General features: G+C 36.7%; 3 protein-coding genes, 3 long non-coding RNA genes, 3 other non-coding genes and 1 pseudogene across 21 annotated transcripts; 6 read left to right on the top strand and 4 right to left on the bottom strand.

Annotated features, from left to right (window-relative positions):
• Positions 1 to 39,634: 39,634 nt before the first annotated feature.
• Positions 39,635 to 45,078, bottom strand: LOC141581476 (uncharacterized). Its single transcript, XR_012514139.1, has 4 exons — positions 44,434 to 45,078; positions 43,639 to 43,774; positions 40,848 to 40,909; positions 39,635 to 40,085 (listed from the first exon to the last, which is right to left on the bottom strand). It is a non-coding gene; the product is annotated as an uncharacterized LOC141581476 (long non-coding RNA).
• Positions 45,079 to 118,064: 72,986 nt separating this feature from the next.
• Positions 118,065 to 126,359, top strand: LOC141581475 (syncytin-1-like). The gene is made up of 2 exons (XM_074387040.1): positions 118,065 to 118,259; positions 123,941 to 126,359. The coding sequence occupies exon 2, from the start codon at positions 123,946 to 123,948 to the stop codon at positions 125,671 to 125,673; it is 1,728 nt and encodes a 575-aa protein (XP_074243141.1). The 5' UTR covers positions 118,065 to 118,259; positions 123,941 to 123,945; the 3' UTR covers positions 125,674 to 126,359.
• A 154,673-nt stretch (positions 126,360 to 281,032) lies between these two features.
• ABRA (actin binding Rho activating protein) lies at positions 281,033 to 290,556 on the top strand. Its single transcript, XM_003938598.4, has 2 exons — positions 281,033 to 281,757; positions 289,822 to 290,556. Exons 1-2 carry the CDS (start codon positions 281,099 to 281,101, stop codon positions 290,297 to 290,299), a joined length of 1,137 nt encoding a protein of 378 aa, XP_003938647.1. The 5' UTR covers positions 281,033 to 281,098; the 3' UTR covers positions 290,300 to 290,556.
• A 2,553-nt stretch (positions 290,557 to 293,109) lies between these two features.
• LOC101042112 (large ribosomal subunit protein uL18 pseudogene) lies at positions 293,110 to 294,221 on the top strand (annotated as a pseudogene).
• A 7,048-nt stretch (positions 294,222 to 301,269) lies between these two features.
• OXR1 (oxidation resistance 1) lies at positions 301,270 to 779,887 on the bottom strand. 6 transcript variants are annotated; one of them, XM_074387039.1, is made up of 18 exons: positions 779,805 to 779,887; positions 692,025 to 692,183; positions 624,472 to 624,553; positions 537,613 to 537,809; positions 373,000 to 373,082; positions 368,659 to 368,766; positions 367,566 to 367,679; positions 357,653 to 357,802; positions 348,844 to 349,028; positions 344,615 to 345,381; positions 339,477 to 339,645; positions 336,290 to 336,452; positions 316,060 to 316,140; positions 314,085 to 314,210; positions 313,140 to 313,292; positions 311,311 to 311,406; positions 307,420 to 307,493; positions 301,270 to 303,139 (listed from the first exon to the last, which is right to left on the bottom strand). In XM_074387039.1, the coding sequence occupies exons 5-18, from the start codon at positions 373,036 to 373,038 to the stop codon at positions 303,004 to 303,006; spliced, it is 2,361 nt and encodes a 786-aa protein (XP_074243140.1). In that variant the 5' UTR covers positions 373,039 to 373,082; positions 537,613 to 537,809; positions 624,472 to 624,553; positions 692,025 to 692,183; positions 779,805 to 779,887; the 3' UTR covers positions 301,270 to 303,003. The 6 variants fall into 6 exon arrangements, with proteins under 6 accessions (XP_074243140.1, XP_039320411.1, XP_039320412.1 ...); XM_039464477.2 differs by lacking the exon at positions 624,472 to 624,553; XM_039464478.2 differs by lacking the exons at positions 316,060 to 316,140; positions 624,472 to 624,553.
• LOC120362418 (U7 small nuclear RNA) lies at positions 324,266 to 324,327 on the top strand. The gene has a single exon (XR_005578327.1). It is a non-coding gene; the product is annotated as a U7 small nuclear RNA (small nuclear RNA).
• On the top strand, positions 395,183 to 427,125 carry LOC104652967 (uncharacterized). 8 transcript variants are annotated; one of them, XR_005578159.2, is made up of 5 exons: positions 395,202 to 397,068; positions 403,637 to 403,712; positions 407,348 to 407,407; positions 408,623 to 408,719; positions 409,530 to 415,080. It is a non-coding gene; the product is annotated as an uncharacterized LOC104652967 (long non-coding RNA). The 8 variants fall into 8 exon arrangements; XR_012514133.1 differs by lacking the exon at positions 407,348 to 407,407 and having other exon boundaries at positions 395,207 to 395,620; positions 396,957 to 397,068; XR_012514135.1 differs by lacking the exon at positions 407,348 to 407,407 and adding an exon at positions 416,066 to 427,125 and having other exon boundaries at positions 395,418 to 397,068; positions 409,530 to 409,718.
• LOC120362465 (U1 spliceosomal RNA) lies at positions 776,803 to 776,966 on the bottom strand. The gene has a single exon (XR_005578366.1). It is a non-coding gene; the product is annotated as a U1 spliceosomal RNA (small nuclear RNA).
• Positions 779,888 to 819,726: 39,839 nt separating the features above from the next.
• LOC141581410 (uncharacterized) lies at positions 819,727 to 890,605 on the bottom strand. The gene is made up of 3 exons (XR_012513994.1): positions 890,504 to 890,605; positions 888,677 to 888,793; positions 819,727 to 819,812 (listed from the first exon to the last, which is right to left on the bottom strand). It is a non-coding gene; the product is annotated as an uncharacterized LOC141581410 (long non-coding RNA).
• A 175,636-nt stretch (positions 890,606 to 1,066,241) lies between these two features.
• LOC120362490 (U4 spliceosomal RNA) lies at positions 1,066,242 to 1,066,382 on the top strand. Its single transcript, XR_005578381.1, has one exon. It is a non-coding gene; the product is annotated as a U4 spliceosomal RNA (small nuclear RNA).
• Positions 1,066,383 to 1,153,433: the final 87,051 nt, after the last annotated feature.

The following is a 1,153,433-nucleotide window of genomic DNA, read 5'->3' as shown; positions in this document are numbered from 1 at the left end:
ATTCAGTCTTGGTAAGTTGTATATGTCTAGGAATTTATCCCTTTCATCTAAGTTATTTAATTTGTTGCTCTATGATTGTTCACAGTACTCTCTTAAGATCCTTTGCCTTCATCTGGTATCAGTTCAAGTGTCTTCTTTCATTTTTGATTTCGAGTCTTCTTTTTTTCCTAGTTTAGCTAGAGGTGTATCCATTTTGTTTCTTTTCAAAAAATCAATTTAGTTTTGATATTTTATATTGTTTTTCTAGTCTTTGTTTCTGCTGTGGTTCTTATTTCCTTCTTTCTACTTTCTTCAAATTCAGCTAGTTTTCTTTTTCTAGCACCTTACAGTGTAATGTTAAGTTTATTCATTTGGAATCTTTGTTCATGTGTGATAAAGTCATCTATTGCTATGTACTTACCTCTTAGAACTTCTTTTTCTGCATCTCCTGTTTTGCTATGTTGCCTATCCATTTTTGTTTCTCTGCAGATATTTTTTAATTTATCCTTTAATTTCTTCTTTAACCCATTGATTTAGGAGCACGTTGCTTTGTTGGGATTCACTTACATGAAACTTGCCACATTGTTTCATAGTTAAATATTTGTGAATTATCCAAAATTCTTCATTGAATTCTACTTTCATAACATAGTGGTTAAAAAAGATACTTGATGTGATTTTAATCTTTTAAAATTTGTTAACACTTGCATTATGGCCTAACATATGATCTATCCTAGAGAAGGATTTTTGTGCACTTAAGAATGCATGTTCCGTTGCTGTTGATATAATGTTCTGTGTATGTCTGCTCATTTATTAGAACTCCTTTGTATGTGATCTGCTCTTTTTCTCTTGCTGCTTTCAGATCCCTCTCTTGTCTTTGATTTTTGACAATTTAATTATAATATATCTTACAGTTGTCTTGTTCTGATTGGAGACCTTAGACCTTCCTGTACCTAAATTTTATCTTAAAGTTCAAAAGTTTCTTGCATTATTTCTTTAAATAATCTTTTTTCCTTCTTTGCCTCTCTTTTCCTTCTTTAACTCATGTTACTTAAATACTTTATCTCTTAATGCCATTCCAGAAATCCCATAAGCTTTCTTCATTCCTTTTTGTTCTTTTCTCTCTTCTGTATATTTACAAATAACCTGTTTTCTAGTTCACAGATTCTTTCTTCTGTTTGATCAATTCTGTGTTGACATTTTCTATTGCATTTTCCATTCAATTTATTGTAGTTTTCAGCTCCAGAATTTGTTGGCTTCATGTGGAGATACACATAATTATACATATCCATATATATAAAATGTAGATATATATATATGTATATACACATTTAATTATTATTTTGATAATTTATTATTTTCCTGATTTTATTGAATTGTGTTTCCATGTTTTTTTTTAATTTGCTATGCTGCTTTAATTATTTTTGAATTATTTTTCAGGTAATTTGTTTATCTTTATTTCTTTCAGTTCAGTTACTGGAAGACGATTTTCTTCTTTTGATGGCATTGTGTTTCCTTTGGTTTTTAATGTCTTATTTTGATATCTGCAAATTTGATGGAAAATTCACTTCTTCCAGGCTTTCTAGGCTAGTTTCACTATGGAATGACATTCTCTTACAGGGTGTGTGTGACAGCACTACTAGGGTAGGTGCAGTGGTTTTGACACTCGTGAAAATTCCTTTTGTGTGGTCTCTGTGCAACTGTCTCAGCTGAGGTCAGTATTGATGAAGATTTTGGGGATCCTCAGTAGCCAGAACTGCGATTTCCAAAGTGGCAGTGAGGCTCATTGAGGTTCTTTAGTGATGATAGCTGCTAGTGTCTTTTCTATATATTTTTCTGCCACAGAAGTAGCTGAAGAGATAACTTCTTGGCACTGAGTCTGGTTTGTGGACTTGTTTGCAGTGGACATGGCATTGGTGTGTGATCAGTGGTATCCAATGAGCCAGCCAGAAAGCTGGGGCCTAAACTTAGGTGTGTTAATCAGGAATATGTGAGACTAAGTAATTTATTTTATTTTTTAGAAAGAGGTTTATTTTGGCTTATGGTTCTACATGCTTTACAGGAAGCATGGTGCTGGTATCTGTATCTGGTGAGGGCTCAGGAAGCTTACAATTATGGTAGAAGGTTAAGTGGGGAGCAGATATGGCACATGTTAAGAGAAAGCAAAAATAAGTTGTTGTTCTGGACTCTTTTAAACAACCAGATCTCACATAACTAATAAAGAACTCATTCATTACCATGAGGACAACACCAAACTATTCATAAGGGATTTTCCCTGATGATGCAAACACCTTCTGCTAGGCCCAGATCCAACACTGGAGATCACATATTAACATGAGATTTGGAAGGAACAAAATATCTAAGCGATATTATTCTTCCCCTGGCCCCACTCAAATCTCATGTCCTTCTCTCATTGTAGAAAACAATCATTCCTTCTCAATATTCCCCCAAAATCTTAACTTATTTCTGCATTAACTGAAAAGTCCCAAGTCTCATTTGAGACTCAAGGTAAGTTGTTTCCACCTATGAGCATGTAAGATCAAAAACGAATTATTTACTTCCAATACACATTGGTGGAATGTGCATTAGGTAAACATTCCTATTCCAAAAGGGAGAAATAAGTCAAAGGAAAAGGGCAGCAGGTCCAATGCAAGTCCAAAAACCAGCAGGACATACATTAAACCTTAAGACTCCAAATTAATTATTGATCCCATGTCCTGCATCCTGGGCACACTTATGCAAGGGGTAGGCTCCCAAAGCCTTTGGTTGTTCTGCCCCTGTGGCTTTTTTAGGCCGAGATAGTCAGCTTCTTTGGTCTGAAGGGTGGTCCCTCCATTCCCACAGCTCTTCCTGGCACTGTTCCAGTGCAGACTCTGTGTGGGAACTCCAACATCACATTTCTCCTGGCATTTTATAAGTAGAGTCTCTCTGCAGGAGCCCTGTCCTGTGGCAGTCTTCTGCCTGGGCACGAGGATTTTCCATACATCCTCTGAGATCTAAATGAAAGTTGTCAAGCTTCCTTCACTCTTAAATTATGTGTGCCTCCTGACTTGACACCATGTGGATGCCACCAAGGTTTATGGTGGCTTGTGTTCTCTAAAGTAGCAGCCCAAGCCATACCTGATGCCCCTTGAGCCATAGCTGTAGCTACAGCAATGTAGATGTGGGAAGCTGTGTCCCAAAGTGGTACTGAACAACACCCTGAGCCTAGGTCCCAAAATCATTTAGTTCTCCTAGGTGTCTGGGCCTGTCATGGGAGGGGCTGCCTTGAAGATTTCTGAAGTGCCTTTAAGGCCTTTTCCCTATTTTGTTGACTATTAGTACTTGGCTGTCTTTTAGTTGTGCACATATCTCTAGCAATCAGTTGTTCAGCAGCTAACTTGTATTCCTCTCCTGAAAATGATTTTTCCTTCTCTATCACTTGGCCAGGTAGCAAATTTCCTGGATTTTATGCTCTATTTTCCTTTTAAATATAAGTTCCTTTTAGTCGTTTTTTTTTTTTTTGCTCTTTTATCTGATCATAGGCTACTAGAAGCAGCTATGTCACATCTTGAATGTTTTGCTGCTTAGACATTTCTTCTGCCATATACCCTGAGTGATTGCTCTTACATTCAAACTTCCACAACCCTATGGCATAGACATAGTACAACCAAGTTAACTCCTAGGGCATAACAATAGTGACCTTTGTTCCAATTCCCAATAAATTCCTCATTCACTGAGACCTCATCAGCTTTCTATTCACATTTTGGTCACAACCACTTAAGTTTTTAAGAAGTTCCAAACTTTCCCTCATCTTCCTGTCTTCAGAAACCTCCCAAACTCTTCCAACCTCTGTCTGTTATCAAGTTTCAAAGCTGCTCCACATCTTCAGGTACTTTACAGCAGTGCCCCACTCTCAGTACCAGTTTTCTGTGTTAGTCTCTTTGTGTTGCAATAAAGGAATATCTGAGATTGGCTAATGTATAAGGAAAAGAGGTTTATTTTGGCTCATTACTATTCTGCAGGCTATATAGGAAACAGGGCACCAGCATCTGCTTCTGAGAGGCCTCAGGAAGTTGATAATCATGGCAGAAAGCAAATGGAACAGATGTGTCACATGGCAAGAGAGGAAGCAAGAGAGAGAGGAGAAAGTCCAAGACTTTTTTAAACAGTCAGATCTCACATGAACTCAGAGTAAAAAATTATTTATTTCCATGAGGACAGCACCAAGATATTCATGAGGGATTTGCCCCTATGACGCAAACACCTCCCACTGGGCTCTCCGCATCCAACATTGGAGGTCACATTTCAACAAGAGATTTGGAGGGGACAGAACATCCAAACCATATCACATGGGCACCTGTTAAGGGACTACAGCACTGAGATCCAGGACCCTAATGACACTGGTGCACCAGTTGCAGTTACCCCCACTGCCATGTTGGTAATAGAATGCATGGTATACATGATTTTGAAGCAGCCATGGAGCCAATAATGGGAGCACTGGCATTAGAGAAGCTCCATGTTTGGAGCAGGGTCCAGTTTTCTATGGCACCTGAGCTGGTGTCTGGAGCATGGGCACATGCAGCAAGTACCTGGTTCCAAGCTTGGGGTGTGAACTAGCTAATTATGGAAATGACTTTGTTGTCTGAGATGTGGGTTGGTGTTTGACCCAGTGTAGTCACAGAACTTAGCTCTGGACTATGAGAACTCACGGAGTTGCTGAAGCTGAGGAGTCCAGGCATACAAGGGTTTGGGAGAAGTGGCAACTGCTTTGCCTAAGCTGCTCAAAAGAGTGACCACTTACTAGGTGGGCAAGAAGTGTGGAGCTCTGTGGAACTTCACATTCTCAGCAACACTGTCTGCCACTTGACAAGAACCAAAAAAATCACTGATGGAACTGACTTAAACTTGAGTTTTCTCTCAATTTGTTATCTAATTACCAGGTCTCATCAGATGGTGTTAGCAATGATAGGGTTTGAAAACTCTTGGCAGCAAGATGCAAGCAATTTTCTGGAAAAGACTACAAAAATATTTTAAAGGGCATATACGTTTTCATTTACTTCTTGCATCTGTGAATCAGTATCATCATTTTCTTAGAATAATATGACAAAGTAAAAAGCAGATATATTAATAAGACTCTAAATATCTTTCAACAATGCTTCCTTTATGGCCTGACTCAGAGAAATTTACTCCTAAGCATTGAATAAGTAAAAAGATTCCTGCTTTCTGTAAATGTATGAATGCCCCACTCATACTTAAAGTACAGTCAATTACCAATTTATCTTTTCTAAGGAGCAAAAATAACTATATTACTAATATATTACACGATATTATTTCTATCAGTGAAAAACAACAACAAAAAAATTTGTTTCCCTTTCCAAAGTGCTGCCCAGAGAAAGTAGTAAATTTATTGTTAGAAATCACTGGAAAGCAAATAAAAATTAAAATACTGATTAAAACCTAAATGTTGGAAAATCCTTGACCAAATTCCGGGACAAAAATCAGTAAATTTGAGGGATACAGATGCCAAAGAAACTTAACGTAAAAACTAGTGTTGACAGGGAACCAGCAGGGCAAGATCATAGGAAGCAAAAGCATGTAATTAGATATTTGATCTGTGACATGTTATAGTTAAGTCAAAATGATCTGATCCAAGTTATGGCACAGTTTGAAAGGCTTACAGTGAAGCCAAAAGCAAAGAACAAAAGGATCAGATGGACAAAGTATCCAGAGCAGTAAATAAATCAAGACACGCTCTTGAAGCAGACTAACATCTCTACTGGGTGAGGGCCTGGGTGTAACCATGTCAAGAACTATCACATCTGAGAATAACTTTACAAATTTATAGCTATACAAATATTCTGTGTATACATATATACGTATGTTGCAAAAGATGTTTCTTTTCTTTTTTACCTATGACTTTAACACATTCACAAGTCAGATAAATTATAAATTTACCAAACACTAAGCTACCCCATGGTTAGAACCTGAAGATTTCTGTTGTCCTTACCCAGGTATCATAAACATCAAACTCTAGGATGGCAGAGAAATATCAAAAATCAACCTGAATGGATACTAATCAAAGAATAGAGAAAAAATGTGGTGCTCTATCTCTGCAAGAGTTAAAGATTTGCTCAGTTCAATTATAAGCCCAAGTCTGAAGCTTCCAACTGATTCTTTGCTACAAAACATAAAATTCCAGGATGAATCTAAAAAAATATGAATTCATTTTTACCAAATAATTAAGTGCAATGTAGTTACTGACCTGATTATTAACCATATTTTTAGGGTTTTTTAAATCCTATTCCCAGCTGATTTACTCAATATCTACTTCAAAAAATGTAATTGTTCCCAGAGTTTAGGCATAGATCTAACATTAATCAAAGAATTGGCTAGTAAAGTATTACTCCATGGTCAAGATTTAATTTATGTGTAAAATAAGTTCAAAGGATGGGTGAAAAGGGAGGAAATATTTATCTTTAAGTGCAACTGATGTATTTTTTATTTAACATTTTAACACATCATCGAGATTATGAAATTATGAAAAAAAGTGAGGGGAATGAATCAGACTGGAATATATGGAATTTTTGCTGTAAGTTTAATTAGCTGTGTGACTTTAAGCAACTTTCATACCTTCTCTGAGCTTCACCTTCCTAACCTCTAAATAGGATTAAGATATTAAATGTCACATAACAGATATGAGATAACATATATAAAGGGCTTGATTCAAAGTTTGTCATATATCAAATGCCCAGTAAATTGTGCCCTGAGTGAGATTTATCATGCAGTTGATAAAACTTGTACTTCTGGTATCTCATTGGTAAGATGGAACCAAATTAGTTCTCATTTGATTGGAATTCCTAGTTTCTGGGAAAAGCCCTAGAAATCTGTTATTTTTGGGGTATACATCAACCTTAATTTTTAAACTTGTGTTTTATTATATCATTGTAAATAACTTGAATACATTTGTCTTTGTAATATTGTGTGTGTGTTTTTTTTTTGTTTTTTTTTTTTTTTTTGAGATTTAGTCTTTCTCTATTGCCCAGTTGCCCAGAACTCTGCCTCCTGAGTTCAAGCGATTCTTGTCCCTCAGCCTCCTGAGTAGCTGATTATAGGCGCCCACCACCACACCTGGCTAATTTTTATATTTTTAGTAGAGATCGGGTTTCACCATGTTGGTCACGCTGGTCTCAAACTCCTGACCTCAGGTGATCTGCCCACCTCAGCCTCCCAAAGCACTGGGATAACAGGCATGAGCTGCCACGCCCCGCTTGAATTCTTTTACTTAAATTGAGCTTAGAGTATCACAAAACCTCTATCTACCCATAGTTGTGCCATTATTATTATAGTCACTTCAGTGATAATTAGTGGCACTAAAATTAAGAATAATTTGGCTGAATTTTCTAGTTCAAAATAATGCAAAAGTTTACTTTTCAAGAACATGCGTATGTGAAACGGAGCTCGCAAGTGCATGTAACAGTTTATTTTTTAAATAGTTACTGTCAACAGTGGGTTTGTAGTTTGAAGGCAGTGACTCAATGTCTATGGGAAGTTTGAAGCCAAGTATTCTTTCAGGTCTGTTGTCTCCAAAAAGACAGTTGTTTTATTGAGTTAAGTCAGGTGTAGCTATGAAAAAGTTACACTGTCAAAACTTCAGTATATTTGGAGAATAAAGCAGCTCCTGTTGTTTTAACCTCTAGAGATGGAGAACAGATGCTTGGTGTTAGGAGGAAGGGGGCTGGATTTAAATTATATTGGATCAAACCCCAAACTGTCAAGCCAGGTAGGATGTTTACAGAGGTCATGTCCACCCAGAGCTGGAACTTCAACATCAGAACTTTAGGAATAAACGGAAGAGTCCAATTCTCAATATGTAACTTACTCAAATATAAAAGAGTGAAAGGAGAGAGTGAGGAAGAAGACAATGTGGGAAAAACCATCCTCCCTTCCCAGGGTGAGCCAATGCCTCTGAGCGGCAGGTGGGATGAGTGAATCTGTTGTCCTCCCTTGTTTGATCCCATGAGTCTCTTACTGACAGCATGTTATTGTCTAGTGTCTCAAGATACAAAGCACATAACATATTCTGGTGTTACCTAAAGAAACAGCTGTCCTTCCCCATGGAGGAAAAACTGCTTGCGTTGGACTTACTGAATGAGAGAATGCCTGGATGTGCTTAGACTAAGGGATTTCATGGGTCATTTTCATTATAAACTATTTTGCTTTACACCTGGTTTGAGAAACTAAGTGATTCTATTATACCTCAAGACAGGATTACTTCCAATCAAGCTTCTACAAAAGAAATGGGAAGAATGCAAGTATAGATTATCCGGTCATGACATTCAGATATGCAAAAGATAATATGCCTCCATAGTTTTCTTCAAAACAACGCAAACCCTCATCCTACCTGATTTTAGTTTATTCTGATTAGCTTAAATTTGAAATGACTAATTTTAACCAAGAGATTCCCTTCCGTACTTTTCTTTTCCAGGTCCCTGGGTTCTTACACAACTTTGTGGGAATTAGTGTATGTTAGGGGAGGGACTACTGGTTGTCATTATTCAGCACCTAGTCACTTGCTTAGACTTTCACCCTCTCTGATCCTGGCATCTCATCCTCCCAGGCTGACATTCATGGAGATCCACGATCTGATTGGTCATAGTTATTGTTCCACAGAGCCTGTGTTTGAAATACACTCAAACTGAGAGGTATTTTCTGATCCTTCATTCAGCAACGTTTTTCTTCCACTCTTGGGGCTATGAGACAGTTTGGCAGTTTTTCCTGTGCCCTTTTGTGGTCATAGGAAAATGTCTTGTGGGACTGTCTCAAGTCATGTAATACCACCATCTCTACTCTACTGTACCAAGGTAATGTAGTACAGGAAAAATCTCAAACTTTGCTGGCTTTATTGAGTTGCACCTTAAAAATAAGTATAGATCCCTCTTCCCCCTGAACAACAAATTTAAATGGGAGAATGTAAGATGTTCCTTCATCTGCCTCCAGTTGGAACTAATGCGGGAGAACATAGCATACCCATTCAAATCTCATAGACTTAAATCCAGGATTCACTCTGTTGTATTCTTTTTTCTATTACCACCTTAAGCCCACTTAAGGAATCTTTATCAAGACTGAGAAAAATGTATCATTTTAAAAAAATGGTTTTAACTTTATGCTCTGAATCTGTCAGTTTCCACTTCTGAAAAATATAAAAACCTGGATCCTACAATTCAAAATTCCTAAATACTATTATATTTGCCTTGAATTTCAAAAAGCTATTTCAAAATGGTAAAGCTAAATGTTCATTTATTTCTGTCAGCCACCACATATTTCTGCAGTAACATCTCTACCATTAGAGTAATAAGCCCAGAATGACTTAGCTACTAGATTAAGGGAAAATAGTCAATGACATTCTGAGGGAGGAAACATACCAGCTGATGTGATACATATCACCTCAAAAAACCTTCATCTAGGAGAAAAACTATTTAAATGATAACATCTGAGATCCATGCTGAGAAGACCCATCAATTCACTTAGTGGAAGAAATTTCTTACATATTTTTAAATTAGACTTCTCCACAAAACATGGAGGAGACAGGGACTTAGAGCTATGGTTGACAACAGAGATCTCTGTGGCAAAGAAAACTGAGTGAATCCTACTGAACATTTTTTCTAAAGCCTCTTCGAATGCCAAGGCAACTGGAAGTCATGGATTTCTTTATGGGATAATGTAACTTTTTGCTGTAATTCCACAATTTAAAATATCCTGTTCTAAACATGTCTGTACAAATCAGTATAACTGTGAGTAAAATCTCTCTTCCCCCCTCCTTTTCTCCCTCCCTTATATCCAGCTCACTCTTTTTCCATAAATGTGTAAAAAACAAGTAGGTATGGGCACAGGATGCATCATTTGCAAGTAAAACAAACAAAATAGGTATGATCAGTTTTATTCCACGCTATATTTTAATTCACTTTCATTTGTAATCTCTTCATTTATTGTGTCTCTCATTTGCAGTACTGACTGTAATAGTAGTAAATACCAAATTAAAAAATAATAAAAACAAAGGGAAGTAACTTAAAACCGGGAAAATTGTGGATTTCTTTTTCTTGAATTTAGTAAAGGCTCTGCTGGATTTTTATGTAGGAATTTATTCATCTCAAACACCAATGTTTTACACAGTTTGAGAACTATCCTGAAGCCATCTGATACTATGATAATAACCTATTCTTGTTCTATCTCTTCGTGATTTGGATGCAGCTGGTTCCTACAGCCTATCTCTTCTCTACACAGATTGCAAAGAGCCTAAAATAAAGAGCGATTGTGACACCCAGTGTAGTTCACATTTTATTGAAAGTAAAACTTTAATCTATGGCCTCTCGTGAATACAGAGCCTCAGGGCCATAGGTTCTGTTTTTGTTTGTATTGGTTTTTAGCGAAGGACAGCCAGAGCTATGAAGGAAACGGATTTTAAAAGAATTTCTATCTTGAGAAGATATCTCTCAGCAGCTCTTAGTCCAAAAAATATTATACTTCCTGCCAAAATGTATTCAAAATGTATTTCAGGCCTGGTGTGGTGGTTCATGCTTGTAACCTCAGCACTTTGGGAGGCCAAGGTAGGCAGATCACCTGAAGTCAGGAGTTTGAGACCAGAGTGGCCAACATGGTGAAACCTCATCTCTACTTAAAATACAAAATTAGTTGGGTGTGGTGGCGTTTGCCTATAATCTCAGCTACTCAGGAGGCTGAGGCAGGAGAATCCTTTGAATCTGGTAGGTGGAGGTTTCAGTGAGCCAAGATCGTGCCACTGCACTCCAGCGTGGGCAAAAAAGCAAGGCTCCATATCAAAAAAAAAAAAAAAAAAAAAAAAAAAAAAAAAAAGTAATTGTTACTTGAGAGCATTTGGAAGGAGGAACACACAAGAAACTCTCCATTGTGCAGCTTCCCTTTTGCAGTGATTTGAGCAAGAGTAGATAGAGAAGAGGCAGTAGAATTACAATTGACAGAACCCATGACATTCACACAGAAAGCATCTTTCCTTTACAGGCTGAAATTTGAACAACTGCAGACAAGCATCTACTGCTCTCAACAATGAGCCCTGGAGACAGAATACAGAAACAAACCATATGAGTCAGACACAGAAACAGAACTAAGATAAAGACTTAGAACAGACCAAGATTCAACTATGTTATTCTCACCGTACCCAGCTAGGGACTTCCCCAGGAGCAAGAAAATGGGTGATAAACAGCTTTCAACTCCAGAACCTGTTCAGATAATTGAGTAGCAGTTGCTGCAGTGCTGTTAGGAAATCTCGCCTCATTTCATTCTGCATAAGCTCTATGTTTAAGCCCAATGGCTGTCCATAGGTGATACTTAAAAAGTAACACTTGTGTTATAGGTTTACAACCCCAAGCTTAGAAAAATACTGCACACAACCTGCAAGCAATTATGTATTTAGGCCTCTATTAGCTATAAATAGAATATTTTAAAGAAAGGATTTTATATTTCAAACAATTCTTTGGTTAATGTTATAAAGTATCAAGTTGAAAACCTTGTTCAGACTTCGTTTAGGAAGGGCATGTACATGAGAAGGCCCCACATGAAACTGCAATTACCACCCTGGGTCACTGACAGATTTAAAGAAATGGTTCTATCACAGGGAAACATGCCTATTGAAACAAGTTAGTAAGTGGTCTCCTTTTGAAATGTGTCTGAAAAGAGCCCAAATGTTTAAAAGCCAGCATGTGGCAAGAAAATACACATAACTGCAGCTTTAAATAGAAGACATACATTTAATAATTCTGAAGTAAGTAATACCATAACATTAATGTAGTTGATAGGTTTTTGCTGAACCGCTGAATTGGTAATTAAACTGACCTATTATTACAAACTACGGCACCTTTAACCTCATAATATGACAGTAGTTTCATCATGCTATCAAAATGTTAAGTCCAACATTTACCCTGGTATCTTTAAACAGGAGGCTGATTAACCTAACCTTAGGTGATCTGTATAAGCCTGTGATTCAGAAAGTGATCGATGTGCTATTATGGAGAAAATCCACAAACTAGAGGTCAAATGACCTGGACCTCATTTCTGGCTCTATGCTTTATGAACTTACTATAATCTAGTCTTCTGTTAATAGTAAGCTTTGACTAGGTTATGTCTGTGAGCTCTGCCAACTCTAATCTTGGTTTTTATTAGTAAGCTTCAAAATATCCATAATACAAGAAGGATTGATATTTATAACAAATCATTTATACTTAAAAACATAAAGGTATAAATTATCAAGATTAAACTCTCCTCAGTATAATCTTAATACTAGATATATTTTTTATTTTCAACTTTAAATTGGCCATCTACTTATAGAGAATGAGCTTTTTCTTAAATAGAATTTACTATTAACTAATTGACTATTCAATCTGGTTAAATACGCTAAAATTTATTTTTTAAATTTTATAAATTTGATACAAGCATGGGCTACCACATAAAAACAGGTGAGATTTACATGATTATTTCTAAGTAAAAATAAGGTAGGCATATAGCATCATCATAGATTAATCACTAAGTTATATTTAAGTAGTTTTTCCTTCAAATTAAGAATCTAAGAAGAAGCAAGTATCAACATTTTAATGTATTCATTATACATAAGAAAACACAAAGGACTATCTCTGGAGTATTGAGCAAATTTAATCCCCCACATCTGAAATTCACAGATATATCCCAATATGCATATCATAGACTACAGCAATAGCTTGGTTTTTAATTCCTAAGTAACATTAAACGTATAACCATCACTTAACAGAAAAACATCATTAAAGTAGAATTGAATTCATACTTTGTTATTTGGAGAGGCCTGAGTAACTTTTTGTAAAAGCTCCAAAAAGACTCACAAAAATAGAAATATTGGCATGGGATATACTACTTCTTTGCCTGCTTTATAAAGAGGTATCAGTGACAACGTTTATTAACATGGAAAAGAACATTAATGATACCAAATTCTCAATTAGCTTGAAACATGCATTTCTCTGAATTAAATATCAGTTACACGTTGGCTCTCACCAGCGACCATTTCAAACAGTGTTTTAGCAACACTGGTACATCACAGCCATAATATGTTTTCATTCCAAGCACTAACAGTTGTACTTGGAAAATATTAGTAACTTGCCCAAAAAAGTCATTTTAAAAAGCTATTATAAAATTATGAGACAGTTCGACAAGGGAATTCTTAAATATGAATAATATATTTACAAAAAATTTTATGAGTTAAACATCACAATCTCATGTCAGTGAAAATTCATAGTACAAAGCCGTATGTATAAAATAATGTCCACCATATAACATCTATAAATAAGAAATTAAAATGAAAATTTTTTTTAATTATTTAAAGTAGCTCTGGACATGACCTCGATTATATTCCTTCTTTTCATCTTTTTAATAGCTTAATTCGCAGGTGCAAATTCTACGTATTCATGGTGTACAGCATGATTTTTAAATTTATGTATACATTGTAGAATGGCTAAATCAAGTGCCTTAAGGCATGCATTACATCATATACTTATTTATTTTAGAATAAGAAAACTTAGAATATGGTATCTGAGCAATTTGCCAATGTACAATATATTGTACAAACTGTAGTCACCATAATGACAGATCTGTTGAATTTATTTCTCCTGTCTAACAGAAATGTTGTATATTTAGCCAAAAATCTATCCAATCTTCCCATTCTCCAACCTTTGGTAAACACCATTTTACTGTTTTTATGAGTTCAACATTTTTATAATTCATGTATAAGTGATAGCATATGGTATTTGTGCGACTGGCTTATTTCACTTAACATAATGTTTTCCAGGTTCACTCATGTTGTCATAATAACAGGATTTCATTCTTTTTTATGGCTGAATAGTATTTCATTGCATATATACGCCACATTTTTAAAAACCATGCATCTGTTGATGAACATTTAGGTTAATTCCATGTCTTTGCTATGATGAATAATGCTGCAATGAACACAGGAGTACCTGTGCTTTTGGAGTTATATCTAATAAAAATAAAAAATCATTGCCCAGAAAAATGTCAAGGTTTTTCCCCTATGGTTTCTTCTACTAGTTTTAGAGTTTCGTATCTTACATTTAGATCTTTAATCCATTTTGAGTTAATTTTTTAATGTTGTATAAGATATGCATCTGATTTTATGATCCTGTATGTGGATATCCAGTTTTCCCAGCACCATTTGTGGAAGACCCTGTCCTCTCCCCACTGTGTGTTCTTGGAATTTTCATTGAAAGTCAATTGACCATAAATGTATGGATTTGTTTCTGGGTTCTTTATTCTGTTTCTTTGGTCTCTGTGTCTGTTTTTATGCCAATATTATGCTTTTCTTCTACTTCTATTTTAAGTCCAAGATGGCCTTGTGCAGGTTTGCTACATGGGTAAGTTTTGTATTGCTGCATCGTGGTGTACAAATGCTCCCATCACCAAGGTAGTAAGCATAATACCCAATAGGTAGCCTTTCAATCCTCACCGCTCTCCTACCCTCCCCACTCAAGAAGTCCCAGTGTCTATTGTTTCCATTTTTGTGACATGTGTATTCAATACATAGTCTCACTTTTATGTAAGGACATGCAGTATTTGGTTTTCTGTTCACTTAGGTTTTGTTCATTTTTTAAAATTAGTTTTGTCTGTGATGTTGTAAAGGAGAACTCTTCAGGTTCTGAGAGTCTTTCCTTAGCTTGGTCTATTCTGATGTTAATGCTTCCAACTTGTATTTTGAAATTCCTGTAGTGAATTTTTTGTTTCCAAAGTGTAGTGTAGTTCTTAAAATGGTTACGTGGGCTTTCAACTCTTTGGATTGTTTTACTGTTTTCCTTGGATTGGGTTTCAACTTGCAGTAGTATCTCAGCTTCTTTGCCATCCAGATGCTGAATTCTACCATTTCAGTCTGGTTGAGAACCACTGCTAGGGAGCCAGTATGATCATTTGGAAGTAAGAAGTCAGTCTGGCTTTTAGAGCTGCCAGAATGCTTGTCCTGGTTGTTTCTCATCTGTGAGGGCTAATGTTTTGTTACCCTTTGAAGTTACTGCCAAAGGGATTTTTTGGATGGGGCTTTTTGTTTTTAAACACTCTTTATTGCCCTTGAAGGTTTGACCAGGGTAAAAGTTGGTATAGTTGAATGCTTTATTTCCGGGTTCTTTGAGATCCAAGGTTCAGCTTTGCACTCCTGGGCTGCATGCTCCAGGACCAGGGACTAGGTCTGTGGCTTGTCCTCTTGTTCCTTGAGGTCAAGCCCTGGCTGGGCTGGAGGGGCCAAGGAACTACCAGACCCACTGGCAACAGCACTCTCTAGCGGAGGTAGGGGCAAGTTGGTATAAGTGTTTCAGTGGGGGCTCCACGGAAAGGAAGCACACCCCAGCAGGGGTTATGGGAGCACTGTGGGTGAACATTCTCTGGAGAGGTGGCAGTGGGGTCACTGACAAACACATTCTGATGGGAGGCTGTCAGTAAAATCACTCCAGTGTGGCACTGGTGTCCTCTGGCAAAAGTACTGTGGTGGATGATCCCTGCCCAAAGCACTTCGAATTAAGGAGTAGCTGAGGCTGCAATGCATACAGGCATGGCCAGGCAGAGACTCCAGTAGGGGGCCAGCAGAGAGCAGGGGCACAGATCAGACTTGCCATAGTCCCATGGGATAGATATCCCTGTTCTCTCTCCAAGTACAGCAGATTACACAGATCAGAGCCTCTCCTTTAGGAGACGTTCAGGGCCTGGAATGCATCTCAGTGCTTGGCAACCCCATGCAGGATTTCCAGCATACTCCCAATTCAGCCCTGGTATCTAGGTCGTCTCTCTAATCTCTCTCAGTGCCTTCTCTCAGATGATCTGTTCCAAGTATGCCAGTTACTCAATATGCTTTTCTATCTGGATGGAAGAAGTTCTTCCTGGCTGTGTCTAGTGGACCACCTTGCCTAGGTCTCTATATGATGCTGTTCTCATTGCTAGCAATTTGTAGTGGATTTTGAAATGAGGTAGTGTGATGCTTTCAGCTGTGTTCTTTTTGCTCAAGATTGCTTTGGCTATTCAGTATCTTTTATGGTTCCATACAAATGATAGAATTGTTTTTAAGGTTTCTTTGAAAAGCATCATTAGAATTTTGATAGGATTTCATCTAACCTGTAGATCATTTTAGATACTATGGACATTTTAACAATACTAATCTTTCTAATCTGTGAATGTGAGATATCATTCCATTAATTTGTGTCAACTTATTTCATCAACATTTTGTAGTTTTCAATTTATTGGTCTTTCAACTCCTTGGTTAAACGTGTCCCAAAGTATTTTATTTTTGTAGTTATTATGAATAGAATTGATTTATTGATGCCTTTTTTGGATAGCGTATAAAAACACTACTTATTTTTGTGTGTTGATTATGATATTCTAGAACTTTACTGAATTTAAGTTTCTTTAGTGACATCAGGGTTTTCTATATGTGGAATCATGTTGTCTGCAAACAGACATTTTAAATCTATTCTTTTTCATTTGTATACCTTTCTTCCATAATTGCTCTGACAAGGACTTCCAGTACTATGCTGAATAAAAATGGTGGTAATAGGCACTCTTGTCTTGTTTTGTGTCTTAAAGGAAAAGTGTTAAGCTTTTCCCCATTGAGTATAACATTAGCTGTGGGCTTGTTGCATATGGCCTTTATTGGGTTGAGGCCCATTCTTTCTATTCTTACTTTGAGAGTTTTTAATCATGAAAGGATGTCAAATTTCATCTAATGTCTTTTCTGCTTCTGTTGAGATAATCATATGACTTTGGGCTTCCTTTTACTAAGGTGGTGTATCACACCTATAGACTCACATATGTGGAACCCTCCTTGCAATCTAGAAATAAATCTCACTTGATTGTAGTGATTGTAGTGTGTAATGTGCTACTAAATTAGGTTTGCTAGTATCTTGTTGAGGATTTTTGCATCTGTTTGTAAGAGATAGTGACCTATAATTTTCTTTTCTTGTAATGTCCTTGTCTGGCTTTGGTATCAGAGAAATGCTGACCTTATAAAATGACTTTGGAATTATCCCCTCTGTTTAATTTTTTTGGAAGTATTTGTGAAGAATTTTTTTTAATATGCGTAGAACCTTCATGGAAGCCATCAAGTCCTGGACTTTCCTTTGACAGGAGACTTTATTACAAATTCAATATCCCACCCATTATTGTGTCTTCAGATTTTCTATTTCTTTATGATTCAGTCTTAGTAGGTGATATGGTTTGGATATTTTTCCCCTCGAAATCTTATGTTGAAATGTGATCCCCAATGTTGGAGGTGGGTCCTAGTGGGAGGTATTTGGGTCAGAGGGGTGGATGCCTCACGAAAGGCTTGGTGCCCTTCCCACAGTAGTGAGTGAGTTATCATTCTATTAGTTGACACAAAATCTGATTGTTAAAAACAGTCTAGCATTTCCTTATTTTTCCTCATTCCCTCTCTGTTCCCTCTCTCACCATGTGACATGCCTGCTTCCTCTTCACCTTCTTCCATGATTAAAACTGCCTGAGACCCTCAGCAGAAGTAGATACCGGCACCATGTTTTTTGTGCAGTTGGCAGAACTGTGAGCCAAAATAAACTTATTTATAAATTACCCAGTATCAGGTATTCCCTTTATAGCAATATAAAATGGATGAATACAGTAAGTTTTATATTCCTACAAATTTATCCAGTTCTTCTAGGTTATCCAATTTGTTGATGTGTAATTGTTCATAGTTGTCTCTTACAATCTTTGGTATTTCTGTAATATCTCAGTTGTAATATCTCTTTCATTTCTGATTCTTAAAATTTTGGTTCCTCTTTTTTCTTAGTCTAAGGTTTATTGATTTTGTTATCTTTGAAACACTTCTTAGTTTTGTTCATCTTTTCTAATGTTTTTCTCATATCTGTTTCATTTATTTCTGCTCTGATCTTTATTACTTCCTTCTCCCTACTACTGTAGCTCAATTTGTTTTCTTCTTTTAGTTCCTTGAAGTATGATGCTAGGTCATCTATTTGGGATCTTTATTCTTTTTTAATGTAGGCATTTATTGCTATAAGCACCCCTCTTAGGACTGCTTTTGTTGCATTCGTCTAGTTTTCATATATCATGTGTCCATTTTCATTTTTCTGAAGAAATGTTTTTTCTTCTTTGACCCATGGGTTTTAGGAGCATGTTTAATTTCCATATACTTGTGAATTTTCTGATATTCCTCCTATTACAGATTTCTAATGTCATACCATTTTGGTCAGAAAAGATACTTGATATGATTTCACTCTTCCTTGTTCAATTTTGTTATGACTTACACTGAGGCCCGTCACATGATCCATTCTGGAGTGTGTTCCATGTGCACTTAAAAATAATGTGTATTCTGTTGCTATTGGATGGATGTTCTAAATATGTCTGTTAGTCCAGTTGGTCTAAAGTGCAGTTAAAATCCAATGTTTCCTTATTGATTTTTATCTGAACGGGCTGTCCAGTGTTAAAAGTGTGTTATTAAATTTTCTATTACTCTGGTATTGCAGTCTGTCCCTCGCTCAAATTTATTAATACTTGCTTTATGTATTTTTAATATTCTGATGTCAGATATGTATATATTTACCATTTTTATATTCCCAGGATGAATTGACTCTTTATCATTATATATTGACTTTGTCTTTTTAAAAGTTTCTCACTTAAACTCTATTTTGCCTTATATAAGCATTGCTACTTCAGCTGTCTTTTGGTTTCCATTTGCAGGAAATATCATTGTCCCTTTCTTCCGTTTCAGTCTGTGTGTGTCCTCATAGGGTGAAGTAGGTCTCTTGTTTGCAACATGAGTTTGCATCTTGTTTTTTATTCATTCAGTTACTCTATGCCTTTTGATTAGAGAATTTAATCTGTATATACTCAAGGCAGTTATGATAGGTAATTATTTACTACTGATATTTTGTTAATTGTTTTCTGGTTGTTTTGTAGATTCTTTCTTCATTTCTTCCTCTCTTGCTAACTTCCTTTGTGATTAGATTATTTTCTTCAGTTGTAGGCTTTCATTCCATACTTTTTATCTTTTGTATATTCACTTTGTCTTTGATGGTTACCATGAGTCTTACATAAAACATATATTTATAATATGCTATTTTAAATTGATAACTTAACTTTTATTGCATAATACCGTACTTTTAATCTGCCCTTCCCACATTTTTATTGTCACAATTTATATCTTTTTATATTGTATATCCCTCAACAAATTATTGCAGCTATTATTTTTGATAGTTTTGTCTTTAAGCCTTCATACTAAAGATGTAAATAATATAAGTGATTTACATACCACCATTAAATCTTTACTAGAGTATTCCATAAAATCATTACAGTATTAGGCTATCTTGAAGTTGGATGAATACTTTTACCAGTGAGTTTTATACTCTCATATGTTTTTGTGTTACTATTTAGCATTTTTTTCATTCAGTTTGAAGAGCTCCCTTTAGCATTTCTTTTAAGACAAATTGGTGGTAATAAAATTCCTCAGCTGTTGTTTGAGAAAGTTTTAATCTTTCCATTTCTGATGTACTGCTTTGCCAAGTATACTATTTTTGTTTGCCAGATTTTTTTTTCTTTTATCACATTGAATGTATCATTTCATTCTCTGCTGGCCTACAAGATTCTCTTGAGAAATACCTGAGAGTTATTGAAACTTCTTTTTATGTAATCTGCTTTTTAAAATTTTGCTGCTTTTTGAATTCTTTTAGTTTTGGCAGTTTGATCATAACATTTCTTAAGGTAGTCTTGTTTGGATTAAATCTCACTAAAGACTTTTGACCTTCCTGTACCTACTTTCCTTAGATTTGTAATGTTTCCTGCCATTATTTCTTTAAATAAACTTTCTAATATGTTCTCTTTCTTAAGATCCCATAACTAGAACAATTGTTCTTTTGCAGCTGTTCCATAAATTTCATAAGATTTGTTTATTCTTTTTTATTCTTTTGGTTTTCTCATGGCTATATTTTTAAATAGCCTGTCTTTGAGTTCATAGATCCTTTCTTCTCTTTGATCAGTTCTGCTATGGTTGCTCTCTATTGTACTTTTTAATTTCATTCATTATCTATTTCTGCTCCAGAATTTCTGGGGTTTATTTTAAAAGGTAACTTCAATATCTGCTAAATTTCTCTTTTTGGTCATTTATTGTTCTCTTTTTTTAAAAAAAAAATTGTTTCTCTGTATTCTTGAAGTTTTCTTAGCTTCCTTAAAAACAATTATTTTGAATTCTTTGTCAAGCAATTCGTATATCTTCATTTCTCTAGGGTCAGTTACTACTGCTTTAAGTTTCCTTTATGACATGTTTCCCTGATTATTTTTGACCGTTGTGGCCATGTGTTGGTAGTTATGCATTTAAAGTAGACTTATTTCAGTCTTTCAAAACTGGCTTCTAGGAAAGCCCTTCACCAGTTAACCTGTCCAGAGACTCTGTAAAGGATGTTTAGTGTGGTCCATAGGCAGACATGCTGCTGGAGTCCTCAGGCAGGCTAAATTGTGCCTGGGTCAGCAATTTGACTGTAGTGGCCTCTGAATCTATGGGTTTGTCTGGAGATGATAGGGTAGAACTAGAGCCTGAATTTACATGGGGCTAGCCTGAGACCTAGGTCTACAGGTACTACCTGGCCTTAAGACTGAATCTGCGGACACCATCCAAGCACTGGATGGGCCTGGTGCCTGGGTCCACAGGGAGAAGCCTGGAACCTGGGTTCATGAGGGCCAGCTTGATGCTAGGCAGGCCTGGATCCCGAGTTCCTGAGAATGGGCTTATATCTGGGGTCCTTGGCAGTTGGCCTGGAACCTTAATGCTTGATGGTTGACCAGGCACCAGTTCCTACTGGAGTGGGCCTGGATCCTGAACTCACTAGAGTTTGAGCCACAGGAAATTATCTGGAGCTTGGGGCAGGCCTAGTCCTAGGGTAGGTTGAGAGACTAGGACCATTGAGGGTAAGCACATGGTATCTATTCTGGAGGTTAGGTCCAAGAAGGCTGGTCTGAATACTGGATCCAGTTTGGAACCTGGATGCACTTGGATCCACAGCAGTGGTTCTAGAGCCTGGGTCCATTGGGGGCTAGTCCAGTGCTGGATTCTACTGGGATAGACCTGGGTCGACTTGAGTTTGGGGTTGCAGTGGCCAGCATGGGAACTCCCTAGGGCTCCAGGAACTTTCCTGGCCTTGGGAAGGTCTGGAGCCTGTGTCCACAGGTGCTGACCTCATTCCTGAGGCCAGGAGTATTGCTGGAGACCTGATTCTGGGCTGTCCTAGAAACTGGAGTGTGCTTACATTCTGTGGCTGCAGGGGCAGGCCTGGCACTGAAAAGGCCTGGAGCCTGGGTCTTGAGGTATGCCTGGTCCTGGAGTGGGCCAGAAACTCAGGACTCCTGGAGCTGGCTGGGTGTTGTAGTCTGTCCAGAGCCTGGAGCTACTGGTATTGGCTTGGCTGTGGGACAAGCCTGGAATCTGAGATTGTGTAATCTGGCCTGGTACCAAAGAGATCTAAAGTTTATGGCCCTGAAGGTCTGTACTGTGCTGGTTTTTAGTTGGGCAGGCCAGTGTTGGGATCTGAGGCAATGTTCAGCACTTACTTTACTATCCCTCCCCATGCAGAGAGTATCTCTCACTATCCTGTTCTGTCTGTGGTTGGGAGAGGGATGACATATGTAAAACTGTCCTTCCTACCTTCTTAAATGCCTATTTTCTTATTTTTCTGTTATACCCAGGTGCCATAGTCTCTCACCTGGTTTTGTTAGCTCTCATGAAATATTTTGTGCATGAATAGATCAAATCGATATTTCTATGGGGGACTAAAGCTGCAAATCCCTATTCTGCCATCTTATTAACATTCTTTCCTGATTATATTCTTTATACCTTCCTATATATTTCAAATTATCTTTATTTATGAAAAGGAAGGATGGCTAAGGATATAATACAGAATTAAATGTTTTTTTGTTATTGTAAAAGTTGATAGCCAGAATGATACAAAACAAAAGTGAAATCTTTATTTTTGAAACAGGGTCTGGCTCTGTTGCCCAGGCTGGCATTTAGTGGCCAGATCTCAGCTCACTGCAACCTCCACCTCACAAGCTTGCACAATCCTCCCATTGCAGCCTCCCAAGTAGCTGCGACTACAGGTGTGTGCCACCATAGGTAGCTAATTTTTTTTTTTAATAAAGACAAGGTTTTGTCATGTTGCTTCCCCAGGCTGGTTTCAAACTCCTAAGCTCAAGCAATCTCCTTGCCTCAGCCTCCTAAAGTGCTGGGATTACAGGTATGAGCCACTGCGCCTGGCCTGAAACCATTTAAAAGGGGCAAAAGAGTGTTTCTATACTCAGTTCAAATAAAAAAGTCACAATAAATTCCAGATTAGAAAAAAAAGTCTTTAAAATTCAATAACTAATCAGAGAACAATAACTTCAGTAAAAAATATTTTTTTCCCTAATAAGAAAAAGGAGTTATTGTCTATATTCAGAACTGGGACTTCAGTTTTTTTTTTTTTCTAGATATCTTGTGTTTCTTCTGTTTAATGTCTACAATTCAGTGTTTGTGTTACTGAAGTCTGTGTCATCTACTCCATTGTTAAATCATATTCGAGACCATGTTATAACAGGTTTATTATGAGACACCAAGCACAGACAAGTCTTGAGTCAGGCACGTATGTTCATATCTTGCCTTCAGCACCTTTTTTGAATGCTGGCTAGTTTCTTAACTTCCATTTCAGTTTCATCTTCAAGATGTAGATTATAACGTCAAATGATTTTAAGATGATTAAATGGATAATACTTGTAAACTGCCGATAATCTCTTCTATGCTACTCTGCAACCACACCCTTCCCACCTCACTTCCATTGCTCAGGTCCAAATCCAGGCCCATCCTAATCCCTCTTTTTTATCACACCCCACATCCAACTTGTCAGCAAATTCTGCTGTCCCTGCCTTCAAAATAAAGGCAGGTTCTGATCACTTCTCACCATCTCCACTGCCACCAACTGGGTAAAAATTGCTATCCTCTCTTTCCTGGATTATTGCAGCAGCCCCCTAACTATCTCCCTTGCTTCCTGTGATACATTTGATATATTCTCTGCAAATATTGATGTAAGCCATGTCATGTTATGCCTCCACCAGACCCTTCAATGGATGCCCATTCTTGCTCAGAAGAAAAAGTAAATTCTCAACCAAGGTCTAAGAAGGTCTACAAAATCGGATACCTCACCCTCTCTGAGCTTAATTCCCACTACTTCTCCCTGTAACACTTTTCTTCAGCCACACGTCTCCTTACAGTTCATCTAAGACAACAGACACATCTTGCTTCAGGACCTTTTCCTTGCTTTTCCCACTCATGCCTTCCTTCTAATCTAGATGATCCCATGGTTTGCTAGCTCTCTCCTTCACATCTTCACTCGAAGATAATCATCTAAACAAAGCCTTCCCTATTTAAAATTGCTAATCCTCCTTTTGAACTCACCATACATTTCCTGGTTCTATTTTTCTCTTTGACATGTATTCTCTATCTTATTAAGGTTATTTATGCTATTTAGAATACCACTCTATGAAGGAAAGAATTTGAAGTAACCCTTGGACCTAGAACAATGTCCAGCATCTAATATTTAAAAAGCATTTTTTAACAAATGAATGAGTACATGCCCTCAGAACAGTATCTGGAAGATAGCAGGGACCATATGAATTATTAACTACTTTCATGTTTTGTGATGATACCATGAAATCACTTAATTGAAAAGAACAAATGCTTTAGCTAATCTAAATTTTTGGAAGATGATAATCTGACCTTTATGTAAGCTCTTTCTCAACAGGGCATTTTCTACTAAACAGAGGAGCCAGTATCATTTTTACACCATTCTGTTTGTTAGCCAATGACAGGCTGAAATGTGTCTTCTGATATGTTCTATTCATTGATACTATGATTACACTCTGCAACTGCACTAAGTTGCAGAAGTTAGATGGACTCATCCAATTTCTACATAAGGGCATTCTGAATATTTAAATATAGTTAGAATGTCAAATTTAAGTCTTCTCTTTAGGGGGAAAAAAAAACTTCAAATTAATTCAGCATAGTTTGAGCAAAGAATGGTTCATGAATCAAGCAACATCCAGGACCTGTAGAAGCTCAGGCAGTTCTGCACAGCAGTGTGTGCAGTGAGCTTCATGGAAGCAGAGTAGGGAAATCACCTTATTGGCTTCAGCTAGGCATGTGACTTATTCGGGTATGGTGTGATGATTGTCTGTGATAAGCTGAAACCTGGCTGTTTGTCATACTCCTGAGTTAGGTTTCTCTTTGTTATGTATGGAAGAACTCAGAGTATGGAGACAGTTTCAGATTTATGGACTCTTATTCAATGTAACAATTCCCCTTTTCTGGTCAGCCTCTCAATCTTGAAAGATTGATCCAAATCTTAGGCATTGTTGCCACTCTCTCATTATAGACTTGTTTGGTCTCAGTATGAAATCCACAAGTATATCGAAGCGGTTGAACGATTATGTTCTCTGACTCTGGAATGTGACCGTTTGATACAGAGTGGATGAGTACACAAAAGTATGTAAGACCCCTGAGGATACAGTGCACCAGGGAGCTACTATAATAGCTATCAGAAAGTGAATACTAAGACTACAGTATATTCCTTAACAGAAGGTTCCATGAACCAAACTAATTAAAATTACAGAAAATTATAAAATGAGCCAGAAGAGGAATCTACTTGTTTTAACCAGGTAAAATGCATGTTGATTTCTTGGAACTGAGTTTCTACTATACCACACACATTTGTCCACATGCAGCAAGAGATGTCAACTATCACACGATACCCTCTGTTTAACCAATTGGTAGTGCAAAGCAAACATGTGATTTAAAATGACGTCAGTAAGAAAAGTTAAAGTTTTCTAGGCAACTATAGTTGTTGCAGTAGAGTTAGCTATAGTGATTAATGTTTGAGACAGATTTCGAATTATGTCCTCACTTCAATTTATGCCAAGCCAGGTAAGCAGCATTTTACTAAAAATGCTTATTGAGATTTCTGCCTGCTGTAGCATAAATTAAGAAGTATAGACCAATATTCAGTTTCTAATTTGTTATAGAGTGGCACTGTGGCACTGTTAGCATCTCTAATTCACATTAGCCCCTTATTTCCTACTTATTTACACATTGAGTTGGCCATGCATATGAATGGCTGTTCAATCCTGCACAGGAAAAAAAAAAATACGTCTTACAGGAACACAACAGGCACACTCCCTGTGGGATTCCTTGTACGTAGGGGTCACTGGTATAAAAGGAATAGTAATACTTATCTAATGCTCCATTATCTGAATCACTGAATTGTTAGATGGTATGGTAATTAAGGAATTAGGGTTTGTGTTGATCTGTTTTGTGTTGGTATAAAGGAATTTCTGAGTCTGGGTAATTGATAAAGGTTTATTTGGCTCATGGTTCTGCAGGGTGTGCAAGAAGAATGGTGCCAACATCTGCTTCTGGTGAGGGCTTCAGGAAGTTCCCAATCATCATAGGAGGCAAAGGGGGAGCAGGCATGTCACATGGTGAGAGAGGGAGCACTAAAGAGATAGCATGCTCTTTTAAACCACCACCTCTCACATGAACTAACAGAGTGAGAACTCAGTCATTACCATGGGAAGGGCACCAAGTCATTCATGATGGATCCGCCCCCATGACCCAAACACCATCTACTAGACCCCACCTACAACACTGGAGATTATGTTTCAACATCAGATTTGGATAAGGACAAATAGCCCAACTATATGAGGGATATAAATTTATCTAAAAGCTGTCAAATTATCTCTCCTGTAAATTTTGGTTTTATTCAATTTCTGGCACAAGTTAACTCAAAATTTCACTACAGGTTTTCCCTACTGTTAGATTTAGGCAAGGAATCTGAACATCTAAATTGAAAAGCCTAACTTTCTATAAAGAATTACATGTGTAATTTGAACAAATAATCACACTGGGGATATCACATACAATTTGCTACACGGTGAGCTAGAGAATCTAGATCATGTAGGGATTTAGTTTTGACATAACATATCCAACATTCAGTTAAGTTCCCTATGGAAATTATCAATTGTGAAATCTTAATTATCACATTATTTTTCCATGTATAAACAGAAAAGAAACACAGGGAAAAAAGGAAAAAGGATAAGTGTTTCCTGAAGAAAACAAAATAAAAAAACAGAAAAGAAGACTTGGTCCATGATTTTAGAAAAGCTTTCCATATCTTGGATGTCATCTGCTTCTGAGTAGAAACCTGCCTGGTCAGTTTTATCTTGAGATTGCCAATGGGTGTAAAGTTACAAAAGTCTGAAGGTACCCACTTGGGTTGGGAGATGCAAAATCCAAGACCCGAGGTCCTGATGTTTTGCTGCAATATGGGTGGTGAAAATAATCTGGCATGGCCTTCCAACAGAGCTCAAGGGTAGTCTTTCTCTGGTGTTGTTTCCAAAAGGCCCAATGTCTGAGTACTACATGATGAAAGTTATGATTGTTCTCAGTTGGCAGCTCCCTTTATTTGGTAAAAATACATTCTAACATAATGCGTTAAAGCCTTGAAGTATTTAGTCATAAGCAGAGCTGGTAAGCACAAGAGATACATGAGGTTCTATTACTAGGTACAAAAGTCTCCCACTGACTATTTTATTGGGGTTAAATTGAATATTACATTAGGAGTGGATCTGATTGCCATCCAGGCCATTGGTAGCCAAAGTAATCTAGTTGATTTAATTAACTTTGTCAATTTCAGGGGGTTTTTTTGTTTTTGTTTTTTTTAGCATTTTCTTCTTTCAATACATTTTTGGGGAACAGGTGGTATTTGGTTACACTTATAAGTTCTTCAGTGGTGATATCTGAGATTTTGGTATATGCATCACCCAAGCAGGGTATGCTATACCCAGTGTGTAGTCTTTTATCTCTCACCCCCATCCCAGACTTTCCCCTGAATCCCCAAGATCCACTGTATCATCCTTACACCTTTGAGTCCACATAGCTTAGCTCCTACTTAGGAGTAAGAACAAACAATGTTTGGCTTTCCATTCCTGAGTTACTTCATTTAGAATAATGGTCTCCAATTCCAACCACATTGCTTCAAATGACGTTATTTCATTTTACGGCTGAGTAGTGTTCCATGGTGTGTTTGTGTATATGTGTGTGTGTGTGTGTGTATAATCACATTTTCTTTACTAGTTGAGCATTTGGGCTGGTTCCATGTTTTTGTAATTGTGAATTGTGCCCCTAAAAATATGTGAGTTGAAGTGTCTTTTTCATGTAATGACTTCTTTTCTGCTGGGTAGATATCCAGGAGATGAATTGCTAGATCAAATGGTAGATCTGCTTTTAGTTATTTAAGAAATCTCCACCCTGTTTTCCACAGTGGTTGTACTGGTTTACATTCCCACCAGCAGTATAAAAGTGTTCCCTTTTTACCACATTCACCCAATGTCTATTGTTTTTGATTTTTTTTTTATTATGGCCATTCTTGCCAGAGGAAGCTGTTTTCACATTGTGGTTTTAATTTGCATTTTCCTGATAATTATCTTGAGCATTTTTTCATGTGTTTGCTTGGCCACTTTTATAGCTTCTTTTGAGAATTGTCTTTTTCCTTAGCCTACTTTTTGATGTGATTATTTTTTCTTGAAGATTTGAGTTCCTTGTAGATTCTGGATTTAGCACTTTATTGGACACATAGATTGTGATTTCCTCCCACTCTGTGGGTTGTCTGTTAACTCTGCTGAATATTTCTTTTGCTGCACAGATGCTCTTTAATTTAATTAAATCCCATCTATTTATCTTTGTTGTATTCTTGGTCATAAAGTCTTTGCCTAAGCCAATGTCTCAAAGAGTTTTTCTTATGTTATCTTCTAGAATTTTTAGAATTGGAAGTCTTAGATTTAGGTATTTCATCTTGAGTTAGTTTTTGTATAAGAGGAGGATCTAGTTTCATTCCTCTCCATGTGGCTTGCCAATGTGCTTTCCCTGCTTTGTTTTTATTTGCTTTATCTAAGATAAGCTGACTCTAAGTATTTGGCTTTGTTTCCAGGTCCTCTACTTTGTTCCTTTGGTCGATATGCCTGTTTTTATACCAGTAACATGTTGTTTTGGTGACTATGGCCTTATTGTTTGAAGCTGGGTAATGTAATGCCTCCTGATTTGTTCCTTTTGCTTAGTCTCGCTTTGGCTCTGTGGGCTCTTTTTTTGTTTCATATACATTTTAGGATTGTTTTTTCTGGTTCTGTGTGGAAAAGTTCTAGTTGGTGGTATTTTCATGGGAATCGCATTGAATTCATAGATTGGTTTTGGCAGTATCTTCATTTCACAATATTGATTCTACCCATTCATGAGCATGGGATGTGTTTTCATGTGTTGGTGTCACCTGTGATTTCAGCAATGTTTTGTACTTTTCCTTGCAGAGCTCGTTGACCTTGGTTAACTATGCTTAAGTATTTTATTGTTTTGCAGCTATTGTAAAAGCAGTTGAGTTCTTGATTTGATTCTTGGCTTGGTCACTGTTGGGGTATTGCAGGGCTACTGACTTGTGTATATTAATTTTGTATCCTGAAACTTTGCTGAATTCATTAACCAGTTATGGGAATCTTTAGAACTCCTAGGGTTCAAAAAAAATAGTTAAAGAACTCATCTTTTTGGATGAGTCTTTAAGGTTTTCTAGATATACCATCATGTCATCAGCAAACAATAACCGTTTGACTTCCCCTTTACCAATTTGGATGTCCCTTCTATTTCTTGTCTGATTGCTCTGGCTAGGACTTCTAGTACTATGTTGAATAGAAGTAGTGAAAGTGGGCATGTTCTGGTTTTCAGGGGGAATGCTTTCAACTTTACCCATTGAGTATAATATTGGTTGAGTTTGTCATAAATTGCTTTTATTACCTTAACATATGTCCCTTCTAAGCCAATTTTGCTGAGGGTTTTATTAGCACCGCACTCTAACCAACTGAGTTAATGGGCCGATATCTTGCTGAGGGATTTAATCATAAAGTGTTGCTGGAATTTGTCTAATACTTTTCTGGGTCTATCGAGATGATCATGTGATTTTTAATTTTGTTTTTGTGTTTTATCACATTTATTGACTTGTATATGTTAAACCATCCCTGGTATGAAACCCACTTGATCGTTATGAATTATTGTTTTGATATACTTTTAGATTCACTTAGCTAGTATTTTCTTGAGGATTTTTGCATCTATGTTAATCAAGGATACTTGTCTGCAGTTTTCTTTTCTTTTTTTTTTTTTTTTTTTTTGTTACATCCTTTCCTGGTTTTGGTATTAGGGTAATACTGGCTTCTTAGAATGATTTAAGGAGAATTCCCTTTCTGTATCTTCTGAAATACTGTCAATAGGATTGGTACCAATTTTTCTTTGAATGTCTGATAGAATTCAGCTGGGAATTTGGTCCTGGACTACTTTCTACTTTGTTGGCAACTTTTTAATTACTGTTTAAATCTCACTGCTGGTTATTGGTCTGTTCAGAGTTTTCATTTATTCCTAGTTTAATCTAGGAGGGTGTATATTCCCAGGAATTTATTCATAACCTCTAGATTTTCTAGTTTATGGGTGTGAAACTATTCACAGTAGCTTTGAATGATCTTTTGTGTTTCTATGGTATTGGTTGTAATATCTCTCATTTCATTTCTAATTGAGCTTATTTGTATCATCTCTCTTCTTGGTTAATCATGCTAATGGTTTATCAATTTTATTTATCTTTTCAAGGAGCCAGCTTTTTGTTTCATTTATCTTTTGTATTTTTTGTTTTAATTTTATTTTGTTCTTCTCTTAGTTGTTTCTTTTCTTCTCCTGGGTTTGGGTTTGGTTTGTTCTTGATTCTCTAGCTCCTTGAGGTGTGACCTTACATTGCCTGTATGTGCTCTTTTGATGTAGGCCTTCAGTGCTATGAACTTTCCTTTTAGCACCACCTTTGCTGTATCCTAATGGTTTTGATAGGTTGTGTCACTATTATTGTTTAGTTCAAGTAATTTTTAAATTTCCATCTTGATTTCACTGTGTACATAACAATTGTTTAGGAGCAGGTTATTTAATTTCCATGTGTTTACATGGTTTTGAGGTTCCTTTTGGAGGTTCCATTGTTATTCCACTGTGGTCTAAGAGAGTATCTAATATAATTTTGATATTCTTAAATTTACTGATACTTATATGGTCTATCTTGGAGAATGTCCGAAGAGCTAATGAAAAAATGTATATTCTACAGTTGTAGGTTAGAATCTTCTAAAGTCCATTTATTCTAGGGTATAGTTTAAGTCCATTGATTCTTTGTTGACTTTTCCATCTTGATGACCTGTCTAGTGCTGTCAGTGAAGAACTGAAGTCCCGCACTATTATAGTGTTGCCATCTATCTCATTTCTTAGGTCTAGTAGTAATTGTTTTATAAATTTAGGAGCTCTAGTGTTAGATACATATATAGTTCCTCTTTGTCTTTTTTTACTGCAGTTGCTTTAAAGCTTGTTGTTTCTGATATATGAATAACAGTTCTTGCTTGCTTTTGATATCCATTTGCATGGAATATCATTTCTACTCCTTTATCTTAAGTTTGTGTCAGGAGAGTCTCTTGAAGACAGCAGATACTTGGTCGGTGAATTCTTACTCATTCTGCCATTTAATATCTTTTAATTTCAGCATTTAGGCCACTTACATTCAATGTTAGCATTGAGATGTGAAGTACTTTTTTATTTATTGTGCTATTCATTGCCTGAATACTTTGTGTGTATGAGTGTTTTGTTTTTCTAACTAAGTTCTGGGATACAAGTGCAAAACGTGTATGTTTGTAACATAGGTTTACATTTGCCGTGGTGGTTTGCTACACCTATCAACCTGTCATTTAGGTTTTAAGCCCTGTATACATTAGCTAGTTTTCCTAATGCTCTCCCTCCCCTTGCTGCCACCTACTGACTGGCCCCAATATGCATTGGTCCCTTCATTGTGTCCATGTGTCTCATTGTCCAACTCCCATTTATGAGTGAGAACATGCAGTGTTTGGTTTTCTGTTCCTGTGTTAGTTTGCAAAGGATGATGGCTGTCAGTTTCATCCATGTCCCTACAAAGTACATGATCTCACTCCTTTTTAGAGCTGAATAGTATTCCTTCATGTATATTTGCCACATTTTATTTATCCAGTCAATCATTGATGGGTATTTGAGTTGGTTCCATGTCTTTGCTATTATAAATAGTGCTGCAGTAAACATACATGTCTGTGTAGCTTTATATAATTATTTATACTTTCTTGGGTATACAGCCAGTAATGAGGTTGCTGGTCAAATGGTATTTCTGGGTCTAGTTCCTTGAGGAATCCCCACACTGTCTTCCACAATGGCTGAAGTAATTTACATTTCCACCAACAGTGTAAAAGCATTCCTAATTTTCCACAGCCTTGCTAGCATCTATTGTTTCCAGACTTCTCAATAATCACCATTCTGAATGGTATGAGATGGTTTCTCATTGTGGTTTCAATTTGCATTTCTGTAATGAGTGGCAATGTTGAGCTTTTTCTTTTTTCTTATTTGTTGGCTACATAAATTTCTTCTTTTGAGAAGTATCTGTTCATATCTTTTGCCCATTTTTTTTCTTATAAATTTAAGTTGTTTGTAGATTTTGGATATTAGCCCTTTGTCAGATGGATAGATTGCAACAATTTTCTCACATTCTATAGGTTGCCTGTTCACTCTGCTAATAGTTTATTTTGCTATGCAGAAGCTCTTTAGTTTAATTAGATCCCAATTGTCAATTTTGGCTTTTGTTGCAGTTCCTTTTGGTGTTTTTGTCATGAAGTCTTTGCCCATGCCTGTGTCCTGAATGGTATTGCCTAGGTTTTCTTCTAGGTTTTTTATGGTTTGGGGTCTTACATTTAAGTCTTTAATTTTTGTATAAAGTGTAAGGAAGGGATCCAGTTTTGTTTTTCTGCATATAGCTAGTCAGTTTTCCCAGTACCATTTATGAAACAGGAAAGCCTTTCCTCATTGCTTGTTTTTTGTCTGGTTTGCCAAAGATCAGTTGGTTATAGATGTGTGGTATTATTTCTAAGGTCTCTGTTCTGTTCCATTGGCATATATGTCTCTTTTGGTACCAGTACCATACTGTTTTGATCACTGTAGCCTTGTAGATTGAAGTCAGGTAGCAAGATTGTTCCAGCTTTGTACCTTTTGCTTAGGATTGTCCTGGTTAAATGGGCTTTTTTTTGTTTCATATAAAATTTAAGGTTTTTCTAATTCTGTGAAGAATGTCAGTGGTAGTTTGCTGGGAATAGAATTGAATCTATAAATTACTTTGGACAATATGGCCATTTTCACAATATTAATTCTTCCTATCTATGAGGATGGAATGTTTTTCTATTTATTTGTGTCCTCTCTTATTTCCTTGAGCTGTGGTTTGTAGCTCTCCTTGGAGAGGTGCTTCACATCTCTTGTTAGCTGTTCTTCTAGGTATTTTATTCTCTTTGTACCAATTGTGAATGGAAGTTAATTCATAATTTCTCTTGCTGCTTGTCTATTGCTGGTGTACAGAAATGCTTGTGATTTCTGCATACTGATTTCTTTATCGTGAGACTTTGTTGAAGTTGATTATTGGCTTAAGGAGTTTTGGGGCTGGGACAATGAGGTTTTCTAAATATACAATCACATCATCTGCAAAGAGAGGCAACTTGACTTCTTCTCTTCCTATTTGAATATCCGTTATTTCTTTCTCTTGCCTGATTATCGTGGGCAGGACATCCAATGCTGTTTTGAATAGGAATGGTGAGCAAAGACATTCTTGTCTTATGCCAGGTTTGAAAGGGAATGCTTCCAGCTTTTGCCCATTCAATATAATGTTGGCTATGAGTTTGCCATAAATAGCTCTTATTATTTTCCAATATGTTTCATCAAAACCTAGTTTATTGAGTTTTTAACATGAAGGGATGTTTAATTTTTATCAGAAAGGCCTTTTCTGCATTTATTGCAATGATCATGTCATTGGTTTTTGTCAATGTTTATGTGATACATTATTGATTTGTGTATGCTGAACCAGCCATGCATCCCGGGCATGTACCCAATTTCATCATGGTGGATAAGCTTTTTGATGTGCTGCTGGATTCAGTTTGCTGGTATTTTATTGAGGATTTTCACATTGATGTTCATCAGTGATATTGGGCTGAAGATTTTTTTGTTGTGTCTCTGCCAGGTTTTGGTATCAAGATGTTGTTGGCCTCATAAAATGAGTTACAGAAGAGTCCCCTCCTTTTCAATTGTTTGGAATAGTTTCAGAAGGAATGGTACCAGCTTGTCTTTATACCTCTGGTAGAATCTGGCTGTGAATCTGTCTGGTTCTGGGCTTTTTAAAGTTGGTATGCTATTATTTCCTCAATTTCAGAATTTGTTATTGGTCTTTTCAGGGATTTAACTTCTTCCTGGTTTGGTTTATTATGATTTCTGTTCTTTTGCATTTGCTGAGTATTTTACTTCCAATTATGTGGTCGATGTTAGAATGGGTGTTATGTGGTGCTGAGAAGAATGCATATTCTGTTGATTTGGAGTGTAGATGTCTATTAGGTCCACTTAGTCCAGAGCTGAGTTCAAGTCTTGAACATCCTTATTAATTTTCTGTCTCATCTACTATTGACAGTGGGGTGTTAAAGCCTCCCACTATTATTGTGTAGGAGTCAGAGTCTAAGTCTCTTTGTAGCTCTCTAAGAACTTGTTTTATGAATCTGAGTGCTCCTGTATTGGGTGCATATATATGTAGGATAGTTAGCTCTTCTTGTTGAATTGATCCCTTTACGATTATGTAATGCCCTTCTTTGTCTTTTTTATTTTTTTTAATCTGTGTTGGCTTAAAGTTTGTTTTATCAGAGACTAGGATTGCAACTCCTGCTTTTGTGTGTGTGGGTGTGTGTGTGTGTGTGTGTGTGCTTTCCATTTGCTTGATAACTTTTTTCTCATCCTTTTATTTTGAGCCTATGTGTCTGCACATGAGATGAGTCTCCTGAATACAGCACACCAGTGGGTCTTGACTCTTTATCCAGTTTGCCAGTCTGTATCTTTTAATTGGGGATTTTAGTCCATTTACATTTAAGGCTAATATTGTTATGTGTGAATTTGATCCTGTCATTATGATGCTAGCTGGTTATTTTGCACATTAGTTGATGCAGTTTCTTCATAATGTCATTGACCTTTATAGGTGTATATTAGGTCCACATGATCCACAGCTGAGTTTAACTCTTAAATATCTTTGTAAATGCTTCTTATCAGAAAATTAATCTATTCTCTTTGAAGCCAGCCATCTGGAGGCTTCATGTGCATGACAAAACTTTGATTTCTACAACATCTTATCACAACCCAGACATTTCCTTTCTATTGACCTCAGGTCTTTAGATTAACTCAACCAATTGTCAGCCAGAAAATTTTAAATCTACCAATAACCTGAAAGCCCCTATTTCAAGTTGAAGTCTCATATTCCCTAAATGTATAAAATAAAACTGCACCCTGACCATCTTGGGCACATGTTCTCAGGATCTCCTGAGGGGCTCTTTCATGATGAATAAATCTATTCAAATATTTTACAGAGTTTGAGTCTTCAACAGTACAGACATACATAAACACATAGAAACTGATCTTATAGCTTTTATAATTTTAGTGATGTGTCTGGTACAGTAATACAAAGCTCACTAATTTATTAAAGATGATCTGAAACCAAATTTTATTTCTAGATAATCAAATAAGACTTCCTGATGGCTAAAACTGTTTACCAATATTTGTGGAAAATCTTTATCCAATTTCTAAATATCTATTTTTAGTTCTTCTAATGAGTCATCTCCCCTAAACTTAAATTTTAAAGGGATAGCTATCAGGTTCTAGAGTAGACAAGGTAGAACATTTATATCTCAAAGGCATAGAGCTTAGACTTTAGACTTAAGTACTGCCATTTGCCTAAACCATGAAACAAGAGTGTAGGTAAAGGTCCAGTTAAAAGAAGGTGGGCTGGATGCAGTGGCTCATGCCTGTAATTCCAGCATTTTGGGAGGCTGAGGCAGGCAGATCACTTGTGGTCAGGAATTCGAGACCAGCCTAGCCAACATGGTGAATTTCTGTCTCTAAAAAAAATACAAAAATTAGCTGGGCATGGTGGCACATGCCAGCTACTCAGGAAGCTGAGGCAGGAAAAGCACTTGAACCTGGGATACAGCAGCTGCAGTGAGCTGAAATTGCACCATGGCACTCCAGCCTGGGCAAAGAGTGAGACTCCACCTCAAAACAAAAACAAAACAGAAAAAAAACGGTGGGCAGAAAACGATCTTTACACCAAGGCTAAGGCTTGTTATGTAACTTTAAGCTAATGCCTTCTCATTGTAAGTTTCTAGTCACTCAAGTCTCTCTTTCTACAGTAGAAAGAAGACTATCTTATAAATGGAAATTTCCTTTATAGATGTAAATTTCTCCTACACAAGGGTTTCAAAATAAGCTAAAAATAGTTCTAATGCCAGAAAGGCAAATTTTGGAGACTAAACAGCTGGATCAATGGTTTCCCTGCCCAACTTGTGCTTTTAACTAGATAACTAAGTTCAGGGTTGGTCGTCTAATGAATAGAATAAGCAGTTTCTCTATGCCTGCACCCAGCATGGATACTTCTAATCTTGCCTTATTGTCAGAGATGGGGTACGTTTGGTTTGTTTTGCAAGAAAGGGTTTTGGGGCATAGCAAAGGCGATGATAACTAGAAAGCCAATGTTGGCAGGACATATCATTTGTCAGAAAGGTTCCCATGGGAGAACAGGATTAGAGAAAACAGGACTAATTTTTATAAATGCTTTTCTGAAAATGAACTTTATTTGAAACCCCAATTGCAGAAATGTTCTTCGTTTATTTTTTGTTTGTTTTGTTTCTTGGAGGGATTGGTTAATTATTGTTCTGGGAATCAAGCCCTTGGGAGCTTCCTCTACTGGGGAAATAGTCCAGGCCAAAGGAAGAATATCTATCAGATGGCCACTGTAAACATGGACAATTTATTTTCCAGTGACCTGGCAATTTACCATAAAGGAAAACATCTCAGAGAATAAGGCATAGTTTGGGGCATTTTGGTTTGGTTTAGAACAGTGGTCCCCAACCTTTTTGGCACTAGAGACAGGTGTCATGAAAAATAATTTTTCATGACAGGGTTGGGGAATAGTTTTAGGATGAAACTGTTCCACCTAAGATCATCAGGCATTAGTATTATAAGGAGAGCACAACCTAGATCTTTCATATGCACAGTTCACAATAGGGTTTGCAGTCCTATGAGAATTTAATGCCACACTGATTTGACAGAAGATGGAGTTCAGGTGGTAATGCTCACTAGCCCACCATTCACCTCCTGCTATATGCAGCTCAGTTCCTAACAGGCCACAAACTGATATCAGTCCATGGCCTGGGGGCTGGGGAACCCTGGCTTAGAATGCATACATGGAGGTCCTCTTGGTCCCTGTAGCTGTTGTAGCTATAAAAATACATGTCTGTTTGCCTTTTGCAAGGAGTTTCTCTACTGTAATTCCAAGTTATCTTTGATAAGGTCCACTCATCTCATTAGAAAAGCACGTTTTGGGTCCATAATTCTTGTACAAGAAATTGGCCAGAATTCCAGATTGAGGAGTTATAAATTCCTTGGATCCAAATGAATTCATGATTCCCTGTCTTCTAGTAACCTTCTCTGCTGAAGATCTAGTGGTCTCGGTCCATTTTCCTTATTGGATCTAATCCAATCCTGAACCCAGCCCAGTCAAAGAATTGTCCAAATAAAGTCAGAACATAAAACAGAAATTTGCAGAGCTTGAATCTAAGAAGAAACTTACCCATCACCTCCAGTTACTGTGAAAGGATGATGGGTCTAGTGGAAGCCTTCACTGGGTCACTGGAAATCTCCTTCATATCCCACTTCTGATGACAAACTATGAAGAAGCAACTTTAGATAAATTAATTTGAGCAATATTTATTTGAACAAAGAATGATGCATGAATCGGGCAGGACTCGCAATCAGAAGAGGTTCAAAGATCTCTGCCCAGCAGAGTCAGCAGCAAGCTTTTATAGGCCAGACACAGAAACAAAGTAGAGAAATCACCTGATTCTTTACAATTAGACATCACCTTATTTGGGCATGGTACAGTAAGTTGTCAGCATGTAATTGGCTGAAACTTGGCTCTTTGAGTTCCTAAGTAGCAAACCACAACCTAACTTAGGAATATAACAAACTATGTAGATAGCCTCTGACTAATGATCTACTACTTATTTAACATCTTCTAAAAGATACAGTGAATCCTTTCACATCCTCTGCTTGACTCCAAAATGAACACAGAAATGGTCATACCAATATACTTCCATTATTGCCTACCAATATTAATTTTATCCAGTGTGCTCACACCATTAGCTCATGTTGAATTTGTAGTAACATAAAATGTTGAAATCATGTAATTTTTTTCATGTTAGCTTCTTTTAAGGTAGTTCTTTTCCATTATGTTTTATGCTTTTCTCCCAAACACAACCTAATCTTAATTGATGCCCTATCCTCTGAAGTTTAGAAATAAAAGTCATCCCAGTGAGATACTAAGTCTCTGAAAGAACACAGTAATTTTAGCTATCCACTAGAAACATTTGCTGTAAAGAATTTCCATTAAAATTTTTCCTCACCATGTTATTTTCTGCTAAAATTAGCAGAATTTGCAGCTGAGAAGAAGCCCATCTTCAAGGCATCCTCTCAAGCATCTTTCTCCATCTACCACAAAATTCCAAAATTTTAAGAAAACTTCAAACTGAAAAATGACTCCATCTCCCAAAACTTGTGTCATTAAATAAGTCTCCTAATGTGGAATAAAAAATATTAAATAGAAACTTTAATTTGGTAAACAGCATCCTAACTCTATGGTTTTTTGTAACTTAATTGCTCAACCCGATTATTATTAAAAGTATGACCATAGCACAATATCAACAGAAGAATCAGATAGCCTTAACTGATGCTTCTGTAATGTATTTGAACTCCTTACAAGACACATTGTAAGTATTTGAGTTAAAGCATAAATTTAAACAATTAAAAATTGTTTAACAGCAGAGCAAACAGTTTATTTCCTGTACCAAAACATATTAGCATCCTCCCCAAACCAAGCCGCAACATGGGTAATGGAAAACAGGCTTTATTCTCCCCTCAGAATTTATACACATGTTGAGGTACAAAACAAATTAGTAGCCAGGAAGATGGCAAATACTACGTACCCAGAAGCAGCACCATGCCCATTGCTATCAAAACAGATAAGTTGAACAGTTACCTACTTTAGACATGAAAGACATATACATATACATACATGAAACCCTGCAGATAAGGAAATGTTCATCAAAATGTCTTTCATTGGCATGTACAGGGCTTTGGCTGAGATAAAGTTGCCAGATTTAGCAAATAAAATACAGAATGCATAAACTTGAATTTCAGATAAACATGAATAATTTTTAGTAAATGCATTTTTTGAATAGTGCATGGGACATGTGTATATTAATAGTTCATTGTTTATCTTAAATTTAAATGGATGTCCTGTATTTTATTTGGAAATCTTAGTCTAAGATCAAAGTAACATGACTGTCATTGGAGTTCACATCAGTGTAACAGTGCATTCACTGAAAGTTTTGGCCCAGACAACTAAAGGGAAGGAAAAATATTTTTCCTTCTAACCATCTCAGGTTCATGCCTGAGGCCCCTCTAACAAAAGACAGATTAACAAGAAAAATGCATACACATTTATTTAATATAAGTTTTATGTGACACAGGAGCTTTCATAAGGAAATGAAGACCCAAAGAAACTATTAAACCTGAGTGTTTTTTATAGAAGGTGTGATGAAGAATGGAGAGTTTGGGAACAATATGATAGAGCAAAAAGAGTAGGATCTAATAGTAATAACCTGGGGGATCTTAGCAAGCCCTGTTCAGATTATCCTTGGCATCTCTGTATTTGGAGGTTAAGATGCTTCTTCCTATGGGTAGAGGGAGGGCACCGCTCACATGAGTGTCTTGTCTGCTTCAGGAGGTCAGAAAATCCCTGGTAGATTTCATGACCTGCCCCAAGGGGCAAAGGGTAGAGCAGACAGACCTTGATGATTTTTCTGTTTTCTCAAATGCCTTTAGCTTAAAATACTCAAAATGCAAAAGTGCCATTGTTTTGGGGTATCAGGTCTTGAACTTCATTACAAAGATGCTACATGCCAAAGCTAAGGCCCAAACAAAATTCGGGATTCACAAATAAAATGTGCAAAAATTGGTTCCACACTTGAGCTTCTCAGACAGATTAAGGATGTACTAAAAAGCAACAGGCTGGCATTGTGGCTCATGCCTGAAATCCCAGCACTTTGGGAGGCTGAGGTGAGCAAATCAAGAGATCAAGAGATGGAGATCATCCTGATCTACATGGTGAAATCCCATCTCTACAAAAACTATAAAAAATTAGCTGAGTGTGGTGGCATGTGGCTGACGTCCCAGCTACTAGGAAGATTGAGGCAAGAGAATCACTTGAAACCAGGCAACCAGGCGGTGGAGGTTGCAGTGAGCCGAGAGATCGCACCACTGCACTCCAGCCTGAGCAAGACTCTGTCTTAAAAAAAAAAAAAAAAAAAAAAAAAAAAAAAAAAAAAAGTGATCATATGCACAGAATGAAATAGAATGTTGTGGGAAAGGTTTCTATAGGAAAAGCTGGGCTTGAGCCTCACCTCTACTCCCCAAAAGAGTGTGTTGCCCACACATCTCAGTGCAAGTAAGGGCTCCACTTGAGGGGCCTGATATTCTCTGCAGGGGCAGCAACATGGACTGAGAAAGTTAAATGGCTTGTGCAGGGACAATATTGTGATATAACTAGATTTCTACTAGTAAAAATCAAAGATGTGTGCTTTCCCATGGACCAGATGTGGGCATGTTGGGGAGAGAGCTTGGCTGGAGCACAAAAGGACTTGGATTGGCCCTGAGATTGAGAGGGTCCCAGTACCAGGGCTGAGGGGGGAAGAGAGACATTACCTGTGCTGTGGGAGCTGCTGCTGGACAGGGTCAGTCATAGGTCTTCAAAATAGTCACAAGAAAAAGCATTAGTTGCGAACACCTACAGAATAAGAAGTCAGATTATAACAGTACCTATCATCAGTTAGGAAAGAACTTCCCTCTTTTTCTCCCTTCTTCCCTGGCAGAATCTAGAATTACAGCTAGAGAATACAGGCCAAGTAAAGGGGTGCTAATAAGCTTTTCTTCCTCCTCTGCAAATCCCCAGATGGCCATCTATAGAACTTGAAACTTTTACTCTTAATTAAAGTGCTAATATCATCCTCTGGATTATTTTTTAAATTATACATTAAGACTATATCTTATCTCTTACAGTAACTACATACCTAAGTGTGAGCATAAACATTTTGGAATCTGCTAAATTTTCACCTAATAGAGGAAAGGTCTCCCCAGCTAAATAAAGTTAAAAGGAGTGATAGGAGATAAAACTGTTCAGATTATGTCCAATCATTCACATATATTAATGCATTGCTTATATTGAGACAGAGATTAAAAATGAATTTTTTTCTTTGTTTTTTGTGAAAACCTGGTTGACTGGAACAACTTTCATGATAAATTCATCTGTTTATAATTGATTAGCCAAAGCAAAATAAAAGTTACTGTACTGGCCACTTTTGCCAGGCTATGCTTCTTTTAATGGCCAAATATAGAGCTAGCTTCAACTTCACAAGTCTGTATAAGATGCTTTTCATGCACTTAAAAGCCTACCATTGAACACTGTTTTTTTTTTACTTGTGATTCTCAGCAACAATGGAAAGGGATTATGTATAAAAATACGTCTATATTTGTCTGCAATTTTTCATACCTAAACAAGGTTTCCCTTTCAGTCAATTTGTAGTTTTCTCTCCAAAAACTTCATTCCGCTCTCTAAAAAAAAAAAAAAAAAAAAAAAGTGGCAGTTTTATTCGATTCTCAAGGATTTCTAGATGCCCTTCTACAAGAAAAGGAACGATGCTAGACAGATTAACCTCCTGAAACTGAGAACAAGAAAGACATATAAACATATCTGGAATCAATAACAAAATCTATTGCAATAATGTATAACAAGAAACTCCTGATACAGCCAGAACATGATATTAGCCAAACATTGCACAATGCTGAAGGCAGCAGTCAAATTTGAAAGTAAAAATAGTTGATAGTGTCAGCATAGACAATGTACAAATTCCCATAATATAATTATCTCACTGGGAATGCAGAAAAAGAAGAGCAAATGCAGTAACCTGATCTGTTACATGTGTCTATCTTCAAAAATTTTCAAAGGTCCAAAATGCATAATCAGAACTATCCTGTTATACTTTGTATTATCTTTCATAATAAAGAATAACTAATTTCACATTTGGAAAGGGAAGAGATACTTTTAAACCAAGGTAAAATTACATATAGCATCTTGAAGTCCATGAAATTTACATGTATATATCCAAGTGTTAGTTTTCCTAAACTTTATACACACACACACACACACACACACACACATACATCCATATACTAAAAGCCTAGTTTTAGGGCAAAAACCAAAAACTGCTATTTATGGGGTTTTAAACATTTCAGAAGAGCTATGCATTAATAACAATCAGTCCTTCAGAAGAACTTAAAAAAAAATACGTTAGTGGGTCACAAATTAGAAGCCCTGGCTGTCTTCTCCTGAGAGAACCTACATACACACACACACACACACACACACACACACACACACACACACACACTGCTTTTGGACCATAAACAGTTTTGCAAAGGAGTAGTCATGCCAATGAGTAATTCCACCTTGAGGCCATGGCCTAGAAGAGTCTCTAATATAAAACACACTTTCTGTAATTTTTCCTCACTTCCCACCCCCACCCGTTTCCAATACAATATTAATTTTTTTCAGTGGAATAAGCAAGATGGATGCAACCTGACCAAAGATTCAGGTTAAATTTCTGCTTGCCCATGCAGGTTGATCACAAAAAAGTTTTTCAGCCAACTGAGTCAAAATAAACCAAGCTGTGCTATATATCTAGAATATTTATTTATTTTAGGTTCTATTATGGGCTTTACTTTGAAATCGATTCCTGTAACAGCTACAATAGGAGAACATTAAATTACATTCTGGAATTTTGGGGACTTGACTTTGGCTTTCACGATGTTGGGATGAAGGGGCTTAGGTTTATTAGTTTCCCTTTCTGAAAATTAAATTTACACTATTGTCATTGCAAATAACTTCCTTAAGTTTTTCATTTGAAACATTAACAGACATTTGAAAATTTATACAAGTAGAAACAAAGCAGAGAAAACAATTTTCCTACCAGCTACCTTCAAGTGTTTGTTTTTTTTTTTTTTTGTTTTTTTTTTTTTGTTTTTTTTTTTGCGAAGAACTGTGGTCTTTGTCTATTCCTTTAAGAAAAAAAAAAGTACACTTTAAAAATATATATATTTGTGTCTTCATAATATATATCTTACATATGGCATACATGATTTCATATTCTGTTCTTTTCACTTACTCTTACATTAGTGGTTGCCATGTTATTACATTTTCTTTGTCAATACTTTTAGTGGCATTTACTATTTTATTGAGTGGATATACCATGATTCATTTATTTATGATTGGATATTCTGTTTCCAGTTTTTCACAATTATTAATGGTGACCCTCTGAACTTCTTTGGGTATAGAACTCTTTTCAATATTTGGGATTACCTTATTTTGGTAGATTCTCCAGGGTGAAATTACTGTTCAGAGAACATCAGGTTTCTTAAGACTTCATACATACTGAAATTGCTGTCCAGAAAGGTCATACTGATTAACTCTGCCAGCAGCAATAACTGGCGCATTCCATCACACACTTACTAGTGTTTTCATCCCAGGCTTACTAACGTCTTTGCTAATTCGAAAGGCAAAGTATTGGATTCTATTCTAACTTTTAGTGCATACTCTTTTATCCGAGACATATATGAAGATGATTGAAGGTTTAAAAATTTTACAAGGACTTTCATGAAAAATGATAATCCCTTAAATTCCTGCCCAACTATTTCCCTACGGCACAGAGGCAGTATGTTCCAGCCACTGATGCTGCTTTATCTTTTAACAGTCAGACCACATGGGTTCAGGCCTGGAGCAGCATGACATCCTTCCCTCCCTATTCTAATTGCTGATCTGACCATCCACCTTGGCATGATAATGAGCCAAAGGAGTGTCTTTATGTTGGTGCGCACTAAAATGTCACACACATAAGGTCAGGATGTTAAACAACTTTTATCTTGGTTCTTGCTCCTTAACATGTTTCACTCAATAGTCTGTGGCCAGGTTATTCTGCCAGCCTTATGCTAATAGCCAAGCAACCCATAAGATTAATGACAGGGTCAATTGTTTTTACTTGCCTTTGCTGGTTCTGCTCATGGAGTTGATTTTCTCCATCTTCAGTGGTCCAAGTACATTCACTTCGTTACAAGATTACTTACTGCTGCCTTCCTCTAAAGCAGTGGTGGCCAACATTTTTGGCACCAGGGACCAATTTTGTGGAAGACAATTTTTTTCCACAGATTGTGCAAAAGTGCTAGATTGTATGTGCAGGAATCTAGTACTTACATCCATCAATCTTAGTATTTAGAATGTGTGCTCTTACGAGAAGCTGATGCCACCGCTGATCTGACAGGAGGCAGAGCTCAGGTGTTTGGAGACCCCTGTTCTGAAGAGTATCTTGGGGGTATTGAGCTGCTCCATTGCTTGCCTTTACCAGGATAATTTCTCAAATAGCGGAGCTGAAATCAAAGCAGAGAAAAATAGAAGAGGGTGGGGTAGAAGTTCTATTATTCTCTGGTGTGACCTTAACGCCACTTACTGGTGGGGCCTGGGGCAAGTTCCTCAATCTTTGATTCCATTTTTAATATGTAAAATAGAAATAATAATACTTACCTCATAGAGTTACTGTAATGATGAAACGAGCTAGTGTGTGTGTAGCCCTTAGAAAATGAGTGTCTCACACATAGATATACCATATGTGCTAGCTGTAACTACAGTTTTATTCCAGTTAATTCTTGCCATCTGAAACAAACATCTTGCATTCTGGTTTGCTCGCTGTGCACCTTTCACACAACCTAACTATGTCATGCTTCAAAGCATGGTACAGAACCTGGCCACTTCTATTCATTTGTTCCAGCCTTACACTCCTGCCAGGCAGCCTCAGGGATTCAGTGCAGATATTTTCTGTGCTCTGTCACATACTTACTGTTAAACTGTTCTTACTGATGTTTTAAGTTCTAGGAGATAACCAACTGGATTTTAGGACTACTAAATTCTTAATATTCTTAGTTTACAACATGACATGTGCATGCAATCTCTGGCATCAGACAGAATTCTATCAGAGAAGCAGTACCACCACATGTAAAGTGAGGGATGTGGTATCAGGATTGGATCTTACACAATCATGGGAGCTGGCTCAGCAGTGTTTGGAAGTCTGTTGTCTTCCATCTGATGCTGGAGCTTGAAATCTGCAGGGCAGAAAGTTGGGGACAGAAGATAGATATAATGCAGGGAAGATCAAGGACAAGCTAGAATGCATAAGGGGGAGCTGGAACTCATGAGGAAAGAATAAAACTCACGCCAATTCTCACTGCCTGTGATCTTGATGATGTAGTGTTCCGTGCAGAAATTTGGCACCCTTCATGTAGCTAGACACACACCTGCCACGAGGAGGAGGATCTAGGGGAAAGAATTAAAGCTGCAAACCCACTTGCTGTCCAAACCAAGATCTAAAACAGCCCCACTGTGTATGAACCACAATGGTTTCTGTTTAATTTCCACTCCCCAAACATCCTATGAACATTCTCTAGTGGCCCACTCTAACAGGAAATATACAAGAAAGGGAATTATGGGAAATATTGTTGAGCCTAGCCAAGTTGACAGATTACAAACCCACCCCATCTCCCAGAAGTTTTAATGGATTATACATGTTTCACACTCATAATTGTTTATTAGCATATTGCCACCATTGATGTGATCTTTATGTACCACACTTACCATATGGTTGTAAACAGCCTTGCATCCCCGGGATGAATCCTACTTGATCATGGTGGATAAGCTTTTTGATATGCTGTTGCAGTCAGCTTGCCAGTATTTTATTGAAGATTTTTGCATCTATGTTCATCATAGATATTGGCCTGAAGTTTTCTTTTCTTGTTGAGTCTCTGCCAGGTTTTGGTATCAGGATGATGTTGATCTCATAAAATGATTTGAGAAGTATTCCCTCTTTTTGGATTATTTGGAATAGTTTCAGAAGGAATGGTACCAGCTCCTCTTTGTATGTCTGGTAGACTTGGGCTCTGACCCCATCTGGACCCGGGATTTTTTTGGGTGGTAGGCTCTTAATTGCTGCCTCAGCTTCAGACCTTGTTATTGGTCTATTCAGGATTTTGACCCCTTCCTGACACCTTACACTAAAATTAACTCCAGGTGGATTAAAGACTAAAACATAAGACCTAACACTATAAAAACCCTAAAAGAAAATCTAGGCAAAACCATTCAGACATAGGCGTAGGCAAGGACTTCATGACCAAAACACCAAAAGTATTGGCAACAAAAGCCAAAATAGACAAATGGGACCTAATCAAACTCCACAGCTTCTGCACAGCAAAAGAAACAGTCATTAGAGTGAATTGGCAACCAACAGAATGGGAAAAAAAATTTGCAGTTTACCCATCTGACAAAGGGCTGATATCCAGAATTTACAAAGAGCTAAACCAGATTTACAAGAAAAAAACAAGCCCATTCAAAAGGGGGTGAAGGATATGAACATACACTTTACAAAAGAAGACATACATAAGGCCAAAAAACATATGAAAAAATGCTCATCATCACTAGTCATCAGAGAAATGCAAATCAAAACTACATTGAGATACCATCTCACACCAGTTAGAATGGCAATCATTAAAAAATCTGGAGACAACAGATGCTGGAGAGGATGTGGAGAAATAGGAACACTTTTACACTGTTGGTGGGAGTGTAAATTAGTTCAACCATTGTGGGACAGTGTGGCGATTCCTCAAGGACCTAGAAGTAGAAATTCCATTTGACCCAGCAATCCCATTCCTGGGTATATATCCAAAGAATTATAAATCATTCTACTATAAGAACACATGCACACGAATGTTCATTGCAGCACAGTTTACAATAGGAAAGACTTGGAACCAACCCAAATATCCATTGATGATAGACTGGACAGGGAAAATGTGGCATATATACACCATGGAATACTATGCAGCCATAAAAAACGATGAGTTCATGTCGTTTGTAAGGACATGGATGAACCTGGAAACCATCATTCTCAGCAAACTGACACAAGAGCAGAAAATCAAACACTCCATGTTCTCACTCATAGGCGGGTGTTGAATAGTGAGAACACATGGACACAGGGAGGGGAGCACTACACACTGAGGTCCGTTGCGAGGAAATAGGGGAGGGATGGGGGTGGCGGGGAGGTGGGGAGAGATAGCATGGGGAGAAATGCCAGATATAGGTGAAGGGGAGGAAGGCAGCAAATCACATTGCCATGTGTGTACCTATGCAACAATCTTGCATGTTTTTCACATGTAGCCCAAAACCTAAAATGCAATTTAAAAAAAAAAAACCCTAATTCCTTTTTTTTCTCTTTATTATTTCCCAATAACTCAAACCTCCTTGTCCAACACTGTTCTCTGTGCACTAAAGTAGCTAAATAGGGCTAGAATCAAAGCTGAAACGATGCTGAACAGTCCAACTTTATGAATAAAAATCCTTTCTAAGCCCTCAGGACGGCCTGCCACACTTACTGTACATTTCCCTGGTCAATTCACTTTACTGTTCTCCTATGTCACTTTTACATAATTTCTCCTAAAATCTCCAACATTTATTCTTTAGTCTACTTAGGCTGGCATAACAAAATATCACAGACTGGGTGGCTTAAACAACAAATTTATTTTCTCACATTTCTGCAGGCTTGAATTCAAAGATCAAATTGCTGACTAATGTGCTTTCTTGGTGAGGACCCTCGTACTGGCTTGTAGACAGCCTCATCCTCCCTGTGTCCTTACATGGCAGAGAGAGGGCAAGTTCTCTGGTGTTTCTTCTCACAAGAGTACTTCATCCAATTATGAAGGCCCATGCCTCATGACCTCCCTAAACCTAATTATGTCCCAAACACCCCATTCCAAATACTATCACAATGGAGGTTAGGATTTCAACATATTAAATCTTTGGGAGGGGTGGGGGTCCCCAACTTAGTTCAGAGCATCTTTTTCTTTCTGAATAAACTCTTCTTTTTATTTGATGTAGAAAATATAAATAAGAGAATGTATACATCACACCTACAAATCTACCAACTCACCCACATCTGAATTCATATACTCTGTTCCTCTCCTGTTACAATAGCTAAAATTAAAATATACACACTTCTTTATGTGACCAAATGTTCCACTTAGGCACTAGCCTGCATGTTTTCTTGTTCACTGAAGAACCTCACTCCAGGAAATTATCTTCCTTCTCCTCCAATATTGATTTTTCAATATATTCTCTGATGAATAAGTCTCGTGAGTAAACAAAGATGTCATAATATCTCTAATACTGAGGAAACCTTTCTCATCACCTTACATCCTCCAATAAACAATTATCTTTAGAACAAAATTCATGAGTTGACTATACCCACTTTCTCCGTTCCTTCTCCTATTTTCTCTTGGACCCGTTCCAGACATGTTTTCCTTGATACTAGTGCACAAAAACTATTCCAGTCAAATGGACCAGTGACTTCCTCAGCAATAAACCTAATCACTAGTCTCCATCCTATGTGGTCCACTGGCAGCATTTAATAATATTAACTCCTTCTACCAAAACTCTTCTTCACTCTTGGGACACAAGGCACTACAAGTCTTTTACTTTCTTGGCCACTTTTCCCCCAAGATCCCTTGCTGTACCCTCTTCATTGCTCCACCTTCTGAAGGTCAGAATGCCTTGGTAACCCTCAGAGCTCTGCTCTTCTCATCCAGGCCTCAGTTTAAAAATCTTTCATGATCTGGTGATTCCTAAATATGCAGTTCTAGTCCCAATCTCCAGACTCACATATGCAACTATCTACTCAACTTCTGCATTTAGATGTCTAAAAAGCACCTAACACTTGCCACGTTCAAAACTTTGATTCTCCTTACCTTCAACATGGTTTTCTCCTCAATATTCTTCTTAGCAAATGGCAGTTTTATTCATCCAGTTAGGCCCAAATTTATAGAATTATCCTACCTCTTTTTCTCACATGCCATAATCTATCAGTGAAACTCATTGGGTCTTTCTTCAAAATACACCCAAAATGTACTCATTTCTACCCACGTGGTAGCCTGTTCCAAATACTCTTCATTCTGGAAAATTGTGCAACCCACCTAAATAACCTCTCTGCTTTCAATGTTGTAAGTCTAGAGTCTGGTTTTTAAAAATTCTTAGAATGGGCCTTTGTTAGATTATGCTAGATATTCTGAAATCTAATAGTTTTGAATGCAACATAGTGCTGTTTTGCGTATCATACATCTAAGCCACTTAAATTAATTCACCCAAGTTTTAATCATTCTTGTGCTCTGATGCTTCTAGGTATCCAAGCATACCAATTTCAAATATTTCCTTATTTTCCTATACTTACTATCAAAATGTATGCTTTATATCCTTTCTGATTGGAAGTTTTATAATAATGACCCTTACTGTTCTTCCATCTCAATTTTAAGAAGGATACATAACAGTGGCTACTGTAAAAAAAAGAAAATATCAATTTTGAAATTTACTAGAATTCCTTTTTAGTGTAACAGAGTGGTCAAATAAGTTCTTTCTTATTTAACCTGATAAAGTGGTAAGAGTTTGTGTGTGGCAGCCAACTGCTGCAATCTGAGCACACGGACCTTGGGTTCATACAGAGATAAGTTCAACTCCCAGCTCTGACATCCCAATCCAATAACTTTGAACAAGTCATTAAATCTCTCTGATTCTATTATGTTCTAACTTCCTCAAATAATTGCTGTAATAACTGAATAAAACAAAGAAGATGATATACTTGGATTAACAAATAACCTAACATATCCTATATACTATGTGCTAAAAATATGAAGTATCTCTCTTCCCTTCATTTTAAAGAATCATTTCCAAACACTTATGTTTATTTATGTGTCAAATGTGTATACAAAGTTTACTAAGTATTAGCATTAATCCAGCCACAGCGATAGAAGTTTCTCATAGTCTGGTAAGAGATAGATCATTAAACAAATAACTATAATGCAATATAAACTGAGCAGGTGTTCAATTAATGTTTACTAAGTAAATGAACAAGTAAGTAAAAAGCTTAACATGTAGTTCATATCTTTTTCTAGAGATTCCATCTTAAAGTTATATATCCTTTATTAGTGAAGGCTAAAACTTACAGTTTATGAATACATTAGCACAGTATCTCCATATATGTCTGTAGATAAATGGGGAAAATGATCTAGGTGATATAGAGTATGTGGTAACAGTAGAATGACACTATGATTTTGGTGCCACAAAAAATGTTTCAAAATAGATGAATCTTCAGTATTTATTTTCATGAATATCCAGCTCCATCATTACCAGTATATTCAAACAACAATCACATTAAAAAGTGCCATTTGCACAAAATGAAGAAATTCATATGACTTCTAAATACCCTTGAAGTGTTTTCTTTTCTGAGTTTTCAATAGCACTTAATTGTGAGATAAGGCAAAAGTCCAAAATACCACCCTGGTATTTTTCTAATTCCAGAAAAAAAATAGACATCATTAAAGTTAAACCTAAAATATTATATTCACCTATCATCATCCATCTTTACTCAGAAAACAATAGTTGACTATCCAAACAGAGTTTGATTGATCCTAGGTTTTCAAAACACAGATGAATGATTTTGGACAGACGCTTCATCAGTGACAAATTGGCCTTGAGGGAAATATGACCACCTTGGAAAAATGCCACATATCCAACTACTTTTTGTTTCAGCAGTACTCATTTGAAACTATTTTCTAATCTTAAATTTCTAAGTAAACGTTTGTTAAAATAAATATTAAGGGACTCCATTTAAATTAGATTTAAATAAATCCACTAAAGGCTAAGATTACAGCTTGAAGTAACCCACTAATCAACTCTCCAGTTTTTATGGCAATAAAGTTATTGGCAAGATTTTGCAAAGCGGTTGATGGCATAAACCCACAAAGCTCTGTTTATAAGTACATATTATCACATTAGGGGCACACTGTTTTGATTTTTAGAGAATTCCATTGAAGTTCTGACCCTGAACTGATCTGATTAATACTTTTTCTTGTAGTGGTTGTACTTCGTTTTTGACAACAGTCAGTGGGAACAGAGAAAAATTTCAACTTAAATTCTCTAAGTATCTGTGATTAGTGCTGTTAGCACCAGAAACTGTGAAATTATCTCCTAGATATTGTTCAGAATCTAGGGTGAAAGAAATATCTGTAGTAGATTTACGCAGTGCTGTCAAGAGGAATCCAAGAATTTCATATCTAGGAAGATCACTGATGACTGAGCTATTTCTGCTGAATTTATATTAAATGTTCTCTAATCACACAAATAGATGCCCGCCAAAAAAAAAGACCACCACTAAATACAATGAGTGGTGTTTATGTTATTTGATGGTTCTCAGTCTACCCACCCTATCTTTGTTGTTGTTATCATTTTATGATATATTTGTAGTCTTCATTATCTTGAAACCTCTTTTCATGCCATGTTCAGGAAATCAAATGATCAAAGCTTAAATGCAAAGAGCAAACACAAAAACAAAGAATGTCTAAGATTCTCTTGACCTCCTACAAGTGGGTCTATGGATATGTATTCACATACACGTAAACACACACATGTATGTACACACGATGATTTTGGGTCAAATATTTGATCATTTAAATGCTATGGAAGATGTAACAATTTCTAGAGAGCTTACCACTCCTCTTGACTTAAAAACTTTTATGTTTCATAGCACTTATAGAATATTCTCACAAGTGACAGAGGATGAGTTGTGATAATTGGGTTCTTGTCCTCCCTACACAGTGATTTAGAGATGCTAGAGCCTAGTAAAAATGACCCTCCTCACTACACCCTGAACCAGGGCATGATAGATTCTCTCTCCCTCTGCTAAAGGAGATTAATACTCCTAAGATCTTACATTCAAGAAGAGCACTATAAAAAGCCATTGACTCAAAGCTAGCAAGACCCTTGACATAATCAAGTCCAGCATTTTTCACTGTTGTCTCAATCAATGACCTGAACTCTCCACCTCTCCACCAGGCCTATCCCTGCCCATCCTGTGAGTCTCTCTCTGGTTTCTGCTTCTCCAGAAATTAGATTGGCAAGCACCTTTCCTGTGATTTCACTTGGAATTCTTTGCATACCTCTATACCTCTCTTAAGGTGTGTACCAAACAATATTGTATAATCCAACTGTCAACTGTGCCCACCACCCAGTAGTCAAATTACACTTCTACAAATAAAAAAAATTAAAACGTTAAATGAATCCCTATGTAAATAGGCTTACATCACACACACTACTACTTGTAACTTTAAAATTCCACTTTTGCATGTGTCTTTTTCAAAGCTTTCTTCTTTACCATTCTCCTTCTGGAAGAAGCATCCTGGCCTCCAGGATTCCCTGGTTCCCATCAACACAGAACAATTCCACTTTAAAGCATACCAGATGCATTTTAATGATTGACAAAACTACGTCATGCAAATAACAGTATCAACCCTCCCTAGAGAGCAGTCAAACATCAATCTAGTCTAGTGTTTCTTCAACGTACTCTTTGAAATATTCCCTCCGACTGGAAAAAAACAGAAGTATTTCACGATCAGGACTTTGTAGTTCTGTAGTCTAGTGCTCTACCAATGTGATTCAACTTCCCTTTAGGTTTCTGCTTTCTCTCCCATTCTCCATTTCTTCAACAATTGGCCTCGCTGCTCTACGCTGCCTGCTTGCCATTTTTCCACCTCAAGATTGCTGCTAACTCATAGTATCTGCCTCCCTCAAAACTCTAGCCTGTACATCAGATCATCATGGCCTCTTAGCTTCTGCTTCCAATGTGGCCTACTTCAAATATCCAAATTAAGAAATTTGATTGTCCCAGCTCATCTTTGAAATCTGGTCTTATCATAAGTCATTGCTCAACATTTGTACTGACTGATCTTTGAGGCCTACCCTGGTCCTCAAGCCATATGTGGTTTTGATAATCCCATGGTAGAAAAATGAGCATCTAGACCAGGCGTCCCCAAACTACAGCCTGCGGGCCGCATGCGGCCCCCTGAGGCCATTTATCCAGCCCCCCTGCCGCACTTCAGGAAGGGGCACCTCTTTCATTGGTGGTCAGTGAGAGGAGCACAGTATGTGGTGGCCCTCCAACGGTCTGAGGGACAGTGAACTGGCCTCCTGTGTAAAAAGTTTAGGGACGCCTGATCTAGACCTACCCACTCTGCAGCCATTGCTGACACTTTAGTTCATGTTAGATTGGGCCAGAAGGAAGCAACTCATGGCTGTTTTCTACTATACGATTTAAAGGTCTTTTTTGTCTATTGCAATAGCATGTGATTCATAAACCCTGTCCCCATTGTGAGGCAGTGCACCCACTCCCAGCTCCTGTGAGTATGACTCCCTCCCTTCTCTGGGAACCGTCCTCAGCTGATGGGAGCTGCCTCAACCCACAGGGTACTATCCTTTCCCCTCTAATTCACCTTCCCTCTCCTGCTTCACTTCCTGTCTTATAGAATTGTTTACCAGAAGAATACTCCCTCAATAAATCTGCATCTAAATCCTTGTCTCAGCCTCTGCTTCTAGGGAACATAACCTAAGAAGTCTGTTAAGTAAACCAGGCTTCTCTTGTAACTCTATTGGAAATAAGCATTTCTGCCGGCTGCTTTTGAGAGTAATAACTTTGCATTTATTTTTAAATGTCTAGAATACAGATTGTTTTGATTACAGATATAGTATCATTCAAATGGAGATATAACTGTATAATTCATCTATTGAAACAATTTCAGGAGTTTGTGAAGGTAAATAAAATGAAGTATAACAAGCTTAGCATTTGTATTTATATACATCATATATTTTTTAAAATCAAATTTCCAGGACTCAATTAAATTTCCAGGACTCAAATAAAATAGACTTATGAGAAATAAAATTAAATCATTTGTAAAAGAAATTAAAATGAAAACCTTTTTAAAAATGGATTCAGAATAGTTCACCTTAGGAAGGAAACTTTTTTTTGAGAAGTAGTCTCGCTCTGTCACCAAGCTGGTGTGCAGTGGCACAATCTTGGCTCCCGCTTTCAAGTGATTCTCCTACCTCAGCCTCCCAAGTAGCTGGGACTACATGCACATGCCATCATGCCCTACTAATTATTTTATATTTTTAGTAGAGATAGAGGCCATCTTGGCTAACATGATGAAACCTATCTCCTGACCTTGTGATCCACTCACCTCAGCCTCCCAAAGTGCTGGAATTACAGGCACGGGCGATTGTGCCTGGCCAGGAAGGAAACTTTCTTCCTTGATAAACAGTAGACAAGGAAGAAAAAGGAACCAAAAAATATTTTCACCTTATACAGATAAGAGAAGTTGTTATTATATTTAGACTTCAGTTCTCAAAAGCTAACTTTTTCTTCAAATATAAATGTTTTGTCTCTTGCACTCTGCTTTACATTTATTTTATTATATACATATTTTATCACATTTTAGGTTCTGGGGAACATGTGAAGAACATGCAGGATTGTTGTATAGACACATACATGGTAATGTGGTTTGCTGCCTCTATCCCCATCACCTATATCTGGCATTTCTCCTCATGTTATCCCTCCCTAAATCATTAACCCCACCCACACTGTCCCTCCCCTAGTCCCCCCAACACACCTCAGTGTGTGATGCGCCCCTCCCTGTGTCCATGTGTTCTCATTGTTCAACACCTCCCTGTGAGTGACAACATGCTGTGTTTGATTTTCTGTTCTTGTGTCAGTTTACTGAGAATGATGGTTTCCAGGTTCATCCATGTCCCTACAAAGGACACAAACTCATCGTTTTTTATGGCTGCATAGTATCCCATGGTGTATATGTGCCACATTTTCCCTGTCCAGTCTATCATCAGTGGGCATTTGGGTTGGTTCCAAGTCTTTGCTATTGTAAACAGTGCTGCAATGAGCATTCGTGTGCATGCATCCTTATAATAGAATGATTTATAATCCTTTGGATATATACCCAGTAATGGGATTGCTGGGTCAAATGGAATTTCTATTTCTAGTTCCTCAAGGAATTGCCACACTGTCTTCCACAATAGTTGAACTAATTTACACTCCCAACAACAGTATAAAGGTGTTCCTATTTCTCCACATCCTCTCCAGCATCTGTTGTCTCCAGATTTTTTAATGATTGCCATTCTAACTGGCGTGAGATGGTATCTCAATGTAGTTTTGATTTACATTTCTCTGATGACCAGTGATGATGAGCATTTTTTCATATGTTTGTTGGCCTCATATATGTCTTCTTTTGAAAAGTGTCTGTTCATATCCTTTGACCAATTTTGAATGGGTTTGTTTTCTTGTTGTAAATCTGTTTTAGTTCTTCATAGATTTTGGATATAAGTCCTTTCTCAGATGGGCAGATTGCAAAAAATTTTTCCCATTCTGTTGGTTGCTGGTTCACTCTAATGACTGTTTCTTTTGCTGTGCAGAAGCTCTGGAGTTTAATTAGATCCCATTTGTCTATTTTGGCTTTTGTTGCCAATACTTTTGATGTTTTACTTATGAAGTCCTTGCCTATGACTAGGTCCTGAATGGTTTTGCCTAGGTTTTTTTCTAGGGTTTTCATGGCGTTAGGTCTTATATTTAAGTCTTCAATACATCTGGAGTTAATTTTAGTGTAAGGTGTCAGGAAGGGGTCCCGTTTCTGCATATAGCTAGCCAGTTTTCCCAACACCATTTATTAAACAGGGCATCCTTTCCTGATTGCTTGTTTTTGTCAGGTTTGTCAAAGATCAGATGGTTGTAGATGTGTGGCATTGCCTCTGAGGCCTGTGTTCTGTTCCATTGGTCTATATCTCTGTTTTGATTCCAGTATCATGCTGTTTTGATTACTGTAGCCTTGTAGTATAGTTTGAAGTCCGGTAGTGTGATGCCTCTGGCTTTGTTCTTTTTGCTTAGAATTGACATAGCTATGCAGGTTCTCTTTTGGTTCCATATGAAGTTTAAGGTGGTTTTTTACAGTTCTGTGAAGAAGGTCTTTGGTAGCTTGATGGGGATAGCATTGAATCTATAAATTACTTTGGGCAGTGTGGCCATTTTCATGATACGTTTATTTTTAATAAAATCATTTGAGATGGCTAAAGTTCAAATAAAAATAATTCCAAGGAAAAAAACCTCCTTCATGAGGCATATGTCCTTGTTATTCCAATAACTTGTTTCTGGCAGAAATTGATTATGGGGCACTTAGCTTTAGGCTTAAAGACCTATAAAGCCTTACATATTAATTTTCATGTTGTTGTCAATTTTAATTAGGTCATTAATGTTACCATTTCTGAAATCTCTAGACGTTTTTAACTTTTACATAAATAACTTCAGCCTTTTGTTGTTGCTAACTTGGTATTTCCAATATTAATTTGCCTTCTGTACACTTGATTAGTTTGCTTTGAGTTACTTTTATATTCCCTGAACTACCTATGGTTTCTTGGTTTAATCCGAAATATAACACAACTCTGGCAGTTTTCAACAAGATATCCTTCCAGTCTTTTCAGTTTCTCCATACTTTAAGATTTCTACACTTTGAGTCACTCTACATGGATTCAAAGTGATTAAGACAAATTCCCTCCAATTAAGAGCTCATTTATGAATTTAAGAAAACTTTTTGTCAACTACTATAACAAAATAGGTAAATATTAACACTCATCCAGTAGGGTAAAACACGAATTATCCAGTTGGTATGTTTTAGTGTTGTTGTTTTATTTATACATTATTATAAATATTTACCTAAAATTCTCCTCATTTCAATAGAAAATACGTCTAATGGTTACTGAATATCTCTCTGGTAAATAAGGAGAATTGGCTTACTGGTCTTCTGTTCCCTCTGCTTTCTAAAGTATGTTTCCAAGTTGTAAACACTGAAAAACTAAAATATTATATTTCAAACTCCCTTGCAGCTAGGATGATAGATGCCAAGCAGGTTCCACACATGAGATCCACTCATGCAAGGTGCAGAAAATAGAAGGGTGGAGGGCAATGATCTACTTCATAGCTGTCTTCTGTGGGCCTTAGCCAGAGACATTGGATCTTTCTGAAATGGTGCTCCAGTGCCCAGTCAGTGCCACAGGGATGCCCAGCAGCAGTTGCAGAGTCCACTGCATATAACTTTCTGATTCCTATCCTTTACTATGGTGGAGGGAGCAACTCTGCTGACTGACCGTTTCCTCAGTATTGTTCTGAGTGAGGATCATTCCTGGAGGATCTGCCTAGAAGCTTCTCTTTCCTTGTTTTGAATCCTATTTTGCTTCAAATAAGAGAATTTTTGTTTCTTGCAACTGTAATCTTACTGATACTGCCTGTGAAAGAACAGCATAGAAAATAGCAGCTGAGGTATATTTAAAGTAAATCATTTCCAAGAAATTCAGCCATTGAAGCACTTCATGCCTTTGGTCTTTGGTGGGCAGGGGCAGGTAATAATTGACTGATCATGTTGATAGGAAATATAGCTGGGTGCAAAAAGCAGAGTCTTTGAAGTCAGACAAGAGTGGTAAGTCTGGTAGTTTCTCAGTTAGAGCTCTGGTTCCCAGACAGGCTGGCAAAAGAAAAGGTAGCAAAATCAAAGAAATTCATCTTGAGGCAAAAGTATCATGGTCGTCACTGGAAGATGAGTGTCCCATGCCTAGGAAGGTAACCTACCCTAAGCTAGACCCAGTAGACAGACCACAGTGGAGTAAAGAAGAGTGAAGACTTTGATAGGCAGGAGTCCTGAGGTCTTCCATGAGCTTTGCTACATACTGGCAGCATGATCTTAGGTATTTTGCTTAATTTCTGAACTTCTGTTTCTGCAGCTTTAAATGGAGATTTAATACCATGCACGTATAGTTATTTTATTAGGAATAAAGTATGTGAAGCCTCTATACTGCTGGGCACATAACAGGTGTTCAGAATGATAATTAACTGTCTTTCCCTCAGCTTTTCATTTAATAGCAAATCCAGCCTTGTTTTTACGGAAGCAGAATGAATAAACTATGAGAATTAAAACAGAAGAAAGTATTAAGATAAATAGCAAGAAATAGAGCCAGAAGGACTCTTAGAGTCTCATGGGTTCTGAGACATAGGGAAAAAGGAAACATTCTCTGATGGTAAGAAGAAAGGAAATAAAGTAGTCTGGAGACACAAAGAATCCAGGCTAGGGCCCTCCTGCTGCATTAACACTGAGTGACTATAAAAACATGAGGTCTGCTCTCAGTAGCAGAGATACGCATAATGCTTTCTATTATAACTTTGCTTTCACTCAAAATTTGCTAAAAATTTGCTTTTGAGGTGAAACTTTTCAAATATTTTCTAATTATTTGAAAGTAGCATAGAAAGATAGTGGAGTAAGAGACACAAAATTGTATGATACTCCTTGTAAAATGCTAATTGCTAGATTGTCCATCTGGATCATTAAAAAGCACTTTTTTTTTTTTCATTGAAATTCAGCATGAGAAAGGGCTTTACAGTGAAGGGTTCTGCACTTTTAGAAGTTCTAAATATGGGCAATATTGACTGAAACAAAAATAATGTGAACTCCATGATTCTAGCAACATTTTTTGCTTATTTGGACTAGCATGGCTTAACATTCACTGTGTCCACAGCCTACATAAAACAATTTCGACAGCCAACATAGCACAAAAATGACTAGTTCATTCAGTAAAATAAGTCAAACTATTGGATAGTTCAGTGAAACAAAACATGGCACTTGTTTTACCATGCAAATCAAACTTGTTTGTATATACTGACAGATCTCTAATCTTCTAGTTAATTTAAATTCCTCCATTTAAAAAACCATGTCAAAATAGCGTAGTATATACATATTATTATAAAGTCTTTATAGATTCCACTATACTTTTTGAAATGACTAACCATATTCAATTAAGTTCAATCTTCATCTGGTGCCATTTTTCTTTAAGAAAGTTTACTTTGGTCAGGCAGAGGTAGGTGTGAAAAGTACCATTGTCTTGAGCTTGACTCAGAAGAATGATGCTCCCTGGGAAAGCCAAGTGCTCTGGGCATGTCAGGAGGGATCAGCAAGTGATGCAGGTAAAATAGACACAACTTACAGGTGTGGCTTAATTTAGAATATAGTGCCATGCAGATATTTGAACAAAATAGGAATTAAAGAATAAGACACAGATACTAAACCTTGATGGGATTGAGTACCTGGTCACTGACACTCTTCAGATTAGCAATCCCTTTGAGACAAGAGGAAGGTGCTATAAAATCTCCCCACTCCTGGATACCAGTCCCATGTACTACCCTGTGCTTACTGACATCAAGTCCAAGCCTTCAGAAGAACTTCCAGCTAAGGATTTGAACTTGCCTCCGATGGAAGCAATAGCCTTCTCCCTTTCACAAGCCAAGGTTTCTCTCCAGCCTGGCAGTTTCCGTCCATTGTTTCCCTTGAGCCACTCCACAGACTGTTGCAGCATCTAGCCCTTTAACAAGAATCCTGCAGCATCTGTGTTGCTATTTTAAGCAAGAATGTCTGCCATTCTCTCTCGAGGGCTTCTGTCCTGGCTGTCTGACACCATTCTAGCAGCCAATAGGTTATTACTATTATTATTATACTTTAAGTTCTGGGGTACATGCGCAGAACATGCAGATTTGTTGCATAGGTATACATGTGCCATGGTGGTTTACTGCATCTATCGCCCCATTATCTACGTTAGGTATTTCTCCTAATGCTGTCTGTTCCCTAGCCCCCCACCCCCCTGACAGACCCCATTGCATGATATTCCCCTCCCTGTGTCTGTGTGTTCTCATTAGTCAACACCCACTTATGAGTGAGAAAATGCAGTGTTTGGTTTTCTGTTCTCGTGTCAGTTTGCTGAGAATGATGATTTTCAGCTTTATCCATGTCCCTGCAGAGGACATGAACTCATCCTTTTATATGGCTGTATAGTATTCTATGGTGTTTTTACACTGTTGGTGGGAGTGTAAATTAGTTCAACCATTGTGGAAAACAGTGTGACGATTCCTCAAGGATCTAGAAATAGAAATACCATTTAACCCAGCCAATAGGTTTCATATGCAATTCATGCCATCTCCTCAGTCAGTCTGTAAGGTAGATGGCTGGCTTACAGGCCACCCTGGCAGTGGTGAGATCATTGTTTTCTGTGGTATAGGCTCTATGGCAGCTATTCCTTTTTCATTCATTGGGAAAAGTGGCAAAAATACTAACACAACAATGTACTTTTTCTCATCCTCCCCTCCCTTCCTCCTTTTCAGGTCTCCTTGTCAGGTTTCTCTCTTAACTTTCTAATCCATTCTACAATCCACTTTGGATCTTAATACTGAATTAAAATTTCAAAAACTTGGTTTCATCCTGATTCTGCTCTGTCAATTTTTACTTAAAACTTAGGTCCATACATGAAATTAAATTCAGACTGGTGTAGACTGCAGAGAAGACATAGGTCCGAAACATTAAATAGTTCGTAAAATGCATCTATTATGTCACTGAAGTTGTAATATGACTTGAAAATAGAATAATAGTAGTAGTGATAAACTGTATTTGGTATATACCGAATTTCAGATACCATGTTAAGTACTTGCCACACACAAAGATGGCATAGAATAATGGTTTAAATCTTCAATCTAGTATCAGACAACGTAAATTTAAATCTCAGTTTCACCATATACTAACTTTGTAATCTAGGCAAATTAATATTCCAAAGGCCTTCAATTTTTTCTCTATAAAATGTAAATTCTACTAGTATCTGCTCCAGGGCTATTTTTGTTACAGGTAGTCAGAAAGGCATGAGCCACGCAGGAGAAGGCTCTCCTTGTATTAGGAATGTCAAGTGATGGTTTGACAATTATCACACTGCTCCTTTAAAAATGATAATTTAACAGCCCACCCAGGGATCCAGGGAGAGGCCATTTCCTGATAATCTACAGCTATTAACATTAAATCGTTGATTGAATGCAGATACCAAGGAGAAGAAACTTCCCGGACATGTGCACTAGGAGACAAAATGGTGAAATATGACCTTCCTGGTACACTTCTCAGGAACAAAGAAAAAAGCCTCAGATAGGCATGCATGTAACTTCCTAAACACACTGTGCATGCTCAGTTCCAAAGGGTAAGGAAGGCACTGCATATGCAGGAAGCCCATCCTAAGGGAAGAATCATAGGAAAGAGAAAGCCTGTAAAGACCCAGGATCAAGGTTAAATGCCTCTTTTATTCCCTTTAATGTTCAGGTGCCTGCCTGAGTCTCTTCCAAGTGTACCTTCCTGCCTTTCCTGTTCTAAAGCCTTTTTAATTAAACTTTTGCTCCCGCTCTGAAACCTGCCTCAGTCTCTTATTTGGCTTTACGTTCCTCCAATTCTTTCTTCTGAGGAAGCAAGGACTGAAATTGCCGCAGACCCACACGGATATGTCACCTGTAACTCGGGGTAACTTGCAGCAGTTCTACCAGGAATATATCAAGGATTAACTGAGATACTGGATGCAAAACTCTTAGTGAATGTCTGGCACTTACAAAATCGCAAATGTAGTGTGTGAGCTGTTACTGACACCAGCATTTTTTTTTTAATCGAATGAGGACGTCATGTAACCCCACTACGTAGTTGAGGAAACTAAAGCTCAGAAAAGCTAAGTAACTTGCCCAAGATTATGTTGCTGCTAACTGGTTGCAAAGGAGTTTATTTCTAGTCTGCCCATAGAACCTGGGCTGTGACACACATAGTTATAGTTCTTGCCTCATGTTCTTTAAAGCTGCCCATGTGTATCCATGGGGATTCACATTCATGAGTTTGCTGCAGCTACTCACAGGTGACCTTTTATTATTAACCAGTAATACTGATGACAGCTACACAAAGTACGCTGGCTCTCACCTACAGAAGAGCAGCAAAGCCTTCCTCATGGTATGCTTTGATTAGGATAAAATGAGAACAAGTATATGAAAACTACTTAAAATCTCGGAAGACCAGCTTCATGTCAAGAGTGATTATTTTCTCAATTATGGAAATGGACACATATAATTCTTAAGGATAAATGCCTCAAAAATTCTCTTTTGTTAGGCAAAAAACACTGTACCTAGCAGAAGGAAAGCTCATGGGAGACCTCTCAGCAGGCGAAGTGGCTCCGTGTAAATTTTACTCTGACTCTGAAAATTCAGAAACTTTTCAGGAGATGTTAAAAAAAACAGTTGTTCCCTGGGACAGAACAAGAATCCGATCCCCTGGGGTGACTCTGCTGTGCCCCCAGCTGATCTTTCGAAGAGAAACCAGCTGCTGCGTTGACTCTGCCCTCCCCTACATCCGTCGCTGTGCCTCCTTTACTCCAGTCCATCCTTGTCCTCTCCTTCCCCACTGCTTCTATTTTAAACCAAGCTCTCACCAACTTCCCTCCTAGAATATTTTCAGTTTCCAACTATGTTCCTGAACCCATCATTTCTACACACATACCATAAGTCTGTTTAAAATCCTTTTTCCCGACTAAAGACAGGTTTCCTTAGTTTGCTAGTCCAGGATATGAGCTGGTTCTAGCACTAACTTTCCATTTCTTTTTTCCCTAATCAAGCCCCATGCTTTCTCTCATTCTCTGCCACATTTCTACATTTTCAAGCCCTGTCCTAATCTCTGAGTGGAATTCGAAAGGCAGTTTCTCCACAGCTTTTCTGTTTCCCCCAAGCAAACGTGCTGTCTCTCACCTGTGAACTCATGCCAAGTGTTACTATCCTATTTCTACTAATTTTATGGCACTGTAGAAAAGGGGGAAAAAATCTGCCTCTACTCATCTTAGGTTCTCCAGCCTGGAGGACTGTAAATTGAACTGGCCAAAGACAGGTTAACAAGAGAAAAAAAAACTGCATTAATATTTGTATCACACAAGTACACATGGGAGCACCCAGTAATGAGTGACCCAAAGAAATGATTAGAACTGTGATTGGGCCACTGCACTCCAGCCTGGACAACAGAATGAGATCTTATCTCAAAACAACCCCAAAAAGAGTATAATAAAATAGAGTCATTACAACAACATTCTGTAATAAGTTATATGAATGTGGTCACGCTTTCAAAATACCTTACTGTACTGTACTCTCCCTTCCTGTGAGGATGTGGAATGACAGAATACCTGTGTGATAAACTGAGAGGAAGTGAATGATGTGGGCATTGTGCCATAGCGTTAGGTTTCTACTGAAGTTCTGATAATACATAAGAAGGACATCGTCTGCCTCAGATGATCCTAGGTCACTGAGACAAATAATGCTGATGGTTGGGCATCAGGAGAAGATGCTGATGACCAATGGGCAGGTCATCAACAGTGTGGATATGCTGGATAAACAGACAATTCATGTCAGTGGTGGGACAAAGCAGGACAGCACAAGATTTCCTCATGCTACTCAGAATGATGTTGCAATTTAAAATTTAGGAACTGTTTATTTCTGAAGCTCCACCTCTTGTATTTTCAGATCACAGTTGACCATGGGTAACCGAAACCACAGATAAAGTGGAGACCACCATACCTGCAAACATCTCATCTTGTCTAATATTACTATATGTGGATCATCCTGACACAGATTAAACTTGCAATCTTCCTCCCTGTCTGTCTCAGCAAGAAAGATACTTTTAAAAAGGATAAAATTAATAAGGAAAAAAGGAGTCCTACCTTTTTTGGAAGGGGCTGGGTAGGTGACTGGGGTGGGAATCCTGCACTCTGGAAATATCAACTCATCACTTATATTTTCCAGAGAGAAAAGTACTCGGAATCACTAAAAAATCATACTTAACAAAGACTGGTGTGACCGGGTGGCCCCACTGTCACACCAGTCTTGGGAAGAAAGCAGAACTAAGCCTTTTCTGTTTTTTAGTTTAAAATCAGAGGACTGAGACTGTTGGCTCTGAGCCTGGGATCTGTCAGAGTAGATGTGCATCTCAATCCTGACCCACATTCGGAAACTGCCCTGTAGCCAGGGAAGTGCTAGAACTGCTTTAAAGAGGCATCACCCCCATGTACCTGATGGTGTCCTCAACAGAAGACCCAGTTTAGCCCCTAAGCTCATGAGTACCTGATGACCCTGCCCAAAAGCTCTGAAGAGGATGGACCTTAGCACTCCCAGGGAATGCATGCTCTGGACATCAGAATTTCCTCTCTGAGGCACCTTTTCATTCCCAAGGGCAGCACTCGGAGTCTGGCTCTGAGTATTTAGCCCTAGGAGACCTCTCGTAAAAGGATGATTTTGGATTTGCTGCTATTCTTACTAGATGAGGAGAGGAGTGTCAATCATCTTATCCTATGGATGAATTGGAGCCCATAGTAACACTCCTGAAATACTGAGAGAAGGCCCACCCCAGTTACAATAATAAAACCACTTTAGTAGATGACCTCTGTCATATGCACAAAAGTTCAATAACCCCTTGCACACCAGGTGTTAAGATTACTCAATAAAAGTTATATAGATACATTTTGGTAATTGATGTTTTCTTTTCTTAGGTGTGCTATTCGTCTCACTTGGATTTGTTGCTAATAAGTATAAATGGCAGGTTTTATGTCATAAGATATTGCAAAAATCCTTCAGTTTAGATAATTCTAAGACATTGTTTATACATTCCTTCATTTAATAAAAAATATTCGAGCTCCTAATACATGTAAAGAAGCATGCTTGATACTAGAATAATCAAGATGCAAAACCACAGCCCATGAGCCTAAGAAACTGACAATGTATTTAGATAGGCATTCACCAAACATTTATACATGCAACTTCTATTTATTTGGTGCAAACAAAACAAAGAAGAAGCATCTTCCTGGATAGGCCCTAGTGACGCATTCCTTCCCTCCGTATAGCCATTGAATAAGTAAAGAAAAATTTAATATATAATTATAAATTGTGATGAGCACTATGAAGGAAACAAGTAAGGTAAAATAATTGAAAACTACCCGCATAGATAAAGGACAGAAGATCTCCATGAAGAGATGACGTTTCAGCTGAAACCTGAAGGTCAGGAAGTAATCATTTACGGGAACATCAGCCCAGACAGAGAATAGTATACTGAAGGCTTTAAAGAAATACCTTTTAGACTGATCCAGCAAGACATTATGAGGGCTTAAGCTGGTATAATATTAAGAATATCAATATTCTTTCAACAAGTGTTTAATGAGTGACTGTAATGATCTGGAAATACAGTGGTGAATACAGACACAAGAAGATTCTGCTGTTCTGGAACTTACAATGAGGTGAGAAAGATGGACACTAAGCACGTATTGAGGCTCAGAAAATGATACTCCAACACAAAGGCCTTGGAAGTGGCAGCCCAGAAGCAAAGTTTCTGTTTTCTCTGCCCTCCTGTCCCTTACCCTGCACTCTCCACAGAGGCTAGCCATAGAAACTATAATTCCTCTTCCCCATGGTGAGCCATAAAAACCAGAACCCCCTTTCCCCAAAGCCCATAAAACCTAAAAATATGACTCCAACTTTCCCCCACCTTTCTGTGTAAGAATTGGTCATAAAGAAATTCTCTGGCCTACCTTGTTTGATTGTAGGTCATAAGACCCCCATTCCAAAGAGGGCCCTGCCCCATACTCAGAAAAAAAGGAATGCTGCACAGAGAAGAATCCAAACAAACAGATCGTGCTGGGTTTTCCACCACTCATTCTATTACTATTAGATCACACCCTTTTTGTTTAATTGTATTTCTATATGGCTGGCCATGCTTCATCTGCCTAAGCATAAAAACAGATAGTTCACTCTGGGTCTTTGGGGGTCTTCCGTCTGAAGCCTTCTATGTCATGTAAAACTATGATCAAATAAATTTGTGATGGCTTTTCTCCTGTGAATCTGTCTATTGCCAGTTTATTTCAACAAACAAAAATCTCAGATCTTCAGAGGAAAAGTTTGAACTTCCTGACACGTGTAATGACAGGTGTGATCAGGGTCATGTGACAGAATGATACGGATGTAGGTTGCAAGTGGATTTTAACAAGCCTAGAAGGACTTGGGGAGTTCTTTCAGAGGAAATACCTAAACCCCAAATTTTGAAAGACAAGTAGGCATTGACGGGATAAGAATGGCTGGAGTCTCAGGAAATTGTCCAAGAAGAAACAACAGTCCTTAATCTGCTGGTTAAAGAATCTCCAAACATGGGGACAAGTATATCTGTTATTTCAGGTAGAGGACTGATAGGCGTTTAGAGGCAGTTTAGCTCTGGATGATAGAGAAGGAGGTAGTGAACCTCCTTTGTTGAAAACAGAAGGGATAAAGTGTTGTTCGTGCCTGGATAGAGAAAGGAGTTGAAGCACATTTGAGCCTGCTGGCCCATTAGTTCACTGAAAACTGTGTGAAGGAATTAGCCTAATATTTTCTGTTATCCAGTTACTATTGTACAGTTTCTTCTACCTCTGAAACCATGCTATTAATAATAGATTTATTTTTTTTCAAAATTGCTGCCAATAGGGCATTTAGGCTCTTCTTCTTAAGGTATAGGTTGTGTGTGTGTGTGTGTGTGTTTTCCCCTCCTACTCGGAATAGATTTCCCTAAGGGAAAAAGTAGAGCAGATTTCATGAGAACTAAAGTATGTCACAAAACAGTTATGTGTTTTCCCCCAAAGACTTCTAAAGTAATTGTGAACTCAGTACATTTCTGATTTTTTTCCTGTCCACAGCATCAGACATGAATGAGAGCAAGAAAAAGGTTGCAAAAGGTGAATGCCTTCCTTTACTGGAAAGCACAGTTTGTGGGAAATACTAAAATATTTATTGTTTTTTTTAGGAGCTTTACCAAAGGATGGCAAGGCTTTGATATTACTAATCAAGAATCAAGATTTTTACCATTGTGACACCAGATTGTCAATATACTTTAGTTTTTTTATTTCAGAAATTGGTATTCTAAATGTAGTTTTGTGGCATGACAAATTGTCCACTGATCTATGGAACTTACCATACTATGGAAGCTGTATTATAAGAGCACAGCTAAATGCAACTTGTAGAAATAACAGATGGAGAACCTGAGCCCTGTATCTCCTCCTCCATGAAACCTTCCCATCTTCCTTGAAATCCTGATACTTTCTGTACTCATCCTTTCATTCCAGCAGTTATGATTGATTGTAGTTATTGTTCACATGACTGTCTCCCTTGCTAAAGTGAATCATCAAAGACAGGGACTATTATGTGTCTTTGTAACTACATGAATTGCATATAGTAGAGGCTCAAAATGTATTTTGTGGCTAAAAATGTAAGTGACATTTCAAGATATATTATTGAGGACCTCAAAAATCAGGTTTTTCTCTTAACATGGATAAAACTTAAAAGGAGATGTTCATTTAAAAAGACTTCCTCCCCCTCACAAGTGAACCAATATTCAACTATCCCCTCAGCCATTTTGACACCTAGTTCTTTTAAATGTTTCCCTTCCTTGCATGTATTCACTTTTATGATCCAGTGAGCCTAGGAAACACAGCCGTGCTGAAACATCTGGGATTCATCATGCTGGTTCTGTTAATCAAAGTTTTCTAGATCAGTTCCAGATGTTGACTAACTAAGCTTACACAAGCATTGTTCACATTTTTAACTGCAATCAGATCTAACTTTCCATATCTTGAAAGTGGCTTAATTTGTATAGTTACACTCTGTCCTATTTTTAAAAATTAATTCTTAATACAGAGATAAAGCTGATAGGTTGTCCTAGAAGTGAAAAAATATCAATGAAAAATTCAAGATATATTTTTTAAAATTATACATCTAGACATATAAGCTCATAGATTTCATGAGAAAGAAAAATTAATTCTGTGCAAGTATCTACTAAGTGCTGGACACTGTGATGGGTAATTCCACATGTATGATCTTGTTTAATTGATTTAAATATCATAATGACTGTACAAAATAGAAATTATCTGTATTATATGGATGAGAAAAGACAAGCTCATTGGAGTTAATTGCATTGCTGAAAATCATATGCTTAGTGTCTAAACTGAGATTACAGACTAGTTTTTCTGACCCCAAATTCAGTATTTTTTCCTCATGTTCCCTTTCCCTGTAATCTTAGACAACACAAATTTGGAAAAGAGAAAATATATAGATACAACTAGGTTGTAAAACATTTTCTCAAGGAAGACCATAAATGTAAAACCTATGTCTACTTTTCACATAATTTAGTATTTTTGTGCATATTTTATTAAAATAATTACTTTAATTATCTGATAACATAATTGGATTTTCATGAAGCCTGAAAAATATCTGGCAGATGAGGAAAATAAAGTGAATCAATCTAACTCCAGTGCTGGAGACTCCATGATAAACACCTTACACCAATCCGGAGATGCTGCAGGGTTCTAGAAGAAGCCCGTGTGCTGTCAGTAATAATAATGGGCTGACTTCTGCTGTTAGATGTTCCTAATGGCCCATGGATGGCAATGCAATTTGATCCTGCATAAATACAACAAACTTATTTTTTAAATAAGTGTTGAGCTAAAAAGAAAAAAAAAACTGTAGAAATCACAAAAGCTGAAGACAAGGAAAAGATATGGGAAGGAGAAAGTAGAGAAAGAAGAAAAACAGGCAGCTATACCTTGAATTATGCCAGTAAACAAACACAAAAGCCAAGGTTCCATGATTCTAAGAAGAGTCCCTGGCTCAGGAGATGCCTTGGCCATTCTTTAAGGTCAGGGCGCGTACCACGAAGGCAGGATCCTCCACAGAAGTTGGAGTGACTGTGGATCTACATTCCTTTGGCTCTAGTCAAAGTAAATGTACACCTTATGTGGCAGAAAGCTACTCTACACATTAGGCCTTCAGAATTCTCAAAGGTTATGTGTAGTTAAAATAAGCTCACAATTTTTAATCTACCCAACAATAAATAAAATAGGCCACCATGAGTGAGAGTCAGCAGAAACCACAAAAAAGCTACCAAATATTGGAGACACTGGAATGAGCTGCTGGTTAATAGAAAATAATCATATTCTAAAATAAGAAAATTTTAAAATAGTTAAAGTCAGTAAGGAACAAGAAATTATTAAAAATAATCAAACTGATTATAGAAAGATGAAGTAGAGATTTTAGAAAAAATAAATTTATTGAAATTAAAAGCTCAGTGATAAGTAACACTTTAGAGCTAAAGAAATGATGAACTAGAAGTTAGAGTGCTAGAACTTGCAGCATTGAGAGACAAGGACATGAAAATATAAAACAGGTTAAGAGCTATCAAAGACAATAAAAATGAGAAAGTCGAACATACATGTAATTGTACTCTTTAGAAAATAATAGAGAGAATGGAAAAGACAAAACTGGAAAGACAGAATTATGCTGAGAATTGCCTGACGCTTTGGAAAGGCACACATCTACAATGGAAAATGCACAATGTATACCCAGCAGAGCAAGCAAAGAAAAATCCACAAGTAAAACATAGTAAAATTTCAGAGCACCAAAGTTAAAGTATCTGAAAGAGAGCCAGATAAAAAACTAGAGTACCTGAAAGTAGGATGATTTAGTCTAACAGGAGATTTCTCAATAGCTTCAATAGAAACCAGAGTTCCTAGAGTAATATATTCAAAATATTGAGAGAAATAACTATCAACCTAGAATTGTGTTTTATTAAAAATTATATTTCAGGGACATTGTCAAATACATGTCCAAAATTAAAACCTGAATTTACCATCAGAAAATCTTTACTAAGGTACATTCTAAAAGATGTGCTAAAGGAAAGATTGTAACAAGTTCTAAAATGCAAGAAGAAATGTTGATCAAAGAAACTGTTAAATATATAAACTAAAAAGAAATTGTAAAATAATACATAATAAAGTGACTAACTTCTGAGTTCATAAAGACAACAAAAATACTATACTGACACTGTTCAATACAGAATCTACTAGCCACAAATTGCTATTTAAATTTAAGTACAATTAAGTTAAAAATTTAGTTCCTGAGTCACACTGGCCATATTTCTTGTGATCAATAGCCATATGTGGGTAGAGGCTACTATTTTGGATGAAACAGATATAGGACACTTCTATTATCATGTGAAGTTATATTATACAATGCTGCATTAAACAATATATATTTGTAATTTGGAATGTATTAATCAGAGGTAAATGGTTCTAGGTCCCTGTGTTCTTTAGAATAGTTAAGATACTGGCTCTCTTTAAGACTTTTAAATCACTAAATACACTTGATAAAAGGTTTATAATAATCACAAAGGAATAAAAATAGAATAGTAAGGTATGGAGGAATCAAATAAGGAAAAAATAAACCCAAAGTAGAAAAAAGAAAGTGAAACAAATAGAAAACACAAAGGAAGGTGGTGAAAACAATTTCAAACATATCTGCACACGAGCAAATGCAAATAGACTGAAATTGCTAGTGATGAATAAAATTATCTCTTAAGATTTTAATAATCTGTTTTTTGGTAAAAAATAAGAGGTTTATTAATTGAAGTGTGTATTACTATGAACAATTTTATAACACAAATTTGAAAATTGGGACAAAATGGAAAAGTTTCTGTAGCAATGTAACCAAATAAATGTGACTAAAACCCAAATATCTACAAATAAAATTTGCCAAACTATATGCTATCTAGTGCTGAGTAGCAAACCACTCCAAAAGTTAGTGAATTAACATTTATGTTGCTCGTGGTCCTTTAGTGTGAGCAGAGCTTAATGGAGCTGATGCCTCTCTGCTCAACTGACATCACTTGGAGCAGCTCAAAGGCTGGAGGCTGGAATCCAATCAAAGTTCAATCAGTCACATATCTGGGGTTGGTACAAGCCATTGTCTTGACATACCTTAACTGGGTATGTCAGCCAGAACACCTGCATTCGACCACCCCATGTGGCTTGGAATCTCAACATGATGGCTTTGTTCCAAAGGTGAGCATCCCAAGAGCTTTCCTAGGGCAAGGCACTTTACATTTCATCACTTAGCCTTGGAAGTCATGACACATCACTTCTGCCTCACCCTCCTTGTTGACACAGTCACAAAGTTCCATCAGGTTTAAGGAAAAGGAAAATAGACTTCACCTCCTAAAGGGAGGAGAAAGGTTCTGGTGTAAGTCGCGGGACTGAAAAATTGCTGTGGCCATTTTTTGAAAGTACAATCTGCCACATTTCAAAAATTTACAAAATTCGTCAGAAATTAGGAAAAAAGAAAATATGTTCTTACTTGTTTTTTGAGTTTAGTTTTACCTTGAATACAAAAATCATGCAAATCTAGTAAAAGAAAAGTAGAGAGCAATCACGTTCACATGCATGAGAAAATATTAGTAATTCAGCAGCCATTCCACTACTGAGTATGTATATCCAAAAAGTAAAAATAAAATCAATATGTCAAAGAGATATCTGCACTGCCATGTTTATTGTGGCATAACTTATAATAGCCAGGATATGGAATCAACCTCAGTGTCTTTCAGTGGATGAATAAATAAAGAAAATGTAGTTTATATACACAATGGCATATGCAATGATATGTTCAGCCTTAAAAATAAAATCCTACCATTTGTGACAACACAGATAAACCTGGAGGACATTATGTTCAGTGAATTAAGCCAGGCACAGAAAGACAAATACCCCCATGATCTCACTTATTTGTGAACTCTAAAAATGTTGAACTCAAAGAAGTAGAGTGTAGAATGGTAGCTACCACGGACTGGAGGGGGAAGGAGGTTAGGAAAATATTGATCAAAATACAAAATATCAGTTAGCGTGGATGACTAAGGCCCAGAGATCTGTTGTACAATATGGTGCCCATAATTAATAACAATGTATTATAATCTTGAAAATTGCTAAGAAAATAGGTTTTAAGTGTTCTCACCATGAAAAATAAGTATGTGATGTAATGCATTTGTAAATTAGCTCAATTTTGTTATTCCATATGGTCTAAATTTTGAAGCCATTATGTATATGATAAACGTATAAAATTTTCTCAACTTAATTACTTTTTAAAAGATAGGAAATTATTAGGTACCCAAATATAGCCAAGTGTTATAAAAGAGAAGAGGTTAGGTTTACCTCAATAATCAAAGATGGTCTAACATTAAAATTGTGAAAGTATAAACCACTATATTTCCAGGTTAAATGAGAAAAAGTATAATCATCTCAATAGATATGGTAAAAGGATTTTCTATAATCCAACACCCTTTTCCAACAAAACTAAACTAAGTCCTTAGTAAAGCAAGAATAGAAGACAGTTTTCCTTTTCTGATAAGAAGCATTTACAGGCCGGGCGCGGTGGCTCAAGCCTGTAATCCCAGCACTTTGGGAGGCCGAGGCGGGTGGATCACAAGGTCGAGAGATCGAGACCATGGTGGTCAACATGGTGAAACCCCGTCTCTACTAAAAATACTAAAAAATTAGCTGGGCATTGTGGCACGTGCCTGTAATCCCAGCTACTCAGGAGGCTGAGGAAGGAGAATTGCCTGAACCCGGGAGGCGGAGGTTGCGGTGAGCCGAGATCGCGCCATTGCACTCCAGCCTGGGTAACAAGAGCGAAATTCCGTCTCAAAAAAAAAAAAAAAAAAAGCATTTACAAGGAGAAAACCCATAGCAAACATTAATAATGTAATGGAGGCATTCATTTTAATATCATGAAAAAGAACAGGATGGATACCCCAATCATGACTTCTATTCAACATTATACTAAAGATCCTATCCAGCTTGTAAGAGAAGAAAATACTATAAATATGGAAAGAAGCCAGACTGTCCCTATTAAAAAGTGATTTGATTATCTACATAGAAACCCAATCTACCAACAAAATACGAGAATTAATGTGTATTTAGCAAGGTGTCTGACTATAACAATATCCAAATTTTATTGTGTTAATATACAACTATAAAACTAGAAAACATTTTAGAATATTATTTGTAATAGCAAAAATATATAAATACAATGAAATAGATATTTTTAAGAGGATATGTAAGAAACTAAGGAAGAAAGACTTAAAAATTTTTGAAAGCTATTTTTAAAAAACAAATATAAGAAGAGAAATGTGCCATTGTTCATGGGATGGGATAACTCAATATCATAAATATGTCACCTTAACTTAAACTATAGATTTAATTTGTTTCCAGTATCATAAAAAGTCCCTTAAATTTCCCCTCAAATTGAGCTACCAATTTAATTTTTTTCCAATCTAACAAGATTTTTCAGAAACTTGACAAGCTAATTCTAAAATGTATTTGCAAACGTGAAGGCTCAATAATAAGTAAAGTATTACTGAAGAACTATAGAAATCCCATTTGACCCAGCAATCCCATTACTGGGTATATATCCAAAGGATTATAAATCATTCTACTATAAGGACACGTGCACACGAATGTTCATTGCAGCACTGTTTACAATAGCAAAGACCTGGAACCAACCCAAATGCCCATCAGTGATAGACTGGATAGGGAAAATGTGGTGCATATACACCATGGAATATTATGCAGCCATCAGAAACAATGAGTTCGTGTCCTTTGTAGGGACATGGATGAACCTGGAAACCATCATTCTCAGCAAACTGACACAAGAGCAGAAAATCAAAGACCACATATTCTCACTCATAGGTGGGTGTTGATCAATGAGAACACATGGACACAGGGAGGGGAGCACTACACACTGGAACCTGTTGGGGAGAAATGGGGGAGGGATGGGGGTGTGGGGAGGTGGGAAGAGATAGCATGGGGAGAAATGACAGATTCAGGTGAGGGGAAGGAAGGCAGCAAACCACACTGCCATATGTGTACCTATGCAACAATCTTGCATGTCCTTCACATGTACCCCAAAACCTAAAATGCAATAAAAAAAAAGAAAAAAAAAGAACTATAAGAAAACAAAATTGCATTACCAGATACCAAGTTTTATTATAAAACTATGTCAATGAATACAGTGTGATATTAAGGAAAGATCAGTTGGACACTAGGACAGAATTCCTAATATTATAGAGAACCCAGAAACAGATACACGCATGACAGAACCTGTTGTATGGTAAAGATGATATTATCATTGGAGAACGGAACTAAACTCATATTAAAAACTAAATACAGATATTTGTTTATATAATAAACAATGTTATATATAGGCATCAATTCCAGGTAGATCAAAAATTTAATGCAAAAGAGAAAATGTTTAAATTTTGAGAGAAAAATATAGAAGATGATCTTTGTGAACACTGAATAGAGAAAATATTGACTATACATTTTTAATGTTAAGCTCAACTACATTAACAGGAAGAAGTTCTGTTTCTCTAAAGCCACCATAAAAAAGTAAAAACACAAATGACAAACTATTTGTAACCTTTAGAGTCAAAAAAGAATTAGTAATCATTAGGTATAATGAACTCTTATGCATCGAGAAGAAAACGCCAACTTCCTCTCTCCCCTCAAAAAACTAGTAAATGACCAAACCGGCATTTCAGATCAAGAAAGTGCTAATGACCCAGCCTCTTCAGTATTATCGTAAGTATTATCAAAGTATTATCATAAGGAGATTTTAATTTGCATACTAAAATTAAAAATTGAGATAATATGTATTCTTGGTAAGAAAGTAGATTGGTGAAAAAGATATACAGCTCTAGTATAGTATACAGCATAACTGGAAGTATCTTATTTGAAAAACACTTATCTTACACACTAAACACTAACGTATTGATAGCCCAGAAGTTTTACTCCTAGAAACAAAACCTAGAGAAATTTGAATGTGATACCCAAAAGATATGTTCCAGAATGTTATAATTGTCAACAATAACTGTTATCAATAATAGCAATAGAAAACATAGAAAAAAATAGGTAACAAAAATCCACTTACAGAAAAAGCAAATTATTACATAGGCACATAATATTATAGAACTGTGAAAATGAATATATTATAGCTACTGGCAACACAATAGATAAATAATGTTGAGTGAAAAAAGTTGACGAAAATTGTATAATATATGAACTGACATAATATATATAGCATATACATAATTATTACATGTTATCAATTTTGAACATGTTACCTGTTTTAGTAACTGCCCTTATTTAGGAATTTCTACATATTTGCTAAATTTATTGTACAAAGAAAGAGAATATAATAAATACATCAGTTACTTCTGGAAAGGTGGTAAAGGTAAAGGAATAGAATTTTGGAAGAATATACACATAACTGAATGATGTTGATAATGTTCCAGTTTTTAGCCTCAACGGTGGGCTCACCAGGGTTGATGTTATTATGCTTTATAAAGTCTCATAAATTATGTATATGTATTGGATATTACATAATAATGCTTAATCAGAGCTTTCCTGTATTGTTTGATATACTTCATAAATTGTTTTGCTAAAAATAGTAAAGAAGGGTTCATTCAATAAATTATATTACAGATGAGTAAACATAATAGAAGAATGAATTTGGAGCCAGATAGATCTGGACTGGAATTTTTGTTTCGATGCTTCCTAGCTTGAGCTACATACTTATGAACCAAATACTTAAGACCTCTGGATATTAGTTTCCTTCAACAGTATTTATTGTAAGTCTACTCTGTGTGAAGCACCATTCAGAACGCTGGAGATACAGTGGTGAACAAAATAAGACACCATCTCCAGGCGTGGCAGAAGTATATGCAGAAGAGGTTGTATAGGTGCTTGCAAAGGGCTAATCACCGAAGAGCACAGTACTTGGTGTGAGATGTATGTCAGTATCCTCTTACATAAATTTCTGAGGAAATTATGACATAAGCCTTTTCTAACTTGTCATATGCTATTCTTACAACTTGTGGGACATTTTTCACAATACTGGGGAAATTTTGTGCAACTGTGAGCAAAGGAACACAATGGAATTTGACTATCTATTCAGAATATATATCCTAGAAATATATGAAGTATAGGTGGGGACATTATGCAACCAACTAACATGAACACAAAATACTATCGAGTAGTTTGCATAAGAGCTAACAATCTGCTCTTTTGCCAATCAAATTATGGTGTGAGTATGGTACAGTATACAAGAAATTGTCTCTGTAGAAAAGTCTTTATTATAACTTCTTCAGATGCTAATAATCCCTGAGGGCTTTAGTTGTGTGTTTTTCCTATTTACACTATCACTGCCTTGAATCTTCCCCAGTGTCACCAGAAAGAGAAGAATTCACTTCCTCCCAAATTACTTTTGCAGACATCAGTATTATAGTTGTCCCCACTCCTATCTCACTTCTGTCTGCTCTCACTGAGCTCCTAGATATTCAACCTGTTCTAGGGCTACTGTAAGTGATACTATGTGGGTATCAATAACTGTCTCTACTCAAGGAACATTTGCTCCAAAAAGGCACATGGCCAATTTGAAAGCAGAACACATTTCTATCTTCATCTGCAAGGAACCTAAAAATATATATATAGTGATAATCTGATACCAGCATCATTACTATGAAAATGAAATTTAAGTGTTTCTGTTTTACTATACTCGGGACAGCAAAGGGAAGCACAGATTAGCTACTGTTTTCAGAACAGTGGAAACATGCTGCCTTCTCCAAGTTTGGCGTTGGAGTCAAAGATCAAGTGCCAAACAGTAGTTGTCAATAATCTTCTCATTTACAATCAGGTTCTAGACCTTGCAAAGGGTGTGGGCAAAAACCAGTTTTGCCAGAATAGATTATTATGTACCTCTTACCTTTATAGGACAGTACTAAAAATTCTCTTTTAAGACAGAGTCTTGCTCTGTCGCCAAGGCTGGAGTGCAGTGGTGTGATCTCGGCTCACTACAACCTCTGCCTCCCAGGTTCAAGTGATTTTCCTGCCTCAGCCTCCCGAGTAGCTGGGATTACAGGGGCCCACCACCACGCCCAGCTAATTTTTGAATTTTTAGTGGAGACAGGGTTTCCCCATGTTGGCCATGCTAGTCTCCAAAGCCTGACCTTATGATCTGCCCACCTTGGTCTCCCAAAGTACTGGGATTACAGATCTGAACCACCAAGCTAGGCTTTTTTTTTTTTTTTTTTTTTAATTACACTGAATCGATCCTAGCATCTCCAGATTGGGATGAGACTAATGCTCTTCCAAACAAGTGGTTCTTAACTGGGAGCAATTTTGCCCAGAAAGCATTTGGCACGTCCAAACTTTCGATGGCTACAATTGGAGTGGAAGGAGGTACTAGTGGCATCTAATAAACAGAAGCCAGAAATGCCCAAAGCATCCTACAACTCTCAGGGCAGCCCCTTACAAGAAAGAATTCTGGCCCAAAACAAAAAAGTAAAGGTTGAGAAGTGCTGTTCTAAAACAAGGTCCCTGGATCAGCCAATCTGTGAGAAAGGATGGTCCTTTTAATGGACCGATTTCTGACCTAGGAGGCCTGCATGAAAAACAGCTATTTAGAGATACATTCTTCTTTTAGCTATCTATTGTGTGCAATTTGTGCAATTTATTTTCCTATTTCTGGGCTGGGAGGTCCTCTTTGTAAGTAAATATTTGAAGCCTTTAGTACGCACAGCTTCTCTCTTCTAGAGGTTCTGGCTGTCAGATCCTGTCCTGCTTTGGCCTAAATAGGAAGGCAAAGAAGGGAGGCTGGAACTATTTTATTTAATAACTGCTGTTCTGTGGCTTTTCTTAGCCCATGTAGAATATTTTAAATTCAGCTAAAAGACAGAATTTGCTTCCACCTTTAGGTCAAACAGTATGTTTAACCAACTCTAAACAAAAATAAATTTCAAGAAGAGCTTAAGCTGGGCACAGTTGCTCATGCCTGTAATCCCAGCACTTTGAGAGGTCAAGGCCAGTGGATCACCTGAGCCAGGAGTTTGAGACCAGCCTGGGCAACATGGAAAAACCCCATCTCTGCAAAAATACAGAAAAATTGGCCAGGTGTGGTGGGGAGCACCTGTAGTCTCAACTACTTGGGAGCCTAAAGTGGGAGAATCACCTGAGTCCGGGAGGTCAAGGCTGCACTGAGCCATAATTGTACCACTGTACTCCTGCCTGGGCAAGAGATTGTGCCACTGTCTAAAATAATAATAGCTTAGACAGTTGACTTCTATTTCACATTATACTTTTCTATGCATAAGTTCCCAAATATATTTAATTGAGAATACAATTAAAGTACCACATAACAAAACATAAAATGTTAAAAAAAAATTGTCCTTAGTTGAAAAGATTTAAATACATGACAAAAAAATATCAGTCCAAAGTGGCCAGCTTTCTTTTCTTGAAGCAAAAAAAAATATGTTGGCATGATATGCCTCATTATTTTAATGTTAAAATGTTACTTATTAAACAACAGTGGAAATAGAATTGTCTGTTTTTTTTTTATTGTGACACTCTTTCTTAGCAAAGTAGTAAGTTGAAAACTGTTCTTTAATTATTAGTTGTCACTCAGTGACAGGGAATTTTTTCCAGGACCCTTATGTGTCCCCCAATCCACATGTAGTCATGTTTCTACAGAACCTGTGGATTTGAAATATCAGCCCTTGGTATATGAGGATTTCATAACCCACCAATACTGTATTTCTGATTTGCATTGGGATATAAAAAATCCCCATTGAGATACAAAAAAATCCCATGCAGTTTGAGGGTCAACTGCATTCATTTGAAGTTTTGCTGGTCCATGAAACCCCAAATGCTAGAATCACTGTCCTAGTCTAGACAATAGCTAATAGTCAAGGTTTTTGCTTAGGAAACTCCAGTGGTGAGGAATACACTGCTTTCTGAGAAAGACCACATGGTATTTGGCCAGTTCTATTGGAAATGTATTCCTTATGTTAAGGTAAAGCATAACGTTTGCAAGGATTTGCAATTTCCATCACTTGGCTCTTGTTCTATACTTCAGGCCACAGCAAACAGGCCCAATCTTACCCACGCAGGACAGCAATAAGCAATGGCGGTTCCCACGTGGTCCCTGAACCTTGTCTTCTCTAAGGCAAGCATTCCCCACTGCTACACATGACACTACTCTGAGTTCTTCTCATCATTCTGGCCATTGTCCTCTAAACAGCTTCCAGTTTCTACAAAATTGAGGAACGTAAGTTCTGATTGCTACAGAGTTGAATGGCAATTTTTTATTTTAGACACTTCACATATACTGTTCAACTTTAAAACAAATTAGATTTGTTGGCAGGCCTTAGTAGTGTTGACACATGAAACTGTAGTCAAATCAAATCTAGGTATTTAAACAAATTCTCCTTTTAACCCACACGCCCCCTACTGTGTATGCATCCAACTGGTGAAGTTTCTATTTGGTTCAAAACTGGGATCTTTTTTAAAAGTCCCTCCCTCCTAAATTTTAACTTGTTATTGTCAGCACATTGTTCTTCTACCCTGCTGAGACTTTTAACAATATTTCACCTACAAAATATTTCAAACATATGGAAAATTAGACTAATATATGAAAATCCATATGCCCAAACCAGATTTGATAAATATTAACATTATACCATATTTTCTTTAATGTTTTTATTAGAAAACCAAATATTAACTATAATTGCAGTCCTACTGATGACTCTGAAATCTTATGCCTTTTCCTCTCTCTTCAGTAAAACCACATCTTAAAGGTGTTATGTGTTCTTCTCATCCAAAATTTATGTGTCTAACCCTATATAAGCAGATAACTATAGACTATATATAGTATAAAAACTTTAAATACATGGTATCATAGTATATGAATCATTCTGTAACTTTTAAAAGAAGTTATTCTCATTTTTAACATTTATCCTTGTTGAAACATGAAGTCACAGTTTTTTCCTTTTCATCTTGTCCATTTATCTAGTTTCCTATTTTCTGCATTTCACACAATGAAGTGAACATTCTTACACACACCACATCTTTGTGTAACAATGGCTCTAGAACAGGTATCTAGAAGTAAAGTTCCTGAGTTATAATTATGTATCATCACCTTGAATAGGTACTGTCAAATTGATTTTCAAAGCTATAGCAGTAATTTATGTTCTCATCAATAGTGTATGAGAGTTTGCATCACTCTACATTCTTAGATTGCTAAGGTATACATGGTGTTATGGGTTGAACTGTGTCCTCTTCCAAAATTTTTATGTTGAAGTCCTAACACCCCATCACTCAGAATGTGACCTTATTTGGAAATGAAATAAAATGAAGTTGAAATTGAGAGGGCAGTATATTGGACAGGGTGAGCCCCTAATCCAATATGATCAATGTCCTTATATAATAGAAAAGGAGAACAGCACACAGACAAGCATACAGGGAGAACACCACATACGGATTCAGGCAGAGATCAGAGTGCTGCAGCAAAACTCAAGTAATATCAAAAACTGCCAGCAACCCGCCAGATACAAGGAGAGAGGCAAGAGACAGTGTTCCCTTACAGCCCTCACCAACAACCAATTCTGCCAAAACCTTGATCTCAGATTTCTAGGTTCCAGAACTGCAAAACAGTAATTTTCTATGATTCAAATCACCCAGTTTGTGGTACTTTGTTATGGAGATCCTGGAAAGTCAATACACTTGATACTGTCTGATTTTTCAAATGTTTGCTAATCTGAGAGATATAAAGAAAATTTAATTTTAAATCTTTTTAATTTTCTTGACCTCATAATAGTGAGTTTACATTATTGGGTTTCTTCTTCAGAGAACTACCTTTTTATATTTTCACTTACTTTTTTACTAATTTACCATTTATTTTCATATTTTCTTTTACATATATAATTTTTAAAATTATTCTATATTTCTGGCTGGGCACGGTGGCTCATGCCTGTAATTCCAGCACTTTGGGAGGCTCATGCAGGCAGATCACTTGAGGTCAGGAGATAGAGACCATCCTGGCTAACACAGTAAAACTCAATCTCTACTAAAAATACAAAAACATTAGCTAGGTGTGGTGGCAGGCACTTGTAATTCCAGCTATGCGGGAGGCTGAGGTAGGAGAATCACTAGAACCCAGGAAGCTGAGATTGCAGTGAGCTGAAATGGTGTCACAGCACTCCAGCCTAGGTGACAGACAGAGTGAGACTCTTTGTCAAAAAAAAAATCTATATTTCCTTTACTCTTGGTATCATGATTAAAGATATTTTTGCCCTGTGATATTCAACATCTTCTATAAATTCTTGGAAAACTTTAAAGTTTTCACAATCTATTGTTTAGTCTACCTGGACTTGGACTCTGTATATGGAATGAGACAGAAATTTAATTTATTGCTTTATCTATTTGTATAATCAATTGTTCAAGAACCATATATAATTATCAGCTCTTTGTCCATTAATTTATATTTCCATGTTTCATAATCTGTATTCCCATACATATGTGGAATCAGGTTTCTGGGCTCTGTATTCTATTCCCTTTGTCTGCTTATCCAATGCTCTTCCAATTCTATAATATGTTATATATCATAGATGTATAAGTAAGGATTTCCACATTTTTAATGATACCAAAATCATTTTCTCAATATCTAATATCATTTTCTAAATATCATTGAAGTGATTGCTAAATAGCTGATGACAGCCTAATCACCACCTCAAGGACAAATACGTAAAATTTAGAAAGGTGAGAAGAGAACATTTTTATGGTGAAACGTTCTCAAGTATTGTCACATTTTCCCCACCCCACATAGGGGAAAGAAAGAGATGCTCCCCTTATGACTTATAAGGAGCTTTAAGAAACCATTGGGGAGTTTGATGCCACTCTTCTGGAGCTCAAATAGCAAAGTTACTATTCGAAAGAAAGGGAGAGTTACCATTAAAGGCAGCAGAAGCTGGTGTGGAGGGAGCAAGGAACAAGCAGCCAGACAAGGAGGTACTGCCTACATCAGGGAGCTAGAGCCAAGTGGAGATTCTGTAAGGAACCCTTGGAACTACCTTCAAAAGAAACATTCAGATGACTTAAAAAGAGTTAACATTAATCCATCTCAAACTCTTCCAAAAGATAAATGCCAAAGAACTACTTTCCAACTCATTTTATGAGGTCAATATAATTCTGATACCAAAACAGACATAAAATTATACAGATTAATATCCTTTATGAATAGAAATTTTAAAATATTCAACAATTACCAGCAAACCAAGTCCAACAGCATATAAAATTTACTATACACCATGGCCATGTGGATTTATTCTAGGAATGTAAGGTTGGTTCAATATGTGAAAATCTAGCCACATAATATACCATAGTAGTAGGAAAAAAGACAAAAATGCATTATCATCTCAATAAATGCAGAAAGGCATGTGACAAATCCAGCATTCTTTTTTTTTTTTTTTTAAGACGGAGTTTCGGTCTTGTTACCCAGGCTGGAGTGCAATGGCGCGATCTCGGCTCACCACAACCTCCGCCTCCTGGGTTCAGGCAATTCTCCTGCCTCAGCCTCCTGAGTAGCTGGGATTACAGGCACGCGCCACCATGCCCAGCTAATTTTTTGTATTTTTAGTAGAGACGGGGTTTCACCGTGTTGACCAGGGTGGTCTCGATCTCTTGACCTCGTGATCCACCCGCCTCGGCCTCCCAAAGTGCTTCCAGCATTCTTTATTGTCAACAAACTAGGAATAGAAGGGAACTTCAACCAGGGAATCTATGAAAACTTCACACTTAACATCATACTGGTGAACAACTGAGAACTTTGCTCCTAAGACTAGGAGCAAGAAACGCATGTTTGCTCTCAAGACGTCTATTCAAATTTGTATCAGAGGCTGCAGTCAGAGCAATTAGGAAGAAAATATAAAAGAAAGGCATCTAGATTATCAAGAACTCTTACAAGTGAACAATAAAAAGATAACCCAATTAAAATATGGGCAAAGAAATTATAGACATTTATTCAAATAAGATATATAAATGGCTAATAACCACATGAAGAAGTTCTCAACAATATTTGTCATTAGCAAAATACAAATTAAAATCACACTGAAATACCACTTTTTATCTACTAGGATGGCTATTAAAAAATAGAATTTGCCAAAGATGTAGAAAATCCTAATGTAAATGAAAAAGGTGCAGCTGCTTTAAAAAACTTTGGCAATTTGTTAAAAAATTCAACCTATCAGAAACTAGGATTGCAACCCCTGCTTTTTTTTTTTTCCTTTTTTCTTTTTTATTGCTCTCTTGTTTGATAAGTCTTCCTCCATCCCTTTATATTAAGCCTATGCATGTCTTTGCACATCAGTTGGGTCTCCTGAATACAGCACACTGATGGGTCTTGACTGTATCCAATTTGCCAGTCTATGTCTTTCAATTGGGGGCATTTAGCTCGTTTACATTTAAGGTTAATATTGTTATTTGTGAATTTGATTCTGCCATTTTGATGCTAGCTGGTTGTTTTGCCAGTTAGTTCATGCAGTTTCTTGACAGTGTCAATGGTCTTTAGAATTTGGTACATTTTTTTCAGTGGCTGGTACTGGTGGTTCCTTTCCATGTTTAGTGCTTCCTTCAGGAGCTATTTTAAGGCCAGCCTAGTGGTCACGCCATCTCTCAGCAGTTGCTTGTCTGAAGGATTTTACTTCTCTTTCACTTATGAAGCTTAGTTTGGCTGGATATGAAATTCTGGATTGAAATTTCTTCCTTTAAGGATTTTGAATATTGGACCCCACTCTCTTCTGTCTTATAGGGTTTCTACCAAGAGATCTGATGTGAGACTGATGGGCTTCCCTTTGTGGGTAACCAACCTTTCTCTCCGGCTGCCTTTAGCATTTTTTCCTTCATTTCAACCCCGGTGAGTCTGATGATTATGTGCCTTGGGGTTGCTATTCTTGAGGAATATCTTTGTGGTGTTCTCTGTATTTCCTGGATTTGAAAGTTGGCCTGCTTTGCCAGGTTCGGAAGTTCTCCTGGAGAATATCCTGAAGAGTGTTTTCCAACTTGGTTTCAGTCTCCCCATCACATTCAGGTACACTGATCAAATGTAGATTTGGTCTTTTCACATAATCTCATATCCCTTGGAAGCTTTGTTCATTTCATTTCACTCTTTTTTCTCTCTAATCTTGCCTCCTCGCTTTATTTCATTGAGTTGATCTTCAGTCTCTGACACCCTTTCTTTCACTTGATAATTCAGCCATTGAAACTTGTATATGCTTCTTGAAGTTCTCGTGCTCTGTTTTTCAGCTCCATCAAGTCATTTATGTTCTTCTCTATTCTGGTTATTTTGGTTAGCATTTCATCTGATCTTTTTTCAAAGTTCTTAGTTTCCTTGCATTGGATTAGAACATGCTCCTTTAGCTCAGAGAATTTTGTTATTACCTACCTTCTGAAGCCTGCTTCTGTCAATTTGTCACTCATTCTCTATCCAGTTTTGTTCTTTACTGGTGAAAAGTTGTGATCCCTTGGAGGAGAAAAGGTGTTCTGATTTTTGGTGATTTCAGCCTCTTTGCACTGGTTTCGTCCCATCTTCATGGATTTATCTAACTTTGGTCTTTGAAGTTGGTGATCTCTGGATGGGTTCTCTGAATGAACACCCTTTTTGTTGATGTTGAAGCTAATTCTTTGTTGTTTTTTTTTTGTTTTTTTTTTTTTTTTTTTAGTTTTCCTTCTAACAGTCAGGGCCCTCTGCTGCAGGTCTATCCCTGTCTCTGCTTGCTTGGGAATCACCCACGGGGGCTGCAGAACAGCAAAGATTGCTGCCTGTTCCTTCCTCTGGTAGCTTCATCCCAAAAGGGTACCCGCCAGATGTCAGACAGACTTCTGCTGTATGTGGTGTCTATCAGTCAGGATAAATAGGTCAGGAAACCACTTGAGTAGGCAATCAGTTCCTTATTTGAGTTCAAGTGCTATGCAATGAACTCCACTGGTCCCTTCAGAGCTGCTGGGCAGGGATGTTTTAGTCTGCTGAAGCAGGACTCAGACTGCCCCTTTTCTCAGGTGCTCTGTCCCAGGAAGGTGGGGGTTTTATTTATAAGTCCCTGACAGGCTGCTGCCTTTTTTCAGAGATGCTCTGCCCAACAAGAAGGGAATCTAGTCACAGTCTGCTGATAGAGACTTTAAACCAACAAAGATCAAAAGAGACAAAGAAGGGCATTACATAATGGTAGAGGGATCAATGCAACAAGAAGAGCTAACTACACTAAATATATATGTACCCAATACAGGAGCACACAGATACATAAAGGAAGTTCTTCATGACCTGCACACAAATACATAAAGTTCTTCATGGCCTACAAAGAAACTTAGACTCCCACACAATAACAGTGGGAGACTTTAACACCCCACTGTCAATATTAGACAGATCAATGAGACAGAAAATCAACAAGGAAATCAAGGACTTGAACTCAGATCTGGACCAAGATGTCCAAATAGACATCTACAGAACTCTCCACCTCAAATCCACAGAATATACATTCTTCCCAGCACCACATCACAATTACGCAAAAATAGACCACATAATTGAAAGTAAATCACTCAGCAAATGCAAAGGAATGGAAATAATAACAAATAGTCTCTCAGACCACAGTGCAATCAAATTAGAACTCAGGATTAAAAGACTCACTCAAAACCACACAACTAAATGGAAACTTAACAACCTGCTCCTGAATGACTATTAGATAAATAATGAAACGAAGGCAGAAATAAAGATGTTCTTTGAAACCAATAAGAACGAAGATACGATGTACTAGAATCTCTAAGATACATTTAAAGCAGTGTCTAGAGGGAAATTTATACACTAAATGCCCACATGAGAAGTAAGGAAAGATCTAAAATCGACACCCTAAAGTCACAATTAAAAGAACTAGAGGAGCAAGATGAAATAAACTCAAAAACTAGCAGAAGACAGGAAATAACTAAGATCAGAGCAGAACTGAAGGAGATAGAGACACAAAAAATCCTTCAAAAGAATCGATAAATCCAGGAGCTGGCTTTTTGAAAAGATCAACAAAATAGATACACCACTAGCCAGATTAATAAAAAAGAAGAGACAGAAGAATCGAATAGGCTCAATAAAAAATTATAAAGGGGATATCACCAAAAATTACACTGAAATACAAACTACCAACAGAGAGTGCTACAAACATCTCTATGTACATAAACTAGTAAATAAAGAAGAAATGGATAAATTTCTGGACACTTACACCCTCCCAAGCCTAAACCAGGAAGAAGTTGAATCCCTCAATAGACCAATTATAAGGTCTGAAGTCAAGGCAGCAATTAATAGCCTACAAAAAAAAAAAAAAACAACAACAACAAAAACAAAAACAAAAAGTCCAGGACCAGATGGCTTCACAGCCAAATTCTACCAGAGATTCAAAGAGGAGCTGGTGCCATTCCTTCTGAAACTATTCCAAACAACACAAAAAGAGGGAATCCTCCCTAATTCATTTTATGAGACCAACATCATCCTGATACCAAAACCTGGCAGAGATAAAACTAAAAAAGAAAATTTCAGGCCAATATCCATCATGAACATTTATATAAAAATCTTCAATAAAATACTGGCAAATCGAATCCAACAGCACATCAAAAAGTTTATCCATCATTATCAAGTAAGCTTCATCTCTGGGATGCAAGGCTGGTTTAACATACACAAATCTATAAATGTAATCCATCACATAAACAGAACCAAAGACAAAAACCACATGATCATCTCAATAGATGCAGGGAAGACCTTTGTCAAAATTCAACAGCCTTTATTCTAAAAACTCTCAATAAACTAGGTATTGATGGAATATATCTCAAAATAATAAAATCTATTTATGACAGACCCACACCAATATCATATTGAATGGGCAAATGCTGGAAGTATTCCCTTTGAAAACTGGCACAAGACAAGGATGCCCTCTCTCACCATTCCTATGCAACATAGTATTGGAAGTTCTGGCAACAGCAATCAGGCAAGATAAAGAAATAAAGGGTATTCAATTAGGGAAAGAGGAAATCAAATTGTCTCTATTTGCAGATGATATTATTGTATATTTAGAAAACCCCATCATCTCAGCCCAAAATCTTCTTAAGCTGATAAGCAACTTCAGCAAAGTCTCAGAATACAAAATCAATGTGCAAAAATTACAAGCATTCCTATATACACCAATAACAGACAGAGTCAAATGATGAGCAAAGTCTCATTCACAATTTCTATAAAGATAATAAAATACCTAGGAATACATCTAACAAGGGATGTGAAGGACCGCTTCAAATAGAACTACAAAAAAACTCCTCAAGGAAATGTGAGAGGACACAAACAGATGGAAAAACATTCCATGCTCATGGTTAAGAAGAATCATATCATGAAAATGGCCACACTGCCCAAAGTAATTTATAGAGTCAATGTTATCCCCATTGAGCTGCCATTGACTTTCTTCACAGAATTGAATAATCCACCTTAAACTTTATATGGAACCAAAAGAGAGCCCACATAGCCAAGACAATCCTAAGCAAAAAAAAACAAAGCTGGACGCATCATACTACCTGACTCCAATCTACACTACAAAGTGACAGTGATCAAAACAGCATGGTACTGTTACCATATCAGAGATATAGACAAATGGAACAGAACAGAGGCCTCAGAAGTAATACCATACATCGACAACCATCCCATCTTTGACAAACCTGACAAAAATAAGCAATGGGGAAAGGATTCCCTATTTAATAAATGGTGTTGGGAATACTGGCTAGCCATATGCAGAAAGCTGAAACTGGATCTCTTTCTTACACCTTATACAAAAATTAACTCCAGATTGATTAAAGATTTAAACATAAGACCTAACACCATAAAAACCCTAGAAGAAAACCTAGGAAACACCATTCAGGACATAGGCATAGGCAAGGACTTCATGACTAAAACACCAAAAGCAATGGCAACAAAAGCCAAAATAGACAAATAGGAACTAGTAAAACTTAAGAGCATCTGCACAGCAAAGAAACTATCGTTAGAGTGAATCAGCAACCAACAAAATGGAAAAAATTTTTTGCAATCTACCCATCTGACAAAGGGCTAATAACCAGAATCTACAAAGAACTTAAATAAATTTACAAGAAACAAACAATCCCATCAAAAAGTAGGCAAAGAATATGAACAGATACTTCTCATTTATGCAGCCAACAAACATGAACAAAGCTCATCATCACTAGTCATTAGAGGAATGCAAATCAAAACCACATTAAGACACTATCTCATGCCAGTTAGAATAGCAATCATTAAAAAAAATCAGGAGACAACAGATGCTGGAGAGGATGTGGAGAAATAGGAACACTTTTACACTGTTGGTAGAAGTTAAATTAGTTCAACAATTGTGGGAGACAGTGTGGTGATTCCTCAAGGATCTAGAACTAGAAATACCATTTGACCTAGCAATCCCATTACTAGGTATATACCCAAAGGATTATGAAACATTCAACTATTAAGACACATGGACATATATGTTTATTGTGGCACTATTCACAATAGCAAAAACTTGGAACCAACCCAAATGACTATCAAAGATAGACTGGATAAAGAAAATGTGTCACATATACACCATGGAATACTATACAGCCATGAAAAAGATGAGTTCATGTCCTTTGCAGGGACATGGATGGAGCTGGAAACTATCATTCTCAGCAAAGTGATACAAGAACAGAAAACCAAATACCGTATGTTCTCACTCATAAGTGGGAATTGAACAATGAGAAGACATGGACACAGGGAGTGGACTATCATACACCTGGGCCTGTCTGGGGGTGGGGCACTAGGGGAGGCATAATATTAGGAGAAATACCTAATGTAGATGACGGGAGGAACAGATACAGCAAACCACCATGGCATGTGTATACCAATATGACAAACCTGCATGTTCTGCACATGTACCCCAGAACTTGAAGTATAATAAAAATTAATTAATTAATTAAAAGAACACTTTAACCTAGAGTTACTTTATGACTCTGAAATTCTGCTCTTAAGTATGTACCTAAAAGAAATGAAAGCACATATACATGCAAAAACTTGTGTCCAAATGCTCATAGTAGCATTATTCATAATAACCAAAGAGTAGAAACAACTCAAATCTTCATCAATAGATGAATGAAGAAATGTAGTATATCCCTGCAATGGAATACTATTCAGCTATAAAAAGAATTGGAGTATTAATACATGCTGCATCACAGATGAACCTTGAAAACATGATGCTAAGTTAAATAAGCCAGACATGAAAAGCCACATGTTGTCTGATTCCATTTATACTAAATTCCCAGAATAGGCAAATCCATAGAGACGGAAAGCAGCTTGGTGGTTGCCAGGGGCTGGTCAGAAGGGACAAAGAGGAATAACTGGTTAATGGGTAGAGGGTTTCCTTTGGATGTGTTTAAAACATTTTTCAACAAAGTAGAGGTGATGATGTCACAGATTTGTGAATATTCCAAAAACCGCTTAATTATACACTTTAAAAGTAGATAATTTTAACGTATATGAATTATATCTCATTTTAAAAATGTAATAGACCATATAAAGCAGGAAAAAGTAATGTAATTGCTTCAACGGAGACAAAAACATTTGAAAAAATTCCAGGTTCATTTATAAGAAAAAACTGGATGGGTACAGTGGCTCATGCTTGTAATCTTAGCACTTTGGGAGACTGATGTGGGAGGATCACTTGAGACCAAGAGTTCAAGAACGGCCTGGACAAAATAATGAGACTCTGTCTTTACAAAAAGTAAAATAAATAAATTTTAACTAAACAAAAAAACTGATCACAAACTTGAAATGGAGAGAAACTTCTTTAGCTTGTTAAACTTCACATTCACACACAAAAAGAAAGAAAGAAAACCAAAAATGCAACTATCTATGATTAATTATATACTTAAGTGGAATAACTAAGTTTTTCCATTAATAATACCCACCACCAACAATGTTATTTAACATAGTACCAGAGTTCCTGCCCAATATGATGAATATTAATAATGATAATGATGATGATGTAAACCTTGCAAGGGAAGATCTTTTAATGTTGCTCACAGATATCACAATCAACCTAGATTAAGATAACTAAATTAGCAAACATTAAGAATTAGTAGGACAGTTTCACAAGACTACCAGAGATATAATCAATATATTTATCTGGATAAATGGAGATATATTCTGTGGATGAGTCCACTTAATATTATAAAGATACAAGTTCTCCCCACTTTAATATATAAACTCAATTGAATCTAATAAAAATTCCACTTAGAATGTTTTAAGAAAAACCTCCAAACATATTTGGAAATGCACATAGACGAAGAGAAGCATACAAATAACTGTCAGCCTGGAATAATGGTTTAAATGGATAATCATCTCACGTAGACAGTGAAAAGTCAATTGATTTTTATCTTGCTTATCTCAACAGTTAAGAGAAATATTTGTTTCAAAGGGGAATCAGTAAGAATATCTACTCTGACCATCATTATTTCCTGTTTTTCTAAGCATTCTGGCCAATTTCACCAAGAAATCAGAAAACATACATGTGACAACATGGAAAATAAAAGAAAAAGTAATTATTTTGTAATTTAAAAAATTCTTTACTGATAAAACTCTAGAAAATTGACTAAAAACTTACTAGCATTAAAAGTTCACTTCAGTAAAGTATCTGAATAAAAATTAAATATTCCCAAATGAATAATCATTCTGCTAATTTAATGGAAGTAAAATAACAAAATTAAAAGATAACCATAAATGACCTCAATAATATGCTGTGTTCTTAAATGACAAAGTTTCCTTAAAGAATAAAAATTATATGAAATAGTGACAGTGCCAAATATTGTAAAGATACCATTTTACTAGAATAAAATTTAGTTAAACCCAAAGGTAACGAAGAATATATTTAAATTTTTCTTGATACATTTGAATTTAAAACATCTAGATAATAAGCATTTTATCAAAAAAATAACAAGTAATTAAAAAGGGGTATATCCTATAAGTTATTCAAATTGAGTTACAATAACTAAAATAATGTTAAGCTTAAAGTCAAAAATCAAAGAATATGCTCCTGACATAAAGTTTTGATATATAAAATAATTATTGTACAATGAAGAAGAAATGGGTTATTCTATTTCAAGGGAGTTGGGAAAAAAACTGACTTGTAGAAAATCAGCTGGGTCACACTGTACCCAAAAATAAATTTCATATATTTATTTGAATATGTTACAGGGAATGCCCAGGAACTAAGTGTGGGTTAGAAAGGGACAATTTTCCCACCCACCACTCATCTTTCTATAAATGTGGACTTCCTACACCCTGATCCAGAGCATGACACCGAATTATGTCAGTTTCTCTGTGAATCTCTCACATCCTCTTCCAATAATTCATTTAATAAACATACACAGCAGAAAACACAGGCCCTGACTCTAATGAAGAAAGACTCTGGCTTTTTGTGATTGAACTGAGGATTTCAAAAAGGTAGCTCATGGAGGAGATACCCCTACTTTTTACAAGAAGTTTACCGTTTATAAAATATTCATGAACAATCCAGTATTTGAGCAACGGGACCTTAACTAAAAGGTCAACTTTGAATATATGGATGCAATAACAGGGTAGTCCATTATAAAGGAATAGCAATGGAAAAAGGCAACGAATTGGGAAGGTTTGGGAACACAGATGGGGATAACAAGAATTGGAATGAGTGAAAAGATTAGGAGGTATGTTCATCTGCCAGGGCTACAGATACAAAACACCAGAAACTGACTTAACAATAGAAACTGATAGTCTCAATTCTGGAAGCTAGAAGTTCAAGATCAAGATATGGTCAGGACCATGCTTCCTCCAAAGGCATTGAGGAAGAATCTCCAGATCTCTCTTCCAGCTAGATAGTTGTGGCAGGGCTTGGCTGTGGCAATGTATTCCAATATTTTCAATATTCATATGGTGTTTTTCCTGTGTCTTTTTTTTTTCTTCTAAATTTCCACTTTATACAAGGACACCAGTCATATTGGATTAGGGACCAATCAAATAACCTCATTTTAACTTTACCTCTGTAAGATTATTTCCAAATAAGGTCACACGTTGAGATACAGGCAGTTAAGACTCCAACATACTTTTTTTGTGGGGAGTGGGAGGCACATTTCAACCCCTATAGTAAGCAACAGATCAGGGGCTTTATGTTATAGGCTAGTGGGGTAAAGTACTGATAAACAATATCTGGTAACAATGTAAGCTAAGTGATTTTAGTTTGATGAACAAATAAAAATGGGAGGAAGAAAAGAATCTAGTCATCCAGAGCAAGAAATTTAGTGTAGGTAAAAAGGTCAGAATAAGCTGTAACAGTTTATATAGGCTTTGTCATTTCTTTTGGAAATTAGGAACTTGTAGTTCAGGTCAGGAAAGAAGTACCTAAAACACAGATTTCAGCAATAACAAATACTGGAGCTACCAAGAAAAGTTGGACCAACAGTCTAAAAGAGAAAAAAAAAATGGAACGTAACAAAGAAATCTGCTGGAGGATATACAATCCCAGGAATTTTGCACGCCCTAACAATGAACAGCAGATGGTACTAAGTCCAAAGCACATCGGTAAATAAAATAGCCAATGGTTTCAATCAGTTGAAAAACAGGAATGTTAACTCCAAATCCTATGTAAACCAGTTTGCACAGAGAAACTTGTTTTTTCTTGTTAAGTGAAAACATATTTACATTTTGATGGCACATTTCTTCCATGGCTTTCAAAGCATTTCCATGGGTAAGTCTGCAGCTTTATGGGTCGTCCAGGGCAAATCATTTTTAAATTGGTATTGTGGGGTTGTTTTCATTATAAAGGGTGTATTTCAGGTATGTTGTAGTTTCTAGGGTTTGGGGATGGCTTTCCTGGGAAGGGAACCGTCATTTATAATGATGTTTCTATGTGAAAATGAGTACAATTGTATGAACAAAGTGCAAACTACGTAAGTATAACCAAACCAGGAAATAAGGGACTCACAATTGCCATGAATTGTCTAAATAACAGCTTAGACTTAGTACTAGTCTAAGCTGTTTGTATAATGCAGAGATGTTGGCACAAATCCATGAATAGTAACTGATTATGCAAAAATTAATCTAACTCATAGAAAACAATTCACATCAGCACCACAATAAAATCTCTAACAGGGGCTATGTTCCAAAATTAAGTATATGAAAAAAAAAATTCATATTGTCATAATTACCCTCAGTAATTACCTCATAATTACCCTCAGTAATTACCTCATAATTACCCTCAGCAACCCCCTAAACCACCCATAAAGTACATTGTGTTTTTGTACAGTCTCCTCACATGGAATAAAATTGCTATTTTGTTTCTGGTGTTTGGGTTTTGGGTGGGTACCAAGCAAAGATAAAGTAGCTAATATAGAAGGTCCATATTTAACAGATTTTTAAAGGTATGTATCAGTTATTTATGTTGAGTGCTATCATTCAGTTTGGATAAGTGATGTTACAGTTCTACTTTCCCCTTAAAAATGTTTTTCATGATTAGGGTTCACTCCATTTTTACTCAAGTCAGCAAAGTACCCTTAGGCCCTGACCTAGCCCTTCTTTCCCTCTTATTTTTATTATCTGTTTCTGCTTCCCTTGGATCCCACAGATCCAACCAATTCTTGAAGGCATAATGGGAACAGCAGCAGTACTGGAGGCTGTGTCAGCCTTAACCAGACTCTACCACTTCCTAATTTTGAGGTCTTGGGTCACTAAACCTTTCTAATCATTAGCATCAAGTCACTATTAGCATCTAATTTATTTTTTTTATTTTTTTTTTCCTTATTTTTTATTACATTTTAGGTTTTGGGGTACATGTGAAGAACATGCAAGATTGTTGCATAGGTACATACATGGCAGTGTGATTTGCTTCCTTCCTCCCCTTCACCTATATCTGGCATTTCTCCCCATGCTATCTCTCCCCACCTCCCCACCACCCCATCCCTCCCCTGTTTCCCCGCAACAAACCTCAATGTGTAGTGCTCCCCTCCCTGTGTCCATGTGTTCTCACTATTCACACCCGCCTATGAGTGAGAACATGCAGTGTTTGATTTTTTGCTCTTGTGTTAGTTTGCTGAGAATGATGGTTTCCAGGATCACCCATGTCCCTACAAAGGACACGAACTCATCATTTTCGATGGCTGCATAATATTCCATGGTGTATATATACCACATTTTCCCTGTCCAGTCCATCATCGATGGGCACATGAGGCTAACAAACATATGAAAAAATGCTCATCGTCACTGGTAATTAGAGAAATGCAAATCAAAACTACATTGAGATACCATCTCACGCCAGTTAGAATGGCAATCATTAAAAAATCTGGAGACAACAGATGCTGGAGAGGATGTGGAGAAATAGGAACACTCTTACACTGTTGGTGGGAATGTAAATTAGTTCAACCATTGTGGGAGACAGTGTGGCGATTCCTTAAGGACCTAGAAATAGAAATTTCATTTGACCCAGCAATCCCGTTACTGGGTATATATCCAAAGAATTATAAATCGTTCTACTATAAGGACACATGCAGAGGAATGTTCATTGCAGCACTGTTTACAATAGCAAAGACCTGGAAGTATCTAATTTATATGGTTTGGAGAGTATAAGATATAATTTATAGACAAACAGGTAGCTATAATATACGTGTAAAATGGCACCCATTTTACAGATGAGGAAACGAGCTCAGAGACATTTAGCCCAAGATTATCCTGATAGGAAATTATGATTGACTTTTTTAATTCAAGCTTTTATAAATCAAGAGCAGAGTTTAACACTCTATCTTTCTAATACAAAAGCCATATATCTAATAAACATTCCTCAAAAACTGAAATACTATAGTCAGACTTAAACATTTTCACATAGCAACTGAGAAACCCAAGCTCTTTTCTCTTCTGCATTCTGCCATCTATTTAAATTCAAGATTCTGTGCCAAAATTGCCACATTCTGCAAATTCCCCCAGCTCCTTCAGTGAGATGTGGCTCACAGAAAATACTTGAGAAAGAGCTAAAACATACCACATGGTGAATCAAGATTTCCACTCAAACATATCAACAAAAACAAATCAGCCATTTGTTCCATATTTATATCATAGAAATATTAAGACCATTTTTTTATAAATCCCCTTAGTATGCCTTCTAAAGGAGCTTCATATGAATTCTATCTTAAACATTCTCTTACTTTAGTAAAATGAAAAGTATAGTGTAAGACAGTGATAAAAGTTAGAATAAAACTTAAGCCGTGTTCTCAGTAATATCAAGCACAGATAAAAATAAAATATATGCATGCCAGAAGTAAACTTAGAAAAAAAAAAGCTCTAATGTAAAAAAGGTATAAAAATTGAAATGTGCTATTTCCTTTTCATTCCAACTAGCTTACTTTTGCTTATAATAATCTTTTTGAATATATACAGAATTTTCCTGGGGTGAGGAAGAATTCTGAATCTATCATTTTCACTTTTTGATCTTCATAAGTACTTATCAAAGAAACATGAAAAGATGAGAAATATTGAGATGCTGGATGACCCTGAATTAGTAACACTCTGTACCCCATTCGTTAACATCATTCAGTATTGATCCTTAGTCCAGATATTCACAATTCCAAACATTAAAAAGAATCACTAAAATACATTTATGAACTTTTTCTGATCACAAGATGAATATGCATGCCCTTCTTGAAAAATTCTACATTAAAAAAATATAGCAGGAACAGTAAAGTCTTCCATAATCCCCCTTGAGATAACCTCTATTTCATTTTAAAATGTAAGGTATTATGGTTAAATAAATAGGCAAATACTTGATTAAATTTGGTTCTAAATTGCAATTCCCAAATTTTAGAGAAATCTACATAGAAAATATTTGTTTAGGCCAGGCACGGTGGCTCACCCCTGTAATCCCAGCACTTTGAGAAGCCAAGGCAGCGAATCATGAGGTAAAAAGATTGAGACTATCCTGGACAACATGGCGAAACCCCATCTCTACTAAAAAAATACAAAAATGTGGTGGTGCACACCTGTAGTACCAGCTACTTGGGAGACTGAGGCAGGAGAATCACTTGTACCAGGGAGACAGAGGTTGCAGTGAGTGAGCCAAGATTGTAACACTGCACTCCAGCCTGGTGGCAGAATGAGACTCCATCTCAAGAAATATATATATATATATTTGTTTAGGCCATCAGTTAAGATAGAGGTACATATTATCTGTTCTACAAATCTTTGATTCTTTATTCAACAAATTCCATTGGAAATATATCAAACACTTCCTAAATTTCAAGTCATTTCATATGTGATAGGAATGAACAAAACACATGTTAACTTTCTGCCTTCACAGAAAAATTACATTTTATTAAAGGGGAAGAAATCAAATAATAAATATGTTTAAAAGATAATATTTTACAAGAAGCTAAATACATTGAAGAAAAATAAAGCAGAGAAGGGAGAAAGAGCCTGCCAAAGATTAAACAATGGTGTAACTTTAAGTTAATGAGGAAAATCTCTCTCCACCAAATCTGAAAACAGGTAAATAGATGCCAACAGTTTTATTGCCAAAGATGCCAGCAAGCCATAAGTCAGGTTATGTATATCTGCAAATACTCACTTTGAATGACCTTAGCAGGTCTTGGTAGCAGAGGAAGCTCCTACTGGTACATTCAGCATATTGAAGATCTTCTAAGGAATAAATTCCCTTTGCCAATTATGCAGTCTGACAAAGGAAGGGCTAGCATGTTCTATTCAAAAGGTGAAACTTATCAAGTAATTATGACTTGGGCTTCTGAGCAATGACAAACACAAATCTCAAATCAAGAAAACAAAGAATGTATTTTTGTAGCTTCTCTGACCTTCTGGTAAAAGTTACCTGGGGTTTTTAATCTGGTAAAAGTAGGAATTTCAAGAGTTCAACACTAACGGTGATTTTTCCTTGGAAAGACAAGGACAAGACCCCAACACTAGTCTTTTAATGTGAAAGGGCTCCCTTACTCAAGGACCAGGATCAGTTTTACAAGATGGTGCCAAAGGCAGCAAGAGTTTCCTCCAAGAGCTCCATTTCAGTACCACCAATGTTAATGAGATTGGTTTGACAAAGTCTTTAGTCTTATCTCTTGGATGTACTTTCTAAGATTCAGGGATTTGAGGGTCATCTATGGCTAACAGCAAGGCTAAGAACAAACAATTCTAGTCTTTAAAGGGATCTCCCTTTGTCTCAATCTTCCAATGGTTCTCCTTCTAATAACAAATTGCTCTAGCTCATAAATTGTCTTCTTCATTATATCCTATTAGCCTGTTCTTTGTACTTTCTTTAGCTTCCTTTGGGTTTCCATATGTGAACGAACTTCCTTGCATCTCTTCAAGTTTAGAAGCCATCATTTCCTCTTTGTCCATCTCCCTTCACAGGAGCCTCAGTCACATTGTTTGGTGTGAGATAATCTCATAAGGCAGTTTGTGGTCTACCACTCAATCCCATTCTTTGTGTTTATTTCTTACTGTTTTGATCAAAAACATGAACTCTTTTTTGATGGTCCTTTGTCTCCATTAACTTCCTAATGCAAGTCATCTACCAGCCTAGAAGAATCATCTCATCCCCATTTAGATACCCATTCCAGGTGGCTTCATCATGCTGTACTGGTGTTTTCCCCTCAGGGCAGATTTGCTGCTCCAGGGATGCAGTAGTCCACAGACCCCTAATTACTCCCTCACTGGCATCTCAACTCACCCAAATGTTCCTCCATCATGTCCAAAGGGAGGCATTTCTCCCATTTAGGAGTAATATAACATCTTGGACACTTTGTAAAGGTTGTATCATCAGGACTAGCGGGGCTTGTCCTGCATCAGATGCCACTGGATATGCAAATAGAAAGGGCAGATATTATAAACAACCTATGTGCAGGCTCACAAAAATGTGTACCTTCTGGGATAGCAGGAAAGATGTGATTTGATATCCCAGGGAGAGGCACACTTGGTCAGCCATAACTAGCAACTCAGTGGATTTCCTCCAGGAGATAGACTCACATCCTTGTCTCCTTCCACTTACGTGGGGGAACCTGGAAGTAGACAGGATCATGTAAACAATCTGGCCTTGGTGGCATCAGAAGTTTCCTGTTTTCTCACTGCAATGACATGGAGGGAAAGTTACATATGAGAGGTCTGGCACGGTTCCTTGCTGAGCCACAAGGCATCCAATGGACATATTTTTGTCTCTCTTGAGTCCACATCCTGGCCTCAGAGGCTCTTGAAACATAGCTTTCATGTCAGAAGACATATTAGTTGCTAGTATTGTGACTTGTTTGTATCCTGAGCTATTGCCTGGCATGAATCTGAGAGGCTATTTGGAGGAGCTTCCCCATAACTATAAAAGGAGGGGAGAAAGAAAGGATCTTTTGCCGTGTAACCACCACATGCTGCTACTTGCTTTCTGGAGCTGGAAAGATTCACCCAAAGTCTGTAGCCCATGATAGAACAAGGGGGTGAGTACCAGGTTTTTTGGTCCTTGCCTGTCACTCACTTGACTGGTTATGTCTAGCCCAAATATGTCTCTTATATGGGATGCCAAAATTCTGGAGATGAGGTGTATTTTGATAGTCTGGCATTTAGAGGTTATGCAGATTGTGTCTCTTATGGTATCTTTCCTATCCCTTGCTTAACAACTGTAGAAAAGATAAAAACTACTTTGCATGGTTAGCCAGGGAAGGTCTCAGGCAGAGTTTCCATAGCCCTGGTGAGGTCCAGGAGCAGAGGTGATTGCTAAGATTAAATGAGACAGTAAGGTAGCTAACTAAACACAAAGTCTGAAGAGGACTTGTTAGAAGCAAGAGATACCTTAGTTATGATCTGTGTGGACTAGCCTGGACCAATCTGTAGAAAAAGATGACTCGGCCAGGCATGGTGGTTCATGTCTATAATCCTAGCACTTAGTGAGGCCAAGGTGGATGGATCACCTGAGGTCAGGAGTTCAAGACCAACCTGACCAATATGGTGAAACCCTGTGTCTACTGAAAATACAAACATTAGCCAAGCGTTGTGATGTGCACCTGTAGTCCCAGCTACTCGGGAAGCTAAGACATGAGAATAGCTTGAACCTGGAAAGCGGAGGTTGCAGTGAGCTGAGATCACACGACTGCACCCCAGCCTGGATGAAAGAAAAAGACTCCACTTTGAAAAAAAAAAAAAAAAGGAAAGAAAAGAAAAGAAAAAGATAATGCAACAGATGCCATGTCAAATAGAGAGAAACCTAGTCTAGCCTCCTTCAATGTCCATGGGGGATTTTTAGAGATTGTAACCCAGAAGCAACCATGGGAAAGTAGGAAAATGGAACTGACTGAACTTTTGCCAACATGTGAAATGGGAGCTGAATGAAAAACCAATTTGGTGTAAAGAAAACTAAAACTAGTGGGTTTGTTTTCTTCTGCTGTATAACAACCATGAATTTAATGACTTAAAACAAGATCCACTTATTAAGCCACAGTTCCACAGGTCGTAAGTCTAGCATGGCATGCCTGGGTTTTCTGCTCAGGGTATCAGAGGGCAGAAATCAAACTGTCACACAGGCTGAATTTTTGTCTGAAGGCTCTTAAATTTATGCTCATTGTTGGAAGAATTTTATTCCTTTTGGTTGTAGAATTGAGGTCCCTTTTCCTTGCTGACCTTCATACAGCAGCCTCTCTCACCTCCTCAAGAACACTCAAGTTCCTTACCACTTGGCTGCTTCTAACTTCAAGCCATCTTCCTGTCCCTCAAATTTATGATTTCCTGTCTCTGATCCCCAGGGACAGCTGTAAGAGGCTCATGTGATTAGATGAGGTCTACCTGTATTAACTCCCTTTCTTAAAGTCAATGGTTCCATGTAGCATAACTTAATCATGGCATTTCTATTCCATTATATTCACAGTACTCAGGGATTTTGCTAGGCATGCATGCCAGAGGGTGTGAATTAGGCAGACTTCTAAGGCGTCCTCTAATCACAAGTACATATTTTCTGCATCCTTGATTAAATGAACTGAGAGACATTTGTGCTACATGCATATCTAGATTGGAAGGCCCTTGGAACCAGCGACTGTCTCTATAAACAGCAAAGTGCATGTTAATGACACACAGTACAGGGATAATTTGGTCGCTTGAATACAATGCAAGTACTCTAGATAGGTAGCAAGAAAACACAGCAGCATGTTCCACTACAGACCATGAATACCTTTATAAAGTTTTATTCAACTTTTAGTTCCTTTTTCTCACCTTTGTCTCACTTTCCTACTTCATTCATTTTTTACCTCTTCATTCTTCCTTTTTTTTTCCCTTCTCTTGCTCCTGCCTAAGATCTATCGTCTGTGGTTTGGGATCAGAGGACCATTCTAGCTCTGTCAAAATATGGATGGCCTTGGGCAAGCCTCTTAACCTCTCCATGGTTTGATGCCTTCATCTGATGGTTGTAGTGAGAATATAGAGGGGGTGAGTGATTTTAGCAAGGCTGTAGAATAAAATTGAAACACAGGGGTTAGAATCAGCCTTCCTTATGTGAGTTGTACAAAGCATACAACCAGTAGGTTGTAGAGGCAAGACCACTAGGTTGTATGAAATGTCAGGAGTATTTTCATTATTATGCATGTAAGGTGCTGAACACAATGCCTGTCACATACTAAGTTACCAATAAATGATTGCCATTATTTTAATTAACATGTAAATATACATTATTATTTTACCTTTCTGATTTTATTCATAGCTAAAGTTATTAATGATATTCTTCCTAGGTCCTTTGCAAAAGAAACTTAGTAACTTGGGGAAAAAAACACATCATATGGGAGTTTCATTTTTTATTTACCAGTTTGTCTCACCACCATGCATTCAATGTCATCTGCTTTTGGCAATTAAGAATTTCTGCTGACATTAGCTTTTTATTTTCCTCCTTGTATCTGACTAGCTCGTCTTTCTCTTGCCCATGCCTGATTAGGCTATCTGTTCTTTGGCAATCTCACCAACTTGTAAGAGTATATGTTCTCAATATCTATTTGCTGTCCAATCTTTCCCTTGAGTCAATCTAATACATATTTAATAAACTCCTGAAGCCTCAATAAAGTGAGGGGAAGGAGTAGACTAAATAAAACACTGGAATGTCATTTCTATCTATCTTTAGCTGCAGGTGACCAGCTAAAGGTAAGTGGCCATGAAAAGAGGAAAGAGAAAGAAGAAACATTAAAACATGGAGTCAAATACAACAAAGAATAGAAGTCAGGTCAAAAAAGTAGACAAGTGAAAGCTGTGGTAGGCAGAATAATGCTCCCTCCCCAAGGATGTCTATGTCCTAGTTTCCTGAATCTGCAAATCTGTAACTTTACATGGCTAAAGGGACTTTTCAAAAGTGATTAAGGATCTTGAATTGGGCAGATTATCCTGTGTGATGCAGGTGAACCCAGTATAAGCTCGGGGTTCCTTGTGAGAGAAAGAGAGAGGCAAGACAGTGACTGTCGGAACGACACAGTCCTTCACAGCCTGAGAAGGCCTCTTCCAGCCACTTCTGGCTCTGAAGATTCAAAGGAGCCATGAACTAAGAAATACAGGCAGCCTCTAGAAGTTGGAAATGGCAAGGAAACAGATTCTTTCTCAGAGCCTCTCAAAGGAATGCAGCAATGTGATACCTTCATTTTACCTAGTGAGCCTCATTTCAGAATTCTGACCTACAAAACTGTAAGGTGATAAATTTGTGTTGATATAAGCCACCAACTGGGTGGTAATTTGTTATGACAGCAATAGAAATGAATACTAAAAATGACACTTAGATGATAGCCAGTTCAACAAGAAAAATCAGCGTAGGCATTAAAGGAGATGTTTCAGTACATGTAGTGTTTACTAACCCCTATCCACTGTGTTGGGTTCCCAAAGGCAACTGTGGTTGTAACATTTTACTGCCACCCCTGTTTATTACAGCAAGAAACAAACACCTGACCAGATATGACCAATCAGAATCCATTTACCAGGAACAAGAGGTGTCTGGCTTTGCAGTGGACATTGTAATATATGAACTGGAATGCCATCAGTAATCATTTTCTTCTTACCACCAGTACTGATAACAAAGAAAGCCAGCCTGTCAAGAAAGAAGACTAGAGCCCTGCAGAAAGGTGTGTGTGTGTGTGTGTGTGTGTGTGTGTATGTGTGTGTGTGTGTGTGTGAGAGAGAGAGAGAGAGAGAGAGAATTAGAGAATATTCCCTAGGCTTCCTACCACCTTCTAGTTTCTGGCTCTAATCCATTCTAAGGTCAAGCTGCATTCCTGCCTTTCAATTCCATGCAAGTTCTCATTCATGAACAGTTGCATATGCTGATTTCAGGTGGTTTCTTTTAGTCAGAATGCAAAAAGTCTTAAATATTGCAGAAAATAAAGAATACAACAGGAGAAAGGATGGATTAAGACTTGTATCCAAAAACTGCAAGCTAATGAACTATAGCTGACTTAGTATGTAAGAAAGGATTGGTGACCTGGATAGAAAAGTATGTAACATGGCATCATATTTAAACTGTTGTTGTACATTCACACATATAATTTTGTATGTCAGTTTTAAATTTTTGAACAGTAAATATTTGAATAAGTCACAAAGATTAAAAAAATTTTACAAAGTAAAATGCAAATGGAAATGCAGCACTTACAAAAATAATAGTCAAAATTTAGTCCAAGATCCTTTGGACACCATGGGCAGAGGAGGATATAAAAGAGGTCAGAGTGGAAAGACAATATGATTTTAAAGAGGCACTCCTCTGAAGAGGACTTTAAAATAGTGCCCAGAAGGCTGGAAGACCTACTCCCTCAAAGGGAATATTGTGGAACCTAGCCCCTTACCTCACAAGCTAGTGAAGAAGGATTCCAATCAGACCACACAGAGAGCTTAATCTGAAGCCCTTAAAGCTTAGGGCATTGTGAATTAGGGTGCTGATATAGGTAAAAGACAGCAGAAGATGGGGCACAGGGCTAGACACGGTTTTATGCAGAGCAAAAACTAGAAGGTGTAAGCCCAAGTGCCTTAGTGCTTTGGTTGCAGAGCCAGGACAGTTGCCTCATTACTGGGGCTGGACCCATCACCAGATGATGTTGAAGAAAATAATGTGAGTGTTTCCCATGTGTCAGGATTGACAAAGAACTAGTTGGGGCACTTCTGGTGTTTTAGAAAGAGCAAAGAGATCTTTCAGTAAGAGGCTAGAGATGAACATGAGTTCCTGGAAGCCACAGAAGGAAGCCCAAATGACTAGTTAGAATGAACAATCTCCTGGGTCAAGGGAGCAGCCAAGTGAGAGGTCCCCTATGAGATTTTCAAATGAGCCTATGGAAGGCACTCCGAGAGAGAGTAGGCATTAACCATGCCCAGCCCAGAGAGCATAAAGCCATTCAGCCCAGAGACACATGTATCCCTTCTGGCCTCTGTTCTCTCCCCAAACCTCACCCCAGGAGGGGTATAGAACATCCACCGGGGGATAGAATAAGAAAGCATACAGGTAGTGAGTACACCCCAGGCCTCAGCTGCGAGGAGGTCAGATGTCACATCTTTCAGTAAACACAGAAGTATTCATTAACAGCTCAGACTAGATGCTCATAACTCTTGAATTATGACTGTGTTTTGACACATAAATTGACTCTAGGACAGTCTATTATTTCAGTAACTCTATCAAGGAGCTTAGGAAAGTCTTCCTCCACTGAATGAAGTTGGAAAGGAGATTGGGAGACACAGCTTTTATCCATCTTATGAATCATACATTCAGTGCATCAGTTGCACATACCTACTATACATAGGTAATCTTCATTACAAATGTTGTGGTTTTCAAATTTTAAGACATCTGTAAATAATTGGGCATGCTTAACTTAAATGCTATAGATTTGATCTTACCCGTACATTTAGTATATAATGAGCTCTCATTGAGGAATGGATGGTTCTAAGTCTGTATAGAAACAGTGTAGCCTATACAGCTGTTGTCCCAACCTCTAAGCACTGAACCCACCTGAATTCACCTCCAGGTAGGGGGAGAATTTCCCACAAGCTGACAGTTTCCCTCCTCACAGTGGTGCTGTAAAATTTAGTGGTATAAAGATAATTAGCAGGAAAATGTAAAGAGACTTTGTATAAAAAGGCAAAAATAGTTCCTTCTGGGGAGTAGGACGGGATAGAGAAGGGAAAAACAGGTGATGGCTTTCCTTATGAACCCCTATCTCCCTTTAAAAAAATTATTTAAAGCATTTATCTGTGTGATATGGTTTGACTGTGTCCCCACCCAAATCTCATCTTGAATTCCCATGTGTTGCGGGAGGGATCTAGCAGGAGGTAACTAAATCTTGGGGGTAGATCTTCCTTTGCTATTCTCACAGTAGTGAATAAGTCTCGGGAGATCTGATGGTTTTATATGAGGGAGTTTCCCTGCACACGCTCCCTTTCTTTGCCTGCCACCAACCACGTAAGATGTGACTTGCTCCTCTTTGCCTTCCACCACGATTGTGAGGCCTCCCCACCCATGTGTAACTGTAAGTGCATTAAACCTCTTTCTTTTGTATTGTCCAGTCTCTGGTATGTCTTTATCAGCAGCGTGACAGCAGGCTAATACACTGTGCACAATTTCCGAAAGGAACCGTATACAACAAGATACATTATTAAGTTATAACTACAAGGTGCAAAATAAATATATATGTCCAATTTCAGTAGAACTAAATGCATGCACATGCACAAGCACACACATACACACACAAACACGAACACACTCAGAGGACATAAACTTTTTGCGACTTCTCTTAAAATGAGCCAATTTCTTTTGTTTCAACTTGACCACTATTAGATCCAGAGAAAGTCAAGACAGGACAGATGGTATCCTAGAAGTGAGAAGGTAATTTCTTCCAATGCCAGAAGATTGTGGAAAGAAAAAGATTTATTAGTAGGGAGTGGTCAAGACCTCCTCTTTAGTTTAAGCCAAAATCTTAAGTTGGGGTAGGAAGCCTATTGAATAGGTTGAAGAAAGCAGAAGGTGGGAGGGCTTTTTGCCAATTTTCCATTTCATCCTGTGGGAAGAGTCTTGCATGGAGTGGACACCACACATTAAACACACAAACATGGTGCATTGAAGGAGAAGTTGGGTCTGAGTTTATCATTCTTAGAACTTCTGCCAACAGCCTGCACACTATGCAGAATGTATCCACAGTTCTTAGGTGCCCTGTGGAGGGAGGACAGGCCTTAACTAGTTCTGCCTGAGAAGCAGGACTGGAAGGAGAAGATGGGGGAAGGTGTGGCAGAAAGGTTGGGTAGGAAGGAGAGAGGAGAAGCAGCTGACCTTAGTCTCCTTACAAATACTTTTGTACAAGTGTGCTTTTAATATGCTCTCCAGCCTCAGGTTTCAGCAGGCAGGGTCAGCAGTGACCTCATGGACAAGAGTCACCAGGCTGCAGAGTCCAACAGGGAGCCAGAAAACAACTCTGGGACTCTCCTGTAGATCTGAAGCCCTCTCTTCTCACACATCCTCCACCAACCACTGGCACGTGGCAAACTGCCCTGTCTACGTCATCAATTTTGGAAGGAGAAGAGGTAAGACAATCTGAAAAACCAAGCATTTCCTCATGAAGGGCTCTGGTACACAATAAAAAGAGACTTCCACTAACATCGAAATTTCACAAAATTCACCCCCCCCTTTTTTTTTTTTAGAAGAAACTGTCAAAAAATGAGTCCAAACATGAAACATGATGATTCATGAAAATACAATGTGAAATGTGAACTTTTTTTTTCTACCAGACCAGTGTAAAATGTACTCAGGTTTTGTTAGAATAAAAAGGAGAATGGAGAGGATGGGGTGTCCTCTTAGGGAAAGACCTCCCATCCACTGCCTCCTGGGAGCCATTGGCCCTTCCCCACCCCCCACAACCTATTTTGTCCCAGATTATACATGCACATCGGAATTGGCTAGTGTGAAACTAATTAATCACAAGCACATAAGGTTTACATCAGGCTAATTAACTTCAAAACAAACATAAATCTTGAGAGCATGTTCCACATAATAGCAGGAGTGAGTAGAATAAGACATTGTCATGGGGCCCCAGCTGCAGCTCTGTAACACCTCACACAGCCTTGCCATCACTAACAGAAGATGACCAGGTTTTACTCTAAAACTGTTATTTTATACTTAATGACAAAACAATGACCTGAAAACTAAGATACACAGTAAGTCAATGAGCCACTTCCACAATGCTAAGCTTTATTTTTATCACCATGTTTTGCAATGTTTTTCTCACAAAGCTGCATGAAGTGAAGATGGTTTCAGCATCACAGACACCCCTGAGCTTGATGAGTTGAGTTAGAATGAGAAAGCCCATCCCTGCTCTCATTAGAGGTGCCACTGCAAAAGGGTATACAGGTTTAAATGAGCCAAGAGTGATTTTCCCACAGGTTATAAACTGGACCCAGAGGCAGCTTTGCTTGGAAAAGAAGCCATCTCTGTAGCACAACATATTAGAAAAAACACAGACTTTACAGACGAACAGGTCTTAATTAAACTCTGATTTTATTCCCTCCTTGATGAAATCAAATTTGATATTATTAAATGACTTAGATGCAAGCAGCGGACACAGACTATGGTTTATTTTAGAATTAAAAAAAAAAAAAAAGACTTGATTTGAAAGATAATGAGTGGCTTACAGGATTGCAGGGAAGACCAGAGAACCGGGCTTAGGTTAAAGAACTCCACCAGAACCCCTACGGGCAGGTGCCTCAGCTTGCCTCTCAGATGCCGTAGCTGTATCTGGAAAATGGATGTCTCTTTCAATCCCCACTGCTTCCGTCAGTCACCAGCTTAGTTTTGTTTTGCCATGGTCTCTGCTTTATCAAAACACCCGCTTCTCATTCAGAGTCTGAGGCCAATGTGCCCACACCTTAGCTAGGAGGGACACTGAGAAAATGGAGATGAAAACAGCCCCTGCTCATCAGTCAACCACAAATATTTCTTTTGAAAAGTTGCAGTAAGGTTGAAATCACAAAGACAGGTATAAATTCCATCAAGAAGAGATCTTGACCCCTAATTTAAGGGTGGCACATAATGAATGCTCAAGAAGAGTTGTTAGAGTAATTTTTGAAAGGAAGGAATGGATGAACAATATGGGTAAAAATTCTTATTCTGTGTGGAACATAATAGACAAGTAAGTAATTTTCTTTTTTTTTTCTTTTTTTTTTTTCTTTTTTTTTTTTTTGAGACGGAGTTTCGCTCTTGTTACCCAGGCTGGAGTGCAATGGCACGATCCCGGCTCACCGCAACCTCCACCTCCTGGGCTCAGGCAATTCTCCTGCCTCAGCCTCCTGAGTAGCTGGGATTACAGGCACGCGCCAACACGCCCAGCTAGTTTTTTTGTATTTTTAGTAGAGACGGGGTTTCACCATGTTGACCAGGATGGTCTCGATCTCTTGACCTCGTGATCCACCCACCTCGGCCTCCCAAAGTGCTGGGATTACAGGCTTGAGCCACCGCGCCCGGCCACAGTAATTTTCTTTTTATTTTTCAGTCTTATGTCACTAACTTCTCTGGAAACCATATTTTATACATTCTGTATATTTGGCAATGAGAAAATAAGTTTTCTGATATATGGCTTAGTATGTTTAAATAAGAACTAACATTATACAAATTATCAATTTAAAAATAACTAGAATGAAATAAATGCACTTATTGCCAAAAAGATTTTTTTTCATCTTCAGAAAGTTCTATGGCAGGTGGGCATGGTGGCTCACACCTGAAATCTCAGCACTTTGGGAGGCCAAGGCAGGTGGATCACCTGAGGTCATGAGTTCAAGACCAGCCTGGCCAACATGTGAAACCCTGTCTCTACTAAAAATACAAAAATTAGCTGGGTGTGGTGGCGGATGCCTCTAATCCCAGCTACTCAGGAGGCTGAGGTAGGAGAATCGCTTGAACCTAGGGAGGTGGAGGTTGCAGCAGCCAAGATCGTGCCACTGCCCTCCAGCCTGGGAGACAGAGCAAGACTCCATCTTGGAAAAAAAAAAAAGAAAAGAGAAAAGGAAGTTCTATGGCATTACCCACTTGACGTTGTTTGTTATATCTGTAATTAATATTCTGATAATAAAAATCAATGTCACATAATAAACTTCTGAATTTTAGATTGCCTCCTAAATCAACTTTTAAATACTTTCCTTAGTGACTATAATTTAAAAATATTAAAACTCTAAAAAACATAGCATAAATGCCTAGTGACCTTTCTTTTTTCAAACAATATAATTTCATTTTCAAGAGAAAGAAATGTTGTTTTCAAACACGCAAAGTCGTTTAATGGCCTCACTTACTGTCCTTCATTGATGCTATGAAGTGTTTGTGTCCACTAAACAGTATTTGCTTTACTACTGAAGAAATCTTTATGGTAAGCCAAATTCTCACCCTACTTAGTTGTCAAAATTCAAAAATATTATAAAGAACTTATCAGTTTCTAGGCAAGGCACTGAAAAAGTGGAGGGGGAAGTAATTTACCATAGTAACCCTGAATACCTTTATCTCTCTACCTCTGAAATTTGCAGGCTTATAAAATTACAAAACAAATACAAAAGTAATTCAAGATGTTCTGAACCATAGTAAATCAGTGTTAAACAGACCATGCAGCAAAGCTGTTTACTCAGCATAGCATTTTTGGCCATCTGGATCATCTTTAAACCAGACCAGGCAAAATGATGAAACACACAGCAGAAGGATCAAAGCCACATGCAGCAAAGCTTCCACCTCTCACCTGTACATTATGTGTGGCCCCATTGCTAGAAATGTCCTAAAAACCAAAGGTTCGAAAATGAACTGACTTTCCACAAAAAGGCTTTTTTAAAAAATCAAATATATGTTAAATGAAAATGCAAATAAACAAAATCAGAATGAAATTCATTATAATCCTACCAGCAGAAATAATCACTGTTAACATTTTTGTGTTTTCCCTTCAAATTTTGTGTGTGTGTGTGTGTGTTTCAATGTATATGTACATATTCACTAAAAACGAAGTCATACTGCACCTACTTTACGTAACTTGATTTCCATACCTATCGATATTTCCAGTCTCACGATATTTCATTGCATGGTCAATAATTTCAACATTATTGACCCCATCTTCTCCTTGGATATTTATTCTAATTCTTTGTCAGTATAAATAGAATTATGATGAATATACTATAATAAAAAAATCTGACTTCCTTTCTGATATTATACCACTGACCCCTTTCAAACCCCATCCCTTATTTTCCCCTACTTGCCCCACATCTGGGCAAGCCCGCCTGGTACTGCTAAACCTGGCACAGAGGAGAACTTCAAACCCCACAAATCCTGCAGGAACACTCACCCCAGCCCCAAGCCCCAACTGCAATAAAAATCAAAGCCATTTATTTTTTATTTTTTTCCAAACTATTCTAAATAATCCTGTTGCCTGAGTATTAAAACTTTTCCTATCTCATGTGTGGCATCATCAGTCTCAGTATCTGAACCGATTTTGAGAGAAGGGTGAATCCCACCATCCACTAGTAACCACAGCACAATTGGCGCTACTAGCAGGAAATTCTAGGTGATGACTCCCACTCCATGAGTCTTTCTTCTTTTGCCTTTAGCTTGCCAACTGGATCATTTGCTGCTGCAAGCGTGCCCTTTGACGTGCCATCTGCTGACTTGTGCAAGCTTTGAGCTACATGGCTGGCTGCTGTCAAGCTTGCATTTTCAACATTCCCATGTTCTGATCCATTTGTAGAGTACTCCAAGCATAAGTCACATGTTTCAGTAATTAGCACTTAGGGACAGGAGTATGAAATTTGGGCCCACTTTATAGTGAATTTGGGTTGTATGTCTTGGTCAGGACCTATCCATCTGTCTCAGGTTGAATCATGTCCCAGTCCCCGCATCCACAGTGAATCAAAGGTGGCCCATTCATATCATCACTGACAAGTTGCCCCAGTATTAATTGGGTCCTCTACCAAAAAAGAGGGGGCAAGTGGGGGCAGTAGTGTACAGAACCCATCCTGATTGCTATGCAACAGGTACTCCCATAAGTGTTGCCAGAGATCCCTTCCTGTGAGGCTTTAGCAACCTCCTCTCAGGCCTCCTGGAGTCACTAGAGCACCCACGATGGCCATAGTTGCAAATGTGCTTCTGATGCAAGAAACTGCCCTCCCCAGCCCAATGCAACATTCCAGTAGAACAGCAATTTTTGGCTTCATACGAGTTCCTTCTGGAGATGAAGTCTCCCACAAGCCCTGGGCCTATGACTCTCCAACTTCAGCTGATTGTTATGTCTCCAGTTGTAGGGACAGAACTCTGAAGCCATGGCATGGCCAATGATCTCCTAATTAAAATGAAAGTTGTGCTTCCAGATAGAGCCAAACCTGAACCTTCTGGCATATTCTACCTGTAAGAGGAAACATCTTCCCCTCTCCTCATTCCCTTGTCACATACAATGACACTAGAGGAGGGTGTCATCCCTCTTTGGGCCCCGTGACCTCTTAGGAAGCTGTCAGGAGTCAACTGAGTGATCAGAAAGGATGTTCATACACTTTAAAGATGGCACGTGAGTTGAAGCTCCCTGGAGAGCTTTTGTTATCTATCCCTGATCAAAGACGAGATCCAGGGGTTACAACAACTGACCAAACTTCAGGCAGTCACCTTAGCGATAGTCAACATGATGACTTGGACAATAAGAAGCTTCTTCTGCACATTTGTATAGACCCCTGGGTTATGGGCAATGGTCTGGCTAACTGATCCAATTAATGTGGACAGCAACAGTCCCTTCTCTGAGGTTACCCCATTAGAGTAAAGAACTCTGGGCATTTTTTGTCCCACAGATATCCAAAATATACATCAAAGTCACACCTGTCTCTCTGTACCCCGATGCATGATACCAGGCCTCACCAAGACACTCCTTATACCCTTCAGTTCTAGACATTATTGATGGTGACCAAGGCATTCGTTTTATCTCTCAAAATAGAAAATACTGGGCCCTTCACCAAACCGTTAATGGAACCTTTACCTTCCTTACCAGCCTCAGGATGCAGGCCTCACAGGAAGCCAGAATAGCTTACTTAAGTTCAAATTTTATTAAATGAGACATGCCACATTTCTATCATCAATCAGGTATCAGGAATGAATTATAATAAAGAGTCTGACTCCAGTTTTGCTGTTCGTTCACTGACAACTTTTAAGTCCTGCCCCTCCTCTTGCCCCTTTTGTCCTATATCTGGGCAAGCCCGTAAGAAAGCCTTTTGGTGCCAGCAGGAAATTCAAACCACACAAACGGCTGGTCCTGCACAAAAACACTCACCTCAGCTCCATTCCCTAACCACAATCAAACCCATGACCTCTCACCTCTCTCTTCACTCAAGCCTTTGCAGATCGGCTTGGGTTTCTGCTGTGCTCTCCCAGAAAGTCCTATTATGTGAATTATAAGCCTTTCCATACCATCTTGGGGTGCATGTGGCTTTATCAGTCTGCACATTCAAAGCGATTTTGGATGAGGGGTTGATCCCACCCTCCAGTGGCAAACACAAAACATATACCTATAACTTTGCCACTTGTCTAATTATTTCCATAAGAAAAATTCCTAGAAGTAAAATACTCATGGCTTATGATTTTTGAAAGTTTACTCTTTACCTAGCAATGTAAATTGAGTATCTGTTTCTTGTAAATATCAAAGAACTTACTCTTTATCCTTGCCAGTCTCATAGATGAAAAATGTATCTCATTGTTTAACTTAAATGTATTTGATTCTTAGTGGTGTAAAACATTTTTTGACCTGTAATCCTAGCACTTTGGGAGGCCGAGGCAGATGGATCACGAGATCAAGAGACTGAGATCATCCTGGTCAACATGGTGAAACCCTGTCTCTACTAAAAATACAAAAAATTAGCTGGGCATGGTGGTGCGTGCCTGTAATCCCAGCTACTCAGGAGGCTGAGGCAGGAGAATTGCCTGAACTCAGGAGGCAGAGGTTGCAGTGAACCGAGATCACGCCATTGCACTCCAGCCTGGGTAACAAGAGTGAAACTCCATCTCAAAATAAAAAAAAAAACAAACATTTTTTGAATCATTTCCTATACCATTTACCTATATTTTTTATTTCGTGTACTTTCTATTCATATAATTTGTCCTTTCTTCCTATTGAAGCTTCTTTTTCTTCTAACTCTGAGGAAATCTGTATGTTGATATTAATCCCTTGTATATATCTTATAAACACATACAAATATATACAAATTGCATAGACAAAGTATAAACACAAAACATGAAAATATAAAGAATATTCTATGTTACAAGTATATACAAAATAATGTTTGTCAGTTGTCTCACTTTATCTATGGCTTTTTGCATTAGAAAGGTTTTAAAGTTTTTATATGAAATGCATAGTCTTCTAGTGTCATGTACTGATAATTGGTAACCTACAGAGATACTTCTTTTTTATAATGAGTTAAGAAAAATTTAAGTTTCTGTTTTGCAGTCAGAGAACAGATGGCATATTTGGATTTACTGTGATTGCAATGAATTTCCTTTAACTATTGAGCAAATGAGATATCATACAAGAAGAAGAGATCCTTAAATATGGCAAAAAAATTTCTCATTGGCAATATCCACATTTTAAAAAATTAAGATCCATTGAATTATAGAAATATTGCACGATCTCTCTTGCTCTCTCCAATGTATACTCAAAAGAGCAGCCAGCATGATCCTCTCACATTTTAAATCGGATCTGCACCCTTCCCTTCAAAACCTTCCGGTGGTCTCTCATATCATTCTGAGCAGTGTTTCCCGACTGGGGGTGGTTTTGTCGTACAGGAGATGTTTAGCAATGTCTTGAGAATTTTTCTTTTTATTTTCACAATGGGGAAGTGCTAACATAATGTAATGCGTAGAGGCCAGAGATGCTACTAAACATCATGCAATACCCAGGACAACCCTGTAATAAAATGTCAGTAGTTTTCAGATGGGGAAGCCCTGAGTTAGAGTAACAGCCAAAGTCCTTGCCATGACTTGCAAAGTTCTACAGTAACTACTTCCTGTCTCCAACTGTTACTCTCTAACTCATCTTGATCTTCCTCTCCCTTGCTCTACTCTACCTATGCTGGCCTCCTTGCCTTCCATTTCACTGGAAGCCAATGATAGAAAGGCACAAAAACTGCAATGCATTGCAGTTCCTTTGCCTGGGAATCCCTTCTCACATTCCTCAACATGGTTTACTCCTTCCCTCCCAGCATGTGGCTCCTCAAATGCCACCTTCTTAACAAAGCCTACTCTGAACACAGGCTCTAAACTTTGTCTTCCACCAATGCTTTCTGTTCTCATTAGTGCTTACCACTAACTAACAAGCTATGTGTGTGTGTGTTTTTTTTTTTTTTTTTAATGTCATATATTGTCTCCCTAATTAGAATATGCTATGGTTTGGCTGTGTCTCCACCCAAATCTCATCTTGAATTGTAGATCCCATAATCCCCACATGTCATGGGAGGGACCCAATGCAAGGTGATTGGATCATGGGGGAGGGTTTTCCCATGCTGTTCTAGTGATAGTACCTAAGTCTCGTGTGCTTTAATGGTTTTATAATGGGGTGTTCCCCTGCACTTGCTCTCTCTCTTGCCTGTTGCCATGTAAGATGTGCCTTTGCTCCTCATTTGCCTTCTGTCATGATTGTGAGGCCTTCCCAGCCATGTAGAACTGTGAGTCCATTAAACCTCTATTTATTTATAAATTACTCAGTGCTGGGTATGTCTTTATTAGCAGTGTGAGAACAGACTAAAACAGAATATAAGCTCCAAGAGAACAGAAATTTTTTTTTGTCCATGTTTCTTTTAGTTTTTTTCCCCACTGCTGAGTCTCCAGTACCTAGAACACTGCCTGGTGTATAGCATGTAGTCAGGAGGTAACTGTTAATTAGTTAGTTTAGGTGATAAAATAATTTAAGGAAATAATTTTAGTTATTTAACTATAGATTCCAATTTTCCTTCAATTATTTGGCTATATCTGAAAAAAATTTGTTTTATCTCAATACTTCAGAAATTATAAATTTAAACAAAGGATTGGGGCCAGAAAAGATGTAGAAAAACTGACACTCCCACCAATGACTTTCCTAAATCTACACCAAAAATTCTTTGAAGTTTTCTAACCATTTTCTAAGACGACAATTTCTTTTATAGTTTTGGAGATCTGAGCATAGGACAATTGCTTCACTTTGGATAAATTATTTTAAGTATATTACTTTATTTCCCAAGACTCATTTTCTACTGTTCCATTTAATTCTAAGATAATCCTTAGGATTCTGCAATATATACCTTCTAAAAGTATTCAATCCCTACAGATATCAAAAAAAAAGGAGATAAGATTTGCTATATAAATATAACCTATTTGTATACTAGCTTCAAATCTGCACTTATATTTGTGGGTCTAATGTACAATACTACCTACATGAAGCAAATGAAGTAAGAGCCACAGTCAAATACTCATGTCTTGATTCTAAATAAATTGGGTTCTCCCTGGACTATGTCAACAGGTAAATATTACAGACTACGTACAACTTAGAAGGCCTATGTCTATCAAAGGCTTCCATCTCTGTTAACCTGTCATAGTATAGATTGAAGAGACAACTACTACTTATGTGGCTAATTCAAGAGTGAAAATAATTCCATGGACTTTAAAAAAGTAGATTCAAAGAAAAATGTCAATCTGAATCTCATAAAATTGTCTGCCTTTGTCAGCCAGCCAACAGATCAAATAAAGCATATACCACCCCTCCCTTCTCTCTGATTTTAGGTCAACAGTTTATTAATGCAGGTAGAAATTTTGCATGGCTCAGTGATTTGTATAGATTTGATTTAAAAACAAGAAGACGGCCATAGTTTCATTTTGGCAGGAGGACTGAATATCAAGTGAAATACTCATCTCAGTCCCAAAGTCCAAACTCATAAATGTGAAGGAAAGCTTTATAGAATCAAACTGTGCTCTCAAAGATACTTGTCCAAGTATCGTAAGTTCACAAAGCTAAGTATTCCTTCTTAAAATATAAATTTTAGTACACATTCTGCTAAAGTTTTAAGATGGCATCTTGCTCTGTTACTCAGGCTAGAGTGCAGTGGTGTGATCTCAGCTCACTACAACGTCTGCCTCCAGGCTTCAAGCAATTCTCCATGCCTCAGCCTCCCTAGTAGCTGGGATTACAGGTACATGCCACCATGCTCAGCCAATTTTTGTATTTTTAGTAGAGACGGGATTTCGCCATGTTGGCCAGGGTGGTCTCAAACTCCTGATCTCAGGTGACCCCCACCTCACCCTCCAAAACTATGGGGATTATAGGCGTGAGCCACTGTGCCCGGCCAATTTTTATTTTGTTTATTTGAGAGGGGTTGGGAAGCAATGTACAAAACAGAAAGTAGTTGGGAAAGTAACCTCCTAATACTATAAAAAAGATTTTAGGTCAAGCACGGGATCCAGAGATGGAACTTAAAGTCTTCTCCCGAGTCAAGCAGGGTTGATCAGCAGTGAATGTCAAGAGAGCTGCACTGGGAAGGGGTCTGAGGTGGCTGAGGGGAAGTGCATCTAAGTCATCTAGTGACATAAGCTCTCAGTTGTGAGAAGCCTTTACAGTCAGAGAGATGTGGGTTTGAGTCTTGTTCCTGCCCATTACTACTAGTTTTAACCTGGCCTCATCATCTGTAAATGGAGATAATGTTTCCTACATCAAAGGATCTTTGGGAATATTATATAATTTTCATAAAATGAATGACATATTATACGCACTCAATACAATAAGTGATAGCTGTTATTTTAGAATGATCAAGTCCTTATTCAATTGTTTATTATAACCCGTCTTATTCCAAAAAGGACAAGAGAACATTTCAAAATCCCATGCTTGACCTAAAATCTTTTTTTTTTTTTTTTTTTTTGTAGTATTAGGAGGTTACTTTCCCAGCTACTTTCTGTTTTGTACATTGCTAAGTAGTGGTATAAATTTACCTAGAAAAGAAAAGGTGGAGTAAGGGCAAATCATGAAAAGAACATAAGGAAAGTAAGAGGAGGTCAGGTAAGAGAGATTAGCTCCCAAAGTATGTATGAAAGGTTTTTAATTCTGCTAAAGTTTAGGGGATAAATGACTAAATCTTGTTACAAGTAGCATGAGAAGGAAACCTGAATATATTGAAGATTCACAGGGCTCAAATGTGAAAACCTGTTAGTTGTTCAGATGAAGCAAAGCCATTCCTAATTTAGCATTAGAAATATTCATATGGTTAATAGAACAATCAGTTTTACACAGGTCTGCTTCTGAAAACAAGTTTCAAAATCATTCAATGCAATTAATGCTAATTCGAGATATATACATACACATGCACGCGCGCGCACACACACACACACACACACACACACAATTCCAACAAAATTTTTTCCTCACATTCTGAAGGAAAGGAACAATATATAAGACAAATATAAATAGGAAAGTATAATAGTTTTGAAAATATGTCCACACACTCTGCAATTCTTCTCTCCTTATTTGATTCCCCTCTCTTTGGGCAGAGGCTGGACTCATAGATTCACTTCTAATAAGTATAATAAAGTTAAACTGATGGTAAAAATATTTCAGAGATTAACTCACAATAAGGGAAGTATCTACTAGCTCTTTCTCTCTTGATCACTTGCTCTAGAAGCAGCAGCCAATTAGCATGACGTCAGCTGCCCTGTGAGAAGTTCACATGGCAAGGAACTGAGGTCTCCAACAACCAGTGATAAACAAAGGCTTCCCATTGACAGCCACATGAAGGACTTTGAAGTAAATCTCCTAGCCCCAGGTGACTTTCTGATAACTGCAGCCCTAGCCAACAACCTGACTACAACATCATGAGAGACCCTGAGTTACAACCTCCAAGCTAAGCTGCTCTCAAATTCCTGACCCACAGAAATGGTGAGATCATAAATGTTTATTATTTTAAGCTGCTAAGTTTTAGGGTACTTGGTTATAGAGCAATAGGTAACCATTGTGACTACCTTGATAGACAAAGACTAGAACATTTAAGCTATGTGTAAAGTAGTAGAGAATCACAAATATCGGTTTCCTATAGATTTTTTTTTTAATTTTGACTCTCTTTCAGCAGAATGAGAACCAATGGACTACAAGATTTGCAAGCTTCCACTTGTGAAAAAATACAGACATATGCAATTAAGTGAATCTAATTCAAAACATTTCAAGTAGCTTTTCCAGATCAAAGTGTATTTTTGTTTTTTCAAGTTCCAATTTGATTTTCAGAGCCCCTTACAGTAACCAAAAATATTAGAAGATGATTGGATTAAAAGGCTTGATTAAATGTCATTTTAAAAATAATACACACATAACAGTTACGCAAAGAGAATGACTTCTGTGCAGCCATAAATCTGTTGCACTAAATTATCAACAGATATCCCTCATTGGCTTATCCTTTTAATAAAAATCATTTACTGACTCTATGTCTTATGTGTTGAGCTAGACAACCTTGGTATAGACATTAAAGTCCCAAACTTGGATCAGCTGACTTTTAACAAAATACTGTAAACTAGATGAACTGCTCCCTTGCCTATAACATTATTCTCAATATCAAAGAGGCCTTCCCCACTTTTAGATCCTAGATTTTTTTTTTTTTTTTTTTTTTTTTTGCTTGACAGTATAACATGTGATACCTATGGCCTTCAGTATGTTATTATGGCTTTTGTCTTATTGTTTCAACTGGACCATACATTTCTTGAGCCTAAGGCGAATATCTTACTAAATATTTAAGACAGAATAGGAACTCAGTATTCATATAATTTAATAACTGGTGCTGCTTTAACACTATATACATATAAATGAGAGAGTAGCAAAGGAAGATAGTGAAAGAGATAATAGTGAGATGGAGATATATAGTGTATTATATTTCTTCATTTTCCTTCTAGGTAGGCTGAAGTTACAATGGAAAGAAATTTGGAAAATTACTTCAGGAAGGACTGTTATGATTTAGCACACATCAATTTGATTTAGCACACATCAATAAATAATACCTAAAATCAAGAGATAAGGAATAGTTAACATATCATCTGTACATCTCTGTCACGTAGACACATTCACTTCTCTGAAACAGTCTCCTGAATGCTAAATGGAGACAGTAAAAGATATCTACCAGTAGGGCTACTGGAAAGAATGAAGAGACGACACATGTAAAATAATTAGTTTAATTCCTGGCACAGCGTAAGTGGTAAATACATGCCAGCTGGTGTTGGTACTCCCCTGTGATGATACTTTGCAAATTGCATTTAGAAAAATTCAAAGATGGAAATGATCCTGGTGGTGAGAGCTCTCTCCTCTTTACTTTGGACTCTGTTTTTTCCCAAGATTCCCTGGATTGATACCTACTGATCTCCTTGACTGATAATTCCTTGAAACAGGAGGTACTTAATCCCTATCTTGAGGGGATTATAGCATCAGGTTATTCCCAGCATGAAAAAGTGAGATCTCATTATTCTCAGCAAACTAACACAGGAACAGAAATCCAAACATTATATGTTCTCACTCATAAGTGGGAGTTGGACAAGGAGAGCACATGGACACAGGGAGGGGCACATCACACACTGGGGCTGAGGTGGGGGGGGTTGGAGGGCAAGGGGAAGGAGAGCATTAAGTGTTGGGAACCCAGGCTAAGCTGATGCATTTGGAACAAAAGGTTGCATCAGCCCTCCCCGCCAAAAGCATGCCCCGGGCGTGGTGGCGGGCCACCAATGGAGGACCTGATCACGGGCAAGACATGCCTCAGGGCCACCAATGGAGGACCTGATCACGGGCAAGACATGCCTCAGGGCCACCAATGGAGGACCTGATCACGGGCAAGACATGCCTCAGGGCCACCAATAAAGGACCTGATCACGCACAGAACATGCATGGCTGCACCAATGGGGTAGCTGATCATGAGCTAAACACTCGTCTCCCAGCCTATCAGAACTACTTCCCCTTTCCCCTCTCTACCCTCTCCCCTCCCTATATAAGGAACCCATTTTGAAATAAACTTTGCAGCTTGATCAGAACTTTTGTCTTGCTGCCATTCTTCGCGCCTCTTGTCCCATCCCTTTCTCATCCACGACAGGCTTGCTCGGGTTCCTGTTTGTTGCTCTGCGGGACAGAGCAAGTGGCGCCCAGACGTGGGGCTCGATGCCGGCCTCCGTGGACCGCCGTCCCCTGTAACCGGTTCCCTGCACGGCCGTCCCGATTAACCGATTCCCCGCACGGAGCACCGCGGACCACCCGACCGCGAGCCGACTCCTGGAGTTCGTTCCTCATTTCGACGGCGGCATTACTCAGGTAAGACCCAATCATGGGACAAGCATCTTCACACAGTGAAAATGATCTCTTTATAAGTCAGTTAAAGGAATCTCTCAAGGTGCGTAGAATTCGGGTTCGCAAGAAAGACCTTGTCTCCTTTTTTAGTTTCATTTTTAAAACATGTCCATGGTTCCCCCAGGAAGGGTCTATTGACTCCTGTGTTTGGGGACGTGTTGGTGATTGTCTGAACGACTATTACCGTGTTTTTGGTCCTGAGACTATTCCGATCACCACTTTTAATTATTATAATTTAATAAGGGACGTCCTTACTAATCAGGGCGACTCCCCTGACATTCAACGCCTCTGCAAGGAGGGTCACAAAATTCTTATTAGCCACTCCCGACCTCCATCTAGACAAGCCCCTGTAACAATTACCACCTCTGAAAAGGCCTCCTCTCGCCCTCCCTCTAGGGCCCCTTCTACCTGCCCCTCGGTTGCAATTGACATTGGTTCAGATGATACAGGGCAGTCTTCACTGTACCCCAACCTTGCAACCCTTACGGACCCCCCCATTCAAAGTCCTCATTCTCGGGCGCATACTCCGCCCCAACATTTGCCCTTGCTTGCTAATTCTAAAACCTTGCATAACTCGGGTAGTCAGGATGATCAACTAAATCCCGCCGATCAAGCAGATCTGGAAGAGGCAGCTGCCCAATATAACAACCCTGATTGGCCCCAATTAACTAACACCCCGGCATTGCCACCTTTCCGGCCACCGCCCTATGTTCCTACAGCAGTGCCCCCAGTGGCAGTTGCGGCTCCTGTTTTGCATGCCCCTACTTCAGGCGTTCCTGGTTCCCCCACGGCCCCAAACTTGCCCGGTGTAGCCCTAGCCAAACCCTCCGGTCCCATTGATGAGACTGTTTCTCTTCTTGATGGGGTTAAAACCTTAGTCACAAAACTGTCCGATTTGGCCCTTCTACCTCCCGCGGGAGTTATGGCTTTTCCCGTTACCAGAAGTCAGGGACAGGTCAGCTCCAATACCATGGGCCGAGGGTCTCCTCACCCTGACACGCACACCATCCCTGAGGAGGAGGAAGCAGATTCCGGAGAATCTGACTCAGAGGATGAGGAGGAGGAAAGCTCAGAGCCCACCGAGCCTACCTACACCCATTCCTATAAGCGGCTAAATCTAAAGACCATAGAAAAAATTAAAACTGCTGTTGCTAACTATGGTCCTACTGCCCCCTTTACCGTGGCCCTTGTAGAGAGTCTTAGTGAAAGATGGCTTACCCCTAGTGATTAGTTTTTCTTGTCTCGTGCTGCGCTGAGCGGAGGGGACAATATCCTTTGGAAGTCTGAGTATGAGGATATTTCCAAACAGTTTGCAGAGCGCAACGCGCGTAAGGCCTCCTCCAAAGGATGGACCCTTAAAAAATTCCTGGGCGCCAGCCCTTATCAGAACAATGACAAACAGGCCCAATTCCCCCCAGGGCTTTTAACCCAGATTCAGTCCGCAGGCCTAAAAGCCTGGAAGCGACTCCCTCAAAAGGGAGCGGCTACTACTTCCCTTGCAAAGATTAGACAAGGCCCCGATAAGTCATACAGTGATTTTGTAAGCCGCCTCCAGGAGACGGCAGATCGCCTTTTTGGCTCCGGGGAAAGTGAGAGCTCCTTTGTAAAACACCTAGCCTATGAAAACGCTAACCCCGCTTGCCAAAGTGCAATTCGGCCTTTTAGGCAGAAGGAGCTTTGCGACTATGTTCGCCTCTGCTCTGGTATTGGCTCTGCCCATGCTGTTGGCCTAGCCATAGGAGCTGCCCTCCAAAATCTTGCCCCCGCGCAACTGCCTGGAGCCCAGGCCCGCCTTTGCTATAATTGTCACCAACCCGGCCATCTTTCAAGAAACTGCCCCCAAAAAATACAACCACCTACTCAACTCCCAACTCAACCTAATGCCCCACAGGCTAGCCTTATAAAAAATTTAGGTCCCACAACAAAATGTCCTCGCTGCAAAAAAGGATTTCACTGGGCTTCAGAATGCCGTTCTCGATTAGACATTAATGGACAACCCATTATTAGGCAGGGAAACTTGAACAGGGGCCAGCCCCAGGGCCCCACTACCGGGATGAACTCCGGGGCTTCACAGTTCACCCCCCAATACCGCCAGCCAACCCCTGCCCTCCCAGTAATCAACCATGCCGCTACGTCACAGACCTCTGGCGAGCAACAGCGGGCAGTGCAGGACTGGACCTCTGTACCACCACCGACACAATACTAACCACCCAAAATAGCCCTCTGATACTTCCAGTTGGAATATATGGACCCTTACCACCCCAGACATTCGGCCTCATATTAGGCAGAGCCAGCTCTACCCTCCAAGGGATCCAAGTTCTGCCCGGCATATTAGACAATGATTTTGAGGGAGAAATCCATATCATTCTCTCTACAACTAAAGATTTAGTCACCATCCCAAAGGGCACCAGACTAGCTCAAATAGTCATTCTCCCCCTCCAACAAATTAACTCCAATTTCCATAAGCCCTACCGCGGGGCTAGTGCCCCTGGGTCTTCTGATGTCTACTGGGTTCAACAAATTTCTCAACAGCGGCCTACCCTGAAACTTAAATTAAATGGTAAGCTCTTTTCTGGCATTCTTGATACAGGGGCCGATGCCACCGTTATATCTTACACTCACTGGCCGAGGAACTGGCCGTTAACAACCGTTGCTACTCACCTGCGCGGTATTGGCCAGGCCACCAACCCCCAACAAAGTGCTCAAATGCTTAAGTGGGAGGACTCTGAAGGCAATAATGGTCACATTACCCCTTATGTCCTCCCCAATCTGCCAGTCAATCTCTGGGGAAGGGACATCCTCTCTCAAATGAAACTTGTCATGTGCAGTCCCAACGATACTGTCATGACCCAAATGCTAAGCCAGGGGTATCTCCCCGGCCAAGGGTTGGGAAAAAATAATCAAGGAATCACCCAGCCCATTACTATTACCCCCAAAAAAGACAAAACAGGCCTAGGATTCCACCAAAATTTACCGTAGCGGCCATTAACATTCCTGTACCCCACGCTGACAAAATCTCCTGGAAAATTACAGACCCTGTGTGGGTTGATCAGTGGCCACTTACATATGAAAAAACCCTCGCTGCCATTGCGTTAGTACAGGAACAGCTCGCAGCAGGACATGTTGAACCTACAAATTCTCCATGGAACACTCCTATATTTATCATTAAGAAAAAATCAGGTAGCTGGCGTCTTTTACAGGATCTAAGAGCCGTTAATAAGGTAATGGTCCCCATGGGAGCCCTTCAGCCTGGTCTTCCTTCTCCTGTAGCCATTCCCCTAAACTATCACAAAATTGTTATTGACCTTAAGGATTGTTTCTTTACCATCCCCTTACACCCTGAAGACAGACCTTACTTTGCCTTTAGCGTCCCTCAAATCAACTTCCAAAGTCCTATGCCTCGTTATCAGTGGAAGGTTCTGCCACAGGGCATGGCCAACAGTCCCACACTGTGCCAAAAATTTGTTGCTGCCGCCATTGCCCCAGTAAGATCCCAGTGGCCAGAGGCCTATATCCTCCATTATATGGATGACATCCTTCTTGCTTGTGATAGCGCCGAGGCAGCCAAGGCCTGCTATGCTCACATTATATCCTGTCTTACCTCATATGGACTAAAAATTGCTCCAGACAAGGTACAAGTGTCTGAGCCATTTTCTTATTTAGGATTTGAGTTACACCATCAGCAAGTATTTACTCCCCGAGTCTGCTTAAAAACTGATCACTTAAAAACCCTTAACGATTTCCAAAAATTACTCGGGGACATTCAGTGGCTTCGACCCTATTTAAAATTGCCCACCAGTGCCCTTGTTCCCCTTAACAATATTCTAAAAGGCGATCCAAATCCTTTATCGGTTCGAGCACTGACCCCAGAAGCAAAGCAATCTCTAGCCCTCATCAACAAGGCTATCCAAAATCAAAGTGTTCACCAAATTTCGTATAACCTTCCCCTAGTACTCCTCTTGCTCCCAACTCCCCATACACCCACCGCGGTGTTTTGGCAACCAAACGGTACAGACCCTACTAAATACGGAAGCCCCCTCCTTTGGCTCCATCTACCTGCCTCCCCATCAAAAGTCTTACTCACCTACCCCTCGCTCCTCGCCATGTTAATTATTAAGGGTCGGTACACTGGCCGCCAACTGTTTGGCAGGGACCCCCACTCTATAATCATTCCATACACCCAGGACCAATTAACCTGGCTCCTGCAAACCTCTGACGAATGGGCCATTGCATTATCCTCCTTCACAGGAGACATAGACAATCATTACCCCAGTGACCCTGTTATCCAATTTGCCAAGCTTCACCAGTTCATATTCCCCAAGATCACAAAATCTGCCCCAATTCCTCAAGCCACGCTAGTTTTCACTGATGGATCCTCAAACAGAATTGCTGCATACGTTATTGATAATCAACCCGTCTCAATAAAATCCCCCTACCTGTCAGCTCAACTTGTTGAGCTCTATGCTATTCTCCAGGTGTTCACAGTTCTAGCTCACCAACCGTTTAACTTGTACACTGACAGTGCGTATATTGCTCAATCAGTCCCTCTTTTGGAGACAGTCCCCTTTATCAAATCCTCAACCAATGCTACCCCCTTATTTTCTAAACTGCAACAGCTAATTTTAAACAGACAACACCCTTTCTTTATCGGACATCTTCGGGCCCACCTAAATCTTCCAGGACCCCTGGCTGAAGGCAATGCCTTAGCTGATGCTGCCACACAAATTTTCCCCATTATAAGTGACCCAATACATGAGGCTACTCAAGCTCACACCCTACATCACCTCAATGCACACACCCTACGATTACTCTATAAAATTACTAAAGAACAAGCCAGAGATATTGTAAAAGCTTGCAAACAATGTGTCGTAGCCACCCCTGTACCCCATCTTGGCGTGAACCCCCGTGGTTTAGTCCCCAATGCCATTTGGCAAATGGATGTCACTCATTTTACTCCTTTTGGAAAACAGAGGTTTGTTCATGTTACTGTTGACACATTTAGTAGTTTTATCTTAGCCACTCCCCAAACAGGTGAAGCATCAAAAAATGTTATCTCTCATGTTATCCACTGTCTTGCTACCATAGGAAAACCGCACACCATTAAAACAGACAATGGCCCAGGATATACTGGAAAAAACTTCCAAGACTTTTGCCAAAAACTCCAAATCAAACATGTTACTGGTATACCGTACAACCCCCAGGGTCAAGGAGTAGTTGAACGAGCTCATCAAACATTAAAAAATGCCCTAAGTCGCTTAGCCCGCTCCCCCCTTGGGTTTTCTATGCAACAACCCAGAAACCTTCTTAGTCATGCCCTATTTCAACTAAATTTTCTACAGCTTGACAGTCAAGGTCGCTCGGCAGCTGACCGTCTATGGCATCCCCAAACTTCTCAGCAGCATGCTACGGTTATGTGGCGTGACCCTCTCACCAGTGTTTGGAAGGGCCCTGACCCTGTTCTCATATGGGGGCGAGGCTCAGCCTGCATATACGATCAAAAGGAGGATGGCCCCCGCTGGCTCCCTGAGCGACTAATTAGACACATCAATAATCAGACAGCCCCCTTGTGTGACAGGCCAAGTAACCCAAATACAGCCCCAGGGCCAAAAGGCTCGCCCTGAGGAGCTCTTTTTCTCTTCTTCCAGAAAGAATGCTCTGCATCCTCATCCTCCTACTGCACCCACGCCTCTGCCCAGTCACAAAGGGAGGACTTGGAAAGCCATCCGAAGACATTTACACTGCCCTCTTTGGAGCGCCATGTGACTGTAAAGGGGGGACTCAGACCAATAATTACGCCACCCCAACTTACACTCAGGTAACAGATTGTGGGGACAAAAATGCCTATCTTACCTATGACACCAATTGGAATGGAGTATCTTCACCTAAGTGGCTTTGTGTGCGCAAGCCTCCTAGTATACCGGTCATTAATGGCCGCCCAGGCCCGTGCCCAAGCGAGTGCACAAACAACATTAAATCCCAGATGCACTCCTCCTGCTATTCTAGTTTCTCACAGTGTACTCAAGGCAATAATACTTATTTTACTGCCATTCTACAAAGAACAAAGAGCACCTCAGAAACCAGTCCTGTCACCAGCGGCCTACAACCTCATGGGGTCCTCCAGGCCGGATGCGATGGCACGGTTGGAAAATCGGTTTGTTGGAATCAGCAAGCCCCTATTCACGTCTCCGACGGTGGCGGACCCCAAGATGCTGTGAGAGAGCTTTATGTACAAAAACAAATAGAGCTTGTTATTCAAAGCCAATTCCCTAAGTTATCCTACCACCCCCTAGCTCGCTCAAAACCAAGAGGACCTGACATTGATGCGCAAATGCTTGACATTCTGTCAGCCACCCACCAGGCCCTCAATATCTCCAACCCCAGCCTAGCCCAAAATTGCTGGTTATGCTTAAATCAAGGTACCTCCATGCCCCTAGCCTTCCCTGTCAATATATCTAGTTTTAATGCCTCACAAAATAATTGCACCCCCAGCTTACCCTTTAGAGTCCAGCCCATGCCTTCCCAAGTATACCCTTGCTTCTTTAAAGGTGCACAAAACAACAGCTTTGATATTCCGGTTGGCGTTGCCAACTTTGTAAACTGCTCCAGTAGTTCCAACCACAGTGAGGCCCTTTGCCCTGGCCCAGGCCAAGCTTTTGTTTGCGGCAACAACCTCGCCTTTACTGCTCTGCCTGCAAACTGGACAGGGTCATGTGTGTTAGCCGCCCTCTTGCCAAATATAGACATTATTTCTGGTGATGACCCTGTCCCTATCCCTACCTTTGACTATATTGCAGGGCGGCAAAAACGAGCCGTTACACTGATTCCCCTACTAGTAGGATTGGGTGTCTCTACAGCAGTCGCTACCGGTACAGCAGGACTCGGGGTGGCTGTTCAATCTTACACAAAACTTTCCCATCAACTTATTAACGACATCCAAGCCTTGTCTAGCACCATCAATGACTTACAGGACCAACTAGATTCCCTAGCCGAAGTAGTCCTACAAAACAGAAGAGGCTTAGACCTACTCACTGCAGAACAGGGAGGTATCTGTTTGGCTCTACAGGAACGTTGCTGCTTTTATGCCAACAAGTCAGGAATTGTCCAAGATAAAATAAAAAATCTACAAGAAGACCTCGAACAAAGACGCAAGGCACTTGCAGACAATCCCTTCCTCACCGGCCTCAATGGACTTCTCCCTTACCTCCTCCCCTTCCTTGGACCCTTATTCGCTATCATCCTATTCTTTTCCTTTGCCCCCTGGATCCTAAGACGAGTGACAGCATTAATTAAGGATCAGCTTAATTCCATACTGGGAAAGCCTATACAAATCCACTATCACCAACTAGCAACGCGTGATCTAGAATATGGCAGACTGTAGCCGGTTCCCCTCCTACGGGAGCAGCATACCGCTCGACACTATGCTTTACGAAGGTAATGGACACCGCTAGGTGCAAGGCAAGGCACTGCAAGGAGAGGCCTTACTAAGGCTACTGTCGAGTCTCCTGAGAGGTAAGCTGGCTTGCATAGAGGTTGGTACTCGAAAAATCCTCTCCTCCCAAAAAGGTACCTGTAAGCCTGAAAATTAAGGCTCAAGAGGAGCACAGCCTCTACCTCCCCTAGCTGGTTAAGGTCCGCCTCCTCTTTTTTAAAGAAAAAGGGAGGAGATGTTGGGAACCCAGGCTAAGCTGATGCATTTGGAACAAAAGGTTGCATCAGCCCTCCCCGCCAAAAGCATGCCCCGGGCGTGGTGGCGGGCCACCAATGGAGGACCTGATCACGGGCAAGACATGCCTCAGGGCCACCAATGGAGGACCTGATCACGGGCAAGACATGCCTCAGGGCCACCAATGGAGGACCTGATCACGGGCAAGACATGCCTCAGGGCCACCAATAAAGGACCTGATCACGCACAGAACATGCATGGCTGCACCAATGGGGTAGCTGATCATGAGCTAAACACTCGTCTCCCAGCCTATCAGAACTACTTCCCCTTTCCCCTCTCTACCCTCTCCCCTCCCTATATAAGGAACCCATTTTGAAATAAACTTTGCAGCTTGATCAGAACTTTTGTCTTGCTGCCATTCTTCGCGCCTCTTGTCCCATCCCTTTCTCATCCACGACAGGCTTGCTCGGGTTCCTGTTTGTTGCTCTGCGGGACAGAGCAATTAAGGACAAATAGCTAATACATCTGGGACTTAAAACCTAGACGATGGGTTGAGAGGTGCAGCAAACTACCATGGCACATGTATTCCTACCTAACAAATCTGTGCGTTCTGCACATGTATTCTAGAACTTAACATTTTTAAAAATTTTAAAAAAGAAAAAGTGATATCTGCAGGCTTTCGTCCAATTTACAAACTGTTCATTACTTTTTTATGCCTACTCATTTAATTCTAGGGCACATTTGCCTGTCTTCCTGAGACAGCATCATACAAATTTACCCAGATTCACATCTTTGGATTTCTGATTCCATGTTCCACTTGTAGAAATATCTCCCAGGATTCCCATTCCTTGACCATATTCACAAGTCTCTGAGATCATCTTCACTCTCTCACAGTGTTCCCTGGCTGCGAGGGTTTAGTCCTACTATACTTGGAAGTCCTACAAATGACCGTGCTCTACTCACCTGTGCTTAATATTGGTCCTGCCACCTCTATGAACCTGGGACTGCCCACAAATGAATACAGTTTTGAATGATCCCTGTTCTTTAAAGAATGCATACAGTTAGAACGAAATGTTCTGAAGCTCGAACTAGCTAGGTTTGCTGATACTGTGTTATGGTATATGTAGATATGTGTGTGTGTGTGTGTGTGTGTGTGTGTGTGTGTGTGTGTGTGTGAGAGATAAAGGGTTTTTTTTTAACCTAAAGTAAATTTAAATACATAAAATCAAGCCAAAACACCAAATTCAAGTCTGAGGATTTTCGTTTAGTACCTCTTGCAGACCTAACACACAGAAAAATAAGGAGTTAAGATAAAATTATTTCAGCAACAAGTAGCGATGAATCATAACAGTTTGCTTTTCAACTTTGCCTATGCAAGATTCATCATGCATTATATGATTATATTACTGCTAGTTTAACACCTCATCAGCTAAATGCCTACACAGATGATCTGCCCTGCCTCAGTCTAACTAGCATTTTGTTTCAAAGCAAACAAAATCTTCCTAGCAGCACTCTCTCTACTCCCTGAAGTGTAGTGTCCTGAGGCAGGGCAGAGAAAATGGTTATAGCAATGAGGCAGGGATTGTATAGTTACATGTAAGGGCTGAGTCGGTACTAGAAGTTTAGCTACATGGAGAGAGGCCTAATGTTATCGGAGTAGGATGTTGAGAGACCAAGCTGAGTGAGGTCAGAGAATGTCCCAACACCAGAAAGATAATTTTCTGTGCACTCCTTACACGACCATCTCTGGAACTTTCTAAAATGCAGACACCTTGGCCCTAATCTTACATATTTAGAATCTGTAACTCTGTAAAGGAGGCTGGAAATGATTACCAGGTTCTGATTTTAAAAGAAAGTGTGTTTATTGCCCACACAGTCATCAATTTCATTGCACTACAGATTGAATATTTATTATAGGGCAGAAACTATCCTAAGTGTTTATGGGAAAAAAAAAAGTCAAAGCTTGCCTAAAATTATACAACAACCAAAAGTCAAAGCTGAGATTTTAATAATGAAACTCCAAACTCCAAAGTCATTCTCAGGTCCTACTCTACACTACTTTGCAGTGTCTCTGACTCTTGTTGCTCTCACTATTTACACAATTTAATCTTTGGGACCTGGTCAGGCATGGTGTTTCACACCTATAATCCCAGCACTTTGGGAGGCTGAGGTGGGTGGATCACTTGAGGTCAAGACTTTGAGACCAGCCTGGCCAACATGGTGAAATCCCATCTCTACTAAAAATACTAAAAGTAGCTGGCGTGGTGACATGTGCTAGTCTCAGCTACTTGGGAGGCTGAAGCAGCAGAATCGGTTGAATTCAGGAGGTGGAGGTTGCAGTGAGCCGAGATCCCACCACTGCACTCCAGCCTGGGTGACAGAGCAAGATTCCATTTAAAAAAAAAAAGGGATCTTGGAGTCAGAAATACTTCAACAGAAGGCTTAGCTCAACTATTTCTCCAAAAGCACTTGGCCTAAATGTAACCAAAACAAGAGAAAAAGTACATTAGGTCAAAAACCTGTTCAATTCTTTCTCCATGTCAGCTTGCAGTAGGGAAATAGACTTTGACACAAAAATAAGCCCAGGGCTGCTCTCCCAGTAGGATGCTGACATTTCCCTACATTTCCCATAACATTCTAATAGCAGCCACAAAAAAACACTAGAACGAAATGTTCTGAAGCTCGAACTAGCTAGGTTTGCTGATAATGTGTTATGGTATATGTAGGGGTGTGTGTGTGTGTGTGTGTGTGTGTGTGTGTGTGTGTGTTACAAAGGTTTTTTTTTTTTTAACCTAAAGTAAATTTAAATCCATAAAATCAAGGCAAAACACCACAAAGAGCTAAATTTGAAGTAGAATTTGTCATAATTATCTTCTTCAGAATTCTCCAGTTTGGAATGGTTGTTTATCGGTTTGTTTAAATTCGAAACAAATCATATCTAAGCAGATACTAAAGAAAGAGGCTCAACTACTCATAGTGTGGCTATTCAGATTTCAAGGACCCTAAATACATGCACAACCTAAGAGGAGAAGAATTCTTCACCACTACTGCTCCAACCCATGAATATGTATCATGTAAATTGGAAGGTAATCAGGACTTTTTCTCCAGCCATTAATGGGATAAACACACGTGGTGAATTGCCTGAAGAGACGAATGAACGTACAACATGAGAAATGTTGGAACACTTTTGTCCCAAATTTATGCTGCCCTGTGTATCCATCCACTCCTGAAGTGAGATGTCAAGACAAACATGTCAATCTTTCTTGGAAGCTGCAGCAGCAGCCAGCAGCACCATGAGAATCCAACAGTCTAATCTGTTCAGCTTGACCATGAAACAAAGCCTCTGGGACTTCTCCCAGGCCCATGTCCTAAGCCTATCTCCTCTCCATTCTTAATCACATTTCTCCCCTCTGTGAAATAAAAACAAAAACAAAAACAAAAACCTGTCTTTTTGTTCTGCAATGATGAGATGATGATTAATTATTTACTATCTATCTGTCAAAGGAGCATCAACTACTCTAGGGAAAATATTCCAAACTGTTATGAATTTCTATAATATACAGAAATGTGCCCTTCTGCTCTTTTCTTTCTTGGCCAATCGGCAGCTACTGAAAGATTAAGGGCTTCAGAAAATATTGCCCCAAAGCCCCAGCATTCCAAAGATAGGCCGTCAAAACACAAAATATTTCATTTGGTCTTTGGTGTGAATACAAATTCTATCTTATTCTCTTTCTCTCCAGAACACCCAGTGCATGGTGGATCCTATGTCTCTAGAAATAGAACATCCCCAAATGTATCAAGCAGTTGTTTAGAAATTATAAAGAAACCTTTTAATAGATTGAGAGTGTTTATTAAACTTCCCACCATCAGTAAGCTTAGATTCTCATGGGCATAGAATGCTTCCGGAGAATAAGTTGGAGACAGGAGTATCCCCCTTGACTACTGAATGATGTTTCCTCTTTTATAGTCTGACACCCTGCTCTATCAGTGTGATACACAGTGTGGAAGGCTCATAGGGCTTAGAGGCTGTTTGAACATACTTTATGTGTGAGCACAGACTCCAAAAGACACACTGCCTATGCAATTCATGCTTAAATGTTTGTTTGTTTTTAAGAATAGTTTAGATACACGGGAAAATTGAGCAGAAAGTATAGAGCCCCCATATACCCCTGTTGTCACCTGCCTCCCTGCTGTCTCCCACACACACAGTATTCCTCGCTATCAACATCCCAACCAGGGTAGTATATTTGTTACCGTCAATGAACTTACACTGATGTCATTATATCCAAAGTCTATTATTAACATTAGGTTTCACTCTCAATCTCATACATTCTATAGGTTTAGATAAATGTATAATGACATGTACTCCCCAGTATAGTACCAGAATACTTTCACTGCTCTAAAAATCCCCTAGAAAGAAACCTCTCTATTAATCCTCACCAACTCCTGCCAACCACTGATTGTTTTCATGTCTCAATTGTTTTGAATTTTATAGAACATCTCATAGTTGAAGTCATAGAGTATGTAGCTTTTTCAGATTGGCTTCTTAAGTGACATGTCAAATAACATGCTTTTAATGTTCTTCTATTTCTTTTCATGGCCTGATAGCTTATTTCTTTTTAGTGCTGAGTAATATTCCATTGTCTATATGTCCCATGGTTTATTTATTCATTCACCTACTGAAAGACATTTTGGCTGCTTCCAAGTTTTGGCAATTATGAATAAAACAGCTATAAATATCCATGTGAAGGTTTTGGGCAGACATAAGTTTTAACTCGTAAGTACCAAGGACTCTGATTGCTGGATTGTATGGTAAGACTATGTTAAGAAACTGCCACAAAATCTTCCAAAATAGCCCTCATTTCTTTTTTATCTAGGGAAAATTTGTCTTGGGGCTCCAAATTTCTCCTGTTTATTACACCATCATCCTCAAAGAATGCCTCTAAATGGAGGTGGGCCCCTGGCTGGAACACTTCTGATATGGTTAGGCTCTGTCTCCAACCAAATCTTATGCCAAATTGTAATTCCCAGTGTTGAGGAAGAAACCTGCTGGAAGGTGATTGGATTATGAGGCTGAGTTTTCCTCTTCTTGTTACCGTGATAGTGAGCTCTCATGAGATCTGGTTGTGGAGAACCACTTCCCCCTTTGTTCTCTCTCCTGCTCTGCCATGTGAAGAAGGTGCTTGCTTTCCCTTCGCCCTTCTGCCATGATTCTAAGTTTCCTGCGGACTCCTCAGCTGTGCTTTCTGTACAGCCTGCAGAACTGTGAGTCAAGTAAACCTTCTTTCTTTGTAAATTACCCAGTCTCAGCTAGGTCTTTACAGTAGTGTGAGAACAGACTAAAACAACTTCCATTTCCTTCCTTCCTTCTCCCATCTCTGAGCAAGGCCTCTGGAAGAAGATGCCAGCAGTGAACAGTGCACCACAATGAGGTGGTCAAAAATCATATCCAGAAGCTTCCATCATCTGTTTCAAGTCAGGAAGAAGCTGCATCCTAATCACAGTTCAGTCCATGTGTTGTATTTACTGGCAGGAGTTTTTCCTATACCCAAACCAACGTTTCAGGTTGATTTGCAAAAACTCTTCATCGGTTTGCCTGTTGGGCTTTCAGGTAGCTCACCTATTGGTAGCTGGTTATCATCCACCAAGCTCTTTGGGATTTTTCTCAGTTTGAGAAACACTTTGCTCTCATCAGCTAGACAGAATGGTCTGGAGCCAGAAAAAAAACTCCAGTTCACTATCCATGGATGCAAGCCTCCATATGTTCACACATTCTTAATCGAATAAATAAATGGATGAATAGAGTCACTCTCCATCACCATTCACAACACACAGGCATGGATATGTTTTCCCTTTAGAGATTTGCATACATATGAATTCTCTTATTTACTCCAAGAAGCTCCACTGAGCCTGAAAGTCTCATGGACAGGGACAAAGAGATAAATCATTCTCACTTAGACCTGCCTAAGGTTCTGTTAAACACAGATCATTGCCAGAAAATGTCAGCATGTTAATTCCATAGTCTAAAGAGATAAAGGACTAAACTTCGGAGTATTCACAGTAATAATACACTGTAGGTTATAAGGTCCACATCATAATTAGATGCCTCCTGATTACCCACAAATAAAGCAAGATGTAACTCTGGAAATCAGGATGAGTAAATTTTAATTCTTTGGTTGGCCTAGATTGTGAAAATGTAAGGTACAACTATATTTGATGAGAACTGTTTTGAGGCCTATCTTGTTGACATAAGTAAAAAGAGACCTGTATTAAAATTGCATTTGTGTGGCCGGGCGCGGTGGCTCAAGCCTGTAATCCCAGCGCTTTGGGAGGCCGAGGCAGGTGGATCACGAGGTCAAGAGATCGAGACCATACTGGTCAACATGGTGGAACCCGGTCTCTACTAAAAATACAAAAAATCAGCTGGGCATGGTGGCACGTGCCTGTAATCCCAGCTACTTGGGAGGCTGAGGCAGGAGAATTGCCTGAACCCAGGAGGCAGAGGTTACGGTGAGCCGAGATCACACCATTGCACTCCAGCCTGGGTAACAAGAGCAAAACTCTGTCTCAAAAAAAAAAAAAAATTGCATTTGTGAATAACATCTAGAAGATTACAGCACATGGCATCATTCAGGGGCCTAAGAGTAACCATTAGGCACAGTCATACTAGACATTGATGAGAGCTCACTAATGAGTTGCTATGTACAGCTCACAGCAGAGTGCAATAGCCAAGGGCTATAGTGAGGCCATTACCACTCAAGCGAAAAGGTACACAGGAAAGGGTAGGTTACTGGAATCCAAAGAGAGCTGTATATAAAGAGGCTGCTGGACAGAAGTCCTCGACTTCCAGGGACAAAAAAACAGCAACCTATGGCAATAGGTTAGGGAGGAAGCTGGGGAAACAAATACTCAAAAACTCACTCTCCAACCTTCAATACCCTGCCGCTGCTTCTCCTGGTAGAGCCTAAAGGATGACAGAGAGCAATGTGGCCTGTGATAGAGAGGTTAGCCATAAGAAGAAATTGTCTTATTAAGTTGAAATCTACATGCTCTGTTTCTTATTAGCATGATCAAAGCCCCTCACTTTAATATCTAACTGCTTAATTAACCTTTTGGTTTAATCACAAAGGAATGTAACGTTTAACCATAATGCTTTTAATAATCACAAACTTTATGAATCATTTGTTATAGACAGCCATACTCACCCATGTCAATATAAAATGTTTGTTATAAAAAGTTAAAGTTACACATTTAATTTGTAAATATGTTCACCAGCATCACCCTTATAATCAATCCAGCCCTCTGCAAATGAACTCATCCTTTTTGTGGATTCTCTTTTAAGCAGGGGGCTTTCTGGATGGCTGCCTTCTCTAGCTGCAGAAAGAAAAAATCCATCTCACCTCTAAATTCATCTAAATATATCACAAAGTTAATTTGCTTTTTCATACCAGATAATTTCTTATGTCCTGGTTAGAGAGCTTGTCTGTCCTTTGATATTTACATAAGTCATAGCCATAATTACCAGACCTAGAAATAGAAAAAATTCTAAATTACCAAGATTTTATATGCTATATTGTTTCTTACTTATAATCACCCAAATAAAAGCGACTCCAGGCCTCCACAGGATATTCAAAGCAATTACCTGGGGCTGGGGAAACAATAGGAAAATCTGTATGTATATCTCTTCAAAACTTATCTGCAGGTAGGAAATGTCAGTGAAGGGATGAAGTACAGATCCCAAGTGTTAGGTGTGTACTGCTGTTCTCTTTACACTCTACCCTTGGGTTTTACATTAACTTATGATACCACGACTCTGTAAAATTGACTTAATAGCACTTCTTAATATATATTAATCTTGGACTAGGCCTTGAGACAACCCAACCAAATATTATTGGAATCAAGCAACTGTTTTTACACTTTTTTTTATTGCTATTTTCAGTTTTCTTTGTACACTTATATACAACAAAATAAAAAGGAATTTATTCTCCTAAGTAATGTGGCTAAGCAGACAGCTGTGGGTCAGTCCTAGAACCTTTTCTACGGGACTCGCCCTGAGCTTTGATGTCATTCTGCAATGTCTCCTGAATCCAGGGCCTATATCCTAAGTTTTAGGAAAGAGCTAATGGGGGATTTATCAATGCATTTGCCCAAAGTCAGCTGTTATTGAAACCTCATTTTTCTTCCTCCTGCCTTATCTGCACCTGATCCTGTACCAGCTGCCCCAGTCCCTTCTAGGTAGCCAATACTAAACACCAGGCTGCAGCCTTCCATGTCTCTCCTTTTGCTCATAGAATTACATATACACGTGCACAGTCAACATACCTAGGGATAGGAGATTGTCTTACAAAAATTATTTTCATATTTCTCTAAATCTATAATTTCACACATAGAAATCTTCTTTCTCAAGAGAACTGACAGATTTAACTCATTCTTTGGTCACATATACATATTTGATGCATTTAGTCTTAAATTCTACCCCATCTAATGATACTGCCATTCTGCCTTTCTGTTTGCCTTTGTCTAGCTTCTCTTGTCTTTTTAAATTTTCTTCATAATTTTCAGTGTTTCATCACTGACTATATCTGGGTTTTGTTTTTTGTTTTTTGTTTTTTTCTTAAAAAAAAAAAAAGCCTCTCAGTTTCAATTTTTCAATAAGAGAATTTGGCCAAGGCATATTTAACATAACTTTTTTAATACTTGGTTTTATTCTTTACATCTTACTGTTTACCACTCCTTTACTTTGTTGTTGCTTCTTCTTCATTATTGCTTACACTAATTTTTTTTCTTGCTTTTGGTGTTTTGCTATTTATTCCTTCTTTTCCTTGGATTTAATATGAAATTCTGTACTCTTCCACTCTATGAGTATTTACTTTCTCTTTTCCAACTTCTTACATCTCATCTCTCTCGTTTGATACGAAACCAAAATAACAACTATTTTCCCAACTGAGATGTGCTATTTCCCCACTGTGGTGTTTTTCTTCTTCCTCCTCCTTCCTTTTTCCTTCTTCCTCCTTCCTTCCTCCTTCCTTCTTCCTTCCTTCTTCCTTCCATCTTCCTTCTTCCTTCCTTCTCCTTCTCCTTCTTCTTCAGAAGGCCACTAAGAGACTTTTCTTTCTCTATTCTCCCTCTGGTGATGCACTCTTTAGAATGCGCATCCGTCCTAAGTTTTGGTGAACATTTAGTAACTGCAGTTTTTCCTTTCTGTATGTCCATCCTGTTTCAACAATTTGTATTTAGCATTTAAAACATGCATTCCTTATTATCTTATCACTACTATTTATTTATAAACATTTTGTATCCCCTTGGTTATGTATTTTTAGGTACATTTTATACATTTTAAAGTTTATTGCTTGCTATTCTTTTTTCTATTTATAGTCACCTATGTGGAAGTTTCTTCTTTTATTTATTTTTGAGACAAGGTCTTGCTCTGTTACTCAGGCTGTATTGTACAGCACAATCAAGGCTCACTGTATCCTGAACTTCCCAGGCTCAAGTGATCATCCCACCGCAGCCTCCCCAGTAACTGGAACCACAGGCATGTGCCACCACACCCAGCCTGGAGTTTTCTTTTGATGAAAGCTCTTTTATCTTTTGTATCTTTGGGGTATATACATGACACATTCTCCGAATTCTCACAAATCCACAAATATCTTTCTTTTCCTTTAGCAGATGAATTATATCCACATTCCCAGCTTGTAGCCCTCTCCTCCTACTGGTCTACAGCCAGTTGGTCTGCCATCTCTTTGCTTCCAGAATTCTAATCTCATGTTTTTCCATTGAAGGTAGCTTATTATTGTTATTATTTTGCCTCTTTGGAAACTTTCAAGATTTTCTCTTTGCATCTTTCACCTTTACAAAAATTTTATAGGCCTATTCTTCACATTTCGTAGCTTTTTCTATTATCTTTTACATTTTCCTGAATTTGTTCTAATTACATGGTAAGGACTATCCCAAACTAAAATTTTTTCTAATTTATTTTTTGCTTATCCTATTCTTTCTGCGTGTTACCACACTCTTTCTATTCTCTTCTCATGCTTCTTAAATGAGAAATATGCAATTAATGTCTTCACTTTCATCCACTGTCCAGTACGTGGTAAGTGCGAACTGTTTCTCATGTGCTCTTCCAGGGGCTAGGGATTCAGTTATACATTTTAAAAAGATGAAAATGCTTGCCCTTATGAAACTTGCTGTTTTCCTTTCATTATCCCCATTCACTCTTCTACCTAATGAAATCTGCTTTCACCCATCTCCCCAAGCAGGGCTAATCTAGCAAAGATGAGAAAGAACTGTAATTGCCAAACTCATGGCTACTGAAGATTTCTGTGTCACTTGACACTTTTCTTAATGTCTTATTTCAACATGTCCCTTTTTAATTGTATATGTTTGAGGTATACAACATGTTTTGGATACATACACAGCAGAAACTTCCATAGTCATTGTGTGTGTGTGTGTGTGTGTGTGTGTGTGTGGTAAGAGCACCTAAAATCTATTGTCATGTCAAATTTTAAATATGCAATACAATATTACTAACTATATTCCTCATGTTGTACATTTGCATCTATCAGGATGCTTTTCATTTCAAACAAAAAAAAAATCAAATAAAATTGGTCTAAACAATAACAACATATAAGGTAGTGTAAATGAAATTCACAGATAAGGCAGAGGTCAGAGCTGATAGGTAGCTTGTCCAAGGACTTGTTTTTGTTCCTTCTATTCCCCGTCTCTGGTGTCAGTTTTATCCTATGTTACATTTCCAAACTTCACATTAACATGTCACACTTTTCAGAGGGGTAAGCAGATTGTCTTTTGGAGATTTTTTTTTCCCAAAAACCTCCATCCAGCAAATTTCCCATCATGTCCAGTTAAATTTAATTAGATATTTTCCCGCTCCCATCCTGAAAATGCCACATTACTTAGGCTTGGGTTATGTGAATTAATCATTATGGCAGTGGTACAATGTTAGTGTGAATGGCTGTATAAACCATAGCTCATCCCTAGAGCTGAGTCAGATTCCTAGGGAATCTCAGAAACATAATGGGAAAATGTATAGATATCCAAACAAAAACCTGGGCACAGTTAGGAAGGGGAAAAAAAGGAGAAATTATTGCTTAGCTGACCATAGACAAATGCCAGTCGTTATTACTCTCTCTTAGCTCCCTTCTTGACCACAAAGTAAATTTTGTGGCTTTCTGGAGCTTCATGTACAGCAATTTTGGGTATTCTCATCCACTACTCCATGGCGGACATTCTCAAATCTTTATCTGCAATTTCAGTTTCTGCGCTAGAATGAAATACAAATTTCTAACTACAAGAAATTTCTAACTATCTTGGCTCATCATTACATCAGATTTAACTTGTTCTACACCTGTAACGACTTCATCAGTAATCCAAGACACAAGCCTCACAATAACCTTTAACTAATAATCATCTTTTCTGCTGGTAATGCTTTCTCCAAAACTAGGGAGCTTCTTACTATCTGCACCAAATATTTGAAACTTCTTTATCAATGTAGACCTTGCCTATCCCTATGTTACATTCACTCCAGCACCTGAGACTTTCATAAAGAGGAAATTTAATGTTGAGCCTTTGCTTCTGACTATATCTTTTGTCCTAAAGCTCCATAAACTTTCACAACATCAAGGCCAACTTTAGTAGTATGGGAAGGTTGACATCATTACCCTTTGTTACTCAGCTTTCCTTGGAGTCTTGACCAGAGCTCATCAACTGGGAATACCCTACTCTTCCATGACTTTAAGTCACTCTCTATTCTCCATGCCTGAAATTTTCTTTCTGTTTGTGCCCCTATGTAAATTCTTCCTTGACTCATCCCCGATCCTAACAGAGTTACTGACTCTATCTCTCCAGGTATCTTACACAGACCTAGTCCTCTATAATGAACATTATCTGCTATTGACCAGATGCATTGCATCAACATTATTCAGTTTTATCTATCTTCACAGTGGATAGTAATATCCTTGTAGGGTAAGTAAAGATAAGTAAAGATGCAAAATATATTTTTAAGAATGGAAGAAGGGAGCGAAGAAGTAATGTGTTGCATAACAAACAGTAACCTATGTTGAGCCCCTTGTAATATTTGCCTTCAATTTTCAGGAGATTGATTTTATATGGGAAGAAAAAAAGAATAATTTCAGTATAAAACAAGGATCTGAATCAAAATTCTTCTGTTAAGCACAATGTGTCCTAGAGTGCCCAGAAGAGCCAAATCCCTTTTCTTTCCAGGTCCAGCTTCAGCGATTTACCAATGTAGACAATTCTAATCAGTCAGAAATTTTAGGTTGGCTCTGAGCACTATGAGATATGCAGTTCACTAAAAATGTTGCAACTCAAACGAAGCATGTTACATTGGTAATATATACCTGGATTCATATGTCACAGCACAAATCTACATAGGCACTAAAAGAGACGTAAAAATCACAGGAGGATAGCAGATACCTTTCTGCCCCATTTAACAAACACAACTTTTTCTTGTTTCTTGGAGATTGAGCTCTTGTTTCCCTTTCTTATTGACTATCAATCAGCTTGAGAAGGCATCTGCAATTGTATTTTGTTCATGAAGACATAAATCCTGGCAGCAGCAGCCTACACACATTGAAAAGCTCCATTCTAAATTACCTTTGTCAGACTGTATAGAATGTAAAAGGCAGAATTCAGTCTTATTTGATTAAACAGGGGACGTACCAGCTAGCCTAAAAATGGAAAATCCTTTTCATTGACATCCTCCATTAACTGCATTTCACTGAAAAAAATAAATCTCAGGGAACTTCTTTACCTCTACTCCTCTAATTGCTATTTGCAAATTCTTTTCTCTAAATCAAGCTATCTCCCACAAATCAAGAAGCAAAAGCTTTTGTAGCTGAGTCCCTAGCTGTAATTTAACATGATATGCTGCAATGCCACTATCATGCCAAAAACCAATAATATACCAGTTGCCATGGGAACCAGGGCATGAAAAGGTGAAAGTCCTCCCTTACACAAGATGGGTGGGACTTCTATGGAGCCATGTGCCCCACCAACATCATGAGCCATACTATTCTGGCAAAATTGCTTAGACTCGACCAGTTCCCAATCCCAGAAAAGTATTCTTCCATCCTGCATTTCCTGATTTTTAACTTGCAATTTGTCCACACATCCAAAGGAGATAAATTACAGGGTAATCACTCATATTACAAACAGATTCTTCATTACACATTCACTTACAAGAAAAACAGCATATGACAAAACATCAAAAGACCAACTTATAAAAGAGATCAACTGAGAGTTATTACTACCATTAAATCAGTATATTTCACTTTACAGAAGCACTCACTGACCTCAAGATTCTGTTCTGTACTTCCCAATTCTTATGGACACATTCAAGACTGATAATTTCAAAGTTTAAAAATGTAGTCACAATGTTAAAAGTTGATCATAAAAAAATTAAATATCTCTATAGCTATAAAGGAGTAGGAAGGAATTATTTCATTCTCCAAAACATTACTTCACATGGTGCTTCTGTGATAAGGCTTGTTTCAGTGAGAAAAACCTATTCTAGCACATAGATTCATACCTATGCCCCCTACATACAAAGAAGAAGCTCCCATATAATTCTGTTCTCCAAATATTTCTTGCTCAGCCCTCTCGATTTCTATCTTATTTGCTTTGCTTTGGCCTCATGCAAACAGAAAATTTCAATTACAAGGAAAAAATTGGATTTCTACTGTAAGGAAAATATTTTTTAGAGGAGAAGGCAAAGAAAATGCAGGGGACAAAACTAAAATGATAATATATAATGACTTTGGAGAAAAGTCAACTCAGCTGTACATATGGTTTTACATGATATGACTCATTTATTTTTCTGCAAAGTTTTGTCCATGATTTCAAGAACTGAGCTAAAGTTCTCTTTTGTTATAGTTCTATAAAATTTAAAGTAAAAATTGGTGCACAAATGTATTGCTGGTTACCAGAGTAGACAAATATTTGCCACACATGTTGATTTCATTGTGATTCAAATTATTGCTAACAGTCTTGAGTTCATTCAATTTAAAACATATTTTATGGAATATTTTATTCCTTCAATTTGAAAACCATGTGTGCTTTAATAAAAAATTTAGTTCAAGAGAGTTCAATGCCATCTGAAATTATTAACATTTAAGTGAATTTCTTGATGTTGACCAAGAAAGTCAGCTAAACCTGCAGAATAATGTTGCATGAGATGTTTTGCAGTTAATGGGAGGCCAGAGTTAGAATTAGTGTCTTATTGAAGGAGTGGAAACATTTGTCTATATACGCCAACAAAGTAACCATGAAATTTTGGAAGACAATGGTGGATTAGAGAGTACAGATTTATTGCAAAGGGTCTTCAAACAATTTGGCACATTTATTTTGCTCTTTTTGTAGACTAAATAAATACATATGTCTCTCACATATATCCTTTCTAGTTATGTGTGTGTATGTGTGTCTATGTGTACATGTATTGTTATATTAATAAAATGTAAATTCATCTAATAGGATAGTTTTTTAACTGTTTTTAAAGTAAATCATTTCTTTACATGACTGTTCAAGTTTCAGGTGCACTGTAAAGATAGCAAAATATATTATGATTAAAATAATACTAATAAGATAATATTTACTGAGCATTTACCATGTGCTAGATATCCTTCTGTGACTGCCTACAAATCAGTCCATTTAATCCTCAAAACAATTCTAAGAGGTAAAGCTCTACCATGCTTCAGATCTCTATCAAGGTCATATATGCACATATATATGTATACACACACACACACACACACACACACACACACGCACGCAGAAACACACACATACACGGTTGATGCAAAAGTAATTGTGGTTTTTGCCATGGAAAGTAATGGCAAGAACTTTTGCACCAACCTAGTGTGTGTGTGTATACTTTTCTATTTATCCTTTAGAAAGCAGTTTAGAAAAGAATGCGAAAAAAAAAAAAAAAAAAAAAAAAAACAGGCCACACTGAGAGATTTTTATTTCTAGTTTTATCCTCTCAAAGAATAGGCATCCTAGAAGATACAAGGGGAGAGAAATGTTATCTATGTGTACCAGAGTCGAGACCAGGCCATCTATAATTGTATATGCTAGAGAGTCAAATCGTCTAGGTATTAAACATTGTACTAGGCCCAATTCAGGCAAAACAAAAAACACAAGAGGTAAGACCCTTTGCTTGCAAGCAATGTGATATATTATTTATTCAAAATATTCACTGTTCCTTAGTGGGAGGATTATACATCCTATTCCTCTGATAACAAGTTTAGTCATATGACTTGCTTTGGACAATGAAATGTGAACAAAAAGTGATACTTCTCAACAGGAGTTGACAATTTAGCACATGAGTCACCATGTTTTTACTTCCCCTTCCTTATGAGTCTTGCAATATCCCTGACAGAATCTCCATCAGCCTGGGTCCAATTTTGAAGTCAACAGATGGCAAAACCTCAACCAGCCCATGGTGAACATATAGATGCAAATGAGAAATAAGCTTTTACAGTTTAAAGCCTCTACATTTGGGGGTCATTTATTATTACATATTAACTTCCTACACCCCAACAAATACAAACAATATAGGATATGTCTTAAAAGAATGAGATAAGCAAATTGCCTGGCCTCTAATCTAAATTCTGTGACTGTAATTTATGCTGTTGTTATTTGGTTCCAAAACCCTGACCATTGAATTAGCCAAAGTGAATGTATAACAAATTTAATTTGATTCCTTAAATAGTCTCATTGGCTAATACGAAAAAACAAGTAGGATAATTTAATATAGGGTTTACATTAAGCAAAGTAGATTACAAAGCTCATACATCTCAAAGTCATCTGTCCAAGTTTTTCCTGTATATATGTAACCATTTAAAAATTTTAAATTCTGACTCTGATGATACAAATTTTTCTAATAACACATACATAATTGCATCTGTTCAATATGTGAATTATCAGTTTTTTCTCCCTTTCCATTATTAGAATAACAACATTAAGATTTTTCCATTTCTGATCTTCAGACTTTGGAGTCCATATTCAAACAGTAATGGTATGTGATTTTTTGTATGTCATTTTGGCATACTCAATATTCATTCCTTTTCACTGTTTACTGCACTTATAAACTTTAATAAGGAAAAATAAGACATCTGTTGAAATAATTATACCCTGCATGCTTTCAAAATGATTTGAAGTTTCCTACAGAAATATAGATAACGCAACAGGCTCAAAAACAAACCCAAGAATGGGTACAAAGGAAAATAAAGCCTGGCCTATTAGATACATTTAGTACATAAAAGTGAATTCCACAGGAAATTACATGGTTACTAACATGCTTTTCAAATTCAGCTTTGATATTCGTAGTGTCCAAAGCAAAGAGAAACAAAATCACTTATCAAACACATAATGTCCAAAGAATTTTAAAAGGCAATCATTCAAGAGAAGAATAACTTTTCATGTCATGGAAGTATGTCAGACATTTCTTCTGTGAGTCAACGTAGAAGAGATAATGTGGCATACCATCCTTAGCACTATCTTTATCAATATCCCACAACCACAACAGCAATGTGTCTATCAATAGCTCTACAAACCCAATAGCAAACATACAGGAAACTCTTTACTCTGCATTCTATTGGAGTTGCAGTTCATTTACGACTTAAGGAAATATTCAGTCCAAGCTGATAAATTCTTCCATGATTTTTCTTTATATTAAGCTTATGCAACCATTTCCACAATGTCAGATTCTTTATGTGTAGCATTCCAAGCTGCATTTCTGAACCAAATACAAAAATTAAGATTGGAACATCAGCTGTTGTTGTAGATACTCTGTATTCTGTGTACTACAGTTTATTCAGGCCTACATGTTAGAAAAACATTCTGATTTATCTGCAAAAGAGCTTTGAAAAACAAGACCATATTTTTATTCAGTCCAACAATCTTTACATTTATTGCCCTCAACATCGTTTTCTGTTGTCACATACAATTCCATAGTTGTTTTTTATCTAGATTTTCTGAAATGAATCTTCATTTTATAACTGCCGTCACTCATTTGTCACTTAAGGTGACAATCACATGAAACTAGCACGGCATACTGTGTTTCTAAGAGTACAACTCCTTAGGGAAACACCCCACTTATATTAGCATAGGGATTTCACAATGATATTGCCATTGGCACTTCTCTACAGAGTCCCTTGCTTCCTATAACGCTTCCTTGGCTTTGTTTGTCTATTAGATTGATGCAAAAGCCATCACAGTTTTCATCATAAAATTAGTTCTTCACTAATTAGTACTTTTTGTTAGATGCCTAAATAAAGCAAACTACCCTCTTAGATTTGCCATGAAAGAAATGGCAAAAACCGTGATTACTTTTGCACCAACCTAATATATATTATGTCAATGATTATTACAGTAAAACGAGGCCTCATTGAAGAGCATTAACAAGGGCCGTCTAGAAAAAGGAAAAAACAAACAGCAAAATAATGAATTGGCTTGAGTAGCTCTTTGAGATTTCCAATTCAAAACTTGAGAAAAAAGGTTTCAGAAACCATATAATGCATTGATAGAAAAAAAAGTCTTCATTTAAATTTTGTAAAGTCATTTTGGCTCTGCTATTCATTTCTAAATAGATAAGGATTTGTAAAACACTTCATTTTGAAAACTAGTATTGGGACATATTGTTCATATTTTAATTGTTTGACACAGAGCAAGTAGATTGATCTCCTGCTTCTGTTTCTTTATCTTTCAAATAGAGATTATAATAGACCTACTTCGTGGACTTGTTTTAGGGATTACATGGATTAAATTCATAAACCACTGAGAGCCCTGCTGGGCACAGTGTGAGTACTGTAAAGTGTCTGTTATAATCATTGTTCCCGACAAAAATCTAATTCCCTATATTTTTTTCTTCAACTCTTCAATAGCATAAAATGATGGAAATGGGCACCATGAAAATTAAACATTTTTAAATGAATTCCAGTTTCTACTTCATTAGGAAGAAATGAAGCTACACGCTTTCCCTTCCTTGCACACAGTTTTAATCAACAGACACCATGACATTTCAATCAGTGATAATTCAAGAAAGATTTGTTATTTCTAGTGTTTCCTCACTAATTAGTACTTTTTGTTAGAGGCCTAAATAAAGCCAACTACAGTTTTAAATTAAAAACAAAAAAAGACTTTTGCCCTTCTATTTAGCTTGTCCCTAAAGGTCCTGTTCACCCATCCCTGCTGGCAGCAGGTTACAATTAAAAAGAGCACTAGTCCGGAAATCAAAAGCTTGTCCTGAATTGGCTGTGTCACTCCTAAGTTCTTCAGATTTAAACAAGACATTTTCCCTCATTTAATTTAATTTCCCACAGGGGCTAAATGAAGAGGATCACTTTGAATTATAAAATTCTATAAATATCAGAAGCCTTTCATATATTATCTACATATATTGGACAATATAACGTAAACTTCTCTAAAATTATACACCTAAATGTATACAGATTATCATTTGTATCATTCATACATTACCCAGTTTATGCTTTCTACTAGGAAGAAAAAATAGTTCATATTTAAAGCTAATACTTTAATCATTAGAATATTCTTAACAGCATAGGGATTATCTTTTCTTTCTTTCCATTAAGCAAACACACAAATTTGACTGTACTTTTCTTTTTTAAGAGACAGGGTCTAGATCTGTCACCTAAGCAGGAAAGTAATGACATGATCATAGCTCACTGCAGCCTTGAACTCCTGGCTTAAGGGATCCTCCCACCTCAGCCTCCCTGGTAGATGGGACTACAGGTGCACACCACCATGCCCCACTAACTATTTTTTTTTTAATAGAGAGGAGATCTCATTATGTTGCCAGGCTGGTCTCAGTCAGACTCCTGGGCTCAAGGGATCTTCTCAACTCAGTCTCTCAAAGTGCTGGTATAGAGTCACGAGCCACTATGCCCTGCCAGTACTTTTTACTTTTCCAATATTGACAAATTTCTGGCTGCTGCTTCTTATTAGATGATCACAAATACAAGAAAGAATTGTCAACCTTTGCTCTCAAAATATAAGACCTTAAATATAGTTCTTTTACTTCCCATTACAAACGTAGCTACCTTCTGGGATTGCCACTTGTACTTCAGAGTGCCAAGACCCCATCACCTTGTTTTTACTTCCAGGGTCTCTAGTATTTAAAAGGCATGAGCAGTCATTTTATTCACAACCAGAAAAAATACTGCAAATCCTTGGAGACAACTACTGGTGTCACAAAAGGTAGAAAACATTTACTGGAGTCACTGCCGCCACCACCAAAAAGAAAACAGACAAGCCAACAAAGGATTGCTAATTCCAGGACTTCCAGGAGACTTCCAGAGGACAGAGTCTAGGTCAGACAGTATACAAAGGAGAAAACCTAAAGCCTTCAGGAAAAATGTCCTGAAACCCAGCCCACAGAAAAGGAGAGTATGGTCTAAAGCAGCAGTGAGTCAGAGCAGTGGGCAGCCAGAAGGGCAGTGAGCTGGATTAAATCAGCTGGTGCCCCAGGAAAGTGGTGCCCTGAGGGAACAATGTTGTAGGGATAGCACCAGGAGGGAAACTGAAGTCTCAAGCCCTCTCCTGAGTCCTAACTGAAAGAATAGCAACTGCAGTATCTGGGATAAGTCAGCCACCAGCCAAGGCAGAAGCAAGCCCTCCTTGAAGGAAACTTCCCTCAGGTAGGGTGAGTCTCCTACAGATTAAAAGCAAGCATAACCTTTCAAACAACAATTCTCAAACACACAGAAAATCAAGCTACTATGTGTGAGAATCGTCAGACAAAAACAAAGATTTAAAGTGAAGGAATTGTAGACCTTGAAACTGACATAATAGAAAACAGCTATGCATGAAATTTGTAAAAGAAAAGTGAAGTTACAAAGAGAAGCATAGAGTAAAAATCATGAGAAATAGGCACACTGAGCTGAAAAGATTGTAATTGCAGAAGTAAAATATATAATTGTTGAAATTAAAGGCTCAATAAAGGACAATAAGTATATTAGGTAAATAGCAATATTTTTTAAAAGAATAATAGATTATGTAATCCCAGTACTTTGGGAGGCCGAGGTGGGTGGATCACCTGAGGTCAGGATTGCAAGAACAGCCTGGCCAACATGGTAAAACGCCATCTCTACTAAAAATACAAAAAAATAGCTAGGCAGTGTGGCAAGCACCTATAATCCCAGCTACTCAGGAGGCTGAGGCAGGAGAATCACTTGAACCCAGGAGGTGGAGGTTGCAGTAAACCAAGATCCAGCCACTGCACTCCAGTGGGGTGACAGAGTAAGACTTCATCTCAAAAAAACAAAACAAAGCAAAACAAAACAAAACAAAAAAATAATAATAGAATAGCCCAGGTGTGGTGGCCCATATCTGTAATCTCAGAACTTTAGGAGGTCAAGGCAGGCAGATCATCTGAGGTCAGGAGTTCAAGACCAACCTGACCAACATGGTGAAACCCCATCTCTACTAAACATACAAAAATTAGAATTGGGTGTGTTAAAAATTAGCTGGATGTGTTGGCAGGCACCTGTAATCCCGGTTACTTGGGAAGCTGAGGCAGGAAAATCACTTAAACCCAGGAAGCGGAGGTTGCTGTGAGCCAAGCCAAGATGGCACCATTGCACTCCTGCCTCGGCAACAAGAGCAAAACTCCATCTCAACAAAAGTAATAATAATAGATTAGAGCAAGACCTAGCTAAACAATTTATCCACAATGTAGCATAATGAGACAAAACAAGTAAACATTAAAATCTATAGAGGAGGCCAGGCAGAGTGGCTCATGCCTGTAATCCCAGCACTTTGGGAGGCTGAGATGGGTGGATCACTTGAGGCTAGGAGTTCGAGACCAGCCTAGCCAACATAGTGAAACCCCATCTTTACTGAAAACATAAACATTAGCCAGGGGTGGTGGCAGATGAATTACAGGCATCATCCCAGCTACTTGGGAGACTGAGGCACAGGAATCTCTTGAGCCAGGAGGCAGAGGTTGTAGTGAGCCAAGAATGTACCACTGCACTCCAGCCTAGGCAACAGAGCAAGACTCTGTCTCAAAATAAAATTAAAAAATAAAATAAAATAAAAGATATAGATGACATAGAGGATAGAATAAGAAGGCTTTGGATTTTGTTGAAGATCCAAACAAATATATAAAAAGAAAGAAAATGAGAACAAAAGAAAGGCAATAATAGCTGCAAAATTCCCAGTAGACATGCAAAATAAGAAACCACAGATCCAGGACAAATAAAAATACAGCCATATTTGATAGGTCCTAATAAAATTTTTTTAAAAATCTTAAACCTGTTATAGTAAGCCCCTACTTACAGACAAAATGCATTCCCCGTGGCTAACTGAGGTGCTCAGAGTTAAAACAGGTGGCCATGGCTGGGTGAGGGAGCAATCATATAGTTTGTGTTCTCAGAAAGACATCATAAACGTTATCACAGGACTTCCCTTTCTAGAATCAAGGAAGACCAGTTCCTGTTGTGTCAAGATAAACTGCTTCCAGAAATCCTCTGACACCTGGCATTTGAAAGAAGCATCTGACAGATTTCTGGCTTGAGGGTTGGACACCAACCAACCAGAGTTCGTTTGTTCTAGTTCAAGGGCTGAGCTACATCAACCAATTAGGGCTCAACTGTATTAACCAGTCACAACTAAGCAAAGTCCAATTCTTCTTTTGCATAAGTGAACTTGGCTGAGAATATAGGTAGGAAGTTTTGCTATAAAACTCAAATCCTCCATGTTTCTGGAATGTACCTTTGTCTTACACTGCTGTTTCTCCAGTTTGCAAATTGTTCACTGGAGTAAAGCCTCTTTCCTCCAAAATGCTTTCCAAAGAACTGTTGTTCATAAAAGCAACTAGAGAAAAAGCACAACTCATATTTTTAAAAAGAACAATTAGAATGACAGCAGAATTCTTTGTTTGTTTTAACTGAGATGGAGTCTCACTCTGTTGCCCAGGCTGGAGTGCAGTGGCATGATTTTAGCTCACTGCAACCTCCACCTCCTGGGTTCAAGCAATCCTCTTGCCTCAGCCTCCCAAGTAGCAAGGACTACACCACCACACCAGGCTAATTTTGTATTTTTAGTAGAGACAGGATTTCACCATGTTGGCCAGGCTAGTCTCAAACTCCTGACCTCAAGTGATATGCCTGCCTCAGCCTCCCAAAGTGCTTGGATTATAGGCATGAGTGCAGCCAGCAGAATTCTTAACTATATTACAGCCTAAAGATTACAGAATAACAACTTCCAAGTGATGAGAGAAAATAGCTGTCAACTTAGATTATTGCAAAAGAATAAGGACAAAATTAAAGTATTTTCAGATAAACACCGACAGGGTTTTATCACAAGATCCCACCCAAAATACTGCCATTACATGAGTAGGGAAGGAAAGATCAAACCTAAAATGTTTTGATGTACATTTATCATATAGGAGAGAGATCAAAATAGTGTTTAGCTTTAAGGCTCTATTGGATTAAATGTATACAATACAATTATAAATTTAAGGACTAAAGAACAGAAGTTGCATGTATAAATTCTAAACAGAAATAAGAAGTGAGAAAAGGAGGATAAGAACAAATGAAAACTCAATCACAAAAAAAGAAAACATAAGAAAAAACATGAAAACAAGTTTTAAACAGTAGAAATAACTCCAAATACACAAATAATCACAATAAATATAAATGTATCAGAATCTTCCATTAAAGGACAACATCAAATTAAAAAGGAAATGTAAGGTATTATATTAAAAACTGAGTATTGGCTCATTGTTTCCAGTCACTGGCACACAGCTCCTAAAACATGCGGAATCTGCAGAAAGAAATGAGTGTCTCTTGTATGCTAATGAGATGACTGGTGGCTGAGGGTCTATAGTTAGCTTTGGGATTACAGCTAGGCAACAGGAAGACTAAGACGTGATGAAAGTATTAGAGCTTTTAACTCCTGGCCTGCAGGGAAGGCAGTGGGGCTAGAGATTGAGTTAATCACCAAAGGGTAATGATTTAATTAATCATGCCTATGTAATAAAACCTCCCTTAACAATGGGGCTCAGAGAGCTTCCAGGTTAATGAACACACTGAGGTGCTGGTCACACTCTGAGAGGGCAGAGAAGTTCCACACACCTCATCCATACCTGGCTCTATGTATCTTTTAATCTGGCTATTCATTGGTATCCTGTATGATATTCTTTATAATGAATTAGTGATAGTAAAGTGCTTTCCTGAGTTCTGTAAGTCATGCTAGCAAATTATGGAACTTGAGAAGAGGGTCATAGAAAACTCCAATTTATAACTGACTGGTCAGAAGCAAAGATGGCAACCTGGGACTGGCAATTGCCATCTGAAGCCTTGTGGGATTGAGCCCTTTAAGCTGTGGGTTCAGTGCTAACACTGGAGAGTTAGTGTCAGAATTGAATTCAACCGTAGGACACCAAGTTGGTGCCCGTAGAGTTGGAGAATATATTGGTATGGGGAATAACTCCACAAATTGGATGTCAAAAGTGTTGACAATAAAAATAGGTCAGGGAAAAAAGCTTTATTTTGCTCAAAATTATATACACATAATGAAAAGACTATTGAGCAGATTTGGAGCCCAATCTACAACCCTGGCACTTACCATTCCAGTCTTTGCCTCAGGGCTATTGCTCAGGTACCATGTAAGACAAGTTGAAAATGCCTGGCAGTTAGTGCCCTATGCTTTAGTCTGCATATTTTCTGTGGAGCTATATTACAGTTCACTAATCCTATTTGTTTGTCCAATTGGCTAATAAATGCATCTGTTGACTAATTAATTTCAATTAGTGAATTTTTCAGTTCTAGAATTTACATTAAAAAATTTTTTTAGAGGCAGGGTCTTGCTCTGTTGCCCAGCCTGGAGTGCAATGATGCAATCACAGCTCACTGCAACCTTCTATTCCTGGTCTCAAGGGATCCTCTACCTCAGCCTCCCACGTAGTAGAATTTACAGTTTTAAAATAAGTTTTGTTTTTCTCAAAGAAAGTATCCATTTTGTCACCTATTTTGTGAACATGTTAATCACTATTATTTTAAAAGCTGTATCTGATAACTCCAGTATCTGTGCCATATTTTAGGTTATTTCTATCTTCTGCTTTGTATGGGAGTTTTGGCATGCCTATTATTATTATCAAATAATGGAACATTATATATGAAAACTTATGCAATCACTGGATGATGCTATCTTCTTTCACAAATGCTTTGCTCTATTCTCTGGCAAATGGCAAGATTAAATAATAATCACCTCAATCCATCAGCAACAAGGCTTTGTAGTAAATGAATCTTGGCCTACTTCTGATCTGCCCCACTACTAGAGTGGTCTGTGAACTCTAAAGAGTTCAGATGATTACCAAAACCCTATTATTTTGGTAGATTGTCTCCTCAGCACTAAGGTCTTTCCAAAATTCTGCTGTCTCCCTTGCTGCCTCTTAGTAGATGTTCTTTTCCTGTCTTCTACAGCTCCAGCCTCATGTGTCATTTTAAAATAGCAATCAATTGGAAAGAATCTAAATGGCCATCATTAATAGAATGGATACGATTAACAGAATTACATACAATGTGTCAGTGAAATGAATGAACCATATCTGCAAGAAAGACACTAAATTTTAGTTAAAGCATTAAGTGGAAAATAAAGTCAAAAATAGAAACAGATGATAAACTTTATAAAAAGTACAAAACAAGTAAAATAATATATCATTTAATTATACACATGTGCAAAAACTTTTTTTTTTTTTGAGCTGGAGTCTCACTCTGTCATCCAGGCTTGAGTGCAGTGGTGCAATCTAAGCTCACTACAACCTCCACCTCTTGGGTTCAAGCAATTTTCCCACCTCAGCCTCCTGAGCAGCTGGGACTACAGACACTTGCCACCACGCTCAGCTAATTATTTTTTTTTTATTTTTGGTAGAGACAGGTTTTCACTGTGTTGCCCAATCTGGCCTTGAAATCCTGAGCTCAAGTGATCCGCCCACTTTGGCCTCCCAAAGTGCTGGGATTACAGGCATGAGCCACCGTGCCTGGCCTGTAAATATTTTTTTGTCAAAGAAAATATAAACATAAAATTCAGTTTAATGTTTACCTCTGAAAGAGTGACCAAAGACAAGCTGGAGAGAAGGCATGGGTAGAATGATTGGCATTGTTATAATTCCTGGTTTAGATGATGAACTCAGAATGAATACTATTGAGTAAATAAACAAATAAATAACAAAGAATGTGAGGGTCCTGTATGTAATAATAATTACAGTGTCATTGCTCTCATTCCTCTGCAACACTTAACCTTTTTTATGAGCTCCCAGAAGGAAAGTTTCCTTTCTATTTTCAAGAGAAATTGATTTCTTATATGAGACTTGGAAACATATCCAAATTAAATAATCTGCATCTTATTTGAAATCCTACCATTTTATCCCATAATACCATCCCCTTTTCCTCAGGACAAAAAGAAGAAGGAAGAAGGGGACAATCTGGAATTTATTTATTTAATTTTTTTGCCTCAATACTATATTTGCATGGCACTGCTTCATGTCTTGAAAATGTACCTTCAGTCACTTTGACAGTAAACAACCATGAGTATAATTGTTTTCATTGCACTGGCTGATTGAATTAACAACAAATTCAGCCTTGGGTTTGGTATACTTAGCATAAATAGAGGCAGAATTCATTTTTCCATAATTTTTTTAAATGTAACTAATTAAAAGTATTTTCATCACAGAAGCCACAATATTCCCAATATTTCTTATTTCTCTGAAATCAAAAGTAGTTATTCTGCAGATAGAAACTTGAAGAGTCACAGAATCTTACAAGAGACCTATGGCAGACAGAATAATTGACCCCAAAATGTTTATATTCTAATTCCCAGAATATGTGAGTGTTACTTTATGGGGCAAAAGACGTTCTGTGGATATGACTGAAGTCATGAATTTTGAGATGGGGAGGTTTTGCTGGATTATTACAGTGGGCCTAATCCAAACACATCAGCTCTTTAAAATAGAGAACCTTTCCTAGTAATGGTCAGAGAGATGTGATGACACATTAAAAAAGCAGGAGCGAGAATCCAGGAGAAGGATGACAACCTGCATTGCTGTATTTGAAGACGAAAGGGCCCACAAGCTAAGAAATACAGGCCCTCTAGAAGCTGAGAATGACCACCAGCTGATAGCCAGCAAACAATGGTACCTTAGTCCAATAACTTCAAGTAAATGAATTTGTATTAGTCTGTTCTCACACTGCTAATAAAGACATACCCAAAATTGGGTAATTTATGAAGAAAGGAGATTTAATTGAATCACAGTTTCACATAGGTGGGGAGACCTCAGGAAACTTAGGATCATGGTGAAAGAGGAAGTAAACATGTCCGTCTTCACATGATGACAGGAGAGAGAATGAGAGCCAAGCAAAGGGGGAAACTCCTTATAAAACCATCAGATTTCATGAGGACTTACTCTCTTGAGAAAAGGATGGGGAAACCCCCACCCCCACTATGATTCATTTATCTCCACCTGATCCTGTCCTTGCACGTTGGTTTTATCACAAGTCAAGATGAGGTTTTGAGTGGGAACACAGAGACAAACCATATCAGGTCTAATTTACTCCCTATAGAGATATGAAATAATGCATGTGTGTTGTTTAAGCCACTAAGTTTGTTGTAATTAATAATGGCAGCAATAGAAAATGAATACAGAATCTTTGTGAACCAAGATGTGATTTGCTCAAACTCTAAAACTATTAGGAAAAAACATTAGAGACAGAATACTGTACTATTAATTTATCTATTATCTTTAAATTTACTCTTGGGAGAATTGGAATATACCCATAGTTTCCTGGTAATAATTGCCAAACTGCTTCCTAACGTACATTAGCAAATTGACAAATGTTTTGAAAAGATGCAGACAATGATTTTTTAAAATTAACATCAATTAGTTTTCAAGGAAAAAAAATTACAAAACCTTTTTTGTTTTGGCTTACAGGGATGAAAAAAATTTCCATGTTTTAAAAAGTTGTCTCATGTACATCATTTAAAAAATGTTAGCTTTCATAGATGTATGCTCTGACCACTCCTATTCCACATAGTAATGGAAGCCCTAGCCAGAGCAATCAGGTAAGAGAAACAAATAAAAGGCATCCAAATACAAAAAGAGGGGTCAAATTATCTCTTTTTGCTGACAGTATCACTTTGTATCTAGTAAACCCTAAACACTCTGCCAAAAGGCTCCTGGATCTAATAAATAACTTCAGTAAAGCTTTAGGCTACAAAATCAACATAAAAAAGTTACTAGCACTTCTATATACCAGTGATGTTCAAGCTGACAGCCAAATCAAGAACACAATTTTTATAATAGCCATACAAAAAAATAAAATAAAACTCAGCTACCAGGGTGGCAGGAGATCTCTACAAGGAGAACTACAAAACACTCCTGAAAGAATCCATAGTTGACACAAATAGAAAAACAATTCATGTTCATGGATTGGAATAATCAGTACTGTCCAAATTAACCATATTGCCCAAAACAATCTACAGATTCAATGCTATTTGTATCAAATCACCAGTCATTTTTCACAGAAAAAAACTATTCTAAAATTCATATGAAACCAAAAAAGAGCCCAAATAGCCAAAGTAATTCTATGCAAAAAGAATAAAGCTAGAGGCATCATAACACCTGATGTCAAACTATACTACAAGGCTACAGTGACCAAAACAGCATGGTACTAGTACAAAAAGAGACACAGACCAATGGAATAGAATAGAGAACACAGAAGTGAAGTCACATACCTACAATCAACTGATCTTCAACAAACTCAACAAAAATAAGCAATTGGAAAATGACTTTCTGTTCAATAAATGGTGCTGTGAAAACTGGCTGTTTGTAAGAGGAGGAAACTGGACCCCTACCTATTACAGTATACAAAAATGACTCAAGTTGGATTAAAGACTTAAATGTAAGACCTCAAACCATAAAAATCCTAGAAGAAAACCTAAAAAATACCCCTCTAGACATTGGCCTAGGTAAAGAATATATGACTGAGTCCTCAAAAGCAATTGCAATGAAAATAAAAACGGACAATTAGGACCTAATTAAACTAAAGAGCTTCTGCACAGCAAAGGAATCTACCAACAGAGTAGACAGCCTAAAGAATAGGAGAAACTATTCACAAATTATGCATCCAAAAAAGAACTAATATCCAGAATCTATAAGGAACTTATATCAACAAGAAAAAAAACACATAACCCCATTAAAAATTGGACAAAGGACATGAGCAGATGCTTCTCAAAAAAAGACATACAAAAGGACAACAAACATGAAAAATAGGCTCAACATCACTAATCATCAGAGAAATGCAAATCAAAACTACAAGGAGATACCGTTTCACACCAGTCAGAATGGTCATTATTAAAAAGTCAAAAAACAACAGATACTAGTGAGGCGACAGAGAAAATAGAATGCTTATATTCTGTTGGTCAAAATTTAAATTAATTCAGCCACTATAGAAAGCAGTTTGGAGATTCTCAAAGAACTAAAAATAGATCTTCCATTCTATGCAGCAATCCCATTAGCTGGGCATATATGCCCTTAGCTGGGCATATATGCCAAGGAAAGAAATCATTCTACCAAAAAGACACATACACTCATATGTTTGTCACAGCACTACTCACAGTAACAAAGACATAGAATAAACCTAGCTGTGCATCAACAGTGTACTGGATAAGAAAATGTGGCACATATGTATCATGAAACACTACACAACCATAAAAAAGAATGAAATTGTGTCTTTTGCAGCAACATAAATGTATCTGGAGGCTATTATCCTAAGCAAATTAATGCAGGAACAGAAAACCAAGTACCACTTATATTGTCACGTATAAGAAAGAGATAAACCTTGGGTACACACAAACATATAGATGGGAACAATAGATAATAGGAATGCTAAAGATGGGGGAAGGGCTGAAAAACTTCTACTAGGTACTATGCTGACTATCTGGGTAATGGGATCTATAGAAGCCCAAACCTCAGCATCATGCAATGTACCCTTGTAACATACCTGCACATGTATCCTTGACTCAAAATTAAAAAGGAAAGGTTTATTTTATCAGCAACAGAACTCATGTAGATTTCCAATAAAAAGGCTGTTTGCTGCAGTTCTTAATACTTCAAAAGCAGCAGGCCAGGTTCCCTGTAGAGTTCAGGATGGACCACTATGTAAAGTATTGCTTTACTAATTCAATAAAACATGTATTTTAAAATATTCTAAGAAATCAACGAATGCTGGGAAGATGGCCACCTAAGAACAGCTCTGGACTTCAGCTCCCAGTGAAAGTGCAGAGGGTGAGTGGACGCCGCATTTCCAGACGAATTTTTATTGCCCACAGACCAGGAGATACCCAGGCAGAGGGGTCGCCAGTGGCTGTTTTGGCTCCCGCGGGGCTAATTCGGCCCAAATGGCTGCTGTGACCACACCCTGTTGTGGCGGTTCTCCATACAAAAGCCACTGGTCTGGGAGCCCTCTTAGCTGGCGATCGGAGCCCTGAGATGGCAGAGTTGCCCATTCATCTGAAATAGTGAGTCAGGCCAGGAGATTCCTAGGCAAAAAATCCGCCAGGAGCCAGCACCGCTGTTTGAGATGACTCAGTGAGTCGCAGCACGGGAGATCCCAGCGCCTTTTCAACAAGCGACTGGAACGCGGGGTCGTTCAACATAAAAGAAAAGACTCTGAGTCAGGGAGCCAGGTGATCAGGCTTGGTTGGTCCCAGCCCCCCACCCCCCAAAACAATGAAAACAAAAACAGTAATTGGAAACCCACTGGGTTGAGCCCTTCAAACCAAGCACAGCTGAACCCGGGATGGTTGGCTCGGTGGGGTAGGGGCGTCTGCCATTACTGAGACTCTCCACCACTAGGGAGGCAGGCCGCCATTGCCAAGGCAAACCGCCGTTGCCAAGGCAACCTGCCACAAAAGAGAGAGTCTGTCATAACAGAGGCGGGGCCACCATTGCCGAGACAGTTCTAACTACGCCCATATAAACAGTACTGCAGGGAAGGGCACAGGGCAGCTGGGTGGAGCCCACAGCAGCTCAGCAAAGCCTCTGCGGGTAGACAGTGGCTAGGCATGCTGCTAGCTGGGTGGGTCAGACCTGAAAGAAAAATCAAAAAAGGCAGTAGTGCAATGGACACTCATAAAGCCCCAACTCCCCGGGACAGAACACCTGGGAACAAAAAGTGCTTTATGAGTTCAGCTGCAACAGACCTAAACGTACCTGCCCAGCAGCTCTGAACGAACAACGGAGCTCACAGCTCAGAACTTAAGCCCCAATAAAAGATAGACTATCTCCTCAAGTAGCTCCCTGACCCCCATAGATCCAAAGACTCACCTCATAAAGGAGAGAACGGACTGACAGTAGGCAAGCATCCTTCTGGGACAAAGATAGCAGAAGAGGAAACTGGCAGTAACCCTTACTGTTCTGCAGCTGCTGCAGGTGATCCCCAGGCAAGCAGGGCCCAGAGAAGACCTCAGCAGTCCTACAGCAGAGGGGCCAGACTGTTAGAAGGAAAGCTTAAAAAAAAAAAAAAAAAAAAAAAAAAAAAAAAAAAAAAAAAAAAGAAGTAACTTCAGCATCCACGAACTAGAAGCTCACTCAGAGACCCAATCTGAAAGACAGTAACTACAAAGACAACAGGTGGATAAACCCAAAAAAATGGGAAGAAACCAGCGCAAAAAGGATGAAAACTCCCGAAACCAGAACACCTGTCCTCCTAAAAGGGATCACAACTCCTCACCAGCAAGGGAACCAGACCAGATGGAGAAGGAGGGTGATGAAATGACAGAATCAGACTTCAGAAGGTGGGTAGCAAGAAACTACAGTGAGCTAAAAGAACATGTTCTAACCCAACGCAAAGAAACCAGGAACCTTGAAAAAAGATTGGACGAAATGCTAATGAGAATGGATAGCATAGAGAGGAATATAAGTGAATTGATGGAGCTGAAAAACACAACACGAGAACTTCGTGAAATAAAAAGAGAAGGCAAGAACAGAGAAAAAAGCACAAAAAGGAATGAACATAACCTTCAAGAAATGTGGGACTATGTGAAAAGACCTAATCTACGTCTGATAGGTGTACCTGAATGTGATGAAGAGAATGAATCCAAGTTGGAAAATACTCTTCAGGATATTATCCAGGAAAACTTCCCCAAGCTAGCAAGGCAGACCAATATTCAAATACAGGAAATACAGAGAACACCACAAAGATATTCCTCAAGAAGAGCAACCCCAAGGCACATAATCGTCAGATTCACCAGGGTTGAAATGAAAGAGAAAATGCTAAGGGCAGCCAGAGAGAGAGGTCGGGTTACCCACAAACGGAAGCCCATTAGACTCACAGCAGATCTCTCAGCAGAAACCCTACAAGCCAGAAGAGATTGGGGGTCAATATTCAACATCCTTAAAGAAAAGAACTTTCAACCCAGAATCTCCTATCCAGCCAAACTAAGCTTCATAAGTGAAGGAAAAATAAAATCCTTTGTGAACAAGCAAGCACTCAGAGATTTCATCACCACCAAACCTACAAGAACTCCTGAAAGAGGCTCTACACATATAAAGGAACAACCAGTACCAGCCACTCCAAAAACACACCAAATGGTAAAAGAGCATCAACACGATCAAGAATCTGCCTCAACTAACCAACAAAACAGCCAGGTAGCATCAAAATGACAGCATCAAATTCACTCATAACAATACTATCCCTAAATTTAAATGGATTAAATGCCCCAATCAAAAGACACAGACTGGCAAATTGGATAAAAAGCCAAAACCCATCAGTGTGCTGTATCCAGGAAACCCATCTTAAATGCAAGGATACACAAAGGCTCAAAATAAAGGGATGGAGGAAGATCTACGAAGCAAATGGAGAGCAAAAAAAAAAGCAGGAGTTGCAATTCTCATCTCTGATAAAATAGACTTTAAAGCAACAAAGATCAAAAGAGACAAAGAAGAACATTACATAATGGTAAAAGGATCACTGCAACAAGAAGAGCTAACGATCCTAAATGTAGACGCATCCAATACAGGAGCACCCAGATACATAAGGCAAGTTCTTAAAGACTTACAAAGAGACTTAGACTCCCACACAATAATAGTCGGAGACTTTAACACCCCATTGTCAATATTAGACAGATCAACCATACAGAAAATCAACAAGGATATCTAGGACCTGAACTCAGATCTGGAACAAGCAAACCTAATAGATATTTACAGAACTCTCCACCCCAAATCCACAGAATATACATTCTTCTCAGCACCACATCACACCTACTCTAAAATCTACATAATTGGCAATAAATCACTCCTCAGCCAATGCAAAAGAACTGAAATCATAACAAACAGTCTCTCAGACCACAGTGCAATCGAGTTAGAACTCAGAATGCAGAAACAAACTCAGAACCGCACAGCTTCATGGAAACTAAACAACTTGCTCTTGAATGTTGACTGGATAAACAATGAAATGAAGGCAGAAATAAAAATGTTCTTCAAAACCAATGAGAACGAAGACACAACATACCAGAATCTCTAGGACACATTTAAAGCAGTCTCTAGAGGAAAATATATAGCAATGAGTGCCCACATGAGAAGAAAGGAGAGATCTAAAATTGACACCCTATCATCAAAATTGAAAGAGCTAGAGGAGCAAGATCAAAAAATCTCAAAACCTCACAGAAGACAGGAAATAACTAAGATCAGAGCAGAACTGAAGGAAATAAAGACACAAAAAACTCTTCAAAAAATCAATAAATCCAGGAGCTGGTTTTTCGAAAAGATCAACAAAATAGACAGACCACTAGCCAGATTAATTAAAAAGAAAAGATAGAATAACCAAATTGATGCAATAAAAAACGATGAAGGGGATATCACCACAGATTCCACAGAAATCCAAACCATCATCAGAGATTATTACAAACAACTCTATTCACATAAACTAGTAAACCTGGAAGAAATGGATAAATTCCTGGACACCTGCATCCTCCCAAGCCTAAACCCGGAAGAAGCCGAAACCGTGAATAGACCAATAACAAGGTCTGAAGTCGAGGCAGCAATTAAGAGCCTACCACCCAAAAAAAGCCCAGGTCCAGATGGGTTCACAGCCGAATTCTTCCAGACATACAAAGAGGAGCTGATACCATTCCTTCTGAAACTATTCCAGACAATCCAAAAAGAGGGAATCCTTCCCAAATCATTTTATGAGACCAGCATCATCCTGATACCAAAACCCAGCAGAGACTCAAGAAAAGAAAATTTCAGGCCAATATCCATGATGAACATAGATGCAAAAATCTTCAATAAAATACTAGCAAACCGATTGCAACAGCATATCAAAAAGCTCATCCACCATAATCAAGTAGGATTCATCCCGGGGATGCAAGGCTGGTTCAACATACGCAAGTCCATAAATGTAATTCACCACATAAACAGAACCAAAGACAAAAACCACATGATTATCTCAATTGATGCAGAGAAGGCCTTTGACAAAATTCAACAACCCTTTATGCTAAAAACCCTCAATAAACTAGGTATTGATGGAACGTATCTCAAAATAATAAAAGCTATTTACGACAAACCAACAGCCAATTTCATACTGAATGGGCAAAAACTGGAAGCATTCCCTTTGAAATCTGGCACTAGACAAGGATGCCCTCTCTCACCACTCCTATTCAATATAGTACTGGAAGTTCTAGCCAGAGCAATCAGGCAAGAAAAAGAAATAAAGGGTATTCAAATTGGAAAGGAGGAAATCAAATTGTCTCTATTTGCAGATGACATGATTGTATATCTAGAAGACCCCATCATCTCAGCCCAAAATCTCCTGAAACTGATAAACAACTTCAGCAAAGTCTCAGGATACAAAATCAACATGCAAAAATGACAAGCATTCCTATACACCAGTAACAGACTTAAAGAGAGCCAAATCAAGAACGAACTGCCATTCACAATTGCTACAAAGAGAATAAAATACCTAGGAATACAACTAACAAGGAATGTAAAGGACCTCTTCAAGGAGAACTACAAGCCATTGCTCAACGAAATAAGAGAGGACACAAACAGATGGAGAAACATTCCATGTTCGTGGTTAGGAAGAATCAACATCGTGAAAATGGCCATACTGCCCAAAGTAATTTACAGATTCAACACTATTCCCATCAAGCTACCAATGACCTTCTTCACAGAACTGGAAAAAAACACCTTAAACTTCATATGGAACCAAAAGAGAGCCCGCATAGCCAAGTCAATTCTAAGCAAAAAGAACAAAGCAGGAGGCATCACACTACCGGACTTCAAACTATACTACAAGGCTACAGTAATCAAAACAGCATGGTACTGGTACCAAAACAGAGATATAGACCAATGAAACAGAACAGAGGCCTCAGAGGAAACACAGCATATCTACAACCATCTGATCTTCAACAAACCTGACAAAAACAAGCAATGGGGAAAGGATTCCCTGTTTAATAAATGGTGTTGGGAAAACTGGCTAGCCATGTGCAGAAAGCAGAAACAGGACCCCTTCCTGACACCTTACACCAAAATTAACTCCAGATGGATTAAAGACTTAAACATCAGACCTAACACCATAAAAACCCTAGAAGAAAATCTAGGCAAAACCATTCAGGACATAGGCGTAGGCAAGGACTTCATGACCAAAACGCCAAAAGCAATGGCAACAAAAGCCAAAATAGACAAATGGGACCTAATCAAACTCCACAGCTTCTGCACGGCAAAAGAAACAGTCATTAGAGTGAATCGGCAACCAACAGAATGGGAAAAAATTTTTTTGCAGTCTACCCATCTGACAAGGGGCTGATATCCAGAATTTACAAAGAACTAAAACAGATCTACAAGAAAAAAACAAACAAGCCCATTCAAAAATGGGCGAAGGATATGAACAGATACTTTACAAAAGAAGACATACAGGAGGCCAACATATGTGAAAAAATGCTCATCATCACTGGTCATTAGAGAAATGCAAATCAAAACCACATTGAGATACCATCTCACACCAGTTAGAATGGCGATCATTAAAAAATCTGGAAACAACAGATGCTGGAGAGGATGTGGAGAAATAGGAACACTTTTACACTGTTGGTGGGAATGTGAATTAATTCAACCATTGTGGAAGACAGTGTGGCGATTCCTCAAGGACCTAAAAATAGAAATCCCATTTGACCCAGCAATCCCATTACTGGGTATATATCCAAAGGATTATAAATCATTCTACTATAAGGACACGTGCACACGAATGTTCATAGCAGCACTGTTTACAATAGCAAAGACCTGGAACCAACCCAAATGCCCAGCAATGATAGACTGGATAGGGAAAATGTGGTACATATACACCATGGAATATTACACAGCCATCAAAAACGATGAGTTCATGTCCTTTGTAGGGACATGGATGAACCTGGAAACCATCATTCTCAGCAAACTGACACAAGAGCAGAAAATCAAAGACCACATATTCTCACTCATAGGTGGGTGTTGAACAATGGGAACACATGGACACAGGGAGGGGAGCACTACACACTGGGGTCCGTTGGGGGGAAATGGGGGAGGGACGGGGGGGTGGGGAGGTGGGAAGAGATAGCATGGGGAGAAATGACAGAAACAGGCGAGGGGACGGAAGGCAGCAAACCACACTGCCATGTGTGTACCTATGCAACAATCTTGCATGTTCTTCACATGTACCCCAAAACCTAAAATGCAAAAAAAAAAAAAATATATATATATATATATATATAAAGAAATCAAGAAAAATATGAAGGGAATTTAAAAAGAAAGAGAGAGATTGTAGAATTTATCAATGGCCCATAGAGAACTTTTTTAAGTTGGAAAGCCATCAAGTTGTAATGGAAATATCTTAAATTTGGTGACAAAACATTTATCATCACATGGCCTTAGGCAAAAACCCCTCTAAGACTCAATATCCTTATCTGTAAACAAGTGGAGGACCAAATCCTTTTCTGCCTGAATGATGCCATATTATTGTAAGAATCAAATGATACAGTGCAGATGAACGTGATATGTAAAGAGAGCAAAAAAATTACTCTGGACTAGGAGCCAGAAGCCTAATCTGCCACCTGGCATTGTATTCCATAGCAAGCCATTTCATCCTTCAACACTTTAGTCCTATCATCTGAAAAACCAGTAATATTACACTGCCTTTGAACATCACAAGATGCCATATTTGATATTATTTTCAAATAGTAAAGCTATAATACACTTGAGACTTTTTAGACATGAGAAGGATAGCTCATTTTCAAGGAGTCAGATCCAAAGAAATCTTAATACTCTGAGTAAATAATGAGATAATGTGTTATGGATGGAGTGGTTATCCCAGATACATAAATTCATGATTCTTAGACTGTTACATAAACCTACAAGTTTGGATTAATTACCAAAGGAGCTTAATCCTTAAAGGAAACCCTCTTTGAAAGAGGATCATTAAGTACATGTGCAAGATTAATGGAAGAGGGACCTATAGTGAAGCCAAAAAAATAAAAGAATTATAAACCATTCTACTATAAGGACACATGCACAAGAATGTTCATTGCAGCACTGTTTACAATAGCAAAGACTTGGAACCAACCCAAATGCCCATCAATGATAGACTGGACACAGAAAATGTGGCACATAAACACCATGGAATACTATGCAGCCATAAAAAACGATGAGTTCGTATCCTTTGTAGGGACATGGATGAACCTGAAAACCATCATTCTCAGCAAACTGACACAAGAACAGAAAATCAAACACCACATGTTCTCACTCATAGGCGGGTGTTGAACAATGAGAACACATGGACACAGGGAGGGGAGCATCATACACTGGGGTCTGTCAGGGGGAAACAGGGGAGGGACAGCAGACAGTGGGGAGTTGGGGAGAGACAGCATGGGGAGAAATGCCAGATACAGGTGATGGGGAGGAAGGCAGCAAATCACACTGCCATGTGTGTACCTATGCAACAATCTTGCATGTTCTTCACATGTACCCAAAACCCTAAAATGCAATTAAAAAAAAAAGGCATTGCACAGAAACTTTCAGGAAGTCAAGAGGTAAACAGTAACAGCATTAATATAATGAAGAAGACTCCCACATATTACTTCATGAAGAGAGGATTCTGTCTCATGTGTTTTCAGAAATACCTGAAAGGGTTATGTAATATCTCAGTAATGAGAAATACCACATAAGCTACCCCACTCATCTGTTTGTATGGAATCTGGAGTCCCTAACATTTAATTAAATTAAGAACATAGACTAGGGATGGTGGCTCACTCCTGTAATCTCAGCACTTTGGAAGGCTGAGGCAGGTGGATTACGAGGTCAGGCATTCAACACCAGCCTGGCCAACATGGCAAAATCCGGTCTCTACTAAAAATACAAAAAAATTAGCCAGGCATGGTGGTGCATGCCTATAGTCCCAGCTACTCAGGAGGCTGAAGCAGGATAATTGCTTGAATCCAGGAGACGGAGGTTGCAGTGAGCCAAGATTGTGCCATTGCACTCCAGCCTGGGCAACAAGAGTGAAACTCCCTCTCAAAAAAATAATAATAATAATCAAGAACATAAAAGTAGATGATCATTTTCTTTTTAGGTATTTGCTATGCAATTGAGACTCTTTTCCTTGCAAAGATGGTCAGAATATGCTAATATTTCTGATTAGAACACTAATCATACATGCTCAGATGGGCCAGGTATCTTATTTCTAATATAAATTAAGAAAGAAAATGTGTATTCTGTTCAGGTGTATCAGAATCCAAAAAAACTAACAATTACTCATTAATTGTACTTTCCACTATTGAGACCAAAGATGATGACCTGCTGTTAAGAATTCTTCCAGAAACCTCCCTGGAGGCTGACATACTGTTTCTGAACAAGTTATGATTTATCCCTCTATTCTTGCAGTTGTTTACAAATATCAAGCTTCTTATTCCGAATTAAAAATTTAATTTCTCCCAACAAGTAGTAGAGCAGTACTTGGCAAATCCACAGTATGGCATCATTTTATCTTCGAAAAGATAGGATTTTTAATATAATGACTACATCATCAAATAGAAATGTAATGGTAGAATATTAACATTTTAAGGATACTAGTTCAGAAATAAACCAATTATAATTTAATCGTAAAGATGAACAAAATTGTAACATATAAGAGTGTTATTGTATGGCTCTTTAAAATCCTCATTTTACCTTTAGAATCACTCAGACCTGATTTAAATCCTCTCACTGACACTAATTCACGTTAGGAACTTAATCATCTTAACCTGTTTACATTACAGTATGCTTGGTAAGACTGTCTAGTTTACAGGACTGCGGTGAAAGTTAAAGAAGGAAATATGTGCAAAGCTCCTACCATAATATATATTAAAGAATCAATGAATAAATGGAAGATATTTCTCTTTAATGAGTCTATAACCATAAAAAGTAGAGAAAATAATTCCAATTTATAAATGAAAGCTCTGCAGAGATAGAATGTAGAAACCACTTTGGTGACACCAGTGTAATAATCAGAGCAACCTTTTATAATTGTATAGAAGTTTGTTATTTAAAACATTTTTAAAGTATCTTATTTGACACATATCCATAGCAATTGCCAATTCATACACTTTTAGAGAAAATTGAGTCATAGAGAAATTAAGTGACTTTTTAATAATCACTGTTATTGTAGTAGATATATTTTGGCTGCATACCATTTTTCTTTGTCCTAAAACATGTCCTGTCCTCTGCTTCATTTATAGGGTTCCTGTGAGATCCTCTAAGCCTCTGATAATTCTATTTTCTTTCTAGAGTTGACTGGCTCATGAGTGGAAAGAAAACTCAAATAGGGCAATAATAGTAGCCTGCATTCACAGAGACCACAATTGATTGGTCCAAGAGTAGATATCTGATTCAATCTGAGCCAATGGGTCCCATCTCAAGATTTTTTAAAAGTTCTCTTTGATGACAGGAGTTTAATATGTTTAAATCTGGAGCTGTTTGTTGGCTTCTGTGACTTCCGTAGAATGTGAAAGATGATTCTGAGCAAGGAAAAAAAATAAAGTAAACAGAAATTGAAGTAAAGATGAAAGAGAGCAAGAGAGTCCCTGTTCCACTTTTTCATGAGATGTAGGCTCATCACATTCCTGTTCTTGGGTTCCATGTGGTACACCAGTATCCTTGTACTAAATTCCATTTTAGATGAGGCCAGTTCATATGGTTTCTGTAACTTGGAGCCAAGTGAAGCTAAGAGGAGGTTTTCTTATACTAAATTTGGTAAACTTTTCACTAGATAAGACACTAGTAACTATCACTGTCTTCCAAATACCTCCTTTTGCCATTTTCATTTATTTAATATTTTGTCCTTAGTAGGAAGTGTGGTAGGATTGAAATTCTATGCATACATTGAATGCATTACAGTATACATAAGAAAATGACCCAAAAGATAGAGGGAAAGACCCATGCTCTAAAACTGATTCAATTCATCCAGTAGACAATCAATTCAGCTAATGAATATTGAATTATTTAAACCTGCCCTTCTCCATATAACCCCAGTTCATTCTATATGTTTGTTGCTTGCTTGCTTTTCCTGCTCTTGGTACTCCCAACCCCCAAAATACAACCTTGACAGCTGTTTACCTAGCAAAGTATTGCTTGAATCTCATCAGAGTGATTTAATTTCAAGAATTGTCTTCCCTTAATTTCCAGCACTGGGTTCTGTGCACCTCCTCATGCTCTCTGAGCATCTGTATTTCATCTACTGTAACTCTTATTCCTCTGCAATAAAATTGCCTTATAAAGTCCACCAATATAATGTAAGTATAAAGTGCAATAACTACCTATTTCAATGCTGCACTTTTGGTAGCTAGAATATTGTATAACATGTAGTGGGCACTCAACAAATATTTGTGAGAGTCACTCTTTGTGAATAAACTTCCTTGGAGGTTTTTAACAACTTCAAAAGTAACCACATGCAAACAAATCACTGATGAGGTTATCTCCTTACTGATCAAAGCATTTGAGATTATTCAGTTGTGTTGAGATACACATTAGATTGAAAGCTACTCAATTTTAATATGCCTGCAGTCCTCTTTGGAAATCTGACAGAACATTAAAGTCAAATTTAAATGGACACTGATAATAGAGAATAAAACATTAATATATGTATTTCCAGCAAAGGACAATGAGAATACCAAATATTTTCCCCATAGAAAAGCAATTTCCAACAGGTTAAATTGAGAATTATATAGTGGTTCTCATCTAACTGGCTATTGGCTCATATTTTGGCTCTATTATTGTAGACTATCAATTCTGAACACGGTGGAATACTATACCACCATAAAAAAAGATGAGTTCATGTTCTTTGCGGGGAGATAGATGAATCTGGAAACCATCATTCTCAGCAAACTGACACACAAATGGAAAACCAAACACTGCATGTTCTTACTCATAAGTGGGTGCTGAATAATGAGAACACATGGACACAGGGAGGGGAACATCACACACTGGGGTCTGTTGGTGGGTGGGAGGCTAGGGGAGGGATAGCAGGGGTTGGGGAGATTGGGGAGGGAAAACATTAGGAGAAATATCTAATCTAAGTGACAGGAGGATCGAGGCAGCAAACCAGCATGGCATGTGTATACCTATGTAACAATTCTGCAAAATCTGTACATGTACCCCAGAACTTAAAGTACAATTTAAAAAAATAGTTTTGCCATATGTGAGTGGACAAAACTGTGTAACCAAATCTCTCTCAAACTCTATTAGAAATGACAGTGATTAAATAAAATAACACAGTTAAAGAAACATGTATGCTACTCAGATTCCACCAGCAATTTAAATGGTATGAAACAAATGATGCCCTCACTGGGTGACATCAATCTGACATAAACAATAGCACCAGGAGAGAAACATACCTAAATATACTCCTGTCACAAAGACTTAGGTTGAAGAGAGGCAGAGAGGAAGTCCAATGTTTTAGTTTCTATCAACTGTTTGACACCGTGTTTTCATCCTACTGCTGATCTTGGCCCACCGCTGTTTTTCTTAGGATTTCTAGAAATAGCACACCTCAAATATACAAGACCATTGTGCGTTCTAGGCAGAATGGCAGTCCCAGGTAATGTGGTATGACTAATATCATGCCTGGCACATACTATGTGTTTACTAAGTACCATTCAATAAATGAAAGAACAAAACTAGCCAGCTTGTTACTTGGATATACACTTTAAACTTATTTTTTTTTGCAAATGCTTTTCAATTTTTAACTGATTTCTAACAACAAAAAAACAACCTTGGGTCGTACATGAAAGCAAAGCAATTTTATTCATCAATAGAATAGACAGCCTCTAACACATCTTGAGTTTAATGCATGCCTCTCCCAAAGCATGTCTATGTCTGTCATTAGAGTCACCTTCAGTTGTTTATAGAAGCACACTAGTCAAATCAAAATGTTTTCAATGGGTCAAGTGTTTGAATATAAACATATCTATAGCTCTTAACAAATGGGAAATGAGCAATTTATACATTTCCCCAGAAAGTATCTTTAAAATCAGAAAAATGACAAATATATTAATATTGTGCCAACATGATGAGTAACCTAAATAAAACAAATTCCTGCAAATATAGGCTTAGTCCCTCAAGAAGAAACAGAAAACATAAAAAGTCCATAAACTATTTGTGATGGTTAATACTAAGTGTCAGCTTGATTGGATTGAAGGATGAAATATTGATCCTGAGTGTGTCTGTGATGGTGTTGTCAAAGGAGATTAACATTTGAGTCTGTGGGCTGGGGAAGGCAGACTCACCATCTAATCAGCTGCCAGTGAATATAAATCAGGCAGGAAAACATGAAAAGGCGAGACTGGCCTAGCCTCCCAGACTACATCTTTCTCCCCTGCTGGATGCCCCATGCCCTCAAACATTGGACTCCAAGTTCTTCAGTTTTGAGACGTGGACTGGCTCTCATTGCTCCTCAAGCTTGCAGACAGACTATTGTGGGACCTTGTGATTGTATAAGTTGATAGTTAATAAACTAAAAATAGTGTGTATATATATATAGATATATATATGTGTGTGTGTGTGTGTGTGTGTGTGTGTGTATGTATACGTTTTTTTTTTTTCTGTCCCTCTAGAGAACCCTAATACACCATTAAAGAAACTATATTAGCAGTTAAAAATCTACCCAGGTCATCCAAAGGATTTCAAACTGTATTACAGATAAATAATACTAAATTTTTAAAAGTTGTTAAAAACCTCACAAACTCTTCCAGAGAAAGGAGGAGAGAAAAAAGATGCTGTGACTTTTTTGAGGACAGTATCACCTTAATACAAACATTAGAGTTTGAAAAGGAAACTTCAAGCTAAACATTTTATGAACAGAATTGAAAGAAATGAGTAATACATGTTAGATTCATTCTATGAATACAAGATTAATTTTACAATAGAAAATAGTATTCACCACTTAAAAAAGAACATTCAGATAATCACAGAAGCAAGACAAACATTCAGAAAAATTCTACGCCAATTGACAAAACTTATATAAAAATCAGTAAGATTCAAATTTCAGTAAATTTATCATCTAGTGTGATATTTAAGTTCTATCTATATCCTTTAATTTTTTTCAGATAAAAAGGATCAAGATAAAACTTATAAAAAATATTACACTAGCCGGGCGCGGTGGCTCAAGTCTGTAATTCCAGCACTTTGGAAGGCAGAGGTGGGTGGATCACGAGGTCAAGAGATCGAGACCATCCTGGTCAACATGGTGAAACCTCATCTCTACTAAAAATACAAAAAATTAGCTGGGCATGGTGGCACATGCCTGTAATCCCCTCTACTCGGGAGGCTGAGGCAGGAGAATTGCCTGAACCCAGGAGGCGGAGGTTGTGGTGAGCCGAGATCGCGCTATTGCACTCCAGCCTGGGTAACAAGAATGAAACTCCGTCTCGAAAAAAAAAAAAAAATATATATATATATATATATATATATATATATATATATATATATTACACTAGATGATGAAATCAGTAAAAGCATCCCCTTTAAATTCAGGAATGGATACTATCTGGAATTATCACTTTTAACTCACATAGACCTGAAGGTTCAAGCCATCAGTAACATGGAAAAAATGTTTGAAGGAATAAAGATTGAAAAGGAAGAAATTAAACAATTATTATTCCCATACACAGATACCACAAAAGTGAACATGGGTAATTTGTGAGACGAAAAGAATCCATCAAGATTGATGAACATAAGGTAGTTATTTTTAAAAGTCTCATTTCCATACACTAGCAACCAACAAAATAAAATTTTTAAAAAAGCTATTTAAATTATAAAAAACAGTAGATAGAAATAAATTTCAGACAGAGCTTCATGGAGAAAAGTATACAATCTTACTCTAAGACATTTTTAAATACTTGGATGAGTCCTTTGCAGGGACATGGATGAAATTGGAAACCATCGTTCTCAGCAAACTAACACAGGAGCAGAAAAACAAACACTGCCTCTTCTCATTCATAAGTGGGAGTTGAATAATGAGAACATAGGAGCACAGAGAGTGAAACACGACACACTGGGGCCTGTCAGGGAGTTGGGGGAAAAAGGAGGGGTAGCATTAGGACAAATACCTAATGTAGATGATGGGTTGATGGGTGCAGCAGACCACCTTGGCACGTGTATACCTATATAACTAACCTGCACATTCTGCATATGTATCCCAAAACTTAAAGTATAACTTAAAAAAAAACCTGGGCCGGGCGCGGTGGCTCAAGCCTGTAATCCCAGCACTTTGGGAGGCCGAGGCGGGTGGATCACGAGGTCAAGAGATAGAGACCATCCTAGTCAACATGGTGAAACCCCGTCTCTACTAAAAATACAAAAAATTAGCTGGGCATGGTGGTGCGTGCCTGTAATACCAGCTACTCAGGAGGCTGAGGCAGGAGAATTGCCTGAGCCCAGGAGGCGGAGGCTGCGGTGAGCCGAGATCGCGCCATTGCACTCCAGCCTGGGTAACAAGAGCGAAACTCCGTCTCAAAAAAAAAAAAAAAAAACCTGGATATGTGGTCATAAATAATAAAATGTGGCATTTCTCAAACTTAACTGTGGCTGTTCACTGAAATCATTTGGAGGATTTTAAAATATGCTGACCTCTGGGCCCTACTCCCAGAAATCATAATTGAATTGGTTCAAAGCGTAGGCTAGGCTTTGGAAGTGTACAGAGCTCCTCAGGTGATTCTAATATGCAATAAAGGTTGAGAATGAATATTCTGGTGGATGCTGTGGTGCCCACCCAGATCCCCACATATCAAAGAAACACCATTCCCCCAGCTGCTGAGAGTACTACTGCCAACTGATAGTTCTCAGGTGACTCCCATTTCAGAACTCGCCCTGGAGTACTTAAGCTGAAGACAGTAGAATTGAAGCCTCTTGCATATCTTTGCACCACCACATCTCTTTATTACCTGCTCCAAAGGTAACCACTAACCTTCATTTAGGTGTTTCTCATTCTCATGCATTTATCCTTTTACTGTGTATGCATGTGTCCCTAAATGAAACACAATACTGAATGATATCAGTACAGTGTGTCATATCTAACTGTATACATTCTTTATTTGTTCAACTGTTTGCAAGAGTCATTCACATTCATAACTGTAATTGTAATTCATTCATTTTTATTGCTGCATAGATTAACATGGTATTCATATACCATCATTTATACATTTTTCTTGTTGATTAACTTTTATTTAGGTTGATTCAATTTTTCTTAAGAAGGTGGCTATAAGATTTGAAGGTGCCTGAAGCAATTTATAATTTTTTATATATATATAAAGCAAGGAATAGGAGGTCTGGATAGGGTGGAAAGCCAATAAATGTGACACAATAGAAGAGAAAAGAAAGAGAAGATACTTGAAAGAGTTGTTTTTTTTTTGTTTTTTTTTTTTTTCCAAAAGCTACCTGAAACCTAGGTCTCTAAGGAGACCGAAGTCCTGTCAGAGGACCATTTTCTTACCTTTTTTTTTTCTTCCTATCAAACTTTCACCTTCATTATTTTTTTCTTTATCACAACTATCCTAAGCCACTTTTCAAAAACTTTCATCTCCTTTCTCACAGCTCTAAAGTTACATGAGGCAAGCTGTGTCCTGCTGTATTTCTTTTCTTCCTCACCCCATGTTATCAATTTTTTTCTTCTTGCACAGAGAATTATAATGATATCACATTAATTAAAGTAATCATGGTATCTGTGAATCATGTCTGGACTGTGTAGAAGTTGAGAGCCCACATTTTATCATCAGAAAACGTGGGATATTTTGCTGTATGAGGGAGTTATGTAGCTTCTCTGGGTTTTTATTTCCTTATTTGAAAAATAGAAATAAAAGTTAAAATAAAATACTTCCATGAAGTCTGTAAAATGCTAGACCCATGCCTGGTCCACAGTAAGTATTAAGATTGTTTTAAGTTGGTCTGTATTCCTTATAAAATCTCACATCCACTGCAACTATGGGTGATTACCAAGCTGTGATGACTGCCAGGAACAAATGCCTCTGGTAGAGAAGGGTTTTTTTGGTTTGTTTTTGTTTTTTTTGTATTTTTGTATTTTTGTTTTTTAAAATCAGTACATTGCTGACTTCCTGATTTAAATTTCTGATTTATTCTCCCCAATTGATCAGCTAATCAGCCCATGATACACATTCACAAATGTGAGCTTAAGGTATGTGACTTAGAGTCACACACATTTTGTATATTACCTGATCCGTAACAGATTGATCATGGCTACTTCAATAGATTCTGTAAGTTATATCCTCCCACATTTATTGCAAATAGTCTTGAAAGAAGCTACACAAGTCTATTGTACTTATGGCAGGGTTATTAATTCTGGGTTCACATATTCATACGAGGTTTCAAGAAAACTGAAACTCCCCTGGAATTACATGCAAAATTTACTGTGTATGTGCATCTTCTGAAAAGCATTTAGCTTTTATCAGATTTCAAAAAAGATCCATGAATTACAAAATTGAACAGATTCTGGCATACATAAACCAAGCTCATATGGGTGATCCGCAATGATGATCCAGTTCTTTCCTCTTGTGCTGGCCCTGGTAGCGAATGATTTCTTATGTACTTGTACATGCACAGCATTGAGCTGTCACCTGGTTTACCTTACGACACAGCACATCCCTTGCCTTTTCCATGAGTCTCACTAGAGATGCCCTGAATGAAAATGATTTCCACACCATTATAACTAGGATGACCTTTCATTCTCATTTGCCTGGGACAATCACACTTTATACCTATCTCCAACTGTAATTATTAATAACACCCTTTTCACTCCCAAAGATGTCCCACTTTGAATGGTAAATTTTCAGATTACCAAAATTGTAATGCAGTTTTGTTTCCCCTAAATGCAATAGTTGAAGACAGGCTTTTGAGGAGGAAACTTAATCTCTTAAAGACACTGAAGTGAATTGTAAACAAACATAGCCATTCTCTCCAGCAGTCAACAGAGATGGCTAGCAACCAGTCTTACCAATATTCAGAAAGTCCTTGCCACAAACACAGACTACAGGTCACTACACCAGATGTTCATTAAGGAGATGGAATGGGACTAGGTAGACGGAAATAGGCTGTTCTCCATGCTGCCATTTGCAGGAGAAAGAAATGGTTCTCTGACAGCATGACTAATGATCACTTGTCCCATTGCCCTTTCACTGGCCAAATTACCTGACCTCTGAACTGACACAACTACTTTTAGAATCCAGATTCTCAGAATTCTTAGCAACTTGTCCAGATCCCAAAACTAACTTCATAATTCCCAGAAAGAAAACATGCTGTGAAAAATGCCTGTAATACTGCCAGTAGTTAGTCCCAAATACATGCCTTAAGTGAAAAAATGTATATTTTCTATGCCTATCTTTCTATGCATAATGTTCAGTAATGTATGAACATTAGAATGGCAGCATTAAAAGTGCTTTCATGATGATAAAAATGTTATAATCAAATGAAAGCTGAACATGGCATTGTTTTACATATTAAATGGGGCCAAAAAAATGAATTAAATTGTACATCAGTGATGTGAAACTTTGAGTGATGTACAATTCTTCAAAAAAAATGAGACCATCCCAAATTTCCAATCTACTTGGAATTTCTGATCTAATTGTCACAAAGTCAATTTATAAATATAATAAAATAATAGGAATATGAAATAAATGAAAATACAAAATTGTGTATCTACATTTAGGATTATATAAAACAAAACTATATGCTAAGTGGAAAGATCCTTTATCATGTGAAAATCTCCCCAGAAAAAATTCCTTTCTTTTAGAAAATTGCCAGAGCTCTAAGTAAATTGAATTAATGTGAACAACTGCTACCAGTGAGGTCTAAATATTACTGGAATCCACCTGGCTTAAGGAATAAAAATTCTCTGGTTAAAAGTATTTTATTAACAGAAGAAAATCATTCAACCATATAACCTCCAAGGAGAAAAATCCTGAGGAACAAGTATCCGTCCTACAAAAAAATCGAATAGGACCTACATTTTGTTATAAATGCTGATGGTCTCATCGAATGTTCTTATGCTGCTGAGATTTCTCCTACAGCTCGAAAAGAATAAAAATTCAACCATAATTGGCACCTCGGGACATGCTCCTTGTTCAAAAATCCAGTCTCGCCAAGTGAAGTAAAACCCAGTGTATGTCAACCTTGAAGGGATGGGTGTTTTTATTTGGCTCAAGAATGTGATATGTAGAACATGAGCTGGGAACACAATTTAACCCAGTTCTCATCTCAAATCCTAAATCCAAATGAATCCCTCCCGGGTTTTATCTGCCTGGTACAATAAAGACACTGTCAAGTTAAAAGAAAGCTGTGACATGATGGACCAAGTGGACTCCTCCCATAGCATTGAAGCTAGTGCCAAGGAACTGGAATGTCAGTAGGATGAAACCATATCCTGGCTGGTTAATCTTCATTTATGCCCAACTGTTCCTTGTTTGGCAATCTGAAACTATTCCAAAAGGGCATAGCATACTATTCTATCAACAACAGTGTAGGCAAGGTTGTTTACAAACGCCACCTACAAACTTACTAGCTTTTGAAACTTCCACGTGCTTCCATGCCATTAGGCAATGCTGCTTCTCATTCTGTTAACAAAGGCCAGTGTCTCTGGCAAGTGTAGGGAGTTTAGACAGAGATGTCTTACACAGGCATCCCTCCCATCACTGAGCTGACCCTAGACCATCACACTGAATCCCTGGAAAAAGCCAAAGCAAGAAGTGCTTCTGAAACAACCTCAGGTTCATGCCAAGTCCATAGTTGTACATGAAGCAGACATACTTTGTAAATATCCCTAACTAAAGTTTTGTAGCTAAGAAAAAAAAAAAGGTTTTTAGTCCTCAGTATACCAGTGAGAATTAGGTTTTGGACCTCAGCATGGTCCTCAGCTTGGACCTCATGGAAACTGGAAATACGTGACTTTCTACTTTCTCTAAATATCTGTTTTAGGCCCTGTAAAACTTAGGGAATGTAAGGAACCCAGTGACTGCATGAGGAATGTACCTTCTGCCCCTTTCAGGTGCTTATTAACTGCCCTCTGAATATTTTAAGCTCTCTAGACAGCATAGTAAATAACATATTTCTAAAACATCCTTCATAAAAAGTAGTAATAGCATTACTACTTATTCATACCAAGTATATAGTGATCAAATATATAAACAAATATATGTTTATATGGTTATATGTCTCATTCTTTTTAATTGAAAGTTACCTACTTAGGTTAGCCATGCTCTGACCTAAATCGAGAAGGATTTTATTTGTTGTAGTTAGCTCCCCTTCTACCACAATATCATAAATAAATTTATCTGTCAACTTAGTGGGACTCAGGTGCTCAGATAGTCAAAAATCATTCTGGGTGTGTCTGTGATGGTGTTTTTGAATGAGATTGACATTTGAACTGGTAGACTGAATAAAGCAGATTGTTCTCCCTGAAGTGGGTGGCCCTTATCGAATCAGTTGAAGGGCTAAATAGAACAAATAGGCTAGCCCCCCCATGAGTAAGAGGAAATTCTTCATGCCTGACTGCCCTGGAGCTAAAACCTCAGTCTTATTTGCCTTTGGACTCAAAATGAAACATAGGCTATTCTAGGGTCCCAAGCCAAACTGGGTTTTGGACTAGAACTTACACTACTGGCTCTCATGGTTCTCAGGCTTTCAGACTCAAACTGAAACTACATCATCAGCTCTCTTGGGTCTCTAGGTTGCTGACTGCAGATCTTGGGGTTTATAAGCCTCCATAATCATATAAGCCAATTCCTTATAATAAATAAATATATCCTGTTCTGTTTCTCTGGAGAACTCTGACTAATACACATGAGAAAAACCACCAAAGAGTTACAAAACTAGACTTTGGAATTCAAGTTCAGTTAAATGAACAAATATATTCTTCAATATCTAGTGAATCAGAGCTTCTCTGGGCAACACTGAAGAAAAACCCAGTAAAGACAGTCTGGTGAAGAAAAGATGAGGGAGAGAAGAGAAAATAGTCTAGGCTAGGGAAAGAGATACTTATTCCTAGCGAAGAAAAGATAGTCTAGTCTAGGGAAAGAGATACTTATTATGTAGGTAAGAAAATATCTACACATGAAAAGCCAAGGAAAATTTCCATGAAAAAATTTAATCAAGTGATAGTGAAGAAAAGAGTTTCTTTAATGTCACAAATAGCTCTGGGTTAACCAAAATTATTATTGACACAAAATTCAGTTCTTTCACATCTGCATTTAGCATTTTCTGTATCTAAATTATTTCATGTCCTCTTGAAATTTGGGAACTTCAGTCATGTACATTATATTAAATGTCAAATTGCAGAGTGGGAAAAAATAGCCTATATATAGAGAAAGGCTATTTATACATAGAGAGAGACTATACATATATACCCTATATGTATAGCCTATATATAGGGTGTGTGTGTGTATGTGTCTGTGTGTGTGTGTGTGTGTATATATATATATATATATATATATATATATATGCGCTACATATTGTCAAGAAAATACAAACTAAAACCACAATAAGATACCACTGCAAACCTACTAGAATTATTAAAATTTTTAAAAGTTGACATTGCCTGATGTTAGTAAGGCATGGAGCTACTAGAACACTCGTACACACTGATCATGGAAATGTAAAATGGTACCAATACTTTGGAAGTGATGTGACAGCTTCTTATAAAGGGAAAGGTAAATTTATGTATTATTTAAAAATGTATCTTTTCCCAAAGATCTACACGAGAAATAAAAATACATGTCTATACAAAATCTTCTCTTAAATGTTTATAGCAGCTTTAGATGTAATTGTGAAAAACCAGAAAATCTGAAACAAACCAAATGTCCATTTACAAATGAAAGGAAATACAAACTAGGTATTTTCATGTAATGGAAAATTACACAGCAGTGAAAAACAATGAATTGCTGAGATACACAACAAGAAGATAAACCAAAAAGTATTCTAAGAAAAATAAAACAGATTCAAAGAAATATGTATTGTATAATTTCATTTTTCTAAAACTCTAGAAAGATCAATCAAATTATAGGTATAGAAAGCAGTAAATTTCTGGGGCTAGTGGTGAACTGTAGAGATTGACTAGGATAGGGCATAAAGAAAGTTTTGGAGGTGTTGAAAATGTTTTATATTTTGTTGGTGATGGGAGTAACATGGAATATGTATTTGTCAAAAACCATCAACCTCTACAGTTACAATGGGTGGGTTTCACTGTATGTAAATTATCCCTCAATAAAATCGATTTTAAAAATCCAAAGAAAACCCAAAGTCAAATCTAATGTTCTCCTAGATAATCTTTTTAGTCTCTCTTCAAAGGTCATCTTCTCAGTGAGGACTTCTCTAACTACTCTATTTAAAATTCCAACCCTGCCTTCCAATTCTTAACCCTCCTTCTACTCTATTCCTTATGGTGCTTAGTGTCAGCTAATATACTATATAGTTTACCCAGACTGTATATTTATCATAATTGTCTGCTTTCTCAAACTAAAATGAAATTGCCATAAAGCCACAAATATTTTATATTTATTTTTATGTTTTATTCACTAATGCAACTGTACTGGATAAATGAATGAAGTTCCAAATAGCAAATTTTTTCAGAGCAATCCAGTTTTAGCAAGCCACTAGATGAAATGTATTGGGATACCTTTGGGTAATCACATTTCTATGTTGTCATATCTGAACAGTCTTTCTCAAATATATTCTCAGTGTTACTGGTTGACTCTAAGTAACAACTGACACATAATCTTGGTATTAAACAGGAGAAAGGCTGAGAAAAATATTTTTTAAAGGACGTGAAGACCATGGTGCCAGAGTCAATGATACAACAAAGGAACTGACATATCCCCTATTAAAATGTCACTTTAATCACATTTACTCTTAGGAATGCTTTAAAAGTTAATTTACTCTTAGATCCATCCAAGCAGGTTTACTTGCCTGTGTTAAAGAAGGTTTATTATATTTACTTTAATCAAGTTATTTAACTTCTCCGGATCCGTTTTCTCATTTGTAAAATGAATAGGGTTTTCAGACTAGGTAGAATCACTGAGTTTTGAAGAAGCTTCTGAGAGATCTAAAGGGTGTTTTTGGCAAGTAGAATTGGGCTTAGGTAATTAATGAAAAATTTTTGGAGCCAAGTCATCAAACATATTAGAATACTAGAGAGAAAATTCGCAAATTCCAGCTGATTCTCTACTTCCCCAAAGGTAAATTGTCCCACTCTTTTTTTGATTCTGTGAATTACCACAGGGTTTCTCCAATAACCTCACCCCCTCTTTTAAAAGTATGTTTACCAGAGTCATTCTCTATCACTTGTCACTGTGAGTCCTGACTGATAAAGAAATCGGTCCTTGGTAAAGTGGGGTATGACACGTGACACATGCTAAAATGTGAAAATAACTGAATGAAGTTTAAATGAGAAACATTAAGGGTTTCTTGCATTAAAAGTTGAGAATATTTCAATTATTGCTAGTTTAAACAGAAAAATTGTTTGATTAAGTGGCTATTTGTTATATTTTGAGGCCCAGATCAAACGACTAGACTGGACTTCCAGGATGCTGATAGGAAAAGTCAGTATGCTGAAGTGTGTCAGTTACTTCTTTCAAATTTTCATAAAAGGTTACAAGAGAGCAATGATCCATTGACACAGCTATATGTATAGACTTTACCACAAAAGTTCATGTGAAATAATTTCTGTGTGGAATTTTTACTGCATTTTCTGTTTGTTGTAATTGTCTAGAATTACGCTAATGAAAAACTAGCATATTTACATTTTAACAAAATTTCAATTGTAAATCACATTACTTTTCTGTGTTCTCCGACATTGATCCTGTTACAGTACAGAATACCATTAATATAGAAGAGCTTAGCTAATTATAATGCAAAAATTCAGATCTTCCCATGTGTTAAATATGCCATGTTTATATGACTTTATGAGAAAACCTCTTATTGTCTCTTACTCTTTGTAATTGTACCTTTAACTTTCTTGTTTGACATTAGAAAAAAACTGTATAATCCTTAATTGTAGATGTATCTTTCTACAAATCACATCACTGTTTTATTGTGACAACCAGACAAAACAATTTTAAAGAATTGTAAGCAAAGTTTCATCATCTTATACTTGCATTGTTTTTCTTTAATTAAGCCAATGCAGTTAAGCTAAAGTTTAAGACGATATTCAGAGTCCTAGTTCCGTTCTTAAGAAATTATTTTTTACTAATACACATACATAATGTGCTGGACACTATTCAAAATGAACACAAATACTAACTCTTTAAATCATGATCATAACAACATTATGAGGTTGGTACTGTTATTATCCACCATATTCTACAGATGAGAAAGCTGAGACACAGAGAGGATAAATAAGTGTACCTGACCACACAATTAATAAGTAGTAAAGCTGAGATTTGAACCCAGGCAGTCTGGCTTTAGAAAACTTTTTGGTAAAGCCCATTTTTATATTTATGTAAATGGAAAATTTTAATACAAGATCTTTATGTACATAATATTTATGTACATAAAAGACTCCTTTTACTAATATAAATATAAACATCAAATTATCTGATGTATCAAATTATCCTAAGCACTTAAAAACTCAAAATAATGTTTGATGGTTGCAAGATTAACCAAGCCCCGATGCAAATATTATAATTCAACAACATTTTTAGTATTGATTATTTGATATCAGAGTATTCTAAAAAGAAGACCAAGGGACTGAAGGTAGTTGTGTTGTCAGAATAATGCCAATTCTGAAAGCAGTCTATTGTTGTTTGATCCTTGTAACAACCTCTTGGAAATGGGTGAATAACTTTTTATCTACCTGCCAAAATATACTCTACAAATATCCACTTACAGGAGGCCATCAAAAATTAGTATTGGCTCCCTCCAGCCCAAGATGACCCAGAGATACATCGACTAATGTTACATAAGAGAGAGCACACACCATGGATAATCAATGGGCATCTCAGCGAGAGGTTTAGAAAATATTCAAAACAGGGTTTTGGCTTCTGTTAGATCAGGCATCCCCAAACTGCGGCCCACTGAGGCCATTTATCCGGCCCCCCGCTGCACTTCAGGAAGGGGCACCTCTTTCACTGGTGGTCAGTGAGAGGAGCACAATATGTGGCGGCCCTCCAACGGTCTGAGGGACAGTGAACTGGCCCCCTGTGTAAAAAGTTTGGGGACACCTGTATGATCTGGGGTGAGGTCCATGGAAGGAGGGCTTGCTTTATTTTCCCCAGGAAATAAGGGTAAATTTCTAGTTATCTTGAGTTTTATCTAGAAGGTGGGAAGAATGAAGTCAGGCCAAAAGTATAATTGGTGAAGGAGCTGCTGCTCACAGTAGCCAGGAAATGGGATGCTAGGTTATTTTTGTGGTTTGGGCAATCATCTTACATTTTTCTGTGGTTAGATGTGATTATAAAGTGGTCTTAAATCACAGCACAACTGAGTTTTAAGAAATTACTTATTGAATTTTAGTGGTATAGCAAAGAAGAATATTGACAATTATCTGAAAAGGCTAATAAAATGCATCTTCCTTTTCCAACTATATATTGTTTTGAGGCTGGACTTTGTACAGATCCTTCAACCAAAACAATATATTACAAAAGAGTGCAGAAGCAGAAGGAACAATTCATTTATCTTCTATTAATGCAGACATTGAAGAGATTTGAAAAGACACAAAACAATGGTACCCTTCTGATAATTTTTTTATTTTGAAATATATAGTTTACTCTTCATAAAAATGTTATTTGTAATAACATAATAGGTTCATGTTGTTACATCAGAAATTCAATTTAAGTTTCATGTATTTAATTTCCAGTGTGGTAGATGTATAGCCTATGTCAACAAAGGCCCTTTGGGATTCTCAGTAATCTTTATGAGTTTAAAGGAATCCTGAGAACAAAGAGCTTGAGAATTCCTGATCTGGGCAAAGGGAGCAATGTGTGCAAAAGTTCATAGGTCATAAGGAATATAGCCTCATTGCAAGAACTAAAAGAAATTCAGTATGGTTTTATCACAGAGTATGAGGAGGTAGGAAAAGTTGGCAAGAATTGAGGAAAAACATCTGTCAGAATGGTACAAACCTCTCAGGGACCTTAGCATCTCATGGTCCGCCAAAAAGGCCCAGCATATTTTCTTATTAATTCTTTGATCTTTTTTGTCAGCACCCATTGGTGATAAGGAAATGTCATTGTGTGATCTACATTTAGGCAAAAATTACAATAATAATAATAGTAATAATAAAAATTGCTTGGAAGAATTCCTTTCCTCCTCCTTGCCTCAATTATTTGAAAGTAAAAAAAATTAAGACTTCTCCCAAATAAGGGGTTTTGGTGAAGGGCAAGAGATTGAATGAGGCAGAAATCTTTATTGCCTGCTTTTTAATAGTCACCAGCTAACCATCATGATAGTATGCAGCATTAATATATATCTGCTGTTAGATTTCATGTCATGCAAAATAATTATTGAAATACTTATAAGTGAAGCAACTGATAGCCTGAAAACTCACCTCCCACCTCCATATTTTTATTTTGCATTAACTTAGGCAGGTACTGGGCTTGTCTCTAAATAAATTGTAAAGAGAGAAACTTAAAGCCTGACACCTCTCTGACAGAAGTGGTGGACAGGCCTCTGCATTTGAAGATCCTTTCGATATGAAAAGCTGAAGATACTTCACTGTGCTCTAGAGTATAATCACCTAGTTTTCCTGTAACACAAACTAGATAAGTTTGAGCAATGAATTTTAGTCATAATATATTTTACCCAGGAATAATACATCATGAATTTGTTATAATTACTGTCTCTATATTAAAGGACATGACATTGAAGCTGATAAGAAACTAAGATCTATGAAGTTAAAATAACTCACATGACAAAGCAGCACAACCTTATACATATAAAAAAAATTAACACAGAAAATATGTTGAAGATACTTTTAGCAGAGTAAATTTACTTGATCAACAAGATCTACAAATTTCCTTAACTTACCACCCTAAAATTATTCTTATTTTGTTAATTCTAATAGTAAAGACACACAATATAATCATGTCTTAAAATCAGTGCAATTGGAATTATCTGACATTTATTTGACAAATAATTGCCACATTATTGTTTAGAAACCAGATTTAAAATACACGCAAGCTGATCTAATCTTCCAAATGCCTTCTCTGTTGCTTCAGTTGTCCTTACTATCATATTTTTGACCAAGGTCAAACCCCTATCTTCTTCTGATAATTCCCATTAATCTTCTTAGGTGAAAGAATATAGCTTCTGTTTTTCACCACAATATTAATATAAGTCATATGCCTCAAATATAATGAATTCACTGGAAAATGTGTTGGGAATGTTTTTCATACATGCAACACATTAAAATCACATAACAGCTTTTTGAAATACTTGTATTTGGATCCTACTCAGAAATTATGATTTAATTGCTTGCTGTAGGTTGCTGGTTACATATCAGTACTTTTAAAGCAATATTTCTTTCTCAGTCCATATTTCATATAAGAATTACTTAGTAGACAGTTAAGCCATGTAATGCCAAGCCCAATCCCAGAACAACTAGTCAGACTTTCGGTGTGCCACCCAACCATAGTAGTTTTTAAAAGTTCACATGTATTTGTAACTGGCAGCCCAGGTAAAAACTTACAGTAGAATTTTTTTTTTTCCTACAAAATGAGAGATGACAAACTTGCCCATAGTAGGAGCTCCTATCAACAGATCAGCTCTCTGGCATTATGTCAGCAGGATATACTGTGTTGTACAGGTCTGTCAACATGAAGCTGCATTGTGATTAGCTATACAGAATATAGTGGGCTTTTCTTATCTGTACAACTGGACAAATTACAAGCCCATAAGATTTTCAAAACTCAGTGCTAACACATTATGTAAATATCATCATTTTACAAAGAATGTAGAAGACCGAACATTTTCCTAAGGAAAGGCAGGCAGTTGCTATATGCGAAAACCAAATATATGAAAACAGTAATTCAAGAGATGAATAAGAAAGAGATCATAAAAGGAATGTAGTTGAGACATAGCCAAAAAGTGCTGAATCAGAGGACTTAAGGCTGCATGACAGTATGGGCAAAATTTCACTTAGCCTTTATTTCCTCATCTGTAAAGGGGGCTCATATCTATTCTATGCAGCTATTGGAGATTCCATGTCAACGAAGTGTGATCCTAGGACAAACAGGATCTTGTGGAGTCTTGTTAAAAATGCAGAATCCCTGGCCTTACCAGAAACATCCTGAATCAGAATTTGTATTTAATGAGAGCCTTCAGATAACATGTATGCAATACAAGTCTTAGAAACTGACCTTTGTACATCATCACTGATGTTTCTACCATTGAAGTCAAATATAATATCTCAAATCTCTAAATTTAAATCATTTTATATGGGAAGCAAGGATTGCAATTTGAGTCATACACACTAACCAGGTAGTATGTCCAAAGAACAAAGAGAAGGTTGGAGGTCCTATACAAAGGAGAAATGTTACGTATTGTTTTGCAAGAAAGTTCACTGTCACCAGTAAAGTTTCAAGTAGCTAACAAGCTCCAACAGATGGCAATGGGTAAAACTCCTGTTTCAGTAGCTGTTAGATAAAACTGGTTTCAGGTTACAACAGGCAGTTTCAGCAGCCAGAGTTACACAGAATTAATTCTTGAAGCAATGTTATATGACCTGCAGGCTTTCCCCCACTGGCCTCTGAACTCTGTTTTAGTTGGGTATGACAAAAATGACTCAATTCGTATGATCAACTTTCACATTACTAAAGAAGTCATTTGGGGATGCTTTGAACATCAAATCCTCTGATACAGATTGAAACACAAAAACGAAATACATGTACATACACAACTTTCCAATCACACAGATTTTTCTGAAGCAGTGCACACCTATGAAGTACTGTTACCTGCAAACATGTGCTACAACCTTGCAACTTAATAGCGGGAATTTAGTTGCCTGGATAGCCAGTCATTGGAATTCCTGTTCTGCATCAGCTTTGAGGCTCCTGCTTATGTGACCATGACATATTAGTGAAGAGGGCAGCTTATGTTCAACTGTTTTACATTCAGTTGCCTGAGAAAAACTCTTGTCCCTTGAATTCTGGACAAACATACAAGATCCAGAAATCCTTTCTAAGGTTAATTGGAGAATGATACCAGAAAATGGGACTGTATTATATCAATTTTAAAAGACAGGAACTTGTTCAGGAAGACAACAGATAGGGGATCTTGAAGCTTTGCAGAGAAAAAGAAGTTAGAATCTTTAACCCTTAACTGTATCTTCATTTCTTTCTTTTCACAGGAACCATATTTCCCAGCAGTGAACTGCATTGGCTAAGCTGTATTTTGGTAGGCAAAATATCTTTTGAGAGTAGAAACAGAAGTTGCCTGGATCTGACGGAAGCTGTTTATCTTGATATTTGATATAAAAGATGAAGTACACTACATTGTTATGTGAGCATCCATCGTTTCTCTGAATAAGAGAAGAAACACGCATTCTCTCTCCCCGTCTCTCTCTCTTTGAATCACATACAAATACAACATGTGTCAAAAGTTAAACAAGTTACTATTTTTGTTTAAAATATCTATATGGAATGGTCATATGACCATTCTCACAAGCCCTAACAAAAAGTGGGAATGACAAGAAAAAAAGAAAATTTTCAAAAAATGTAGTAATTCAGTATATCATTGGAGACTGAATGTCCATGTGAACATTCTCAAGAAATATTTTATCTATAAACATTTGCCACGCCCAGACAAAATGATAAACTCTTGTTAATGCCTGTCTTGTTAATGTCTGTCTGATGATACATCTGGGTGGGAATTTTCAGTCTGCTTTGCTTGTAGGCGCACTTTCTACTACTTGACCAGCCCGTGAGAAATGGAAATACAATTACACACAGAACGAGGAAAACAAAAGCGCTCTCAGCAGTCTTTCCCTTCAAATAAAGACAATTTCAATATCTATAAAAACTGGAAGTGTAGGAACAAAATAAAATAAAATAACACAAAGATAGGAATAAGCTTTTATATAAGGTGTTTTATTTAAATCTCTAAGAACTTTTCAATTTTAACCCCTTCTCACCAGTAGCTAACAATAACATCTTTATGAGCTAGCATTTAAATATTTTGCTTACAGGTAGATATTAGGTATATTCTCTAACTGCTCAATGCAATGTTTTGTTTTGTCATTGGATCTAGTTTCTTAATTACTGTTCAAAATCTACCATGTACTTAACTGATTTTTGGTTTTTTACTGTTTCTTTTACTAGGAACTGAAAGAGGTATGATGTATTCTCCCTTTTGATTATAGATTTTTCCATTTCTCTTTGCACTACAATCAATTTCAGTTTAGAATTGTTCTTTATTCCAAGTAAATCAAAGATTTGTTTTTCATTGTGGGGTGACTCCATAAAGTAATCTTACCTTTTCAAAAACCTGTCTTTAAAATTTATTTTTACCTTAAGGTCTATTTTGCCTATTAATTCAGCATCATTTCGTTTCTTTTGGTTTCATTTCTTTTTCTTTCAAAATTTTACTGTCCTTTTATTTTAGCCAAATCCCCTATAAATATCACAAAATTGAATTTTAAAATTTTTGTATTATTGTATTTTAATTAGAGAGAATATTCCATTTACCTTTATTTTGGTTGCTATAAGTTTTGGCTTTTTTCTGTTCTATTTGTACTTTCTCATTGTCTCAATTTTCCTGTTTTTTTTTTTGTTTGTTTTTTGTTTTTGTTTTTGTTTTTTTTTCCCTCATAGCTTACCTTCTTTTGTTAGGAATATTTTGTTTTCTCATTCTGAATCTATTTATCCTCTCTATTAGTTTCTGAATTAGGCTAATTCTTTACTGCTAATTCTTCGAATTATTTCATGCATAACTCTATCTAGACCAAGGGACATGTTAATAAAGATCCTTATTCTCCACCAAAGCAATATAAGGGTCTCAGAATACTTTACTTCTGACAGCCCCTACTAACTCATATGGTATTGTTTTACAGCATCTTAATTCCTTCTCTTTAAGGGAAATTATTTTTAAATTACGGAAAAAAATAAAAATGGAAAATTTATTAGTTACATTTTGGAGGGGTTTTTTTTTTACATTTTGGGGGTTTTCTCCAATTTACTTTTCTTTTTTTATTATACTTTAAGTTCTGGAGTACATGTGCAGAATGTGCAGGTTTGTTACATAGGTATACACAGGCCATGGTAGTTTGCTGCACCCATCACCCTGTCATCTATATTAGGTATTTCTCCTAATGTTATCCCTCTCCAATCCCTTCACCCCCTGCTATCCCTCCCCTAGCCCCCCACCTCCCCTCAAAAGACCTCAGTGTGTGATGTTCCCCTCCTTGTGCCCATGTGTTCTCATTGTTCAACACCCACTTACGAGTGAGAACATGCAGTGTCTGGTTTTCTGTTCTTGTGTCAATTTGCTGAGAATTATGGTTTCCAGCTTCATACATGTCCCTACAAAGGGAACTCATCCTTTTCTATGGCTGCATAGTATTCCATGGTGTATATGTGTCACACCTTCTTTATCTAATCTATGACTGATGGCCATTTGGGTTGGTTCCAAGTCTTTGCTATTGTAAACAGTGTCTCAATAAACATACATGTGCATGTGTTTATATAATAATTTATAATTCTTTGGGTATATATCCAGTAATGGGATACAGAATCTTAGATCTTGTTACATCCATTCCACCAGTCCAGATTGAATGATATATAATCAGCTATATCTCACTATTCTTTTCTTTTAGCCTCTCAGAGTTCTACATTTTCTACATCCATATGTGATCCAGAAAACTGAGTATAATATTCAATTATACTCAATTTTTTTCACAACAAATGTTTATTTAGACCTATATCACACAATTACTTATAACTGATTTACCAATTCTCACCTCTTAGAGCTTACCTGTAAGATAATTCTTCTTCTGCTGTAAGTATATTTTGTCAAATATACTCTAGTGTGGACTTATTGATAAATGTTCTGAGTTATTGTTGTCTGGAAGTGTCTTTATTTTACCAAGACTCTTAAACAATATTTTCACCAGATGTACAATTTTAGGATAAGAGTTATTTTATTCAGCATTTTGAGGATACTTACTTGTCTTCTGGCTAGGGCTTTTAAGAAGTCAATCATCAATCAAATTGTCACATCTTTGTGGTAATCATTTTTTCTGTCTACTATTAACATCTTGTTCTTGTCTTTAGCATTCTATAGTCCACTCTGACTCATCTAAATTAGAGTTTCTTTTTATTTATCCTGCTGAATGTTGTATTTTATTCTTGTATTTCTTTAGTCAAAGGATTAGCATCTTTCCAGAATTCTAGAAAATCCTTAGTATTTAGCCTATTACAGCTCTTTTCTCAGTCTCTCTGATTTCTTCTAGACTTCTAATTAAATATATTTTAGAAAATTACCTTCTCACTATTCCTTTTGTCTCTTACTCTTTCTTTTACATTTTCTATCTCTCTATGTGGTCAAAAATATTCAATGACATGCTTACAAATTTCTCACAGGATTCAAAGTGGTTATCCTTGATATATTTTTGGAACAAACAGATTACATGAATCCAGGCAGTAAATCTGCAAGAGGATTAAGCTGTGGTACAAATAATCAGGGGAGATATTTTCTTCTCCCGGTCTCTGTCAGTGTTATGCCTTCCTCTGCGTGGCAGGGTCATTACTCATCTTCCATCACACTAAACTGTGGGTCTTTGACATTCCAGCTTCAGCAGCTTTCGCTGTTAACATCTTAGTTTTGTCTTTGGCATTCTATTGTTCACTCTCACCCATCTAAATTATAATTTCTCTTTGTTTATCCTGCATACTTTTGTCTTTTATTCTTGCATTTCTTTAGTCAAATGATTGATATCCTTCCAAAATTCTAGGGAATTCTTAGCAATTAGTCTCTCACATACTGCTATTGTATTCTTCACATTGAGAAGGTCCTAGACTTTATCCCTGTACATCAAGACCTATGGAACTTTGGAAATTGGGATTTAATTATCTTCCCCTTTCCTTCCTTTCTCTTTTTAAACATATAGTGACTTCTTTCCTTCATCAAAAAGCCAGTGAAAAGTCCTGAACTTGGTGGTGTACTAGAGAGGCAGACTCCTAAGTGGGTGGGGGTAGATCAACCCCCAGCAGAGTGTGAACATTGGCCACACACAGGGAGACTGAGCCAATGGGAACCAATTTTCTTATTAGACTAGGGGGAATAACTGTAACAAGGGAAAAGCTAGAATAAATCTTTTGTTGTTAGACTAGAATTGGAGATTCAGTATGAATTCATGGCTTTTTGCAGATATCTAGGCAAAATAATAAATGTGAGTGTTATCTTTTGTGAATGTGTGTGTGTGCACATATACACATGCATATATTTCCTCATCTGTCCACTGAGAGCATGGGAGGAATGACACCCCAGTAGCACCATGCACAGCTCCTACCCAGATATTGCTTTCTGAATACCTTTCTCTACTAAATAGAACTAAGGGTCCTTGGAATAATAGGTTAATCAGGGGCTTGTGCACAAGAAGGCAAATACAGTAAAGACATAGACAAATAATGGAGACATGGCCAAAGAACTCAGAAGGCAACTTGAAGGAATTCCCATTGGCTAAATCGGGGGAAATAAAAGCATCAAAACAAATAGTAGTAATAATATATTATTTCCCACCTAATCAAATAGGAGCTCAGAAGCCCAAACTAATATAAATTAATTAAGTATAGAGAAAAGAAACTTCTGAATTAATAGACACCAACAAATGTTGAAAAAATGATAGTATTATTTTTAAAAATCACCATTTGATAACCATACTAGTGGTAGTTAATTCAAGCAAGAAACATTAATTGATGCTAAAATTAGTAGATGAAGTTATGTAAGACACAGGATTTTGCATAGTCTTGAAGTATCTCACCACAAAATAATTATTAAAAAGGGAGGGGTGCATGGGAGTAACTCTACAATGGAGTAACCTGGCAGGTATCACCTTTTTTTAGTCATCATATATAACATAACCAATAATGGGACAAATAGACATGCACCATCCAATAGGATTCAATGATATTCAGATGAAAAAACAACCTGGCTATCAAAGGATGTATTACCTTTATAATCAAAGAAAAAATAAAGCTAAAAACAAAGTTTTAAAAATACATAACATGAGATGTAAGACAGTACAAGACTAACTCAAATTGAAAAACATTCAACAAAATGATTAGCCTAGAGTCTGCAAAACTGTTAATGTCATGAAAGGTAAGGACTGAGGTGTTGTTACAGATTGAAAGAGACAGAGAGACATACAACTAGTATAAGGCCTAATCCAGGGTAGATCCTTTTCTATTTAACAAAAACAAAACAAAACAAAAAGAAAACATTATTAGGATGCTTAGCAAAGGAGTCTCTGGAAAAATGATATTTAGGGATTCTTTGTGATAGTTTTACATCTTTTCTTTAGTTTCAAACTATGTCAAAATAATAACATATCAAACAACCTGAAGCTCAAAGTCACTTACGGTAGAGCAGATATCCTTGGAGCATTTCCTCACCTCCCAGTATTCCTGCTTTCACTTTACTTATAGCCTTTGTGGATTTATTTTCTTGTCAGATCAGTGATACATCTTAAAGACTTTTTTTATTATATTTTGCCCTGAATTTTCAGTTGTTTTAAGTGGAAGAAATATTCAGAGTATCTAAACTACAATACTTCCAGAAGCTGCAGTCTCATATCAATTTTAATATTTTTCTTCCATTTTTCCCTTCTGTTAAGAATATCTATAATGTGTGTGGTATCTCCTTCGCCTTTCTAGCGCATTCTCCCTATTTCTTTTGTTGTTTCTCTATGTTCTTTTTATTCACTTTGTTCAATTTCTTCAGATGTCTTTAGTATCTCCAATTTTTAGCAGTATCCAATTTTCAGTTTTCTTGTCAATTCTTTTATGTTTTTAATTTGTGACACACTTCTGTTTGTTTCTCTCATCTCTTTCCTGAGTCCTACCAACTTATTATTTTTATTACCTTCTCTTGTCCTATCTCTATTTTATGAATTTAGGTCTTATCTCTATTTTAAGCATCTATTTCAGGGTATTCTCTACTAAAATAACTTTATAGAGACTTTCCATCCTAATTTGACCTGCTTCATGATTTTAAAAAAAACTTAGATGTACCCATTTTCAATCCTTTGTCACATTTTTGTCCAGGTATTTTTATACAGTTTTAAGAGTTCCACCCTAATTACATTTATTACTAGCCTTTAAAAGGGGCTGTTCTTTTGTGCCACCTGTGTTACTGAAAGACGGTCAGTAAAGAACTTCAATTTCAGTGAGTTGTCTCTGTACACTTACTTCCCCACCAGCTCTCTGCAAAATGAGGTTTCCACTCTAGGAGAACAGTAATGTTTTCTGGTTACAAGGACACCCCAAATTCACAAGCCAGTATGTAGTAATTTAGTCTTCTTCTCTTTAGCTGACAAAACTCCACAGCTGCAAAACTGATTACAACCAGCAGTGTACTGATACGGCAAAAGAAACAAAGCAGGAGCAAAGATGTGTCACTGCATTTACCTTTTCTCCTGGCCCCTAAACAGTCTGCAGTGTCACACAGGGATGTGCATGTAGCACATTAAACACAAACCTGTAGATCACAATAGAAGTGTTGACAACGGGTGAGATGAGGTGAGAGGAGTAGGCAGTGGCCAGCTCTCAGAGAGGTCCTGTGGAGTCCAGTTTGAATGGTATACTCCTAATCTAAAAAAGAAATTGAACTTACATCGTAGCAGTGAAAAAGGAGTGAAGTGGATGGATGCATAATTTGGGAGATACAACCGTCAAGACATGCTAATGGATGAGATATGGAAGGAAGCAAAAAAGAGGACTCAAAGATGCTTTGTAATATTTTTTTTCTAAACAAAGGGGGAAATGAGGGATTATGAGTGAAACTAAGAGGAACTTTTTTAGAGGGAAGGTGAATACTAAAGGTTAGAAATAAATATTAAATAAAGACACATTAGTATCTGCCCTCAAGGAGCATATAAGTCAGAAGGGGAACATAGAGAAGAAAGGAGGAAACATCAATAAAATACGGTAAGTGTGATAATTAGGAGTAGGTAGAGCACTGAAGAAATACATAGAAAGGGCACCTAAACCCTTCTTTCCAAGTTGGGGTGGTGGGGGGGTGACCTGGAGGAGGTTACTATCACTTGAATGAAGATCAGGAATGAGAAAGAGCTAATGATCTCAGAAAGGCTCAGGATGGCTGAGACAGAAAGCGAGGCAGGAAATAATTAGAGGAGGGCTGACGGGTAGAGGCTACAGACCATGAGCAAACATTTAAACCATAATCAGAGTTTGGTACTTATCCTGAGGGGAATAGGACATCAGGGCAAGTGACATGCAAGCAGGGAACTTATGTACTTCCTTTCTGCTCTCATTTCATTGGCAGGAATTGGTCACTGGCCTCACATCACTGCATGGGCAGGAGAATGAGGTCTCCTGCAGGTCCAGGGAAGAAAAGAAGGAATAAGTGAACACTAGCAACCTCTACCACAGAGGGAGGCCAATTACTGTGTGGATAGTATATTAAATACTAGGTATCCTAACCATTCTTTTGCAGTAGAAAAACCACAGGGACAGGAGTTTTTAAAGATGAACTATTAAAATAAAGTTTCGGTCTATGTGTATCTTTCTATTGCTATGATATATGAATAAGGATATATACACTGTCACCAAATCTTAACAATTGATTTTCAATATGAGCTCTGCACCAAACACCTGAACTGCTGAAATGGGACCAAGGACAGCCCACTGCGGCTGCCAATTGGAAGAGATTTGCCAAATATGTTAAGATACCATTGACAGAGAAAACAGTGGTTTCAAATCTGAACTCCACACAGAAAGCATCATACACAGAGGCTTCAGACTGCTGTGAAATGATCAGACTGCTTCTCCCTGTGGCTGTCTGTGTGGCCAGGGAAGAAAAAAAGCAGTGGTTGGTTTTTATTAATGGTTTTGATTCCCCTGAATACCTCTAAAAAACAGCTAGTTTTTTATATTACCGGAAAGCCCCGTCTATTAATGATATGAATCTCTGCTTAAGCTGTTTGACGTTGCTTGAACTACATCACCTTTGCCTGCCACTTAAGTAAGGGAACATGGCGTGTGCTTTGCTTTGGCTAGAACCCCCAAAAAACCCCAGGTTCTACCATCTATTAACTGTGTGGGCTTGAATAATAAACTCAAATTTTGTGAGTCTCAGCTTCCTCATCTAGAATATGGTAATAATAATAAGTATTTTACATTGCTATAAGGATTAATATTTTAAGGCCTGTAAGTCACATAATTCCATGCTTGGCATGTGGTGAGAGTTCAATTAATGAAAGTTCCTACAACCTCGCCTTTCAAGTCCCCTGTGTGTAGTTGTCATTTTGGGATAAAACCCATTATTTTAGGTCACAAATTTAAAGTAACATGATTTTTTATTTTAAATGTACAAAATTATACCGAGGAATTTTTATAAAGTTCATTTTAATAAACCAATTTTATTATTTAAAAAGCACAAGTCCCGTTAGGTTCAGATCTTTTTGCCTTTCATAAAATGTGGACAAGCAAAATCAAATGTTTGCTCCATGTTTTATCACCTGCTAGAAACTACAGATGTCCTGGCACATGGTCCAATAACACCCACAGTCATGCCCACAGTCTGAAGGGCTTAAAAAAAAAAAAACTAATGTTTTAATATGATTCCTAACATATGGAATCAGAGCTCATGGTGCTTAGTGGTTCACAAAGCACCGCCAACATCCAGCTCTTGGGCTGGGCTTGGTCCACTAACGGCCCCCTCTGGAACCCCTAAATTTCAGCACTGTAAGTACTAGAGGCATTACACGCAGATAATGCATTTTTGCAAATCTCCCTGTAGATATGATCTATTCCAGAGTTCATATGTTAGAACAGGTACAAAGAAAGAGGAAAATGATTAAGTAGAACCTGGACATTTGTGCTTAAATAGTACTTCTGTAAAACATGAGGACAAATACAAAAGACATGTAAAAAGACAAATTCACCAGGTTCCTAATATGAGGAAAGAAAGAGCAGAAACGAACAATAAAAGGGAACTCATATAAGGCTTCAGAGAGCAATAACACTAAAGCAGGTAAAGTAACACAGTCCTTGAAACAGTGAGGTTTGGCTAATGAGCAGTTCACTAACTAATGTATGCCTAAGGTTCTTTCTTTCATTCTATTCCTATTACTTCTGCATGTGTGCAGGGAGAAGGACAAAAAAAGATCCACTTCCAAATCCAAGCTGAAGGGTAAGAATTCACCTTTGTTCTCATAGTTCTCACATTATGATGTGCAAAGTGTCATATCTAGCCTCTCTTGCCAGGTGAGCATAGAAACACGTAAAAGAGTAGATGGAAAGGAATATAAGTACATAGGAGAAACAGACACACACACTTTATCAAGAGATGACTTTTATCCTAACTTGGTCCCTGAGGGAATGTGTGACTTCACTAAGTTACAGTGTGGAACTCTGGCTTCATTTCCTAATCTGTAGTATGACAAGATTGACAATTGACCTCTTAGTAAATGACCATACATCTCAGAACAATCCAGCCTACACCTGTTGACCTAGGGTTATTATAGCATCTCCTCTCACTCTCAGACGTGTTCTGGTTTGAAATGATATGGCCTGCCCTATTCACTTCAGTTGTCTTTTTGAACTCTAAAATTATATTAATTTTTCTACTCCTTTATTCTGCTACATCTGGAGCATTTATATGCAGCAAGGTTGTCACCATGAAAATAATAGCAGGCACATATTCAGCTGTCTTGTGAAGTAAGTTAGAGTAACTGTTCCTTCCACTTAGGTCCTGTGGCTGCAAAAGCTCTAGCTCTTTCAGCTGGAGTCTTGCTGAAAGTTCAAATATCACCCTCTTGTAGAATCAGATTCTGAAAAACTGAATTTGCTTGAACTTCTCAAAGAGATAAACAAATACTTAGTACTTACTTTGTCAATAAAATGCATCATTGTATACCCTATAGCCTTTCATGGGTGAGTAAATTATAATGATAAAATTGCCTTTTTTTTTTTTTTTTTTTTTTTTGAGAGAGAGAGTCTCATTCTGTCACCAGGCACCAGGCTGGAGTGCAGTGGCACAATCTCGGCTCACTGCAACCTCCGCCTCCCATGTTCAAGCAATTCTCCTACTTGCCTCAGCCTCCCGAGTAGCTTGGACTACAGGCGCACACCACCATGCCCAGCTAATTTTTGTATTTTTAGTAGAAATGGGGTTTCACCATGTTGACCAGGATGGTCTCGATCTCTTGACCTCGTGATCCGCCCGCCTCGGCCTCCCAAAGTGCTGGGATTACAGGCGTGAGCCACCACGCTCGGCCTTTGTGGAAGATTTTTAAAGGAGAAGACAAGCTCAAAAAATACTTTGCCCATACATACATTTAAATAATTTTAACATCTTCTTTTCCAAGTTAAGGACTATACGGATTTGTTACATATGTTTTAATATGCCAACAAAATTGTATAATTAAAATTTTGTGTCTGGGTTTTTAAAATCTAAATCTCAAACTTGCAATTAAAATATATTTTATCTTAGCATAGCCTAAACCAAGCAAAGCTGTGTCTTGGCCCTCTTATCCACACTTGAGGCTCTTCCTTCTCCTTTTCCTTGGCAGCCATGACTGTTCTCAGGACTCTCCTCTCTCTGTCCGGGCCTCCTCTGATTGCCTTGATTTGTTCTTAGCCCTTTTGTGGGAGCTGCTGGTAATTTATAAGTGTGATGGCTGCTTTCAACAAAGCTGAGCTTTAAATGTTAAGACAACATGTGTTTGGGGACATCTACAGGCCACCTTCACAGGGAACTCAGATGAATTCTTGGATTAATTAAGGTCATCTCACTTTCATACCTTGCACTCTCATCTTTCCTCCACCAATTAATCTTCACATTTTTCACCATTCCAGAAGACGACTCAGACACAAATCTTAATTTGTCATCCGCATAAACCTACAAACTCCAACCTGTATTTATCAATTACTTTGACAATAACTTCCTGGAATGTTTATGAACTCTCCCCTCTATATATGTGTTCCAAAAATATTAAGTGACTGATTTTTACACTTCATACTGCAGAATATTAATAGAATTTGACAAGTTATAGTTCACACTTAAAGATTAAAATACTTTCGAAAGTAACAAAAAATAAAACATGCTTTCAGATAAGATTAAAAAATAGATAAGAAATGTTTAGTTAATGCTTATATTAATTGTATATAATGTTTACCAAAACTTTTTTATGTACCAGTCCCAGATTTAAGCACTATTTTTGTTTTTTGAAATGGAGTCTCGCTCTTGTCACCCAAGCTGGAGTGCAGTGGTATGATGTTGGCTAACAACAACCTCCACCTCCCAAGCAATTCTCCTGCCTCAGCCTCCCAAGTAGCTGAGATGGCAGGCATGCCGCCATGCCCAGCTAAATTTTGTATTTTTATTAGAAACAGGGTTTTATCATGTTGGCCAGGCTCATCTCAAGCTCCTGGCCTCAAGTGATCCCCCCGCCTCAGCCTCCAAAGTGCTGGGATTACAGGCGTGAGCCACTGCACCCGCTGGTTCCAGCTGATTTAAGCACTTTCTGTTGTATAAACTTATATAATCACCATAGCAATACTATGAGTAAACTATTTCACAGATGAGAAAACTAAATCAAACAAAATAGGAATGAATTCCCAAGGTTCTCCCAGCAAGTGGTGCAGATAGAATTTCATTCCACAGACAATTTCATAGTCCTGGCTCTTAAATCATTGTGCTCTTCTACATAGATCAATGATTGTCAACCCTATTAGATCAAATATCCACTTAAAAAATATTGTGGGCCGTGTGCGATGGCTCATGCCTGTAATCCCAACACTTTGGGAGGCTGAGGCGAGCAGATCATGAGGTCAGGAGTTCAAGACCAGACTGGCCAACATGGTGAAACCCTGTCTCTACTAAAAAATACAATTAGCTGGGCATGGTGGCTTGTGCCTGTAATCCCAGCTACTTGGGAGGCTGAGGTAGGAGAATTGCCTGAACCAGGACCAGGGAGGTGGAGTTTGCAGTGAGCTGAGATCGCGCCACTGCACTCCAGCCTGGGCTAAAGGGTGAGACTCCATCTCAAAAGAAAAAAAAAAATATGTAACTGCTTTTTCACTACTATAAAATACAATTTATAGAAAATATAATCTGCCTACAAGTATAACTTTAAAAAAAAGCATAGAACACCCTAATTATATAAAAGAAATAAAAAGAAAGCAATTTGTAGTAAAATAATAGAAGCAATAATGATCTAAACAGCCAAAAAATGCAAGCTGATACAAGTACATTGCATTTTTAACTCAAATATCACAAGCAGCATTATCATCAGTGATGACATTTACCATAATAACAGATAATTCTTGGTAGACTTCCAAATCAAACTAAGTAAAATCTTTCTCTATTTCATAATAATTGCATTCTAGCAGGAAACAGCAACTTGAGTTAATAAACTGCATTTTAAGAAATGTGTTTATATGTGAAAACAGAATTTGGTTCTTTCTTCAGATAGTTATAAATAAATTATTTGCATATATAAATGTCTGGAGGGACTTCAAAAGTCAACAGTACAGGCTGGGCACAGTGGCTCATGCCTATAATCCCAGCACTTTGGGAGGCCAAGGTGGGCAGATGACTTGAGGTCAGGAGTTTGAGACCAGCCTAACCAACAAGGTTAAACTAAAAATATAAAAATTAGCCGAGTATGGTGGCAAGTGCCTATAATCCCAGCTATCTGGGAGGCTGAGACAGGAGAATGGCTTGAACCCAGGAGGCAGAGGTTGCAGTGATCTGAGATGATCCCACTGCTCTCTAGCATGGGCGATAGAATGAGAGTCAGTCTCAAAAAGAAAAAAAGTCAGCAGTACATAATATGATTAGTTATTATGTAAGACTCTCCTGAACACGGTTCAACGTCCAGCTTCCCAAGTTTCCTACTGTCTAAATGACAATAGTGCACTTCAAACATTGGGACAAAAACAAAATACCCACACAGATCACACAGATTTCTAAAACACTGCTTAGCAGGGGGACTGGCCCTAATAAACACCACTGCTACACATGAAAGAACAGATGATTCCCTTAGAGCAGAGAAGGCACCACCTCTTTAAGAGGAAAGTAAAGCAAAAGAACAAATAAAAATGAAAAAGTTTTCTTTAGAATCTACAATGTAAGGAAAACTGAACTTGAACTTTAAATGGATCCTGAAAACAGGTCATCCAGGGTCACATTTGGTTTTGACAGTTTTCTCCCACCTCCCCAGCAAAAGGCATCCCACCTGGCACAACTGAGGGCATGCCTCTGGGTCTGGTCCTCTTCCAAAAGATCTTGGAATGAGCCCACTCTACTCCAAAGCTTATTTACTCTCTTTATTCTCTGTCAGTCTAACATCATTACCTTCTCGTCTCTGACCTCTCTCTCCTCATTATTCCTTTCAGATGCTCCCAAGAAACAGGAATAGAAATGAGCTCCAAGAATATATATATATTTTTTTTTCTTTTTTTTTTTTTTCTTTTTTTTTTGAGACGGAGTTTCGCTCTTGTTACCCAGGCTGGAGTGCAATGGCGCGATCTCGGCTCACCGCAACCTCCGCCTCCTGGGTTCAAGCAATTCTCCTGCCTCAGCCTCCTGAGTAGCTGTCCAAGAATATTTTTGTGATAAAGACATTAGCTGATACGAAAGGGGACTATGACTCTTCTAGAAAGTATTTGATTCATTCATTCAACAAATATAATTAGGCACCTTTGCTATGCTAAACACTGGGTTTGGAACATACTCTCCCTCTAAAAGGAAATTACAACCTAGTAGGAAGGCAAATAATAAACAGACAACTTTAAGAGACTATCATAGGCTGGCATTGTGGCTAAAGCCTGTAATCCCAGCTCTTTGGGAGGCCAAGGCATGCAGATTACAAGGTCAGGAGTTCAAGACCAGCAGTGGCCACTTCAGAAAGTTATGAGGGACAGAGGAGTGGATAGGACTAGGCAATTGTCTGAATCTGAGGGGTGAGAGTGGGTCACAGGAGGCTCTCTGGCCCCCCTCACCTCAGCGGACAATGGTGCCACTGACAGATACGGAGCCCACAGAAGGAACACATTGGGTATAATGAGAATGCTGAGGGTGAAGTTTGAGGCACAACATCCACTTGCAGCTCTGTTACTAATGCACCTGATTGGCTCAGAAACCAGCTTCTCTATTTAGGGCTATTGACTGTGATAATAATAGAACCAAAGAAGGCTTTGGATGTAAGCAATCTAATCTCACTTTAAAAATAAACTGGATACAGACTAGGAGAGAAAGCAACTTAATCCCAAAAGTACAGCTAATTAATACAGAGTGATACGATGAGAAAAAGACACAGAACTAAATCCCTGACCTGCTACTTGTCAGCTACGTGATCTTTCCAAGTTTCTTTCCCTGTCTACCCCTGCTTAGCGTTACAAAAAAAATTAAATCCCAGATGCAAAATGTAGCATAGTGCTTGGCTCAGAGCAAGTACTTAAAAATATTTTCCTTCTCATTCCAGTGAACTGATTATTAAATGAAGTCTTCTCTAAGTAAAAGGGCAAAAGTACAATTTTCCTAAAATTTATTTTTCATCAGTCCTCTACTTCAGTATTGGAATTAGGCACAGTATGATTTAAATACAGTTTCTGATATCCATTTACTAGACAAGCTACTTAAACATCTTACACTGCATGTCCTTATCTGTAAATATGAAGATAACATCTACCTGCCAGGTTTTTCCAAAGATTACATGAAATAACACATACATGAAAATATCTAAAAGATTATCTGTCACATAGCAGTTGCTCCAGAAATCCTTCCAAAGATACAGAGATGGAGGAAATTTCAATATAGCTGTTAAGATATCAGGATGAGAGAGGTTGAGTACTCTAAATAGTGATAGCAGATATAAGATTGAGATTGGGAAGAGATGCTAAAAAGGGAGAAATCTATTAAGTCTTAAGGGGAACCTATATTTAGAGATGAGGGAGAAAGAAGGGTTAAAGAAAATAGAACCAAAGATACAGCGTAACAGTGTAGAGAGAGAATACCGATTAAGCAAGTAGTAAAAGAGGCAGAGATGTAGGTAATAAGAGGTGCTAAGAAAAGACATAAAATATGGAAACCAGTTGTGAAGGATAAGAACATTTAAAAGAGCACTTTCAGTTAACATTATTACAATAGGGTGAACCAGTACAAAGAAAAGAAGTAAGTCCTTTGGGAGCTCAAAGCAGGTGGATAATGAGATCGGGAGGTCGAGACCATCCTGGCCAACATGGTGAAACCCCGACTCTACTAAAATATAAAAAAAATCGGCCAGGCATGGTGGTGCACGCCTGTAGTCCCAGCTACTCAGGAGGCTGAGGCAGGGAAAACACTTGAACCCAGGAGGCGGAGATTGACAGAGATTCCGTGTCAAAAAAAAAAAAAAAAAAGAAAAGAAAGAAAGAAAAAAAAAGAAGTCAGTAAATATGGTAAATATGTACCATACTTCAAATATTAATTTCCAGAGGTGTGCGTGATTTTCATCTTGGGTTGTGGGTTTTTTGTTGTGAGGGGCGGACTTGCCTTATAGTTAAAGAATATTGTCTGCACAATTTTTGCTTTGGAAAAGTTGTTGTCCATTTTTAGTTTATTATGCCTCATTCCAAAGCATATTTAATTTTTTAAAAAGAGATGAGTGGTATGATTTTTGAATTTTTGATTTTATGAGACTTTTAAATATTTTTTACATTTCATATATTTACATTTTCACATTTCACATATACCTTGGATAAACAGAGAAAAACTCAGTCACAGATTTTTCACAGGAGTAGATATAAGGGTTGTGCCTTTAGAGTCCAATACTAATTTTTTTTTTTAAAGCAAAGATAGTCTCACTACATAGACTAGGCTGTCCTGAACTCCTGGTCTCGAGCAATATTCCCACCTCAGCCTCCAAAGGGATCGAGATTACAGGCATGAACCACCGCACCTGAACTAATAACACTAATATAAAGAAGTGTGGGCTGGGCACGGTGGCTCATGCCTGAAATCCCAGCAATTTGGGAGGCTGAGGTGAGTAGATCACCTGATGTTAGGAGTTCAAGACCAGCCTGACCAACATGGTGAAACCCCATCTCTACTAAAAATACAAAAAATTAGCCAGGTGTGGTAGTAGACCCTTATAATCCCAGCTACTTGGGAGACTGAGGCAGGAGAATTACTTGAACCTGGGAGGTGGAGGTTACAGTGAGCCCAGGTCCCACCATTGCACTCCAGCCCGAGCAGTAAGAGCAAAACTCCATCTCAAAATATAAAAAATAAAAAAAGAGAGAGAAGTGTGAGACCAGTTTCATTTCAGCTCATTTGTAACTACTCTGGTATGCTTCTGTGTTGTTTCTTCATCAGAGTATAAACAGGAGTTGTTTTAATCAATTTCATTTGTTATTTGATGAGCCTATTTTATCTATAAATGATGTTTGTTAGGTCAGTAAAGCTTTATGTTCCCTTCTATTCTATTCTATTCCATTCTATTTAGTGATGTTGCCCAGGTTGGAATGCAGTGGCATGATCTCAGCTTATTGCAACTTCTGCCTCCCGGGTTCAAGTGATTTGATTCTGAGGTTATTTTTAATATTTATTATGTCCTTCATTGCTTCTATTGAAGCTATAAGTCATACTACCCCATTTACGGTTTTGTCTTACTTTTATCTCCACAAAAGCCACTCCTTTTTTCTTGTCTTATATGTATATGCTAGCCATCTTCTTATAGATTCTTTTCTGTTTTACTGAAAATCCAAAACAATTTATAAACTTTGCTTTAGTATTTTTTTAAGATTTTTTCTCTACAATCTTAAGTCCAATATTTATCTGATTTCTTATTTTAAAATAGGAGTACTCTATTCAGGTCAGCTGTTTAAAAAAACAAGAAAAGAAAAAATGACACATGAGAACATTCTCCTTGAGATTCTGAACTTGGCATTCAAGTTGATGTCCACAGCCTCTAAAGAAATTCTTGATGTCTAATACTCTTTCTTTCAGTGCTAATGTTAACTATGCTCACTGGAGCATGTTAGATCATTCTAAAGCCAATGAAGCCTACAAAATGTTCCTCTCACTCCAACCCCAAGAGATGTTCACCAGCAGCAGCAGGCATCTTGATACACCAGAGGATAATGCTTCTGCCCGTGGATTCTGGGGCCCAACTTCCCCAGCTGAAATCCTGGCTCCACTCCTTAGGAGTACTGTAACCTAGATGCCTGATGTGGGGAAGGCCCTCTGGAACTATGGTGAAAGAAAATTTTCGCAAGCTTTAATAGTCTCATCTCTACAATAGAGATAATGATAGTTTTTCCCTCATAGGGCTGTAAGCAGAAATTTCTCTGTGTAAAGCACTTGAAAAAACGCCTGCCATGTAGTTATGTTATATAGCATGATGGCTGTTTTTAGGAAACTTGAGCTTTGAAAGAGATTGTGAGATTGGCAGCCTCAGCATTTGTAGAGATCTATGCCCTGTCAAATATGAACTGAAACAACTAGAGCAGTATATATCACCTGGTGAGCAGATGATCCACTCCATACTGAGGAAACTGCCTCCACAGAACTGTTTCCTCTCTGGCTGTGTGCTACCAATGACGTCATGTTCTAACAACTCTGTAAATCCCAGGGTGTATATTCACACCCATTAAAATTCTCCCATGGAAATTGGGTCCATAATGATGTAAGTATCCTTACTATCTGGCTGCTAGTGAGCAACAAGGGAACGAAAAGACAGCTGTGTTTTTGGAATCTGGGACCTCTGGAAGGATAAAGGAGGGCACTGAAAAGGCAAATGAGACAGAAGATGGAGAGAGGCAGGGCTATGGGCCAAGCAATGAAACAGACTTGAAGTGAACTGATTGTTCCAGAGAAATAGACCTGTGACATTTCAAAGGACTCAGTAAAGAGAACGCAGGTTGCAAAAGAATAAAAATGCTAAGGAGTCAACCATCCCATGAAGGATGTTAAAGGACAGGGCAGAGGAGCTACCTCACTCAGCATTTATGCAGACAGCATTTACTGTGTGCAGAACAACACAGATGCTCAAAGCATCACCAGACATAACCGATGGCTTGTATGGTGGGGCGCATCTATAATCCCAGCTACTTGCTAAGCTGAGGCAGGAGGATCTCTTGAGTCCAGGAGTTCAAGTCCAGCCTGAGCAACAGAGCAAAAACTGTTTCTTAAATTAAAAACAAAAAAATCAGCAGTGAAAGGGATTCTCTGCCCCTATATGTATAAAAAAGATTCTGAAAGGGAATACAATTAAGAGTGGTGCAGGTTTGTGTTGATACAGAGGACAAGGAAGAGGGGGAAAGAGTTATGCTCAGATTTATGTGTCCACAAATACAGCACATGCCATTCTGCTACTGTGATGTTTATACAAAGTGAAAATGCCAAAGGTGAAGCATCTATGGACTTTATACACATGTGTTTCTCTACCTGATCTTCACTGTTTATTATCAACAGCCCTTTTTTGTTTCAGACCTAAGCATTATAGATTTTAATGATTTATATATTTTTCAAAACACTAAACAAACTACCTAAAACTAGATTTTGACCCATAGATACTGAAGAAGTTAATAAAACATCATAGATTCTCTATGTTCTTCCACTCTAACCAGATCAAGTATAGTTTTCTGGTAATTTTGTTTGAAATTGCTTCATTAATTTACAAACTTAGGTAAAAACTTACTTTGATCTTAAGTATCTAAATAATTGTCTCAATTCATGTCCATTTTTAAAACGACAATATTTCCTCCTTGATTCAATACATGGCTTTGCTATAACCTTGAGCAGTCATGGTTTAGATTGAATCTGATGCAATTCTCACTCTGTCCTCAAGATGGCAGGCGGGGATTTAGACCGAGCTTCAAGGTTCTAGCAGCGCTTTTTACAGCCTTTTTCCTTTGAGTTAGGTCTCCTGTTACTGAATCAATCAACAAATCTTTATGTGCCAAAGACTATACGAGATTTTGTTGCGCAATACTATCTAGTTTTTCAAAGTGTCTTAATGTACCATATGGTTAAAAAAAAAAAAAAAAAAAGCCCTGGGAGTTTTCGGTTTGTGGGAGAAAAGGACTTTTTTGCATAATGTAATTACACTGTGTACAGGATGCTGCCACTAAAAAGCATGGATGTAAAGTAACACATAAGACAATAGTCAGCATATGAGAATTGCTGGGAATATCTAGAACATTTTTTAAAACCTATCTGGATTACCGCAAAAATCTGGAGATCGACTTCAAAATCCCAACCTTCCTTTGTTCCCAAAAATAATTCCTTTGGAATTTGTTTACAACAAAATTATAAAATATTTTTTCAGACATCAATGTTAATCTTGCTTATTAATTACAGTTTGAATGGTCAATACTAAATAATCAATCTTCACTATATTACAAAAGTCGATAACTAGAGCCACATTTTAAAATAAGGGAAATTTGAAGCGTCTAGAGATACTGGGAAAATGTTCCCTTTCCAGAATCTCAAAATTTAAATGAGATAATTTTTCTTTCTACCATACTGACACGAGGCAACCTAGATTTAAACAGAACGGAAGGCAATGAAAAATTATGTGTAATTTAGCTTATTTTTTCACGTTCGTGTTCATTTTCTTAGCATTCCATGCTGTTTAACATCATTAATTAATCACAATTATAAAAGATAAATTTTAAGATGCGTATCCAAGAATAGGGAAGGCTAAATAACATGACCAAATGCAAAATGGTTTTATAAATTCAATTCAGGAAGAGAAAAATGGATATTAGTGGTGAAAATAGGTGAAATCTGAATCAAGTCTGTAGTTATAGTGTGGTATCGGGCCAGGTGCAGTGGCTCAGGCCTGTAATCCTAGCACTTTGGGAGGCCTAAGTGGGTGGATCACGAGGTCAAGAGATCAAGGCTATCCTGGCCAATTAGGTGAAACCCCGTCTTTACTGAAAATACAAAAAATTGAGCTGGGCGTGGTGGCGCATGTTTGTAGTCCCAGTGACTCGGGAGGCTGAGGCAGGAGAATCACTTGAACCTGGGGGGCAGTGAGCCGAGATCAGATCGCACCACTGCACTCCAGCCTGGAGACAGAGTGAGACTCCTTATCAAAAAAAAAAAAAAGAAAAAGAAAAAGAAAATAGTGTGGTATCAATGTTGATTTCTTAGTTCTGACTAACTATGGTATGTGACATGTTACTATTAGGAAAAGGGGAGCTAGCTGAAGGTTATATAGACACTTCCTCTATTTGTAGCTTTTCTGTAAATCTAATATTATCTCAAAACAAAAAGTTAGGCTGGGCACTGTGGCTCATACCTGTAATCCCAGCAGTTTGGGAGGCTGAGGCGCGTGGGTCACGAAGTCAGGAGTTTGAGACCAGCCTGGCCAATATGGTGAAGCCTCGTTTCTACTAAAAATACAAAAATTATCCGGGCGTGGTGGCTATGCCTGTAGTGCCAGCTACTCCGGAGGCTGAGGCAGAAGAATCGCTTGAACCCAGGAGGCAGAGGTTGCAGTGAGCCGAGATTGTGCCACTGCACTCCAACTTGGGTGACAGAGCGAGACTCCATCTCAAAAAAATATATAAAATAAAAAATTAAAATTAAAACAATATTAGTACCCAATCTATTCAATATTGTTGAACACCTCCCATATACCAGACAACGATCTGGATGCTGAAGGTCCACATCCTACCTAAGCTGTTGACAGCCTAGGAGGAAACTTATATTAATAAGTTATATCACACATTATGTCTTTACTAAACATTTTGAAAATTCACCATTTTTTTTAAATTTTAATCTTTTTTGGAGACAAGTGTCACTGTGTTGCTCAGACTGGTCTCAAACTCCTGATCTCAAGCAATCCTCCTGCCTCAGCCTCCTAAAGTGCTGAGATTATGAGTTCTCTCAAAGTACTGGGATTATGAGCACAGCTGGCCAATTTTCTTTGGAAGAAATAAAAATATATCAAATAAATTAATGTGAGAGAGAAATGGTATAAAAGCAAAGAAGGGAGATGTTGAGTAGAGAAACAAAAGGAATCATGGCAGAAACAAAAAAACAGTTGTACTGATGAGGTACACAAACTGGTGTGGTGGTGGAAATCCTCTCCATAATGCTTTACCTGGAAACTTCTCATTTAAAATATGCAATTATTAAATAGCTACAGAACAAATATGACTGATAAGGCACCATTCTCATGGGTAACTTCACGGATATCTTGTTTTACATCCTATCATTCAGCTTGCATGAATTGGGCATGTGTACCCCATTCTCCTAACAATATGTTTTGTAGATCATGAGGAAAAGTAGGTTAGAGAGAGAAGAAAAAAAGCACAGGAATAAAACATATTGCTGAAAATGATAAGAAAATAGAAATGTCAGGGAGGGAAATGGGAAAAGGAAAAGTCATCTTCAATCCAAACAATTTTCTCTAATTCTTTAATATTCAAATAATCTAGCTCTTAAAAATTTAAAAAGATCCTGTTGAAGACTTGTACTTGGGGGGTAAGTTCAGAGATTGAAATATTTTTATTTGCTTATTTAGAGACGAAGACTCTGTCACCCAGGCTAAAGTGCAGTGGCACGATCTTGCCTCACTGCAACCTCTGCCTCCTGGGTTCAAGTACTTCTCCTGTCTTAGCCTCCTGTCTTAGCCTCCCAAGTAGCTGGGACTGCAGGCACACACCACCACGTCCAGCTAATTTTTTTTTTTTTTTTGAGAGGGGGTCTCTCCCTGTTACCCAGGCTGGAGTGCAGTGGCACAATTCTCAGCTCACTGCAATTTCCGCATTTCAGATTCAAGCAATTATCCTGCCTCAACCTCCTGAGTAGCTGGGACTACAGGCATGAGCTACCATGCCTGGCTAATTTTTGTATTTTTAGTAGAGACAGGGTTTCACCATTTGGTCAGGCTGGTCTCAAACTCCTGACCTCATGATCCACCCTCCTCAGCATCCCAAAATGCTGGGATTACAAGCCTGAGCCACTGTGGCTGGACAATTTTTTGTATATTTTTAGTAGAGGCGGGTTTCACCATATTGGTCAGGCTGGTCTCGAACTCCTGACCTTGTGATCCATCTGCCTTGGCATCCCAAATTGCTGGGATTATAGGCATGAGCTACTACAGCCAGACAATTTTTTGGTTTTTTTGTTTTTTGTTTTAGTGGAGATGGGGGTTTCACCATTTTGGTCAGGCTGGTCTTGAACTCCTGACCTCAGAAGATCCACCTGCTTTAGACTCTGAAAGTGCTGGGATTACAGGTATGAGCCACTATGCCTGGCCAATTGAAATATTTATATTGAGAGAGAGAGATGTCTTGTTTAAAGAAAGTATTTTTAGCTTGTCTTTCTATTCTATGGTTTCAATGTGTATAGATGGAGATTCAGATTTAGAATTATCTCTATCAATTTTGATAATGTATTTTCTTTACACTTTGAAAAGTCATCTCACTAAAATAAAATTTGCTCTTTCAATATGAGAAAAAAAAGAAAGGCATCCTGCCTCATCCAAAAACTCAATCCTGAAATATTGAAATAAACAAGTCTGGTACACGCTGGGCCAACCCTACTCATGATCCAGCTATCACCATGAATTACCAACAGATGACCCAGATAATGAACTCTGCTGAAAGGATGCAGGAGCTCTCTGAGAAGGGAGACTGGTAAATTCTGAGAATGTCACATTTCCACCCCTCCTTTACAAATCAGTAATAATTTAGCCTCCTCTTATGTCTTTTCAAAACTTGAACCATTCCATTTTCTTGAACACATCACAGACTGTAATGAAGAATATATCAGTACCAAAGAACATGGGATATGATACAGGTAAAATGTATACATTCAAAAATTGAGCTGACTGGCCACCTTGAATTTTGTAATAAATAACACAACTATTTTACAAGAAATCATTTCTTATGTCAAAAACTCAAAGTTCACAAAGTAGAAAATGTTCAGAGAAGAGTAACCAAAAAGATCAGAGGAGAAAGGATGCTGACAGTTTGGAATGTGCAGATTTATAAAGGTGAGACTGGAAAGGGTACAGAAAATAAATAAAACAATAGCATGGATGAACAGAGTCACTCATCACATTCTGCAATGTGAAAATACTGTTTGAAATCTGAATGAAGTAGAGCTAAAATATAAATATTCATTCTTTAAACTGGTTAAATTTCAGGACTGAGGGGGTGATAAAACTCAGAAATTTGTAGCGATTAAATCAAATTTGGTTTGAGGAAAAGAATTTTGACCATAATATGCTAAGGGTTCATTTTGTGATGGTTTGCCCAAGATCCCTCCACAATCTGTGTGGTTCTTGTAAGAGCTTTCAGGAAACAACGTGACCTGTCCAATGGTCAATGAGTTTCCTTCCTTTTGAAAATCTGGACCTAAGTCAAGAGAACTGGGACAGTCTATGCCCATGTTGTCATATACAAACCCTGGGGATTGTGGCCATGTTCCACCATACAGACCAAGGATCAAAAAACGCTTGTGTATAGAAAAAGGAAAATGTAAACCCAAGCACAGTAAGAAGCAGAAAGACAAGCCAGAAGGAGCCTTGATAAGGGTTCATTTCCTGAATCCCTAAAAGGAATTTCCAGAGGTGCAGAGCATGTCTGTTCTTTGATTCCATGATATATCCAATAACTTTCTAGTGAAATTTCTTGCTGAAATTTAAATTGGATTCTGCTCCTTTTAACCAAAATAATCCCAACTAAAACAAAAGCGCGCTCTCTCTCTCTCTCTCTCTCTCTCTCTCTCTCTCTCTCTCTCTCTCTCTCTCCCCCCCCCCCCGTTTTAGCCCCCTGCTATGGACTGTTCATATGTACATAATTTTTTTTTGTTATAACCGAACCTTCAATTTGATGGTCTTAGGAGGTGGGACCCTTATAACTGGTATTAGTACCTTCATAAACGAGACTCCAGAGACTCTCCATTCCACCACATGAGGACATAGTGACAGGATGGCTATCTATAAACCTAGGAATGGGTTCTCACCAAATACTGATCTGCTGACACTTTGATCTCAGGATTTCCCAGCCTCCAGAACTACGAGCAATACATTTCCATTTATAAGCCAGTCAGTTTATAGTATTTTGTTATAGAGGTCTGAACAAACTAAGACATGTCCTCTCTTCTATCTCCAGTTCCTCTGTATATAAACCGTATGTATAATAGAGAAAAAACTATTAAAAGCAGTAACATCCCTGCTGGTTAGTAAGTAGAGAATTTTAACCACAGCCACAGCTACTTGGGTTTCAGATAGGTGCAGTGGGATAGCATCACCTGATAATGCAAGCAAACAGAAGAAAAACAAAGAACAATTACTTTTAGTGATGAGTCTGAGTCTGAAGGAGTACTCAGCCTAGAAGGTTTTCTCGTCTTGCTGAACACAACAGAGGTCTTTAAAACCTCTTCCACTGGCATCACACTATCCAGAAAGATGGCATCATGCAGAGGTTGCATTAAAACACTTATCAAGATAAATATCATTTATAAGATTTAGCATTTATCATAAATAGAAACAGAAATATACAGTCATAGAAGTAAGTTTGTTGAAAATCCTAAATGAATATGGCAGTTAGTATATCACTTTAGGCTCCAGAAAAGACAGCCAGTAGTGTGATCACAGAGGACACATCCCAGTTCACGGATCAGTGATGACTGACGAGGTAAAAGTGGTCTCACTAGTACCTAATCTACTCAACATCACTGAGCACCTACCAAGCAAGAATCAGGACCAAAATTGTATTTAGATTTCTATCACAAGGATTTCACCAGTTCCCTGGGTTATTAAGAGAATTCCCTTGCACCGACAGGTCTCAGTTCTAGGAGGAAGCAAAAGTTCTAGCAAATGGGGCTGCTTGGACTAGATGATCTGGAATTTTCTTTCTAGCTCAACACGCTTCTATGCTTTTTATGTTTCTAAATGTGAAAGCACTTTTTGGTAGACATCATTAAAAAGCTATTTGCAGTGACAGTAGAAGAAATGGGAACGTGGTGACAAGACAGAGGAAATCAGTGTGATAAAAAGCCATTTATTTCATCAAAAGAGGATTTTTCTTGTTAAAATGTTTGAAGTACTTAGAATGTGTCAAACTCAAAATATCTCTGAGGAGTGGATATCATGATATATAAAGCTAGACAGAACACCAAATTGACTCATTTTATTATCATAGATTCACATGCATTAAGAAATGAATCATATATATATATATATATATATATATATATATATATATATTTTCACGTAATATCTGAGCGTCTGTGTGTGTGTATACTGAGTATATATTTTTTCACTTTTTATACTTTGACACAGCAATACAGACTGGCAGCCTTCTCTTATAGAAAAACCTCAATATTAGATTGGAAATCAAGTTATTTGGGAATGAGATAATTCCAAAATAATTTTATTTGCAATCTAATATTGAGGTTTTTTTTATTACTCAATAACTTTTCTTCAGGAGTCATTGTGTACCAGGCACTTTTATACATGCTTTATGTATATGTAATCCTCATGGTACATCTATGTGTCAAGTACTATAATTATCAGCACCCTTTTATAGATGAATAAACCAAAGCACAGAGAAATCTAACTTTTTCCATGACCCACATTTAAGAACTTCCAGTGTTGGGATTTGAATTCAGACATCCCGTGTTCAGACCTACAGTCATAACCCCCACATAACCCAGCTTCTGAGACAACATTAGGGATAAGATCATATGTGTAGGGGCTTGGTGTGGGCTCTGTAGAGCTGTCATAGCTCAGTGCCCCAATTCAGTGGTGGGGGGGTGGAGGAGCTGATACAAAATTGGAATGGACTGTTTGGAGAAGGTGCAGTGGATATTTATCTACTCTGTAGACAAAGCACATGTAATAAAAGACCAAGTACAAGTTTAAAGTCAATTCCACTATATTCACTTTATGTTGTAGGAAATGACAGAAACCACAAAAGGAAACATCTGGATTGCTCGCTACTTTGCTCATATAAAATTGAAAACTGTTATGAGGTCATCAAGACCACCAGCATACACCCCCTTGGATCATTTAGAGATTGTTACAATCGCTCACTCATTCACCCATGTGAGAGTTAATACAGCAATATAAATGTCCTAATGGGACTTGCCTTCTTTTAAATACTGCTTGCTGAATTTTTCAAAGTATTTAATAATAATTTTTGGTAAAGTTTTTTCACATAGCCTTTTAGAATTAGAAATTATATGACAGTTGACTTATAGAGGGTTAAAAAGAAAACTTTATATGGAAGCATGGTGTATCAAAAATACTAAAAGTAGGTCAGTTTCATTAAAGGAGCTGCAGAGTTCTGGACTCCCACTGTCACCCCCACCATCACATACACACCCTAATCTTTGTGTCTCTCTCCATCCCCTAAAGGAATCCATAAAAGTCTCTATGAAACTCATAGGCCTCCAGATTACAGTTTGAAAAGCACTGGTGTAACTGAGTGAGAAACAAATGGGAAGTTTTCCTGAATTCTAGAGGTAATGTACACTTCCTTCTGAGGACCAGAGACACCATGTTTTGGTGACCCTGGTGAAGTGATTCAGTGTAGTCTTTCCCAGAAGGTCTCCATGGAAATGGTAATGGTGGGGAAGAGAGAACTTAGCTGTTCCCTAGAATTCTGAAATACCCAAGCACATATGGTAGACTAGGCACAAGTCCATTTGATTTAGGATTTAAGAAGTGTTTTCAAGTCATCCTAAAGAGAGGAGTCGAGCTGAGAAGATTTCATGAAGGTTATTAGTGCACATAGGGCAGTGGGAGGGTGAAGGAATAAATGACTGTGGTCAGAGGCAGAATGTCAGTCTGATATGTTAGTGACAAAAATACTTCCCAGTAGTGATAAGGATAAAGAAGAGTCACTGAAGTAAATTTGAAGATGACTGCTTAAAAGTGAGAAAATTGAGGAACGATGCTAGATTGCTGCCAAGATCATCATCAATATTGATGGAAAGAAGAAAATGCCAGGGAGTATACTGAAGAGAATAAAGTACATTTGATGGAGAATCAGCTGCTGCAAGTATTGAGCAACATCTTGAAAAGTTCAAAAGGTTCTTAGTAAGCAAGGGTGGGACAAGCACCATATGGATGGAAAGCACAGTCACAGGTGGTGGTGGTGGTGTTCATCCCAGTTGAGGAGCTTTATGATATTTGTGTTAAATTTCATCTTGTTACAACTTTTACACTGGCTAAGATGCTTTTTCAATTATATGTCTGTCACTCCAAAATTTTACCATTTCTTCCATCTTAAACTCATGAAATCGTCTTAGTAGGTGTCAACCAGTATTTTTAATGAAATAAAATGGAATAAAATATTAAATGCATTTCACACAGTAATGGTTAGTATTGTTTTGTGAGATCTCTTTATTAGTTACATATGTGTGCATACATTTATTATGTGTATAAGAATATGTGTGTGTTCTAAATTACAATATACAACTTGTCTTTTCTTATTGTTGGATTATATTCAAGATAATTTGGAAAGCCATTAGATTAGACAAACTTTTGGTAATGATGATGGGGTGGGGGGAAAAAGGCATTTTCATAAGCTTTAAGAGAGAACATGAAACAGTACAACCATTTGAGAGGGCAATTTGGCAATAGGTGTACTGAAAGTCTCAATGTTGTTCAGATCTTTTGATCTTGTAATTCTGTCACTCAAAATTTAGCCTGAAGAAGTATCTGCTTCTTAGGCACATGTTTTTTCACAATAACATGAATAATAATGAAAACCTGGAAACAACTAAGGTCAAAAGAAGGAGTAAACTGTAAACAAATTCTGTGGCAGGTATATAACATACCACCAAAGTTGCTAGTTGTCATTTGCCAATGTGGAAAGAGATTTATTACAAGGTTACATAATACAAATGACATCATCCAGTTTTTATGGTTTTCTAAATTTGTGTCCATAGAGACATTTCTGAAAGGATCTATATGCAAAAGCTAAAAATCAGTAATTTTGTGGGAGGTGGGGAGGAATTTTGGATAAGTTCATTTTTCCCCATTTTGATTATTTCCAATACCCTTTTTTTATACAATGAATATGGGTATCTATTTTAGAAACATTGATAATTATTTCAATCTTGTTCAATCTGAGATATGATGACTTTCAGACCTTAGCCTGGAGACCTCTGATGCTCAGTCCAAACAATTTCCTAAAAGGTTATTTTGACTTATATAGGTTATACCCTAAAGTTTGAAGACAGAAATCAGAATTGTGTATAAAGGAGACAAGAAGGAATTGATCCAACTAGAATAGGAGATGCTTTTCATAAATACATTATAAGATTAGATAATAAAAAAATAAATTTAATATCAGGCCTTAAGGTTTAGGATCTGCAATGTGGACTTGACCTTTGTAAGATAATGTGGAGGTCATTTAAGAGGAAGGCATTGATCATGTTTTACCACCAGCATATCATAATTTCCACTTAATTAACTTTCATACTCTTTGTGAAAAGTAGTTCTGGAGGTCAGTGTGAGATCCATACTGCAAAGTGAAAGTGATAGAGTATGGAATGAAAAGTGGAAGTGAAGCAGGAGGGTTCTTCACGGAACTTTTTTCTCACAAAATACTCTATTCCAGCTCCTCTTGCAAGCACTTAAATTTTATGACAAGCTTACATTGCATTTATACATCTATAAATGGCATCTTGAGTCCTAGGATTAATATTCTACTTGATATCCCCTCCATTTTGTGGAAAAGTGATCTTTAAAGATTGTTTCTTTGCAATGTTTCCAGAATTAAGTTTGGAAAACACCATGCCCTAGTGAAATAAGACTTTATATTGCTCAAAGAGAAATAACAATAGTCTCTATTTAGTATTTCAAAACAAAAGACCACACAAATATTTTGCACTGGCTAAGCCTTAGTCTACAGGTTGGCAAGCTTTCTGTAATGGGTCAGATAGTAATTATTTTAGAATTTGTGAGCCATATGGTCTCTGTTGCAACAGGAGCCACAGACAATGTGTAAACAAATGGGAGTGCTGAGTGTTCCAATAAAACTTTATTTGCAAACTTTGTTATTTGTAAAAACAGATACCAGAACCTATTTTGCCCACAAACCATAGTTTTCCAACCCCTTACTTAGACAATATGTAGTAAACTTTACCAAAACACAAATTTATCCACATTCAGAAATTTACTAAAAAATAACTAGGTGAACAGGATATTTAATCATTAAAGAATCATATATTCCACTAGACTTCATGTAAAGTAAATCATTATTATATAAATTTAGTGATTTTCTAAAAGTTTTTATATTGTACAAAATCCAGCAATATAGAAATAGAGATCAGTTCTCATCTTTACAAACTTAACATACTTAGAATTTTAAATTTAATAAATATTGAATTTATTATAAATATGTTGGAATCTGCATGCATTTTAAGTACATGCTTGGCTGTGCAAAAATGTAGCCTTCTTCTCTGTACTGGAAGCTGACTAACTTCATAGCCCCCTTTTCTACTGATGGTGGAAAATTAGCCAATTCTTGATCAGTTCTCAGTTCAGCTCAAATACTCGGACAGTTCAGGCCCATGGTACAGTAATATTACAGCTTAAAATTCTCTTCTAGATTTTTGGGATGTCTCTTTTATCCAGTTCCTGAATGGACTCTGTAGTCCAGTACCAGGGAGGTACTAATATCAGCTGCTGAATTTTTGTCCCATTTCTTCCTGGGGCACAAGCGAGGCATGTTTCTCCCAAATAGTAACCTTAGCTTAACTGACTCTGCTTCCTTCCTCTTCCCTGGCTTTTGAAATCTCATGGAATTTGTAACCAGTTTTTGGATGATACCTGAGATAAACTATTTATCACACCCTCTCCTGCTTCTGTTCATGGCCACCTGGTAAAAGGCCTAGGAACACTACCTCTTGCATAGTCTTCACCTTCTGAGAATCTTCCAGTTCTCTAGAGCACTGAGAAAGTCAGATGGGAGATGAGACAGGAAGTCCCTGACCTTCTGATGCTCAAATACATCACATTTACATTTTTAGTGCTCTCTCCCCATACTGAGTTCAGTGGTATAGGGTGAAAAGGTATGGCTACTACTGTTCAAGCTCTCAAACAAGCAGTAGGCAAGCCCATTCTCTCTCCGATCCTCAAATCCTGTGGGAGTGGAGGATAGGGAGTACTGAGGCTGCTGAGTCAAGGCACCACATCCTCACCAACTACACTCTAACTCATTTTATTTCTACAGATAGCTCTTTACATCTGGTATAATGTATCCTTAGTTTTACACACAAAGTTAAGATTTTGAGGCCCTTTAAATTGGTCTTTGTCAACTCTTTCTTAGTGGATGTGGTGGGTGATGGGGTGACAGGCAAACAAAAAAAAATGACCTCAGGAATGGAGCCCAAGATTCTTAGAGCCTTTATTCTAAGGAGATTTCCATCTCTAGTTGTCAACAGCCTAGAAACCCATGGGTAACAGCAAGAAAGAACAAAATTCTTGACTGAAAAAAGGAAGTAGGAGATTAAAATATATTTATTCCACTTAATAAAAAATAATAAATTTTAAAAACAATGAAAATATATTCTATGATTCTTACTTGATAACATGTTTTCAGAAGAAGGCAGGAATATTATATAAAGCCATAAACTAGTAAACTGAGGACAAGATATTTGAGGAGAGGTAGAAATAACAGGAAATCCGTACTGAATAGTAACTTACAGAAGTATAGAATAATGAATTTAATATGCTATTGTATGGCAACTCAGCAGCAAAAACACCCACTTCAGAATGTTTAGTTCCCTTTACTTGTCACAGATGAATTTCCAGCTCCTACCCAAGACCAACCACTCCACTGGTACAATGGATCCATATATTTCCTACTCTTGAAAGATTTTGCTTCTGAATAGACCCCCTTTCTCTCCTACATTGTCCTTTTAGGGTCATCTCTATCAACATATTTAGGTGCTGTAATATTTGCCCTCTCCCAAAAGACCCCACATCTACTATATTAATGTGGTCTCACACTGCTGATAAAGATATATCCAAGACTGGGTAATTTACAAAGGAAAGAGGTTTAATTGACTCACATTTCCTTATGGCTAGGGAGACCTCACAATCATGGCAGAAGGTGAAGGAGAAGCAAAGGCACATCTTACATGGCAGCAGGCAGAGAGCTTGTGCAGGGGGACTGTCATTCATAAAACCATCAGGTCTCCTGAGAATTATTCACTACTATGAGAACTGTATGAAGGAACCCACCCCTGACGATTCAATTATCTCCACCTGGTCCCACCCTTGACACATGGGAATTTTTACAATTCAAGGTGAGATTTAGGTGGGGACACATCCAAACTATATCATCTACCAACCCTTTTCTCTTCCTATTTACAGAAACATTTCTCAAGATTTGGTCTGTACTCACAGTCTCTATTTCATAACTTCCCATTCCTAGGAAGCCACTGGCTATGTTTCAATTCATTCTAAACAAGTATTCATCCTAACAACCCCATGGAAACCTCACTTGAGATCACCAGTGGACAATCTGAGGGTCAATTCTTAGAGCTCATCTACTAAAACCATTTGGCACCATTTGGTATAGCAGATTATTTTCCCCTTGAAATATTGTCTCCAGTTGTTCTCCAGGATATTACACTCTGGGAATATGGCTCCTATTCATGGATCCATCTTTCTCAGTCTCTTTTGCTGGCTTTGCTGGCTCCTCTTCCTCAGCCAACTCTTCTCTAACCTCACTTTCCCTAATGAGCCCTCTCAATATTCTTGCTTTAAGTGCTTTAAGTATCATTTATAAGCTGAAGATTTAGCTCTGTTCTTGACACCTACTCCGAGATCCAGAAAGGCTGCTCTGTATCTCTACCCCAATATGCAATAGGTACCTCAAATTTAATTGCCCCAAATAGAACTCAAAATCCTCCCTCAGTCTAAAGATGAAAACAACTGCAAACAAATACTGAACTCAAATAGACTTTTTTTCATAATATGAATTAGCAATTCTGAAACTAATTTCTGTATATTCCAAAATTAAGCCAATTATTAATATGTTGATAATCATGGGAACCAGATATCCCTGTTAGAAAGTAAGTCACAAATATGGGAATGGTAAAGTCTAGACTGGAATGGAAAGCGTTAGTATGAACTATGGTGTTTGACATAGATAGTAGATAGAATGTAAATATAGATACATAAACACACACACACACACACACACACACACACACACACACAAACAGAGCTCTTTTGGCTGAAAAGATAGTAGCATTGACACCCCAGGAGCAATGACCTCACCTAGCATATACATTCTGATTTCAAAATATCATTCCTCACAATAAGAAACCAGGGAATTGGCCGGGTGCAGTGGCTCACATCTGTAATCCCAGCACTTAGGGAGGCCAAAGCAGGAAGATCACTGGAGGCTGGGAGTTCAAGACCAGCCTGACCAACATGGAGAAACCCCGTCTCAACTAAAAAAATACAAAATTAGCTGAGGTATGCAGATCATGAGGTCAAGAGATAGAGATCATCCTGGACAGCATAGTGAAACCCTGTCTCTACTAAAATACAAAAAAAAAAAAAAAAAAAAAAATTAGCTGACCGTGGTAGCATGTGCCTGCAGTCCCAGCTACTTGGGAGGCTGAGGCAGGAGAATCACTTGAACAGGAGGCGGAGGTTGCCGTGAGACAAGATTGTGTCATTGCACTCCAGCCTGGGCAACAAGAGCAAAACTCTGTCTCAAAAAAAAAAAAAAAAGAAAGAAAGAAAAAGAAAGAAAGAAAGAGAAAGAAAGAAACCAAGGAATCTTGGAAATCATGGAGCACCAAAAGTACATCATAAACCTGGAGTATCTTGTTCCAGAAAATAAAGAATTGCTCAAAGAATAAAGGGAGCATATAAAAGGCTGCAAGAATTAGCATGAAGATGCTCTCAATGGCTATATTTCTTGGGAAATTAAAGCATCAAAATAATTAATGAGACTAACAGATAATAATCCATTGAATACTGCAAAAGTCCATAAATCAATACTAACATAAATACATAAATGTCTAAGTAGTATATGCAGGAGAAAGTACAGCTTTGTCTTAGAGTTGAATGACAACTAATAAATGTAAAAGCAATGACAGAGGGGGAAATTATTATTTTGCAATCACCTTTATAAGAACTGATTTAGGTAAAAATCACCAATGGAGTGTTTGATGAGGAACAGGATATTTACGTAACCTCTAAGTATCTGACAAAGGGAAATACAGTAACTTTACAGTGAAGCAAGCTGGTGGACACTACCTTAATACAGAAATCAAAGTTAGCATCACCAATAGTAGATACTTTATCAGATTCTTTCTGATTTGATGTACTAAGACATATTATTATTACTATAGTTTCCCTTCTGAAAATATATAAGTGAGTTTAATCATGAGAAAGCCATAAACCTAAATTGAAGGAAATTCTAGCAATTAATTGCCTGCCCTTTTAAAATATTTAAAGCTCAAGAAAGACAAAAAAGGCTGAGAAACTGTCCTAGGTTAAAGGAGACTAAAGATACGGGGAAACTACAAACAAACCATCGTAGCAGAATACTAGGCTAGGAAGAAAAAGACATTGTTGGGGCAACTAGAAATTTGAGTATATCATGTGAATTAGATAGAGATATTTAATATTTTGTATCCTGATTTGGATTTTACTGTAGTTACATAAGTCATTATTCTTAAGAACTGTACCCAGAAATATTTAAGGGGCCAAGGGATGCTTTGCAACTTAATTTTAAATAAATCAGGAAAAAAAAAAAGAATGAGAAAGCAAAGAGGGCAGAGTGTAAGTGCTGAATCTGAATATGGAGAAGGAAGTTGTTTGTGGTATTTTTGCAATTTTCTTATGACATTGAAATTGTATTAAAAGTCAATTCTTTTTAGAAGAATTGGGAGCAGGAAAGATGTCAAAAATAATACCAGAAATAATATCAAGTTCAGCAAGAATAAGAGAATTCAAGTGTGTGCTAAAAAGAAGGAACTTCAGAGTTTTACCTCATAAAAGGAAGCTATTTAGAAGAAGATGCAGTTTAAATTATGGCTTTACTTATGGTAATGGTTGATTTTATATGACAATTTGGCTGGGCTAAGGAATGCTCAGATAGCTGGTACATTATTTGTGGGTGTGTCTGTGAGGGTGTTTCTGGAAGAGATTAGCATTTGGGCAGGAGACTGAGTAAAGAAGATTGTTCTCACCAATGTGAGTGGGCATGATCCAATTCACTGAGGGCCCAAATGAAACAAAACGTCAAGAGACACAAATTTGCTCTCTCTGACTGACCTGGGACATCCATCTTCTCCTGCCTTCAGATATTGACGCTCCTGGTTCTTGGGCCTTCAGGCTTAATCTGGGACTGGTGCCATTGGCTCCTCTAGTTTTGAGGCCTTCCAGACTTCAACTGGAACTACACCACCAGCTTTCCTGGGTGTAGCCACAAGATGGCAGATCATGGGACTTCTTAGCCTCCATGACCATGAGTCACTTTCATAATTAATCTCTTTCTATATAGAGTTGGTTCACAGTACCCTTGGGTTTTGCATCAGTGGATTCAACCCACCATAGATCAAAATATTTAAAGACTTTAAAAAATGACACAGTAAAAACACAAATTAAAATACAACATTAAAAATACTTTAACATCAACTAGTTGATACACTGCATTAAAAAACAATGTAGTACATCATCTACGTAAGTAGCATTTACGTTGTGTTAGATATTATAAGTAAACTAGAAATGATTTAAAGTATATGTAAGGATGTGTGTAGGTTGTATACCATTTTATATAAGGCACTTGGGCATCAACAGATTTTGGTATCCACGGGGGTCCTGGAATCAATCCCTCAAAGATACTGAGGGATGACTGTGTGTGTATATCCTACTTCCTACTGGTTTTGTTTCTCTAAATAATCCAGACTAATATACTGACAGTTTTGAAAAAGGAAGCTCAAGATCTTGGCATTGTGAAAGTCAAGGAAGAGAGGCCAATCATCAACAAAGTGAATTCTACAAAGATGATACAGTGATTCAGCTGTAGAGGAAGACTCATCTCAAGTTGTCGAAATCTTTAGGATGGAATTAGTGGATCATAGTGATGAGGAATGAGAGAAGGTAGTCTAGGTAGAAAAATACCGGACATTTAGGGAAAGGCACCAAAACCATATGAGCTGGGGCACAGTGAGGGAGGAGCAGAAAATGAGAGCTTAACGTGTATGATCTTTCCAGGAACCATGAGAAGGTAGAAAGAAATCTTCTCTTTAAGAGGGTGGCCAGGAAGTGATATATCATCCGGGAGAACTAATGTTCTTTAAGCAAAAGGAGTAGAAAGTATTCCAGAGAAATACTGCAACTATGGGGTTGTGTATTAGTCTGTACTTGCACTGCTATGAAGAAATGCCTGAGACCAGGTAATTTAAAAAAAAAAAAAAAAAAAGAGGTTTAATTGACTCACAGTTTTACGGGGCCGGTGGCAAGGCCTCAACAAACTTACAAACACGGAGAAAGGGAAAGCAAATATGTCCTTTTTCACATGGTGGCAGGAGATAGAAGTGTTGTGCGAAGGGGAAGCCCCTTATAAAACCATCAGATCAGGGATTCCACCAAGATGGCTGCATAGGAACAGCTCCAGAGCACAGTTCCCAGTGAGAGAGACACAGAAGGCTAGTGATTTCCGCATTTCCAACCAAGGTACCAGGTTCATTTCAGTGGAACTGGTTCGACAGTGGGTATAGCCCAAGAAGGGCAAACCGAGGCAGGGTGGGGCACTGCCTCACCCAGGAAATGCAACTGGCCAGAGGATAAGGGATTTTTTCACCATCTGGCACTCTGGTTCAGGTACTGCGTTTTTCCCAGGGCCTGTGCAGCCCACAAACCAGGAGATCCCTGCTAGTCTGAAAAGTGCCACGAGTTACCAGCACAGATCTGAGTGGCAGCTCTGGCTGGTACTGCAGGTTGCCAGCATAGATCAGGGTGGACATTTAGACTAGTGCTGAGAGCGCCTGCAGGACGGAGCTGCCCACTCCCCAGAAAGAGGGGGAGCTGGAAGCAGGGAGATAGGTGATATGGCTTGGCAGTTCACACCCCTACAAAGACCAACAAACAAGCCCTCTCACTTGAGAGTATCACAGAAAGCACATCAGTTTGAGCTCGACCCGGGATGATTGAGCTCAGTGGGGGGAATGGCATCTGCCACTGTGGAGGTGGTTCTAATCTCACCTGTGTAAACAAAAGCCAGAGGAAGCTTACACAGCAGCCAGACTGAGTCCCTGGCAGCCCAGCAGCACCTCTGCAGGCAGACAAGGGACAGACTGCCTCCTCAAGCAGCTCCCTGATATCTGTATAACCAAAGTATGCCTCATGCAGTAGAGCTCTGGCTAACACCTGGCAGGTACCCATTTGAAACAAAGTTACCAGAGGAATGATCAGGCCACAAATCTTGCTGTTCTGCAGCTGCCACAAGTGATTCCCAGGCAAGCAAGGTCTGGAGTGGACCTCCAGCAGTCCTGCAGACTGTTAGAAGGAAAACCAAAAATCAAAAAGAAATAGCTTCAATATCAACAGAAAGCACATCCACTCAGAGACCCCCATCTGACATCACCAACTTCAAAGATCAAAGGTAGATAAATCCATGAAGATGGGAAGAAACCAGTGCAAAAATAATAAAATCACTGAAGACCAGAATGCCTCTCCTCCTCCAAGGGATCACAACTACTCACCAGTAAGGGAACAAAACAGGATGGAGAATGAGCTTGACGAATTGACAGAAGCAGGTTTTGGAAGGTGGGTAATGACAAGTTTCTCTCAGCTAAAGGAACATGTTCTAACCCAAAGCAAAAAAACTAAAAAACTTGAAAAAAGGTTAGATGAAATGCTAACTAGAATAACCAGCTTAGGGAAGAACATAATTGACTTGATGGGCTGAAAAACACAGTACAAGAACTTGGCGAAGCATATACAAGTCTCAATAGCTGAATTGATCAAGCAGAAGAAAGTATATCAGAGATTGAAGACCAACTCAATGAAATAAAATGAGAAGACAAGATTAGAGAAAAAAGAGTGAAAAGAAACGAATAAATCCTGCAAGAAATATGGAATTATTTTAAAAGACCTAATCTACATTTGATTAGTGTACCTGAACGTGACAGGGAGAATGAATCCAAACTGGAGAACACTCTTCAGCATATTATCCAGAAGAATTTTGCCAACCTAGCAAGGCAGGCCAACATTCAAATCCAGGAAATACAGAGAACATCACAAAGATATTCCTCAAGAAAAACAATCCCAAGGCACATAATCGTCAAACTCACCAGTGTTGAAATGAAGAGAGAAAAAAAAAAAAAAAAAAAAAAAAAAAACCAGGGGTTGCAATCCTAGTCTCTGATAAAATGGACTTGAAATCAACAAAATTCGAAAGAGACAAAGAAGGACATTATATAATGGTAAAAGGATCAATGCAACAAGAAGACCTAACTATCCTAAATATATATGGACCCAATACAGGAGCAACCAGACACATAAAACAAGTTATTAATAACCTACAAAGAGACTTAGACTCCCACACAATAATAGTGGGAGACTTTAACACTCCACTGTCAATATTAGGCAGATCAACGAGACAGAAATTCAACAAGGATATCCAGGACTTGAACACAGATCTGGACCAGGCAGAACTAAAAGATATCTACGGACCTTTCCACCCTAAATCCACAGAATATACATTCTTCTCAGTACCACCTAGCACTGACTCTAAAATAGACAACATAATTGAAAGTAAATCATTCCTCAGCAAACACAAAAGAACGTAAATCACAACAGTCTCTCAGACCACAGTACAATCAAATTAGAATTCAGGATTAAGAAACTGACTCAAAACTGCACAACTACATGGAAACTGAACAACATGCTCCTGAATGATAACTGGAAAACAATGAAATGAAGGCAGACATAAAGATATTCTTCAAAACCAAAGAAAACAGAGACAACCTACTAGGATCTCTGGAACACATTTAAAGCAGAGTCTAGAGGAAAACCTATAGCAATAAATGCCCACATGAGAAGTGAGGAAAGATCTAAAATCGACACCCTATTGTCAAAATTGAAAGAGCTAGAGGAGCGAGATCAAACAAACTCAAAAACTGGTAGAAGACAAAAAAATAACTAAGATCAGAGCAGAACTGAAGGAGATAGAGACACAAAGAACCCTTCAAAAAATCAGTAATTCCAGGAGCTGGTCTTTTGAAAAGATCAACAAAACTGACAGACCGCTAGCCAGACTAATAAAAAAGAAAAGAGAGAAGAATCGAATATATGCAATAAAAAATGATAAAGGAGATATCACCACCTACTCCACAGAAGAAAACTACCATCAGAGATTACTACAAACAATTCTATGCACATAAACTAGTAAATATGGAAGAAATGGATAAATTCCTGGACACTTACACCCTCCCAAGAATAAACCAGGAAGAATTTGAATCCCTGAATAGACCAATAACCCAATGTCTGAAGTTGAGGCAGCAATTAATAGCCTACCAACCAAAAAAAGTCCAGGTCGAGATGAGGTTACAGTTAAATTCTACCATATGTTTACAGAGGAGCTGGTACCATTACTTCTGAAACTATTCCAAACAAAACAAAAAAAGGGAATCCTCCCTAACTCATTCTACAAGACCAACATTATCCTGATACCAAAACCCGGCAGAGACTCAGCAAGAAATGAAAACTTCAGGCCAATATCCATGATGAACATAGATGCAAAAATCTTCAATAAAAAACCGGCAAACTGGATGCAACAGCACATCAAAAAGCTTATCCAGCACGATAAGTAGGCTTCTCCCTGGGGATGCAAGGCTAGTTCAACATACGCAAGTCTATGAACGTAATTCACCACATAGACAGAACCAAAGACAAAAACCACATAATCATCTCAACTGATACAGAGAAGGCCTTCGACAAAATTCTACAGCCCTTTATGCTAAAAACTCTCAACAAACTAGGTATCAATGGAACATATCTCAAAATAATAAAAGTTATTTATGACAAACCCACAGCCAATATCATACTGAATGGGCAAAAACTGGAAGCAGTCCCTTCGAAAGCTGGCACTAGGCAAGGATGCCCTCTCTCACCATTTCTATTCAATATGGTAATGGAAGTTCTAGCTGGAGCAATTAGGCAAAAAAAAAAAAAAAGAAAAAAGAAAGAAAGAAAGAAAGGGTATTCAATTAGGAAGAGAGGAAGTCAAATTGTCTCTATTTGCAGATGGTACAACTGTATATTTAGAAGACCCTATCATCTCAGCCCAAAATCTCAAGCTGATAAGCAACTTCAGCAAAGTCTCAGGACACAAAATCAATATGCAGAAATCACAAGCATTCCTATACACCAATAAGAGACTTAAAGAGAGCCAAATCAAGAACAAACTCCCATTCACAATTGCTAGGACAATAAAATATCTAGGAATACAACTAACAAAGGATGTGAAGGACCTCTTCAAGGAGAACTACAAACCACTGCTCAAGAAAATAAGACACAAACAGGTGGAAAAACATTCCATGCTCATAAGGAAGAATCAAAATTGTGAAAATGGCCATACTGCCCAAAGTAATTTATAAATTCAATGCTATCCCCATCAAGCTATCATTAAACTTCTTACAGAACTGGAAAAAAAACACTTTAAACTTCATATGGAACCAAACGAGAGCCTGCATAGCCAAGAAAATCCTAAGCAAAAGGAATAAAGCTGGAAACATGATGCTACTTGACTTCAAACTATACTACAAGGCTACAGTAATCAAACAGCATAGTACTGGTACCAAAACAAATATGTAGACCAATGGAACAAAACAGAAGCCTCAGAAACAACAACACACATCTACAACCATCTGATCTTTGAAAAACCTGACAAAAACAAGCAATCAGGAAAGGATTCCCCATTTAATAAATGGTGTTGGGAAAACTGGCTAACCATGTGCAGAAAGCTGAAACTGGATCCCTTCCTGACACCTTACACTAAAATTAACTTCAGATGGATTAAAGATTTAAGTATAATACCTAACACCATAAAAACCCTAGAAAAAAACCTAGGCAATACCATTCAGGACATAGGCATGGGCAAGGACTTCATGACTAAAACACCAAAAGCAACAGCAACAAAAGCCAAAATGAACAAATGGGATCTTATTATACTTAAGAGTTTCTGCACAGCAAAACAAACAAACATTAGAATGAACCAGCAACCAACAGGATGAGAAAAAATTTTTGCAATCTACCCATCTGACAAAGGGCTAATATCCAGAATCTACAAAGAACTAAAGCAGATTTACAAGAAAAAAACAAACCCATTCAAAAGTGGGTGAAGGATATGATCACTTTTCAAAAGAAGACATTTGTGAGGCCAAAAAACATATGAAAAAATGCTCATTATCATTCACAATTAGAGAAATGCAAATCAAAACCCCACTGAGATACCATTTCTCACCAGTTAAAATGGCAATCATTAAAAAGTCGGGAGATAACAGATGCTAGAGAGCATGTGGTGAAATAGGAACACTTTTACACTACTGGTGGGAGTTTAAGTTAGTTCAATTATTGTGGAAGACAGTGTGGTGATTTCTCAAGGGCCAGGTGGGGATAACTGTAATTGTACTTTAAGTTCTGGGGCACATGCCATATGCCCCAGAACTTAAAGTACAATTAAAAAAAAATCAGATCTCCTGAGAACTCACTGTCATGAGAACAGCATGGGGTAAACCACCCCTTTGATTCAAGGGCCCTGCCCTTGATATGTGGAGATTATTACAATCAGGGTGAGATTTTGGTGGGGACACAGAGCCAAACCTTATAAGGTTGTCTCTTCAACAAATGTTGCTCAGTAAACTGAATATAAACAAGAATGAAATTGGTCCCTTACCTTACACTGTTTATAAGATAAACTGAAAAGGAATTAAAGGCATAAATACAAGAACTAAAAGCTATAAAACTCTTAAAACAAAGTAAAATCTTCCTGACACAGGATTTAGCAATGATTTCTTAACTATGACACCAAAAAGCAACAAAAGAAAAATAGTACTTTAAATGTTACTTCAAAAGACAAACCATACTTCAGCACAATTTAAAACTTTCGTTTATCAAAGGACACTATCTAGAGAGTGAAAAGTCAACACACAGACTGGGAGAAAATATCAGCAAATCATAAGTCCGATAAGGGTCTAGTATCAAGAATACCTAATGAACTTTCACAATTCGAGAACAAAAATAAAAACAAAACCCAACTGTGTGTGTGTATGTGTGTGTGTGTATGTGTGTGTGTGTAGATATAGATAAAATATATGCATATATATAAATATACATATAAATTATCCCCAGATTCAATACATTCATAATTATATGTTTATACATAAATTGAGTGTTATCTTCTTCAGACTACTATATATATTCTAAATACATATTTAAATTCACATATATTAATTGAAAACAGGTGTTCAGAAACTTGTATACAGATGTCCATAGCAGCTATTTGAAATACCCAAAAGGTGGAAACATCCAAAATGTCCATAAAGGATAAATGGATAAACAAAATGTGGTATATACATACAGTGGAACATTATTCAGTGATATGAAAGGAACAAAGCACTGATACATGCTACAACATGGATGAATGTTGAAAACACTGTGCTAAGTAAAAGAAGTCACACACATAAGGCCATATCTTGTATTATTCCATTTATATGAAACATTCAAAAAAGGCCAATTCATAGAGACAGAAAGGGCTTCTATGCGGATGAGGAAATGTGGGGGTATACCTCATGGGTATGGGCTTCCATTAGCAGGTGTGAAAAAAGTTCTAGGACTAGATAGTGGTGATGGCTGTATAACATTATGAATATACTTATTGCCCTGTATTTTACACTTTAAAATGATTAAAATAGTACATTTTATGTTGAAAACATTTTATCACAATTTTTAAAATCTAGAGTTCTTTCTGGGGACATAGTAGAGGGCCCTAGGAGGTGCGAAGTTGTATCAGGTGTTGGAAGGACGTGAACAAGCTGATTGGAGGAGGAGCTACATAAAGACACCAGAAAGGAAATTTGGGACCAAACTGGAAGAGGCCTGCACATTGCATAAATTTGCATATTATCCTAAAGACTATAATGAACAATTAAAAAATTTTAAGCAGCAGGGTAAATGGATCTCGCTGTTCTAAAGTTTCTGTAATACTCTTTTGAATGGAGTCCTGGTAGGGTATCTAAGCAACTATCAAAAACTCTTTTGTGAGAGTTTCATTAGTAAATATAATTAAATTATTCCACACCCTCTTCCAGGAAGCCAGGGCTAAAATGTCCTCTTCTAAATCTTTCTTAAACTGTAACCCAAAAGAAGTAGCCAGACTGGTGACCATCTCTAACAAGATTTTAATACCTCTCAAAGAATACTTTTTGTAAAAAAGTATGAAGACTAATACTTCCACAAACAATTAGTGGATTAAAGGCCTAGGCTATGTTAAAAGGAAAAAAAAAATAGCAAAATGTTTCCTCTGCTCCCAGGCAGCCCTGAAACTTCCTCCCAGATGTGGGATAATCCTTTGTACGTAAGCACAAAAGCCAAGTCTGTTAATATTACAGGACAGAAAGTCAACTCTGCCGCCTGCAAGTCTGGCATGTAAAGTAAATAGATCTATCCTTAATGAAAACCACAAGCAGCTGGTACTTTGGGCACTACAAGAATGCAGGAAGGAATTCTCTGTGATCCAACCCTGGCCATAGCGTGCATGAACACCTTATGCTGAAAGACTTGGTAAGATCCAATGTTAAGTCTACTGTTCTCATTAGTCTAAGTGGTACCCTATTTAAGTTAGATGAGTTTGTACTCCCACACAGAGGTCTCATTACCATAGTTTCCCATTTGCAAGCCTTTACTGGGCTTAAGTAATGCTATAGTTTCAGATTCAAATACCCAACTAAATAATAATGCGTTTGTTTTAAAAACCAGCCACGTTAGCCAAGGTTTATTCAAGACTCTCCTTGAGCCACTTAGAGTCATTCTATGCTTCTAGACTCATCTCCCTCTGCTCCCCTAGAGAGCTCTTTTACTCACTTATCTCATTAATTGTTTACCTATTGATGTGCTGGGCCCTGGAATACAGAGATGAGTAAGATATGGTTTCTGCTTTCAAGGTACTATCATAGGCCAACAGAAAAACAGACATTGGGCTATTGCAGGAACAAAGTATCTTTCAAATGCATCTCTCCAATAGTGTCTTAGTGTTTGTGAAAATTTTGTGCAAAACATTTTAGAAGCTTTACAAAATTAGAGTCATCTCCCCATTCTAGGCAGAACTTTACTGTGCATTGTTTAATCACAATGAGATAGAAATGTAGGAAAATTAGAGAGACTAGCCAAACAGGCTTTAATGTGTCTTTATGTCTAATAAAGAGACACTGCACCAAGCAGTACTTCAATAATACTATCTTTGCCCTGCTCTGAGAATAAGGATGTCACCCCTACCTGTTCAATTCAGAACTCCTCGGCTATGCACACATTCCACAGCCAGACCTCGTGGCCTTGACCAGGTTGATGGCATCAAAAGATGGGAAAGAGGTATATTCTCTTTTATTATCTCCTGAGCCTCAAACTGTTCTATCTAATCACATCTTTCACTTATATTTGAGTCATGAAGGGACAGGTCTCTAACATGTTCTAGAAACAGTTAAGAGCATGCAAACTCTGGACAAAGAGTTTTCTCTCAGACATTTTGTAAGATCGATATGTTCACTCTCCTGTGCAATACGCAGAATGTATCTTACAGTGACTTAAAAACGCTAAACTGTGGGTACAGTTAATTGTATTTGTTTCCCATGAAAAGATAAAAATAACTGTTATGCACCAAATATCAGGGGTTTTGACTGATGATCTCGCATAGCAAACATCAAGCATGGGGCTGGGCACATAGTGTATCTATGTGTTTGTTGAGGGCATGGACGCAAACAATAAATGACAAAGGTCATCTGGAAACATCAGAAGCACACTGCCTGGAAATAGTCAGGCCTGGCTTTGGTCCTCCTTTGCTATTAATGATCTCAAATGACTATGAGAAAATCCCACCACTTTTTGTGGTTTTGGCTTCCTCATCTGAAAATTAGAAACTGAGCTTAATTTCCAAGTTTCTTTCAAACTCTAAAAAACTTATCATTTTGTATTCTTAATCTAAATCTCCCACCCCATCCTCAATCTTTCCTCTAAGATGTCCAGTCTTTTTAGTCTGACCACTGGAATATAATGAGCTCCATTAAATCTTAATAATAAAAGTTCTAATTTTTAGTGTATAGTAGGCACTCAGTAAATTTAATTTCATCTTACTATAGAAAGACAGTAATTTTAGACCTAAATGTGGACTTCCATGGAAAACTGGTAGGTACTTTTCTCCCAGTTTAGCAGTTTCTAATTAAATTTCTAAATATGAACTGTTTTTCAGTGCCTATTAAGTCCACCCTATTTGCATATAGGAATTCTACATAATCGTTAATACATTTTTATCACTTGTCCCCTCAGTTTGCAGACTAAAGTCAATCTGACATTTTTCATCTAAAGTCATTAAGGCAGATAGCTTTTTGGCTGTCTGATATTTCCATCCCATGTGTCAAATATTCCGTACCAATGGAATGGAAACACACACAGGTACAACTGAGAACTTCATATGCAGTCTTTGGATGAAAACAAAAACTATTGTGGGATACATATTCACCAGGAATGAGTTTGCATTTTGGCCTGAATATGTTTTAGGATTATTATTCTAAGCCTACTATAGTCTTGATATTGGTGCAAACCCATATGGGAACATTTCTCCTCTCCCTGCACACCCACTTGGCAGTAAAGCAGCTTGAGATCCTCCAACTAGTTAGTAGAATCAGGTCACTGTACATTTTGCAAACCCAACCTTCTCCAGGGCCAGTTCAAGGCTATTTAGATAGAGGTAGTAGGAAGCCTTTAGCATTGTATTCGTTACCATGGAGGGCGTAGAAAGCCCCAGTATGGAATTCATTACCAATCAGAGAGCCACAGGCTTTGGGGTAATAAAACTAATAATTAAATTTTATTTGATTTATCTGGATCTGTTTTGTACCTGTTAGTACCCAGAGCAGAAGAGAGGCGATTCGTTGGTACCCCAGAACGCCAACAGGTTTAGAAAGCCATTTCTACATTGGCTCAATTTTAGTTTTCAGTACATATTTTTATAACTTTGTGGACAAAAGAACATAGAATCAGAGTGAACGCTTGAATTCTTTAGCTCTAACTCTTCCTCTCTCTAAATATATACAAAATCTATAGCTCAGAAGGCAGATCAGAGTCTAGAATACCAAACAAATCTATGCATCTCCAGTTTTCTCTCAAACAGCAAGAGAATCTATTAAAGGGAAAACAATAAGAAATATGAGAGGAAAAAATAGGTAAATAGCGATAGAAACTAGCAAATTCACCTTTAGCAAAAACAAAAATTCTAATATTGAGGACCCATAGCAAAGAAATGAAACTTATCGCTAGAAATGCGATGTGAAAGCTAGGTGGCCATGTCAAAGGGCTCCAGACGAGATGAACGATTCGAGAGGGAAATTAAAAATTCTGAGATACAAAAAAAAAAAAAAAAAATAGTCCGAAGACCCAAGCTGCCATCCAGCCCAAAGCACAACCTAGAATGGCTGTCTTTCCTCACATAACATAAGAGGCCACCAGGTGTCAGTGAAAGCTAAAAAATAAAAACAAAGCTTTGGGCATTTTTGTTGTTTTATTTGGTTTGAAAATAGCTTGCCTAAATTTACATGAGGAGAGAACCTTCTGGACATGTTTGAGATTTTAAAAAATAATAATGAATCTCAAATATAGGAAATCTCAAATACAGAAATTCACAAATATCAAAAAAAAAGTTTGTTAATAGATCGAGTGCAGTGGTTCACGCCTGTAATCCCAGCCCTTTGGGAGGCTGAGATTGGCAGATCACTAGGTCAGGAGATCAAGATCATCCTGGCCAACACGGTGAAATCCTGTCTCTACTAAAAATACAAAAAAAAAAAAAAAATTAGCTGGGCATGGTGGCGTGTGCCTGTAGTCCCAGCTGCTCGGGAGGCTGAGGCAGGAGAATTGCTTGAACTCAGAAGGCAGAGACTGCAGTGAGCCGAGATCATGCCACGGCACTACAGCCTGGGCAACAGTGCAACACTGTCTCAAAAAAAAAGTTTGTTAATAAACATCATGATGTACTCCCAATTGTTTTTTACATATCAGAGAATGTCCATCTTACTTAACCAATGACACATTTGGGAGGAAAAAACAAAGTTTTCAATTGGTTAGAGATGCAGCAGATAGTCAAATTATTTTAATAAACTTGACTGTCAGATACATTCCCACCCAGGATAAGCGCAAGCATCATGTGAAAGAGGCAGCTGTTTGAGGATCCCCGCTGTTGATTAAACTCCAAGGAATTTTAGCTGACTTTCCACACCACACAGCCCTCCGCCAAGCTAATGACCTTGCTGCAGATTCATAATGACAATTTGGAGAAAGTTTTATTTCACAAATTGTTGTGCCACAATCTAAGGCTAATCAACTTCCCTTTTCCCCCCATGGATCTTAAACTTACCATGCTTAGAATAGATAAGAATCTTCTAGAAAGCAATTTTCTTTCTACTTTAGAAGCCAATAGGTCCTCGATAGGTCTCACCTGTGCTTCTGATTAGCTGCATTCTTAACACTCAGCTGCCTCTCTGCCTCAAAACCGAAATTATCCCCAGTAAATAAAAACCAGCATTATTTAAATCTCATTTTATACTTATAGGACAACACATTCACTCATGTTACTTGATATTAGCAGCAATTCTATTTTGTAGGGAAAATAATACCATCCCTGTTTTGTAAATGAGATTGAAACTAAACAATTCATCCAAGTTTGCACATTAGGTTAACTTCCTAGCCTCAATTTCCCATCTGTAAATTTTTCTGACTCAGTTCCAAAAACAAATATAAATAAAGAGCCATATGTTATCAAAAATCTTTTCTGTTTCCAGAGAAAACCACTTTACCAAAGTAGAATAAAGAGACAAATGCGATTCTGGTTATCTGAAAAAAAAAAAAAAATTCAATACTGACAACAAAAGCAACATTTGTCAAATTTTAGGAAGGAGAGTAAATTTTTTATGAGGTTGTAGCACTATAAATAAAATAGAAAATGGTTACATATTTTTTCATGTCTTTGGCTGAAGCAGAGTTGTGAGACACACACAGTGTTTATTTAAAAGGCTATATGTTATATTTTTCAATTTTGTTGTCAGGAAACTAAGAGGCAGAAAAGTAAAAGTTATGAAAACTTAAGAAGAAATGCTGATAATTTAAACCATTTACCCACCTGGATACTGAATGGAGATAAACAGAGAGGTCAGGCAGAAGAGGCTGGAAACATGTTCTTCATCCCTTTTGAGCGGCGGAAGAAGCGGGTGTAGATGGGAGGGAGCAGGGTTGCCTAAATGATGGTCTTTAAACAGATTCACCTGAAGCAGAACCCAAGCCAAGGATTGGACTACAAGTAGTTCATTTGGGAATTAATCCAAGAAGGGGAGTGGGGGAGTGAGACAGGGAAGAGAAGAAAGCCAACAAAGAGAATATTCTAAAGCCAGTTATTGCTGTAGGCAGCCTGAGCTCCAACCATCTGGGGAAGGCTGGGAGAAAGCACAGAACACACCTTAGAGTTATTCTCAGCCTAGGCTCCAGGAAGCTGGCATATTTATTCATTGACTCCTAGGCTTTCATTGTTTGAGGGCTACTTCTAGCCACATGAATTCTTGAGCACTTACAGCTTGTCTTATGCATGGGCCAATAATATTCCTGTGGCCAGGAAAAAAAACAAACACTCCAACACAAAGTGCACGTGGTTGTGATAAACACTCTCTGTGTGTAGAGGTGAATGCTGGGAGGAGAAGGATGGGGATTTAGCAGCATTTCCTGTACCCAGCAAATCACAGAGGGCCCGGCTTGGTGACTCACGCATGCAATCCCAGTACTTTGGGAGGCCAAGGCAGACGGATCACTTGAGACCAGGAGTTCAAGACCAGCCTGGGCAACATGGTGAAACCCAGACTCTACTGAAAATACAAAAATTAGCCAGATGTGGTAGTGCATGCCTGTAATCCCTGCTACTCAGGAGGCTGAGGCACAGAATCCCTTGAACCCAGGAAGCAGAGGTTGCAGCGAGTCAAGATCATACCATTGCACTCCAAGCTAGGTAACAGAGTGAGACTCTGACACTGTCTTAAAAAAAAAAAAAGTCACAGGCAGAACTGGCCAAACGCAGAACCCCACCCCACAACACACACACATACATGCACACGCACACACATACACAGCAGGAACATCACTCTAAGCTTACTGCACAGCCAAGAGCAGACAGACCAGACATTTGGTGTTTCTGAGCGAAGAAAGGCAACTGGGCCACACATACTCAGGTCTTTGCCCAAACTCATTGCTTAAATCACACCTCTCTGCTGAGGGGAATGAATGGGGAGATCAAGGGGCCAGGGGCGTGTTCTGATGGAGCAGGGTGAAAAGGAACTTACCAAGAAGGGTAGTTCTGGCTGAGAATTACAGCAGGTGAGGAGTATCTAGAAAAATCACTCAGATTGTTTTCACTCACCTTTTTACCTCTTGTTTCTGACTAAAAAGAAATGAGAAATTCCTTTTTCTGGTGTCACTTAGGTTTCACTGAGGTGTTAGCACATCTCAACAGAAATGTCAGAAGGTATATTTTAGGCAGTAGAGATCCAAAATATATACATTTAATAGAGAGTCAACTGGCATAAACATTACTTTCAGACATTAATATTTTTCCTCTATGGGAGAATTCAAAACCATAATCCACTTATTGGGTAGTAAATCAGGCTATCTTAAAATATTTTTATAACTCCCAGATATCAAGTAAATTGACCTAAAAAGGTGAGAAGAGAATAGGCAAAAATAAATAAATGCTATGAACAGCAAAATAGCCTTCTTTATAATGTGTCATAATTTTGTTCTACATTTTTATAGGATTATAGCATACTTATCCTAGGACCATTTAGGTAACATGTGGATGTGGCAAGCCAACACAAATCACCTAACTTATTTTGTTGGAAAGGGAAGACTTTCTGATATAAAACATATTTGGCAATATCTATAACTATGTAGGGTGTGTGTTGGGGGGGCGGTATGTGTGTGAATGTATTTATGTGTGTATCCCACTGACTTATTGGGTATAGATTTAAGTAATAACCTGTGGCAATTTTCAATCCCATAGAAAGTTGAGACAATCAAAAGAAACATATAAGTTTCCAAAAACAAAAGCAAGTATGTGCTATGATAGACAATGGACTACCTTTGATGGCCAAAGACAACTTACTCATTCGGCATTGACCAAGGGAGATTGGGGAAAAGACAGAAAGAGATTGTATTAGTTATCTATTGCTGTGTAATGAATTCACCTACAATGTAGCAGCTTGGAACAAAAACAATTGACCATCTTACAAAATTTATAAAGGTCAGAGTCTGAGAATGACTTAGTTGGGTCTAAGGACTCTCATGAGGTTGCAGTCATCTGAAGTCTTAACTGGGCTGGAGGATTCACTTCCAAAGTCCCACTCATGGGACTTTTGGCCCTAATACTCAGTTACTCACTGCACGTGCCTCTGCCTCGCACTACGTGGAAGCCAGCCTCCATAGAAGCATGTGATCTAAGAGAAAGAGAGAGCAACCAAGAAAGAAGCCACAGTATTGTTTACAATCTCAGAAGTGACACACCCCCACTCTTCCCACATTCTGTTGATCACAAAGACCAACCCTGGAACAATGTGGGAGGAAGCATGTATAGATACCAGCGCCTACATTAGCAGGCAGGGTCACTGGGGCTATCTGAGAAGCTGGAAGAAAATAAGTACATATGGGCCTTGGAGCCTTTCCATCACAGCCAAAGAGATGATAACCTCAGTGGAACCTTTCTGAAGGATGAGGTCTTGATGCAAGAGCCAAAAGTTGCTCAGAAAAAGCCTGAATAATCGGAAAAGATAGACTATTGCAAGCTGATAAGATAACACAGAGAAACATTTCTAAGCAAAATGTTGGTTCTCACTTTGGAACTTTTATATCTGATCCTACTTAGAGAAGAAAAGATGTCCTGGGATTTTCTGGGCTTTGTTTTTCTTTAGTATAATCCTTCATGTGTCATGCATTTCAAGATGGCCAGTCCTGGCTCCCAGCTAATGAAGCCCCACAGGTAATCCTCGGGCCTACAGAGGTGAAAAGGAGAAAAATCCATCAGATTCAGACTGGCAAATAGTTCTGAGGAGACAGAATACAATTGTATCTCCTAAGATCATTACCAACAATTTCCACAGCACAAACCGTGTATAGAACGATGATGCATAAAACGTCACTAAGGAGAATGTTCGGCTCCGGACACGGAAACAATACCACACACTTGCCATGGTACTAAAGGCAAATTTGTTTCTTATGGCCACAGATCTAAATTACAGACTTTACTATGACCAAGTATTTGAGTCTTTTTTTTATTCTAAGAGCAAGGCCTTTAAAAAATGAGATGAGGTTGACTCTGTAGTGGTTAAAACGTGCCCACCAACTGCTTGGCATGTCTCCCAACAGAGGCAGGTCTTAATCCTTCTTTCCCTAAGCATGGGCCAGGCTTACTAACTTCCTCCTAATAAATAGAACATGGAGGAAAGCACTTCCAGGGCCAGGTCATACAAAGCAGTATGACTGCTACTTGACTCGCTCTTTTTTTGCGGGGTGTGGGGGGACGGAGTTTCACTCTGTCGCCCAGGCTGAAGTGCAGTGGTGCGATCTTAGCTCACTGCAACCTCTGCTGCCTGGATTCAAGTGATTCTCCTGCCCCAGCCTCCAAAGTAGCTAGGATTACACATGCCAGCCATCATACCCGGCTAATTTTTGTAGTTTTAGTAGAGACAGGTTTCACCATCTTGGCCAGCCTGGTCTTGAACTCTTGACCTCGTGATCTACCTGCCTTGGTCTTCCAAAGTGCTGAGATTACAGTCGTGAGCAACTGTGCCCAGCCACTTGGCCCTCTCTTGAGACATATGTGTTTGGAGCCCTGAGTCACCATGTAAGAAGTCTGAAAGCTGGAGGCACCATGCTGAAGAGACCCCTTGGAGAGGCCACAGAGTCTCAGAGAAAGATGCCCGAGGAGACCCAGTGTGGCAGCCCCTGGTCCACAGCAGACCTTTGAGTGTGAAGGCCTTTGAGAAGACCCAGCCTCAGCCACTGTAGGACTATGGTCCCACAAGAGAACCCGAGCAACAGCCACCTACCTGGACTCAGGCAAACCTCAGCACTATCAGAGATAATAATCATCAGTGATCCTTCTGGCGTTAAGCCATTATCTGTGGGAGTTTTGTTACACAGTCATTGATAACCTGAGACAGACTTTATTAGTCCTTCAACCACAACTAACCAGAAAAGGGGCTGAGAGGGATTATTTGTATTGAAAAGGACTTCATTCAATGTGTTTTAATCAGGTTTGGTGATTTTATTCTTATCGCTTCCTCTCTTCCTCGTCAGTGCAAGCCTCTTACAGCAGTTTCTCTCCTGCAGAGTTCAGCTGTCAAACTTTCCCAGGACAAAACAGTCACTTTCTAATCCCTCTGTTTCGAAATTCTAGTGGCCATCGCCCTCAGAAATGGCTATTTTAAGGGAGAAAATGGCCAAATAACTGTGAAGAAATGATATTTTACTGGAAGATGACAACATCCAATGGGCAATTTTCAATACAACATTAGTATTTGCACTAGACTCTTGTTGTTGTTGGGTTTTGTTTGTTTGTTTTTTGAGATAGAGTCTTGCTTTGTCACCCTGGTTGGAGTGCACTGGCACTATCTCGGCTCACCGCAACCTCTGCCTCCCAGGTTCAAGTGATTCTCCTGCCTCAGCCTCCTGAGTACCTGGGATTACAGGTGTGTGCCACCACACCAGGCTAATTTTCATATTTGTAGTAAAGACAGGGTTTAGCCATGTTGGCCAGGCTGGTCTCGAACTCCTGGCCTCAAGCAATCTGCCCACCTCAGCCTCCCAAAGTGCTGGGATTACAGGCATGAGCCACCATGCCCGGTTTGTTGTTTTTTCTAAGTGACATGTAAAGCATTCATACATTCGCAGGTGGCTCCTTTTAATCACCACAGCAGGAAGTGTGCTGATTGAAAGACATTCAATGCAGGAAATGGACAGGATGCATTTGCTTGCTTCCCAGATCTAATTTAGAGGATGCTAGAAGTGTAGGCAAGAAAGCAGTCTCAGGAATGGCCAGTGCAACACCTGCCAATGAGCAGCACTGCAGGAGTCCCAGGAAGGAAGAAAAGCCAGGGTGGAGGGCAGCCAGTGAGCAAATAAGACGGAATGGGGGGATAGGTGGGTGGGATGAAGTGAATACCAGTTTCTTAGTCAGAGTAACATCAACTGTATCTCTTACATCAGTGGCACCTCTTCTACATGGAATCAGTGTTGTCACATACGGCAAGTACGAGCTAAATGGCCCAGGTCCTTCTTTCTACAGATGCAGAACATCAACATGAGCTTTGCCTGAATGTTTGATTTGCTCTGTAGGACTCGGTGGCCTTTGTGGCAGATTTTTGACATTTGCATACTGGCCTTGAATCTTGGGGCAATTCTACCATTTATTACAAATGCAACATTTAAATGTGGCCATGGAGTTCCTTTCTGGGGTCACAGTTACTCTGCATGTTAACTCCTAGATGCTTGTATCAACCCAGAAAGCTTCCTTGAGTTGACAGTGTCGTTATTTCCTAAAGAAGCACTAGAGATGGGCTTACTTGTGATATATTAAACTAATTGAATAACAGAAGTGTGTTGGAGAAATTGTATGAGTTCTCCACACATGTGGTTCATATGACTGTGGCCTTCATCGGCATGCTTGGTGGTGATAATCTCTACAATAGTGGTCCTCAAGTCTGGCAGCACATTAGAATCACTGGGATAGTTTTTAAAATATACTCATGCCAAGCCCTCCCCAGACCAATTATATTTAAACCACTAGGGGTAGGCATTGGTATTTTAAAAAATCTCTCTCATGATTCTAATGTGCAGCTAGGTGAATTTCTGCTTTATATAATTTTTATCTACAATTAATGTTTTTGGTTTTCAGAGTAAATAATTGTTTTCAATGCCTTCTGGTGCTACAGGGCTGTTCACATCATCATTCATCTTTAAGTATTACTACAATTGATACTAAAAATGGCCCTAAATCCTTGTTGAAAAGAAACATTGAAGACTATTAGGAAAGACAGAGTTCTGAGGAGAAATAGATGCTTGAAAGTGAAGATCTGTGCTCAACATGATTCTGAGTCTAGTCATTCTCCTTAAGGACTTGGCAATGGCTTCCAAGAATCTTATGTAACTCAAGTTAAACTGGGTACCCTCTAGACCAGAATCAGCATAGTATTGTAGCCACAAGACAGCTCAAAGATACTTCCAAAAAGCCTTGGTAGATAGTATAAGTCTTTACTTACATTTCTTGAAAATTTAGAGAGAAAACTATGTAGCAAAGTTGCTTTAAAACACTGTCACCCCCAAATCCTACAGTATAGTATAGAAAACACTTCTAATATTGAGTCCCTGCTCATTCTAAACACCCTGTCTTTCAAAAGCTTAGCGTACTCAGGATTTTTTGTTTCTCTCTCTCTCTCTTTTCAAATCCATTCCTTTCTCCTATAAATAGCTTTATGTCTCTTTAATATTTCATCACTCATCAGTATCTTTTATATTTCATGCCCAGCATCCATTTCTTTTTTTCCCCAGCTGAATTGAGGTATAATTGACAAATTGTGTACTTTTATGGTATACAATGTGATATTTTGATCTCTGTATATATCATAAAATGATTAAATCAAGATAATTAACATATTTATTGTCCCTCATGCTTATTTTTTTGTTGTTGTTGTGAGAACATTTAAAATTTACTCTCAACAATTTTCAAGTGTACAATATTATTAACTATAATCACCATGTTGCACAGTAGGTCTCCAGAACTTATCATCCTAACTCAAACTTTGTACCCTTTGGCCAACATCTCTCATTTCTTATTCTAGTAAGGACAAAAGCACTTTTCTTAAACAACCTTACCTCTCTTAAAAGCGTTTCCAGTGGAGCTGACCCAGACTGCCTCAAGGGCCAGGAATGAGACCTGGCCAGTCATCTGCACCCCACAGTGATCTGCTTAAGGTGAGCAAAATGTCCCAGCAGGGCAAATTAAGGGCAATGGAACAATTCCAAGATTGTTTATATTATTGGATGAGGAGCTTGCTTTCTTCTGAAGATACTAGCCTTAGGAATAGTCTGTAACTGCTGAAAGTGACTATGAGAATTCTAAGAATGAAGTCAATGGCAAGGACATAGAATTTATGGGTAGAAAGAAAGTACACCTGGATATGACATAACTCTAGTAGGTTAATCTCAAACCTACTTAGCTTTTGATTGAATCCAGCTGTGCTTCCAGAAAAACTATCCTGTGTTACACATACAGAAGACATGAAACTGTTTTAAAGTAGACTGACTTTGGTTTTTATTACTTGACACTGAAAAAGTTATATCTAATACAGAAACCAGTACTTGGAAAAAAGGTGTTAGAAATAAGCCCATAAAATGTGGAATTGGCTGAGCTGTGATATGGTAGATGGCAGTAAAAATACCTATATCCTTACTAAGTTAAGGATTTGGAAATGTTTGTTACAAGGTGCTTGACCTATCACTTATTGTACCTTGGGATACAGATAATGTGTCTAACAAGGCTAGAATGTTAAAAACTTGGCAGAAAAACTCTAGAATATAGGAATACATTGGTTACTCCTTGCAGCCTTCACTAAAGTCCAGCAAGAGAGAGACTCTGTTTATGAAGAACTTATATGCATGCTAGCCTATCTGGAGACAGAGAGGGAAAACAGTAACACTTTGCAAAGAAAGACCCTTCCTGTCCACAAGTAATTGAAGATGCTTTAGAATCTCTTCGTCTTTTTACTTGCAGGACTAGAGATACTAAATTCTCTGCCCCAGACTGAAGTTAGAATTGAGGCTAAAAGTGGAACTGGAGATAAGATAGCCACCCAGGAGGAAGATTCAACACCTTCCTCCATTGGGCTTCTAAGCACCTTGCCCTATGAGCTCTGTCTACATAGAAGATAACCCCAAGGGAAAAAAAAGCCTGTCATTGGACTGCAAGTTGGCAACAAGGGAAAGATAAGACAGAATTTTTTAACTGTCTTGAGACAAAGCTGGAATTGGAAAATATGAAGATGATCACTGGTCAGAGGCGCAGAGCTCTCCCTAGGCCCCACTGTCCGGAATCTAAATTCTGAGACACTGACTTGACAAGATAATGAACCTTATCAGGACTAAAATGGACACACCTACCAAACTTTTTTAAGTGATATGTTTTCAGCTAATTCTCAGTCTCTTAAACAAAGGTCAATATGGGTATCACTTTATATGTGTATCACATATGTGCAGCTTTTCTTCGTTCAGTTAGTGATAGGTTATATCTTGGGGAAAAGTCTATGCTAGTGCCTGCTGTCTTAACTCTCACATTAATTTCTGCAAATGGTATTTCATTGTATAATTTATTTGTCAATTTTACTATTTACCTTTATTTTCAAGTCCACTATTGCTAACTGCGATGGCTATCCAATTTAGGTATATCATAAAGAATGATCCAACAGATATACTTTACTGTATTTATGGAAATAGATTTTACCTTAAGTCTCAAACCTGGTACTATTGGAAGGGTTAACATTCCTAGCTGACAACTTCTTTAATCTCAAAGAAGCATTTGTTCAATAAACAAATTGATGACTATCATTAAGTATCCTCCGTAATGCTCCAACCAAATACCTCATTGATGGAAGGGCAAAGTGCCCGATGGACAGTGAGTTGAGATCCAGGCCTTTTGTGGAGCCCTCTAGCACAGTCTCCACACCAGAGTGTCTTTCTATTTTTTTTCCTTCTAGTCGATTTTGATAAAGTCCCATGGTTTCCTAATATGCCAGCAGTATGTTTGTTTTTCATTTGCTTGTAGGTTACTAAAGCCACAGATGTGGGTGGGTGGCAGGAACTCAGCACTTTGCTTCCTTAGCGGTAAGTACTGCCATCAACTGCACACACATGGCTCCTATTAAAGTCAATGGAAGGCACGTGTCTAACTTGGAGGGCAAAACTGGCAAAATTGAAACAGCTGTAGCTATTGACCCTCTGTTTTGAATGGGTGCTACATGAGGTGAATAGTTCAGTTCCTTCTTCTAACCTGTTTATGTGATTTCCTCATCGCATAATAGCCAACTCTTTCTGCCTCTGTTCATATATCCTGGGATTTTCTCCAGGTTTTTCTTGGTTCAGCATTCACTTCTTTCTTTTTCATTATGAAAAAAGAAACCTAGGAAAGCCTTTTTGGATCAAGTCTATGAATACCAGTGACAAACAATAACCCTCTAGTGCCAACAGAACCTGGGTGACCAATTGTTGAAACATTTTAGAGGAGAATTAAATATCTAATTGGAGCAATGGGTTAAAGGTAAGTCTCATTTTGCCCTCAATTTTTCCATGATTCATTGAACATTGGCTAATTTCATGAACATTTTTTGAACATCTCAACATGCTAATTACAGGTAGAATTGGGACACATAACAAAACAAAGACACTTTTATATACAAAAATTTTACATTCTAGGAAAGACCGTCAAAAAAACATTGCCTCCAACATGAAATCATGAACAACTTAAGGGCAGGGAACCTATGCCATCATCATCATGTCGTCAGTACTCAAGAAATACTTCTTATTCTTATTAATAAAATAATTGCAATGTGTGGGAGGTCAACAGAGACAGTAGAGACAAAGTCTGAGAGTTAAAAAAATGATTCAAACTTGGGTGGAGAATTACGAAGCATCACCACAGAGGTTATAGAGAAAATGTCAAAATGAATGGGATTGATCATATGAAGCATTGTCAGCTTTGGAGCAGCTGACCCCTATGAGACAGGACAAGAACAGGAGTCATCAGGACAGATGGAGACGTAGGATGGGAATCTGTAAAAACTAATGTCACAGAAGGCAAGGAAGAGAGAGAAATATCCAAGAGGGTGTGGATAAAGATAAGAAAAGTTAGAGTACATATGTAAAATGCAGACTAAAAGTGTATGTTTAATAAAAAGCATTTAAAAAACATCAAAAAGTGAAAACCAGGCCAAAACTGTAAATAAGAAGTAGATGAGAGAAGGAAAGCATAAGCTTAAAGGAATAAGGTATTCCTATGCCTGTTTTCATGAACAGAAGCTTCTTTTGAACCCCTCCACAGAACCCAACACACAGATTATCAAAGTAGTCTTCTATGACATTCAGATATATTTCAAGGCCAGGAGCAGTGGCTCGCACCTGTAATCCCAGCACTCTGGGAGGCTGAGGCAAGCAGATCACTTGAGGTCAAGAGTTCAAGACTAGCCAGGCTAACCTGGTGAAACCCAGTCTCTGCAAAAAATAAAAAAGTTAGCTGGGTGTAGTGGCACATGTTTGTAATCCCAGCTACTTGGGAGGCTGAGGCAGGAGAATAGCTTGAACCCGGGAGGCAGAGGTTGCAGTGAGCCAGATCACATCACTGCCCTCCAGAGTGCAGTGGGTGACAGAGTGAAACGCTCTCTCTCTCTCTCATATATATATATCGCTGGGCACAGTGGTATATGTTGTCTGTAAATCCAGCTTTTCAGGCGGCTGAGGCAGGAGAATCACTTGAACCCGGGAGGCGGAGATTGCAGTGAGCTGAGATCATGCCACTGCACTCCAGCTTGGGCAATAGAGTGAGAAAGAAAGAAAGAGAAGAAAGCCGAGGAAGGAAGGAAGGAAGAAAGGAAGGAAAGAAGGAAGGAGAGAGGGAGGGAGAAAAGAAAGAGGAAGAAAGAAAGAAAGACGTTCAGATATGTTTCGATATTTCAAGCTGGACAAAAGATATTATATCACAATAAAATGAAATACTGGTAGTTTTTCTCAATTTGCAAAATAAATAAATAAATAAATAAATAATGGTGATACATTGTTAATTTCATTTGTCTCATGTATTTGTATTACATTTTTGGTGTCCACTCCATACTTCTGCTATCAACTGACAAAGGATGAAAAATAAGGGACTAAACGGCAATCAATATTAAAGAGGGAAACCTAGGGAGAATTTAACCATGTTGATTCAGTGACTTTATTTCATGGAGTGTTCTGCTCAAGATTGTGATTTTATGCTACAAACTTAAAGTATGCTCTTAATACATATGATAAAATTAACTAGTGCTTTTTTTTCCCCAAGGCGATCTGAAAAGTACCATAAAATCTGAGCACTGTATCCCCTAAAACAATTGAGGAACCATTGGCCTAACACATTAATTGGCATAAAGTACGCAAGCAAACTTCGAAACTGTCATTTATCTACATTTCTATGATAGCAATCAGAGAAATAATGCTGCAACAGTGTTCTGAAACTGAAGAAGTGATGGCCCAGGTCAGTTTTACTTTTTGCCATGTATATTTCTTGTCAGAAGTCTCATAGTGAGTTCAATGTGGTATGCACACTCTGGTAAGAAACAGCTTTCTCCTCTGGGCCTATAAGAAGATGATTATTGCAAAGAATGTGAAATCTTCTAGACTGGGAAATGAGACTGTTGGGAGAGATTGGAGAAGCTAGATAATTGAAAAGAATTGATATTTTATAAGTATTACTGCATCCTATTGAAATGGGAATCATTCCCTTGTCCCCCTTACATGGCATGTCATGAGGGTGTCGCTCGCTTCTTTAGTGCCTGCAGCTTAAACCTCTAGGGGAACACACAGACGAGCAGGCAGTGGGGCTCCGATCCCACCACAGTATCTAGGGGTGAATGTTTACAGATCCTGAAGCCCCAGTGAGCGTACAGGGTGCTCTTTTAGTTTTGCCATCTATAGGTGGCTTGTGTTAACCAGCTCAATTAGACCATCTACCTTGATGCAAGGGCAGAGGACTTTCTGTATCCCAGGGTTTCTTGCCTTGGTGCACTGGAAGAATCAGATCCCTTGTGGGCTTGGAGAATGACAGCAAAGTTGTATTGAGTAGAAGTAGCCCTCAGCAGATGGGGGAGCTAGAAGGGAGATGGTTTCCCCTGGACTCAGGCCGCTCCACAGCTGGGGCCCTCCTCCAACTGCCCGGGCCAAACTCCACATCCTTCCACCAGTCAGTGGCCTGCCGGCCTGCTGGTGGCTGTCAGTGTGCTCTTCTGCCACGTGCTCCTCTGGACGCCCTTACGACAACCAGTGGCTGTTGTTCTTCCACGGCTGATGTGTTCCTCTTGCAGTCCAGCAGCTTCTGTTTCTGCCTTGCTTGGGTCTTGAGTTTTTATAGGCTTAGGATGGGGGCATGGCAGGTCAGGGTGGTCTTGGAAAACACATTTGGGCACGAAGGCAGAAGTGCCTGTCCTCACCTAGGTCCGTGGGAGTAAAGCCCTAGCCAGGGACCATGCCCTCCTCTACCAGCACTTCCCTTTCCCAGTTCTGTATCATTTAAAGGGACCACACTCTTCCCTTCCCAGCACTCCCATATCACTATCTTCATTCCTATTAATATTCTCAAAGTAGCACAAATATTTGAACTTTTTTCTAGATTCTTTTTGAGTGTCTGTATTGTATTTTTTTTTTATGTAAAACTACCACTTAAATGGGCCTACCTGAGTCTCTTGGTTCAAACATATTATACAGAGAATTTCAGGTCCATTGTGGTCACTCTGCCAGGTCTCCAGGTTTAACAAGCCTGATTTCCTGCGTAGAAGACTTGCTTGCCAATGATACACTGATGTATACATTCTCTTTGCATTAATGTAGATGCTGGGCACCACCTCTGAGTGACTAAATCCTGGGCAAAGGGCTCTGTCCACCTACTTTGCTTTAATTTGTTACTAAGTTTAAAACCAAAAGGCCTTCTGTTCATCAGCAGCATATATGACCTACTTCCTGTTAGTACCCAAAAGAAGCTGGATACCATCATGAATAAAAGGAAATGTACTCTAAGACCTTCAAGTAGGCAGAGCTGAAGGAAAAACATTTGAATACTATTGCTATGGTTGGTCTAAATAAAAGAGTTAGTCCCTTTGGCCATGTTCAGAGCTTGTGATCTTTAATATTATATGCAAAGAGGTGACTGCACATAAGAATCTACATTTAAAAGAAATTGGTGTCCCAGTTTTAATCAAACGTGTGAGGTAGAGAAACCAAAGTCTTGTATCCCATGGTGAAAATTTACTACTGCATCATTGGTAGGCTATCATTTTCCACACAATCACCAAATGAGCGAGAGAACATTCCCATTTTCTCCACCCTTGGGAGAAGTTGCTGGAAGAAATAGACCTCAAATTGCTTTACAATTCTAGACAGCCTTTCCCACCTACGTGAGAAAGTACTTCTCACAGGCTTTTCTCAGCTGTTGCCTTTTCCTGACACAAGTGTCAAACACTCTGGCAGGTCAATTCTGCATCCCTTGGTGTCCTTGAGTGTTGGTATTTGTAACCCAGTATATTTCTGTCATAATCCACATGCCAAAGCTCAGAAGAAAGCTACATGTACATTGGAGGAAAGACAGCTGCCTTGTACCTGGAAGAAAATGCAATTAAGAAACCTTTCACCACACAGCCTCAGCAGAGCTAAGGGAGTTCACATGAGGGGAATGGACTCCCTGGGACCAGATATATGTCACTGACCAAGAAGCCTAAGGAGACAGCAAGATAGAACAAATGGGTAAAAGATCAGGGTCCCATCTTATTCCTCATTTTGCCCAAACCATTGTCTGACACAGCACCCACAAACTGCTTCCTTTGATTCTGTATGACAAGGCACCCAGGGTGAAATTAATTTCCATTGCACTTAATCTTTTGTAAACATAGCATGAACTGAATCAAGCAAAAGGAGCCAAATCTACACAAAAGAGTCATCTACCCCAAGCCTGGTTGCCTGTCAGGTGGAACATCTGATACTTTACTGGAAGACAATGCTTTTCTACTTTGTCTAACAATAAAGAGAGTGTATAAAACCATCACAGGGTGCAGTGACACTTTAAACATGGAAGAGATTATAGAATGTTAGAGACAGAAATTACCTTAGAATTAAAATTTCCAACCGTCTCATTTTGGATGAGGAAACTGAGTCTCAGTGAAGTGAATTCACCAAGTTTAGCCAGCTGCTTAGTGAGAATAGTCAACTTGATATAGTTATTTAACAAAAAATAATTTAGTGATTTTTTTCCAGGCGTGATGCTGAGGGCTGAGGGTACGAAAGATAAATAAATAACACTCTGAGTTTCTTGAAGTCAGGGGCTATGGTTTTCCAATGGGGAGGTCAAGGTTGAAGTATTACACCAAGAATCATCCAGGCTTGATGACAGATCGATCCAGGAGCGGATGAGGTCATTTGGATACGATGTGCAAAGAGGAAACGGGGAACTCACAACCCAGCCTCCTCCTGAGCAGAGCCCAAGGTCTTTTCCACAAGGTCCACCTCAGCCAATACCTTCAAAGAAAAAAAAAACTCCATCCCTGCAGTGTCACTTCGCAAAATCTTGTGACTTGGGAGAGTTTTCTGTGAATCAGGAATGTCATATTTATTGGTAAAATGCTCTGAAATCTCATACTTGTACTGACTACTATAAAGCAGATAGCGGTACCTTACACAAATAGCCCCGACGTCATAACCCCTGAGGTCCCACTTTCCTTTAACACATAAATCACAATAGTTGGAAGCTTTTATCCTTCTAATAGTCAGTCTTTTGCCAGGTTTTCTTCTTCTAACAGTTTCTGAATATCCCAGTCTCTGGTGTGTCCCCTGTATTAGTCAGGGTTCTCCAGAGAACAGAACCAATAAGAAGAATATAGATATGTAAGGGGAAATTTCCTAGGGGAATTGGCTCACAAGATTATGGAGACCAGGACATGTTGCCATATGCTGTCTTCAAGCTGGAGAACCAGGAAAGCCAGTGGTGTAATTCAGTCTGAGGCTGAAGGCCTAAGAACCAGGAGCTCTAGTGTCGTGGGCAGAAGATGGATTTCCCAACCCAGGAAGAGAGAGCAAATCTGCACCTCTTCTGCCTTTTGTTTTGTTTTGTTTTTCTTTACCATTTGGGGTCCTCAAAGGATTGGATAATGCCTGTGCACATTGAAAAAGGTGAAGCTTCTTTACTCAGTCTACAAATTCAAATGCCAATCTTTTCTGGAAATAGCCTCACTGATACACTCAGAAAACATGTCTTACAAGCTATTTGGGCATCCCTTAACCCAACCCAGTTGACATACATCATTAATCGTTGCATTCCCCAGCTCCCCTCACCTGCCATGTGATTCCTGACTCTGTAGATTGCATCTTCCTATTCCAGGGGAGCCATCTTCAAGCACAGCAGAGTCTCTTTTCCTCCATTTCTGACAGCATGGCAGAAACAAGATACTTTTTGAAAAACTAAGACTTTTCCAAGATATTGCGCAATCTCCACCCTCTCCCCAACCTCTTCTAGGTCCCTTACAAAGTAAGTTGACATCATGTCTTCTGTCCCAGGACAATTGCTCAGGCCCCAGGGTTTATCCTACCCTCAGCATCTATATACGCTCTTGGTTCCTTTCTCTCTATGTCCAGGCTAAGGAGCCCGGGCCTTTGGAGGGATTGTTTCCCTCACCCTTTCTAAGACTCACACAGAAATGACTTCTTTCCAGAATGACAATTGAAATATCCACTTCCATTAGAGGCAAACTTACTCCTATCCACAAGGCTGCAGCTGAGCTGCTCCCAGGAAAATTCTGTGACAAGTGATATCAGCACATTTCCCAAAGCCTCTGTTCTTTAGTTTGTCCCAGTTTATAGGATATCAACAGCCCAATGGAAGTTTGCTGGTGCCAAAATTAGTCTTAATTTGGAGTAGGCAACATAATGGCTCCCAAGACTATGTATATCCTAATCCCTGCAACCTGTGTGTGTGTGTGTGTGTGTGTGTGTGTGTGTATACATATATATGTATATGTTATCTTACATGGCAAAGGCACTTTGCAAATATGATTAAGTTAGGGACCATGAGATGGAGAAGTAATCCTGGGTTATCTGGGTGGGCCCAATGTAATCACACAAGAGTCCTTAAAAGCAAAAAGCTCTTCCTGGCTGTGAACAGGATATGACTACAGAAGAAAGGTCAGGTTACTGTACATTTATGGCTTTAATGTGGAGAAAGAGGCCACAAGCCAAGGAATGCCAGCAACCTAGAGAAGCAGAATAGGCAAGGAAATGAATATTCCCCCAGAGCATACAGAATAAATTCTACATTACCAACACCCTGATTTTAACCCAGTAAAATCTGTACCAGGCATCTGACCTACAGAACTGTAAGATCAAAAATTTGTGTTGCTTTATGCTTCTGAATTTGTGGCAATTTGTTATGGCAGCAATAAAAATATAAAACGTATTCCCTTTCAGTCTCTCTACATAAAGAGCACAGAAGGCATGGAGGAGCAAGTCTCACCCAGAAATATCCTCTTACACTTGTAATGTGGGTTCATTTGGGATAGAGTTTAGTGGGTTTTGATCAGCAGTTCTTTCCTAACCCCAGTCACTGTCAGATTCAAGAAAATCATCTAAATCAGTAAACAAGGTTGAAGTCAATAGAGAGAAAATTTAAATAAATTAGAAATAGATTCTCTAACCTAGGATTTCTCAACCTTGGCACCATTGACATTTGGACCAGACAATTCTTGTTAGAGGTGGGGATGCTGTCCTGCTTATTGAAGAATTTTTAGCAGAATTCCTGACCTCTACTCACTCAATGGCAGTAGCAACCCTTCACTGGTGTGAACCAAAAATGTCTCCAAACATTGCCAAATGTCTCCTGGGGACAAAAATCACCTGTGCTTGAGGTAATCACTGTTCTATCCCAAAAATCTCTTGAGGAAAGCAAGGAAGCTGTCTTATAAAAATAACTTGGATATTTCAGGATATGAAATGTTTAGTTGAGAAGTAAACATTGGTAGGATATGTGTCAACCCCATAGGTCTTTATATTTCCAGTACATGAAACAAACAGAATCAGGGACATAAATATCCATTTCCAAGTGATTTAGGGTTCAAGACATTCTTGAATAAATTTTCTGTGCTTTCCTCCACTTTTAGTACAAGGTTTCTTTCCATGAGTCAATCATTTTTCCTGGCAAAATGACTCGGAATGGCATTAAATGAAGCTCAGCACTGTGGTTTGACTTGTAAGGACATGGCATGACTTCTTAGGCTATCACACACCAACGCAACCAAGTACAGGTGGCTTCAAGTTACACAGCAAGGTCAGTAGACAAGTGGGCGGTGTCAACATAGAGCAACCTACTGAGAGAGGTGGAGGCCTCAAACATAGCTACATTAACTTAGACTAAAAGTATTAGGTGGGATCTATATCCAGAAAAAAACAAAAATTCAATTGAATTAGATGTCACAACTATAACCAGCCACAGACTTTCATTCCATGAATGAGAGTTAGTTACAATAGCCCTAAATTCTGGCACCTCAAGCTGCCACATGCCTAGGAAATCAAAGGTTATCTGTTCTTCTCAAACATGGTAATGATCTAAAAATAGGGAAGTGATTTAGGAACTAAACAAAGCAACTGAGTTAGTTGTTTATAAGCTGTAAATAAGTCAGTAAGTCAGTACATGAATTCAACTGACAGTAATTTGAAAAGGAAGAATTCAACCTAGATCAAAATGTAATCTATCATCACAATCATATTAACCAAATTAATACATTAATGGAATAAATGATGCAAGGTTTGAGTCCATAGCAAAACAGCTAAAGATCTGGGTCACATTCTTTTCAAACCAATAACAAATTTGTCTGAATCTCTTTTGTGGGATTGAGACTTCTTAAAATTGGGATTTTCTGTAAAGTACATTTCAAGGTCTATTACATTAAAGGGAAAATAAGTCCTTATGTATTTCTCCATAACTAGGGCCCATGAATGGAAGTTTTAGAACATCAGGTTTCAGAACAAAATAACAAAAAGCATTTTTAGCCTTGTTGTTGAAGAAAAGTTGCTTAACAACAATCTTTTGCTTAGATTGAGCTCTATTGTCAATTAGTTCTTCTAGAAGGGGCTGCATCATCATTTATTAAAAATGGTGGCTGAGTGTGGTGGCTCAGGCCTGTAATCCCAGCACTTTGGGAGGCCGAGGCAGCTGGATTACCAGAGGTCAGGAGTTCGAGACCAGCCTGGCCAACATGGTGAAACTGCGTCACTATTAAAAATATAAAAATTAACCAGGCATGATGGCATGCACCTGTAATCCCAGCTACTTGGGAAGCTGGGGCAGGAGAATCATTTGAACTCGGGAGGCCGAGATTGCAGTGAGCTGAGATCGTGTCACTGTCATCCGTGCCTGGGTGACAGAACAAGACTCCATCTCAAAAAAAAAAAAAAAAAAAACAAACAAACAAACAAACAACAACAACAACAACAAAAAACATGCGTATGAGAGCCCTGATTTAAATGAGAGGTTAGACAGTTAGACTAGCAGCCCTAATGTGACCTCTTCATGCTGTTGGGATTTGCACTAAGGTAACAGCATCCAAGAGGTGGCTGTCATTGAGGGCTTCCAGGTTCTGTGTTCTGAGATACCAGATGACCTTTCCCTGCCCTAACGTCCCAGAGGAACCTGCCACTGCCCCCAGGAAAATCAGGGACAGAGGGCTTGTCCTAGCTTCTACAATGGAGCCACTGTATGACTGAGCACATAACTCAGTCAATTTGTACAGGTTAGCAGGGGATGAGGAAAGGCCCCTCAGCTTCTCTCTTCTCTGCTTATTATTCTTCTCTTATTGACAATATTTTTTTGGAGGGGAGGGTAGTTCAGTTAAGGCTTAAACCCTAATAATTTAGTTCCCTTATTGATGTTTTAAAGTTGGCTCAAAATTTCAGCTCTGACTTGTTCCCTTTCTATATTATAAACTGAGACCATTCATTCAGTATATTCATTAAGAATCTCCTCATGTTGGATACTGTAGCAAGCACTGGAATTACAGTGGTGAGCGATGTAGGGGTGGTCCCTGCCCTTCAAGGTGTTAACAATCAACAGAGAAGATATGCAAATGAGCAGGCAGCAGCAGCAGTGAAGTGTATAAGGGCAACAGAGGGCCTTAGGGGAGTGAGGAGTGGCTTGCTAGAGCCCAGAGCCAGGGCCCTTTAAACTGAGCCCTGGGGAAGGAGTGAACATTAGACAAAGAAAAGAATAACCATTCCAAACAGAGAGAAAAGCATGAAGGAGTCAAGTGAGCTATGTGCTTTTAGGAGGGTGGTAGGAGCTGCCCGTGGCTGAGATGCAGAGGACCTAGGGGGAGCCCTGAGCAATGAGGCTGGAGGGGTGGGTGGATTTCTTCTTCCCTTTGGTAACCATGTGGTTAAGCCTGCTATAACTAGGAAAGCACCACCCTCCAAGTGCTATAAAACAACTGTCTGTGCCCAAGGAACCCCAGGAGGTAATGTGTTCTGGACACACTTTTCCTCCATGCAGCCTAGAGATGACACTGATGGTGGAGTCGGTGATTGGCCCTCTGCCCCAATTCTCCACCGTTCCCACCAAAGTCTAAGCATAAGCTCTCCCCTCTCCCAGAGCCGGTTTACTGGTGGTGTACACTGCACAGCACAGGCTCTATGTCCACCCCATCTCCCCAATTCTGGTACTACCCTGCAGGAACATCTCCTGGAGGCAGGCTGGAGCAGGGGCCTCTGTGGGGTGTGTCTACCTAACAGCATTGTTCTCAAGGCACAGCCTCACCTGGAGAGGGAGTTTGGTGAGGAGAGTGTTAGGGAGACAGCAACGGCATGTCCCTTCCATACTGAAGGGTTTCCTCTTTGCCTTCCTTGCCAGGGTTGACTGGAAAGGTCATTCTGGAATGACAGATACCAATCCTAGCCTCTCTCCTGCACCCTTCTCCCCAGGGTACATAACGTGGGAGGGTGGGGAGACTGAGTGGAGTTGGCTGAAGGCAATGAGGTCTCCCTCATCAAGAATTTGGACCTGCCCACTCCTGTGCATCACTGAGCTTACTAACAAGGAAAAAGAAAGCTTGCTCGATTTTCACACTTAGCTGTTACTGCTGGTTCAGTGTCTCATGGGTGAATGTGGATTTTCTGGGACTGCCTGTCCCTCTGTTCTCAGAGCTGGCAGCTCTCCCGGGCCTTGGCACTCAATATACTCAGGGAATGCCCCAAGTGGATCAACTGGGGTGCCAAAGATTCTTGTTAGGCACAAAGTGGCCAGCTAGCAGGTGACCACACAGATTCACAATTTGTTCTGGAAATAACACCTGAAAAAAAAAAAGCCATGGTTTTCTGAAGTTAAAAACATGATTCATTTGGTGAAATCTGGAACCTGACTGATTGAACATGATGCTAAGAAAATATTATGTTAGATGTGATCATGACATTATAGATATACTTTTAAAAATGAGATAGATCTTATCTTTTAGAAAGATGGGCTGAACTATTAATCAAATATGCTATCAAAGGTTTATTTCAATAGAATCTGACAATAAAGAGAGGATGGGTAAGTGTGCAGATGAGACAAGTTTGGCCATTAGCTTATGAGTCTGGGTGATGGGGACTTGGAGTAAATAGAATGTTGTATGCTATACTCTGTACTTTTGTCTACATTTGTAATTTTAATATGGAGTTTTAAAGGATATAATTGGTAAATACATAGGCTATTTAAATATCTGAAATCTTTTTAAATACTTTAATAAATAACATTTCACCTGATGAATAAAAGAAGAATAAAGCCTTCATAGTACATGTTGTATTCAACAAATCAAAGGTTGATTTTGGAAAACCTCCTATTGTGAATTATAGGTAAGTGAAAATTATAATTAGACCACATACAAAGAAACTAAAATTAGTAGAGAGATTTTAAATATTTTCTTTTTTCTTGGCAACAATACTATTGGGTTTACTCAATGATCAGTATTGAACAACAACAACAAAATTATATATCTTCTGAAAAGTTTTGAGTCTAGTTCTGCTCAAGGACAGCGAGATAGTTCCAAGTAACCTCGGATCTCTCAATTGAGTTTCTGTGTAAATGAGACATAATATGAACTCTCTCAGAGACATTCTTTATGTTCTATTGAGGGCCCATTTTGTCCAAAAAAAAAGTAGACAGAAGTTTCATTATAGAAGCTCAAGGAACTAGAGATGCCCAGTTTTAAAACAATGGTGTAGAGAGGTGTGGCAAAATTCAAGTGGCTCCTAACCCTATAGGTTGGGCTTGCTCTCAAATGTAGAAACAAGAGACTACTCAAGTGAGCTGGTCATTTCATTCTAACTTAGAATTTAGGTGTGTGTCACAATCCAAATTCTTCATGCTTTATTCAGTAAAAACTCTAGCAAAGTTTTATGTCACACTTCAACTGCCACTGGAGAACTGTATCAGGGGACAGACAGACGTTGACCACTTGAGCCAGTGCCCGGACACTTTCAGGTAGGAACGGAGTTTAACAATGAACTACTGAGGACTTGCTGGGTACTAAGCACTTTGCCAGCATTATCACATGAAAACCTTTCAACACCCTTATTACTGTCTTCTCAATTTACAAATAAGGAAACCAAGGCACAGAGAGATTCCGAAAGTCACCAGAGATCATACAACTGAAATCATGGTGTCAACTGATCATAGAGAAGCCTGGATTTAAAAGATATGAATAACTCTAGAATACCTATAATTCACCAGCACACAAGCCTATTAAAGTACAACAGAGATAGATAAAATATATCAGACATCACATTTTCTCTAGCACTGATTGAGTAAATATTAACACATATATTTTTGTTGATTCATAAGACAAGTCATGGGCTGTATCCTTTCTCCCTCGCTGCAACTAACCTCTAGTGCCGTGAAATTCCTTTCCATGCAGAGGGCTCACAGAGCTCCAAACTGGCCTATGGCAAAGAGCCACTCATACAACCAAAAGTAGCCACTTACTTTTTTATACACACACCCCCTCTCCACTGATTTTGGTGAGTTGAAAGAGATGAAGACAAAAGAATCCCTGAAAATGATTGCTGAGTCAAAAATAAATTCTGATTAGAATTCAGAAAAGAGCTCAGTCTAAGGTGGAGTTGACCTCTAAACTTGCCAGAGAGTTTATTTCTTACCCTGGGAGAAAATAAATCTGGACCTGCAAGTATGTGGGCAAGAAGGTTACACATGACTTGAGAAGAAACCAGGAAAGTAGTAATTCATTCAAACACAGTCTTTCTTTTGTTTTTCATTTTATTTTTATTTATTTTATTATTATTATTATTTTATTATTATCATTCCTTAGGTTCTAGTGTACATGTGCAGAATATGCAGGTTTGTTACATAGGCATACGCATGCCATGATGGTTTGCTGCATCCATCACCTCGTCATTTACATTAGGTATTTATCCAAATGTCTTTCTTAGGAGTAACAAGAAAGGGTCATATTTTCTCTACAAATGGATTTTAAGTGGATCTGGTTACAAGGTCCTTGTTAACCCTAAAGGACAAGTTACTTGGCAGAAAGGCTGAACACAATCCTCACTTTTGAGAGATGTAAATGTTTACCTCCCTAATACCACTTGAACAACAATCTTGTAGCTGGTAATATCCTTCATGAAAAGATTTACCACAGTACCCAGCACAGTACAGCTGTTAACTAAATGACAGCTTCTCCATGACATAACATTTGTACAACCTGACCAGAAGCATTTGAAAGTAAAACAAGATGCCTGATTTTTGTCGATCATTTAGGTTGACAATATTCAATCCATAAACTCTTTTTTTTAGAAGTGGTGAGCATCATATTATGTGTATCAAGAAGACCTATTAGATTTAGTGGTCTGTTGTACTTTGTGTTGAGATTTTTCATGAATGATTGTGACCAATTTTTTTTTATGAGGTTTGACCATAAGACATTTGTAGGTGTAGTAAATTTCTTCTTTAATGAAAACGTGAAATGGACAAATTATTGCCCAGACTCATTCTCTCCTTAACAGACATCCCATAGTAATGAGATGAATAGCACAAAATAATATCTAATTGCATTTAAGAAAACAAATATTTACATGATTGTTTTCTTAAAGCAGAATCATGGTTATTCCTAGAATGTCACCCTCATTGGCTTATATTTTATTTAATTCCATATTTTACTTGACTTTAAATGACAAAATTTTGTGCAAGATGGATTAAACAAAAAAAAAGGAACTTATTGACTAACAAACTGGAGTCTCAGGAGAGTTACATCTTTAGATACAGTTTGGTCAAGATGATAAAGCAATGTTATCAATAATCTGACTCCATCTTTTAGCTTTGCTTTCCTTTATGTTGTTTTGATTTTTATGTAGGCTTTCTCCGTGAACTGGCAAAACAGAGTAACCATTATTTAGCAACACCCACAGAAAGAAAATCTCTCCTTGACGGTAATTCCGGCAAAACTCAGAGATTGAGTCTCTGTATATCAATAGAGTCATGTGTTCATTCCTGCCTCCAAGGGGGATAAGAGATGCTAATTTCTTAATCCAGTGGGAGGGGAAGAACTGGGCACGTGGTGGATTTTCAGTGCCATTCAACTACATATGTAAGGAGTAAGATGATTTCCCAAAGAAAAATTGAGGTGCTATTTCCAGAAAAAAGAAAATAAGAAATAAACAGAAAAAACCAACAGTAGTTAACTCCATACAGCAGGCTGGAGTTTTAGCAAAAGCATTTGTGAAATGCACGTACAAGCCAAGCCCATCTTTTTTTTTTTTTTTTTTTTTTTTTTTTCCTGACTCATGATAACAGTAGCAAATAAGTTACAGTGGTACTTGTCCATTATAATTTCATAATTCCTTTGAACTTGTTTTCTCATTTTATTAATAGATAAGCTTTGAACAAGAAAGAAAGGAAGGGAAAATGCAGAAAGAGTAAGTAGTATATCCACATCTATATTGACTCTGATGCATTCATGCAAATTTTGCTTAAACTTACATCCATATTTTTTAAATGATCTCTATCATATGTGTGAAAGTAGATAAAAGTTTGAGAGCTACCTTGACACCTCTGGAGACTAAATCAGAGGTTTAATTAATTATATGTTTCTTTGACATGTTTTTCTAAAGTACATTATTTTCTTTAGTAGCTGGATTAGCATACATATCAGGATCATAAACAAACAAACCAAAAAAAAAAATTAAATTACTATGACTCAAATCAGTGGCAGCCTCAGGGCTTATGTCTTACTCAAGTTTGCAAGAATTGTAAGCCAATATATTCGATTATTTCAAACTCACACGTTACTGGAATTGTGTCTGATGTGGCCTCTGCCATTGCCAGATGGTCAACAGAGGCTTCTTAGTGTTATATCTTTTTTATTGTGGTTTCCAATTTGTTGGAGAAGGAATAATACACAATTGAGTTTGTTAGAATTTTCTCTAAAGTAAGAGTACTAGATTTCACATGATCATATAAGGAGTTCTATAATGAATAAGGTATAACAGTTTCAGTGCATTGGTTGTGTTTTCATAAACTACTGCACTCTAAAATTGAAGACAGCAGGGCCAAGTCTACATTCTTAGAACCTGAGAGAGTGGATGATACATAATCATCACTAAATAACTATGTGTGGAATGACTGAATTTTTAGTTTAGCATTTATTCTGACTGTCTGAAATTTATCAATGCACTTGCATATTCTTGGCTTTGTTCCACATAGTAAAGATTTAGATAGGTGGATTCTGCATAAACTATTATTAACAGTTCATATGAAGTGAGAAAAAGTGTACAAAAACCACCTAGCTTAGTGATGGACATATAATATAATAGGTGCTCAATAATATTTGTTGAACCAGCATTTTCCTCACCTAGGATACTCTTGTTTGTTTTTAAACTTGACCTTCATTGGTTACATAATTTTTAGAGTTTGCATGATATATCAGGAAAACCAGTTAATCAGGTGTCAGAATACCAAGTTCAAGTCCTGCCTTTCTCACATATTGTTTATCTGGCAATAAACATCATTTCTTTGAACCTCAGCTACTTCACATGTAAAAAAGAAGTGATGATTCAATCTAACAACATGTATTGAACTCTAGTCAGTGTTAAGATACACAGGATTCAAAAATGATTTATGTTTTTCTACTTCACATGGGTTCTTGTGAAATTCAAATTCAATAACCTATCATTCATAAATTATGAATCAATATTCAAAAATCAAAAATCATTGGTATTATTTTTCCATGAACTCTAATATATATTTGCTGCTAAAAATCATCAAAATCCACGAGTTTCCCCCACTTCACTGTATTCTTCTAAATCAAAATCAGTAATATTTGGTTTTATTGAAAGCTTGTCTCTATTTGGATTTGATCTGATTTTCCCAAAGTCCAAGTTCTGTTTCTTTTCAATTTGTTCTATGGGATTCAGCTAAATATTTTATAAACGTTTGGGGAAGATTAGAAATGAATATTTGCTTAGAGTTTCTTGGAGAAATGTTTGCGGCATTTTACTGAGAAGATTTGATTGATTTAGGGAATCTACTTTCTGTAGTGATTTAACAAAAAGCCAAGGAATAAAATATGGAAGGGGATGATAAGTAGTTTCTTTGAGATCAGCCTTTTTCTTTCTTGGGTAGAGATTCAGGGTTCTGTGCTAGGTTGCCAAATTTAGCAAATAAAAATAGAAAGCAGTAAATTGGAATTTCAGATAAGCCATGAATAAAATTTTAGGATTAATGTTGCTGAATATTGCATGCTATATTTTATATGTCAATCCTAGGTGAGACAGTGCCTTTAAGATTCTTAGAAGGCTTATTCTCTAGTTGAAAGGGTCTGAGTTATGACTTTCCATCTTTCGGGAGCCTTAACAAATCTGCACCCTTCAGATGATCTTCACCTTTTGAAAAAGTAGGATAACTTTGCCAAACGGATAGAGGGGTCTGTTCTTTGACTAGGGTCATCTGGAAAGTTCTCTTTGGGCTCTCTCATGTCAATGCAATGATATGGCTGCTGAGGCTGGGATTTCTGATTCCTCAACTGAGGATGACATCTAGGAGAGCTCACTCACAGGGCTGACTGTTGGGACTGGGTGGTGAACAGAGGCTCAACTGGCAGCTATGAACTGAAGTGTCTGTATATGGCCAAGCTTCATGGCTTGGGCTTCTCCCAGCATGATAGCTGTGTTCCTAGAGAAAGCATCTTAAGAATGAATGTTCCAAGAGCTGAGTCCTTTTCCTTGGGCTTCATTCTAAGAAAACTCACTGGATTTGGTGATGCCACCAGCACCTACTTCTTATAGATAATTGATATTGTTACGTGGCTTGTTACACAGCTTCTACTCTCTAGGAGAATATTTATTTCAATGACTAGGAATAGAAAGACACAGAGGAGAGATCAAAGCCTAGGATGTGAAGTGAGGATTGAACAAGGAGTAGCAGAGGGACTGGGGAGGCAGGCATCCTCCTAAAATTCATATGTTGAAATCCTAACCCCCAAGGTGATGACACTAGGAGGTGGGAATTTGAGGAGGTAATCAGGTCACGAAGATGGAGCCCTCATGAATGGGACTGGTGCTCTTATAAAAGGACTACAAAGATGTCCTTGCCCCTTCCACCATGTGAGGTTACGGAGAGGAGATAAAGCAGGTCCTCACCAGACACAGTATCTCCAGGTGTCCTGAACCTGGGCTTTCTAGCCTCCACAGCTGCAAGAAATTAAACGTGTGTTGTTTATAAACTACCAGTTTATGCTATTCTTTTACTAACAGCCTGAACAGATAAGACAGCAAGTCCGTAAGGCAGATATGTAGTGTTTGAGAAATAGCCACCTCTGCTGCATCAGGGTATTAGGTAAAGTGGGAGAGTTCTGGATTACATTGGATTGATACCTGGATTTTCTAGGATAATTCTGAGAATAAAGAGAACAGGTTTAAGAAATAAGTTGGTCTCTGGGGAATAAAAACTGAGAACCTAGAATACAATTTAAAAAAAAAAAATCAGTCTGCCTAAATATTTGGTCTAAAACATAAGAGGCTCATGGTTTATCATTTTAAAAATTCTCATTTGCTTTTTTTTTTTTCATTTAAGTCTATACCTGGTTGCTTTAAAAGAAAAGGTTATTTTTACTTAAATGCATTCAAAAATGGCAATTAACCAAAGGAAACTGCCTCTGACACAGATCTTGGCTTATATCTTGAATTGTATTGTAAGATTTGGTGCCCTGCTATTTCCTTTCCATATTTCACGGATGTCCCACATGTAACCTGAGAGTCCCAGAAGCACCCAGGAGCCTGAGTGAGTATAAATCCCACACTACTGAGGTTTCAAATGACAAGTTTTTGACATGCTTAAGACACATTGGATGTACAGAAAATGTCTGATTTAAGCTCACTATGGTTGTAGGTTAGCCCCAGAGGTTACTTTTAGCTAAATAAGTAGTCAGTCTGTGAGAAGGGCACCTTTTTGAACCACAACATAGCTGCTTGAAGTTGGTAGCTAGAAAAGCAATGAACAAGAACATATTCTGCCTGTTGCTATGAAATGTGAAGAAAGGTAGCTGATAGCTCAATTTGCTCCAAGAGACCTTGAAGAATAGAAAGGTCAAGCAGCTCAGCTTTATTTTTAGACTAAAATGAAACTGAGTTGTTTCGCAAAGCTTAGTCTATTGGGGGAATGTAATAAGAGGGAAAAATGAGATCATATTGTCCATCTACGAACTGAAAAGTCAGGCTGTGGTCTTAGGATCTGCCACTGTATCAGAATTGTCAAGGTTTTACCATTATCATTCAGTTGTGGGACCTGGAAAGCCACTTGCATAGGGAGAGAAAGGTCATGAGGAGTGTGTATTTCACTAAAGCAGAGTGCAGGTGCCCCTGGAAAATAGCAAAATAAAACTGGTCATCACAATATATACATCTGTGAATGTGGGCTGGCCATCACCAACTAAAATAAAGTTTTGCTTGGAAAATGGAGATTAGGGATGCAAAAGAATTAAGCTCATAATGAGAAAATAATTGGTTTGACTCCATAGAGAATACAGGTTGAAATAAACCTATCCTAAGATGGCATTTCTGAACAACCTTTGAGATGGATGCTGATGTCTAAATATTTAACCTTCAGTCTGCTTCCCTGTGAACTAGTCTTGACTTTGGAGCCATTTAGATATGTTGGAAAACTAAGGTGAATCTTTACCATATGAAATGTTGCTTTAACCTTGTCATATTATTGCAGCAGAAAGATGAGTGATTCATTTATAGATATTTGAAACTTCAGTTACCAGTCATCCCTCACTTAAAGAACAATAACTCATAAGATTTATCTAACTCAATTCACAGACTGTCTTTGTTTATCTCCCCGAGAAGATCAAACTGTTCCTTATTCCTATGTGTTTGAGGCCAGCTTATTATACCAGCAAGGTTTGCTTCTATGCAGCCAAATCCTGGCATTCTCCAAGAAGTCATTCTGATAATATTTTTGGTCTCATCAGATTACCATCTTAAAGCATTCAGAGGGACTCCATTTCTTTTCTATCTCCCTTTCCTATCTCAGCAAGGGATTATTAGCAGCTCCACTGAGGTATTCATTTTTCCAAATATCACACCCCATGAAGATGTTTTCCAGGTTGGAACTTTACAGAGCAACGGCAAATTAGTTGACATTCTTAGATTTTGAGATTAAAAAATAAGGAAACACGCTACAACAGAAAGAAGAGCAAACATATCATAATCCTTTGTAATACTGCTCTAGGTCTTAAAAAAGTGAATCACTGAAACTTGGTCAGCATCACAACTAGTTTTTAAACAATGCTGTCCATGGGACAGCCTGAGCACTGAGCTGAAGCTGACTCTTCAAGGTGTCACTATGCACCAGGTATGGACCTTTGAATGCTGGATCTGGGGTGTCCAGGTGGGGTGTTGAACATGGGTACATATTTTAACACTTTAAGCAACTCTGCTGGCTGTGACTGTGTTTACCTGAATCATATTATTCCTATTTATATCACATGCTGCCCCCCAAATTGTTTATTACAAGATACAACAAGAAACAAGTATGAGAGTATAATCTAGATTCTGTACCTTTGTTATCATTTCTTATGTGATTGCACTATTTACTTATCTCTTCATGTCTTAAGTTTCCCTTGCATAAGATATTTTTTCCCACTCTAAGCAAGGCATTGTGAAAATACAACGAGAGTGAAAGCTTTCTGAAGGAAAATCTGCCATCTAAAAATATTTCTATTATGCTCTAGTATGGCTTGTCATTACAAAGTTCTTTAGGAATTTTTGTCTTGTAACTTTCCTAACATAGTTCATTAAAAATGCCTACATACAAAAGAAGGTCTACCTGTTATCATCATTATTTATATTATGTGTGTATTAGATATCTTCAGCCTCTAATAATACTATGAAGAAAAGTTTATGTTCACTTTTATCACTATCACCAAATCGTTTGTTTTTTGAGATGGAGTCTCGCTCTGTCTTTGAACTGGAGTGTAGTGGCATGATCTTGGCTCACTGCAACTTCCACCTCCTGGGTTTCAGTGATTCTCCTGCCTCAGCCTCCCAAGTAGCTGGGACTACAGGTGTGTGCCATCACGCCCAGCTAATTTTTGTATTTTTTTAAGTAGAGACGGGGTTTCACCATGTTGGCCAGGATAATCTCAATCTCTTGACCTCGGGATCCACCCGCCTCAGCCTCCCAAAGAGCTGGGATTACAGAGGTGAGCCACCATGTCCAGCCAAATCAAGTATTTTTAAGTAGGTTAAAAACATACTCCATCATGGCTTTTGTCACCAAAAAAAAAAAAAAAAAAAAAAAAAAAAACCCAGAAACAAAACCCATAGTTAGTGATGTTGACTTCTTTTTTTTTTTTTTTTTTTTGAGACGGAATTTCACTCTTGTTACCCAGGGTGGAGTGCAATGGCACAATCTCGGCTCACCACAACCTCTGCCTCCTGGGTTCAAGCAATTCTCCTGCCTCAGCCTCCTAAGTAGCTGTGATTACAGGCACGTGCCACCATGCCCAGCTAATTTTTTGTATCTTTAGTAGAGACAGGGTTTCACCATGTTGACCAGGATGGTCTCTATCTCTTGACCTCGTGATCCACCCGCCTCGGCCTCCCAAAGTGCTGGGATTACAGGCTTGAGCCACAGCGCCCGGCCTATGTTGACTTCTCATATTAGGAATCCAGGGACTTATAATACAAGGATGTGTTAGGTTGGTGCAAAAATAATTGGCTTACGCCTGTAATCCCAGCATTTTGGGAAGCCGAGGTGGGTGGATTACCTGAGGTCAGGAGTTCAGGATCAGCTTGGCCAACATGGTGAAACCTCATGTCTACTAAAAAATTTAAAAAATTAGCCAGGTGTGGTGTGGGGTGCCTGTAATCCCAACTACTTGGGAGGCTGAGACAAAAGAATTGCTTGAACCCAGTAGGCAGAAGTTGCAGTGAGCCAAGATGGTGCCATTGCACTCCAGCCTGGGCAAAAAGAGTGAAACTTCATCTAAAAAAAAAATTGCAATTTTTGTCATTAATTTTAATGGGATAAACCACAATTACTTTTTCAAAAACCTAATGAATACATATTTACATATATGCAGACACCTATAACCTGTATATTGAGACATGACTTGTAAACATCAAAACTGGCACATTAAATTAGTGAATATGCAATACATATATGTACATATGAATAGTCTATTATATTATGCACATCTGAGGACAACATATGATTTCACAATTCAGCCACTTCAGCAAGCAAAGTTGAGAATAACACATTTGCATTAGCAGCAAAACCTAAACCTTTGGTGGATAAAAGAATGAAAAGTAAAACATGTACTTCAAGAGGTAAACCTGCTTCTTTATCATATCCTTTAGTGGCTTAAGAAAGATTTCTGTGGGAAGAAAAGGTTGTGGGAATTTGGTTGCACAGAGCGAAGGATGATTTATGAAAGTTCAATTATAAAGTGACCCCATCTGTGGTATTTGCCAAGAACCAAATGTAGAGTAGAACAAAAAGCACTCCTAAATGAATACTGAGCTTCAAAACAAAGAGTAATATCACAGGAGGCTGCCAAATACAAGTGTCTTGAAAGGGTATGATAATTAAATATATCTAAGCAGAATTCTAAATGCAACATACAAGGTCATTCCAATAAGAAGGCAACCCAGGCATTGACAAAGAATGACAGGGATACTAAGAGTGTAGGTGACTGGTTCGCGTAGAGGCTAAAAAATTGTCAGAAGAAAAGATTGAAGTCATCTCCCATTCTAATTTTATTGTCATGACAGTTGTGCTGCCCCTCAAAGGCTCAGAGACCTGCTCTTGCTTCCACATTGTTGATACCTGCAAGCAGTGATGTATGATCAGAAGTAACACTTTGCAAGTCTCCAAAGTTTCTGTCAAAGAGAGAAAAAGGAATGTTTCTTGATTGGCAGGTTAGGAGGAGCAGACCCAAGAGCTGAAATTTGCCCTGAGAGATGTCCATCCTCCACCTTAATTTGTCTTTTGACACATAGCAAATAGCTTATGATGTTGTGAGAATCCATGCATGAATCAGGATGCAGGACTTCAACTCCATTTATGCAATGAATTTCCTCCATGACGTGCACAAATCCTTTCTTCTGCAGCTCTACCTAACTTCTATAAAATGAAGATAATGGTACATATTTTCCCACTTTGGACTGTAACCAACAGATGCTTCAACAGATTCTTTTAGGTAGAGAAGCCTGATACAAACAGCGACATAGACTTTAGCAGTGCTTACCTAGATCTTCAGTAAAGCTAATTCAATAGTCACATTTGGGTTTCATGTCCTAGAAGCTCATATGCACAAAATGCAACATAATTTTTTAACTTTCATTCATTTTTCCCACACTACTTCAGCTCCTTCAAAAATCAGTGTTTAAAAGGTGAATAATTAAACCATGTAATTATTTGTATCAGATAAATGCTATAATAATACAATTTATTGAGTACATACCATGGGCCAAGCACAGTTTTAGGTATTTTACACATATTACTCATTAACCTGTAAAATAACCCTATGGCGAATACTAATTTATCCTCTTTTTACATTTAGACAAACCTGTCAAAAGCAGATAAACAAATTAGCCTAGAGATACTGCTTTTCTATTGCTGTGGAACAAATTAGCATAAGTTTAACAGCATAGAACAGTATTCATTTATTGTTTCTGTGGATCAGAAGTCCAGGCATATCTTAATTGGCCTTTTGCTCAGAATCTTATAAGACTGTAATCAAGTTGTCAGTTGAGCTACATTCTCATCTGTAGGCTCAACTGGGGAAGAATCTGTTTCTGCGCTCCATTAGGTTGCTGGCAGAAATCCTGTCTTTGCAGCTATATGGTGAAGAGCCCTGCATTTTGCTGGCTATTGGCTAGAGGTCACCCTTGGGTCCTATAGGCTACCAGCAGTTCCATGTAGGTTTCTCTAACACAAAGCCATTTATTTCATCAAGCCTGAAAGGAGAGTCTCTCACCTCAAGGAAGGTCCAGTCCCTCTTTTAAAGGCTGTTCATGGCCGGGCATGGTGGCTCATGCCTGTAATCTCAGCACTTTGGTAGACTGAGGCTGGCAGATCTCAAGGTCAGGAGATCAAGACCATCCTGACCAGCATGGTGAAACCCTGTCTCTACTAAAAATATAAAAAATTAGCTGGGTGTGGTGGCATGTGTCCGTAATCTTAGCTACTCAGGAGGCTGAGGCAGGAGAATCACCTGAACCTGGGAAGTTGGAGGTTGCAGTGAGCTGAGACTGCACCACTGCACTCCAGGCTGGTAACAGAACAAGACTCCTACTCAAAAAAAAAAAAAAAAAAAAAAAAAAAAAAATGCTGTCCACTTGATAAAGTCAGGCCTGCACAGAGTACTCTTGCTTTAACTCAGAACCAACTAACTTGGGAGGTTAATTATATCTGCAAAACCTTTTCACCGTTGCCCTCTTCCATTGGGTAGAAGCAATTCATGAGCCCACCCATGCTAAAGGGGATGAAGTCCACAGAGGCGTGAACAATAGGAGGCAGGAATTACTGGAGGTCACCCAGGGAGTTTCTGTGACACTAGGTTAGTGCTCGTCAAACTTTAATGTACCTACAAATTATCCAAAGATTTTGTTAAATGAAGATTCCAGTAGGTCTGGGATGTGGTCTGAGAGTCTACATTTTCAACAAGCTCCCACGTAATGCTAAGGCTACTGCCTTGTCTGGGAACCACCAACACCACATAAAGTTGGGACTGGAACCAGCAGTTTCAGCTCCAGGCCAGATACTCTTAACTACTTCCCCTATACTTGTCAAATCTCCCAGGACTTCATCTAAGGTTGTTACCAATAATGGATATAGTTTTATTTTTGTTCCGCATTTATCCTAAGGTAGTCAATGTGGTTGACATCTGATTGTCTCTTTTCACATCTATGGGGTTTTACAGAACAAGTTTTGCACAGTCAACATGGCCTTTCAATCAAAGCTCAGGCATTCTCCAGCTGCCCCTAATGCCCTCTATCCCTTTCCTCAGGCAAGTGAGCATCTGCCCTGGGCTAGGTGACACTCCCCAGGGGAAAGACTTGCCTGCTCTGGAGGTCCCATGGTTTTTTTTTTTTTTTTTTTTTTTTGAGACAGAGTCTTGCTCTCTCGCCAGGCACCAGGCTGGAGTGCAGTGGCATGATCTGGGCTCACTGCAACCTCCACCTCCTGAGGTTAAGCAATTCTCCTGCCTCAGCCTCCTGAGTGGCTGGGACTGCAGGCACACACCACCATGCCCAGCTAATTTTTGTATTTTCACCATGTTGGCCAGGATGGTCTCCATCTCTTGACCTCGTGATCCACCCGCCTTGGCCTCCCAAAATGCTGGGATTACAGGTGTAAGCCACCATGCCTGGCCAGTCCCAGGTTTTACCTGTTGAGTGTTGAAAAAACGTGTGCTTTGGATGAAGAGACCTTCCAAACAGGCCTTGTGTGAGCAACATGGTTGTTTATTCACCTGGGTGCAGGTGGGCTAAGGCCAAAAAGGGCATTAGCAAAGGGCAGTGGGGTAGGAGTTGGCTTTATAGGTTTGGGTAGTTTTTTGCGGGGGTCGGGGGTATTGCAGAGTAAGTTCAGTTACAGTGGTGGGGGATGGGGGCAAGGGAGTATACAGACCACAAGTTCAGTTACAATGGCAGGGTTGGGTGAGAGGTATTTACATTATCATAAGAACAGTTAAGGTGGCAGGGTTGGGTGAGGAGCTTTGAGGCTGGGCAATTAGGGACAGTGGCAAATGCAGGTCGGGGTTGGGAGACATCAGCTGAGGGAAGCAGGACTTCAGACTTTCAGGCTCCAGGCCTGCATATAGAGACCTGACACTGAGGAGTACTGGACAAGTGTCTTAAGCCATCATCTCCTTTCCCTAGATGGAGGAAATTTCTTCTTTTCAAATTGATTTTTCATTGTATATAGTTGAGATATATGTACAACATGATATTTTGACATACATATAGTAAAATGATTACTACAGTCAGACAAATTTACATATTCATCAAAATAAGTTTCTTCTTGATTTAGAAACTGGGTCTCTTAGGGACTTTTCATTTGACCTGTTTTTACCAGAAAAATATTTCCTTCCTTTTTTAGAAAATAAAAGATGCGAAGGTTTTAAACACCGCTTGGCTTTTGAAGAGAATAAATATTTACTTTGAAGAAAAGAGTTACAAGGACTTAAAGCATCTTACTTAACTAGCTACCAACAGCTCCTCCCTGGACTGTGTGTAGGGGAGAAAATCATTCTCACCAAAAGAGTATAGAAATGTTGAATTAAAGTTTCCCTTTCAGTAATCTCTCCCAGACAGGAAGCTGTTACCCGACTTGTTTTAAAAGTGCGGCTTATACTCTTGCGATTTAAATTTAGCTCTGAGGCAGCCTCTCCTTTCTCCCTGTGGGGTTCAAGTGGGGCTAAATGGCAGACAGATGTTAAACAAAGATACGGTCCCACAGAGCTTCCTTTGACTCTTTAAGTAAACTCCAATCTCTACTTTTTAAGAAAATTGCAAGATAAGACTGTCAGAGGGCTTGAAATTAACATGATTCAGACCTCCTGCCAGTCCTAAATCCTAAAATAGTGAATTACCAGTTGCCTGCTAGCAAGCTGCAAGGCTTTCAAAGCAAAGCCAGCGTTCCAAGATTGGAGTAAGCCCTCAATGCTCACCTTAGCACTGGGAACCTGAAGGCAGAGGAACCAAGATAAATGCTTCCTTGTATAACTTATATAACTACACATTGAAAAGTGGGAGTCCTCCTAGTCTCTACTGTTAGAGATTGCTAACCACAATGAAATAATATCTTCACGTATTTATTGAGCTGCTCTAAGAACTTTACATTCCATGCCTCATTCAATCCTTAAAACAATCCTGTCAAATGCTTATTTATAGCTTCCATTTGGATGGACAACTCAAGCAGAGAGAAGTTAAGTAACATGCCCAAAGTCACACAGCTAGCTGCTAGGTTGAATTTGATCCAAAGTAAAGAAGATTAAAAGCACAGTAAGATGATAGGAGAAAGAGGACACTTGCTTTCTTCTGAAGTGGTTGAATGATGTTCCCCTAAAAGACATGTCCATATTCTAACTCCTGGATTCTATGAATGTGACCTCATTTGGAAAAAGGATCATTGCAGATATAATTCATTGAAAGATCTCAGGGTGAGACTATCAGAAAGTTTACATATGTGTTTATTTATTTTTGTATTCCTGCATAACCTATTTGGGTAGCTATGTAGTAGTTCATTTCACCTTTTCCATAAGATAGAATTTAGGTAGTTTTCATTATTTCAAGAGATGTTGTAATGCCTGTGTACAAATATCATTTGAATCCCTTGGATAATTTCCTAGAAGAGGAATTTCTTGGTCAAAGATATCTGAATAAATTATTTTGACAAATATTGCCAAATTGTCTTCTATTGGGGTTTTACTAATGTCTGCCTCCCCAAAACTATGAAGAAGAGTTCCTGTTTCTCACAGGTTACCAACAGAATATGATGTCAAACAAAAATGTGTGGGGTTTCTAGCCACTGTGATTAGAAAAACATATGATAATTTCATATAATTTTAAATTTTCATTTGTCTTATTTTGAATAACAGTCAACATTTTTCATGTATTTAAAAGCCATTTTTATTTCTTTTCCAATAAATTTTTACTTATATTTTTTTCCCAATGTAACTTGTAAACAACTGGGAAGTTGGTCTTTCTCTCATCAATATTTATGTACTTTTTACACATGATGGAGATTATTCTGTTTTATGAATTACATATTTTTTTCTTGTGTGTTGTCTTTTTAAAACAATTTTATTTTCTCCTTTCTGTTTTTTTTCTTACATATTTTTAACATATAGTAACATCTACCAATTTTTTTTATGGCTTCTGGATTTTTAGTCATATTTTAAAAGATTATACTCACCCCAAATTTAAAAAGCAATTTTATTTTCTTCTAGTAGGCTTATTATTTCTGATTTTACATATAAGTTTTTGATCTATTTAGAATATATCTGGTACACAGTGTGAAAGATGAATCCAACTTTTCTTCAAGATGGCTGTCTAGATTTTGTTTGTGACCATTTTTTGAATGGTTTATTTTCCCTGATGATTTCAGATGACACTCCTATCATATATTATGTTATTATATGTCGTTGGGTTTATTTATTTATTTTCTAACTTGTTCTGTTTGCTGTTTTGTCTATTCATATGTCAATATAATACTATAAGATAATTTATCTTTCTTCCTTTTAAATGTTTTCTTGACTATTTTTGGTTGTTTCATTTTTTTATGCAAACTATAGTATCAGTTTGTCTCTTTCTAAGGAAAGAAAAAATTGATACTTTTCATTGGAATAAAGTTTAACTTATCACAGACAGAAATGGTGTTTCAACTATGTAGAATTCTACTATCCAAGATTATGGCTTTATCTTTTCTTTGTTTGATTGACTTTAGTATCTTCCAGAAGTGCTTCAAGTATTCTTCATACAGTTTTTGAACATTTACTAGTGAGTTCATTCATAGGTATTTTATTTTTATTGCTGATATTGTAAATGGTTAATTCCTTTCATTATATCTTCTAAATGATTTTGTCAAATATATGGATAATATTTTCTGCATTTTCATTTTCTACCCTACTATTCAACTAAATTCTCAATTTTTTGGTTTATTATTATTATTATTATTTGAGGCAGAGTCTTGCTCTGTGGACCAGGCTGGAGTGCAATGGTGCGATCTCAGCTCACTGTAACCTTCGCCTCCCAGGTTCAAGCAATTCTCCTACCTCAGCCTCCGTAGTAGCCGGGATTATAGGCATGCACCACCACACCTGGCTAATTTTTTTTTTTGTATTTTTAGTAGAGATGAGCTTTTACCATATTAGCCAGGCTGGTCTTGAATTCCTGACCTTGTGATCTGCTGCCGTAGCCTCCCAAAGTGTTGGGATTACAGGCGTAAGCCATCGCACCTGGCCTAGTTTATTCTTTTGGAGTGTCTTGGGTTGATATTATACTCTGAAAAAAGTTTTTTCATCATTGAATGAGTTAACTTTTTCTGGACTAGCCTTTTAAATAAGTTCCCATGGCAAAGGAAGAAGGACCAGAGTAGCTTCCAGGTGTCAAATAACCTTCCACTGCAACCACACAGACAGCTTTTCCACAAATACGGCACATCCATGTCATGCATTGTGTGACTTTACTGCCTCTGCATCTTCAAATCCACTGCTTTTCAAAGGTAAAGCCAGGAGGCCACCAGATTTCTTCACTCACTGTAGCAAACAAGCCATGCGGCCACTAGAGGGTGGACCTCTTCCTTTTAGAAAATGTGTTTTTATAAAATCCACCAAAATCCATCACTTCCAGGACTTCTGAGTTCTGCTTTTGACTTCCTTCTAGATGAACTCTAACCAATCTGTTAGTTTTAGTGGTCATTGTTAGAGTCTGCAGATTACCTGTGTCCTATTTTACTGAAGATGGAATTTGAGAGTTTTTTTTTTGTTTGTTTGTTTTTTGTTTGTTTGTTTTTTAATTCTACTTACTATCTTTGTATGGTTTCCAGAAGAGGAGAAAAATCTGGTATACAAACCCATGTTCAATAGGCTAGCTCAACTACTTCTCAAAATGACATCCCTGAACTGAAAGGGATACTTCTAGCACAGTTTCAGGACTGGGAGTAGATGATAACCAGATATGAAATATACATGCTTATGTGCGGGCTGCATGAGTGTGGCATAATTATGATTGGCCATTTCCTTCTGGTTTTACAAACTTTCAGTTTCTACCATGAATCCTTCTCCCTCAATACACACACATAAACACACACGAGTGTGTGTGTTTATGTGTGTGTAAAAAAGGGCATGTACAAAAATATCCAATACTGTACTAAAAGTTAAAATAAATGAGAACTAAAAATCTTCTTGGATTTGGCAATGAGAAAGTCATCTGTGTGACTTTGACTAAATTGAGTTTGTAGGCAGAAACCAGAATTTTTAATGGAGTGAGTTGAAAGGTGAGCAGGAGGTGATAAATTGAGTGTAGACTACTTTTGCAAAACTCTTGACTATTCAGGAAAGGACAATTTTATGAAATCAAATAGAAAGTCACTGCTGAGAAACTCTATATTTAGATCCTTGTAAGAAGCTTGTTTAGAGACTGATGTCATAAGCTTGTAAAGTCCTGCCCTTCAAAGTGGGGGTAGGGAGCAAAGAGGAAGGAAGGAATTTGTGTTGGAGCACAGTTGTTAACAGCCCTAAACCTAGAGCCAGAGTGTCTGGGTTTGATCCCTTCAGAACTCTTTTTTCATACACACACACAAACACACACACACACACACACACACACACACACACACGCACACGTACATAAAAGGAAATATATATATGTTTGTGTGTGTATATATATATTTTTTTATTTTTCATTTTTTATTTTTTGTTTTTTTGAGAGAGTCTCTCTTTGTCACCCAGACTGGAGGGCAGTGGTGCAATCTCCTGCTTACTACAACCTCTGCCTCTCAAGTTCAAGCAATTCTCCTACCTGAGCCTCCTGAGTAGCTGGTATTACAGGCCCCTACCACCACACCTGGCTAATTGTTTTAGTAGAGATGGGGTTTTGCCATGTTGGCCATGCTGGTCCAGAACTCCTGACCTTAGGTGATCCACCCGCCTCCCAAAGTGCATGAGCCACCATGCCTGGCCCCTCCCTAACTTTCGTTGGCATATGACTTGGCATGACTTAGTCATTCTGATCCTAAACAATGCCCTAATCTATGGAATACCTCAGATATTTTTCCAGTAGAACTTCAATCCCTGTCTACTGGATAATTTCCCATGGATGTCCTACAGGTACCTCTGAGTCAGTATGTCCAAAATATGATCTCATATTTTGTTCAATCCTGAAGCTTGTCCCTACCCTTTGTATTTTCATTCTTTGTGAATAAAACCACCACTTACCTAGAAACCCAGGCCAGGATGAACATTTTCATCCCAAATGCCTCCATCTCTTTCATATCTGACATCTAATTGTGACTATTTCATATCCATTCTCTCTTAGCTTCACCTGTAGGACTTATGTCCTCCATTCCAACTTTACTGCTACCATTTTAGAACTGGTTCTAACTATCTCCTACCCAGATTGGTGCTATCACTTCCTAATTCTTATCTCAGCTTCTACTCTCGCCCACACATCATTCTTTAATCATCTTCTACACCATCAACAAAGTGAATGTTAAAGTTCTATGTTCATCCTGCCATTCTGCAGGTGAAAACCTATATTTCTTATCAGGGTGTTAATGTTTCTCAACAATCCGATCCTAGCTATGTGACTCTCCAGCCTCAAACCACACTGTATCTCCTTACTCAGTCTCCATTGCAGACATACAAAAGAAAAGAAGGCACAATTCTACCCCCAAAACCCTATTCTACAGAAAAGAAAGCATTACTCCTAAGAGGAGAACTTCCCTTGTTTAGAAAAAAGATTTTAACAAGTCTTTTGAATATGCAGGGGCAAGGATGCCAAGTCTGGTGGGGAATAAGAAGGTTAAGGGGCTAGAGCAGAAGTCTCTAAGCAGGTGCCAACTTGGAGATCAGTATGACTGGGGCAAGACAAATAATGGGGTGGAGGAGGTGACAGCAGAGATAGAAAGTCAACAAGGGAGGGAGTTGTAGGATTTTACAGACCATTATTAGCGTTTTGGCTTTTATTCTAAGTTAAATGAAAGCCATAGAAAGGTTTTGAACAAAGTAATGTGATCCGACAATGTTTTACATGATCTGGCGAATGTTGGAAGCAGCCTGTGTGGATGAGTGGAAGCAGGGAGACCAGCTGAGTAGACTGCAATAATCCATGCAAGGCTTGATGTGGCCTGAGCTATGGATAGCCAGGGTGGGTCCAGTAGAGGATGGTTAATGGTGGTAAAGACGGTAAGAAGTAGTCAAATTCTGGATGCATTTCAAGGCAGATCCAGGACATAGTTGCACTGTATGTGGGATACATTAGAAGAAAAGGAGTCAAATATCATTATAAGATTTGTGACCTGAGCAATGGACAGAACAAAGCTGACTCCAGGCTGAAAAGGAGGACGCTATGAAAAGCTCAAGCTGGAAAGAAGATTGAGAGTTCATTTTGGTGCACATTATGGTTGAGCTAGACATTAGACAGATATCCTACAGAAATACCTAGCACGTTGTTTAGTATACAAGCCTGATTATAAAGGACAGGTCAGTGTGTGGGAATTGTCATCATAAAGATGGCATTTAAAGCCTGACCCCACCAAGGAAGTGAGTATAGATTGAGCAATGAAGAAAACTGAGACTCAGCCCTGCCTGCTCCAATGTTAAGAAGTTGAAGAGAGCAAGTAATGACAAAGGCTAAGAAGGAGCATCCAACGATGTAGAAAGAAAGCCAGAGAGAGCTTTGACCCAGAAGCCATGTGAATAAAGCATTTATAGAAAAGGTAAGTGTTCTGATGTGCCCAAATACTGCTGATAGTACAAGTAGATTTAGGACCAATAATTGATCATTACATTTAGCAATGTGGAAGTTATTGCTGATAGGACAAGAGGAGTTTTAGTGAATCGTGAAGGTAAAACCTGTTTGGATCTGGTTCCAAAAAAATTGAAGCAGGCAGTACACACAATTCTTCCTGGGAGTTTGCTGCTGTGGGGTGGGGGGAGAGGAACAGGTTGGACCATGGGGTCAAGGGAGTATATATAGTTTTTAAGACAGAAGAAATTGCAGTATTTTTGTCTGATGGGAAAGATAAAGATAGGTTGAAATTGTGATGAAGGAGAGCAAAGAAGACCTATTAACAGCAGTGTCCTGATGGGAGGAGGGGACGTGCCAATGTAAGGATGCCCTTCATTAGAGCTCTGACCATTCAGCCATAACATCAGGACTAAAGGCAGGCTCCATGGACACATGCAGGAAGGCGGGTAGGCTTCAGAGTGGGAGTTCTGGGGTGCTCTTGGTTCTATGTGAAATGGACAGCAAACTGACTAGGTGGGAGTGATGATGGTAGAAGCAGCACTGAACATTTAGAGAAGGGAAAATGTGAAATAGTCATCCAGGACACTGGAACAATGAACGGACAAGGGAAATACAGTACTGAGCTGAGCAGCGTCTGAGGTTGGAGGTCAACAGTAAAATGAGACAGCAAATTTTCATGTGTTTCTCTAGTCACTTATTCAGTTGTGTGAGTGTGGGCATGAAGGATGTGGTACCACAATGGGTGTGTTGCGCTGTGCAACTCAATGAGAAAAGAAATCAGCAGTCAGAGTAGTGCAGGTTTAAGGCGTTTCTCAGTATTATGAGACACACATTTAAGTTAGCACAGTGTGGAGTTAACTGAGCATAATGAGCCAAGTTAGTGTTACAACATAGCGAAGGCTAAGCAACTGCTACTGAAAGAGAAGTGAGTTTGAGTCATAGTTACAAGACCAGCTTCTGGTATTAAATTAGATATGCCAAACAATTATGTGTTTAAATTAGGTATGCCAAACAATTATGTGTTTGTTTCCTGAATTAAGTTAATGTGAGTATATTCTGATAGACCATGGGATCTTGTGGCATTTGTTCCCTGAAATTTTCTTTAGGCTCTGACAATGTATGTTAAATGGCTGTTGTTCTGTTGTTTATAACATAAAAGTTTACAATGCATTATTCATACTGAAGTTTAGTATGATGTCTATGAATCTACGGCATTTATTTACAAAGTGGCGTCATTACCCTCAATAATAGCCTAAAAAAACAACAATATTAATAGCTTCCATGTGGTGCTCCTGTAAGTGTATTAAGCACCAGGCTTGTCATCACAGACATGGACTCATATAAACCTGATAGCGACATGTTGTGAGGAGGAGGTTGATATGACTACTATTTTCAGGTAAGTCAATCGAGTATCAGAGAAGTTAAATAACTCCTCCACGGGTAGACACCTTCTAGAAGAATATCCAGAATGCAAAACCAATATTCCTGAACTTACATCAGGCTACACTCCTGAAACCTGCATGTCAAGTGTCTGCTAGACCCACAGCACTCCAGCAGCTGGAACCATGGTTCTCAACACTGCTGCTACGTTTAGATCAAGCTGGTGCCAGGATCCCACACAGGACTATCTCCAGAGGCAGCATTTTGAAAATACCACAGTGTAGCTTTGAAAATACCACAGTGATCCTAAGGTGATTTAAGATCTCAAATTCTCAGTGATCCCCAGTGACTGGAAACCACTGAGCTCTATATTCCAGGAGGTTCTAGGAGAGTCTGTGTACCACACTCTCAAGTAATTGAGACCTTATCTGACTTCATCTGCCAGGCAGAGAGAAACCTTTTAGACCTAACCTTAAAAGCCACACCATAAATTACCTTAAAATAAAACACTATAAATAAGTTTTCCCTTGGTGCCTCCAGTCCCTACAGGTGACCCTACATGACCTTCCTACCTGAAGACTCATCCCTGCCCTGGGTCTGGAATAACTCTGTCCTTGGTCAAAGAGAGTTTAAGCAGTCTTAGTTCGCTACTCCCATGACTCAACATCAGAATATTAATAGTAACCACGTATCAAGAGTCAACATCTGCCAGGCGTGGAGCGAAGTGCTTTACATGTATTAACTCATAATCCTCACACAGGCCCTATGAGCTAGGTGCTCTGCTAATGCTCATTTTACAGAGGAAGAAACAGAACCTTAGAGAAGTTAAATAATACACCCCAGGTCACTGTGCTAACCAGCAGAGCCTGGATTTTCTCTGGTTCTGCCTGACCATGTGGTCCAGGTTCCTGGTTAATCTTGCTACTTAACACTTCTGCATGCAAGTCCCAGAGATTCCCCAACTCAATATGACAACTTTGCCCTCTGGCCACAAATCTTCTTCCACTGCCCTCTTCCTCGTGTCACTTAACTCAGAAGCTTCTGGATCACCCCTCACTGACCCCACTCTTGGCGACTTACCAGTTTCTATGTCATTTCGGTATTCTTTGCAATGGCTCTCAGATTTCTTCTTTCAGACGTTCATTTGTTTCTTCGTAAGATTACTTTAGTAATTCCTGTGAATAGTCTTCCTATGCTAGTTGTACCTTTTTCAAATCCAAACCTTACTTTGCTGGCTTAGATTGATCATTTTAATAACACAAATTTGATACCACATCCAGGCTTAAAATCCTTGAGTGATTCAATGAGCCCTACTTGATAAAATGCTGATTTGTTAGCAAGATCCTCACAAAATAGCTCCAACTTACCACTTTAGAGGTATCTCTTACCACTCTCTGTTTCTTGTCCTTACCCCATAAACACTACATTCTCCAAAGGTCATAAATGGGGAGCACACAAGTAGGATCCAGCCCAAAGACATGCCGCTCAATACCAGTGCACACGTGTGTGTGTGCGTGCACACGTGTGTGCACAAGTCTTATCATTTAAGTAAGGAATGGGAGCACTCAGGTAAAAATACACATCTCTTACTTCTTTGAAATATTATTTTATCAGCTGTCCACAATTCTCACCATGCCCTGTTGTAGCTCCAACCCAACTCACTTTGCATCTTTAAGTGACCTGCCTGACATTTGAGTCTGTGATCTCTACTCCGGACCATTAGAAAGCCTCTAAGTATACCAGGTATCTTCATGCCTTCATAACATTTTTTGTAGTATTTCTAATGTAGCTGTCTCCTAAGTATGAAAGGTAGTTATATGGATGTCTTCTCCTGGCTAGATTGGGAAAAATCATGACAGTAGATTCTGTTTTGTTCATCTTTATATCATATCCCACATTGTTTACTATTAGGCTTCGCCCATTGTATATATTCCAGGAATATTGAGCATGGTAAATTCTATTGCAGTAAAAAGCTCTTTTTACTCTCTCTATTAAAGTCTTTTCATGACCAACTGTATGAAACTAAACAAGTTACTTGTTTACCAAACAAATAAGTCCAAACAAGTAAAGGAATTATTTACTTGTTTTAGGACCTCATATTAAAAAAGATTAATAAAATTATTCTTTCTCAAAAAACATTATGAAACAGAATTCAACAACACATCAAAAATTATACATCATGATCAAGTGGGATCAATCTCTGGCATACAAGGCTGATTAAACATGTAAATCAAAGATACATCACATTAATGTAATGAAAGATTACCACATTATTGTCTCAACTGATGCAGAAAAAGCATTTCCCAACGCTGATTTTTTCTTGATAAAAATTCTTAACAGTTTAAGCATAGAAGGAAATTTTCTCAGCATATAAAGGCTACTTAAGAAAAATCCACAGCTTACATTGTAATCAACAAGGAACAACTGAAAACTTTTCCACTAACATCCAGTACAAGGCAGGGATGCCCACTATCATCACTTCTATTCAACATAGTAATGAAAGTACTGGCAAGAACAATCAGACAAGAAAAAAAGAAAAAGGCACTCAAACTAAAAAAGAAGAAGTAAAATAATCTGTTTGTAGATGATATTATCTTATAGGTAGAAACCCCCCAAAGTTTCATAAAAAACTATTAGAACCAATAAATGAATTCAGTAGTTGCAGAATACAAAATCAGCATACAAAAAGTAGTAGCATTATCTATACACAAATAACAACCTAGCTGGAAAAGAAATCAAGAAAAACAATCCCACTTTTGATAGCATAAAGAATGAACAAAATAAATTTAAACAAAGCAGGTGTTAAGATTTTTACAATGAAAACTATAAAACATTGCTAAAAGAAAAGAAAGAATACATAGATAAGTGTAAAGATATCTCATGTTCATATATTAGATGAAGTAGGATTGTTAAAATGTCTATACTGCCCCAAGAATATACAGATTCAATGCAATCACTATTAAAATTCCAATGACATTATTCACATAAATGAACAATACAATCCTAATGTTTTTAAGGAACCACAGAAAAACCCAAACAGCCAAAGCTATACTAAGAAAGAAAAATAAAGTTGGAGGCATCACACTTCCTGAATTAAAATTATACCCCAAAGCTATAGTAATCAAAACAGTATGGTATTGGCATAAAACAGAAACAGACCAATGGAACATAATAGAGAGCTCAGAAATAAATATAAATATATACAGTCAATGAATTTTTGACAAGTTTACCAAGAAGATACAATGGGGAAAGAATAGTCTCTTTAATAAATGGTTCTGGGAAAGTTGAATTTCCACATGCATAAGAATAAAATTGAACCCTTATGCCATACACAAAAACCAACTGAAAGTGGATGAAAAACATACAAGTAAGATCTAAAAGCATAAAAATCCTAGAAGTGAACATAAAAATAAAACACCTGGACATTGACTGCCCTTGGCAATGATTTTTTAAAAACATACTAAAAGCTCAGGCTACAAAATAAAAAATAACTAAATGGGACTATGTGAAACTAAAAAAGCTGAACAGCAAAGGAAACAACACAATGAAAGGGCAACCAATGGAATGGAGAAAATATATGCAAATTATGTATCTGATAGAGTTAAGTATTTTAAAGTTATAAATAAAACACAAGTCAATGGCAGAAAGACAAATAACCTAATTTAAAAATAAACAAAGGACTTAAACAGACATTTATCCAAAGAATATATAAAAATGGCCAATAGGTATATGAAAGTGTGCTCAACATAAATAATCACCTCAGAAATGCAAAGTGAAACCACTATGAGATAATACTTCATATCCATTAGGATGACTATTATCAAAAAGCCGAGAGACAACAAATGTTGGCAATGATGTAGAGAAAAGCACACTGTGGGTGAAAATGTACAGTGGTGCAGTCATTATGGAAAACAGTATGGAGGTTCCTAAATAAATTATAGAACTACCATATGATCTCACAATCCCTCCTCTGGGCATATACTCAAAGGGAATGAAATCATTACCTCATAAAGATATCTGTACTCTCATATTCACAGTGATATTTTTCACAATACCCAAAATATGGATACAACCTACATGTAGATGGACAAATGGATAAAGAAAATGTGGAATATGTATATATGTGTTTATGTATGTATGCATATATATAACATATTTAATATATATTATATACATATGTGTGTATGTATATGTGTGTGTGTGTGTATGTATATGTATATAAAGAAAGAATGGAATATTAGCCCAAAAAAAGAATGGCATCCTGCTATTCAGTACAACATGGACGGACAAGAAGGGCATTTTGTTAAGCAAATAAGCCAGATACAGAAAGAAAAATATTGCATATTTTTTTAAGAAGGTCAAATGTACAGAGTATAAAATAGTGGTTACAGGAGTCAGGTTGGGGTATGAAATGGGAAAGTATAGGTCAAAGGATACAAAGTAGCAGATATATAGGATGAACAAGTCGAGATTTAATGTACAATAGAACACTGTAGTTAATAAAATTACATTAGAGATTTTAAAGTAGATTTTAGCTGCTCTTATCAAAAAGCAGCCATGTGCGATGATAAATATGCTACTTTGCTTTCTTCTAGTAATCATTTTGCTATGTATATTTCATAAAATCATACTGTAAACTTCAAATATACACAATAAAACTTAGCTTTAAAAAAAGCTATTGTGGCCAGGTGCAGTGGCTCATGCCTATAATCCCAACACTTTGGGAGGCCAAGGCGGCTGGTAATCACCTGCGGTCAGGAGTCCAAGACCAGACTGGCCAGCGAAACCCTATCTCTACTAAAAATACAAAAATTAGCCGGGTGTGATGGCACATGCCTGTAACCCCAGCTACTTGGGAGGTTGAGGCAGGAGAATCACTTGAACCCAGGGGAAGAGTTTGCAGTGAGCTGGGATCATGCTACTTCACTCCAGCCTGGGCAAAAGAGTGAAATTCCATCAAAAAAAAAAAAAAAAAAAAAAAGTAGCCATTGTTTCACATAGCTTTAAGCCAATGTAGGTTTCTAAAGTCTCTTTAAAAAGATTATATAGCTGGCTATGAGAGTTGGCTCTACCTAACTACTAAGTGTATCATGCAGAAAAATATATAAATACATCTCCTTCCTCTTTCTAGTATTATTCACATGATCAAAAAATAACAAATATTTTCAAGATACTTTCCTACTATGACAAACTTCCTAGGTGATAACTTCATTAATCAGGTCTGTATCTTGAAAAACAGTTTCGAGATTTCATAGAAAGCTCCAATTGTAAAACACCTATTTTATTTTTGTCCTTGAGATTTTATTTTATTTTATTTTTGAGACGAAGTCTCACGCTGTTGCCCAGGCTGTATTCCAGTGGCACAATCTCGGCTTACTGCAATCTCCGCCTCCTGGCTTTAAGCAATTCTCCTGCCTCAGCCTCCTGAGTAGCTGGGACCACAGGTGTGCACCATCATGCCCATCTAATTTTTTTGTATTTTTAGTAGAGACAGGGTTTCGACATGTTGGTCAGGATGGTCTCAACCTCCTGACCTCGTGATCTGCCCACCTCAGTCTCCCAAAGCGCTGGGATTACAGGCATGACTCACTGCACCCAGACAAAATTTTATTTTCATTTCTAATATAAGTTAAACAGGAAAATCTGGAACTCCCAAGAATTTGAATTTCGATTGAGACAATGAATGTAACATTTCTATAGTAATCAAAGATGTATGAGAGGTTGCATACAGACCTTGCTTTAGGGAAGAAGTGTTGTGAGGAGGAAAATGATGTTACACTCTCTTCTGTAGAGTTTTGAATGAAGGACTGCAGTTGCCACGGAGGCTAAATCTCAGAAGGAATGATCAGGTTCTTTTAGAAGCTGCTTCTGTTTTTCAGCCAAGACCATCTGCTGACATCCCCAAACCCCAGTAGCTGACTGCAATGCCAGTCAAGACGTGAAAGACTGTTAACATTTGCTGTCTCCATTTCTTCTCCCTCTACCAGGACTAAATCTGGGGCAGGTGTGGACAGGGAAGCAGAAAAATCTTGTTGAAAGCTGTGAATTATCTTGATTCTGGGCTGAGCATATGAGTGTCTTAGAGGAGCCCCTTTCTTTCCTGAGGCTTTCCAAGTGGGATGAAGAGATTCTGATATGAACCAAACAGGCTGCAGTGAATCTGCATGGCTGGGAGTAATGCCAGAAATTTCAAGCTCAGATTGAAATCTTTGTTTGTAATAGTTTTCTTTCCTTGTGAGCCAATTTCCTCTTAATTAATCAAGAGGGATTTTTTTTCTCAGCATTTCTGGCTCTCAGTAAATGTTATCAGATGTGGTTGAACTCTGGAAACACCTCTGACAGATTTGTAGATCAAGTATTAAATCACTTCCCAATTTTTTTTAATCCTAAGAGGTAAATAACCCACATGATGAAAAACTATCAAATAGTTTTTCGAAAATAAATGTCTACCTGAAATAATTAACGTTTATACCCTTCTGTGCTCTTAAACAGCAGTTTTCAATCAGTATGGTTAACTGCATGCAAGACTGCAGGAAAGGAAATAGTTTAAAGCCAACAGAACTGTTGAATGAAAAACGTTCTGTCTTACTTTAAGAAATTTTTCATTGCTGAGCCCTGGACATTTTTATCTGGTTTAATACACTGCAGAGATGTTTCTTTTTCTGTCCACATTCTTGTCTTTCCAGTACTTTTAAAAAATATTACCTTTCAGTCTCTGGAGTTTGAGACCAGCCCGGGAAACATAGCGAGACCTCATCTATACCACAAACAAACAGACAAATAAAAAAAAACCCAAACAATTAGCCAGGCATGGTGGCTCAGGCCTGTAGTCACAGCTACTTGGGAGATGGAGGCAGTAGGATTACTTGAGCCCAGGAGGTCAAGGCTGGAGTATGCCATGATCACACCACTACACTCCAGCCAGGGGACAGAGCAAGACTTTATCAGAGAAAAACAAAATGAAGAAACAAAAACAAAACAAACCAAAAACCAAAAAAGGGCAGGGGTAGGCAGGCGTGGGGACAAGAAGTGAGCTACCAATAGCACTAATTTATTCAATCCATAGAATTTTGTCCTTAGATGATCTTTTGAAACAAAATATTTGAAAAGATGTGTTCCAAATGATATCAATGTCCATGCAGGTTTTAAAGACATTTTTAAATGATTGGACCAAAATTATGACTGCCTTCTTATATTTTAGTATGCATTATCTATACAATAGTTCAAAGCTGGGACCAGAAAGTAATTATTCTCTATCTTGACTTTGGTCTTTCTCTTATTTGGGCTTCAATTTTCTCATCTGGAAAATGAAGGTTGGATGAGTACATTTTCTAAGATCTATTTCTAACGGAGTTGAATGAAAAAGAAAAAAAAATGTAGGATCTTTGATAACTGGAATAAAAGGAGGCAAAAGCTTTGACTGACACAGATTTGGGTTTGAATCTCAGATATTATTAGTTGCAGGTTAGATTTTATTTTATTTAGCTACAAAGTGTAACTAATTAGGGGCTATACCTGTTGGAGTTTAAATGGGAAGAATCCTATAATGTTCCCAGCATAATGTGTACGCATATTGTATGCACTTAGAAATGGCAGGACCTCATTAAGGTCAGAAAATCATAAGGATAAGCACATGACTCAATCTAGTAATTTCCACTCTGGCACTTGGAGGAGAAAGAAAGTGAGCATATCACTGTCCCTTACCAGCAGAGATGTCCCTCTGCTGTGATGAAACTGGAGCTGTCATGATTTATAAAAAGAACACCATCAGGGCAAAGGCGCCACATCTTGGCAAAAAATGCTTCACATAGTTTCCATCATCACCAAGCTCTCCCTCCCACCCCACACCCTGCTTCTATTTAAATCCCAGGCACTCTACTAGGCCACACTCATTTTAGCCAGTGCCCAGGCTATCAGAGGAGAAAAGACAGGTGGGTAGCATGGCTCCAGGCGAAAAGGAAAGGGAGGAGGGCCCAGCCAAGAGTGCCCTCCGGAAGATACGCACAGCCACCCTTGTCATCAACTTGGCCCGAGGTTGGCAGCAGTGGGCAAATGAGAACAGCACCAGGCAGGCCCAGGAGCCTTCAGGCTGGCTGCCGGGAGGGACCCAGGACCCACCCCAAGCTCCTAAACCAATCACATGCCCTACTCCACACCAGAAAGCTCAGAGTGCCCCAAAGTCGCCACCCCAAACACCGGAAGGACATGGAGATGGACAAAGCTCAGAGAAAGCCCCTGAGGTTTCTCACATCAAAAAGAAAGAGGTGACCAAAACGGTGGTCAGCAAGGCTTATGAGAGAGGAGGGGACGTGAGCCACCTCAGCCACAGGTACGAGCGGGATGCTGGTGTGCCTGAACCAGAGAATGACATTGACAGAATCCTCCACAGCCACAGCTCCCCAACACGGAGAAGAAAGTGTGCCAACCTGGTGTCTGAGCTGACCAAGGGCTGGAGAGTGGTGGAACAGGAGGAGCCCACAGGGAGGAGTGACAGCATAGACACAGAGGACAGCGGCTACGGAGGAGAGGGCGAGGAGAGGTCGGAGCAGGATGGAGGACAGGTGGCTGTGGCCAGGATCAAGCGCCCCTTGCCTTCCCAGTAAGTGATCGCATCCTTCCCACTCCCTGTATCGGGATCGCTACTGAGCCCCAACCAACTCTGTAAGTCCAGGCAGCAGGCGAGGTCCTGCCAGAGTTAGAGTGAGTATCTCAAAGACTGGACAGGCAGTGAGTTCTGTTAGAGGAGGCATGTCCCTGAGCTGAAGGTCAGTGCCAACCTTAGACATGGGCCTTTTGGTCAGGGCCTGTGCTATTTTATTTCTCCTTTTTGTTTTGAACTGAACACCCAAGTCTTAGCCTCAACAAAGATGAGGCCATCAGAGAGGGATGCCTGTTTTGAGTGAATTCTTTAAGTCATTTCTATAATGAGTAACACATTGGCTTATTTCTTTAGAGATAAGGGTGGTTTCTGGTAGACTCATTGGGAAAATTTTACCTTGTCCCAACCATCTATGCTATTATCAGGAGATATATCTGCTTCAATAACACCCACGGTATATAGATCTCTATGACACTACGTGAAAACCATTATTATTCACATAGATTTGGTTACTTTGCAACTTTTCAAATTTTCAAAGAGTGTCTTATTTGTAAACAAAGAGAAATAATGAAAATATCTAGATGCTAGATACACATACACACACTCATACACACACTGATGCAAACTGAAACATTTATATAGATAAGAAACATGCTTTTTTTCAAGACAGTAACTCCACATAGTAGAAAGTCAGGATTTCTTATTCCACAGTGCAAGGATATCAAAATATAAGACAAAAGTGTCTGATGTTATTACTTACATAGACTGACTCCCATTGGGAACAGTTCAATGTACAAGTGTGTTTTTGAAGTCTTATGAAACAATAAGAAAATAAAGAAAAAATAATGGTTACCTAATTTGACAAAAAGCTGTCCTTTTTTTTTTTTTTTTTTTTTTTTTTTTTTTTTTTTTGAGATGAAGGCTCACTCTGTTGCCCAGGCTGGAGTGCAATGGCACAATCTTGGCTCACTGCAACCTCCGCTTCCTGAGTTCAAGTGATTCTCTTGCCTCAGCTTCCTGAGTAGCTGGGATTACAGGTGCACGCCACCGTACCCAGCTAATTTTTGTATTTTTAGTAGAGACGAGGTTCACCATGTTGGCCAGGCTGGTCTAGAACTCTTGACCTCAGGTGATCCACCCACCTTGGCCTTGCAAAATGCTGGGATTACTGGTGTGAGCCACTACACCCGGCCTAAAGAGCTATCTTACAGTTTGAGACTGTAAAGGTGTTTTGAAAGAATTAGAGCTACTACAGTACAAGCTTTCAAGAAAAATAAAATGGCAAATGGGTAATTACAATAATCTGTCACGTGTTTAGTGTGTGCTATATGTGTTTAAATGCTTTGTCTCTTCACCTCTTATAATCTGCTGAGGTAGCTATTCACTCATTTCAGGAATAAAAACACTGAAGCTCAGAGGGGAAGTTTGCCCAGCAAGTTAATGACAAAGTTAAGATTTGCCCTACCCCAAATGCAAGTTAATAACAAAGCTAAGACCTGCCCTACTCCAAATGCAATGTTTTAAAACCAGACATGGTGCTAACTCTCATGCAGTGTCTTGAGGATGCATTCAGAGGTCTAGATTTGTGCTTAAGTTAATATAGGAGTTCATGATCAGAAGCAACTATGCTATCAGAACATGAGGAACAACATTCCAGATTCTGACCTTGTGGATTTTGGGACATATGTGCCACAAATGGAGTAATGGAGTACAAAAGAATAAAGCCTGAGGGGGCACAATAACAAGATCTTTCTTTCAGCACATTTTAAATTAACCAGAGGTAGGGAGGTGACAGCTGGGACCGATCCTGAATGCATAGTAGAGCTAGACATTCTTGGGTACTTGTCTAAGCACGTTTCATATATTTATTTATTTACTCCCACAATATGTGCATATGATAGGTTATAATTATCATCGCCGTTTGCTAGATGGAGACATGAGATGAAGAAATATTAGGGAATTTGTATGAGATTTTATAGTCCATGAGATTTGAACTCAGTCATTCTGGCTCTGAGTAAACTGTCTCACCTAAAAGTGGGGAGTGGGATATAGGACCCTTCTCAGGGTTCCCCAAATCAATCTGGTATATGGGCACCTTCTTAGCATATTGAAATGCCTACGCGTTGAATGAGCGACAATTTGATTTGAATCATGGTTACTTTGGTAATCCTGAGTCTCTGCATACTCATCTAAAAAACAGATGTGGATATCTGATAGTTCACAGGGTTATTTTTTTATTTTATTTTTTGAGACGAAGTCTTGCACTGTCACCTGGGCTTGAGTGCCGTGGTACTATCTTGGCTTACTACAACCTCCACCTCCCAGGTTCAAGCGATTCTCCTGCCTCAGCCTCCCAAGTAGTTGGGATTACAGTTGCCTACCACCACACCCAGCTAATTTCTTTATTTTTAGTAGAGATGGGGTTTCACTATGTTGGCCAGGCAGGTTTCAAACTCCTGACTTCATGATTGGCCCACCTCGGCCTCCCAAAGTGCTGGGTTTACAGGAGTAAGCCACCGCACCTGGCCTTCATGGGGTTATTTTTATATTACCTATATAAAGTGATAGACTCAGAGGAGTTAGTAAGTTGTACTCATTATAATGCAGGGAGCCAGGGCCGGTGATCCTAGCCCTTTAAGATGCTAGGAGCTTGGCTCTGTAGGTTCAGTGGCAGTGGTGGCTAAATCTCTTCTTTCCTTCTTTGGTTCCTTCCCCTCAGTCTTGGAGTACGTAGGGTACCAGAATGTTGTATGCAGCAACAGCAGCTCTTAATTCCAGTGTTAATCCTAGCTGTGCTCAGGAAACTTCAGCAGAAGCCTCATGGGAATTTTTGACCAATGAGACTCTCAAATATTGCTTGAGAAATGAAAGCAGCATTACTAAGCCAATTTGGAAAGACTTTTTGTTCACTTATTTTTAATTATAGGCACCATTCGCTCCCTGTATCTGCCAATAAGGAGACAATTATGTATCACAGATATTTAGGTGGAAAGTTTCTTGGTGGTGAAGATGTTCCACGGATAATAGAAACAAACAGATCAACTGGGAAAACAGTAGATAAATTCTTTACCAACAGTGGTTTTCTAACTGGGGTTTTACTATAAAAATGGTTTATATTTTGTCTCACCTTATAAATATTTAGTCTTTTGATTGTGTGTGACTTCTTCAATCCAGTTCCTTTGGACAAAAGAAATTAGATCTCTCTCCCATAAAAGGGCAAGACTAACATACCAACCAATCACTTATCCATCCTGTTCCCCATTTTTTATTCAGTGAAAATAATAGCAGTTGAGCAGTAGACTGCCATTTTATAAATAAGGAAACTGGCACAAAGAGAAATTAAGAAACGAATAATCCAAGTCACAGAACGAGGAAGTGATGAAGCTGGGAAGGCTAATGCCAGTGCTTTTGTTCTTAACCACTGTGCTAGACTGTCTCTCTCAGTAGAGAATAGACTCAAGAAATAAAGTGGAGATCAAAATATTGGCTTAATTAATAAAATCCCAGTAACTCCCAAAGTTCAGGGGTTTGGTGCAACTGTATTGAAGGACTTCACAAGAAACAAAGGCGAAATTATGCTGTCCTTCTGCCTATGCCCAATTCTAGGGTCACGAACCCTTTCCATAGACTCTGAAGACAGTTCGGTCTGCAAGGAGAATCGCAGGCCTGGCTCCCAAACGGAGCTGATAACTACAGACAACAAAGCTGCCAAGCAGAAATGTCCATGTTGCCTTTTGAATGCTGTCACCCTGCTTCTGATAAATGTGCTCCTCTTGATGTCATGCTCTCAGTAATCAAATGGGCTAAACTGTCTGCAGGGAAGGACAAGCAAACCAATGCAGCATTGCTCTGAGAGATCCGCAAGGGTGCAGACGTTCTCTGCTTTACTGACGGGAGGGTGCCTCTGTGAGGAGGCGAAACGCTCCCTCTATGGAGCATCTATGGAGTTGGAAATAAGAGCCCATCTTCACTTTCTCCATACAGATTGGAGACAGAAAACCTCTAGGCCCCCAGGCATTTTGAAGCTAGTGATTCAGGTGAAGGGCAACCACCAGAAAATGTTTTCAGTGCCAGTCAACTTATTGGATTTGAAATATATCTTTTCGAACTCTTATTTCCTGTGGATTTTATTACATATATGATAATTTACCCATATAATTATTACTCCAAAACACAGAATTATGGTAACATTGGTTCCCATCGTCTTCTCATGCTGAAGAGCCTCACTGAGATAAAAAATAAATTTCAGAGTTTATTTCAGTAAATGAAGCTAGACTTTCCTAGATAGATTACTTGTAATGTCTAGTAGAATTAGTTACGTTGAACATAGCAGGACAGGGGATAAATTTTTATTGACTATAAGAAATTTTATCTACTAATAATGAAGAAACTGAGAAGATGGGTCTGGATTTAGTATTGCTATCCTAAAATATGGGCAAGATGTTAAGTCTTTAAATATTGCTTTGCTTTCTTTCAATTTATGCTAGGTTATCTTTCTAAAGCTCAGTCTAAACTATCGTTCATATTTTTCCCTGAAAAATTTAAAAACAACATGATCTGGTATTGATTCTTATAGTATTTGTTGAACAACAACAAAAAATTCAGTGTATAAGACTTTCTAAACCTGACTTAAACACAATATACTTTCAGACCTTTTAAAAATTGGAGATATAAAAACAATACAGAATGTTTATAAAATAGAGAAAATTAGATGCTATTGAGATGAATTTCCTTCTTTTTTTTCTAGCCGTATTTTCTAATTCTTCCTTATAAGACCAACTTTCTTTGGTTTTCTTCCCTCCAATTAGAGGGTGTTACAGTTTGAAAATATAACAAATAGACATTAATATAAATGGTGCTTCTTTTAGAAGATATGTATACCATATATATGTGTGTGTGTGTGTGTGTGTGTGTGTGTGTGTGTGTGTGCATATATATATATACGGAGTCTCGCTCTGTCACCCAGCCTGGAGTACAGTGTAGTGGCACCGTCTCGGTTCACTACAACCTCTGCCTAACAGGTTCAAGAGATTCTTCTTCGTCAGCCTCCTGAGTAGCTGGGACCAGTAGTTGCGCCACCACACCAACTAATTTTGTATTTTTAGTAGAGACGGGGTTTCACCATGATAGCCAGGCTGGTCTCAAACTCCTGGCCTCAAGTGATCTACCTATCTCAACCTCCCAAAGTGCTGGGATTACAAGAGTGAACCACTGTGCCTGGACTAGAAGCTCTTCACAGATTTATTAGTACACACTAATCCCAGCTCTTATTCCAAATGACACTGAGTTTCAGCAGTTAGGGAATCTAAGTTGCTAATTAAAAATTAGAAGGAAAAAAAGCCTACATCAAAGACTCAGAGTCCCATGTAACATATAGTTTAAATAAATTACCTCTGGATGCAATTTGAGTATTTGCTTTTTTTTTTTTTTTTTTTTTTTTTGCTTTCTTTGTTACAAAATCAATATAATAGCAACATTAAAGAGAATTTTGAAAAATGTAAAGTACTGTTACCTGGATACCAACATAATTATTTTCAATTGTGCAAATGGTATTGAATGCTTCAGCGTGGTGCTTATGCATTTTACAGAGTTGTGATTATACCATAAACCCAAATTTGTATTACCCTGTTTTCATTATGAAATATCCAATAGGTACCTTAAAAAGTGGCTGACACACAGTAGGTATCATAAATAAATAATTCAAACCATGGGAGGGACGTAAAAGTGCCCAAAAACTCTTTAAAGGCAGGATGTATTAGGATTTACACAATAGGGCAGAACCACATTTGGTGCTCAGGAGACAAAGAATGAGTTAACAAAGGACACTACTCACTTGCATTTGAGACACTTCAGCTGTTAAGTCTGGCAAGAAATTTAGGCTCTGCCACGATGGCCATGGACTCAATATTGAAGAATATGCCTTTGATCAGCATGGTGATCAGTCATTGATCTCGGTGAGCCGAGATCCTGCCACTGCACTCCAGCTTGGCGCCTGACGACAGAGTGAGACTCTGTTTAATAATAATAATAATAATAATAATAATAATAATATCGAGCAGCCCACACTCAGGGCAGCTGAACAGGGAAAGCTGATGGAGAGGCAGAGGATCAACTGAGGCGGGATGAGGGAAATCCATTACACTTCAGCCTGGTGAGCTCCTGGCACTTTTTTTTACATATAGTTTATAAAGTTGTAATGATTGTGAATACGGTTGTGATGTGCTGTTTTTTACTAATTAACTTTGTCATACACTTTTATCTATATATGTATAAAGGATAGTAGTGTTATATGTAGTATTTCCAATTCCAATTCTATTGTCCTATGAAACAATGTAGCAAGCATAGGACTTTGGGAAACACCAAGCATAAGAATTAATGAAAGTTCGCCATCTAGTGGATGCCATTTGGTTTTTGAAAAGAATCTAAGGTTGTAACCACCCTGTCCATACCTGTTTGGTTCCAGCTTTTGGGGAACCAGATTTCAGGAAGTGAGTTTGGATGGTGAGGGACACCCAAATCTGGCTCCTGGATTCTGAATAGTAAATTGTGAGTTCGGATAGCTCAGGCATGCCATTCACACAAGCACTTTCAGCACAACTTGAACATCTCCAATCCCAATGCTTCCAGGAATAAGGCCATTTGGTGCTGGGGAGAAAAAGGGAGGGTGGGACACTTGCAAGAGTGAAGAGTACAAATCTCTTTGAGAGAGTCCAAGAGTTTGTGTTTTACCTGTGAAGGCAAAGAGACTGAGGGAAAAAGTCTAGGTAACTGGATGGAGTCTTTTGAAGTTCTGGGATACACATGCAGGATGTGCAGGTTTTACTGCATAAGAAAATGTGTGTCATGGTGGTTTGCTACCCCTATTAACCTGTCATCTAGATATTAGGCCCCACATGCATTAGCTATTTATCCTGATGCTCTCCCTTCCCCCAACCTCCCAACAGGCCCCTGTGTATGTTGTTCCCCTCCCTGTGTCCATGTGTTCTCATTGTTCAGCTCCCATTTACAAGTGAGAACACGTGGCATTTCGTTTTCTGTTCCTGTGTTAGTTTGCTGCCCCATCCTAGTATTAGGCTGCATTCTCATGATACTACTACACTTTCCAGAGTTGGTTTTTTATATAAGAAAATGCATTCTGAATTCCAAGGATACATACATTTAAAATGCAACATATTCCTTTATTAGATACCGTATGGGCCTGCTGAGTGGCAACATTGCATAGTAGAAAAAGCATTGTCCTTCATCTCAGGCAGTCTTGCATTTGAATCCTTCCCCTGCCACCTATTTAGGGAAGTATTTCATAGTTATAGACAGGCTCTGGAGCCAGCTTACCTTTGGTTCAAAGTCTAGTTCTGCCACTTAATGGTTTTGTGACTTTAAGCAGTTACTTCATCTCTCTGGCCTCAATTTCTTCATTTGTGAAGTAGGAATTACTATCTTAGGGAATGGTTGTAGGGAATATTAATAAAAAGTTTTTAGAAGAATGTCAGTACATAGTGTTCAGTAAATGTTACTATTGCTAGTGTTTTCTGTCTGTACAACTTAATATTTCAAAGTTTCTAGTAGATTATTGATACTAGTCTATATATGCTATGATTGAAAAATCTACATATGAAAATCTGTATGACTACAAAAAAAAATATATGTATAGTGGCATAGTCCTTACCTGTGGGAAATAATTGGTTTCAGAGGTCCTCTAAGAACAACTAGGTTCCCAAGAAAACCTACACAATTCCAGTTCTAAAATGTTACTAATACTCAACTGTAAAATATACACATTTGTATTAATTCTGTGTGGGGTTTTTTCTTAAAAGAGTTTAATATAACTATAATGCTTAAAATATTGTTCAGAGAAAACAATCTAGAAACTAGGTACCAAACTAAGAACGATGGTGGGACTATGTATGACTTTTCTTCTTTCATTTCTAATTTTTTATATTATCTTTTGTAGTGAAAAAATTATACTTATGTTAAAAGATGCGTATACCTGGGAAGTACAAAGGGAAAACAACATTTAGTCTTAAACTATCTGTATCTTGATTGTTCACCCTCTCTCTACTTTAGGGTAAACAGATTTACAGAGAAACTCAACTGCAAAGCCCAACAGAAATATAGCCAAGTGGGCAACTTGAAAGGGAGATGGCAGCAATGGGCTGATGAACACATACAATCCCAGAAGCTCAATCCTTTCAGTGAAGAGTTTGATTATGAGCTGGCCATGTCCACCCGCCTACACAAAGGTGACGAGGGCTATGGCCGCCCCAAGGAAGGAACCAAAACCGCTGAAAGGGCCAAGCGCGCTGAGGAGCACATCTACAGGGAAATCATGGACATGTGCTTCATTATCCGCACGATGGCTCGCCACAGACGAGACGGCAAGATCCAGGTCACATTTGGAGATCTCTTTGACAGATATGTTCGTATTTCAGATAAAGTAGTGGGCATTCTCATGCGTGCCAGGAAGCACGGACTAGTAGACTTTGAAGGAGAGATGCTATGGCAAGGCCGAGATGACCATGTTGTGATTACACTACTCAAGTGAACCTTCAGAAACAAAAGCCAAATTTGGCCCACTGTTGTCTTAATGCTAAATGCTCATGTGTGTAAAAAGAAAATGCAAACTCTCTGTAATAAGTTAGTAAATATTAAACAATTTTTACATAAGTGACTTTCTTGCATTCTATTTCTAGAATGAGGAAGTTTGGGGATTCTGAGAAAGCATACACAAAGCATTTCAGAAAGCACATGTTATTAACATAATAATAGTATTAATGGTTGAAATTCCACAGGTTTTTTTTTTTTTTTTTTTTTTTTTTTTTTTGAGACAGGTTCTCTGTATGTCACTAAAGCTGGTCTTTTAACTCCTGGCCTCAAGCGATCCTCTCACCTCAGACTCTCAAGTAGCTGAGATTACAGGCATGAGCCACAGTCCCCAGCTACTTATATTTTTAGGCAAAATATTTAGCTATTCATTGCAGAAACTATGACAGATTTTTAATTAAATGTTAAATCTAAGAATAATGCTGATTTTAGATACATTATCAGCAGAACATATAATAATGTGTCTTTATTTGGAAAAAAGAAAATTCCATTAAGTTTGTTAAAACTAAACAAAAGTTTTTCAGAAGCTCGACTTTGTATTATTGTGTATATCATAGCATCACTTACAAAACAGGCACATATATAAAAAGTTAAGTTGTGAATATATTGCTGAAATTGTTGAAGTTCCTCTGTGGGCTTGTATTCTAACAGGTTTCCAGTAAGAGTTCACCTTCTTTCTGTGTGATTTGAGCAAATCACATAAAAACAGTCAGTAGTTGTCTTAGCACCAAGAAAGAAGGCAACCTTCACTAAAAGTAGAGCAGAGGTGAGAGATTCAGTTTTACTTGCCTTTGTAGGATTTCTTGGAGAAGTTTACTGTTTCATTACAAATCATTTGTATGTCAGCATATAAATGAGTCATGCTCTTGCATTTATATCAATGCACAATGGAGAAATACAGAAAATCTATGAAGTGGAATGTTCAGTATTAGACAAAGCCCATAGAGTCACTGGTGAAATTAAAAACTGATTTGAGACAATTTAATTTTCCTCATACTGTAACAAAGAAAACTTTATGGAATGTCCAAAAGTCATAAAACAGCTATATTAGTTCTGCCAAAGTAAAAAATAAATAGTTACTATGATGGCAAGGAGAAAAATCATCTGACATAAATGTGTTGTCTATTTTTTTCCTTAATAGATGTAATGTGTCTATATGATCTTAAAAACAAATGGAATGGAATGTGAGACTGCAATTCTTACTGAATTCAATGAAAGTTACTAAATGCATTGACAGTATAGCACTTTGGTGTTAAATGTAAAAGTTAAAGTCAAAATATGATACCTCAAAATAATAGGTATTATTGTGCTGTAAGAATTATGTTTGTTTTCATGCATAATTCTCCTTCAAACTGAAGGTTCTGATATTAAGAAAGTATGTGTATTTTTTCCCATACCATATTTATAAAGCTACAAATTAATGATCAATATTTCTAAGTAGGATTTCATATAAGATGCACATTTCTATTACAAGTGAAACCTATGCCAAAATTTAAAGACAAATAGCATAAGAATAAAAGATGTTTTCTTATATTTTCTGTTCTTGTTTTTATAGTATTTATGGGTTATATTCCACAAACACTTTCTTCTGTTCGAAATACAATAAAATTATAGTGTGTAACTTAGGTTACAGTATCAGTAGAATATTTAAAATAGATGAAGCTTTTGAGAGTCTCTTCATATTCAATTCTGAATAGTAACAATTTATGCAGGCACAGACAAAGATTATTCGAAGTTCAATTTGTTTGAGTGTGAGAATGGGATAAAAGGCCTCTTTTCAGACAGCCTCTAAGACATTAACTAACACTCTTCTGCATAAAGTCTTGCTGTAGAATCAGAAAGCTGCATTCCTTAGATAAAAACACCTGCTGAGAAACAGGCACACTTTCATAAGCACTTGGTGAGATAGACATCATCATAAGAGGTGTCTTGTGATACTAGCTAGTGGTCGGTAGACTTTCTTCTTTATTGTGTATTATTCTTTTGATGTTTTATTTAAGGCCATTTTTCATCTTAATGTTTCCTAAACTGGGATCCAAAAATATCTCCTCAACCAAATGATTATTATCCTAAAAACTCCATGACAGGAATATCCACAGTTGAAAAACTTAGGATATTTTGACAAAAAATTAAAATAAAAAATAAAAGAACCCAGGTGGAAATGAGGTAATGAAAATCCTCATATTTTTATAGTCACCAAATAATACAAAAAATCATATATTTTTATCACTGATAATTCTAAATTCTCAATAACAGACAATATACAATTAATTTCTCAATCTTCAGTATTTTCCTTTTCCAAACTTTTCAATCTAGATGTTCGGAGGGTTTCCGTGCTGTACTTTATTACCCCTTTTAGCTCATAACTTGAAGTTGTGTAAGCTCACCTCATCACTCTGCCCACTTACACTACAAGGAGGGAAGTTCTAAGCGTGGGCTTCTTTGTTCCCACACTGTTGCAAGATGAGGCTGCATCTCTATTCTTGGTTTGCCTTCTGCTTTTTCCTTTCCCTTCCCAAGCTCTACTTCCTTCTTTTCCTAATCACTACTAACTGATAAAATGTAAGAATACCCAGTGCTGTTTCTCATATGATATAGAAACAATTCTTTGTAAACTAGCATTGTATGTCAATGGGAACTCAAACACTGGAAAAGATGGTTGTACCTTCTCTATTAAATCACTGTTCAGGGCTTACAAGAGGAGCAGGAGACCATCAAGTCCATAATGAAGTGACCCCTTAATATAGATGCCCCCAGGATTCCTATTAGAACATTCTAATTTCACTCACAGTACCTAGGATATATTTTTAGTATAAGAAGCACACAGTCAATTTCTGTTACTTAATTTAAAAATGTGCTCTATGGGCAGGTCTCTGTTGAGCCGCGGACGCGGGTCTCTGTTCTGCAGGATGGGGTTTGTTAAAGTTGTTAAGAATAAGGCCTACTTTAAGAGATACCAAGTGAAATTTAGAAGACGATGAGAGGGTAAAACTGATTACTATGCTTGGAAACGCTTGGTGATACAGGATAAAAATAAATACAACACACCCAAATATAGGATGATAGTTCGTGTAACAAACAGAGATATCATTTGTCAGATTGCTTATGCCCGTATAGAGGGGGATATGATGGTCTGCGCAGCATATACACATGAACTGCCGAAATACGGTGTGAAGGTTGGCCTGACAAATTACGCTGCAGCTTATTGTACTGGCTTGCTGCTGGCCTGCAGGCTTCTCAATAGGTTTGGAATGGACAAGATCTATGAAGGCCAAATGGAGGTGACTGGTGATAAATACAATGTGGAAAGCACTGATGATCAGCCAGGTGCCTTTACCTATTTGGATGCAGGCCTTGCCAGAACTGCCACTGGCAATAAAGTTTTTGGTGCCCTGAAGGGAGCTGTGGATGGAGGCTTGTCTATCCCTCATAGTACCAAGCGATTCCCTGGTTATGATTCTGAAAGCAAGGAATTTAATGCAGAAGTACACTGGAAGCACATCATGGGCCAGAATGTTGCAGATTACATGCGCTACTTAATGGAAGAAGATGACGATGCTTATAAGAAACAGTTCTCTCGATACATACAGAACAGCGTTAACTCCAGACATGATGGAGGAGATGTATAAGAAAGCTCATGCTGCTGTACAAGAGAATCCAGTCTATGAAAAGAAGCCCAAGAAAGAAGTTAAGAAGAAGAGGTGGAACCGCCCCAAAATGTCCCTTGCTCAGAAGAAAGATCGGGTAGCTCAAAAGAAGGCAAGCTTCCTCAGAGCTCAGGAGCGGGCTGCTGAGAGCTAAACCAAACAATTTTCTATAAGGATTTTTCAGATAGACAATAAACCTATGGACAGCAATTAAAAAAAAATGTGCTCTATGACCTAACCTCTTAGCCTAGAGGTTTTGAGAGTACTGTGATCCATTCACCAGCTATCATTTCCATAAGAATTATCTAATGATACTGTGTGCCCACATTTGGGGGCCATGCAGTATCTAACAAAATTACATTGCATTTACTTATTTATTTATTTATTTATTTATTTATTTATTTATTTATTTGTGTGTGTGTGTGTGTGTGTGTGTGTGTGTGTGTGTGTGAGAGAGAGAGAGAGAGAGAGAGAGAGAGAGAGAGAGACAGAGTTTCGCTCTTGTTACCCAAGCTGGAGTGCAATGGCGCGATCTCGGCTCACCGCAACCTCTGCCTCCTGGGTTCAGGCAGTTCTCCTGCCTCAGCCTCCTGAGTAGCTGGGATTACAGGCACACACCACCAGGCCCAGCTAATTTTTGTATTTTTAGTAGAGACGGGGTTTCACCATGTTAACCAGGATGGTCTCGATCTCTTGACTTCGTGGTCCACCCGCCTCGGCCTCCCAAAGTGCTGGGATTACAGGCGTGAGCCACCGCGCCTGGCCTTTTTTTTTTTTTTTTTTTTTTTTTTTTTTTTTTGAGATGGAATTTTGCTCATTGCCCAAGCTGGAGTGCAATGGTGTGATCTCGGCTCACTGCAATCTCCACCTCCTAAGTTCCAGTGATTTTCCTGTCTCAGCCTCCCAAGTGGCTGGGATTACAGGCATGCGCCACCGCACCCAGCTAATTTTTGTATTGTTAGAAGAGACGGGGTTTCTCCACGTTGGTCAGGCTGATCTTTAACTTCCAAACTCTGGTGATCTGCCAGCCTCAGCCTCCCAAAGTGCTAGAATTACAGGTGTAAGGCACCGCACCCAGTCGCATTTACTTTTGGACCAATAAATCTCGCTCCTAAATTTTCCATGGGAGATACAATTCAAGCAACATAAAAATATATATGCATAATGCATTGTGCCTTTTTAACCTAAAATACTATAAACAACCTAAAACATACAGGAAATGATCAAATCAAGTATGGTATACCACACAATACATGCAACTATAAAAGAAAATCTTTTAAGAAGTGAAATAGAATTTTCGGTGCCCATATATGGGTATATATACATAATACACAAAATCTTTTCTTTTTTTTTTTTTTTTAAGACAGTCTTGCTCTTTCGCCAGGCTGGAGCACAGTGGCATGACCTCGGCTCACTGCAACCTCTGTCTCCTGGATTCAAGCGATTCCCCTGCCTTAGCCTCCTGAGTAGCTGGGACTACAGGCACATGCCACCATGCCCGGCTAATTTTTTGTATTATAGTAGAAAGGGGGTTTCACCATGGCCAGGATGGTCTCAATCTCCTGACCTCATGATCCACCCGCCTTGGCTTCCCAAGTGCTGGGATTATTTTGAGCCACCACACCCGGCCCATATACACGAAATCTTATACATACACACATACACACTGTAATATATATGTGTGAATGTTTACAACATTTATATATACACTCTATATTTTAAAAATGGAGGGTAACCAGAAATAAAATCAACTTCCTCTAGGGGTAGGTGAAAACTAAGTTGAAAGACACACAAGAGGGATATACTTCTCAGAGTATACCTCTTTATAGGGTTTTGACTTTTGGAAATGTAATTATTATACATGCAATAAAGCAAAATTCAATAAAAGTAGGAGAAAAAATAAAATTGGAAACGAAGCAAATAAATTGAATTCTATTTTATATTACTAAAATAATCACATAGGAAGAAAAAAGAAGTGTGCCTAACTTTTGAATACTTTTTGATTAAATACTTTATCTAAAGGTACAAAAGAACTACAAAGAAATATCAAATTCTACTTAATTTTGGTGTTTGTGAGAGTATAGGCATGGCAATTCTGAAATGATAAGGTCTGTATTATAAAATTAAGCAAGCAAGTAAATATACTGATATCCTTACTGTGCGAGAAGAGACAAACATGGCATGAGGAAACATCAACAAGAACTCCGTGATGTGAGACTGGAAGGAGTGGTATCGGTGGAATTCATGCTGTATTTATTTGTCTCCTGCAAGGCCCTAAAGCAATACCACCCTAGTAGCAACAAGTGTCCTGATTTCAAAATATGCTTCTCCTGCAAAGAAAATATGGTTCCTTTCAGAAATGGCAGATTCTAGAATTGGTACAGAAAGCACAGATAAATCTAAAACATTTTTGTTACATGAGGATTAAGCAAATGCTCAAGAAAATCGAAAAACTCACAGAAGTAAGACTGATGGGATATCCCCCCTGGTTATGTCTAGTATAGAAATTGATTATATAACCTTTTGAATTAAAAAAAGATAATTCATTAGTTCATACTGATAATACTGATAATACATATTCATAAATGGAAAAAGGAAAGCTCTTCCTTAAAATAAATGGCAATGGCAACTGATGTGTTTGGAATTAAAGACTTTAAAAATATGCATCTCTCTCTATATAACTAATTACACAAGGAAAACTAGTAGCAAGGGAAAAAAATGATAGACACTATCTAATCAAATATTCAAAGCTCATATCACCAATAAGGGGAAAAACATACATTATGGGAACCCTGATTTGATGCAGAGGACAAAACACTTCTGTGGTTTTCCTATCAAAAATGCGGCCGGGCACGGTGGCTCAAGCCTGTAATCCCAGCACTTTGGGAGGCCGAGGCGGGTGGATCACAAGGTCGAGAGATCGAGACCAACCTGGTCAACATGGTGAAACCCCGTCTCTACTAAAAATACAAAAAATTAGCTGGGCATGGTGGCGCGTGCCTATAATCCCAGCTACTCAGGAGGCTGAGGCAGGAGAATTGTCTGAACCCAGGAGGCGGAGGTTGCGGTGAGCCGAGATCGCGCCATTGCACTCCAGCCTGGGTAACAAGAGCGAAACTCCGTCTCAAAAAAAAAAAAAAAAAAAAAAAGCATAACCAAAATTTAAGCATCAGGAATAATTCAGACAAATCCACATCAAAGGACATTCTACAATCCTGAAATTTTTCAAACATACAACTGTCATGAAATAGTGAATAATGCACTCTTCCAGGTTGAAGAATAATTTTTTTTTTTTTTTTAAAAAGGCAGAAAAACTGAATGCAATGCAGGATCTTGGATTGGATCATGAATCAGTTAAAATAATGCTTGAAAGGATATTATTAGGGTCATTGGTGAAATTTGAAATGGACTGCCTATTAGATATTGTATTAATGTTAAATTTCCTGAATTTGATCATTGTACCGTTGCTGTTTAGGAGGACATCTCTGTATGTAGGAGATGCATACACATCTTTATAGGTAAAGTGTAACAGAATGAGATGCAGTAAAATAATAGGTAGGATGTGTATGTGTATAGGAGGGGAGAGGATGGAAAGTGAAGACAGCAAGCTCATAGTTCTGTAACTATTCCAGCACATATCTCTTGGTAAACAAATATATACATTATTGCTTGGTACATACCAACAAAGTAAATTTGCTGGTCAAAGTCATGTGTATATTTACCTTTAGTGGATACTTTCAGAAACATTTTCCAAAGTTGTTCCATTTCACATTACCTTTTAAAACAGCTTTCATAGTTTGGAGTTTTACATTTAAGTCCTTAATCCATCTTGAGTTCATCTTTGTGTGTGGTGTAAGGAAGCTGAGGTGATTCTTCAAAGAGCTACCACTCACCCTAGCAATCCTATTACTGGGTTTGCTAGTAGAAACACAAATACACCCAGAGAAATATAAATCTTTCTACCATAAGGACACATGCATACAAATATTCACTGCAGCACTATTCACAATAGCAAAGACACTGAATCAAACTAAATGCCCATTAATGACAGACTGGATAAAGATGTGGTACATACACGTCATGGAATACAATGCAGCCGTAAAAAAATGAGATCATGTCCTTTCCAGGAACATGGATGAAGCTGGAAGCTATTATCTTTAGCATACTAATGCAGGAACAGAAAACCAATACCACATGTTCTCACTTAAAAGTGGGAGCCAAATGATAAGAACTTATGAACACATGGAAGGAAGCAACAGACATGAGGGTCTACTTAAGTAGGGGCATGGGAGGATGGAGAGTAACAGAGAAGATAATTGTTAAGTACTAAGCTTAATACCTGGGTGATGAAATAGTACGTACAACAAACCCCCGTGACACATGTCTACCAGGTAACAAACCTTCACATGTGCCCCAAAGCCTAAAATAAAAGTTGGAGAAAACAACAGCTTTCACTTATTGGGCACCTTCTCACTTTTAATGATGTCTTTTGATGAAGTGCTTAAAGTATTCATCTAGCATAATTTATTTTTTTCTTCATACTTAGTGCTTTTTGTGTCCCATTAAAGAAATACATGCCTATTCTAAGGTCATGAAAATATTCTCCTGTATCAACTGATGTCTCTATTGTTTTAATTTTCACAATTATTTTTCAATCTCTAATTGTTTGGGATGTAAGATGAGTCAAGACTTTTTGTTCCATATAGATACCCAATTAATCCACCACCATTTATTGAAAAGATCATCTTTTTAAGAAATCAGTTTGTTTCTGAACTTTTGACCAATACACTGTCTTTCTTTCTCAGCTTTCTAAAAAATCATAATTATCTAGTACTGCAGACCACATACTGAGTTCTTCTACATTGCCTTAGCTATTCCTTGATTTTACATGTCCACATAAACTCTAGAATCAGTTTAATTTCTATAAAAATAAGCCTGGGTGAGATTCTCACTGTCACAATAATTTAAGAGAACTGACATCTTTTAACCAATATTGTCTGCCAATAATGAACATGGTATATATGCTTCCAGTTTGGATCTTCCCTTTCTTGTTTTATATCTAATATTTTCAGTGGTATTACAAATGATAATACATAAATTTCATATTTGTTTGTACACAAAAAGTGAAAGTTTTGTTTTTTGATTTTTAAAGTTCATTTTTCAGAATAGTACTATAAAATGTCTCACCCCCAAAATGTTTATTCTCCTCACATCATACTATAATAAAGGCCATGACTAATTCATTTTGCAATCTGCTGTTTTTATTCCTCTGTGTACCTTGGGAGACACTGACCACCACCTGAGGTGGTCTGGCCTGCAGACTCTGACCCAATGACGGATGAATAAACTCACCTTCACACCATTACAGTGATTCAAGTGGGCTAGGGATGGTCACTGGCTGCTTTCAGAGGGCAAAATGCCACCAATCGACCAAGACTCCCTCTCCATCATTACATTTATTCAGTAAAAGATTTCACAACAGAGGTTCTCAGTCAACACACTGTGGATAATTAACATGGTTAAAAAAGTGGTCATACGAATGATGAAAGCTTTAGGTTCTGGGCCCAGAGTAACACTATCAATGGGTAATTCCCCTTTGAACTCCCCGAGAGACCCATCCAGCACAAAGTTTACATGAATAAACAGAAGAGAGACAAAGGGATGTGGGGTAAACAGACTTAAACTGGGAATGCCTCTTATCATCACTATCCTCTCCCTAACTAACGTACCTGCTGCCTTTGGCCTGTCCCAGTAATATCTTTCAGCTTTCCAAAAGATTTGAGACTAATCTATAACTTTTCCTAACATTTCTTTTTCTTTTTTCTTTTTTTTTTTTTTTTGAGACGGAGTTTCGCTCTTGTTACCCAGGCTGGAGTGCAATGGCGCGATCTCGGCTCACCGCAATCTCCGCCTCCTGGGCTCAGGCAATTCTCCTGCCTCAGCCTCCTAAGTAGCTGGGATTACAGGCATGCGCCACCACGCCCAGCTAGTTTTTTGTATTTTTAGTAGAGACGGGGTTTCACTATGTTTACCAGGATGGTCTCGATCTCTCGACCTCGTGATCCACCCGCCTCGGCCTCCCAAAGTGCTGGGATTACAGGCTTGAGCCACTGCGCCCGGCCCTAACATTTCTTTAATAATTTGTCAGCCACCCCGAGTGAGTCTCAACAACCTTGAGCATCTTGATAAATAATACAGCTAAACTCCTAAATCAAAATCCTGAGAGCTTATCCTTAACTTTTTCTGATATCCAATCAATAATCAACTCCTGTTCAATCTACTCATAAACCCTTTCCAAATCCATGCTTCCTTATTATCATTACCACTATTCTTATTCAGGCCTAATCATTTTTTTCTGGACTTTACGTAAGGCTCATTTTTCCCTCATCTCTAGTTCTTCCCTCTACTCATCTATTTTTCACAGATATTTTCCTAAAGTATATAACTGATCATGTCATTCCTCCTCTCAAATGTTAACTGATCCTACAGGATAAAATACATCAAAATTTCTTGGCATTGCAAACAAAAAACTGTTAATAACAAGAGTCTTAGCTTTTTATGCATTCTCTACCCAAAATGAAAACAATGTGACTTAAAAAATAACAAGTAACTAGGCCAGGCACAATGGCTCAGGCTTGTAATCCCAGCACTTTGGAGGATGAGGTGGATGGATCACGGGGTCAGGAGATTGAGACCATTCTGGCTAACACAGTGAAACTCTGTCTGTCTCTACTAAAAATACAAAAAAAAAAAAAAAAAAAATTAGCTGGGCCTGATGGCATGTGCCTGTAGTTCCAGCTACTTGGGAGGCTGAGGCAGGAGAATTGCTTGAACCTGAAAGGCAGAGGTTGGAGTGAGTGAAGATCGTGCCACCATACTCCAGCATAGGAGATAGAATGAGACTCCAAATCAAAAAAAAAAAAAAAAAAAAAAAAAGCTGAGGTGGGTGGATCACCTGAGGTCAGGAGTTCAAGACCAGCCTGGCCATCATGGTGAAACCCCATCTTTAAATAAATAAATAATCAAATAACTTGCACTTTCCCATGTGTCAAGCACCCTCTCCCATCTATCTCTATTTTAACAACTGTAGTGCTCCCTCTAATTGAACGCATCCTTCCATCACTATTACTGCTGACACCATCACCACCACCACCACAATGCAGGCTATTAGAAGCATTTAAAAGAAACACATAAAAGATAGTAGTAGGCTTAATCAAAGACTTGTTAAGATATGAAAACAAGTATTCAATGAATCCAAACTTGCTTGTATTTCTGTATTTGATTTTATTTGGTATATGCCACTATGACCTTATTGTAGTTGAAATCCATTAGAGGATCTTTTTATAATGATTAGTCAACTCCACAAAGACAATAATACTGCTGTGGAAGACCAAAGGGAAAAAAAAAACAATGTGTTTATTTACAACAAACCTAAATTGTAAACATTTAATCTATATATTGTTACTAACTTATAATGAGACAAGGAAATGATGTCCTGTATTTCTATTAATATTCAGCAATAGCATATTATAATAGAACATCAGATTTTCTTTTCCATTAGCATTATGCTTTCTTTAAATAATTATCTAAACTTTCGAAAGAACTAAATATGTAAGTGCTATACAACTAAATCTACTTAAGCCAACATATTTGGCTTATAATTTCATTTTTAGAATAACTTAAAGTGCTATAAGCAACCTGGCAATCAACACTTTCTATAAGAACAAAACTATCTTTAAACATTAATTTACAAGATATACAATGTTTATCTGGAATAGCTGAAATTTCAGCACAAAGTCACTGTCACATGTATAACAGCAGGATTCTTTTTTGCATAACATGAAGCTTTAAAATTAACTGATGAATTATTGCCACAATGGCTATTATTGGTTTCCTACAAAAGAGGATAAGAACTACTAGTGTATTCTATCTTTTCATTTTTTTGAGGTCACTTGACAGTAAGTTTGCATATTCAACAAGTCTACTGAGTTACAATATTGTCTACTATAATCACTGCCCTTTATAAGAGCAAATGCTAACGGTAATTAATAACATATACCACTCAAAGAAAATCACAAGCTTTTTTTTTTCCTTTTGAACAAGAATAACCTATATTTGGGGAGCTGGTGTGCAACAAGGCTAAAACAACCAAACTATAAAACAGTATACCTGACGTAGTATGCTGAAGAAATATGCATCTGTTTCATAGTTTTTGTACTTACGATAATGCCTTACTAAGCTACACATATGTAAATAGTATGTTTTCTTGCTTAATATATTAAATCCAATAGAATCCTTAAGTTCTCATTCTCCTTTGTGATTTGTAACTTTATCAGATAATTTAATGACGAAAGCATATGCCCAAACCTGCAGATCATGTGAACTATCATCTATTACAACCAGAATTCTTCTCAAATTCCATTTTTCTTAAAAGGAAATTGAAAATAACCTGCAACATCGTTAAAGAGAATGTTGTGTGAATAAAAACTAGAACTCAGTGGTCTATGAAGTATGTATTATTTTGGCATGTGATTTTTCCTTCATAAGAATAAGATGAATATGTCCAAATGTCACCTGTGCCAACCTCACAGATACATAAGTATCTAGTCTTCATTTCCTTAATGCCCCAATTAGATTGTTTTAGTAAATGAATCAATATAGTTAAAAAAATAATAAACCAATATAAGGTCAACAAAAGAGCACCATCCTACTAGGAGACTGAGATAATATGTGAAAATGAAGTCATTTGCCCAAATTCTAACAAGCCCAAGCGTTATACTAGACATGCACCCAGTCCATGGTGTTAACCTAAAGAACTCTGGGACAGGAATAGGATTTGAAAAATAAACTCCAAAATTATACCTGTAATAAATGGTGATACAGACTAATTTTAAAGCACAAGTGACATGTTACGCTGTATTGCTTCTTGAACTTTCCAAACAATGCTTGTCCATGTCAGGTTTGGGCCATTCTCCTGCTAAAACAGAGAGCACTGTATTTATTCAAAAGCCCAGATTTCAATATCTTGGATAAAGAAATCTTCCTTCTTAGAAAGTGTACGATTCCCAAACGTTTTACAAGAATGGCTTCTTCCATGGTAGAGATCTCCATCAAGCCAAAGGGCAAATTCTCCTCTGCAATACATACATAATAATCTGTTAATATTTATGCTCTAAGTTGTAAAATAATTTAAATGAGACTTCGAATATCTAACAAGCCTAAAATTATTAATTTTATCAAATCCTTCCCTATTCCTTTCCACATTGACACAATTTTGGTTTATTCTGACTCCATTAAAATTTTATTTATGATACAGACCAAGGAATATCATCCTCTAAAATAGGATTAGTTTTTGAGACAGGTTCTATACTCTGTAATTTTCTGCCTGGTATTTTTGGGTATATTTTTAGTATTTGTGTGTGTGTTACGTGTGTATCTTTTTAGTCTGGTTTTAACATATTTAACATGACTTTATGAAAGGCACAAAAACTCAGTATCATCTAAAATAAAATTTGGGGATTAATGTTAAAAACCTAGTAAACAGCTCTGGTTTCCTGTGTAGAAAGTTGTTTGCAAAAGAGCTCAATTTGAAAAAACTTTAAATGGGTAAATATGTGATGCTGAGATTCAAGCAGAAGAACTAAGACATAATCTAGGTATAACAGAAACTTAACAGATAGATTATAATGTCCCATTTATCTAATTATTTAATCCATAACCCAGAGGGGAAAAAACCAGTTATGAGAGTACTTCTTTCTACTTTCTAGAAAATGTTTTCCTACCTACCAGAAAAAGAGAGGGGGCAAAGACTAATACAATATTCAGAGACATATCCCTTGAGATTCTCTAAATTTAAACTAAGATATGAAGTCAGCAGAATTGAGTCAGAGTTTAGGAGGGGAAGACTTTTTAAAAAAATATGGGCAGTTATATTTCAGTGAAAGGAAAAACTGGTCTGGGATCAAGACTTGTCTGTCAACTCAGTGGCCATTATTTATGTCAAACTGAGTTAAGTCACTTAACCTCTCTGGGGTAGAATTTGTCAACTATATGAAAACACAAAGAAAAAAAGAAAAACATATTATGTAATCTGTAAAGACCTACACAACTCTATAATTTGAATGGCTATAAGCTCTGACCTTTAGGCTTACCATCAGGAGTCACATGGGATCACAGAGTTAACTGACTTATATGGGAGAGGAACTGATCTATTTTTAACACCATCTTAGAACAAAAGAAAGGAACTATTTATTTATATTCTGTAATAAAAAACAGCACCAGATATACAGTTAATGTGTATTAATTACATAAATTTTAAGTCTAGAGATGTGTTTCTGTTTAAGTAGAGAAGGGTGGCTACAATGACCATGTAGGATGGTTCCTTTAAGAGTTGGGGCTGGATGCGGTGGCTCATGCCTGTAATCCCAGCACTCTGGGAGGCTGAGGCGGGTGGATCACCTGAGGTTAGGAGTTTTCAACCAGCCTGGCCAACATGGCAAAACCTCATCTCTACTAAAAATACAAAAATTAGCTGGGCGTGGTGGAGGGTGCCTGTAATCCCAGCTGCTTAGGAAACTGAGGCAGGAGAATTGCTTGAACTTGGGGGCAGAGGTTGCAGTGAGCCAAGATTGTGCCATTGCACTCCAGCCTGGGTGACAAGAGTGAAACTCCGTTTCAAAAAAGAAGAAAAAAAAGAGTTGGTACTTCACAACAAAACAGAAAAGACTGATCAGTATAGTCATTCACAATGACCAGGTACAGTGATCAGCCAGTGTCATTCAAGAAGAAAGCTGATGGTACAGAAAACTGTAATGGTATAACCAGTGATGAGATTCTGATGAACCTCTTCTACAAATGAAAATGGGACTTTGCTAAGATACAAGATCATCCTGAAAATCATACCAATCCAGAGTCTATAATACAAAAGCACTGCAAAAAAATGGATGGTCCCCAAAATGCCACCTGCCCTATGAGGAAGCCATCATTTTTTAAGGTTCAAACTGAAATTCATATTTGACTGATTTGTTCAACTTTAAATGTGGATTTATCATGTTTTAGGCACTGGTGCTGGAAAACACAAAGATGAATTAGAAACTGACTTTAAATCTAAAAGTTTATGGTCTTATGACAATAGACTTCTAAAGTTTCTAATACTAATGGCAACGATATGCCTTTAAAGAGACATCTGAACTTATGTGCTTTTTAAAGTGCAAATAGACTATCACAGGCAATCTATTAGGAGACTATGAAAGGGTCAGATTTCCTTGTAAAATCCTTCTTTTGCTAAATGTGAAATGTGAAAGGGTTAATAAAAAATGATCACACATTTAGTTGTAATCTCAGATGACTACATCTAAGAAGTAGCTCAAAACTGACCTTAAAGACTCATTAACGACCGTGATGCTGCAATGTTTTATTACCAAGTATGAATAGTTTATTCCAAGGTAACCTTAATTTTCTGAAGCCCTAAGTAGAAGCTTTTACGTTTTTGTCAATTTTGTAATATCGCATATAAAATTTGACTTGTATATTCATTTTAGGACAATGAGTGCCTCTGCATTTCAAAGAGGTATGTGATATCCAAATATTTAAGTAAATGCATTTAAGAGGTTACAGATCTGTCCCAGGTGAAATACCCAGAAAGCCAGAAAGTGTATTTTTCTATGAACAATGCTTTCAAAGATGACTCATATGACTTTCTGAAAAGAGAATGGCTAAGGAAGTGGAAGGAATAAAAGTAGTCTTCTAAATCTTTAATGTCTTAGTTCATGCAGCCAATGATACTGCAGGCAGAATTCCTACTGATAACAGAAGAAAGAAGATTATGTTGGATGAAAGAAAATGAGTAAAGGTGGCTATCAGTTTAGGTGGCTATCAGTTGTTGAGTACTTACTATGTGCTAGATACTATATGAGGATTTGCATAAAAATTGTATCCTTGTGAATTCCTTACAATCTCCCTGTAAAACTGATTTAATCTCCAATTTATAGGTAAGAACGTTTAGATTTGTTAAGGAGTTTGCTCAAGGTACTACATATAACATATGTTGAAGTGAGGATCTGAATCAGATCTATCTGACTCCAAAGCCTACATTAAGTCCACTACATCATTATTTTTCTTTTGGGGTGCCTTTCCCTTCGAATTCTAGAATATCAAGTCCCTGTAGTTTCTTCTCTCGGAATCTGCACTCTCCTTCAAACACTGAAACCTCGTATTATTTTATTATCAAATAACCCAATAATTACTTTAGCTTGGTGAAATCATATTGTACAATAAATCTAGTTCCAGCAGTCATCTAATGACATTGTGTATGTCATTTATGAAGACTTAAGGCACCCGTAAAATCTTGAAATTATAAGCAACTACCTTGAGTGGACTTCTCGGAGAGCTAACAGAATCACATGTAAGACTACTCTTTAGGGGAGGGCTGAATGACACCACCACCAAAGGTATAATTGGACCATGTAAAAATACGCTGAGTCCAACAACTAAAAGTAACAGAGAAAGCTACAATAACCATGATCACTTTTTATTCACTCAAATTATATCCTCCAAACACATACTTACAGAGAAGTTGTAAGAAAATGTGTTAATAATAGAATAACTTGGGATGATGAATATTCTTTGGTGGTCTAAATAAATTATCATTATATATCCTAAACTGTGGGATACAAATAATGTAACACTTGTACAAGTCTGAAAATTATTTAGCATACCTATTTCTAATACTGAAAGACAGAAATACCAAAGGAAGAAGTTGATGCTTGCTAAGACCATGCTAGGTGGGACCAGAAAAGGCTACCTTCAAACTGTAAGGATTAAAGAAGGCTGAGATACCAAATAAAAAACAAAAGTCCTCATAGTACTTGCAATGCCAAAATAATTAAATTATTGTTTGATTCATAATTGTTAAAAACAAGCAAGCCAAAAAATCCTGAAAACTTGAGGGGTCTCTAAAATTTTATGCAGAAATATCAATTTCTATTATTGTCTAAAATATCATTCCAAATGGTCTCCAGAGTTAGAATAACATGAAAACAATTGGATCTGTGGTATACATCGGGAGAAATATAATAATATTCCATCATAGTTATTTAAAAATTAGAAAAGTTCAAAGGTACTGGGATATTTCCCTTTCTATTATCAAAGAGCCACTGTGCTCTAAAGAAAAAGATGGGCTTTAATAAACAGTGAATCAACTGAACAGTATTTTAAAATGAAGAAACAAACACCCCACCAATAGTTTCACATACTACACTTGAGCACATTCTTGCAAACATACTATACTCTCTTTCTTATAACATATAAATTTGAAATCTAATGTCAAAACATTCTAAAGAGAACTGAATTTATAATCCAAATACATTTTTAAAGTTCTTCAAAAATCTCATAGTGAAATGTTCAAGAAACTTACCCTCCACCACCAAAGGCTAGTGAATCCATGTCTCCTTTGATAAAAAACATATTATCTCCTGTCCATTTAAAGACCTATATAAATTTTAAAAAAAGCTTTAAATATATAGATGAAAATGGTTATTACACAGAGTTAACTATCCAAAAGAGTTAACGAAGCCCAGATTGACAGTATAGGAGTAGCAACACCACTAAAAAGCTTGGCACAGAAGGATCTGTTGGTTTGGGTTTCAGTGTTTTTAAGACTAAATTTAAAAGCACACACTCTATCACATAACGCTCAATTCCAGTTTCTGAAATCTTGTTAACTTTTCACACATTTCTTTCTCCTGACTCTACAGACACTAAAAGTTGGATAGTTAATAGAAAAAATGGAAGAAGAAAATGAGTTAAAAAAAATCAGACACAGATGCCATTAACTTTAACCATTAAACATAAATATATATTAATTTGATAATATTTTAATATAGGGCCAAGGCCTTTCTTTGGATATATACTTACTGACCATAGCTGTTAAATAAACCATGCCCATAATGTGTATTTATGATTTCCAGTTTCAATTTCTTTTTTTTTTTTTGAGATGGAGTTTCCCTCTTGTTACCCAGGCTGGAGTGCAATGGCATGATCTCGGCTCACTGCAACTTATGCCTCCTGGGTTCAAGCAATTCTCCTGCCTCAGCCTCCCTAGTAGCTGGGACTACAGGCGTGCGCCACCATGCCCAGCTAATTTTATTTTGTATTTTTAGTAGAGACAGGGTTTCACCATGTTGACCAGGATGGTCTCGATCTCTTGACCTCGTGATCCACCTGCCTCGGCCTCCCAAAGTGCTGGGATTACAGGCGTGAGCCACTGTGCCTGGCCCAGTTTCAATTTCTTTAAACAACAGTAAGAACTTAAAATCTTTTGAGAAGTCCAAGGGCAAACTAGACATTAATATTCTTCTTAAGTATCTTTTTCCAACCTTTTATGGGTGTTTTACCTAAACCTAACATAGCGGCAATTTCTAGCAACTTATCTTCATCAAGTTTTTCAAAAGTGTTCACTGTAGTTATAAATAAACCTTTCTTTTTAGCACTCATTTTTCAGTTACATAACATTTAATTAATTACATCATTACAGTTATCAGGTAGCAGTAACATAAAAAGTTTGAGAATAGCCACAACTGATGCTTAGAAAATCTGTAATAACTACAAGTCTTCAATTAGCTGTTGGTATCAGTTGACATATTTTATGGAAGTAATGAAAAGCATTGGTTATTCTGGTGAGCTAGTTAAAAGAATCTCTATTGTGTTACCAAATCATTCAATTTTGTTCAGTAGTTTTTATAACCAATGGTTATAAAATGGTGTGGTTTCCTTTTCTTGATATTAAAATAGAATTTTATTTCTTAGGGAAGGTTTTACGTGCCAGACTCCAATGTGCCCAAGATATTAACATTGCACTCAAGGTTTTAAAAAAAGTCACACATTCACTAAAATTCATTTATACCCTTACATTTTAGATTTTATTGGCATTAGAATGTATTCAATTTACGTTAGTCAAGCCACAGTAAAGCCACACAGGTAAAGAAAAAGAAACCAGTTAATAACTTTTTATTTAAATCCAAATAATTGATTTTTTATGTTTTCAAAACTTTCATCATTAAGCTTAGTCATTAAACGTTTCTAGAAATTTCACAATGACATTTTATAAACAGAATAGTAATGATAATGTATATTCCTTACTGAGTCCGTAATTTGTGTTTGGTGCCACCTCAAGTATTATATATAAATGATCTTCATTTAATTATTAAATGATCAGGTTATATTTTATGATTCCTCATTCTATCTACAGGAAAGTTGAAGTTCAAAATGGTCAAAGAAAAGTTAAATTACCGGGAGTAAAAGGCAAAAATAGGATTAAATCCAACTGTGAATGACTCCAAAGTCCATGTTTTTTCCATTTATGCCATCTCTCTTTTTCTTTCAAGTTCAGGGGTACATGTGCAGGATGTACAGGTTTGTCACATAGGTAAACGTGTGCCACAGTGGTTTGTTGCAAAGATCATCCCATCAGCTAGGTATTAAGCCCAGTATCCACTAGCTATTCTTCCTGATGCTCTCCTCTCCCCACTTCCAACCCTCACCCCTGACAGATCCAAGGTGTGTGTTGCTCCCCACAACACGTCCATGTGTTCTCACCATTTGGCTCTTGCTTATAAGCGAGAACATGCGGTGGTTGGTTTTCTGTTCCTGCATTAGTTTGCTGAATATAATGCTTCCACTCCATCCATGTCCTGCAAAGGACATATTCTTGTTCCTTTTTATGGGTGCATAGCATTCCATGGTATATATGAACCACATTTTCTTTATCCAGTCTATTATTGATGGGCATTTAAGTTGATTCCATGTCTTTGCTACTCTTATTATTATTATTTTTTCTTTTGAGGTGGAGTTTCGCTCTTGTTGCCCAGGCTGGAGTGCAGTGGCAGAATCTAGGCTCACCGCAACCTCCACCTCCCAGATTCAAGCAATTCTCGTGCCTCAGCCTCCCAAGTAGCTGAGATTACAGGCATATGCCACCACTTTTGTATTTTTGGTAGAGATGGGGTTTCAGGCTGGTCTCAAACTCCTGAACTCAGGTGATCCACCTGCCTTGGCCTCCCAAAGTGCTGGGATTAGAGGCGTGAGCCACTGTGCCCAGCTCGTCTTTGCTAATGTGAATAGTGCTGCAATGAACATCTGTGTGCATGCATCTTTATATTAGGAGGATTTCTATCCCTTTGGGTACATAACCAGTAATGGGATTGCTGGGTCAGATGGTATTTCTGCCTCTAGGTCTTTGAGGAATTGCTACACTATCTTCCACAATAGTTGAACTAATTTACACTCCCACTAACAGGGTAAAAACATTCCTTTTCTCTGCAACCTTGCCAGCATCTGTTGTTATTTGACTTTTTAATGATAGCCATTCTGACTGGTGTGAGATGGTACCTCATTGTGGTTTTGATTTGCATTTCTCTAATGATCAGTGATGCTGAGCTTTTTTTTTTTTTTTTTTTGTAGGTTTGCTGGCCACATTTATATCCTCTTTAGAGAAGTGTCTTTACCCACTTTTCAGTGGGGTTGTTTTTTTTCTTGTTTGCTTAAGTTCCTTGTAGATTCTGAATATTAGACCTTTGTCAGATGGACAGATTGCAAAAATTTTCTCCCATTCTGTAGACTGTCTGTTCACTCTGATGATAGCTTCTTTTGCTGTAAAGAAGCTCTTTAATTAGATCCAATTTGTCCATGTTTGCTTTTGTTGCAACTGCTTTGGCACTGTCATCATGAAATCTTTGCCCGTGTCTATGTCCTGAATGGTACTGCCTAGATTTTCTTCTCGGGTTTTTAGAATTTGGAGTTTTACATTTAAATATTTAATCCATCTTGTGTTAATGTTTGTATATGGCTTAATGAAGGGGCCCAGTTTCAATCTGCTGCACATAGCTAGCCAGTTCTCCCAGCACCATTTATTAAATAGGGAATTCTTTCCCCACTGCTTGTTTTTATCAGGTTTGTCGAAGATCAGAGGGTTATAGGTACACATTCTTATTTCTGAGTTCTCTATTCTGTTTCATTGGTCTATGTGTCTGTTCTTATACCAACACCATGCTGTTTTGGTTCCTGTAGCCTTGTAGTATACTTTGAAGTCAGGTAATATGATGCCTCCAGCTTTGTTCTTTATGCTTAGGATTCTCTTGGCTATTTGAGCTCTTTTTTCGGTTTCATATGAATTTTAAAATAGTTTTTCCTAATTCTGCAAAGAACGTCAATGGCAGTTTAATGGGAATAGTACTTACTCTATAAATTGCTTTGGGTAATATGTTATGTCATCTCTTTATAAACAAAATACTGAAATAGTGGTCCTTACCTCAAACTCTGGACAGAACGTAAAAACAAAGGTCTCTCCAGTACCATAAAAGCCATCACTCACTTTAAATGGCTCAGATGCTAATGCACCAAAAACCTAGGGATAAAAACGGCATATTCAATGACATGACTAATAATATATTTCAGTACGCATTATTTCATCATATATGTTTAAATAAAAATGCAAAAAATAGAAATTTAATATAGTTTTATCTAATCGTATTTAAAAAGGGAAAAATGACCAGCTGTTAAATAACATACATCATTGTCAACTACAAAGCATATTGGTTTTTTGATGGAAAAACAGATTTTTTTTCCTAGTTTTTAAATTTTGGGATGCTTTTGAAAGTAATTAAACATACAATTTTAAAAAGTGGTTAACACATTTCAGGAGGACTTATATGTACAATGCATATATAATATGGATAACATGATGCTATGGGATTGTGGCACTTAATAAAACAAGTCCTTCAGTATAGGTAAACAGCTATTACCTCTAAAATATCCTTTTTTTTCTTTATCATTATACAGTAAAATCTATGAGGGCACGTGTTCCTTGTGAATTGTTTTGCCCTTTAACCTAGTGCATGACCTTGTATAATACAAGACACAGAGTACCCTAATGAAAAAACTGATGAATAAGAGACTTGACCTAGTCACTTCAGTGTTCTGGGTCAAAGTTTCCACCTCAGAAATGGGAGTGCAGAGAGTCTGATAGACAATTTGTACAGTCACTGTCTATCCTGGCATTCTATCTTTATAGTCTTAATTTTTAAAAGATTTCCTTATTGAAAGGTTACTTTACATATACATTGTAGAAGAGTACACAAAATATAAATGTACAGCTCAATTTAGAATTATCACAAGGCAACGTCCCATGCAACATTCATGCAGACCAAGAAGCAGAATACTACGAGTTCTAGAAGCTCTCTTTGTACTTCCTCTCATCAATAGTCTCACTGAACTGAAGGAGCTACTAGCCTAACTCCACTATAGATTCATTTTGCCTACTGATAAACTTTCTATAAATGAAACCATAAGAAATTTACTCTTTGGTGTTTGATTTCTAATTCAGTATTATTTTTGTGCCATGGCATGTAGCAGCAGTTCATTAATTTTTGTTGGTGCAAACACTTTTTCTTGGGTATGTATGTACCTTGGGCAAGCTGATGAACTTGTTATGTCATAGTTAACTCATCTTTAATATAGAGATAACAGTATCAATCTCATAGGGCTTTGATGATTAAATAACATAATGCATAAGTGATCAGTCAAGTTCCTGAAACATAAACACACTAAAGGTGTTAGTAGTACTAGTGTTTTGTTGTGTTTTAGTATTGCTATTTTACCTTCTCTTTACTTTCCAATTATATCTGACTTGAACTTATTGTTTGCAGAACAAACCATTACTCCTATTTGTGCTTTTGTTCTTGCTATCACCTTCACACAATTAACTTTAATTAAAACGTTACCCGTTATTCAAGATTCTGTTGATTTTTACCTTTTCCATGAACCTCATTCTTATCTCCTCACTTTTTCTAGGTTCTTACTAAACCTATGATATTTTTGCAGCATTAGAGATACTGGTGTGTGTAAATGTTCTTTTCTACCACACTGTAATTCCTTTGAAGGCAGTAATTCTTAATTATCGCTCTCATATTCATCCTCTGTAACACTCAGCATTGCCCTGCACATTAAAAGTACCCAATAATTATTGGGTCAACAATAAAATGTACTGATAAAGTAATTTTTATCAAAGAAATATGCTAAAAGTTACTGTTACTGCAACCTCTTAAAGGATAAGCAATCTATACAGTTAGTGTTTCATACCTGTCCATCACTATCTTTAATCACCATCAGCACTGGGGTGTCTAAACCTGTCATTGTTCGATAAAGAGTTTTCAAGCTTGTGCCATGCTTTCCAGTACCATAAACAAGAGTCCATGGATAGCCAATCGTTCTTGGTGGAAGATGCTTGGTAAGCTTTAGAAAACAAAATGTTTGTATTTACTTGATAGCTTGTTGTCCACTATGTAGAATACTAATGTCAGCTGGAATTTAATGTTGCTTATAAAATGTAGGCTACAAAAATAAATTAACAGTAGAAATTATTATACTTAAAGATACTAAGATGATTGAAAAATATTACACGTTTCTCAGCATAAAATATTAATTGTCTAATAGGAAAAAAAAGAATCATCCTGAACTAGACACAGATTAGAACAGAGATAAGAAACATGGATTACTTACTGCTTTTGCCTTCTATATTGAATTAACAAAAATACTAGATAGACTATTAGCTTGATTATTAAAACACCTCTCAAATAATGGGCTAGGGAGATAGACTGTCCAAGTTAGGAATCAAGCTTTGATACTTTGTTGCTTTGTGACTTTGAATAAGTTAATTGGTCTATGCTCCCAATTTTTTAACTTAATTAAAAATGTGCATAATAAGAGCATAAAATTCCTGCAGCTGTTGTAACAACTACATGAAATAATCCACAAAAAGCAAGTAACGAGCACACAATAATAAAACAAATATTGGCTACCATAGTGTCTCACCTAAATTATTATTTATTTTAGTGTGTGCTTATCTAAATCTCCTAATACCTTCTATTAACACTAGTTGCTACATTTTGCTTACTTTTTCTTTTCATTGGAGTGGAACAGTAGTAGCATTAACACTGTTGCTTCAGAAAAATCTAAAAAGAGGCTGTTTTACTCCTGTGGGTAAACACTCACATTTAGAAATGCACATATGTGAGCATGTCATACCTTTTCAATTTGATCTGGCAGTAAAAGTTCACTGGGATCACTTAGGTTTGGTCGAAAAGATTCAGACTCCAGGTCTGCTTTCACTGGAGCAACCTGCTTTGAATTTATGTCTTCCCTTGTAGTAATCTAAAAAAATTAAATACAAATAGTGTATTAATGTAAACTTGTGACATGCTTTCAAAATTGTCAGACTTTTCAGATAAATAAAGCTTTACATCTTAGAAAAGGTGGCTAAAGCTTTAACCTTAAGATTTTATAGGGAAAAAGATGCCCCATATCTAATATCTATGATGTAGCCAACGTAGAAAAAGATTTTAAAATAACAATATAAGTAGACGTTTTTTCATTTACTACATGAGGAAGGACTGGTAGGAATGATATAAATCCCCATATTACTGTGTAAAGGAGATAGTTGCATGCACCTTTAATTTAGCCCTTGAAGGGCAAAAGTCAGCTAGCTGGCTTGCTGTGTGTGTTGTCTGTGTGTGTGCCTGTCTGTGTGTGTGCGTGTATGCATTTTATTTAAAATATAATTTTTTTAATGCTAAATACAAAATTTGTCAAAAATAAAAAAAACTTTCTGGGTGGTAAAATTTTAACGTAAAGAATAGAATGAAAAGTATGACTTTATTTTCCATGGGGTGTGTGTATATTTATTTGCTGCACTGAAAAAGTTATTTTTAAAAAATGCTTTCATTTTTTAACTTTCTAAACATTTTTTTAAATCTACTTGGAACAAACAATAAATTTTGCAGTCAATTTGTGCATAAATTTATATTAAAAATTAGATGAATCTGTTGCATTACAAAGAATATATGCTTTTGCTTGGTAGAAATGATTTCGCTGCTATTCTTAAAATGATAAAAATGTTAACTAAAAATAAAGCTTACTACTGCACAGTATATTCTATTGGTGCTTACTTTTTAATATTAATTTTATTTTAATATATAAAACATAACATTAGAAAATAAACAAAATGAAACATTCTTTATGAAACTTTTAAATTGGCAAATATGCAGAATTCTATAGGAGCAGATAACTAAAATACAGCAATGCTTGGCGACTGTGATTCTGTATGGGAATGAAATCTTGCTAAATTATTTTCTTCCCTTAACAGGTTTCTTAACAAAGCTGAGCAGCATATATTTGCAACCAATACATGTTCTAGAACTGTATTGTTTTTTGAGAAGCTAAATATTCATTCTTTCATATCATCATGTTTCACCCTTATTTTGATGATGTGAAAGGTAAAAAGAAAAAGAAAAAGAAACTCAAGGCAGCATTAGAAGCATTAAAAGAAAAAATTGAGGAGGTCTAGCAAAGCCATGAAAGCATATCCAATTATGAAGAGGGAAACATACTATAATAGACAACACTGAAAAATGAGTTTTCAATTACATTGCTTTCTTGTTTCTAAAAAAAAAAAAAATCAGAAAGATTGTTTCACAGAATTTTAAATAATTTAACCAGTCTGTGTCTAAACTATACTATTACAAAATAGTTCTAATACCAACCGAGAATGCCTCAAGAACAAAACAGTCTGAGATATTTGATGTGATGCTGATACGAATGAAATAGCCTTAAAGAAAATATTTAAGCCTTGCTATTCAAAATCTTTAAATTTTCCTATAGTACCGTATCTTTCGGATTTTGTTTAGAAAAGATTCAATCTCAAAACCAACACCATTCTTCCAATGTTAAATGCATAAAAACTCCTCATCGCTGAAAGAAACACACAATACTGAGAATAATTCTGAAGTGATAGAACATTCTTCAGAATATTTTTCAAATGAAAACAGAAAAGATAATCCCATAGCTCTTCAAGGGAATATTGCAACCTTTAATACAAAAAGAAATTTTATTTTAGTGCTGCAGTCAAAGCAATTTCTTTGAATGTGGGATTGGCCATGACAAAAGACACTAAAAATCAGGAGTATTTAGTCTCTGGAGGGGTTTAAACTACTGAAGGGGGCACCTGGAGGCGTCTGCAGAGTGTGCGCAGTTCTTCAGTATTTAGAGCATCGATCCTGCGGTGATACTCAGCCACTGACACTACCTAAATATGGAGACAGGAAGACAATAATTCCACTGACAGTTGAGAAAAACAGAAAAAAAAATAATAATAATAAAGAAGAGGAGGGATTAAAATGGGAAAAGAGAACTATAATTAGGATTTCTTTTCCCACTCCATGCTGAAAATTCAAGAGATTTATATATCAAACCAGAGTGAAATACCCATGAATGATTTTCACTACTACATCCAACTGGTTGGTAATATAAGGCTTACTTTATGGACTATTCTATAGAGACTCAACTTAGTAAATAGAAATTATGTTTTTTTTTTAATACAGGAAACACTATATAAAACAACATACTTTGCTAACATCAAAGATAACATCTGAAAACTAAACAATTTTGCAGTTACAAAGAAAGTGGTAGTTTCAACCACCCTCTCCAAATCAGATGAGCTCAAACATTATATCCTAATGGCCATGCTGTAAGAACTTCTTTTAGGCAGAGGTGACAAACATACCTATCTATATCGGAAAAAAAGAGAGGAGAAGAGCAACAAAACTATATAGAAGTAAATTTAAAAACCTAAGGGAATAAGAAAAATAAGCTCTAGAAAGTAGAAAATTAGATTTTCCAAAGTATATCTAATCGAAAGTACTTTCTAAGCATGTCTGCTTTATCCTTTTAAATGACTTTTTTTTTTCTAGTTTTTGCCTCTCTTTTATTTCTTTATGGATTTTACTGTGTCACTTATTTGTGACTAAAATTTAACAACTTTCCTACGTTCTAACTTCCAAAGGAAAACTTCCTGTCTTCTATAATTGACTAGACCAGGCTCTTGCACAGTATTGAATTTGAAAGCCATAAATGACAGATAAACACAATAACAGAAGGCCCACAAAAACAGGTAAATTTACTCAGGTTGACACAATAGTTACACCTTTTTCAGATCATGACATAATTCTAAACACAGCATACGACAGTGAACACTGTGGTGTCATAAACATGTACTGATTCTCCTGAGCTATGACTAGTTCCCCTTGTAATTCATCAAACAGATGTGCAGAGTCTCTGGCCACAAAATGCAGTTAAACCAGCTGGCTCGTGAAGAGTTTAGATTTCAAACAGAGTTTTTAAAAGGCATTTTATTTAGCCAACCAAAAGGAACTGGCTACCAGTAAACATCAATGTAACTATGAAAAGTGATGTAAACTTGCTGAAAGTTCTGAATGACATGAGAATAGAAAAAAGGAAAAGAGACAAGACAGATTTCATTCTGGCCATTATTATTATATTGAATTTTGCAAAGCAACAAAGCATACAATATGGTAGCTGACTATGAACTTAAAAACCAGAAGCAGTTACCCTCTCTAGCTTTGTGGGGAGACGGGTTAAACAAACCTGGGTTCCACACCACCTGACTATCAATTTCATTATAAAATAATGAAAATAATAAAAGTGCATATCAAATCTAGTTTTTACGTGAATTACATGAGGAAATGCATATTAAGGACTGAGTATAGTGCCCAGAACATATTAATGAGAGTTCCTATTATTAATATGACTTTTATTTGAGTACTTTTTACTAATTACCCTGAAGACTAAAGATAATGGCTGAAGAGCCTCCTTATTTATTTTTGCTTTTTACTCTGAATGAAAATATTTCAGGCTTGATATCTCAACTATTTTTAATATTTTGATTATTCTGAATTTAATTTTTATATTTTAGAATTAGATAAAAATAAGGAAGGACTTTCAATTATTCAATTCAGAGCAACAGGATTTCAATAAAGATTAAAGAAAAATTAGGAACTAAAAATTAAAAAAAAAAAAATCGTGAGCTTGCTTTTCTATGCCCAGGAAAACAGGTCTCTACAACTAACTAATGGCCAATTAAATTTTTCTTTCTTTTTCCATGGCCTTCAATACAACAATATCATAGACAAGAATTCTCAAATCATATAACTTATCTACTCCTCTGCTTTCCTTCTATCCCTCCAGTTAACATTGATCTTATACCTATTTTCTAAAACTCCTTCATTTATTATATTAAACACACTTCCTGGGTGGAAATGAAATTAAATTATGCTCACGAAAGAGATCATTCATAACCTACTTGTATTAGCATTGTTGAGTGTAGGAGTTACTAATAAGAGAACAATAAACTGCCATCATAAGGCTAAGCTTATCTTAATAACACTTGATAAAGTCAGTTTCTTTCATGTCATCAATCTACTTTTTCGATTTTTTTTAAATTTTATTTTTTTCTAGGACTTAAAAACTTACTGCTTTCTTAACTGTAAACATTTACTCATGCCCTGATGGGTGAAGCTACAGAAAACTGTCAAAAAAAAAAAAAAAAAAAAAAGAAGCCTATGAGTTAATAGAAAAAATGGATCTGAATTTGAGTACAGAAATACACTTTATCTCAAAATAAAAAGATAAAAGAACTAAATATTCCCAGTATGTATGAGGAAACTAAAATTAGTCTTAATTTTTACACCCTTGATAAACCATACTCCATGTATAGAATTTATTACTTTACCCAAAAGATTAAACCTAAGTAAAAAATGAATACATTTTTCCAAAATATCCCATATTACACTCTGAATTATTAGGGGTACACAGCTGAGAAAACCAAGACCTTCCAATTAAAAGTGCATTCACTGGCTAAAAAATCATTTCTTGACAAATAAAGTATTTGAATATACTGCTAAGTCCTACCTGTAGGAACTAAGTACCTTGACCTACACTCTGCAGAATTAAGTACCACTCTCCAATCTTTTCAGTCTTTGACAAAGCATCCTCACACAGAGAAAGTATTTCCCTAAGCCTTGACTGCTACAGAATTACCAGCAGAATGGTAGGGGTAAATCCACCCATCACTATTACACATGGACTAATAAAAACAGAAACTAGAGAAAATTTGTAGTTGCTGCCAATCCCATGAGTAAGAAGATGTTTATCTCTTAGATACAAAGAATAATACCTGAGGCCTAAAATTCCTCTTTCCCCAAGATTACTCCAAAACAAACCCCAAATCTCCCTTCCTTCAACTGTCTTGTACACTAACAAAACGTTATATGCCAATGTGCCATATTTATACCTTCTCGGTAAAAGGAAATCCAAGAGAAAGAGAAATACTACCTAATCAATGCCACTTACACTTTCTGGTACCCAAAAATATGTTAGAGAAGGAAATATAATTCTCAGCTTCCTCAGCCAACAAAAAGAGAATACAACAGCATCCTTGGAGTCACATAAGCTGTTGTTCTAGTACATTTTATCACATATAGTAGTACATATTATATATTTTATATCATAAAAATATATCATATATTTTATCTTTATTATATAGCAAAGACTGTTGTCTTTACTACAAAATAAGATGTAAATTATGTTAAACTTTGCCCCATTTTGCCCAGATTAAAACTACAGCTTTCAAAAATAACATTCCATTTTGAGACCAGCCTGGGCAACATGGAGAAACCTTGTCTTCACAAAAAAACAACAAATTAGCCAGGCCTGGTGACGTGACGTGGAAGGATCACCTAAGCCTGGAAGGTTGAGGCTGCAGCGAGCTAAGATCAAGCCATTGCATTCCATCCTGGGCAACTGAAATCCTCTATTTTTTTTTTTTTTTTAAAGACAAATCCAGAATGAATTCCTATAGTGAAGTTTGATTTGAAAAAATCTGCATTTAAAATCACTTCCTGTCTTTCATTAACACTGGGAAAAGGAAAACAGGGGAAGGAAGAGAGAAGCCATATCTTAAACTATACTAAAAAAAGTGTATTGCAAATTCTAGAGCAACCATTTAAAAAGTTTTTTAAAAAGCATAACTGAGATGCTAAGAGATGAAAGAATACGGAATCAAATTAAATCTGAAGCATAGTAAAATAAAATTAGAGCAGAAATCAATAGATTAAAAACAAAATCCATAGAAAAACGTAAATGGAACTAGAAGCCAGTTCTTCGGTCTTTGACAAGGTCAATAAAAATGATGAACCTCTACTTCTAGCCAGGATAAACAAGACAGAGAGAGAGAGAGAGAGAATGAATTAATATCAGAAATGAAGAGGGGCCATCATTACTGATCCCATGGTTATTAAAAGAATAATGAAGAAAAACAATAAACTTTACACTCATTAATCTGATAATCTAGATGAAACAAACCAATTCTTGAAAGATACAAACCACAAAAAGTCACACAAGAACAAACAGGTAATGCATGCCTATTATCTCAGCTACTCAGGAGGCTGAGGTGGGAGGATCACTGGAGCCTGTGAGTTCAAGACCAGCCCAGGCAGCATAACAAAACCCCAAATCAAAGAAAGAAAGCAAGACATGTATTTTTAAAAATTAATCAATAATTAATACCATTCTAAAACAGAAAGCACAAAGGCCAGACAGATTCACTGATGAATACTATCTAACATTTAAGGAAGAAATTATCCAAATTCTCTACAATCTCTTCCAGAAAACAGAAGCAGAGGGAATACTTCTTAACTAATTCTGTGAGGCCATTACTTTAATAAAAGGCAAATTACTCTAATAAAAGGCAAATAAAAACATTACAGAAAAAAAAACCCTACAGGCCATTATCTCTCATTAACATACATGCAAAAATTCTGAACATAACACTAGCAAATTGAATTAAGCAATGTACAAATGCACAGCATTACATACAATGACCAAGTAGAACTTACCCCACTTATGGAAGAATGGTAGAACACTGAAAATCAATTGATGTAATCTATTACATCAAAATGGTAAAGAAGAAAAATCACAGGATCTTATCAACAAATACAAAAAAAGCACTAGTCAAAATTCAACACTAATAAAGATGCTCAGGAATTTAGGAATAAACGGGAACTCCTTCAACTGGATAAATAACATGCATTTAAATAATTCATTTAACATCATATATAAGAGTGAGAAACAAGATCCTTTCACACTAAGACTGGGAACAAGGCAAGAATGTCCCTTGTCACTAATCTTACCTGACATGACGCAGGAAGTCCTAGCTAATGCAATAAGACAAAGGAAGAAAATATAAGGTATATAAATAGGGAAGAAAGAGATGTCTTTCTTGTTAGACAGATGTCTAACAAGACAACTGTCCTTGTTAGCAGATGACACGATTGCTGGTCTAAAAAAAAATCCTAAAGTATCAACCAAAACACTACTGGAATTAAGTGATCACGGCAGGCTTTCAGAGTGCAAGATTAATATGCAAAAATCAATGGTCTTCTTATATATCAGCAATGAAAAATTGGAATTTGAAATTTAAAAGAATACCATCTATATTAGCATTATGTAAATGAAATACATATAAATCTAGCCAAATATATAGATCTACGTGAAGAAAAGTAGAAAACTGTGATGAAGGAAAGATTTAAATACATATTCCACATTCATAGACAGGAAGATTCAATACTGTCAAGCTGTCAGTTCTTCCCAACTTGACGTATAGATCCAACACAATTTCAGTCAAAATTCTATCAGGTTATTTTGTAGACATAGGTAAACTGATTCTAAAATTTATAGAAAATGTTTATATGGAAAGACATAGAATAGCCAAGACAGCAATGAAGAAGAGAACAAAGTTGGAAGATTGAATACAACTTCAAGACTTCCTATACTATAAAGCTACAGTCATCAATATATCAGGATTTCAGCAAAAGAACTGACAAATAGATCAATGATACACAATGAACTACTCAGAAATATCCCACATAAATATGGTCAACTGATTTTTGCCAAAGGAGCAAAGACAATTCAGAGGAGAAATAATGGTCTTTACCCCAAATGGTACTGGAACAACTGGACATACACCTGCAAAATAGTCAATTGAGACAAAAGTCGTTATACCAAATGGACTACAGAGAAAAACAGAAGACTGTGAATCTCCTAGAAAATAACATAAGAAAAAAATCTTGAGTTTGAAGGTGCATTTTTAGATAGAATACAAGTACAATCCATGAAAAAGAAAATCATTGCCCAGGCGCGGTGACTCCTGCCTGTAATCCCAGCACTGTGGGAGGCTGAGGTGGGTGGATCACCTGAGGTTGGGAGGTGGAAACCAGCCTGACCAGTATGGAGAAATCCCATCTCTACGAGAAATACAAAAATTAGCTGGGCATGGTGGCACAAACCTGTAGTCCTAGCTACTTGGGAGACTGAGGCAGAAGAATTGCTTGAAGCCGGGGGGGCAGAGGTTGCAGTAAGCCAAGATTGCACCACTGCAGGGCAACAAGAGCGAAACTCCGTCTCAAAAAAAAAAAAAAAAAAAGTAAAAAAAAGAAAAAAGAAAAATATAATTATTAAATTGAATTTCATTAAAATTAAAAACTTCTGTGTGAAAGACACTGTCAAGAGAATGAAAAAGACAAGTTACAGACTGGGAAAAATTTCTGCAACATACATAAATGATAAAGAACTGTTATCTAAAATATATGAAGGAATACAGATAGGAAGCTCTATGTTTATGTAAAACATAACAATAAGATCAAGCAACCTGATTAAACGTGGACAAAAGATATGAATAAACATTTCATTAAAGAAGATATGCAGCTGGGAGCAGTGGCTCTGGCCCGTAATCCCAGCACTTTGGGAGGCTGAGACAGGCAGATCACATGAGCTCGGGAGTTCAAGACCAGCCTGACCAACATGGAGAAACCCTGTCTTTACTAAAAATACAAAATTAGCTGGGTGTGATGATGGGCTACTCAGGAAGTTGAGGCAAGAGAACTGCTTGAACCCAGGAGATGGAGGTTGTGGTGAGTTGAGATTTGAGCTGCTGCATTCCAGCCTGGGCAACAAGAGCAAAACTTCGTCTTTAAAAAAAAAAAAAAAAAAGATATGCAAATGGAATGTAAGACTATGAAAGGATGCTCACTATCATATGTCACCAAAGAAATACAAATTAAAATATGATTGAGATATCACTACACACCTATTTAAATAAAGGTTAAAGTCCAAAGTATTGACAACAGCAAATATCAGCAGGGCTGAGGAGAACAGGAATTCTCATTTGTTGTGGGAACCATGCAAAATGAATAAAGCCAGATGAAAGACAGTTTGGCAGTTACTTTTCACTTTTTTTTTTTTTTTTTGGTAGAGCCAAGGTCTCATTATGTTGCCCTGACTGTTCTCAAACTCCTGGGCTCAAGTAATGCTCTGACTTCAGCCTCCTAGTGTTGGTATTACAGGTGTGTGAGTCACCACACTGGCCTACTAAACATACTCTTAACATAGGACAGAGCAATCATGTTACTTGGTGTTTACCTAAATGAGCTGAAAACTTGTGTCCACACAAAATTTACATCCAAAAGTTTGTAACAGTTTTTTTCATAAGTGCCAAAAGGTGGAATAAAGCAAAATGTCCTTTATCAGGTGAATGGATAAAGAAATGGCTACAACCATACAATAGAATATTATTCAGCAATAGAAAGAAATGAGGTGTCAAGCCAAAAAGACACAAATAAGTCTTAAATAAAAATTGCTAAGTGAAAGAAGCCTATCTGAAAAAGCTGTGTACTGTATGCTTCCAACAATATGACACCCTGGAAAATGCAAAGCAATAGAAAGACCAGTGGGGGCCAGATGTTCACTGGAAGGGAATGAGTGATAAATAGTGTGGCACAGGGAATTTTTAGGGCAGTAAAATTATACCATGTGATTCTACAACTAGATACATGTCATTACACACTTGTCAAAACCCACAGAATATGCAACTCAAACAACGAACCCTAATGTAAACTATGGACTCTGGGTGTCGATATATCAATACTAGTCCATACGCTGTAACATATATCACACTAATACCATATGTGAATAATAGGGAAAACTGTGCTTGGGGGAATAGAGAGTATATGGGAGTTCTCTATACTTTCCATTCAATTTTCCTGTAAATCTAATACTGCCCTAAAAAATAAAATCTATTAATTAAAAAATGTCAGGGGGATAATAAAATACAAAATTCAGAGAAGTGGTTACCAACTTGGGGGAGATATAGGTGAGATGAGAAAAAACACATAGGAAAATGTAACTACGTTAGTGATGTTCCAGTTGGAATACTGGGTAGTGGTACATCACAGATGTTTGTTTTACTATTATGCCTCATAACTTGCACAGATAAGAGATATGCTTTTTAACTATTGAGCTGGTGTTACAGCTTTCTAAGAATTTATCTTGCAGGTTTTCTGGTCTTCACCGGAAAGCCCCTTATGCTATTAAAAATTTTTTAATGAAAAATAAAAAATGATTGAGGCAAATAAATTAAGAAAAAATATTCAACACTGAACATATGTGTATACTTTTTTCAACTAGGTTGTGACTGGAGAGCAGATGTTTCACTTACCACAAAACAAAAATAAATACTAGTTAATAAACATCCCACGACTATCTACTATAGGTAGGCAGCATAATATTGAAGAATAGAGGCTTTGGTTTTAGACTGCTATCTTAATTCTAATTCCGATTTGTGTAAGTTTTGTGAACTTAGGGAGCCTCATTTAGTTTCTCCATTTCTGATTCTTCAAATGGAAATACTTGTTTATTTTATGAATAAATAATATGTATAAAGTATATACAAAATAGGTTCTGTTACATTAAACATATGAAATAAATAATTATCTTCCCCTTGTTATATTTTGAAGATTTTTGAGGGCAAGTATGGCAAAGAGTTTAAGGGCATGGGTCAGAGCCAGAATGCCTAAATTAAAATATCAGCTCTGACTTGCACTGGTTGTAGTATGATTTCTATGTCCCTCTGTTTTTTCATTTGTAAAGTGGAGATGATAAAGAAATATTCCACAGGGTAGTAAGGATTAAATAAGCTAACTCATATTAAGTGTTTAAAACTATATTTGGTATACAGTGTCAGTAGAAGTAGTTATTTTTCTCATTATTATTTTTATCTCAGGCTGAAGTCACTGGAAAGATTTTTACATTTAAATTAGCTCTTCCTAAAATTCTACCTGTTGGTTAATTCTTGCACAGATGTAAATAATACAAAATACAGACTTTTCTCCTGTGTTTTTACATATGAAAGCCTAAATTTAAAAAAAAAAGTCTGTTCTTTCATATGTGATGGCCTAAACTAAGAAAATGGTGATGAAATCAATGACCACTGATAAAGGTTAAGACTAAATCCATATTGTAAAATGGCTTATAACTTCAAGCAAATTACAATTTATTGACAGACACTAACAGAATATGGCACATGAATATATCGAATACATGAAGTTTCAAATAAATGAATGATTAGAGATCAAAGTTTAAGCTATCAGAATAAACTATAAAACAGTCTTAAAAAAAAAGAAGATAAGGAAACTTAAGAATGCTTGATCAATATGACTCTCATTGAAGCTAACTGGTAAAAGGTTAATTTCATGCCATGTATTTTGTTAGGAGAGTATGATACTTATTAGTTATTAATGTATTTGTGATGTAAATTAATTTGTTTATAAAACAAAACAATCTCCAGTTAACACACAGGGTTACTGTAAGGTCAAATGTGAAATATACAAAAGGATATGGAAAATTGTCAAGGTATCTATAGATACCTCAGTGATAAACTCTCTTATAGAGGTAGTAATAATATGGTCATATTATTTATTGGGTAAAGACGAAGAATTCTAAAAAGCTACACATTACAAAGTCCAAAAAGTCAAATTTCATTTGCTCTAAAATACTGATTATTCTCTTAGATATATGTATTTTTCAGTTTAAAAGTCTAAGAAACCCTTGTCAGGCAAAATCTTATAGGGATCCCAATCTACAAAACAGGTAAAAGAACCACTATCTTTTTATCCCAACTTTCTTAAGAGCTACCTGACCTATAGCTCCTAGAAACTTTAAAGCCAAGAAAACAACTGGAAAATTGGGAATTCACCCTGTCTACACATCAAAACACATCATAATGTACTATTTCAGTTAACCTTCAAAGTCATCCTGGTGAACTAATATATGCGCTTGTCAAGCTGTCTCTGTACTCCATGACAACTTAGTTCAGTGACCACTCCATGCTTCAACTAGTCTTCAAAATGGGAAATAATTCTACTAAACTTTCAGGGTTACTGTGGTGGTTCAATTAAATAACATATATGTATGGGCAGAGCTAATGACCATTGAGTGGAAAACATTCTTGCTCAGGCATGAGAGAAAATAACTGATAAAATTACACAGCCTTCTGTAAAAAGGAACAGGACTTGGCTGGGTGCAGTGGCCTGTAATCCTAGCATTCTGGGAGGCTGAGGAAGGTAGATCTCCCAAGCTGAGCTCAGGAGTTCAAGTTCAGGCTGGGCAACATGGCAAAACCCAGTACTACAAAAAATACAAAAAAATTAGCCAGGCATGATGGTGCATGTTTGCAGTCCCAGCTACTTGCAGGGCTGAGGCAGGAACATCACTTGAGCCCAGGAGGTGGAGGTTGCAATGAGCTGAGATGCCACTGCATTCCAACCTGGGTGACAAAGTGAGACCCTGTTTCAAAAATAAAAATAAAAATAAAGAAAGAACAGAACTTGGACGTGGTGAGTGTAGTAAGTGTAAGTGTGTGATGCACATTAGACTGACCTATAAAATTCGGAATATCCACAATTTATTTTGCCTCCATTTGTAATAAACTACATTGAAGTGTTTGCAAACTAAGAATAAATGATTATTCAAACTTCAAATTAAAAAAATGTATAAATAGCTTCACTGTTCTTGGTTAAAAAAATAAAAAAAACGGTGTTAACTGATTAATCTGGTAAATCTAATCACAAATTTAAAAAATGCCATCCTTTCAGGTGCCTAAACACCTCTGTGCTGATGTTACATATAAATATATTTTGAAATATAATTACAAATAAAACCTATTAAAATTTTAATATTTTGACAGACTTAACATTTAAGGAAGGCAAGGTGCTTTGGGGGCATCTTCCAAAGTCCTTATTGGATTTTAAATAATCTACAATTATAGTAAAAATAAAATAAACATTCATAAGGCAAAATATAATCCTGAATTACCACAGCAAGAACAATGGACATTTTATAACAATGTACACCTACAGAAAAATAACTAAAATTCTTAAAATAGTATCGTTGACTGAAATTTTCCTTACTAGAATATCTTTTAAAGATTTGTATTAGGTAGCATTGCCTGAAAACTTTTTGAATATCTTTAAAAACCTTTTTTTCAGATTCTTAAAACTATAGCCTTAAACAATATTATAAAAAAATCTGGTTTGAGATCCAGTCAATAATAAATTTACTCTGTTCTATTCAATTTATTTTTAAACAAGAAAATTCTGAATATTTTTCTACAAAGTGAAGCTGAAATAAAAAACATTAAGGCAGCAATTAAGATGTGGTATCTTTCCTTTGGTGTAGAATAGAATTAAGTGTTTTGGATAAAACACTTAATAGGAAACAAAATTACAGTCCCTTATTAATATCCCTTTTTGAAGATATTCAGAATTAACAGAAACAACTTCAAGGTACTTTCTACAATCATAAAATTTTGTATTCTATAAATATTCCCTATGCTTAAACTTTCAGAAATTGTATAATTTTCATACTGTCACCATGAAAAGACTAGTATATATACAAATTAAAATAATTGACTAAGATTTACCAGAGTGTATTTATGATTAATTGGTTGATGTCTTCTCCCTTTTTTCCCATACCAGAGACGAGACATTTCCTTTCCAGGGCAAATTAAGTTACATAAAATCATGTAATAACTGTTTTCAAAAGCATTCTTCCTCTGTCAAAGATAAATTTCCAGCACCAGAGCCCTACTACAGTGACAAAACAGTCTGCTAGAGACAAAGATTTGATTGACAAGAGAGAGAACTAATCACTAAGTAGTATCCATAGCAATGAAAGTCCTGAGTGGAGGCTGTAAAGCTGAGGTGGGAAGAGAGAATTTCCCATGCTTAAGTTTGGTTGCACTGTACCCAAATGTGCAAAGAAAGGGCTCAAAAGTTTAAAGATACAGAGCCTGTATTTCCAAACATCAGTACACGAAGAAATATACTAAAAGTAACCCAGTAACAAAAAAGTAGTAAATATAATTTACAGAGTCCCTGAAAGCACACAAATGATTTTAATGAACATTTTGTTGTTTGTTCATACAGTCATAAAATTATGTTCCTTATTTACAGCTAATAGTACTATAAAATTGCATCTTTTATGTGAACATTTTTTAAGCAGTAAGATGCCCTTTACGGACACTTCCGCCCTCAAATTTCACAGAATAACTATGTAAAAACCAAGCTAATGTGCTACAAATAAATCCTACACAAATATTCAAAGTAACCTGAAAATTCCTTTACCTGTTATACAGTCTGTTTTTAAATTGTGTTTTCTAACATCGAATTTCTTGAAAAGGTAGTTATATTCACTATGCCTATATACACTTCACTATCCACTGATATTTTTAATATAACCAAAGAAATGACTTTTTAAAAAATATAAATTACATATATAAACTATAATTATCTAGAATTTTAATTAGAGTATCAATGTCATGATAATACATTTGAAAATTTCTTCCATTTTAAAGTAAGGCTGCTCCTTCCACTTTGTTGTATGTACACACGATGCCACCTCTTCACATACACACCACCTCTTTAACACACAATACTGCATCCCAGCCAACCCCCCCATCTCATTCCTCCATATTCCAAAATGCACTCACACAGGGCACAGCACACACCACAGCGAACACCCTACAGCAAACACCCTGCCTCCCCCACATACCAGCCATTTCCCCTAGTCCTCTCATTTAGCCCCACTACACTTATCCTAAAATCTTTCCCACAGTCCCTCATAGGCACATCATCATTATCTTCATACCAGGCTTAAAGTTCCCTTGTTCATACAGTACACTGTGGTTATACTCTACCCCCCCATCACAGAATCTCCTAACAACAATCAGCAATATTATATAATTTAGTAGTGGTAGTGGTAGAAGCAGCATTTTGAAAGCTTGTCATAACTTCCAGGTACATTTTCAAATATCAAATATGACATATGTTCCAAAAGAGGCTTAAATGAAATATTAGAAACAAACAAACAAAAAACCCACCAAGCAAGGCACAGTCTATTCTGTTGGTTGCCTAGTCAACATCCACTCTTACACCTCCTTCCTAAAGCAGCCTTGATTTTGCTCAACTATTCTTCTAGCCATGTGTTTTTGAGGAGGCTGGCTCTCATTTCTGGACAGAACTAGTCTTTACAGACCTAAATCAGTGGCTCTCAAATTTTAGCCTACATCAAAATCACCTGGAGTATTTGTTACACTAGAATGCTGGGCTTCAAAACAGTTTTCAGTGAATCAGACTGAAATGGGGTCTGAGAATTTGCATTTCTAACAAATCCCCAGGTGCTGCTGCTGCTGATGATGATCTGGGAACGACACTTTGAGAAACAACAGGTTTAAGCTATTCTGAGTGTGGTTTTCTGTTTCTCAAAGCCATCCAAATTTACAAACACAGTGTCTGGCAAACATAAAATGAGCTCAGTAAGTCTCATTCTTGCCCTTTCTGTTTTTGTAGTATTTAAAACACATATGCTAAGTCATTTAAATTTGCCTAGATATCCAAGAGTTTGAAGCGAATATCAGTTGTTATTATTATAGCACGACAGGTACAAAACAAAGCACTTTTGAAAACACAACGAGTTTACAAATTGAACATAATCTGTTCTCATAATTGAGGTATTCAATTTAATAATCTTTTTCCTTTATTGAAACTGAAGTTATTAAATTACCTTATATCTCTTCCTATTTGAGTTGGGAATGGTATGATAGAAGCTATAATACATAATTACCCTACTTAATATTTATTATTTTATACTAGGTGAGACATGTAATCCCAGGGCTTTGGGAGGTTGAGGCAGGAGGATCACTTGAGCCCAGAAGATTGAGACCAGCCTGGGCAACACATTAAAACTCTATCTCTACCAAAATAAAATAAAATAAAATAAAATAAAATAAAATAAACAAAATAGCTGGATAAGGTGGGACATGCCTGTAGTCCCAGCTACTCAGGAGGATGAGGCAGTAGGACATTTTGAGTCAAAGAGTTTGAAGATGCAGTGAGCTATGAGTGTGCCATTGCATTCCAGCCTGGGCAACATAGCAAGACCCTTTCTTAAAAAATAATAAATTAAAAAAATAAAGTAATATTTTAGAATTTCCATATTTAAAATCATAAACTAGTCTATCATCCATATATCCTGTCTCTCTCATAGTCTGTATGACATATATATCTATATCTATAGAGATATAGATATATTTTTTTTCTCTTGAGACAGAGTCTCACTCTGTTGCCCAGGCTGAAGTCAAAGGCATGATCTCCACTCACTACAATCTCCATCTTCCAGGTTCAAGAGATTCTCCTGCCTCAGCCTCCTGTGTAGCTGGGATTACAGACACACGCCATCATGCCCAGCTAATTTTTGTGCTTTTAGTAGAGATGGGGTTTCACCATACTGGCCAGGCTGGTCTTGAACTCCTGACCTTAGGTGATCTGCCTGCCTTGATCTCCCAAAGTGCTGGGATTACAGGTGTGAGCCAACATGCCCAGCCTTAAGATTTTTTAATAGAAATGTTAAAGCTCATAACTTTGGTCTAGCAATTGGAAGAATATTATTAACAGGAAAGCAAAGCACTGGTTCAACACTCTCCTGAGGTCGATACATCTTTAAAATAACATCATCAGTAGTCAAAACAGATCATATTAGGCATAAATCCTGGGTGTCAAATGCTAATAAGAGAAAACATGAATAGTCTAAAACTTTCATTTCTATATACTATATAAAATAGTATATAGAAATATTCTCATATATCACATAATAAAAGAGATACGTTCTGAGAAATGCATCTTTAAGCAAATTCTTTGTGTGACCATCACAGTATGTACTTACATAAACCTAAATAGTATATATAGCCTACCATATAACTGGGTTATATAGTATAGTCTATTGCTTCTAGGTCATACCATAGAGCATGTTACTGTACTGAATACTACAGGTGACTGTAACACACTTAAGAGGATTTGTATATCAAAATATATCTAAACGTAGAGATGGTAATGTATTGCACTATGATGTTATGACATCACTAAGAGACAGCTCCATTATAATCTCAGGGGACCTACTAAAATGTCATTATGTGGTGCATGACTATATTATGAAAATCAGTACCTATAAACTTATAAATTGTAATTGAGTGTTTAATCCTTCTGATTTTTATCTTTTTCAGACTCATTAAATTTCTTCTGGAGTTATAATTTGTAACACTATTTGATTACTTGATCACTACAAAAAATTCCCTTTATCTGAGAAATGTGACTTCTCTATGTAGTGACTTTAGACACAGAATTCCTTCACTTTTGGACAAAATTAATTCTATGTGAATTTGGTGGCTAGACTGAGAAGGGATCATGAAGGTTGTGTGTGTTTAATGTATTAACTCAGTTTTAATTCTGGCATTACTTGTACCTGAATAATAATTTAAAAATATGTTTAATAAAACAAACACCAGAATACTCACTGCCTGTCAGCTTAAAAAATAAGATATTCACCAAACAAGTGAAGTCTCCTGATAAGGTGCTTCTTAGGAGTTACAGCAATAACCATGGTTATATAAAGTTCCTAATGAATGATCCTGACCACAACTCTACTTAATGACAGCTGTGAAAACAGAACTGGCTCCACAAGACAATCACCACATAGTGGTGAAAAACCAAATCCAACAATGTCATAATATGATAAATGTTACGGCCTAAAATGCTAAGAACAGGTTACATATTTTACATTTATAAAACTAAAATGAACACTAGATATTAAAGTCAAAATGGAAAGACTATAAATTATTTTTCAAAGTATCTAAGCTAAAAGGCAGATTCCAACATATTTTGAATAATGGTATAGAGGTTTATATAGTAAGTAGTTAACATATTTACATTTATACTTAAATAACCTAAACTTTAACTATTGAGAAATGTTACTAATGCCATGAACCTAAAAAGACACAAGTTGTTTTGAAACCCCAAAATTGTACAGAATGTCTTTTCATCCAAACTTTGGCAAAGGTGAGAAGCAAGAAGGAAGCCAGAACAATTTTATTCAAATACCAATCATTTTAAGAATGAAAAATATTGTTGCACACTCTACGGACACACAATCTTAGTAAATTCATTCTTAAAATTTAATCAAAAAGTAAATGTGTGAGAGATTAAATAAATCAATTAAATCTGATTTAACAAAACAAGTTTCTTAGTTGTTTTTATTTATCATCCTTGGAGAACTTGATGCTTTGATTAGGTTTGGAGTATCAGAGATAATGAACTACATGTGGTATAAAATTGGAGATGAAAAATTTTGGAAAGCTTTCTCTGCCAGCTATTATTCCAAAAGGAGTGAAAAGTCAGTCCAAAAGAAGGGGGCCAAAAAGCAATTTTAGCATAAAAAGCTCCACCTCTGAGGCCTCTGTGGTCAAGCAGCAAGACTGGCACACTGAACATGTGATGCAAGGAAGCCCTCACTTTCAGAAAATTCTAGTATAGAGCCTTTAGAAGTTGGCACTTGGGGCGGATGCTGATATTGTCCAGTGGTATGGTAATGTCTCATGTTAAATGATGGCAGGATAAAAGTCAATCAACTTACAGTATTATCATTTTGACTTCATGATAAAAAATTCCACATTTATTTTTATATTGTAACAAACAAATAATGAAGATGAATGAAAAGGTTTACATGAATCTTGGACTTCAAAGATAATTTGAGCTTATTGTGGTGTTCACTCCTTTAAGCTATACCACTGGATGCTTGGGCTTGGGGACTTTTCAAACATGTTAAATTTTAAAGGGTATTTGATGGACAAAATTGAAGACCAAGTTCAAAGATCATTAACTTACAGCCTGGTATGTTTTTTGATTTCTCTCTCCTTGTCGTGTCTCTGAATACACAACATGATGAAAGTCCTGTGGTATGTAAGGGAGCTGTGCCAACATTAATTGTATCTGCATGGCTGCACTCAGGAGAAAATATATTTTCTTAAAAATCAAGGCACAAAATGATTAAACAAACCTTTCTCTACAGTGAATCAAATTTACGTTTTTGATGCAGCATCACAGATAAAAGGAGTATGACAAATATTTTACATAATATAACTTGTATGAGAGGGACTCAAAAATTGAACTATATGGCAATCAATAGAGTCTGAAGATTCTTCCACAGTCTTAATATTGTATATGTTTAACACAACACCTGAAGTTGTGGCATGGCATAGTATACTAGTTTTCCCACTTTGATTGCACAATGTAATTACCTAGGTAGCTTTAAACAACACTGATAACTAGGTCCTATTCCCAATTATTCTGATTTAATTCGTCTGATTTGAGACATCAGCAATGAGATCTTTGAAAGTTGGCTATCATGATGCAAAGGTTCTGCCAAAGTTGAGCCCTTGGTATGGTAGAAAAGGCATAGGCTCTGAATTAGCGTTTAACCACTATGATTTACCACTATGAGAATTTCAGCAAAATAAAAAACAAGCTTAGAGAAATAATCTGTAAAATAAAGATGATAATCTATACCTAAATGCATTGCTCTAGATCTAACAGTTATTCAAGAGGTAGAACGACATGTTAATAGACACACTATGGGGATGCTACCAGCGAATGCCAGACTATGTGACATTCTACAAAAAAAGTCTGATTTCTTAAAAACTGAAATAAAAAAGCAAAGCAATGGAAGAGGAAACTATATTTAGAAGGATTTAAGAGATATGTTAACTAACTGCAACATTTGGGAACTTAGTTGGATCATGACTCAACACACAAATTGTAAAAATACAAACTGTATATATTACACATATTTTAAATATTTTATGACATTTGAGTAACAATGAACAATCGGAGAAAAGGAGAGACATAGAAGAAATAAGTTGATAAAGGTGAACGACTGGTATATGTGAATTTATTTTAATATTAATCTTTTATTTTTGTATATTTATTAAACAAAAGTGTTATCATCAGGAAATAGCAGATGTCAATAGGCATTCTGTCTAATCTTCACCTCAGGACTTGCCTGACAATTTGTTAAAATGCCATTAGAGCACTTCTATTTTTCAGTGAAAAGGCATAAAAACAATCTGTATCAAAAAAACAGAAAGTAATTTTTTCACAGAACTGCAAAACTCCACATCAAACAGTATCCTCACTACACAGGATATACTTACTGACTTCCTGTGTTGAATACTGGCAGAAATCAGGGAGACTCTGTAATAAGTAGTTCCTTCTCAGTTATAAGGTAAGGGTATCAGATCCCCAAAAGCAAACTCATAACGCGTATTTCTTTTATTTGAGTATTATACCAAACACATAAGTTTGGTTCATGGTGGAGAAAGGTTTCTTTAATCATTTTGTGTCTTAATTTTTTAAAAACATGCTTTCTCATCAACAGCAGCCATGCTGATGAAATTAATTCAGGCATAGCTCCTTTACCCCAAAGTACTCTTTATCATGTGGTGTATGAAGTGATACTACAAAAAGAGGAAATGCAGTCCTCTATACATCTTGAGTAATGAGAATGGTATTTCTCATATCCTTTTTCCCCAGGGCCTGTCAGGCAGTGGGGGGCTAGGGGAGGTGGGATAGCAGGAGGTGGGGAAATAGGGGAGGGATAGCATTAGGAAAAATACCTAATGTAGATGATGGGGTGATGGATACAGCAAACCACCATAGCATGTGTATACCTATGTAACAAACCTGCATGCTCTGCACATATACTCCAGAACTTAAGGTATAATAATAATAATAATAAATTTAAAAAAAACACAGCCCCAAAAATTTTTTTTTTAAAATATGTAATTACCCAAGGAACCACCACCAAGGGTAATATATAGAACATCTCTAGAATTCAGTAAGCTCCCTCATGCCTCGAGCCACCCTGTTACACTCCAGTATCCAGTAGTGTGATGGATTTCTGACTAGTTTTGCCCTTTTAAAATTTGTGTAAATAAAATTACATAGAATATGCTAATTTGTGTCAGGTTTCTTTTACTCAATGTATTTGTAAGATTCATCCATGTCGTTGCCTGTACCGGTAGATCTTTTTTATTGTTATTTGGAATTCTATAAGTATTCAAAAAATTATTCATCCATTCTCCTGCTAATAAGCCTTTCCAATTTTGGGGCCATTATGAATAAAGCTGGTATAAAGATTGACAATGTTGGTTTAAGTATTAAAATAACCCAAAATATATGCTCAATATGTTTCTTCTTTCCCTCCCTTATATTGTAGACACAGCAGGAACTGATGCTGTATACCACACAGAATGAAATAAGACACATTCAAAATCAAGTCTGTATTTTAAACAAGACATGCCATGTATACCTTCAATTATTATACATGTTAAGTGCATGCACAATACATTCATACCACATTAACAACCACAAACATTAACACCAAATGAATAACAAAATTTGATTACATTTATTAACACATTTTAGCATCTGCTCTAGATTTTCTAATGCATCAAGAAGAGATTAATCTAGGCAACACCAACATATATTGTCACACTACCAACCCTACAAGATAAAGCATGTAAAATGTAATACGTAATCTTAAAATATATCTAAGAGGAGTTACAAAAAGTTTTTATTACTTTGGACCATTTAAACAAGTTCAGTAAATTTGAGCACATAAAGTTTCTACTACTTTGTAAAATTAGCATCTGCTTATTTCTTTAAAATCGTTACTGAAAAATTTAAGACAAGATAATGTTTAGGTCTAAAATCTAGAAAGGAGTAGTAATTTGCGTAGATGTTATGCAAATACTACGCACAGATGTGTTAAATGACTGCTGTACCTCCTCCATGAAGGAGATATTTCCTTCTTTGCCATAATGTTAATCTTTCCTAAACTAAACATTCTACAATACTTTCAATAAAAGTTCATTTTATTGCTGATGGGTTTTCTAGTATTTTAAAGCAAAAGTAGAATGGCAAATACAGTATTAAAGTTACTATTCAGATTCATTCAATAATCACATATACACATGAATAAATCTTTAAAAAAATCCTCTTTTGTGTAAACATCACTTAAAGCTTTCTTTATACTACCATAAAGCTAATAATTCATATAAACTCAAAAGATTACTAAAATCTTGATATATTTCTCCTTACCTCCCATTCTCTGGCTGCTGCTTGATTACTAGAATCCTCAACTGTTTCAGACTCCTCAATCTTTTTTACAACTATAAATCCAGGTTCTCTTGTATATTCGCCAGTATCTTCTGCATATATTTCTGGACTCCACTGAATGAAGAAGGCATACAAGTGATCTGTCCTGTTAGGAGAAGTGGCTATTAATACATCTAGTATTTTGTGCTGCTAGAATTACAAAATTATATTTGTAAAATATTTTAATAAATCTTGAAGACTTAAAATGTACACAAAATGTACTGTTTTATATTAATATAAAATGATATACTATCATGAAGCCATTAAATTAAAAATTTTATTTGGCTATATTCTGTCAGGTTGTTCTTTAGAAAACTACATTAAAATTTTCCTTTGCACATTTTTGACTAGTTCAGATGCTGTATATAATAATGCTTTACTTCTTTAAAGGCACTAGTGATGGAAAAGGAAATAAGATACACAACTTTAACCTCATTTGCAATAATCTAATGATCTAAAATACAAGTAAACAATTTATTAATGGTCTATATTGAAACATTATACAGAATTTTCCAAGTTAATAGAAATGTAATATCCTTAACTTTTAAATGATACTAGGAATATACAATGCTGAAGGACAGATGATCTAATCTCAGAAATCTTGTGTTCTCCTTTTCAATGTTTTGTTTACTACTGTAAAGCCGGTTGTTGCATTCGCTGTTAAACATATTTGAGAGTCACACACATATTTCAAATATCTAGGTTTTATTGGTTTTAGTTAACACACTTTTGAAAATTGATCACATAACTCTCAGCTAACATACCAGTTAATAACCACAGTTCTGAAAATTATATTTTCAATGTAACAATTTTTTAAATTGCCATTCCTTATGTGGCAGCTAACATATTTAAAAGATGCTACATTTTATCTTTCAATGTAACATCTTATATTTTTTATCAATTTCTTACTATCTAAATAGCAATTTTCCTAAGTATTATGTCTACAATAAAGATCAGAATCCTAATAATACTAGTTTGTAATGAATATTAGCCAAGATACAAGAATGAATATTAAAATAGGAAAGTACACATAAACATTAAAATAAAACAAAAAATAATGAGAAAAACTAAATTTTTATGTCCATTTTACTAAATAGAGTTACGTTTTTCATTGCAGTGATTTCAACATCACTGGAAAGTTTGAAGATCTGTTTCTGTCCTTTCCAGGTATTCATCAACTATGCAAATCATATTTTAAGATTAAGCCAATGTTGTAGAAGACACACATTGTACTAATTGTATATTTTGTAGCATGGGAAGAGGGAGAGGAGCATTATCATTTTATGCTTAAAAGCAGTAGTCTTCCAAGGCAACATATAAAGACTTTCTAAGAGGTACACAATCACGTAAAATGGAGCTAAGGGAATCAATTTGCATATCTCCAATTTCCATATGTTACTCTTTACTCATAATAATCTGCCTAAAAACAGTATGGTCAAGATATTTTACAGATTCCCTTTTATCTGCTTTCATTAAAGCACTTTTTCTAATTTATAAAAGAAGGGCATATCTTCACCTATTCAGAATTTACAATGGTACATGCACTACAGCATAAAAACTTCCAGGCTGCCCAAGATTGGTGTTGAGACAGGAAATGATTATAAAAACTGGGTAATAAGTCCTTCTGTATGTCAGGTGGTTTCTCATTAATTGATTTCCACAGAACTAAAGGTGTTTTCAATGGAGTTGTTCACTGATGATCACTAAAAATATTCTGACAAAAATTACTAATTTTTGAAATTATATAGAAACAAGTTTAAAGAATTGATGACATTATTAAAATAAAATTCTCTTCAGTCTTATTGACTTTTCTATGAACAAAGCTTCTCAGTACTTACTAAGAAAAATAAAAGCGAGAGGCAGAACTGATGCTGAGTCCTATCTCATCCTTTTAATGAAACATATTTATCTATCAATGGATATAGAAAAGGTCCATCTATATACCCTTAGACAAGCATTCCCTATGATATTTTACTTTTTATATGTAATACCTTTGTTCAGCAGTATCTTTTCAAGTACGTTAGTGTAGCATTATCTTAGAAAGCAGAGATAGTATCTTACTAAGAAGGAAAGGGTAACCAGGTTTAATGTCCATTATAAAAGATTCAGGTTCCCTAAACTTATGGTTCCTCTTCTGTAAAATAACCCAAGGCATGTGCAGCTGTCACTTGGCCTTCTTCACATCCTTTGTGGGAAAGGAGGTACAGAGAACTCACACAATTGCTAATGCTCTGATTACTGTATTTTTGTGCTTCCTCCCAGCATGCATCAAACGGAGCCAAACTAAGTTGTGGGCTTGCAAGTAGCCTAAAACCTTAAACCCTTTACTATTTTTACAACAGTCACAGAAAATTTTTTAAAAAATGCAATTTCAGTATACACACACACAGATATGTAAATGTGGTAAGTATATGTAGTTTGTTGCAAATAAATATAGAGAATAAAAATATAATATCTTATAATGGGATTGTATAAGGTAGTATTACGAAAATACAAGTTTAAGGAGAAAAAGTAATGATGCAATGTCTAACTGGTAAAGTAGTTTTTAAGTGGATAATGGTAGAGAAAATGTTATGATGTTTCATTTTTACTGGATATAAGTAACAGCTTTTACTTAAAATGTAAAAATTTACAAGATAGTAAAACAGACATCTTATACAACTGCTTAAAACTTATGATGAAAAATTTAATTGTGCAAAGAGTATACACAATATTGTGAAGACCACTGCAGCCTTTTAGTAGCTAATTTGGTGTCATGTATATAGATGGCATTTAATGAATATCTGAGGAAATTTTTAACATAAAGGAATTATATACCATTACCTGCCTTCAGGAAGGAGCTATATCAAATAATATTTTAATGAATCTTCTTGCTCCAAGGTATCTTAAGTTTCTTTACTATTCAAACTGGATATTTGTTCACATTTTTTAACAATAAACTACAAAAGGGAATGCAATTAAAAATGGGGTAAATTATAAAGTAGGAGCAAAATTATTTCAAACAGATTTATTATCTACTTTTAATCATAAACTATGTTTCCATAGTTTGTCATTGGTATTTTGATAAACAAAACAATTTTAGTTCAAAGAATCTCAATAATGTTCTCAAGTTGTTGTATGGGTCTCTTACCTTTCCTGTGGCACAGCAAACCAATATTCATGTTTCTTATCTCTCTGTGCATACTGCTGCATTGTAGCACTTGCTTGAGATACAAATGTTTTCCTCATTGGTTTTCCAACTCTGAGACACAAGAACTTATGTAATCGATGCCTTCTCTTTTCTTTTAAAAGTGCAGGACCTAGAATGGAGATGCAAATGGTATTTATTCAATATTCATACACCAAGTTTAAGTAGTTTAGGTAATTTTACCTTCAAAATTCTGACAAATAATTACAGAATAAAACTTCACTTTACTGATACTAAATTTTCTTAAGTAACTTGTATTTTTTTCCTTCAAAGGTAAAGTCACAGATACAACACAACTAAACTTAACAAAACAGCCAAGTTTATGAACAAAAATTATGTCTAAGAACATTACGGGAAAAATGTAAAAGTTTAAGAACATTATTACATTTTCAACAACCATACTAATATGCACACACACACGTATTATATATATAATTTTCTACCTATTCTCTATCAGTCTTTTAGAATGACATCTAAATAACTGTAGAATTTTTAAAGGCATACTTAACATGGCTGTTACAGACAAAAATGTAATGAAGTTTCTAATGCTTTTACATGTATACAAAATTGAAATAAAACTTTAGTCAACAATATATTAGATTGTGCCACCTGTTTGGACAGTTAATTAAGACTGAATTAGTTCTAACTCTTCTAACCAGAGATGCTGATAAAGAGTATACTGAGGGTCTAAATATACAGGTGAGTTCAGGAACCCAGATTTTAATTAGTTTACGAAGGCAGCACACTGCGGAAGAAAGAGCACTTAGTTAAAGTAAGGCGATCTGGGTACTCATCATGGCTTTTTTTCCGGGCAATATTACACAAGGTAGATAGTCTATGGGAACCCCACTATTTTCATGTGGTTAAAACGATGAACTTTCACCATTCTTCTCACAATTGTACTGGACAATTTTATATTTATTACACAATTTTATTACAAAGTCATAAAGATCACAAAGTTTGAATATTTCTCTATTACAGAATAACAAGTAACTTAAAATTACTTAAAACTACCCCCTCCCCCACAAAAAGAAACCAAATGGACAGTTTAGAGATGTCTGTTTAAAAATATCTACCAGGCCAGGCTCAGTGGCTCACGCCTGCAATCTCAGTGCTTTGAGAGGCCAAGGCAGGTGGATCATGATGTCAGGAGTTCAAGACCAGCCTGGCCAACACGTGAAATACTGTCTCTACTAAAAATACAAAAATTAGACATGTGTGGTGGCCCGTGCCTGTAATCACAGCTACTCAGGAGGCTGAGGCAGAAGAATAGCTTGAACCTGGGAGATGGAGGTTGTAGTGAGCTGAGACTACGCCACTGCATGCCAGCCTGGGCAACAGAGTGAGACTCTGTCTCAAAAAAAAAAAAATCTGCCAATTTTTCGCCTTTTAATATTTGGTTATAATACAATCTCCCCATCCCCATTAAACCCTCAACCCCCACAAGAAAATTAGTCCATCACATTATCAAGTTAAATAGATTATTATCTTTTTCAAAGGTTTCATGTTATAAGGCAACTATCACGTGTAGTCAAAGATGCACTCAAAGATCTTCAAAATATATATTAAGATACATCTTCTGTCTTTGATGTTTTGAAAAATGCTGGACAGTTCTTTAAAATGTCTTAAGAATAGAGATTATTAATAACAACTGGATGTCTTAATATGTAAATGGTAATAAATTGTAGGGTCATTAAAGTCATGTTTTCAAAGAAGTGACATTAGTAAGTGAAAAAAGTAGGATACAAGTATTATTTTGTTCTATAAGAAAGAAAAATATATCAAATGTTAACAATGATCATCTCCAAGTGATGAATTCCAGGTGTTTTAGAGATGGAGTCTCACACTGTCACCAGGGCTGGAGTACAATGGTGCAATCTCGGCTCACTGCAACCTCTGCCTCCTAGATTCATGCGATTTTCCTGCCTCAGCCTCCTGACTACCTGGGATTATAGATATACATCACCACACCCAGCTAATTTTTTGTATTTTTGGCACAGACAGCGTTTCAGTATGTTGGCCAGATTGATCTCAAACTTCTGACCTCAACATCCACCCCCCTCAGCCTCCCAAAGTGCTGAGATTACAGGTGTGAGCCACTGCACCCGGCCTCCAGGTGATTTTTATAAATTTTCCAGAATCTTCCTATGTTTGCCAAATGTTCTTTACTGAACATGCACTAGTTTTGAATTAAAAAATAAGTATTACAGAATAAAAATATTCAATCTTTTATAGAACTTGCTTCAGGTATTTACATATATATATATATATATATATATATATATATAAAAATATATATATATATATATTTTTTTTTGAGTCAGAGTCTTGCTCTGTCACCCAGGCTAGAGTGCAATGGCACGATCTCAACTCACTGCAACCTCCGCCTCCCAGGTTCAATTGATTCTCCCACCTCAGCCTCCCAAGTAGCTGGGACTACAGACACACATGACCACACCCAGCTAATTTTTTATATTTTTAGTAGACACGGGGTTCCACCATGCTAGGCAGGATGGTCTTGATCTCCTGATCTCGTGATCTGCCGGTTTCGGCCTCCCAAAGTGCTGGGATTACAGGAGTGAGCCACTGTGCCTGGCCATGAATTATTTTAATACCTACTGAACACAACCCTTAGGTTTTCAGGCTATCTCAATAGGATGATGAAAGGAAAATTGGGTATTTTAAAAAGAGCCAAATCTTGTGCACTGCTGTGGGGAAGGTAAAATGGTGCAGCCACTATGGAAAACAGTAAGGCGGTTCCTCAAGAAATTAAACATAGAGTTACCACATGATCCAGAATTCCACTTCTGGGTATATACCAATAATAATAATAATAATAATAAATATATAAGTGTGTGTGTGTGCATATATATATATATATATTCAAAGCAGGGATTCAGACATATTTGTACACTAATGTTCAATGAAACATTATTTACAATAGCCAAAAGGTTGAAACAACCCAAATGTCTATCAACAAATGAAAAGACAAAATGTATACATATTCAATAGAATATTATTCAGCCATTAAAAGACAGAAAATTCTGACACATGCTACAAAATAAACTTTGAAGGCATTATGTCAAGTGAAATAAGTCAAACATCAATGGACAAGTATTGTATGACTCCACTCACATGAAGTATTTAGAGTAGTTAAATTCAGAAACAAAGTAGAATGTTGGTTGTAAAGAGCTATGAGGAAGGGAGAAAAGCAACTTATTGGTTTTTGAAGGTTTTTTTGTTTGAGACAGGATTTTACTCTGTTGCTCAGACTGGAGTACAATGACCTAATCATGGCTCACAGCAGCCTCAACCTCCTGGGCTCAAGCAATTCTCCCATTTCAGGTCTCCTGAGTAACTGGGCCTACAGGTATGCACCACCATATCGGATTAATTTTTGTAATTTTTTTTTTTTTTTTTTTGGTAGAAACAGGGTTTTACCATGGTGTCCAAGCTGTTCTCTAACTCCTGGGTTCAAGCAATCTGCCTGCCTCAGCCTCCCAAAATGATAGGATTACAGGCATGAGCCACCATGCCTGGCCAACCTATTGTTTAACGAATATAGAGTTTCAGTTTTGGAAGATGGAAAAAGCTCTGTAAATGAATAGTAGTATTCATTTACATACACATTGTTTGTGTATGAAGAACCTCCTACAGATGTTACTCCCACTTTCTTGACAACAGGTGTGCTCAGTACTTTACGCCAAGCTGATTTTGAGGCCCATAACATTCTCAGGGAGTCTGGGTATGCTGGGAAAATCAGCCAGATGCCGGTGATTTTGACACCATTACATTTTGATCGGGACCCACTTCAAAAGCAGCCTTCATGCCAGAGATCTGTGGTTATTCGAACCTTTATTACTAGTGACTTCATGACTAGTATACCTGCAACATCTGGCAATGAGATTCCTGTAACACCTGGCAATGAGATCCCTGTAGAGGTGTTAAAGATGGTCACTGAGATTAAGAAGATTCCTGGTATTTCTCGAATTATGTATGACTTAACATCAAAGCCCCCAGGAACTACTGAGTGGGAGTAATAAACTTCTTGTTCTATTAAAAAAAAAAAAAATATATATATATATATACACACACACATTGTTTGCATAACAATGTGAATGTACTAATGCCACTAACTACTGAGTGGGAGTAATAAACTTCTTGTTCTATTAAAAAAAAATAATACACATTGTTTGCATAATAATGTGAATGTACTAATGCCACTGCCTGGTAGATATAAAAATGGTTCAAATAATAGACTTATGTTATATGTTACCACAATTTAAAAAAGTTAAATGGTAAATTTTATTTTATGTATATTACAGCAAAACAAAAATATTTGAATTTAAAAAATGAAAGAAAAGTTCATATGAAAATTGGATTATTCTGAGACCAACATTCTAATAGAATTAACATTAGAAATGTTAGCTAAGTTACTTGAGCTGTACCCCATTTAACCCATAATGTATTAACAGAAATACAGTATATTAGAAATGAAAGACTATTAGTATAATTTTCAGAAGAAAATAGTAGCAGAAAACTGAAAGATAAAACAGTGTTTTCATTTATCCTGAGTGCAGGTTTTTAAAGGAAAATAATCAGATGATGATGAAACTTCTTGGTATGTGGAAAAATTCTATAAATACATTTTTATGTTTAACTGCATTTTAATAAAAGATGGGATTATGACTTTGGCAATTAAAATGTTGTATATAAAAAAAGGCATTTTTAATGGTAACATACCAAAAACTTTTTAAGAGAAAATGGAGTGATCAAAGGTATTATACAGCTTGTGTGCACTTTCAAGAAGTAGATTGTTTAACGATAGAATGTAGTGAGCCAAGAATGTTTTAACACGGTGGGTAGCAATGATGCTCATTTTCTGTACGATCTACCTGTAAGATAAGAAAAGACAGTAGACACTGGAGACTGTATATACTTGTCCCCGGAGGATCACCAGTCAAGCACCACTTGATTATCCTTCAGGCTGGCCTAAGGTACAGCAGCTTTTGTGTTAGTGAGGAAAGAGAGAGACACCATACAATCAGATGAACTAACTTTATTTACGCCATAACACTTACTTTCTATGTGTCCATCAGCAGGTGTAATTTTGTGCTTAACTTCTTTTTGTGACACTTGTTGAATATTTTCCCTTTGCTGTTTAGTTTGTTGCATAGTATGGGTTTTCCAGAGTTTGCGTAGCTCTTCTACCTCTGTCTCTGAGTCCCGATTTTGCTCCTTTCCTTGTTTTCCTTTGTTAACAGTTTGCTTTTGTTTAAATTCAGCTGTTTTCCCACAAGGCATATTTTCTTTTTTATTCTCTTCTTGGTGTAGAGAATTCTCATGAAGAAGAAAATCCTGGTCTGAATTACTTTTTATACTTGGGCTGTCTTCTTTAGGGCCTGATACTCCTTGAAAGTTATCTGCAACTTGATCTCCTTTCTTAATGGCCATTTCAAGATTATTTACATCAGTTTTATGAGATAAAGTCCCAACTTCATTTGTAGAATGTTCAGTATCAGATCCTAAGTGACCAGGAGTACTAGTCAATTCTGATTTGACTGTCAGACTTTCTACTTCAGTCTGATTGACAGTTTGCACAGATTCTGATGACGCACCAGAAGATTTATCTTGTCGCAGTTCATCTGAAGAGACAAGCTCCTCTCGTATAGGGGAAAGTTCTGATTCTGTGAACACATCTTCAGAAAGAGACTCCTCAGTGCTCCTAGGAGCAGTGCTGGCACTATCATTACCTGCATCTCGGATTCTTGAGTCTATTTCCTCAGTATTACTTCCTGTCATTTTCTTCAAATGGCAGAAATCCCTTCCTGATAGCTGATCTATTTCTCTGCCATTAAACAAAATAAAAAATAATCAGACTTTTAAAATTGTCATATTTTATTTTCCATACACTGAACACTGAATTAACATCACTAAAAATACTTTTTAACCAAAGGGTGTAGCAAGTATCTCAATTGAATATAAAAAATCTGATTTACTCATATGACCAAATAAGTAAGTTTATAGACCAAGTAATTCTATAAATCAATTAACTACATCAAACTTTTACATCAATTGTTTAATATTCAAGAAATATCATAGTAAGATTTCCTTGCAAGTAATCTACTTGAAGCGAACTTGATGACTTAAGTTCTAAGTAAAGCTAAAATTCTAAACTAAAATATGGAAAGTAAATAGATCAATTTTTAATTAAAACTTTAAATCTCCCAATAACAGTAAAAATAAGTTGATTTCCATATATATACACACATACACACATGCAGTGCTTATTTACATTCAAATAAAGTTTAAAATATATGGCTCAAATGTAAGGCTTAAAGCCAATCTGAATATAACTCAAGCAAAAGTTTTAGAGAAAATCTTCAGGCTAACAACTATACTCTTTAACACCTCTAAACTTATTCACGTAAAAAGTTTAGAAATTAGACAAATGAATGGTTCATAACTTGGTCTAGACTTTCATGTTTAATGACATTTGTGTATGTAAACACTAATGTTCAAAAGGTAAGTTCTAAAAAGAGGGAGTGTAAACCCCTATACCATGAATATAAGTTGGTAATTTAAAATGATGGTTACATGAAGTTTATGATAAATAAAATTACATGAATTCTTAATAAAAAGTATTAACATTTATACACATGTAGTTTGAGAACGATGTAAAATATGCTGAATAGAAAAGACTGGAAAGTAAGACAATACAAAAATAATTATCTTTGAATGGTAAAGCTGGGTAACTCTTTTTCTCTTGTTTTGGTTTTTGGTATTTTCCAATTTTTCTGTAACAAGTATGCATAATTTCTATAACTGGGATGGATAATTTTTTTAAAGTATTAATTAGTTGAAGCCAATATCTCTGTTGCCTTTGTATCTGATTCACCTTAAGAAACACAGGAATCTAGTTTGTTATTAAATATGCAATAGTGTCATCTACTGGTGATATACTCAAACTGCATCTATAGGGTGTTAGAACAGGACAAAAGTTTTGAGAAATTTTATCTGTACACTTAAAAAATTAGAAGATCCTTAGGTAAGAGATAAGTATAACAACTGTGACAGGATATATATTTAGGTAAGTGCCATGCCCTTCAGACTTAATATGCTGAAAAGTTAAACATTTATGTCAATGATGCTACTGTTGAATGTAATTCCAGACTAATACCTTGGAAATCAATCTCCCAAGGAGCATAAGACAGAAGAAAACCAATTAAATCTTAGACCTCATTTTTGCCATACATTACATTACTCTGCAAAACCACTGGTTTTATTTATCTGATTTGGTGTCAAATATTATTTTAAATCAATCCATAAGGTAGAATTTAAAGATATTTCTTTTTAAAGAAATATCTTTAAACGATTGTATCAAATCCAGGAGATACTTTCCAGATGACAGTGAATAATAAAACAGTGATTTGAAAGGGAAGAGCTCTACAGCATCCTTGTAGAATAGTTATGGATTGTTCAGAGTAAGAGAATCCCAAAGTACCACATTGCAAATGGAAAAGGCCAGGTGCCGTGGCTCACGCCTGTATAATCGTATCACTTTGGGAGGCCAAGGCAGGTGGATCACTTGAGGTCAGGACTTCGAGACCAGCCTCACCAACATGGTGAAACCCCATCTCCACTAAAATACAAAAATTAGCTGCACATTGTTCAGAATAAGAGAATCCCAAAGTACCATGTCACAAATGGAAAAGGACAACAAGGCCAGGTGCCCTGGCTCACACCTGTAATCCCAGTACTTTGGGAGGCCAAGGCCAGCATATCAGTTGAGGTCAGGAGTTCGAGACCAGCCTGGCCAACATGGTGAAACATGTCTCTACTAAAAATACAAAAATTAGCCAGATATGATGACAGGTGCCTTTATTCCCAGTTATTGAAAAGGTTAAGGCAGGAGAACTGCTTGAACCCAGGAGGCAGAGGCTGCAGATTGTGCTACTACATTTCAGCCTGGGTGGAAGAGTGAGACTTCATCAAAGGGAAGAAGGGAAGAAGCGAAGGGAGAGAGAAAGACAAAAAGAAAGAAAAGGAGGACAACAGAAAGAGAATCTCACCAATGACTCTCTCTCTTTTTCCATATGTATATTTATATAAAACTTTCTTCTTCCTTGAATGTAATCCTTTACTCTTTTACCTTTGTCTCATTCCATATCCACCCCCAATAATCCTTATTTGCTGAAACTGGCCTTGGATGATGGCCCACAAATATAACAAATGTGACTAATACAGAGGATAATAACACCTTATAGGAATTATCTGCAGCTCTAAAGATTAGTCTACCAAGTCAAAATAATATCTGTTAGGTGGAAGGTACAGTGGAGAGTTTTTGAGTAAAGGATTTTATTCTGTCACAGATATTCTACCAATTCATTTAGTCTTCCTCAGAAATAAAAATAATGTGTTCCTTTTTTTCCTTTGTAAGTTGCTCTGCCCCACAAGGGTTAATTTTAAAACAGCTATCATTCAGTCAGGCTAATACAGGGATATAAATATCAGTATCAGCTAAAGTAAAGATAATTTTAAAATGTTTAATAGTCATGTATGAAGGAATGAGTAGGTTATTTCCTAATATATTATTTTCTTCCTTGGTACTTCTCCTTCCCTTCTTTGTATACCTATCTTTATCATTTTCTCCTTTTATTTCTCATTCCTCATTTTCTTTCTGGACATTACTTTGGACAAGCATATTACTTTTAAAAGCTGTGTCCAAACTGTAGTCTCACAGCTACCTCAACACATCACACAAATCCCCTGACCAGTATATTCTAAAGTTAACTCTTTATGTTTGAGCAAGTTGTAGGTTTTCTTCCCTGTACTTTATATGGTATATTATACTAGGAGACAACAGTGCAAACACAGAAATCAACAAATTTTTTAAAAAGCTGTCTTGCCCACAGCAATGTCAGGTCTTTGCTCATGTGGCCTCTCCAAAATCCCACCTCTTCAGTCACTTCACTATCTCGACAGTGACTACTCACTGGGATAATTTAGAAGTCTGGAAGCTGTGTCTGAATAAAATGGGCTGGTAAACACTGAATTAAATGGGCACTATAGGTTACTTTTCAAATACCTGGTTCTCTGATAACATATACAAATACAAATCTAAGATAATTCCTAACTATCCCAGGTGTAAATTAAGAATAATCTTCTCAGTAATGCACCTATTTTTGTTTCATTATTGACAAAATAAATGGCAGTTATAAGAAAACTAATGATAATAGTTAAGGTATTAGACAAGGGACAACTATCTAGAAACAATAAAGTTGCAAAGGAATATAAATACCACTCTTACATGGGTAAGGATTCCTTTATTTTGCTATCCAAAATGTCTTTGTACATTGCAGCTGACATCACCTCTTCCATTGGACACATGATGCCATATTCCTCACAGCCATTCTCTTGAACCAAAGGGTCAGTTTTATGTGGATCGAACATTATATTATTTGGTGTAACTAGCAGCACACCACTGACTGTGCCCTGAGATGAAAAAAGAAAGTCACATTTAATCCTCAAGGTTGAAATTTCAAAAATTGTCTATTTTTACTAATTTTCTTCTGATGTTAGGCCATATATAAAAATAGTACACTCAGGAACTTTGGCATTCTCATGAAAGCATTTTTATTAAAACCCAAGTTTTCCCAGTAAATTCTCTTCTTTAGGAGAGGTAGAATATTATATTCCCCCAAAGACAATCAAGTAAGAAAATAAAATTTTCAAAATGAGTAAAATACTGAGTTACCTCATATCAGAAAGATAACTTCAGTAAGGTAAGAAGGGCCCATAAAATCGTGCAAGGCATGCACCATGTTTTATGTTAATTTGTGTACTGCTTTACTGTGTTATTCCCTCACTGAAAGTACCAAATACAGTGTCATGTATACAGTGCAGACTCAAAAATAATATGTTTGTTGATGATACAATCCATTATATTATTTTTTAAAAGATACCTTTTAAACATCTCTTTAAAAAATCTGTTTCCACTTGACTCGGCTACTACCTAGATTTGTGACCTTGGGTAAGGAGTCTCTGGGCTTATTTCTTCATTTGTAAAATTAGGTAGATTACATGATAGCTAAAGCATATAGTATATACACTTTTAACTTCAAATGAAAAGCTATGACATTTTAAATATATTTATGTAAATAGTGATATAGGGCAGACACAGTGGCTCAAGCCAGTAATTCCAGCATTCTGGGAGGCTAAGGTGGGTGGATCACTTAATGCCAGGACTTCCAGAACAGCCTGGCCAACCTGGTGAAACTCCATCTTTACTAAAAAACACAAATTAACTGAGCGTGGTGGCATCCACCTGTAATCCCAGCTACTTGGGAGGCTTAGGCATGTGAATTACTTGAACTCAGGAGGCAGACGTTGCAGTGAGCCGAGATCAGACCACTGTACTCCAGCCTGGGAAAGAGAGTGAGACTTTATCTCAAAAAAAATTAAATAAATAAATAAATAAATAAATGGTGATACAAATCGGCAAAGTTCAACCTTCTTATTTTATAAATGAGCCAACTAGGGTCCACAGGCAGCTGATCATCATAATACGAATATTTATTGAATATTTATATGTATCATGCTTTATATGTATATTGCTTATTTGATCTTCACAATCATAGCCCTGAGATGTGTAAAACCATTTCTATTTCACAGATGGAGAAGCTAATTTTGAGAAACACCTGGAAACTTGTCCTAAAAAGCCAGGATTTGAAGTCCAGGTAGTTCATGCTTTATGCTATATATAATCCCTCTGTATCCAAGTCACAAACTATAATCACCCAAGGGCACAACATTCCTTAATTTCATTTTCAAATTTCCAGTCCACTATATATCCTGTAAATGTAAAAATGAAGAATCAGAAAGAATTTTAAAAATAAACTAAATAGCTTCTTATCCAAAGGGAAAGAAAAACTCCAATCCCGACTGATTTGGCATCACACCCTCCTCCCAAGACCATATTAAGTTCCGTGAATTTATCTGGTTTAAGAATATAAAAATTAAGTCATGGCCTACATTGCCTTTAAAATGATCAAATAAAAAGTAAATCTACTAAAAATAGTCATCCAATCACAAGTGAAAAAAAGCTACTGCAGATGTTCAATATCATATACAGTAAATGCATGCAATATTGAAGAGAAGAGTATAAATGTATGTGCAGTTTCTTGAGGGAAAAGGAATCAACACAAAACTCTAAATAGCACCTCTTTTAGTTGAGGACATGGACCACCTAAATAAGGAGTAACTTTATATAAATCACAGCCTATTTTCTTTCAATTAATATTTTAATGAGATCCATACACATCAATTTGTATTCCTGGGTCACGTACCAACTCAAGTCAATGAGAGATGGTAAAGTATGTAGCAGAGAACATTTACATTGTCAGAGACAATCCAAGATATAGATAAACAGAAAGAGAGTACACGTGATGTAAATTAAAAAAAAAATTAAGGTTTCTAATCTTTCATAACTTCCTTTCTCTCATCTTTTGTAAACTTATTTAAGAAACAAAAACAACAAACAATCAGCTAGAAATAAAAAAAAATCAAACTCTAAATTCTCTGAAAGACTTTAGGTTACTCGTTTCATAAATTTCACATTTGCATTAGTTTTAATTGATTATCTGGTTCACTAGCATAATACTACATTTTGTCTTTTAGAAAGATTTTCACAAAGTCAGTGATAACTAGCTATGTATGATAGAAAAGGCCCAGTATAATGATAATGCTTTTAATTCTCAGTATACATAACATTACAATCTTAGTACTGTAACTATACAAGTCATTTGAAAAGCATCTCAAAACCATGCTTCTACTTTTTGGATTTGAAAGGGTTTGAAGCCCTATCCACTACATTTATCAATCTGCTAATGTTACTTTCCAGGAATCTCCCTTATGTGCTATTATTGAAAAGACACACTGACATATTCTTCAAGTTTTTTTTCCCTCTGCTACACTATCAAAGTTCCCATACAGCTGGGGCTTTCTGAAGTAATCTGTTAGATGTCATTCTCCATGAACCAAAAGTTGGCCAAGAGAAACATTTCTTCAACATAAAATTCATGAAAATGTTTTAAAAAAGTAAATTCTCAAATTCATTTGACCAAGCTGAAAATTGTAACTCATGCTAAAGCACTCGCTTCTCATTTTTTTTTTTTTTTGAGACAGAGTTTCGCTCTTGTTGCCCAGTCTGGAGTGCAATGGCGCGATCTCGGCTCACCGCAACCTCCGCCTCCTGGGTTCAGGTAATTCTCCTGCCTCAGCCTCCTGAGTAGCTGGGATTACAGGCACACGCCACCATGCCCAACTAATTTTTTTTTAGTATTTTTAGTAGAGACGGGGTTTCACCATGTTGACCAGGATGGTCTCGATCTCTTGACCTCGTGATCCACCCGCCTCGGCCTCCCAAAGTGCTGGGATTACAGGCTTGAGCCACACGCGCCCGGCGCTTCTCATTATTTTTAAAATGATTCATAATTCCTACATATTATCAGCATTATATTGAGACTATTTTGAGCAAGACGTTTTCAGTTAAATTATCTACTTAATCCACATGACCTTCAGAAACTTTAAGCATAGATTATCCTTTTGTTTTTTTTTTTATTTTATTTTACTTTATTTTTATTTTTATTTTTTGAGACGGAGTTTCGCTCTTGTTGCCCAGGCTGGAGTGCAATGGCGCGATCTTGGCTCACCGCAACCTCCGCCTCCTGGGTTCAGGCAATTCTCCTGCCTCAGCCTCCTGAGTAGCTGGGATTACAGGCACACACTACCATGCCCAGCTAATTTTTTGTATTTTTAGTAGAGACGGGGTTTCACCATGTTGACCAGGATGGTCTCGATCTCTTGACCTCGTGATCCACCCGTCTCTGCCTCCCAAAGTGCTGGGATTACAGGCTTGAGCCACCGCGCCCGGCCAGATTATCCTTTTGTATTAACAACTTCCATTTCCTTACGTGCAATTACCTGACTAATCTTCTAAGGAGAAATTATTTCTATTAGAAAATAAAGTTAAAAAAAGAAAATAAAGTCTATCTGTAAAAGAAAAAATACCACTTCAATTACAATATTTCTGTAAATACTAACAGATAAAAATTACTATAATCTGGGAATCCACCCTAGCAAAGAGAAAAGCATGTACTGATATTTTTTCAGTCTTACATCCATAATAACTTAACCATTATAGTAATTGTTGAAAAGTTTCCATCATTGTTACATAAATAACCTTTTCTACAATCACTTGTGTGAAGATGAAAAAAGAAAAAAACTTCCATGAAAAAAGCACCACTTCCTGCTTATTTCCTTCTGTGCAGCAAAATACAGAGTCAGCCTACAACAAGGGATTATGTTCCAAAAACATTAGGCTGCAGGTCATTCCTAATCCTGTCAATAACTTTATTTTTGCTTTAATCCTTAAATAAAATTTTTATCCAGATATCAAATGAACTTCTGCTTCTAGCCAAGAACTAATGCTGCCTAAAACTACTATAGACACACACACACACACACACACACACACACACACACACACACATATGTGAGTAAAATAACTGTTTTCAGATACTGGAATGCTAGGCAGTGATACCTGAATAAAGTGAAAAACAAATATGATCAGCTTTTTGATTACCCAAGCATACTGAGTGGATAAAGTTTTCAGTCCACAGGCAGAGAAAAAAAACGGCAAAACAAACGAACAACCCAGAAATGAGCACTGTCCAGTGAGAAAGCTTTAGAGGTGTAAAAAGCATTCCTTTCAAGCTTTGAACTGAGTACTGATTACCACCTACATGTATAGCAGCTATCCAAGGATAAGAGGATACTTGAAAGGAGCAGAAGAAACGGAACTCAGTGTCCACAGACAGAGCAAGAATAGTTCATGTTCTCACTAAACATTAGAGCAAAAAAATCCTGTATTTACAAAGCCTCAGAATACTTACAAGTGTATTGTCTTAGTAAGGGGAAAAATTAGCTACAGACTAAAGGCCACTCTGGTCCTGTCTAACAAAACTTATGAAGAAGCCATTACCAAGTGATCATCAAAGGAAAAAAGGCCATGATAGGATCAAGAAATAACTGTATCCCAGAAAAAAAGTGCAAGAATATATGTAGGAATACAAAAATATTCAGTATCCAGTTACACAAAATTTATGATGTCTGGTAGCCAATCAAAAATTACCAGACATGTAAAGACAAAGAAAAAAATGAACTGCATTAAAGAGAAAAATCAATGAACACAAACAGACCCAGAAGTAACAGCAATGAAAGAATTAAAACCACAGTCAATAATATAGAAGAAAGATTGTACACAGAAAGTATGGATATGGAAAATATAAGAGACCCAGTATGAACTTACAGGGAGAAAAACTACAATGTTTGAGATGAAATATGCTGGATAGGATTAACAGCAGATTAGCCATAGCAGAAAAAAAAATAGTGAATTTAAAAAGAAGCAATTAAAATTATCCAAAATGAGAAAAGCAAAAAAAAAAAAAAAAAAAAAAAAAATGAATGGAGTATGAGGGAGCTGTAAGACACAACGTCAAGCAGTCTAAAATATGCAGAATTGGAATTCCCAAAGAATAGGAAAGAGAGGATGGAAGACAAAAAATATTTGAAGAAATCTGGCCAAATATTTTCCAAATTTGATATGAACTATAAACCTACAGAACCAAGCTAAATGAACCCTAAGCAAAACAAATAGAAAAAATATACCAAGGCACATCCTAATAAAATTGCTCAAAATCAGTAATAGAACATCATTAAGTGCAACCAAAGAAAGACACATATTTTAACAGTACAGCAAACATAAAAATAACATAAAATCTCACTTCAGAAAAATGCAAGCCAGAAAACAGTGGAGTAACATCTTTGAAGTTCTGAAAAGAAAGAAAACTCATCAACTGAAAATTCTGTCTAGTGAAAATATCTTTCAAAAATGAAGAGGATATCTGGGTAGAAAATTAGCATATAAGAAGATGCTCAATATAATATATCATTAGGGAATTTCTAATTAACAGAGTGAGATACTACTACTACAGATCTATTAGAATGGCTGAAATCTAAAACACTGAAAACATCAAATGTTAGTGGAAGCTGTGGAATAGGGATTCCCATTGCTTTTTGGATACAAAATAACACAGGCTCTTTAGAAGAGTTCATCAGTTTCTTAAGAGATAACAATGGTCTTCACATACCATCCAGCAATCATGATCCTTGATATTTATCTGAATGAGGTGAAACCTTACCACACAAAACATGCACATGAATGTTTAGAGTAACTTTATTTATAAGTGCCAAAACTTAAGAGTGATGAAGAGGTCCTTTAGTAAGGGAATGGATAAACTACAGTATGTCCACTCAATGGAGTATTATTCAGTAATTTAGTTAAAAAAAAAATTAGGTGTCAAGCTGCAAAAGAAATGGAGGAAACTTAAACACATATTTCTAAGTCAAAGAAGCCAATATGAATTCACACAATCATACTCTATAATTCCAACTATATGATACTCTAAAAAAGGCTATAGAGACAATAAGAAGACTATTAGTTACCAGGAGTTCAGGGAAAGAAAAGGAAGGAGGGATGAAAAAATGATGCATAGAGAATTTTTAGCCCAACAGAACTAATCTGATAATACTGTAATAATAGATAAAGGTCATTATACATTTGTTAAAGCCCACAGAATATACAACATGAGAGAATCTTAATATAAACCATGAGCTTTCCTTGGTGCCTGAATACTGGTTCATCAATTCAAACAAATATAGCACACAAAAGTAAGATGTTAATAAGGGAAACTGGGAAAAGGTGGAGAGTGTAAATATGAATTCTACTTTCTGCTCAATTTTTCTGTCCACTTAAAACTGTTCTAAAAATGAAAGTATATTAATTTAAAAATATTCAATGGACCAAAAATGGATAAAATGTCATAAAATAAAAAAGTTAGGGATCCTTTTTTTATAAATAATTTTGAAAATATATATAAACATGATAGTAACATTTAATAAAATAAGAAAAAATAAATGCTTTTTTAAAGCAAATAAACACTGACAGAATTTATCACTAGCTGACCTACACTGCAAGAAATTTAGAAGTCCTTAAATAAAAGGAAAAATGATACAAACAGAAATCTGGATCTATAAAAAAGGAATGACAAGTGTAGGGAATAAGTAAGTAGATAAATGAAATAGACTTCACTCTTATTTTAAAAATGATTTTAAATTAACTTTTTAAAGCAAAAATAATAATGTATTGTGGTGTTTACAACATGTAGAAATAGAAAGTGTTACCATAAGAACACAAGGGCTGGAAGGGGAAAATAAAAGTATACTGTTATAAGGTGTGTGAACTATATGGAAAGTGGCATATATAATATCATGCTACTTAAACTGAGAATGTGACATATTAAAGATACATATTATAAACTCTAAACAGACATTACCATAAGAATGTTACAGTCAATAAGCCAACAAAGGAGAAAAAACTATTTTTAAAATCTTAATGTGAAAAAAAGCAGAAAGAACAAACAAAAAACGAATAGCAAGATGGTAGAGTCAAACCTAACCATATCAGCAATCATACTAAATTAATGGCAGAGATTATCTAAAGAAGCAAGATCTAACTATATGCTAATGACAAGAAATTCACTTTCTAAAGACACAGGCTATGAATAGAAGAATGAAAAAAGATAAAACATGTTAACACTTATCAAAAGGAAGCTGAATTAACTATTTATTAGTATCCATCAAAGTAGATTTCATAGCAAAGAATATTACCAAGAATAAAGAGCGTCTTTCATAATAACAATTAAGTCAATTAATCAAGACAACATAAAGAATCTTAAACATTTTTAAACCTAACAACGTTTTCAAAATACATTAAAAAACTGATAGAACTTAAAGGCAAAAATAGATAAATCAACAATAATAATGAGATAGTTCAAAATTCTTCTGTCAATAACGGATAGAACAGACAGAAAATCAGAAATACAGGACAACACTATCACTCAACTTGATTTGACATTTGTGGAATATTCCACCCAACAACAGCACCCAAAGATAGCACATTCTTTTAAAATGCACACATTACATTTATTAAATATATCACAGTCTAGACCGTAAAACAAGTCTAAATAAATTAAGCTTTCAAATAGTAGTATGTCCTCTGATCGCACAGAATCAAATTAGAAATTGGTAAAATAAAGTTATCTAGAAAAATGAAACATTCTCAAATGGGTCAAAAAAGAAACCAAGAGAAAATATTTTGAAGTGAATGAAAATGAAAATACAACATATCAAGACATTGGGATGCATCTGAAACAATATTTAAGGGGAAATGCATACCACTAAATGCTTAATGTATTTCTAATACTCATAAATTTATGAATTAGGCCTATAGAGAAATAGTTCTCATTTTTGACTTCTAAAGGCAGTATCATGTTATACATTTTTTTTGAGCAAAACCTGGAGTTTATTTTCCAACTCTATTTCTTTACTGTATTTATATTCCCTTTTCAGATTAAAAGTTTTTGCTTAGAAAAGCAGCAAAGTGCAGTAGATAAAATAGATTCTGACAAGGTTTGAATTCTGGCCATAATAGGGAGATCTTGGACCTATTAACCTTTCCTGTTTTGTTTTTCCCTGTAGAAAGGAAATATGGCTTATTTCACAGGATTGTTTTGAGTTGATAAAATAAGTCAGACACTCTCAAATAGTTTCCAGCATACAGTAGGTACTCAATAAATACTAGTTATCTTCTTATTTGTGTGTCATACTAGGTATGCAGAAGTTCATACTCCACATAGTACCCAGTAGAGGTCATTTTATTCATGCTTTTGAAATACCCTACCAACGGCAAATTAGCTGTGCCCTACTCTAATCAATTTACTTAAAAATTCCATTACCTTTTACAATTACAATAGATCACCAGACTCTAAGTTATAAACAACATCCATACTAACCCAAAATAATAGTATCCCCAATGCCTTTTTTTAGTATTCAAGCATTTGCTAACATTGATGACTTAATATGTAACTGCAAAACTATCATATGTTAGTAATAACTGAAGCATGATTGAAGATTTTCCCTAAAGTGTCATTCTTTACCTTGCCACTGGTGATATATTTGCAATTAATTTTAAGAAATTTCTCAGTAAATGCTTCCTCCTCCTCAGAAGTTGAAGATATAACTCGTGCAGGTCGAATACCCGTGAAAGTAGATGAGGGAGTCATTTCTTTCGGATGGACATCAGGATTCTTTTTTTTTTTTTAAAAAAAAAAAGGAAAGAAAAGCAGAAAACAAAATAAAAATGATTACATTATTAAAAAGTCAAATGAATAGCTTTCCCCAATAAGCGTTGTTCCATCTCACCACATTCTGGAAATCAGCCCAAAATATTATTATGTAAAAATTATAGAAAAAAAGTGGTACTGTTTTCATATTCAATAAAGATCACAAACACAGGTTAAACTTACATTTATAGTGTTTTTTGATAGAGAGGTAGATACATATATCTACCTGTATATTTTAAAAAGTAATCATCTGGAGAACACTGAATACTACATGTCTTGTACCCTCACCCAACACATACACACATGTGCACACACACTCAATGCTCTGAATTAAACAATTGGTTTTGATAAGACCATGTAATATAATATCCATCAAGTAGTGGGAGCAGAAAAAATGTTGAAAGCTTGCCTTTAGTACCTAAGTATACAGAACCCATGCACTGGAATAGCCTTTTAAATCTCAAGCTACAGTTGATAAATCCCATTCCACTAGATCACAAGCTTCTTAACTTTTTTTGGTGCCACTGACCATTTTTGTAGTGAAGCCTATAAATTAGCTTTTCAGAATGTTTTAGAATGATCAAAATAAAATACAGAATTATAAGAAAAAACAATTAAATTGAAACAACAAAGTATCAAAACTTTTTAAAAAAACAAACTAGAGCTATAGTTTTATATATATATATATATATATATATATATATATATATATATATAATTCTATATATTTATGCTTCTTTATTAAATACATTAAATAACACAAGATTTAGTGGTGATTCTGGACTCTGATCATTCTAGGTTTGAATGTAAATTGTAACGTAATGGCCATGAGCAACATTTTGTATTCTCCACAACAATTCTAGGGTGATCTGAAAATATCTGTAAGTCCTACTGAGGACAAAGTCACAGGTATGCCAGGTATACCTGAAAAGAGCTATCAAACCTGAACATAACATTTTCTCTCCTAATAAATGGATATAATTCCTTCAACCCATATAAGGGCAGAATTTTTACACCTCCTTTCACATATCTACATAAAATGTAGGGCTAAATCCCTAGCACTGGGGCAGATATTTAACAAGTGTTAGTTGAAGGAGGGACAGACAAATGCAAAATATTGCAAAACAATGGTATTTGATATAATTCCATTGTTTTAAAAAACGTAAAATGGAATGAGATTTTAAGTTTCATGACACTGTTCAATCATTAATATCTAGTAACAAAATTTTCTTCCATCTTTTTGTTTTAAAATACAAATTAACTTGGCATTCATCTTGTTGTCTTTGGTAGTTATTATATCTAATGAGAGTTTTATATCGTATATAAATTCAGTTAGTACAAATAAGCATGTGATATTAATAAAAATCTCAATGATATTTATGAATACTTGTTATTTCTAAGTATGTCATATGGACTCTCATTTAATTTTTAAATCACTCATATGAAGTATTTAACCACTCATATGAAGTATTTTTTAAGGAAAGTTATGCTTAGCCAAGTTTGAAAGCTTGCCAAATGAGTAAGAAGACGCAAATCTATGTTATCAACACATGAACTAGTGAGCTTAACTTAAGCTATCAACAAATTTTGTGATTGCTCAATTACTCCAAAATCGAGTTAACAATATTATTATATAGCAGGTAACCATGTTATACACACAAATATATATGTTTCTATATATATACTATAGCTCTTGTACCCTCACCCAACATATACACACATATGCACACTCAGATGCTCTTGAATTTAAAAAAAAAAGGAATGAAAAGCAGAAAACAAAAAAATGAGCACATTATTAAAAAGTCAAATGAATATACATATTCATATAAAACATTTTAATAGGGAGATAGATACACATATCTGTCTATAAATTTAAATATGAACATAGTGTATATGATTTATGTGATTTATGTGTTATTTACACATTTGCATGGTATTTATATTCATAGTTTTATTATAATATATAAGCTTACATTTAATATTATATGGTAAGGTATGTATAGCACAAGTTGTATATTGTTATATTAAAATTTAAGCCTAAAAGCATTAAAGTTAAAATCATTTTATATATATATATATTTATACACACACATATATACACCCCCCGCCACACATACAGTCAAATGCTTTCCTTAAATGAAGATATGCCTTGTTGAACAATATATCCTCTGAGGTTACCTAAAAGTCTCAACTCAGTATCTATAGCAATATCAATTTGTCAATGTAATCCTTTTAAAAAGAATACGAGATTAGCAAATGCTCAAAGCAAAGCATAAAAAGATGATTACTTTTAAAAATGATCTAAGTTGTTCTGAGGAATTACCAGACCTCACTGTAACTTACATAAATGTACATTATTCAAAGTATTAATATCCCTAGGTAGATGGTTTTGACTGCTATTTGTAAACTGTGATTCTTAATGCAGTGATGTTACAGCTTATCTGAGGGTTTTCTGATGCTTCTCTGTATATTTTTGTTTTAGCCACCAGAGAGGGTCCTTAAAAATACAGAAATATAAACATCTTTATCTGTCTGTCTAGCCTCATTATTGCTCAACCCAAGTGTTCAAATGTGAAAAAGCAAGGCATTGCTAGGGTAAATGATTTATAAAAAGTTTAATCATCACTTAGAGTCATCTTTTTTTTTGCCTATATGATTTGTATATTATTATAAATTATTATCATACATGAATTAACAAATCTAAACTGTCCAGTTTCCCTCTTGCCTTGGCCTTACATATAGTATTTTTGCCCTTTTGTGACTGAGAATTTGTAGAAGGTAGGTGGAAGTCAAAGGAAGACTGAGGAGGGAAAATCACACAAGCACAGAAATATTAACATTTGTATCTACTTCATGCAACATATATACAATATATCCTTTAAAGAAAACTTCTACTTTTAAACCATTGTATATATATTTTTTTCTTCAATCCAATATATATGATGATGGCCATTTACTGTCTATAAATTATATTTAATCGTCTCTCAGAATTCGTTTAAATTATACTTCTTGGGAACAAGAACTTAAGGTTGTTTAAAATCAAATATAGAACAAAATAAAAAAATTAAAATATCAGTGTAAAAATACAATGCAGTTGTAAAGAACACCATTACTGTTGCATTGGGGGTTTTGAATTTGGCTCTGAGGTTTTTAGCAACCAGGTTAAAAGCAAAGCAGGATTAAATTTTAATTCTATTTATGGAAATAGTTCTCCCAACTGGAATCTACGGGAAAAAAAGACCCTTTCACCCAGTAATTCACCCATTTCTTTTGATGTTAAAAATACAAGATTTCTTCTATACAAAGTATTTGTTTCTTAAAACCTTCACAAACACTAAGTCCTATTATAAAGTTCAATTTTTCAGATACTAACCATAAAATGTTGTTTTGAGAATATAAGACCAAGGTATAATTATAGCATAACCTATTAAAAAGTAAATATTAAAAAACAATTCCTAAGTTATTTAAAATTAGTTTAAAAGCATCAAAGCAAAATTATATGTAATAATATGAACATAGTATATATGATTTGTGTGATTTACATATTTACATAGTATTTATATTTATAATTTTATTATATAAGCTTACATTTAATATTATATAAGGTATATATAGCACAAGTTGTATGTTTTTATATTAAAATTTCATTCTAAAAGCATTAACGTTAAAATTGTAATTTAGGAAAAATTAAAATTTATATATTCTATAAAACAGATAAAACATGTTTTATATATATTTTATGTAATAGATATTAGTGCTTTTAAGTTTAAATATATGTATACTCAATATATGCACAGAGAGACAGAGAGAAAAGAGAGGTATGTTTTTGAATTGTTTAAGGATGTCATATAGGAGAGCAATTCCTGAAGCACAGGAAATATTTAACCTTTTTAAACTACTTTGATATTCCTAACTAAAATTGTTTTAATTTCTTGCATGTCTGCTACTACTTGTAATTAACATCTATTTTCAGGTACACAGGGATACAACTTCAAGATGCCAACTAATTATGTGACTATCATGATTAAAAGAGAAGTTTTTTAAAAAAAGTTTTCACAACATTTTACAAGTATTCACAAGCTCCCCAAAACTCTACGAGAAATTAACTTCACCCTCTGACATATTTATAAGTGAAGAAAATTCACTAAACGTCTCTAAAAAATCTTACTTGACTAGAGGTAGAAAGTCTTCTAAATTTCCCCTTTTCTTCAAAGATAAAAAACATAAAATTCTTTAATATAAAGAAAATTCTATAATATAAATTCTAAAATTCTAATTTTATGAGGCGATGTTAGGGGTTGACTGTCTCCCCCAAAATGATATGCTAAAGTCCTAATCTCCAGTATCTCAGAATGTGACCTTATTTGAAAGTGGGATTTTTCAGATGTAATTATTAATTTAAGCTGAGGTCATACATGAGTAGGGTGGGCCCTTAATCTGACATGAGTGGTTTCCTTATATAAAGAAGAGATCACCATGTAAAGCATACATACAGGAAAAAGATGGCCATGTCATAATCAAGGCAGAAAGTGATGATATATTTACAAGATAAGGAATACCAGTGGTATCTGGCAAACACCAGCTAGAAGAGGCAAGAAACTATTCTTCCCTACAGGTTTCAAATGGAACATGGTCATACCAACAGTCTGATTTCAGACTTCCAGCCTCCAGAACTGTATGATAATAAATTCCTGTTGTTGTAGCCCAACCAGTTTGTCACCCTTTGTTAAGAGAATACTACGAAACTAACATAGGCAATTAATAATTTTTAAGTTAACAGTAGAACAAGATATTAAAAAGTCTAATCTTAAATATTTTGAGTAGAGGAGAAAAAAGAAATGCATGGCTTTTTTTCACCTTTTCATCCTTTTAAATATTTCTAATTTATCTCCTATATTTTTATTTTTGCGTTGGCCAGGCAAAAATTTCATGCATTACTTCCACGCAGTTTACTACAAACATTCTAGTTCCTACAAACTGTGACACATATATTTTAATTGTCTCAGTTACAGAGTACCTGCACTTGCTGGTAGTCATCATTTCATTACTTAGGCAGTACAAAAAGTAGTTAAGAACACAACACAGAATCTGAACCTTGACTGCCAGATTTTAAATCTCAGTTCTACCACTTACCAACCATGCGACCCTGTGTAAATTACTCATTCTTCTCTCTATGCGTTACTTTCCTCATTTCTAAAATATAGACTGTGAATATTGTACCTACCTCATGGGGTTATTTAAAAATTAAAGTTACAAAGTAATTAAAGTGTTATTTTAGACATTAATTAAAATTATAAAATGAAGAGAGTAAATATATAGTAAGCACTCTTTAAGTAAAAAAAAAAAAAAAAATAGCCACTGTAGCAGTATAATCACAGCCTATCCTTAAAAAAGATATAATATGCCTACATTCTATTGCTATTTTATATTTTTTCCTCTTTCCTCCTTTAGGACTTCCTGGGACTTCCCCAGAATCTCTTAATAGTATTTTTTTCCAAATTACATTGTCTTATAACCATGTGTATTCAATTGTTATTAATAAATATTCTACTTGTATCATACTTTAGACTGATTATTCTATTGTGAAGTGTTTTATCTTAAAGAGAATATGACTATCTACATATCCCACCCTTCAACAGAGTATACTGATATAAGTACTTTAAAACAATTTGTTTTCTATATTATTTAGTTTAAAATTCTTCCTCTGAAATTCATCCTAAATATATCACATTAGCAATTTTAATCTAAAATGGCATTAGCATAATGGGTCAACTTAAGGGACAAAGGAGAAAAACCAAAGGAGTACAAAACAAAAGTGGGAGTCTATATTTATTTTAAAAACGAGAGATTTAAAGAATCTTAGGAAGATGATAGTGCAAAGTGGTAGCTATTACTATACACACTTTTTTAATGATTAAATATTGCTTAACTCTTTGGGTCCAAGTATTTATTTAGCAAGAGCGGTGTTTCTGAGTTATCATTTTTCGGCTATAAAGTAGTAATAAACAATATGGGCTCTGAACCAAGCCTGTCTGGGTTAGAATCCTAGCTCAGCTACTAGCTGAGTGACATTAGATACAAAATAGTTAACTTCTCCTCAGTTTCTTCCCCTATAAAATGGATATAGTTATTGGTCAGGTACTAGAAAAAACAGATGGCACATCAAAATGAGCTTTTTTTTTTTTTTTTTTGAAACAGAGCCTTGCTCTGTAGCCCAGGTTGAAGTGCAGTGGCACAGCTCACTGCAAACCCTGCCTCCTGGGTTCAAGTGATTCTCCCAACCTTAGCCTCCTAAATAGCTGGAATTACAGGTGCCCACCACCACCATGCCTAGCTAATTTTTATATTTTTAGTAGATGCAGGGTTTCACCATGTTGGCCAGGATAGTCTTGAACTCTGACCTCAAGTGATCTGCCTGTCTCAGACTCCCAAAGTGCTGGGATTACTGGTGTAAGACACCATGCTGATGGAAATTAAGTTAAGAGGATTTAATTATGAACCTATTTACAAAGGTACATATGATGTACAAAAACCTAGGATGAATAATAACAGAAGACTTATTGTCACCTCTATACCTAAAGAGGTAAGAGGGAGAAACAGATGTCTAAATTTAGAGAAGGCTCAATGGAAAGGGCTGACAAAAGATGTGAGGAAATGCTGAAGAATGTGTTCACTTTGAGGTAACCTTGTAGGAGAATAAATGATCCCCCATCTTATTCTCTCTTCCCTTTTCTCTTATGTTCTGCTACTGCTTTAGAAAGACCAACTTCAACAGAAGCAAAAGGGCAAGAGAGAGTCCAATGATGCAGTATACCACCCAAAGGACAATACAGAATATAGAGTAAGTTTGGAGGGGCAACCACAGACAGCTAGGCCAAGTGCCTACCTCATAAATTGGTCAGTAATAAATGATAATACTTTTAAAGTGCTCTGAATTATACCAGTTGCAATAGTAAATTGTAGCTATTTTTATGATTTTTACCATTACTTTGGTACTAGCTCCTTTTATGTTTCTTCTTCCACATATGAAGAAAAAAGTGAAAAAGAAACAAAAAATTGTTTTACCATGGAAATTCCCAAAAGACAGTATTTTTAAGTGAAAATAAATTATTCAAAAAAACCATTGGAAGTCTTTATGCTGACAAAGCCAGGAATATATGCTTAGCTTCATAGTAAACCACTACTGAGCTGGACATTCAAAAATTCATCAGTGGTTTTTGGAAATATAAACTGATAATTTCTGGTAAAAACATATAATAACACTAATAGATGTCATTTTAATTAATGTAATGAAAATACAAATTATATCTAATAAAGCATAATATCCTTACTTCTAAGGAATTTATATAGCATGAGAGCCATAAAACCCAATAATTGTAATATAGAGGTATAGGCACTTGAGATATGCAGAGAGTCACAGAAATATTCTTGGATCCTGGTAATAAATATAATTCTCAGGAAAAAAAATAGAACTAAAATTTGCAAAATCCCTTTTGTAAGAATTATTTCTAACTATTGCCCATTATCTCTTTGATGGCAGGTAAAGACTATCATTCCATGTAAAGGGAAGTTCACAAACTCTTTTTTTTTTTAAATTATTTTATATTTCATTAGTTTTTAGGGAGCAGGTAGTGTTTGGTTACAGGACCAATTTCTTTATTGGTGATTTCCGAGATCTTGGTGCACTCATCACCTGAACAGTGTACACTGTTCCCAATGTTTAATCCTTTATCTCTCGCCCTTTCCCCAAGTCCCCAAAGTTCACTGTACCATTCTTATGCCTTTGCGTCTTTATAGCTTAGCTCCCACTTATGAGTAAGTACATCCTCCGACGTTTAGTTTTCCATTCCTGAGTTACTTCATTTACAATAGCAGTCTCCAATTCCATCCAGATTGCTGTGAATGCCATTATTTCATTCCTTTTTATGGCCGAGTATTATTTCATGGTATTTATACATACAACCTTTTGTTTACCCACTTGCTGAGTGATGGGCATTAGGGCTGGTTCCATATTTTTGCGACTGCAAATTGTTCTGCTATAAATATGCACATGCAAGTATCTTTTTCGTAGAATGACTTATTTTCCTCTGGGTAGATACTTAGTAGCAAAATTGCTGGATCAAACAGTAGATGTACTTTTAGTTCTTTAAGGAATCTCTTACCTCTTTTTTTGATCTATCCCAGGGACAAAGAATTTACTCATGTCACTGGTCAAATTAGAGGAAGTTTTTCGGTCCATCTTTGAAAGTAGCTAAGTCACTGAGGATTAAAATATCATTCACATAACTTTATTCTCTCCATCTCTTTCAGTCAAATGGCAAAAGTAAGAAGGGACACATTTTCACATAGGTTGAGGCCTGGCCTTGTTGCTCCCTTAAGTTTCAACATTTTCTTTTCTTTGATCTTATACCTTCCAAGAAAGCCAATAGACAGGCAGATCTGAGTTAAAGTCAAGGAACAGGAAGAGACCCCACAGGTTTCTAGTCAGGCATGATGCTACAGCCTAGATTTTCATAATTCTGCTTTAGGGTTTGAAACACAGGCTCAGTTAACCTATGGCCACATAGTTACTTTGTCATTGCCTCTTATGAGTACATCTCTTTCTAAGTCCCATAGGGAAATGGCATAGCTAAGTACAAAAAGGTATTCAGTGTCATTTGGTAAGTAATACCTACCATTAAAATCTGACATCTTATCAATGATGACAACAAATGTAATATATTCCTTTCATGTGACTGCATTCTAAAGTACAGAATTACCATATTTATATAAATAAGATATCCAACAAATAAATAAATAAGACCTAATTTCTCTCTCTCTCATACATACACACATGCAGAAAAGAGTTCTTGGGAAAGGGGAAAAATAGTTATCAAGTGGTACACTAGAGCTTAGAAATAATTATAGGCAAATTAACAATAAAAATTTGTTTTGTTATTAGTTTGCTTAACATCTGTTATCTTAAGCTTTGAGTGTAAGTTGAGGCAAAGAAAAGGCTGTATCCTAAAGTCAAGAGAACACCACAGAAGAATCTCCCACAGGAATCTAGCCATTTAATGAAGAAACAGTCTTTTACATGTAAACATTAGTCGTTACAAAAATAGAAAATTATCATTAGCTTTAATGGTTAATTTACTTAGAAGAGCAAAGAAATATATAATCCCTTTCAGAAGATTTTAATCAAAATTATTAAATAAAGTGTAGTTCCCTGAAATTCATTTGTAAAATGTAACTTATTAGAACACTCATTCCTTAGAAATGCTAGATAAATTAATCTATGGTAATTCTTCGATGACAAAGATGATAAATTATTTTTTAAAAGGCAGTGTGTCAAAAATAAATTCAAGAGTTCTGAGTACTATGTATATACTTATTCACTTATAAATGAAATAGACATCAAATTGGACATGAACTTCCTCTATTGTGATAACATCATGTTTGCTGGGTAAGACTGCTTTGTAAGTTAAATTATACATGTTCTTTATAAAATAAAGAGTTGATGAGTATTGTTGGACCACCACCACCACCTACAAAGATAGGTCAATTTAAACTATACGGTTTCATAAAAATGTCTTATTTTTAAAGCTGAGATTTACAAACTTAAGACAACATAATAAAAAGGAAGTATTTCATTCTAACCATAGACAAAGTGGAATTAAAAAAACATGATGGTCAATGTAGAACTGAGATTTCTTCATAGTCATCTTTGCAAATCAGAGATACTTACAGTGGTCTTATCAAATTCAGCCTCAGATGATGTTGGTGACAAAGGACTTACGGGGCTTAAAGATGGAGAGCTCTCAACACTGGAGACATATTCAGGATCAGGAACATATAGAACCTGTAAGAAAAAAATCACACAAAGATTTAGTTAAACTGAAGTGTTAATAATCAGATGGTGTTCTATAGAAAAGCACTATTAAAAGTAACCTTGTTCTATAAGCAAGTACTATTAACAATTATCAATTAAACGGAAAAACAAAAATTTTCAAATTATAAGAATATAAAGACATTTTTAAGAAAGAACATTTAAAATCAACTTAGACACACTTGATAATATATACTGCTGAAATAGTGTGGGGAAACATTAATTTTCATATACTATAGGTGATACTCCTAAAGGACAATTTGGAAATAGCTAGCAAAATTTAAACTGCACATAACCTCTAATATAGTAACTTTACTTCTAAGAATTCACCCTACAGAAATAGCTGCATATAGAGAAAAACAGATATGTATGTGCATGTTTACTACAGCAGTACTAACCTTAGCAAAAGAACAGAAAAAGTCTAACACTTACTGTGATTAACTAAACAAGTATGATGTATCGATACAATGCAACACTATGCATATGTAAAAAAGTTTGAACTAGAGCTGTGATTAAATAGAATATTTTCCAAGAATCAAAGTTACATTAAAACACAACAACAACAAAAATAGGCTAGATTATTCTTGGAAGAAATGCAAACTGGCAACTGGTTGCTTCTGGAAAGGAAATTGAAAGTTTGGATGGAAGGATGCCTTACTTTGATAAAGGCTGGAATTTTTTATCATATGCATATATTTTTCTAAATATTTTAAAAAAGCTCTTTATAATTATACTTAAAAAGAAAGATTTATACTTATTTTCAGTAAGTATTAAAATAGAAACTCATACAGACATAAAACAGTTAATTTTCTCTTATGGCCAATATAATTTGTTAAAAGCACATATAAAATTATTCTCAAATTTTCTGTATTAACTACAGTACCACGAATACTTTCTGCCTTTCTATTTATTGTTTCTAAACATCAGCACATTAAAAAAAAAATGATATTACCTGTCCAGTAACAACTGCTCGGGAGAATAACTTATTTAATTGAACAAGTTCATTAGGTGTTGTATCAAACTTCAGGGCTATGCTATTCAACGAATCCCTTGATTCAACCTGTTTAAAAGAAAAAATAAATTATTTTAATGGTGAAAACTGAAAAACTAAACTCTCATATTTAATGAGCATTATTACATCTAGGGACCAACTTACATTTGATTAACAACTGGTACTGTCATCTTTGAAAATAACTCAAGAAAAACTGTGTTTTGTTAACAAATGATCTCAAGCTATTATGATACAGAGCATCGGTTTTATCACAATACATTTACATGTAGGTCTCTACTTCAAGTAATTTCAAAACACAAAACATAATTTAAAAATCAAAAACATTATTTTCATTTTACAAAGGTTTTAAAATAATACACTATTCCTTTGAATCATTTCTAAAATATATGCAACTTCTAGCAATATGCTAATTTTCATTTGAGCAAAGTACACCTGTATTAAACTCAAAATGCTACTTTAATGATCTATATGCATATATTCTGCTACTGCACATATATAAATTAGAAAAATATTTGAACCAAAGTTGAGAAATTTAATTCTGAATCATTCATATACTTTCATGATCATATGTATAGAAATTATAAATATTGATATTTTACCAATTATCCTAAAGAAAAATGTCATTTGGTCAATATCATATACCCACTTAGAATCTCTATTACACAAGGCATTAAGAGTGCTCTGAAGAAAACACAAATAAGTGCAACTAAAAGTGGTTTTAGTGCACGAGGAATTTACAATCTAGTTGAAAAGTAAGATAGAAAAGGTTATGTAAAAGATGAAGAATTTAAAATGGAACAACAAAAGTAATAGAAGTTTTGAGTATGAATAAAAGTACCATGTAATCCAAATTTTCCAGGAAAGACTTTATAGAAATGATTTAAAGCTGGATCTTGAAGAAGTGGTGGGAATTTGAGAAGTAGAGAGAAAAGAATGAACTTTCAAAGTGCAGATAACAGAACCGACAGTTAAGAGACAGAAAACTATAAAACATATTTGTGGGAGACTGCCCTCTTCCTCCTAAACCATCCAGAGTAGACTCATGAAGCACAGATTTTTAGGAAGGTGATTAAATGGAATTAAGTCTCTAAAAAGGATAAAGAGGCATTTAGAGGTCAAGCATGGTAGCTAATGCCTGTAATTCCAGCATTTGGGGAGGTCGAGGCAGGTGGACTGCTTGAGCCCAAGGGTCCAAGACCAACCTAGGCAACATGGCAAAACCCCACCTCAACAAAAAATACAAAAATTAGCAGGGCGTCATGATGCATGCCTGTAGCCCTAGCTACTCAAGAGGCTGAGGTGGGAGGAACACTTGAGCCTGGGAAGCTGAGGCTGCAGTGAGCCTCAGCAGTAACAGCACCACTGTACTCCAGCCTGGGTGACAAAACAAGATCCTGTCTCAAAAAAAAAAAAAAAAAAAAAAAAAGGCATTTAGAATTAGATTATGGAAGACTTTGAAAGTCAGGAAAAGCAGATGTGTGCACATTTGTGTGTGTATGTAAAACAATAATACACATATTTTCCTTAATGGTTTTATAAAACCAAATTTATGCCAAATATTTAGGTTAATATAATAATCTAGTGCTGCCTACTTCCTTCTATGCAAACTTCCCCCTCTACAAATGCTCTGATATAAAACCTATGTTATTGAGATAATATACATAAAAGCTCTCTGTAAACAAATGATATTTTGCAGTAACATCTTTAAATTTACCAAGTACTTTCATACTAATAATCACACATTTTATTTTCACATTAATTCTATTAAATGAGATGATAAAGGTAACGAAACAGGCCAAGCAGCATCTCATATTAGTGGTATCAGGGCTAGAATTAAATGGAACAAGAAAGAGAATGGATGCAGAAAAACAAATACAATACTACTGCAATAGATAAGGTTTAAAGTAATAAAAATGTAAAGAAATAAATTAAGGTCTAAGATTTCAACTAAGACTCAAGAGAAGTCATTTGTGGATTAAATGGAGTTGTATTGATAGCAGTAGCCGTAGGTCAAGGAAGCAAATGTGAATAAGTAAACTGGTGCTGACTCCAAAGACTGCAAGCTGAATGAATAACAAAATGAAAGGGAACGAAAATGAGAAAATCAGGCATTACAGAATGATGGGGGAAGAAGAACTGTTAAGAAGTTTGCCATAATTAGTTTAATATAAAGTGATAATAGGAAATGCAAGCAACTAGAAAAGTAGAAATAGGAAAAAAGTTTGGGTCTCAATGCACATAGTTTATGAAGTTTTTAAGCTCTCCAAGTAATAGAATGTCAATAGAAAAGCTAAAAGAAACAAGGGACCACTCACATTTGGAATTAAGAGAAGGCAAACACCCAGCAAAAGAGACAGGAGATACAATCAAAATAACAAGGGCAATGAAGCAAAACGATAGCAAAATGTAGTACAATTAGTTTCAAGAATAAATTAGAGTTCTGGAAAAAGAAAACAGAGAAAGGAGGAGAAAATGCCATCGAAGATAATTACCAAGAATTTTTCCAGAATTTAAGAGTGGCAAGATTTCTTAGACTGAAGAAACACAATAAGCATAATAAAAACATGTTTAAATCTAGATTTCTCATATTGGCATTGCAGAATTATAAAAATGAAGAAATTGTAAAGGTTAACTATTAAAAAACTTACTTGAACTTGTTTTCTCAATTATGCAGATAAGGTACACACACAAGCAATTTGAGTTTATAATATGCTATGAGATTATCCTGATAATAGTAAATTTTATTCTATTCTAAATTATCTGATTCCTAACCTTTTAAAAATATTTAAAATCTTGTCTGGGCACAGTGGCTCACGCCTGTAATCCCAGCACTTTGGAAGGCTGAGGCAGTGGATCACCTGAAGTCAGGAGTTCGAGACCACCCTGGCCAACATGGAGAAACTCCGTCTCCATTAAAATACAAAAATTAGCCAGGCATGGTGGTGCACATCTGTAGTCCCATCTACTCAGGAGGCTAAGGCAGGAAAATCGCTTGAACCCAGGAGGTGGAGCTTGCAGTGAGCCGAGACTGTGCCACTGCACTCCAGCCTGATGACAAAACGAGACTCCATATTAAAAACAAAAAAAATTAAAATCTCAAACTGTCCATTATATATTAATAGTATACTGAAATAGAGTATAACTCAGAATTTTGATGATTTGTTCAATTTTAAAGATGCATGGAAAATAACCAAGACTGGATGGTTTCATAATGACACAAATGCTAAATTAATGTTTAAAGTTGCTGTTCTCCTTAATATGGTTATATAAGAAAAACACAAAATAATAACAAAATTAAGCTCAGTTAAAAGTGCTTTACGGCTGGGTACTGTGGCTCACGCCTGTAATCCCAGCACTTTGGGAAGCCAAGTGGGCAGATCATGAGGTCAGGAGTTCGAGGCCTGGCCAATATGGTGAAACCCCGTCTCTACTAAAAATACAAAAATTAGCCAGGTGTGATCGCACATGACTGCAGTCCCAGGTACTCAGGAGGCTGAGGCAGAAGAACTGCTTGAACATGGGAGGCAGAGGGTGTAGTAAGCTGAGACTGCATCACTGCACTCCAGCCTGGGTAACAAAGCAAGACTCTGTCTCAAAAAAAAAAAAAAAAAAAAAAAAGTGCTTTACAACATTTAACATTATCTAAATAAACAATCTTACATTCAATCAAATAAGCAGCATATCATACACTAAAGCTGATTTCTCACTTCAGTTTCCCAGAGTAAACAGAAATGTGAAAAGCTAGCTGACTACAGGGAGATTTGAGGTTCATTTCAAGAATACAGAAAGAAAAGCTCAATTTTCAGAGCTAAGGCAGTTAGCTATAAATAAATACAAATGATTTAATGTGGGAGGTTATACTGGAGGATTAACATCAACTTGTCTTTGAAGTATCCCATCTGCCCTTATCATTATCATTAGCACTGCTGGGAATATAATGAAGATCATATTTCTAAAAAAATAAATATTTTCCTAAAAGCCTAAGCTAACAAAAATTATTGGCCCATAGGAACTCTCTCAGTAAATTATCACCTATATTAAAATAAATTTTCTAGGATAACTACCTTTGTATCTCAGTCAAATTTATCTTTAAAGAAATAATCCTAAAATACGACTAAGAACTTAAGTATTATTACTAATAAAACAGTTATCCAAAGTATAATACATATTTTTAAAAATAAGGCAATTAACAATGCTCATCTTATTTATAGTGTAAACAGCGAATGTCTTAAAGAAGACTCTTACAAAGAAAAATAGCTTTTTCAAAAGCAAATAACTTACAGTATATTCAATAGTCCCTTTAGGTTTCTGAAAAGACATTCGTCTCCCATCTTTCTTGTCTAAGGTCTTCTTTTGGCCAGTGTCTGGAAAAAAAAAAAAAAAAGGCAAAATTCCTATTAAATTCATCCTCCTTTCAGAGTAATGTCAAGAACTGCTGAATAGAGCTCTCCGGGCAGATGTCTAATTTACTAGTAATATAGCTTACTTCCTGGGATTCTCTGCTGTAAAAAACAAGCTACTGTCAAAAAATGGAATTGTACTTCCAACTTGCTTGCTTTAGGAACTGACCAGCATGAACCACTAGAATAACTGCAAGCCAATGAAAAAAGGAAATCATTGAAAACTAAATTACAGACCATTTATTTCAACATATTTAACCTGATTATAATTTCAAGATATATTACAATATTTTAAAAATACGTATTTCAAGATACATAGTATTAATTTTAACCAAATAAGAAAATGTAACTTTAGTTCTCACAGGAAAAAATTTCTCTATAAGTCATAAGGGAAAATAGTCTTCTCTACAGAATTATTAACTTTCTTATTAACATGCCATAAGGTAAATCAAGGTACACTTTCATATATAAACATATATTTGCATATTTAATTTCAGATTAACTGCCCATTATTAATTTTCATTTGTTTATCAAGACTTCCCTTGATCATTTCATTATTATAAAGATTAAGGAAACTGTTTCCCTTTAAATTTTGCATTGGTGTTAACCTTCTCATCTATACTACACTGAATTGATAAAATACCACTTCTACCTAAACATAAAAATTATTAAAATGAAAATCTCTAAAAAACTAAATGAATCATAAAATTAGATAGGAAACACAGAAAAATGCTATATTCACCCTCAAATTTTTCCAAAATTAAAAACTATATATAGTTTTCAAAGAAAATTTAGTTCAACCTAAGACCATATAATCTAGAAAATATCAATTTCATTGTTCTTCCTCTATTTAAACTTAAATGACATTTTGATCATACAAGAGTTTATGTTGACCTAATTATATCAGCTGTTGGGCAAATGGTTCTAAAGAAGCACTAATAAATAATAATATCAAAATCCTCAAAAAGGCCAGTTACTTCTGCAATGCTTTTAAAAACGATCCTAAAACCTTCCTGATCACTCAGCTAACTCAAGTCTCTGTTATTAGTCACATGGCATCTTTATGTCTCCTCACAGCATCTGGCACAGTGTTAATATTTTTGTTTTAAATCTCTTCTACTAAACTGTAACCTCCAAAACACTTCCTTCGTTCCACAAAGCCTCCTCAGTGCCTAACAAGGGGCCTGACACATGGCAAGCATCTAATGAAGTAACGTTCTGAAGCAACTACTTGAACTGTACTTTGAACTACCAAAATTATAAACTGCCATTAATCTTTCATAAAGAAAAGAAAATTATGGTTCATCCATTATAACTCTAGGGAAAAAAGAATGCAGAGATACGAACACACAAAAACATGTACACATTCTACTTTTGTATCCTAAATATTTAAAGAATTCTTAAAAACTTAGAGGAAAAAAATGCAGGTGAAAATATGGGCAAAAGATATAATCAGACAATTCACAAGAGGATGTAAAAATGGACTTCAACATATAAAAATGTTCAATCTCACAACTAGAGATATGCAAATTGAAACTATACTGAAATATCATTTCACACTTGTCAGACCAAAAGAAGTTTGGTCACATACAGTTTGACAGTAGGAAAAGAGATATTCTTCTACATTCCTGGTGACAATGCAATATGGTACAGTTTTTCTGAAGAATAATATTATTTTTGCTTATCAGACTATTCTAATTCTTCTACATTGAATAGTTTATATATAAATTTTCTTCTCTAATGAGAAAATAAAAACATTAAAACTATTTTAAAATAAAATAAATTTTAAAGATTTTATTTTAAATAACCTAAAATTTATTAAAATAAATTTGAATGTATTTTCAAAATAAATACATTCAAATTTATTTTAATAAATTTTAGGTTATTTATAAGTTTTAAATAATTTTAAGTGATTTTTTAAAATATCAAACAGAACAAAAACACTCCTCATTTTGCAATTTAAACTTGTCAAGCAATGCAATATACAATTACAGATTACTTTAACTAATAATATACCATTCCTTAATTAATTTTAGGGGTAACCCTTAGTTTGCATTTATATTTATATTTGCCTAATAGTTTTTCAATTTGTTTCATAACATCTCAAGAGTTTGTTAAACATGTTTGCAAGTTAGCAATTGCTCTACAATTTTCTAGAGCTCACCACAGAATGCGGTTCAGAGCAAGAAAACTAACATATCAACTTTCTAAAGCTTAAAGTTTGAAAAACAAATGGGAAATATTCTCTTTACTAATTAAAAATTAATAATTATATATTATAAAAATAGTTCTAAATTTTAATAATATTAAAATATTTATACACAGATATAAATACCAAAGTACATAAAATAAGCTATTTATTTTCTTCCATCAGTATGAAAATACAATCAAATAATCAAACATTTGAGAGTAGGTAGAGAAAAAGGCCAGGTCACCTACAAAGAGGAGTCCATCAGACTGACAGCAGACTTCTCAGCTGAAACCCTATAAGCCAGAAGAAACTGTGAGCCAAAATTCAACATTTTAAAGAAAAAAACTCCAACCCAAAATTTCACATCTGGCCAAACTAAGCTATACAAGGGAAAGAGAAATAAAATCCTTCTCATAACAGCAAATGCTAAGGATATTGGTTACCACCAGAACTGCCTTAAAAGAGCCCTAAAATATGTATAGGAAACACCATTACCAGCCACTATAAAAACACAATGAAGTACACAGACAAGTGACGTTATAGTCACATACAAAAGTCTGCAAAATAACCAGCTAACAGCATGACAGGATCAAATCCACACCTAACAATACTAACCCTAAATGTAAGTGGGCTAAATGTCCCAATGAAAAGACTCTGTAGTGGGAAGCTGGATAATGAACCAAAAACATTGGTATGCTGTCTTCAAGAGATCCATCTCACATGCAATGAAACACATAGGCTCAAAATAAGAGTATGAAGAAAAATCTACCAAGTAAATGGAAAACAGAAAAAAAGCTGGGGTTGCAATTCTGGTTTCTGACAAAACTAGATTGAAATCTAGTTTTAAGCCAAGACTTTAAACCAACAAAGATCAAAAAAGACCAAGAAAGTCATTCCATAATGGCAAAGGGTTCTAAGTAAGATCTAACTATATTAGATATACATGCACACAATACAGGAGCACTCAGATTCGTAAAGCAAGTTCTTACAGACCTATAAAACGACTTATATTCTCAAACAATAATATTGGGAGACTTTAACACCCCACTGACAATATTAGATCACTGAGACAGAAAATTAACAAAGATATTCAGGACGAGAGCTCAGCACTGGATTAAATGGATGTGATCTCTACAGAACTCTCCACCCAGAAACAACAGAATATACATCATCACATGGCACATACTCTAAAATTGATCACATATTCAGAAGTAAAACACTCCTCAACAATGAAAAGGAACAAAATCTTAACAGTCTCTCAGACCACAGCACAATCAAAGTAGAAAAACTGAGACTAAGACATTCACTCAAAACCATACACTTACATAGAAACTGAATAACCTGCTCCTGAATGACTTTTGTGTAAATAATGAAATTAAGGCAGAAATCAAGTTATTTGCTAATAAGAACTAATAAAAACTAATAAGAACAAAGATATAACATATCAGAATCTTGGGGACACAGCTGGCCGGGTGCAGTGGCTCACGACTGTAATCTCAGCACTTTGGGAGGCTGAGATGGGCGGATGACCTGAGGTAGGGAGTTTGAGACCAGCCTGACCAACATGGAGAAGCCCAGTCTCTACTAAAAATACAAAATTAGCCAGGAATGGTGGTGCATGCCTGCAATCTAAGCTACTAGGAAGGCTGAGGAAGGAGAATTGCTTGAACCCAGGAGGCAGAGGTTGTGGTGAGCTGAGGTCATGTCATTGCACTCTAGCCTGAGCAACAAATGCAAAACTCTGTCTCAAAATAAAAAATGTAGTAAATGCCCCATATATGCTTGAAAATAATGTATACTCTACACTGCAGGGTTTAGTGTTTTATATATGTGTATGCATACATGCACACATATGTATCTATGTCCATGGGGTCAAGTCTGTGGATTGTGTTGTTCAAATTATGTATGTTTGTGTTTATTTTCTTTTGTCTGATAATTCTGTTACCAATGGAGTTTGTTAAAATCTCTCACTCTAATTGTGGCTTAGTTGGTTCCTAGCAGCTCTCCCTACTTTACTTTTTATAAATTGGGACCATTTTATTAGGCTCATACAAATGGAAAATTGTTATATCTTCCTGGAAAATTGAACTTTTTCTCACAATACTGTTTCCCCTAAAGTATGCTTTGTCTAATATTAATGTACCAATTTTCTTTTCATTAGTCTCTGCTTTTTCTTTTTATTCTCATTATTCCTGTATCCTTATGTATTAGTCTGTTCTCACACTTCTATAAAGAACTGCTTAATATAGGGTAATATGGAAAGGAAAGAGATTTAATTGACTCACAGTTCCATATGGCTGGGGAGGCTTCAGGTTAAGAATTATAGCAGAAGGCAAAGGGGAAGCAAGGAAGCAAGACACCTCCTTCACAAGGCAGCATGAACTCAGGAGGAAGTACTAAACACTTATAAAACCATCAGACCTCATGAGAACTTACTATCAAGAGAACAACATTAGGGAAACCACAACCATGATACAATTACCTCTAACTGGTCTCTCCATTGACACATGGAGATTATGGGGATTATAATTCAAGATGAGATTTGGGTGGGGGCACAAAGTCAAACCATATTATTCTGCTCATGGACCCTCACAAATCTCATTTCCCTTTCATATTTCAAAACTAATCAGGCCTTCCCAACAGTCCCCCAAGGTCTTAATTCATTCCAGCATTAACCCAAAAGTCCAAGTCCAAAGTCTTATCTGAGACAAGTCAAGTTCCTTCCACCTATAAGCCTGTAAAATCAAAAGCAAGTTATTTACTTCTAAGACACAATGCAGGTACTGATTGTGTAAATGTTCCTATTCCAAATGGCAGAAATGAGCCAAACCAAAGGGGCTACAGGTCCCATGCAAGTCCAAAATCTGGTGGGGCAGTCATTAAAGTTCCAAAATAATCTTCTTTGACTCCATGTCTCACATCCAGTTCATGCTGATGCAAGAGGTGAGCTCCCATGGTCTTGGGCAGTTCCACTCCTGTGGCTTGGTAGGGTACAGCCCCTCTCCCAGCTGTTTTGACTGGCTGACATTGAGTGTCTACAACTTTTCCAGGTGCACAGTGCAAGCTGTCAGTGGACTTACCATTCTGATGTCTGGAGGAAGGTGGACCTCTTCTCACAGCTCAACTAGACAGTGCCCCCAGGGAACCTGTGTGGGGTCTCTGACTCCACATTTCCCTTCCACACTGCCCTAGGCGAGGTTCTCTATGAGGGCTCCATCCCTATGGCAAAATTCTGCCTGGACATCCAGGCTTTCCATACATCCTCTGAAATCTAAGCAGAGGTTCTAGTCCCAAACCTCAATTTTTGACTTCTGTGCACCCACAGGCCCAACAACACATGTAAGCCACCAAGGCTTAGGGCTTGCATCCTCTAAAGCAACGACCTGGACTATACATTGGTCCTTTTTAGCCAAAGCTGAGATGCAGGGCACTGAGTCCTGAGATTGCACAAAGCAGCAAGGCCCTGGGTCCAGCCCATGAAACCTCTTTTTCCTCTTAAGCCTTCAGGACTGTGATGGGAGGGGCAGCCACAAAGGTCTCTGACATGCCCTGAAGACCTTTTGCCCATTGACATGGTGATTTAACATTTGACTACTTATTACTTAAGCAAATATCTGCAGCTGGCTTGAATTTCTCCTCAGAAATGGGTTTTTCTTTTCCATTTTATTGCCAGGATACAAATTTTCCAAACTTTTCGGCTCTGCTTCCCTTTTAAACATAAGTTTCAATTCCAAACCATCTCTTTGTGAATGCATAAAACTGAATGATTTTAAGGTCACCCAGGTCACCTCTTTGAACACTTTGCTGCTTAGAAATGTCTTATGCTAGATATTCTAAATTATCTCGCTCATGTTCTACAGATCTCTAGGGCAGGAGCAAAATGCTGCCAGTCTCTTTGCTAAAGCATAGCAAGAGCCACCTTTATTCCAGTTCCCAACAAGTTCCTCCACTCCATCTGAGACCATCTGAGCCTGGACTTCATTGTTAATATCACTATCAGCAATCTGATCAAAGCCACTGAACAAGTCTCTAGGGAAGTTCCAAACTTTCCCACATCTTCCTGTCTTCTTCTGAGCCCTTCAAACTGTTCCAACCTCTTCTGGTTACCCAGTTCCAAAGTCACTTCCACATTTTGGGGTATCTTTATAGCAACACCTGACTCTCTCCAGTTCCAATTTACTGTATTAGTTCATTCTCACACTGCTATAAAGAATTGCCCAAGACTGGGTAATCTCAAAAGGAAAGAGGGTTAATTGACTAACAGTTCTACATTGTTGGGAAGGCCTCAGGAAACTTACAATCACAGCAGAAAGCAAAGAGGAAAGCAAGGAACCTTCTTTACAAGGTGGCAGGAAGGAGAATAAATGCAGGAGGAACTAACAAACACTTATAAAACCATCAGATCTCATGAGACCTATCACAAGAACAGCATGGGGAAACTGCCCCCCATGATCCAATTACCTCCACCTGGTCTCTCCCTTGATACGTAAGGATTACGGGGATTTTAATCCAAGATGAGATTTGAGTGGGGACACAAAGCCTAACCATATCACATTATGTTTCTGATGTGTATCTGAGCAGGTCCTTTTTATTTGTTCTTTTTTTTTTTTTTGAGATGGAGTCTCACTTTGTTGCCCAGGCTGGAGTACAGTGGCGTGATCTTGGCTCACTGCAACTTCAACCTCCCGGGTTCTACCAATTCTCCTGCCTCAGCTTCCTGAGTAGCTGGGACTACAGGTGCATGCCACCACACCTGGATATATATATATATATATATATATATATATATATATATATATATATATATGTGTGTGTGTGTGTGTGTGTGTGTGTATAATTTTTTTTTTTTTGCATTTTCAGTAGAGACAGGGTTTTATCATATTGATCGAGCTGGTCTTAAACTTCTGACCTCAAGTGCTCCACCCACCTCAGTTTCCCAATGTGCTGGAATTACAGGCATGAGTCACTAGGCCTAGCCCTATTTGTTCTGTTTTCTGTTTGTCTATCTGTTCTTTTAGACTTCTCTCCTTTGTTGCTTTCCTTCAATTCAGTTTTATTAACTCTTTTTTCTCCCTTACTCATCTGAAAATTCTATATTATTTTTAACAATTCTTTTAGTGGTCATCCCAGAGATAAAAAGTCTAACTTATGGACTTCTCACAGCCTAATATTAACTGGTACTTTTATCCTCTTCCCAGGAAATGCAAGGATGTTAAAAATTGTGTGTGCCACTGCCGAGATACATGCAACACTTTTATACTTTATATATGTGTATGTATTTTAAAAAATCATAAGACATTATTTTTAAGATAGTCAACATTCATTTAGTTTTGCCCTCATTAAATATTATTGCATCTCTGGGAAATTTCACAGGCCACAGAATTATAGGTGGCAGGTACTTTAATATTTTAAATCTTTAAGTCACCAGTTTTTTAGTTTTTACTACGTCTGTTGAGAAATCAATGTCCATCTTAATGCTGTATGACTGAAAGTAGAAAGAGTATTTTTTTCTGATTGCTTTAAACATTTTTTTTTTTTTTGGTCTTCGGTGCGGTTTACACTAGAGGTTGACAGGGATGCTTCAATCTGAATTTAAGTTTTTCAGTTTTGACATTTTCAGCCATTCTCTCTTTCTCGCTCTCCCGTTGTTTTTTTTAATGAGACAGAGACTTACTCTGTTGTCCAGGCTGGAATGCAGTGGCACAATTTTGGCTCATTGTAACCTCCATCTCCTGGGTTCAAGCAATTCTTGTGCCTCAGCCTCCAGAATAGCTGGGACTACAGGCCCACACCACCATGCCTGGCTAATTTCTATATTTTTAGTAGAGCCGGGGTTTCACAATGTTGGCCAGCCGTTTCCTCTTTAAAAAAATGCTTTTGTCCATTCTCTCCCCCATCCACTTTAGAAATTCGTATGTATATATACATGTTTATGTTAGAATGTCTCACTGTATCCTGTATTGAACTTACCTTCTCCTATATTTTCCTTTCTTTCCTCTGTTTACTGTGGACATTCTCTTCTGACTTACCTTTCAGTTAGGGAATTCTTTCCTCTGTGGTGTCTAATTTGCTGCTAAATCCATCCACAAGGGTCCTAATTTGGGGGATTGTATTTTTCAGTTTTAGAATATCCATTTTTCTTTTTCATAGTTTGTATCTTTCTACAAAATTTTTAATTCGGTCAAAATTCTCAACATAGCTATTTTAAAATTGATAACTACAATATTTAGAGTTACTGTGGGTCTCTCCATTCTCTGTTGTCACATACCTTGTCATGTGCCTATATTTTGTGTGAGGATAAAACATGTAAAATTGTCTGGACACGAAGAAATTGATAATTCTCCAGAGAGAATTAATGTTTGCTTCTGTCAAGTGCCTGAGGACACTAGTAATACCAGATTTTATTAACTTAGGGAAATTTTGATCATTTGAAGCTGAAATATCTTCTTGGAAAGCCTAGGTACTTCAGTTTATCTTTCTCCCTAAAGTACAATATTTTGGGGTCCAAAGTGAGAAGAGATGACTAGGGCCATCCCCAGTGCTAGGTCTTGCACTCTAGTCCAATCCCATCATACATACAGCCTGTCAAATGCACCTTTTGGTCTCTCAGTTCCTGTTTCAGGAATCAACACATCCCCCAGGAAAAGAAACAATCTCAAATTGGAGACCTCCCTCCTTAGAAATCCGTCCTCATTCAGATCCTATCCTAATGATACCACTTTGCTTTCTGATACTCTTAATAAAATTTGTTTGCTTTTTGTCCAGCTTTTTAAATTGTTCTCTGCAGGATGGTCTGCATTACCTACCTTGCTATTATAAGACTCAGAAGTCTCTGAAGCAGAGAACTAATAAAGCAGTATAAAACCTTTAAAAAATCATTTTGATAAAAGAATGGAAAGACACACTGGAGAAAGCAAGTCTGGAAATCATCAATGAAACTACTATGAGATCAGTTAATGTAATAAAAGACGCCTATCATAACTGAATACTATAATATTGATAATAGCTATGTATAAAAAGTTTGATGATTTAAAATATTGCGCTGCAAGTCAGTATTTTCCAAAACAGTAATAGAGATATTAAAACTTCACTTTAAAAGTATCTTCTAAACAAACAAAAAAATGCTGATTGTAGCTTTTCTAATTATTCTCTCTATAATGAGATTGTAGAAAAAAATCTGTATTTAAACATTTCACTATTGACTCCTTATCCATGATCAAAACAAAAAAACAAAACCCCTCAAATCTAGTATTATCCTTTTCTAGATACTACTCCATCTCTCCGCTTCTTTTCAGTTGAATTTTTGAAAGCAGAAATCTGCTTTTACTGCCTTTACGCCATTATCTCCTATGGAATCCATGATGTATTGTAGTATCTTCTCTTCCCCGGTTCAAAATCCCTACCCTGAAACTAATAAATTAAGTGGCAAATTTGATGGGCTTTTCCATTTTTATTTTATTTGATCTCTGAAACATCCAACAGATTTCTTCTGCATGTTCCTCTTTCCCTTTATTTGAAAATATTTACACCCCTCTTGGTCTCCCTCTTTTTCTTTATTTGAAAATATTTCACACTCCTCTTGGTCTCATACCCATTAATGTTCTCCTTTAGTGCCTCCTTTCCTCCATCTGGACCTTAAAATTGGCTCTCTTCTAAAGTGAAAAGACCCATGAAATTAAAGAGGCTTGCTACTTAAACTATGTTCCAGGGACCAGCTGCATGGACATCACCTAGAAGCTTACTGTGAATGTAAGATTTGAGGCTTAGTCTAGAGCTACAGATTCACTACTGATTTGCATGCACAATACTTTGAGAGACACTACAAATAGAGCTTCTGAAGAGATCAAAGACCTGCAGTATGAGTAAGTGTCAAAGAAATGGGCTTTCCGACATAACTTCCTATTTGTGACAGTTAACACCGGCAGTTTTGAAATCTCTGTCAAACTAATACAATGGCTTCTAAATTAGTCGTTGTGATAGACTATATTATTGTTACTAAGCCTGTATTCCCTGTTGAGGAATATAAAATATCCTTCACCTTCCTATTGATATCAGACAGGGCCAGCTTGCTTTGCCTAATAAAAAACACATGTGTCTTCTAGGTGGAAATGTTTAGAGCCAATGTTACACTTTTTAATTCTCTTTTCTCTCTATCTCAGAACCACAAATCTTCCATATAGTGGCTGCTCCATCAACGTGTATTTCAGAAGGAAGAGGTAATTTCTAAAAGATTATGCCACAAACACACATGTGGGCACACGAGTCAAGCTATTCCCAATTCTACTCTTGGTTAAATTATTAGACCTTGGGAGACTAAAAAAAAAATTATTATTCAACAATTCATGCAAATCATCTACTAGGGGAAATGGAAGAGTCTGGCTTGCATGAGACTTCTCTACTAAAACATTATTCAATGCCGCAAGACTGAAATTATGCCAATTATATAAAAGACTCCAGAATCAAGAAGGACATTCTAAAAGAATTACTAGGGAATATAGAATAATAAGTTATAAAAATATGGTTGAAAATCTAAATGTGAATGTTACAAACATGGACAATGTAAAAATAGTAAAATGAATAAATATTAGTATGTGAGAATAAGAAAAATGAGAAATCAAACTGCTAATGTCATATTAAAGCATGGTTAAATATATCTTACCTAAAACTGAAACAAGACTGTACTAACAATACCAACTTGAAATTTTTTTTTTTTTTTTTTTTTTCAGAATCTGCTTAAATTTAGACACACTCCTTAGGAATTAATCTCTTGGGGTGAAGAAGTATTATCTTACATTCTGTCACGCCCTCCTTCTATCCATCCATCCATCCTTCTATATGTATATACTCATAGAAGAGATCTTGACGGTAATGCCTACCCAAATATTAATAATACCTCTGGGTGACTGGATTAGAGGTGGTTTTTTAAAGTTCAGTATTTGCAATGTATGACTTATTTATATTTAGTATGAATCAGGTTTATTTTAAAAATTGATGTTTTTTCATTATAAAAGACTAGAAGCAAATATTCCACAATACTACGGTTCTTTAACTGTGGTATGTGAAAAATAATAATTATAATTCCAGTAATTTAGAGTATTTATTGCACAAGGACATTGCTACACAGTCATTTCATCTTCAGCATCTTTCTCTCAGCACATAAACATGCCTTCCTTCTAGCAACTTTTCATTCTAAGTCACCTCAACTTTCCTAAGGTCTCAATCCTACCCAGAGGTTGGCAGAAAACTTAAAACATACATTTATTTCATTAACCTGAATCATAAAACAGGTGCAAGCCCCAAGTACTTGTGAAGAAAAATAAAAAAATAAAAACCTGCTAAATTTATCAAGAGTTTGAGAGACATGAAAAAAATGAGGGAAGAAAATAACAAACAAGCAGCTAACCAATATTCCATTTAAACCTGTAAGTATATAGGATGTGGTACTGATAAGAGTGTATATTTTGTGTATTTAAAGTGGAGAGTTCTATAAATGTTAATTAAGTTTACTTGCTCCAGATCTGAGTTCAAGTCCTGGATATCGTTGTTAATTTTCTGTCTAATTGATCGGTCTAATATTAATGTTGAAGTCTCCCACTATTATTGTGTGGGAGTCCAAGTCTCTTTATAAGTCTTATATATCTGGGTATTCGTGTATTGAGTGCGTATATATTTAGGATCTTTAGCTCTTCTTGTTGCATTGATCCTTTTATCATTATATAATGTCCTTGTTAGCTTCTTTTGACCTTTGTTGCTAGGCTATTTTATCAGAAGCAAAAAATTGCAACTCCTGCTTTTTGTTTATTTATTTATTTTTGCTCTCCATTTGGTTGTTAAGTCTTTCTCCATCCCTTTGTTTTGAGAGAAATATCACTAAGGAAAACAGAATGATGTAGAGTCCTTCACATCCTAAGTCAGTGGTTTTTAACACTAGTTACATATTAGAATTCTGTAAGAAAGTTTGAATTAAGATCTTAAACTTAGAGATTTCATAATAAAATCTTTGATTATAATATTTTGGCATCAAAAATTTTTAACGGCTTCCCAGGGAATTCTAATTAAGTACCCAGCATTGAGATTCACTGCTATCAATGCTGTCCAACGAAACTTTCTACAATGGTAAAAATGTTTTATATCTCCCTTGTATAATATGGTAGGCACTAGCCATGTGCTTTTGAGTACTTGAAATGTGTCTAATGAGACTAAAAACCCAGTTTCAGCAAGAATCATGTTAAGTCATTTTAGCAGGACCCTCTCCCCACCCCCGCCCCACATCTCTCATCCTGGATATCTGATTACCTTCCATATCTGATGAGTTTTCTTATCCTCTACTGTCCAGGTGAAGTGTGTCTGTCTTCGGCAAGAATCCTGGTAGGTCGGTTGCACTAGAATCCTGTTTATTTCTGACGTTACTTCCTAACAATTTTCCATCCATCTACCCCTACTCTACTCCTTGGCTATAAATTCCCACTTGTCCATTCTGTATTTGGAGTTGAGCCCAATCTCTCTCCTCATCCACAAAATCTCATGGCCACAGTCCCTATACCTATTGCAATTGTCCAGGATAAAATCTGTCTTACCGAAGTATTATCAAATATTTTTTTCTTTAACATTACTTACTACCATAATAGACAGTGCAAATACAGAATCCTGAATCCAAATTTCACAATTCAGTTCCTCATTTGCATTAGCTGCATTTCAGATACTCAAAAGCCGTATTTGCCCAGTGGGTACCATACTGGACATCACAGATACAGACCACTTTCATCATCTCAGTAAATTCTATTGAGTAGTACTCTGAAAAAAATCTAAAACAGAGAGTTGTAACTATCTAAGAATCTAGAGTTTAATATGTAAAACCTACCCCTCAGTTAAGATGGACTGTTAGATAACTGCATACTTGGATTGCTTTCCCTTGTGCAGAACTGTTTTTACTAACTTGCAGTTTAAAGCGACACCATTGACCTATATTCAAACTATATTTAATGGGTTTTAAAAAAATAAAACTAGACTTTTGAAACTAAAGTCTGTACTTACTATAAAAATAATAAGCTTTTTGGTTTGTTTTGCTTTATTAGAGTTTCATGAGAATTTTTTTGTTATATTCTCAATGTAAGAAGTAACTGTGTTTCTCCTGGTTGCCTAAGTAACAGGTTTACCTTTATTCTACGGACACTGTGATTTATTTCTGATTACATTTCCCTTTTTCCATTGACTGCTAGAAAACAAAAGCCAATTTTTGTCCTTTTTTAAATATGCGTATTTGACCTTAAAACATGTTCTTTTTGTACTACATTGAACAAAATTAAGAGTCTCTTAATATAAGTTTCCTAGTGGCCATGAAATAAGCCTTCATACACATAAAAACACTATCTGCAGTTGTTTTAATGTTAGATTTCTGGAAGTTAAATATATAAAAACCTACTTTCCCTTAAGTCTTCTACCATAAAAAGTGCATTCTATTTATAATCTAGCAAATTTTAACACTGTCTACAGTGCTTTAAATAGTTGACCAACTCAAACTAGAAAATTAAATATCCCTAAATAAACCTATTCTAAACATGGGTAACTAAATTCTCTTATACATATAGTAGGTCCTTGAATAACATTGTTTTATTATCATTTTTTTAAAACTTTGATGAGAAAAATAATCAATTCCCAGTCAAGGCCACTGTGTGTAGTTTTACACATTTTACCCACACCTGTATAGGTTTTCTCTGGGTACTCCAGTTCCCTCTCACATTCGAAGACGTTCACATTAGCTTAATCAGTGTGCCTAAACTGTGCTAATATGAATGAGTGTGTGTGTTTGTGTGCGAGCGCCCTGAGGTGGAATGGTGTCCTGTCTAGGGCTGGTTCCCACCATGCACTACGAGCAAGACAGGATCCAGCCAACAATGACTCTGACCTGGAATAATTCGTAAATAATTATTTTACTTGTCTTTATTAATCTTTAATGTTTGTATATTTCACATTTATTTCAGTGTTTAATAATGGAAGTGTTTTTAGGTCTTTATTTAGAAGTTTGCTGATGTTTTTGTGACCCAAAACATCAATTAGCTTAGGGTAAAATTGGTTTCTTTATACATTACTTGGCTTCAGAGTTACAGTTTCCACAAACCTATTAATGATGTTAAAGTGAGGACTTACTATACTAAACTGCATTTATATTATTTATAAATAGAATATTATAAATAGAATATTACTATATTTATATATAGAATATAAATTTATAAATAGAATATTACTATATTCTATTTTAAACACATTAATTGCTTCTAACAAGTAAACCTCCTAAGAACTTAAATATTAAATAAAATCTTGTAAGTTTTAAATATAGCAAATGTTAAGTTCTTAAGCATTCCAGTATTTTCTAAGTTTAGCCAAATTCTTACACCTTTCACCTTAAAATCACAAGTCAAAAAACAATTACACAAGTATGCATTTTAAATTATATGACTAATTTGCATGCACTTTTATAAGTTTAATTCGCTGAAACATAACAAATGCCTTAAAGACCAAAGACACTGATTATTTCTAGACTTAAAACAAAAATATTAATATAAGCATTTAATAAATTTCATCATTTTTATTTTACTTCTAACTTTCCCATGGATAAAAGACTTATCCACTAAGAAAAGTGTGGTTCCCAGACCAGCAGTATCAGCAATACTTGAGAACTTGTTAGAAATGCAAATTATCAGCCACAGAGAATACACTAGGAGAGGTATCCAACAATGTTTTTCTAACAAGCCCTTCAGAAAATGATTCTGTTGCATGGTAAGGTTTGGGAGCCATCGGCTTATTTTAGAGGCAGTTTTGTTCTAGAACAAAGATAATACAGGACTTCCTAATAGCTATCCAGTGAGACGAGCAGCAATTCTAAAACAGGCAAATCAGTCTCATGCCTGAGAACCACTAACTAACTGAAACACTATTAAGAAAGGCTAACTAGTTGGGAGTTACCATTAGATCCCACTGAGGTTGCTGATCAAGTAGAAAGTATTCTCTTCCTCCCACCCCGACTTCAGGAAAAGAGATTAAGACTGGAGCCAGATAGGGTTATCTTCCACCAACACTGTGAGATTTTTGTTTTGTGGTGGTGGTGGTTGTTTTAAATAGATACTGTAACAACTGGCATTCCAGGTACCTTAGAGCAGTGGTCCCCAACCTTTTTGCCACCAGAGATCAGTTTCATGGAAGACTATAGATGTGGGGGCAAGGGGTGGGGGATGGGGAGAATGATGGTTTCTCAATGAAACTGTTCCACCTCAGATCATCAGTCACTGGACCTTGCATGTGCAGTTCACAGTAAGGTTTACACTCCTATGAGAATCTGATGTCCCCACTGATCTAACAGGAGGCAGAGTTAAGGCAGTAAAGCTGGCTCACCTGCTGCTCACCTCCTGTTGTGCAGCCTAGTTCCTAACAGGCCATGGACTAGGGCGGGGAACCCTGTATTTCCTTGGCTCAAGATAAGCCATTATATAACATTCACTTACTTACTTACTTAATTTATTTATTTATTGACAGAGTTTCCCTCTTTATTTATTTATTTAGAGATGGAGTTTTGCTCTTTCACCCAGGCTGGAGTGAAGTAGTGTAATCTCAATTCACTGCAACCTCCGTACCCTGATTTCAAGTGGACTCTCCAGCCTCAGCCTCCCGAGTAGCTGGGATTACAGGCATGTGCCATCATGCCCGCTTAATTTTTCTATTTTTAGTAGGAACAGTGCTTCGCCATGTTGGCCAGGCTGGTCTCAAACTCCTGACCTCAGGTGATCTACCTGCCTTGGCCTCCCCCAAAGTGCTAGGATTACAGGGGTGAGCCACCGTGCCTGGCCAACTATCATCTAACTCTTAATGTATCATCTCAGGTGGCAATTTCCAACCTAAGATATAAATGATTTTTCTCACATCCTCACTGGATTTTGCATTTCCAGCTGTTATTTTACTATCTTTCTAACCATAAAGAACCTTCAAGGACAATCCATCCGAACCTTACAATCTTAAGTAATTTAACTTCAATACCTTACATGACAGGATTTTAATTTTTCTCACATTTTTTTTTTCCTATCTCAAGGACTATAACTCTTGCAAATACTAAGAAAACACCTGCGCCCCCCACCCCCGTCTCTACTAAAAATACAAAAATATTAGCTGGGCGTGGTGGCACACACCTGTGGTCCCAGCTAATCGGGAGGCTGAGGTGGATGAATCGCTTGAACCCAGGAGGCGGAGGTTGCAGTGAGCCAAGATCACGCCACTGCACTCCATCCTGGAGACAGAGCAAGACTCTGTCTCAAAAAAAAAAAAAAAAAAAAAAAAAAAAGAAAAGAAAAGAAAACACCTAAATAAATTCTGAATCTCTCCTTTCTTTCTTTGGTTCATATTCTTCAAAAGGAAAAAGGATAACAACAATACTATCTCATCAAATTTTTATTAGGATTACATAGAAAACATTTGCTCACAGCCTGCCCCATTACAGCTATTATTCTTGCAATAAGTTGAGTACCACTTATCTGAAATGCTTGAGAACAGAAGTGCTTTGAATTTTGAATTTTTTTGAATTTTCCTAAAGGATAAGATGGATCTGGAATCTGTACATTACTGACTGAGCATCCCAAATCCAAAATGCTCCAAAGAGCATTTCTCTTGAGTATTGTGTAAGCCCTCAAAAAGAATGATTTTGGACTTTCTGATTTGGGATGCTCAACCTGTATTACTACTTCTGTTATTACTAAAAGTATCATTATCATCATCAACCCATTTATTGAAAGAGCCATTACCCCAATCCAAGTAAGACATGATTTTTTATACTTCTCAATATTAAGTACAAACCCTTATTATACACTCCCATAATGTATTTTGCTTTCCCATGCTTAATACCCAACACCGTTATAAATTCCTTATTCAATGTCTGTTTTCCCAACTAGATAGGATCATTAATGGACCTCAGTACCTTCACCAGTAAAAATAAAAACACCAATATTAATTACCTCATAGGGTTGTTGCTGAGGGCTAACTTGTGCTTAAGACACAGCAATCACTATATGTGTTGCCTATTATAATTATTATTCCATGTCGTGGTTTACTTATTTTCTATGATTACCCAAAGTGAACCAATAACAAGAATAACAATCTCAGGCTTCTGAACTCTTTTCCTTCAATTACATTCAGCACATGAGATTTTCTTAATGTAAACCTAAAATGAAATTTTAGCATCAGGGATAATCATTTTAAAATATTATTATTACATAGGTTTTCCTTGACATGTCAAATAATTCAGGTCATAAAAATGTAATACATTCTTACTTAACTTCATTCTTCATCAACTCTTTTCATATATACAAACATACCAATAATATATATGCTATGAGGCAGAGCAGTTTCAGGTGCCCAGTTCACCAATTTGTAACTAAGGTCTATGGTTGGTATTACAAGTCGTTAATGTCTCATATTAAAAGTTGAAAGTACTGTTGGCTACTGTAGTCAGCACTTCTGCAGAGGAGTAGCCATTTTAGTAGAACTGTTCCATCACTGTTTCCACTACTGCTATCCACCACTGTCATCCTCCCACCGAGGAGCCAAGAAGGACTAAGACAAAAAAGTAGACCCCTGCTTCTATTCCTTCTCACAATCCAACATTAGAGGAGTTATGCATCAAGAAAGTGTGGAGGGAAGTTTGTGACAGCTAGACCACATCTCTTCTTCACTACAAACCTAACCTGGAATGGGAACTGAGGTTGAGATAAAAGGAGGTAGAAACTGAATATGAGACTGAAATTTTTAAATAAATGTACCCAGTCTTAAATAACTATAAGATACTGTTTTAACTGCAAAAAGTAAATGAAAAGAAAATGTATAAGGCTGAGTTGTGCTCAAAGAATCCTGTCACCAAGTGGGAAAATGAGGTAGATATAATAGGACAGCTAACGATGAATCTATTCCATGTTTACATCACAGTAAGTTGAGAATCTACACTAGTATAATTTATCTATATTTATTACAATATAATCTAGTGAACTGAGTACTTTTAAAGATTATACATTATGAGTTACAGTCATACCCCCAAACAAGAGCTATATTTAAAGTTCAAAACATTTTTTTTTAAATCAAAGCATAAGGTATCCTTTAATCAGGAACAAGCACTATATTTCATGATGTTTCCTTTGTAATTGTTATTAACAAGATCAATAGTGTGATAATGTGTTTAATATGTATAAGTCTCAATTATGGTTTTCCTGGGAGAGCTATAATGACGGAGCCAGTCAGCACTAAAAGCAGGTAAGAGCAAAAGCAGCCACCTTGGAGAGAAGGAAAGGAAGGAAAGATACTAACAGTCTAGTAAATGGTTTGTTTATAGAAAGGGTAAACTCAGAAACATTTAACCAAAGTTGTTGTTTTCTTCTTCTCCTTTTTTTTTTTTTTTTTTTTTTTTGAGATGGAATCTCACTGTGTCATTCAGGGTGGAGTACAGTGGTGTGATCTTGGCTCATAGCAGCCTCCACCTCCCACGTTCAAGCTATTCTCCTGTCTCAGCCTCCCCAGTAGCTGGGATTACAGGAGTGTACCACCACACCCAGCTAATTTTTGTTTTATTTTTGAGACAGAGTCTCATTCTGTGGCCTAGGCTAGAATGCAGTGGGGCAATCTCACTGCAACCTTGCCTCCTGGGTTCAAGCAGTTCTCCTGCCTCAGCCTCCCAGGTAGCTGGGATTACAGGTGTACACCACCACACCCAGCTAATTTTTGTATTTTTAGTAGAGACAGGGTTTCACCATGTTGGCCAGGATGGTCTGGAACTCCTGACGTTGTGATCCGCCTGCCCTGGCCTCCCAAAGTGCTGGAATTACAGGTGTGAGCCACCGCAACCAGCTGACATTTGACCGAAGTTTTATCTGGTCTATCCTTAGTCTGTCAATGGCAAAACTATCCTATCAACATCATTACTGAACATGACTCCCCTCCATCCCTTTGTGATGCAAACTGCTCTGATGTTGGGTTGTGAGAAGAAACAGAAATAAGGTTCCACTTTTTCATCTTAGAAGAGGAAAGGAGGAGTAAGATCACTAACCACAAAAGGTTTCCTGGAATGCAATCATTCTACGTATGTAAAAGCATCTGTAACAAGAAATACTCCTATAATAGGACTTAAAAAAAAAAAACTGAAGAAAGAATGATAGTGGGAAGCTTAAGCAGCTATTAAAAAGCTGAAATAAGAGTAGTGTCAAGCAAAAAGAGCAGAAGAAATCCTTCAAACAGACTGACAGATACTCATTCTGAAGGACACAAACACAAAGAACCCTAGAGCCAAAATCCATCTGATAAGCACAGAATTCCCCTTTTAAACAAAGGCTAGCTGGAAATACTTGAAGAATCATTTATTTTTTGCTTGTGTATTTACATGTTGCCTCTCAAAAGTCAGCAAGTTTTCACTATTTCTGCTCTAAATGAAAATGCTCTAGAACAGAGAACTATTGAAATCACCAAATCCAACCTTATTTACAAAGGAGAAAATGTAGGCCCAAAGAGACTAAGTAACTTGTCCAATTTCTTTCAGTAAGTTAATGCTAGGATGTACCTACTCACATGACTGTGATCATACTTTGAAGCTGCCTTATGAATTTATTGCAAATTATTTAATATTCGTAGTGCCCCCAAATCTCTGACACAATTTTGTGACACAATTAATTTTGTGTCAGAGATTTGGGGGCACTATGAATATTAAATAATTTGCAATGAATTCATAAGGCAGCTTCAACAAAAGAGGAATATGTATCACTTCTGTAGTGCCACTTTGAAGGAAGATGTCAGATAATAGCTGTGTGCTCCATACATACACACACACACACACACACACACACACGCACACACACAGAATCTTTCTTTTTGCTCAGTCTAGATTCTCCTTCCGGGTTCAAAGGCTCTTCCCACCCCAGCCTCCTGAGCAGAGTAGCTGGAACTAGAGACAGGGGCCACCAAATGAATCCAGTACATGTGTTTGGGCTTATTTATTAAAATACTAACCATATTCCTTTTTAGTTAAGTTACTCCACATACCTCTGAATTCTCCATCTATCTCAAGGCTGGTCACATATCAACTGTTTTCAATTAGGGTACTGAAAACTCATTTTAAAAAATCCTTGATTGAAACACTTCAACGTCTCATTCCTATGTCTGATCCCACCTTTAAGAGGATTCTGCATTTGGTTAACATCCTTCAGAGTAGAAACAAAAAGTATATCCCTCCCCTTGTCATTTCCTAATTCCATAAACAGCAATTCTAAAGACAGAAGATATTTTGTGCAGAGTAAGAACAATTTATTTAAAAGGGCTATGCTAAAATGAGAGTTTAATATTTCTTCAAAGCTTAAATTACATACCTACATACACAGATCAATAGATGCTCTTATTGTTTCACTGCTTTAAAGTAACTGGCAGAGCCCAGCATGGTGGCTCAGGCTTGTAAATCCCAGTACTTGGGAAGGCTGAGGCAGGAGGATTTCTTAAGGCCAGGAGTTTAAGACCAGCCTGGGCAACATAGCGAGACTCCATTCTTACAAAAATAAAATTTAAAACCAAAAAGTGACTGGCAGGATGTGGAATTACAAATAGATTTAACATACTTTGTGCCTATCTCTGTTTTCTAAACTAATGCTCATTTATTTTCATAACCCTCAAATGTTAAAGCAATTAACAAAAACAAAATAAGACATGGCTAGGGTGTCCGCTACCTGTTAAAGGAAGCCAAGGACACTGAAGTTACCCTATGCATTATGCTAAAACTTTTCAGCAGCATTCAAAAATATTCTGTAAGTTACCAATATCACGTCGTTACAACTGTTTTAAAGAATGGCATAAAGCCACTGCGGTGCAAAAAAAAAAAAAAAAAAAAAAAAAAAAAAAAAAAGATCAACACAACACAAAAGAAACAGGAACTGAGAAAGTTTCTAGGTTCTGCCACAAGGCAAAGCGCAGCCTTTCAAAAAGTTCACGAAGCAAAAAGTCAACTAATTTCCAATGTTAATGAAGCGTTGTGTTTTACAAAGAAGTATCTGGCTTTTTATTTTTTCTGTTAGGAAGTGAATCCTCACAGCTGACAAACATCCAAGACTGACCCAAACCCAAACCAAAGCCGGCACAGCGCTCTTCAAGAACCGAAGACCGACAACATGGACGTCGTAACCGGTTCCGTCCTCACCTCCCCGTGGGAGGGAAAGCGAGCATGGATCGCACCCCTGAAATACTTGGCGGGGAAAGAAAACCGAGTCTAGGTGAGGAAAGCAGGAAGCGCAGAGCAGGAAGAGCCGGCACGCAGCTCAAAGTCTTCCGACCCCGGAGCCGAGCGAGTCCCTCCTTCCTCGCACCCGGCGGCCGCCACCCCAGCCGCGGCGCCCGCCCCGGCCCAGGCACACCTGCCGGGCCGTACAGCGACCCGCGCCCGGCGCCACGACCGCCACCTCCCCCCAGCCCTGAGCCTGAGTCGGCCGCGCGGGAGGCGAAAGGAGTACGGGCTCACCGGGTCCCTCCGGGCTGGACGGCGCCGGGGGCCGGTGGGGCGGAGACCCGCAGCCGGGGTCCCCCTGGGCGGGCTCCCTCAGGTAATCCTCGAAGCGCACCTGCCGGGCTTCGCCGCCGCCCGCGAACCCCCACAGGCGGTTGGCCGTGCCCCGCAGCAGGCGCCCGCTCTTCCCGGTGAACGTGGTCAGGTAGTCCATGCTGCCGCCGGGCCAGACGCGGGACGGGAGCCCAGGAGGTCAACGGTTCGGACGGTGGCGGCCACCACGAGCGCGCCAGCCCGGCAGTGCGACCCGACCTGGGGTAGGCGGCTCTGCGCGCCTCACAGGAGGCGGGGAGGGGGAGGGGGGCGTCCCTCTCCGGGCCCGGGGACGGACCATCAGGAAACCATGCGTCGGGGGAGCAGAAGACAGACAAAAGTTTTTGAAAAGTTTTTCCTCTGGCTTTCCAGTGCGAAATGAGGCAGAACTTAGCTTGCCAAATAGGTCTATTCGTCCTGGAACTGACACAGTGTCAGAAAGCTGGTCGCTTTTAAGCAAACTGGACGGGTCCTCTCCGCGCACCCCCCCCATTCGCCTGGCGCCAATGGAGCTGGCCTGCCCCGCCCTGCCCCTCCCCGCCCCGTTGGAGCTCCGACCGAACTTTCAGGACTGCGCGGGGAAGACCTGTACACCCAGCCTTCTGCCGAGGTCAGAGCAGGGGATAAAAATGGCCTAGGGGAGACTCTGACAGAGTTGCATGGAGTTGGGGAGCCCAAGAGGAGTCTGAAAATAACTGTCAAAAAGTTTGAAGGGTGTGTATGTTGGCGTGGGGGAAAAAAGAGGGTGGAGTGCATCACATAAACATTTTGTAGCCAGTATTTACTCTTTTTTTTGATGTGGAGTCTCACTCTGTCGCCCAGATTGGAGTGCAATGGCGCAATCTCGGCTCACTGCAACTTCTGCTTCCGGGGTTCAAGCGATTCTCCTGCTTCAGCCTCCTGAATAGCTAGGACTACAGGCGCCTGCCACCATGCCCAGCTAATTTTAGTATTTTTAATACAGACGGGGTTTCACCATTTTGGCCAGGCTGGTCTCGAACTCCTGACCTTGTGATCCGCCCGCCTTGGCCTCCCAAAGTGCTGGGATTACAGGAGTGAGCCACCAAGCCGGCCTACTTTGTTGTTGTTGTTGTTAAGGACAGTGGAGATACTTTCGACACAAGAATGCAGTCATAATTAAAACGTTAATGGTAACATTTTAAGTTCGTTGTGCCATTATGAACTCATGTTACTGTTGGACATTCTATGATCCGTGTCCTGTTGAAGCAACGTAATTGAGGGCTTTAGTTTTCAGATCTGCCTTTCAGGGACAAAGAATCTACACAGGGAAAGAGCAGTGACTTGACAGACATTTACAACCCGATTTTGCTTCCTGTGAGATCTGGTTAGTCTCTGTCTTTCACATCTGTTTGTAGCTCTTTTAGTTTTCCCAGGCATTAAATAAGTAAACCCTCTTTTTTGGAATCACTACTATATTAATATATTGAGGAGAAAGAAAGATTTGAATTTCTTAGGGAGTTGAAGAAATACCCACTCTAACAATAGAATCCAGAAAATCAGGCGTAAGCTTTTGGCCAAACTACTAAAGATTATCCCTGCTGACACATACCCTCTTTTTTTATTTTTATTTTTTTTTTACCAGTTGACTGATCTTTTTCTCATCATCACCATTTTCAGCTTAAATTCTTAGTAGGTTGGATAAATTTCACCATTTTAATATCAACATCACCATTATGCCTGGTGAAAAATACAGAATATCTGGGCTGCACCCTTAGAGTGTCTAATTTGGTGTTTATAGGAAAGGGGGTCAGGAGAATCTACATATCCAGCAATCCATGATTTCAGGGTTGTGTCTTGGGAAAGAACTGCTCCAGACTTCCATACTTCCTAAGGACATATTTTGATGTTGCAATGTTAGGAATGTTTGTGCTTTCCCTCAAATTCATATGTTGAAATCCTAACTCCAATGTGATGGTATTAGGAAGAGGGGCTTTTGGGAGGTAATTCATGAGGATAAAGGCCTCATTAATGCAATTTGTGTCCTTATAAATAAGGGACCTAGAGAGCTGTCCCCATCTTTTTGCAACAGGAGGACACAAAAACACATCAGTTTGCAAACCAGAAGAAGGTCTTCACCAGAAACCAACGATTCTGGCACCCTGATCTTGGACTTCTAGCCTCCAGAACTGTGAGAAATAAACGTGTGTTTATAAACCACTAATCTATGGTCTTTATTATAGCATCTGTAACGAACTAAGACAGCTACTAAGTAGCATTCCATTTGACAAGGAAGCCTTACCATGCACACTTCTGAGTTCAATGAAAGAGAGGCTCTGTAGTTTTAAAAATCAAAGTTCAATGACTTAGTCGAATCCTCATTAACAATTTAAATTCTTTTTCTAAGATATATTTTACATCTTCTCAGAATTTATTGGTTATAAGCATAATGAATGCTTGAGATTTTACCTCATTAGATCTGCACTTTTACATCCAAAATTTGCAGGAACCTTCATTCTACCAATTCAAATACAGATTTACAGGTAGTTAACCTATCTGTATTTTTTTTTTCTGCTTCTATTTCATAGAAGTCTAGAGCTACTGGAGAAAAAATGTATAAATTTGATGACTGAATGCCTTACAATCTTTGATTTAAACTCAGCTGAGTCTTAATGTCCCTAAAATCCTTTTATTAATATAGTCAGTGTTCTCTTTTATTCTTTGTATTTGTTGTTTGAACTGTCATCATTCTCCTAAAGCTAACAAATTCATCACTTGAACATGTTACTTTGCCTTCTACATGACCCAGAAAATCATAGGCCATCAAATATGAACATTTTTCCTTCCTTTTTCTCTTCATTCTACATCAAGTTGCTCTCTCTCTACGTTGTCTTAGAAGGAGGTCTTTATTCCTGTCTATATCTTTCTTTCAAATTTTCTTTGGATAGTCTAATTATGTTGTCTGTGACTTGCCAGCTTTATTATTCCTCTCTGTTCCTTTTCACTATATTTCCTTTCCTCTTATCCTTCCTCTGTCAGACACATAAATCCCTCTCAGCCTTAACAAAAAAGCTTTCTTATATACCATGCCTGTTTTTTCAAGCTACCTTTTGCCTCATTAAAAAAAAAAAAAAAACTTTATTGATATGTAATTTATGTACTGTAAAATTCACCTGTTAAAATTATAGAAGTCACCTGGTAACAATTTAGGGTTATAAAGCCATCATCAAAATCTATTCTTTGAACATGAACATTTCCATCACCACAAAAAGTAATGTTTTACCCAACTGTGGTCACTCCCCAGTCACACTTGCAGCCCTAGGCAACCACTTGATTATTTCTGCCTCTGTGGATTTGCCTTTAATAGACATTTCATATAATACTTGGTCTTTGGGGTCTAGGTTCGTTCACTTAATGTTTCTGAGGCTTATTCATGTTGTAACATGTACTAGTACTTCATTGTTTTTAATGTCAAATAACATTCCATTGTATAAGATATAGCACATTTTATTGATCCATTCATCTGCTGATGGATATTTGGATTGTTCATACCTTATGGCTATTATGAATAATGTTGTTAGAAACATCTATGTAATTAAGTTTCTTTGTTGACCTGTTTTCATTTTACACATACACATAGGAGTGGAATTGCTGGGCCAAAATGGTGGCTTTCAATGTGCAAAAAGGTTTAATTTTCATGAAGTCCAATTTATCAATTTTTATTTTTGTCACATCTGCTCTTTGCATTGTAGCTAAGAAATCATTAACTAATCCAAAGTGTGAAGATTATTACGTTTTTTTCTATGAGTTTTATTTTATTTAGCTCTTATTTTAGGTCTTTGATCTATTTTGGGTTAATTTTCAGGTTTAGTGTAAGGAAGTGATCCAAATTCATTCTTTGATGTGTGGCTATCTAGTTGTTCCAGCACCAGTTATTGAAAAGATGATTTTTCCCCTATTGTCTTTGCATCTTTATCAAAAATTAATTGACCTTAAATATAAGGTTTCTGGACTATCAATTGTATTCCTAAACCCATGACATTACCAACTATCTTGATTACTGTAGCTTCCTGGTAAGTTTTGAAATTGGGAAGTGTGAGTCCTCTCATTTTGTTCTTCATTTTCAAGATTGTTTTAGCTATTTTGAATCCTTTTCATTCCATATGAATTTTAGAATTTAGCTTGTCAATTTCTTCAAAGAAAAAAAGTCAGTTTTAATTTTGATAAGCATTGCATTAAATGTATAGATCAGTATGGGAAGTATCACCATATCTTACATAAACAAAAGAATGTCTTTCCACTTACATAGATCTTAAATTGCTTTTAGCAATGTTTTATGCTTTTCATTGTATGAATCTTGTAGTTTTTTTATGACCTACAATAATGTTTTATTTTTTGTTGGTATTGTGAATAGAATTTTTTTAATTGTTGTTGCTGCTATACAGAAATAAAAATGATTTTTGAATACTGTCTTTGTATCTTACAACATTGCTGGACTTACTAATAAATTCTAGTTGTTGTTAAGTGAATTTCTTAACATTTTTCTCTATATAATTACATGGTACCTGTAAATAAAGACGGTTTTGTTTTTTTCCTTCCAATCCAGGTGCCTTTTCTTTTCTTGCCTAATTGCTCTGGTTAGAACTTTCAGTACAATATTAAATAGAAGTTGTGAGAGCAGATACCATTTTATTCCTGAATTTGGAGAAAAAGCATCAAGTCTTTCACAATGAAGTATGATATTATCTGTTGGTTTTTTGTAGACGCCCTTACTCAAGTTTAGGAAGCACCATTCTAATCCTAACTTCTGAATTTTTTTTATCGTAAATGGATATTAGATTTTGTCAAATGCTTTTTCTGCTTCTGCTGATATAATATTGTGCTTTTCATCCTTTATCCTGATAATATAGTGTTTATATCAATTAATATTTTTATATCAGATGAACCTTGCCTTCCTTAGATAACATTCGGAAAGTATAATATGATGCTTGATTTGGTTTGTTGGTATTCTGTTGATGATTTTTTGTCTATATTCATAATACATATTATATTGGTTTATACTTGTCTTCTCTTGTGATATCCTTGTCTGGCTTTGGTACTTGAGCAATACTGGCCTCTTATAACGACTTGTGAAATATGCGATCCTTTTCTAATTTTTTGGAAGAGTTTCTGAAGGATTGTTACTAATTATTCTTTAAGTATTTAGTAAAACTCTCCATTGAAGCCATCTGGACCTAGACTTTTCTTTCTGGTAATATTTTCAATTACTATAATCATTTACCTCATGTGCATATATATATATATATATATATGTATGTATGTATATATGTATGTATGTATATATATATGTATGTATATATGTATGTATATATGTATGTATATATATATGTATGTGTATATATATGTATGTGTATGTATATGTATGTATATATATGTATGTATATATGTATGTGTGTATATATATGTATGTATGTGTGTGTGTATATATATATATATATATATATATATATATATATAATCTATAGATCAGTATGGGAAGTATGGCCATATCTTCCATAAACAAAAGGATGTCTTTCCACTTATGTAGATCTTCAGTTGCTTTCAGCAATGTTTTGTGCTTTTCATTGCATAAATCTTGTAGTTTTTGTGACATACAATTAATGTGTGCTATATATATATATATATATTTTTTTTTTTTTTCTTTTCCAGATTTTCTATTTCTCCTTGCATCAGGTTTGGTAGTTTTTGTCTTTCTAGGAATTTGTCCATTTAACATAAGTCACCTAATTTGTTGTTCATAGTATTCCTTTATAATCCTGTTCATTTCTCTGACTTATATTAATATCAGCTCTTTATTCCTAATTTTAGAAATTTGAATCCTGTTTTTTTCTTGCTCAGTTTAAATCTTTGTCAATTTTGTTGTTCCTTGTGAAGAGCCAACTTGAAGTTTCATTATTGAGGTTTTTCTAATGTTTTTCTATTTCCTATTCCATTAATATCCATGCTAATCTAATTTCCTTCTTTCTATTTGCTTTGCATTTACTTTCTTCTATTTCTCCCTAACCTCCCTAGTTTCATAAGGCAAAAGGTTAGGCTATTGATTTGAAATCCTCTTTTTTCCTAATACAGATTTTTACAGCTACATACCTCATTAGTTCTGTCCCACAAATTTTAATATATTTTATTTTAGTTTTTATCTCAAAGTAATTTTCCTTATGACTTATTATTTGACTCCTTGACTATTTAGGAGTATGTTGTTTAACTTCCCACTTATTTGTGAATTGCACACATTTACTTGTGTTTTTTTACTTCTAACTTAATTTTACTATAGTCAGAGAACATACTTGGTATGATTCCTCTTCCTTTCAAAATCACAGTCTTTTTTATGGCCTAGTTTATAGTCTATCCTGGACAATATTCCATTTTCCCTCATTTTTAAGCCTTCCATTCATCACTGAATTTCTTGAAAATTCACATTTGCTGCTTCTCTTAAGCTGCTACCCAAGCTCATACTCAGCAATTTGTCAACCATTCATTCAGTTTTAGTAAATGCTTGCTCAGCACTAAGATAGAGAGTCCCTATTTCTATGGCAATTTCAAGCTAATGTTAGACTTCCAAAGATCACCAGTGCCAGTACAAGATATTTTTGTGTGATTAGAAAGAGATACCTCTGCAAATAGACACATTACAAAAAGGTATCCCTAATCCAAAAACGCAATTAAGAAAATAATTCCATTTATAATAGCATCAAAAAGACAAAAACACTTAGAAATAAATCAGTCCAAGGAGGAGCAAGACATATACTGAAAAATACAAAACATCATTGAAAGAAATTAAAGAAGATCTAAGTAAATGAAAAGACATCCCATATACATAGAAAACTTAGTATTGTTAAAATGGCAATTCACAAATCAAGGTACAGATTCAATACATTCCCTTTCAAAATTCCACTGCTTTATTTACAGATATGAAAATGCCTAGCCTCAAATTCATGTAGAACTACAAGGAGCCTTAAAGAGCCAAAACAATATTTAAAAAGAAAAACAGAGGTCAAGGACTCATACTTCCCAATTTCAAAACTTTCTTCGAAGCTACAGTAAACAAAAACTGTTTTACTGGGGTAAGAATAGACGTACAGATCAATGAAATAGAATTTAGGGTTCAGAAGTAAACACATACATTTTAGAAAACAAACTGATTTTCAACAATGATACCAAGGCCATTTAATGGGGAGAAATAGTGGCTTCAACAAATGGTGCAATAACAACTGCATACTCACATGTGAAAGAATGAAATTAGACCCTTACCTCACACCACAGACAAAAATGAACTCCGAATGTATTAAAGACTTAAGTGTAAGAGCTAAAACTATTAAATGTTTAGGAGAAAAGCAGATAAATCTTCATGATCCCAGAATTGGCAATGGACTCAGAGATGACACCAAAGGCATAAGCAACAAATGAAAAATGCCTCATTACTAATAAGAGCAATGCAAATATCTGCCAATAAATACCATTTTCTTCTATCAGGATGGTGAAGGTCAAAAAGTTTAAAGCCATTTTGGTAACAGTGGGTGAAAACTACCACTTTCATATATTACTAGTAGGGGAGTGAAGAATGGTCCTATCATTTTGCAGAATCATCAAAGAGGGCCATTTCTCAGGATCTATCAACATCTTTAAAGCACACACCTTTTGACTCAGTGTCTTCAGTTCTTGTTATTTATCCTACTGGTGTATGAAATGCAATTTTCTATTTGCAGTAGCAAAATGTTGAAAATATCCTAAGTGGTGACTAATAAATGATTAAATAAAATATGACATGTCCATATAATGGAATATCATTCAGCCATTAAAAATAATTAGACAGCTCCTGGTATAACTGATTATGAAAAAATCTTGAAAAAAGTACTTTTAAGGGGGAAAGCAAGATACAGAACACCGCATATGGTATGCTTCAATTTTTGAAAACAATGTAAAGCATATGTAGTTATCCACATACAAATAAAAGATTTCTGTTAGTATATGTGAGAACTGTTAGAATATATATATATAGCATATGTTAGAATATATATATGGTTTATGTTAGAATATATAGATACATGGTGGTTGTCTTCTGAGAAAAGAAGTGGGTGGCTTGCCGTGTGATGAGAGGGAACCGTAATTTTCACTGTGTGTATAATATGCAAGAATCACCTATTCAAAAATGATTTTTTAAGTTGAAAATAACTTTTTTTCATAAACCCATTGTATATTCTAGGAGCTTGCTAGACTGTCCACTGTAAACTTGACTGTCATTCAACTCATATGAAAGGCATTTGAGATAGACAGCATTTCTTAATCATCAGTAAGAAAAATGTGATCTTTCTTAAGTCATCTAAGAGTTACAGGCATATCAAGTTAGGTCACCTGCAGTCAGTGTAACTGAGGTATGTCTCATCATTAACAACATGGGCTATGAGTCTAACTTCATATCCTGCCACTTAGTAGCAGCATAATGGGAAAGTAACTGACTTAGCCTCTCTCTCCCTGAGGTTCCTTACTGGCAAAATACAGATAATATAGAGACATTTGGAAGATTTCATAACATTGTGCAAACAATGTGTCCACAAAAGTGCCTTTCAAAATTATTATTTCCTTCTTTCTACTTGCTTTGTGTTTAGTTTCTTCTATTGGTAAATGTGAGCTATAGTGCTTCCTATAAAATACCTTATCAAGTTATACCATTAAATTTATATTCTGAATTTTTCTTTCTTTCTTTTTTTTTTTCAGATGGAGTTTCACTTTTGTTGCCCAATGCTGGAGTGCAATGGCGTGATCTCAGTTCACTGCAACCTCCGCCTCCCAGGTACGAGTAATTCTCCTATCTCAGCCTCCCAAAGAGCTCAGATTACAGGCATGTGCTACCACGCCTGGCTTTTTTTTTTTTTTTTTTTTTTTTTTTGCATTTTAGTCAAGTTCAATGCAAGAAATAATTGTTTAAGGAACTGATACTGAATACATTATTCATTATGTTGTTATTTTAAAATATTTTTGACAGATATTTAGAATTTTATATCAGAAAAAATCCTTGTGAAGACAGTACAGGCTTTCATTAACCAGATAATACATGACTATCTTTTTTTTTTTTTTTTTTTCCAGAAAAGTAGAACTACCTTGCCATTTCCTTTGCTTAGTAATTTCTGGTCTAATTGCAATTATTATTATTTTTACTAGATGTTTAAATTAAAAGTACAATACATAACTCATACATTCGTATGGGAAAACAAAACTAAGAGTCAAATAGTACAGAAGGTTATATGATAGTAAATTTCTCACATCCTTCCCAAATTAACGTCTACAGCTTTGTGTATATCCTTCTGGAAATTTTGCACTTATATATTTACATAGGGGTTAATATGTGTATACATGCATGTGTCTATCCTTTAAAAAATAACACAAATGGGAGCATATTGTGTTCACAGTTTTGTTGTTGTTTTCTTGTTTGAAATAGGGTCTTCCTCTGTTGCCCAGAGTGGCATGCAGTGTATAATTAGGGCTATTGCATCCTCAGCCTCCTGGGATCAATCCATCCTCCTGCTTCAGCCTCCTGAGTAGCTGGGACTACTGGTACATGCTACCACATCAATTAATTATTACAGTTTTTGTAGAGACGGTTTTGCCAGGTTGCCTAGAGTGGTCTTGAATTCCTGGGCTCAAAGGATCTGCATACCTCTGCCTCCCAAAGTGCTGTAATTACAGGCATGAGCTAAGGCGCCTGGCCCATGTCCATGGTTTTGCACAAGTATTTTTACTTCACTTTGTCTTATACACCTTTCCATATTAATTTCTATTAGATCTCTCATTCTTTTTGCAGTTTCAGAGTTCTATTTATTGTTATTTGTTGAAAAAGCCTGTTGTTGTTAGTTGCTAGAATATTTAATTATATCACATCTACTTCCAAAAAATTGTAGGAGCTAAAAACTCACTGGAAAGCACATTGTTAATTAGTTATTAACGTGTATGCTACAATAGGTAGGTTATTTAGTTAAACCACTCCCCAAAATGTTTTAAGAAATTTTGCCCCCTGGCACTATTCCTTAAAGAAAATATTGTTCTTTTAATTGTAGAAATAGTGCCAATGCAATATTTCCTGTTCAAAGCAAATTGATGACATTTTATTTATTTATTTATTTATTTATTTATTTATTTATTTATTTTTTGAGACGTAGTTTCACTCTTGTTACCCAGGCTGGAGTGCAATGGTGCGATCTCGGCTCACCGCAACCTCTGCCTCCTGGGTTCAAGCAATTCTCCTACCTCAGCCTCCTGAGTAGCTGGGAGTACAGGCACGTGCCACCATGCCCAGCTAATTTTTTGTATTTTTAGTAGAGACGGGGTTTCACCACGTTGACCAGGATGGTCTCGATCTCTCGACCTCGTGATCCACCCACCTCGGCCTCCCAAAGTGCTGGCATTACAGGCTTGAGCCACTGCGCCCAGCCGATGACATTTTAAAAAGAAAAATTTCAAGTAAGACAATTATTGCTAAACTGAAGAAAAATGACATGAAAACTAGGAAAATGGCTCTGATTTTATTTTTATACTAAAAGAATAATATAATCAGTAATCTAAAAATAATTAAAACCAGATTAACAAAAAAATTGGTTTGTAATGTTTATATTTTCTTAATAGTTAGATGAATTAAATTATTCCTATTTTAAGGGGACTATTCTTTGATTGTTTACATTGGCTAATGACTGAAGTTCTGGTTAATATTCAATTTTCTCAATTTTTTTGTTCCTGCCCTAGCTCCCATCTCTGTCAGTCATACTACATACCAAACTCTCTGAATTTAAGCTCACTTCTTTATCTTTTTCTGAAGATGACATCAAATGATTTCTCTACTAACATACATTCCCTGGCATACTTCTCTTGGCTCACTAAAACCATTGTGAGTAGCCACAACATTGTGTTCATTACTTTTTGAAAATACTTTTCAGCACATATAAAATTATTGAATTTTAGGAAATAAGCAGAACTATAACATCCTGAGAAAACACAGAGACATCAAATATATGAGCACCACCATGCATCTGCAAATGTTTAAGCAAAATAGTAAAAGTGAGATCTGTGTTCTCATTATAAGGATAGCTATTTTAATAAACTCAAAAAACAACAACTGGATCTTAAAAGAACAAAATGAAAAAGTCATTTTGTCCCATTACATGTTATATCTTCCTGTCAACCATTTTATAAGATAGAAATGTTAGGGTTGGCTCACACCTGTCATCTAAGCAGTTTGGGAGTCCGAGGCCAGAGGAACGCTTGAGGCCAGAAGTTCAAGACCAATCTGGGCAACATAGCAAGACCCTATCCCTACAAAAAAAATTAAAATTATTGGACATGGTCATACAATCCTGTTAGTCCTAGCTATTTGGGAAGCTGAGGCAAGAGGATCCCTTATCCTAGGATTTGGAGGCTGCAGTGAGCTATAATCATACTACTGCACTCCAGCCTGGGTGATAGGACAAGAGTCTATCTCAAAAAAAAAAAAAAAAAAAAAAAAAAGCACTCAAATTTCTGATATGATAAGCAAAACTACTGATGGGATCAATAAAGCAGACGACACTCTGATATTAAAATAAGCAAAGAGATTGTAAGTTTAGAAACTAGGGGATCAATCTACTATACAATCATTACATCTGCATCTGCCAATAAACCTAAAGCTTAACTTTATAGATAGCCAAATTTGTTCTCCTTAAAATGGACCACTTCTTTATTTAAAGCATTTGTGTATTTTTCTGCACTAAAATGGTTATGCTAGCATTCAAATTCCTTATAATATATGAGACTTCCACCTGTGTCCCAAATGTCCACAAAGAGGAAGAATGTGGACTATTGTTTGAATACAACCACGATCACAGCATTGAAGAGTATATGACAGAGATTTAATATGGCCTTTCAATAGAGTGGGACAGAGTCTAATATTAATTTTCTAAAAAATTCCCCTCTAGGAAATATCAACCTTGGATACAATAATTACAAACCCTACTAAAAACCAAGTAATATTTTCTCAATTCTGAAAATTGTCCAAAAAGTGTTAACTCTCTCGTCAGAAAAACACTGCATGGCTGTCAAGCCAAACAAAGACTCAGCAATACCATAGTTAAGAATTATAATTGAAACTTAGGTCACAATAAATCACACCAACTTACCATATAATTATTCCAGTTCTATTTTTAATCCTATTAAAGACTGTTATTACAATGATATAATTACAGCCCCCCAATACTCCATACCTGGAATGTGGCAGCTTCTGGAGCTTTTGGATCAATTTTACTCAGCTCATTGGACAAGTGCCAACTGGTATTACCAATGGTATCTAAAGTTGTGAAAACTCAACAAAGCTTTAAAAACCTTTAGAAACAATAGCTCATTGGGATCTCTAAAGGGTACTGTTACATCCTGAAGACAAACATTCTCATTTTCTTTCTACTGCAGGTTTCTTTTTCTGCCTGCACTTTCTTTGAGGTTGCAGTAGAGTGTGTGTGTCTATAGAAGGTACTGTATGCATAGCTATGAGGAGGTCTTACCCTCTGTCTTTTTATCTTTCTGGGTCCTTCCTCTCTACCCTTGTTCTTCCTCTTCTCCTCTCTTAATTCTATAATGGGTCTCTCCACATGTTGCTGCATCTTCTCATGTTAATTGAATATAATTTTGATACTTAATCTGAAAAAACTGATAAGTGAAAACATTTGTTTTATCATATATTAAGTGCTTTAGTCAACTATATTAATTTCACATATTTTAAAGTTATATAACTTTTAGCTAAATTTTTGGAGAGGTTTTTGGTTAGAATTGTTTGAAATAATTTCCCTATCTTTGCTTTTATTAAAGATAATAGGGCCAGGTGCAGTGACTCACACCTGCAATCCCAGCCCTTTGGGAGGCCAAGGCAGGTGGATCATGAGGTCAATATTGAGACGATCCTGGCCAACATGGTGAAACCCAGTCTCTACTGAAAAATACAAAAATTAGCTGGGCATGGTGGCACATGTCTGTAGTCCCAGCTACTTGGGAGGTTCAGGCAGGAGAACTGCTTGAACCTGGGAAGCAGAGGTTGTAGTGAGCCAAGATCGCACCATTGCACTCCAGCATAGGTAACAAAGCGAGACTATGTCTCAAAAAAAAAAGAAAAAAAAAAGATAATAGAGAAAAAAGGAAACAAATGGGCAAAATAATTTGGGAAGAATGTAAGTCTGTTGCTAGCAAGTTTCCAGCTTTAACCTGTAACCAGTGGTTAGGCAGTTTTTTGTTGTTGTTGTTCTGTCAGGGGAATGTTTGAACCTGGGCTGTGTCAATACAAGACAAAATGAAGTACGACAAAAAAAAAAAAAAAAAAAAAAAAGACAGCCTACGTTCAAGTTCATCAATTTCAGAAAAAGTGCTGGGCAGCAATGCCAAATTTTTATCAGCTGTCCAATTGCTTCAGCCATGATGCATGAACAGCAAACTCCTAAGTGCTGCAGGTAATGTTTGAAAGTAGAACTTATTCCTCTTCCCAAAGTAGATGGGCGTTCCCTAACTCCCCACTTCCCTATACTAAACACAATCTTGGAAAGATGCTAATCACCCGAGGTGAATCAGCCCAAAGGCAGGCAGCATATAGGAAGGGAAACTCAAACCTAGACGGTCAATCTTTAAATGATCCAGTACTGACTAGACAGGTTTAATTTTCAAACAGAATCATGCACTGGTCATTTTCTCCTGTTGCAGGTCTACTTTTAATTCTCAAGTCTTCCCAGAGAGCAGCAGACACAGCAATACAACCTGATTCAAAACTCAAATCTGTGCTGCCCTAACAGGCTTGAAGGTAAGTTGGATCATATCTAGTTGCCTCTCAAGAGAGAAGCAGGGCATGCTGAGCCACCTCAGCCCCACCTCATATCCAGAGACTCATATGGGTGCTAAGCTGGCTGTTGAACCACCACCAGCAGTAGAATTTATCAAATGCATTGAACAAGGGCTGATTGGGAGCCACATCTTACCTACCCTACTAGTTTTCTAGGAGTTAGGAAGGAACTGGTGGGGATAAGATTCTTAAAATATACGGAGACATCAAAAACATTGTTAGGCCCTCAGATTGAGCTGGTTCTGCTAACACACTGCATGATATGTAAGCAGATGCATTGATGTTTGCTCATTAAAATCTATACATTATGTAGTAAAATGAAATCTCCCAGCTTAGACTTTACCCCTACTTTAGTCCTTCTCCAACATTGTAGCCAAGGTAATCTTAAATTCACCATCTAAGTATTGCCTTTTCTCTGCTTTAAAAACACTTCTTGTTCACAGCAGCAGCTTCCTGTTGATAATGAGAATCAGCTGTGGAACTTTACTAAAAATTCAAATTCTTCAACTGTTCCCAGAGATTCTGATTCCATGGTTGTAGGGTGGGGAACTCAGGAACCTGAATTTTTAAATTACAGGCCATGTTTGAGACCTGCTGCTTTATAGTTCTTCCAAATGCTTTTTGCATATTTAGTTCATGTGAGTCACACATTGACTGCTGAAAAAGGTCCGTGAGACTAGATCTGGTAATCCCTGAGAAGTGATGTGTGCGTTTCACACACGTGTGCAAAGAACAGGCACTGTTTAAAACTGCCAGTGTTTTATGTTTCAGATGCCTCAGCCCTTGCCTCAGCAGCTAACGATATAACGTGCATGGGATGTAAAGCTACCAGATGGTGGAGCCTCCAGCAGTCAGGATACCTGAGTAACTATATGGATCAGGGCCCCTGCTCCCAATACAACCCAGAATTGGATATGTAAGATGAACAAGAAGTACATCAAGAAGTAAACACCTATTTCAGTAAGTCAGTTAGGTTTAGAGGTTCATTTAGCATCAGAGCATAAGCTTAGTCTATCTTGACTGACAGGAGGTTTTGCAAATGATTAAGTTACATTTTTAATGATATGTTAATATACTAACAACCTTGTTAATGATTTTGCTTTTCAATGTCTCTTGCCATGTCTCTATCCTGAAAAGTATTCTGAGATTGCAAAACTATTCATTTACCTTTTGTGTATGCAAATAAGGATTTTCTTAATATAATACAACCAGAGGAAAAAACAATGAAAGCAAAATGGGGAGAATGCTGAGTTGCTAAAGCTAAAAAGAATCTCCTGATCATTTATACTCCCAGTTTAAAAATTTAGTTTCCTATCAGCCTTATTCTCTCAATAAGTATCTTTATAATCAGAAAATGTAAATTTGAGCTTGTAAAACAAATTTAGGCTCGTAAATGCCATTTTTATGTTTACATATTATGTCTCCCATAAAAGTACACTAGAAAATGGTTGAAAATAATTACTTTTAGGGCTACAAAGAATACATCTCAATTGTCTTTCACACGATACCCTTAACAGACTACTAGCAACCTTAACCGTAGGATGTGGGTGGGGCCTTGGTGTTTATCTAGTGAAGCCCTTCATTTTTATAGATTGGGTAACCAAGGCCTAGAGAGGTCAAGTGTATCTCTCAAGGTCACATACTGGGAAAAGAACAGAGCCAGAACTCAGGGTTTGCCCACTTCATGTGGAAGTGCTGTCACATGAAGTTTCCCTCCATCTTTTACTCAAGCAATTAACTTACTCTCTCAATTCACCCAAACATTTGGTTAATGTGGCATGATTTCCCACAAAGTGTTTTCCAGCTGTGAAAGCTAGGTCAAACTATTTACTTATTTACTTATGTAGCTTTCTTAGTTTATTATTATTATTATTATTATTCCGAGACAGAGTTTCGCCCTGTTGCCCAGGCTGGAGTGCAGTGGCACAATCTCAGCTCACTGCAACCTCCACCTCCCGGATTCAAACGATTCTCCTGACTCAGCCTCTACAGTAGCTAGGCCTACAGGCACCTGCCATCATGCCTGGCTAATTTTTGTATTTTTAGTAGGAGTGGGGTTTCACCACATAGGCCAGGCTAGTCTTGAATTCCTGACCTTGTAATCCGCCCACCTTGGCCTTCCAAAGTGCTGGGATTACAGGTGTGAGCTACCGAGCCCAGCAGAAATGTAGCTTTCTAATTTGTAAAATAACAGCAAATAGTGCTTAACTTGGAGTTCTTCTATGATTTAGGAAGGATATGACATATGTACAGTGTTAGGCCCATTGTTCTATGGCCTTAAATGAAAAAATTTGGATTTATTCCCTTCAGATTTCAGCCTGTTCTTCTAGACCAGGGAACAGCAAACTATGGCCCGTGAACCAAATCTGGCCTGCCACCTGTTTTTATAAATTCTGTTTTATTTGAACACAGCCATGCCCATTCATTTGTGTATTGTCTATGGCTGGTTTGGGACTATACCAACAGAGGTGACTAGTGTGACTAGACTTTATGGCCCCAAAAGCCTAAAATATTTGCTCCCTGGCCCTTTTCAGAAACGTTCTGTTAGACTATATTCCAAACTGCTGAGGTCATTTTGATTCTTTCACCCATAGTGTCATTCAGGATCCCTAATTACTGAGTCAACCACAAATTTGCCTCTGTTAAGGTTGTTCAGAAAAATATTTAATGAAACATGGACAAGGAAAGTCACAAGACACAGGTCAAGTGACTACCTTCAAGGTTGACAATGACTACCACTCATTGAACACATTAATCTAAAGAAGTATGAATCCACAAAATGCTACTATCACCTAGAACTCATTTATCAACAATGCCACATATTAGTTAAATATCTTTCTAATATGCAAAAGATGAGGTACAGACTCCAAATGATCACTGTTTTCCCCTCTGAAGTGGTTTCAAGTCTATGATGTTTCTATATCCCTCAACTCCATTTCAACCCCATTTTTGAAATTTGGATTATCTACTTAAACTACAGTTTTCTGGCAGATCTCTCATTATCCAGAATGAGATACAGAATGGCTAGCTGTCACCAAACCTGATTCTTCTTTTTTCTGGGCATATAGTGACACTCTATTTCCCAGATTCCTTTTTGAGCAGTGGTGCTCAAGTGATCGTTTTTTAGCTAATGGAAGGACTGCAAAAATGATGTGTGCTATTTCCAGGCCTGGCCAAAGAGAGCTCCTATTGTGATCTCCATGTTCTTTTCTTTTCACATACTTGTAGCAGATAAATATGGTGACTTTAGAAGCATTTATTAAATATGACAGAGCCTTGAGATAGAAGGTACCTGGGTTCTTGAATCCACCATTAGAGGAAAGCCACCACCTCCCAGGAGCTCCAAATATAGGCTTAAACAAGAATAAACTTCTCTTGTATTTAAGCTATCTTATGTATTTGAGGTTTGTTACAGGAGGGAGTATAATTGTCAAAAATATACTATGATTCTAGTAAGATTATTACCAAAGGTTTTGTGACCACATAGGAAAATACTCTGGTTTTCTGGACCAAGAGGTTTCAATTCATGTAAAGTAGATGTAGGTGTTCTTTCACTGTATCCCTGTGTGCCTTAGCCTATGAATTTCTATTTTACAGTATTTCTTTTGTACTTTCTTGTAGTTCATTCTTCTTAATTGAGAAAAATAAAGCAAAACTGAGGCTGAGTGTGACTGTACACACCTAGAGTCACAGCTACTTGGAACACTGAGCTGGGAGGATCTCCTGAGCTCAGGAGTTCAAGCCTAGCCAGGGCAATATGGCAAGACCCCATCTCTAAAAAAAAAAAAAAAAAATAGCTAAATAGATATTATACTTACTCTGTCTTTTAATAAACTGTTAAACAACACAAGCCCACCCATCCCTCTTGCCTTTATTGTAGGACTTTCCTTTTCACTAGTTTTTTTTTAGTGTTTCTATAACCTCACTCTGTATTTTGTCCCTGATAATGTGTCCTCTTTTGTTTCTTTTAAGAACAATGTTCAGAAAACAACTTGTCAGATCACATTGGTTTCTCCCCATTTTGCTTTCTTATTAAGATTATTCATAGCCTTCTTTGCCAGAGTTTGATTTTTTGGGTATATAAACAACACTTACATTAAGAAACCCTATTCTAGTAGATGTAGAGAAAGATTCATCACTCCCATAATTACCTCATGCCTCTGGCAACTTTTGTAGTCTGTTTGTAAAAAGCCTTATTCCATCCTGTATCTAGATAAAATATTCAATACTTTTTAACACTTGTATTTTAGTATGCTGTACATGGAGATAACATGCTTTTACTGATCCTGATGCCTCTCCATCTTATTTACAGAGAGGATGCAGGGCAGGCTGTTGACACTTCCTGACATATCTTTCTGGGCTTGCATTTTCAGCCCCACATTTTCACTTACTAGCTTCAAAAGCTATGAGGTCCCATTCAAGATACCCTACTCTCTAAAGTCCTCTTTATGCCAGTTTGCCTTAGCTTCAATTGGCACAGAAAAAATTGGGGACTGAAAGATGTGATTGTAAGCTCATATGGCAAACAGGAGAAGATAGCTGTGTGCAAAATAGTGTATGGCTAACAGAATGATGTTTCTTTAGCTAGCAAATTTGTATGCTGTGAATGACATTAGCATGATGGCATGTACTTGACAACTTGTAGAGTTATACTGCCATCTATGTAGATGCTTTTTAAAAATTTCAGTAAAAAATACGGAAGTGAGTTTCACCTCAGTGAATTTCTACAACGTGCAAATTAGCTTATCATAAATAAATGAAGTAAATTTACTTTATATTATGTATATTTTCTAGTTTGATTTTGGAACTAGTAAAAAGCATGCTATGTATTCTTTCAAGTATTGTAATCAAACATAGGGTATACTTGTTAAAAACAAAGTTGTAACTATTTCTGCAATAATTTGAACATTGAATCACTGGCAAAACTTGAATTTCAAAATTTTTAATTTGTCTTTCTCAGATGTAATTTAAATATAATCAGCTTAAGATGTTTCTAAAAAATGATTTGCAAAGAAACAAATGTTATTTTTATGCTATCAAAGTTACTTTCCAAAGTAAAGATTATGTGTTATTCACACTTTAAATATATATACTTATTTATATTATTATTAAATAGAGGATTCCTCTGCCATTCTCACTACTTTCTCCTCAAAAGAGGAGACCATATGTTTTAGATATAATAAAAAGAGCTCTATACAGAGGCCTGCTTATCCTTAAGGTATCAATGACGATTATCTGCATTAATATGGGAAAAATCATAAGTATCATGAAAATATAAAATATAGTTCATTATATATGTGTATATATACATGTTCATTATGTATGTGTGTATATATATCTATAAACAAATATGAAAATATATGTATTGGTATAGATGCATAAATATATATATGCAAATATATATATTTTTTGCATTGGTTGTATGATATAGGAAGTCTTTAATAAATACGAACTATTTTCATTCCCCACAAATTTGATATTGTTTATAAGATAAAATATATGAAATTATTCTTTGTTTATACTATTAACACCCTGTTAATAGTATAAGCAAAGAAAGAAAAAGAAACAAGGAGAAATATTTCCTTGTTAAATATCATTGCCTTTTCCTTGATATACCAGAGATAAACCAAAGTAAGATATTCACCATCTTGGAATTCTTGGCAGTGGCAGATGGCAGGGAGGTTATAAGATTTTTACTTGCTCCCAAAGGACACTGTGACTATGTTGATTATACTTATCTTAACATACTAATTTTTTGTTTATGTGTCTGTCTCTGAGAATGGAAACCATTAATATAGCTGTCTACATTAACACGACCTTACACTCTACTGTCTCCTAGTTTATTCTACGAGCTTCTGGAATTCTTCAATATTTATTGAAGAATTGCATATCTAGTGTAATTCTAGAATTGCACAAAAATCTAGTGTATAAACTATTGATTAATGCTTTCTATTGAATATAAATTCTTCAATTGATATTATTGACATCAACTGATTTTCTTCAATATCAATTCTGTAGTGTCTAGAGTATACTCTTAGGGATACCTGATTCTGATTTGATAGGAGCTAATTTACAACTCTATAAATTATAAAAGCTGATAGCAAGGCAAAACAATTTTTGTCTATAAACAAATACATTCTTGTGTATGCAAATTCTTCCCAATGGACTGAATTGACTCTTTTCCCCAACATTGGAAGAATGTGCTTTCGTCTGTACTTTCATTTCAGTCATCTTGATCTATAAATATGTCTGGTTTTTGAGTTATCCTTTGAACTATCTGTAACATCTTACTGGTTCCTTCATTAAAGAATTTTATAAAATATTTAACACATGTTAATCTTTATGTCTTAGTCTTGTGTTTTTTGGGGAAAAGTTTCCTTGAATGGTACTCGTTTTATTTCACTGTAGAACCCATTTTGGATATATTTACACACACACACACACACACACACACACACACACTCACACACACACATTAAAGCTCTTTCTTTTGATATAATATAATTTTAAAATAGCAAAAGGGAATAAAATTGTTGCTATGTTTATTAATTGTTTGGGATAACAAGACATTACATCATGGTCCTACAGTAGTAGAAGAATTTTAGGTATCTTGAAATGTTATTATATTTTATAATCATGAACAATCTTTATCAGTAGCAACAAGGTTAGGAGAAACAACAAATTATTTTAATTACAATTCCCTAGCCAAGGATAATAATATTGTGCTGTAGCAAAATAAACAAGCTGAGGAGCAGAGGGGTATCTGGAACATGTTTGCAGTATGCCAAAGGAATGATTATGATTTGACTACCAGGTTTTGCTTGTACTCACTGAGGGCTAATGAGCAATGGAGAGAATTTTATGCAGGAGCTGCTCTTGTGGAGGGAACGGAGAGAGACTAGGTGACTAGAAGAATAAGGAAGAGGGAAAGCAAACAAATATCTACAAAGTTGAAAATCATACCCATCTAAGAATATGGCTTCCTAAAATAGGGAGCCTGTCACCATGGGCATACCTAAATGACAGGAATGTAAGGAGCAGTGTCTGAGTGTCATTGACTCCACAGTTGAAACCAAAATTCCCTTCACTAGCCTATTCTACTCACTTTTTCTTCCTAACATGTATTCATGTAAAGAAAAACATAGATCCTTTGGATTATCCCATGAAGCCCAAACAAATAGATGAAAACACAGTAGCACATAGGAGAAACTACTTGTATTTGAAATAGAAGGTTCTGGAAGCTAAGTTTTGCTGTCCCAAATACAAGGCATCTACTTTTTTTTTTTTTTTTTTTTTTTTTTTAATAGTCTCGCTCTGTTGCCAGGCTGGAGTGTTGTGGCACCATCTCGACTTAATGCAGCCTCCACTTCCTGAGTTCAGGTGATTCTCTTGTCTCAGCGTCCTAAATAGCTGGGATTACAGGTATGTACCACCACAGCTGTCTATTTTTGTATTTTTAGTAGAGACAGGGTTTTACCATGTTGGTCAGGCTGGTCTTAAACTCCTAATCTCAGGTGATCCACCCACCTCAGCCTCCCAAAGTGCTGGGATTACAGGCGTGAGCTATCGCGCCCGGCCCTGTGGCATCTACTAAACCAGTCAGGAATTAGTAGATCATCAGCAAACAGGATAGTGTCTACCTTTGGGGATGTTGGCTGAGTTCATTTTTAGTCTTTGAAAACAATTCTTGGATTTCTATAGGAAGGAACCATAAAATGTAAGATATACTGGCACAAATACTACCACTTAGTAAGTTGCAAAAGGGTTTGGCTGTTAATAGCTTGCAGAATTCCTGTTTGCCTTCCTTTTCCAGAAATAATGAAAAAAATGATATGCTTTACAGTGAGTAAGTACATTAAGGGGTTCATATGATGTTAAAAGGAATGCCTTTCTATATGACAAACACATGCCAGCTTAAAGGGTTTCCTATTGATCACAAAACATCAAAAGGCCTTAGTCTGCACTTATAAGAATGGGATCAGTACAGGACTCTATTAAATGCTTGATTTGGATGAGTAGGTAGTTCAGCATTCCATCAGTCAACCATTAAAGTGAACTGCCAGTGAAGTATGCCACGAGAGTAAGTACAGAGCTAGAACTGGGCCATCGTCAACTGCTGTTAAAGAAAATCATAACTAAGGAATTAAATCTAGGGAAAATGGCCCAAAGTATTCACAAGTATAATATCTACCATAGAATCATTTTGGGGAGAGATAACTTGATGGTTTTTTAAGTCTTCTGGCTTTTATCAAGACTATATCTAAAACTATTGCAGATCCAATGAATTTGTCCTATTGTGAAAAATCCTTTAGAGAATGATTTTCTGGCATCCATTTAAATGATTAATCACTCATACTTTAAGAAACTTCTTTCTTATAGTTATTTCTAAAACTCGAGGCTGGGTGTAGTGGCTCATGCTTGTAATCCCAACACTGGGAGGCTGAGGAGGGTGGCAGATTGCTTGAGCTCAGAAGTTTAAGACCAGCCTGGGCAATATGCCAAAACCCTGTCTCTACTAAAAGTACAAAAATTAGCTGGGTGTGGTGGTACATGCCTGTAATCCCAGCTACTTGGGATGCTGTGGCACAAGAATCGTTTGAACCAAGGAGGCAGAGGTTGCATTGAGCCGAGATTGTGCCACTGCCCTCCAGCCTGGGCCACAGAACGAGACTCTGTCTAAATACAAATAGAAAAACAAAACAAAAACAAAAAAACCCTCCTAAGGCACAAACCCATTTCTTTTCATCTTTAAAATAAATTTACAAAAGGCTCTATAATATACTCAAAAATAGAAGGGTAGAATGGCCAATCACATATATGCAACAATTTTCAAGATTTTCCCATATTCGCATCACTTACTGCTATTTTCTCTGATAAAACGTTTTAAAGAAAATTCTGGACATAAACACTTCACTATGGATGCCTAAATTTTAAAAGATTTTGACATTCATTTCTATCCATTAGGCAACATTATCACACCTAGTGAAATTAGCAGTCATTCTTTGGTGGAATCCATGAACAAGTCAATGACCAAAATCTCCTCTTGGCAAAAATATCTTTTTGCAGCTGGTTCTTTAAATCATTCAAACAAGGCCTACATATTATAACTGATTAAGTCTTTATTCATTAAGACTAGTCCGTCTCAAACTTTAATATGCAAATGAATCACTTAGGGATCTTAAGATTCAGTAGGGTCTGGGCAGGGCCAGAGCTATTGCATTTTAATATCTCCCAGGTAGTGCCAATGTTGCTGGACTCAAAGTGGACCACACTAGCAAGATCCTAGCAAAGACATATTTATTTTGTTTTGTTTTTAATGTCAAGAGCTTGTTATAGGAACAGGTCAGTTATCCTGGTCTAGATTTGCATGTTTGCTTCCATGTGCTTTTATTTAACTTATTCCTCCTTTATTACCCTTAATTTGTAATTAAGTAAATGATGTTAAGCCTAAAAACGTGAATAGATTCAAGCTCATCTTTTTTGGGGAATAATTTATTGAGGAGATATGTGATCATTTAAGTATTTGATCTGTAGGAATATCATCCTTATACTTCATAGTAATTATAGTGTTAAAAAGAGGGCTCTACAGTCAGATTTCTATTAGTTCACATCCACCTCCATCACTTACTACTTGTATGACCTTACTTAGCAAGTTAATTAATTTCCCTAAACCTCAGTTTTCTCATCTGTAAAATGAGTAAAATAATAGTACCTACATTATAGAGCACATGACAAGTGATCAGTAAATGTATGCTATTATGACTTGATTGTGTAACCTTTTTACTCTGAGACAAAATATTTTGGTTGCTGAGACCTTTCTACTAAAACTAACTTTTCGGACCTATGTTCATTTGAAGCTACCCTATAAATCAGCTATAGGTTTGCATACCACAGAACCAGGCAAGACCCTCAGAGGGGGCATATTATTAGTTTTTAGAAGATTTTGTTTTCGTGTTTTAACTTATCTGTCAGGTTATAATCACTCATAAAGCCTAAAAATAAGACTTTAACAAATCTTATGTTAACTCAACCAAGTAAGTCTTTCAAAGAGTATTAGTTCTTGGTAGTTTATCATAGAAATTTTGTAACAAAATGGTACTAAGTAAAATGTTTCAAAATCATCCTAAGGTGGACATTAGAAAACTAAGGGAGATTATTGTTGATTCATGGAAATCTCATATGAATTATATAGCCTTTTTGTATGTCTTTATTAATAAGTAAATTGCTAAAGTTAAGCATATGGGACCTCTAATATTTCCTTATCTTTGTTTAATAAGCTTCTGCAATTTGGAATGAATCCCCAAATTAAACTTGACACTTTAGGAAATCGAAGAAGCTAGAGAAGGAAGCCTAGGATGATCCAAAATAGCAATGTACATTATGAGTTGTCTTATGACTTTAGGAACATAGCAGATGATTTATATGAACATGAAATCTACAATTATAAGTTGAAGCCATGACTAGTAAATTATTCCTCTCCTTGTAATAAATTCCATCAGCACAGAGTAACTTTGAGCCACCTTTCAAAAGAAACAACTGTTGGCCCAGATGATCAGGGCCAAAAATAAATTAGGCAACAAGCCCAACATCCTTCTACACTTTGGTCTTTTCTTTTTTCCTTTTGAGCTTGATTTTTTCAGATGTCTTTCCTAGAAGACTATGACTTTCAGAGATATATTATCTTACTTTAATGATACAAAGATGGTAGAATTGACAAAGAATACTAGGACAAAAGAAAAATAATTGAAGGGAATATTTTGAAAGTCAGCAACTTTCTAAGTTATTTGTAAGACAGCCATATAATAGCAGCAGAGTAAAGTAGTGCTATTACCATAATTTTGTAGTGATTACTATTATGCAATATTTTGTTTGGCTAGTTGTTTTTGAAACAGGGTCTCACTCTGTCACCTAGGCTGGAGCACAGTGGTGTGATCTCAGCTCACTACAACCTCTGCCTTCTGGGCTCAAGCAAGTCTCTTACCTCAGCCTCCTGAGTAGCTGAGACCACAAGCACACACCACTATGCCCAGCTAATTTATTTATTTTTTTGTATTTTTGGTAAAGACAGGCTTTTGCCAGTTGCCCAGACTGGAGTATGCAATATTTTAAATCATACTATTTATATTGTGATGTAAGGAAAACATAACTAGAAATTATATGACAGGCTACAAAATTATGTCTAACTTGACAAAAGGCAGAAAAAAATTGAAATAAAAGAAAAGAGGTATATAAAGTGTTTCCCTTTTTTGAGTGCTTGGAACAAAATTAAGAACAATACAGAAGAATCATTGGCCAACAAGAAAAACTGATCAATTATTAGGTAGTAGAGCATTTCATTTGACAACTTGTTTGATTTTCAGACATTTAACTGCATTTAGCCTGAAATTACTGAGTAAAAACCAAACATAAAAATGAACTAGATGAAACAAGATTATCCAAAAACAAACACAATATTTTAAAAACATGTTCTAATTTTAGGCCATAGCAGTTTTCCAAAAATTATCCATATAAAGATAAAAGACACAGAACATGCTTTATGTGATTAATCACTTGAGTAATGGATGATACTGAAAAACTAGACATGTACTTGTAAGACATCACTTGGAGGTAATGTTTGTTTTCACATTAAGTTTGAAGAATACAATATTTTTTTCTCTCTAAATCTTTCATTAAAATCTGAAGGGTAGCTCTAAATGGATCACATTGTATCTTTCTTCATTTTAAATCTAGAAAATGTTCTGTCTTCCTAATCTATATTTAGGTTTAGCGAGCATATTAACATTTTCTCAGTGCGTATACCCTTTTTGGTGTCCTTGTCTAGGATAAGAACTAAAATATTCCCAGGGCCTCTGATTTTATTTCAGTTTCCAAACTATTTAGCATATTTTTTGTACTGTATCTTGATGAGGCATATAGTAGTATATAAGGTGCTACAATAAATAGCAGACATAGCAATTTTCTTAGAACTTTACTGAAGGGATTTTTTTTTCAGTTGGCAATTAAATCCCTATCTCCGCAATATGTTCTTCAAGTAAACTGTGCTAAAGATCACTGAACATCTGTGTTACATTATTAAAATCAAATCTTTCTTAGTAGTCTGATTATGATCCTTTACAACATAATCTAGTTCATTATTGGCATATAGTAACCATTTAATAAATATGTTAAATAAATAAATACATACTAACAGAATGCAACGAAAATATATATTCACTTATTGCTCTCAATATAGGCTTACGCTGTAAAATATTCTACCTTTAACAATTCAATTTATAACAACTTAAAAATTAAGACCACAAAAGCATTTTGCTAGGGTTCTTACGGCAGCTAAAGAAAAGACTAATAGATCAATTTAAAGTGAGATGCTTAAACAATTTAAGGGTGAATATTTCTAAAGACTTTACATTGCTACCTTAATTTCATGTTCTATCCACATGCATGTAAAACAACAGGTTAACATCCTCACCTAATGCTATCAACAACCATCACAGAATAGTTGTGAGCTTTTAGAAAACCACAAGTGATAATGTAATATTTACATTTATCCCTATTTATAGATAATATAGTTATATGTTTGTATTTATATTCTATTTATATAGATGTGGAAATTAAGGTAATAAAGGAAGGAACTAAGATACAAGGAGTATTAGTAATGATCAAACATACACAGGGTGAAGTCAGCTCTTACTCTGATCTAAAAAGCTTCACGCACTTCCACTCTCTTGGTTTCTTTTTTGCCTTTCATCTCTCAACCACTCACATATTGGTCTTTCTTACCTTTCATTATTGAACGAGTATTTGACATGTTTAATCAATATTTTCTCCTTTTCCAATTATCTTCATGCCCAGTAACTACTCATCTCTCTCTGACCAACTCCCCGAAAGTCCCTTACATTTTCTCCCTGCACCTTCTGCCCTCAGCCGGCACAGGCAGCAACACAGCATGAAGCAGGGTTTTGGTGCTCTTTGTCAATAGCAACTAAACCCTAGAACTAGAAGGGTTAGAATCAGAGAAACCAAGGAACGTGCTTTTGATAATTCTATACACTAAAAAGAATACTTTTAGTAGATATTGTAATCACATATACAAATCTGGCTAATTAAAAGTTTTTCACTTTTTAATTTATGTTTGGCATGCTGTAAACTGTCTAGTAAATATTATTCCTTGTACCTTCCTCTTTGCTCATCTGCTGTCATGGTACTTTGTGTAAATAACCTACTTCCCCTTCCAGATCATTCTACCATAGTCTTTACTTCTTGCATGTGTTCATGAGTTCTGCTGTGCCTATTAATTGAAAAGACAAAGAAACCTTACAGTAACATGACAATAAAACACAAGACAGCACAGAATCAAAAGACTTGGTTTCTAGTTTTACAGTAGATGTATAACTCACTGGCCAAGTGTCTTAGGCATGCACAACCTTTACCATTCCTGTGCCTGTTTTCTTAGCTGAAAAATGGTGAAGTTGAAGTCCAAATTGTAAGAGTCCTTCTCTGTTCAGAGACTGAACGAGTTAAGCCCTATTTACACCTATGTCATTAATCTCTCCAACAACCTTGATGGGAAGGAAAGTAACATTATCTCCACACTGCAGATAAAGAAACAGAAGCTAAAGGAGATTGTAGGACTATTCTACTTTTGCACATTTGTCTGGTAGCAGCTCTAGGACCCAAACCCAAGCTTTATTTGCCTTTTATATCTACAGAGAAAGCTAAGCCACAATCTCCCAGAGAAAGCTAAGCCATAATTTCCGTATATAAAGAGGAGACAAAGGGGGTAAATTGGTGAGATTGTAACGTTTGTCTAATAAATGTAAAGACAGAGGCAGCAGTTTCTCTTAAGAAAGAGACTGTACTTTATAGATAGACTGTGTTTAGATCACATTGACTATTATTTTGTTTTACGTTATTACTCTTTTCTCCCAGAGTACCAAATCTGCTTTGGACTTTATAGTTGTTGAATCTCACTCACAGATGGAGAATCCTACCACACAAGTTTTTTTAAGAGCAGTTTGTTAAAAATAATTTTTGCTCTCTTCCTTGGCAGAATAATAATGCAGAATGAATATTTATGTGTTTTATTCTATAATTTATGATATGTCTTTGTGGTGATATTATGTGAGTTCTCTGTATTTAAGGACATAATAAAAATTATAAAAGTATTTCTGTACTGGTGGTTTTTACATATTATATAATAACCAATAGCATATATGCATTAATGAGTTTTTAAATTATGCTATTGAACGTGAAAAAATAGCACATGGACAGTAGCAATGACAATGATTTACTTTGTCCGTTAGGCCATCTGCTATTTTTACGAAATTCTTCAGGGAACATGGCAGTAACTGGATGACTAGGACCCTGGACAAGTAGTCAGAAGATCCAAGCTCTATTCATAGAACTTACACTGACTCACTTGGTGACCATGTGCTCATCAGTTGATCTCTCGTAAGTTCTCAGATGTTAGAATTTGGGAGTGTTTCCTCATTTGCCAACCTCTCAGAAATGCCATGAATGTAGGTTTGTCTGTGTTTGCAAAATATTGTTAAAAAGGATCAGGAGGAAAAAAAAACAGACTTGAACAGCAGACATAGCACATGGTATAACTAGTCTTTTTAAAGAGAATTTAAGTGTTATTTTACTACCTAAGCATACCTTTTCTTTCCTTCAACTTTGTCTCTTATCTGGCAAGAAAATCCCTCAGGTTTGGGGGTGCAGGAGAAGAATGAAGTAGAAGAGGGTGATTTTGTCTTTTCTTCACTCTCTTTTACTCTGTTACCCTGGTAAGTCTGTCTATGCTCTTTCATAATCTAGCTGAGTGTTAGTTGAAGTGTTAGTGTAGTTAAACATTAAATGGAAGCAGAAATGCAGCATGTGTGAGAAAGGAGAGAGCCCAGATACTTTAAAATTATCTTTGGGGTATGTTTTCTTCCTTCAATTTTCAACAAATATTGAGTGCTGAACATCACGATGCTAAGCCCTGAAGATACAAAGACAATGGAGACATAGTACAGCATTCATGGAAGTACCAGCAGATCAGACGCATTAGATATACAGGCAAATCATTACACTACAAGTATAATGAGTGTGAAGATGTAAGAGGATAGCAGAAAGGGGATGGGCATCTAGGAAGAGTCCAGGAAGTGAGGTAGCAGCTAACCTTGGAGGGCAAGGAAAGCAAAACAAAATACATTTTAGATACTGTAAGTTTTCTAGTAATGGTTTGTTAAAAAATGAATATTTAATCAAATGGAATTGTAGACCAGGCAATGTGCCAAGCAACAGTAAAATCTATAAAAGCATCAATTTTAGAGTTGGAGGGATAAAATTCAACTCCATTCCTATCTATAGGTGTGACCTTGGGAAAGTTGCCTGACCTTTCAAAATCTGTTTCTTCATTTATAGAATGGAGTTTTCAAAAGCATCTACACCTCTTGGGGTTGTATGAAGATTAAATAAGGTAATATGTGTAAGTTCTTTGCCCAGTCCTTGGCACCTGGTAAGATGGTAAAGGCTCAATAAATGCTAGTTATTATGAAATATTTCTACATATTTTCTCATTGAACCTTTGTAGCAATCCAATGGACAGGCATTCCTAATGTCAGCTCTTTGGGAAGAAGATATAGAAAACAGGAGGTTCTAGGAATATAGGTTACAGACCCTGAAAGACCCACATGTGCCATAAGAAGGAGTTTGGACCACATGGAAAAGGCAGTAGGAAATCTTCAAAGGTTTTTTAAAGAGAGAACCAATGAATTTTATGTTTTAGAAAGATTGTTTTATATATGTGTGTGTATATATATATATATATATATATATATATATACATATATATATACACACACATACATACATACATACGTACATATATATTGCACTTTAGGTTCTGGGGTACATGTGCAGAACATGCAGGATTGTTGCACAGATACATACAAGGCAATGTGGTTTGCTGCCTCCATCCCCCGTCACCTATATCTGGCATTTCTCCCGATGTTATCCCTCCCCAACTCCCTATCTCCGGCTGTTCCTCCCCTAGTCCCCACCAACAGACCTCAGTATGTGATGCTCCCCTCCATGTGTCCATGTGTTCTCATTGTTCAACACCCGCCTATGAGTGAGAACATGCAGTGTTTGGTTTTCTGTTCTTGGGTCAGTTTGCTGAGAATGATGGTTTCCAGATTCATCCATGTCCCTACAAAGGACATGGACTCATTGTTTTTTATGTCTGCATAGTATTCTATGGTGTATATATACCACATTTTCCTTGTCCAGTCAATCATTCATGGGTATCTGAGTTGGTTCCAGGTCTTTGCTATTGTAAACAGTGCCACAATGAACATATATGTGCATGTATCTTTATAATAGAATGATTTATAATCCTTTGGCTATATACCCAGTAATGGGATTGCTGGGTCAAGAAAGATTGTTAAGACTGCAGTGTGGCTAATGGATTGGAAAGGCAGGGAGAAACTGGAAAGACAGAAGTCCAGTTAGGAATTCTATGTAGTAAATCTCTCTGTGTAATAGTGGCATGGAAAATCTCCTAAGTGCAATCATACAGACCTAAGGAAGGGTGGCTAGCTGGTGGATCCCCTGTGCCCTTAATTTTCACCTATTCCCATATCAATCCTGTCATGCCAAAGGCTTTAGGACTCACTTCCAAAATGCTTAATGCTTTCCACTCTGAATCCTACCAGTAATGGTGGCCTCTTTATTGCTAAGTGGCATGAAGTTTAAAAAAAAAAACAGTAAGCTTCCTGCTGGAAATGAAGAAGTCAATGTCAGTATAATTGTTTCTTGGCTGCAGGGAAGAAGTAGAAAGGTTCTCTAAAAACATTTGGGTAGTTTGGTAGCTTAATCATTTTTGTCATCTTCATATGTTCATGATGTCATCATTATTATGCTACTACATTGAGTCAAGAGTAAATCAGACATAATAGTAGAGTTGAGGTAAAATGTAGATGTAGAATATCTCAGTTTACCATTTTTAAGCATCAGATAGCTATTGTTTCATCTTTTTTCTTTCAAAAAGTTGATTTTCCTTATCTCAACAGCATTTATTATTTCTACTATAAAATATTGGCCCCTTTCTACTATTTTTGCTAGATATTCCACATATTAAAATGTATACATTTAAAAAGTAATGAATGCAAGGGAGGTTTAAGACATGCTGAAGGCTACTCTTCTCTCAGAACACCAGAAACTAAATAACTTGTAAGGAATGCTTTGTTATGTAACAACATCTGAATATATACCATGAGAAATCTCTGAGAAACCAAGTTTTCTTTGAAATATCACTATTTTATCCTGAATTCTTCCCTTTATGGATGGACCTCTGATTCAGTTTTGCTTAGTAGCACGTGCTGTTTTTGCCTTGATTTTAATTGGTTTGCATAACATGTGCATGTACTTTGAGATACGTGTTGTTGAAGACATGAGACGTTAACTATGGAGAAAAGCATCAAAACATAATTGAGGAAATGTACCCAAGCATTTCATATTTTTCAGGACTTGCATCTTTTAAATAATGTAAGAAAAGTGTATCTAGCACTTTACAAAAGTTCTTGAGCACATTAAAATCATGATTCATTTAAAATATGCTAATCATACATATTTAAAAATTAATTTGAAATATTTATCACAACACTAGTGAATAATAACCACAAGATTTTTTTCCTCAAGTTTAAGATCTGGTAGAAGTGATTTGTAAAAAATTATTACAAAGATCTACAATGTTAAACCAGGAAAGCAGCTTTGAGACTTGGCAGAAAAGTGAAATAATTTTTTTTTTAAAAGATATTCTTAAACACACACCTCAAGCTTAATAAATGTGTAAGTGTTAAAAAAAGAAAGCCTAATAAAATGAGCTACTTTTAAGGTAAAAAAATTTACAACAGGAATTTAATAATCTAGACAGGGAAGGTGTTAAGAAATCAGCAGACCAAAGCAAAAATAAGTAAATTAATGTAAAAATATGAAAAGGACTGCATGAGAAGTGAAAAGCCACCAAACTTCAATCAAGGCCATGCCATACAGAGAATGACATGTGTAGAAATACAAATAAATAATAAAAAAACAATAAGAAACAGGAAAGACTAGTTTTTTTTAAGAAAATTAATTTCAAAGATACTTTCATCTTATCATCTGCACAGTGTGAAAAGGGTTTTTAGTTAATAGTTGAGTCAGTAAATAATATATATATTAAACAATTTTTTTAATAAGGAAAAACATGATTAGCTATCTCTTACCTCTAAAAAGTGGGCTTTATAGCTTCAATACTGGAATATTTTTAATGTATCTAGATTATTATTATTTTTTAAGTTTCATCTTTTAAAAAAATTTTTATTTATTTTATTGCATTTTAGGTTTTGGGGTGATTGTTTTTTAAATTTAAAAAAAAAATTTCTTTTTTCTTGTAAGAACTTATGCTATAAAACACACACACACACACACACAACACACACACACACACACACACACACACACACACACATACACCCCAGAACAGAGCACCATAGTACTTCTTGATAGAAAATATTTTTAATTCTGAAAATTATGTATTAGTATTTGAAAAGATATGAAATTAAAAGTAATTTGTAAGCATATAGAGGAGAAAAAATTATGCATTAAATATAGCTGAAATTCATATGATAAAAAGATAAATAATCTAATATACTTTTACAATAAAGTAAACATGTGAAAAGTAACTGTAGCTCACTTCTTTGAATTTTTAAATGCCATCACATGTGAGGTCATTTCAACAAGATTGGGAAACATTATTGATTATACAATGCAGAAACACCTTAGTGACTAAGATGGCTAAGCTAGGAGACCTAAACTATCATTGCCCTAGTTTGGATTGTCAACATTTCTCATCAGGCCTAAGCTATCCTGTTTTCCTCAAATACATATTGCAGAGAGAATTACTTAACACTTAAATCTGACAGTGACCATCACATAAATTATAACTAGCCACCCAGGAGAATCAACGATGTGGCTGAACAGAAAGTGTAGATTCTTGCTCTACACACATGTGCTATTAGAACAAACCAACGTTGCCTATTTTTAATTCATTGCAGCAATTCTTTGTTTTCCTGTTTTGAGCAATCATGAGCCTTTAGTTATACCAAAGCCACAAATCCATTTTCTATCCAAGGTAAAAGGCAGTTTTGACTTTCTGAAAATTTCAATTTATTTATTTTTATAGAGAGTGTGGTTTCACCTGTTGTCCAGACTTGTCTTGAAATCCTAGGCTCGAATAATTCTCTTGCCTCAACAAGCTGGGACTACAGGTGCACACAACTGCTCCCAGCTTGAAAATTTTGATTTAGCCTAGTGAGTCAAGGATAGCGCATCAAACACATGGGGAATGGGGGAGAGAAGTGGGGTCGTAGGCCTTTTTAAGACCTTTTTATGGAATTAATGTAACATTTTGGTATCATAATTTCCTTATCTATAAAACAGAAATAACATTAGGCTTGGCCACGTACAGTGGCTCATGCCCGTAATCCTAGCACTTTGGGAGGCCAATGTGAGAAGATTGCTTAAGCCCAGCAGTTCAAGACCATCTTGGGCAACATGATGAAACTCCATCTCTATAAAAAATAGAAAAATTAGCCAGGCGTGGTGGCACATGCCTGAAGTCCCAGCTCCTCATGAAGCTGATGTGGAAGGATCAATTGAGCTCAGGGAGGTCAAGGCTGCAGTGAGCCATGATTGCACCACTGCACTCCAGCCCAGGCAACAGAGTGAGATCTTGTCCAAAAACAAACATTAGGTCTGCATACTTCAAAGTGATGTTACGAAATGTTAAATAAAATTAGAATGTATGTCAAAGGTTTTTTACAGTGCAGAGCAATGTCAACTTACTTCCTATGATAAATAATGGTAGATTTGCAACTGGGACACACTTGAAAACAGCAATTCCAGTGCTTGTAGACATAAATGAAGGTCAGCTCTGAGTGTACACCCAGCTCTCAGCTGTCTCTGAGACCTCATTTTGTACCCCTACCACTCTTGCCCATCTTACTGGTATTCGTTCTGTTCCTTGAACAAAGCAAATTAATTTCCACCACCAGACATTTCTCTCTATCTGGTTAGCTATTCTTTCTGATCCTTGTTTATCTGGTTTCTTCTTACAATTTGGGTTTCGATTCTAATGACACTTTCTCAGAGATGCCCCCATCGTTATCCAGGCGAATTATACTACTGCCCTAGCCTACTCCAGTCTCAGGAGATCACATTACTCTCTTATTTTCTTCTTAATATTTGTTATCTAAATATCTTACTCTTTCTTTACTTCCTTATTAATGGAATGGCCACCATACAAGGGCACTATGCCCTCTTATCAAAGGACCTGAGTGATCCTGTGGTCTGTCACTAAGCTAGACCATACTGCCGATGGTTTGAATGAAAGAAAGCTGAGTGACCTTGTCAAATAAGGGAAATAAGCAGTTGAAAACCTGACCTTCCAGAGGAACAAGGGTGGGGAGATGAGAAAACATACATGTGAGGGAAAACACCAAGCAGACACAGAATAACACAGGATAATGTGTGTGTGTGTGTGTGTGTGTGTGTGTGCATGCATGCATGTGTGTGTGTGTGTTTGTGCGTCTGTGTGTGCTGTAGGAAGCTGAAGCTGGCTTAATGTGTTAGCGAAAATAACAATTTGGAAAACAGAATTTCTTGTTCTGGTTTATCAGAAGGAATATATTGAGGCAGTCTGGGGAAGTGAACCTGACAGTAGTCTCACATGATGCATCTGGATAAGTAATGATACCCTTTTACAAGTTAAATTCAACACATCCTTTCCATAACTGATTTGCCTGTACTTTCTATTCTATGGCATATAAGACCTTCTCCCTTACAAAATCCCATCCTCTACAGGAAAATAGTGAGGCAAGTCACATTGCTCTTTGGTACTCTCCCACCTCCTCTTTCAGGAACTGTTTCTTCAGTCTTCAGTTCTTTAATCCCTTTCCACCACTGTTATTCACCTGCCCCACAACTTACTCTGCCAGGCCCTACTTTCAGCTGTCAGAAGATCTCTGTTTAGGGTTTCTTCTTCTAAATTTCAATTTAGAGTTTGTCTGAATATGTGTCTGTCTCATTAGATTCCATGCATAATACCAAACATGTCCTCACAGTGTAAACATACTACAGAATACAGTAGGCATTGAATGCACATTTTCATTTTATAGTTTTCCTTGTGCTTTTCTTTTTACCATTGTGTATATGTTAACTTTATTATTACTACTTGAATGTCCACATGTGTGGGATTAGGGTTTTTTTTAAAAAAATATATGTATTTTCCATTTTTAAAAAGTCTCATACTTTTTTAACAAAAAGAAATTAAAGAAGAATGGGAAAAGGAGCTTTACTATATCTGACTGTGTTGTCATTTAGCTGGATGGAAAGCATATTAAAGCAAACCTCAGGGAATAGAGGAATCTATAGGTAGCTCTCTTCTAATTAATCTACTCAATTAGTGATCTGAGCATATATTTTAGAGCTAGGGTCTTGGGTTTACTCTTAGCTCTAACACTTGCTTAGCTTGTTTGACTTTGAAGAAGTTTCTTAATTTTTCTGTCTTTAACTTTCTCATCTGTAAAATGGGGGTAATAATTGTACCTATTGAGGGTACAGGGTTAACTGAGGATATATTCAACAAATAATATTTGAAGACATTCTGCATATTAGGTCCTGCTCTTTGTACAAGGGATGGAATATGGAGAAAAAAAGACAACAATTTATTTTTTCTAATGTTTGTGTTCCAGTAAGGTAGATAAATATACACATACCTTTATGTGTTAGTGTTAAGGAGAAAAAAAAAAAAACAGAGAAGAGTGTATGTGAAACTGTTGATGGGCAGGGGATTTGAAGTTTTAGGTATGGTGGTCAGGGAAGGACTCACTGAAAAGACAATTTTGTAAGAACCTGAAGAAAGTGAAGGAGTTGGCCATGTGCATCTCTAGGGGGAGAGCCTTCAAGGTAGAGAGCACAATAATTGTAAAGGCCTTGAGAAAGAAGCAGGCGTGGTGTGTTCAAGGAATAGCAAAGAGGCCAGTGAGGTCAGAATGGAGTAATGGTTGGGAAATTGTGTGAAGAAAGGAGTGTGTGTGTGTGTTGGGGGTGATCAGTTAGGGCCCTGTGGGCCATGATTAGGACTTTGGGTTTGGACAAATGAGTGATGCAATGAGATTCATGTCTGAACCACATTTCTTCCCAGTTGCCTGACTGAAAACCAACTAGGGCGGGGGTTGGAGAGCAAGAGCAGAGGCAATGAGACCAGTCAGAAGGCTCTTGCCACAGTGCAGTCAAAAGATGATGGCATTTGGACCGAGGAGGAAGTAGTGCAAGTGGTAAGAGCTGGACAAATTAGGAATTTATTCTAAGAGCCAACAGGATCTCTGGGGCTGATTAGATGCAGGGTCAGTAAGAAAGAGAAGGTCTAGAATTACACTAATGTTTCTCACCTGAACAGCTAAGAGAAATGATGCTTCCATTAATGGAAATAAGAATATAGCTTAATGTATGAATAATATATTATTATGGTAAAATGTGTTAACATGTTAAAGAATTGGTGTATGGAAAGCACTTAGTATAGGAGTTAACATCAAGTAAGCCTGATGTGTTTGTTGTTATTAATAATACATTGAAATGGGAATATTTTTTAAACTCCAGTATATGATTAAATGTTCACATTACAGTCACAACTTGTGGGCTTTAGAAATAAAGTGACTTAAATGAGATATTAAAAGATTTTCCACTGGTAGACATAGTATAGGAGAAAAACAGAATTTTCAAGTAATGACTAAGAATTCCCTCTTGTTCAATTCCCCTTTTAACCTGCACATGCCTTTACTACAGTACTTCCTTCTTTTCTTTATTCCTGCCTTTTTGAAGTATCCTATCTCAAAAGTAATATATATGCTAAATATATTAACTTTTAATGGACAATCTTGTGTTTTATAGTTACTATAGCAATGGAATTTCTATTCAGGAGTACTATTTCAAGTACCATTGAAGTATCCTGTGTTTTAAAGATGCAATAATTTTTTTTTATTTTTATTGTATGTTTTTGAAACTGTGAAAACCAATAAAATTCTTTTTTTTGTTGTTTTTTGTTTTTTGTTTTTTGTTTTAGAGACGGTATCTCACTCTGTTACCCAGGCTGGGATGCAGTGGTGCCGTCATAGCTCACTGCAGCCTGGAACTCCTGGACTCAAGCAATCCTCTCACCTCACTCTTTTAAGTAGCTAGGACTACAGGCATGCATCACAATGTCCAGCTAATTTTTGACTTTTTTGTAGAGACAGTGGTCTCACTTTTAAATGGAAAGAATCAAGACAGGAAATAATTGGAGAATCTAAGTAATCTCTTTTATTTTTAACAACACGGAGGTACTGTGGGTTGTGGCTTGCTAATTCAATAAAGAATACAAGCTCTCAGAGACTGGCATGCATTCAGCACTGGAATTCAGAACAGACAAGACTCTTATATTTAAGAAATAATCTGAAGATAGATTTCGTGGTTCTCCCCTAAATTCAGAAAGCTAGTTAATGGGTCATATCATCATTTCCAATGATAATTTAAAACTCTCTGGTTTGGAATGAATTATATAGTTTTTCCTTCTTTCTTTTCTCTAACTTTCTACTCACATATTTCTAATAATGTTTCATTTAATGTTGATCCTTATCATTTATAATTTAACATTACTTCTTGGCTTAAAAATACTCTCATAAACATTTCATTTTCAATATTTTTACTGGTACAATATTTTTTATGAATTGTCTTAATAATTTACAGATGAAGAAATGATTTGTATTATTTCCTCTTTAGATGTGTAAGTTGAAGCTCTGGGAATAATTATCACATTGCTAAATACACATAGCTTTTAATGAGCAGAAACATAACTTGAACCTGTGTCTTCAGTTTTAAAAACTTGTTCCCTGTCCACTTCATTACAGTTGAATGTTGGTAATTACTGATAAAATTCTCTGAGTATTTTCCAGGGAGTTCAGTCAAGACAGTGGCCTAAGAACTATAGTGCTAAGAAGCCAGAGTGGAAGAATGTAGTAAGGAGAGACCCAAATTGGTCATGGATAAACCACATAAGAAAAAAAGAAAACTTTATGAAGTTCCAAATATATGGCCTTCAACATACATAAATCAGAGACTTAAGCATATATTCTCACTGGTGCATTTCATCTAAGACACCACTGCTTGTGAGATGCATGACCAAGAAAGAAAGATTTTTAAAAACCTGTCAATTAAATCACAATACACCTTGATCACAAGGTGATTTTAGATTTCAAAAAGTTACAATGTGAAAAATGTACATTTTAGAATCAAATAAATATAGTACTAGTAATTGCAGAGGGTATGAAAATTCTCAGAATCAGTTATAATACAATCTCACTAGACAATCAATAAAAACTTATTAAGTGCCTATGGATAGGTACAAAGAAACAAAATTTATAATCTAGATGAAGAGGCTTAAGTGCTGTGTATGAAATATTCATTGCTATCCTTCAGTTTCACAACAGTGCCACTGTTGAAGACAGCAGATCCACTTGTAGAAAATGATGTTTCAGTTTGAAAGTGCCAAGAGGATATAAGGCATAGGAGGGAGGAGGAGAGAGAGGAGTACAGAGGTAGAGGCAGCTGGGGGAAGGAAGGATGGGCCAGGGAGAGGTAAGAAAGATGGGGAAGAGGTATCTAATTGATCTAGGAGTTTCACTGAAATTCAAAAGTGGTCTGAATCCTGCTCATGTCAAATCTCCTGATCTTATTAAATATAAATGCTGTCCTGTATATGAAATCATACTTTAAAACATCAGCTTTGAAAAGGGGTTCATACATTTTTATAACATTGACTGCTCCATGTTTAATACCAGAAAGTTTTCTTTCTTGTGTATTTTTTATTACAAAGACAATTTTAATGCCTCTCAAATTTGAACTAGATATAATTGATTAAATATTTGGCATTTCTTAAGAATTAAATTTTGTTATGACTGGTTATCAACTTCCTCAATGACTTAAAAGTTTTAGAATTTGTGATTAAAATTAAAAAATTGTGTGGGGTCAAACCAATCACCTACATATTTCACTTGGGGCTTTTGTATAAATTAGGATTATCATCATAGTATCTGCATGTTGAACTGGAAAAAATTAAATTAGATTGTTTATTTCTAATTAAAAACATTTCTGTTTCAGCAATGAGAATTTCATAAGTTGCCTTATGACATGAAATAATTGCTTTTGAAATTACTCAAAAAGAAAAGATACTCACCCTCTTAGCTGTGTATTATGCTCATAAATTTATTACTAATTTAAAAAGTATAATACCGTGCAACATCATTAAGTCTCATGACCAAGTAAGTGGTAAAGTATATTATACATTCTGATACTGTCACACAGTTGCTTGTGATTGAGAAAAAACTAACCTAGTAATGATAATTACTTCTTTTGAAAGGCAAAACTATAAATAAATAATAATGCAGAGCAATTTGATTTTTAAAAGTCAATAGTGAATTCCATCTGCTGCATGCCATTAAAAATCAAAGAGGTTACTTACACGCCTCAGTTCTTTTTATATCTTTATTCCTTCCATTTAAAAGTACAGGTCGATCCTTAATCATAATATTATTTTGGCTTATTTGACCAAAACTTCAATGAAAAAAAAAAGGAAAAAGGAAAAAAATCCTCCTGTTTCTCACCTCACTTTTTTTGGAGCCTAGACAACTTAACAATACGAGGCTACTGAAGAACAAAGACATTTAAGCAAATGTTTAAGAGGATGGTTTGGAGCATCTTAATGAAATGAATTACAAGTCTTTGAAACCCAGAATACAGTGGTGATAAAAGTGAGAGCATGTGATTTGATCTCTGCTATTACCCGAGTTAGGCACAATTTTTGAGTGAAGAATAAGGTCAGGCAACATGGAAATCTTACCAACAAATGCTGTCCTATGAATGAATAAAAGATAAATCACAAAAGACTTGTTACAAATGGCCATTGGACACAAATAGACTCAAAATCACTATGTCTGAATCTATTTCTGGGAGTCCTTAAGGAATCATAATTAGCAGCAGTACCTATAGCAAATCATAGAGAAATAATCTACACAGACATAAAGTCTTTTTAAAAAGATATTCTATTTAGATTCAGACAGAGTTTAATCCCTCCTAATGTCTCCCACCAAATATTCACATTTTGGAGGCAGTAACAATAGAACCTCCAGCTGCATTGTCATAGATCCATAGAGCTCATCTGGACTTTGAAAATGCAACATAAAATGAGCCCTTTAATGTCCACTGTATATGACTTTCCAAAATAACTTATTTAAAGCCACTAAGAGAGCCCTTACACATACCTTTGCGCTGGCAGAACATTTCTGAGGTCCTTCCTTCGAACCTTGCTCAGCTAGCAGTGAGCTGCTTTCAAGAAGAGGAGACGAGAATTTTGGTTCCTGTGCTTTTCAGGGTAATACAACACTTCCTTTCTGCCAGAGTGCCTTCTCCTCCAGCCCAGTCCCTGACCCCTGGTGGCAGTGTTCAAGATTCAGAGGTTTCTGTTTCTGCACACAGAAAACCCACTGTACCTGCCCTGTGACTGTGGACTTGCTGTTGGCTCACTGAACATTTCAGAAACAGTGATGAGGACATGCTCTGTATATGTTACTGAGTTGACCCTGTAAAGTCTATCATGGAGTGAGATCACAGGACTCAATATCTAACTTCTGTACAGTTTCTTATCATAAAGTAAATAAACGGCATGGTCACCTTTAACAAATCGCTGTTTTATAGTCCTAATAGCACCAACAGGTAGTAGATTTGATAGGCTGAGTGTGAACCAGGCTGGTGTTTTGTACCTTTATAGATATGTAAATACTGCTAGCTATTGTCAGAACATAATTTTGATTTTTTGCACTCAGAACTTCCAATTGCATCATAATGGATATAGTGCACACTGCTTTGCATTATAGTTATTTATTTTTGACTTTTTTCCCTAGTAAAGCAAGAGGAAAGTCCACAAAACAGCACTAAATGCTTAGTAATTAAATGAATGGATAAATGTAGTAATAACTTCCTTCTTCATACTTAGCACAACCCCCACTTTTTTTTTTTTTTTTTTTTTTTTTTTTTTTTTTTTTTTGAGATGGAGTCTTGCTCTGTCACCCAGGCTGGAGTACAGTGGCTCGATCTCGGCTCACTGCAATCTCCGCCTCCCAGGTTCAAGCCATTCTCCTGCCTCAACCTCCCAAGCACCTGGGACTACAGGTGCATGCCATCATACTCAGCTAATTTTTGTATTTTTAGTAGAGATCGGTTTTGTCATGTTGTCCAGGCTGGTCTTGAACTCCTGACCTCAGGTGATCTGCCCGCCTGGGCCTCCCAAAATGCTGGCATTATAGGCGTAAGCCTTTATCCCCCTTTTAATCCACATTCCCTGTTATCCCAGTTGAAGCAAAGGGCGGCAAACCTGGCTGTTTCTGACTTACTGTTCATGTTCTTAAACTTCAGAATCCTAGAGAAGATTGTAATGGAAGTCTGCCTTTCATTCTTCCCTGTTATCACTGGTTTTTTTTTGTTTGTTTTTTTGTTTTTTGTTTTTTGTTTGTTTTTTTTTTTTTGCGATGGAATCTTGCTCTGTCACCCAGGCTGGGGTACAGGGGGATGATCTTTGCTCACTGCCACCTCCACCTCCCAGGTTCAAGCAATTTTCCTGCCTCAGCCTCCTGAGTAGCTGGAACTATAGGTGTGTGCTACCATGCCTGGCTAATTTTTGTATTTTTAGTGGAGACAGGGTTTCACAGTGTTAGCCAGGATGGTCTAGATCTCCCGACCTCGTGATCCCCCCGCCTGGGCCTCCCAAAGTGCTGGGATTACAGGTGTGAGCCACTGCGCCCAGCCGTCATCACATTTTTATGAGACCCTTCAATAGCATCTCACTGAGATACAGACATACCGTAACATCATACTTTATTTGAGGGCAGAGATCACAAGCATTGAGAATAGAAAATGTCAACTCAATGAGTAAAGATCTTTGTGAGTCTAAGAACCACTGGATGCCCAAACAGGTGGGCTTCAGGGGTAAGTTGAAAAGACACACAAATGTCAAAAACCACGTGCAGAGTTAGTACAAGGCAATGAAATGACAATGATCATGACGAAAATGGAGTTTATGTTGCCACCAGTTCACAACGCTGATGTTCTATAAATAGTAATAATACTAATGTTTTACATGTAATATATAGCTTATGGTCTTGGCCAAATTCTAACAGCTCCATCATAACTAGTCATTGACTAGTAAAGTACATGACCAAGCCAACAAGCTTTTACAGGAAAATAATATAAATTAGCAAGATGATTCATTCTCAAATGAAAATTCATGATGTCTAATCTTCTCTATGGAGCTACATATGTATTCACTACAAACTCTATTTGGTTCCTTGAAGAGTTACAGTATTCCTTATGAACGCTATTCAATACATAGGATAACCTATGAAAAACTTGTGGTTAAGTTCCTGGTACTCTGCTACAAGAAGGTGTTTAATTGGATATTAATTTTCATTCCCTTCCTTAGTGACATGACTGGCTTATTCCAGTCCTAGATTCCATTCTACAACATTAAAGTAATGCTAATGATAATAACAATGACTTCATATGTGTGATGTTTTATCATTTACAAAGTGCTTCGAGTAATATTCTCATTTTATGCATGCAGCCACTCTGGGAGATGTTGCTTATTCTCCAAGATTTGCCAAACAAGCTATGTATAGAAAATTAGTGACACACTGTTTCCTTGTTGAGCACATGGTGAGCACAAAGTGACAGAAAAAATGTTTTCAAGATGTGTTGATGTTCTTGTTCAATTAATTCAACATAGCTGCAAACTTCTGGGAAACAACAGCAGCAAGTAGAAAGCAAGAATGAATTGGCTTTTTTTTCTTTTCAGACAGGTTCTGGCTCTGTTGCCCAGGCTGGAGTGCAGTGGCATGATTTAGGCTTACTGCAACTTCTGCCTCCTGGGTTCAAGCTATCCTCCCACCTCAGCCTCCAGAGTCTCTGGGGCTATAAGTGTTGCCATTATCCTGGCGATTTTTTTTTTTTTTTTTTTTTTTTTTTTTGAGATGGAGTCTTGCTCTATTTCCCAGGCCGGATGGAGTGCAGTGGCTTTATCTCAGCTCACTGCAACTTCTACCTCCGGGGTTCTAGTGATGCTCCTGCCTCAGCCTTCCGAGTAGCTGGGACTACAGGCATGTGCCACCACACCTTGCTGGTTTTTGCACTTTTATTAGAGATGGTATTTCACCATGTTGGTCAGGCTGGTTTCAAACTCCTGACCTCAGTTGATCCACCCATCTCAACCTCCCAAAGTGCTGGGATTACAGGTGTGAACCACTGCGCCTGGCCTATTTTTCCCCATGTTGCCCAGGCTAGTCTCAAACTTTTGAGCTCAAGTGATCCACCAGCCCCTTGTCCTACCAAAGTGCTAGGATGACAGGCTTGAATCGCCATGCTCAGCGAAATTGGCTCTTTTTTAAAGCAAGACTTCATGTAACAATAAAACTGATACACACAGAAGCAGCATCCCAAACTAAACATAAACACACGGTTTTCAGCATCGCAGAATATACAAAGGAGGGCTTTTACAATATTGACATCTCACACAGATGATGTAGTAATACTATCTACGTTTGCATTGGGTCTGAATATGAATAACAGAGTTATAAAACCTTATGCATATACACTGCCATATCAAACACACATATGAATCGGTATATGACAGTAAGCAATAAATAAATATGTATATTTATCTATATGTCATATCTATATAAGATACATATTTTGCAATATTTTGTCATTTGTTCTTTATTCTTTGCTCTCATCAGGAATTTGATAGGAGCTAGACTTGAGTCACTGGTCAGTTAAGTTTACTTCTTTCAAGGTTTCGTAAAACCAAATCAACCTTATAATTGTGCTTAGAGCTGTTCACTAGGTATACATTCAACATAATTTCTGACAAATATTGGCTGTCTACCACTTTTGGGATGTGGGGTGCCAAGAAGCTCTGATTTATGGCAGTCAGGAATGCTATAGCTTCTATATCTCTAGTTTTTATTCTAGATTCTTTTAATAGTTTAGTTATTTATTTTACTCTAAGTTGGTACTTCATTTCCTAGTTGACTTCTTTATTTTCCTTGTATCTGTTGTTATACCATGTAGATTGACCAATCTGTGATAATGTGACTTCAAATGTCTAGGTTTATTGATCTATTTTTATGAGATTGAAAAATGTGCTTGAGAATACAATGAGAACTTGATCAAATTGGACCTTTTTTAAGATGATAAAAATAATAGACATTTTATAAAAGAAAAACATATAGTAAAAACAAGTCGTTCCAAGACTTGGGTAATTCTGAAATCATGCAGTTTCCCTAATTACAGATGTGAATTTTTGGCAGGTAGGATTGTAAAATTACTTTTGCTAGTATCACATTGTAATGCTCAGGGCATAGTCTTAGCCTGATATGTGGATTTCACTTGTAGTGTGTAGACATTTCTCAAAATGCACTCTACAGAATACCAAAATGAACACTTTCCCCCTGAGAAGTGCCAGATGGGGAAACAAATGCAGTTGAGATGCCAAGCCATATAAATGGTGTCAGTTCTAAAACAAGGCTCTCCAGGGGATGGCTGCAAGGGAAAGAAGTCCAGAGAAAACATCTAGTTTTTCTGTGTGAAAGGTTACTTAATAAGTATTTAACTCATTTTCAGGGGTAGAAAGCAGGTGTTTAAGAACAATTTTTAAACTACTGTAGTAGAGTTTTCAACTACTTATACTAACAATTACGGTTGGCTGATATATATAGGATATATCAAGCCAGGTGCGGTGGCTCATGTCTGTAATCCCAGCACTTTGGGAGGTCAAGGAGGGTGGATCACCTGAGGTCAGGAGTTTGAGACCAGCCTGTCCAACTTGGTGAAACCCCATCTCTACTAAAAATACAAAAATTAGCCAGGCATAGTGGAGCATGTCTATAATCCCAGCTACTTGGGATGCTGAGGTAGGAGAATCACTTGAACCTAGAAGGCAGAGATTGCAGTAAGCTGAGATCATGCTGTTGCACTCCATCCTGGGAAACAAGAGTGAAACTGTAAAAAACAAAACAAGAAAAAACCGAAACAGGACAAATCAAGTATGTTAGGTTTTGTGGAAATTACATACATCACAAAATTTCCCTAAATTGGCCAGGTGCTGTGGCTCATGTCTGTAATCCCAGCACTTTGGGAGGCCAAGGTAGGTGGATCACCTGAGATTGGGAGTTCAAGAACAGCCTGACCAACGTGGAGAAACCCCGTCTCTACTAAAAATAAAAAAGTTAGCTGGGCCTGGTGGCATATGCCTGTAATCCCAGCTACTCAGGAGGCTGAGGCAGGAGAATTGCTTGAACCCAGGAGGTGGAGGTTGCAGTGAGCCGAGATCATGCCATTGCATTCTAGCCTGGGCAACAAGAGTGAAACTCTGTCTCAAAAAAAAAAAAAAAAAAAAAAAATTTCCATAAGTTTAGATTACATAAAAAAGCCTTCACTAAACCAGATCAGGTAGCATGTAATGAAAATTAAAGTTTATTGAGGAACTATATGTTTGAGGCCAACCTACACTAAGCACTCGGGTTAATGGTGATTTAGCCATCAGATACAAACAGCCCTTTTCATTTCCTCCTCTTTCCTCCTGTGTGAACATATTTTCTTCCGACTAAATAAAAATAGTCAAAGTTCTGTTTTCCCTAGGGAAAAATATCTCATATTAGGTAAGAAGCATGTTTTCCATTCTGTTCTTCCCTCCTGTTACATTTCTCAGCAATCTGCATAAGCAGTCAACTTGCCTCCTGTTTTCCCTCTGCTGCACTGGCCAATGCTTTTCTGAAAGCACATGTTGCAGAGTGATGAGCACTTAAGATTCTGAAGACAGCTGACCAGGGTTCAAATCTCAGTTCCTTCACTTTCTAACCTTGAGGTGTAGGGTAAATTACTTAAACCATCTGTCTCTCAGTTTTGCCACCTGTAAAACTAGAATCTTAGTATTCGTAGGACTGTGTGAAAATTAAAGTATTTACTATATAAAAGATACTTAGAATTACTTGGAATGTAATAAATACTCAATAAATGCTAGCTTTAAAATTTTCATGAAGTAAGAGTCATAAAAGTGTGTGTAGGTATTTCACATATTGCCTGCTCTGTCAAAATAAACAGTGTTAATACAACAGTCCTCATCATATAGAAATGCATTATGATGAGCTCTTGAAAACAAAGATTTTCTAAATTATCTCACTTAGAAAATACAAAATTGTCATCAGAGAAGAGATGCAGAAAGGAAATGAATTAAAGAAAAAAATGAGTTTTGAGCTTGATTTTAAGCTTCTGTAAAAAGTCATCTGAAGAAAATGAATGATAGTTACATATGTAGCAAGTTATATATGAAAGTTATTATACCCTAAAAATTATATAAAGTTGTTGTTTAAGTATTTACATCAGTCGTGCTTTGGAGACTGCTTAATAGTGTATATGTTTACCTTGCACAGTTTCACTGGACTTAAACTATATGCCTTACAACTACTGTTTCATTTCCATATTATTTTCTTCTCCAGTTTCCCTTGTATTTTATATATGTATTTACATTTCTTTCACAAAAATTTGAAAGAGTATTCCTATCAGAATAATATTTTTTTCTACAAAAGGTAGACAATGTTTAAGGTATGATCATGGGAAAACGAAAAAAGCAAAGGTGAAATACAACAAAAAAACAACTGAAGGAGAAAATTATGAAATGAGTAGAGACTGATTAACAAGCAAAAAAAAAAATGGAATAGCAATCCTTTTGGCAAATAATTCAAGCTCTCTCAGTTATACAGATCAATCCCGGAAAGAAGGCAGTTCTCATGAAAAACAGAATGACCTATTATTTTTAGTTTTTACATGTTTTTACCATATAAAGGTATAAAAAATAAAATTATGCAACATTTGGTCTATTTAGGTCACTGTGCTGAAAACAGATTTTATCATTTAAAAAAAAACTGAATGTATCATTTTATTGTTGTAAACAATGTATTATACTTCCTTACAAAAGTCACTGCTGTTACTTACAGGCAACAGGACTCTCCATCCCCAACTAATGCTGGCAGAGAATGAAGATGTTGGCTAAGTTAATTTTGGAACAGTCAGGGATGAATGGGGGAGGGAAAGGGCAGAGAGGAGAGATTAGATGCCAAGACGCTCTGACCAGCACTGCCAGTGTGCGTGGGACAAACACTTTGATCTACTTACTTCTACCTTTCTGACATCACCCTTCTGGTTCTCCAGGGTCTATCCAAATCTCAATCTTTAATGCTTAGGGAAATAACTTTGAACTGGAAGTGCTCTCCTTTGATCATCCTTGACCCCCAATACAAAATTCAGCCTGGTTTCCATTCACTCACAAAGATATGAGGACAAGTGAAATTCATACAGAGTAAACTGAACCTGACAGAGCAGATTCACTGCCCAACACTCCAGGTTCTGGCCCTCAGGACTCCTTTCTACCAACACCCTCTTGCTCACTAGGTAGGTTGAATATAGGCAGGCCTCTTTGCTGGTCCTTGAAAGCACCAAGCATGCTATTGTCCTAGAGCCTTTACACTTGCAGTTTCTCCTTTACTTTTATTTTGTTTTTGTTTGTTTGTTTGTTTGTTTTGAGATGGAGTCTTGCTCTGTTGCCCAGGCTGGAGTGCAGTGGCGCGATCTCGTCTCACTGCAACCTCTGCCTCCCAGGCTCAAGTAATTCTCCTACCTCAGCCTCCTAAGTAGCTGGGACTACAGGAACATGCCACCACACCTGGCTAATTTTTTTTGTATTTTTAGTAGAGATAGTGTTGCACTGTGTTAGCCAGGATGGTCTTGATCTCCTGACCTCATGATCCACTTGCCTCAACCTCCCAAACTGCTGGGATTATAGGGATGAACCACTGTGCCTGGCTCTCTTTTCTTAGAATGTTCTTCCCCAGACATTGGCCAGAACTTGCTCTGCTGTTCTATTTAGGTCCCAGATTACATACCTCTTCTTTGGAGAGGGGTTCTCTGACTACTGTATCTAGGTCAATAACCTTTACATATTTCTTCTTCCAACCACTTATCACTGATATTACCCATCTAATTGTTTGTGATTAGTCACCTCTACTAGAATCTAAGTTCTAAGAATGTTCACTGCATCTAAAACAGTATCTGGAACACTGTAGGAGATCAATAAATAAATATCTATTCAATGACGCAATCAGAATTTGCTGGGCATAGAAAAGATATTCAAAAAATATTTAAGGAAAACATTATTGACCGAATGACCTTGTACATGCTTTATGCTAGTTTTAAAAAAGGCAGAATCTTATTACTTTATTTTAAATTTGCTTCTAATTATTGGTTGGATCAGACTTGGGATGTCATGTTTCTTAGAGTAATGTCACCTAAGTTGGGATTTAAAGGAGGAAAGAGTAAGTCAGGCAAATAGGATTATGTACTTAAGACATAGTTGGGAGCAGGGGAAAAGGGAAGTGCTCAAGGCAGAGAGACTAGCAGGAGCAAAGGCCTGGCAGCCAGAGGAACTTCAGCTGAAAGGAGTGGAGTGAGATTGTAACATGGAATGAGAGAGGATAAGATAAATTATAGTAGGGTGAGAGGAGAGATGAGGTTAGAAAAATAAGCAAGAACTAGTGCCCTCATATGCATTGCAACTATATTGAAGATTTGGATTTTGATCTGAGGGTAATAGAGAGATACTTAGGTTTTTAAGCACAGCATGAACAAGGTCAGAATTAAACATCAGAAACTAGCTGCAAATGAGAAGATGGATTGGAGGAGACACATCCTGAATGCAGGAGATTACTTAGAAGCTGGTAATTATAAACTGTGTGATACATAAAGCTGAATAATGGCAGCAGTGATTGACAGAAGTGGATCAACTGAAGAGAATTTGCAGGGTTGAATTTTTGGATTGTAGCAGTGTTGGTGGGGGCCTGAGAGGGAGAGGAAAGAATCTAGCTTGGTGCCAGAGAACACTGAAGGCAACTGGTTTGAAGGGGGTTAATTATTTAAAAAAAAATGTTTTTCAAAAGTTTGGTTTTAAAATACCTATGAAATATTTTACTATATATGTCTAGTGAACAGTTGGATTTATGGGTCTAGAGTTTATGATAATCTTCTGGGCTGGAAATTTATATTTGGGCATCATCTCCCCACAGATCTGAATTGATACTGCTTAGGAAAAACATACACTCTTTACCTATATTAAGCTATTGTTAATACTTTATCCCATTTGCTTTAAATTTGTCTTATCTTTCTCTCATAAATGTGTGTGCCTCATAATGTGTATGTGTGTGTGTGTGTGTGTGTGTGTGTGATGTACATAGACACACACATATTTGTAGAACCATTTGAGGGTAAATTACGTGCATCATAGCCCTTTACCTCTAAATAGAAAATGTATATTTCCTATAAATATGGGTAGTCTTTTACATAATCACAGTGTAGCTTTCAACTTTGGTAAATTAATATAATACTTTTTTGTAATCTAACATCTGCATTCTAATTTTGACAACTACTCCGATAATGACTCCAGAGAGCACTTTTAATTTTCTGGTTAAAGTCTAATTCTTCTATGCTGTTTTCACAATTACACAAAAACCTAAGATCTATGTAGAATACTTGATTTTATTTACATGTTCCTTCCTATAAAAAAAGTAATAAGGTTTGAAAGAATATTTCTTTGTATTGCTGAAGAGCATTTCTTACAACTATTTTATGATCTACCTAGAATCCATGAGGGCAAAGCTACTAGGTAAATAAAAAAAGAGTTTCCCAAACTGACCTCTGTATATAGTATTTGCTTTGATGCTTCTTTACGAGCAAGAAAACTTCTCAAGGCCCAGAAAATACTCTTCCTATTATTATTATTATTATTACTTTTTTGAGATGGGCTCTCTGTTGTCCAAGCTGGTCTTAAACTCCTGGGCTCAAGCAATCCTCCTGCCTCAGCCTCTCAAAGTGCTGGGATTACAGGTGTGAGCCACCATGCCCCACTGCCCACACATTCTTCCTGTTACCAAGATCAATGAAGATTAAGTTAAGTTATGTTTTCTCTCTTTAAGAAAGTAAAAACAGAAAGCAACCAGAAAAGCAGACAGTGAAGTGGTAAGTGGGGAACAAAGTTCATTCTATAAAGTGGACCTTATGATTTCAGTCACCTTTAAGCAGTAGCAGAATTCAAATACTAAAAAAATGCAATGCAGCAGGCATAGCTAGAGCTAAATTCACAATGTTGTCACTAAGAAAGAGTTCAGAGTAGGACGATGTAAACCCATCAGCATTCCAAACCTAACATGACCAGAGAAGCACAATGAGAAGCTTTATTTATAGGAATACTTCTGCACCCACTTGCAAAGTTGCTAAACTGGTTCCTGTTTCCTTTGTGGGTGTTCTGGTCAAAGAATAAAAGCATGTTTTGGCCTGTCACTAGGTTCTGAGAGCTGATCTCTAACAACAAAAGAACGACAAAAAGATTTATCAAGATTGTTTACCTCCACAAGAGCCCCTAGTTACTGTGGCCCAAAACCACCCATATACAGAAAAATTACTTCCTTCCCTCAGCACCCATCCTTTTCAAAAAAATATGAGAAATATACCTGGATTAATCCACAAGCCACTTCAAAGGGAGATGTCTGACAATACTAGATCTCTGATAAAAACAAGTACACATAGCAGTCTTTAGCTGCCCACAAAAACCTACACCAAGATGACCCAACCACAATATGTTTGTCATTAGGCCACTGAAAGATTTGATCCTAAAGTACATGTGCACAGGTAAGCCTTGATAAAATGGATTTTTTTTTTCTTTCTTTCTTTTTTTTTTTTTTTTTTGTTCTTTCAGAGATGGGGACAGGGTCTTTCTCTGTCACCCAGGTTGGAGTGTACTAATGCAATCATAGCTCACTGCAGCCTTGACCTCCTGGGCTCATGTAATCCTTCTGTGTCAGCCTCCTAAATAGGTGGGATTACAGGCACATACCACCACACCTGACCAATTAAAAAAATGTTTTTTTTAAGGGAGGCGGTCTCACTGCGTTGGTCAGGTTGGCTTCAAATTCCTAGCCTTAAGCTATACTCCTGCCTTGGCCTTCCAATGTGCTGAGATTATAGGAATGAGCCACAGTGCCCAGCCTAATAAAATAGACACCTTCAAAACAAAGTCAAATGACAGGGCTCTAATGTAGTGGTAAAACTAGAGGCTTTGAAATGAGACACAGCCGAGTGTGAATTCTCTCTTTGCTACATACTGTGTAGCTTTGGCTGAATTACATAAAGTTCTCTGTGTCCTAGTTACCTCACTAGTTAAAAAAAAAAAAAAAAAAAGAGGAAATAACATCTACCTGTCAGGGCATTAAGTTAGGATTAAATGAGATGATGTATGCAAAATGTCTAAACACAATGTCTGGCATATGGTGGGTGCTTAAAAATAGTTTCCTGCACCCTTCGGCATGCTGACAAAGACTTATTTAATACTCAGCAGAAGGGCTGATTTAAAGCAGAAGAACTGATTTAAGGAAGAAGAGATGAGGAGGAGGGACCTGAGGCCTCCAGGGAGGGATGACACCGATCAGTGAAGGAAGGAAGGGAAGAGACTGTTCGGAGGCTTTGCCTGTAGTCCAGATAAGGGTAAGTCATGCTTGAACTTGGATAGCACAGTGAGGAAGACTACTCGAGAGGACTTGTGAGGGTGTTAGGGAGTACAAGAGGGCGAGTGACGCCAAATGTTGACTTACCCATGGCAGAAAGAGTGGTGCTGCCCTTGCAGCCAGCAGGGAGGAAGGGATAACTTACGTCAAAAATGGTCATTTGAATTCTGGAGATGTTTTCACAGGCACACAGAATATCAGGGGAAAGTTGCCTAACTCACAGCTGGATTGCATTGCTTTAAACTCAACAGAATGCCTTGCATTCAAGTTCCACTTTTGAGGCATCAGCTACATGTAAATCAGTTGATACCCTAGCAGTAAAATATCTTCAAGAAGAGAAGAGGTATGGAGAGAGAAGAGGAAAGTTACAGACCATGTGTATTTAGGTCAGACATAACAACCCTGCTCTTTATTTTCCAGCTTGGTAGGCAAAGTGCCAAAACTACTGTTTGTGAAAGGTGTTGAAATGCAGCATGCTAGGGCTCTACGCCCATTTCCTTTCTGGGACATTGGTCAGTTGGCATTTTCTTACTTAAATAACAAAACCCATTCAGAGAAGGGCTCCTTTATCCTTTGGGTTAGGAACAGCAAAAACTACCATCCCTTGTGTTTTTATTTAGTACCAAGTACTCCAAAATGGTGAGAAGAATGATGACCCCTAAAAAATATCCTTGTATTGGTCCCTGGAATCTGTGAATGTCACCTTACTTGGCACAGAGAAATTAAGGATGCAGATGCAGATGGAATTAAGGTTGCAGCTGACTTTGAGATGGGAAATTATACTGGATTATCCAGGTGGACCCAATCAATGTAATCACCAAGGATCCAAGTGGAAGAGGGAGGCATATCATATGATATCAAGAGTGTCATAGTGGCCAGGCATGGTGGCTCATGCCTGTAATTCCAGCACTTTGAGAGGCTGAGGCAGGTGGATCATTTGAGGTCAGGAGTTCAATACTGGCTTGACCAACATGGTGAAACCCTGTTACTAGTAAAAATACAAAAAAATTAGCCAGGTATGATAGCACATGCCTGTAATCTTAGCTACTAGGGAGGCTGAGGCAGGAAAATCACTTGAACCTGGGAGGTGGAGGTTGTCATGAGCCGGGATCACACCACTGCACTCCAGCTTGGGCAACAGAGTGGGACTCTGTCTCAAAAAAAAAAAAAGTATCATAGTGATACGGTATAAGAGACTTGCTGGGACATTGCTGGATTACTGGCTTTGATGATGGTAGGTGGCCAAGAGCCAAGGAAAGCAGGGTGCTTCTAGAAGCTAGAAAAAGCAAGAAGATGGATTCTCTCTTAGGGCCTCTAGAAAGGAGCACAGACCTACTGATGCGCCAACTTTTGCCCTAGTGAGATGCATTTTGGACTTCAGACTGTTGGGACTGAAATTTGTGTTTTAAGTCACTAACTTTTGCATGACCTGTTACAACTGCAATAGGAAACATAATACATCTGGTAAACACTTTGCATCCCATACTTGAGGCACGATATCATCCATATTTTATCATCCACATTTTATTAAAAATAAAAATAGAGACTTAGAGAAGTCATACCCTCGTCTGAAACCAGATAGTAACTACTATTTTGTTCCCCTCCAAATTCTTTCAAAATATCTAGGGAGAAACCTCAAGACATCATTTTTCTTAGAATGTTCCTCAGTATTGTTATCATCTAGACTCTAGAGATACACATGTCATGCTATAAATGGGACAAGAATGAATTATAACCACATCTAATAAAAATAGACTGTCTTCTTGTTGGTATGACTAGTTACTTCATATCAGATATTCTCAACCAGGGGTGCAAAGAGGCCCTTGTGCACGTAACTAATTGCATTCCTTGAAATTTAGTGTTTATGTTGTTTCAACCTAAGTAGGAAGTGGGAGATATCAGGTTTAAGTTTTGTTTGTTTGTTTGTTTGTTCAATATTTTTCTTTTTAAAGACAGGTTATCCCTCTGTTGCCCAGGCTGGAGTGCAGTGGTGCCATTTTGGCTCACTGTAACCTCCACCTCCCTGGTTCATGTGATTCTCCTGCCTTAGCCTCCTAAGTAGCTGGGATTACAGGCACGTGCCACCATGCCTGGCTAATTTTTTTCATATTTCTTTTAGTAGAGACAGGGTTTCACCATACTGGTCAGGTTGATCTGGAACTCCCAACCTCAGGTGATCCACTCACCTTTAAGGCCTCCTAAAGTGCTGGGATTATAGGTAGGCATGAGCCACCACATCTGGCCCAAATTTGAGGTTTTTAAGAATGCCTTCATTCTCTCCATTAAATCCTAGCTATTTCTGTCCTGGCTCTTCCCCTACCGAATGTAGTTGGCTCAATTAAAGCAGGTCACCAGGCAGGTCCAGGCTGTGTCTTGCTGGAGAAGAAAGCAGAATATCTGTCCCATACAATTAGATGTAAGACAGAAACCAGATTAGCACTGCAGAAAGCCAACCATACCCTATCTGTGTGTTTTGATTGCTAGAGTTTCATTTTGGATAACGTCTTTTTAAAAAATTTTAGTTTTCAAGTAGAAAATATTATAGATTTCACCTTTATGAATTATACAGCAAACTCTTCTAAAAAAAAAAGCTTGCCCTTCCCAGTGGCACCTTGTCACCCACGTGTTTTTAGCACCAAGGAACAATTTTTCCCCAGTGCAAATGAAAAGACCCAGGTTCTCACTTCCTTCAACTTGAAGAGTTTAAGAAATCTAAGTTGAAACGAGCATTATGTAGCATCTGACCTATTAACTGATTGTAATTTGATGTGGCTTTTACCCAGGATGAATGACATCCTGAGTGACCTCAAATCCTTTGTGAAAAGAGATGTGTGAATCGCAGGCACGTACACGTGCCCAGGTCCACACAAACACACTCACATACTTTTGCACACAGATGATCAGCTTTAATCATTTCTGAAATGCTTCCTTCTCAGTATAACCTCCAGACATATTACATAAACTTTTTGCAGACAGCTCTAGGAGAACAAGCAAGAAAAGCTTATGTGACAATTATCAAAAGATAGGCCTCTTCCATGTTATTACAAACAGCTGTACAACCATTTGTTAAGCAGCTGTTTCCCAGAAACATTTATTCAATAAAACTCTTCCTCTCTCCTTTTTGTCTCAAGTTTAAGGTCATGCCATCCAAACATGTAAGTAAAGCAACTCAGTTTTGTTACTGGATAAATTGTCTGCATCTGTCAGAGTTCAAAAGCAGTGCTTTTTATGCTGCAAGTTTTGATACCTATAGAGTTTTACAAAAAGCTAAATTTCCTATCTGATTTGGAGGATATCAATAATACTGTATATGACAGAAAGAGAAAAAATGGTGGTATCTAAGTGTTCTTTTAAAAATTCATATAAATTATGGATTTGTCCAATGAATTAAGCTCTCTTGTGTTCCCTGCTGAAAGCTACCCCTAAATCACAAACATAGGAAACAAGTTGTGTACTGTCTTTCCATTAATAGCAGTGGTCTTGTCCTGGTATAGCTATATTTTCTTGTTCTGCAGCTCTAAGCTGTTAGCAGCTTAGATTTTTCAAGTAACTCAGCAGTCTATGACTATGAAACACGGCAAACCTTATAGGTAGATGATGAACTGAGGAGGGAAAGCACATAGAATAAGAGTCCAAATATACTGGCTATAAAACTAATTAGTTGCATATACTTTAGATAAGACTTTTAAATTCATCTTAGTAAGATCACTTCCTCCAACTCTAACATATATTTTAGCAAACTAGTATAATTAACCAAACTGATGAGATCAAACACTAATTAATACATACCACTATGAATAAAAACTCAGAATAGCCATATTCCATTGAATGAACAATGATATTGCCACCACATGGACTGCCAGCTTATGTGGGGGTAATTTCTAAAGTTAACATGGAAGAGCTGAAAAACCTATATTATCAAATTTAAGATTTTCAAAAGTCATTAAATCACCTATTTTGTATATATACCACATGTAGAGAAATTCTTAAGTACATTAAAGTTTGTTTTCAGGAAGATTAAAAGGAAAGTCTATATGCAGATATTTGGACACTTAAACTTTATTTCCTTTAAAATAATCTGAAACCCTGGTGGTGAATGAGGTATGAATACAGATTCTAAAGTGTTTCTGTTTGTTTTTAGGTGTACTCTGCTTTTTAGTTCTGTGCTTCATAAAAAGCTGTATAATTTTAGTAGATTTACTTACTGTGAGGCTTAAATGATAATATTGAAAGCACATTCTATGCTTTCTATGGGGTTAGGTTCTAAAGTCCCTGAATAAGTTCAAAGTAATGTGATTCCACTGCACTTTGAGCTTCAGAATCCATCTCTTAGTGTCAAGTGGGATTTCATCATGTAGTTAGCAGTTTTGAGGAACAGGTCATGGAGAGCCAACATGGACTCCCCTCTTCAACAAGGGAGCAATGCAGGCTTGGGTAACATTTCCAGACACGTAGAAGTGGAGCCCAGTTGAAGTCAGAACAACAAAAGTCATGTGCAATCTAATGGATAAGAAGAGAAACTAGGCTACAGGCAGGAGAATGGAAAAGATTGATTTCCAAGTGGAAGACAAAGACCTTGGAGAAAAACGGAGAGAGCCAAACTTGGCCCCTGACTTTCTGGAGCAAGTCCTGTACCCATGAAGCCTGACCTGTGGATGTCAATTCAGCTGCTTGCCCAATCATTACCACTGCTATCTTTTTGAGTTTGTTTGGATCAGTTTTAATTTTGTGTGACTCAGAGAGCCTTGACTGGAAAGAACACTACCATTTAAAAAGTACCAAATACCTTGCTGAAAAATTTACATACATTTTTTATTTGACTCTCATTAAAGATTTAAAATAATATTATTCCTATTTTATAAATGAGGAAAGGAATATGACATAGGAACATTTTGTCCAATACTGTATAGTTTTTTCCAAAGCTGGCAGAACTGGAATTTCAAACCAGTAATGTCCACCTCTATTATGCTATGCAGCTACCACCATTATGCCCAAAGACAGTTTCTTCTCAGTAGCTAACAAGCTTCCTCCACAAATAAAAACATTTTTTCTTTTCCTAATAACTGGCGCCATGTTAAAAATCCATCTAGGATGATGGAGCTTTCTTATCCCTAACACAATGATGTCAAAGATGCCATTAGAGGCTTATCCTTAACAACAGATCTGTGAATATGATAGAAACATAAACAAGGGTTGAGGGACACAGTAAGTGAATCTTTCTGAGAATATGGACTATTTTTTAAAAAACATGGGCTTTTCAACTAATCTCTAAGCACACTGAAGGAAGACCATCACTGTGCCCAGCCCACCATGAGAACTCAAATATCTAGGGTATGACAGTTAATTTTACATGCCAACTTGAGTAGGCTGATTGGAGGTGGAGCAAGATGGCAAGATAGAAGGCTCCATGGATTGTTCCCCTGCAGGGACACCAATTTGACAACTATCTACACAAAAACGGCACCTTCGTAAGAACCAAAAATCAGGTGAGCACTTACAGTTCCTGGCCTCAGCTTGGCTAAACAGTGATGACCGGCTGTTTGACCAAACACCAGTCTAGATACTGTGAAGGCATTTTTTAGATGTGATTAAAATTTAAGTCAGTGGACCATGAATAGCGCTGATTATTCTTCATTATATGGATAGACCTTATCCTATCAGTTGAAAGCCCTAAAAGAAAAGACTGAGGTTTCTCAAAGAAGAAGAAATTTGGCCTCAGGACTGCTACACAGAAACCCTGCCTGAGTTTTCAGCTTGTTTTGCGTGCCCCGGATTCCGACTTAAAATTAATGCTTACCTGAATATTCAGTAGCTTACTCTAAGGATTTCAGACTTGCCAGTTCCCATAATCACATAAGCCAATTTCTTAAAATAAATTTATCTATCTACCCATCCATCCATCCATGATCAACTCAACTGTCTAGGCATCTATGATAGATGGATGGACAGACAGAAATAGATTAAGTGTGTGTCTATCCCATGTGGGGATCTCTATTGTCTATCTCTATATTTATGCATCCTGTTGGTTCTATTTCTCTGGAGAACACTAACACATAGGGTTTGTTGAGGTGATTGGAAGTAGAATAATTTAATTTAGGAATTGTGGGGGTGGGGAAACCCCACTGTGATTTCAAATCTCCAGTCAGTCCTTTGTAAAGGTAAAGGCAGGGATCATGAATGGATGGTGCTTTACTTAGTAGAATATCTTAATAAGTTATTGAAATATAAATGTAGCAGTGCCTAGACTGAGGTGGGAGATGGGGAGCTACTGATATATAACCTGCCCACTTTTGGAGAGTCAGAAGCTAGACGGGGGTTATAAAGATAGTTTGCACAAAAAACGCAGAAGGTCCAGCAACATGTCAAGAAGTCTAAGTTTGTGGTAGGGGATTCTCAATAAATTCCTAAGAACATTGGTATCCAATACTGATTTTGAATTGCTTTCTGCTCTTTGCAGTAATCACCTTCACTGCTTCTTCCTAGCTTCCAACCTCCAATGAGATGTGCTACACCTATACTAATGTTTTAGCTATGTTTTGGGAGATCAAAAGGAAAAAAATGGGACTTCTAGCTTGAAGCAAAGTTGGCCAGTAAGTGACGTTCTGCACCCATGGGGCTCTTTAGGCAGGATAAATGATTAGGTATTATAACGTCAGAGAAGCAATTTGCAGTATAGTTTGACTCAATGACAGTTGTACTTAAAAGTGATCAAGTTCAAATTTGTCTCTACCCGGGGAAACACAGTTTAGGAAGATAGCAAATTAAGGATTATGAGAACCTTTACTGTTTACCAAGGGGTAATGTTGGGCAAGCTACCTCTCTGAGTACCCCATTTGTAAAACTGGGTAACATTAAAAAATTAAGACTTTAAAAATAGTGGATAGCCGGGTGTAGTGGCTCACGTCTGTAATCCCAGCACTTCGGAAGGCCAAGGCAGGTGGATCACCTGAGGTCAGGAGTTTAACAGCAGCCTGGCTAACATGGTAAACTTCATTTCTACTAAAAACACAAAAAATTAGCCACGTGTGGTGGCACATGCCTATAATCCCAGGTACTTGGGAGGCTGAGGCTGGAGAATCACTTGAACCCAGGAGGTGGAGGTTGCAGTGAGCCGAGATTCTGCCATTGAACTCTAGCTTAGGCAACAAGAGTGAAACTCAGTCCCCAAAATAAAAATAAATAAATAAATAAATAAATACATAAATACATAAATAAATAAATAAAAAGAGTGCATGTAAGCATGCATCAGACTGCCCAGCACAGAGAAAAACCTCAAATAATATATATTATTATAATGAATAAGGAGGAGCCTTTCAATGTGGTCTGCAAATGCCATTTAATAACTGGCCTAAGTGCTTAATGCTGAGCTTCTACAAGTGAACAGGAAAGCATATCTTTCCCTGTGAAAGCCTAGCCCCCGACTTTACAGCAACATGGCTTATCCCTTCACCCGTAGGAGTCATAACACTTTTGACATTTTTGTCCCTGATATATTTTTAAAAAGATATTTGAAAATATATTTAAAGGTTAGTTTGGGTTTCAGAAGTATACTTGGTTGAGGCCAAGTGCTATGGCATAAGTTAATATACTGTATACACCTATACACCTGCTTTTTCAAAAGTTTTCCCATTTAATCCCTGCAAGTGTCCATGTTGCTTCTGTTGGTTTCCGATTTTATTTTTTTTATTTTTTTTATTTTTTGAGATGGAGTCTTACTCTGTCACTCAGGCTGGAATGCAGTGGTGCAATCTTGGCTTACTGCAACCTCTGCTTCCTGGGTTTAAGTGATTCTCCTGCCTCAGCCTCCTGTGTAGCTGGGATTACAGGCACATACCACCATGCCCAGCTAATTTTTAATAGTCATGGGTTTTCACCACATTGGCCAGGCTGGTCTTGAACTTCTGACCTCAAATGATCCCCTGCCTCAGCCTCACAAAGGGCTGTTATAGGTGTGAGCCACTGCACTTGGCCTTGTTCTTGATTTTTAAAGCAATTTTACAGACGTGCTTTCTAAGACATCTTAAAGTGCTCCTTATTAAAATTTACAGCTCAGTTCAAACCTTTCTTTTTAAGGGAGAATTACATGTTCCATATTAAAGTTTTGGCAATATAGAAAAGTAACAAAACAAAATAACAATCACCCATCATAAACCCATCACTCAAAGGGAACTATTATTAAATAATACACACTCTCATTCACTTAATATACCTCTCATTACTGATTCTTGAAATATGTTGTGGAGGTTTCACTTGAGAGTTTTAGCTAAAAGAGTTGGTAGTATTATCTACCATATACAATTTTAAAAAATACCGAAAAGCCAGATGAAAAATATTATTGAATTTTTTTTTGTCTTTTCTTTTATGTAGGCAAGGTATAAAAAGAACTATGCACACTATGTTTTCAGAGAAAAGCTGACTTGTACATGAGGACAGCATCAAGGCTTTCTGATTCTAGATGCAATCTCAAGAAACGTCAGAGGTAATACCCATGTTATCACAGAGGATGTATGACTTAACAGCATCATTCTTACCAACAACAGGCCCTGACTCCAGTCATATGCACTTCGAATACATTGAGAGAAGTCAGGCCAGACAAGAAGAAATAATACAAAACACTGAAGCATACCTTGGAGATATACAGGCTGTGAAACATTATTAGAGAAGTGAGTTTTTTTCAACTTTAAAATGGCAAAGATGCTTTTAAAATAATAATACCCAGTGGTGAAACTGAGGTCAACTAGCTTTCTTATATTATATACTCTTACGGGGAATGTGAATATAAATCATCTTTCTGAAGGGTAAGCTAATACATTTGAATAAATTCAAAACAATAAGAATTTCACTAGGATAACATAAAATCAAAATAAAACACATAAAAACCAAAAAATAGGAGAATAAGGGACTGTACAGAGTATAATATTTTATAATCATTAATATTTATGTTTTTACTGTTAAGTGGAGAAAAAGTAAAATAAATGTACTATCATCATTTTATAAAACAATTCTATATAATACAACATGCACATATACATAATTCATGTATATATAAACATATATATGTATATAAAGTTCACCTAATTTATAATTTGGTAAAATAGAATATTTCTAAAAGTGAACACTATCTTCTGCCACTCTTCTTAACTCCATGGAAAAAAATATTCCTCCCCGATTCTTTCAATATTTACTAAACAGCAGCACCATCCACTCATTTGCTTATGCCAAAGTTGTAAGCATCATTCTTGACAATTTCATTTTTTTTACCCTCTAGACTTTATTTATCGGCTAGCTAGCCCTGTTTCACTTCCAAAACATAATTCAAAATCTGTCTACCTCTTTCCAAGCCATGCCTATCTTTTGCCTAGACCATGACAGTGACTTTCTCAATGGCCTCTACTCTTGTCGAGGGACAGTCAGTTTGGTTACAGAGAAAGTCATGTCATTCCCTTTGTTGGAGTTTGCTATTGCTGTGCAACAATTACTATGAATTTGGTGGCTTAGAATAAACAATTATTTATTCTCTCACAATTGACCACCCACAGCTTTGTGGGCTAGAACTCCAGGCATAGCTTTGCTGGGTTCTCTATTCAAGTTCTCACTAGGCTGAAATCCAGGTGTTGGACTGGGTTGCAATATCACCTGAGCCTCTTCAAGATCACTGGGCATCATATAAGACATCTCCTTTTGTTTGCAGGAGTGAGGCTCTCAGCAGTGAAGAGCCACCCATCACTTCTTGCCACTGGGGTTTCTCTACAGGGCAATTTGCTTCTTCAAGCCAACAGGAAATCACATCTACTGCTCTGAATCTCTCTGACTTCTCCTCTCTCCTCTCTCCAGACCCTCTTTTTTTTTTTTTTTTTTTTTTTGAGACGGAGTTTTGCTCTTGTTACCCAGGCTGGAGTGCAATGGTACGATCTCAGCTCACTGCAACCTTTGCCTCCTAGGTTCAGGCAATTCTCCTGCCTCAGCCTCCTGAGTAGTTGGGATTACAGGCACATGCCACCATGCCCAACTAATTTTTTGTATTTTTAGTAGAGACGGGGTTTCACCATGTTGACCAGGATGGTCTCGATCTCTTGACCTCATGATCTACCCACCTCGGCCTTGCAAAGTGCTGGGATTACATGCTAGACACTCTTTTAAACAGCTTCCTTGATTAGGTCAGGCCTACCCAGGATAATCTCCTCCTAAAAAAACTTAACTGATCAAACACCTTAATTACATTTCTAAAAATCCTTTTACCTTTGCCACATAACATAACCTAATCAAAAGAATGATAAATCTTCTTATTCATGTTCACATTCTCCCCATGCTCAGGAGAAAAAGAACACCCAGGAAATACACACCAGAGGATGGGAATCTTGGGAACTGTGATGAACTACATGTTTGTGATTCTCTAGAATTCACATATGGAAACCAAAACCCAAATCCAACGGGGTAATATTAGAAGATGGAGCCTTTAGAAGGTAAAATCAGGGTTACATTAGGAAATGGGGTGGAACTCATGATGTGATTAGTGTCCTTATATTAGACAGAAGGCCCAGGGCTCTCTCCACATGAGGATATAAGGAAAAGATGGCTTCTACAAACCAGCCTGAGTGCTTCACCAGACCCCGATCTGCTTGCGCCTTGGTCATGGGCTTCCCAGCTTCCAAACTTTGAGAAATAAATGTTTGTTGTTCAATCCACTCAGTCTGTGCTGCTCTTTTTTAGCAGCCCAAACAAAGACAGGAGCCATTTTAGAATTCTGGCTACCATACCCCACATCGATGGCTACACCATACTTGTCTCTAGGTGATGGTATCTTGCCTAATGTATCTTCTTTTGAATATTTTTGTTTTGTTTTTTTTTTCAATTTTCTACACTAAATATATGTTAGTATTCTCCTTTTGCAAACAGTTCCCTATGATCATGTTATTCTTCTGCTTAAAATCCTTCAGTGGCTTCTCATTATTTTCTTACAATACTCCAAACTCCTAGTAGCCTGCAAGTCTGCTAGGCTGCGTGACCTGGTTACCTCTTGCCTCTCTCTTCCAGCCTATATTTCCTTCAGGGAACTTATTAGAACTTTTAATTATCATGCTTTTGTTTTCCTCATTGTATTTATTTCCCTTACTAAAAGGTAAGCCCCAGGAAAACAGAGCCCTTTATGTCCTTTTCTCTCCTGTATCCCAGTAACTAGACAGTGCCTAGAGTGAAGAAATCACTCAGTAGGTATGTGCTAGAGTGAACCAATGCTAATGGCAAATAGGCCTTTCTGAGATCAGCCTATGTGACATGAGCCATAGAAGTAAACTTGGAACAATGTAAGAAAAAATAAGATGACATTTTGCAACAAAGAGTTATAATCCTCAACAGGGAAAGAGTCTCAAGGAACAATCACAAAACAAAAAGAGGTCCATTGGACCCTTATTGGTCAGAGCAATCTACTGTTAGAGTTCATTGATCCGTTCTGATTTTATCCTAAAGCACAAAAGACACTACCATCACTACCACCAACATGATTGGCAAAGGAGTTGACAGTCCCTAAAAATTCTTGCAACTAGAATTGCTTATACAGAAGTTGAATGGTCACTGGTAGGAATGCTCAAGACAGAATCTAGGTATTGTATAAAAGGTAGGAAGAAACTGTAGTCTAGGCTGGGCTAAGCTGTAAGGGGAGAAAACTGGAGAGCCACAGTGAGTTTGTTACATAGACTTTGTATAGAAGGCACGACATTTATTTTTAAGTTGATTTGAATATCTTTAGATACAGCATATGCTCTCAAATTGCCATGGTTTCCTATTACTTACAAGTGACAGATATGCTCATTCATTGTAACTGCTTTGCTCAAAATAAGCATATGGGTTTGCTACTCTTGGACTCTCTAAGGCAGGGGTCTTCAATCCCAGAGCCACAGACTGGAACTGCTCCTTGTCTTGTTAGGAACCAGCCTGCACAGCATGAGGTGAGCTGTGGGAAAGTGAACATTACTGCCTGATCTCTGCCTCCTGTTGGATCAGCAGCAGCATTAGATTCTCATAGGAGCGTCAACCCTCAACTGCATATGTGAGGGATCCAGGTTGCAGACTCCTTATAAGAATCCAATGTCCGGTGATCTGAGGTGGAACAGTTTCATCCAGAAACCACCTCCTACCCCCAACCCTCCACTCTAGGACCCTAGAAAAATTGTCTCTCTGGTCCCTGATGCCAAAAAGGTTGGGGTCTGCTGCTCTAAGATCTTTTCTGACACCTGAATATAAAGGACAAGGTAATATGTTAAAAGAGTTGTTGGCATGAAGGGATATAAACTTTACACTAAAGATAATCATTTTATGTATGACTTCCAAATCCTTCCACTACCCTTTGATATTCTAGCCCATGAAATCTAACTTGCATGACTTAAGCTTCTGGCTTACTTTGAAGATTTTATCTTTTATCAAAATATTAACTTAACCTTTTCCAGTAAGAAACTTGATAACAATCCAATACACATGTGGATCAAAAGAAAATTAAAGAATTTCCTTTTGTTCCTGGTTGAAGAATAAATATGACCCAGTTGAGACATTAGAATAAAAAAAATATATAGTAAGAAGTCTCTGTAATCATGTAAATATTGAATTCAAGCTCAGCATCCTTTTTCATTTTTGACCACTGAGTTACAATTATATTTGATTTTATCAGTGCACACTTGCAAACTACTCTGGTTGAGTAACTCAGTGTCCTGGCACCAGTTTTCACTATGTGAGGTGCTGCATCAGCTTCTGTTAAAAGAATGCTGACATCTTCATCTTTCAGTAATAAACAGCAACTGGGGAAAAAGAAAACTACTCCATGTGCATGAGAAGGAGGCAGTGTTATCCTTGCATCTGCCTTTCAGCTAGCCTCTTTAAATGAAATGAGGCCTATTAAGTGAAGCTATTGAACTTGTCTACGATGTCCCCTCTTTCTCATGTGTTTATAATTTTCTCCAAAATAAAAGTTAATTTTCATCAAAATAAAAGCTAATAATCAAGTTTGATCAAATAAAATCTGAAGGCAATACTTTTTAAAATTGAGAACACAAGAAAAAATTCTTTACAAAGTCATTCTCTATTTAAGGCAATTATATTTGCTCAAATTATTTGGGGCCTCCTGTTATTTCATTTTATTTTATTTTATTTTTCTGAGGCAAGATATCCCTCACTTGTGAAATTCAGTTTTGGAAGATTCTGTTCAATGGTGAAGTTTATACTAAAATTTCATCCTGAATGTATTCCATCTGGACTATGTACATTTGAATATTAATCACTCTAAAATTAGCAATTGTTCTGCCCCTGACTTTTGTTTTCATAGATATTTGTATACTTTCCAAAAATATTAAAAGGCACTAATTAGAATTGCTATACAGCTTATGCAATATACAGTTTAAAAATAGGTGTGTTTTGAATTTTGCACATTTTGATTACTGAAAGTAGGAATCAAACCTCAGTGAGCACACTGGGATTGTCACCACAGAGTGAAGCGAGGACAATCGTGGCAGAACTGTGAAACTGACAGACATTGGTAAGTCATTTTCACAACTAGAGGAGATTTAGGGAGACTCTGAGAAAGAGAGGCAGGAGTTACTTTTCTTTCTGTAGTGATAGAGCTGTCATAAGGACAGGAAGCACCTGGCAGGAAAAAACTGAAGTTAGCAGAAGTGAGCCTGAAGGAGATATCTTATAAGTCATTAAGCTTGCAGAGAAGGCATGTATTAAGCCACTAATCTCTTATCTTAAAAGGTCAAGAAAAAATTCAACAAGGTGGGTAAAGGCTGACTTAGTCAGAGCATGGATTTCACCATATCTAAGCCTCAAGCTCCTCCACAAGTTTAAAAGATTTGGATGAGAGGTGGGGATGATCACATAGGACTCTAATGGAGAAGTGATGAGAGAAACTCATGACCAGGAGGCACCTATGGAACAAGGGGAAGGCCCTGGACTCAGATGATTTTGTATGAAAGGTTCTAGCATTGGGAAATAACGCCCAAGTGGAGACTGAGATAATCTTTAGAGGGTGGCCAGAGGAGGTGACAAAATATAGTATATGCCAAAGTCCAAAGGCCAGAAAGGGAGATGTTAGCAAATAGAGAAAGGAAGTAGCTAGATACTATGGAGTGTGGGCAGTAAAGAGGAAATTGGCAAGAGATGATGTGGAAATGAAGCAGAAGCCAGATCATGAAGGGCTTCGTGAATGGTGATCAGAGACCTGGGAAATGGGGAATCCAAGGGGGCAATGTGGGACTCTTTTTTTTTTTTTTTTTTTTTTGAGACGGAGTTTCGCTCTTGTTACCCAGGCTGGAGTGCAATGGCACGATCTCGGCTCACCGCAACCTCCGCCTCCCGGGTTCAGGCAATTCTCCTGCCTCAGCCTCCTGAGTAGCTGGGATTACAGGCACGCGCCACCACGCCCAGCTATTTTTTTTGTATTCTTAATAGAGACGGGGTTTCACCATGTTGACCAGGATGGTCTCAATCTCTTGACTTCGTGATCCACCTGCCTCGGCCTCCCAAAGTGCTGGGATTACAGGCTTGAGCCACCATGCCCGGCCCAATGTGGGACTCTTAAAAGGGTGAGCAACTTAAGCAAACCTGTAAGCTTAATCTTTTCACCTAGAATATGGAAATAATTCTACCGAGCTCAATGAGTTCTAATGAACATCAAATCAAAATGAGTGGGAAGAACTTTGCAAGCTAAAAGCTTCATAGAAAAATATTTTGTAATAGTCCTCTCTCTTATTGTACAAATATCAAATACCCAAAACAGATATTATTAAGGAGTTTACTTTGTAGAATTGTTTGTGTTAAATTTGCCTTCCTCTCTTAGTCCATTCAGCTGCTATAACAAAAATACCATCAACTGGGTATGGCTTATAAGGAACAGAAATTTATTTCTCATGATTCTGGAGGCTGAGAATTAGAAGATCAAGGTGCCTGATGATTCTGAAAGGAGCCTCTTTCTCACGAGCAGCCTTCATCTCACTCTAATTTCACAGGAATCATGGAATCTCTCCTGAGCCTCTTTTATAAAGACATGAATCCCATTTATGAGGGCTCCGCTCCTATGACTTAATCATCTCCCCAACAACGGCTCACCTTTTAACAGCATTGCCTTGGGGTTTAGGGTTTCGGTATATGAATTTTGGGGAGACACAAATGTTCAGACCACAGCACTTTCCCTCTTTGCTTTAAAGATGTGTTCTGTGAGGTGTATATTTCACGTACTAGTTATTTACCATTTAACGTATACCGCTTGGATAAATGGAAAGAACCATTTCTTCTATAGAGTAGGAAAGTCAATTAAAAAAACACCAACCTCCCCTCTATGAGTAATTGCTGAAAAGTCACCAAGGCTCACTCTGACCTCTCTATTTAAAAACACAATGTGCACCCTCTATTTTTGATCCCTCTTAACCTGCTCCAATTTTACTTATTTCGCTGCACTCATTTCCTTCTAATGTGCTGATAAATTCATTATTTATTAGTTCTAGAATGTAAGTTCCTTGAGGGAAATGCTCTTCATCTGTTTGTTTGTTTTTTTTTTGTTGTTGTTGTTGTTGTTTTTCTTATTTTGAGACAGAGTGAGACCCTGTCTCCCCAGGCTGGAGTACAGTGGCATGATCCCAATGCACTGCAACCTATGCCTCCTGGGTTCAAGTGATTCTCATGCCTCAGCCTCCTGAGTAGTTGGGATTACAGACGCACACCACCATGCCCAGCTAATTTTGTATTTTTAGTAGACATGGGGTTTCCCCATGTTGGCCAGGCTTGTCTCAAACTACTGACCTCAAGTGATCTGCCAACCTTGGCCTCCCAACGTGCTGGGATTGTAGGTGTGAGCCACCGCACCCAGCCCTTTCATCTGTTTTGATAACTGATTGATCTTGTGTGCCTAGGTTGATCTTTGGTATTAGTAGGTGGTCAATAAATACTTATTGAACAAACTGAATGAACAGAAGAAAGGAAAGGTTAGTAGAAAGTTTTGCTAAAATTTACATTTAAAAATAATATATGGTAATTTGAAATTACAAAATTAGGAGAAGGAAGAACATTTAGAATGCGTTTTTGAAAAATCTAAAGTCTTACTCAAAACTTTCTTTTTCCAGGGTTCATATTCACCAGACACCTGTAGCAGATTTCATTTCCAAAAATACTCAAATGTGTACTAAATTCTAATTTCAGCAGGCTTTGAGAATTTGAACACTGCTTAGGAGTTTCACTTGCCACAAATGTTTATGGGATATGCTGCATCTCTATGAGGCATGTGGGATTATTTACAAGCAAGAAGGAAAGGCCATTTCTGGCATTATTGCATGCTGGTAAAAGTGACCATAAAACAAGATAAATGCTGCTTTTTTTTTTTTACTATTTTGCCATATGAGGTAGAGTTCTATCACTCTTAAAGAGAAATGATAATTCTTTTAAACAGAGAAGATAATGATGAGACTGCTTGTTTAACAAAGCAAAAAGACAGTTCTGTGCATGCTTCTTTCTTAGAGTCCAGAGAACAGAAGTTGGTTATAATTTTAAGGCAGGGGTTGCAAACTGGTGGTCCACACAAAGAAGAGTGTGGTTTTGCCTATATGTTTCAAAAACTTTTTTGAATTTATTGACAACATATAAAGAATAGAAAGTGTTTCATAAAAATGCAGAATGTCAGCTTCCACTGAAAAATCTAGCAGCAATGGGCAGGTATCTGCAGAGCAACATCTTAACAGAGCTAAACAAGAGCTGTCTCTTTGATCAGGCTGATACTTTTCAGTTCCTACAACTGCCCCTGCCACTTCCCCTCCTATGTAGTACTTGCCCCTACAGACAGGGGCATCATGAAAAGTACCTTCCAATGGAGGAGAGCCTGGCTATGGTTCATTTGTGCCCACTCTGCTGTTAGTGTTTCATAGGTCAGTTCCAAGTCTTAGCAGCAATATAAGTCAGTTCATTCTCATCAGTATCCTTGGGCTCCAAATACCATGCCTCACAATCTTGCTGGTCACCTCCTCTTACCTTCAACTAAACTTGCTTGAGAAGAGATTATGCACTCACTCACACTGAAAGTAGAAAGGCAGACGAGAACACGAGGAGGTCTGAAAACTAAAGGTACAACTCTCAACTAAATAATGAAGTTCTAAAAAGAGCAGACAACTAAGCAGTAGTTAGGGGTGGGTTCCCAAGGCTACTGTTGGGGGTCTGACATGATTCTTCCAGTCTTGTATGTAACAAAGAGGACTATCCACAGGTTTGCTGGTTTCAGAACTACCTATACAAACTTCCAGTGGAAATTGATGGTGAATTAATCATTTAATTTTGATGTAATTTCAAAGATGGCAAGAAGGTCCTCTTAAACAGAAACATTGGTGTTGACATACCCTTATTAGAGTTTCACTTTATTGGGGGCCAAGACGAAATCAGCTCTCAAAATAGAGCCACATGTCCTTTACACTGCTAGCTAGAAAAAATAAATAAACCTCAGCAATCTAATATACTCTAATATTTTACTTTTCCTGGATATTGTGACCTTTGCTGAAAATATGTCAGCAATCTTAACAAAAGTCCTCATAGTTTCTAACCTGTGGTATCATAGACTGTGGTGCACTGCAATGTCCTAATATTTAAACATAATGGCTTTTTCCAGCTCGATGTACCTTAAAACAAATCCATCATCTATGTTTTGCTTCCTTCTTTTTACACAAACCACAGCCTATCAAGCAATTGAGATATGGTGGCTGTGTAGGGGGACTTGGTAGGATGACCAACCCCATTCCTTTCTGCATATAGCCCTGGTAAATGAATAAAGCATACCATAAGCCTCGAGTTTACCACCTTAATTTCCATAACTGGGCTTAGTTAAATTGGAATCAATTATTAATAAAAATGATTGATAAAATATCTATTATGTATATACTTCAATTTCTAGGTGGGTTGTGATGTTTTAGATACAAAGATGAAAGAAATCAATTCTGGATCCACTATTTTATATGATATCTCTATACAAATTAGACAAAAAAGGACTCTCCTCTTCATGGGAACAGCCTGTGACAGGGAGCTCAGCTTGTGTGCAGACTTCAGGCTGGTCTGGTGCCCTTGTGAAGGAGTCAAAGTGCACAGTCATACAGGGTGGCCTGCAAGTCCTAACCCTTGATCTCAAGATTGGGATCTAACAGTCAGTGAGGCAGGCAGTCAAACAACAGATATTCTAGGACGGAGGTTAACATAGAAAAGCTACACTTGAAATATATAGAGTTCAAATGATCGAAATTATATAATTGAAGAATCCAGAAAAGCTTCACAAAAGAAATCTTAAAAGGCAGGCTGCAATGGAAACGAGGAGAGGACTCTAGGAAGGGATTCTAAACAGAGGAAAACATCTGAAAAAGGAACAGGGACTGTAAGGGTCACATTTAGAAAACACGGGTTCAGTATTGCTAGTGTATATGTAATGTCTATACAAATGGTAGAAACAGGGAACTCTTATCCTACCATCTGTTTTCCTTTCAACATCCAGAGAGAGCACCATATATCATAAATCACATCATTGTTCTGACTGAAATCCTTCAATGACTTCCTCTTGCAATTTAGAATAAAATCCAAGCTCCCTTCTGTAACCTGGCCTCTGCTAGTCTTCCCTCATTCTCCTTTAGTACAATCATGTGGGACTTTTTTTTCTTTCCCCTGTACCTTGCTATACCAAAGTTACTTCCACTTCCCGGCCTTTGTGCTTGCTCTTCCCATAGGTCTTCAAAAGCGTGGCTTCTTCTCTTCATATCACCATTGCCTTCTCAGAGGAGACTGCCCTAGACACTTCTGGAGTCAGAAGTGGCTTGGTTGCCAATCTTGGTTCCACCACTTAGGATCATTCTAGCCCTGCCTCAGTATCTTCATCTGTAAAGTAAAGTAGCTACTCGTGATTTATAGTGAAGATCAAATGAAAGAAATCATGGAAAGCACTGGGAACAATGCCTTGAATTTCATGCTCTCCTAGTACTCTAGAAATCTTTATCATCATTATTATTTAATTATCCTCTTAAATTATTTATGGATATTTTTCTTATTTATTGGCTGTTTACTCACATGAGAATATCAGTTACATAAGTTCAGGGATTTTGATTTTCACTTCTCCATTTTCAGTCCTTCCAGGTAGGCACACAATCGTTTGTTGACTTTTAATTTAACAGGGAAAAGGCAATATGGTAAAGCAGGAGGACTTGACTTTTCCATAATGTAATCTATATTTTCTGCCATCCATGTCATCCAGATCACTTTCAGGAGCTCAGTTTTCTCCTCAGTATGATTTTATAATCTGGTGTCAGAGTGTGTTAATTTTGAGTACAGGTGAAGAAGGAAAATGATGTATCAGGCAGCAGGGGGCAGCAGTGTGTTGGCAATGCATCTGCCGCTCTCACGCCAGGTGTCCTCTCATTTCCTATTTTATGAATAACCTTGTGTTTAAATTTCCCATCAAATCATTACATCCCTTGAGATAAAGAAATAACTGATGTTTTCAGAGAAATGAATTGTAAAATGCTTTTTCTTTCTGTAAAAATGGAGTTTTCAGTTCAAGCATCAAGAAAAACTCATTCTTGGGTTCTTATTTCAGCCAAATGGGAAACAGTCATAAGACACGCCCCTGCCCCCCGCCGCTTCCAATAATTGGGTGGATAGTGGTGGTAGCAGTAGCAATATTCATCATTTCCACCTGTGTTATGTTTACCAGCTGTGTGACCTTTGGAATCTTGGGAATAAGTGGTAAAAGGTAACTTACCTATAATTATACATTTAATTCACAGACCAAACTTGTAACCAAGTACCCCAATTTTTCTACGAGTAAGAGTTATTTTTAATAATTTTTTCTTTCCTCCTTTTCCCCTTGTTCCCTACATCCTATTTAGCTCTTTAGAAATGCAATGATAACCTTTACCTTCCCTTCACCAGACGCTTCCCACACAGCGAGCTTTATCTAACCATCCACTTACCACAAAAGCTCCAAAGCCAGAACTCTCTCCCACCAGGAGACTGCCTAAAGACAACAGCCAATTTACAGCCTAAAGCGTGCCCTGTGATGGAACTCTCTCCTACCTGGAGGGTGTCTTGAGACATGGCCATTTTGTAACCCACGTCTGCCTGTGATGGTGCCAGCTCACCAGCCAGTAAATAAGACACCGAAAGGATCAGCACCTGCTTGCTCTCTCTCCTGCATGCTATTCACACCAAGTACCTCTTTAAAAGCTTCTGCTTTCTGCCCCAAATGTGAATCAATCCAGCTAAGCTTTGGATTAAAGTCACTTTCTTTATACCAGACTTTGGTGTTGTTAGTTGGACTTTGCAAGCAGTGCGTGACAGAACCTACATTTTGGTTACAAAGTTGAGTTAGATATTAAAACACCAAACGGTGAAAGATTAAGTAATCTGCCTAATATTGTGCAGCTGAGGTCTACAAGCCCTGATAGGAAGCTTTAATTATTATGCCATATTAAAACAAATTGCTTGGTTTAAAATGAGAATTATATGAATTTCTTGCACATAAATGAAGACCAAGAACCAAGGAACATTTCCCTTCTTGCTTGACACATCAGATCATTAAAGAAGAGTGTCAGTGCTCAGTTAACCCAATATCTGGCAGTCCTATTAAAGATAACTCAAAATAGGTTGGGAGTCCTTTGAGATATATTGAATTTCCACGCCATCACTGCAGTTTCTTCTTCTCCTTTAAAAAATATTGTTATATTTAGAAGGCCGTTCAGCTGGCCTTATCTTCATGGATGTATTATTGTAATTAATTCTTTATCTAAATGTCTATCTTTTCCTTCTCTGTTCTGAGGCATCCTAGTATTATTTTCTTTTCCTCTTCCTCAGCTCTAAATAATAGTTATAGTCAGTGATTCAAATATTAATGTTCCAGTCTATACCCATAAAAAAAATGCCAGAGAGAGGTTTCAAGAAGAGGAGGGAAGGAAAAGCCACATTATGTAGTTTATCCAGGTACAACAATGGCCACAGTTGTGCACACACCTCAACCAGAACTCCAATGATGATAACAAATCTATCTACAGAGACTTCTCTGAGAAGTGCTGCAGGCTATCATTTGAGAACATTCTTTATTTAAAGTCCATCTTAAAATAACAGCCGTAACCAAAAGGTGTCTTTGTATTTTCAAATATAACACTGTCATGATAAACAAGCTTTGCTGAGATATGAGTGTGAGCTTCAAGTGGACCTTTAGAGCTGCCTGGTCTTTGTATTCTATTTTCATAGTTCATTCACTCTCTTACTCTCCTAGAGGATAATTGCACACCATTTATTCTTTCTTCCCAAATCCAAGAAAATCTTCCAACATCCTTATTCTCCCCTGATAATCTTGTTACTTTACTGAAAAAAAACTTGAGAACTTCCACACACTCAGTACCACATTGTCTCACTTACCAGTATCTGTGCCCACTGACTCAACCTTCTCAGATGCTTCTACTTTAATCTAATGTTCCCCATCCTCTCTCACCTATTCAGAGATAATCTTAAAACTCTTTACTCTCTTCTATACTATGTAATTTTCCACTCTCTACTGGATTACTCTAATCCACATAAAAATATGCTGTTATTTTCTCATCTTAATAAAGCCCTCTCCTGACCCAATTCACATCATGGAGGAAACTCCTTTCTATTGCTTCCATTTATAGCAAAAATCCTAGAAAACTTCCATTTTATCATTTCTAACCCCTCTTATTCCATGCTGTCTTTTAAATCCATTCTAAGTGGGCCTGGAAAACCACCACTGCACTGAAACTGCTCTTGCTGAAGTCACGAAAGACCTCCTCCTTACTAAACAGTCATCTCAGTTCTCATTAAACACGTTAATCTCTATCTTCTCCTCCACATGCGTTCCTCACTGGCCCCCAGGACATCACAATCTCCTGATTTTCCTCCTCCACTGCTGCTCCTTCTCAATCTCTTTTTCAGGCGTACGTCTTCCTCCCCAACACAGGAAATCCTAGGCCTCAGCACAGATCATCTATCTATGCTTTCTCCTTTGCAGAGCTCATCCATGGTTTTTGCTATCACCTATATATTGACTCCTAAATCAGTATTTCTAGCACAGATCTTTCTGCAAACTCCACATTCAAATAGCCAGCTAGTTTATTCTGTCTCGCAATTTAGAGACCTAGCTAACAACGAAAACTTACTATATTCAGAAGTAAACTCCTGAATTCTCTGCAAACCTGGGCCACCCTCACTGTTCCCACTGTACGTAAGGTGAAATCCATATTTTCTGGTCAAAACTTTGAAGGAATACTTGAATGCTTTGTTTTTCTTCTCTTTTTTTTTCTTTCTTTCTACTCCTTCACACCCGCCCTATCATATTCCTCAGGAAAATCTGTCAGCTCTACCTTTAAAATATATAAAGAATGTGCTCACTTCTCACCACCTCCATCACTACCATCTCGGTCTCAACTGCCATACTTCTCACCTGAATCATGGCTATAGCTTCCTAACTGGTCTGCTTCCACTCTTGATGTTCCAGCAGTTTGGTCTCCACGTTCTAGCTAGAACAAATCTCTCAAAATGTAAGTCAGGTTTTTCAAATCATTGCTCAAAATCACTAATCACTTCTCATTTCACTGGGAGTAAATACCCTAGCCCAGAATTAGGTAAAATCTCTAATTCTGAGTAAAAGCATCTATGATATCTTAGGAGATACCTGGCCTTCATTATCTCTCCAAAGGTATCTCCTATATATTCTCCTGTTGTTCACTTCATGCAAAACCAGCTCCCACCTCAAGGCCTTACTTTCCTGCTTCGTGGAATGCTATTTCCCCAAGTATCTGCATTACTAACTCCCTTACCTTTTTCATTTTTTTACTTATCTTTTTCATCTTCTCAATGAAGCTTACTCTTACCACTATTAAAGATTGTGACACACCCCCTCTCTGGCACGTCTGACCTCCTTGCTTGACATTGTGTTTACTCCATAGCACCTATTACCTTATTTATTCTATAATTTACTCATTCCCTATATTCTTGTTTACCTATATAGTTTTTGCCTGCTGCTGATATGTAACATAAGCTCCATGAGGCACTTAATTGAATTACTATAGCATGTAGAATGGTGGGTAATGAAGTAATGTAAAATTTAAGAAGAGTACTGAATTCAATCAAGTAGAAAAGATAAATTCCCATCTGGGTAATGGATATACAACCTAGCGAATCAGTTTAGACAAAAGTTGCCTGAGGTGACAGGAAGAAAAGTGAATAAAATAACATGGGTGGCACTACGTTGTAAAAAATAGAGTAGGCTTTAGACGTCCCATTAAATGAAGGGACTTGGACTGCCAACTTGTTTTTAATAGAAATATTAAAACAAGTTAGAAGTATCTGAGAAGCCCTATTCCAGAATTGCCAAAACAAAACTATGGTCGTAGTTGCTGTTTGTAGACTGGAGATGATGATAAAAGTGTCCTTAATCAAATAAGCAACTTTTCACCCCAGGAAAGTATAATAGAAATGACCATTTTTAAAGTTGGGTTTACAGAGGAACAGCAGATTTTCTAATTGACATGATATTTTAATTATATTTTTTCTCTTTATAAGTTTAGTTTTAATTTTTATCAAACTTCCACATAAACTAAAGAAGCAAATAACTAGTTCTATTGGACTTGTAAAATAAAGCAATCCTGCCAGTCCCATCCTTTTTCCTATTCCCCAGAGCCAACCACTCTGAATTCTTTTCCCTTACCTGCACCAGCCTAGACTATTTTTATGTGGCACAACTATCTTAGAATCTCCCTTTGCGGGATTCTCTTCACTGCTTCCTTATGGGTATCTCCTATTTCTTGGATTCCATGTTTTTTCTTTCTCATATTGCTGGAGCACTTGAGAAACTGTAATGGGTGGGAAATTTTTTTAAAGGTGCATATATGAAAATGGCTTTATTCTACTCTCATAGTTGATTTATAATTATAGTAAAACTATTAATAGGAAATTATTTACCATTCAAATTTAAAGGCATACTCTATTATTTTGTAACTTCTAGTATTGCTATAGAGAAGTTCTATATCATTCTGATTCTTGATCGATTGAATGAATATGTCTCCCTGATGATTTAGGAATCTCTTCTTTGAAACAAGTTTTCTGAAATTTCATGAAAATATGCATGAGTGTGAGACTTTTTTTCATTGTTCTTGCTACTGGGCTCTTTGAATTTGGAAACTCATGTCCTTTAGTTCTGGGAAATTTTCTCACATTATTTCTTTGACTTTTCTCCCACCTCCCCCCAACCCCCCTCTTTCTTTTTAAGTCTGTTACCTGTTTGGCTGATGGCATTCCACTTCTGGTCCTCTAATTTCTCTACATTTTCTTTATTATTTTCACCCTTTTCCTACTTTCAGGAAGATGTCCTTCAAAGCTTTTACTGGGTTTTTCATTTATGCAATCATACCTTGAACCTCTTAGAGATTTTTGTTTCTTGAATATCCCTTTTTGTATCACCCTATTTTGGTTTCCTGGATACAATATATTTTATCCTTTTGAGAATGCTAAGGATCTCTTTAGAAGATTTTCTTTCTTCCCAAATATTTTCTGTTCCTTCCAAATTTTCTTTCCCATGTCCTTGGTTTAGTCAGTGTTCTCATATAAGAGGTTGAACCTCAATAAATTTCCCATTTCAAATTGAGGCACTAAAAAAGCAGATTGGAAGTGAGGAAGTGACTGCAATCTTGACTGCAGGATGCTCTGACTGAGCTGTTTCTAAGAGGATTCTCAGTGTCAGTAACATTGTCTTTTCTCCTGGGTCAATCTGTTTTTTGAAAAGATATTTTAGTTTTATCTTTATTCCTACTTTTTAAAATACTCAATATCACCAACTTCTTTCAGGAGTTCTGCACTGTAAATTGGGTGCTTCTCAGTTATTCCCACTGTTAGTGTTAGCTTTCTTTTCTTTCTTTTTTTTTTTTTTTTGAGACAGAGTCTTGCCCTGTCGCCAGGTGCCAGGCTGGAGTGCAGTGGCATGATCTCGACTCACTGCAACCTCCACCTCCCATGTTCAAGCAATTATCCTGCCTCAGCCTCCCAAGTAGAGGGGACTACAGGCGCATGCCACCACACCCAGCTAATTTTTGTATTTTTAGTAGAGACGGGGTTTCATCATGTTGGCCAGGATGGTCTCGATCTCTTGACCTCATGATCCACCCACCTCGGCCTCCCACAGTGCTGGGATTATAGGCTTGAGCCACCACTCCCAGCCTGATAGTGTTAGCTTTCTTGGGTCTGCTAAATTATCTGCTTTCAACAGATTTTATTGCTGTTATCTCCTCTTCTGGTTTTGGTCCTTTTGACATATGTCTCCTTAGAAAATCCCTTTACTGTCATTTTAGTTGAGGATAACAAAGGAACAGACCTTAATGATTGCATTTAATCCACCATCTTTTACCGGAACTCTTGCTTCCAGTCCTGATTTTAAGATGTTTGAAATGCTTAGGAGAATCTAATTTACTACACTTATAGGTTTGATTTATTAGTTTTACAGAGGTTAAGTGTTCAGCTAGCACTGGCTTATTACATTTTAACTTTGCCCCATCAGGCGTTGAAAGTGTTTGTTAGAAAATCACATAAACTTGTAATCTAGTTTGAAGTATTTAAAGAAGTTTAACAGGCTTGTAAGTGAGAGTAAATTTCGGGAGAACTCAATCCATTAAAATTATGAGTCAATGGAATCAAGTGACTATGTTTTATACGAAAATACTTAGACTTATGAATTGCCCTTAAAGTGTAAGCAAAAACTGTACCCTCCAATTAATACTCAGTTTATGAATGTTATATACTCAGACACAAATAACTTTTGTCTTTTTTTTTTTTAAAAAAAACAAACAACTCTCCTAACAACTAAAAACTTAATTAATGTGAATAAGTTTAAACACATTATGTCATAGAAGTGGAGAAGCTATGGAAATGGAACTTTGTCTCAGTTTTGGCTGAAAACTCCAAGGCTGAACACTGTGGGGTGGGTGCCAAATATACTCATATCCTAAAAGTGGTCAAGAGACTGTGACATTGGTTTGGTCTATAACATCTTTAAAACATATAAGACAATTTATAAGGAAGATGCACTTCCAAAGTCTCATTATTTTATAAATTAGCATTTTTTTTTTTTTTTTTGTAAAATAAGTCTGCTTGTCAAGTGATAAGCTTTAGAGGTTATTTTCTAAAAACGGGAAAAAAACCCACTTCTGTTGCTTAATAAGGTTGTTCCACTACTTTATAAAATGTGGGGGGTGTTTTCCCTCTAACTTCATTATTATTAAGCTTTGCTCAGAAACTCAATAGGAATTTACCTCTTTAATATTAGCAAAGACTAAATTAAAATGTTGTAAAAGACTGCCTATTTTTATTTAATGCTCTTCCTTGTGGAATACTACCACCAAGAAGAAATAATTGTAAGCTCTACAATGGCAGGGACCTTTCTGTTTTAGTCATCATGCTAGCTAATCAGCATAGAGAATACGGGAATAACAACCTTCTTGTCCCCAGGTTTGCTATTTTCAGCTGTCACAAAGAACAAGTCCTTTGGTTGTATTGTATTCTTAACTTTTACTCCTATACTTCCAAATAATTTTGTTTTACCTACAGGTCTTCCTTATTTTTATTCTCTGGAAGCTGCCCTGGATTTTGACCAGTATTTACCTTCTTGTATATGTGTGTGTGTGTGTGTGTGTGTGTGTGTGTGTGTGTCAATAGAAAAAAAATCTGTCTTGCTGGTTTTCAAAATCCATTACTGTTAAAAATTATCTGATAGCTTTAGAAAATGTCCTAGTCACTGGGCAGAAAATAATAATCTTCATCTTCTTTTTTTTTTTTTTTTTCTGAGATAGATTTTTACTCTGTTGCCCAGGCTGGGGTGCAGTGGTGTGATCTCAACTCACTGCAACCTCCACCTCCCAGGTTCAAGAAATTCTCCTGCCTCAGCCTCCCTACTAGCTGGGATTATAAACACCCGCCACCATGCTTGGCTAATTTTTGTATTTTTAGCAGAGATGAGGTTTCGTCATGTTGGCCAGGCTGGTCTTGAACTCCTGACCTCAGGTGATCTGCCCACCTCAGCCTTCCAAAGTGCTGGGATTACCAGCGTGAGCCACCATGCCTGGCCCAAAAAATGATAATCTTCTTTTCTACATACTAGTAATGAGAATTTCAATATGGCTGTCTCACAGTAAGTGTGACATTTAATGTATTGGAAGTTCATTTTATTCATTTACTTTCATGTTTAAAATGAAAAAAAGACATTTACCTCTAGAAGCCTCTATGAATGAAGTGGGAATTGGAAACCAGAAATATCAAGTAACATTAATAGAAATAAGATATATGTTTTAAAGATTTTTTTTAAAAAGTCTTATACCACATAATCAAAATATTACTGACAACACACATATCATTATTCTTTTCTTAAAGTCAAAAGTTGGCAATTTCTGATAGCCTATAAAAGGGCCACTAAACGAATATCCAAATCTACTGTTATTTGCATATACTCTGTTTAGATAATTTATATGTTCCAGTAGCAAGACTCTGCTTGCCTCTACAAATGATTGACATTTTAGGCAAATGTGAAATAAAAAAAAAAAAATAGAAAGGCATGATTTCAGAAACTTACTTCTCAGCGTCATGGATATTGGGCATATTTTCTCGGAATTCAGCTTTCAGCAGCAGTGGTTTGTCAAGTTCTCTTTCAAACATTCTTGCTATTTCACTGGGTTATTTCCACCCAAAATTCTAATCTTTAAGTACAGACTGTCTTTGAATAGCACCATATTTTTCTTCATCTTTAGCAGACTAGTGAAGTGAGAAGTCTACACCTTCCCACTTGTCTTCCTCTGACTAATTTTAAGAAGCTTTCAGTGCTGGGTAAGACAGTGATAGCCACAGGAATGAAGGAACAAATATGTGTTTTAAGTTCAAAAGAGCAAGTTATTCATCTACTTAAGGAATGTTCAGGAAAAACCTTAGCTTCTGAAAGTGAACACACTTAGAAGGCTGGATAATATTTAAATATATTGGCCCTGCATGTTTGCTCACAAAATATTAGCTTAAGTCATATATTTTTAAAATAAAAACTATATTGCATCATCAGAAAAAGAAAATGATGTAATGTTTTACAGACAATAGCAAGTGTTGGTGACAATGTGGAGAAACTGGAACTGTCATGTACTATTGGCAGGATGTAAAATAATGCTACCACATTAGGAAACAGTATGGAGTTTCCACAAAAAATTAAAAAAAAAAATAGTATCCAACAATCTCAGTTATCCGTATGAATTCCAAGAATTGAAAGCAAGGTTTCTATAATATGTCTGCATATCTATGTTCACAGCAGCACTATTCACTATTGCCAAGAGGTGGCAAGAAACTAAATGTCCACCAGTGAATGAATAGGTATACAAATGTGGTACTTACGGAAAATGAAGTATTATTCAGTCATAGAAAGAAAACCCTGTCATATGCTACAACATGGATGAACCTTGAGGATATTATGCAAAGAGAAGTAAGCCCATCATGAGAAGATAACTACTGTAAGATTCCACCTTTCTTAGGTATACAAAGTAGTCAAATTCATAGAAACAAGAGTTGTAGGGAGGGGAAAAGGAGAATTGTGACTTCATGGGTATAGCATTTCAGATACACAAAACCAAAAATGTTCTGAAGATCTGTTTCACTATGATATGAATATTCTTCACACTACTGAGCCGTACACTTAAAGATGGCTAAAATGGTTTAAAAAAGATATAATGCTTTAAAGGATACTTGTTGAAATTATTCTCTGTCTGTAGTTCTGTGCATTTAGAGTCACAGCTGCCAGTCAGTCACACACAGGAAGAAAATGCTGGCCATCAGTATGCTTTCCAATCTAAATAATGAATAGTGATTTTAGGCAGCTGGCGGGAAATGTGTGGTCAATCAGAATGCACAGCTTCTGCTGTGAGCCTAGAATGAGAACAGCATTTGCTCTGCTGCCATGAGACCAGTGAAACTTTTTGGACTTGCAACCAATCATTACTACCCCAAACCTCACTGAATTGAAGAACTAGACAGATTGTGAGGGCTCAATGATATAAAATCAGGCACATATAGCATAGTGATATAAAAAAAAAGGGACCATAAATTCAGCCTGATTTTAAATCCTGGCTCCCCTCCTTGGCTACTGTGTACCTCTGGACAGTGACTTAACCTTTCTAAGCTTTAATCTTTCTTTCTTATGTCTGGCTGGTGCAAGGGTGATGCCTACCCTGTGGGGTTCTCATAAGCAGTGCATCAGATGAGACATGGAAATACTCCAGAGCCAGCAAACTCAGACCCAAGGCTTTGCACATCCTTCCCTGCACACTTGCAGATAATCAGACATGCAGAAATAGTCACCTAATTCTCCCGCTGCGGCCTATTCTTCCCAGCTTATTTTATTTAGCTAGAAATAGCTTGCTCATTTATTTAAGCAGGCCTGGAAAGCAGCAAGGCCAGAGCTAATCCAGGGCCTCAGGTAAGATGAAAGGACACACAGGAGAACTGGAAGTTTGAGGCAAATCAGGGATAAGGAGTTTCGTATGTCAAACACTAACAATTATAGGATTTCAGCAGGAAAGGATGGGTTTGAATTGATCACTGTACAACCAACTACAGCCATAAATTACAATGAAAGCCAAACTGTACACCAGAAATGTGGCCTGAGGCAAGCCAGAAACCCAGAGTCGGTTCAGAAGTGGTATAATCAAAATAGTCCGGCTAGAGAAAGGCAAAAAAAAGGGGAGTGTGCCAAGAATTTTAGGAGCTTTGAGAGGACATTCCCAGTCAGCAATAAAGAAGGTGGTATTGGGTATACTTTCATACTAGGGAAAGAAAAAAGGTAAGGTTACCTAGGTGGTCACTATAGTCAAAGATGCCACTATAGCCGCAGTTGGAGCAGGGTGGGAACAGGGTAAAAAGTAAATGGGAAGTCTGGACAAACTTGATAAGGGTAATGCAAACACCATGTAAATACCACTGACATGACGAATATGTATCCAGGTGTGCTGAGTATTTTGCTAACTAGTGAATTTAGTGCCCAGAGTCTAGAACTCAGATGTAAGAGGGCTAGAAATTAATCTATTTTACAAATAAATAACTGATCTACTTTACAACCACAATCTGTAAGTTGTTTTTCTTCTTGTCTTCCTATCACAGTTTTACAATGCTGATAAAGAAGATATGCTATGCACAAGAATTTACTATGATTTATGATCCTGAACATAGAACTACAAATATATATATATATATATATATATGAACTCATTTACTTGCAAGGTAAACAAAGTTCAGATAGCTTATATCAGAGTTACCATGTGTTACCATACGTGTATCCCTATTAACTTATACATAGGAATATTAACTTGTAGGGAAAGTATCTTATCAATCCCACTATCTGCTTTCAAAAACTCTACTTTATCTATCAATGTAGTCAGGAGACAGGACACAATATAAAGAACAATGAAGGTATCAAGTGGATGACACTAAGTTATCACAAAGATAGCAATAGCAGAAAACAGCTACTAACTCCGGGAGTAGGGAGCAAAGGGAAATAGTTGGAATTACTAAAATACAGAAGCTTAGAGAGGGAATGCTGCACATAGCCGCTGATAATATACAGTAAACACAGTTACTTATGCAATGTTGGGAACATATTTATACTAAGTGTTTATTCATTGTTTATCTGAGATTCAAATTTAACTGGGTTTCCTATATTTTATGTTAAATGTGACACTACTATCCCTGTGAAGCCATAACCCAGATTTCTACAAAGGGGCGCTGGCCAGCTAATGCTGGCGTCTCTGAAGAGGAGGGTATGAGCTGATTCTGCAAATTTCAGAAAAACTGCAAACTGAAATCAGTACTTGCTGCTGGAATGAACCCTGGCCACAGAAAGGAAGGGTAGCTGGAGAGGAGATACAGGAACTACAATCTACCTGAAGTGAGTTCCTCCATCCAGCTCGAGTCATGCAGCTTCCTTCTGGAGCCCCCTACTGGCAGAGCCTCGCAGGTGGCTGTTGGCAAAGCAGAAACTTGTGTTGCAGGAACTCAGCCCCAGCATCGTGAGGCTTAACAGAAAAGGGTAGCTTTGGCCAGGTGTGGTGGCTCACGCCTGTAATCCCAGCACTTTGGGAGACCAAGTCAGGTGGATCACCTGAGCTTAGGAGTTCAAGACCAACTGGTGAAAGAGTTCCAGACCAGGTTTCACCTGGCCAACCTGGTGAAACCCTGCCTCTACTAAAAAATAAAAATACAAAAATTAGCTGGATGTCGTGGCAGGTGCCTGTAATCCCAGTTACTTGGGAGCCTAAGGCAGGAGAATCATTTGAACCTGGGAGGCAGAAGTTGCAATGAGCTGAGATCACACCACTGCACTCCAGCCTGGGCAACAAAGTGTGACTCCGTCTCAAAAAAAACAAGGTCTGCGACACTTTTCAAAAGAAGACATTTATGCAGCCAACAAACATATGGAAAAAAAGCTCATCACTGGTCACTAGAAAAATGCAAATCAAAACCACATTGTGATACCATCTCATGCCAGTTAGAATGGTGATCAGTAAAAAATCTGTAGACAACAGATGCTGGAGAGGATGTGCAGAAATCGGAACACTTTTTACACTGTGGGAGTGTAAATTAGTTCAACCATCATGGAAGACAGTGTGGCAATTCCTCAAGGATCTAGAAATAGAAATTCCATTTGACCCAGCAATCCCATTACTGGGTATATACACAAAGGATTATAAATTATTCTATTGTGAAGACACATGCACATATATGTTCACTGCAGCACTGTTTACAATATCAAAGACTTGGAACCAACCCAAATGCTCATCAATGCTAGACTGGATAAAGAAAAAATGGCACATATACACCACGGAATACTATGCAGCCATAAAAAAGGATGAGTCATGTCCTTTGCAGGGACATGGATAAAGCTGGAAACCATCATTCTCAGCAAACTGACACAAGAACAGAAAACCAAACACTGCATGTTCTAACTCACAAGTGGATGTTGAACAATGAGAATACATGGACACAGGGAGGGGAATGTCACACACCAGGACCTGTAGTGGGGTGGGAAGCTAGGGGAGAGATAGCAGGGGGTAGGGGGATTGGGGAGAGGAAAACTAAAAAGGTCTGTGAGAAAATAACGTAAAAACTGACATATATATCCATTGTAATTGATAATTTCATGAAGAAAATAATGTAGTTTAATTGTTCATGTTATTAGCTTAGAAAGACTGCAGATGATTTATTTTAAGCTATTATTAAAGCCTATACATTTAATATTTTTCTGAAAAATACTATAAATTCTTCTAAGTAAAGGTAGTTGAAAGTTACTCCTACAAAATACAAACAAAAAAAAATGAATTAAGAGATGCTACAAAAACAATTTATATAATCACACCACTCTCATATGTAAGATGAATGTATATAAAAATTTTAAAAATATTTTGATTAAAATTGTTGGAGTTCTACCAGCTTGAAATGTAATTTTAATTCCTGTAGTGTTTGCAATATTATTTATATGGCATGAGCACTCTTTCTAAATAGATGTTGATGTTTGACTTACTGAATTTAAGAATTTTCTTTCTAATGCCATAATGATCAACACTATAATTACTTTATGAAAGAAATAATATAAACATTATTCAAGAGACATCCTCAGTAGACTCATGCCTAGTAAATGATTTAAAAAATCACCACTCACTATGAGTTTTGAATCTCAGTTGCTTCCCTTTATATGTTGCATAGACTGTGTATTTATTTTTACTTTGGATAAAAATCTTCAACGACAAATGATAACTTTCCAAGGTCTTCTGCAATAAAGCCTGTAGCTCTATTTGATTTTTTAAATAACTCTTCTACAGTTATAAGGAGAAATTATTATATAATTCTATTTGTCAGTAAAATACAAAATAATAATTTCTACTAAAATTTCCAGATTATTAAAAAACATAAAGTTAATTTTCTTTATTAAAGTAATACATACACATTTTAGAAAATTTACAAGATACAGAAAAAAGTAGAAGAAAATAATCTTACTCAGCCTAAGAAAAATCGTAGTTAATATTACAGTACACTTACTTCCAGGATGCCTCTTCAACTTTTAAAACCAAATTTGTAATTAAATTCTATCTGCAAAGTTATATCCAGCTTTCTCCCTTATTATAAAAAGGATTTTTTCTGTGACATTCAAAGTTCTTGTAAAAATATAAAGACGTCTTAATCATCTTTGAATAGATGAGCTATAATTTACTCCAACACTGTTATTATTAAAAACATCACCATTTAAAAAACCATAATTTCAGGGCTTGTTGGTGTGTGTTATAAACATTTCTATCTCTTCTCTTTGTCATGTCTCCAGCTACCGTTACTTGTTGTTAATGTACCTGCTGATCCTTTCTACTTTGCTGTGTTTAATCTGCTGTGTATTTGAAAACCATATGATCAAATGTGTTAGGGTTTTATCTAGGATAAGAATTAATGTGCTTTGAAATGAGAATTTAAAGTCTTTGAGAAAACTGCATGATCTTTGGCACGTAAGTGAGGTGCCATTTCAGTAATTCAATGCCCTTTCTCTTTTTTTTTTAATTCTTCAAGATTCTTGGATGGATCAAGTTTACGGGTATCATTAATGTAACTGTATATCATTAAATGTAGGGGTCATTAAATGAGATATCTTCATTTACTGTGTACTTCCCTTCATGCTTAACACAGTCAGGCAGGACTGTTCATATTTGCATTAAAATAAGAAATGAATTAAGTGCTCAAAATATGATAATTTAATGTAGACATGATATCATTGCTAGTATTCTTGAAACTTCACTAGGTCCCATCAGTCATCAAGGGGCTGTGAATGTCCTTTTTCACTTAATCAACTGAGTCAGATTTACTTAATTGTGATAATGCTAGTGAGGGTGATATGAAAAAGACTAGTAGAACTAGTTTAAAAAAAAATTCACAACATTTTTTGCAAAGTGATTTAGCAATATCGATTAAGAGCCTTTAAAATTTTCCTACCATTGAGTCTTCCTACCATTTTAAAGGCTCTTAATCCATATTGCTAAATCAGACAAAAGTTTGCGCTTAAAGATGTTCATAGTAGCATTATTAATACCAACAAAGAATGGAAACTCTAAGCATCAAACATTAGTAATATGTTGAAAAAATTCTGGAACTTTTTACAGGTTAAATTAATGAACATGTAAAACTGATATTGATAATCACATTTTAGTCATGTAAGAAAAATGTATCTTATTAATATCAGGTTAAATAATGCAAAACTGAGTCCAATAAAGTAAATGAAAGTCACTTGGAGAAAAGCCATAAAAGAAACAACTAAAGAGACAACTTAATGGTTATCTCTGGCTGACAGAACTGTAGTTGATTGTCACCTTCTTTATTTGTAGTATTTCCCTAGCTTTTAAAAAGCATACATTCAAAAATATCAGAAGTAAAGACTACATGTTATAATTTTGTACATGCTAGAATCTAGAACCCATGGTAAACTGCATTAGAAGCACTATCTTCACAAGTGTATAAGAACCTTATATTCTTTCCATGATTGCTTCTATTTGAACAAGGTGGGAGATCTGGACAGATGCCCCTTACTTAGCTTTGGTGGATAGGACGTAGCCCCTGTCCTTCAGAGGATCTGTGCCAAAGCCTTCTTGCTTTCTCCCTACTATCTGTACTACTTTTTTCTATAAAGATATAGGGTTCAACTGGGCCCAGTGCCGTCCAGTAAATGATCTTATCTCCTAGACTTACTTGGTGCTAGGTGTGGTCATGTTTGTGGCCAATATGAACTAAAAAGAAGTGATGTGGCAACATTTGGGTCATGTTTCTACAAGGAGGGTTCTGTGCCCATCTTTCATTTCCACCCGTTGTTTTCACTGGCAGATGTTGGAGTGGGAGAGAAGTTACCAGAAAATCCTTTTCAGACCTAGAGATCAGAGTTGAATATTAAGGAAGCCAGAGGAATTAGGAGTCTCTACCCTTTATACCAAAAAACCTGCCCAGGAGGTTACTTGTCTTCAGACTGTTGTGTGAGACAAAAATAAACATCTTTGGCCTTTATTATAGGAGCAAAATTAGTATCCTGACTGTTTCTGCTTCTATCTGGCAGAAGCAGTTGGATTTAGTTGATTATTCTTAGAAGATTAAGTCACCATTAATTACCCCCAAACTAAAACCACTATATTTAGTAGCTATTTCCCAACATTTAAATAGCTACTCTTAAATAATCCATTCTATAGGCCAATTAATACAGCAATTTCAGAGTGCAGAGGGCCATGCTACTTGAAACCAGATGTCCCAGAAGCCATCTAAATTTCTTCTAAGAATGAATGCTTTCTTTTTTTCAAATTTAAAATCACTTATTAAATGCCACATGGTCCAGAATCAACTGATGTTAGAACAATCAAAGAACTTATTTAATGAGAAAATGTTGTGAATACTTTTAGGTTACATGGTTTCCCATGCTACTGCCTAAATAAAAATTAGGTCCTCAACTCTTCACAATAGAATGCTGGGTACTTCAGATCATATATCTAAAGCATAAAGAAGTCTTGCTTTAACTTATTTTAAAATGCTACACTACAGTCCTTTCTTAGAGAACTTAAACATGAAGTAACAGCAGTAGAATAGTGCTCAAACATTTACAATGGCTTTATTTGAGGAATTAATGGATATATTAGCAATCTAGTCTAGATTCTTCAAATCATGTCCTTCATTAAATTAAAACAAATATGTATACAAAAAGTCAGTATTTGACCAGTGTTTCTGAGCTTTTATAGCAGAATCATTACTGAATACAATGTCTCTGCTTTTGGCATTTCACTCAATAAACTCTTCCTTGAATTTACTTTCTGAAAGTAGGAGATATACTTCAAGCTTTGTGTGTGTGTGTGTGTGTGTGTGTGTGTGTGTGTGTGTGTGTGTGTGCCTGCATGTGGTGTGTGAAGGCTAACTGTAGGTGTCAATCTGGCTGAGCCACGGGGTACTCAGACATTTGGCCAAACGTTATTTGGTGGGGCAGGGAGGGGTAGGGTGGTTCTTGATGAATTTCACAATTAAATTGATAAGCCAAGTAAAGCACATTGCCCTTGCTAACGTGGATCGACCTCAACCTATCATTTGAGGACTTGAATACAACAAAAGGATTTAGTAAAAGAGAACCCCTCCTGCCTGATGCTTGAGCTGGGGCAGTAATCTTTTCTGGCTTTCAGGCTGACTGAAATACCTACTTTTCTTAAGTCTCCAATGTAATAACTGTGGACTGGAACTTACACCATCAACTCTCCTGGTTCCCATACCTTCGGTCTCAGACTGGAACTACACATCAGCTCTCCTTGGTCTCCATCAGCTTGCTTGACTACAGATCGTGAGAGTTCTCAGCTTCCATAATTGCATTAGCCAATTCCTTATAATAAAATCTGGTACTAAGAAGAAGGAGCTACTGTAACAAATACTTAAACATGTGGAAGTGTTTTGGAACTGAGAAATGGGTAGAGGCTGGAAGAATTTTGAGATGCATAGCAGAAATGTAGATGTAAAGGGTGATTCTGGTGATATCTTATACAGAAATGAATAAAACGTTATTGGAGACTAGAGAAAGAGCAGTTTTTGTCATGCAGAAGCAAAAAACTTGGCTGAATTGTGTTCTACTATTTTGCGAAACTTAGAACTTACAAGTAATGAAATTGAGTATTTAGCAGATGAAATTTTGAAGCAAAATATCAAAGGTATGGCTTGGGTTCTCCTTACTGTTAACAGTAAAATGCAAGAATAGATAAATAAATTGAAGAATGAATTGTTAAGCAAAGATGCAAGAGCTTGGAGATTTGGAAAATTTTCAGGCTATCTATATTGCAAAAAAATGAGAAAGCTTTTTCTGAAGAGAACACTAAAGATGTGGCCTAACAACAACTTGATAAAGTGATGGTGAGTGTGAACCATGGATTTAATCAGCCATCCCTGTGGAAGCCAGAGATAGAGATGGGATTATACCATAGGGGTCACTGCCAGTCTGAACTGAAAGGATGGAGGCTAGGTAAAAAGTAGAAAGGCTATCAGACTTTTTGGAATCTAATCTATAGGATGGAGCCATTGAGTTATTTGGTTGTGAAAATGGACTATTCTTCAAGAAAAGTGAAGGATAATATTGAAGGTGATTCAGAGATCACCAGGGCTGCCACTCTGACCACAGGTGGAGGGGGAAAGAGTTGTTTTTTACTCGATTTCAGATAATGGGGATCATGCAGAGAGCCACATGGGCAGCAATCCCAGGCCAAATGGACAGGGCTACCCCTTCAAGTCACGGGAGTGACACTGCTATCTCAGTGGGCCTGGAGGGCAGGACATCAATCCAGAGAGGATTATTTTTGAGCCTTAAGATCTGATGATATTTGCCTTGCTACCTTTTTGACTTGCTTGGGACCCATCATGCCTTCCTTCTTTCCTATTTTTTCCCCTTTTGGGGTGGGAATGTCTATTCTATGCCTATTCACTATTGTATTTTAGAAGTATATAATTAGTCTGGTGTCACAAGTTCATAGCTAGAAAGCAATTTTGCTTCAGGATGAATTAAGACTTCAAGTCTCACCTGTATCTCACTCCTATGATTTACATGAGAGTTAGATGAGACTTTGGACATTAGAGTAGATCTTGGAATGAGTTAATACTTTGGGGCTGCTGGGATGGAATAAATATACTTTGCAAGCAAGAAGGACATGAATTTTGGAAGGTCAGGGGAGCAATGCTGTGGGCTGAATTATGCCACACCCCTGGCCCCCACCCAGTTCATATGTTGAAGGAAGCCCTAACTCCCAGGGCAATGGTATTTAAGGAAGAAACCTTTGGGATATAATTAGGTGTAGATGAGGTCATGAGGGTTAGGCTCTCATGATGGGCACCAGAGAGGGTACCACAGAGCTTCCTTTCTTTCTTTTTCTTTCTCTGTCTTCCTTCCTTCCTTTCTTTTCTCTTTCTCTCTTTCTCTCTCTCTCTCTCTCTCTCTCTCTCTCTCTCTCTCTCTCTCTCTCTCTCTTCCTCCCTCCCTCTCTCCTCTCTCTCTCTGTCATGTAAGAATACCATGAAAAAGCAGCTGTCTATAAGCCTGAAAGAGAGCCTTCACCAGAACCCAACCACACTGGCACTCTGATCTCTAATTTCCAGACTTCAGATTATAAGAAAATACATTTCTCTGGTTTAAACCACCAGTCTATGATATTTTGTTACAGCCCCCTGAACTAAGGTGAAACCCAATGTTTCCCATTTAGTTGTAGCTACCCTCGTGGCTATCTGCCTTTTTGGCCACCTATCATATATTCCTCTTACTTTTGGTGGTAGGTAGCACTTCCATTTGTTAACTGGTTCTAACCCTTTCTAATGTGTCCCATGTGCTTCAAGGGTAGCTGGCTTGACCTCTGAATTAGAATCTTTGACTCAAGTCTAAGCTAATTGGTATGACCCCATACCCAGCTGTATTGCTGGTATAGAATGGGCAAGGGCTCTAGGGTGATTTGTTTAGGTCGAAACTCAGTAATTTTGTTTGAGAGTGAAAAACCTGTGCTCTTGTTTGCTGAATGTGAATATTACAGCATGTATGAGATTCAGGTTCCCAACTGTTCACAGCAGAATGTTGGCTACTTTAGATTGGACAGCTTAATCAAGAAGAAACCTGAATGTCAACAAGACAGCCATTTGGGGACAAAGAGGTAGGAAGCCTGCACAGAATGGAGTCAGCATGAAGGAGGCAGAGTCAGGAAAAGAAGACAGAATGAAAAGGGTCCTTCTCACAGGATGGAAAAGGGGTCTTCTTGCACCATTGCAGAAGAGAGAACAATCTTAATTAGCTGACCTCTGTACTTCAGGCACATGTGCCTGTGAACCTCTCTTATTATTTAAATAAATTTGAGATAGAGTTTCTGTTACTTATCTTTCTAAATTCTCAATTTTCTCCCCTCCCAATCTTCCTTCTATCACTCAGCCTCTTTCCTAATTGCTCATGTTGGTTACTTTTTAAACAGCAAAAAAAAAAAAAAAAAAAAAAAAGAAAGAAAAAAAAAGTCTAAAGCTCTTAGTAATCATCATTTGATCATACCAAATTGAGCTCTATGCAATACTGCAAGTACAAAGCCATTGGCTGTGGACTTCCAGGACTATGTATTCTAAAATACCTTCAAGGAGGAAAAAAAGTCTCAAGTATGGAGTTGTAGACAAAGTGGAAGCAGAATTAATGATTTTCCTGAATGTCAAAGTCAGAGAACATAAGGAAGCACTGCTGGATATTAGCAGATTTGTTGTTCACATTAAGAGTGGATGATAAAAACATGAGCAAGAATCATGGCCAGGGGTCAAACTCAGATCAAAGTATCAAAGCTGCACCATGACAGTGCACTGACAAGAATGCAACAGCTGTGAAAATTATGTTAGGGCACATTCAGATGCTATATGTTCTGGTTATTTAAAAACATTTGTACCTAGAGATATAAATAATAATCTATTTACCTTAGAAAAACAGCTCCCACGCAGACATTTCACATTTGATTCCATAATGGGAGACTACTGTACAAGCTACAAATGTTCCACAAGAGTTTTTATGGATTTCATAACAGTTTAGAATTAATTTAAATGGGCACTGTAAAACTATCCACATGTAAAATATTATTTACCGAAAGTGATACTGATGTAGAATAGTGGAATGTCAGAGTGAGAGAATTCATGTGAATGTCAATGGACAATTTATAGGAACTTTCTTGTCATTCCTCTAAAATTAATCAAATTAGTAAGACAAGACAGAACTCACTTTAGTGAGTTTTAGTGAGACTGTATCTTTGCTGGGTTATAAGATCTTGCATATCCGGAAGAGGGTTTGGAAAGGTATCATGGGCTGGCAACACAGCATGAAGAATGGATGTTCTTGCCATTCAACATTTAGGATGTGATGACTTGCTTTTTAAATGTGACTTTTTAGTTTTCAACATAATACCTATACCTGCAATTACAGAAAAATGGTCTGTCTCAGTTGACTGGATTGTAAATTGACATAATCTTTGAGAAAACAATTGGCAATATGTAACGGTCTCCTAAGTTATGAGTAGATTACTTGAATTTGGCAATACTACCTTTAAGAATTTATCTAAACAAAGTCATTGAGAAAAAAGAAGAAGAGAGGCATAGGTTTGTTTGCATGGGTGTTGATTAAAACTCTGTTATGGTTAAAAAAGAAAGAAAGAAAACCTGATAAGTCAAAATAAGGAATAAATTAAGTTTTGATTTTATCTATACTGTGGAATACTATGTGATCACTAAAAGTGATGCTGCAGAATTGTACTTGACACAAAAAGATATATGAAATATGCTAAGTTTAAAAGGGTATCCAGTATGTACCTTGTGTCCAGCATGTTACTGAAAAACAAATATAAAAGCAAAACACACCCCAGCATTTGTAGAACACTTATTCTGATCCTTACATTAGAAATATATAGTATTAACTGGCTTTTGTAAATGTGTTACATAATGTTTAAATGTAGTTAGAAAATATAGAAAGTTATATAAAGTAGCTCTCTCTGGAAAGTGTGTTTATGCTTAATGTCTTACATTTGTTTATTTTCCAGTATTTTGTATAATGAACAAATAATAATGTTGGTACTAATTTTAAAAATTAAGATATACGATAGCAGATATAATTTAAAAATTAGTGGAAAGGAGCAATGAGGAAAGGTATTCTATCACACAGGAAGCATACCACTTTCTCATTTACAAAAGCAAAGCCAGTGTGAGACCACAGTGACAAAAACAAAAGAGAACATCAGGAGGGACAACTCTCTTAGGGGTTGCCATCATTATTTTTACTAAGACAATTCAGGCGGGAAAAAAATTGTCTTTCAGGTTTTATCTGCTATAATTCTAATCCATATTTTATCATCCCTCTAGTACATTCTCCAGAATTGTAATCTTTTCTGTTGGGACCAGAGGATGAAAGGTTTCACAGAAAAGGCAGATTTGGGCCAGGCGCTATGGCTCTCGCCTGTAATCCCAGCACTTTGGGAGGTCAAGGTGGGTGGCTCACCTGAGGTTGGGAGTTTGAAATCATCCTGAACAACATGGAGAAACCCTGTCTCTATTAGAAATACAAGAAAGTTAGCTGGGTGTAGTAGCACATGCCTGTAATCCCAGCTACTCAAGAGGCTGAGGCAAGAGAATAACTTGAACTCGGGAGGTGGAGGTTCCAGTGAGACAAGATTGTGCCATTGCATTCCAGCTTGGGTAACAAGAGCAAAATTCTGTCTCAAAAAAAAAAAAAAAAAAAAAAAAAAAAAAGAAGAAAAGACAGATTTGAGAAATCTAAAATGATACAATATAAGAAAAGAAATACAGTATATTGAGGACTTGACATGTGAAGAATCAGTATTAGAACTTTAAATACTTCCTTGTTTATTTATCATAATCTCATGAGTTAGCTGGTTCCAATTTTTTCTACATGAAGCAGTTCAGGAAAAGGTGTCTTGTACATGTTCATGCAGCTAGGAGTGAGGAAACAAGATTTAAATTCATATCTGAGTTCAAAAAGTGTCTTGCTTTCATTATTTAATTGGTGGTGCAGAAGAAAACAAGATATAACAAAGTCAATGACCTAAAAATATCATAAAATTGTAGATAGGAAATAATCTTGTATTCCTGAGAAAATGTGTTAGAAACTTTTCCAAACTCACATTTTTCTAGTACTAAAGAGGAATGTTCATAACATGTCATAATCTGAATTATGAAGCAATGATTCTACTTTATTTTGGACATTGTTCAGTGGCTGTTAGTAAAGTATTGAATGATGACATATTCAGATAGACCGCTTTGTGCAATGAATTCCATTTACATTTTAACTGAGGATATTCTGTATTTATTAACAAATGAATGGAGAGCTGCAGAAAATTATTTAATAATTATTTAGTTTTCATTACCTTTATTTGGTTTGCATTATTACCCTTATCAACTCTTCGTGAAAACTTCATGTTCTAGAAGTATGCATAAAAGATACAGCTTTCAAATTATTTATTATTTTGACATACCAATGTAAGCTTCCAAATGTTCCTATTTTAATAGCATTTGTATTGGGTATTACAATAAATCTTGGCAGGCCAACTCCAGAGAAGTAACTCCTTATTTAGGTAATTATCTGGCCATCTGCTCATAGGAAACAATGTAAACAGAAGAGGCTAAAAAATGGATTTGTACTCATTCCTCACTGAAGGAATGAGTTTTGTACTTACAAAACAAAAGCCATGGCATTAAACTAAGTATCTGTATCTCTCCTTTTTCAGGAAGCATCTGTATAAAGCATACAGTGCTGATAAAATTGCAGAGCATCTGGTGAAGCGATGAGTAATCTTTTTAAAACCTGAAGAACTTACATGAAGTGTTTGTTCCACCTGTCTTGAATCTAAATAAATTCAACATCTCGGAAATCTCTATGTACACAGCAAGCATGTATAAAAGATAAAGTTCTTCCCTTTCCTCACTGCACCGAATGGAACACAGAAAGTGTGAAAACAAAATAATTTCATGAGAGGTACCATAAACACATTCTTTTTTAAATTAATTTTTTAAAATTATATTTTAAGTTCTGGGATAAGCACAGGTTTGTCACATAGGTATACACGTGCCACGGTGGTTTGCTGCACCCATCAACCTGTCATCTACATTAAGTATTTCTCCTAATGCTATCACTCCCATTGCCCCCCCACCCCCTGACAGGCCCTGGTGTGTGATGTTCCCCTCCCTGTGCCTATATAGTTTCATTGTTCAACTCCCTCTTATAAGTAAGAACATGCGGTGTCTGGTTTTCTGTTTCTTTGTTAATTTTCTGAGAATGATGGTTTCCAGCTTCATCCATATCCCTACAAAGGACATGATCTCATCCTTTTTTATGACTGCATAGTATTCCATGGTGTATATGTGTGACATTTTCTTTATCCAGTTTGACATTGATGGGCATTTGGGTTGGTTCTAAGTCTTTGCTATTGTAAATAGTGCTGCAGTAAACATATATGTGCATGTGTCTTTATACTAGAATAATTTATAATCCTTAGGGTATATACAGTAATGGGATTGCTGGGTCAAATGGTAGTTCTGATTCTAAAACCTTGAGGAATCTCGACACTGTCTTCCACAATGGTTGAACTAATTTACACTCCCATCAACAGTGTAAAAGCATTCCTATTTCTCGACACCTATCCAGTATATGTTGTTTCCTGACTTTTTAATGATAGGCATTCTAACATGCAGGAGATAGTATCTCATTGTGGTCTTGATTTGCATTTCTCTAATGACCAGTGATGATGAGCTTTTTTTCATGTTTCTTGGCCACATAAATGTCTTCTTTTGAGAAGTGTCTGTTCATATCCTTCACTTTTTGATGGGGTTGTTTTTTTCTTGTAAATTTGTTTAAGTTCCTTGTAGATTCTGGATATTGGCCCTTTGTCAGATGGATAGATTGCAAAAATTTTCTCCCATTTTTCAGGTTGCCTATTCACTCTGATGACAGTTTCTTTTGCTGAGCAGAAGCTCTTTAGTTTAATTAGCTGCCATTTGCCAATTTTGGCCTTTGTTGCCATTGCTTTTGGTGTTTTAGTCATGAAGTCTTTCCATACCTATATCCTGAATGGTATTTCCTGGATTTTCTTTTAGGGTTCCTATGATTTTAGGTCTTACATTTAAATTTTTAATCCATCATAATTTTTGTTTAAGGTGTAAGGAAGGGATCCATTTTCAGTTTCCTGCATGTGGCTAGTTTTCCCAACACCATTTATTAAATAGCGAATCATTTCCCCATTGCTTGTTTTTGTCAGGTTTGTCAAAGATCAGACAGTTGTAGATGTATGGTGTTATTTCTGAGGCCTCTGTTCTGTTCCATTGGTCTATATATCTGTTTTGGTACTAGTATCATGCTGTTTTGGTTACTGTCGCCTTGTAGTATAGTTTGAAGTCAGGTAGTGTGATGCCTCCAGCTTTGTTCTTTTTTGGTTAGAATTGTCTTGGCTATATGGGCTCTTTTTTTTTTGGTCCATATGAAATTTAAAGTAGTTTTTTTCAAATTCTGTGAAGAATGTCAATGGTAGCTTGATGGAAATAGCACTGAATCTATAAATTATTTTGGGCACTATGGCAATTTTCACAACATGGATTCTTCCTTTCTATGAGGATGAAATGCTTTTCCATTTGTTTGTGTCCTCTCTTATTTCCTTGAGCAGTGGTTTGTAGTTCTCCTGGAAGAGGTCCTTCACATCCCTTGTCAGTTGCATTCCAAGGTATTTTCTTCTCTTTGTAGCAATTGTGAATGAGATTTTGCTCATGGTTTGGCTCTCTGTTTGCCTATTATTGGTGTACAGGAATGCTTGTGATTTTTGCACATGATTTTATAACCTGAGATGCTGGTGAAGTTGTTTATCAGCTTAAGGAGTTTTGGGGCTAAGATGATGGGGTTTTCTAGATATACAATTATGTCATCTGCAAACAGAGATAATTTGACTTCTTCTCTTCCTATTTGAATGCCCTTTATTTATTTCTCTTGCCTGATTGTCCTGGCCAGAAATTCCAATTCTATGTTGAATAGCAGTGGTGAGAGAGGGTACCCTTGTCTTGTGCCAGTTTTCAAAGGGAATGCTTCCAGGTTTTGCCCATTCAGTATGATATTGGTTGTGAGTGTGTCATAAATAACTCATCATTTTGAGATACGTTCCATCAATATCTAGTTTTTTGAATGTTTTTAGCATGAAAGGGTGTTGAATTTTATTGAAGGTCTTTTCTGCATCTAATGAGATAATCATGTGGTTTTTGTCATTGATTCTTTTTATGTGATGGATTACAATTAGTGATTTGTCTATACTGAACCAGCCTTGCATCCCAGGGATGAAGCCAACTTGATTGTGGTGGATAAACTTTTTATTATTATTATTATTATTATTTTTTTTTTTTATTTTATTTTATTGCATTTTATTGCATTTTAGGTTTCGGGGTACATGTGATGAACATGCAAGTTTGTTGCATAGGTACACACATGGCAGTGTGGTTTGCTGCCTTCCGTCCCCTCACCTGTATCTGTCATTTCTCCCCATGCTATCTCTTCCCACTTCCCCACCCCCCGCCCCTCCCCCATTTCCCCCCAACGGACCCCAGCGTGTAGTGCTCCCCTCCCTGTGTCCTTGTGTTCTCATTGTTCAGCACCCGCCTATGAGTGAGAATATACGGTGTTTGATTTTCTGCTCTTGTGTCAGTTTGCTGAGAATGATGGTTTCCAGGTTCATCCATGTCCCTACAAAGGACGTGAACTCATCCTTTTTGATGGCTGCGTAATATTCCATGGTGTATATGTACCACATTTTCCCTATCCAGTCTACTCTAAAATTGACCACATAATTGGCAGTAAATCACTCCTGAGCAAATGCAAAAGAACAGAAATCATAACAAACAGTCTCTCAGACCACAGTGCAATCGAGTTAGAACTCAGAATGCAGAAACTAACTCAGAATCACACAGCTTCATGGAAACTGAACAACTTGCTCTTGAATGTTGACTGGATAAACAATGAAATGAAGGCAGAAATAAAGATGTTCTTAGAAACCAATGAGAAAGAAGACACAACATACCAGAATCTCTGGGACACATTTAAAGCAGTCTCTAGAGGAAAATATATAGCAATGAGTGCCCACATGAGAAGAAAGGAGAGGTCGAAAATTGACACCCTATCATCAAAATTGAAAGAGCTAGAGGAGCAAGATCAAAAAAACTCAAAACCTAGCAGAAGACAGGAAATATCTAAGATCAGAGCAGAACTGAAGGATAAACTTTTTAATGTGCTGCTGGATTCTGTTTGCCAGTATTTTATTGAGGATTTTCATATCGATGTTCATCAGGGATATTGGCCTGAAATTTTCTTTTTTTGGTTGTGCCTCTACCAGGTTTTTGTATCAGGATGATGATGGCCTCATAGAATGAATTAAGGAGGCATCCCTCTTTTTCCATTGTTTGGGACAGTTTCAGAAGGAATGGTACCATCTCCTTTTTGTACCTCTGGTAGAATCTGGCTGTGAATCTCTCTGGTCCTGGGCTTTTTTTGGTTGATAAGTTATTAACCACTGCCTTAATTTCAGAACTTGTAATTGGTTTATTCAGGGATTTGACTTCTTCCTGGTTTAGTCTTGGGAAGGTGTATGTGTCCAGGAATTTATCCATTTCTTCTAGATTTTTCAGTTTGTTTGTGTAGTGGTGTTTATAGTATTCTCTGATGGTAGTGTATTTCTGTGGGATCAGTGGTGATAACCCCTTTATCATTTTTTATTGTGTCTATTTGATTCTTTTCTCTTTTCTTCTTTATTAGTCTGACTAGTGGTCTATTTTGTAAATCTTTTCAAAAAACCAGCTCCTGGATTCATTGATTTTTTTGGAAGGGCTTTTTGTGTCTATCTCCTTCAGTTCTGCTCTGATGTTACTTCTTGTCTTCTGTTAGCTTTTCAGTCTGTTTGCTCTTACTTCTCTAGTTCTTTTAATTGTGATGATGAAATGTCAATTTTAGGTATTTCCTGCTTTCTCCTGTGGGCATTTAGTGCTATAAATTTCCCTGTAAACACTGTTTTAGCTGTGCTCCAGAGATTCTGGTTTGTTGTGCCTTTGTTCTCATTGGTTTCAAATAACTTACTGATTTCTGTCTTAATCTCATACTTACACAATGGTCATTCAGGAGCAGATTGTTCAGTTTCCATGTAGTTGTGCGTTTTTGAGTGAGTTCCTTAATCCTGAGTTCTAACTTGGTTGCGCTGTGGTCTAAGAGACTGTTACAATTTCAGTTTTTTGCATTTGCTGAGGAGTGTTTTACTTCCAATTATGAGGTTGATTTTAGGACAAGTGCTATGTGGCACTGAGAAAAATGTATATTTTCTTGATTTGGGGTGGAGAGTTCTGTAGGTGACTATTAGGTCTGCTTGGACCAGAGCTGAGTTCAAGTCCTAAATATCCTTGTTAATTTTCTGCCTTGTTGATCTGTCTAATATTGACAGTGGGGTTTTAAAGTCTCCCACTATTATTGTATGGGAGTCTAAATCTTTTTGTAGGTCCCTAAGAACTTGCTTTATGAATCTGGGTGCTCCTGTATTGGGTGCATTTATTTTTAAGATAGTTAGTTCTTGTTGCATTTATCCCTTTACCATTATGTAATGCCCCCTTCCTTTTTTAAATCTTTGTTGACTTAAAGTCTTTTTTATCAGAGACTAGGATTGCAACCCCTGCTTTTCTTTGCTTTCCATTTGCTTGATAAATATTCCTCCATCCCTTTATTTTGAGCTTACCTGTGTCTTTACACGTGAGATGGGTCTCCTGAATACAGCATGCTGATGAATCTTGACTCTTTATCCAATTTGACAGTCTGTGCCTTTTAATTGGGGGCATTTAGCCTGTTTACATTTAAGGCTAATATTGTTACGTGTGAATTTGATCCTGCTGTTATGATGCTAGCTGGTTATTTTGCCCATTAGTTGATGCAATTTCTTCATAGCATTGAGGGTCTTTATATTTAGCTTGTTTTTGCAGTGGCTGGTACTTGCTTTTCCTTTCCATATTTAGTGCTTCCTTCAGGAGCTCTTGTTAAGGCAGGCCTAGTGGTGACAAAATCCCTCAGCATTTGCTTGTTTTGAAAAGATTTTATTTCTTCTTCATTTATGAAGCTTAGTTTGGCTGGATATGAAATTCTGGGTTGAAAATTCTTTTCTTTAAGAATGTTGAATATTGGCCCCGTTTTCTTCTGGCCTATAGGGTTTCTGCAGAGATATCTGCTGTTAGTCTGATGGGCTTCCCTTTGTGGGTAATCCCACCTTTCTCTCTGGCTGCCCTTAACAGTTTTCCCTTCATTTCAAATTGGGTGAATCTGACAATTATGTGTCTTGGGGTTGCTCTTCTCATGGAGTATCCTTGTGGTGTTCTCTGTATTTCCTGAATTTGAATGTTGGCCTGTCTTGCTGGGTTGGGGAAGTTCTCCTGGATAATATCCTGAACTGTGTTTTCCAACTTGGTTTCATTCTCCCCATTGCTTTCAGGTACACCTATCAAACAAAAGTTTGGTCTTTTCACACAGTTCCATATTTCTTGGAGGCTTTGCTCATCATTTTTGTTTTTGTTTTTTTTTTTCCATGCTTCATTAGATTAAGTTGATCTTCAATCTTGGATGTACTTTTTTCTGCTTGATCAATTTGGCTATTGATACTTGTGTATGCTTCACAAAGTTCTTGTGCTATGCTTCTCAGCTCCATCGGGTCATTTATGTTCTTCTCTAAACTGGTTATTCTGGTTAGCAATTCGTCTAACCTTTTATCAAGGTTCTTAGCTTCCTTGCACTGAGTTAGAACATGCTCCTTTAGCTTGGAAGAGTTTGTTATTACCCACCTCTTGAAGCCTATTTCTGTCAGTTCATCAAACTCATTCTCCGTCCAGTTTTGTTCCCTTGCTGGCGAGGAGCTGTCATCCTGTGGAAGAGAAGAGGCATTCTGGGTTTTGGAATTTTTGGCTTTTTTGTGCTGGTTTTTTCCTCATCTTCGTGGGTTTATCTACCTTTAGTCTTTGATGTTGGTAACCTTCAGATAGGGTTTTTGTGTGGATGTCCTTTTCATTTATGTTGATGCTATTCCTTTCTGTTTGTTAGTTTTTTCCTTCTAACAGTCAGGACCCTCTGCTGCAGGTCTGCTGGAGTTAGTTTGAGGTCCACTGGAGACTTTGTTTGCCTGGGTATCACCAGCCAAGGCTGCAGAACAGCAAACATTGCTGCCTGTTCCTTCCTCTTGAAGCTTCATCTCAGACAGGCACCTGCCAGATACCAGCTGGATCTCTCCTGTATGAGGTGTCTGTCGACCCCTGCTGGGAGATGTCTCCCAGTCAGGAGGCATAGGGGTCAGAGACCCACTTAAGGAGGCAGTCCGTCCCTTAGCAGAGCTTGAGCACGGTTCTGGGAGATCTGCTACTTTCTTGAGAGCCAGCAGGCAGGAATGTTTAAGGCTGCTGAAGCTGTGCCCATAGCTGCCCCATCTCCCAGGTGCTCTGTTCCAGGAAGATGGGAGTTTTATCATAAGCCCCTGACTGGGGCTGCTGCCTTTCTTCCAGAGATGTCCTGCCCAGAAAGGCAGTCTGGATACAGAGACTTTGCCAAGGTGTGGTGGGCTCTGCCCAGTCCAAATTTCCTGGCGGCTTTGTTTACACTGTGAGGGCAAAACCATCTACTCAAGCCTCAGTAATGGTAGATGCCCCTCCCCGCACCAAGCTTGAGCATCCCAGGTCAACTTCAGACTGCTGTGCTGGCAGTGAGAGTTTCAAGCCAATAAATCTTAGCTTGCTGGGCTTGGTGGGGGTGGGAGCCGCTGAGCAAGACCTTTGGCTCCCTGGCTTCAGCCCCCTTTCCAGGAGAGTGAGTGAATGGTTCTGCTTCACTGGTGTTCTAGGTGCCACTGGGTTATTAAAAAACAAAACAAAACAAAACAAAACAAACTCCTGCAGCTACCTTGGTGTCTGCCCAAACAGCTGCCCAGTTTTGTGCTTGAAACCCAGGTCCCTTGTGGTGTAGGCACCTGAGTGAGGGAATCTTCTGGTCTGTGCGTTATGAGGACATTGGGAAAAGCACAGTATCTGGGCTGGATAGCACTGTCTCTCATGGCGTGGTCCCTCACAGCTTCCCTTGGCTAGGGAAGGGAGTTTCCCGACCCCTTGTGTTTCCTGGGTGAGGTAACACCCCACCCTGCTTCTGTTCACCCTCTGTAGGCTTCACCCACTGTCTAATCAGTCCCAGTGAGATGATCAGGGTACCTCAGTTGGAAATGCAGAAGCCACCAGGAGGTGGAGGTTGCAGTGAGCCAAGATTGCGCCACTGTACTCCAGCCTGGGTGACACGGCAAGACTTAGTCTCAAAAAAAAAGGAAAAAGAAAAAGAAAAAATGGGCTTAAGGGTAGATTTATGTAAAAACAAAACAAAACAAAACACACACACACACACACACACACACACACACACACACACAAAACAATGGAAGAAAAACCCTACCCAGCTTATGGGGCAATGGGTATCTTGAACTTGCCTTAGCAAGCTGAAGTCCTTCTCTTTATTATTCAGGTTGGTGCCCTTTTACAACTGCATTTCCTCAGTACAGTGAATAGTTTGTAGCCAATTGTTTTCCAACTTTAGTACCAGTAAGAATCACTCTTTTAAAATACAGACTCCTGGACTCTACCCAAGAAATATCTCCATATTATCATATTTTCTCTAGCTTTCTCTGTATTATCTCTAATTTCACATTTCTCAATGTTTATATCCCATGATGTGTTTTGAAATGGGGTGTGTCTCTTTTGCTACTTCAAGAACTGTATGCCTGTGCAAATCTCCACTAACTTTTATTTTCTGTTATCTGAAAAATGAGGCTTTTTTGTCCTGCCTGGCAAATATAATTGCTATATTATTAAAATGCTGAATATGTTTTTTCAGGCTACCCATCTGTCTGTGTCCCATCAAAACCCAATGTTGAAATTGAATCCTCAGTGTGTTGGTACTAAGAGGTAGAACTTTTGGGAGTTAACTAGGTCATGAGGTTCTGCCCGACAAATGACATTAAGGCCCTCATAAAAGAGTTTAGGGAGCTAGCTAGCCTTTTTGCCATGTGAGGATAAAGCAAAAAGGACCCTCACCATCTATGGGTCAAAACCCTCACCAGATATCAAGTCTGCTGGTGCTTTGATCATGGATTTCTCAGCCTCTAGTACTGTAAGAAATAAATTTATCTTATTTATAGTCTATGGTTTTACAGCATCCTGTTTTTTTATGGTCTATGATATTATGTTGTAGCTGTCCAAGTAGACTAAGACAGAAATTGGTACCAAGAAGTGGGGAGATACCGTAACAAATATCTAAAAATATGGAAGCATCTTTGGAACTAAATAATAGATAAAGGTTGGAAGAGATTTTCATGTACATTACTAGGAAAATAGTTGTACAGATGATTTTGCTGAGGGCTGAGAAGAGGAGAGCTGTAGAGAAAGCATCAATCTTCTTAGAGATTACCTATGTGACTGTGATCAGAATGTTGTTATAAATGTGGACAGTACATGCCATTCTGATGAAATCACAGATGGAAATGAGGAAAATTTTATTGGAAGCTAGAGGAAAGTCCATCCTTGTTATAAAGTGACAAAGAACTTGGTTGAATTGTGTTCATGTCCCAGTGTTTTGTGGGGGATAGAACTTCTGAGTGATTAAATGGGGTACTTCAGAGAATAAATATCTAAGCAAAGTGTTGAGAGTGTGGCATGGTTTCTCTTCATTGATTACAGAGAAATTCAAGAAAATAAAAATGAATTAAAGGTGAAAGTTATAATCAAAAGGGAAGCCAACTTAAAGATCTGAAAAATTCTCAGCCCACCACTACCATCTTTTCTCCTAAGAATTGTTGTCCTGTTTCTAAGAAGTATGTATATAATGTGTACTTGTTCTTGATGTGGGTTTATTGGAGTTTGGGGTAGGAGGGATGGACAGATACATGGATATAAGCAGTATGCTTGTTGTAAAGATATAGAGAAGACCAATGCTAACTGGGTCCTCACATCCCGTGTGATTTATCTCACTTGTGGAATTCATCATCTTATAATTTTGGAAAACATTTTGGGTTGTCTTGCAATAAGGGTGTTCCTAATAAAAAAGTAGAATTCCATGAAACAGTAGTTTTACTGTGCTTTCTGCTAATTTATGGATATATTAATGATAGATACCGAGATACTTGGGGCAACCTGGACAGGAAAAGGATTGTAATGTGAATGGGTTAGGACCAACATGGCCAACATTCAACCACTGTGTATCACAACACTTTGTACTGGCTAATATATAGCTGCTGCCTTAATCCTTCCAATGTTCCTGTCTCTTGCTGTCCTGGATCCTCCCATTTGGCCTGCCAGGCCACCTGATTATCCAGGAACTAAAGGTTAGTCAGTCACCTGGCAGGGGGAATCCAGGTGGTGATTCTGTACCAGGCCAGTGGCTTTGGAATTGCCAGCTCATAGAATTACAAGTTTGATGAATGGTTGTTTTTTTAAGCTGCTGGCTTTTGGGCTGCTTTGGTATATAGCAATACGAAAGGGCTATGTGCTTTTACTCCCAGAGTAGCCTCTTCAAGAGGAAAGCTTTTCCTATGCATATGTCCTAGAATTAGGAGTTCATCACTTGTGATTATCACAGTAACTCTATGAAGCCATGGTTGCTATACCCACTTTGCACATGGTGAAATGGAAGTTTAGCGAGATAAAATGACTTCTTCCAAGTTAAAAAATTTGAATCAGTGGAAGCTGAAGCTCAAAGATGGTCTGGCTTCAAATCATAGAGATTAACAATCATAGTAAGATATAATATACTTTAGTTTGCTCATGTCTTCAATTTTCAATGTTATTTCTGAGTTATATTTAAATTAGTACTTATTGATTTTTCCTTCTTTATTGAGATGGAAGTCTCTTCTTAAAAACAAAAGGGACAAGGCAAGTCTCAACAGATATCTCACTTCAGAGAGAAAAATTCTGTTACCAACATGTGTGGCATTTAATGCTGCATAGGACAGCAGATTTTATGCATGACTGTAAGGGCTTGTTCTTGCTGCATTTTAGCTAAATTCATCATTAGGTGCCTACAGAGAGAGATAATAAATGCTAAGTCCCAATATTCCTTTTTATTGCTGAAATACCCTATGTGATGACTTCAACAAGTAGAATCTAGGAAAAAAATTTGAGTTGCTTTGCAGCAAGGTTATTCCCAATTTTAAAAAGTAGAATTCTACAAAACAGTAGTTTTACCATGCTTTCTGCTAATTTGTAGGTATAGAATTCTGTGGCTCAGATATAGAAGCTTAGGAAATGCTACTCACCTGAGTTGGCTGTCAGTCACCATCATTATTTAGGAAAAATCTTAGTCTAGAATCCTATGAATAACATAATCCCAAACTACATAATTTATATAATTAAAATTTAATTTTACTCTGAATATTATCTTACAGCTATGTATGGAATTATTTCCTATGCTTCAGCTACCTTATAAAGAACAGTAAGAAATGAAAATGGCTTTAAGTACCAATAAAGAGGAACAATTTCTTTAAATCCTGTTGATCAGCTTTTCAGGGAATAGGTTCTATTTCCTCAATTAGAATAAGAAAATAATCTTAATTAATTGGAAGGGCTCAATGTAGGAAATGTTTTATTAACCATGATTAGAGCAAACACAAAGGGAGAAAAAGGAATTGAGTTTGTGTATTACATGTGAGAAGAAAAAGAAAGAATTAGATTCATATACGAGTTTGGAAAAAAAAGAAAACTGCGGGTACTTGTTCAAACTGCTGAAATATCTTCAAGGTTACAAAATTAATGAGGGAAGGGAATTGCTCAGTCTCAGATGATGAGAGCAAGAAGCCATGGCTGGAAGCTATGGGAGGAAAAGCTCGGACTAGCTGTTAGGAAACACAGTGAGTTAGAAAGAACATTTAGTGGTGAAGCATATACACAGAACAGTGGCTGTGAAGCAACACCAGCAGAGATATTACATAATCAGTGAGGAAAGATTATGTAAAACAGACTTGGCATTAGCTGGTCATCTTGCATAACAAGGGGCTTCCGTTCGGCTTTTGCTGTAGTGAGTTTTCAATTCCTTTTGTGCCTTTTGATTCTTAAGGACATATAAGTTCCTACTAAGCTCAGCTTTCTGTGCATGATCTCATTTAATTAGAACAATCTGCGAATTAGATCTTCCTATAATCCTGTTTCCCAGATGAAGCAAATGAGGGCGAGAGATAGAGATATTAAGCATTCCACCCAGCTCACACACACAGTAAAGGCAGAGGCAGGATTCATTTGGGATTCTCTACCTCTTGATGTTTACACTACTGGCTTCTTTTTTTGTATTATTATACTTCAGGTTCTGGGGTACATGTGCAGATCATGCAGGTTTGTTACATAGGAATATACGTGCCATGGTGGTTTTCTGCATCTATTCCCTCCCCCCTCCACCCACCGTCCCCCCACCTCCCGTCATCTACATTAGGTATTTCTCCTAATGTTATCTCTGACTGGCTTCTTTTTTATCATTTAGGTCTTAAATTAAAAGCAACTTCCTTGGAGATGCTTTCCCTGATGGCCCAATCTCAAATACCCACCTACTGTCCCAGACCTCTCTCTGATAACATCATAAGGAATTTTAAAAAATTATTAGTGAGGCAAAGTGTGCATAACATAAAATTAATTATAAAGTGGACAGTTTAGTGGCATTTAGTGCATTTGTAATGTTGTGCAATCACCACCCCTATCTAGTTTCAAAATATTTTCATGACCAAAAAGGAAGTATCATAACCATTAAGCAGTTACTCCTCATTTTGCCTACCCCAAGCCCTGGCAACCATCAATATGCATTCTGTCTCTATGGATGGATCTTTTCTGAATATTTCTTTATTTTTTAAATTTTAATTTTAATTCTTTTTTTGAGACGGAGTCTTGCTCTGTCACCAGGCTGAAGTGCAGTGGAGTGATCTCGGCTCACTGCAACCTCCGCCTCCCAAAGCAATTCTCCTGCCTCAGCCTCCCGAGTAGCTGGGACTACAGGTACATACCACCAAGCCCAGTTAATATTTGTATTTTTAGTAGAGACGAGGTTTCACCATGTAAGCCAGGATGGTCTCAATCTCCTGACCTCATGATCTACCCACCACGGTCTCCCAAAGTGCTGGGATTACAGGCGTGAGCCTCCATACCCAGCCCTGAATATTTCATGTAAATTGATTCATACAATATGTGACCTGTGTCTGTCTTACTTCATTTAACTTGTTTTTTTTTTTCAAGGTTTATTTACATCATAGCATCTATCAATACTTCATTTATTTTTATAATTTAATATTATTCCATCATTGTGTATATGTGTATGTATATATATATATACACACACATACATACACATACATACACTATATATATACACACACACTATAATTTATCTGTTCATCTGTTTGTGGATATTTGTGCTGTTTTAAAATTATTTTTAAAGAGTAACTTATCTGAAATTATCACATTCATTTATAAATTATTTATCATATTCATTTATACTTATTTATCATCATATCTACCACTGGAATGCAAATTCTACAGGTCAGGGACTTGATTGTCTGCTACTCTGTCTTTAGTAGAGCACTGAAAGTGCTTAGTAAATCATTAGTGAATCAGTCATGGCTGCAATTACTTAATTCCACTGGAGTTGGGGATTTCTCATGGATAGCCTCTTCATTTTCTTGCTACTGCCAGCTCAACAAAAGGTCTCTTAGTAGGGCCTTAAACTTCACTGTCAGAAGCTGGACCACACCTAGAATTTCTAGACAGCTTATAATACTTCCCAAACCTTTCTGATAATAAAATTCATCTTGAGTGAATGTTAAAATACTATCCTCCCTGAATATTGATTCAGTAGGTTTTTAGTGGGAGCCTCTATGTTAAAACGCTCATGATCCTGGACTACTCAAGGATATACTTATTATCACGGACACTGGGAACCTTAGCTTGGAGCAACAGCCATGACTTGCATGAATTACCTGAAGAGCTTTTTAAAAACATAAAACAGTCGTTACCAATGGTAAGGGTAGAGGGAGAAATGGGGAGATGTAGTTCAAATAACACAAAGTAACATATGTAGAATGAAGATATCTAAGTATCTAATGTACAATATAACATTAATGTACAATATAGTTAGTATATTGTATTCAGGATTTTTGCTAAATGAGTACATTACAACTGGTAATGCCACAGACAGAAAAACTGGTAACTGTGAGATAAGGAATACATTAATTTGTTTTATTATAATAACCATATATATATATATATATATCTTATCCTGTTGTATATTTTAAATATCTACAATAAAATATTTTACAAAGCTTAAAAAAATAAAAATATCAATACCTTGATCCTACTCTTGAACATTTTGCTTTAATCTGGGGGTTAAGAATGAGCATTAATATTAAAAAAAATCTCCCATGCTGATTCTAATGGACAACAAAGGTCAAGTACCATTGGCTTAGAGGACTGATTCTCTTGTAATTTGTGGGGAATTTTTCAGTCTCAGTGCTCAGGTTTCATCCTAGAGTAGTTCAAATAGCATCTGGGGGATGACGTAAGTCTCCCTGTAAAAATGTTTAAGTTTATATTTAAAAATAATTGTAGATTACAGTTAAGTTGCACTAATGGCATTAAGAGTCACCATATAAACTTCACCCAGATTCCTCTAAAATTGTCTTACTTAAGCATAGTGCAATTATCAAATTAGGATATGTGACAGAATATTTTAACTAATCTACAGGCTTATTTAAATATTACCAGTTTTCCTAGTAAATGTCCATTTTCTAGTTCAGGGTCTAATCCAGTATCATGAAAATGGAGGTGAAATTCATATAACATAAAATGAATCCTTTTACCCTTGACAAATTCCTTGCAGAAAAAAATCAATAACCATTTTGAGAAGTGCTGGCTATTTTGTAAATGTCCTTCAAATACATCTGTCTGATGTTTTTCCATGATTAACCTGGGTTATGCACTTTTGAGAAGGATACTGCAGAGGTCATGTTGTGCCCCCCCATCTCTACATCAAATCCAGGGCTTGATATGCCTTTTTACAAGCATCCATCTATTTTCAAATTCTCCAGGTGACTCTAATGTCAAGTATGAGAACCACAAGCATAGAGGACATTATGGTGAGGGTCTCCAGCAACCTATGGTAAATTAAGTCCTGGGACTTGGATGTTATAGAGAGGATAATAAGAGAAAAAACATTCCAGGATAATGAAAACTAATGATAGAAACAGAAATGACTGGCATGTTGGTTTAAAAATTTTAATTAAATGTTTACATATTTTGCTATGTTTTTGGAAACAAAGATAAATGGGATATTCACTTGGTGATCAGGGAGCTTAAGGTAATGGCCAAGAAAGTCTTTTTAGCATAAATTATCAAGTGCCAGTGCAGAGTCACTATGAAGGCTTCCTGAAAGTGATGCTACTTGAGCTGAATGTTAAAGAGAAACTGCATGGATAGAAAACTGGAGGCAAGAAGTGAAGTTTATGGTAGGAGTGGTGGAGGTGGATGTATAGATTATATACATTTTGCTTTTAGTATTATATAAGGTTTTGGTGATTTAAAAAATCTAATTCTGAAATATAAATTATATGAGAATAAAAATGCAGCTGGACACGGTGGCTCACACCTGTAATCTCAGCATTTTGAGAGGCTGAGGAAGGAGGATAGCTTGAACTCAGGAGTTCAAGATCAGCCTGGGCAACATGGCAAAACTCGGTCTCTACAAAACATACAATAATTATCCAGGTATGGTGGCACACACCTGTAGTCCCAGCTACTGGGGAGGCTGAGGTGGGAGGACTGTTTGAGCCAGGGAAGTTGAGGCTGCAGTGAGCTGAGATTGCATCACTTCATTCCAGTTTGGATGACAGAACAAAACCCTTTGCAAAAATAAAAATAAAAACAAAAAGTAAAAAAATAAAATAAAATAAAATTGCATGAAAAGTTTACTTTGAGTTTTGATTTTTAAAGTGCAAGACTTTAGGCTTATTTTGCTCCACAATATGAATATATTTCTAATTATGCCTACATTTTTTCCTCTCTTTGGTTTAGATAAATTTTCTTTCCTAAGATTCTGGCAAATAATTATAAAATCCTACAGCACACCCAGAACTCTGATTGGTGTTGAGGGGAATAAAAGAGAAGGATAATAAAACAGTCTTTGTTATCTAGGATGCTATTATTTATTTGGAGAGACAAGTTGAAATCATCGACCACTATGACCACATTAGGGCTGACAGAAACCATGTGGATTTAAGTAAACTGAGAACCACAGAAATATTCATACTAATGAATTTAACTGCATTTCAAGTGAATTTCATATATGAAAATCTAAGGATAAACATAGTCTTCAGCCACCTCCGTCCATCGGAAAAACTATCTATTTTATCTTTTGCAAATGCAGGAGTTACTGAATCCTCTCTCAGGAAGACGCAGAGGATAAATGAAATCATCATGCACTTTTGCTTTGTGGCTTTCCAACAATATATCTCGCCAATTAAGAGCTAAATTTACAAAATTATATCTATCAGGAGGCTGTAATGTTTAATGTCTCTAAAGTCTCTATGGATCTAAGAGGCTTGAATATGCTGAATTCAAATTTGATTTTTAAATGTTATAATAGTTTAGGCCTGAGAGCCACATATTTCTGCCTAAGAATAGAAAGCATAGCTAGCTGCCCACACAGAATATTCATATAGAGGTGGGGGACAAGAACAAAATTTATTCACTTGATACATAGAAATGGGACTACTTAGAATAGACTCATAATAGAAAGCATCATCCGGTTTCTCATCTCAGCTGTAAGTCTTCCAACAACATGAATTTCTGCCATGTACTTGATCTATAGGCAAGCACAAAGGGTAATGGCAGCTTTTACCAGAGGTAAAACTTCAGTATCTCAAACTATGGATAAATCCTCTCCATTCTCTTTATACAAGTATTCCCCTAGTTTGAATGACTGCCAAATCTGTTGTAGTACAAATGGTTATTTATTGAACCCTGCCCTTACTTTATTTTTACTTTTATTTTTTGAGACCAGTCCTCTCTCTGTCATCCAGGTTGGAGTGCAGTGGTGCAAACATAGCTCACTGCAGCCAGGACCTCCTAGGCTCAAGCAACCCTCCTGCCTCAGCCTCCCATGTAGCTGGGGCCACAGTGCGCACCACCATGTCTGCCTAATTTTGTTTATTTGCAGAGACAGGGTCTCATTTTGTTGCCTAGGCTGGTCTCAAACTCATGGGCTCAATTGATCCTCCTGCCTCAGCCTCCCCAAGTGCTGGGATTTTAGCCTAGAGCCACTGTGCCCAGCCATATCCACTCTTTTTAAGTCAAATCTTCTTAAAAAATTAGCTAGCATAAAAACAAACATCCCAAGAAAGTCCCTTTCACTCTCGCTCCTCTTTCTCTAAGATATTAAACTTAGACTTGGCTTTGGCATTTGAAACTGAATTGTTATCACAATCAAAAGCCAGTATTCAAATAGCTAATGAGCTACTTTAGCTTAGCCTATGTAAGCAAAAAAGTAAAACATATACTAAAGCAAATAGCTAATTAAAAGTTTATATATTTTTGTACTTAAATCCTAAGTGAATAGAACTTTCAAGTGGATTTTCTGTGGCCCTTTTTCTCCTTAATGTTTCAACAAAATTTTTCTCATTTCAACAAGAAATGTTCCCTAATCACAGCAATTATGGAACCCTATATGGCTGGTTATTGGTTGAATACTATGTCTAATTGACTATTTTCTAAAATAAATGTAGTGTTTTGGAATGAGTAAATTTTCCAGATAATTTATGTACTTATTTTAAAATTTAACTGCTCTTGATGTTAAACTATTTGAAGTATATTACTCCAATTAAATGCCTAAGTAAACAAAGGCAAAACAGAATGAAAGCGATGAAGAAGGAAAGATTTACTTTGGGACTGGGAGAAGGTTTCAGAGGAGAGGTAGCATTTGGATTCAGTTTTAGAACATTAATAAGCTCTCAGGTTTAGCTAGCTGAAGGAGAACAGAAAGGGCCATTCTAGAAAAAACAGTTGAGTACTTAAACATTTTAACAGTTCTTTTCTGCATTGCTTGGTCATCACTTAGTTTGGACTGTTAATTGTTTTAAAAAGGGTATATTAGTCCATTTTTACATTGCTATAAAGACGTATCCAAGACTGGGTAATTTATCAAGAAAAGAGGTTTAGTTTACTCACAGCTTCACATGGCCGGGGAGGCCTAGTGAAACTTAGAATCATGGATTCATGGTGGAAGCAGAAGAGGCATGTCTTACATGGCCGCAGGTGAGAGACAGAAAATGAGTAAGAGTAGGGAAAACCACCTTATACAACCAAAAGATCTCATGAGAACTCATTCACTATCATGAGAACAGCATGGGAAAAAAAGCCCCCACAATCCAATCACCTCCCACTTGTTCCCTCCCTCAACACGTGGGGATTATGGCAATTACAATTTAAGATGAGATATGGGTGGGGACACAGAGCCAAACCACATCACAGGAGATCTGTTTGTAGCATGGGTGAAATCTAAATGAGTGAGGCTTCTGGAAGTCTTACCCCTTCCACCATGATTCTACGTTTCATGGACTTCCCCTGCCATGTGAAACTGAGTCAATTGGATGGAATGCTATTATTGTGTGAACGTACTGTAACTTTTGCCCTTGCTCTTCTTTATCTACTGTACACTTACGAGTTTTGAGAGCAGTGAATATAACATTCTTCTCCATTGAAATCCTCAGAGAGAGCACTTTGGGACTATCTGCTGGTGAACATCTGGTGAATCCATTACCAGTAGGAACCAGAATTAATACCACAGGTGACTGAATTCTACTTCTTAGTGGCAGCATGACTCTGGGTAGATATTTAAGCTCTTTAAGCCACAGTTTTTTCATATAGGAATTATAACAGTATCTACCTCACAGGATTGCTATAAGGATTAAATTAGATATCCAGGAAATGTTTATTAACACAATGCCAGGCAAACACTAACAGCTGAGAAATGTATTTTTATTCAAGAAGACTTCTGCTAAACAATGTTCATCTCCAAAGCAGGGGATAAAATAGATTGTTTGTGTTCTCCAAAAATCATATGTTGACACCTAACCCACAAAGTGCTGGTGTGTGAAGGTAATACAACTGGGAAGTGATTAGGTCCTGAGAACACAGCCATCAGGGATGGAATTAGCATCCTTATAAAGGGACCCCAGAGAGCTTCCTCATCTCTTGCACATGTGAAGACATGGTGAAAACAGTCATCTATGAATCAAGAAGCAGCCCTCACCAGACATCAAATCTGCAGAAACCTTGATCTTGAACTCTCCAGCCTCTAAACTGTGAAAAATATATTTCTGTTGTTTATAAGCCACCCAGTCTATAATATTCTGTTATAGAATTCTGAACAGACTAAGACAGTGATCATTTTAAAAATAGATATAATAGGAAATTAGTAAGAAAAAAACCTTTGTGTCCTGTGCAAAAATAAACTTCAGAGCTTTTAAAAATTAGAAGTTTCCAAATTGTGTTCATACATATTTGCTAATATTCAATATTTATTCACAAATTCAACAGGTGTTTATTGACTATTTCCTATATGCCTACTCTCAAGTAAAGTGCTGGGGAGATAGTGATAAACTAAGTAGCCATAACTCCTGCCTTCCTGGAGTTTATGGTCTATATAAGGATGTAGGTTAACTGCCAAAAAAAATGTTTGGTATGTTTGTGATGGGAAAATATGGTGGGCAGGGATAGGTCTGGGGGTTTTGCAGTAGGATTTGTGACATGAGAATTTCCTTTGCTTCAAGAAGCATTGCTTCTGTTTAGGCTGTTTCAATTTTCTGGAGGAAACAGCCATAGCTTAGATTTATTTCACTCTTTTTTTTTTCCAGTGATAATGACTTTGAGGCAGGTATAATCTCTGCAGGCAGCAGAATTTCTGCTTTATGCTACTTTAATATATTCATGGATGTGTGGAGGTTATTTTTGTGTTGTGATCAATTTCAGCGAGAGGGAAGGATTCTGTGACTGGATGTTTAGACAAGCAGTTCTTTTTGTGCAGCTGGTTTTAGGCTGCCAGAAATGGTACATTTTATAATATTCACAGACTGTATAACCTCTGAATTCCCAAATATTTTGAAAATTCTAAAAATCAAATCAAATCTTTTCATGTTAATAGAAAATGACAAAGCAATAGTCAATACACATCCCACTAATATGCTGAACACTCCTTTACACATAGCCATTTCCTCCAAACTACTTCATTGAGGCGCTAAACATACCCTATACTAATAAGTTAAAGCTATTTTAGCTGCTTATAATTTATTGTTGAGCAAGACGGTGTAAACTACTCTTTAATTCACCCTTACCTATTAGTTTGTGGAGGAAATAATATTTGTTCATGTTCCTTATTGAGCTTTTTATATATTATAAATGTTTATAGTTGTTTCCTCTGCAGCCTTATAATTTTCTTCTCTCTTTTTTATAGTGAGATATTAGAAAATGTTAGCTATAAAGCAAGAAGGAGGCAAGGGTGAAGTTAAAATAGAAAGTTTCTGGCCTGTTCCTCTGTGTCTACTTGCATGACCAGAGGCACCTTTTGGCTTGTTGGGAGGAGCCCTGGACCAGTGGTTAGGAAAGATGTTAAGTAGTCATTTAACCTAGAGTAAATCCCATGGATCTGAGTGTAGGTTTGCTTAAGGCATAATGAGTGAGTCAAATGAGATGCTGAGATTCACTCTAGCTATAAAAATGAAAGATTCACAGCATTTCCCACTCATTGGGATGACTATTATTAAAGAAAATACAACAAACAGAAATAAGAAATACTGACGAAGATATGAAAAATTGGACTCTTGTGCATTGGTGGTGGGAATGTAAAATGGTGCAGCCACTATGAAAAACAATATCTTGGCTCCTCAAAAAATTAAAAGTAGAATTTCCATAGGATCCAAATGAACTGAAAGCAGCGACACAGATATTCATATGCCCATGTTTATAGTAGTATTAGTCACAATAGCCACTTTTGGAACTAAAGTGTCCATTGACAAATGAATGGAGTAAGCAAAACGTGACACAGAATGGAATAATATTCATTCTTTTTTTTCAGATGAGTCTTGATCTATCATCCATGCTGGAGTGCAGTGGTGCTGTCTCAGCTCACTGCAGCCTCCACTTTCTGGGTTCTCCTGCCTCAGCCTCCTGAGTAGCTGAGACTCCTGCCTCAGCCTTCTGAGTAGCTAGGACTACAGGCATGTGCCACCATGTCTGGCTAATTTTTTGTATTTTTAGTAGAGATGGGGTTTCACTATGTTAGCCAGGATGGTCTCAATCTCCTGACCTCATGATCTGCCTGCCTTGGCTTCCCAAAGTGCTGGTATTATAGGAATCAGCCACCATGTCAGGCCTCATTCTTAAAAAGAAGGGAAATTCTAGCCAGGACTGGTGGCTCACACTTGTAATCCCAGCACTTTGGGAGGCCGAGGTGGGCAGATCACCAGAGGTCAGGAATTTGAAACCAGCCTGGCCAACATGGTGAAACCCTGTCTCTACTAAATATACAAACATTAGCTGGGCATGGTAGTGTGCACCTGTTATCCCAGCTGAGAATTGCTTGAACCTGGGAGGCAGAGGTTGCAGTGAGCTGAGATCACACTAGTGCACTCCAGCCTGGGCAACAGAGTGAGACTCTGTCTCAAACAAACAAACAAACAAAAAGGAAATTCTAACTCATTGTACAACATAGATCAACCTTGAAGATACTATACTAAGTCTATAAGCCAGTTACAAATGAAAAAATACTAGATGAGTCCACTTATATGAGGTACCTAGAATAGTGAAATTTAAGGACAGAAAATAGAATGGTGGTTGCCAGGGTCTGGAGGGAGGGGAAATGATGAATTTAATGAGCACAAAGTTTCAATTTTACAAGACAAAAATGTTCTAGAGATAAATAGTGACGATGTGTACTTCATGCCACTGAGCTGTTCTCTTAAAAATGGTTACGATGGTAAATTTCATGTTATGTATGTGAAAGGAAAATAAAAAAACTTAGGACTCCAATTCACTATGCCAAAATGAAAAAATCAAGCTGAAAGCTGAGTCATGCAAGCAACTCCCTTTCCTTTTGTTCCTAAGCAGATAGCTACAGATGAAAGGTTAACTATCTGCATAGGCAGCTTCTCTATGTTCACCTTACCTTATGTAGAGTGCTGATTTACTCACCATGAGGGGAATATATCATTGACTGTTACTCTATGTGCTGCTTTTCTCTTGCAATATTTTGATTCAGTAATGTGACCATACCCTCCCTAATTCCTCTCCAGCTCGCCTTTCCCCTTTAAATAGTGAAGGTCTCAAAATCATCTTTGGAGAAAGGAACATACCTCTCTTCCAGGTATGTCCTTAACCTTGGCAAAATAAACTTCTAAATTGATTGAGACCTATCTCAGATACATGTCGGTTTACATGTATGTTTACCACAATTTTAAATACGAAGGATCCCTTTTATAAGTGTACCTAACAAATAACAAATCCACTGTGTTAAATCCTGGGAATGCAATGATAGAAGTCTCTCCAAAGTCAGCACAGTTTAGCAGAGACAACAGCTAAGGGACATTCATGATGAAAGCTAAGCATATTCCCATGTGGAATTATATGCAAGAGGTATCTAACAGAAACTACAGTGGGTAAAGCATGAAATGACTCAGCTACACTCTGGGGTGAATGTCATGTAGCCTGGTGAAAACAACAAGACAGGCTCTTGGGTAGAACGAGATCCTACAGAATGGCACATGACAGTCAACATTCATTTTCTTGAAATGTAACATGTCAAGTGTTTAACATTTTTATTCCAAAGGTTTAACCAATTATACCAGCATCATTTTATATATATACATATATACACACATATATATATATATATATATATATTTTTTTTTTTTTTCTTTCTTTTTTTGAGACAGAGTCTTGCTCTGTCAGCCAGGTTGGAGTACAGTGGTGCGATCTCAGCTCACTGCAACCTCTACCTCCCAGGTTCAAGCCATTCTCCTGCCTTAGCCTCTGGAGTAGCTGGGACTACATGTGCGCACCACTACACTGGCTAATTTTTTATTTTTAGTAGAGACGGATTTCACCATCCTCACCAAGCTATTCACAAACTCCTGGGCTTAAGTGATCCACTCACCTCAGCTTCTCAAAGTGCTGAGATTACGTGAGCCTATTTTCCTTCCTTCACCTTTTGATCCGTGGTGCTACCTTTCAGAACTAACTTTGTTATGTAAATTAAAGTCAGTTTTGAGGCAATTCTGTTCTACTTTTCTAATCAAATATACCTTAAAGAACATTTCATGAAGGTCTAATTGTTACTTACTTCATCTGTGTATCACCGTTTTAATTATTATAGGTTTATGGTATGCTTCAGTGTCTGGAAGAGCAAAATTATTTTCATTCCTTTCTTCTTTATAATATCCACACAGGCTTCACTTGTGTTCTTTCTAGTTTTTCTTTTATTTTTGCTACCCAGTATAAAATGGACTTCTAAATTACCTTTGGTAACTAACTTGATGTCGATAGTTACTGATTTGTGTATACTTGTGTTGTTTTGGCTACTTTATTGAAGTCTTTAGATCAAGTAACTTCCCAACTGAATGTCTTGTTTTGAGACAATCCATTACATTATCTAAAATAATCATTTCATTTTGTCTCCCTTTTGGTACCTTTGTTTCAAACTTCTGTTTTGTATTATATTGCAATGTCTAGAAGAGTAGCTTTCAGCCAGTGGTGACTTTGCTCCCAGGGTACATGTGGCAATTCCTGGGGACATTTTTGGTTGCCATAACTAGGAGTAGTGCTGTTGGCATCTAGTGGGTATAGGCCAGGGATACTGTTAGACAGCCTGCAATGCACAGGACAGCTTTCACAGCAAAGAATTCTATGGTCCAAAATGACATTTGTGCCAAGGCAGAAAAAGTCTAGTCTCAGACTTTCAGAAGATATTAAATAACAGTGGTAAAAGATGGGAAATATTGTTTCAAGATAATTACTTTTGCAGTAATAAATTCTAATAAGCTAATCCAAATCTAGATGGCGAAATTCCAGTCTATGTAAGTGTGCTGGCCATTGTGAACGTTCTTATAATAGGACAGTCACAAAAAATCACATAAATAATAAGGAGATACTTTGTAGCTAATTGAGAATATTGGCTTGTTCCAAACTTCACAAGTTGTACCAATACAACCAGATAATCTTTCATACAAACTTTCAGGGAATATCTATCTCCTTTGATAACAAGATTTAGCATCACATATTTTTTTCCATTATTTTTATTTACAGGGGAAAACAGAATACTTTTTTGTAGTTCTATGTCAGTCAAAAAGAATGAAATACCACAAGAAGAGCATTGCTCTTTACCCCACAGCTCTTTTCACTGATGTTATAGACTTACTTGCTTTCAAATAGACAATGAATCAGATACATTGTAAAGAACATTTCCATGATGAGGTGTAACCTTTTAGCTTCTAAAGCAAGATAAAGTGAAAACACTGAAATAGGTTTCCACATGCTTCACCTTTTAATGTGATCAGATTTTCTAACAAAAATGCTCATCCAGGCAAAGAAAAGCTGGACATTTCACAGCTGGTTGATTGCTGAGGAACTAACATCCTTATTACCTGTGTGGTGCACATCTGCCTCCCTTTGGATTTATGCTTTGACAAGAACACCATCTTATAAATGAAAAAAAAAAAAAAAGAAAGAAAAAAAAAAGCTTATCCTTTCCACAATTAAGAGACAGGACAAGAGTGGGCACATAAACATTCAGAATGTTAATTTATTCAACATTACTCAGGCCAGACCTTTGGGGAAAAAATAAAATTCTACGTAAGACTTACAGGAGCTGACCAGTGTGCTCTTTATTGTACATATGTCAATGAAGTTTCATCCCTGACCTTTTATCACAAAGACCCAAAAAGTTAGAAGCTTGAAAAACACATTTTTCAAATTCTACTAATAGTAAGGGTTCTGTTTAAATTCCATCAAAGAGGGGTATTCATAAAATATTTGGAAGGGAGATGATATGTAGAAATCATTCCTTTCCTCCATTCGTGGCATGGTAGACTTAGAGGTGGATGGCAATGGGAAGTTTTCAAAGGCGTCTTGTTTAAGTTTCTACAAATTATTCCTTTAGTGCTGCAGGCAGCTGAAAGCCTGGCTCCAGCTTCCTGCCATATTGATATTTCTAGGTTTATCTAAAATCAGCAATAGTTCTCTCTGAACTTGACTCTCAGCCCTTTCCACAGCTTTGTAGGCATATAATTCCCTGTATTAAGTTCTTTCTTGCTCAAGTACCTAAAGAAGTTTTGGTTTTCCTAAGCAAACCTTAGGTGATACGCAGTATGAGCTCATCAGTGAATGTCCATCCAGAGAAATTCACTTTAGTTGTACTGAAGAAATCAATTCCCCTCTCTAAGGAAGGCAGTAGCTTTTCATAAAATTTTAAAGGTATCAGTTGTGGTTAAGAATTACATAATTGCTACAGGTGTTTTTTTGTTTGTTTGTTTTATCTTTTGTTTGATGTGGATAGAATGTTTAGAATCATTAACCTCTAACCCCCACAAAACTGAAATACATATGGAAGAAAAACAAAAATGAGTAGACTGCATCTCAGGTGGGGAATTTTAAAAAAGACACAAAAACAATGATATGAACACACATAAATTAAACATTAAATTAATTCAAAGCATGGTACTTAATCAATAAAACATTCATGGAATTCTGTGAATGACGAGTGCAGTGATCATTAAAAAGCCTCTTTCTCCTTCCTCAGTTCTGCTCTGTAGAATCCTCCAACATCCAAATTCAATGCAAGCTACAGTAGGTGCAGCCCTCTTTATCACAGAAAACACAGAAATAGGAGCTCAGATTTGTGTCTTAAGTCAAATGCTTATGGACTTACCACCTAAATTTGTAATCAGTTATGGGCAAAAAATAATATAGCATATCCTCAACTCTTTGGGGGGAATCATTGACACAAACCATCTGTGTATGAAAAACAGAACAAACCAGAGAATTCTGAGGGTTTGCTAAAAAATTAAAGTAAGACTCTTCTGAGATACCAGAACTAAGTGACACATAATTATATTAATTTTTTTCTTCTCATGGCCCTAGGCCTCAAGTGAAATAATGAGAAATTTAGTTTCTTGCAGTGATACTATTTTGTGGTTATTGCTAACAGCATGATATATTTGAAACATTTAAATGGAATCTATTTTTATGCAGTAATGCTACCACATTTTACTGAAGGAAATGGAAATTTAAAAAGAAAAAAAAAATAGGTGCCTAACCCACACTGGAAATTTACTAAGACAAGATAAATTTATGATTGTATATATGTGAATATATTCATAGATATAATTTTCTTAACAAATTGGGAAGTAAAACAGAGTCTTTTCTTAAGAACTTTTTAAGTTCTTAATAAGAATTTGAAGCTTAAGAATCTCTGCCTCCAAATTTTCCTAGAGTTGCCCTTTGAAGATGAACAAATACCTATCTAGGTATAGAGGGGAATGTTTTCCCCAGTTAAGCACACCACCAGTTTAATAAACACTAGTGTTAGGCTACTTGCTGTTTTGTTTTGCTTTCTTGTAAATTTGTTTAATTTTAGGATTTTGATATTCACAGTAATCTCCAAGTATAAACTTAGCTGCTGAACAGTTTGCCTACATCTAAAAAATTATCTCTAAAGGGCTTGGGAAAATAATCTGCCTACCTATTAAAACTGTGAAATAATTGCATCCTCTTTGTAAAATAAAGGGTCACTTTATCCACTGAAGGCACTGACATTGAGCACAGTTTTTGTACAGAAGCTACACTCAAGTTCTTACTCTATATGTTACTAACTGTGCTCTCAAGGCAAGCTACTTAACATGTCTGAACCTTAATTTTGTCCATTCGCTAAATGAAGATAAAAAACACATAAATTAGATACCTGAGATTAAACAAAATGACACAGGTAATCGAAGACCAAATACAATAAACACTGGGCCTGGATAAAATGTTGGTATCTTATCTCTACTTCATTTTATGTGTTTCTTCTCTAGTTGTAAGGCTAATGGCCCCACAGGGTCGTGGGGTGTCCCTTATGCTGTGCTGAGGCACAGGATTCAAGAAATACAGAGACAGGACACAGGAGTACAAGGGAAACTCGGCTGGGCCCAGGGGGGCCACGCCACCTATAAGCAGAGACAGGCAAGGCCCCGAATGTCCACTCGCATCTGTATTTATTGGGTATAGGTTAGGGGGTGGGATAGTGAGTGAAGTCAGTTTTAAGGATAGTGATAGGGTTGTGAGCAATAAAACAAGAAGTCTATCCCCATTAGGTCATCGAGGCAAGGAGGTGGGCCGTGTGCAGTAAAGGGTCCACCCCCATTAGGTCACCGAGGCATGGAGGTGGGCCATGCACAGTGAAGAGGGTGCAGTGTGCAATACCTCTATCTATGGGCATGCTACTTCTAAGAATATCTATAGGAGGATGCTTAAGTCACATAGCAGTGACAGAGCTGTCAGGGTCTACTGCCACCTGCTGGCAGCTTCTAATGAGTTCTGTAGGAGGATGCTTTTTGAGCAGGGCACAGTAACAAGAGCTGATAAAGCTCACAGTTACCAAAGCGCAATTATCTGGAGGCGTTTTGAGCTCTCAGATGCTTGAGGGATTGCCAGTCTGAGGGCAGCCTTCCACAAGAACTGGATGCAAGGTCCTACAACTCCTTTATCAGGAGGAGTGGTTCTTGCTCCAAGCCTGCCATACAGCAGATATCTTTACAATACTGAACGCTGCCGCCTGGGCCATGGATTCTTGTCGTGGTACAACTGTTTTTGCCTTAAATCATGCTCTGCACCATGTCTGCTCCAGACATTCCTCCAACTATAAGCTGCTTATTTCTTAATTTATGCTCTGTACTGTGTCTGCTCTAGGCATTCCTTCGATTAGGAACTAAGATATAATTTTATATATATAGGGAAATAACTGAGTGGTAAGATATTCTTTAGGCACTCATTCTATGAACTAATATATGATTATATAGAGAGGATTACATAAAGGGAAATAACGGAGTAGTAACACTATAAACTGAGATATTCTTGAGGCACTAATTGTGCCAGGATTCTGCTTAGCTCTCCTTCCTTAGAGTCTATATGGGGGGTTACCCACATCTAGCACTTTTGAAGATCTCTGCTTCCTCCCTAGGTTCCCCTTGAGAACTATTTTTAACCACTCAGTGTTACTCGTCTCCCGGTTTCTCCAACCCGCACTGAAATCAACTGTTTTCATAGCTCATCACACCCTGGGGAACAGCTTCCTTGCTTCTTAGGAATCAGCCACTGATTTACTAAACTCAGTTTTGGCGAGGTAATGGTAAGCAAGAATAGAAAGTCTGATTTGGGATCATACTAAAAGAGGAAATATTTGTGAGGTAGATGTGGTTTTATGATATTCCTTGAATACTTGCTAGCACCAATGTTTTAAATGAATCTTTCCTTCATTTCTTCACCATTGTATCTGTCTTGGTCGAGGTTAATGTAAACAATACAGTGCTTCTAAGAAGAACATATAGCATGAGTTTATGCTTGTTGGTAGAAACACAAGAAGTGAAAATAAATGATTTGTGTCAGGTCTTTACACATTTGAAACGCTAAGGAGAAGCATTATAGGAATCTGTTTTACATTAACATAATAGTTATTCACTTTTACTTATTTACCACTTACAATGTGTCTGACACCTTTTAAATGTTTCAAAACATGAATTATCATACTTTTGTAAACCATTACTTACGAGTATTATTTGTTAAATATGTAACATATTTTAAAGGATATCCTAATTTAAAAAGCACATTGCCCATTGTCCTGGAACAACATAGTGATATAGAGAATGTCTTTTTACTGATATAGAAAGCAGGGATCAGAAAACTTAAGTGACGTAGTACATGATAAGTCTTGATTTAAATCAGGATATATCTGGCTGTATAGCTGATATGTTTTGGTTCTGTGCCACCACCCAAATCTCATCTTGAATTGTAACTCCCACAATTCCCACTGTGTCATGGGAGGAACCTGGTTGGAGGTGACTGAATTATGGGGGTGGGTCTTTCCTATGCTGTTCTCATGATAGTGAATGAGTATCACAAGATGTGATGTTTTTTTTAAAAAATGGGAGTTTGCCTGCACAAGCTCTCTCTTTTTGCCTGCCACCATCCATGTAAGATGTGACTTGCTCCTCCTCACCTTGCACCATGATTGTGAGGCTTCCCCAGCCACGTGGAACTGTGAATTCTCCATTAAACTTCTTTCCTTTGTAAATTGCCCAGTCTCAGGTATGCCTTTATCAGAAACAAGAAAATGGACTAATACAAGAACAATGGGTTTTAGCCTTTTTTATACTGCCTAATTGAGAGGGCAGAAATGCAGAGATACTAGGGGGAAAAGGAAATCATTTTAGAGGTTCATCAAAATGCAAACAAACTGTAACATTATGTATGCTAAAAACTGGAATGGTACAGATATTAGCATGATTTTCTGCAAAAATGAAAAATGTTATTTAATCCCTTATATGTATTTATTATTTTCATATAGTCCTTCTTTACATTAAGCTAAGTAGTGATCTTCCTGGAACTTTTACCCATGGGTTTTAGGTTCAAACAATGGTTGATCTTTGCTCCTTGGGTGTTCCACAGCTCACATATATCTCTGTGTTCCTGATTCTTTAAGATCATTTTCCTTTTTTGGCTTGCTATGTCACTTTATTGACAGTTCACTCCCAAAGAACAAGCTTCCAAATGAACTCATGGATCTTTTTTTTTTTACCCAAATTGCTGCTAGATCAAGTGTTCTGAAATCTGTATATGTATATTTGACTTTTTCAAACACAGAAAAGAAACAAACATTTAAATTTCTTAAATGTTAACTTTTCCATTTGAGTCAATTTTATAAAGTTTGAATCAATTATATAATATTTTTTCTATTTGCATCTATCATTCAAAGTGAACTTATCTTGTAGTACTTTGATCTCAGTTAGTATTGTGTTCATTCTTTTTCGTATGAGTCAAAGACATGAATGAATTCTGGATAAGACACAGCCCTTTGGAACAGCTCTAGGGACCATTCTCCCATCTAATCCCTCATTATTACTCTTCAAAACTAGGAGTATTATCTCATATGCATTTTTCTTTCTTTCTAAATAACAGTCATAGTTTGTAAAAGGGTTCTGCTAAAATCGACATACTTCTTTATGACATTTTTCTAATCCTAAGAAAAGGTATTTGACATGATTCACTCTTAAGGAATTCACAGTAGATCCCACTGCAGATCCTAACCTTTTCTTCTTTTCTAATTTGCCATTTCTTTAACAATATGTTAACTGAGCTTAATTTTGATTTTGATTTAAAAATTATAATTTTATCAGTTCATAATTTAACAAAGGCTAAAATATGCAAATTATAGAAGTCTTACTTAGTTTTACTAAGGAAAACACACACAGTTTCCCAGCACAACGAAATCATTCAATGAGTTTTCAAATCTTGACAATATGGAAAGGGCATGTTTAGTGCTTCAGTGGGAGTAACGTATTTTTTATAAAATACTGTTTTAAATATGCACACGAGGAGTAAAATTACTATAGTAAGACTAAGTGCACAATTGGGCTTATCAATTACTTACTTTAGTTACTTAGGAAATTTAAATGGCTTATCCACTTTTATCAACTATAGCAACATAAGTGATAGTTATGTAGCACTTTATAGTTTATACACAGTTGATACAGCCATGATCTCATCTGACAAGTAAGTGGCCACAGGATAGTATGACACTCACATGTACCCAAAAACCTAAAATGCAATAAAAAAAAGAAAAAAAAACAAAGAAAGAATGAAGGTATATGTAAGAAGCAAAAAAAAAAAAAGATACTATGATACATACCCAGAGAAAGTGAAATTTAATGGAAGACAGGCTTTGAAATCAAATGTGGATTTAAAGCCTTACTCTACCCCTTTACAGGTCAGCAACCTTGGGTAAGACATAGAGTATCACTAAAATTTATGTGTAAAATGAAGATGTAAAAACCTACAGCACAAGGTTTTTAGGATGACTAAATAAGATGATAATGCATAGATAGCAACCAACATATGCAGTTCCTTTTTTCTCTACTTTTTCACGTTGAAGAACTTCACTCTGCATGCATTTCTGAGCAAACTTTTGTTTTACTGCACACAAAAAGCCTATTTTTATGCTATTCACAATTGGTGAGTCAGAACTATCTGGGGGCATGAAACCAAAACAAACAGCATATATGCTGACAAAAGATCCCTTTCTATACAGATATTTGATTATTACAAAGGTTGCTCATTTTAATCAGCAATACAATTGTGCTAAATAAAGAAGTCTATGAAACTGCAAAACAACAAAATCTAATGAGCAGTTGGAATTATGAATGAGCAACTAACAAGTCCAACCTGAAATGTGTATATTTTGAAAAAAGAGCTAATCCTAGATTTGGAACAACAAAACTTAGAACAAAAATGGCAGAAAAGAGATGATTCAAGAAATTGAACATATTTTTATAAACAAATGTTATTTTGAGCTTTATTTAAAGAAATATTGTGCTAAAAATCAAATAAATGCTGAAGATAATTTCATTTGTACTTGTATTCAAAAATTAAAAAGTAATAATTTTATTTGAATACAGTACTAATAAAATGAACTTCATTTAAAAATATTACAATTCAAGAATTTGAGACCTAAAGGAGTCTTTGGATCACAGGATATTAAATCACATAATTTACTAGATAGGATAATTATAATCCCAGGAGAATAACTACATGGCTGCTATGGACTGAATACTTGTGACACAGGTCCAGGACTGCACAGCTGGTTAGAAGTAACTGTTTCTCACTATTTATGCCCAATTCATCCAGGACAAATAACTTAATCCTGTCATCAGTTTCCACAGAAAATCCAGTCACAGTCACAATTTCATGATTTGTATAAACTTTGCTAAAAATTCAGAGGACACAGATAGAGGAAGTAGGAAGGTGGTATAAAGCCCAGCATTCTACTGCTAATTTCACCTCCCCTCTTTTTCCTCTCTCCTTCCTCTCTTCATTCAGAGTTCTACTCCAAGCTGCACTCTTCTCCTTTGGGATGGAGAGTATATTCCCCACTCTCTGAACCCTGAACCTATCTAATCTACGTCAAGTCTCCATTTGGAACTCCTTCATTATCTTCACTGTGGAAATCTGTGACGGCTGTCAATAGTGGCCACTAGGATGCTTAACTACTACTGAAATCCTTTCCATAATTGAAGCCCCACCTCAAACTTACCTTTCTTCTGGAGCCAGGCTTTGTTTTTCCTAAATTACATGTGAGCTCCTCCATTTTTAAACTCTCAGGGCCTTTTGCACTTGCCTTGGGACATTAACATCCTGTGTGTTAACAGAATCACTGCACCCTCACTGCCTTTCCTCCACTGTCTACCTACCAGTCAGCTCCTAAAGAAGGAGGACTTGTCTTGTCAGCTTTTGCACCGTCTGATGCATTGTTGCTATGGACTGAATATCTGTGTCCCCTCAAAATTCCTATTTTGAAGCTGAATCCTCAATGTGATGATACTAAGAGATGAGGCCTCTGGACAGTAGTTATATTACGGAGTGAACTTCTCCTAAATGGATTTAATGCCCTTATAAAGACATGAGGATACGAGGAGAAGACAGCCATCTGCAAACCAGCATGTGGGCTCTCACCAGACACCTTACAGCCTTCAGAACTGAGAAATCAATATTCGTTGTTTAAACTACCCACTCTAGGGTAATTTGTCATAGCAACCCGAACTGGCCAAGACAACTGCTTTTCAGATAACAGATATGTTGTGGATTTGAATTCTCATGAGGATTGAACGTTTCCATTGATGTCAGGGTCCTTTGTGAATTTGGTTAGAAGAAATACAATCAAAAAACAAATGGCCCACAAATATGAGCAACAGAGACAGTCTCAGAACCTGAAAGCATTTGTTAGGCTTTTGTCTCTGCTTCTTCCCCTTTCATGTTTTCAGTTTATTTGCTTCGAGTGACCCACAACCACCTCTTTAAAAATAGTTACAATTTACCCACAAAAATTAAAAAAACATGGCTGGGCACAGTGGCTCACGCCTGTAATCCCAGCACTTTGGGAGGCTAAGGCAGGCAGATCATGAGCTCAAAAGATTGAGACCATCCTGGCCAACATGGTGAAACCCCATCGTTACTAAAAATACAAAAATTAGCAGGGCATGGTGGCATGTGCCTGTAGTCCCAGCTGCTCAGGAGGCTGAGCCAGGAGAATCGCCAGAATGGGGAAGTGGAGGTTGCAGTGAGTAGAGATGGTGCCCTGCACTCCAGCCTGGCAACAGAGTTGAGACTCAGTCTCAAAAAAATAATAATAAAACATATTTTAAAAAATAAAATGGCTGGCCAGATTGGTCTGTAAATGCTATTTCCTAGAAGCCCTTAGCTTAGTCAAGTTACTTCTGTCTATGCTCATGGAGATACATGTCCTTTAGCAATTTCCCTTTAGCAACTTGTCCTTTAGCAATTGCTTGGGCATTATTCTTCAGTCATTTTTGCACTTGGCAATGACCATGTGTACTGAGTGATACTGATGTTTAAGGAGACTGCAAATGCATAGCCTTGCTACTCAAAGCCAATGTGCTTTGTACACTGGCGGGAGCCATAAAGAGCATAGCCACATCATTTAGTCAGATGTTATCTGCCTTGTGGTCAAACTAGAGAACTGCTTCCTAAGTTTCTAAAAATCTGTTTTCCATATTTATAATTACTCATGCAATGACAAGGAAAATAATTCACACTTTGGGAATTATTAGGAGGTATAGAATGAATGACACACAGTAATAATGAAAAATTTGAAGGAAATTTATAGAAAGCCTGGGATTTTATTACTATTATCAGAAATGAAGGTTGAGCAGGTAAGGATTTGCTAGGGATGATTTTACTTTTTTCTGTTATATGAGGTAGTTAATAATTTTGTTCTTCTCCATGAATGTAACTTTTTAATAGGGTTACAACCATCACGAAATGATATAAATTTCATGTTGCTACAGGGTCAGGCTTTCTGAGCAAATATAACTGGCAGCGGGGTGAAATGGTAATAGAATAGATAGCTCAGGAGACATACAGAGATTTATCTCCTTGGGGCTTTGTGTTTACATTTAAGGGAGGCTAAATCCCTGAGCTATTTTGTTTATATTCCAAAGGACTGTAAACACTTAGGGATATTTTGCAGAGAAGACTCTTTTACATTACAGACAAAAGTTTATCTCCTTTCCAGAGGGAGTGCACAGGAGCTGTCCAGCTTCTATATAGATGTCCAGATTCAGGATTTCAGGGGTTTTGCAGTAGAAATCCCTGTAGGTACAGCTGACATCTACCTTTATTGCATGGCCTTGGGGGACTGGGGAAGGAGAACCCAGATTGCTGTTATTGCTGCAGATTATAATTCTGATCTTAAAACCTCATGCTTGCTTTCAGGATACAATAAATAAATACAGGTATCAAAAACTTATCACTAATGTATTTTTCCCAAGCTAAAACCACTTACTATTGATGAGCTCTTACTTCCCCCTATTAACCTCTTTCCATTTTTCTTTCTGCTTATTTAATGAAATTGCAAGTATTTGTTAAGAACTTACTAGTCAGATTCAGTACTCAGAGATTTACACGCATTATCTTATTTAATAATCACAAAAATCCTATGAAGAAAGTGCTGTTATTCCCATTTAAAGGTTGAAAAACTGACCAAAAAACTTGACTAACACAGCCAATGTCAGATAGAGCTAGAACAGCCAGTGAATTGCTAATTCTAATGTTTCTGTGTGTCTACATCTGAACCTGTGTTATTTTCACTGCTCTACATTCACTAATCACAGCTAACATGTCTCAAATGCTCCAATTTTAGTAAAACAATTTTATCTATTACTACTCTATGGTCACTTGTGTCTTTTATAGTACAAAAACTATGGGGATGTCTGTGTAATAATATCTATAGTCTTTTTCTTACTCTAAAGGTTTCTTACAGGTGTTAAGGGCTGAGAACTGGGTAGTTTGTTCTGGGAAAGGAATAAATGTGTTAAGAAAAATTCTTGATTCAGGATGATAATTTGGCATCAAATAGTGAAAAGTATTTTATATTTGCTGCTTGATGACAAAAGCCTTCAGGCTCTTTAGTCTTGCTAACCAGGATTGGCAGCATCAGCATCAGTATCATCTAGAATCTTCTTACAAATGCAAAAAAAATTGTAGGCCCCACCCCAGATTTACTGAGTCGGCATCTATATTTTTATAAGATCCCCAATGCACATTAAAATTTAGAATACAATTCTTTGGAACAAATTTTAGGCTTTAAAGCTTTCCCTTCTGAGTCCTGCTGATAAAACGTAAACCCAAGCTGCTGCCTTGTTCAGGTAGCATATCATGAAACTGCCTTCGAGTCCTGAGCCTCTCACTCTCTGCTGCTTTGTCTTTAGGTTTTCTGTAAGTTCCAAAATAATATAGGAGAAAGGCCTCAGGCTGTGTGATGTGGCATGAATCTGCAATACATAGAGTGTTTAAACAGAATGAATCACAAGTGTGATTTACACTAAGTGCAAAAACTAATAAATACGAAACCAAAGTGCTGCTTCCTCTCTCACTTTTAATAAAGTGTCTCCTCCTGCTACCCCCTCCAACACAGTTTTCATAAACACCTTTATTCTCTGATTCCAGAATGTCAAGGCCCCATCCTAATCATCTTCTTTTGTACTTTTCATCATATGAATGACATAGTTTCATTTATTTTCCAAAATTACTAGCAGAGGCTAAGAACTGACAAATTTACTGGATTATAGAACTGGAGGAAACAAGCAAGATTGCTTTCTATGTCTCTGATCATTGGTTCTCAACTTCCTTTCCTACTTGGCTCCCCCTATCCCTTCAGAGCTCTGGTCCAGAAATAGTCACGGGCAGCCAAGAGCTCAACTCTAGCATCGTAACCAGGAAAAGGACACCATAAACTGTCACAGCCAAGACAAAACCCGAGATGTGACAACTAAATATAATGTGGTACCCTCGGTTGGATCCTGGAAAAGAAAAAGGAAGTTAGGTAAAAAGCAAGGAAATAGGAACGAAGAATGGATTTATTAAATAGCAATGTATCAACACTGTGCCTAACGGGCTGTCCTCCATATGCTCAGTGCATAATGTTTCTGATATTTATAATAAGGTTCTTTTAAATTCAATGCATAGTAATGCAAAGGCCTATGGCTTCAACCCTCATTTATTGTTATGCATTTTATCCACTTTCTGGCCCATAGGGATATTTATTTTGTTCATGAAAAGGGATATACCTTTTTAATTGAAAAGTTTAGCTACTATGGCTTCAAATATTTAAAGCCTGAAATCACAGCACTGACTCGAAATTCTTCGTCTTATTTATTTCTGGCTGGTCAAGCATTTGTCTACATTTATATCCTTCATCTGTCTGGAATCTTTCACTTGTCCTGTTGCCTCTTAGTTTAGGTTCTTATTATTCCTTCTCATTATTATTTTGGTAATTTGCTTTTTAATCAACATTTATTGTGTGCTTACTGTGTGCCAGGATCATTTAAACAATTTGAATATATATTATCTCATACTATAAACCTGAGTAATATCAGGCAATATCCTCAATTTCCGAAAAATCCGAAGTCCAGAGAGATTTAGCGACTTCTCCAATGTCACAGAGCTGCCAAGAATAGCAGAAGTAGGATCTAAATCCAGTTCTATGTCATTCCAGAGCCAAGGCTTTTAAATAACACAACATGCTATGGTTTCAGCTCTTACACTATAGGCCTGAAACATTCTTCTCTTTGTAGGCGCATAAATTCCTAACCATTCTTCATGTGATGCTAGAAAGATCTCTCTATACAGCAATCTTATCAAGACACTGCCTTAGGGAAAGCCCGTCACAAGTTCCCAAGATGCCAAAAGTAAGCCCCAAATTCCACAGTGTAGCACACAAGACCCCCTCTCCTCTCTCTCAAGCCTTGTTTCTGACAACTGATAGTCATTCAATCATTTTTTAAATGAATAAGTAAGCATTCTTACAATTGTCCACTGAATTGAGGTTTATATAGGCTTATCTAGGGGTGGAGGTGAAAAGAGATGAAAAATAAATATGGCAGCATGGAGAGAGATAACTATTACTGATATTCCCCTTTTCCTTAAGTGCATCTTTTCGGCTATCCCCCTCCCAACCCATTCACTATACATTTATTTAAAAGAATGTTTTTCATATCACAAAAAGGTTCTGTAACTTGAGACAATTATTTAAAGCAGGAAATAAAAGCTTTGTAGCCCCAAACAGCACTCCAGATACCTTTTTTCTTTACTTACAGCAAATATTATTGTGCTGATTTTGCCACATCTTGGCTCACTTGAAACAGTACTTGAAAAAGACTTCAAAACTGAATCTATCTAACTGGAAAAGAAATTCTACTGAATTGGCCTTTAAGACACTCAATAAATCAGAGTCACAAGGTTTACCTCTCTGTGGGCACCTACGATATTTTGCCTACAATATGTTATCAAAGATAATTTTTGCCCCCTCTAGCTCAGAGAACTATGAGAGTAAATCACTGCCCTTTCTATCGATATGTATAAAAATTTAAGCAACACAATAACCTCCAAGGATCTTTGAGTACAAATCCTAGCAAATAGAAAATACTGAAATGCAGTGGGGAAGCAAATACTGTTAAAAGTCTTAACTGATTTCTATACTGGGATGATGGGCTGCCTCTATATGCCTCATGCATAGTGTTTCTCATACTAAGAGGGTTTATAAATATAATAATTCATTTATTTTATTTATTAATTTATTTTAAGTTAGTTAAAAGAGTTCATTTAAATCCAATGCATATTAGTTTTTTCTATAAGGCATATTTGTTTTATTCTATAAGACAGAAGATTCTAATTTATGAAAGAGGCTTACCAAATGAATGACCAAACAGAATAGAAAAAACAGAATGCTAAGATTTGTTGGTCATGGGCTGGGCACAGTGGCTCATGCCTGTAATCCCAGCACATTGGGAGTCCAAGGCAGGTGGATCATCTGAGGTCGAGAGTTCGAGACCAGCCTTACTAACATGGAGAAACTTTGTCTTTACTTAAATTACAAAATTAGCTGGGTGTGGTGGTGCATGCCTGTAATCCCAGCTACTCAGAGGCTGAGGCAGGAGAACTGCTTGAACCCAGGAGGCGGAGCTTGTGGTGAGCGGAAATCATGCCATTGCACTCCAGCCTGTGCAACAAGAGTAAAACTTGGTCTCAAGAAAAAAAAAGTGTTGGTCAAGATCAAGAAAACATTATAGACTTTCTCCTTCAAAGATACCAATCTAAATTAACTGAAGACTTGTTCATATAAAATTTGGAGGAATTTCACTTTATTATTTTCAAACACACAGGGTAACATAAAATTAGCTGAAAAAATAGATAACTATACTTTAAAACGAGCATATTGATTTATTTTAGTACACAATTTTCCCTACTAAAAAGCAGTTTTCTACGCTAAATTGCTGAACCTAATATCACCTAATATCTTCTGTGTTCTGAAATCATGTTTCAGTTATAAACCCACTTAGATTTTTTTCATATTGTACTAACACAAAGACTTTTTATCTCAGTTTGTTCAGATGATAATAGAGTTTGAGTTAGCGAGTCTTAAAGCTGTTTACTAATAGCTTGCTTGTATATAGATGTATACATAATTTATAGAGAATGATCATGAATGGTCACTGTAACATTTATAATCTTCAGTTGGATTCAAAGTTTTTAACTATAGTAAAAGTAGTTTTAAAACATTGGTAGAAATACCAATCGAAGGTTTCCCCCCAATTGTGTCTGGTTTTTAACTATTTTTCCATTCTCATAAGTAATATATTTCAGTCATAACTGTGAACATGCTCAACATTTCACTGAGAAGCATAAATCCTGTAGTATTTTTACATGTAAAGGAGTATCCTGACTCAATATGGTAATGCACACCTGTAATCCCAGCTACTCCGGAGGCTGAGGCAGAAGGCTCATTTGCACCTAGGAATTCAAGGCTATACTGAGCTATGATCGTACAACAGCTCTCCAACCTGGATGGCACTGTGACTCTATCACTTAAAAGAAGAAGAGAAAAAGAACTAAAAATATATATTCTTAGATATAAAGTAGGAAGAAAAGAAAATTTAAAAAAATCAGGAGATACCAATAACTTCCTTTCTGAATGTAAGATCCTAGAAGCTCTTTAAATTCATATTCTTAAAAAAATAAAAACATTGGGAAATGTGGACATATTACTTCACTGTTCAAATTATCATTAATTCTATCTATAAATGCTTAAAATAGAGTAGGTCCTTCTTAATAATCTGCCATTTTCTTCCTCTCGTCATTATTCAGTGAAATGGGATGTTGATAGCAGTGTTCGCAGGTTAAAAGGGCAAATTTTGTTTCTTAACAGTGGTGAAAGCCTTATTTTAATAGGAATTTGGGAAATTTCAAACAGGATCATGCTTATTTATCAATCATGAACAATGTCCATTTTAATTATTCCATAAATTAAACCAGGATAGGTTTAATTGAGTAGCTTAGAAACCACTAAGTTGACAGATAAAATTTGTTTATTAGTAAGTTATAAGACTATGATGCTGCAACTCAAACATTATACCAAAACCATTTGCTCAAGGAAACTTCAGTGTTACTGACATTTCCTAATCTGTTTATCATGGCCATGATTAAGCTGTGTTTCCTGATTCTGGGTTGATTACTTCTGACATAAAACAATCACAGAATCAGGGCAAAGAAAAAAAATGAAGCAAATCTATAAAATAAGCTACTAATGTTATAAATATAGAGTTGGCAAGCTTATTTAACAAATTATAGACATTACTAATCTAGAGATATCAAGCAAATATATATTTGCTCCTGTGTATACCTCCTGCTGCCTGGTAAAATTTACTTAAAATTACATAAACGATTGGGGAAAAAAAACTAATTTCCCTTGAAAGAAATAAAGCTTTCATATTAATTCTAGAGTTGAAAGTAGTTTCAGCCTGTAGGATTTCCTTAATCTCATGTTTTAAAGTAGACATTAAATGAAATAAACGAAAAATGTTGTAAAACAAAATCCCAAATATCCCCCCAACAAACATGCACCCCGAGATGCCAACTCTCATAAACATATATTGAATCCCATAGTCTGATTAATCCACAAATGAACCGAAAAATTAAACTTGAATTCTTGTTATCTTCAAATTCCACTCTCTCAATAAAAATTGCATATTGAGTACTTATACAAACTTTGAACCACTCTTCAAAATCCGTGAAATGCCCAGGTTCATTTAGAGACTTTTAGCTTCCATGAATAACAAGAAACCTCAGCAATAAAATAATTTTTCCTAAACATTTTTGTGATCCAGAAAATGTAAAAAGTCATCAAACTGTCAAAATAAATTTCAATTCAAAACAAAGTCATAGTTCTCAAGAATGTAATTTAATTGGAACTCTGAGAGCAGTTATCTATTTTAGCTTCTGTGCTTCTAGACAGTGACCTGCATGCCAAGATAGTTCTGTTGATTAAATCGCAGAGACTTCCTGCTTTTCCATGAAGAATCTTCTAGCTTGGAGAGAAGGTTCTAGTTCAGTGGTGACCTAGTTTCACACTGTAGAATGTGCTACTTCCAGCAAAATTAGTCTTTTCCTTTTATTTTTTAACTTCCTGTTATAGTATTTTTACTTTAGAATTATCTTTTTTATTAAATGAGAGGCATACAAGTTATTTGATGATATTTTAAAGTGTCTGGTGTACTGCAATTAAAAAGCAGTTAAATATGTGTCTTGCTTTTCTCTCTAGAGTTTCCAAACTAGTTATTACTGTTTTAATTTTGCCTACTACTGAGAAGAATTCCCAGGGAGGGCTTAATTTTGTAGGCTCTCTTTTCAATATGTAAGCAGCCTGGGGTTAGTAAGATACAAATTTGTATTTAACTGTGGATCATTAAGTTTGGAATGTTGAAGGTATTCTATCCTGCAAGCAGGGCAAAAGACAAGATCATTGCAGTAGATTTTTAGAATTTGCAATTTCACAGACCATCACAATTTCAAAAGAATATTTTAGGGACCATTTCCCAACTTAGCAGTTTGACAAGAAAAATAATTTTAAAAGAACAGACTTAAACATTCCAAACTGATACCACATACTAAGCACACATTCAGAAAAGACCATTTTAACACAGAAGGAAGGTAGGAAGGAAAAAAAAGAAAGGAAAAGGAAGAGGGTAGAAGAAAGAGCAGAAGGGATAAAGGAAAAAGGAAGATACAAGGGAGGAAGAAAGAAAGAAAAAGAAAATGGAAAGGACAGTCACTTCAACTAAGTATAGTTTTATGAAAAAAACACTGTTCTTGTATTATGGGATCTGTTTCACCTACAATGGTACAGACTAGCCCTTGGGGAACGACTCAGTGAGATCTCCATCAATGATCTAATTTCATTTTTGTCTTTGAAAAAAGAAGTTGACCTGAAAATAAATTTAGAGGATGAGCTGTTTACCACTTGCCGGTTTGCTCCGGTTCTTCCCTTGGCTTTGCCACTATTTACAGTATGATCATGAATAAGTCATTCAACTTTCAGAGACTTAATTTCATAGAATAGTATATGGTGGCCATGAGATACATTCCACTCACTCTATAAAAAGTGTTTTAAGCATTTATTAAATTCAATATGTTAGTCACCTAAAAGACTGACCATCTGTATACTAGAATGCTTGAAACGTATTCATACTAATCAGATATAGAGAAGTTGTGGCCAAGTAGAAGGGAAGTTTGGACTGAATCCTGCCAAACGGATAGTTAATCAGAGGGCTAAAAAAGGTGGAGGTATCACTATTCTAGGCCGAAGGAAAAGCCCATGATACATCACACAGAATTACAACTTTGGGAATCCACAAAGAGTTTTTAGCCTGGCTGGAGTGTAGAGCTGGGGTCTGCAATAAAGCTGCTGAAAGGTAAGCGCAGTATGAAAGGTCTATAGAGTAACCTTATTTTGTGGAGAGTGGGGAACCACTGCTGGGTTTTAAACAGGAGATGAGTTGATCAGATCTACAAAGGTCAAGACAAGAGGCTTGTTTCATGTACGCTCCATGAGAGCAGGTACCATGGTATTTCATTCATCCTCTGTCTTTAGTTGACAACAACAACAAGCTCACTAATATTTACTGTGAACTTGCAAGTTCTAGACACTATTATAAGTACTTTAAATAGATTACCTCACTTACACCTCACCACAGCCCTTTCAGTAAGCCACAGTTTTACTGCCTTTTATAAGGAGGGATACTGAGGTTTGAGATTCTAACTACTTTGTTTATGGTCTCATAACTAGCAAGAAGAATATAAAGGTCCAATATTTATTTCAAGAATATAAACTTTAAATTTAGACTTTCAAGGCCAAGTTCCTCACCATTGATTCACCTGCCTTCTTGAGCAAGTGAAGGAGCTCAATAAGCACCCATGGAATGACTACACAGCTTTCATAATCTTGATGAAAATAATTTAGGATCTTTGAGAGCTAATTTTCTCTTTCCCTCTGGCAAGCTGACATCTAAACCACTCTGAAGAAACAATAGCTATATATTTTGAAACACCAATCTTCCCTGTATATACTAAAACTTGTTAAATTTTCCCTGATACTTAATTTCAATATTCTATATTATAGCTTAATCCACATTCCTTATTCATTCTTGGTAGAAATGAACATCTGGATACTTCCTCTTGAAAACAATGTGGGGAAGCATAAGGGTCATTAAATTTCCCCTCAATCATTTTCTCATTCATGCTGCAAATATCAATTCTATTAGTCTTTTCACAAGCTAATCTGATTCCTAGGAAGGCGAAAAACAACTCTGAAAAATCTGTTATTAATATACCTAATGTCCTGTAATCAAATCCAGCCAATTGATTTCCCAGTGAGACTGACACAATTCATCATCTAGAATGTTTATAAAAACTGTATAAGATTTAAACATATTTTACCTGAATAACCTGTCAACTCTCTCACTTAACCTATTTTATTCTTCTTTAAAAACTTATCATTACTTGACAGTGTATTAAATACCTGATTGCATATTTATTGCCTGTCTTTCCCATTAGAATATAAGCACCTGAGGGCTGGCCTTAGTTTAGTTTAATATTCAGGACTTTGAATATAGCCTGGAACATAGTAGGCATTCAATAAATATTTATTTAATTCATTTATCAGAATATAAATGACTATATATTGGCGTGTAAAGAACATTGGATGATTAATCATAGATGTTGTCTTACAAGAAGGTGTTACAGTGAGATTAGTTTGGATAGGATAAAAGGGAGAGGTTGACCCATGAAGACAAACAAGATTAAAAGGGACGAAGAGACTGTCAGTTCCCATGACCAGGTGAGAACCTGAGAGGGAGAGATTTCAACTGAAGGAAAGTTCCAGAGATATTATTCAAACACCTGTTAGCCAAGGAGCCCCCATATTGGACCTATTCAGAAGCCCTTCTCAGAGGAACCTGGAAAGACTAACCTCAAAGCTTTACTGGCTTTTCTACAAAGTTGTAGAGAGCATTTACGTGGCATACGTAATAAAAGAGGACTTTAAAAAAATTAACATAAAAGTTGTAATTATCTTGCTCACTGTTCTCTACAGCAGGTACTCCGATCTTTCTCTTATGTCCTACAAACACAAGAATCTTCTAGCCATATACTTAGAGTGAGGAGTAAACACCGTGTTGTGGCACTTAAGAGCCTTCTCTCTGGAATTACATTGAACTGGTTCTGGATCCTATCTCGGCTATTTTGGGTAACTGTGACCTTAGACAAATCTCCTAACCTCTCTGGGCTTCTGATATTCATGAAAGGGAGGCTATTACCCTGTACGCTGAGCTTTATATAGTGAGATAACGTGTATAAATTGCTTAAAGATACTGGCACACAGTAAATATGAAGCTCTTCCTCCATCTGAATTCTCAGTAGATTCCCTCCCCTCTTCCTCCACTGCAAAGGACAAGATTCATAACCCTTTCTATCCTCTCTGCCCTCTACAGTTATTTAGTACTTAACTGTGTGCCTCACACTGCACTAAGTGTGGGGATTAATGAGACTGTAGGCACCATTCCCTCCTCATAAGAATTGAGAACCAGTATGGAAACAGACATGCCAACACAAGAAAACAGGAGGCACAGAGAAGTGCAGATGCCAGGGGAGCTCAGAAGCAAAAACAGAGGAGGGTGGTGAGGGTGTCTTGCTCTGTAGAGTCCATAAAGGGCCTCTGAGAATCTATACAATCTGAGGGGATTTCTCCATCTTGTGGATTCCAGGGCACTTTCAGTCTCTCCTGGCCCCTGCTGCCCCCTCCTTCATTACACATCACCCCTCCCCCACCTCCATAGCATTTAGGGCACTCTGTGTTGTATTATATTTTGCTTACTGGTGTGCTCATTTCAACCAGGCACTCTATTCCCCAACAACAGAATGGCTGCCTTGAAAGCAGGGCTCTCTGTTTCATTTTTCTATGTATTCTGAGCAGCATCCTCTATGAGGCCTTCATACAGCAAGGACTGATCAGGGTCTAATCAGCATTTGGTGTTTCACTGAATGATTCTGCTAGTGGGGATATTCATTCGAGAGTTGTCCTATTACCTAACTGTCCAGTGAAAATCCTCCGTATAGAAAGCCTTTAGAAGCTTTTACTAAGAGTTGCAGAAGCTGGACAGAGATATATGAACTCCAGCTGCAGCTCCCTGAAGTGAGGAATCAGTATCACATAGAACTGTACAGGTATACCTTAGGGAGCAATGTACATGCTTGGATCCTAGGTGCATAGTTTCTTTACAACCTCCATGCTTAATTTAAAATATTTTTCAGAAGTCCTTATACATTGTTCTTTGAATTAAGGGTAGTGAAATAAACTGATTATCGCAAATATCTGAGTCTGCTATTTGGCTTCATTATCTATCCTTAAGTAGGGGCTATGGTTTTGAAGGATGTATGTTTCTTATTCACGTTATCAAACTCAGATGGTTTTATCTAACACAAACAACAATTAGAGTAGTAAAAATTCCACTCCATTTTCTTCTATTTATCCATTAGTGCTAGTCCACTAAGTTAATGTTTTTGTTTTATTCTAGCTCTAATTAACAATTATATTTTTAAAAGAATAATACAAGTTTAAGTATCTGAAGGACTTCAAATATCAAGTCTAGTGATTTTTCAAACTGCAGGTCATAACCCATTCATGGACTACGAAATAAATTTAGTGAGGTGAGATTGTATTTTAAAAATGAAATAGAATAGATTATAAGTAATCCAAATAGAAATGGAAATGCTTTTATGAAATTTCATTTGAGCTATAGTAATATTTGCATGTGTATACATCAGGTGGTGCTGTAAAACGTGTTCTGTTTAGCAGAACTCTGAAATGGTCACCAAGATCTCTCACCCCTCTGGTGTACATACCTGTATAACTCCAGGGTCTGGAATTTATGATGGACTTTATTCCTATGATTAGGTTGTGTGGCCCTTAAGACAGAAAAATTATCTGGGTAATCCTGACTCAATAACATGAAACTTTTAAGAGTAGAGAATGTTCTTGGTTGGTTGAGCAGAGGATCCAAACAATATAGATTTGATGTAAAGCTATTTGCTTGAAGGTGGAGGGGGTCACATAACAAGAAAAGCAAGCGGCCCCTAGGAGCTGAGAGTGGTCCCTGGTTGACAGCCAGCAAGGAAATGGGTAGCTCAGCCCTACAACTCCAAGGGACTGAATTCCCCCAACAATAAGAATGAGCTTAGAAGCAATTTTCCCCTGGTTGAAACTCCAGATGAAAACACAACCGAGCTAGCAACTTGATTTTAGCCTTGAGACACATTGAGCAGAGAACCCAGTCATACCATGTGGACTGACCTACAGAGCAGTGAGTTAATAAATACGTGTTATTTTAAATTGCTAACGTTGTGGTAGTTTGTTTCACAACAAAAGAAAACTTATACAGTATTTTCTATGGTCAGTTGTGATAATAAAAAAAGAGTAAGATGAAAAACAACTCCGAAAGACAGGATTTGGTTTCTCTCTTTCATTGTACACATGTAAGAATCCAGGTCAAATGATTGTGAATAACTTGTGCCAGATTACACAGTTAGTGAGGGAAGCAGGGCAGAAAACGCTCTTTCCTGAACCACAGCTGGACATGGTGATTGCTTTCCTTTTATCTGAAGATTCATATATTTCATATCAATAGTGACTGGCTTTCCCCTGCTTATTCTAAATCAATGGAATTTTATTATACAGTTGTCCTTCCATATCTGTAGGCTCTGCATCTATGGACTCAACTGACCACTGATTGAAAATATTCCAGAGTAAAAACAATAAACAGTAACAACGCCACAATATAAAACAATACTGACTAAAAATACAGTATAATAACTATTTCTATAACTTTTACATTGTATTAGATAAGTAACCTAGAGATGATTTCAATTATACAGGAGGATATGCATAGGTTATATGCATACACTATGCCATTTTATATCAGGAACTTGGGCATTGCAGATTTTTGGTATCTGTGAGGGTTCTGGAACCAATCCCTTCCACTCCCCGAACAATAAAGAATAACTGTACTTCTAAGAAAAAAAACTCTAGAAAAGCTACTGCAGCCACTGAAAGACACTTCAGTGGCTGTAACATTTTTTCTAGTTATTTATTTTCTATTTGAAAATTCTTTAAGCTTTAAAATTATTGCTTGAATGTATATAGTAAATATAGTATACAACTTCATTACTAAATTTACATGTACTTTTCTTGGCCACAAGAGGGCTCCTAGAGTTTTCCAGGAGTGTAAACCCTAAACTGAGATATTGAAAGGTATCTTTCAATGAATGAGCATATTGGCTGGTAGATGGGTTCGTTGGCAAGACTTCCTTCAGTGAGATTTTCTGGGACTTGTGGTAAAAATATCACTACACTATATTATCCGTAAAAACTCCTCCAGCTTATTTTTGCACAGAGGAGATGGCAACCTTGCAGAGTCAGAGAAGGCTGATTCTGCTGGGTCACAAGAGAAGGTGGATTTCATTTGCAGAGCCTACTATCTACAGCTCATGACCCCATCTTTAAATGATCTATGGCTCTATCCTCATCTATAAAAATAGATTGTAACATCTACCTGTCTGAGTTGTTGTGAGGGTGAATTGAGGATAGAACCCAGTAGCTTAAATTGCCTCTGGCATATGAAATTATCAATAAACGAAAATTTTTATTGTTGTTTATTACCAACATTTTTACTAAGAGACATTGAAGTAGATTTGTTTTGTAAAGGGAAATTTCAATACAGGTGATTACATGGTTGCTAATATGTCAGTCTTGAAAATAATGTTTCCAGGTCCACATTGCTAGAAGAGTTATATAGATATAGTACATTTAACAGTTCAGATGTCTCTTTTAACACAATAGACATGCCACTCACATTGATTATGAATCAAATTGTTACGAATTCATTAGTGAAGAACTCAAGAGTGGTGGCATTATTTAAAATAAATCATTGTTCATCTTTCCGCAATCCACACTTGTGAGACTTCTATTTTTTAGGCTTAGCCTGTCATTCATGGTGGCCAAGCTGGTCAGTATTCTCCCTTTTTTTCTAATTTTTAAGGATCATTGAGTTTGTAGCATAAGCTTTATTTGCTGAAGGAAAAATACTATGTCTTTTTAGCCAGTTAATAAGTCAGAAAAGTAATAGAAGGTGGCAGACATGTTGCAGAGGAGGAGAATATTGGTAATTGGAGAGAGTTACACAGATTTTGTGAGCTTTTCTAGTCAATTGATTTAAAGAACTGGGCTATCAAAGTTTTAAAAATGGAAACATGTGCCTGTCTACACTGTCTTTTACCAATTCTCATTACCTGACTATGGACAGTCTCATTGACACCACGCTTATTGCCTTTTAGAAAGTAAGACTTGAACATCTAAATCTGGTAAAGGAAGCCTGAGAATGAATATATAGGAAGAGGACATAAAATGGGGGAAAGAGAAAGCATAGTTTTAGCAGCCAAATTCTGAAATAAGGCTAGGCCTACACAGACGCATTTCTTCTGCTTAAAGGAAGTGATTTCACCCAAAGACATTGGAAAATGACTTGACAAAGTCACACAGGAAATTGGTGTAGGAATTAGAACTAGAAATCTGGTCTCCTGAAGATCATTTTTAGGAATGTCTACTAAAGTATCAGAGAAAAATATTTCAATCATCTTAAAACAAACATTATCATACCAGGGTGGTAAGGGTAGCTAATTTTAAAGAAAACAGGCCCTCCTTGATGTAACACTCATTAACCCATTAAGCCATAGTCTCTACTATTACAGCTCTTGGATGTGACCATATCTCTCCAAATTGAAGTAGTATGCAAGGCCAAAATAGCCCTCCCCTTTTTAGGTGGATTTGTCTTCCCCTACTCATCATTGTCTCCCATATATGAGATGTTTAGTAACTTCTGTCTCAAATAGACTTAAGACACTAAAAACTGCTATTCTTCATTGCAAAGCAAGGCCAAAGACATGCTGGGCTAATATGGTACACAAGTGTTGATAATTTGATTTGTTTGGACTGATGGCCTACAATTCTCTGACTAAATGTTAAACTACAAAATTACGGGATATTATTATATCTGGGGAAATAATATAATGCCTGCAAAACCCAAGTTATATCCTATTACTCTTTCCCATGAAGGGCCTGGATGCCATTCAATCTTTTCAAAGCAAAGCAACGTGCAGGGCCAAAATAGGCACACAAGGAAATCTATCCTCTCTCAGAACGTAATAACTTTACTTTCCTAGTGGCTTTGTTTGTTACAGGCTGACATCAACCACAGTCTTAACAACCTGACAGAGCAGGGTCAGAGACCTGGGAGCCTGAACAGCAAATGAAAAGAATAAAAACAAAAGACAAGAAAGGCACTGGCTGAACAACGGCTAAAATGAAAATAGTAGCACATAAAGTTAAAAATTGAAAAACTTAAGGTATATATATGTATATTTACCACCCTTAGATTAGGATATAGAAAGCCTTCAAGCCTGCTGTTACTTAACTTTGCTGAAAGTTTTCAGTAGCTTTCCATCTTTATGTTCAAACCACATAAGAAAATGTCCAAATAAACCATTAGAAAGATTCACGTTTTATAACAAGGAGCCATTTAACAAAACAGACCCAGAGACCCTCAATGCCATTTAGGTAGATTTAATCTATTCACTTGCATAAAACATCTGGTGCTCACCAATGGTGTAGAACCTCTTCAGTTCGCTCCTTCTGGAAGGATGTTTCTGAGCATTTGCTGCATTGTTCTGCTCTTCTTCAATGATGGGGGTCTTGGGTGCAGAGGGCTTACTGGCTTGTGGAGTTTGCTTTCCTGCACCAGCCAAAGGGTTGAACCCTGGAGCATTAATATCCACCGACTGGGACTTTTTCTTCAACCTACAAGTAAAGAAGACCACATGCTGTGAATCCTGATTCTAGAGACACATTTGTTGATGTTTATCATAATTTTTTTCAACAATCGAGTTATATTTAGCCTTGAGATAGAACCATGTCTATTCAGAAATGATAGACATTCCCTACAGTATTTTAAGAAAAATTCTACAAATATTTTTGAAACTAGTAGGAAAAGGAGAGAGATCCAAGATGGCTGATCACTAACAGCTCGGGATTGTAGCTCCCACTGAAAGCGCTAAGAATGAGAGGACGCCACACCTTCACATGAATTCTTGTTGCTCACGCACCAGAAGATTCCCAGCAGAGGAGCCCCACGGGTCGCCAGCGCGACTCTTGTGACCGGCGAGGCGGTTTTGCCGGCGCCTTGGAGCGACGGTTCTTGGTGCAGAGTCGGAAAAGCACCATTAATCTTAACGCCGCTGATTTGGTCAGTGCAGTGGGTTGCTCAGATTTCGGCGCTGAGAATCAGTAAGTTGGACGTCCACTCAGAAACCTAATTACAAAGACGCTGAATTCAAAGACCACAGATGGATAAATTTATAACGAATGGAGGAAAACGGCCAAAAAAGGCTGAGAATGCCCAAGATCAGAACGCCTCTCCCTCAGCGGGGGATCACAGTTCCTCATCAGCAACGGAACAAGGCTTGATGGAGAACGAGTGTGTTCCAATTACAGAAGCAGGCTTCAAAACGTGGATAATAAGAAACTTCTGTGAATTAAAAGAACTTGTTTTAACCCAATCTAAAGCAACTAAGAACTTTGAAAAAAGATTTGACGAAATGTTAACAAGAATACACAATTTAGAGAGGAATATAAGTGAATTGATGGAGCTGAAAAACACAATAGGAGAACTTCGTGAAGTATGCACAAGTTTTAACAGCCGAATTGATCAAGCAGAAGAAAGGATATCAGAGGTCGAAGACCAACTCAATGAAATAAAACAAGAAGACAAGATTAGAGAAAAAAGGATACAAAGGAACGAGCAAAGTCTCCAAGAAATATGGGACTATGTGAAAAGATCTAATCTACGCTTGATAGGTGTACCTGAATGTGACGAAGAGAATGAATCCAAGCTGGAAAATACGCTTCAGGACATTATTCAGGAAAATGTTCCCAGCCTAGTAAGGCAGGATAATATTCAACTCCAGGTAATACAGAGAACACCACAGAGATATTCCTCAAGAAGAGCAACTCCAAGGCACATAATCGTCAGATTCACCAGGGTTGAAATGAAGGAGAAAATACTAAGGGCAGCCAGAGAGAAAGGTCAGGTTACCCACAAAGGGAAGCCTATCAGACTTACAGCAGATCTCTCAGCAGAAACCCTACAAGCCAGAAGAGAGTGGGGGCCAATATTCAACATCCTTAAAGAAAAGAACTTTCAACCCAGAATTTCACATCCAGCCAAACTAAGCTTCACATGTGAAGGAAAAATAAAGTTTTTTGTGAATAAGCAAGCACTCAGAGATTTCATCACCACCAGGCCTGCTTTACAAGAGCTTCTGAAAGAACCACTACACATATGAAAGGAACAAACAGTATCAGCCTTTCTAAAAAAATTATCAAAAAGAGCATCAATATAATGAAGAATTTACATCAACTAATGGACAAAATAGCCAGCTAATGGCAGTATTAAACTCACATATATTATTATTAATTCTAAATTTAAATTGACTAAATCCCCCAATCCAAAGACAGGCAATTTGAATAAAAAACTAAGGCCCATCGGTATGCTGCATCCAGATCCATCTCGCATTCGAGGATACACAAAGACTCCAAACAAGGGATGGAGAAAGATTTGCCAACCAAACGGAGAGCTGAAATAAATAAATGAAAAGCAGAAGTTGCAATTAAGCGACAAAGATCAAAGGAAGCAAGGAGGGACGTTATATGATGGTAAGGGGATCAATGCAACAACAAGAAGAGCTAAAGATCCTAAATGTGTACGCACCCAATGCAGGAATGCGCAGACGTATGGGACTTATGGAGAGACTTAGACTCCCACATAATAATAGTGGGAGACTTCAACATTAATATTAGACAGATCAATGAGACAGAAAATTAACAACGATATTCAGGACTTGAACTCAGATCTGGAACAAGTAAATGTAATTAACATTTATAGGACTCTGCACTTTAAATATACAAAATATACACTCTTATCAGTACCACATCATATCAACTTAGAAGTTTAAAAGAAATCTTGGTTGGGTCCTTGTTTGCTATTCTCTTCCCTCATTTTCTTTCATGTCTCCATTATTAAGGACAATTATAGGCATACCCATATTTAGACTGCATTCTAGCCCGGGCAATAAAGCAATACCCCCATCCTCTCTCCTTCTTCCTCTTTCTCTTTCTTCTTCTTCTTTATTCTTTTTTTAAAAAAAAAGAAAAGAAAAGAAAAGAAAGACTGAACACTCGAAATATTGCCATTTCGGCAGATTAAGCAATATGAAAGGCAAGTTGGAGTCTTCTTACTAAAAACAACATAACTTGTATGGCATAACACAATGATGCTTTGAGGTCTTCACTTAAAGCATTTAAAAAAAAAAAAGAAACTAGTAGGAAAAATACCTTCTGCCTAATCATTTTGAAAGATTTCAATAAAATATAAGGTGATAAAGAGCTTTTATTTTTCTAATAATGGACTAAAATGTAGTGTCAAAGATAATGCATTTGACTATAGTATTTAGTTCTGAAAGAAATTTTTTAATACTGCAGTGAAACACTAGCTAAAAATAAATGTTAATTCCAAAAAGAATAATAAAATCACTATTTTTAAACCAGAGGCTGCCAGTGTTTTTCTGCTTAATCTATAACAGCATCTTAGCTATAGAAATTATAGAACTCATGTTATTTTACTATTCATTCTTCATAACAAAATATGTGCTGCTCACTTCTACATTTTAGAGAGCTAACATAAGGCCTAACATGGAAAGCAAAAAGCTATCCATGAAATATTTCCCTGCTCATGCATAATTTCCTTTGGCGTAAAAATCATTGTAAATGACGTTGAGTTAACTTGAAACATTTCAAGCTACACAACTAATGTAATTAAACTCTAAGGCCAATTTACTATTGGCCCTTGGTACTTCAGGAGGTCATGTTTTAACTCTTTATTCCCTACAAACAAGATGGGGGGAATTTTCTTTATTATTTCTGATAACCACACCTGAACACTTGGAATTTCCTGAAAGTTACATACTTCTTCACACCTTCAAACTTTATTTGGGCTTTTTTTAGTACATTGGCTTCCCTTTTCTGCCTTACTGGCAGCCCCTGTTCATGCCTATCAGACATAGCTTCAATGTGACCTCTGGCAAGCTTCCCACCACATGGACCTTGGTAGCCTCACACCATTCAGCATAGAAGGTTATTCATAATTAACCCTCAATTAGCTTCTATTGAACTGAATTTTCCAGAGGAAAAGCTTTATAAAGAGAATACAATCTATTAGCAGTAAGAGAGTCATCAACAAAAGCAATGTCTACTAAATTTTAGTCATTTAATTATGACCTATATGATTTCTACCTTATCTATATATTACCTATATTATCTTATCCATGAAAACAGATTCACGTAACTCAAATTGGCAACAAGTGTATTTTAAAGTTTTTAACAGCACTAGTCATGAGGAGTACACATTAAAACTACACTGCACTCATACCACACCCACCACAGTGGCTAAAATTTAAAAGGCATGATACAAAGTGCAATGATGGATGAGAGGCGATTGGAATTCTGCTGCCCTGCTGGTGGTAGTGCACACTGCTAAAGCTACTTTGGAAAAATGTCTGGAAATACCTACTAAAGTTTAAGGCATGCAGTTTTATGTGTTCACCAAAAGATGCAAACAAGAATGTTCATGTCATCACAACTTGTAATACACAAAAACTGAAAACACTCAAATGTTGGTCAACAATAGAATGGAATTTTATACAGCAATGAAATTGCATGAACTACAACTATTAGAAGCAACATAAATGATTTCCATAAAAATAGTTTTGAGCAAAAAAGCCAGATGTAAAAGAATACACACCCTATGATTCTACATATACTAAGTCCAAACACAAGGAGTGCTATCTATGATATTTAAGTGGTAGGTTAAACATTGGGGAGTTATTACATTGAAGACAACATGAAGGGATTTCTTGGATTCTGGTAATGTTTTGTTTCCTGATCTGGGTGTTGGGTACCAGGATGTATTTACTTAGTGAACATTTAACCATCTATGATTTTTGGATTTTGCTGGGTATATATTATACTTCGATAAAACATTTTCATGAGAAATTGCCTTTTTACCTTATAGTAATTGCCTTTTATCTGCAGGGAATATGTTTCAAAACTTCCAGTGGATTCTTGAAACCACAAGCCCTATACAGTACATACTATGTTTTTTCAATACATGTATACCTATGATAAAGTTTAATTTATAAATTAGGCACAGTAAGCGATTAACGATAACACAGAACAACTATAATGATACACTGTAACAAAAGTTATATGAATGAGGTCTCTCTTTTTCTCTCTCTTAAAATATCATATTATACTGTATTGCAGGTAGCTGAAACTGTAGAAAACAAAACTGTGGATAAGGGAGGACTACGTTATTCATTTGCAATGAAGATTATATATAGTGGCAACGGCTACTTGCCACAAAAAGGTGACATTTAAAATAAATAGAGTGAAGCTCTTGTCATTTCAGCCTCCTAAAAACTGATTCCTAAAAACTGACAATCTAACGAAATCTAACTGATTTATAAATTCACCTTTTTCCACTGGGAATGGCTGTTTTCCCTGTCCAGTGCCCTACTTCTCATGAGCTGAAATGAACTGTTCATTCATTCCTGGAATGGCTACTCTCCACCCCATACTGTTCTGGGCACCAGGGATACACAGTGAACAACACAGGCAAAACACTTGCGTCCTGGAGCCCCTTACAGAGTGAGATAGGTGATAAGTAAACAAGCCAATATATAACATATCAGGTGGCAAAAAGTGCAGTGGTGCGGTGGATTAAATTCAAGCACAGTAAAGGACATAAGTAATGAAAGCATGAATTTGTGCTGCTATATATGGGACAGCCAAGTAGGGCTTGTGGACCATTGGACTTTTGAGAAGAGACTGAAGGAAGGAGACATGATCATAACTGAGGGAGCAGCACTTCAGGAAAAAGAGATATGTGTGTTATGTTAGCAGAGGAGCAAGGCCACAGTGGCTGGAGCAGAGAAAGGGAGGGGGTAAGAAGCTGGAGATGAAGTCAAACAAGGTGGTGCTGGGGGCAGGGGAGTGAGGCCAGATCATATAGAGCTTTAAGGTTGTTAAATGAGGCCAAGGGAGGATTTGAGCAAAGGAGTCATCACATGGTAAAAGAATCACTCTGAGCTGCTTTGTGGAAACTAGGTTGAAAGCTGTATCTCACAGTTAAGCACACTGGAGTCCTTCAAGGAGTAGTCACCCAAAATCACCTAGGGTGCCATATACCTGAGGAAACATGGATTTACACTGTACGGCTTTATCTACTTTTTCCTAATGCCTTGTTCATCCCAGTAACATCATTCTTGTCTTAGGTGTTTGTAGACTAGAGCTAAAACTACAGAAGTACTATATGTACTTAAGAAGGCATTAAAATTAATTTTTTAAAAAACAGGTTAAGAAATAACTTGCATGTATACACAATGGAATACTACTGAACTTAAAAAAAAGATCATGTTATTTGCAACAACATGAATGAACCTGGAACATGTCAAAAGAAATAAGCCAGGCACAGAAAAACAAATATCATTATATGGAACCTAAAATAGTTTAATTCATAGAAGCAGAGTAGAATGAAGTATATATGGAGTTTATAAGGGTATAATGTTGATCAAAGGATTTAAAATTTTATGAGGAGAAATAAGTTCAAGAGATCTACTACACAACGTGGGTGACTATAGTAAATACCAACGTATTATATTTTGAAAATTGCTGAGTAGGTTTTAAGGGTTGTTGCCACAAAAAACAAATATGTGAGATAATGCATATGTTAATTAGATTGATTGAGCCATTGCACAGCATACAAATATTTCAAAACATCATTTTGTACACTACAAATATATATAATTATAATTAATTAAAAATTAAATAAGCCATATGTCACCAAGGCAACAAAGTTTATGGACTAGCATGGCTTTCCAGGAGAGCACAATTATATACAATACACCAAGACTTCAACTGCACTAACAGTATTGTGCTGAACTCTAAGAAATCACTAATATTCAACCACTTTCGGCGTACAAAATGTCAATATTCTATAGTTGATCCTACAAATGTTATTTCAAAATTAAATTTGAGTTTCAGTATAAAGCAAGTTATTTCGGGGGAAGGCAGTTCAGAGGAGTAGAGGTTTAAAGCAAAGGTGTTAAATTTTACAAAAAGCCAGCTGCTCTTTAGTTCTCGGCAATAATTATTATCATTAACAATCATTTACATTTTATAAATAAGTTTTACCTCCAGTTCACATAGCAGATTATTTTATCACCAGACACTGTTTATATTTTACACCAGCTCATTTTAGAATTAATCAGTTACTAAATTAAAGCCTCGTGTTGACTTACATGATGGCTTATATTTGATAAAGGGATAGATACTATAACTGATCATGTTCAACTGGCACTACAAAATGTATAAGCATCTCATTGCCCTTTTTATATTCTCCTTGGAACGAGCAAAGGATGCGGCACTGAGATCCAGATGGCCAAAGACCAATAGAAAATGACACTGTGATTTCCCTTCTTCTTTCTCCCCCTCCTTACCAAAAAGTCTTCCTATCCAAGACTTGAAGGGCTTCACGTTTTTGTTGTTTTAAGTTTAGAACACTGCTAGCAGGTTTTCTGGCTTGCATAAGACAAGACTTCTATTTGCACATTCTTAGAAAGCAGAACTGTGTGGGTAATTCAATTACTGGCTAACAATTCTAAAAATGAGTATTGCGGTTGACAAGAAATTCTGTTAAATGCTACCTTCAATTTCCAAATTTCATGAAAGGGGGAGTCTTTAAAATTTTTTAACAATGGTCTTAATTAAATGTGTTAAACAAATGTAAATATAGCATAATGGAATATGTAGGTGTGCATGAGATAAAGCACCGTATTTGATAATATTTGAAACATTAAAAATGAAGACACAAATAAGTTCTTAATAGGCACTGTGAGGTTCTTTGTTGAATGTGCTTTGCATTCCCAAAGGAAAATGAGTGCTGAAGCCTTAGATAGAGACTAGGAAATGAAGAAAAGAAGCCATCCCTTTTGTCATGGCTCCTATAAGCAGACTCTCTGGTTTGTCTTGATTTTTGCATTTTCTTGTCCCTCTGTTTTTGAGGAGAAAAGAATTATCCTACTCCTCTGCACATGTATTCCAGTGCCTTCCTTCAGCATGGTAACAGTGTTAGATGCTTTTCTGAGACTCACTTCCTCATCTATAAAATGGGTATAAAATATACCCAGAAAGGTTCCAAGAATCAAGTAAATACCATATGTGAAAGTGCCTAGCACAGCACCTACACAGGAAGCTCTCAACAAATGCAAGTTCCAGTAATTTTGTAAGAGTACATAAGATGCTATAATTGTGTTCTGCACCATTCCCAGGGATGCTGAGGAAATGATATCCACTTCTCAGGTTCCTTTCCTCCTCTACCACTTTCAATAAACACTGAGCCTGAAGGGACTGCACTACATTTTGAAGGAGGCTTGATTCATTCTGGAGTGTGGGTTTTGAGGGAGGAGTGAAGGATAACAAGAGAACTAACTGAATAGGAGTCCCCTATGTGGTATGCAATGTGATATTTCTTTCATGCCAGTCCCCAAATCTTTCAGAAAATAACTAAACTCATCAGTTGGATCACTTGAATGTGTGTGTGTGTGTGTGTGTGTGTGTGTGTGTGTGTGTGTGTGTGTATGTATATATATTTAATCCACACAGGTTTGACCTAAGACAGCAAACTCAGGAGCATAGATGAAGACCTAGAGAACCATGACAAAGTAAGGACAGGAAGTGATAATGCAATTTGTGAAGTGCTCTTGACTTTCCTGTTCTGTAAAAGTAGGGTTCAATCCCATTTCAAACAGTTCTCCAAGGAGCAGGAAAGGCCTTGTAGGCTGATGATGAAATTCGAAGTCACAGAAACTAGTGAAAAAAAGAACTGGCAGAACATATCCAATACCCACCAATTTTAACAGAATGATTCTTACAGTAATTAGCTAAATTTTACCTTTGCATATTTTATTTCTATTTTACTAGAAGCATAGGAAATCTTACACTCATTTTCTAAATCACTTCTTGAGTAGGATAAATAAACTTTCTGGTTTAAATGAATGAACGTACATCCCAATGCCCAGGGCTTGGGCCAACAGTGACTGAACGTGGCTGTTACAATGCTCACCATGGAAGGTTTCTCCCAAACATCTTGGTCAATTCTCTATTTTGATAGCTTCCGTTGTGGAGAATCTTTCTTCAAGCTTCTTTACTTTTAACCCTTTTAACCATTATTTATCACTTGTCAAACTGTTTTTGTGTTATCTTCCCTTTTCCTCTCACATTTGTGGGGTTTTCACTTTCCTACTATCTCCACCCTTCTGTCATCATCCCCTCACATCATAACCAAGCAATGCTTTTGTTCTTCCCTGGTCTAACATGCTCGGCATCTCTCAATAGTTTTGTAATCTTGTCTAAATACTGCATGATACAACTCTACCTTGAGCCTAAACTGCATCATGGTATGACTGAAATGCATAAGAAAAAATATGTTTTTATTTAACTGAGTTCTTTACTGGAATCACCTCTCCCATCAAGTGGAATTCAAATTGTGCCTGAATTATAACTAATTGGTTATGTTCCTGAGTTCTCGGTTGTCTGGAAAAAAACTGATCTACTCTCCACTTACTATAAACCTAGGATATTGGTGGTAATATTAGTGACAGTTGAGAAATCCACTATCTCATAGTGGAAATATTCCCTAAACCTGGGGAATTTAAAGCAGTATAAAATTAGTATATAAAAGTCACGATTCCATATGTTCCACTGTGTACCTTGAGAATAACAGAATCGCATTTAAGACTATGGACCTGGGGATTGGATTATCTGGAATTGAATCCATAATGTGGCATTTACTAGCTGTGTGACCTTGGGCAATTTTCTTAACCGTTCCTTGCCTCTATTTTCTCATCTGTAAAAGGAGAATATTAACAAATACCTATTTGAAAAAGTACTTAGATTTGGCATAAGTATTGTATAAATGTTTGATTTAAAGAAACAAACATGATCAGTCATTGAGCATTTATAATGTATCAGGTACAAGGCCACATGTTATACATACAATATTTCATTCACTGATTGCAACAAACTTATGAGGTAGGTAGCATATGTCCTATTGGTAGAGGCTTAACGAAAGTAATGGAACTAGAAGTTAGAAAAGCTGGAATACAACCAAGGCATTCTGAACCAAACGCTGCCGCACTCTGGAATTAGGAGGCAGAGATAAACTTCAGCTCTTACACTTGGGCAAGGACCTGGACTATCGAGGACTTATCAATAATCATGGTATTCATACTATATCTGCCTGCTCTAACTAAGAAAGCTATTATAAACATAGAATGTGTTCATTTCTATTAAAGCAGTGTATAAAATTCCACAGAAATCTATATACTAGTAGTAGCTATACATATTCATACTTGGCCCTATTCATTTGTTGTATAGTCACACGTGTGTGTGTGTGTGTGTGTGTGTGTGTGTGTGTGTGTGTGTATGTGGTGCATAAATGCATGTGAATGACTGTGCCCCAGAGGCCCAACACTTGTAGTCCTTTCCAGTAATTTCCAGCAAGAAGACCATCTGTGGTTTGCACATCTTGTTACTGTTAGGGAAGCTGTCTCTTTGCTTCCTAAAAGAGCTAATGTAAGAATATTATTTAAAGTAGGAAAGCTGCTGAGAATGCAGGTTTTCCAAGTTGGATACTGTGGCTGCTGCAAAAGTCTCAAGTTACTCAAAAATAAGCTTTGGGGAGCAAATGCATGAAGAATTTTCACACTGCAAAATTAAGGGTTTTTGTTACCCCTCTTAGGCAGTCTGACTAAAAATTAGCTGCTAAAAACAAACCATAAAATCAGCAAAACCCAAGCATATTCAGAAACTCAACCACAGAAGAAATGACAGATTGGAAACTTATGCTTTAAAACAAGAAAACAATCCCTTGGGGCCATGGAATATTCCAATTCTAGCCCAACTCAGTAATTGCAGTGGCCATATTAGACTTTGCACTCCTAAACAGAAGGATTAAGACAGAAAGTCTCATTAATGTGGAATCAGAAATTACACAATTTACTTTTACAATTCCACACCAAAGCAAAATGCTTCAACAGAAGTATCCTTTGGGAATTCAAATTGGTGTTGGAATAGTTAATGATATGCCGCAACTAGATCGTTTGTTATAACAAGATATGTTTCTAACCATGTATTCATTCTAAGAAATTTATGCTTTCCTATCTTGGAAATTCAGAGAACAGAAAATTTAAGGATTAAGCCACAGGTGCAATGACATGCAGAAATGGTTTGCTAGAAATTCTAGCAAAACCAAGAAATTCTCTCATTAAATGCAGTTGAATTTAATTCTGTGAAGGGTAGGCCAGTGTAAATAATAATAATTATATAGAAGCATACATGATTCACTGCGATTATACCTGATTTTATGCTATGAATAGTAGAAATTAAATTCCAAAGCAATTCTGCCCCTTCATAGTTTAATAAACCCTAACATAAAACATTAGCATTTCTAACTGACCTTTAATGAAAAGGACATCTGAACCCTCTAAGTTTGCCAGCTGGTTTATTTATATTCCAATTCTTGCATCAGCTCAGAGAAGGTGGTAATATGAGAGAAGCATTTTCTATTAGAAGTCCACACTGCCAGATCAACTTAATTACTATATTCACGGAAATTCTGGTCTGTTCATCATTTCATTCTCAGAATTTAGCACAGAGCTTGCCAAAGAGTAGGCATATAGGAAATAAACTGTTGAGTGAATGAGTGGTTTCATTATGGGGAAAAACCACAAGTAAGCAAGCAAGTCTACCTATAAAAACCTATGAAAATGAACTAAAGAAAGCCTTTTATGTAATGATTAAATTAATGCATCTCCATAACATAGCCTCCTCCCTATCCCATTATAAGACTATGTGTTGGGGCTAGGTGCAGTGGCTCATCCCTGTAATCCCAGCACTTTGGGAGGCTGAAGTGGGCAGATTACTTGAGGTCAGGAGTTCGAGACCAGCCTGGCCAACATGGTGAAACCCCGTCAGTACTGAAAAAATAAAAATTAGCCAGGCATGGTGGTGTATGTCTGTAGTTCCAGCTACTTGGGAGGTTGAGGCAAGAGAATCACCTGAACCTGGAATGCAGAGGCTGCAGTAAGTTGAGATTGTACCATTGCACTCCATCGTGGAGTTAAAAAAAAAAAATCTGATTAAAAAAAAGAATGCTTGTCGGCGCTTAGATTAAAAAACAACAACAACAACAGTTTCTTCTCCACCATTAATACTATGATAAATCCAAATAATACCTCAAGTTTTTATACACTAAGGCCAGTTCCATAATTTCTAAATAAACACCCTGCAGTTTTGATAAACTGATACAATTATGCAAGAACTTTCAATAGTGCCATGGTAGATAAAACAGGGTAAGAGCTCTCAAATCAAAGATCTGGATTCAAGTCTTTAATTTTAATTTTATTGATTAGAAATATGTAGCATGTGTTCTTGGAGCAGTCTTTAAGAATTTTGCATATCATCTTTCTACTGTAAAGTTTCAAACACTGAGTTAATAGTAGAAAAATTTGTTATGAGTTTTTCCCCCATGTGTTTTCTGATTATGTCACTATATCATAAGCATTCACTTTGAAATTACACAAATTTCCAATTTATTTCAGTTTTTGCCTTGAAACTTCAAAGCCTTTCAACTGGAAAAGCCTGAAAGTAGGAACACATTATGTAAAACCAAAGATTAGGGCTTGAAGGATTTGGAAGTCAAATTCTTGTAAATGTTAAACAGTCTTTTTCAGTAACTGACAGAGATGAAATTTAATTTCATTAGCTTTGATAGAATGATTTGTAACATGCTATTGCCACATCTATTTCATTCTGTTTATTCATTTTAGGAAGAAGGAATCAAAATAAATAAGACTATTTTAAGACTTTAGGCTTTTATCCAACATTGCTGATTAATGAAACCTCTTTTTAACAAGGCCTATTACAAACTATCTCTATAAACATATGGACTAGCTGATTAAAATGTATTTTTGCTTATGCACAACATAAGGCAACTCCAAACTTAATCAAGATTGCTTCTGCAGGTAATAATAATCTGGGCTAAAGCCCAGTGGTTTATAGTTAAAATTACAATGTAGTCCAACAATCTACCATCTTAAATTTCCTCAAAAGAAGACATAAAAGGCAGGAAAAGATGGTATAGAAAACATGTTTCTTAGTTACATTTTAATTCAGGAACTGGATGAAAAACACTCTGGGTAACCCATTGCTTCTTGACTTCTTTAAACTAAATCATCCTATTGATGAATATAAAACATCCTTAAGTCATAAATGTTTTAAATAAAAATAACATTTGTGGTTTTTTAAAATGTAAGATTGCATTATTGATTACAATATTGATTGAAATGATTTCTTTTGAAACCCACCCTATATAAATTAGGATTAGCTACCCTGGATGGGACATGCCATGTCCTCTTTCTCAGTTTGAGAATCACTAGGTATATCTGTTCTAGTTTTCTTCTGCTTAGTTGATACTGGTTTAACACATGAAAGCCACGTAGTGCTCCCAGTACAACCAAGCTGGATTTCAGACTTTATTTTGAAAAAAAGTTATAAAATCTTAAAAATTATATTACAGAAATCACTCCTTCTTCCCAGCAGCAACTCTATAGACCTACATTTATCTTTCCCCACTATTTAAAAACTTTTCCTGTTACAGAAGAGAATATGATCCACTTCTTGCCAAAGCCAATCTCTACACATGTTCTCTAAACCTACTTGCACCCTCTCTCTATACTTAAGGTTTTGATGTACTAACCACCCTCTTCCCTCTATAAGTCCTGAACTAATTGAGAAATTGACACAGGGGTAAAGACCCCATCCCAAGCTGGCACTTGAAGAAGCGGTATCCTGGTGAGGTTGCCCCAGGGGCAGCAGGAGCTAAGATGGACACACTGTGGATCGTCAGGTCCCAAAAGGAGAAGCCAGAGGAGGCTGGGTCATGCAGCCAGAGACCTTCCTTTACAAAGCCTCGGAAGTTGCTCTTCTTCCTTTGGGGAGGCATGGGTGATGGAGAATGAAGGAAAAGCCAGCATTCTCTTTGAAATCCTTTAGAAAGGAAGGATATTTCTATTTTATGCACAAAGAAAGGTGGGCAGGAAAGGGAAAAAAAGTTCCTTTACACCCCCTTTTCAAGGCTTTACTCTAAGGTGATTTCTCTTATCCTGATCACTCCACTCTGCTCACTCATTCCTACCAGCATTCAGTCAGCACAAACACCTCCCATCCATCCAAGTCTGTTTCTCTCTAGAGCTACTGTGCCCTTCCTCTGATTTCTTCTCTCCTTCCCAGCACACAGCTTCATCTTCAATGACCCCCTCCTCATAGGCTTCGCACTTGTCTTCATACAGAAGACTTATAGCACCTGTGGTTATGTTTATTTTCTCCCTCTTCTTTCATTATTAGTTTGGCTTAGTCACAATGTTCCAAATCTTTCACAAGAAATTACTGTCATATCTTTCTGGTTAGAACACCACAGTACTCCTAACACTTATGTAAAAATAGAGCTGTCTCCTGATCTATGACCTGGACCAATTTTGAAGTCTAAAAATTATGACTGAAAACACAGTTTAAGAAATAGGGTTGGGCAGAATATTCTTTTAAACATGTGTTGATTTATTGGTATTGTGCTAATGGGCATTTCACACCTGCATTTTCCAGGCCTCATACTTCTGCAGGTGGTAAATTACAGTAGGATAGAAATCAAATGGATACTGAATGCAGGAAAGCAATATAATATACATTAACAAAGCCAGGAAAAAAGGGGCAATAGAAAAAATATATATCCATATACATGTATTTCTAATTGCATGACTGACAGATATTATGACATAACTCTTTAAAGCAGTATATTTTTAAATCCTCAGCAGTATATTTAGTCAATCACATCAAAGAATAATAAAATCTGATGATAACAAAAAGTACAATCTTTATTTATCTCTAGATTAGAGGGCTTTTACATCTGTTGAGAAGCCTAGTTCAACTATTAATATTATAGTGACAGTAACACAACTAAGATTTCTTGAGCTCATGCTATACATTAAGTATAGGATAAATAACTGCCTTTAATCCATTCACTACAAGCCACTTGAAGTCAGGGATTGCCTTATTCCTATTTGAGCTTCTGGTGCCCTGTATTCTTCCAGGCACACAGTAGCTACTCCTTACAGTTTGACTTCACCTAAGATAAGCTTAATAATGTGGAACACACGAACAGCACAGAAAAGACCTGAAGCCCTCTCGGAAACACTTAGTGGCCCTACATCGCAAACCTGATATTAGCACCACAGTTTTAAGAGTGCTCCTCTGGAATCCTCTTAACTGTGAGTGTAGCAAAATTAAAACAACAGTGGTCTGGACTAAAAATTAAATTTTGAAATGAGGCACTTAACCTGAACCTCATAATTCCTTCATGTGTACAGAGCTGAGAATCATTCCTGCAATCTTAGCATAATGAGGGTACAGGTCTTTGTGTTCACCAGTATCTACTGAATCCCTTCTATGTTCAAAGCACTACACTAGATTCCAGTGATCTTACTTGCTGCCAACAGCTCTCTGAGTTTTGTTAGGTGTTTAAGTCTGACTCTCTCTTGTTGGGTGGAATATTTTAGGAGCTTTTTGTGTCTTCTCCTCCCCGGAGATATATCTTATCTGCAGTTGGCTCTCTGTGACTGAGAGCAGCTCTTCCCACTTGTCACTCACAGCTCCTTCCCAGGGCTCTGACAGTACACTTCCATGTTCTTTCTGCTGGTATTACCTCCCTCTCCCAGGTAGAAGAGATCTAAGATTCTTGCAGGACAGTTCTGGACAAGACCTAAATCTTTTCAGGCCAGTTCTCTTTGTATGGTCACATCTTGCCAACAGGAAACATTCTTTGCCTTGCAGGTTTCAGCAAACCCACCGGATGGCAGCTCTTCCCATCTTTATGTCAGATCTCCAAGCAGCTATAGTCTCTCCCCTTTCTCATTTCTCAGATTTGACTCAAAGTCTAAGCCATTACTTCCTCCAGGCTCTCTGGATCATTTCAATGAAGCCTCTTACCTATTTGGGATAAGGTAAAAGCACCCTTCACTCCTTCCCCTTAAGGGTTAGAATGGAACAGGATTCCCAGAACACCAGCAATAGCCCTTTCTGAAAATCCTGTTCTAATCTCCACACTGTTGTATTGGCTCCACACTGTTGTACTGGGTGGTCAGCTGAGGGTCATGAAATCAGTCCCTGAACTACCAGATTTTGAAGGTTTTATTTGGTGGGTTCATGCTTCATTTCGAACTGAGGGAGTAATAGATACCTTCTCAGTTTTAGCTGATACAGAGAGAAAATGTCTAACTTTAACTTCCTGTTACAGATGTAATATATCTTTATTAAAGTTTCTTAAGGTTATTATTTGTTCTCTGGCTAAGGAAGGGTTGAAATTGCTAAAGAAGGTGTAAATGGAAGGGAGACACCCTTCCATTTCTAGTTTAAAAATTTTATTTTATTTATATTTATTTAGTTTCTATATATTCCATTGAAGGGTTATTGAGCACAATGCCCTGTGCTAAATGTTAGAGACGCAAAGATGAAAAGAAAATTGTTGCTATCCTTTTGGGCATAAAAGGGATGCATTTATAAAATAAAACCATAAAAAATGATAAGTAGTCTGGTTACAAGAGGGTAATCCTTTCTAACTTTAACTTTGCCTTGCCGGAAGTTCTAATATTCATGTGGATTTATTTCTGATTACCTTTTACTTAGTTGTACAAAACCAAGTTTAAGTATTTGTGAGTGGTGAGCCACTACTATTGAGAATAATTACAATAAGAGAAAAGTGAGGCTGGGATTAGAAAAAAGAGGAAGAGGCACAGGAGTGGGATAAAGGGCTTCTTTTTTGCTGCCAAGAAGCATTAAGCTGAAATGAAGTGGTCAAGTTTTCTTTTACAGAAGGTACTTTAAATACAAAGAAAAAGTGCTACCTATTACCAACATGTTATTATATAAAATAGAAATATTTTTAGAGCAAAAATTACAGATGGATCTAATCTCAGATTAAAGAACAGACATTTGAGTTGAATAAATTTAACTAAAAAATAAAAACCCAATGGCATCATCACTCATGTTATTTTGCTCTGGAGAGGTAAAACTCAGGTGGGCATGGACTGTACACAGGCACCTGAGACCCACTGGACTAGAAAATCTCAAATTCTATAGTTGATGAATTTGTTTTTTTGAGAATTCCTTTATTCAAATCTGTTCCTCTCCTGTCTCTATCTTTCTGTCCCTTACAGTACATGAACAGATTTTCACAGAGTATTTTGAGCCCTAAATTCAGGACTGGCTAAATAATTTGTGGTGCTTGGTACAAAATGAAAATGTGAGGCCCCTTATTAAAAAGTTATTCAAAATTCAAGACAGTGACGGCAGAACATTAAACCAAATGTGAAGCTTTGCTAAGCACAGGCCCTAAGAGGCTGCCTGGGTTGCACATTTATGAAGCTATTCCTGTTTCTAATTCCTGATACAATCCCCCAAATTGATTTCCCAAAGTGCAGCTTTTTTAAAATGATGTTTCAGTATCTAAGAATCTTATCAAAAGAAACTTTTCTGGAATAAGGTTCCAGCTTGATGGAGTATTTGCTACTGGTCAGTAAATCACATCCTGTAAGTCACGGCTTAACTCCAAAATACTGTAGATATGAATTTAAACATTGTCTTAATCTCCCTGGCAGTTAACATTTCTTTAGTCAGTTTATGTTAATCTTTGTATCTGTAGGGTTACTACTGGAGCTTAAGAATGTTCTAAGCATATATGATTTCTTCTAAACCACCTGGATGCTTCAAAATAATCTCCAAGTGGAGAAAAAAACACTGACAGCAAGCCCTGCAACAGGAAACAGCTGTGGAGGAAGTATACCATCCTTCCCTTTTGCATTAAGACAGGAAGTATTTACACGGAAAGGATTTTGTTCTGCAGAGGCAGGAGGCGTTTCAGAACAAGGATCACTGGGAGAGTCCTAGGAAGAGTGCTCTGGCTATTGCCCTAGGCTAACCCACTTTTCCTCCTTTGGATAACACTGTGGCTTCCTTCTCTTGCTTCCACTCTTTCCTCTCACTCATTCCATTCTGCACACAAAGACAAAGTACATTTGATAAAACATAATTCAGATCATATCTGTCACTCCAATGGCTTCTCATCCCACTGAGAGGAGATTTCCACTCACCATACTCTGCAAGATCCTGTACAACCTGGCCCCTGCCTATTTCACTGGCTTCACCTCTATGCTTCTCCTCCCTCTCTCTGTTCTGTTCACACTTTCCTTTCTGTTCTGAGAAACTGCACTAGCTTCAAGCCAGGAGTGATGGCACATGCCTACAGTCCTGGCTACTTGGCAAGCTGAGAAGCTGAGACAGGAGGATCCCTTGAACCCAGGAGTTTGAGGCTGCAATGAACCTTGATTATGTCACTGCACTCCAGCCTAAACAACAGAGGGAGACTCTGTCTCTAAAAAAAAAAAAAAAAAAAAAAAAAAAAAAAACAAACAAACAAACAAACAAAAAAAACAAAGAAGAAGCATTTGTATGAGTTTGTACTAGAAGATTTTTCTGCTTGAAATGCATCTTCCCTAAAATTTCACATCTGGCTTTTTGTCATGCTGGTCTCAACTCAAAACTCCCTTTCAGAAAGACCTTCCTTGATCACTCAACTTCAGTTTGTCAGCTCTCTCCATCACCCAAGTTTATTTGTGTTTTCTTCAGATGTTTTATCAATGAGACATTTTCTTATGAATTATCTGTGACCTTAACCCTTTTACTAATGATGTAAGAGCTAAAAGTTTGCCTACTTTGTTCACTGATTTATCCCCAGTGCTTTGAACAGAGATTTAGATGATACAGCAATTTTGTTGCACATTAACATATTTCACCCTGTATTAACTAAAAGCGACATATTATACACTTGCTACAATTAAAAAATGATAGTTCCCCTGTGGAGATTTTAAATATACAAGGAAAATAATGACATCTTGAATATAGCACTTCAATATATAATAGATGCTATATTTCTCCTTTGACTATACTTATTTTATCTCTTTGGTAATTTCACTGGAGCTCCTTTAAGTAGTTTATCCTTGATGACGATTTGTAGCACAAAAATCCATACAGCATAGAGCCAGCAGCTATACAGTAATCACTTGTGATTCCTGGCTTACTGGTTTTTGTCACACTAAGCAAATGAAAGCTCAGTGACTACATATTTAGCATTCACTTCTCAGCATCACAGGCCACAAAAATGCTGCTTTATTATTCAGGCAATGATTTGCAATTGCAAGTCACTGCTGAGACAGTGACAAGCAAGTCAGAACTTTAGAGGGAGGACACATCTTCTTCCTACCATACATGCTCCTATTTGACTTCAAGGGTATTGCTGGTGTCAGAACTCAAACATTGCTTTATCTCATATTAGTTATATTTTTGTGGTTCCTTTCTCCTGTGACAAGAAACATAGAATAAGATAGTTACTCAAAAGTCAAAGATGAAAACTGGAAGTTTGTTCATAATTTCTGTCACACACTCAGTTGATTAATGGCAGTAGCAATTTTGGAGGTGGTGGTGGGTCTGTTGGTTGTTTTCATCATTCCTACACAGTAAAAGCAAAGTATCACATAAGTTTATGGAAAAAGAAAACCCTCTAAATATACAGAGAGGAATCTATTATGCTATTTTTACTGCCATCGACATAGAATAAGAAAGAAATCAAGCTATACAAAGGTTTGGGTTACAAAGAGGAAGTATATAAGTATATTGTAAATCAAACATATACACTCTTTCCTCTGACTTAGAAGGACCTTCACCAACTGAACTTTAATAAAGACCACTAGAAATCACATTTTCATGAGAATAAAATATTAGATCAAAACAAAAATACTAATTTAGAAGGTATTCTAGTAATCATCTCCCGAGCAAAATTATAGTTGTCAAAGAAAACAGGATGTATTTGAACATCTCCTAACTCTTTAGCTAAAAGATAAAACCTGCATCAATTGGTTCCTTTCTATACAAGATGATGAGGTGAACTAATGGCACATAAATTATCTTGGAAAAAAATTAACTCCAAACAATTTTTTTAAAGTTTTTAAAGTGCCATACTGCGATGGGTGCCCAGATACATCACGTAATTTATACACATGTGCACACACACAAACACACACATATGCACTCACACACATATACACGCTCACCAACTCAAACATTATGCATCCACAGTCACACACATCCATGCACACACACAGCTTAACATGTGAGTTGACTGGAAAATAAAGATGCAATCGTGACTTGAAACAACAGTCTTGAATTAAAGTCTGTCTTAAATAAATAACATTTCTATGGTCCATGCTGTGATTTAAAGGAACTTAGATTTCACATAAGGCTTTTTGACTGAAACTACAATATGTGGGCTGCAAATTATCTCATGAAATTTCAATAGTAAGCAAAATTTTTACTATTTGCCACATATATTTCCCTACATATATCTTAATTGTATCTGAGTCACATGCTCGGTTGATTTATTTGCAAGACAGAATGGTGTTGGGATTTATGTTTAAAGGAATACTCCATGTGTAGATTTATTATCTAGGCAGTAAATCTCAAAAATACATTTGAGAAAAATGTTTGGTGTTAATAAGTGTAAATACTCGATGTTCATGCAATTGTACCACTTTCCTAAAAATTATATTTTGCTACAATATTGCAAAATGGAATTTATAGCAAACAACATATACATATTTTCAGGAGTCTCCATAAGAACGTTTGGTGTTTACTGCTTAAGGACGATTATAAGCAAATTTCTAGCATGGAATTATAATGAGATGACCAAAGTCAAACATACAAAAGTCAGAGATGAGACAGTACATTTGAATCCAGCTAAAAGTACATTAATTCATTCTATAATTCAGGATTCCTGGGCAATACACATACATGGTAAGAATGGGGAAAAAACAGGACCACAAGTGGGCAGAAGGTGAAACATATGCTTGGCCTTACTCTCTGACATGCAATGAAGACACACACACACACACACACACACACACACATATGGTGACCATATAAATTTTTCTACCATAAATCTTTATCCCCAAGGAAGAGGGATTTAATTATCTACTGCACATTATAATGCAACTGAAACAAACATTGGAGTCATTCAATACAAATGTGCATTTCAGTGGTAGATTTTGATCTTCATCAAATAAACATTTATGGTGTCTAAGAATCAAGTAGATATTTCCAAGAGTGTGAAGTAATAAAACCTTCACCACATGGACCAGACTTTTTCCCAAGACTGTATTATTTCAACTTTTACTATGACTGCTTTCCCATCACTACATGGCTAATACCTTCTCTTTATTTTGAGATGAAAGCAAGGCAGGCAGAGAAAATTATATAATAGAAAAATACCAGTTGAATATGTGTAAAATTTTCTAATAGACAAAAATGAATTTCCTGTCATAATCATGAAATGACTAAGTGCCAATGACTCACATTTCTCCATTAATTGAATCCCCAATATGAATTTAGAAAAATTATAGGTCTCAGGCTTTTCTAAGTCAATATGTCAATTTAGTCAGTGTTAAATTATCTGAAGAGTTTATTTTGTAATCTTCTAAGCATTTATGAAATCTTCCTCTAAATTGCCCTGTGTTCAGTGCTGAGTGAGTGCAGTTTACACAGATAACAGCTCTAGTGGATATGAACTTTACTCTCCATGTTGAAGTGTGTCAGAAATATCACATTTCTCTGAATCAACTTAAATCTAACACTGAGTATCCTGTGGCAGGAAATTCAATCTCAATCACTTTTGTGTTTTCCTCCCTTGCCCGGAATGGTGCAAAAATCTCAGGATCTTAAGCATCTCTAAAGCAAAAGGAAGCGCCCCTCGCCTTGCCCCCCTCCCAGTCTTGGTTTATATTGGTCTACCTCTGTCACAGATTGCATGGAACAGATTGGTCCACACCGGTCCACCCACTGTCTCAGCTGAGACATGGCTATGATCCTTCATGGCTATGATCCTGCTGTTTCTGTGCCTGCTCCAAGCAAGGGAATCATAAGCGTGGCTGCAATAGGCTCCCTAGGGATATTAGCAGATCATCCTCTCTGAGATCTTGCTGTAACTTGATAGTGTTAGTTATCATAGTTCCCTGATAGTGTTAGTTATCACTTGATAGTGTGTTAGTCAGTCATTAGCTCCCTGGCTTCCAGGCACTTCCTCTCCCTGTGGATACTGGCTGGAGCTATGGGACTAGTTCTGGTCAATCAGATGTTAGTAGAAATGGTATGTGTCACTTTTGCCCCATGAAGCACCAGTGTGAGACTGTCCAGTTCTCTTTCTCTCCTGGTATGGTACTAGTAATGTTGGAGATGATGGCTGTTCTGTCAACCAGCTTCCCGGATTGAGGAGACATGTAGCAGAACAAGTCCAGGCTGTGACGAAAATGAAAATCAAATGGAAAATAAATCATGTTTTTCACACTACTGAGATTTGAGGCTGTTCTTTGTTGTTGTTTTTTAAAATTGTTTTGTTTGTTTGTTTGTTTACAAAAGTATAATTTAGCTCAGTGCTTCTAAAACTTGAGCATGTTTCAGAACAACCTGGAGGGCTTATGAAAACATACATTGCTTGGTCCTACTCCCAAATTTTCTGGTACAGTAACACTTGGATTAGAACTGAGAATTTATATTCCTGATAAATTCCCAGATGATGCTGATGCTATTAGTCCAGGGATTATAGTTTGAGAACCACTGACCTAGACTATCCTGACCAATATGCACTGCCTCAGAGTGATCTACGGGCTCTTCGTCTGAACCTGGGTCCATCCTCAGGGGTCCATGGACTTGGGGAGGAAAATAACAATGTGTTTTTTAATTAACTTCTAACTGAAAATACAACACTTACTTTTTTATTATAAATGCAGATAATGAACCACAATAGTAGTAGTAGTAACTATAAATCTGTAGTGAATAAAAAGCAGATTGTTGTATAATTTTATAGTTAAAATTTAATCTGGCCAGGCGCGGTGGCTCAAGCCTGTAATCCCAGCACTTTGGGAGGCCGAGGCGGGTGGATCACGAGGTCAAGAGATCGAGACCATCCTGGTAAACATGGTGAAACCCCATCTCTACTAAATATCCAAAAAAATTAGCTGGGCATGGTGGTGCGTGCCTGTGATCCCAGCTACTCAGGAGGCTGAGGCAGAAGAATTGCCTGAACCCAGGAGGCGGAGGTTGCGGTGAGCCGAGATCGCGCCATTGCACTCCAGCCTGGGTAACAAGAGTGAAACTCCGTCTCAAAAAAAAAGAAAAAAAAAAATTTAATCTGTGCTCACTTTATCAAGGTTAATTACTTGATCTGCTGCTAGATCTTAATATCTTATGAATTAATAAATAAACATATAAGTTACTTTTCCCAGTCTTTATTTTACAAACAATTGTTTGTTTTTTTTGAGATGGACTCTTACCCTGTTACCAAGGTTGGAGTGCAATGGCGTGACCTTGGCTCACTGCAACCTCTGCCTCCTGGGTTCAAATGATTCTCCTGCTTCAGCCTCCCGAGTAGCTGGGTTTACAGGTGCCCACCATCACGCCCAGCTAATTTTCATATTTTTAATACAGACCGAGTTTTACCATGTTGGCCAGGCTGGTCTCGAACTCCTGACCTCATGATCTGCCCTCTTTGGCCTTCCAAAGTGCTGGGATTATAGGCATGAATCACTGTACCTGGCCACATTTTAATATACTGCTTCCTTTGTCATCCTCATCAAACTGTCGAAGGGGATCATGGCGTAGAAAAGATTAATCCTTGAAGTATCATCCTCTCACTCAGACTGAATTCTTTCCTGTCTTGGGAATATTCTTTTTCCACTAGCTGTCTGTAAAACAACTTATCTCTCTTCTATCCTACTCCAGGATACAAAGCATAATGTCAACAAAATTTTGGAACTTACAAAACACAGAAAGAGCAAACTTCAAGTATGTTAGTTATCATTAGCTCCTTGATCTACCTCTGTCACAGACTGCATTCTACTTTTTGCAATCAAAATTCCCCACAACAGGAAAACTAGGGAACTGGATAATTGATTAGAAATATGGAGATATTAAGAGAAATTAAAGATTAAAACCTCAAACAATTATCCCACTACATTCTATCTACATGGAATACCCTCCTCTCCTTCTCTGTCTATTTTTGTGGAATCATCTGTCTTCTCCCAGGATGCATGCAAGTTCTAGCTCTTCATTCCTTACACTTTCAATAGTTACCTGATTTCAATAAGTTTTATTGTATTTGCCAATAATACTAAATGGACACATATTATTTCATATTTACAACCTGTGGTTGATAATATATTCCTCAAAATGTTATGAGGATTATATAAACAATATATAAATATTATATAACTATTTATATTAAACAATAGATGACTATTATATATCTACGTATATTACCAATACCTATATTCATTTACTCACGTATTGAGTCACAAATATTACTGAGTAGTGGTGTGCAGGGGTAAATCAGCTATCAGCTCCACTGCCCTACTGTGAGTACCTTACACGTGTCTGACACTATTCCAGATGCTGGGAACACAGTGATGATCAAAGTAGAAAGGTCTGTGCTCAGGCCGGGCACAGTGACTCAAGCCTATAATCCCAGCACTTTGGGAGGTCGCAGCAGGCAGATCACAAGGTCAAGACAATGAGACCATCCTAGCCAACATGGTGAAACCCCGTCTCTACTAAAAAACATAAAAAAAAAAATTAGTTGGGTGTGGTGGTGTGCACCTGTAGTCCCAGAAACCAGGAAGGCTAAGGCAGAAGAATTGCTTGAACCTGGGAGGTGGAGGCTGCAGTGAGCCAAGATCACACCACTGCACTCCAGCCTGGTGCCTGGCGACAGAGTGAGACTGTCTCAAAAAAAAAAAAAAAGAAAAAAAGAAAAAAAGAAAGGTCTGTGTTCTCAAAAAGTAACAAACGAACAATGAAAAAATGCCAGAAAGTATTACACAGAGATTTAAAAGGTGGAATGGGACACCACAGTGCTTCCTTCTCAAACTTAAATGTGCATAAGAATCACCTCATCCACAGACCAGCAGCTCTGCTGTCACCTAAGAGCTTGCTGGAAATGCAAAGTCTCAGGTCCCTAGACCCACTGAACTGCAGTTTATATTTTGATCACTTCCCACATGATTTGTTTGTATATAGTCACACATAGTAGGTATTCAATATTTATTCATTAGACTTTGAGAACCACTAACCTGTGACTCATTGAGTCACAGTCAATATTCATAAGCCGAATACATACTGTAGATGCAGGTGGATAAGCCAGGATACTGATGGATGTTGGTGAGGGTTACGACTTACAGACACCTGTCTTCAGGCTTTAAAGGAACTGGGATCATTTTCAGGGCTCATTTCATTCCTTACAGTATACATCTACTGTGTGTGGTGAAAGGTTGTCAAATATAAGTTTTGTTTAAAAAATAGGGAAAAGCCATTGTTTTTAGTGAGACCATAGACAATATAATTAGCTTTAAGTTTTCATCAAATGCTATAAAACCTGAAATTAGAAGAGCTAAAATCCTAATAATAAAAAAACTGGATGCTTCAGAAGTCTCAGCTCCTAGAGGGCAATGAATTATCTAGCAGGAAAAAGCCTGTAGAATGGGGCAGGATAGGGGTGAAAGGTGACTTCTGGTCCTATGGTTTATGAGCTATGACCTGCAACATGTTCCCTTATTTCATCTGTTCTTGGTTGACTCATCTGTAAAATGGGGTTAATAATAATAGTCAACGTGTTTATGCTTTTCAGAGATTTAAATTCTTTCAAATATTTTCTGATATAAATCTCATATGACTATGAAAAGTAGGTATCATCATCTCCTTTTTATAGAGAAAGAACTGAAGCTTAGAGTGGTTGAATATATTAGTCAAGATCATGTCAACCCTCCATTGCAGAGCTAGGGTTTAATAACCACTGCAGAAAGCAGCCTTCAAAGAGTGTGTCCTTACCTTTAGCTTATACTGCTTCATAGAGCTATTTTGGTAACGTAATACTAAATTAACCTTCATTCCCAGCTCAATTTTTCTTTCAATCTCCTCTCCTATAACCATAAATATAAATGTAGAATGTTAACAAAATGACCTTGATATTCAATTAGCTGACCCTGAGCCTCCAGAAGAAACAAGCATGTCTTGGGAAGATACTGAAATCTCAGGAAGGGAGAGAAACACATTCATGTGTAGAGTCCCGAAAGAGCAAAAAAAATATTTTAAATGGAGAAATTCAATGTGGCCCAATATTTTTCTTTTTTTAGTTAAGATAAGCATCAAAGAATCAAAGTGGAAGTTAATTAACACTGCTCATTCCTGGAGTCCATCCTCAGAGGTTCTGATTTGATAGGAATGCATTTTAAATAGGCTCCCAGGGGTGTCTGGTTCAGATGGTCCAAAGACCATGGTCTTGAGTATGGTGCTAACAAAGTGTGTAAAATGAGGTGAGAAGGGAAAAGGTAACAGGAGACAAAAGGAAGACACTCAAAGGAAAACAAGGAGGAATGAGAACACACCTGCAGGGAATGCAGGTATGTGACAAATGAACACTGGAACCCAAAGAGGCAGCATGCTATCTTCTGTATGTCAAGCAATGCAGTTCTGGAGGTTAGAATGGCTTTTCTCTAAATTGTAATAGTTGCAACATTGCTTAACCCAAAAGGTCCCCACCAGTTAGCTACTCACATAGCTGTAGCTGTGGCATTTAAGAATACATACCAATTTATAACGCATTTTAGAAAAATTTACTATGAATTCCAGTTCAACACACAAAAAAAAGTCTCCTGAAGTTCTACTCCAGGTACTTCTGTATATATAACTACAGCTTTCCAGAATGTGGAAAAATCCATGATGTATTTTACAAAAAAAACTTTTAACATCAGTTCATATATAATGGCACTTGTCCCAGTCTATCCCCCAGATCCTCATAAACTTAGATTCTCCTATTTAGGATTCTGGATTGCTGAAACTTCATTAAAGTCTTAACACCATTTGGTAAGCATTAATATGTAACATACACTATTTGAGAGGTTAATTGGCCTGAGAGTTCAAGGTGTATGAGGCATGACTTCTTTTCCTGAAGACTTAATCAGCTTCTTATACTCCAAATACCTATAGGCAGTAACTTAAAAGCTTGTGAAAAATCTAAAAGACAGCAAGCAGACAATGTTATATTGCTGCCTGTTTCCAAAGCCTGGAGGGAGGCATGGCAAACATAAGGTGTTCCTTTTAGACACATCATTGCGCAGTGACCTTCAGATAGCTCCTGCTTGGTACACCTGCAGAAGAACCTCAGAGAACCATGAAAGCAGGTATTCCCAGGTTTTAAGGGCAACTGTAATTGATACAGTGAACACACTGAAGAATTTAGTCTCTTATTTCCTCTCATTTTGCTTTAGATTCTCTGAGGCTGTTGGACACAAAATAACACTTTATCCTAAGTCTTAGCTTTCTTTTTAAAGTTTTCCTCTGAGGGCCTTCTGAGCTAACTCTATCTAAAGAGATCAAAATGTTTTGGAGACAAGAAAGTCATGAATTAGCAACACATAACACTTGCTAAAAGGTGGATGAATTAAATAGCAGTCAGAAAGTAAGAGCTGAACAAATGAGTTCCTCGATCATTCCCAAACTGTGCCCCAGGCACCTCAGGGTATCAGGGGAATGTTAAATTTTCAAAGAAAACACATTGATATCAGATGGACACCAGGTAAATAGTTATCTTTCAGTTGTCTAGACCTAATTGTTTCATATACAAATATTAAGTATTTTAGTCTAGGGGCCCCATACAAAATTCTGAGATAAGGATAAACCCAGGAAGTTTGAGAACCTCTCATGTGTCCCATAAAATATAACCAGATAGCATTTTATATCACTTTTTTCATTTCTGTTTTTCATTGTTAAATTGAGAAGAACACACTAAAGGTAACAACTTAAAGATACCTTAGTGTGCATTAAGCCTGTAATCCCAGCACTTTGGGAGATGGAGGCAGGCAGATCATTTGAGGTCAGGAGTTAGAGACCTGCCTGGCCAACGTGATGAAACCCCATCTCCACTAACAATACACACACACAAAATTAGCTGGGCATGGTGTCGCAAGCCTGTAATCCCAGTTACTAGGGAGGCTGAACCAGGAGAATAGCTTGAACCCGGGAGACGGAGATTTCAGTGGGACAAGATCACACTGCTGCACTCCAGCCTAGGCAGCAGAGTGAGACTCCATCTCAAAAATAACTAAGTAAGTAAATAAAATACTGCATCCTCCTACCTTCCACAAGACATGCTTTCCTTTACTTCTGTTTATTATAGCATTTTAAATCTCCCTCATTACACTGGCCATATGCTTGCACTCTGCTCCATCAGTGGCTTTCAAATACTTTAAGCAGGTACAGTATTGTTTAAAGGAAAACAAATAAAATACTACAACAAAGCAGAACGCTGCTTACTGGTGGTGAAGAAGGCTGGTGAAGGGGAAAGGTATTCCATTAAAAAAAATCTATGGTCTGAAACACAATGTCTTGGAAATAACAGTACTCATAATTATTTGTTGTATTTAATGAAAATTGGGCTATGGTTAGGTGATCCCACATCCCAATTTGCCTAAACAGTTTAATTCAAGCCAGTTGTCCTGATATAATTTTTAATAATGCTTTATTCTTTCTCAACTATTTCAATCTGGACAAAAATTATACGATCAGCTTATAGGAAAAACATTATGTGATAGGTGAGAAATAGATGTAGTAGAAAATGTTTTATTTTTCCCAAATCATAGCACATAAAAGGACTAAGAACTCCTTGTGTCATAAAGCCCATAAAACTCAAGCCAACAGGAGGCAAGTATTTTTCATAAAACTAAACATCATAACTACAGAAGACTATTTCAAAAAAATGAAAAAGCGTTTAAATTATTTTTTAAAACCATATCAGAACAATTCCCTAAATACATATAAATATTTGTGCTTCTATATTATAGATAATTTATTTAATATTACAAACATATCAATACAGTCCTCAAAATGGCAAAATTAAGCAATCAATAAATATTTACTTAGTACCCTCTATATATAAGATACTATATATGTCAGATACACTAATATCAAATGTCTGCATTTTTGGCGCATACAATGGTTATTAAAGGAAATCTATCTTCTGGGAAAACTTACAATGCTGAGCTTTTCTGGCAATTGCTCAAACTCATTCAAGTGAGGGTGCTGCTGGGGTGTGCTCTCTCAGGACTTATCCTGACTCTGTCAAATCATACAGCAGCATTAGAAATACCTGGTTTTGGCTGGGAGCAGTGGTTCATACCTGTAATCCCAAAACTTCGGGAGGCTGAGGTGGGCAGATCACCTGAGGTCAGGTGTTCGAGACTAGCCTGGCCAACATGGTGAAACACTGTCTCTACTGTAAATTCAAAAATTAGCCAGGAGTGGTGGTGGGCACTTGTAATCCCAGCTACTCAGGAGGCTGAGGCAGGAGAAACATGGGAACACAGGAGGTGGAGGTTGCTAGAAGAAAACCAATTTGAAAATGAAGTGCAGCTTGTGAAATTAGCTAAATGTAAAAGTGGAAGCAATTAGAGGTTGTCATGTAACATTTCTTTTAAAAATGTTATATTTTTTAAAGAAGCACAGATAAAATTTTGCATAATTACCATGTACTACATGATGGTTTAAAACAGTTATACCTTGTGGAATAACTAAATAAGGCTAATTAACATATGTGTTACTTCACATAGCTCACATTTTTGTAATGATAACACATGTAATCTACTCTCTTAGAATTTTCAAGAATACAATTTATTATTAATGATAGTCACCATGTTGTACAATAGATCTCTTGAACTTACTCCTAATAAAAAGTTTGTATCCTTTAAACAATAACTCCTCAACCTCCACCCCCACCCACCTGCCCCATTCCTTGGTAACCACCATTCTTCTCTCTGCTCCTATTAGTCAACTTTTTTAGATTCTACATATCAGTGAGACTGTGCATATTTGTTATTTTATGCCTGGCTTATTTCACTTGAATAATGTTCTCCAGGTTCATTCATGTTATCCCAAAGAGCAGGATTTCCTTCTGTTTAAAGGCTGAATAGTATTCCATTGTGTATATACAGCTAATTTTATCTATTCATCCATTGATAGACCATATATTAGCTATTATAAATAGTGCTTTAATAAATATGTAAGTGCAGCTCTCTCTCTCTGACATACTGATTTCACATCCTTTGCCTATATATACATAGTAATGAGACTGCTGGACCATATGGTAAGTAACCTTTCTTTGAAATGTATAAAACGAATGGCTGAGACTAATGCTCTGAAATAGGTGAACAGTTTTCTTTTGCCTGATTAATCCATGGAATAACTATTTGATAAATGAACTAAAAAACATTTATTAAGTGCTCTGTTCTAGGTCCTACAAAACAAATACTGTAAGTGAGGCATGGCTCTTCTGCTAAAGAAGCTGAATGATTTAGGGGGAGAAAAGAATGTTGCAATTGTTAAAGTTGATAAACTTATACTAACGCATCATAATAATGCAAAGTCCATAGTTTACATAGATTCACTCTTGCTGTTGAACATCTGTGGGTGTGGAAAAATGTAAGTGATATGTATCCACCATCAGTATCACACAGAGTGCTTTCACTGCCCTAAAAATTGTCCATGCTCTACCTGTTCATCCCTCTCTTTTTCCAACCACTGGTAACAATGGATCTTTTTGTTTTATCCACAGTTTTTGCCTTTTCCAAAATATCATATAGTTGCAATCATACAATACATAGCCCTTTCAGATTGGCTTCTTTAATTTAGCAACATAAATTTAAGTTTCCTCCTTATCTTTTTATGGTTTGAGAACTCTTTTATTAGTGCTGAGTAATATTCCATTATTTGGGTGTATCACAGTTTACTTATATATTTATTTACTGAAGGATATCTTGGTTGCTTCCAAATTTTGAAAATTCTAAATATAGCTGCCATAAATATCAGTATGTCAGTTTCTGTGAAAACTCATTTGGATAAATACCAAGGAGTGTGATTACTGGGTCATACAGTAGGTATAGGTTTATTAAAAAAACAAAAAAACAAAAAAGTCCTCCAAAGTGGCAGTACCATTTTGCATTTCCGTTAGGAATGAATGAGAGTTCCTATTGCCACATACCCTTGTCAGCATTTGGTAGTGTCAATGTTCTGGACTTCAGCCATTCTAATAGGTATATAGTGGTATCTTAGTATTATTTGAATTTGCATTTCCTTGATGACATAAGATGTGGAGCATCTTTTCATATGCTTATTTTCCATCTGCATATCTTCTTTAGTGTGGTGTTAAAATCTTTGACCCATTTTAATTGATTTATTTCTTTGGTTTGTTTCTTAAAAGATTTTAATGATTTACAGATACATAATAGTTGTATTAATACACAATTACAAAGTATATGTGATATTTTGGTACAAGTATACAATGTGTAATGATCAAATCAGGACAATTAGGCTATCTATCACCTCAAGCATTTATCATTTCTTTATGGTAGAAACATTGCAATTCCACTTTTTTTGTTTTGAAACAAACAATAATTGTTAACTATAGTTGTCCCATTGTTTCTTTATATTTGAGTTTTAAGAGCATTTCGCATATCTTGGATAAGAGTCCTCTACCAGGTATGTCTTTGGCAAATATTTTCTCCTAGTCTTTGGCTCATCTTTTGCTTCTCTTGACAGTGTCTTTCACAGAGCAGACATTTTTTCATTTTAATAAAGTACAGCTTATCAATTTTTTTTCCCGTGGATCATGCTGTTAGTGTTGTATCTCAGAAATCATCACCATACCCAAGGGAATCTAGATTTCCTAGTCATACATTTTTACAAACAGAATGAGAGATTAAGAACCAAATCAAATTCTCTTGGGCTGAGCACTTCAAAATCAAATGTACATTCAATCATCTTATTTGAGTCTAGGATATAATAGCTTCATTTTGAATGAGAAGGTTTTCAGCAAGGTTATCTGGGGGAGGCTGGTTCCCCAGATAGTCTATCTTAGTTTATAATGACGTTATTTCTCAGAATCTGGTCTTCAACTCTGTGGGCTTTGAAATTTAGTTGTTCATCCATGGGAGAAAGTCTGCCTATAATCAAATTTCTATAACTCTAATACATTAAGATCACAATGCCAAGTCATTAATTTATAATTAGAAATGTTTTCAAGTGGACCAGATACTTCATTGGACTATATGCAAACTAATAATTCATAACCATATTATAATTAGAAGCTTCTTGGTGCAGATGGGGTCAAGCAGATTTTTTGTTGGTTTGTTTGTTTGTTTTGAGATGAGGTCTGACTCACGCTTGCCTCAAACTTGTAGGCTCAAGCAATCCTCGGCCTCAGCCTCCCAAATAGCTGGGATTACAGGCACATGCCACGGAGCCCAGCTAAGTGGATGGTTTTAATGGCTACTCTCATGGCATTATTGAAAAATACTTTCTAAATTCAATAATGTTTACATGGTGATATCTACTCTGTCCCCCACTCCAGATGGCCCTAGAGGTCAGGCATCCCTCAGGAGTTGCCATTTTATCTTTCCATTGCTATTAACTTTCTATTCACTGACACTTTCTTTTCTATGGAAATGGCCATAACCTCAACTCAAAGCCTGCCCTGTGAATCATTCTCAGTTGACTACTCTGATACATGATATTTTCTTTACAATCTATCTGTTGCCAAGCAATCTTACTTCTCTTCCCCTAATGGTAAGAGCTAGCTGTTACTGCCATGGTTTACTGTAGGAATCAAATGACCAAGTGATCTAGGATATTGCTTGATAGTTTTCAAAGCACTTTCACGTTTGGTGTCATAATTGTGAAGCTTATTTTATCCTCAGAGCAACTTAAGACCCATACAAATAAATGTTAAGGAGATGCTATCTGATGGGCCACACTGTACTCATTACTAAAAACAATTGATCTAAATGCCTCACATCATGTCCTGTGTAAAACTACTGCTCATTTGAAAGAGTTTTTGAAGCCTGGAACAGGAGATCCATAGTTAACTGGAATCAAAATGAGTGAACAAAAGAAATTTCACAGTTAATAAGATAGATGAAGGAGATGTTAGTATTTTATCTGTCATCGAAGTCCATGGATATCTGATACCAACAAACTATACTACTGATATTGCTGTGTCAATACAGTATAAGAGAAATCATATTTATTAATTACTTACCATGGGCCAGAAACTATGCAGGACAGGGTGTAGCAAGCTTGAGAAGTAGGTGTTTTTAAACCCATTTCATAATGCATATATAGTGGTTCAGAAAACCGATGTAACCCTCAACATCACAGAGCTTGCAGGGGCTACAGATGGGGTTTGAGATTTGTTTTTTTCTTTTTTTCTTCCTAATTCCTAACCCTTGCTCTTCCCAATATCCCACACTGCTTCAACATCTCACTCACTCATTTCTAAAACATTTACTTGACTAGATCTCTTGAGGAGGGTTTTAATTCTTGCTCTTCATTCTTGTCTGCCAGATAATCTGGGGGCATGGATCAGTCATGCCCATGCCACAGCCCTTCAGAGCCCCTATCACTAATACCTCTTCCACCAAGATGTGGAATTACAGAGAGGCCATGAGGGCAGCTTGATGTCACTTACTCTAAGTTGTTTTGGTAATTTCATACATTTTTCCTCATTAAATAGCCACAATATATTTAAATGTAAACCAGCATGGAGTCTGTCTCAGATTTGGCACCCAATGAATGTCTGTTTAATGAATGAATGAATGAATGAACGAAGTCACCATTGAATATTACGTACATGTCATTTTTTCATGCCTACTCTCCTACCCCCAATTTTCCTGCAACAGTATCTCAAATATATTTTCTTACATATTCTGCTCATGGAAGCCCTACAAAATTATAAGTAATAGGAAAATTAGAATTAATTACTTAATCTACCCATAACTCATATGCATGGCTATTAGGAGATGCTAATATGCTACAGAATACAATAAAAATTAATGAATTTAATGCTGAGACACAAATATTGACCTAATAAGGATCAAACTATGAGTCCATCAAGTTACATTTTAACATATTTTTCAAAATGAAACAGGTTATAATGTTAAAGTAACAGGTGGTAAAATTGAGTTGGTCCACATATAGAATGATTTATACTTTTCCTTCTCAAAAACTAAATTTGAGTGCAAGCTCTTCCAGACCATCCATTTAATAATTTACTTTCCTGGCTCTCTAGCTTAAAGATGCCTCATCTTTTCCTCAATTTCAGTCAAGTCCTGCTTACATAGAAAGCAGCCAGTTAAGTATTTTTATTGAAGCTATTGAAAGCACTTTATTGGAGGACCATTCAATATGGCCTTAGAAAGTTATATAGCTTCAGGGTAGGGTTTTCCAAGACCCATTCAATGTCCAGTCTTTAAAGTGAAGGGTCTTATGTGTCACAAATGGCCCAACTGTTTAAGATTTCAAGATCTGAGCATGTTTTACTAAAGCACTTGCCTGTCTTGTGATCAGCACAACATAAATTTTTCAAAGAGAAAGTGTTCAGTCATTCTCTTTATTGGATTCATATGGCATTTTATTGGTCTAAAGAGTTTTTCATATACATTAAATAATTTTTTGTGAGATAGGCAAGGCAGGTATTTTTTATTTCTATGAGAAATTTAAGGCTTGGAAATCTTATGTGACTGTGTAAGTTTACGTGGCTGGTGACTGGCAGAGGAAATGCATAAAGCCAGATACCTCCCCCAGTGTTGGAGCTCATTTTGCTATGTGACATAACAAACGTTTACTGAGCATTCACCATGTGTGGCACACACACCTTCCATTCACTATCTAGTTCATAAAACCATACAGAAACACATGAAAGCAGGAAGCAAAGCTATCACTCAAGTGGTATGTGACTGAAATATTTCTATAACACTCAATATCCATAAATAATCAAAGTACATCAGTAGTACAAAGGAAATAGCATTTTAAGGGAAAAAAGGAATTATTAATCCATAGAAGTTAATAGTTTTCCATAAGTCAAGTTAAAGACTAAAGTGAAACCTTCTCACACCAGGCTTTTACTAAAATAAAATGAGAAAAAAATATAGAAAATAAAATAGCTATCAGAGGTTTGAATTTTAGAAGCTGGATAATTAAACAAATATCACAATGCAGAAAAACACGAGATCTGAGCTGGGTCTGCATATTGACATGTGGTATTAACAAAGTCAGTTTGCTTTTTTAAGGTTTTTCCTCTTTTCCATCATCTTTCCATCTTCTCAATTACTTATCGCATATAGCTTGAGGATTAATGAAAAAATAATCAGTTCTTTTAGAAGCACTATGGGGTAACAGAGGATTCCAGAAATTTGAGGCATTGCTACTACAGTTGTTAAAAACAGAGAAATCAGGGAGTTGCAAAACCCTTGTAATATACCGACTATCACAACTCCTACAGCTCCCGCCTACATAACCAACTTCACAACTGAAAACACTGAACTGTAAATATGCCAAAACTATTTACATTCCCAGTAAAGTCTCTTACATTTGTTATTTAAATCAAATTAAAACTCTATAATCTTTTGGTGAGTAAATGGCAAAGTCCAAATCTTATATTTCCAAGTGCTGCTTCCACTTTAGGAATAACTGAGTTGACAAAGAATAAAACAGATGTGAATATTCATTAAATTTATAGCAACAAAGTCATGTGATCAAATTCTGGATCTTTATGAAAATCCTAGTTTATGTAAATCCTATGTCAATTAATTGTCTGTCTCTAGATAGTAAGCAGAAATGCCTCAAATTATATTCCTCTGTGCTTGCGCAAAGAAAGTAATGCCATGGGTGCTGTGGATGGTCAAGAAGGTTGTGTACTGCACAATATGGGAGGGGTTGGGGATGGGCATAGAAATGATGCAACAGTGCTCTCTGGGATTATGCAATGCAACAGTGTAAGTAAATTTAGTGGAAGTAGTTGCTTCCTATAAGTAGTAGAGAAAATCTGAAGTTAGACTACAGAAGGCAACAAAGATTCATTAGGTAGATGGGATGGTGCATAGACTATGTTAATGGGAATTGAATAAAACATTTTTACTTATGATTCCTTTAGGTATCATAACATGATGGCATGCATAATTATTAGCAGCATTAGATTGGTACTAATTTCCAAAAGTAGTTTCAATAGGCACAATCCTAGAGAAACAGATAATATAAGACAGATACTAACATTGTATTATTCTGAATATTTAGGCCAATATTTAGATCCAAAAAGCTAATTATTAATGTAGCAGTTTTTTAAGTTAATATAGTATTTAGTTAGGATGAAATCATAAAAGTGATACAACCTATTGAAAAGTCACACTTTTTCTCCTCTGAGGAAGAAGTGGGCATTGACCTGCTATAGTATTTAATGCAGGATATCTATAAATTATTAGAAGTATAGGACTGGAAGAGAATTGGATAAGAAACAAACTATCATATATTATTTAAATGTAGTTTAAATTTCCTACTTTAGAAAAAAGTATACACACACAATCACATATGCATATACACATACTGCCCAATTTTTCCTAAAAACCTATTCTAATTTTTTAATCTTGCTTGCAGGAAAGACTTTTCTTACTGCTAAAGTTCATATAGGGTTTACGATGAAAAAAAAGTAGCAGATAAAAATTAAATAATAGTACAAATTATCTTTAGAATTCATCATATAGATTATGCTAAATTTAATGATTACCTCAAAGGCACTAACATCTCACTCTAACTTACCCGACTGTCATCTAAAATATTCTGTTTTTCTGAACTTAAGTCCTGTATTTATCCCTAAACAAAAAAAATTTCTACCAGCCAAGTACTACATTTCATCTTTTTTTATATAGTTACTTTCTTTGCCAAGAAGTTCCTTACTTACTATTCTGACACAAAGTAATTCAGCCGTGAGTTATTTTTATTGTCCTTTTATTCTGCTTTGCGAGTGTGAATTAAAATGTAATTTTTTCAACTTCTGGTGATTTGAGATGGCCTAAAATATATAATACAATAAAAAGTAACCTACTCTGACTCCAGTAATTTTGAATTCATGGCAATTTGGCTAAAAGGCTTGCCAGTTTATTTTTTAAAAAATATATTAAGGATAGTGTGCTTTAGGAAATAATGATACAAACACAAAAAGTTAAGAACTCCTTTCGTCACACTCAATCTTTGTAGAATTACCAGTTTCCTAAAATTTGTACACTGATAATAAACTATTCTCAACTATTTATATAACAAGGTCACTTAAGGACGTTAAGAATTACTGCCAACTTAAGGTCGGTGTCACCGATGATTTTAAATGTAGGAATATATATTGCATCAGTCATACGGAAGGCCTTTAAATTTACTTCCCTTTTACTTCCTTTTGTTCTGACAGCTATCCTCTCCCCAATCAACCTGAGAATCACAGATACACCTGCACATACAGCTGGAAATGTGCCTCACCAATAACAAACACAACAATAACAGCTAACATTGATTGAGTCCTAAGTTTCACATGAATTAACACATTAAATTATTATAATAATCTTATGAAGTAGATGAAAACAACCAAAATGCTATCACCAATAATAATAAAATTATAATATTAAAGCCAGACACTACCGTTGACCTTTGAACAACATGTATTTGAACTATGAGAATCCAGTTACATGTGAATTATAAAAAATAAATGTATTGGAAAATATTTTGGAGATCTGTGATAATTAAAACTGTAGATGAACATTGTAACCTAGAAATATTGAAAAAAATAAAAAGGTATGTCACACATGTATAAAATATATTTAGATACTAGTCTATTTTATCATTTACTACCATAAAATACATACCATCTATTATAAAAAGTTAAAATTTATCAAAACTTACACAATTAAAAACCCTATACAGAGCCATTCAATGTCTAGAGAAAAGTAAACAAACATAAAGATGTAATATTAAATCATAATTGCATGAAATTAACAGTAATACATAGTATGTACAGCACTACTAGAATAATTTTGTACCCACCTCCTGTTGTTACTGTGGTGAACTCAAGTGTTACAAGTACTGATTGATATTGCCTTAAACAATATCACTACTTAAAACAGAGAAGATGCTAAGCTTCTCTGGGTGAGCAGTTTGTCTTTACAGTAAATTACATATCATCGGGAAAAAGCAACTACTCATGGTTCTAGTATACTTTTCATCCTGTTTGGTGCAATACCATAAATTGTGAATAACATCATGGGACCCATATAAAGTGCAGCTAGTGATGCTGAAGTGCTCCCAAGAAGCAGAGAAAAGTCATGACATTCCAAGGAAAAGTTTAATTGCTTGATATGTACTGTAGATGGAGGCCTGCAGCTGGGTTGCTCATTATTTCAGGATAAATGAATCCAGCATAGGGACCATTGTGAAAAGAGAAAAGAAAATTTGTGTAGTCATGGCTGCAGTTATGCCAGCAAGCACAGAAACGTTGCACTTTTTGCAAAATGTCTTTTTAACTCCATTGAAAATGAGGCTTTTATGTGGGCACAGTATCACCATAAGAAAGGCATAGCTACAGCCTCGAATAGGGTTCCAGAAAAACAAAAGCCATTCAATGACAAATTAAAGCAAGAGAAAGGTGAAGAATCTAAAGTTGGAGAACTGAGGTAATGGGAAAGGATAGTTTGATAATTTTATAAAGAAGTTTGGCTTTAAAAATGTTAAAATAACAAGAGAAACATCTTCTGCTGACCAAGAGGCAGCAAACAAGTTCCCAGACACCATTAAGAAAATCACTAGGGAGAAAGGATATCTGCCTGAATCGTTTTTTTTAGTGCAGATGAAAGTGTCCTATTCTGGGAGGAAAAATGCCACAAAGGACATTTATTAGTAAGAAAGAGAACTGAGCACCAGGATTAAAGGCAGGGAGGGTTAGGCTAACTCTACTGTTTTGCAGAAATACAGACAGGTTTATCATCAGGACTGTCTTTATCTATACAGCTGCTAACCTCTGAGCCTTGAAGGGAAAAGATAGACATCAGCTACCAGTCTTTTGATTGTACAACAAGAAGGTCTAGATAATGATAAACCTTTATCTTGATTGAATTCATCAATCCTTTGAATTGATGAATTCCAGAAGTATCTTGCCAGTAAGGGACTGCTTTTAAAAGTTCTTTTGACATTAGACAATGCCCCTGGCCACCCAGACCTCCATGAGTTCAGCTGAAGGTGTTCTACTTGCTCCCAGACACAATATTTCGAATTCAGCCTCTAGATCAGGGGGTCATAAGGACCTGTAAGTTTCAATACACACAGTACTCTTGCAGAAAGAGTTACCAATGTGATGCAAGAGAACCCTGATAAAGATAATGTCATGAAAATCTGGAAGGGCTGCACTATTGAAACTACCATCGTTGTAATAGAAAAAGCTGTGAATGCCATAAAGCCCAAAGCAATAAATTCCTCCTGGAATAAACTGTCTTCTGATGATGTGCACAACTTTATAGGATTTATGACACAGCCAATCAAAGAAATTATGAAAGATATTGTGGATATGGCAAAAAAAAGAAAGGTGAGAAATAAAGGGTTTCATGGTATGAATCTTGAAGAAATACAAGTGCTAATCAACACCACAAAACAGGAATTAACAGAAGATGACTATAGATGCAGATGAGTGCTTTCAAACCAGTGTCAGACCAGAAAGCAAACTGACATTAGAAAATCTGGCAGAAGGGTTCCAATTATTCAAGACTTCTTTGATTTGTTTTCAAAATGGACTCATCAGACACAGGCACTGAAACTAAAGCAAACAGTGGAAGAAGGATTGGGGTATAGTACAGAAACATTTTTAGAGACGGAAAAAGCAAAAATGTCTGACAGAAATTATTCTACATTTCCATAAAATTATACTAAGTGTGCCTGTGTCTCCCGCCTTCCCTTCCACCTCCTCCACCTCTTCTGCCTCTGCCATGCGTGGGACACTAAAAACAACCCCACCTCTTCATCCTCTTCCTCAGCCTTCTCAATGTGAAGACAAGGATGAAGACCTTTAGTTTGATCCACTTCCACTTAATAAATACTAAATATTTTTTCTCGTTTTTTAGATTTTCTTACATATTTTTCTTTCATTTAGCTCACTTTATTGTAAGAATACAGAATATAATACATATAACATACACAATATGTGGTATTGAACTGTTTATATTATAGGCAAGGCTTTTGGCCAACAGTAGGCTATTAGTTAAGTTTTAGGAGAGTCTAAAGTTATATATGGATTTTTGACTGTGTGGGAGATTGGCACCCGTAACACCCACACTGTTCAAGGGTCGACTGTATAAGAGTCACCTATGTTAACTCATTTAATTTTACAGAAATCCTATGAGGTAGGTACTAGTGCTGTATTTTCCCATTTTATAGATGAGAAGACTGAGGCACAGAAATATTATATAACTTGTCTAGGCCAAAAAGTATTAAGCAGAGGACTAAGCTTGAACTCAAGACAGTTTGGGTTTCAGAATCTATGTCTGTAATCATTACATTATACTGCCTCTTCATTCTCTTATAAAAATTCTATGAAATAGGCACTACTTTTTTATCTTCATTTTGCAGATGAAGAAACTGAAGCACAGAGAATCTAAGTAATTGAATAAAATCACCTTGCTCAAGGGTTGGCAAAACTTTTCTTGAAAGAAATAAACAGTAAATATTTTCAGCTTCGTAGATCATGAGGTTTCTGACACAACTACTCACCTCTGCTGATGTAGCACAAAAGCAGCCATTGATAATATGTAAATAAATTATTGTGGCTGTGTTCCAATAAAATTTCATTTATGAACCACAGCAGTTATAATTTTATAAGTTTTCATGTGTCACAAAATATTCTTTTGTTTTTTCCGAATTTTTACAAAGTGCAGACAATTCTTAGGTCAAAGGCCATACAAAAATAGTCAATATGCCAGATTTAGAATTCCAGTTATCATTTGTCTACCCTTGACATAGCTTGTGATTGTTGGAGTTCATATATTAATCTCAGGTTTGTATTCCAAAACACTATAATCTAAAGAAGTACTTCTCAATCTTGAATGTACACAGGCATTTCCTTAAAATGTGCTTATTTAGATTACCATAAACCCTCACAGGCACTGGAAGCTACACACCCAGTAGTATGCTGCTGTTCATGATCAGACGTTCAAAAGCTTATGACTTCCAAGCATACTTTGAGAAATAAGATTTACCCCTGTCACATGGGGATGCCATTTTACCTGGTAAATTAAAAACAACAACAACAACAACAACAACAACAACAAAAAAAAAACCTTTAAATTACATAGTCCACATACTGTCAGTACTAAGGGAACATTACCGTGAAACTCACATGAAATACTATATATACATATATTTCTCACTAGATTCATGAGAGCAACTAAGTAATTAAACTTTTGCTTTTAAATTGGACAGCCTTTCTGCCTTCCATTCATAAGGGCTGTAGTACTTATAATGGTGGCAAAACAAACGAATAGACAGAATATGAAAGAAAATGAGGCTTCTTATCTGATTTTTCTTGAGTATTGAGTAGGCAAAACTAGAACTACTCTTTCTGGCAAGATCCCAAATGCTCAAGTTTACTTCCTGAAAAATGAAAATAATTCCCTTTAGAAATCTTCACTTTCCACTAGAAATTATTCACAGTTAACTCCTTCCTTAGTAGAGTGGATTTTTTCGTCCTAAAGATTTGAGGTCATATCACATGGCTCTTATCAGAGCCTTTTAGAAAATAGACATATACTTTGTATTAAAAGAAAGCCTTTATGGTTATCTTAAGAGTTTATCATTTTACATAACAAAAGGTTATATTTAGTTTTCTTTTAAACCTTCAATCTAGTACTCAGAACCTTAACATTTGTTTTATTTTTCTAAAGAAACCGTGAGATACTTAATGAGAGCATTTTCTACCTAAACAAAACACAGTTTTTTAGACTTTTCAAGTGGCATTTTCAAAGGCACCAGGAGAAAGGCTGATGTTGTGTGATGACTACTGTTAAGATGCAGTGATATTCTTTGACCTTTATTTAATCACCATTATCAAAAGGCATTTTCCAGGTGCCCAGTTGTGGCAACAGCTTATTTGTGCTGTGACATTAAGTTCCATCCTGACTTAGAGATGAAAAAAAACCTCAAGTGGTCATTTTATCCACCATGAGCTTCCAACCAGGAATCCACTTACCCATTCAGAGAGTTTTTTCTCTTTTTCCAGATAGTGTAAACAAATTTTTGTATCTTTCCCTGTCAATCATTTTATGGCAAACCCAACCAAAAGGCAGTGAAAGGCAGATTTTATACTACATACAAGTAATGTATAATTTGTATAATGCTGGGGAAAAAAGAATGATGGAGAAACTGGTTAGGAAGTTTGCAACATGGCTTATTGTTTAGGGAAAAAACAACAATACAAAAAACTGAGAGTATATAGTTACAAAGAACAGCTGCAAAAATTCAGTCAACTGTAGCCCAGACTAGAAGATCATATGGAGTGCGACTACTGATTACTCTGCTTAACAAAGAGAAATTCCTGAGACATAGAACCACTGGACACTGACATTTACATGGAGGGAAAATGTGGATATAAACATTAGAAAGAAAAAAGATTGGAATGACAGGAATGATTGAATAATGTAATTTAATTATATAAGTCTCTTCCTTGACCTCAGCATGGGATAGCAAGTTACTTGTCTGCGTGTAGACATACCTTTTACTGCAGCAGTAAACTCGTTGCTTTTAATATGCTTTTCATTTAAATTTTTGTGCATATACATTTTAATAGTGAAGAAATTCAGTTAAGAATGAACATCTTCTCTACATCTTGTCACCTTAGCCTGATCGTACAGTATTTGAAGTAATGGATTATGCCATGTATTTTCTTGTATTTCCTGAAGCACTTAACAGTATGTTTTTACTGTATACTCTCAAACATTTTGCTTGATTTACTGAGTCATCTTTTTATGTGTGAATAGTAAATTCTCAGTAGAGGTAAACTGGGGAAAAGACCAGGCTGATACTGTTAAAATGTGGTCTTTAAGATTATATATGTTTTTCTATAACATATTACTAGTTTTGCACAAATGCATCTTAGCTTATATATTCCAGAGAGTATTATCCTACATATCCTGAATCGCATCATGTGGAATCATCATTCAAGGTCATGGATGATAAGGAAAGACTGACACAGATTCGGGGATACTAAGGAGAAATAACAACAAACTGCAATGGGGATCCTGAATCGGAGCCCAAACAAGACAGAAGATAGTAATGGAAAAACAAACGGAATTCCTTGGGGTCTGTAAATTAATTAACAGTATTTCATTGATGCCAATTTCCAGGTTTCAATAATTGAACGGTGGTAATATATTAACACTAGGTGAAATGGGGTAAAGGGCATGTGTCAATGCTATGACTACTTTTTAAACTTTTCTCTGACTCTAAAATTATTCAGAATAAAATACTAAAGACCACAATAAAAGTAATGTAGCTTGAATATACCCCAACTGTTGTTGTTTCAAGTATTTTTGGAATTTATCTTTCAGAATTACCTTCAGATCAAATTAGAAAAAAAAAAATTCTTATTACTTTAAAATCAGAGGCACTAACTTTTTCTTCCTCCTTATATACATGAGATCTTTGAACATGGGAACAACATTGGGAACAATCTAGAATGCGATCTAGGAGTCTGTATTATAGCTTCAGCACCAGATCTATCGTTAATGAATAACCCAGTCTATCGCATGCAATACACAAAGGAACAAAGATGAATGCTAAAGTTCTTTAACTTAGGAAATGAAGGAAATGAAGCCAGGAAGCACACTGAGGTCAGAGTACAATCAACTTGCCTGCTGGACTAAGGCTCCTAGGCTGGACTGAGTAGGCAATGGGCTGCGACAAAAGGTTTTTGAGGAGAGTGATGAAAAACTCTATAAGCAATTAATAGAAAAACATTTTCTCAAATAATTATTGCTAATTATTAATATCAAAATTATTAACCATCTACTTATATGTTAGATAATATTTCCTATCATCTATTCAAGCCCATTGTTCTAATAATTTCCCCTCTCTCCTCTATAATCAACCCTTCCCTCTCTACTAAACTATTGCTATCAGTATATAAACATGCTCTTTTCACACTCATAAATACTTTGTTTTGATCCTCCTTCCCCAGCCAGCTACAGCACCATTTCTGGGCCTCTTTTGCCTAAAAACACCTCAAAAGAGTGGACTCATATTTCTTGTCTCTAATTCTCTTTCATTCTCTTTTAAATCCAGTCTGGTCAAGTTTTCACTTCACCATGCCACCAAAACTGCTCACATCAAGGTCACCAATGAACTCCACATTGCTAAACCTAATCACAGTTATCAGTCCTTACATAGCAGATGAAACAGTTTATCAGTTCCTTTTACCTAATACCCCTCCTTCACTTAATGTCTAAGATGTCACATTCACATGTCTTTTTATGTACATCACTGATCACTTCCTCTCAGTCTCTTTTGCTAGATCCACCTCTTCTCCCTGACCTATTAATGTCGGATGCCCCAGGAATCTTCGGCCTTCTTTTTTCTATCTATACTTACTGTCTCAGTGAAGCCATGGCTTTAAATATAATTTGTATGCTGACAACTTCCAAACATATATTTCCAGACAAGATCTCTCCAAAAGTCTCAAAAACCTACTGGCATCTCTATTTGGACACCTAACAGACATCAAAAACTTCACATGTTCAAACTAAACTTTTATTTCCCTCCAACTGTTCCACCCCACCCACCGCACAGTCTTTCCCATCTTGGTTGATGGAAAGTCAATTTTTTGCAGTTGTTCAGGCCAAAATACTTGGACTTATTCTTGATTTCCTTCTTTTATTCACACCTACCTCCAATCTACCACCAAAACTTAGTTCTATATTCAAAATAAAGAAATAAATGGGAGAACAGTTTCCATTATACTTTTCTGGTAGTGTACTTCTGGTTTTTAATATACAAACTTCATAAGATGTATGTACTTTTAAAAGGTTTATATGCAAAAATTTAATACTTACAGATGATGTCTTCTGTTCAAAGTCCTGTAATGGCTACCCTTTGCTCTGAAAATTAACCAAAGCCCAGGGAACGTACAGGCCAATCACGAGATGCTTCCCCCAACTCCATTACCTCTGACTTTCTTCCTACTATTCTTTCACTAACCCATTCCACCGTAGCCACTCTGGCTCTTTTGCTGGTTCTCAAACTGATCACGCATATTCCTACCTAAGGGGTCTTGTTTTACCTACTCACTCTGCCTAAAATGCTTCCCCCGCAGACACTTGTTTGGAAAACTCATTTTTGTCTTTCATTTGTGCCTTTGTATCACTTCCTTTGCACCTTTTCTTAAACTGACCTTCTTCAATGAGGTCTACAGACCTGTCTGACGAACTTCTTTATTACCACAACCTGATTTTATCCTCATCTCTCCAGATGCCTATTTCATGCTTTACCAACATACTCTAAGATATATCTGTTGCCTGTTTTTTAATACCAATTTTGTGAATGTGGCAGACAAGAGGGACACAAGACTCAATTGAGAACCAAATGGTATAGCAAGGAAAGGAAATATATCAGGTACAAAATATGTGAAATATTAGAAGTTTATACAAGGTATAGAAGTAGGTCAGTAGATATACTGATGAATACTCTTTGGACAATGATATTAGAGAAGGCCTCTTAGAGAAGATAATGTCTGGGTCAGTCCCATCTGAGACTTATCTTAAGTGTTTTAATCATACATCACATGACTAGTTCATGGAATACTCAAGAATAGAAAACAATTTCAAAAGTCTCTCTTGGAAAAAGTACTATACAAGTATCCTGCCATTATGTTCAAATTGGTGAATTATCCACTCTTAACCTAGTAATATAACAGAAAGGATGTTGACAGGTCATGATGTTTCTCATATTGCTAATGACAGCTCTAGTCTTCTAGTTACTCAATACAAAAAACCTGGTATCATTCCTGTTCTTTCTCTTCTTCTTACACTCTACAACTGGTCCATCATCAATCAAATCTTGCAGGGTATACTTTCAAAATTTATCAATAATTTGATCACTTCTCATCCTCACATTACCACTAATCTAGCCCAAATTAACAGCATCTCTTATGTGGTCTCTCTGCTTTGCCTTAGTCTACTCTTAAAACAGCATCTAGGCCAGGCGCGGTGGCTCAAGCCTGTAATCGCAGCACTTTGGGAGGTCAAGGTGGGTGGATCACGAGGTCAAGAGATCGAGACCATCCTGGTCAACATGGTGAAACCCCGTCTCTACTAAAAATACAAAAATTAGCTGGGCATGGTGGTGCGTGCCTGTAATCCCAGCTACTCAGGAGGCTGAGGCAGGAGAATTGCCTGAACCCAGGAGGCGGAGGTTGCGGTGAGCCGAGATCGCGCCATTGCACTCCAGCCTGGGTAACGAGCGAAACTCTGTCCCAAAAAAAAAAAAAAAGGCATCTAAAATGATCCTGGTTAACATGTAAATCTAATCACAACATTCATCTGTTCAATATCCTCTAGTGCAGGCGTCCCCAAACTTTTTACACAGGGGGCCAGTTCACTGTCCCTCAGACCATTGGAGGGCCGCCACATACTGTGCTTCTCTCACTGACCACCATGAAAGAGGTGCCCCTTCCTCAAGTGCGGCAATGGGCCGGATAAATGGCCTCAGGGGGCCGGCCGCATGCGGCCCGTGGGCCGTAGTTTGGGGATGCCTGCTCTAGTGGCTTCCCATCACAATCAGTGTTAAAATGAAAGTATCTGCAACAAACTACAAGAATCTACAAGGTCTGACCTCTTATTGCCTCTCTGACCTTAAATCCTATTACTCCTCCACTCCTCCTGCCACCTTGATAACACCACTTCAATCACATTGTCCTCTTCATTTTTCTTCAAGCACATCAGGAATGCCCCACTTTAGGCCCCTGTACTTACTTTCCTTCCATTGGGAATGCTCATCTTCCAGACATCCACAGCTAACTCCCTCACTTCCTTCCAGTATTAACTCCGTATCACCTTAACATTGAGGTTTTCCGTGGCCAAATCATCAAAAATTTCACCCATCCAACATTTTACATCCCTTAACCCTTTTTAATTTTTCTCCTTAGTACTAAAAATTATTTAACATACTATATATATTAAAGTATCTTGCTTATTTCCCTTTTCCTCCTGGCATGAGGGCAGAACCTTTAATCTGTTTTCCTTACTACTTTATCCCTAGTACGTAATGTATACTAACTACTAAATAAATGTTCATTGGATGAATGAATGAATATAGATGTAGTGACAGCAAAGAAGAGACCCATCCTCAGTGACACAGAACAAGGAACAGAAAAGAGATGAAATCCATGGGTATTATGGAATGAAGCCTGAGATATGCTTCATGCTCAATAAGTACTCATCAAATAAATAAACTGAAAAAAAAAAGATTTCTTCCAGCTATACAAGATAAGTAAGACTTGCCACTCAGCAACTATAAAATCAACAACAGAAAACACAGATGGATTGACTGCCAAGAGTCTCTCTCACTGCTACATCTACTGCACTAGTGCCAAGCAACCTGGGGCTATCTCCAAAGGATAGCTGTGATAGGCTAGCATTTGTCATGTCAAAAGCTCCTGTACTCAAGGAAGAAGAGAAAAAAATACTATAATAGAAGTCAGGAAATGAATAGTTTCTTCTTTATGTATTTTTTCTATTTTTGCATTTTTTAATGCCAAAAATTATTACAGGGGCAATAAGCCTCTTCTCGCAGATGCACATATATAAATAATATTTTTGGTCTAGAAATAGACAACTTAGATTTTCTTCCTCATAGCTTGACTTCATTCCATTAACTATGGTATCAGGTTTCTCAACACAAAGTAAGTATAAAAATATCTCTATTACAAGATGTTTTGAGGATTAGTGCAATATTGGGCTTGAAAAATGTTTTTAAAGCATAACTGTGATTATTATTCCAAAGGAAATATTTGTGGAATAGAGTACATTTCTATGAAGATTCTGGGTATGAGTCAGTAAGCCACGATAATATAAAATTATGAGAATATAATCAGAGATTTTTAGAAATTTGCAGGCTAAAATAAAATTAATAAGAGGAAAAAATAGATAACTTCACTTAACTGTAAAGATAAATAGATGAGGCCCAATAACCACATTCTACAGTCAAAAGAATCTGTAGTTTTAAGTGAAATCAATTATGTATCTATGAAGAAACTGAGGCTCTGAGTAATTTAATTGACTCTGTGGTATGCAGACAAGTCAGGCTTAGAGCTCAGGTTTTCCTATTTTTATTTCTGGATTCTGTAATATAACAAAAAAGCATTCATTGAGCTATTCCTAAACACCAGGGTTGTCCAAGCACTTTATATGAATAACAATATGATGCTGCTGCTCTGACAATCCCTAATTCACTGATAGGACAGTTTAGACAAAGATCAGATATGTAACTTAGCAAGGTCACACAGCTGGTAAGTGGCAGAACTAGGATTTTAATCAAGACCAATACAGCCTTGCTGTGCTCCCAACGTCTATTGCCACTTCTCTAAGCAGAGATACACTGCTCAGCATTCCATCATGTATTCTCAACATGCAAAATTAGGTCTTGGGGTGAAAAAATCTTAGCACAATGATTCAGGAACTCCAAAGAGCCAAAGAGTATCAACAGACATTCAGTATATTTGTGTTATTATTAAGGGGAGATTATAAAAAGCATGTCTAAGAACTCTTCTTATGTGAGAGACATTGTACAACTATTAACATGTTGAGAAATTATTCAATTGAATACCTTATTTTACTAAGAAAAACTAAATGTTTATGCATTAAATTGAAAATGGATTCAATAAATCCCCCTCCCATTAAATTTATTCCTAACTCCACTTAGAATACTATTATAGTTGAAAGTCACATAAAGAGTCATTTAAGTAAGGAGAGCATTAAACTTTATTAAGCCTGACAACCAGCCTCTCTCCCCACAATGTTTTCTGCATTCTTCTCAACTTGCTATTCTGTTTCTCTAAAGCATATAAAATATGGGCTTAGGAAAATAGGTATTCATTCAAAAGAGTGAGGTGACTTATTGGTCAACCATTTACTGGTATTGATAAATCATTTTAAATTCTCTGAACCTTAGATCTCTCACCTATAAAATGAAAATAATAAACATCAGGGAATAATATATAATAATTATCAAAATGTAGGGAATTGTTATTATTGGAAAGAATGTAGGTGGTTTCACTTATTACTACTGAAATACAGAAATAATTTAAGTGTACTTATATATATATATTATCCGCATTGAACCTCAAGATATGGTGAGTTGATCATTATTTGTTCTCTTGAGCACATGAGAAAAAATGTGGTTCAGAGAAGTGAATGCATCTCCCAAGGTCACAAAATTAGCAAGCATCAGAGCCAGGTCTCCTAACTCCTGATGCAGTGCTTTCTGGCAAATCTTTCTGTTTGTTGCAAATTATCAATAGGACAAATTTCGTTGACTTTTGAATATATAATTTAGTTTTAGAAAAACAAAATAAATGATGATGCTGAGAAAAGTAGGAAATGTTTTCATCATGATAATGTTTCTGCTGACTGATTCATTCTTCAAAGGCTCTTATTTGACTTATAAATAGCTTATCCAAGGTCTTGTGCCGCCTTTGCGATTCATTCAGAGAAGCAAAGTGTTTTCCCAAAGTTCACCCAGGAATTGAAGAGTATATGAATGGGTAATGATTTAAACAGAGGTAGAAAAACAAACTAAGGCATTCAATGCAGAAAGAGCAATGAAGAGGAACAACATAATATCTCATTTATACATCTGTGTGCTACCTAAAGCATAACAATCAGGTAAAGCTTGTAACTTTTAAAGTTTAATAGGAATTATTATAGGAATGTGAATACATAAATCTGGGAAATCTGACTTCATTTCTCTTAAATGGTTTTACTTCTGCTAAATTATTTGCAGAGGTAGGATTTTCTGGAACAGATGATTATCCTTTTCCACAATTGCTTTAACATAAGACATACAAAAAAGACCAACAGACCAACCAGCAAGCAAAAACCAGTCTGTAAGATCCCCCATCATCTTAAACATATTAGAAACAGAAGGCATTGACACCACAGACTAAAATTAAATACAAAAAGGAAATAAATCCATTAGTAATCCAAGTCCCTTTAAAGTGAGTCAGTGTCCTTGTTTCTAAATATAGTTTCAAAAAGGCAAGTTCACATAATATCTCTAGGTGCTTTAATTTGAATGCTTCTTATAGATGATAATAAATAACTGTGGTATTAGTCACATCTGATTCACACTTATTAATGAGTAATTTCCTTTGGCGCAATAGAAATATTCATTCCTTATATTTTTGTGGCACTGTGCATATTATGTTTCGATCTGCACAATAATCTGCAGGTGACAAGACAGGTAATATTATTATCAATTTACAGATAAAGAAACTGAGAATCAACAAGAATCTTATATTTCCAGTCTTAAAGTAGTTTTAAAGGCCGTATATTTAAACTGCATACCCAATGCTTGATTCCTCTGCAAAATTCTTTTATTTATTTATTTATTTATTTATTTTTACTTTTGAGACAAAGTCTTTCTCTGTCACCCAGGCTGAAGGGCAGTGGCATGATCTCTGCTCACTTCAACCTTTACCCTCCTGGGTTCAAGCGTTTCTCCTGCCTCAGCCTTCTGAGTAGCTGGATTACAGGCACATGCCACCATGCTTGGCTAATTTTTGTATTTTTGTAAAGTCATGGTTTCACCATGTTGGCCAGGCTGGTCTCGAACTCCTGACCTCAAGCGATCTGCCTGCCTTGGCCTCCTAAGGTGCTAGGAATAAAGGCATGAGCTGCCGAGCCCAGCCAATTCCTCTACAGAATTCTTATTTTATATTTAAGTACATTTAAGGAAAGAGAACTCACCATCTCCCAGAGCAGAGTATTCTTACTCTAGCCAGATCTGAACTTGGCTCATAGTGAGCTGAAATCCATTCCTATGATCTCAAACTATTTTCCTCATAGTGAACTGAAATCCATTCCCATAATCTCAAACCATTAGCTCTAATTTGCTTTTGAGGCCATAAAGGACAAATCTAACTGCTCTTGGATAAACAGATTCACAAATACACGTGCTTTGCTATTATGTCCCCCTTCAGGGTAAACATCTGCTTGTTCTCTCCTTCAGGCTAAACATCTGCTTGTTCAGCTATTCATGTCTTAAATATATATAAATGTAAAATCTATAACTAATATAGATTCCAATTTAATTTACATGTACCCATGAACTTACTTGTACTTTATATATAACTAATATATAATAGAAATATATCATCCAATTATATATAATTACATATGTATATTAATAGCTGTAAAACATTCTTTTATATTAGCATATGATTTTGGCTCATCCATCAGTCATCTGCCTTAGACCAGTATACATGACTAGTACATTCTCAGTACAGGAAAGGATTTTGCCTTACAGAAAGTCTTTTCCCTAACGAGACACGTTAAGTAGAACATGCCCAGAACTTTTGAAACATACCATCAGACAGATGCTTATTAACTTACTTTTACCAAATGAAAATATTATACAAATTGTTTCACCAATAGTGAACCTGGTTTTCCCTAAGCATGAGTCACAGCCACTTTTAGAGACTGCTTTTAAGCCCCTAGTCACCATTAGAGCTGCTTCTAAAACCACAGTTGTAGGTGACCCTATCACTTTACTTGGTACAAATATTTTCAAAGTACCAAGCAATGCATGGTAGGAAATGGTAGAACACAGGTCTTTGTGTCTCAGTAGAATCCACTTAATTGTCTTCTGTGCAGTCTTCAGATAATTGGAAGCAGCATATAAGGTAATGCGAGTCATGTTTCTCATACATAAAAAGATGAAGGCACTTAATCCTGTGCACGGAAACTGACAATGGCAGCTTTTAAAGGACAGGGCAGACTCAGATCGTGTAATGAAAGTCTTTACAGATACTTCTAAGTGTAAAGAGATTCTCAGCAATCTATTCTTTGGGTAACTGTAAACTTAGAAGTCACTGAATGACAGCAACGATGTTAAAAGTAAATTTAAGGTGAGTAGAAAGTGACGAACTGAAATTCCTAAGGCTAGGATCATCTCTGCCTTGTCAACTATTGCATCTCTTGTACCCAGCGCAGTGCTTCCACAAAGCAGGCACTCAATATACATTTTATTTTAAAACAAGTAAATGAATTAATGAATAAATGACTATGAGGAGTTGACAGTCAACAGTCAACCCTGCAGCCAGAGGAAGAGAAACCTATGAATGCTCCATCTCCCCTTGATTGTAGCATGTGCTGCTTTGTGCCACCTGATAGTAAATGAGGGTTAACTATGTGTCATCTTTTTGACAGCCTTTAGTATATCACAAGGAGTATCTTATGAAATTAGTGAAGAAGTACACAGTGTGGCAGCTGATGCAATAGGAAACACCAGATAAATATCCAGATATAATGAGGTTATATCATGACAGACATATCAAGCAAAAGAAACAACAGATATGCTATGTTCTGGGCTTTTCAAGATTTGGGACTGCCTTCCTTCTAGTGAAAAGATCCTGTGTAGAACAGATAATGATTAGCTTATTGTAGATGCGGACGGGAAGAGAGATTATTCTTAACACGTGCCACAAGCTAGATAGTTAGAAGGAAGTAATTTTTTTTTTCAGAGAAGAGAATGCTGGTTTTATTTATAAGTAATGTGCTTGTCTTAGTCTGCTTTGTATTGCTATAACAGAACAATAAGAGGATATTTTATAAAGAAAATAAATTTATTCCTCACAGTTCTGGAGGCTGGGTAGTCCAGTATCATGCTTCCAGCATCTTATGAGGGCCTTCTTGCTGTGTCATACCATGGCAGAAGGCAGAAGGGGAAGAGAGTGCAAGAGAGGGCAGGGAAGAGGGTCAAACTCACCCTTTCATCAGGAACCCAATACCGCAATAACTAGCCCACTCCCCAGTAACAGCATTAATTTTTCAATAAGAGATGATGTAACCACCTCCTACTAGGCCCTATCTCCCAATACTGTTTCCACTGGGGATTGAGTTTCCAACACATGAACTTTGGGGGATGTTTTCAAACCACAGAATTCTACTCAGGCCCCCCAAATTTATGTCCTTCTAACAATGGAAAATATATTCATTTCATCCCAATAGTCCCAAAAGTCTTAACTAATTCCAGCATCAACTCAAGTCCAAAGTCTCATCTAAATCAGAGATGGCTGAGACTCAAGACACAATTCATCCTGAGACAAATTTCTTTCTAGCAATGAGCCTGTGAAGTCAGTAAATTACGTGCTTCCAAAAAAACAGACAAAGCAACAACAACAGCAACAAAACAATGGTAGGAAAGGTATAGGGCATACATTCTCATTTTTAAAGGGAGGAATAAGCAAGAAGAAAGGGCTAAGTAGTCCCAAGTAAGTCCAAAACCTAACAGGGCAAACAACATTGCCTGGCAGTTCCAGAATTAACCTGGGCATATTGAGGTAGGCACTGGGCTCCCAAGGCCTCAGGCAGTCCCACCTCTGTGGGACTGGGTGGGACTGGGACTGTGGGTGGGCTCAGTCCACCCAGCAGCTCTCCTGCGTTGGAGTCTCAGGCCTCCAGTTCTCCCAGGTTGATGCTGCAAGCTGGTAGCCCTGCAGTTCTGAGTTCTTGGAAGTGGCTGCACTCTCATGGCTCCAGTAAGTATTGCTTCAGTGGAGGCTCTCTGCAATAACTCTACTCCTGTGAGAAATCTCTTCCAGGGCCCCCAGGCTACCCACAACAGTCTTTGAAATCTTGGTGGAGGAAGCCATACATCCACAGCTCTTGTATTCTGCCTGTCTGTAGAATTAGCACCATGTGAACACCCACCAGGGTTTACAGCTTGTACCTTCCAGAGCAGGTTGAGCCACACTTGGGCCCACCTGAGCCACAGCTGGGGCAGCCAAAGAGCACTGTACCAGAATGCAGGGTGAGAGTCCCATGGCAGACCTGGGCAGCAAATACTAAAAGAATCTCTCTGGAAATGTGGCCATAAAGTTCCTAGTTTGCCTCAAAAATCTTTGAAATGCCTTCAGGGTCATTTATCCATTATCTTGATAAATAGAACCTGGCTTCCTTTTATACGTATCGATCTCCTTAGTAAACAGTTGCTTGGTCAGACCCTTGGAATTTTCTCCTGAACATGCTTTTTTTAATTCTTTATGTGGCCAGGCTGAGAGTTTTCCAAATCTTTCTGTTCTTCTTATCTTTCAGCTATAAACTCTGTCTTTAAATCGTTTCTCTTCACTTGCATCTTACTATAAGTAGTTAAAAGCAGCTATACAGCTCTGTCAACATTTTACTTAAACATCTTCTTCCACCAGATATTCTAGTTTATTGCTCTTAAATTCCATCTTCCATAAAGTTCTCAGGTATGGACACAATTCAGCCAACTTCTTTGACATTTTGTAAGAAGAATGGCCTTTCCTTCACTTTCCAATACCTTGTTCTACATTTCCAATTGAGAGCTCATCAGAATAGCATTTACTGTCCATATTTCTACCACATTTTGATACCAACCACTTAAATAATTCCTAAGAAGACTTCGGCGCTCCCTGCAGCTCTTGCCTCCCATGCCTTCACCAGAATTGTCCTTAATGCTCCATTTACAGTAATCTAGCCTTCTCTAGCCTAATCCTCCAAATTCTTACAGCCTCTATTTGTTACACAGTTCCAAAGCTGCCTCCACATTTTCAGGTAGTTATTATGGTACTGCCCCACCTCTTGGTACCAATTTTCTGTCTTAGTCTGGTTTTTGTTGCTACAACAGAATAACACAGACTGGGTAAAGAGGAAATACATTTATTTCTCAACGTTCTGGAGACTAGAGTGTCCAATATCAAGGTGCCAGCATCTTGTGAGGGCTTTCCGGCTGCATCATCCCATGGCAGAAGGTAGAAGGTGAAGAAAACATTAGAAAGGGCAGGGAAAGGGACCAAAATCATCCTTTTAACAGAAACCTATTCCCAAGACAACTAACCCACTTCTGGGACAACAGCATTAATCTTTTAATAAAAGATGACATACTCCAAAGTAATTATTTTGCATATCAGTGAATCCCAGTGCCTAGCATGGTGATTGGCACACTGGCTGGCACATTGGAGATAGTTATCAAATGTCTTAAATATATAAGTAGCCATTCAATTAATAAATTCTAGCTTAAGAAGTGGAGAACTGAAAATTTTAATGAGAATTGTCTAAAAAATGATGCCACTCAGATATCTTAGCCACTTAGAGGTCAATTTGATGATGTGGTTTTATGTACAATGCATATAATAAGTACAACTGCAATTTACAGGAAGAACACACACACATACAACACACACAAACACATGCACACACATTTCTTTATTTGGCCTCTTGGATTCCTGAGTCTCCATTCATCTGTCATTCCTTGGTTAACATGGGACTTAATGTCTAATTTGATGACCAGTTCAATGAACAGCTGGGCAGAAGGATTAACAAGGCTCAAAAGGTAATCAAATCGCTGCCACTGTATTGTTATGTTATCATGGATGAATATTCTATAGGCTATGCAAGCTGCAAAGAAAACATGGTAGGTGAAATCATGGGGGGGGGGAGAAAAAAATAACAATAGCTGCTCATAAAGACAGATTCCATTTGTTTCTTCTTCAAACTACATTGAAAGTATTAAATAATTTCCAACATATTTACTTTATCAATAAAAATAAAACAAGATGGCCAGGAGTGGTGGCTCATGCCTGTAATCCCAGCACTTTGGGAGGCAGCGGTGGGCAGATCATGAGGTCAAGAGATTAAGACCATCCTGGCCAACACAGTGAAACCCCGTCTCTTCTAAACATACAAAAATTAGCTGGGCATGGTGGTGCAGGGAGCCTGTAGTCCTAGCTACTCAGGTGGCTGAGGCAGGAGAATTGCTTGAACCCAAGAGATGGAGGTTGCAGTGAGCCAAGATCATGACACTGCACTCCAGCCTGGCAACAGAGCGAGACTCCATTTCAAACAAACAAAAGACAAAACAAAAAACGAAACAAAAGAATAAAAATAAATAAAAAAGACAATGGTGCTAGATGTATCAAATTCCATTATTTGATCATTTTTTTCAAGTTTTGCTTTTATTTCATAATTAATACAATGCTTTTTTAGGATAAATAATGTTACTTCTGCTTCTACTGAACATATTGGAAGCCCAGAAAATCCTTAATAAAAAGCTGTTCAGGAAACAACCACATTATGATATGGTCATACGACTAAATGAATGGATCTGAATTGTCAGAGGAAACAGGCAAATGGGTATGAGACGGAAAGATAATATCTGCATTCTATTCCCAGTTATATCTTCATCCTCTGGGTGACCTGTGATGACTCACATCTCTCTGAGTGCTTGCAGTGAGTCAGAATTGTTTTAAAAAGTTCTTTAATTCTATATCACAGATCATTTCCACTGGAAAGCATACAATACAAAATGATCTCTTTTTATTTTTTTCTTCTATCTCTCCAAAGGAAAACTTATTAACTTCCTGTATGGATTGAAGTGAAATATCATTAATTTTATAGCATTTCGTAGTGAAAAACTAATCATAAAAGTGTTATAGAAAAGACTTTTTAAAGTTTTTTAGTTACGTGACTAAAGAGCACTGAATTTTACAGCCCAGAAGCAGGAGCTGTATTGGAATTTGGAGATTAATCTAGATCTATTGGGAAAACACTAAATATGCCTTTTGTGGTATCAGATTCAATAGATCATTATCTAAAAATACAAACTTTAAAATTTCCTCTTCTTTAAGAATTACCCAGCAGCCTTGGAGTCAAAAGAGTCCAAAGGTCTGGGTCTGACCCCAGGAAGCTGCGTTTCTGCCCAGTATTCCAGGTGACTGCTTGGACCAGTAAATATTTTCGGTAACACTGCTCTAGAGGGTCATCACCTGTTCCTTTGTTGGCATCTCTTTGAGAATTACGTTAACATCTATAAATAGAATGACTCATGACTAACATTAGGAATTCAGACACAGACTCTTAATTTTAACACTGAGTAATGAAATGAGAAGACAGTTTTAAAGAACATGCATTTGACCTTGGCTAATGTTTTTATCAACAGACAGTATTTCAACTGAGACTTTACACTTGCTCCTGAAATTTCTATAATTTATTTTAGTTGCCTTATTTAGCTTCTGGGCTCTAGGTTGATTTTAGTGTAAAAGTTATGAAGATGTAAATTACCGTTTAATAAATAGATGGCTCAATCCTGATGAAATGTACGAAAATATTGGGTTAGTAAGTCTTTTATTTGTTTTCTAAAACATGGGCCTTGGCCAACACACAACTTAAATTTTCTAACTAACTCAAAATAACAAATACTTTGGTAAATGATGCTTGACCAAGGGCACCAAGTCATACAAAAGCAATAGTATCAGAAGTCTTCCCTGGACAACTTTGGAACTCTAAATCACTCCATAAGCAAATGAAGAAAGGATATGTATCAAACTACATTTATTAAGTTTTATTGAATAATAGCTGTGTGCAAGCAGCAAGGGTACAAAGAAAAGCACTATAGTGTTAGTTCTTAACTTTCAATATGCAGTTACTAAAAAATGTGAGAAGTATTCAAATAAGTACACAAAAAAATGCTCACAGGATGTCAAGGCAGAAGAAATGCAGTCCATCTGGGGAAGTAAGGAAGGCTGGAAGACAGCAATTAAATTGGAATGAAAGCAACAACACAGAGTTGAAAAACATCTGCCTCAGTTCACAAAATCTCATAGTTTGAAGTAAAAGTGTGAGGGATTGAGCGTGGGAACAGAAAACTGGAAGAGTATGTTGGGGGCAGACTAATAATAGCATACATTCATTCCATGTATAAGACAATTAATTTAATCAATTCTGCAATGAACGTTAGGTATTATTATTATTATTATTATTATTATTATTATTATTATCATTAACATTTTAACACCTCTGAAATGAAGATGTCATTAAGTGGGTAGCAGTTTTGATGTTGTCACTACCTATACATGGACATCAAAACTTGCAAAGTAGGTGTCAACAACTTGAAATAAAATGACTCTTTAAATTTTTTTATATTTATTTAATTTTTAATTTTTTTTTTTTTGGAAATGGAGTCTTGCTATGTCTCCCAGGCTGAAGTGCAGTAGTGCCATCTGCAACCTCCGCTTCCCGGGTTCAAGCAATTTTCCTGCCTTAGCCTCCCAAGTAGCTAAGACTACAGACACATGCCACCACGCCCAGGCAATTTTTTGTATTTTAGTAGAGACGGGTTTCAGTGTATTGCCCAGGTTGGTCTTGAACTCCTGAGCTTAGGCAATCTGCCTGCCTAAAATGACTCATTTAAGAAATACTTCAACTCTAATATTCCTGATGAAATGGAGAAAACTGTGTGGGAAAACACAGATATCAATGACTCTTAGGTGGAAAGAGACTCATAAAGGTCATATTTAAAATGTAAAGTTGTAATAATTACCTTAACCAATGTATCTTTTCTTATATTTCCCTTTTCTTTATGCATTACAGTGACATATAATAAAAACCTTTTTTCCTGAAGTATAAAAAAGGTCTTTCAATAAGAATAAAATAACAATTCAAAGAATAAGAATTCATTGTGTCATAGTTTAATTGAAAGATTTTTTTTTTCTTAGCAGTACATACAATAATGTTGTGTTTTGTGATCACTGCCATCTTAGATTTGATGAAATAGGCTACTCAGTCCATGTGCATTGTGCACCTAAGCTATGTCAAGCACTATGCTAGATGCTGGGAGGATAATGGTGGGCAAAACATGACAATGTCTCAGATCTTACAATGTTTATAGGCTAAGGTTCTGAATGCTGGCTGAAAAGGCTGGGCTATGTATTATAATTGGATGCCATCAGGAGAGTTTAAGAACAGGAGTTATATGATCAGATACAGTTTGAGGGAAGTTAGCTCTGGCAGTAGCATATAGGAGAGAAGGCAGGAAAAGGAACTAGTGGTAGGAGGAATAGTTAGAAAAGTCTTGAAATAGTTTGTGTGAGATATAATGAGGGCCTGAATCAAGGCACGGTCACAGACAGAGAAAGAAAAAGAGGATTTAATCAATGTGATTCCTGCTGCTCATAGTTCATGATCAAAGAAATCCAGCAGACAATTTCAACTGCCTTCACACTGATGGAAATATACTAAAGCATTTGAGAGCTATTCTATCATCAAACATATTTTTCATTTTCAAAGTGGTCGATATACTTTACCTTTGGTTAGCCCGACACTTAGGGTAAGGCACCACGCTAAGCACTGGGAATACAAAGAAGAATTTTCCCAGGTGAGAGAAAGAAATCCATGGGGGATGTGATGACACCAATGTGATTATGTGCATTAAAACCAACTGGGTGAGCTCAAAGTGCACAGCACCCCTGGAGATGGAAAAGATCTCCAAGGGGCAGTCACATCTGACCGGGCACTTTAAGAAGTAGTACAAAGAAGCCATTCTACATTCTTGTACAATGCAAGAAAAGGCGTTCTAGGCAGAGGTAAGCTTGTGCAAATACAAAGAGGTGAGAAAGAGCAGAGCACATTTGGGGCAATTTACAGTACATGGCTATGTCTTGGTATGAGACGCTTATCAACAGTGGGAGAGGTTAGGGGCAGATAATCCAAAAGGCCTTACATCTATTAAAAGGCTTCAGATTAGTCCTGTTACACTACAGACCCACTAAAGGATTGCCTACGTTTCATTATTATATGTTATATAAATAGGCCCTTAAAATGTTTTATCACTGTAAATTGGATTCCACATAGAAACAATCCTCAAAAGAATTTTCAACAAATTTCAAAGTAAACAACAAAAAGCAAAGGAAGAGATTTCAAATGTGACCCTACTTTAAGGATGCAATTAATTTTAAATGTTCTCATAAAGCAAAATTCCAAGAGCAGTAAATTGGTGACCAAGTTACACTTTTGTTTCTTTAAAAGTCCATTATCAAGTAGAGTGGGTGGCCCTATTTTCAGAGTTATTCCATGATGCACTTTGATGTAACAGAAAGAAAAGGTATCCATAGATACAGAGTGTTGCTGGTGGTGATTTTTATTTTTTGGTTAAGATAACAAGATAGGAAACAATTTTCCTGTTAATTAAAACTTACTCTTTTATATTTCTGAGCATTATATTTTAAAGAAACTACACATATATAATGAATTTTTGGATATATATGTGATTAATGGTTACTTTAACATAAACATTTTAGTTTGCTGTCCTTTTATAGGGTAAATTAAAAGACAGTGCTGTCTTTAAGTTCAGACTTACACGGATTTCACAGATTTCAGAAAATGCAATGGAATAAAAAATTCAGTTAATATCATACTTCTCTTTTAGATATTTGTGGGGTTCAGTACCCATCTTGTATCATCTTTAATTTACCATTGAAAAATTAACGACTTCTTTGTCCTGAGTCTGTAGTTACACATGAGCTTACCAGACAGAAACCAAAGGCAGATGGAGTCAGGAGCTAGACTACGGCCCATGTGTCTGGCATACAATATGTCGTCTAGTCTCTGGGACCTCGCATTGAGCACTCAGTGGACATTTAGCCAATTTGCTCCCCTTCCACAAATCATTTCACATTCTCATATGTTTTCAACTCCCTACTGTTTGAGCAGTAGCAGCCTTCCTGCTGTTATATCATATTTATTATTTTTAAGCATGTAACTCTCAGTCCCACCCACTAACCTGTAAAACTCTGGAAAGCAGGAATCATGTTTCATTCGTTTTTGAATATTCTTATTTTTAAAAAAGTCAAGGGCCATGCAAAAAATAAAAGCTAAGGAAATGTATGTAGAACCAAACTGGAAATATACACACAATACTTAAAACTTCTATTGCTAATTTCAACAGAGACAAGTGTTTCTAGAAAACAATTGAAATTTTATATTATATCAGGCAACATAATGCCTCTGTCTCTGTGCTATTTTAAAATCATAAAGTTTTCAACCAGCATAGTTTAACATCATCAAAACTAACATTTGAAAGAAAAAGAAAATTTCTTGTTATTCTGAATTTAAAACAACCATTATATAAACTGAAACTAACTGGCTTTCAAGCAAATGATTACGTGCATACAAAATTGCTTAAAATGTTAAAGCTAAAAGAACACATCCTTAACTCTATTATGATCCATGTATAAGAAGGAAAATTATAATGTATTTTGCAGATAATTGTTTTGTTTCTAAATGGGCAGAATTCATCTGTATATACAAAACATATATTAGAACCAGCATATATGCTTGTAAGATTTCCAACTGCAATGGTAGTAAGTCAAACTGTTTGCACATATCCCATGCTCAGATGTGACCCTTGATTTCACATAGTCAAGAATGGAATGTTTAGAGTATCAACATGAAAACTCACATGCTCAGGTGACTGCATTCTTGTCATTGCCTCAAGAGCATATTGTGTTACACTAAACCTTGAGAGAATTAGCACAATTTCATTTAGACATTAGAATATTTGTTTCACAGACACTGGAGCTGTAAAGAGAGTCAAGCTCAACATCTCTAGCCTTGATAGGTTCCACGGGAGTGCAAAGAACGTGTTATATTTTTTCTGGGTTCCCAATTTGCAGTGAGAACTTCACTGAATATCACAGCTTGCTGCTTTCCAGAATGCTACCAAATTAGCAAATTTGCTAGTTCTAGAAGCAAGAAAAGTTAGGAAATTACTAGATAAGCTGTTTGTTTTTAAGAAATAAAAAAATAAGGAATTGTCTTTCTGAGGTGCACAGGCAAATTATCAATTGGTGTTGAAGCTTTGTTTCGCCTTAAAACAAACTAAACAAAAACAAAAACAAAAAACCCTCTTTCAGAGCTCTATAAAACGAAAATATAGAACATTAAATAATCACGCTCGTATACTCAAGAGATATGTGGGTGGCTTCAAAAGGTCTGCTCTGTTTTACTTGGAACACTAGCTGACCTTACAAGAAGTTCGGGATTGACAGTTTGTTGTGTACAGTACACTGCTGCTGCATCAGCCAAGAAGAGCAGACTCTTAGGGAGAATGACCTAGGCAATGTGTTGATTTCAGAGCTGCCTCTCATTTTCTGCTCATATTTTGATTGCTTTTCCTTTTCCTTTTCAACCCATAATTGGGAAGTGCAAAAACATAGTGTTTTTTTTCATTTCCAGCAATGAAAATTTAATATTAAATGTACCCAATTCCTTATGATTTGCTACAAAGAATCTAAACTGAAAGTACTACACAGACAAATATGAAAAGTTTTACCACATTCTTTGAGGTGATATGGAATAATTTAAGACATGAGTACTTGGTAGGTAGCCAGGCATAATTCTGATCACTTAATCATTAAGAAATTGCAGTGTTATGAGGAACGTCTTCATAATCAGACCTTAAGCACCTGGTTCACTGCACTCTTTCTGACAGGTGTCTATTTAAAACACTCAGGCAACTGATCATTCTCTTACCTGAACATCCAACATTGCATGAATAAATTATGATTCATTCATCACATGAAATATTATGCACCAATGCAAAGCTCAGCTATAACTCTATTGGCCTGCAGTAAACACTATAATGCATGACTTGAAATATCAAGTTTCAGAGTAATGTTTATGGTATATCTTTATTTTTGTTCAAAAGCGTGTATGCCTGTGAGAGAGCATACATGTAGTAAGCATGAAAATATGTGAAAGAGCTACGGATGGTTTTCCTTGTTCTCCATGCCCAGACAGTAGGATTAGAGAGGGGATATGACTCCTATTGACTCCAAGGGACACAGAAAACAAATTAAAAGAAAACAATAAAAATAAAAGAAATCCTCTTAATGCATCATTCAGATTTTCTTTTATTTGTATCAATATGCACATATTTTATAATTTGAATATCTAATGAAGGAAATGTAAAATGGATTTTTAAAAAGTAATTTGGGATGGAATTTGTTTTAATTTTTAAGAAATCTATTACCAAGCTTCTGTGGACTCTACCATCACCATTTACTAGCTGTGTAGAGCTGGATAATTTGCTTACTCTTACCTCAGTATGCTACCCATTACAATGGCAAGTCTAACGATACAGACTTTGCAGGAATGGTTGTGATGACAGTGTTAACACAGGCAAAGTCTACAGAACACAGTATACAACGTGCAGCCTACATTCAACAGTAACTTTGGCTTTGAGTAGATGTAGTGCTGTATCTGGGACTATTTCTAAAGGAATAACTTTCTAAGCTTTCTGGTAACTCTATTGGTTCTGTGACTACATAAAATATGCTTATATTCGATGTAGCTAGCTGCATTTGGCTCAGAGTTATGGATGGTTTTCCTTGTTTAAATATTGATGGAAGAGAGGCAAGAAGAACTGCAAGTATTTTTCTTATTCTTAAACGAAGAGTCAAAAGTGGTCAGAGGGGTAACAACAGATGAGGAAGGTTCATTCTTAGTGAGGCAATTTCAACCCCTAAAATAGATGTATAAGTTAGGTAAAATTTGTATTTTTAAAATTAAGTTTCCAGATAATTGTTGTTTTCTGGCTTCCAAGATGCAAATTCATGATCAACTATAAATGTCAAGCCAGGCAGTAGAGAGTGCTAATTAAGTAATCTGCTTAAGTACTCAACTTTCAAAAATTGTGTTTTTCTCACCTGCCCACCTATAAACTCTGTATCAGAGAACAAAATAGCTTTAATTATATAAAAGCATAATATAATCTTGAAATCTAAATGATGTTATCGATGTCTGACAGAAATAATGAAAAAGAAAATGCATTCTTACAGTCAAGAATAATGAGAATTCAGGAGAAAGGTAGTTTGCTTCCAGATGCAGGAGATTTCTGCACTTTTGGTTTCTCTGTTCTAAAAGAGCACCTGGTCGTCTATCAAGGCCAAGGAGGCCTATGCCCGTAATGAGGTCTAGGCCTGTAACAACTGAAAAGCAAGAATATGGAATAATTTTTGTTGCTAGTCCTATGCTATTATTTTAAAATAGTAAGTGGTTGAAACTATTATTCACAGAATAATATAGACAACAATTTTTCATGATTCTGGTTTGTTAGGTCATTTTAGATTATTTTAAATAATATATTTAAATTGAATACAACATACTGAAATATATAAGTGCTTCATATATTTTAATTGAGAATACAGATTATACTGATCTCCCTATGCCATTTAAAACCATTTAACCCATACAATAAAACTATATTCATAAATGATAGATGGTGCCGAGTTGAAACTAGGAAAAACAGCATTTAAAAATTACAAAGAACTATGGCTTTGAAAGGGATCATATGCAAAGAATACTGCACAGGAAACATATCAGAAGGGTTTTCCCTTCCTTTAGTACCTATGTTTTTGGCAGCCTGCCTTATTCATGGTCCCATTTTGCCAAGAACCAAATGGCAACAGAAATCCATCTGTTTGGTCCCATAAGCACAAAGATTTGATTTCTCACTTGCACAGAAATCAGAGAGCTATTTCATAATGGAACTAGGAAACGTTTTCTTCATAACACAGGAAGTAACAACAGATGGAGGCTGGTAGATCCCACCTACCCTGGGCTGTTTTTGTCCTTCGTCATTTCTGTGCAGGCAAGCAGGCAACCTTATATCTGTGTGGGAGCTGGGTCGCATCTGATGAGAGTTCTGTTACCTGTGAGCCCCGTACTTGATGTCTCACTAGCTCCACCCACTACCTCGGCTAGGAGCCCGGCTATTGTGGGGTGGTGCTGGTATCAGACCAATATCTAAGGCAAATCCCATGTAGCAAGCTGTTATTACTCCAAGAATATGCTGTTCCGTGTGTAAACGAAGGGGGGGAGGGGTGTTAAATACGATGACTCTTCAGATATATATGTGAGAAAGATGCTTCTGGAAGTGTATTTTTCTTTGTATGCTACAAGGAAAACACAGGAGCGATTTAGAGATAGTGCCTATGTCAGACTTTTAACCAAAGAACACAAGAATATTGGCACTGACACTGCTACCATTGTAATTCATTGTGTCCTTACAGTGTGCTAGGCATTGTGGTAAGTGATTTAAATGCATGATTTCATCAATCTCACAGTGGACTATAAGGGAAGTGCTATTCATATTTCCATCGAACAGAATAAACAACAGAAAATTACTGAGGTTAAGGAACTTGCCCACAGTTATACAGCTAGTAAGTGGCAGAGATGAGATTTGAATTTTGTCCTGTAAGACCCCAATGCTGACTACTTGAATACTTTACCCTACTTTCCTCCCTTTGATATACTGCTTTCAGGAGAGCCCTTTATATCACCAGATCATTATTTCTTTATGTTAAAAGAAAAATACTTAGATAAAATAGATCAATGATTTATTGTGAAGCATTCTACTAGAGATAAGCCTCAGTTACCAAAAGTCAAATTAATACCCTCAAAAATTTAAGATACCCTCAAAGTAACATTTGACTTTTAATGTATTTTGTAAATAAGAGAGGTGTATGATGATACATAAAATTTGTAAACATGGTCTTCAGCTATAAATTATTTAGCATTATAACAAATAGAACTACCAGAAAGAATATACCATGTGTCTTTTAAGGAATATGTTGAGGGTGGGATAAAAGCTTATTAAGTTTTCTTCTACCAGAGGTCATCACAAACATTTGGTTTCCTTTGTTTGTTTGTTTTGTTATTAGGTTTGTTTTTGAGATAAGGCTTCATTCTGTTGCCAAGATTGGAGTTCAGTGGCACAATCTTGGCTCAATGCAACCTCAAACCCCTCAAGTGATCCTCCTGCTTTAGCCTCCAGAGTAGCTGAGAGTACAGGCACACACCACCCTCCCTGGCTAATTTTTGTATTTTTTGGTAGAGGTGGGATCTTGCCATGTTGCCCAGGCTGGTTTTGAATGCCTGTCCTCAAGTGATCCTCCCACCTCAATCTTCCAAAGAGCTCTAATAGCAGGCATGAGCCCCCGTGGCTGGTCAAAAATTTGATTTCTAAGTGAAGAAGTTCCCTGTGGATTCAGAGAAGTCATGAAACAGGATAGCGCCAGGATATTTCCACACCTTAACTTGTAAAGAAAAGTAGAAATGAGTCAGAGCAATGTCCTTAGAATACATGCTAATTTGTCAAGAAACCACATTTGAACACAAGGGTCTACCTTGCAGAATTCTGGAGGGTATCAGGGATGAGGAAACAAGCCACTTCTCATCACAGCCGTATTTTTCACCCTCATTCATCTGCCTGGATTGGAAAGAAAACTGTCACAAATCCAATCTCTGTTTGATAGCCTAGTAATAAAGGGCTCTTCTTGCTTCCCTCTGCATATAGTAGGGTCTGAAAAGAATTATACGGCCCTGATCTTGTTAATGCTCTTGTTAATCAGCATGTCCAACCCAGGTCAAATCAAAGTCAACTTTTTTTTAAGAAAGGACATAGCCTGGCTCCACAAACATTTCATTTTTGCCACTGTTCTCTAAGAGGAGCTGCATTTTTCTTGCACTTTAAGAGAAGTAGGAGATATGATTTGCCACAAATAGGGTTAAGTTGTGAATTAATTCGTATGAATGTCCTTTCATTTCTGCTCCTAACATTTCTATTGAGATAGAATGTGATTAAGTGGACATCTAGAGTATACTTAAAAAGTAAATAAGGTCTAAAATAGGCAATGGATAATGGACATGGATGGGAATGACGATAAAAATGATGGCTTGGTAATTAAGTGTGGTTAGAGGATGCATAGGAGACAGGCATGGTAATGAGGCTAGTCTTCTTTTAGCACAAGCTGGAAGTGGTGCAGCTGGGGTGCTGCCCTGAATCATGACCAAGTTAATAATGAGCAGTTCTCAAACTGCGGGCACCAGACAGCATGCTTCAGTATCCTGCAGATGAATTCACCTGGCACTGTAAAAATGCTAATGTTTGGACGGGCTCTTAATAACAATAAAGCTTTTAAACCTCATGGTACTTTTCACCTCTATATTGTGGTTTGGTTTATAATGATTCAGATTTCACCCTTCTTTGGTATTTCATGCTACATAAAGCCTCTTAAATGATGGCAAAAGTATCACTAGTCCATGAGGTTATAACCAGAAATAAAATAGGTAAGATAAGTGTGTTTGTCTACTTCACTCTACTGCAAGGCTCCTTAATAATAGGACAGCAGGTAGAGATTATCAGGAGTGCTTTAGCAGTTTCCGTTTAATTCCCTGTAAATAAATGGCTCTGTTGGTAGACTTATTAGACAAAGGATTTAGAAACATCAGAACTCTCCTTGAATTCCTAATGTCTATCGCCCAACGTCATATCTAAACTATTCATATTTGTTCTTAAATACTCTGACTTATATTAAATTATCATAATGCTAATAACTGTGTGGTATATGTATATATATATGGGGGGTGTGTGTGTGTGTGCGTGTGTGTACATATATATTTTCTACAAGAATTTTGTAATTAAAATTTTTCTGATAACTATCTTTTTTAAAATAAATTCTTTAAAAAAAAACCGGAATACATGTGCAGAAGATGCAGGTTTGTTACATAGGCATAAGTATGCCATGGTGGTTTCCTTCACCTATTGACCCATCCTCTAAGTTCCTGCCCCTCACCTCCCACTGCCCCACAGGCCCTCCAGTATGTATTGTTCTCCTCCCTGTGTCCATGTGTTCTGATTGTTCAACTCCCACTTATGAATGAGAAAATGTGGTGTTTGGTTTTCTGTTCCTGTGTTAGTTTGCTGAGGATGATGGCTTCCAGCTTCATCCATGCCTGTAAAGGACATGATCTCATTCCTTTTTGTGGCTGCATAGTATTCCATTGTGTATATGTGCCACACTTTGATAATCCAGTCTATCACTGATGGGCATTTGGGTTGGTTCCATGTATTTGCTATTGTAAATAGTGCTGTAATAAACATATATGTGCATGTATCTCTATAGTAGAATGATTTATATTCCTTTGGGTATATACCCAGTAATGGGATTGCTGAGATGAATGGTATTTCTTGTACTTGATCCCTGAGGAATTGCCATACTGTCTTTCACAATGGTTGAACTAATTTACATTCTCTCCAACAGTGTAAAAGCATTTCTATTTCTCCACAGCCTTGTCAGAATCTATTATTTCCAGACTCCTTAACAATCCATTCTGGTGGTGTAAGAAAGTATCTCATTGGGGTTTTGATTTGCATTTCTCTGATGATCAGTGATGTTGAGCATTTTTTCATGTTTTTTGGCCATGTAAATGTCTTCTTTTGATAAGTGTTTGTTCATGTCCTTTGCACACTTTTTGATGGGGTTTTTTCTTGTAAATATGTTTAAGTTTCTTGCAAATTCTGGATATCAGACCTTTGTCAGATGGCTAGATTGCAAAAATTTTCTCCAATTTTGTAGGTCGCCTGTGAACCCTGATAATAATTTCTTTTGCTGTTCAGAAGCTCCTTCGTTTAATGAGACCCCATTTGTCAAGTTTGGATTTTGTTACAATTGCTTTTGGCATGTTAGTCATGAAGTCTTTGCCATGCCTATGTCCTGAATGGAATTGCCTTGGAAAGCAAAAAAAAAAAAAAAAAAAAAAAAAATCAGGGGTTACAATCCTAGTCTCTGACAAAACAGACTTTGAACCAATAAAGATAAAAAAAAGACAAAGAAGGGCATTATATAATGGTAAAGGGAACAATTCAGCAAGAAGAGCTAATTATTCTAACTACATATGCACCCAATACAGGACCGCCCAGATCCACAAAACAGGTTCTTAGAGCTCTACAAAGAAACTTAAGACTGCCATACAATAATAGTGGGAAATAATAACACCCCACTGTCAGTATTAGATCAACAAGACAGAAAATTAACAAAGATATTCAGGACTTGAACTCAGCTCTGGATTAAGTGAACATAGTAGATGTCTACAGAACTCTCTACCCAAAATCTGCAGAATATACATTCTTCTCAGCACCACATGGCACTTATTTTAAAACTGACCTCATAGTTGGAACTAATATATTCCTTAGCAAATGCAAAAGAACTGAAATAATAAAAAACAGTCTCTCACACCACAGTGCAATTCAATTAGAACTCAGGATTAAGAAACGCCCTCAAAAATCACAAAATTTCATGGAAATTGAACAACCTTCTCCTGAATGATTCCTGAGTAAATAATGAAATTAAGATAGAAATAAATAAGTTCTTTGAAATCAATGAGTACAAAGAGACAATGTACCAGAGTCTCTGGGACACATCTGAAGCAGTGTTAGGACAGAAATTGACAGCATTAAATGCCCACATCAGAAAGCCAGAAAGATCTAAAATTGATACCCTAATGTCACAATTAAAAGAGCTGGAGAAGCAAGAGCAAACTAATCCAAAAGCAAGAGGAAGGCAAGAAAAAACTAAGATCAGAGAAGAATTGAGGAAGATAGAGACATGATAAAGCCTCAAAAAAGTCAATAAATCCAGGAGCTTGTTTTTCTGAAAAATTTAACAAAATAAATAGCCTGATAGGTAGACTAATAAAGAAGGAGAGAAGAATCAACTAGACACAATAAAACCTGATAAAGGGGATATCACCACTGACCCCACAGAAATACAAATTACCATCGGCAACTACTATAAACACCTCTATGCAAATAAACTAGAAAATCTAGAAGAAATAGATAAATTCCTGGATGTATATATCCTACCAAGACTAAACCAGGAAGAAATCGAATCTCTGAATAGACCAGTAACAAGCTCTGAAATTGAGGCAGTGATTAATAGCCTACCAACCAAAAAAAGCCCAGGACCAGATAGATTCACAGCTGAATTCTACAAGAAATACAAAGAAGAGCTGGTACCCTTCCTTCTGAAACTATTACAAACAATTGTAAAAAGGGACTCCTCCCTAACTCATTTTATGAAGCCAGTATCATCATGACAGCAAAACCAGGAAGAGATACAGGAAAAAACGAAAACTTCAGGCCAATATCCCTGATGAACATTGATGCAAAAATTATCAATAAAATACTGACAAACCAAATCCAGCACATCAAAAAGCTTATCCACCACGATCAAGTAAGCTTTGTCCTTGCAAGGCTGGTTCAACATATGCAAGTCAATAAACATAATGAATCACATAAACAGAACCAAAGAGAAAAACCACATTATTACCTCAATAGAAGCAGAAAAGGCCTATGATAAAACTCAAAACCCCTTCATGCTAAAAACTCTCAATAAACTAGGTATTGATGAAACATATCTCAAAATAATAAGAGCTATTTATAACAAACCCACAGCCAATATATGTTAAATGGGCAAAAGCTGGAAGCATTCCCTTTGAAACCTGGTACATGACAAGGATATCCTCTCTCACCACTCCTATTCAACATAGTATTGGAAGTTTTGGCCTGGGCAGTCAGGCAAAAGAAAGAAATAAAGGGTATTCAAATAGGAAAAGAGGAAGTCAAGTAGTTTATGTTTGCAGACAACATGATTTTATATTTAGAAAATCCCATCATCTCAGCCCAAAATCTTCTTGAACTGATCAGAAAATTCAGCAAAATCTCAGGATACAAAATCAATGTGCAGAAATCACAAGCATTCCTTTACACCAACAATAGGCAGGAAGAAAGCCAAATCATGAAGTCCCATTCACAATCGCTACAAAGAGAATAAAATATATAGGAATACAGCTAGCTACTGATGTGAAGGAGCTCTTTAAGGAGAACTACAAACCAGCACTCAAGGAAGTAAGAGAGGACACAAACAAATGGAGAAACATTCCATCCTCATGGATAAGAAAAACCAATGTCATGAAAAGGCCATACTGCCCAAAGTAATTTATAAATTCAATACTGTTCCTATCAAACTATCACTGACATTCTTCACAGAATTAGAAAAAAACTATTTTAAATTTCATCTGGAATCAAGGAAGTCCCTGTATAGCTAAGAAAATCCTAAGCAAAAAGAGCAGACCTGGAGACATCATGCTACCTGACTTCAAAATATACTACAAGGCTACGGCAACCAAAGCAGCATGGTACTGGTACCAAAACACATATATAGACCAATGGAGCAAAACAGAGATCTCAGAAATAATACCATACATCTACAACCATCTGATCTCGACAAACCTGACAAAAACAAGCAATGGGGAAAGGATCTAGTCAGTAAATGGTGCTGGGAATACTGGCTAGCCCTATGCAGAAAACTGAAACTGGATCCCTTCCTTCACCTTATATAAAAATTAACTAAAGATGGACTAAAGACTTATGTAAAATCTAAAACCATAAAAACCCTAGCAGATAACACTATTGTTTTAAAAAACAATGAAAAATTTAAACACAAGTTCATAAATTCAAGCTCAGCTATTAAAAATTAAGCAATGGCTAATACCAATACTGAGAATATGGTAAGAATGGGGAAGTACCAATTATTTTTATACATTTAACTTGGGAATAATAATTGGTGACAAAACACTCCTATCATCTAGGTTAACATGCTATACTGGTATTTTAATTTCAATGTGGTGAATGTTTTATATTTTAATATGTTTTCAAAGACTAAAGATTAAATTATTACTTAAAAATCCTAACTGCTGACTAATCTCTTCAATATTATTTTTCAATTTTCTATATCTAAGGAGATAATAATTACAAACCAAATCCTACACCTTCCTGAAAGAAAAAAATGAGATTGGAAACTGTGGCTAGTAAGCTATTCATTAGTGGCTTGACATGTTTTAGATACATGTCTAGGGCTACAGTAAGTTTTAACAGTCAAATTTTGATGAATTGGAAATTATTCTATCATCCAGAACTAGAAAGGAATGGAAGCACCTTTTCATTATTTAACTACATACGAAATAGTTTACCATGTAATAATGTACCATATAATTTCTCTACTACTGAAATCAGCAGTACTTTCAGTATACATAGAAAAAACATCAAATTTTCATTACAGATTGAGCCGATTGTCCTGTGACATTAGGATTGAGTACAAATTGTGCAGTGGTCCATATGGCAGCCCTGAGCACAACTGTCCAGAAAATATTATAGTCTTTTAATGAAAGCAGAGCCTATTAGGCCATAGCTTTTTGGGGGAGGGTGTGGGTGTGGGATAAACCAATAAATTAAAGACTAGCATTATCTAGATAACATCCTAGAGTTTCCTTTTTTTTTTTTTTTTTTCTGCTTACATCCTAGAGTTTCTAAAACTGCTGTCTACCTTGAAAATCACCAATGCAGTCTGACTGCTGAGGAGCACCACTCTCAGTCCTCTCTAGAATATGGAGCAGACTTTTTTTTTTTTTATTTAGTTGAAGATTAAATAAAAAGGTCAATTAAGTGAACTTTTATTCATACCTCCAAATATCGGCCACAGTAAAACCTCACTTATCCAGCAACTTCAACTATCCAGAATCTAGTCAATGCTTAAAAATTCACAAATTCTCAAAGATTTTATTCACATAATAGCTTTAAGTGCAGCACCTAACTAGAACTATATCTAAAACTCTATTTCATTATTATTCTTCAAATAAGTGTTCATATCTGGTTTCTCAGTCATTCAACAAATTTATTGAACACTTTGGTGAACACCTGGTGGCATGTTGCTAAATACTAAGGATTCAACAATAAGAAAAAAATGATCTGCTCCTTATCCTAGTGGGTAGCAGGACAAGATAAAATCCACAATGTTTGGGTGTCAAATAAGAAGGTGATTGAGGTAGGGTGGGCAGTGACTATTAAAAGCCAGCACATGCCTTTAGCTACATGAAAATTCACAATGCATAGTGGTTTAGAATCTCTGAATTTAAAAGAAAGTATCAGAAAAAAAGGAAAGCAAATATCAGGAAAAAAAACAAGTCAAACTAAATTTAAAAAATCAAAACTAAAATAAATTTTAATTTGGGCTGTTCTAACAAAGTATGATAGACTGGGTGGCTTAAACAACACACATTTTTTCTCACAGTTCTGGAGGCTAGAGGTCTGAGATCAGAGTGTGACAGGGGGTCAGGTTTTGGGTGTGGGATCTGAGATCAGAATGTGACAGGGTGGTCAGGTTTTTGGTGAGGGATCTTTTCCTAGTTTGCAGAGAGATACCTTCTTGCTGTGTCCTCACATGGTAGTGAGAAAGCTCTGCTCTCTTCATCTCCATATAAGGGCACTAATCCCATCACAGGAGCTTTACTCTCTTGATCCAGTCTAATCCTTATTGCCTCCCAAAGGCCCCCAACTCCAAATGTCATCTCATTTGGGATTAAGGTTTCAACATATGAATTTTAAAGGGACACAGAAATTCAGTTCTTAGCAGTAATAAACACAAATAGAAATATAATTTTTAAAAGGCAAATATCTTCTGAATATGAACAATTGCAGAAACAACAATACAACTATAATTTTCCATTATTTTGCTCCAGGCAGGTTCTAAGCACCTTTCAAGGATTATTTCATTTAATTATCTCAAGAACGGCAATAGGAATGCATCTCTTAATAAACCCAATTCATATGCAGGTGGGGGCTGAGGTACTTAGAGGTTAAGTAACTGGCATAAGGTCACAAGGCTAGTAAATTATGGGCACAAGAAAATGCAAATCTAATTCCATGCTTATTAGACAATCTATGCTGTCCTGCACCAACATGCTATGTCTGTACAGTAAATATACTGCTCTTATTTATTGAATCTTAACTGTAAGCTGGACACTGGTAAGTACTTAATAAGCATCATTTTATTTAGGGCTTGGAACAAATCTATGGGAACAGCACTACTTTCATCCCCATTTTACAGATGATAAAAGTGAATCTCAGAGCAGTTAAATGATTTGCAGAGTTCAAAGCAGAACACTTACTGCTGTCCAATAGCCATATCATATAAGCCACATATGTAATTTTAAATGTCCTGGAAGTCACATTAAAAAAACAAGTAACTTTAATCATGTATATCCAAAATATTATCATTTAGCCCAGTATATCCAAAATATTATTATTTCAACATGTAGTCAGTATAGAATTCACTGAAATATTCGGCATTTTTTCCCATATTAAATCTGGGAAATTCGGGGTATGTTTTTAATTTACAGCATATGTCAATACAAATGTTTTGGACATTATAACATAGGAATATATACCCATTTTTCTGGTTTGTGGTGGGCTTCCCAGGCTTTTTCTTTCTTTATTCAGATGACTGTGGATTTGGGTAAAATCGGTTGACAATCTAGTCCTAGTGCCCCTACCTTGATCACCTACATTTACCTCTATGCTGATACCCATGGATGTAATTAGATCCACCCACGTTACAAGGTATGTATGAACAGTCCCTAAAGATCTGTGCTGCTCATTAGAAGCTGAACATCTAAAGTGCTTATTTGTCCTATTCACATGGCACATCATACGTGCTGCCTTGTGTGTTTGTTTATCTTTCTTTTTGCTTACATCTCTCCAGCTAGAGCATAAGCCCACAAGTGGTTTTCTTTACATCTCTACAGTTCCAATTTCTAGCACAATATCATGCACATATTAGATAATGCATTTTAGGAGATGACAACAAATTCCCAGGAAGAGGCAACTTGTAGTCTGCACTATATCTACCACAATATCTTGCCATAGACTCTCAATTCATTTTGTCTGAGTGAATGAGTTTTGCTTTACTGGCTAATATGAAAAATTCTATTGCACTCAGCATGAAAACAGCCATTAAAGAGATTATATAAGAGGGTTGTAGGAGGTGATCTCAGAAATTTAGAACCCATATGCCATCCCTTATTTATAGGGAGCCATTGTCAAATTGGGATCATGATCCTGACTTCCTGATTCCTGATAGTGTACTCTTTCCATTGTTTACATGATTTCTTTCTGCTTATACGCTTCTTCGTAATTTCTCCCAAGGGGAGAGTACTGTCCTCTAAATCAGAGGTCAAAGATAATGAAATAAAGATTGTGAATAGTTGCATTTGTGTAAAAGGCAGAACATAGTGCAGCCTTAAAATATAAGGTAAGAAAAATTCCATTCTATGCTAAATATCCTTTATTTTGGTGATACGAAGAGGGACATTTTACTTAATGCATAGTTATCTATGAAATTAGACACCAAATCATTACATTTTCTTACCTAAAGTTCAGAGTTTCTAGCTTCTAGAAATAGTATTCACCTGTACATTGATAGACTTGCTATTTTTAAAGAGATTAACTACATGTATGTGGATGCTTTGGAACATGACTTCCTTAACAACTTGTTTTTGTTTTTTTTTAAACAAAAGCACAAGAGCTTGACAAATATTCTCTCAATGAATTTTAAAAGACAATTATATGGAGATAAAAATCAGCATAAAAGATAAGAGAAAGCATTGTGGAGCCTTATAAATCTGGATCTGAATCCTGACTATGCCACTTACTGCTGCTGCACTGGAGGCACATAGAATGGACAGATTTTGTTTTGTTTTGTTTTGTTTTGCTCAGTCACCAGTCACCCCCCTTTCTTTTTGGGGAAAGTACAATGTAGCATTTCTCTTCTTCTTATGGGGTTTGAGTTGCACTGAGCTGACCTTCCTGCCCCAGAAGGAGTGTGTGATTCAGGTCGAGCCAAACGAGGAAAATGACATTCGATTCCAGAAACTGTAGGACTACAGGGAGAGAGGCATGACTGGTCTTCTAATGTGACCAAAGAGGATGTACGTCTGTAGTTACTAGAAGGTACTCTGCCACTTCTGCAGGGAAGGCTATGTGTGAAGGTAGCTGACAGAGAGAAATGTACAGTATAGAGATGAAGAGAGGGAGATTATATATCCTTTAGGTTTAGGCCTAAAGGCAGGGTGAAGCCAGCCCTACCCCTAGACTTTATATGAACCATTAAAGCTTAGGTTTTCTGTCACTTGAAATTATAAGGTCCCGATGAAAAGTTCTCAACTTCATCTTTTTTTTTCCCTTTATAGATACACACAAAACACCCATTTTTATTGGGCTGTGGTGAGGAGTAATTGAGCTCATATTCATAATGGCCTTGGGACACAGTGCAATAGTGGCTATTTTGCTTTTAAATGGGGCTAGAGAGTGAGGTGATTACCACTTTGTGCTGTTGGGCCAAACAGATCTTGTTTGAAACCTGGATATGCTAATTACCCGTAGTGAAAATTTGAATGAGATTACATAACTTCTCAATTCCAGTTTCCAAATCTGTAGACTGAGAATAATTATAATATATACTTGACAGAAGCCTCATGCCAACCAGAAATGGCATATGCAAGGGTCTAGCTGACTGTATGGCATATAAATGGCAGTCATGAAATGGCAGCTATCACTTATGTTATTATCAATTTCAATAATTACTAAGTCTAATTTTTTTATGGAGAAAGCCTTATATATAGTATCTATTTTAGTTTTTAGGCTAAAAGATATGATTATTTTAAATTTCTCATTTGAGACAAAAAAGAAATGTGAAGTAGATTTCAAAAAAACAAGGGTGACCTTAAATAGTGAAAATGGATGTAGCATCCATAATGTAAAGCTCTATATTACTCTTCATATCTGATCCACTTTTGATTGGTTAGACCACTTTTGGTCATATTTTTATAACCAATCACATCCATTAAAAAAGTGAGTGATCAGAGCACTGAAGAGTGAGGAACTATGTCACACAAAGAATGGTTGCTATACCTGGGACTGCTGAGCCTTGAGAAGACAGAGGGGCTTTGATAGGGCCACATGCTATGGTGGTGAAGAAGGAATGTTCCGGAACAGTAAAGGAAAACTATGGTGAGATAATATCATTCTTATTTCACATCAAAATGTACCCACTTTGCACAGTTTGATGGTCACCCCTGTCCCATCATATAGAGAGATTGCACTGGTTCTTTTATTTCTTTCTTTTTTTTGGAGAACAGGGTCTTGCTATATTGCCCAGGCAGGTCTCCTACTCCTGGGCTCAAGCTATCCTCCTGCCCATGCCTCCATTAGAGCTGGGATTATAGGCATGAGCCACCGTGCCCGGCCATACTGGTTCTTTATATGCGACATAAAGTCATAGTCACAAGTCCCCGATTTGCTTAGAAAGTCACATGAACATATGAATAATGCAGGTTTTAAATGTTTAAATGATTAATAGATGTACTGATAATTATTGGAACAGGCACTTGTTTTTCATAGCATCACAGACACTCACAATTGAGGGTGATTAGGGAGAAGACCTGATTGACTGACAAGCCCAGATTCATAGGTAATTTTGTCATTTTCTGTGTTCAAGCAGAGACTCTGTCAAGAGCAATAAAGTCAGCAAGTAAGGTGTTGCTGCTAAGAAGAGCCCTTCCAGATTGGCTTTAAGAAATTCCTTACCAAGTCACCAGGGCCCCCATCCTGTCATGCCAACCTCACTGACCATTCCCTCCCTCACTTCCTCTGCCACAGTGACCTCTGTCTTCCTCCAATGCAGCAAACATGTTCCCATACTCAGCACTGTTCCCTTGCTGTTCCTTGGACTGCAGAGTCTGTCAGCAGATGTCTGCACAGTGATGCCTCATTTGGCTCTTAGCTTGACTGTTACCTCCTTAGAGGTGACACCTGGCCACCACAGCTAAGGCAGTTCCTCCTCACCACTCCACAGTCACATTCAGTCATGCTGCCCTGTGTTATCTGCTTCATAGCACTGGTCACCTCACCATGGGATGCTGTCTCATTGAAACGTGTTTATTATTATCTCTCTCCTCCACTAACAGTAAGCTCAAAGGAAGAAGAGACCTCAACAATTTTATTCATAATTGTATGTACAGCATCAGGAATAGCACCTGATTCCTAGTAGACACTCATTACAGAATTGCTGAATGAATGGATTGTATTTTCTGAATCCATTCAACATTAATTTTTAATTTTTCTTAGCACAGATAAATGTAGAAGTTAATCTAAACTTAGATTAGATTAACCTCTGTTTAAACTGTTACAAATTACAAATTAATAAAGTGAATTCAGCTTTTTTGGCCCTCAGAATCATCTGACAATGAGCAAAGAAAAATTATCACCTCTGGAAAAGCAATTTTTTTCTTATCTGTTTCAGTGACATTCTTAGCTTCAGAGTCAAAACACATGACACCACTCATAAAGTATGCTACTTCGGAGCACATACAAGCTCCTGTTCTTTCGGAAACTGTCCATGTTATAATCTAGAATTACAACCCTTAATGAGTTTTTCCATAGTTTCATTTCTTTCTCCTCATCTGTTTAGTTTAACCAAGTTTATGATTCTGTAACAAAATTACCTTTTTCTTAAACTTTGACAACCAAAATGTAAAACTCTCTGAAAGATTTCTTTATGATTTAGTGGAATAGCAGTACTGTTTATAGCACTGGGGCCACAGTAATTCAAATGATCTTATTGCTATACATGCTTACACAAACATGCATGCATATAACACCAAAACAAAATAATTTAATCACGGGTAAAATTACCTTCTAGTTTTCTTAAGAGAAAATATTCACCAATAGGATATTTTATCAGAAAAATGTGAGATTTAAAGGATAAACATAGTATCAAGCTTGTTTTTTTTTTAAATGTGTTGTTAATATTTTTCTCCTCCTAAAATAACTTTTAGGTTTTATGGGAATATTTGATGGTAGACCAATCATCAAAGCAAAAAGTAATTTAAATTCAGTCACTAGTATAATGAATTTAACAGAGGTAAAAGAAAACAAATGCTTATTCTGTTATACATCTACAAGGAAAAAACAAAGAAGGAAACTACAGGTAAAAGAATGTCCCTTTCCACATTGTTTAGAAAAATAAAAAAAAAACAACTGTAAGTAGCTACAATCTAGCAATAGTAAAACGAATCAACCAAATGTGTGGGATAATGAACCACAGTTAAAATAACTGGAATAGATAGATTAGATATACAGATAAAGAGCTCACTCTGAAACTTCCTTCACAAAATTATAACTGAGGACACAGGAACAGTGAAAGAAATCAGACCTAACTGACTTGATCTTGCTTCTAATCCTTGAGCTGTCCTTGGGTATAGGCAGAACTAAGTTTGGGAAGGAATTCAGTTCATGGTTTAACTCTAAAACAAAACCGATAACCACCCTTTCCCCAAAACCCACTTCTTGCCTAGGGTCCAGTCTGCCTTTGCAGGACTAACGAATTAGCTACAAGATTAGAAATTATAATTTAAGGGTCATGCAGTCTCTGGCTCCAAGAGTCTGAACCTCCCCAAATTGCTCCTGGGGGTAACATCAGTATTGTAAAACCTAAGATCAGTGCTTGAGATATTTTGCTGACACTGCACTGTATGGATCAGCTGACACTACTCAGGCTGATTATCCGGCCCAACCAGTTCTGCCATCACACCCAGGAACAGAAGACATTGTGAAAACCTAACTTCGACCCCCTATGATTCCATCTCCAACCTGACCAATCAGCACTCCCAACTTCCTAAACCCCTATTCCCCCATATTATCTTTAAAAACTCTGATCCCCAAGTGGGGAATCTGATTTGAGCAATAATAAAACTCCTGTCTCCCGAATGGCCGGCTCTGAGTGAATTACTCTTTCTCCATTACAGTTCCCCTTCATAAATTGTTTCTATGTAGGCAGCAGGCAAGGTGAACCCATTGGGTGGTTATAAATCAATCTCAATATGAACATACTTTGACAGCAATGTTGATTGAGAAAAGCAAGTTGCCACAAGACACATCCAGTATGATAAAGTTTATGTAAAGTTTTAACAACGAAACACTAGATTCCTATATTTCTTCATTCAACATATATTTTGGGAGCACTTACTTTATATCAGTTATTGTTCTAGGTCCAAAAGGAATATAATAATAGAAAGTCCTTGACCTGACAAAGCTTATAATCTAGTGAGGGAATAGACAGGAAACAGATAAATACATCCTACATGCATGCATATGTACAAACATGAGCAAATTCTATCAGGTAGCAGTAAGATTTTCAGAAAAAAATAAAGCCTAGTATGGGATCATGAGGGTAATTCAACCATAAATCAATTGGTACCACCCATCCCCATTGGGAGGTGACTTTTGAACAAAAACGAATGCAGGTAGTAAGCAAGTCACATGAGACAAGACTATGGGAGGATAAGCCAAGGGAAAGAATGAGCAAATGCAAAGGCCCAGAGGTGAAATGTGCATGGAAATATGCTCTGTGTGCTCCCTAAACAGCAAGGAGGCCAGTGAACCAGGAACAGGAGGGCTGGCACTGGCGCACTGGATGAAACAAAGCCTTGGACATGACATTTGGTATTAAATTTCAGGTGCGATGGAGACCATGGCAGGGCGAGGAGAGGGGAGGTTACATGATCCAGTGTCTGTTTTTGAAGGATCAATCTGGCTGTTGGATAGAGAAGAGACAGACAGTGTTGCACCGATGCTGTGAGAGGGTGAGCAGAGAACAGTTAGGAAGATGCAGTAATTCTGAAAAAAGATAAGGGATGCACTAGAGCAGAAGCGAGGGCAGGTGAAAAGGGATTGGAAATATATTATATTTTGAAGGGAGAGCCAAGTAGATATAATATTTTTAGATAAAATTCTACATAGTAAAAGCATAAGAATGTACAAGTCAAATATATAACAGTGTTGACTATAGGACAAGAAAGAGGGAAATAGAAAAAATACACAAATTCAACTTCCAACTCTAACATTTTATTTCTATAAGACAAAAACTATGATGTGAACGTGTATCATCTTAACATTTGTTACTTTGGGGGTTTGGGTGATCAGATGTTTTCTTTCTTATCTTTGTAATATTCTGCTATTCATATTTTTCCAGAAAAATAATACTCTATACAGATAGAATAATATTTCTGCTTTACTTTCTCTGAGAATCATTTTTTCATTAATTAATTATTCAACAAATACACTGTGAGTGCCTAATCATGCTGGATGCTAGTATATGTTTGTATCTGCTGAAGCTACAAAGAGCAAAATAAAGTCCTCATTGAGTTTATATCCTGGGAGAGGAAGAAGACAGCTGAATGAATAGATATGTAACATAATGCCATTTGGGATTAGGAGATGAAGAAAAATGAAGCATGATGGCAGAGTTATTTTAAATTGGCTGTAGGTTTGTTTTCTTAAGAGAGAAATCTAACTCATTCTGTTTTATTCCTGTAATTCCTCTAAATCATAAGTTTTTATAAAATATCACAGGCACTTGGGCAGCTGACAGGGAGGAAATTGAGTACAGGAATTGGAGTCAGAAGCCCTGAGTTTAGAGTTTGGCAGGTGTTTCAGTTAGCTTCTCCAGTTTAAAACAACAGTTTATCACTATTATTACCATCATCATCATCATCACCATCATCATCATCATTAAACCTCATATTTTAGGTCATGAATTTAGACTCACATGAATGGGGACAATTCATCTCTGTTGCATGTTATCAGTTGGGATGGCCTGGAAGTCTGTGGGCTACAACACCTATACACTAGCTTAGCATATCTTAAGCATATCTTATAGGATGGTGGTCTCAGGTAGTTGGAATTCTATGTCAGCTCAGGGCTCCAACAGCGAGTGTCCCCAGGGTTGTATGTAGAAACTGAAAGGCTTCTTATGATCTAGTCTCAAAAGTCTTAGAGTATCAATTTTCCCAAATACTTTTAGTCAAACAAATCACTAAAGCTAGCCCAAATTCAAGGGAAGGAAAGAATAATTAGATTTTACATCTCAATGAGAGGAGTAACAAATAATTTACTACAGCAAATCACTTAACTATTCAGATTCACATTACTCTAGTCCATAAGATAGAGCAATGTTGTTTACCTCAGAGATTTGTAAGGACAGGAAATAATGCAGGGAATATATCTGCTATAGAAGAAGATGTCTAAAATGGTTTTGTCCTGTTAGGCTTACCAGGAACTAGCAAAGAGACTGCAAAATTATTTTCCCCTGAGATGAGGAAGGGCCAGGAAATCCTTGAAACCCACTGGTACTGAAGAGTATAGTATTCATAAGGAGGCTATATTATTTTCTCCAGCAAATGGAAGACCATGATAGGAAGATAAACTGAAGTCCTGGTTCTAAAACATCCTAAACTCTATGGATCTGTTTCAGTTTTCAAAATTTTATACCTTCTATAAAATAAGCAGCAGCTTAATTTCAGTAGAGGTAGGGTATCATTTTACACCCAGCAGGTGTTTAGGAGAGTGTTAGGTAAGTGAAGTCTTTATACTTAGGATTATAAAATTGGTGAACTTTTCTTCCTGAGGCAGCTGTTAAAACCAACTCATTTTGAAAATATTAATAAATATTCATTCTCTTAGCTCTGAAATGAAATCAGATAGGTTAAGGATATAATCTACAGTTGAAGAAAGCACAGGATAAACCTAACATTCATTCCATCTGTGCTGCATACAATTGTATTTTTAAATGCTAGCTAATTCCATTCCATCATTTTCCTTTTAAGACTGAGTAAACCAAGTTGGCCCATTGGTTTATATAACAAACAAAGTTCTTTTCAATTTTTTGTAATGGGCCTTTGGATGATTAAAAAATACATTCATTTTGCCAGGGATTATGACTTCAGAAAAAAATTTTGAAGAGAAATAAAGATACTATCCTGTTATATAAATTAAAATACTACATTTCTATGCACACACACGCATGCGCACACACACACACACACACACACACCAGAGAAGCTATAGAAATCCTTCTGTTCTTAGTTTCCGTGCTAAGGGAACATAAGCCTGTATAACCATCAGTTGAAAGAGAAATTATTACAGAGATTACTGGAAAATATTTACACTGAAAATGTATAAGTTTTAAATATACTGAATAAAATATTGGAAGATATTCATAAATTCCACCTAAATTTTACAATCATATTTTCTTAGCAAAACTGAGAAACTCAAAAACAATATTAAAAAAATTAACGACCAACCATCCCTGGTGGAAAGAGAAAAACAAAAACAAAAACAAATAATAGTTACATATTTTTCTAATACTCCTCCAAAACTGGGGGAATTTTTATGTCCATATCATAGATTATCTGATAAAGTAAGCTTTTTTTTTTTTTTTTTTGAGATGGAGTCTTGCTCTGTCACCCAGGTTGGAGTACAGTTACACAATCTCAGCTCACTACAACCTCCAACTCTAGGTTCAAGTTGATTCCCCTGCCTCAGCCCCCACAAGTAGCTGGGATTACAGGCACACGCCACCAGGTCCAGCTAATTTTTGTATTTTTAGTAGGGACAGGGTTTCACCATGTTGGCCAGGCTGGTCTCATAGTTCTGACCTCAGGTGATTTGCCTACCTTGGCCTACCAAAGTGCTAGGATTACACACATGAGCCACTGTGCCCGGCCTAAAGTAAGTATTTCTTAAGTGTGTCAGATGCTCTTCTGGGATCTAAAGACAATTAGAAGGAAGTGTTAACTCTGGAGGAGCATATGATAGACTCAGGCAGGCATCCTCCACTCCCTCGTTGCAGGCTACAGGGCAGAGAGTGAGATTCAGTGGCCAACTCAGAGCAATCACTGTTAACGAATTACAAGCTGGGTAACAAGTGTGAGCAGATGTGGTCATAGAAAGATCACATAGTGAGGAGAAGAGGCAGAACGTGAGCCCAGGACAATAAAGCCATGGCTTCCCCTGCCTCTGCCAACTTTGGATCTGAATCCTGACTGTCACATAGCAGTTAAGGTTTTAGACAAGTAGCTTAACTGCTCCAAGCTTCAGTTTACTATTCTGTAAAGGGAAGTTTTAAATCTATGCTGATGGTTGAGAGGATAAGCATTTGTGTGTGGGGGCCAGGGTGACCCATGGACTAATATTGCACCAGGCCATAAGTCTCATACATCCTGCAAAAATGAGATGCTTACAAATATTGGTATTTTGGTTTTCAATTTCCAACTGTAATATCTTTGTTTCCTCAGTATGTGCTAAGTTGTTTATAATACTTCAAAATCCACTTACACCATCCAGTCATTAGATAGTTTTCCTTGAATGCAATATTCTTCATCACTCCAATATATCAAAGTTCTAATCCTATATTCTATATGCTAAACAGTCTTCAAGCCCAAGTCTAGTGTCATGTCAAACATCTAGTATGTCACCTAGATGTTTAAAAAAGAAGATACTGACAACTCCAGGCCCATGATTGTGGCATGATTGTGGAATTCCAAAGGATAAAGAATCAGACGTCTGCTATGGTAAAAACTGTAGGCCAGTGACCTCCATATCCACTCCAACCTCTTTCTCCTTTTGTTTTATCTACAACAGAAGTTGCTAAGGGAATACTTAAACTCCCAGCTTCTCCTGCAGGCAGGGATAGGCATGTAACAAGTCCTGGGCAATGACAGCTTGATAAAAGTCTTTGTGGAAAAAACACAGAAGAGCCTCCTGAGAATGTCTACCTTTTACCCAATCCCCTTCTTCCTGTAGAAAATACAGATGAGATGCATCAGGGCACAGCCATCTTGTGACCGTGACAATGAAAGTCAAATGTCAGGCAGGGTGCTGAGGAAGGACACTGAAGAAGCTCATTTCCTTACAACATCCTTAGGCAACCATGGTATTCCTGTGCTTCCCAGTTCTAGATTTCTTCTTATGTGAGGAAAATAAACCTAGTACTCATGTAAGCCATTGCTTACAACTATGCTGTCCAGTAAGGGAGCCACTATGCTACCCAGAGTAATTAAATTTTAAATTAATTAAAATAAAATAAATTTAAAAATTTAGTTCCTTAGTATTAGACAGTGCAAGTATATAATGTTTCCATTACCACAGAAATTTCTATTTAAGCAGCACTGGAGAAAATTTTGTTATTTTGCATCCAAAATTATGAATGCCACAGATGCTAATATTTTCATCACTAAGCTAAAGGCAGAAAGATTTCAGCTCCTGTTCCCCAACTAACACCAGGTGCCCCCAGGTATCTGACTGTTTATTCTATATTGAGATATCACATATTGATTTACCAATAGCCTTTCATCTAAGAAATTTCTCACACTTTCTTAGAGGATTAGATTAGCCTGTCAAAACATAATCTTCACACAGCCCCAAGTAATCAAGTAGTTTCCATAGACATAACGGAAGACTTAAGAAAATTAATATTGCTATGCTAATATTTCAGGAAGAGAGGGAAAACAGCCACAATCCTGTCACAATAACAGCAGCTGCCAAGTTAAAGCAACTGATGACAATGTACAGTGACGCTCCTAGTGATAGTTCTTAGCCCTTTGAGAATCTACCAGTCTCTTACTCTCTTAAAAATCAATTTATGAGGAGAGATGAGTCTGAGACCCATATCATTCACAGCTGCAAGCCTGGTTGTTTGAAGTCTTGTAAGAAGCTTTGCCCAGCAGTCTTTGATTGGGCTTCAGTGAATACAGTCACGAATCAGTCTACAAAACGTGGAGGCATGAAGCAGAATTAAAATCAATGGGAGGAAATATCTGATGAGTCAAGTTCTTACCATTTTTAACTTGGTAACAGCAGAAGAGAAGGAAATAAGAATTTCAAAAATATTTCTAACAAATTTCCTGATGCAGTGATCCTAATTTTAGTTCACTTATATACTTCTAAGTCACAAATTGTTGATTATAATAATAGCATCCAATATTTATTGAATGTTTACTACTAGTCAGGCAGCCTTGCAAGTAATGTTCATACACCATACACTTTCATTTAATCCTGAAAAATGTACTGTGAGATAGGTTCTATTATCCTACTAATTTTATGAAGAGACCAAGACACAGAGTTTTAAAAACTTGCCCTAGATCACACAACTAAGTGGTGAAGCTCAAATTCAAACCCACACAATCTCTATCTAGGGTCTTGACTCTTAGTCACTATGCACTTTTTTTTTTTTTTTTTTTTTTTTGAGACGGAGTTTCGCTCTTGTTACCCAGGCTGGAGTGCAATGGCGCGATCTCGGCTCACCGCAACCTCCGCCTCCTGGGTTCAGGCAGTTCTCCTGCCTCAGCCTCCTGAGTAGCTGGGATTACTGGCACGCACCACCATGCCCAGCTATTTTTTTTGTATTTTTTTAGTAGAGACGGGGTTTCACCATGTTGACCAGGATGGTCTCGATCTCTTGACCTTGTGATCCACCCGCCTCGGCCTCCCAAAGTGCTGGGATTACAGGCTTGAGCCACCGTGCCCGGCCAGTCACTATGCACTTTTAAACTGATCATATTCCTACAGAGAGAAGTCAAAAATTACTCAATGACCCAATGGGAAAATATCTCTTTCATTCCAGAAGTAATCTAAGACCACACTGAACCTTTTCTCCATCACTTATAATTCTACTTCCTGAAGAACAGAAAACAGCAATTACAAATACAATTATTTTTCAAGATATAAAATACTATAGATTCAGGCATGATCTTTCAATTGAATGTATTAAAAAATATATATAACAAGACATCCTAAAGAGGCAAAGCAGAGTGGATATGCCAGAAAATGTAGGCCTTTAGAAGCAGGTATCAATTTTTAAAATAAGAATAACAAAAAACTACTGAAGTCTTACAGTACTAAGCACTGTTCTAAGTACCTCAGATATATCAACACATTTTATTCTCATAATAAGTCAGTGGGGGAGATATTACAGTTGATCCCATATAAGGGAACAACTGAAGTACAGAGACGGTCACACAGACAGTAAGCAGCAGTCTCAGGCATCTGATCCCACAGCCCCTCCACTGTAAGTCAGGGAAAACTGTCTGTCTCTCAGGCCTTTTGTGGTCTAGCACTTGACCTTGTCTCTGACTTCAGCTCCTTTGCCTCTCCCCTTCCTTCACTCTGTTCCAGCTCCCTTGCTGTTCCTTACATGCCTCCTCCGCATGTAAGTTTGCACTTGCTCTTTGCTCTCTCATCGGAGAGACCTTTCCTAACCTCCTAAAGTAACAATTCACATCCCCAATCCAAGAACTTAGCCCATGTTAATTGAATGAATAAATAAATAGACTTGTGTCAACTCCACCTCCTGTGTTAGGTACAGTGATGATACCAAGAACTCACTTCTGCACAGGTGTCTGTATCTGCTTTCCTTTCCTTCCTAGTCTCTGGTGTAGTTTTTAAAGAGTGGAAGCTAAGAATTCCAAGATAAAAGACTCACTCTAGAAAACAAAACAGTTAAGAGACAGAAACATTCCACATAACCATGGTACTGCATGGTGTGTCCCTTTTACCACCCCAGACATTGAAAGAGGCAAGACCAATAACAATGCGGACTTACTGATCCTTTTAGTTCTTTCCTTTGCTGATTATTTTCATTGTCTTCACTTGTTGGTAAATCTTGTACTTTCACAAAATACATTCTGAGAGAAAAATTATATTATTTTAAAGACTGTATGAAATAAAAGGTAATATTAAAAACTAAATCATCTGTTGAGTTTTTATTTTTACCACTGGTTGAGTTGGCGCATGCCTGTAATTCCAGCATATTCGGAGAATAAAGAGGGAGAATAGCTTGAGCCCAGGAGCTCTAGACCAGCCTGGAGAGAGACGACCTCATATCTCTCTCCCTCTCTCTCTCTCTCTCTCTCTCTCTCTCTCTACCTCTCTCTCTCTTTCTTTCTCTCTCTCTCTCTCTCTCTCTCTCTCTCTCTCTCTCTCTCTCACACACACACACACACACACACACACACACACACACAGAGGCAAAAAAAGAAAAGAAAAAGTAAGAGGATCGCTTGAGCCCAGGAAGTCTAGGCTGCAATAAGCCATAATCACCATGATTACCATGCCACTGCACTCCGGCCTTCCTACCTGGGCAATGGGAATGAGATTCTGTCTTAAAAAAACAAAACAAAACAAAAAAACCCTGCAAATTTAGGTGAAATTCAGTACTCAGTTTTCATAATCCCAAATTAGTCTTCAATTTTTTTTAATCAATGATGAAAGTAATAGTTCAAAATAGGCTAAATAACTCAATTTTGAGGAGAGTTCTTAAAAATATCTGTCAATTCAAAAGAAAAAAATGTGAATACAAAAATGCATAAAACATTTTTCCTCACTAATAAGAAAATAAATAGAAATAAAAAAACATAATTCTTTAACTCCTCAAATTAAAACAATAAATTACAGTAATCAATAATAGAGTCCAAGGAAAGTAGAATCTCATAAATTTGCTAGTAGAGATAAGACCTTGCAAGAGGATAAGTTGACAAAACTCACTGAAGATTCTAATTTTACATATCCCAGGGCCCATCATTTCCACGATTAAGAATTCACACTGAGGAAATAATTTCAGATGTCGGAAGATTATGTCAGATGGATGATCATTGTAGTGCTCTTCTAAAAGTGAAAAATTAGAAACAATCTAAGCATGACCAAGATGACTGGTTAAATACATAACAGAATCCATAATGGAAGGTTTACTCCCACTTACTGGGCAGCCAGTAAAAATAATACTGTTGAAGAATACTTCATGACATGGGAAATTTGCATACTAGATATTTCATACTATAAATTTTCATATATATATAGGAAAAAGTAGATGATAAACTATGACAATCTAAATCAATTTAAATATACAGAAATATCTTAAGAAAATACACATAAAATGTTAGAAGTTTACTTGGATTACTAAATTACATATAATTCTGATATTTTCCCTTTTATTTACATGTATTTTCTAAGTTTTTCTATAAAGAATCAAGGCTGGGAATAGTGGCTCATGCTTGTAATCTCGCAGATCCAGAGGGTGGATCACTTGAGTTCAGGAGTTCCAGACCAGCCTGGACAAAATGGTGAAACCCCATTTGTACTAAAAATAAAAAATAAAAAAAATTAGCTGAGCATGGTGGCAAACACCTGTAGTCCCAGCTACTCGGGAGGCTGAGGCAGAAGAATCACTTGAACCCAAGAGGCAGAGGTTGCAGTCAGCTGAGATCATGCCACTGCAATCCAGCCTAGGCAACAGAGCGAGACTCTATATCAAAAAAAAAAAAAAAAAAATCAAGACCAGTTTAGGAAAGAAATGATTATTCTATTTAAGAGACTGCTTGGAAGAAGGTTGAGATTTCACATTTTCCCTATATTCCAGCTAAGGTGACATGATGGGATTATATTTCTCTGAACAGAGGCTCATGAGGGAGAATAAGATTCATTACTCAGAAAAAAGAGCTAACTCACATATATATATATGTATGTATATATGTGTGTGTATACATATGTACACATATATATACACACATACATATACATACACACATACAAATATATACATACATATATACACATACATATATACATACATATGATACATATGTGTGTGTATATATATGCATGTATTCATATATGTATGTGTATATATACATATATATGAACTTTAAGTTCTGGGATACATGTGCAGAACATGCAGGTTTGTTACATAGGTATACACATGCCATGGTGGTTTACTGCACCCATCAACCTGTCATCTACATTAGGTATTTTTCCTAATGCTACCCCTCCCCTACCCCTCTGCCCTCCAAAAGGCCTTGGTGTGTGATGTTCCCCTCCCCGTATCCATGTGTTCTTATTGTTCAACTCCCACTTATGACTGAGAACATTCTGTGTTTGGTTTTCTGTTCCTGTGTTAGTTTGCTGAGAATGATGGTTTCCGGCTTCATCTATGTCCCTGCAAAGGACACAAACTCATCCCTTTTTATGGCTGCATAGTATTCCATGGTGTATATGTGCCACATTTTCTTTATCCAGTCTATTTTTTATGGGCATTTGAGTTGGTTCCTGTGACCTCAATCATGTCAGTGTCACCACCTCAGATGTCAATCACCACCTGTGGAGGTCTGTCCTGTAGACCCTGACTTAATGATGGATGAATAAAGGCACCATCGCACCTATTTCAGTAATTCAAGTGGTCTAGGGATGGTCAATTGGCTGCATTAATTCCAACAGGTTCCAAATCTTTGCTATTGTGAACAGTGCTGCAATAAACATACATGCATATGTGTCTTTATAGCAGAATGATTTATAAACCTCTGAGTATATACCCAGTAATGAGATTGCTGGGTCAAATGGTATTTCTGGTTCTAGATCACTGAGGAATTGCCACACTCTCTTCCACAATGGTTGAACTCATTTACACTCCCACCAACAGTATAGAAGCTACTTGAGAGGCTGAGGCAGAAGAACAGCTTGAACCCAGGAGGCAGAGGTTGCAGTGAGCCGAGATACACCACTGTACTCCAACCTGGATGACAGAGTCTGTCTAAAAAAAAATGTTCTCTCTAATATTAATATCCATTAGGTACAGTGAAATGTAATGATGAAGAGCATTGGCTTTCATGTCAAAGAGAGGAGATTTCAAGTTCTTCTACAACTGACTATAACCGTAGGCAAGCTACCTTTTACGACCTCTCTTTGGAATCTGCAAATATGGTGTAATTAAAATACCTACCTCATAGAGTTATAAGCACAAAATAAGTGCTGTAAAAATGGTAGTTATTGCTATAAGAGTGTGTATGAACTCTGAGAAGTAATTTGGCTCTTTATGTGAAATGACACATATAAAAAACAAATGTAAAGTTATTAAATGTGACTAAAATGAAGATATTAATATTAGTCTTTTTTAACTATTTTATAATGCTTTAAATAATCAATTATTTAATATAATGAATAACAAGCAAATATTTACTGTCTTTTTCTAAGACAAAGCATGAAACTAGGACATTTATATTACCTCAAAAATAGATAAGAAGTTATCATTCAGAATTAACTTGTTTTCATTTTTGAAGAGAGGTGCTCTTATGTCTCATCGGTATTACATGTCATTTAATAATACGTGCATGTAATAAATACTACAGGACACAAACTTTGTATCTTTGTAGTATAACTTATCAATTCTTTAACTGAATTATAGAATTTTGCACATTTTTCCCTTAATTTTCAGCCAGTATTCCATGAAAGGAGACTTCCTTTCTCCACTGCAATGTCCTATGTAGTACTAGTAAGCTCTATCCACATATGCAACAAATGGATGCATAATTATGATAGTCTCATTTCTCTTCCTGCTTCCTTAGAGCCCAGACTACCTAAACCAGGGATAATGAACCACTTTAAAAATACAATTTTAAGTTTTAACTTAAATTTTCAATGAACTGAATTACAAAGATGCAACCTCTATAGTCTCTATGGCTAGAGAATTAGCCCACAACAGTCAAATAATCAGAACAGTGAGGTATAATTAGTACTAGCCAATCTTATAGCCTATATAGAAATTATCAATTTGCATATATTTAAGGAAAAGAGACTTTCTTATTCCTATAGATTGCATTAATGATTGCAATTAATGGCCTCTCATACTCATGCCTTTTGTCCATTAATTTTGTGTTCCCCTCCCAGTCTAATGCAGAGCTCCATCACATAACTTGCTTTGGCCAATGGGATAGAAGCAAAATTGGTAGAGATAGAGACTTGAGGAAACATTTGTTTATGTTTCCAGTCTTGCCTCTTTGAGATTGCCAAGAGAACATACCCAGCATAGACTTCTAAAGGAATGTGATAGACAAATATGTGAGAAGCGTGTGGAAAGGAAAGGAATTGTCTTAGCTGAAGCAATCCTGAGTTAGGCATGTGAGGGAACCATGTGACCAGTCCACAGTTAGCCATATGAGAGAACCCAGCCAAGACTAGCAAAACTGCCTCTCCACCCAGCAGCTAACCATGAACTTAGAGTGGGCCCAGAAAACCAGCAGCCAACCTATAGACATGTGAATAATTATAAATGCTTATTTTTGAAAGCTATTAAGCTCTGGGGCAGTTTGACGCACCCTACTATTTTGACAATAAGATAACTGATATACTTGTCAATTAGCAAAGAAATCTGAATCTTCCAATTTTAATTTCCAATTATACAACTCAAAATTATGTCAAGAGGTCTAGAGAAGAGCAGCATTCTTTATTAGTGTTCTGGGTATGTGGGTTGTGGGCAGGGGGCACAAACCCAAGTATTCTAAGAAATCATCTATTTGGCAATGGTATGAAATATGTTAAAATTTCTTTTTATCTGAGTAATTCTATTTTGGGACTATGTTTATGTGCATAGTATGTTATTGTAGTAGTTCATATACTATTCATTAATAATGAATATATATTTGAAGGACATGTTTTATTGATAAGGTACAACCTCAAAAACATTCAAAGACAGCTGATGTTGACTCTGATTACATTTGATAATTTTCTTCTGCAGTAGCAGTTTCCCTTAGAGTATGAGTCTTCCTCATAGGTCATTTATCCAGAAATTAAATAAAGACCAGTTAGATTTTACATTTCTGAATCATCTGAGATTTTAAATATCATTAACAATTAAGGTAAACTGAAAAACAGTAAATAACTGTATACACACACACACACACACACACGTACACATATATTTTATATTATATAAATATTTTACAATATCTTATTAATAATTTTAGTTATTTTAGATAAAAAATATTTTAATACCATATTTAATCAATAAATGCCAGTAGACAAACTTATCTTAATGAGTATACAGATTTGGGAGTTTCTGATTCTATAAATTTCATACAGCAAAGTTTTAAAGTGCTTTTTAAAACACCATTTATTCACCTAATCAAATGAACCCTAAAATACCTGTAAAATTGGAACTAAAATTAAAAATAAAACTACTACTAAATATATTAGTAAAGGATGATATATTTATTTCTCATACATAGGGAAATTTATACGATAGAAATTCATAAGAAGAATATATTCTTCAGCACTTCAGACTAAAAACAAATGTTAGAACATTAATTCTACAAACTAAGAAATAAAGATATATGACCTCCAATTCATAACCAATTTTACAATGTGCTACAACTTTCAAAGAAAAGTAATTTAAAACTGTCAACTTTGTTTTAGTATCAGTTTCTTATACATTAAGTTCCTCTCATAATCCTACAGTAAATATTTTTCTTTTTCCCTTAGATTATTCTGCAAAATTCGTACATTTTCATAAAGGTATTTTTTAGCACAAGTTATTTTCCTCCTCTTCACAAAAAAAAAAAAAAAAAAAAAAAATGCTTTACTTCCTTTCTGCCCTAAGAAGTGAAATATTCTAGGCTACTGAATTTCTAAAAGCTCAGTTTCAACCCTTCAAAAGAGGGTTAAAATAAAGTGTATGCATTTATCAGTGATGAATTGCTTCCTTTTCTGAAAAAAGTTTGAAGGCAGAGTCTAATTTGCATGTGTTTCCATAGTGTTTGGAGTTATGAGTTATATCTAGTTCTATAAAATGAAATAAACCTGTCAGTTAATACCACTGCAGTGGGACTGGCAAAGAAAAACATCCAAGTGACAAAGAAAATCCAATTAGTTACTGCCCAAATAAGAAACAAATAACCAGAGTGACTAAAAGGCTGTCTCCCGGCAATCCAGAGGAACCCAGAGCTGGGCACTTCGGTAAGCTCTAACTGCTCTACTGAGAGACTCTCTGCAGCTCCCCCAACCAAAAAATGGAACATGATGCAGGAGAACAAGTCTCACAGGCTCTTTGGCATTTCCACTCCCCATGCCTCTAGCAATATAATGAGCTCATCTATCATCTGTTTAGTTTTTGAGCCAACAACAAGCTATAGACTAGATCCAGACTCCAGGGACTGGGATGTTCTTTGCAGATCTGCTGACAGATTCATCATGTGACCTTGAACAAGCCAATACACCACCCAGTGCTTCAAAGTTCTCCATTTGTAAATAGAAGATAAGAAATAAGGCCAGGCGCGGTGGCTCAAGCCTGTAATCCCAGCACTTTGGGAGGCCGAGGAGGGTGGATCACGAGGTCAAGAGATCGAGACCATCCTGGTCAACACGGTGAAACCCTGTCTCTACTAAAAATACAAAAAATTAGCTGGGCATGGTGGTGTGTGCCTGTAATCCCAGCTACTCAGGAGGCTGAGGCAGGAGAATTGCCTGAACCCAGGAGGCGGAGGTTGCGGTGAGCCGAGATGGCGCCATTGCACTCCAGCCTGGGTAACAAGAGCGAAACTCCGTCTCAAAAAAAAAAAAAAAGAAGAAGAAGAAGAAGATAAGAAACAGCCTGCAATGTCCCTGCCTCAACAGAGTGTTAGGAGGCATAATGAACACATCCTTTTAACTCACCGCAAGTTCTGAGGAAGGAAGATGCTTTGTCAGGATAAGATACATGTTCTCGCCCACAGCACTCACAGCAGTCACAGCTCTCAATTTCTAACAGTGCTCCTGTACTTTTATTTCCCAAAACATTACATGCAAATGTGTACAAATAGACAAATGTGACATTTCAATGGAGTCAGTGATGCCACTGATGAAATATGTAGGAGTGGAATATTTTGCTTATTACATATTTTTGAAAATAGTGCTACATATTTAATGTTTATGAGCTTCAGTTATGAGCATTTTTTATAAATTTAAGAATAACTTTTTTTCTGACAACTAATTGGTGTCCATTGCTAAAAATAATTTGAATGGTACAAAAATATAAAATTACTCTAAATCCCATCACTCAGAGATAACCACTGTCAATATTTTGGTGACTTTTCCTCTAGACATCTTTGCGAATACACAAACACAATACACACATGCGTACATATCTGGAGGTCAGGACGTAGGTTCAAAGTGGCATTGACCTATCTATTAACCCATCTAAGTAGCTGCTACTTCGTAGCTTCATTGTTTTCACCAGTTGTTGTGAATACTAATTCCTCTTCAGTAAATAAATAAACTAACAGGATGATTTGCAATGGCTGCTGCATTATATGTTTCATAGAAAGAGAATATACTATTTTACTGAACCCCATTACTGAGATCTATTTTAAAGCATTCTTAAAAAACAAACAAAAAACAACCAACAAACAACAGGAAGGAGCTTTAACATTATTCAAAAGATCAGACATTTTTTTAGAAGAAAAGTAACCAAAATGTTGACAGTGGTTATCTCTGAGTGACGTGTTTCAGAGTCACTTTATATTTCTGTACCATTCAAATTTTTGCTCAGTAATGAAGAGAACAATGCCATGAAATATACAGAAAGGAGGTGATAGGAGGCAAACGTATTATTATACTTGCAAATGAATCTTTTATAGCTTATCCTTATACATATATGTATTAAGTGCTCCATTTACAAAATAAAATAAAAAAATAAGTCCCAAATTTGCAGTCTTAATTCTTTGACAATAACACAGCTCTAAATGAACTTCCTCCTCAGTGATTTAAAGTCTTTTTTGTACTTTCTTTTAATAAAATTCTGTACATTTTTGAATTAGTTGTCACTTTTGTCAAAAGTTGAAATTTAAAATGAGTCCCTTTACTATAGCTGGGCACTTGATACTGACTAGGCTACTGCTTCCCTGCCAGAAGTCTGAGACTTCAAGCCCTCTCCACAAAGTCATCAGCTTGTCTTTGTCCTTAGCCACTCAGGCCTAGAAGCAGTAAAGCCCATTCCCCCACCACCGCCGTCCCTAGTCCCCTGAGGATACTGCACTATCCTTGTGGTCACCTATACCCTGGTCCAAGCCTCTCTAAATAATCCCTTTATTAAACTCTCCTCAAATTACCCATTTTGAGAGTGCCATCTGTTTCCATTTGGAACCCTTACTGAACAATGCTTCATACTTCATGGGTAGAAAAGCACTGTAGTAGTAATACTGTATGAATATGGTAAAAGTGGAAACTCCTAGTAGGTCTTGTTTACATCACAAAATTTAGCTGATTAGAAAACTTAAGACACTTTTCTGTGAAAAGTAAGAGTTTTTGTAGATAGCGTATACATTATGTTATTATAGAAACAGAAGTTTTTTAAAGGTTTGTTTTGTTTTGTTTTGCTTTTTGAGATGGAATCTCATTCTGTCACCTAGGCTGGAGTGCAGTGGCATGATTTCGGCTCACTGCAAACTCTGCTTCCCAAGTAGCTGGGATTACACCACTCCAGGCTAATTTTTGTATTTTTAGTAGAGACAGGGTTTTATCATGTTGATTAGGCTGGTCTCAAACTCCTGACCTTGCAATCCACCTGCCTTGGCCTCCCAAAGTGCTGGGATTATAGGTGTGAGCCACCATACCCAGCCAGAAACAGAAGTTTTAATAAACCATCTTATTGGCCTCAATGACATGTTTTGAAATTTAGACTATTAGGCATTTTCTAATCACACTTGAACTGAATGAATCTCCTTAAACTCACAGTCTGAAGTGACAAATAGTTCTGGAGAATAAGCATTATACACAACACCTTATAGCAAACCTTACTCAGATCTGAGTGACAAATCTAGTTTTAAAAAAGGCATATTCTCTCTTATTTGCACAAATTATCTTCACAATCATGTCACATTTGGACAATAGTGGAGTTCCAATAGGTAACACCAATAGAATATTTAATATCTGCCAGTTATCATGTTAAAAAATACATAAACTCTTGTATAATTCTCCAGTGATCTTATGACATGGGTATTATTATGGTGATTTTTCAGATGACATCACACAGCTGACATAAGGCAGAAGGGAACTTTACTATTCAATATACGTGTGTTAAACATGATGCATTAAAAATTCATTAATCTCACAGAAATATATTGGATGTGTAATATTCCTAAGGTCTCCTTATAGCACTCTTCCTACTTACGCATCAACCTTGTTTTTTTTCATGTTAATTAACATTCTAAGTTAAGAGAAAACTTAGTAATTCCGGAGTCAAGGCCCTATCCATCTCACTAGCGACAAAATAATAAGCTGAAAAAAACGTTATTTTGAAATAAAATATTCAAAAGCTGCTACTTTGGGTTTCAATCTAGAGATAAGCAATGGCGAAATAAGGACATTGGACAAGGTAGCAAATGTTATTTTAAAAATATCAGACCAGAAGGACAAGCTTTCAAGGGAGCATTGGGCAGATTTATGCATTCTCACCAAGCCAAAAATACTTCATACTTCACTCGGTCTTTAACACTCCACAATATATACCAATAATAAAAATTGAATTCTTAAATTTGCTATACATTATGGTATTCACTTCGTTTGCATTATCTCATTGAAAATTCAAATTTTAAAAGAAGGTACACACACACACACACACACACACACACACACACATATTAGAATTCTGATTCCACATAGATTCTAAATGTGCCTGTAAGGTGTAACATAATGAAATAAAACATTATTATTATTATTATTATTTTTTTTTTTTTTTTTTGAGACAGAGTTTCGCTCTTGTTACCCAGGCTGGAGTGCAATGGCACGATCTTGGCTCACCGCAACCTCCGCCTCCTGGCTTCAAGCAATTCTCCTGCCTCAGCCTCCTGAGTAGCTGGGATTACAGGCACGCGCCACCATGCCCAGCTAATGTTTTGTATTTTTAGTAGAGACGGGGTTTCACCATGTTGACCAGGATGGTCTCGATCTCTCGACTTCGTGATCCACCCGCCTCAGCCTCCCAAAGTGCTGGGATTACAGGCTTGAGCCACCGTGCCCGGCTTAAAACATTATTTTTAAGCCAGACAACCTTTTATTTTTTCAAAGAAATACCCAATAGATAACCACAGCAATGGATCCCTTTGTCAAGAATTTAGCAACCAATTAATTTTAAATTGTAGCTTTAAAATTACAATATGGAAATCTGTTTATACCTGATTTTGTGTGTTAAACCAGCTTTATTACTCACCACTCCCCTCAGTCACACAATTAGCAGCTATCTGATCCTAATGTTTTCTCTTATACTCATGACTGTGTAGATGCTGTTATAACAACAGCTCCTGCTTTCTTATCCTTACACTCTTCCTTTTTAATTACATTACAACTCAGATAAAATGTTACCTCCTCTAATCAGCCATTCTCTAACCTCAAGGTTACCTATATCAATCACACTCCACGGAATAACTATTTGAAGATATACTATGAGCCAAGATGCCATGTGATGCATCACATGCATAAACACGTCTTTCTGAGACACATAGTTAAAAGGGAAAAAGGAAGATGGCTTACTATGATATAATAAATAAATTACATAAATCCAAAATAATATTGGAATGCAGACAAGCAAAATTTATCACTATGTAAGCAGTAAGTGTGAGTAGAACTAACCATTAAAATGTATTTAAAAAGAGTGTGTCTTATAAGTAATTTAATTATGTAACTTTTTGGTTTGCCAGGAGCCGTTCCCCAGAAGGAAGCAATTCTCTCTCTGTCTCTCTGTCTCTGTCTCTCTTTCTCAGTCCCACTCTCAATCTCCTGCTCTTGCATCCATGTAGGTGAGTACACACGAACACACACACATACACACACACACACACACACACACACACACACACACACACACAAACACACACAGAGTTTTAAAATTGCCAAACGGTAAAGGAAATTAATACATTCTTATGTAGCCTACCCTCTAAATTTCAAAAAATTATATTGGTTGCTAGAACTAAATTTGACTGTTGTCTTGTTGTCAACATCAGCTGTTAAATCAAATGGCAGATAACATAATGATGTCTTCCCTTTTGGCAAAGCCTATTAATACCAATAAAAGATGGCAAGACATTATTACAACTAATAAGACAGATGGCAATAGATTTTAGTCCTGAAGAAAAGCCATAAAAACACACTGAATATTTACAAGGATGAAAGATTTGTTAAATGGTGAGCAGTAAATTATGGCACTGTTAAGGCATTTTAACAGCATGCCACTGTGGAGTCAAATAAGTGAAGTTGGTTCCAAAAAGACATGTCACCTGTCACTTTGGATACTTGTTTACATTGCCAGGCATTTGTACTCCATTGTGAAGGATGACTCAGATTAAATTCAGGCCATCACCCCTCACTGTAATTGGTCTGCTAATTCTGCAGTACTGAGTTTGGCTTCTGCTCAGCAGTTGGCCTAAGGTTATAAACTGTACTGTTTATTAAGCCTTATTAAGACTGCTGTCAGCTATAATCATATTGCTCCTTCACACAAAACCCTCAGTAGCTTCCTGCTGCCTTCCTAATTAAGTCCATACTCCTTATCTTGGCATTTGAAAAGTCCTTTACAATATGTTGCTAACCTTCCTTTCCAGTCTGTTTTCTCACCAATCCTCCCAAGATTGTTCTGGCCAAACCAAACTACTTCCTGTTTCTCACACACACATTCTAATCTCTATCCTTTCCCATGTCACTCTGACTGGAATGTTTTTTACTGCCTCTCCTTGTTAACATCCCATTCCCACCCATCCCCCTACCTGAGCAAAGCTTTACCAAGCTTTCCAGATCTAAAAATACATTGTCTATTAAATAATTTAAGTTGTATAGATGAGAAGACTATCTGCTTCTGGAGAGATAGATTTGATTTTGAAATCTAGCTCTTTCTTCTACTTGCTAGATGAACTTGAACATGTTAAATGAGATCCCCACATATAATAATCCTTTCATAATGACTGGAACAATGTAGAAAATCAATATACACTAGCTTCCCTTTCCCCAATTTCTCCAATTCAACATGGTCCCTTCCCTCTCTGAATTACATAGGATAGATACCACTCCAACTGTGGTACCTGGGAGCTGATCACAGTCTCTTAGCACTGGTCACACTGGAAATAGCTACCCTTTCATCACTGATAAATTATTGATAGTGCATTTACAAACCAACACCAAAAGACTGTTAATACCATGAAACACAGTCCCAAATATCATAAATCAGTTCAAGTTCAGAAATTTAACACAGCTCCTCAGATCCTTATTTGTACTAAAATATTATTGGTTAAGAAATAAACAACACTGTACAGTATAGCAACAAAAATATAAAATATTAAATTAAAATTAGATACAGCAGGCTGTGTGCAGTGGCTCACATCTGTAATCCCCACCCTTTGGGAGGCTGAGATGGGTGGATCATTTGAGTTCTGGAGATCAAGACCATCCTAGTCAACATGGTAAAACCTTGTCTCTACTAAAAATACAAACAACAACAAAAAAAAGTTAGCTGGGCCTGGTGGCATGCACCTGTAATGCCAGCTACTCTGGAGCGCGTGGCAGAAGAACTGCTCCAACCTAGGAGGTGGAGTTTGTAGTCAGCTGAGACTGCACCACTGCACTCCAGCCTGGGTGATAGATTGAGACTTTGTCTCAAAAAAAAAAAAAAGTAGATACAGCATTAGCCATATATTAATTCTATTTTATTACTTACAATAGGATAATTACTGTAGGCACTGAGACCTGGTTCTACTTTGAAGACTGGAAAGCATATAATTAAGAATATTTTATAAAATCTAAGTATTAACCCTTAACCTACTAAAAGTCTTTTCAGTTTACTGAAAATGCGTCTTAATTTGTTCTTACTCATCTTAATAAATGTTTAACAATCACTACCTCTGTCTAGCATACCTAGAATTTTCAAAGATTTTAGAGTCTTATGAAGAAGCTCAGTCGACATCAATGTGTTTCCAAGCTCTACAGACACTGATGTCTAGCACATACATTGACAAATCACAGTGAATATTAGAAGAGATCATTAATCCTGAGGGTACATGGAGAGTACAATAGAATTCTCAGGATCAAGTACCTGTATGTGCTTGAATACACATTTTGGCCTAATAGCAAATGACTGTGCTCAAAAGCAATGTGAGGCCAAAGCCAAAAATTATCATAGAGAAAGCTTACTAAAAACAGGATTCCTATAGGATGAATGCAACATTTCTTTAAAGTTTCTACAAAGGTAAAGCATATATTTAAAAAATTAAATGAGGGCAATACTGAGCCCTGTATCAAGCAAATTTTCCTTGGTTATTTGCCAAAAAGTGTTGTGAGTCAGTCATACACAACTAAATGAATTCACTGGAAAGCAATTAAAATTCATATGGTATTCATCAAGAGTAGCTTTCAGAACAATGCAAGCTATCATCTATCAGTAAATTTCTATAACACATTCAGCATAAGTATTGTCTTTATAGAACCATAAAAATAAATAGGATTATAGAAGAGATAAATGTACATGTCATTACCCTGCGATGATATATACATCATTTTAGGAAAAAATAATTTTTCTGATTATATAAATAATACAAATTTGTTATAAAACCTTTGGAAAATACAGAAAACTACCAGAAGAGAAAAGTTACCCCAAATACTCGTAAAAAATAAAATGCAGTCTGCTCTCAGCCAATGAAAACTGAGGTGCATATCACCTGACTTGATCATAAACATAATTTTATTTAAGAATAACATTTTGAGTCTAAAATCTCCTGACTCCTTGTGTACTCCACATTGAAAAATAATAATGCTTGTTCAGGAACTTTCTGTGCCAGCATAAATTTAGTTATGAAAATTGGTAAGAATACTTTTTTTTTTGCATTTTAGGTTTTGGGGTACATGTGAAGAACATGCAAGACTGTTGCATATGTACACACATGGTAGTGTGATTTGCTGCCTTCCTCCCCTTCACCAATACCTGGCATTTCTCCCCATGCTGTCTCTCCCCAATTCCCCACCCCGCACTGTCCCTCCCCTATTTCCCCCAGACAAACCCCAGTGTGTGATGCTCCCCTCCCTGTGTCCACGTGTTCTCATTGTTCAACATCCACCTATGAGTGAGAACATGCAGTGTTTGATTTTCTGTTCTTGTGTCAGTTTGCTGAGAATGATGGTTTCCAAGTTCATCCATGTTCCTACAAAGGACACAAACTCATCGTTTTTGATGGCTGCATAATATTCCATGGTTAAGTATACTTGTGTAGGAATTGTTTACAGCCCAAAGGTCTATTTTGCTCTAATGCTATAAGCTCGCACACTGTTATTCTGGTGACAATTTTAAAGAGGTCTGGAAATTGTTTCCAAGATTGGGCTTTAAACTGTATTTATAGCCCAGTTTGAGCGATGGGCTTTCAGGCCCAGAGACATGTTTTCCCCATCCTACCATCTGAAGCACAGGATGCCTACTGGGATTAGGGGAAACTGATTTTTGTGCTACTGGATATGGCTGAGAAAACTTCCTATTGGCACAAAAAGCCTGGGGCAGCCAGATATAGTCAAAAGTGAAGGCAATCAGAAAAAAAAAAAAGAAAAGAAAAAAAAATCGAGGGTCAAATGTTAGAAACACTAGTATCTCACAGGACTTGTGAGAATTACCTAATAAAACAATAATTTAAATGCAGGTAACATTTTTGAGTATTTACTATTAACATGCATCAGGAATGTACTAAGAATTTTCACCTTTAATCATCACAATAATCCTGTGAAGTAGGTTCTGCTTTTCTCTGTACTTTACTGCTGAGAAGCTGGGGATAAGAAAATTAAAATATCACAGTGCTTATGAAAAAGAGAGTCATGACTGGATACTGAGCACTCTGACTCCAAAGTGTTCAATTCCCACACTGATAGTAAGATACTGCACATAATATAATAGTTTACTTTTAACGAACAAGCACTAACTCAGTCCTGAATGGGTGGGGTCCCTACCATATCTAAGGTGATATGGTTTCATCACAAAAGTTCAGAGGCAGTAGCCTGAGCTCCAAGCTCTCTAGATTCTAAAGGGCCAAAGTTCTGAGAGTCAAAATGTTGCACAAAAATCAGGGACTGGATAGGCAAGGCCTTATCACTGCATTATGGTTGTTTATTAAAAATCATGCAATCAATATATATTATTTACTACTAAGCAGAAAGCAGGTGTCATCTATTGTGTGAGGGACAAGGAATGAAACGAAAGCTAAGGGACTTTCTCTTCCAGAAGCCTCACATGGGAGAAAAGGCATCCTTCACATGTCTCCTCTCTGATACTTGAGCAGGCGTCCCCAAACTTTTTACACAGGGGGCCAGTTCACTGTCCCTCAGACCGTTGGAGGGCCGCCACATACTGTGCTCCTCTCACTGACCACCAATGAAAGAGGTGCCCCTTCCTGAAGTGTGGCGGGGGGCCGGATAAATGGCCTCAGGGGGCCGCATGCGGCCTGCGTGCTGGAGTTTGGAGACGCCTGTTAGAGGCTTCTTGAAAGAACCAACTCTGTCTTCCTCACTTCTATATCTTTCACGGTGCCAAATTACATGCCAATTGTATACTATACAGTACAAAATGGGTATCTGTTGAGTAAAGGCCAACGTGTTGAACCTGTTCTGAAGTGCTGTGCATGATGTATCATGCCACTCTCTTCTCTCTCCTTATCACCCAGTCTTCTCTTAGGTCTCTTAATTCCTTGAAGAAACCAGGAATTGCCCGAACTAGAGAGTTTGCCCACAGGCAAGTTTCAGCTTAAGTGTCACTTTCACAGGGCAGTCACCTCTTTCCTGTATGCTAGGTCAAATTCCCTATAAATCAATCTCATCTCATAAAATATACTTTCTTCATTATGCTCATCTCAAATATAATTAGACAGTTGTTTGTGTAATTAATTATATCAGGGTAAAAACACTGCAGGTTTTATTTCCTGTTATAATCTCGGCACTTAGCACATAGTACCAGGTGCCTAATGGAAACTCAGTAATCATGTATTAAATCAACAAAAACATGAATAACTGGATGAATAAACATTTCTGAACAAATGAGTCATTTCTGGGGGACACATATAAAACCACAGATGCAACAGAAACAGAAGCCTGAGAAGCTTAGAGTTTAATACAAAATAGAGTCATAAGAAATTATTGTTGTCTTCTCTGGGATATTAATTTTAAAGTTGCTTGTTATACACATTCCATCACTCCTCTTTTTCTTATATCAGTAAGTCAACCATATAATGATTTCCTGCTTTGTGAGCCATATCTCATATTGGCTTAGCTACATCTTAGGTTTTATAATCAGAGACTTTTGACTATTTCTTTGTTATGTTTATAAGCATTTGTATCCTCACTTGGCGAAGCATCGATTTTCAGGAATTACCTTGGAAATCCTTCAATGTTCTAAAAGGCCACTGCCTTCTGAAGGCTCAGGCCTACTTTTGAAAGAAGGTTCCAGGTTGAGTTTGTGCTAATGAATTGATTTACTGAATACAAAAGGAATTAGTAAGGAAGAGTTACTAACAGTCAACATCTAACACTATTTCACATATAAAAGATACTTAATAATCACTGGGTTTGATTGGAAAAGCAAGTAAGTTACAGGACTGTTAGCTTCCAAGCCAAATGAAACTCATTTAATTCTTTTGTTCAACAAATTCTTTTCACTGGCAAATAAATATCAAAGCTAGAAAGATGCTTATGGAGATATTAAAACCATAATTCAGTCTACAAAAACTTTGGTGTACATAAATATGTATGTGTGTGTGTGTGTGTGTGTATGTGTGTGTATATATATGTGTGTGTGTGTGTATATATATATATATATATATATATATATAAAATATGTATATTTCTTTTCTTCCTAGAAATGGATGAGGCTAAGTACAAATGCAAACTCAAATTTGCTTTGGCCTTCTAACCTCAGATTGTTATTGAAATCATAGGAAATGATCCATTGTCAGTTTACAGGTTGAGATTTTGTTGGTAGCTTTTTTTTTTTTTTTTAAGAGAGAGAGAGTGTGTTTGTGTGTGTTTATTCCTGTAAGCATTTTCAAAAATGAATCCCAATAAATCAAAAAATTCTTCATTTTGATATTTAGTGGCATTAAGCCTTGTCATATACTCTCCAAGGTAAAACATTTGCAAAATGATTCTCTAAGGAGAAAAATCAAGTACAAAAATAAATCATTTAATTCACTAAACTCATTTTAAAGGCCATATGTAGTTATTTTGTGTATTCCAGAAAATAAAGTCAAACTAATTCTTTTTCTATCATTAGCCCAACTGTTACTAAGCCTTTCATTCAGTGCGACTATATCATCCCACTAAAATAAAGTCAGTCAGTAAATAACAAATATTCTTAAACAGTCTCTAGGAGTTGTGAATTAATTTCCACGGATTTCATTCCTTTGAGCTTTACTTAAAGTTAGACTAAATGTTTTAAGGTTTTTGTTCATTATTTTTACCATTCCACTGGCTTTGGGTCTTCAGTACCTTTAAAATGTCTGGTATTTCTTGTATATGAAAACTGTTAAATCCCTCCCCAGACTCCATTTTTTTTAAAGACAGAGTTTTGCTGTTTCCCAGGTTGGTCTCAAACTCCTGGTCTCAAGCAATCATCCTGTCTCAGCCTCCAGAGTCACTGAGATTATGGGCACTAGCCACAATAACCAGCTAAATCCCTCTTGACAGGTCAAGTTCCCCTCCTGTCCCTTTGGCTCCCACATACACCTCATCACAGAATACAAGGTCAGTCTTTTCTTCCTTCTGAGAAGCTAATGGGGTTATTTTTTTGTGACTGCTACTTTCCTCAGCTAAGTCATGATTACACCCTGTGCATCTTGCCCAAAGAGCAGCAACAATTGAAAGAACATATAAAACAAATTTGTAGGCATGTATAAAGTTGACATTAGTGAAGAGAAAGGGACCTTCCCACTGAATTTGCCACCAGTGAGATATTAGTTTGCTCTTATTGGAACCCAATAATTCTATTTTGGAAGACGGAAAATAAAGTAATAAAGCCAGGCTTTATTCCCTCTTCTTGAAACAGTAAGTGAAATAGTGTATGTCTAAATCTTTACATAATAAGGGACCTAAAGCAAGAGGAGGTAGAGGAGAAGAAGAAGAAGGAGAAGTCTCACCAACAAAGAACCGATACCAATGTAAGTCATATCTGAACACTGTGGAATACTGTTAAGGATTTTAAAAATTGCACGAGCATTGGGAAAATAAACAAACCTTTGAATTGTGTATCGCTTGTTGTCCTAAAAATGTTCATCTCACTGCTTAGTTTAAAAGAACTAAAAGTAGCTATTCCAGAGAGAAGAACCATTCTAGGCTTTGATAAGCATCTGAAACAATACTGTAATTCAGGAGTTCTTAAGAGCAACACTATTTGGGGATCGATGATTTTTTGCTGCGTATGGGCTGTCCTGTGCATCGCAGGATGTTCAGCAGCATCACTGGCCTACATCCACTAGATACAACCTCAAGCCATGGCAGTTAGACATATTTCCAGACATTCCTTTCCTCTATATCTCCTTAGAAGCAAAACTACCCCTTGGTTGAGAACTGTGGCTGTAACTGATGGATAGCACAAAGTGTGGTGGGGATCTGGTCAATAGTGCCTTACTGCACTAGTGAAGGCTTCCCAAACAATATGCTGCTTGAGCTGAGTTTTCAAGGTGAGAAGAATTGTACAGGACAAAATATACCCTTTGCCCCATGAGGAAATATCAATGAAGAGCTCAAAACTGAGCACATTCAGGGTTAGTACTGGTAACTTCTGGGTCAATGAATTCTCCAAACTGTACAAGTACATTTGCTCTAGCATTCTCTCCTTCCACCATGACATGTTTCAGACAGTTTGTGCCGCTGAATGATGGTGTCATGTAATAAGTAACAGTAATGGCTCAATCGTTACCCAGCTATGTGATCCTGGGGAAGTTGTCTAATTCTAGAGAATTTCAGTGCCTTTGTCTGTAAAATGAAGGTGTTCAATTAGTAGATGGCCTCGACTGCCCCTTCAGATTAAGAAATTCTTTGATAAATCTTTCTGTTTCTCAGAGTATCCTTTCTGCTCATTAAAATGAATACCCTTCATGTTATATTGATTTTCAGTGGGCACTAATCAAACAGCAATTCTAATAAGTTAGGTACAGCAAACTGATTAGAAATGCATTCTCAATTCTCATGGCCCTCTGGGGAAAAATTAGTCAGATTCAAAGGAGAACTCACTCACCCTTCAGAGAAATCCCAGCATTATTGCACTGACAGTGAATTAAACTGCTCAGATAGTATCAGTTTCAAAGATTTAAGTCTTGTCATGTGTTAGCCTGTCACAGATGTACACACAACATATTAATATGCTTCAAAAACTCTGAAGTGTTTCCACAAAGAGAGAGAGGGAAACATTTACTTTAACACATAATTCATAGTCTTCAGATGCTTTTAAAAATAGTCTCTGTATTTTAGAGAATTTTTAGGGTAACAGCAAATCTGAGTAGAAACTACAGCATTTTCATATACCTCCTGCTCCTACTCTCACACAGCCAGAGTAGTTAGTGCAGAAATAACTGCAGCTTTGCCATTACTTTTAACAGCAAGAATCACCATTACTTTTGCACCAAACTTACAGTACATTTGTAATAAGTGATAAATTTACATGGACGTGCCATTATCACCCAAAGCCCATAGTTGCCATGAGGATTTGCTCTTGACATACATTCTATAGTTTTGACACAAGTATAATGACATGTATCTACCATTACAGTATCATATAGATAGTTTCACTGCCCTAAAAATCCTCTGTGCTCTACCTATTCATCTCTCTCTCCTGAGTAATCCCGGCATCTGCTGATCTTTTTATTGTCTCCATAATTTTGCCTTCTCCAGAGTGTCATGTAGCTGAAATCATACAGTAGGTAACCTTTTTGTGTTGGCTTCTTTCATTTAATAATATACGTTTAAGATTTCTTAATAACTTTTCATGGCGTGATAGCTCATTTATTTTCAGGACTGAGTAACATTCCATTGTCTGAATGTACCACAATTTTTCTTTGCTTCATCTACTAAAAGGACATCTTGGATACTTCCAAGTTCTGGCAACTATGAAGAAAGTTGCTATCAGTGTCAGTGTGCAGGTTTTTTCAGGGAGACAGGCACTTTTAAAATCATATATAAGTGCAAATATACATACACACACACACGAACACACACACACACACGGTTTCTGAATTGGCTCTCTGATTTGATATAAATACTTTAATGACTTCTTCTTCAGTAGTAAAGAGAGCACTGATAGTACATGTTTGATCTGGCAACAGAAATACACAAATATTTGCATTGGAAACTCAGTCAATAACTTGTAAGAAGCAAGGAGCTGAGTGACTGCATATAATACCTTCTGACATTTTTGGAAAAGTAACACATATAATAAGCTTGGCTATTCACTCCTAATGTTTCTGGACAAAGTGGTAAAGGGAAAGAATGAGCTTATAGATTCCAATTCCCAGTGTTTACGTGGTAGAAATGACCTGAAGTCTTCTATGTGGGCCCTGAAGGAAACTTGTAACTCCTGTAGCTATAGGGCTGAGATTGATGAAAACCAAATGCAGAATCTCATCTTGCAGCTGGCTAAATTATAACACAAGTTGAACTCCCAGTCTCACAGGGTCTGTACTGTTAAAATGAGGGTATTAACTGAGGAAACATGGGATTCAGTAAGTTGAGATGGAGATATGTGAGAAAACCCTGATGAAGATGGGGACATTGACCCCCTAAATTCTTAAGAATCTTCTTTACCAGTAGAAGTTTCTCTACCCTCAGTAGACGTTTCTCCCTGCAGCAGAAGTGGCCTCCCCACTCCCAGCAGAAATGGCTTCCCCTCTCCCAGCATCCCCACACTGATCAGTAGCAGCATCTCTACCTTCAGGTGAATTGATTTGACCCCCACAACCCCAAGTGGAATAGGGCTTTCTACCCCCATCTGAAAGCCCTTATACCACTTTGTCTGATGGTGTTGATGCTGCATTGCCTGAAGAAACTGAAATGGTATCCCCTGAGGCCTCACATGAAAGATGATGCTAGGTCTTCTCAGAACCTCCCCATCACATATCTCTTTGTTTCTAGATCCATAACAAGATTTAAGATCCTATAGGCCACTAAAAGTGAGGTTCAAAGTGTGACTCATGAAGAGTTATGTTACATTTTTTAAAAAATTTTGAATTTTCTAATGTACACAGACAAAATCCAGGGAACATGTGTAGGTATGGATACTAAGGGTATGGGATAATGGTGGAAGGAACATAAAGTTGGATCAGGCCAAAGTTATTGATCTGGGCTCGAGCAGTTTATTTGGTTGGCTGAAACATGGACCAAAAGGTGGTCCACAGTGAACAAGTTGGAAATGCCAGAACTTGCTTAGTTTATCATAAAGGAAAAATTCAAAGGCTCAAGGAGAATAGAATGTTACGGCAGACTTGTCATTTGTGATCTACCTATCTAAACTGGTAAAATCCAGAAGACATATCCTTTAGCACAAGTATGAGAAATAAATTTGTGTGGCAGGCCTCAGCATCCTTGAAGAGCTCCGTGACTACTCTTCTCTGTAGGCCAGACCTTACAGTAGGAACTACACCCACTGATTTGGGAAAACTTAATGCAGTGGGAATAATTGAAGTGCAATGTGGCAGAGGCCAAGTGGCAGCACTCAACTGACACAGGCAAGGTGAGAAATGTTTCCCTAATGGGCAGAAGTATCAAAGCAGCAATCGGAATATCCTGAGTCTTATAGACCTGTGGCATTAGCTAGTTGATCATGATGTTTCTAGAAATAAAGAAATAGGAAGCCTACTAAATTCTTACTTCATAGGTTTAAGCAGAAAAGTCTTGGTCAAGTGAACAGAAGCCTAACCTGAATCATAAAAGCAGAGAGTCATATTCCCTTAATGAATTCCCAGGCCTGAGCCAGTTTAAAGATCAGGACCCCTTCAATGAAGGGGAAGCTGGGTCCCCTTGAGGAAGGACTCCAGTACACTATAAAAAATTTATACTGTTACTCTTTTTCCCAAGCTTTTCCAAAGTGACCTATAGCTTTTCACTACAGTAACCTTGCATTGAGGAAAAGGAAATAATCAGACCTTTGGAGAAATACTGGACATTGGTTTTGAGCTAACATTAATTTCAGGAGACCTGAATATCACTGTAGTTCACCAAAGTAAGGACTTATGAATATCAGGTGACCAATGAAATTTTAGTTCAAAGCCATCTCACAGTAGGTCCAGTAAGTCCTCGGACCTATTTTGTGGTTATTTTCCTAGTTCCGGGATGCATAATTGAAATAAATATACTCAGCTGCTGGCAGAATCCTCACATTGGTTTCCTAACCTGTGAAGTCAGGGCCATTATGGCAGAAGACCAAGTGGACGCCACTAGAACTGCCTCTACCTAGAAATATAGTAAACCAATGGCAATACTTCATTCTTGGAGAGACTGCAGAGATTAGTGCCACCATCAAAGACCTGAAGGATGCAGAGGTGGTGATTTCCATCATATTACCATGCAATTCGCCTATCTGATCTGTGGAGAAGACACATGCATCTTGGAGAATGACAGTAGATTATCTTAAGCTAAACTAGGTGACTACTCCAATTGCAGCTGTTGTGCCACATGTGATTTTATTGCTTAAGGAAATTAACATATCACCTAGTACCTGGTATATAGCTACTGATCTGCTTAAGTGCCTTTTTCTCCATCCCTGTCAATAAGGCCTACCAGAAGCAGTTTGTTTTTAGTTGGAAAGACCAGCAATACATCTTCACTGTCCTATTTCAGAGAGATATCAACTCTCCAATCCTCAGGCTATAAAACCATAGTTTTCAGGAATCTTGGTCACTTTTCCCTTTCACAAGATAATATGCTGGTTCATTACATTGATTACATTAGGCTGATTAGACCTACTGAGCAAGAAGTAGTAACTACTTAGACTTACCACATGCCAGGGTGGGAAAAAAACTAACAAAAATTCAGAGGCTTTCTACTTCGGTGAAATTTCTAGGGGTCCAGAGGTGTGGGGGCATGCTGTGGTATTTCTTCTGAGATGAAGGATAAGTTGTTGCATCTGGCCCCTCCTACAACCAAAAAAGAGGTCTCTTTGGAGTTTCAAGGTCACATATTCCTCTTTTGTGTGTGTTACTACAACTAATTTACCAAGTGACTGAAAAAGCTGCCAGGACTTTGTCAGACCCCTACAGATGAATCATAGTGTGGGCCCTTAAAATTTCAGAGCAAGGCCCTGCCATCACTTGTAGATAACTATTCTGCTTTTGAGAAAGTCAGGGCCATTATGTCACCAGGCCTTAGTATACACCAAATGCTTAACCAGAGGAAGATAAGACCATACACATGGTCTGCACATAGTTCTACAGGATATACTGGTACTACCTGAAAGGGAACAGACAGCTGCAGCACTACGGCTTTCTTTCTGGGACATCCCTGAAGTAGAGTGGTAAGGGAAATCCTCCTTGTGGGCAGAACTTCAAGCAGTGCACCTGGTTGTTCACTTTGCTTGGAATGAGATATGGTCAGATACGTGATGACATTCAAGGACTGTAGCCAGTGATACAACTGGATGGTCTAGAACAGGTGTCCCCAAACTACGGCCCACAGGCCGCATGCGGCCCCCTGAGGCCATTTATCTGGCCCCCCGACACACTTCAGGAAGGGGCACCTTTTTCATTGGTGGTCAGTGAGAGGAGCACAGTATGTGGCAGCCCTCCAATGGTCTGAGGGACAGTGAACTGGCCCCCTGTGTAAAAAGTTTGGGGACGCCTGGTCTAGAACTTGGAAGGGACATGATTGGAAAGCTGGTGATAAAGAAATTTGAAACATTTGCGAAATAGTTTCAAATAAAACTCTCTTTGGAAATGTTTTACTTTTCATTTGTCTTTAGTTCTTCATTTTTTTTAACTTAGTCTTCCCCATAATACATATTAACACACTGAAATTTTTTAGTAGCACTACTAAATCATGTTGATTAAATTAAAAAGTAAAAATAGTTCTTTACTCCTCCAAAACACATACCTACTTGTATCTATCTGTCACAATCCACGCAGAAGAACTGGGATATTTTGGAGCATGTTTTATTTACATATTGCAATTAGATACTCTATCTCTAAGCGTGATTCAGAACGAAACCTCATTATGGAGCTATTTAATACAGACATTTCATTTTGTAACACAACAAATTTAAGTCTTATTTATTTTCCGTCTAAATTGGATGTTATAACTCCGTATTTCACTCACAAGTAGTCTGCCAACTCTGGCTATAAAATTATAATATAAGACCAATTTATGTTAATTAAAAAATAAAGGTTTAAAAATATCATCAGTATTTTAATACCTTTGAAAAATGAGGAAATGGACTGAAAAGAGTAATTTTGCTAGTGTTGGAAAATCCTGGGACTCTTCCAGTCTAAAAATATTCATTGTGTTTCATCCTCTTTTAGGAGTATTTTTAGGAGGGTAGACATTAAACCAGAATAATAAAATCCAATGTAGTTGAAATTGATAGCTTTGTTGTACATACATAGAAAGTAGTTGTATTCAATTTGAACATGATTTCCAATCTTTCAAATGAACTTCCCTTATTACTGCAGGAAGATTTGTCATTTAACAAAAAATGTTTTTGAGCACCTACTATGCACTCTTTGGAGGTGATATAAAGAATATTCCTGACTTAAGGATGTTACAATATGCTTGGGAATGTGGAGCATGGACACTTTAATGATGTCAGAATAAATACAAAGAACACAAACCCGAATGATCATTAAACTAGTGCAACATATGCAACTGCTAAGAGTCACATACTGAAACAATCAAAATAGTTGGAAGGCTTATAATCAAGAAATGACTCCAAAAAAAAGTGAATTTTTAAAGAGCAAAACACAGGTCATTTGTGTGAAAAAATTAGTTAGGGTTATTAACAAAAAGTAGAACAGGATGGACACAAAACATATCATTGCTTTATATACCAGCCTGGTGATAAGTTTTCCTTAATTAACCAGAAACAAAGATTCTTGATGCAAAGAAAAATGTACTGATATTTTCTACAGAACGCTTTATTATATCATAGAGGCAGTAAAACTCAGGAGTTACAAGCTTGCAATCTGAAGTCAGACTGTCTTGAGTTCAAACCTGACTTTGCCAGCAATTAGCTGTGTGACCTTGTGTAACTTACTTGACTTCTTTGTGCCCTGTCTCTCATTTGTAAAACACTGATAATAGTAGCACCTGCCTAGGCTATATTGTGTTACATCTGTTTGGTTAAAGTGGGAATTACATTTCCTAGAATCCCATCCCTGTATGGCTCTGGATTATTCTGATCAAAAGAGGCCTTCTAATCAAAGTCTGAATGTCATATAAAATACTTCAGAGAGGCTTCTTTGTGGATGGTAAAATTCTATTCCAAATCATATTTGTTAACTATTCACATCCATCACTGTAGCACCCTTTTATTTTGTAATGAACTTTGAAATATAATATATTGGATGAGGTAACTAGCATCAGATTATAAAACCCAAAACAAGCTGTAATAAGTCCTTTCTATTTTGACTGCTTCTGGCCAGGTAAACAGCTGGGAGCTCCATGAAATAATGATGATGAAATGCTAGGATTGCTACTGTCACAGCTGTATCACTGAATGCAAAAAAAAATCTGAGAAAATAGAATATTTTATATTTCCCAAGTTCTTTTTACTATCTTTATTCATCTAATCTTGACAAGAATGCAATAAAGTGCACTGAGACAATTATGGAATTATATATCTGTGTCAGAGATGGGCAAATGTAACTCAGATCATTTAGCAGGTTCAGTGTCTAAGTGGTAGTTACTTCCACTTAAACTTCACAACATCTCAGTATTTTCAAGTGGCCTTTTGGGTACAACAAAATCATAGAAGGTACAAATAAATAAAGACAATAGTGAAAAAGTAAAAGATTGAGCATTCCAACTTCATCGAGATGACTTTGTTGGGGGAGGGATTAAACAGAAATTTAGGGAAAACGAGAAAAAAAATTCCCAGATGTGCATGTAAAAGGATTATTTTTAGAGAACAGTAACGCTCACTGAGTGAAACAGTGATTTATCAGCAGAAAGAAGAATAGCAAATAGGTATGTTTATACCCTCAGATGTCTGTATTATTTCAAGCATAGGCCCTGATGAATGAAAACTAAGTGATTCACCGGAGGTGGGGTGGGTGGCACCTGAGCAATTCTTGCTACTCAAACCCCATTGAACACATCCCCAAGAAGGAAAGAGGAAAGCTTTAAGATAGTAGAGTTAAAAAAGGCATCTGGACCAACCATATTTGCAGAAAGCCATTTAACTTCCCTTAATCTTCCTGTGTATTTGAACTGTACACACACCAGAGGGAAAGGAGGCTAATTAGTTTTATACCTATTCAGTATTCAAAAATAGAAAGGGTTATGATCACTGACCCATCATTTCCTATTCCTTGCCCAAGGCAGAATATGCTCATGTGGCAACTGAGTCGTTCTTTCTCCTAGAGTGAATGGGGCTTGCTGCAGCAGCTCTCAATCCTGCTGCAAACAGGAATCAGCTGGAAAAATGCTTTTAAACACTCAGATGCCCAGGATGCACTCTGTACCAACTAAATCTAAATCTCTAAAGAGTATGACTGGTGCGTCAGTATTTTTCAAAGTTCCCCAGGTGACTCTGATGTACAGCTAAGTTTAAAAATAAAGGAAGACCACTGAAATGCAATTACTGACAGTGTAGACCACAACTCAGCTAGTGAAGAGAACTAGTGATACAAACTTTATTTGGAAATAGGATCATTACAGAGGGAACCAAGTTAAAATTCGCTCATTAGGTGGGCCCTAATACAGTATGACGGTGTCCTTATACAAGTAGAATTTGGAGATGGACACACACACACACACTCACAGAGAGAGAGAGAGAGAGAGAGACAGAGAGAGAGAGAGAGAGAGAGAGAAGGCTATGTGAAGGTGAAGGCAGAAATCGGGGTGATTAATCTACAAGACACAGAATGCCAGAGACTGCCAGCAAACTGCTGGAAGCTAGGAAAAGAAGCTTAAAAGACAGCCTTCAGAAGGCGCCAACCTTACTGACATTTTGATTTTGGCTTCTGGTCTCCAGATCTGTGAGACAATACATTTTTGTTGTTTAAGACATTCTGTTGTACTTTGCCATGGCAGCTATAGAAAACTAATGCAAGGCACAACTCGATATCTAACTGACAAGGCCAAGTTTAACATATTAAAACATTCTCCTGCTTGAGTCATGTTCACTTTTAAAAGTAATTGTTGATTTATGGAAAAAGAAGGTTGCAGTACATTCTTATTAGCTAGCTTTTTGTTTTTCAAAGTCAGAAAATAGAAGTCTGCAGATTTAAATCCCCAAACAGAAACTAATAAATATTTATTTCATATATAATCATCTTATACTCAACTCTTAAAAAATCCCATACAGAATATAAGTAATGAAGATTTAGAAAAAAAAAAGTCTTCAGGAAAGTATGACTAGAATGAAACCACTAAGTAAGCCTTTAAAAAAGTTAATTGTATTTTTTAAATCAGAAGATAGAAAAATCTATTCAGTAAAAAGTAAGACTCCTTCCCACCCATGCACCATATAGTTGTTCTTATGATCCAAAGCTGTGACCTTTCTCTCCTCATCCTTACCCCCCTTTTCTACGGTTTACTTAACTACTCTTAAGCCCTAAGAGGGGTTTTAAAATTTATATACACATCATTAGTTTAATTTTTCAATAAGAAATGTATACACAAGTACTAAAATTTAAATGGTGCAGCAAAGTGCAAGATATCCAAGTAAATCTCCTTGCCACCCTTCTTCCCAGGAAACCTCAAGGCAATCAATATCACCAAGTTTTTGGACAAACTTTCCAGGATACTCAATGCAATATGGATAATTTATATATAAATATTTTAATATAAATAGTAGCATATTATACATATTGGTCTGCAAATTGCTGGGGGCTTTCCTTGCACTTAATAATCAATGTTGGAATTGTTCCAAATCATTATACATATAGATCATTCATTTGTTTTTGAATAAAATTTTATTTGTAAATAATTTTAGTTTCAAAGACAGCATAAAGAGTTCCTGTGTACTCTTCATCTAGTTTCTCCTAACGCTAACACCTTATATGACCATAGCATATTTGTCAAAACTAAGACATTAAGCTTGGCATATTACTATTATTGGTGCAAAAACAATAGCGGTTTTTACCATTAAAAGTAATGGCAGAAAGCACATTTGCTTTTGCACCAACCTAATAAAAACTACAGATTTTATTTACCAGTTTTTCCACTGTCTCCTTACTGTTTGAGGGTCCAGTCCAGAGAATCATACTGCATTAGGTGTCATGTCCCCCTAGTATCCTCAAGTCTGTGATGGTTTCTCAGTCTTTCCTTCTTTTTTATCACCTCAACAGTTTTAAGAATGTCTGTCAAGCATTTTTCTAGAATGTCCCCCAGTCGTTGTTTTATAGCAATTTTTTCCTCATAATTAAACTAGGACTATGTGTTTGGGGAACATTCTCACAGACGTGAGGTGCCCTCCTCCCCACGTCCTGTCAGGGGATGCATGAGATGAATGTCACATATCACCAGCAATGTTAACTTTGATCACTTGGCTAAGGTGGTATCTGTCAGGTTTCTGTACCATAAAGTTACTCTTTCTCCCTTTCCAAACACTATTCTTTGGACGTGAGACACTAAATATGACCCAGTCTCCAGCAGAGTGAAATTAAGCTCCACCCTCTGGAGGGAGTTGTATCTACATATGTTATTTGAAATTGTTCAAAGTGGAATATCTGTCTGTTCTCTATTTAGGTATGTATATATTTATTTATGTAAGTAGAAACTTATATAATAATATAACTTTTTCTCGTTGTCTCTTGTTGCCACCATGTAAGAAGTGTCTTTCACCTCCTGTCATGGTTCTGAGGCCTCCTCAGCCATGTGGAGCTGTAAGTCCAATTAAACCTCTTTTTCTTCCATGTCTTTATCAGCAGCATGAAAACAGACTAATAGAATACTATATCTCATGCTTACTGATGGCTCCAACTCCAATTTAACATCACAGGATTAATTCTAGACTGTTCCCTTTGCTTATTTTATCTTTTATCTGATGGCGATAAATCTGGCTCCCATAATCTAAAAGACACACAATAATACATATAACATGGCTTCAGAATTGCTAATGGGTAACCCTATGCACAGTTCCTTTTGTTTCTAGCTTTTCAATTTCCAGAGAAAACAATATTTCCCAAAGTTATTTAGGTCAATTACTCCCTCCCCCAACTACTCTTAGTGAGGTTATAACATACATTTGTAAAATGTTAGATTTCTTTCTCAGTTTGCATTCCATCCTGAGATTCTTAGGCTGATCCTTTTGAAAATTTATTTGCATGTATAAGTTCATACTCATGAGGCACAGTTCTGTGGACTTTGAAAAATGCACAGTCACATTTCTGCCACCCAAGTAGCATGTGGAACAGTCCCATTACACTCAGAGTTCATTCGTGCAGCTGCTTTTGGTCAACTATTGTCCTCTCCCCCAAACGCTGGCAACCACTGAACTGCCCTTCATCCCTTCACTTTTTCCAAAATGTCAAATAACTGAAGTCAAATATGTAGTTACTTGGGTCTAGCTTCTTTCAGTTGACAAAATATATTTAAGAGTCATCCATAATATGGTTAAAATCAATAGCTCCCACTCTTTTTATTGCTGAGTAGAATTCCATTATTTGGCTGTAGCATATCAGTTTATCCACTTACCAGCTGAAGGACATTCAGATAGTTTCCAGTTTTTAAAGATTATGAATATAGATGATATTTAGAATTCACAATGATAGTTATAGTTTTCAATGATAATGATTATCAACATCACAGCATAGGTGCCAGTGTGGATGTCTGTTTTAAGGTTTCTTGGGTAATTACCTAAGAGTAAGGTTGCTGGGTTATATGGTAAGCATGTGGTTAATTTTGTAAGAAATTGTTTTTATCTTTTTTTTAACCATTCTAACAGATGTATAGCATATCTATTAAATATACCCTTTAAAAAATCCTCTAATTTTAAATATTTCATCTTTCAAAAAGAGCAACATGTGAGCACGATTTTTGGGTGGCTATGTGTCAATAGCTGGAAATATGTTTCCTGCCCCCAACTCTTTTTTTTTTTTTTTTTTTGAGACAGAGTCTTGTTTTGTCACCAGATGCCAGGCTGGAGTGCAGTGGCACGATCTCGGCTAACTGCAACCTCCACCTCCTGGATTCAAGCAATTCTCCTGCCTTAGCCTCCTGAGTAGCTGGGTCTACAGGTGCATGCCACCACGCTCAGCTAATTTTTGTATTTTTTTAGTAAAGACGGAGTTTCACCACACTGGCCATGATGGTCTCGATCTCTTGACCTCGTGATCCGTCCACCTCGGCCTCCCAAAGTGCTGGGATTACAGGCGCCCAGCCTGCCCCCAACTCTTAGAATAAAATATCATAGCTCAAAATACCCTGTCATTGATTATTTAATCAGTGAGTGGATAGTACATCTGTACAACAGTTACGGTCTGCCTTTTTAGGTAGAGATTCCCTTTTAAAAATGATTTTCTACTATTTCCCTAAAATTTATGCCCCACTGTTATCTTAAAATGTATCTTAAACAGAATTAGCTAAAATTATCTTTAAACTGTAGATGTATCACCTTTTCCAATGTTTCCATTGTGTTTCTGATAGTATAAGCATATGGGAATATGAAATCCTAATGATAAGTATGTATTATGCAAGTCATATCAAGTATTAGTAAAATTTGATACTAATATCTATAAAGAACATTATAAAATTATATATGTACATAAAATTTACTAGAAAAGTTACATTTTCAAAATTCCTATATTCTTTTTTTTTTTTTTTTTTTTTGAGACGGAGTTTCGCTCTTGTTACCCAGGCTGGAGTGCAATGGCGCGATCTCGGCTCACCGCAACCTCCGCCTCCTGGGTTCAGACAATTCTCCTGCCTCAGCCTCCCGAGTAGCTGGGATTACAGGCACGTGCCACCATGCCCAGCTAATTTTTTGTATTTTTAGTAGAGACGGGGTTTCACCATGTTGACCAGGATGGTCTCGATCTCTCAACCTCGTGATCCACCCGCCTCGGCCTCCCAAAGTGCTGGGATTACAGGCTTGAGCCACCGCACCCGGCCAAAATTCCTATATTCTTAAACCATAAAGTAGTCTTTACATATCTGAAATATAGCACCTTTCAACCCACCCTATGTTATATATTTCATTACTTACAAACACCATCAAGAAGAAGGAAGGGGAAATGAAGAATTCTTATGATTATTTTAGTAGCATTTAAGTGTTTGGAGACTTTTTTACATTTTAGACATAATATGGTTTTTTTTCCTATCGACTGTTTCTTACAGCAATGGAAAGACTTTTACATAGATTGTAAAAGACAGATTACATAATATGTGATTTCTACTTTTATTCATTATGTAAATTAGCAGTTTGAAAGAAAAATTCAAAGCACATTGGTGGCTAGATTATGATTTATAATTATATTTTGAGATAATCTGAGCCCAGGCACACAATAGTAAACTAATGAATAACTATCTCATGTGGTTTGTGACATGTAAAGATAGTGTTATCAATTTACCATTAGGAAATTTGTGTTGACTTATTCAGTCAATAAGGATAAGTTAATATTCACTTATACTGTTACTACTAATTTCTCTTTGTCACACATTTGTGAGATTAATTAGAGTTAAGGTACAGATTGTAGCAATGAAAAGATTGCAGGTAATCAGCCTGCTGTGTAAGAGGGAGGAAACCGAAACCATATGGAATTGTGACTCAGAAAGGAAAATAATCTCAAGTTGAGTGGAGAAGTGGGAGAAGGATGGAAACAGTCACAGGTTCTCCAGATCCCCTGTGCAGGGAGCAATATGGTTTAAAAAGGAGCTGGGGAAACTGTTTTGAAGCTGCATATGGCAGAAAATCTAAAAAACGACAACAAAAGCAAGCAAGCTGTTTTTATTTAGATTCAATGTCATTTGAGTTGGCACATCTATTGGGTGATAACCCCTATCGTGTGAAGAAATATCATAGCTATATTTACCTTTCCTAGAAAATTACTTTCCTACTTGCCTCTTGTCTTTTAGATATTATCATCTATGACATACCTAGCTGGTTTAGGGTGATAACTAGGTTACAGGAAAATTATAGAAAATCTCATTCTGAAGCTTCTTGGTTAAAGAATATGAAATTCCCATGCATTACCAACTTTTTATGCTGACAAATCAATGATATCATCACTGCATAACATATGCAGTAATATCATCATTGCATAACATATGCAGTAATATCATCATTGCATATCATAAGCAACAGGTTTTCTATATTTGGCACTACCTTACTATATTTTATTGTTAATATAATATTCCTTCATATAGCTACCTCTGTGACCTTGCATATGCTCTAACTCACCTGGAAAAAGTCTCTTGTCTTTTTATCAACCTAACTTAAATTTTATCTTCTCCAACTGCCTACTTGACATCTTAGATGTGTTAAAGGCAACTCAAATTCAACATTTCCAAAACTGAGCTCATAAATACTCCCCCCTCAAACCCAGTCTTCTTCCATTGTCCTCCACTAGAGTAAATAGGGCAATCCTTTGGTCCTTTACAAAAAGCAAACATGTATGTGGGGTGAGGATTTCCTATGTACAGGAAACTTTCTGTGCAATGGGAGAAAAATCACTCAGTTTCCACCAAGATTGAATACCCACTGATTATTTGTAAGTTCTAAGGTCTCACTTGCCAGCAGAGCATACAGAGAGCCAACTGCTATTGACCACAGATGCACACAGGTTAGCGTGCATCACCTGGTTCTTCTCGACGTCCTACAGCTCTGATGATGTTTTTGTGTCATGCTTCAAGCAAGGAATTATTTGCTGAGGATGGGAGGCCTTCTGGACAGAACATAAGAATCCCAGCTGGTGTCTCCCTAACTCTCTGGGGCAGTACCGAGGTATGGTCAAAAGGCATCACTCCACTAAGTGTTTTCACTGGTACTTCTGGATTAAAGATCTGCAGATGTCTTTTTTCTTTAAAATTTTCTATATTTTAAATGTTTCTCTTCTGTAAAGGATGGATTTATCCAGCAGAAATAAATATTGTATAGAAAAGCACTAACAAGAAAAAAAAAAACAGATTTTAAATCTGTATGCTAACATTTTTTAAAATTCTGAGTTTGCAGAGATCAAAAGAATGCACAAATAAATTTATCCTTCATAGGATATCAAAATATGGTTTAAAAACATTTGTTTTGGTATATAAAATAATTAAAGGGACACAGACTTGAAATCTCATTTTAAATGGAGCATGTGTCTTTATTCGTTATGTTTCAGCATTCATTACTCAAAAATATTTTAAAGAAAGAACACATTTTTCCCCTATGACTCAAATCAAGGAATGTATATCTTGGTCATGCAACACAGGCATCATTTTAATAAAGATGATTTATTATTTTTTATAGTCCCACATGCATAATATCATCTACGTGAATTCTTAGCAATGCATGCCCAAAATTTCACATTGGATATTAACCCTGGCTGAATTAGACATAGAGCAAAATGTCAAAGTATTTTTTGTATATATAATTTCTGTATCTTTCTAAAACTTTTAATTGTGAAAAAATGACATAAGAATAGAAAGATAACCTAATGAATTCTCATGATTCAATAATTATCAAGTCATCACACATCTTTAATAATTATCAACTCATGGCCAATCTTATTTTACCTATACTTCCATTCACTTTCTCCAACTCCAAATATTTTGAAAGCTTCATATCATTTAAGTTTCTACATTTTTTAAAGGCAAACTCCACAAGAGATTGATGATAAACATAAGCAAATGTTGCTTTTAATTTAATAACACTGCATTTCTCTTCTTGTGCAAAAACTAGTCCTACAGGCACAGGGTTGGTAGTTTCCTAACAAGAGTCTCTGGGGGGACTTCAAAGATCAAATGACCACAAGGTAGATCCTTTAGTCCTACTTAGTCCCTAATAGTGACGTAGCGGCGCTTCCTAGAATTAAGTCATTCTCTCAATATGTCCTAGGACAAAATACCAGTAGATTGCCCAGAAGGGAAAGTGTATGAGACATTCGCCTACTAACTGATCAATTTTTTTTAGCTATATTGATGATAAGTACCCTCAGTGTGATAGTGTAAAAATGAGAAATAAAACAAAAGTAAGTGGAAGATAGTCTGAAGCTTCTAAGGAGGAAGGGGAAAACAGGCAGAGGGAGGATGGGGGTAAAGTAAATCATCTTTGCTGACTTTATAACGTTGTCCATGTTCCTTTTGGTCCTTGTTTGTCAGCAAGGAAGAGAATCATCAGAAGGTATGTGAATAAGTGATTCTCAAGTAGAGTTACTAAATCTGGACCTTTAGGAGACTAGTTAAAATTTCTAGTGAATCACTCACTTAAGGCCACATCATATTGGAGAGTCTTAAGTGTGAGTCTACTTGGGTAATCTCTACATATTGACTTATAAGAGAATTTAGGTTTTCTGGAATAGAAATTATAAATTATTCTACTGTTATTACTATGAGCAAATTAACATTTGTTTTTCAGTAACTAAATTTTTCCACTGAATTGTTGATTCTGCTCATACTGTGATGATTTTTTAAATTCTGCAGAATAGTAACATAACTACACTGTATGTGCAATACTTATGAACACATGCAACTGAAGCCAGGCTGCCCAGGTTTTAAGTGTTGTTCTGATACTTTCTGTGCAACGTTAAAAAATTGCTTACCCTCTCTGTATCCAAGTTTCCTTATGCATAAAATAGGAGATAATAAGTTTGCATCTCTTAAAGACATTGTGAGGAATTAACTGAATTAATATATGGAAAGTGTTTAGAACAGTGCTTGGCACATAGAAAGCATTATATAAGTGTAAACTATTGTTCCATATACTTCCCTTCTCCCCCTCTCCAGGAGGTAAACTCTAGAAAGTCTGATGTATTTTGTCCATTAAGGTGTCCCCAGTAGTGTACCCTAGTACTGGCACAAAGTAGACACTCAAATAATATTTGTGGAATAAATCAATCTATAAAATCTTAGTTATCTTACTAGGGATTTTTAAACATGAATGTATACTACTTATTATGACATTAAAGAATAAAAATATTAAACAATCCTGCTGAAGTAAAAATTATAATTAAGAAAAAATCATGAAGGAAGAAAGTACAAATTCTGTAATTGCTACTTATATCCACAATGGATCACTTGTTTTGAGATGGAGTCCTGCTCTGTCACCCAGACTAGAGTGTAGTGGCACGGTCTCGACTCACTGCAACTTCCACCTCCTGGGTTCAAGCAATTCTCCTGCCTCAGCCTTCCGAGTAGCTGCAACTATGGATGCCTGCCAACATGCTCAGCTAATTTTTGTATTTTCAGTAGGAGTGGGGTTACAACATGTGGGCCAGGCTGGTCTTGAACTCCTGACCTCAAGTGATCCACCCACCTCGGCCTCCCAAAGTTCAGGGATTACAAGCATGAGCCATCACACCCTGTCTATGATGCATAAATTTAAAATTCAAGAGCAAATTAAACTAATCTATACATATCCCCCAAAATTTGTGTTTCCAGTTAATATCTGAAGGTATATATCATCAAATATGAAAAAGCCGTTTTATTGAGGTTGAATTTACACTTCTCTTTAGGAAGTAAATTCATTTCTTTAGGTCAGATCTATATTTTTTAAAATAACTGGGAAAATGGGTTTGATCAACCTCCCACAAGTTTTCCAACCATATGGATTATTGCATGAATTACTGAAAAAGTATTTTTAAGTCTCAATTATAAACTAATTTAGGCTCTATAGACACAGACATCATAGGCATGGTAGGGACATAGTATTCATGTTTATTAATAACATTGTCTTATGAGAAAACACAGTCAGATACAGACATGCTTCATTTAACCAGCACTGACAGTATGTGGTTGTTTCACAGTATTTAACTTACCAAGTAGCCTAAAGTTATCTTGTCTTATAGTGATAAAACATTTTCATGGGCAGTTTCTCAAAATGTATTCAATTCTTCCTTCCCTTTTTGCATGTAGTAAGCATTGCTTGATTAAACTTAATGTTGGATAACTTAACCTTTTCATAATGACTCAGGGTCACCATTAGCAAAATTAAGTATTACTCTGTGTTATAATACAATAATGTTCTCAGGAGTATTTGAGGTTTGGAAAACTATTTATCTTACTAAAGGCTTTGGAGTGCTACAATTCCTCTTATTAGAAGGATGAGGGTAAAGAAGGGGTCAAACTGAATACTCAGTTCCCATGGCTCTGATTGTAGGCCTCATCATTTAATTCCTAGACACCTGAGTTTTGAGGCTGTCCCTGGAAGAAACTCTCCTAAAGTGGGAGAGAACAGAGGGATCTCGTTGAGCACAGAGGACATCTACAGAAGCCCAAATAATTTTATACTATCAGTTTTCCAGCCTAGCTCATTGCCCCAAGCCATCAAAGCAGGAACATATGAGAATCAAGGTGCAAGAAAGTAAAATGGTAAAATTTCTTAGGTCCTGCGCTACTGAAGCTCAACTTAAAGAACTGAAAGTCCTGTGAGACCTTGGGGCTAAGAATGGCATAAGAGCAGTATTAGGCCAAAGGCAAGGGCTGAACGTCTTTGAATGTTGGACCCAAATGTACAGGTATTGGATGGGGACACAATTGTTCCAGAACTTGCTATAGATAAGACAAGAATTTTACTTACAACTGGACTTTCAAATAATTTTTCCACGACTGGGGAAATAAGGATTCTATTTCTCTTTATCTTCTGAAAGTGAAACGCCTAGCTTTCACTACTTGACACACTCATTGTACTCGTTTCTATCATCTTTTCCTTCCCCTCGCAATTTCTTGCTTCTAATTTGTTGTGGCCTGGAAAGCCACAATCTTTCTAATATTGGATCTACAATAACAGTAGTATTTCCCCAAGGGATTTATCCATGGAAAGCATATGGGCTTTATGCAGTAGACATTGCTATATCTATTTTAGGCCGTAAGAGAATTTTAAACTTAATTCCTCATCCTTAATGAGTCCTAGGGTAGCTAAAATTGCAAAACAAATTACCTTGAGAAAAATAGGCTGTTACTGTAAACAGATTTAGAGTCCCTTAATCACCAGGTTAGTACTGATCTAATGCATACTACTCAAGAGTTGGAGCATAATGAACACCTTCTGGGCACTCTCATTACTTGGAAAATTGAATGCACTTGTATTGCATGACTGTGTATTGTATTGTATGACTATTGTATAGCATGTGCTCTCCAATGATCTACTTGAAATTAAATACTATGAGAGATGCAACCCTAGACTGAAATTACATTTTTTATTTTTAAATTTTTCCATGTGGGAAAAGAAAAAGTAATCTTGAGCTCTGCTATGATCCTTGCAGGTTTCCATTGAAAAGTAAGTATTCCAATGTCACTTTTATAAAGATGTATAAGCAAAATAAAAACAGAAGTAACAACTGGATAAAGAACCTCAGAGAAACACTCAACAATCTCAAAAGAATGACCTCCTTTTTCAGACTCATGAGAACAGTAGCATGAGGCTTCTCCTAGTTTTCAAGGATGATTAATCTTCACATTTTATACTTTAATATGTGTGTATTCTTTTATATACAGAGAGAGAGCATGACACCAATGTTCACTCTCATCTTTTTAAAGCTCTTTTTTTATACTCAGCTTCCATAACAACTTCTTAAGTTAGACCAGTACATCTTTACTAACTATTGTCCTTTCTGTTTCCAGTTTTTTATTTCAGGTGTTTATTTCCCATTGCTGGGTTACTGAAACAGCTTCTTTACTATTTTCCTTCTGTTTCTTTCCCACCTCCAATTATCTAACTTACCAATTTCATATTAATCTTTTGAAAAAGGCCTGTTTTAAAAGCCTACTAAAAAAACTGTCAGCCTATCCACAAAATAGAAGACTAACTCCTTAGCTCTTTCTTAGCTCCGCTCCCCAACCTTATCTTTCCCTGCTTCTCTGCACTTGCTTTTACCCCAGAGAAACTTGCAGACTCCCTGTTTCAAAAACATCCTGCCCTTCTCAATGACTGTTCCCTTCCAGGGAGGCTTCCCACACCACCATATTCACCATTCCTTCAAGGTCCAGTGCCATTCCCATTTTCCCCCTGACTTGGGGGTTGGAGGAGGGCAGGAGAAGAAAAATAAAGACAAGACAGACCAGAAAACTCCCATTCCATTATTGCTTTTCCAGAATTGACTGGATTCACATAACAGGCAATTTTCATTTGGGATCTCCTTAATTGTTTTGGTTTAGTTATTCTTCAAGACAGTACAAGAGGCACATTTTCTCCCAGAAATGCAATGCTTTTTGTCATATGGCTAACTCAGGAGGGAGGAGATAACATCTATAGGAAAAAATTGCTTAAGCAAATGATGAAGGATATCCTGTCTACCCTATTCAGAGCCTTCTGTCTTAAAAATCAGAAAAAAATTTAAACTTAAAATTAGCCTTCTAGTTCAATTTTCCAGCACTCGGAGGGTCACCAAGGGTCAGAGAACCTCCTGAACCAATATCCCTTTATAGGCTTGAAGCCCTCTGCATTCACTGTGGATCTTGTTTGCAGAGAATGTAATCTAGCTAGCTTAAATCACAAAAATTTTTATTACAGGACAGTAAACAGTTACAGAAGCTTCCACCCATACTCTAAGAGCGTTCTAGAGGAAATCTGGCTGCTGCTTCTACCAACTGCTCAACAGCTATAATGCCAAAGACTAGACCAGCATGCTCAAAAGCACCTATCACACATATCTTTGCTGCCATCCCTGTATCTCATTTCCACACATTCCAAGGCTCAGACAACTGAATCCGCTTGGCAGAGCCTAGAGCACAGGTAGAAGTCTAGTGGCAAAGAACTCTTGGAAAGGGGGTTTTCGAGTTTCCAACCTTTAGAGTGCAGGAAGACATTTTAGAATGGGAGCAGGGTGGGTATCAAGTGAGTCAATGTGCAGTGGCTCCCCACATAATGTATGATTTTGCTTCTTTGATGCATAACAAATTGGATAGCAAAAGGCCATCTAGAGACCTGATCATGTGTATAGGCCCTGGAACAAGAATGTTCAGGTTAAAGTCACAATTAAGACACTCACTACCTGCATGACCTTGGACAGTTACTCATTCTGTGCATTTATTATGTCTATAAAGAGAGAATATTTCTCATTGTAAACTCCCCAGGTTGGTGTGGTGTAAAGTACTTGGAACACTGCCTGTCACGTACTGAGTGTTCAACACACGTTAGTTAAACAATTACATAAGACAGGATTATGTAAGTTACATTACAGGAAATGGTGACTTTGTAAAATTTTATGTAAGCTCAACTAAGATCTGCGTGCATCTTTACTAGAGGCAGTTTATATGAATTGTAACAAATGAAACACATTATATTTTCAAAATTCAATAAGAATTTTCTCTCTAGACTTCCTTCTAGCTTTCTTTTGCAATATGGCTTTTGAAGAATGGAAAGGAATTATCACTCATCTGCCTCAAATTAGGTAATTGTCACAGACAACTGCTGTGCCAGGGAAAGTAATAAGAGGTTTCAGAGATCATTCTTCTTTGAAGGAGTTGCGCAGTCCTGCCCTAGGATGATCACTGTGAGTTCTGAATGAAATAAACTATTTCTGTCTCTAAAGAAAAGAAAAAAATCAAGAATCTAGACTGGAACTAGTATGAGAAATAACAAATTGCTCTTTAATATTATTTTAAGTCAGGAATTTTAAGACAGGCAAGGGGCAGTGGCTTATGCCTGTAATCCCAGCACTTTGGGAGGCTGAGGTGAGCTGATCACTTGAGGCCAGGAGTTCAAGACCAGCCTGGGCAACATGGTGAAACCTGTCTTTACTAATAATACAAAAGTTAGCTGGACATGGTGGCACATGCTGTAATCCCAGCTACTCAGGAGGCTGAGGCAGGAGAATAGCTTGAACCCTGGAAGCAGAGATTGCAGTGAGCTGAGATCGTACCACTGCACTTCAGCCTGGGCAACAGAGTGAGTGAGATTCTGTCTTAAAGAAATTTAAGACAATAAGACAACAATGAAAGCTTTTAACAATCCTTAGTACCTAGATAATTGAAAATTTCCAACTCTATAGTCCAAAAAAAAAGAACAGACCAAAGATAGGAGCTTCTCCTGATTTTAAAATATACCTAAGACAGCTCCTCCTGCCATTTTTTTCAGCATCTCTGCCTATTATAAAATTCTTTCACATAAGGTATTGGCAATCTGTCTGCCAAATTTAGCCCAATGGCTAGTTCTGTATCCTTATATTTTATGAAGTCACTCTCCCTCCTCACAGTGTTGAAGGCCTAGGACAACACTGTCAAGGACTGGCAACTGCTTGTATGTGATGTAGCATGGCGCTGTCATTAAGAGCATGGGCTTGAGCTCTCCCTCTTTCTTGCCATGTGATCTCAGGAAGTACAGTGACTTCCCTGCATGCATTTCGTTATATGTGAAACAAGTGATCATAATCACCTATTTCACTGGATTGGCAGAAAATTAAATGAGATAATGTAATAAATATTGTCCTTAATGACATCATCGTCATCACAGACTCCAATTGGTCTTAAAATTAACTAACATTTTTAAATTAAAACATCCTTATGAGAAGCAGTTCTATTTTTACTTTTTATAGACAAGCATTATTTTGTCAGTCTTTTCCATAATGTAATGAGCCCCCTCCTCTACATGTAATCTAACTACTACAGCACACAGATGAAGTCTCCCCCCTTGCCCATTTGTTCTTGCCCCAGACTTCTATTCATTATACCTGTTGTAATAGGTATAGAGGCTCACCACATTTTATGTGTATATTAACTTTATGAACAGATGAAATCCCTAGGTCTTTTCCTGGGGAGCTGCCATTATGCCAAGTTTTTCTAATTCTAAGGTTTTTTGGTGATTTTTTTAATCCTAAGTGCCACAACATAAAATGATTTTGATTAAAGGCTGCACTGACTCATCTTAAAGTGTATGGCTTCAGACCCTGTAGGTAAACAGGATAAACTCAATGAAGTTAATTCCTATGGTATGGTTTTGAAAGCCCAGTCATACATCTGTCTCTTTTACCAGACTATAAGCTATATGAAGCTGGAGTTTCAGTGTTGATCATCTTTTTATATTTTGGCCAAAAGTGTACACTCACTACATGCTGAACTTCTAACCTCTGTATTGTAAAGAAATGATTTGCTCCCTACATTTTAATCAAACACATGCAAAATAATCCTTATAGATTTGTGAACATTTTATCAGTTTCTTCATAATGCAGTATTTCAAATGAGGCAATGACAAGGGCACACATCTGGCTTACAGGCAACGCTTCATTTTAATACAATGCTGTAGCTGCCGACAAGATATAATGCATGTCATAGATAATACGTTTCCAAACTAATACAACATGGCCCATTACCAGTGCTGAAAATAAATTTAGATATCCAGAAACCAATGATGTTATCTATGTAAACCTCATGGAAACTTTACATAGAGAAATATAAAAACATTTCTCATGCTATAACCTAATTAAAATACTGATTAACGGTGTTCTTGCATCATTATAAGCAAGCAACTCAAAGAATAACAACTGTCTTCATGATCATTTATGATTAACAATGGGAAAATATGATTCCTATTAGAACAGATACCCTAAAATGAAATGAATATTCTCTCTTCCAAAGATATGGTTACCAATCTTTCCTTTCTCATATTCTTCAAGTCTCCCCACTTCCTTCCTGCCCTTCCAGGTACCCAGGGTTTAAAAAAAAGTTTTAGAGAACTAAAACTCTTCCTTCTAAACAAGCCCAGTACTCTTCCTCCCAAACTTACTATAGGTCCACAGTCAGAGCAGCTAAGGGCTGACGTTTTGGATGTTAGCTGTCAGAGGTTCAAGATCATTTCCCTCCATTTACCATTTACTAAGTTATTTCACCTGCGTTAGCCTTAGTTTTCCCATATATAATGTTGTGATTACCCAGATCCCACAATAGGTATAAAAAGTTATTGGAATTATATTACAGATCACCTAACACAGTGTCTAGTATATAGAAAGCACTCCCTCAGTCCTCCTGACTACCTTCTCTCCCCACCAAAAAAACACTCTCTAGTTCTCAGACCTGGATAGGAGACTTTAGAAAAGAAAATACCAGATTGCTCGGACCCTCTATCAGAGCTGGGCTATGTGGTGTGAGTATAGTAACCATAATTATGGTCCATACCGAGAGAGAAACCTAGGTCCTAACAAGCTCACAAATGCTGTTCAGAAGCACTGTGACTGAGACAGCCCCACAAGCAGCTCTAGCAATGCTAGTTATATGTGAAGGAATCTGAGAACAGGAAGGAAACATCACAATTTCTTTATTGAAGATTTGTGGTCAATTGAAGGAATCAGCCATGAGAACCTAAGACATTATGGAACATTATGCCTTTAAATCAGAATGCCGCGTTTTTTTTTTTCACTTGGGGATCTGGGTTACTAAACAATGAAAGAAGGCTCAACTCTAAACTGACATAAAGACTCACAAAATATCAAAACTGGAAAGGACTGTACACTTAGCATTTTGATCTTATGCTTTCACAATGAAGAAGCAAAGTATTCAGAAATAATGTGACTTGACCAAGGACACAGAGCTAGTTAACTGCAGAAACAGTACTGAAAGCTAGGTCTCCTGATTTCTGCTGAGTTCAAAGTCTGATTTCCAACATTTGATCTACAGATAGTGAAATCACATCAATAATAAAGCTTCATACATAAACCATAGAAACAAAAGGAATATCATCTGAGGGAAGCTCATAATTTAGAAGGAAATGGTTAGACTATTGTTTAATTAAATTTGCTTCAGCTAATTAATTAATGCTTGTAACCATTTCCCACTTTACATGCCACCTGGAATTGTAGTATACAATTTAAGCCACTAAAATACTGTATTATAAGGGATATTTAATATTTAAGGTATATTTAAGCCACTAAAATACTGTATTATAAGGGATATCAGGAGATTTTTTGAATTAAAATCTTGCCTCAAACTTCAGAATGTTACTGCAAAAATAACTCAATAACACAGAATATTCCTTAATAAGGAACATTTCTTGATGAATGAATCAACCCTAATCATTTGATAGAAAATTTAGATAAATATATTAGGAGAAGGAATTTAATGAAGATTAGAAACCTCATTCAGATCAACGGGCCCATGTAAACAGTAAAGGTATAACCTGTGTGTTTAGATTCCACTTCTGAGCAATGTTGAGGAACTCTAAGAGGTGTCTCAATGACCATTATACTGAACAGCTCCTTGTGAGTTCTGTATTCTTTCCTGCCTACCTCACTGAGATTCTGCCCTCCCCTTCTCTTTTATGTTCAATTGATTGTTCTCTCTCCACACACTTTCCTTCCATTCCCTCAAACATGCTTAAATCTTTCAAAGATTTGACCCTCTGTTTCCTTGACCCTAATTCCACCTTCTCACCAGGCTCCTCTCTCCTACTCATCACATTCCAACTTAATGGAGGTAAGTCTATTCTATCTCCATTTCCATTCCTCTCTCTTATATATAAGATGAGTGCATTTTGCTTCTTGTCCCATTATGCCAAGGAAACTGTGTCACCAATATTTAAGATCATAGTTCACAGAGTGAATAACTTATATATAGTTCCAGTCCTATGTGACTCTTTAGTATTCAGCTTTCTATTCTTTATGGGAACTCTCTTTCCTTCAGAGCTCTGCATTGGCTTTCTTCTCCACAAATTTCAAGCAAAAAAATCTCTCAATTTAATATCCTGAATATATAATAGGTAGATTTGGTGTTAAATTATCCTACTAGTGACCACTGCTACCCTGTGTTTCATTGAAAAGAAAATAAATTTTTTATTATCTCATTAATCTCTCTTTCCATTCACAGGAATTATATTTGATCTTTTAAATCTTCATCTCAAAAAAGTTCTATGAAATCATATATCTGATAATGGCCTGCATCTAAAAGATATAAAGAACTTTTATAATTCTGTAATGAAAAGACAATTAACTCAATTAAAATACGAGCAAAAAATAGGAATAGCATTTCTTCAAATAAATCACCAATAAATATATGAAAGATGCTCCACATCTTTAATCACCAGGAAAGTAAATATCAAAACCACAGTGAGATAGTACACAGACCCGCTTGGATGACTGTCATTAAAAGCAGATAGCAACAAGTGCTGTCAAGGATATGGAGAAACTGAAACACCCAAACAGTATAGGTGGGAATGTACAATTTACAAAATAGATTGGAAGTTCCTTAAAAAGTTAAATATAAGAGTTACCATGTGAATCAGTCATTCTATTTCTAAGTATATAACCAAGAGAAATGAAAACAATGTCCATGTAAAAACTTGTAAATGAGTGTTCAGAGAACCATTATTCATACTAGGCAAGATGTACAGACAACCCAAATGTCCATTCACTGACGAATACACGAATAAAATATGGTATATCCTTTAAATGGAATATTTAGAAATTAAGAGATGAAGCACTAATATATGTTACAACATGTATAAATCTTGAAAATATTATGTTAAGTGGAAAACAGAAACAGAAGACCACACATTGTATGACATCATTTATCTGAAATATCCAGAATAGGCAAATTCATAGAGACGAAAAGTAAATTAGTTGCTGTGTAAGACTAAGAGAAGGGAAGAGGAATGGGGTGAGAGAGAAAAACAGGGAATGACTGCTAAAGGGGTCAGTATTTCTTTTTAGGGTGATGAAAATATTCTAAAATTGTGGCAATATATGCAAAACTCTATGAATATACCAAAATATATTAAATTGCATAGCTTACATGGGTAATTGTATGGTGTGTAAGTTCTATCTCAATAAAGCTGTTATATTAAAAAAAATACGTAAGAACCAGAATAGGCAGGGATTCACATTCCTCTTCAAGTACTTTAAACATTAAGAATCCAGGTTTGGAGCTAGGTGTGGTGGCTCACGCCTATAATCCCAGCACTTCGGGAGGCCAAGACAGACGGATCACATGAGGCCAGAAGGACCCATGAGGCAGAGGTTGCAGTGTTGGAGATAGCACTACTGCACTCCAGACTGAGTGACAGAGAGAGACTATGTCTCAGAGAAAAAAAAGGAAAAGAAAAGAAAAAAGAAATAAAAAAAAGAGTCCAGGCTTATTAGAGTAAACTTGTATATCAATAATTGGTCTAGTGTTTATATCAATTAAATGTCACAACAAACAGGAAAAAAAGCATGATATTACAGACTTATAATGTTCTCCTCTTGTCAAAAAACAACTTTAAAAAGCAGCTGAAACTGTTAATTAATATTATCAGAAAGAGCTTCTGCATATCAATTACGCCTAAAGTCATTATTCTTGGCACTCACACCATAAATCTAGAGGCTAGAGTGATAATTTTATACCATCTGCTCTTAAACTTGAACATGCATCAGAATTACCTGGAGGGCTTGACAGGATACAGATTGCTGAATGCCATCCCAGATTTCTAATGCAATATGGTTGGGATGATGCCTTTAGCAAGTTCCCAGGTGCTGCTGATTCTGCAAAGCCTAGGGACCACATTTTAAGAACTGCTTATGCTATACTAATCAACTTAGTTTCCTTGTGATCATACTTATGGCTAACTAATCCTGATTGTTTCAAATATAATTATATTCAAAAATCAAACTGTTACATAAGCCATAAGGCAGATTAAAACTGCTATAGTAGAAGGACTGCTTGATTGAAAAAAGGATATTGGATAAGACAGACTCAGTAGTGTAATGAATGAGCCAATTCTTGAGTTTGAAATATACAGTAAAACTTAGGAAGTGGTAGCAGGAGCAGAATTGGAAATCCCAAAGAAAGTCAGACATCAGTGAATGAGATTAATGTCAGAAAACTAAAAGAGAGATTAATAGAGCCCTGCTCCTTGAAGCAAGGAAGGGAGAAGCAATGAGATGACAGTCACTGGGGCATCACTGCATCACAATGGGCTTCCAGTTCGTAAACCACATTCTCATTCACATGTGGCCCAATGCTGCAGCAGTACCATGGGTTCTCCCAGCAAAACCCTTGACACTTGGTTGCGTAGCTATTTCTGCAATGCTGTGAGCTTCACTGTGTCACTAAAATATTTGTCGTCATGATTTCCAGAGTTATTACCTACAATATCTTGTCTTTACTTGAGATATTTGAGTAGGTATCTTTCCTTGAAATCTAATTAACAAATTTCCAAAAAGATCTTAATGCAACACATTGATGGGCCAGCTCTAACAAGTTGATTCTTAATATAGATATGTGCTTATTATGGATTTATAGTTAAGTATTTGATAACCACATGAAGTAACTGACAAAAAGAACAAAACAAAATTAAAATGACTTCTGTTAATGCTGATAGAAATATACAAACAGAAAAAGAAGATAGCACCCATGCTACACTAGGTCAAAACAAATCTGTTTTTTGTACTCAGTTATCACCATATTTTCAACAGAAGCAGAGACAAAACTGAGGCATGCCCAGGGCAAAGTGAAAGTTTATAGGAATCGTGTAACTGAGTAACGATTAAAGCAATTGATATGTTTAGAGTAAGAAAAGTTAAAGAAAGGAACAAGAGAAAATGAATATAATGTTTGTTTAATGATTTACTGCTGCCCCAAATAACATTCACTGCCTAAAAGAAAAATGATTCCATAGTCAAAAATTTCAGAAACTCAGATGACCGCATATCTTTTTTTTTTTTTTTTTTTTGAGACGGAGTTTTGCTTTTGTTACCCAGGCTGGAGTGCAATGGCACGATCTCGGCTCACCGCATTACCGCAACCTCCGCCTCCTGGGTTCAGGCAATTCTCCTGCCTCAGCCTCCTGAGTAGCTGGGATTACAGGCACGCACCACCATGCCCAGCTAATTTTTTGTATTTTTAGTAGAGACGGGGTTTCACCATGTTGATCAGGATGGTCTCGATCTCTTGACCTCGTGATCCACCCACCTCGGCCTCCCAAAATGCTGGGATTACAGGCTTGAGCAACCACGCCCGGCCGCATATCCTTCTTAAATATACCCAGTATAGACTAGCAAATAGAACACTGCCGGCTATGCTTAATACGTGTTTTATTAGGTCAGTTGCCATGGCTCACACCTGTAATCCCAGCAACTTAGGAGGCCAAGGTGGGAAGATTGCTTGAAGGCAGGAGTTTGGGATCAGCCTGGCCAACAAAGCAAGATCTCATCTCTATAATAATAATAATAATAATAATAATAATAATAATAAAAAGGCAAGTGTGGTGTAGTTGCCTATAGTTGCAGCTACTGTAGTTGCGGCTACTAAGGAAGCTGAGACAGGAAGATCGCTTGGGCTCAGGAATTCGGGTTAGAGTGAGCTATGATACGCCAGTGAACTCTAGTCTGAGTGACAGAGGAAAATCCTGTCTCAAAAAAAAAAAAAAAAAAAGTGTGTGTATTATCCCAAAAATGCATTTTTGAAGTATAGAAAAAACCTATCGTTTAAACTACTGTTTTCCAAAATGATGTGACTGTAGTTCTCTCTCCTTTTGTGGTAATATCTATTAATATATATTAATTGATGCATAGAATTCCATACAATTAATGTTCTGTGGAACACAATTAGGAAAATGTTACATTAGACATAGGATACACCTCTCTGGGTAAAATAAAAAAGTAAATTAGTACAGAAGACTTAGATCCAATAGAGGGGAATACTTGCATCAATTAAAGCATAATGGGTAGCTCATCTGGCTGAGAATCCACAAGAAGGCTTTTCAGGAAAGGCTGGATTACTGCTTGTTAGGATTTCTGTTGATGGAATACATAGTTTGAGTAGTTAGTTGAATTAGATCAGTAGTTCCCACATTCTTAGATCTATGGAAGCAAACACTGGAAATTAGAGGTGGAACCTCCACTTTAGAGCTAATCACTTCTGATTTTGTCAGTTAGTGACAACAATGATCATTTATTATCACCTTCATTTCATAAAAGAATGTCCATTTTAATAATGAAAAGGCGGGAAGGACATCATTTTCAGACTAAAAAAAGAAAATAATTTTTGGCCAATAATTATCTTTATTTTTCTCATTTTGAAATCTTAGACCAATATTATTTTTATTTTTCTCATTTTGTAACATGATTCTTTGTCTTTCACTAGCCCTTGATCATGAATTCAGGCTTTGTAGCCAATGTCTTTTCTGGCTTCACAGCTTCGTTCTACAAAATGTTCTACAATTTTAGGTAAATGCCTCATCAATGTCAGGTAATGATTTATGATTAGAAAAGGTTAAGGGACAGTTAGAAATGGCAAAAGATGACAGAACATGAATTTGAGGATATTCCCCAAAAGGGTAGATGTTAAAAATCAAGAGGACAGAATGGGAGCAGGGTTGTTTTATTTTCTTGAATATCAGGAATGTTTTCACCTTAGCTCAAATGAGCCACAGCACCAATTCACAGCTGCAAATATATCCTCAAAACTTCTCAGTGACCAGTTAAAAAAAAAATGTCTCTATACAGTGACTGAGGTGAGAAGGACACTTGAGTCCAGAAGTTTGAGATCAGCTTGGGTAACAGAGTGAGACCATTCTCTAAAAATACTTTTAAAATTAGCTGGGTTTGTGGCATGTGCCTATAATAGTCCCAGCTACTCAGGAGGCTGAGGTGTGAGGACAGCTTGAGCCCAGGAGTTCAAGGCTGCAGTGAGCTATGATCATGCCATTGCATCCCAGCCTGGGCAGCAGAGCTAAAGGATTCCATGTCTTTAAAAAAGTATCTACATATGGTAGGCACAGAATAGCCTTATCGGAACCAACCAAATTATGTCACCTCTTTTTCCAATGTTGGGCTTTGTTTTTCTTTTTAACCAAACTCTTCAACCAATATTGTATACACACTCTCTGTTCCAATGCCCAGCTGGGAGTCAGACTAAAGGTGCTAATGAATGTCCAGCCATTTGTGATTGCAAAGCACCTGTTGAGCAACTGGGCCCAGAACTGTGTAACATGACCCTATTCCTTTCCTAGTAGTCAGATGTCTCATGGATATTTCAACTGGGAAGCTGAGGTTTCCAGTGTCTCCTCATATATGTTCTGATAATAACTATAAGCGCAACGTTTGGCTTCAATTGATCTCATTTATAAACTGCTAAATATATGTCTGTTTTATTCTCCCAATGCTTAAAATCTGAATGAAAAACAAAACAAACAAACAAACAAAAAACTATGGGAGAATATCAAGCAAACCTTCAAGAAAATTACTTTTTCTTACTCATTTCATGAGAACCTAGAAGTAAACAATGAATGCTTTCACAATGCAAGTAAAATATTTGTCATTAAAAGTAATGACAAAAACCATAATTACTTTTGCACCAACCTAATAATGGATGGCTTTTTATACCATCATCTTTACAGTGACTTAGAATATCTAGCTAGTTTTCCGTAAAAACACTACTAGCAATATTATGGATTGAAAAAGATCATCAAAATTTCAATGAGCCTGATTCTATGCAAATTCTGTATCTGAATGTAATTTAATGATACTATAAAAACCTCAGGGAAAAATATCGAAGTGAAAATGCACACTTAGTCTGGCATCACTAAGAGGCATCACTTAGTCTGAATTTCAATTTCTTTTGTCATAGTCATGAAAGCAGTTTATATGAGTAATTTAAAACCAAAAAGTAGTTAACCTAATCTAATTTTTTGTCAATTGTTGAAGCAAAACCAATTTTCAATTTCAGCAGGAGTCTACGAAGCTGGTGTGCAAAAAGCTGAAAAACTATCTGGAACAATAATATTCCTCCTACATGAAATTTATCAGTCAGAAAAGATAGTGGACATCTTAGAACCTCAGCTTTCTGCTATGAGCTCACAGCTGAAATAGGGAGGCCTGGTGCAGCTGGCTCTTCATAAAATCGTCTGTCAGTGAAGATTATTCTGTCTCTGTTGCTGCTGCTGGGCTGCTATGATTACTTAGCACTGAAGTTGCTGAAATCATGCACCATTTTATCTAAACAGACCTAGATCAAAGGAAAATGTTCACTTGAGTTCAACCTTGTATCTATAATTAATAGTTTCAACTCACTAAATGTCATTTACGTGACCTCTGTAAGTATAAATGTTGAGAACATTTAACTTTCCAAACTCTGAGAAATTAAAATGCATTCAAAGGCTCAAATCTAGTTATTATGAAAAACAGATATTTCTTGATACTTGGAAATAGCATTAGCAAGTTAGATAGTATGGAACAATTAACTGATTTTGACCATAATAAAAATGAGTTTGACCCATCAGTAGGAAAACTTTAATGCTATCTAATATAGAAAATGTAATCATTAAAAAGAGAAGGAAAATGCATAAATGTTAAATATGACTATAAAGCAATAATATGATAAAAGTAATTATAATCCTATGGAGTATTTCCTAGACATCAAATGGCAAATATCCAGGGAAGAAGATTATTAGCCTTGCTCCTTATATAGGCAGTCATTTTTATGTGTCTAGTAAAAGAAGACTCCAGTAGGCTGTAATATTTGTATGCTTATAAGATCATTTTACCCCTTCCTAGGCAATTATGTAATGCTTAAGCTGTCTCAATATACTGAATCTACCAACCTACAGTGTGAAATGAAGGTGGCAGATACATATGAGTGACTTCTGTAATACAGATCTTATAACAGTGACACTACTTTGGCTTGGAGCCAATTTTAAGTAATTCCCAGTACATCAGTAATTCCAACCTTTTTGATTTTATATTCTGATTTTTAAAAAAGACGTTAGGGCTGGGTACAGTGGCTTAGCCTGTAATCCTAGCACTTTTGGAGGCCAAGGTGGGTGGATCACTTGAGGTGAGGAGTTCGAGACCAGCCAGCATGCTAAAACCCTGTCTCTACTAAAAATACAGAAATTAGCTGGGCTTGGTGTCAAATGCTTGTAGTCTCAGCTGCTTGGGAGGCTGAGGCAGGAGAATTGCTTGAACATGGGAGGTCAAAGTAGAAGTGAGCCGAGATCACACCACTGCACTTCAGCCTGGGCGGCAGAGCAAGATTCCATCTAAAAAGACACTAAAGAACACCCTATCTTGCATCTATAACCAGTGCCATAGAAGAAATCATATTTTACCATGAAAAGTGTAGAAAGGTCATAATCTTAGAATAAAGTGAATTTTATCCAAGAAAGGATACCTAGTCATTTTATGCCAATAATACACTCTCCACAACATGTTAGCATATGGATGGGTAGTGTAATACACCTGGTTCTTCACTAAAACCACATGCACATTAAACAACCAGTAAAGAAAATTTATTGTGTAATGCACTTTCACGTTTACATATCGAAATTAGCCTTAAAACTTATGGGAGAGGGAGGAGATCTAAAAATAAGCATGAAACACAGCTGGGCAACTATAATACAGTTGTCCCTTATTACCTATGGAGGATTGGTTCCAGGTCCTACCAAGTAAACCTAAATCCAAGGATACTCAAGTCCCAGGTAGAAAATTGTGTAGGACTTACATATAACTACATATATTCTCCTGTAGTCTTTAAATCATCCCTAGATTACTTATAATACCCAATATAATGCTTACATATTACTTCATTCATGCAGATTCAACATAATACTTGGTGTGTGTCAATTTCAAATTTTTAAGAACTTTGTAAATGTTTTATTCCTGAATATTTTCTTTTTTTTTCTTTTTTTTTTTTTTTTTTGAGACGGAGTTTCGCTCTTGTTACCCAGGCTGGAGTGCAATGGCGCGATCTTGGCTCACCGCAACCTCCGCCTCCTGGGTTCAGGCAATTCTCCTGCCTCAGCCTCCTGAGTAGCTGGGATTACAGGCACGCACCACCACGCCCAGCTAGTTTTTTGTATTTTTAGTAGAGACGGGGTTTCACCATGTTGACCAGGATGGTCTTGATCTCTCGACCTCGTGATCCACCCGCCTCGGCCTCCCAAAGTGCTGGGATTACAGGCTTGAGCCACTGCGCCCGGCCTTTCCTGAATACTTTCAATCTGAGGTTGGTTGGATCTATGAATGTGGAACTCACGGATATGAAGGGTCACTTGCATAGTCTCAATTTCCACAACTTATAAAAACATAATTCATCTACTGATAAAAGGCAAGGTAAAATGTTTCTATAGATGACATTTCTTTTATACAGATTGAGTATCCCTTATTTGAAATTATTGGGACCAGTAATTTTTTGGATCTTGAATACTTTTGGATTTTGGAATATTTGTATACATATGATGAGATATCTTGGGGATGCGACCCAAGTCCAAACACAAAATTCATTTATGTTTTACATAACTTATACACATGGCCTGGAGGTAATTTTATATAATATTTTCAACAATTTTTTGCATGAAATGGTTTTGACTGTTTTGACTGTGACCCATCACATGAAGTCAGGTGTAAAATTTTTCACTTGTGGCATCACATTGGTACTCAAAAAGTTTGAAATTTTGAACATTTCAGATGTTGGGTTTTCAAATTAGGGATGCTTAACATATATCATAGGGGTGGGGCCAAGATGGCTGACTAGAAGCAGCAACCTTCCAAGGCTCCCATCAAAAAAAAAAAACTTAACAAGTATTTGAAACCTTCACAGGCAACAAAGGTTTTCAGGTTCTCTCATCAAAATTGATGAGAAGGCTGGTGTGACTCATGGAGAGAAGGAAGAACAGTGTGATTCAGGGCCCACCTGAGAGCCACACGGAGATGAGAAAACCTCTACCCTCAGCCAAGGGAGGTGCTGAGTGAGCCTGCTACCCAGCTGGGAAAACGTCCTTTTCCCATGGAACCCACAAATCAGAAGATCCTACTGGCGAACCCATACCAGCAGGGCCTAGTGTCCCAAGCCTAGAACATGCAGATTCTTATAGCCTCTCAGCTGGAATCTGCTTAAGCCTGCCAAAATCTTAGCGAAAGGGGCAATCAGCATGGGCTGCAGCTGCCTGCTAAGTCCTTTGAATTCCGTGGGGGAAGGGCAGCAGCCAGCACTGGGACTAGTTTAACAAGCTAAGCTCCCTGGGTAGGGGAAGGGCAGCACCCATTTCTATAGCTCCAGGCTGTGTTTTTCCCCTGCTGAAGCTGGGCTTGACCCCAAGACTTGTTCCCACAGCCCAATACACCAACTGTGGCAGTCTGCGGCTGAAGCGCCTCTTCAGGCCTATTCTTCCTTATTGGGCAGGGTTTCCCTGCAGGATCTCCAATAATTCCAGCCGGAGTCTCAGAGACAGATTTCAGATCTCTCTGGGCCTGAGCCCCTAGTGGGAGGGGTGGACACAGTCTCTGCGGATCAGTAGACTTAGCCTCTCCTCTGGGTAGTTCTGAGGAATCCGGGCAGCCCAGATGAGTGGGTATAAGCACACCCTATCCTCCAAGGGACAAAGTGCTTTGTTAAATGGTTCCTGCTCACTGTGCCACCCAACTGGGTGAGACCCCCCAACAGGGGCTGTCAGACACCCTAAAGAGGAGAGATGCTACTGGCATCAGGTCAGTGCCCCTCGAGGTCAGAGGTCCCAGAAGAAGCAGGCACCTGTCTTTGCTGTTCTCCAGGCTCCATGAGTGACATCTCCAGATATGGGGGTGAATCAAATAAACAGGGCCTGAAGTGAAACCCCAGCGAACTAAAGTAGCCCTACAGAAGAGGTACCTGACTATTGAAAGAAAAACAAACAAGCCGAAAGTGACAACAACAATACCAACAACAATAACAAAAAAGTCCCCTACAAAAACCCCACACAAGTGTCAGCAGCCTCAAAGACTGAAACTAGACAAACTCATGAAGATGAGAAAGAATCAACAACAAAAAAAATGCTAAAAACCCAAAATGCCAGAGTGCTTTTTCTCCTCCAAATGATCGTAACATCTCTGCATCAAGGGCACAGAAGTAGACAGAGGATCACAGGTTTTAATTAACTATGCTGAGCTAAAGGAGCATATTCTAACCCAATGCAAAGAAGCAAAGAACCTTGATAAAAGGTTAGAGGAGTTGCTAACTAGAATAACCAGTTGAGAGAGGAACATAAACGACCTGATGGAGCTGAAATATATAGCACAAGAACTTCAAGAAGCATACACAAGTGTCAACAGCCAAATTGACCAAGAGGAAGAAAGGATATCAGAGTTTGAAGACCACATACTGAAATAAGTCATACAGACAAGAATAGAGAAAAAAAGAATGAAAAGGAATGAACAAAGCCTCTAAGAAATATGGGACTTCATAAAGGGACCAAACCTACAATTGACTGGAGTACCAGAAGGAGACAGTGAGAATAGAAACAAGCTGGAAAACACACTTCAGGATACTATCCAGGAGAAATTCCCCAACCTAGCAGGACAGGCCAATGTGCAAATTCAGGAAATACAGAGAACACCATTAAGATGATACTCCATGAGAAGATCAACCCCAAGACACATAATCATCACTAAGGTCAAAATGAAGGAAAAAATGTTAAGCGCAGCCAGAGAAAAAGGCTAGGTCACCAGCGAAGGGAAGACCATAAAACTAACTAACAGCAGACATCTCAGAAGAAACTCTACAAGCCAGAAGACATTGGGGGCCAATATGCAACATTCTTAAAGAATTTTCAACCCAGAATTTCATGTCCAGCCAAACTAAGCTTCATAAGTGAGGGGGAAATAAAATCCTTTCCAGAGAAGCAAATGCTGACAGATTTAATTACCACCAGGCGTATCCTGCAAGAGCTCCTGAAAGATGCACTAAATATGGAAAGGAAAAACCAGTACCAGCCACTGCAAAACACACAAAAACATAAAGACCAATGACACTATGAAGAAACCACATCAACTAGTCTGCAAAATAACCAAATAGCATCATAATGGCAGAACCCAATTCACATATAACAATACTAACCTTACATGTAAATGGGCTAAATGTCCCAATTAAAAGACACAGACACAGACTGGCAAGTTGGATAAGGAATCGAGATCCATTAGTATTCTGTATTCAGGAGACCCATCTCACATGCAAAGACACGCACAGGCTCAAAATAAAGGGATGGAGGAAAATTTACCAAGCAAATGGAAAGCATAAAAAAGCAGGGGTTGCAATCCTAGTTTCTGACAAAACAGACTTTAAACCAACAAAGATCAAAACAGACAAAGAAGGACATTACATAATAGTAAAGAAAACAATTCAGCAAGAAGAGCTAACCACTATATATATATATATATATATATATATATATATATATCTCCCCAATATAGGAGCACCCAGATTCATAAAACCAGTTCTCAGAGACCTACAAAGAGCCTTAGACTGCTTAGACTGATTAGACTCCCACATCATAATACTGGGAAACTTTTTTTTTTTTTTTTTGAGATGAAGTCTTGCTCTTGATGTCCAGGCTGGAGTGTAGTGGTGTGACGTCGGCTCACTGCAACCTTCACCTTCCCAGGTTCAAGCAATTCTCCTGTCTCACCCTCCCGAGTAGCTCAGATTACGGGCAATAGTGGGAAATATTAATACCCCATTGTCAGTATTAGATCAAGACAGAAAAATAGCAAGGATATTTAGGACTTGAACTCAGCTCTAGGATCAAGTGGACCTAGTAGACGTCTATAGAACTCTCTACCCCAAATCAACATTATATACATGCTTCTCAGTACCACATGACACTTATTCTAAAATTGACTACATAACTGGAAGTAAGATGCTCCTCAGCAAATGCAAAAGAACTGAAATCATAACAAACAATACTCTCAGACCACAGTTCAATCAAATTAGAACTCAGTATCAAGAAACTCACTCAAAACCACACAATTTCATGAAAACTGAACAACCTGCTCCTGAATGACTCTGGGTAAATAATGAAATTAAGGGAAAAATCAAGAAGTTCTTTGAAACTACTGAAAACAAAGAGACAATGTACCAGAGTCTCTGGGACAACATTAAAGCAGTATTAAGAGGGAAACTTAAAGCACTAAATGCCCATATCAGAAAGCTGGAAAGATCTCAAATCAACACCCTAGCATCACAATTCAAAGCACTAGAGATGCAAGAGCAAACTAATCCAAAAGCTAGCAGACGACAAGAAAGAATTGAAGAAGCTAGAGAGAAACACATACACACACACACACACACACACACACACACACACACAAACCCCAAAAATCAATGAATCCAAGAGCTGCTATCTTTGAAAAAATTAGCAAAATAGATAGACTGCTAGCTAGGCTAATGAACAAGAGGGAGAAGAATCAGACACAATAAAAAAAGATAAAGGGGATATCACCACTGACCCCACAGAAACACAAATCACCATCAGACAATACTATAAACACCTATGCAAATAAACTAGAATATCTAGAAGAAACGGAAAAATTTCTGGACACATACACCTTACTGTGACTAAACCAGGAAGAAGTTGAACCCCTGAATAGACCAATAACAAGCTTTGAAATTCAGGCCATAATTAATAGCTTACCAACAACAACAACAAAAAGCCTAGGACCAGATGGATTCACAGCTGAATTCTATCAGAAATACAAAGAGGAGCTGGTATGCTTCCTTCTGAAACTATTCCAAACAACTGAAAATGAGGGACTCCTCCCTAATTCATTTTATGAAGCCAGCTCATCCTGATACCCAAACTGGAGAGAGATACAAGAAAATAAGAAAATTTCAGAACACTATACCTGATAAACACGGTGAGGAAAAACCTTAATAAAATACTGGTAAACCAAATCCAGCAGCACATCAAAAAACTTATCCACCATGATCAAGTTGGCTTCACCCCTAGGATGCATGGCTAGTTCAACATATGCAAATCAATAAACATAATCCATCACATAGACAGAAACAAAGACAAAAATCACATGATTATCTCAACAGAAAGAAATAAAGGTATTGAAATAGGAAGAGAGGAAGTCAAGTTGTCTCTGTTTGCAGACAACATGATTTTATATTTAGAAAACACCATCATCTCAGCCCAAAGACTTCCTGAACTGATAAGAAACTTAAGCACAGTCTTAGGATACAAAAACCAATGTGCAAAAATCACAACCATTCCTTTATACCAACAATAAGCAAGCAGAGAGCCAATTCATGAATGAATTCCCATTCGCAATTGCTACAAAGAGAATAAAATACATAGGGATACAGCTATCAAAGGATGTGAAGTACCCCTTCAAGGAGAACTACAAACCACTGCTCAAGGAAATAAGAGAAGACACAAACCAATGGAAAAACATTCCATGCTCATGGATAGGAAAAATTAATGTCATGAAAATGGCCATACTGTCCAATGTAATTTATAGATTCAGTGCTATTCCCAACAAACTACCACTGACATTCTTCACAGAATTAGAAAAAACTATTTTAAATTTTATATGGAATCAAAGAAAACCTCATATAGCCAAGACAATCCTAAGCAAAAAGAACAAAGCTGGAGGCATTACACTACCTGACTTCAAACTACACTACAAGGCTACAGTAACCAATACAGCATGATACTGGTACCAAAACAGAAGTATGGAGCAGAACAGAGATCTCAGAAATAACATCACACATCTACAACAATTTGATCTTCCACAAACCTGACAAAAGCAAGTAATGGGGAAAGGATCTCCTATTCAGTAAATGGTGCTGGGAAAACTGACTAGCTGTATGCAGAAAATTATTAAAAAATTAACCCAAGATGGATTAAATACATAAAACCCCAAAACATAAAAACCCTAGAAGAAAACCTAGGCAATACCATTTAGGACATAGGCATGGGCAAAGACTTCATGATTAAAATGCCAAAAGTAATTGCAACAAAAGCCAAAATTGACAAATGGATCTAGTTAAAATAATGAACTTCTATATAGCAAAATAAACTATCACCAAAATGAACAGGCAACCTAAAATACGGGAGAAAATTTTTGCAATCTACCCATCTGACAAAGGTCTAATATCGAGAATATACAAGGAACTTAAACATATTTACAAGAAAAAACAAACAACCCCATCAAAACGTGGGCAAAGGATATGAACGGACACTTCTTGAAGACATATATGTGGCCAATAAACAAATGAAAAATAGCTCAATACCACTTATTATAAGAAAAATGAAAATCAAAACCACAATGAGATACTATCTCATGCCAGTTAGAATGGTGATTATTAAAAAGTCAGGAGCCCGGCGCGGTGGCTCAAGCCTGTAATCCCAGCACTTTGGGAGACCGAGGTGGGTAGATCACGAGGTCAAGAGATCGAGACCATCCTGGTCAACATGGTGAAAGCCTGTCTCTACTAAAAATACAAAAAAATTAGCTGGGCATGGTGGCGCATGCCTGTAATCCCAGCTACTCAGGAGGCTGAGGCAGGAGAATTGCCTGAACCCAGGAGGCAGAGGTTGCGGTGAGCCGAGATTGTGCCATTGCACTCCAGCCTGGGTAACAAGAGTGAAACTCCGTTTCAAAAAAAATAAAAAATAAAAAGTCAGGAAACAACAGATACTGGCGAGGCTCTAGAGAAACAGGAACACTCTTACACTTTGATGGGAATGTAAATTAATTCAACCATTTGGAAGACAGTGTGGTGATTCCTCAAAGATTTTAAACCAGAAATACCACTTGACCCAGCAATCACATTATGGGGTATATACCAAAGGAATATAAATCATTTTGCTCTAAAGACACATGCACAAATATGTTTATTGCAGCACTATTTACAATAGCAAAGACATGGAACCAACCCAAATGCCCATCAATTGTAGACTGGATAAAGAAATTGAGGCACATACACACCATGGAATACTAAGCAGCCATAAAAAGGAATCAGATCATGTCTTCACAGGGACATGGATGAAGCTGGAAGCCATTATCCTCAGTAAACTAACACAGGAATAGAAAACCAAGCACCATATGTTCTCACTCATAAGTGGAAGTCAAATATTGAGAACACATGGACACAGGGAGGGAAACAACACACACCAGGTCCTGTTGAGGGTTGGGAGTAGAGGGGAGGGTCTTAGAGAATGGGTCAATAGGTACAGCAAACCACCATAGCACACATATACCTATGTAACAAACCGGAACGTTCTGCACATGTATTCCCCCTCCCCTTTTTTAAGAAAAAACAAAAAATAAAAATAATTTAAACGTGCAGTAAAACAAAACATATATCATGCCCTTAATTAATCAGATGTGTCAGATTTGTTGAATCTTTTAAAATGTATAATAATGAGAAACTGGTTATATTCATGAAAAAGATTTTCTATTACCTTGGTATCTTTCATTTTATTGTTCTGCCATATGTTTACATTAAGAATACAATATGAATTATTTTCAGAAACTTTGAAGAACAGAGAAATCCTTTTGGATTTAGAAATCAGATTGTGTCAAAACTGCTTTCAACACTCAATTATGCCAATCACTGAATTCTCTAAATTTACATTTCATACGAGCTTTCACCTGTAACCTAGTAAGCCCATCAAATTTAGAACATACTCTAGTCTTTGTCTTGGCCTACATGCCTCTCTGCTACCTCTCTAAGCTCAGTTTCTTGGATTCTCCCCTTATTAGCTGTTTTCTACCTACCTGGCTTCCTAGACAGTTCCCCAGGTTTACCAGCTACTTTTCAGTCTCAGCTTCTTTGTCCTCCCTGTTTCTCTGCCCGAAATGGTTTTCCTCAACTATAAGAGTTGTATAGTTCATTTCTGCTTAAATGTCACCTCTGAGGAGCTTCTTACCAACTCTCCCATCGTCTACCATCATACTCTATCTTTTTGAGCTGCTTATTCTTCAAAATAAGTATCACTATCTGTCATGTTGACATACTTTTTATCTATACCTGTCTTCAGCACAGCAATAGATAAAAAATAATGTAAGCTTCGGGAGAGCAGAAATTTCTGCATCATTCAACATTCTTTCCACAGCAATGAAAATTGTAAATAGTACAATGTAAATGCTCAAAAATTCACTGAATAAAGAAATTAATGAATATAAATATTTTTTAATTGTAATAAAAATATACTGCTAGTTTAGAAACTAATTATATTAATTTATCTATATTTGTGTGAGAATTATTTTAAAATTATCATTCATCCATAAACTAACTTCAGATTATTCTCAAAGCTCCTATCAATGAACCTACTCTTAAATGTGAAACATAAATCTAAGTGTAAATGAATGCACTGAATTCTTTTATTGACCATATAATAGTGTTGAAAAGTGTTTTTTTTTTCTTGAATTAAACTGGGATAGTTTTATAATCAAGCTGAAATCTTTTTACAATTTTAAAAACAAATAAAATGTAATCATAAAAGAAGATGGAGAATGTATACTAGGATAACACAATGTTGATAAGGATAACAATTTTGATAATTTTATATACTTACGGAGAATAATGTTTAAGATTTGACAGTCAATTTTATTTAATCATCCTGAAAATAACATCTCTTAGCCTATATAACTATTTTGATAACTAAAATTATCTCATAGATTATTTTCTGGTCTTTAACCTAATTGTTCAAGTCCACAAATGGCTGATATTTAGAAACTACGGCCTTTAGGTTTGGAATGGACTGCCCAGTTTTATGTTAAAGCTTCTACAGTCTAAGGAAATATTGGTGTGATAATTCACTGCAGATCTTCCACAGAAAGTAAATTATGATTCATTTGAGAATGATGAAAAGTCTAATTTTAGAGCATAAATTTAAATTCTTTGACCTGGATGATATTCAAAAGGGAGATGATACATGTAACCCATTATCAACCCCTGAAGAACACTTGATTTTCATGTTTATATTTTTCCCCCAATATTGTTTATAAGCTGGTGACGAACAATGGACTATTTCTAATTACTTAGTTTGGGAGGGAGGGCTGGTCAAGGTTACAGTTCTAGCAGGCTTTGGCCAAGAAAGAGAATAGAACTCATTAGTCCTCTTGGGGTTTGAACCTGCAACCTCATACTCATTAACTGCACAGGAAATCAAACTCCTCTACCTAGACAAAAACTTACTAAGCAATTATTTTCAAGGATGTGATTTATATCTAGTTGGCATTAGTTTTTAAGGACAAAATTAAAATATAGTGTTTTACTAATTATTTGCCTATTCAAGGACAAATAATTTGAGGGAGATATAAGAAAAATATCCAAGTCTCCTATAAATGCCTAATTTTTAAAAAGCTATTCTAAAGGCACATAGCTGAATGCCAAAAAATGTTTAAGGTTTCTAAAAATGTAGTGTATTTAATTAAAGTGTCAATCCCAAATCAAAATAGTATTAATCATTTTACTAATAAAGGGATTTCAATTTGAAAAGGCATATTTTGAATAGAAAGACATTGACATTTTGCAGAATTCATTCAATTTAACTTTAACCCAAATACTAATACTTTATCTTCAGGTTTTAAGTAATTTGGGGGGATACATTTTTCATTTCTCTTGAGCTTTTTTTAGCTATTCTATTCTTTATCTTCTCTTCCTAGGTTATTTTCTCTTAATTTATGCTCCCCTAAATGTTAGTTACTCTACTCTATCTCTACTCCTTTACAAGCTGATAATTTCCACTTAGCAGGAGGATTCTTTGGTTTCAGGCTCTCAAACCCACTGTCTTCTCGGTACCTTAATAGAACAGCCATTCATTCAACATGAACTTAGTACTGAGAAATACTCATATTTTATCTCACAAGTAAGTTTTTCCTATCACATAGAAGACTCCTTTTTTTAATTAAAAATATCAGCCTTATATTTATGTCTAACCTTTCTCTTATCTTTTTCCTTTTCGACAACAATAGACCCTTCAAAATTCTGACTTTTCCTTATAAAACTGGGGCTAAAGACTTCCCTTACAATCTCTATTTATGCACATTACTCCCCCTGCAGGTCCTGATCGTTTCAAAAATAGAGACAGTCAACTTCCTCTGCCATTGCAAATACAAGTACATTAGTACTGTCCCTGAGAGCCTGTAATTTAGCAGCATAAACAGCACAAGTAGTTTGCAGAAGAGTGGCTATAGCAATTTTTTAGAAAAGAGTCTGGTTTTCCCATTTCCCCTCCTTAAAAAAAGTGGCTGCTTCTGTCTCTCCAGAATTTTCTCCTCCTAAATGCAGGTGAGGTGCCAATAATGATACAGAATGATTCAACTTCTTCATTTATTCATTAAGTAAGATGTTAAATATAAATATTATAAATAATGTGAATAATCAAAGGAAGCAAAGTTTCTGTATTTCAAATTTTGCATTTTCTCAACCCTAAAATTCTAAAATAAAGATTAGTTTTTGTTGTTTTTTTTTTGTTTTGTTTGTTTTGTTTTGAGATGGAGTCTTGCCCTGTCACCCAGGCTGGAGTGCAGTGGTGTGATCTCTGCTCACTGCAATCTCTGCCTCCTGGTTTCAAGTGATTCTCCTGCCTCAGCCTCCGAAGTAGCTGCAGGTGTGCACCAACACACAAACTAATTTTTTGTATTTTTAGTAGAGACAGGGTTTCACCATGTTGGCTAGGCAGGTCTAAAACTGCTGACCTCAAGTTATCCACCCACCTCGTCATCCCAATGTGCTGGGATTACAAGCGTGAGGCGCTGCATCTGGCCAAAAACATTATTACTTTTGGATAAAGAGAATAATTCAAGTGTTTTTATTTTCTATTAAAGTGTTATTGAAATTGCCAAGATTCATAATAGTATTTTAAATGATAAACATATGTAACAAAGATCATTCACCATTTCTAAATTCAGTCAAAACATTAATAACTTACCCAACTTAGGCTTTGTTATTTTTCCAATCTGTAGGCATACAAAACAGAATATTTTGTTGATGTCTGAAAAAATTCATCTAACCAGCTGTAATATTTCTTAGTTACCAGCATGTTACTTGATGTTTATGAGGAATTAAATCTGGGAAATGGGTGAGCATACATAATGGGCCCTTTTCTCAAATTAACAAAAAGATGATGAACTAACAAGACTCTTTCTCAGAAACACATTATTTCTTCCAGGGCCTTGATGTCTACTCTCCAGGTAGTTGCAACAAGATGGGGCTCTGCTGCATACCCTGAATCGCACAGTACTTTGTGATCCAATAATCTCTGAATAATTTTCCCCACAGCAGAAATATTTACAATCGTATAAAAGAAAAGTGGAAGACGTGAAGGTCCAGCCTAGACAGTAAAGTCAACAAGCTACTGCCATGCACTGATACACCAGCCTCTGCAGGTGATGATGTGGCTCTTACATCCACCAAATGGACTGAGGGCTGTAGAAACTGTTCACTAAAAATAGACGGTGGCAAAGTATCATGCATGATTTGAGTCTAATTTTGCAAAAAAAAAATGTGAATATATGCAGAAAATAATATACATAAGCATTTTAAACAATAGTTTTCTATGAATGGTAGGTTTTAGGTTATTTTTAATTTCTTCTTTATAATTTACAGTAGTGTTTGACCCTTTGCAATTAGTTTATTTCTTTACATTTAGGAACAAATTCAAGAGATGTATCTGTATTTCTGAAAAATACATCATTTCACCCCAAGCAGGAAAAACAAATATCTATTTTGTTTTCAAACACGCTCTGCTTTTATTTTTAAAGCACTTATCATATCAGATCAGAGTTACTTGATTGCTTATCAGTCTTCTGGCTTATAAATGAGCTCCAAAAGAGCAATCATAAGTTTTAACCCATACTGCTTCCCTGCGCTTAGCACAGGGCATGGCACATTATAGAGGCTCACTAAGTTTTGAGTGTGTACTTGGATTCTACCTTTCATCCAGCGACTTCTTTTTCCCATACATGGCTCTAGTGGAATTACTATTGCCTTCACAAGATGCTGTCCAGTCTTTAATATGTTTTGGGACCAAAATTAAAGTATTTTCAGGCATCATGGTGAAAAATAATTTGGGTCAAAAAGACATCATTTGGGAAAATCAGTTGAGCCTCTACTAGGATCTCTATCGACATACTGAGATCTTCCACTACTAAACCAACTACTTGCTACTCCCCAGGCCCTACTACACCCTGAGTTCCCATGATTTTAGTGTTATTGTACTTACGGTGACCAGTATTTTGTCTCCAGTTAATTGTTCCTGCTACCAGGAACAATTCTTTCCCTCAGATTAGGCTGGAACCTGTCACCTGTTTTGGGTTTCTGCAACAGATTCTGCAGATCCCTTTGTTTCTATTTCAACCAGCATCAACTTACTCATTGTCTCTCTCTCATCATTATTTACTAAATAGAGGAAGATTCATGAAACAACCAAATTCCACTCTTTCTTTTTTCCAACTGAGACTGTAGTTTCCTGGAAACTTGGAAGTTTCCTAGATTAAATATATTTCTTAGATTTTACATGAAATGGCTAAACTACTTCATATATATATTTTTTTCAAGTATCACATATATAACTATTACAGCAAGAAAGTTTTTTTTAATGTGTAAAAAAGATAACTTTCTTATACAGGATATTTAAAAGCTGAGAGAATTGCTTAGGTAGTTGTTACTATGCCTACAACTATTCCAACCTATACTTTTAAAATTCCTAGGTTTTCTATGTGAGTCCCAATAGGCATCCTGCACTCCCGACATTAACCTCAGAGTTACATTTTAAAATCAACACATGGATATAGTCAAGTAATACAATGTCAGGTTAGGCAGACTACACTGTTCACAGATTGCAGGACTTTTTGACTAGAATAGAAGCACCGTGGTAACATTGACAAGAAAGCCAAGCAGAGGGAGTCTGGTGGAAGTGGAACTCAGAATCACAGGAGCAAACGTTGGCAGTGTTGCTCCAATGCCTAGAAACAAAGCAGCAGCCCTGTGAGGCTCATCTCTGTCTGGAAGTTGGATCCTTTATTGATAGATATATTCTGCCAAGTGTACCCTATCCTGAATCCTTTGAACACTGGTGGCACGTAGCTCTCCTTGTTATGATTACATGGTTACCAGTCAAACTTCTGATTTAGTTTGTAGTTTTCCAAAAACAGTTAGAGAAAGGACTAGTCAGGCTAAATCAAGCATCACATACACTTAAATGTTGCATATTTTAAATTAATAATCTTTCAACCTAGTTAATTTTCCCATATCAGTCAATATTTTCATATCTTAGTTTCTGGATTTCAAAACAGAGAGCCTGATGAGGGACTGTTAATAACTTAATTAACGTAATGATGAGTTATTATTCATTCTTATTAAAATATTTATAAAACAATGATCCCCAAAATATAAATTAGATGTTAGGAATACAGAAGAATTACAAAGGTTATTATGAAAAAGAGAAGGTTAAGGATGTCTAACCTAGGTATCAGTGACATAAATCAGTGACTTGCTTTTCATGTTTTAGATTTACTTTGTTTCCTTTGCTGTCAGCACTTGGGAAATCCAAATGCTAAGAGGGAGAATGAAGATGCCAAACACCTCACAGCTGCATGATGGGGCGACACTGGGAAAACAAATTAATAGCTCCCTTCATGGGAATCTAATGCAGAACACTAGCTAGAATCCAGGGCAGTGCTAATAAAAATTTCTAAGAATCATTTCCTTAAAATTTGAACCTGTAACAGGGAAAGGATTCTTACAAATTCCAGATAGATGAATTCTATAAGATAGCCTCATAATTTAAAGCTTTCTTTTAGAAAGATAATGTTTATTTACCATTGAATTGCTTCCTTTATAATTTTTCACTCATTTCCGTGGCATGCACTTACAGAATATCTACTAAATTCTAGGTGCTATGTTGGACAACTGGGCTGGAACCATGGCATGCAATCTCTCTCTTTGTGGAGTTCACTGTGTTTTGAAGCAACAATCATCTCCTCACATCACATCAAAGCAGTTAATAGAAGTATGCACTGAGATGCACCGAAGCTAGGCCTATTTGTCAGTCCTGTCCTGAGTCTGTGACCAGACCACACCACACACTATCCTGAAATACAACTGTCATACCTGTTTCAATCTCCTCCTCCTCCTCCTCCTTTTCCTTCACCCCCTCCCACCTCCTCCTCACTCTTTGACATATTGCCTGCTTTTTGAGAATTCATCTCTTACACACAATTTGCCAGGAGTATAATTCCTTTACGGAAATGTGTCAAGGTCTCTCAGGAGCTTCAGAGGATTCACAAGTGCTATGAAGATGATGTTTTTAAAAACTTTTAATAACTTAATTTCATAATATAACTAAAAACATACTGTGCAGTAATAATTCACAATTTAAATACAATTTGTTTGATTATACTTTAGCTTAATTCTTTTTTTTTTTTTTTTTTTTTTTTGGTCAGACTGAGATCCTAGCACCCAGGCCAAAAAATCCAAGGCTATCTTCTGGGGAGTCCATGAAAAGCAGGTCCTTCAGAAATATGACTCCATACAAATAATTATATCCTTGCCCTAAAAAAATTGCTTACTTCATTACAAATAAATTTACGGAGCTAAGTTGAGCCAATAACAACTGTTAAATCTGAGGCTATCTACATTTCCAGCACAAATTGAAGGGCAAGGATAAAATAGATTCTTAAAAGAAATGGAAAAGATTACCAGATTTTCCTTATATTCACGTATTGAATACTGTGAATTTGTATAAATGTCACTTATACATCTCTTTACATAAAAAAATCAAAGTTCAATAAGACACCTTCAAATTTATCCCTGCTAGCATTGCTCTTCATTGCTATTGAAAAGCTCATTTGTCAGAAAAATATCTTTACACTTCTTTTTTTAAATCCCAAACAGCTTTTAAACATGCACTGAAAGTCGAAGATTATTCAGAATGCCAGCTATTTAGAGATATGCATCTATAATAAATTTCTCTCTTCCATATTTCAGTTCTATTCAGTTTAATCTTGGTAGATTTGTTCAAATACAAAACCTAAAGAAAAGAAGTACTGATGAGCAAATATCTACCCCCCTGGTACCCACCTACCTTACAGCAAGGAATATTGAAAAGATATTATATTACTTCTCTCTCTCCTATGGTATGCTGGGGAGAAATATATTGGATGTTACTGGGATTCAGTGTGAGGCTTGAGTCCTTTCCAGAGTCCCCAGATATCATGGCATTGAAAGTGTCAGATTTCTAATTCTAGATTTCTTTCCTTACCCTAACATGGGACAATAATCTTTGGAAACCAGATTTTAAGTTTTCTATCTGCCCAAGTTCTGCCAGTATAACTCCTTCACAAAACATTGCTTATGATATGTATTTATTTACATTTAAGAAAGCCATTCACTCACCATGATATATTAGATACAGACATTGCAGCAACTTGTTGCGGAGTATTCTCTTGATTCCAGAACAGGGAACGAGCAGGTCAAGTCGACAACACCACTAAAAATGCTAGCTTTGCTTCTGGAATGATGCACAAATCTCTTAGTTATTCAGTTTGAAAGGACCTATAAAGAAAAGACATGCAATGAATGTCTCTAGTACCTGGTTTATATGATTTGTCACACATTTATTTCATCCAAATCAATGGTTTTGTCATGGTACAAGACACAAAAGAAAATATGATTTTTTTCTTAAACTATAAAACAAGAAAAAATTAAACCAACCATATGATAAGCTGAGTGGTTTACTTTTAAAACCAACTGAAAGGTTAATAAAATGTTGAATCCCCAAAGTAGAGAATTCAAGGAAATAAGAGAACGTGATTTGGAGTCACCAAATGTCTTCTCATAAGATAATACTATCCAAATCAGTTTTATATACCTATGATAAAAGGATTAGAACAAAGATCCTGATTAGCCCATAGCAGATACAAGAAAGAAAGAAAAGGAGAGAGAAAGAAAGAGAAACAAAGACAAACAGACAGACAGACAGACAGAAAAAGAAAGAAAGAAGGAAAGAAGAAAAAGAAAGGAAAAATAAAGAAAGAAAAGAAGGAAGGAAGAAAGAAAAAGAAATTCCATGACACAAATTACAATTACACCTGAGGCTTTAACAAAAATGCTAGTACATATGGGTGAAAAAGGATTTTTATTGATTAATATGGGGAAAGTAAGCCAGGGTATATTCATATAACAAATATAACAACCATCTCCACACATATTTTTTGATGTGTACGATAATGTCCTATGATTCTGAATCAAAATCAATCAAATTAATTCCACAGTACTGTTAGTACTTTATTCAGTTCAGGTCATTAATCCAGTGTTTTTCAATTAAACAAATACTTGTTGAGCATATACTATGTGCACATACACTATCCTAGCTATAGCTCAGGGATAAAGATGAATGGCACATGAATAAGACATTATTCTTGTCCTCAAAGAATGTTTTATGTAAAATAAGATGATTTCAATAAAATAGGGAAAGTGTTCTAATAAAGGTACATACAGGGTATGCAGGAGCACAGCAGAACGGCTTCCTGCCTAGTCTTAGGGAATTGGAAAGAATTTCCAAAGATGTGCCCCAAATGACGACCAATTAGGTTTGGCTACAAATTTAGGAAAAAGCAACCCGAAATAAAGTGGCTTGGAAAAGAGTTTATTTTTCTCTCATGCAAATAAATCTTGACCTAAGAAGGAAAGGCATATATGGCAACTCCATGGACACTGGGGAAGGGGACATCTTCTTTCTTGTAGTTTCACCCTTCTCAGTTATGTGGTTCCCTTCATGGTCCAAGACGTTGTTGAGCTCCAGTGAGCATGTTTGCATTCCTGCCAGCAGAAAGCAGGAGGAAGAAAAGAAGGATGCTTTCTAACATTTACACATGACATTTCTGCCTGATTTTTATTGGCCAGAGTTTAGTCACTTGGCCACTCTTAATCTAAGGACAACTGGAAAATGCAGCCATTATTTGAGGCATCTAATGTCAATTGTAAACCAAAGTGTCTTTTGGTAAGAAAGGTGGAGAAGTGGATACTGGCAGAAAACTAGCAGTGTCTGCCACTATGTTTAAGGCTTGGCGACCTTGGCCCCCAAACTTTTGTGGTTTTGTACATACTGCAAAGTAGAAAACAAGGGGCAAAGGAGAAATAGAATCAGTCCATTGTTTACTGATAATTTTACATGTTATAATTTTAAATATCAAACTTTAGCTTCCTTAAGTCATTTATCAGCTGCAAAGAATTTCTCATGCTCTACTACTCTAAGTATTAATGATACAAAGATAAATAAAATATAGCATTTACACATAAAGAACTCACCATTTAACATAGAGGCCATCACATTAAAGAAAAAAAAAAGGACAAAAGCAAAGCACAGTCTGAAAATTGCTGTTGTGTACATACAAGCACATATGAGTGGCTATCAAGGAATAAAGCAAAAACAATGATTTTAATGAATTCTAATTGTAACTGGACCCTGACGGCCAGAATAATAATATCAGCCTGCCGGTGAAATGAGCAGCTATGAAGGTCCATCCACATCCTAAGTTGTGTGTTTACATTCCAAAAGGGGGTGTCTATCCTGTCTCTTGGTAAAATTGTTATGGCATATAGATGTACATCTGTAAAGACATGATAACTCCAAATTCTGACACCACAACAGTTAACTTGAAAATTTTCCAAGCTTTATTGCCTGATTTTTATTGAGGGTTCAGTTTACCAAAAAAAAAAAAAAGTATAGAATATTGTCGGATGCAATTCATTTTTATAGATATATTTAATTCCATCTTTAGATAACTGTATATCTGGATGTTATTTTCATACCTAATCAAATTGCTTTTACTGAATTACAGTTTGGAGTTTTGCCAAGTTTGCATTGAGAGACATCATTAAAAAAAAAGATAAGCAACAAGCAAAAACCCAGACTATGAAATCAACTATTAGGGTTAGTGGATAAGTTGCCAACAGACAAATGTTGCCTTTATGAGCACTTAAAGGAAAAAACTGTTTTACTGTTTGAGGTCTCAACACCTACACAACTATTATTTTAAATTTCTGGTTTGCTTTTCTCCTTGGGTCATGACTGCAGCTTACTACACTTCTTTCCTTGAAGCTCTGAAACAAACCTGTGACATTTCTTTAAGAACTATTCAAGACTTCTGCTAACCTTTTTTTTTCTTAACATTTTTGCCAAATTCAATTTTAACCTTTCTTAAATAAGCACATAGATATATACAAATGTATGAATACAAATATATATCATTTAATGCAAATACACAAAAAATCTCCCCTCCAAGTCCTTTTTGAAATAAGAAAGTATAAAATTAAAAACACAAGTCGAGATTTGTTTGCTTCTGCAGAGTGTAGAAATAATAGAAAAACATACTGGATCGTAGGATCTCAGATAGAGTCATCTGAACCCATTGCTTTTGTAGGTCAAAAATGGTCAAATATTGTCAGTGTATACAGTACAACTTAGTATAACTGAAGAGTTAACCAAGATAGCCTTAATGTTTCCCTCAGTTTGACTAAACTTTAGGTGGTTTTCTTCCTGTTTATGGCCTCCTGACTTCCTTTTCCTTAATGTATTTACTTCAGAAAATTTGCAGCTGTAAATCCATTCTCTGCCCCTTTGAGATGTAAATCTTGTTTCAACCACCTGTCAGTTTCATAATCCAGTAATGTATTTCTCAAGGATCTGGGAGCCATCCCTTTAAAATGCAGCCATTGAAAAAGATAGCTTTGCTAGCTGCCTCTCCCTGTGGGAGGGTAGAAGTCTAATTTAAATATGTGCCAACTAGTAAACAAAGATGGCATAATCAAATTGACCAACCATGCCCTCCTATAATGTCCTCTAGATCTTTTCTACTAGTTCATTCCAGCCCTTAAAAACACTTCTGTCTTTTGTTTAGCGGAGTTGGATTCAGTCTCTCTCCTCTATTACAATTACATGGAATACAGTTTTCCTTGCAGCTGTTTAACTCTGGTGCATTTTTTTTCTTTGACAGGGTATTGCTCTTAGTCCATAAAGTTGAGGATAATTTCCTAAGATCCTAGCCGTAATGTTTAAAAGTGCGATCTTTGCTCAGTGTCCTTTACCTGCAACTACCAACTTGGAATTTGATAAGCCTAGATGTAGATTTCTAAAATGAAATAAATATTAGAGAATTGCATTTTTTCTGATGACAAAAAATAAAAAGAAAAATTTTTAAAGAGAAAAATGATACATGTTTATAAGAAATAAATATTCAAACACACAAAAAAATTTACAGTGACCATTTACAGCAATTATGATCATCACTCTAAGGTTCATTTTGGTGTTTTCTTTTCTTTTACAACTTACACCTATCTGATTTATTTTGTCAATAATAGGCACACAGGTAGTGTACTATGCACCTACCAGGCACTCAAAGCTTACTAAATTGAAAAAAATTAAAAAGCCTGTTATATTTACATTTTTATGATGTGCTATTTTAAATAAACTCTTGTACTGGGCTTATTTCTTTACATTACATTTAAATGATTCATTGCTTATCAATGCAAGTCTTCCAGAGAAAATATCTTTAAAATCCCCACACAAGTTTAAATTTTCTGTTCATTTTGGTGATTTACAATCTTAATACAAATCTCCAACATCATTCTCGACACTTAAGTATGAATTCATAGCTTTCAGCCAAAATTTTAACATTACTAAGAGCCAGATCTGCCTCTTTGTCACAAGAGAAAGACTATATCTTCATGTTAGAGGAAACTTCTTAAAATACATGGAGTGATTTGACTTCCACTGTATGCCTAGCTATAAGTTATAAGCTTAGACACAATTGTTTTCTTTAGGTCACTCTTTTAGTCCAATATTAAGGAAAACAGCATGTAATTTAATAAAGCCCATCTCTTTTAACATATTTATTAAAATGTGAATAGTGTTTGAATACAATGGATTATTGAGATGATACTTTACCAAAATAATCATTTTAATCATTTTATTCATGAATGAGATTTTAGGCTTCAAATCCAGCCGGAAAAAAATACTATATTTTAATAAATTCCTTTAGTTGTAATTACTTTGCCATTTCACAGAACTTCTGTGAAGTGATTTTATTTAAGCAAAAGACACATCTTTCTAACCTACTTCTATGCATACCTAGATGCTTCTGTATCATTAAGATCTTAAAATTCTGTGAATATCAGTTTAAGTAACCTACCACATAATTAATATAGATTTTCTATATTTCATATTTAAAACAGTAAATCTATAAAAACGTTTCTTGGAAGAGGAATCAAAATGTTTCAAGATTTTGACTATAAGCACCGTAAGCATTAAGTGAACATAGTGAATTATATCATTTTGCCTGAAGAAAAGAAGACTTCAATTCCAAAGGGGACATTGAACATTATAGATGATTTCAAACTGGGATATCCAAGGGTTCATTGGATTTTGTTTTAAGTGATGTACTGTGCAGGTAATGAGGTACATATATACTGAAATTCTACTCAGGGTACTACAAGAGGTAATGGGTATAAAATATAGAAGGAAATGGATGGGGTATGAGGAGAAGACTTTTATGCTAAAGATTCAAATAAATGTTAGCAGAACAAATTATCAAAGAAATACTAGATTCTTTTGAGTTTAGGTGGATTTCTTTTTATTTTCACATCAAATCTAGTCTCTTTCTTGTTTTCTGGTTTCCCTATAAACTTACCTTATTGATATTTCCCAACCTAGGCTCTCTACTCTGCTTGAACTTGCTTGCTTACAATGTCCATACCTGAACTCTGAATGTGCTATACATTTCTGATTTGTCTCTGTACTGAAATTTTCTTTTCCTGTGGGGAGCGGCACAGGCCAAATCCTGGGGCCAAGAGAGCCCAGGTGCCGCTTGTGGGAGGCTGTGAGCAGCAGGCCAAATCCTGGGGCCAAGAGAGCCCAGGTGCCACTTGTGGAAGGCTCAAGTCCTGATGATTCAGGTCCAGCCCGTGGACGGCACGAGGCGGCACGGGGCTGGTAGCGGCACGAGGCACACCAGGCCAGAATTTTCCAACTGCAAGCTTCCTTTGCCCTGCCTCCCTGCCTGGCCTATTTAAGCTGTGAGCTTAGCAACAATAAACGAGACTTGATCAGACTCCTGTCTTGTCTCCATTTCTCGCGTCTCCTGCCCATCCATCCCCACTCCCTCCCTTCGGGCCCTTGTTGTCGTCCTGCAGGTTGGGACATTTTCCCTCTAATTTTACTTATCCAGATTCTTCAAGAATTAATACAAGTTCCACGAATTCTGTGAATTCTTGCCAGATAGTTTCATGGTTCTCTGATCTCCCCTCTTCCTGAATCAATCTACATTCAACTTAGCAACTAAAATACATTTCACATTAAAATGTACACTACATTTTCCGTATTACTTTTGCTTTCCTAAATAAACTATGAGTTTGAAAAGGTCTAATTGTATCTTTTATGTCTAAACTCCAGAGCATCTGGCTAAGTACCAAGAACTCTCCAGGTGTTAACACACTAAGGAACAGTCAGGAAGTAGTCCTGCCTGCCCAGGGACTCAAAGAGACTCACGCCCACTTGCCTTCCAGGAAGGTAAGCTGACCTAGGTCCCACAGCAGATCCTGACACAACCCTGAAAAGTGGTTCCAGCCCATCTCATCTGCAGCTTGAGACAAGTCTTGCCCACAGAGGTACCTGGAGGGAGACAAGTTGATCAGTGCTCCTGTAGGCTGACTCTGACCCTGGCCCCCTGTGGGTCTTAAAATAGCCTTGTATTAGGATCCAGCCCCTCTCAACTGCAATTTGAGAGCAGGCTTGTCTGCTCAGGGACCTGCTGGGAGGCACACCTGTCCATGACTCTAGAGATAGACTTGAAGACTCAGTCTCAGCTGGTGATCCTGAAGCAGCCCCATGACTTGGTTCTAATTCCCTTCAGTCACAGACCAGGGTAGTATGGAGCTTTCCCAGGGATGTGAAGGATGCCAGACTTCCTCCCAGGGTCCTGTGAGCTACATTCATCCACATATTGTAGTAACAGTGTAGATGTAACTTTCCCAGGAACCATCACACCCGACCCATAGTTAAATTCTTAATGAAGCACAAAAGAAACAAGGAAACCAAACTAAGAGTTTTACTTTTCCCTTAAGATAAAATTTCTCTAGAGATAAGATTTTTAAAAGAGGGGATTCTGCCTTGAATTTTTATAATTTGTCTTATCTTGTTATTGATTCTTAAAATAAGAAATCTATGTATATAGAGTAAAATCAAAAGGATATACCCTGAAGAATAAACATCTTTCCCTTTTCTGTTCTCTGTACCCTGCTATCAGATTTATATCTAATTCAATATCTATCTACTTGGCTTTAATAAAATGGTAGCCTAACATAGTTTTATCTACACCTTTATTTTCTACATACAAACATAGCCATAAAGTCATGTATATATATACAATATTTCTCTATCAATACACATATAGAGATGCCTCCTTCCCATCTAGGATTTTAGAGCATTTCATTGAATGGATTTACCCTAATTCATCAGCCAGTCTCATACTGAAGGGGACCGACTTTGTATACGATATTTTGCAATTACATAAGATGCTGCCCTGTATATCCTTGTACTTATGATAAAATGTCAGCTTCTATTTGTGGATAAATATCTAACGTAAAATTTCTAGGTCAATCCTATGCACCTTCTTAATTCTAAAATACACTGGTAAGCTTTCTTTCATACAAGTTGTACTGATTTACATTCCTACCAGAAATGTATAAATGTAATCTTTCTGACCTTAGTGCTTCTTAGAAAACCAACATATTCAGTGGATTTTACAAATACACTTCCTGAAATACATTGATCATCCAAGCCAGAGTATATCGTTCCACACATCCAGTTAATCAGTAAGCCTGGTTGATTCTACTTCTGAGATATTTGGAATGCATCCACTTTTCTCCATTCTCACTACCTCTACCCACTGTCTTCTGATGCCTGATTAATAACAATAACTTCATAACTAAGCCCCTTTTCAGCAATACATCATCTGCAATACACTGCAAACTGAGCGCTCTTGGTGGAACGCAGTCATTTTCTACATAAGAATTGCAGAGTAGAGAGGCAGGGACTATGGTGTCAGAAACACCTGGGTGTGATTACCAACTGTGCTTATTGTTAACTGTGAGCTTGGGGAAATTAAGACCATTCCGTGCTTATTTCTTCCTTTTTAAAATAGGAATATTAGATGTACTAATAAGGTTGTGATAAAAATTTTATTTAAAAATGCATGAACTAACTTGATAATGCCTGACACATAATTCAAACAACGATAATGATGATGATGATGACAATGATGAGTACGAACAAGGAGATGCTAGTGGTAACAGGTGTCATCCTCATCACTCTGCAATTGCTCTATTTTGCCCTCACAGTAAAGTATCAGTTCCTTGAGATGGTTCACAAGACTCGAGGTGATCGGACTGACATCTGCTTTACTTCCCACCTTCTCTCACTGAGGCCCTTACCTCCTTTTCTCCTGCTCCCCAGCACACACTATATTTCAGTTAAACTGATTTGCATTTTCCCGAATGCATCTCTCCACAGCTTACAGGCCTTTGATGTGTTATTCTTTTGTCTGCTACACACATCCCTTTCCTTTCCCATTGGCTTGGCTAACTTTTAACTCATTATATCTCTCAACATTGACATCATTTCTTCCAAATTTTCCTAATCCTCATTATGTGCAGCCCCTGTGTTCTTTCACAATATCTTGTTCTTATTCCATGAAAACCTTTAGAAAATGTGGTTTAATTCCTTGGGCTGGTCTGTTTTCCATATAGATTGTAAATTCCTTGAGGACAGACAACAAGTCTTAATGACTTTGCAAACCTATGACCTAGCACAGTGCCTGGGACAGAGGAGATATTTAATCAACATTTGTTGAAAAAACGATAAATGTTTTAGATTAAGAAATGTTAAACTTTATACAATTTTGAGCCAAAATCAGTCTCCCTTTTCCTTTTAGACTATCAAAATGCTATTTCTTTAATTTGGGGCCATATGTTTCAAGTTCTAGACTCCAAAAATGTCTATGCTTTTACAGGTATTTTTTATATTTGCTTGAGACTTGTATATTACTTATGAAATAATAACTATGAAAACTCTAGAAGTCATCCAATTTTTGAAATCCATTTTCCTCCTCAATTTTATCCGGAAGGCAGTTTGGTTGTGTAACGTATAAATTCACCTCTTCTTGTTTGTATATGCAACATGGAGTCAAATAATCCTGACATTCTATTTCCACAATCATTGTACAAAATTTCTGACAGAACACAGACATGTGTCTCTCTAGAACAACTGAGTGATTAAGGTCAGCATGGATGTATGCCAAATAAATGCTTAAGTACCTTCCAAGCTGCTTTTATATACTATTGATACCACTCCTGAAAATACGGTCTTTACACGGGTTGAGAATTCCCACACATTGAAACTTCAGATCAGCACAGATGGTAACCTTGGAGACAAACTAAGGGAAAGCTTTATGTGTCCTCTCACTGCAGTGCAGCTGTCATTTTACTTGTATTAAAGTCATTTCATGGGAGGTATTAGTATTCAATTGAGTATGTCAGTAATTAGTCTAAAGTATTTATCACAGCAACATGGCTATATTTGTGATTAGTCTAAGCACCTCCTTCAGAAACATCCTCATGTTCAAATTACAGGAAGCATTTACCATAGCCAGGGAACTGATCAGTTACAAACCTTAGAGCAATTTTTAAATAAATTATTACTTCAAACAAAGATCACCCTAAAACAGTTTGAGATTATTGTCTTCAGAATAATTAACTGTATCATATATTGCTATGATTTTCTAAGAAAAAATATCACTTCATTCATATATGAACTATAAAGACAACTTTTCCTACCTGTGCATTGCTCTCGTCTTCTCCTTAACCTTAATGCAATTGTAAGCTTTTTTGGTGCCTCCATCTTTCATGTGTGCCTCTTCTTGGTTCTTTCTCCTTTGTTTCTGATTTTATACAATCTTCCCTTGCCTCAGCTGTGACTTCAGACTACTCCTTTCTCAGATTTCTTCCCTGTATTCACAAATGCCACCAAATACTACCCTATGTCCACAGCCTTCCCCTTTTTACATCCACTCTTGTTTTCTGAGCTCCACCCTAAGGTTCTCATCACCAGTCAACCGGTGTATTGACTTAACTACTGATTCCAATAGGCTTCTATCAGACTCCACTTCGTCCACTTGTTTCTGAGTTCTCCTTTGCATTTTCCTGAATGCACTTGTGCCTCTTTACCTCACAGGAGGTTGATATGCCATTCTCTTTGCCTGCTACACTCATCCTTTTTTTTCCCTCTCTGTTTGGGTAACTTATACCCCTTGACTTCCAGGATCCTGAAACATCCAAGCCCTCCTAGCTTTCACTGTTCTTCAATGATCCATCATCATTTTCCCATATGGTAATACTGTTCAATGTTCTATCTAATGTGACGTTCTCAGGAGATCATTTTCAAATTTTTCATGTATGAATTGTTCCTTTTCTTTTGCTTCCAGAATAATTTTCCCTAATTTTTTATTAAATGGTTGCCAGGGCTTGTTTTTGTTTCTGTTTTGTTTACTGCTCAATTGTGTATTCTGAAGTCACTTTCTCCTCTTTATTCTGATTGCCATCCCCCATGTTCAAGTCTTTATTATCTTTTGTCTTGACCAGTTTATTTTTTTCAGATATATTAAAGCATCTGAATAATATTTGAAATCTTAAGAATGGACAAATATCCTAATTTTTTAAAAAAAAGTTAAATTCTTCAAGCAGTTTAAAATGCTCAGTGTTTAATGGAGAACATATCATTGTTTGCAAATACTTGAATCACCTCCACTGATCACTGGTGTTCCTGATACACAGTTTGCACAACACTGGCTGGAAATTATTGCATTGGCCTTCAAACTTGTCTTTAACCCTCCAATGCAGATTACAATGTATTTTTATTAAGGGAAACCACTTATATATGCAAATTTCTTATTTAGATAACCTCTGATGACTATTTCTACGACCTAACTATTACCCCTGAGACCCTCTTCAGTGTGGCCTATGCTGTATCTTCTGGCTTGTCTTCCCTCTATTACTACTACTGCTCAGTGTTTCTACTCTCTGCTGAAGGCCTAGAACAGCACTCTTCACTTGGAAGGCATCAAAAATTAAATTTAATTCTCAGTTCGAAACTCATGTTTTTCAGGTGTACTTTATTGTACTCAAGGGTAGTGCTAAATAATCATTTTTAAGAGAACAATATCTCAAAACTACCTGTTTTGATGTATTATCAATGTTTTTAAAATGTTTCACCAATACATTTTGATGAGTCATTGCCAAAAATAAGTTTAATTTTTAAAAAGCTGCAGATTATAGGCACATTTAATGAATCTTTCTGTATTCTCAGAACATAAGTATGTTAATGTTTCAAATTAATGAGGGAAGAATCTAGGAAAACCAGCCTTTGAAAACAATGCACTTAGGATTGTAATATATAAATTGGTAGGGGGGTGTGTGTGTGTGTGTGTGTGTATGTGTGTATGTATGTGTGTTTTCTGAAGACTTTTCAGGCATTGCTTCACTTTCCTTCATAGCACAGCCCAAGTCACCTTGTTGACATTCATCTTAAACTATCCCATCCCTACTGCCCCCTAAACCTGGCAACATGTACCTGGTTTCTCTCTGAAGAAACTAAATGCATCCATGACCTTATGTTTCACAACGAACAAATCTGATCATTATGTTCCCATTCGAGGAATGTCCTTTCCCTTCTTGAACAAAAATATTAGTCTTGCAAAATCTAGCTCAAAAATCAATACTCACTGTAATTAAAACTTGGAAAATTTTAATTCCCTTCATCTACTTACCCTTCACATTTTGTACACTTTGTGCGTATTTCTATTCAAGCTTTATCAGAAAACTCATGTTATGGTTTACCTATCTATGAAAGGTGAACACTAAATGTTAATAATATGATATTATTTAACTACTTAAGAAATATTTATTATTTAAGAAACACTGAATTTGAAGTTTCTAGCCATGAATCAGAGAGCACCCTTTTGTTGTAACAAATAACAGTCAGTGAAAGAGCAGATACAGTAATAGTCACATAAAATATAATTAATCCTTTGTAGATCTTTTAAAAAATGTACAAAAGCAAAATAAACCCAATAACTATTTATTTACTTATTTGATCTGGGTTCTACTAATTCCTCAATAGCAATAATTATGTCTTAATTTTTTTCCTAGTCCCTGTACAACCTAGTATAGTTTATTGCCTACAATCAACAATCAATAAATATCTGTTAAGTCAATTTTAGTTGAATTGCTATGTTATTAAGGTCATATAATTTATTGACACTTTCTCTGCTTCACAGCAAAGGCATCTGTATCTACTGTTTGACGAGTACTCAAACAATAGATACTGGAAAACTAATGCCTGCTTCTAAGGGAAGAAATCTTAGAGGTTAAAAGTTTGTCCGGTGATAACCACTATTCGGCCCCCAGCCACAGGCAGTATTTATTTGTTAGAGCATACTGCAATCCTGAAGTTTGGCATTTTTTGCAAATACAGATCACAAAAGAAATCTGCATGTCACTCTTTCCTTATGAAAGTATTTTCTTCTTTAGGGCATTATTGGAAAATACACAACATGATCAAAATCAATTTGCTTCATTTAAACAAGTCCTTTCATTGAGCCTGGAGAAGAACTGATTATTCTCTAAAAGTCTTTGGCTTTCATTCCACAAGCACTGACATGCTTAATTAAAACTGAACACCAAAGAGCTTCCATTTTTTGGAACTAAACAGAAAGGGTCTGTAAACATCAAAGCGTACCAATGAAGATTCAGTGAAGCCACAGCATCGTTGAAGGGATCATGTTGCCACTGGTAAAATGAATTAAGGATGGAAAAATAATTCAGATATTCATGCTAATGTGAAAAACATTTTTTTCTTAGCTTATCATCCAAACTAGGTTTCTTCAAGGCAACTTGATTAACCATTTATTTTATTAAATAAAATGTACCCAAACCTCAGCCACAATTCTTTGTGTTCTAAGATTCCATACCCCTAAGGAATAGACCATGGAAAACTATGACTCCTAGAAAAGTGACTGAATACTTCCTATTTCAACAAAGTTTTAGATTTAACAGCCACGTAATAGACAATTTACCCTTCCACATTTCTTTAATGGTCCTGAGTGTTCAGAATTACAAATGTAGGAAGGTTTTAGTTTACTATCACCTCTATAATTTTCACTTAAAAGTTATGTTAGCTCATCTTTAGATAGGTAGTATCCTAGCTCTTTTATATTATCTCCTAATAACACTTATTTATAAAAGACAAATTATATCAAGAAAATTGATACTACTGAAATTTTGTTTGTTACCTTTGTCAATAGTTTTCTGCAATTCACTGGAAAAAAAATGAACTGTTGCAAACCCATTCCTAGGAAGTTGCCTCCTCTATGATCTTCATTTCAATGATTCTATCTTGCATAGTTTTTAAATCTTTTGTAGTAGCCCAGAATTTTAGTTGAAAGTCAATTTTTACCAAATGATAAAATTCTTTCATCTCTTTCAAATCTTCAAAGACTTATAGTGCCATCAGCAGGTTATTCATGGTTTCAATCTTTAGGATTGTCCAGCCACCACATGAGATATGTCTGTAGCTTCTCAAACACACCATGCTATGCTTGAGTGACACAGAGAAGCTTTCAAAAAAACCAATAACCATAATATATTTTAAATTTTTCTTACATGTGGAAAATATAAGCATTATAGAGAAAGGCATGTACATGATCAAATGTATGTTTTATGTGTTAATCTCTCTCTGTATATTTTATGCACCAATGTTTCTTTTAATACATGGGATTCTCTAGACCTTTTGTACTCACTTTCTTCACAGGCTTTTCTAATTCCTTAGAAGACACTCACATGATTCTATATGGAGATACTCTACATCCTCCTACATGGACTCACCTACGACTTAAACATTTCCATTCTTACCACTTATATAAGTGTTATGATAGAATTTTCTATTTGGATACTAAAATTTTTGTGAAAATTCTAGCAAAACGTGTCAGTAAATATTTGGATAGCAAAGGCTATCTTTATTGCAGAAAGATATGTGTTTAATGGTCTTAAATCTAGAATCTTAGAGTGAGAAGCTTTGCCCAACTCATCCCTCCTAGCTCTAGCCAGCTTTAATTCCTGCCAATTAGGAGTTCCTGTTATAGTTTCTGCATATTTCTTATGTTATTCATTTATTTACCTAATATTTATTGAGCACCTGCTCTGTGTTCTTACGTTATTCATTCACTTATCTTATGTTTATTGAGAACCCGCTATGTGTCAGGCACTTTTCTAAGGACATAAGATTTAATAAAATGTGCTCCCTGCTCTCAAGGATCTTGCAGCATAATAGAAGTAGACAAACATAAATACAGAAACACAGTAATTAGTTACAGAAACCATGGGAAGTGTTCCTGTAAGTGCAATTGGGACGCAAAAAGCAGCACAGCTGTTTCCTCACAAGGCGGGTGATTTCAGGAAGGTATCCACTGAGAAGATGACACTGGACACAACTTTTGACAGATGATCTGTCAGATGCAGAGGGTATGGCATTTGTCAAGACACAAAAGAGTAGTGAAAGGCATGTAAGGGAAAGGAATACTGAATTTTAGAGTAAAGGAGTGAATGTGAGGGGTATGTGGTAAGTGGTAAGGAATACAAGAGCATTACACATCATTTACAAAATTTCACCTTTCATGCATCAACTGGTTACTTCCTGTCCACTGCTTCCACTGGGAGAAAGGCCAGAATCCTATAATTCCCTCTTCACTCAAGTAGAAGTTTGAAAAACTGGTGGCTAACTATCTTTGTACCTTGATCCCTGTGGAAGGATTAGAGAGAAACAGTAGTTCATGGGAAGCGATGACCTGCTGCAAGCAGCCGGGGATTTAACATCTCCACCCAACCCAACCCCGATCTATCAACCTCCTAAAGCTACTTTGACATTTCTATGCATTCTAAAAGTTATCTGGTGCTGTGGATGACAGGGTATGTGAGAAATCTCCAGTGGTTTTTAGCTCTTTGAATATGGAACACATTTACTTTATATTTTTTTGAGTTAGTTTTGAACTACCAGTCATCTGGCCAACAAATATTCTCAGGAATTTGTTAGGTAAGAAAGTAAGGGAATGCCCATACTCAGAATTTTGTATTTTGCAATAAACGCCAGTAATTTTCTGTGTCTAACTTAGCTACACTACCTAACCCTTCTGTATATCAGTTTCCTCCCTTCCTCATGATGTGGTTTTAAAAATTAAATAAGTGAACACATGCAAAACACTGGAAGCACTACCTGAGATATACAAAGTGCTAAATACATATTAGATTCTTTCATTATAAGTAGTAGCTTTCCCAGTGTCTATTCTTCTAGCAAGAGTTTGAATTTCCATTTGAGGATACACCCTCCTTAACTTTCATGTGGCTTGGATATAGGCCAGTCAACATATTAGTTTACTAGCAATGGTGAATCCTTTTGGGTAGGCACATGGCCCAATTGCAATGAGATAATTATGAATCTCTTCATGGGAAGGTTGGAGTTTCTTGTTTCTTTCTTGCTATACGTTAAAGTTGAGAGGTTACACAGCTACGGTGGCTCCAACATCTTGCTATCAACTGAACCGAGACTGAAACCAACACAACAGAAGGCAGAACTGAAATATGAAGAGAAACAAATTCCTGTTGACATCATTCAACCCAGATCCATCCTCTAGAATATTCAGTTGCCATTAATTCAATTTTCTTAAGCAATCTGGGTGTGGTCCTCTGTTATTTGTAAGTGACAAAATATTATATAATAAAGAAATTATCCCAGAGACTGTGAAGAGCCATGGAAGGATTTTAAGTAGGGAAGAAACTTGATCAGGTTTACATTTTAAAACACATCATTCCAGTGCCATCAGAAAGAACTGGCTGAGTCTGACAGAAGGCAGGAGGGCAAACTGGGAGAAGATTATAACAATCTAAGTAAGAAAGGATAAAGACTTGAAATAAGGTAGCTGGGGGTGAGAATGGAGTGATGAAGGAGGAGGGACAGCAAGATGTCAGGGGCTGATTGGATTTGCAGGGTGAAGACAAGCAAGGAGTCTGAGATGACTCCCGGGGTCTTCATGTTGCTGGCTTGGTGGGTAGTGAGGCCATTCATCTGAACAGGAAATATACAAGGTGGAGTAGAATTTAAAAGGGAAAATTAAATTAAGGCTTTGACATGTTAAGTTTCAGGTGCATGTGACGTAACTCGATAGAGATATTAAGAAGACAATGGGACATGCCAATCTGAAACTCAAGTTAAATGTTTGGCCTGGAGCTTTATATTTGGCAGTTATTAGTGGAACAATTTGAAACTTTGGGCATTGATGAGTTAGCCAATTTAAAGTGGATAGAAGTGTCACGCCTGTAATCCCAGCACTTTGGGAGGCCGAGGCAGACAGATCACTCGAGCCCAAGAATCCAAGACCAGCCTGGGCAACATGGTGAAACCCTGTTTCTCCAAAAATTTTTAAAAATAGCAGGTATGGTGGTGCACACCTGTCGTCCCAGCTATTCGGGAAGCTGAGTTGGGAGGATGGCTTCAGCCCGGGAGGTAGAGTTTGCAATGAGCCACGATGGTACCACTGTACTCCAGTCTGGGCGACACAGTGAGACCACAGCTTAAAAAAAAAAGAAAAAGAAAAGAAAAGTGTATAGAAGAGGACTATAACCAGAATGAGGAGACCTTCAAGAATTAGGAGCAAAGAAAAAGGATCTAGCTTCCGGGCGCAGCGGCTCACCTCTGTAATCGCAGCACTTTGGGAGGCCGAGGCGGGTGGATGACCTGAGGTTGGGAGTTTGAGACCAGCCTGACAAACATGGAGAAGTTTCATCTCTACTAAAAAAAAATTACAAAAAATTAGCCTGGCATCATGGCGCATGCCTGTAATCCCAGTTACTTGGGAGGCTGAGGCAGGAGAATCAATTGAATCCAGGAAGCAGAGGTTGCAGTGAGCCGAGATTGTGCCATTGTAGAAGAACCAAGAGATACCATGTCAGGATAATAATAAGAGGTTTTCAGAAAGCAAGAGGAAAGCAGCAACAAACATAGGTGGTCATAAGAGCATTTTCCCTCCTTGCTATAAGACCTGAAGTAGAAACAAGGGCAGCCGTCTAATTTCAGTGATTTGATGTAAACTGAGGAAGCTGGTAGATTTAGAATAGACTCTTGACAAGAACATGGTTTTAAGGGAAGGTGAGGGACTACAGTAGCAGTTTACCTGTAAATGTTTCACAACCAGTGCTGGAGAGTGGAGGGGAATTTGATTCATAGAATTTGCCAATTTCCCTCATATAAATAACGACACTATAGTGAGGGAAATTTCAATCTACCAGTGTGACACTGAAAGCAAAGTTGGAAAGAGATGCTCAAAATATACTCTCAGATACAAACTGGTATGGGTTGCACATAGATGAACTATGAAAAAACAACCCAGAGGTGAGAGACAGGGTATGGGAAAGAGCCAGTAGAGACGGAAAAGCTAACAAAATACATAAGAAATGAAAAGAGAGGCCAGGCACGTTGGCTCATGCCTATAATCCTAGTACTTTGGGAGGCTGAGGCAGGCAGATCACTTGAGGTCAGGAGTTCAAAACCAGCCTGGCCAACATGGTGAAACCCTGTCTCTACTAAAAATACAAAAAAAAAAAAAAAAAAAAATTAAAAGTAGCAGGGCATGGTGGTAATCCCAGCTACTTAGGAAGCTGAGGCACAAGAATCACTTGAACCTGGGAAGCAGAGGTTACAGTGAGCCCAAGATTACACCACTGCACTCCAGCCTAGGCGACAGAGCAAGACTCCATCTTGAAGAAAAAAAAAAACAAAGGAAAGAGAAGCAAGAAAATTCCTGGAGAGACAAAATCAGATCAAGGATATAGATGGGGTCGGGTGTGGTGGCTCACACCTATAATCCCAGCACTGTGGGAGGCTGAGGCAGGAGGATCTCACAAAGCTAGGAGTTTGACACCAGGCTGAGCAACATAGTGAAACACTGTCTCTGCAATTTTTTTTTTTAATCAGCTTGGCATGGTGGTATGTATCTGCAGTCCCAGCTACTCTGGAGGCTGAGGTGGGAGGATCGATTGAGCCCAGGATCAAGGATGCAATGAGCTATAATGGAGCCACTGCACTCCTGCCTGGTAACAGAGTGAGACCCTGAATCTAAAACAAAAGAAAAAGAAAAAGAGGTGGGGGATATAGATGGAAGGATGATCCTAGTACAGAAAAAGAGGAGAAAACCTTCTCTGAAGCTTGACAAAAGGAGATGATCTTGGGTGCAGATAGAGAAACACTTCTTAAGCACAGAAATGGGAAAATTGGAAACAGCGGTACTTATGACTAAGCAAAAGTATGGCCTCCAATTCCTTTAGAGGCGAGATATCATTTGGTTAGCAGTCAGGTGGATAGAAGAATAGGGCTTTCAGAGGACAGAAGAACTTGTGTGGGAAACAGTAGCAGATGGTGAACAGGACAGAACACTAAATATATATATATGTTGTATGTGTGTGTGCAGACACATTCACACACATATTTGATATGCCTGTCTTCCTCCAGTGAAATCCCTCTAGAGATGTGAGACTATAGTATTTCTCTTTGCTTCATTAACATATATTCTATCACATTTAGTTGTCTTTTAGTAATATTGTTTGTTAGAAAGTGTATATATAGTATGTTGACTAATTGAATAAATGAGGAAATCAATATGTAAGTATTTCTTAAAAGATGTACTATTTTAAATGTTTTCTTTTTTCTCAATCTTATTCAAGCCTCATTAACCTGAATTTATATATCCTATTTATACATAGCATTTACTGTTGTTTTAGCTATATGAGCATGTTTATTTGAAAAATAGTAGCCTTAGTCCCAAGATATAAAATTAAGCAAGGTGAAGGCTATAAAATAAATTATATATACAGAGGTGACATAGAAAAAAGCATTGGAATGGCTTCACTTATTTTACATATTAAGTAAAATGAAACTTTTAGTAGCAGCAGTTGAAATATGTTCATTGCTTTTAAGGCATACAAGATGTTAAAGCTTGGGCTTATCTTTTGGTATCTTCATGTACTGTGTTTATATTTGCCTGTTCTACATTATGAACAATGTAAGTTTACCTAAGGTATCTTTGAGATTACAGTAAGATTTGCTATAAACTCTTTGCAAATATCAGTAAATGTTGAATAATACAGAGGCTTTAAGAAAAAATGTTTGAGATTCCTAAAATTATAGCAGGTAGTACAAATGTAAATCATTGTTTCCTGCTGTGTTCCTTGGTGGTTTTATATTCCTCATTCATTCATTCAACACGTATTTGAGTGCCAATATATGAGAGGCACTGTTCTAAGTGTCATAGACATAGCACAAAACCAGGAAAAGGCTGTTGTCACCACAATTGTCACAAAAAGCTGTTGTGATTAATATCCTGGCAGAGGAAAAAGACAGTAACAACTAAATTACAGCGATATATAATATCAAGAAATTATAAACGCTATGAAGAAAAATACTGCAATTATATAAGGGGCCAGTGGGTTACAGGGGCTACTATTTTAGATATGGTGGTCTGGGAAGGCCTATCTAAAAGTTATACTTAGGCAGAAAACATGAAAGGAAGCAATTTAAACTTTCTTCTGAAGTATTTATGGATTTTGAATGATTCTTAAAAGTTGTATCAAAAATAAGACATGGTATTCAGTAGCTCATGTAAAACTTCTAAAGCATATCATTACACACACCTTTGCTTTTTTAATGGACCAAAATAAAAATAATTTAAGTGCTTCCTGTTGACTAGGGGTGGCAGGTCATTATTATGATCCATTCAAACCAGAAGGCTTTTTATTTTTTCCCTTTCCCTCACAACTGCTCCAATCACATCCTATCAGTTGACTGCTGCTAACCAACTGTAGTATGAAAACCAGAGTTAAGTTTAAAAGGATTCAGGGTAAACAGTTAAAACTTTTGAATGATGGTTTTAGAGCTTTCCTACAGAAGTGCTTTAGGCTGGAAGCTTCTAACGATTCTTTCATCAGCTAAGGAAACTGTTTCGTAAAGTGACTATGGGAAAAGAATTACGTAAATGCAAAAAATTTACATATCAGATCATAGAAGCTAATATTTATTGATTCACATTTATATACTATAATATTTATAGTGCTTACTACATTTTAGACTTTGTTCTAAGTACTTTATCTCATTTAATCCTTCAAAAGCTAAGCTCTGCCTTAGTTTTATTATCTGTAAAATAGGGAAAACAGTAGTGCTTTCCTCAAAGGTTTACTAATGAATTTATGATCTATAAAATATCCCATTTTGCACAGAAAGAATGCAAAATCAAAAGGAAGAGAGAATAATGAATAAAGGCCCTGACACAAAAATGGATTTGGCATGTGTTAGGTACAGCTAAAAAGCCAGTATGACTTATTAAATATGTATATCTAAATAGCAGCACATACTAGTCTCTAGAATGATTACTGATGATCTATTTTATCTGTGATTTTGTCATCTTTGTCAATATTTATAGCTAAATACATGCAATTAGGGAATAATCCCCAAAGAGCAGTATTTCGAATAAATTTCCCAATGTGAACACAAAAGAATGTAAGTATGTTCTTAAAGAGAAACATGAAATGAAAAATGCAAATTTCCTTGTGAGAAAAGAAGCAGCTTTAAACTAAGAGAAAGTTGGGGGAAAAACATTTTTGTTTATATAGCTAATATGTGTAAATTCCTTCTTTTGATGAGAGCAGTTTGAAGAGACAGAGTATTCGCAGTCTTATTTGCTAAATAATCAGGTAAAAATTAGAGAGGAAATCAAAGAGAGAGGGAGATAGTGAATGAGAGAGTTACAGAAAGAGAGAGAGAGATAAACAATGTGATAATAGGTAAGTACATATCTGCCCTCCAAATAGTAAACCTTTGCATAAATACCAAGAATCACAAAATATGTTTTAGAGAATCACAAGTTATAAAGCATGGATGGTTTAGGATATGTCAAAAAATAAAACTACAAAAATTTAGTAATAGATATAATCGGCTTTTGAGACTCATAATTCAAATAGCCTCCATTTTATAAAAATGAATGAGAGTTGCCACTGGGCTATAGCAGAACAGTGTTTTTTGTTTGTTTTGTGTGTATGTGTGTGTGTGTTTGTGTGTGTCTGTGTGTGTGTGTGTGTGTGTGTGTGTGTGTGTGTGTGTGTGGCAGGGAATAAGGAAACACAACAATGGGAAAAATTGATTGGTTAACATTGGGTCACTTTTTTTTTTTTTTTTTTTTGCGATGGAGTCTCACTCTGTCACCCATGCTGGAGTACAGTGGTGTGATCTCGGCTCACTGCAACCTCCACCTGCCGGATTCAAGTGACTCTCCTGCCTCAGCCTCCCAAGTAGCTGGGATTACAGGTGTACGTCACCACACCTGGCTAATTTTTGTATTTTTAGTAGAGTTTCACCATGTTGAACAGGCTGGTCTTTAACCTCTGACCTCAGGTGATCCGCCCACCCCAGCCTCCCAAAGTGCTGAAATTACAGGTATAAGGCACCACACCCAGTCCTAGGTTAACTTTTTTCTTGTAAAGACTAAAGCAGAGTGGACTTTTTTTATTATGCTGATTCAGGTATACTAGAATCTCCTATTTTGAGGAAAAATTGGTCTGTTTGGGACTCTGTCCTTCAGAGTTTCAGTTTGATTATGTGGCATTTGACCTGAGTGACTCCATTCTGGTTTGGTCTGGTCTGTTGGGGCCCAGAACAGGAGCTCAGTCCAAAACAATGGCCTCCTATAATTTCGTTTAACAGATAAAGTGGAAGTTCATGAATTATACTTGTAAATCCCTTCAGATATAACCAGAACAATGAATGCTCTGAGATTTCCCACAAAAGAGTCCAGGATTTGTTCTCCTAAACTTATAAAAAGCCACATTAACTTTTAGCGTTTTAAATAGCTATTATAATTCTACATCTTTAATAAGTATAATTTTAACTATTGAAAATAAAGCTTATTCTGATGGTGCTTAAGACCTGACAAGATAAGAGTTCTGTTTATGCATCAACATAAGAGAAAGGTAACTTCCACTTCCACTGCCTTTGTTAGGAAGAATATTTTATTTTATTTTTTTCTTCATATCATGAAGGAAAAGATATGATCTTAAGAACATTTATGTTTGAAACTCTGAAACACTTAAGACTACACATTACAAATTCTGACTATTTTAAGTATTTTTTAAATCCTGATCAATAGGCATCTGAGAAGTTGTTTCATAATGAGAATTCCCTATGGGGGACAACATAAAATTGATGGCTCAGAAACTTGGGTTCTGCCCCAGAATGCTGCCAGTAACTTGTGTGATCCTCATCTGGCCATTTGAAGAATTTCAAGTTTATTCTCTATTCATCAAAAAAGAATTTTGAATTAGGTCAGTCTAATGTGACACCATAATGAAATAACTCATAAAATGTCAACCATTTACAGGTTTTTTTTCCTTTTCTCTATATTTCCTAGTTTATGCTATTTTCACATTTTCTATAAGCTCTTACTTCCAATTTTTAATTGCAGTCAATAAGCCTAGATCATATGCAGTACCTTTCTAGGTCATAGAATTATTTTTTCATAATAATTATTATTTCCAAATTGTTCTGACTCATTAAATAAGCCATATGATGGAGATAGTTTAGCCTTAAAAAGCACAATTAAAATCTCATCTGTAAACAATGAGAATGTTTATGAATTATCTTTATACTTCCATGCAAATTACAAATTAAATATTTTAAGTCATGCTTTATAATTCATGTATATTTCCCAATTAGAAAACTGGCTAAGCATAACTTCTTGATTTTAAATTTACATTTGCCAAATATAAGTACTGTTTTATTTACTAAGGGCTTATAATATCCTATCATAATGGTGTAGGCATTTGCCTAACAAATTTTGAATTATCCTAGTATCTAAATGACTCTAGGTGATGCCATAAGCCATAGGTTTATGTCAACATTTTCAGGTTATTAAAGAGCCATTATGATCCAGTGTTTATGACATCAAGTACCAGAAAGTTCTGTCAGTCTGCCACAGGGCTCAAAATTCTCCTATTTGGTGTTCATCTAAGGATGGCTTTAAGAGTTCACCAAAATAAAAATAAAATACCTTCAGAAGAAAAAGCTGGAGTCAATATCTGGGCCTTGCCAGTGCCCCTTCCTCAAAGTAAAAGAGATTTCGTGGGTGGAAGGGGCAACACACTCTACCTGATGTTAGTTAAATATGGGTGACATAATTTGATTCTAATTCATCAGTTTGAATTTACGCACTCTATGTTTGAGATGTGAAAGTGAAGTAGAAATATGTTACAAATGTATTGGTGGGTATAGTCATGCATAGGTAAACTAATGCCTTAATGATGAGAATCAGGTCTACTGTTTCCATAGGGAGTGGTTCATAAGACCATCATCCAGGGCACCCTGATGGAACACAGTCTCTGAATCTGTCACTGGAATTGCCGAATCTCTACAGTAACATTTCTGCCCTTCCCTATACCACATAATGAAAGTCTGTGTCCTTGGGGATCCACAGCAGTGCCAAACAATGGCTACTCCTGTTCTACACTGACAATGTATACCTTGTCTCACCTGGAGAAACTGCGATCCTTTTATCTCATTTTTGGCTAGCCCTGCCACCACTGTCTTTTTCCAAGTGGGCCTTAGGAAAATGAGATTAACATTAAAATCAGCCTTTTATATTTATTATTATTTTTTGAAACAGAGTCTCATTCTGTCACCCACGCAGTGGCACAATCTTGACTCACTACAACCTCTGTCTCCTGTGTTCAGGTGATTCTCCTGCCTCAGACTACCAAGTAGCTGCTATTATGGGCACCCACCCCCATGCCCAGCTAATTTTTGTATTTTTGGTAGGGACAGGGTTTTGCTATGTTCACCAGGCTGGTCTCAAACTCCCCAGCTCAGGTGATCTGCCCACCTCAGCTTCTCAAAGTGCTAGGAATACAGGCATGAGCCACCATGCACAGCTTTAAAATTAGCCTTTAATCTGTATCTCATGTGTCCATGTTATCTGAATTAAAAGTCACTCTTTTGTAAGAAAAAAATAAAAAGAAAACCTTGAACATAATTTTAACTATTGAATCAGAGAATTATTACTCAGATTAGGAATCAAATAATCTGTAAATCACTTAGTTCAAATAAAATTTTTGATTATTTTTCTTCAGTGAACAGTGTACTGTAGTAATTATAACCAAGCAGATAGAATGGGCTGAAAGAGGGATAAAAGAAGGAAAGATTCAGGACGTCATGTCATATTCTTCCATGGAGAAACGTATAACTCAGTATTTAATTCTGGATAGCCAAAAGGGCAGTATGAGTATACTATTAATTATAAGCATTCATTCAAATATTTTTGAGCATTTACTTCATACCACTGTTCAGCTCTAGATATCGAGAAACCAAAAAATAGAATTTGATTTCAAGAAACTCAAGGGGCAAGGTGAGTGGCAGACATGTAAATCAATAATTCAAATATAGTATAATGTATACTTGGGGGTTAGATGAGGAAAATGGAGAATAGAAAGCTATCAAACAGAAAAAGGGAAGCTAGGCAAGCTTCCTAAAGAAGGTAATGTAAGAGTTTGAAACTTTGAGGCACCATAGGTGAGAGAAAATAAGAATGTTTCAGCAGATGAAACAACATATGGAAAGGAGGCGGGGGGGAGAGAGAGAGAGAAAGAGAGAGAAAGAGAGAGAAAGAGAGAGAGAGAGAGAGAGCGAGAGAGAGAGAGAATGACATGCTCGTGAAGTGATTAGGAACAGGATGGTTAAAAGAGTAAGGATGTGTGTGTGCATTTGTGTGCATGTGTGTCAATGTGTATGTCTGTATGTAAGAGCCTCAGAAGAAACAGGGAAGATAATAGGAGGTTTCAAGAAAGGTGCTGAGATGGCAGCCAAGAAATTGGCATTTGTTATTGAAATCAAAACAGAGCCACTGAAGCATTTATCAGCAGTAGTAGGATGGTGTGAGATGATATGATCAAATATGCATTTTCCTGACTTCAGCATGGAGAATAAACTGGAGGACAGAAAGAGTGGAATATCAGGAAAGAGTTTTAAAGTTCCTGCAATAGGCCCAGCAAAAATGAAAACAGCTAAAACCAATGGCAGCAGAAAGAGAAGCATGCAATAAATTCCCAAGGTTTTGGAGTGCAGTTTAGAAAAGAGTTGATGAATTATTTTGTTAGTGGTTGCCCCAGGGACTACAACCTACATCTAAATTCATAACAATCTAATTCAAGTTAAATGAACTTAAATAGTATCCAAATTTCACAGCTAGCATATACTTAATGGTAAAAGACTAAAAGCTTTCCCCTAAGATCAGGAACCAGAAAGGATGACCATTTCACCACTTCTATTTTGGAGGCTCTAGTCAGAGAAAGTAAGCAAAAAGTGAAACAAAAGGGATCAAGATTACAGAGGAAAAAGTAAAAATACTTGTACATATCTTAAGGATTCCACACACACAAAGAAATAACTATTAGTGTTAACTGTGTTCAGCAAAGTTGGAGGACACAACATCAATTTACAAGTTCAGTTGTATTTCTACAAATTACCAATGAACAAACTGTAAATTAAATTTTAAAAATTCATTTAAAATAGCAATCAACTATAAAAAAGTACTTAGAAACACATTTAAAAAAAAAGCAAGATTTGTACACTGAAAACTATAAAACATTATTAAAGAAATTAAAGAAGACCTAAGCAAATAGAGACATGTTGATGTTGATGGTCTAGAAGAATTAATGTTGTGAAGATGGTAATTCCCTCAAATTAATCTACAGATTCAATACAATTCCTCTACAAATTTCAACTACTTTTTATCTTTTTTACAGAAATAGACGAGTTTATCTACAAGTTTATATGAAAATACAAGGGACCCAGAAAAGCCAAAACCATCTTGAAAAAGAACAAAGATGGGAGGACTTAGTCTTACTGATTTCAAAACTTACTATAGAGTTACAATAATAAAAACAATATGGAATTGGCATAGGATAAGCATAAAAGTCAATAAGCTGTAACTGAAAGTCCAGAAACAAATTAATATATCCATGGTCAACTGAATTTCAACAAGAGTGCTAAAAAGAACAGTCATTTCAAACAATGCTGGAACAATCATTATCTACATGCAAACAGAAGCGGATTGGACTTCACCATATACAAATATTAATTTAAAATAGATGACAAACGTTAAGTGTAAGAACTAAAACTATGATAATCTTAGAAGAAAACACAGGTATAATTTTCCAGGAGATTGGATTAGAGAAATATTTGTTGATACAACAACTAAAGAACAGCCAACCAAAAAAAAAAAAAAACCCAAAAAGATAAGTTGGAGATCAAAACTAAAAACTTTTACATGTTAAAGGATATTATAAAGTAAAAATGCAACCCACATAATAGGAGAAAATATTTCTAAAGTACATCTCTTATAAGGCTCTAATATCTACAATATATGAAGAATTATTATGACTCAACAATAAAAAAATAAATAACTCAAAATTAGGCAACTCCAAAATAAAATGTTGACTAGAAGGTGAAGAAACTTGAACCCCTATATATTGTTGAGAATATAAAATGTTTCATAGCTGCTGTGAAAAACTATGGCAGTTCCTCAAACACTCAAACATAGAGTTATCATATGATCAGTAATCCCATTCCTCGGTATTCTCACAAGAGTATTAAAAACACATGTTCACACAAAAACTTACACTTGAATGTTGATAGAAGTATTATTCACAATAGCCAAAAAGTGAAAGCATTCCAGTTTATAAACTGATAAATGGATAAACAAAATGTAGTATATGTGCACAATGGAATATTATTCAATCATAAAACAGAATAAAGAAATAATACATGTTACAACATCAATGGACCTTGAAAACATTATGCAAAGCAAGAGAAGTCAGATGAACAAGGGCACAGATTGTATGATTTCACTTACATGAAATGTCCAGGATAGGCGAATCCATAGAGACAGAAAGTAGAATGTGGTGTCTAGGGGCTAAGAGAAGAAGGAAGGAAGAAATGACTACTCACGGGTACAGTTTCTTTTAAAGGTGATAGAAACATTCTGGATTAGATAGTCATGATGGTTACAGAGCTTTCTGAGTACACTACAATTCACTAAAGTGCACTCTTTATAAGGGTAACTTTATGGTATGTGTATTACATTTGAATTTTTAAAAAAAGAATTAATGCATTGCCAAAGGAAATGCAAACTCTCAGACACACATGGTAGGACTGTGTCTCCAATACAAGGTGCAGGTCTCCAAAACCTACCTTATCTTTCTTAGTTTCTCCTATAATTAGCCCTTATTCTATCATATGTATGCAGTTTCTTCCCAATAAGTTACTGGGCATTGGCAAAAATCAAATTCATAAGTACTAATAATTTGTAATAAGCATTTTAAGTTTCTTAAATACACATGCCAACATTCTAAGTGTCCAGAATATTTAAGAAAGTGGATATCCAACTAGAATATTCAACTGAAAGAAGAAATATGGCAAAGACAAACTATTAAAACACAGCTTCTTATGTATAGCTCTAACTTTAAACCTCATGATTTACTACGTGAGCAGCTTAAATTTTTGGTTGATCCTCTCTCTTATTTGCTTCCCACCTTAACACATTACTTGATATTGTTAATTCTCAAATCCAAAAAAGTTATCACTTATTTTATGAAAATAAGAAAACTAGTATGCAGGGGATAGGGAGGAAGAAGGGTACACACACACACACACACACACACACACACACACACACACACACAGTGTTCTTTCTAAGAAATAAATATAACAAAGAATGCCAAAAGAATTATCTTTTCTTTCTCTTTTTCTTTTCTTTTCTTTTTATTTATTTATATTTTTTTTTGAGACAGAGTCTCACTCTGTCACTCAGGCTGGAATCAGTAGTGCGATCTTGACTCACTGTAACCTCTGCCTCCTGGGTTCGTTATTCTAATGCCTCAGCCTCCTTAGTACCGAGATTACAGGTACATGCCACCATGTCCATTTAATGTTTTACATTTTTAGTAGAGTTGGGGTATCATCATGTTGGCCAGGCTGGTATTGAACTCCTGGCCTCATATGATCTGCCCACCTTGACCTCCCAAAGTGCTGGGATTACAGGCATGAGCCACCACTCTTGGCCTCAGAAGAATTGTCTTAAAAGATATTTTATGTAATGCTTCTCTTTACCATTACAAAGAACAAAAAATTTGTCAGAATGAGATTTATGACGTTTCCTTTTGTAGCTCAACACAAATAATTTCAAAGCCATCATTTATTATATTTTTATTATAAAGCTAATATAAATCTTTAAAAAATATTTTATAATTTAACTCTAAGACTCCTCTAAGAGAATGTAATTGCAATGAGTTTGCAAATAAATTAACTTATATTTGTATAAGTATTTCAATGACAAATTAATCTATGGCAACAATAATTTTAATTGTGAAAAATATTTGAAGCAACTTTTCAAACATTTCATTTTAATCAACTAATGAAAAATATCCAATCAAATTTGCATAAAGTTAATTTAAAAATGTTTTGTTGATATTAGACAACTAGAATACATTGCTTTTTTTGTCACTGGATGAGATGTTTGTTTACTTGGGGACTGAAGATAAAATGAACCTAAATATTTATAAAATAGGGCAAATAGTGGTGTGTTCATACACAAACAAGTAACAAGCATGTCTTGAACAAGAAAGCCATTTACTGTATTGAAGCAATTCTGGGCAACTCACCAACAATTAATCACTGCAATATCCAAATAAAGTAACTCTAATCTGAAAGATATTTACAATAAACCTTCATTTCTCTCAGCACTTCACACTTTTCTCTTTCTGACTACCATTTTTTTTTTTTGGTCCCTTTTATCAAGACTGGCTGTGGAAATCAAGGAAGAATTAATATTTTTATCAGAAGTTGCCAATTAGCAATCACACATTTGAGTAGAAGAAATGCTTCAAATATATTTTACTCTGGACAAATCAACCAGGTTGAATGGTTCAATGTTGATGAAAATGAGAGTGCCAGTGAGTAGTTCTTCATACCGTGATGGTACAGCCCAATACCTTCAATATTAGTGACCTGCACTTATAGGGGGTCATGTTGGTTCTTTCTCTCCAGTGCAGGAAAGGTAGAGTCTTAGGAAGACATGTCATAATCTAGAAGAAGTTAACACCCAGCAGTCATAAGCCCCATCCAAAACCCCCAAAACAGCTCCAGAGAAACTTCTACCTGAGAAAATTTTTGTATTTTCTCTTATAACCCTATAAATAAACATGTTTTCTTTTTTAAATGATCTAATGTTAGTTGAAACAGGTTGATCATACAATTTGTTTTTTCACAAAGTCTTTGGGACAACATAGAAAAATTATAAAGGCTGTCAGTAAATTACTACACTTAGTCCACAGGACCCATTCTGTAACTTTCATACCTCTGACCCTAGGGTAAAATAGTTTTCTTCAAAGAGGCTTCTGCACTACCCCACTATGAGGCTGAGCTAAGGCAAGTACACAAAGAAGCCAATTCAATCTTGAGAAATGAATAGTTGTCCTCAACCAGCAGTACTTACTAGAGTCTTCAGCAAAGTTCCTGGCATTGTGGTAAGTACTGTAAAAGTAAGGAAAATAGAATTACTAACTTTAAACTGTTCAGTCTAGTGGAAGAAATAGAAGAGGAAGTATGAAGGAAGGCTAAGAAGTGTGAAACAGAGTGGCAAATGAGAAACTCAGAAGGTTGCTGTGAGTAAATCATAGGGCAAATTTAGAAGAGTGTCCATGGATGGGGCTACAAGGGGAGAGAGATCAGAGAATAGCCAACATTCATTTAAAGTTTAGTATTTGCCAAATGCTGTGGTGAATATGTCACATATATATATATATATCTTTTTGTTTTTGCATTTAGTTCTCACTACACCAGTCTGTAAGGCAGATACTATTTTGATCCCCCATTATAGGTGAGGAAAGTAAGATCCAGAAAAGTATACTGGTGTCGATGCACACTGACACCCGTGCAGCCTGCTAGTAGGCAGGGAGATGGAAGACTGTCATGTGATTGCTGCTCCCACTCGCCAGAGCCTACGCATATATCGTAAAAGGTCCTGTGCTCCAAAACATGAATCTGTAGTTAACAAAGTGTCACTGATGAGTATTACACAGATAAGCAGCATGATTAGCTTTGTATTTTAAAAAGGTGTGGCCTGGCGCAGTGGCTCACAACTGTAATCCCAGCACTTTGGGAGGCCGAAATGAGTGGATCACCTGAGGTCAGGAGTTCAAGTCCAGCCTGGCGAACATGGTGAAACCCCATCTTTACTAAAAATACAAAAATTAGCCGGGCATGGTGGTGCACCCCTATAATCCCAGCTACTCAGAAGGCTGACGTAGGACAATTGCTTGAACCTGGGAGGTGGAGGATGCAGTGAGCCAAGATTGCACCACTGCACTCCAGCCTTGGCAACAGAGAAAGACTCCATCTCAGAAAAAAAAATGGTGAGCCTGACCCCATGTTGAGCTCTGTACCCCTCAGCAGGTGTGATAAGCAGAGGGCCAAAGTGGTAATTGAGGTTAGGGATGATGAGGTCAAAAATTCTGACAGCCGAAGAGTAAAAGGGAAATGGCCCTGTGGGAGCATTAACTCCCCTAGGGTATTTCAGTTGCTGACTATTGACTCCTGTTGATCTCTGAGACTCATTAAATGTGTTGCTCTGAAAGGATGGTGGTGATCTTGTTATGATACTGTTCCTGTTAAAGGGTCTCCTTTTATCTTATTACTTTCCTGCTTTTTAACCTTTATTCTTTGCTCTGAAACATAATTGTCACCTTCTCAATAACTGAATATCAGAAAGATGGCAGGCTGACATTGAAGTTTCACATACCCCCAACGACCAACTTCCAGCAGTTGTGCTGTTTCACGGTATCTTTACAGATACCTCCCAGAGCCTAGCAGAACTACCTTTGCTTATTAGATTTATTCTTAACTTTTAAAGTTGAATGTTTTAGAATCTGAAAGAGGATTTTACTGGACAGGAAAGATAAGCAAAGGATAAACATGTCATCATCATCTTTCCCTTTATTGTAAAACAAATGAAACTAACCCACACTGGAATTTGTTATTGCTGTGGTTCATCTTGCATCTCTGGTTTTAAAGTCTCCCATTCTCTGTTCCTGCCATGTACCTTTCCTACCTTAGCTGAGCACTCAACGCATATTAGTTTCCCATTCCTCTGGATAAAGACTTATCCAGGGGTGTGCTCATAGCAAGAATGCCCAAATATAGCCCTTGTGGGGAAATGATAAACACCGGATTGTTAGCTATGAGTCTCATAAGCCTGGACTGACGGAGAGCCAATTTGCTGCCATGTGTTGCTTGAAAATGATGCTAAACTCAGGAGTTAGTGAAGTGAGACAGACACACCATCAGAATCCTAGCGATATCATTTGAATACCAAATCCACTGGGTTAGAATCAACCTCACACCCTTTAGTCTCCCCTCAACCCTTTCTAAACACAGTAATTTGAATTGGATTTCTGCTACTTGCAGCTGAAGTAGTCCTGATAACTAATACAAGGACAACAATAAATTATTTTCTTTTCTTGGAAAACACAAAACAATAGAATGCTGGTACATTATATGGTGAAGTAAATTTATACTTTTCTTACTGATAGATTAACTTGAATTATGAGCTGGTACTCACAATTCCTCCAGCATGAGCAACCAAATATTAGAGAACTTGGAGTACAAAGCCAAATGAATATTCCTTTAAGAAGAAACTTTTATAAACAAAGCCAGTGACAAAACAGACCAAAAGAGATTTTTTTTACAAGTATAAGAATATTAGGAATCTGAAGATTTAAGCAACATTTAGAACAATGTGGTGAGCTGCATTTAGCAAGACACATTGCAATTGAGGAAGATCAAAAACAGGAGTGAATATATTTCATGAATTATGCATTGTATCAGAATCCCATTTGTTAAGTATTTTGACCTCTGCTATTTCTGTGCTGGTGTCTGTTGTACTCCCAATTAATCAGAAAGGAAATTAGCATGGCAGATAATGGATAATGCTAGAATTAAGGACAGAAAGTTGAAAACCCTTATAGTAATTTAACATTTAAAGGCATGAAATTAGTTTTAAAATTAAAATGAAATCAAAAAGCAGGAACAAAAAGTAACCTTTTCGTGGTTCAAACTATAATTTTTGAAAGAACATAAAATTGCTCACTGTACTTTTAATCTCCACAAAGCAGTTCATTTGCTTTTGAACTACTTTCTGTCAAAAATATAGAGAACAATTAGCTAACCAATGTATGTTCTGCATTCAAACTGAATATAGCATATTAAAAATTATGTGATGGTCAAATACAGAAAACAACTTTTACAAAGGATACTTAATTACTGAAATTGTAAGCAAAAGTTTCCCCAGATGGAAAATTAAAATGATTGTATAAGTATTTGTGAATTTTCCTAAAAATTAAAATAATTTCATGATTTCTCTCATAAAGGAAGTATTAATTATAAAATTAATTTCCTTTATAAAAATAAACTATTTACTAAATACCAAGTTCTAAACAGAGAAATTAATAAAAAGTTGCCATTTCCTACAAAGTCACAGAAAGCTCTCATGATGTCCCTCTACCTTTGCCTACTGCCTCTCTGACTCCATTCCCTATTGCTCACTGTGCACCAGTCAAACTGGCCTCCTTTTTGTTCCTCAAATGTTTCAGCAATGTTCCCACCTTATGGTCCTTGAACTGGCTGGTCCCTCTGTCTGGAATGTTCTTTACCCTATATTCACATGGCTCTCTCCCTTCAGGATTTTGTTCTAGTGTCATTTTCTCAATAAGGCCTCCCTTGACAACTCTATCTAAAACTGCCCTGCAGCAAAGCTGAAAGATCTCCGGCTTAGATTAAAACAAAATTTTCTAATCAGAAGCAAAAATCAACTGCTAACTTTATTCTTTTTCTGTCTTCATTGACTAGAGAAAGAATTGACTTGTCTTGCCAGAGGCAGAATTTAGGTTGGAAAACAAGAATCACTTTTTCTAGTATCGTTTCCTTTCCTTTTTCTTGTCTTACTGGAATTATGCTGCAGGCAAGGTTAACATTTTAAGATCCATGTAAACACAAGAAAAGTTACCTAGCCAGAGTACCACTGCACTCATCATGGTTGTTGTTTTCTACATCAACACACTAGGGACATCCTTCCATTTTAATAAGACTGCTTTACCTTGGGAAAGCTTCTTGGAAGTGAGAGGTGGAGGGAGACAGGAGACATACTGAAATTTTGACAGAAGATGTGGTCAAAGATGGTACATTCCCACCAATATAATTATCAGTGATCACAGTTAAAACCTTCACCCAAACTTATTATAAATAATTCCAAAGATGGCAAAGCAACTGACTTTATATAGTTGGTATCTAGGGTCTAAAAGATCAATCGCAATGATTATAATTAATGACTATACATACGTCTTTTATTTACTGTTATTTGTAAGTAACAGAAATGAATTACACTTAGGTAACATCACCTAAATGTATTCTTCTTCAGATCCTCATATACAAATGCTTCCACCTTGAATAAGAATTTTACTTTATAGTAAACTTAATTTTTAAAAGGCATTCTTCTTTTAATAAAGAGCAATTAAAATCAAAATAATCTCTGCATATTCACATAAAAATGTAAATGCAAAATATATTTTAAGTTTTTCTCTTTATGGGTATATTCCTAAAGCCATCAGATCTGTGTGAAAAATATAAATCAAGTAAAATAAATGTGAATGGCAAATTTCAGGGTGACTCAGGATTGACTTGCATTAAAAACAAGAGTGGTAAGGGATCACATGTACTGAGCAAGCTGGAGAGCAACCAGCATGCCCTCAGTGAGTGCTCTCATGCAATAACAACAACCTTCACAGCAACCCTAGGTCATAGATGCTATTATTATACCCACTGCACAGTTGAGAAATTTAGGCACAGAGAAGTTGTTTGATAAATATTAATAGCAGAGTTGGGGGTAAAAATCTAGGAAATCTCATTTTAGCTCTTGGGGGTCTTCTGTAGAAAAAAAAGTGTGCAAATAAATGGAGAACACATGCATATTATTTTTAAAGAAAAATTTTGTAGATTGAGAAAGAATAATAGCAAAGTAAAGACAGTCAAGTCTTCTTTACATCATTAGCAGAATATGTTATATGGCAATATATTAAGAGTTAAGGAAACAATAATAGGACAAGCAATTCCTTGTTCTATTGGGGGAGAAAGATTTCTATGAAATAAAAAATTCTTCCCAAGAGTTTCTTCCTCTTTTGTCTTCTATTACTTTTATTATTTTCCTAAAGAGTCTGTTATCCACTTATAGAAGAAAATGCATCTTTTTTTTTAACCTACAGAATTTCCTTTACAGTTCAGGAGGTCACACTATTCGCAGGAATTATGAAAAGATTATAACATTTCAAGCTGAATGACCAGGATTCCACCTGTAATTCCTTTACCCTGCAGTGTGTTAATTTTATTTCAACACAATATATATTGTTTCATGGCATTATTTCCCTTTCATCAGCAGAGATGAGTAATTGTGACAGAGACCTTATGGTTCCAAAAAGCCTAAAATATTTACTAACTGCCCATTTACAGAAAAAAGTTTGCCCAAGCTTGGTCTAAATAATCAATGAGAAAATGCATAGGTAATACAGAGATTCTGGCACAGGGTGAGCACTCAACAGAGTGCATTTTCTCAGCATCCGTGGCAGTGGGTGCATTAATGATGATGGAGGGCACTAGGCGTGCCTTAAAAAAAGGAAGGAAATTTCATGATACCCAAGGACTAACACAAGATGCAGTATATGTACTGCCATAGAGTTCTAAATTGTTTTTTTCTTTTTTTGTATAGTACCTTCCTTTAAATAAAATAAAATAACAAAAACTTCTATTTTAGGTTTGGGGTACACATGAAGATTTGTTACATAGGTAAACACGTGTCAGGTGGGGGGTTGTTGTACAGATTATTTCATCAACCAGATATTCAGCCCAGTAACCCAAGACTTATCTTTTCTGCTCCTCTCCCTCCTCACACCCTCCACCCTCAAGTAGACCCCAGTATCTGTTGTTTCCTTCTTTGTGTTCATAAGTTTTATGATTGAGCTCCCATTTATAAGTCAGAACATGCAGTATTTGGTTTTTTGTTCCTGTGTTAATTTGGTAAGGATAATAACCTCCACCTCCATCCATGTTGCCACAAAAGACATGACTCATTCTTTTTTATGACTGAATAGTATTCCATTGTGTATATGTACCACATTTTCTTTATCCAATCTGTCACTGATGGACATTTAGGTTGATTCCATGTCTTTGCTATTGTCAACACTGCTGCAATGAACATTTACATGCATGTGCCTTTATGGTAGAATGATTTCTATTCCTCCAGGTATATACCCAGTAATGGGACTGCTGGGTTGAATGGTAGCTCTGCTTTTAGTTCTGGGTTAAATGATAGTTTGCTTAGCTCCCTGAGGAATCACCATACTGCTTTCTACAATGGTTGAACTAATCTCTACACTCCCACCAACAGTGTATAAGTGTTCCCTTTTCTTCACAACCTAGCCAGTATCTATTATTTTTTGACATTTTATAATACCCATTCTGACTGGTGTGAGATGGTATATCATTGTGGTTTGATTTGCTGTTCTCTAATGGCCAGTGACATTGAGCTTTTCTTCATATACAGATTAGCCATATGTATTTCGTCTTTGGAGAAGTGTCTATTCATATCGTTGTCCACTTTTTAATGGTTTTATTTTTTAATCTTGTAAATTTGTTTAAGTTCCTTATCGATACTGGATATTAGAACTTTGTCAGATACATAGTTTGCAAATATTTGCTCCCATTCTGCAGGTTGTCATTTACTCTGTTGATCATTTATTTTGCTGTGAAGAAGCTCCTAAGTTTAATTAGATCCCACTTGTCAATTTTGCTTTTGTCACAATTGCTTTTGGTGTCTTTGTCATGAAATCTTTGCCTGGTCCTATGTCCACAAGGTATTGCCTAGGTTGTCATCCAGGGTTTTTTATTTTGGGTTTTACACTTAAGTCTTTAATCAATCTTGAGTTGACTTTTATATATGGTATAAGGAAGGGGTTCAGCTTCAATCTGCATATGGCTAGCCAGTTATCCCAGCACCATTTATTAAATAGGAAGTCTTTTTTCCATTGATTGTTCTCATTGGTTTTGTTAAAGGTAAGATGATCATAGTGTGGCCTGCTTTCTTGGCTCTCTACTCTGTTCCATTGGTATGTGCCTATTTTTGCACCAGTACCAGGCTGTTTTCATTACTGCAGCCTTGTAATATAGTTTGAAGTCAGGTAACGTGACACCTCCAGCTTTGTTCTTTTTGCTTAGAATTCTCTTGGCTATTCCAGCTCTTTTTTGGTTCCATATAAATTTTAAAAGTTTTTTTTTTCTAGTTCTATGAAGAATGACATTGGTAGTTTGATAGGAACAGCACTGAATCTGTAAATTGCTTTGGGCAGTAAAGTCATTTTAATGATATTGCTTCCTCCTATCCACATGCATAGAGTGTCTTTCCATTTGTTTGTGTCTTCTCAGATTTCTTTGAGGAGTGTTTTGTAATTCTCCTTGTAGAGATATACCTCTCTAGTTAGCTGTATTCCTAGGTATTATATTCTTTTTGTGGTAATTGTGAATGGGATTGCCTTTCTAATTTGGCTCTCAGTTTCACTGTTGCTAGTGTATAGGGATGCTAGCAATTTTTTACATTGATTTTGTATTCTGCAACTTTGCTGATGTTGTTTATCAGCTGGAAGAGCTTTTTGGCTGAGACAATGGGGTTTTCTAGATATGGAATCATGGCATCTGCAAACAGAGATAGTTTCACTTCCTCTCTTCGTATTTGGATGCCCTTTATTTCCTTCACTTGCCTGATTGCTCTGGCTAGGACTTCCAATACTATATTGGATAGAAGTGGTGATGGCCTTGTGCCTGTTTTCAAGGAAAATGCTTCCAGCTTTTGCCTATTCAGCATAATGTCAGCTGTCGGTTTGTTATAGATGGCTCTTATTGTTTTTTAAGTATGTTCCTTTAATACCTAGCTTATTATGAGTTTTTAACATGAAGGGATGTTGAATTTTATTGAAAGTATTTTTTTGTTTCTATTGAAATAATTATGTGGTTTTTGTCTTTAGTTCTATTTATGTGATGAATCACATTTATTAATTTGTGGATGTTGACCCATCTCTGCATCTCAGGGATGAAGCTGACTTGATCATGGTGGATTAGCTTTTTGATGTGCTGCCAGATTCTGTTTGTAAGTATTTTGTTGAAGAACCTTCTTTTCAACTAAAGTATTATACTGAAACTCAATATGCAAAACAAATAAAAGCAATACTGCGCTTGTTGTGGATGGAGATGGCAGAAGTAACATTCAAGCATATTGCTTATCGGCCTTTAGTTCTTTCCTCTGCATCGTATTCTATTTTTATGTAATAATGTTTTCTTATCACTGAGTTTTTATTTAATTGGGTAATGAAGATACATAAAGTTGTATAAAGAGGTGTCATGACAAATTTGTCTTTCAACTTATAAACTAGGGCCTTCTCAGCAAACGGTTTATATCATGTTTTTCCAACATCAAACATCACAGATATTTGGTAGTTCCCAATTAATTGCTTAGGATTGTTTTACAACGCTATCATTAATTATCATTCTAGAAAATATCACCTTATGAAGGGAGGCAAAAGCAATTTCTAACATAAGTCAGAATGCACTTTGGGGTAGAATCTGGAGGCTGTGTCTTTAATTGGTAGAAAAGCCTGAATGTGAAGGAAGGGCTACACTCTAATTTTCTTCTCTCTCCTCACTCTTACTTCTCACTGCTCACTCAACATCTTTTCTAAATAGCCTTAACACCATTCAGAAATTGGTGTAAAACATGTAGGGCTGCTTGCCCATCTGTGTCCTCCTCCACCACTACCACCAGCACCCCAGCCTCAACATCAACCTCCAACTTCTGCCTCCTGGCTATTCCTGCAGCACCTTGGACCACATGTTATTACCAGTCACAGGCCCACTGTCCAAGAACCCTCCTCACCATAAAGATTTCATTTCATTAGTTGTAGTAGAAAAATAAATAGGCCAACAAGCTATAAAATCCATTATATTTTTTCTTTGAAACACAGTCAATTCAAAACATAATATGGAAAAATGTATTTAACATCAGTTGGCTTATCAACAAACAAGAATTTTCACAAAGCTCTGTTTTGTTGTGATTTCAAATTACTTTTCATATTACGTAAAAATTATTTGTTCAACTTATTATTTATAGAGATAAAATGTTTCCTATAATAGATTTGAAAAACATTTGCCCTTGTTACATGAAGTTCTACAGATTTGTGTTACTAAGTCTTATGGGCATTAATCAATACTTTTTAGCTATCAAAAAGGTATAAGTAATAACTGGTACCAAGAATGAGAGAGAAAGAGGCTGGGCACAGTGGCTCACGCTTGTAATCCCAGCACTTTGGGAGGCCAAGGAAGGTGGATCACTTGAGGCCAGAAGTTTGAGACCAGTCTGGCCAACATGGCAAAACTCCATCTCAACAAAAAATTAGCTAGGCGTGGTGGTACATGCCTGTAATCCCAGCTACTAGGGAAGCTAAGGCACGAGAACCACTTAAACCCAGGAGGCAGAGGTTGCAGTGAGCTGAGATTGTGTCACTGCACTCCAGCCTGGGCAAAAAGAAAAAAAGAAAGAGAGAAAAGTGATGAGAGAAAACAAGAATTTAAAAACACAGGGAAATTTTATACTTAATCACCAATAAATTATTTGTGAAAAGGAATATGCCCAGTAAATGCTGAGCTGTTAAAATACTATTTTGCCCTAAATCCTCAACAGATGGGCATATTTAATTACCACTAGTCTAGGCAAATAAATGGAATTATAAGCCTAGATTAAAGGGTAAGTTCTCACAACTATTCTCCCTCTACCCCATATAAAAATGAGTTTTGCTGCCTTGTCTTTGTGAGCTAACCAGAGGTAAAGGGCACAAATACTTGGAGAAACCTGAGTCTGTGACAAGGAGATCCTGAAGTGGGAGTGGATGTAACCCGGAGAAGAAAACATCTGTGGGGACAATGGGAGAAAGAAAGTGAGAGAAAGTGATGGAAGTCACAGAAAATTGTGAAGATGGATGTCAGCACTTCAGAATGAGGAGCTAAACTTCATTCAGAACTTCAGAATGAGGATTTAGCACTTAGATTCAACTTCAGAATGAAGATTTGGTCTTGCTATGTGATGTGTACTGTGACTGCATCATTACATGTCAATCATAGTTACTGCTGCTCTAAGGCCTGCAGCCTGAGAGACAATATGCTGGCAGAGGGCTACAGAGTGTGCACTCAGCCTCCGATCCACAAAAGGCCACCTCTCAAACTTCCACAAACTTGGAAACAGAGAAAAGAACCATAACCAGCCACAGGACTGTGCAGTAAAACTTCAAAACAAAAAAAATACTGCTGACCTGCAACTATTCCTAATCAAAAAGTCGTGTTGATTTTTAGCTTGGGCTAACCAGCAAATTCACAGAAGTGCCCACAGTATGAAAAATAAAGAATCACTTTTATTTCTGCTGCCCAAGGCTCCTGAGGAACCCATTTATCTTTGGAGAGTTATTCTCTCAAATATTCCCTCAGAATGCTGCCTAAGGGAAAACGGCTGCAGCTGCTTTTTAATGCAATTTTTGTCAGGAAGATAAGTTTCCTCATTGAGAGGGTAAATGAAAGAAGAACAGGCTTCTGCAAACTGTCATATTTCATAAGAAAAGGGCCTTTTAAAATTCCCTTGGAGTTTGATTTTCTCTTCTAGACCAAAAGAGCTTTAATTGCTCTACCTTAATATGCCTGGCTTCTTCGGTCCAAAACTAGACAAAAAGTTTAATTCTCTGAAAGGCTACTCCTTTTCTGTTAAATCGCTTTCCTTCTGGATATAAAGTTGGCCAGTAATCAGTCTGAAATAGGCTGTCTTTAGTGGAATGTGATTCTTTTTAGTCAATGGAAAGACACTTTTCAGCCTGTCCTTCTGGTTCTGCAGCAAAGAGGCAGGCAGCCTGCTTTTCTGTCCTCTTTAAGGAGAGAGAGCTCCACTTCAGTGCTATCCGCTAGACAGAAGACTTTCAGATAGACACCAACCCGAAATTACTTCTGCTAGAAGATCTTTTGGAAATAAGAACCCATGAAGCAATCAGTTTGAAGAAAATGATATGTATACTTTTGCTAGTTATTAAATTAATTTTATAAGGCATCTTTATGATGCCCACAGTTTGGGATTAATGGTAAAACATAGGATTAATGTATATTACCTTTGGAATATACAAACAAATTATAAAGATCAACTATTCAAGTAGTCCATCCACTTAAGCAATAAGATTGATAGACTCAGATAAAAGAGAAACATTTTGGATATTTTCTCCCTTGTTTATTAAAATGATTTTTAACATCTGGAGATAGACCTATGATTCAATTCATTTATTTCTCTCCTTTACCATACAGGGCTCTAATGATAAAAAGATAAATAACATATTGAACCTGCACTCCAAAAGACTAAGAAACTAGCAGAAAAGCAAGTATCTTATAATAATTGTGTAATCTAAGTCAAACTTGTGATATGAACAAGAGTCAGGGAATGTAAGGGAGGAAGAAAGTAATTTGGCCAGAAGTCAGAAGAAAGAAGAATGCAGGATCCCCTCACTACAGGATAAATTTAAGCTGACCCTTGAGAATAATAGGAATTTGCTAAGCAGAAAAGTGATCAGAGGGTATTTCAAAGAAGACTGAAGTCTATAACATTTGAGGCAAGGCAAAGAACTTTGTGAACATAGGAAGCAGGGTGAAAGGAGGGGAGAGGAAGCTAGCAAGGAAAGCCTTTGTGAAGCCTTGAATACCATACAAAAAAAAATTAGTTTTCCTCGAGACTCTGAGGAGCTGCCAAAGATTTCTGAGAAAGGAAGAACCTTCAAACAAACTACTGGCCAGAAAGATTATAATGACTTTGCCTTTTTGGTTAAAGTTGAAGCAAACGATGGCTGCAATAAATGCTACATAACATAGCTTTTTAAAAAGCATACTTTCTTACAGTCAGTTTTTAACAGTTCAGTTCTGGGGCAGGGAACAAGGGAGGAATCATAACCATTTACTCTTGGCTCTTCATTTTTGTGTGTGTGCTTATGCTCAAATAGCAAAGACACTGATTTTTTAAAATTATCAATTTTGTTATGATCACTCTCAAGGTCAAATTATGCTTGAGATGCTTTTGTGTATAATAAGCATCACATATGCCCAGTATATCTAAAAATTACGGTAAAGACACTAGAGTTCAATGTTATCATTATTACCTGTCATGGTTATTAGGAATCTATTAATTTTATCTTTTCACATTCATTTTTATTCTTTACAGGTTTATTTTCTTTGTTAGTCTTTCCTTTGTGTCCTCTTTCATAAGCAGAAGGAAGACTGGAATATTAATGCACATAATTGTTGCTTAATGCACAAATAAGATATTTTCTAAGTTTTTATTTTCAGAAGAACAATACAAACTGTTCCACTTCTTTTTTTTTTTTTTTTTTTTTGGAATTTAGTTAGAAAAGATGAAGTAGAGAAAGAATGAGAGAGAGTTCTCCATAAAAAGCTATTCTGAAGCATCCTGCTATGTCAGCCAGATCTTCAAACTGCCAGAAATAGGAAATATCCAGAAGCACTATGCTGTGTAGTGGGAGAGGGGCTCCCATGGTTTTGACCACCTTGCTCCAATGATGTCCTAACTAAAAAGTCACCTCGGAGATGAAGCAAAGAAAAATACACATTAAGGTTATACTTTATGCAAAAAGTATTAAAAAGATCAGTATTTAAAAAACCCGACCTTACTGAACAAAGTAAGGGGCTCATATCCTTTATTGGCTTTCCTTTAGTAAATACTTGCCTAAATTTGGTATAGTTTCCTATATTACTATTGCTATAAATATGTAAATAAAAATGGGGGTACTGTTTAGATACCTCTAGGTCAACCACCCATAGACACTTAAGCAAAACTTAGATCATCCTGACTTCCTGGAAATCCTAACCCTGAATATAAAAAAACAAATGTTACGTTTTTGTCCCTCACAGCATGATTCAGTGAAATTAAACCAATCAGCTATGGATAAATCAGCTTTAAAAGCTCTATTTGCCTTAGAAAAGAACACATGACAGTCAATCATGACAAAGGTGAATACACTTCATCTTTTATGCCCTGCCAACTGTCCTGTAACTGCTGTAGAATTGAGGTTTAATGCCATTTTTCAGTTTTGGGGCTCCCAGTTTGCAAACTGCTGCTCTTCAAACTCAAAATTAGTCAGGCGTGGTGGTTCATGCCTATAATCCCAGATACTTGGGAGGCTGAGGCAGGAGAATCACTTGAACCTGGGAGGTGGAGGTTGCAGTGAGTCAAGATGGCGCCATTGTACTCTGGCCTGGGCAACAAGAGCGAAACTCCATCTCACACACACACAAAAAAAATTCAGACCTTAAACTTAGAACTTGAACTTCCACAAAAAATTATATATATAATTTTATATAGATAGATAGATAGATAGATAGATAGATAGATAGATAGATAGATCTCCCTCTCTCTTTCTAGTGATAGATAGAAAAACAGATACATTAAGCCACTAACCTTTCCTAGCCCAATGTTTTACTTAAGTTTTAAAGGGAAAAAATTCAACATTGAGTCTCTTTAAGGACCCAGATAAAATGAGGAAACAAGGATGTGATTTAATATTGTAGGTTCATTTATCTTCATTTGTAAAAAGAAAAAAAAAATCACTGTAAATATATGGTTATAGCCCTCAATGACCAACAGAGGTAAGAAGATGGCAGATAAATACAAAATGTAATGAGGTAGGACTGTCCAAAAAGCCCTGCCTGTCTTCAGTGTAGATCCTCTTCAATAAAGATTGACTGTAGCCTTCAAGGCAAAATGTATGCCATCATTCTTCAGACAGCTCTTCCTGGGAGACTGAACTCCCTGGCTATTTTTATTAACCTGGGTTTGTCTATACTGACAAAGAAAAAGAAAAAAGCTTTACATTTTGTATTTTTGAAGTGTACCCTCATATAACCAAAGCCACAGGTTTGCATTAATGTAACCATCTAATATGAGTGCCTATATGTCTGAAATTGTTGGATTCTTCTCTACATACTCTGTTACCAATGTTGAGCCACATCAGTAAATGCACATCCTGAATGCACTGTGGATTTACTACAGCTTTTCATTTGACAAAAACTGTTACAAAGTTACACAAATTATCTCAGACTAATAACCTATCTAAATGGTCTAACCTACAGATTATCTGTTTTTAATGGCTTTTGAAGAAATACATTTCATGATTCTTCTTTAGTTCACATCAAAGTTTAAAAATGATACACACACAGAAAAAAAAAAGTATTTTCTGATCTACTCCACATGCCTCTTGTTTCCAATTTGGCTCATCCGGATTTACTCTTTGTGGAATTAAGGGCTTGTGTTAAGTATAAGTAGAGATGATCTTCTCTGAAAAGTGGAATCTGAGTATTTTCTCTACCTACTGCTACACAGGTGTTTTGAACTTCAGTTTCTTTTCAATGAAATGGAGAAAATAATAATTTATATGTAATGGATTTCAACACATTTCTTTGCTGCATTACCCAGTATGTTTCTACTATATTTCCTCCTTTCAAAGGTGCCACTGATTGCAAGTCCCACTAGTAAATGAATAATAGCTTTCCTAAACATTTCTGAAATATGAAATGAGTAAAAACATTGGTCTTAATATCAAAAAAGAAGGATTTTAAGGCAACTTTTAGCCAGGTTTTACACAGATGTCCAACTAAAAATTAGTTTGTTAGGAGGACAACATCTGGTTGTAGAAGGTTTAGGATATTTTATCTTGGGATTTAACATATATATTAAAGTAGTTAATTTCAATAACAAATAAAAATGTGAAATATACTAAAATAAAGAAAAGGAGGAAAATGTGGTATCAGCTATTTGCCTTGTACCATGTGCTTTATGTAAGTTATTTCATTTAATATTTATAACAATCCTATGAAATACATACTACTTTACCCATTTTAAATTGAAGGAAATTCAGGCTCTAAAGAAGTAAAACAAAACAAAAAACAAACAAAAAACTTGACCAAAATATAATAATAATAGGGTATCTAGTAAGTGAATGAATAAAAATTTTAAAATCTAGAACCCTTCCACTACTATGCCTCTCAAATAAATGCCAACTTGATAAGTTTACAAAAAAAAAAAACCTCTGATAAAATATAGTTCCACATGCTTAAAACAGTTTGCTTAGAAATACACCTTTTATATTATCTTGATCTAATTATTCAAGGAGCACTACTTTTAAAGCCAATGTCATTCCAGAGATAAAATTCTGAGTGTCTACACTGTTATGTTCTAATATACGTTATCATTTTTAAAATGCAGGTAAAATTCCATTATTTTTACTTAAATTAGGATATTCTTTTCTCTGATAAGGATAAACAATTATCATTAATACCATTCTATCTGTGCCTATATATGCTGGAGGCAGTTAGGAGCTTGTGTGAAGTCAGACTGAACTAGGTTTGAGTCCCTGCATCACTGAGTTACCAGCCATGGGACCCTGGACTAGTTTACTGAGCCTGTTTAAAACACAATCTCATCATCATTTATGAGTTCATGTTCGTAAAGCTCTGCCTAGCATAGAGTAAACCCAGATGATTCATTCCATAAATATTTTAAATGTTACTGAGGTAAATAGCCTATAAGAGGGAATTCAAATTCTCAACACACTTAACTTCAGCTTAGTCAGTGAGCAAACTGTGCTCAATGTCTTACATATAGAAGTAATTAAGCCTAATTTTAGACTCAAGAATATTATATTCATCTTCATCACTAATTAACATATCAAATATTGCCTTCCCATAGAATTAGAGAAGTACTGGTGAAAATGGCATAGTGGTCCATAATAAGCACCTGTGAGAGATTACTTCTTGATCAAGAATATCAAGAACCAAAGTGAACTTCAGTTTCCAATGAATGCAAATTACCTGCAAAGGTGTTTCCCAGATTTTCTTCCATAGACATTGACCTCATAACATACATTTAGAGAAAAAAAGGGTCCCTGGAATTTTGGGTACACATAAAACTCTCTTTTGGTGATCCATGCTGCATATGTGTTCTCTGGTGACTGGCAGTAAGGAAGCCTATTTAACTTTGTTTACAGATTCACAATTTTCCAAATTTGTATGATGACAGAATTATTTTTGCTACATGAAAGCTATTAAACCTAGTTTGATGGAAACACAGTCCAGGATTCAACAGACTTCTTTTGACTCTCCAATAAGAAAGATGAGAAAAACATTCTTCTTTAATCTGTAGTAACAATAGTGGTATGATTGATTCCCTCTTCAGTTTTCAGGAAGTTTCTGCTACAGAAAAAGGAAGGTATAGACCTTCCTTTTTCTGGTTAAAATTTCAACTAATTCAATGTTGAGGGCGATAGATGAGAGCAGCATATGGCAGTGAGTCTTACACTTCCTACCTACATGAACTGTTTTAGTTCCATAAACAACATGTTTTTTTATTTTTAGTAATGGACTCCTGCCACAGAAATAATGTATCTCTAGGCTCTGATATGACTGGAAGAATTCATTCTGTCCTAGCAAAAGGGAGAAAAAAACCTATATTGGATTGGTAGGTTCTTCCTCATTATGATATAGCAATGTGTACCATGCAATGATTCACTGTGCTTATTAAAAGAAAAAAATATCCTTCCCCAGTAAAACATGATGTCAGCTTACTGGTCACTAAATCAAGAAAATCTCATTAAATTCAAAACACCTGAATGAATCAAACCACCACGGAAAAGAGTGTGCTTCATCTGCATGTTTCTAAAATCTACTACAGGACAGAATATGCTGTACCCTAATTCTGTTGGTTTCTACCCCTCCAAAGTACACATTTCGGGAATTTTTAAAATCCCAAAATTGAACCTGTAATTTCAATGGCATGATGTAAGGCAATATTAAATCTTCACTAGTCTCTAAAGCAGACATGATAATGGCAATTTCTCAAAAAAACGAGAGGCCAGTATTGTCTCATCATGCAATGATATTTCACAAAGCACTGTAACTACTTGGAGTATTAGTATAAAAAAATTAAAAATTCATACTGGAGAAAAAAATAAAGATCCTCTCTACCCTCCCTAAATTTCACATTGGTAAGTGATTTCTGATGCTCCTTATAATCACATTTCTAATAATCACTTTTCTAAATAAGAAAGTCCTTCCAAAGTACCTTTTACGGCGTTCAAAACATTCGCCCTTCCAAACAGAAGTCTCTATTTGGGTATCATCTCATTCCTGACCTACCCAGATGAAATGCTGGACACATACACAATGTGGGTACCCTTTATTAACATCTTGAAGGATAATTTTATGTTGGGCCATTTACACAGTCCTAATGATCTGACAACTGAATTCATAATATATAACAAATTATGAAGGTTGGTGTTTTAAGCTTTATAAAGGGCTTTCAAAAACCGACATTTTAAAAATTTGATTCTTCACAAGTAACACCATAAAATTTAATTCATATAGGTGTACCAACCTGAATTATTAAAGCTTGGATCTTAGAGTAACTTAATAAGTGAGGGAGCCTGAGTAAACATACACTGTGGTAGCAAACTTCCAGTATGGCCCTTGTTGATTTTTGCCTCTGAGTATTCATATCCCTGTGCCACCTCTTCTGCAGTGAATAGACTAGCCTATCTCTGCAGTTTATAGGATGCTGTATAGGATGCTCTGTAATTAATAGGATGCTGAATAAATGAGGTAATGTGACATCTGAGGCCAGGTCACAGATAACACTGTGGTTTCTGCCTCGCTTTCCTGTCTTGCTCACTCTGGTGGAAGCCAATCACCATACCCTGTGGACACTCTTCCAAGACTACTCCATTTCTAACTATAAATGATCCCCCACTGAAACTGAAGTTGGCCTTGGACTGATCTGAGATTGAATTTAGCTGTTTATCTTAATGTACTCAGGGTAGAATTTGGTAACATTATGATTGTTAACTGCACAAGAGGCAAAAGAGGGTACAGCAGGAGGTTTATATTCAAGACATTTAATTCAAATCACTTTAATGTATACCCCCGAAATGATTCTTTAAAATCTCTTAAAATCTTTAAGACTCCCAGTGAAACAAGTTAGCCTCTGCTCCCTCCTGTAACTACACACAAGTGAAATAAAGGTTGTGGGCAGGGGCGGAGGTGAAGATGAGGATATAAAAGACAGAGGCCCAGAAGAACAATTAGAATAAGAAGGAAAACAGTAGCAGAGAGAAGAGGCAGAGGGGGACAGACAGGGTGCAAATTATAAACGCTGAAAAACGAAAGGATAAAAAACAACTAACTTAGCAGAGCAGATAAACCTGAAAGTCCAATGCCAAGAATGTTAAGGAAGAGAAATAGCCAATTCACAAGCAAATTCACTTGTCAGAAACCAGAAAAGGGTGTAAGAATAGGGCGCATATTTGTATTTTTGAAGGGAGTGGCATAGGTGGGACTGAGAAAAAATGGTTGTTTGAACATCTAAGAAGCATATAGGCTCTTAGATCGAATCCTCTACCCTAAGCAACCAGATGACTACACCTCCTCCACCCAGTAAGAGAATAGCAGCTGGGTCTCCTAAAAAGTTAAACCAATAGCCTGGTAGGAATGAGCTCAGAATATTCCTTTCTGAGTAAATCAACACACACAGGAAAAAAATATCTAGAATTACTGATAGTTTATTATATAAACTAAATATACCAAATAAAATGAACAAGTGATAAAATGGTAGTGCTTACCACTTAACAAGTTCTACACATAAATACCAGGTATCTAATTAGCTTTTAAATGCTTTATTTGCAAACATAAGTGGACAATCCAGACAGAGAAACAAGAAACTAAAAAAAAAAAAAATGAACAATGCAAGAACAGAGGAAAACTTTAGAAAACTATGACCAATATGAGAAGACGTGCAAACATGAAACAAGAACAGGATACTATTTAAAACATTTTTGTTGAAATTTAAATAAGAGCAGAAATAACAAATCCCATAAAGGAGCTGGAAAATAAAGCAGAAGAAATCATACTCACAAAGTAGAACAAGAATAAGAGAAAGATAAAAATTGAGATAAATAATATGAAAGTTAGAAGACTGATCAAGTTGGTACAATATACATATTATAGGAGCTCCAGAAATGTCAAACAGAAAACCAAGAGATTCATCCAAGACAATATTCCAGAACATACACTAGAACTGAAGTACATGAGTTAACAAGATAGGATCCACTAAGTATTTTACAGAACGAATAAAAAATGATCTAACCTGAGGCACAAAAGTGTAAAATTTTGAAACACTGAGGACAAACAGAAATCCCTAAAAGACTCAATCAAAGAATATAAAGCCATAATTTAAAAAGCAAGCCAAAAAGCCAAATGCTAGGTAGCAGAATAGCATCACACTCTTCAATAACTGAGTGCTAGAAGAAAATGGAGACATGCCTTCAAAATTTATAAATAACTTATTTCTAGCCTATACATACTATCAATCAAATGTGAGTTTAGCAAAAAGGCATTTTCAGACCATGTGATAGCTCACAAATGTATACTTCCAATTATGGAAGCCTTCCCTAGAAGTTATAAGAGGATTACCTGACTAAAATTAGGAAGAAAACTAAGAAAAAGGAAGACATGAAACCTCAAGGGGAGAGAATCCAAGACAAGAGAAAAGCAAAGGGAATTGTCAGGATGCCAGTGAAGGGAAAAGGTGTATGACAGTGGTGCAGTAGAATGACAGAGCAGCTAACTCCTATTGGAACTGGAGGGCAGACTACCAGGAGACAACTGTCTGAGGAATGTCTCCAGGAAAGCAAAACCAAAACCAAAGCCATGACAGAATACCTGATTTTCAGGAAGTTATTGAGAAGTGGTTTACATTTCTATAGAGAGTTTGGAAAGAGTTAAAAAAAAATGTCACAGGGATGGTACCAATTCTTAACTCCGGGAAAAACAAAACATTGTTAAAGAAATGTAAACATATAATAAGACAATTTTATAGCCATAATCGTACTAATATTGATTTAATTAAAAATGTATATGACTAACTGAAAAAATATAGAAAAACATATAATTAAAATCATTCCCATTTTCCACAGTAGAAAATCAGAAGACAATATGCAAAACAGAAACATACAAACTGAAGATATTCAGAATCACAGAGATAAACCTGAAGAAAAAACAGTTAAAAATGTTGAACATGGTTTCCCTAAGGAATAAGAATACAGAGATGGGAAGAAGGGGGCAGAGTAATGGTACATTTTCTTATACATTTGTAAAACTGCAAACTTCCAGACTCGGTAAATACATGGTTATATACCTATTTATATATATTTTTGACTTTCAAATTTAGATTTAAAACACCAAAGCTATTGGTTTGTCCCAAGAGCAATACAATTTTATATTTAATATTAGAAAATTTTACCACATGTGAAAACACATTTTATCTCTCAAAGGAAAAAATATTTCCTGCTGTAAGACTGAGATATTCCATTTCATTCATTCTTCTCAGACAAAAAAATCTTCAATAACTAATTTTTATATAATATAAATCCATAGATAGATTCAAATACTCATATAAAAGCTAAACAAAGTGACTCACATTAGGTCCACCAAAATGGGTATAAATAGCTCATTTTCCTGGATTGAGTTCCTGCTAATTTATTATTTCAATGTTGTACATATGATACATATACACATTCATATATATAATTATTTAAGATGTGTATGTGGGTTTATGAAAGATAATTTTGGTATGATTAGTACAGAATGGATTTTATTCTTCTGAAGATGCTTTGCTCAATATAAGAATTTAGCTGGGTGCAGTGGCTCACACCTGTAATCGCAATACTGTGGGAGGCTGAAGCAGGAGGATCACTTGATCCCAACAGACACATTATTTCTAGATGTGTCTGTGTGGATCTTTCTGGAAAAGATTAACATTTGAATCGGCAGGTTGAGTAAAGTAAAGAAAATCACTGCACCACTTCACCAATGTGCCCAGGGACCACCCAATCACCAAGGGCCTAAATAAACAAAAAGGTAGGGCAAGTTCGCTATCTTCCTGAGATGGAACTTCTGACAACCTGAGACATCAGTGCCTTTACTTCTTAGGCCTTTAAACTCAGACCAGGACTTACACTATCAGCTCCTTGGTCCTCAGGCTTTCTTGATTGACTCTATACCACTGGCTTTCCTTGATTGAATCTATACCACTGGCTTTCCTGGGCCCCCAGCTTGCAGACAGCATATCGTGAAATTTCTCAGTCTCCATAATCATCTGAGTCAATCTCTTCTAATAAATTTCTCACTTTCTCTTTCTCTCTTCTCTCTCTCTCTCTCTCTCTCTCTCTCTCTCTCTCTCTCTCTCTCCTTACCCACCCCGTGTCTCTCTCTCTCTCTCTCTCTCTCTCTCTCTCTCTCTCTCTCTGTGTGTGTGTGTGTGTGTGTGTGTGTGTGTGTGTCCCATTTTGGTTCCATTTCTCTGGAAATCACTGATTAATATAAGTGGTTCTCACTTATTTAAAGAAAATGGACATATGACAATCACTGATTTTACTCTGTCCTCAGAAACATCGCCCCAAGATTTTGTACCCATTGACCCAATATCTTGAGAGCTGTCTATAAACAGGAAGAGATTTAGAAATCAACACTTAACTGCTTCTTAAATTCAAGCCACTATTTTAAAATGTCAAACTATGTACTCATTTTAAATATATGACTGAGAATCAACTATAGCTCTAGGTACCTGTTACAGCTGGTATGGATGCAACCTTCCAAAAGATCCACATAGACTTCCCACCCATAGGATGTTTCCATTATGGAGGTAGATACATACAGATTAAAACAAGAGAACCACAAAATAGGACCAAAAAACCCCTTAGGCCAGTGAGCATGGGAACTGAAGAGTCTGAATCACAAATATTTAGTGTTTGAACTTGAGAAAACATGGGAAAAAGCCCAGGATGAAACAGAGTAAGACACATTCTGGAAACCAAAATACGATGGGTGGATAAGGAGTGTGAGGAGGAAAAAGGACTAGCAAAAGATAAGGCCAGAGGAGCAAGGGGATGCCAGACCATAAAGAACAGAAGCTTCTACATGTGATCCCAGGGACAATGCGGAAATCATAACATCTTTAAAATGTCATTTTCATCAAAGTGCCATGTGTACACAGTAACATATTTGATCCATGGACAAACTTACACTGTAAAGCACTGCTGTAGTATGCCCATGGCTTGCTACACAGTACAGCAACTTCCCCTAACGTTTTCTTACTTTAGGTCACGTGTTGGCTACCAACTCTGAATAAAATGCTGTTTCTTGAGGATTCATGCTATTCCTTCCTCCTTTTTCCAATTGTTGATAATCTTGTTATTATTTTTAGAAATTTAAGTAGAGTCAGTATCCCCATCTTCTGTTAGGTTAGGTGAAGCTATGAGTGCTTCTAGTTCTTCCCTACATCTTTGCAATCTTTTTTATTTCTCTTCCTTTGGCTGGCTAACATTTTCCTTTATTATCACAAGCTTGTTAACATCTAATTCTATTTTGAAAATCTACATAAAATCAATACAGAGCAAAATGCACAGATACCAAGTGTACAATTGGGTGTTAGCAGTTGTACACAACCACATAACCAACATCCCAATCAAGAAATAAGACATCTCCACTACTCCAGAAAATTGTCTTGCTTCCCCTTCTACCCCATAAGCAACTCCTCTTCTGATTTCTATCACCCATATTAATTGTCTGTTCTAGAAATTCATAAAAATTGAATCATACAAAATGTACTATTCTGTCACTCAAAGTAACATCATGGAGACATTCATGTTTTTGTGTGTGAACAATACACCATTTTCTCTGTATTGCTAAGTAGTATTCCATTTTATGAATATACCACAATTTGTAAAACTTTTTTTTTTTAGTTTTTAGCCATTATAATTAAAACTGCTATGAACATCCATACACAGCTATTTTTGTAAACAAAGCTTTCCATCTGCTTTTGGTAAATATCTTGAACTATTTTAAGAGGGAGCTGTTTCCTCACTATTAACTGATTTCTAGTCATAGGTTAAGAGTATGTTTAATGAGACTAAGGTATAATGGATTCCTGTAGCTTTAAATCCCAATGTATTATGATTTAAGAATGAAATAAAATGATTAATTTTAAGGATTTGTACATCAGTGCTTTGAGAATCCAAAATTGTTGAATCTTACTTGCAGATTAAATCTGAACACTTATGTCTAATATTGCCCCAGCCATCAAGAAAATTATCCCTTATGTCCCCAAAGGAGACCCATCTCAGTGCAAAGGAAGTTTTTAAACTCATGTGTATAGTAGTATCCCTAGTTCTTTAAAATCTAGATAATCAGATTCATTCTGTACTTTAATGAAAAAAAAAGAGCTCTGAAGGAATTGGGGGGGTGGAGCGGAGTAACGTACAAGAAGGGTAACCTAAAAATAAGAACGCAAACGTGTTGCCTTCTAAAAATCTAAGTCGATTGTGTAGTCTCTTACCCTCTTTTGAGGTATTTAAGAAGAACAAAGAATCCTCAGTTTTGTCTCTGTATACAACTGTGCTTTGAGTTAGAAATAGCAAATGAAATGCTCTCTATCCTCCTTACATGTTATAAAACAGAAGGAAGTACCAAGGAATATAGTTACATAATGGCAATGAAGCAAATACATAAAACAGAAATTGAATCTTAGACACAGAACACTACTTGGAAGAGATATTGGGCCTGGATAAATCAAGGGGTATAGTGGCAGATAAAAAACATGAAAAGAAGCCACTGCAGAGGATAATGGGTGTGTGTTTGGGGGATTGATGGAGTGCATGGCCAAAAAAGTAGTGTAACACCTTCAGTTTCAGTGAATATGATCCTTCTCTACATAATAATTTTCCTGGACCTAAGTAGAATTTCTTCTAATTTGGAAAGCAAAATCACAAAGTCTCTGAACTCAGTTTTAATTTCTTTCTTTATAAAACATTATAATCCTTTAAGGGTCACTTAGCAAAAAGAAAGGTAATTCTGATATAAATATTTATACTTTTATCTCAGTCAAAAATAAGGAATATACTTAAACTAGACATGTGGACTTCTGCCTATACATTAGCTAAAGTAATAACTATGGTGAATTACGTTATTATCACTACTAATATTAACCCCAATTAACCATGACACTAAAATTCCCTTGAGTAAAAGGTAAAACCTGCCAAGATATGTTCCGTCTAATAGACCTGAGCTGTCCAATAGTGTCTTGTGGCTACTGAGCCCTTGAAAAGACACTAATTTGAGATATGCTATAAATTTAAAATACATACCAGATTTTGAAGACTTAATATAAGAAATGTTAAATATTGCAGTAATATGTTTTGTATTCTTAAAAATTGAAATGAAAATAAATTTGACACATTGAGCTAGATAAAATACATTATTAAAAATAATTTCACCTGCTTCACCTTTAAAATATACTTACTTTAAGGGTATTGGAAGGGAAGCCACATCAATTTAAAAGTTAAATTTTAATTAAAACAAGTTTATGTGTTATATATATTTTATTCCAACATATAAAATATTTCATTATATAGGTTTTTTTGTCTTTGAGCATGTGTACCATAAATTTTATGCCAACAGTAACTTTGAATCCTGGTTTTTAATCTATGTAGTAGATTTCCTTGAATGACTGAATAAAGTGAAGTTATACAAATTGCCAAGTTCCTGGTAGAGTAAGCATCCAATAAAGTCGATTCTGTATATATGTGAAGTGTAAGCCTTCTAAAAGTTTAAGAAAAATTCAGCCCATCTGTATGGAAAAATTGAAATATTAGGCTAACTTATTCAGGGCTTTCCTTTTCATATTTGTAATTTAAAAAAAAAAAGGTATGCTTGTCTATCCCTTTCTTTCCCCCGAATATCCAATTGATAATTTTTTTCTCTGTCATTATATTTTACTGCCATTATATTTTCTCTGTCATCATATTATACTTAGGTCATAATTTCTTTATATATATATATATATATATATATATATATATGTCATCATATACTTAGGTCATAATTTCTTTATATGTATATAAATTATGACCTAAGTATATGATAAATTTATAATTTACAAATTTCTTTATATATAAATTATGACCTAAGTATAATATGATGACACACATATATATATATGTGTGCGTGTGTACATATATCTATCTAGATATATATATATATATATACGTATATATATATACGTATATATATATATATATATACGTATATATATATATATATAATTACATTTTAGGTTCTGGGGTACATGTGCAGAACACGTAGGTCATAATTTCTAAATGATTCTTGATTTTTTTAAGGCACAGATTCACCACTGACTATAAAATTTATTGAACTGAATATTTTAGAAAAACAAATTGCTGAATTCAAATATATTAGGAAGTTATTTTGACTGAAGAATGATTCAGGAACCTGGGACAAAGAAACTTGACAGTAGACTAGAAAATAGCAGCAGATGACCATGAACTCTTTATAAAGTTAGGAGGCCACCACTCCTAGGTGATTTCAATCTTGCTATATGTAGATAGGTTTTTCTTTGGTCATTCCTTTCTTATCCCTATTATCAGTAATTTAACAAAATTGACTTTTATTTTTATCTGCTCTGCTTTTAATTCTCGCTTGTGATAATTTTGTTTTCTTTTAGTAGGAAAAGGTGGCCAAGACTACATTTTTATTTCTCATTCCTAAAAGGAAGTGTTTTTATTTGAAATATAAACAACCTATCTAGAATAACTGAGGCATTTACTGAGTCCCTGAAAAAAAGGCTCAATATTTCTACATATTCTGTCATATAACTCCCAGAACATCTCTATAAATCTTTAAGGCTTTCTGAGGAAAATACCATTATTCCCCTACCTTTTTAAGAGATCAGGAAATTAAAGCTCAAAGAGGTTATTACTTAACTTACCAAAATCAGACAGGTATATATATTTCTCAGATTCTTTGCCTTCCCAAAATCAGGATCCTATTTACAATCAATGGTGTCATGACTGGATAAAATTCGTTAACAAGGACATCACAGCAGGGATTCAGAGGCAGGTTTGTTTGATACAAACTCACTTGCTCTTCGACACAACTGCATTACAAAAGTTAGATGGGCCTAAATCTGGAGTTCAAAACCTGAGTAAGCTCCCATCCCTGTAAATTTCAAAGCCTGATTACATCTTTTTTGTTTTCCTATTGAGTACTGAAATCAATCAAAATAAAAAGCAAATTATTATAATAAATTTTAAATAGTTGTTGTATTCTACATATATAATATGGAAGCCACCTCAACTCTCAAGTAAATGACTCAATTTTCTAAGTAGTGAAATCAGTACATGAGTATAGTGGAAATATAAAGTGATTGCAAAATTTATAAACATCCTGTTAGTGACAAACATTGCTTCTTCAAATTGTTGGCTCAAGGTAATGTGTTCACCTTATTATTCCGGGGCAATTTTACAGTTAAGTCCCCCAAAACACTACCTAGAAAGTAAAAAATGTTGGTTTTAGTCTCATCTTTCACATGACATGGGTTTTATCACTTACATTTTTGTACCTAAAAATGTCACATTTTAAAACATATGGGTTTGAGTCACTCTGAAATATTCTAGTTCTAAACCCAAACTATCCATCGTTGAATCAAGACATAAAAAAGAAAAAGAGTTTGGAAAAAAGAATAACATTGTCCATCTAATTTCTGCAGATATATACCCTGAAATGCAGTGTATGAAGAGACTGTTCCTCCCTAGTGGAAAGCAAAGCATTGATACATAGTGTTCCCAACTTCAATTCAATAGAATCTCTTCAAAAACATAATGCACAAGAGCTTCTTGTGTAATATCTGTACCACTAACTTTTATGAAAAAGTAACTGAAGCAATGATTTCCTAGCAGGTTACCTTTTGATCTGTTTCTGAAATGTCTGAACAGCACAGTCCTTACGCCACAGATGAGTCACTGAACGCCTTGGGTCAAATAATTGTAGAACATCAGAAAAACAATGATTCACCATGCATTTCATATTGCAAATGACTCATTTTGTTGAATTAATTCATTTTTCTAAACACATTAACTGTAGGACCTAGTTTATCAAGGGACATTGTATATGTTGGAAAGAAATATGGAAATCAACATGGGAAAGTAAGTTAGAGGAGGGTCATCTTTTAGATGACTCATTGGAGTTAGGTTATTCTATCCAAATGGAATACGCCATAATAAAGACACTGACTGAAGCAAAAATCTTAGATAGACACAGAGAAATGGAAAATGCAAGGCTCAAATTAATCAAAGTTAATACACACAAAGCAACCATGGGACTCACCCTGGAACACTGCTCAGTTGAAAAGACTGAGTAAAAAGGAAGAAGTCAGAATGCACAGTTAGGGCACCAGTGAGAATATTTAAAATTTTAGGAAGGTTGACCTTTCTAGATAGAAATGAATTGTATCAAATATCTGTAATTTCTCTTATTATATATGTCCAGATGTATATTTATGCTTTCCCCAAATTCTATAACCTAACTATATAAAGAACTAGTTTCTTAGTCATGCTTTATGTTTATATGCTCTTCATTATACTGATTTCTTTGCCTAGAAGGCTTTCATCCCTTTTTCCTTGACTTCTGACAAAATCCCATCAATATTTCTCTATAACTATATTCCCAAGAACTCTAAACTTTTCTACAATGTGTCTGTCTCTTCCCACAAAACTGTGTTGTAGTTTCATTCATGCACTATGGTACTTCATCAATGTGTTTTTTATCTGAAATCAACTGTTCATTCAGGGCTTAAATCACTGGTAAACAGTGTTTCTGAATGAGATCAAGGTATAATCAAGCATGCAGCAAGGTGTCTGACAGTTCTCAATAGGCATGTTTATTTATAAATATTGGGAGTGAACTTTACAATATAGAAATAGTGACTCAATGACATTAATATGAAGGATAAAGAGAAAGAGTATATAAGAATAAATGAGGCTCATGCCACAAAGCAAGATTCTATTATTATCACCATCACCCCAATTACTTAGGAAAAAAAAAAAGTATACTCCTAGAATCAGATGGAACAGTTGCCCTGAGTACAATTACATTCTGAAAATTACAATGCATTAAACACCCACCAATACTTTCTCCAACAGATACAGTATTAGTTTTGTATATCACTCTAATGTGCTACTATACTATATTAGCTTGCATTATTATTCAAAAATATTTTCTGCAAGAGGATAATATATACTTGTCTCATGCTGACATTAAATTGCTTTGACCAAATGACATGTGGAAAGAATTACTTCATGTGAGCAGAAGCTCTGTGATGTCTACCATGTTCTTATTTTTCTCTCTGTTAAAAGATAGGTAATATTACAGGTATAGCCTACACTGCCAGCCTCAGTTCAGAATAAAATGAAGTAAAGGAGAGGTGCAGTTACTCTACGATGGACACAAAGTGATAAAGCAAGTTCACATGAGTAAGCAATAAACTTTTGTGGTGTAAACCACTGAGATTTGGGGTTTGATTTTAACGTACAATATTGACTAGCTTATCCCAACTCATTGTGTATCTGTATACATTTGAGACTAAATAAGTAATGTTATTATATAACACACACACATACATACAAAATACACACAGACACATATATATGTATAAATGCATCTTTCTCATGTTTTGTTTTTCAGGGTCACTGGAGGGTAAAGAAAGAAAGTTTTCAATCTGGACAGATTAGTAAAGGTTTTCTCCTTGTGCCAATAAATGCAATTGCTTTTGTTCTGGGTTTTTTCATTATTTGTTTTCTTTTTTCCTCCAGAAAGTTTTTCTTTCAATAAAAAAGTATTATTTGATATTACAGCTCAAATCAATTATGTGCCTCTTCCACCTGTCAATATTTACGGCTCTGAGTATCAACCTTTGCACATTTCCTATTCCATTGCATTCTATTCTATTCCACTCACTTTCATAAAATAGTGCAGAAACACTGGCTTTACAGAGACAGTGACTATTAACATGATTGATTCTGATATGAACTGGCTAGGTCCCCAACCAAATCTCATCTTTAATTGTAGCTCCCATAATCCCCATATGTCATGGGAGGTAACTGAATCATGGGGGGCAGGTTTTTCCTGTGCTGTTATCTTGATAGTGAATAATTCTCATGAGATCTGATGGTTTTATAAAGGGCAGTGGTTTTATAAAGGGCAGTTCCGCTGCACACACTCTCTTGCCTGCCTCCATGTAAGACATGCCTTTGCTCCTCCTTTGCCTTCCACCACGATTGTGAGGCCTCTCCAGCCATGTGGATCTGCAAGTCCATTAAATCTCTTTTTCTTATAAACTACCTGGTCTTAGGTATGTCCTTGTTAGCAGCATGAAACAGACTAATATAGATTCCTACTGTAAGGATGTATTTTCCCCCATCCCAACTTGGTATGCACCAATAAGCAGAAGCATATCTGATAAGGAAGGCAGAGAAACAAATCATACTTATTATATGAAAAATTGTTGTTGACTACCGACCACATTTTATTGCAATATTTCTTTGCAAGGTTTCCATTTGGTCTGTTGCCAGATCATTCCCTCCCACAGTGAAAACGTTTATGTATCTTCCAGGGCAATAGCTTGCTGGCAAAGATCTCTTCTCAACATTAAACATCTGCTCAATATTCATTAAGTCTCCTCTCCACTTTTTATTTCCTTTATCTTATAGATTGCTTGCACCCTACTCCTTTCCCAAGGTGTTCTTAGACAAAGAGTTGTGCATCTTTGAAAATACATTCTGAATCCATATTTACACTAAATCATAAGATTGAAGATTTATAGAAATAGGAAACTAATTGGAAACAGCTAGGATAGTGTCTCACAAACAGCAGGTACAGTCATGCCTGGCATAATGACATTTCAGGCATAATGACATTTCAGTCAACTATAGACAGCATAAAGGACGGTGGTCCCATAAGATTATAATACTGTGTTTTTACTGTACCTTTTCTATGTTTAGCAATGTTTAGATACACAAATACTTACCATTGTGTTACAACTGCCTACAGTATTCATTAAAATAACATGCTGTACAGATTTGTGGCCTAGGAATAAGAGTCTATACCATACAGCCAAGGAGTATAATAAGCTGTACCATCTAGGTTTGTATAAGCACACTCTGATGTTCACATAACAATAAAATCACCTAAAGATTAATTTATCAGAATGAATCTCTGTTATTAGGGAACACAGGACTGCATTTAATAAGTGGTAAGATCCTCCTCCTTAAGAAAATTATCTAAGCCAAGAAAATATATCTGATATAAGACAAAATAAAATAATATAATCAAAGACAAAGTAAAATATAATAAATAAAATCTGAGTCCATTCATCTAATGTTTTTCCAATCATAAGGTCAAGTCATTTTATTTATTTATTTATTTATTTATTTATTTTTATAAAGGAATGGGAAAATCAGCCACAAGGATTGCTATATGCAGACTATTGTATTCATAAAACAGTGGATTCAACCTCATGAGGTTTTTATGAGTATTAAATGAAATAATGCACAGGAAACACAAGCAGTTTCAGGCATAAGTGCCTCTAAATGGCGCTGATAATGTTGAGTAGCATTACCGTCACAGCTCTGGGTGTGCTTGGACTCCTAGAGGTGAAGACTAACTTTTTCAAGGAAAATCAATGTTCACACAGCATCTGTTGCCAATTCAGGTCAAAATAAATACATGGAAATTATAAGCCAACATTTAGAAACACTCATACTAACATGGGCAAAGACTTACATGTCAGAACCTGACACTAATCTTGTCCCAGTGTTACCTTTCCTCTCTTAAACCTGAATCAGCCTTTGATACAAGCTCAAGAACCATACAAGCTCAAGAACCATACAAACAAACATTCACTGCTTGTCCAAGGATACCATGATAGCCAGAGATGATATTTAGACCACAATATGTACACTGGTCTTACCACTATTCATCAACACAAAGAAGTGATCACTAGAGTTCAGTCAATCACAGGAAGCTTATGGGAAAACCAGAACCCAATATGGGGCTGGTTTTATAGGTGGTACTAAGAAATGAGGATGGTGATAGACAAGAACTTTTCTTTGACTAGGCTACTCATCTTAAAATGCACTAATAATGCTAGCTTCCTTCCACAGTTATAAGGAACAAATTAGAAAACATCTGTCAATCACTTAGAGTGGGAACTCACCTATTTTTAGCCCTTAATAAATATTAGTAATATTATTAATAGGATTATCATCATCATTATCACCACCCAAAAGAGCTTGGGGCAACCACTAATTCCTTTTTACACATGCATTTAGGAGCAGGTTAAGAAAGAGATCTTTGGAGAACTCATCTGCAACTAAGTGAAAGTTGATAGAACCATTGATTGCCTCAGGGCAAAACAAGGAAATGCGAAGGGATTCGGAGTACAATGCAAGTTGATTATAAGCCCATGAGACTCTCGAAGAACTGCAGACTGGGACAATCAGCAGGAAACTTCAAACAACACTGGTTTTGAAAAGTGCTGTCGCAGTTGGGATCTTTTATAATGAGTAATACACCTACAGGAACAACTGCAAGAACTGAAGAAAGCAGCCACTTCTGGGAACAAGCAGACATGACACTGTCAGGCTAGAAGACTTTCAGGCTCCAAGATCTCTACCAAGGACGCATGACTCACTCTTTAGGACAGAGGTTCAGTTTGCATTATCCTTCAATATGTAGAGGTATGTGCAACAAAGAAATGGAAGATATTTCATCTCACTCTTACCTAAGGACAAGATTCATGTCTAATTCATCTTTCTATTCCCCTATAGTGCCTAGCACTTTAATGGCACCTGGTACTTTTTCACATGGTAGATGCTCAAAAAATCTTTTGAATGAAAAACACCTTAGCTTCACATATTGTGATTTGTTAAGAAACCTAGATGCACTGGACGGTAACTGGTCAGCTTGTAAACTATAATTGAGTCTTCAGATTCTCAGGGGTTTTGCCAAATATCACTTCTGAACTCCAGCAGATACTAAAGAAGCAAGTAAGAAAAAAAATTACTAGATCCCAGCACCTCAAATCTTATGGTAACATTATATAATGAGTTATACATATCATGAGTCATGCATAACATGTATAACAAGTGACAATGAGATTACTATATGTGGACATTATAATATATATACATCACATATATACAATAGACATAGTGTATATATAGTATATGTACACAATATATTATGTTCTTTAGTTTTGAAGCATTATCACTCCATGCCAGTTGCTCTCTTTTAATAGAGATGGTTAAGTTCAATGTGTAATACTTATTTAAACCCTAAAACCTCTTATCTTTATATTTGAGGTTGCAACTGATTGTCATTAGCCTAATGAAGGCTTTACCTTGGTAGTTACCTCAAAGTTAAGTGCTAACCATTATGCCCAGCAGTGCACACAATTATCCTAATGTTCCTTGAAATTAAGATCACACCACTTAGCTTATAAGGACTTAAATATCTACAATATTCTATACATCCTACTGGATACTGAAGTTATAATACATAGTCTTCCTTCTACTTACTTCCAGTTTGGGGGAGGCAGGTAAAGGTAAGTCAATTACCCGTGATTTATAATAATGCTATGATAATAGTAAAATACACCGATTATTATGAAAATACAAAGGAAAAACACGTAGAATGGTTAAAAGATATGTAAAGCCTCAGAAGACTGATGCATGAGTTAAGTTTTCAAGAACAAGTAAGGGTTTGCTTGAGTTGCCCTACAATATGGTTTGGCTATTTGTCCCTGTGCAAATCTCATGTTGACTTATAATCCCCAAAGCTGGAGGTGGGTCCTGGTGGAAGGTGTTTGGATCATGGAGGCAGATCCTTCATGGCTTGGTGTTGTCTTTGTGATAGGCAGTTCTCATGACATTTGGTTATTTAAAGTGTGTAACTCTCTCTCTCACACTCTCTTTCTCTGTCTCCTGCATCTCCCATGTGATGTGCTTACTCCTCCTTCATCTTCTGCCATGATTGCAAGTTTCCTGCGACCTCCCCATAATCCGAGCAGAGGCCAGTAACATGCTTCCTGTAAAGCCTGCAGAACCCTGAGACAGCTGAACTTCTTTTTGTTATAATTACCCAGTCTCAGGCATCTTTTTTTTTTTGAGACCAAGTCTCACCCTTTTGCCCAGGGTTGAGTGCAATGGTACAAGCTTGGCTCACTGCAACCTCTTCCTCCCAAGTTCACGTGATTATCCAGCCTCAGCCTCCTGAGTAGCTGGAATTACAGGTGCATGCTACCATACTCAGCTAATTTTTTGCAGCTTTAGCAAACGTAGGGTTTCACCATGTTGGCCAGGCTGGTCTCAAACTCCTGACCTCATGATCTGCCTGCCTCAGCCTCCCAAAATGCTGGGATTACAGGCATGTGCCACCGTGCCCAGCCTCTCTATAGCAGTGCAAGAATGGCCTAATACACCCTGTGACCCTACTTCATAAACATAGAGTAATTCATTTTTTTAAAAAAATGTTTTCCTGAGCTTATTCTATTTGTCTACTTATCAAAAAAAAAAAAAAATCAAATGGACTATATTAAAATCTAGGAATCATAATGCTGATGTGTTCCCCAAAATTCATTTGTTGGCAACTTTATCCCCAATACAAAAGTGCTGGGAGGCAGGGTGTTTTGGGAAGTGATTAGGTCATGAAAGCTCCACCCTCACTAGTGGATTAGTGCCTCTACGAAAGGGCTTGCAGGAATGGGTTCTGTCTTTTGCCCTTTTGCCATGTAAGGACATTGAATTCTTCCCTCTCTTGCCCTTCAGTCTTCTGCCATGTGAGGACAAAGAAAAAAAGGCCCTCACCAGATGCTGAAACGTTGATCTTGGACTTTACAGTCTCCAAGAATCATGAGAGAGAATAAATTTCTGTTCTTCACAAATTATCCGGTCTCAGATACTCTGTTATAGCAGCACATAACAACCCAAGACACGTAAGTTTAAGAAGGCATTGCTCCACAAAGTATGTTATAACTTATCTGTGAAGTTCCAAGTCATGTTGGCAACCACAACACCCCTTTACAACTGAAAAATCAGCAATTCTTCAAGAATGTGACTGGATAAACCACTAGGTAATAATGGCTTTCACTGAGACTTCATCTAATTCAATGTTGCAATATAAGATCTGCATAAAAGTGCCTTCCAGTCTATAACAAGATAAGGGACTTGTGCTAGAATGTAAATAAATGTATTTCCTTCATTGAAAGAATCTTGCTATGGAAAAATAAAAAGTGAGTTAGATTGTGATGCAAGGTTCTACAGACCAGTTGCAAAATTTTAGACGAATATTTTCTGTAGCATTGATCTAAAAGCAGATTGCCAGTTCTCTTTTCCTCGTGTCCAACATTGAATCCATCAGTAAATCTTTTGTACTATTATTTTTTGCACATTACTTTTGAAATATATCCTAAACCCAGTTACGTTTACCACATCTAGTGCTACAAACACAGCCCAAGCAGCCCTTACTTCTCATGTTGCGGCCCATTAAACGGTTTCTCTGCCTCTGCTCTTACCCTGCCCCCTTGGCAACCAGGGTGAAGCTTCCTGAAAGCATGCATTTGATCAGGTCTCGCCTGGGCTTAACATTCTTCAGTGACAGAAACATTTGCTCAGGACTACTTCCTTGATTCTCACTACCTCACAAGCTGCTCCTTCTCAGTTTCCTTGCCTGGTGCCTCCTTGTCTTCCTATCCTCTAAATATTGGTCGACTCTCAGGTCAATCCTCATATTTCTCTTTTCTGTTACTGCTCACCAACCCTCGTGCTTGTCATGCTTTATCACATTATCACAGTATGTTTTCTTCAAAGCTTTTATTTATGTACAGTAGTCCCTCTTTATCTGTGGAGGAATACATTCCAAGACCCCCCCCTCCCCGCCCATTGAATACCTGAAACCAAGGATAGTACCAAACCCATCAATCAGAACATGTTTCTATTCATGGTTTCCACCTACAAATTTAGTGCCTTTTTCCATCTTAACTAGTCACTCCTCATGCACTGGCTGTCACTTTTGCCGTCTGAGCTGCAACAGCAAAACAAACACAAATTTTGTTTTCCTTCTCCACAATTTCTGGCTAAATGTATTCTTACTGCAGATTTTTGCAACCTCAGCATGTGATTAGTTTCCCTTTCCTTATGAAGTTTAGAACTTTCACCTTTTCACTTAAAGGAAGCACCTCCCAGCTTCTCTTTGGCATACCCAAGTTCCAGCATCACTACTCTTGTGCTTTGAGGCCATTACGAACAGTAAATAAGGATGGCTTGAATACAAGCACTACAATACTGCAACAATAGATCTGATAACTAAGGCTATGGTGTGTAAGATCTATAGCATGGATATGCTGGCCATGATTCACATCCCAGGTGAGCCAGAGCAAGATGGCAGATTTCATCATGTGTTGATATGGTTTGGCTGTGTCCCCATCCAAATCTCATCATGAATTGTAGCTCCTATAGTCCCCACATTGTGGGAGGGACCCGGTGGGGGCGGGCTGGTAAATGATTCACGGAGGTAGGTTTATCTCTTGCTGTTCTCATGGTAGTGAGTAAGTCTTACAAGATCTGATGGTTTTATAAAGGGCAGATCCCCTGCACATGCTCTCTTGCCTACCACCATGTAAAGCATGCTTTTGCTCCTCCTTTGCCTTCTGCCATGATTATGAGGCCTCCCTAGCCATGTGGAATAGTGAGTCCATTAAACCTCTTTTATTTTTTCTAAATTACCCAGTCTCTGGTATTCCTTCACAGCAATATGAAAATGAACTAATACACGTGTGCTACTAAGAATGATATGCAATTTAAAACTTATGAAATTTTTTATTTCCAGAATTTTCCATTTAATATTTTCAGACTGTGGTTGACTACTGGTAAAAGAAACCTTAAAAAGGGAAACTACTGTTAAGTGGGTGACCGCTGTATGTGCTTGTTTTTTTGTTTTGTTTATTTTTACTTCCAAGAATGATGCAATTTAATGCTAATACAAAGCTTGCATTTACAATGTTTTCCACTTAGATTTTTGTCTACTTTTAGATACTGGAGTACACATGCAAGTTTGCTTCACGGGTGTGTTGCACCCACATAGTGAGCACAATACCCAACATGTAGCTTTTTGACTCACATATTCCTTTCTCCTTCCCCCTCTAGTAGTCTACAGTGTCTCCTGTTCCCATGTTTAGGTTCATGTGTTCTCAATGTTTAGCTCTAATTTATAAGTGAAAGTATGCAGTATTTCATCTTCTGCATTTATTAACTTAGGATTATGGCCTCCATCTAAATCCATGTTGCTGTAAAGGACATGATTTAATTCATTTTTATGGCTGCATAGTATTCCATGATGTATATGTACCACAATTTCTATATATAATCCACCATTAACGGGCATCTAGGTTGATTTCATGTCTTTGCTACTGTGAATAGCCCAGCAATGAACATAGCAGTGAATGTGTCTTTTTAGTAGAATGATCTATTTTCCTTTTGGCATATACCAAGCAATGGGATTAGTGGTTCAAATGGAAACTCTGTTTTAAGTTATTTGAGAAATTTTCAAACTGCTTTCCACTATGTCTGAACTAATTTACCACCAACAATGCATAAGCATTCCCTTTTCTCTGCAGCCTTGCCAGCATCGACTCTTTTTTGACTTCAATAATAGCCATTCTGACTGGTGGAAGGTGTTATCTCACTGTGGTTTTTATTATTTATTTCTATGCTGATCAGTGATGATGAGTATTTTTTCATCTGTGTGTTGGCCATTTGTATGACTTCTTTTGAGAAGTGTTTGTGAATATCCCCTGCCCATTTTTAATGGGGTTATTTGGTTTTTGGCTGTTAAGTGCCTTACAGATTTTGGATGTTAGACCTTTGTTGGATGCTTAGTTTGTGAATATTTTCTCCCAGTTCTATAGGCTGTCTGTTTACTCTATTGATAGCTTATTTTGCTCTTTATTTTGGTCCCACTTGTCAATTCTTGGTTTTGTTGCAGTTGCTTTTGGGACTTAGCCAAACATTCTTTGCCAAAGCCAATGTCAAGAAGGGTATCTCCTAGGGTTTCTTCTGGGAATTTTGTAGTTTGAGATCTTACATTTAAATTTTTAATCCATCTTGAGTTAATTATTATATTTGATAAAAAAAAGGTCCAATTTCATTATTCTGCATATGGCTAGCCAGTTACGTTCACACCATTTATTGAACAGGGAGTCCTTTCCCTATTGCTTGTTTTTATCAACCTTGTTGAAGATCAGAATAAGTGTGTGGCTTTATTTCTGAGTTTTTACTCTATTCCTTTGGTCTATGTGTGTATTAGTCTAATCTCACACTGCTAGGAAGAAATGCCTGAGACTGGATAATTTAAAAAGGAAAGAGATTTGACCCACAGTTCTGCAGAGCTGAAGCGGCCTCAGGAAACTTATAATGATGGTGGAAGGGGAAGCAAGCATGTACTTCTTCACATGACACAAGCAAGGAGAAATGCCAAGAAAAGGTGAAAGTCTCTTATAAAACCACTGGATCTCATGAAACTCACTCACTTACTATCATGAGAACACTATGGGGGTAATGGCCCCCATAATTCAATTACTTCCCACTGGGTCCCTCACATCACACATGGGAATTATGAGAACTACAATGCAACATGAAATTTCAGTGGGGACATAGCCAAACCATATCAATGTGTCTGTCTGTGTACCACTACTATGTTGTTTTGGTTACTATAACTTTATAGCATAGTTTGAACTTGGGTAGTGTACTGTCTCCAGCTTTCTTCTTCCTTTTTAGGGTTGTTCTGGCAATTTGGGCTCTTTTTTTGGTTCCATGTAAATTTTAGAACATTATTTTTCTAATTCTTGGAAGAATGACATTGATGGTTTGATAGAAATAGCATCAAATCTATAAATTGCTTTAGACAGTATGGTCATTTTAGCGATACTGAATCTTCCAATCCATGCGCATAGAATGCTTTTCTATTCATTTGCATCATCTCTGATTTATTCCAGCAGTGTTTTGCAGTTATCCTTGTAGAAGTCTTCAACCTCCTTGGTTAGCCATATTCCTAGTATTTCCTTTCTTTGTGGTTATTGTAAATGGGATTGTGATCTTGATTTAACTCTTAGCCTGGACATTATTGGTATATACAAATGCTACTGATTTTTATACATTGATTTTATAGGCTGAAATCTTACTAAAATAACTTATCAGTACTAGCAATCTTTTGGACGAGTCTTTGGAGTTTTCTAAGTATAGAAGCAAAGAGAGATAGCTTGATGACTATTTTCCTATTTGGATGCCTTGATCTCTTTCTCTTGCCTGAATCCTCTGGCTAGGATTTCCAATACTATGCTGAATAGGAGTGGTTATAGCGGGTACCCTTGTCTTATTCCGGTTCTTAAGGGGAATGCTTCCGGTTTTTTGCCCATTCAGTATGATGCTGGCTGTGAGTTTTTCATAGACAGCTCCTATTATTTTGAGGTATATTCCGTGGATGTTTGTCACCATAAACTGGAAAGCCAAGTCTGTGACAGCAAGGATTTCACTGGTATTATTCACCACTTTTCATTCCCAATGTTTGGCAATGAGTGCACAGTCAATATACTTGTTGAAGGAAAGAATGAATGAATGAATGAGTTGTGAATCCCTGAAATTCAGAATTAAAATGACTTACAGTTTATTATGCAGGTATCTTAAGTATAATATAATATATATGTACACATATATATTTATACACATACATATATACACACATACATACTCTCTTTATATATTTAGGTTGTCAGGGGAGGTGTTCCTAAATCAATTCAGATCAGAACCCACATTCATGATAGTCTATAGGAAATATTTGTAACTTCCTTCTACTTTTGTTGCCCAGATGTTGCTCCTTTGTGGTTCATGCTATTCTGCGTTGGAGCAGTCCCTTCCTTGCATCAGGGTCTGTACTGTAAATAACAGAATGCTCAGGCTGTCAGCAATGTACCAAGTGCAGTATTCATAAATTCAGAGTCAACACTTGGACTTCTGCAAGCCCAGCTCTCTCTTTTCTTAATTTCACAAAATTTAAGGAGGCTCCCACATCTTCCAATACACTTCACCTGCCAATACTAAATTCTCAGAGCCCAGGGACCCCATCTATTTTCAGGGCCAACTGTCTTCAGGCTGCAGCTGTAGGTCCCATCCAGCAGCCTCTGCATTCTGCATGGGTGTGGCCATGGCAACAGGATATGCTTCACACCTCACTCCTTTTGGTAGAAGAACTTGCAGACAGATCGGAATCCACAGGAAGCTCCACCACACAGAAGTCTGGATTCCAGCCACTTCCCATGTGAGACTATGAAATGTTCCATCTGGCTGGAACAGCTCAGAGGAGCTCTGTTCTGTTAACTATACAGGCTTGTAGAAATAGGAACTGATAACAAGTCAAGCACTGGAGGCAAACACCAAATTTAAATGTGAATGCTAATTTTGCTTACTAGAAAAATTTCTTATAGATACAAAGGTCAGAACTTTTTTTTTGGCACCAAGGCAACAGTTTATTAAGCCATCAGTTCACCAAATACAGCACAGAGTTTTATTATGCTCATGTTACTTTCTTCTGTACAGAATTTTTTTTTTAAATGGGATGCTCTTCCCCATTAAATTACCTGGGAAGGAGAAACCTATTTTTCCTGTTGCAGTATCATCAGGGATAATAAACACCTTAGTACATTCGATGATGCCATGTGGGAAATTTTTTATTGCACTTTTCCCTCTAATTGGAAGTGAGCCAACCAAGGTGTTTCATAATGTACTTGGTGACCACTCTTACCACACCTTAGAAGACAATGTTTTCTGGTCAGTGAATTAATATGCAGATCTTCTTATAGCCTAGTAACCATGTTCTATTTTTAGTTAAAAGGCTTATCTTATAACCCTTCTTAGCTGAAATTACTATCCACAGGACAAGTATCAATGTAAGATAAAGTAAATCTTAATAATACCTCCAATACCCCTGACCTTCTTTTAGCCATGAACAATCCTAATTTATACATGTTTCACATGTCTTCTCATAAAGAAATCATGAAAAATAAGCCTTTAGCATAAACTGATACCAAAAATGTCATTATAGTTCCTCTGCTTTTCTGCTTTCCACTTTAGGTCCACAGGACATTTGAAATACTCATTTTTATTACCATATTGGGTATCTTTTCTTTCCTGTTGTTAAAAGGAAACGTCTGTAAGAAACTGATACCTACGATACCAAATGGAATGGAGCTGTGGCCGAATTTTGCATCCAAAATGACTGACTCATATTTTATAGCTATTTAACGTCCAAATGAGAACACAAATGGCTTTTATTGCTGGGTTACTAGAAATAGAGAATCGACAAGGTAATTTGTCTTTTATTATTTTTACTGCTTGTCCCTCTAATCTTGTTATTCAAGTTAGAGACCATTATTGGAGTTGTAATACCTTATTTGTTGAACAATAGACCTTAGAATACCTCATGCTAAAATCAAATGCATAAGAAATACATGTATCCATGGATTTCAAACGGCAAAGCTGTAACTAGGATTCATCTAGCTACCATTTATGTTTGCTTCTGTAATACAGAACAACACTAAGTCTCTCATTTCTATATATGTGAAAAGCTAGAATTCTACAACCTCAGAATGCAGAAAGGTTTTGTTAAAACATCCAATGCTACTTAAAGAAAATTTTAAAAGGACAGAAAAGTTACCACATTCTTTAGTCTCTCTTACAAACTGTTTTTGACTCAGAACAACAGAATTTTTTACATCTATACCAGATGATATCTTCAGAGCTCTTTCTTCCTGCTGCCACCTCGGTGTAGGGACAATTTATGTTTTAATTATTTTTATTGAAAAAAAAACTAACTTAAATTAGCTTAAACAGAAGTGAAAAATAATGGGGTAATGCAGCTGAAATATTCAGGAATCATACTGGCTGCAGGTGTGGTGGGATTAATGCGCTAGATGTACTTTTTTACTTTTTGTTTTGTTTTGACTAATTTCACTTTCAGGTAGGCTTCCTCCATTGGATAACAAAGATAACCATCGGCTGCACTAGACAAGAATCCTAACAGCTTTGTATGAGAAAGACAGCATGTTTTTAGTGTTCTGTCAAAATCCCAGGGAATACTGTCATCATTTTACCAGCTTAGATCCTGAATCTATCCTTGAGCAACTCACTGAGAGGAGAGGTGAGGGTTATTTGGCTGGATAGGTCACATGCTTACCCCTAGGGGAACAGGAGCAAAAGTGGCAGATCAGCCCCACATCACCACAGGACTGAAAAAGTTGGCTAGGGAGTCAGGGCACTCCACAAAAGAATGTTGCCTAGATTACAGACACATACTCCCAAAAGGAGGGAAGTCCACAAAGGAATGTTGCATAAAGACACACATTCACAGAAGTACAGTCCCAAAAACAGAATCTACTAGAGAACAAGGTCCTCTGATAGTAGTCAGACTCTGAAGCTCTCATTGACATCATGCATAAAGATGCCACACACAGAAAAAGAATTCTCTGCAACTGCTTTGACAATCTCCTCTGAATATCCTTTTCTAAGGGGCCTCTGAAAGTGCCTCAGGATGCGATGCAGGATCAATATGCAACATCTTATGTCTTCTGCTTACTAGACAATAAGTACCTGGTGACTAATAATGAGCCCCCCAAGTGCAGGTGGAGGCCAGCTGTTTCAGGACAAGCTATCTTTGCTTCATGTGAAACATTTCAGAAATCGCACATATGGGGACATACAGACCCAGAGTTGGTAGCATTAAACGGAATGACACTTGTTACTGTCCAATGCTCCAAAATATCCACAAACTTGAGTTTCCATGAAAATAATATAATGAGCTGACAAGCAATTAATCCCCACTGATAGTTAACACTAAAAATGAGGCAGAGCTGCCCAATTACTCTGCAGACAAAATTTTCCAATTAAAGAAATGCATATATGCAATGAAAACTGCATTTTACATTCTTACTCAAATAATGTAAAGATTACAAGGACTTATAATTCAGAGGAGTAGCTGAGGGAGTCATGTATACATTATTGTTCACTATGACTTTGGCCTATGTTTGCTAATAAAATAAGAGACTCAAAATTTTTCTATAAATGTAAATGTACTAGAGATTACCATCCCTATGAGGGACTATTTTGCAAGTCAGTTCAATTCAATTACAGTAACAATACCTTCATCCCTTTAATAAAGTTCAAATAAACAAGTGGACTATGGCAATTAAAATAGCAAGCAAAAAGCTGAATAATTTTAACAGCCTTTTGTTTAAAAAAAGATTGAAGTTAATGTTAATAATTTTGTATAATGGAAACTTTACAAACAATTCTTCAAAGGTAAATGACAAAGGCAAGTGGTTTAGAATTCCCTGTGCTCAGAACCTCAGAGAAACAAGTAATTTAATCCTAGCACTGAAACTGAAAGCTTGCTATCTGGAGGTGAAGGCATATTCGTAATGTTGCATATGTATTATGGTACATTTATCATGTCCATTACGTTTAAATAGAAGACATTTTTTTAAAGTCTCTAGGCATGCTGATTTTGCTGAATACCATCTCTTCTCTTGGAAAATAAATATCATTATCTCTGTGACAATAAAGCATGGTTGATCATGTCACCCCCTGCTTCAAAGACCAAAATCCTTAGCCTCAACAAGAGGACTCTGGACTATCTGGCACTGGCTTACCTCTCCATCTCCATCTGGTCCCACTCTCATCTTCCCCAGACTGATCATCTTTTGTGTCCTCATATGTGCCAACCTATTTCCTCTGCCCGGAACACCTCTCTACTCCTGCCCCCAGCTCCAAGTGGCCTTCACCTAGGCACCTTTCCATTATCAGTGTCATGTTCCCCTGTGGCACAACCTCCTGGCCACCATCTGCTAGGCCTTCAGAGCACCTCCCAGGTAGTCTAATTAACATCCTCTCCCAGCACACACATTACACTATTAGCATCACAAAAGCATGGGCCATGTTTGCTTTACTCCTTATTGTATCCTGTGTTCAGCTGAGTGCCTGGCACATACTTGGATCCCCAGCATTTGTTAGAAAAGTGTTTTCTGCATTTGGGAAGAGGCTGGTCAAAGGGTTTTTTTAAAAAAAAAAAAAAAAAAAAAGTTCCACGCAACCTAAAACTGCTATTTCCCAGTAAATATATTTTGATTTGGCACATGTTACTATGATTAGCATTCCCTGAATATATCAGGAAGGCCACAATAACAGCATTTTAGTAACTTCAGGAAATTCCTAAATAACTGTGCGGTTTCATTGACCTGACCTAGGTCAATGATTGAAGTTAAACTAAAGCAGATTTTACGCGAAAAAAGGCAAAACTTCCCATCAGGGAGTCAAAAATGAAATGAGCTATATTAAAATATTTAGAAAGTTTACCTTTAGGCTGGGCACGGTGCCTCATGCCTGTAATCCCAGCACTTTGGGAGGCCAAGGCAAGCGGATCACAAGGTCAACAGATCAAGACTATTCTGGCCAACAAGGTGAAACCCCATCCCTTCTAAAAATAAAAAAAAATTAGCTGGGCGTGGTGGTGGGTGCCTGTAGTCTCAGCTATTCTGGAGGCTGAGGCAGGAGAATCACTTGAACCCAGGATGAAGAAGTTGCAGTGAGCCAGCATCATGCCACTGCACACCAGCCTGGTGACAGAGTGAGACTCTGTCTCAAAAAAAAAAAAAAAAAAAGGAAAGAAATTTTACCTTTAGAATGGATATGTATCTAATTGTAAATACGACTCAAGGGGAAGCAATTCTCCTACTCCTCAGGGGGATGCCCTTCGACTACTACCTCCACTGATATTTAAGTCACTCAAATGATATGCTTTGGGACGACAGCCCTTAGAATAAATGAAGTTTAAAACGTAGTAACAGTACAGATCTTGGCAAGTGTGCTATGTTCATTTAAGTCATACCCAGCCTGACAGGGAACTACATCAAAACTTAGAAAAATATCCCCGCCCTATGCATCTGGAAGTTTTATGTCGGTCCTTCTGGAATTCACAGACACATGAGGTTGAACCCAACAGACTCAGAGCTGTCTCTCCCCATTCCAGAGATTCAGAGGCATGCATATGGGATGGTCTGAAACCTAGGCCTCCTGATAGGCAGGGTTACAATGGGTTGTACAAAGCACTTAATTCTAAGGGTGCATTGGCTCCACATAGGAAAAGCCCTTTAGAAAGCCCACAGAAGAACCTACAGATGCTCGGAAACGTGTCCACTGTACTCAGCAAATGGCAGGAGACCTGCTACAACCAGTGTTTCCTATGGAATTGCACAGCTGGCCTCTGCAGATCAAGCACAAGTGTGGTAAGAACACCTTCAATAGTTCTGGCTTTCTGGTCCAAGACAGTGTTCACACTGAATAGAACTTACTACTGAGGGGAGTTAAAGAAAGGTTTTAGGTTCTTCTTTTTTTTTTTTGGTTCTAGAAATCCTTCTGGGAGTCTGCAAACCTATAATACATTTTAACAATGAAATACATAGTATTTCAAATGAAACTAAATGCAATGAGAAACAGTTATCAAATTTTAAAAGAATGAATTTCTTATGCAGTCTATGTGTTTCTTTATTAATACAGTTGACTCTTGAACAACACAGGTTCGAACTGTATGGGCCCATTTATAAGTGAATTTTCTTCCATCTCTGCCACCCTAAGAAAGCAAGATGAATCCCTCTTCTTTCTCCTCCTTCTCAGCCTACTCAGTGTGAGGAGGATAAGGATAAAACCCTTTATGATTATTCACTTCCACTTAATGTTAAAACATATTTTCTCTTCCTTATAATTTTCTTTTTTTTTCTTTTTTTTTAATTGTACTTTAGGTTCTGGGGTACATGTGCAGATCATGCAGGATTGTTGCATAGGTAGATACATGGCAAGGGGGTTTGCTGCCTTCATCCCCCAATCACCTATATCTGGTATTTCTCCCCATGTTATCCCTCCCCGACCTCCCTACCCCCGGCTGTCCCTCCCCTAGTCCCCTCAACTGACTGTAGTATGGGATGCTCCCCTCCCTGTGTCCATGTGTTCTCATTGTTCAACACCCACATATGAGTGAGAACATGTGATGTTTGGTTTTCTGTTCTTGTGTCAGTTTGCTGAGAATGATGGTTTCCAGATTCATCCATGTCCCTGTGAAGGACACAAATTCATCATTTTTTAAGGCTGCACAGTGTTCCATGGTGTATATGTGCCACATTTTCTTTATCCAGTCTGTCATTTATAGATATTTGGGTTGGTTTCAAGTCTTTGATGTTGTAAAGTGTTGCAATGAACATACGTGTGCATATATCTTTATAACAGAAAAATTTATAATCCTTTGGGTATATACCCAGTAATGGGATTGCCAGGTCAAATGGAATTTCTATTTCTAGATCCTTGAGGAATCGCCACACTCTCTTCCACAATGGTTGCACTAATTTATACTCCCACCAACAGTGCAAAAGTGTTCCTATTTCTCCACATCCTCTCCAGCATTGTTGTCTCCAGATTTTTTAATGATTGCCATACTAATAGGTGTGAGGTGGTATCTCAATGTGGTTTTGATTTGCATTTCTCTAATGACCAGTGATGATAAGCAGTTTTTCATATGTTTATTGGCCTCATATATGTCTTCTTTTGTAAAGTGTCTGTTCATATCCTTCACCCACTTTTGAATGGATTTGTTTTTTTCTTGTAAATCTGTTTTAGTTCTTTGAAGATTCTGGATATTAGCCCTTTGTCAGATGGGTAGATTAAAAAAAAAAATTTCTCCGTTCTGTTGGCTGCCGGTTCACTCCAATAATTGTTTCTTCGGCTGTGCAGAAGCTCTGGAGTTTAATTAGATCCCATTTGTCTATTTTGGCTTTTGCTGCCATTGCTTTTGGTGTTTTAGCCATGAAGTCCTTGCCTATGCCTATGTCCTGAATGGTTTTGCCTAGGTTTTCTTCTAGGGTTTTTATGGTGTTAGGTCTTATGTTTAGATTTTTAATTCATCTGGAATTAATTTTAGTGTAAGGTGTCAGGAAGGGGTCCAGTTTCTGCTTTCTGCACATTGATAACCAGTTTTCCCAACACTATTTGTTAAACAGGGAATCCTTTCCCCATTGCTTGTTTTGTCAGGTTTTTCAAAGATCAGATGATTGCAGATGTGTGGTGTTGCTTCTGAGGCCTCTGTTCTGTTACATCTTCTATGTCTCTGTTTTGGTACCAGTACCATGCTATTTTGATTACTGTGTCCTTTTAGCATAGTTCGAAGTCAGGCAGCATGATGCCTCCAGCTTTGTTCTTTTTGCTTAGGATTGTTTTGGCTATGTGAGCTCTCTTTTGGTTCCATATGAAATTTGAAGTAGTTTTTTCCAGTTCTGTGAAGAAGGTCATTGGTAGCTTGATGGGGACAGCGTTGAATCTATAAATCACTTTGGGCAGTATGGCCATTTTCATGATATTGATTCTTCCTCTTATAATTTTCTTAATAGTATTTTTTTTCTAGCTTATTGTAAGAATACAGTATATATAATACACAAAATCAACTATGTTATTGGTAAGGCTTCTGGTCATTAGTTGCTAAGTTTTTGAGGGGTCAAAATTTATAAGTGGATTTTCAAATGTGTGGCAGGTCAGCACCACTAACTCTCATATTGTTTGAGCCAACTAAAAATAAAAAGATCTAACAGCAGGTCTAATAATCATATTTTCAAAGTTGTGATGAGCATAAATGATTTTTCAAAATATCTACAAACAACTGTAATGTGATACATTCTACTGGTGACAAAGTGACAGGTGCTGCTGATTACTTATGTGGTTTGTGACCCACACTCATATTTAATGAATATGCCAAATTTAAATTAGAGGTCAGTAACAATAAAGATGTCATTTTCTCTGTCCAGGTTTGTGTACTAACTGAATTCTATTCATGTCAGTGAGCTACAGGTTAAAAACCCCTATTTTAGAAAGATTTTAGATGAATTTTTAAAATCCCTTAAACTTGAAACTCTATAATTAACTTGATGTAAGTTTGGGGTATGGGAAAAGTTTCATATATATTGATAAAAGGCTTTTGAGCTTTAAAAATAGTACACAGCATATAAATGAGTAGTATTTTATGTATGATAATGAAAAAAATTCAGACCGTATATGGGATATTTTCCTTACTGAAAAATTATGGCCACTCATTTCCAGCCTTATATTCTCCCCTTACAATCAGCCCTTATAAGTACTCCTGCTTTCTATGTAACTGTCTTAATCTACTTCCAAACATTTACATTTTCCAGTCGTTCTCATGAAACGTTCATGGCTCCTGCCCCAATGATTATCCTCAGTGATCACTGCTACAGTCGTGAGGTCTGCAAAATTTTCTCTACTCCTTTCTATTGCCAAGTAAAATTCTATTCTGTGGAATCTATGACTATAATTTGTTTATCCATTCCTCAATTGATAGACATCTGGGTTACTTCCAATTCGGGGCAATCGTGATTGCAGCAGCTGTAAACTTTTGAGTTTTCTGGGTCCAACTTTAGTCTTGGGCCCAATGGACCTGGGCCTGGGGCTGACATTTCCTCAACTTTTCTGCCCCTCCCTCTTCACGTGGCACCAAAAGAGGCTCTCTATCTCTTGCAGACCTCTGGTTGGTATCAGTGTAGAACCCTAGGCCCTAGAGTTTCTGCCCTTCCCCTAGTTGTGTAAGGCTTTTCACATGAGAGAAAAATCTGCAGTGATATGTGGGATCTTGTGCCTGTTCCTAAGGGCAGAGCCTCGGTACTTGCAAACCTGTCAAACCAAAGGGGGGCTTCAACTTCTCTGTCCCCAAAATTTCTGATAAGTACTAAGTAAAAGTCCCTGGGAAAGAACTCGTGGATGAACACAGATTTCCCTTGTGTCTGAGGCTCCCAGTTACTCTCAACTATACTACTGGCCCTCACTTGACCTTTAAGAATTAAAAATTTTCACTAATTTCTTTTTCTTCTTCTTCACTTTTTACATGTTTACTTTTTTTAATTGTGGTAAAATACACATGACATTACATTTACCATGTTAACTGTTTTTAAGCGTACACTTCAGTGGTATCCAGTACCTTCACAGCATTCTGCAACCATCACCACCATCCATCCCCAATAGTCTTTCACCTTTCAAAGCTGAAAATCTGTACCCATTAAACAATGACTCCCTGTGCCTCCATCCCTCCAACCCCTTGCAACATCCATTCTACTTTATCTCTCTATGAATTTGAGTCAGAAACACAGCAGAGAAGGCCATGAGATGATGAAGACAGAGACCGGTAGCATGATGAGTCTATAAACCAACAAATGCCAGGTACTGCCAGCAAAACTAGAAGCTAAGAGAAAGGCGTGAAGAAGATTCTCCCCATACAGCCTTCAAAGCCTGAATGATCATGCCAACACCTTCACTTTAGGTTTTTAGCCTCTAGAACTATGAGAGAATACATTTCTGTTAAGCCACTCAGTTTGTGGTAGTTTGTTATGCAGCCTTAAGAAATGAAAACAGTATTACTGTCTGCCATATAGACACTGTTGAGATACCTTTCAACTTTTTGGTTTTAAGAATGTTTCTTTTTCTCTTTCTAGTAATTCATGATCACTAAAGCAAGTTTCTGCATCCTGAATGGACATCAGTCTAATGTGCCTGCCCAGTTATCATTTATTCCTCTCTTCCAGTAGTAATGAATTATAGATTGTGCTTTAGGACTATGGGTCAAAATGGCCTATTCTTCTGCCAAAACTCTGTCTGTCTCTGTCCTTCCTAAATGCTGAGTCATGAAAACAGCTAGAGCTGATCCATTCCAGCACTGAAAAACTATCCTGTCCAAGGTCTTGCTCTTCAGCATTTCCTTCAGTTCCATGAAGTCTGCCATAACCATCCAATGGATTCCTTTCTACTTAGTCTGAATAGAACCCATTTCTATTTAAGTCAGTGAAGGAACTCTGATAAATTACAACATTGTAACTTTGAGTTTTGTTCTGTTTTGTTTTAAGGTTTGCATTATTTGGGCTTACCACTATTAATAAGTTCCAGTGAAATCTCAGCCTTATTCCATTCCCTTCCACAACAATCTAAATGATTAGCTCAGAGTTTTTCTATCTACAGTTATCTATAATGTATCTATTACTGTTTTTGCAAATCTCTGTGCTTCAGTCAAAAGAGACAGTTGATGGAACACTTTTAAAAAGTGCATAGTTTCTAACTAAGCTACTAACAACCTTTCATTTTGTCCCATCATACAGCAAAAATAATTTAAAAACTGCAATACCAAAGAAAACTTTATCTATAATATTTAGGGACAAACACAATGTGTGCATGATACTGAAACATAAAAGTCTTAATATATTATATAATCAACAGCTGTGTCTTCAAGGCTGTGTTATAATGATCTCTCTCTAGGTATTGCTTAAAATTACAGAATATTTTTATCATGCAGAATGGTAATTTTTTCTTAATTGTTCATTTCATATTTCAGATAATTAAAAACTGTACCCGAAACATTCACGATTTTATGCTTTCTCTGTTATACACCCACCAATGTGACTGCTGATTTGAAATTTAAAAACATGCTGGTAAAGAGGTAAAAATCTAACTTCAATGATACTTTGGTCGAGTGAAAGAACACCTTTCAACTTTTTGGTTTTAAGAATGTAAGAACCTAAACAGATACAACAGGTAAAGAATGTCTAGTTCATTTCTGTGGTTTTTAATTTTTTAACTTCAGTGTGCTAGAGTATCTCTCCCACCTCCCATGGTGGAAACTACATATGGAAAAACCAATTCCTACACTCACATACTTAACACAAGTAGACTACATTTTATAGTAGCATGAAAGCTACTAGCTTTAAAAATGCAAAGATATGTGATTTTATTTTCCCATTTTAAGACATTTTAAAATAAGGCACTTACATTTATTTATGTGACTAAACCATTTGGGTGAATGAAAACAGAAGAAAATATTTTTTTACTCAAAGCCATTTATCATGGCTGTTAACATTCTTCTGCTTAATAGGTGATATATAACATCCAGTCTCTCTATGCAAAGGGTGAAAAACAAGTGAGAGAAAACATCTTTAGTCCATAAATATATTAATTTAAAAGGATCACATTTTATCTTAGAAAATGACTGCATTTAAGAGAATTCTGTCACAACAGCTCCAATGGATGATGTGGAATTTCGTTTTAATATACAAACATTTAACAAGTTAATTTTTTTAGTTGCCCATGTTTGCAGAGACTAAGACTTGCTTGTTGCATAAATCTTAGTAGCCTTACTGAAAAGTATAATATGGTATGAAGATGAAGGACCAGAGGCCAGTAAGGTAACCCAGAAACAAAGGAATACATCACTGGATATTAGATTAACTACTTACATGATGACAGCTTCTCCTGACTTTTATCAGAAAACAGTGATTCTATGACCTACTATCTAATGTAAGAAGGTATATTAATTTGGTCCTTGAACAAACAGTTGTTTGTAGCAAACCATAAATTCTAGTGTGTATCCAGCCAGTCTAATGATGTATATTGAAGGAAGAGAGCTAATGTGCACAGGTGCCATTAATCTTGAAAATTCAGATCAATCACTAGACATATGTATTCAGTAATGGTACAGAAAGAATCCTCTAGACTTTAACTATGACCCAGATGAAATAAAACCATGACTCTAACATTGTTCTTTGGGGCCAAACGGTAATGTAAATGCTGTGGTAGCTTCTTATTCGTTATCTTGCTAGCATACAATCAATATACAAACAACAATCCCTCAATTTTTTATGGGAAAACACACTTCCTCAACCAATAAATATATTCCTCATTTCTGGCCACTATGACTGGTGGAGGGCTCTTGACATGATTAGGGATATTTGCTGGAATTTCTAGGAAGAGCACGTTCCTCTTACCTCTGTAAAATGTATATGGAGAGACTGTCGTTTTCACTAGGTTTGAATCTGGGAACATGAAGCTCTGAAAGCTTCTGGCAACCATCTCAGAAACCTGCGGAGTGAGCCTGTCAAGAACAGAGCCAAGACATACAAAGAGGAGCTAAGACATTGCAATGAAAACTGCAATGGACTGGTCACAAGGTGTGAGCCCTTGTGACCTGAATCAGGTCCCCTCAGGAGTCAGATAGAGCCCCCAAGCTCCACTCACTCACAGTCATGAATCATGTCTCTCTTTTTTTTTCCTCTAGAAACTTGATAACAGGGTTTTTGTTGTTGTTGTTGTTGTTGTTTGATTCTTGAGAGTAAAACAGTTGGAACAGATTCAAGCCTAAATGATCACTTGCAAGGGACACACAGCTGCTGTGTGATGGAATTAACAGAGCACAAGGACAAAGCAGGTACCAGACATCATGTTAGTATTTTTACTTGCTTATCTCACCGAATCATCACAGGAATCATAACCTATAATCTGGTGGATATGATTCTCAAAAAGTAGTAAGGTAGAAGGTAATTTCCCCAACTTCTTATAGCTAGTAACTGAGAAATAGAGATTTGAATTTAAAGTTGTCTGATGCTAAAGGGAATGTTCTTTCAAAGCTGCCATCTGTTCTGGTTTCCAACTTTAAGTCTTTCATTATTCCAATTGATCATACATATATCAATCACCATAAATTACAAATAAGAATACATACATTATTTACTTTACAATGAACAACATATAGGTTTTCAGATTTTTATTGAATCTGAAATGCTTCAATAAACCATAACAGCAACAGCACTGAACTGGAATAAAAACATATATCAACTTAATAACAGAATAATCAACAAGGGCCAATTTTCAATTTTCTGATCATCAAAAAAATATATCCTAGTTGAAAGATATTATGTATATGGTGTTGACTGGTTTTAGATATCTTTACTTAAAGCTCTACTTATGTTCATCCCAATTAGGAAAAAATAAAAAGGCATTTTTGACCATTTAGGTGAATACCTGAATTGAACGTAATTAGAGACCCATCAGTTACCTTTTTTTTTTTTTGCCTCTAGAAGACCTAGAATATAACAACTGAAATGAGAGGTTCTTGAGCTCAATATAGATTCTGGAGCATTTTTAAATAAACAGAAGAAACATGGATTTAACCAAGAAAATAAGAATGCTCTTAAGGAGAAGGTTTGGATGGAGATTCTGAAAACTGTAAACCAAATTGAAATGATTCAGAGTGGCCACTGACCTCAGGCAAATCACTTCGTAATCATTTTCATTTTAAAAATGAAGAAATAGAAGTTCCATAAAGTTAGTTCATCTAAAGTCACAAACTAATAAGCAGCAGTGCCAGATTTGACTGCAAAGCTCTTGATCCTCCCTAAATGCCTGTATTTTTCCTAGTAAATGAATAGTTAGTATTCTGGCTTATCAGTCAATGTTTTCCAAATACGTGAGTCGACTGTCAAACCTGGTCAAAACACCGTTGTTCAAGTCAAAATTTCAACAATCAGGTTTCATGATCCAGAAGGCTGAGTTCAATGTTTTGGTCAGTGGAGTCCCAGAGCAAGTCAGGCAACATGCATGTAATTCTGTAAAACAGACTACACCCTGCACCTACTACTGTACCCTCAATAGCAAACAGCATGACTCTTACCTTCTTTAGGAAGATAGAGACAACTCTAAATCATAAAATTAGAAGGAGCCGTTATCAGCCATCTGCGCCCAGGATTCAGATTCCAAAAGACATCACATAATGAATATTCCAGAGATAGAAGAGACACACTATTTACAAAGAAGGCTGAAAGCCTGGGGAAATGTTCCAGGTTTGTTGCTCCCCCAAAGTTGTGACAACCAAAAATGTCTCCAGATATTGTCAGTATCCCCCAGGGGGAAAAACTACCCCCAGTGGAGAATCACTGCTCTAAGCCTATCAATAAGATCTATCTCTAAAGTGAAAGTGATTTCTCTTCCTCCACTTTAACTGACATCTCTATTTCTCATTCTGGTTTCTTAAGATGAATAAGCATTTCTAAACAAAAGTAAAACCTTCCACAAACAAGGGTGCCTTTTTTCCTGCATTGCTATTGCTTATCTTTAACAACTATAAGATAAAATGAAATTTTAAAAAAGATATTCACTTTGCCTTTGTTACAACATAAATTTCAAAATCTTGCTGTGTGTGTTTGTTATTGCTCCTGAATTTAGCAAGAGCAACATACAGTGTTTGATAAAATTCTCACATGACTCTCAGTCCAGCTGGGACTATAACTGACATGCCAGAGTGAGCAGCAAGTTTGTTTTTAGGTAAAAGGAGCTGCCATCTTATTAATATTTCCCTTTCCTCCAAATAAATATGCTTTCCCCAAATAAGTGCACTTTAAAGCATAGGTATTGCCTAGTACCCAAAATAACAAAAATGCTCAGTTCTGTAGTCTCTATGTTAGTCTCCTCAAAATAGTGACACAGAATGCTCAGTCTTTGAAAGTGTGTGGTTAAAGCCTTTGCTGCAAACACCATTAGAACAGAACTGATTTGAAATTCTCATTCCTCTAACTCCCAGTGCCAGCCAGCCCACTGTCTTCTACCACTGTGGCTATCAGAAGTGCAAAAGGGCACACATCCATTCAACAAGTATCTGCAAGGAAGGAAACCACCTCTCCTTGCTCAGCTGTCAAACAAAATCAATAACCATTTGCTAAGAAAAGGAAAAGGGAGACAAGAACTGACCCCTTTCACCTCAAATTTCTCATTCCCTCCTTGTCTAGCCTGTATAGAAATCCATGTAACTGTTTTCCACTTAATGATTTCTTCTGCCTTCTGCATCTCACCAATTGTATTCTGAAGTCTTTTCAAGAATCAAGGAGTATCTCTATAATTGCTCCAAATTCAATGAAAATGAATGCCCATCTTATACTTCTTTGTACAGATAGACTTTTAGAGATATAGCTGGGTATCGCAAGTGCAAGAGTCCCAGTGTCTAGAACAGAACCTGCTACTATTGAGTTTATAAATGCTTAGTGAATTTACAAATATGATTATCATTGGTTCAAATTATATTTACTGGGCTTTCACGTAGTCCAATGACAGGCTCATTCTATCAATACCAGTGTTGCTTACAATAAAATCATGTTTTCCTCAGGTCTTTCACTATTCCCTTGGGAAAGAGGAAGCTGAAATAATAAGAATATGCAACTGAACAAACCAATTCAGTAAAGATACAAGCAGAGAAACTGAGGCCGCCTTTTGGAAAAGCAAAGGCTCTTCCCACGGCCTTTTTCCAAGACAGGGACAAATCCCCATTCCACCTAGAAGCAAATAAGAACTGTTTTTGTCTGTACACACAGGAGAAAGTGGGAGGGTTACTGGGTGCCCCAGAGTCTTAGCAGGAGTATGAAGTCTGCTGCAACATAAATCCCTGAAGGATAGTAATAGGTAAGGGTGAATGGAATGGTTATTAGAACAAGAAAAGAAGTAAGCAACCCTAATGGTAACACCTTCAGAATGAATCCTGAAACAAACCAACAGCAACAACAAAAATGGATGAGAAGGTGGGAGAGGGGGTCGAAACAATGACCAAATTTTAGTTTCTCTAGGCCTCATTGTGCTAGTGACAAGGCTTTTACCTAATAAGTGCTCTGAGTTCCTGCGTGCAGGGGATGTTACAACAGTATCTTATTACGTTTATGGATGTAAGGTATTGTTCTTCCTTTCTAGGCAATGTATTGTGCTACAGAATCGAAAGGCTTGATGTTTCTCAATACACTCCATGCTGTCGGTTTCAAATGGAAACTGAATACAGTACAAGAAAATTACATGACATTCTTACCTTTCCATGTAGATACCTATAAATACTAAGGTTTCATTCTGGAATATTTTTTGTGGCTTCAAATAAATATTTACTTAACATTTTTCTCTGATTGTTCAATCCCTCACTTGGTAAGAAACTTACAAGTTGTAATTTTAATTAAATTAATTTCATTTTAATTAAACATTAAGATTATATATTTTAAAAAGCAATTACCAAACAAGTTCAGTGAAATTAGTACAGCAGAATAGTTTTGATTTGGTTTTATCAAACAATGTTTACTTAGTTCACATGCACACATGCATATAATTCGTCTCTTAGAAATTCTCAATATATCGTAGGATTGTTTTTTTAAAGGCTGAAAGAAAAGTTCTGCCAAAAGGAAGCCTCCTTAATTTCCTTAAAACAACTGTTTTTGAACATGGGACCATTTTGCACAGAAAGTCTCTTATTAACTACTCTTTATATTCAGGATGGACTTCCGATGGAAATACTTGTAAATATCCTAAAAGGGGTTGCTTTTAATGTTAAGCACATCTTGTTGAAAGCCAAGGTTTCACGAATTAAGCATTATTGACATTTGGGCTGGATAATTGCAGGAGGCTGTCCAATTTATTGTAAAATTTCGCAGCATCCCTGGCCTGGCCCACAAGATGCCAGCAGCATCTCTTTCCCAAAGTTGTGACAACCAAAAATATTTCCAGACACTGTCAGTATCCCCGGGAGGCAAAACTGCCCGCTGTGGAGAATCACTGCTCTAAGCCTATCAATAAGATCTATCTCTAAAGTGAGAGAAAGTGATTTCTCTTCTTCTAGGTTAACTTATATCTCTGTTTCTTCTTGGTCTGCCTCCTCAAGCCAATTCACCACCTTTTCTTTCTTTTTTTTTTTTCTTTTTTTTTTTTTTCTTGGTAATGACTTTACCTTAGGGCAACAAAGATTCCATTGACTATTTTCTTTTCTTTCTTTCTTTTTTTTTTTTTTCTTTTTTAATAAGTCTAGGGGAAAGTGCGAACGCAGTCCCCCACTACCACAAATTATGCAGTCAAGTTTCCCACATTTGGGGAAATCGCAGGGGTCAGCACATCCGGAGTGCAATGGATAAGCCTCACCCTAAGAAAACCACCTTCGTGATCATGGTATCTCCCCTGCCAAGTAACTATCCATTGACTGTTTTCTAAAGCTTACCAGATTTAGGGAACAATCCTCCAGAAAAAAAAGTGCCAAGTTAGGCTTCTACTTAAGGGCTAGGAACCAGCCCAAGGGTACAATCCTTTGTATTTCAAATGATGCGGGAGGTAGAGAGTAAAAGATTGTCTCTCAGGTTAAATTTAGTATTCTATAACGAAGACTTCTCCTGCACAACTCATAAGATCTAATCTCTGCTTTTATATGACCTCCTAATCAATTTAGCCAACTTTCCCTCTTCCTTGACCCCCCCCCCAAAAAAAAAAACAATACAGGCAAATATATCAGATGATGTTTTATTTGAACAGCATTCTGGGAAGAACAGAATTAATGGCTGAAACAATCATTTATTTTACCTTCACAGGCTTTATAATAATGAATGAAAAAAAATCATAGCAATAAAAGCCAATAGCAGAAGACTTTTTATTCAAATTTCCCATCTTACCGATGTCCAGGATAATCAACATATTTCAAAGAGCGTATTTCAAAAATGTACTAGAAACTCAGCCAGCCACTGTCACATGGAATACGAGGACAGGCCCTGGCCATTAGAACCGTGTTGCCCTCGCTGCTGTGTCCTTCCACGGGACAGACATCACCTTGCAAGACAACCTGTTTCACTGTCCCCAACAGTTTTCCAGAGAGTTCTTGTTTCCTTTCATCGGAATCTTCTCTCTGCAATTTGATGTCCTGAACTATTTCTGATGGTTGCACACAAATCTCAGGGAATGGGTCTCTGAGTTATGAGACCAGCCCTCTTAGATTACAGACAGTAGGTACAGTACTTGCTCTCCCTTCTCTGCATCCTTCCAGAGTTGCCTCCATCCTCATTTCCTGTATCTGGTCAAATCTCTCTGAAAATGTGAAAGCGAGGACAGGAACACGGCAAGCTGGATGGAAAAGCCGACAACCCTTCCCCCATTCTCACACCCCTCCCCCACCCCCAAGCCAGGCTCGTCCTGTTTCCGATCCTGCATGTTGTGGAAGCTTCTTGCCTCCCCATTTTGGTGGGTGAAATGTTTGCTGTTCAAAAAGGCGTTTTTGCATAAGCTTTTAGGACGTGTTTATTCTAGTAACCTGACGTTTTCTTTTCTTTTCTTTTCTTTTCTTTTTTGCTATATTTACATGTGGTAAACTCCAGGGAGGCCCCCTGCCAGAGATCCCTTAAGTGCTGGTTTCTGTCCCTGCTTCTTGGCCCCACTGGCCTTTTGGAACCATCGTGCTTCCCTGTCCGCAGGCAACAATCACAGCGTCACCTGCAAGGGGCAGTAGAGTAACTGCGGACCCCCCAGTGACGCCTGGGAGATGGACCCTTTGGATGTGGGAACCCCTCTGATGGCCGGGACTCCCAGGATTCCCTTCCATAGAGGGAGTCCACAGTGGTCGAAGCCGGCAGCTGAGTCCTCCTTAGAGTGCCGAATCAGAGAAGACCGACATCAGGTTTGGGATGTAAGGGGACAGGGAGAGGTTAGAGAGGCATCATCGGATAAGCAAAGAATGCTACCCTGGGAAAATGAGGCAGAAAAGACGTAGGAAAGCGCGTACCCCTAATCCCCTCCCCGTGCCACCCGTGGATCCCTGGATCTTCTTGTCATGGAGACGGTCTGCAGCCACACACGCGACCCCGGGCCGGAAACATGAACACACGCGCGCGCACAAGCACACACGCCCCGATCCGAGTTGCAGGCTGCAGACTTCTGCCTGACTTCCCGGCCAAAAACACCGCACCTCTGGGGCCAGAGCACAAATTCCCGTGGCATAGAACTGACACCACTCCCCCTACTCCACCCTACCCCTGCAACACACACATTCAGACCCTACACTGCACCCCCAGAGTGCCAGGAACCACTTAAGGGAAGCCCGAGCAGCTCCCCCCGCCCCCGAACGACTACATTACTCACTGCCTGATGTCTATCTAAAGCTCCTACAAGCTCGCCTACAGCGAGCTGAGGTGCGTCCCAGCCAGGTAGTAGACGGAGGGGGAGCCCGGGGTGAAAGTGAACCTCGGACAACAGTACTAAATCACTATTCCAGGCGGCACAGGGAAACCTCCAGTCCTCTCTTGAACCTTTCGGGCCCTACCAGCAGCCCAGTTCCTCCGCCCGATCCCGCACCACTCCCCGCCTCTTCACCCAAATCCCTCAGCGATTTTCCAGCTGGCACTTCCAGGCCACTTTCTACATCATCCTCTCTCCAGCCAGTTCCCAACATGTGGCCTCGCGTATTCTATCCGGAGACTGATTCCAGGCTGACTCCATCATTACGTGCCCCTAACCTTATACTGATTCCCCAAATTATTCGAGTCCGCTCGCCACTCCGGAGACCAATGTCCCTTCCACTGGCGTCCTTTGCTCTCGTTCAAATCCGCTTTCCACGCGCCCCACTTTCCACGCATCCTCCTGCCGCTCTGGTCAAGACACGCTCGCCCTCCACTCTGCGCCCCCAACACGGGGCTCTCACGCTGCTCCCATCCTATCCACCGGCGACACCCCCCGCTTTCCCTCTGCGGCTGTCCCTGGCCGGGCTCCCGCGCCCCAAACCCAGCCTCCCCGCCCGGTCCCCTCCCTCGCCGCGCGGTCTTTCCTTCCTCTCAAGTCCGCCCTCCGGGCCCCGGCTGGAGCCAGTTCTGCCCTCCTGCTCTGCCCGTCGCCCCGCTCGAGCATCCCAATGGCCACCCGCTTTCAAATCGGCTCAGCGGCTCCCACAGGCGCCAGGCACAGGCGGCAGAGGCCAGCCGCGCCTCCCGCTAGCCCACCCGGACTCCCCCGCGCGCCAAGCCCTCGCCCCACCGCCCAGCAGCCTCACAAACTTACTTGCGGGTCGCCAGGAGGGGGCTGCGGTGAGCGGCGGCGGGCCCCGCGGCGGCGAGTGCGCCCCTCTCGGCGGGGCTGGGCGGCGCGGCGTCGGCGCTGCGCTCCTGCGGCCGCGCGGTGAATGGGCTCAGCCTGACGCAGCGCAGCTCTGCCCCCGCGGCCGCCGGCGCCGCCGAGCGCTTGCAGACATGCTCAGTTTCCGGACCTGCCCGCGTGGAAGCTACCAAGAGCCGGCAGCGGCAGGGGAGACCGAGAGGAGCCGCGGGGCGCCGCGAGCCGGAGGCTACCACGCCGGGGGCGGGGGGAGCCACGCACCGCTAAAAATAGCTACTGCGGAAGCCGCGCGGGCTTAGCGCGCACCCCTCCCCGCGCGCCGCCCCTCGGGCCCAGATTCGGGCTTCTTTGCTCGCTACCGCTGCGGGACCGCAGTTCGCCGAGTCTGGCCAGGCTTCTGCCTGCACTCAGATCTCCGCCCGGGTGGAGACGGCGCCTCCTGGAGACGCGCCCACTTGAATAGCTTGGAGTAAGCCCGAGCTGCCCCGATTTCGGGGTCCCGCCTGACAGGCAGCTCTAATACTAGGTTCTCCCTAGAGAAGCAGAAGAAAGTTTTGTTAAAGCAGTGAAAAAGCTTCCGCGCTACTAGGAAATGTGTTCAGATTTACGGAGGGGAAAAAAATGTTTTTCAGATGGTTTGGTTGCTGGAAGAAACAAGGAGGAAAGGAAGGCAAAGTCCGACAGCCTAGAGAGGGACCCAAGGCAGCTTGCAGCGGACTGAAGGGAGCTCTGCAAAGAGCTTCTGAAACTCAGAATTCTTTGCAAGGCGTTTGTGACTCCTCATTCCGCAGTATTTTGCATAATTCGTTGACACCCGACCCTGACCTTGGAGATTTTCTTGTTCCTGTCACCCGAACTGTAATGTACTTTCTCCACATCCTCCTTCACTCCTTTCCCTTCCAACCCGGTTTTAAATTGCAAAACGAAAAGGGTGCAAACTCCGGATGGGTAGATTTCCAGACCTGAACTGAAACCTGGCTGTCGTGTAACCTTGAGGAAAGGAGTTGGTCCTCTTCCCGAGTTCGGGATGTATCCCAGATCTCCTGTGCATTCAGCAAACACAGCGTAGGAGCTTTTCAGCCACCTCACCTGCACATTAGCTATTTCCCGCTATTCGTGTTCACTATATTCAACCTTCGTTTCTGATCGTTTTTTAATTCTCTCCTTTAAAGTGCGAGATGTAAATATTTCCTGGGTCAAATGGCAGTCTTGTTTCACTCACCTCCACAACCACCCAATGAGAGAATCATTCTTATTCCAGTCTGACAGACGGGACGTTGTCATTTAGCGACAGGCACTCACCTCTTGCTTGGAATAATAAAGTATTGAACCCAGGGTCGGCCAGACTAGAAACTTTCATGGTTTCTGCATAACCTGTTTCCCCGAGTTAATAGCTTTACATGAGATAAGGGCTCAAGAAAATTAGAAACTATTCTCGGTGGCGTGGCGTGTCAACAATAAACGGATTGATAAGCCGATTGCAGGTTTTGTCCTCCATTATTTTCTCCCTAATTTCTTTCTGAGCATTCGCAGCTTAAATTTTGTGTTATGTTGAAAGTGATAGCGTTTCATTTTTATTAAATCAGAAAGAATTTACTGAGACTCTTCTACAAGCAATGTATGTATTTTATAATTATCTCAGTTCAGACTCTGTAATAAAGCTACTTTGTTTTGGCAGTATTATAAATTAGTTAGGCTTTGCTAATCCTACTAAGTAATGTAGATGTGCTTTTTCATGGAACTGTAGTGGAATTTATCCATTTGGGTCAAGATGTCCTCTCTCCTATGATGCACCCTTCCATCCCCACTTGCAATTTAGTGCCATGTGCAGCCCAAATTCAGTAATCAATTAATGTTTGATCTTTTACTTTTTTACTGAAGTTGCAAATGCCATCTACAGGACTAGAGCCACTTTATAGTGACAACATCCTGTTTCTAATTTTCCGTAGGTGATTCATTGGGAGATCAAAATGTGAATTTCCTTAGAGTATCAGCACAACTCATTCCTTTCTATCAGTGGTGAAAGAAGATGAAAAATAAACTTTATTTTCATCCTGGTTACGTTCATTCTTCCTCTCTCAGTAATTATTCTTAAGGTGGCATGGCCCTCTGAACATCTTCATGCTACAGCATACACACTACCCACAACCATGAAACAGGGAAGATCTTGATTTCAAAGTCTTTTTGGAGTCCTGTGGAAAAGTGTAGCTCAAAAACACCGCATTCAGGTCTCTCAGTAGCAAGTGACAGGAACTCAGTTCTAACTTAGGCGGAGAAATTCCATGGGCCCATGTTAAGTCAGAAGTACAAGAAACAGCAGGGCTTGTCCTGGGCTTAACAACATTAGGAGGAATATGATTTCCTCTTTCTCTAACTTGCTGTCAGCGTTGCTTCCTGTGTTGGTTTCATTCCCCTCACATTATGTCCATAGTGCCAGCTCTACACAGATGAAGAAGTTTGTAACCTTACGAAGAAATCAAGTCTCGTTTTCTACTGAGCAGATCAATCTTCAAAGGTGTACCCTTATTGACTGTCCTGGCTCACACAGTCAACCACCTGCATCCTCTCAGAGATGAAAGATTCCCAAAAGGGAAAACTTATTTGGTTAGCAAAAGAACGAATAGGGGATGTTTGCAAGATCGAAATAATGGATAATATCCACTACACTCATAGACTGGCCTGTTTCCCCATGGACAAAAAAAAGGACAGCAAGCCTGTTGGGACATCTGTTGACTTCAGTTACTCAGAAATGAGCAAGATAATAATAGTGCTTTGAAATTATCTTTTCCCAGCTCTTTTTAGGCTCAGTTGCTTTGATTTGCCTGCCTAAGGGTAACAGAGAGTCCCCTCTTCGTTGCCTTTTCATCTTTATTTCAGGGCCCTGGCTATTTCCAAGGCAGTGCCACTCATTAAAGACAGCTAATGAGCCATCCAGACAAACGTAGCTTTCAGTCCCCAATCAGTCGCTACAGGAAAAGGATATTTTCCATATTATTAAAGCCACTTTTTTTTCTATTATGATTTAATGTAGTTGATCATTATGTATAATACAAAGTGGGGGGTTTTCCATTGTGCCTCAAAACATGAACAGATGGGGAAACATTGCTGTCCTTATAATTATTGTATTCTTTCTTTCTTATGCTAGAATTACTGAAATAACTGGCTGTCTTTTCTTTTCTCTTTACTTATGCAATTTGTTTGCTACCTCCTTTAATATTTGTTATTCTAGGAATAAATGAATGCAATCCATGAGTCACCTTATTTAAACTGCATTCTACAGTTATATTAAACTTATCAAATCCAGGATCTTTTCCTTGACCATCTTCCTTATGACTTTGCACATTATCTTCTAGGAACTCTTCCCTTAGCTCTGTTGCACCACACACACCACACATCCTTCTTTCCTTCCTTCCTTCCTTCCTTCCTTCCTTCCTTCCTTCCTTCCTTCCTTTCTCTCTCTCTCTCTCTCTTTTTCTTTTTCTTTCTTTCTTTTTTCTTTCTCTTTCTCTCTGTCTTCTTTCTTTTTTTTTCTGAGATGAAATCTCACTCTGTTGCCCAGGCTGGAGCACAGTGGCACGATCTCAGCTCATTGCACCCTCCATCTCCAGGGTTCAAGTGATCCTCCTGCCTCAGCCTCCCACACACCACGTCTTAACCTACACCTCAGATTATTCCTCTTTTCTTTTGCTAGTTCTCTTGTATCTCATCTCTGTAGCTCTTTGTCCTTCTCTACACCACTCTGCCTTTTATTTTAGTTATCTACATACTTGCTCCCCCAACAAACTGCAAGTTTGTGGAGGATTGGGACAATGGCAAATTTATATTTGTGTGTATTTTATCTTCATCAGTGCTCAATAGGTGCTTGCTGATGCGTTGAGGGATTATAGGACAGGGGTTGAATATTTAAGTCTGAAACGGGGATGCATGAGATGGGCACTAATTCATCTGGTTTTAGGGAGTTAAGGAAAGATGGAGAGAGCTGATGCTGGAGGTAGGCTGACATACAATGTCGACTACTTCTTTCACCATTTTGCGAAGGGACACCTCTGTATAGTCCCTTCTTTTTCTTTCTCTTACCAAACTTCTCTAACTTTGAATTCTTTCACTGAGATCTATGCTACGCTGCCAAGCATCTGGCATACTTCCAGCTATTGGCACTGACCACTGAGCATATTCTCCTTCCATTGCATAGAGGCAAACCATTTTAGATACTTGGACACTAGCCTGTCTTCCTATTGCACCTCTTTCATATCAAATTTGCTTTTAGAAAATCAGAACCAAGATAGAAATATGAAACAATTTATAAATGAGTTATTTAAGGGAAAAGGAAATATCAAGACAACTTCATTAAAAAGCTATTAAAAGTTTGTCTTCTTGATAGCTATTTTCCCATTGTAAAAAAATTAAATTTGGAGAACAAAATAGGAGTAATTCAAAGTCACTTATGCCCAAATTATGTTTTAATTTTATGACTATAGATAAGTGTCACAACAGATTTCATTAATGATACGTACTAAAGATATAAATGCACATTTCTCCTTTCTCTGCACTTTAAGGTTGAAACAATTCTAGATAATAGTCTTGGGACATTAAGGATCACACAGTATTTGTGAATCAAGGATGCTTCTTGACTAAAAGACTGAGCTCTGATGGCCCTTTCCTCAGGAAAGAAGAATGTGGATCATTGTGGACTTCAAATATCAGGCTGCTCTTTTCTTGCCTATGAATCTAACACAAACCTGACTTAGTTCTTGCAGAAGCAGCAAGATCTTGATAAAGCTACAACTCGTTTCACTTCTCTTTGAGTCCAATGCTACAATAACAAATAAATTTAATGTGTGATCTGAAATTCTCAAAGATTACTAAGAAATCCAAGACCATTAGTTTAGTTTATTTCCACAATGTTTTTAATATAATGGATTCAAAGTACTAGTCTGCATCAATTAATATTAATAATAATATTGAGCATTTATTGGTACCTCTATGTGTCTCTTTCTGTGGTAGGCACTCCCTTCACATACTGCTTATTTAATTCTCATAACAGTCCAATGAGGTATATGCTATGTTAGCCTATTTTTGGTTGGAAATATAGAAATTCAACCTAAAGTGGTGTCAGTGAAATTTTCTGGCACAATAGTAGTGTGAAATATAATCTCCAGAAGACAGGAAGCTTCTCTGAGCCTCAGGAGGAAATGCCATCACAATTCTGTCCATATCTCATCAGCAGCTTTATTTTCCCACCTTGCAGACAGGCTTTTTTTTTTTTTTTTTTTTTTCCACAGACTGTATATTCCTAGGATCCCTTCATTTAAAATGACAGAATCTATTCAATTTGCTTTGGTTTAAAAGTTTCCAAAGAACTCAATGGCTTGCTTCCAAAGAATATAGAAAAGGAAGAATAGCAACTTTACAGTGGAGAATGCTGAGTGACACTACCTTAACAAAGTGATGAAGGCTTAACATCACCAGTGATGTCATGTGATTATCATTTACCACCTAATATGATGTAATGACAAGGGCACCTCATCTCTGTGGATTTATTTCCAGAAACCTACAACTCCAGTGGAATCATGAGAAAAATACCAGATAAACCCAAATTAAAAGACATTTTACAAAATAACTGACCAGTACTCCTTAAAACTGGCCCAGTCACAAAAAACAAAGACTAAGAAACTACCATACACCAAAAGAGACCAAAAAGACACAATAGCTAAACCCACCATGATATCTTGAATTTTATCCTGAAACAGAAGGACATTAAGAAAACAATTGATGAAATATGGAGTTCAACTAACAGTAATGTACCAATGTTAACATTAGTAGTAATTAACCAATATTAATGTTTTGACAAATGTAAGATGTTAACCACGGGGCAAATTGGGTGAAGGGTTGCAGGAACTCTCTGCACTATTATTACAGCTTTTCTAAAAACATGAAATTATTCCAAAATTTAAAAATGTATATTTTTAAAATACAGAGGAAAAGAAATCCCTAGGAAAAAACATGATCCAGGAAACTTGGGTTAGATGCCCATCCAAGACAGATTAACTGAATAGCAGGCAAGTTCATTCAGCAGAAAAATGTCCCCTGGGGTCCAGACTTGGTATTCCAGCCATTCCCAGAGAATGAGGGTGGGCAAGAGGGACAGAAGAATATAGTTGTCAAGGAGGCAGGACTGCAGCTGGTGAGTAATGTAGATGAAGAAGCTGAAGGTCAAAGAACTAAGTACTCTATTTCATCAATTCTAAGTTAAAATAATCCACATTTTAACCTTTATAAAATTGGGATGTATTGTTTCTTTCTTAGTTGACCAACTATAATTTGTCTATAAACATAGTAAATTATGAGACACAGGATTCCAACACAAGTTCTTAGTTTGACTGTCATTCCTTTCAGGCTTTCCTTAATATTGACCACACCGTCATATAAAACCAGTGCTGATTCTGTAGACCAAACTGCAAGAACAAAAACAGAATTGAAACCATGACAAATTTGACCTAAGAGTTTATTAATCTGATAAAGTTATCAAGACACTATACACAACTAGACACATAAAATTAGAATTTTGTGAAATTAGGATAGTCAAGGACCAAGATTTGGGCTATTTGACATGTAATATACAAGATAAGTTATAGCACTTCATTTTTGAAATTTTAAGTTTACATTTCAGTCATAGTAGCTAGAAGGAAGCTAGATATATTTTGAAAATAACTTTTCTTAGCCCTCTACCTCATTAGTTTAATAAGATACTTAAGAAACCAGGTAACATGGCTTTTGTGTTTCATTCCTTTAACACACAATAACATACTATTAGGAAAACAACTTAAGACAATGAGTCAGAGCCTCTACCAATTCTGCTTCTTAATTCATCATCATTTATTGCATACCTGTTGTTAGCCATATATCCTAGTGATACCGTATTTTTAAAAAGATAAATATACTTGGTTCTTGCTTTCATGAAGCTTGTGTTTAAGCATAAAAGAATGAGGTTTCAGAATGTAATTTAAAATGAGGTAAGAATTTTAAAACTGTAGAAGTTTTGGGAGCATATAACCAGGGAATTTAATCTAGTCCAGAAGGACAGAAATGACCTAAGAAAGTAGTGCTTAAGCTGATACTTTTAATAAAATAGGTGCAGACACTTATTGAGCACATGCTGGGTGCCAGGCACTAACTTCAGTGCTTAGCCCAAAGTGACAGACACTGTCCAGATGGCTAGCTTATCATATGTTCAGACCTCTTTCTAGAGGTTTTACTTTAGGCCTAAGTTGAAAGGACAAGCATCCACCTTTCTCAAACATCCTTGCAGCTGGACATCCAGGTATAATGTACATTCTACCAGTTAGAAGTTTTTGGCTAGCACGTTATCCCAAAACTCCACTGATCCTTACATGCCACCAGAAACACTTTTGTCTGATTGCTTTACCTATAGCTACGTCATCTGAGCTAGTTACCTTGAATGATTCTGTGTATTTTTCATTCATCTGCTTCTAAAAATTTTCTTGGCCTCTAAGACTATAGCATGAGTAAAATTTCAGCAGCCCAAGGAGGTGAGGGAGCAGGGGGAAATTACAAAGTCATCTCAAAGGAAATTCTGCATGCTTACAGAATAGCAATATGTATTTGTTTTTAAATTGTATTTGCATGAACTAAGAATGGATTCATGTGAATGGATTCAAGGTTGCCAGACCAAGGAGGAAAGAGGAGCATAATTTATTAATGTGGGGTCACTCATCAGAGAGTCTGTTTTTAATGTACTAGCAGTTGGAAAATGTTCTAACAATTTATTCACTTTGTTAACTTAATCCTGGTCTTAATGTAAATGTAAAATATGCAGTGAACCGTGATAAATGAAGATGTTAAAAATTCCTAGCTGTGATATATCAAGAATCCGAGAAGGTATGGAGATGGGGATGTTGACGTGGCATTATCCAGGATGATTGGCTCAACAGCTCCCTAACTGTTGGTCTCTGGGACAGTCCAGAAGACCTGCTTACACCAAAACACCAAGTGCTGCATTGACTTTCCTCTTTTTCCAAGAATAAAGGTGGGAGATACTGATATGAAAATGGTTTCTAGGATTTGATGTAAGTGAAATGTTATTAGGTGGAGGAGGCCAGGGAGAAATTTAGTCACCAGAATCAAGGTGGGTGTGATTATCATGATGTCATTATAGATTATCATTATACCATTATCAATCTATTTATTTGATAAAGCTAAAATGGTTTTCAGAAGGTGTGATCCAAAGAGATCTTTAGAAGTGTCTAAACTATCATAGGGTCCTTAGGATGGAAAACCTGAATATTGCTCTAAGGTCCTGCTTAATCTGTATAACTGAGATATCTTTAGTTTTGGTGAACACACACCTGACTTTTTGGTGAACACACACCATCAAAACAGTGAATCATGACTCTTCCTCTAAATTTCAGACATGAATTAAAACGGTGAATATGAGGCAGGACTAGCTTGCAGCTAGTGAACTTCTGCTCCAAGATCGACTGCAGGAACATACTAGGAAAGCTGAGAGGATCCACAGGCCCTTTGAAGGATCCACAGATCCTTTGCAGGATCTGGATCACTGCTGCAGGCCCCCTGAGATGCTGAAAATCTGTGACTCTGCTTGCATTCTCAATGGAGAGACTCATGGTCTGGGGCAAGTTCTAAGCCCTGGTCACTGGCTGCCTGGAAATACGATTCGTGCTATTGTGGCAAAATTAAGCTTCATTAATGAAGGGAAAGATGTAGTTTTTTTCTAGACAAACAAACGTCGAGAGATTTTGCCACTACCAAGCCAATACTACAAGAACTGCTAAAAGGAGCTCTAAATCTTGAAACAAATTCTCAAAGTACACCAAAATAGAACCTCTTAAAGCATAAATATCAAAGAAAATATATAACAATAACACAATGAAAAAAACCCAAGGCATTCAGGCAACAAATAGCACAACGAATAGAATAGTATCTCATACCTCAGTGCTAACATTGAATGCAAATGGCCTAAATGGTTCACTTAAAAGATATGCAAGGCAGAATTCACCAAGCAAGTTTTTTTCTGTCTTTAGGAGACTCATCTAACACATAAGCACTCACATAAACTTAAGGTAAAGGAGTGGAAAAAGATATTCCATGCAAACGGACACCAAAAGTGAGTAGGAGTAGCTATTATTAAATCAGACAAAACAAACTCTAAAGCAATAGCAGTTTAAAAAGACAAAGAAGGACATTACTTAATAATAAAAGGACTAGTCCAATAGAAAAATACCAGAATCCTAATAGATGCACCTAACACTGGAGCTCCCAAATTTATAAAGCAATTACTAATTAGTTTAGATCTAAGAAATGAGATAGATGGCAACACAATAATAGTGAGGGATTTTAATAATCCACTGAAAGCATTAGATGGGTCAAAAAGACAGAAAGTCACAAAAAAATAATGGACTTAAACTATACCCTGTAACGAATGGACTTAATAGATACTTACAGAATATTATACCCAACAACTGCAGAATATACATTATTTTCATTAGCACATAAAACATTCTCCAAGATAGGCCAGAAAACAAGTCTCAGTAAATTTAAGAAAACCAAAATTACATCAAGTACTCTCTCAGAAGACAGTGGACTAACATTGGAAATCAACTCTAAAAGGAACCCTAAAAATAATGCAAATACATAGAAATTAAATAACCTGCTCCTGAATGATCATTGAGTCAACAATGAAATCAAGATGAAAATTAAAAAAATATTTGAACTGAACCATAATAGTGTACAACCTATTAAACCTGTGGGATACAGCAAAAGTAGTGCTAAGAGGAAAGTTCATAGCATTAAATGCTTACATCAAAAACTCTGAAAGAGCATAAATTGAAAATCTAAGGTGACACCTCGTGGAACTGGAAAACCAAGAACAATCCAAACCCAAACGCAGCATAAGAAAATAAATAATGAATATCCGAGCAGAACTAAATAAAATTGAAGCAAACAAAAAATACAGAAGATAAATGAAACGAAAACCTGGTTCTTTGAAAAGATATATAAAATTGACAGACCATTAGTGACATTAACCAAGAAAAGAAGAGAGAAGATCCAAATAAGCTCAATTAGAAATGAAATGGGAGACATTACAACTGATACCACAGCAATACAAAAGATCATTCAAGGCTACTATGAACACCTTTATGCACATAAACTAGAACATCTAGAGGAGATGGATAAATTCCTGGAAATAAACAACTCTTCTTGATTAAACCAGGAAGATATAGCATCTCTGAATAGACAAATAGCAAGTAGAGAAATTGAAATGGTAATAAAAAAAAATTGTCAACAACAAAAAAAAATCCAACACCAGACAGATTCACAGGTGAATTCTATTAGACATTCAAAGAAAAATTGGTACCAATCCCATTGACACTATTCTAAAAAATATGGACAGAGGGAATCCTCCCTAAATCATTCTATGAAGCCAGTATCATCCTAATGCCAAACAAGGAGAGGACATAACAGTTAAAAGAAAACTATAGACCAATATTCTTGATGACCATAGATGCTAAAATTCTCAGCAAAATACTAGCAATCCAAATCCAACAGTATATCAAAGAGATAATCTACCATGATCAAGTGGGTTTCATATCAGGGATGCAGGAATGGCTTAACATACTTAAGTCAATAAATGTGATACACTACATAAACAGAATTAAAAACAAAAATCACATGCTCGTCTCAATAGATGCATAAAAAGCATTTGCCGAAATCCAGCATTCCTTTATGGTTAAAACCTTCAGCATAACTGGCATAGAAGGGACATACCTAAAGGGAATAACAGGTATCTACAGCAAACCCACAGTCAACATACTGAATAGGGAAAAGTTGAAGCATTTCCTCAGAACTGGAATAAAACAAGAATGCCCACTTTTAATACTTCTATTCAACATAATTCTGAAAGTCCTAGCCAGAACAATCAGACAAGAGAGAGAAATAAAGGGCATCCAAATCAGTAAACAGAAAGTCAAAATGTCACTGTTTGCTGATGATATTATTGTATACTTAGAAAGCCCTAAAGACTCATCCAAAAAGCTCCTAGAACTGGTAAATGAATTCAGCAAAATTTCAGGATACAAAATTAATATACACAAATCAGTAGCTCTGCTATACACCAACAGCGACCACCTGAGAATCAAATCAAAAACTCAATTCCTTTTGTAATAGTTGTGAAAAAAATGCAATGCTTACGAATATACCTTGCCAAGGAGGTGAAACACCTCTACAAGAAAAACTATAAAACACTGCTGAAGGAAATCATAGATTACAGAAACAAATGGAAACACATCTCATGCTTGTGGATGGGAAGAATCAATATTGTGAAAAATGACCATACAGTCAAAAGTAATCTACATATTGAATGCAATTCCCATCAAAATACCATTCTTCACAGAACTAGAAAAAAAATTCTAAAATTTATATGGAACCAAAAATGAGTCTGCATAGCCAAAGCAAGAGTAAACAAAAAGAAAAAAATCACATTACCCAACTTGAAACTATACACTGTACGGCCATAGTCATCAAAACAGTACAGTCCTGGTATAAAAATAGACATATAGACCAATGGAAGAGAATAGAGAACCCAGAAATAAAGCTAAATACTTAAAGCCAACTGATCTCAACAAAACCAACAAAAACAGAAAGTGAGAAAAGGACACCTTGTTCAACAAATGTTGATGAGATAATTGGCTAGGAGAATGAAACTGGATGATCATCTCTCACATTACACGAAAATCAATTCAAGATGGATCAAATATTTAAATCTAAGAACTGAAACCTTAAAGATTCTAAAAGATAACATAAGAAAAACCCTTCTAGACATTGGCTTAGGCAAAGACTTCATGACCAAAACCTCAAAAGCATATGCAACAAAAACAAAGATAAATAGATGAGACTTAATTAAAAAGCTTCTGCACAGCAAAAACAATGATCAACAGAGTTAACAGAAAATCCACAGAGTGGGAGAAAATCTTCACGATCTATACATCCAACAAAGGACTAACATCCAGAATCTATAAGGAACTCAAACAAATCAGCAAGAATAAAACAAACTATTCCGTCAGAAAGTGGGCTAAGGAAGTGAATAGACAGTTCTCAAAAGAAGGTATACAAACGGACAACAAGCATATGGAAGAATGCTCAATATCACTAATTATCATGAAAATGCAAATCAAAACCAAAATGCTGTGCCACCTCACTCCAGCAAGAATGGCCATCATCAAAAAATTTTTTAAAAAATAGACATTGGCATGGATGTTGGGAAAAAGGAACACTTTTACATTTTTAGTGGAAATATAAACTAATACAACCACTATGCAAAACAGCATGCAGATTCCTTAAAGAACTAAAAGTAGATCTACTGCTTGATCTGGCAGTCTCTCTACTAGGTGTCTACGCAGAAGAAAAGAAGTCATTATACAAAAAAGATACTTGGACATGCATGCTTACAGCAGCACAATTTGTAATTGCAAATATATGGAACCAGCCCAAATGCTCATCAACCAATGAGTGGATAAAGAAAATGTGGTATACATGCACACACACACACACACACACACACCCCATGGGATACTACTCAGCCATAAAAAGGAATGAAATAATGGCATGCATAGCAACCTGGATGGAATAGGAGACTATTATTCTACATGAAGTAACTCAGGAATGGAAAACCAACATTGTATATTCTCATTCATATGTGGGAGCAAAGCTATGAGGACAAAAAGGCATAGAATGATACACTGGAATTTGGGGACTCAGGGGAAAAGGGAAAAGATAGTGAGGGCTAAAAGACTACACATTGGATACAGTGTACGCTTGACATTTGGATCTGTGTCCTACCCAAATCTCAGCTTGAATTGTAGCTCCTATGATTTTCATGTGTTGTGGAAGGGGCCCGGTGGGAGATAATTGAATCACAGGGACAGTTTCCCCTCGTATTCTCATGGTAGTGAATAAGTCTCACTAGGTCTGATGGTTTTATAAGGAGTTTCTGCTTTCACTTCTTTTTCATTCTCTGTTGCTGGCACCATGTAAGAAGTGCTTTTTGCCTTCCGCTATGGTCGTGAAGCCTCCCTAGTCATGTGGAATTGTGAGTCAATTAAATCTATTTTTCTTCCAGTTATCAGGTATGTCTTTATCAGCAGCATGAAAACGAACTAATACAACACTGTTTAGGTGATGGGTGCAATGAAATTTCAGAAATCACCCTACCTGACTTACTCATGTAACCAAACACCACCTGTTCCCCAAAAACTTACTGAAATTAAAATTTAAAAAAATGAACTCCAGACCTAAGATAGGTCCCTGGAGTATGGATATATTCATAGAGGTGTCTTGCATTACAAGTAAATATTTATTTTTCTGACCTTACCCCAAAGGACTTGTAGTTATTGATCAGGATAACTATATCTCAGAAAAAGGGAAGTACCCAGACTGTTCTGAGGGTTGCTTTATTCTAATTCCGAACCAGAATGCCACTGTGATCTGCTCTATGCCACTAGGAGGTCATAAATAGAAATTCTGTGCTGAGTCAGTGTTATACTGGGCCCAATGGTTCTGCAAACTCATCCTATGCTAATTTCCCACTCCCTGAGTGAAGAGTTGGAATAGATGTACTTAGCAAATGGTATTAACTCCCTGACATTACCCATGAATGCTGTGTCAAGGGAGAAAAGACAAAACCAACCAACAAACAAAAACCTCTAGACTTCAACCTCCCTAGTGATAATCACAAACTTGGGGAATTACAGAGAAAAGTATCACCACCAAAAACATGAAAGATACAAGAGCAGTGACTGCAATCACATATCCCATTTAACTCACCTGTTTAATTTATGCACAAGCTATATGTATCCTGGGAAAAAGACAGAGGAGTCTCAAAAGCCTAATTAAGTGATTATTCCAATTGCAGCTGATTTTTTAAAGGTGACCTCATTACTGGAAGAACTCGAGACAGCCTCTGGCATCCAATATGCAGCTATTTATTTTCCAGACGTATTTTTCATTATATCCATAAATTCAGAATCCCAGAAAGTGTTTGCTTTCACCTATACTTGACATAGAGGCAGAACAGTATAATTCACTATCTCATCAAAGGGAAAGATCAACTCTTTGGTTCAGTATCATAATATGTAATCCAGAGATTCCTTGATTATGTCACCATCCCCAAATTTTATTCTGGAGAACTACATTGATGACATCATGTTAGTGGGATCTGATTACTGGAAAATAGTAGGTACATTAGGTCCCTTAATAAGACAAATATGTACCCAGAAGACAGATTCAGATAAAAATCTACCTATTTATTTGATTTCCAATTATTTATTTAATATTGCCTCTGTCAACTAGACTGTATGTTTCATGAGAGCAAGGATTATGTCAGCCTCATTCACCACTACATTGTCAGCACAGTACTGGCACTTACAATAAACAAGTGTTCAGTGGTTAGGTGTGTCCTTTACCGTACCCTCTCTTCTAAAGAATGCTAAAGGTTTTATAACAGCTGTCTCCCCAAGGTAGAGATGAAGTTTTGTACTGCTAGGCATTATAATTCAGAAAGGTTTTGAATTCTGCTGAAACGAGATTGGATATGAAATCATTTGGAGGAAGAAGCATGGTTTGGAATAGGTAATAAACATAAATTTTCTCAATTCTCAGTAACTTGTGCTTGAAAGAACTCCCATTTATAAGAAGGGACAGAATAATTACTTACTTTGAGAGATGCTGGGAAGACATTGGTCACATAGGGCAATCATAATATTATATTGCATATTTGTTGTTTTCTTTTAACATTTATTATTGAGCAATGAATCTTGAAACACCAAAATGCTGCATATTTATTAGGACAGGAGGTCAAAGAAACAAAAGAAAGTAGTAAACAAAAGTGAAGTATCACTAAGGCTATTTCACATCATATTTTTTAACAGAAGACATTAATGAGGAGAAACATAATTTTTTCCCTATTTAAATAACAGCTGGTAAAAAAATTTTTAACTAAAATTTAAATTGCATTTTTAAATGCTTTTAGGAAAAGATTTAAGAATGAGCAGAGACTCTTTCTTAAATAACAAATATATTCTGCCAATAGAAAAAAAAATCTACAGGGAAAACCAGAATGGGTCATCTGCATGCCACATTTACTAGAACAGGGCGGATAAATATGCTTCATCTACCCACCATCATCTGTCTAGATTGAGCTTACAACTTACTTTACTGACGCTCCACTCTTCCTAAGTGCGCTCATATTATTATGTTCTGTTCATGCCTCAATAATACTTAGTGATTGCATTTGCCTGTGCTCTTCTCTGCCATCCAAATTTAAGTAAGGGACTACATTTTGTTTCAGATAATAGTCCCAACACTAGCACAGTGCTTAGGCACAGGGTAACTTCCAAAAAAATATGGATTCAAAGGAAGGATTCAAAATACGACATTTGGCCGGGCACGGTGGCTCACACCTATAATCCCAGCACTTTGGGAGGCCGAGGTGGGTGGATCAGGACATCAGGAGATAGAGAGCATCCTGGCCAACATGGTGAAACACGGTCTTTACTAAAGATACAAAAATTAGTCGGGTGTGGTGGTGTGCGCCTGTAGTCCCAGCTACTCGGGAGGCTGAAACAGGAGAATCCCTTGAACCCGGAGGCGGAGGTTGCAGTGAGCCAAAATCACACTACTGCACTCCAGCCTAGCGACAGAGCAAGACTCCGTTTCAAAAACTAAACAAAACAAAAGAAAAAAAAAATGATGACATTTGGCTCCCTGTCTCTCTCTCTCTACTGACAAAGCATCTTCCTGGATTTTAGGGAGAACTGCTTGATTATTCCTGATGACACTCTTTGATTCAGAGAAACAAGGGCTGAGGTGAGGATTGACTAAGTGGTTAGAAGGGCCACAGATTGGGCTTGCACTTTCTTCTGAGATTAGCAGCATTTTGATCCATTCAGAATTAGGAGAAAGCTCTGAGTTTTGCCCATAGTGCAAACTCTTGTACAACAGAAGAACCGGTGCAGTGAGGTAAGAGGATTTTCTAAAGCATTCTCTGCTGAGCCACAGAGATCATCAAGCTGTTTCCCTGTTGCCTAAAGGCTGTGATAATTTGTTTTTCTTTTGTGGTTTGTACTTATGTTCTGTCTACATCAAGGCCATAAGACTATTTTGTAATATTATTGTGAATAGTATTATTTTTAAATTTCATTTTTTTCATTTTCCTTCCTTCCCTTCCTCCCTTCTCTCTCTCTCTCTCTCTCTCTCTCTCTCTCTCTCTCTCTCTCTCTCATTCTCTCTCTCTCTCTCTCTCCCTCTCTCTCTCTGTTTCTTTTTAGATAGGGTCTCACTCTGTTACCCAGGCTGGAATGCAGTGGTGTGATCTTACCTCACTGCAACCTCCACCTCCCAGGTTCAACTGACTCTCCCCTCTCAGCCTCCTGAGTAGCTGAGACTACAGAACACGCCACCACACCCAGCTAATTTTTATATTTTTAGGTAGAGATGGGTTTTTACCATGTTGGCCAGGCTGGTATTGAACACCTGACCTCAAATGATCTGCCCTCCTTTTCCTCCCAAAGTGCTAGGATTACAGATGTGAGCCACCACACCAAGCCACTGCACCCAGCCATTTCCACTTGTTTGCTGCTCATATATGGACATGCAATTTCTCTTGTATATTGGCCATGTGTTTGGAAATTAACTCGTTAGTTCTAGTACCTGTTTTCTACATTGGATTTTCTATCTAGAGTATCCATGTTTCTGCAAATGACAGGATTGTATTCTTTTTATGGCTAAATAGCATTCCATTGTGTATATCAGTAGTCCCCAACTTTTTTGGCACTAGGTACTGGTTTCATGAAAGACAATTTTTCCACAGACTGAGGGGGATGGTTTCGCAATGATTCAAGTGAATTACATTTATTGTGCGTTTTATTTCTATTATTATATTGTAATATATTATGAAATATTATACAGTTCACCATAATGTAGAATCATTGGGAGCCCTGAGCTTGTTTTCCTGCAACTATTAATAAATGGTCCCATCTAAGTGTGATGGGAGACAGTGACATCCAAAGTGTGTTGCTTATGTCCAGTCTACTTCTTAATCTAATTTTGGCTGCTGCCACTGCAGAAAACCCTTCTTCACAAAGATAGGATATTGGAAATGATTTTTCAGTGCTTTTGTGGCAATCTCAGGATATTCCATCTTGACTTTAATCCAGAACATACGGAGATTTGAAGTTGTCTCAAACATACTTTTAAGGCCACCATCATTTGCCATTTCAACCAGTTGATCATTTTCTAACACGGATAAACTCAATTCAGTTAGTTTATTCACACTTGGGTCATGGATCCATTCCTCCCAAGTTCAGGGGTCTTTCCTGGTTTGGAAGTAATGCTCAAATTCTTTTGAAAATTGAGATATATGAACATTCCGGGAGAAATAAGTTTCTTGCTCAGTCTTTTTCAAAATTTCTGCTAATGTTTGAAACATGTCAGAAATCCCAATGTTCACTTGTCAACCCCATAATTCCAATTTGGCTTTGAATGCAGCCACTTTATCTGCTAACTTGAACACAGTTGTCCTTCTCCCCTGAAGTGACAGTTTGAGTTCATTAAGCAGGTTGAATGTGTCACATAAGCAAGTTTTGTGATCCATTCTGTGTCACAGAAGTGTACTGTCAGTTGTGACTGTTTTTCTAAAGGAAATCTATGGGACAGCTCTCTTGACTCAGAAACTCTGGCCAGGAATCTAACTTTAGAAAGCCATTTCACGTCTGTGTATAAGAGAAGATGTGTGTGCTCTGCATCCATCTCCTTTCAGAGCTGTGTGAACACACGTGAGTTAAGGGCATGTACTTTATCATAGTTGGTAATTTTAATCACATCCTGCACAGTGTTTGTTAAGTTCAGGTGTATATTTTTTGGCTAGCCAGCATTTCTCTGTGGATGATACAGTATGTAAACTCACATTCAGAAGTGACCCCTTTAACCCAAGTGGTGAAACCAGAAAGCTGTCCAGTCATGACAGCAACTATGTCCATGAATATATCAACACAAAATGACCAATTCAGCTTTTCTGATATGTAATCATTCAAAGACCTGAATAGTTATGTAGCTGTGGTGTTGGTTGGCAAAAAAAGTAAATATAACATATCTTCATGCTGCACATCCTCCTAAAAAATATATTGCACAGAAACAATCATTGTTGTTCTGTTGTCAATATCAGTAGACTTGTCAACCTGGATTGCATACCACGGTGGCTCATTAATCCTCTAACAATTGTGCCTCAACATTCTCTGCTATTTCATCAATTTGTTTAGCTATGGTGCTAGCTGAACAGGAACACACACCACCTTTTGAACTTCAGCCACTCCTAAAAGTTCATGACAAAAGTCCTTAGCAGCAGGCAAAATCAACTCTTCACCAATTGTATAGGACTTCTTAGCTTTAGCAATGCAGTTAGCCACTAAGGATGATGCTGTTAGTGCAGACACATTTGATGAAGTGGTGGCCTTCAATAACTGCTTCTGTTCTTCGTGTTCACTTTTTTTTTTCCTTTTGAAAAACTCTAAAGTGTTGTCTTCTAATTCAGGGTGCTTGGTCCCCATGTGGCAAAGCAGTTTTGGAGACTTAATGGCTTCATTGGATAGCTGATCACCACATATTATACAAAATGGGCTTGGAGAATATGTAGCACTTGTTTCAATAAACCCATAATTTAATTAAGACTCTTGGTATTTTCTTTTAAATGCAACTCTTTTTTTATTGGCCGTCTTAGAGTCTTCTGCTGTCTCATCACTGGGTCTTTCCCCCTTTTTCAAAGAAGCTCTCCAGTGACTTTCTTTTTTTTTTTTTTTTTTACTACTTTTGGGTAGTGTTAGCTTGTGGATTTCCCAAAACTTGAACTAAGAAAAGTGTGCAGTGTGGGAAAGAGGCACGAATGGAAATGGTAAATAAAATAATGTGCAGACCATGCATGGACTAAAGTGTCAGATTCTGTCTTAAAGCCTCCTGCCAGATACAGCTGTACAATTGAAGTACCTCAACTCACTTGCCACTATAAAGCCTGCCACTATTTGCAGCTTAATTGTCACTTCCCGCTCACTGATAGGGTTTTAATATACATCTATAAGCAATTGATTTATTAAGGTCTCTTTGCAGTCAAACCTCTCTGCTAATGTTAATCTGCATTTGCAACCACTCACCAGTGCTAGCTGCAGATCAGGCAATAGTCTCATAAATAGCATGCAGCCTAGATCCCTCACATGCATAGTCCACAATAGGGTTCATGCTCCTATGAGAATCTAATGCCTTGGTTGATCTGACAGAATATGAAGCTCAGGAGGTAATGCAAGTGTTAGGGAGTGGCTGTAAATACAGATGAAGCTTTGCTCACTAGCTTGCTGCTCACCTACTGCTGAGTGGCCTGGTTCCTAACAGGCCACAGACCAGTACTGGAGATGGGGGACCCTTGGTGTGTATTTATTTACTACATTTTCTTTATCCATTCATCCACTGATGGGAACTTAGATGAATTCCATATTTTGGCTATTTTGAACGTTTCAATAAACATGGGAGTGCAGATTTATCTGATATGTTGATTTTCTTTCTTTTGGATATATACTCAGTAATGAGATAGCTGGATCATATGTTTTTTTGAGAAACCTCCATACTGTTTTCCTAATTGGTTGTATTAATTTACATTCCCACCAATAGCATACAGGAATTCTCCTTGCTTCACATCTTCACTGGCATTCTTTATTGCTGGTCATTTTGATAAAAGCCATTTTTACTGGGGTGAAATGATACCTTATTGTGATTTTGATTTGCATTTCTCTGATAATTAGTGATGTTGAGCATTTTTTTATATACCTGTTAGCCATTTGTATGTTTTTTTTTCCCAGAAATGTTTTTTCAGATTGTTTGACTATTTTTTAGTTGGATTCATTGTTTTTTCGCTATTGAGTTTTTTGAGTTCCTCATATATTCTGGTTCCTAATCCTATGTCAGATGGATAGATTGAAAATATTTCCTCTGATTTTCTGGGTTGTGTCTTCACTTTATTAATTGTTTACTTCGCTGTGCATAAGCTATTTAGCTTGATATAATCCCATTTCTTTATTTTTGCTTTTGTTGTCTCTACTTTTGAGGTAGTACATAAAAACTCTTTGCTCAGATTCATGTCCTAGAGTATTTCTGCACTATTTTCTTCCAGTAGTTTATAATTTTAGGTCTTAAAGCCTTTAATCCATTTGATTTGATTTTTGTATATGGCATGCAAAAATTGTGTATGGCAAGTGATAGGGATATAGTTTAGTTCTTCTGCACATAGTTATCTACTTTTCCCAGCACCATTTACTGAAGAGACTCATTTTTTCCCCAATGCATCTTCTTGGTACCTTTGTTATAAATTAGTTGGCTGTAAATGTGTAAATTTATTTCTGGGTTCTCTATTTTGTTTCATGGGCCTATGTGTCTGTTTTTATGCTGCTACCATACTGTTTGGGTTTCTATAACTCTGTATATATTTTAAACTCAAATTAGTGCTATGACTCCAGCTTTGTTCTTTTTGTTCAGGATTACTTTGGCTCTTCTGGGTCTTCTGTGGTTCCATATAAATTTTAGGATTTTTTTTCTATTTTTGTGAAGACTGTCATGATATTTTGATAGGGATTATATTTAATCTGTTGAACATTTTGGGTATTATTGGCATTTTGACAGTATCAATTCTCCCAATCTATGAATACAGAATACCTTTTTAGTTTTTCTGCCCTCTTCTATTACTTTTATAATAATTTTATAGTTTTCTTTGTAGGGACCTTTAACTTCTTTGGTTAAATTTATTCACATGTATTTTATATTTTTTGTAGTTATTGTAAGTGGGATTGCTTTCCTTTCTTAATTTCTTTTTCAGAACATTTGCTACTGGTGTATACAAATGCTACTGCTTTTTATATGTTTATTTTGTATCCTGAGTCTTTACTAAATGTATCAGTTTTTATTCTAACCTTTTATAGCAAAGTCTCTGGGGCTTTTTAAGAATAAAATCAAGTTATCTGTGAATAAGGATAATCTGACTTATTTCTTTCTAACCTGGATGCCATTTATTTCCTTCTCTTCTCTGGTGACTCTGGCCAGGACTTCTAGTATTACGTTGAATAAAAGTGGCTAAAGTGGGTAGCCTTGTATTGTTCCAGATTTTAGAGGAAAGTCTTCCACCTATTCCCCGTTCATATGATGTTAGTTGTGGGTTTGCCACATATGACCTTTATTGTTTTAAGCTATATTTCTTCTATATTCAGTTTGTTCAACATTTTTAGATCTTTCAGATAAATGAGGGAGCTGTGAAAAAATAATAAACCAGAATGCCAACAGTGATGATTTTTGAGTGGTGACAGTATATCATATTCTTTTTTAAATTTTCCAAACAATAACAAAGGTAAACTTTATTATAAATATATATTTCCCCTTTGTTGTCATATCAAGGCCCCAGACACTTAAAGTATGAAGCAAATATACTTTTTACTTCACAAATGTTTCTGTGCAAAAAATGTTTCCATTGAGTCAACTTAATTAATCCAAAGCCCCCAGGCTGATGGGAAATTGACTCTTAGTAAATCCTGTAACTGTCTCTTATGATAAAATCCTGCAAAGTCCCTGATTGTTGTATAAGCAACATAGCACATGGAAGTCCCATCTTCACTGATACACAGTGGTTACTGCTCAACTGACTGGTGTCTAGAAAGACCTGTACCCTTGAAGGGCAAGAGATCTCACTATCTTGCCACCTGGCGTGTAGAAAACCTTTCCATTTTCTCTGCGATTTTGCTATTCACAGAATTTATGGACGTTCTCTGCTTCCTAGTATGGAGTCAGTTATCATCTCTGTACCACTTTCCTCACTCCCCCAAAGGAATGACTTTTCTTCTCTCTTTTTGAGTTCTTGTGAGATGATTCCTTTTTCAGTTAAGACAGGAAGAGAGATTGTCTTTGGGCTTCTTATTGCTCCTCCTCCTCTTCCCTTCCTTCTTCTCCTCCTCCTCCTCCTCTTCTTCTTCTTCTCTGCAAATATTCATTTTGTTTTTAATGATGTATAGGCAGTCAAAGTTTTTTGACAGCCAATGCAGATAAAGGCTCTTTAGCTAGTTGTTGAAGTTGAAAGAAAGTCACAGACCAGCTGGGAAGACAGGCTACTCATATGGATAATCAGCCAGACAGAGCCATTGTGTAAATGTTAAGTACAAATTGGTGGTGCCGGTTTTATTGTTTTCGCTTCCCAAAGTCTTTTCTACATCTTTTTACTTGTTTTTTATTTTTTTTTCCTCTCTCTTGCATGTCCTTAATCAGTATCTTCAGTCCTTTTCCCTCAAACGGAAGCTGACAGATTTCTTCCTTCCTACACAGCTTACATAGTCAGTATGTCAGAAAAGTTTTTGTTTTTCTCACAAAGCAAATTAGAAATTTAAAATGTCAGGTAGACAGATGTGTTAAAAATCCTTGTCAGGTGGAGGAAGAGAGATAAATCAGCATGTATATATACAGGAAGCACAACAGAATTCAGTTATATTGTGTTTTGGAGAGTATAAAACTCATAAATTGGAGTTCTGAATTACTTCAACAAAATCTTTGCCTTTTCAAAAGATTTCTCAAAAATTACCCCCTTGATTATTATTATTTTAGAGACAGGATCTCACTCTGCTGCCCAGGCTGGAGTGCAGTGGTCATTCACAGATGAGATCATCGTGCACTGCAGTCTCAAATTTCTGGCCTCAACCTTCCTACCTCAGCCTCCCATTAGCTGGAACTACCTTGTTTGTTTGTTTTTGTTTTTTGTTTTAGAAGCAAATTGCTGTTACAACACAACTGACTGGTTCTCGAATCAAGCATAGAGAAAGCCTTACTGTACCACCTGGCACTACTTCACATTTACCTTTCTTATGTCTCTTTGTGATCAGTTTGAAGCATTGATTCTTAACATTTCTTATGTTTGCGGTCCCAAGAAACACATGAATAGCATATACAGCATGCATATTGTATTACACATTATTCTTCTGAGTTGAAATTTAGACAATAGAAGCTGTTGTGCTGGACATCACAGTTTTAACGCCAAGACTTCAGTTTTAGTTCTAATTCTCACGTGTCTCTTGGACAAGTAATGTCATAGAAGCAACAACTACTCTCTGTTTTAGTTTTCCTCATTGATAAAATAAGGAAAATAATGAAATCTAGTTCCTAGAATGGCAAGGAATACAAAAGGTACTCTAAGTCTCAGAATCTATAATGTAGAAAGTACATATTTGCAATTCTTAAATACTTTCATGAATACAGAGTAAAAAAGAGTTTATAGGTTTTATATATATATATCTCAATCTCAGTTTATAGAGTAAAATAGAGTTTATATGAGATATATATATGTATATATATATATACATATGTATATATATATATACATATATATATCTCAGTTCTGTATCTGAGGCTATGGGCAGAACCTTTTAAAAATAGCATAGTTCTATGGAGTATTCTCTGCCAAGCATCTGATTTACTTCTAGCATTTATTACTTTAAAAAAAGTGATTTCATTGTGCTAAGAACATCTGCCATGAGATCTATCTTCTTAACCAGTTTTTAAGTGTATAATATAGCATTGCTAACTATAGGCGTCTACCTTTTTTTTGTTTTGTTTTTTTAGACAGTGTCTTGCTCTGTCACCTAGGCTAGAGTGCAGTGGCGTGATCTTGGCTCACTGCAACCTCTGCCTCCTGGGTTCAAGCAATTCTCCTGCCTCACTCAGCCTCCTGAGTAGCTGGGATTACAGGTGCGCACCACCACACCTGGCTAATTTTTGTATTTTTAGTAGAGACAGGATTTCACCATGTTGGCCAGGCTGGTCTCGAACTCTTGGTCTTAGGTGATCCACCTGCCTAGGACTCCCAAAGTGCTGGGATTACAGGCATGAGCCGCTGCACCCGGCCACTTCTACCATTTTTTGAATTTGACTTCTGTTCATAAACTATTTGTGATATCTTTTGGTGTTTTCCATCTCAATTACAAATTATCAGCTGCCCTTTGCCACCCATTATATTTTTCCCTTGACTTTGGCATGGGCTGCCCAAGAAAACCAATTGTCTCTCGTCTTCGCACCTTTAGAGATTACCCTGACAGTGATATCTAGCATAGCTCGACTGTGCTTCCCAAAGGAGCATGAGAAGTAATTTAAAAGATATTTCAGAGTGAGTGTCAAAGGAAGAAATATTAGTAAGATAATGGTAATAAAGTTTACTACTTTATAACTCAGGGCTTCTTTGCTTATTGAATTTATTTCTCTCTTTTTTTTCCAAAGCATAGCAAGTCTCTGAAACTTCTTTAGTCATAAAATGGAAGATAAACATTATTTGAATTTTAAAAGACAAAGAAGACTGAGTGATATCTAAGGTAGGATTTTCAGCTCAGTACATTTGCTTATTTGTTTATTTCATGAATTTAACATAAACAGTTAATAAAAGAAATGCTTCTGAGATTTTTAAGATATCATGCAATAAAGAGCAATAATGTCTGAAAGCAAATTAAAAGTAAATGTTAGTGGAATAAAGTCTCCTGGGAATATAAAGGAAAGAGATTATTTCTGGCTGGGAAAAATCCAGAAAGCCCTCTTGCAGGAGGTGGTTGTCTGTTTCTTCTTTCATTGTTCATTAATATTTTTTTTGTGTGTGAAAAAATAAGTGGAGGGCAAGAAAAATGAAAGAAAGTCAAAGGGCAAATACAGGGAAATATAGTTAATGAAATAAAACTTTTATTTCCAAAGTTTTGCAGTGCAGTGTCAATTTATCTATGGCAAGTATGAGAATCCGAACTCTAGACTAAGAAAGGCAATGCATTAGGCTATATAACTGAAAAATGCAGAAGGATGCTAATTTCAGGCATAACTAGATTCAGGTGCTCAAATGATGTTGCTAGGCACTGTCTGTCTTAGCTTGATGGCTGTGCTTTCTTCTGAATCATTTTGTATTCAGAGAAGTTCCTTGCACAGTGGCTGTTTGTTGCTCTAACTCTAAGCCACACAGAGCTAGGCAAGTGAAAGGAGGTCCTGGAGCTGACTTCGTGGGTATGTTTGATAAATCTTGACTTTATGCTTGTCTCTAAGCCAATTACTCTGGACAAGGAAACATGGGTCTTTAACCATGCCTGCATCATGTGCCCGAGAATGGGGTTAGCCCTTAGGTAGTCAGGTAGACTGAGAATGGAAAAAGGTTTAACCATGAAAAGCAAGAGTGATGTCACTAGCAGAAAAATGACGTTATGCCGAGGAAGCAAGTATGCCAAATACTCTATTAACAAGAGGAAACACCAGATCATGGGGAAAGAGTGGCTGACCCAGCAGCCATGACTGTCTCCCTGGTCACTGCCATCATCTTGCTGGCATTGCACTATTCTTTCTGTAATACTCTGGTTCAAGTTTCCTTTTTAAAAAGCAAACAAACCTTGCTGGGTCTCTTTAGTCCAAATAGGCAGATGGGATCTCTAAGTAACTAAAGAACAAAAGAAAATAAATGCAAAGGAGTGTAAGTACTGGTATTACAAAATAAAAATTCATTTAAAATATATAGTTAAGGTGGGGGGGGGGTGTGTTGCCAGCATCATTTCCAGCTTCCTTCTTTTCAGATAATTCCTATATTTTTTTATTCCAATTCTCTCAGCTCTCCAACAGTATCTATGTACTTGAAAGGAAACAGAATGCTTTTTCAGCTCCAAGGGAACTGATATAAATGTCCTCACCACAGGGCATGAGACCTCATTCAGAAAAATAAGATGTAAGGAAACAGTTTCCTGAGGTTTTCTGGAGAGGTTTCCCCCTTTCTTAGAATGAGCCTCTTGAAGAAATACTGTTTCTTTCTAGGTTGCATTGCATAGCCATTCAATATGATACTGTTACTTAGCTACCAGATAGAGAACACTCTCCTTCTCCTCTCTGTCCCCCACTCCTTTTTCTTCACTTTCTCTTTCTTTTTCTCTTTACTGAACAACAAAAACAACAACTAACCAATGGGAAAGGGATTTCTTTTTTAAAAAAATTAGCTTTTGGAGCAAAGAGATAGGATTTTCTAACTTTAGTGCTAGCTCAGAAAGTAACAATGTCAAACAATGTGCACCCCTACAAAAACAAAAACAAAAAACACATTCACTATGCTTATTTCCTACATTATCAGGTTACTTGGTTCATATCCAGAGCTCAGTTAATGTGATCTGATCTGATTGTTTCATGACCAATTAGATGTGGGCCATTCGTTCACAAAGATCTTAAATGCCCCTGGTTAAAACATGTATCATGGACACATTGGCTTCTGCATGTTTTTGTCCCTTCAATTAGATTAATTGCCCAATTACACAAGCTTAAATAAAAACAATTGTTGACCTTCTTATAAACACTTTCGACATAGGCGTTCTTTAGAGCTATAGCCTTAAAGGTAGAATATTTATCTTACTTCTCTTGGCTTTTCTTTTGTTAGAGTCACTGCTGGCAGCAAAATGTCATTTTTTCATCCGTTTGCATGTTCAGAGCTTGAGTGATGTCACGGAAAGCACAGTGGAACAGAATGTGAAAGATCAGGTCAAAATTCATTTTGCTTTATAATAATGAAGGGCCAGGACATCTTGAGATGCTCGTTTGCTCATTCCACTCAGATGACACTGGCTGTGATATGTGTTTTCACTCTAGTTAAAAATTTGTCAAAAACTTGATGAGAATAAATAAGATCTAGCAACATTGACACTTGAAAAGAACATTCTCCACTAAACTATGGATCATTCTTTGCATTTATGAAAATAGCACAGTATAAAAACCATTTATGTCTATGCCAAAACGTACGTGGGGCACTCATTAAACTCACTGCATTTATTATGGACAGTGTAACTTTTAATAATGAGTCAAAATAAGACCAATTAGAATAATTGTTGTATTCCCTCATATTTTGGGACTTGCTTTCTTTTCCATAACATAAACCATTTTTGTACATTAAGTCATTCACATATTCGAACTATAAACAGGTTTAAAATAAAATACGTTTTATTGTTGTTATAATTCTTTTTTTTTTTTAAAAAAAAAAAACCTCTTGTTAGGTTTTTTGTTTGTTTGCTTATTTGGTTGTTTGTATTGTAATTATCAGGTTAAAGTCTTGAAAAAGCTTATATAGAAAGCCATATATATATATATATATATATATATATATATATATATACTTTCACAGACGTTTTTTGTTCCCTGGATTTGGAGGTCCAAAGGAAACCACTAGATTCTCTCCAGGGGAGAAAAGGTTTCTATTATCCAATAAATGTAGAAAACACTAAGCATGACAAAACAGATCTGTTTAACTTCAGCACTTTGGGAGACTCTACTAAGCTAATGTATGTGAGGAATCTGAGAGGGTGGATCTGATACACAGCATTTTCCTAACTCTTCTGACCACCAAATCTTTTGGTAATGACCATCTTACGGAGCACTGTTCCTTAGAGCACATTGTGAGAAAGCCCATTATAAGGCCTTTGGGAAATGGGGAGAGCAGCAGTTATGAATGGCTTGTTTTCTTCTGGTTGAGACATTTGGAGTCTATGGTAAATTGATAAATTCTGTGGCTCCATTTATCTATTCCATTTTCTTGTTTACTGCCAGCTCAAAGTTTCATCTAAAAAATTTCGTTATCAAAATGTCACGTTCTAATAGCTCAGGGAATTTAGAAAAACTCTTGTAAAACCATACTCATTATTTTAAAGTTCAAAGTAACCAAAAATGTTTTCAAGAGAAAGACGTAAGCATTTTTTAAAAAGATCTACATATGTTAGTAACAATATACTTTAATTGTTTGCAATGTATTTTAAATTTTGAAGGTGATATCTGTCATAACATCGTGGTCTCTAAAATGTGTTTTGAAGAATTTTATAATGAATTATGCAAACAGCAGAAGTAAAAACACTTAAATCTCTATTTTCAATAACAATGTGTGTAGAGAGAGTAAAGTGACATTTTAAAACCTCTAATAATTTTTGAAATAAGTCAGAAAAAGATTCACATTTTCACATTCTTTCAAACTCAGAAAGAATATTTACCACATAATTTTTAGAGCTAGATTTTTTTATTTAAAAAATTTTATTTTTTATTTTTAAAAATCTCCATGAATAATTCTAGCATCTTTCAAAATACAGACATTGCTATCAGATAGTTGTACTTTCTGGGAATTTTACTTTACATTTCATTTATTCCTATATTCGTGTGCACATACATGTGTATATGAATACTTATTAGTGTGCCTTTTTGTGAGTTCATATATAGACATTTTGTTCAATTAATTTACCTCAATTTATTCTTTCTTCTGTTATCTGAAAATACCTGAACTATAGAATAGGTACTTTTAATCTTCTTATGACTTTACTACTATGTTAGAAAAAAAAATTTTTTGAAAGTGTGGGGCAAGGTTTTAATTTCCACTTAAAAACACCCAAGATTTAAAAAGCAATTGACATAATAAATGGTGCTTACACAAGGAATAAATACTACCTTAATAAAGAAGTAATGCCTATATTTTACCCTACCCTACTCTTAACCCTTCCTTTCAGCTTTATTGAGGTATAATTGACAAATTAAAAGTCTATACATTTAAGATATACAATGTAATGATTTGATATACATACGCATTGATAAATGATTACTACAATTAAGCTAATTAACAAATTTATTACCTTACAGAGTTGCAGGGCTTTTTTAAATTTTATTTTGTTAGCAAATTTCAAGTACAACATACATTATTATTAGCTATATTCACTGTGCTCTATATTAGACTTCCAGAAATTATTCATCTTAAAATGGAAAGCTTACTCCAGGTTCATCAATGTTGTCACAAACGGCAGGTATTCCTAGTTCTTTACGGCTGAAAAACATTCCATTGTGTGTATACACAACTCATTTTCTTTATCCATTCATCAGTTGGTGGACAACAAGCTTGTTTCTATATCTTAGCTATAATGAATCATGCTGCAAGTAATGTGAGAGTGTAGATATTTCTTAACGTGTCAATTTTACTTCCTTTGGCTGTATACTGAGAAAAGGGATTTCTGAATCATATGGTTATTCTAATTTTAACTTTTTGAGCAACCTCCATACTGTTATCCATAATGACTGTATTGATTTACATTCCCAGAAATAGTCCACAAAGCTTCCCTTTTCTCCATACCCTTGTTACTGTTTCTTATCTTTTGACCCTTTGATAATAGCCATTCTAACAGGTGTGAGGTGGTATCTCACTGTGGTTTTGATTTGCATTTCCTTGATTTAGTGATGGTGAGCACCTTTACATCTACCTGTTAGTCATTTGTTTGTCTTCTTTGAAAAAATTGTCTATTCATACAATGTTTAAATTGAGTTATTAGCTTGTTTGCTATAGATTTATAAGAGTTCCTTATCTATCGTGGATATTAAATATCTCTTTACATATACATAGTTTGCAAATGTTTTCTCCTCATCTATGGACTAATTTTCCATTTTGTTTACTGTTTCATTTGCTGCACAGAATGATTTTCTGCATCTACTAAGGAGATCATTTTAAAAAATATTTCATTCTGTTAATGTGGTGTATTATTGTTTGACTTACATACATTGAAAAATCTTTGCATCCCGGGAGGGAAGAAACCACTCGATCATAGTTACAACTGCAGCCTCTGCCTTCTGGGTTCAAGAGATTCTCCTGCCTCAGCCTCCTTACAGGCACCCGCCACCATACTTGTGTAATTTTCATATTTTTAGTAGAGACGGGGTTTCACCATGTTGGCCAGGCTGATCTTGAACTCTCAGCCTCAGGTGATCTGTCCCCCTCAGCTTCCCAAAGTCCTGGGATTGCAAGCATGAGCCATTGTGCCTGGCCAGAGTATCTTAAATTCAGTTTTCTAGTGTTTTGTTGTGGATTTTTGCATCTATTTTAATCAGGGATATCAGCCTGTAATTTTCTATCCTTGTAGTGCTCTTGTCAATCTTTAGTATCAAGAGATTGCTGGCCTCATAAAATTAGTTTGGAAACATTCTTTCTTCTTCAGTTTTGGTAACAGTTTGAGAGGATAGTTATTAGTTCTTCTTTAAATGTTTGGTAAAATTTACCAGGGAAACCATCTGGTCCTGGGCTTTCCTTCCTGGGAAATTTTTAATTACTAATTCAATCTCCTTACTTGTCATTGGTCCACTGAAGATTTTTCCATTTCTTCATGACACAGTCTTTGTAGGTTCAATGTGTTTAGGGATGTATCCATTTTGGAAGCTGATCATAATCCTGAAAGACACAATCCCTAACACTTTAATCCTAAATGTTAAAATCCCAGAAGATCGAAATCCCAAGAACATAATCTGGAAAACATAAATTAACATATTTTAAAGACATATTTATTTATGTTTTTAAAAGGGGATTGAGAAACACATAAAAACCTGATAGAACCCTTCATAAAACAATTGATACAATAAATTAGGCATCAACATTCATATTTTTGTAAGCATAAACACTAAGGTGTACTAATGACAGTCACACGGGTATAATAGCTATGAGAAGATGAACCATATTCACAAATTAAAAAGTCAACAAGTGATTATATAAACATATATCACTATGGTTGGTAATTGTGTGCACCTCGCTTTGTAACTGGTCACCTGAAATACCATGATGGACCACTTACTTCTTTGACAAGATTTATTAAAAACCACAGTGGGTCACCACTACATATGTAGTCACCCAAAGGGCTGAGCTCTCAAGAAATCTGATTTTTCACAAATGCAGATGGACATTTATTCACTTATGAGGAAGAAATGGAACTGGGCCATGTGGCTGTTATCAGTTCTGCAGTTGGATAAACAGTTGATAGACATATTACTGAGGGTGTCAGCAGATGTGGATCCTGCCAAATCCCCAGGTGTATGGGATTGCCTCTGGAACCATAGTTGAGCAGGACTGGAGTGAGGTCATCATACTCTTCTGGGTCTGTAATTGAGTCTACAGATAGCAGGTCTATTACCAAGAGTGTGGATGCATGTGGCTCCATAGAGACCTTCAGTAGGTTCTTGCTGGATCCCTGAGCAGGTCTTTGGGTTAGTCCTTGGGTACACTGGACTGCCTTAAGGGCTTTGCTGGAGTAGGATTGGAGCTGGGTTACAGAACCACTTTAGAATCTGCAGTAGGGTCCATAGTGATTGGACTTGTTACCAGGGCAATAGAGAGCATAGTTCCTCCCAGATCCATGTGCAGATGGGATGGCTGCAGAAATGCAGCAAAATAGGGTTGAAGCTGAGTCCACAGGGGGATGGGGCTGCCCTTGTTCTGCAGCTGGGGCCACATTTAGTGAAACTACCACTGGGTTTTGAGCCTACCTTCTCACAGCATCTCTGCTTAGTCTTGGCTTCATCAGGGTTTTACAACCTCCTAAATGGATCCTAAAGCTCCCACAAAGGCATTTTTGTCTTTTGATGACTTCTAGATTGTTGCTTGTGGTAGAGAGAAGGTAAGTTGGAGGTTCTGTCATCTTGCTCCCTACTCGCTAAAATGTTTTTAAAAATACAAGTTATATGTATTTAAATACCCAAGTCCATTGATGGCATGTAAAAGACAAAATAAAACAAGCAAAAATCAGAAACCCTTGCCCTTATCCTCAACAACTCAGTCTTTGGTGAGTCCTTCCCAGAGTTTACGACAACTTACCAGTCCAGTCTGCCAACCAGTTACATTGTGTGCCTCTGATATGTCACTCTTTTTCTGCCTTGCCTTTTTGGGGATTTCGCTGCTAACATCTCTTCCTGATCACAGACAGTTTTATCATTTGGAATGCAGTATCAACCATTATTTGATTTCTGGGAATACTGTAATGTCTGCTATTCATGTAATCATAATTTTAGCAGGAGTGAAAGGAAATGTCACAGTATCTTTTTCTCTAGATGAGTATTTAACTTCTAAATTCAGGCCTTATTTCCCTCTTGTTTAATTTCTTTTCTTTCCTACCATTTACACCTACCATTGCATAGCTATTTCTGTTCTCTGGTTCTTCAAAGGTATCATGGGATACTGGAAAGAGTAGTCCTGGGGTCAAGTAAATCTCTGTTTGAATCTGGGTTACAACTCTTATTAGCTATTTGGTCTTAATGATTAACTTATTCTCAAGCTCCCACAGAACACTCACCAAGACAGACCACATTCAGAGCTACAAAATGCATCTTAACAAATTTAAAACGTTAGAAATCATTCAATATCTTTTCTCAGAAAACAATGGAATTGAAATAAAAATCAATAACAGAAAGGAAGCTGGAAAATCCCCAAATACCTGGAGATTAAACAATTCTAAACAACATATGGGTCAAAGAAGAAATCTCAAGACAATTTAAAAAATATTTTAAACTAAATGAAAATATAACTTATCAGTGTAAAAGTGTTCCTATTTCTCCACATCCTCTCCAGCATCTGCTGTCTCCAGATTTTTTAATGATCGCCATTCTAACTGGTGTGAGATGGTATCTCAATGTAGTTTTGATTTGCATTTCTCTGATGACCAGTGATGATAAGCATTTTTTCATATGTTTATTGGCCTCATGTATGTCTTCTTTTGTAAAATATCTGTTCATATCCTTTGCCCACTTTTGAATGGGCTTGTTTGTTTTTTTCTTGTAAACCTGTTCTACACTGTTGGTGGGAGAGTAAATTAGTTCAACCATTGTGGAAGACAGTGTGGCGATTCCTCAAGGACCTAGAAATAGAAATTCCGTTTGACCCAGCAATCCCATTACTGGGTATATATCCAAAGGATTATAAATCATTCTACTATAAGGACATGTGCACACGAATGTTCATTGCAGCACTGTTTACAATAGCAAAGACCTGGAACCAACCCAAATGCCCATCGATGATAGACTGGACAGGGAAAATGTGGCACATATACACCATGGAATACTATGCAGCCATAAAAAACGATGAGTTCATGTGCTTTGTAGGGACATGGATGAACCTGGAAACCATCATTCTCAGCAAACTGACACAAGAGCAGAAAATCAAACACCGCATGTTCTCACTCATAGATGGAAGTTGAACAATGAGAACACATGGACACAGGGAGGGAAGCACTACACACTGGGGTCTGTTGGGGGAAAATAGGGGAGAGACGGGGGGTGGGGAGTTGGGGAGAGAGAGCATGGGGAGAAATGCCCGATATATGTGATGGGGAAGAAGGCAGCAAATCACACTGCCACGTGTGTATCTATGCAACAATCTTGCATGTTCTTCACATGTACCCCAAAACCTAAAATGCAATAAAAAAAGAAGAAAATATAACTTACCAAAATTTGTGGGATGAAGTGAAAGTAAAAAAAAAGTAAAGCATTGAATACTTATATTAGAAAAAACAAAGATCTAAAATCAATAAACTTTCTACCTTAGAAAACTAGAAAAAGAAGAGCAAATTAAATCCAAAGTAAGTTGAAGAAAAGAAATAATAAAAATTAAGACAGAAATCAATAAAATACTTAGACATAAATCTAATAACATGTACAATATCTATATGAGGAAAATGACAAAACTCTGATGAACAAAATCAAAGAAATAAATAAATAGAGAGATATTCCATGTTTGCAGACAGGAAAACTCAATATTGTAAAGATGTCAGTTCTTCCTAATTTGATCTAGAGACAATGAAGTCCCAATAAAAATCTCAGAAATCATTTTGTATATGTCAACAAATTGATTCTTAAGCTTTTGTGGAACACAATTTGGCAGTGTCTTACAAAACTAACATACTCCTATCATAGCATTTAGCAGTTCTTCTCCTTTGTGTTTATCTAAATTTATTAAATATGTATGTTCACTCAAAAACATGCATGCAAAGGTTTATAGCAGCTTTATTCTTAATTGCTGGAACTTGGAAGTAATCAAGATGTTCTTCAGCAGATGAATGGATAATCTGTGGCATATCTATACAGTGGAATATTATTCAGTGATAAGAAAGATATGAACTATCAAGTCTTGAAATGGCATGGAGGAAACTCAAATGGATATTGTGAAGGAAGACAATCAGAAAAGGCTACATACTGTATGATTTCAATGATATGATACCTGAGAAAGGCAAAAGTATGGAAACAGTGAAAGGACCAGTAGTTACCAGAAGTTAGTAGGGAAGGTAGGATGAAGAGGCATATCACTACGGAATTTTTAGGATTATAAAATGATATGTATCAGTGGATACATATCATGACACATTCCTCAAAACTTATAGAATGTACAACACCAAGATTGAATGCAAATTATGGACTTTGAATTATAATGTTGTGTCATTATAAGTTCATGAATTGTAACAAATGTACTACTTGGGTGCAAGAGTTTGATAATGAGGGGAGAGGATTGTGCATAGGTGGGTGAAGGAAGTATATGGGAAATCTCTGTGCCTCCCACTCAATTTTGCTGTGAATCTAAAACTGCTCTAAAAATAAAGTCTATTTAAAAAAAAATAAACTTAGATTCAATTTATTTAACTGAAGAAAAGTGAAAAGAATACCAATCTAGTAAAATTGTTGGCAGTATCAAATGAGATAAATGTCTGTTGGAACTCTTGCATATAATTGGCATTCAATAAATATCAAAGTTCCTTGGAAAATTCTCTCTCTTCCTGAGCCATTGTACAAACTCCATGTCCCTTTCTGGAATAATTTCCTAATCCCAGTAAAAGCAGCAGGGGCAAAACTATCTGCTGGTTATTGCATTTTGACCCTTCAATGCAATAAAATAATTGGAATTAACTTACTTAGCAACTGATTTTTGTGAAATCTATGTGCATTGTACTGCACTAAGGATACTGTAAAGATTAAAGTGGTATTACCATTTAAAGATTGATTTCTTTAAATGGTAATCTTTAAATGGTAATACCACTTAAAATACTTTGGGGATAATATTTTAGAATTAAGAAACAGCATCTACTCTAGAAGAAACATTAAATCTCTTTGGGAAAAAATGAAATGAAACAGCAAAGTATCAATTCATAGTTATACAGAATTAACTGTAAAAATGAGTGTTATAATAAGTCCTGTGGGATTTGTTTTTAACTGCATATCTTAGCATAGGAATGTTTGGAGAAGGCCTTCTGGAATTAGTTAACCACCTACAAAAGATACTGTGGTAAATGGTCCCATAAGACTATCTGCCTTTCCTGTTTCAAGCTTGATGTTTTGAAGTATTTCATGTTTGATAGTTTGAATATTGTCTTCATTTTCTCTTTTAACAAAATCAAAGGCTTGCTTCTTAGAAGTAAGATAGCTTTAAATTCCATGAGAAAAATGGTCAGCACTTACTGATAAAAGAAGCATATTTAAATATTATTTAAGTTATAAAAAAAGACAAAAACCTATTTTAAGTAGAGACATAACATTTTTTCTAACTTTTTTTCAGAATAACTATTTTGAAATAAGTCATTCACAATTATGATGTACAAAGTACCATGTCTTGATGTTATAATTCAAATTCCTTTTTCATGTATTAATTCATCCACTTGATAAATACTACTAAGGAGGGTCTTTCATATTAAAGATGATTCTTGTCATCCTGGAACTGTGGTTAATGAAGGAGACAGGCATTTTAATACAAATATATATTAAATAAGTAATTGCCTATTTTAATAACAGATAATGGAGGACAAAAATGGGTATTGTGGGAGAAGAGGAGGCATGGGAATCACAAAAAAGGACCACATTTAGATTTGGGAAGGAGTTAGGAAAAGCCTCTCAGGAGAAGTATCTGATAAACTGGAGCTTAAAGGATGAGCGGTAGTTAGCTGGTGAAGAGTAGGGAGAAAGAATTCCAACACTGGAATTAGCATGTGCCAAGACTGTAATGTTAGATAGAGCCCAGTACAATGCTTGAAGGCACTTTAAAAGGCCATATGATTAAAATGAAAGAGCAAGTGGGAGCGGCAAAATAAGAGAATGAGGAAGGTTTAGGAGGACAGGACAAAAGGTGTGGATTTTATTCTAAGTAAAAGAGGAAGCCATTAAATTTAAAAATTATCTTCATAGAGTGGCTGTTATATAATAGCATATTTACATAATACATATAATATAGCAGTACACTAGTTCTTAGCTAGTACTAATAAGTGGTGACTCATTTTGAGAACATTGGCAACATGAAAATGAATTAAATATGAAATTTCTACCCTAAGACACTTGCTATTCTTGAGTCTCCAATTCTATACATTAGTAATACAGATTATGATCTACTTAAAATTTTACTTAAAATATTAGCTTTTAGAGATTCTGTTATCCTGAAGCATCAATGCCATAATGATGCTTGGTTCATTCAGTGAATCAAGAGATGGATTTCTTTAAATAGTAATACCACTTAAAATACTTTGGCAATAATAGAATTCAAAAACTTGAACACTGTCATTATCGACAATATGCATTCATTAAACTTCCACTGTGATCAGTACCTGAGCTACACATGGACATAAGAAATAGCCCCAGAGGAACTTAGAATCAGAAGACTCAAATCAAAATTGCACACGCAAAGAGCTGGGAAGATTCACACATTGTAGAAATTCAGACAGGGAGTTACCAACAAGAATAGAAATAGTCTGAAATTCTCTTCTAGGGACAGTTAAGCTTGAACTTAAAATTGAAAAGAGAGGAGTCCTTTGAAATAACACACTCCACACTCTTAATGTTTGTAAATTTACACAATGTAATTTAACTATAGATACTAAAATATTATTGCCAAAAGCATTATTTGGAGAAAAAAGAGCATCATTCCTGTACTTCTCATCAGTGAGAAAATCCACAATTGGAGAAATTCACCCATGGCTGGTTAATTAACTGAAAAGAAACACCATACTTTAATTACAAGCAGCAAATATGAGAAGGTCTATTTTGGATGTTCTGTTAGCATTAATAAAGATAAATCTTCGGCCGGGCGCGGTGGCTCAAGCCTGTAATCCCAGCACTTTGGGAGGCCAAGGTGGGTGGATCACGAGGTCAAGAGATCGAGACCATCCCGGTCAACACGGTGAAACCCCATCTCTACTAAAAATACAAAAAATCAGCTGGGCATGGTGGCGCCTGCCTGTAATCCCAGCTACTCAGGAGGCTGAGGCAGGAGAATCACCTGAACCCAGGAGGCGGAGGTTGCGGTGAGCCGAGATGGCGCCATTGCACTCCAGCCTGGGTAACAAGAGCGAAACTCCGTCTCAAGAAAAAAAAAAACAAAAAAAAAAACCAAAGATAAATCTTCCAAAATATGACTTTATTAATAAAGGGAATATTGATGACAATATGTCACCAAATCTTGGTGCTCTATTACAGACGCAGAATCCATCAGTAGCTTTAATTTGGTGTCAATTCCATAAAATGATTGTTAAACTCAATAGAGGTTTTCTCTTAATCTCCAATCTAATAAATTAATACTTTTAAGTTACTCCAAATTTTTAATTTTAATTTTTAACTTACATTTTCACTTTCTGCCATATAAAGAAGCACAACTTCACTTTCATATTTTCGAGATTACTTAAGTTTCAAATGAAATCTCTTTACCTAGGATCTGGTGACCAAAGTGATGTTCCCTTTATTCATTCAATATAGGATATTCTCAGACAAAGTTGGGGAGAAAGTAATGTCCAATGAAGAAAGTCGAAGATGATTATGTGCAATATTTGATTAGCTATGAGAAAAAGCCTCAGAGTGTACAAGAGCCAAACTATTTTATTTATTTACTTATAATTTTAAAAATTATTGTGGGTACATAGTTTTTAATCACATCATGAAAAAATGGGGTATCCATTCCCTCAACCATTTATTCTTTCTGTTACAAACAGTCTAATTCTATTATTTTAGTTATTTTTAAATGTACAATTAAATTATTATTGACTATAGTCACTTGGTTGTGCTTTCAAATACCAGGTCTTATTCATTGTTTCTAACTATTTTTTTGTACCCACTATCCCTACCTCCCCCTCAATTCCTCCACCCTTCCCAGCCTCTGGTAAGCACCCTTCTGTTCTGTAATTCCATGAGTTCAATTGTTTTGATATTTAATCCCATAGATAGGTGAGAACCCATGATGTTTGTCTTTCTGTGCTTTTTTTTCCGTTTAATGTAATGACCCCAATGTTATCCATTTTTAAGATCAATACACGTTATTTTTTTAAGAGCTGTTTTAATCTTACAGAAAAATTAAACAAAAAGCAGTGTTTCCTAACACTTCCATCAGTGTGGCACGTTTGTTACAATTGATGAGCCAATATTTTTTAATATTGCATATTTTAATATTGTGTATTTTAATATTTATTTTACATTATTAAATATTTTAATTTTAATTTTAAATTTTTTACATTATCAAATATTAAAACATACAGTATTTTAATATGTATATTTTAATATTTAATATGTATATTTTAATATTTAATAATGTAAAATATTTACTATGTATTTAATATTTAATAAATTTAATATGTATTTAATATTAAATAAATATTTAATATTTATGTGTATATTTTAATATTTAATAATGTAAAATAATATTTTACCTTATTATCAGCTTAAATGTGTAGTAGTTTTAGATCCACCATTACAGTATCATATAGAATAGTTTCACTGCCCTAAACTTTCTCTGTTCTCCACCTATTCGTCATTTCTTTCTTTCCTTCAAGCCCCAAAGAACCACTGATCCTTTTACTGTCTCCATGGCTTTGCCTTTTGCAGAATGCCTTTTACTTGAAATCATACAATACTTCCAGTTTTAGCCCAACTCCATTTCTCTTTCACTTAAGAAAGCATATAGGTTCACAGTAAGTCAGGGAGTTGTTATTATCAGAATATCTTGGACTTGCCTCAATTTAAAGATAAAAAGGTAAATCAGAATCACTTGAACCTGAGAGGTGGGGGTTACAGTGATCCCAGATTGCGCCACTGCACTCTAGCCTGGATGTAAGAGAGACACCATCTCAGAAAAAAAAAAAAAAAAAAGGCAAATCATTTATAAATTTGAAAAGTCTATTATTAAAGTCACATTACTAAGGACAGTGTAGCATAATGATGAAATTCAAGGTTCATGGAGGTAGACTGCCCATGTTTGAATCCCAGCTTCTCTACATAATCTGGACGATAACAGGTAAATTGCTGAACACCAGTATGTTGGATAGATTCTGTTTGCTCCTCCAGATCCTCTTCCCATGGTTCTTCACCATGTTCTGTGCTTCTGAGACAGACCTGATGACCTACATTACCAGACTCATTTGTCCTCCAGCTTGTGCCTAAGATACTGGGATGAAATTAGAGGGTGAAAGGAGACTGAGATGTAGGCTTTTATCCCTTTGATTTCTACATCATCATTGGTTGGCAATACCCAAGCCCCTCAACCAAGGTTGTCTCACCAAGCCTTCTCTTTCACCTGTGGTTCCCAAAGTTACTGCTCCTGTCCCTTGCCTCTTCAGACCCAGAGTTGTAAAGACTCCCACTGTTGCTAGTCCTTGGGTGCTTTACCATCCATTTAGTGTCAATTTTAACCTTTCTTATGCAGTTCCTTTATTAAACTTCTTAAGTTGCCGCTTTTGGGTGCTTCCCATTGGGTCTCTGATACATGGAATTTATGTCTCTATAAAAAGAATGCGGCCAGGCAGGTGGCTTATGCCTGTAATCCTTGCACTTTGAGAGGCTGAGGTGGGTTGAATCCCTTGAGGTCAGGATTTCGAGTCCAGGTTGGCCAATGTGGCAAAACCCTGTCTCTATTAAAATTACAAAAATTATTAACTGGGCGTGGTGGAGCATACCTGTAATCCCAGCGACTAGGGAGGCTGAGGCAGGGCGATCACTTGAATCCGGGAGGTGGAGGCTGCAGTGGGCTGAGATCACAACATTGCACTCCAGCCTGGGCAACAGAAGGAGACTCTGTTTCAATAAAATAAAATAAAATAAAATAAAATAAAATAAAATAAAATAACGCTATTACCTCATAACGTTGTGAGAATTGGATATTTATATGTATTTTTAAAACAGTGCCTGGAACATAGTGAGTTCTCTGTGTTACCTCCCATCACAATTGAGTTCATAATTGATTGTTTCAAACCCAGCTATTGAGAAACTGCATAAAGGAACCACTATCTGGAACTGAAAGAACTTTGGGTTTGGCAGAGATTGCTAGATCTTTAATAAAATTAGTTTCCTCCTCTTCCTGGGCAAACAGTGAATCTATATTTCCTGGCCTCTTTGCAGTTGTATATGGATGAATGCCTGAAAGTTAGCCAGGTGGACTGTGAACAAAACTGATGAGGGAGCTTTGCCACTTAAAACACTCAACCACATGTTCCTCTGTGGTCTTTTCTCCTTATGGCTAACTGAGATGGCAGCCACCAACACAGTCTTGCTCCTGAAGATAGCAGAGTGGTCAACAGCCTGACCCTGAGATGCTGTGTGCAGAGATCATTCCACCAACCACAACACTTGAGTTAGAGCGTTATATAAGTGACAAATAAATTTCTACTGTATTTGAGCTAATACACACTTTTATGAAAATTTATTATGGCAGCTCATATTGCTCTACCTTATATAGTGGTTAATTACATTATCACCACCACCAAAAATATGTTGAGATGTTGTAAAAAGGTACAAAGCCAAAATCAACCAATGTACTTGAAAACTACCTATCATTTGACTTGATGCTTAAGGGCACAATATAATTACACACATTATGATTGAACATGACAATGGTAAACACAACTATAGTTTTGTTTGTCTTTCTGTTTGGGTCACATATAAATTTGAATACTTTCTATCATAGTGATTTGATTAGTTGTATTTTTGTTTTACCACTTGACATAAAAATTTCTCACATTCATACATATCATTTTAAAACATGCATAATATTTTATTTGATTGATACACTACAAATTTATTAACATTCTCTCATTTGTATATAGTCAGGTGTTCTAGTTTTTTTTTTTTCAAAATAAATATAAGGGCATAATAAATAACTTCTGTGTGTTTTCCTTAATAAATCTAAAACACAAATCACTAGGCCCATTTTGCAAACATTTTTATGACTTGATCTATGTTTTCCAAATTAATTTATTTTAAAAGTTGTTCCAAATGACTACACAAGAATAAGTGAGTTGTTAGGCCAGGTTCACAGCCAATTCTCCAACATTAGGACTTAGAATTTCCAAATGAATAAAATGCATTAATCTTGTGGTAATGACCATGAGAATAAGGTAACATCTTCTGTATATTCACAGGAATCATAATTCATCTAGCTAAGCATCTGCAGCATTAAAGTGCTCAAGAAACACTTGCTGAATGAATGCATGCATTAATGAATATATGTGTCCTAGTTTTGGTATCTCAATACATTAAATAGTCTGGAGTATTTTTAAATTGCTCATCACAAGGAATAGGTGAGTCATCATATGAGGAGCCCGGCCAAGCCCACGGGGCTGGATTTCCAGAAATCACTTCTGAGGCTGTTTATTTCACTTGAAGCAACCCAGCACAGGAAGAAACACAAAAGAGCCTCTGAGATAACTGCTTTAAAAAGAACCAAGAGTCAAGCTGGAAGGCCAGCAACAAGCATCAAGGTCAAAGGTGGAGGTGTTTGCCTTGGTCATCTGTGAGACTGGCCTCTTGGCACTCTAGGGGTACTGCCTCTTGCTATTTACACGGTTCTGTGGAAGCTGGCATGTGTTTTTATGACTCTGACCTCACCCCAATACCAAGGTATAGTTGATTTGTTTATGGTGGACACATGAGCCATGAGACAAGTGAATCCCTTCCAAGGGAATTGGGACAGAATAGAACGTGAGATAAATTTCTTTGTTGGAATTTGTAGTTTTAAGAGTAGGGCTTGGAAGCTGAGGATGTGCAAATATTCTGCCAAGGGGAATATTATATATGGAGATTTTTTTAAAAATACGTGTGGTGTTTGCCTCTTGTAAGGGTCCAAATTACCCAAGGTATTTGTATAGGCAAGCATGTGAAAGCTTCAGTATACTAAAATATGCCAATCAGAAGTGTTTTTTAACACCATCCCTTTATGTTCTTCTCAGCTGGAAATATGTAATAATTTGAGTCTTCCCTCACGGTTTCTTGGGATTCTGCTAAGTGAGCAGAATTCTCCTTACACTGTTTTAGAAATTTAATCAGAATTCAATTAAAGTGTCCTTACATCAACCCCTGTTTCAGAAGGTGAGGGGTAGGCATAAAAAGGTCTCTTACCATTCAATTTTATGGGTATGTTCCCAACATAGTGTCTCCCACTTGAGATAAACTGTGTCTTTCTTTCATACTCAAGGTGATTAACAATGATATTAGTTGTGGTGAATTGTGTCATTTTTTTTAACTGTTTAACTATTTTTTTTTTTTTTTTTTTTGAGACGGAGTTTCACTCTTGTCACCCAGGCTGGAGTGCAATGGCGCGATCTCGGCTCACCGCAACCTCCGCCTCCTGGGTTCAGGCAATTCTCCTGCCTCAGCCTCCTGAGTAGCTGGGATTACAGGCACGTGCCAACATGCCCAGCTAATTTTTTGTATTTTAGTAGAGACGGGGTTTCACCATGTTGACCAGGATGGTCTCGATCTCTCGACCTCGTGATCCACCCACCTCGGCCTCCCAAAGTGCTGGGATTACAGGCTTGAGCCACCGCACCTGGCCACTGTTTAACTATTTAATTTCTTGTTTTTAGTGTGTTGTTTTGTTTAACTTTTAAGTTCAGGGGTAGATGTGCAGGCTTGTTACATAGGTAAACTTGTGTCATGGGGGTTTGTTGTATAGATTATTTCATCACCCAGGTATTAAGCCTAGTACCCATTAGTTATTTTTCCTGATCTTCTCTCTTTTCCCAGACTCCACCCTCTGACAGGCCCCAGTGTATGTTTGTTCCCATAAGTTCTCATCATTTAGCTCCCACTTATAAATAAGAACACACAGTATCTGGTTTTCTGTTCCTGCATTGGTTTGCAGAGGGTGATAGCCTCCATTTCCATCTATGTCCTCACTGGTGACTCCATGAGGCCCTTGTCCACTGGGCTTCTCTTTGATATTCCTTCCTGTAAGAGCACTATTCTTTCTGTTCCTTGGCCGTCAAACTTGTCATAACCTACTTTAGTCAATGGAATGTGAGCATCGGTGATGTATGCCATGTCTGAGCAGAAATGTTATAAACGATTGTGAGATTCAGTCATTGCTCCCTTCCCTCTGAAATATATTGGGGCCATTTGTTACTCTAGCATAACCTAGAGAAAACTGACCCTATCACAGCCAATGAGTATTTTTCCCTTCTCACTTGAGGCAGTGATACAGGATCTTCTCTTCTTTAATAGAAAGAAGACAAAATAGCTGCATGGGAAAATTCTCAAGATGCCATCCAAGTTAAGAAGCCTACAGAATATCCTGTGCTTTTGTCTCATTTCCTGTTAAAAATTATATAAATTCTTTCCTGGGGAAAACATGGATTAAGCCTTGCTGTATCATATCCTCTTAATGACAGCTTACCAATTCCATATGTTCAAAAAAGAAGACAAAGTCATATGACAAATAGCTCAAACTTCTCTCAGTCTGATTAGGCAGGAATGACCAAGACACCATGGCATATTCAATTTCTTCTTGTTGCCTGTGAACAGATGGGAGCTATGCTATTTAAGGAATAGTAAATTCTGGCATTTGGCCATTATCCAAAGCAAACTGAAAGAAGGGGCAGTATTCATGTGGCTCAGTAACAGAAGACAACTAAAAATAGGCACCCAGCCCAAACCCAGCAATGCTGTGAGTTGCTAGGCAAGAATGCTTTTTCCATAGCAGTTGAGGGTCCTCCATTCACAAGTTTTCCATTGGCTATAAATTTGTCTACTATATTTATTTCATTGCTGTGTCTGATTAAAATCCATCTCTATGGCCTCTCCATTTTATATTAATTTGAGATACAAATTAAGATAACTTACAAACTGAAGCCAGTCTTGTGTTTCTCAACCAATTGAGACTAAGTGTGATACTCTCAGAAGTATCTTCCAAATGCTACTATTAATATTTCATTCTGAAAAGCAACCTTTTCCTCTAGCTACAAAAGTTACACTATAGTCTTAAAGGTGTGGTCCTCTGAGTGTTGATGATACTAACATTAGATGCATTAACATTTATTATTGAGCAATTGCTAGAATTGCTGTCTTTTTCTACAAAGGAGTAGTTGAATATACAATATTAGTTTCTTAGAGCAAGGCCATATTTCTCTATCTATGCTGTAGTGAATATGATTTTAGACTTCCAGCCAGAGGAGTAAAACAACTCACTGAGAACCAGTGTATATGTAAGCATAGTGCTGGTAAATGGAACAGGTTATGGGAAGAACAATAATGAACTGAACCTCCTGAAGCTCACAAGTGGCTATTCTACCATTCTCATCTGACCTCACTTCTTTAGATATATTGGAAATGCTGTTCATAAAATCATACCTTAAAATGAAATAAACAGGCTGAGTACAGTGGCTTAGACCTGTAATCTCAGCACTTTGGGAGACTGAGGCAGGAGGATTGCTTGAGTTCAGGAGTCTGAGACCAGTCTGGGAAACATATTGAGACCCCATCTTTATTTTGACAAATTAAAAAAAAAATTAAAAATGACATAAACAAACTAAAACACATGATACAACATGGAAGAAACACACAAAATTAATATTGAACAAAAGAGACCAGACACAAAAAAATACTCAATGTACAATAGCGTTAATAAAGTTCAAAACCACATAAAAACAATCTGCACTGTTAGAAGTCAGATTGTCTTTGCAGAGAAAGGCGACACTAGAAATTCGGATGAACATGAGGAGGACGTCAGGATTAGTACTCATATTTTATTACTTGATCCAAGTGATAGTTACACAGATGTGTTCCATCCATGATGGTTTCTCAAAGTGTATACTTAGAATTTTTGCACCTTTCTGCAGGCACATTACTCTTTAATAAAAAAGGGGAAAATAATCATACTCCATTACTAAAGGCACAATCTTGGGTGGCAATTTATTATTAGCTATGTAGCTATTATCGATTCTTTTTAATATATGAACTTGTGAACTATATATCATGATTTATTTTGAAATGCTGCTTTGTACTTCTGTAAGTCCATTGAACCATATTTTATTCTTTTGCTAGCTCTTTCTAACCAATTGACAACCTCTGTCTCTTGAACATGGGCAAAGTCTGACCTACAATTAAATGTGGACTGACTCACACATTTCAAACCACAGTAAGGCATTGCTTATTGATTTCTATAACCTCACTGTCCTTGAAGTTAAGCCGACTGATTCTTATGTGTTCCAGTCAATGAGAACATCTATGTCAATTTGACCTAATTCTTTATTTCATTAAACTTTTAAATATTAGATGGCTCCAGTGAAATCTGGGTAACTTTCATATCCCAATATGATTTAGCTCCATGTAGATTCCTTAACACAGTTCAATTTTTTTGCTGCATACACTTCAGGATCTTATTCTTAAAATGTCTATGCACTTTCCCACTTGTTATTTATTTATTTATTTATTTTTGAGGCATGGTCTTGCTTTGTCACCCAGGCTGGAGTGCAGTGATATGATCACAGCTTACTGAAATCCCTGTTTCCTGGGTTCAAGGGATTCTTCTACCTCAGCCTCCCAAGTAGCTGGGACCACAGGTGTGCACCACCGAATCTGGCTAATTTTTGTATTTTTGGTAGAGATAGGGTTTCACTATGTTGGTCTGGCTGGTCTCAAGCTCCCAAATTCCAGAGATTAATCCACCTCAGCCTCCCAAAGTGCTAGGATTATAGGCATGAACCACTGTGCCTGGCCCCATTTGTTATTTCAATTATATTAGACTGATTATTTACCTGACTTGAGATTATTTTAAAATGGGATTCATTTTGAGTTTGCTACCACTCAGGGTACTAGCAAATACTTACTAAATATTATGTCTGTTAATAGAAACATCTAACGTATAGTTAGGCATAGTTGAATGAGATCTAGTGTACTTTGTAATTCTGTCCTCATATTAGAAACCTTGAGGTTGACTTATATGCTCTACCCACCAATTAACATTGACATTTGTTTTTCCTCATAGATTCACTTACCCAGTAACTATACCACTTCCACAAAGCTCAGTTTCCACCTATATATGCTGTGCAGATGTGTGATTAGGTGTAATTTAAATTAAAACCCATAGTTGGTTTCTGGCATGGGAGCTGAGTTATCTTCATTTCTCCAGAAATCCTTATGAGTGGTTTCCAGATATGCTTCAAAGAGGAATGGGCTTTCTTTCCATGTCCTGAAAGTATTTACAGCCAGGGAAATTTGGGTCAATTAAGTCATAATGACAGCCATGATCATAGTAGCTTGTCACTAGAAGGAATAGGATTAGGGATCCATGCCAGAAAAGTAAAATTTTTGTCAAGTAACATTTCTTAATATTCAGTCATTTGGGGACAAAAAATCATATTTTTCTTGGGTTCTAAAGCATTAATTCTTTTTGCAGAATTATACTGTTACATACTTTCTGTATGGTCAAAGGAAATTTTCATTTTTACTTAATATTTTTGATGAATCAAAAGTCATGAGTCCTTGATTTGGTTTAATCAAGAAGAAATGTTATATGTTTATTTTTTTTTAAATTTTTTGCTTTAATTACTATGAGTTTTTTCTTTTTTTTATTGCATTTTAGGTTTTGGGGTACATGTGATGAACATGCAAGATTGTTGCATAGGTACACACATGGCAGTGTGGTTTGCTGCCTTCCGTCCCCTCACCTGTATCTGTCATTTCTCCCCATGCTATCTCTTCCCACCTCCCCACCCCCCGCCCCTCCCCCATTTCCCCCCAACGGACCCCAGTGTGTAGTGCTCCCCTCCCTGTGTCCATGTGTTCTCATTGTTCCACACCCACCTATGAGTGAGAATATACGGTGTTTGATTTTCTGCTCTTGTGTCAGTTTGCTGAGAATGATGGTTTCCAGGTTCATCCATGTCCCTACAAAGCACATGAACTCATCATTTTTGATGGCTGCGTAATATTCCATGGTGTATATGTACCACATTTTCCCTATCCAGTCTATCATCGTTGGGCATTCGGGTTGGTTCCAGGTCTTTGCTATTGTAAACAGTGCTGCAATGAACATTCGTGTGCACGTGTCCTTGTAGTAGAATGATTTATAATCCTTTGGATATATACCCAGTAATGGGATTGCTGGGTCAAATGGGATTTCTATTTTTAGGTCCTTGAGGAATCGCCACACTGTCTTCCACAATGGTTGAATTAATTTACATTCCCACCAACAGTGTAAAAGTGTTCCTATTTCTCCACATCCTCTCCAGCATCTGTTGTTTCCCGATTTTTTAATGATCGCCATTCTAATTGGTGTGAGATGGTATCTCAATGTGGTTTTGATTTGCATTTCTCTGATGACCAGTGATGATGAGCATTTTTTCATATGTTTGTTGGCCTCTTGTATGTCTTCTTTTGTAAAGTATCTGTTCATATCCTTCGCCCATTTTTGAATAGGCTTGTTTGTTTTTTCCTTGTAGATCTGCTTTAGTTCTTTGTAAATTCTGGATATCAGCCCCTTGTCAGATGGGTAGGCTGCAAAAATTTTTTCCCATTCTGTTGGTTGCCGATTCACTCTACTGACTGTTTCTTTTGCCGTGCAGAAGCTGTGGAGTTTGATTAGGTCCCATTTGTCTATTTTGGCTTTTGTTGCCATTGCTTTTGGTGTTTTGGTCATGAAGTCCTTGCCTACACCTATGTCCTGAATGGTTTTGCCTAGATTTTCTTCTAAGGTTTTTATGGTATTAGGTCTGATGTTTAAGTCTTTAATCCATCTGGAGTTAATTTTGGTGTAAGGTGTCAGGAAGGGGTCCTGTTTCTGCTTTCTGCACATGGCTAGCCAGTTTTCCCAACACCATTTATTAAACAGAGAGTCCTTTCCCCATTGCTTGTTTTTGTCAGGTTTGTCGAAGATCAGATGGTTGTGGGTATGTTGTATTTCCTCTGAGGCCTCTGCTCTGTTCCATTGGTCTATATCTCTGTTTTGGTACCAGTACCATGCTGTTTTGATTACTGTAGCCTTGTAGTATAGTTTGAAGTCCGGTAGTGTGATGCCTCCTGCTTTGTTCTTTTTGCTTAGAATTGACTTGGCTATGCAGGCTCTCTTTTGGTTCCATATGAAGTTTAAGGTGTTTTTTTCCAGTTCTGTGAAGAAGGTCATTGGTAGCTTGATGGGAATAGCGTTGAATCTGTAAATTACTTTGGGCAGTATGGCCATTTTCACGATGTTGATTCTTCCTAACCATGAACATGGAATGTTTCTCCATCTGTTTGTATCCTCTCTTATTTCGTTGAGCAATGGCTTGTAGTTCTCCTTGAAGAGGTCCTTTATGTTCCTTGTTAGTTGTATTCCTAGGTACTTTATTCTCTTTGTAGCAATTGTGAATGGCAGTTCGTTCTTGATTTGGCTCTCTTGAAGTCTATTACTGGTGTATAGGAATGCTTGTGATTTTTGCACGTTGATTTTGTATCCTGAGACTTTGCTGAAGTTGTTTATCAGTTTCAGGAGATTTTGGGCTGAGATGATGGGGTCTTCCAGATATACAATCATGTCATCTGCAAATAGAGACAATTTGATTTCCTCCTTTCCAATTTGGATACCCTTTATTTCTTTTTCTTGCCTGTTTGCTCTGGCTAGAACTTCCAGTACTATATTGAATAGGAGTGGTGAGAGAGGGCACCCTTGTCTAGTGCCAGATTTCAAAGGGAATGCTTCCAGTTTTTGCCCATTCAGTATGATATTGGCTGTTGGTTTGTAGTAAATAGCTTTTATTGTTTTGAGATACGTTCCGTCAATACCTAGTTTATTGAGAGTTTTTAGCATAAAGTGTTGTTGAATTTTGTCAAAAGTCTTCTCTGCATCAATTGAGATAATCATGTGGTTTTTGTCTTTGGTTCTGTTTATGTGGTGAATTACATTTATGGACTTGCGTATGTTGAACCAGCCTTGCATCCCCGGGATGAATCCTACTTGATCATGGTGGATGAGCTTTTTGATATGCTGTTGCAATCGGTTTGCCAGTATTTTATTGAATATTTTTGCATCTATGTTCATCATGGATATTGGCCTGAAATTTTCTTTTCTTGTTGAGTCTCTGCCAGGTTTTGGTATCAGGATGATGTTTGTCTCGTAAAATGATTTGGGAAGAATTCCCTCTTTTTGGATTGTCTGGAATAGTTTCAGAAGGAATGGTATCAGCTCCTCTTTGTATGTCTGGTAGAATTCAGCTGTGAACCCATCTGGACCTGGGCTTTTTTTGGGTGGTAGGCTCTTTATTGCTGCCTCGACTTCAGACCTTGTTATTGGTCTATTCAGGGTTTCGGCTTCTTCCAGGTTTAGGCTTGGGAGGATGCAGGTGTCCAGGAATTTATCCATTTCTTCCAGGTTTACTAGTTTATGTGCATAGAGTTGTTTGTAATAATCTCTGATGATGGTTTGGATTCCTGTGGAATCTGTGGTGATATCCCCTTTATCGTTTTTTATTGCATCAATTTGGTTATTCTCTCTTTTCTTTTTTATTAATCTGGCTAGTGGTCTGTCTATTTTGTTGATCTTTTCAAAAAACCAGCTCCTGGATTTATTGATTTTTTGAAGAGTTTTTTGTGTCTCTATTTCCTTCAGTTCTGCTCTGATCTTAGTTATTTCCTGTCTTCTGCTAGGTTTTGAGTTTTTTTGATCTTGCTCCTCTAGCTCTTTCAATTTTGATGATAGGGTGTCAATTTTAGATCTCTCCTTTCTTCTCATGTGGGCACTCATTGCTATATATTTTCCTCTAGAGACTGCTTTAAATGTGTCCCAGAGATTCTGGTATGTTGTGTCTTTGTTCTCATTGGTTTCGAAGAACATCTTTATTTCTGCCTTCATTTCATTGTTTACCCAGTCAACATTCAAGAGCAAGTTGTTCAGTTTCCATGAAGCTGTGCGGTTCTGAGTTAGTTTCTGCATTCTGAGTTCTAACTCGATTGCACTGTGGTCTGAGAGACTGTTTGTTATGATTTCTGTTCTTTTGCATTTGCTGAGGAGTGATTTATTGCCAATTATGTGGTCAATTTTAGAGTAGGTGTGATGTGGTGCTGAGAAAAATGTATATTCTGTGGATTTGGGGTGGAGAGTTCTGTAAATGTCTATTAGGTTTGCTTGTTCCAGGTCTGTATTCAGGTCCTGGATATCCTTGTTGATTTTCTGTCTGGATGACCTGTCTAATATTGACAATGGGGTGTTAAAGTCTCCCACTATTATTGTGTGGGAGTCTAAGTCTCTTTGTAAGTCATTAAGAACTTGCCTTATGTATCTGGGTGCTCCTGTATTGGGTGCATATATATTTAGGATCGTTAGCTCTTCTTGTTGCAGTGATCCTTTTACCATTATGTAATGTCCTTCTTTGTCTCTTTTGATCTTTGTTGCTTTAAAGTCTATTTTATCAGAGATGAGAATTGCAACTCCTGCCTTTTTTTGCTCTCCATTTGCTTGGTAGATCTTCCTCCATCCCTTTATTTTGAGCCTTTGTGTATCCTTGCATGTAAGATGGGTTTCCTGGATACAGCACACTGATGGGTTTTGGCTTTTTATCCAATTTGCCAGTCTGTGTCTTTTGATTGGGGCATTTAGTCCATTGACATTTAGGGATAGTATTGTTATGTGTGAATTTGATACTGTCATTTTGATGCTACCTGGCTGTTTTGTTGGTTAGTTGATGCAGATTCTTGATTGTGTTGGTGCTCTTTTACCATTTGGTGTGTTTTTGGAGTGGCTGGTACTGGTTGTTCCTTTATATGTGTAGAGCCTCTTTCAGGAGTTCTTGTAGAGCAGGTTTGGTGGTGATGAAATCTCTGAGTGCTTGCTTGTTCACAAAGGATTTTATTTTTCCTTCACTTATGAAGCTTAGTTTGGCTGGATAGGAGATTCTGGGTTGAAAGTTCTTTTCTTTAAGGATGTTGAATATTGGCCCCCAATCTCTTCTGGCTTGTAGGGTTTCTGCTGAGAGATCTGCTGTGAGTCTAATGGGCTTCCCTTTGTGGGTAACCCGACCTTTCTCTCTGGCTGCCCTTAGCATTTTCTCTTTCATTTCAACCCTGGTGAATCTGACGATTATTTGCCTTGGGGTTGCTCTTCTTGAGGAATATCTTTGTGGTGTTCTCTGTATTTCCTGGATTTGAATATTGGTCTGCCATGCTAGGTTGGGGAAGTTTTCCTGGATAATATCCTGAAGAGTATTTTCCAGCTTGGATTCATTCTCTTCATCACATTCAGGTACACCTATCAGACGTAGATTAGGTCTTTTCACATAGTTCCACATTTCTTGAAGATTTTGTTCATTCCTTTTTGTGCTTTTTTTCTCTGTTCTTGCCTTCTCTTTTTATTTCATTTAGTGATCTTTGACCTCTGATATCCTTTCTTCTGCTTGGTCAATTCGGCTGTTGAAGCTTATGCATGCTTCACGAAGTTCTCGTGTTGCGTTTTTCAGCTCCATCAATTCACTTATACTCCTCTCTATGCTGTCCATTCTCGTCAGCAGTTCGTCCAATCTTTTTTCAAGGTTCCTATTTTCTTTGTGTTGGGTTAGAACATGTTCTTTTAGCTCATTGTAGTTTCTTTCTACCCACCTTCTGAAGTCTGATTCTGTCATTTCATCACCCTCCTTCTCCATCCGGTCTGGTTCCCTTGCTGGTGAGGAGTTGTGATCCCTTTTAGGAGGAGAGGTGTTCTGGTTTCAGGAGTTTTCATCCTTTTTGCACTGGTTTCTTCCCATTTTTGTGGGTTTATCCACCTGTTGTCTGTCTCTGTCCCAGGGAGTTGGAGCTTTATGAGTTTCCGTTGCACTACTGCCTTTTTTGATTTTTCTTTCAGGTCTGACCCGCCCAGCTAGCAGCACACCTAGCCACTGCCTGCCCGCAGGGGCTTTGCTGAGCTGCTGTGGGCTCTGCCCAGCTGCCCTGAGCTCTTCCCTGTAGTCCTTTTTATATGGGCGTAGTTAGAACTGTCTAGGCAATGGTGGCCCCGCCTCTGTTACGGCGGATTCTCTCTGTTGTGGCAGGTTGCCTCGGCAACGGCGGGTTGCCTCGGCAACGGCAGCCTGCCTCCGTAGCGGTGGAGAGTCTCAGTAATGGCGGAAGCCCCTCCCCCGCCAAGCCAGACCGTCCAGGTTCAGCTGTGCTTGGTTTGGAGGGCTCAACCCAGAGGGTTTCCAATTACTGTTTTTGTTTTCGTTGTTGTTGGGGGTGGAGGGGTGGGACCAACCAAGCCTGATCACCTGGCTCCCTGACTCAGAGTCTTTTAAGTTGAAGGACCCCGTGTTCCGGTGGCTTGTTGAAAAGGCGCCGGGATCTCCAGTGCTGCGACTCACGGAGTCGGCTCGAACTGCGGCGCCGGCTCCTGGCGGATATTTTGCCTAGGAATCTCCTGGCCTGACTCACTATTTCAGATGAATGGGCAACTCTGCCGTCTTAGGGCTCTGCTCGCCAGCTAAGAGGGCTCCCAGACCAGTGGCTTTTGTATGGAGAACCGCAGCAACAGGGAGTGGTCACAGCAGCCACGCAGGCGGAATCAGCCCCAAGAGGGCCAAAACAGCCCCACAGGGGCCAAAACAGCCGCACCGGCTGGGACTGCGACGCTGGCGACCCCTCTGCCTGGGTATCTCCTGGTCTGTGGACAATAAGAGTTCGTCTGGAAATGCGGCGTCCACTCACCCTCTGCACTTTCACTGGGAGCTGAAGTCCTGAGCTGTTCTTAGGCGGCCATCTTCCCAGCATTCCGAGTTTTTTCATATAAAAGTACTAAGTAAGTAAGCTTCACTTTTACTTCCTCCACTTGGGCTCCAACAAAGAAATGTTTGAGTCTTACATAGTAGTACCTCCATGGTTATGATAAAATATACCTGAAGCAGAAGGGTGAAGGGAATTATACATCAAATTTATTTCTTTCACTTAATTTTTTTCTATTCCTTGGTCTTATCTGCTAGGAGGCAAGTGACTATGGAGATAGCATCATATAGGCAGGCCCTATAAGACAGGCCCCAAAAGAAAGGTTCTATTAATAGACTCAAACCTGCTAACAGTTTAGAGTGGGGAGAAATTCAATCTGGGATGTAAGTAATCCATTCCATAGTCCCATTGCATTCATTGCTTGAAGGTGAGAGCAAATAAAAATTTTGTGTTATATATATTCATATAGTGAACCCATTCATAGACAATAGTAATTGTGAAGTTTGTTTCCAAAGTAGATATATTAAGATCAGATGTTCTGTATATTTGAAAAACATTCTGCACAAGACTGCTCTGGCAACTCACGGTGCTTCTGTATCATGGTTGATACTGCCTTGCTGTAGTAACTAGAAAAGTGTTCCAATAGCCTGAATAAGAATATTACATATATAGACATTTATTTTTATGTGGAAGGGCTAATAGGTCCCAGCAATGGATATACAAGTATTGCTATTATGTACAAAAAGATAATCTAACTCATAATGAGAGAAATGACAGTTACAGCCAATCTGGGATCCTATTTTATATATATATAAGACTAATGATATCAAAACATTCAATAACATTATGTTAAACATGGAGGGAATACAAATTGTTATAACTTATATGGAATGTAATCTCACAATAATTATCAAAATGACACTGCATTTGTACTATGGCCCACATTTTTCTTTCTAGGAATTTATTTTACAAATGTACTGGTACTATGTAAAATGATATATATAGAATAGTCATTGAAGCATTATAATTGTAATGGCAAAAGACCAAAAGCAACTTAAATGCCAATCAATATGAAAGAAATTAAATACAGGAAGGTGCATTTATACAATAAAACAATGCACAGTCATTTAAAAATATCAGAGAGGCTTGTTATGTATTGAATTGGAATGGATACATATGATATTAAAGCAAGGTGCTGAACAGTGTGTGTAACATACCACTATTTATGCAAAAAATGTAAGAATAATAAGGGTTTGCTCATATAACATAAGTATAATGTTAAGTACAACAAATCTCTGGTGGAATACATGAGAAACTGTTAAGGTTGGTATCCCTGAGGAAAAGTAAATTAGTGGCTGGGGAACAAATAGGGATAGAAGGAAGAATTTTCGTTATCTATTCTTTGTTTTGAATTTTAAAATTTATGAATAAATTACCTACTCAAAAATGAAACACAGGAAAATAAATAATATATTTTCCTCATCAGTGATCTCATTTAGTTAAGATTTAAAATATCATCCTTATATTATACACAATTCCAGATCCAAAACAATTACAGTTGGCACAAACTCACTTAGCTGCCAAACATCCACAATGAATATGCAGGAACTATCTGTCTTTGTATTCAATAAATTGGTGATTTAAGGGCTAGTCAGTTGGATATCTTACCCAGTTCTTCTCACTCTCAAACCCCATTCTTGCTTTCAATCCCTTCTTCTGGGTCATGGTACAGTTTCCTATTTATAATTGTGATGGGGTGGGGACAATTCCAGAAGTTTCGTTTCATGTCCTGTCATCAACCCTGCTTGGTATCCACATTTCAAATTCAAGCCACAGTTCCTCCTTTCTGCCATATTATTCAAATACACACTAAGGGTGAGGTAAATCCACCCCAGAGGATATCTTTAGTCCTTTGTATATAACATCAAAAAATATATCACAAATCATAAACCGAATCCTTGCTTGTCCAATTCTGTTGTTGGGCCCAAAAGGCCCTCTTATGATCATGGAATTAGTACCTCCTCTGAACCTACATCTGAAAGCTCTTAAGATGATTATATTTATATATTTTCCCCAAAATACCCGGGCTCGGGTGTAAGACCATCTTTCTGGAAAAACTTGATATTGTATATGAAGCAAACACACATATTTATTCTTCTCCTTAGACTGGGATATTTATCCTTCCCCTTAGACCAATGAGGCCAGAGAGGATAAATTGAAATTCATTTTCCTTAGCATTATCACTTAAAGCTGTAAGCGAGTGCTAATACAGTCAATTATTAAATTACTTTTCTCTTTGCTAGTTATACACACATGTAGTATAGAAAAATACATAATGAAAAGCTTTAATTCAGGCACCGGAAGCACATTTTTAACCCATACCAGGTACACAAGAATTCTGTGAATTTTCTCTTTATTTTAATATAGATATGACACTTTCAAATTCTGCTCACTGAAAAACTCCTATAGACTTATTCCAATGGAAAGAGAAGGAAGAATCCTATTCTTGCCCGACTAATTACTGTAGCCAGCATCACTTGCAAACCTCTGACAGGATTGCTAGTTCACTAAAGCACAGTGCATTTGTTTCACATGCTGCTATTCCACATGTGAGCTTTGCCTGAGTGTTGGCTGCTCGGTGTGTGGGGACAGTCAGCTTGGATATTGCTGTTTTGGTTCTTTTTTTTTTTTTTTTTTTTTTTTTTTTTTTTTTTTAAGTTCTGGGATACATGTGCAGAATGTGTGGGTTTGTTACCTAGGTATGGATGTGCCATGGTGGTTTGCTGCACCTATCAACCCATCATCTAGGTTTTAAGCCCTGCATGCATTAGATATTTGTCCTAATGCTCTCCCTCCCCTTTCCCCAGACCCCCAGACAGGCCCTGGTGTGTGATGTTCCCCTCCCTTTGTCCATGTGTTCTCATTGTTCAACTCCCACTAATGAGTAAGAACATGCAGTGTTTGGTTTTCTGTTCCTCTGTTAGCTTGCTGAGAATGATGACTTCCAGCTTCATCTGATATTGCTGTTCTTTATGCATGCAGTTGGCCCCCTTGTTCTCAGAGGCAAATGCATTTGCAAGTTTCCAATAGTTTTCCGTCTCCCACCCCCCATTAAACTCAGCTACTGGAGTTACAATGTCCCGCATACTTGGCTTGTTTTAGTTATACCAGAGTATTCTTTAGAAGCCTTCCCTTTTCTCTTGGGGTTGGCACTATCATTGAAGCTAATAATCCTGCAGCCTCAGAAACATCTTTCACCTATGTGGACAGAGGGAGGAGAGAAACCTAGAAGAGATCTGCTTAGCTGCCCACTCATTACCTTGCCCTCCCTATCACAGTGGTCCTTTAAGATAACTGCTGCCATTTAGTCACCTTCCTTCACAGTTCCATAAGTCTTTTCTCTCATTAAGTCTTCTGCTTACAACTTTATGTTTATACTTTTAGTCCTTGACTACGGTTTGCCTCCCTGTTCAATTTCAGTTAGTTTGACCTTGGCTGTAATTAAATGAAAGACAAGTACACAGGAAGATGTGTCCTGATCCCACCAGTCTTTGAGGGAGAGCTGTGGTAGGAAATCCAAACATAAATTGTGAAAATCCATAAAGTTTTCAGTACAATCATGTCAATTTTCTTTTTCTTTCTTTCTTTTTTTCTTTTTCTTTTTCTTTTTTTTTGAGACAGTCTCACTTTGTCTCCCAAGCTGGAGTGCAGTGGAATAGTCATGGCTCACTGCAGCCTCAACCTCCCAGACTCAAGTGATCCTTCCACCTTGGCCTCCTGAGTAGTGAGTAGCTAAGATCACAGGTGCATGCCATCATGTCCTGCTAATTTTGTTGTTGTTGTTGAGACAGGTGTCTTATAATTTTGCCTAGGCTGGGCTCAAACTGCTGAGCTCAAGCCTCCTGCCTTGACTTCCCAATGTGCTGGGATTACAGGCATGAGCCACTGTGCCAAGCCAATCGCGTCAAGTTTGTTTCTTTCCCCAGATATTAGGTTGAGGTCCCTGAGTTTGGGAATATTTTGAAATATATCTTTATTTCTAGTATCTAGCCCAGTGCTTGACACATAGCAGGGACTTAGCAGATGTTTACAGAGGAATGCATTTGTTTCCTTTGTTCTCTTTATTCATGTACTTGTTAGGCCAGCATGATTTCCTCTTCAGAAATCAGGTTGTCTCGGTTAGAAAGTGTACTGTGTACAGTGGCCCAACCTCTGAAACGACCCCTCAGCTGTAATTTCCATAGTTTCTTGTAGAAGTCTTCTCACGTTCAAGGTCTTGTTGGTAAACTCTGATCCTCCAGTATCATTGTACTTATAAAGAAAGATTTTTGCAGTTTGGCTAAGAGTTCAACAATTTCATCCTTGGGTTAATTTAAAATTTTCAGCAGCTACCATCTGGTCTCATGGATCTAACTACATTTAGTTAGCTTATAATTTTCAGAATGCCTAAACATTTGCCAGTGTTTGCTCAAGCACCTTCAACCTGTACACTTTGAAAGTCAGTTTGGAAGTACGAAAACATTTAATAACTTTCTCTTTAAAAATGTTGACAGATAATTTATTTATTCTCTCTGCTATCTGTTCTTTTTCTTTAATATGCCTTGTTTAATCATGATCATCATGATCTGTATTTAAAAAAATCCTTTTTATATGAGAAACAAAGGCCTTGTCATCTTCATTTCACATTTACACCATGCCTGCTATATCCTTTTTCTTTCTTTCTTTCTTTTCTTTTCTTTTTTTTCTTTTTCTTTTCTTTTTTTTTTTTTTTTTTTTTTGAGACAGAGTCTTGCTTGGTTGCCCAGGCTGGAGTACAGTGGTGTAATCTGACTCACTGTTACCTCTGCCTCCTGGACTCAAGCAATCCTCCCACCTCAGCCTCCTGAGTACCTGGGATTGTGGAGGAGCGCCAGTACATCTGGCTAATTTTCGTATTTTTTGTAGAGATGGGGTTTTTCCCTGTTGCCTAGGATGGTCTTGAACGTCTGGGCTCAAGCACTCCACCTGCCTCAGCCTCCTAAAGTTCTGAGATTATAGGTATGAGCCACTGTGCCCAGACTACCTGTTACTTTCTAATGTGCTAAAATTATTTTTACTTTGCCTATGTTGATATTTTTGGGAAAAAAAGTAATATTTTCAGGATAATTCATTTTAATTTTCCATCTAAGGATGCCAGGTTTTTCTTGTTTAAATATCTAATAATCTTTATAGTATTTAATCTCAAGGTTCTAATCAGGTATCCTGAGAAACTTTCCAGAATCTGTGTAAATTAATGGATTCTATATAGTTTCCATAAAAATTTCCAAATTTTGTTTCCTCATTCATTGAAAAATATATATTTATAGGAAGATGTATTGATATAGTATAATGGATTTCAGCAAGACTTGTGACAAGATGTTTGATGGTGTAAATACTCTCAAATAGAGCACCATCTGGATAGACAATTACACAGGTGGATAAGTTTGAGGAGTTGGTAAAAAAAATCCCTAAGTGTTTTGAACACAGCATGCATGAAATAATTGAAGGATTGAGTCATCTTTAAGGAAGGAATCTGGAGTCAGGACAAAGGGCTCTGCAACTAACATTATACTAATTTAACAAGAGTTCAGGTAACTAACATTATCTTGGGTCTCAAAAATAGTAACATAAAAATAAAAAGAATCAGACTGTGTTCTTATATCTGCAGAGTACTCTTCCTTCTGGATCCCAGTATATGTCTTTTTTTTAATTTAGGAAGAGCACTGTCAAAGTATAGCATTTTAGGGTACATATTACTAAATGACAACTGCTTTAAAAACAAGATGAAGTGACCAAAGTGAGAACATGGACAATAACTTGAAATATTTGTGTGACATCACATGACATAGGGATTCATCTAACTTGACTCTGGAAAAAATACCTAGGGTCGATAATTAGAATTTAAGAGGCTGCCAGGTTCAGTTCCACATAAAAAGTGTTTTAAAGATTATTCCAACAGAATTTAGCCTTGTTAGACAGTAAGCTCCCTGCCATTAGACCTGTTAAAGCAGACACTGAATAAAACTTGTCAGAAATTCCATCCAGTTGGAAGTAAATAAATTTATAATTTTCCCCTCCAAATTAAAGATAGCATGATTTTGATGCTTCCAGGTTGATTAATTCCATTTTCCACTACTAAGGAGGTAAGGCTGATCTGAAGTGCTACACTCACTTTCGAAATTTGTTCACAGAACTCCCCATACTTACCTGGCAGAGCCATACCCATCACAGAGATGGCTGGGAGCTAATACTCCCTGGACTCTCATCTTTGGAGGAAATGTTAAGGAACGTAGCACACTCACAAGGGCCTGAACCTGACCCCGAACCTGTGAGAGGTTGCTGGTCGCCTTCTTTCTTAATCAGCAGATGCAAACATCTACTGCTGGAGGACTACGTTTTACAACTGACATTTCTAGGGAAGCTGAGGCAGACACTTTCGGTTCGCTGACCCACCTCCATTTTCCACAGCTGCTCCGCCACTGCCCTCTAGGTTGTCATGAAACAGAAGCAGGGCCCTGTGCTAACGTTCCTGGGAAAGCCTTTGCTTTCCAGATGCGGGCATTGCTGCTTCCTCCTTCTAAACGACTTAGTCATGAAAGCTGCTGATGGAGCTGCAGCGGCTAATGAACGGCCAGCCATGAGCAAAAGCCCCTGGGGAACTGCAAAGACATCAGCACTGACAACTGCCTTACAAACGCTCATCGCCCATTCGTTTAATCAGCTCTGCTCAGACATTTCTGTCGCCGGCAGCTGAAAACATTTCTGACAGAGAATGAGTGATCGTTCCTGCTTTCCCCCTTTGGGAATGTAATATTTCTGGTCATATGACTGTGTAAGCATCCTATACAACTACTTCCTTAAAGCCATCCTCATTGGTAACTGAGAAGTCTGAGGAACGTATTGAACATTCACGGGAATCATAGAATCTTAGTGGTCAGAAAGAATCTTCAGAGCTCATCAAGTTATTTTTCAATCTCAGATGTATAGAAACTGTCTTCTATTAAGAACCCAAATAAATGTTGTCTTAGTCCATTTGGGCTATTATGGCAGAATACCACAAACTGGATAGCTTATAAACAACAGAAACTTATTTCTCATCCTTCTGGAGGCTGGGAAGTCCATGGTGATCAAGGCAACGGAAAATTCAGTGTCTATTAAGGATCCACTTTTTGGTTTATAGACATATTCTCTGTCGTCACATGGTATAAGAAGTAAGGAAGCTCTCTAGGTTCCTTTATAAGGCACTAACCCCACTCATGAGGCCCCTGCCTTCATGACCTAATCCCCTCTAAAGGCCCCATCTCTTAACATCAGCACTTTGAGGCTTAGAATTTCAACATGTGAATTTTGGGGGGACACAAACTTTCGGGTTACAGCAAATGGTCATTCATTTATTCATACAGTAATTCAAAAAACATTGTTTGAGTGGCTACTGGATTGAATGCCTTCATTAAAAGATCTCAATACCTTATCAAGGTAGTTTTGAATAGCTCTGATTGATAAAAATTCTTTTATAAATCAAAACATTTTGATTTTACATGGGATATCATTTTTAAAAATTATATCTTGGTTGTATAGAGTGTATAATTTCTGAAATAGCTATTGCTATAATTTACAGAAAAAATAACTTACCACACTGGAAACAGTTCATAGAGTTTACTAGCTATATGAATTTGGGGAATTTACTTAGACGGGCTTTTCTCTGTTTGCTCCCCTGACCTCCCTCACCCTCTGTCCACTCTTTATACTAAATTTTCATTGTGCATCAGCTAGACTCCCTTGGCTAGTGTCACTGGGGAGCACTGGTTAGTGGAGGCATCTGCTGGAGATTGGAGGATGGGAGGAGATGGAGAAGAGAGGTGAGAGTATTGCTACTACAGTAGACTTCCTTATTCTCTGTTGGTTCTGCCAGTGTCTGCATCCCTCTGCAGCCTTCTTTAGGATGGTGTTTATTCTCTGACCTTCCTGTGGCTCCAGCAACATCCATCTCTGCTCTTTCTCCTTTGGGCCAGGACTAGATACATGGCAGTAGCTCCCTGTGGTTGCACATTCTGGTTGAGATTATTGTATTTCCTTTTCATGTTACACTTCCCCTTATAAGTTTCCTTTTTCCCAATTTCTACCCTTGAAAATTGTCACTTTTGAATATATCATCTGTTTCATACTGGGTCCCCAGTTGCTTCATTATTAACTCTGTGCCTCAGTTTACTCATGTACCTGAGGATACTAATAGCTACATCAAAGAGGTCCTGCGAAACATTAAATGAGATTAGCTCTGAAATACTGCATGTTGTCTGACACATAGGAAGTGTTCCATAAATATAGGACTGACTATATTAATATTAATCAGCATAGTAAAGACTGAATCAAGAGCATTCTTGCCATTTGTACATACTGACAGAAACTATTTAAATATAAATATAGCCTAACACATAGGAGTAGTGAGAACATACAATAATGTTAATGGCTGCAAATGTAAGAAGAAGCATTGCTTCTCTTAAGATTCTTACTCTCCCCTACCAAGCCCATCTATCTTTTTCTCCCTGGGTGTCTGCCCATTCAAGGATGAGTAATAGGTAATGCTTCAATAGCTGAAAGCTGTGCCACCTTCATTCATTTTATTACCAATATAATTACCTGACTAAATACAATTTAAAACACGTATCACTACCATGAATTGTTTATATATATATATATACACACACACACACATATATATATATGCCTTTTCTTGATATTTGAAAAGCTCCTTATGCACATTCTTGCCAATGTGTAAATTCTTCCCTTATAATTTGCACATACCACTTTGTATCACTTATGAAATTTTTCATAGTTAGTTGCTTTCCTATTGCTCTTCTCTTCTTAACTTTTCTACCCACGTCACTTTTAGATTGCCCTTCACATACTAGGCACTCAATAAATGCTTGCTAGATGAATGGCACATATAATAAGTTAGCAGGGACTACTGGTTTTATTTAGGATCCAGAGTAAGACACAGATGGTTCAGCAGATGGCATGTGAGGTCATGCAATGACCTCCCAGGGAGCCTGAAATTATATACCAAAAGCCATTGCATCACCACTGTGACCAGCTTGAGCACTCCTGTGAATCTGAGCAGACACATTAGCTAGCAATAGAATGATTAATAAGGGAGAATTCTACATTGGACCCCCTGTTGACAAAAGACAATATACAGAACTGAGAGAAGTAATTGCCTGAGGACACCAGCATAGATCAATGAGAGACATATCTTAAGTTGAACCATGATCAGGGTCAAACACACAAAAAATGATGTAGCATGTTTTTTTCTTTTAACTGAGATTTTTTGGAGTTAGATGTTGAACATGCTAAAGGAATGGACAAACAAGAAAAGGTGGTTATGATATATTTAAAGTCATGGTTGAAAACATACCAGCAAATAAATCCAAGGTCTAATGAGAATTTCTTCACTGAGATCACATTTATATTTACTGAAGTCATTATTCAAAAGCAACTCAAGTGATGTAGCTACAGTACTTCATACTTCCTGACTTATTTATCATGGTGCAAGAGAAATACATTTGTAGTTTTAACTTCCCAAACCTTTATTTCTGATGCAAAGAAAACTTCAATACTGAATGCCTTGCAGTGCATGAAACGTGACATATTTCTTTGTGTGGAACTGCTATGTCACTGCCTAAAATGCTCTCCTCTTCTCTTTGTCTATCTAAGTCCTGAATGAGAAGTCTTCCATGGCTACACTAAGACAAGCATAATTGTTTCTTCTATGTACTTGTATGAAAATACCTTTGCACAATAGATTTTGTCAGCAGCCTGAATAAATAACATCATCTGGAAACTCACATATAGCTGACTAAAATTATTTTAATATATTCTAGTCAATATGTGGTTTCTCTAGTCTTTCATTATTTTTCTTCCAGTATTCATGGCAGTACTGGAGGTGCTGAGGGTTAATTGTCTCCATATTACTCTTCCTATTTTCAGGATGGCATCTACCTTCTGGTGGATGCTTTGATGCACTGTACAGAACATGAAGTGAAGAACTTACTTACTTAGTTTCTTGGAGTAATGGCAGGCAGCATCAGCTGTCAACCCCCCTTGGAGTTGGCCTCAGCTGAAGACAGCACCCTTACCAAGTTGGGTGGGGAGACAGTTTTTCTCCCCAACTGAGACTGCTGTGAAGGGCTGTTCTTTCTTTGGAACTTCCCATGGAGATGGGTGAGGCTTTGGCTGAGGCTGCATTGTTATTCCATTTTTAACTCTGCCCAATCTGCTTTCTTCGTGCAGGTAGTGATTCCGAGAGAACTCCCTAAACATCCTGCAGGCTAATTTCTGTCTGAGAATCTGCATCTCAGGGACCCCAGTTCATGAGAGGTGGTGGCAGTAGTGGCCCAAAAAAGCACACACAGGAATAGCATTTGAAGCCGGATCACACAGCTGCCTGTCAGGCAGTCAGGATCCCATCACTCGTGGTAGGTTCAGCATAGAGAGCCCCTGGCACAAAATAAGAAACTATAAAAACTTCAGAGAAGAGGGATGGCAGACAGGTAGAAGGGAATGCACAGATGACATCCACTATTTGAGCAATATGGGCAAGATATTAACTGCAAGGAGGATAGAGTTGGGTGGCTCTTGTTAAGCTTGATTGATGCTGTGGAAAAATACCACAAAAAGATGAATTACAGCCTTCATTCAAAAGCTATGCTTGAAATCTCTTTTATAGTATAAAAGAGACTCATCTCTTGCAGTAGGAGGGCAGAGAAACTGAGGACCAGGCTTAGGACCAAAGAATAGTTAAACCCCCCAAAATGTCTAAATCCTACCATGGCAAATCTGCTGTGTTAAGATCAGGGCTCTGAAATAAACTGGAAAAAATAAACTGGAAACTTGACCCACAGGATGGGGTTGGTGCTGCAGAAGCCTTGAATCCCTAGATCCTCTTAAGTCCTCTGAACTTTCAAAGAGGGTTACTTTTCCTAATTAAAGAGTAGGTACCTCCCTCTATTTGAAACTGATGCAGAGGCCTCTCCCTCCCAAGACAGTATGTGTTCACTCATTTCCCTAGGATCAACTCCCTTCTATCTACTAGGGCAACAACTAGGGCTGAGTTATAACCTCATCTAGTAATATGCTGGGCCTGACAAGTAAGGAAAGATCCTGCTATTGTGTGTCTGGAGGAGCTGGGAGGTACATATGGTCTAGGACCTGGGGGGTGCTTGATCAGGTTGGGCATGACATAATGGTTGGATAGAGGAGAGTATATTTAAATCTTGCTTAGGATATGTGACTTAACACCCTGAGAAGGACTTGGGGAGATGGTGAGGATAAGCAGAAAGTGATAGATGACACATGAGAAATAAATGCCAGAATTTCCATGACATACAGTGTAAAAAGAGATTAAAAGGCTCAGAGATGGTTTGTTCTCACTCATAGGCGGGTGTTGAACAGTGAGAGCACATGGACACAGGGAGGGGAGAATCACACACTGGGGTCTGTTGCGGGGAACTGGGGCGTGACAGCAGGGGGTGGGGAGTTGGGGAGGGATAACATGGGGAGTTAATAAATGCCAGATATAGGTGATGTGTGGGGGAAGGCAGCAAACCACATGGTCATGTATGTACCTATGCAACAATCTTGCATGTTCTTCACATGCACCCCAAAACCTAAAATGCAATTTTATATATATATATATATATATATATATATATATATATATATATTTTTTTTTTTTTTTTAAAGGCTCAGAAATGTGGACATGGTAGGATGAATGTAGTAGGAATGTATTACTCAAGGCTAGAAGTTCCTCAGGTGATTATGTTCCATAGAAAAGCCCAGAGGATATGCCACTCACCAAAGCAGTGGAGAATGTACTGGTGCAAGGGGCATCAGCATCAGTACAATGTTCAAGGTGGCCACCCTCTGCAGGCTAGGGCTAATGGTGAGTCTTGCCAGTACAAAACTGGCTCACTATTGCAGTCGAGATGCAAAGATCCTTGAGACAAAAGAGTCCATCAGCAGCACTTGATGAAAAGTCTGGTAGACACATTTTAATGAACAACAAATTTGGAAAGGGGGCAAGGTGGGTGTGGTCTGACTCTCAGAGAGTTATGAAAATGGTTGACAGAACATGCTGTCCTTAGTAAAATGGTAACTTAGTAAAAGTACTACTAAAACTGTGTAATTAAAAGAAATCACAAATGAGCGATTGGGCAATTGAGGGAAGTTGCCCTCCACAAAAGTTACAATCTCATGAGTAGATCTGAGCTAGTGTTAGACCTGGGCTCTACTGATTGAATGAAAGGCCTGACCCCAGGAGGAAGGACCCTGAAACACCACAACAAGTGCACATGTTGTGATGCCCTCAGGTTTTCCCTAGTCCATAGCTTTAAGCCACCAAGTTTTGGAATGGGTGGTTACACTGCAGTAGGTAACAGATTAACTACTCCAATCATTCTGTGCCTGAGCCCGCCTAGCAAATACTGGAGCAACTGAGGAAGGCTTCAGAGTGATTCGTCTTTCTCCTAATTTCCACAGTGGAGGCCTTTGGTGAAAATTCATGTGATGAACACCCATCTTCATAGGCTGGATGTGCTCATAACTTTTTTCCAAACTTTGTCACAAATCCTCTCTCTTTCCCTACCCTCATCCCCCAAATTCCTGACCATCACGCCAAACCATTAGATATTCACAAATTGGTATGGATCTTGATTTTTGGCTACATCTTTTGAGGCAAAGAGGACAGTGGCATCTACTGCCCAAGGTTTTGCCTACTGATTAGACTTTCTTTATCTGCTGCCTTTTAAGTCCGAGGATGTGACTCTGCAGTGGTCCACTTCCAGCCGATACTAGCATACTGAGCAGAGTCATTTGTAAACACGTAGCTATGGGTGGAGGAGGAGGTGATGTGCCAGGACATGGATCCATGCCGTAGACATGGATTTGAGGTTTGAGTGTCTCATTTGCCCTTTCAGCTGTCAAGTGCTATTAAAAACCCTCATCTCATCTTGCCCTGAAGCCATTTAATACCTTATGCCCTTCATTTGGCCTTGGTGACATTCCCCAAACCATTGCCTTTGGTGGGTAGTTCATTCATTCCAAAGGAACTTGGATGATAATTTCATTAGCTGTTTTGTCTTGGTAGGCCATGGGCTACCAGTTTCCGATTCCTTAGATATTCCCTAACCTTCAGATTTCCTGGAGGTTGCATACTACAGCCACTCCTGGTACCATTTTTTGTAAAGTCAGACTTTTTTCCTACCAGCAACAGAAGCTGACTTTGGCTTAATTAAACTGAAAAATATTATATTGAACAGATATTGGGTAACTTGAAGAATTTTGGCAAAGATAAGGAAGCACCTGAAAAATGGGCAAGTTCAAAAGGTAATTGCACAAACAAAATAGAAGCAAAACAAACAAACAAAATTTAGTTCTGAGAAGCACTCCAGTGAGACGACTAGAAATGCTGCCACCAGACATGAATGCTGCAACTTGCACCCATGCTATCATGGGCTCTGCCTGTCACCATGGCAACATTGCCAATCCTGCCTCTGGACCCTTGATGTTGCTGCTGCTGCTTTTGCAACAGAAATAATTCCCCAGAGTCACTGCTTTTTTATGTTATTAGCTCCAGACTTCAGATCCATGATTTGGTTAACTGAGCCTAGATCCACATCTGCACAGTAGGTGTCTCAGGGGCTTGGAAAACAAAAAACTGGCCTTTGTGAGCTTTTTTTTTTTAGTAAAAGATGTACTCTGATTCCTACTAAAACTCAGGTTCAGAAAATTTCCCAAACATAGAAAAGAGGTTCAGATGTTAGACAAGGAAGAAAAAAAGAATGGTGTCTTCTACATAAGATCCCTCTGAGCTTTCTATCCCTGGCCTAGTTTCCCTACCGTGTTGTATTATACATTCATCTTCTTCAAGAATCCATTTGTGTTGTAAGATTTGAAAAAATACACTTCCTAAACTTGAACATGTTAGCCTGCAGCCTGAACTCCTAACATGTTCTGAAGAATAATAAAGCTGAATAAATAGAAAATTACATTTTTTTTCAGGTGAAGATGTTTGTACAAGGGGAACTCTAAGTTAAAGGAAAACACATTTGCTTTGAGTGTGAGAGTTACGTAAGGTTCAGTAACAAATGTCCAAAGTCAGTTCTACAGAGTTAGAAATGGACACTATATTGTCTAAATGAAGATGAGTTATGAAGTTATGAAAAAGACTCATGTCAGAGCCATTAAAAATAAAGTTAATAAATTTAGATTAATAAAACTGGGAATATTTTTAAGATATCAGAATCTGAACTTAAGGTCTCTCATAAAAGAGTCAGTCATAATGAATGAAAAAAATAATTTTACTTTTTCTGAGACAACTTCAATTGAGATGCTTAAATGTAATTTGGCCTATGGCCTCCTTTTCATGTGCAGATCTTACTAAATGTGGAGAAGAGGTGAAAACTCAAATACACACTTTACGAAAGACAGGAAAGGCAGGTCATTTTACACGTGGCTGATGGCATGGGTGGCTAATAGAAAGGTGCCATAGATATACCTAAAAATTATTCCTTGCCTTACCACTCTACTTAAGTTGCTGGGTCAACAGAGGCTGTAGTCAGGAAATTTTCTTGAGTGGACATACAAAGTGGGCACTGGAGTGTCAGCCAAATCTGAAAAGGTCATGGTGCATTTCTGAATCTTTGTAAGAATTGTGTAATAGGTCTGAAGCATAGGTTCTTTCTTTCTTTTTCTTTTTTTTTTTTTTTTTGAGACAGAGTCTTGCTCTGTCGCCTGGTGCCAGGCTGGAGTGCAGTGGCGCGATCTCCGCTCACTGCAAACTCCGCCTCCTGGTTCAAGCAGTTCTCCTGCCTCAGCTCCAGAGTAGCTGGAGCTACAGGCTCATGCCACCACGCCCAGCTAATTTTTGTATTTTTTTAGTAGAGACGGGTTTCACCATGTTGGCCAGGATGGTCTCGATCTCTTGACCTCGTGATCTGCCCGTCTCGGCCTCCCAAAGTGCTGGGATTACAGGCGTGAGCCACGGTGCCCGGCCTGAAATGTAGGTTCCAATACCCCAGAGAAATTATGGAGGTGGATCATTGACGTGCATGACAGTAGACTTTCAGAAATCAGAGAGTCTCTATGATTATTTTCCAAGTCCTACTCCCACAGCCCTTACTAAGACATCACCCAGTGGTATGTTTTCAGGTTCATATATTGTCCATTATGAGATTCTCCCTCTTATCTATCTAGTCTATTTTTTATTAAAGAGAAATTAAACCACAAACACAAAGAGATGGAGGAATATAAGTAACTTTTAGGTACCATTTTTCAACTTCAATAACAATCAATGTTTGGTCACTTCTACCAGTCCCATGTTATTTTGAATCAAATGCCTGACAATATAATTGGATCTGAAAATATTTTAGTCAATATCTCTAAAGGTTAATGTTTTTAAAAACGACCACAATGCCATTATCACAAATAGAATTAACATTTTTTTAGTTTCATCAATTATCCAGTTGGTATTCTAATTTCCAGTGATCTCATATATCTTATAAATATGAGTGAGGTTTGTTTTCAAAAAGTAGAATAAAAAATTCAGAAAAGATCTGTGCATTTTGTGAGTGGTTGCTGTTTCTTTAATCTTTCTCCATTGGTAAGTTCTTCCTTTATCTCCATCCATCTTCTCCCCCTCCTTGAAACTTATTTGGGGAAGAAACCAGGTCATTTGTCCTGCAGTGTTTCTCACAGTCTGGAGTTGAGAATTTTTGAAAACAAAATATAGTAGTGTGTGACATGTGAGTGTACACAGTCTTGTGCTCCTGGACCCTAAGATTAATCAGTGCGATAATAGCAAAGTGAAAATGGGTAAAATGTCCTTCTCATTACACAGTCATGCTTATCCCAGCAGGGTTTGAGGGTAGAGAGTGTGACAAGAACATGACTAAGTGTGTTTGGATGAAATATTAATTTTGTTGTATTTCTTAGAAGCTTGACATAATGGTTAGCAGCTGGATAGGAAAGAAACCTAGTAGAGGAGTGACTGCCTCTTACAATTCAGTTGTTGAGGGAACTTTTAAGGAGAGTATCCAAATGAAAACAAGTGAAAAAAAAGGAAGAACATTTTTTTTCCCAAGATGGAGTCTCACTCTGTGGTCCAGGCTGGAGTGTAGTGGTGCTATCTTGGCTCACTGCAACCTCTGCCTCCTGGGGTCAAGCAATTCTCCTTCCTCAGCCTTCTGAGTAGCTGGGATTACAGGCACGCACCACCACACTGGCTAATTTTGTAGTTTTAATAGAGACGGGGTTTCTCCATGTTAGTCGGGCTGGACTCAAACTCCTGAACTTGGGATCCATCCTCCTTGGCATCCCAAAGTGCTGGGATTACAGGTGTGAGCCACCGTGCCTGGCCTGAAAGACAGCTTTTACAAACAGACTTGATCATGCAGGCCTCTAGATTCCAGGCACAAAATTTAACATTCTACTGTTCATTCCTTCACAAATATCACAAAAACACTGCCTTACTACTTCCCCTCTAGCTATGCTCAGTTTTATTTGCATAGATAAACTATAGGCTATTTCTGCTGTAAGCTGGGAAAATATTTGCATGCATCTAATTATTCTGTATGTATAGCATTCATTACCTTTTTGGTCTTGAGTGAATCATATTCTGTATTGAGACAGAATTCTATTTTCCATCCCTACTACGGTATTCAGGTATGTATCAAATGAAATCATTCCTCCAACATTTCTTTTCTTCTAGTACAGGTTTTCCCTGGATATATTCACCCATTTTGAGTACTTAAAATATAATTTTTACATTGATGATATTTGTATTAGCACACGTAGCCTGTTTCCTATTATCAAGCCTTAAAATCCTGAAAGCTAATTATTAGCATGGGATCCACGTCTTCTTGCTGAATTCATTTCTTGTCCACTGGGATTCTCATGATGTGAAGACATTTTTTCTAATTAATACAGAGAAGCCTTTGTTTTCTCTATCTTGTGTCCCTAATTTATGCCATTTTAAACTCTTCATGAAAGTTTTCCAGGTCACTACCAATTGGGCCTATCATGCTAAGTTAATATGTCTACCTAAATATCTCACAGTTTTTATATTCTTCATCTCCAAAATGGATCTTCTCATTTTTGCCCTCTAGCCATCTCTTCTTACATAGAGTATGATACATTTATTGACTTGTTTATTCTACCAAGCTTAGTGGTTGGTACTTTGAGTAATGAAATAATACATGCCATAGTTCCCTTTTATTTATTTTATTATTTTTATTTTGAGATGGACTTTCAATCTGTTGCCAGGCTGGAGTGCAGTGGCACAATCTCAGCTCACAGCATTCTTTGCCTCCTGGGTTCAAGAGATTCTCCTGCCTCGGCCTCCCAAGTAGCTGGGATTATAGACACGTGCAATCATACCCAACTATTTTTTTTTTAATTTTTATTTTTAGTAGAGACAGGGTTTCACCATGTTGGTCAAAATGGTTTTGATCCCTTGACCTTGTGATACGCCCACCTCGGCCTCCCAAAGTGTTAGGATTACAGGCATAAGCCATCACGCCCAGCCATAGTTCCCTTTCTTAATATCTTACTCCACGATTTTACATCTAACGAAAAAAAAGAGAGGGGGAAATCAGTGACAATTGTCTTTGTTTTCTAAAATCCTCCATTGTTGGATATCTATTAAGATTGAAAAGGATATTCATTCTAATTAGTGTAGATTTAAGAAAACACTTCTCTTTTTAATTTCCCAGAGGTAACCATTTTTTTTAATTTTTGAAAATTTGTTGTTTTTAATTATTATGGTCACAAAATAGTTGTATATATTTGTGGAGTACCTGTGATGTTTTAATGCAGTTATACAATTTGTAATGATGATCAAATCAAGGTAATTATAGTATGCATTACCTCAAGTATTTGTTATTTCTTTGTGCTAGAAATATTCCAATTCCACTCTTTCAATTATTTAAAAAAACATATGTTAAATTGCTGTTAACTATGGAACTATGGTGACCTATTGGGCTACCAAATACTAGATCTTATTCATGCTATCACATTGTATGTTTGTAACCTTTAACCATCCCCACTTCATGCCCCTTCCCTGCTACCCTTCTCAGCCTCTGGCTTCCATCATTCTATTTCCAGAGATAACTTTACTAAGGAATTGGGGTCCTGCCAAATAAATAAAAGATAAAATGGCGCAATGAAGCAATTGTTTTTTTATCAAGATGATAAGCCTGATTGGTGGTGACCTTGAAAGCTTTTATTAAGGTTTTAAAGTGACACAATTTTCAATTAGGGACACTAGACAGAGAAAGCAATGGCTCATCTGTATTAAATTAAAGAAAAAATGTCTTAACACAAGGAGAATTCAAGTGGACAAAAAATAAGTTCAGAAAGAAGACTTGAATCACAGAATTAGCTTTCAGGGACTCAGTCTACTTTCTCATCTGATAAAATCTTTCAGGATGACATACTGTAAAGGTCAGCATTCTGTTACTTCTGAGTAGGAAAAGTTCCTATACTCTAGTTTCTTAATAAAGATGACTTGCAGATAGTGCCTAAATTATGATTTCTGTGAAACTTTCTTCTAACCATGGGTTAATGGAAATCACAATGTAAATAAAAATAAAATTATGACTAAATAATAAGACAAAGAAGAAATGAGTGTTCATTATGAGGTCTCCAAGGACCCAAAGACTTGTCTTTTTTTTTTTTTTTTTTTTGGCGGAGTTTCGCTCTTGTTACCCAGGCTGGAGTGCAATGGCGCGATCTCGGCTCACCGCAACCTCCGCCTCCTGGGTTCAGGCAATTCTCCTGCCTCAGCCTCCTGAGTAGCTGGGATTACAGGCATGTGCCACCATGCCCAGATAATTTTTGTATTTTTAGTAGAGACGGGGTTTCACCATGTTGACCAGGATGGTCCCGATCTTTTGACCTCGTGATCCACCCGCCTCGGCCTCCCAAAGTGCTGGGATTACAGGCTTGAGCCACTGCGCCCGGCAAGACTTGTCTTTAAGATGAGAAATTTGTAAGGAAAGGTGTTGTATTCACAAGCTCCTCCTACACAAGGCAAATTTTGATAATTTCTAGAAAATACAAACAGAGCTATGTGAATTCAAATAAAGGGAGGTCATATTTAACAGCAGGAACAAGGCAGATTTCATGTAAAAGGGACCACTTGAGCTGGGTCCCGAAGATGAGCTGAGCAGGCAGTATCAGTTATTCAGCAACTATTATTGAACCCATTTGCTAGTTACATACAAAAGTGATCATTGAAATTGTTGGAATGAAATCAAGCAATGCTGATTCCATTTAGAGAGGACTTTGGGGGAGTAATTAGAAGGAGAAAGAAGAGCCAGAAAAGAAGCAAGTGATGGTTAAATGTTGCACAGGACAAAGGATACACCAACCAGGAAAATAACCATTAAAAAATAAATCTCACTAGAGGAAAAAGCTAAATTTCAAAGTGGGATCCTTATAGTTGGGGATGGATATAATCATGCATAAGGCAACTCTGACAATCACAGCTGGAGTCATTAAGTAATTAACTGTTTTATTTTTGACATCTTCAAAAACGCAGGAAGAATAGCTTTTGCTATTTATTAAGTGTATTTGATTTAAAACTGTTTACTTAGCAATCTGAGATCTTAAACAAAAATGTCAAAAATTACAGATACACCTTTTCATGGAGCTCTCAGATGGGTTGGACTTATCAGAACCAGTATATGAGTCTAGAGGAACTGTGAAGGAGAAATTAGCAAAGCTAGAACCAGAAACAGAAACAAGATAAGATCCAGCCCTCTTATTGGAGATAGTATTTTACTTATCTACTACTGCCTAAAACAACCTCAAGACTTAATGACTTAAAACAATAATCATTTTGTTATTTTTCATGTGTTTGTGGGTTGCCTAGTCTCACCTAGGTGGTTCTTCTGCTCCACATGAGATCAGCTGGGAATGCTATCATCTTAGGAATCCATTGGAATGCAATGACCAAAATTTCTTATTCATGTAGTTGAAAGTTAATGCTGGCTTAGATATATATATGCTCACCTGAGCTCTAGAGTACTTACATAGTATAGTCGCTGAATACTGAGATAAAGTGTTCCAGAAGCAAGCATTCTAAGCAAGAAGAAGCAGACTCATCATCTTAGCAAATAGGCTTAGAAGCAGCACAGTGTCATTTACATCACAATCTATTGTTAGGCACTTCCTGGGTCAGCCAGAGTCAAGTTCACCTCTCAATGGAGAGAATGATAAAAATTTTGCAGGCAAATTTGATCAACCATAGATAGTGACTGAAGTAAATTCTAAGAATAAAGAAATATAGCAATGGCAATTGAATCAATTAGGTAAAGAAAGCCAATGCAGAAAGCTATTTTGCTAAATATTTCAAACTGTTTATATATACTGAGCATTAAAAATGTTCTGAAATAGCCAAAAATACATTTTAAAAACTCCCTTAGGTGTCATATCATACCTAAACCAAATTTGGTCAGAAAAGCAAAGGAAGTCTTTACCTAAAAGGACCATTGTATTCAAAAGCAAAACATTCGGCAGAAAATAATTACTGATTGTTTAAAAATTAGTCCCCCCCCCCACTAGATGGAGTAAATCCCCAAAACAAAGATTCTCTGGAGAGTCTGCATAATAGTTTGCCCTGGTAGACTGGAGTTTGAAACTATTTCAAAATTTGCTGTCAAAATGACTTTTATTGAGAAGTGAAAAAGCGTATTTGATCTGATTCTTATGTATGTATGTATTTCATTTCTAAGTGTGGGTTAATATTTTCTACATGAAAGCAAGACATTGCTATGGCAAGAGCAATGATGAACTCAAACCACGAATAAGTAGAATGTTCAATGTAGGTGTGGTAATAATGAATCATTAATTATGCTGGTTGTTTTTTTTTTTTACATTTTGTGTTTCATCATTAAAAATACTTCTAAGATCAGAAGTCATCTAACATGAGATTTTGTTTTAAACGTGGAAAACTCTAAAATACTGACTCATTAACATTTTTATTCTTTGAATATATATTCAGAAGAATTGGTCTGAATTCAAACTTAGAACAAGAAAATCCTGAGGCTTTCGAATACCCAGGCTTGGTATGAGTTTATGCAGTGCATCAGTTCAACAGATTACCATAAACTTATCTCCAAATTGGATAAGAAACCAAGCCTCTCATTCATTCATTGAAACAAGTCTTTATGTGTGTCTTCTCTGCATCATGTGCTGGACTAACTGTAGGTGTAAAATGGTGGGTGGGTAGTAGAGACATGTTTCCTGGCTCCATAGAGCTGCAGACTCTGGGATTCAGGCCATTATATGGGTAATAACACTAACAATTATAATTAAAAATTTAATTAAATGGGTCAATTCCAATTTTAGAAGCAATTAAAGAAGCTGTAAAAATTAGTGTATGCTTCTACTTCCTTCTTAATCCAATCTCATATTTTGAGGGACTTGGAACATTATGTTTGTGGAGACAGTGTTCTCTACAGGATTCCTAGGCAAAATTTCTAAAAAGTTTATCTTTGTTGCATTTGGAATTCTATCACCACTTGCACGTATCCTCTGCAGTATCTAGAGTACTTAACAACCACTGGAAGTGGTGCATTTGTGTGCCTCTGTGACCTAATGACTACACACTCAATCCCTCTCAAACCTACCGAGATTTTTGTTTCTTTTTAATCAGCCACATATCTTATGATCAGACTCCTAGTCTTTTGGTGCAGTTAATAAGAGATCAGTGTTGGGCATTTCTTCAGATGCTCCGAGTAGACAATTCTGGGACACGTATCTCTGGCTCAGGCCTTCCTGTTCACCACTGTAAATCCAAATGTCTATTTCATATCCCCCATTTGGTACTTGAAATTGGCCATTTTAAAAGCTAAGCCATTTTAAATGGCTAAGCAAGGTTTTTTTGTTTTTTTCTTTTCTTTTTTATATCTCTTTTTTCTTATTGCATTTTAGGTTTTGGGGTACATGTGATGAACATGCAAGATTGTTGCATAGATACACACGTGGCAATGTGGTTTGCTGCCTTCCGTCCCCTCACCTGTATCTGTCATTTCTCCCCATGCTATCTCTTCCCACCTCCCCACCCCCCGTCCCTCCCCCATTTCCCCCCAATGGACCCCAGTGTGTAGTGCTCCCCTCCCTGTGACCATGTGTTCTCATTGTTCAACACCTGCCTATGAGTGAGAATATACGGTGTTTGATTTTCTGCTCTTGTGTCAGTTTGCTGAGAATGATGGTTTCCAGGTTCATCCATGTCCCTACAAAGGACGTGAACTCATCGTTTTTGATGGCTATGTAATATTCCATGGTGTATATGTACCACATTTTCCCTATCCAGTCTATCATCATTGGACATTTGGGTTGGTTCCAGGTCTTTGCTATTGTAAACAGTGCTGCAATGCATAGATGCAAAAATCTTCAATAAAATACTGGCAAACCAGTTGCAACAGCATATCAAAAAGCTCATCCACCATGATCAAGTAGGATTCATCCCGAGGATGCAAGGCTGGTTCAACATACGCAAGTCCATAAACGTAATTCACCATATAAACAGAACCAAAGACAAAAATCACATGATTATCTCAATTGATGCAGAGAAGGCTTTTGACAAAATTCAACAACCCTTTATGCTAAAAACCCTCAATAAACTAGGTATTGATGGAACGTATCTCAAAACAATAAAAGCTATTTACGACAAACCAACAGCCAATATCATACTGAATGGGCAAAAACTGGAAGCATTCCCTTTGAAATCTGGCACTAGACAAGGATGCCCTCTCTCACCACTCCTATTCAATATAGTACTGGAAGTTCTAGCCAGAGCAATCAGGCAAGAAAAAGAAATAAAGGGTATCCAAATTGGAAAGGAGGAAATCAAATTGTCTCTATTTGCAGATGACCTGATTGTATATCTGGAAGACCCCATCATCTCAGCCCAAAATCTCCTGAAACTGATAAACAACTTCAGCAAAGTCTCAGGATACAAAATCGACGTTTTTTTTTCTTTCAGATAGAGTCTTGCTCTGTCTCCCAGGTTGGCGGGCAGTGGCACCATCTCCGTTCCCTGCAACATAGGCCTCAAGATTCTCCAGCCTTAGGCCCCCAAGTAGTTGGAATTACAAGCACTTGCCACCGCCACTGGGCCTGGCGAAATTTTTGTATTTTTAGTAGAAACGGGATTTCGCCATGTTGGCCAGGCTCGTCTGAAACTCCTGACCTCAGGTAATCCTATCTTCTCAAAAATTCTGGGACTACAGGCATGAGCCACCTCACCTGGCCTAAAAGCTAAGCAACTTTTCTACCACACTTGCAGCTCCTGCTCAGCTTATTGTGACCACTCAACAGCTATCCACTGAATATTACTGCGGTATGTGCAGTGTGGGAAGCTCTGATCAGATCACATTATAACAAACTCTTTACCTGTCAAACTCTCTCATGTGCCCTCTATGTAAACATCACAAATTTTCCAGGTTTTGGTGCAGATTAGAGGAGCACTAATATTTGTCTCTTTTGGAAAAGAATGAGAAGGGTTTTCTCGGAGAACTGTTCCTGTCAAGGCCCCTGATATTTATCATCTTTTTAATTTTCCTCTTCACCTTCTCTAAGCTTTGCCATTTGCAGTTATCCTTTATCTTTTCGGCATCCAGAGACCTTCCTCAGATTATCTATTTCTGTGAGATTAGTAATTATCCTGATTGTCAGGTTGTTTCTGTTTCTAACACTGTGGGTTTTTGGCAGTAACTCCTTGTAGGCCAGAGCATGGAGAAAATGTTTAGCTGCTATGTAGAAAGTGGGGCCTATATCTCCATCAGACATTCGTAAAAATGGCTCTGCGAGAATAGCTTTTAGGATACGTATCTTTGAAGCATCCGGTGGTGTGCAGGTCTACCCAAACGGATGGAAACGTGGTCATACAGTGTGAGAAAGTACTAGAAGAACAGATGACCTTTAAAAATGTGATTCTCAACTGGTAAAATACAGAAAAATCCCAAGAAATTGGAGTCAATCACTATTTGGCTTCCTACCTCATGGTTTAAGATAAAAATAAAATGTCAAAATTTTTATTTAAGGAGAAATAAAAAATTCAGAAACATTTATAAGTGAAATTAAAAACATTTTTTTCCTCTTGTTTTGCCAGTTCCATGACTTACCTGTTATGATTGAAGAAACTTTTACATCCATGTTTGGGGAAGTACCGATTATTTCACGAGAACCAAAGCTACTTTTGGCTAATAAGAAAGATATATGTGGAAGAATCTACTGTTTAGGTCATACACTCTGCTTATGATGGTGTTAATTTTCCTAGAACATGCTAAAAAAAAAATCACAGCTGGACGTGGTGGTGTGCATCTGTAATCCTAGCTACTCAGGTGATGGAGGCAGGAGAATTGCTTGAGCCCAGGAGTTAGCAACCAGCCTGGGTTGCTAACTCAAAACAAACAACTTCAGTATCATCAAGTTTAATCTTTTAATTTCATTAGATTAAGAAAAAAATGAAATTAGGGCTTATGAAATTAGATGAGTTGTTCAAGTTCACCCAGCTTATAGAAGAGGCACATGGTATATTTAAACTAGGCTGGAAGCATCATGAGGTCAGAGAGCATATCTGTTCAATTCACCATTATAGCTTTAGCGCCTGCCATTTTGACAGACATAGGGTGAAATTTAATACATATATGTTGGGCGAACGAAATAATAAGGAATAGATTATTTTATTCTTCATTTTACTTTTCTAAAGTGAATATGTCAATGAAGTCTCCTTAACCTCATGTATGTGGTTAAGCATGTGGTCAAGTCTAAGTCCTTGCTACTGATTTCTTACTATATCTACGGTTGTTGGGTTTATTTATTTATTTATTTATTTTAGCTTAACTGTGGGCTACAAGAAGCATGGCCACAACAAATTCTATTCAGACACTAAGACTCATATCCAGTGATAAAATAATCCCTATCTATAGGAGAAGAAAAAGCTATTCTGTCTGCATCTGAGAACCCAGCAGCATAAAGAACATGGATCACAGATAGGAAGGGAGTCTTACAGAAAGTGAGTTTGAAGCCATTTTACTTGAGAGTGTGTAGAAAATTATACTGAGGATGTTTGGAAACAGTAGGATAACCGGCATAAACACGGACATCAGTTGGTTATTCGGCTCCTGGGCTATTGGCTGTGGGTTGGGGTCAAGATCTATGCCTCTGAAGAACCAGGGAAGTCCTTGTGACTATCAAAGAGGAAAGGAAATTGAAATTTTAGCTTACCAAATCTGTACTGTAAGATTTGAACAGGGGTTAAACTACTGAAAAAATAGTGAAATTATTGTTCTAGAACAAACTGAATGTGAACAACTAAAATTATAAGTAGGTTAAAGTTTTCACATAAACCGTGTGCTTCTTTAGAACAGTATCCTTTCTCGGTAGCACTTTTAACAGAACATGTTCACAGGAAGAAGCTGAGGTGTCACCCTTAGTGTAATATAATGCTCAGTAAGTCGGAGCAAATAGAAAACGTGGCAGATTGGTGGCCAGCACTGCTGGTTCCAGTTTTGCTTTATTCCTCTGATTTATAGTCAAGATTCCTACTTGGAGACTTAAAAAATTCAAAAATTTCATATTTCTGTTAAACATAAATTTCCAAGACAAATTTTAAAAGAATTTTGCCACAAAAATGTTTTGAAAGACAAAATTAGTATGTCCCAAAGGAAGATTTACAGACATATTATAAAATTTAATGATGATGAGATGATGAATTAATTTAAAACTGTTAATGTATTATTGTACAATATAGACAGTAATGGAAATTGGATTGTAGAGTCTTACTAATCCTGACATGAAAATAAGCTCAGGCACATAAAACCAAGGCCTCAACTGAAGAGCAGCAAGCCACGAAACCCAACAGAGTTTCCATTTTATTTTGTAAGAAATATGGGGTCTTGCAGTAAATCTTTGAACAAGGATGTCTTCAAAATGGATTAATGTAGAGGTAACACAAAAAGCTACTAATAACTGCTAATTATTGATGAAGCAGATGGCAGCAGTGGGGTGGGATTACTGAGCTAAAAAGATTCCCAGGAAAAAGGCAAAAACTGTAACAGAAATCCAAGATAATTTAGGACCAAATATCAACAGATTTTCCCAAGATTATCTGACTATTATTTCCTGGTAATTTAAGTGACTGGAATAATCTTATTTATCTCCTTATTTTTCCCACTCCTCTTTGCTGCCATAGTACCAGGTTCACAGTTGTAGTCAGGGGCAAAAGTTTCAGGTTTGCAAAATACAGAGAAGTAGAAAGGCAAAGATCTGCCGGCTTGCCTTTTATTCTTGAACCATATACCTTCACAGAGATTCCATTTTCCCCACCGTGGCGTTAGCCCCAAATACAATGCTGAAACTATTTCTCCACGTGCTGTGATTTAAGTTTCCCTTGTTCACTATTTCAGTGGAAAAGAATCACATCAGCCTGTAGTTCGGCCTGCTCTGACATTATCCCGTTTCTGGAACCTAAGCTTTCACTGCACTCAGAACTGCCAACTTGAACTGCAGTTCTAGAGACACTGTTGTATATATGTTTGCAAGAAAAAGTCAGCTCAAGGAACAGAGTAAAGATCTAATAACAAGAACTATGATCTAAGGTGGGAATTTGTTTCAAGGTTCTAAGGAATACAATGGTAATCCAATTAGTAAACCCAGACATAAGGTCTGTCCGAGGAGATTCGCCAGGATATTTTACTTGCCACTAAGTACCCTGAGTATTGACAAGTATCTTCTTTAATCTCTTCTGTGTGAGGAATACAGAATAGGGCTATAAGAGTGGATCAAGCTGTCTTAGCAGTGAGGACAGGAAAGTAGCTGGTAGGTAGCCAGACATGGACTGGTATACTTAATGCAATGAATTATTTTCAATCCCTTGTTGAACTGACAAGTGGTAAAAAAAAAAATTGTTATTCTGCATCTAGGCTACATAAATCAATGAAACATCAGTAAATGACTGAACATGAAGTGCTTCCAATGGGTTGTCTTTTTAAAAGGTTGTTTAGATAATTGTCGTAGCCTTCTCTGCCAGTGACTAAGGGTACAGTTATTAGCAATCATTTTGACTGTGATTTCTAGTCTAGATTGTTTATGTGCATGCATGCATGCATGTTTGTATTTCTCCCTGTTGGAATGTTTTATATCTGAGGAAAGAGATTTTGTTTAGAAAAAGTCAGAAAATTGGAACATCTTCTGAAATCTGAGTCTTTTTCGTCCTAGATCCCTGCAGCTCTGTCTATCGAATTCGGCATGCCACTTTTCTTACTTGCTGACTTTGGAGGTCATTATTTCCCTTTTTATTTTCCACGTGTGATTTTTCAGTAATGTAGAGATCTCTCAAATATATTCATAGTCAACGTTAAGCAATAAAAACATTCTGTGGTCAAATACCTTTAGGAAATGCTGTGCAAATAAAGTTGAATACTTTTCTTTTTGCAACAACTGAAAATGCTCATAGTTGTTGTAAATCCCTGAGAAGAATTACACTCCTGGCTCTTTGAAAACAGAACCCACTGTTTTGATCACCCATGAGGAGCTCTTGGAACTATTTTTTGTTGGAGTACATTTTGGGAAAAGCTGCTGCGGAGCCCAAGGGGAAAGGCTTAAATAGAACTTTTCAATCCTTTTATGTTTATTCCTCTTTTGTCACTGTAAAAATCAGGAGAATATATTTCTTATAAAACAAATTCTATGGGATGATCAAAAAGCAGACCTTCTTTAGAGTGTTAACTTCACATTCCCTGCTCCTAAATCTGGCCCTGGTTCCTCTGCTTTGAGGCATGAGTTTTCTTTGCCAAAAATAGAAAAGGTTGCTGTAATCAGTGAAGCACAATCATGGTTCTGAAAGGCTCGTTTTTAGATACTATTTGTATCATAGACATGACAGCTATATGCTAAAACCTACCAGGGATATTTTTATGAAAAAACATCTCCAGGCAAGGTAATATTAATGGAATATTAGAGATGTTTATTTTAGGTAGTAAAAGTACATAATGTAATATATACATTAAGCAATATCAAGGAGGTTAAATATTTATGTGAGTTATAAACTAATGTTAACCAATCTTCATGACAAAGAAATACCTGTTTATAAACTAGTATAATGCTCAACTGTATAAATACTATGGGGAATTCACACATGAATTCATAATGAAACTTTTATGTTAAATACTATTTCACTACCTTCTATTCTTGATTTGGTGGTTTTGAAAATATCTTCATTTTATTTTTTGTCCATGACAATAGTAAGATTTAATAAGGCTTTACATACTACCAGATATACTCATGTAATTTTCTTCCTATACACTATGAGTTATGTGTAATTATTAATCTCCTTACAGAGATGAAGAGGATAGGTAAATCACTCAGTTGTAAACAACCATTAATTTCATAGAGCCAAGATATAGATCCACTTCTTACAACCAAATTCAAAAGTCCGTGTGACATCTAAATAGCTGGTCATTTGATATACATCTAAATAGTACTTATACAAAGTACTAAGTATATACTTAACCCTTTGAGTCTTCATCTAAAAAATCCATAGCAAAGCACCTAATTATATCATTGGCTGTCACGTTCAATTAATTTAGATTGTGATTCTTTAATTAATTTTTAGATTATGATTCTTCTAATCTTTTCCCTGCTTCTTTGCCTAGTTTTTTTTTCCCATTTCACTGCAACAGAGGAAAGGAATATGAGATGAGAGAGAAGCTCTTCATCTAAGTGGCTCATGCAATCTGCCGAATAATTTTGTAACATTAATATTATACATGGGGTTATCCAACATTCCAGAAAACTACAGGATAGCCTGCCACGTACCCCTAGAACAAATACCAGAAAACATCCAGGTACATAAAAGTGCCCCAGTCACCTAGGTAAGTAAAGCATTTAGTTGTATACCTGGTCTCTAGTTGTTTCTATCCTCATTTAAAAGAATTAGGCCCATAAAATCCTGCAAGTTCATGTTAGCACAGCTAAAATCCCTGTAGAGACCATTCAGACCCACTCCTCAATTTCCCCTGTTGTGATGCACAACTCATTATTTTGGTTTTCCTTTTTTTTCTTGACTTCTGCTTAGCTCTGGTGGCAGTCCTGGCTTGATAATCCATTAATCCATTAGCACATGATGCTCTTGAGTCAGTCTGGCATTCCTCTTTGACAGGATTTTTTTTTTTTTTTTTTTTTTGAAATAGGATCTTACTCTCTTGCCCAGGCTGGAGAACAGCAGCCCTATCTCAGCTTCACTAGAACCTCAACTTCCTTGGGGTCAAGCAATCCTCCCACCTCAGCCTCCGAGTAGCTTGGACCACAGGTATGCTCTACCATTTCCAGCAGAGTTTTGCATTTTTTGTGGAGATGTGATTTCACCAGGTTTCCCAGGCTTGTCTCAAACTCCTAAACTCAAATGATCCACCTGCCTGGGCCTCCCAAAGTGCAGGGATTACAGGCGTGAGCCACTGTGCCTGAATGACAGATTCTTTATTTTCACATTCACAGCACAGTTTCTGCCTGCTACTGCCTCGATCACCTCAGCTTTATTGGATTTATCTTTTTATCCCTGCACTCCACTTTCTGGCCTCCATGGCATAGAATGGAGATCAGACAGGTAATCTGAACAAAGGATTAGGTCAGTATTTAAAGCAAAAATAATACTATTTGAGCTGGTAAAACTAGGAGATTCATTAATGTAACAATAAATTTATTTAAAATAACCTCCCCAGTCATCAAATATTTACGGTACTCTTATTACATACCATGTTCTGTGTACAGTGATTGAGAAACAGTGATGAACACATCAGATGTGATACAATCTCTCCAGGAACCTCAACTGAATTTGTGTCTAGGCCATTTCCAGGGTTCATAAACAGTATCAAAATGTAAAGGAGGCAATGAAAGAGAACCCAAAGCCTAAGTTATTTGCTTAATATCAAATTAAAACCGTGCGATACTGAAAGACTGCTATTTCATGAAGATAACATAAAGAATTAATTCATCATATTAAGATGAGAGAGAAAAAGAACTGATATGCTTATGCAAGCACATTGAGATCACTACAGTTGACCTGTGTTGAATGCCTAATATCTAAAAACAATTTATTTCCAATTATCTAGGATGTATTTGGTAGATTTCCAAGCCTATTATTACTGCTGATTTTCCTTCTTTGCCACACATTCCTTTTCAAAGTTTGTCAGTGATCCCCATGGGAGGAGTGAGGCAGATGGTGGTATTATTTCTTTCCATTTAGGCCAAAGATTTCTCACCCTCCTCTTCTCAACAAGACAAAATAAATGAGAAAACACTCTTCTCCATTAGAAAGCTTTTTTTCTGTCAATGACAATGTACTGTATGGTAGTTGTTCAAACTTAAATATATAATTTGTTTTGAAATATTTCAAACGGACCAGCTCCAACTTCATCTACTAATTCCATTTTCTCCTTTTTGAGGCTATCTATAATCTTCTGCCTACTATAAATGCATTGCCAGTATCCAACACAGCCTCCAAGGGAAAAATGACACACATTAGATTCTTCCAAATGTTTCGATTAATTCTCATTCAATTTATTTGATCTGTTTTTTTTTTTTTTTTTTAGACGGAGTTTCGCCCTTGTTACTCAGGCTGGAGTGCAATGGCGCGATCTCGGCTCACCGCAACCTCCACCTCCTGGGCTCAGGCAATTCTCCTGCCTCAGCCTCCTGAGTAGCTGGGATTACAGGCACATGCCACCATGCCCAGCTAATTTTTTGCACTTTTAGTAGAGACGGGGTTTCACCATGTTGACCAGGATGGTCTTGATCTCTCGACCTCGTGATCCACCCGCCTCGGCCTCCCAAAGTGCTGGGATTACAGGCTTGAGCCACCGCGCCCAGCTTATTTGATCTCTTTAGGACAAAGGCGCATGCATGACAATTTACTTCTATGGCTATCACTATGCATGATTTCATGAATTTAAAAGATATCTCCATCAAATAATAGCAAACAATTTATTGATGGTAAAAAGCTAGGCCAGGGAGGAGTGAAGGTCGGCATCAAGCTTACCAGAGCTTTATATTAACAGAGAGTTTAACAGAGACAGGTAGGACCTGAACTTCCATAGGTACTTACTGTTTTTGATGTTTGACAGAATTCAGGAAATGGCAAGAAAACTAAATATTAGACTTAGATTTAGAAGTCCCGGTCCTCAATCCCACTTTTGTTAGTTACTAGCTGTGTGAACTTGGCAAGTTATATAACCTCTTGGGACTTCAGTTTTCTTACCTGTTTGCTGGAGATAACATACTTAATTTAGAGAGGTGGTAGAAGATTAAGTGAGAAAGCATATGTAAGCCTGCATGGCACTGGTAGAAGCCCACTAACTGTTAAATGTTATTTGTAGTTTTCCAATAAGTTTCACTGAGCAAAAATAGCACAGTCTGCCTCACTTTTATAACTTTAAGACTGACACATCTATCCAAGCAAATTAGTACCCCAGGCCAGAGTCCCACAGTGTGAACATGGGGAAAATATCTGCACTGAAAACCTGCCTTAATGTAGAACAAATTGTCTCAACAGCATATCCTAGGAAATAAGGGTAATGCACTGAGCAATTTAATCATATCCTTAAATAAGAAAGAGAGAAATATAAATTAGGAAAATTTACAAAGATAAGGGGTACTTTCTGTATAAGAGAAAGAAATAGAACCATGGAAATGAATTTGAGAATAGGGAAGAGTACTCCCAAAAGAGGAGATTCCAAAGGAAAATTCCTTAGGCAATAGTTACAGAACTGAAGTGCCCCACTGTCTGTGCTGGAGATCTGTGGTAAGCTGCAGGCCCATGCTGTAGAATCCCCGTTACAGGAAAAGGCCTTGAGTCCGGGTTTTTATGTGGTGGTTTCACTGACTGTATTGTGGTAAGAAAGTGTAAAGAGGCTGCAGAAAACTGGGTGGAATTCCAAAGCTGGAGCAAAGAATAATCAGAAATAATGAATTCTGATAATTCAACTAATCAGTTGGCAAAACTTTTGTTTTTCTGAGATTTAGTAATGCAAAGCACCTAATTTTATTTACATGATTGAACTTAAAGTCCTCAAATCAGCTTTTAACTTTTGACATTTATAATATGAAAGTACCATGGCTCAACTAGGCCACATAAGTGGTTATCAGGGGAACGTCGATTGTAAAAGAGTCCTTCTTCAGATAGAATGGAAAGAAATGAAGTACTGACATAACTGCAGCATGCCGTTTCACTACTGAGGAGAATAAATGCCCATCTGTACTATGTGGTACTACATACTTTAACATGGAACTACAGATTATTGGAGAAGTCTGACCTCAAATTAAATATTTAATTAGTTGGGTGCAGTGGTGGCTTACACCTGTAATCATAGCTTTTTGATAGACTGAGTCTGGAGGATCCCTTGAGCTCTGGAGTTGGAGACCAGCTTGGGCCACAGAGCAAGACCTTGTCTTAACCAAAACAACAACAACAACAACAACAACAACAACAACAACAACAACAACAAAAAAAAAAAGCTGGGCATGGTGGTGTGCACCTGAATAGTTCCAGCTACGCAGAAAGTCGAGACAGGAAGAGTACATGAGCCCAGGAGCTACAAGCTGCAGTGAGCTAGGACTGAACCACTGTACTCTGGCCAGGGTGACAGAGCAAGACTTTGAAAAGGAAAGAAATAAAAATAAACATAAGTTTAATAAAATTGTTTTAAGGCTTCCTTTTTTATGGCACATTTTAAAGCCAAACTCAAATTATGCAGAAGTTGGAAAAACAACAACAAAATCACTACTCCTTGAAATAAGTTTTATTTTAAGCAAGCATTTCCACAGTTTTACAGCATGATTAACAATTTATATAATCTCTGTGAGTCACCAAGGGAAGCTGGCATAGTTGACCTAAATGCTTTTGATGTGCAACAAAGGAGACCAGGCACGCAATGGAAATGTATCTGAAACCCCACGTTAATATTTACTACTTTGAGAGGATTCTCTCTTGGGTCTCTTTTGCAAGACTCACTGGACATCATGTTGATCACTTAAATTACCATTAATTAAGATTAAGCTTGGATTCCATTTTTCTCTGTTTTCTTCATTTTGACTTTTGGAGTGCGTTGATTAAGAATATAAAGGAATGATATGATGAATGTATAAACAAACAAATAGAAGGCAATGAATCAACTTAGTGAAGGTGTAATCAGGTTTTTTGTTTTTCTTTTTGTCTCCACATTCATGTTTTTGGCTCAAGGGAATGTCAGTGTTTTCAGGAATGCATAAAGTTTCTTAATCTGACAATTTGCAGGATCCTCGGGGGTTGTTAGGGAACTATGGCTACAAAGGAGATGAGGTTTTAAAATTGTGATGGATCCCAAAAAGGTTATGAAAGTTGTAAATGTGGTTTCAAAAAAATTTTTTTTTAATTCTGAAATATTCACCTTAAGAAGTGAAAATCTTGCCCTTAATCTCATCTCCTGTTTCCTGTAAACAGTGTGGTACGAGTCCTTAAGGACGCTTTCTCAGTGTTAATCCAATCTGATATAGTAGATTTGATGTTGTTTCAAAAAATAACAGAGAATCATACCATGCATACATTTCTTCCTCAAACAATGTAAGCTGTGAAGTTGTTCTTTGTTAGAATAGAAAGAGCTATCTCATTCTGTTTTAATAACTTCAAAATACTCTTTAACATATAGTATAATTAATTTAATCTTTCCTTTACAAGCATTTATATTAACTCTAGTTTTTGATTTTCTACTTTTTTGACTGAAATAAGCATATTATATATACATCCGGAAACAATAATGTAAATATTTCTATGTCATAACTTCCTAAATGTGAAGTTATTGGATACAAGGATTATTTTATGTTTGATAATTGCTTCCTAAAACGTTGTGTTGATTTGCATTTTTGTCTCCGTGTGTGAGAATGCCTATTTCCTCATGTTTGCCTACCCTGGACAATGCTATTGTTTAAAACCACTGATAATGTAATGGGTAATAAATGATATATAATTACTGTTTTTAATTTCCACAGATGAAAACATCCCTTGGTCAATTCTCTAGATATGAGTTTTATACCCAAATGTTTTTAATCCTCCTTGTATTCCTACTTGATGCATCATTATAGAATCACAGAAATTCAGAATGGGAAGGGGAGTTGGTAGAAACGTATTCCTTCTACTCCTTTGGTGCTTGGTTCATACCAAGTGGTCGGTTTATGCCTGAATACTTCCCGTGATGGAGAACGCATGATCTTCTGAGACAGCTTGTTCCATCTTCAAATGGATTTTCACTGTATGAAAGATTTTTCTAAGAAGGCAAAAGCTATTTCCCTGTAGCTTCTAGCTATCACAGCTCGTGAGTTTTCAATATGAAATCTAAAGCAGAGGCCGTTGTGCCCTGTGTTCTAGCAATTTCTTCTGTGGGAGCATTTCCTAACACTGCTTTACATGTCTACAAATTGGTTCAAATTAATGGCTAAAAGGAAGTCTTGCTTACATTCTCGGGGACACTTCAAACATGTCAGATTATGGGTTAATTTTCTTCTTGGGTAACTAATGTTTATATACTGTGTCCACTTTTATGCCTTCTATCATTCCTGTTAAGACACTTAAGACATTATAGTAACAATGTTTGCTATTTTTTTCAGATAAAAAGAATAAACAGAGGCGTTCTTAGAAAGCTACCTGCTTTCTTTTAAAACATATAAGTTACAAGTAATTAGATTTGTTTAGTGGAAAGTGGATGGATAAAAGTTAAATAGACTGGATATGCTATGGGATCTCTAAAGTGATAAGTTACAAAAATCAATTCCCAGCATAGGATTAGACCAGGGAATAGGAAGACTTTTCTTTTCTCTTTCTATTTTTATTTTTGCATTTTAACCTTTGCATATATGTTGTCTTATTCTATATATCTAAGAGAGGCATTTTTTCCTTGGTTGTTACTGATTCTTATATTTTCTCTTTCCAAATAAAAATAGGATTGTTTAAGATGCACATATTTCAACTCTACTCCTTCGTCCCTGGGTTCATTAAAGCAGGAATTCTCAAGTCAAGGAAGGAGACCTTCTCTCAATTAGGAATGGAGTAGGAGGTGGAAGTGGATGGTCATTTTTTCTCTTTTTTTCTGAGTCAGTACATCAGTTGTTATTATGGTCAATCTGGGCTAATGTTCATCAATCAGATGAACCAGGGAACCTGACTTAGAAATTGTACATGTGATAGTATTTCCCGTTTCTTTTGTTTACTTGTGCCATATTTTGGGAAAATGTAATATTAATATAATTTTAGTGCTGGATGAAACAGTTACAGAATTTTATCTGTATTTCCCTTCAAATTTATTAGCTAAATAAAGGGAATAGGAGGTTCGAAAAGCAATATATTGAAAAAAAATTTTAAAGGAATTCAGTCCTTCTAAGTTGCTATCTCTATTTGGAGCTATCTGTAGAAAGGCTACTTAACGGAGAAAACAGGTGGTCGTTATTGAGATATAATAAGTTAAAAAGCTATTTTAGGTTTTCTCCCAAAGAAAGTAGGACTGGCTTAGATATTTCAGATCAGTAGAAATCATTAAACTGAAGCACAGAGAGAAAATATAATAAGAAAATGGAAAGAATAGTGTATAAGAGACATGTAGGATCCACATGAAATACCTAACATATGAACAATTGGAAACAGAGGAGATCTTGCAGAAGCAATATTCAAAGAGATGATGGTTGAAAATTCTCAAAATCTGATGAAAGCATCAAGCTGCAAACTCAAAATCTTGGTGAACCAGGATGAACGAATCCAAGGAAGATATCAAATTTAAAGTGCTAAAACCAAAGAAAAGCAGAAATGCAAAGTAGTGAGAGAAAAGTGCATAGTGATTAAAAGAAGCAACAGTAAGGCTGATAGCTGTCTTTTCACCATAAATAGAGAAAATAGTGGAAAGCCAGAAAACATTTAAGAAGAGCATATTTAAAGAGCTGAACAAAAAGTAGCTCCCAGCCTAGTATTCTATATCCATTGAAAACAATTCTCAAAAATGAAGGGGAAATGAGTATGTTTCAAACAAATTGAAAGTAATTTGTCACAAGAAGGCCTTTACTTGAAACAAAGCAAAATTTTAAAATAATAATTTTAAAAAGTAAATATCCAATTAGAAGGAATGTAACCTTAGACAGAAAAATTAAAATTAAGAAAAGGTAAAATTTTATATCATTATAAGTTAATAATTGACTATAAAAATAATGGAAAGGTTTTATAGTTTATGACAACAGAAAGTACAACAACAAAAACACATGTATAGAGCAAAAACACATACGAAATGATGGAAGACATCAGCATAAATAATATTTAAAAGTGTTAAGCTACTTCAAAATACATGATATAATGAAAGAGAAAAAATAACAATCCCATAATCAGATTTGGAGATTTTAAAGCCACACTCTGCAACTGATAGAACAACTAGAGAGAAAATCATTTATAACAATGTCGATGCAAACAACCTGTCAATTACCTTCACCTAACTGCTATTTATGAAACACCAAACCCAACAAGTCCAAAACACACATTTTAAAAAGTGCAAATGGTGCACTTACCAAGCTAGATATGCTAGCCCATAAAACAAATCTTAGCAGAGATTGTATATTTTTTTCAGGGGAAAAATACATAAATAACCATAAGGTAATCAGGAAATCACAAAATATTTGGAAATTAAATAACTTACCTCTGCATAATTCATTGTGAAAGAAAAAATTAGAAGAGTAACAAGAATATACTTTGAGCTGAATGATAATGAAAATGCATCATGTCAACTTTTGTGGGATAAACCAAAGCACTGCAGAGAAATTTATACATTTAAATGCTTATATGAGTGTAAAAGGCCTAAAATCAACAGCTACTTCTCAAAGAAGACATACAAATGGCAAACAGGCATATTAAAAGTTACTCAACATCCTTGATTATCAAATAAATGCAAATCAAAACTACAATGAGGTATCATCTTATCCCAGCTAAAATGGATTATATGCAAAAGTCAGGCAATAACAAATGCAGGGAAGGATGTGGAGAAAAAGGAACCATCCTTCACTGTTGGTGGAAAATAAATTAGTACAAATTGTTCGGATGTTCCTCAAAAAACTAAAAATTGAGCTACCATGTGATCTATCAATGCCAGTGCTGGGTATATACCCAAAATAAAGGAATTCACTATATTGCAGAGATATCTGCACTCCTATTTTTGTTGCGACACTGTTTACAAAAGCTAAGATTTGAAGGCAACCTAAGTGCCCATCAGCAGATGAATGGATAAAGAAAATGTGATACATATACACAATGGAGTACTATTCAGCTGTAAAAAAGAATGAGATCCTTTCGTTTGCAACGACATTGATGAAACTGAAGATTACTATGTTAAGTAAAATAAGCCAGGCCCAGAAATACAAACATAACATATTCTCACTTATCTGTGGGATCTAAAAATCAGGACAATTGAACTCATGGAGATAGAGACTCGAAGGATAGTTACCAGAGGCTGGGAAGTATAGTGAGGCTGCAGGGGAGGCAGAGATGGTTAGTGAGCACAAACAAAATAAAAAGAATGAATAAGACCTACTATTTGATAGTACAATAGAGTGACTATAGTCAGTAATAACTTAATCGTATTTTTTTAGTAACTTAAAGAATGTAATTGGATTGTTTGAACTCAAAGGATAAATGCTTGAGGGAATTAATGATACCCTATTCTTAATGATGTGCTTATTGCATGTCTGTATTAAAGTACCTCATGTACTGCATAAATATATACACCTACTATGAAGCCCCCAAAATTTTTAAAAATTATAAAAATAAAATAAAATGAATAAAATAAATGGCATAAGATTCTACACTAGGAAGCTAGAAACGAAGAGCAGAATAAAAGCAAATAACTACCAGGAAGCCATAAAGATAAGGGCAAATCATCAGTGAAGTAGGAAACCAACACCTGATTTTGTAAACATTGACAAAATTGATCAATCCTCAGTTAGACTGATTAAAAACAAGTGAATGCACAGAGGAATATAAACTAGGTTAAATATTAGAAAATCCATCAATTTAATTTACGTTAACCGAATAAAGAAACAATCTCTAAGATTATCTCAATATATGCAAAAGAGTGTTTGAAAAAACTCAACCTCCACCATGATAAATGCTCTCAGAAACTAGGAATAAAAGTAACTTCTTCAATCTGACAAAGAACATTTATTTAAAAACCTGCAACGAACACAATATTTAATAGTGAAATATGCAACTTGTTCTCTCTAATATTTGGAACAAAGCTAGGATGCTTACTCTCATCCCTTCTATTCAAAGATGGGCTGTTGTTGAATAAGTGATTATTTTATATACAGTGCTGGCCATACATTAAGCACACAGTTATCCCTATTATTTTTATGTTAGTGCATGTCAGCTATCCCTATTCTTTTTATATTACTTGTTAGATTTTGCTGTGTGCATTGAAGGGTATCATTTCACTTATTTTGTTGGTCATGTCTACCTGATTTAATGAGGTCTTCAGAAAAGAGAAACTACGCTACAGAAAATATGTCTCTCAATCCTAGCCAACAACCGTCTTAACAGATGAAAATGTAGGCAAAATATATGCTTAGATTCTAATAGAAGCTCATCACTGCTACAGGAAAAAGCAATTGCACATAAGTTACAAGAGGTAAATTTGATTGTTTTCATTTATAAAGGGGTGAGTGTTTGTGAACTATTTGGTTAATTTTACTTACACTTCTGTTGGGCTGTGTCAAAGTGTTTATTTCAAACCAGAAGAAATATGTTACAACTTTCCAGGTACAAGAGGTATAATGATTTTATATTATTATGACATCTTTTAGCAAAACTGTATTTACATACCTGCTTACATCAAGTCTGGTGCAAGCTGACACTTATAAGGCAATGCTTGTCTGCAATCCTACTTTGGAAGTGGTATTATTTCACAAGACAATAGTGAGGGGCTGCCACATGTTAAAAGAAGATGAGACAGATGTCAGATCCAACTGTTCAGCTGTTTAGGGGCATCCTATATTTATCAGGTCTAGGATTCGAGTTATAAAATTATCAGAATTTTTAAACTGTTTTATTCATAAGTTTATGGAGGAGGCACCTGTGAGCAGTCAAAGAATATTTCCAAATGAAAATTATTTTATGAAATACATAGCGATAGCAGTGTGTTTGGCCTCTCTGTCTTCATTCTTCTCCTCAGATCCCAGATAACACACACACACACGAAAACATATTTCTGTTATTAGAGTAGCTTAATAAATGTATTCTTACCCTGGGAAACATTTTGTTTCTAGGAACCCTTAGAAACGTTTTATTTTTCTTCTGGCTTAAATTGGAAACCAGGATTTGGGGAACCATATTGAAATAAGTTAAGTGTTCGTTGGCATTTGGTTGCAAACCTGGGTATCTCTTGTTATATTAAACATGATCCAAATGATTGATGGATAATACAGTAGTTTTAAGTTTTTGAGGAACCTCCAAACTGCTTTCCTTAATGGCTGTGCTAATTTACATTCTTACCACTGAATGCCCTTACATTTTCTAATAAGATCTCTGCTAACTTCAGTTTTCTTCAGAAGTAAGTACACAAAACTATGAACAGCGTGAGTCCTGGGAAGCATCCTCCTCTCCTTTGCTTTGTTTTCCATCTCTTCTTCCAGCTTCCATGTGCAGCTTCCACCTCTGCTTGGGACTCAGGGGAAAAGCTTTTGATAATAAACATGACTTGCATTACTTCATAGTTTATTCCTGCCCATTTCAATGGCATCAAGAATGACAAAGAGAGAAAGAAGAAAGGTGGAGAAAGGGAATAGACTTTCCAGAAATGAAGTTAACTGTTTACCAATCCTAACGAAATCCAGAAACTAAATCAGTATTTCAGTTCTGGAATAAACCTTATGGCACTATTTCCCTCTTAAGTCTGACATTGATTGAAAAAATTTTTGGAAACTCTTATAAATGTTACCAAAGGTTTGATTTAGAGTTGAATGAGTAGTCCTTTAAAAAAATATATATCAGCTGGAGTTGGAGTGGCAAGGGGAAAGATAATTTCTCATGGGTTTAAAAGAACACAGTGAATGAGTTAGAATTGGATAATGATGATGAAGAGGAAGTTTGGTCAGCAACAAATTATTTTAGGCTTCCTCAATTTTTTACATAATAAATTTTAGGCTATGAAACATCCAAGTGAAAATACTCTAAAGACAGCTGGGATTGTAGGAATAGATCATGAATGATACACAGTAATGAAGATTTCTATTTGAGATTCAGAGAATCACAGAATTTTATTGCTTGAAGGAACTTTAGACGACATCTGGTACAATCTTCTCAACTTAAAGATTATGAAATTGAACCTCAAGAGCTTAAATAATATGCCCGAAGTCACAAAGAAATTTAGTGTCAGAGTTAAAATTACCTCCCAGACTTTTTTGGCCATCAGCTAATCCAGTGTTCTTAACATCCCATCCTGCTATTATCAGGCTAGAGATGATTATTAAAAATATGAAAGAAGTGAATAAAATGGAAATGAAAATATTTTTAAAGAAAAAAATAAATGGAAACGAATGTGAATCTCAGGGTTTGCTGATCACATTTATAATTACATTATGTATGCAGAAGGATGAGCACCACAAAAGGTAGAAGGGTGATTAGGAAGATGGAAGGAAAGCAGCAAAGTTGTTTTCTTAGAAACCAGTCATGAAATGCGTCAAAGTCCTTTTCAGCAGCTATTTTTCTTGTTGTTGAGTTGTGTAGGAAGTATTAGTGACCCGTTAGTTGAGAACATTCAGAACCTAAGTTTTAGGGACAGATAATGATTTTGTCAGTTTTGTGCACTTGTGCGTCCCACACACATAGCAGGTCCTTAACATAAGAAAATAATTCAATAGTAAACAATTGTTTCAAAGATGCTATAAATATGTAACACGATCTATTTGGGGCCTGTTAACCTATAGATTCCCTATTACTATAGATTACAAAAAACTTCCTCTAAAAATTATAAGGACATTTGAAATTGAAGCAGGATAACCATAGCATTAAGATTTAATTTTCATGTCATAGATGCTCTGCATGTTTTGGAGGAATATGCTATGCAAAAAAAAAAAAAACGTATTGTTATGACTGGGATATTTAATATCAACATTGGCATTCTGAAAAATTGGAATTATCATTATGTTTGAATGTAACAACTACTCACTTAGATTTATTGAGTTTTAGGATTTGGAGCCATAGGTATAGACAGTTAATAAACCCAGAAACTTACAAGGTGCAAAATAGATGCATATACATAAAATTCAAAATTTTTGTGTATCATCCTCGTAACACCCTGTTTCTCTCTGTACCCTTTCTTTTTTCTTTTAATCAAAGTTTCTACTTTTATTTAAAATTAGACTATTAAGTGCTTAGTATGTGCAAGACTATGCTCTAAATGCTTTCCATATATTAACTCATGTAACCTTTATAACAATCTTATAGAATAGTTACTATTAATGCTCTCACATATGTTCTTACATCTGAGTAAATTGAGGTGCAGAGGAGTTAAATAACTTGCTCACATTCACACAACTATTAAATTGAATAGCTGATATTTAAACCGAAGAAATCTATCTCCGAAGACTCATTCTGAGCCATTGCCTTATGCCACTCATTTATAGAATAAGTATTTACTCCCATCATAGATATTCACCACTTACCCCTCGTATCTCAGGTTTACCCTATTTGGGGTTTCTAAGCTCTTGAATATGTGGGTTTATATGTTTTGTAAAATTTGGTAGACTGGGGACCATTTCTTTTTCTGCCATGTATTTTTATCTTTCTCCATTTCTTCTGGGCTTTCAATTATACATATAATATAGAGCTTATTATTATTATTTCATAGGTCACTAGGACTCACTCAATTCCTTCAGTCTTCCGGTCTTCTTAGCTCTTTGTACCTCAGGTCGAATTGTTTTTATTTACCTGTCTTCAAGTTCACTGATCCATTCTTCTCCACTGTCAGTTTGCTCCAGTGTCTAATTTTCTTTTAAGTCCATTGAGTAAATTTTTCATCACAGATAACTACATTTCATAGTTCTAAAATTTCTACCTGGTTTTCATAGTTTCATTTATCTGTTCACATTCTTCATATGTTTATTCATTAGATCTATATTTTACTTTACACTTTTAAACATATTTAGAATACTTTTTAATATATTTTTTTACTAACTACAAAACTTTTTTCATCTCACAGTCTGGAAGAAAATGCAGAAAGAATAGCTTCAGCCACAGCAAAGAAGCTGTGACTTCAAATTATACTACAGAGCTATAGTAACCAAAATAGAATGGTACCAGTGTAAAAACAGTTACATAGGCCAATGGAACAGAACAGAAAATCCAGAAACAAGTCCACACACCTACAGTGAGCTCATTTTTGACAAAGGTGCCAAGAACATATATTGGAGAAAGAACACTCCTTTCTATAAATGGTGCTGGGAAAACTGGATATGCATATTCAAAACAAGGAAAATTGACCCCTATCTCTTGCCATAAACAAAATTGAAAATCAAAATGGATTAAAGGCTTAAATCTAAGACTTCAAACCATAAAAACACTACAGGGAACCCTCCAGGACACTGGTCTGGGAAAAAATTCCCTGAGTAATACACCACTAGCACAGGCAACCAAAGCAAACATGGACAAATACGATCACATCAAATTGAAAATCTTCTGCACAGCAAAGGAAACAATCAACAAATTGAGCATACAACCCACAGAATAGGAGAAAGTATTTGCAAACTACCCATCTGACAAGAGATTAATAACCAGAATATATAAGGAACTCAAACAACTCTATAGAAAAGTCTAATAATCTAATTAAAAATGAACAAAATATTTAAACAGACATTTCTCAAAGGACATACAAATGGCAAACAGACTTATGAAAAGGTGCTCAACATCATTGATCATCAGAGAAATTCAAATCAAAACTACAATGACATATCATCTCACCCTAGTTAAAATTGCTTCTTTCCAAAAGACAAGCAGTAACAAATGCTGATGAGGATATGGAAAAAGGGAAATACTGGTGCACTGTTAGTGCGAATGTAAACTAATGCAACCATTGTGGAGCACAGTTTGGAGATGCCTCAAAAAACTGAAAATAGAGCTACCATATGTTCCAGCAACCCCACCGCTGTATATCTACCCAACAGAAAGGAAATCAGTATATCAAAGAGATATCTGCACTCCCACGTTTGTTGTAGCACTGTTCACAATAGCCAAGATTGGAAGCAACCTAAATGTTCATCAACAAATAATTGGGTAAAGAAAATGTGGTACATATCCAAAATGGAGTAGTACTCAGTTGTAAAAAATAATATCCTGTTATTTGCAACAACATAGATGGAACCAGAGGTCATTATGTTATGTAAAATAAGTCAGACACAGAAAGACAAACTGTCCATATTCTCACTTATTTGTGAGATCTAGAAATCCAAAAAACAATTGAACTCATTGACATAGAGAGTAGAGGGATAGTTACCCATGGCTAGAAAGAGTAGTATGGGGCTGGGGGGAAGCTGGGGGTGATTAATGGGTTCAAAAAATATACAGAAAATTAGAAAGAATGAATAAGACCTATTATTTGATAGCACAACAGGGTAACTACAGACAATAATAATTTATTTGGACATTTAAAAATAACTAAAAGATCATAACTGGATGGTTTTTAGCACAAAGAATAAATGTTTGAGGGGATGAATAACCCATCTTACATTATGTGATTACTGTGTATTAAATGTCTATATCAAATTAATGTACTCCATAAATATATACACCTACATGTTGCCCCAAAAATATTTTTTTTAAAAAAAGAAACCTCCACAAAGAGGCTGGTGTCTGTGTGTTGAGGGAGTGATCCGACAGGAGAGTTGAGTAATACATTTACACAGTGGGCTTGTATAGAGCCATGAAAATAAATGACCTATGGCTAAGCATATCAACATGGCTGAATTTCAGTAGCACAATATTGAATGAAAAAGCAGTCACTGAGGACTTTTCATGACAATGTACCTTCTTTTCTTATTTATTTATGTATTTATTTATTTAGAGATGTAGTCTCACTCTGTCACACAGACTGGAGTGCAGTGGTGTGATCTTGGCTCACTGCAATCTCTGCCTCCCAGGCTCAAGTGATTCTCTTGCCTCAGCCTCCTGAGTAGCTGGGATTACAGGGGCCTGCCACCACGCCCAGCTAATTTTTGTGTTTTTAGTAGAGACAAGGTTTTTTCATGTTGGCCAGGCTGGTCTCAGACTTCTGACCTCAGGTGATCCATCCGCCTCAGCATCCCAAAATGCTGGGATTACAATTATGAGCCAGAACACCTGGTATACCCTCTTTTTAGACTTGAAAAACAGGCAACAACAAACAATATATTATTTAAACATACCTACGTAAATAAAAACAATGTAATAAGAAACATTCTGGATAGTATTTATCCTATTCTGAATAGGATAGCTGGGGGCTTTGGGGAAGGAGAAAATTGGGAGATGCTAATTTTACATGTTCTTGGAAAAAATAATCAGAAATTCATTTTATATCCTACAGCAATACTCCACACAAAAAATTCCTCTCTTATCCACTAAAATTCCCCTATTTTCTGAAAGTGTTTTAGAGCTTATAATTTTGCTAAATTCTTAGAAGCTCCTCCGTGATCTATCCAAGTTGGTAGACATTGTTGGTTTGGCTAGCAGTTTTATGGATATTTATATATTATAAAATAAAAACTTAAATGTACAAAATACCAAGCAAATAAAGTAAGATAAAGGAGATTCACCATACCAGTGAGAGCAGAGTATTGTGAAAAAGGATTATGATTATGTAATGGGCAATTTTGAGCCCCTGGGTGACAGGCCAAATGTTTAAAAGCAATTCAGAAACAGGCAATGGGATATAATGCAGAAAAGGTAGGAGATATCGACCCAATATATTCTCTGCCCCATCGTGTCCCTGAAACTCATAGTTCGCTTCATTTATAAGCAGTAAGCAAATATTTAAATTTCATTTGAATTTCTGAGCCCATCCCTTCTAAAGCAGGAAGTATTCCCAAAGAAGTTGGCATCCCCAACCTTCATTTAAAAGAGGTTCTACTTATGAGCTAATAATGCATTTGGGATTCATGAGATTAGTCAGAATCACAGGCCTTTCAAGTTACCTGACACATCTGAAATCTCCAGCTTTGTGGGGTAACCCTGCACATTTGCATAAGTGCAGCCTCCACTTGCTTCTCTCCATTTTGGTTGTCTCTGCCACCAATTATCACCATTCCCTGTATCACTACTGCTGCCTAAACACACACACACACACACACACAGACTTTCGCTGCAGTTGATAGTGCTGGGCAACTTCATTGGTCTCTAGCACCAAATTCTTTTTGTACATGCTCCTGAATTGTTCAATTCTCTTTCAATACTGAATCCATGTGCAGGCCAGGAGTTCTGCTGCTTTGTTTTTTAGGTCATTCTGTAGCTCCAGACCAGCAACTATGTTCCATATGCCCAGACTGGCGGCTCCAGTCTTGCCATTGTTTGACTTCCAGGTTTATCCTGTCACCTGCCTCAAGTGTGTGCCTTTCTGTCTTTGCTCTCCATGGGTTTGTTCAGGTTCTACTCAGGCATCTCCTCCTCTGGGGAACCATCTCTGCCTGGTGTGTCCCATTTCCTCCCCCTCTCAGCACTGATACTTCAGCAAAAAAATTCCTTTGTAATTTTTTATTTGAGGTCATGATAATTTTAATATGTCAGCATTCCCAAGTTGTCTTTCTGGTGGGTTTTTTTTTTTTTTTTCAGCTCAAGTAGTGTTCCTTTTTTTTTTGCCAGCTTTTCCTGAGCTTTTTTGGGGGGATAATTGTAACAAAAGGCAGAGACAGACAGGACTTGAGAGGCTGCAGAAAAGGGTTTGTTCCTAGGTTTGCTTTTGTGATAAAGAATCCATTCAGCTGATTAAAAAATAACATATAAATCTGAAGCCAGAAAGAAAGAAAAACTGAAAAGTCACTTGGAGAATCTGAGGGGAATTTGTTAAGAATAGTCTCTAAAGCATTTGCATGGAAAAGGAGAATTTTAACGGACAAGAGGGGAAAATATTTTTTGTGTGGGATATTGCTGTAAAACATAAATTGAATTTCTGGTAAATGTTTTCCAAGAAGAACATAGATTACTTTTGAATCATTGTCAACTGACTTAAAAAAAATTGTTACTACATAACAGTCCTAGCTCTCTTTCTTTTTCTTCTGGTATTTTGTATTTAAAATTATTTTTGGCCTTATGATTCTCAACTTCTAACTCATAAGGGCAGAAATTGTGTGTCCCAAGCAGCTAGACTGTGTCTGGGCACGAGCATGCTCAATAGTCTTTGTTAACCATACTAATACACCGTATTGAGATATACGTTCTAGGCAGGAGTATGAATTCTGTTTTGAGTGCAGCGGCGAGGTACAGCAGGCTTTTTTACTTTTTAACTAGACAAATAACTGGATTGAATTTCTTTTAGAGTTGGTAACTATAGAAACAACCTGGAGGTTCACTTGGATATGAGAAGAGAATGGAGAGAGTGAAATCTCTTGTGAGCCTCTAACGGTGGACAATGGGAGAGCTTAGGAGTACTTGAATTAGAGTCTATCAGAATGAAAACAAGTGGATAAATATAAGACGCATTGTGTGGGCATTGCTGTTAGGGCTGTCATCAACTTGTAGGCATCTTCAGGAAGCTTTTACTTAATCCTGGCATCTGCCACAGCACCTGAGACAATTCCTTGTACTTATTTAGAGTTAGGTCAATGGTCACAAGGGCCGGGGATTGGTCATGAGTTAGAGGGATAGAGAATAACATTTGTATTGTGAATCTTAGAAGTTAAAACGATGAAGTGGTTATCGATCCAGACATGTAGAAAGAAGGACAAGAGATAGAATCAAGGTGTAAGATGATGTGCTCTGTTTGAAACACTCTGATTTTTATGTTTTAACACAATCATATAAAATGTACAAAGATTATCTGACTTGGGGCTTGAAAGTGATTTCCGGGCTTGAGACATTTTATTTGAGAATTATTTGCATGGAGTTTATTGTGACTGTGGAAGTAGTATTTCTGATGGAATAGCACACACATCATAGTAAGAAACATGATGTGCTGAAGTGTAAGCTTTAGGGAACACTTATATTTAAATATTGGACAAATGAAAACATGGTAGAAAAACAGAGTCAGAGGAACTCAGAAAAGGAGGAAGAGAAGTAGGCCACAATATCCTGAAAAGATGCCAAATGAAAGAAGTTTAAGGAAGGCATGGCCAGTCATGAGGGAGCCTGCAAAGGTCAGTGTAAGCTGGAATGGAGCTTGGCTTGAGAAAAGGCCAAGAATCAATGGTGGTTAGAGCCACTTGTAGCCAAGGAGAATGAGGCTTAAGAAAGTTGTATTTAATTTAGCACAATATTAGTTAACTTTAGTGGAGCAGTTTCATTAGATGTGGAGACACTGCCTAGATTATAGGAGCCAATATAAAGAATGAGAGAGAAAGGAGAGGCAAAAGAGAGTGATGCTCTTTTGAGAAGTTTTGCAGTCAAAGAAAGAAAATAGCTAGCTTATGTAGGGAGAGGAATTGAAGAGGTAGATTTAAAATTCTTTGAAGTTTGGCAGAGGGAAGGAAGTGAAAAGGAAAAGTTTGAATATCTGAAGGAAATGGAACAGGCTGATGCAGCAGGGCCCTGGAGACCCCAGGGAGGACTGAAAGTTTCCAGGAAACAGTGCTGCTTCAGAGTATGAGTCCTTCTCAATAATAACGTTTAGAGGAGAGAGGGAGGAGAGGTAAGGAAACTCATATCAGAGGGTCTCTGCTAATCCTGGACAGTAGATACCCTGACAAACTGCCAGGATTCTGGTGGTACATTTAGAGTTTCATGGTGAATCGAAACAAATTCAGATTATCTCCTTTTGTATGTTTCTATAACAGTTTAGAGGCTGCTGACTTATCTTTGAAATCCTTCAAAGCTCTTTGGAGAGTATATATTTTATAAAGACAAAATAGTCCACCTTATTTCCCCCGCCCCAAATGGTTTTATAGCCCTTTGCTCATCTTGGAAACTTGGAAGATGCTCGCTTTGAATCTGTATGTCATGAAATAGCCATTGCAATCAAATTGATCTCTCCAAGTTGTAATTAGCTCTCCATCAGCTTGTTTTCTGCCCATGACATTTTGCTGTGAGTTTTCTGTGGCAGCCCTGGGTGAGTGAGTATAAAGCCAGGAGTACAAGCAACCCCAGGCCAGACTGCCAGCAAATCGTTTGCTCCCCAAATGTCAATGCATCTAGTTATCAAGGCTCATCATACATCACTTTAAAAGGACAATTCTCTTTGGATCATATCAAAGTCAGATAACATTATTCTAGACAAATAGCCAAGATTAAAATTGCCATTATACCCTTAGGAGTGGTGTATATCCAAATAAACCATATTTATTTATTTATGATTAACAACTCCAGCTAAGGAAAGATTTTTTTTCTTTTTGAGACAGAGTTTTGCTCTTGTTGCCCAGGCTAGAGTACAATGGGGCGATCTTGGCTCACCTCAACCTCCGCCTCCTAGGTTTAAGCAATTCTCCTGCCTCAGCCTCCCAAGTAGCTACGATTAGAGGCATGCGCTACCACACCCAGCTAATTTTTATATTTTTAGTAGAGACACGGTTTCTCCATGTTGGTCAGTCTAGTCTTAAAGGAAAGCTTTTAAAGTAAGCCTGTGCCACCACCCTTAAAAGTGTCTATACTTTTTATTCCATGTAGGAAAATAGATTCCAGGGTGGTCCTGCCATTTGGATTACATCTGTGAGCACCATCAGTCGGAATATATATAACTTCTGGTCTAATATATATGCCGTATCTTGTGTCGTTAGATTAGCAAGGTTTTGCTTTAGGTGTGAGAGATTAAACAACCAATGCAACAACCAAAGCAGTCGTTTAATGAGGATAGAAATCTATGTTTCTCTCATTTAAGAGTCTACAGGTATGTATACCGTGGTTGTTATAGCAGCTCTGCTCTGTGAAGTCCTTAGGGACTCCAGGCTCTGTCCAGTTCAATGTGGCCTATGTTCATAATTCAATATGGCAGAGTTCACATTCCAAACAGTATTTTGGAAGAGAGAGAGATAAAGAAGACAACAGGAAAGAAGACACATCGGCAAGAACCACCAAAATTTATCACACAAAATTTTTGCCGAAATTTAATCATGCTGCCAGAATTTAGTCACATGGCCATACTTGGTTGTAAAAAAGGGTGAGAAATAGATATACATTTTTTCTAAATGCTCAGGAAATAAACTAAAATGTAGTGGTTACATTATGGATCTCAACTAGGAGCTCAGGAAATAAACTAAAATGCAGTGGTTACATTATGGATCTCGACTAGGAGTTGGCCACAGGCCAATAGGCGTCTCCTCTAATGCAAATGCCCTAAAAGGAAATATTCATAGGCATGATTCTGTAACCTACTAGGTTACAGAAAAATGTGAGGAAGTTTATTTGACCAGGAAACAAATAGAAACTAGCTCTATGCTTCGAAAAAGAACTAAGGATTCTTTATCATCCCTCTCCAGATACAAATTGGTTAACACCCACTATCTTCACTTTTACTCTTGCATGTGTGGTCTCAAGATCCCACCTAAGATCCTCGGTGCTTTGAAGGTCAGCTGCAGACGGAAGCTGAATACTAGCTATGGAGTGACAACTCTGTGCGTTTAATTGTTAAGTTGAAACAGCGTAAGATATAGCGTATGTTTTACATATACTCATTTACTGTAAGAACAGCCTGGAAAGCCAAAACCATTTACTTAATAGTTAGCAGCTAACTTGGGATTAAGAACAAAAAAATATTGCATTCTAGAGATTAGTATTTTTGTGTATTCTAGCATTTTCTATCCTTAAAAAAAAATCTGTTTTCAAATTTTTACTCAGAGTTAAGAAGAAGTAAACCAATATTTACTAATTGGATGGTATCTATGGCACATGAAAGACTCTTGGTAGGGAAAGAAATTATGGTGTTTACTTTATGTCATTAACATGACATTTAAGTACCCATTAGCAGTTAGTTCGGTACCATTTTGAAGGTCATGCGTCAATCAATATTCGTTCGTTTTTAAAAATATGTTACAATTTAGAAAGACATAAGAAGCCTTTAATCCTATCATTTCGCATGTTTTTCTTTTATCATAGCTCTCAGTGCTTCTAAGTGGCTTTGCCACTGAGAAGTGAGTTGCTGGGTTTCATCTGTTCGCAACAATGAGGGAGGAGTAGTGGAAATCGATAGTACTTGTCTTGCCATTGATTACTTTTCTAATCCTGCTTGGAAGCTTCTTTCACCATGATAACTAGACTTCTCATCTTCTCTAACGCTGAAGAGCAATAGGAAGATGATCGGTAGCATGACATACAGCATCGCTTCTTTGTTTTTCTTCCTCTTCTTTTTCCTCGTCCCCTCCTCTCCTGTTTCCTCTTCTCTCCTCAGTCTCTCCATAAATCATTGTCTTTCCTTCCTTGCTTCCTTATTCTCTCTTTTTCTTTCTTTCCCCCTTTCCTACTTTTCTTCCCTGTTCCTGAGCTTTCCTTAACTTCCCTTTATTTTCCTGCTACTCTCAAACTTAAAGAAAGCAAACATATCCATATAGTGAATCAGACTTTGCAGCATAAAGTTAGTAAGTCTGAGGCAAATTCTAGATTTAAGACTGTAAGTTCTGGATCCAAGGATTGCTTAGACAATCAATGAGAACAGAGTCATACATTAAAAGAGAAACGGAAAGAAAAGAGAAACACTGCCACATAAAAAGAAGAAGGTGAAAATAGCTTCTTTTACTTCAAAGAGAAAGTCAGCTCTATACAATGATAGGGCAGGTCGTTTACAAATTTAAAAGTGTATTTTATCAGTAAAACATTTTGATCTCTCGTATTCAATATATGCATATTTATAAGCTTTTCAATAATATATTCTGACATTAAAATACTAAAAATTAGATAATTAAAAGGATTAGCTGAAAACTATATATAAATGTTTCTTTCTCTATCATCTTACCATTCTTCAATAGACTGCTCGCTCTTTTTGCCCACTCCACCTTAGACACCCTGAATATGTGTATATTTGGTGTGAGCACAAGCTCTAAAGAATGTCGAACTTTCCAAATGCCAACCCCTAAGCAGTGATTCTCAGACAGCCAGCTGACTGATTGGGGTTTTGAACCCCCTGGGAATATATAATTATGAGTGCCCAATAATTTGCTCATAGATTCCAAGAACTCAACTGAGAAACTTAGGATAGTGGTGTCTAACTGGAATGTAGTTCCTTGATTATTAGAAAGCAACAAGAAGGCTGGTGTTAGCAACTGTCGGCCTGGGACGGCAGGTCTGCCGGGGGTCTCTCGACCTGCAAGAGGGTCCCAATACCTGGAAGAGAGAGTGCGCTTGAGCGGGGATCTGGAGGGCTGATAGGCCGTGCCTAAACAGCAATTTTATTTTTCAAAGGCCAGGAATAAATACACTTTCTTCTGCTCTGGTTTACGTCATAGCAAGAGGAAATGCAAATGTGTACCTTACATGGCCTATACAATAGAGAAGTCAGATACACAATCAGTGGTTGTAAAAAGTAACAGAATTTCCTGTGATCACAAAGCTTGTTTACATCCAGACATTATTCCTCCTGGCTGTAGGTATCTCTGGTTTGATCTTGTTTTAGAACTGAGATGTGAAAAGGTTTTCTGGTTTTGCTCATCAGATTATCTTTTAACTGGATTCTCCTTTGTCTGCTCCTGACTCAGCTTAACTCAACTTCCCCATTCAGGAGTCTCTGAGTCAGGAATCAAAGCCATCCCTTATGGTGGCATTTGCTTTGCAAATATCCTGACAGTTAAACCATTATCTAGGGTACAAGGCAGTCAGGTAAGTAAAGAAAAGGTTAAAACTTATTCTTAAAGAGTCATAAAAAAGTTAAAAGCAGGAACCAGTTGCTGGCAGGGGGTCACTCGGTCTAGCAGTAATGCATAGTTTTAGGCCCAAACGATATTGTGGTTGATATTAGAAACTGATCATCCATCTTTAAGTTCCTTTTTCTGGATAGCTCGACTGCCTCCAGTAGGAAACTGTGTTTGGGATCAAACTCACCGTATAGTGAGACTCACGCCTTTTGGGGGTCTCACATGGGAATGTTCCCCACAGGCTGGTAGTGTTGCTTATATCCTAAGATGGAGGATGGTGAGTTAAGACTCCTTAAAGCTGGAAGAGTTGAACTTTTGTGGGGTTATGAGAAGCACCCAAGTGAAATTTTACTACAATGGATGTGCAATTTGTAAAATGGAACTAGTCAGTATACGCAGTATTTAGAAAAGTATTGGTGGGTCTTACTCTCTTTAATTAAATTTAACACACATTAATTGTCACCTTCCATGCTTTAGGAACTGCATCAGATATTATAGAAGTAAGAAATAGTTGAGTAAGTCATTGGGACATCTATGAATTCACAAGTAACATAGAGATTGAATATGAAAATTAAAAAACAAACTAAGAGAATATGATACAGTTGTGATAAAGGTTCAGAAGAAGCAGGTGAGAAATGATTAACTTCAGAAAGAGGCATTTAAATAAAGGGATATTCGATCTTTGTTTTGAAAAATTCAGGTAATAAAAGTAAATGGGATGAGGCAAAAAGATACGAGATGACAAAGTTTTCATTCTAATTTCACAACAATTAGCTCTGTTGACTTGATCAGAATATTTACCTGATTCAGACTTCAACTTTTTATCTTTAAAATTAGACATTTTGACCTTGTCATCTTCAAGAAGTCAACAAATTTCTTTGTGCACCCACTGTGTTTTAGGGGAAATAACAATGAATAAGACAGTACTTTCCCTTAGGGAGCTTTCAATCTATTCGAGGAAAAAGACAAGCAGAAAAATAATGAGAATTAAGACTGTTCTTGTAAAAAACCTGATAGCCTAGGAAGTCAATAAGGAAAACCTGATAATGATTATCATGATAGCAGCAGCTGATATTTCTTGATAATTATATGTACCAGCTTTACCTGCATTACACAAATTACCTCATGTAACTACCATAAAAAGTCTAGGAGTTTCTTCCGCCTCTTTCTTCATCTTTTTCGTCTTCCTCTTCTTCCCATTCTGTGGAAGAAGGAACTAAAGCTGGGACATGTTAGGCAATACACCCAGGTAACAAGGTAGTTGATGCCAAAGTTGATGCTTGAGTGCAGATAAGCCAATGATAGATTCTGAGATATTAATCATTATACTCTGTGACCTAGTTCACTGTGATCTATAGCTGTCTGTGATTATGGAAAGCAGCCAGGACTGTGACTTGATGAGAGCAAGAAGATAGCATAGAAGACAAGTGATCCATGTCAGAGAGTTTTGCAGTTATTAGAGATTCAACCATAAAACTAAGATTGAGGGGAAGCATATTAGATCTACCATTTAGGAATTGAGGGCACACCTGTAATCCCAGCACTTTGGGAGGCTGAGGCAGTCAGGAGGTCAGGAGATTGAAACCATACTGGCCAACATGGTGAAAGCCCATCTCTACTAAAAATACAAAAATTAGCTAGGCGTGGTGGCACACACCTGTAGTCCCAGCTATTTGAGAGACTGAGGCAGGAGAATCACTTCAACCTGGGAGGTGAAGGTTGCAGTGAGCCTAGATCATGCCACTGCACCCAAGACTGGTGATAGAGTGAGACTATATTAAAAAAAAAAAATGAGGGAAGTTGGAGAAGTGGATAAGATTACAAGGTAGGGATACATAAGTGGGCTTCGCAAAAAGAACTAGAAATGCACCTACTAAAACTGGAGTTCAGCACAAGAATTAACTACTACTACTAGGAAAAGGCATGAGCCCAAGTACTGGAAGAAGATAAAAAATTGAAGAAGTGCTAATGGTGAATTGTGGTAGAAGAAGTTATTATAATACTTCCAAGTAGCGAATCTCTGACTGTGGGTTAGATTAAGCCTAAAGCCTGCAGTACATTATATTCTGTGAGTGGCGATATGGCATGTGGTTTGAGAACACTTTCTTCCAGATGTACATGCCTGTTTTCTGATGCCATTACACCACTTACTTCATCTAAGCTATTATTTAACTTCTCTGTGCCTCAGTTTACCCGTGAAGTGAGTAAAGTGATATCTTCTGAATTGTTGTGTTCATCAAATTATTACATAATGTATATAAAGCATCTAGTATGGAATGTGGCACAAAGTTAGTATATTGGTAAGAATTACTTTAGCAGCAAGTAACAGCAACCTCAAGATAACAAAGGCTTCATAGGCTAGAAATTAGATTTTCTCTCACATGAATGCAAGCAAGCTCAGTGTTGGTGTGGCAGCTCCAAAATCATCCAGGTCTCAAGCTCCTTGGTTATTTATTATTCTGCCATGTGTAGCATATATTCCAGGTTGTGGTCAAGACGTTTCCTCCAGCTCCAGCCATCATCTCTGCATTCCAGCCAACAGCAAGAAGACTAGAGGTACTTCCTGCAAGTTGCCAATATATCCTTTTTTATGTTTTGTTTGCCAAAACCTAGTCACATAGATACGAACCTGGGAAATGTCACATGTGAAGCTGGGAAATGTCATTAGTCCATGTAACCATGCCCTAAGCTGAATTTGGAGTGTTATGTTACTGTAAAAGAAGGAGAGAATGGATACTGGGAGAGAAGTAGAGTCTCTGGCACAGTTTGTAGTCAGTAACTGATGCCACCAGGAGAAGTGCTTTAGTAGTTATAGCACTTAATATGGGAGTAGTAAGACACTCCATTTGTGGGAATTAAATGAATTAAATGAAAACTCTAGAAAAAAATTAGAGCTTTGAATAGCCGCTCCTGAAGAAGCTCAGGTTTATACATACTACTTGATTCGTAGAAGTCAGGGATTGAAGTTTGACTTTTACAGTTAAAGACAGCTAACTAATTACCAACCCTGTTTCCTTTTTCTATGAACTCAGACAATATTTTTCATTTTCCCTTGCAGTTAGAGATGGGCATGGCATGGAATACTAGCTGATGAAATATGAGTAGAAAGTTCAGAACCCTCACAGGCCTGGCTCATATAAAACTTTCCATGTGTGATCTTCTGAGTTATTTTTCCTTTTAAAGTAAGCTAGGAATCCAATTGTTTAAACATAGCAAAGCACGAAATAGAAGGAGCCTGGATCTCTGCATCACTGCCTGGGGGACAGTAAAATTCAGAAGAGTTTTTTTTTTTTTTTTGTAGACATAAAACTTTCTTGACAAAACCTTCTAATGGCTTTCAAGTAAAATCAAGGTAAGAGGGTAAGAGGGTAAGATGTAGTATGGAGGCTTCTGCAGATCAGGGGGGATCTATGTTAGGTGTATTTAGCTAGCTGGCATGGTTGATTGGCTTACATGCTAGATAATTTACAAATAAAAGAGATAATAAGGTTGTGCAAGCTAGACAAAGATAGTCATTTCTAAAACAAATAAATTAATTTAAAATTAATTGATAAAAATGCAAAAGAAAGAGCCAATAAAAAGCTGACTACAAAATCAGCTAGAAGGCCAACATTCCAGACACAATACCAAACTTCTATGTTATGTACAGAAGTATCTCTAAAAACCTCTGTTTCATGCAGGGACTGCTGCTATCCCAGGCAACTCTACCTTTGCCACTCAAAATATTAAAGATAGTTTAAACTTTAAACATTTATTATTTCTTTGTGGTGATAACATTAAAAATCCTCTCTTTTTGCTGTCCTGAAATAAGCAATACATTGTATTAGCTATAGTTACCCTACTGTGAAGATTTCTTTTTTTCTGTAACATATGCAGAAAGTTACTGGTAAAAATAATCCAGAACATATTGTGATTTTTACCTTTAGGTATATCTGTTGTGAGCAAGAATAGTTATCCTCTGTCAAGGCAACTGTGTCACCTGATCATTGGATCCACACCTGTTCTTCACTGGCAAAGCAGTTAATTTTCTCAAGTTCCTACGTTAAGACAACAGAAAAACATTCTCTAGTGTGCCTTTTCATTATTTCATAAAAAAATAAAAATAAAAAACAAAAAACCCAATCAACCAAGCAAACAAAACATAGTCATATGTTGCTCATCTGGCTCTAACTATATGGCTTCCTGAGGGTTATTTAATTTTACGAGGAGACTGAATTTGTATTGCTCCTGAGATAAATGCAGGCATGTCCTTTTCTAAGGGGAAAATATGCTGGCTGAACAACAAAGCTCTAGCTCATCTTTGATGGCCCAAGTTCCCTTGAGGGAACTCATCTCAATGAGTCATTAAGATGAGCAAAGTTCTAGACTGATGTGAAGAGAAACAAGGGAAAGTTCTGATGAATCTATCTGTAAAGGTTCAGCAAGTATCTGTTTGGAGACATCATTTTAAGCATAAATGCAGTGTGAAGAATAATGAAGGAAAATGGATATAACTCTGACTACCTAATTGAAAAATATTCTTTGGAGATTAATATCACAAACATTCATTCATTCTATACACATTTAATGAGGGCTTTATTTTATTTGTTTCAGGTCTTGTGTGAGGGCCTGGATACACAGTGCTGAATAAAACAGGCAGGGTCCATGCCTGCTTGGACCACAGAACATCTAGAGAAAAAGATGGACTTTGAAAAACAGTCAGGTGAGGCATTCTGGGAATATGATTCTCCAAACACAACTCTCTTCCCATCCCCCTATTTCTATAACCTAAATCCAAGCCATTTGTCTCTACTGATACAAATGGCTCCAGGGCCCTATAAGTAGCTGTGTAAAGATGATGCTATGGGCATTGTTGGCGTCCTGGTGGAGAAAACTTGTACTGGGATTTTTTTCCCTAAGGCCTGGAAAGCAGCTGGAGATAACCAGGAGATCTCAGTGTAAGATCAGAGAGTGGTGGATCCTGTAAGAGCTTGGCCTTCAGAGACAAGTAACCATTCATGCAGAAGGTTCTCACTAGCCACAGAATAACTTGCCAAGTCTCCTTGAATGCATGAGGCAAGTAGGAGCTGAATGGACAACTAAGTACCCTCAAATGTGGAGAGGACAGGAACACCCAAGAACAAGGAGCCTCCCTGGAAGTCTGCAGTGAACTGGCTTAGGTACCATTAGCACGTGGGGATAGGACACCTTTCCTCCCACCACTTACGAATATGCTGCCACATGGGGAGCTTGATTGTTGGCAAAGCCCTAATGAGCAGATAAAGAGAAACAGCCACCCATCTACAAGGACAAAAGCCAGGAAAAGGGAGACCAATTAGGGCAAATAGAACCCATCTCTAGTGAAATAAGAGCATCTGGAAGGGACAAAAATGAAGAGAAAAATAAGGACACTTTTTGGATCTAAGCATTAGTTTTGCAACTCTACAATTCAGTATATAAATGAAAGAGAGAAGGATTTCTGCTAAAATCTAAATTATTAGCCTGAAGATCAAGTTTAAGAAATATCCCAAAGAATAGAGGCAAGTATAGATTAAAGATATAAAATGGAAACCGTAAGAGCGTTAGTGGATAGATACGAGAGAATTAAAAAGTGAAAAATAGCGATTGCAGGAGGAGAATGGAACAGATACAAGAAAGGAAATAACTATTTTAAAGTTTTCTTTTTTTTCTGAGCTGACAAACATTTAAATTACCAATTGAAAAGGATCAATACATTCCAGACAGGATGGATGGGAAAGTCGACTCACCTAGGCAAATTCTGGCAAAACCCCCAAGGTTGCAAGCGTTCATTCAGAGAAACAAGTAGTTTACACAGGTATAGAAAATTAAATTCATGTTGGACATCCCATTTGCAACTGAAATGAAAGCCAAAGAAAGAGCAGCTATAGATTACTAGGCGAAAAGAAGCACCACATAAAAATCCAAACCCAGCTATCTATCATTTATTCATCAGGGCAGAAGATTTGGGGGATGTGCAATGTTCTTGAATGATGAGTCTCAGTATAATAAAATTTAAGTTGTTCAGAAATTAATTTATAAATGTCATATATTTATAACTTGTTAGAGTGCCAACAACCTTATTAGTAAGTAAATTGGATTAAGTAGCCTTACATATAAGTGGTATTAAAATATAGCCAAATGTATAAATTATGATATAACTCTTTTTAAAATCAGATATCATAATACTAAAAAATAAAGGCTTTGTAATCATATAAACATAATATTGACACAGGATTAAACAAGTTATGGAAAAATATAGAAAATATAGAAATAGACCATATAATTATGCATATGAATTTATCACATGGAAAGTGTAATATATTGATTTAGTGGGAAAAAGATGAATTATTCATTAATTCAACTGGCTATTCATTTTGAAATAAATAAAAGGGAACACACATTTTGTGCCACGTACAAATTACAGGTAGATTAACATTAAATTCAACAGAAACATATAAAAACATTAAACATCTTGTGAAAAACATTACGAATGCATGTGAAACCAAAAAGATGCTTTCTTAACCAAGACAGAGAAAGCTGAGACACATAAAATAAACATCTTTAACTATTTAAAATGTGAAATTTTTATAAGGCACAAAATATTACAATGTTGATACATAAATGTGTGATCTGGAATAAAAGGCAATGTAACGTGCATAGCACAAAGAGTTAATAACTATAATATACCAAAAGCATTTTAAAAAGCGACAAAGAAAAATGAGGAAAAAGAAAATAGGCAATCTAATGGATGGGGAATACACAGGAGAGGATAAATCCAAATAGCCAACAAATTCATAGGAAGATTTCCAACTTCATTTAACAGTAAGGGGAATGTAAATTTAAATAACGATGATACGTAGTTTAATGCTCATTAGGCTGTAAATATATTTATAATACCTATTTCTGGCCAGTGCACGAAGAAAATAGAATTCTACGTATCGCTGGCAGAAATATAAGACTTTACAGCTTTTTAAAAGAACTTGATCCAACCATCTCTATAACAATATAAAACAAATGTGTTCTTAAAAGCAGCATCTAAATCCTTGGAAGCTAGCTACTGGAGATAAAGCATCAGTACATAAAGTATATATCTATAAGGATTTTCACTTCAGCACTATGCATAGTAACTAAAAACTGGGAACAAAGTTAATATTCAACAATGGATAAATGATAGAATATTTTTTTTTTTGAGATGGTCGCATTCTGTTGCCCAGGCTGGAGTTCAGTGATACAATCACAGCTCACTGCAACCTCTATCTTCCAAATTCAAGCAATTCTCCCACCCCAGTCTCCCAATTAGCTGGGATTACAGGCACTCACCACCACACCTGGCTAATTTTTGTATTTTTAGTAGAGACGGGGTTTCACTATGTTGGCCACGTTGATCTCAAACTCCTGGCCTCATGTGATCTACCTGCCTCAGCCTCCCAGAATGCTGGGATTACAGGACAAATGACTGAATAAATTAGCATTCATCTGTACCATGGAATATCATGTGGCCATACAAAAATGAATACTTGACTTAGAGACAATCCTATTGAATGACAACAGTGAAATACAGGAAGGTGTGTAGAAAAAGAACAAATAATGGAATATTATTCAGCCATAAAAAATAATGAAATCTTGTCATTTGCAGCAACATATACAAACCTGAAGGAGGTTAAGTGAAATAAACCGGTCACAGAGAGACTAATATTACATGTTCCCACTCATATGTGGAAACTGAAGCAATTTATTTCATGAAGGCAGAGAATAGAATGGTGATTACCAAAAGCAGGGAAAGGAGAGGGTATAATTGAAGAAAGGTTGGTTAATAGGTATGAAAATACAGTTAGAAGGACTAAATTCTAGTGTTCAATAGCATACTAAGGTGACAATAGTTAACTAATTTGTTGTATATTTCAAAATAGCAAGAAGACAAGATTTGGACTATCCTCAATGCAAAGAAATGATAAATATTTGAAGTGATTGATATCCAATTACCTTGATTTGATCATTACACACTGTATGCATGTATCAAATATCATATGTACATAAATATGTAGAACTATAATGTATCAATAAAAAATTGAAAAATAATATACTCTAAAAGAAAAATAATTTCACATATACAAATATATACTGTTGTGATGTCGTGAAGAACTTCAGGGCCTGGAATGGCATGGAAAATGTGCTTTCCCTGAGGAAATGACATTTAAAATAAGACACATAGAATACATAGTAGTGGCTAGGTAAAGAGGAAGGAGAATATTGTTCCAGATAGAATGGCACATGGTCAGGTTGCATGTTGGGAAGTAATTCATGTTGGCATCAAGGAGGAATTATGAGAATTCTAGAATGATAGGAACTTTGTAAAGGAAGAGCAGCCTAGCTTAAGATGATATTGGACTGGTGAGCAGATGGGCACATTTTCAACATGTAAAGAACACTGGTTTTATCCCAAGAGCAATGAGCAATCAAGACAAGAAACACTGTATTATTTGTGTTTTAAGAAAGTGACACTGGCTACTTGGTTAGGTGGCATTTGGATTGTAGTGGGCAACATTATGGCTTGTTTAGTTTACAGATCTGAAAGCCTTGGCTACTCAAAGGTAAGATGGATAAGGATAAAGATGGTGATGTTAGAAGAAAAAGAATTTTATTTTTATTATTTTAAAATTATTTTATTCCATTTCATGTTAGACAAGGTCTTACTCTGTTGTCCAGGCTAGAATGCAGTGTTGCAATAATAGCTCATGGCTGCCTCAATCTCCTGGGCTCAAGTCATCCTCCCATCTCAGCCTCCCAAGTAGCTGGCACTACAGGTATGCACCACTGCATTTGACTATTCTTAGTTTCTATATAGACAGGGTCTTGTTATGCTGCTGAGGCTGGTTTCTCCTGGCCTCAAGCAATCCTCTCACCTTGGCCTTCCAAAAGAAAAAAGATTTCAAATATAGTCCATGTTTTAGAGGAAAAGTTTTACAAGTATGTTAGGTAACAGTAGTAAAATTGGAAACAATCTAACTTTAGAAAATGGTAAAAACAAATTTTAGAATAACCCTTTGATGTACCCTTTGTATTCTACAAAGATTACAATTATGTCAGCAAAGAAATTATAATGGCAAGAAAAATAATAGTGATAAAAAGTGTTTAAGGTAATGTTTGTACAATGTATATTGTGATCCTAGCTATGTAAAAAAAAAAGTATTTGTGTGTATGTATGTATACGTCAATTATGAAAGTGATCATGATTTCTCAGACCCATTATAATTTTTTGTGGTTTCCAAATTTTCTCTAGTGACTACAAATTACTCTATTAGTCAGATTTTTAAGTAATAGGAGGATTAAAAGCTGCTTAATCATGGATATTTCTAATGTTTATTCAGATGGCTGAATTCATCAATTTTGTTTTGTCTTCTTTATTTAAAATATTTCATCTCTACTCAGATTTCAAGTTATTTTTATCATTATTTTCTTTAAGCCTTTAAATATGTAAAATGAGTTAATTTACCAAAAACATAGGCAGAGTTTAATTAACTTCAGAATTTAAAAGCCATTTCTTATTTCTAGTTTACTTGGCTGAAATTCTGGAACCCAAGTTACTGAATCCAACATACTATGAATGCCTATATTTAGACTGTCATAAAAAATTTCAGTGTAAAAAGTTCAAAAGCAGTGAGAGAAACAACAATGGTGATAGTTAATTAAATCATGATTCTGAAATCTGCCTATGTGAAGAACAAACTTTTATTCTTAACATAGATGTAGAAAGATTAAACTGATCTATGTTGATTAGATAGAATATTCTGTCTCAAATAGCAGAACAAGTCAGTTCCATTTGGATTTTCATAGTTTACATTTTGGTGGGTTTTGACTACAGAGATGAAAAACTGAAAAATGTATATTCTTATATATGAAATAAGAAATTTTACATATGTGATATATGTTTATAATACTATATAACACATGTAATAATACATATTCAAGTATTATATATATTTTTAAATTTCCAAATCCTTTACTTTTCAAATTTTTAATATGCTTCTAAGATATATAAATATATATTCATTAAAGTTAATGAGATTTTCTTTTTTCTTATAAAGGTATTAAAAAATAGGAAAGTATGAATCAGCGTTTTTCTTTCATTTGATCTCATAAGTATTCCATATTGTGGTTTTCTTGTATTTCATTTAGAATTATGTTTCCTTAGATATCTCTTTCTAGTTTAAAACTATGTATTTATGATATAGCAGTAAAATAATATTCACATATCTGTATGTGTTTTACTCGTCTTTAGATTATCACATGGAGTTGATTCTCGCAGAGAATATCTAAGCTCTAAGAAACGAAAAACAAGTTGTATTAAGTAGAGTACCTAGGAAAGTAGTATATATGCTATATACGTACAGCCATCCTTTCATATCCATGAGGGATTAGATATTCAAGCCTGTCCCACTCTAACACCCCTCTCCACTGAACAGATACCAAAATCCAGAGATGCTCAAGTCCTTGTATAAAATGGTGTGGTATTTGCACATGAACTATTAATATCTTCTTGTATAGTTTAAATCATTTCTAGAGTACTTAAAATACCTAATACAATGTCAGTGCCATGTAAATAATTGTTTTACTGTACTTAGGGAATAATAACAAGAAAATAAGTTTGTACATGTTTTGGACAGATGCAATCATCCATTTTGTTAACAAATATTCTTTACTGTGATCGGTTGAAGCTATGAATACAGAACCTATGATACAAAGGACGGACTGCATATATGCACACACACACACATATACATACATACATATATACATATGTATGAATATTTCCAAATATATTTATGTTATATAAGTATTTTAAATTATAAGTATTTATAATTCTTATACATTTAAGCATCTATGCCTAGGACTAAATAATAAAGTATTAGCTGGGCATAGATGCTGAAATATATTTTAAATAATTTGCTAATCCTTTGCTTATATGCAAATACTGCAATTAAAATAGATTTTTCTTTCATAAATTTCCAAGTAGTTGGCTGAATTTAACTTTCAAGCAGGTTGAATAGTTCCCTTGTTTACACTATTGGAACTTAGCAACCTAAAAGATATTATCTAGGAAGGTAAATTTAAGTTCAACCTGTTTGAACGACTACATATCTGAAACAATGGAATCAGAAAATGAGATTTTTGCTGAATTATGTATTAGTTGATTATAATACAATGGCGTGATAATGGAATACTTGATTCAGTTAATTCATTGTGTGAATATTCAGTCATTGCCAGTGGGATAAAATTAGACGGAAGGGAGGAATTGTGAAAGCAAACTTTCCACTTGATTTAACATAAAATTTGCAATTTCACATCTCAACTTGTGATTAAAATATTTGAAATTATATTTACATTGTGTTAGCTTGATGGGAGATGCTGAAAAAATGATTTCTAAATTTTAGTTTACTCAGATTTAAAAGAATTCCCATTTATTTTGCAATATCATAGTCTATCCATTGCAACCCAAAATATCATAGTGAATTGTATATGTTGTAGCTTCGGTTGTAGCCATACATCTAGAACCACAAAACACAGCAAAACAAAACAACAGTAAAAACTGAAAATTTGTTTTGAAACCAGAACTTACACAGAAAAAAGTAGAAGACCTAGATTTTATCTAGAGAAAGCACTGTCTTTACGACAAGCTATCAGTTTGATGCCTAAAAACTTTCTAAAATTTCATTTTTTTCTCACTTTTGCTGATAATGGAAAACCATTTCCATTAGAAGACTATAAAGAAAGTTGGAAACTGCCATAGTCATAGAATGTTAGAGGTTAAAAAAGAAACCTTTCAGATTCATTAACTACTGCTATCATGTCTCACATGAATGTGTTAGACTCAGAGTTGACTCACTTCTGTTTGCACAGCAATCATTGGTGGGGTTGGATTTAAACCAAAGTTTTCATATTTTTAGTCATATTTACCTTCTTTTGTAAAACCAATTTGTTCCATTTTAAGAGAGGCATATTCATACATATTAGCTGTTCATCATGTCACTTACCACTAATGGAGACATGGTGAAATGATTTTAGATGGAAAATAAATAGCACTTATTTTAATAGTTAAATATATATTTTGATAGGTGCATATACAACGGCACTTGCATTTTCATTGATGTTGCCTAGGATGTCTCTTTTAACCTTGCCTCAAATAAAATGAACCATATAAAAACATTTAAACAATGTAGCAAAATATTATATATGTAATAGTACAGATGATACATCTATGGTCAGCCTTCTAATGACAAAAAATATATGTAAAATTGCTGGGTTTTCTTATTTATGCTGGTAATGGAACAAAATTTCGACTGGAAGAACAAAATGTATAATGTTGGTTTTTGAGTGATTAAATTTTGTAAAATTTTTTCTATGCTAAAAATATTATTAGAACTGTGAGTACCATACGTTCTCTAGAAATCTAAATTATTGAGCCAAATAAACATGAAAAAATAACATTAGAACTCTGATGACCATAAGTTCTCTAGATATTCAAATCATTGAGCAAAAAAAAAAAAAAAAAAAACCCCAAAACTGAAAGACTAATACAATTATTTAGTTACATTAACATGTGTTTTTTATTTTTGCCAATAGCACACCCTTTAAAAGAGAAAAACAGTTACTCTTTCTCTTGTGTACATTAATTGCCTTCTTTTCATCATCTTTGGTTCATACTCAGAATTTCCTAGCCAGACTAACATAAAAATCTTAGAATTATTTTTATCAGATTTTTATTCTAAAATTTTTATTAAAATTATCAGATTTGTTTTATTTTAAAAAAATAATCAAGCTGTGGAAGGGCTACATTCCTTCTGGAGAACTTAGGAAATAATCTATTTATTATTTTTTTTTTCAAGCTTCCAGAGGCTGCCCCTATTTCTTGGCCTGTGACTGTCTTTTATTTTCAAAGCCAGCAATCACATCCCTCTGACCTCTGCTTCCATGTTTTCATACCTCCTCTTTATTATTAAAAATTCAATAGGACTTTTAAAAAAAGATTTTAAAAAAATAAATCATATCAACTTTAATCTCTGACTTAAATGTACATCTTGAAATGGCATCATTTTGCTTGCAGAACAGTTAGGAGTTATTTAGACTCCTCTCCAGTAGTTTCAGCCTTTGCACTTCCTATTTCTCTTTTTTAATTCTGTCTCCCCATTGGACAACTTTCTGTTTCCTGGTGGGATTCTGTTCTAGACCTTCACCTAAAGGTTGATGTATTTTGAGACTCAGTTCATTCAAATAATCTTTCCCTCATTTAATGAATGTTTACTCAGTGCTCCCTATATCATTTATTGTGCTCGGCAAAGTGAAAACAGGTCTGTTAAAATGGCACTATGGTTTTTGAAGAGGAAAAAACAAACCTCTGGTGATAAGACAGTAAGAGAAGAAACTTTTATACAAGGAGCCAGGGAAGATATGCAGAGTCGACATTTAAAATGAGACCTGGAGAGCAGCCTGGGAAACATAACAAAATCCCATCTCTACAAAAATTACAAAAATTAGCTAGATGCAGTGGTGCATGCCTGTAGTCCTAGCTACTCGGGAGGCTGAGGTGGGAGGATCACTTAAGTCCAAGTCTGGGAGATTGAGGCCACAGTGAACAGAGATCACATCACTGTACTCTAGCCTGGGCGACAGAGCAAGACCCTGTCTCTAAATAAATAAATAAATAAATAAAAATAAAAAATAAAATGAGACCTGAAGCCAATAGGCTATCTCTATTAGTTTCCTGTTACTGCTATAGCAAATTATAAACTTAATGGTGCCACACAACACAAATTTATTATGCTACAGTTTTGGAGGTCAGAAGTCATGATCATAGGTCTTACGGGTCTAGAATGAAGCTGTGGAAGGGCTGCATTCCTTCTGGAGAACTTAGGGAAGAATCTATTCCTTATTTTTATTCAAGCTTCCAGAGGCTGCTCCTATTTCTTGGCCTGTGGCTGTCTTTCATTTTTAAAGCCAGCAATCACATCCCTCTGACCTCTGCTTCCATGTTTTCATACCTCCTCTTTATTATTAAAAATTCATCAGAACTTTTTTTCCTTAGGTTTAAAATAGTGGTTAAGTATGTGTATACTGGCCTCAGGCCACCTAAGTTGGAAACCCAGCTTTAATACTCACTGGCTGTAATTTTCAGCACATATAAAACACAAACACAAAAATAAAACAACTTTTGATGCCTAGTTTCCTCTAATGTAAAGTGGTGCTGATAATGGCACTAGTTTCAAAGTAATGTGTTGAAAATTAAAAGGATTAATGATGTAATACTCTTAGACTGCTCCAAGAAGTACTAGCTGCTATTATTATTATTAACAAATATTTATTGGGTGATGATTATAGTTGAGGCAGGAGTTCAGCTGAAATTTTAACTACATCTAATTACCGTCTAATCAACCATGATTTCATAGAGCAGAGAAAAGATTTGAAGAACTATTAATGCATTCACATATGTTTCACTAGCAGACTTTAAACACTTTGAGAACAATGTCATGTAACTAGAAGAACATGGGGATGGAGTTTAGCTTTAGTATTGACAATTTTTACTTGTAAAATGAGATTCTAAATATATACCTTAAAGTAACAACTAGTTCAGGCATTGTGTCTCATGCCTGTAATTCTAGCACTTTGCAAGGCCCGGAAGGTGGATCACCTGAGGGCAGGAGTTCGAGACCAGCCTGGCTGACATGGTGAAACCCTGTCTCTACTAAAAATACAAAAATTAGCTGGCTGTGATTGGGGGGTAGGGGGGGTGCTTGTAATCTCAGCTACTCAGGAGGCTAAGGCAGGAGAATTGCTAGAACCCAGGAGGCAGAGGTTGCAGTGAGCCAAGATCATGCCATTGCACTCAACCTTGAGTGACAAGAGCAAAACTTCATCTCAAAAAACAAAACAAAACAAAACAAAAGTAACAAATGATTTGTGGCAGAACTTTGGCATTTTCAGAGGTGACTATCTTGGCTCTATGAAAATGGTCTAATGTCCTCTAGTCTTTGATAATTTGGTTGAAATTTATCTTAGCAATAAAAACAGAGGATTTGCAGGAACAAGGTTGGATTTTGGGGTGAGGAAGTGGGAGGACCATTACCTCAGCCACGGACAAAAAGCTTTCATTGTGGATTATTGTTCAAAGGTTGAAACACTCCTTCAGTTTGTGTTCTCTCCCCTTATAAATGCTTCTTAGCACTCGTTTAACTGGTAGTGTTATACTTTTTATATTCATAGGTAAATTACATTTTACTGTGGATGTTTTCCAAGATTTGTGACTAGGCTGTGTGGTTTATTATATGCTTTCAGTTTTCTGTCAGGTTTTATATGTTTTAATCTTCAGAATTTCAACATATGGTGACTCTTTCTGGAGGTTAGATGAGCAATTAAAATGCTGTCTGGTTGCTTTGTGTCAGTGCATATGCTCTTCACATTTCATGCTAAATGAGAACAAACCACACAGTCTTCTTTTGCCTTACTTTCCTCTTTGGGAATTTAGGAATAGAAATATTCATTCTTCCTGACTGCTGTGAGGAATGAGTCATAGGAAAGATGTGACATCTAGCTCAGCTAATACCCACCAAAGCTAAGCAAAACCATAGATCCTTAAGCCTACTTCTAAAAGTCGTTTTACCGGTAACTGTTCTCCACAGGGGTTCGCAGCACACAGTCAAATAACATTATAAATTCAGTTTGCAAATTAACCTTCAGAACAAGAAATTAATTACCCAGAAATACCCCTCTGGGTGCATTAAAGATGAAAGTATCTTGTATAGATATTGTCTTCTGCTTTGTTAATAGTTGGTACCCATTTTCAACTTTGCTGAATGTTAGATGGTTATATGGCACTCACTCTAGCCTTGCTACCTAGGACTCTGTTAAAAGTCAAAAGAGGTATTGAATTGTACTGAAACAATAGAAGATTTTGATGAAATTCAACCAACATTTATTGCACTTCACATCTACAATGGAAAAGTTCTATACTTAGTATGAAGGGTCAATCTGGAGAATTAAAAAAAAATGCAATCTTTGTTCCAAAGGAATTTGCAATGCATTTATAACAGACAGAAATATATTGCCAGTGCCAAGAGGGCACTCAATAAATGTTTATTAATCAATGATTAAATGGCATGACATGAATAAAGGACTGGGATTGGAGCACAGAGTAGGGGTTGCTTTTGAATGTGAGTCTTAGAGAAGCCTTGGCAAAAAAGGCAACATTTAAGATTGAGTTTGAACAAAGTAGAAATTTGGCTGTTGATAAAAGAGTTTCTTTGTATCAGGACTGGCACACTGTGGAAAACCATTTCAGCGACTAGGAGTAGCTTGGTGTTATTGATTATGTTTTCTAGACCACAGAGAATAATGAGATATGGAGCTAGAAAGCAAGTTTAAGCCCAGATGGTAGAGGTCTAACATGCTAAAGAGTTTGGACTTTAGGTAGTGACCAACACTAATCTTTGAAAATACAGGCAGTGGTGTGCTGCTAAACCTCTTGCCTAAAAACTTGATTTGTCACATTTGTCAACTTTTATACTGTAAATACTCCCACTATGACAGATTTCAAGCTGCCAACTGGACATCACTGAACTGTGAACTGGGAAGATATGCAACTCTTACCAACTAGCATGAGCTAGCTGAAGGGCACATTGACCAGGTTTGGCATCTCAGATATCTATTTTAGAATGTTTATCTTGGCACCTGGTTAATGAATAGATTGTAGACAGGAGTTGGAGAATTGGTTGGGAGACTAAACCATAACTCAAGTCAAAACTGAAGAAAACTAAAGCTTGGAGTGGGGATGAAGAGCTGAGACGGATAAAGGAAAAAATACTCAGTAGAGTAGAGTTTTCATTTCCAGGGTCTAAAAATGGGTTCTGGAATACCTGTGAACTCCCTGAAACTGTATATCCTTATTTGCAGGTCTATTTTGGGGAATGAGTTTTTATTAGACTTTCTAGATCTATTATCTTCACTCTTAAAATTTAAGAATTGTGCCGGGCGCAGTGGCTCAAGCCTGTAATCCCAGCACTTTGGGAGGCTGAGGCGGGTGGATCACGAGGTCAAGAGATCGAGACCATCCTGGTCAACATGGTGAAACCCCGTCTCTACTAAAAAATATAAAAAATTAGCTGGGCATGGTGGTGCGTGCCTGTAATCCCAGCTACTCAGGAGGCTGAGGCAGGAGAATTGCCTGAACCCAGGAGGCGGAGGTTGCGGTGAGCCGAGATCGCGCCATTGCACTCCAGCCTGGGTAACAAGAGCGAAACTCCGTCTCAAAAAAAAAAAAAAAAAAAATTAAGAATTGTAATTTTTAGGTAGAATACACAGAATTTGTTAAGCAGCAGTATACGGTACAAACAGAGATTGAATAACGAGAGAGTACAGTTGCTGATGATTTGGAAATTTGTAACGAACAATTGGAAAGATTTTATACTATTTTCTGAGATATGGAATGAACAACAAAGGCAAAATTAGAGGATTCCATATCTTACTAAGTGAATGTGATACTTACAAGAATTTTGGAACAAAATAACAAGATGCAGCAGAGCACAATAGGTAAAACACAAGAAAATTGGATGCTAAAATCATTTTTTTACTATGTTGAACCCAGATATGGGAACTCAGTACATATATATTTTGTCATGAAAACATAATTTTTATTATGTCTCCAAGCCATCTCCAAGACCCTTTCGATGAGGAAGAAGAAGTAAAAGGAGGAAGAGAGGAAGGAAAAAGAAAGGATGGGGAAGAGGAAGAAAAAGACAAAGAAGAGACACAAGCCCTATCCTAAATTTGTTTTGTGTTCAAAGCAATATGTGAGAGCAGGTCTGAGTTAGGAGGAAGTGCCATATAATGGAAAGAACACAGACTAAAAAGCAAAGTTTAATTTCTATCTTATTTGTTTTATAACCTGCAGGAAGTAACTTAACTTCTCTAATTCTCATTTTCCTAATTTCCAAAATGAAACAAATAAAATTTACTTTTCAAAACTATTATAAATATTGAAGATAAGGTCTATGAAGAATCTAGTGATAATTGTTTAAACAGGTTATTATAATCAAAACAAGGTAATTCCTTATCTATTATAACAGAACCTGATTCACATAATTACACACACACACACACACACACACACACACACACACACAAACACACTCTCTCTTTTGGTATGCACAAAAAATTCGAAGGTGTAGGTAAATAAAATTTGACTTCAGTGGGCTTTTGTTATTTCATGATTTCTCTCCAATTCAGCATCACTTTAACTTGTAAATATATTAAAAATAATTAAAAGAAAAAAATCAGTGGGACTCCTGTCTGCTCATCCACTAATTGGTTTAAATGAAGACTGAACTTTATTGGTTGGTAATCAATAAGCAGTTGAGAAGGCAGTACCCTAGGGTTTAGGATTTGAGTACTATCATTTTTGTGATTTGCCTTTGGCCTTCTCTTGTGTTACTGAAACATGACTGTTTAAAATAAATCTTTGTGAATTGAAGAAGCATTTTATTTCTTATAATAAAATATGGCTATAATAGACCCCATGGCTTTCTCCTAGATTTATAAAAAAGTTTGAATTTAAGACATGAAGTGATTCAAGTAGTTTTCTAAGGCTGCCATAACAAATTACCACAAACTTGGCTTAAAACAATAGAAATGTACTGTCTCACAGGTACAGAGGCCAGAGTCTGACATCAAGGTGTCTACACTCTAAGAAGTATCTATACCCTACCTTTTACAGCTTCTGGTAGCCACAGGTGTTGCACTCATTTCTTGGTGTTCCTTGGCTTGTTTCAGTCTCTGCTCTGTCATCAGTTCACTCTGTGTGTGTGTGTGTGTGTGTGTGTGTGTGTGTGTGTGTGCGCGTGTCACCCTTTGCCTCTCTCTTCTAAGGACACTACGATGGCATTTAGGATCCAGAATAATCCAAAATGTTATCTTCATCTGATTCTTAACTTAATCATATTTGCAATGACCCTTTTTCCAAATAAGATAACATTCACTCTTTTGACAGGAAAGATTATATTCAGAGGTTTCAGGGATTAGAAGGTGAATATCTATTTGGGAGGCCATTTTTTTCCAGACTACCACAATGGTTCTCATAAATTTAAATGAAAGTATTTCCCAAAATAAATTCTTTTAAAAAGTTGCTGGGAGCATAACATAAATTATTTGAAAAGACACATAAACAAGAGACAAGATTATCTTAGAGACGAGATGCATACTTTACGTTGGTCCTACTTTAAGTCTCCATGCATTTTTGAGGGTTTGTTACACCATTAATAACTAGGGATTGCTTCTGTCTATGTTCCACAATTTCAGATTTAATTGGGTGTAAGAATCCAGCCACATCCCGAGAATCTACAAAAACGGTATTGGGAGTTCACATAGCTGGCCTGCAGTCCAGTGCTGAAACATGTGTAGTTCAATTAACTAATTAATATGTTATTTATGAAGGCCTATACGTGCCTTTCATTTATCCCCTTCCTCACTGAGATATTTCAGCTTTCCTAGGGAAGCTGGAAATGATTAGTGCCAATGGGTATCATATACATAGAAGATAATAAATACCTGATTCCTCTAAGAGGTTTTGGCCTTTCCTTTCATAGTGAAACATCAATATTTTAGGTCTAAAATCTAGTTTTTGATTAAGAACCTTGTTGCCAACCTGAAAATAAAAATTTTACTTTAAAGCCCAGATTGAAAAAAAAAAATTTTTTTAAGTGAAAAGTAGTAGAAGAAAATAAATAAAGCCAAATGCTGATATCTTGAAAGGTGTAATTAAATAGATAAACTATGGCAATCCAGATTTCTTTTTATTTTGAGAGGAAGTTTTACTCTTGTTGCCCAGGCCGGAGTGCAATGACACAATCTCCACTCACTGCAACCTCCATCTCCCGGTACAAGCGATTCTCCTGTCTCAGCCTCCCAAGTAGCTGGGATTACAGGTGCATGCCACCATGCCCAGTGAATTTTTGAATTTTTGTATTTTTAGTAGAGATGGGGTTTCACCATATTGGTCAGGCTAGTCTCCAACTCCTGACCTCAGGGAATCCATGAGTTTTCATCTCCCAAAGTGCTGGGATTACAGGTATGAGCCACCATGCTTGGCCCAGATTAAGAAAACAAAGAAAGAAAGCAGGCCAGGAGTGGTGGCTCATGCCTGTAATCCCAGCACTTTGGAGAGTTGAATCAGGTGGATCACTTGAGGTCAGGAGTTCAAGACCAGCCTGGCCAATATGATAAAACATCCTCTCTACTAAAAATATGAAAATTTTCATGATGCAGTGGTGTGCACCTGTAATCTCAGCTACTCAGGAGGCTGAGGCAGGAGAAATCATTTGAACCCAGGAGGTGGAGGTTGCAGTGAGCCAAGATTGTGCCACTGAACTCCCGCCTGGGCAACAGAGTGAGACTGTGTCTCAAAAAATAAAAATTAAAAAAAAAAAAAAGAAAACAAAAAACTTCTGTATTAAGACTGAGAAAACATAATCACATGATACAGAAGTAATTTTAGAATTATGAGAGATTTTTTATGAAACTTTATATAACTTTAAAAGAATATATGAAAAGAAATGTAAGGATCTAGAGAAAATATTTTTTTCTACTAAAATAAATCTAAAAAAGTTGAACCAAGGAAAGGCAGAACATCTAAATAGATCAATCACTGCTAAAGAGGAGTTTGCAAAGATTATTGAAAAGTCTCCATTCTATAGCCTGGTTTTGTGATTAGATTTGACCTTTTTTTTTTTTTTTTAGAGGGAGTCTGGCTCTGTCACCCAGGCTGGAGTGCAGTGGCACAATCTCAGCTCTCTGCAACCTCTACTCCTAGGTTCAAGCGATTCCTTTGCCTCAGCCTCTCAGCAGGTGGGATTACATGCACGTACCACCAGACATGGCTAATTTTTGTATTTTTTAGTAGAGACAGGGTTTCACCATGCTGGCCGGGCTGGTCTGGAACTCCTGACTTCAAGTGATCTAACTGCCTCGAACTCCCAGTGCTGAGATTACAGGCATAAGCCACCACGCCCAGCCTAACTTTTAAAAAGAATACATTTCCTATGACATTTAAACTATTTTAAATAATAGAATAAAATTGTATGAAGCTAAACTTAACACAAATATGTATTATGTACTAACTCATGTATTATGAGTTAGTATAGAAACATAAATCAAATTCATATATAAATAAGTAAAAACTCATATCCATGTATAAAATTCATCAGTATGTTGAGAGTAATTCCACATGATCAAATAGGGATTATTCTAAGACTATAAATTTGAGATCACATTAAGAAATACATCATCATTATTAATAAGATTAAATATATCCACAAATTTTAGGAAGGTAGAATTGTTTATATTAGTTGATAATAAAAAGGCTTCAATAAAAGTTAGTAGATATTCAAATAAAAACATTGACTAAAAAGTAGAATATTGTCCATGATTAAATTTAGTTGGTTAGAATAGTTACATTAGTTATCTTTTCCTCAACATGTTATCATGACTTAAAAAATTTAAAAGTATAAAAGAACACAAATAGATAAATATTTAAATATAATAAAGACTATTTGTCAAAAGCTAGATAAAATATTATAACCAACACCAAATAACAAAGCAATTTTCATTAAAATCAGGAATAAGAAAGGAATACCCAAAATTATGTTTTAATATTGAAGATGATTCTGTCAAGTGCAGTGATAAAATAAGAAAAGGATTTTAAATAGAAAAGAAGAGACAAAAATGTTCATATGCAGATGATATAATTATACAGCCAGGAAATCTAAAATTACCAATAAAATTAACTAAAAAGCTAGTTGCAAGTCATTAATTTCACTATAAACTTAACAATGCAGCTTCAGTACCAGAAAGAAACAAAAATATTGAGAAGAAAATAAAGAATGTTAGTACATATTTTTTTAATGTATGTGAAAACTCAGTCTTGGCAATTTTAATTCTGCAGGAGAAATGATTGTTTTATTTAACAAAAGTACTGGTAAAACTGGCATTTAATTTAGAAGAAAATAAAGATAGACTCTATTTCATATCATATAAAAAATAAATTCCAGGTGGATTAAGAGTCTAGGCCTATAGTATGAAATAAAATGTTAGAATAAAATTAGCAGACTTTGTTTATCACATTTTTGGATAACTTTTTCATTGCAAAGAGGAAACTCAGAAGCCATAAAGAAAATAAAATGAAGCATACAGCATTTAACTACCTACAATATAAACAAAAATACATAACAATAAAAGACACTATAAGCAACAGCAAAAGATAGATGTTAGCTTGAGAAAAATATTTGCAATCTAACACTCAAAGGATTAAAATCCCAATTATATAATATACTTTTATGAATTTTTGAAGCAAAAATAATTAAAATGGGTTAAAAAATAGAAGTGCAATTATTTGAAGAGGAAAGAGAGGTGGCTAATATGTATTAAAAGATATTCAATCTTACCAATAGTCAGGAAAAAGCGAATGAGAAGTAATAGGCAAGAAAGAGATCCAGCCTCTCCCTTCTGTTATTTCTAACAAGTCTTTTTTTTTCAGAGAGGCTACCAGGCTGTTCTCCTGAGAATACACTCAGAGTAGATTTGCTGACTCTCCTAATGTTCATTTTTATTCTGTGTTATACTTCACACAACCTAGAATATGTTATACTTTTGTATTTTAAAATATTTTTTCAGCACCTGTGTGCATAATCTCTTTGTCCAGGTTAGGAGTAAGATATTGTTTTAGTCCATTTTATGTTACTGTAACAAAATACCACAGACTGAGTAATTGATAATAAACACAAATTTGTTTGGATCATGATTCTGCAGGCTGCAAAGTCCAAGGGCATGACACCAGCATCTGGTGAAGCCCTCATGCCTTCATCATCCCAGGACAAAAGGAAGAAGAGCAAGAACAAGCAAGAGCAAGAGGGCAAGTGTGAAAGAGGACACCAAATTTGCTTTTATAACAAGCCTATTCTCTTCATAACTGACCCACTTCCACGATAAGGACATTAATCCATTTATGAAGGCAGAGGCCCCATGACCTAATCCCTTCTTATTAGGTATCCCCTCCCAACATTGTTGTATTGAAGATTAAGTTTTCTACATGTGAACTTTGAAGGACAAATTCAAACTATAGCAAATGCATATGGAGATAATTAGAATACAACGGAGTCAGTAGAAAAATGCAATAGAGGCCCCAAGAAAGAGCTGAAACTTTTCCTATAAAGGCCAGGAGAGGGGAAGACCAGTTACCACACAAAGGTATTATATTTTTCATTCACACATTAGAAAGCCCAGGCTCCCAACTTTAGCTTAACTACAGCTCTGTAGACTCTATAATGATATCATCACTCTAATGCTTGGCTTGATTATTTGTGTCTCCCTTCTTCTGATCATCTGATCCATCTAGTTAGAGATTTATCAATTTTACTGATCACCACCTTTAGATTTCATTTATTTTTTCTATTGCTCTTCAGTTTTCTGTTTTCTAGATTTTGGTCTCAACTTTATACTTTAGAATTTTTTGCTTATTTTTAGTTTAATTTGCCCTTCTTTAGTTTCTTAAGGTGAAAGCTGAAGTCATTGATTTGAACCACTATTCTTTTTTAAAAAGAAATTTATTCCATAAATTTCTCCCTATTTCCTGCTTTATTAGCATCCTACGATTTTTTTTTTTTTACTTTTACTCTGAGTTCAGGGTACGTGTACAGGTTTGTTACATAGGTAATCTCAGGTCACAGGAGTCTATTGTAAAGATTATTTCATCAACGAGGTATTAAGCCTAATACCCAATAATTATATTTTATTCTCATTTTCCTCCTTTCACTCTCTGCACATGGACACAGAGATGAAAACTACAAATTTTGATATGTGGCATCCTCATTTTTATTCAGCTCAAACTACCTTGTAATTTTCCTTTTGATTTCTTCCTTAACACATGAGTTATTTTGAAGAATGTTGTTTAGTTTCCAAATATTTTGGAACTTTTTTCAGGCATCTTTCTGTTATGAATTTAATTTTAGTGTGATCAGTGAATAAGCTTTGTTGGTCTTGAATTCTTCTGAATTTTTTTTGAGAGTTGCATAATGGCCCAGAATGTGGTCCATCTTGATAAACGTCCTTATGTGCACTTGTAAAGAATATTCATTCTGGACCAAGTGCAGAGGCTCACACCTGTAATCTCAGCACTTTGGGAGGCCTAGGTGGGCAGATCACTTGAGGCCTCAAGTTCAAGACCAGCCTGCCAACATGGTAAAAACCCGTCTCTACTAAAAATACAAAAATTATCTGGGAATGGTGGTGCATGCCTATAATCCCAGTTACTCAGGAGGCTGAGGCAGGAGAATCACTTGAATCCAGGAGGCAGAGGGTTGTCATGCCACTGTACTCCAGCCTGGGTGACAGAGTGAGGTTCTGTCTCAAAAAAGGAAAAAAAAAAGAATGTTCATTCTACGTTTTGAGTAGAATGTTTCATAAATGTCAAATAGGTGAATTTATTTAAATCTGGATTATTCTTAGTACCACACATTTCTGGTTTTCTAAATTTTATAAATGTCATTTATATTGATGTTTTTAATTTCTACAACATTGGTACCTTCTCTTTAAGTTATTATGTACAGTGATAAATAGCTCCCTCTGGTGACTAAATTAAAACTTTTATTTTTCTAAAATCACTTGTTTCTAATGTATAAAGGAATATATTTAGTAAAAAATAAATACCTCAGGGATTAAAATTCTTTTTAAATATTTCCAGCATAATGAATTTAATTAAAGTATTTCAAATAATAAAACTTTAATATATTATATATATCATATTACATATAATGCTTTTTTAACTATATATATATATATATATATATATATATATATACTTAGAAAATCATTTTTATCATTACAGGGGAATAAGCAATTATATCATTTTTCTGTTCTTTTGTGAATTCACATATAGCCTAAAACTTTTATGCATAAACTGAAAGATGGATCTCTGCCACAAATATAACTAATTAACCAATCATAACCCCTACTCTGTGTCTACCTAAGTGATATGCATTCTTAATTCCCAAAACTACTCAATTATTCCACCTGTAGTAATTGAATATTCACTACGTGCTGCTTTGAGTTGAATTGTGTCCCTCAAAAATTCATATGTTGAATTTCTAACCCCTAGCACCTCAGAATGTGACTTATTTGTGGTTGGGTTCTGATGTAATTTGGTTGTGTCCCCACCCAAATCTCATCTTGAATTGCATTTCCCATAATTCCTATGTGTTGTAGGAAGGACATGGTGTAGTGTAGTTGACTCATGGGGGCAGTTTCTCCTATGCTGTTTTCATGATAGTAAGTTCTTATGAGATCTGATGGTTTTATAAGAAATTTCCCCATTTATTTGGCTCTCATTTTTCTCCTTCCTGCCACCCTGTGAAGAAGGAGTTGTTTGCTTCCCCTTCCACCATGATTGTAAGTTTTCTGAGGCCTCCCTGGCCATACTTAACTGTGAGTCAGTTAAACCTCTTTCCTTTATAAATTATCCAGTCTTGGGTATGTACTTACAGCAGTGTGAGAACAGACTAACACAGGTTCTTTACCAAATTAAAATGAGGTCATTAGGATTGGCTGTAAGCCAATATGACTGGTTCCTTACAAATAGGAAAAAATTGAAGACAGACTCTTATATACAAGAAGAATACCCTGTGAACATAAAGATGGCCATCTATAAGCCAAGGAGAGAGGCCTGGAACAGAACATTCTCTCACAGCTCTTACATTTTAAGATAATGTAAGCAGCATTTCTTTTTCAGGCATATTTGAATAAGAATTCTCAAATTATTTTTTTCTAGGTCAGAGTTGTTTTATTTTCTTAGACTTCACTACATGTTTGATCGTGAATTTGTACTTTAAATTTATTTTCTATAACTAAATATACCCAGAATGGTTAAACAAATTTTAATTACTAATGATGAGAAATCCAAAAATGCTTATGGCCTTTGGGGAAACTCAGTTTTGAGAAACACAACCATTTCACATTATTAAAGTTGATGCCCTCAGAGTAAGGTTTGTTGGCAGAAACAAAGCCTAATATTGCTTCTTGAAGAACATCAGAGGTTCAGGTAGAAATAATAGAGTTACAGCAGAGATTCTTTCCTTTTTCATTTTTGCTTCTGTAGTCCCCATTAAGTACTGAAAAAGATAGCATCCAAACTGGTCCAATAGTCTCAAAATAGAAGCTACTATTTAAGGGAGCTTAGCCATATCTAAGACCATAGGTCAAGTATCAGAGTTTGGTTTTGCTCCTGAAGCAGATCTGGCCATAACCCTTTTGAATTTCCATTTTTTTTAAATATTCCCGTGTTTCCTGGATATTATTTCTTATTTCTGCATGCAAATATTTCTTAACTAAACATGGTTTCTAACATTCCATGTTTTTTTTGTTTGTGTACTGCCTTTTAAACAGATGGAATTTCTTCCAGTTATTTTTAGAGAGATTAGAACAGATGAGGGGAATTAAAATAATTCCTATATTGGATATGTATTTCAAGTTGCTTTGATTCTCTCAGGTGCTTTAGTTATCAAGTTCTCTTCATAGCTATCTATTCTGCATGCTACTCACAGATCAATATTCATAGCTGGTTCTCCCATGGTCTTCCAGACCAATAAGCAGAGCTCTCAGGCATACTAACCTCTTGGTATAATCAGCTTCTTTTTCAAACATGCCATCTGTGCTCCACCAGGGACACCTTTCTCTCATGAAACTGGCAATAGTGACAAAGTCCATTTGAATTCCCAGTAATCAGAATCATCAAGCAGTTTGAAGTACCCTTTTGGTAAATACAGCCTCTTCTACTTGGAAAACTCCTGTTGCCTTTTATAGATCAAGATTTACATTCATTTTCTATGCTGGAAAAAGAATACCCTGTGATAGATAGTTCTCTTAAGCCTCTAATTATTTTACAGTGTTTTTCGATGTTCCCCAAATAGGCTTCTTCTTTACCATCAGGCTCTTTCACATAAATCCATCAACAAGGAACTGAAGGCAATTGGATAGAAATCTCAATGGGAGCTGTTAGGGTCATTCCTTAATCAGATTTACAGGTTCCTGCTCAACAGCATGAGACATTCTTTCTCTGCCCAGAGATTAAGTATGATCTGCTCAGAGGTGATGTGCAAGGGGAGCATGACAGTTGCCTGTGAAAACATGCTAAATCATCAGAGGTTTATTTTCTCCTCTAATCTCTGAAAGCAACAAAACAAACAGGTGAGCTTAAATAAAAGGCAGCACCTTTATTAGGTCTAAGCATATTTCAGGATAGGTTAGGATGCTGCTGTTAAAAAATGTCTCAATCTATTTTGAAGTTAAAGATACTATGGATTCCAATGGAGTTCCTTACTTGTTATTGCTATATGTTTGTTTCCGTATTTAATAAAGAGTAAACTACTAAAATGCTGCTGAGAGAAAGGTTTCTCCTGGCTGGAGTTTCAAATCCCTCAATATTTCAAGGGCAAGTTTTTATAGTGCTACCAGTTGTAGGAATGGGAGAGTAACCATTTTAGATAGTCCCCAGGGAAGTAGAAAAGATTAGTCAATCAGGAGGAGAGATTCTATTTTGGGTTTTCTCATTGGCATAAGCAATTATCTTTTGGTTTTGTTAATTTTTGTTCATTTGTAAAGCAATGAAATCTTCATATTTTCATTATAAGCAAGCTTAACATTTCCTTTGTTAATCAAATGCTTATCGACTCTGTGATGTCACATTTTATAATCAATTTCAAAGATTTCATATTAGAAATCTACAAAAGTTTTCATCCATATTTTCTCTTAAAAGTTCTCAACTTCCAATAATATTAAAAAATGAATATATGGTTTGGTTTATTGCTGTCACTACTAGCTGATATTTGGTCAGAAAATATTTATTAATCCATTCTAAAATACTGAATAAGTATCAAACATCAAGTGATAAATTAAACGTTGATGCTGTAGAGGAAAAGCAGATATAGAAATATGCAAAATTAGGCTGGACATGATAGCTCACACCTGTAATCCCAGTGCTTTGTGAGGCCAAGGTTGGAGGATCCCTTGAGGTCAGTAGTTAGAGACCATGTTGGGCAACATTGTGAAACCCTATCTCTACAAAAAAGCAAAAGTAAAAACAAATTAGCTGGGCAGGGAGGCGTGCTCCTGTGGTACTCACTACTTGGGAGGCTGAGGCAGGAGGATCACTTGAGTCCAGGTGTTTGAGGCTGCAATGAGCTATGATTGTGCCACTGCATTCCAGCTTGGGTGACAGAGTGAGACCCTGTGTCAAAGATCAAAAAAAGAAATGTGGAAAATTATTCTTAGTATATATGTTTGTTATTTTATAAATCAGGTGTTTTTAGAAAAAGTTGTGTGTAAATCAAACTCTATAAATAGAATTATTTAAAATATAAAAATAAGTATATCACATATCTCATATATATACATAGCATATATATCTATGTTATATATATATATATATATATATATATATATATATATATATACACACACACTCACACATACATACCTAGTATTAGGTAACAGGCAACTTGTACTTTAATATCTAATTCTCTTTCTATATATAATATATATAACCTCTCAAATTAGATTATTGAGATCATCTATATAAACTCTGTAAAATTAATCAGGGAGGACAGAGCAAGAGAAACAAAAAATAAATGAAGTATGCAGCACATTTAGCTTTAATCACTAGGTCAGCTTGCTCTCTGGCTTCCTGCCTCATAGTTATTTGGTCCTTATTGTCCTAGAATCTTTTAGACCCAGGTTATAGTTCCCATTAATTGCTCTGTAGATAACAACTTGAACATTATGAAATGTCAAGTTTTGCCTTTGAGATAGTCTTTCAGGTTCTGGTTTCTGATGAAACTACTGAAGGACCCTACTGATACCAGCTGGTCTAAAGGATGCCATGAGGTGCTGACTTAACAAAGAATACAGAATGCAGTTTCAATATCCTGATGATTTCATCCCCTTTGCCCCAACCAATCAATGACTCCAATTTTCAGCCTCTCACCCTCCAAGATTCTCTTAAAAACCCCCACCCAGAACACCACTGGGGAAATGGATTTGAGGGTCTCTTCCTATCTCCTCACTCAGCACCCTGTGATTACTAAACTCTTTCTATGTTGCAAGCCCTTCTATTTGAGTGTATTGGTATATTCATAGCAGTAGGCATACGAACCTGTTTGTCCTACAATATTATTATTTTTTAGAAAGAAAAAAAGAATAAAGAAGAGGAAGAAAGAGAAAGAGGAAGAGGGAGAGAGGATGGGGGTATTGCTTTGTTGCCCGGACTAGAATGCAATATAAATATGGGTATGCCTATAATTGTCCTTAATAATGGAGACATGAAAGAAAATGAGGGAAGAGAATAACAAACAAGGAGCCAACCAACATTTCATTTAAACTTCTAAGTTGATATGATGTGGTGCTGATAAGAGTGTATATTTTGTGTAAACTGGGGAGTTCTATAAATGTTAATTATGTTTACTTGTTCCAGATCTGAGTTTAAGTCCTGGATATCATTGTTAATTTTCTGTCTCATTGAACTGTCTAATGTTAATGTTGAAGTCTCCCACTATTATTGCGTGGGAGTCTAAGTCTCTTTATAAGTCTTGTATGTCTGCGTATTCCTGTATTGGGTGCATATATATTTAGGATCTTTAACTCTTCTTGTTGTTGCCTTGATTCTTTTATCATTATATAATGTCCTTCTTTGCTTCTTTTGATCTTTGTTGCTTTAAAGACTATTTTATCAGAGGCAAAAATTGTAACTTCTGCTTTTTATTTATTTATTTTTGTTCTCTGTTTGGTTGCTAAGTCTCTCTCCATCCCTTGTTTTGAGTCTTTGTGTATCCTTGAATGTGAGATGGGTCTGGATGCAGCATATCAATGGGTTTTAGATTTTTGTCCAAATTGCCTGTCTGTCTTTGAATTGGAGAATTTAGTCAATTTAAATTTAGAATTAATAATGATATATGTGAGTTTAATACCGCCATTTAATATTAGCTGGCTATTTTGCCCATTAGTTGATGTAAATTCTTCATTATATTGATGTTCTTTACTTTTTGGTATTTTTTAGAATGGCTGATACTGTTTGTTCCTTTCTATGTGTAGTGGTTCTTTCAGAAGCTCTTGTAAAGCAGGCCTGGTGGTGATGAATTCTCTGAGTGCTTGCTTGTTCACAAAAAACTTTATTTTTCCTTCACTTATGAAGCTTAGTTTGGCTGGATATGAAATTCTTGGTTGAAAGTTCTTTTCTTTAAGGATGTTGAATATTGGTCTCCACTCTCTTCTAGCTTCTAGGGTTTCTGCTGAGAGATCTGTTGTAAGTCTGATAGGCTTCCCTTTGTGGGTAACCTGACCTTTCTCTCTGGCTGCCCTTAGTATTTTCTCCTTCATTTCAACCCTGGTGAATCTGACGATTATATGCCTTGGAGTTGTTCTTCTTGAGGAATATCTTTGTGGTGTTCTCTGTATTACCTGGAGTTGAATATTATCCTGCCTTACTAAGTTGGGAAAATTTTCCTGAATAATATCCTGAAGCGTATTTTCCAGCTTGGATTCATTCTCTTTGTCACATTCAGGTACACCTATCAAGTGTAGATTAGGTCTTTTCACATAGTCCCATATTTCTTGGAGACTTTGCTCGTTCCTTTTTATCCTTTTTTCTCTAATCTTGTCTTCTAGTTTTATTTCATTGAGTTGGTCTTCGACCTCTGATATCCTTTCTTCTGCTTGATCAATTCAGCTGTTAAAACTTGTGCATACTTCACGAAGTTCTCGTATTGTGTTTTTCAGCTCCATCAATTCACTTATTTTCCTCTCTAAATTTTGTATTCTTGTTGACATTTCATCAAACCTTTTTTCAAAGTTCTTAGTTTTTTTAGATTGTGTTAGAACAAGTTCTTTTAATTCACAGAAGTTTCTTATTATCCACATTTTGAAGCCTGCTTCTGTAATTGGAACACACTCGTTCTCCAGCAAGCCTTGTTTCGTTGCTGATGAGGAACTGGGATCCCCTGCTGAGGGAGAGGCGTTCTGATCTTGGGTATTCTCAGCCTTTTTTGACTGTTTTCTTCCCTTCGTTGTAGATTTATCCATCTGTGGTCTTTATAATTACCGTCTTTGTAATTGGGTTTCTGAGTGGACGTCCAACTTACTGATTCTCAGCGCCGAAAATCTGAGCAACCTACTGCACCAACTAAATCAGCAGCGTTAGATTGATGGTGCTTTTCTGACTCTGCACCAAGAACCGATGCTCCGATGCGCCGGCAAAACCGCCTCGCCGGTCACAAGAGTCGCGCTGGTGACCCGTGGGGCTCCTCCGCTGGGAATCTCCTGGTGCGTGAGCAAAAAGAATTCACTTGAAGGTGTGGCGTCCTCTCATTCTTTGCGTTTTCACTGGGAGCTACAATCCCGAGCTGCTAGTGATCAGCCATCTTGGATCTCTCTCCTCTGTCCTACAATATTATAACCTGGACTTCTGAGGAGAGTTAGAATACCTTAAACATTGTAAGTACTTCCAAAATATTAATAGGTTGATGTGAACATACTGATTCAACTTGAACGGTTCAGTGAAGAAAGGCCAAGTAAATTGCTTTGATAGAATGCCCTCTGCCAGATTACTTAATACATATATTTTACTTTTCTAGGAATACACAGAGAATTTGAACACTAAAGCATTTTTTATATTCCATTGAGATAGAGGCTATAATCACATTCCAAACCTGATATAAGAATTCCTATCAGAGACAAAGTATTTAGAAGTTACTTTCCATCCTTAAAATCTTAAATTCTATGTCCATTTGTTTCCTTAGTTACAGCCATAGAATTGTGGTAAAGTTAGTGAGGGATGGTAAACAACTTTTCTGTGTCTTTTGTTTGGGTAACAGAGGAAGAAATAAAGGTGTACCCTTTTTGAAGAATTTGTATTTGGCAATAGAAGAATTTCTTCCAATTGAGTTATTAAACATTGAAGAATGGTATGTGCCTTAATCATTATATTCTTTACATTGTACATCAGTCATTTGCATACGTATTTGTATTCCCCACAAGAATATGTGTTGCTAGGCTGTCGGTGTCTATGCCTTGTTTAGTTTTTTTGTTCCCATTTTATTATACACTGTTCAATAAGCCTTTGGGTAATAAATCAATAATGTGCAATTTGGCCTTAAGCTATGGAAGAGGGTCATGGTTGTAACCAGGGCTGAGTTTGGTTTTCTTCCTTAGTGCTCTCATAACAGCACATTTATACTTCCTTAATCTGGTATCTGTCACATTCAATAAAAAGTGAGATCTTAGGGATTTGGGACTATTTCTTATTTATCTTTGTTTTCCTTTAAGGTCCATCACTTAAAGGTCCTTTAAGGTCCATCGCTTACAAATAGTTAAAACATGTTTGTGAATGAATGAATGAATCTGATGGTTGGCCAACTCTAAGGTCTTTTAAGTTTCTCATGTCAGATGTCTTTACAGATAATAAGTTTTTATGTTAAGAATCTGCATATTTATCTAAGAAAACTAGCCATTAATTCCTAGAGACCGATTTGTTCAGAGCAAATAGTGATGGACACTACACTTTTGGTTGTGCCATGCATCAAGTCCAAGGTAAAGTTATGAAAGAAAATAAGTTCCCGAGCCTAAAACTAAGTTGGGCACAGTTTTGAAGGTACACAGAATACGAAGCAGTAATGGAAATTCACTTTCAGTTCTCTCATCAATATAAGCAAAAAACAACATTCCAACGAAGAAGGATAATTTTGTTTTTTAGAATGAAAAATAGATATGTCTCTATTTTGTCTTGTATAAATATCCTCAAGTATTTAGAGAGACTAGAAAATGAACTACAGTCTTCCTCAGCAACAAGATAGCATTTCATATCATTTTTTTGTTATTTTATATTAAAAGAACATTTGTGAGTGTTTTAGTTCGCTTAGTGTTGCTATAACAGAATACCGGAGGCTGGGTAATTTATGAAGAAAACTTGTTTATTTAGCTCATGGTTCTGCAGGCTGGGAAGTATAAGAAGCATGGTGCACCTTTTGCTAGGCTTCTGGTGGTGGAGGCTTTTCATGCTGCATCACAACATGGTGGAAAGGTCAAAGGGAAAGCAGGCCCATGTGAAGATGTAAAACCCCCAGAGGCACCCTGGCATTGTAACAACCAACTCTCACAGGATTAATTCATTCCCATGAGAGTTGAATTAATGAATTAATTCATTCATTCAGTCTTGCCAGAGCAAGAGCTCATTACTGCGAAGAGTACCAATCTATTCATGAAGGATCCACCCTCGTTATCTAAACACCTGCCACCAGGCCCCACCTCCCCAAAACTGCCACATTAGTGATCAGATTTCAACATGAATACTGGTGGAGACAAACTCAATCCATAGCACGGGGTTACATTGAAAATGGAAGCTCCTGCTCCTACCTAATAGTTAGTTATTCCATACACATGTACAATTCATTCATTCTTGGGCAAGTAACTTCTAGTCTCACATTCTCAGTTGCTTCATCTGCAAAATAGTTTGTGAAGAATTTATGAGAATTAGAGATTATCAATGTCAGATATTTAGTACAATGTCTGGTACATATTTGATGCTTGATAACTAATAGGTATTTCATCATCATCATCATTATCATCAATATCGTGAGTCATTATCATAAAAATAATAGGTATTTGATCATTATTTATATCATGAGTCATGATTATAAAAATTTACTTAAAATTTGAAGCAGATTTGAAACTCACAAAATGCAATAAATAATTTGCATTGATAATAATAAACAAAATACCATGGTCCTCCCATGTCTTACTGCTCTTGATTAGTACAGGCAATTAACTGATCTATCTATCAATTAGTAGCCTAAGTTTAATGGACTCAGAGGGAGACACACATAGTTATACAAGTGCTTACTCTCACTGGGCACCTTGGAAGTTTACATATCCTGTAATTCTATTTTAGATACCAGGAAAAACACAGGTTTTAATGAGCCTGCCAATCTTATACTTCTCGAATTGTAGATTTACTTCTGTATTATTAGAAGTAGGATGCATTGATTATACAGTTGCTCAGAATATTATGAAAGATTTCGCACAAGATTAAATAAACAGCACATTTTACTCAGAAAAAAACATAATGAATAATTTATCAAACATACTGTAAAAAACCCTCATACTTGTGAATAATCAGATAAATAAAAATCAAAAATTTTATTTAATATTAACCAACAACATAATAAAAATGGTTAATAATTTTGACGCATTTCAAAACTAGTGTTTTAATATATAGTACAGATTAGCATAATCTTTTTGAAAAGCAATTTGGCTATAGGCCAAAAGTTACAAAATTTGTCTTCTGTTGACTGAGCAAATGCAATATGTGGAATACATTCTTAATAAAATAATTTATCCTAAATCAAAATACATATGAAGAGGATAGTCACTGAACTTTTTCTATGCAGTGAAAGTGAAACAATAGCCCTAACAGCCAACACTGATATAATACTTACCCTGCACCGGGGATGTTTGCATTTTAGCTGCTTTACATACTTAGTTAATCTTCGCGTATGTTCTTTCCTCATCTTGTTGATAAGGAAAATCAGGTGTGAGTTTAAATAACTTGCCACTAAGCCACAGGTATCAGACTGTGGATTTTGAACTCTAAATCATTACACGATTTAGCCCTACAAGTAGAGGCAACAACTTATGACTTAGCAATAGAAACATGGTTATGTAAATGATGATTTTAACTGAACATAATATTACATAATGATTCAAATGAACTATTATGGAGAATATAAAGCAATTTGGACTTAAGGAAAGTTCTTGAACTCCTGACCTCAGGTCATCCACCCACCTCGGCCTCCCAAAGTGCTAGGATTACAGGCGTGAGCCACCGCGCCCGGCAGACTTTAGAAAAATTCGACTAAACTTCAAAATAATAGAGTATAGCCATCTTATTATGGTTGCAACTGTAAAAGATGGTTCTCATGAAGGGCTTAATATATACTAGTGTGCAAGGTCAGCCACTTGTACATAGATATTGAGATAGAATTGAAGTAAGAAAAACAGAGAATAAAACAATCTAGACACCTACTAAATCCTGTGGTTAAGAAGGCAGCAATCTACATAGTTAGTCCCATCTGGTGCCGCACAGCCTTCCCACTCAAAGGGCTTTTGAACTGAATGATGAAGAACACCTGGCTTCAGAAGTGTGAAATGCAGGTGGAGGGCGAGACAGAGACAGAGGAAGAATTTTCCTGAAATATCAAGCAAAAAAACGTCCAAGGAGATTGAAACTGGAGCCTTTCCCCTACCTGGATGGAGGTTAGAGAGCAAGCTCTAGCCTGCTGGCTCAAAAGCTGAGCAGGGCTCTTTTTGGTGTCAAACACTAGGAAACACTGTGAAACCCTAAATGCTCAAGAGATTCCAGCAAAAATGGGTAGTTGTTGATGGGAGTGGAAGTCAGACCCAATAGGAAGTTGGGTCTCCCTTTGATTAGAGTAATTTCCAAAACAATCGAGCAATTAAAATCACAGAACACCAAGAGCTACAGAATCCTTGAGTATGGAGCCATAGAAGCTGCTCTAAGTCCTACTGACCAGAGTCTTAGAAGCTCCTGCTAGCTTTGCAAACTTTGTTCCTGTTGGATTCAGGACCTCTCCTGAATGGAAGATATGAGTCAGGAGCATCCCAGACAGTTGAGATGATGCTAGGCCTGCTCAGGGCTTGACAACAATTAAGCAAAATATGAAAAGCAATGCAATCAATTAAAAAGGTAATAAATTTACGGATATTTTTATTTTATATATTTTTACTGTCATAATATTTCTTTTAAAATTTTACAAAATCTGGTAATTTACGGAGGCTGCACTTTAGCAAGACTTTTAGCTGTGCCCTCTAGCTATCTGCTCAGGTTCTTTTAATAGGATGATTTAGACAAGCTCGCTCGCTCTCTCTCTCTCTCTCTCTCTCTCTCCCCCCCCACTCTCTCTCTCTCTCTCTCTCTCTCTCTCTCTCTCCCTTTCTGTTCTCTCATACATGGCACAATGCTGTGGCCCCATCACTGAATTATTTATTCACAGCAGATACTCATCAGTGCTGGTATGACACACAGTCTCTCTCAGTTCATTTTTTGCAAAGGTTTATGGCAATACAGTATATTGATCTCCTTCTTAGAGGAATGTTGACCAGTTCATGTTCCACGATAGATGCCACATGCATGCTCTTTCATTAAAATATAAAAAAGTCGTGTGCTTCAAAGTTAACAAATATTGAGAGATAATTAATAATTTTCCTTTTTCTTTTTTTTCGTGGGACTATTCATTAGCCTCTGACATTCTGTGTAGGGGATCGCTATGGCAGATAAATCATGTGACATCAGGCCAGGTTGATGTGATTCTGATGGCAAATGATAGCTGGCCTTTTCACCCAACAACAGTAAAAATCAGTTGAGATAGAAAATTTTGTGTAAATATATTTGTTTATTTTTTCTCTTTTCTCCCTTCCTGTCTCCCTTACCTTCTTCCTTCTCTCCCTTTCTTTATCACTCTCGTTTCCTTTCTTCTTTTCTAAAACATTTGAAAGAGTTTCCTGAAAACAAGTGTTAAGATAGGCTTGTTTAACATTTTAATTATACAAACTTAGTGAGTGCTTTATTGTTACAAGTTAACTTAGAAGAATTTTAATGTGCGACAATTTCTTATTCCAATCATAAATTTAAAAATAAGATATGGGATAAAGTAAGAAAAATGTTATATTGATTTCTGTTTTGTTTCATTTAGTGTCAAAAAGCAAACTGACTGGTTTCTGAATTTGGATTTTCTATGGAATTAATTTTAGTCCTATATAACTGTACATATTGTATGTTCATTAAAAAAAAATCTTGGCCACAATTTATAGATTCAAGTTCTAACATTGAACCAGTTTTAGTAAAAAATTTGGATCAAGATTCAAGTGAAACTGAAAAAGTATACCATGTTCCTGACTTCTAGACTAATGTTTATCAACCTATACCGGTTGGGAAAATTTCATCTCTATTAAACCACCCATATTATCTAAATTTTTAAAATTTATCTTCTAAGTAGCAAAATTTAAGTATTGGTTAGATTGTATCCCAAATAAAGGTTGTTCTAGGGGAAAGGTAATAGGAAATGAAGAAATCCTACTCTTGAGCTTTGCAAACAGTGTCAAACTACAGTCATAGGCATAAATAACCTGTCCTTCACTGATGCCGGGCCAGCTTGATGCTAATGAACTTCTTTTCTAAGGCCTTAATCTGCTGCATTTCCTGTGACTCAGCCAATCCTCCCACTCTCTGTTGAAAAGAGTCATGGACCATTTTGGAATTGCTTGCAGTATGCACCCTTTATGCTTTGATGACATCAAAGATAGTTATATTTAGTGACTAAAATGCAAACATTTGCCCGTGGAAGCAGCCACACCACCTTCTTTTAACAAACTAAAACACCACTTTCCATCAAACAGCTTTTACTTAACATTCACTCTGGTCAGGCACATTTCTGAGTACTTACTAACTCTTAAGTTTTCTGAGTACTTATTAACCCTATTCATTTCATCCTTGGTACCTTTAGGAAGTAGATGATGATGATGATGATGATGATGATGATTATTTTGAGACAGAGTCTTTCTCTGTGGCCCAGGCTAGAGTGCAGTGGCATGATCACAGCTCACTGCAACTTTTACCACCTGCAGCATCCTTAGGTTCAAGCAATCCTCCCATCTCAGTCTCTGTAGTAGCTGGGACCACAGGTGTGTGCCACCATGCTGGCTAATTTTTGTATTTTTTGTAGAGGCTGTAGAGATAGGGTTTTGCCACATTGCCTGGGCTGGTCTCAAATTCCTGAGCTCAAGCAATTCACCTGCCTCAGTATCATAAAATGCAGGGATTATAGGCATGAGCCACTGCACCTGGACAGAAGTAGACATTATTATTACTCCTATTTTTCATATGAGTAAACAGAGACACAGAGGTTGAATACTTTGCTCACACTCACAGAGAGGAACTGGGATTCTAAACCAGGTAATCTGGTGCCAGATTTCCCACATAACAGTCTTAACCCCTATTTGCCCTTTCCTACCCCAGCCATCATCTCCTGGTGTTTTATGTATTATCTGTGCTCTACTCAAACTGGACTACTTTGCAGTTTTGCAAACACATTCCTATTTTTTCATTTCTAAGTTAGTTTCCCTTCCTATGCACTTCCATTGCTTCCTGTGCTTGCAGTACCTCTGTCTGATTTCTCTGTGAGGAATGTATCCTTGCCTGCCTTTAAACCAAGCCATTGAGGAGATCTGTGGAGAAATTTTGTAGCTAGGAAAGCATGTTGGAGGCCATTCAGAAGGGAGAGCTACTTTTCTTTACCTTACCATCAGCCTGCTCAACTTGCGCAGATGCTTAAGAGGAAGGATACTAGAGAGAAAAATTATAGTAAAGATAGTGTGTTAGTTTGCTTTCCTGTAAAGGAATACCTGAGGCTGGGTGATTTGTAAAGAAGAGAGGTTTACTACGGCTGATGTTTCTGCAGGCTGTACAAGAAGCACGGTGCTGGCATCTGCTTCTGTTGACGGCCTCAGAAGCTTTCAATCATGGCAGAAGGCAAAGGGGGAGCAGGCCCATTACATGGCAAGAGTGGGGGCAAGAGAGACGCCAGACTCCTTTAAACAACCAGCTCGCCCATGAACTGATAAAGTGAGAACTCACTCTTCACCAGGGGGATGGCAATAAGCCATTCATCAGGGATCCTCCCCATCCCAATCACATTTCAACATGACATTTGGAGGGGATGCATATCCAAACCATATCATATAGGTAGGATCGGATGCCCCTACTGTGCTAAGCATTAACCCCTTAGTTGCTTGATAATAGGAGATACAGGATTCTGTTGGAGGGGGCAGGGTAAATAATGGAGCTATAGAGGAATTTTGGGCAGGGTCTGTTATCAATGGGTATAACATTATTTAATGATTTAAGGAACCAGTAGGTCTCTATTATTGTGTCCTGGATAAAGAGTCTTAATTGGTAGCATCTTGTGTTTTGTGATCTGAATGGAATTCTAAAACTCCCAAATTATCTCCTTATTTCTCTCCTATCACAAATGGAACATGCCTTTGTTGAGTAATAATTCGTTCATATTTTTGTCTCAAAGAAGTGGAGGAACCTGGAATTCTTCCCTGTCTAGCCCTACAGAGGACAATACATTGAACTCTGATTATTTAATCTTGGAGCCAGTATGAATAGGTGCCAAGTTCACAAAACATTTCACATTCTGTATTCCTTGGCCTTATTTTAACCTCTTTCAGTTTTATAATATTCTTTTATTTTCTGTCTTAAAAATATGCTGCTTTACTTTTCTGTGTACGACATATCTAATGTTATCTGTCAGGGCTGGAAGATTAAGAACTGAAATTCAGATTTTAGATCATGCCTACCTCAGGTGTGCTGGCCCCACCTTGTTCAGTGTGTGCTCTAGGTCCCTGCACTTTCACCTCCTTAACTACTTCCTGCATTGAGATATCTGGCAGCTGGCACGTCGTCCACATTTCTGTCTTTAATAGATCATTTCTAGTGGTATTAAACTATGTTTTCATATCTGATCTTAAAACAAATAATCAAACAGGAAGCCCTGTCATCTTCCAGCTTCTGAATACCATAGTAAAACATCTCAAAAAAATTGTTATGTTACTCATTGTGTTCATTTCCTCACCTCCCACTCATTCTTTAAGGCATTTGAATCTGGTTTCTGTTACTTCCAATTCATTTGTCAATGACCTCAATGTTACCTAATTCAAAGGGCATTCCTTTCTCAACTTTTTACCAAACCTTTCAGCAACACCCAGCATAGTTTCTTTTGGAGACTCTCTTCTGTGTTTAAGTGACACCACACCCTCCAAATTTTGTATCTACTTGCTGGCTGCTGCTTCTTAGACTGGTTTGCTGATTTTTCCTGTTTCTCTAATAAAAAAATTAAAATATATTTTCTTTAACTCAATATATCAAAAGTATTATATCAACATAATCAATATACAAAATAATGAACTGTTTTATAATTTTTTATTCTAAGTTTTTGAGATCTGGTATAATTTATTTTATTTTTTGCTTTACTATTATTTTTAATTGACACATAATTGTACATTTTTTGGAGTACAGTGTGATATTTTGATACATGTATACAATGTGTAATGATCAAATCAGGGTAATTAGCATATCCATCACCTTAAACATTTGTCCTTTCTCTATGTTTGAAACATTCAAAATCTACTCTTCTAGCTATTTGAAAATACACAATAAATAGTTGTTAATTTTACTTACTCCATAATGCTATAGAACACCAGAACTTTTGACCTTTGAAGATTAGTGTACCAGTGGTCAAATCCTGTAGTTTTCATACTTATTTTCTCTCACTTAAATTTTCCCCTTGCCTGATTATCAAGCTTATGTTAAATAGAACCGCATGAAACTGATGTCTTTGTAAGTAAAAATCAGGTGAATATCAGCAACTTATTGATTCAGCCTAATATTTCCAACCTAGAGCTCTCCTCTGCACTCCATATCTAACTATTTATCCAACATTTTTATTGGATGCCTAATAGGCATCTGAAACATAAAACTTTCAAAACAGAATTTTGGTACCTATTCATCTTCTCAACCCCAAGTTTTCTCTATGTTATTCAGTGCCACCATCTAAGAGTCATCCTTGATTTACGTGTTTTCCTTGTCTCGAAAATGCCATCAATCACCTAGTCGTTTTTCTTCTTTTACCAATTTGTGTGTTAGGTTTCTAGGTCTACTCAACGATGCTTTAATCCAAGTGATCTATGTCTCAAACACTGTAATCACTCCCTGTTTATTCTGCTGCATTCACATCCCCTCTTCTAACCAATCTCCGCATAGCAACCAGAGTGATCACTTGGAAATATATATATCACACTCTCGTGGTGTTAAACAAGCAAGCAAACAAACAAAAATACCTCTTCAAAGACTTCCCAGTTTATTTGGAATCATCCAGTCCTTACCATGGTTCTTACCAGAGGTTGGCAAATGATACCCTGCAGGTTGTGTTGGTTTCACTGCCTGCTTTTGAAAATAATTTTTTTTTAGGCACAGTCATGTTCATTCATTTATGTATTATGTATGGATGTTTCTGTACTACAGTGACAGATTGAGTTATAACAGGGACTGTCTGGCCTGCAAAGCCTATAATATTGACTCTCGGAGCCTTTATAAAAATAGCTGCTGATCCCTGGTTTTACAGTTCTCTACAATATAATTCCTTTCTATCTCTGAATTGATGTCTAGCCATTATGCCCTCAGCTCATTTACATCTTTTCCTACAAAGACCTTATTCCAGTTATGGGACCAGGCCTAGTAATTTACTGCCATAAAGAATTTCTTTGCATTTGGTCTTCCCTCCACAGGAAATGCTCTTTTTCTGGATCTTCAGTCAGCTGCTGCTTTCTCATTATGTAGCTTTCATCTCCTTGGAGAGAGGTATTCCTTGACATCCAATCTAATGTTGCCCCTAATTCCTTTCTGTATCATTGCACTCTTTAAAATTCCCTACACAGCACTTACCATAGTCAGCAATTATCTTTAGGTTTTTGCTAACCTTTTCTCTTTCTTTCCCTCTAGAAACTCCATGAAACAGGAATGTTTTCTTCCTTATTCATTACTCCACCCCAGCAACTCACACAGACTTATACATTACATGTGCTCAATAAATATTTATAAATGAATGAATGTGACCGTTGTCTTTGGTTTCCCAGATGGGTCTCTACCATAAAATTTCCTCCCAGGCACATTTCTGAGTGCCTGCAGCTAATATTCTTGCTCCTACTGAAGATTGCTTGCAGTTCTCTGGACGCCAGAAGAGTATTTTGTCCTCTCAGCTCCCCTGGGTAGCAGAAACTGTGCTATTCCAAGTAAAATCAAAGACATTGTCATGTTCCTCATTTTATTATTATAATTTTCCACCTAGATCTTGAAACCATGTTATTAATGCCACTGTGTTTTGCAGCATTTTGTCATAAAACACATTTCACTTTCTATCCATAGCCCCTAGCCTCAACAAAACTTAGTAGTCAGCCTTGTCAAGAATAGGGGAAAAATTCAAATGACAAACAAATGCTGCACAGGTTCAGAACTAACTTTCATCCTGATGATTACAGTTTTGTCCTTGTATTAGGGTTGTCCCACTGAGCCCCTTTTCCTCAGGATGCGTTATTATCAGGGAGGTTCCTTAAGGATTTCTCTAAATAGTCTTCTTAGAGGTCTGCATCAATAGCATGAGAAATCTTTTCCTTTAGCAAACACATATTAAATCCTTGTTGCACGAACCTCTGATTTAACTGCTAATAATACATTGTTAAATCTGATACATATGGAATATACAGTTTAGTGGGTTATCTTACCTCTGATGTATCTAAACATCTTTAAGTCACAGTTTCCTTATTTGTAACTTGGTATATCATCTACTCTGAAAGTTCATTTTAAAGATTAAATGACCTTATAAATATAAAGCAGCAATACAGCATCCTATACAAAGTAGGTATTCAGGAAATTTATCTACCATGTGGTTTACAAATAAGAAATAAATACTATCAATGAAGTAACACTTCCCAGATATTCCTACTGATAGTGACAGGAAGCAGCCAAGTGCCTAGGCGATGTGGTGGTACCCAGTGAAACTCCATTTCCAAGCTGAAGACAATTTAAAGCCTTAAAGCTAAGCTACAAGTTAAATCCTTAGACCAGACTGAGAACTTGTTTTCCTCTTTGGCATGCTTTCCTCTGACTGATCGCCACCTTTCACTTATTTTACATATGTCTGTCCTTTCCGAATTGGTTTTCTAAACTGTCGTGCCCACCTTTGAGTGATGCCTTTGCTTTAAACTTTTTGCAAATGCACAACCCAATCAGCGCATATTCCCATCCTGTGCCTATAAAGACCCCACCTCAGTTGTTAATGGGGAGTTGGCCTGACTTCTGGAAAGAGACGGACTGACCTCAGAGAAGATGACTTGCCTTTCCTGTCCCCTCTTCAGCTCCCCTCTCTGCTGAGAGCTGTTTTCTTCACTCAGTGAAATTCTCTACCTTCACCATCCTTCAACCATCTGTGTGACCTCATTCTTCTTGGATGCCAGGCAAGAGCTGTCACACCAGCCCTTTGTCCTCACCAGTGGAGGGCAGCTGCCCCAGGGAATGAGGCAAGGGGCCAACTGAGTTGCTAACACACCACCATTCATGGACAGTGGGACTAAAGGAGTACTGTAACACCTCATCTGGGGCTTCAGGGTTGTGGGAACTCTCACATGGGCACTGCTGCATTCCCCTTGAGGCAACATGCCTGGTTTGGTCATGGGCCCCAAATGGAGCTTGCTCCTGTGTTGGCACCCAGAGTGGGCAGCAGCCAGGTCCTGTACTCACTCGCTGGTACCTGGTCTGGCTGCAGGCCCCATACAGAGTTTATTCTTCTGTTGGGTAGATCTTCACTCACTGGGTCATCTGCTCCCTCCCACAAGAGATTGAGTTCAGGCCAAGTAGAGAGAGCGCCTCCACTGTGAGCCCAGCAAAGGGGCTGAGAAAATTCCTGCATCACTACCATTATCATTTTTTTTCACTCAGATTATACCAGAATATGATACATTACGAAGGACAAAACTTCTAACATTCAAACTGTGTAGCTTTTAGGTAAATATTGTTCTAGGCCTAGGAGAGAGTTATTTAATGGTATTATATTATTTAATGATATTATATTATTTAGGACGGGAAGGGCAGGTCATCTTCCTGGATAAAATCAAAATTATAATGTTAGGGTACCCTCAAAATATTTTTTCAATTGTATAATGTGTTAAGTTGTATAATGTGTTAAAGCATATTATTTTTAACATATTTGCTTATCATGTTGGTGTACCGCCTCTGAAGTTATTAGTGATCAAACAAGGCAACCAGGACTTCAGAGACTGAGTCCATAAACTCCAGGAGAACAGAAAAAAATCTTATTAGGAGAGCCTTATATTTGGCTGCATCCCGTTTCAACACTTCCACCCAGTACATTTGCTATGCGATATAAACAAAACAAAACAGCATCAGCAACAACAAAACTGGAGTTCACTGCAACCAAAGCAGCCAGGATCTGTGTAGCGAAGGTGTTGGAGAAAAGTGAATCACCAAGCAATGAGCCCAACCACGCACAAAATTTCTCCTTAGGGTATTTCCTGATTCCTAAACTGTTTGTACATGGAGCCGGAGCCTAGAAACCAATGAAACAGCAGCTTAGGCAGTCTCATGGTGCTGGAGATTTCAGGTCCTACTATTGAAGAGTTGCCTCAAGACCCCACAGAATTAGAACATCTCAAACCCTGATTTGATCAGAGATTGATTGTTTCTATTTTATTTTCCTGCCAAAGAAAAATATATCACATTGTGAGGAAGACAAATATATGTAGTGCCTTAAAATTTTTTCTGCTAAAATGTCTGGCATTTAATCCCAAATTACTGTCTTCCAGGAAATAGGACCAAAATGACTAAATGTCTCATATTGTCAAAGAAATGATAAAGGTAGTAAAGAAATGCTGATAAGGAAAGGACACATGTTGTGATTGTTAGCTGACAACAGAAAAGAATCATAAAAGAATGTAGACTAATATACTAAAACCCCATAAAAATGTACAACAATAATTAATTTAAAATATATCAAGAAATACGGGAAAAGGTAATGGATAGAATATTTATATATGGTACATTTAAATGATCTATCAGTACTTACATAAAATAAATAAAAAAGATGAAAAAAGATAAACCATATAGACACTAACCAAAGGACAGCTGGTATAGCCATTCTACTATCTGACAAAGCAGACTTTAGGCAAGATGTATTATGAGAAAGAACATCCATTGTCTATCTATAGAGAAGACATATTTTTGTGGCTATATACATACCAGACAAAGAATGCTTCACAGCAAGAACAATAAAGAAACTTAAAAGAAGTGTTTCATAATGATAAAAGATCAATTCAATAAGAAGATAAAAGCAATTTTAAATTTGTATGTACCTGAAAACATAACCTCACAATATATAAAGGAAAGACTGGCAGAATATAAAGAGAAAAAGAAATATTCACAATCATATGGCTGGAGATTTTAACGCTAATTTCAAGACCTCATGGAACAAGAAGATAAAATATCAGTAGTAAACTCTGTTAATGATGTATTAGTCTTTTTTTTAATTGCTGGTTTTGATTTGTGAAATAATTTGTTTAGAATTTCTTATCTAGGTTAATGAAAGATTTTGATTTATAGTCTTCTTTTCTTGTAATACATTTGTCAGATGTTGGTATTAAGATTATGCTGACCTTATAAAATGGCTTGGGAACTAGATTTTCTTTAGCCGTGTTCTTATGAGACTGGGACTATTTCTTCCTTAAATGTTGGTAGATGTTTCGGTGAAGTAATCTGAACTATTTTCTTGTGAATAGGTTTATTTTTTAATCATATATTCAATTTGTTTAATACATACAGCAGTATTGAGATACTCAGTTTCTTCTTATATCAGTTCTGATAAGTTGACTTTTCAGGAAATGTGCCCATTTTATACTTTTAAAACTTATTATTATTACATTGTTTATATATCATATGGTTATTGTATTTAATGTCTGTAGAATTTGTTGCGATGTTTCCCCTTTTAGTCCTTATATTGAATCTTTCTTCTTGATCAGTGTTTCTATGCATTTAGTAATTTTATTGAACTTATAATATGCCAGATGTCTAGAAACATTTGTTAACTATTGCACTAATTTCTAATTTTATCTTTATTGTTTTCTTCTAATTAGGTTTACTTGCAATCTTTTTTATCTTCTTGGAAATGATGTTCACATTGTTGGTTTTCAGTCTTTTTTCTCTTCTAATAGAGATACTTAAAACTATTAAATTTTCTCCAAGCACAGTTCTAAGATGCTGTACTTTCATTAACATGCACCTTAAATTATTTTCTAATTTCATGTGGTTCCTTTATTGACCCATGGATAATTTAGGAGTATATCGTTTAATGTCCGATTTTAGTTACTATTCTACTAATTTCTAGCTTGATTATAGTGATTAGATAATATGTTCTATAAGATTTTAAATCTTTGAAATTTGTTGAGACTTGCCTTATGGCCAAACATAAATGTTTCATATATTCTTCAAAATAATGTGTATTTTTCCATTATTGATTACAGTATCTTATATATTAGGTAAGGAGTGTTAATTACAATTACAATGTTCAATGTACATTTATATTTCTTGACCTTGGTGGTAATTCCATTAATGCTTGCTTATAATTTTTCATTAACTTACTCAATTATGTTCTATGTATCTTTGAACATATTTCTATTTAAAAAACAGAATTTTTTAGAAGAATGTGAAAGAATATCAGACTATATTGTAAAGGGTAGGGATTAAATCGGTAACACAGGTGCTATGGTATGAATGGGTCCCTGCAAAATTCAGGTGTTGCCAATTGATAGTATTAACAGGTGGGGCCTTTAAGAAGTGAATTGGCAGTGAGGGCTTCTTTCTCGTTAATGGGATTGAGGCCTTTATAAAAGAGGCTTGCCCTCTTGCGATTCCACCTTCTGTCACGTGAGGAGGCAGTATGAAGGTTCTCACCAGACAGCAGATGCCAGTGCCTTGATCTTGGACGTCTTGGCCTCCCAAACTGTGAGAAATAAATTTCTAGTTTCATAAATTACCTAACCTGTAGTATTTTGTTACAGTACCACAAAAAGACTATGACAATGGGCATAAATTCTGATTTCTGATATTTGAAACAGCTGACCCGAAGGTTTTAAATGAATGTGTTTGCCATTAATTTCCCAAACTTAAATTATATTTTGGTCATTTTATCTGGCAACATCATTTTCTGAATATCATCAAAGAACTCTTGGTTTTGGTGAAGTGATAATTCTCTACTTATAATCAATCATTGTCATTCTTTTATTAGGTGAATGCTAGATTTATTTATTTATTATTTAAACATTTGCTTTGTGAAATTTAAAAAGAAATAGTTGATAAATTAAACTATAAGATAGTAATATTTCTTTTTTCCTCAAATTAAAAGCTATTTTAATAAGGAAAATTTTGTATTTAACTGATAACCTCACAGTGAAATGAGTATATCTGAAAATTCAGTTTCATTTGCTAGAAAACTGACTTAGTTAATAAACCAGAACTACATACTCTCCATAATTCACTACTGTTAAATTTTAGAGGCTTCATAATAACAGGCATATAGAGTTTAAAACATTGTTTTCTTTTCTTTCTTTATTTTTGAGACAGGGTCTCACTCTTTCACCCCAGCTAAAGTGCAGTGATATGATCATGGTTCACTGAAGGCTCTGTCTCCCTGCACTCACATGATCCTCTCACCTCAGCCTCCTGAGTTGCTGGGACTATAGCAGGCACCACTACATGGGCTAATTTTTGTATTTTGTAGAGACAGAGTTTCACTATGTTTCCCAGGCTGGTCTTGAACTCCTGGACTCAGGCAATCCTCCTGCTTCGACCTCACCAACTGCTAGGATTACAGGTGTGAGCCACCATGCCCAGCCTAAAGCATTATTTTAAATTAATATGTTGTTATTAGTGGACCTCCTTTCTTTTGGGAAAAAATGCTTTAAACACTCATATGGTGTTATCAAGAACAAGGGTCAATTTTTAGAATAAGCACAATAAGCAACAAATTCAAGTTCAAAACCATATCCTGGGTGCATTTAAAAACGAATGTCATGTACTTATAGTGCTAACTTATTGTATTGTTTTCATAAAAGAACTTAAGTGCCTATAAACATCAGAAAATGTTTTCCAATCCACAGCTATTTTAGACTTCCACAGTTGTGTATTTCCACCTAGTGATCAAAGCTCATTCTCTATTTTCATATGAAAATACCCAGAATAAACCATATTTCCATTTAAAAATTGAACATTTGGAAATAAAGTTGAAAAGAAATAAATGAATTTCTGAATGTTTTTCACTACTACCCAATGGCTAGTTAAATGACAAGAAAAGGGATGAACAGGATTCTAGGAGTTGGTACTTTCAACACCTTTGAAATATGGAGGAATGAACATTTGTCACTCAGGGTTGACCAGAGTTTGAGGCTCTGGGTAGTTTTGTTTCCGAGGGCTACACATTGGCAGAATTTATGCATTCTCAGCAGTTGTTTCTCAGTAGTTAGACTGACCACACAGTCACAGACGCTGTTTCATCCTTTGCCAATATCCAGCAGGGCCAAGCTTTATTACGGCAACATTTGCCTTCTACTGAATTGCTTACATTTCTTTTTCAGAGTGTTTGGTAGCCTGCCTAATCAGTTTTTACAACACCAAGTATCTACCATTATCCAGATTTTGTCACATAAGCAGGTTACCTAAGCCATTCTGTTTCTCTGGAAGCCACAGTAAAGGGAACCTAGGACCTAGGGTTTTCAGGCCCTTATGTGCAAATTTTCCAGTGAGAAGCTGAAACTCTAGAAAATATGAATGGGCAGATATAGGTTGTGCCCTATTTGCAGCTAGCAAAACTCTTCTTTCTTTGAGCTGTCTTTGAGGTGGTTCTGGATCTTGTGAGGACTACTTTGTATTTCTTTGGGGATACCACATGCATCCTTGCTTAAATCATAACCTCGGTTAAGTCTGATTGGTTTTGGTGGGTCTTTTGGGATGGCAAGTTCAAAAGCTAGAAATATCAACTGTTTGTCCTGACTAAAATAAAATAAGAGATTTGAAAAAACTTTTAACTATCTCTATGCTCAGAAAGCTTAATTGTGGTTCTTTTTTTTTTTTTTTTTTTTTTTTGCCTCCTTTTTGTTGGTTTAATTTTGCTGAGAAAAACGTAAAATTTTATTGGTTTTTTAGAAAGCCTAAAATCTTCTCAAATCGGCTCCTTTAAGAATTGTTCTCCCAATTATTTTCACCGTTCTCTAATAATCTATCCTATTTATCATCTTCAATACCACCTGAATGGATCTATAGTCAATGTCAAATGACTCTGAGACTCCTTAAGAAACACAGAAAAAGATGCCACAGACCCTGTTTGGGGGGTCTTCTGTCTTCCTGTGGAGTCCCAAGAGTCATGGGCAGGTTTCTCTCAGGTCTAAAACTCTGCTCTCTTTTTGCATTGAGTTGCCTGATCTCTTTGGTTTTGGTGGGTGCCAGGATTACTTTATACTATGAGAGAAAACTAGACTCTTGTGTGTGCAATGGCTAGCAAGTTACTAGTGGGAGCAGCAGTTTTGGAGGTGGCTGTGTGCAGTTGTAAAGAAAGATTACTACTGCAGGAGGCTACTCATTTCTTTGAGTGTTTAGATATAAAAGGCATGATTTGAACACTTGGAGGCTGTGGAAACACTCATCACAAAGGGAAAAGACTCCGATGGGAATGAGCTGATCACAGAGTGGGCAGAGTGGCATTGGGTAGCCGACTGGCCTTGGGAGAATATGTTTGTAGTGAGATGCACTATGGAAACATTGCATGGCTCTGTTGCATGGACTTTCCCTCTATGGGGAGGACCCAAGATTCAGTGTAAAGAAATGTAATTCTTTGATTTTGGGACACCTAGGTGTTCTGCCTTCCAGCTGCACCTGCTTTTCACATATATAAGTATTAGGCTCTGAAAACCACACATGCATTATTGGCTTATTGATTGCTGGACTCTGCTCTGATCTCAGTGAACCAGTTAAAAAGCAGAGACAAAATTAGAAGCTTCCTATCTAAATCAAATTAGACTCCTAATAAAATCCTGTGATTGCTATAATGTTGTTACTCTGGTATCCATTTTTAATCTTCCTCTAACACAACCAAATTCCTTCTTGAAAAAGCTTAATTTTCTCTCTTGTGCTTTGAAATATAAATTTGCTACCCTGTTTTCTCCAAAACTGAGTAAGGATTGTGAGACAGATAATGTGAGACATGTGAGACAGATAAACTTAACTTTTTCCATTTACAGGGGCATAATTTAATACAATTGTCCTTTTAAACTAGTTATTTGTAACTGTCTCATGACCAAAATTTTTTATTCAAAAATTTAAAGGCTTATTTGTGTCTGTTTGTATTTTTATGTATGTATGTGTATACGTGTCTGTTTGTATATTGTCTACATGGTACCCAAATGACCAAATTGACTTATAAATAAATGAACACTCATAAATAAAGTAAATGAGCTCAAATTCTTTTCAAGTTTATGTGATTTCAGTAGTATTTGGTAAATAAAGCTAGTTCTTAAAATGGTTGGTAAAGTGAAATAGAAATATCTTCTGAATTTAATTTAGATATTTTTGTCTGGGTCTATTGGTCAGACAGGACTATACCATCTCTAAAAAATGTTTAAGGTCATGAAATGATTTCTTCTGATATTTTGATACTTGCTGAATTTTTCTATGAGCCTTTGTCTTTGGTTTGGAGCCTTTATAGATTCTGGGGTCTAGACAAGTAGCTGTGTTGAGAGCTGGGACATATGTGTCTCCAAAGTGCCTGGGTCCTAACTGTGGGGCAGAACCAAAGTCAATATGTCCTCCCAGACCCAGCTGTGCCTCTGGCCATGCAAGTGGGCTCCACCAGGTATTGTCTTCACACCTCTGTTCTTTTCCTAGTCTCTGTACCTGATATATAACAATTAAAATTGCTTACTTCCTAGGTAGTTTTTACTGAAAATTAAGGTAACTAAGAGTAAGCATTGCATGTAATATATAAAATTAAAACCACTGCATAAGAAAAATTCTATATCATAGTGTATAAGAAAATTAAGATGCTTTTGGTAACCAAGTTTATAAAGAAGACATGAGAATGTGCTTTTTGCTAAAGAAAAAGTAATTTTGTCTGGCTTAGAGGTTCTTAGAGGTTGTTTTAATTGAAGAAAGAAATGAAAATTATAGATAAAAACTAAATAGGTATGGGAAGTTGGGGAAAGATAATGAAAAGAATTATAAGAGGTTATAAATGACTTTTGGAAATCATCACATGTGGTCAAAGTTAATTGAGATCGAATCAGTCTCTGTATGTTTACTAAATTTGGGTTTAACATTAATAATACACTGATACAAAGGTAGAATTTGTTTTCTCATTTGAACAAAATTTTTATGTAGTATTAAGAAGATTCATTAAAATATTTCATATACAATATTTCTTTTGCCTTTTGAGTAAATTGTAAACAGAAGGGACAGTTTGTCTCATGCTATCTTTATTAGAATATTTGATTATTTAGCAAACCAAATTTCTATTAGAGTGAAGGTTTTTGCTTTTTGAAATCTTTTAATTATCACTTTGCTAAATGAATAGTTATTTTACAGTGACCTGTGTAACCTTATTTTGATCAAGTATTTTAAACACTTGATATTTGATAAACTTCCCAAAATTAAATTTCAAATTCTAAGTTAACCCTTTTTGACCTTGAATTAACTTTTGGGCATTCTAAATGAGAACCCTGGAAGTCCAAGAGAACCATGTTAGGCTTATTTTGTTTATAAAATATCACATGGGAAGCATTGTCAAATAAACAATGTTTAACTTTCTTTGAGTTATATTTGTACGAATATGTTATTAATAGGTGTTCCAAAATTGTATGAGCTTCCTAAAATTCTAATATATCTTGGTATATATTAATAGTCATAATTATTATGTTAAATTATTGTATGCCACAGAAATAGACAAATTTTCTTCTCAATGACATATTTAACCATGGCTATTCTGTTTTTTGTCATCTTATTACTTTTTTTATTACTTATTTTTATTCATGTCAAAAAGCAGCTTATAATTGGCTTTAGTCCAAATTCTGCTTCTTCTTCAAGGAAATTCAAGGAAAGGACCCTAACAAGTACTTTTAAATTCTGGTTCCTGATAACTTTTGATATCATACCATTGGACTAGGTAAAAACTTGCAGAACTCTAATTTAAAAATTGATGGGTTCATGAAAAATTGATGCTAACCTAACACAAGAAGAAAAAGAGATAATTATATGGGACTGAACTAATAAAGGACTGAAATAATTTTTTGACTTTTTGTTTGAAACGCTGCTTATTCTTTTTATGTTTTGTCTTCCAGAGTCAAAAAATCATTTTTTCTTAAGCTATTTATAGCTTACAGTGATTGAGTAAATTACTTTTGTGGGCAAAATGGAAACATTTATCTTCTTTATCTAATTTCTTCAGAATTGAGAAACTATTCATGAGTATTCTTATTTTATGACAATATAGTAATTTGCATAAGTTCAATAAGAATCTGTTTTCTTTTGTAACAGCACATAATTGAGGACACTGGTTATTTTACCAAAGCTTTTACTGGAATGGCATCTTCGATGATGCAGCCAGGTTTTCTCTGTGGACCTTTGCTTGTTCTATTTAGGAAAGATTAATGAAGAGTGTGACATCTTTAACAGTCTGAAAGAAAACTTTGCCATCTATTCTCTCTGAGGGCCTCTACTTGTGAGGTTTCATCTGCATTACAAGACCACCTTTTTTAGCCAGACCTTCTCTTCTCTCACTGCCATAGCCTGTCTTGCCACCGTAACCTGTTTTGACCATGCCCTGAGCCCTTGTTTTTATTTTATTCATTTATTCATTCATTCACTTATTTTGAGATGGAGTTTTCCTCTTGTTGCCCAGGCTGGAGTCTAGTGGTGCAATCTTGGCTCACTACAACCTCCACCTCCTGGGTTCAAGCAATTCTCCTGCCTCAGCTCCCAAGTAGCTGGAATTATAGGTGTTGCCACCATGCTGTGCTAATTTTTTTATTTTTAGTTGAGACAGGGTTTCACTATGTTGGCCAGGCTAGTATCAAACCCCTGACCTCAGGTGAGCCACCTGCCTTGGCCTCCCAACTTGCAGGGATTACAGGTATGAGCCAATGTGCCTGGCTGAGCCCTTATTTTTTCTGTAAACTCAAGATGGTACGTAAGTTTCTGAACCCCATGTGGAGTTTTGGGTAATCACTCTGTGCTTCTCCACTGTGCATGTCAGTAAATTTGTATGTAATTTCTTCGATTAATCTGCCTTCTGTCAGCTGATTTTTCAGTAAAGCTTCAGAGGGTGAAGAGGCAGTTTTATGTCGGCCCTTACATTTCTCAGTGGTTGGACTGACCACACAGTTCAGATGCTGTTTCATCCTTTGGCAATATCCAGTAGGGCAAAACTTTATTATAGTAACACTTCCTTTCTATTGAATTGCTTACATTCCTTTCAAAGTGTTTGGTAGCTGTCGAATATGCTTTTATAGCCCCAAATATCTACCATTATTAAGGAAACATTCTTTATTCATCTGTTTACTTAATAGCCTTCCATACAAGACAGATTGAAGACAAATATTACCAGCCTTATTTACAGGTAGAGAAATTCAGATTTAGAGAGTTAAATATGTATAGTGAGTCATGCAGAGAGTGATCAGGCCATGTGGCTGAAACCTTCAAACCTTGTGCTCTCTGTCCTTTATCTTTTTCCCTAGATTACTCTAACTTCTTGATGAATGAGTCAGCAATTTATTTTTTCCCTATAATTACTGTACATAATTTTCCTCCTTATCATATATATCAAATGGGAAAGTGAAGAGTAATACCATAATTAAAGATGTAAAAGATGCAAGGGTGATGGTCCCTATCTCATCTTTGTTAAATTTGCCAGACTGCTTCCTGCAGAAATGGATGAGAATGACTGTAGTATAGACCACTGAGAACTCAAGCAAATAGCAGCCAGCACAACTGATGTGCTGGATGTAGCTTCATTGCTAGAGGAGATTTATAAAACCTCACATTCCTATGGCTATTGATTTAGTGAATGCATTCTTTCATATTCTGGTCAGCTAACAGGATCAGAAACAGTTTGCATTCATGTGACTGGCCAAAATATATGCTTTTCACTTCAGGGATATGCTAACGCTCGTTTCCTCTCTCCTAATAAGTCTTAGGAGATTAGGCCTGTCAGAGTCCCCTGGAACATTACATCAATCCATTATATCAGTGACATCATGCTGATTGCACATGAGGAACAATAAGTGACTAGCATGCTGAAAGCCTTACAAGACATGTGTGCTCCTGGTAGAAGATAAACCTCCATGCAGATTCAGGGACCTGCCATTTCAGTAAAATGATTAGGGGTCCAGGGGTCAGGGGTATGCTAGGATGTTTCCTTCAAAATAAAAGACAAATTGATACTTCTTGCATTTCCTATGATAAAGCAAGAATACTTTCGGTTTGGGGTTTTTAGGCAACACATTCCATATCCAAGAATATTGTTCTGGCCTAGAGAAGGCTGTTGGCTTTGAATGGAGCCAGGAGCAAGAAAGGGCTCTGAGGCAGGTCCAGGTAGCAATGTGCAAACACCCCCACCCCATACCATACCACCTGGCAGACTCTCTGGTGTTGGAGGATTCCATGGTGGAAAAAAGTGCAGGGTGGAGTTTTTAGCAAGTTCCTGTGAAAGAATCCCAATTCAGGCCAGCTTTGGGTGGGCACATGACTGACCTAGGACTACTTTTCCCAGCCTCCTATGAAGCTTTGTATAAATATGTGACTCTGTTCTAGCAAAAGCTATATAAACAGAATAATGTGTGCTTCTCCTGTTTGTGTCCCTAAGAAATTTGTATTCTTCTAATTCCATTGTTCCTTTTTTTTTTTTTGAGACGGAGTTTTGCTCTTGTTACCCAGGCTGGAGTGTAATGGAGCAATCTCGGCTCACCGCAACCTCTGCCTCCTGGGTTCAAGCAATTCTCCTGCCTCAGCCTCCCTAGTAGCTGGGACTACAGGCGTGCGCCACCATGCCCAGCTAATTTTTTGTATTTTTAGTAGAGACGGGGTTTCACCATGTTGACCAGGATGGTCTCGCTCTCTTGACCTCATGATCCACCCTCCTCGGCCTCCCAAAGTGCTGGGATTACAGGTGTGAGCCACCGTGCCCGGCCCCATTGTTCCTTCTTACAGGTGACCAAGATAGACTTAGCATGCCCCTCAGACTATTTCAAACAAGTTTCTTGATTATAGGATCTTGACTTTTCTTAGAGCATTTGCTTTAGAAAATTTGCAATTGTGAATTCTTTTTCTCCCCCTTTAAAATATAATTTTTTTCTGAGTTTCTTGCCAGATTTGCAATCCAAAGATGTCTTTCTCAAGGACTTGCAACCCACCCCTTAGAAATTTTGTCCAAGGAAGATATTGCCTCTGTCTCTCAGTCTCTCTGGGAGGGCAGGTGACTAACTTCTCTAAGTGCCAATTATACAACACAAATGACCTAATCACATGGATCAGTCTGCCCCCTAATATCATCCAGGACTTTTCCACCAGCTCACGCTAATGCTTCAAAACTTTCCTGCCTTTTATTTTGATAACATTGAATCCAATTTTTCTTCTCTCTTGCAATTGTCTTGAATAAGGTCTTCCTTGCCTGTTTAACTCTGACCAGTGCAATCTTTCTTTGACACAGGCTTCATAATGAAGAGAACTGGGGCCGCTGCTTTGGATATTTTGGAGATTACAAAGCTTTCCTTCACCTTCCGTTGCTGTACCACCTACTTCTTGACCATGACATGAGAGAAGAATAAACATCCACTTCATTTTAGCAGCTGAATTTTGTGTCTCTTTGTTGGAGCGGCTTCTACTGTTGTAAGTAATACAAGGGCCATTTGGCCAAGCTACTGTAAGAAGATAAACAAAATGAAGTTTTTTAAAAATATAAAATTTAACTTTGTTTTCCTCCTGTAAGCATAAATTATCACATTACACTTTGTTGACAGTCAAAATTAAGTAAAATACAGAAGTACATGCAGTATTTTATCACAAATAATTTCAATAAATAAATTTAGTCTTAGACTAAAATCACATTTTTAAGAAATGGGAAAACAAAGAACGACTAAATATTCATTTTAAGGGTCCGGTCAGCCAAATTATACAATGATTTATTTATTAGAAAAGCATTGCAGAGAACCCACACTAAAGTCCCTTTTGATTTCCTCAAGCATTTAACAAATAGAAGTGTGATATGTGTAAAAAGAAATATTTTTAATATAAATATAAAGATGTGATATGTGTAAAAAGAAATATTTCTCTGTGTTATTATGGGCCTAAATATATTTTTTCTCAGTATTCTTTATTTTTTTATTTTTAATTTTAATGGATAAATAGTAGCTGTATATATTTTTAGGGTATATAAGATATTCTGATACCAGCATTCAATGCATAATAATCACATCAGGGGAAATGAGGTATTCTTTACCTCAGGTATTCATCATTTATGTGTGTTATAAACATTCCATTTATACGATTTTACTTATTTTTAAACGTACAATGAGTTACTGTTGACTGTAGTCACCCTATTGTGCTATCAAAAACTAGATCTTATTCATTCCAACTAACTATATTTTTGTATCCATTAACCATCCAAACTCCCTCCACTCCCCATTACCCTTCCAAGCCTCTGGTAACCATGGTTTTACCCTGTGTCTTCAAGAGTTTAGTTTTTATTTTGTTTTCTTTTTAGACTCCACAAGTCAGTGAAAACATGCAAAGTGTGTCTTTCTGTGCCTGGCTTATTTCACTTAACACAATATCCTTCATTTCCATCTGTGCTGTTGCAAATGACAGAATCTCATTCTTTTTTAATGGCTGACTGGTACTCCATCGTGTATGTGTACCACATTTTATCTGTCGTCTGTTGATGGACACTGAGCTTGCTTCTGAATCTTGGCTATTATGAATGTGCTGCAATAAACATGGGAGTACAGAAATCTCATTGACACTTTGATTTTTTTACCTTTGGAAAAATACCCAGTAGTGGAATTCTGGATCGTATGGTAGTTCTATCTTTAATTTTTTGAGAAACCTCCATACTGTTCTCCATAGTGGCTGCATAATTTACATTCCCAGCAACAGCGTACTAGGATTCTCTTTTCTCCACATCCTAGTTGGCACTCTTTATTGACTGCCTTATAGATAAAAACCATTTTTACTAGGGTGAGATGATATCTTATTGTACTTTTGATTTATATTTCTCTGATGATACATGATGTTGAGCACCTTTTCATATGCCTGTTTGCCATTTGTATGTCTTCTTTTCAAAAAATTTCCTCAGATCTTTTGCCCATTTTAAAAACTGAATTATTAGATTATTGCTTACTGAGTTGTTTGAATTCCTTATATACTTTGGTTGTTAATCCTCTTTCAGATGGCTATTTTGCAAATATTTTCTCCCCTTCTGTGGGTTGCGCCTTTGCCTTGTTGATTGCTTTGCTGTGCAGGAGCTTTTCAACTTGATGTGATCCCGTTTGTCCATTTGTGCTTTGGTTGTCTGTGCTTGTGGGGTATTACTGAAGACATCTTTGCCCAGACCAATCTCCTGTCGAGTTTCTCCAATGCTTCTGTTAGTAGTTTCATAGTTTGAGGTCTTTGATCCGTTTTGATTTGAGTTTTGTATGTAGTGAGAGATAGGGGTCTAATTTCATTCTTCTGCATATGGATATCCAGTTTTCCAAGTGTAATTTATTGAAGAGACTGTCCTTTCTCCATTGTGTGTTCTTGTCACCTTTGTTGAAAATGAATTCGCTGTAGGTGTGTGGATTTGTTTCTGGATCCTCTATTGTGTTCTGCCTGTCTACGTGTCTGTTTTTGTGCCAGCACAGTGCTGTTTTGATTGCTATAGCTCTGTAGTACAATTTGAAGTCAAGTAACATGATTCTTCCAGTTTTTTTTTTTTCCACCCTTCAGGATGGCTTTGGCTATTCTGGATCTTTTGTGATTTCCTATAAATTTTAGAATGATTTTTTTCTATTTCTGTGAAGAACGCCATTAGTATTTTGACAAGGATTGCATTGAATCTGTGGACTGCTTTTGGTAGAATGGACGTTTTAACAATGTTGATTCTTTCAATCAATGAACATGAAATATTTTTTCATTTTTGATGTCTTCTTCAACTTCTTGCATTACAATTTTATAGTTTTTATTATAGAGATCTTTCATTTGTTTAGTTAAGTTTACTCCTAGGTGTGTTAACTTACTTATTTATAGCTATTGTAGCATAAGTGTCAGTAAATTTTTCAATTTCTTTTTCAATTTTCTATTGATCCACTCGTTATTTAAGAGCATATTATTTAATCCCCATTTATTTGTATAGTTTCCAAATTTCCTCTTGTTATTGATTTCTAGTTTTATTCCATTGTGGTTAGAGAAGATGCTTGATATTATTTCAATGTTTGGAATGCTTTAAGATTTGTTTTGTGAAATAACCTATGATTTATCCTTGAGACTAATCCATTTGCTGAGAAAACAAATGAGTACTCTGCAGTCATTGGATGAAATGTTCTATAACTATCTTTTGGATACATTTGCTTTACAGTGCAGATTAAGTTCTATGTTTCTTTGATAATTTTCTGTCTGAATGATCTGTCCAGTGCTGAAAGTGGGGTGTTCAAGTCTCCAGCTATTATTGTATTGAGATCTCTCTCTCTCTCTTTTGCTCTAATAATATTTGCTATCTATGCCTGTGTACTCTGCTGTTAGGTGCAAATGTCTTAAATTATTATATCCTCTTGCTGAACTGATTCCTTTATCATTACATAATGACCTTGTTTGTCTCTTTTTATAGTTTTGTATTGAAATCTATTTTGTCTGACATAATAAGTACAGCTACAACTTAGCCATTTTAAAATATTTGTATGGGATATTTTTCCATCCCTTTATTTTTAGTATATGTGTGATTTTATTGGCAAAGTGTGTTTCTTGTAGAAAACAGATTTTTGACTCTTGTTTTTTAACCCATTCAGCCACTCTATGTCTTTTGTTTGAAGAGTTTAGTCCACTTAATTCAGTTTGTTATTGAAAAGTGAAGACTGACTTCTGCCATTTTGTTGTTTTTTGTTCTTCTCTTCCTTCCTTGACTTCGTTTTTGTGAAGGTGGTAGTGTTGTTGTTGTTTTTTTTTTCTAGTGGTATGTTTTAATTTTTTGCTTTTTATAATTTTGCACATCTGATGTAGGTATTCTGATTTGTGGTTAGCATGAGGCTTGCAAGTAACATCTTGTAACTCATTATTTTAGTTTGATGACAACTTAACATTGATTGTAAAAACAGACAAACAAGCAAAGGGAAAACTAATAAAAACTCCACATTTCAACTTCATCTCCCTGAGTTTTAACTCTGTTGCTTCTGTTTATACCATATTATATTATGTCTTGAAAACTTATAGTAGTTATTATTTTTACAGGTTTATCTTTTAGTCTTTCTTCTCAAGATAGGAATAATTTACACACCATAAATGCAGTTTATAATATTCTGTTTTTCTGTATAGTTACAATCACCTGTAAGTTTTGTACCTTTAGATGATTTCATAGTGCCCATTAATGACCTTTTCCCTCATGAAGCAAGGGCCTGGAGTGAGAAACTTTAGGAATCTACTAGGCAGTCTGTTCTATAGCGGCTTAGCTGGCACCCATGCTGCAAGACAAAGTCCCTCCCAGTCTCCCTTCCCATTTCCTCATGCAAAAGGAGTTTCTCTCTATGACCACCACTGCCCCAGGCCTGAAGTGGGTACAGCCTGGCTACTCGTGATGTTCACTCAAGGCCCAATGGCTCTTTGGTCAGCTTGTGAGGAATGCTGTGGGACCTAGGTATCTCTCTTCAGGGTATCCTAGGGCAGGCCCTCTGGCCTAGAGTGGGCCCAGAAATTCTGTTTAAAGCCAAAGTCTAGAAGCAGTGAACCCAAGAGCTTGCTTGGTGGTCTACCCCACTATGGCTGAGGTGGCATCCAAGCTGCAATACAAAATCCCCTTTACTCTTCCCTCTCCTTTCCTTGAGTGGAAGATATCTCTCCCCATAGCCACCTTAGCTGGGTATGTGCTGGGTCACACCTGAAGCCTTGCCAATCCTGGATCTCACCCAAGTCCTGAGACAAGTACTGCCTAAGTACCTCTGATGCTTATTCAAGTCCCAAGGCTTCTTCAGTCAGCAAGTGACAAATCCTGGAGGATTGAGTCCTTCCCTTCAAGGCAATGAGTTCACTTCTGGCCCAGAATGTGTCTAGAAATGTTATTTAGAAGCTAGGGCCTGAAATGGAGTCTTCAGGACTCTGCCTCATCCTCTATTCTACTGTGGCTGGGCTGGTGTCTAAGTTGCAAGACAAAGTATTCTTTATTCTTCCTTCTCCTCTTCTTGGGCAGCTCCTGAAGCTGCAAGCTACTCTGTCTGAGGTTGGGGTGGTGCAAGCACTCTTAGTTACCCTGGCCAATGTCTCACTAGGCTGCAAGCAGCCAAAGTCCACTGACTCTCAAGTCCAGCACAGCATCAGGAGTTGCCCAGGAATTTCAGTCCTTGGGGCCTAGACTGCCTTTCAAGTTTATTTAGGACCCCAGAGTGCTTTAGCAAGTAGTCATGGAGCAAACCAGAATTCAAGTTCCAGCCACTGGGATAGTTGATTTCCCTCTGACTATGGCTGGTCTAAATGCTCCCTCTTTGGGTTCAAAGAGGTGAATTGTACCCTATATTGTTTTCTGCTGTGACAGGGCAGTACTAAGTTCCGGTGCAAAGTCTCACAATTACTGTGTGCTCTCTCTCCCAAGCACACATTCTCTCTCTCAAGCACACATTCTCTCTCTGCAACACATGGCTGCTGCCAGGGATGCAGGAGTGGCAGTGTCAGAAACTCGAGACTGACTTTCCAAGCTCCGTCAGCGCCTCTTTCGCTGCTATACTGTTAAAGCCAGAAACTGTGATTGCTTACCTGATTTCGGTTCTTGTGAAGGTGTTTTCTTTGTGAATAGTTGTTCAATTTGGTGCCCTACAGTGGGGCCAGGGAGATGATCACTGGAAGCTTCTATTTGGCCATCTTGGTCTGCTTCCTCTCTGGTCCTGTATATTTATTTTCTAATTTTATAACAATTTTTTTTTTGTCATCATGTCAGTATTACACTTTTCTTGAGATAATGCTAACTTTCCCCAAGTCCCTCATTGAAGCTCTAGTTTCCTTTCTCTCTCTCCACTTGCAATTATTCTTTTGTTTACTAACTAATAAATTGAATTGATTCAATAAAAACTTTTGAACACTTCCATTGTGCTAATGAGACCCCTAATGGGGATTGGACACTCAAAATGAACAAATCAGATAAACAAAATAATTTTAGTTTGTAAGGAATTGGAGGTGGATACCAGGAAAGGAAATGCCATGATGATAAGGACACTAGTGGGATGGGGCACAGAGAGTTAGATCAGAGAAGCTGCATAGAGCAGGTCCCACTGTGGAAAGCTGGGGAAAGTGATGCCAGACCAAGGAACATTCCCATACAAAGACCCCTGGGAAGGAAAGAGCTTGATTCCACTGTAGAGAGGGAGGCTATTGAAGCTGGAACATGATAAGTAAGGAAGTGAGTGGGATGAGAAGAGGTGGGAATTGGAGATGCCTGATTAAGGAAGGGATTTATGACACAGTGAAGGAGTTTAAATTTTATTCTAAGCACAAAGTAGATTTTTAAGGAGAGCAGTAATAGAATGAGATTTACATTTTAAAAAAAATATTGGTCTGGTTGTTGGTGGTGTTTGTATTATAGGAGAGAACCTGTCTTACCTTTTATGATTGAGGTCACATGCCTCTGGGGATGGAGGTGGGGATTCCGGAGAGGAAATGACTTCCCTATTTGAGGACTTGAGGTGAAATCTCTTAATGCCAAAGTTCATTTGCACATCACAGGTTTGATTGGTCAAAAAAGGGTTCTCTCTGTATTCTGGTCAGACTTCCAGCCAGATGGCTTGTGGCTAAGACTGAAACAAAAAAAATCTACTGAGCTATACACAAGATTTTTTCTGCCTCCCCACTTACTAGTAGGGCCTGAAGTTGTCACTGATGAGGTGTAAGGACCATAGGGCTGTTTTGACCTTTGAACTCCAAGATGTAAGAACAAAGGTGAATTTCTGATGATGACATTTTTTTTTTTTTTTTTTTTTTTTTTTTTTTTTAGCTCTGGAGCATCAAACAGCCAGCAAGCACCTAGCGCAAGTTCCTTTTAGCATTTCACTTTAAGTCTGCATGGTGCTATTCTTAGTTAGGCACCCATCTTCTCTGCAGCAAGAATGTTTCTTAAATTTTGTTCTTTTTAAAACTTCTCAACACTCTTTGTTAGTATCACCTTGAAGTTAAAGAGTTGGAATTAAGTCATTCATAACTAATGTACATGCAGCAGAAAAACCAAAGTAACCGTTCTAATACTTGGTAAATTATTATTTATAAGCTAAACACATTTCAATAATTAATATAAATAATTAAGATACTTTGAGACTTTTTGTGCTGTGTTGGCATTATGGGAAAAGAGATTTTAACTATCTGTGAAAAATTTGTATCCAAAGAAAAGCATCCTTGATGATGATTACAACTCAAAAGGAATTTTCTTTCTCTTTTTCCTCTTTCTCTCTCTTACTTTCTCTTTCTTTCTTTCTTTCTTTCTTTCTTTCTTTCTTTCTTTGTTTCTTTCTTTTTGACAAGGTCTCACTTTGTCACCCAAGCTGAAATGCAGTGGTGAGATATTGGATTACTGCAACCTTTGCCTCCCAGGCTCAAGCAATCTTCCCATCACAACCTCCCAAGTAACTGGAACTATAGGCTTGTGCCACCACGCCTAGCTAATTTTTGTATTTTTTGTAGAGATGGGGTTTTACCATGTTGCCCAGGCTGGTCTTGAACTCCCGTGTCAAGTCATCTGCCCACCTCGGCCTCCCAACGTGCTGGGATTGCAGGTGTGAGCCACCACACCTGAACTTATTTTCTTTTTTTTAATAATAATAAGATAGGGCAGGCATGGCGGTTCACACTCAGCACTTTGGGAGGCCAAGGCAGGTGGATTGTTTGAGGCCAGGAGTTTGAGACTGGCCTGGCCAACATGGCAAAACCCTGTCTCTACCAAAAATACCAAATTTAGTCAGGCATGATGGCATGTGGCTGTAATCCCAGCTACTCAAGAGGCTGAGGCAAGAGAAACGCTTGAACTCGGGAAGCAGAGGTTGCAGTGAGCCAAGATCATGCCACTGTACTCCAGCCTGGGAGACAGAGCCAACTCCATCTCAAAAATAAAAATAAAAATGACACAAGAGCAGGAAACTAAACACTGCATGTTCTTGCTCATAAATGGGAGCTCAACAATGAGAACACATGAATGCAGGGAGGGGAACATCAAACACCAGGGCCTGTTGCAGGGTGGGGGGAAAGAGGAGGGATAGCATTAGGACAAATACTTAATGCATGTGGAGCTTAAAACCTAGATGACGGGTTGATAGGTGCAGCAAACCACCATGGCACACGTATAACTATGTAAGAAACATGTATGTTCAGCACATGTATTCCAGAACTTAAAGTAAAATAATTAATTAAAAATGAATTTTAAAATAATAGGTAATAAATGCATTTTAAATGTTTTATGAACAAAAAAGTCTGCTTTATGCCATCCAGAATTGAATTTATTCTTGTAAAATATGCAAATATTTTCTTTTTTTTGAGACAGAGTTTCGCTCTTGTTACCCAGGCTGGAGTGCAATGGCATGATCTCGGCTCACCACAACCTCCACCTCCTGGGTTCAGGCAATTCTCCTGCCTCAGCCTCCTGAGTAGCTTGGATTACAGGCATGTGCCACCATGCCCAGCTACTTTTTTTTGGGGGGGATGGAGTTTCGCTCTTGTTACCCAGGCTGGAGTGCAATGGTGCGATCTCGGCTCACCGCAACCTCCGCCTCCTGGGTTCAAGCAATTCTCCTGCCTCAGCCTCCTGAGTAGCTGGGATTACAGGCACGTGCCACCATGCCCAGCTAATTTTTTGTATTTTTAGTAGAGACGGGGTTTCACCATGTTGACCAGGATGGTCTCGATCTCTTGACCGCGTGATCCACCCGCCTCGGCCTCCCAAAGTGCTGGGATTACAGGTTTGAGCCACTGCGCCCGGCCGCAAATATTTTCAAGGTATAAACTTTTAACTCCAGTTGTAGTCAACTGAGGCACTATGAAAAACAAAACTAACATAGCCCATGTATTAGTCAGGGTTCTCTAAAGGGACAGAACTAATAGGATAGATGTATATTTATATGGTTTGTCCGTGTCCCCACCCAAATCTCAACTTGAATTTGTAGCTCCCAGAATTCCTACGTGTCGTGGGAGGGAACAGGGAGAGTTAATTGAATCATGGAGGCCAGTCTTCCCCTGTTATTCTCGTGATAGTGAATAAGTCTCATGAGATCTGATGGGTTTATCAGGGGTTTTTCTTTTTGCTTTTTTCTCATTTTCTCTTGCCACAGCCATGTAAGAAATGCCTTTTGCCCTCCTCCAAGATTCTGAGCCCCCCTCCCCCCACTCCAGCCATGTGGAACTGTAAGGCCAATTGAACCTACTTTTGTTCCCAGTTTTGGGTATGTCTATCAGCACCATGAAAACAAACAAATACATACATGTAAAGGGGAGTTTATTAAGGAGCATTGACACACACAATCATAGGTGAGGTCCCATAATAGGCTGTGTGCAAGCTGATGAGGAAGCAAGCCCGTCTGAGTCCCAAAAACTCAAAAGTAGGGAAGCCAACAGTGCAGGATTCAGTTTGTAGTCTAAGGTCCAAGAGTCCCAACACTGAAGAACTTGGAGTCCAGTGTTTGAGGGCAGGAAGCATCCAGCTTGAGAGAAAGATGTAGGTTGGGAGGCTAAGCCAGTCTAGTCTTTTCATGTTCTGCCTGCTTTTATTCTGGTCTCTCTGGCAACTGATGAGATTATGCCCACCCTGATTAAGGGTGAGTCTGCCTTTCCCAGTCCACCCACTCAAATGTTAATCTCCCTTGGCAACACACTTACAGACACACCCAGGAACAATACTTTGCATCCTTCAATCAAATTAACACTCAATATTAACCATCATAGCCTGTAATTTAATTTTTCATTTTAACAATCTTCGTTAAACCTTTTTTCAAAATTGAGATTTTTGGAGAAATTAAGTTTTAGGTACCACCAACTCGCTTCCTCAAGTTCTTTCTACCAACTTTCATGGGGCTGGACTACCATCCTCAGGATTCCAAATAGAATCACAATGGAACTCAGTTTTTCAAAAAGGGAGGAGCCAGACCAACAGGATCAAATTCTACCTTGTTCATTCCTTCCTTTGCCTTAATAAATAGCCTCTCTTAGAATGCAAATGCCCCTTGGAAAGATGAGAGTTAAAACTTCACAGCATTTACTTGTCCTTCACTTGTTGGTTTATAAAAACGTCTAAAATTAAGAAAATGTAACCAAGAGAATGTTATTTTGATTCTACCTGCAGGTATTTTCAGAGGTGAGCAGGGTAAGAGGGTACATTTTAAAGTCTTACAGAACTACCAACAAGAGTGTTGAGGGTGAGTGGATATCAGTGATAGACAGGGATGAGAAGGAAAAGATAATGAGTAAAGGTCCAGAAATTTGGAAATGAAAGGGAAAAAGCATTTGTTCTTATGAAGCAGGGAGAGAACTCTGGCTTGGATGTCAGGAAACTTTGATTTTAACCCCAGGTTAATAAACAAAGACATTTTAAATACTAAGGTGAGATAGATCCAAGGCACACCTGGCCTTTTGGTGAAGCTTGTACATCTCTGGGGAACTTCTGGGAGAAAATGATAAAATTATGAATACAAAATTAGGTATAGAGCTTTGCAGGGGGTCTATGCAAGTAAGGAACCCTGAAGCTTAAACTGTACTCTTAGTTTGTCTTCCAGAAATTTTCTTCTAAAAGTAGATATCAGAATTTCAATTATCATATGACCGTAGCTGAGATACAAAGATAAGAAATGGCTTCAGGCTAGTACATTGGTACAGCTAAACCTTAAACTTGTTCACATATGCTGAAATTTCTGCTTTTTTCTATTTTTAATTTTTAAATGTTTATCTGATACATAATTATGCATATTTATGGGTCCATGTGTTCTTTTGATGCAGGTATTCAATGTATAATGATCAAATCAGGGCACATCCATTACCTCAGACATTTATCACTGGCATATCCATTACCTCAAACATTTATCGTTCCTTTGTGTTGGGAACATCAAAATCCTATCTTCTAGCTATTTTGAAATAGAGGATACATTATTTTAACTATAGTCCCTACTATGCTATTACATATTAGAATTATTCCTTCTATCCAAATATAATTTTCACTTACTAACCCACCTATTTGTATACCTTCTTACCCTTCTCTACTAATCACTATTCTGCTTTCTACTTCTATCAGATCAACTTTTTTACTTCCTACATATGAATGAGAACATGCTTTATTTATTTTTCTGTATCTGGCTTATTTCACTTACCATAATGTGCTCCAGGCTCACCCATTTTGCCACAAATGACTGAAGTTCATTCATTTTTATGACTGAATAATATTCCATTGTGTATATATGACATTTTTTATGCATTCCTCTGTTGCTGAATGCGTAGGCTGATTCATACCTTGTCTAATGTGAATAGTGCTGCAATGAACATAGGTACAGATAACTGACATACTGATGAAACTTCTGCTCTTTATTACATAATGAAAACTGCTTATATGACCTCAGGCAGGTTACTTCATCTCTTGGGTCCCTCTGTTCCACCCCAAACAGTGAGAGTCAAGATAAAATGAATGTAAATTTCTTCTCAGTTGAAATAAAAGGACTCCTTATTTACTCACGCCAAAAACAAGAAAATTATTCTTCTTTCATCTCCCAGTCTCACCCTTAAATCCAACATAGCATCTGGTATTGTGACTGCTAGTGCTGCAGTGATGTCAACCTCCCAGGGTTTGGTTCCAGGCCTTATAACTGTGGGTGCATGGGCAAGTTACCTGTCCTTTCCTTCTTTATAAAACATTGGTAGCCAATAGCAAAGTCATGGAATCAACCTGGCTGCCTATCAGTGGTTGATTGGAGAAGGAAAATGTGATATATATACACTATGGAATCCTACACAGCCGATAGTACAGTATAGCATAAAGTGCAACAAAACTATGCCCTTTGCAGCAACATGGGTGTAGCTGGAGGCCATTATCCTAAGCAAATTAATACAGAAAGAGAAATTCCAATAACACATGTCCTCATTTATAAGTGAATATTAAACTTTGGCCATACACGGATATGAAATATGCAAATAATAAACACTGAAGATTATAAGTGGGGATAGGGAGGGAGGGGTCCAGGGTTGAAAATCTAACTAATGTGTGCTGTCCTCACTACCTGGGTAATGGAATCAATTGTATCCCAAACCTCAGCATCTTGTAATATACCCCCATAACAAATCTGCACATGTAAACCCTGGATCTAAAATAAAAGTTGAAATAAAAATAATAGTAAAAGAATATAAAATGGTGATCGCAACAATACTGACAGCATAAGTTATAATGATTATTAAATAACCACACATATTACAGTAATAGCAATTATTATTTTCTAATCAGTCATTAAACCAAGAAAGACTCCTATCTATAACTGAACATCTACCTCCTCTATTTTATCTTTTTTCTCTTATAATTTCCAATCGGAATGCTTCTCAGAATTCACTTTAGAATCAAGATGCAAACCCCTAGTGCTGAGTCTCATTTCTGATTCTAGAACTTACCATTCCTTTTGTCATTCTAGTAAAGTTTTATTTTAAAAGACCTACTGCTGCTAAACTTTTATTCAACAAACTTTTCCTGACTGCGATTCAAGCAACTCAGAGTCTAATGGTGGTTATTGACGGTGAGGATGAGAGTAAGAATGCAAAATAAAAAGGGTTAGGATGGATGTGTGCACAGTGGGCAACAGGACCACAGTCCTTAGCTCCATTGGGGTCTGAGGAAAGCTCCATTGCAGTGAGCTCAGTCTAAAGGAGGTTCCTCCAGCAGTCAAAGAGCATCCAAGATAAGGAAAGAGCTTAGGTAGAGGCATGGACATGCCAGTATAGTCTGTCCCCAATCCCTTTCCTACAGAATCTTTCTGAGCAGGAAATGGAGGCCTTTACCTCTCCCTTTCTCTAAGTCTCGCATATTTGTAGCAGCAAAATCAGGCTTTTACAAATATGCTTCAAGGTGAAAAGGTTGCAAAGAGCTGCAAGAGACTGCTGGCCATTGTCGAGATCTGTCTACTCTACAAGTAAAGACACAAATAAAATGACCTTTGTCAGATCCAAGGAACCTAGACATCTGAATAAGTTGGAGAAAGCTTGACTGAGCTGTTTGGATGAGAGAAAAGTTCACAGTGGGGATATGAGTACGGCCCACATCAATTTATATTTATAACTTTCTTTTTTCAATTTATATTTTGAAAAATAAAATGTGCAGGTTCGTTACATGGGTATATTGTGTGACACTGAGGTTTGGGGCACCACTGATATCATCACCCAGGTAGTGAGCAAAATACTCAAAAGGTAGTTTTTCAGCCCTTTCTTCCTTCCCTCCCTGCTCTGTAGTCTCCAGTGTTTATTGCTTCTGTCTTTATGTCCATATGTGCCCAATGTTTAGCTCCCATCTATAAGTGAGAACACGGTACTTGGTTTTCTGTTCCTTTGTTAATTCACTTAGCATAATGCCTCCAGCTGCATCCATGCTGCCAAAGGGTAGGATTTCCTCCTTTTTTATAGTTGTGCAGTATTCCATGCTGTAAATGCTTCACACTTTCTTTATCCAATCCACCACTGATGGGCATCTAGGTTAATTAAATGTCTTTGCTACACAATTTTCAGTGCTTAATGTAAACTTAAAAAAAGTCTTAGGTTGGGCATGGTGGCTCATGCCTGTAATCCCAGGACTTTGGGAGGACAAGATGGGTGGGTCACAAGGTCAAGAGATTGAGACCATCCTGGTCAACATGATGAAACCCTGTCTCTACTAAAAATACAAAAATTAGCTGGGCATGGTAGTGCAAGCCTGTAGTCCCAGTTACTTGGGAGGCTGAAGCAGAAGATTTGCTTGAACCAGAAACGCAGAGGTTGCTGTGAGCAGAGATCACACCATTGCACTCCAGCCTGGTGACAGAGTGAGACTCCCTCTTTAAAAAAAAAAAAAAAGGTCTTAAATTTTTTCCTTCAGTACTATATTTATAATGTTTGAATGCAGTCCTAGGAATATTTTCTCCCCAGCCCTCCTCTTTTTCTGTTACAGTATTCCCTGAATGAAAAACATTTGATAAAATGCCTTTTCTATAAAGAACTTTCCAATATTTGCATTCATACTTGATGCTCAATTCTGGGCCAGGTCGTCAACTAAACTAATGTTCAACCAGTCAATTACTGTAGGTGGTCATTTTAAGTTATTGCTTAAAATTTTCCAGTTAAATAGTTCAGCAGTACTTATCGTTAAAAGCTAAAAGCCTCTGGATCTCCTACCCTTTATACCTTCCCTAAGGTATAAAAAGTCTAAGAAAACTCCTTTTAATTTTAAATGTTTTTTGTTTCTTTTTTCTGGAGGATGCCTTATCTCTAAACTTTTTTGAATATATCAATTTCAGGTTTTGTCTCCTGAGTGTTTACTATGTTAGATCCTGCTCTATCACAGAAGACTCACACACTCCCCAGTCATCTTCTGAGGACACTTACATGACTGTTTTCAGTTGCTTTTGCAATTATAAAAATGTGTACTTATCATCTTTATCTTTTGTTCCTTCAATTACAAATGATGTTATGGGTTGAATTATGTCCTCCCAAAATTTAGATGGGGAAGTCTTCCTAATCCTTAGTACCTCAGAATGTGACTGTATTTGAGGCCTTCACACAGGTAATTAAGTTTAAAGTGAGATTATTAGGGTGAGCCCTGATCCAATCTATCTCTATCCTTACAAGAAAGGGAAATTTGTATATAGTCCTGTAAAGAGGGAAGATGATGTGAAGACACAGGGAGAAGATGTCCATCTAGAAGCCATGGAGAGGAGCCTAGAACAGATCATTTTCTCATAGCCCTCCAGAGAAACCAGTCCTATGGCACACTGATTTCAGGCTTCTAGTGGCCACAACTGTGAAACAATACATTCCAGTTGTTTAAGCCCCTGAGCCTGTAGGCCTCCGTTAGGGCAGCCCTAAGAAACTAAGATGGTTTCTGTTGATTTCCAGTATTATGAGATGAGGGTATAAATAGCCCTGCCCTTTTTGTTTCTCTTCTGCGTCTTCTATTTCCACATACTAAACAATTCAGGGGGGATATGTTTCTCAGTATCAAAGAGTCTATCATCTTTCTCTTATCATTCCTCAAATACTTTCATTTGTCTTCTCATCTAAAAGATCACAAGTCTTTGGAACTGCTCCGTCCTACCTGTGGCATGGCCTCAGGGGTCTTGTCTTTCTCAGCTGAGTAATGGAGATTTGAAACAGCTTCTTTGCCTCCCAGACACTTCCCCCACCCCACTGCCATGCATGGCCAATGCCTGCCTCTCAATATCTGCCAGTCAAGGCTACGGGCAGGTACAGTAAACTACTGCCTTGACTGGCAGATGTTGAGAGGCATGGATTGGCCGCAGATGGCCTTTGTCATCTCAGTCCTGCATTGGCACAATAATTGTTTCTACAGTGTTGAGGATTAAGTTAAATAAAGCATGTTAAGTAGTTAGCATACTGTCTAGCACACTGCATGCACTGAGAAGTATTATTATTATCCTAACAGTTGTTCTCTCCAGCAGTTTAATAGCATTTTGTTTCCCTTTCCTTGGTAAAATACTTTCCAAAATAGATTCAGTGACATTGCAGCTCCAAGTTCTGAAAATAACGGGCAGAAGGTTAGGTATATCAGTAAAATTTTGTTTTGATCAGGAACACTCCTCTTTCTGATTGCAGAATACATTCTTATGCTGTTATATAGTAATCATACTGCATTCTTTAAAACCTCTGATTTTAAAACATCTTCAGCGATTAAAAATTCTTAAGAGATGTTTACTTATATTGTAATAGAGACTGCATTTTACTTCTCTAAACAACTTCTTAATAAATAATTTCAAATTGTATGTTCAAAATAGGAATACCATCAGGGAAATACTGATGGAGATGGAAGGGTTTTTGAGCTCAGAGTAATTAGGAGCTCTTGGCAAGAAGAAAGGAACTTTGAGGACATAGAATCTAATTCTTTACCCATGATAATTTAATGTTGTACCTTTAATAAGCTCTCACTAATAATTATTATTTTCTGCTTTACCCAAATTTTAGAGAAGTGAATATAAATGAGGTCTTTTTATTCTGAGTGCAAGCATTTAAAATATTGATTGTGTCAGTTCCTTATTTTGCAAGGTTCTGCTTTAATGCAACAGAAAGAAAATATCAGCTATGTCTTTAAGAACGATACCAAATACTGGAATTGCTACATATTTGTCATGGAAAGATAATGTGCCTAACAATAAAATTGTTGGCTTGGAAAAATTCCTTACCATTTCTTACACATTAGTTTTATTTAGTAGGTTTTTGATAACTGACCACATGCTATTAACACCTTTAGTTAAATGTAAATACCTCCTTTTATCAATAGAGAGTAACACTTTGTTTATGTAAAAAAATCGAAAATAAATGAATGTTTTATTATTATAAAACATAATATACAGGGATTTAAAGCAGCAGAATCTCAAATATGATCATTAGAAACTAAAATCTCTATTAAATGTTGTATCCCAGAAACTGTAAATTTAAATCCAGAGAAGTCAATAGAACATTGCATCTTTCTTTACTGATGTACTCATTCAACATTATACAAAAACTCAGATTCATTGTTATATACCAAATGTTAAAGGAAACAGACATAAGAAATGCTTTTGGGAAGCTGGAACATTAATGAAGGAGGCAAACAATAAATTAATAACAAAAAAAATTTAAACTGTCATCTGTAGTTTAAAAAAAAAAAGACAACAAAGAAAGTGGACTCGAGATAATGGGAGTATAGAACTTTGACAGTGTGGTAGTATTTTCAGAGGATATGACCTTTACGCTGAGGCCTGAATGATGCCCAGGAGCCTATATTAGGGAGAAAGATTGAGAGGGGCATTCCAGCAGAGGAAACTGCATATGCAAAGGCCTCAAAGTGTATAAGAGTTTGAGACGTAGCAAGAAGGTCAGGTTGGAGCAAAGTTAGTGCATGAAAGGAAAGATAGACTTGAAATGACTTTGAACAGATAGACAGGAGTTAAATTATATGCTTAACATAGTAAGACAGTGATATGGTAACCAGTATGCTCTGGGGACCTTTAATTTCTAGAAGGAAGTGGTTGCGCCATTAATATACAAATCACACATTGTTTTATATCTTCTAGATAGCAGATATTGTTCTACTTAAGTCATAGAGCAATTCGGGAGGCAATGTATGTAAGGAAGAAGGGAAAGAAGAGAAGCAGGGTGGTGGTAAGGAACTACATAGAATGAAATAGAGAAATAGTATGTCCTGTGAGCACGGGATTTTGAGAAAAGAGATGCATGGCTTTCAATGTTGAATTTATTTTTAATGTTAATACTATCCTTTCCAAAGACGGGAAACCAGTAGGGCTACAATTTGTTCAAGACATTTTTATTTCTCTTCTGATATGTGCCTGGAATTCTTCCATTTAGTGATTTTAATTTGATCAGTTTGATAAGACAATAACAAAAACAGTGAATGAAGGATGGGGAAAAGTGGAAACCTCTTTGTTGTGGTCAGATGAGTGCTTCCGTTGAGAGGCAATATATCATTTACTTGCTTGAAAAGCATTTTGTGTGTCGATCATGTGAAACTGTGGCCAAGGTTCTCCATAATCTGTATGTACAGGGTTGAGTCTAATCTGTGTCCTTTTCTGAAAGAACTCCATCCAGTGGATGTAAGACAATTACAGTGGAATCAGAACTGATATGATTCTAAAGATCCTTGTGTCTGCTACATAGAAGTTACACCTTCATTCATTTATTCCATAACAACATGTGTTGAACACGAACTATGTGCCAAATATTACCAACTCTTGTATGCTTCTATTTTAGAATATTATTCCTTTATAGCATTTTTTTTTTACAAAGTAAACTAACCTATGCTTTGAACTTACTTTTATGCCAGATAATATGGTAGATGAGATTTTATTCTTATTTATTGTAAATTTATTATCTGTACCTCTTCTTAAACAGAAATTAAGGTCCATAAAGTATATGTAATTTGCCCAAATTCACCTAAATATTAACTGGTAAAGATGGAATGCGAATTGTTTTTATGTTAAAGCCTGTTCTCTCTCCCGATTCTATTTCTGGATTTGTGCTGAGGAATGAAAACTACTATTTCTCAGGAAAATGTTACATGTTTTGGTGCAAATTTTAGAACAATATAACTGAAGGTAGATTTAGATGGACACAAGTGGAAAGATATTCAAAACATGGCCAGGCATGGTGGCTCAAGCCTGTAATCCCAGCACTTTGGGAGGCCGAGGCGGGTGGATCATGAGGTCAAGAGATCGAGACCGTCCTGGTCAACATGGTGAAACCCCGTCTCTACTAAAAAAAAAAAATACAAAAAAATTAGCTAGGCATGGTGGCGCATGCCTGTAATTCCAGCTACTCAGGAGGCTGAGGCAGGAGAATTGCCTGAACCCAGGAGGCGGAGGTTGTGGTGAGCCAAGATTGCACCATTGCACTTCAGCCTGGGTAACAAGAGCGAAACTCTGTCTCAAAAAAAAAAAAAAAAAAAAAAAAAACATATAGTTAAATAGCATAAAAAGCATATTGGAGGTGAAAACATACCCATGTATTAAATAGTAAACCTCAAACCAAACACAAACTGCAGAAACATGTAGAAAAAGGACTTAAAGGTTGTACACAAAACTGGTAATCAAATTTGCCTCTTACAGGGCACTGGAATTATGAGGTGAGAAGGGAAACATTTGTCCTGCATTCTATGTAGTTTAAATGTTTTTATAAGCATGAATCCATGTGTTACCTATGTAATTAAAGCAAAAGAACATATGCATAAACTTGTTTTGATTGCAGTAACTGTGTAATAAGGAGAATAGTGTCATTTTGCTTATGTCAATGAGAGTTCCAGAGACAGTTTCCTTCATACTGTGCAGAGGTATACTTTCTCTGGGGGCTTAATGGATGAAGAGATTAACCAACAAATCATAGATTTAATGCAGAGCTTTGCATATCACCGAGGCTGTCTGAGATGCTGCTGTTGATAAACTCAGGCTAAAGATCCTCTGTCATCAGATCTTTACTTAGCAGATGTCAGCTGGGAAGTTAGTCACCACAGAGCCTGCTCTGGGCTCAGGATTCTTGCCTTTAGACTGTACGTTTACATCTTTCAGAGTAGCAGTAACAGTTGAAAGGCCTTTGTTTTCCTCACAAGCGTAGCCTCTTACCTCTCCCAGTGTTTGCCCAGTGCTCCTCTGACTGTCAGTTTTCAGCTGTTTTTATATACCCCTTGAGACAATCTGGTATGCTGTTTCCATGGCTACTCTTTCTGAAGAGTTGTTTTGGCAACTGTACAACCTGCGTGACTCAGAAAATTTTCAGATTTTCATTGGAACAGGCCATCTTTGGGATGAGGCTGTGATTGCCAGGAAACTGGGTGCTATCATATGTTCTGGGTCTGATATTTAGGCTAATATTACTATTTTTTTCTCAAAGCTTTTTACAAAACATTTACATTGGATCAGAAGATGCCTGCATGATTATAGAAGCAGATCCCACGATATGAAAAGGAAACACATGGCCCAGAGTCATTGTTATTCCCAGTTGTTAAAACATGAACTAGAACTCATTTCCTGCCTCCTACCCATTTTAATACACTTTCTGTCTATACTGCAGTATCTGTGTGTGCGGGTTTTTTGGTTGGTCTGTTTACCTTGAGTCACCAGTTGTCTCATCATCGCAGAGACAAAATAAATGAACATTCGCAAGCCACGCATAGCAATAGATTTTTTTTGTTGTTGTTGCTGTTTAAGATGTAGTAAGGAGAAAATTCTCTTTAAAACCACACCTGGGCACGGTGGCTCAAGCCTGTAATCCCAGCACTTTGGGAGGCCGAGGTGGGTGGATCATGAGGCCAAGAGATAGAGAACATCCTGGTCAACATGGTGAAAGCCCGTCTCTACTAAAAATACAAAAATTAGCTGGGCATGGTGGTGCGTGCCTGTAATCCCAGCTACTCAGGAGGCTGAGGCAGGAGAATTGCCTGAGGCCAGGAGGCGGAGGTTGCGGTGAGCTGAGATCGCGCCATTGCACTCCAGCCTGGGTAACAAGAGTGAAACTCCATCTCAAAAAAAAAAAAACAAAAACCAAAACAAAACAAAAAAAAACAAAAACCACACCCACAGAAACTTAATTTAATTCCCCGTTGGATATCTTTCTTTTTTGTCTCTAAAGGGCCCACTCTAGTGCCATTCTTCACATTTTTGTTTTCCTTTTCTGCTCCACACAATTTCTCAAAACTTCCTCTTTGTTCTTGGCAGTTCAGCTCTGTCTCACAGCTTGCATCTGCAGCTCAGGGGGAAGTTTGCTGAAATGCCAGGCTTGGATCGGAATTCAGAAATCTGCCTCATTCAAGCATGCTCCTTGATAGTCTCTTTTTTCCTTATACACTCATTTTAGTCCTATGTGACTGACAAAAAGATATAGCAAGAGAATTTCTACATAGAGATGAAGGCACTGGGGCTCACTGTATTTTCCAGGTAATTCAGCATGCCTATTCAAAGCAGAGATTTGACTTTATATCACCTTTATATCATCTAGTGGTCTAATGGTCTTACAATTTCACTAATCTGAGCATGAAATGCCATTTCATTGCCTTAGTTATGCTATTCTAAAGTCAATAAAACTACATTTGCTTCAAAAGAACTAGAATTGTGCCATAATTATGAATTAGGCTTAATTTCAAGATATGCATAAAACCTTTCTCTTATGAGTATATTTGGTAGAATTAGCCAATAGATCAGAGAAAGCCTAAGGGTAATTTTAGTTGGGGATAACCTCCCAGTGGGCAAGTTTGCAAGTGTTTTAATAGTGACACGAATAGATGTCTGAACCCCAGAGAGGAAGACCCTGAGTTTGGAAATTTACTATTTTTCCTTCTCATTTCAGTAGGATTACTGATCTTACAGCCCAAGACAAGAGAACAATAAAACACTGAAATGACTCTTCTGCATGGGACTTGGGATCTTCCCCCTCTTGCTTAAAAGGCTAATGGTACTAGATTGGTAATGTCCTTTGAGCAGTGAATTTTTTAAATCTCATAGCAGAGTATATTAAGTCAAAATGGTATGGGCAAAAGGCAGTCTGAGTAAGAACAGACTTTTTTTTTTTTTTTTTTTTTTTTTTTTTTTTTTTTTTTTTGAGATGGAGTTTAACTCTTGTTACCCAGGCTGGAGTGCAATGGCGTGATCTCAGCTCACTGCAACCTCTGCCTCCTGGGTTCAAGCAATTCTCCTGCCTCAGCCTCCCTAGTAGCTGGAACTACAGGTGTGCGCCACCATGCCCAGCTAATTTTTTGTATTTTTAGTAGAGACGGGGTTTCACCATGTTGACCAGGATGGTCTCGATCTCTCGACCTCGTGATCCACCCGCCTCGGCCTCCCAAAGTGCTGGGATTACAGGCTTGAGCCACCCCGCCCGGCCAAGAACAGACTTTTTTAGCGGAGACTCAGGAATTGTTGGTTCTGGATCCTGGTCTTGTAATACTGAAGAGCTTGATAAAAAACAGTTGGAGAAGGTGTTAACAGGATCATTTGCTTAGAGGACAGTGTGTCACTTTGTTGCAGCTGCCATCATCAGATACTGTGGTACAGCATATTTTATTGATCCTTTACCAGAGCTGACCTAACTGGTAATAGATACAAGTGAAATTGAGGACATAAATAATACTGTTTATCAAGAGGCATCATGATTGATATACATTATCTCATTTAATTTCATAACATGACTGCAAAATAGGTATTGTTGCCCCTTCTTCACAGAAGAGAAACTGAGACAAAAGGGCTTTCCCAAGATCACACAGCTACTGCTGATGGCAGGCAAGACTGGCATCAGGTCTGGCAGATTTCACAGCCAGAGATTTTGAGCCACTGCTTCTGCACTAGGGGTCACAGGTTGCTTCAATCGTTTTCTAATTTGTAAAGGATAGTTTGTCATTGAAAACTTGTACTAATCTGCTGGGGGAAGAAGGTTCTAGGCAGGTCGTTTAACATTACCCCTGGATTTTCCACAGAGAAACCAGACTTAAGAAAACACGGTATGATTGTCTTTGAATTCAAAGCACTCTTCATAACCTTGGACAAAATAAAACAGTAAACCAGGAAATGGTCTGAGATTCCTACTTCCCCATTCACTAAGAATAGCTGGAAAATTTACACACAGTTATGTCAAAATCATTCAATTAAAAAAGGAAATGAAAGTAAGTTGAACAAATACAAACTAGAAATTTAGCCTCTAACTCTGCATTGCTAGCAAGGTAATTTATGAAAACCTTTTTTAAAATGCTGATTTCTTGTACCTGTGTATTTACTTACATACATATATTCCAAATATGTGTATGTAAATCCATGATCAAATATAATTAGAAAACTTGCATACTATGGTTCACATTTTAGAATACAGAACAAAAGCACCAATCGTGTCAAAGAAACAAATATATTTAACTTGTTTAATTCAGGGTATCCCAAACTTATTTGAGCCCAGAACTCATCTTTCTTCCTTTATCTCCCATGGATGTCCTGTACAACACAGTTTGGCCCCAAAGGAGAGCAAGCAGAGAGCGTATTCTGCAGCCTTACACACCACTCCAACTATGATACTTTATGTGTATGATTTGCTTTGAGAACCTATCATTTTTGTTTTGAAATAAATGTTTGTAATTACCATTTCCTGCCAGTGTTCTCCTAACCACAATTTAGCCCCTTGATGAATGCTCACATTTACAAACTTTCTAAATCATCCAGAATGACTAAGAGTGGTGGCAGGAACAGGGGCCTGGCTCTGGGTGCCAGGAAACGAGAAGGCCAGGCCTGATGTAGGAAAGTTCTCTGTGCATAAGAACATGGAAGAGGCGAGAACAAAGTGTCGTCCTCCTCAAATATACAATAATTCTATACTGTATTTCTAAATGTCTCAAGACAAGGATCTGAATATAGTAGTCTCAGAATTTGGTAATGGAATTCCCTGAGGCATTGGGGTATTAGGAGATTACATCAATAGGAAGATTAAAGGATATTAAAAGGGTAACTACCAGGGTTACTCTCACAAACAGACCTAAGGAAATGCTTGCAATTTCCTGAAGAGATGAAAGGATTGCAAAAGGGAAGGACGTTTCTGGCCACTTTTCTAGTGAAATACAATGAATGGGAGTTTAGTGGCAGATAGTATCTTAGCTATAAAAATCTTGGCTTTCACAAATAAATCCTAAAACATCAGTGTTTCATGCGATTTAATTTTATTTTTCTTGTTCATGTGACTGTCCAATGCAGGTATTCCTGGTCAGCAGGTGACTTTTATCCAGATACTGATTCAGGGAGCAAGGCTTTTTCTATCTTGTAACTTGGGATTCTTTGCATGTAGCCCTAGAAAGGGAAGGGACACCTATTTAAATGCTTTGGTCCAGAAGCAATCCAATTTTGGTTGCATGATTTCACAAGATGCAAGGAGCTGGAAAATAGAGCTCCTGGCTAGGCAGTCGCTTAGAGCAAAATCTCTACACTACAGAAGAGGGAGGCACATATTTTGGTGGATAGCTGGGTTTTTCTGCATAGATAATAATAATCACAACAATAATAATAATATGTATTAGTTTTCAATTGCTGCTCTACTAAATCACCACAAACTTAGTGAATTAAAACAGCACAAAGTTATTGTCTTACAGCTCTGGAAGCCAGATGTATGAAATGGATTTCACTGTGTTCTTTCTTGGCAGGTCCAGGGGAGCAGCCATTTTCTTACCTTTTCCATCACGTAGAGGCTGCTGGCCTTCTTTGGTTTGTGGCAGGCCAAGTCCTTTACGACTATCTCTGGGTGTCCGTATCCCACCTACTTTTTCCCTCTTGATGATATCAGGCCTACCTGGATAATCCAAGATAATCCCCCCCACCGAAAATGAGCTCCTCGGCAACCTTAATTCTATCTGCAACCTTCCTTTCCCTTTGCCTTATAACTTGGCATACTCACAGGTTCCAATGATCGAGACATGGACATTTTGGGATGCCATTGTTCTGTGAATACCATGGCAACTAAAAGGATGGTTTTTACAATGACATTGAGTATCTTCTGCATAGAGAAACAATGATTAGAATAACTCATTTATCTTGACAATAACCCAATAAAGTACTTTAATCAATATTTATAAATGAAAAAAATTCTGAAGAGAGACGTTTGACAACTTTGTGCTTAAAGTCACAGTACCAACAGAGGGAAAAAATTCGGATTCAAATCCAGTTCTGCTTTGCCCCAAGCTTCTACCTCTTCCCCATCAGCTCTTCCACTCCTTATCTTTCTACAGATGTCCTTGCCTCTTGCTTTATTACAAGAGTGAGGCTACATAACTCTCTCCTTTTAAAATATCTTTACATTTGTAGGCCAGGCACAGTAGCTCATGCCTATGATCTCAGCACTTTTAGAGATGAGGCAGGCAAATCGCTTGAGTCAGAAGTTTGAGACCAACCTGGCCAACATGGTAAAATCCCGTCTCTACTAAAAATACAAAAATTAGCCAGTCCTGGTGGCATGTGCCTGTAATCTTAGCTACTCAGGAGGCTGAGGCAGGAGAAGTGCTTGATCCTGAGAATTGGAGGTTGCAGTGAGCCAAGATCTCACCACTGCACTCCAGCCTGGGTTTCAGAGCAAGACTCTCTCTCAGTATTAATATATAAAAATGTTTACATTTTTAGCCGGGCATGGTGGCTCAAGCCTGTAATCCCAGCACTTTGGGAGGCCGAGGCGGGTGGATCACAAGGTCGAGAGATCGAGACCATCCTGGTCAACATGGTGAAACCCCGTCTCTACTAAAGATACAAAAAATTAGCTGGGCATGGTGGCACGTGCCTGTAATCCCAGCTACTCAGGAGGCTGAGGCAGGAGAATTGCTTGAACCCAGGAGGCAGAGGTTGCGGTGAGCCGAGATCGCGCCATTGCACTCCAGCCTGGGTAACAAGAGCGAAACTCCGTCTCAAAAAAAAAAAAAAAAAAAAAGTTTACATTTTTAAATGGTTGAAATGAAATCAAAAGAAGGGCAATACTTTGTCAAAAGTGAAAATTACATGAATTTCAAATTTCAATGTCTATAAAGTTACAGAGATACAGTGTCTCATCCGTTTACATATAGTCTATGGGATTTATCAGTATATCCTCTTACCTTTCCCTCCAGTCACAAAGGAAAAGGATTCTATTCCCCCCATGGTATGTAATTGAAGCAGAAGTTATGGTTCTCTTTCTCTCAGAAAACCTCAGGGTAGTCAAAGGTCAGGCCAATGTTACACCTTAGAGTAGAGCAGAAGTCTGTTTGGAAACTTTGGGACTCTAAGACTCCAATAAAAACACAGGAACAGGGCTAGAGAAGGCTGGATGGCTCTGCCTTTGCTTTCTTGGGAACAGTAAGTACCTTAAGAGTTAGAGAGGTCGGGCGTGGTGGCTCAAGCCTGTTATCCCAGCACTTTGGGAGGCTGAGGCTGGTGGATCACGAGGTCAAGAGATCAAGACCATCCTGGCCAACACAGTGAAACCCCACCTCTACTAAAAATACAAAAATTAGCTGGGCGTGGTGGCGTGTGCCTGTTGTCCCAGCTACTCGGGAGGCTGAGGCAAGAGAATCGCTTGAACCCAGGAGGCAGAGGTTGCAGTGAGCCGAGATTGTGCCACTGTACTCCAGCCTGGCTCCTGGAGACAAAGTGAGACTCTGTCTCAAAAAAAAAAAGTTGGAGAGAGAGAATTTAGAGAAGGAGGAATTTAAACATGATCAAGTTCATCCTTCTATTTTACAACTGATAAAACTGAGGGCCAAAGGAAACATGACACTGCTCTCAGTGGCACAGAGTTACTTACAGTGATGATCTGAGGCCCAGGTGTGGGCTTAGCCTCTTTCCTCCACCCACTGGACAAATCCAGGCCTCCACTTGTTTTTGTGCCACTCGCAAACTAAAAATTGTTTTTCCATTTTTAAATGGTTGAAGACAATTTAAGTATAATGTTTTTTGAAAAGTGAAAATTATATAGCATTCGAATTTCAGTGTCAGTGAATAAGTTTTATCAGAAACCAGCATACTCATTTGTTTGTATGTTGTCTGCAGCTGCCTACTCACCGTAAGAACAGAGGTAAGTAGTTGCAACAGAGACTTTAATACCCATAATCTGGTCCTTTACAGAAAATTTGCTTTATACCAGATTGCCAGTATCTACCTTTCCATTACATTATAGCCCAGCCAGGCTACAGTGGGCTCAGGAAGTGACATTGTTGTGGACGAGATGAATATTTCACTTGTATACCCTGTCCTATGTGTACTGAAGGCAGGTTAAAGTTTTTGAAAATGGAAATAAACTGCATATCATTTCTGTAACCTTCTGGTCTGTGAATAAGGAATCATCCAGACTTTCTCTTTAGGGAGCGCCATCTACTTTGGCCAAATACTGTGTGAGGGATCTTTCATTTATAATCTCATTTACTCTTCACAACAACTTTGAGAAATGTTATAATAGCCATTGTAGTAGTCAGAGTTCTCCAGAGAAACAGAACCAATAGGATGTGCACATATATACATATAAGATGTGTGTGTATATATATCTATATCTATATATATATATAGATATATATATATATGTTTGTGTGTTTATCATGTGAGCTAATTTCTTATAATAAAAAAGATTATTTTATATTAAAAGTAGTCATAAAAGATATTATTTTATCTCTTTAATCCCTTCTAACAAAAATGGTTTGTTATCTTATAATAAAACATTATTTTATTTCTTATAATAAAAGAGATTTGTTATAAGAAATTAGCTCACTTGATTGTGGAGACTGTCAAGTCTACAATCTGCAGAGCCACATCCTAGCTTGGGTCTGAAGACCAGAAGCTGCAGAAGAACCAGGAAGAGCTAATGTTTCAGTTCAAAGGCCATCAGGCAGGAGAATTCCCTCTTAGTCATTTGTTCTATTCAGGTCTTCAATGGATGGCCACCTTAAAAAGGGCATTCTACTTTAATGAACCTACTGAGTTAAATGTTAAACCCACTCAGACATACTCTCACAGAAACACCCAGAATAATGTCTGCCCAATTATCTAGCCACCCTGTTCTCCCGTTCACTTGACAAATTAACCATCACACCCATTTTATAGATAAAGCAACTGAGTCACAGAGAATTTAACCTATTTGCTCTGGATCCCATTCACGTGGATGGAATTTAGTTTTTTTCTAAAAAAAAATTCATGCTCTTTGTTGTATATAGTACTTCTGAATTGGCTATCCCCTGAACTCTAGAATAAAAATCAGTGAACAAAAATGTTAAATTTATATCATTTTTCATTGTTTCTACCTGTGACTCTACAAGAACAGTTAACTGACTTGTCAGGACTTTGATCCCAGTTATGATTTTACAGTTACTGTGGAACTCGCTTCTATGGGTATTTTTTAAAGCTCAGTACTCACATATTACAATGTGAAACCATACCAGAGCAAGACAAAGTCCTATTTCCCTGCCCCACTCCCAAATGGGACACGGAGGGGAAGCCACACACTCCCTAATGGCTGAAGAGAAGGAGGATCCTTCTGAACTGCAAATTAAAACTGAAGTGCTTGCCAATTGACTCCCAATCGATTATTCCAAGTGTTTGTGCTGCAGCAAATGTGCTTTCTCCCAGGGACTCTGAAGAGTGGTGCTTAATTATTCATCGTGAAATTTAATTTCAGAGCTTGTAATCATGTAACTGTTGAAAATGGAATTTGTCACTGAAACACACTGAGAAGAAATAGAGGATTATTTAACATCTACTCATCTCACTTCAAGATCAGTTTAAAATTAGATGCATTCTGTGATTTCACCACGGCAATCACATGAGGGCCACATAAGCTAAACTCCTACATGGTTGCTGCTAATTTGGTTAATTTAGGTCATTTTGTATCATGAATTAGAAAGGATATTCCAGATTAGGGTATACAGATACAAGCTTTTTCTTTCCTCCCAAAGGTCCAACTCCACAGAAACATAATTAACTTACTTTGAGCCATTCCTTGAGAAGCTTAGAAAAATATTAGCTGACAAATTAAGTATAAGGTATTAGGTGGAGAAATACATGAACTGTTTTTCTTAAATATAAGGATGAAGCAATTAAAATTCATTTTAATCTTAAACAGAGGCAAAATGATGCTTTTTAATTTGGGAATATCAAAGATTACTGAGAAATGCTTTTATCAGCAAATTTCAGTCTTGGGTTTGAATATAATCAGTTATGAGGTGAAGCATTCTTTATAGATGTCTCATAATGCCCTGCCTGGACATGGATGACCAGACAGAAAACTATTCCACCTAGTATTAATGGAAAGGAAGCTTAGTGAAGCTGAACTAGAGGTATTTTATATTGCCACTGAAATATAAATAAAACAACAGGGTTCTCTAGGTTTTACAACTGCTATTTAAAAAACTGACTATTGTCTAACGATCAATTGTAAAAGTTTTAAACAATTTATTGTCTAATGATCAATTGTAAAAGTTTTAAACAATCTACCTTTAGAAGATATTATGATAGTTTATTATCTCAGGTGATATGGCTCATTGAACAACATAGATTTGGCAAATAAAAAGCATAAACACGTTGTATTGTTGGATATTCTCTAATCCATTTTCTACATCGCAGTAAAGCTGAGTTTAAAGAACAAATCAATTTACATTTCAGTTTAAATCAGGTCCACCGTTTTTTTTTTTTGCATGGCCCAGGATGCTGTCCTTGATCTGCAGTCCTGAGAATTTCTCCATCCTCATCTCATGTTACTCCGTCTTCACCTTACTGGCCTTTCTTTAATGCTTCAAAGCTACGATGATTTTATTGTGTTCCCATCTGTAAGCTTTTTCATATGCTGTTCCCAGAACCTGCAAAATCCTCTCACCTCCTCTTCACGTCGCTGACACCTTTCCTTCAGGTTGCTCTCGACAGCTTTCTAAGCTGTACTTTTCCCTCCCTTCCTCCAATTTTCTCCGTTGCTGATCTTGTCTGTCATAGCACTTACAATTATTTATAGATTTCTCGTGCACATACTTGAAAGCTTGTGTAGTTATCTTGTATCTCAATTAGATTTTAATTTGCACAAACTATTTGGCATTACATTTTTATTTTTCAGTGTCTACTCAGTACCTGATAAACAGGAGGTAAAATGAAGGTTTAGGAAATAAATAAGCTCAGATATTTATTTCTATCTCCATGCCATTCCTTTGCACACATTTATGAGTAATTGGCCAAATTTCATGTCTTTAGAAAATATTTATAAAACGAGTAATCATATTTTAGAAGATACAATGAAAAGCAATATAATTAAGTAATTTCTCCAAAGCTTATTAACTCCAGTTCATTGGTGGGCCACTTTATTCTGATAGTTGAGTTACATACATTTTAAGATGCAGTCTCTAATAACAACAAGCTTATAATTTTGTGGAAGTAGCACCTATACATGCACAACTTAGATAGTCAGGTACCTATTCAAGACAATTAAATAAGGTGGTAAGATGTTGAGGAAAGTAAAAGTGATGGTCAAAGGATTTCCAAGACCAGAGATAGGACATTAATGTTGTTCAGGGTGGGAGCAGAGAGGTAGAGGCCCAGAATGATATTTAATTAATTTATTAATTTATTATTTTTTGAAACAGACTCTTGTTCTGTTGCCCAGACTGGAATGCAATGGCATAAACATGGCTTACTGCAGGTTCAACCTTGGGCTCAAGCAATCCTCCTTCCTTAGCCTCCTGAGTAGCTGGGACCACAGGTGCACACCACCATGCTTGGCTAATTTTGAAAATTTTTGTAGAAACAGGGCCTTGCCATGTTTCCCAGGCTGTTGTCAAATTTCTATGTTCAAGCAATCATCCTGGCTCAGCCTGATTGCTGGTGTGAGCCACTGTGCCTGACCAGTAAAACGTGAGAATTGACAAAAAAGAAAAGAATAACATACTATGTAGCAAAAAGAAGCACAGTCATTCCAGAGCAGAGAACATCTGTTCAGAGGTAGTTTAGGTGAGATTGAGTAGATAGTGTAGTAGCCCCATGGAGGGACACTAATGCAAGATTGAGTTGTGTCAGTATGAGTTCATGGTCAGCAAGTTGTCATTGCAGATGCAAGAAAGAGAGAAGATAAAATGAAAGTTCCAGGAGACATCGAGCAGGACATATCAGAAGACAAAAATGTTATCTGTAACAAGACAAGTAAGAAGGTAAATAAAGGCACGCGTAAAGAATGGCAATGAAGATAAAGAAGAGGGAACTAAAAATGCACGGAAGATTCTCAATAATTACTTTCACTTGAAGAAAAGGTTTTATCATGTTGGAATAAAGGACCTAGAAATTTTAAGAGATTTACAAAATGGAGTTGTAATTTTTCTTAATCATAAGAACGAATTTAAATACTAAAAAATAATCTTAAAGGAAAGTTGATTCAATTTGAACCAGTGGCGCACTGATGACTTTAGACAGGCATTCCTCAGGCATTTGCTACTGAGGATTTTATCAGCTGGAATGAACATGTAGTCAATTGACATTGAAAATAAAAGAAATGAGCAAGGAGTTTGAATTAAAATTCTCTTGACCCAGAATGCTTCAAATTTTATCTGAAAAATGGGCTTAAAATTTTTTAGTGTATAATAGAAACTTTCTTATCTTAATATTATTATTGAAAGTCATCTTATACTTTATACCAAATTCAAAATGTCATTGGCATAAATTAAAGCTAAGCACAGAGGTCTTTGTAATGGACCCCAAGCAATGAGAAACCTGCGTTCTTTTGAAAAATTACAGTACGACACTTTGAAACTTTTTTTTCCCATGTCTTGCCTGATTTTATAAGTTTTGATTTGATTTCAGTCTTTTAGTGTGTAAAAGTTATTTGCAGAAAATCTTCTTCAGAAAAAAATATTCCTGGGGCTTAGAATAAATGTCTACTACATCATCTGAAATCTTTTTTTTTTATTGCATTTTAGGTTTTGGGGTACATGTGAAGAACATGCAAGATTGTTGCACAGGTACACGCATGGCAGTGTGGTTTTCTGCCTTCCGTCCCCTCACCTGTATCTGTCATTTCTCCCCATGCTATCTCTTCCCACCTCCCCACCCCCCATCCCTCCCTCATTTCCCCCCAATCGACCCCAGTGTGTAGTGCTCCCCTCCCTGTGTCCATGTGTTCTCATTGTTCAACACCCGCCTATGAGTGAGAACATGCGGTGTTTGATTTTCTGCTCTTGTGTCAGTTTGCTGAAAATGATGGTTTCCAGGTTCATCCATGTCCCTACAAAGGATGTGAAGTCATCGTTTTTGATGGCTGCGTAATATTCCATGGTGTATATGTAACATATTTTCCCTATCCAGTCTATCATCGTTGGGCATTTGGGTTGGTTCCAGGTCTTTGCTATTGTAAACAGTGCTGCAATGAACATTCGTGTGCATGTGTCCTTATAGTAGAATGATTTATAATCCTTTGGATATATACCCAGGAATGGGATTGCTGGGTCAAATGGGATTTCTATTTTTAGGTCATTGAGGAATCGCTACACTGTCTTCCACAATGGTTGAACTAATTTACACTCCCACCAACAGTGTAAAAGTGATCCTATTTCTCCACATCCTCTCCAGCATCTGTTGTCTCCAGATTTTTTAATGATCGCCATTCTAACTGGTATGAGATGGTATCTCAGTGTGGTTTTGATTTGCATTTCTCTAATGACCAGTGATGATGAGCATTTTTTCATAAGTTTTTTGGCCTCTTGTATGTCTTCTTTTGTAAAGTATCTGTTCATATCCTTCGCCCATTTTTGAATGGGCTTGTTTGTTTTTTTCTTGTAGATCTGTTTTAGTTCTTTGTAAATTCTGGATATCAGCCCCTTGTCAGATGGGTAGACTGCAAAAATTTTTTCCTATTCTGTTGGTTGCCGATTCACTCTACTGACTGTTTCTTTTGCCATGCAGAAGCCATGGAGTTTGATTAGGTCCCATTTGTCTATTTTGGCTTTTGTTGCCATTGCTTTTGGCATTTTGGTCATGAAGTCCTTGCCTACACCTATGTCCTGAATGGTTTTGCCTACATTTTCTTCTAGGGTTTGTATGGTGTTAGGTCTGATGTTTAAGTCTTTAATCCAACTGGAGTTAATTTTGGTGTAAGGTGTCAGGAAGGGGTCCTGTTTCTGCTTTCTGCACATGGCTAGCCAGTTTTCCCAACACCATTTATTAAACAGGGAATCCTTTCCCCATTGCTTGTTTTTGTCAGGTTTGTCGAAGATCAGATAGTTGCGGGTATGTTGTATTTCCTCTGAGGCCTCTGTTCTGTTCCATTGGTCTATATCTCTGTTTTGGTACCAGTACCATGCTGTTTTGATTACTGTAGCCTTGTAGTATAGTTTGAAGTTCGGTAGTGTGATGCCTCCTGCTTTGTTCTTTTTGCTTAGAATTGACTTGGCTATGCGGGCTCTCTTTTGGTTCCATATGAAGTATAAGGTGTTTTTTTCTAGTTCTGTGAAGAAGGTCATTGGTAGCTTGATGGGAATAGCATTGAATCTGTAAATTACTTTGGGCAGTATGGCCATTTTCACAATGTTGATTCTTCCTAACCATGAACATGGAATGTTTCTCTATCTGTTTGTGTCCTCTCTTATTTCGTTGAGCAGTGGCTTGTAGTTCTCCTTGAAGAGGTCCTTTACGTTCCTTGTTAGTTGTATTCCTAGGCATTTTATTCTCTTTGTAGCAATTGTGAATGGCAGTTCGTTCTTGATTTGGCTCTCTTTAAGTCTGTTACTGGTGTATAGGTATGCTTGTGATTTTTATACGTTGATTTTGTATCCTGAGACTTTGCTGAAGTTGTTTATCAGTTTCAGGAGATTTTGGGCTGAGACGATGGGGTCTTCTAGATATACAATCATGTCATCTGCAAATAGAGACAATTTGATTTCCTCTTTTCCTATTTGAATACCCTCTATTTCTTTTTCTTGCCTGATTGCTCTGGCTAGAACTTCCAGTACTATATTGAATAGGAGTGGTGAGAGAGGGCATCCTTGTCTAGTGCCAGATTTCAAAGGGAATGCTTTCAGTTTTTGCCCATTCAGTATGATACTGGCTGTTGGTTTGTCGTAAATCGCTTTTATTGTATCATCATCTGAAATCTTGATCAAAAGTCACAGAAAACAATAGTAGCCCAGAAAGTGGTATTTGCCCTGTTCAGTAAAATATGCTTTGTTATCCATTCATTATAGACATGTAGAGGTCTGCTTTCTACAAAAGATCACAATATCTTTAAATAGCATTTTGGTTCATTATTTTCAAAATAATATACCACTATCATTTTTGTAAAATGCTTTGGATATTCCTCCTATTTTAGAGGCAATGCCATTCCTTTGAAGAACATTTGGAAAATATAAAGAAATATAACAAAAAGGAAGACAATTACTTGTAATCCCATTGCCTAACTTACCCACTTGATTTGTCTCTATATCTGGGTTTATATATAAATTAGAATCTCATTGCATATTCTGCCTTGGAACTTGAATTTTCCATTTGATATTACATAATATATATTTATCATGTTTTTTTTTCTTTTCTTTTCTTTTTTTTTTTTTTTTGAGACGGAGTTTTGCTCCTGTTACCCAGGCTGGAGTGCAATGGCGCGATCTCGGCTCACCGCAACCTCCGTCTCCTGGGTTCAGGCAATTCTCCTGCCTCAGCCTCCTGAGTAGCTGGGATTACAGGCACGCACCACCACGCCCAGCTAATTTTTTGTATTTTTTTTTTTTTTTAGTAGAGATGGGGTTTCACCATGTTGACCAGGATGGTCTCGATCTCTTGACCTCGTGATCCACCCACCTCAGCCTCCCAACGTGCTGGGATTACAGGCTTGAGCCACCGCACCCAGCCTTATCATGTTTTTATACTGCTCATACATGTTTAATGGCTGCCTACTGCATCTTTTGTAGTTGAAGCATACTTTATTTTACTAATCACCTATTGTTAAGCAGGTAGAAGCTTTATGATATTTTATTATTAAAATATTGCAATGAACATCCTGTGTAAAAATGTGTTCATTTCTATTTTTTAAGGTTAATTTCTAAGACTGAAATGGCCAAGTCAAACAGCCTTTATATTTTATTGACTTTCAGTATATTTTGACAAATTGCATTTCTAATATCCATAAATATACAGTTTCATTGCAGGTTAATTTTTTATCTACAACCACACATTTGTGACTATATCACATGTAACTAGGTGTTTTATCTGCTTTGTAATTTTGCCTTTTGAGGTGGTTCTCAATGGAAATTATCTTCTGTTGGGATCCCACACACATTCTGGGGTATGAATGCATCTGATACTTCAGTTCCCTGATTCTTTTGTGAAAAGTCAGTGGGATCATAATACAATATGATATTAAAGAGTTAGTAAAAGGACAAACCATCCAGGACCATGGGTCATATTTGGGAATTGACCAGGCACTGAAGAATTACTCTATGAATAAAGCTATTCCAGTCACTATCTTTGAAATTCTAGAGATACTTCATTGTTTTTCTTTCCCTCTATTTTGTAGCATCTTTTCATGGATTCAGTTGGTTTATATTTTCTGTTTCATCATCATTAATAAGAAAAAAATACCTAGTAAGTGCTTATAGTTCTATTCTGCCCCCTCCATTTTTCTCCTTGAATGCCATCCTCTGATGTGTAAACAATCTCATAAAATTTGTAGCTCACATATACTATATGAACCTGAAAATATACAGGAAGATGATTATTCTTTATTGGCTAGTTAATACAATGTTAGTATCTGTCAAAAAAAATGGGAAAATTACTCCTTTACTACGAGGGTACTTCTTTCTTGGATAATCACACAACAGAATTTTACTTTTCCTCCATCATAAAGAAGCTGCAAATGCAGAAAAAAACATCAGAAAGTTGGGGTTGGTTAGAATCAGTCATAAGTAGGAGGGCAGAGATGAGGAGGTCACTCAAAGCATTTATCATTGATGCAGTTTCTCAGATATTTCATTTGTTTAGAAAGTCAGAGAGCTAGCCAAAGTTCCCATACACTAAAGCACGAGCTTCTTTACATAGTATCCTCCAGAAACTGGCATTTAAGTTAGAATTTGTACTCATGAAGTTCTACTCATCTCTGAATTCAAGTATGCAGGGTCAGAGAATTAAGTCCCAGATTCTGAAAAAGTCTCATAGACAGTTGTTTATAGAATCATTCCTAACAGCCTCTGAGAAATCATAAATAATAGATTTTAAGAAGCAGAAGGTGAAGAACACATGCCCTTATACAAAGGTCATTTTTAGACTCGAATACCTGGAATCTACATGGTTCTGTGAAAACTAGTAAACAGTACTAACCTGACTTCATTTTTAATAATGTTATTAGGATTAAAAATTATTTGACTTTCCACATACACAGCTTATCTTGATTTTTAAACAACACACAATATCCATGTAGGCAAGGAAAAAAAATAACAGTCGGGACCCCTACAAAGATACTCTTTTAGTAGAATATACAGTTAACCACAATGTATATAATGTACAATTATTAAAGAATCAATGCTATTGTGCATTCATTCATTCAACAGATTTATATTTACTGAGTCCTACTAAGTGCAAGGTACTATTTGAGAGCTTGCCTTAGTGATAAAAAATCAGTCATATAAAAAATACATAAAAAATTTTAAAAATCAGTCATAAATATGTGGCAGAAAGCCATTGCTATTTTACGTTGGGTTCTTTATGACAGGAAAGGCTGCTTGCTTGTTGATACTTTACTTTGGAAAGAGATCCCAGGAAACTGGAATGAGATGACAGAGGAGAGAGAAAGAAATACAGATGGAAGGACATAAATGCAATTCAAGGATGCATTATAAAGCTGGTTACCATGTGGGCTCTCTGAGGAACAGCGTAAAAAGCATCTCCAAATGGTCTATCCTAGGCATGGGGGTGGGTAATTTTAGCCACTGGCTTTCATCTTCTATTGGTCAAATATTGCCCAAGGGTGTATTGACTCCCTTGTACTTCCAGGTATACCATGCACAACATGGCTGTGTGAACATTTTCAGTTTTTCATGTTGAACAAAGAAAGAAAAAAGCCCAGAACAGCAAGTAAGAGATATACAGCCCAAGGTGCTGCAAGGATACACCTGCATACAGCTGATTGGTGCAGCAACAGCCAGAAAAAACAATATGTTCCAAAAGGACATGTGAGAACCTTCATGTTCACTTCATATACTGGTTGGACATACTTATCATACAGCCTTAAAATATGTAGCTGCCTGCAATCTCTAGAAAATAACTCCATTATAGAATTGCTGGAACCCAGGAGGCAGAGTTTGCAGTGAGCTGAGATCATGGTATTGTGCTCCAGTGCTCCAGCCTGGGTGACAGAGTGACTCTGTCTCAAAAAAAAAAAAAAAAAAAAAAAAAAAAAAAAATCTGAAGGTGTATTGGTTTTCTGGAACAGCTGTAACAAATTATTGCAAGCTGAGTGGCAAAAAAAAAAAAACCACAAAAAAGCAGAAGCTTACTGTCTCTCAATTCTGGAGGCTAGAAATCTTAAAATCAAGGTGCTGTTTCTGAAGCCTCCAGAGGATGATCCTTCATTTCCTTCCTAGCCTTTTCCAGCTTTTTTCCCAGGTATTCCCTGGCTTGGGTGGCATAACTCCAATTCTGCCTCTGTCTTCACAAGGCTGTCTTCCATCTGTGTCTGTCTTCACATGGCACTCCCCTCTCTATGTGTCTCTGTCTGTGTCTACATTTCCCTCTCCTTACAAGGACACCAATTACATTGGATTAAGGGCCCACCCTACTCTAGTATTATTTCATCATAACTGATTACATCTGCAAAAACTGCATTTCCAAATCAGATCACATTCTGAGATACTGGAGATTAGGATTTTTACATATATTTTTGGAGGATGCAATTTAATCCATGAGAATTACTGGAAAAACCTAGAGGTCCCACTGCTGCAAATGGTCCTGATGCTATAGCTGACACTTCTCATCTCTGTCTCCACCACCCATTCTAAACTTTCCTCATACTCAGTCAATATGTCAGTGTATCTAAGTTTCTTGTGTGGTCGGGTGAGCAAGACTTAAATCCCAAAGGGAGCTAGAGATTTTAGTTGTTTTACAGTTGACTAGTATAATTGCTCATTTACAGTAATAACTGAATATGAGAATAATAAAAGATGCTTTAGCAAATCTCATGAGCTCTAAATGTACTCTTTTTTAATTTCGTAATATAGCAGTAAACCTACCTCCTCATGGTAACTAATCAATTACACCCACCAGTATAGTAGCTTGTTTTTTTCACCTAGTGGTTTACCGATGTAAGAAACAGAGTGATCGCCTAGTGGTCCTAGCTAGAAGTTTAAGGAAACCTTTACCATGTGCCCTGGTAGAAGCATTCCTCACCCCACAACCTTCCACCTTTGCCTTTCCTTCTTCTCAGGATCTGTAAAGAAGCAGAATCTGGAGTTGCAGAACTGGTAACATAAAAATGCCACATTTGTTTCACTGGGAGTTATGGTAAAAGGTCCAATTCTGCTTTTACTCCTGAGTTCCCAGGCCAGTGAATTTTAGCTACTGGGAATACAGCACTTTCTGTTGATCATTGAGTCAATGTGCATGTCCCGTCCTGGAAAACACCAGTTTCCAAAGATATTGACCCTCAGCTGGCACTTTTTTAAACTCTTTTACTAACCAATCAGCTGATCCCATGGACCAAGCTCAGGCTTTTCCCCTTCAGTTAGTTGATTGTAAGAAAGCCCCTTGGAGGCCAGGCTTTCCAGCTGAGGTGAATTATCCTTCAGCGTTCTTTGTTCCTTGTTTCTACTCACATTTGCAATGAGTAATTTGCAAAGATAGACAGAAAACATCAATTAGGTAGAGATTACAATAACTACAGAGTTAAGGATGGAAGTTTTAACTCATGAGGTGATGGTAAGAAGTGAAAACATCACCCCTAAGAAATACTGGGCAGATAAAACAGAAGGCAACAATTCAAAAGAGGATGATGCTTTAATATAAGGAGAAAAGCTGTGAAATTAGCTTTAAATATACTAAGATGGAGGTGTTGAGGATATTCAACCACAAACCTACATTCTATGTGCCCAGGATTGTTCAAGGTACATGTTGGGTTCTAACTGAGGTCCGAGGGGAGTTCACGGGAGCTGGAAACACACTGGAGAAATTGCAGACAGTTTTGGCATGGCTTTACTCTCTCTCTGGGTATAAGCTGTACGTACAGTGTCAGCAGGGTGGTTATACCTTTTACAGACAATATGGCTCCAAATCAAGCACGCGCTCACGTGAGAGGTTAGCTAATGCACCTCACGTGGTGTGACCACGTAATAGGCGGAGTTGTGCGGGAGCTCCAAACTCACCGAGTCCTACTGGGCCTGATGTCTGCCTCGGCCTGTTCTTGACTGCAGCACATCCATTTTCCTTACGGTATGTAGTACTCGTTATACCATTTTCTACTATGAATTCAATAGGCAGAAATTCCTGTACACATCTTATGAAAGAAGAATTTGAGCCTCAGAGAGTAAGTGGTTTCTCCAGAGTTTGATTGTTCGCGTTTGTGATATTCTTTGAAGTGAGGCAAGCAAATACTTCCCAACATGTTTTCCTTTCCTGCTCCTCACTCTCCTGATTCTTTCTTTCTTTTTTCCTCCTCTTCCTGCTGTAGGACCAGCAAGTTCACATGACCACTGTACAGTAACAGGCCAGTTACACTGAGACAACAGAGTTTGCAGCAGGGAAAGAGTTTAATGCTCACAGGATACCAAGTGAGGAGATGGGAGGAGACCCTCGAGTTCAGCTCCCCAAGGAGCACTTGCCTGGGGGTTTTAATGGGATCATGGCTGGTGAGAGGTTGGAGGATTGAGGTGGTTGGTTGGTTGGGGTAAGAGAGATGATACTATGAGGATATAGAAACTGCATTGTCTCGTGAGTCAGCTTCTTGTATGGTCCTTCAGAGAAGCTGATGTCAGTAGTTTCAGTGTCTTGCAGGGCTTGCAGGACTTGAAAGAATAGAACTTACGCTTTTCCTTCGAGGTATTTCAAGTTTTTGTCTGTAGAGCAGTCAAGGGGAGCTGTAATCTTGTAACAGGGTCTATGTGATTGAGACAATAGGCAAGCAGCTTTGAGGAATGGATCACAGAGCATCTAACTTAATGATTAATGCTGAGCATGTTGCAAGCTTGCTTTATTTTCATTTCTCCCCGTACCTTCTTCCTAGATTGATTTTATAAAGTTTATAGGACCAGTTTCACTCCTGGTAACAGATCTTGCTCTTGAATGAGGTTTTCGGTATAGACGGGAAATGTGCACTGCTCATAGCTGATGCTTTGCAAATATTTTGGGGGGAAAAGTTCTTACAAATTACTCTTCCTGAGCTCTGAAATTTTATTTTGAAATCAAGTAAAACCTTTGAACGTTATTATTTTCCAGCTGCAAAAGTTTAAAATGTAAAATTTACCTCAGCACAACCTCTCTTGAATGATTTAATTTCATACTCTAAAAGCTACATTTCATCCTATCTGCTTTTTGGCAAAAAGTTATTGGAGCCAAATATTCTTTTCTTTTTTTTCATAATCCCACATGTACAGTTCTTAATTAAGCACAATTAAAACCAGCCTTTTCTTTCTTATTTCGTATTCCCATTTCATATGCCATATGTCCTTTATTTCTATTAAAAAGATGTACTTTTAATAAAAATGGATTTTTCTTCCTTTCTTATATTGCTATGATTTTATAGCTTTCAAATCCATTCTTATTAGGTTCTGGTGCTGGTGATTATTAACTTCTCTGTGCTATACTTCTCTCATAGAGGAGCCAAAGGTAAAATAAAGGAAATGACAATTCCCAACCTTGTCTAGCCTTGAGGAAGAGGGTCACAATAATATTGGTGGAACTTGAGCTGGAATGACTCTAGATTTAAGCAAAATTTGTGTTTCTTTGGTCATGAACTCAGAATGAAGGATGAGTTTATGTCAGGTGTGCCTCCTGAAGCCCTCTGAGATTGCCTATGTATTCACAGGCTCATTCCAATCTGTGAAAATCCTCTTTCAAACCAGCCCCCAAACCAGGAGCCTCATGTATACTTATGTTTTTCTTCTGTTGTTTGTTGATGTTTGTTGATGCTACATTTTAGTATAATTTCAGGTATAATGCCTCAGTCTTTGAGCAGGAAGGAATGGGTTACTGGTCGGTCTTGATGCTGACCTTCTGCCCTGGGAAGCTTGGCTCCAACGGGAAAAGCTGAGGTTTCTGGGCTGGTTGCTTCTGCTCCGTACAGCCTGCTCTATTTAGCCTCAGTGGGCTATACAACCATCACAGTTTTCTGTGTACACCATGATTTTAGAAGGATGGGAAGCACTGGTTTAAAGAACTATGTGGTAATGAAGAGAAATGCCCTCTATAGATAGACCTGCTATAAGCCAAGTCTATTATATTCTTACTTACAATATTTATGTCTGTGGCTCTTAAACTGTGCTGCATATTAAGTTCAACAGGGGATCATTTAAAACTTTTTTTTTTTTTTTTTTTTTTTGAGATGGAGTTTTACTCTGTCATCCAGGCTGAAGTGCCCTGGTGCAGTCTTGGGTCACTGCAACCTCTGCCTCCCAGGCTCCAGCGATTCTCCTGCCTTAGCCTCCCAAGTAGCTGGGACTACAGGGGCATAACACCATGTCCAACTAATTTTTTTTTATTTTTAGTAGAGACAGAGTTTCACCATGTTGGCCAGGCTGGTCTCCAACTCCTGACCTTGTGATCTGCCCACCTTGGCCTCCCAAAGTGCTGGGATTACAGGCATGAACCACCATGCCTGGCCAAGCATTTAAAATCTCAATGCTCAGGCTATAACCCAAACTGCCTCAGAATTTCTGAGGATGGGATCTATCTGGTGGAGAAACAGTGGTTTCTAGTTTCTATTAGAATTCTTGGTAATAGGGGACAAATATGGCGTTCTCTGGAACAGTCCTGATTTCAACTATCCTTCTGCAGTAATTTGATGTATTCATTGTGGAGCTAAATGTGTAAATTATGTGTATCTAAATACGATTCAATTGTTATAGCTTAATACTTTTTTACATAAAGAGATTCACAAAACAGGAGAAAAAATTGCTGATTTAATCTACCAAAGTAATATCCAATCAACCAGAGTGGTAGATACAAAAAGGATTATGTAGTCACATTAGTTTCTTTAGTTTTGTTTTTGCTATGTGACAACTGAATAAAATGTAAAATGATTTTCCTATGTTAATTATTTCTTGTGCTGTTAATCAGGAAGGAAAAATAAGGCATTGGTTTGAGTAAAGGGAATCACATGAGCTTGCACTGTGGGTGCTTTTATACTTTGCTTTGGGAGAGCTGTACACACAGCAAGGAACCTGGGTGAAGACAGATTTGATTGAAAGGATTGATAATTTTGTTCTTAGGCTGTGAACATCTGAACAGGATACATGGTAAAAAAAAAAAATCAGTAAATAAAAAACTAAGTAATTCTCCAGGAAAACTGAACCATGGGGAACAAATGTGGAGAACAGAAGCCTGAAACTAGCAATTCTTTCGTATTAGCTGTTCTGCTAAGATGTTTAACTATTTTCCTTAATAGTGTATATCCTTTAAGGAATATGATCACACTGAAGATTTCAGTTATTGAAGAAAGATGATTTGTTTTGACCAAGTGTTTTTAATTGTTTGACAAATCAACATCAGTGGGTTCCAAACTTTCTGAATTTATGCAGTAAAATTTTGTGTTAACACCGTTAGGGAATTTGTTCTGGGTAAGAGTTCATTGTTTTTCATTAGGTTCTCACAGAACTATCTGACCCAAAGGGATTAGACATCACCATTTACTTGATCTAAAATGTATCATACTGAGTTATTAGACTCAAGATGATTATTTCAGTTTAAGTCCCTAAGGACTGAATTTGTCTACATTTGCGTTTTATCTCATTCCCATATTTAGTGATATTTTAAATTGATGTACTGAATGTATTCTACATATTAAATCTGGAAACAAAAATAAGTTGCTTTAGTACGTTTTTTTTACACAGTCTCATTCTGTTGACCAGGCTGGATTGCAGTGGTGCAATCTCGGCTCACTGCAAATTCTGCTTCCTGGTTCAAGTGATTTTCTTGCCTTGGCCTCCCAAGTAGCTGGGATTATAGGTGTCTGCCACTATACCCAGCTAATCTTTGCATTTTCAGTAGAGATGGGGTTTCACTGAGTTGACAAGGCTGGTCTGGAACCCCTGACTTCAAGTGATCCACCTGCCTCGACTTCCCAGAGTGCTGGGATTACAGTGGTGAGCCACCACTCTCAAGGTGTTAGTCCTTTCTTTGGCTTAAATTTTGTAGAGAAAGGCTCGGGGCCAGTCAATATTCACTCTGATAGCACAGTGCCCCCAGAACCTCCTTTTGTGGTCTTTTGTAAGAGGAAGACACAGCTGCAGATGCCACATAACAATAGTGAGAAAAATATTTACAAGCCCACTAAAGAAAAGCAAAGAGAAGGCTGCTGGAGACTGGAAGATGAAAAACCAGAAACATCCTCGAGCCATCCACTTCTGTATTTTGACTTGCTGTTTTTATTCCTTTTCGTTGGGTACAGCTGTGTTATCTCAATAGATGAGCAATTGTGTGGTGGTGGTAATTTTAATTTAACCTGTGAATCATGGTGATTAGGAGATCTATAACCCAGGCATGCTAATTAAAGCACCCTTTGTGTGAGTTCTAAGAGTGGAGAAAAGCCTTCCTTCAGTATCTATCAGAGAGCCATGTTTTTGTAAGCCCTTGGCCTCATCTGGCAGTCATGACATTACATTGGGCTTTATCTTCTAGTACCAATTTTACATCATGTTCCTGTCCATGTTAAGACTTTTTGGAAACATCGATGGAATTGGAGAAAATATATCTTAATGTATTACCTTGTTGCTCTTTTGGAGGAACAAGAGGCTGTGTGCATGACAAACAACACTGCCTGCAAAATGCATGCCAAGGCTCATTTATTTAAAGATTTACTGTTCATCATTGTCAGGCTTCCTCCAGGCATTACTGTCAATGTCTTATGTGCATTGTGAGTTCCTCCAAGTGTTCAGAAGAAGAATAAATCTCACTGTGACTTAATGCAAGAGTAGAAACTATTTTTGTTTGCTTTAATTTTCCTAAAATGGATTACTCTGGTTTAAAAAAAAAAGATTTTTGTAGACCTCTGAACTATATAGATCATACTTTACGCCTAGGTTTAGTGGTTTCTGATGCTTTCTCATTTGTATTCATTTTGTCTTATATTACACCTTCCACCAAACACACACACGGCAACCTTGCAAAACTTACACGGGGAAAAAGTAATCAACATTTCTTATTGACGCTACAAATTTAAATCAACAAAATGTATGTCCATTTGCAAACGCTTGAAGGATATGATTCACAAATCAACAATTGATACTGAATTATTTACTGTGGATTTTTCATAAAACAGGCATCTGCTTTTCTTTGTACTTGGAAAATCTGGTACCTTTCCCAAAGCATTTTAATCTTTGGGGAAAATCCACTGAGAAAAAGCTGATAAAGAGCAGTGAGTCACCTCTTTGAAGTCATTAGTCAAATACTTGAATTTATATAAAATATACACTTACATAAATTTTACAATGTATATTTTTGTTGATTATGCACTAAAAGCTGTTTAGAGACCGGGCGTGGTGCCTCATACCTGTATCCCAGCACTTTAGTAGGCTAAGGTGGGCTGATCACAAGGTCAAGAGATTGAGACTATCCTGACCAACATGGTGAAACTGTCTCTACTAAAAATACTAATATTAGCTGGGCATGGTGTCACACACCTGTAATCCCATCTCCTCAGGAGGCTGACACGGGAGAATCACTTGAACCTGGGAGGCAGAGGTTGCAGTGAGCCGAGATGGCGCTACTGCACTCCTGCCTGGCTACAGAGGGAGACTCCATCTTTTTTTTTTTTTTTTAAATGCTGTTAAGAGTTGCCCAAATGTTAAGTTTCCCTCTCCACAATTACATCTCCAAATATGACTAGCCAACATCACAAACTTCATTTCTAACTGACACTCCATGAAGAATAAGCATTAGGGTTTACAGTAAACATCCTCAATTCATCCAGCCTAACTTCAAATAACATTCTATACTTATACTATATACTTATATATACTACATTAATATTATAGTATGTAGTATATATAGATTCTTACACAAGACAGTGTAAATCTTACATGAGTATAGTCTCGGTTCCTCTCTTTTGCTTTTTCTACTATTGTCATCCTAAAATTTATTTTACCTATGCTATATATATGCAATGTATTGCTGGGTTTTTGGTTGTTGTTGTTTTTCCTTTAGAGCAGAGGTTGGCAAACTTAAGCCCATGGGGCAATAGCAGGCTGAAATTTATTTTTCTGAATAAAGTTTTATGGGAACACAGCACATCCATTTGTTGACATGTCCATGGCTACTTTTGGACTACAGCTGCAGAGTTGACTATTTCCAACAGGGACCTGAAAAGCCTAAAATATTTACTGCCTGGCTGTTTAGAATAAAAGTGTGCTGATGATATTTCAGGCCAATATTACAAATTTCAGAGTAATTTAGAGAAAAGTTTTTTTGCATTTGTCTTTATTTTAACCATTCCTAAAGATCTTCACTTTTGTATGTACGTGTATAGACTCGAGTTTGTGTCTAGCATCATATGTAGAGAGTTTTTCACCTGAAAAATTCCTTCAATATTTTTTTTTGTGGTGTAGGTCTGCTGGTAATAAATTTTCTTAGTTTTGATTGTCTGAAAAATAATTATTTTCACTGCTATTGAATTCTGGATTTATAGGCTTTTGTTTCTGTTTTTGTTTTCATTAGACACTTTGAAGATGTTATCTTCTGGGTTGCATAATTCATGTCAAGATGGTTACTGTATGTCTTACCTTTATCCTTCTTTACGTGATATGTCTTTTTTCCCCCTCTGGCTGCCTTGAAAGTTTATTCTATCTTTTATTTCTACCAGTTTAAATTTGATATGTATAATTGTTGTGTATGTGTTTGTTACCTTTATCATATTTGGGGTTCTATGAGCTTCTTGGATTTCTGGTTTGAAGTTCTAGAAAATTCTCTGACCTCTCTCTGAAAGTGGTACTTCTACCCAAATCTCTTCTACTGTAGAATTTCATTACATATGTATTAGACTTTGATATTTTCTCATGGTTCTTGGATGCCCCTTTTTTCTTTTCTGCTTTTTTTTCTTTTTCCCCTTTTGGCTGTGTCAAATATATTCTTTCTCTATTTTTATGATTCTCATTTCCAGAATCTCTCTCTCTATATCTATCTATCTATCTAGATAGATAGATATACACATATATATGGATTTTCATATATTTTCCATTTCTCTAATATTTCCATTTGTTTATGCATGTTATTCACCTGTTCCATTAAAGCCTTTTGCATAAAAATCAGAGTTATTTTAGATGACCACTCTGACAGTTCTAAAACTTGGCTCTGGCTCTATTTCTTCTTCTTTGTCTTTTAATAGAAATTTTTCCTCGTGCTTTTGGTATATCGCATAATTTTGAAATGTAAACTTCGGGCATTATGTATAAGGTAAATGCTTACGTACCCCTTTCACTATTAGTGTGGGGAGATTGAGTCCTTCTATTAAGAACTGCAACTGGGGTTTGAGTTTTGTTGTTGCTTTGCCTCCTTTAGTGTACCACCAGCTTTAAATTTCTCTGAAATTACAGATAATCTCTGAATTAGGTTGGCTCAACTTAGAATTTTTGACTTTGCAGTGGTGTGAAAGCTGTCCACATTCAGTAAAAATTGTACTTCAAGTATCCATACAACCCTTCTTTTTTCACTTTCAGTACAGTATTCAATAAATTACATGACATAGGCAGCACTTTATTATAAATAGTTTTTGTGTGAGATGCTTTTGCCCAATTGCAGGCCAATGTAAATGTTCTGAGCCTGGTAAGTTCTTGTATTAAGTAGGTTAGGGATGTTAAATACCTTTGTTTACTTAAGGTGTTTTCAATTTACAGTGAGTTTATGGAGGCATATCCCCATCATAAGTTGAAAAGCATCTGTATCTTATAATTAGGGTGGGGTGGAAGTAGTGGAGTCTTTTTCTCAATGTACCTCCTTCAATCTCAGCTTCTGGCCTGCCTTCTGTGCCTGCATGATGGCAGGATTATTTGTTCAGCCTCTTTCTTCTCCAGTAGCAGTAAATTATTTGTGCTTATTACTTGGAGCTTGCTTGCATGTTATAAAACTTGGGAAGTTTTCTTTTGTTCTATCCCTGCCCTCATCCTAGGTAAGCCCCATGTCACTGAATCTTGGAGTGAGGCTTCTCAGTGATCTTATAAGCCCTTAATAGCAAAAGACTTGTAATGATCTGAGCCTAGGGTAATTTTTCTCCTCTCCTAGGACCATAGGAGGATTTTTCTATTTCATCCCTCAGGTTTGCCCTTCAACGAGGTTTTCTTGGGTCTCTTGTTTAATTTTTTATGAACATCTATTGAGATTCATGGAGCCAGCATGAACTCTTCTACTGCCCAAGACTCTTGGAGGCTCTATGCCCTGACAGTTTAGCCATTTTTAGCAATTTGGCTTTTAGCAATTTTTGAAAACTTGCCAAACTCTTCTTATCTACTTGCTGATGCTTGGCATTTTTTTTTTTCCTGTACTCTGCAGCAGGTAAGCCAGTGTTCAGTTCATCTCTTCTTGGAGACATTTCTTTCCCTTCCTTAGATTGCAGGCGACTTGGTTGTTTTGCACACTCAGCTTTCCAATGGTTTCAAGAAAACTTAGGTTTGTAGATTCTTCAGCTTTTTTCCTGTTATTAGGGAGGAAATGGTGCTTTGTCCTGTTTTCTATAACCTAGGAAGAAGCATAAATTTGGCCCCCGTAATATTTATTTTGCTGACTTAAAGTTGCGTATTTCCCTTCAGCTTTGGAAAATTTTATTGTTGCTTCCTAATTTTTTCCCTCTTCCATTATTTCCCTTCCATTATTTTCCCTTTTCCATTATTCTTGAAATTCTCTTAGATAACAGTTGAACTCTAATTATTTTTCTAATACATTATGTCTCCTTGAAGATTTATTCTACATTCTTGAACATTCCATATCTTTTTCTTCAAATTTTCTTTGGAATCTTGTTTTGGCAATGTATTTCAAATGTCCAAGAGCACTTTATTATTTTAGTCCCTTTTTCTTAGTGTCCTGTTCTCACCTTACGATGCAAAAATTTTAAATTTTAAATCTCTATGAAGATATAAATTTTGTTTTATTAGGTATTTGACATTATATATAAATGTTCTTATTAGGTATTTGACATTTTCCCTTGATTAAGAAAAAAATTCATTCATTCTATTTATTTTACCTACCTTTGTTTTCTTCTGAAGACTTTCTTGCAGTATCTGTTGGTGGCTGGCAATTCATTCATCTTTCAGAAAGAGGATGAGGATGCTGATGAGGTCTCTGCATACATGGGCAGTTTGTTTCCAGTCAGTTTTGCTCTAGAGTTAGCAGACAAGATCCAGCCATTTTGTCGTAGGCCTTAGAAATACCAAAAAGCAAGTGGCCCTGACTCTGAATGTTTTTAACAATATACCTTTCTTCTTTCTCCCTGGACAGTTTTCCTACTTTATTAAAGCAACAACAACAACAACAACAATTTTTGTCCCAGGAGGTGGAGCCTATGCTTGCTGTGATTTGCATCCTAAGAGAAATTATCTGAAACCTTAAAAAAGCAAAAGACCTTATGAAATATTCTTTTAGTGTACTTCTGGGATTTATGCTTTATTGTCTGTGCTAATTTATAACTCTATGGGGGCATTGGTTAATTTTTGGTTTTTTGTTTAATAAAGATGTAAATAATTTTTGTCCAGTAGAACAGATGATCCTAAAAGATTGTGGTTTATGTCCAGGACAAATATTAACCATCTCTGTATCTAACCTAGCACTCTTATCCTATGATAATTTTTGTTAAATTGACTTTCTATAACTTTATTTGTTTCTTCTATTTCTATTTTTTTTTTTTTTGTACTTTTGGTTCTGGGGTACATGTGCAGATCATGCAAGATTGTTGCTTAGGTACATACGTGGCAGTGTGGTTTGCTGCTTCCATCCCCCGTCACCTATATCTGGCATTTCTCCCCATGTTATCCCTCTCCAACCTCCCCACCTCCTGCTGTCACTCCCCCAACCACCCCCAACAGACCCCAGGGTGTGATGCTCTCCTCCCTGTGTCCACGTGTTCTCATTGTTCAGCACCTGCCTATGAGTGAGAACATGCAGTGTTTGATTTTCTGTTCTTGGGTCAGTTTGCTGAGAATGATGGTTTCCAGATTCATCCATGTCCCTATAAAGGACACAAACTCATTGCTTTTTTAATGGCTGCATAGTATTCCATGCTATATATGTGCCACATTTTCCTTTTCCAGTCTATCATTGATGGGCATGTGGGTTGTTTTCAGGTCTTCACTATTGTAAACAGTGCCGCAGTGAACTTATGTGTGCCTGTGCCTGTGCCTTTACAATAGAACAATTTATAATCCTCTGGATATATACCCCGTAATGGGATTGCTGGATCAAATGCAGTTTCAGTTTCTAGGTTTTTGAGGAATTGCCACACTGTCTTTTACAATAGTTGAACTAATTTATACTCCCACCAACAGTGCAAAAGTGTTCCTATTTCTCCCCATCCTCTCCAGGATCTGTTGTCTCCAGATTTTTTAATGATCGCCATTCTAACTGGTGTGAGATGGTATCTCAATGTGGTTTTGATTTGCATTTCTCTAATGACCAGTGATGATGAGCATTTTTTCATGTTTGTTAGCTGCATAAATGTCTTCTTTTGAAAAGTGTCTGTTCATATCTTTCATCCACTACTGAATGATTTGTTTTTTTCTTGTAAATCTGCTTTAGTTATTTGTAGGTTCTGGATATTAGCCATTTGTCAGATGCATAGATTGCAAAAAATTGTTTCTGTTTCTGTTGGTTGCTGGTTCACTCTAATGATTGTTTATTTTGCTGTACAGAAGCTCTGGAATTTAATTAGATCCCATTTGCCTATTTTGGCTTTTGTTGCCAATGCTTTTGCTGTTTTAGTCATGAAGTCCTTGCCTATGCCTATGTCCTGAGTGGTTTTGCCTAGGTTTTCTTCTAGGGTTTTTAGGGTGTTAGGTCTTATGTTTAAGTCTTTAATCCAGGTGTCCCCAAACTACAGCCTGCGGGCCGCATGCAGCCCTATGAGGCCATTTATCCGGCCCCCCACCGCATTTCAGGAAGGGGCACCTCTTTCACTGGTGGTCAGTGAGAGGAGCACAGTATGTGGTGGCCCTCCAATGGTCTGAGGGACAGTGAACTAGCCCCCTGTGTAAAAAGTTTGGGGATGCCTGCTTTAATCCATCTGGAGTTAATTTTAGTGTAAGATGTCAGGAAGGGGTCCAGTTTCTGTTTTCTGCACATGGCTAGCCAGTTTTCCCAACACCATTTATTAAACAGGGAATCCTTTCCTCATTGCTAGTTTCTGTCAAATTTGTCAAAGATCAGATGGTTGTAGATGTGTGGCATTGCCTCCAAGGTCTCTGTTCTGTTCCACTGGTCTATATCTCTGTTCTGGTACCAGTACCATGCTGCTTTGATTACTGTAGCCTTGTAGTATAGTTTGAAGCACTGAATTTGTAAATTACTTTGGGCAGTATGGCCATTTTCACAATATTGATTCTTCCTAACCATGAGCAAGGAATGTTTTTCCATCTGTTTATGTCCTCTTATTTCCTTGAGCAGGGATTTGTAGTTCTCCTTGAAGAGGTCCTTTAAATCCTTTGTTAGTTGTTTTCCTAGGTATTTTATTCTCTTTGTAGCTATTGTGAATGGGAGTTCACTCTTGATTTGGCTCTTTTTAAGTCTGTTATTGGTGTATAGGAATGCTTGTGATTTCTGGGCATTTGTTTTGTGTCCTGAGACTTTGTCGAATTTGCTCATCAGTTTAAGGAGATTTGGGGCTCAGAAAATGGAGTCTTCTCAATATACAATCATGTCATCTGCAAATAGAGACAATTTGACTTCCTCCTTTCCTATTCGAATACCCTTCATTTCTTTTTCTTGCTTGATTGCTCTGACTAGAATTTCCAATACTATATTGAATAGGGGTGGTGAGAGAGGGCATCCTTGTACTAGTGCCAGATTTCAAAGGGAATGCTTCTAGTTTTTGCCCATTCAGTTTGATAGTGGCTGTGGGTTTGTAATAATGAAATAGCTTTCATTATTTTGAGATATGTTACATCAATACCTAGCTTATTGAGAGTTTTTAACATAAAGGGCTGTTGAATTTTGTCAAAGACCTTCTCTGCATCTATTGAGATAATCATGTGGTTTTTGTCTTTGGTTCTGTGTATGTGGTGGATTATGTTTCTAGACTTGCATATGTTGAACCAGCTTTGCATCCCTGAGATGAAGCCTAATTGATCGTGATGGATAAGTTTTTTAATGTGCTGTTGCATTCAGTTTGCCAGTATTCGATTGAAGATTTTTGCTTCTGTGTTCATCATGGATATTGGCCTGAAGTTTTCTTTTTTGTTGAGTCTCTGCTGAGTTTCATATCAGGATTATGTTGGTTTCATTTATTGAGTTACTATCTTTGACATGTGTTCATTTTATATTTATATTAGAGTCATGCGCTTACCTTTTTGAATGTTATACTTTGTCAGTTTTTTAGGCCTAATCAGCTACAAACCATCTGGGAGAAGTCTACTGTCTGATAAAATAAGATTTATTGATTTGCAGAAGAGAGTGCACTCCAGAGGAGTTCTGCTGGGATCCAAGGAGGAGGGAAGTGTCTTTTGTAAGGCTTGGATTTTCACTGAAGGATTCAGAGGTGGATCTAAGGGAAATAGTAATCAGTCCTGGATTGGTTACTCCTTCTGAAGCAGGATTGGTAGAAGTGAATTAACTAGGCACTGGGGGCTGTCACAAAGTGAAAAGATAGTAATTTAGTATCCCCAGTAATAAACAAAAATTGCAAAATGGGTCTAGGGCATCATTGGTAAGAAAGCAGTAGTCACTCAAAAGTAGTCATTATAACATTTCACAACTGCTATATGATCTTAGGAGAAACAATATTTTCTGTTAATTTTGCAGTTGGGTTTGTCTTTGTCTTCACAGCCTGAAAAATGGCAAAGTGATCTTTTCTTCAGTTCAAGCTAATTTTCATTCTTTTAGCATTGGTCAGGTTTTTACTCTTTCACAACCTAAAAAGGTAGAAGATGAAAGGTGAGCTGGATGTTGAATAGCGTATGTATCTTTACTTAATTCTTTTAAATCCCATTTCTGTCTGGGTCTGGTGGCCCATGCCTGTAATCCTAGCACTTTGGGAAGCCAAGGCAGGTGGCCTAGAATGACTATTTTGTCATCTGTCAGCATTTTTTAAGGTTCAAAATTCGTATATTGAATTTTTTAATAAGGCAGGCGGAGTTTCTCATCTGCTAGAGCACACACAAAAAGCTAAAGCAAATTGTAGACAGATTAATAGAATAAATAAACCATAATGTTAATGAGTACTAATACATATTTAATCAATACTGGTAAATGTTAAAGTGAAATCATACCCTGCAAAGGAGTTCTGATTCTGATTAGCTAGTTTGTTATAGAGACAGAAAAAAATTAAAAACTAAATATTTCTGATTGGATCCAAATTAGCACCTCTAGTCTTCTCTAGGTTCTTTTATGAAGATACAGATACAAGCTGTCAAATGAAAACCAGTGTATAAATCTTTTAAGTAGTGGCACTTTAAAATTCTAAGATACAAGGCTTTCTGAAAAATCCAAATTGGAGAACATACCTAAAATCTGAGGCTAAGGGGCGAAACTGCTACTACTTAGTATAAATCTACTCTTCGATAGCATCTATGTGAATAGGTGAGCTTTCAAAGCCGACCTCCAATATATTCATTTGGCCAGATGCAAGAGCCATGGTCTTGCTCAGAAACCCGGTCACCATCGGAATAAAGTATACAAGATAGTATGTTGGGTGGCCAGGCTGGCCTCCAAAAGGTGCATTTAACTTATGGAAGGAGTAATGGAGAAGAAGACTTGGCTTGGCTTGGCATAACAATGCATGAGACAGGCAGGGCAAGAGACAGTGGAACAGATCTTACTCTAGAGACACAGTAATTCTACCTACTGCTAAAAGTACCTAATAGATACTAGATTAGATTCAGTCTTTTCAACCTTGGGGTAAATAATCTATGGAAAGGAAAACAAAGATTCTCCTCTGTATTCTCTATATGGTGGAGAGAATTGCAGACTTCTTTGTTTATGTAAAAAGCAGTGGGGCTAAGAAGAAAAGTGCCCTGCTACCCCTCAAAAAAGGCATGAAAATAATTCAGATTATTCTATTACATAAATGCAACTAACATTCTATTAAATGTGTTACTTAATCTGGAATATAGATAAGATCAATTCCAAATCTGTTTAACTTTTACCTTAAATCCTGGAAGATTTTACAAAGGAAAGGAAACTGGTAGATTATAAATAAATAAATACCTGGGAAGTTTAAACCAGTTATAAACTGGTCACCAATCTACATATATTAATGCTATGAATTTAAGAAGCTTATTCACTTCATAACTAGCAAATGGCAGGCTAAAGTTATAGACACAGAACATTTAAACTATCCTCTTCAACAGCATATCAACAGATAGTAATTAGGTTTGGACCCCAGGGGCCTGCAGCTGAATCTGTGTCATCTGGTGAAGGAGGCTTAAGCATGGCTATCACAGCATGACTCACATGAGGTAAAAAGTAAAATGAATCATCTTGGCCCTTTGTCCTTATTTGTTTAAAAAAAAAAAATAGAACAAGCTCCACTTGAAATACAATTGAAAGTGAAGCACCAAATGCTCTATGATAAAAACAGCATTTTAAAGAGGTTTAGGTTTATGAATGCAGCTGAAATTGAATACAAAATTGCATAGACTTTACCAAGAGCCAGTCGCCCACTTAATCGCATTTTTTCTCATTGATTGATGGAGTTGCTGCCCAACATAGAACCCATATATATGCACATGCACACACACACACACACACACATATAATATATATATATAATATATATTATATATTATATGTGTGTGTGTGTGTGTGCATATATATATATATATATATATAATACATACACTCATCAAGATATTGTTTTAGGTTTAAAATTAAACAAAAGTCAAAACAATTGAACTCTCTGTACCTGAACTAATTGCTCTTGTAGTGTAGGAACCAATTATTTTATTTCTCTGTGGAAGCCATTCAGTTTTTTCACCCGTTTGAAAGAAAATAGGACTTACCATCTTTGCCCATAGTAAGTTGACACTAAGTCACTACACAATGTATACTGACCCCCATTAGCATTGCACTCAATAATTCACTGACTATTTTAAAGATATGTTACAAGACAAAATTTTAAATAACAGTAAAATGGTCTCATACAAATACAAAATAAACATATGTCAAATATTTCACTAATTAAATAATGAGAGATTCAGTGAAGATGTTAAGAAACCAATTCAAAGGAGAAATAAAAGAAAGACATATCTAGGGAATAAAGCAATGATGAAATAATTTGCTAACAGATGCAAAACTGGCTCTTTTCATAATGGTTGAGGAAATCAATGTGCTGTCACTTGAAAAAAATTCATTTGCATGTCTATGGAGAGGACTAATTTACTTTAATATCAGTTTTACCACTTACAGGGTTGTAAAATAACTCAAAGGACAATGAAACACAGACCACTCTAGATTCAGATATACCCGGAAAGGTGAGCCGCATAGTTCCTCACAGTCCTGAAGACAGGTACTCTTGGATTTGTTTCCTCACAGACCAAGATTAAATTCAGATTTCAATCAAACAAAACCACTAAGCAAAATATTGTGTAAATATTTATTATGATCATATACATTTGAACTTAGGCTATTTTATGTAAACAATGGACACCCCAAAAGTTAGCCAGAATAATTTCCTTGTAAATATTTATTGTAAATATTTGTAAATATGTGCTATAAATCTCATTGAAGCAGAAATCTAATTCTCATTGATTTTTTTTATTATTATTATCTCATACATTTGGGCATCAGGAAATATTCCTGTTGGCCTGTTGACTCTTCCTTTGTAAGTTATCTTAACAGGTGGCCATTTTTTTTTTTTCTACTGTTAGCACCTCAGTCCAACTCTTTAAGCAGTAAATCACAGAACATCTGGGTTAGCATACCAATGGATCTCTCTTCCACGAATCTCTTTTCCCTCTCAAGTTTATAGGACTGCTGTTTTAGCAGTACCATCTTTTTTGTAACTAGCCTATCCAAAATCCTTACTGTTTCCCAGACCTTTTAGCTTCACATTCAAGGGTAATTGGCTACTGGAAAAACAAATACAAGATGGATGAGTCACCTTAAATCCCTGTTTTAGCAAGCTCGTGAATAAAACTAAATGAAGAATAATCAAACCTGAGTTATAGTAAGTAAAATGTAGATAGGTCAGCAGGTTTGTAAAACGGAAATTATTTTCCAAACATGCTTTAGTGGCTACTAGATTTTTATTCTTTCTTTTTTAAGGAATAAGAGTGACTTTAAAAAAAGATTTCTGAATTCACTGATGTGCCAAAGTTCTTTGTCTTTACTGTGACAGTATGTTACATCTTCAGAGTGACTCAGAAGACCTTGGTGGCGTTACTTATTAGTTGTGTGACTCTGGTCAAATTGCTTATACACTCTGAGATAGTTTCCTTTTTCTAAAATAGGGATACAAATGATAACCCTATCCACCTTACAGAGTTATTGTAAGAATTAGTTGAGGTTGTACACCTTAAAATAATTACTAATTGATAAAATCTTATTGAAATACTAATAGTAATAAATGAATTAGTGCAGATGATTCAATACCTTTACTGCATAATATATTCTTTACTGTACAAATTTTAAAATTACCTGCAATAAAACCTGGTAAAAGCAGCCAGAAAGTGCACTGTCTATGTTGAAGGCTTTTTTTTTTTTTTTTTTTCCATTTTCCTTTGTAGGGACAAAGGGAAGGCTTCCCCTTTGCCCTCAGAAGTTCTGTTGAAAAATCAACTCAGGAAGAGGCAGACCGATGAAAGCTTTAAAATTTTGTTAATACTGTGCACAGGGGGAGAATGACAGAGTGATTGCTCAGTATACTGATGTAATACAGAGGCTTATGTACCCTAATTCTTAGGGATAAGTGAGATGGGGACATGTAGGTGATTTTAGGGAGATAGGAAATTATTTTTAGGGGAATTGAAGGAGCTCAAAAAACACAAAGTGGTCTGGGGCACAGTCAGTTGGGCCCACAGAGTGGACAATGATTTCTGACAAAAGTCTGTCCAGGTTTGTTAACAGACTTTGGTCTTCTTTCTTACAATATGGTTTCAATTAATAAAATTTCAGGAAAGGAAATCAGAGGTTAATTGTTTTCTTTTTTTAGTAGGTCCCGACATTAGGCAGATAAGGGAATCTTAGCCTGTGGTTTGGGAAAGATAGAGGATTGAGAGACAGTAGCCCAGAGGTGGAGGCAGGATCAATTGTTCTCCTAGGCATATCTGGTCTGCTCTTTATGTAGATAGGGGAAATGTTCCTTACAGCCTCTGTCAATTTCTAAGGGCTTTTAAATAAAAATAATCATGATAACAGGGAGCTGTATTTTGGAGTAAAGTTCCCTGCACTTTATTTCCAAGGATAAATAGAGAGTTGTTTTTATTTTTCCAAGAATAAAAAGTACATCAGTGGAAGTCTAGGATTTGCAAGCATAGCATATACCAGTAGTTACAAAGTTTGATAGGAATGTTATCTGTTTTTTACTTAGAATTCTACTAAAAGTTATACTACATTTTGCATATTTAAATTTCATTCACAAGAAAATTCTGAAAGAGAAAACTTGGAAGTAGTTGAAAGAGACATACGTAATATAAAAAAGGAAAATTTTTAAAATAATTTAGGTTCTTTAGAAATACAAATATGCATTAGTTTCAAGCAAATAACAAATGACTACGCAAAAGGCACTGTCTCATCTTCAAATACAGCTTAATCTCAGTAAATAGTTTGCAAAGAGTGAAAGAACTGCAATTAACATTTTATTAAATATCTACTCTTTGTCAAATAGCCTTTAATTTCTACTATTTGTCAAACATAACTGGGTTAACCTTTATAAAGATACTTGACTGAGTTAATAAAGAGTAAGAATAAGCACATTGTCATTAGGGGGTCTCACAAAGCAGATTTTGATGCAGAGATTTAAGTGCAAGTGGTTTATTTGGAAATAAATCCAGGAAGCATTCTGAAAGAGGAAGTAAATGAAGGAAGGGAGGACAGGTCATAAAGTGCGTTTAGCAGGCTATCTCTGTGTGCAGCATAGGGAAAATCTCAATGACAAGTCTCTTAAGAGACTGTATAAAACATGCCTTCGAGTTTTTCCACTGCGAGTCGGGAAGCTGGGGTATTCATCTGTCAGCTCCTGTCCTTCATTGGTTAAGGATTTCTACTAGGCCAGTAACCCTTCAGAGATCCAGCATGTCCAACAAAAGTACAAAACATACCTGATGCCAGAAGATACTCTTAGGCAGAAAGACATAGGAAGCCATTGGCCTGTAAGGGGACCATCTGCAAGAGAAGTAGATCATGGAGGTATGGCAGGGCATCAGAGTCTGCTGTATTCAATCAATGAAACTTGTCCTTATGTTAATGATTGAGGGCACAGCAAAGAAACAGAAAACCTAATGCATTCTGTCTTTGAGTTGATGTGCTTTTAAGAGTTGTATTTGTCATCTACAAATAGATGTTGGGTATTGAGCTAGGTACAATATTGAGCTAGGTACATCTACAAATAAATGTTGGGTATTGAGCTAGGTACCAGGAGTACAATAAATGACACAATATGTGTCCTAAAGGAATTTTTCCAGGATCAGAAGGCATATAATAACATTCCACGATAAAAAGATGTAGGATAAAAGAGTTACCAAAATTTATTAAAGATGGAGTGTTGAATGAGGGTCTCTGAAAAGCACAAGCATAATTTGAAGTTAGCATTGAAATATTTAATAAAGGGAAATAAAGAAAAATGAGAGGTAGCTACATTAGAGCATCAATTGGAGTAGAACCCTCATTAAAAAAAAAAAAAATCTAGTGCTCAAAGCATAGAAGAAGCATTTCTAATATGAACAGCAGCAAGACCTGCCTATGTTTGAGACAGTGAACAGCTGCCAATGAATGGAGGGTATAGGAGCCATTAGTTGGTTACCCAAGAAAAGAATAAGGTAGTGGCAGAATCTCTAAGTTTAGATGGTATGAAATGAAGGCGTCAGTGAAACTGGATTAGCCTCAGGGAAGGACTTAACTTTCCCTGAGATTAGAAGGCAGCAAGAGTGAGCAGGGTCAGAAATGCATATTGGTAAAGAAGGATGAAGAAACTCTTTTGCCATTTGCTCTGGACTATCTTTTTAAAGGAGTTTTCATAGCAATGCTGTTAATTTTTTTCTCTATTGTGGAAAGATTTAAACTGTTTCACAAATTCATTAATTAAGCCCACAAGCATGCATTGAACATCTACCTATGCTCGCTATTAAGACAGGTTCTGAATTCACGGCTTCAGGGAACTTACAACTTTTTGAGGGTGGATAATGAAAAAGAAGCCTTGTAGGCAGTATGGCAAAAATATGCAAAATGTTTTAAGTATGTACGAAGATTAATATAAAGCTGACAATAGAGTTGTGTTTTTCAAATTGCAGATCAAAACCCGTTGGTTGAGTGTGAAATCAATTTAATTAGGGTCATTTTTTAAAATTATGTAGACTAAAATAGAAAGTTGCAAAATGTATTACACAAGGTAAAAGTAAATTTTTTCCATGAAAGAGCAGTTTCAATCATATGTATATAGTTGTATACTGAGTCATAATACTAAATACATTTCTTACTGTGGATCATGGTTTAAAAAAAAATGCCAGTAAACAAGGGTTCAGAACAGTGACCAAATCTGGCTTGCCACTTCTTTTGGTAAATAAAGTTGTGTTGGACTATAGCCAGGGCCATTCATTTACATATTCTCCATGGCTTCTTTCTACTACAATGGCAGAGTTGAGCAGTGACAGAGACCATATGCCCTCAAGTCCCAAAAGAGTTACTATCTGAACATTTAGAGAAAAAGCTCATTCACCCCTGGTTTCCCTGTTTCAGACTACTTTACATTTGTGAGGAAAATACTACATTGATCAACATTGTTTTAAAAAGTTTAGAATACTGTGGGATCTAAGTTGTTTAGATATAATTAGATAGAATCATATTCTTTCCAAGTTGATTTTGTAGATTAAATTCAACCCCAATAAAAATCCCAACTTATTTGTAGAAACTGACAAAGGGACCCTTAAATTCTTGTAGAAATGCAAAAGAACCAGAATAATCAAGACCAAATTAAAGAAAGGTAAAATTTGAGAAACACCATTATCTGGTTTTTAAGAGTTAGTGCAAAGCTACAGTAATCAAGATGGGGTACTATGGGCATAAGCGGACAAATGGAACAAGGGAACAGAGAAGCAATTGTGGAAGCAGACCTACGCATATATGGGCAATTGTGGAAGCAGACCTACACATATATGCGCAACTGAGTTTCTTCAAAGATGGAAAGGTACGTCAGTGGTGAATGATAGTCTTTTGAACAAAGGATAACTTTATGTAAAAGACTGCACTTCATAATTAAAATTAAATCTACAAAGAGCTACCACGTCACACTTAGTAGAATGGTTAAAAGTTTGAAAGACTGAACCAAGTTTTGGAGAGTCTGTGAAAAAATAGACTATCATCCATTCCTGGTGGGAATGTAAAAATGGTACAGGCTTTTTGGAAAACAATGTAGCAGTTTCTCAAAGTGAAAGGCACATCCGCTATATGGTCCAGCTATTCCATTCCTAGGCATTTACCCAAGAGAAATAAAAGCATATTTTTTAATGTACTTGAATATTTATAGCAATTTGATTTGTAGTAGCCCAAACTAGAAACAAGTTAAAGGGCATCAATCAGTGAATGGATTAAAAAATAATGGTCTATTTTTTATACAATGGAACACTATGCAGCAATGAAAAGGAATGAACTAGTGATATAGGCAAGAAGATTAATGACTCTCACAATAATTATGCTGAGTGAAAAAAGCCAGATTTCAAAAGGAAACATGTGTTTCAATTTATACAAAATTCTAGAAAACGAAATCCATTATAGTGATAGAATGTGGATGAATGGCTGTCAGGGGATGAGTGAGAAAGAGGTTGTATTAGTCTATTTTCATACTGCTAATAAAGTCATTCCAGAGACTGGGTAATTTATAAAGGAAAGAGGTTTAATGGGCTCACAGTTCCACTTGTCTGGGGACGCCTCACAATCATGGTGGAAGGCAAAGGAGAAGCAAAGTCATGTCTTACATGGTGGCAGGTGAGAGTGGGTACAGGGGAACTCTCCTTTATAAAACCATCAGATCTCATGATACTTATTCACTATCATGAGAACAGCATAGGAAAGACAGACCCACCTCCATCATTAACTTATCTCCCACTGGGTCCCTCCCGTGACACACAGGAATTACGGGAGCTACAATTCAAGATGAGATTTTGGTGGGGACACGGCCAAACCCTAAAGCATTAAGAAACTTTTAGGGATGATGGCAAAGTTCATTATCTTCATAGTGGTGATTATTTCACAGATCAAAACTTAGCAAATTATATTTTTAAATGTACAGTTTAGTATATGTCAATTAGATTACAATAAAGGTAATAAAAATACAAGTATCCCCAAAAGCCTTGGCTGATTTTTTTTTTTTTCAATTTGGATATTAAGGTATTGTTCCTTCTCTTCCCTGTCTCATCTTAATACCAGATTAGTGAAGTTTATGTAATAGCACTCCTGGAATCAATGAGATTAATATGACTTTCTGACATTTTAATAAAATTGCTGTTGCTATGGCAGTGATTCTCAGTGTAGTCCCTAGGACAAGCCACATCACCTGGAAATAGAATTTTGAGCCCGACCCTGCAGTACTGAATCAGAAACTCAAAACGGGACCACCATTTGTGTTGCAACAAGCACTTCAGATCATTAATGCAACTATAGTTTGAGAACCACTGCTATGGTAGATTACATGTTTGGGTAAATAATAATTTGCACATCAGTTCTACTTTATCAGATATTTTTATCTCTGAGGTTAGATCCTAATTTATTCATAAGCACAAATTCAAGCTAATTTATTTCTATCAGTAATAAACAATGTATTTTGAGATCATCATGGAATACCTGGTATAAAATAAAATGATAATATGTTGGTTGCCTTTGTCTTCAAAGATCTATTTTATTATGTGATTTTTTAACAGAAGCATATAATTCCTATACTGCTCTTCAATCATGACTATGTGCACTTCAGTCATGACTATACAGAAGTTATTGCTATATATAAAAGTATGGGTGGCTGCTTTTTTCCCTCTGTCTCTATGTCAACTTTTACAGTAAAAAAAAGTGAGATTTTTGCAATAGTTTGTGTTGGATTCTCTCAAGTTTTAAACAGAGTCCTACGCACATTGTCTGAACCCAAAAGACCAGAAAGGCACATGTGCAGGGAGGAAGCAAGACATTGTGTATACTCAGCAGGGACTTCTGGCACACAACCACAGGACTCAGTGTGCTGAAGTTTCCAGCATGTGTATATGAGAATCCCATAACTGCCAATCCCTGGCTTCCCCTTGATATTTTCAAACTCATCTTCAATGTCCTCCTGAGATGAGTGAATGAAGTCATTTTAGAAAAATAAAATTAGGTTTATTTTTAGAAAAAGTAGAATGTCTGGCATAAAGTCTTCTAAAATAAGTTAAATATTTTTTGTTTAAAAAGGAAAAATCAGAGTAGCCTTGGATCACCTGGTATAAAACTGATAGAAAGTCTGCCAAATTTAAGCAAATGATATCTTTTTAAACTGCCATAAGAAGATTTGGAAATGAAGCTGAAAGACAAAAAATACTAGGAATTTCATTTAATTTAAATGGGGGGGGGGCAAGAAGGAAAGCAGGAGGAAGAGTGAGGGTTGATTAAGACCTGCAGCCAACTATGATGTGCCAAACTTCTGTTTTAGTCCTGTCTTGGTTTATGTCCTAATACTGGGATTTTCTGCCAATAAATATGACAGCTGGAAGAAGAGAAAGAACCTAGTTAGGACTAATCAATTTCTGTCTAAAAGCCTTAGATGTTTATTTTAGGCTTTGGTGATAGTGAAGTATATATAAGATTTTATTTGTAAGGGAAAGCTAGAATAATTCTCTGGATTTACCATAATGAGTCTGTAACCTCAGGGGATAATTGTTCCTTTTTCTGTAGAAGTGATATGATTTGAAGCTTGAATAATATCCCACTGGGAAGCAAGGTGATCATAAATGAAGAAACAATAGGAGTCTGGAGTCAGTAGATCAGAAGATACTATTTTAAATATCTCAAAGGGCAAAACAGCTATAGGAGAGATGACTCAGCCAGGGAAGCAAAGAAAGGGTGGCCTGAGTTTCAGCAACTATTACAATGACACCAAGTCCATGACAATACCTGCCAATATTAAGTAATAACAGGGTTCTGTAAGTGTGATTTAAACTTGACTGCTGACTCGCATAGCACAGTGGTTTCCTGCCTCAGGCTGCAACTCAGACATTTTAATTCCAACAGTTTGGGGTGAGACCAGAGTATCATTACTTCCAAAAATCTCTGCCTGTGACTCTAACGTTGCCATGTTTGATAAATGTGAACATAATATCTTGGGTACATGTAAGGATGAAGACATTTAAAAGATGGGGAGAGAAGAACCTGCCACTTGCTTGCAACTGCCACCATTTCATGCCTTGTCCTCAAGTGGACATGTTCTATTTGTGAATGAGTTGTAAATGCAAAGAAACAAAAAGATGAGGATTTCATTTTAGGCTTGTTAATAAGGACAGTGTCAGAAAACCTGCCTTACTGTGCTGTCCTTAGAAAAGAGAATACATATGTAATAACTCTCTATGCAGCCTAATTCAAGAAACTAAATATTGTGCGTATATGTATATATATTTGGATATGCATGCAAATATTTATGTTTTGACAATTTGAGAGTTACTTTGATCGCAGCTTCATGAAATATATCAAAGATAATATGGACTTGAAAACATGCTGATATATATATTTTTTTCCTGTTTCTACCTCATTACAAGTAATTCTAACAGTTAATATTCTGGAATTGCAGCCTCCACATTCTTAACCACTAATTCCCGTCTTTGCTGAGATAATCCACCAGAGACATGTACACATATTTTAAGGGTTCACACATTTGCAAAGGCAAGCAATGGAAACTCAGGGTTCTAATATAGATGTTTTCTTTGTTCTTCTTTTTCCTTGCCCCTAGTTCCCGTGCAACCAACACATCTTTATGCACTGATGTCAATCTAGTTAATCATGTGTATTTCCCTGAGGGTGACTTCATGTGCTCTGGTGGAATTACAGAGAACATTTTCTTAAGAACTAGGTCAGGTTCTACTTGTACTGGGGTAAGAAAGGAAGAAGAGACTGAACAGGATGATAAAAGTCACATATATGATTATAGATTTTTATTTGTTTTGTAATACTGTTATACTCCTTTGAAAGAATGCATTCAATATCTCTCAGAGCCTTCATCTGTTCTTAGACTAGAATATATATTGCTAATGACTATATCCTATTTGGTGGTCATCTTTTTAATTGCTCTGAGCTGTATTTGACTACAACTTGCTCTGGGTATCATCATTTTAAATCTGTTCATTGTCTCATTTTCTGGTTGTATGAAAGTCAGGACCATTCTGTCCTTAAATCACCTAAATCAGGTTTGTTTATCTTATGCAAGAAGTTTAATTATTGAAGTTCCCCTTGTCTGATTGTCCGAATATATAAATTTATAGGTCACAATTATAAGAAGTCTCAAATGTCCACCATATTTTGTCTCATAAGGTAGTTTATAAGATTATTTTATTTAGATTAATTTTTCTCCCTCATTACTGCTGCTATTCATCACATATTAGGATATCTTCAGACAAATTATTTTGTTCAATCTACTTTCCTAAATTTTACTTAAATTTTCATATATCATTATTATGATACATGAAATCATAGAAATTATGAAACTAGCTATTAAAATTAACTTTGTTAATATGAGAGTTTCTAACTTACTATTCAGTAGTTGTTTTTAGTTCTCAGAATTTTGATAGCAAGAATTATTCATTGCCACAAATAATTTTTATTCTCAAGACATGTTATTACATCTGGATTTCATGTTAGACCTTAAAATGATGGTATAAATATATCTAATATTTAGACTATTTCAAAAATAAATAAGCTTATGAGGGCCTAGTTTCATCAAGTGTGGTTTTAATTCATGAACAATATTGAGAAACTATTATGTGTCTACTTTAGATCTTACGTCCTCTCATAAAGGCACAGAATCTGACACTGGGGGATACCCAATATTCCCACACGTTGAGCTTTGCTTCAGGGAACCCTTAAAGATAGGAATTTAACATTTTAGAAATGTGTGTGGTCAGATATAAAATACAGCTTAGTTCCAAGCCCTACTATTTTCTCTTCTGTGATCTTGATCTACAGGTCAAATAGATCACCATTCTCTTACTATAAAATACAGAAACAATGCCTACTTGCAGTTTTGTTCTGTGGACTGAAATAGTATCTGGCTTATAAAAGAACTCAAGTGATGATGACTATTGAGCTCTTTAATTCTAACATTTTACTTACTCTTTTTTAGCATTGGGTTCTTCTATGCTTGGTTGATTTGGCTTGTCATCAAAGCTGTGTAACATTTTTTATTCAAAATAGGTCTCTGACATACCTTTTCATTTTCCCTCCACACCAGTGGTCAACTCTGTAAAACGTTTTATGATGTCTTTTAGAAATAATATTTCTAATAAAATTATTCAAGTTACTTTAAGATGTAATGTTCATTTCCATAAGTGTTGATATGTTTTAAAAGCAGCAGTTATTTTGAATCTTTCAATTTTTAAGTGTATTTTCTTTGCATTTATAAGCCTTTGAAATGCAATGCTAATGCTATGCTATGATAGAAGAAATCATTTTAAAAAACCAGCAAAGTTTTGAAGGTAATAAAGTATCTACTTTTTCCTGCCATCTGGATTGTAAATGATGCCCTGAAATTATAAGAATAAAGGCTTCTGAACATATAGTTTAAGTGATTCTGCAGCACATGAATGTGATAGTTGAATTAGATGTAAGTTTCATTCACAGTAATATCCATCTATCTGTTATACAAACTGGCCTAGTACATTATAGGTGGTAAGTGCATTGCAAATAATTGCTGATTAACCCTTTTTTGCATATAAATTATTGAGTGGACAATTAAGCTGAAGTTTTATGGTAGTAGTACAACCTAAATTATTTTCATAGTACCACAATTATAGGTTTTTATGAGCCACTTTCAGCTTTGGAAAAACTTTATGAAATGCAACAAAACATAGGAAAGACTTAACCAACTAAATACTCACAGGAATGTGATGAGATTTTCTGACTGCTTGTCCTGGTTTCTGCGTGGTAACTCTCATGGTTCCATCTAAAATGGTCTCAGAACACCAGGACAGTGGAAAATAGCTGAAAGCCAGTCTGTGTGCTCAGCTGGTACAACTACATGAGGGCCATGTGCCTCTGTTTAACAGGTAATCAAGACTGTGCTTTCCATATGTAGAAGTCTCTTAACCACATGCATATGAGATAATGTTTAAAGCATCTGTATTTCCAACAAACACATGTTTGGGGTAGCAGCCTTATAATATTTAAATTGAAAAACACGTTTATACATCAGGAAAGTCCAGAGAGACATCTTTACCCTCTTGGATAAATTATATACTTCATGAGTTAATTCAAAAGCTGTTTTTTTTTTTTTTTCATGTAACATTGTTTACATAGGTTTGGTTTCAGTAGAGTGTTGTTCAGTCATAAAAACAGAATTATATTCAAACAAATGGCTTTCTTAATGTACACATATAACAATTAGCTAATTACATGAACATTTAAGTTGAATCAGGGAAACAGTTCTCCAATTAACCTCGTGCTGAATGTAATTACAAAGTGACTTCAAAACCAGCTTTGTTGGCCATTTACGAATTATAATTGCTTTTCTCTTGAGTGGAAAAAGCAAGCTTTGTACTATTGAATGTTATAGGAGCTTCCCATGGCTTTGAAACTTTGATCATAATGCTAAGTAAACTTTGACTAAGTATTTAGTAGTTTATATCACTTATGAGAATTTCATTTTTGCTAAGCATCCTTTATAAAAATTTTTTGTGGGGAGCCCTGCCTTTCTAATGTGAACTCTGCTGTTTTCTGTACTGTGAACAAATGTGAATCAGAACCTGAATCTGTTGAACATACAGAAACTAATAATGGTCATATTACATGCAATGATCTTACATTTATATTATAGTATATCTTTTGTATCTTCTTGCAGATAAATACAGTTAATGTGGAACTATAATGGCTGCTAAATTTAATTCATAAATGGAGAAAAAAACTCCAAAAATTATACTCAGTGTTTCTAGAGAAAATGAGTGAAATAGGAGTATTTTTAGATCTCTTTTATGAATTAGGAAATCAAGTCTCAGATTAAATAGTTTGCCCCAAATAACCAGGCCAGAAAGAAGTATGATCAAAATGGTAGCTCCATCATACCTTCTCTTTGCCAGCCACAGGTACAGTAAAGAGCAGACAAGATGATGCTGGCCAAGTGGAAAGCCAATTTTCATAATAAGATTTTGGGGGTGGGCAACCAGGCTTCCCTGGGCTCTATGTAAATATCACACTGGTTGAACCAATCTGTGGGTCCTATGTAAATTGGACACTGCCTGCTCAAGCCTGTCAATAAAATCTGCTGTGTTCTGCCACAGGCTGGCTTTTTCTTTTCAGATTCTCTCACTCACTCTCACTCACTCTCTCACTCTCACTCTCTCTCACTCTCTCACTCTCTCACACTCTCTCACTCTCTCACTCTCTCACTCTCTCACTCTCTCTCTCTCTCTCATTCTCTCATTCTCTCACTCACTCTCAGAAGAGAGCAGCTCTTTTTTCTTTTGCTTATTAAACCTCTGCTCCCAAACTCACTCCACATGTGTGTCCCTGTCCTCAATCTTCTTGGTGTGAGACTAACCTGGGTATTTACCCCAAACAACAATGCCACTTCAGTATGATACAAAATATACTTTATGAAAATTAAATCCATTCATGTCCATAACAAACAGTGTGGGGTTTATAATTTTAAAAATATAAAACTTAAAAACTTTGATTATAGAGAATCTATTCTATAATAGCTTAGATAAAAAGAAGTGAAATGTGTCAATTTTCTCATCCTTTAAGTAGTAATTGGATACTGTCTGAATATGAAATGTAATTTTAACTCTAAGGTCTTAATTTCTAAAATCTTTTTTAGTCTCAACTTTAGAGTTATCTCTAAAAAAACTTACGGTGAAGAAATGTGTACTGGAAGTTAAGCAGGTCCTTCAGTTTTAGATTTTTTTTCTATTAAAGTCTTTAAAAGTTACTTTTTAGCCGGGCGTGGTGGCTCAAGCCTGTAATCCCAGCACTTTGGGAGGCTGAGGCGGGTGGATCACGAGGTCGAGAGATCGAGACCATCCTGGTCAACATAGTGAAACCCCGTCTCTACTAAAAATGCAAAAAATTAGCTGGGCATGGTGGCACGTGCCTGTGATCCCAGCTACTCAGGAGGCTGAGGCAGGAGAATTGCCTGAGCCCAGGAGGCAGAGGTTGCGGTGAGCCGAGATCGCGCCATTGCACTCCAGCCTGGGTAACAAGAGTGAAACTCCGTCTCAAAAAAAAAAAAAAAATTACTTTTTAAAAACATATTTTAATATTGCATTTCAAGTTAATTCCATTTTTTAAAAGTAATTAGTTTTACTTTTTGTATCTGTGTATATGAACAAATATCAAATATATATTTGTGTACAGATAACAGGTATAGAAAAATATATGTATATATGTAAGACTATATAAATAAATATAAATTATATTTTTATATATAAATAATGTATATTCATATAGTTTTGCATATGGGCATAAATATTTATATTTACTTTCAAAATATATATAAATGTAAATGGTGTTCATGAAATATTTAAAATAATTACTTTGAGATGTGGCATTTAAGTCAGTTTTTAATTTTTCTTTAAACTTTTTTGTTGGGATTTTAAATAGTACAATTTTCATGGACTCCTTACATAAACTCCTAGCTTACATAAACTGTTTAATACAATAAAGTGTGAAAAATACAACAGTCCTTCCTGGAAAATATGTCCCAGATTTAACTGATCTCAATGAGAAGGGAGCAATTAATGAGTATAGTAGTACCTTGCTTGCTTAATCATGTTGATAACTTGAGTATGGCCTAATCTTAATATGTGTTGAAGTTTTACATTCGTTTATGAATTATAATAAACAGAACTAAATCACATTGAATTCTAAAAATTACATTCAACAAATGGTCTATACATTTATCCCCTAAGAGAAAATTAGGAATTAATGAACTTTGTTTTAACAAAGTATAAGAAGAACATATAAAAATATTTATACAATAGGACTTAAGGTGAAACTTTCAAAGTCAGTAAATCCAATAAAATCTTTGTTTGCTTGTTTGTGTTGTTTAAATGGCTTTTCAAAATTCCACGTAGTTCTGGTTCTCTCTTGGAAGGCTTTTCAAATTATATATATGAGGTCATTCTCTGAAAACGCCCAGTAGATTACATTAATTTTAAAACCAAAATAATTTCCATTTATCTCTGTATTTTCACAATCACTGTGATATCACAACAAAATACAATTTGTGTGTGTGTGTGTGTGTGTGTGTGTATGTGATTAGTTGGTTAGTTAGTTACTGTTGCTTCAATTGGTTTTGTTTAATAAATGGATATAGGACAGAACGAATAAAGTTATTTCATGCTGTCTCATATTTTAGTAAGAGAATGAATTGTGTGCTCATAATCTGGTTTTAATTGCATAGGAAGACATTCTGTCTCCCATTTTAAATGCATTTTATTTCTCTTTTGGTATGAGTCTTTTTTATTAACAATTTTGTAACTCATGGATGGTACATTAGGACAGAGCTCATGGTTTAAATTGGGAGAAGAGTCTTACCAGATGGGATTGTTGATTCAAAGCATAGGTAATTGCCAAAATCAAGCTAATTAACATTATCACTTCACATATTTTCCTTGTGTGTTTATATGTCTGTGAGTTGAGAATGCTCTTTTAGCAAGCTTCAAGTATGCAACACATTGTTAATTATGGTCACCATGTTGTACATAGGTCTTCATCTTCTAATTGCAAATTTGTACCCTTTGACCAACGTGTCCCCATTTCCACCCACCCCTGATAATCACTCTTCTCTCCATTTCTATGAATTTGACTTTTTTCCGGTTCCACATATAAGTGAGATTATGCAGTACTTTTCTTTTTGTGTTGGCTTATTTCACTTAGCATAGTGTCCTCTAGGTTTATCCATTACTATGGCAATTAGCAGATTTCTTTTTTTTTTCCCTGTAGGGCTGAAAAATATTTCATTTTTTATATATACCACATTTTCCTTATCCATTTACCCATTGGTGAACACTTAGATTTTTTTCTTACCCTGGCTCTTGTGAATAATGCTGCAATGAACATGGGAGTACAGATATCACTTGGAGATAATAATTTTGTTTCCTTTGGACATACACCCAGAAATGGGGTTGCCGGATCATACAGTTGTTCTATTTTAATTTTTTTAGAAACCTCCATGCTGTTTTCTGTGGTGGCTCTACCAATTTACATTCTGACTAATCATGTCTAAGATCCCTTTTCTCTATATCCATACAACATTTGTTAGCTTTCTGTTTTTTGATAATAGCCATTCTGTAGGTAGGAGGTGTTAACTCATTGTGGTAATCATTTCACAATGTCTATGTATTTCAAAACATCACATTGTACACATCAAATACATGGCATTTTAATTTGTCGATTATATCTCAATAAAGAAGAAAAATAATGCAGGTGAGACTGGAGACTGGGTGGAATCTGGGAGTCTACCATAAGTGGTACAGTTGAAATTTGTCTCACTTTATCTTAACTACAAAGGTTTCAAGATTTTATGTTTTGGGGAGTGCATTGGTATTATGCTTCTGGAGTGTTCATATGCACAAACTCAAGAGAAGAGTGAAGCTCAAGGATTCAGTGTTGTGGCTTCTTTGTCAGCTACTTCCTCCTCATAGATCTTTAGTTATTGACTTGTGTGGACAGAGTCGCAGATCAATAATTTTGCTTTTAATGTTAGTATCTTTGGATGCTCAATGCTCATGTCCATTAAGTTATTAAGAGTTTAAAAATTGTGAGATTCTAATTCTATTATCTTGTTTCACTTATTACCTAGAATAATTTAATAGAGAATTGCTTCCCCTCATCTATTTGTTTACCCAATAATATAATTTATCTTGAAAATCAAGATAAATGTTATTTCCTCATAGCCATTCAAGTTTTAATCCAATGAATGTGTTTATTTTACTCAAAAGATGATCAGTTAGGTTTCTTTTTTTACTTTAAAAAATGCCATTACAAATCAAGGATTTAAAAATATTGGATGAGTTTCCATCAGTGCAATTCTTACCTGTAATAAAGTTCAAATTGTCTCTTGATCAGTTGAACCTATTCAAATTGGCTACTAAGTCTTTTGGACATAGGCCTGGCAGGAGTATTTATAGATTTCTTACTAATAATATATTAGGAAGTTAAAAGGTCATCTTGTATATTTTCTGCCCCAGACTTGGAATCGGCCAAAGCTCTGTTTATTTTTTTTTTAATTATACTTTAAGTTCTGGGGTACATATGCAGAATGTGCAGGTTTGTTACATAGCTATACACATGTCATGGTTATTTGCTGCATCCATCCTAGTATTTCTCCTAATGCTATCCCTCCCCTAGACCGCCACCCATGACAGGCCCTGAAGTGTGATGTTCCCCTCCCTGTGTCCATATGTTCTCATTGTTCGACACCCATTTATGAATGAGGCATGGGAGTGGTTTTTCAGGATACTCTGGATTAGGCATTAGGGAAGGTCATTGCCACTGGGTTGGGCACTGTTTCCCTATTTTCCGTAGTTTCCTTGTTTTACTTTTCAGGGAATACTAATATTCTTGTAATAATTCTCTTTGCTTTCAGCATTTGTTACTTTATCTAGAATAGTTGTCATAGTTTTCTCCATTTCTTTTGATTTTTAAAACCTTTTATTTATAGTTCCTTTTATTTTAAGGCTCCGGTCTCTCATACCATCTACCACAGGCCTCTTGCAATCATCTCCAAGTAGGGGTGGGCAAAAGTACTTAGAAATTAGTCACTATGCTCAAGTTGGCCCTGCATAAAGATTGTGCCTCGGGGATTCTGCTGTTCTCTGATCCATTAGGTGCTCTGTTGCTTCCCTTTGGTCTCCCTCATATTGAAAATATGGTCTTCTGACTGCTGGTATTTTCTCCCCAACCTCCTTGTATTTTGGAGTTTCTAAGATACCTTGTTACTTTGTGCTATTCATGCTATTTGTAAGTTTCACTTTTACTTTCCAGTTTTGCTATGTGTTTGATTTTGAATTTGTGAAAATCTGAAACCTATGCTACCATTACCACTGCCACCTCCCTGCAATCCTTCCTTTGCAAGTACGCTTTTGTTCAAATAATAGTACACATTTTCTCCAATACAGCTTTATGTAACTCGTTCCTGAAAGTAGAATTCTAGCCCTTTATTCATATATAGAGTGTTAAGAAACACTTTTACTCATTAACCCCGCTGAGATTTATTTTTGTTGTGATTCTCATTTATAGTACCAAAGATTTAAAATTAATTTTTAAAATAATTGTTTGAAATACAGTTAAATGAGAAGCTACCGTTATATAATATCTTACATCTCCTCCAAGTTTGACCAGCAAGTTACCACTTCTTTTCACAGTCTGCTAATTGCACTATATGTTATGATAAGTGAAACTGGTAAATGTTAATATAATGTCACAAGGTGCTTTGTTGCAATGAAAATAAATGATGCATGAACCAGAGCTCATTTATACGAGACACTTTTTCCACAGGTCATACACACACACACACACACATGCAACTTATATGTGTGTGTGTATATGTATATGTGTGGATATCTAGGCTCTGGTTCTAAATGTAAGCTCTGGTTCATGTATTCTTTATTTTTGTTCTTCTAACAGAGGTGTCCAACCTGTTGGCTTCCCTGGTTTGAAGAAGAATTGTCTTGGGTCACACATAAAATACACTAACACTAACAATGGCTGATGAGCTACTGTATCAGTGAGGGATACACACACACACACACACTCCATTATGTATATGCATTAGAATATATATAGAATATTTCAGAATAAAACCGGACTCACCAAATATTTGTCAGTGAAATTATGTATTATATATATTATATATTTTACATTGTATACAATATATACTGTATATATTAGAATACATATATTCCAAATGTATTATATTCCATGGAAAAACAGATGTATATATGGGAATTTATTAAGTATTAATTCACATGATCATAAGGTCCCACAATAGGCCATCTGCAGGCTGAGAAGCAAGGAGAGCCAGTCCAAGTTCTCAAATTGAAGAACTTGGAGTCCAGTGTTAGAGAGCAGGAAGCATCCAGCACAGGAGAAACATGTAGGCTGGAAGGCTAGACCAGTCTCTTGTTCAAATATTTCTGCCTGCTTATACTCTAACCATGCTGGCAGCTGATTAAATTGTACCCACCCTACAATTGGTGGGTACAATTTAAGATCAAGGGTGGGTCTGCCTTTCCCAGCCCACTAACTCAAATGTTCATCTCCTTTGTCAACAAATGGGTACTTTGCATCCCTCAATCCAATCAAGTTGACACTCAGCATTAACCATCACAGCCACCAAAAGAGAAGGTCTGTGTACAATGTTTGTGATATCTGCCACTACAGAGGAGCAAAAATGTGCAGTAGTAGCGCTTCACTCATTTGTTTCCCATTTTTCAACATCACTGTCCTCCATTGTCTGATGTTCAGTGTCTTGGAAAACATTATTTCTTATATTTTAGCTATTGTTTTTCTTCTTTTGGTTGATTCAGTGGGACACTATATCTAGTCTTTGTAATTCCATCTTGCTCACACCCAAGACTCTTGGTTTTGGATATTTTTTTCCTTGTTCATTCACTTTAAATTAAACAAAGTTATGTCTCTAGATTACATTACATACAACTGAAGCATCAGTTATGTCAAAATATTTCAGAATAAAACCTGACTACCAAATATTTGTCAGTGAAATTCTATCACCTATAATTTCCATTTTTTTCAAATTCACTTACTTTTTCTGAGAACTTATGAAATATTTTTGTCATTACATTATCCTTCGAGGGTAAGATATAATTATAAAAGAATATTTTCTATTTTTGTATGTGTTTCATTTGTAATGATCTACAACTATGAAAATTCAGAAGTCAAATAGTTTTACTTAGAAAAAAATGCCTAGTATTTGTCAAAAAATTAAACTGTAGAAGGTTGAAAATCCTAAATCATTGGAAAATTTATCCCTTCTGGGAATTTATCCCCAGAAGACCGTTGTGTTTGTGCATGTTTGTATCTTTCCTTTAAACATGAAAGGGGTGAGGATGGGGAAGGTTTCATGTGCATTAGCCTACTCTACGGCCAGTTTAAAAGTCAAAATGTCTATCATGTTTTAGCTATAGGAACATAAGTTTCAAATGTTACAATGTTTAATGAATACATTAGACTTTATGATAGCTCCTGTATATTGAAAATCTGTCCTTGTTGGCAATCTTTTTTTTTTTTTTTTTTTTTTTTTTTTTTTTTTTTTTTGAGATGGAGTCACACTCTGATGTCCAGGCTGGAGCACTGGAGTGCAGTGGCACAATCTTGGGTCCCTGCAACCTCCACTTCCTGGGTTCAAGCAATTCTCCTGCCTCAGCCTTCTGAGTAGCTGGGATTACAGGTGCACGCCACCATGCTTGGCTGATTTTTGTATTTTTAGTACAGATAGAGTTTCGCTATGTTGGCCAGGCTGGTCTTGAACTCCTGAACTTAGGGTGATCTGCCTGCCTGAGCCTCCCGAAGTGTTGGGATTACAGGCATTAGCCACTGTGCCTAGCTGGCAATCTTAAAATTGGATTTCTTTTTCAGAAATGTTAGTAAAATTAGCAACAGAGAAGACTATACATAAATTGACACACTAAAATAAAGTCTAGGACATACTGCTTCTGGGACAAATATTTCGGTATATTCAACCTAAACCTGTAATTTTTCTTCCTGGATGCCACTATTATGGACATTGAAGGTGATGAGCAGAGGAGAGTGAGAATTGTTTAGCATAGCCTCTGAGGACATCTGACTCTGATATTTTGTCATGTCCAAAAGATACATAATAAAATATTTTATGCTGTGAATTGAAAAATGATTTATAAGAAATCTCAGGAATAACCTTCTATTTTCTCCTATTACTTTTCCAAAGTCTTTCCCTGTCATTAATTACACTAATAGCTCTGTCCACATGCAGTAATTAAATTCCTCTTTTCTCAACAACACAGTGCTCATTTCCTACTCATAGCTTTTAAGGTGTAATTCAGTCATTTCTCATTCTAAACACAATGTTAAAAGATAACACAACAGCAGCTGTTTTTGATAGTTCCATTTTCAATATTGCACTGAGAAATTACAAAATGATTCTAAATGAACTAGGAGACAATAAGGCTGTAACCAGGAAATTCTGTATCCAAATGACATTCTGAGCATAAGTTTTCAGTTATTTTTATCCAATGATCAGTTGAAATGACAGAAGAAATGAAGTAGGAAATATACCTACTTGGGTTTTAAATTAGAGATCTATTCCATTGACAGGATTACAATGCTAAAATTCTTATGCTTGAAGTGCAGAGTGGGCATACGTGCATAGACAGGGGAAGCCCAACTTAAATAAGCAATAGGCATCTGTCATTTTCTCTGATGAAATTTGTCTCACTACTAATATAACAGTACTCCCTCTGGAAGTCTGGGAACAAATAGACACACTTTCCAAACAGGTCTAATCTAATAACTTCTAGATTTCCACATCTAGTTAGGATGTAGATGATACAAAATACCTTTACTCCCACTAAAACAAGAAATTATTGCCTAAATATCTGTGTATGCTGAAAGACAGATTGGTAGATACAGATGTACATGTAGATATTCATATACATGTTTTCTTTAAAGCGATCTGGGCATAAAGATACCTAAAACTTAAGGCATTTAAAAAACTCAGGATGAGCTCTTTGGCAATGATGATGGAAAAGACAGAGGAAATTTTCACACTAAAGATCCATTGGTGAATTGGGGATGTAGGGCAAGGTCAGGGCAAGCAGTGAACTAAACGTCTGGAAAATAAAATCTTTGGAGGAAGCAGTCAAACTTGTGACAAATCTGTGGGTTAATGTGTCAGGTTTTAATCTGGAGGAGGCTGAAACTCAAAGATGATGCTCTCTGCAAAATAATCAGTTTTGAAATATTTGCTGAATAATCAGAGGAGAGGGACAAGTTTGGAAAGCATAAAGAGCTCTGTCTTTGCAGGGTGAATTTTGATATCTGGAGATGTCACAGTCTCTTTTTTGGTCTTGTCACTGTCACTAAGTCTCTCAGTCCTTGACTCTACTTACATAGGCTGTTGTCTTGCAGTCTCATAGTAACATGTATACCTATGTAACAAGACCTCAGTCTCACAGCCTTCTGATCTTGAAATCCCACACCTTAAACACATGGTCTCAGAATTGCAGTATCTCACAAGTTCAAGGTCTCACAGGCTCAAGGTCATTCAGTTTTGAGATCTACCAATATAATGTTTGGTTCTAAGGCTCTCCTGAAGGAAGAGCCTAAATTTACTATGACAATGCTTTGGAAGCTATTATAACCAAATCCTGATACAATTCAACTTATGATATAATCAAAACTATCAGCCCTTTGGCAGCATAGAAAATTGGAGACTGGGCTGACAAATACAATGTCCTAAACAGCTGGTACTTAAAGTCCAAGCGTATTTGACAGAATAGCAGGAAGGCAGGAAAATCAGCAAATTTGAATACAGGTGAATTGAAGTCAAAACTGTAGTATAGAAAGAAAAAAAAGGAAAAATAATGAACTTAAGACAGGAAAAAATTTCTTAAATGGGATTAAAAAAAACCCTAATCATAAAAAAGTAGACTTTATCAAAATTAAAAATTGTTCTTCAAACTATACTGTTAAGGAAATAAGAGGTCAAGCCACAAAATGAAAGAAAATATTTGAAAAACATTTATCTAACAACTAATATCCAAATGTATGTAACAATTATATGAGGAAAGCAATCCAATAAAAATGGGCAAAACATTCAAGAAGAAACTTCACAAAAAGTAGATGTGCTAATGGCCAGTAAGCTAATTGTAAATAAAAAAATGACAGTACCAAGTACTGAAAAATATGTAGAGCAAATTAAACTTTCATACTTTGCTGATCGGAGTTAAATAGCCCAGCCTCTGTGGAAAACCACAATTTGCCAGAATAGGGCCTACAAAAAGATTTATCAATGTGCATTTCAGTTTTATTCACTTTCCAAACAGGGAATGACCCCAATACTCATGTGAGTCAAACAAACTGTGGAATAACCATACAATGGAAGCTCCCCTTCAATAAAAATGAACAGACAACTGATACAACAGGAATCAATCTAAAGATATTGCACTGAGGATAAGACACAAATAGGATTGTATAATCCTATTCCAATTATTTGAAATACTACCACTTCAAAATCATGGTAGAAATAAAATAGTGGTTTTGAGGGTGGGCTATTGAATGAAAAAGAACTGGTGGTGAAAATATTTTGTATCTTGATTGGGGTGGGAGTTATATGTTGCCTTGTCAAAGCCCATTGGACTGTTCACTCACTTAAAGGGGATGGATAACATTAGGAGAAATACCTAATGTAGGTGACAGGGGGATGGAGGAAGCAAACCACCATGGCATGTGTATACCACTATGTGACAATTCTGCAAGATATGCACATGTACCCCAGAACTTAAAGCAAAAAAACAAATGTACATTGTATTATACATAAGGTACATTCAATAAAGCTGATTTAATATAAATGAGAACCAGGTTAAGTAATCAGAATGAATGTGAAAAACTTTATAAAGATGCTTATAATTTCTATTCAATAAAATATTAACTATAACTGCCGTTTTTTGTATATTCACTAAGAGTCAAAGACTGTAAATGTCTTCTACATACTGTTTCATTCAAAGCATTACAATTAAACTCTAAGTTTACATTAACTTGAACTATCTGGATGCAACAATTTTTAGTCAGTTCAATGAAAAATATAAAACATGTATGAAATTTTCCTCCAAAAAATGTTCTTCCACCATTCAGCTAATAGTGTTTTATGTTTGCCTCATGGAATATGTCCTTCACATTTGCTGCTATATAATTCTTACGTTAACTAGTTTATGTCTTGAAACATATATTTCGCCAGGTTGGTTGCTTTCAGCAGAAACACTCTTAACATACTTTCCATTTTGTTGGCTGTCATATGTCCTTGGCCTCCATAGCTGACTGGATTAGCACTGCTGTTTGACACTGAAGGTGTCTACCCAATATCCATTTTACTTCTCTTTCTTCCTAACTCTGATTATGTTCAGGGTACTACCATACCGAAAGGAAATAATTTAATCTCTCAACCTTGGCTGTAGTCAAGGGCAGTCATGTGTTACATTTATAGATAATAAAATCTTGGAGATGGATTTCGTTCATGAATAAAAAAGCCAGTCATCCTGCCAGGAATATGGATATAATAGGTGGGCATTTTGTGACCACGAGGACAAAAGATCCACTTTAGCAGGATTAGAAAGATGGAAGGCAATTGAAATTTTTGAGGGCACACGTGAGCAGATGCACCAAGCCTAGACTGTGTATCTCTTAACTTCATGTGAAGCACAAAAACTAAGCCACATTTGGTTAAGCTACTCTGTTTGTGCTTTTGTTCCAAGGCCTTGTCATAACTTCGGCTCCCAAGACATTAGGGCTTAGCACCTGGGCATTTTTGTTCCCCGAAATATCTGCTTAGTCTTGAGAACTTCTTTTCTTTCCCTAACATTTTGGTCTCCTCTAGGCCTGTAGAATTGCTTTAGTATTAAGCTATTTGAATAAGGACCTGATATTAGGACTGATATGACCTAATTCTTGTCTGTGTCCTAGAGGAATGGATCATTTCAGCCAATGAAAGTATGAAGGATGAAGATATTTTCCAGCCAATGACTGGAGTTAGGTTGTGAATTAACAGGTTGTCACACTTTTGAATGCAGTCATTAACTTATCTAGCTCTAAGTACCCCTGGTCTCCTAGACCTGAACTTCTTGCTGACTGTTACATATAACACTGGGGTAACCTTATCTACCTTCATACGTTTCAAAGCCTAACATTTGCTAGACCAAAGCTAAACTTGCTCTGACATTAATATTGTATTTTGAGCTGTATAAGCACTTTATTTTGGATAAAATTTTGCAACTGTATTTTGTTTTGCTTTAATATTAGGCAGTCTGAGTTGCTAAGATCATATCCATTAAGCTGAAACCTCTCTTAGGACTTTATCTGTGAATTTATCATGGAATTTGAAATTCAGAATTTCTTTTGAAAATAAAAATTTGAACTAAATGTAGTTTCAAGTTGGAAAGTTCTTCAGAACTAGTATTAGCACTTATGTCTTGACCTGTAAAAACAGAAAAGAACAGCTTTTTTACTTAGTTTGGATCTTAAAAACCTTGAAACATTCAAAAATTAATAAGACAATGAAGTTCAGAAGCAGAGGTTTATTCCTGGATAAATCATTTGTGTCTAAAGCATTTTTATCTCAGGCCAAAAAGAGTCCCCAAAGACTCAGAAGATTTGTACTTGTCTGTAGAGTTCAGTATACTCTATGCTTACCACTGTCAAATGGGGAAGATAAAGCTTGAAGACTGAAAATTTTAACCACATTCCCATTGCTAAAATTTAACACAGGTGAATCGCTGCTTTGTCCATTTTGGTGAAAACAGCATGAAATGTGAATGGTTAGTGTGTGTGTATATAGGTACATATATCGAAATGTGTTTCATTTAATATATACATGTGCCAACTACTGGGTAATTATATTCACATTTAAAAAATCTATACTGTAATTTTGGTGTGAGTAAAGACAGTAGAAGACCATTTTGAAGAAGTAAATGGAATATCGGTTACAATATTCAACAGAGTTATATTTGATTGGTAAAATAAACTATCAGAAGCACTAAGAAAGGAATAACTGCACACTGTTACCACAGTAAAAATGTGAATTTTATAGATTTCACCTAATTTAGTCCAAGCAATAAAGCATAAATTAGATGCACCAATGCTGCTCTATTCACATTTGTTCAGCTTCATAATGTTACTTATGGATGTATTTCTTCTATAAGAAACTAGCTGATAATTCTGTATTGAACCTCAGTCAAAGCATGCAATAATATCTAGAATGTGATCATGAAAGTAACAACTAAAAATATTACATATCTATTTTCATTACCTAAAAAGAATTGATTGTGTATTTTTGTAATATTTGCAAGCAGGCTGAGGAGATGAATCCTCCCAGTTAATCAGTCCTTTAAGTAACATTAGTTGAACTGTACTGGGAAAAGTGATAAATTACAAGAGAAAAATACAGCATAATTCTCTATGGTTTATTCTATTCCAATAGCATTTGCAATATAATTTTGAAATATAAGTGACAAACATACAAAAATGAAACCACTAAGTTGTAACAATAAATACATATGAGAAATAATTGCTTACTGCAATGGTATAGAAAAAGTATATAATCACTTTACATTAAAAAATAAGATTATGCAGAAAGGTTTAGTTTATGGAAATTGACATAATATCCTGGAATGTTTTTTAACATGTATGTTTGTGTCATTGCCAGTCAATATCAAAGCAAAGGTCTCCAAGTCATTGTGCAACAAGCTATTGCTAAAATATGACTATTTCACTACTGTATGAGTTTCCCAACCTTATATGAGGTCTCTATTGTCTTCTCCCCTCGATATAATAACTTCAAATTCTTTAATTTCAATATATTCCATAATTTGTCTAGCTATAGAATTGTATATATGCATAATATATGCAAAATAGTCATGTATGTATATACACATACAACTTAAAATTATCATAAAAATATTAGGGAAAAGCAGGAGATTCTACAAAATACATTTTAAAAAGAAAAAGGAGGCAGAGGCAACACAAGCAGAGAAATATATTCATTCAGTTTAAGCAGAGAGGCAGAAACCAGATAATATGTTTCATTTAATATAAAAACAATTCATTTTAAGGTGGAACAGTCTTTCATTTTCCACTAGTAAAGAAAAAGGTGCTTCCAATTATTCTATGACACATTATTCATGAGAAGATGCATTTTGATTTCTGCAGTTTTAATGTGAAAAAAAGTTTAAATCGATGAAACCTACTTAATGTTTTTTGTCTTCTATTTTTGAGGGGATATCTTCTTTTTAAAATACCTATTCTTAATATTTTAAATTAACATTAAAGTTTTACTTCCAAGTAACTGAAATGGTAAAGGAGAATGTTAATAGGTTGCAAGCACTTCCTTTTCCCATGAGTTACTTCTGAAGTCTAAAGTGTACTTATTGCCCCATTCATGAGGAAAAGGTTTTTCCTGCAAAAGAACAAGTCATAGAATTGATACAGGTGAGTTTTTATTATTCAGTGCCTGGAGACTTATGAGCTCAATAATGAATTAATAATGCAGAACTGAGAATGCATTTGTCTGTTTTTTGTTTTTTTTTCTAGACTAATGTTTGAGTGGAAGTCTCTATTAGTCTAATTTCTCTACCATTATAGAACTCCTCAATAAACTCATTAGTTTTTAAAACAAATGCATCCACCTTACTCAAATTAATGGGACTCAGTTATATGAACATTCTTTTCAAATTATGGCCTTTTTAAAAAACTATTACATAATTAAACAGTGCAATCTAGTATCTCCCTATGATATACATATTTTAGGCAGAACTATTCCTTCCCTAACCATTGCTAAATACTCACTTTAAGAGAAAAAACAGTCAAAGCCAGCATAAGGTTTTCTGTGGGTCTAATTAATAGCATGACAGCCTTGAATGTATTGACAGCTTTGAGCTATAATCCTAATTTTTAAATTAAAGTATGGTTCCCATGTTATTAATGCTTCTTTAAACTACAGTATGGATACAAGTTAATACTTCTTTCTCAGATTATTAATACTTCTTTTAAAGTGAGTTAAAAAGTGAAAATCTAATACAAATTAGTATAAAACTAGAAGAAGTTATTCTACATGTTGCTTCTTTAAAACTTTTATTTAAAAAATATGAGATAGTTATCCCATAAATTGGATCTATGTCTGCTGGCTATATATAGCAAAGCACTGAGACTTGTTCCCTTGTCTAAGTTGATGACATTGTGTAACAAAGATGCCAATAGCTTGATAAAGACAGCTGCTCTTTGAGGAACACAGTGTAAAGGGCACGTAAGTAGCAACTGTTCTCAGACCTCAGCACCTTGTCTGTTGGATGTTACATGACAAGAGAATAACATATGTGAGATATATTATAGTGGCTGCCATGGAAACCATTTACCCGAGTTAAGATGCAGTGTTATACTTGGAGCTTTTATGATAGGGTAATTTTAAAACTTCCATTTGAAATTATTTTTTGAATTTATTTTCAAAATCAGCAATCAATATTACTATTTTCTGTATTAATCAACATCACATTTAATCTCTGTGCATCAATTTCCTCTACCAAAGGGGCAATAATATGTAAGCCACACCCATTTCTTTGGGTTGTTATATCAAATAAGATAATGTATTGGAAAGTACTTGACACGCCTGCCATTAGTTAATATGTAGGGAAAACGCACACACACAAAAAAAAACCCACACAATTAAATTCCATAAAATAAGGAGTTGCACTTTTTCAAGGTCAGTGAACTGACTGAGTAAACCCAGACAGCTGCCAAGGAATTCCATCCAAATCTATCCATTTCTGATTTTATGGTTTAGTGACACCTGTTGGCAGTTTTGTCTTCTGGCTCAAATATTAGTGGAAGTGATCCTGGGTTCTACTGCTGCTTGGAAAGTCTAAGAGTGCAACAGGGATTCCAGAAATCTGGTTGTTGATATTTGCTCTATTCATACTGAGGATATTAGGAGCAGATAATAGTAGGAATGGGAGACTCAACTGATACCCCTCATCTTCTACTGATATGTTTTTTACTCCATCTTTCCGTTCCCCTTCTCCCCACTTCCACTCCAGAAGATAAGAGGTTTAGCCTGTCACAATTGGAGGGCATAAGAGAGTGAGTGGAAGACAGGAGTCATTCTGGGATCAGCAATTGGATTATATCAAAATAAGAATAATTAGATGGCTTGTTTCTCTTTGCATGCTTTTTATGTTTCATTTTTCTTATTTTCATTGATTTTTTAAAAATGAATTTTATCATGTATACTTAATGTATATAACATGATGTTATGGGATACATACATAGACAGTGAAAAGGTTATCATAGTGAAGCAAATGAACATATCTATCATCTAACATAGCCTTTATTTTTGTTTTATTTGGCAATACCAGCTAAAATCTACTCATTTAGCATGAATTTCCAGAATGATTTTATTACCTGTAGTTCTCAAGCTGTAGATTAGAATCTCTAGACTTGTTCATCACATGTATCTGCTCATTTGTATCCTCTGAGCTGCATCTTTCTTTCCACCCCCATTTCTAGCAAGCACTATTTATCTATCTCTGTACATTTGAATATTGTTTTGTTTGACATATAAGTGATATTGTATCACTTTTTTCTGTGCCTTACTGATTCCACTTAACAGAATTATCCATGTTGTGCTAAATGGCAAGATGCCATTCTTTTTTAGGATGAATAATATTCCTTTCCTTTCTATACAGATACTACTTGACTTACAGTGAGTTAAGGCCCAACAAACCAATCATAAAGTAAAAATATCCTAAGTGGAAAAATGTATGTAATATATCCAACCTACGAAACATCATAGCTTAGCATAGCCTACCTTAAACGTTCTTGGAACACTTACATTAGCCTACAGTTGGACAGAATAATCTAACATAAATTCTATTTTACAGCCAAGTGTTGAGTATCTCATATAATTCATTGAATACTGAAAGTGAAAAACAGAATGATTGTATAAGCACTTAAAGTACAATTTATACTGAATATATGTCACTTTCAAGCCACCATCGATTTGAAAAATCATAAGTACAACCCTTGTAAGTTAGAGATTAGCTGTACATCTACCACAGATTATTTTCTCACCCATGGACAATTGAGTTGTTTCCATATGCTGGCTACTGTGAAGAATGCTTCAGTGAAGATGAGGGTGCAGATCTCTTCATGAGATGATGATCTCATTTCCTTTGAGCATGTGTATGCTTTTTAAACTACAAAGTAACGCGAATAAAATATTATAATCTATAAAAACATCTAAACATTTTTGTAATAAATTTTACCTAAAGCAGGCTGCCGTAAAAAAACTGTCTTCATGTTAACTTTTATACCTTTTAGTAGCAGAATTCAAAAACTAACATTTTCATATTTAAAAATGTCACAAATTCAAATTGAAGGAAGCTGGAGAGTTGACATAATTGCTAATTGGTGGAAAAGTAACCCAAATTGTCTTGAGAATTTTTCTCATGATGTTTCTTTTGTGTCCATCATTGCTCCCCACTATTACGGCACAAGGAATATACATAGTAGTGTAGATTAAAAGCATCAACTAAAACAAACTTTTGAGAAATCCTGAAAGGAAAGTTTTTAAAAGCCAAACCAACTCTGGGAGAGCAATATGGTTTAGTGGCTGAGGACATAGACTTTGGAGCTAAAGTGCCTGGTTCCATATCCTGGCTTTGTAAATGACCAGTTATATGACCTTGATCCAGTCACTTAAATTCCCCATGCCTCAGTTTCCTCATCTGTAAAATGGATACCTATTTCATAGAGGTGTTAAAAAAAATAAACTTTCAAAGTATATGAACGACTAAATTAATAACAAATTTACAGTTACATAAAATTTTACAATAGTATAGTTTACCTTTAAATGCATTTTAAAGTGGACATTCTATGCTTACTATTTTTTCCTACACATGCTCTGAATTTTGTATTGGGGAAGTTGGCATAGAGAGGCAAACTATACTTAATGATGCCTTCTTCTAAATATTTCTTAAAATTTTGAATTTCCTCTGGTCAGTGAAAGGGTGGAAAAAAATCTGTTACACTGTATTTGATAATTCCTTGCATGTTAAAAACTCTTAACAAGCTTGAAAATCAACTTACCTTTTAAAATCCCCTAAGTTTACTCAGTTTGTGGAGACTATATAATAATTGGATCTACAAACGTAAGTGTCTTAAACGCAATCTTGCAGACAGAATAATCCTGTGGGAATGAGCTGGCTAGTACGGTAGTCCATCTTCATGCAATTACATGAGGTCCCAAAATAACGATGCCTTTGTGCTTCTTTCCATTTGAGCCAGCCAGAAAGGAAAGAGTACATAGAGGAAGCTTACATGGGCAGTTTCTAGGACACATCACTTCTGTTCACATGCTATTGGTTAAAACTCCATTTTTCGGCTTCACCTTACTTCAAAGAATACTGGGAAATTTATTTTCTGCTGAGCAGCCTCTTACGAGCAATAACTGTGCCTGGTAGAACAGGAAGCATATTCTGTGCTCAGCTCAACATCTTTGACACACCTAAGTGCCAGGATTTTTACATATTTTGAGGGTCTTGTACAATGTTTTACAGATTTATAAATTATTAACATTTAAAAGTGTGTAGATTTCACAAAAATCTTTCATAATTCTACCTTCTCTTGAAAAATCAGATTTGCACAAAATGGGTTTATAGTTCCACTGGGAAGCAACTGGTTGCAGCTGCCGGCATTCTTCCATTTGCTAGGGGGAGCATTTGGCCAGGGTCACTTATTAATTTGCCTTCCCGAATTGGTAGGCACTAAATTTGTGACCCTTGGCAGATCATGAGAAGAAAAACTTGATTTAAGAAAACTAGGAACTTCTAAATTTTAAGGGATCTTCAGAAGAAGAAGAATCACTTATTGTAGTTTGCTTTTCTGTGCCAGCTTCTCCAAATAGAAAATTCAGAGCATGTGTAGAAAAAAGAAAACAATGTACATAACATATACTTTAAAGTCTATTTAAAGAACAATGCATTTAAATATAGAAGGAGAGGAGCAGAGGAAGTGAAAGAGGAGAAAAATAGGGGGAAACAAAGACAAGGTCAAGGATAAGAAGAAATTTTTAAAAATAGAACAAGTAAGGGAGAAAAATTTTTTTTTCTTTTTTAGTTGCATTTTAGGTTTTGTGGTACATGTGAAGAACATGCAAGATTGTTGCATAGGTACACACATGGCAGTGTGATTTGTTGCCTTCCTCTCAATCACCTATATCTGGCATTTCTCCCCATGCTGTCTCTCCCCAACTCCCCACACCCACACTGTCCCTCTCCTGTTTCCCCCCAACAGACCCTGGTGTATGATACTCCCCTCTCTGTGTCCATGTGTTCTCATTGTTCAACACTCACCTATGAGTGAGAACGTGCAGTGTTTGAGTCTCTGTTCTTGTGTCAGTTTGCTGAGAATGATGGTTTCCAGGTTCATCCATGTCCCTACAAAGGACATGAACTCATCATTTTTTATGGCTGCATAATGTTCCATGGTGTATATGTGCCACATTTTCCCTGTCCAGTCTGTCATCGATGGGCATTTGGGTTGCTTCCAGGTCTTTGCTATTGTGAACAGTGCTGCAGTGAACATTCCTGTGCATGCGTCCTTATAGTAGAATGATTTATAATCCTTTGGCTACATACCCAGTAATGGGATTGCTGGGTCAAATGGAATTTCTATTTCTAGGTCCTTGAGGAATTGCCACACTGTCTTCCACAATGGTTGAACTAATTTACATTCCCACCAACAGTGTAAAACTGTTCCTATTTCTCCATATCCCCTCCAGCATCTGTTGTCTCCAGATTTTTTAATGATTGCTATTCTAACTGGCATGAGATGGTATCTCAATGTGGTTTTGATTTGCATTTCTCTAATGACCAGTGATGATGAGCATTTTTTCATGTTTGTTGGCCTTGTGTATGTCTTCTTTTGAAAAGTGTCTGTTCATATCCTTTGCCAACTTTTGAGTGGGCTTGTTTGTTTTGTTTTTTTGTAAATCTGTTTAGTTCTTCGTAGTTTCTGGATATCAGCCCTTTGTCAGATAGGTAGATTGTAAATATTTTTTCCCATTCTATTGGTTGCTGGCTCACTCTAATGACTGTTTCTTTTGCTGTGCAGAAGCTTTGGAGTTTAAGTCCCATTTGCCTATTTTGGCTTTTGTTGCCAATGCTTTTGGTGTTTGGGTCATGAAGTCCTTGCATATGCCTATGTCATGAATGGTTTTGCCTAGATTTTCTTCTAGGGTTTTTATGGTGTTAGGTCTGATGTTTAAGTCTTTAATCCATCTGGAGTTAATTTTAGTGTAAGATGTCAGAAAGAGGGGTCCAGTTTCTGCCTTCTGCACATGGCTAGCCAGTTTTTCCAACACCATTTATTAAACAGGGAATCCTTTCCCCATTGCTTGTTTTTGTCAGGTTTGTCAAAGATCAGATGGTTATAGATGTGCGGCGTTGCCTCTGAGGCCTCTCTTCTGTTCTATTGGTCTATGTCTCTGTTTTGGTACCCGTACCGTGATGTTTTGATTGCTGAAACTAACTTTTTCAAAGTAAATAAAGATATTGATTGAGAGCAACCAAAGAATTTTGATGAATCTCATGTGGAGAGGTTTTCATAGTATTTCTCATATTTAAGAATGTTTAGGAAGAGATAACAATATAATGATGATGATATTAACAATATGTAATGACAACTAAGATACATGGCATATTCACTCTTTGCTGGCATGATGCTAGGGACTTTGTATGGATGGTTTCATTTGGTCATTTGAGTATTATGGCTTAAGTCAACAAAAGAAGTGATAATTAGTTGCCTACATGACATCAGGCAGGCTTTGAAATGCAGAGATGTTGAGAGCTTCAACAATTTAAAAAAATATATTGATTGGACACGCCAGTGGGCAAGAAAAGGGGGAAAAAAACCCAAAGCAATAATAATTCTGAGGTTTGCTTTATAATTTATTGCATAATAACACTTTTTAATACATTGACCTTGAAAGTTTTGTGAGTTGAGTATCATCATTTTTTTTTTCTGTGATGTCTTCTAACTTCCAGTAGTGATGGTAGAGAGTTTAGAATATTCTAATGTCAAAAATCAGCCAAGATGTCATCATTGTTGGGTGTTGTAGTCAAAGACAATATTCTTTAAATCAGAAATTCAGAAACATGATGTCTCTACCTAGTCATTGTTTCCTTCAACAAGAGGTTTTTCTTCCTGTTGGGCAAATTTTACTTATTTAAATTATTGACAATTGTATAGAGATGTGGAGGCATATGTATGATTAATGGACAGGTATGATTTTATATTTAATACTGAGAAACAAAAGAGGAACTTAAACTTTAGATAAAAATTTAAAAATCAGTTTTGTTACTCTCCAGAGAAGTCAGCTGATTTTTTCTCCTAAATGATATTGGAAATATATAACTTCTCTAGTAACTTCAAATAAAGTGTTTAATATGACCTTGTTTTTGTTTTCTTGCTGGATAATAGAACAGATAGTAAACTAGTATAAACTTTCTTTAGTTATTACTTTCTTTTTTTTTTTTGAGACGGAGTTTCGCTCTTGGTACCCAGGCTGGAGTGCAATGGCGCGATCTCGGCTCACCGCAACCTCCGCCTCCTGGGCTCAGGCAATTCTCCTGCCTCAGCCTCCTGAGTAGCTGGGATTACAGGCACGTGCCACCATGCCCAGCTAATTTTTTTTTTGTATCTTTAGTAGAGACGGGGTTTCACCATGTTAACCAGGATGGTCTCGATCTCTCAACCTCGTGATCCACCCGCCTCAGCCTCCCAAAGTGCTGGGATTACAGGCTTGAGCCACCGCGCCCGGCAGTTATTACTTTCTTTATAAACAAAATAGAGGAATATTGAGATAATGTTTTCAGCAGCAATAATTTCATGTTATGAAAATCTTAAAAAGCATTTTTAACTAGTGAATCTTGAGAAATTATGTATTAGATAACCAAATAAATTCAGAATGCTTTTTCCTAGTTTGAGTGACAGACAGTCTTAAGGTTAAACAAACACTCTGACCTTATTGCCTCTAAGAATCATCAAATTATTTCATTGTTCATCTCAAAATCTTTTACATATCCTTTCTTCTTTTCTAAGAATTTTAATTGAATATAGTACCTAAGAAATTGAATTGTCATCTCTAGAAAACAGTGATATATTAGATTTTTTAAGTATCTTTTTACAGTTTAAATTGTGATATGTTTATCCTGACAACTTTTTAAAAAATAAAATTGTAATGAGGCATCATACAAAAATAAAAACCCTATGCTGGCTTTTTTTTTTTAAACAGTAATAGCTTTTTTAAAGAAATGTATGTTAAAATAGTTGCCAGTTTTATAATAGTTTAACAACAGATAATTCTGAAGTATATTCTCATTATTTTTTAACATATGTAAATAATACTTTAAAAATGCAGAACTTCATGTTATGAAAATACACTTCAATTCCCATTAGTTCTTTGTTGATATAAGATTTTTTTTTATTCTCCTATTTTTTCCTTATATAATCTGTGAGCCATTGTGTTTTGTTCAGTTCTCCAATCCATGACATGCATTCATCATATATTCTTGCCACATGCTTTGAAGGTGTTAGAGACTTATACCACTGTCTTGCAAAGCTGGGATCATTGGCAGGCCGGGTTAAAGTGAAGAACATCTCACTTGGAGTCACTGCTTCTGAAGGCCTAGCTGTGGATCTTAGAGACTGGCCATTGTTTGTTTATTTAGTATTTTGTGTGTACGTGTATGACAGTGTCTTGCTCTGTTGCCACTGGCCCTTGTTTTAGCTGAGGATTATTGCTGTAGTTGAGCACCAGATATGGCAAAGAAAGGAGAATGGGCTGCTACATAAGTCAAAAAGCCATCAACCCAACCCCTCCTTGTGAACATATTATCAAGGGAGGCACAGAGTTAAGCATCCTGACTGTGGCTGCACACAGCCCCTCTTAATCCCCTCTCATCGTAGCACCTGAGTGATCAAAACAACATAAACACCAACATCCAGGCTCCAACCAACTTCCAAGTAGGGAATTGATATGTATACCAGAGAAGTAAGGCAACTAATCTGTGTCCATTTTCAGGATTTAAGAAACAAGCACATTTAAAAGTGAATAAAGGTGATATCCCCTTTATCGTTTTTTATTGCATCAATTTGGTTATTCTCTCTTTTCTTTTTTATTAATCTGGCTAGTGGTCTGTCTATTTTGTTGATCTTTTCAAAAAACCAGCTCCTGGATTTATTGATTTTTTGAAGAGTTTTTTGTGTCTCTATTTCCTTCAGTTCTGCTCTGATCTTAGATATTTCCTGTCTTCTGCTAGGTTTTGAGTTTTTTTGATCTTGCTCCTCTAGCTCTTTCAATTTTGATGATAGGGTGTCAATTTTCGACCTCTCCTTTCTTCTCATGTGGGCACTCATTGCTATATATTTTCCTCTAGAGACTGCTTTAAATGTGTCCCAGAGATTCTGGTATGTTGTGTCTTCGTTCTCATTGGTTTCGAAGAACATCTTTATTTCTGCCTTCATTTCATTGTTTATCCAGTCAACATTCAAGAGCAAGTTGTTCAGTTTCCATGAAGCTGTGTGATTCTGAGTTAGTTTCTGCATTCTGAGTTCTAACTCGATTGCACTGTGGTCTGAGAGACTGTTTGTTATGATTTCTGTTCTTTTGCATTTGCTGAGGAGTGATTTACTGCCAATTATGTGGTCAATTTTAGAGTAGGTGTGATGTGGTGCTGAGAAGAATGTATATTCTGTGGATTTGGGGTGGAGAGTTCTGTAAATGTCTATTAGGTTTGCTTGTTCCAGGTCTGAGTTCAGGTCCTGGATATCCTTGTTGATTTTCTGTCTGGATGATCTGTCTAATATTGACAGTGGGGTGTTAAAGTCTCCCACTATTATTGTGTGGGAGTCTAAGTCTCTTTGTAGGTCATTGAGAACTTGCCTTATGTATCTGGGTGCTCCTGTATTGGGTGCGTATATATTTAGGATCGTTAGCTCTTCTTGTTGCAGTGATCCTTTTACCATTATGTAATGTCCTTCTTTGTCTCTTTTGATCTTTGTTGCTTTAAAGTCTATTTTATCAGAGATCAGAGTTGCAACTCCTGCCTTTTTTTGCTCTCCATTTGCTTGGTAGATCTTCCTCCATCCCTTTATTTTGAGCCTTTGTGTATCCTTGCATGTAAGATGGGTTTCCTGGATACAGCACACTGATGGGTTTTGGCTTTTTATCCAGTTTGCCAGTCTGTGTCTTTTGATTGGGGCATTTAGTCCATTTACATTTAGGGATAGTATTGTTATGTGTGATTTTGATACTGTCATTTTGATGCTACCTGGCTGCTTTGTTGGTTAGTTGATGCAGATTCTTGATTGTGTCGATGCTCTTTTACCATTTGGTGTGTTTTTGGAGTGCCTGGTACTGGTTGTTCCTTTATAAGTGTAGAACCTCTTTCAGGAGTTCTTGTAGAGCAGGTTTGGTGGTGATGAAATCTCTGAGCGCTTGCTTGTTCACAAAGGATTTTATTTTTCCTTCGCTTATGAAGCTTAGTTTGGCTGGATAGGAGATTCTGGGTTGAAAGTTCTTTTCTTTAAGGATGTTGAATATTGGCCCCCAATCTCTTCTGGCTTGTAGGGTTTCTGCTGAGAGATCTGCTGTGAGTCTAATGGGCTTCCCTTTGTGGGTAACCCGACCTTTCTCTCTGGCTGCCCTTAGCATTTTCTCTTTCATTTCAACCTTGGTGAATCTGACGATTATGTGCCTTGGGGTTGCTCTTCTTGCGGAATATCTTTGTGGTGTTCTCTGTATTTCCTGGATTTGAATATTGGTCTGCCTTGCTAGGTTGGGGAAGGAAAAACAAGATCTCTATGCAGTAAGTATGAAGCATAAAGGAAAGGCATGGTATGCTATGTTTGCTTCATAAAAAGCATATGTTCAAAGATTTTTCTCCAGATAGCAGAAGAAAGATAGGATGACTTCACCTTCTTAAGGGAAATTAAAGAAAATATTAGCTCTATGAAGTAGGAGATGACAAGAAGATGATAAAGAGACAGGCTGCAACAAAAGGAAAGTTAGCATGAAATAAATTAAGGGGGAAAAATGACACTGATGATTTTAAAGCTGCATTGGAAGCAAGAAAGAGAAGTAACAATGTAAAAGCCTATGAGTAGAGAACAGACTTGAGAATATCATACCATTCAAAGAATGTGATCGAATAGATGGTAATCAAAATTGTAGAAAATAATAGAAGTCCATCATTGAGATAATAGCCATGCTTGAAAAGGAAAAAAAGACATGAACAGACAAAAATTCAAAGATAAAATAGTATAAACCATTCCTGAATTGAATGAGGACCTGAAACTATAGATTAGGATTTATCATATGGAGAAAAATGTATTAAAGAACAACCAACATTCAGAAACATCGTAATGAATTTATTGAACTCTAAGGAAAGAATACTTCAAATATCTAGACAAGAGGTCATCTACAAGTTAAAAAAAAAAAAAGCTTTAAATTGTCAGCCAAATAGCTGACAGATAGAAGTGGAGCGATTTGTGTGGAATGTGCATATACTAGGGGTCTATACAGTCCTGTTAATGCAAAGACAACAGAGAGACTGTCAATTTTATGAAGATTTAGGAATATAGAAACCATTTATCTTTCCTGATGAATCTACTTGAATATACAATTAGTGCAATGAAAACTAAAATGTAAACATGAAAATTCTGCTGTGTATATATTTGAACACACTTTTACCTAAATAGTTATGGCTACAGATTATATACATAATTATTCCTATCTATCATCTATCTAATCTTTCTTGCTAAGATGAAAATCTGTACATGATAATACAATGGAGACCAAAATCCTATAGTACAGGATGAAAACCTCCCAGAAAGAAGGTGATTAAAACTGGCAAGGTTAAATATCTTAATTTGTTCATACTTCATTAAGGAGATTAATTAGATATTGTTGTCATAGAGCAGTTAAGAAGAAATTGTTTATGCAGACAGGATACAGGAGTCTTAGGTAAGGTTTTCCTTTTAATGAAAAGGATCCCCAAATCCTTTTCTTTTCTAACAAAGAACAGCCTTTAAAATTGAGCTGCAGACATAGACAAGCAAGCTAGAAGCTTGCACAGGTGAATGCCAGCAATTGCGCCAATAGGAAATAGCTACCCAACACTAGGCATGTTCAAAATGGCATCTCCGTGTTCCCTTCTCATCACCAGCCTCTGTACAGTAAGATGATGCCGGCCAAGTAGAAAGCTCATTTGCATAATAAGATTTGGGTGGGGTGGCCAGCCTTCCCTGTGTGCTCTGTAAATGCACACTTGGTCAGACCAATCTGTGGGCTCTATGTAAATTAGACACTGCCTCCTCAAGCCTGCTTCTAAAATCTGCTGTGGTCTGACATAGGCCAGATTTTCCTTTTGGAAGCCCTTCTCTCTTGCCGGGAAGAAAGATAATCTCCTTTTTCTTTCTTTTGCCTATTAAACCTCTGCTCCTAAACCCACTCCTCCTGTGTGTCCACGTCCTTAATTTTCTTAGCGTAAGGCAATGAACTCCAGGTATTTACCCCGGACAATCGCGCCACTTCAGATGCAATATGGAAAGCATGTACATTGACAGACATAGGTTATAAAGATGGTATTTAAACTTATATACTTTCTAAATTATAACGGAGAAAATAAAATCACTTTAAAAATTGGAGAAATGCAATAAAAATGATAATAAAATATAATTACATCATAATATCAAACAATAATAGCTATTCTAGTGAGGATTAGGCTCTGATTTTTTTATCTGCCCAAACTCCTATCTAAGGGATTTGGGGAGTCATGCCCTAGAAACCATAAATTATGATCAGATGGGTTTTATTTAACCTTATATATCATGAATTACTTTCCAATCTGACTCTGGCATAATATTATATGACAAAGAAAGTCAAATTATTTTACCCCAAAACATGTTTCCTTGCCATAATTTGAAATGACCTAGCAAAGCTGTCGTTCTGGGGGGAAATTTGCATCTGTAAAGACTTTTTATTAACGTAGCTAGGTCTTTTTCTTCCATGGCCCTCCCTGGAATCTCTTCAATCCTAATGAGATTAACTAAGAGTCTAGCACCTTTTAAGGACTTGAATAGGAAAGATTTTCAATCTGTTGTCTCTAATGGCAGCCACTGTTAAGACTTCAAAATCTTTTCTTTTCTATAGGTCCAGCTCTTTAGACGAACTCAACCAATTGTCAATCAGAAAATGTTTAAATCTACCTATAGCCTGGAAGTCCCCATAACTCCCAACCCATGCTTTTACTTGTCCTGCCTTTCAGACCAAATCAATCTATTTCTTAAACGTATTCTATCGAGGTTTCATGCCTCCCTCAAAATGTATAAAATGTATAAAATAAAGTTGCACCCCAGCTACTTTGGGCACATGTTCTCAGGACCTCCTGAGGGATGTGTCATGGCTATGGTCATTCATATTTGGCTCGGAATGAATCCCTTCAGATATAGAGTTTGACTCTCTTCATTGACATTAGTAAAAAAAAAAAAAAAAAAAAAAAAAAAAATCCTGATCAAACTTATTTTTCTGAGTAGGAGTAGCCTACCTATATGTACGTGTTATAAGTAAAATTTTGATGCCACAAAAGAAGTAGCACTCAGAGACATGTCCTCTCAGCAAGGCAGTTTATTTCTATAGAAGGGTGCAGGATTCATGGACAGAGCAATGATAGCCACCACATGCTTGGACAAGCGGGGGAAGGGGTACTTATGCCTAATGGAGTGTTGTCCCCTGTTGGCTAGGGTTAGACCTTGCAAATTGGACTAATCCTGATTGACTATTTTAAAAGGAGCAGGGGCAGGGTGGGTGTTTTGGCAGAAAGGACGGTTATGTGCGTGTCAGAGTAGGTAGCCAGGGGTGATCAAGTGACCAGGATGAGTCAGGATGGAGCCAGGGGTGAGGGGCAGCAGATGTGAACTACTGATGAACCAGTGGAGAAGGTTGTTTACTTAAATTACAAGGAAGTTAAACTTTAAAATAGAGATTTAAAGAATAAGAGAGCTGAACATACTGACATACTGATTCTCTGAAGAGAAACTTGGGGTTCACTATAACATACCTGACTTGTGATCTGCTTTAAAAATAAATAGAAAAGGAATCCACAAAAGGAAGTCAAGTTCTAGGCATTATAAACCAAAAATAAAATTCTAAGTCTCTCAACCAAATGAATGGATCCTCTCCTCAGCCAACGGATTCCAAAGAAACCTGAGAAACTAGTTTGGGCCACAAAGGGGAAGACAGGGTTGGACATGCCACATTGTATCATCTCTGTTTTGGAGTTTAGACACATTGGATTAGCATTCACGTTAAAATAGAGATCTTAAGACTGTCGAAACAGACTCTGTAGCAATGAGATACTAAATTCCAATCTGACTCTAGTATCACATGACAGATAGCAAGTCCTAAAGGAAATCTAAATATTTTACCCCAAAATATATTTGACATATTTTGAAATGGTACTACAAAGCTGTCTCTTGTGGGTGAAATTTACATTCTATTGAGAACCCCCTTCTGTTCCAGGTCTTTTTCTGATACTGAAGACATTAGCTGAGAGTCTAGTACCTTTTATGGATCTGAGTAGGAAATATTTGCTATCTATTGCCTCTTGGGGTAGCCACCTATGAGGCTTCATCTACATAATAAGAACTCTAGTCTCTACAGCTTTTTTTTTTTCTTTTTTATTGTAACCCAAACTCCCCTTTCTATTGATTCCAGGCTTTTAAATAATAGAACTCTTTCAACCAATTGATGACTAGAAAATCTTTGACTCCATCTATGACATGTAAGTTCCTGCTTCGAGTTGCCCTGCCTTTTCCAGACCAAACCAATGTGTATACCTGACGTGTATTGATTGATGTCATATGTCTTCCTAAAACCTACAAAACCAGTCTGTAACCCAATCTCTTTGGGTACATGTTCTAGGAACTTCTGAGACTGTGTTATGGGCCTGTCCTTAACCTTGGCAACATAAACTTCTAAATTTATTAAGACTTATCTCAGATACTTTTTGATTTACAGCGTACACATACCCATACACACACACACACACACACACACACACACACACACTTACATATATACACTAAGTAAATGAACAAAAGTAAAGGCTTATAATGTCAATATCAAAGAAAGTTATATATGATAACTTTATATTAATGGGGGTTTAAATTCACAATGGGGTTATAGGTGCCATGTATCTTTATGCTTCTAAAAATATTGTATAAAATATATAAAGTAAAAATCTTCAGTTATACAAGAAAAAATACAAAATAGAGTAATGTTGCAATACTTTTATTTTTTCAATCTTTGACAGACCAAGTAGACAAAATATAAGTAAGCATATTGAGAATATTTCTTTACATATCTTATATAATATATGCTAATCTAGTACTCTATATAATGTATATATTCTATATAATACAATAGTATATTATATACATTGTATTACATACTATTGTATTCTATATAATATATAATATATATATCATATACTATTCTATATAATATATAATTTTCATGATGAATTGATGCCTTATAAGTCTATCTGAATGAATGAATTGATGTCTTATAAGTATATAAGTCTATCTGAATAAACTCCTGAAACTAAAGACTATGCAAACCATGCAATTTAAATACAACACTGTAAAACCAAAAGTAAACAACAAAGTAAGAGTCTCAAACATAATTCATATATTAAAAGTCTCTCAGCGTTCCACTCTGGAATAGTGATGTAAGCTCTCACAGACCAACCCACCACTGATAACAAATAACAACTCTACACAAAATACTTAAAAAATGAAACACCATCTAATATTTCTGAAGAGTAAACCAAAGCAGATGATAGGGGAGAGGAGTCTAAACTTGGAGAAGAGGCAGGCACAGAAGTGATTTTCTCATATTTGCAACTTTACCTTGAAAGCAGACCATAGCTCAGGAGGCTATATCACTGATAGAATCTCTTTGCAGAAGCATGAGACTTGGGCAGACATGGCCAACCTCCAGAACAGCAGGGGGAGTTTGGAGAAGAGAAAGCAGGAGGAAGGGCTCTGCTAACTCAGTGTGTGGACATTGTGCTTATCTTAGGATGAGCCTGATATGCATGAGGCAGAGGATGAATTTAGAATGAAGTCAGATGGTAAAAGTATGCATTTTCTCCATTAAGATGTTTAGGCTCAGAAATAGAATAGGCAGATAATCAGGCTGCAAGAGATTACAGCCAGTATTACTTGGTAAACAGATACACGAGATTGATGGCAGAAGAGAGTCTAAGATAATTCCTAGGATTTGCTTTGTATGGACAGTTAGTTATATGGAGATGACAGCAATTTCGTTTGGGGAAGTTCTAGGTTTGAGATGCCTGTGAGATAGTTAAGTGAAGCTTGATTTCTAATACTGGCATTTCATGAGAAAGACCACGAGAGGTATGGATTTGGGAGTCACTAAGGATAAGATACCATTGAAAATATGGGAAAGCATAAAAATTTCCCTGGGAGAGAGTCCTATATTTGTAAGCATCCTTATTGAGGATCTAAAGTATTGTAACTATGTTCATTCATGTAGTCACTCATTCAGTCACTCTAATAAGTGTACTCCTTGTAATCTAAGCACTGTAGTGGGTGCTAAATATACAATTGTCAACTCTAAGTCAAATGTATTTCCCACCCCCAACTAAGTTTAGGGAATGTTTAGTTAACAAACAGATTTCTACAATCGGAATTGCTCTGTTTCTTTCTTTCTTTCTTTATGGTTGCTACGTAAAAAGTTAATACATAGTGGCTTAAAAGAATGCTACACTTTTATTATCTTAAAATGTCTGTGGGTCAGGAATATGGACATGGCATAGCTGGGCCCTCTGGTCAGGATCTCACAAAGCTACAGCCAAGTTATTGGTGAGGCTGCATTCTCATTTTGAGGGTTAACTGGGAGGAATCAACTTCTAAGCTAACTCAGGTTGTTGGCAGAATTTCCTTTGCAGTTGTAGAACTAAGGAGTTGGCTACTTACTGGCTCGTACTTGGAAGGTGCCTTCAATTTCCAGAGGCTACCTGCAATTCCTAAAAACTGCCTGCAGTTTCTAAGGGCTGGCTGCTGTTCCTTGGCACTTAACTTTTCAAATGTGTCTGCTTAATTTTTCAAGACAACAGGGAGAATCTCTAGAGAGTGGCTAGTAAGGTAGAATCTTAGGCAATGTTACATAATCATGGAAGTGATATGCTATCACTTTTCTCATATTTTATTGGTTAGAAGCAGGTCACAGTGTTGAGAATAATAAGTTCCTCTTCAAATTTCCCTGTGCTTTCTTGTTTTTTCTTGTTCTGTAAATAGCCCTTCCCACCTTTGCTGCACCCAGACATGCTTTGTATTTGTTTTGTAAACATCCATTTCCACCTTAGCAATGGACAGCCTCTCCCTTCCATGCCTAATTAGCCATATTCAATTTCAAACACTAGCCAGTTGGGTCAGCTTAGACTGTGCAGTCGGCTCCAGTCAATGGGAAAAGACACAAAAACACCAAGTCTGTTGGGGATAAAACCCTTACTCTACCCTGCTCAGTGTGTTCCTCCAATTGCATCAGATGCAGGTAGCACCCTTCTGCAGAAGTAAATTTGCCTTGCTGAGAAATCTTCTGTTTGAGTGCTCATTTTCTTGGCGACTCTCCGCTCTTATTTCCAACAACAGGTCCCACTCATACTCAACAGGAAGAGACACAGGGCCATGAATACCAGGAGACAGAGCTTATGGGGGGTGCTTTTGAGTCTGTCTACCCAAGTTCCTTTAGATACCATTGTACATAGCCATAAGGAAAATGTATACAGCATACATTTTGTCCCAACATGATGGAAAACACTGGTGTTTCAAAAAAAAAAACACATTCTGAGAAATGCTAATCCAGGAGAAAGTAAGCCACATGTACAACAAATACATTTGAATTCTTGTTTGTTTTCATCTGCCTTTCCTCCTCTCTTGCTATTTCTCTATACATGCAGAAATCTTATTAAGGTGGTTTTATTAAAGGTCAAAGCGTACTAAGTCAAATATCATTATAAAAAAATTTGTTTTTCCAACTGCTCAGTGGAATAATTCCTTCTTACCACTATAATTGAGTTTATTTCAATTTTTTTTATGTTATTATTACATTAAGAAAAAGAACTTCAGTTTCATGGGCTTGTCTGTCTTCTGTCCTACTTTTTCATGAAGGCTATTTCATTATGAATTGATAAGATTTGTATTCTAAGAAGCCTGATATTTTTCTTGAAATTCTGACCACAGCTTTCCTCTAGAGCTCAGGCAGACAGACACCCTGGACCAGTCTGGAGAATAGATACCATTCTGTTCTCTGCTTCTCTAGAAGCACTAATCCTTGTTCTTCCTTCCCAGTGAATCAGTTCATACTGATAGACACATACAGGACTCTGGCTCAATTGCTCAATCTTCTCAACAGACCACCCAGAGAGTTTAAGGATGACTTTAGACTCAGCTAATATCCACACTACACTCTTCCACCACCTTTGACAACCTTGATGTTTCTAATGAGAACATCTCTTCTGTGGAGATTTGGAGACTCCATATTAAGCCACGATGGATACCAACTAAGGAAGAGGCTGGAGGAATGTAATACTTATAAGAAATGGCCCAAAGTCCCAAAGAGTTGGGAAGATTTTTTGGGAATGGTAGCTTATACAGTAAAACCAGTGTTATATTGAAGGTGGGGGGCAGGCATGGCATTAAGAGGACTCTGATAAATCTCTCCTTTCCCATTTGAGTAAGGTAGAATTTGATAATTTTCAAATTATTTGTAATCATAAGGTTCAGAAAATTTTCCCTTAGGGACAATTTGGAAAATCAAATAGACCACCCTTTCCTCACAGCCAAAGCAGCACAAGAGAATGTAAGATTTAGAATGTTGTTAAAGAGTGTCCAAACAGGAATTGCAGTAGACAAAGTTAAACAGGCAAGGATGACTTTATGCAGCAGGAGAGCAGGACAACTCAACTCCACTAAAACAAAAGTTAGAGGAGTTTTAAGCACAGGGTGAGCTGGTGAAAAAGTCCTGAGGGGCAACTATTGCCCTCTTCTAACCTATTAGCTGGGAGGTTGTTCAATGGGAAGTGCTGAGCACATTGAGTTATTCCTAAATTTGCTAACGTTTTTCTCTATGATTAGGCCATCTGTGTTTGCTAATTGCTGCTCATTGAAATTAGGCTTCCACCCTCATGGAGACTTGGGAGATAGGGGTGTAGTGTAATGTCCATTCATGTTTACATAACAAAGAGATGGTTCTTAGGTCTTTCAAAAAGACATTTCTGGGTTGTAAAACTGCCAAGAGGCTATTAAAAAGATTTACATCTTAAAGGGACAGAAATAATTTACAATCACAAAGTTTTCTAAAGTAAATGCTCTAAAAAAAAAAAAAAAAAAAAAAAAAAAAGGAGGTCAGGGCCTATAGTCAGAAAAACACCTCTCTGAACTTGAAGTCACCCTACCGAAAATGTTAACTCTTTCTTTGTTAATGGTATGTTGACTAGGGCCTGCACGAAATAAAAGATCCTGACCCAAATTAGAGCAATCTGTCCCCACCACCTCCCACAAGGAGGAGTCATAAAATAAAGCAAAACAGCCTGATTTAGCTGGGCTTTCCCCCTACATCATAATGCAGAACACAGATAAAGTAGCCTAGAGCATAAGGCATCACTCCTTCCCTTAAGCCTAAACCTAAACTTTCCATACTCCAGCAAGGAAAGGAGAAACTGGTGAGAAGTAAATGGTGGTGAGGTGGCTGAATGCTCTATTATTCTATCAGAAGATGTATAGGTTAGAGCAGAGGCAAAATTGAGAGAAAGTCACATACCTGCTTTATTAATAACTCTGTTTATTAGCATATATGCGTTAATCCAGCCTTGCGTTAATAACTCTTCTTTGATTGGGAAGGTGTGAAAGGAAGTGGAAGGAGAGTAATAAAGGAATCTCAAGATCTTGTCATATGTAGTAGGTAGTTTTATTTCTGCATGTGTTAAGCCTTTCTTGCATCGCTCTAAAGAAATTTCAGGACAGAAGACGATTGAGGAGCAAGTATCTCACGTGGAAGAACAGGAGCAACAGGCAGGGAGAGGTTTACTTTTACACAACCAGATCTCGCGAGAACTCACTCACTATGGTGAGCACAGCACTAGGAGAGATCCATCCCCATATTCTAATCACCTCCAACCATGCCCCACCTTCAATACTGGGTATTACATCTCATCATGAGATTTGAAAAGGAAACCAAGCTATATCACTGCAGCTAAAAACAATAATTAGGAAAGATGAGGCTGAAAGACCTCTAGACAAATTTTCATTTCTAACACATCATACTAGCCATATATCTAGATCTATATATTTGTCCATATTTATCTCCTTTCATTGTGGTTTTGAATTTCATTCTGCTTAATATTATTTAAAATAAATGTCCTATGGCTCACACTCTATATTTTACTGAAGTTTTGAGATTTTGCTGATTTTGTAGGAATATAAATTGATTGAAATTATTACATAGTTTGACCAACAATCAAGATCAGAAAAATGTAGCAAACTCTTTTGAGCATTGAAACTAGCACAGATGTGCAGCATCTGATAGCATCTGTTAAGAAATTTTGCTGAAATTCTTTTTTCCCAGTAATTTTTTTTCTTAATCTGATTTTTCTTGTAAGACAGCTGGCTATTCAAATAATAACAAAATAACAGCTGAGCATCTAGGCATAGTTTCCAGGATCTGTGGCAGCTGAGTGAGACTGAGTTGAAATCATGTTAGATGTGTGAGTCATCAATTTGAAATTTGTAATATTAAAGCAGAAGACCCTGGCTGACAGAAAACGGGAAACAGATGTTGCAATAACAATCAACTCATGGATAATATTCTGGGTAAATTTAGCATGCTTTACACATGTTTCAAAATGGTCTTTAAATTGAATTTGGTATAAAAGGAAAGATTGAAGACTTGGACTGTAGTATAGGAATAAACACTAATCTCCCAATAGCAAAAGACATTTTTTTGCCAAGATCTTAAGGCAGAGTTTTTTGGAAATTTTTTCATTCTTTTGTTCTTTTTTTTTTTTTTGCTATTGTCTCTTCATTTAGCAATTAAAAATTGTATATCAGCCCTAATTTATTACACTAAACTAAAGCAAAATGCTGTCCAAGGTCCAATACTTTTTAAAATTATCTCATTTAGGACAGGCACAGTGGCTCATGCCTGTAATTCCAGCACTTTGGGAGGCCGAGGCAGGTGGATCATGAGGAGGTCAGGAGATTAAGACCATCCTGGTCAACATGGTGAAACCCCATCTCTACTAAAAATACAAAAATCTTATCTGGGTGTGACAGCACGTGCTTGTAGTCCCAGCTACTCGGGAGGCTGAGGCAGGAGAATTGGTTGTCACCCAGCCTGTGTGACAGAGCAAGACTCTGTCTCAAGAAAAAAAAAAATTAAATTTATTTATAGAACATATCTCTATTTTTTTAAAGAATACAACCTATTGACTATAGGTACCATGTTGTACAGTAGATCTCCTGGAGTTACTCTTCTTAGGTAGCTTATTTTGTGTCGTCTACTAACATCTCCAAAGTCCCTGCAACCACCATCCTCTGGTAACGCCTATCTGCTTCTATTAATTCAACATCTTCGGATTCTACGTGTAAGTCAGATCATATAGTATTTGTCTTTCTGTGCCTGGCTTGTCTTACTTAACATAATGTCATCCAGGTTCATTGATGTTGTTGCACATGACAGGATTTTCTTGTTTCTAAAGTTTAAATAATGTTCCATACATACCACATTTACTTTATCCATTTATCTGTTGATGGATATTCAGGTTAACTCCGTACCTAGTCTATTGTGAATAGTACTACAAGACATATACCCATGCAGATATCATTTTGACATACTAATTTCATTCCTTTGGATATATTCCAGTAGTGTGATTGCTGGATCATATGATATACATATTTTTAATATCTTGAGAAATCTCCATGAAGTTTTCTGTAATGACCATACTAATTGACATTCCCACCAGCAGTATGCAAGAGTTCTCCTTTCTCCACATCTGCATCAAAACTTATCATTCTTTTTATTTTAATAATAGCAATTCTAATAGTTTGAGGTGATTGATATCTTACTGCAGTTTCATTTTTTGCAGAAAGTCTATTTCCTTGAAGATTAATCATGCTGGTATTTCTTTAATATGCCTGTTAGCAGTTTGTATGTCTTCTTTTGAGAGAGGTCTATTCAGTTTTTTGTGGGTGTGCCTATTTTAAAATCAAATTATTTGGGGTTTTTGTTATATTGTCTGTTTCATACATATATATAAATTTATACCTCTTATCAGATGTATGATTTGTGAATATTTTATTTCATTCCATAGATTATCTGTTCACTCTGGGGGTTGTTTCCTTTGCTGTGTGGAAGTTTTTTCAGTTTGATATAATCCTATTTGTCAATTTTTGCTTCTGCTACCTATGCTTTTGGGGTCATATATTAAAAAAAAAATCATTGATCAGGCTAATGTGATGGAGGTTTTTCCCATGTTTTCTTCTAGTAGTCTTACAGCTTCAGGTCTTATATTTAAGTCTTTAACTCATTTTGTTTTTATATTCTTATGCATGTGGATATCTGGTTTCCCAAGGCCATTTCTTTAAAATACTGTTATTTTCCCAAGTATCTTCTTGGCACCACTGCCAAAAATCACTTGACTGTAAATGCATGGATTTACTTCTGGGTTCTCTATTCTATTCCATTGGCTTATGTGTCTGCCTTTATGCTAGGAACATGCTATTTTTTAAAATTATAGCTTCATAATATATTTAAGAAGTCAGGTAGTGTGATGCCTTCAACTTTTTTCTTTTTACTCAGGATGGCTTTGGCTATTCAGGGTCTTTTGTGATTCATACAAATTTTGATCTTTAAGAAAAAAATCTCTGTGGGCTGGACATAGCGCCTCATGCCTATTATGCCAGCAATTTAGGAAGCCAATTCAGGTGGATCACTTGAAGTCAGGAGTTCAAGACCAGCCTAGCTACCATGGTGAAACCCTGTCTCTACTAAAAATACAAAACTTAGATGGGCAAGGTGGCAGTTTGTTGTCCCAGCTACTCAGGAGGCTGAGGTAGGAGAATCACTTGAACCCAGGAGGCAGAGGTTGCAGCCAACTGAGATTGCATCACTGCCCCTGGCCTGAGCAACACAGGGAGACTCCATCTCAAAAAAAAAAAAAAAAAAAAAATCTCTGTGAAAAATGTCATTGGAATTTTTATAGGGCTTGAATTGAACATATAGATTACTTTGAATACTATGGACATTTTAACAATATTGATTCTTCCAATCCATGAAATTGAGATGTATTTCCATTTATTCATGTCTTCAATTTTTTTTTCATTAATGTTTTATAACTTTCTATATACAGGTATTTCACCTCCTTGGGGAAAATCTATTCCTAAGCATTTCTTTGGTAGCTATTGTAAATAGTTTTTTAAGAAATATAGTTAAGTGTATAAAAATGCTACTAATCTTTCTATGTTGATTTTCTATTATGTGATTTTATTAAATTTGTTAACTAGTTCTAACAATTTTTGTTGCAGTTTTTAGGGTTTTCTATATAGAAAATTACATCATCTACAAACAGGGACAATTTAACTTCTTCCTTTCCAAGTCAAATGCCCTTATTTTTCCTCTTGCCCAATTGCTCTGGCTTCCAGTACTATTTTGATTAAAAGTTATGAGAGTGGGGACTCTGTCTCATTCCTGATCTAAGAGGAAAACTTTAATTTTTCACCACTGAGTATGATGTCAGCTGTCGGTTTGCCATATATGGCCTTTATTGTGCTGAAGTACGTTTATTTCTATACTTAATTCGGTGAAAGCTTTTTATCATAAAAGGATTTTCAATTTTGGCAAAGCTTTTTCTGCATCTATTGAAATAATCATTTTGTTTTCCTTCATTCTGTTACTGTAATATATCACATTTATAGATTTGCATATGTTGAAATATCTTTGTATTCCTAGAATAAATCCCACTTAATATTGATGAATGGCTTAAGGTATTGTTGAATTCAGTTTGCTAATATTTTGTTGAGAATTTTTTCATCTATGTTTATCAGGGATATTGGCCTGTAATTTTTATTTCTGTGTTGTCGTTCTCTGACTTATTATCATGGTAATGCAGGATTCACAAAGTGAGTTTGGAAGCATTATCTCTTCTTTGATTTTTGGAAGAATTTGAGAAAAATTAGTATTAATTCTTTATATGTTTAGCAGTAGAACCATAAGGTCCTGGGCTTCTCTTTGATGGAAGTAATTTTATTACTGATTCAATCTCCTTATTCATTATTGATCTTTTCAGATTTTCCATTTATTAATGATATAGTCCAGGTAGATTGTACATGTCTAGGAATTTATCCGTTTCTTCTAGATTCTCCAATTTGTTGGCATATAATTGTTCACAGTAGTCTATTATGATCTTTTATATTTCAGTGGTATTAGTTATAATGTCTCCTTTTTTGTTTTTAATTTTATTTATTTGATGCTTTTTTTCTTAGTCTCAGCTAAAGGTTTGTGAATTTTATCTTTTTCAAAAACACAACCTTTAGTTTCATTGATCTTCGTATTTTTATAATTTCTATTTTATTTATTCATGCTCTAATATTTGTTTCTTGTACTACCTTTAGGTGTTTTCCCTCCTAATCTTTCCACTTTTTTGATAGAGGTTTTTATTTGTATGTACTTACCTCTAAAACTTTTTTTTTTTTTGCCACATTTCGTAAGTTTTGGTATATTATGTGTATATTTTCATTTTTTTAATATACTGTTAATTTCATTTTTAACTTCTTCATTAATTATTGCTTGTTCAAAAGCATGCAGTTTAATTTTCACATACTTGTAAATTTTCTGAAATATCCTCCTGTCACTCATTTCTAGTTTCATACCACTGTGGTTAGTAATATACTTGATATTATTTCAGTCTTCTTAAATTTGTTCAGACTTGTTTTGTGACCTAACATATGACCTATCCTTTTTTTTTTTTTGCACACTGATCATGACTTTATTTAAAAATTAGAAAACAATACTGTAGAAACATTGATATGTAATTTTCTAAAATGCTGCATCTTAGATTTAGTTGGCAAAGACCACATTTAGCAATAAGCATGAGTTTAGTCTTCCATGTAGAAACCAGATACACTAAACTGTAAAAAAAAATAAGAATTTCCTATTGTTTGAAAATACCAGTTTAATGTAAGATTGTAAAAATGCATAGATTTTTGCATAAAAGAACTGGCTGTACAAGATTATTCCCCTTTCACAGTATTCCTTTTTACTTCATATGCAAGTTATTGGTTATGCTGTAGGATTTATCTATTACAGCACTAAAAGGCAACTATTGAGGGAAGAGGCAGAAAAAGGAAAAAAGGAATGTATGTAAGGCAATTTTTCTTAAAAGTACAATAAGCTTGATAGTGTTTTAGGAAGACAAGATAAAAATTACTCAAGGCTAGCTTGGTTCTCACTGAATAAAAACAATGGACTAAATACTGAGCTCCTTCTGTGTGGATCTAATAATAATCTCTGGGGTAGTCATACTCGCCATGATACTCATCAGGGTATTCTGCCTAGTAATCACTATCACTGATTTCCGAACCATTTGTTCCTGTTCCTTGGCTTCCGTTGTGAATGACAGGTTCTGTCGGAGCAGCACAGTATTTGGGATCGTATACTTGCCGCCCAAGCCCATACACACTTATTTCTTTCTGGGAAGCAACTTTGTTGGTACCCATCTGTAGAGAAATTGTCGAGTTGTTCACTGGCTGTAATGTTAGCTTCTGATCGTAGATATCTCTTCTGGTTCCTGGTGCTAACATCCCTGCCTGGCTGGCTCCTTTGTTAGTGCCCATCTGCAGACTAATTGTGGTCTGGTCAAAAGGTTTGTCAGTTTGCATTCTGGGACTGTTAAGAAGAAAGCATATCTGCTGCTGTTGGATGGAATAATCTATACATGTCTATTAGATTTATCTGTTTTAAAGTGTAGTGGAAGTCTTATGTTTTCTTAATGATTCTCTGTCTGGATCATCTGTCCATTGCTGTAGGTGGGATATTGAAGTCCGGTATTGTTATTGTATTGCAGTTGATCTCTGTGTACAAATGTATGAATATTTGATTTATATATCTAAGTGTTCTGATATTGGATGTATAAATATTTGTAATTTGTTATATCCTCTTTAAGAATTCATCTTTTTATCATTATATAATGCCCTTCTTTGTCTTTCTTTACAGTTTTTTATTTAAAGAGTATTTTATTTGATATAAGAGTAGTTCCCGCTGCACTTTTGGTTTTCATTTACCTGGAATATATTATTCTATCCATTGACTTTCAGTCTGTGTGTCCTTACACATGACATCAGTCTCTCGTAATCTTCATATAGTTGGGTCTTTTCTCTCTTTTTCCATTCAGTCACTCTATGTCTTTTGGTTGAGACAATTTAGTTCATTTACGTTCAAGGTAGTTATTTATAAGTAAAGACTTACTACTGCCATTTTGTTAATTGTTCTCTAGTTATTTTGTAAATAGTTTCTTCCCTTTTCCTGTTCTTGCTGTCTTTCTTTATGATTAGGTGATTTTCTCTAGTGGTATGTTTTGATTCTTTACTTTTTTCTTCATGTATCTATTACAGGTTTTTATGTGTGATTAAGGTGAACCTTGCATGAAACATAGTAAGAACAGGCTATTTTACTTCATAACTTAGTTTTGATTGTATTTTTTAAAACTCAATATTTTTACCCAACTTTATTCCACATTTTATGTATTTGATGTCACAATTTACATGGGGAATCCCTTAACAAATTATTACAACTATCATTACTTTTAATAATTTGTCTTTTAACCTTCAAACTATAAACATAAGTGATTTACACACCGGCAGTACAGGATTAGAGTCTTCTGAATTTGACTGTGTATTTACTTTTATTAGTCTTATATTTTTATATGTTTTCTTGTTACTACTAATTAACATCCTTTTATTTCGGCTTGAAAAATCCCTCTTAGCATTTATTGTATGACAGGTCTAGTGGTGACATACCCTAAGCTTTTGTCTGTTTAGGATAGTATTTATATCACCCTCATTTCTAAATGTTGAAGTTAAAAGTGCTCAGTGCTGCAAAGTGGAACTAACACTCATGCAAAACTTTTCTCAGCAAGGCAATTTACTTCTATAGAAGGGCATCTCTTGCATGCAAGGCAGAGGTAAGGGAGAGCATGCAGAACAAAAGAGAGCAGCCGTTTTATTTTTTAATGTAGACTTTGTTCCTGTGTCCTCCCACTGTGGACTGGGGTCAAACTGCACAATCTAGGCTAATTCCAAATGGCTACTGTTGATGTCATCAAGGGGGTAAGGGTGGGAAGGGCAGCTACATAGGTGATAGGAAATGCTTGGTCATGTTTGGTTACAGCAGAGATAGGGAGGGGTGATAGATGAAAGGGTAAGATCAATTTTTAGAATAGAACAAAGAACTGGCAAATGAAACCCTTTGAAGGAGAACTATTTGTTCTTAACAACATAAAAAATATATTTGCTAGATACAGTATTGGTTGGTAGTTTTTTTTTTTCTTTTAGTACTTCACATATATAACTCTCTTGGCCTATAAGTTCTCTTATAAGATATATGCTCCTGTGTTTATTGAACTTCCTCATATGTAGTTTTTTTCTCTCTTACTAGTTTCAGGATATTCTCTCTGTCGTTGATACTTGGCCGTTTGATTATTAAATGTGTTGGTGTCATCTTATTTGGATTGAATCGGGTTGGAGATCTTTGACTTTTTTATACCTGGAATTTGTAACTTTGCCAAGATTTAGAATGTTTTCTGTAGAAAATTATTTCTTTAAAAAAGCTCTGTTTTTCTCTTTCCTTTTTGAACTCCTATAATTCAAATATTTGCTTTTTTGATTATATCTCCTAATTCTTGTAAGTTTTCTTCATTCCTTTTTCTTTTTCTCCTCTGTATATTTTCAAATAGTTGTCAGCTTTGTTCTTCTGCTTTATTGATTCTGCTGTTGATGTTCTCTGTTGTGCTTTCATTTTGTTCATTGTGTGTTTTAGCTCAAGAATATCTCTGTGTGTGTGTGTGTGTGTGTGTGCATGTGTGCGTGCGCGTAATTTTAGTTACACACTGATGGATGGTGAAGTGTCAGGCGCTGTCCTAAAGGATAGGTCTATGGGGACTGGCCTGCCACTGGGCCATGGATGCTAGTCTGATGCCTGAGGGTATGGGTGCTAACCTAGTGCTGGAGCTATGTGAGATGACCTGGCTCTGGGATTTTCTGAAAACTGGGGCAGGCCTAGAGCCTGAATATGTGAGGATTGGGAAGGTCTGGGGCAGGCTTGGCACTGGGGCTGGTCTGAATACTGGCGGTGACTTGGTGGTGGGAGGCTAGGAGACTGAGTCTGTCAGGTGGGCCTGGAATCTGGAGCTGCATGGTCTGGCCTACTGATGGGGAAGGCCTGGAGGCTCAGTCCCTGGGTACCAGTCCGATATTTCGGGTCACGGGTATTCTTGGTACTGAGTTTTACTTGAGTAGGCTTGTTAGTGAGGTCTGAGGCAAAATCTATTGCTTAAATTCTTCTCCTACCCACAAGTGAGGGGTTTTTCTCTCCGCCCTGTACTGTCTGTGTTTGAGTGAGGAGTGATACAGATTAGTTAAAACTTCTTTCTACCCTTTTCAATGCATTTTTTCTTATTCCATTGCTGCAGCCATGTGCTTGTAATTTTGTATCTAGTTTCCTTAACTCTTAGGAAGGTATTTCAAACATGGGTATTTGTTCAAATTGATGTTTGTTCTGAGGTCAAGTGTTGGAAAGCCTATTCTACCATCTTGCTGACATTTGCTGGACGTGTTTTATTTTAATATTTTAATATTTTAATCTTATAACATGAAGTTAAGTGAATAGGCTATGGAGAAAAATGGCCTGGACTCAAATAGCACCTTCTTTTGAAATGTGTTCAAAGGCAAAGTATTTAGCCTTTCTGTGCCTTTTAATGGGAGTATACAACTGTGTAAGAGCATTAAGACCTGTACAGTGCTAAGCAGAGATTAAGTGCTAAGTCAGTATTTATTATTATTTATAGTCTGCAGTAATAAGAACTCCACAAATCCATTATGAAAAATATTTGACCTCATTTTTCAATGTTGTTTAACTTTGCTTCTTGCAAATCAGAAAAAAAAGTTTTTATGCTTATTTAATATGTTTATATGTCTGTACTTTTTTTTCAACTTGTCATTAATTGGCCACTTTAATTATATTTGTCATTGTTAATGACCATCATGTCCAGTTGCATAGCTATAGTTAGGTATAGCTATAGAGATACACCATTTTCATATCAATTATCTGAATTCAGGTTTAATCCTGATAAACATAATTTTCAATCTTTATTGAAACTTTTATTACTTTTAAGAGTTTCCTGGTTGACATAAAAGTAGTTCTACATTGATAGACTATACTAATAGTTTTTGGTTCATGTTGTAACTCTTTTTATTTATTTTACTGGCAAGAGCATTTTCAAGTTGAAATATATCACTGTGTCTTGATCTATAAAATGTTTGAAAGATGGAGACCTTACAAAACCTTGAGACAGAGGTTATTTGACTATTAATCAAGGAAATAGACTGGATCAATGGGCTGCTTCTTAGCTCTTACTGAGTTGTTTTCATAACTTAGAGTCATTATTTTACTTAAAATAATTTCCTAGAATACTATAAACAACTATATTTAATATAAGCATTAAATATATCCAAAACAGAAGGCAACATAAAACTTTTTGGCCACATTTTATAGTAGATCCTAATCCACCCTATTTTTTTTTTTCCAAATGATGTTACTATGATAACATGTATTTTATAATAGGTTTTTTTGGTCCCAATTATTTAACTCACTAATGTAAAATGTATTTTAACCTTATTTTTCAATTCTGTCATTCTGCAACTGTTCTTTATACCAACCCATAAACTGTCATCAAGTGCAAAAGCAAATATATGTCCTTTTCTTAGGTTATTAATTTTAAAAATTAAACAAGAATTGGTTCAAAACAAAATAAAATATAGGACTGCTATGTGAAATTAACACCACCACAACAAAAGAGAACTAGGCCATACTAGGGGTGGCAATTGGGTTCTTAGTTCTTTCTGCTTTTTATGGAAATAGTCTTGAAACATAGGAGCAGAACTGCAGCACTAAATACAGCAATCCACGATTTCGTCCTTTGGCCATAGCTGATAATAAAAAATAAGTTTTATAAACAATATATTGCTATTTAATTTTTTTTTTTAAATCTTGAGATAAATGAAAATACACAACATATCAAAACTTATAGACAGCACAACTCTAAAGATTTCATTTACATCATTGTCTATGTGAATAAAGTCTGTGTGGATTGTGAATGAACTATGGCCAAAGGATGCAATCATAGCTGATTGACTTGGGAGTACATCCCTGACCTTTACTGGGCTGATAATGTCCCCTTTCTGAAAAGCTGGAAACTTAGGGTGAAGAGACTCATACACTGGAATCATTTAGAATTGAATCATGTCAATGTCACAGGCTGACAGAGAATAAAATTCCACCCTCTCTCTACCCTTTGAGTATTCTGTTATGAGCATTATGATTATCATTATCTATGTTCTAGTATTTTTTAGCACTATTGTGCTAGGAGCTGTGCTAAGTCATTACTGAGCATTGGATCATTTACTTCTTTCAACAACCCAGTGAAGTAGGTGCACATCTTCTGTATATTACATGCACAAGGAAACCTGTTTAGCCAGGTTACATAAATGGTCACATATTCTACAACTAGTAAATGATGGAAACACTGAACAAATCCAGAACCTATATTTTACCTTTTTATTACATCTTCTCCTTTGGCAAACACGAATTAGATGACTGCTAAGTGGCAAATCAATTTAAGAGAGTAAAAACATGAACACCTCTATGCTAGAAAATGCTTTTAGAATCCCTGAATTTTTCATCCAAGCCACCCAGTTCTAAGAAGTTCTCATGTAGGTATTTGGGAAAAATTTACCAGTTTTATTCATTCAGATATTGAATTTCCCTATGATTTGTCTGAAATCTGAAAATCAAAAAGGTAAATTTTATTTAACACACCCTTACTCTGTACTCAGTGAAAGACATTTTCCTTAATCCTAAACCACAAGACAGATAACAAAGAACAGAAACCAGTCTGAGGATAAAGTTTAGATGCATGGTGACAAATTAGACACAGATTGTAGCAACATCCTTCAGAAAAAAACAAGGCACACTGAAAATTGCTACAGCCCATCTCAGTGGGAAAACATCAAAATAACCAAGTGTTATCTTGCAAAATGTGATAATCCATATGTTAACTATAATTTCAATAGTTTATATGAGTTATTTAAAAATACCTGTAATACCATGATACATCTCATAAAGCCAATGAACAGCTAAAATTGAAGCTAGTACAATGCTTTTAGCACACTAGGACTTGAAAGCAAAGAATTAAAGAAACATAATATGCTTTAGTATTTGGTCACTGACATTTGTTAGCTGTTAGAACAAAAATGCTTGTGATGAATGCTAGTAAGTACAAATGAACACCGGTTACTGTGGTAATTTTCTCAGCGATTTATGTTATCATTCTAATTTCAGCAGCCATTTCTAATACTTGAAACATTTAGACAAGAAAATTATAAGCTTAAATGTATTAGAAAGTAATCGCAGAAGAAAATTAATGGTCTTAAAGCATTTGCTCATTCAGCAATAGCCAAGTAATTAGAAAGCTGACAAAGCAAAGCACGAGGCAGTGGTAGTTTATATATATATATATATATATATATATATATATATATATATATATATATCGTGTATCTTTTCAACTTTATCTTTTCAGTTTATACATTAAATTGTGGCTGACATAGCAACCATGCATCTGATTCAAATGATTTATGCAAACAATCTGTGGTACAAATATAAATACAATTATGTTAAACTCATTTTTATAAATGTACGTTTACTATAGTCAGAATTTGTCTGTTCAATGGGCACAGGACAATATTTGAATTAAGTTTCTTATCCCAAGGAACAAATCTTCTTACAGGCATTAGTATCCCCATTTGGCAGATAAAAATTAAGATATTTGCTTATTGGTGGAAACAAAATAAAGTTAAGTGCTTTATCTCAGGATTACTAACTTGGTATTCTGAATAAGTGAGAAGGGACTCAAATATTTAATCTTCCACATAATTATTTCTCTTTGCTCAATTTTATCTATATGTTTGGCTCATACTTTTTTAAATGTTTAATGAAAAATAAAAAAACAGAAAAGAAAATATAAAAGAAGAAAAAATGGGAAGAGGAAATGAAAAGGCAAAAAGTTATAAAGAACATTCATATAAAGCCATATGCTAATAAAATAAAATATAACCTTTACTTGGAAAACAGGTGAATAATCAATAAATAATAATATGCCCTCAATAAGCATTGTTTGTTTGTAATAGAATTAAATGACCTTAAATACCAATCAACACCATTACTTATATTTTCTATCATCATATTTGACATTAAATTTAATGATTTTACATAAAAATTAAGCAAAGAAGTATAGATGGAAGATTTTGGATGCAGAAAACAAAGTCTTAACATGTTAACCATAGTAGCTCAAAACTGTGATAAAAGATTTAAAGGAAATAGAAAAAAAAAAAACCAAACACACATTATGATCCAGCCATATTATCAAATCACCCAAGGGGAACATACTGAGAAAGAAATGTGGTTTCCCCCTGTTCTCTGTACATTGTAGAATTAAGTTATTGCTGACTATGAATGAATTTCTAGCCCATAAGCTCTCAGCAGGATAGAAGATGAGGGCTCAGGAAAAAGGTACCATTCCCCTCCCAACTGGAATGTTTGGAAAATCATTAGAGGCACTCTGATTGTTTCCATTATTGGGCTTGCTACTGAAACTTACAGTCATAAGGCTAGGGATCCTATCCGTGTATGTGGGACATTTCTATATGATGAATCATCTCACCCCAGATTCCATAGAATCCCCATTAAGAGACATTGGAGGGGTAGCAGTTACCTGCCCCAGTTAGACACAGTCTCTTTTGGATGTGTTTAGCTAAGGATGATGACACTTGAGATAGTAAGTTCCGCATTTGTTTTCTTCGCCCATCAACCCAAGACCTGGCCTGAGCCAGTGCACGTACATAGGTGGTGCTCAGTAAAAGTTTCCTAATAACTTCGTGCAAATAATAGTGAAATCATTTTTAGCAATGAAGAGAAAGAACCAGGCTTGATGTTCAGGCTGGGCCTCTGAGTACTATTTGTAAGTGGGGTCACTAAGAACAACAATTATTTGCTGTATTTTAAAATTTAGTAACTTGATCTTATCAGTTCATTTAGAAAATTGTAAGAATTTGCAGGAATGAATCACATTAATCAAACTCATTAACCAGAAAGTCCCAATAGTTATTCTGCCTTTGGGTGAGTTCCAAATGAGTACCTGAAACTCAGGGCTGCCATGTGCTCGTGTGCAGGTTGTTCATTGCACAATCCACACAGACTTTATTCACATAGACTATGATGTAAATAGTGTCTTTAGAGTTGTGCTGTCTATAAGTTTTGATATGTTGTGTATTTTCATTTAACTCAAGATTTAAAAAAACTTTAAATAGCAATATATTGTTTATAAAACTTATTTTTTATTAAACTTTTATTGTAGGTTCAGGGGTACATGTGCAGGGTTGTTACATAGGTAAACTCATGTCACAGGGGCTTGTTGTACAGATTATTTCATCACCCAGGTGCCAAGTCTAATACCAAATAGTTATTTTTTCTGCCCCTCTCAACCTCCACACTCTGATAGGCTCCAGTGTCTGTTATTTCTTTTCTTTTCTTTTTTTTTTTTTTTGAGACGGAGTTTCGCTCTTGTTACCCAGGCTGGAGTGCAATGGCGCGATCTCGGCTCACCGCAACCTCCGCCTCCTGGGCTCAGGCAATTCTCCTGCCTCAGCCTCCTAAGTAGCTGTGATTACAGGCACACGCCACCACGCCCAGCTAGTTTTTTGTATTTTTAGTAGAGACGGGGTTTCACCATGTTGACCAGGATGGTCTCGATCTCTCGACCTCGTGATCCACCGCCTCGGCCTCCCAAAGTGCTGGGATTACAGGCTCGAGCCACCGCGCCCGGCCGTGTCTGTTATTTATTTCTCTCCATGTTTCTCATCCTTTAGGTCCCACTTATCAGTGAGAAAATTCAGTATTTGCTTTTCTGTTTTTGGGTTAGTTTGCTAAGGATAATGGACTCTGGCTCCATCCATGATCCTGCAAAGGACGTAATCTCATTCTTTTGTATGGCTGCACAGTATCTTCTGGTGTATATGTACCACATTTAGTTTATCCAGTCTATCATTGATGGCCATTTAGGTTGAGTGCATGTCTTTGCTGTTGTAAATAGTGCTGCGATGAATACAAACATGTATGTATCACTATAATACAATGATTTATATTCCTGTGGGTATATACCCAGTAATGGGATTGCTGGGTCAAATAGTAGTGCTGTTTTTAGCTCCTTGAAGAGTTGCCACACTGCTTTTCCACAATGGTTGAACAAATTTATACTCCCACCAACAGTGTATAAACATTCCTTTTTCTCTACAACCTCTCCAGTATCTGTTATTTTTTGGCTTTTTAGTAATAGTTATTCTGACTTGTGTGAGATGATATTTCCTTGTGGTTTTAATTTGCATTTATCTAATAATCATTGATATTGAGCTATTTTCCATATGCTTGTTGGCCACATGTAAATCTTTTGAAAATTATCTGTTCATATACTTTGCCCACATTTAAATGGGGTTGCTTGCTTTCACCTTGTAAGTTTAAGTTTCTTATAGTTGCTGGATATTAGACTTTTGTCAGATGCATAATGTGCAAAAATTTTCTCCCATTCTGTGGGTTGTCTATTTACTCTGTTGATAGTTTCTTTTGCTGTGCAGAAGCTCTTAAAATTTAATTAGATCCCATTTGTCAACTTTTGCTTTTGTTGCACTTGCTTTCACCATCTTCATCATTAAATCTCTGCCAGTTCCAACGTACAGAATGGTATTGCTTAAGTTGTCTTCCAGGGTTTTTACAGCTTTGAGTTTTACATGTAAGTCTTTAATCTATCTTGAGTTGATTTTTGTATAAGATGTAAGGAATGTCAGTCTTCTGCTTATGGCTAGTCACATTACCCAGCACCATTTATGTAACAGGGAGTTCTTTCCCCATTGTTTGTTTTTGTCAGCTTTGTTGAAGAGCAGATGGTTGTAGGTGTGGGGGCCTACTTCTAGGCTCTGTATTCTATTCTGTTGGCCTATGTATCTGTTTTTATACCAGTGCCATGCTGCTTTGGTTACTGTAGCTCTGTAGTATATTTTGAAGCTTGGTAATGTGATGCCTCCAGCTTTGTTCATTTTGTTTAGGATTTCCTCAGCTATTCAGGCTCTTTTTTGGTTCCGTATAAATTTTAAAATAGTTTTTTCCTGTTCTGTGAAGAATGTCATTGGCTGTTTGATAGGAATTATGTTGAATCTATAATTTGCTTTGGGCAATATGGCCATTTTAACAATATTGATTCTTCCTATCCATGAGCATGTAATGTTTTACCATTTGTTTGTATCATCTCTGATTTCTTTGAGCAGTGTCGTCTAATTGTTATTGTAGAGATCTTTCACCTCCCTGGCTAGCTGTATTTCCAGGTACTTTATTCTTTTTGTGGCAATTGTAAATGGGATTGCGTTCCTGACTGGCTCTCAGTTTGACTGTTGTTAATATATAGGAATGTTAGTGACTTTTTTACATTACCTTTATATCCTGAAACTTTTCTGAAGTTGGCTATCAGCTGAAGGAGCTTTTGAGCAGAGACTGGGGGGTTTTCAAAATATAGAATTGTGTCATCTGCAAACAGGGATAGTTTGGCTTCCTCTCCTTCTATTTGGATGTGCTTTCTTTCTTTCTCTTGCCTGATTGCTCTAGCCAGGACTTCCAATACTATGTTGAATAGGAGTGGTGAGAGAGGGCATATTTGTCTTGTGCTAGTTTCCAAGGGGAATGCTTCCACCTTTTGTCCATTCAGTACTATGTTAACTGGGATTGGGATGGGTGGCTTTTATCATTTTGAGGTATATTCCTTCAATATCTAGTTAGAGACTACTTCAAAAACCTCTATGCACACAAACTAGAAAAGCTAGAAGAAACAAATTCATTTCTGAATACATACAACCTTCCATGACTGAACCAGGAAGAAATTGATTCCCTGAACAGACCAATAATAAGATCCAAAACTTAATCAGTAATAAACAGCTTACCAACCAGAAAAAGCCCAGGACCAGAAGGATTCACAACTGAATTCCACCATTCTTACAGAAACTGTTTCAAACAATTGAGGAGGAGGGACTTTTCCCCAACTCATTCTATAAGGCAAGCATCATTCTGATGCCAAAACTTGACAGACACACACAAAAAAAGAAAATTCCAGGACAACATCCTTGATGGAATGATGCTAAAATCCCCAACAAAATACTTGCAAAACAAATCCAGCAGCACATCAAAAAGCTAATTCACCATGATCAAGTAGGCTTTATCTCGGGGATGCAAGATTGACTTAACACAAGCAAATAAAGAAATATGATTCATGATGTAAACAGAACTAAAGACAAAAACCATGTGATTATTTCAATGGATACAGAAAGGCTTTTGATAAAATTCAACATTCCTTCATGTTAAAAACTCTCAACAAACTAGGTATTATCTTAAGATATTATTTATTTCCCTTTTAATTTCTTGACTCATTAGTTGTTTAGAAGTGTGCAGTTTTATTTCCACATATGAGTATTTGTGAATTTCCCAAAATGTAGCAACTTTCAAACATTGCTTGGTGGGCATAGAATTAAAGGTTAATGTACTTAAGAAAAATTATTATCAAGTTGTGGGATTTTAATTGCTGATCATCACTCTATACAAATTTTTATATAGTCAGTGGCAATTGTTCCACTTATCTCTTATTCTAGACAGTGGTGGAAGTCTAATAACATTTTTTTTCCCTAAAGTCTGCTAAGAATGGCAAATACTTTTGAGCATTTTCTAGGGTTTACTCTAAGAACATCATTTTGTAGAATTAATTTAATCTTCAGAGCAATCCTATGAAGTGGTTACTACTATTACTTTAAAGATGAGGAAACTGAAGCACAAAAAAGATTAGTTGCTCTATGTTTATCGTAAGAGCAACTGAAAAAGTACACAAATTATAATACAGGTAAAGTGCTTGCAACAGTGCTTAGCACACAGTTAACTTTAAAAAGGGGATAACCATGATTGCAGAGAGATAATCTCATCATTTTACATTGGCCCAGTGTTAATTTAATCTTGAAGGGTAATCTTTTTTAAAAACCTCATTCATAAGTTTATTTTTAAATCCATGGACAATTCCTTGTTTGGAGTTTACAGGTCCTTATTCACTGATGTGAGTTAAACCTGGGGAATTACATAAATTAACAGAATGCTTGATTTTCATCTGCAACCCTGCCAAATAACACCAAACAGGAAGAGTAGGATTTTAGTTCAAAATGACATATACATTGGCTGGAGAAAAACAACAACAATAATAAACTACTTCTTGAATCATCCTAAATAGGAAATGAAGGATATTATTCTTAATATGTACATCTTTTGACTTCTCTTAACACTTGTCCTTAAGTCTCCAAACTTTTAGGAAGAAGTGAATTTCATTTGGCAATTGTGATTTTCACTGAATTGCCGTCTCACAGAGTGACTACTCTCTTACCTACAAACATCTTGGTTTTCGAAGAGAAGGGTAAGAGCACATGGGGAAAAAAACAACAAAAATAAAAGTATTAATATGACAAATCACACATTCATAAATATTGAAAATAATAACAGATCTTTCTCAGAATTAACATACAAAACATATGAATTAGTAAGGAAAATATAAGCAGAGTAAGGCATTTTCTTTAAAAAAATTAACAAGTTCTTTTTGTTAGAAGAAAAAATTGTTCTACCTACTGGAACAGGAAGATAAATTTTAAAATTCATTAAAGTTGCTTGCCTTAGGGCAGCTTCTATGTACAAATCAAATTGGATGTCAAACTGGGCTCCTGGGAAGATGCAATTAAAGTTATAGGACCAGGGAGCGTAACTACATAAGTAGGCCTTGGTATATATTCCTTGGAGAGTGTGATGGGGGTTCAGCCTTAACTTGGATACAAATAGAAATTATTATGAGGTCTGCCATCTTTGAAATAAATGTGAAACTGAAAAATAAATTCTTATATTTGCTGAAATACTAACCAAAATACAAAATGTACAACTCAACAATCAAGTCATAACGTTTCATTTGACACGTACCATGTACAGGGAGTAGAACATAGTCTTTACCCTGAAAGGGCTCAAGCTTGAGGAAAGAGGCATATATTCAGCATGTTGATATTCAACCTTGTTCCCCTTGCCTCAACTGATTGGACAAAATATTAGTATCTTATCCAAATTAAGCCAAATACATTGTGTCATCTTTTGACGAGATGACTAGCTTAAGAGTGAGTTCCTGACCCAAGCTGGACCTCTAGAGTCCTTCTGCAGGAGTTAACATTGTATGACTAAAGATAGTTAAGCTAATGCCTCCAAGGAAGCTGAATATATGATATATGAAATTCCAAATATTGAGAGCAAACAAGAGTTGAGTTGAGAGAAAACATTCACCCTCTTAAGATAGAAACCTGCCCTGATGGTCAGGAACATGCTTTCTAAGGTATTCCGTTCTCCATACATGAAAAGGATTCCGAGATCATGATTTTCTAGGTATGCTTGAAGTCTGAGATCTTTTTGTACCACTCCTTCACTCTTCAGTTCCTCATTCGCTCAGATATGATTGATCTCCATACTCACCTCCAGACATGACATCTGAAGGAGGTAACTTTTTGTGTGTGTATTACCTGAACCTGTACTTGTCCTAGCCTATAGTCAATAATTCTCTCCTCTGAACTTGCAGGGACACAGTGTAAAAAGACACATCTAATTGTGCAAATCAATTTAGATGACAAATTGCACACCTGGAGGAATGCAATTGAACTCATACGTCTGACAGGCTATCTGTAAGATTCTCCAGGCTGAGTGTGTCATAATTTTGATGTGGAAAGTTGTGGGAGTTGAGAAACAGGAACCTACACCATCTATGTTAACTGTGCTTCCCCCATTTTACAATTCTCACTCCAATCCCCAATAACTAATGATGCTATTTCAGTAGCATTATTAACGACCTGAGAGTAGGAAAAAAACTGCCTTACACTAGGTACTCTGTACCTCCTAAATAGACCACTGCTCCCTGTATTATTAGAGGATGGAGAATGTGGAGAGGAAATCTTCAATCTAAATTACACTGCAATATAGAGACATTCTGTGGAAAGGAAACTTGGCTAGGAGTCAGGAGACCCAGGATCTAATTTTGGGTATACCATTTAACATGGTGGTTATACAACCAGTGTTCCAGTTTATAATCAATTATGTAGTCAGTATGTCAAAGTATAAAACAGAGCAATCTCATTGGTCATATCTTCTTTCTGCAGATGTGTAAGAAGGATAAGTCATGGTACTGGATATAAGAGTAAAAAAAATAACTGATTAATAGAATCCAACAGCTAGCAGTAATTGCATTTTCAGTATCAAGGAAGCTACATGATAGGGAAGGAGGCAAATTAAGCTGCTGAGCAGAGGGAGAGATGAAGGGCTTATTCAGTCATGTGATAAATATATACTCAGTGGTTATAATTGCCAGGGACTCCCTAGTGGCATTCAGTACCTGGATCCAGTTGTCCCTAAGTCTGCATTATTATTGGCCTTCTGAAATTTGATCATTTAGTTATGTACTGTAGCATGATATCAAAAGTTTCCTTTTTTTTATTTGCTTGATTTGATGGGTTTTATGGCTCATAACCAAAGATATCTTATGCAGAGAAGAGATGAAGAGGTTGAGAGAAAGCCAAGCACTTTCTGTAGACAAAAAGTGCTTTCAGTAATCATATACTCAGGCCTAAAGCTCCTAAGGTACACAGGAGGAAAAGGGCGCCAGCTCAGAGGACAGAACCATGTTATAAAGAATGATCAGCTCAAGGTATCTTACAGGCCAATGGTTGTTGGAGATGTTTTAGCAGTGTAACACGTGTCCAAATGAAATATAATGATAACCTTTAGCTTATTTCTTTAACATACATTTATTTGTAAGTTCAAATTATTAACATTACTTGTCATGAAGATCGATAAAGAGAGTAAGGAGCCTGTTTGAGTGAAAACACATTTGATGTGAAAGATGATAGATATCAGTGTTAAGCATGTCAGCTTTATATTTATGAAAATTAAATATTCTTACCCATTCTTCCAAACATAGTTTGAAAATTACAGATCATGTCCATCCTTCTGCATTTAGAGTTGCATCATAGGTACAGAATTATAGCAAGTATTTCCCTCTAGGTAGCTCATGTACTTTGTACAATATTATGTGAGTCTCAAGGGGTGTGATAACATTTACCCAAAAAATTTCAATGTATTTAAAATTTCATCAATATTTTGTGAAGAAAATTAATTAGTTGATACACTAAAATTCTGGTCAAAATATGCCAACTAATGTTTCAAAGGAGCATGATAAAATTCCAAGTCAGTTCATGTAGACATTTGGTGAAATTGTTAATGAATGTTCTTTGATTCCAGTTGATGAAATTTGATTGAACATTCTGGAATGAAATTATTTGTCCTCAAATGACTAATAACTTAGCTTCACCATGATCAGTGTGAGAGCCACTTAAACTTTCGAACTCCACTAAGAAGTCTTTGAAACATGATTCTAATACAGCTAAGTCAAGCTCTAAGTGGAGAGAATAACTACTAATTTGAATTGATTTTCAAGAGCATCTGTTAAGGTACTTCCTCTAAAACATCTCATTCCAATATCCATCCATTCTCCTTTCCTTCATTCTTTCCTTCCTTCCTTCCTTCCCTCCTTCCTTTTTCTTGATAAATTATCATCCCACACTTACACTAAAATTCCAAATGGGAATTAATATTCTGTGCATGAAAATGAAAGTAGCTAGCCTAAAAATCTGTATGTTCATTAGCCAGTGTTCAGCAAGCATTTACTATGTATTCAGTTTGAACTGGGCACTACTTTAGCTACTAACTACATGAAGCTATTTAAATGGAATAAACCTGAAATTCCTCAGTTGACCTAGCCATATTTCTTTTCTTTTTTTTTTTTTTTTTTTTTTGAGACGGGGTTTCGCTCTTGTTACCCAGGCTGGAGTGCAATGGCACGATCTCGGCTCACCGCAACCTCCGCCTCCTGGGTTCAAGCAATTCTCCTGCCTCAGCCTCCCTAGTAGCTGGGACTACAGGCGTGCGCCACCATGCCCAGCTAATTTTTGTATTTTTAGTAGAGACGGGGTTTCACCATGTTGACCAGGATGGTCTTGATCTCTTGACCTCGTGATCCACCCGCCTCGGCCTCCCAAAGTGCTAGGATTACAGGCTTGAGCCACCGCGCCCGGCCGACCTAGCCATATTTCAAGTGCTCAATAGTCATACGTGACTGGAGGCTGTAGCATTGGACCATGTAGATAGAGGACATTTCCATCATCAGAGAAATCTTTACTGGACAGCACTAGGTGCTGATGCTCCTAGATGCTCTAGAGAATGCTGAAAGTATTAATTTCAGTTTCTGTTCTTAAATATTGCTTTGTCTGGTCAGGAGAACAAGACTAACATACACAAAGCAATAGGCCTGCAGTGCGGTTAAGTGGACAGTTACATGACAAAACAGAGTAGACTTACACTTAGTGCATTAGGAAATATCACAATGTCATAGGTTAGAAAAAATTCGAAAGCAGTAATAGAACGAAAGCAAACTAATGAAGGAGTAACCAAATGAATAACACCATACTACCACTCTTAGCCAGAGACAGGAAGGAATGTGGTTCTGTTTGTGAATTTGATTAGGTGCCCCAAAGCATAAAACTCAACATTTCAACTAGGTCTATGTGGAGTTAAGAAAGCAAACATCATCAAGTATGTAGCTTAGCACAAGGAAGATGCTTCTTACGCCTAGCAGGCTTTACATAGCAAAGTTGGAAAGAACTGGAGAAGATGACTGAACACAATGTTTATTCATATCCTCGAGCAAAATTATCACAATGAAAAATATTACTTTGCAAATTAAGGGATAGCTAAGAAAGTGTTTCTTTGTCTCTTTATGGGATTAAATCTTGTTTAGAAATTACTGTTTTTGAGTCAACATCTGCCCTTGGGAGATGTGTATGTATGTATTGCTGTGTCTAAATCAACAAGTATCTGCAGAAAAACTGAAAGGATAAAATAATATTTCCAACTCTCATGGATCCAAAGTCTAGAAAAGGCACTGAATTTAAAGAACCTGCACCTTCACATCTTCCCTGAAATTTTCTGCAGGATTTGAGAAGCATAAGATACTGCTAATTGTTTTGCTGAAGCTTCCAGGGCATTATTTTAGATGCACTTAGTCAAACACAGGATAACATATTGTTTGGGCAGTGGGGGTGGATAAGACCTCAAAGTACGTTAACCACAAGGGCTAGCCAGGGTTTGGAATTTCTTCCTTCTTTGATAGTTTGTGACATTAAATAGCCCAAGTAAGGTTATATCACAATCTCCTGGTCTTGTTGGAGCCAGTTTATCTGGTGGAAAAAAGTCAAACATTATAAACGATTTTACTTAGAAATTTAGAACAAATACACATGAGTGCCTTACATCCTGAAGTTAATTGGATCTAGAATTATTTCCTGAGACAACCTTAGCACCTGGAGATTCTGACTCTTTAACCTTGGAACAATTTCAGCCTCTAAGTAGCTTGCTGAGTTACCACTAGACTGCAAAATTAAGGTTCAGAGGGACTGGTAATGGAGTGTAAAAGGTGGTGCATTTTAAAAATGACTACTATTATCCCAGGGAAGTTGTCTCAGCATTATATTTGTGTCAGTTGATGCATATAAGTGGGTATGTCTTCAATAATGCAAATACTGTTTTCTGCTTGTTTGTGGATAGGATGTCATGTACGTCTTTTCTCTCTTCTTCAGAAACAACTCTACTTTTCCTAGGTTTCTGGTTTTTCCATGCTAGGGCATTAGCTTTACAGCATTTTTATATAGCTATAAAGCAATATACCTTGTATATAGCCTGTTACAGTTATTCGTTTTTCCTATCTAACTTCCTAATAGCTCTCTGTTGCTTAAGGCTGACCATTATATTTGTATGTCTCATTGCTACTTAGTATAATGTCTCGTACATAACTGAAGCTCCATAAATATTTGTTGTAGTGGAAATTAAAGATAGGCTGCTAGTTTAAAGCAAATACAGACAAAACATGCTCGTTTTCTAAGCTTTAAGCTGCTGTTTGTGTTTGTCTGTTAGCCCTGGTGTGCACATCTGCACATGATACACCTTTAATATAATTTAATCACCACAAACCAGTGATATGCCATACATAATGGGATGAATTTGCATAACTGTATATTACCTTATGTTGGCAGCATCATAGTGGCAAACAAGAATAATAAATCCAAATACTATTAAGTTTCTCATCTACTAAGGTGGTATGATTGATGTGCATAGAGTGAGACTCCAGAGTGAGTAATTTACTGATCTTAACTTGATTAGTTTACTACCTACCAAATGGGAATAATTTCAGTAGTACTTTATCACATATTTTTCAGAGGTTTTATGTGAAAGTGCTTTAAAACAGTAAAATACAAATGTAGGTAACATTACTGCTGTTTTCTAGCAAGAACAATAGACTCGCAGTCTTTTTCAAGTTAAAAATCATGCATACCTTGTAGGCTTAGGGATATCTGCCATAATCATGAAAGAGAGGAAAAAAATCCTTGTTCATGCAGTACAAGTAACATGATTTTGATCTTGATATCAAGGTCCTCTAAGGAACTCCTAAAATACCCTACTTAGGCATCAACTGTATAGAATACTAGCATGAATAAGGTCAAGGATACTATTAATGGAAAATCCAGTGTCTTAAGACACTGTCTTAAGACATCATAAACATCACATTATCTCTTTTAATCCTTATAGGCACCTTGGGAATAAGGAATTCTTATCCATATTTATGGATGAGGCAAGTGAGGCTTAGAAAAAATATATAACTTTCCCCAAGTCAGATCCCGAATATGTCAGACAACTAGTGTGATTCGATCACAGGTTTGTCTGATTCCAAAGCTTAATTGCTATATTGCCTTCCAGACTTGGAAACAAAAATTTAAGAGCCATGGAAGTGGTTGCTCTAGCAACATGAAACTCCTACAATTCTCAGCACACCTCAAGTTGTTTCTTACCTCCAGTCTTTTTTACAAGTTGCTCCCTCATTCTGGATTATTGGTTCTCTTTCCCCACACCACACAAACCAGAACTAATTGTCCCAATCATTGCCACCTTTTAACATTCAATTCAGAGCATCTCTACTCCCGTGCAACCCTCACTTAGTCTTGACAAAATGGGCCCCCTATGTGCAGCCATGGGTACACATCTGTCATGACACTTACTATGGGAAATTGCAGTTATTTCTGATGTTTCATTCTCCTCCCCTAGACTATGAACAACCTGAGGATAATAAAAACATGTGTATATCTCTTATACTAGCCCATTATGGGCTACATGACATATGCTCAAAAATGTGAGTTGAATTAAACTAACTAAATGATTCAATTAGTTGGATTTCTTTGCATTATACTTTGCATTTAAGATGATATTAATTTAAATAATAAAATACTTATTGCCAAGATTATACATTTGTTCAAACAACATGAATAATAGTTGTAACACTGTATGCTAGGTTTTGGCAAGAGGAGCTTTAAGGTTACATATAATCAAATTTGGCTGCTAAACTAGATATATAATAGTAAAATAATAATATATCCAATACTGTATATTAATTAGATATCTTATGTATATAAATTGCTATATTGTAGTTATCAACAAGGACAGCAAAAAAAAAAAAACATTCTTATGTGATCAAGTAAGGATTTTGTTATATTTGCAGATTTTCAAAGGTCAAAATATATTCATTTTCAAAGAACGGCGTTTCACAAATATCTGTTTATTTGGGAATTCCATTTATGAGATGAAATAGAATTTGAATTATACAGTGTAATAATAAAGGATTATATCTATTAATACAAGTTTAGATCTGAATCTCATTTTCATAGTTAAGAAAAAGCTTTTTATATGTAACTGAAGCTTATTTAAAATACTGTTTAGTTTTTAATTATACTTATTTTTAGTCTAAGCTGTTTAGCTTTGCCTAAGAATTATAGTCTGCATTAACATATTCTTAGAAAAAGTGAGATAAGGGGAATATAATCTCTGTTTTATAGACTACTAGAAAAAATTCCACTTACATGCAGGCAGGTAATTTAAAGTACAGATCAAACTATTATAGAATTAAAAGGTACATATATTTTCTGATTGAATTATGAATAGTAAAAGATACCAAAATATAAGAATTAAAATATTAACCATTTGGAAAGATTTACTCAGAAGACCATTCATGTAAATTTCTCATTTGTATTGGTGTTTTAGTAATTTCTTTAACCTTGATCTTATAAAGGTACTCATAAATTGTGATTCTTGAATTATGCTATTAAAGATGAATATTTATAAGATGAAACAATCTATGCATTTTATTTCTAAGACAAATTAACACTTTACTTTTATTATATAATAAAGTCCCACTTGTCCAGCTGGTAGACTTCTGCTAAGCACAAGGATATGAGCATAGTTCCAAATAGAGACATTAAGATAATAACCTCTGGTTAACAGGAAATTAGCTTCTACAAGCACTTTGCTCCAGAGGAAAGCATAACACAGAACAGACCTCACTGAATTCAGTAACAGAGTAGATGATAGTTCGATTGGGTTGAGTTTTGTGCTGCTTCCAAATTTAGTAATTTATTGCTTCTAATAGAAACAAAGTCAGCCATATATGTGAGTTCTTGTATATTTGTGCACACATCATCAACATTTAAATCTATAGGTAGAATATATTAATATGTAACTTTGAGTATACACCAACTCTTAAAAGATCTAGGAAGCAAATTTCCTCTTTATCTTATCCATATCTCATCCTCATTTAATATCTCTAGTTATATCCCAACAATCCTCTGAAATTTTCTCTGATAAGTTTAACCCATGTTGTTTCCTCCTCAGTCCAGGATTTTGTTCTTTACACAATTAAAATGTTTTCTTATGACAACTTCTCTAATGTTATTAGTATTTATTTCTGAATATCAGGCTATCTAAGTCATTAATTCTTTTATGTATGTATTTCTTATTTCTATTATGAAACAACAATAATATTATGGATGATACCCCTATCATACTTTTATGGCATGTCATAACTTTTGTGGTACTAGGATTATTAATTGACAAAAAAGAAAGCATGATCTTTATAATGTAGTTTATATTATAGTAGAAAAGCTAATACTACGTATAGATATGATGCAATCTTTTGCCTAATTGGATGATATTTAGATGAATAAGATGCCTTCTGAGGTTTTCATCAACATCTCTGCAGATGAGTGAGGTGAATTTCTAATGCAAGATTGTAAAATGCATGAAAAATGTAATGCAGCTTTGCACAGTGGTAGTATCATAGCCAATGAGTTTTATCTGAGGTGTGATTATTGCTAATTGAAAACTTTTCCCAATACCTCGCCATGACGACTTGAGATGTAGTCAGCATTGGCAATTTTTGATAATCTCTAAGGAGACTGAATTTTTTAAAAAATGTAATGCATTATGAGTGTAGAAACATTTGTAATGTCAATGATAAAACATGAAAGTTTTAAAAACAAATTTGTTCTGTCTTATATAAGCCTTTTAAATTGATGCTTTAAAATACTAGGCTTTTATGAGATTAATTTTTATGAAAAAACCCAGTACTTTTGATAAGGCCATTTGAAATGGACTCTTAATTGTAAACCATTCTCATTTCAAACACATTACAAAACCAGGGACTTTAAAAAAACTCTGCATTCAAAACTTCCTTTACCTTGAGCTTAAATACTCTTCAGAGGTCCAATGCCTAGTGTAGATTATTGTCACTTATTTTTTATTCAGGACAATAATGAGTGTGGTTGGGGAATACATCTCTGAGAAGGTGGCATTTTAGCTGAGATCTGAATTATGACAAAGAGCTAACTATACAAAGATCTTTAAAAAGCTTACCCCAATGAGAGAAAGACAGCTAAGACAGAGGTCCTGAGGCAGGTAAAATTGAATACATAAAAGGAACTGAAAAGTCAGCCAGAGTGGCTGAAACTTAGTAAACAAGCAGGAATAGTGTACAGTGGAGTTGGAGAGATACTGTAGGCTCCCTATGGTGTCATTCTATTCAGCTTCATACGTTAAGCCCGTAATGAATGATGGCAAGTTCAGGTTCATAAGAGACTATACTGTGTTCTGTGTTCTGTGTTCTTGGTTGCAGGATTAGAAATTGCCTGGCACTAATAGTGGAGCAGAATTGGTCATTTTATTATACATACAAAAGATACTCAATTATGCTTTTCTCAGCAGAATCAATTTTTTTGTCAGTCTAAAAACTAAAATAAATTGATATGTCAAAATCCATGCCATAAACCTTCGTGTTTCCAAGACTGTCTCTTCTAAATAATAGACTGGTTATATTTACTATTTTTAATCAGAATTCGATTGCAATACACCCTTCCACTCTGGGTGAAGAATAACATGATCTAGCAAATTCTTCTGCGAAATGCTTTTTCTTAAGTACATCTTTAGCTGGTTGTATTGAGTTATACTCTCTACCTGCAGTTACTCCATTGCAAAGGTTGCAACAAAGCAACAGAGTCTAATTTGTATTTTTTTAATTTTAAAGAAGAAATCATTTCCTTTAATATGACAGGATGTCATTTTGATCAGTGTCTCCTTAGTTACATTGAGGCTGCTTAATTTTAGTAAAGGATGGCCAGAATTTATCTTCAGTGAGGAAATTTGACAGGACAAATAATGCTGTAATAACAAAAGAAACATTATTTTCATGGGACTCTTATCAGCACCTGACAACAACTTTACATTTCAGTGCCCTACATTGTCAGGCAGCTGGAAATCGTGGGTGGGACTGAGAGGGTGGATGGGGAGGAACGCGCAATGAGGTTCAGAGAAATGGAGCCAGAATGAGTCAAAAGGCCTGGTTCTACCTCCTAATTATGTAAATTGGACTTCAATGTTGTACCAAATTCAGTTTTCTGGCTTCAGATATGGTGTTAATAATGATACTTCAAATTTTAATGAATCATTAAGAAACTTTACATAAACTTTACATATCCAAAGTAAATTTGAAAACGAGGATAAATACATATAATTTTCTGGCAAATTTTGAATTTACAAAAAGAGACTCTTAAAGAATTAGAACTTTTTTTTGCATTGCTTTTGGTTTCATATGTATATATGTTATACTTTCAATTCAGGAGTACATATACAGAACGTGCAGATTTGTTACATAGGTATGCACATGCCTTGTTGGCTTGTTGCATCTGTACCCCTGTTATCTACGTTAGGTATTTCTCCTAATATTATCAAGAATTAGAACATTTTAACAGACAAATCCCCGTAGATCAATTTGTCAGAGTATTCCACCAAATTAGAAGGTCAGGAGGCTTCAAAGAGAAATGTTACCAAACCTTCCATGAGCCAAAATTGAAATGTTAGACTGCTTCACAGACTGGTAAGAGAAGGAAAAATTGTGAAATAATTTTACAAACTGAATATTTCAATGTGTGATGATGTTAGTCTTCAAAAAGAGAGTGCAGACCAATACCACTTATGCCTGTCAATGAAAAAATTCTAATATGAGAAAGCAGAATCTAGCAGCATGTTAAAAAATAATACATCTTAAAGGCAAGATTTATTTATTCTAATAGTGCAGAAACAGTCCAATGTTAAGTAATATATTAATCATATCACAGATGAAAAACAACTATTTGATTATGTCAATAGAGGTTGTAAAGTTATTTGACAACATTCAATAAAAATTCTTGGCAAAAGCAGTTAATCAGTTTTAAAATTCAGACTTTTCCTTAGCATAACTATCTCAATCCAAAGACCAACATTCTTAATGGCAAATACCAGATATTTCCCCGCTAAAGTAAAAAAGATTGTCCTCTATCCACATTATTATTTAACATTGTTCGAGAATTACTAGATAATAAAATTAGACAAAAGAACATTGTAAGTATGAAAATCAGAATTAATTAATTCAGACTATCAGTAGATGCAGATCGTATCATCTAATAAACCACAAAAATATGGGACTATTTTTGAGATTAGGTTTTGCTTTCACTCAGGCTAGACTGCAGTAGCACTTTCATAGCTCACTGCAGCCTCAATCTCCTGGGCTCAAGTGATCCTCCTGCCTCAGCCTTCCAAGTAGCTAGAACTACAGGCATGTGCCACAATGTCTGGCTAATTTCTTAATTTTTTTTTGTAGAGATGGGGTCTCATTAAGTTAACCAGGCTGCTTTCCAGCTCCTGGCCTCAATGTGTCCTCCCACTCAGCTCCCTAAAGTGCTAGGATTACAAGGTGTGAGCCACAACATGCCAAACATCTAGTTTAAAACATCTAGTTAAAAACATCTAGTTTAATACATGTAATATGGTATTTGAATTAGGTGATAAAATATTGAATATACAAAAATAGTATGACCTCGATATATAATTAGTATAATTTTGGTAATGACATAACAAATTATTAGCATAAACTGTTAGAAAATACAATTGAAAAAATAATTTGCAATAGCAAAAAAAAAAAAGATAAAATAGCTAGAACTAAAGTTAAGAAATATTAAAGGCATATGAATAACTTTAAATTACTTCTGAATTATACAAAAGATCATTTTGATGAATGTATACAATATAAGAAAATAAGGTCCTAATAAACATATAATGTGATCTCAAAGTTCACTGTTTTTTTTTTTCAACTAGAAGAACTAATTCTAAATTTTTATTGGAAAATAAGCAAATACAAATAGAAAAACTGAAAAGAAGACAATAAATTAGTCATGTTGCATATTAAAACATCATATACATCCTGTAATTAACACAACGTGACACAGAGCAAAAACATCAGAAAACAGATAAAAATACAATTAAGAGTTTAGCGGCCGGGCGCGGTGGCTCAAGCCTCTAATCCCAGCACTTTGGGAGGCCGAGGCGGGTGGATCACGAGGTCGAGAGATCGAGACCATCCTGGTCAACATGGTGAAACCCCGTCTCTACTAAAAATACAAAAAATTAGCTGGGCATGGTGGCACGTGCCTGTAATCCCAGCTACTCAGGAGGCTGAGGCAGGAGAATTGCTTGAACCCAGGAGGCGGAGGTTGCGGTGAGCCGAGATCGTGCCACTGCACTCCAGCCTGGGTAACAAGAGCGAAACTCTGTCTCAAAAAAAAAAAAAAAAAAAAAAAAGAGTTTAGCATATGAAAACATCTAAAATCTAAAAGTAGTGCTTAAGCCAGTAAATATTGTTGGCACAATTGGACAGCTTTCTATAAAATATACTTGAACCCATACTTCTCAGGACACACCAGCAAAATTCCAAATGAATTAAAAATTTAAATCTAAAACATAAACCATATATGTTATGTGAATTAATTAATTTGTATGCCTGGGGTAGTAAAGGACTTTGAAACTATGGTTTGAAATCCAGATGCCATGAAAGAAAAAATTATTTTCTACACAAGAGTAAAACATTTCTGCATAGCAAAACAGTAAGTAAAATCAAAACAAAATAACCAAGAGATAAACTTTTGTACTTCATATCCAGATAGTAAAGAATTTTTCTAATGTAAAAAGAGCTCAAAAATTACTTCACAGAAGATTAACATATCAACAAAAAAATAGACTAAAAACAGAAGGTTCTGAGAAAAGAAAGTACAAAAACTTACGCAATCTTTTTAAAGTGCTTAAACTCATTTATTAAAAAAGAAATGCTGAAAAATTATGCCATTTTTGCCTCCTAAATAGGCAAAAAGTTGAAAGTTTGCTGACTCACTTCTGTGAAAAAATTGTGGTATATAGATGCTTTTTTAATACTGGTGGAATGCAAACATATTATATGAAAGAATATTTAGTAAGATCTATCAAAATTACAAATTAAAATCTTTGATCTAATAGTTTCATTTGTAGAAATTTATTCTACAAAAACAAACTGACATGTGTTTAAAGTGACTGACATAAAATGGTATTCATTCCCATGTTAGTGATCACAAAGAGGAAAAAAAAAAACTACCCAACAGTATGAAACTGATTGAATATATCCTGGTGAAAGCATAAAATGGAAGACTATACAATTTTTTAAAGAAGAGGAAGATAGGAATATTGACAACATAAGATCAAATCGTGGTTCTGTCATTTGAGTATATGTATAACCCTGGGCAGCTTGCAAACAGTCTCTAAGCCTTAGTGTACTCACCTTTAAAATGAGGCTAACAAGAGTACCATCTCAGAGGGTTTGACAGAAAAGATTAAGGCTGTTAAAATACATAAAGCAGTTAGAATAGAAACCCTGAACATAATTAACACTAGTTTATTTCCAATTTTATGTACTTGTATGAAAATATTTACAAGATAAACTATGTGAAAAAGTAAGTGATGTAAGATGCAATCATTTGTACAAAAAGGGGGGAAATAGAAATCTATGAAAAATAGAAATAGGAATTTATGTTTGCATTTGTTTAAATATTAAGAAAAATATGAAGGAGTCTTCATGTTATAATTTTCCTGCAGTTTTATATTGCCTATGCAAAAATCAATAAATAAACATAATGACTAAAAAGAATAATGCCCTCTCATATTTTACAACAACAAAATAATAGGTTAAAATAAAAGTATTTGTAAACTCTAGAAGATTGCGCAGATTGAAATAATAAAATCTAATATTTGAGTGTTTTTTTTTGTGTTAGATGCTGTGCTTTTGTTTTACGTATATTCTCATTTACTCCTCGTAACAATCCTATGAAGTGAGCCTAATTGTGTTCATTTTCAGTGAGAAGATTGAGAATACAAATGATCAAATAAAGGTATATTTCTAGGGTGATACAGATAATAAGCAACAGCACTGGGATTCAAGTCAGATTTTTCTGACTCCTGAACTTTGGCTCTAAATAATTCTGCTTTGTGAGCCTTGTTCAGATATACGCAGTACCATGTCAAGAACCTACTCTAAATGGCTACTTTGAGTAACTAAAGTTCCAAGGCCCTGTTTTCTTCTTCTTCTTCTTTTTAAAAATATATTTTATTGCACTTTAGGTTCTAGGGTACATGTGCAAAACATGCAGGATTGTTGCATAGGTACATACCTGGCAATGTGATTTGCTGCCTCCATCCCACTGTCACCTATATCTGGCATTTCTCCCTATGTTACCCCTCCCCAACCGCCTCACCTCCGCTGTCCATCTCCTATTCCCCCACAACTAGACCCCAGTGTGTGATGCTCCCCTTGCTGTGTCCGTGTGTTCTCATTGTTCAGCACCCACCTATGAGTGAGAACATGTGGTGTTTGTTTTTCTGTTCTTGTGTCAGTTCACTGAGAATGATGGTTTTCAGATTCATCCATGTCCCTACAAAGGACACAAACTCATTATTTTTTATGGCTGCATAATATTCCATTGTGTATATGTGCCACATTTTCCTTGTCCAGTCTGTCATCGATGGGCATTTGGGTTGCTTCCAGGTCTTTGCTATTGTAAACAGTGCCCCAGTGAATATATGTGTACATGTGTCTTTTTAATAGAATGATTTATAATCCTTTGGCTACATACCCAGTAATGGGATTGCTGGGTCAAATGGAATTTCTATTTCTAGGTCCTTGGGGAATTGCCACAGTCTTCCACAATGGTTGAACTAATTTACACTCCCACCAACAGTATAAAAGTGTTCCTATTTCTCCACATCTTCTCCAGCATCTGTTGTCTCCAGGTTTTTTAATGATTGCCATTCTAATTGGCATGAGATGGTATCTGAACGTGGTTTTGATTTGCATTTCTCTAATGACAGTGATGATGAGCATTTTATTGTATGTTTGTCGGCCTCAAAAATGTCTTCTTTTGAAAAGTGTCTGTTCATATCCTTCGCCCACTTTTGAATGGGTTTGTTTGTTTGTTTTTTCTTGTAAATCTGTTTTAGTTCTTTGTAGATTCTGGATATCAGCCCTTTGTCAGATGGGTAGACTGCAAAATTTTTTTTCCCATTCTGTTGGTTGCTGGTTCACTCTAATGATTCTTCTTTTGCTGTACAGAAGCTCTGGAGTTTAATTAGATCCTGTTTGTCTATTTTAGCTTTTGTTGCCAGTGCTTTTGGTGTTATAGTCATGAAGTCCTTGCCTATGCCTATGTCTTGAATGGTTTTGCCTAGGTTTTCTTCTAGGGTTTTTATGAGGTTAGGCCTTATGTTTAAGTCTTTAATCCATCTGGAGTTAATTTTAGTGTAGGGTGCCAGAGGGAGTCCAGTTTCTGCTTTCTTCACATGGCTAGCCAGTTTTCCCAACACCATTTATTAAACAGGGAATCCTTTCCCCATTGCTTGTTTTTGTCAGGTTTGTCAAAGATCAATGGTTGTAGATGTGTGGCATTATCTCTGAGGCCTCTGTTCTGTTCTATTGGTCTACATCTTTGTTTTGGTACTGGTACCATGCTGTTTTGATTACTGTAGCCTTGTAGCATAGTTTGAAATCAGGTTATCGTGATGCCTCCAGCTTTGTTCTTTTTACTTAGAATTATCTGGACTATGTGGGCTCTCATTTGGTTCCTTATGAAGTTTAAGGTGTTTTTTCCAGTTCTGTGAAGAGGGTCATAGGTAGCTTGATGGGGATAGTGTTGAATCTGTAAATTACTTTGGGCAGTATGGCCATTTTCACAATATTGATTCTTCCTAACCATGAGCATGGAATGTTTTCCCATCTGTTTGTTTCCTCTCATTTCTTTGAGCAGGGATTTGTAGCTCTCTTTGAAGAGGTCCTTTACATCCTTTGTTAGTTGTATTCCTAGGTATTTTATTCTCTTTGTAGCAATTGTGAATGGCAGTTCATTCTTGATTTGGCTCTCTTTAAGTCTGTTATTGGTGTACAGGAATGCCTGTGATTTTTGCACATTGATTTTGTGTCCTAAGACTTTGCTGACGTTGCTTCTCAGTTTAAGGAGATTTTGGGCTGAGACAATGGGGTCTTCTAAATATACAAATATATTTAGAAGACAATATACAAATATATTTAGAAGACAATTATCAAATTTTCTATATATAAATAGAGACAACTTGACTTCCTCCTTTCCTATTTGAATACCTTTTATTTCTTTTTCTTGCCTGATTGCTTTGGCTAAAACTTCCAATACTATATTGAATAGGAGGGGTGAGAGAGGGCATCCTTGTCTAGTGCAATATTTCAAAGGGAATGCTTCCAGTTTTTGCCCATTCAGTATGATACTGGCTGTGGGTTTGTCCTAAGTAGCTTTTATTATTTTGACATACATTTGGTCAATACCTAGTTTATTGAGAGTTTTTAGCATAAGCTCTTGAATTTTGGCAAAGGCCTTCTCTGCATCTACTGAGATAATCATGTGGTTTTTCTGTTTGGTTCTGTTTACATGGTGGATTACATTTATAGACTTGTTGTATGTTGAACCAGCCTTGCATCTCCAGGATGAAGCCTACTTGATTGTGATGGATAAGCTTTTTGATATGCTGTTCCAATTGGTTTGCCAGGATTTTATTGAAGATTTTTGCATTGATGTTCATCATGGATATTGGCTTGAAGTTTTTTTGTTGTTGTTGAGTCTCTCCTAGGTTTTGGTATCAGGATGGTATTGGTCTCATAAAATGATTGGGGAAGGATTCCCTCTTTTTGGATTGTTTGGAATAGTTTGAGAAGGAATGGTCCCAGCTCCTATTTGTATGTCTGGTAGAATTCAGCTGTGAATCCATCTGGACCTGGACTTTTTTTGGTTGGTAGGCTCTTAATTGCTGCCTGTAGACAGAAAGAAGTCAATATTCTGGGCTTCTTTCACTTACAGCAAGCATTGGGAGATTTGTGTTTGCTACTCTTCAATCAAAGCCAAATAAGATGGCTAATCCTTTTGGCCTCTTTTATCTAGGAGGTAAATTTGGGGATCTTGGAAGAGACCTTCAAGGGATCTTGGCTAGCTACTGCCATCTCCGGTTTGTTTGCCTGAACTGTGACAGGTAAGGGAGACCTGCGTTTCAGTGGCCCAATATTACTCTTGCTGCCAGGACCTGCTAATTCCCCAGGGATTCCCATGCTCAAACAAAAACCTATAAACCATCCTATAGGTTTTTGTTCAAGTATCACCTTCTCAATAAGGACTTTTTCCTACCACAGGATTTAAATATTTAAAACTGGAAACTGCAATCCACTTTTAGCCACAATTTTATATTCATCATTCTTTTCTTCCATAGAGCAGGCGCACATGCGTGCACACACACACACACACACACACACACACACACACAAATTTATTTTGCATGTGGTCACCCCTTTCTAGGAAGACTTTCTATTTTGTTAACTGCTCTTTCCTAGTATGTAAATAATGTAAGGCATATAGTAGATGTGCAAAAAACTATTTATTGGTGAATGAATGAATGTTATTCTTGTGGCTATAATTTTTAAATTATCATTGCTATGTAATGTCTCATTCTATGAATACACTATATTGCTTTAACCATTTGACTGTTGCCTGATATTTTGTTCCTCTCAATGATTGTAGAATGGAATTAGTCTGCTTTATAATACATTCAGTTCTAACCTTACTAAATAATGTCAAATTAGTTTTAAAAGAGATTGTATCAAACTATATTTCCATATATATTGGATTAATTCTCATTGATCTACTTTCTCAATAACAATTAGAATTTTCAGACTTTTAGAAAATGTTTGCCAAACTGATAGGTGTGAAATTATAAACCAATTTACTTTAATTTGTGTTTTTCTGAATGTTACTGAGGTTAAGTGTATTTTCATATACTGTATTTACTGTCATTTCATATTCTCTGTCCTCTGAAATACCTATTTATTCATTTAGATTCATTGTCTATTGTTATTTTTTTTTCTTCTTACTCTTAGGAGTTCTTTATATACAGTGTATTCTCAATCCTAATTCTTTTTAGTTTTGCATGTTGCCAATATTGTCTCTAAGTTTCTGCTTATTATTTTTCTGTCTTTTCAGTATCTTGTCATAAGTGGAATCTCTTAATTTCAATATAATTGAATTTACTAATCTTTTATTTAAAATTGGAGCCTGTTTTTAAAAGCTCTTTATTTCAAAAATTAGAGTATATTCCTTAGGAAATTTCTTACTAAAATTTTAACATTTAGTCTTGAATCCATCTGGAGTAAATGAGGATATGGTGAGGTAGGTATTCTTTTTACTTTTCTTTATATGTCTATAAATCATGTATTGAATATCTTATCAATTCTTCACTGATATGCAATATAAACTGTATATGTTCTATTTCCATTTATGTTTCTGGGATCTGTGCTACTGCATGATCAGTGTTCTCTACATTATTGCATTCTCCTTCCAGTTCATCTTGGTTAACTTTGGCCATTTTGCTTTTACATGTGAACTTAGAATAATTTTGTCAAATTCTATATAAATTATTTTGATTAATTTGGGGATAATTGATACCTTTTCAATACTGAGTCCTTTTTAACTTGGTTACAGTAAAGTTTTTCATTAATTGGTTTATTTTAATATCATAAAATGAAGTTTTATAATTTATCTCATAAGGTCTGACCCATCCTTAATAATTTATTCTTGATTTTTGTATTTTTGTTGCTATTTTAAATAATATCTGCCTTAAATCAAGTATTTGAGCTATTGCTGTTTTGTGAAAATTCAGCTGAAGTTGAAATTAAGTTTATGTTCAGCCAACTACCTAAATTAATTTATTTTCATCATCGTCTTGAAGTTCTGTGTCTTCAGATAGGCTATCATCGTTTGAGAATAAGAGTTTAATTTTTTCCTTTTCCAGTATTATACCTTTTATTTATTTTTTTGGCATATTGTGTTAGTTGAAAATAAAGAATGTAAATACACAATTTTTTTCTTGCTCCTGATTTTGAGGGGAAAGCTTTTAATGTTTTGTTACTGAGTAGGCTATCTGGTCTTCATTCCATGATGATATTTCTTCTTTTACTGGAATACTAAGAGTTTACATAATTAGTTGACTTTGGATATTATCAAAGTTAATTTTTAAAATCTGAGATGATTTAATGTTTATGTGATAAATTTTTCTGATATCCAAAGAAATGTTTATTTGAAGCTGTTACAGTATTTTTTAATGTAAAATGAGACAAATCCTTTTGTTCCTTTTGAGGTTTCCTTTTAAGCCACATACCTATATTATTTATTTAAATAATAACTTTTTAAAAATAAAAAGACTAAGAACTGTACACATAGGGACAAGCCATAAGCTACACCAATTGGGTCCTAGATCCTCTTTCTCCAAGCGCAGCCCATTCTTGGTTCTTGATAAATGTTTTATATATAAAATAAATAATAGTTTTTAGATGTAAACTTTGCATTTATAGAATAAATAATACTTGATCTTAGTGTGTTATTTTAAATACACTTTTGAGTTTGATTACTGATTTTGTTAGCTAAAATTTTGTTCCATATTCACATGTTATGTACAATTACAGTTTTTTATTTACATATTATTCTTGATGGATTTTTTGATATTAAGGTAATGCTAGACATGTAGAATGGAAATTTTTCTTATATATTCTTTGAAATAAAACCATGTGGCTATTTCTCTTTTTTGAACATTGAACCTGCCTGTAAACATTTGGGCCTTGTCTTTGTGTGTGTGTTGGGGGGCGGAGTATATAAAAATAAGTATTCAATTGCATCAGTTTCTATAGTTCCTTTTTATACCATTACAAAAAATCATTTAGATTTTCAGTTTTCCTCCTATGAGATTTTTAAAGAACTTTTATTCTCCTAATGGTTTCAATTGACTGGTGTTAACTTATTTTAATCGTATCATTATCTCTTTAATCTCAGCTATATCTATTTGTATGGCCTTTTTGTTTCCTGTTATTACTTATTTGGTCCCCTTCTTTTTCTTTTAGCAATAGTTCTAGATGTTTTTCAATGTTATTTGTATTGCCAAATAACTAACTTTAGTATGTTTATTCCTTTCTTTCTTTGGATTCTTTCCTATTTCATTAATTTCTAAGGCCAGTATTATTATTCCTTTCTTTCAACTTTTTGGGAGGCTTTTCTTTTGTTCCTTTTCTGATCTTTTAAATTTGATGGTTAATGTATAAATATTCAGTATTTCTTCTTTTTTAAAAATGTGCATTTTGTGTTGTATTTTTCTTGTAATAATTTTTCACCGAAAAAACCACATTTCAATATGAATCATTTTAATTCTGATTCAATTCCATTTTAATTTTGACCTGTGAGGTCAAATAAGTAATGAAGTAATTAATTAGAGTCATATTTTTAAATATTTTATATGTATCAAGTTTTCTATTATGTTTTTCTGCTTACTTTCAAGTTTGTATTGTAGTCAGAGAATTGTGGCTTGAAAGATACTGATTTTTTGAAATGTGTTGAAAATCGCATGTTTACTTGGTACGCTGATAGTTTTTATATATGTTCTTTGTGCTTGAAGACAATATGTATTCTTCAGATGTTAAATACAATAGTTTTCTATATCCATTAGTTAATAAAGTTAATTGTGTGTTCCAAATCTGCAGCATCCTTTCTGATTTCTTTTTCTGCTTATCAATTGCTCAGAGATTGTTCGTGGTAGTGAATAGTTGTAAATTTCTTCATGTACTTATATACATTTTTGCTTCTATGTTTTGAAACCATTTTTAAAATTTTACATTAGTTTAGAATTACGTAAGCTTTTTTCTTGTAAGAGTCAGTGATTTTCTTTAGTATTTGCTAATTTGGCGTGAAAGTCTATTTGATTGGATGGATTAACATTTTTCCGGTACGTTATGCAATACACTTTCTTTCTAACTTTATATATTGTTATGTTTTAAGTATACTGCATAAAAGCAACAAAATACTGAAATTTGGGTTTTGCAAGACAACTTTTATGTCTTTTCTTCATACTTACCCAGCTAGCTTTCTGCCCCAGAAAGTGAGCCTGTATGGACTATATCAGCAGATTCTCACATACCTTCCTTCTGGGATTATTTTCCTTTTTCTGGAGTACATTCTTGAGACATATCTTTAGAGAGGTTCTGTTGGTAGTCAACTTTTTCATTTCTTGTTCTTATGAGAATACCTTCTTTTGGAATGGTTAGGTTCCCCAGCTGCCTGGTGATTTTGGCCTCTAGGCTCATTTTCTTTAGAGTTATCAGCTACTCTGTCAGGGAATATATAGAGGAAATTCCAACACCTGCTCCTGTCAATCCCAAAGAGCTCAGAGGGTGGGATGGAGAGAGAGGAGGCTTGAAGGACCCTTGAGATGGTACGCACGTATGCTAGTGTGCCTTCCCCCATGACTCATGCCTTTTGATGTTTGTACCATTGCATCTTACCTTCCCCTTGAGTGCAGATGTTACATGTGATTTGCTCCTAACCAATAGAATACAGCAAGGATGACAGGATGTGTGTGATTACATGTGTGTGATTACATACATACATACGCAGTAACCATCTTCCTGGAGTCTCTTCCTCCACTGTTATCTCTAAAGAAGCCAAGAGTCATGTTGGGAAACTGCACATGGCCAAGTAGGTGACCTCCAGTAGCTGGGGAGGTCCACAGCTGACAAGCTGCAAAGAACTGAAGCCCTCAGTTCTACAATCATTAGGAACTAAATTCTGTAAAGAACTAGAGTGAGCTTGGAAGTGGAGCCTTGCCTAGTTAAGCCTCAGATGAGACCACAGCACCAGCCAACACTTTGATTAAGGCTTTTCAGAGGACCCAGCCATATCAGGCTCAGACTCCTGGCCTGTAGTCATAAATATATGCTGTCTTAACGGTAATAATGGTAATATTGTTAGACAGCAAGAGGAAACTAATACAGATGAAGAGCTCTGTGAATCACAAAACTACATTCTTCTTCACCCATTTTTCTCAGCATCTCACAGGCAAACAACTTCTGAGCGTGTCTGATTTTATCCTTGAGGGGACCAGGTAGGTGTGGGTCAGGCATTATTCCTCAAGGCAAGAGCTGGAAGAAGCAAGAGCAACTTTCCAAACAACTCCACTCTCTCTTTTATTTTCTTTAAATCTTTATATATGCTTATAATCTTGACAGGCTGTCTCCTATCCTAGGCCAAAACCATGCCCCTCCATACACACTAGTTAAAAATAGCTTCCTATTCCCAGCTGTCACTCCAGGTGTTTCTTCTGGGTTTCTTCATTTGTCCTCCATAGTTCTTTTAGAATTGATAAGGCAGAATAATTAGTTCATCACTTTAGCCTCTCTCACAGCTTTATACTCTTCATATTAGCTTGAAAATACCTTCATTTCATTTTTTTTTCTTAAATGGTAGTTACACTCTTTATAAAAAACTGGACTGAGAGTTATTTTTGTCCGTATTTTTGAAGATATTAATGCACCATCTTCTGACTTTTATTGCTATTGAGAAATTAACCCTATGGAAATTATTATTCTTTTGTAGGTAAAGTGTCTCCTTACCACCTCCCTCTGTCCCTTCGACTCCAGCTGGAGTTGTTGTACAGAAATAATCTGAAAATAAAATAAAATTTAAATTCTAATTTTAAAAAATCTTCTCTTTACCTTTAATGTTCTGTTGTTGAAATACACTGTGTATGGTGCAGATTTCTTTGTATTATGATCAGTGTTTGATAGGTCCTGTTAAAAATGAGGGGTGAGGTTTTTCATTGATTCTGGAAAATTCTGACTCACTAACTCTGCAAATATTGCTTCTTTTAACATATCTTTTTATTTCCTGAAATGATAATTAAATGTATATTCAGTATTTTTTCTTCTCATTTTACCTTTTTATATTTTCTATTGTACATCTCATTGCCTGCATTCTAAGCAATTTGCTTGAGAGTTATCTTTAGCTGAGATATTCTTTCTTCTTCTCAGATTAATCTGCTAGGCAACACATCCATTGAGTCTGTAGCAACAATCATTAATTTTTCCCTTTCAAATTACTTCATTGTTAAAGCCTCCAAGTTGTTTTAACAGTCTATTATTTATGTATTATAACTTTAATATCTACTTTGATTTCTTTAAAGATTAAAAAATTACTACTTTTATGTTTTGTATTTGGTAATTTAAATTTAAATACCTGCAGTTTAAGTCAGATTCATTTTTAAAATTATGAGATTGGGTTCCTTGGAACATGGTTCTTTCATTTTATTAATTAACTAATTATTTATCTATTTTAGAGGCAAGGTCCCATTCTGTTGCCCAGAGCAAGTTAGAGTGGTGCAATCATAGGTCACTGCAGCCTTGAACTCCTAGGCTCAAGTGATCTTCCAACCTCAGCCTCCCAAATAACTGGGACTACAGGCTCATGCTGCTACACCCAGGCTTATTTCATTTCATTTTTTATATTTGGGTTTAAGATGCACTCTCCCAGAAAGGATTTACATTGGATTTTGCAAGTCATCTGGCATCAACATTAAACTAATGACCCATGATGGCTTTCACCATAGAGACGTGTATTTTCCATTTCTCCTTCACAGAGAGTTAAAATGTAACAAACAAGTAACTTCACTGCCTTCTGTTGTATTTTTCATTTTTGTGTTTTAAGTCCTGTGATTTCCATTGGAGGTATATTAATTTTATCAAGAGTTTTTGATGTGAACTCTCAAGTTACAGCAAGATTTTGTCTTTTCTCCTTTTTGGGCAAAGTCTGTTTAAGTCCAGTCTATAGACTGCCAGGTATCAGCAGGTGCCAGGTGGAGAAAAGCAGCTTCAGTCAATCCTTTTCTCTCTGGATTTGGGTGCTGTCATTCTATCTAAACTTCTGGAATTACTCTTACTTTCATGCCAACTCAGCCATGCAGCTGAAAATATTTTTAAATTATGTTATCTGGAATTTTTAGCTGTTGATACAAGAAATATTGTCCAGACAACTTATATTATAATTGCCCAAGAATGTGTGTGTGTGTGTGTGTGTCTGTGTGTGTGTGTAATTAAATCCACGTATTGGTAGAATCTTTCCTTCCTTCATAAAATATTGAGAAGCCACTATGTGACAAATATTTTAATGGGCTTGGGTCATGTTAAGTTGATAGGGGCTCTCATGGATCTTACTGTGTAGTGTGGCATACAGATAAGTAAACAATAATAACAATTCAGTGTGAGAAATAGTATGGTCTAAGAAATATAGGAGGCTTCAGGAGTGCCTGAGAAGAACTTTGCCTCAGAGCTTGAGGATTAGCTAAGAAAGGCTTCCAGAAGAAAATGACATCTAACATTATTTGGAAAAAATGAATTGCCTTTAAAAGTTTTTTCCCCCATCTTTTAGCTTCCGTTCAGCACTATTCTAACAAAATGCCTGCTTTCACTTCTCTGTGTTCCCTTTTGATATCTTATGTTGTGATTTTTCTGTTGAGATAAAGGAAACAAAAGAAAATTAGATTCAGCCATTACTCTGTTGTTATTTAATAGCATTTGATTTTTTTATCTTTCCTATTTTCTGGAAGGTCTTGCTCTGTTTATGTCTGCTGACATGATCATACTGCCTTCTGGAGGCATAACTTAGCAGTGATTTAAAAAATATGTACAAGGTTTTGAAACATTAAAAAAGAAACAAATTTGGTTAAAATGTAACTGAAGTTTGGAGGGAAAGAAAAGAAGCATAATTGCCCTAGCTCAAAATTCATAACCTACTTAGTTATTTAACACTGGACTTTAGAGAAGTACTACTACTCTTTTCATATTGAAGAAAAACTTTCTAATTTTTACTTCATTTTATTTTCATTTTGAATCTTCATATGCCTAAAAGAAAAAGTATTTGGAGGTATTGTTAGACTGCATGAAAAGGTAAATTTTTGACAAATCTAAATCTAGGAATTTTCTAAAATTTTAAACCAACTTAAGATCTTTTTATTTCTTTCATGAGCTTCTTTTAGGGTGAAGATTAGAAGAGCACAGTAAAATAATTCTTTTTTGATTTTAAGATCATACATTTTGTTATTTTATGCTGAAGCCAAGTTATATTGATAATGTTTATACAACCTTTAATATTAATTTTTAAAATTTTGTTTGGCAAATTTAAAATTTTGGTAATCTGTTGACTCCTAAGAAATTTTCCTCATTTTAGAATAAAGACTTTTAAAATAAAAAGAGTTGGCCAAAAAATATGGATTTACACATTTTTAGCAAATAACTAGTAATTGAAGATGGCTAAGTTTATCTGAATTCTAAATTATATTCATTTTATTATATACAAACAGTTTAAGTGCCAAAATGAAAACACCATAGATGTAAACAACATCCATGGATAGTTTGATTGAAGCGTAATAAATATATCAAAGTAAATTCTATAGAGTGCATAAACCTAAAAGTCAGAGGCTCTTTCAGGCTCGTCCAATTCATGAATTTTATCTTTTGCATGGGTGTTCATTATATTGAGTTTTGTCCTCATTTAATTACTACAGGAATAAACTATGTTCTATTGGGACTTTGAAACAAACAGTTGATGGTCCTATAGCATTGGGGATTAGAGATAAGATGAAATGGAGTGGATTTTCACATAAATGATCATGTGCTCTACCGATATCTACAGACTCATGATTCAAGTGTCCCTAAGAGGCTTAACCAGTTGTTAAACACATGACCAAAATGACAAGTTACAAATTATACAAGATATCCTTTAAAATGAAGGTTTAAATAAAGAAAGTCAAAAGGTAAAATACAAAATGGTGTATTCCTGGTATCAGAGGATTTGTAGTTTTGGTGGTCATCTCCTTCTCTCAGTGGATGAAGATCACCAAATAAAAATTACCAAGTTAAAGTAGATAACTAACACAAAAAGTTAAAATGCCCCCAAACTTTTAAGACAGAAATAGTCATTTAAGCCACTTCACTGTAACATTGATGGCCAAATCTAGTTAAATAACTTTGTCTACTTTGTGCTACCACTCCATCTTGTGGCCAAATTCCAGTCAATAGTTGAAAAGAATTTTAAATGTAAACAGAATACAAACTGTTAGTGTAGAAACATCATGGGTAAACTAACATCAAGTTTAAATCAGTTCTATGTGCTTCAGCACTTTTAAAAGGTAATTACATTTTAAAAAGATGATTGACAAGCTAATGTACTGCCAGAGGATGAAAGCCATTATGGCAAGATATTAACAAACCATGCTTTACTAGGAAACTGCCAAATGATGCAAGGGACATTCATTTATTCAACAAATATTTGTTGAAAACCTACTTATCAGGTACTGTTTTAGGATTGGACTTTATTGCCGTGAATGAAATATAAACATTTCTGTCCACATGGAGTATATATCCTGCAAGGGAAAACATAACAAATGATTTTAAAATCTAGGATATAAGATAGACATAAACAGTTGAGTCTTCCGCTTTCAGTATGACTTTCCTAAGAAAAGCTCCCAAGCTTTGAGGGTCATTTTTCAAGTGTAGATAAAAATAAAAATTTTAGCCAATGCCAATATATTGCACATGGGCTCAAAACACAATTTAAACCAAATGATAGAATTCTGAAATGTAGATACAAGAAAGTTTAAAACAAATACTGTGATATGTTTTTCACACTTCGGGCAAATAATTAATTACCAGAAATTTTATTTCCTTATTAAGAGGAATCTTAATTTCCCACAGATTATTACTTTCAATGTTTAAATATATATGAAATTATAAGTACAATGCTCAACAGGTTTAGCTGCCTCATAGGGAAACAGAAGATCCTTTGGGCTAAAAATTTCTCCCTGTCTGAAATGCCACAGTACCCCAGATTTAGATGTGGAGAGGAGGTTTGAGTTAAGTGAAATATAAAATGGGTGAAAGAGCAAGGGAGTAGAGATAAGCTGGTGGCCAACTAGATGGGAACCTCAGTTGTGAGGACACAGGGGTACGCAACAAGATGGAAGCTATGTTAGGAAGAAATGTAAACTGGCAAACTTACCTAGTTTGTTTTTTTGTTTTTTGTTTTTTTTTCCTAGAGCTGATGCTGGGCACAGGAGGGCATACTTAAAGATAGTGGAGCTTTGTTATAGTCACATTCAACTTGGAAGCAATTTGATATTAGAAAATGTTAGATAGTAGTTGTGGAAAGGGCATGGGCCTTGAAATCATACCAGAGGCCAGAACTAGTGGCTCACACCTGTAATCCCAGCACTTTGGGAGGTCATGGTGGGCAAATCACTTGAGCCCAGGAGTTTGAAACCAGCCTGGGCAACGTGGCAAAAACCCACCTCTACAAAGAATGATAAAACAAAATAAAATTAGCTGGGCCAGGTGGCTCACACCTGTGGTCCCAACTACTTGGGAGGCTGAGGTAGAGGAAATAATTTGAGTCTAGGAGGTCAAGGCAGCAGTGAGCGGAGATTGTACCACTGCATTCCAGCTTGAGCAACATAGCAAGACCTTTTGTATAAAGAAAAAAAAAAAAAAAGAAAAGTCATACAAAAGAGTTAAAATCCTACTTTGTCATTTAACCACTGGGTGGCTTTGGAAAAGGCATGTAAGTAATTTGAATGAGTGTTTAATCATTTATAAAAAGATGACTGTAATACCTGAGAGGATCACTGAGGCCATTAATGGAAAATATATGCAAAACAACTGGGGATCTGACATGTAATCAATAAATTGCATAGTATTAAATGGAGTCTGAATGTAATTGCCATCAGCATCTCATACATATCTCAATACAAAATTATTGTTTTTTGAATTATGTACAAGTACCCATTGAGTGGGGTCAATTTTTGTATTCAGAACATTTCTGATAAAAGTGCTGATTGAGTCCTTCAACATTTCCATAGTTTTTTTTTTTTTTTTTTTTAAACACATCTGATTGCCTCCTGGTGGTTTAGATTCTATGTTTATAAAATGCTCATTGACTCAAGTATACAATTTCCCCTTTAGTTGTTTACCAATAATAAACATATTTCAAGAGAACACAACTCCAACCACAAAAGCATTTGGAGGAAAGTGAAAATCAACAAAGGAGCAGTACCTACCCTGTGGAATGTATTTTGTATTTCTAGGCATTGGCAAGCCAGCATTTTGGACTCTGTTTAAGAACCTTCTGTAAATTTCGGAGTCCTCATTAAGTATAGAAACAAGCATGAGGAAAAAAACTGCCAAGCTGGATTTAGATTATATTTTCATATGTTGTCTCATTTATTAGTCAGTTTTCATAATGTTATAAAGGAATACCCAAGACTGGGAAATTTATCAAAGAAAGGTTTAATTGAGCTCTTCCACATGGCTGGAGGAGGCCTCAGGAAACTTAGAATCATGGCAGAAGGTGAAGGAGAAGCAAGGACCTTCTTCACATGGCAGCCGAAGAGAGAAAAGTGAGTGGCAAAGGGGGAAGATCCCCTTATAAAAGCATCAGATCTCATGAGAACTCACTATCATAAGAACAGCATGGGGGAAACTGCTCCCATGATCCAATCACCTACCACCAGGTGTCTCCATAGACACATGGGGATGATAGGGATTACATATTGAGGATGAGATTTGTGAACTATGATTGTGCCATTGCACTTTAGCTGGGCTGTGTGGGGACACAGCCAAACTATATCACCTCAATAGACCTGCTGTTGGTTTCAGTTGAATAAACTTAGATATTGTAAGTGTGCATTTCCAGAGCAGCATTACAAATATTTGAAGTGGTACATTTGGATCAAGTAAAAAGACTTAGCTTCTCATGCACTTTTATTAAGAAGTTATTTGTTATCTATCTTTGATCATATCATCTTAGAAAAAAAATCACATATTTGCGTATTTTGTTCATTGGCTGTTTTTCTCATTTGTCTGTGTATTTCTTACAAGCCACAGATTTGCAATATGCTGCATTTACATTTTCTCATTTGTTGCATCAGTTATAAAGGAGAAGGAAAAGAATAATAGGATTTGTTTGGTAATTTGTGCTCTTTCAGCTTTCTCTGAGTAGTTGTCCCAAAGCATTTAAAAATTCTGCAGAGTCTTGCATAAATTGTAACTGTAGTGATACACTTTCTTTTTTTTCCCACAAGGAGGAAGTTTATTAAAAACAGAGAAAGATCAGACTCTTTCCGAACAATGTCCCACACAGGGAATAAACTCAATAAGCATTTGGTTAATATAAAAGTGAATGGATGAATAAATAAGGATGTTTAAATATGTTATTTACAAATCTATGGTCTTTTCCTAAAATTATTATTTCTATAGGTAAAACATTAAGAATTCAGTATCATGAGAAAAATGAAGTATTTCATTAAGGTTAATCATCAGAAAAATGAAGCTGACCACTTACAATCCTAAGATTTTGAAAATGGTAATATTTCCAAAATTGATTACATACTGTTCAAGCTAAGGGGTCACCATTCTGAAAATAAATGATTGCATTGTACTTTTATACAACAAATCTCTCAGGGCTGATCCAGCAGATGAGAGTTTGTCATGGAATGTTAGATACTGAGATTTCCTTTTTTGTTGTTTCTTAGAGACAAGGTCTTGCTCTTTTGCCCAGGCTAAAGTACAGTGGCACAATCATGGCTCACAACAAGCTAGAACTCCTGGGCTCAAGAGATCCTTCCATCTCAGCTTCTCAAGTAGCAGAGACCGCCACACTCTGCTAATGTTTTCAATTTTTTTTTTAAAGACTGGGTCCTGCTGTGTTGCCCAGTCTAAGATTTCTCACCACCAATTCTTAGATTTTTTGTTTTCCCCTTTACACTTAGGCTGAAAGCACTTACTGTTTGTTGCAACAAGTTATCTGTCTTTAGGAGGTTTCATTTGTCCTCTTATTATTGATGGCTTTTCATGGTTTTCGAGTTCCTAACTAGATCATTCAATACTTTAGATCACATGTAAAATGCCTTGGGCATTCCTATGAATGAAGTATATGAATTTTATGATATCTTTTTGTGATGTCTAAAAGTTTTGGTACTTGGCTAATCTAAGCCATTGAGTTTGCCAGACCAGAATAATTTAAGTATTGCCACCATTACATCATACAACTGCTAACTAGCAAGCAGTTCTTAATCATCAGCACCCCCCCTTTTTTTTTCTAGGGAATAAACTAACAACAATTTGTCAGGGTATGGCAGCTCATAACTGTAAATCTAGCACTTTGGGAGGCCAAGGCAGGTGGATCACTTGAGGTTAGGAGTTCAAGACCAACCTGGCCAACATTGCAAAACCCCATATCTATTAAAAATACAAAAATTAGCCAAGTATAGTGGTGCATGCCTGTAATCTCAGCTACTTGGGTGGCTGACACATGAGAACCGTTTAACAGGGGAGGCAGAGGCTGCAGTGAGTCAGGGTCACACCACTGCACTCCAGACTTGGTGACATAGTGAGACTCTGTCTCAAAAAAATAAAACATATTCACAATAATTCTTCTCTTCTAAGCTATCCAAATGAGATCTATCTGACCCCACACAAAAAGTTCACAGCACACTGACTTCTCAAACAGATTGTTGAAATGAGTTTGGGGCTCCTGGGTTAATATACAGTACTCCATATGACATACATATGTGAAAAAAAGACAAAACTACTGTAGTAACAGCTCCTTGAGTTATCAGTATTTGCAACCACTCTGAAAAGTGGACTTCCTTCTTGATATTTTAAAAATGAGAAAGTTGAGGGACAGAGAAGCTAAATACACTGCCAAAAGTCAAGGAGTTAGAAAGCCATGAAGTCAGGATAAAAATTTCGGTATGTCTGTCTTGAGAGACTATGCATTTTCCCGGGCTCCACATGGTCTCTACATCTGATTTCAAAATTTACAAGTATCTCCATGTGTTATTCTATATGTTGTTGCCTACAGTGACAGAATTTCCTGACTAATTTATAAAATTTCTATTTTGAAGTTATTTATGGTGTGTCACCCGCAGGGTTGTTATGACGAAAATATGCTTGAAGAAATTGTACACAGTATAAAACCCTGTACGGCTTTTAGTTGTTATTACTGTATGATTTTTTTCCAGCAAAGTTTCAACAAGGAACATAAAGGTTTTAATGTCCGAGCGGCCTGAGTTGCCACATAAGCAGAAATAATTTAAAGGTGGCAACCTAATCTAGTGAATTAGGCCAAAGCTGAGTTGGTATTTCCTTAAGCTCAAGAATGATGGGCCTTAAGCGGTCAATTCTACAATATCTGAGAAAATGCGATACTTGATCTGGGGCATATCCATTCTGCTAGACCTACACCTTAAGCAATTGTCACTTTTAAGAAGAAACAGAACTAAGGATGTCCCTTTCTTTAGCACTGAAGTGGCTAAAACCCCAAAAGTAGGATCATTTCTGGAAAATCTTGACATCTTTGTGACAGTGTTATTGTGCCTCTCGGGACAGGTACAGACTAAGAATCATGATGTTGCAATAGCAACATCTGCTGGTATTTTAGTAAAATTACACAAACCAACTGACAGATTTTTCCAAGGGACTGCTTTCTTTACATGAGTTGCTGGACTTTGATTTTTGGTCTACAGTACACACAGTAATGAAGCATGAGTCTTGCAGGGGCTCAAAGAGGGAGAATCAGTCGGTTATTGGAAGAATAAAAGGTGTTGTTTCAGAACAGAGACACACTTTATTTACACTGACAAAAAAGCACATCCATGAAGATTAGGACCCCAAAACCTAAAGCTAAATTAAAAAATGAATGTCTAAAAAAATGAGGCTTCTACATGACAGTGATTAAAACAAATACACACAGAACATTCAAATAATCAGAATGAGCATGCAGTGGTTCTTGGGTTACCTGCCACCGGTACCCTGCAGTTTTCAGTAACACACTCATCCAATTCACTACTTAAACAAATATTTATTTAGCACCTACTATGTGTTATAATTTGTTCTGGGTGGTGGAAATATAATAATGAACAAAACAAGTCCTTGCTTTATTGGAGCTTACTTTCTAGACTGGGGTGGGCTGGGAACAGAGAAAATAAATGAGTAAATTTACATCATCTGGCACTAAGTGATATAGGGATAAATAAGCAGATAGGGTACAGAGTCATGAGAAGAGGTGCTCATATTCATATCTATAATCAGGGAAGTCCTCCTTTATAAGAGACATTCGAATGGAGCTGCAAAGTACATATAGGGGTACAAGTGAGCCATGTAGTAGAGGAAGAGTGTTCTGGGCAGAGGGAACAGCCAAGTGCAAAAGCCCTGAAGCAGGCACAATTTGAGTGCCATCAAGGTTTTGACTGATTTGAGGATGATCACGGAAAACTATGGAACTGAATTAAAGCAGGAGCAGTGGGACGTGACAGTGGACTGGCAGTAAGGGGTCAGGCTTGGGGTTTTTAGATCAAGGTAGGGAACTGGCCTTTCCTCTGCATGAAAAAATAAGCCATCAGAAGGATTTGGGACAAAGAAGGAACACAGGGAGGAGAAGGGAAGCTGTTGGTTACAATCAATAGAAATGTTTGACCTGTGGGAATGTATTCAGGTATTATCATTGATAAGTGGAGGAACATCTCATACTATCACCCTCCAGCTGTCGGAATCCTGAAGCCAGTATCCCATCCCAGCCTTTTTTCCTGAATATTCTTCCTCTTGTTAGGCTTGGCTAGAAGACAAATGGGCAACATTTTTCAGCTGATCTCTTATAGCCTATCTACAGATATTAATAAAGTTAACAGGAACATTGCTGACTCAGAATTCTGGCATACAATTACTATGTCACTATTAACTGGCTGAGTATGTTGCTTTTCATTGAAATATACACTGAATATTTTAATGCTTTTGGCATATTAAAGGAAAGAATGATACAACATGAACCCAAGTGGGATATAAACTAGCATGAAGAGTAGAAGATTAGTGATCAAGAAGAAATTAAAGATGATAGCTCAGATTATACCAATTTTCTATTAAATCCCTGCATGCATGTACCTCGCAGGCATCTTATGCTTCATTTACCCAAAGATGAATTCATGGTCTTCATGTGTAGCGTTCACATCCGCTCTTTCTGTTGTGATCTCTGTTTTGGTAAATGGCACCACCTCTTACCCAATAGCATGTGTCTGAAAATTTGAAGCTGTCCTTCACACTTTCCTCTCTGATACACTATACCTGTAATCAATCACCAAATGCTATTGATTATCTAAATTATTTTTATCTACTTTGACCCAGACACTTTTTTACCATCTATGTCCAGGCCACCGTTACTGCTCACTTGGACCATTATAACTGATCTGTGTTTGATTCTGTTTTGTTCACTCTGTCCATGCCTCTTCTACATCATTCTCTACCCAATATATTATGATGTCTCCACTCTGCTTAAAATTGATTCTGTTTTGTTCACTCTGTCCATGCCTCTTCTACATCATTCTCTACCCAATATATTATGATGTCTCCACTCTGCTTAAAATCCTTATTGGCTTCCAAGTATTCTCAGGAAAAAGTTAAAAATCCTTAATATTGTTCCTTGAGAATTACTCATCCAAACACTGGCAGTTTCCTCTATGTTTTAGACTCTTAACCCTGTAAAAGGTGTATTAAACTCCCCCTTACAAGCTATAAAATCTTCTAGTCCACTTAACAAAATTCTATCCTAATAAATGCATTTTTTTTCTCTTGGTTTACAAATTCTCCCCCAAACATCTTTTATTTTAAAAGTTATTCTGAAAATAACAAGTATAAATGAAAAATTATTTCAAATATAACATTGATAAACAAAATACCTATCTGCCTAAGCATTTTCTTTATTAATGTTACCTTTCTAAGATTGTGGATCCCAAACTTATAGCAGTGTACTTTTTTTAACTTTTATTTTAAGTTCAGGGGTACGTGTGCATGTTTCTAACATAGATAAGCTTGGGTCAAGGGAGTTTGTTGTAGAGATTATTTCATTACTCAGTTATTCAGCCTAGTACTCATTATTTTTCTTGATTCTTTCCCATAGCATTTTTTTCCTTCATTTCAACCCTGGTGAATCTGATAATTATGTGCCTTGGGCTTACTCTTCTTGAGGAATATCTTTGTGGTGTTCTCTATATTTCCTGGATTTGAATGTTGGCCTGCCTTGCTAGGTTTGGGAAGTTCTGGATAACATACTAGAGAGTTTTTTCCAGCTTGGATTTATTCTCCCCATCACATTCAGGTACACTGATTCAACATATATTAGGTCTTTTCACATAATCCTGCATTTCCTGAAGGCTTTGTTCATTTCTTTTTACTCTTTTTTCTCTAATCTTCCCTTCTCATTTTATTTCATTGAGTTGATCTTCAATCTCTGATATTCTTTCTTCTGCTTGATCAATTCAGCTATTGAAACTTGTGTATACTGGGAATCTGCCAAGATGGCCAAATAGAAACAGCTCCAGTGTACACCTCCCAGCGAGAGAGATGCAGAAAGCAAGCAATCTCCACATCTCTAACCGAGGTACCAGGTTCATTTCAATGGGACTGGTTGGACAGTGGGCATAGCCCAAAGAGGGCAAACCAAGTTTGAACAGGGTCCTGCCTCACCCAGGAAGTACCTCTGACTAGAAGATCAGGGACATCCCCACACTGGCACTCCAGTCCAGATACTGCACTTCTCCCAAAGCCTCTGCAACCCACAGATCAGGGGATCTTTGCCAGGCTGAAGCACCATGAGTTACCTGCACAGAGTCGAATAGCAGCCCCAGCTGGTGCTGTGGATTGTCAGCACAGATCTAGGCAGATGCATTGGCTGGCTGGGAGAGCCTGCAGGATGGAGCTACCGGCACCCTGAAGAGGGGGAGCTAAAAGCAGGGAGACAGGTGACACGGCTAGGCAGTTTCCTCTCCCACAAAGTCCAGCAGGCTGAAGCCCTCTTGCTTGAGGGTTTTGCAGCCAGCATATCAGTTCGAGCTTGATCCCGAATGATCCAGCTCTTTGAGGGGAAGGGCATCCACCATTACAGAGGCAGGTCTAATCTCCCTGTGTAAACAAAAAACACAGAAAGCTGACACAGCAGCCAGACTGAGGCTGTGTAGCACAGCAGCACCTATGTAGTCAGAGAAAGGACAGACTGCCTTCTCAAGCAGCTCCCTGAGACAAAGCTAGATAAATCAATGAACATGGGAAGAAACCAGTGTAAAAAGGATGAAACCATAAAATACCAGAATGCCTCTCCTCCTCTAAGGGATCACAACTCCTCACCACCAAGGGAACAAAACTCGGATGGAGAAGGAGTTTGACTAATTGACAAAGCAGGCTTCAGAAGGTGGGTAATAACAAATTTCTCTGAGCTAAAGGAGTATGTTCTAACCCAATGCAAAAAAACTATAAACCTTGGAAAAAGGTTAGACAAAATGCTAACTAGAATAACCAGCTTAGCTAAGAACATAAACGATTTGATGGTGCTGAAAAACACAGTATGAAAACTTTGCAAAGCATACACAAGTTGCTATAGCCAAATCAATCAAACAAAAGAAAATATATCAGAGATTGAAGATCAGCTCAATGAAATAAAATGAGAAGGCAAGACTAGAGACAAAAGAGTAAAAGGAAATAACAAAGCCTCCAAGAAATACAGGATTATGTGAAAATACCTAATCTATGCTTGATCGGTGTACCTAAATATGACAGGGAAAATGAATCCAAACTGGAAAACACTCTTCAGAATATTACGTAGGAGAACTTCCCCAACCTAGTAAGGCAGGCCAACATTCAAATCCAGGAAATATGGAGAACACCACAAAGATATTCCTTAAGAAGAACAACCAACCCCAAGGCACATAATTGTCAGATTCACCAAGGTTGAAATGATGGAAAAAATGCTAAAGGCAGCCAGAGAGAAAAGTCAGGTCACCCACAAAGGGAAGCCCATCAGACTTACAGCAGATCTCTTGGCAGAAGCCCTACAAGCCAGAAGAGAGTGGGGGCCAATAATCAAAATCCTTAAAGTAAAGAACTTTCAACCAAGAATCTCATATCCAGCCAAACTAAGCTTCATAAGTGAAGGAGAAATAAAATCCTTTATGGACAAGCAACTAATAAGAGACTTCAATGCCACCAGAACTGCCTCACAAGAGCTTCTGAAGGAAGTACTAAACATGAAAAGGAACAGCCAGTCCCAGCCACTATAAAAACATACCAAATGGTAAATACCAACAATGCAATGAAGAAACCGCATCAACTCATGGGCAAACCAACCAGCCAGTAACAAAATGGCAGGATCAAATTCACACATAACAATATTAACATTAAATGTAAATGGCCTAAATGCTCCAATCAAAAGACATAGACAGGCAAACTTGATAAAATGTTAAGACCCATCAGTGTGCTGTATTCAGGAGACCCAACTCATGTGCAAAGACACATGTAGACTCAAAGAGATGGAGGAAGATTTACCAAGCAAATGGAGAGCAGTGTCTAGAGGGAAATTTATAGCACTAAATGCCCACATGAGAAGTGAGGAAAGATCTGCAATTGACACCCTATTGTCAAAATTGAAAGAGCTAAAGGAGCAAGATTAAAAATACTCATAAGCTAGCAGAAGATAAGAAATAACTAAGTCAGAGCAGAACTGAAGGAGATAGAGACACAAAGAACCCTTCAAAAAAATCAATAAAACCAAGAGCTGTTTTTTTTAAGCAAAATAAACAAGTCTGCTAGCCAGACTTAAAGAAGAATCAAAAAGATGTAATAAAAGATGATAAAGGGAACATCAATACTGAAGCCACAAAAATACAAACTGCCATCAGACATTACTACAAACAACTCTATGCATATAAAGCAGTAAATCTGGAGGAAATAAATAAATTCCTGGACACTTACACCCTCCCAACACTAAACCAGGAATAAGTTGAATCCCTGAATAGATCAATAACAAGGTCTGAAGTTGAGACAGCAATTAATAGCTTACCAACCAAAAAAAGTCTAGGTCCAGACATGTTCACAGCCAAATTCTACCAGACATACAAAGAGGAGCTGATATCATTCCTTCTGAAACTATTCCAAACAGTACAAAAATAGGGAATCTTCCCTAATGTATTTTGTGAGACAAACATCATCCTGATACCAAAATCTGGCAGAGACTCAACCAAAATAGAAAAGTTCAGGCCAATATCTATGATGTACATCAATGCAAAATCTTCAATAAAATACTAGCAGACCAAATGCAAGAGCACATCAAAAAGTTTATCCATCATGATCAAGTAGGCCTCATCCTGGGGATGTAAGTCTGGTTCAACATACACAAATCTATAAGTGAAATACATCAAATAAACAAAACCGAAGACAATAACCACATCATCATCTCAATAGATGCAGAGAAGGCCTTCAAGAAAATTCAACAGCCCTTTATGCTAAAAACTCTCAATAAAGTAGGTATTGATGGAATGTATCTCAAAATAATAAAAGCTATTTAAGACAAACCCGCAGCCAATATCATACTGAATGGACAAAAACTGGAAGTATTCCCTTTGAAAACTGGCACTAGACAAGGATGCCCTCTCTCATCATTCCTACTCAATATATTATTAGAAGTTCTAACCAGAGCAATAAGGCAAAAAAAAAAAGTGTATTCAGTTAGGGAAAGAGAGTCAGCTTGTCTCTATTTGCAGACAACATGATTATATATTTAGAAGACTTCAGTGTCTCAGCCCAAAATCTCCTTAAGCTGATAAGCAACTTCAGCAAAGTCACCAGATACAAAATAAATGTACAGAAAGCACAAGCATTCCTATACACTAGTAACAGATGCAGAGCCAAATCATGAGCAAATTCCCATTTACAATTGCTACAAAGAGAATAAAATACCTAGGAATACAACTAACAATGTAAAAGATCTCTTCAAGGAAAACTACAAACCACTGCTCAAGGAAATAAGAGAGGACACAAACAGATGGAAAAACATTTCATGCTCATGGCTAGGAATAATCAATATTGTGAAAATGGCCACACTGCCCAAAGTAATTTATAGATTCAACACTTTCTCCATCAAGCTACCACTGACCTTCACAGAACTAGAAATAGCCACTTTAAACTTCATATGGAACCAAAAGAGAGCCTGCATAGCCAAGACAATCATAAGCAAAAAGCACAAAGCTGGAGGCATCATGCTACCTGACTTCAAACTATACTACAAGTCTATTGTAATCAAAAGAGCATGATACTGGTACCAAAACAGAGATATAGATCAACAGAACAGAACAGAGGCCTTGGAAGTAACACCACACACCTACAGCCATCTGATCTTTGACAAACCTGACAAAAACAAGCAATGAGGAAAGGATTCCCTATTTAATAAATGGTGTTGGGAAACTGGCTAGCCATCTGCAGAAAGCTGAAACTGAACACTTTCCTGACATCTTATACTAAAATTAACTCCAGATGGATTAAAGACTTAAACATAAAACCTAGCACCATAAAAACCCTAGCAGAAAACCTAGGCAAAACCATTTAGGACATAAACATAGCCAAGGACTTCATGACCAAAACACCAAAAGCAATGACAACAAAAGCCAAAATAGACAAATAGGATCTAACTAAACTTAAGAGTTCTGTACAGCAAAAGAAACAATCATTATAGAGTGAACCAGCAACTAACTGAATGGTAAAAAAAAATTTTTAATCTACCCATCTGACAAAGGGCTAATATCCAGAACCTACAAATAACAAAAGCAGATTAACAAGAAAAAAACAAATCATTCAATAGTGGGTGAAAGATATGAACAGACACTTTTCAAAAGAAGACATTTATGCAGCTAAAAAACATATAAAAAAAAGTTCATCATCACTGGTAATTAGAGAAATGCAAATTAAAACCACATTGAGATACCATCTCATGCCAGTTAGAATGGCAATCGTTAAACAATCTGGAGACAACAGATACTGGAGAGGATGTAGAGAAATAGGAACACTTTTACACTGTTGGCGGGCGTGTAAATTAGTTCAATCATTGTGGAAAGCCATGTGGCAATTCCTCAGGGATCTAGAAATAGACATACCATTTGACCTAGCAATCCCATTACTGGGTATATAACCAAAGGATTATAAATCGTTCTGTTATAAAGACATATGCACACATATGTTCATTAAGGCACTGCTTACAATAGCAAAGATCTGGAACCAACCTAAATGTCCATCAATGGCAGACTAGATGAAGAAAATGTGGCACATATACACCATGGAAAACTACACAGCCATTAAAAAGCATGAGTTAATGTTCTTTCTAGAGACACGTATGAATCTGGAAACCATCATTCTCAGCAAACTGACACAAGAACGGAAAACCAAATACTGCATGTTCTCACTCATAGGTGGGTGTTGAACAATGAAAACACATGAGCACAGGAAGGGAAGCATCAAACACTGAAGTCTATTGTAAGGGGCCTAAGGAAGGGACAGCGGGTGTCGGGAGGTTGGAAAGGAATAACATGGGGAGAAATGCCAGATATAGGCGATGGGGGGATGGAGGCAGGAAAGCACCTTGCCATGTATGTACCTATGCAACAATCCTGCATGATCTGCACACTTACCCCAGAACCTAAAGTACAGTTAAAAAAATTAAATTTTGTGTATGCTTCATGAAGTTTTTTTTTTTTTTTTTTTTTTTGAGACGGAGCTTCGCTCTTGTTACCCAGGCTGGATAACAATGGCGCGATCTCGGCTCACTGCAACCTCTGCCTCCTGGGTTCAGGCAATTCTCCTGCCTCAGCCTCCTGAGTAGCTGGGATTACAGGCATGTGCCACCATGCCCAGCTAATTTTTTGTATTTTTAGTAGAGACGGGGTTTCACCATGTTGACCACGTTGGTCTCGATCTCTTGACCTTGTGATCCACCCGCCTCGGCCTCCCAAAGTGCTGGGATTACAGGCTTGAGCCACTGCGCCCGGCCTATGAAGTTCTTATCCTGTGTTTTTCAGCTCCATCAGATCATTTATGTTCTTCTCTAAGCTGGTTATTCTAGTTAGCATGTCATCTAACCTTCCTTCAAGGTTCTTAGTTTCTTTGCACTGAGTTAGAACATGTTCCTTTAGCTCAGAGAAGTTTGTTATTACCCACCTTCTGAAGCCTGCTTCTGTCAATTTGTCAAACTCATTATCCATCCAGTTTTTGTTCCCTTGGTGGTGAGGAGTTATCCTTTAGAGGAGGAGAGGCATTCTGGTTTTGGTGATTTCATCCTTTTTGTGCTGGTTTCTTTCCTTCTTTGTGGATTTATCTACCTTTAGTCTTTGAACTTGGTGGCTTTCAGATGTGGTCTCTGAGTTGGACATTTTTTCTATTGATATTGAAGCTATTTCTTTCTGTTTTTTGGTTTTACTTCTAACAGTCAGGCCCCTCTGCTGCAGGATTGCTGGAGGTCCACTCCAGACCCTGTTTGCCTGGGAATCACCCGTGGGAGCTGCAGAATAGCAAGGATTGCTGCCTATTCCTTCCTCTGGTAGCATTGTTCCAAAAGGGAACCTGCCAGATATCAGCCAGAGCTCTCCTGTATGAAGTGTCTTTTTGAATATAGAGGTTCAGGGGGCTGCTTGAGGAGGCACTCTGTCCCTTATCAGAGCTCAAGGGCTGTGCTGGGAGCTCCATTGCTCCCTTCAGAGCTGAGAAGGGACATTAAATTTGCTGCAGTAGAACTCACAACTGCCCCTTTTCCCAGGTGCTCTGTTCTGGGAATGTGGGGCTTTATTTTTAAGTCCCTGATGTGCTGCTGCCTTTTTTTCAGAGATGCCCTGCTTAGGAAGGAGGGAGTCTAGTCACAGTCTGCCTGCAAAGGTGTTGCTGAGCTGCTGTGGGCTCCACCCAGCTGTTGTGTAAACTTCCTTGTGGTTTTGTTTACATAGGTAAGGTTAGAACTGCCTGGGTAATGGCGGACTGCCTTGGTAATGGAGAACACTTTTCCCCCCACCGAGATTGATCATCCCAGGTCAAGCTCAAACTGCTGTGCTGACTGTGAAACTCTCAAGCCAGTGGGTTTCAGTTTGCTGGTCTTTGTGGGAGTGGGCCCTGCCAAGCCAGATCACTTTGCTCCCTGCGTTCAGTGCCCCTTTTTTCAGGGGAATGGGCAGCTCTGTCTTGCAGGCATTCCAGGTGCCAGTTAAAATGGCTGCCCAGATTTGTGCTGAAAACACTTGGCACTTACTGTCGGGAATTGGTCTGTGAGCTGTAAAGACCATGGGAGAAGCACAGTATCAGAACCAGAGTGCTGGAGTAGTCGGAAATACCTCGATGGCCTCCGTTGGGTAGGAGGGGAGGATCCTCTGGCCCGTTGCACTTCCCATGTGAGTCAGCGCCCAACCCGGCCTCAGTTTGCCCACCCTCCTTGGGTTACACCTACTGTCCAACCAGTTCTACTGAGATGAACCTGGTACCTCAGTTGGAAATGCAGAAATCACTTGCCTTCTGCATCCCTCTCGCTGGGAACTGCACTCTAGACTTGTTCCTATTTGGTAACCTTGGCGGAAGTCCTGAGAATCTGAAGCTCTTAAATTCTTTCTTCTGCTTAGTATGATCTAGAGTTAAAGCTTCCAACTGAATTTTTAAGTTCCTTTAGTGAATTTTTTAGTTCCAGAAATTCTTTTTGTTTTTATTTTCCCCCTTAATATAGCTATGTCATCTTTCATAACGTGAACTGTTTTTCTGGTTTCTTTGTAGTAGATTTTAACTTTCTCTTGGATCTAATTGTGTTTATTTGCCATTCATATTTTTAATTCTTTACCATTTCAGACATTTCAGTTGGGTTAGGATCTATTATTGCTACAGAGCTAGTGTGATCTTTTGGTGGTGTCACAACACTCTGGAATTTTGTATTGCCAGAGTTCTTTGGCTAATTCCTTTTCATCTCAGAGAGCTATCACTTTTTTTTTTGAAATAGACATTGTTTGTATTTTTTTAATTCTTTTTTTTTCCTTGAGTGTATAAATGTGGTGTATGTTGTGTATGACTTTGCGGCTTAATTTCTATGCACTTCAGTGGGCCAAGGCACTGTAAGGATTCCTTGGTTGCAGATAGCTTCTGTGCAGTGACTTTCTCAGATGCTGTTTATTGTAATGCTGTGTTGGAGATAAGGATGGACGTTATCTCCTGTGTGGCTAAGGGTATGGAAGTCTCAGGAGGCTTATCTCATGGACTATCACCAAGCTCATCCATAGCAGGATTTTTGTTTGGTGGTACAAGGTAGGCTGCAGTCCAGTATATTGTGCTTTAAGAGTGAGAAGTTAGACTGGTGTTGAGTGTGTATGGCCACCCTCATGGGGGTAGTAGGAAGAGATCTTAATGCATGGGCTACACTGAGGTCTTGAAATAAGGACAGGGCAGGGTACACCAGCTCCTCATCCTAAGCTTACAAGAGCATAATCCTCTTCCCTATCACACTTCTCTCATGGGACTCATGATCTTCTATTTATAAATTCTTTTTCCTTTGTTAATTTCTATTTATAAATTCTTTTTCCTTTATTAAGTCCCCCACATCCTGCCTGAGCATAGCTGATAGAAGCCATGGTTATACCTCTCTGTCAGCTGCCATTAGAATGGGACTTGGGACAGAGCCTCTTCTCCCAGACCAGGGCAGGCAACTCCACGGTGTGTCCTCCATTGCTAAGGTGCTGCCACTCTGTGTAAGGAGGGTGATAAGGGCTCTACCTTTCTTGAAAGTCCAAGTGTGCACAGGTTCACTTTCAGAGGGGTGGAGCCACCTTTAAAAATAAGAAAAGAACTTTCTTTGATTGCTCAGTAGCCCTTGGTAGGAAGAACTGTAGTTATATCTGCAACAGTCAACAACAGTGTTTAAGGGTGGGGGGAGATAACGCTCTCTCCACCTTTGTTCCCAGGCATCAGAGCTACCCTTCTGTGGTAAGCCCTTCTCCCATGTCTCCTTGTCCCAAGGAGATCATTGGCAGGCTGTGTTTTCCCTCCCTTAAAGGTAGCCCATGCCAAGTGGTCGATCTCCTGAGGAAAGTGATTTTAAAAATAGTGGAATTTTTAGTAGGATATAGGAAATTTTTTGTGCATTCAGAGTATTTGTGCCCTGACAATGAATAGAGAAAGAATGATTTGTATAACTAGTTTATCGGTTAAGAAACCAAGATCCAGTGAGACCAAGTTTTTTGCTTATCTTCTCATATGACATAGCTGGTAAGAATACCCTAACTTTCCTAATTTACATTATTTGTACTTTTACCTTTATGATCTTTTCCAAGTTCTTTCCCCAAAAATTTTATCACCTGATGAAAAATGCAAAACATGAAGTGACACAATCAGGATAGCATATATGAAAATGTTTTGCTTTCCAGAATTTTCTCACTTTGAGCACTTAAACCTGATTATTTAGGAAAGTCCACAAAAGCCTCACAAACTCAGTGTAGCTTCCTTAGCTTCTCAGTATGATTATATTCAATATTATATTTCTTCTCAGTTGGAACAGATAGGTATTAAGGACAGATTTTACAGAAAATTAGCTTTTCTATTTCTGATACCTGGGTTATGGACAAAAGTGAAGATAAGTGGAAACTGAGTTGCTTTTAGTATGGTCACTTGATTTTATTACATTTTTATTAATTGCTAATTCATTTATTCAATAAATGTTTTTGAAATATCTACTTTTAATTATGTGAGGAGCCAGGTATAAAAGCTCCCATTTATTGAGTGACTATTGTAGGCTAATATTGTGTGAAATATTCTACATACATATTTGCACTGTTCATCAAGGTAGGCCTCCAGAGTCTGGCCATAAAGAATTATGTGTCAAGACAGCATGAGTGGTATATTAAAGGAAAAATGCCATTGTCCATTCCCATGTTTATCCCAATCTTTGAGTACTTGCTTCTATTTTCCAATCCCCCTCATCAGTAGAACTTAGGTGCTCATGTGTTTTTCCAGCTGAGTTTGCGTACAGGCATTGGTAAACAAAAGGTTCCAATCAGATTTTTTTTTTCCCTTAGTGTTAATGTTGGGACCCTGATGGAGTCTGCTGATAGTTTTAAAATTCTTAAAAAGTATAAGGAATTCTTGCTTAAGGATTGGTATTAATCTTTGTAATAAATTCATTGTTTATTTAACTTATACTAGTTAAATTCTTTTAAAACAAGTGTTTCCTAAGAGAATATACAAACAGAGAAGTAGGCCCATGTGGGAGGGAATTCATCAAGTGGATGAACATCTTTATAGTATCAAGGAGACCAGAGGAAGACATCTGCAAGTGTGATCTTTTAAAAATATTGATAACAATGTTTATATAAAACTTTAAATTTGCAGTGCATATTTACATAAATTAACTTACTTGATCTTCTCAATTACCTAGTTATCATCTGATTTCATATGTGAAAATGATTCAAAATAAGTTATTTGCCAAAAGTTACAAGTAATAAGTGGTTGACCCAGGATTATTTGCCAGATTCTCTAATTATAAACCTTTTGTTCTTTCCATAGTATCAAGCTTTCTATATTATCACTTGTTCTTTATAAAATGCTTGACTAAATAGAGGTTCCTACATCTTATGATGTTATGATCATCAGTTTCTAAAGGACAGAATTTCATCAAATTGAGATAATCACATTATGTCAATTACTTGCCACTCTAAAAATAATGTCTACACTGCAGTTAAGTTCTTAAAAGAATACTAGGAAAAATAGATTTTGAAAAACACATATGTTAAGAGGAATATCAGAAAAAGTGATATAGGAAGTAATTATTCCCATTATCAAATATTTCTGCATGTAAAGAATGATCCACTGCAGGCTCCATTAAGTAATATTCATTATATGAACTTTATAGAAATTAAATTTCCATAAAACTTCATAGAGATATAGGTCATCACATTGTTAAAAAAACAAAAACAATGCAAAGTCATATAAGCTAACTAAAGCTATTTCATAAAGTGGAACAAATGTGACTTTATTATCCAACTATTTGTTCTCTGTTAGCTTCCAAGGAAACTGATTTAATTGATTTCTATAGATGCTTATTGGGTACAACTGTATGCAGGTCATGTATCTAGAATCTGGAAGCATAAGTTATAATAACCTATGACCACTGATCTTCAGTGAAAACAATACACAGATGCTTGTAAGACAAGGCAGATTTTGGCAAGCACTGTGCTAGTGATATAATATGTAATAGAAGAACTGGTAAAGAAGATATTTAATTCAGACTTAAGTGCTCTGGGAACTCTTCGATGAGGAAATATAAGGGAACATGAAGTATTAAAGCCTTAAAGAGTGGTCAACACCCATATTTTGATTTAAAGAGATTTTTAGTTCTATTAAACTATTTTTAAGACCCTGATTGGGTAAGCTCCATTTGTAAATCCAAGCTCTCAGTGATAATTATATTTAACTCTATATGTATTAATTGTTAGTGGAGCACGAATGTAAATTTTGACCAATATGTTAGGGTCTATAAGACAATAAACTGCATCCATCTTTTCCAATAAACAAGCACGAATGTAAATTTTGACCAATATGTTAGGGTCTATAAGACAATAAACTGCATCCATCTTTTCCAATAAACAAATAGGTAAATATAAAGACAAGTCCAAACTAACATCTATACCATTGATATAGGCCAGTTTAGAGGGTGGTAGATTAACCTGGGATTCAAATGTGTCTATTTTTCAAGCCCCAGAATAAGATTTACTCATCAGTAACAGCAGCACTGGTCTTCTACCAACCTTTACCTCCCTCCTTGCAGACAGAGCAGGGAGAAGAGGGAAATGGTGAGGAAGTAGGTTGGAGCTCAGCTAAGCAAAGGAGATAACCCTTCACAAGTTTACTGTGCAAATAAGTTACTTCCACTCTCCAAGGGAAAGGAAAATAAAGAACAGAGAGGTATAAGGAGTGTGAGAATATGTCTTTTAATGAAAACCAGGAGTGAAGAAATTATACTCCATTGCTAATATCACATGAGATGATTCTGATTGCTGGGAAGGATATATATCTTTTGGGATTATTTGCAATCTCTTTTTAATAAATTGCCATGCTTATACATTTTTAAGAGTGGTCAATTTTTTAAGAACGGTGTTTAATTATCTTTTGTATATTTATAAGATCTAAATAAATAGTATGACAGTAGATATAAAAACAGGAGGCATAGTCAGTAACCTGTAGTCTCATACATATAACTTATAAATTTCTTATTTTTTTCACTTTATATAATCCACCTCTCCTCTTTGGTGAGGATTCAGAAGTGAAGTACCTTTTACTCAGTGGAAGATATACCTGAAACAAAACAAGCAAAATGAAGAGGAAAAAAGCTAATGAAACAGAGAAAAGTAGTAAAAGAAAAAATTGACTTGGAGGAATTCTAGACTTTTACCTTCTAAACCAGAGGATAGTTGAACAGATATGCAGGCATCTAAAGAAGCCAGAGGAGTGGTCATGTTCCTGGATTCTCTACAGGCAATTTAGTCAATGACTGAATATTTTTTTTTCAAAACTTGAGCTGATATGGTTTGGCTGTGTCTCCCCACCCAAAATCTCATCTTGAATTGTAATTCCCATAATTCCCACATGTCAAGGGCAGGATGAGGTGGAGGTAATCAGGACATGATGGTGGCTTCCCCCATGCTGTTCTCATGATATGAGTGAGTCTCATTGGATCTGATGGTTTTGTAAGCATCTGGCATTTTCCCTGCTTGACCTCACCCCATCCTGCCACCCTGTGAAGAGGTGCCTGTTTCTCCTTTGCTTTCCATCATGATTGTAAGTTTCCTGAGGCCTCCCCAGCAATGCAGAACTGTGAGTCAGTTAAACCTCTTTGCTTTATAAATTACCCCCATCTTGGGTATTTCTTCATAGCAGTGTGAGAACAAAGTAATACATGGGCATCTGTACTATTCATCTATCTTGACCACTACTTTTGGTTCTTTTAGACCAAACTGTTTCTATAGAAGCATGTACCCTTACCACCCATATGTAAAACTGAACTTTAAGAATTGTCAGTTTTGCCCTTTGAATTATTCTTATTACAGTATAATATTTGGGAGCAGATACATCATGACCAAGATGGGCTTATAATTTAAAGCTCGCATGTCTGTGAGTTTTATTCATCAAGTAGAATATTCTTTGTATTGCAGAGAATTATGGCAAGGCAGAAAATGGAGGAAAAGGTATATTTTAGGATATTTAATTGTTTAACATGATTATGTAAGTATAGATAATGAAACCCCTACTTGCAATTTTACTTTATTTTAGCTTTGATTTGTAACTTTAATACTCAAACTTACTCACTTGTCAAACCACAGATGTATTTCTCTTCAGAGTGAAGACTCAAAACCTTCATGTGTTCCCTTTTATATAGAAGCAAATGTATTCACTTTTATATGGAAGTCACTTTCAATAAGGAAAACGGACATCATGCTTATTTTCCATCAGAGGAAATATTTCTGAAAATAAGAACAATGACTTTCAAAGTCAAGGTTTTGTTTTAAGTAAATATTTTCCATAATAAAATGTTTTCAATAATAAATAGTTATTATTACTATTTCTAACTTGCCAATATGGGAAGAGTTCTGGCAGGAAAAATTACCTTGCTGGCCTTGAAAATTTGGGAGTTGCAATTAGTGGAGGATAAGCACAAGTTGTTGTGCCACCTGGAAAACATTTAAAATTCCTTCCTAGTGAGATGAACATTATTTGCCTACAATCATCCTTTCCAGGGTTCCCAATCAACTCACACTATTTTTAGATTCATTCAAATTGGTTAATAATGAGGATTTAGATGGATTATGCGTGGTAATGCTGTTGTCCAAATGACCTTTCAGTACTGGAATTATCATCTTAGGATTCTACAATAGCTGTGTAAGTGAAGTCTAGAAATGCATCCCATACTGCATAAAATTGTTGAAATGACACGTTTAATCTTAAAACCAGATCTTGATTAGTAACGCTTTATTATAGGAGGAAAGTGAGAAGGGATTGGGATGTGTCATAAATTAAACTCCTACCCAATGCCTTCTGAAAATGTCAGGTTTTAGAAGATAATATTTTCATGGGGGTAAAAAATAGGTAACCAACTATTTTTAAGGAATAAATTAAGGAAAATGGCTCCAATCTGATGGAATTTGGTTAGTAACTCTAGAACTCAATGTAAGATAAATATTATAAGTCAATTAAGAGAATTATTAAGTTACATTGCAAACAAAAGCTGATAGTATAGAGTACATAGAGTCTTGATAAGGAATAACCAAAACCACATGAGAAAACTCACTGTATATACAAGAATGAGGCATTTCCTAAGAGGACACTTTGGTCTTTTAAATGAGTAAAGTCTTCTTATGATTGGGCCTCCTCCCAGGGTTCTCAGAGAGCCTGTGATCAGCGTGCTAACAATCCCTTCTCTGTGAACTCTGGGTACTGCTAAAGAGCCGAAGAGATACCAAATGTTTGGAAAAGACAGCTTTAATTTCTCAGGGATGCAGGGAGCAAATTGCATAGACTAGTGAGCTTGAACTTGACCTTGGGAATCATACTGGAATAGATAACTAAAGGGATGATTTGTCATCTATTATAAAAGGAATATTTGAAGGGCTGCTGTGCAGCCTTCCCAAAAACCACTAAAAGTGGAGGGGACTACTCCAGGAGCCATTAATTGTTTCACGATTAGACACATTCCTGCTAAAGCTAAATAATCACATGGCAATGGTGTGCTGAGAGTGACCCATTAAGATTGCCACAATGAAAACAGATTCCATGATTCTCTGTATACAGTCAGGAGAAATAAGTCACACCATTTTTTTAAACAGATAATTTAATTAAAAAATTGTTAACTAGGTATATTTGTTTTCTGGGGTTGGCATAACAATATGATAAACTGGGCACCTTAAACAACAGAAATCAATTGGTTATTAACAAGTTTCTTTTAAAATATTTTTTAAAGTAAAGCAAAATGTATTCACAATAAATCAATAATAGTTCTGGAAGCTAGATGTTTGAGATCAAGGTTTCAACAGTATTTCTTCCTTGTGATGGCTGAGAGAGAGAATCTGCTTCATGCCTCTTTTGAAGCTTTTGCTAGTTTGCTGCAATCTTTGGCACTCCTTGGCTTATAGTATGTGACCCTGATCTCTGCCTTCAGTCTTCACATGTCATTCACCCTGTGTGCATGTCTGTCCAGGTTTCTCCTTTTTATAAGGACACAATCTTACTGGATTAGAGTCCACCATAATTATCTCATCTTCAAAGACCCCATTCCAAATAAAAGCACATTCACAGGTACTGAGGAGTTTGACATTTTGCAGGCTGATACGGTTTGGGCTCTGCGGCCCCACCCAAATCTCATCTTGAACTGTAATCCCCACATGTGGAGGAACCTAGTGGCAGGGGATTGAATCATGGGGGCAGTTTTCCCCATGCTGTTCTCATGATAATATGTGAGTTCCCATGAGGTCTGGTGGTTTTATAAGTAGAGGTATCCCCTGTTTGATCTCTCTTTTCTGCTGCCTTGTGAAGAAGATATTTGCTTCTCTTTTGTCTTCCACCATGATTGTAAGTTTCCAGAGGCCATCCCAGCCATGCGGAACTGTAAGTCAACTAAACCTACTTCCTTTATAAATATTCAGTCTTAGGTATTTCTTTGCAGCAGTGTGAAAACAGACTAATACAGATGGCCACAATTCAATCCATAATTTTATGTAACTTAAAAAGCAAAATGTTTTAAAAGAGGTTGTAACTGTAAAAAGATTTACCACCTCTAGGGCTGCAGGAGCAAAGGGATATGGCTAAAATGATCAAATCAGAGAAACTTGGAAAAATGCCTTCAAGGAGCTGAAACGCAGACACCTGGGGAAGGGGCATTTATGTTCGGGTGGTCCTAGTGTCTCTGATGGAGGGCTCAATGAGGCTACTTCTGCAAGTGTTCAGAAAACTGCACATAATGAGCAAACTACAAACTGACTCCGGATGCTGCCACAAGAAGCGACTGCTCCTGCTGGAGTGACATCTCATAGGGGTAATTATCATAGGAGCCGCAAGCAGATAGAAACTGCAAGTCCTTCTGGCTTCTTCAGCTTCTGGCGCCCCCTATTGGTAGAGTCTTGTAGAAGCAGCTGGCAAAGCAAAAATTGGTTTCTGCAGAGTCCCAGCCCTAGCATCACAAAATAAAGTAGACAGAAGTGTTTGGAGGACCACAGCCTTGTACAGTTTTCTCTGGGACATTTTCTGATCTTGTCTTATTCAAATTAGAGTAAAAAGTGTGCCAGTTACTAGTTTATTCCTTCTCAGCTACTAACCCACATTTTTTGACCCAATAGGCATCACACAATTCCTAAATTTGTGGAGTTATACTGATGTATAAATTATTGCCTTTATTTCTTTATCTATAAAACGGATATGATAATAGTACCTGGTAGAGCTGTTGTGAGGACACATGAAAAGTGCTTAGAACAGTAAGTCACATGGACTAAGTTATTAGTTATATTAGCTATTATTTTATTGCTATTTTGTTCAATTGGATAATTAAAAGTTCAAGAATTAACATGTTTCAGCGCTTATCTGTTCCTATCTAGTGAATTAATGAAACTTAGGAAGAAATTCAGGGTTTGCTCAGTGCCAGTATAGCACCTACAAATAAATATAGATTATTCTATGTCTTCATTAACTAAAATCAAGTATCTCAACCCCCTGTTAACACTTAACATTCAATGGCTTATTATTATTTCTAGAACTTCCTAAAAACTTTCAGAAAAGAGAGCTTCTGCTTAAGCAATGTGATTGCAGAAGCCAGAATGGCAAGTTTCTACATGACTGTCTACTACTGATTGGACGTGGCTGCCTGGAAAGCTAAGTAGAGAAGACTGAGGCTCCCTGTGGGTTCAGAAGCCAAAGAGTTGAGGGTTATTTAGCAATCTCAGCCTCAGGCATGGAAGATTGCATTTGTGACACTCCTGTCTTCCCCTTAATTTTATCAACATTGGAAGAAAGAGTACAGTTTCCAGGATCAAAACTGAATTAAATGTCTGGGTTCTGTACAAAGCTGAGATTGAAAGCAATAATATCTCAAATGGTTACTGTGAGGAATAAATTAAAGAAATGAACATTCCAGCCGGGCGCGGTGGCTCAAGCCTGTAATCCCAGCACTTTGGGAGGCCGAGGCGGGTGGATCACGAGGTCGAGATATCGAGACCATCCTGGTCAACATGGTGAAACCCCGTCTCTACTAAAAATACAAAAAATTAGCTGGGCATGGTGGCACGTGCCTGTAATCCCAGCTACTCAGGAGGCTGAGGCAGGAGAATTGCCTGAACCCAGGAGGCGGAGGTTGCGGTGAGCCGACATCATGCCATTGCACTCCAGCCTGGGTAACAAGAGCGAAACTCCGTCTCAAAAAAAAAAAAAAAGAACATTTCTATCATCTTTGTGGAGGCCAATAAATGTTAGTTGTTCCTTTATCTATAAGTTAGTTTCACTACAATGCATAAGCCTGTAATTGTGTCCATCTTCATCAGATTTCATAACGTCATAACTTAATCAATTCTACAAAAGTTAATCATTGTGAAACACACTTCTTTAGGAAATGGCAAACACATTCCAAATGCGTTCATGCTATAGCAGAAAATCTATAGTCATGTTTTTTGTCCCTGCCTAAATGTAAATGAAACTATGTAAGCTTATGCAATGGAGAATATTTTCATGTTACATATATTTACATGGAATATACGTTTTGATGAATGAGTGAATGTGGATGACGTTTGACATTTCTACACATATAATTGCTTCAGCATCTATAGATAACACAGATTAAATGCAATTTATTTAAATTCTCCATCTTTCATTGAACAGGGAACAATTTTCTTTTAACTTTTATCAATCTGAAAAGTAATGAAATGCAATTGTTTTTTATTGCCTGCAAAACAAAGGAACAATTTCATGGACAAAAATAAGTAGCTCTTATTTAGTGAGGTTTGAATTAGACTAGGCCAGTTTATTCTTTTGTGAAAAGGTTACTACCTATGTTTAAATTTCGCCGTTAGATAAATTTCATGCATTTCATGTAGTTCTGTAAAGTATCTGCTCCAGACAGTGCATTTTCCTTCCCTAGATTTTCTAATGTATTTTCTTAAAGGCCTGCCTCACAGAAATTAAACTCAATTTATACTTTCAAAAAATCTGGTGAGTATGTAAATATGCTTTTAACCATGTATTCTTCTCAGACCTTCGTTTTTCTCTGTTCTACTTCATTGTTTAAATAGGCAGCACCACCTGGTGGCTAAATGAAACAACTGACATTTTTATATCCCAAATATGAAAAACTGTAGATTCAGCAGCAGAAAAATATTTAATTATTTTTTTACATTAAATTCGGGTTATTCATCGTACATTTCTTATTTATGTCTAGTTTTAAAATGCATGCATCTAAACAATGACAAGTTTTATCCTTGCTAATTATACTTATTTTATTTACTGGCCCTTAATATTATTGAAAAGATCACTTGTATAATTTTAATGAGGTGACATTTAAAAATGAAGTTTAAACAACTTTTGAGAAATTCATCCTCTTGAGGCAGGTTAATTCACTCATTAAAATTATTGCACTTTTCTTTGAAAATAGTCTCATTTGTAACAAACCACAGTCCCAGGCACTAACTATAAAACAACTTTATTCATAAAACATCATCAGAATTAATAAGAGCTATTTAGAAAAAGACATGTAGTTGTTATACTGTAATTATGGTTTTAGACCCAATATTGAGCTTCAAAAGAGGCATTTAATTCAAAGTGTAATGCTACTGCCCTCTTGTGGTTTAAAATGCATATTTCTCTCTGGAAATAAAAATACAGCATCCAAATAAATAATTTAAGTATTTAATAAGAAAACTGAGTATGAGCTACTTTCACATTTGTCCACAGAAATAGAGTAAATCATCCGCTAACTACCACAGATAAAGATTAGAATGTCTAGTTATTTTAATATCAGGATTAATAGAAAGTTAGTGATTAAGTCATTTTAACATCTTGTTTGGTGAATGCAATTAACCACAAAAAATGCATTAATCCCTTCTCACATAACGTTTAGCGTTGTTCACAAGTTCCATAATACAGATTTTGCAAATGCTGTAGGAAACGAAGACGCTCCAATTAATACTGATATAATGATTTTACTTTCCTAATGTTAGGTAAAGAATAAATGGCTTCAGACTACTTAAAAAAAAAATCCATCTTCATTTTGTTTCTGTTTTCAGCTGAGATGAGTTCAGGAGCCTTTTCCAAGATCCAGAACATGCATTTACCTTGCTGAAACACTTTTTGGCTCTTGCAGTTGTGGCACTGAATGGAAAACAAACTTTAGACACAAATTCTAAATGCAGGAGCCAAGTTTTCCTTGTTACACTGGCTCTGATGCTAGAAAAGAATGGTGCCTTTCGGATTTCTCCATATGAACAGAACTAATTCTCCAAGAGCGTGCTCTGGCTCTGTGTTCACATCTCTCACCTTGGATTGGCAGTGTTATCATGGATTAAAGGACAACAAGAAGAAACAAAGAGGGATAATTATGCCTTTGCGTAAAATTCCAGGCACTCTATAGTGCCTGGAAAGAGTTTATTTTCTAACTCTGTCTGAAATGTCCTTAGCTAACCCCTTCTCTGTGAATACTTACAATGAAGTTCGATTTTAAAAATAGGGTTTTGTTATTGAGAAGATGGAAAAACTAAAGCAATCACTTATATTCTGCTTTCATGTATTTAGATACAGAGAAAACAAGTAGAATCAACAGCAAAAGTGGGCGGTTGGCACAGGGCACCACTCTGGCACCTCACCTGTCATTCCTATGCTTCCTATGACTCTGGTATGCTGCTGTCCCTACCAGGGCCTTTTGACAGTGGACTTCACCCAAGTGGTTTTCTTTGATGAGGTGGCATTTCCTTTCTCTCTTTTTTATTGTTTCTTGGAGAAAATTCTAGGATTTATCTATCATGCCATTAACAGTCTTGTCTTCAGGAAGAAGCAAGAATGACAGCAAGGGACTAAGAAGCCATGCAGCTAACATGTTCAAGGCTGTTTTTCAAAGATTTCCATGCCAATTCCTTTAGGTTTAACTTGAATGCACTATCTGCAGGAGGAGAGAGAAGGGCTCTAGTTAGCTGGCTCACAGTCTTAGATGTATTTGGCATGTCTTGGCCATGCACTGAAGAAGTTGCTCTTGGTCCTCTGTACCTCACTACATGAAGACAATCATTTTGTTTCACAGTTGTCTTCTGTTCTGTCTTCCTCTTGACAGTGGGTGATAGGTCATGGTAAACAAGCAGCAGCGAAAACTGAGCAGCTCACACCCTGAATGCATTCAGGTTGGACAGCTGCTTCCTTGCCTGTATGTAGTTCTGTCGCATGCCTGAGCTCTAGTGAGTCCTAGACATCCCAGAATTCATCCAGGACCCTTCCCAGAAGAGGAAGATGAAGCAAGGTGAGATGAAGCAAGACCCGGATACTTTTACACCTATCTTCTCCTGGGAGTCTTCATCTGCAGTGCCAAGATTGCTCTTTCCTTACAAAGCTAGGTTTCTTTTGCTACTGTTTATCAAAGTCAATAATGCATTGTTTAGGGGCGAGACATAGTTGGTGCATAGGGCAGCAGGAATTACCTAAGTAGGGAGAGACAAGATTGCAGTGAAAAGGCTCACAGGATATTTCTAAGATCATGGTAAAAATTCGTTTTGTAACCTCTGAGGGGGAACACAGATTTTTACTTCCTAGTTACTTCTTTTTTTGTTTTTCTTTAAGACAATGTCTTGCTCTTTTACCCAGGCTGGAGTGCAGTAGTGCAATAAGGGCTTACTGCAAACTCAAACTCCTGGGCTCAAGTGATCCTCCTTTCTTAGTCTCCTGCACCTAGGACTATAATATGGTTTGGCCCTATGCCCCCTCACAAAATTCTCATCTCAAATTGTAATTGTCATGTGTCAAAGAAGAAGCCTGGTGAGATATGATTGAATTATGGGGAAAATTTCCTCTGCTGTTCTCATGATAGTGAGTGATTTCTCACAATATCTGATCATTTAAAAGTGTGTGAAACCTCCTTCTTCTCTGTCTGTCCTGCTTTGCCATGGTAAGACGTACTTGCTTCTTCCTCACCTTCTACCTTGATTGTATGTTTCCTAAGGCCTCCCAGTCATACTTCCTGTACAGTCTGTGGAACTGTGAATCAATTAAATCTCTTTTGTTGATAAATTACCCACTTTATAGCAGTATGAGAATGAACTTATATAGAAAATTGGTACAGAGAGAGTGGGGCATTGCCATAACGATACCTGAAAATGTGTAAGCAGCTTTGGAACTTGGTAACAGGTGGAGGTTGAAACAGTAGAGGGCTCAGAAGAAGATAAAAAGATGTGGGAAAATTTAGAACTTCCTAGCAACTTGACAAATGGTTTTGACCAAAATGCTGATAGTGATATGGACAGTGAAGTCCAGGCTGAGGATGTCTCAGATGGAGATGAGGGACTTATTGGGAACTGGAGTAAATGTCACTCTTGCTATGCTTTAGCAAACAGACAGGCAGCATTGGGCTCTTGACCTAGAGATCTGTGGAACTTTGAACTTGAGAGAGATAATTTAGGGTATCTGGTGCAAGATGTTCCTAAGCAGCAAAGCATTCAAAAACTGACCTGTTTGTTTCTAAAGTGTTCACTAATGTGCATGAAGAAAGAGATGGTCTAAAATTAGAACTTATATTTACAAAAATAAAACCCATTTTCTGGGGAGAAATTAAAGCTGGCTGCAGAAATTTGTGTAAGTGATGAGAAGTACAATGTTAACAGCCAAGAAAATGGGGAAAATATTTCCAGGGCGTTTCAGAGATCTTCACCCCAGACTGTCCCATCACAGACCCGGAGGCCTAGGAGAAACAAATGATTTCATGGGCCAGGCCTAGGATCCTGCCACTCTGTGCAATCTCGAGACATTCCCAGCCACTCCAGCTTCAGTGTTGGCTAAAAGGGGCAAAGGTATAGCTTGGGCCATTGCTTCAGAGTAAAACACCAAGGCTTGGTAGCTTCCACATGGTGTTGGGCCTGTAGATATGCAGAAAGTAAGAGCTGAGGCTTGAAATCCTCTGCCTAGATTTAAGAGGATGTATGGAAAGGCCTGAATGTCCAGATAGAAGTCTGCTGCAGGGATGGAGCCCTCATAGAAAACCTCTACTAGGGCAGTATGGAGGGGAAATGTGGGGTTGGAGCCCCCACACAGCATCCCCACTGGGGCAATATGTGCTGGAAAGGCTGCAGCCATGGTGGCTATATCCTACAGAGCTACAGGGGCAAAGCTGCCCAAAGTCTTGGGAGCCCGCCTCTTGCATCAGCATGCCGTGAATGTGAGACATAGAGTCAAATATGGTTATTTTGAAACTTTAAGATTTAATGACTCCCCTGCTGGATCTCAGTCTTGCATGGAGACTGTAGACGCTTTGTTTTGGCCAATTTTTCCCTTTTGGAATCAGAGCATTTACTTAATACCTGTACCCCCATTTTACCTTGGAAGCAAGTAACTTGATTTTGATTTTTCAGGCTCATAGGTGGGAAGGTCTTGCATTGTCTCAGATGGGACTTTGGACTTGAATTTTTCAGTTAATACTGGTATGAGTTCAGACTTTGGGGATCTGTTGGGAAGGCATGAATAGTTTTAAAATGAAAGAAGAACATGATATTTGGGAGGGGCTGGGGCAGAATGTTATGCTTTGGCTCTATGTCCCCACTCATATCTCATCTCAAACTATAATCACCACATGTCTCAGGAGAGGCCCGGTGAGAGGTGATTGATCATGGGAGCAGATTTCCTCTTGCTGTTGTGGTGATAGTGAGTGAGTTCTCAGGAGAACTGATCATTTAAAAGTATGTGAAAAATGCCTTCTCTCTCTCTTTGTTCTGCTTTGCTGTGGTAAGATGTGCTTGCTTCCCCTTTGCCTTCCACCATGATTATAAGTTTCCTAAGGCCTCTCAGCCATACTTCCTGTCCAGCCTGTGGGACTGTGAGTTAATTAGGCCTCTTTCTTTTATAAATTACCCAGTCTTGGGTAATTCTTTATAGCAGTGTGAGAACAGAGTAATAAAGACTATAAGCACATGCCACCAAACTTTTGTAGAGACAGGATCTTGCCACATTGCCCAGGTTTGTCTGGAACTCTCTCTCAGGCTCAAGTGATCCTGTAGCCTCAGCTTTCCAAAGCATTGGGAATGCAAGTATAAACCACTGTATAGGCCTGGTCTAAAATTTCACTTTAAATTTACATATGAGGCTGGGCATGGTGGCTCATGCCTATAATCCCAGCACTTTGGGAGGCTGAGGCAGGTGGATCCCTTTAACCCAGGAGTTCCATAGCAGCCTGGGCAGCATGGTGAAAATCCATCTGTACCAAAACTAAAGAAATTAGCTAGATGCGAAGGCACACATCTGTAGTCCCAGCTACTAGGGAGGCTGAGATGGTAGGATTTCTTGAGCCTAGGATATTGAGGCTGCAGTGAGTCATGAATGTGCCACTATACTCAAGCCTGGATGGCAGAGTCAGATCTGTCTTTAATAATAAATGAATAAATAAACTTAGATGTACATTTTGCACACTTTGCTGTATGCATATCTAAAAAAAATTTAAAGCCATATGATAAAATGATTAATTAACATGACACTGAGTGAAAGAAATCATACAGGAAAGTGTTCATGCTTCATTCTATACAAAATTTAAAAACAGGAAAAACTATACTGTAAGAAGTTAGGGTGATGGTTATACTTGAGGTGATAGTAACTGGGAGGAAATGTATGGCAGGGTTTGGGATGCTGGTAATCTGTTCCTTTATCTAGATGCTGACTAAATGGGTATGTTCACTTTAAGTCAATTCATCCAGTTGTCTTTGGTATATCTGTCATATTTTAATACAAATTTTTACTTTAAAATTTTGATTTAATACATTTCTACTCAATGTTTTACAGGAGAGAGAAAAATAAAAACCTTAAAAATTATGCAAAAATTCAATGTAATGTTCTACTTGTCTCTAACTCCAGGCCCAGTTTTCAGTGGAGAGTGACCTGCTGTTGTCCTAGGGGTTACTTGCTTACATCAGGCTCAAGAATCTGTGGTCATGGCTTCCCAGGACATATTACAGTTTAAGTTCCAAAACTTGTTTCCAAGCCCATGGAAAGGATTAATGGCTCCTAAAGTGGGAGCCACTTACTCTTTTTTATTTTTTAATTTCTCTTTTTTTTTTTTTTTTTTTTTTTTTGAGACAGAATCTCATTCTGTCACCCAGGCTGGAGTGCAGTGGCATGATCATAGCCCAACTGCAGCCTCAAACTCCTGGGCACATATGATCCTCCCACCTCAGCCTCCATGGTAGCTGGGACTACAGGTGTGCCCCACCATGCCCAGTTAATTTTTTAATTTTTTTATAGAGAGATGGTCTCACTTTGTGGTTTCCATGGCTTGTCTCAAATTAGTGGATTCAAGGGTTCCTTGCACATCAGCCTCCCAAAGTTTTAAGGTTACAGTCATGGGCCACCATACACAGCCCCTTACCCTTTTTAAAATTATCCCATCCACATTGAATAAAGAAGTTTATTTAATGCAAGCGTAGTGACCAGATACAGAAATAGTGATATTTATCTCATATCTCCCCTCATTTTTGAGTCTATCTTTCAAAATTGGAGACCCTCAGAGCCCAGGACTTCTCACTGTAGTCAGCCTGATGGGCGGGGTCTTTTGGCTGCTTCTAGGTCTATACCTAAGGTATGTATTGAGAGATGGAGAGGAGACCAAGCCAAAACTCACAGCATCTTTTATCAACAGTGTACACAGACACCCACCCTCCTTTGACCATGCCTCAGTCTCATAAGACCTTTGCTTCTCACTGCTTTCTTGTGATCAGGTCTCACTTATTGCAGTGCTGACATCACCACTTTTGCTCCCAGTGAGACAAGTCTTTATCTTTCATTGGTTCAGGGTATCTTTTTCTTAAGAAAGCAAGGCTAGTTTAGCAAAGATACAGTGTTGCATTTTTTTTTTTAAGTTAGTGATAGAGGCACTACAAAGAAATATTTGCATTGTTTTATGCCTGTTTTTTTCCTGCATCTCCCTAGGTAAAAAAGTAAAAACAGAACTTTTAAACAAATTTTTATTGTTGAAAGCAGTGCTGTCCAATAGAACTTTCTGCAACGAAGAAAATGTTTTATCCTGTAGACAGTAGCCAATGTGGCTAAAGGGGCTTTTGAAATTTGGCTAATGTGGGCAAAACACTGACGTTTAAATTTTGTTTATTTTTAATTAAAATTTAAATTTAATTAACCCTGTGCACTAGAGGTACTGCATCAGACAGCGCAGCTGTATAGGATGACAGGTTCCTTTGTTTCTATGATCTTGTCAATGAGTCTGTCTTTCCCACTGTGTAATAAGTTCCTTTCAAGTCTTAGACAGTTTTCTAAGAATCCAGCCAACTACGATGTACTTCATAAGTGTTTCATGAGTGAATCAATCAATCAATCAATTAAAAAGCAGCAGTCTATACATCCATAGCTCAGAGATTTGTGAGAAAAAGAAAGTATGTCTTGAGAAAATCACCCAAAAGAATGAAAGTGGTCCGTGAATGGTGAATTTTATGGCAGTATCATTCAAAATAAAGAATAAAAGCAAGTTAAATGATCAACACTGAGAATATGGTTTAATACATTATGTAATATTCACTAGATGAAATATGCAACTATTAAAATATGAAGACTAGGCAGTACATAGAAAATGTTTATGATTTGCTAAATTTTAAAAAAGACCATAAAATTCCTTCTACACCAATGATTACAACTGTATAATAATATAATTATTTCTGGAGACAGACTGTTATAGAACATAAAAATATGACCATTTTTATATTGTTATTTGAAAATATGTGTGCTTTCTTGTTTTAAAAAATAATCTGTCTTAATATTACTACTATGTTTTACTTTTTTTTTTTGAGATGGAGTCTTGCTCTGTTGCCAAGGCTGGAGGGCAGTGGTATGATCTTGGCTCATTGCAACCTCCACCTCCCATGTTCAAGCAATTGTCCTGCCTCAGCCTCCTAAGTAGCTGGGGTTACAGGTGTCCACCATGATGCCTGGCTAATTTTTCATATTTTTAATAGAGATAGGGTTTCACCATGTTGGCCAGGCTGGTTTGGAACTCCTAACCTCAGGTGATTCACTTGTCTTGGTCTCCAAAAGTGCTGGAATTACAGGTGTGAGCCAGCACCCCTGGCTGTTTTACATCTTTTAAAAAATGGTTAAAAATTCTTGAAGGATCTCCTGAAATAGTGCATCATGTGGTGAGCTCTAAGCAGAGATGTTTAAGAAACAGCAGTAGTCAGGCATGCATTCATGAGCCGGAAAGCACCTCTGAGCAAAAGTGTGGGTGGTCAGGACTCTACCGGGCAGAGAGATAGGAAGCAGCAGCAGGCTCTTTGGTCACATATTTCCAGTTAATGCACCTGAGAACTCCCATGCACTAATACAGATACTTGGCTTAGAGTGACTAGGGCCAAGAATGAGCATAAATATTCTTTATCCATCCTAAAATAAGAACCTGAAAACAGCACAGTACATCAAAAGCCTATTAATGTAATTTTTCATCTCTGTGTTACAATTCTATTTACTACCTCTTACTAGCTTTTAAATGTGTGTTTTGTTAGAGATAAGATGTATGAGAAAAAAAACACTTTTAAATATTTAGGGCTGGTCCTCTAGGTACAATCCTGATGCCATTCTGGTCTTAAACCTTGAAATGTGCTGGCAAAATGGAAATCTCCCAGAGAAGGAAAGAGAGCTTGCAACGAGCTGTCCTGGGAAGGAGACCTCCAGAAGGGCTTGTTCCCTTCCAAGAGCAAGTTAATATATAGCTGAAAGAGGTTAGAGGTGAACTGTCTCATGTGGCCACTCACTGAGGGTAGTGGTCATAAATAGTTGTATTCATGCATGCCAAAAACAAAAACAAAAACAAAACAGAAAAACAAAGAAAAATGAGATCCCCAGCAAAGGGTTTTTGTTTGTTTGTTTTGTTTTGTTTTGTTTTGCAGAAAAGTAACTGAGAAAAAGGAAATGGCATTTGGATATCATCTGCCGCAGCCAGGTGTTATTAAGGCAATCACAACCAAGAAAATGGTTGCGATTACCTCTCAAGAAAATGCTTTTCAGAGTCTTACACTTTCTCTTTACCTGCTCCAACTCTGGAGAAACCAAAGGTTTCATACTGGATTGGAAATGAAGGAGACAAGAGGTTTTAAACTACATGAAATTGAATTTTTAATATTGGGTCAGAGTAGATTTTTTTAAATACTGAAATAATTTTAGAATTACAGAAAAGTTATAAAAATAGTACAATTTCCATGTTCTATTTCACCCAGCTTGCCCTCATGTTAACATCTTATGTAACTGATGTATAACTACAAAAATTAAGAAATTACATTCGTAAAATACTGCTACCAAAACTAAAGAATACAACTGGATGTCACTGGTTATTTCACTAATGTCCTTTTACTGTTCCAAGTGCCAAGCCACATTGCCTTTGGTATTCACGTGTCCCTAGTCTCTTCCAATCTATGATAATCTTTCCTTATTTTCTGCTTGTTTTTCATGACTTTGACTTAGCTTCTGCTTGTTTTTCATGACCTTGACACTTTGAACGAGTCTAGGCAGTTAAGTGGTGGAATACCTCCATTTCAGTTTGCTGGAGTTTTCTCAGAATTGGATTGGGGGCATGTATTTCGGCAAGAATACCAGAAAACTGATGTACTTTTCTAATTCCAGACTATCAAGAGGTATATGACCCTGATGTCTTACTACTGGTGATGTTAACAATAAAAATTTGGTTAAGGTGATACCTTCAGGGTTAATCCAGTATAAGGTTACTATTTTTCCCTTTGTAATTAATAAATATCTTGAGGGAGACCCTTGAGGCCATGCAGATATCCTGTTTTTTTCTCAAACTTTTTCCCACTAATGTTGGCATCCTGCCTACAATAAATATTGCTATAATGTAGTACTAGTGATTTTCCATTTCCCAGGTTTCTTCTACATTTATTAATTGATATTCTTTTGTAATAAAGAGATGTCGCTTCTTCTACATTTCTTGTTCAATTATTGGTATCAGTAAGAACTCATGAATATTTATTAGATTCTATGTGTTGTAATCCAATACTATCAAAAATTATTTAGCTTGTGACCATTCGAAACACTTTCAGGTGCGCTTCTCTTCTGCACCACTTAAATGTCCCATCTTTTGGGGGTTTTTTGTTTGTTTGCTTTGGTTTTTGTTGTTGCATTTATTTTACTCTTTGCATCACAAGGTGTTTCAAGTTAATCTTGTTATTTTCTGCCCTGAGATAGAAATTGGTCACTTCAAGGAGTGGGTTTTTCTGCCCAGAATCATATCCAGTTTCTGACATCTCATAGAATCTTCATGTCTAAAACTAGATTGTTTCTCTTATTTTTCTAGAACAATATATAATAACCTAAGTGTGAGTGCTAGATGTGTTTATTGCTACTGGGGTAAATGGTGATTCTAGGTACTCTCAGTGACAGAGCTTGGAAATACATGTAATATATGTATAAATAGCAACTCATTCATACATGCACACAGACACTTATTTTCTTATCTTTCTGTACATATACACACACACACACTACACATTCATACATGCATGAATGGATATGTGATGGTTGTTACTTCATATTGGTACTTCTGATATCAATCAAATATCTTTTCATTCATTCTAACCTACTCTTTCCTGGGTATTATTTGTAAATTCTAAAGTTTACAAATCTGGCTCTTGTTGTAGACAATATATTTACTTATTTTTAAGATCTAGTATAAACATAAAGTAGTTTCAAAATTAGTACATCTATTCCTGTGAGATACACCTAACAAGACATGTCTTTATATTTGAGTATGTTGCTCTCTGTCTTAAGCTTTATGGTATCCAGTCAAAATACTCTTTTCAAAAATAGCATAGGCTAATTATTTTCTCCCTATTCCATTTAGCATGGTTATTACTCATTTTAATACATTAGGTTCAATTATTACAAGTCATATTCATTGTAGTTTCCCCTACATATTGTTGATTTTTAAAAAATTTACATGTAGCAAAATTTACTTTTTGTGATGGACAGTTCTGTGGAATTTGATATATGCAATGAGTATTTATCACAGAAGTCATGGAATAGAATAGTTCCATCATCCTAATAATTCACTTATGTTTCTTCCTTGTAGTTAAGAAACCTTTTCATTCCAAACTCTGGTCAATCATAGATTTATTTTTCTTTCCAATAGCTTTGCCTTCTCTGGGCTGGCATACAAGCAATGCCATACAATATGCAGCCTTTTGAGTATAACTTCTTACATTTTGCCAAATGCATGTTTTATCAATTTTTTACTGCTAAATAGTATTTTGCATTTTGTTATATGGATGTGACACAGTTTATGCATTAACCAATAATATTCAAATTCTTTCTGAATTTTGGCAATTACGAATAAATCTAGTATAATTATTTGTACACAGATTTTGTATTAGATTTATTTCACTTATGTAAATGCCTGCAAGGGGAATTGCTGATATGGTAAGGGTATTTGTAACTTCATAGAAAAGACCTGCCATTTTGTATTCTACACTGTTGTACCATTTTTGCACTCTGACCAATGTATGCAAGTTCCAGTTGCTCTGCATCCTCATCAGCACTTTTTAATTTTCAAGCCATTGCAAAAGATATGCAAAGGGTATCTCATTGTGGTTTTATTTTTCCCTAATAATGATTAATATTTCCCCAATATGTTGAGTATATTTTCATTTATCTCTTTGGCTTCTGTATAGCTTCTTTGGTGATATAGCTGCCTCATCTTTCATCTTTTTAAATTGGTTTTTTTTTCTTTTTAAAATTTTGTATTATTTTTAACTATTAGATTGGTGCAAAAGTAATTGAAGTTTTTACCATGACATTTAATGGCAAAAACTTCAATTACCAATAACCCATAATAATTGACATGTTTGTACAATTTTATTTTAATGAACACATAACAATTGTACATATGCAAGAGAATGAAACATCTTAAAAAATATATATGGTATAATAATCAAACCAGGGTACTTAGCATTTCCATCATCTTAAACATCATTTTGAATGTGAGAACATTCAAAATCCTCTATTCTCACTATTTTAAAATATACCACACAACATCATTAACTAGAATTAGTCTTCTGCATAATAGCACACCAGAATGTTTTCCTCCTATCAAACTGAGACCTTGTACCCATTAACCAATCTTTTCTCAACCCCTTCTTCTTACCTTCTTGAGCCCCTGGTAACCACTCTCCTACTCTATTTCTATTTTTTTTTAAGATTTCTCACATGAGTGATACCATGTTGTATTTCTCTTTCTGTGCCTGGCTCACTTCACTTAGCATAATGTTCTCCAGGTTCAGTCATGTTGCCCCAAATGCCAACATTTCATTCTTTTTATGGTTGGATAGTATTCTAGTGTATATAGATACCAACTTTTCTTTATCCATTTATTTGTTGATGGACTCTTGGTTTGATTCCATAGCTTGGCTATTGTGAACAGTACTGCAGTAAACATGAGGGTGCAGATATCTCTTCAACAATTCAATTTTATTTCTTTTGGATTGGATATATACCCAGTAGTGACATTACTGGATCACATGGTAGTTCTATTTATAGTATTTTGAAGAACCTCCATATTGTTTTTCATAGTAACTGTATTCATTTTCATTCCCACAAACAGCATATGAATTTCCCTTACCCTTTCTTCACATCTTCACCAATATTTAATTTTGTCGTTTTGATAATTACCATTCTAAATGGGGTGAGGTGATATATAATTATGGTTTTGATTTACACCTTTCTAATGATTAATGATGTTAACTGTCTCTTTTTATTTATTAATTCATTTATTTTGAGACAGGGTCTCACTCTGTATCCCAGGAAGGAGTACAGTGGTGTGATTCTGGCTCACTGCATCCTTGACTTCCCAGACTCCCACTTTAGCCTTCAAGTAGCTGGGACTAAAGGTGCATGCCACCACACCTGGCTACTTTGGTATTTTTTGAAGAGACAGGGTTTTGCCATGTTGCCCAGGCTGGTGTTGAACTCTTGGGTTCAAGAGACCCACCCACTTTGGCTTCTCAATGTTAACCATCTTTTTATGTACCTGTCGGCTGTTTGTATGGCTTATTTTGAGAGATGTCTATTTAGGTCTTTTGCTCATTTTAAAAAATCAGATTTTTTGCCTTTTCATTGAGTTGTTTGAGTTCCTTACATATTCTGGATATTAATCCTTTGTCAAATGTGTAGTTTGCAAATACTTTCTTCCATTTTGTAGGTTTTTATTTTTACCTTATTGATTGTTTTCTTTGGTATTCAGAAGATTTTTAGTTTGATGAAATGTCTTTTGAGTTCTTGTCTAAAAACTCTTGCCCAGACGACATCATGGAGCATTTTCCCTATACTTTCTTCCAGCAGTTTTATAGTTTCTGGCTTTACATATAAGTCTTTAATCCATTTTTACTTGATCTTTGTATATGATGATAAATAAGGTTGTAGTCTCATTCTTCAATACATAGCTATCCAGTGTTCTCATCACCTTTGGTTGAAAAGATTTTCTTTTCCCCAATGTGCATTTCTAGTGTTTTTGTCAATAATCAGTTGACTGTAAGTATGAGAATTTATTTCTAGGTTCTTTATTTATTTAATTTTATGCCAGTATTGTGCTGTTTTGCTTACTATAGCTTCATAGAATATTTTGAGGTGAGGTAGCATGATACCACATTTTTTCTTTTCCTTCAAGATCATTTTGGCTCTTAAGGGTATTTTGTGGCTCCATACATATTTTAGAATATTTTTTGTTTTAATGAAGTATGTAATTGGTATATTATTTGTTTTCTTATTGCTACATTTTATTTTATTTTATTTTATTTATTTTTTTGAGACAGGGCCTCACTCTGTTGCCTAGACTACAGTGTTATGGTGTGATTATGGCTCACTGCAGCCTTGACTTCCTAGGCTCCAGCAACCTTCCAGCCTCAGCCTCCTGAGTGGCTGGGACAACAGACATGTGCCACCACACCCAACTAATTTTTTGTGTGCAAATTTTGTTTCACTATGTTGCCCTGGCTAGTCGCAAACTCGTGGGTTCAAACAATCTTCCTGCCTGGGCCTCCCAAAAGTGCTGAGATTATAGGCATGAGCCACCATGCTGGCCTAAGAATTTTTCATATGTTTTCTGGTTAAAAGTTCTCTGCAAAAATGTGATTTGCAAATACTGTCTTCCAATATATATCTTGTCTTTTCATTTTCTTAAAAGGATCTCTTTTATAACAAATATTTTAACTTTTACCAAAGTCCAATTTATCTTTTTTTCTCCTCATACATCATGTGTTAGGTGTCATATTTAAAACTCTTTACCTAGTCAAAGTCATAAATATTTTATCCTCTATTTTTAAAAGAAAGTTTCTAGTTTTATGTTTTATATTTAGATCTTTAATTCATTTTGAATATATTTTTATATGCTAATATCATACAAGGTATGGATTCAAGTTTTCCATTTTTTGTTTTTCTGCATATGGATGTCCAGTTGTTCAGTACCATTTCTTGAAGAGACTACACTTTCTCTGTTGATTACCCAGGCAGTGTTATAAAAAATCAGCTGAATATGCTTATGGGGTTACATTTCTAGGCCTATTACATTTTGTTGATTGATGTGCCTTTATTTTCACCAATACCAACCTGTCTTGATTACAGTTGCTTTATAGTAATGCTTAAATTTATCAAAAACCGAAGGAAATGCAAATAAAGACCGCAATGAGGAACCATTCATTCACCATAATGGCTAAGACTGAAAAAACTGAACACCTGTCCCGACCTGCAGGACAACAACAGGAGCTCGAAGGGAGGGAGTGGGGATGGATGGGAACAGGAGACACGAAGAATGGAGACAAGACAGGAGTCTGATCAAGTCTTGTTTATTGTAGCTAAGTTCACAGCTTAAGTAAGCGCAGGCAGAGAGGCGGGGCAAGGGTAGCTTGTGGTTGGGAAATTCTGGCCTAAGTAAATTTCAGTAGACTGAAACTTATCAGCAGGGAGTAGACTGAAACTTATGAGCTTAGGCAAACCACAACATGGCTGAGCAGATCACAAAACGGCAGCTATTGCTGCCCACAAACAACACATGGAAGCAAGTGTGTACAGCAACCAGAACTTTGACATATTTTTGTTGGTTTCATGAAATGCCATCACTTTGGAAAATAATCTGGCAGTTTCTTCTCAAACTAATCACATACTTTCCTATCCCTGTAATTCCAGTTCTAGATATTTAGTCTGTGGAAATGAAAATATACACCCACCAAAAATTTGCAAAAGACTGTTTATGGCTACTTTTTCCATCATAAGCCCAAATTAAACACAGCTTGTGGTTTCTCAATAGATATTCAAATGGGAGAATTAACTCTAATATTTTATTTTTAAAAATTATATATATATACACATTAAATGTCTAAAGTAGATATATAATTAAAATTTTATTTAGAACTATATAGTTATGCTAATTTGTTAAAAATACAAAAGCTTTAAAAATACAAAATTAAAAACTACTGATCATCTTTGTCTAATATTGCACTGAACAGTCCAGTGATCAAGTATGTGAGCTGCAGAGTTATATTGGTTTTGAATTCTTGTCTTTCCACCTACCAGTTTTGTGATCTCAGACATTTTTTCACTTTCCCAAGCCTTAGGTTTCCACGTCTAAAGTAGACTTAGTCCTTCCTACCTGCCCAATATGGTTGCTGTGCAGACTCGATGAAATAACCCTGTGGACTGCTGAGTACACTGCCTAGAGCACAGTAAATTCGTTTGTCATCAGTATACATAGTTGATTCATATGATATTAATCTTATAGAGGCTTTTAAGGTTGTCTGTTGCTTGCAGTTTTGCTTAGATGGTAATTTCATTTTTGGAAAGCTAATATTGCAAGGTAAAATATTATAATCACTTTATACTCTGTTTGATGTAATTTTTGTTTAACAAATTGACCTGGGGCAATTTGTACCACAAAAAGTAATTTCATAGGTGAGCTGAATTCATTTTGCAAAATCCTTTTACTTTTCAAACTGTCAAACAAAAATATCCTGTATCCCCGGAGTTTTGTAGGAATCACTAGTGGGATAGTTGTCCTGCATGAATTAATTCCCTCCCCACTTGGCCTGAGTGACAGAGGAAGATCAGCCTAACCTAGAGGAGTCAAGCACAGAATCCAGCACATTCCTTATGGTGCTCCTCATTGTGGTTGCCTCCCTCAAGGAACTGTTTTATGCTTTTGCTAAAAGAAGCCAGTTCTTTCAAGGGAGGAAAAAAGATTTTGCAAAACAAAAGATCTCACAAAACTATCCTTGGGAGTTGTGTCACTACAGAATCCCAAAGCCCAGCAGTAGGGCTACATTTGGGAAGAGTGTGGTTGGTGCTTCCAGTATATGTGATCACTTCCCCTCCCCTAAGAAAATCTACAAAGTTGACAGAATTGTTACCATTTTGGGAATTCTATTTGAAACCTTTTTGGGATAATTTTATGGATTACTGGAAAATGTAACAATGGGCACACATTACTTTAACAATCACAAATGAAAGCAAATGTATCTTTATAATGGAAAAAAAAAGATGGTATTTCTTTAAAAACCATTTGGAGGCAGACCCATTGTTAAGTATTTTGAAATTTATTTTTCAAGGTCTTCCTTTTCCTTGTTAATTATTATGTTGTCTATTGGAATATCAACCCTTCTGATCTTCATCTGTAATATCTATAAAATGAGGAAAATAAGGTCACTGTAAGGTCATCAAAAAGTACTTCGAAAGTGCTCAGAAAATGGCAGCAGTAGCTGTTTTCCACTGTGTATCTGCTGAGTCTGCTATGTGCATGCATTGACAGAGAAGTGACATTTTATTTCTTACAGGAGAAATAAAATGAGATTGTTTTTACAGTGTACCTAGAATGATGAAATAATATTTGACATATTTTCTTTTACTGACAAAATGTATTATTTGTGGAAAGAACTTCAAACATGTAGGCCAGATGCTTACATATTTTATTTTCTGCTTCCAAAGATACTTTATCCTTTTTCTTGAGAAAACAATCTTGAGCAGTTTTTCTTTGATTTTACCTGGTACAGCTCTGCACTTCCTGGGAGAGCACTGGGGTAGTAAAACCTGGGGTATCTAGAAGGTTTGCCTCTAATAAACAGCACTGATACAAACAGAATACAGACACTGTGTTGGTGGTGACTGCCGGCTCTGTTCTGTTTGTGTGATAATGACCAGGTTATTAATTGTTCCAATCACTTTACTCTTGTAGAGTTTGGAACTAGAGGCGCCTCCACCTTGGCATGGTATGCTAGTGATCCTCTCTGCTATTATGCTCCAGTAGCCTGTTAAAGGGAATTGCTGCAACGTCTGTGCACTTGGATTCCTCTCATGGCTCTTTTTCTGTGATTAGATTCTGTACCATTTCCCATTGTTCATGGAAACCTATGTGGAAGAAAGGAGTCCCAGGTCAACTGGTTAAACTGTGCAAAGTAAAAGGACACTCCTTGTTTTGGTATTCAGTTTTCTCAGTTTGTGCAAACGGGTAGTGCTATCTCATGGTGGCTTTAATTTGTGTTTACCTGGTGACTACAGAACATTGTTTTGTTCTCATAGTCCTAATCAACCAGTGCATATCCATGAGTTCATGTTAATAAGAACAGCATATTATTTTTTGACTCTTTCCTCTATTTGTTTATGTCACGGGAACTTTGGGGTGTCACTTTGCCAGCTGGAAACCTCTGTGGCCAGTGACGCCTTTGCCTGAGTTTTCACTTGGGCCTGCCAGGCTTGTTCTGCCCGCTCAGCCTGGTAGACGGTACTCGGCTCATGCTACCAGCCTGAATCTCATGCCTGCCAAGGGTGAGCCAGGCGTGGACGGGTGAGGGGTGTGTGAATGAATGAGTGTGGGGTCTGGCCCCTGTGCACAGCCAAGCAGGCCAGCTGTGGCAGGGTGGGCAGCTCCAGCTGCTGATATGGGTGCTTGTTCCCTGAGAGGCTGCGGCTGGACCAGATGTGCCGCAAACAGCTTCCATGGCTCGCCTCACCAGGAAATGAGGTAGTGCCTGGAAGCTTGGAGATACCAGAAACTGCAGAAACCCCAGAGAGGGTGTCATGCCCTGGCTCAGGAACCTCCTAGGTCTGGGCTCCCCAAAAGGCCACACCTCTTCTCTCCATCTCTCCTAGTCATCCACAATGTGACGAGCAAGAGGCATGTTTCAGCCCTGTTTGTATTATAGCTCTTTTAGCCCTGCCGTTCAGCAGGTCCTAAGTTCTTGTTCTGTGTCCATGAAAAATGAAGTACATGGACAAGCGGAGGGTGAGCAAAGTAAAGTGGAGCTTTATTAAGCAATAGAACAGCTCCAAGGAGGCCTGCAGTGGGTAGCTCCTCTTCACAGCCAGGTCATCCTGATGAGTGCTCAACTCTCAGCTGAATAGACATCTTGGAGTGAGTGGCTCCTCTTCACAGCTGGTAGTCTAGATGCCTGCTCATTTCTCAGCAGAGAGGAGGCCCTGGAGGTGGTACTTTCTCTTCACAGACAGGTCATCCAGTCATCTCCAGTCTGGATGAGTCTAGGGTTTTTAATGGGCTCCAGAGGGGAGAAAGTGTGTGCTGATTAGTCCATAGACAGCCATGGATGTGCCAGAAAAGGCAAAATAAGTTCCCATTCTGGTCCATCTGCCCAGCCCTCAGGCTTCAGGCTGTCCCTAGCTTGAAGGTGTGGCTTCACTGGGGACTCACCCCTTTCTGCCCAGGATCCTTTCTGCCTGCTGCCATTGCCCCCAAGACTATGCTGAGGAGTACCTGCAGGCCAGTGCCAAGCTGACCTCAGCCCCCCCGCTTGACCTCCCTCCCATGCTTGTCAGCACCCAGAGTGCAGAATGGAGCTGAGACAGCATGGGGCTGGCGTGTCAGCAATGCCCCAAGCATGTGCACATCTGGCCAGGTTGCAACAGCATCCAGCCTTTACCTCAACTTTAGTCTGAGATCAGAGCAGCCACTGGGAAGGGGGAGAGGGCAAGCAGCAGAAGGAGGCACTTGTGAGCCTGCAGGGGCAGGTGGGCTTCCTGTTCCCTGAGAGTGCAGAGGCACCTGGACCTGCAGTTACAGCCAAGTGGCTACAACTGCACCTGGGAGGGCAGGGCCCCTACCCGCTCCCAGCCCTCAAGAGCAGAGGGATGCCCAGGTCCAAAGCCATGGCTGGGTGGCCACAGCTGTGCCCAGGGAGTGCAAGGCTTCAGCCTGTGAACTTAGAGGGGGCGGGGCTTCTACTTGTTCCAGGTTCCTGCTGGCTCCATGGAGCCTGCAGCCTGGCCACACCATGCCCCCCAACTACAGCCAGCATCATGGCAGCAGCTGCTCCAGATGGGCTGCTGTTGCCATCATTTATGCCCTTCTTCAAACCCCTGAAAAGCTCCTTTTGCCCAAGTATTAGCATGCATCTCCATTATGGAATTGTCCGCATCACTTTAGATCAGCTCCCTTGCAGAGATGGTCCCACTGCTGCAGCTTCCAGTGGACATTGTCGCCTATATGCACTGCCATGCATCTTGAGCTCTGCTCTTGTTCTGGCTGGGAATTACTGCATCTTCCTGGAAGCACAGAGCCTTTTCTGGATAGATACGACCTCTGTCACCTTCTAATGACAATTACTGAAGTCTCTCATTGGGCACATTACTGATGCACTGAGCCCTCCAGGTACAAAACTGAAAGACTGTCTGAAAACAAGGGAGGGGAAAGCCACTTTCCTCTTTTTTCTTACACTTTTTAGTGGGAGTCCCAAGACAGAGTTGTATGTGCATGTGTTGTCTATTTGCTTCAAGTTTGCTACCATTTTGGTTCTGTTCCTGCTTCCTGTTCACTTAAGACTCCATCCCCTTTACTAAGAGACCTTTTGCTACCCTATCCCATGAATTTTCTGGACATCCTCTGACATGTCTTAATTATAGTTTAGCTCCAGATTATGCTATCTGCTCCAAACATATACTTTAAAATTGGTAGAGATTACCTGAGATATACTTTATGATATGCAAATGAGGCTGCTTTTATAAAAAGATTCATCCTTAAAATGTAGTAGAGATGGGAAGGTCAAAGGACAGAAGATTGCAGAGTGAGAAAAAAAAATCAGAAGTAAGCAGCTGTTTCCTCTGACACTCACGCAACGATGAATGTGTATCGTGATGTCTCCTTTGCTTCTTCAGTGACTCACCCCTGACTGGTATGGAATTCAGAAAGGCCCACAAGAGCTAGTTGCCTGGCTTACATGGTAAGTTAGGTATATACTTTATAACTCAGTGATTATTTCTTCTGCAGTAGCTCAAGGGCTCAGAGATCAAAGAGTAAACCTCCTTCACTTGATACCAGCTCTACACTGGTTCAGCCCAGCTAAGTTGCTTTTAAATTTCGTACTTCCCATATTGTCACAGAACTGCAAATCCTCCCCAGGGGCCAGGTGCAGGTGAGCTGACCTAAGCTATACCTTGAGCGATTCGCCAAAGCAGCCCACTGAGGTCACCCTTAACCCTGGTTTCCCACACAGTCATTCGGAGTACTCCCAGAGAGCTAAAGAATAGCTGTAGTTAGATTTTTCATTTAAAATTTGGCACTGCCTGAAGTCATTCCCATTCCTTCCAAGGACTGTTGCCATTATATTAAAAAGAGTAAATTTGCTGCTGCATTACTTACTGCCCAGAAAATCCAGCTGAAACCTGCTACTGCCAAATCTGCAGTTTCAATGCAAGGCCACAGACTTTAAATAGCTCCTGCTAGTGAGGATTTTCTGCTCTCTAGAAAAAAAAAAGTTGATAAAGCCTCAGTTTGAAGGATTGGACATGGACCATTAGAAACAGAAAATGGTTGTTCCATCTCTCAATTTCTGACTGTCCTATTTGCGTAATTCTTAAAGTCCCCTAAGAGGTATGATACTCGGTGTCTTTGATCAGAGTCAGGGAGTTTAACTTAACTTACATTTGACAGTAGTCCCTCAAGTTCTTTAGAGGACCATTCTCCATACCTAATTGTTTATGTTTATAGGATCCTAAGTATACAAAGTTATTTAAAAACAAAACAAAACAAAACAAAACAAATAAAAAAAAACAGAGGAAAGAGCAGTAAAGAATGAAAGACTTTCTTAAAGTCTTTGCATAGGGTCATGATCGCCTTCTAAGATTTAATTAAATTTTATTTTCTTATTTCATAGCCCTGCAAACAAGAAAGCAGGAAGATATGGAAGTGTTTTTTGTTTTGTTTTATTTTGTTATTATTTTCATTCTTTTAGCTCCAAATTATCTTGGACATAAACTTTTCCAGAAGATTGGTCATGTAATGTGAGGAGTTGGGGAAAAATAAGCAATTAGTAAGAAAAACCTTATTTTCATACAAGTGCAATTTTTTTGGAAAGAAGTTTAAAATTTTGTAGTTAATAGGATATTAGCATCTTCTTAAAACATATTCAGAGAATCAAATATGACAACTGATTATCTAGTTTGATCACAAATTAGGAGCTATGGAAATCATATCTTAATTCTCTACTATTTTGGTTGGATGATTCTGAATACCTAAGAATGACTGACTCCCACCTCCTGACATAGGCTATCACATTTTTAAGAAACTCTGTTAAAATATTCAGGGAAATTCTATCTTCCCTGATGTTCCTTCTACCCAGAAGTTTTAGTTAATTCCTAGAGGCCATACAGAACACCTTTAGCCCCTTTTCCACAAGAGATTACTTAAACACTATGTTTATTCCTTCCTGAGACTATTGTGGCATCTTAGATAAATATCATATACCTTAATGAGTCATATGCCATATCTTGTGTATTTCTTTTTTAGGTGTGCTTGGCCTAGTCTGTTTCTTTTTACAAAGCACTGTCAGTGGGCTCCTAGAGACTAGCAAGCAAGTAGACAACCAGCATGAAAATGTACTCCCCACGGCCAGGACCTTTGAGCCAAGAGTACCAATGGGGAAGTTTGAAAACCTGATTTCCTTGCCTTTGTTCTGGACAACTTTGAGGGGTATCCTCCATTTGAGAGGTTACTTTTAGAATCAGGTTGACATAGAACTTAAGTTATGCCTTGCTTGGCTTTTTCTCCTCTCCTGCCCTGCTTCAAGGCAATCTTGCTCACCAATTTTTCTCAGAGTATTTCCTTAACAAACCACTTTATATTAGTCCTATTTCTGAGTCTGTTTCTTGGTAACTTAAGACAGTGTATCTTCCTCTTAATGAGTAACAGTTAAAGCAAACATTTCATGAATGGTCTTATCAGTATACAGTAAAATAGAAATAACTTCTAGTTTATTCTAGATACTGTATTCCTACTGGCATAGCCTATGTTTGAATTCTACTTTTAGTTAACTATACCATACCATGGACTGCTCTCACTGCCAATCAAACCCCTAACAGGTTTTTCTGCACAGGCTATTTAAAAAGTAGAACCCATTCAGTAGGTCTGAAATTACAGAAAATTCAGTACTTATATTTTGTTTCTGCTTTCATAGCTTTTAACAATGACTGAGTTTGCAAATATGGAAATATGCAATTATGTTGGCCATAGACTTCTAGTTCTGAACACATTGTACACTTAATAAGTAAAAAACTCTTCCACAACACACAGATTTGCTAGATAAAATGTAGCAAACAAAATATTTTTTTGCTTTTTAGTATTTCATTTTTCAAGAGGTAATATATTTGCATGGTATAACCATAAGATGCAAAAAAGTATTTATGATAAACTCTCCCACAATCTCGGTGTACAGTTGCTCTGCTTTCTTCAACAGAAATCATAAAAGTCACCAGTTCATTATATATGTTTCTGAAACTATAGGATTTTATATATATATATATATATATATATATATATATATATATATAAAATAGTGTGTTTAAGTATAATATATATTTTTCTTTTATATAATAAAATAAATATATTTCATACATAAATATGTAATATGTGTAATTATATACATGATATATAATCATATAAATATGTAATATATAAATACATATCTATGTAATATATATGATATATAATCATATATATTACATATACTTGTAATCATGTATTCATATATGATTATATATGCCGTTTTATATATAAGAAAAATATATATAATGCTTATAGAAAAAATATACATGCTATAATTTATTTTGCTTTTAAATTTAATATATTTTAGAGATAGTTTCATTTCAAAACATAAGAGTTTCATGTTTTTCTTTAAACTGTGTTGTATGACTATAAAATAAGTTATATTGTAGCCCTAATGAGGGCTTTTAAGTTGTTTCAGAAGTTTGCTGTTACCAATTATACTTCAATAAATATTCTTTGTGCATATATTATTTTAAATATGTATGAATATAATTTTAAATTCCTATATGAGGAATTTTGGGAACATAAGGCATGTGCCTTCGGAAGATTAATAAAATCTCCAAATTTCTTCCATAGAGTTATAAAATTGACACTTCCACAAGCCATTCATGAGAGTCCCCCTTTATCACACTGTTACCAACTCATTGTAATAAATATTCTTTTAAATGTATAGCTCAGCTCAAAGGCTAATAAGGGAAAAAAACAGGTGCCAGAAATGAAAGGAAACAAAATCAGAGCAAGAACTATGTGATGACCTTGTGGCTATTATGGAAGGAAAATTCAAACTCATTAATCTAGTAATTTAAATGTTAACCCTTATGAAATAATGAAGAAAAAACCTCTCTTGATGAAGGGTTTATGTAATTAATAAAGGCTGGTGATGTAGAAACAACTTACCAGTTACACAGGAAGAGGACAAGGTAGTATCTTTTTTTGGCCTAGACAGTAGAAGACAATTTCAATGATTTCCAGGTTGAGATTAATGTTTACACTATCTGGATGGTGCAGTTACTCCCAAGGCAAATAAACAAACAAAATTTGTGTTTCCAGAGAATTCCCTGCTTCTGGCCATGATGGAGTAGTTGGTGATGGACCAACCTTTTACCAAAAACAACTGTAAAATGGAACAAAATATACAAAATAACTATTTTCAGATGTTGGAAAACTGGTAATGCAGGTCTGTGATTTCTGAGAGAATAAATTCAGGTGAGGTAAGCCACAGATGATAAGATTCTTCTCTCTGGGAGCACTGTCAAATGGCTGCACAGGTTGGGGGATCACAAACACAGAACTGTGGTTTTGCTGAGGTCAGAGAACCGTGGTTTTGCTGAGGTCGAAGGCAGAGATGAAGTGAGACACTTTTGGGGTAGCTAGGATTTGTGAAACAGGATAACAGAGAGAAAGGAGCTTACAGAAAAACAGCTGTCAAAACCTGTGTTAAGTGTCCCCTTGAGTTTTGTTCTAAAATATCATCTGTGCATGCATAAGGCAAACCTCCTCCATGAAGCCAGTCAATTAATATCTATAAGAAAAAGAATAGCTAACAGGAGTTTTGAGCTAACCAGCTATTGGAGATCACATGGGGCTAGAGACCTTTGAAATATCAGACAAGATGGAGAAATCTCAATGAACCCACTAGGAACTTAGTAGAGCAGGGTAATTCCCACTCAATCCACAGTACTCTTCAAGCACAGAATTTAAATGAGAATAAAAGAAGACACCCAAGTGTGGATATAGTATGCTTTCTAAAAATAAATACCATAAATGAGAATTTTATGCATATATGATCAGTCTTTCCATGTCATATATATTTAGTCATAATTATTTTCAGCAGTCTGACAACCAAGCATATTGGTAGAAGTTCTTTCTTTTAGTAACACTCTCATTGGATTTTCTGATAATACAAGATAAGCTATGACTTCTGAGCATGAGAGTACTAGGTTTTTCACACAACTTCAAGCAAGCTGAACACTCAAGGCATAAACTTTTGTAACACAAATAGCAACAGCAACTGGTGATTTCTCCCATACTCACTTTTGAAACACCAAATCCCATTGCCATCATCAGACATCAGCTTAAAGTAAGAACAAAAGAATGCAGGTAAATATAACATATAAGGACACCCTTGGAAAGCTATCACAAACAGCTATGTATATTTTAGGGAAGGCCTTTTTAATGTATATCATATATTGTCTATAGCTTCAAATACCAATATTTTTCCTTTAGTGTTATGTCAATGCTTAATTGAGATTTAAACTTTTAAAACTTTTCAATGGATTTCTGAATTTAAGAGAACAATATATCAGTACAGTAGGTGTTCACTGTATATAATATTAAGAGCTTAATATATTTATATTTATGAATATAATTTCCTTAGTATCACATGGAGTCTCCAATCACAGCATGTAACTGGACCTTTTTTTACCAGAAATTTAAAAGTGATTTAAAAGTCTTGTAAGGAGACAACTGACATAGTCAAAGGGAAGAGAGGAAATATTGTATTGTTTGTAGTCAGCTGATCATCATCATCAACCTCATTGTTTCATGTTTACATTTAAATACATATTGAAGCTCTGACCTAGACACCCATATCCTAATTTCTTTATGTACATATGTGTGTGTAGATATACATATATATATATATATATATATATATATATATATATATCTACACACACATATGTATGTATATATATATACACACAGGTGTGTGTGTGTATATATATACACACACTCATATATACACAAACATACACACACATATACACACGTATATACACACACATATTTATCTCCAACCAGCTGCCTTCTTATCAGATCAAGAAAACATAATAGCATATATTGGCAAAGATTTGATAAAGTATAATTAACCTTTATATTTATTTTCCATGACTCTTACAAAAATATTTTATGCAATCAATTAACATGAGTTCCTGCATATCTTGAAATCTTGAAGCTTTGAAGAAATCAAACCAGCAAAATGATTAATTCTAGCATTACTCAATCACCTAACTTAAGTATAAAGCTAATTTATGTATGCAGCATATTGAGAAATATTTTCTTGCTGTTGGCATAAGTCAGTGTTCACCACAGAACAAAACTAAAATGAGATTTTATGAATACATATGTTTATGTAGAAACAATTTACCAGGTAACACAGGGGAAGAACAAGGTAGTACCCCCTTTTGGCCTAGACAGTAGAATACAATTTCAATGATTTCCAGGTTGAGATTTATGTTTATACTATATGGATGGCCCAGTTACAGGGAGGGAGAGGACATTAAATGTATTATATTTATATTTATATTTATATAAATATAAATCTTTTCTATGTTCAATGACAAATCATTGAAATTATCTTCTCTCTCTCTCTCTCTGTGTATATATATATATATATATATATACACACACACATATATATATATAGATAGATATATCTGTATCTATCTATATATATATATATACAGAGAGAGAGAAAGAGTAGAAGACAATTTATATATATATATATGTATATAAAAGATTTTTTTAGGTTTTAAAAAGCTCATGGATTGTGGGGCAGCACTGAAATCTGTAGGACAGGCCAGTAGGCAAGACTTGATGCTGCAATCTTTGGACAGAAATTCTTGTCCATCTATAGATCCTTAAAACTAGAAGGTAAGATATCTGCTTCCAACATACGATAGTGGAACAGGGTAAGATATGATAGGATAGGATAGACATTTTAATTCTATTATACAGTACATTAGATGCCTCTTCTAAATAATCTAGCCATTTTGTATTAAGCACCTCAAAATTCTTCTAGACTCTACCCATTACTCTTCCACATTTTAAAGTATTTGTAACAGCAACATCACACTTTTCTGTACAAAGTACAAAGTTCTGAAAATGAGGAACCAATGGAGGCAGAAATTGGAGAGATGCCTCGACAAGCCAAGGAGCATTAGGAATTGCCATCAACAATCAGAAGCTGAAAGAAGCAAGGAAAGATTCTTGCATAAGTCCTTTGGAGGAAGCATGAGCCTGCTGACACCTTGACTGTATACTTCTAGCCTCCAAAACTTTGAGAGAGTAAGTGTCTAATGTTAAAGCACCACTTCAGTACTTTGTTACAACCACCATAGGAAACAGAGACACTGTTAAGTCATGTTTTTTTCTTTTATTCTCTCCTATATTCCAAATGCCCTGCTCTGCAGCTACTCTTTTCTTAAACCGTAGGAAAAGCATTAAATTGATGATATTTTCTTCCCTTTCCTTTTCCATTTGCTAATTGCCAGTGTATAGTAATGTATTCCTGGCTTGACATTTGTAGTAACTCTTTACCTAATTCCTATTCATATGTAAACTACAGGGTGACTTCAAAAAGCTTATGGAAAGTGTACATTATAAAACAGAAAACAAAAACAAAACTGGCCAGGCGTGGTGGCCCACGCCTTTAATCCCAGCACTTTGGGAGGCCAAGGCGGGCAGATCACCAAAGATCAGGAGTTCGAGACCAGCCTGGTCAACATCGTGAAACCCCAACTCTACTAAAATAGAAAACTTAGCCGGGCATGGTGGTATTTGCCTATAATCCCAGCTACTCGGGAGGCTGAGGCAGGAGAATTGCTTGAACCTGGGAGGTGGAGGTTGCAGTGGACAGATTTCATGCCACTGCATTCCAGCTTGGGCGACAGAGTGAGATTCCATGTCAAAAAATAAAGAAAAAAAGAAAAAAACTATGCAGGATTGCAAAATTTTCTGCACCAAGATAAATTCATATTAACTAGGTATAAGAAATATGAACAGGACATACTTTGAGGTGCTAAGAAGAATAATGTATCAGTTGAAAAGAGGCCCTATCATAGCAACATGGATTCTGCTTGAACAAACATCAGATTTTCATGATGAAGCTTGGGTGGAAAAATAGTAAAATTATTGACTGCTTTATAAGGAGTCTGTGGTAACAAATATCACCAATTTGTGAATAGATAACTCATTTTAAGAAGGGACAAGACAATGTTAAAGGTAAAACCTGCGGCCACAGATCATTCCTATCAATTTTCAAGGAAACAGTTCATCTTGTCCATGCCCTAATTGAAGAGGACAAATGATTAACAGCCCAAACAATAGCCAACATCACAAACATCTCAGCTGGCTCAGATTACACAATTCTGACTGAAAAATTAAAACTGAGCAAACTTCCTGTTCAATGGGTGCCAAAACCATTGCAGCCAAGTCAGCTGCAGACAAGAGCAGAGCTTTCAATGGAAGTTTTAAACAAATGGGATCAAGATCCTGAAGCATTTCTTTGAGGAATTGTAACAGGACACGGAAAATGGCTTTACCAATATGATCCTGAACACAAAGCACAATCAAAGTAATGGCTACCAAGAGGTGGAAGGGGTCCAATCAAAAAGCAAAAGCTAACTAGTCAAGAGCAAAGGTCATCGCAACAGTTTTTGGGTATGCTCAAAGCATTTTTGTTGTTGTTGACTTTTTGAGGAGCCAAAGAATGATAACATCTGCTTATTATGAGGGTGTTTTGAGAAAGTTAGCCAAAGTTTGAACAGGAATATGCCTAGGAAATTTCACCAGAGTCCTTCTCCACCATGACAGTGCTCCCGCTCATTTCTCTTATCAAACAAGGGCAATTTTGTGAGAGTTTCAATGGCAAATCTTTAGGCATCTGCCTCACGGTCCTGATTTGGCCCCTTCTACTACTTTTCATTTCTCAGTCTTAAAAATTATTTAAAAGACATCCATTTATCTTCAGTTATTAATGTAAAAAAGGCTGCATTGACATGATTAAATTCCCAGAATCCTCAGTTCCTTAGGGATGGACTACATAGCTGTTATCATTGCTTCCAAGGTATCCTGAACTTGGTGAAGCTTAGGCTTGGAAATAAAGTTTATATTTGTATTTTTATCTTTTAATTACATTTTCCATGAACTTTTTGAAGTCTCCTCATGTATCTTCCTAAAAGCAACACTGTACTCTACTATTGGCTCAACAAGGCCAGAGACAGACATGGTTCTCATCAAAACCAGTTTTAGCAGCATAGCCTCTACCAGGATGTAAGTTTGTGTTATTGGAAATATTTGAGTTGATTTACTCATTAAACATTTATTTTGTCCCTACCATGTCCCAGATACTATGCTAATCACTACACAGCATGACTTAAAATGTTTAATAAATGCTTTATTGCACAAAAGATGACCCAAACTATATCCATGTTAATCATGTTGATAACTCCCCCACCCCCAGTGATTGTCATACCTTGCCAAGAGCCAATATTCTCACAAGTAGTAGCTGTGTTGATGGCTTTTCAGTTAGTTCTTTCCTCTCTTTATTACTAGTCTGCTTCGCTGAGACAGTAGCATGTCCCACAGCTCATTTGCTCCATTCCAACTCAACCCACCATCCATTACCAGTGTTACAGTTTGCTTTGAATTCCCTATTTTGCATTTGGAACAGCTTCAAAAGTCTATGATAATACCTTCTACCACTACAGTTGTTGTGAGGACTCAACTACAATAGCTTATCTTAAGAAAACACGACATGAACAACTGTTAATTATTATTACTGCTGCCCTGAAGGACCTTGCAGTCTAATGAAGGGATTTTGAGCAATTATTACTGGATCTATAGAAGATATGTATGCTTGTAAACAGCTGGAGTTGATCTTTCCTGCCACTCTGGTAACGCTCTAACTTTGTACTTCTTTAGGAAATTACAAATGCAGCTTACATTGACCATATACAGCATTTCTAAAGTTTAGATAAAATCGAGGGGAAAGTAATGTAAGGCAAATAATGGTAAGGTCCTCCTAAGAGCATAAGGAAACATCATGTCCTACCTCCAGATAATTGAGTTATAAGCTAGTTTCTCATACTGGTACCAGATTTCTCCCTTTGCTTCTTGTTTATTAATCAGGGACAGTTGTGGATCTGGCCTCTGTTTTTGACTGGAAACAATAAAGGAAACCTCAGCATCTAGCTTGGCTTTTGTCACTACTTATGACTGGAGGTCATAAACTCAGTTGACAGGTTAGATATGTCTCTACAGCCTTACTTATAGTTGATAGCCTCACAACTTCACCCCAACTTTATTGTGATAAGTCAGTGACACAGTCAGATGTTGGTTTGAATTCCATCTCTACAACTTAATAGCTGTAAGTTTTGAAGGTTTGTATTTTTATTTTGTTTTATGTGCTTGTATGTGTATATGTGTGTTTTGCCAAATTATATAACTTCCCTGAGGCTCAGTTTCCTCATGCATAAATTGAGCAAAATAATTAGATTCAGTAAGCAGATGAAGAGTTAGTACATGATATGACTGAGGAAATGATTGCTCTTATTATTTTTATTCTTACATTTATATATCATGGCATTTTCACATAAACGCAGCATACTTAAATAGAATTTGGGAGCAAAAAATAAGGACTATTGAACTCTAAGGAGGAAAAAAAAATATGGTGACAACTGAATGACCTAATATGCATGCTTGTTGTTCTTGACATGCCTTCCATTTGCTTGTTCCTGACATTGAACTCAGACCCCATTTCCAGACACTTCCCTTCTAGTCATTCATTCATTAAACTGTCCTCCTTTTTATTTTCATGTAGGTGGAATGCTCTCTGCTTTTTCCAAACACACCTTAACAAATACATAAATAAAGCAATTATTTGTCTTCCCAGTTGAAAAGAACAGTGACACTATGCAAAAAAGACTATAACATCTTTGAAATAAAAAGTACATATATCTGGATTTGAATTCTATTTCTGCTACTTAGTAGTTTCGTGACTTTGACCATAGTACTTATTTACCTGAACTGTAGTTTCCTCACTTAAAAATGACTAATTTTATCTCTCCAAACTGGTTTTTGAAGGGATGAAATATAATGCACAGGAAACACCTACAACATCTTCTAGCCTAAAACTGGTAAGCACAATGTGAAGAGTTACTGAAATTACTACAGATACTTTAAAGATATAAATTATGTTAAGTGAGAGGTTTTAAGACAAGATTTCCTAAAGTTCTTCTTCTGTAACAATAAATGGATGAGAAAAAAAACTAATGCTATATTGAAAATAATATAGTAAAGGTGATTGCTATACTAGATATTAAAATATATTTTATAGCTGATCTAAACAGAGGTATTCGCTAATGATTCTATCTATGTATAAACTAAATAGTCTAAAATAAATTTTAGTGTAGGCATAAGAACTTACTCTATGGTAAAGGAAGGATTACAGTCTAATTAGAAAGGAATACACTGTTTAATAGATGATTATAGGAAATTTAGCTATATATTAATAAAAATGCAGCTAGATCTTTGCATTCCAGGCTGAAAATACACATCAATGATAAAATATTGGAGAGGCTCAGTTGCCCAAGATCCCACAGTTAATAACTAGTATAGCTGGAAATTAAATTTATATATTCTAACTACTATACTATATAACAAAACAGTAAGAAAGAATGTTATCAATTATATATAAAGGTTATTAAATAAACATGAATTCTGTATATTACATAAAGGTGTGTACGTATATACAATACATATTTAAGTATATATTCATACACACATTTTTAAAGGTTGGTTGCTGCTATAGCAAAATGTTATGGTAGTGATTAACAGTAATTTTCTGTGGTGGTTAAAATTATATTTTCACTTTAAAATAATTTTCTGCATTTTCTTTAAAGGACATTTGATACTTTCACAAACAGAAAAATTAAATACCCATAAAAATGAATATGCTCCTTTTTTAAAGGGGGATTTAAAAATACTCATTTCTGTATACATATATCCCTGTGTTTTCCTGATATCAGAGGTCCTCAAAGATCAGATAAAAGTTATTCATTATTTCATGGTAATGCTTGCTACAATATAATTAGCTGCTTTGGGAGAAAATCGTTCTTGCTTGCTCTAACAACAGGTTAGAGCATGTTTCAGACTTGTTTCTCCCCCATCTTCATCTTTTTCTCCATTAAATAAAACATCTTGGATTGAGCATGCACACTAATCTCCATTTTCCAGTCTTCCTTTTCTTTTCTACTTAAAATCTTCTGGAAATATTTTTACTTGAGGATCTTGGTGACTTTACAGAAGTCTTAGAACACTTACTTACCCAAACTAGGAGAACTGAGACTGGTGTGCTTTAAAGACCATTTCATATCACATTCAAGTTTGGAGGTGATGTCTTAGATGCTGCCCATGAATTAATTTTCGAATGCTGTTAATCTAGTAACTTAATCTACAAGTAGACATGAGGAAGTTTCTGGTTCCTGCCATGTTAATGAACTAGCATAAACTACTGGATCAAAATCAAATCTGGAGGATCTATAGAAGTCAGAAAAAATCAATAAACCATGAAAAACTTCAGGCCAGATTGAAATCTATCTTGAAGTGTGTGTGTGTGTGTGTGTAGTGTTTGCATATGTGAGCAGCTGAGTAGTTGCCTGCTTTTGTACTGATAATATCAGTAGCTCTGATGGTCTTGGTCACTAACGCCTATATCTGCTGATTACATCTGAGCAGCACAAAAGCCCTACTGGGCTGAAAAATAACAAAAACAGATGAAGCCTGAGAAGAAATTCAGGAATTCACAGTAGACTTCTCCAAATTCTTAAGACCAATGGGTTCTATGTTTTTATATATAAAATAAAAAACTTTTACAAATGTGAGTTATGACTAGGCCATAACAGAAACCTCTGTGTGTTGCAAAGGATCGATATGACACTGACCATGTTCTATGACCATAAGACAACAAAATTAAGAACTAAAAACATAAAGCTTTAAAAACCCATATGTTTAGAAATCAAATAATGTAATACCAAATAGCACTTAAAAGGAAATTATAAGGAAAATTAGAAAATATTTACAATGGAATTATAATAAAAATGGTAGTCAAAATGTGTAGTGTGTGGCTAAAGCAGAACTTACAAGTAAATGTGTAGTTTAAATAAATTTATCAGGTTATAAACATTTATTTTTTTAAAAAAACTGTCCAATAAAATTGTCAAGAGACAATGATCAAGTCTGTAGTGTTCAGTGTGAGGGTTTCCAAATACCATTTTCCTTTAAATGGAATCACAGTTCCTGGAGGAAATGCCTGATTCCAGATATGGAGAGGATATATACAATAAATCTAGGATATTTTCTCATGGCATAGTTGTCTTAACAGCTTCTTTCCAGAAAACAGAAATAAATTTAAAAATGAATGAAATGATATAAAAGACTACTAAGATCATATCAAATAGACTCAAAAACTAACTTGAAAGGCTCTCACTGGCCACAGATGGGATAATTTGAGCATCAATAAGAATAATAATAGAAATTAAATGTTTACATGCATCATATGTCTAAATCCATGAGTTCATAAGGACACAAAATGTTGATTACTCATCTTTGAGGAATAGTGAGGGACTCAACTTACTAATTTTTTGAAAACTGTAATATAAATAAAAAGAGAAAACAAAATCAAGCACCTATCCTCTCTTACCAAACTGAATTATATTCAGCCTAACCAAATAGTAGTAAGCTGCTTTTTGTAAAAGTGTTTGAGCTACCACAAGAAAAAAATTTAAGAAGTTAGAATCTCATCACTTTAAAAACTCCAAACAATTAGTGAATCCAGGCAGTGATCATCAGTGGCTGCCAATATCATAAAAAAGACAGCTAGATATTATGAGCCTCTCAATAGAAACATCCAGTATTACCTATGCAACAGTTTTGCCAGAAAAACAACTTGAGGTCTGATTTGACTTTAGACCAACTGCAAAAAGCAAGAAGCACAGGTGATGAAATAACATGTTAGTTGACAGCACAGGAATGCAGATAGCAAATTCTAGGCTGTGGGGCATGCTCTAGTACAAGTAAACTGATTTCCTCAACAAATAAATGGCAAGAAACAAAAAAAGAAGAGAAGAAAGAAGTTATAGATTGAAGGAGATTTAAAAGACATTATCAGCCAAGTACAGTGGATGGATTCAGACTAATGGGAGATAATCACTGAAATTTGAATATTGACTGAATATTTAATAATAAGGTGTTGTTTTATCTTTAAAGATATAAAAATGGTATTTTGCTTAAGTGTTTAAAATCTTATCTTTCACATCATACATTAAAATATTTGTGAATGATATACTGCCTAGGATTTCCCTCCAAATAGTAAAGGGAAGATATCTGGAGATATGGAAGAAATAAGATAGGCCATGACTTCAGCATAGTTGAAGTTGATTGATGAGCACATTAAGGTGCATTGTACTATTCTCTATATTTATATGTGTGATGGTTAATATTGTGTGTCAACTTGATTGGATTGAATTATACAAAGTATTGATCATGGGTGCATCTATGAAGGTATTGCCAAAAGAGATTAATATCTGAGTCAGTGGGCTGAGGAAGGCAGATCCACCCTTAATCTGGTGGGCACAATCTAATCAGCTGCCAGCGATTATACATTATGTATAAATATACATTATATATTATACATTATATAAATTTATATAAATGATGCGCAGGTAGCGGCAGGGAGCATGATGTATATTATGGTTTTTTTGTTTTGTTTTGTTTTGTTTTGTTTTGTTTTGAGGAACCAGCTGAATTTCTGAAAGTTTCCTTACAATGGTGGTACCTGGCTCAGGGATGGGCAGGGGTAGCCAAACCCTCCCCCCCTACTACCCAGTTCTCTGAGGGTGGGAGTAGGAACAAAAGTTTAAGGCTGAGGCCATGGCCATGCCCTGGATGCAACAACCAGGAAAATCATTAATCAAGGAAATAAAAACTCTAGACTCTGCAAACATACTGCACTCTTTCAACAACAAAAATCAAATGAAAACAGATACGTCAGCCACAGCTCTCAGGATAATGGATGCCCTGTCCGCTGTGAGCTGCAGTTGCTGCAGTCAGAGTTCTTTGATCAGCTTTTTTTTTTTTTTTGAAGAGAAAATATATTTAATTATTTCTCAGGCTAATCTCTTAAAGCGCTCAGTGTTTTCACAAGTGCGAGGGAGGGATTGTTCTCAGCCAATATTTACCAGTGATTCCGACACACGCAAAAACACTCCCAATCATGGTGCTTTATACTTACTTTTAATTTCTGCACTGAAAAAAAAAAGATAAAAACGATGACAAATTAGTTTACAGTGACTTTATATAAAGTTTAAAGCTTCCAGACCGCGGCAGAAAAACTAGGCCCTTAACATATGTATATTATGCCATCTGTTAAGGGTGCCCAGGAGCACCTGCCAATGGTACCCCTGTCTGGCATGTACAGTAAGTCTGGAGGAAAAGTGAGACTCACGTTTAAGCTAGAACAAGACCAGCTGTGGATCGGCACTAAAGAGCGGACTGAGGAATTGCCCATGGGCTCCATAAACAATGTGGTCAGTGAACCTATGGAAGGACGTGAAGACTACCACATGATGGCGTTTCAGTTGGGCCCCACGGAAGCCTCTTACTACTGGGTGTACTGGGTTCCAACTCAATACGTGGATGCAATCAAAGACACTGTGCTGGGGAAAGGGCAGTATTTTTGAAAGCACTTTCACCTCTGGCCCAGGAGACTGACCCAAAGTGAAGGACATTGCCGGGAGAGGCCTGCGGCATCCCTGGATTTCAGAGTTCTAGAACTTTGTTCACAAAAAAAAATCTATATTCAATCTAAGGTGATGTGGTGACTGAAGCCAGAGGTGATGTACTTTCACCATTGGCTTAATTTTAACTTAAAATTACCAGTTCCCTTCCTTGCAGTCAGCTTCATACCATTTTTAAAGTCCATACGATGGAAATCAATAAATCTGAATTCTGAAAAAAATATATATATATACATTGTATAAATTTATATAATGTATATTATATATAATTATATATAATATACATTATATATAATTATACATTATATAAAATATATAATTATACATTTTATATATATATATATCCTATTAATACTGTCCCTCTAGGGAAACTTGACCCCTGACTAATACAATATATCAATAAGATTTTATTTCTTATATGTGAAACAGACACTAGATTTGAGTGAATTCATCAAATATGAATGTGCTACCATCAAATTTTTGTGCTACCCCTGGGAAACCAACTAATCACACTTTCTTTGTAGTTATATATAACTTTTAGGTAGTAATTTTCTGCCTCTCAATTATTAGCTTTTTGATGTCAGGAACTGGGTCTTATCTATCTCTGTGTTCCAATATTCCAAAACAAAGGCTTAAGAAAAGTAATAAGTTAAAAGATTAGGTGAAATGGACAGATATGTAAAACAAACAAACAAAAAAGCAAATTAACACACACACACACACAAAACAAGTTTAAAAGGTCAATAAGAATTAAAGAGATTGGAATGGTAGTCAGGTATCGTGTCCCTCAAATATCAGTGTCTTGATAGTTTTAAGGATGAGATCTAACAAACTTTCAAGGAACAGGGAGTTTCTATTGTTTTCCATGTTGTTGCAGAAAATGTAAAATGAGCCTAGCATGATTATGATTCCAAAACCAGATAGGAAAAGGAGCCTATGGACCCATCTTAATCGTGAATCCCAAGTAAAGGACTTCTACTTCAGCTTAAGATTGAGAAAATTGCAATAATATGCCACTCTCATCCTAATAATGAGAACAATCTGAGAAATTACGGTTTTTTTGTAAACCCAACTGATAGCCGAAGATGAAAAAACAACAACAAAAACCTAATGAACAAAAATCCAGAAAGTGATGAGCCCTTCATAGGAAAGAAGAGATCCATAACTGCTCTCATTTTAGTATGTAGCAGGAGGAGGAAGAATCTGCCTGAGATACAAGGAAAAAGAAATCTGTTGAAATGTTAATGGATTTTAAACCCCAAGTGTGAGCTGGTATTATATGATGATTTAGTATCTCTAGGATTCTCAGACACAGAGGCTACCTGCACCCCTCTGTTTTCACAGGCCCTTATGGAACCTTAGCAGAAAGATTGGGGAGAGAGTGGGTGATCTGAGAGAGACCTCCGTCCTTCCTCAGGCACAAGCATGAGAGATCTTGCTAGTCAACTACAGATTATGTGAACTCAGACCCTATACCAGTAGCCTAACAGAAGGAGCATTTCCTTTTTTGCATATAAATGTGATTTACTTCATTATCTACTGTTCTTTTATACACAGTGCCTAGTAGTCAATCCAAAATTATGGAAAATGAAAATAAATAAGAAAATTGCATCTATTTCTTGGTAAAATGTGGGAGAACAGGATGAAAAGAGAAGCCATCTACTAGATATTAAGACAAAATAAGTCTTAATGCTATGATAGATCCTAGAGCTATAAGAATGAAAACAGTGTCATGTTGAACTAAGAATAGACAAATTGATCAGTGAACAGAGTAGATCTTACCCAGAATGGTAGTATTTTGCTACCCCACTGATGATTGTTATATGACACTTGGAGATATAACCAATGTATAAACAGTTATATGACATGAGAGCAGTCCACAGAGAAATTGAATGCCTTTCATTGTTCCTGAACCACACTCTGTGACCCGTTTTCTGACCTAGAATATGTTGTGTCTCAATAAAGGACAGGGAGACCAAAGTCACTGTTAACTAGTCTTTTAATAATTAACAGGGATGACAGTTCAGATCTCAGTAAATACTCTCCAGTACTTTTATGTGAAATGTTAATTACAGCATTTCAGGCCTCACTAGTTAATTGAATTGTTAGCCAGAGAATTTACCATTTATTTTCTATTGACCACATGCTGTGTTAGAGGAATGATAATCTGCTCTCTGGGGATGGTTGTACTAAAGCAGCATTATTTTTTCTTAGTAGCAACGTACAGGAAGCATCATAAAAACAGAAAAGTAGCCTGGTAGAGCTTGAGAACTGGGCAATTAACCATAGCCTCTTCATGGTAGTTATTCTGCTGTAACTTAAAGCTCTGCCAGATATTTGGTACTATTGTCTTTGGATCAAATGATGGAAAATGCATATGTCAACATTTTCTGCATTGGGAAGGGAGGCTTCTCAAGTACTTTGTGTAGTAATTGTGCTGACCTAGTTATTTTTCTAAATTTGGCAGATGCTCATATTTTTAATATATGTCTACTTGAGAAACTCATTATCTTCTTAAGCTATAGAAGAATGGCACAGATTTCTGCATAGACTATGAGAGAAATTTTGATTTTGCAATAACTACTCATTTTTCAAATATATTCTTTGTACACATATGCCTGCCACTGTGATCATAGTAATATCTAATATTAATAAATCTTTACTAAGTTTAAATGCTTTTACATGCAATACCCCTAACAACCTGGTGAGATATGAACTCTTAACATTGTCATTTTTAAGATGAAGAAACAGAAGCATTAAAAGGCAAATATATGGTAGATCTATTATAACCCAGGCTAATATTTTTGTTCATGCTCCTAAACTACATGCAAAAAGAAGGAGAATGGCAGTTCAGAAATGGGACATCAGGTTAAAAAAAATCTTAATCTGGGAAAAAAGATAGTGAGTTCTAGAATCTAAATGCAGAACAATGTGTCTAGAGTGCAAGACACATTGGTCTCCATTTAGCTCCTAGAACAAGGGGAAAGTGCATATGCCAGTAAGATTGGAATGGAAGCTGGGATCAAATGATTTGGGGCCTTAAGAATTATGGTAAGGAATTTAGATGTTGCTCTCAGAAAAATAGGAAACCACCATTTCTCAATTTTAAAAGATCACTCATGAAGTTATGTGGAAAATGGGCTATCTGCTTCTTTTGGGAAATAAATGTTATGGAAACACAAGTGCATCCGTTTGTATACATACTGTCCATGGCTGCTTTCATCCTATCATGCCAGAAGTGAGTAGTAGAAACAGAGACAGGGTGGCCCAGAAAGCCTAAACTATTGGCCATTTGGCCCTTTGTAGGAAAAATTGCAGACCCTGGGAGGTGGAGAATAAAGCTGAGGAGACCATTGAAGAAGCTATTTAATACACACAGTGAAAAGCTAATAGGGGAATGGTTGCTGAGGTGAAGAGAGGACTTAATTAAGATGTGGTTTTCTTTCTCTTTTTTCTTTCCTTTTTTTTGAGATGGAGTCTTGGTCTTGTCACGTAGGCTGCAGTTCAATGGCACAGTATTGGCTCCTTTGCCATGTTGGCCAGGCTGGTCTTGAACTCCTGGCCTCATGATCCACCCTCCTCGGCCTCCCAAAGTGCTGGAATTACAGTCATGAGCCACTGTGCCCTGCCAAGATAAGTTTTTAAGCTGTGATTGTCATCAGTGGTTCTTAAACTTTGATGTGAATCAACAGGGAATGTGCTACAAAAGGAGATGCTTGACTACCACAAATAGAGATTTTATTAAGTAGTTTGAGGGGAGGCAGGGTTGGAGAGAAAGACCTTGGAATCTCCTTTTTTTTTTTTTTTTTTGAGATGGGTTCTCTTGCTGTCACCCAGGCTGGAGTGCAGTGGTGTGATCTTAGCTCGCTGCAACCTCTGCCTCCTGAGTTCAGGCGATTCTCCTGCCTCAGCCTCCTGAGAATCTGGGACTACAGGCAAGCACCACCACACTTGTCTATTTTGTGTGTGTGTTTTTTTTGTAGAGATGGGGTTTCACCATGTTGGCAAGACACAGGTTGGTCTCGAACTCTGGACCTCATGTCATCCTCCCGCCTCAGCCTCCCAAAGTGGTGAGATTACAGGTATGAGCCACCACGCCTGACTGACATCTTCATTTGGAACCAGCTACCTAGCACAGGAGTTCTTAACCCCACTTTGAAAACTGCTTGTCTAGATGGGGTTTGGAAATGGAGAGCAAGGGTTAAGAGAAGGGCAGGGTCAAGAACAACCTTAAGGAATTAGACACATGGTAATGCTGTTTCATGCAATAAGGAAGACACAGGAAGAAAGAGATTCAAAGAGAAATCAAGACTTCAATATGTGACATACTGAGCTTCTTGAAGTGAAGATAAGTTGGTAATTGTATAAATGAAATTGGAGCCTAGGGAGGAGGTTAGAGTCAGAGACATAAATACCACTAGATGATATTTAAAATTAGAAGAATGAAAATGACGAGCTGTGAGTAAGTAGAGAAGAATATAATGTTATTTCTTATGGCTTCTTGAGGAATTCCAATCTTTAGAAGGTGAGATGTGTAAGCCAGGTATAGTATTGTGCACCTGTAGTCCCAGTTACTCAGGAGGCTGAGGTGGGAGGATCATTTAAGTCTAAGAGTTTGAGTTTGGCCTGGACAACATAGAGGGATTCCATCTCTGAAAAAAAATATATATTTAAATTACATTTAAAACAAGTAGGATTGCTTGTAAGAAGGCAACCAGGCAAATAAAAGCAGTAATTAGCAACCAGGGAAATCGAAGGAAAAATGTCCTGATGTAGACACCTACTGTCATTCCTTTGGAAAAAATTACTGTAGTATCCCCTTAGATGGTCTCAAAGCTTCCAAACTATTCCTCACATTGTAGCTAGAAAGATATTTCAAAAATAAAATGTGATTTGGTCACACCTTTGTGTAAAATAATATTACAGTCAATACCTTTCATAGTTTGACTCCTTGAGTTATGTAATGATATAACTGAGTTGGAAAATCCTTTCTGGGAATTTCAGCATACGTATCACAGAAGGCAAACAGCTTGGTTAGAAGAACACAAAGATAATTACTATTTACTCCATTGCAGATCAGTGACCTTTTTACAGGATGCAACCATATGTGGTTGTCCTGGCATAGGAGTTGGTATTTATTCCTATCACTGCAATGCACAGTTTTAGGAGGTACTAATCTGTTAGTACACAAGGAGTGGCTCTCCAGTTGTTGCAAAACTGGTACATTTTATAATATAGTTTAATTGCTTCTTTACTTGTTTGATGCTCATCAATAAACTGTACTCTAATTGAAGACAGAATCTTTCTTATCCATCCAGTATTCCCAGCAAAAAGCATACCTGCATATATATGACCAAAAATATTGTTGAAGGTACAAGTGCTACTGCTAACTTTAGTTTTTGTTTATTACTCAAGAATGTATTGAATGTGTGTGTTGTGCTAGATCCTGGGAATAAAAGAATGGACCAAAGATGCAATATACCTCATCATATGAACCAGGCATATCTGTCTTAGTCTAGTCAATTTCATTCAATTCATTTCAATGCACCCCAACTCAGTTTAACTCATTCACTGCAACCCAAGTCAACTCAATTAATTCCCAATTCAACTCAACTTAGTCCAACCCAATCAAATGCAAAATAATGTGTTCAATTCAGTACATAGAGTTATATTCAATTAGACAGACTTTAATTGAGCATATTATATATATCAAAGATATCAAAGACTGGCCTAAGAGGAAACACGCAATGCCTCTCAAGATGTTAAAATCACTTGGAAAATAGGCATCTTCAGTGAGGCAATGATTAGAACATTATAGAACATGCTGACTTTTAAGGATCTTATAAGTCATCTCATGTGTTGGTGATTAGGAAAAATTTCTGGTTTGTTGGCATAGAAACACCATATTAAAAATAAAAAATACCTTAAATTATTAATTTTTCTACATATACAAAAAGTTTAATTTTTCAGAATTGAATTTTTTAAAAATGAAGTTAAGAAATAATCAAAGTTTCAAATACTGTAGCCAAGTACAAAATTCCAAACATATGTGGGCCAACTATTAGTGGTATATCTGAGTCTTTGGAATGTTGATTATTTATTTGGTCTTTATGTTCTGAATCCAGTGAGCATAGGAGATGTTAAAGTTAGCCTTTTAACTGCTGAGCTTTGATGTGTCATAGTTTTGTGTCCAAAAACCTGATCAGTTTTGCCAGGCTCGGACATGGCTGTGTGGTTCTGTAGCAATTCTGCCAGAGCATACTGCACTGTCAGAAAGAAGTTTCACATTGTACTACTTGTCCAGTTTGGATCATCACTTAACAATGAGCTTCCAAAGTTCTGAAAACCTGGGACACTGGTTATTATACCCGGGTTCTCTGTATCTCTGGCCACTACCTCCTCACCCCAGCAAAGTTTATCCTACTCAGTTATAATGGATGGAAAGTTACAGCTAATTTAGCATTCCCTTGGTTAAGCTTTGTCAGTCCAATGATACAAATAAACTTAATTATATTTTTACCATAATGTCTAAGGAAGATTTTATTTCTGGCTTGTTTTTCTTCTGCTCTTTAGTATCCAAAGCAACCTTGGAATGCACTGAAAAGTCATACTTAATATTTTTTTGTAAAGTAAAATAAACACACACAACTCCTATTCTTGAAATTTCAGATTTTTTTCTCCATCCTTCCAGACTAAAGTAGGAATCCCTACAATGTGTTCCTTCAGCCCTAGGTATGCTCCTATCACTGTATAATATGAAGTCCTTTTTTTAAAGTTTCCTTACTATCTGGACTAACAGGTTGGTGGGTGAGAGCAGGGGTGCATTTATGTCATCCTCATCTCTGCATTTTTAGAGCTTGGCACATATTGGACACCCAAAAACGTCTTTTGCATGAGTGTCAATGAAGCCTGCAACATGTTTATTACTATAGCTTTGGTTCCTCAAGTAGGAGCTATTTAGGAAGAATCTCTTGGAATAGTAATTGAGAACTCTATTGAGTTTTCCTGCATTGGATCAAACAATTTTGCAGCACTTCAGAACCATATTCTGTAATCTAAATTTGAAGCTAAATATATATCTGTTTCCAGTGAGGGGGGGATGTACGGTAGACTATATGCTGAAACAGTATTATGCATTATGGGTAACTAAAAGCATTCTGCCATTGGTTATGCCAATCACCTGGTATACTCTTCTCTGTTTTGTTTTTTTTTTACGTAAGACTTATCACACTTACCATCGAGACTCCAAATCTTTTAAGATCAAACGCTATCCATTCACAGGGAATCTGAAAGATTTAACACATCCTTTAAGGTTTAAATAGACATCGTACTAAGTAAAACAGGAAACTTTTCCCAAAACTGGGTTACATTTGCTACTTATACATTAAATGAGAGTTTTGCGGTGACTCCTACAATGTTTTCTGTATGCAGAAAAGTCAATTCATGGTTTTACTTTGTTTTAAAATTCTTATTCCATTATAGTTACAAATATAAGAAAGAACTTGTCTTTTCTTTCAAGAAGCTTTTGTTTGAGTTACATTTCATATAATTCTATTTAAAATTCTAGCAAATTTTACCAACCACCTAATTGCCTTTGGAAAATATTTGGTTTCATTTACAATTTCATTAAATTTATACTTTCTTTCCAAGTACTTGGGTTGTCTGAATTAATAAACAAACTATATCCAAGCACTTAAATAGCTTTTATATATCTGATAATTTGAATATATATGGTGAAGCTTGAGTTCTCTTAAGTGCTTCAAAACTCCATATAAGTCACAAGTACAATTTAGTATGAAATATATAGCTAATTCATTATTCTGATATGCAAAAACTACTACAATATTATGGCATATACAATCACAAAAATATACAGACTGCTTAACCAATCTATATAAATGCTAAGAATTTTATTCTCTTAAACACTTAACACACTTAATTGTAAAATATTCCCAGATTTAAAAGATGCTCACCCACTAGGAAACTATTGTCTAATTTCACACAGTTAGGTGGATAGTGTTCTGTGTAATTTCAAGTTTATTTTATTAAAATCTTTAAATCAGTCATTTTCAGGACAAAATGTTTTGTTTTCAAAAGGCTAATAGGCTCCTGGGGGATTCACTGAAAACTATGTCATGGATGACATAATGTCAAGATGGAAGTGTTCTAATGGGACTCATACAATTCTTTTTCCCTGTATCACTCTGTTGGA

The sequence above is a fragment of the Saimiri boliviensis genome, chromosome 15, assembly GCF_048565385.1.
Source record: "Saimiri boliviensis isolate mSaiBol1 chromosome 15, mSaiBol1.pri, whole genome shotgun sequence".
NCBI classification, from domain to species: Eukaryota; Metazoa; Chordata; class Mammalia; order Primates; family Cebidae; genus Saimiri; species Saimiri boliviensis.
Note: the sequence above shows the minus strand (reverse complement) of the source record. Positions and strands in the feature narration are given on the sequence as shown.

Excerpts from the sequence above, each read along its gene's own strand:
- LOC141581475 (XM_074387040.1), top strand. The coding sequence starts at position 123,946 with ATGCTCTGCATCCTCATCCTCCTACTGCACCCACGCCTCTGCCCAGTC.
- ABRA (XM_003938598.4), top strand. The coding sequence starts at position 281,099 with ATGGCTCCAGGCGAAAAGGAAAGGGAGGAGGGCCCAGCCAAGAGTGCC. Across the intron at positions 281,758-289,821 it reads AAGCGCCCCTTGCCTTCCCA|GGTAAACAGATTTACAGAGA; the intron begins GTAAGTGATCGC and ends TCTCTACTTTAG.
- OXR1 (XM_039464477.2), bottom strand. The coding sequence starts at position 692,047 with ATGTCTGTATCTAATATATCATG. Across the intron at positions 311,407-313,139 it reads TTAAAGATAGTGATGGACAG|GTTTTTGGTGCATTAGCATC; the intron begins GTATGAAACACT and ends TTTTATCCCTAG. Across the intron at positions 307,494-311,310 it reads CGTTCTGTCCAGAGTTTGAG|GTCTTTAAATGGACAGGAGA; the intron begins GTAAGGACCACT and ends AAATTTATATAG.